This window comes from Mustela nivalis (genome assembly GCF_964662115.1).
Source record: "Mustela nivalis genome assembly, chromosome: 15".
Classification (NCBI taxonomy): Eukaryota; Metazoa; Chordata; class Mammalia; order Carnivora; family Mustelidae; genus Mustela; species Mustela nivalis.
The window spans coordinates 17,966,269-19,119,701 of record NC_139034.1 but is presented as its reverse complement, the minus strand read 5'-3'; the positions used below and the strand labels follow the sequence as shown (position 1 = coordinate 19,119,701).

General features: G+C 39.5%; 5 protein-coding genes and 1 pseudogene across 20 annotated transcripts; 2 read left to right on the top strand and 4 right to left on the bottom strand.

Annotated features, from left to right (window-relative positions):
- The first annotated feature begins 15,212 nt into the window (after positions 1 to 15,212).
- LOC309848937 (large ribosomal subunit protein eL15 pseudogene) lies at positions 15,213 to 15,830 on the top strand (annotated as a pseudogene). Its single transcript has one exon. The product of its transcript is annotated as a large ribosomal subunit protein eL15 pseudogene (transcript).
- Positions 15,831 to 218,691: 202,861 nt separating this feature from the next.
- Positions 218,692 to 236,822, bottom strand: RFC3 (replication factor C subunit 3). Its single transcript, XM_082700377.1, has 9 exons — positions 236,638 to 236,822; positions 233,924 to 234,061; positions 230,843 to 230,910; positions 228,863 to 228,960; positions 225,728 to 225,909; positions 224,453 to 224,589; positions 224,247 to 224,345; positions 220,456 to 220,525; positions 218,692 to 218,988 (listed from the first exon to the last, which is right to left on the bottom strand). Exons 1-9 carry the CDS (start codon positions 236,722 to 236,724, stop codon positions 218,797 to 218,799), a joined length of 1,071 nt encoding a protein of 356 aa, XP_082556503.1. The 5' UTR covers positions 236,725 to 236,822; the 3' UTR covers positions 218,692 to 218,796.
- Positions 236,823 to 358,134: 121,312 nt separating this feature from the next.
- On the top strand, positions 358,135 to 881,859 carry STARD13 (StAR related lipid transfer domain containing 13). 15 transcript variants are annotated; one of them, XM_082700369.1, is made up of 19 exons: positions 358,135 to 358,262; positions 499,755 to 499,875; positions 508,625 to 508,761; positions 555,207 to 555,245; positions 577,683 to 577,716; positions 630,253 to 630,312; positions 820,333 to 820,404; positions 823,150 to 823,231; positions 845,583 to 845,646; positions 854,414 to 855,816; positions 856,897 to 857,067; positions 858,155 to 858,371; positions 866,599 to 866,797; positions 871,902 to 872,112; positions 872,713 to 872,827; positions 873,665 to 873,886; positions 874,923 to 875,140; positions 878,230 to 878,406; positions 879,313 to 881,859. In XM_082700369.1, exons 3-19 carry the CDS (start codon positions 508,732 to 508,734, stop codon positions 879,428 to 879,430), a joined length of 3,432 nt encoding a protein of 1,143 aa, XP_082556495.1. In that variant the 5' UTR covers positions 358,135 to 358,262; positions 499,755 to 499,875; positions 508,625 to 508,731; the 3' UTR covers positions 879,431 to 881,859. The 15 variants fall into 15 exon arrangements, with proteins under 15 accessions (XP_082556495.1, XP_082556499.1, XP_082556488.1 ...); XM_082700371.1 differs by lacking the exon at positions 358,135 to 358,262 and adding an exon at positions 490,006 to 490,021; XM_082700370.1 differs by lacking the exon at positions 358,135 to 358,262 and adding an exon at positions 490,201 to 490,303.
- Positions 480,330 to 498,432, bottom strand: LOC309848936 (uncharacterized protein; the record flags this gene model as incomplete). The annotated part of the gene is made up of 4 exons (XM_082700949.1): positions 480,330 to 480,411; positions 488,536 to 488,600; positions 489,845 to 490,253; positions 498,423 to 498,432. The coding sequence occupies 4 exons, from the start codon at positions 498,430 to 498,432 to the stop codon at positions 480,377 to 480,379; spliced, it is 519 nt and encodes a 172-aa protein (XP_082557075.1). The 3' UTR covers positions 480,330 to 480,376.
- LOC309848574 (uncharacterized protein) lies at positions 641,700 to 651,222 on the bottom strand. Its single transcript, XM_082700376.1, has 4 exons — positions 651,106 to 651,222; positions 649,222 to 650,801; positions 646,978 to 647,216; positions 641,700 to 641,924 (listed from the first exon to the last, which is right to left on the bottom strand). Exon 2 carries the CDS (start codon positions 650,574 to 650,576, stop codon positions 650,202 to 650,204), a length of 375 nt encoding a protein of 124 aa, XP_082556502.1. The 5' UTR covers positions 650,577 to 650,801; positions 651,106 to 651,222; the 3' UTR covers positions 641,700 to 641,924; positions 646,978 to 647,216; positions 649,222 to 650,201.
- A 31,210-nt stretch (positions 881,860 to 913,069) lies between the features above and the next one.
- KL (klotho) lies at positions 913,070 to 954,752 on the bottom strand. The gene is made up of 6 exons (XM_082700659.1): positions 953,896 to 954,752; positions 923,757 to 924,267; positions 922,528 to 922,796; positions 916,108 to 917,209; positions 914,736 to 915,568; positions 913,070 to 914,545 (listed from the first exon to the last, which is right to left on the bottom strand). The coding sequence occupies exons 1-5, from the start codon at positions 954,712 to 954,714 to the stop codon at positions 915,231 to 915,233; spliced, it is 3,039 nt and encodes a 1,012-aa protein (XP_082556785.1). The 5' UTR covers positions 954,715 to 954,752; the 3' UTR covers positions 913,070 to 914,545; positions 914,736 to 915,230.
- Between the last annotated feature and the right edge of the window lie 198,681 nt (positions 954,753 to 1,153,433).

The following is a 1,153,433-nucleotide window of genomic DNA, read 5'->3' as shown; positions in this document are numbered from 1 at the left end:
CATACAAACTTTATGACCTTCAGGTAGTTGCTTAAATGAGGGCTTTACTTTTCCCATTTGTAAAAGGGTTATAATGGGACCTATGTGGTGGAATTGTTGTATAGACTACCTTAAATGATTCATTGTAACTGTTCAGTACATAATAAGTGCTCAGTGAATAGGAGGTATTATAATTATTATTTTGTCTAGAGGAGATGATGCCTGAGCTAAATTTAAAAAGAACTGTAGTTGAACTGCTGAGGGTTAGGGAAAGTTAGGAGATTCCAAGAAAAGGGAAAAGAGTTTAAAATAATAATATAATACATTTGGGGAAGTGTTAGCACTTCAGTATGAAATATACCTATTGAATCTTTATATATGACATCACAAGTTTTAAAGCTGAGGTACAGATATGGATAATTTCTGCCATTAAAGCATTCATTCACACTATGGAGAAATATACTTACATGCATGCACACACATTACACACACACAAATAAATGTAATACAAAGCAGATTGTGGTTGGTACTACCACTTTTCACCAATATACAACACTCTTCTTCTGGGAACATGGGAAGATTACACCTCTCCACCTCTTTAAAATTAAGCATAACTATCTGACTTGATTTAGACAATTAAATAACATATTGAGTAAAAATAACATGTTACTCTTGTATGGAAGTATTTATTTTTAATACTCAGCTCTCTTCCCCACTTGTATATTTCCTCTTTGATTGCAAAAGCCTACATAAGAAGGTTGAAGCCACTGGGATCACAGAGCCATTGCCTGGAAAACAGCTGTCCCAGAGTCTTGTCCCGTTCTATTTTGGACTTTAGAGGATGAAATAGTCTTTTGTTGTGTTAAGCCAGAAAGTGTTTGGTTTTTACCTCAGTGTAACTTTGCCAATTTTGACAGATACATATTTTGTTCCCAGAAGTGGGTGATTCCATAGTAAAGAAAATGAAAAGATGTGACATTAGTGGAGAGTCTGGATGATAGTGGTGAGTAAACTAATCCTAGAGGCTACAAAGATGGTAACCAATGTTAAAGTTAAAGTTTGGTTAGAAAACTCTAACCAAACTAACTTTTTAGGCAGATCATGAACATAATGAAGTTGTAATATGAGAAGAGATTGAGACACAGAGTCAGTAGTGTGTGTTGGCTGCAAATGACTGTACTTGACAAGGTACTCTGAGAAAGAAATGAGCTGAAAAAAGTAATGACAAATTTGCAAGGGGCTAAGGGTAGATTGCTCCAAAATAGGCCACTTTGGCATGAACATTGAGTTAAAAGCAACCAAAACCCAATAGATTCAGGAAAAGCTCCTTACCTTCTCCTCAGGTGCCTAAAAAGAATTTAGATAAAGGACCTACTCCAGGAAAGGAGTGATCACCATAAATAACTACATTATGATATAAACTAGGGGTGGTAAATAAAGAAGAATTTAGAAAAGTCTATTTGTTAAAATTCCTCTCTATATCCCATTATGCTTGTGTGGCCCAGCAAACATGTTTTTTTTTTTTTTTTTACCAAATATTTACTCTTTTTCATCTTCCTTTGAATTGTATTTCTTCTTTGAGGTCCCAGACTCATATCCCCTTCTCCTTCGTTCAGAGTGATATATGTACCTCATTTTGCCTGTCTTTGGAATTTTGTGTGTGTGTGTGTATTCCCCATCATATGAAACTAAATTTGATTTTCATCTGTTAATCTGTCTCTTGTCAACCTGATTCTTAGTCCAGATAGAAAGACCTGAAAGCATAAGAAATTCCTCCCTAGCACAAGCATGGTGTTTAAAAATAAAATAGAGAGGTCTAGAAATTAAGAAAATGTTGATATTGCTTCTTAACCTCATACAGAAAAAAAAAAATGAGAAGGACTTTTAGCAAGGATGGTTCATTAAAACAACCTCGTACTGGGATCAAATTAAAGATTTGTCATCAGATCTGTTTTGAAGATCTTTGGATAAAATAAAGTAATTCAGGGAAAATGTAAAATTAAGGTGTAGTGTCCAGTAAGTCTTTTCAATTGGTTAAGATGGCTCAGTGAAAAGAGTTTTTCCACAGCGCCTGACAATCTCAGGTAGCTATAATTCACTCAAGGAGAGGCCAGCCTAGTAGCTCATGAGGGAAGAAAGTAAAGAAGTGTAGTTGATTTGAAAACAAAGATCCAAGCCTTGAGGACTGTATGTGTGGCCACTGGTATATAGAACTGCCTGGAATTGAACAGATAAGAATCTAAGATTTTGAGAGAATCATAAAGCACAAGAATCATGTAAGCTTTGACTTTGACTTTTTGAAACTAAAAATGGCCCTTAGGCCCTCAAACTTCAATGGGCAGGGAGTGGGCTGAGAAAATGCTACAGTACCCAAAGAAGGCATTTCTAGCACTACTCAAGAAGGATAATGGAATAGAACAAGTCTCGCAGAGGAAAGAGCCAAGGGCTACAGAACACAGTAGACTGATGAACCCTTCTCAGGGAATAGCACATAAGCCCTAATTATATGCAACCTTCTCTATTCCCACGTTTGAGAGTTGTTGCAACATTTACCCAGGGGGATTTCAGTGTTACAGTATACTATGGATGAATGTGTATCTTTATTCTCCCTCCATCTTAATGCTATTGTGGCTATTCTGACTGTGTTATACTGTTACATATTGGGTTTGTGGGAGAGACACCATTTACTTAATCAGTTTATAAAACTGTATAATAAGAAGAGATATGTCAAGACCAACGTGACCAAAGACCTCACTCAGAGACCCTAGACTTGGAGTTGGAAATAGTTAGTTGGTTGAACTCTGGGTTATCACCATTTAGGAAAAGGTAAATACTTGGCATGTCAGAAGGAAATTAAACTCACTGTGTGTTGTGTGGATAGAATTAGGTAACCATCAGGGCTGTCCACCAGATTATTTTAACTCTCCTTCAGGCATATGGTAAGGGAGCAATGTTTTGCCCTCTTGAAATTGAATGTGGCATTTGACCTTAGTCAATGAAATTTTGTCAGAAGTGCTACAAGTGATTTCTAGGCAGAAGGCTTTTGTTTTGTTTTGTTTTGTTTTGTTTAAATTAACATATAATGTATTATTAGCCCCAGACGTACAGGTCTGTGAATCACCAGGTTTACACACTTCACAGCACTCACCATAGCACATACCTTCCCCAATGTCCACAACCCAACCACCCTCTCCATATTTCCTTCCTCCCCCAACGCCCCCGCAACCCTCATTTTATTTTGTAAGTTTAAGAGTCTGTTATGGTTTGTCTCCCTCCTGATCCCATCTTGTTTCATTTATTCTTTTCTTACCCTCCAAACCACCCACGTTGCATCTCCACTTCCTCATATCAAGGAGATCATACGATAATTGTCTTTCTCTGGTTGACATATTTCACTAAGCATAATTCCCTCTAGTTCCATTCACATCATCACAAATTCTAGCCAGAAGTTTTAAGAGCCAATACACAATTCTGTTCTCTTTCTTTCTGTTTTGACAATGGGGCTCCAGATGAAGGCCAATTCAGCAGCTTGGGAACCAGAGAATGATGTGAAGCAGAGCTCCAAGCTTACTGCGGAAGATACTTGGTATGAAGAGGTTTTTGCTATATTAAGCCAACGAGGTTGAAGGATTGTTTTTCAACCCAGCCTAAGTATCCTGTTGAGATTGATCTATTAATGGTACAAGGATCTTCATGATTTCATCCCTGCCTACTTCTCAAGCCATAACCCATAACCCCAATCCTTCTCTGATACACGTTACCCCATCAACACCAGTACACTTCAACTTTTAAAATAAGATCACTATAAGGAAAAGAGCATGGGTTGGAGAAAAGAAAACAGAGAATCATGGTCAAACTTATAGATATTGACAACTCCTCACAAATACACAGAGGGGAGTGTTGACTACATTTTAAAAATGTACTACTGTATTTAAAAGCTGAGTGGAGGAAGCCACTGAAAGCTAGGAGAGAGGCAGAAGACAGCCTATCAGAAAAGTTCCACAGAAATCAAGGGGAGAATAATATCTCAAGGCTGAAAAAGTCTATAACATCAAGACTGACAAAAAGATGACATAGGATGAAGATTAAAAGAAGCAATTGGATTGGACAATTAACAAGGCTGTGTTGTCTTCAAGAAGAGTTTCAGCAAAGAAAAGGATAAAAAAAAAGGACTGAGAAGATCTGGAGATGGAATGGGAAGAAGGAGGGAAAATTCATGGAGGACAGGTCTAAACTTGTGGCTGGTAGCCACTGTCTCATTCTTTCCAGAAAGTAAGTCATCCTCTCATGTTGCTTTTCCCCCAAGTTCCAGAGACCCAATCCAAGGACTCACACTGGGCCCAACCCAAGTGTGTGATGAATAATCTTGGTGCTAAATTTCTGTGAGAAACAGTGTGGACTTAAAATCTCAGCTATTCCACGTCTGAGAGTATGCAGGCCTAAATCCCTCTCCAAGGAGATAAGTCTCTCCAAGCAGCTCTCAGTGTGGTACAAAGAGCCAACATTGATTATGCTTCTTAGATCTGGCATTCCATTTAATCCTCATGACAGCTCTACAAGATGTGCATTAAAGTCTTCATTGGGTGAATAAGAAAACCAAATCTCAGAGTGTTTAGATGGTAACTCAAGGTCAAGTTGTTGTAGGCAGCAAGGTCACAATACCTTCCTGACTCCACAGGCCAGGCCTATGTCATAGTTCTCAATTTGGGGTGGTCACCACTGGGATACATGACCTCACACCATGATATAGAAGAACAAATATAAGATTAAACATGACACATTTTAAAAAAATAGTAAATCTATTTATGCAATACAATTTATATAAGGGCAGTGTAAGTTACAGAAGTTTTTAAGATAAAACCTGAGATACCCCATTATCCCTAGACACTGACTTACATGTTTGCCAGGATAAGAAATACTGTATGTTCATACCATCTAGAAAGACCTAGGCTTATAGACAAATTTCTAAAACCAGAATCACAGTGAATCAGTGGTGAGAGAAACTACAGCCCATGTGTAAGATAAGTCACTGCATTACATCCTTCTGCAATACCAGGCTTTCAAGTGCACATAAGGTAACCAACCAGTCAGCTGGAAATATTATGGAGATATGGGGCCATCCCATTTTCTGGCCTGGAAAAAATACCAAGAAAAGTAAGCTTTTCTCCATATTTCCTCTCCACGTCCCCCACACCAATAGGATTTTGGCAAATTGAAATATAAACATTATCAGTATAAATAGGCCAATATCTCCTAATATCTGATTTATTCATTTCACTTTATACACATAATTAAAAGCATATATTGATATTTAGCAAGTCTTACAATACTCGAAATGACTTTATTCAAATGTCTCCTATGCACTTGCCTGTATTGTTCTCACCCTCATTGGATTCTAACAGTTTTCCAGAGCCCATCATCTGTCTTACAATCTAAATTGACTGGAAGACAGTTATTCTTTTTTATTTTCTTATTTTATTTTTTTTATTCATTTGAGAGAGACAGAGACAGAGAGAGCACAAGCAGGGAGAGAGGCAGAGGGAGAGGGAGAAGACTCCCTGCTGAGCTGGGAGCTGTATTTGGGGACTTGGGGCTTGGTCCTAGGACCTGGAGATTATGACCTGAGCTGAAGGCAGATGCTTAACTACATGAGCCACCCAGGTGCCCAGAGACAGTTATTTTTAATTTGTATAGATGCCATCAATGAAAATCTCATTCCAAGCCACAAATACCCATCATGTATTTTTTTTCAGGAAGTTTTTTTTTATTTGTCTTAAAGATATTTATTTGCAAATATCCACTGTATTGCTCTCAAAATGACCTTTTTAACTTTTAATCTTCCTTAGAGTCAAAACTTAAAATTACTTGGTCATACAAACAAAGGTATAACTAAAGCTGTGTCAAAATTTTGTTTTTTTTTAAATAAATTCTCAAAAAACTTTCAAAAATAGCATTCCTTAAGGTGTTTTCAAGCAAATGAGTTTTTCCCAAATATGTCTTTTTTGTAATTGAGGAAGTACCTTGTAATGTGAAACTCCCTCTTCCCTGAGTGATAATTGTTTAAGGGAAAAGAAAAACTTACCATGTAGTCAAATGGGAACTATTTATGCCAGTGCAAAAACCTGCTTCTAGAACCCAAGAGTCTAAAAGGGAGTCATTCATTAAATATTAACAACTCCAAAGTAGGTTATACCTTGGTAGCATGAAAAAATCAGCCATAGAGTAATAATAAATGTCTCTTCCTTCTGCCTCAATTTTCCCCTCTCCTTTCTTGCCCATATTTGATTTCCATTCATAATTCAGTTCCGGAGCAACTGATACCACTTTCTGAGCCTACTGCAAAGCCCCAAATGCACTGTGATTTGGTAATTTGGGTTCACGTCAACATAGCCTTTCTCTAAGGTAATGGCTCACGAATGAGGGAAAATCTATTTTCATGTGACTAAAATCCAAACTGAGATCAACAAACTGAGAGCCCCTCAAGCCTATCACTTAAAAAATCTAATAAAAGTACATTCAGGGGTCTTCATTAAAAGCTGACATTCTTTGAGTGATATTTACTTAATGATATTATCTGACATTCCCTGAGGTGATGTTTTCCTAAAATACCTCTGAGTAGTTCTTCCAATGCCTAATAAAAACGTTATTCTATGCTGCTCACTTCCATGTTTATATTTCCAGCCCTGATTTTCATCCAGGCTCCACTCCAATCAACTCCTTGAAAACCAGAAACCCTAGGACATCCCACTACCACCTGAAACTCAATGTGCACAATTCATTTTATTCTTATTCTGAATTCATCTTATTCTTTGTGTAGAGGGTTTTCTAAAGGATATCTTTGTATCACCTCACCTTGGGAAAGAGCAAATAAATTACACTGAACACTTTTTGACTTAGAGTGTATAAGTCCAAGTAAATTAATTGCTTTGTAGTGATCAGAAAGAACTGGTCATAAAATAGTTCCAGTTCTTTTTATTATGAAATTTTGTGTGCCACAGCAAGATTTTAAGAGTTGAGTTACTAATAATTACCTACTTGTTTTTCTGACCACATGTATCCAGTGAGACTTAAATCTTTCCTTCTGCAGCTTTAATACCCCTGAGTGAGCACTGCTGTGTGTTTATACATGCATGCTTATGGGCATGTGTGTACCTTTGTGTGTTTCTGCATGTGTATGTTTGCATGTGTGTGTATTTTGCATTTGTAAGTACATGTCTGTGTGTGTATGCACTATACAAAGATTCAACCCAGCTCATGGTAGAACCGTGAGCACGTCTCCATCCTCTTCAACTATAGCTCTGCCCTTCCATCAGTCAACTATCAACCCTTTCTGTCCACAGGAAGAATATCCTGAATTAAATTCGTCCCATCTTGGAATCAGAGGGCAACAGTATGGCAAACAGACTGTGAGACCCAATTTTTCTCTGTCTACCACGTTTAAATGAAAGCAAAGATACAGACCATTTGTCTTATATGTAAACGTAAGACTTTCTCCCCACATCTTTAAAACTATACTTAGTATGGATGCCTTGGATGCATACAATGCTCTTAAAAAATGCTAAAAACGTATTTTAATGTCAGGTTACCAAAATGACCCACACAAAAAAGAAGAAAAATTCTTACAATGCTCTTAAAAAGTGCTAAAAACGTATTTTAATGTCAGGTTACCAAAATGACACATACAAAAAAGAAAATAAATTCTTAAGTGTATAAGCATAGGGTATTTATACATTTAGGAGAAAAAAATATACAACATGTTTTTTAAAACCAATTATCTAAAAACATCATTGTGAGAAAATGAGCTAATAAAGGATAAGGAAATCAACCTCTCAGCTTCTTTAGCCTTGCCCATCAGTTGGCAATCTCCAGAAACATACTCACTTTCCATCTTTGTGCATGTCTTGCCTTCCTAAAAATAGGATGAACTTCCTAAAGATAGGGGCCATGTGTTAAGCTGTGAGTATACCCTCTGCAGCGGCCTGGGGGGGGTGGTATGTGACTGGGCTACATGCCAGTGCCACCTCTTTCTGTGACCTCTGCCACCTTTACAAGTCATGTGATTTTTTGAGCTTTATTCCTTGTATGTAAATGAGCTCAAGAATACCTACCTCAGGCTAGTTCCAATCATTAAATTTGCCAAGTGAGCTAACATGCTTCCTGTGGTACCTGCGCACAGTAGGTATTGAATAAACTGTAGTAAGTGATTTTTTGCTAAGTGGAATGCAGCTGCAGCAGCTGAGAACCTGCAAAGAAGTGTGCTTCAAGCATTCACTGCTCTGAAATTCTGCCTGTGAGACAAAGAAGCAAATGCTACGAACAACAAAGGCCCTAAAACCCATCGCCATGGCCAGAATTTAATCCGATATTTGGATTTGGGATGACAAGGCTTGTAAGCAAAGCAACTGGTTTTCAGAAAACCCACAGCCTCTCCACAGAGGTCCCCCGCCTCCAGGAGATAGCCCGACAGAAAAGGAGCTATTTGTGTAAATCTCTGTGCCTCTATTCCAAAGCACTGAAATGCGTTTATCTTGGAATGCATCTTAATCTCCTCACCCTGTTCTCTCCAACATGTACACCGGGTATTACTCTTCATCTCCCCCAGAGAAAAGCTGCAAGCCCAGCACCTAATAATAAGCCATCACTGCGCCCAGAAAGTAAGGAGAGGTTTCAGTCTCTCCCCATTTTTTAACAGGTCATTAAAAAAAGAAACGTTATTGTTTCTCGGTTACCACTAGATGGTACTAGCCAGCTGCTTGTCATCTCTCTATGTTGTTTTTTTGTTTATTGACTGATAACATGCTTTTTAGAAGTGAGACTTGGGGAGACCTTGGTCAGTCATCGGAAAGTCACTAAGGTGCCATTTCTTAGATGTGTCAGCACTTCCCCTTGGCCTTCATTTATATAAAGTCCTTCTTTGCCCTATCCTGGATAATGGAAATATTTAGTAATCATCCAGATGATTCATGCCACATTTGCCCCTGTGTTTGAGACCTTAGAAAGCCCTGGGAGAGATGGGGGACACAATGACTTTGAATTGAAGGCAGACAGAGTGAAAATTGGATTTTCCATTACTCTGAGGAGTCCTGTCCTGCTGCCTTTTTATTTAGGATAACTTAGTCCCCTTGTCTCAGACTCCCAGCACATCCCACTGCCTTAGATTTTACACACAGAAAATTGGAACTTCCTTCTCTTTTCTGGATGGGAAAGAGAGCAGTAGGGTAAGTCATGGGAGAGACTGGGAGATACCAGAAAGTGGGACCCTGACACCTGAACTTCTTTTTCCCCAAGCTATTTTAAGAGAATTAAGGGGCACCCCCATCCCTACACCAACCATTTTTTAAGACCATAGATGCTGCTAAAGCCCAGCCTCATCTGGGATGTGTGAATTGTAAGAAGTGGGGAAAAGGGTCCAGGTGCTTGATATTTTATTTTATATTTAGGCTAGAGAATTAACCAGGAACCATTAAGGGGAGGGGTGCGTGTGTGTGCGCTATGCCAATCCAAGATTAGTTAGGAGTAATCATTTGGAGATAGGTATCCATCACATAACCCCAGCAAGTGACATGGAAAATTGCTCAATCTTTCTGAGCCTCAGTTTTCCCACCTGGAGAAAAATTTATTTTTTGGTAAGATCACTGGAGGAACAGAGAGAAATAAAGTTTGTAAAGCTCCTGGCATTTAGCAGGGATTCCCCAAACATTCCTCTCTCCTGAAATAGCTTTAATGACCAATAGTTCCCAACTACCACCCAGGCCTCTCCCTAGGCTAGAGACTGTTCCCAGGAGCTGGTCATGGAAATTAGTGTAAGATGTAGGAAAACCTCAAATGCCAAATCTTTGCTCTCACTCTCCATAACAGTAGCAGTGGCTTCCACACCTCCTGTTTATATGCCCCATTTGTCTCGAGAAGGACTGCCTTCAAATCTCAGGAGAGGTTACCATCTGTGAGACAGCTGCATATTTCTATCCATTTTCGTAAAGAAGTATTTCATTTCCTTAAACAGGATTTTTCTTTTGAAAAGAGAAACAATTTTGCTTCATTGTTTTTCTCCCAGAAATATTTCCTAAAGGCCAGTGAGACAAAGGAAAGGGACAATATGAAATGATGGTGTAATCTTTGCTATCTCAGTTGAACGCAAGTATAGTAAAATTAGTAGGTTGTACGATATAAATAATTGCCTCAGAAATACAGGATGACGTTAAGCTAACATAGAGTATTTGTCTCAGGATATAGAGAACAATAGATTTAAAAAGCAATAATTTGAACTAACTACAACACATTCTAACTACATGGGGAAGGGACCATCGAAGTTTAACTTCTTTCAGTAAAAGTTATTCAACAGCAAGTTTTTACCATCCAGCAAGTAAGTAGTTGGAGCAAGCAGAATCTCATGTTAAAGCAAGAATTAAGGCATCTTCTAGTTATCTTTAAAAATGGTAGGCAGCTCAAAGCTAGCCCCAGAGAAGCACAAAAATGAAAGAAAACTAAGTTTGGGGAAGCCTACATGGGCAGAAAGAACAAAGACTAACATCTATCATATGATAATTTCTGATTTATGATTTCAAAGGACCCCAAATTTTTAGAATGTTTAGCTTAAAAACTTCAAAGTTAGAATGAAAACTTTGGTGTGTTTGGTAATGGACAATTCCAGCATCATACTGGGAATGGTTCCAAAAGCCATTTGTGTGAAAGACCGCTTGGATCAATTAGTGATGACTAGATGCTGCAGGTGAGAAGGACTGGTTGAGATCTCTCCAGTATACTCCTAGTACTTCATGCATAGAACTATCAGGACATTTACACATCATTTGATAATCATCTGTTTATATGATAGACCTTCTTCTTTGCTGCCCCAGCACCTGACAAAGAATCAATGAATCCATTGGTAAAGCCAAAAATAATTATTCCTGGATTTTGAGAGAATGATGGAGTAGGAAGCATCAGAAATCTGTCTTCCCACCCAACCAACAACTGCACTGGCAGAATCTTTCGGATGTAGCTATTTTGGAATCCCAGAGTCTACTGAGAGCTTGCAACAACCAGGGGAAATCTTGGTCAGTAAGTTGAGGCTTGGGAGGTAAGTTGTGGTTAATTTCAGCCAATTTTAGCTCTTAGCACAGGAGCAACTATCTATCCATCACTCCCCAGTCCTGCCGCAGGCAGCTGCACATGTGTCCCTGGGGCAGTTTGCATACAGCTTATGAGAGCCAGTGGGAGAAAATAGACCTTGTCCTCCAAATAATGGAGATCTGTCCTCTGATCATTGACTGCTGCTTCTGATCTAAGGGGTGCAGCGGAAGGCAGGCAGCCATTGTTGTTGTGCCGTCCTCTTTGTTGAAAGACAGCCCCTCCCTCTTTGGCTGAAGTGACTTTCAGGGGGTTTTAAGGTAAAACTTGATTGAGTTTCTGGACAAAAAGATTATGGGGATTATTTGCACTCTTCTTTTGTATAACTTTTCTGTAAGTTTCGAATCACTTCAAAAGAAAAACAAAATTTACCATTGCAAAAATACATACATATATACGTACATACAAACATACATACATTAAGTAAATAAGTAAACAAATGCTCTTGCCTTATTTGGGTTTCCCAAAAGCAGAGCAAGAGAGGCACATGGGTGGCTCAGTTGGGTAAGTGTCTGCCTTTGGCTCAGGTCATGATGTCCAGGTGCTGGGATCCAGTCCCTTCTCAGGCTCCCAGCTCATCAGGGAGTCTGCTTCCCCCTTTTCCTCTCCCCAGGCTTGTGCTTTTTCTGTCTCTCTGTCTCTCAAATGAATAAATAAAATCTTAAAAAAAAAAAAATCAGAGCAAGAGACAATATCCTGGGAAGTAATGCCAGGATGCCGGATTTGGGGGGGAAGGAGAATCTGAGTGAGACGGGGAAGAAGGAAAAGCCAATATGATGATGTTTCTTCATGTAGGTGTTACTGGAGATGATCTGGGCTTGACTGCACATTTTTATCCATCTTTATAAAGAAGCACTGCAATTCTCAGCAGAAACCTTATTGTCTAGGAGAGAGTAGAATGACATATTAAAAGTGCTGGAAAAAACCCCTGCCAACCAAGAATACTTTACCCAAGAAAGCTGTCTTTCAGATACAGAGCAGTGATAAAGACTTTTTCAAACAAACAGAAGCTGAGGGACTTCAGTACCACTAAGCCTGCCTTACAAGAAATACAGAAGGAGTTCTTTAAGGTGAAATGAAAAGATGTCAACTCATAACATGAAAAAATAAAAATATACATGGCACTAGTAAAGGTAAGTATACAGTCAAATTCAGTATACTCTAATTCTGTACTATGGTAATGTATTAATCACATAATTCTAGTCATATGCTAAAAGACAAGAGTATTAAAAATAACTATAGTTACAATCCTTTGTTAATGAATATACAATATACAAGAAGTTGTGACATCAAAAATATGAAAAGAGGGGAGTAAAAGAGTAAAGTTTTTATATGAGATTGAAGTTACTATCAGGATAAAATAGACTTGTGTCCTAAGATGTTTTATGTAAGCTACACAGTAAGCCCAATTCAACAATCTATAGTAGATGCATAAAAGATAAAAAGAAGCAAATCAAGACATATCACTTTAGAAGTCATCAGCTCACAAAGGAGGACAGCAAGAAAAGAAGGAAAGAAAAAGGGAATTACAAAAAGCCAGAAAATAATAAGATGACTTTAGTAAGTCTTTAACTATTAATAATTCTTCTAAATGTAAATGGATTTATCCTTTAATCAAAAGCCATGAAGTGGTAAAATGAATAAAATAATAAGATTCAACTATACACAGCTTACAAGAGACTTACTTCAGCTTTAAGGACACACATATGCTCAATGTGAAGGGATGCCAAAAGATATTCTCTTCGAGTGCAAATCAAAAGAGAATATGGGTAACTATATCTATATAGACAGAAAGACTTTAATTGTAACATGAGATAAAGACTATATATATGTCTCATATATATGAGATAAAGAAGACATATATTTAAACTACATTATCACATATAAAATAACAAAAAGATGAAAGGATCAATTCATCAAGAGGGTATAATAACCTTAAATATATATGCACCCAACATTAGAGGTCCTAAATATACCAAGCAAATACTTACAGATTGGAAGGGAGAAAAGACAACTATTATCATAATAGTACAGTACTTCAGTACCCTGCTTTCAATAGTGGATAGATCATACAGACAGAAAATCAATAAGGTAACATTGGGCTTGAACTATACTTTAGACCAAATTATCCTAACAGAATGTATGAAACATTCTATGTGATAGCAGCAGAATATACATTCTTCTCAAGAGCACATGAAACTTTCTCCAGGATAGATTATATGCTAGCTCGCAAAGCAAGCATCAGTCACAATATTTATTTATTATTTATATATGAATTTATTTACATATTATTTTTTTATTTATTATTTTATTTGTTTGACTGAGAGATAGACAGAGCCAGAGAGCACAAGAGGAGGAAAAGGCAGAGGGAGAGGGAGAAGCAGGGTCTGCACTGAAAAGGGAGCCCGATATGGGGCTCAATCCCAGCACCCTGGGATCATGACCTGAGCCGAAGGCAGATACTTAAACATGTGAGTCACCTGGGTGCCTCTCATTCACACTATTTATATCATGGAGGTAACCCAAATGTCTACCAATGAATGAATGAATAAGCAATGGAATATTATTAATCTTTATTATATAACGGTATGAAAGTACTTAATACCACTGAATTATACACTTAAAATGATTAAGATAGTAAATTTTATACATACTGTACTATGATAAAAATATTAGAAAAATTAAGTGTATGCCTCTTTGGTTCCTTCCAAAATCTTCTTTCCCCTCCTTCCTTCCTTCCTTCCTTTTTTGTCTTGTTTTGTTTTCCTCCTTCCATTCCTGATGCCTGGTAACAACTGAACTGATTTCTGCCCTTATACTTTTCCTTTTTCTAGAAAACGATATACAGATAGAATCACATGGTAGGCAGTGGGCTTCTGTGCCTGGCTTCTTTCACTTAACATTACACTGTAGGGCCTCAGTTTGTTACTGCATGCATTAATGTTGTTTCTTTTCATTATTGTGTGGTGTGTTGTATGGATATACCACAATCTATATACTATTTCCCAGTGGACAGACATTTGGTTGGTACCCAGTTTGGGGTTTTAGGAATATATCTGATGTTAACATTTACATACAGATCTCTGTGTGTGAGCTACTTATAATTTTTCATTTTTTTAAACTTACTTTTTCTAACTTCTTACCACTCCAAATAGGAGAACATTAGCAGAGTCCTGTAAGTCACTGAAAGGTGGAGATGTCAGGAATTGATGAGGGCCAGTTCAAGTGGTTTTAACTGGATACGTCATTCTAAAATCTTCCCTTTATCCCCCTTCTGCTTTGGTATTCCATTCAGTTTCAAATGTGGTTTTACTGATCTGACTCACATCTTAATTCCAGCCACTTGTTAGAAATTACATTGGTTGCAAAATGGCAGGAAGAAAAGATCAAATCTCTTTTGGATTTAAATTTGGAATGAAATGGGACTTTTGTTTAAATTCAATAGAAGCAGTTAACAAAGGAATAGCGACCTTAAAGATGTTTCATTAAAATTACCCATAATGCTACTCTGAGTGATTCATGGTTTTGAGCATTTAAATGAGTCATATTCACCCAAAAGCCTAAACTAATTTCTATTCTAAATGAGGTTCTTAGGGAAATTCTATTAACCATTTAAGCACCATGCAAATACTCCCCAGCTCAGGTTCTACCTCCTTCATGAAGGAGGCTCTTTCCTCAATCAATTTTCCCTTCTCTGAATCTCTAAATTCTTTTTGACAATACACTATTCATTTGCTCTCTTCTATAAGGTATGCACCCTTATTTAATTCAGTGTGCATGGGGATGCCTGGGTGGCTTAGTTGGTTAAGTGGCTACCTTTGGCTCAGATCATCATCCCAGAGTCCTGGGATTAAGTCCTGCATCAGGCTCCTTGCTCAGTGGGGAGCACTCTCCCCACTCTCTTTTCTCTCTGCCTGCCACTCCCCCTACTTCTGCTCTCTCTTCCTCTCCTTTTAAAAAAATTCAGTGTGTGTGTGTGTGTGTGTGTGTGTTTATGTATGATTTATGTTAGAAGATTTAATCTCGGAGGAGCCATAAAAGGATTTGGGGAGAAGAGCTCTTTTCTTTCCATCTGGCATCAGTCATCAGCTCCAAGGTAAGCCAAGATGGGTGCTTACAAGTACATCCAGGAGCTATGGAGGAAAAAGAAGTATTACATAATGTCTTTTGCTTTCAGGTTGTACCACTGTTGGTCCTGCTAGCTCTCTGAGCTCCACAGGGCCTCCTCACCCCACTCAATCCACCAAACTGCCCAATAAAGTGCGTAAACTATGGCATAAGGCCAACCAAGGTTATGCCATATATCGGATTCGTGTGTGACACGGTGGCAACAAACACCCAGATCCTAAGGGTGCTACCTATGCCAAGCTTGGTGTTAACCAGCTAAAGTTTGCCCAAAGCCTTCAGTCTGTTGCAGATGAGAGAGCTGGACATCACCCTGGGGCTCTGAGAGTCTTGAACACTTACTGGGTTGGCAAAGATTCCACATCCAAATTCTTCCAGTTTATCCTCCTTGATCCATTCTATAAAGCTATCAGAAGAAATCCTGACACCCAGTGGATCACCTAACCAGTCCATAAGCACAGGGAGATCTGAGGGTTGGCATCAGTAAGCTCAAGAGCCCTAGCCATGGAAAGGGTCACAAGTTCTACCACACTATTGGCTGTTCTTGCCTCCCAATATGGAGAAGACACAATACTCTCCAAGTCCACCATTACTGCTGAAATAAGTAATGTTTGTAAAATTCTTACCTAATAAACAAGTTAGGACATTCAAAGAAGAAAAAAAAAAATTAATCTCCAAAAGGTCAGGGATCACAGTCAGCGAGCATTAGAGCAAAAAGAATCTTATAGAGATTATTTTATTCTTCCTGATTAAACAATTATGAAGCTGTTTCCATGTGTTGAGTGCCTTCTATGTGCCATGAATTATACTGGCCAATTTATTTATATTTCATCATTTAATTTAATCTATCTTTATAGCAACTTCATATTAAGGTGGCATAAGCAGCAATAAAAAGATGAAATTTCTAATCAGACAGAATTAGATTCTAATTTCACCTCTGTTCCCTACTACCTGTGTGATATTAAGTGTCTTAACCTCTTAAATCTTTTGTGTTTGTTAACAAGAGTATAATACCTCCATCATAACCTAAAAGGACAAATAAATATAATGTACATGAGATGTCTAATACCTAGTAAACTCTCAAAAGTAAGAATTATATTGCTTACTTTGTCTAGATGATGAAATTGCAGTTCAGAGTGGTGAATTCATTTAAGATCACATATAATGGCCGAGCCAAATTATGAGCAAAGACAGCCACTCCATACCTTATCTTATGAATACCCATTTCTTTTTTCTTTTTAATTTTTAAATATTTTATTTACTCATTTGACAGAGAAAGATAAAGAGAACAAGTAAGGTGGGGGCAGAAGCAGAAGCAGGCTCCCCTCTGAGCAAGGAGCCTAATTCAGGGTTCGATCCCAGGACCCTGGGATCATGACCTGAGCTGAAAGCAGACACTTAACCAACTGAGCCACCCACGTGCCCTTAGATGCTTATTTCTTACACTTCTTTACTCATCTCTGTAGCACTTGTTATACCTAAGTACTTAAATAAGCTGTACTTGTGGTAGATTAGTTGAAGGTAGAGAGATATTAATGTCAGTAATTAGAAGAGTCTTTCTGTGCACCTTACTATACAAATGAAATTGGTTAAGCTTTCAATTCCATCCCCTAAGGAAGTTCAGATGGCACTGAGATTTCCAAGAAGTCCTAGAAGACCACATTCTCTTGGACTCCATGCTCCTGGGTCTCCCTTCTGTGTTATCTTGATCTCGTACCTGAAATAGTCTTATCTGACTAAAGGCAAAATCTTCTGATAGGTTGTCATACCTCCCATCACCCAAGGAGAACTTCACTCCCAGTAAGGAGATGACCAGTCACACTGGGATAGAGAGACCACATGAACAAATATTATCTCAAACTGTCATATCTTCCATTTATTCTCTTAAAAGCCCATTTATCTTTCCTAAAGCCCATTTGTTTCCCCCCAGAAGCCCTTTCTCCCTGATCCCTTTCCACTATGAAGTTGCCATACAAACCCCCATCTCTAGCTGTTTGGGTGAACCTCTTCATCTGAATGCTCCCCCACACAAAATAACTTTTCTCCTGTTAATTTGTCTACTTTCAGTTAATTTGTAATTGCCCTCCATCCTTATCACTGGAATTAAGTTGGCAGATGGAAAATTTTTCCTCCCAATTAAAGTTGCATGTATCTCATAGATGTATACGGAGTAGACTTTCTTAAGATCTGAGAAGTAAGAAGGAACAGTTGAGTTTCCAATTATTGTCTTTGTTATGAGGCCATGCGTCCTTCCCTGACACCTAAATGCAGACTTTTCTAGGCAAAGTCATCAAGGAGTCCAGCAGACAAGGTTCTACCTTTTAATAAACACCTTCCTTCAAAAACTAGCTGTGCCTGTAACTAATGCTTTCTATTAAATGTATGTACAGTTGTCTGTGTACTCGTGGGCATATGCTGCATCTTGTTCCACTGGGGTCTTACTGTTCTCTGCTCCTCATGTCATACAAAGTAATCTCATTGAAGGACTAAAAGGGCTGCATGATTTTCATATGGTTTGATTGCTTTGGGGATGGATTGGATGCTACAGGAATATTTCATATTTAAGAATTGGTGAAGAATTTTCTGAATATCTTTCTCCCAAGAACTTTTTATCTTTCTCACCAGAATCAAGTGAGATCAAGTGACTGGTCAATTTTATTCATTTCTGTATTCCTCCTGGTATATAAAACTCAGCTTCTAGCATATAATAGGTATTTAACAAGTATCTGTTGAATGAGTGATTGAATGGCCTCTCATCACCATTCCTACTGCCATGGTCTCTCTCTCACAATCCTTTATCTGGGCTGTTGCATCAACTTCTCATCTCCTTAGGTACAGGCTTCACACTTTTCATCTACTGTCAACATCAGTAGTTCCTTCCATATACAGCAAACCTATTTATTCTACTCCCCTCTTGAAAGACTTCTATTCACTTCCTATTGTCTGGGGAGAAAAAAAGGTAGAAACTCTAGGTAGTCCACAAGGACTTCCATGATCTATACCCAGCCTGCCTCTTGAGGTTCTGATTGAGTCACTATTCCCCCAACATGATGCCCAGGGACCCCCAACATGATGCCCAGGGACCCCATGGTTGAGTGAGTCAGCATCTCACCATCTGATAAATAAATAGGCTAAAAGTCAAAGCGGTTAATATGCCTCAAGTCACAGAGATTCCATTCTTTACACTTTATCATTTGTCCTTAATGCTCCCTTTTGTTCTTACATTTAAACCTCTCCTCTCTAAAAAACCCCAACCCTACCTTTGAACCTCAGCTTCTTTCAGAATATTCCACTTCTCCCAACAATCTCCACCCAGTTTTAGGTCCTAACCTCCTGGAATTTTAACTTCTTCTACCTAGACATCTAGAATGTCTGGAAAGAGCAGCTCTGGCCAGGACTGAATTCCATGCCAGGCAGAAAATGACCCAGCCTAAGAAGCTCTTGATTTGAATCTCCCTGATGGCTAATGATGATGAACATTTTCATGTGTTTGTTAGCCATTTGTATGTCTTCTTTGGAGAAGTGTCTGTTCATGTCTTCTGCCCATTTTTTGATGTGATTATCTGTTTTTTGAGAGTTGAGTTTGAGGAGTTCTTTGTAGATCTTGGGTATCATGCTGAGTGAAATAAGTCAAGCAGAGAGAGTCAATTACCATATGGTTTCAATTATTTGTGGAGCATAAGGACTACCATGGAGGATATTGGGAAAAGGAGAGGAGAAGGGAGTTGGGGGAAATCAGAGAGGGAGATGAACTGTGAGAGACTGGAGTCTGTGAAACAAACTGAGGGCTTTGGAGGGGAGGGGTTGGGGGTGTGGGGTGTGGGTGAGCCTGGTGGTGGGTATTAAGGAGGGCACGTATTGCATAGAGCACTGGGTGTAGTGCATAAACAATGAATCTTGGAACACTGAAAAAAATAAAATAAAGTTAAAAAAAATTTTTTTTTAAAAAAGAAGCTCTTGACTTGTAGCTTCTCATGGTGTAAAGCCAGTCGGCTTTCTCACTGAATTAATTTTACTGAATCAAGCCCAGCCCAATTATTAAGTTACAATGAGCAATACAAGTAACTTGGCTCTTAATGGTACACTTTTAGCCTGAAAGAGTTAATAGGGCTTGCAGATTAACCACAAGGGAGCTTCTGATCCTGTTCATTAAGACACTAGGGATTCCAGCAAGTGTTTGGAGCTACAAATAAATTAGTTTCCTGCTAAGTAAGCCATCTGGGATTGTCCCCAGGAAGCTTCTAAAAGTCAGAAAATTCTCATGATGAAACAACCTCTGCATTTCTAATACCAGCTGCCAAGATCTCACCAGGTGATCTCCAAGGGTAGCCCCAAATAATGCACACCACAATTTGACAAACATCTGTGTCAGGAGAACAATCAACTTTCTCTAAAACAACCATTTTCTTTTTCCCTTGATGTTTCCCTAAAATTGATTGGTTAACTGTGGCCTCTTATATATCTGTACATCTTATATATACCTAAAATATCAGGAAAATATATTACTTGACCCGAATACCTGATTATTCTTTTTCTTTTTTAAAGATTTTTAATATTTATTTGAAAGAGAGAGAGAGAGAACACAAGTAGGCAGAAAGGCAGGCAGAGGGAGAGGCAGAAGCAAGCTCCCGGATGAACAGGGGGCCTGATATGGGGCTCAATCCCAGGACAATGAAACCATGATCTGAACCCAAGGCAGATGCTTAACCAACTGAGCTACACAGGTGCCCCTACCTGATGATTCTCAATTGTTTAATTCCACTTGCCACCATTTGTTTCCAGAAGAATAGCATGTGTTTCTTTTAGTATAGCAAAATGAAAACAAAGTCCCTAAAATTTTCGGTATTGGGTAGAAGACCAATCTTATCTTTTCTGTATTATTTAACACAGATTTTTAGCTTCAGTTCGATCATCTTCATTAGAATAAACATTTGGATTTTTCTGGATTTCCACTCATAGACTAAATTCTTATAACTAAAGGACTACTGAGACTCTCAAGAATCATTGGAACCATCCAGATTATTGCAGAAAAAAAAAGTTTATGTCTAAATGACATAAAATAATTATTTTATTCGTGAATTTCTCTGTAGTGATAAAAATACAATAGTATCCTATTCATGTAATATTTCCTGAGGAAATAATAAATCATTATTTCAGACTTTAGGAAAAAACTTTCTTTACCTATGTTGTGGGAAAAGATCACCTGTAGTTGGTTCTTTGGGTGGCAAAGCATATGTGCAGTAATTCCAAGTCATCTTAACTTCTGCAGATGTCACTGAGGAGAGATGTTCATACTGCTCACTGAGAATCTCATTGGTGTTTTGTGTGAAAATTTCTTATGCCATCATACATCTTAGCAGACCACAGTTCATAGACTATGTCAGAGACATCTTACCAAAGAAATAGAATTTTAACTTCTTAAAATTGTGAAGAGCTTCATTTTCTAAGACTTCTTCCAGGAATGTAAAATATCTGGTCGGTAAACTTTAAAATCCTGTCAAATCATATATCTGGTATCATAAAAATCTTTTCTTTGCTACATTCAAGCAGTAACATTTATAACTTCTCAAATAAATAATGTGGTACAAAATGGTTTCATGGGAGTTTCCAAATGACTGACAAGTTTTAAGGTTGCAGGCTAGATGATATCTCTTGCTATTGAGGTTTTTTTTCACAAAGAGGAGAAAATTCCATGAGAGAATTCTAATAAGAAATTGAGTCTCAGCCCTTGAACTTCTTAAGGAGTGAGTCTAATGATTGGAGGAGATATGTGGATATCAGTCTGTCAGTACACAAGTGATTTGATTGTATATATCCTTGAGTACATTTTTCCTCCCATATTTGTGTGTGTGTGTGTGTGTGTGTGTGTGTGTGAGTGTGCATGTGCTTGGGGATGATGTACTTAAATTGGATGAAAGTGTATAGCAAAGGAGTATAGTTTTATTACCTCATCTTTAAATTTGATCTTATCTTCTCTGCATTATCTGCACACTGATTTTCAGTATGTAGCTAATATAATATCTTAAAAGGATGGTATTGTAAGAGTTGTACTAGCTTTTCCAAAGTGATTTCAGCATTTTAAACCAGCCTTTTTCTACTGAGATTCTGTGATAGAATGAAATCCTACAAAACATTTAAATGACTATATTCTTCACTCCAAGGATGGTACTTAACTAGTGCCATTTTATTTTTTTTTAAAGATTTATTTATTTATTTGAGAGAGAGAGAGAGAGAGAGCATGAGCAGGGGAATGAACAGTGGAGGAAAGAGAGACCCCTCATGCAGACCTCCCACTGAGCGTGGAGCACAACATGAGGCTCAATCCCAGGATCCTAAGATCAAAACCTGAGCCAAAATCAAAGGTTGGCCACTTAACCAACTGAGCCATCCAGGCACCCCTATCTAGTACCATTTCAGATGCATAGAAAGAAGTCAATCCATTACATACCAATGAATACCTCAGGGTATATATGTGCAAATGTGTATTTATATGTGCATTTTATGTATTTATAAATGTGTAATATATATAATTAAATAAAGTTCTATAATCCATTAGAAGTATAAATTATAATTTTGTTATATATAAATAAAATCCTACATACAAAATTCAGAGAATGGATATGATAGTAGAAAAGTTAGACTCAGGCTGTCTAATACATTGCAATAAAAACGGGATATTTTAAAAAATGTTTACATCTGCTTTGTTTGCATAATTTTTACTTCTACAACAAATTGTAATCTTAGCCTATTTCACAGAGCCAGAAACTGAGTCTCAGCGGGTATCGTACTGGTCTCTAAAGAAAGCTCCTCAGTAAACTATATATCCTGGTATTCTGGACTGAGACTCTTTTCAACTAATATACTGTGGCAGAAATAAGGCTGTGTGTCTTGTGAGGTTAAGTAGGAAGAAGTCTTACAGCTTTATCCTTAATCTCTTGGAAATTAAGGAACTACTTGGAACCCCAGCATTGGTATGAAGATTATTTTAATTTTAAGCCTAAGACATTTGAGATTCAATAGATGCAAAAAGAAGTCTTCTCTGAGTGTTCATTATCTAACTAAAAACAACTTCTGGGAAATGAGGCTGCCATAAATTCCCTCTTTACAGTGAATCTATTGCCAAGAGGAAGAACTAGCATAAACCTACCATTGATTCCTTTTTGAGGAGTTTTATGACCCTGAAGAAGACCAAAAGGCCACTCATACCTGTATAGACAAACATTATCACAAGCTTTCTTATCTCACATTTATTCTTCTAAAATCTCATTTGTTTTTCCTAAGGAAAGTTTCTTTTCTTTCTTTTCTTTTTTTTTTTTTTTTAGCAATTTTTAAAAAAGATTTTATTTATTTATATGTGAGAGAGAGAGAGAGTAAGAGCATGAGCTGGGGGAAGGAATAGAAAGGGAGGGAGAAGCAGACTCCCTGCTGAGCAGGAGCCCAACATGGGGCTTGATCTCAGGACCCTGGGATCATGACCTGAGCCAAAGGCAGACACTTAGCTGACTGAGCCACCAGGTACCCCAGAAACTTATTCGTTCTTTATGAGCATCTTCCTGTCCCTTTTCTTTTCTAAGTTGTATATATAAGCCTCCAACTTTACTCATTGAATCAACCAGCTACTTCTCTTTTTGGCTGCTGTATATGTAAACCTTTTTGTCCCATTAATCTGCTTTTTATCTTTTCTTTCAGTTTAATTTACAGGGCTCTGGACAATGAACCTAGGAGGAGAGAGGAAAATTATTTTCTTCCCAATAAAACACTACCTCTTAAAGCCTGAACCTCCAAAGCAGAAGTCCAAGTGTTCTGAAACTACCCTTCTGTGAAGAAGTCTGAGCAGGTGTGGAGAGAGTAATGCCAGCTCATAATACCAGACTTGTGAGTGGAACAGTCTCAGGCCCTCCAGACCAGAGAAGTCATCAGTCAATACTACAAGGATTCCATATGGAGAAAAATCATCCAGTGGAAACATACCTGAATTTCTAACCTATTAAATTGTGAAGCATAATAAGATGATTATTGTTTTAAGTCACTAGGCTTTGTGTAGTTTGGTATATGGTAGTAGATAACTGTGACACGGAGGTAAAATGGCATGTTCTAGACTCATAGTTTCTTAGCAGCCATGCCAGAAGACAGCCAAGATTCCTCACCTGCTGTTCCTGAACCAGCTTTAACTTTGAGGCACTAAAACGCCTCATGTAAAAGTTCAAAAGCAAGAAGTGCTCACTGTCCCCAGGACCCCTGGGCACCATCTCAGTGATTAACTCTCCTCTGTAACATTCTGGTTTTATTGAATAAAGATAATCATGATGACTATAATCCTATCTACCATTCTATAACTTAGTTTGATTGACTTCAAAAATTTTTCTGTGAAAGTAGCTTGGTAGAGGAAAAAGAAAAATGTTACTGTGATTTGGGGTTGGGATAGATCGAAACTGAAGAGAACACCCAGTTAAATTTGAATTTCAGATAAAGAACAAATACTTTTCTAGTATAAGTATGTACTCTTCGATATTTGGGACATTCTCATGTTTTAAAAAGTAGCAGGCATTTACCTGAATTTCAAATTTAACTGAGATTCTTCTATTTAATCTGGCAGCTCCCAGATGGGGAAAGTTTATGGAAAAAAGGAGGTTGAGGCTGTAGAGAAAAACATTTCTTTACTTCAAAGTATTGTTGAGGGCCAATCCTTTGTAGCCCATTATTTTGTCCAGTAGTTCGCTTACCCTTACATACAAGAAGGTGTGCAGCTTCAGTGTTGAAACATTCCTGTGACTTCAAAAGCCTTATGAAAAGTGAGTTATCAGGCTTTGTTCCATGTATAAAGCACGACATATACCCTTCCACATGATTTATCAAAAGCCACATGTTTAGCACTTGGAGCATAGCTTGAAATTCAAAAGCAAACAAGAAAGTCACAAAGCCACGTACTTGACTCATAAAGAGACTTGATTATAACTGTGTATACATTTTGATGAACATTTTGAAAACTTGGTAAAAGCTAACAGTAACAAGAAAGTACAGCTGACCTTAAGTATGGTGACAGCAGAACTATAAGACACACATATCAGAATTCCAAAGCCATTTGAGTAAGGTTCCCCACTACCACCCACCACTTTAATTGTTCCTGTTTCAAAAACTATTGAAGTCAAGTACAAACAGCAGATGTGTCCTGGTGACCTTAAATCAATGAGAGATTACACAGTTTAGTGTATTGAAGAGGGAAGACTAGTGTACAGCCATCTTGAAAGAAAAAAAAAAGGTTAAAATTTCCAAAAAACTCTGTGGGGGAGGACTGATGGTTAAAACATAAAGTTCTTTGACTGATCTGGAAAACTCACATATGTGAATTCCTTAAAGATGTCCCTCATATTAAAAGAGGCGTTGGGTCTGAGACTATGTTTTTGAATTACAGTGCAAAAACACTTCTATGACATGGTCCTTTGGCATATTCTCTTGGCACCTATTTTCATGTAAAACATTAAAATGTCAGAATAAAGAGAGAAAGAAAGAAAGGGAAGGGAAGGGAAAGAGAAAGGAGGAGGAGGAGGGAAGGAAGGAAGAAGGAAGGAGAGAGAGAAAGAGAGAAAGAAAGAGGAAGGAAGGAAGGAAGGAAATAAGGAAGGAAGGAAGGGAGGAAGGAAGGAAGGAGGGGAGGAAGGGAGAAAGGAAGGAAGGAAGGAAGGAAGGAAGGAAGGAAGGAAGGAAGGAAGGAAGAAGGAAGGAAGGGTGGAAGGAAGGGAGGGAGGAAGGAAGGAAAGAAGGAAGGAAGGAAGGAAGGGAGGAAGGAAGGAAAGAAGGAAGGAAGGAGGAAGGGAGGGAGGGAGGGAGGAAGGAGGGAAGGAAGGAAGGAAAGAAGGAAGGAGGAAGGAAGGAAGGAAAGAAGGAAAGAAGGGAGGAAGGAGGGAAGGAAGGAAGGAAGGAAGGAAGGAAGGAAGGAAGGAAGGAAGGAAGGAAGGAAGGAGGGAAGGAAGGAAGGAAGGAAGGAGGGAAGGAAGGAAGGAAGGAAGGGAGGGAGGGAGGGAGGAAGGAAAGAGGAAGGAAGAGAGGGAGGGAGGAAGTGGGAGGGAAGGAAAAACGGGAAGGAGGAAGGGAAAGAGGGAAGGCAAATGTCCAGAATAATACAAGCATTATCAAGAGCCCTAACCATGCCATCAAAATATGCCACCTTCAAAATGCTAATATGAGATGGCCACTTCAGTAAGAGACATGATGTGAAAATTGGAAGGGATGTGTGTGAAAAATTAATTCCAGGGATACTCTCTTGTTTAAAGCGTGCAGACCAACAGGAAGATGATATTCCAGATAGTATTTCCTGACTGTTATTCAGGTTGTGATTTTGCAGCAGAGTAAGCATAGCTTTGGGTGATAATAAAGGATAATGAATGAATTTGTGCTCACCACTGGGCATATCTTTTCCTTGGCTCAGAATTTAAGAATAGGCAAGGGAGAGCAGTGCAAAGCTAGTTTTTCTTTCATGATTTATTACATTGCAGACTACTAACAAAAAATGTGCTCCAAAGAAGTTTGGGTCAGGTGGTAGGAATCTTTGCCCTAGTGCCTAACCAAAATTTAGTCAAATTCAATTAGCTAGCTACCTCCTCAGTAGTTTGAGTACTTCTGGAGGAAGCTGAATTTTGGTACTGTACAATCTGAATAAACAGCATCTGGGTCACCTGGGAATTTGTTTGAAGTATAAATTCTCACCCTTCCCCACTCTCCACTCCTGTTGAAGCAGAAACTCCAGGAATGGGTTCCCATAATCTGTGTTTTATCAAGCCATCCCGGTGATTCTGATACTGCTAAGGTTAAGAATCTCTGATTTAGAGAATTAAGGATGAGTAGTAATTTTTTTGGTATTAGAAATCCTATCATCACTCCAAGAATGTGAATTATTTGTATGTTTGTTTAGCTTATACCTAGAATATTCTTCTATCTTCCTTTTCTTATTTTGGTATATATAACTATAATTGCTACTTTTCATGAGAACTACTGCAGAATCCAAGGAACAAGGGAAGTCATAGAATTTCCCAAATAATAGTAACAAATACTAAGTGGGGCTATTCTTGTCAAGAAGGGCTCTTGACATGATGATTAGTAGCTCAGAACCTTCTTAGATCCATGAGTCATGTCATCTCTCCTGCAATAGCACTCCTATTTCCTTCCTGGGAAGGGCTTCCCAGGTATAGCCAACAAAAATACTGGATATAAAATTAAATTTTAACTTCAGACAAACAGCTAAATTTTTTTTTCTAAGTTTTATTTATTTAAGCAGTCTCCACACCCCACATGGGGCTTGAACTCATGACCCTGAGATCAAGAGTCACATACTCCACTGACTGAGCCAGCCAGGTGTCCCACAAACAACTAAATCTTTAAGTATAAGTATGTCCCAAGCAATGTGTATGATATACTTGTACTTTAATTATTGTTTATCTGAAAATAGAATTTAATAGTTTCCCGAGTTTCTTCTGGCAGCCCCCATCCCAGGGACAATGAAAAGTAAAGAGAAGGCTCTCAAGTTTAAATCAGTTCAATACATACACATGTATGTCCTCTTAGAAGTAATAAAAGCTAAAGAATATTTCTATCATGTCCTTCATTATTAATGAAATCATTTGCAAATAGGTGGCTTTGGAAGTGAAGTATAAGACTGTTCCCATCTATTCCTTCACCATAGGCTGCCAAGTTATTACATTCCTTGCCCTGGGGGGTGGGGGACAGGGCTGGGGTCATAGGGGGTACCTTCTTACTTGTGCCTGCATGTGTAGGAGACCAGAGTATGCCTCTTTGGCATAAGGGTTGTTTTGAATCGATTATTTCGGGAAACAGCAGATACAGGAGAAGCACTAAAAACAGATCAGAAGTTACACTTTTGTAAGGAAAATTAATATTTATAAAGGAAATCACATTTGTAAGGGTATCTCCTTATTCAAACCAGGAAAAGAAGGAAGATGCTAAATCTTGGTTCTTATCGATAGAGAAAGACATGGATTAAATCTGCGTAATAAACCTTATCATTGCTTAGCTACTTTTCTTAGTCACCTCCCAAAATTTGCCTCTCTCTCCCCTTTTTCCTTTGTTTTAGCTGATGATGGTATTTAAGCTCAAGTTCTAGCCACATCTTTGAGTTTACTCATCTCTGAGCTTCTTCTGTGCATATATGACATATACATATGAGCTAATATATTTTTGTTTATTTATCTCTTATTAGTCTCTTTTGTAACTGGAGCCGCAACCAAAAATCTAAAAAGATGGAAAGGAAAAGATTTTTTTTTCCTCTTCTACATATGTGTGGAATGTGTGGGTACACATGTTTGCTATAGCTTGGGGTAGAGAAGAAAGTACTCAAAGACCATTTCTAACTGTATTATTTGGGATCAGATGCTAGAATGCTCAGTTTTCTTAACCATAAAATAGGGAATTACCTCCTAGGACTTTTGGAGCCTCAAATAAAATGATATTTTTGAAAGCACTCGGTAAACCATAAAATAAAATTCAGCATGATATAGTAGAAAATACATGGGCTCTGGCATCAAACATACCACAGAATGAATCTCAGTTCAGAGATATACAAGCTGACTAAGTTATTTAAATCTCTGAATGAGTTTCCTCATCTGCGAAAGAGGGATAACAATGCCTGCCTCCAACACTGTTATTAGGACTAACAGAAATAATGTAGAAAAAGTTACAGGAACAAAAGAGGCACCATAGGCAGTACATGAGCCTATATATATAATGAGTTAAAGTTTTGGAAATTTGGATAGTATGAAATTCAACTTTTTTCTTTTTTTGCTGTAGGTTATTAAGTACCTATGATCTGATTTCAATAAAATCAGGTTCTGATTCTTTTCTTTTAAAAGTAATTAAAGGCAGTATAGTATTTTTTTTGATTTGTCAAATCAATTGCAGAATCTGATGCCCTCATTAATGATTTAAAGAGCTACTTAGCATGTATTAGAGCAAAGTGACCAACTTAAATAATTTACAGTCTGCTTAGATTACTCTCTTATACCCAGGATGGAAGCAACCCATATTCTCTCCGTAGGAGATCTAAGGCTAAGGGTATTTGATTTGAATATATTAAGAAGAAAAAACCACAATCTCCTTTAATTTGCAATGGAGTAATTTATTTGGTAATATCTATTATTAATTTCTATTTGCAACTGGATTAAATATGTAAATATAACCATGCCCTGCAGTGTATCAGGATAACAGAACAGTGTAGGAAAATGTTTTCCAGTCAAGCCCACTGTTCAAGTTTCTCATGAATAATGGTAACTATCAAGTAACTTTATAGTAACTATCAAGTAAACTACACGAAGCAATTATGTTCAGTTACAATGAATTATATCATACAGATGCATTTCACCATCAACTGGCCCATCTTCCCATATCTCACCATCCTTAGGAAAATAAATTTTTAAAAACAGATTAGCAATGTATATAAAAATGTATTTTTCCCAGTGGAATCTACTATAAAATGCAATCTTGATCAAAATCACATCTGACTTGTGTTTAATGAATTTTTCTTTTTCAGCTTCAAATTTTTGATCACTTGACCATTTCCATTTTGTTTTGTTTTGTTTTTAAAATTTGGCCTTTAGGGGCACCTGGGTGGCTCAGTGGGTTAAAGCCTCTGCCTTCGACTCAGGTCATGATCCCAGGGTCCTGGGATCCAGCCCCGCATCACATCGCATCGGGCTCTCTGCTCAGCTAGGAGCCTGCTTCCTCCTCTCTCTCTCTGCCTGCCTCTCCACCTACTTGTGATTTCTGTCAAATAAATAAATAAAATCTTAAAAAAAAATTTGGCCTTTATTCATCCAGTAAGAAATGACATACACACACCGAGTTCTAAATGTCCAGATGTGAAGAGCTTAAAAAGCAGGCAACCACATCACAAAGCCTCACCTAAAACTGCAAGAAGAGCCCCAGGGTGTTCATTAGTTCTCTTCGTCACCATCAAGCACTGCAGACTGCAGTCCCAATAGTTCTAGAAATGACTTAAGTCATTTATTTTTTCTGAGTCATAATGCCCTAATCTAGAAAATGAGGGAAGTGAAGGATTGGGGTCATGTATTAGCTTATTAGAGCTGTCATTAGAAAGTACCACAAACTAGGTGGCTTACACAATAGAAATTTATTTTCTCACAAGTTTGGAGGCTTGGCATTCAAGATCAAGGTGTCAGGGGGGTTGGTTTCTTTTGAGGCCTCTTTCCTTATAGATAACAACCTTCTCCCTATACTTCTCTCTATGTGCATTGATATCCTAATTTTCCCTTCTTTTTTTTTTTTTTTAAAGATTTCATTTATTTATTTGACAGAGAGAGAGATCACAAATAGGCAGAGAGACAGACAGAGAGAGAGATGAGGAGAAGAGGCTCCCTGCTGAGCAGAGAGCCCAATGCGGGACTCGATCCCAGGCCCCTGGGATCATGACCTGAGCCGAAGGCAGAGGCCCAACCCACTGAGCCACCCAGGCGCCCCATCCTAATTTTCCCTTCTTGTAATGATACGAGTCATATTGCATTAGGTCCTACCTAATTGCATTAGGTTCTACCCATGTAACCTTATTTTATCTTAGTTTCCCCTATAAAGGCCCTCTCTCTAAATATTATTGCATTTTGAAATGTTGGATGTTAGTACTTTAACATATGAATTTTGGGGAGACATAACTCAGTCCAAAACAGGGCCTGACTTACCACCTCTCTTTGCTTCCTTGGATTCTGACTGAAAGGTGGTGTCTACCTGACCACCCTCCACCCATCCCTGGCCCCACTCCCCACTCCCCAGGGGCTTATGTTGCCAATCTGCTCCCCACCAAAACCAACCTGGTTAGCATGGAGCCAAAGAATCAACTGTCTTTGTATTAGTTACTTATTTTGGCTATAAGAAATTACCATAAATTGAATGAATTAAACCAATACATCCATTATATAGGTCAGAAGTCTGAACTGGATCTCACTAGGTAAAACCAAGGTGTCAGCAGGGCAGTGTTCCCTCTGGAGGAATCATCCATTTAATTGTTTTTTTCCAGCTTCTAGAGGCCACATATATTTGTTAGCTCATGACCCCGTCATCCATTTTCAAAGATAGCAATGTCAAGTTGAGTCCTTTTCATATTATCATCTCTCTGATTCTTTCTTCTGCCTCCCTCTTCCACTTATGAGGACCCTTGTCATTACATTGGACTGATTAGAAACTGTATTTGTTTCCTAGGCCTGCCATAACAATGACCACAAACTGAGTGGTTTGAAACAGAACACTGTTCTGGAGACTAAGTCCAAAGTCAAAGAGTCATCAGGGCCACGCTCTTTCTGAAGACTCTAGGGGAGGATCCTTCCTTGCCTCTTCCTAGCTTTTGGTAGAGGAAGGTAATCCTTGGCATTCTTTGCTATTCAATATAGAAAACTTGTTCCCAGTTCATAACTCCTTAGTGATCATTCTCAGACCATGCAGCCATGCAGCCTCATTTCTTACCCTGCTACATTATGACTCTCTTCATTTACCACCTTTGTTCTTGACAGCAGAAGCTTTTCTTTGGACCCTTCTCTGGGTGCAGAATGTCTTATTTCCATTCAGACTGGTCTACTCAAGCATGCAAAAGCCAATATATTTCAACTGCCCCCCCCCCAAAACTTGTTCTAAACAAGTGACACAGTCTATCAAATTCCGGCACACTATTTATATATTCATTGATCACAGATGTTTATAAAATGGCTATAAGTTTTTTAATACTCCTCTCAATAAACAGTGAAGTTTATATCCCCTTTGAATCTGAGAGAGCCCGTGACTAATTTGACCAATGGAGAAAGGTGGAAGTTACCTATGTGATTGATGAGGCTCAATCATAATGGGGATTCCCCTTCTGCTTGGTCATCTTGGAACACTTGCTCTTAAGAAGGTCCCTTTCAGAATATTTCTTCTAGGATCCCAGTTGCCATGCCAGGAGAAGCCCATACCACATAAAGAAGTAACATGTAGGTGGTTGACAGTCTCAGCATCCCTGGTAAGCCCATCTTCAGCCATCATAGCCAAGGGGTTAAAATGTAAGAAAAGTCATCTTTGAAGATGATCTTCCAACCCCAGTTCTTCTAATCTCCAGGCTTTTGGGTCTTCCCAGCTAAAGTTGGGGGGTGGGGAGGAATCTCCTTGTTTAATGCTTAACTGATTCATAAAAATGACTTTCTTGATCACACTTCGAGTTAATCTAATTGGCTTCCATGAAGGTGAATGTCCTTTCTTTCCTTTATACTTTCTTTTAATTTTCTTTCCTCTCTTCTTTCTTGCCTGCCAGCCTCCCTCCCTCCATCTCTCCCTCCTTCCTTTCCTTCTTTTTTTTTTTTCCTTTTTTTTACCCTCCTAGAGGTTGAAAGCTGAAAAATATCTAACTATTTTGCATTCTCCAGCAAGTAGTGTTCTGAGAGTCTCATGATAGTTGATTGCTAAATTGTCAGGGATTTTATAAACCAGCTGACATCATGTTGGCAGCTTGAAATTGGCCAATGTGCAAGTATTTACACCATGAAAATAATCAAATGATAGAAATCAGAGTTATTATTTCCAGAGACTGGTTTGGTAAACATTTACCAGCATGTCAATGACTTCCTTCAAAGATGACCTCCACAAAATAGTGCCATTTTCCTGGAACCAGCACAAGAAGAATAAGTTGTATTTGATTCATACTCCTTCCGATCTCACTGTATCATAGACTTTCTGAAATAGTTTCCCACCCCCTCAGAGCAAATACTAATAGGAACTATTGAAAGAAGACAAGATATGTTGGCAGCCTGTCTTTGATAGTGTTTATGCTAATATCACAGTCAGCTACTGTGATCAAAGAAAAATCCTAATACATACACAGAATGTTTCCTGAATTTTGTAGTATATACTTCAATTTTATTTTTTCAAAGTTCCTGGTTATAGTCCTGAAATACCAGGTGAAAATACACATTTGAAAATGGTACCAGAGGTGTCTGGCTGGCTTAGTCAGTAGAGCATGTGGCTCTTGATCTCTGGGTTGAGAGTTCAAGTCCTGTGATGGGTGTAGAGATTACTTAAAAAAAAAAATCTTAGGGCACCTGGGTGACTAAGCCAGTTGGGGGTCCAACACTTGGTTTTAGCTCAGGTCTTAATCTCATTGGTTGTGGGATCAAATCCCATGCGCTCTGTGCTCAGGAGGGAGTCTTCTCAGGATTCTCTCTCTCTACCCCTACCCCTAATTGCACTGGCACTATCTCTCTAAACTAAATAAATCCTTAAAAAAAAAAAGAAAAAGAAAATGGTACCAGATTTTAGATTGGTTCATTGAGCTTTTTATACAACAAAATTCTATTAAGCACATATGAAACAATCACTTTTTCATTTACCTTTGAAATAAACTCATTAATTTTATTCACTCAGGTTAAAATAATGTATATTTATAGTTTGCAATAGAGGAGAGAGAGTAAAATGAAGGAAATCTGATTTGCACTTTTTAAAAGATTTTATTTAGTTATTTGAGAAAGAGATAAGGAGAGAGAACATGAGCAAGGAGAGGGGCAGAGGGAAAGGCAGTCTCCCCACTGAGCAGGGAGCCCAGAAACAGGCTCAATCCCAGGGCCCTGGGATCTTGATCTGAGCTGAAGGCAGAGACTTAGCCAACTGAACCATCCAAGTACCGCTGATTTGTGTTTTTACTTCTGGTCACTAAGTGAGCCTTTCTAAGCATCCGTTTTTATCTATAAAACAAAAGATTCAAGGCAACTCCCAACTTCAAAATGCTATGATGATTGGTAGAAACACATTTGCAAAATGAGGTGAAACTTATAATAAATTATCAGGTTAATTAAGGTTGAAAGCACTTTTAGTTCTTTAGGAATCCACTTTACTTGTGAGTAGAGCTAAAAGTCTAAAGATTTTGCAGAAAAGTATTAGTGAATTTGTCTTTAAAAGACAAGGTAATGGAATAAATTGTGGTATATTCACACAATGGATTTGCTCAGCAATAAAAATAAACTACACACAAGAATGTAGGTAAATTTCAAAAACCTTATGCTGAATGAAATAACCCAGACTCGCAAAGATACATATTCTGTGTGTGAGTCCATCTATATCAAGTTCCAGAGCAGGCAAAACTGATCTATGGCAATAGAAATAAGATCGATGGTTGCTTGGGGTGTTTCTGATTATCTGGGAAGGAGAACGAAGGTCTCAAGAAGTTGGAAATACTCTGTATCTTCTGATCTCTGTATCATGTAACTTCATGTAAGTTAGATGAGCATGTACATTTTTCCGATGAATAAAATTACCTTCTTAAATCAGCATATTACACTCAAGGTAAATTTATACTTTAATTTCAAATAAAAAAGATGGCCTAAAGTTCATAATGTATGTTTAGATTACTATAAAATTGAGTTTGTATAATTACTTCTGCTATCATTATTCTTTTTGGATTCTCAATGAAAACTGATTTATTGAAATAATTTACAGTCAAGAAATACAAATGCCTTTTTTTAAAATCGAAGTATAATTAACAGACAGTGTTTTTATTAGCTTCAGGTGTACAATATAATGATTCAACAGTTCTACATATTTCTGAGTGCTCATCAAGATAAGTGTACTCTTAATCCCCTTCATTTATTTCACCCATCTACCTTCCTTTGAGAGACCACCAGTTTGTTGTCTGTATTTAAGCGTCTGTTTTTTAGTTCATCTCCATTTTTACTTTGCTTTGTGTCTTAAATTTTATATGAGTGAAATCATATGGCATTTGTCTTGATCTTTTGGACTTATTTCATTTAGTATTACACCCTCTGGGTCTATCCATGTTGTGGCAAACGGCAAGAGTTCATTCTCTTTTTTTTTTAAACTAATATTCCTCTGTGTGTGTGTGTGTGTGTGAGTGTGTAACACTTTTTCTTTAGCCATTCAACTAATGATGGACACTTAAGTTGCTTCTATAGCTTGAGTATTGTAGATAATGCAGCAATAATTATATACCTTTTCAAATGAAAGTGCTTTCATTTTTTTTTTTTTTTTTAGTAAATACCCAGTAGTAGAATTACTGGATCATAATGTAGTTCTATTTTTAATTTTTTTAAGGATGCTCTATACAGTTTCAATAGTGGCCATACTAATTTATATTTGTAGCAATAGTGAATGAGGGATTCCTTATTCTCCACATCCTTGTCAACACTTGTTATTTCTTGTCTTTTATATTTTAGCCACTCTAACAGATGTAAGGTGAAATCTCATTATAGTTTTAATTTGCATTTCCCTAATGATTAGTGATGTTGAGCATCTTTTCATGTGTCAGCTGACCATTTGTGTATCTTCTTTAGAAAAATGTCTGCTTAGGGTACCTGGATGGCTCAGTCGATTAATCAACTACCTTTGGCTCAGGTTTGATCCCAGGGTCCTGGAATCGAGGCCCATGGCAGGTGCTCTGCTCAGCAGGGAGTCTGTTTCTCCCTCTGCCCCTCCCCTCCACTTGTTCACTCTCTCTCTCCCAAATATATAAAATCTTTAAAAAAGAGAGAGAGAAAAATGTCTGTTCAGATCCTCTTCTAAGTTTTAAAGTAGATTATTTGATTTTTGGGGTATTGAGTTGTATAAGTTTCTTTATTTTTTTTATATTAACCCCTTATTGGTTTTACCATTTGCAAATACTTTCTCCCATTCAGTAAATTACCCTCTAGTCTTGTTGTTGGTTTCCTTTGCTCTACAAAACCTTTTATATTTTGATGTAATCTCAATAACTTAATTTTACCTTTGCCAAAGGAGACGTATCTAGAAAAATGTTTCTGTGGCTGATTATCAAAGAAATTACTGCCTATGTTTTCTTCCAGGAGTTTTATAGAGTTGGTGCTCACATTTAGGTCTTTAAACCCTTTTGAATTTGCCTTTGTGTATGGTATAAAAGAAAGTGGTCCGGTTTTATTCTTTTCCATGTAGCTGTCCAGTTCTCCCAGCACTATTTGTTGAAGACACTATCTTCTCCCCATTCTATATTTTTGCCTCCTTTTTCATGGATTAACTGACCATATAAGCTTGGGTTTATTTCTGGGCTCTCTATTCTGTTTCATTGATCTATGTGTCGGTTTTTGTGCCAGTAGAATACTATTTCGATTACTACATCTTTGTAGTATATCTTCACACCTGGGATTATGATACCTCCAGTTTTGTTCTTTCTCAAGATTGCACTGGCTATTCAGGGCCTTTTGTGGTTCCATACAAATCTTGGATTATTTGTTTCAGTTTAGCGAAAAATGTCATTGGTGTTTTGAGAGAGATTGCATTATATCTGTAGATTGCTTTAGGTAGTATGGACATTTTAACAACTTTGGTTCTTCTAGTGCATGGCATGGAATGTCTTTCCATTTATTGTGTCATCTTCAATTTTTTTTATCAATAGTTTATAGTTTTTGGAGTAGTGGTCTTTCATCTCATTGGTAAAATTTATTCCCAACTATTTTATTATTTTTGGTATAATTGTAATGGGATTATTTTATTAATTTCTTTTTCTGCTATTTCACTATTAATGGATAGAAATGCAACAGATTTTTGTATATTAATTTTGTATCTTGCAACAATACTGAATTCATAATCAGTTTTAGCAGTGTTTTGTAGGAGTCTTTACAGTTTTCGACATAGTATGATGCCATCTACAAACAGTGAAAGTTTTTTATTTCTTTACCAATTTGGGTAGCTTTTATTTCTTTTTCTTGACTATTTCTGTGGCTAAGACTTCCAGTACTGTCTTGAATAAAAGTGGTGAGAGTGGACATCCTTGTTTTGTTCCTGATTGTAAATTAAAAGCTCTGAGCTTTTGACCATTGAGTATGATGTTAGCTGTGAGTTTCTAACACACAGCCTTCAATATGATGTGTTAAGTTGCTTGATTGTGAACATTGAACCACCTTTGCATCCTTGGAATAAATCACACTTGATTGTGGTGAATGATTTTTTTAAAACATATTGTTGGGTTAGTTTGCTAATATTTTATTGAGGATTTTTATATCTATATTCATCAGAGATATTGGCCTATAATTTTCATTTTTATAGTCTCTTTATCCAGTTTTGCTATTAGGGTAATGCTAGCCTCATAGAGTGAATTTGGAAGCTTTCTTTCCTCTTCTGGTTTTTGGAATAGTTTGAGAGGAATAGGTATTAACGTTTTAAATATTTGGCAGAATTCTTCTGGATTTTTGTTTGTTAGGAGCATTTTTACTACAGTTTCAATTTCATTGCTAATAAATTTCAAATTTTGAAATTGCTAATTAATTTCTTCTTGATTCCATTTTGGAAGGTTACATGTTTCTGAGAATTTATCAATTTCTTCTAGGTTGTCCAATTTTTTGATGTATAATTTTTGTAATATTCTCTTATAATCCTCTATATTTCCTTGGTGTCAGTTGTTATTCTCCCCCTTCATTTACAATTTTATTCATTTGAGTCCTCTCTTTCTTTCTTGATGAGTCTAGATAAAAGTTTATCAATTTTATTTATGTTTTCAAAGAACAAGTTCCTGATTTCATTGATCTGTTCTATTGTTTTAGGGGTTTTGTTTCTTTATATTTTATTTATTCCTCCTCTACTCTTTATTATTTCCTTCCTTCTACTGGATTTGGGCTTTTTTCTTCTTCTTCTTCTTTCTCTAGCTCTTTTAGGTCTAAGATTAGGTTATTTGCTTGAGATTTTTCTTTTTTTCTTGAGGTAGACCTATATTGCTATAATCTTCCCTGTTAGAACACCTATTGCAGCCCAAAGATTTTGGACCATTACATTTTCATTTTCATTTGTCTCCGTGTATTTTTTTAATTTCCTGTTTGATTTCATGGTTGATCAATTCATTGTTTAGTAGTCTGTTCTTTAACTTTCATGTGTTTGTGTTTTTCCCAGACTTCTTCTTGTAATTGATTTCTAGTTTCATACTGTTATGGTTGGAAAACATGCATGATATGATTTCAATCTTTTTTAATTCATTGAGATTTGTTTTGTGATATAACATGTGATCTATTCTGCAGAGTGTTCCATGTGCACTTGAAAAGTATGTATATTCTACTGTTTAGGGATAGAACGTTGTGAATATACCTGCTAAAGTTCCCCAGTATTAATGTATTATTGTCAATGTCTTCCTTTAGTCTGCTAATACTTGCTTTATGTATTTAGGTGCTCCCATCCTTGCTGTATAAATATTTATAATTATTATATCGTCTTGTTGGATTGTTCCTTTTATTACTATGTGGAGTCCTTCTTTGTCACTTATTACAGTCTTTGTTTTAATCTCTACTTTGACTAATACAATAAGTATTGCTAGTCCTGCTTTCTTGCCACTGCCATTTGCATGTAAATGTTTTTCTATCCCTTCACTTTTAATCTGCATGTGTCCTCAGGTCTGAAATGAGTATAGTCCAGACACTTTTCAAACTGCTGCTTCTGTGCCATATCTCAGCTGGTTTATTCGTTTAACTGGCTCTTTTAGGTCAGGGACTCAGTTTCCTATCACCCTCCTGAGCCCACTGATTTTTAAAGTAACTGGAGTTAAACCCCACTGATTGCAACAACTCTGAGAAGTTAAGCCCCACTAGTTTTCAAAGCCAAATGTTATGGAAATTCATCTTCCCACCACGGTACCCCATGCGGGGTGCCTGGCCTGCACTCTGATCCTCCTGCTTGTAGCATCCCTGTGTTTCTGGGCTTTGTGGTCAGTCTTGCCAGGAGTTTAGTTCCTGACTGTGTCTCTTCCTCTCCTACCCTCTTCTATGTGGTCTCCTTTCTATAATTAACTGTGGAAAGAAAGTCTATTCTGTTAGTTTGGGGGTCATTTTCCGAGTTAGTTGTACTGATGTGGCTGTTAACCTTGGTGTGTCCTTTAGACAAGGTGAGCTTACAATCCTCCTCCTCTGCAATCTTCCCAAAAGTATACAAATGCTATTTTAAAAAAAATTTTAAAGATGATATTGTTTTGCTTTTCAATTATATGTAAATATAATTTATGCTCATTGTATAAACTTAAAAACAGAACAGCTAATGATCTCACAGTCGCAGCCTTTAGAATGTTCTATCAACCCAGAAAACTACAGATGTGGGTGTTAGCAAAGCCGTAACACTAACTTCTTGCTTGGGTGGTCGGGTGGGCGCAGGGAATAGTGGTGTATATTCAAAGATAAGGATCCCTTTCACACATCAGCACTTCTCCACTGCCCTGTAGATGGTGTCTACCAGGAAACTGAGTTTATTCCATGTCACTGTGAACTTCTCTTCAAAGGCATCAATGATCATCTTAGTATTTGGAATCTGACCCAATGAGCCTTAGCTGAATTTCACATTTGCCTAACAATTCAGGGCAAATAGCCTTTAGTGTCACAAGTTCCACTTCCACAAGAAAGAGAGAGATAAAAACACCGAGCTCTCATTTTAAGCATCTGGGGGATGAGGGTGGGGGTAGGGAATAATCTCATTGTGTGTGGATGACTTCTCTCACATTTCCATTAATCTATCGCATTAGCTATTCAGCCCCTACTCTACCCCGGTCGAGTTAATGTTGCATTAATTTTGATTCATGTGTCCTAATGGTCATTTATGCAGAGCATTTGGATGAGAGTGAAAACAATGATTCGAGTGCCCAGACACAAACACTTGATTTTCCAAGATTTTGTGATGCTTACAAGATCTGCCTTCCAGTAGCAATACCCTGTGGTAATGCCTATTGGCTTCTTAATATACACTTTGATATGATCAATACCATGTCTACAATGTTAATGTGAAGTAAGTATAAATGAAAATTGTTGCTGCTGTTAGAACACTGATGATGGAAATAACTGCTAATATAATAAGATGTCAGTCATGGTTACAGGCAAATAAAACAAATCTTTTCATTTAAAATTGCATAACAACAGAACCTATTTGGATTTATCTTCAGAATACCAACACACAGAGAATTGAAAATAATATACTGGCTTTTAGAACTTTGAAAATAAACAACTTAATTAATTATTCAGTATAATATCTATAGCAAATACAAATTTCAGCCATCACCCACTGAAATTCAGTAGTGGAAAAGTAAGATAGAAAAAAATATTCAGGAGAAGATCCAGTATACATTTCCAACGAAATGTGAAAGAAAAAAGTTTGGGAATGGCTGAGCTGTCCTAGAGTTCAGAATAGAGCCCTAAGTGTTTGATTTATTGTCCTTTTTTAGTTCAGATCAGCTTCCACAAAATTCATCTAAAACATACTGAATCCAACCAATCCCCAGCCTCTTGTGGAACAGCTAATCACTTAAATAAAGACAGTTAAATTCTTATTTGTAAAACACACTAATAATGCCTTATTCCATGGGATTGTTGTTAGAAAATATTAGTGAGTATAATTCATTCACAAAATCTTTGTTGATGTCCTCTTTGTGCTTAGTTCTGTTCTGAGTCTGGAGTTATGGTGGTGAGCAAGACAAATAAGATGACTTCTCTCTTCTAGAGAGGTTAAATTGGTGAGGAAAGCAATTATTTGCATGTAAAAAAAAGCCCTCCTCAAATAGTGTCTGTACAGCAGTGCTGGTCCAAAGTACCAAGGAGACCCATAAAGGGTTTTGGGGGTAGGTTAGACAGGGATAACAACAATGGAGATAAAAAATGTCAATATGATTTGCAAGTGACAGTACAGACAAAAGGTTGATATCCAGGATCTATAAAGAACTCCTCAAACTCAACACACACAAAACAGACAATCATATAAAAAAAAAAAAATGGGCAGAAGATATGAACAGGCACTTCTCCAATGAAGACATACAAATGGCTATCAGACACAGGAAAAAATGTTCATCATTACTAGCCATCAAGGAGATTCAAATTAAAACCACATTGAGATACCACCTTACACCAGTTAGAATGGCCAAAATTAGCAAGACAGAAAACAACATGTGTTGGAGAGGATGTGGAGAAAGGGCAACCCTCTTACACTGTTGGTGGGAATGTAAGTTGGTGCAGCCACTTTGGAGAATAGTGTGGAGATTCCTCAAGAAATTAAAAATAGAGCTTCCCTATGACCCTGCCATTGCACTACTGGGTATTTACCCCTAAGATACAAATGTAGTGAAAAGAAGGGCCATCTGTACCCCAATGTTTATAGCAGCAATGGCCACAGTCGCCAAATTGTGGAAAGAACCAAGATGCCCTTCAACGGACGAATGGATAAGGAAGATGTGATCCATATACACTATGGAGTATTATGCCTCCATCAGAAAGGATGAATACCCAACTTTTGTAGCAACATGGACGGGACTGGAAGAGATGATGCTGAGTGAAATAAGTCAAGCAGAGAGAGTCAATTATCATATGGTTTTACTTATTTGTGGAGCATAACAAATAACATGGAGGACAGGGGAGATGGAGAGGAGAAGGGAGTTGAGGGAAATTGGAAGGGGAGGTGAACCATGAGAGACTATGGACTCTGAAAAACAATCTGAGGGTTTTTAAGGGGCAGGGGGTGGGAGGTTGGGGGAACCAGGTGGTGGGTATTAGAAAGGGCACAGATGGCATGGAGCACTGGGTGTGGTGCAAAAACAACGAATACTGTTATGCTGAAAAGAAATAAAAAATTTAAAAAAAAAGACTATTAGAAAATGAAAAAAAGGGGCACCTGGGTGGCTCAGTGGGTTAAGCCGCTGCCTTCAGCTTGGGTCATGATCTCAGGGTCCTGGGATCGAGTCCCATATCGGGCTCTCTGCTCAGCAGGGAGCCTGCTTCCTCCTCTCTCTCTGCCTGCCTCTCTGCCTACTTGTGATCTCTGTCTGTCAAATAAATAAATAAAATCTTTAAAAAAAAAAGAAAATGAAAAAAAATGTCAATATGTAGGGGATATATTTTAGATAAGCGTCAATAGACTCACTGATGGATTGGATGCTGGGGGTGAAATATGGAAACTATTCAACCATGACTTCTAGATTTTTGTCTTGAAAATTAATGATACAATAATTCAATCTCATTTTAACTGAAGGATTTTATGTTATAGTTCTATGATATTTTATTATTTTAAGACATTTTCAGATCCATAACAGCATTCAAAGTAATTTTGTAGATAAAAATGGCTGTTATAAGTTAAAAATCCAGACAAACAGCATGCCTCCAATGTTAATGTGAAGTAGATAACTTTGTACCAAGCCCTAAAACTAGGAAATTTGCAAAAATCACCTAATTTGATTTTTATAACAACCCTATGAAATGTAAATTAATAACCTCATGATGAGGACGAATAAACTGAGGTTCAGATAAGTTAATTCACTTATTTAGACTTATACAGATGTATACAGCCAGTTAGAAGTATCAGGATTCTCTTCTGGATCTCTTTAATATCAGTCCTGTATGTAGAGAGGCTGCTTTTAGGCAACAAGCTTGAGCAATGGAAACCTGACTAAGGTAAAAAGGGCCCATAGTGACCGCAGCACGGAATGCAAACAGGTTCCTTAGGTGACCCACCTCAAAACATCCATAAGCCCTAGTTGAACAATGGGCTACTTACAACCTGGCACAGGTACCAAAAAAGGAGACTTCATATGTTCCCAGCCCCCCACTTCCCCCACTTAACTACAGCCCCCCACCACCACTTCCTGGCAGACAGTCTCTCCTTTGCTGTCCTGCCCAGTGTCCCTTGTAGTGTATTTAATACACTTCTGTCTCCTTTGTTATGTCTTGGGTGAATTCTCCCACAGGACTGGGTCACCTCCCACTGCCTCCTTCCCACACACAAGCCTACAAATCCTTAAGAGCTTCCTCAAATTCCGTAATGGCATTACCTCCTTCTCTGAATAGCCTCAGCGGTTACTGAAAGAATAGGGCATCCATTCTTTCCATCCAGATGGGCTCATCTAGATAGACGTGTGAAGGGCAGAGGCAAGGTGACGATGTGGGCTCTAGTACAAGTGGGCGCAGGACAAAGAGACAGAAAGATGAGGAGAACCTGGGAAGGTAAAAGAGCAAAAGGGTCATGTTATTCCAGCAGGAAACCAGAGCAGAGGCACCTGCTGCTTTTTCTTTGCCAGTTTGGGCCTGTTTCAATGAATTCAGTAAACAAAAGCCTGAGGGTCAAATACCTGAAACAGAGATTGTGCAAATATTCCTAAGGTGCCTTTTGTTTAGAAACTTTGGCTAACCCTTCCATTGAAGAGGACCTGAGATCTGCTGAGATCTGAGATCCACATTAGAGAAAGCCCTTTTGTTGGCTTTGCACGGTTTCTGTTGAATAATGCTGCTGACTGGTCTGTTTGGCCTAGATCATTTTAGGCCTCCTCTCTCCTGGCTCAGATTATATTTCCTATTAGTTTCAGAAAAAGCAGAAGCTTGGACACTTTTAACCTAGTAGAGACATTAACAAAAAACAGCCTATTTGCTTGTTATTTCTATTAAAAAAAAAAAAAAGCAAAACAAAACTGCAGTGTAGACAGCCAATGTTACCTTGGTGATTTTCTTCCCTCTCTTCTGAGCTGAAATTGTGCAAAGTTAATATGAGCATCTGAGACATTCAAAGGAGGAAACAATTTAGAGAGTGAAGCTATGACAGAGCAGGGAGAGGGATGGGTCCTTCTCTAGGCCCAGTACTAACCAGATTAAAATATGTGCGAGAAAATTACACGTAAGCATTTTAATCTAAGGCAATGGAGCTGGTGCACATTTTTATAACTAAGAGGAGTGGGGGAAATGAGCTCATTGAGGAAGGTTGGAAGAGTGGCCTCACTCTTGCCTTCCCACTCAGTCCCCTTCGCATTCCAGAGCATCCTGCGGTGATCATTTTTCTCCTCCGTGAAAATAATGATTCTTTAAAGGGCCAGAAGGCGCAGCTGATTCCAAGTGAAGCTGACTCAGACTGATGGAGGGACAGGAGAAGTAAATGCAATTTTATTTCAGGTTTCTGAAAGCTATTTACAAATGAGGTCAACAGACACTAGAAATACAGTGGAATACGCTATGCAATGTCGCCAAGCAGGTGATTAAGATGGAACGAGACCACTCGGTGACACCGACTGAATCCTCGGCGACTCAGGGAGCCAGCCCGGAAAAATGGAGACACTGCCAGAGGTGCCTGATTCCTCTCTTCTTGGTAGGTTAATCTAATCTCCGTGTCAGGGAGATACCGCCTGTCTTTAAATGTTAGTAGGTCCCAGCTTTGAGGTTTGCTAATGCGAGTTTGATTTGGAGGTTCTGCACTGGGCCTGGAAAGCATGAGCCTCTGGGCTGCAGAGACCCAGTGTGACCAAGCACCGTATGTACTGAGTGCTTTGTTTCTAGTACCTTCTGTGAGAGGAACTCCTGTGACGCCTGAGAGGTAGGGCAGCTGCTGTCTGCCTGACTTATCTGAGATGATGTGAGAGCTCTCAGCTCCAAAAGATTTTATCTACCCAGTACGGACCACCAGCCCACTTCCTCCAACTGTTACTTATTACTGTATTTTCTTAAGATGCAGGGTTTGGTTTTGTTTTGTTTCGTTTTCCAGCTTAAAATCTCTGAAACTGAAACAAGTCTTAACAATTGATAGTGTTTTGTTCCTACTTCCTTTCTCTAAATAGAGAAGAGTGATACGGTATTTGTATATGGTGTCATGGCCCGTAAAATTGAAACTCAGCCTCCGGCCTGTAAGGCCACAGGGACTGAAGGTTGATAGGAACAAGTAGGAAGATCAGTGCTCAGGCCCGAGTATCCAAGACAGGCAGAAGCCAGGAAGGATGGGGGAGGGCAGGCAGAGCTGCCTATGACCAGACAGTAATTGTCTTAGAATAAGGTCACCAAGCCCACATTTGTCCCTGTGCTTTTGTGTTTGCTTTGTTTCAGTTTTGTTTTCTCCATCATGGCTGTACTTAGAGGGAAAGGGCCTTTGTCTACACCAGTGTGGAATAGGAGCACTTTCCCAGTTACCTTTAAATATATGTCCCTTGGTGTCTAAAATGCATGTTTTTCCACAGCCCTTCAGAGCACCTGAAGCACTGGGGTTCCGCCATCCCTCAAAATATCCACGAAACATCTACAGGCCCTCATCCCCATCTTTTCCAGAACATTCCCTGTCCTTCACTCCTTCCCTGAGGGCTCTGATGAGTAACCAAAACTACTTTGGAGAAACAAACTTAAGCAAAGATACGAATGAATAATAATATTCCCCCTTCTCAGGTGTTGCATTTTAAAGGGGTCTGGAGGAAACACAATATCTTAATTCAAAATACTTGACTTTGAATTGAGGAATTTTCAAGACATCAGGAAAGGTATATTAGGGCAAGAGAGATTTTAAGTCTCTATCAAATCCCATTATATGGGCATCCACGTGCTCTCAGAGTCCAAAGATTCTGGGTAGCAAGAAATGTCAAATGTAAATGTAAAAATCATACCTCCTTGCTCCTGGCATTTTCATCACAGCCTGGCTGATCCTAACAAGAAAGAGAGAAAAAAAAGAAAAAAACAAAACAAAACAGTTTTTCCTTTGCAAATTGCTTACCAATTAGCTTTTAATGAACACTTGATTCTTTCATGATGACACAGACTAAGGGTATTTACTCAATCTAATTTCTCCTCAGCTTAATGGGAGCATTTGACTAGTCCCTGCAACAAATTCATCAAAACAAACATTTATTCTGCTACCATTTAAGAGACACTCTGCCAGCCATTGGGAGAGATTAAAAATATATAAGACATGGTCTCTGCTCTCTAGGCACTTAATTCTAGCTGCAGGGACAAGTTTATAAGAGCTCAATAACAGATTCAACACAATGATATGTGTAATGGCATAAAGCAGAAATGCATTACTAAGTTCAGTGCCGGGGTATTTAAGAGAGAAACAGTGTGGATAAGAGGTCCTTCTTTGAGGAGTTGAATCTAAAGGGTGGTATTATGAACACCTGCTATTTCCATTCACCTAGCACCCTTATACCGTTTGGAGAAATTTCCCAGCCCCATTCCCTGTGGTCCTGCAGACAATACCACATAGTATGACAGCAGTACCAGGTTACACCAGTTAGGGTTATTCACTCTTCTGGCAACAGGACTTGGTCCAAGTGAGTACTAAACTCACCTTGGGCCATCAGAATCCTTCCCTGGATTTCTGACTCATACTGGGTAGGGGTAGTCCTTCTCTACTGGGATGCATACATAAAAGGGAATTAGTACAGGATTGTTAGAGGCCATGTTCTGTCTCATGGAGAGGGACCTCTTACAGAAGAAAGCCAAAAATCAGGAGAAAGCCAAAATGAAAGAAGAAACAGGCATATTCCTGACATGTTTTGAGCACTTAAATGTAGCAGGCCTAAAGGTTCACCACTTAGTTTTACAAGCCAATAAATTCCCTTTGTATTTTACTTATCAAATAAAGCCCCCACCCTTCCTGGAGCTCTAAGTTTTATATATTAGTCTTCTTAGTCCCAAAGGGTCATCAATGCTCTTCATTTTTTCCCCTATTTTTAAAAAATCTATTTGTGCTTAATTTTAAATAGTTTCTATTGCTATGTATTCAAGTTCATTGATCTTTATTTTTGCAGTGTCTAAATGGCTCTTCATCCTATCCTTTGATTTTTCTCATTTTAGATATTGTGCCTTTAATATCTGGAAGTTCTGTTTGTTTCTTTATTTATATCTATTTTCCACTTTTTAAATCTTTTTTTTTAAGATTTTATTTATTTATTTATTTGACAGAGAGAGAGAGAGAGAGAGATCGCAAGTAGGCAGAGAAGCAGGCAGAGAGAGGGGGGGGGGAAGCAGGTTCCCTGTTGAGCAGAGAGCCCGATGCGGGGCTCAATCCCAGGACCCTGAGACCATGACCTGAGCTGAAGGCAGAGGCTTAACCCACTGAGCCCCCCAGGTGCCTCTATCTTCCACTTTTTGTCTCAAAATGCTCGTTTTTTTCCTACACCTTGAGCATATAGAATATATTATAATAGCTCTTTTAAGCTCCTTTATCTGCTAATAACATTATCTTTGCCATTTTGGGGTCTGTTGATTTTTTTCCTTCTGGATCTGAGTCATATTTTCTTATTTCTTTGCTTTGTGGTAATTTTTGAGCGAATGCTGGAAATTGCAAATTTTCTATTACTGGATTTTTTCTGGTATGCAGTTAATTTACTGAGATCAGTTTGGTTCTTTGAACACCTGCTTTTAAGCTTGGTTAGGACAGGTCTAGAACAATCTTAAGTCTAGGACAAGTTTAGCCCATTTACTGAGGCAACATCTCTTTGAACCCTCTACATGCCACCTGTGTATTAGGAATCCTACGTGAACTCTGAAAGTTATTCTCTCTCCTACTTTCTCTCCCAGCCTCACTGAGATTCAGGCTCCACATATGCAGGGTGATATTCAGCCAGAGATCCCAAAGATCTGCTGAAGATTTCTAGAGTTCTCCCTCCTTCCCACTCTGTCTATCCCTCTCTATCTCAGTATTTCTCTCTCTCTCTCTCTGATTGCTTCTCAAATTTTAGCTGCCTGAATTCTGATGTCTGTCTCCTCAACTCAGTAAGAACTTTGGGCTTTGTTTGGATCTCCTTTCTTGCACTGCATGTCCAAAGTGCCTCCTAAATGGAATAATTATAGGGCTCATCTCACTCACTTCCTTTCTGTCAGGATCACATTGCCTGTTGTTCAATATCTGAAAGTGGTTATTTTCTGTCTTTTGTTTGGTTGTCTAGTTCTGATGGTTGAAGGACAAACTCTACCATATTAGTTAATCCTTATGGATAGAAGAAGTCCCAAACTTTAATTTTTTTAATCCACTCCTTATCAAACTTTCCTCTCAGGGAAACAGTCTATAATTTTTACTTCAGAAAAAAAAATAAGAAAGTGTCCAATATTAACAAATTTATACTCATCCTGCCCAATTCCTAATTACTATACTACCTCTCTTCTTCTCTACCTGAACTGATGCCAGGAGCCACAAGTTATGAGACATGATTTCATCTGACAAATGGAAATAATAGGAAGCACTCATAAGTTTGTGATGAGAATCACATGAGATAAATTATATAAAGCCTGGTGTATAATATTTGTTCTGCAAATGACAACTCTCTGTAGCACCACTGAATGAATCACAGGAAATGGAAACACTGATTTTGTGGAGCGGAAGCCAACATTAGTGGCCCCATTTTTTCTAAAATTAAACACAAACAATAACACATAAACACATTTTCAGTTATGACTTCATTTGATGCCAACTTTCTGTCCATGAGGCCTTGTTAATTTTGTTATAAAGCTTCTTGAGAGTTCAAAAGTTCACTGAAAAAATGCATTTCGTTCAATATGTTTATGTTCTGTAAGTCAGATTTTCAAGTAACAATAAAAACTAAATATGAACTGCATAATTATCATGAAAAGTCATGCCAAAAAAGCAACAGTCCTGGTTTTCTGAGTCCTAGAGCTTTAGTATCTTGAAGTGAGAGTGTGGAAAGAGGGAATGGCTAGACTTGCCTTGAGCTTGAAAGATAAATAACATAATTGGCATTTTTACTAAATCCTGGAAACAGAAGTAGCAAAACTTGCTGTCTGCTTTTCATAAATATTAAAATGCATTATTTGTCTATGGAAGAATTTGTTTTAGATTTTGTTTCCAAGATGTCATGGATTTCATTTTAAAATAACACTCCCGGGCGCCTGCGTGGCTCAGTGGGTTGAGCCGCTGCCTTCGGCTCAGGTCATGATCTCAGGGTCCTGGGATCGAGACCCGCATCTGGCTCTCTACTCAGCAGGGAGCCTGTTTCCTCCTCTCTCTCTCTCTCTCTGCCTGCCTCTCTGCCTACTTGTGATCTCTCTCTGTCAAATAAATAAATAAAATCTTTAAAAAATAAAAAATAAAATAACACTCCCATCGGCTCTTTGTATGCATAGATCACAGTGATTCCTCACTTGGGAAATGAAGGTCTCTTAAATAGTTAGGTTTTCTTACTCCTGTTAGGGTACAGAGTTGACCACCCCTCAATTAGACAGAGAACATTCTTGACAATGCAAGTCACACAGCGAGGTTTATTTCCAGCTAGCTGGGGTCCAAGTATCTGCCCAGTGCAGCGGGTTTCAACAAAGACCCTGAGCACTCAAAGCCAAGGGTTTATATAGCATTTTCAAGGCACTTTTTCATAGCTACATACTTATCTTGCGCCCCACTTTGACAGTTTAATTTTGTTTAACTTTTCGCCACCCCAGCGTCACGCTGGCGGTTAAGTGAGATTTAGGTTTAGAAGAAATTTAACTTTATTTACATTTCCTCTACCTCAGCCTCCTTCAGTTTTATGGGCGGGAGGGCGACATCAGGCCTCAAGGAACTGAGCCATTTGTCCCTGGAAATTGGGCTATTGAGAAGACAGCTTCTTTGTTGTAAATCACTAGGACATTTGTAAACCAAGGGAGACTGCTGTCTTGCAGGATTGTGATCTCTGCAAGTTAACTATTTGTTTTTCATTAACATCTGGTCCTTGTGGCGCCATCGCCTAAGCTCCCTGGTGGTATATGATTAAGTTGTTTTTTAGGTTTTTAGCTAGTTTCTCTATCTCAAGTCACATACAGCAGCAGGGTCGGCCGGTTAGGGACGCTCAGTAAAATGGCTTCCCGGCCTTCAAGATGGCCATTTTTATGCTAACTCACGCTTACACTCCATTACAACACTTACTAAGTATCTGCCTATTCCGGGGATTGTGCTAGACCCTGTAACATGCTAGTCTGCACAAATTCTCATCTTATCTCTTATAATACATAGAATTATCGCCATCGTATAGGCAAGGAAACTGGAGGCAAGAGCGATACTATGACTTGTGTCAAATCCCACGGCTATTTAGTGGAACTTCTGGAAAACAAGTAAGACTGAGCTATTACTTTCAAGGAACTCTCTGCCTATAGTTTTAAAAATATCTCTTAAAGAGTGAGGAATGGCTGAGTCTCAAAAAGACCCTAAAACACTGATTACAGTAAGTAATCTCCCAACAGCAAGAGGCCGGGTTTATAAGGACAACACTGGTGGCTCCTGGTATCGGGGGTTTCTGATCCCAGGAAGACAATATCAGGGGCTACTGTGTTGTTTCTTTCAGAAGCCTCCTGAAGTTTTGCCTAATATATAAGGAATTAAATTAAAGAAAGGGTGCAACTGAGGCATTTCATTTCCTATTTTGCTTCCTTCTATTCGCTCAGTAGTCCTCCATAGAGATTTGAACAAAGAATTTACTACAGAGTTTGTATATTCAGGCAAATAATATATTTCCCTACAAGAGGATACCCTTTGTTCTTCCAGATGCTGAAACATTTCTGTTTGCTTTTCTAGTTGATTTTGAATAATTATGATGCAAATGTGTGGTTGGCAGATAATTTGCATTCTCCTCAAGCACTTCCTTATGCTCTGAGAGAGAGAAGGCTGTGCTACTGAATTCGGGTTCCCTGCTGCTTCTAGCAGGTGTGGATTGGCCCCTGCCAGAGACCAAGCTGATGGGCAGCATGAGCTCCTCCTGGAGACATATATGGTCTGCCTTCACTTGGAGTGCTGTAAATTTACTGTGTGCTTTAGGGCCAATCTAATTCTGCAGATTTAAATTTGGTTTTATTAGGGTCTCTCTCTCTCTTTCTCTCTCTCCTTCTCTTTCTATGTATGTGTATGTATCTGTCTGGATGTCTCTCTCTTTAGTTAAGGAGTAAACCCTTTTTCTCTTTGGTTTAACTTGACATCTCAGTTTCCAGAACATCTAGACAGACTGAAGTAATAGGTCAAAAGCAGTCAGGTGCTGGCGCCTTCAGCGCCTCCTGAGAAGAACCAGCAGTGGAGCAGGGAACCCAGAAGCCTCCCTAACCTGGAATTATCCTCTAGAATTGTCAATGGATGATCTGAGGAGCACTGGAGTGAGAAGACCATTATGCAGTTCCAATGTACACAGACTAAAAGAAGTGAGAAACACTTGCTGGAGGCAAATCTGTGACCCAAATCACTCAAGGTAGAAATACAATGATTTTGTCTTCCTTCCCTATTGTAGGTTAATAGATACACATTTTACAAACTAAGCACACTTTCCCCCTCATTTTTTATAAATCACGATTCTGACTGTACCCTGAAAAATAATGTCACTGATAGTCTCTTCAACACCTTGGTCTAACTTATCCCACAGACAAACATCATTCCTGTTCTATGTGAGGGAATGAAGGCTGTGCTATGTTAAGGAAATAGCTGACGGATTTTTTTTTCCATAAGTGCATGTGAAATAATACAACAGACATATATTGATCTTTGTTTGCCCCATGTTCCTGACACAGAGCTCCTAAAACCCTTATAATTTCCTGAGTAATAATAACATCTGATATAGAACTCTTAACTTCTTTGGAGTTTCCTGGGTAATAGAAACATCTTTTGTTCTTAGTGAGATAGCTCTTGGTGGGCTCTTGGATGGGAATCGGTCACCAGAAAAACCAAGCCATGAATAGAAGTTAGGAGCTTTTAGTACCACCTCCCATTCTCCTGAGAAGGACTGGAAATAATCAGTCGTGCCTACACGATGAAGCCTCCACAAAAATCCCCAAAGTATGGTGTTCACAGAACTTCTAGGTACATCTAAATGCGAGGGAGCTGGTGCACACCAACTCCAGACAGACAGAAGTTCTGGCCCTTGGGACCCTTCCAGACCTTACCCTAGGTCTCTCTTCATCTGAATATTCACTATATACTTTATCATGTCCTTTCTTATAAACTAAACTGGTAACACAAGTGTTTCCCTAGGTTCTGTAAACTGTAAAGCAAAAGATAGAGTCCAAGGAAAGGGTCATGAAAGCTTCCAATCTGGGCAGGAAGTTGTGCATAACCTGGAGACATACTACTTGCAATTGGTGTCTGAAGTGGGGGCAGTCTTGTGGGACCGGGTCCTTAATTTATGGGGTCTGCACTAACTCCAGGCAGTCAGTGTCAGAATTGCTTGATGTGGAAAAGCCACGCATCTGATGTCAGCAGTGTTTGAGAAGTACAGTAGTGTAGTAGTGGGGAGCCAAAGAAAAGAAAAAAAAATCAGAGAGTTTTGTTCTAAACAGTGGAAAACTAGTGCCTTCCCTGAATACCACTGAAAGAACACAAATATTCCTCATACCTCTTTGGCTGCTCCTTCTCAATCTCCTTTGCTGGCTCTCCCCATCTCCCTGACCTCTAAAAGCTGGGGCACTCCAGGGTTTGGTCATTGGCCTCATTTCCTGCTCTGCCTTGATCCATTTGCAGGGCTTTGAAGTTCACTTCATCAAGGATGTCTCCCAAATCTATACCTTTAATACCAACCTTTCCTGAACTTCAGACTTAAATGTCCAATTTTTTATTTCACATCTCTACTTGGATGTCTAATTAACACCTAAATCCTAACATAGACAAAGCTGAGTTCCTGACTTTTCTACCAAATCTTGCCCCTCCTGTGGTTTTCCTCATCTCAGTAAAAGCCATATGTGTACTTTCAGTTGTGTAGGTCAAAAGCCTTGGTGTAAATTTGGACTATCATCTTCCTCTTATATCACACAAGGTATAAGCTTTCAGCAAACCTTTATCCAGAACCTGAGCATTTCTCACCAGTTCCACTATCACCACCCTGTTCGAGCCACCACCGTCTCTCAACTGGATGACCACACAGTCTCATCGCTCAACTCTTTTCATCCTTGTATATGTGTAGTTTGTCCAAAACACAGCAGTGAGAGCAATCTTATTAAAACCTCAGTTAAATCATGTCACTCCTGTGTTGAAAACCCTCCAGTGGCTTCCTATCTCATGCAGAATAAAATCCAAAGCCTTTCTCATAAGTTATAAGGTCCTACTGTATTGGTGTTAGGACCCCTTTGGCCCCGTTGAGCTTCCGACTTAGTACGCTCCTATCCTCTCTCTCTATTCCAATACACTGGCCTGGCCTCCTCACTAGTCTCACCTCATGGCCTTTGCACTTGTTCTCTCTGCCTGCAGTGTTCTTTCCTCATCTACAATCATGGCTTCTCTCTCTCTTCCTTATCCTCAAGTCTTTACTCTGCGGAAATAAACAGAGGCCAACCTAATTACAAGAAAGGCTACTTGTTCAGAGCTTGCTACAGCAAAGGAGTTAGCCATTATCCCCTTTCCCAGAGTTGTGGCAGAGACTGACAGGCAGAAAGAGGAGTGGGAAAGCTTTATGGTGGAAAAAAGAGGCGATAGGTATGCCCCCATTGGGGAGGTTGTAGGTGGGCTACCTATGTGACTACTTAGAAGCACTTTCTCTAGGTGGTCCTATGTTGGAAGCAGGTGTAAAAATTAGGAAAACTGTCAGTTATTAATCAAGTGTTGGACATGGGGCTAATTATTAAAGGGATAGTTATTTGGACTCTTGGAGTATTTGTTAGAGATAGTGGTCTGACTTTCTAAATGTCTGATTTAGAGAGAGCAGGCTAGCTTCCTGGGTTGGTTACGGCTGACTGGGTATTGATTTCCTGAGCTGGATCCACAGGTTGTGGATCAGAGTTCTATTCTCATACATGGTCTGGACATTGTCTGTTTGCACATTCGGTCTCTCAGTTCTCAGGGAGACCTTCCCTAACAATCTCTTCTTAAATGGCCAACCCTTCCCATACCTTTCCTTTTTTATTTTTCTCTTTAAACATGTATCTTTTGGTTGTTTATCTTATTTACTATATGCTTCTGCCACTATTATATAAATTCCTTGAGAAAGGCTTGGCTCTTTTTTCATTGTTATATCCCAGAACCTGAACTACTACCAACTTAGCCCACCATAGAAGTCAGTGGCTATGTTGAATAAAGCAATGAACTATTTATTTAGTACCTATTACTGAAGAAGAATTACATGAGTTATTAACTTCACTGTGGAGAAACCTGGCAGTCACTACCTTAACAAAGTGACTATGATTAACATCAGCAGCAATGAGTCATATTAGTGTCATGTACTTTGAGACAAGATGATGAGAAGGCTACACAACCCCTGTGGTTTTCTCCTCCAAAACCCACAACCCCAGTCTAATGATAAGAAAAACAACAGACAGACACAAGCCATGGAGCATTGTGCAAAATACCTGGCTAGTACTCTTCAAAAGTGTTGTGAAAGACAAGGAGCATGTTACCACAGTTTGGAGGCGACAACTAATATGTAAGGTGGTGCCTTGATTTGGAACCTAGAAAGAAAAATGACAAATTTCAGTGGAAAACTGATGAAATAAAAATAAAATCTAGGGGCGCCTGGGTGGCTCAGTGGGCTGGGCCTCTGCTTTGGCTCAGGTCGTGATCTCAGGGTCCTGGATTGAACCCCGGATCAGGCTCTCTGCTCAGCGGGGAGCCTGCTTCCCTTCCTGCCTCTCTGCCTACTTGTGATCTCTCTCACTTTGCAAAGAAACAAATAAATTCTTAAAAAAAATAAAATAAAATCTATACTTCAGTTGCCAGTATTGTGTCAATGTTAATTTCTTAATGTTAGTAACTGTACCATGCTTATGGAAGATGTGCATACATCAGGAGAAGCTAGATAAATGGTATACAGAAGCTACCTGTGCTACTTCAGCAACTTTCTTTAAATTTAAAATTATTTCAATATAAAAAGTATTTAAAAATTAAAATATTTTAAAAAGAAAAAAAAAGAGTGCATTAGGAACTGGCAGGAAGGGAGGACCATATTGAATCATTCCAAAGGCACTTACTAAGTACCTACAATGTGCTGAGTGTTGTTGAAAATGCTGGTGATACAATATCAAATAAATATTTATCTCTACAGTTAAGGCCCAGCTTGTGGTATGGTAGAGAGATGCATACTGCATGTTACAGCTACCATGAGTGGCATCCAGACAAGAATAAGCAGAAGCACAAAGAAGAGAGTTCAACTGTAAGGGCATGTTGGATCAAAGGAGAGCCAGTGTGAGAAAAGGTTTGCTACAGGTGGTGATTCTTGAGCTGAATTCTAAGAGAAGAACATTTATCCCCTGGGAAGGAACACAGCTGGGGAAAGGGATTTGGAAGGGCCTGGAGGACAGTCCTGAAGCCCAGAGTTCGACAAGATGACTTCATCCAGGGTATACAAAAGTGAGTGCTGAATATCTCTGACATAGCTATGTCCTCCCGAAACTATACTGATCTCCTAAAACCTACTGCCCACTGTTTGTTGTATGACTTTAAAGTTGATTCTTCACTCTTTATTAATTTGGGGAAATAAACCAATAAACTTGGATCTCACCTTCAAAGAGAAACATACTTCTGAAAGAATTCATTACCCTTCAACTGTAAATTTCCCCATTAGCAATTTAGAACTAGCTCATAATTTAAAAACTTGTGTTTAGATGATATTAAATTTTATTAAATAAGATTACTAAGGGCAGTTTTGGAATCTTTACAATGTCAAGGAAAGAATCGGTATACCCTCTTGAGTGGCTGTTTTGAATGTGTGGAATAATTACTGATTTCCCTGCTTTGGAGTCCTTGCAGCTGCCGAGGTCTGGTCTGGAAATTATTTATAAATCTCAGGGGGGTGAAGACAACATTTTTATTAACTGAATTGTTTAGTTCCATTCATTGTTTTTGCTCGCTATGGAATGCCAACTATAATGTTGGTAAAATATCAAGAAGTCAGCCACATGTACAGCAGAGGATATATAAGAAAGACTTCACCCATCCATTCATCTATCCATCCAACCATTTAGCAATATTTACTGAGCATCTACCATATACCAGATATTATGCTACAGATACAACAGTCTACAAAATAGACTTGATCCTTCCCCTCAACAAGCATATACCTCAAGAGAATAGGCAATTATATCCAGAGTGATAAGAACTCTGGGAAAGGGCATGCAAGGGGCTTGAGTTGACACCAACCTGTAATGAGCAGATCAGGCAAGCTGTAGTCTCTAATGTGACAGGCTGGACACAAGGTGAGTAGGCACTTTCTGGACCTGGGTAGGAACAGAGGAAGGAAGGGAAAACATTTATACCAAGTAACAGAAAAGCCCTTCCTCCCCTGCTGCCTCATGGATATGAAGCACCCTGTCAGGGTGTGCACAAAAGTCCCTTACTGGCATCAGAACTTCCTGCTTTATTAGGCTGGAGCCAGTGGGGCACTGAAGAACAATTCTGGTGACAAGAATGGAAGGTTACAGGAAATTCTATTTCTATTGCTTGGTGACTTATTTGCTTTCTTTTTTTCTCCCTAATCTTTGAGTCATCTGGTTGTTGAATATTGCCAAGGACATGGGAAGGTCTTAACCTGTGCCTGTGTTATTCTTCCATCCCCCATTATCTTATTTCTTTAGTTTCTATCTCAAGTGATGCAATGGTATTTATAAATGATCAAGAAAGAAAAACTAGCCCCTGCTGAACTAGCACGTTCCTGTAAGCACTCAGCATGACTACTCCGAATTACACATCTTTCCATCCCTGGACTTTAGCCCTGATATTTTACTGCAGACTGACCCCAACTGGAAATGGGCTTCAAATCATTTTGTACTGGCCTCCCAGTTCCACAGTTCTTCCAAGGAATTAGTTGCAGTTCAATATCAATTGCCACCTGCCCCAAAATAATTTCTCCTCCCCCATAGGTGCTCCAATGAACAGTGTCCTTCTTTTTGACTAGATGAGTTCTGAAATCCAATCTAATATATCTCTTGATGCATTTGGAAATAGAAAACAGAATCGAGAGACAGGTAACCCAGAGAATGTGAGTCTCTGATTAGTAGAAATGGCTTATAAATACAATGATTTATTATATTTGTTTAGTAGTGGTATACCTATCATATTATTTTCTATAGATTTTTGGGTTATAATCAATATACAATAAGCTGCACATATTTAAAGTGAATGTTTTGATAAGTTTTGATGTACATACACTTCTGAAACCATCACATAGTTAAGATAAGGAATCCATCAGCCCAAGTTCTATTATTTGCCTTTGTTTCTCAAAAAAGACATTAAAATATCGATATCTTTGGGCAAGAAAGAAGAAAAACTCTTGGGTTTTATTAATAGATGCAATTTTAACTGTACATGAGCACCAGACTAAGAAGCAACATCTCACCGTTGATTCAGCTGAGCGTCATTCTAAGATCAAGTTGCTGAACAGGTTCACAGAGCAGCTAGGTGACATGTGACATCTACTAAGTAGTCTGTGAGCTCTGCTGATGTGTGTTGCCCTGATAAGTGGTCTTTATTCCAATGCTTCCCAAGGCGGATTACATACTAACTGTGTAGTCCCATAGCATCCTATCCTAACTCCTAGAATAAAATCATACCATTGCATTGCAAAAACCTATTTATTTGCTTTCCTTTCCCACTATGATATCAAGAACAATCTCCATTCATCACTATCCCTGATGGAATGCCTAGCACATAACAGAGCTCAGTGCGTTCTTATGGAAGAGAAAAATTAATCAGTCTTACTTTTCCTGAAAGCAGCTGAGCAGATGGCTTGGTATAACCCTTTTCCACGCAGGAAGGAACTCAACATACACAACTGACTAATGACGTGATATAGTAGTCTAAAAGCAGCATATTTCACCAATCAGTAGATCTTGGATCATATCCCACCAATAACTGTCATTACTGGGAAGTGTTTCCTTAAGGTGATATTCTTATTGAACCATGTCCAGTTTGTTAAAAACTGGAAGAGCAGATAGAAGGTGAGCTTTTTTTTTTTCTTTTATAATTAATTGTAAAGAGATTCATTTGTTTGCCCACATATTCTAGACATTGCTTACATGGTTTTTGGAATACTTGATTTTTCCTTTGAAATCATCTTAAAAGAGAAAAGCATTGCTTCTGAGAGTTATGAAATCTCAAAGGCAGTTAGAAATTCATTTATCACTTTAATGCAGGAAGATAAACAGGGGTATTGAGCAAAGATACTCCATTATGCTTCAGCAGAGCTATATTTTTGCTTTCACTTTTGCTTTACTTGAAGATTCTGTTCTAATGGAAACATTGATCTTATTACCAACATCACATTCCAGCATTCTCCTAAAATGCAAATTCCCCTTCAGCGTTTGCATTTGTTTCTAAGCATGGTGAATTAAATCCTCCCTGTGGTTATACTTAAATATCACAGCCCATTGCATGTTCTTTCTGATCACCACATTGTCCACACTCCATAAAAAATAGCCATAAACTGATCTTCTGGGCTCCCCAAATCCCCAGTGCAAAGACAATAAGAGACCTTATCAGAGTGTGCTGCAATTCTTTATGTGTCTGAATAACTGGACCGGGAGATCTGTCAGGTTTCTTCAGCTTACACAGAAATTCCTAAACTTGCCTAGTTCAGATCAGCTTATAAGAATTGGAAGTAAATCCAATAGCTTAAAAAATAAAGATAAATATATTTTCTACATACCCCTTCTTCCTTTCAAAGGAAGATTCTTCCTTTCAAAGGAGGATTCAAAAAAATTCAATCAAACTCTTTTGGAAATTCCACTTATCATTATAATTATGTATTAGCCAATTTTCCTCTTATATTCATTTGCTCATTTAATACATTTTACTTAAATCTTACCTTAATCCACTTTTAAAAGATACTATTACAAATATACCTGTTGTCAAGAAACACAAGAAGCACAGCAGAGAAGATATGCACCAAAAAATAACTGCAACACAGACTATCTATACAAGTAGAAACGCATGCACAAGGTCTTCCAGAAGCCTGGAGAACAAGCGCTGAAAGCCTACCAGCTGGGGGTAGGGTAGGGGTGATGGTCAAGGAAATCTTCCACAAGGATGCCATGCTTAAGCTGGACTTAAAGACAGAATAGGAATTTTCTGCCAGGATGCAAAAGGAAGAGGAATCTGGACAAAGAGCATAGCACAGGAGGTCTTAGAAAGCAGAATATACTTTGAAAATAGGTGTGATATTTGTCAGAAGGGGTTGGAAATGAGTTTCAGAGGTGATCTGGGAAGGGTTTTGCACCCGTACTGGGTAGTTCTACACTTGACCCTATGGGAAATGGATAACCAATGCAACAATTAAGCACAATTGTAGCACAGCCATATCTTATATCTTGGAATGTTCACTTAAACAAAAATGTAAGGCAATGTTTTATAAAGAACATTTCTAGGGACCTTGGCATATTAAGAGTTATGACTCAAAATGATTTCCAGTCAGGCAAGTCTGGGAAAATGATAACTTAAGCACACTTAAACTACTTAAGCATACATCTCAAATCTTTAACTTGCTTACCTTTGTTTTGTTTCTCCAAGAATGGGATATGCAACTTCTCCCAAACTTATTTCACTATGGAAACTTTGTTTTTGTCTTCACCAAATATCTCATAAGATTCAAGTTCCCAAGAATACACTTTGGGAAATGCAAGTGTGGAGGACTCATTGGGATGTTACAGTGAAGTCAATGAGATCATCCATGAAAATATTATAGTTTTATCAACTATACTAGCAGCCAAGGCATGGAGAAGATGGAACCAACCATGATCTGGTGACTCACTTTGATGCCTGTGGCTTTTCAGAAGGGGCTAGTCTAATGCTACACTTACTGTCCACTGCCACCTTTTACAACATAAGGAAATTGAGTCCTCAGTAAATTAGGGACTTGATCAAAATGGACGATTCTGATACATACAACCAGCTCTGCCTGCTCTTAATGTTTTCACTGGAGGACAGCCAGAGTGTGAATATTTATAAACACTAGATAATCACCAAACAAGATATGTTTGTCTTTGGATTATATTTCTTTACTTATATTTGAATAGAGATCCATGAGACATTTAGGGAATAGATGAGGCTCTAATAAAACTAATGAAGTTGCACTGTCAAGACTTGACTCCAAAGGAACTGGAAAGCTGCCCAGCAATTTTATCTGGGCTGCATGAATTCTGGCCTGCTTCGCACACTGTGCTGGCCAGAGAGGGCAGCCCCTTCCAGGCATGCCTGCGAGTTCCCACTGGGCATGGTGCTCTTTCTGGATTCAGTCTGTGGGATGCTTTGCTTCTTTAGTGAAGGGGATCAAGAGGGAATTACCTTTTGGTTTTAGTAAAGTTGTGCCATGGCTATGCAGTTATCCCTCAAATAATCATATTCAGGAAAGCTGGCTACTAAATGATTGTTTATTACTATAGCTTCCATTGTACATCTATATTTAGAGAGCATTCAAAATCCAGTACCAAACCACTCTTAAGGCCTGTGATGTCACCTGAAATGACACACAGTCTTTCCTTTTTGAGAACCATCAACATAAGGGAGTATTTTCCTTTGTCTTCTTTCTTCTCAGAGAACTGCTGTTTTGCCCTGGCCCATGATAGTGATCTCCTTAGTCACTGGTCTAATGAGACTTGGGTCCTCACCAAGGTAAGATCAAAGGATTGGGATAACTTTGAAATGACTCAATTGTGTCTTTTTATTCAGGCATCTGATATTATACAATCTGGCTGCTTTCTCCACTCTGAATTCTTTGGTAGCTTTTGATTTTCCCTGACAGAAAGACTGTTTTGCGGAGGACGGGCCAAACAAGATTCACCTTCAACTGAATACGCTACTCATTCGTGGATAGCAGTTCCTGGAAGGTGTTAATTGGAATACTCACCACTCTTTTGGCTATTAAAAATTACTGAAGGTCAAAAACAAGCAACTTGCTCGTTCTCACGTATTTTCCATCCTGGTAAAAATGTTTGTGATTTGCCTTTGCTCAAGATTAATGAGAAGGTGAGAAGACTATTACTGAGACACACCTGATCCACTTAAAGAGCAGCAATCTTCACATTAACGGACTGCATTTGGCCTTTAATTGAAAAAAAAAAAAAAAGGAAAGAAGGAAGGAAGAATGGAAAGATAGAAAGGTATTATAAATTCGGAGGGTTGGGATAATTCTACACCAACTAATCAAAGGAAATATAAGAACTAGGAAGTAAAAATTAAGTTTCTTAAATCCTATGAAATAGCCCTTATACACTAAGAAAGACATTTCATATTGTTATTCTATGAATCTTGAGCTAATTATTTTCAGTCATCGTATTATTAGAATGAGGACTTTTCCTCCTGTGTTTTTCCCCCCTTTAAAATGATTATCAAAAATTTCCGTCAAGAAAAGAAAAAATTTTTAATCACTTTGATTTGTTTTCTTTGCCCTACAGATGATCATGGTTATACCTAAACAGAAACTGAAGAAATCAGTGAATTTAGCTATAATTAAATGGGTACATAAGGAATACCACTCAACCTATATATGTTAAACTTATTCTGGGGTCATTGACAAAAAGCGTACTTTCATGACTCTGAACATTATTCAAGACCTGGATCAAGTACAGCCTCTCTATGAAAATTTCCCCCAATTTTCCACTCTACAGAGGCGACATTATACATCACCTATTTTGTTTCTACAGTCTACCGAAGAGTACCATATATAATTAGATGGATAGATACAAAACAGCGCTAATTACATTTATTGAAATATTTGGAATGTAATACTTAGACTCACTCTCTACTGTGAGATGTTCCATAATGGAAGGAATGAGTTATCCCTACTTCTATTCCCTGTACCTCAAATAGCCTAATGCAATGTAAGTACTGTATGTGATAGTGTTACCAAAGTGGTAGGTTATTTCCCTACTCAATACCCTTTCCCACATAACCAAACAACAATACAACATATGATGGCAGGCAAGTAATTTATTCAATGACCAGAGAATGGAGAAGGGAGCTCCCTGATTAGGTCTCATGGTCAGGGTTTTCTAGGGTTAGAGTAATTGAGCTGATGAGCTGATAAGCAAGCTGACATAGTTTTTCAGCAAAGTAGGGGGCAGGCTTCTCTGATTCAGACTCTGCCACCTTTCTTCTTCCCTTAAATGGGCACAGTGTGATCTGTCACGCACCGCACCCGTTGGTATGGTTTTTGTTATTACAATTAGATGGCAAGGAACTCCAGGTCATCTGGAGGGTTAGCAAGGGGTCTGAACTGCATCAAACAGGTCGAAAACTGGGTCATGAGGGCTTGCTTAGAGCCTGGGGCTTCTGGCATCCTGCCTTAGTTTCTAGTGACAAGCAGCATCTATAAGCAGAGCTAGAAAACTGGGTTATCGTAGCTTGTTAGTGAGTGCCTGGTGACAGTAGGACATTTGTTTTTAAGCAGCCAATGAAATAAATGATTAAATATTTTCAGGGTGATAACAACTATGAAGTTATCCCTTGAATCCATTAGCTTGGAAAAATGGAATCATCTTTCAGCTCCTAAAATACAACACTCACAAGTATTCTGAAGTATTTTGCTTCCACGTTTTAACATAATACATACAAATTCTAAACACATCAAATGGCTGCTTATTTTTATTCCAAAGCTTTAAACTCCAAATGTAAAACATCTCCCCTATTTCTCTTTTGCAGTAGCTTTTTAACAAGGCATAGTTGTTAAAACAATGAAAATATTTTTACAGTATCAAGGTCTTACATGAATTAAGGTTGTTAAAACAAAGAAGTTCCTGAAAATTTTCTCTCTTTCCATACAGAGAAAATAAGAATCATTTTCTAAAAGCAAAGGCAAAAATGCTATGAGGAAAAGATTTGAGAGATTAGGCATATATGGAGAAAAGCTAGGTAAATACAATAAAAACATGGTAGAGATGCCATATCTTAACACTATCTTACACTTACAACAGCGACTAGCATCACGTGACACTGGGGATTTTAAATCTGACTAGTCTAAACTGAACTGTTGTGCCATCAGTATAAAAATACTTACATTTGAAGACTTAATACAAAACCATGTATTAAAATATTTCACTAATAGTGTTTCTATTCATTATGTTGAAATCATAATATTTGGATATACTGGATCAAATAAAATATAGTTTTAAAATTAACTTTACCATGGGGTGCCTGGGTGGCTCAGGTCAAGATCCCAGGGTCCTGGGATCCAGCAGGGGAGGGGTGGGGAGGGAAAGGCAGGGCCCCCCTTCTCTGCTCAGTGGGGAGCCTGATTCTTCCTCTCCCTCTGCCCCTCCCCACTATGCTTTCACTCAAATAAATAAATAAAATCTTTAAAGAATTAAATTAAATGAACTTTACTTATTTCTTTTCCATTTTTTAAAAATTTCCAATTTTTTCAAAATTTAAAATTAGTTAAGTGGCTCATGTTATAGGTCCTATTGCTAGTTCACAGCATTGAGATGTAGAACGATTTTCTTTTTCTTTTCTGATCTTATTTTTAGTTTAAACTCGTCTTTCATTAAATGGACTTCAGCTCCTTGGTGCATGTAGGCTAGATATTTTTAAAAGACCTCCTCTTACAATATCCTCTGGATAAATTATAACAAGCACATTTTAAAATCCGTTGATGAGCTTGCAGGACAGTGTGTAAAACATCTACCAAGGGGAAAATGAACTGAAAGCATATGAGTGAAGAATAACCTCCTAACACAGAATCTGTCTGTTGTGGGGGCAAAAGGTGAGCTTTGGAGATTACTTGGAATCAAACAAAGCCCTGGGACAGCTCAAAGTGGCAAAGCTGAAGGTGAGATGTGTACATTAGGTCAGGAGCCATGAACATAACTACATTATTGTGAAAAATGGGCCAGAAAAACAATGTGCCTGCCAGAGAAACAATCCTTTAAAGAACCTTTATTCTCTGCATTATGGCTTCAAATGGAAAATTGATATACAATAGAAAGGATTAATGCTTCCAATATCTGGTTCTTAAAACACATTCCCAGAACAAATTATAAATATCTGATGACCATTCATCAAAAAATTAGTATATATAAAGTATATTAGAACATTTTTAAAGAGGACATAATTACAAATAAAGCAGGGATTACAAGATTCAAAGAGAATACTATGAATAGCATTGCGTCATCAAATATTAAAGCTATATTCAATGGACAGAGGCCTAGTATAAAATAATGTACCAATTCTGACTTTAATCAGTAGTTTAAAATCTCATAAAGAAGACAACAGGCCAACAGATGAGTTCTATTCACTTAGAGGAATGGATTATTCCAGTATCTTATATATCAGTGTAGGGGGAATTATAAAAAGGGAATACTTCTTTTTTTTTTTTTTTTTTAATATAATTTTTTATTTTTTATAAACATATATTTTTATCCCCAGGGGTACAGGTCTGTGAAAAGGGAATACTTCTTAAATAATTTTATGAAGCTATAGTAACTTGGTCCTCAAACTTGGCAAGGAAGGTATAAAAAGGAAATTTAAATACAATGTCACTCATGAATATGCATGTGAAAATTCTAAACAAAATGTTAGCCAATCCAGCAATATGTATTTTTTAATCCTTACTAAGTTGGATTTCAATTAGACCAGCTAAATGGATTTCAATTAGACCAACTTCCAGAAAAAGGCAAAAGTGATGGCAAGCACAGCAATGGTTGCCAGAGTTGGATGTTGGGAAGGAATGGGCACCAAAGTGTTTTAGAATAAGGGAACAGTTCTAATCCTGATTGCGGTGATAGATATCCTATACAATTTAAATGGAAGAATTTTACTCTGTGTGTGTGTGTGTGTGTGTGTGTGTGTACACACATACAAAGTCCTTAATAAAAATAGATACAAAAGAAAAATTGAAGAAACTTTCACTGGCTAAATGTGGGAAATGGTGACAAATTATAATCTATTGAATAAGACAAAAAAGCATGAGATGGTACTGATAATGAATGAATGAAAGAATGAGAGAGAGATTAAAGGAAAAAACTATTTCTTATAGTATAATGCTGACTTCTAAGTATGCAAGCAATGACAGAATTTTAAACATGTAACTACTTTGCAAACATCAGAGTTAAAACTGACTAAGGCAAGAATCATCAATGGATGCTAATATCTAGAGCAGGAATACATTCTCAAATATCTCCCCCTAAATTACTGATTAATCACAAAAGGAAAATTAATAACTGTATAATGGCACAAGTGGACAATACCTTAATCAAATTAGCAAGATTAACATCATCAATGAAAGGCAAACAGACATTCTTTGTCTCGGGATGTAATATCTTAGATGGACACAATGTCACCCAACTCCCATTCCAGCAAAAATCATGATCATACAAACCCAAATCAAGGGATATTCTCTAAGATATCTAGACTAATTCTTCGGAAGACTCAACATCACTAAAGATAAACAAAGGCTGAGAGATTATGCCAGAATAAAGGAGAATAAAAAGAACAAGTTAAATGTATCTTTTCATTCTGGACTGGATTCTGTAAAGAAAAAAAAAATGCTATAAAGTGCTTTTTGGGACCATCACTAAATTGCAGTACTGGCTTTATAATAATTTATATATCAACATTGTATTTTCTGAATTCGTTACTGTACATTGGTTATATTAGCAAGTAGACTTGCTCTTAGGAAGCACACAGTAAAATATTAAGGGGTAAAGGGGCATGGCATATGCAGTTACTCTCAAAATGCTCAAAAATTATAATAAAAATATTTGAGAAATAGAATGATAAGGCAAATGTAACAAAGTAGGAAAAATCAGTGAATCTTGGAAAAGATTATAAGAAAGTTCTCTAAACTATTCTTTCAACCTTCTATAAGTTTGAATTTATTTTAGGACACATTTTTTTAAAAACTTAAGAGTTCATTATATACTAATATGAAACAATCTCCATAATTTATCACTGGATAGAATAACAAAGGTGTAGAATAGTGTGTATAGCATACCACTTATGTAAAACAGGTGTGCATGCACACACACACACATACATACATGTAAACATACACACATACTGCCTTGGATTTGCATAGACTGATCTTGAAAGAGAAGCTAGAAATTAATAACACTCTTTGCCTCTGGAAAGAGAAATTGAAGTTATTTTTCACTCTACACTCTTATGATTCTCTTGAATTGTAATCCATTATTCAATTCAAATAATAAATAAATGCAAAGAAAGATTTAAATGTCCACCACAGGGCGCCTGGGTGGCTCAGTGGGTTAAGCCGCTGCCTTCGGCTCAGGTCACGATCTCGGGGTCCTGGGATCAAGTCCCGCATCGGGCTCTCTGCTTGGCAGGGAGCCTGCTTCCCTCTCTCTCTCTCTCTGCCTGCCTCTCCATCTACTTGTGATTTCTCTCTGTCAAATAAATAAATAAAATTAAAAAAAAAAAAAAAGTAAATGTCCACCACAGGTATACATCGGTGAAAACATAGAACAATGAAAACTCTCATATAACAGTGATAGAAGTGTAAGTTAGTGCAATAAGTCTGGAAAATAGTTTGGCCCTATCTTGTAAAGATAAATGTATCCAAAGCCAAAGAATCCTGTGGTCAACAATTCTATTCCTAACTACACACCATTCTGGCAAATGTGCACCAAGAGTCACATTCCAGAATGTCTTTGGCAGCTTTGTTCACAGTAGAAATACACCAGGCACAACTCAAATCTAGTTGGGCAGGGAATAGATGAATTTGTGATATACTGGGATAGTATACAACAGAGTGAATGAGTGAATTTTAGTTGCCTGTAAAAAATCATGAACCTCAAACATGTCATGTTGAGTAGTGTGAAGTCAAATAGAAAGTAACATTTTATAAATTTCCAATAATGTAAAATTGAATCATATATTTGTTGTATTATACACATAAAGCTATAATGAAAGTAAAGGAGTTATAAACACATAGTTCCTAATACTGATTCCCTCTGACAAAGGGAGGAAGGTACCAGGATAAGGGAAAGGCAACAGGCTTCAACAGAGTCCGGAGTTGGGAATGTTCTATTTGCTAAACTACATGGTAGCTACATGGATATTTGTTTTACTGTTCATATATACAAACATATGTTTTATGTATCCATTTTGAAATAAATACTTTCAAACACAAAATATTAAGACCGTTATTCATGGAGAAAGAAAATACGTGTGGATTGGATGAAGGTAAATTGGACTGAGGGATAGAATAATGCAGGTAGAATGCATCTCCACCAAATCAGTCTATGTGGAGGAAGAAAAGCTGATTAGCAGATTATGGAATTCCCAGCCTATTGAGGTCATCTTCTCTATGTCTGTGTGACAGAGATGAGGGAGAGAAACTCTTGGCTAATGGGGAAGAGATATGAAGCAAGTCAAACCAAGTCATTGTGAGAGGTTCCTCTACTTCAGATCAGTGTCTCTTCTCCTCACTTCAGGCCAAGGAAGATACTAACAATATTCACTTATTCATTCAACAAACACTGTCCTATGTCTAGGCATGGGGAAGCACAATGAGCAGGTTGATGGCCTTCTTACTTCCTCTTCCTCCTCTGTGGACTCTTCTAAGTCTCTTCCGTGAGCATCTTATTGTGGTCTCACCCTGTCCTCAGAAATCTAATTCTACTTTCCTTTTCTTTCCAGTTTTATAAGCCAATCATAACAAATCCGTAACATTTGCTTTCTGGACATCTCCACTTACATATTCCATGGCTACCTGTTGGGGAAATAAAACAATCCTACCAATGCAAGCCCCTTCTGTACCAATAGAGGAGAGAAAGCCATTTGAAATTGAATATGGTCAGATTACATACCTGTGAAGATAGCAGGAACTTCTCTACAAATTCTGGAGAGAATTTTGCTTAAATTAATTCATAAACATAATTGTTTACATTAATTAATAAATGTAATTCATAAACGTAATTCATAAACATAATAGCTCCATTAGTGATCAGAGGACACACATTTGTGTGTGATTATCTCATGTATCTCTTTTGAGGGACTTCCAAGTTCCTCCTGGAGGTTGTTTTTACAGTTTCAAAGTCAGAAGGTTCATGACCTTGCTTGATGAGTACAAGATCAGACATGTGATGAGGATCCCTATACTTTCATGGAGACACCCTGAGGAGGACAGCATGGGAGGGCTTTCACCTCCCTTCTCTTTGCTAAACAAAGTAAATTTGATTATCTCACCCTTACATTTGGAAGCTTGATCAATGTACCCTTACACACCACAAGTGTGTCTTTCTCTAAAGTGAACTAGTCTCTTTTCTTCAGCTTCACCCTACTCCTTCCTGGGGTTCTTATGTCAGTATCACAGGGAATTGCACTGCCCATCCAAGTCTTTGCCTAAACCAGAAATAAAGACGTTATCACAGACTCTTTTGTGTCCCTTCTAGATTCCCCTTTTGTGTGATCATTAGAAATTTCTGGCCATTCTACCCCATAAATATCTATCAGAGTAACTCTTCCTTCTACCCTCTCTGCCCCACTGAACTCAGGCCTCCCTTCTCTGTGTGTTAGCAGCATCCCTGCTTCCAGAAGGGGCTCCATGGGGTCAGAGGGATTATGGGAAAGGATACAGAAGCCTGAACAATTTGCATTTCTTCTTGTCAAAAGGAGGATCTAATAGAAAATTTGGTCATGAAAAAATTGTTCTTCAGCGCTCTTGTCACAGCTTTTTACCCCAGCTTCTGTGTTTCTTCATTATAGAAATAAAGCTTTCTTTTCCGTTTCACATTTTTAAAATACTTCTCCTTCCTCACTTTTCTTTTCCATTTAGCTGTCATCCTAAATGACATTTGTCATTTGTCTCCCAAATATTAATGAGAAAGTAAGACTAACATAAAATAGCCAACAGCAATGTGTACAGCTTATTTGGCAAGTGCTCTTGGTTGCTTCTTTAGGATGGGAAGGCTTGTCCTCAGTCTGTAGTGCCCAGAATGGATGAAGACAATGGGTGCTCACTACACTGCATTGATAGGGAAGAACAGAGGTGGAGATTATGCTGAGTGAACTGCATCAAGCAGAGAGTCATCATATGGTTTCACTTATTTGTGGAGCATAAGGAATAACAGGGAGGACATTGGGAGGAGAGGAGAAGTGAGTTGGGGGGAATCGGAGGGGGAGACAAACCATGAGAGACTGTGGACTCAGAAATAAACTGAGGGTTTTGGAGGGGAGGAGCGTCGGGGGTTGGGTGAGCCTGGTGGTGGGTACGTATGACATGGAGCACTGGCTGTGGTGCATAAACAATGAATTTTGGAACACTGAAAAGAAGTAAAACAAAATAAAATGAAAAAAAAAAAGTACAAGTAAGAATAGAGGTGGAAGCCCGTTGAATCAGAAAGCTTTTGGGGTTTAAGAGGTAATATTGGTCAGTTTGTAGCAAGCTCATTGCAAAGCTCGGAAGGAGAGCAGACTTTTTTTTTTCCCCCGGCAAACAAATCGCCATAGACTTGTGCCTCTGAGAAGGCACTGGGGCATGGTTGGAAGGGGAGCAGTGAACAGTTACGGAAGCAAAGGCCTACAGGGTCTAGGAGGCAACAAGAGAAAACAGGACAAGTCAACTTGGATAAAAGGCTTAAGTCAGGTTCTTCTACTTATATTTGCTTCTGGCCATGTAAGTAGATAACCATGGCAGGGGATTTGTTTTTGTTGCTGTTGTCCTTGATTGCTAATGATAGTGGCGGTCCATTTATTTCTGAATTTCGAACTCTGTTGGGAATTTCCTTAGCACTCCAAGTAAAGACAGGAAAGTCATCTTTTTTTTTTTAATTGAATCCTTTAAATCAAATGAGAAGAAAACATGTCATAGAGTTATAATCATTGTGGTGTCATTTGCATCGCCGTTCTGAAAGCCGTGTCAGTGTTTCCATCGCATATCAGTCCTTTTACAGGTTTATTGCTGTCATAAAATACCCTAGGGAAGGAAATGTGCCACCTACACATTTTTTTGGTTCACCTGCTGCATGGCATAATTAATACAGCTACTTTTGCTTTTATTCAATCTCCATCATCAAAAAATAGAAATAGCAGACACAAAGCCTTTGTCTGGCACCTGGTACTCTATTCCATTTTATGGAAACAGGAAAAACAAGTTCAAGGGTAGGGTGTACACCCATCACTTGTCCTTAGAAAAGATAAGTGAGAACCCACGCTCCCACCCCCCGGAAAAAGTGACAGACTTGCAAAATGCTATGTGAAAACTATCAACTCTCTCTCTTCCTGACTTCATGTACTGGAACGAAAGCCAGACAATTTATCAAGAATAGCAAGTATTCTACAGGTACATGTGATGATCTGGTTTCATTTTCTCCTCATCAGGTTAAGAGAACCATTTCATGAGTCCACTCTCCTCCTGTCCTAGAACTTACATTTCTGTGTGTTATCTCAAAATGTTACGAGCCTACCTGGATGGTACGGACAGACCTTCAATAGGGATGATTTACGATTTTGATGCCTGAAAGTGGGGTTCAGCAGGGGCTTGGGAAGAAGATCTAAGTCGGCTCTGCAAATAAGTGCTAAACTGCTCAGAACTCCAGTTTCCGTATTTGTAAAACGGTTGTAACATTAAGGTTTTAATTTTTCTCAATTTTATTTAATTTTAAGGTAATTCGAATAATACAGAAGGATACACAAAAGGGGCATGTGTGTCTCTCCCACCTACCCGATCCGTACTGGCACCATTTCCCACCCTTCCTACTCCCTCCGCCACGGCCAGGCTCCCGGGAGTCCCTGTGCAGTCTTTGCTGTGTGTGCATGTACACTTGTGGGAATAGGCGGATACATGCATATGCATATATTCTTTCCGTTGGTTCCAGACAATTTTTACAGAATACCATAGCATTTTAATTTGTAACTAGAGTCTCCTCATTCCAAGGATTCCTTTTCTTCTTTATATTTTATTCTTCTTGCCCACATATGCAAACGAGTTCTGATGTATTTCTTTATATGTCAAGAATCTTTTATGTGGGATAGGGTTCATGTTATGCAATAAATAACTTTCTGGGACCACATCCCTCAAAAATCAAAATAGTGCTATGCTCTGTGCACCTCAATAACACTTGAAAAAGACTGTGTAATGACTGTAAATATGAACACATAATATTTTGACTGTGACATTCTGAGGTAGCTCTTTTGATGGTAGCTGTTTTGACTACCAATTTTTAATTTTTTGCATGCTGATAATTTTGCTCAATTTTTCACACATGCCAATGTAACATTTTTTTTTCCTCTGAAGACATTTTTTACTATTTTTTGTTAACCATCACTGTGTCTTTCCAACAACAACCAATTCTCCAATTCTCTGAAACCAACTGGGTGTCCTACAATCCATTTAAATTCTGACACTAACTAAATCAGCGCACATCCCACAGATCAAGAGCACAGTCCCACAAGACTGGCCCCACTTCAGATACCAGCTGCAAATGGGAGCCCCAGGCTACTCTCACTTCCGCCCAACTGAAGACAAATTCAGGGGTTCACACATTCACCCATTTCTCACCTTTAGGTTCAATCATTTGCTGGAATGACTCATAAAAACCAGAAAAGCAGTATGCTTCTATTACATCTTTATCCTGAAGGATATACTCCAGGAACAGCCAAATAGAAGAGATGCATAGGGCAAGGTATGGGGGAAGTGAGATGCAGAGTTTCTCTACCCTCTCAGGATATCCTACCCTCCTAGCATGTGAATGTGCTCACCAGTTCACAAACTCTCTAAAGCTCATTGTTCAAGTTGTTCAAGGGTTGTGGTTTTTTTTTTTTTTAAATGCTGAGTTTTATTTATTTTCAGCATAACAGTATTCATTATTTTTGCACCACACCCAGTGCTCCATGCAATCCGTGCCCTCTATAATACCCACCACCTGGTACCGCAACCTCCCACCCCCCACCCCTTCAAACCCCTCAGATTGTTTTTCAGAGTCCATAGTCTCTCATGGTTCACCTCCCCTTCCAATTTACCCCAACTCCCTTCTCCTCTCTATCTCCCCATGTCCTCCATGTTATTTGTTATGCTCCACAAATAAGTGAAACCATATGATAATTGACTCTCTCTGCTTGACCTATTTCACTCAGCATAATCTGTTCAAGGGTTTTGATCCAAGTTTCATTACATGTTACATAGGCATGACTGATGAACTCATTGTCCATTTGTGTATCTAACCACCTTGTTAAACATACTATTATGATGTTACTAATTGATATCTCTATTTTTCTAGGTAGACCACACACATGACTAGGTTTTTCTCCTTCTTGCCAGTATTTATACACATTCATTTCCCCCTCATTTTATTGTATTAGCTAGAACTTTTCACACAACCTGGAATGCCAACAATGACCATAGGCTTCCTTATCTTACATTTGAACCTGAGAGAAACAGACCTAATATTTCACCATTAATTGTGTTATCAGTTCTGGATTTCTAGTAGATGTTTTTTATGAAATTAAATAAATTTTCTTCAATTCTAATATGAGAAGAGGGTTTCTGTTTTTTGAAATCATGAATATAAATTTTGTTATATTCTATTGAAATGATGATGTTTGGGGCACCTGGGTGGCTCAGTGGGTTAAAGCCTCTGCATTCGGCTCAGGTCATGATCCCAGTGTCCTAGGATTGAGCCCCGTATCAGGCTCTCTGCTCAGCAGGGAGCCTTCTTCCTCCCTCTCTCTCTCTTCCTGCCTCTCTGCCTACTTGTGATCTCTCTCTGTCAAATAAATAAATAAATAAATAAATTACAGTGATAGGGACGCCTGGGTGGCTCAGTTGGTTAAGCAGCTGCCTTCGGCTCAGGTCATGATCCCAGCATCCTGGGATGGAGTCCCACATCGGGCTCCTTGCTCCGCAGGGAGCCTGCTTCTCCCTCTGACTCTGCCTTCCACTCTATCTGCCTGTGCTCGCTCTTGCTCTCTCTCTGACAAGTAAATAAATAAAATCTTTAAAATAAATAAATAAATAAATTACAGTGATATATTTTTCATATTAATGTTTCTTGCAATACTTGACTAAGTACTTCCTGATCTTTTAATACACTGCTAATATTTCAGTTTTAATTTTGACATACATTTTCATAAGTTAGAATGCCATAGAGTTTTCTTTTCTGGTCCTAAACCACCTAGCATCTATGGATACTAGGGTAAAACCTCCTTCAGATAAACAGACTTAGACTAACTGATTTCTCAATTATATACATTTAGGAATACAAACACAGAACCACAGCTTAACAATTAAACGCAAGGTTACAAGCTCAAATCTGTACACAGATCAGCAAAATATCATACATGAGTGAAGCAACCTACATAACATATATATGTATCTACAGTGAGCAAGTGGGAGGCATTCTGGCAAAGATGCCCACCAGCCAACTGAAGGAAGCAGCCTCTACCCAGGTCTAGCCAATTATTTATTGCCTGCAGAAATGTGAGCACAGTGCTGCCAGATCTAACAAATATTTAATTACTTTTAAAGATTTGGCTCAAACAAACAAACAAAAAAAAAAAAAAAAAGAAAGAAAGAAAGAAAAAAAAAGAAAAGAAAATGAAAAGCTACTCTTTGGGACTTTGTTTGTGACTTTTTAATTCAACAATAAATCATAGGATGGACACATGTGCACACATTAGAAAAAACTCACTCTTTTCTTTTGCCAGTCAGAAGCAAAGAAAAAAAAATTTTCTTATGAACTCCTATCAGTAGACCAGCCGCGAGCTTTAAAGAGACCCCAAAACAGGCAGACTCCTTTAAAAATTAGAGCATGATTTAAAATATAAGAAAGCAGAGGTGATTCTGAAAGACAATGAGATCACTGAAAAGTACTTGCTAATCAGATTTTTATGTAGAGTGATAAAAATGAAAATCTCAAATTGCCTCTAGTTCTCATGACTTGCCAAATAAAATACCTAGTCTTGACAGTGAATCATTATTTTTGGCCTCAGAATGAAAACTATAATTCTCTAGATTAAAAAGCACAAGGTTAGAAAGCAGAAAACTTGAGGCATTTTTAAAAAAATACAAGCAAATGCACTAAATAACTCCTATAAGTTCCATATCCTCTATAACAACAACAACAACAACATTGATTGCACACACTCTCTTGAGACCCACCTTCTGCTTTTACTGGATGGAATTAATATGCCACCCTTGCTTCCCTTGAGTACACCTGCTTGAGGGAAGGTGATCAAAGAGAAAGCTGTAAGAAAAGGTGGAAAAGAAGTCTGTGGTTTTGGGCATCCCCATACAAACACTTAGACACCCACACATACACAGGGATATCACTGGTGCTTTGAGCTCCCCCAGTCCTTGCCCACTCCACAGCAGAATCCCAAATGGCTCATCTATTCGTCAGAGATCTCTCTTGCTTTTCCCGCCACAGTCTTGACTATTGCTTTTTTATCCATCATCGTTAATTCGGCAGTGGGTCTTCGGCAGCCTCTATGGCCCACTCGGCTTGTTTCGGACCTCTACTGAACAGCACTGTGAGAAATGCTACAGTAGAGGTAGAACCTTGAATCTCACATCAGGACTGTCTCTTCTGTCTCTGTAGGTATGCGCCCTACCAATGCTGCTGAGAATCTCACTCAAGTGACATTTTTATCCTAAAAGTATTATTAATCCCAACTCAGCAGTTGCAGATGAATTAGTGAGGATGTGTGAGTCTGCGGTGGCAAACAAGCAATGCCTCCAAGGAACAGAAATTTCTCATTGATGCGGTAGGTCAAGGTGGCTCAGGGTAATTCAAGCCCGGTGGGAGCAAACTTCTCCCCCCAACCATTCAGGGCACCAGACTGGCAATGACTTTGTCATGTCTGACACATGTTGTTTAAAGTCTGCAAAAAATGGGAAAAATATGGAAGAACACGTGTGGGAGACTTGTTATGCCAGGCCTCGACATGACAAACATCGCTGCTGCTCGTATTCCATTCACCCGAAGTTGGGCATTTGGCTATACAAAACTGGAAGGGCAACTGGAAAACGAGTTCTAGCTGAGTGCTGGGAAAGAGAGGGAACAGGGGCGCCTGGGTGGCTCAGTGGTTTAAGCCTCTGCCTTTGGCTCAGGTCATGATCTCAGGTTTCTGGGATTGAGCCCTGTATCCCGCTCTTTGCTCAGCAGGGATCCTGCTTCCCCTTCTCTCTGTCTGTTGCTCTGCCTTCTTGTGATCTCTCTCTATCAAATAAACAAATAAAATCATTTAAAAAAGAGAGAGAGAGGGAACATATTTTGGTAAATACTTAGCTATGTCCACCACAGATGGGAAGAAATAGCATTTAGATCCAAATTGCCTCTGCGGAACTTATAAAAAAATAAACCCTTCTTGCTCTATAGTTTTTTTTTTTTTTTTCATCTTTCCATTTCAAAACCTTACGTAGTACTCATCCCACAAATTAAAGGACCAAGTAGCTGTGTTTGAATATGAGCCATACAGCTTGTATATTAAAGCCTTTCGACATGTAGAAACCCTCTGCTTTCCCCTGGCCTCATGCCTGAGACACGAGCTCCATTCAAAGCATGGGTAACACTGAAGACACTGAACTCACAGTCTCTGCCTTCTAGGGGTGTGCAGTTGAGTTTCTAGAAGGGAGAAGACTGACAATTGTAAACATAATCAAAGCTCTATCACCCTACACTATTAGATACCCTTTCACTGTAAGAACAGGAAATCCTATTCCCAGGAATTTCCTGATTTGTTGTCTATGCACACAGCATGCATGAGTGTCTTCAGGATAAAGAGGAAATAATGTTGAAGGTTGATTACATTTTAATCAGAAAACCCATTTATTAATCCCATAACCAGTGATTTTCAATTTAAAAAAATCTCATGCCTAAAAAGCTTGGCAGTGTGCTGGTTCATTTTGTGTCTTCTAGGTCTCTCTTTTTGCATATCGGATGTATATAACACTCATTAAATTGCATTTCATTCTCCCTTCTGTCTTCCTTCATAAAATAATGAAATCAAAGGTAAGAATTACTGTCGTTATAGAAAGGACTATGATGAGTGCAGGGAAATGTGACTTGCTAACAACTATTTAATCAAAGCTTTTCCAAGATCCATCTGTAGTTTTAAAAGATTTTCTTCCAAGTTTTGCTGTATTGACATGCAGTACAAAACTCTGCATTAAACCATGAATTCTCCAAATTCAATAAAAGGAAATGTAAAAAGATATTTTCTTCAAATGCCTCCAGCTGGCCATCTGCCCTAATCACATACAGGCCTCAAAATTGTTTTCTACTGACAATAATAGGATCTATAAAGAGTATTACTGTGGAGTGATTTGAGAGCGCGTGGTGCCTTGTGACCCTCACCTCAGCTGAGCTGAGCCTGCCTGCACCGGAATAGAGAGACGCAGGCAGACACCGAAGATCCGGGCACAGGCCAGCTCTGAACTGCTAAGGCATGGTGCTCAAATATCTCTGAGAGGCAAAGGACAGCTGATTAGCTGCTGGCCTCCTGCCCTCGGAGGGCAACCTCACACAGCATAGATGGGGCACAATTATTGTGATAATTCAGCTAAGTGGGAGTTATAAAGAGAGGTTGGCTCCAGCTGCTGCTCTGAGTCCTCAGTCTTCACTGGGCCATCTCCGTGTCCATGCAACAGCACCTGGGGGAAGCGAGCACCAGGGTCGGCCAGAGCTAGAGGGAAATGGGGATGGGGGGGGCAAGGAAGCCCCAGAACGGGGCAGGGGGGCCAAGGAGGCTCCCTCAATCCATCCCAGGATGGATCTAGACTCCTGTCTTGTTTAGGAAAGTGATCCAGATCAGGCTCAGCGCCTTGCACATTTCAGACTGACTGAGTCTGAGTGAGAGGTCAGGAAACACAGGAGGCAGCCTGGTGTCATGGGGAGAACATAGACCCTGGAATGGAAAGATCTAGGTTCATAACATAGATCTGCCTCTTACCACTCTTGCCTCTGAGGAATTCTGACTAAATGACTTCTGTGAGTCCTACTTCCTTCATCTGTGAGGGAAGAACAACATGTACCATTCAGGAGTGCCTCATGGAGTGACTGAGGTATCTTTAAAAGGGCTTTGAAGGGCGCCTGGGTGGCTCAGTGGGTTAAGCCGCTGCCTTCGGCTCAGGTCATGATCTCAGAGTCCTGGGATCGAGTCCCGCATCGGGCTCTCTGCTCAGCGGAGAGCCTGCTTCCCTCTCTCTCTTTCTGCCTGCCTCTCCATCTACTTGTGATTTCTCTCTGTCAAATAAATAAATAAAATCTTTAAAAAAAAAAAGGCTTTGAAAACAGCCAACAATTATAAATATTGTTGAGTGATATTAAAGAATACAAAAAAAAAAAAAACTCCATACAGAGATCCCGATATCAGGGCCCTATTTCTTTAAGGAGAACTGGGCATTCACCAAACAATTTGAGGATAATGGGAAAGCAGACAAAAAAGGCAAAATTACATGATAATGACTGCTTCTCACTTACTAGGCCTGTATGCACATTACATACACACAGTTTTCAGTTGATCCCTACAACTGTGGGATAGAGCTGTGTTAGTCTCCATCCCTCAACTGCGACACATATATTGTACCATGCCCTGTTTCATGCTTTATGTGTTGTGAGGATCATGACATTCTTACAGATAAACAGTGAGGTAGATGCTAGTATTCTTTTCATTTTAGAGACAGGGAAACTGAGGCACGGAATAGCTAAGAATCACGCCAAGTCAGACAGGTAGTTAGTGCTTCCAGGCAAGTTAAGAATCCAAGGAAATGGCCTCCACAGTGCTACACTACTATTGTGAACAGGAGCTGAGGTTCGAACACTGAAAGGACCTTCTGAGACAACTTAGTAAGGGAAGATTCCATATTAAGACAAGGGTTTTTTGGCCTTCGGTCCAGCGACCAAAAGACCAACTGTTGCAGTAAAGAAGCATAATCATTTAGCTCTATTTCTCCTCAATTATGCATTTTTTAAATAAAAAGGAATTAGGGTGCCTGGGTGGCTCAGTGGGTTAAGCCTCTGCCTTCGGCTCAGGTCATGCTCTCAGGGTCCTGGGATCAAGTCCCGCATCGGGCTCTCTGCTCAGCAGGGAGCCTGCTTCCCTCTCTCTCTCTGCCTGCCTCTCTGCCTACTTGTGATCTCTCTCTGTCAAATAAACAAATAAAATCTTTAAAAAAATAAAAATAAAAAGGAATTAGAAGAGTTTAACATATACAATGAAGCCTATTTACTTGAATGATTTAAGGCCTAAATTTGAAAATCACAGAAAGACCTACATTATATTTGAAAACTCCACTGACTGACAATTTGCAGCCCCTCCCTAATTCCCACATTCCTTCACATTATTGATCATTGTCCTATCCTGGAATCTGCGTGTTGAGGGATTTGTGGATATGTAACAAATTTTGTCATAAGCCAAAATCCCTGTAGCTTTTCATTATTTGTTGGCTTCCTTCCTGGCTAGTCTCTTCTCATCTTGTTAATCAAATTCCTAAACAAATGCACAGCTCAGCTCTGGTTTCACCCGGATTTGGGGACGCTCTGTTTCCTTCCTTCACACTTGGTTTCGGGAAAACTAGCTAATCCCAGAAAAGGCCTTAGTTCCACCTTGGACTAGTTCTCCGAGTACTCAGGGCTGTTACATGATTTCATCTGCCAAAGGCAGAGAAAAGAGAACACGAGGGCCACCCATCCCTCAGGCACAGAAGATAATGTCGCTCTGAAATAAATCTCTCAATCACTCCCGAGAGTGATTCTGCAAGTTGCCATTTCTGCCTGACAAGGGAAATGTTCCTGCTTCACTTCTGGAAGAACCAAATTTGTAAATTGGGAGGAAGCATGTCCCAGAAAGATCAAACAGGCTTAATAATCCATCAGGAATTATAGTCACTCACAGAGGTGCTGAGAGAAGCAAGAGAAATGGTTCATGGGAAGGGTTCTTGACAGTTTTGGTCTAAATTGTTTTTACACAAGGGGGGCAGAATTGATTTTAATTTTGGCCCATTATTTAATGGTTTTGAGACCTTGGGTATGTCATTTAACTTTGCTGATCCTCAGTTTCATCAAGTAGTTCAGTTTCAAACTGTTAACAAACATCTCCTGAGGGTTAGTGTTAATTCACCAAATACTCATTAAGTACCTAAGCAAGACTTGTGTTTGTTTCTGGGCATACAGCAGTGAATAAACTGGCCACCATCTCTGCTCCAACAGAGATTATGGGCTAGAGCTGGGCGATCTATAAAAAGGAGAGGAGAAATGCCTGATGATAAGCTGTCTTTCAGAATTCAGTGAAAAAAGGTAAGCAAAGCATGTGTCATACAGTGGGCACTTAATATACAATATAGTCACTGTGTCAGATCTTCAGAAATTTGCATATATATAAAAACTGGATCAATTGCAATAGCTTCAATAGGATCTTACTGAAAAGTTTAGCCTTTTCTTAGACAGGAACCCTCTTATTTAAGAGGATGAGAACCCTTTTCATAGAAAGTGTAACATGAAAAATAAATCTGAATTAAGCATATTCATGTTTATAAATATGGGGCACCTAACTTTTTCATCATTCTCTTCATTATCCATTTTGCATACATTCAATGCTTTCGAAATTTGCCAAGAGGCTTGGGCTCCCCAGAGGGAAGAAAACTACAAAAGCTCAAAGCGATAATATCCCAGTTAAAGTGGGCTGCGATGACTCCACATGACATTTTAGGAATGGCCCTCGCAGGACTCTCTCAGTAATGGCCTAGTTGGGCTAGACCCTCTCAACTAAAGGCCAGGCCTCATCGAGCAAAAATGAAAAAGGAAATTGAGGCAATTTTTCAAGTAATTTAGGGGGAAAGCACTTTCATCTCAATTCTCAAGGTACAGTGATTGGCACAAATCTCTGCCCTGGCAGTGGAGACCTGGCCATTTTGGAGCCTGTGCAGAGTCAGTCATTCAGGAAGCGAGAGCTGCGAGCTGAAGGCAGATAAAATCAGAAGGAAAGCGCATTCTTGTGGAGCATGAGCTCTGGACGGCTGCTCTATCCACTGCACCGATCTGTCTTCCAGTTGCAAGCGACCAAATCAATAGCTCACTTTGGCTGTTAGAACACACTTAATTATATTAATTCATATGCAATCTTTCTGGTAGTTATTCTCTCACTTTAAATGCAGCCGAGAGGGACACCTGGGTGGCTCAGTCAGTTAAGGGTCTGACTTCGGCTCAGGTCATGATCTCAGGGTCCTGGGATTAGTACCCCCCCACACCATGTAAGGGACACTTGTAGGGCTCCCTGCTCAGTGGGGAGTCTGCTTCTCCCTCTCCCTTGCCCCTCCCCAACCCCCTGCTTGATCTCTCTCTCAAATAAATAAATAAGATCTTAAGAAAATAAAATAAATGCAGCCTAGAATTTATTTCTGAACCCAAAGGACAGTGAGCATGCAAAGTCAGAGAGGTAGGCAAGTGGTTATTTGCGCAGCGACCATAATGAAAACTCTACAGAAAAACAGCATTCTGCCTGGGCTGCCAACCAAAATTGCATCAGACAATTTTGAAGGCACTGAGAACTTGTTTTCATTAGTCTTTCCTAACTGTGTTTCTCTGGCAGGATGCTTACTTTCTGCTCAGACTGAGAAATTGTACCAATTCATTAAAAAATAGATAAATGATCCCTCCCCCCCCCACACACACATATTTGGTAACTGCTTCTTCACCAAAATGTCCAGCCTCCATGAATAATTTTGGCAAGCTGAGCTCTGGTGGCAGAAAGAGACAGTATGGATATAATGCCCACCATGATGGCTCTGCCTTTTCTAAGCTATAGTACTCAGTTACTTCAGATAAATCACAATGGGTTATATGTTAACCAATGAGGAACACGTTGTGCAGGGGAAAGCATGACTTTAAAGATAAAAAAGGATTCTAAGAGATGATTCTGTCACTTACTGTGTGATGTTTGGTGAACTACCCAACCACTCTGAACTTGTTTCCGTATCTACCCATGGATATCAATGGATATTAATTTATTAACTTAAGTAAAGCCCAATCACGGGGCCTGGATAAAAACAAGTATGTAGTACATGCACCTTCCCTCACACCTAATACAAGTACATTTCTCTCTTTCTCTTTTCTAGGATTCAGTGTGTAGACTAGAACTGAAAATGTAGATCCAATATCCTGATGCTGAAGCAGAATTTGGTACAAGACAGCTCTAACTCAGACTTTACCCTAATTGAATTAAATTACTAAAGTTGATTTACCTTACCAGGTGGTCTCTTGAAAGAGGTGAAATAGCCCAAAAACTATAGACTGAAGCTCCAAATGTTGTATTAGATACAGTCTCCCTTAGCAGCTACTCACTTCCACTCCACTTCCAAACAGTCCAACAGTATCAAAGCCGAAGTCTGAAACAGCTGCTATGCTTTTCATGTTCTCAACTTAATTTTAGAAGCCTTGGTCAAATAACTATCAAGCAGTAGGAATAATTTTGTGCAATGGATGACATTTTGCTTATTTGTTTTGATAATATGTTTTTCATAAAATCAGTTTATGCATATGAAGAAGTGAAAACAATACAAAAACTTGAGAGGTAAAAAATGAAAGCTTTCTATCCTCGTGCCTTTTCCCTTCTCCCCAAACATCAGACCACACACACGCAGTGTGTGGACTTGGAGGCTGATTTCTGGATGGAGGAGGTGACGTATTGAATTGAGGGGATCCCATTCCTCTTGAAGACAACTTCACCATTCGCAACACTCAGGATTGTGACATATGTTAGGAGATGGTTGTAATGGAAAATTGTCTCTGATCTTTATCTTGGCTGTGGCTACCTTGAGGGGCTCTGACAGCCACTCTGTAACTGCCATATAAACCCTTGCAAATATGCCCTTTAGTTATGTTGAAGTCAAATTTAGTACTCTGTAGAAAATATCGAAGTATTTTTATTACTAAATATTAGTGGACAAGATCTTTCCAATTCCTAAATTCTCATGGTTTCTTTGAGAGTTATCACAAAAAAAGTAATGGCAATAACTTTTTCAATCCACATGATATTACTCAATTCACTGAAACAATAAAATCAAACAGGCTCCCAGTGCTTTATAGAGGCCCAGCAAATAACTGAGGTATTAAAAGAAATTGCTTCAATTCGGTATCTATTATATACACACAATGCATACAAAGAAATTCCTGCAATAGTTTTTCTATGGATTTTTCTGTCTTCATTTGACCACCCCAGTTGACTCCATCCTGTTCATGAAATATCTCTCTAAAGGAAAATTGTGAAGATGAAAAAGTTTCTACTCAAAAACCATCATTGGTTTGGGTGCTCATTTGTTTTGCAATTGATGGGGATCATTCAAAGGAAAGTTCAAAGGCTTGTTATCCAAAGCTCTCTTCAGCCCAAGCCAATGTATATGTCCAGATTCTTCTTCCTCAATCACCTACATGTCATGGACGTGTAGGCGCAAATTGGACTACTTCTACAGCATCCTTGACTCAATGTCTGGACTGTGATGACTTATTTTATATACTAAGAATGCTCTTTTTTCTGTGTCAGAGGTATCATATTTATCTGTATAAGAAATAAAAGTGTTTTCCAGAAAAATAATAAAAAACGCAATGATTGTAGCACTCCTGCTGTGAACAATGGTGTGGAAATAATGAGGGGTGGTGGAGTAGCATTGGCCATGTCCATATTCAAAGACAATCCTACCAAAGCATCTGAGCTGGCCTAGATTAAGGAAAACAAAGCAAACAAACAAACAAACAGAGCACTGCCATTTCAAGGTTTTATGCTGCTGAAATAGTCCTAGAAGAGAAGCCTCTGGTTTCATAAAGTACTTTGTGATCTGTGTGCACCTAACATCACTTGGGTATTTGGGTTAGGGTAGTGATGACAGACAGTGTCTGTATGTACTAGCTTTGGAGTCTTTTGTTGTCTTCCGAGAGGCAGCCAAGGTACAGCAGAGAGAGAAGCTTCATAAGATAACCACGGGCTGAAGGAGATTCTCTGGGAGAAAGGCCTGGTCATGGAACACAGCTGAAGGACTTTTAATTACAGGGCTTTCTGATACTTACTGTTACGTCATTTACAGTATTACATGTAAATCCACCCACCTCCACTTTCTCAGCATCTTAGTGAAATTTATCTATCCCCCAGCCTTGTGTCTGTGGAACCTCAGAGGAGGAGAGAAGAATGAAGGAAAAGTGTGCCCAGTGGAACAAAATGTCACAGAAAAGAAAGACACATCATCTGCAGTAGAGATACAGAGCCAGGGTGGCTGGGAGAAAATTAAGAACCCTTGAATCCTGGCAGTTAATGGGAAGGATCCTGGATTCCTTTGACATATGTAATGGGTGTAAATCAGTTGGAGTTAAGTCTTGAAGGCACAGTAACCCCAGAAAGCAAAAAGATTTCAGTAATACACAAGTAGGCAATATAGGAGCAAAATATTCACTCATGAATATCCAAATGAAATGTCCTATTATAAACAAAGTAAGTAAAAATTAAGAGAAGACAGAAGGTTACAGGAGAAGACTTTATCAAAGGAACTGCCTGGCTGGAGCAAGGAGAGGGGCAGGTGGCAATCACATCGTCGTCAGCCATTCCTGTCACTACAGCCTGAGGAAGCAATGGCATGCTGCCAATCATTTCCTTCACAACCCCTGCCCTTTCCGTGGCTTCCATATCCCCACTCTTCATAAAAACGTCCCCAGAAGTGGCAGTCCTTGTTGTAAAAGAGAGGGTTTGGGAGAAGGAAGGATTTAGGGATGTAAAAACCCTCACATTGTGGTTGCCTAAATGAATTTCCTCAGTGTCTGCTGTTTCAAGTAATGCTTAAAAGTCTTATCCACATTTGTTAAAAGAGAACTTTTTCAACTGTCAGGCATTATAATAATGATATTCCACCCATGTTTCCCTTTATATAAAGAGGATATTAAATATGTATTAGACCCAGGTGACTCAAAAGTCTTAGCTGTGATCAGTCTGTAAAGGGAACAAGTCAAGGGCGCCTGGGTGACTCAGTGGGTTAAGCCTCTGCCTTCGGCTCGGGTCATGATCTTGGGGTCCTGGGATCGAGCCCTACATCGGGCCCTCTGCTCAGTGGGGAGCCTGCCCCCCGCCCCGCCTGCCTACTTGTGATCTCTCTCTCTCTGTCAAATAAATAAACAAAATCTTTTTTTTAAAGGGTACAAGTCAATTTTTAAAAAATTTTAGCATATCCTTGGAGTTCCTAAAACTTCTATATTAAAAGTTCTCCTAAGTATTTCTCCATTAATTTGTTATAGGATATACATTAGACCAGAAATTTCATTTGACTATGTTTTTATACATTTGTAACTTAAAGCAATATGATGGGGGAAGAATAATAGAAACCTAGAATGGAGTTAGAAGGGATCATAGAGATCATAGAGATTCGTCAAAACCTGTTGTTTTACACATGAGGAAATAAAATCAAAGCCCAGGAACAGAGGATTTGATTTTTCATCCTCACTCTATTATAAACATTGGGTTTACTAAAAGTAACCGTCTCTCAAACAGAACATATACACTCAGAAACTACTCAATTCTTATACAGTTGTGATCCATGATGATGATGATGATGGTGGTGGTGGTGTTTTCATTATTAGTCTAATTCTTTTCATATTCACACCTTTCGCAATGTGGCTCTTTAGTTTCTCCAGGAAGAGTAGAAGTATATTTCCCTGTCCCTTGGCTTTAGGTTTAGCTGAGTGACCAGCTTTGTCCCCAAAATTAAAATGAAAGTGACAGTGTGTGAGCCAGATCTAATCCTAGCCCTTAAGAGGTCTGTGGGTTTCTGCTTTCTGTCTTGGGTCATATTCATCACAATGAGAAGGACATTTCTTGTGTAAATGACTGGTCCAAGAAGAATGAGAACCATGTGGAGCAAAGGCATCCCAGCCCAGCCCACAGTTGCACGATAAGAAACTGTCCAACAGCCTCAGCCTGAAGCAGAAGCATCCAGCCAAGCCCAACCCGAATCAACCACCTCCTCCCAACCTACAGATGCACGAGCAGTAATAAATGACTTGTTTTAAGCAATTGAATTTTGGGATGCTTCGTTGTGAGAAATAGCAAACCATACAATGATAAACCATTCAGTACTTCTAAATTCATTTCTAAAAATTATTATTTTTTAAAGATTTTATTTATTTATTTGACAGAGATCACAAGTAGTAAGAGGCAGGCAGAGAGAGGGGAAGGGAAGCAGGCTCCCTGCTGAGCAGAGGGCCCAATGCGGGGCTCGATCCCAGGACCCTGGAATCATGACCTGAGCTGAATGCAGAGGCTTTAACCCACTGAGCCACCCAGGCACCCCTTTAAAAATTATTTTTAATAGGCTTTAAATACCAACTGAGTTATTTTTATTTTGCTTGGCTTTTGGCAGGCATGAGGGGAAAGAAGGAATATCTGCTCTTTTTCTTTTTGTTCCTATGTCTACCCATTAAGGATAATAGCCCAAATCCCCACTACCTACCTAGAAGAGTACTGAAGGTAAGACCCAGCTTCTTTGATGACCACATTCCTTACAAAGGAAAGAATAGTGATGAATTTTGTGAGAAACTGACATCCACTAAACTATTTTTTTTTTGGTGGTCAAGCTGATGGTCCTGAAAGCCATACATGATTCCACACTTCCTTTTCCACTCTCTGCACTCTGTCAAACATGAGCCGCCTCTTCTCTTCAGGTAACTATTCCACTTAATTTTCTGCCTCCAAATGGATGTTTAAGGCAATCTTGAGGTCCTCATTCATCCAGCTGTTTGGGTACTGGGGTTTTGACTTCAGACCCAGTAAAATCTCTGGGTATTAGTATTGAGAATCAGAGCAGAGGGTAAGAAGCCTATTTTAAGATTTTATTTATTTATTTGACAGAGATCACAAGTAGGCAGAGAGGCAGGCAGAGAGAGAGGAGGAAGCAGGCTCCCTGCCAAGAAGAGAGACCAATGCGGGGCTCGATCCCAGGACCCTGAGATCATGACCTGAGCCGAAGGCAGAGGCTTTAACCCAGTGAGCCACCCAGGCGCCCCAAGAAGCCTATTTTAAATTTGACTCTAAGACATGGTATCCATTCCAAATTCCTATTTGGCTCATCAATTTCCTTTATGTGTTTCCTCCATTGATCAATATCCAGAGAAAAAGAGGGGTTCCTTTCTCTTTCTTCTTTGTAGGTCTTTAAATTTAGCTTGTTCTTCAAAAGCTAGTTCTAATCTTGGTCTGTGATTCTCCACAGTGAAAGGATTCTCCACTGCCTTCAAACTGCAATAAGCCTAATCTATCTGTACAGCTCATATGGCTCGTGTATAATTAGCTACCTTTTTATGGATTTTCATATTATTGCTTCTTTCAGCTTATTTGGTCTTTATATTACTCTAATTCTATTTACCTTCCTCCAGAGCAACATAATGCCTTTCCCAGGTAGGTGTTCAACAAACAACTAACTTACATATTAATGATTTATTCTTGTGTATTCTTTTTTTGTTTTGTTTTTAATATTTTCTTTATTTATTTGAGAGAGAGAGTGAGAGAGAGCATGAGAGGGGAGAATGTCAGAGGGAGAAGCAGACTCCCCATGTGGCTGGGAGTCTGACCCAGGACTTGATCCTAGCACTCCAGGATCATGACCTGAGCTGAAGGCAGTCGCTCAACCAACAGAGCCACCGAGGCACTCTGTTCTGGTGTATTCATGCCTTTTATCCCACAAGAGCAGAGGACATAGACAAACTTATTTGTGTCAAAGCTTGACTTTGAGGATTTAACACATTGACCAATAATATTGGTTGTTTTAACAAATATTAGCACTAAAATTGCTCACCTATTGCACAATTTCCTATGTTTGTGGCTGCCTTTCCTCCTGCCTTGGTTCTCTTCTATTTCCCCCCTCAACTGTTCCTTCCCACCATCAACACACACACAAGATATCCTCAGAACTAAAATAGTCCTCTGATTGCACCTCTCTTTCTTCATCTTCCCTAATTCTAGCTTATCTTTAAAGGCAATTTTCCTTAATTGTTGACTTATTTAATTTCTTTGAGGCTATGGATTGACTTTCAGGTTCTAGTTACTTGATTCTTTCTACTATACCTTCTTTAAGTAAAAAATAATAAGGCCTCTGATTTTTGTTTATGAAACAGCCAAAAAGTTGCTGGCTACTACAATTTTACAAACAGAATTTATAGAAAAACATCTACTCTATGTGTCAGACTGATGAATTCAATGCTAGGTGAATACTGACTGAGTTGAACTGCATAGGATTAAAATAAGCAGTGGTTCTTTTGTGAGAGAGAGAGAGAGAGAGAGAGAGAGAGAGGAAAGAAAGAAAGGAAGGAAGGAAGGAAAGAGGGAAGGAAGAAAGCAGAAGGAGGAAGGAAGGAGTGGGGAGAAAGAAGGAAGAAGGGAGGAAGGGAAGGAAGAGAAAGAGAGGGAGAAAATTAGAACACTATACTTTAGTATTTGCCAAATCAAGAGTCTCAGGAATTTGAAATGCCCTCTCCCTGACTCTGTCAAGAGTCTTATATTGATACAAGCACCAAAAAATAAAAATCTCTGTCAAATGTGGTACTTGATCTTGTAGACCAGCTTGTGCTTGACCTCAAGTGGTCAGTGGAGCATGGCACTGTAAATGGAGGACAGAGAGAATGACTGTTTACCCAAAATTTGAAGCAAAGGCTGTGTTTGGAAAATACTGGATGGAAAAAAATATATTGCCATGGCAACAAATTACTTTTATACTCACATAAAGCAAAAATAGATCTTTCCCTCTCTTCCTTTCAGAGAAGCACATATTTTAAAGTATATGGAAGATTAAAGGTGATATGCAGAAACAGCTGCATGAATAAATTTTCATTTTTCTTCATTTGGTTTATACTAATGTCAGTATAAATCTGAAAGGCAGAAATAATTTTGAACTGGAAGTATCTCAGTTCCAGAGAGCAGGAGCAGGCTTAGGAGAAAAATGTATAATTCAGTCAAAAACTCTATTTTGACTGTAATATAATGATGGCAGAATTGAACTTATCAAAACAAAATGTTCCTGGCATCAGTCACTAAGGAAAATAAGATTTCTTCATGTGTTTTTTTTTTCTTTCTCTTTGAAAAGCCCAAAATGTTTTACTCCTCCCTTTGGCTAACAAAGAAGAATTCTTCAGTTTAACTTACATGAAAGGTAAATGATATTTTCAAGCATTCTTAGATATCTCTTTAAAGTTCTAAGATATGCTGCTCTATGTGGTAATGACTGTAGAACAATGTGGAGACCGTGGAGAAATGAGGAAGAAACCACCCAGTTTGTCCAGCACAGTTTTGGGGAGTTGAATCCTAAAAAGTGCCCCACGACTACCACTCCCTTCCCACATCAAAGCTCTCCACCAGCTTCCCTGGAAAACACCAACCTTCCCAAGAGAGTAGGTAGTGAAAGTTGAGTAATAAAAGATAGATATTTTGGCCTGATAAAATTTTTATCACCTGTTCTATTTCTGTTGGAAGATTATTTTCAACACTTAACAATAATCCTCATTTCTCTAGTGAAATCTGAAGACGATCCTTTGTAAAGATCTTTCCCAAAGCCTGGGAAACTATTTGATGGGCAATATGAAATTGCCATTTTATGTAGATCAAAAATGGCCATATTAGCAATTTCATAGGGTTCAACCAGTAGATATTTTATGTGTTCATAGAACGTCCCTCTAAAGCACAAAGCTATTGATAATTCTCTTCAAGTTCATCACAGCATCGCCCGTGCCGGGTTGGACAGTGTTATCATAGGCTGACAACTGCCCAGTTCAAGAACCTATGTCTTTCCATTTTTTCTGCTGATGGCTCTTTCCCAGCTCTACAAGAATTGGCCAGCCAAGGAATGCTATATTCCCCTAGGGGCAAATTTCAAACAATGATAGTTAAGAATGGGTAAATGAATACCCCAACTTCCCAGGCCCTCAAGTGCACAATTCTCAGGTGTGTTCTCCCCAGTTCCTCGGAGTTCCTCAATGGAATCCAGCTGCAGTTGCCCATAGTAGTACCTGACCAAGTGATACAATCTTAGTGGATTTTCTCTTTTCTCAACTTATTTTTTCCCTTCTCAATTTTTCCATTCCTTTCCTGTGCTTCCTTTGACCACTTCCCAAATAAATTACCTATACCCAAGTCCTTGTCTTAGAGTTGCTTTGGGGGAAACTAAAATTAAGATGGAAAACATTTTGAGAACCTAGTGCCCAGGTAGTTCAGAACATCAATAAAGCCAGGGAGTACAATAATAAAATCACTAAATTTTAGAGCATATAGTGTCATAAATATTACATTGTTGTATTCACTCTCTCTCCCTCTCTTTTCCTTCCAAGCCTCCTGGCTGTCCTGCTTTATGTCTGTGCAGGGCTTCATTCCCTTGTTGCTTTACTTAGGTGAAATGGTATTGAATTTCTCCAAAGTAACTATACATGGGCAAAAGAAAAATGCAAACCAAACATAAGCCATAATAGAAGCTTAAAACTTGGCAGAGTAATTTTATTAATTTTCTAGGGCTTCTGTAATGGAATACCACAAACTAGGCTGCTTAAACAACAAAAATTTATTGTCACATAGTTCTAGAGGCTAAAAGTCCAAGATCAAGGTATTGGCAGAATTGGTTCCTTCTAAGGGCTGTGTGAGAAGGATCTGTTTCAAGCATCTCTCTTTGGTCTGCATATACCTATCTTCTACCTATATGTCTTCACATTGTCTTCCCTTTATATATGTCTATTTCTGCATCCAAATTTCCCCTTTTAAAGGACACCAGTCATACTGGATTAGTGTCTGCCTTAATGACCATATTTGAACTTCATTACTCTGCAATGACTCTACCTCTAAGTAAGGTCATATTCTTACATATTTTCTTTATTTTTTTTTAACATATGATGTATTATTTGCTTCAGGGATACAGGTCTGTGATTCAACAGTCTTACACAATTCACAGCACTTACCATAGCATACGCCTTCCCCAATGTCCATCACCCAGCCACCCCATCCATCCCACCTCCCTCCACTCCAGCAGCCCTCGGTTTGTTTCCTAAGATTAAGAGTTTCTTATGGTCTTTCTCCCTCTCTGGTTTCATCCCATTTCATTTTTTCCTCTCTCCCCCCATGATCCTCTGCCTTGTTTCTCCAATTCCACATATCAACAGGATCACATGATAATTATCTTTCTCTGATTGACTTATTTCACTTAGCATAATACCCGCTAGTTCCATGTGGTATATATACCACATCTCCTTTATCCATTCATCTGCCAATACACATCTAGGCTCTTTCCATAGTTTGGTTACTGTGGATATTGTTACTGTGAACATTGGTGTGCACGTGCCCTTTTGGATCACTGCCTTTGTATCCTTTGGGTAAATACCCAGTAGTGCAAATGCTGGGCCATAGGGTAGCTCTATTTTCAACTTTTTGAGGAACCTCCATGCTGTTTTCCAGAGTGGTTGCACCATCTTGTATTCCCACCAACAGTGTAGGAGGGTTCTGCTTTCATCACATCCTCACCAACATCTGTCATTTCCTGACTTGTTAATTTTAGCCATTCTGACTGGTGTGAGGTGGTATCTCATTGTGGTTTTGATTTGTATTTCCCTGATGCTGAGTGATGTGGAGCACTTTTTCATGTGTCTGTTGGCCATTTGGATGTCTTCTTCACAGAAATGTCTGTTCATGTTTTCTGCCCATTTCTTGACTGGATTATTTGTTCTTTGGGTGTTGAGTTTGATAAGTTCTTTATAGATTTTGGATACTAGCCCTTTATCTGATATGCCATTTGAAAATATTTTCTCCTATTCTGTCATAAGGTCACTTTCTGCGGTGCTGGGAGTTAGGACTTCAACATATCTTTTGTGGGGGGATACAATTCAATCATAACAGTCCATAACACAGATTCCTTGTGAAACTGTGTAATGTTATATTTGTTTTTTAAATCAAATTACAGAACGCTCAGAGCCATGTTTCTTTCTTCACTTCAACAGAATCTAGTTTACCAAGGGGCTAATGTCTCACTTGAGGTAAAGTTCAGCAGTTTGTTGCTACTGTTAGCTATATGAGGGTTATAAACTTTAGTCTTTTTGCAGATCATTAAACATGTTGAGAAAATGTCAAATTTGTCCACCCTGAGCATTATTTTTCATGTCAGTAGACTACAGTCCTAATTAATGTATACTATTAAATATAATATCCTTCTCTGATAAATATTTTTGCATACCATTATACTCAACTGTATACCTTCAGACAACTTTAGATATTGGTTTGTTTGTGCACACATATAAATGGCTTTTTCTGAAATACTCAGTTAAAAGTACTGGGTTTGAGTATATGCCCCTCAGAAGGAAACTCCCAGCTTTCTTTCCCAAAAAGACTATACCAGTTTGTTTTACCCTTAGCAAAATAAGTATATTGTTTCCCCACATCCTCACTACTACTACACTTACCAGCTTTCTTTTTTAATTTCACACAGTTGATGAAAAATAAATATTTTATCTCTATTTTAATTTGCATTCCTGTAATTAAAGGGGAAGGAAGATGGGCCTATTTAATTCATTATTGTTCATTTCTATTTCTCTGCTAGGTTTCCTGACTGTAACTTTTGCTTATTTCACAATAACTTTGTACATATTCTTACTTATGTGTGAGAGCTTCTTAGATATATGTTGGCAATATTTTAGTTTCTTTCTTTTGATTTTTTCTATATTAGACTATTTGTGGAGTAAAGTATACTTGCAAAAGATAAAACAATAAAAATTTTGCAATATTACATAAGAAAACATCTTCATGACCATGGATTATGTGAATATTTCTTAAGCAGACAAAAAGCAGAAATCATTAAGGCAAAAATGACTTTATATTCACTAAAATAAGGATGAATCCTGTTCATCAAAAGACACTATCAAAAACTGAAGAAACACTCAAATCCGTATTACATAAAGAAGCCCTACTTATCTATAGAAAAACGGGCAAAGGACATAAAACAGTCATTTAACAGAAGATCTCCAATAGACTGATAAATAATTAGAAACTTGCTAAACCTCCCCAGTCTTCAAAGGAACAAACTGAAACCACAATGAAATACAACCATCAACCATAAATATGACTACAACAAAAACAAAAATACCAAATGTTGATGGGAAAGCAATTAGAATTCTCATGGACTCCTGATGGGACTATAACCTGGTACCACTATTTTGGAAACTGTTTGGTGTGCTAAAACTGAACAGAGACATAGTCTACAACATCTGAACAATTCTGAACCTAGGAATTTATCCAACGATACTACATAGATATATACACAGAATTTTGCATACAAGAAGACTTACCGCAGCTCTATTCACAGTAGTCAGTCACTGGAAGCAACCAAAATGTCTATTAACAGTAGAATGGGAAAATAAAGTATGGTATAGTCATAATAAGCTAATATACAGCAATGAAAATGAACAAGCTTGCTACATGAAACAACATAAGTACACATGACAAATAAAATGTTTTGATCTTGATTTCTTAATCTTCCCATTTCTTGATCTTCATTTGAAGATGTTTTCATTTTATGAAAATTCATGGAGCTATATACATTTATGATTCATGTGATTCTCTATAAAAGTTATATTTCAATAAAAAAGTTTATTTGCTAAAAATTGATTTATCCATGAGACTTCTTCTAGATATCCCATCTCAGGTTATGCCCTCTACCCATACTCCATGTCTCCATTCCCTGCTTTATTTTTCCCTTGGAAAATCTCTGTAGAACACAGCCTTCAGAGTTATCTCACCTATGAGCTTAGATTGCTAGTATGTTTTACAAGTAAAGTTCTGTCAGTTGTTAGCTGAGGGCTGCTCCTAGAAGTGTCTGGCCTTCCAAATCTCCAGGCAGAGCAGGTTCTAGAGGTAAGCCCTAAGACCCAGGGTTTCAGGGGCTCACAGAAGGCTGTTGGGATGACTGCACCAAGTGGAGATGGGCTGCTGGGATATGGGCTGGCCATATTAGGCATTTTACTTGTTTCATCTTATTTTCTGAATCCTATCCACTGTAACTAGAATATAAGCTCCAAAATGGCAAGAATTTAAATTTCTGGGGTCTGTTTTTGTCTGGCATGTGGAATATACTCAATAACATTTATTGAATAAATGAATGAAGAATAACCAAGACTATCATTTCAATCTATTTATGGTCATTTAAATTATCTTTCAATATACGCAACTAGAAGAATATGAAGGCTTTTATTTTATGAATTTATTGAATTCAGCAATATTCTATGTGGCAAACATGAGTTTTTCTCTAAGCTACATAATTCACCATCTTTTCCCTTCGGTTGATGTGATTGCCTCTTCACTAGAGATAGAAAATGAGATGTCTGACACAAGGCATTCTCTAAAGAAACAAACAGAATGTATATGTGTGTATACATATATATATATATACACACATAAAAATATATACATTTTTTATATATACTAAGCTACAACTTAGTACCATTTACTCATCTAGGTATTTATAACTTATTTGATTTTTATTGCTATGTGGATTTTTTTTTCTACTTGAAATACTGTGGTGGTCAGTGTAACCTTTTATTTTTAACAATAACATTAATAATCATAATAAATGTGACACTTCTAAAACTATGCAAAGAATTTTATTTTAAGGCTCTTACACATATTTTTAAGTATACTGTGTTCTTTTCATAGTCTTTAAATAATTTGTTTGTTAATAAATTATTAAAAATTATGAATACTGACCTGTATGCAACCCTAATATCTTAAATAATTTAATCAGTTCTAAGTGCCACCTTCATCTCTTAAAATTTTGTTTACTCAAGTCATTCCCCCTTATAATCTCCTTCTCTGGAGTACATCTCCTTGTCATTCATAAGCAGACATACTCTGTTGGAAAGACCATAAGTGATCTTTTTAATAAATAAAGATCATTAAAATTGAAGGCTTCTGACTTTTTTAAAAGTCATCTTTCTCTCCCAGATTTTGACCTCTTTCCATCTTTCATTTGTCCCAGATAGCTAAAGCTTACTGGCCTCTTCTGAACCTGGGCTCTTTATCCTCGAGTAGCTTTCATACACCAGACAAAATCGTCCTTTTCTCTTGCCCCTATTCTATAATCTGATTAAAACTCTGGGGATTGGCTAAGAAATTCTATTAATAACAATCTATAGTATCAACCTCTCCATTGGTTGCAGCATGAATTCATTGCTTCCTCCTTTCATTATTACTGGTTTGCTGACTGAATAAAAAGTCTTTACTTGTAAATGGTTCCCTACAGAATAAAGAAAATCAGGATTTGGTGAAGTAGAAGTGGAAATGATATGTTGTATGGCATGTGATATGGTTTTTAAAGCAGTAAGGTGCCCATTAGTGTCATTGAGCCAGCAAAGGTTTTTAAATGCTGACCATATATCAGGCACTGAACTAGTGTTGGGAATACAAAATTAAATAAGACATGTTCCTGTCCTCAAAGAACTAACAATCTAATGAAGGTTGAAATAAGCACATGAGCGATTATATTTTACTTCAGTAAAAGATAAGAGAGCGGTATGCAGAAGGTGGTGTTGTCTCAGTAAGGGATAAAGAAATTATATAGGGATGGTTAGGAAAGAATAGATGAGGAAGAAGGAAAGAAAAGAGAGTGATCTCAGACAGACAGAGTGTATCTCAAAAGCCCAAAAGGGTGGTGACATCTTGGAAGATGCAACGCCCATGTAAGAAAGAGATAATTTTATGTCCTGACATAGGAGTTGGCTTTATTCTAAAACAGCCAATTGAAGCATGTTAAGCATGGAATGATTTATATTTTAGAAAATCCCTCTAGTATATTATAAAGACAGACTGAAGGGGGACCACACTGAAAACAGAAAGACTAGTTAAAAGATCCAGGTGAGAATAGTACAAGAGTTTATTCCTTGGCTTTAGTGAGCTAACTAAATGAGCTCATTAATTGAGCTAATCAATTCTAAAATACTCCTAGATTTCTGGTTTGGGAAACTGGGTTGAGGATGGTTCCATTTGCTAAGGTGGGAAATATAATCGTAGGCTGGGAACGGGGGCTGGGGAGGACGTGTTCCGTTTTAGACATAAGGAATTTGGAAGACCTGTAAGTCTCTAAGTAAGAGACTTCAGCAGACACTTAGAACATAAGACTTGGAGTTCGCTAGAGAAACCCTGCCTAAAAACACAGGTTTTTGTAATCATCAACATACTATGCAGTATTTGATGCCATAGATGTTGTTTATGTCACCCAGAAGTCTGTGAAAAGTATAAGAGTAGAAAATCAGGGGTAAGGGAACAGGAGTTTCAATTGTTAAGGCTTGAGCCAGAGAAAGAGGAGTCTCAGAGGAGACAGCAAAGGAGCAACCACAGATGTGAGAGAAATCTAAGGGAGAGTTACATCGTGGAGACAGAGAGGCAAAGAGTAATTCTCAGATCTTGCACAGGTTGAAAATTATATCTGACTTTTAAACAAAATTTTGACTCAGAAGATCAGGAGACTCCACAGCATGGTAGACTGCTGAAAAGAGTAAAGCATGGTGAAGAAAAGCAATGGATAAAAAAGCAGGAAATGGGAAAACAGAAACAACATGTTAAATAAGGATACTATGAAACCAACACTGTTGTTTATACTTGGTCATTTGGTAAATGCGATAAAAGCCTACAATGTTCTCTTTGAACTTGGAGGGCTTTCAGGGGCTGTTTTGCCCCCCACCCCTTCATTTTTTAGGCAGCTCGAGCAGTGTATCTGTTTATAGATGTGCTGAGGATCACAAAATGATTTGTCTGATACTCCCTTAAGTATAAAAAAGGATTTCCGTGATCTATAATGAACTCCTCAAACTCAACACACACAAAACAGACAGCCATATCAAAAAATGGGCAGAAGATATGGACAGACACTTCTCCAATAAAGACATACAAATGGCTATCAGACACAGGAAAAAATGTTCATCATCACTAGCCATCAGGGAGATTCAAATTAAAACCACATTGAGATACCACCTTACACCAGTTAGAATGGCCAAAATTAGCAAGACAGGAAACAACATGTGTTGGAGAGGATGTGGAGAAAGGGGAACCCTCTTACACTGTTGGTGGGAATGCAAGTTGGTGCAGCCTCCTTGGAGAACAGTGTGGAGATTCCTCAAGAAATTAAAAATAGAACTTCCTTATGACCCTGCCACTGCACTCCTGGGTATTTACCCCTAAGATACAGATGTAGTGAAAAGAAGGGCCATCTGTACCCCAATGTTTATAGCAGCAATGGCCACGGTCACCAAACTGTGGAAAGAACCAAGATGCCCTTCAACGGACGAATGGATAAGGAAGATGTGGTCCATATACACTATGGAGTATTATGCCTCCATCAGAAAGGACGAATACCCAACTTTTGTAGGAACATGGACGGGACTGGAAGAGATTACGCTGAGTGAAATAAGTCAAGCAGAGAGAATCAATTATCATATGGTTTCACTTATTTGTGGAGCATAACAAATAACATGGAGGACATGGGGAGTTAGAGAGAAGAAGGGGGTTGGTGTAAATTGGAAGGGGAGGTGAACCATGAGAGACCATGGACTCTGAAAAACAATCTGCGGGTTTTGAAGGGGCGGGGGGTGGGAGGTCGGGGTACCAGGTGGTGGGTATTATAGAGGGCACAGATTGCATGGAGCACTGGGTGTGGTGCAAAAATAATGAATACTGTTATGCTGAAAATAAAAAATAAATTAAAAGAAAAAAAAGGATTTCCACCAAAACACAACTGTGTTGTTTCTCATCCTTACCTCTCCTTTCAGAAGAGACTCTATTGTTTACATGTAATGGGTTTGTCAGCCGATGCTATTTCACTTATTAAATTTCACTTCTTTCTTTTTTGATACAAATGTTAATTCAGGACTTTAGAGAATTTTGAACAAAAACAATCATATGTGAGACGAGTCATAAATGAATTGCCAGGTATATCAATTCTAGACTATATTAGAGACTAAGTTTTGTTGCATTAAAAGTAGCTTTCAAGGCTTAAAAAAAATCAGAAACCTCTCTTAAAATTAAGTAATAAGTATGATCCAATATGTAAAACAGTAATCCTAACATTATAAACAGTAATATTTCATTAATAAAATTTTACTTTATAATATATTTAATTTACAAAGTGTATTTTTGCCTTGTATCTTTAGAGATCACTTAATTAAGTGGTTTCAATAAATACTAAATTATTCAAAATTGGGATTATGCCAACAAGTTGAAGATGAGTCTGCAACTAATGTCTGCCATGACTTTTGTTTATTCAGCTTAGAGAAAGTCCATATTCACATGGACAAATTATGGCAAATGGTACTTGTTCTTATAAAAAAATTCACCTTGCATGATCACAGTACCCAGTAGCTATATATAAGAGGCCAAGAAGACTTATCCTGAGGACTGCTCAAAAATTAATTAACTTGGTGGGATGCCTGGGTGGCTCTGTTGGTTAAGCGGCTGCCTTCGGCTCAGGTCATGATGCCAGCGTCCTGGGATCGAGTCCCACATCGGGCTCCTTGATCGGCAGGGAGCCTCTTCTCCCTCTGCCTCTGCCTGCCATTCTGTCTGCCTGTGCTCACTCTCTCTGACAAATAAATAAAATCTATAAATAAAATTTAATTAACTTGGAAGCACAAGGTAACAAGCTAGTTGGTTCCAATGTTAAAATTTGCTACATAATACATTTTAAAATACATATTGGTTTTATTCCTGATTAAAATATATTAGAAGAAAAAATTTATAGCAAATTTCTGTCAGATCCCTTGAAGTTCATAATCTTTCATGGAAAAATACTTTGATATTATGAGGTCTAATAAAGAGTATAGAGCAGTATTTTTCTAAGTAGAAATATTATTGTAAGGCCCTTTTCATTTTTTAATAAACTTTTTATTGTAGAATGGCTTTTAGATTTACATTCAAACTGAGAAGCTAATGCAGAGTTCCCATAAATCCCAAACCCCATTTTACCTATTGTTAACATCTTATATCAGAATGGTACATACACCACAATTAATGCACTAATATTGATACATTATAATTAAAGTCCATACTTATTCAGATTGTGTCAGTTTTTCTCTAATGACCTTTTCCTCTTTCAAGATTCCACCCATCATGCTACATTACATTCAGTCGTCATATCTCCTCAGGCTCCTCTTGCCTGTGACAATTTCTCACTTTTCTGGTTTTTGATGGTCTTGACAGTTTTGAGTAGTATTGATAGTATTTTGTATAATTTCACTCAATTGGGATTTTTCTGATGTTTTCTCATGATTACTCTAGGATTATGGGTGTTGGAAAGAAGATCACAGAGGTAAATAAAGTACCATTCTCATCATATCATACAGTCAACATGACTTTTCACTCGCCAACATGGCCCAGGTAGCGTTTAACAGGTTTTTCCACTTAAAATTAGTCTTTTCCTTCCCTTTGCACACTGTCCTCATTGAGGGAAGTCACTTGGGCAGACCATACTTAGGGACTGGGGAGTTATGTTCCTCTTCCTTAAGAGCAGAATATACTTCTCCCCCATTTATTTTATTCAATTACTTGTCAGTATGGCTCCATGGCATTTATTTTATATGTTGTGCTATAATCCAATAATATTTTATTTTGGGCTTCAAATTGCTTCAGAATTGAATACTGCGAGCTCTACCAGTTGGTACCTATGTTTTTTGACATGTTATTGATATTTTATTTAGGCCACATCCTTATTTATTTATTTTTTTTGACTATAAGATAGTCCAAAGCTCATTTTGTCTATTTCCTAACCTAGTCCTAAAGTCAGCCACTTCTGTGAAGATGCCCTTGTTCTTCTTATTGGAGGATGGTATTAGAAACCAAAATCTGGGTTCTACGTGCATTCATTACAACAAGGGTATTTAGATACCCTTTAGACAGAGCAAAAAAATATAATTCGCTATACTATATGTATATATACATATCTAGAAATATGTCTATATATAACCATCCGTATCTACATTAAGCTAGGGGTGCCTGGATGGCTCGGTAGGTTAAAGCCTCTGCCTTCGGCTTAGGTCATGATCCCAGGGTCCTGGGATCGAGTCCCGCACTGGGCTCTCTGCTTCAGCAGGAAGCCTCCTTCCCCCACCCACCCCCCACCTGCCTCTCTGCCTACTTGTTCTCTCTATCAAATAAATAAATAAAATCTTTTAAAAAATATATCTACATTAAGCTAAACATGCACTCATACTAATGTCTCCAACTCTAATCCATTACCTCATCGGTCATTCCAGCCTCTTCCCTTGCTTTCCTGTAACCTCCCATTACAACAGTAAAAAATGTGATGCCTTCTGTTATCCATGTAGTTAATTGTTCAAATCTCCTTTACATGTATAGGGGTTTCAGAACTGTTAATCCATATACCCGCAGGCAGCAACTTTATCAACCAAATTACATTGCATATGTGTATTTCTTTCGTCTTTAGTTTTAGAGACTCTACCCATTTCCAAAGTTATTTAGATCAGCAATTTTCCTCCATATTCCTCAGTGAGACTGTTTAATGCACTTGTGATACAGCTATACAATTTTGCTACATTTTACATCTCATCTTGGGATTCCCAGATATCCTAAAAGACTTTTTAAAATTTGCATACATTTTCACTTTTTTGCTATAAAGTTCTATGGGTCCACAGGATTATATGGGATAGTTTCACCACCCTAAAAAAATCCTTTGTGCTTCATGTATTCAATTCCTTCCCCTTCCCCCATGCAACTCTTGGCAACCACTGATTTGTTTACCATCTCAATAGTTTCGCCTTTTCCAGATGGTCATGTAAGTGGAAGCACACATGTAGCTTTTTCAGACTAGCTTCTTTCACAGAGCATTTAAGATATGCCCATGGCTTTTCAGAACTTGGGAGCTCATTTTTTTGTGCTGCAGGATGGTTTCTGTTGTATGGATGTATTACGATTTTTTATCCAGTCACCTTTGAAGGACATCTTGCTTACTTCCAGTTTGCAATGATTATGAATATAGTCACTATCACCATTATATGCAGATTTTTAAGTTTCTAAATCAGTTAAGTGTATACCTAGAAGAACAATTACTGGGTCACATGGTAAGCCAATGTTTAGCTTTGTAAGAAACTTCCAAACTGGGTTCCAATGTGACTGTACCATTTGGCATTCCTACCAGCAATGAATGAGACTTCCTATTGCTTCAAATCATTGCCATAAATAAGTATTGACAGAATTTTGGATCTTACCTATTCTAATAGGTGGACAGTGATACCTCATTGTTGGTTTAATTTGCAATATCCCAATAACAAATGAATTTGACCATTTTTTCTTATGCTTATTTGGTGCAGTGTCCAGATCTTTTGCCCATTTTGTAATTGGCCTGTGCCCTTTTCACTTTAAAATCCATCCTCATAATTCAATCATTTGGTATAGTGTTCCACTAAATAACATGGCATAACCTTCATAACCTTTTTCCATTCTTAAAATTTGGGGAATTGTTCTCAAGTTTATTTGAGTTGGCCATTATTCCCTTATTTAATGAGCTTAGCAAATACTGTCAGCTAAGAATGTTTTATCTGAGGCAAAAATAGTGGTTCAGAGACTACCAGTTCATCCTGGAAAAGGGGTAGAGATCAGAGAGGGGAATAAAGATGGTTTGGGCAGCAAGGGAGCAATAGTCTGGGCCCCCAACACCCAAAGATGTGACTCATGAGGAGTGAGCCACTAATAAGACCTGGGCAATGTCCACACACAATATAAAACAGGCTGGAGAAGAGCAAGTGGGAAACACTGTTCTTTCTTATACAACTATTTGCTTTAAGTAAAGTAAATAAAAAAGGAAAATAAGGATATTGTGTATTCAGTTTTCTAGGCACTTTCATAATAGTTTTTCTTGAGTCAAGAGTCTGGAACTAGCTTTGCTACCAGGGTGACTGCTGCAGCTAGGGTGCAAACTAACCAAACCTTCAGCAAGGATCTGTTTCTCTCCCAGATGCCTTCAGTCTCTGTTCTTACTAGTCAGGGTGTGTGGAATCCACTGCCATTAGCAATCCCATATCTCTGTCCTCAGATCACACAGTGGTGGGGGTGGGGGTGGGGCAGAACTAAATACAGATATCAAATTCTAGGATTATTATGCTACACAGACACCCAGAGGTGACTTTCTGAATCTTCCACTGAGATACAGCCTGAAAACAAGAGAGTCGGCAAAGGGCTTTTAAAGCCACTAGGTGGGGCATCTGGGTGGCTCAGTCAGTTAAGTGTCTGCCTTGATGTCAGAGTCCAGGATCAAGCCCCACATCAGTCAGCCTGCTCAGTGGGGTATCTGCTTCTCCTTCTTACTCTTCCCTTCCCCCTGCTTCTTCTTTCTCTCTCACTCACTCTCTCTCTCTCTCTCTCTCAAATAAATAAATACATTCTTTAAAAATATCTTTAAAGCCCCTGGATGGTAAGCCCTAGATGATGCACAGCTTGCACTTCTTTTAGGATCTACAAATGAGCTATCTAAATGCTTTTATAGACCTCACTCTTTCTGAGTATGCTAGGCTATCTCTTCAACCACCTCCCCATCTTTAGGTAGAAAAGTAGAGAAGATTGGGCAATATACAGTGACTTTAACAAAGGCAGACCCAACATCATCCCTGTGGACACATTGTGCTCTTTTTATCTGCTGATCTTAATTCATGTACTGCTCCCTTTCCCAGGAAAGTTCTCTTTGGTGGACTACTGAAATGCTGCCCATTCTGGAAGAATCTGAACAAATCTCTCCTCCTTTAAGACATCTCTCTTGATTCCCTTTCTCATAATACATCTTTGGTTTTCTAAACTTTCATATCATTTGCAGCTGAACCATTAGTATCATCTGTGACATATATCTGCATATGCACCACATTCTGCAAGGTTCCTTGTGTGTTATCCTTGTCTGCTATAAGACAGCAAGGAGCTCATAGCCTTCCCAGATCAAAAGGAAAAATAATCTATGCTATTTTCTATATCATCCCTCAAGATTGAGATGAATTCACAAGAGATGCTAAATGAATAATGTTAAGTGAATTGATTCCTAGTATCCAGTATAGAAATGATCATTGTGCCATGTTCTTGTGCCATTGTGTCATTGTTCTTGTGCCATTCTGTATGTAGGTCCCCATAAAGCCTCTTCAACAATTTCTATTTCATGTTGTTTTAACATACATCTAACAAGTACCTAATACTATAGAGCAGTACCATGGGTGCTAAAGATAAAATGATATATAACATATTGTTTCTGCCTTCAAGGAGTTCATGATTTAGACTCACTGGGCAAAAACTGTGGCACCAGGTAGAATTAATGTTGCCAGCTACATTCCCAGGGCACCAATTTTATCATGAGTTTGTCCATTTAGAGAAGCAATGTGAATGAACAATTTTTTGCAAACATCTGGAAGACCCAAGCAGAAATGGAAAGTCTCCCTTCCCATTCACAAAAGATGAAACCAGAGGGGAAAATATAACAAAAAAGTACAAAATTAAACTTAGTAGCAAGAAAGGGAGATCTTCAGGTGTTAAAAAAATGAAAAAAATTACTCAAATCTAGGAGAGCTAGAATTGAAGTTAAAGATCTGTCTCAACTTTGAGGGCTGGATATATATTTTAGACAGTTGGATTCCAATGCCCTGATAGAGCTGGAGGTAAAAGTTATCACTCAGAGCTAGATGAGTGGTTACATTTGGACTCTGCATACACATGAGAAGTTCGAGGGGATTGTCTTATAAGTAAAGAAAGATTTGAAAAATTTTCACACCATTTTGAGGGTTATTTAAAAAAATAAATAAACCTCAAAACATAATTCATAGAACAAATTGATAAATTGTATCAAAAATTAAAAATGTTTGTATGGTAGACTATCTGACTTTCAACACCTAAAATATTTATTATCTGGATCTTTACACAATATTTACTGACTCTTGTTAAAAAACAATTGAAAATAAATGTTTCAACATGAATAGACTATAAAAAAATGTGAAATGAAAATTACAAGTTGTAGAATGATGTGTACCATTTGTACCATTCATATTAGGTTGTAAGACAGGTAGAACAGTACTGTAAGTTGGTTATGGATACTTTTGGGGTAATACTTTCATAAAAATTTTTCAGGTAAAATTTTTTTTATTAAATTCACGATAGCGGTTCAAATTCTAAAGACTAGAAGGAAAAAGGACTGAGAAGATCACAAAGTGAAGTTCTTGGTATACATATATACACATACATGTATATGTCTGTGTATGTGTGTGTGTATCTGTCAATACTCAGCTCATATTCCCCTGGCCTCTCCATTTAAGTGTACATCAGTCTACTCCCAGCTGTCAGGACCAGCATTTCTTTGCTTAAGGGCTTTCCCTAGTTTCCTCTAAGACCACTCAATCCATGCACATGACAGCTGAAGTGTCAAGAGTTAACACCTCCTCTCCCAGAACAGCCTTCCTTAATGGCTGAGTGGAGTTGGTATATATGTACATAGCAGTATCACCCCTTAGGTGAGATAACTCTAAGATATGTGTCCTATACAGCTTCCTAGGGTTCCCAGTAAGACTAAGTCAGTTGTGCACAATGATTATTGGAAATCATGCCAATTTCTACCTCTTTTCCCTTTTTCTTATTGATATTTTCTGGGACAATTTTCCAAATAAACTATTGCACCCAAGTTCTTGTCTTAAGATTTGGTTCTAGGGGGATTTCAAACTGAGACAGCCATTTACACAAAATAAGCTCATGTGTATTTTTTACAGTTTGGACAGAGCATTTTTCCCCTATTTTTTTCCCCAATTTTACAGGGAAAGAATTAATCTCTTTAATTAATCTCCCAACATTACCACTGGCAACCATGACCACCATTCAAATCTAGCTAGTAACAGACCAAATTGTACTTAGACATTTGAAACTTTCTATTGTGTTGCACTACTTGAGAACCCCTTGGGCTTCTATTTCTACTGTGTAATGGAAGTTGTATTATGAGAGCTTGAGTCTGTAATAAGTGACACACTTTGATTTTGTTGCAACTCCCTAGAAATGATGACTCCTGTGTTGTGGGGGCTTTATCCCATGCGCATCAGAGAGGATGCTGGAATCTTCCTGAGTTCAGTCAGTGAGAATGCTTATCTAGATTACTTTTGGGGAGTTACTACCAAGGGTGGAGAGCCATCCAGTCTCTGCAGGAAATGGCAGGTGAAACAGACTTTCTTAGATCAGATTGTTTCTCTAGTTTCCAAGGTTCACCTTCAGAAGAGTGGCATGTCAAGTTCCATGAACTAATTACTTCAGCTTTGAGGTGTTACAGCTTGTTAAAAATTCTCACTCTTTATTGATTCCCCATGGCTTTTCAAAAAGGAAGGACACTTTTAATACATCACATGAGGAATCTGTGATACGATATCATCAGGAGTTGAAGGCAATCAAAGTCCAGATTTCAAATCCCATTGCTGCAAAATGTTTACTTGTCAGATCTCATTTGTTGACGGTGTTCAGATGCGTGTAATTTCTTGCAAGGCAGACTTTTAGAATGTGAGGACATGGCAGTAATGAAGAAAATTTGTATGGTGGGTGAACCGCAAACCTGAGTGTTCGAGCTTGACTTGGTAAAGTCAACACAATGCCAACATTAGTATTCAGATGAAATTTCAGGTCCTATGAACAAGCTGCCATGCAACCCAATTTGTCAAGATAAAATTTCAGAGCCTTGTTCTGTGTTTCTTCTCTCTAATAAGCAGAACTTCCAAGACGTGAGAGGCAATTTCAAGGATATTGATGACAATCTTCTTTGTTGAGAAGGTTGTACCAAACATAGTGGTAAGTTAAGCACTTTATAATTTATAGAGTGCCTACTCTAAATTTTGTTGGTTTAGTCTTCACAATAATTCCATGAATCTATAAGTATTTTTGTCAGTGTTGGATATTAATTCTTCTATCAATTAGTAAGCACTGTATGCATGGAAGGCACTTAGAAAAACTTTAAATTGTGACTAAAAGACAGGGCAATCTAAGCTTTGGACAAATTATGGCTGTCCATTCTGTGAACTTAGTTTATGGTTACTTAGTTAAGTTACCATGCAATGCAGATGTCCTTGGCCACATTTGAAAAGATTAAGTGTCTGGTTTTATACAGGTAAGGTATTGACCCTACACAATGGTTAGGAGGCATAACCGACTCAGCATCCTCTTTCAAGTGTGGTAATAATTGTTATATATTTGTTCTATAATTTAAAATTTGTATGTTCATAATCATTACCCCAGTACAGAATTTCTTAAAGGGTGTTTCAAAGATTTTCGCAGAATGTTAACAAGTATGACTTGTTTAGAAAAAAAGTTTGAGAATTCCTTATTTAAACAAGTTTAGGAATTGCTGATTTAAAATAAGTTGATTTCTTAACATTAGGACACCACAGAGCATTTAATATGTTAATACATATTATACTCTTCAAAAGGAGTTTTAAATAGTGGTGTTTCTAAAACTAATTTGCTCGTTAAGCTCTTTTTCATGGATCATCTCAAGGGACTGGTGCTCCACAGCATACGGTATCAGAAATACTACCAATGTATTTGAAGGAAATGAAATTTAATTTGCTTCTTTTGAATTGGTCTCATCACTATGCCAATAAAATTGGTAGCTTTAGCTCATTCTTTTATTTTTTTTTTTTTAAGATTTTATTTATTTATTTGACAGAGAGAGATCACAGTAGGTAGAGAGGCAGGCAGAGAGAGGGGAAGGAAAGGAAGCAGGCTCCCTGCTGAGCAGAGAGCCCGATGCGGGACTCGATCCCAGGACCCTGAGATCATGACCTGAGCCGAAGGCAGCGGCTTAACCCACTGAGCCACCCAGGCGCCCCGCTTTAGCTCATTCTTAATGTCTTCTTCCTACAGAATTTTTCTGGAAAAAAAAAATTTAATTGTCTATTTGTTTATCAGAAAACTAAGGCCTTGTGCCTTTGCAGGTATAGAAATTTTTGTTAATTCTGCAGGGTTACAAATTATACAAAAGAAAGACTGAAAACTCAAAGTGGTCATTTCTTTCTTTTTTTTTTTTTTTAAAGATTTTATCTATTTTATTTGACAGATAGAGATCACAAGTAGGCAGAGAGGCAGGCTGAGAGAGAGGGAGGAGGAAGCAGGCTCCCTGCCAAGCAGAGAGCCTGATGCGGGGCTCGATCCCAGGACCCTGAGATTATGACCTGAGCTGAAGGCAGAGGCTTTAACCCACTGAGCCACCCAGGCGCCCCCAAAGTGGTCATTTCTGAGTGTAATATTTTTCATTGAGTCCATTAAATCCCTAAGCTGCTTTGCCTTTAATAAAAACATAATATACATGTCAGCTGTTTTACTCCCTTACAAACCAACCTGCATAGAAAAAAAATTTTGTGAAAAAATGCAGACTGAAGCTAAAGAAGAAAAGGTGTTGATATTATTTTTATTACATGGTGGCATAAGTAATCAAAATTATTTACTAAATACATGACAAATAAGTACCAGGAGATGAGCTCGATGAAGGAATACAGGTGGGAATAAACCTACCTGGTCCCGATTCATGGACCTTATCATCTTCTAAGAAAGATAGAAGTTAAATTGATCATTACAGGTGAGATGTGTGTTTTGAAGAAGCAGAGGGTTTTGTGGATGTGATGGACCTAACCATTCAGGGAAGGATTTTCTCAGAAAATGATGTTCAGACTGGGTTCTGAAGCTTGAACTATAGAAAGAGCAGACATCAACACATCATGAACAAAGTGGAAAGTATATGCAAACTTTCACATGCTACAACATAAGAGAGAAGTTAGCTCAATGACAGGCCATTCCTGGGGGTCTCTGAGAGTGTTTTACAGCTTCTTCAATCCCCCTTGTGTGCTCAGGAGAGTCATTCATGCCTCTATTCATTGTTTCCCATAGACCCACTATATGCAAGATTCCAGAGGATACAAAAGATATGTAAGACATTTCAAAGTGATTTATAGTCTAGGAGCAAGCTGTGAATGAATGAAGAAAATGAGATCAAGACAAGTGACTCTTTGGTGCCATTAAATAGCATCTAGATTATAAGAAGTTGTGATGAAAACCAGGTCAGTCCATTCAGTGTGTGAAACTGAGGCAGTAGGCCAGGAGGAGCATCTGCAAAGCCCTGTCCAGGCTACTCGGGTAGAACACAGACTTTAGGATATTTGAAAATGGGTTGGGTAGAAGCTGAAGCAAAGCTGACATTTAAATGCTAAAAGTAGCTTCTATCTGTTAAGAGGTGGTGACTCCAATACATCTTTAGAGATCACTTTCCTTGTTCGAGCTGTTAAATTAATGGAGCAAAGAGGCCATTAGACTGAGGTATCTCTAATGCTGTGGTGGCCTATGTAAGCAAACTGAAACCTAAGCCTGTAAGTGCCTCAAGGTTATGCAATCAAAATGCTAAGGACACTAATTACTAACAGCTAACTAGGCTTTATGCTGTAGCCAACCAAATAATTTCTTCTTTGCTTCTGTATCTTCTCTATATAAGTCTCACCCCTAGCTCCTGTCAGTGGAGCACTACCAACCATTTCCAGTTTGGCACTGCCCAATTGAATTTGATTTTTCCTCAAATCAACTCTTAAAATTTTTAATATGCCTCAGTTTATCTCTGAGCAAGGCAATCCCCCTTCACAGGCCTTTTAATTATATAGATGCAATGATAATGATGTAAAGATAGTTTATTTATTTCTCACAATAACCTGATGAGGGATATACTATTATTATTACACCCATTTTATAGAGGAGAACTGTAAAGAAGTTTATCAACTTTCTCAGCATCATAGCAGATCTGAGGCTAGAAACCTGGTCGGTTAAATTTAGAACTGCTTGTTTCAGTTTCCTGGGGCCGCTGTGACAACTGACCATAAATGGGCTATCTTGAAGGAACAGAACTTACTCTTTCACAATTCTAGAGACCAGAGGTCCAAAATCAAGGTATCAGTATAAATCAAGGTATCAGTATGGCCATACACTCTCCAGAGGCTCTAGAAGAGATTTTGTTCCTTGTCTCTTCCAGTTTCTAGTGGCATTCTTAGGCTTGTGGCCCCTTCAATCCTAGCTCCTTCTCCTCCAGTAGCCACTGTGTCTCCTCTGTCTCTCTTCTGTGTGTCCTTTACAAGGATACTTGTCCTTGGATTTAGGGTACACTGGTATAAGCCAGGATGATCTTGTCTCAAGATCCTTAACTTACCACATCTACAGTGGTCCTTTGTCTAAATAAGGTCACATTCAGTTTCTTGAGAATAGAACATGAACATGGACGCCTGGGTGGCTCAGTGGGTTAAGCCTCTGCCTTCGGCTCAGGTCATGGTCTCAGGGTCCTGGGATCGAGCCCCACATCGGCTCTCTGCTCAGCAGGGAGCCTGCTTCCTCCTCTCTCCCTGCTTGCCTCTCTGACTACTTGTAATCTCTATCAAATAAATTTTAAAAAATCTAACAAACAAGCAAACATGAACATATCTTTTGGGGGGAGGGGGCACCGTTCAACCCACTATAATCCTTCTAACCAAAACATCATACTTTCCAAATGGTGATGTGGTTGAAGCAGCTAAAACTACTTTAGGGTGAGACTGTAAAAGATTGTCTATGCTGGAGACAAACACCCCAGTTAATATCTGGGGAAATGTGTTTTGTCTTAGGAGGAGATGAGAATGGGGAAGATGGTACGGTGTTTATTCCCCCATGGATTTGATCCACTATGATTTCCATAGCCAAAAACTTGTGAGAACTTTTTCACAATCTACCTTGTGAAATTTGGAACAGAAAGCAAAATGTTTAGGAGTCCAGGGCTCAAAGTGAGGAGCAAGTTTAGGGAATGTGTCATCCCTCCACCTGAAAGGAATCCACATCTGTCTGGCTCATTGAAGAGCCACTATTGCAAATCATATCTTTTCATTATAATTTATTATTGATTATTCCTAAAAAATGTTTTAGGTTTTGGGATGTCTATATTATATCTTTTCTAATTCTCCTGAGTTCTCCAGGCATACAATCATCTCCTTCTGTGAAAACAATCATGACACACCTCCTTTCTAATACACCTTCCACTTGTTAATGTTTCCTGAATTATCACATTATGTAAATTATAAACTGTATCTAAACTAATGAACATATAATATAGTCAAGGCTCAGAAGAGCCATTTGAATATGGAGAGGCCAGTATCGTAGCAAACAGCTCCAAAGACACTGCAGTGATTTCATCATTTAATGATGTTAAGACCAGCATGATGACTGAGAGCTGAGGACAGAGAGAAGGCTTTGTCAGAGCTTGCAGGAAGGCGTATGTCAGAAAATGCTTTAGAGTTTTTTTTTTTTTTTTTGTGCCAATTTTAAATACAGTTTTATTTAAGACATTGCATTTTCCACTTAACAATACAGTGCTTATAAAGTGCAATGTTTATTTCCTTTCCCTGTGCACATATTCCATATTCAAGTATCAAGAATGCCCAGTTTTTTTGCTATAGCAGCTCAACATTATAACTGCCATGGAATTTGCTACAAATTTGGGTCCTTTGAATATTGTATGTGGAACAATGCTCAACCTATTTATTCTCAGATTGGTTTAGTCAACCTCTTCAATGGTGGGCCCAGAGGAGGCACCACCAGAGGGAAGCTTTAGAGTTTTTTACTACTTCCATAACTGATAACAGAAATCCCTATAAAAATATTTATTTCTAGACTGAAAAGCTCCATCATTTGATCACACCAGACGCTAACACACTTCGTTACAAACAAAGTAGTAATAACCTTTGTCGCCTTGGACAAACAACACTGCCTTTGTTTGGTGGGTATTCCTGTCTGGGAAGGTTTAAGCTGCCGCAGCTGCTGTGAAATCCCTTCTCAATCTCAGTGTTGTTTGTGATAACACACTCCTTTTCTCATTATTAACTGTCATTCCTCAGAGAGAAATGAAAGCAAAAGAACAGATACAAGTCAGTCAAGCCCAGTAGTCCATGATCGCAACAGAGGATGGAGGAAATACCGGCAAGCAAACTAATAATGTCCCTAAATAAATGCAGCCTGCTCTATAAAGCTTTTCAAGGTTTTTAATCAGGCAGGAGACTAGTAAAAGCTTATCCTGTCCTTTGTTACTAAGTACTGCTCCCACTAACATAGTGCTTCATCAAGCATAATTAATTTGGTGTCCTTGCTGCAAAGCATGATTTTTGGAAACCATACCATCTCACGGTTCGGGTAATAGTAATTGAACTTTACTAGTATAACATAAACATAATGCCTGCAAACTGGCTTAGTGAGTTAAGATTTTGTTTAAGTACTGAGGATATCGAGCCTTCATTTTCTGCCAGGAAGTATTGAGTCACACAGAGTTCCCTATTTGATCTTGGCATATTTTTTAACAATATCCCTAGATCTTTTTATCATGCCTCTAAGGATAAAAGAAAAGAAAGGCTGAAACAAAGCATTCTTTGTTGCTGAAGAAACGTCATAGCTGTTACAAGCCTTATGTCAATTTATTTAATATAATAGTTTAATTCTATTACAAAAATAATACATATTCACTATAGGTAACTCTAAAAATGAAAAAGCATGGAAAATAAATTGAAAAACCTATAATACCACTACCTAGTGACAACTCGTGTTAATATTTTGGTATACATATTTTGGTGGTAATCTCTTGGATTTTTATATGTTTATATACAAACACCACTTTATGAATTCCTACTACGCGGTAGGACAATAGGCATTCGACAGATGCTTTCCTTATATAAATACACAAAATAACTCTGTAAGACAGGTACTATTATCCTCATTTTACAATGACATCTTGAGGTTCAGTGAATTCCCAGGATCTCACCTAAAAAGCGGTAAGTCTAAGTCATTCTGATTCCAAGCTTGATGCTTCTTCTTTTTTTTTTTTTTTAAGATTTTATTTATTTACTTGACAGACAGAGATCACAAGTAGGTGGAGAGGCAGGCAGAGAGGGAGAGAGGAGGAAGCAGGCTCGCTGCTGAGCAGAGAGCCTGATGAGGGGCTTGATCACAGGATCCTGAGATCATGACCTGAGCTGAAGGCAGAGGCTTTAACCCACTGAGCCACCCAGGCGCCCCCAAGCCTAATGCTTCTAACTTCAATGTTCTATTGTTTCTCATATACTCTAATAGTGTAACATATCTGTTACACTATATATTTTATATGTATACATATATGTACACATGTATGTTATAACTAATATATACATCATACTGCTTGCAATACAGGATCTTTTATTTTGGCTTTCATGATATCATTCCTAATCACAAGCATCCCCTTTGCTATTAGTTATTCCTAGAAAACACTATTTTCATGAATGCATACTATTTCACCACATGAATATCTCAGAATTATTTATTACAACAATATTATGAGCACCATTGAACAGAAATCTTTAGCCTCTAATTACTTCCTTAGGTTAATTCCTAAAAGATGAGCATTGTGAGAACTATGAGTATTTTTCAGGCCTTTAATATTTATTCTGAAAGTGTAAGACAGTAGCCAATATATTATTAAAGATCTACTAAGTCGAAAGCCATTCACTTGGGGAGCGGGACTGAAGCATGGAAGTACGTTGATGAGATGAAAAGGAAGAGAAAAGAACAGAAAAATAGGGAAAATCTTCTGCTTAAGAAATGAGTTAAACCAAGGATGAGCTGGGATCATAAGATGTTGCCAAATTTTGACAGCCTGTGTTTCTCTTTTCCTTTCTTTAGCAGATCCATCAAGTCTCCCCTTGCGTAACTGTCCTCCCAGCTCTAATTAATTCACAAAGAAAAGAGGAAAGTTGCTATCTGCCTTTGCAAGCACTTGCTACTCCCACTCCTGCTCCCCTTGCACACCCAGCAGAAGGGCTTGCCATGGCTCTCAAAGCCACCATTCACGACTGTTCTGTGACCTCGTGCTTATGAGAATAGTTTTGTCAAGACAGATGTGACCAGATGGTCCCATTCAGTCTCTCCTGCCAAAATTCTTCTTCTTCTTCTTTTTCTTTTTTGTTTTTTTAAGTAGACACCATGGGTGCCTGGGTAGCTCAATTAGTTAAGGGTCTTCTTTCTGCTTGGGTTATGATCTCAGGATTCTGGGATCAAGCCCAGAATCAGAAAACATCTGCTTTTCTCTCTCTCTCTGCTCCTCCCCCTGCTTGTGCTCTCACTCTCACTCACTCTCAAATAAATAAATAAGTAAATAAATAAATAAGATCTTATAAACAAACAAACAAATGTTGACTCCATGCCCCATGGAGTTTGAACTCACAACCTTGAGATTGAGAGTCACATGCTCTACTGGCTGAGCCAACCAGAGGCCTGTCTCCTGCTAAAATTCTTACAAAGGAAAAGGTTTCATGGGCTAGCCTTCATTTAATTGTCAGCTAGTAATCCATCTTTTCTTCACTGTCAAATTCTCATTAAACTGACTTATTCTTCCACGGGGACACAAAGATTAAAAGGCTTGCAAGACACTATGTCTTGTTTCTGGTCTCATCTCTATGTTTTAGATCTCTGATGGCCGGCCATGATGTTTCTAACTGTGCCTTCCTGGAACGTCCCTCTTCTTGTGTCTACAGTCTGCATCCTTACTGCATTCCCATAAAACGCCCCATGAATGTGACCATCTGGAAACTAGTTATCCATTTTGATATCTCGTATCTTCTTTAACTGAGAAACCTAGGCTTTTGCCCATATGTTTTTCTCTATGTGCTTTCAAAAACTAGTAAAATGACACCATTTGACTCAACAAACAAGCATTATTAAACAGCTATTAAAAGCCAGGCATTGTGTTAGTTTCTAAACATAAATAGCAACCACTGATCCTATCCTCAAGAAATGTCTAGCTTAGTGAGTCAGATAAATAGACAAATAAATAAGTAGAATAGATGTTTATAAGTAGTTTATTAGACATAAGCCCAGGGTACTACAGAAAAAAAACATCTAAATCAAAATGAGAGGTAATAGATCTTTTCAGAAGAAATGAAAAGAGTCCTAAATGATGCATGGTTGTGAAGTAGGAAGAGATGGGAGAAGAAGCTGTTGATGGAAGACATGACAGCAGGAAAAAGACAGAGGTCCTTGAGACCACCTGTTATGATGGACAAGATAGCCAGATTTTAGCAAATGCAGGATGCCCAGTTAAATTTGAATTTTAGGTAAAAAGAAAATAAGAAAACTTTTGTATAAATACATCCATTCAATATTTGGAAAATACTTATATTAAAAAATTGTTATTTATCTGAAATTAAAATTTAACTGGGTATCCTATATTTTAGAGGGATGGCTAGTGATGTGTGGACTGCAACAAGAAGTGAATAGTGATACAGCCAGAAGAGAGGGGCGTGGGTTAAATCACACATCAGTGTGCATCCAGTCATTTAAAAACTTGGTCCTGGGGCACCTGGGTGGCTCAGTGGGTTAAAGCCTCTGCCTTCAGCTCAGGTCATGATCTCAGGGTCCTGGGATTGGGCCCCGCATTGGGCTCTCTGCGCAGCAGGGAGCCTGCTTCCTCCTCTCTGCCTGCCTGTCTGCCTACTTGTGATCTCTATCTGTCAAATAAATAAATAAAAATTAAAAAAAAAAACTTGGTCCTAAAAGCATTATTGGTCATTGGCATATTTAAGGCAGGGCAGTAATGGTCATATTTGCATGTTAAGGTCCTACTGGGCCTCTCTGTGGGGCTTGAATGCAGATGGCCAGACTGTTGAGAAGCTCTAATTAAGGAGGAAGGATGTTTGAATCAGCCAGTAGGATTTTCTAGCTGTCAATCCTGCTCCATGTACTGGCTTCTCCAGTGTACTTCTGATGGTTTTTAGCAAGGGCTTCCTAGATCATCTTTGATACTGGATAAACCAGTTGCCAAAAGCTTAAACTAAAACTAAAACTAAGGACACCTAGATCTTGTAGGTGTGGAATGCACTGGCAGTAGAAAAACAGATTCATATTTCCTGAGCACATCAGATGGGCCTGACAGTACAAATGTTTAAAATTCCATTGGATTTTTATATATAAAAGATTAGACAAAAAACTGTAGAGAAGCTGCACTTGGGCTGGACTCTTCATTTATCCTTCAAAGAAACAGAGCCTCTGATCTCATGCAACCTGCCCAGGCCACATGGTTATCCAGGGCCACTGGCTGCCCTGAACAACAGATCTTTTAACTGAGTGCTCTTGTCACGGGGCGGCTGGGTGGCTCAGTCAGTTAAGTGTCTGACTCTCAATTTCAGCTAGGGTCATGATCTCAGGGTCATGAGATCCAGCCCCACATCAGGCTCTTCATCTGGCATGGAGCCTGCTTGAGATTCTCTCTCTCCTGCCCTGCCCCACCCCCCACTTGGGCACACTCTCTCTCTAAAAACAAAACAAAACAAAAACAAATAGTGAAGAAAAATGAAAAGAACACTGTCACTTGTTTTCCTGGTTAGCCCAGGTTGATGAAACAACAGCAAACTTGGGTGAAAGGTATGAAGTCAGACACGAGGGAGTCAGGAGTGGGGCAGAGTAGGCCATTAGGGAACGAGCACTATATGCTCTCAGCTTTTGAAGAGGTCACTGTAGAGGAGAAGGAAATAGACGTGGCTAACAATCATATAATTGGGCCTGGGATAAATGCTCTCCATGTGAACAAATTGCTATGAGAGCTGAAAGGAGGAGAGAGAGATTCATTTGGAGTAAAGAAACTGATAACGCCTTTATAAGAAGAATGCAGTTCACACTGGGCTTTGCAGGAACAGGGGTGGATGATGAGAGACTAGAGAGAAACCATGGTCTTCACCAAGTTCAAAGTCATCCTGCATGTCTGGGTGCACACAGGCCTCGTGGGAGGGATTGAGAATGACAGTGTTAACAGGTGGTAGATGACAGTTTGCAAAGAATCTTGAAGGCTCTGAGATGGGGTTTGGCTTATATTCTGCAGACATGCGAAATTATCAAGTGTATAAGCAAGACAATAACCTAGTCCCATCTGTATTGTAGAAATAGAGCTAGAGCAGCAGGGTGGAGGTGGCCTAGAGAGGGGAGGAACTTAGAAGGGAAGAGGAAGATCAGGAATTTTTCCAGTTTACTCTGTGGGTCTCTGGGCTCATAAGATGCTGCCTGAGGGGAGCTAGGGTTCCAAGCGTGTTTGGAGACAGTGACACTTATATTACTCTCCTATGTCTCCAACCTACTTGAACACAGATTTTTTTTTTTCTGTAATAGTTTTATGGAACTAACAGAAATAATATTCAAAGTACTTAATAGCCAATAATGAATAAACACTAATCAGAATGCATTCTAGAAAAGTCCTGGAAGCCCTCTGTAGCATCAGGCAGGTCCCAGATCATGGAGAGGTGGTAGAACGTGACTGATGAAGGGCCAGGGCCACCAGGATGCAGAGGCAGCTCTCAGCGTCCAACTCTACAAGCAAAGTTAAGTTGCTAGTGTCAACATTCAGTGACTCAAAAATATTTATTCAATTCTGCACCCCCATGCTTATTGCAGCATCATTCACAATACCCAAGTTATGAAGACAACCTAAGCATCCATCAACAGATGAATGGATAAAGAAAATATGAAATATATATGAATATGATATATATTATGTATTACATATACATAATGGGATATTATTTAGCCATGGGAAAGAAGGAAATCTTGCCTTTTGTGACAACATGGATGGACTTTGAGGGCATTATCCTAAGTAAAGTATGTCAGAAGAGAAACAAAAACTATATGTTCACAGTTATATGTCGACTCTTGAAAAGCTGAACCAGAGGAATGGAGTAGCATGATGGCTCTCAGGGGCTGGGAAGGGAGTAGGTAACATGGAGAAAGTTGGTCAAAGGGTCTAAACTCCAAGCTATAAGATAAATAAGTTATAGGGAACCAATATACAGGGTGGGGACAATGATTAACAATTATATGACTGAAAGTTGTTAAAAGAGTAGATCTTAAATGTTACCACCACATACACACACAAAGGTAATCATGTGAGGAGAGGGAAGTGTTAACTATTCCTACTGTGGTAATCATTTTGTAATATCTACATGTATCAAACCATCACATTGTATACTCCAAATTTACATATGCTGCATGCCAATAATATCTCATAAAGCTGGAAAAAATTTAAAAAATTTAAAAATAAAAACAACAAAAATAAACTGAATATATGGTAGAAAAAAAACAACAAAAAATTAGATTCAGAGCTTTCCTCTATCTGCTCAGAGTACACATCAAGCTTTATCTGAAACCAGACATCTACCTACAGTCCTCTCTGTAGCAAACAAAATCATTTCTTGTTTCTCAGCATCCAACTCTACAAGCTGTTGTGTTGTTGTGGTGGTTGTTACTGCTATTTTCTCTATGCTATTACACAGAGTATGTTTCCAAAGCATGTTCAAGGAAACATCAATTTTCAAGACCAATACCCATCCAGTTTGCTCTGTACTACCAGGCTAGTTGTAAAAATATTAAAACACATCCATAACAGTTCTAAAAGCTCTACTTTATCATGATAGCAGGAATTAGGTGCAATTATTTCGAGAAATCTTTTTCTCCTTGCTTTTCCTACTTCAAAAAGTCCACTCTCCCACCTCAGGGCCTTTGCACATGCATTTCTTTTACTTGCAATGTTCATCCATCACTACCATCACCATCTTCTAGCAAAAACCTCTTCATGCCCTGATATTTAATCTAAGATTCAGGTTTAGGTCTTAATCTAAGACCTATGTTTCTGCCTTAATTTCAGTCTCACCTCCTCAGAAAGACCCATCATCATCAACCTATCCAAGGAACCACCCCTTTCTAATTGTTCTCTCTACCCCTATTAGTTTCCTTCTTTTTTTTTTTAAAGATTTTATTTATTTATTTGACAGAGAGAAATCACAAGTAGATGGAAAGGCAGGCAGAGAGAGAGAGAGAGAGGGAAGCAGGCTCCCTGCTGAGCAGAGAGCCCGATGCGGGACTCGATCCCAGGACCCTGAGATCATGACCTGAGCCGAAGGCAGCGGCTTAACCCACTGAGCCACCCAGGCGCCCTATTAGTTTCCTTCTTAACATTTATAACAACTTGTATAAGTTTATTAGTATGCCATTTTTACTGCTATCATCTCTAGTAGAATATAAGGTCTATGCATATGGGACAGTATCTGCCCAGTTCACAATTACATCTCTTAATACCTGCAACAGTGTGTGGAACAATAGCAAATGTTCAGGAAATCCCTGTAGAAGGAAGAGAGGCAGGTCGGCCATTACTCAGTCAGCCTGGAATGGTGGTAATCATGGAGGGTCTGCCAGATTTTGAGACAAGCCCTTCTTTCTTTGCAGGAGACCTTCACAATCAACTTATAGACTCCACCTGATAAATGTAGAGAGCTTGAGCCCCTTGTGCTGAAGTCAAACAACAGCAGCATGACACGCTTCAACAAGCTAGCTCAGATCTTCCCAGCCTCCCATTTATGCATTTGACTATTGTTCCTACAGAGCATCAGAAGTGGGCTTCGTTCTTCCGGATTATTTCATATCCTGTACACATTGGTGGTATATGCAGTCCTTGCAAGCAGAACCGCACAAGACCGAATGCACGGCCACCATGCTGCTCTGCAGCTTCAGTGACTTCTTTCCACATTTTGTCTTCCATTGCCACAACTGTACCTGTTCTACTATAAAATTAGGTGACAGCATAAAATATAAGCCCTAACTAATCTAATTATGCTTTTCTCTTCTCTGGCATGACATAAAGAAGAAAAGAAATATAGGCTTGAACATCCAATGGGGCTCTGGGAGAAAGTTAATGCATATAAATTATTCCCTTTAGTTCTTCACCATAATTTTTTAAATAAAATCTTGGGAAGCTACATAATATTAAAAGGAAAAATGAAATGACCTAAACATTTATCGTCATCTTCCAAAACCAGAAAAGAGTTACTGATATATTTATTTTTATATAAAAGTATAACAATAAAGAGCTCCTTTATAGAAAGGGAGGGAGGGGAGGGAAGGAAGGAAGGGGAAAGGAAGAATGGGTAGGAGGGAGGGAGGGAGGAAGCAGGAGAGAGGGAGGGAAGGAGGAAAAGACAGGAAGGAGGAAAAGACAGGAAGGAAGGAAGGAAGGAAGGAAGGAAGGAAGGAGGAAGGAAGGAAGGAGGAAGGAAGGAAGGAAAGAAGGAAGGAAGGACGGAAGGAAGGAAGATGCGCAGAAGGGAGGGAGAGAGAAAGAGAAGATACATACATACATTGATACATAGATACACAGAAACACAGGTAGAGATAGGTGATAGACCTACATAGATCTACACATGCATAAACACACATATACAGAGAGGATAAAAGAGAGAGCAGGGGCACCTGGGTGGCTCAGTGGGTTAAAGCCTCTGCTTTTGGCTCAGGTCATGATCCCAGGGTTCTGGGATCGAGCCCCGCATCAGGCTCTCTGCTTGGTGGGGAGCCTGCTTCCTCCTCTCTCTCTCTCTGCCTGCCTCTCTGCCTACTTGTGATCTCTGTCTGCCAAATAAATAAATAAAAATCTAAAAAAAAAAAAAAAGAGAGAGAGAGAGAGCAAAAGCTTACATTCTGTTAGTTAACTACATGCATATGGACCTTTATCATTTATTTTCATGTTACAAATTTTCTGAATTGATTGTTGGGACTTATCCATGGTTGATTAAGTAGGAGTTATTTTCCAGTTTTATAAGCAAGGACACAGAGTCAATAGCCACCTAGTGCTGTTTGCCCAAGGTCACAGAGCTAGGAGTGGAAGAGTCTTCTAGGATGCCAACTAACTCTCTGTCCACACTCTTCTTTTATATGTGCTTGATGTAGAAGCTCTTCTAAGAAACAAAATCTCTTAACTTTATACAATTCAATCATTCATTTAAGATTTGGGCATCTGAAATAATTTGTGGTGTGATATATTTTGTTTCTAAGTTAGAATATTTTCTGTGGAGTGTGTTTCTAATATGCTGGTTCAGCAGAGTTTAGGAAAATTTATTAGTTTTGGCTTCAGCAGGCCTGAGACGGTGCATAATTTGCTGTGTTCATCTGTATTCACAAGATGCCGTCAGGCAATGTCTTAAACCAGTTGAGCCCAGAAATCACTATCATGTACTATTTCTGAGATTGAACGAATACTTGGGCCGTTAGCTCACTCTTCCTAGAAATCCAACCACTAATTTCCAATCCAATGTTCTGATTTTTAATGTTTTGATGTTCCTGATGTATTTTTTAATTAATCCCAGCTCAAGGAGAGAAAATATCAATTCACTTTCCTTTTTTCTCCTCTGAATGTCTTTCAATAACGAGGCAGGGTAGAGGGCTTTTTTTTTTTTCTCAGTGGCAGAAATTGGAAGAGAAGTTGGCACATGTCCAATGAGTTGAAGGGAAAACAAACAGATCAATGAAAGAAGGAGAAATAGCAGATTCTTACTAAATTTTGTCATTTTTTCTGTTTGAGAAATGTTATAACTTATTTATTTTTTGAAAAACTCATCAGGAACCAACATTTTATAGATCATGCTCCCTAGTGAACTCTTTAAAAACTGGGGATAGTAATAGAAGACATTCAGGAAATGCTGTCTACTCTATTGCCCCTGGAAGAGTCACTGTGCATGTGAACCTGCTAATACCTCTGAAACATCACGGGGGGGGGGGGGGGGAGGTGGAAAGGGCAATTTTTTAGAGTAATTCAGTGTCATAAAGTTATTTAACCAGAAAAACCTGATTTTTGAGGACAATCCATATTGATCAAAAGATATACTTTAAGCTACTGCATTCATGTTTGAGTTCGATCACTAACTTATGTTCAAATTGCCCATTTGATTTTAATATTTTTAAAATGTACTGAAAATGGGATTGGGAGGGAGACAAACCATAAGTGACTCTTAAGCTCACAAAACAAACTGAGGGTTGCTGGGGGAGGGGGGTTGGGAGAAGGTGGTGGGGTTATGGACACTAGGGAGGGTATGTGCTATGGTGAGTGCTGTGAAGTGTGTAAACCTGACGATTCACAGACCTGTACCCCTGGGGCGAATAATACATTATATGTTAATAAAAATAATTAATAAAAAGTTACTGAATTCTGAGAATGTTGAGCATGATCAGTGAGGCAGGCATGGTAAGGACTAGCTGAGAAAGAGTGGGATTAGGATCAAGTTTATAGCTAAGGCAGTAAAAGATTTAGTTCCTTCTCATACCCTTTCCTAGGAAACCCCATGCTTATCATACGCATATTCTCTTCCCACTCTGCCACATAGTTGATTTTTAGTTACCGATTCTATTCTCATAGCCCATACCAGTAATATAAAAAAATTACCCAACAATATCCTTGTTCAGCACAGTTAAACATTTTTTTAGGAATCCTCCATCGTTTATCTTTTGCAACTGTTTCTGTGATTTAGTTTGTAGGATTTCACACAACGGTCTTCCTTGAATTGCTTCTCAGAAGCCCTGATTTCAACTTTTTCTTTCTCTTTCATTTCTACTTTCTACTTTACCTGTCTCAGTAGCTCAGTGAAGTGATGGTTCCTTCTGTGACCATTTCTAAACACTTGAAAGGAAATAGAACACCAGAGGAGACTTCCTGTCCCTGCTACCCCTAAGGATATGTGGAAAACTAGACCAGGAATATCAAAACTAAATTGTCAGGCTGCATTCACTGAGTTTGTGTCTTAATTGCAGTGTTTTCTTACAGAGACATTGATATTAAACTGAAGGCTGAATTTTGAAAATAGATGACATCCAGGGATGGACTTCATGAAACTGAAAGCAGACTGGGATGAACTAGAATTCCTCTTAATTTTTTCACATAGTGAACTGATTAATCCCAAATCTTCCTATGCCCAAGCATTATGATGTCCTCTGGTGCCTGGAACACAAAGCTCTTGGGCATTTTATGAAATGACCATCACTCAGAATCCTTCTATGCTCTTGAAATGACAAAAATTCATTTTTGTGAATTGCGGTCCTCTTCCTTAGTTATGTTTATGAAATTTTCCCCAATAATTTCTGTTGATTTCACAAAAATATAGATATTCCATACTTCTGTTCTAAATCTGTCTACTAAAAAATAACTTTTACATGAGGAAAAAAAATAATGAAAATGAAAGGTCATTTTCTTAACCCTTTATAAGGTTTCTATCTTTTCTATCTTTTTTTTGCCAATTAGGTTGGAGATCAAGTGAAGGGGCCTTAAGAATGCCAAATCATTCTCTTAGTATCATGTTTTATATTCCTTTAAGTGAATTGTTTTTAGAACACTCCTGAGGTCTCCATCATCCCAGATTTTCAGAAAGTTATGCAGTGTAAAAGGGAATCAATATGATTCTTCAATTGGTAAAATTCTATTTAACACTTAATGCATTATCTAACACTTTGTCCTCCTTTAAAATTCATCCCAAAATGTCATGTCAAACTTCTATTAATTTTCAAGCAAAAAAAAAAATTAATAGAGGAGCATGCATAAAGGAAAAAATAATAAAAAGGATCATAAAAAATTAGGGAAATGGACAGTCAGAAAGTCTGGAAACAGAGAAGGCCCATTATGAGTATTTGCTTTCTGTGATCAGATCAGTGAGTTTTTGGATCCTTGGATTCCAGCTTACTTCCAGAACTACATTGTCATGTAAGTTACAGCTTCATAGGGACAGTGTTTTCAAATGGCAATCATTCTTGTTTCTCAGGATATAAGCAAAGAAAACAAGATACTCTTTTCCCAAAAGTTATTTTAGGACTATATTTATGATATGTCTACAATCAAGGATTTTCCAGTCACTGTTAAGAGAGTGTGAGCTTTGTTCATTGTCTGAGAATAACAGTTTCCATCACATTATTGTCACTGAGTAACTACTGAAATTCTTCTGGGATTTCCTTTCATTCATCAAGCTTACTTTCAGGAGGAATATCACACACTTAAACCAATTTATTCCTTCATTTGTCTCAAAATCTGATCTCAGGATGTAGACAGGGATCTTGATAATTTAGACCTAGGAAATGTTCACACATCATCCCTCCAGTTCAAAAAAGAACATTTATCCTTTCTGTAAGAGATAACTTCCAAACGATCAAATAGGAAGTAAGAACCTCAAGCTCAAATTGTAGATAAATATCGCCAAATGAATTATAGCTCATTTCTCCTAATTTTTTCTTATTTTTGATTTGAAATAGTACTTCAATGACAGCATATGTATGTTTATTCTACCTAGTTGAAGCATAGTTTAATTTAACAAATTTTTTTTATAGAAGTAGATTGATGGCGTTAAATATTTGAGTATCTCCTATATATAAAAGGAATGACAACTTTCTATATGACATAGGAAAACAGATGTAACATCAAGGGCTGGAAAGTACAAAGAAATTGTTTTGAAAGCATGAGACCAAGAAGCCAGAACTTGACGTTCAAAAATTCCAGAAAGGAGGGAAACACATAAAAGTAAAACCAAAAACATGTTCTGCTTTTCCTTTTGAAGTATTTGCTGATTCATGAGCTGAGCAAGACTAGAAGCAAAGAGGATCAGAACAAAGTGTCAGCTGAAAGACTGAGAAACCAGGCAGAGCAATCCTCAATTTCATTGTGTTAGAGAGACAAAAATTGAATTCCAGGACTCATCAAGGAGATGAAGTCCCAGTGAATAGCCTGGCTCTCACATGAAACCCCTGAAGGGCAGCATCCTAAGAATAGACTGCAAATAGTTAAGTCCTTTAAAATACTGCAGTCCAGACTAGAATGAGTTCTAGCTTGACTGGATCAAGATGGCCTGCCCCTACTCTTACTACCTAGTAATGATCTAAAATTAATTTCCTCTGCAAAGATACTATTATGATCATACACAATGTCTAGCATTCAATTAAAAATTACCAGGTATACCAGAAATATTTTCAAGATGAAAAGAAAATAGAATCTAGAAACAGACCAAGGGGTGATCCAGACATTAGAGTTAGTAGATACAGACTTTAAAGTAGCAGTGATTAATATGTTCAAAAATGATAAGAGAATGTTAGAAAAAAGTGGAATAATATTTAAAGTCAATCAGAAATTCTGGGGTGTCTACGTGGCACCCAGGCCAGGGTTAAGCCTCTGCCTTCAGCTCAGGTCATAATCTCAGGGTGCTGGGATCAAGCCCCACATCAGGCTCTCTGCTCAGCAGGGAGCCTGCTTCCCCCTCTCTCTCTGCCTGCCTCTCTGCCTACTTGTGATCTCTCTCTCTCCCTCTGTTAAATAAATAAATAAATATTTTTAAAAAATCAATCAGAAATTCTTTAACTAAAAAATACAATAACTAAAATCACTCCAGTAGATGAGTTCATCATTAGATTGGGCCCAGCTAAAAAGTTGATTTTACTGAACAGAGAGATAGGAAATATGCAGATGAAAGCATGAAAATATATGGAAAATTCAAAAAACAACATATCAAATACATGAGATCTTAATAAGTTCTGTGATGCATACTATCAATGTCCTAAAATGATAATACAGGGAATGTGGCAGAAGCAATACTGAATAGATATGACTTAGAATATTCAAAACTGATGATTGACATCAACTTACATATTCAAGAAGTGTTTTAAACACCAAGATTTAAAAAAATAAATAAAGCCACAGTTAGGCACACTGTAGTAAAGTTGCTAAATACCAAAGACAGAAATATCTTAAAGACAGCCAGAGAAAACCAACACATTATCTTTGTAGGAGAAATAGTAAGTCTGGGCTGATTTTTTAACAGAGAAGGTGGGAGCCAGAGACAATAAAAGGATATCTTTATTTGCCAAACTAGAATTATATAGTCCATGAAAATATCCTTCAGCAATTAAAGTAAAATTGAGATGTTTTCAGACAAACAAAAACAGAAAATTTACCATCAGTAGACTTTCCTAAAATAATTACTAAAGGAAATTCCTCAGGCAAAAGGAAAACAGTCTTGCACAAAAAACAAGAAGGAATACAAGGTGGCGTTATGTGATAAATATGCAGATAAATATAAATGGAGGGTGACTGTTCAAAATAATAATCATAATCTGCTGCAGAGTTTAAAATAAACTAAAATAGATGACAATGGTATTGGGAAAGGTCAAAGGAGAATAAATGGAATTAAAAGTGCTCTAAGTTTCCAGCATAATCAGAGAATTGATAAAGGTAATATTTTTTCATTTGTGGTAAGTCAAGTGTAAGTATTAAAAACAAAAGTTACCCAAAAGTAGACAATATAGTAAAATGATGATTATGAGAACAAAATACTGAACACAGTTGACATACTTCTCATATGTAAAATACTATACTTATCAATTGCAGGATATGCTTTGCTGCTTTGCATATGCAACATTTACCAAAATTAGCAATATGCTGGGTTATGAAGCAATTTTCAACAAATTTTCAAAGGATTGAAATCATACAGAGAATATTTTCTGAGATAATCCCCAGGTGTTTGAAAGTTAAGCAATATAATTCTAAATTAATCCAAAAATCAAGAAGAAATAACAGTGAAAAATAAAAATTATTTTGAACTAAACAATAGTAAAGATTAATAAATCTTGTGGTGTGTAGTTAAAGCCATCCTTAGAAAAGACATTTATAAACTTTGATAAACACATTAGAATAGAAGAGAAATTGAAAATCAGTATCTGAGTATCTAACTCAAGAATTTAGATAAAAACTCAACAAATTATTTCCTCTCCAAAAAAAAAAAAAAAAAAAAAAAAAAGGAAGCAGGAAGAAAACAATAAATTGGAATAGGAATTAATAAAACACAACTATTCAATAAGGAAAATCAACAGAACCAACAGTCTTTTTTTAAAGATTTTTATTTATGTATTTAAGAGAGAGAAAGAGTGTGCATGTGCACGAGCTGGTGGGGGATGGGGGGTGCAGAAGGAGAGGGAGAGAATCTCAAGCAGACTCTGCACTAGGCATGTCTCTGCAAGTCTCGATCTCCTGACCGCAAGATCATGACCTGGGCCAAAATCAGGAGTCTGTCACTTAACCACTTGATCCACCCAGCACCACTTTTTAAACATTAGTAAAATGAATAGCCCTCCAGGAAGATAGATCAGGAAGAAAAAAGAGAGCACAAATTATCAAAATCAGAAATATACAAAGATGACATCATCTCGGATTTGACAAATATTTAAAGGATAAGAGGAAATTATAATTTTATGCTCGGGGGGTATTTTCTCTGACACCACAACCAATTCTCCGATTCTCCAGACACCGAGTGGGTGTCTAACAATTCATTTCAATTCTGACACTATCTATCCAGAGTTGGTACAGACACCAGCAGTTAAAGGCTCAGTATCCCAAAACTGCCCACACTTCAGACACCAGTCACAGGTGCAGGACTATTCAAACCCTGACTCCCTATGAATTAAACTATCCACACTCTGACTGTCTATAAATCAGATCCCCTCCTCAGTTTCAAAAATTTACTAAAAACAGCTCCCAAAGCTTGGAAATATAGTGTACTTTGGCTTATTTTATTCATCCTTATCAGAAAGCGTACAACTCAGGAATGGCCAAATGGAAGAGATACACAGAGCAAGGTATGGGCCCAGAGCAGCACCTTTTGGGATAGCAAAAAAATGGGGAAGTACCCAAATCCTTATTTAAAATACTTAAATAAATTGTAGTATATTCATACAATGGCATACTATTCAGTGACAAGAAGGAAGAAATCACAAATATTTATCATAAAGTTGAGAAGACAAGGTAACAAAATACTGTATGCTACATGACTCCACTTGTATAAGATGCAAAAACAGGAACAACAAATTGATCTACAATGTTAAAATTCAGTATAACAGTTACCTCTGGGAAAGGTATTGACCACAAGGAGTCCCAGGCAGGCCTCTATAGGGTGCTAGTGGTGTTCTGCTTCTCAACCTCATGCTTATTTCAGGGTGCTTTCACTTTTTGAAAATTCATAAACGTGAAACTTATGGTTTTTTTGAATATAAGTTAAGCTTCAACAAAAATTTTAAAAATAAAATATAATTTTAAAAATGGAATGGAACATATTTCCCCGAGGAAGTGAAGAATATGCCAACATATTTAACATGCAAACTTCCAATTACTTTATTTTTCTAAGTTACCTTCATGGCCTTGAAGGCATTTTAGTTTGCACCTCTTGTTTTGGGGCATAATATAAAATGCGATCTTGGTGTTTGAGGCTAGGCTTTCTCTTGAGCTGTGGCTTTGAAAATGTGAGATCCTAGCTGCTTAAGTACTCCTTTAGGAAATTTGCAAACATCCTTGGACTGTGTGGGAAGGGCTCGGGGGAGAGGAGAAATAACTTTAAACTAGGTCAGATAATAGAAGACTTGGTGAAGCCCCTGGGTTGCTTCTCCTCCTTAATAATCTTCTGGATGAATATGTACAATGGGCATTGTCCTATAACCAAGAACAGAGAAAAATAGTCACCTCCTTGTGGGGCTGGCTCTACTATGCAGGAAGCAGAGACTTAAAGGAGGACCAGATACCCCACAGTCATCCTCATTCATATTCACAGGCTAGTGGTCAGAATAGTAAGAGCCACCGCCCTCAGGAACACATTAGAGGAACACATCTTACTGTTCTCAGATAGCCACTTAGACTTTTTTAAGTAGCAAAGTTAATCTAAAATACAATTTCAGTTAGACTAATTATAGATAACACGCAGGGCTAAACATTTTCATAACTCATTTTCAAGGTTACTTTTATATGTATTCCAAATCTATGTTCCTATATCACCCCACTACAAACCTTCATCTTCACATGGCATTTTCTTTGTGTGTCTGTTTCTGTATTCAAATTTCTCCTTCTCACAAGGACACAAGTCATACTGGATTAGGTTTCATCCTAATAACCTCATCCTAATTACACCTGCAATGGCCTTATTTCCAAATATGGTTACACTTTGATGCACCAGGGATTAAGGCTTCAACATATGTACTGGAGGGAAGGGGGAGAAATTTGACTCATAACAGACCTTATTTCCGAAGAAAGTCGCATTCACAGCTACTGGGGGTTGAGATTTCCACATCCTTTTGAAGGATACAATTTGAGCTGTACTGCACCCATACTTATAGATGGATAGTACTCTAGTTCAGGAATACTACCCCATAATGCAATCCACCTTTAGTATCTTCTCAGTCCCTAAGTAAAATGTAGATGCTAATGTCTTTGACTCCCAGGATTACTTGGCCCATCCCCACCTAATATGGACCATCATCAGCCATCTGGGTTGTTACCATGTTTTCCTCATTGATTGCATCTTCCCGATGCTATTTCCATGACCACCTGAGCTTTCCATTCATTTGGAACAATGTGCATAAGGCCTTCTGACTTCCTTGCCCTGCCTGCCTCTCCCTTCTCACATTATTACGCTAACCTGCCTATGTGCACATGCACATATGTGCATAACATATCACTTACACCAGAACTCCACATACAAGAAAGACGAGGCTAGTTCTGTCCCCCAGGTGCTACACATGTCTCTCAATGTATCATCTGGGTGGACCTGCTCATGCCATTCATGCAAGGGCTTCAGCAGTGCAACATATCTTCCCCTATTAGTCCATTCCGGTATAACTATATACATACAGGCAATGGACTTAAGTTTGTCCAGTATTTTATTTTATTATTTCATTTCATTTCATTTCATTTTATTTCATTTCATTTCATTGAGACAGAGGGAGAGGGAGAGAGAATTTTAAGCAGGCTCCACATTCAGCGCAGAGTCCAGCACCAAGCTCAATCTCACAATCCTGACTGAGATCATGACCTAAGCCAAAATTAAGAGTCTAACCAACTAAGCCACCCAGATGCACCTTGTCCAGTATTTTTCAGACATTGTTTCTTTTTGTTTTTGTTTTTCTTTAACAGACTGGAGTAACGCTGACTCTATTGATAATAATCTTCCTACAAAGTGAATCCGAAATTGCTCCTGAGTGACAGGACAGGTAAGTTAACAAAAGTTTCAAGAAGAAATTGGATAGTACTTTAAGCTACACCTTTTTTGTGTAAACGTGAATCACAGTGAAATTCTAAATCCTCTCTTCCCATTACTACCTCTTAAATTAGGATCAAAGGAAAATGCTATAATCAATAGTTATTAGTAAAACAATAAAAACCAATATATTGAATTATGAAAAAAAAAACTTATTTGTAATTGGGAAGGAAACTTAATTGTGACCAACACTTCACTTGTACTTACAAGCTGGAAGTGGGACAATTTTGGGTCACCAACTCCTTAATTCCATCCATTTCTTATAAGTAGTAATATAAATATTACTTATAAGTAATATTAATTCCAAGTAAAATTTCTATGCATTATGTAATAAAGGAACCCTAGTTTCTCAAAGAACAAAGGTAATGTATTTTGGCATCATCTGAATGTCAAAGAGACTTCCTGCTCATAAGTAGGAAGTTAATGGCACCTTTACATTTTATAATTACATTTCTAAAATGTAAGTTGTTTTGTCACAATCATGATTTCCAGAATCCCTTGGAGAAATCTACTTAAAATATGCTTTCTCTCCTTGACATTTGGAAGAATAAGAATAAGAATAGGAAGAAGAATAAGAATAGGAAGAAGAAAAAGAATAAGAATAGAAAGAAGAAAAAAAAGGAGGAGGAGGAGGAGGAGGAGGAAGAGAAGGAAGGTGGAGGAGGGGGAGGAGGAGGAACTGGAAGAGGGGAAGGGGGAGAAGGATGAAGGGGAGGGGAAAGAAGGGGGGTAAGAGAAGAAGAAGGGGAGGGAGGAGAAGGGGGAGGAGAAGAAGAAGACATCTAAAGGCAAAAAATATATATATATCACCCTTCAAAGGGAAGATTGGCATATTTTAGGACATTGATATGATCCAGTTACCTGGTAACTAAAAGAAGACCCTCAAACCAAGAAAGGTAGCCAAAAGATCCAAATGTGGAGGCAGTCTGTGAGGACAGTTTCCACAGGGCACACTGCCCTGTAGACAGACCATCAGGAAGGGTGGGATCCAGCCATCCAGGCTGACAGGTGCTTCATGACGTGAGACTTTGTGTCTTGGGTTGCAAACAAGAACTCTGAGGCCCAAAAGATGTACTTTTGGAGAAAGACAACACTATATATATAGCAAAAAACAAAACAAAACAAAAAACAAAAACACAGTAGTAAATAACCAAGCATAGATGCCCTGGCATAGGAGACAAATGACAAGGGAGCTGCTTACAAGAAATGAAACACAAAAGACAATGTTGGGCTAAAGGCAAGGATGTCTACCACAGAGTCTAATCAGGGTCAGTATGGATCATAAAAAATAATCTGTCAGGAATCAGCAGCAGGGGATTGAGCCATTGAAAGAGGGGCACCTCAGAAGCTGGGCTATCAGAAGAATTTGGTGGTTATTGATTCTAATGTCCAAAAAACAATCGAGGGACCCAAGCCAAAACACAAGGTTATCTCAGAATCTAGGAGTCTTCACTTTCTCTTCATCTCTCATTGCTTCCTCCCTCTCCTTGCCTCCCTCTCAATTACACTTCTTGCCTTTGTCTCTCTGCTCTGTTGTAGATATTTTATTTCTCTGCCCTGTTCCTCTTCCTTTCATTCCCCTTTTCCTCTCCTTTCTACCCCCTTCTCCCCTCCCCCTCATCTGCTGCCTTTCTCAGTGTTCTCTACCCATTCAATGGTTCCACCTCCCTCTCTTACTATTCTTTCCTTCCCCAATCCTGGATTCTCCTACTACCCACCATATTAAAATTACATATTTTTCTTAATTTTATGTAGCCATGCAATGAAACATTGAAATCCCAAATTTAGAGAAGATCTTCAGGATGTTTTTAATATTTCTTTCTCATAAAAAGATAAAAGCAAATTATTTTTTCTTTTTATGCTTCTGATTTGGGATATTTTTTTGGCACAAAAAGGTCAGTGATTCTTAATAAGAAACAAAAGAACTTTCTCCCCTCACCCTTGTTTTCAAATTTCCTAAGTCCTCATTTGAAAAATCTCACCCAGAGTGAAATTCTTTGTACATTATTAAATTCTATCATCTCATTGATTTACTATCTCTTTGTTACACCAGAGATAGAGATGATGAGAATCTGACTTACTCTTATAAATGGTAACAATTATATTCATCATGGCTAGGTCTCTTTGAACATCACAAAGGAGATGAGCATCCAGCCCAATAATAGCAGTGGCTGTGAAAGCCACGGTAATAAAAGACAATCACTAAACCAATAATAAGTTCTCAGGATACATTGTTTCCCAGGCACTGACCAGCAGTTCATTTTAACACAATAAGACCTCATTCCCAAATGATACAGGACAGGTAGAATGCTATTATTGTACACTCTTTATTTGTTCACCCAGCTCTCCATGTGTTTTCTGACCTCTAGTACTGAAACTGTTATTGAGGCTTATATTCCCTATTATGAGGTTGGCATTAGCAAGCTAGAAAAGGAAGAAGAAAAACAACCATAGAGTTGAAGAATTTATTGTCTGCCATAAGCGCCTGCATCAATGAAGCTGAGCAGCTGGTTCAAAGCTCTTATGATATCACCATCTGTAACTCAAAGGGGAAAACAGGTATCTCTGATTTTTCAAAGGGTAAAGAGAGTACAATTGTATTTATTAGGTGTTCAAAAGAGAGGCCTGTCAGACGGTATCAGCATGTGCCAGTTGGCATGCAGATTGCGGACATATTGTCCATTTAAGATGTCAGTATACAAGTCTCAAGCAGTGTTTGCAAATCTGCATAGCAAAAGCCAGTCGTTGTTGTCATGATCCCCAAAATACTTAAAGACTGGTGTCCCCACTGTTCAAAACTTACATCAGAATGTGCTTTGCAAGAGAAGCAAACAAACAAACAAACAAACATATATATATAAAATACTGAATATTCAAGATAAACTTATATATTAATATGTATATACTCAATACTGACTATTCAATATTCAATATGACTTTGAATACATATTCAATATAATATATTATTGCATTATTCAATAATATATATTCTATATACATATATATGCAATACTGATTTAGATATAGTGGACTGTCCATTATTTTACATGAATACCTTGATAATATAAGAATTTTCTGGCTATCCTTGCTCTTGGGCAATCCTTTCTCTGTACTTTCTCTTCTTGGTTTGACAACCTACTTCCTTCTAGAGGGCCCACTTCTGAAGCTTCTTGGAATTTCTTGTGTCACCAATAAAATATATTTTATAATAAACCTAACTAACACATTGTACTACTTGCATTTTATCTTGTAACATAGGAAATATGAAAGAGACCCTAATAAACGGAGGAGAATACAATGGTTTTAGTGGGAAAAATTATTATAAAGATACCCATTTTTCCCAAATAAATATATACTATAAGACAATTCTAATCAAAGTCACAAATGAAAAAATAGAGCCACAAATGTTTTTCTTTCCCTTTTTGAAACTTTACAAAATAATATTTAGAAGAATAAACAGGCAAGGATCATTAACATTTGTTAATGATGTAATGGGGAGGAGCTTTTTGTATCACAAATTAAAATGTGTTCTGTAGCTAAAACAATTAAAATCAGTGTGGTACCTATGTAACAATAGATGAACAATGGGACAGATTATTGAGATGCTAAATTCCATGAAGGCAAAGCCCACATGTGTTCTGTTCATGATTATTTTATTCATTCTGTATCTTCACAGTGCCTGGAAGATAGTAAACATTTGTGGGATAAACAAGCTATCACAGTAAGGGCAATATACACAGCACTGGAACAAAAATACACATACACATATAACATATGAGAAAAACAGAGTCAGAAATTAGTGAAAAACAAATGTTTTATTCAAAAAGTGTTGAGAAAGTTTTCTTTTAAAGAAACAATATACTGTTTTAATCATCACCTCACAGAATGCATGAACAGAACTTGACTTGATCTATAATTAAAGTGTAAAAAAAAGAATTAAAAAAAAAAAAAAAACTAGGGGCGCCTGGGTGGCTCAGTGGGTTAGGCCGCTGCCTTCGGCTCAGGTCATGATCTCAGGGTCCTGGGATCGAGTCCCGCATCGGGCTCTCTGCTCAGCAGGGAACCTGCTTCCCTCTCTCTCTCTGCCTGCCTCTCTGCCTACTTGTGATTTCTGTCAAATAAATAAATAAAATCATTAAAAAAAAAACTAGAGGCAAACAAATGACTATAAATCTGATCTTTGGATAGGGGATTGGAAGCTCTTGGAAGGAGAAGAAGGGGACCTCCAATGTTTCAAAAAAAAAAAAATCAGGCTTTGGAAAACAGTGTGGAGGTTCCCCCAAAAATTAAAAATAGAGCTACCCTATGACCCCGTAATTGCACTACTGGGTATTCACCCCAAAGATACAGATGTAGTGAAAAGAAGGGCCATATGCACAACATTCATAGCAGCAATGCCCACAATAGCCAAACTGTGGAAAGAGCTGAGATGCCCTTCAACAGATGAATGGACAAAGAAGTTGTGGTCTATATATACAATGGAATATTATTCAGCCATCAGAGAGGATGAATACCCAACTTTTACATCAACATTAATGGGACTGGAGGACATTATGCTGAGTGAAATAAGTCAAGCAGAGAAAGTCAATTAATCATATGGTTTCATTTACTTGTGGAACATAAGGAATAGCATGGAGGACATTAGGAGAAGGAAGGGGAAAATGAAGAGGGGGAGATGAACCATAAGAGACTGTGGACTTCCTCTTCAATAAATGGTGTTGGGAAAATTGGACAGCCACATGCAGAATAATGAAATTGGACCATTTTCTTACACCACACACGAAAATAGACTCAAAATGGATGAAGGACCTCAATGTGAGAAAGGAATCCATCAAAATCTTTGAGGAGAACACAGGCAGAAACCTCTTCGACCTCAGCCGCAGCAACATCTTCCTAGGAACATCGCCAAAGGCAAGGGAAGCAAGGGCAAAAATGAACTATTGGGATTTTATCAAGATCCAAAGCTTTTCATAGATGGCTTTGATGATACTGAGGTATGTCCCCTCTATCCCTACACTTTGAAGAGTTTTGATCAGGAAGGGATGCTGTACTTTGTCAAATGCTTTTTCAGCATCTATTGAGAGTATCATATGGTTCTTGTTCTTTCTTTTATTGATGTGTTGTATCACATTGACTGATTTGCGGATGTTGAACCAACCTTGCAGCCCTGGAATAAATCCCACTTGGTCGTGGTGAATAATCCTTTTAATGTACTGTTGAATCCTATTGGCTAGTATTTTGTTGAGTATTTTCGCATCTGTGTTCATCAAGGATATTGGTCTATAGCTCTCTTTTTTGATGGGATCCTTGTCTGGTTTTGGGATCAAGGTGATGCTGGCATCATAAAATGAGTTTGGAAGTTTTCCTTCCATTTCTATTTTTTGGAAGAGTTTCAGGAGAATAGGAATTAGTTCTTCTTTAAATGTTTGGTAGAATTCCCCCGGGAAGCCGTCTGGCCCTGGACTTCAAGCTCTATTACAAAGCTGTCATCATCAAGACAGCATGGTACTGGCACAAAAACAGACACATAGATCAATGGAACAGAATACAGAGCCCAGAAATAGACCCTCAACTCTACAGTCAACTAATCTTCGACAAAGCAAGAAAGAATGTCCAATGGAAAAAAGACAGCCTCTTCAATAAATGGTGCTGGGAAAATTGGTCAGCCACATGCAGAAAAATGAAATTGGACCATTTCCTTACACCACACACAAAAATAGACTCAAAATGGATGAAGGACCTCAATGTGCAAATGGAATCCATCAAAATCCTTGAGGAGAACACAGGCAGCAACCTCTTCGACCTCAGCCGCAGCAACATCTTCCTAGGAACAACACCAAAGGCAAGGGAAGCAAGGGAAAAAATGAACTATTGGGATTTCATCAAGATCAAAAGCTTTTGCACAGCAAAGGAAACAGTTAACAAAATCAAAAGACAACTGACAGAATGGGAGAAGATATTTGCAAACGACATATCAGATAAAGGACTAGTGTCCAGAATCTATAAAGAACTTAGCAAACTCAACACCCAAAGAACAAATAATCCAATCAAGAAATGGGCAGAGGACATGAACAGACATTTCTGCAAAGAAGACATCCAGATGGTCAACAGACACATGAAAAAGTGCTCCATATCACTCGGCATCAGGGAAATACAAATCAAAACCACAATGAGATATCACCTCACACCAGTCAGAATGGCTAAAATCAACAAGTCAGGAAATGACAGATGCTGGTGAGGATGTGAAGAAAGGGGAACCCTCCTACACTGTTGGTGGGAATGCAAGCTGGTGCAGCCACTCTGGAAAACAGCATGGAGGTTCCTCAAAATGTTGAAAATAGAACTGCCCTATGACCCAGCAATTGCACTACTGGGTATTTAAACGTAGTGATCTGAAGGGGCACGTGCACCCGAATGTTTATAGCAGCAATGTCCACAATAGCCAAACTATGGAAAGAACCTAGATGTCCATCAACAGATGAATGGATCAAGAAGAAGTGGTATGTATACACAATGGAATACTATGCAGCCATCAAAAGAAATGAAATCTTGCCATTTGTGACAACATGGATGGAACTAGAGTGTATCATGCTTAGTGAAATAAGTCAAGTGGAGAAAGACAACTATCATATGATCTCCCTGACACGAGGAAGTGGTGATGCAACATGGGGGCTTAAGGGGGTAGGGGAAGAATAAATGAAATAAGATGGGATTGGGAGGGAGACAAACCATAAGTGACTCTTAATCTCACAAAACAAACTGAGGGTTGCTGGGGGGAGGGGGGTTGGGAGAAGGGGGGTGGGGTTATGGATATTGGGGAGGGTATGTGCTTTGGTGAGTGCTGTGAAGTGTGTAAACCTGGTGATTCACAGACCTGTATCCCTGGGGATAAAAATATATTATATGTTTATTAAAAAAAAAAAAAAAAAGGGAGACTGTGGACTCCAAGAAACAAATGAGGGTTTTAGAAGGGAGGAGGTGGGGGGATGGGTTGGCCAATTGATAGGTATTAAGGAGGGCATGGGGTATTATACATAACAATGAATCTTGGAACACTACATCAAAAACTAAAGACGTACTGTATGGTGACTAACAAAACATAATAAAAAAAATAACAATTTTTTAAAAAATCAGATGTCACAAGAAAAAAATATTTCTATTATCAGCATTCAGGGTATCTGTGTATTGTCACAGGCATATGACAGTGCAACTGTAGAGTTGCCATTCACACAGGAACAGCACCACTGGAGGTTAAACAAAACAAAACAATACAAAACAGTGTCTCTGCAGTACCACTACCCTCTCCCAGTCATTTTGGCCTCCCAGGGATACCAGATACTGCTAACATCTTAAGAGAGTTTATAGATCTCACTTAAGGATCAGCACCATAGAAAGTCTAAGCTCAGCTCTCAGATAGCTTAAATCAGTGGTTCTCAAAGTGTGCGTCCCAGCCAGCAGCATCAGTATCACCTGACCCTCAACAGACCTGCTGAATCAGAAATGCTGGGGTGGACCCCAGCGCCCATGCTGGGGATGCTAATGTGAGAGCTGAAGTCTGAGTACCACTGGCTCAGATGAAACAAACCACCATCCACTTACAACTGAATCCACAACCTCCTCTCAGTTCAATCCACTTTCCTTACCACTATGAGCAGTAAATATCATTTTCACGCCTAGTGGTCATATTGTTCTGTCCCAGGCCTATCAGCCAATCAGCTCTTGGAGAATCTATGTTTATTAGCATATTCCTACCATGTTGGCGCCTTCGAAAATTTTCATAGTCCAATGTGACCATAAGTCACAGGACTCATAAGTAAAAGTTGAGGAGAACATCAATAGCACCTAAAGTCTTACATAGTAAGCAAGGATGGGCTGAAGTAGTCAAAATCTAAATTTGCACCAAGCATAAACGAGCACTAAACAACCTTCTAAGAAAAAAACGAGAATGCAAGATATCACTCGATAGCATTAGAAATCCATAAAGAAATGATAGGTGATGAAAAATGACTCTATTTTCCATAAGAACGAAAGGAAGGAGAGGAAGGCAGGGATCATGCTGGGAAGACAGATTTGAGATCTCTATGTGTATATTCAGTACCAAAGATGCTCATTTATCTCCACTAATGCCTCATGAAAATACATATGATTAGTAAGAAAATCCTCAAATCTTCAAGAAGAAAGTGTCTAAATATCATAAACTGACAAGTCACAGCAGAGAAAATTAAAAGAGCTAATTTATGGACGTGAAAGTGGTAAGCCTCTGTAGAAATGATAGAAAAATAAAGCTATACAATTCAGTTATTTATTAAATTGTTCAAATATTAGAGGAAAACTCTCGGTGATGACAGAAGTATTAAATTACCACAAAGATTCTAGAAGGCAATTTGGCATGCTACATTAAGAACCTTAAAATGCTGAATCTTTCTGACTCAGAAGTGCCTTCTAGCACTCCATTCTAAAGAAATAAACACTCCATTCTAAAGAATATGGACAAATATTTGTATCAAAAATGTTTATCTTAATGTTATGTATAATGCACAAATTGGAAATAATCCAATTGTCAAACTATAAGAACCTAAGAAAAAGTTCAGAGATTTCCTTGTGAAAAAGTAGGATACAGAATTAAATATATAGTGTGAATGCAATTATATAAATATATGTATAATTGACTGTATCAAATATATATACTTGAGTTCAAATATATAAACTATCATAAGCATATGCACATACCAAACACTAACAGTATTCATGGTTGGATGGATATGGGTGGAGTATCCAATATGGTTGGAGATTATGAGTATTTTCTTTTCCTTTTCCTTTGCCCAATTTTCCAAACTTTCCATAAAGAATAACATTTACCAGAAAAAAGTTTTTAAAGCATATTACATGAAAATTGCATTTGGAATAATTTGGGGGAAATGTTTGGGACTATGTGATCTTTCTAAAAAAAAATCACCAATGGCAATAAGTTTTAATGAGCCTTAATGACATAATTATTCCATTTAGTGTTAATTAAATCTTTATAAAGTAGATCCATTTTTTCCACCAACTTGCAATATGAAATCAGAGAGATGTTTATTTAGCAACACTTTTCCATTATATATAATTAAAATGTTCTGGCTGGTTTAGAAAAGAGGGCTACGTCAAGCACTCCTACAATACTATCCATCACAGCACCCTTCTATCTCGTCGTCTCATCAACCCTTCAGGATAATTTATGATTAGCAATGTTTGTCAGATTTCTCTCTTCTCCTGTCTTTCCTAGTGAATTTATCACAGCAAAAAGAATAAATGCAGCATTATGTTTTATTAACAATTAGGTATCCTTCTTTAAAATCCTTTTAGGCTAAGATTTCTGAGTCTAGAAAAACTATAAACTCTATTCATCCATTCCAGACTAAGAGTGGTAAAATAGACTTTGAAAAAATTATTTTTGGCAAATACTCTACAAAAAAATTATTTTTGATATAATCTTAACTCAGGGCCAAAGGTGGGCATGTTCTTCTACAAAGAACCACAACTCTGTGTTCAGAGGAAACTAGTCGATTTCAGATAGTTTTCAGTTTCCTCTCAGACACTGGGGTCTCATCATTCAAATGCAACATTGATTGTAAGAGACATGTGCCTGCCTACTTGACAAGGTGGCATGCAAAATGTCATGATGGATCCTGTAGAGGTTTAAGCATCGGAGAGTGGCTGGTGGGCTTGGCAGTGAGGATGGGATCCAGATGTAAGAGCGCAGGGAAAGGCTATACAGAATCCAGGGGGCCTCTGCTACAGCAGCCTACAGAGCCTGCAAAACAGAGAATCTGTTGAGCTCCAGATCCCCTCCTCTGGCCAGAGCTGGGATGAGGCACAGGGAAGCTGATCAACAAGATAGGACATGGAGAACATGTTCAATTTAACAAGGGCATATTTAACACATCTCAAACGCCCGAATTACTTATACCTATGGATACTGAGTTCAGTGTACCCTCCAAGCGAACCCTCATAGAGCCCCTGACTGTTGGTTAATGGGATTCAAGTAATCCTGTCATCACCATACAACTTGAATGGAAAATTTGGGATTAACATTTGTAGCAGACATTTATCCTTACAGCCACAGATTTTAGTGTATAAATACATAACTTTATCTCCCTATTTTCGAGTATTGCTTGCTCTTCAAGTTGCCGTATCTGCTACTGAGCCACGTTTAGTCTTTCTTGGGAAATACTCAGTCTCCCTCCTCTGCCCTTTCCTTAGAGAAGCAATCTGAAATACTAGATAAGCCTGTGGTCCTGGTCCTGCATGCTTTCAGTTACCGCCTCTGTTACTTCATTGTTGTGGGCATTTGGGCAAAGTATTTAACTTCTCCATACTTTAGATCCACCCTCTGACAAACAGGAGGTGATAATAATAGCTATAGTCCCCTGACTATTTTGAATATTAAATGAGTTTAACTAGGTGATCTCATAGCATATCTCATAGCATTTCCCATGTTATATCTGGCACATGGCAAATGCCAGGAGAATGTTAGCTGTGTCTTACTGCTGAACTAACAGTCTGGGAGACTCTATTTTACCAACACATTGGCCTATCTCATCCTGAAGCCCTCCTTGGACTTGAGGGGCCCTCCACTACTGATATAAGACAACCTCTTTATCACTCAACGACCTTTATCCCAGTCCGGACCACACACATCGTCCACCCACCGGCCTCTCTGGACCAACAGCCCACACTCCACTCTTCTGAACCTCTGAAGTCACAGCAAATCTGACATAATTATTCCATTTAGAGTTAATTAAATCATGTCACTCAGGGTTTCAGGAGACAACTGGTGGATCAGGTTCATCTTATAGCCTCTCTACCTAAAATGCCATATCGCCATTTTCCATTTCTACTCTACTGAAGATATACCTGTCATCATGTAAAGTGAAATGAAGAAGGGAACTTTTCCAGGTGGCTTTCTCTAAGCCAGGGGTCAGAAAACATGAAGGGCTGGATGGAAAATATTTCAGTTTTGAGGGTCATACTGCCTCTGTTGCAAGTACCCCACTTTGTTGTAGCAGCCATAGACGCTAGGTAAGCCAATGAGCATGACTATGTAACAACAAAGCTTTGTTTACAGAAACAGAGAGCAGGCAGGATTTAACCTGCCAGACACAGTTTGCTACCCCCCTTTCTAGACCAGAAATGCCTTGAAAATGTACACTACATCTAGGTCTTCTTAACTTCTACAGAGAATTTACCACTTTCCATTCATAGAAAGTCAATGATGTTTGAATGGAAATTAAATGAAAGAAAGAATAAATGAGTGTGTTCCCCACAACTGCCTAATAAATCTATTCTTGTCTTTAAAAATCAATTGTCCGTCTTTTAGAAGATCCAGTTGCATTTTTCAAAGTTTGGACCTGTAAGCAAAATCCTTTCTGAGCTTGTACAAGTTATGTGTAGTCTGGGGCTTCTCTTCATCTTGGTTTCAAAGCCTCTTTCAGGACTGAGCTAAAGGTGTAACTAGAGAGCCCTGAGCCCTGATGCCAGCACCCATACAGGAAATTTCTGGATGCTGGGAAATCAGGTTCCTTCAAACCTTCAGAGTCACTTCCTCCTGTGGTCATCATTCTCCATTGATAACCCACCCTTAATCTGAGTCATTGTTAGAACCCATAGATCCAGCTTCCCCAGCAATCACCAGGCATCAGTCCTACTCAGTTGCACCTCTTAATTCAGTCCTACAAGTAATCATGAGGTCTGAGGATCCCAGGCAATCAAGTCATCTCACTTGCTCTGGATCTAGTGATTTCCATGTTAATATCCTTGTCCCCAACTACGCATAGTTACCACAGAGCCATGAGCACAGATGACATCCAACCTGCCAGTCTAGGGCCTCTCATGGCCGCTCCTGGCATTTTTCAGGCTTGGTTGAAGGCAGCTGATGCCCTCTCTGTGCTAATACACCTAAAAAAAGGAAAGGCATTCGGATGTCTTTCTGGGAGTCTTCTATCAAGTTCTGTTTTTCTTTGGACTCCCTCATCTCCTCTGCCCATAGCTAAAGAGCAAAATCAGATTAAACGGCAATAGCTCAATCTTTATGCCACAGTTTGTGCACCAACATTTATTTTCATTCTGTTCTCCAATGACTATTATTTCCCAGTCAGAGAGGGAGACTTTTGGTTCCCTACTGAAGATCCAAAAGAAACTCTTCCCCCACATTCATAATTTTCCTAATAGGAATTCACCTTCTTTGTTCTTAAACTTAATAAAATCGCTCCTTTATCAATTCCTTTATCAATTCCCTAGGAGTCTACAACTAAATAAAATTCCAGGAGCCATATATTGAACTCTTACAAGATGCCAAGTACTGTATTAATTGTTTTATTATCATAGGTTAATTCCCACAGCCCTGTTATCACCTCTATTATATGAGTGAGGACCAGAGAGTTATCCAGTGGACCAGAGAGTTAAGGAACTTGATTTAACATCCCACAGCTAGTAACAGGTTTTATTAATCAGTTTTACCTGAGTCTGCCTCCACAAAGCCCTCATACCTAATCCCATAGCATACTAACTCTCTATTAGTGCCTGCCCGTTTTCAAAGACTTTCCAGTAATACAGTCAAGATTATTTCAATAACTACCTTTTCATAATAACACTTAAGTAAAAACTTTTTTTTTCCACAGAACATTCATGACAGTATTTGTTGGTTTTCTAAAACTTATTTATTTGAATAACCACCAAGGGCCATAATGGAATGTTCTTTGTATGAAATCTTAAAAACTCTTAATAATTCTTAATAATATCAAGAAATATTATAAGTGATGCCCTCCCTCATTATGCAGAAAGAATTTGGGTGGAAGTTATCAGAGAATATAATCCTTAGAATGACTAAAAAATATAGAAATATTTAGCCACATAAGTAAAATTACAATGGTTAATTTGTACTGTATCAGTAGTATATTAGCCAAGTGAGTTATTGGAAGTTGTAATATACTTAAAGAATTAACTTTTTTTTTTTTTTTTTTTGGTGGGATGTGGGGGTATGAAAATGTGGGGGAAAGAAATATGGGTTGCCTTTTGTTTTTTTTTTTTTAGTATCAAATATCTTTGAGAAGCTCCTTGGGAATTATCTACAGTTCATTTCCCATCATCACCATATGCAATAAGGGTACCGGAAATAATTTCCATTTTCAGATAAAAGAATTTACTTTCTGGATTAGGTGCATTGGCTATTAATTTATCCAACAATCACACAATGGCACTACAAAGAGATTTCACTTTAGGCTCTACTTTCACCACATAGTTCTTAATCGGGTGCAACTTCTTATCAGAGGTGTTGGGGAGAACTAACATTTTCAATGATAATTATCAGAATACCACAATATGACAACTTGTGGATCTTTAATGAATATGATGATTATAGCGGATTCTTAAATAGAACATTTCCTGAACACAATAGGAATTCATAGACCTAAAACATTCCTTCTACGATGATGAAAATGTCCTAAAATTTGATTGTGGTATCAATTGCACAACTCCACTAAATACTAAAATTCATTGAATTGTACATTTAAAATAAATGAATTTTATAGTATGTAAAGTATATCCCAATAAGCTATTTTTAGAAATAATTATACAGGAGAAAAAAAGAATGTTGCTGAAGCTTTTAAAAATCACTTTCATTACTAATTATCATTTGCTGATGAAACCAAGTATCATGTTAAACAAGGAATCTCACTTAATCAAAGAAATTTCTTTGCTTCATTTCACCTTTTTTTTTTTTCTTTACATCTCACTTAATCTTCACAGAAGTCCTCTGGATAGCAATCCCCAGTCCTGCTAGATGAAGGGAAGAACATGCTGGAGGTTTCCTAGATATGAAGAGAAGGAGCCAAGGGACAAATCCAGATTTCTCTAATTGGACTCCAGTGATTATACTGTGCTCTACAATTTCCTTAATTCTGGGCACCCCATTATACCTTATTTAAATTAGTCCAAATCCTGCCCAAACAGCTTTTGAATAAGCAGCCTTATAAGAAATTGATATATCTGAAGTCTGGGAAAACAAATCAGTAAATTGAAATTAAAAACAAAACAAAACAAAAAACCAGAGGATCATCTTTGTTCTTCACCCAAGGACTCTCTTCTGGGGTGTGCTAGGAGGGTGGCATGTTGCTTCAAATCATCTTGAAAGACCACACAATCAGGGCGTAACAGAGCTACAACCTCAGCCTATGGAACAAAGACCCACAGTGCTGATCACATAGTTGGCTAAAATACACAATTTCTTATTTAAAAATAGCTGATGGATGACACCAGAGTGGTGAGGCGTGACACTCTTCTCCATGAACTTGCAGGCACAGGAATGCAACAAACTATCTTTTGGCCTCTGACCTCTAGTTGTTCACACTTGCTTTTCCTTCTTTTTAGAGCAGTCTTCCCAACCTTTTTAATCAAGTAGTACATCTTCAGTTCTCTGCTTCAAAGGCGTCACCTTGGGGAAGCCTGACTTGACTTACATGCCATTCCCACATGGGTTAGGAAGCCATACATACTCTGAGAGCCTGCAGTTCACTGCTCACAGCATGTAGCAGCCACTATTATAGATGCGTACTTGATGTCCCATGAGAGGCATCTGCCACCAAATCCCCAACAACAATACAGCAAGAGGAAATAGTGGACACTCAGTAAATAGTCATTCAGTGAACAAAATAAATAGCCTAACTTACTTGGTGCTGGAGATTTCAAGTTTTTGTTTCATTTCGTTTTTTTACCTTTTTCTTATTTACAGCCATAGTTCCTATTTATAAATTGTTTAATCTGTGAGGATAAATATATATAAACAATAGTATATCATGTGGTAAGGAAGCATACGTATATGCTATCAGTTGAGGTGTATATAAGATACAGTGGAAACATAATCTTGATTTTCTCTTTATATTCACTTTTATTAAAAAAAATAATGAAGAGGGGCGCCTGGGTGGCTCAGTGGGTTAAGCCTCTGCCTTCAGTCAGGTCATGATCTCAGGGTTCTAGGATCAAGTCCTGCGTCAGGCTCTCTGCTCAGCGGGGAGCCTGCTTCCTCCTCTCTCTCTCTCTCTGCCTGCCTCTTTGCCTACTTGTGATCTCTCTCTGTCAAATAAATAAAAAATTAAAAAAAAATAATGAAGATTCCTACTGTGAGCCAAATGTGGAATAGGGAAGATTTAGTAAGATAAAAACCCTTAAAACTGTTTATTTCCTTTCAGATATTCTATACTACTAATGTGACTGCATTTTATGATCACAAGAATGAAGACTTTGCGTAGGTGTAATAAGTTGAAGGTGTAGATAAAGCACCATCACAAATATTTTGTCAATTATGCACTAAAACTCCTGCTTGTAAAACATAAACTATGAATTTTCTCCCCACCTCAACCCACCCTCGGGTGATCAAATATTGTATTAAGAGGGGAATAAATTTTCTAATAGTTACTTGGAAGTTATCATTATGGAATTTATCAAATCTTTGTTAGAGCTTCTCTTTTCCAGGTCAGACTTGTCCCGGGACATTGTTGAGTAATATAATAATAATATAGGGATGGCATGAGAACACTAAAAATTTGCTGAGGCTCTGAAAGCCAAACATTCTCTCCTTTTGATCCAAGTACATCACTCCAGGATCCTAAAGGTGAGTTTCTGCAGGGTTGAGCGAAGGGAGGGTAAATAGGGAGACAGATTGGAATAGGACTAAAATTTCCCCAGCATCTGCTATCTGTCTGGCACGGGACCAGGAGCATGACACATATAGTTATGTTTCAACTTTACAACAACCCAATGAAGTTTATGCAGGAGGATACTGTAACCCAGGTAAAGTACTCACAAATAATAGCAGGTGGGTCTAATATTTTACCCAAGACCATAAAACTTCAGAGACCTTTTTCCTTTGCACACACATCCTCCACAAATATCTGTTCCCCCATAAAATCTCCCCATAGGATTAAAAAGGAGATAAAATTCTTTAATATAATTTTTCCATTTTTTGGAAATATTACAGCAAAATGGTGTTTTTAAAGCATATACTAATAAAATAATATAAAATATCTATATTAATAAAATATGTGATTAAATATGTAATATATAATTTTTATGCACCAAATAAATACATAAAATACATTGCTTTATAGTCATAAGATAAAATAATAAAAATACACATAGAAATAAAATAAAACAAGTAGATTTTTTCAAAATCATCTAGGTTTTACTCCAATACTTTCAGCAAAACAAAACAAAACAAAAACCAGCCAATTGGCTTTATTAATTTTTCTAAATGATCAGTTTACATTTGAAGCAAATTGATTCTCATAACTGTAGTACAATATAATTGGTGTAACAGATTTATCGAGCATCTTAACTTAGAGCAAGTGTCTGGTGAACATATGCATAATAGCTTTCTAGAGGAGGAATTTCAATGTCAGCCAAAGGAATAATCACTTACGAAGGAAAAAAAAGATTGGGCAATTCGGCCTAAGTACCTTCAGGGTTTCCATGACAACCACAATTAGTACCATTTAACAAGAAAACAATGGATTCGGAGGCTCAGAATAGTAGTCAAATCCGTGTCTTCTAATTTATTTCTATTATTAGAAATACAAAGGGATAATTGAATACAGTACTGTGAGCACTCTGGTACAGACTTTTCAGAATTTCTGATGTGGTGAGAGGATCACATCATTAGCATAAACAATATTGATTGTGTGGGGTGTGAAGGGACGAAGATAAATGTCCTCTAGAAATCCCATCGGAACACTCACCACCATTCCAAATCAATTACCCTCTATAAGATAAATAAGAACTGACAAGTTCTTTGTTCCAAAATGACCGAAAGACAAAAGGGATTCCCCTGCTCTCCTTCCATTTTTGGCTGGGTAGATCACTCCAAATTACAGAGGTTAACCAAAGGCAAATCAATAAGCTGGAGCTGAGAGCATTTCATGATTAGTCCCATAAAAACTTTCTGATCACCCTTTTTCTTGACTTTGCTTTTGAGGATGTGAAAATATGGTCAATCAATTCTCAAGCATATAGACTTGGCTGTGATTACTGCCTGCCTTTAGCTGAGTCCGCAGTCAGGCTGGGAAGTAATGGGGCATGGCTGCTTCAGCCTTTCCTGTCCAGCACAGGTTTTGTTGCCATGCCCTCCACAGCTGGCAAATTTTGTACATCAGCCTGCTTTATTTACTTGGTATTATTATTTGAGGTTTCTAGCAAGTTACAAGTTAATTTGGTCTAAAAATATTCCCCCGCTTAGGGTGCCTAGGTGGCTCAGTAGTTAAAGCCTCTGCCTTTGGCTTGAGTTCTGATCTCAGGGTCCTGGGATGGAACCACGCATGGGGTTCTCTGCTCAACAGGGAGCCCGGTTCCCCCCTCTCTCTCTGCCTGCCTCTCTGCCTACTTGTGATCTCTGTCTGTCAAATAAATAAATAAAATCTTTAAAAAAAAAAAAAAGAAAAAGAAAATAAAAATATTCCCCTGCCAAAAAAAAAAAAAAAAAAATCATTTCCCATAAACACAGAGCAGGGAAGACATAAGCATTTATAAGCAATGTTGGTAATAACAAGTTACCTTGTATTGATTATCTGATAGTACATTGCAAGGATTCTTTTATTTAATCTTCACAACTCTCTGAGGAATGTATTCTTATTACCTTCATTTACAGCTCAAGAAACCTAACCCCAGAGAAGTAACAGCCCCAAACTACAAAGCTAGCCAGGAGCCATGTACCAAATAAACGTGAGGGTTCAAATCCTAGCAGCCTGGCCCAGGGCTAATTCAATAATAAAAACTCCAATTGCTGAGGTCTGAAACTGCTAGGAATTCTCCAATACAAGTAGATACTGTTCATTGGCGGTATTCACACAAACCAATGTATCTGCAGCCTGTCTGCCTGGCATTTTTTTTTTAAGAGTTACTTGTTCCAAGAGGCAGAACAATGCAATGAAAGGAATGAAAGGAATGAAACCACAGAGACATGGGTTTAAATTCCAGCTCTGCAACTCACCTACTAGATGAACCTGGACAAGCTTTGGGGCTTTTGTGGATCCCAGTGACACCAACTGTAATATGCATCCTGGAGAGCTTTGGGGAATCCTAGCAATGGCATATGTTAAATGTTTTACAGGTAACAGGCACTCTGAAAATAGAGTCAGTAATTATCTTGAGCTTCTTAAGGACCCATCTCCTTCAGATCTATCTCTGACCCCAATTCTACCGGTTGCCCCAATAAACAAAGGTTTTTCCAGCAAAATCTGAGAGGATTGTCTGTATGTTCTGAATCCTGCTGGTGGAATAGTTGAAGGGGTTTCCATTCATTTCTAAATGAGGAAATTCTTATCAAGACACCTTTACATACAGTGTTATTAGAAAGGTACTTAATCCCAGGGGGGCCTGTCATTTTATAATGAGGAAATTTTAGAGGCCTGAAACACTCAACTTATATGAAACAAGATGATTCCAAAAGAAAATTAAAGAGCATCCGAGTTGTGACCGCTGGGTTGTGCTGGGTCCAGAGTGGAGTTTGTAGAAAGGGCCCTATGCAGTGCAGAAAGCACAACTAAAGGAGCTAAATGGGACTGCTGGCAGCATTTGCTCAGCTCTAAGGAAACAGGAGGGCTCTTTTGATCCTAATATATTCAAATAGATCCTGAAGAGGCCCTGGAAACAGCAGAGTGTTCTGCAATATTTAAAGGATGCTGCTGAGATTCACAGTCCTAAAATTAGACCTGTAGGCTGTTTCTTGCACTTCAGGCCAAGCTTCCTTTCCATGCCCAGGATTATCTTTCTAGAAATTAAGGTGCTGGTTAATTTAACCATCTACTCTGTTTACAGTATAAAGAGGCCCAGAAGAAGCCTGGGGTCTCCTGCCTTGCTCACAGACTTACGGAGCAGGACTACACCTGAGTTCTGGCTGACAGGGAAACTAGCTGGGCCTGGGAGTGTCTTATGACTCAAGGACTGTAGGAGGGAAAGGAGGACCCTGTGTGCCTTGTTGTTACTCCACTTGCATGGTGAGCATCTCAAAAATGGGAGATTAGGTCTAGAATCTTCCCCTTTTCTGAGTTTTACTTTTTCAGGACCTTGAAACAGAGTATTGTCTCCAAGTCCACTGTACTCACTTAGAAATGACATCTTTACTTCTTAAAAAGTATCCAAGTAACAACTTTGACATTTGATGTTCAATTACATTAGTAACCTTGGAGGTGAGGGAAGTAATATAAACCAAAAATGCATTGAGCAAACGGCATTAAAAACATTTACACACACACACACACACACACACACACACACACACACACACACACACACACACTTGCATCTATATATGCAGTTGCTGCCTGTGAATGGCCTTCATGAGATCATCATTGGCACCATCAGCCAAACCTCCGTAGGGACTATGAGTCAATACTCTATCACGAAGAATACTTCCCTCCCTTGGCAAAGTCTACTTTTGTGTGATTCAGACCTCTTTGTGACATCTGTTTCTGTCACCAAAGAACTACAGTGATTCCTGTCTAGAGAGAGGTTTGTGTAGACTAGTACTGCAACCTAAGCCTCTCTAATAAGTCAGCATTTTCCTAACAACTTCTTAACTTGAAAGAGCTCTATCATTTACAGATACAGTTTTTCTCTCTCAATTTTAAAATCAATTATTGTGAATAATTTTAGTCACAGTTTAATCATGCTATAGTAGTAATGATAAAATATTTGTGGAAGTAGCCAGTGAAAACTTCCATCTCTCCTACCTGACATTAATTGAAACTACCCTGCATGATTGAAAATTAGATTCTAGGAAACTCAAAGAAACTGTAAGAAAAGGAAAAAGAAAATAAAACCAAACCCTGGCATAGGTGTGAGGAAGACTGTGGAAATCTACCCCCCAGGAAAGCCAGCAAAGCCAGCATTGTCCCTTTTCATTGCTAACAGATGCACTGATGAGTGAATATATTTATTTTATTTACAGTAATAAATATAACCTGGAAGGATATTTTCAAATTAAATAGTCCCTTCCCTGAATAAGGAATTAGCTAATCATGCTAAAGTATGTACATATACTTTAATATATATATATATATATATATGATAACCAGAAATATATAATAGCCAAAAAAAGGGACAAGTGTGTTCTGGCATTTTGAAAACCTCTTCATTTTAGCTTTTGCGTTCTCTGTTGGCAGCATCATAATTCCTGCGGTAGCAACTATGACAGCCAAACAAAGGATTAAGGCTGTTTGTGGAAAAGCAGCAGCAGCTGAATTCATAAGCAAGAGAAATTCAATATACTTGTAAATGCCTCTCACAATAGAAAACAAGGGGGATAAAACTCTGAGAAACAGAACTATTTATTCCTCTAAGATTACTAGAATTCTAAAAGTAGTGAAGCCTTTTTATTTGCTGCTTGCAAGATGCCATCTTGGATTTTGACCACGTATAGAACAATTCTTTGTGGTGTTCATTTTAAATGTATTATAAAATATTATTAAAATAAATTGAAAATAAACTTCTAAAGGTGGCAAAAAATCATTATGCACTCCTAACATGTTATTTTTATTTTTGTTTGCTCTTTCCTAGTCATTTTTATGTTTCATGCTAGTTCTTTGTATAGATACAAACATAGAACAGGTGAATTCTTTGAACTATGTTGTCTAAGAGATCTATATTTTGTTCAGATTTCTAAGGACATTTTGCAAATATTGTGAATAGCTGCATATTATTATGTAGAATTAATGTGGCTGTCATTCTTACTTATTATTTAGTATTGGATATTTAATTTCTTTCCAGTTTCTTATTATTATAGATAATACCACAATAAATATCTTCATACAAAAAGCTTTTTTCTTTTGCTGAATTATTTTCTTCAGCTACATTTCCAAGGAAGTGAGGTTGATGGATCAAACGGCAAAATATTTTTGTGCCCAACTTATAGAGACATATTACTTTCTTAACCCACTGAGCCACCTAGGAGCCCTGACATATTACTTTCTTAAAAGGTTGTTCCTATCTACCTTATCATTAGTCACATATGTGTGTAAGGTGCTCATTTCTAAATTTGTGTGTGTGAGGTGCCCATTTCTAAATTTTTTCTGGGAGTTTGGAGTGCATACAGGCAACGTGGAGAAGAAGGCAGAGTAGGAAGGAAGGGAGGAATATGAAAGAATAACAAGGAGTATTCAAGAGATGATGGTTGAATGAATGAATGGATAATTGGACTATTCAAATGCTCAACTCCTTGCCTGGAAGAAAAGGTAGCCTAGAATAAAACATTAGTCAAGCACAGTGAATGGTCACATTTTCTTCCAAAGTTTGGCTCAATAATAGAGCAAACGTTGGCTTCCTATTAGCTTTAAAGTAGAAATAAGTCACTCATTTTAATATGTTTTTTTATTATAATTAACCATGAACTGCCTTAATACTACTATCATAGGACAATACACTTTATCATCATTTCCAATCTTTAACTAAATCCATTTCTAAGGCAATTACCTGTCTACTATTGATTGGCCATCTGTTTCCCCAGTGATTACATGAGCATATCACAGCAACAGGACACATTTTCCTTCCATATTTCCATAGAACAACATGGTTATGGTTTTAAAGTAAGAAAATACTGAAGTGTTCTGTTATTGCAAATAAATGTATAGTCATATGTTCTGTGCACATCGGTGTGAATGGATGTAGCTGTGTGCTCCTTTTATCCCTGGTTGCTGTAGTTAACAAGGAAAAAAAGATATTTGCCTGGATATCTCATAATTACCAACAACAGCCACTATAGTGATTATTGGAGACTTAAAATTTATCAGACAGTGCAATTTGCAAAAACTTTGCATACATTACTTCACTTAATCCTTGGAACAATCTGATAAGCTAGGTATTTTTATACCTAACCAAGTGGTTTTATCTTATTTACAGATAAAGAAATTGAGGCTTAGAGAAATTAATTTTCCCTAGGGTCACAGAGTAAGTGACCGAATTAGAATTCTAAACTAGAATTACACTCAAAAGCTCATGTTCTTAACCACCGTGTCCTTGGAGCTGATCGCAAAATTAGTTCATTTACTACTTGGGCATCTTGGTGCTTTCAGACCAATTTCATATAGATTAACAATGAAGGGAGATTTAAGAGTACCTCTGGCTTCCTCTGTAGACTCATCCAGATGTTTCTTTGTTCTCTTGCTAGTACCTAGATCAGTGCTTACAGTCAGTTTAGGGCCTGTTGACACTACTTCAGGTACTGAGAAACCCCCAGATACTAGTATACAAAACAAATGTCCTTGTCTAGGGAGTTTTATCTCCTTATCCAGAGTAAAGTAAGTATCCTTAGTAAAAAAGCTAGTTATTAAGTTTCTGTACACAAACTGACATTTTCACTTGCCTGTTGCATGCTACCCTGCTTCACTTGGGTGATTAATACACATTTCAAACTCAAAAGATCCTAGACTAAACTCACTTTTCTTTCTTTTTAACCTTCTCCATACCCCTGAACTGTCTGTCCCTGGTCCAAGGTCCCCTGCTTCTGTGAATGGCACTACCAGAGGTGGGTTTGCTCAATAGAGTCTAGTGAATACAATTCACCTATGATTCCTCTCTCTCATCCACTCACAACTTTAATTCCATTACCAAGCCAGTTTGCCACTCTCATCCTTCCACTTAACTCCATTTCCAGGCTACCAATACATGTTTCTTTTTTAATATTATTTTATTTTACTTTTTTGCAGTGTTATATTAGCTTCAGATGCACAATACAGTGATTCAACAATTCCATACATTATCCAGACCTCATCACAAGTGCTCCCCTTAATCCTTATCACCTATTTAACGCAACCCCCCTCCTCCCTCCCCTCTGGTAACCATCAGTTTGCTCTCTATAATTAACCAATATGTCTTGCTGTAGTTATTACAAAAGCCCCTAAACTGATCCATACCCACTCTTGGCCAAGCCGATATATCCAGTCATTTCATTGCAACTGGAGGAATCCTTCTAAAATACATGTCTGGTCTTTTTACTTCCCTGATAAATAGCATATGATTCCACACTGTCCTTAAAATGAACTTTGAATTTCTCTCTTGGGTTCACATAGTCCTTCATAGCTGATTTCTGTATCACTCTCCACCTTCACTTCTCGAGATGAATGAGTCCTCTCCATTCCAGCCACACCAACTCACTTCTTGATCTTGAATATAACCTCTTACTTCCAGGCCATTGCACTGACTGTTCCTCAAGCCTCCTTTGTCCAATAACCAATTCTTTCTAGGTCCAACTCATTTCTATCCATTCCCACATTCGATGCTGAAATTACTTCCTCCAGAAAGCTTTCCTGAACACTCTGAGTCAGAATAAATGCAGTCCTCAGGAGCCCCCATAACAGCATAGAATCCCCCTATTGTTGCACCTATCACACAAGTTTGAAGTCTTTCACTTACTTGTTGCCTCCTCACCATCGCTGTAGTGAAAAGTTGCCCATTTTCTTCGTAACAATATCTCTAGGACCTGGGACACACAGTGGAAGCTCCATTTCTTAGATGATTGACTAATTGGCTAAGTAAATAGTAATGATAGTAAATCAGGGACTGGAAACCAGTACACCTAGATGTGGACAATTTTTTCTTGGTTTCATATCATGAACTTTTTGGTTTCCTTTCTTCATCTTGACTAGATCTTATGGGCAAGAATTTGCAATTGATCTGGCAATGAGGAGAGGTATTAATAGAAAGTCTGTGTAGAGTCTAAGAAGAGAAAACATTAATGACTTCTACCAATACAAACCAAAAATACATGCATTATCAGCCCTTAGTTTCCAACTGGTTAAGAAAAAAGTTATGAATGATAGATAGGCAAATTTGCTGATACAAATTTCTAACCAGAAATTCTCGATTCCTGTGTATAATGATGGGTTTGTGATGGGTGGCTGTGGTGTGAAAGAGCTCTCTCACCAGCTGTTTGGCCTTAGGAAATTCATTCCAACCAGGCATTTTGGTCTCAGTCTCCTCATCTGTAAAATGGGTGGTTGTACTATCCTACCTTAAATTGGTCTCCATGAAGTCTGCTATTACTGGTTTCTTTAAAACTTCTCCATAAGTGCCTTGAACTTTCACAGCTTATTGTTTTCATAATCACTACTCTCCTTTATCTGGAATACCCTTTTCTAGACTTCTTCTTAGAAGGTAGCTCCTAGTATGTCCAAGGACTCAAGTATCACATACTCCAGAAAACCTCCCATGATCTCTCTAGCTAAGACCAAGTGCCAGTTTCCTCAGCACCATTTGTAATGGAGCATTGACAACATTGTCATGCTGCTCTATATTCTTTTTTTAACAGATTTTATTTATTTATTTGACAGAGAGAGATCACAAGTAGGCACAGAGGCAGGCAGGGGGGGGGGAATCAGGCTCCCTGCTGAGCAGAGAGCCTGATGCGGGACCCGATCCCAGGACCCTGAGATCATGACCTGAGCCAAAGGCAGTGGCTTAACCCACTGAGCCCCCCAGGTGCCCCTCTATATTCTTGATTTACTTCCATGAGTCTCTGAGTTGGCTTCAAGGTTAATGTCAACAGTAAGAATAACAGTGAGCATATGAGTGCTTACTATCTGCCAAACCCTTTCCATGCACTTCAATCATCACTCTAGACCTATTAATCCCCACCTTATACGTGAGCAAATCGATGTTTAGAGATGTTAACTTCTAAGTAAGTGACAAAAACTGGGTTTCAAACACCATCCATTCAATTTCAGAGTCTAAATTCTTAACCATTGTGCTATATTAACTCTTTTTGAAAGAAAATTCTGTCCTATTTATCTGTGTACTTTCAATACATGCCTAGCACACAGTAGGAATTAAGTAAATATTAGGGAATTGGGCAAGCAGTTGAATGAATGAACAAGTGAATTAATGAATATGGCAAAAAAGAATGATAAAATAGTAAAAAGAATAACAATATTGATTAGATATTGAATAATGGAATAATATCAGATGTGGAGATAATAAAGCTTGAGAAATCTTCTGTACATATTATTGGCATGGTTTCTGGTCTATAACTCTTACCCACTTGCTTAAAAGGTGAGTAAAAGTTTACTACACATTTTTATAACAGAACTTCTAAGACCTATCTCCTACTTCTAAGGTAAAGCCAACATACAATTTGTGCTAATCAAATGTTAATTTTACTGAGGAAATGCCCCAAGTGATCTTTCCTGTACTATGCCAAAGTTATCAACCAAAAGGGCATACATTTTCTAAGTCCTCGGGAAGATTCTTACTTTGGTTACATATCTAAGATATTGGCTCCAAAGATAATCCATCACAGAGAGATGACTAGCACAGCCCTTACCTTCAGGCAGGACACAGACAAACTTAAGTTAAAGAAGTGTGCTTTTCTTTTTATTTATTCCAATCACTTGAGTTTTTGCACACTAGGAAAAGAAGGAAAAAGAACAGGAAGAGGAGGAAGAGAAAAAAGATAAGGAGAAAGAAATGAAAAAGAGGAAGAAGAGAAATAGGAAGAGGGGGAAATGGAGCAAGATACACAGGAGAAAGAAGAAGTGGAGCAACAGAAGGAAGAAGATGAAGATAAGAAGGAAGAGTAGGAGCAGGTGAAAGAGAAGACAAGGCTCTCCCCAGATGATACCTTCCTTTACTTTAGAAGTCCAATGGACTGTAAGAGAAGCCCTAGCCTAAATGCAGGAGGACAGGGACCAACTTGGCCTCTTGTTGCCTCAGGGAACCCATGAGCCTTATCTCTGTGAAGATAGAACAAGGGAAATGGACTAAAAATTTCCAAGATTTCTTCCAGGTCTAAAATATTAGTAAATCTACAGAAAGCCCTGTTTTCAATTCTTTTAAATTCTGACTGAAGAATATATATTATAGATAATTTCAGTGTTTTTGAGACAACGTGAGAAAAATCCATCAGTAGAATCATACTGTGATGGTTAATTTCACGTGTCAACTTGACTCAGCTTCAAGGTGACCAGATATTTGGTCAAACATTATTTGGGGTGTATCTGTGAAGGTACTTATGGTGGACAGTATAATTTGAATAAGTAGACTGAATAAGGTAGATTGCCTTCCTTAAAGTGAGGGCCCTCATCCAGTTATCTGAAAGCTTGAATGGAACAGAAGTGCTGACCTCCCCTGAGTAAGAGAGCACTCCTCCTATGGGACTGTTGAGCTGAGATAGACTGTGTTTTCCTGCCTTTGGACTTAAACTAAAATGTGGGCTCTTCTTGGGTCTCAAGCATGCTGGCTTTTGGACTAGAACTTGTGCTATCAGCTCTCTTGCTTTTCAGGCCCTTGGACTTGAACTAGAATTATATTGTTGGCTCTCCTGGGTCTCCAGATTAGTTACTACAGATCTTGGGTATTCTCAGCCTCCATAAGGACATAAGCCAATTCCTTTTAATAAACCTCTCCCTCTCTCTCTCTCCATACACACACACACACACACATATTAGTTCTTATATATTATTTCATATTTATGTATTAGTTCTAATGTAAGTTTTACTAGTTATGTTTACTAGTTCTAGTTCTGTTCCTCTAAAGAACCCTAACTGAACACAAATCATTTCCAAGAGATGAATAAATAAGGTTTGAGAATTTCCCTCCTTTTCTGGAACTATTAAGACCTTCCCAGCTAATTTTGAGGAGCTGACAATCTCCACAAAAACTAGGATTCAATTTACAGCAAGCTTTCTAGATCATAGAGCACCCAGTGAGCCACCTCAAAAATCACAGATAATTACAGTTCCTTTGGTACTTAAGTTAGAATTTCCTGAAACTCTAGGGCTCGAAGCCACTAAAGCTTGCTCCATGGCTCCTTAACGCCATGGAGCAGTTTCCAAAACACTGAACCTCCACTCTGCCCTGTGTCTTACTCTTTTCATAGGTTGTTCAGCAGATACTCATCCTTCTTAGAGAATAAATGCTGAACTGGTCAATTAAAATTTTTTTATTACAAATCATTAATCTTAGTGGAAGTATTTGGGGAGGAGGTTCTTTGAGTAGTTTAATACTTGACTATTTTACCCTTTCTGACTTTCAGCATATCCTTAGAAAGAGAATGATATTTTGCTATCTAGAATTCTTTATTCCAAACACATTAAAAACTTCCTATTATAGGAACTGTCAGGGAGAAAGTAACATATAATATCTATATGCCATAAAAAAGAGAAAGAATTTTTCTTTAAATTTTGATACTCTGATTCCCAAATACTTTTCAAAAATTTGTGAACGACCTTGAAATTAACAAAAATATAGCATAAGAATGACATGCTTCTCTTGCTTTTTAATAGGGCTTAAATTGGATCACTGATCTAAAATATTCATTTTGAAAATTATTTCACATACAAAAAAAGATTAAATAGTTGATGCTTTTAACTATGGTCTTTAGAGACAGCCAACTGATATTAAAGCCTTTTCTTCATTGTCTTTTGTTCTAAATAATCTCTATTAGGGTGATTATTGCTAATATTTGAATTAACCAAAGAAGCAATTAATTCTATTCATATTAAATTAGAATGAATTAAATCTATAAGAAATTTTCATTTTAAAATTTTACATAACAATTACATGATGTCTGCTTCACTAAAAAACATATTTTTGGCTGTGGATTTAAGTGTGATTTTTTAAATGAGCTATATTCCCAATTAACTTTTCATCTATTTTATTTGTCTTGGGGTGATTTAATTTTTGACATGTAGTTACCTGGGCAGTGAAATATGTCCAAGGATTTATCATTTTTTTTTTTTTTTTAAAGATTTTATTTATTTATTTGACAGAGAGAAATCACAAGTAGATGGAGAGGCAGGCAGAGAGAGAGAGGGAAGCAGGCTCTCCGCTGAGCAGAGAGCCCGATGCGGGACTCGATCCCAGGACTCTGAGATCATGACCTGAGCCGAAGGCAGCGGCTTAACCCACTGAGCCACCCAGGCGCCCGAGGATTTATCATTTCTTAAAAAAAAATGGCAAATGCAATAATCCCAAGATTCCTGGTCCAGGTTTAAGGGTAATAAAGATACTAGAACTCAGAACAGAGAATTTCCACTTCCAAATAATCTTCCCTTCATGGTGCCAACAGTTTAGGGATAGAACATACTACCCAAAGTCTTTACCTCACATATGATTAGGATTAGAATTCAATAAGTAGGGACGCCTGGGTGGCTCAGTGGGTTAAAGCCTCTGCTTTCGGCTCAGGTCATGGTCGCAGGGTCCTGGGATCGAGCCCCACATCGGGCTCTCTGCTCAGCAGGGAGCTGCTTCCTCCTCTCTCTCTGCCTGCCTCTCTGCCTGCTTGTGATCTCTATCAAATAACTAAATAAAATCTTTAAAAAAATAAAAAATAAAAATAAAATAAATAAATAAGTAATTAATACTACACTGGTACTATGAACAACATAGAAATAGAGATTATGAGTGAACTAAGAGCCTTTTCAGGAGAGGAAAAATGTGCAAATAAAAAACAGAAGTCAACAGTAAGAAAGACTGCAGAATTATGGCTGACTATATAATTAGAGACTGACATTTCCACAGAAAGTAGTGATCAGGATATAAAGAGTCTCCATGAATCTGAGAAGTCCAAGTTTGTTCATATTTAGAGTCTGAGTATCTCTTGTAGGTCTAGTTCCAATGCATGTCTGCTACTAGACCTACTACTAAAAAAAGAATACTTTTACCTTGAAGGTCAGTAACACAGAATGGAAATTTCCTTATAAATCAGCTTATCCAACTTTCAAATCTCTTTTGATTTACTGAGCATGAGCCAAATAAATAAGAATCACATATTATAGAATGGTTTCCAATTCAGATTCATGCATAGAATGTTAAGGTCCTGTGGCTTTATACACAGAGCTGAGTCACAACCCAAACCCTATATTTTGAAGATGTGATCAATGTGCCACTTATTACAAACAAAATCACTAACCAAACAACAGATTAAGTAACACTATATACATAGCATTACATATGATAACAAACATAAGCCACAGTTCCTTAAGGACATTATGAATTTGATATTGAGAACAGAAGCAATTAGTGTCATACAACTAATCATAGCAGGAGTTAGGAGAAGGGCAAAATCAGGTTGAGTTTAAGATTTCTTGTACTTCTTTCCAAGAGAACATAAAGGTATTATGCCTTATCATGTAAGACATTTATCAAAGTAAGCTTTCTAGTCATTATTCCATGTGTGTGTGTGTGTGTGTGTGTGTGTGTGTGTGTGTGTGTATGTGTTCATGTGTGCGCAGAAAAGGCCAGATTGGTGAAGAATGTTAGTGGATTATGTGAGTGGAATACTAACAGTCACTGGAAACCCAATCAACAGTATTTAGTATGTACTTACTATGTGTGAGACACTTACTGTTTTATCAGCCATCTTTATGTTCTACATTGACCATAGTGAGAGGACAAGTCATGGGAATTCTGATTTAGTTATGACAATCCTGAAGTTATCATCAAACATCAAGGAAGATATTGTTAAAAAATGATGGACAAAAAAAAAATGATGGATGATTTTTTCTTATCATTGAGATTTTTATTTTGTATTTAATGAAAGAGGTCTTTCAGACTTGGATTTTTGTCATATGTCACTATTATGTATACAAGAAAAGGAGAACATAAGTGACAGAAATTGATTCAGATATTTCTAAGGTAAAGACAACCACATCAGAATTGTCACTGGTTCTCAGAAATTTTAAGACCATCCTGATTTCAAAGATGCTAAAATGTGAAGAAAAAAAAAAGGATAAACAGCAACAAATAACATGTACCCATGTACATGTCACCTTGCTTAAGAAACAGAACAGGTCCCAACATCATTAAAGATCCTTGTATATACCTCCCTTGTCACACTTTCCTCTCTCCACACAAAATAACTGTCACCCTGAATTTTGTATTCAGCATTCCCTTGTTTTTCACTACATTTTTACCTAATATGCTCCCCCAAACATATATATATATATACATACACAACACACACATACATATATGTTGAAAAATATGACTTGACTATACACACACACACACACACACACACACACACATATATATATATATAGTGTCAAGTCATATTTTTCAACACAACTTGGCTCTGAGAAGTCCTACCAAGCTCTGTTTGGGCCAGCGTTGTCATCCCAGCTTATCTGGCCATGGGAAAATTGTTCAAACTAGTATCTATTAATTTCTGAGAAAATACTGTTCTGAGGAATTCACCTGGGAAACACTGACATGTCAAATGTGGAAGGAATTGCTGAGAGGAAAGGGTGGATAGGCAGATTGAGGCCAGATTGTAGAAAAGCCTGAATGGCACATGAGGGAATTTGGATTTTATCCTGATGGTGTCAGAGCCATCTGGTCTGTTTTAAAGGACATGGTGTGATCTGACCTGTGCTTCAGGAGAGTTCCTCTGGCACCAGGAAGATGGATTAATATGGAGGGAGACTGGAGGTAGGAAAACTAATTAGAAGACAGACAGCCATGGCCTTGTGAAAGGTGATGTAAGCATATGAGCTAGGCCAGAGGCAGCAGTTAGAAAAGATATAAATGGGTAGAGAAGGGACAGCTATAGTGATGGAAGCTGGTAAAGATCAGGGGTGAGGAGTTGAATGCTTAAGAGACAACAACAGAGGATCTGAGCTTAGGTTAAAAAAAAAAACAACAAAACAGGTACCGTTAGAAAAAAAAGTCAGGAGAAAATTTCTAAATTTTTTAGAAAAGAATATTATTTACTTTGGACACAGAACATGATACAACCATCCAATCATTTAATAATTTTAAGTGCCAACCATTATGGCTGACGAAGATATCCCTTGCTCATATCTCCCCCAACTATGTGGTATCACTCACAGACAAAAGTGCCTCCATGGAAGTTGTGGAATCCAGCGCCGTATGTCAATGCACCCAGGAGGAGTCTCATCCATCTCTGCATCAGGTAATAGGCATAGGGACTCAGTCCTGGCTGCGGACCCTGCAGTGGCCCATGGACCAGCCAGAGCCCTTCTCAGCTGTGGTCCAGAGGGCCTGGACAATACTGTCTTAGACAAGAGGACCTATGTGGAAGTCCATATTTCCAGCAGAGAAGTTCCAGCACACCAACAGAGCCAAATTATATGAGTTTGGACACACTGGAGAGAGCAGTTTGTAAAGACTGGAGGTGACCAGTACTTAAAATGTGAAGACAGCAGTGCAGGACTTCAAGGGAAATGGTGGTGATGGTTATACAACAATACAAAAGTACTGAAGACCACTGAATTGTACATGACAAATAGTTAAGAGAGCAAATTTTTTTAAAGATTTTTAATTTATTTATTTGACAGAGAGAGATCACAAGTAGGCAGAGAGGCAGGCAGAGAGAGAGAGGAGGAAGCAGGCTCCCCGCTGAGCAGAGAGCCTGATGCGGGACTCGATCCCAGGACCCTGAGATCGTGACCTGAGCCGAAGGCAGCAGCTTAACCCACTGAGCCACCCAGGTGCCCCAAGAGAGCAAATTTTATATGTGTCTCACCTCAATTTAAAAAAATTGGAAAAACAATGTATGTCTATTTCCTCCCTCTACCTTCCTTTCCTTCCCCCCCCCCTTCTCTTTCCCCTCCTCCCTCTCTTCCTCACTCCCCCTTTTCCTTCCTTGTGGGAACAAAGCAAAAAAAAAAACACAGCCTGGGATCTTTCTAAGCACTGGACCCTGTGCAGTTGTACATACAGGTGGTACAATTATAAAGCCAATTTGTCGGCACCCTTTCAGAGTATCTCGTCCCAAAATATTTTATCAGTTAGAGGAAAGAAAACAAGTAAATTTACCTTGGAAAACTAGGCAGCTGGCACCGTCTTAACCACATAATTAAAGTTAATACCACAGGTAATAAGATAAATGGACATTGTGTGCCACCCGATAGGACATGAAGAGAACACAGGGCCACTTCTATGCTATTTTGTCAGAGATGCAAAACCCGAGTCTAATTATGAGGAAACATTGGACAAACTGAAACTGAGGGAAGCCTATAAAATGGCCTTGTATATTTAAAAAGACAAGGCTATGACAGTGAAAGAAAATTGAGGAACTGCTCCAATTTTGAAGAAGACTCAGGAGACATAATATGGCTATAACATGTGATCCTGCATTGGCGTATTTTACCATAAAGGATGTTATTGAGATGATAGGCGAAACCTGATTGAGTGCCCAGGCAAAGAGAATGTGGGAGTTATTTTGTTCCATTCTTTTGGTAAAACTTTTCAGTGAGTTTGGAATTATTTCAAAAGAAAAAGATAAAAGCAAATTTACCATGACAAAATTAAACAAACAAATATTCCTGTCTTAGTTTGGGTTTCCCAAAAAGCAGAACCAGTGCAGTTACCTGGGTGCAGTATTCACTGGGAGGTGACACCAGATGGCGCTTATGAAAAAGACAAGAGATAACAAGTATTGGTGAGGATGTGGCGAGGAGGAATCCTTATGTACTGCTGGTTGGATTATAAATTGGTGCAGCCACTGTGGAAACAGTGTAAAGCCTCCTTAAATAATTAAAAATAGAATTAACATATTATATAGCAATCCTACTTCTGGGTATATGTGCAAAAGAAATGAAATGAGGATCTTGAAGAGATACCTGCATTCCCATGTTCACTGCAGCACTACTCACAGTAGCCCAGATATGGAAACTAATTACATGTCTGTATAAGAATGCATAAAGAAAATGTGATCTGTATGCCCATTGGAATATTACTCAGCCACGAAAAAGAAGGAAATCCTGTTATTTGCAACAACATGGGTGAACCTTGAAGGCACTATGCTAAGTAATGTAAGTTCAAGTGCTATGGGATGAAAGACAAATGCTCTATCATATCACTTATCTAAAAAACCCAAATGCGAAGAAAAGAGACTAGAATGGTGTTTACCGGGAGTTGGGAGCAGAGGGGAATGGGGAGATGTCAGTCAAAGGGTACAAACTTCTAGTTATAAGATGAATAAGTTCTGGGGTTGTAATATATAATATGGTGTTTTTAGTTAACAGTATTATAGTATACACTTGAAAGTTACTAAGAAAACAGATCTTGACTGTTCTCATTACAAAAAAGAAATGGCAATTAGGTCAGGTAATAGAGGAGCTAACTAACACTACTGTGATGACCACTTTGCAATGCATGCGTAGTACAACACGTTGTACTTTAAATTTACTCACTGTTATGTTTCCATTATATGTTGATGAAGCTAGAAGAAATAATTTTACATATCTACCAGATTCCACACAACATATTAGGTACTAAATATACTATTTTGAAAAAGTCAAAGGCACTGTTGTAGAGTAAGGAATAAGAGGCAAAATTTACCACAAGTGATTTTAGAATGCTCAAGTTCAAATAATATTTTAGAAATAAGTATCTTTTTAAAAAAGATTTTATTTATTTATTTGAGAGAGACAGAGATAGTGACAGCACAAGCAGGGAGGAGAGGGAGAAGCAGGCCCTCCACTGAGCAGGGAGCCTGATGCAGGCCTGGATCCCAGGACCCTAGGATCATGACCTGAGCAGAAGGCAGACACTTAACTGACTTAGTCATCCAGGCACCCCAGAAATAAGCATCCTCAGCAGGATAATACTTAAAAAAAAAAAAAAAAAAAGTCTTGCGTGCACACACAAATGTAAAACCAGTGAAGAAAAAAACAGTGGTGTGTAGTAAACATGGACATCCACAAGATACAACAGGAAGCAAATGTATCTGTTTTTTTTTTTTTTTTTTCTTAATTTGAACAGAGATTGGTAATTAGAAGACAAAATGAGATAGTGAGTTTCTACTCTTGGGAGAAAACCAATTAGCAGTAGGATTACCACCAAGAAATGACAGCACAGGGGTCTGAAAAAGGGATTTAGGATCCCAAACCACTCCCCACATCACAAAGGTAATATATGAAGATATAAATTTGCTTTACAGCGTTCCAGGTAAAATGGTACTATCCTCCCTGGAGGTCAGAGTTGCAAGACCAGGAACAAAATGTAGAATACTTTCTTCGGTTGGCATAAACATGCAAATCTAAGCAGGAGTGTTTAAGAACTTCTGGGGTACATACAGTGATATCCTGGAGTTAGCAGGCACCAGTTCATGAGAGCCTATGGCTAAATTTTCAGGAATTTTGCAATCCAGTGTTAAAAATGCACATTACTAAACAATAAATTATATAAGCTTACAGATAAGTTTCATTTTTAAAGAAGAGCAATAAATATTTAAAATTTATCACTTTCAAAATTATAAATTTTACTATTATCCTGTGCTCTTGCAGTTTTCTGAGGTGTTTTTTTTAATAATTTTTTATTTTATTTTATTTATTTGACAGAGAGAAACTAGGCAGAGAGGCAGACAGAGAGAGAGGAGGAAGCAGGGAGCAGAGAGCCAGATGCGGGGCTCGATCCCAGGACCCTGGGATCATGACCTGAGCCGAAGGCAGAGGCTTTAACCCACTGAGCCACCCAGGCGCCCCAGTTTTCTGAGGTTTTTAAGCCTACTCTTACATGTACAGTGGAAATATGATAATGATGTGTGACGGCACGTTTCTGCCCAACTATGGAGTTGACAGTGACATGTCAGTAACTTGGAGTTGGTGAAGGAGGGAGCGTTTACAACACAGAAATTGGCAAATGCTACATATCTGACTTGGTTTCTTGTTTTGTTATCTGTCTAGACTTAAAAATGTAATAAAGTAGAGTGAGCTGGAGAAGTCAAGTAGTTAGCCCAAATTTACAGCACAAATAAGGGCCATGTTTTGATCCTGAGCAGTTTTTCTCCACACTCATGGAACTTAGCCAGATTTTATCCTGATAGAATCACACAGGCTTGAGATAGGATCAGCCTTATGTTTGAGTAAGCAAGGAGGCTAATTCTAATAGGACCTGACAATCTGGTGTTCTATGAGTCTCCAAACATAGCCCCATGTTTCTTCAACCACATTCACCTGTCTCCTGTCTGTTCACCATTCTTTACCTGACTTGATATTCCCATCATCAGTGTGATTCTGGGTAACTGCTGTTGTCTTTCATACTATTTTTTTAAGATTTTTTTTTAAATTTATTTTTTATTTATTTTCAGCATAACAGTATTCATTATTTTTGCACCACACCCAATGCTCCATGCAATCTGTGTCCTTTCTAATACCCACCACCTGGTTCCCCCAACCTCCCCCCCGCCCCGCTATTATTTATTTATTTGACAGAGAGAAAGAGAGAGAGAGAGAGAGAGATCACAAGTAGATGGAGAGGCAGGCAGAGAGAGAGGGAGAAGCAGGCTCCCTGCTGAGCAGAGAGCCCGATACGGGGCTTGATCCCAGGACCCCAAGATCATGACCTGAGCCGAAGGCAGAGGCTTAACCCACTGAGCCACCCAGGTGCCCTGTCTTACATATTTTAAATATACTGATAGCAGGGCAGGGTTCAGGGTCTGGAGCGTGGGTGGACAGTTCTCTGCTAGGGAAGAATTCTCCTCAGGCCTTTTCTCATCAAGCAGCTTCACATGAATCCATGTATTACTTCCTTTTTTAAAATCTGCAAAGACTGACTCTAAGGTTTTAAAATGTAAGGAAATGCATTCATGGGTAAAAGTGAGGTTGTTGGGAGTGGGAGAGGGGGCACACATGCACCAACTGAGGGTTATAGATCTTAGAAGGTTGATGAAGGGAGGCAGGTCTCTTCAGAGGAGTCACTGATGGAACTCCTGAAGAAAACAGACTGGGAACGAAATAGGGAAATAGAAATGGTGTGGTGCCAATACTCAACTTTGCAAACCTTACAGTTTTAACTGGGGCAGAAAGATTATAAGATGCTTCTAGGCTGAGGCCCTCTGGTTTTGGGTGGGTAGAACCTTCTATGAGCATGCAGAGGGTCTGTATTCCTTAATCTGGCTTCTGGAGCCCTGGCTTTTATATTCTTTCTTTGATCATTTAAAAAAAATTTTTCCCCTAATTTTTGTCTTTGATCTAATTAAGCTACCTATTTCCCCACCAAGGCAAGACTCTCCAAGGGCCAGCATATTCCTATATTTAATATGTGTCAACTATTATTAAAATTCAATCAGTACATGTATAGGCTATCAATTATATTTTGATGGCAATGGTAGATTTTTTTAAAATTCATTTGACTTGCTTGGATAATCATCTGACCAAACTTTTTGGTTGTTTTGATACAGGTAGGCATATTCAAATAAGGTTATCAATTATCTCTTATCTGCAGTTTTTTTTTTCTCAGACTGAATTGTCCTGGTATCTTTCACTCCTATGCCTAGAAAGTATATTCTGGTGTCTCACTTATTTTTCCTGCATTCCTGTGAACTCACTCATAATATGCACATCCTTCATGTTTGGGACATAGAACTTTAGGCAAGTCTATATGATATAAAATTCCAATACAATACAAAGGCCAAAAATCAGATATTTCCAAATAAATGTACTCTGGGTATATGTGTATGCACTGATGTATATATGTATGTTTATACAGATACATTTGACATCGTAGACATAGGGCATCTGGTAGCTTCATCCAGATGTTTGACATTATGTAGTTACTATAACCCAGCCAACTATGTGCTATAGGTCATTTTTTTCTTTTTTGTTCATTGATGGGCGTAACATGCAGATAATCAAAAGATTTGTTGCAATCATGACAGAGTACATCTATCATTTCTCCTTGATCTACCATATTAGATTAGCTTTAAAGGATTTGGTTTTAAGTAGGACACATTAGTCATTATCCACTAAGTACCTTCTTGTCTTCAAGTTATTTGCAAATTGATTATATCAGGGTTTCTGCCAGTATTTTCTTAAGTATCCAAGGGAAGGTTACTTGTCTGTTCTGCTTGTTATATGACTCGTGACTTCATTTAGTCCTCTACTGGTGACAGATTTCACTGTTAACACTGCAAGATAAAACCTTAAGGGAACCTGACATATGAATAAAAAGAATGCATTAAAACCAAGGTTGGTGGAGTTGTTGCTATTATTAGAGCTCTACATATGAAATTCTGCCAGTATTTCAAATGCATACTGAATGCTTAAAATTACCGTTGCCATTCTTAGTTGTGTATTTAGTAGCAGACTTAGCAAGCAAGATTGTGACAGATTCTCAGTTTACTACTTTTTACAACAATGAAACATGATGGACTTTGCAGGTTTGTTTTTGTTTTTAAGTGACCATGACCTAGAAGGACCAAAAAGTGGAAAATTATAATAATTTCTAAAGTTTTTCACTTTACATATGGATTAAATTATATATAACAAAGTCATGTCATTTCATGAGTGGTATGATTGATATACATTAATATGTTATCTCATAAGATAAATGTCTGCACTTAAAAATTAAGTTAATTTTACATAGTGATTTATCTGGAAGAAAATACGGTATAAAAGAAATAGGAATGGACTTAGGCATCCCATTGACCTGGTTTGAGTTTCAGCTGGCCCACCTGCACGCTATGTAATCTTTGACAAGTAACATAAGCTCTTGAAATCTCAGTTTCTTCACCAATAAGTGAGGGGTGGTATTACCTATCTCATCAATTTATAATGAGCTTAAAGGATGTAACATATTTATGTTCACAATTTCTGACACATAGTGACTGGTAAGCAAACAGGGTTCTAAAGATTCACAGATTTTTCTGAAGAGGGATGAGAACTATGATGGGAAAATCTGCCAAACCAATTTGAATAATGGCTTGCTCATTTTATTAGTACAGGGTCAATGTGATGGCATGTGATTCACCTTTACATGGTTTCTGGGACATAGTCATGTCCTGTCTGATGAAGTCAGGTTAACATTGTATTATTGGTGTTACCAGATTTGGTAGAGCTACCCATCCAGGATAGCTATACTACATACATGACCTCTAAGATTACTTTTAGACATGGCTCAAACAGAATTCAGATCATGGGCACAAATAGAAAATTGGCATAGGCTCTAACCAAATGACCAAACTCAGAAGTTAACATCATCCACTACATTCCAGTTCTCTTTACAGTGACACATTGCGAAGAATTACACCAGCAACCCCTCAAACGAAAGCTAGGACCCTTACCTTCCCTACTCAGCTTAAAAAAGTAAGTCTCAATACTCTCTGAGACTTCTGTCAGGAGATTATAGGGTTCTTCCTGATCCTAAAGACAGCCATTATCACTATCATCAACATGTGAATAAATATATTAAGGCTCATGAAGGCAGGGCCCTTGAATATACTGTATATGTCTAGAACTCAGGGGAAAAAAAAGTTATACATAGTATTCTTTCAAAAGGTATTTGTTGAATGAATAAATGAATTAATTTTAAATTTGGCAAATTCTTGAATGATCAACAGCCTGTCAAGTGATTGAGCTGTAAAGTTTTGCCACCTGAGGGTTAAAGTCCAGCTTCCTATTGGTTTAATTCTTATGGTTTCTAAATGCTTCTCCAAATGTCTGTATACAATCTCTTGCCTTACTAAGCAGTCTAGAGAACATGGCTGCATCTTTCAATGATACGATAGGTCATTCCAGCCTTAGGATTATCAGGCTAAATCCATTTTCATCTTTTAGCTGCAGGTACAGAGGTAGGAAGTATAGAGCTGGGATGAAGGAAGTATGGTCCTGAAATATAAATTTTAGATTTCACTAAAATAAAGATCCACCATCAAGAAATGTTTTCATCACCTGTATCTTTTTCTAAAATTCACAGGGGAAAAAAGCATCAATATTTCTAGGTTTCTACCATATGGCATCTGAATAATTTTTGCTATAATGAAGATCCTAGTATCATTCAAGAGGTGAGTAAAGTTTCTTTTGTTCCAGAAACTGTTTGTGAGCATCTACTGAATACTAGGAAGATAAATGTGCTTGAAAAACAGACTCATGGACATTTAACCTCAATTCAATATATTATAAAAATAACTCTCTACTGCAAAATATAATTACAAGATTCTGTGTTCAACTAGAAGTGGTTACTCTGTATATAAGGACTTCTCAGAAAAGGCATTATGAGAGATAAATTTTCAAGAATGAGTAAGAGTTCACCAACATCACCAAGACCATGTTGTACAACTCCAAGGAGTATCACCATCATGTTATATATAAATGGTGAGCCCTGTTTGTGCTCCTGGGAAACTCTTTTGTATATCAGTTTGGATGACTTCAGATGCAAGCAAACAGAACATTACAGAAAGTGGCTTAATTAATAGAAGGTTTTAGGGGTGCCTGGGTGACTCAGTAGGTTAAATGGCTGTCTTTGGCTCAGGTCATGATCCTGGAGTCCTGGGATGGAGACTTGCAGCTTGGGGCTTCCTGCTCAGCAGGGGGTCTACCTTTCATTCTCCCTCTGCCCCTCTCCTCACTCATGCTCTCTCTCTCATAAATAAACAAATGGGATCTTTAAAAAAATTAATAAAAGGTTTTATTTTCTCAAAATCTAAAATAAGTTGTCCTCAGGTGGTTCAGGTGCATGTCTATTTCAGTCAAGATCTTCCATGATTTCACTCTGTTGTGGCCAGCATGTGGGCTTCTATCCTTGGGCTTACCACCAGATGGTCATAAGAGGGTTTCTAAAGCTCCAGAATGCTATCCAAAATATAGGAAGAAAATGGAGCGGATGAGAACACGCTCTTTGAATGTATCTTTTTTAATTTTATTTTTTAAAGCGAAAAAAAAAATCCTTCACATGTCATCCAGATGTTACTCTTACACCTCACAGGCCACAACTTACAAATAACTAGTATCAGTTACAAAAGAGATTGAGAGGGCAAATAAGTTAGATATTTTTTAACCTCTAATGTGCAAAGCACTCTCTACTAGGAAGGAAAAAATAAAAAGGAAAGCTCTTGCACAGGCAACCCACAGTGTCTCAAGGCTATTCTAAAGTGAAAAGAGATTAGGCTTTAAGTCTCCAGAACTAGGCATTTTGATAAATATTAGGCTTTAATTTTCTTTTCTTTTTAAGATTATACCCATTTGAGAGAGAGAGCATGAGGGGGAGAGGTCAGAGGGAGAAGTGGGACTTGATCCAGGGACTCTAGGATCATGACCAGAGCCAAAGGCAGTTGCTTAAACAACTGAGCCATGCATGTGCCCCAATATTAAGGCTTCTTGTCAGTGTCTGCTAAAACTATACTTAGGTTTTAATAACTTCTAGTATTATTCTTCCCTTTCTCAAGAGTAGTATGCTTCAGCTGAACATCCTCTTTTTATGCTACCAAAATTACCTATGAGATAGGTATTATTATAGTTAATATCCATCTATAGAGGAGAAAACTGGGGCAAAGAGGGGTAAAGCAAACCAGTCAGCAAGGAATTAAATAATGAGTACCAGAAAGAGTCCCTGGTCTCCTGACTCTGAGACCAATTTTTTTTTCTGTTATGTCTTAAATGTTTATATTTTTCTGTTATTTTCATATATTTATTTTGTGTTTATATTTTCAAGTATGATTTACAGTATAACATGATAAAGGCTGATATAGTATTTCAACTGTATACTGTTTGATAAAGCTTAGTACGATAATTTTTTTTTAATTGACAGAGAGAGATCACAAGTAGGCAGAGAGACAGGCAGAGAGAGAGGGGGAGCAGAGAGCCCAATGCGGGGCTCGATCCCAGGACCCTGAGATCACGATCCAAGCCGAAGGCAGACGCCTAACCCACTGAGCCACCCAGGTGCCCCTACAGCTTAGTACTATAACATAGAGCAATAGTAAATCTCTGCCATTTCAAACTATTATACCTCAAGATAGGCTAATCAGCTTCATAGGAATTATTCACTATAGGCTTTAAGGCAGTTCTGTTCAATAGGGCACTCTGGTCCAGGAGCCCATCATTTTTCCAATACAGTCTGAGAGAAATAAAAAGTTGGCTCTCACTCCAAGAGTAGAAGAGTTTAGGAAATGACCTGGGTATGAGGTCAACCAACCATAAGAAATGTGATTTGAAAAGGAAGAACTCTTCATTCTTTGGACCTCTTTCCCTCCTTTTGTCCTCTAGTTTGCATCTGTCCATGGGGAGTAACAAAATCACCAGCAAATCAAAAGAACACATTGTATCAAGAGATAAGATGAACCTTTAAAAGCCCACAAGGAGCTAAGATGTGCTTTACCCTTGGGGAAGAGACTGCATGGGCCATTTGAAAACTCTCTGAGATGGACTCTACACTCAGTATCAATAGATTTAATATCCGATAGCACCAGCCATGGTCGCCATGGTGAGCAAGGCTCTGACTATAATTATAAGGTTCAGCTGGATGTATTGCAGGGAGAAATTCTTTATGGACAAAACAGGCTTGGCACCCTTATAAAGCTCGTATCCAGCATATTTCTCCGTCAGGGAGAATTCAAAAGATGGTGTCTTTGAAGATAAAGTAGAAACCAGAGTAACTGGGTCATTTCATTCTGGGGTTTTCAAAAACTATTCTAAATCAGGCGAGGTTCTAAATAGTTGCCAGTGTCTATAGCTATAATTCTGGACTGTGGCTGAGTATTTACTCGACCTCATTTTCCAATATAAAGAATTATCTGTTAGACAAGTAAAAATAGAATTTCCCCAAAGCAAGCACAGTTTGGTCAGGGCAGAACCCATTCAAGTGGAACCCCATAGCAGAGCATCTACAGAATGGGAGAGGTCAACGAAAGACTTTCCCTAAGATGTTCTCATGTATTTTTCAAAAGAGTGCGCCAGAAGATTTGCTGGAATGTCATGTTTCTGAGTCATAAGTTGTTTAGTATGCTTTGATCATGCAGATTATTGTGCAGTTGCTCAAAAAAACTGTTTCAGGATAGGCAGTTGAGCTTTTTGACTGAACCATATATACTCTGAAAATTCAAAGATTATATAAAGCCTACAGATTGGTGGCAAGCCCCAGAAATAGAGCAAATGGTTGATGTGGTTTTTTAAATTAAACTTTCTATTTTTGAAATAACTGTAGCTTATTCTGCAATTGTAAGAAAAAAGAGAGAGTACTCTTGATCTAGTTCCCTCCAGTGGTAATATCTTGCCTACCTATAGTACAAATCACAACTGACATACTAACAGTCATATATGATCCTTCAACCTTGTTCATATTCTCCTAGTTTTATATGCACTCCGTATGTGTGTGCATGTGAGAGTGTTTGTGTAGTCCCACAAAATTTTACATAGGTCTACAACTACAGTCAAGATACAAAACAATTCCATTACCACAAGGGTCCATCTTGTTATTCTTGATGTAAAGTTTTAATGACCTGTGAAGGAGAGGCGAGAACTACATATTATTTAAATTAAGTAGGAGGGGGTGCCTGGGTGGCTTAGTCGATGCTTGTTTTCTGCTTGGGTCATGATCTCAGCCTCCTGAGATCGAACCCTACACTGGACTCCGTGCTCAGTGCAGGAGTCTATGTGTACCTCTCCTTCCCTCCACCCCCCCAAGTGGCATGTGCTCTTTCTCTCTCAAATAAATAAATCCTTCAAAATCAATCAATCAATCAATCAAGAAAAACAGACTCACAAAAAGAATGCATTTTAACATGTACATTTATAAGTTCCTTTCAACTTCTCATATGTTCCTATTTCCCCCGGATTATTTAAAAATACAATTAATCTGAACTTGCATAGTTTTGATATTTTAGATAGTCATTTTAAGATATATATTTAGTTGTTAATCAGTTATTTCCACTATAAAATATTTGACTCATCAATTATATGCCTGGGTATTCATCATAGAGAAACGAAAATTTATTTTCTCCCAAAAACCTCCAGATGCACATTCACAGCAGCCTTATTTTTAAGAGCCCAAAGCTAGAAAAACCCAAATGGGGCACCTGGGTGGCTCAGTGGGTTAGGCCGCTGCCTTTGGCTCAGGTCATGATCTCAGGGTCCTGGGATCGAGTCCCGCATCGGGCTCTCTGCTCATCAGGGAGCCTGCTTCCTCCTCTCTCTCTCTCTGCCTGCCTTTAAAAAAAAAAAGAAAAAAAAAAAAAAAAAAGAAAAACCCAAATGTCCTTCAGTGGGTGACCGGATAAACAAACTGTGGTACATCCATAAAATGGAACACTACTCAACAACAAGCGGGAACGAACACTGATATACACAACTTACATGGATCAGCAGTATGCTGAGTGGGAAAAAAAAATGATCCCATTTATAAAACAGTCCCAAAACAAAAAAAAATTTTTGATAGAAAATAGATCAGTGTTGCCAGAAGTTAGGACTGGGAAGAAGTTAATACTTAAAGAAATAACCCAACAGAGGTTATAGGGACTCAACAGGTATGTATTCTGATTATGGTGGAGATGACACACATCTGCACATGTAATAAAATTTCAACTATATATCCTTCCCAAAGTGTTTATATGAATAAAATGGGTGAAATCTGAATTAGGGGTGAAGTTTAGTTCATGGTGCTTTACCCATGTCAATGATCTGATTTTAATAATGCTCTATGGTTATCTAAGATCTTGTCATTGGTGGAAGCTGCCAGAGGATACACAGGAATTTTCTGTGCTAATTTGGCAACTTCTTGTGAGTCTAAAATTGTTTAAAAATAAAAAATGCAAACAAAGAATTATCTTCCCAAATTTAAGAGTAGTAAATTAAGATTCAAACAGGCTAAATAAACTGCCATTATAAAGAAGCCCTCAAACTAGTAAAAGGCCAAACTGGAATTTAAACAGCAGGATTTCTGACTCATGTAACTTTGAAACTTAAATTGATTTTATATATTTTTTAAAGATTTTCTTTTTAAAAAATCTCTACATGCCATAGTGGGGCCTGAATTTAGGACCCTGAGATCAAGAGTTGTATGCTCCACTGATTGAGTCACCAAGCAACCCTAAATTGATTTTAAATAAAATTAAAAATTCAGGGGCACCTGGGTGGCTCAGTGGGTTAAGCTGCTGCCTTCCGCTCAGGTCATGATCTCAGGGTTCTGGGATCGAGTCCCGCATCGGGCTCTCTGCTCAGCAGGGAGCCTGCTTCCTCCTCTCTCTCTGCCTGCCTCTCTGCCTGCCTCTTATGCCTACTTGTGATCTCTCTCTGTCAAATAAATAAATTAAAAAAAAAATTCAGTTCCTCAGTTGCTCTAGCCATATTTCAGGGACTGAATATCCACCTGTAGCTAATGGCTACCATATTAGACAGAGTAGATAGAGAACCTTTCTGTCATCTCAGAAAGTTCTAATGAACAGTGTTGCCCAAAGTAATACACAGTGACTCACTAATTTGTCTTTCTTGACTTTTTCCTACCTCCCTCACACAATCAATCATATTATTTTAAAAGGTTCAGCACTCCATGTCTCAAATGGGCCCCTGACATCTGAAATAAGAAGAGCAGCACTGAGTTATTTTCAGCACAATTATGTGGAATCCAACTATAGAAGAACCCTGATGTCTTTTATATAAACATATCAAACTTTATGATTATACCATTAACACCATGTTATGTGTAATATGGTTAAGAAGTGCAGTAGGCAGGAGCACCTTGTCAGGGTGCCTCCTAAAATGTCTACATCCTAATCCTCAAAACCTGTGAATATTAAATTACATGGAAAAGGGTAAAGAATTAAAGTTGGCTGATCAGCTGACCTTGGGTGGGTAAATTACTCTGGATTATCCAGGTGAGCCCAGTGGAATTACAAGGTCCTTAGAAACAGAAGAAGGTGGGAGAAGAGTCAGTGTCAGAGTGATGGGGAGGGAGAAAGACTTGACAGGCTGTTGGTGGCTTGACAGGAAGATGGAAAGGAACCGCATACCCAAGTGCAGGCAGCCTCTAAAAGCTAGAAAAGACAAGAAAACCAATTCTTCTATAGAGCATCCAAAGAGGAATGCAGCCCTGTAACAGAATTTAAGATGCTCAGGGTGATGTTGGATTTATAACTTCCAGAACTGTAAGATGATTCACTTGTGTTGTTCTTTTTTTTTTTTTTTAAGATTTTATTTATTTATTTGACTAGAGAGAGATCATAAGTAGGCAGAGAGGCAGGCAGAGAGAGAGGAGGAAGCAGGCTCCCTGCCGAGCAGAGAGCCAGATACAGGGCTCGATCCCAGGACCCTGAGATCATGACCTGAGCTGAAGGCAGAGGCTTTAACCCACTGAGCCACCCAGGCACCCCTTGTGTTGTTCTTAAAGCCACTAAGTTTGTTATAATTTAGTACGACAGCAATAGGAAACTATACAGAAGTTTCCTAAAATTCACTATTTTTTTTTTTTGGTTGTGGAGAAGCAGATTTTAAAAGAATTAGTGGTACTCTGATTTTCAGAAGTTCTTGTATGAAGACACCAAGGCTTCAAATTGGCCCCTTGGCCTAGAACTGCACAAGAGGGAATGGAGGGTTTGTGGAGGAGGAGAGTAGACCTTGAGCTAAGTCTCCATGCAGAGCTGTTAATGCAGCGTGGTTGTTTGCCTGAAAATGACACTGAAGTTCTCAGCCCTGAGGATAAAATTAGCTAATCTATTTTGCTTCATGAAAAGGACAAGGAAATGATATAATCTTTAAGAGCTGTGGAAGAGTATGCACACTGCTACTTAAAATAGCAATAAGACAATTGTTCTATTGTGTCAAATTACTGAGATTATACGTTAGCAGATAAGATCTTATTTTTCATTTTGGAATTTTTAAAAAATTCAATGTGCTTCTAAAGACAAAAAGGTCAATAAAATATTGAATGTTGGTATGAAAATAGAAAAGTGGATTTAATACATTTGAAATGGGAGGAAATTTGCTGGGACATGTGCTAAAATAATAAATTCTAGAATTTTCATGTGATGCACCAAAAAATTATGATTTAATAGGAGCTAAGAAACCACCTCAAAACTTTCCCCAAAACGTTCACACTTCTGTGCCTACCTGAAATTTCCACACTATTTGCTCATTTTGTTTGAGGCTTTAATGGCCAATGTTAAAGTGAAAAAAAAAAAAATATATATTTATATATATATATATATACACACATACATATGTAGACAGTCATAGTCAGTGTTTTCAGGAAACCTATTCTTTGTTTTTTTAATTTTATTTTTTATTAACATATAATGTTAATAAACAGGTTAATAAATAATAGGTCTGTGAACCATCAGTCTTACACAATTCACAGTCCTCACCGTAGCACATATCCTCCCCAATGTCCATCACCCCGCCACCTCATCATTCCATCCCCCTCCCCTCCAGCAACCCTCAGGAAACCTATTCTTAATGTACCTTCCAAGAGCTCTGAATTTCCTGTGTCTACTCTCAGAGGCCCTAAGATCCAGTGCATGTCTCCTATTCAGAGCCAAGGATCTAGCTGCCTACCACACACCTCAAACTCAACATGTGTCAAATGCAGTTATTCAAATGCTTCTCCTCCCCAACCTGTCCTTCTCCCATTTTTCCCACCCTCCACTCAAGCTGGAGATCTCAGTTTTCCAGAGACGCTCTACCTTCCCTCCCACCTCTTCCAGCTCATCACCAAATCCTCACAGTTGCTCCTCCTCCATATATCTTTCTGGCCCACACACTCCCCTTCCATATCCAGTTCTGGAGCCTCCATTCATCTCATTGGTTCACATCGAAACTCTAATCAGTATCTCCTAACCAATCCAGTCAATAAAAAGGACTTATTACCACAGGATTTATGGAAAGGATTTATAATCAATATTCCACTTTAAAATATTTTACATCCCTGTTACCTGAAAATCATTGAAAATCACAAGGGAAGGCATATCCCTTGTTATCAAGAAGTTCAAAATTAAAAGGGAAACAATAGTAATTACAACAATCATAAAAATAACTACAGTTATCATTGACTGAGTATCTCCTATATTCTTGACATTATTCCAGATGCTTTCCATGTCTTGTCTCTAATTATCATAACAGCCCTATAAGGTAGGAATTATGCTCATTTTATAGATGAGAAAATGGAGGCTCAGCAATGTTACTAATTTGCCAGGATCTTGTAATCTTAAGTGGAGTATTAACTGGAGATTCCTTTTTTTTTTTTTTTTTTTTTTTACTATTTCATCTATGTATTTGAGAGAGAGAGCAAGCAAGAGAAAGAGAGAGAGAGAGAAAAGGGAAGAGGGAGGAGGGGAAGAGGGAGAGGGAGAAACAGACTCTCCACCGAGCAGGGAGCCCAACACAGGGCAATCCCAGGACCCTAGGATCATGACCTGAGCCAAAGGCAAACACTTAACCAACTGAGCCACCCAGGTGCCCTAAATTTGAGATTCTTAAGGGCAGAGGCTTTAATTCAATTCTTTATTTTCTATTAATGCCAGATTAAAAGAATTTCAGAGAAAATAGCAGCTGGCTTTGTAAATAATCATAAAAGTCTAGGTCAAAGGAAAACCATATCCTTTAAAATGCTATTTATATTCCTTAAACAACTTCCATACCAAGGCCTCAGGTTTTTCCTATTTTGTTTGTGGACTTCTTTTCTCCCTGATATGCCTTTGTCCTATAATTTCTAGTTCCTCTTATAAAGAAAACATATGGAGTTAATGAGAATTACTCCATAGGAATGTTGGGAGACTTAATAAAAGAATGCTTGTAGATTGTCTACCACAATGCCTGACAAACAGTAGACACTCTATAAGAAGTAGTCTATATAGCATAATGGCTAAGAGACTGAGCTCTGTAATCAGCCTCTTGCTACTACTTTACAAGCTGTGTGACCTTAGCTTAATTACTCAACATCTCTGAAACTTGCCTCCTCACAAGTAAAATGTGGCTAATAATATAATACTCATTCCATTGAGTTACAATGGAATCGAATTTGGATAACACATGTAAAGCACTCAGCCTAATTTAGTAAGGTCTCAATAAATACTAGCTTTCAGCTGTTATCTCACCCTCCTCCACCAGAAAAGCAGTTTCAACAAAAGTGTTACAGTGAAAAAAAGAAATCAATGTCTGATTTTAATCCAATGCATTTATATACACACCAATCTGTTTTGCCAGAAGCTCATTGGCTCATCATCCACACAGAAAGATATCAAATCATGGGATTTAGGAACTCAGAGAGAATCTTATCTGAAATCCAGCTCAATCTGGCCAAGTTTAGAAACGAAATGGAGGTTCATAAAAGGAAAATTGACCTCTAAAGTTGGAAAGCTTGTTTAACGAAGATCCAACAGTATAATCTAGATCTCTAGGTTTATAATCTCATGCTCTTTCAACTACTAAGAAAAGCCACCTTTCTAAAAGTTGGTTTAGCACCACCTCATATATTAGAAATACTCAAAATGAATTATATTGTTTCAAAGTGTTTGACTATATTAAGTAAAGTCTCTATAGCTAAGTTTAAAAATCAAGTAAAAGCAAATTTATATGCTCCTGAATATGTGTTCATATTGCTTAAAAAATAATATAAAATGTGGAGACTCTCACAAGTTAAAGTTTTCAATGTTAAATTAATTTTTTTAAATCACTCATTAATTCAGAAAGCAATTGACATTGATTTAGTTTCAAGAAAACCTTGGGAAAAGACAATGAGTATTTTAAAGCCTTAAATCACTCATGTTTTCTGCCCTCAGGAGGATTCCCATTTCCTGATGAGGTAGATCACAAAGGAGCTTCACTACACACAGTCTTCAACTCTATCACCCTAAAATTAATAGTTCTAAATGTAAAATAAATGTGAGTCACACAATGAATATCCTCATTCATTGGATAATCATTGACTGAGTACTTCCTTTGTTCCAGTAATGGTGGTAGGAGCTGGAGTAATAAGGGTAAAACAAGGTATAGTCCCCGTCCTCCAGAATTTTAGAAGATCATAGGAGAAGGAGACGAGAAATTAAGAAACTAAAATCCAGGATAATGGACATCAACAGCTAACATTAAGCATAACTGATATCAATAGCTAATATTTATTCAACACATATTAGGTGCCAGGTATTATGCTAAGCACTTCCAACTTTTAGGCTGTTTCACAAAACCCTATGACATGGCTGCCATTATTAGCCTCATTTTCTAAGTCAGGAATCTGAAGCCAAGAACTTAGAATCTAAGCAGGGGTGGTAGGAGTCAAGTAGCAATTAGCTGTATCTGAGCCCCGTCTGTTAAAATTGAGGACCACTGCCTAAATTCTAGGTGGAGAATATACTGTGCCAAAGATGAGGGGCTGAACCCACTCATGGTGGATAAGGGATCAGGATTCCTAGAAAACACATGTACAGTGAAACTTGACAGGGACTGTGCCAGTCAGGAAAGGATAAGAAAGACCTTCCAGGCGAACAAACCAATATAAGAGAAACCACTTTCCCACTAACCTAAAAAAGATCCTTAAAAACATGACATTCAAGTCCCTTCATGGCATGGCCTAGACCCATCTCTCAACACTACTCTTGGGCTCAATTACAATTTAACATTTTTTCAGTTGCTTCAAAGAACCAAGTCTACCTTCCTTGCTGGGCCCTAGGGCATGCCATTCCCCTGTGGAGATTAGAACTCTGCTCCTAGGTAATGCTTAGTCATGCTGCAGGTCTCAACATAGACACTATTTTCTCTGGGGAGTCTTCCAAGAGCTCTGTCCACACTCTTCTCAAATTGTACTTAGGGTCCCTACCATCCATGCCTATAGTCCCCTGCATTTCTGTCAGGACAGTATTAAGCAGACTGAGAAATCCACATTCAAACATCTACCTTCTCTATGATACTGAAAACTCCACTGGGCAAGGTCTGTTTTACTTATCACTGTAATCCCAGAACCTGGCACAATGCCAAGCACACAGTAGGCACTCAATAATTATTTGTAGAATAAGTTAAAAGATCTAAATTTGTAGAGTAACATCCCCATCTTGTGGCCTTTTGGAAGACTCTGATAAAGTCATGGTACCCTGCTGAATTTTCAATACCAAAAGCACAGGTAGGCATTGGCAATCCTTGCTCCATGCAACGAAGGAAATGAAAGTAAAAGTGTTAGACCACCTGTAAGGTCAATGTTCCCTACCTTTAGCTGACACCGGCAAAAGAAATATTTGGAAGGGAAGAAACCTGAAAGTACAGTCATATACAGCAGTGAAAGTACACTCAAATCAGACAAGCCACTTCCTTTATCTGCTTCCATTTTTGAAGTGAAAGATTTTATTCAGGTTTGCTTTTTGGAAGGACATTTTCCAAGCACATACTTCCTCATGGACTGAGTCATTCTCTGTTATTATTATTGACTCATCATAACTAGAATATAATTTTTCTACACATGGTGCAGAAGTGGGTGGTGGCACATAAATTAAAACAATGACCAAAATGGGATGTTTTGAAAATGTGTATTCATCCCCAAAATAATAATCTAAAATTCCAGAATCTTGGGTGATTTGGAGAAATAAGGCTTAAAGAAAGACTAGTTCTAATTAAAATGAATAAAAAATTGAAAAAGACTTTGACTTCCCCCAAATAATTACCACTAGCATTTCCTGCAGGATTTCCTGAACACCGTAAACTGGATTAACATGGATTATTCTCCTTTCTTTCGTAAACATCCCAGTCTTGTAAATAGACACTGTCATTAATCCCATCTAAAAGAGGAGGAGAGCAAGCAAAGAGGGGGAAGGGACTGTAGAGTCCCTCGTGAGTAGATGTGGACCTGAGATGCAGGAGAGCTCTTGCTTCTGTGGCTGTTCACAAACATGAAAGTTAAACCCCTCCTTTCTGTCAGTTTGTCACCATAAAACCTTCTTTTGAAGATGTGTTAAATTTATGACCTCACTTCCTTTCAGACACTCCATGGATTTTTTTCTCAGTCTTTTCATTTAGTAGAGATTTCTGGCATACAAGTAAGCCACCATGAAGTCAAAGTCATACTTGATTCGGTGCTGAAATACACAGGCTTCAGAATACTGAGATTTTCCAGCTTGTCAAAGGTCACTTAACCTCCTTCAAAGTTTCCTAATCTATAAAATGAGAGAAATCCCTATTTCACAAAGTTGTTTAGAGAGTTTACATTCTAAAAGGACTGGGACATGTTGGGTACTCAAACATTTTTTGGTTCTAATGTGATGGTTGTCCTTAGATTCCCCAATACCCTTGAAAATTGGCATTGGCCCCTCCCACACAAGAAGCCTGGATATAAGGAGCCGGTCACTCAGACACTGGATTCATAGAAGGAACTCTGTGACTATTTTCAAACATTCTTTAAGGCCCTAGCAAAATGCAGCAAAATATTTTCCTCAACTTGGTCTCCTAAGCATACCAAATCTGGCACATTTCTATGAGGCTACATTTGTTTAGCTCAACTTTAAAAGTTAAGTGACTCTTTAAGTCATCATCAAAGGTAGAAGAAGCAAATAAGCCCAAATGAAAACATTCTTCATGTATTTTTCATGCAGAATCAATCAACCCATGATGAGATTCATTCATTCAAAACTCAGCAAACATTTATTGAGTACCTACTATATTTGTTTTTAATAAAATATAATGCCAGGTTTTCAGAATATTTGAAGACTGGTAAAGTTCATATAAATTGCAAATATTTTTATTCTCTCTCCAATCATTCTCCAAGAAAGGAATTCAGAGAGAGACAAGCTTAATCTGTCAGTGAAAAAGCTCAGAAATGATGGAACTCTCCAAGGTGACAACCTTCCCTTGCTAATGAGGTCTCCTCCTCTCCCACAGCCTCCTCACTACATAGCTCTTGGTAACAGGCACCTCCCTGTTCTGAATCAGCAACTTACATAATATGTTTAGGATTAAGAATAAGTTTTCTTTACCACACACTCCGCCCATTGGCACAACCCAAGGACATGAAGTCAAACGAACAGATATTAGGCAAATATTCTCTTATCTCTTGCTATAGAGATAAAAGAAAACAATGTGGTTGAAAGAACAAATGAAGCCACCTTCTCTGAATTTTAACCAAAAAAATTAGGAACCTAAGGACTTTGAATACTGCTCTAAGCACTGAGAGCAGTTCAATGTCACTTGGTTTAGGCAGATATGCCTTAAGAACCAATGTCTAATTCAACAAATCTCTTAACTTTCCCCTTCCTTACTAATCTATAAAATAGGCATGATGTTGGCCTTTCACTGATCTGTGGGTCAGGGAAATGGACCGAGGCAAAAGTGCTGTATCAATTGAAGAAAACCACCCCAGTGTTCCATGAGTTTTACGGTATAGTTTTGACAATAAAAATCTTTTATGCCTTCTTTACTGTTTGGTGTCAGAAGACAGAAGAGGGAATAATGAGAGGTAGGAGTACAGGCAGAATAGTGCCCCAAAGATGTCCACATCCTAATCTCTGCAATCTGTAAATATGGCTCCTTATATGATAAAATGGACTTTAGAGGTATGACCAAATTAAGCATCTGGAGATGGAAGATTATTCAGGGTTATCCGGCTAGGGCCAGTGTAATTGCAAGTCTCCTTACAAGAGGGAGTAGGACAGTCAGAGTCAGGAACAGAAGATGGGATGGTAAAAGCAAAAAAGTGAAGTAACAAGGAAGAGACCCCAAGCCAAGGGGTGCTGGTGGCCTCTGGATGCTGGAAAAGGCACAGAAACAGATTCTTCCTTCAGCATCTCTAGCAGGACCCAGTCAGCAAAAGTGGTTTTCAACTTCAGACCTAGAACAGCAAGATAATATATGTGTGCTGTTTTAAGCCACTGTGTTCATGGTGAAAATGAAATGGATATAAGTGGAAAATGAATACAAGCAGGAAGCTATGTTCTCTAGTAAAAAGAGCAAAGGACTGCAGGTCATAAAGACTTTGGCTCTGGTTTGAAGTTTGGCACTACTAGCCATGGGACCTTAAATGAGTCACATTACCTCTCGGGACTTTATTCATACCCCACAGGGCTTACCTCTGGCTAAATCTTTAGTCCCTTCTAGCCCTGGGAGTCTATGCTGGGCACGATGCTAAGTGTACGGAACCACTTCACATCTTTCTCATCCTCCAGACGGTATCCCAAAATTGAGTTTACATTCTCCCTGCCATGCCACCTCAAATGACTCTACAGCCAGATCACAAATCCGACATTAGCACTAAAGATACAGTGGCATACAGAATTTATGTCTAAATCCTGGAATGTATTTGCCTAGTACACAAGATTTTTTTAAACACATGGAGCTTGCCTTAGGTAGTTTTATTCTGGAGAAGGAGCTTCTTAGCTCGGCCAAACATATGGTCTGGCAGTTCCACTACGCCCACTGAGTGTTTATCTTCTCTGCTCCTGTGCAGTAATTTTAATAAAAACCCCGTACCAGCCCTCACCCCAGGTGGTGAGCCAGCCCCACCTGTCTCTTCCTGACAGACTGTTGAACATGGATGCCTTCCAGCAACGAAAAGTTATTATTTTGCCTCCCCAACCTTTCTGCTTTTTCTCCAGGTAGTTGTTGCACAGAATCGTATATTTAGAAACATGATGTCAGCTATTTCTTATCTTGCCATCTTTGAGATGTCCTGTGTCTTGGAATTTCCAACAAAATAGACCCCTCTTTCCAGCACTCCCCATTCTAAACACACAAAAGAAAATTAAAGAGATTAAAGGAATCCCATTATTTTATCTGTGTTTCATCTCCTTCAGAATAAAATAAGCCCACCCAGACATTTGGTGCTGGAAGTAAACTAAGGAGGATAGCCAGGTGTTGTTTTGCCCTTCACTGCCCCTGTCCAAAGGATTTTTTTTTTTTTCTGAAACTGAACTGTTAATTGCTTTTAATCAGACATATCCTATGAGAACATTTTCACCAAAAATCAAAATAGAAATCAAAATATTCTGAGTATACGTTTAAGAATCAGATTCCAGTAACTTAGCAATTCTGAGAGTTCATGAGAGCACTTGCTGTATTTTGTCAACTTAACAAAGAATTGATCCTGCCCTTTGTGAAGCTAGCAAACATGAGGATAAGAAAGACTTAGATTTTTATATTTCTTTCTCTCAGACTTTATAAGGGGCAGGCTTTCTACACTGACTATCTTGAGGAATCTGGAGCCTCTGAAAGTTTGAATAATAATATGGGGGCCTTTTAGAATGTGGCATTAAAAAGGTTATAAAAATTATTTAGGATATTAACATACAAGACATATGCTAGGAGATTAACCATCATAGTGCAGAAAGGTCTGATTTTTGTGATACTCCTCCTAAAGGCCAGATGCTAATGAAATCCTTTTCTCTCTCTCCGCTTTACTCGTAGAATCTAAAGCACTCACTTCACCTTCTCCTGCCCCTGCAGGCCTGTTCCATCCAGGAGTGGAACTAGATGAAGATGAGAAGGACAAATAAATCACACTGGAGACACAAAAGCAGAACTTTGCAGGCACAAGGCACAAGAGAAATTCAATAATATCCTTCTTTGTAGATAAACATTTATCTCCCTGAGAAGGGTTTAATTTTCTATTAGTGGAAACTATTCCACTTTTTCTATTTTTTACTTGTTATGTAAAAAAGTAGATGAGTAAAAAGAACAACAATAATACAAAATAAAAAATCTGCAGTGTTTTTCATGTAGCCCTTGATTTTTTTGTGGCTCACTGTCCCTAGATAGAAATCAAATGTTATCCATGAATCACTCTTGTAAAGGTCAAGGCTCTTGGTTGCAAGCAATGGAGACCATATATCACTAACATAATGAAGCAGTAAGGCATTTATTAAAAGAATATTGTGTTGCTGACTCAATCAACAGGAAGGCTAGAAAGCCTAGGCTGAGAAAATGGGCAGAGCCAGAGTACAGTGAACAGCAGGGAATCAGGAACATTCTGTTACTACCACCACCAATAGCTCACTGTTGCCACCACCAGACACTTCAGTCCTTTCCTCTAGAATTTTGACACTAACCACTGCCATTGCTGAGCTCCATGAAATCACCAAACTAGCACCAGGAAGTATTTTTCACTAGCTTTGTTTGTAATTTTTTATCACTATCCCAGGAATGCTGGAATGCTCCAGCCTAGGTTATGGAGTTAAAACCTAGCACTAGGAGGAGTGTCTGGCCCTATTAACTTCTATAATGGGAGGTAAGACTTCCCTTCCACCAAGGTTCCCATCTGGGGGTATTTTCCATAAATACAAGCGTGTTTGGATGCTGGGTAGCCAAGCAATAGCAGATGTCCAGCAGAGTCCACTACTCTTCTTACCTGACTTCTACATATAGTCCTCACTCAAAAATACTCCTGTTTCATAATGCAACCTCAAACAATCAAGACATTTTCAGCCTCTCCCAACAAAGGAAGGCAACCTTCAGACTTGCTACTTACTGCCTCTAGATCAAAGTCTAAGATTACCGAGAAATCTTTTTTCCTCCATTTCTGTTGAATGCCTCCTTAATATTCTACAGCATATGACCTGAAATGTAAAGTTAGTCAACAAAATTTACTTAGAAATGGTATGGGAAAGAGGTAGGAAAGAAAAAGAAAATTAGTGAAAATATACAGGTCTACATATGACATGGCAAGGAAGGACACCATGGCCATGGGATGGAGTTGATAGTTAGAATTTCTCTATCACACATTTTGCTTTCCCTTCATCTTCAGCCAGCACTGTAACTGCTATGGGGTCTTTAGCCACATGGATGACACAAACCTTTCCCACCTGGGGGATCTTAGTCCTGTGGATTAACCTAGAAGGGACTACTTAGCGGTTTCAATACTTATTTTGTTTGATAGAGTGATAATAGGATGCTGCCCAGGGAATAAATTACCTGTTAGTTACCTCATCTCCATCTCTTTTGAATAAATGAAACTATATTTCTTCTCAATAGTCAGAATCCATTACCCCAGTTACCACTATGGTCCTCCTTTTCCTCTGTTTTCCCAGAAGCTTGAGTGGTCTGAAATGGCCAATATTAATTTCCAGTTTGGTTGAAAATTACTGTGATACTCTTGGGAAGAAGTATTTCTCTTGGAGTACTAAAATGACTAAACTAACAGAACCAGAGTCACAGGACAGAAAGCAAGTTTTATAAGTGGGTCATTAGCTACGCTAGGTAGAGGATCCACCCCACTTCCAGTTCATTAATCTTGGACATGCACATTCTGGCTATGAGAGAAAGAACACCATGTTTCAGTTGTCAGTTTAGAACACATTCTGAATTCTCTAAGACAGTATCCAACTTCACTAGGCATTGGCACTAAAATGAGTATTGCATAGTTCACTGCACCATTCCATAAAGCTAACTGCTAACTGCGATAAAGATATAAATTTAGTGAATTCCATAGACATCAACCATGCCTTGTTTCCCATACTGTAGCTTAACTTCCACTTGGCCCTTCCTACCATATAGTCCTTACTTCATGAATCAGAAACTAATGAAGAATATAGGTCAGGATACCTATTCTGACTTATGTAATATGTATACTTATCTTTATGTATAATTATACACACACATATCTAATCCAAACTTAAAGGAGGAACTAGGTAAATAACCCAATGAATCCACAGTGAGGCAGATCTGAGTCAAAACTCTATTATCTGGATTTTTTAAACCCCCATTTTCCCTGGTAGGCATCAGTAGAATTTGGGGTCTCCAGAAATTAGCCTGAGTTAGAACCACTGTGACATCTTTCCTGGAATAATTGGGTATTTCCCTTTCTCCAGGATCTATTTACCATGGTAAATGGCTACAGGGCGTTTAAGGAACTACTAGTGCCTAAAGTGTATAGAGTACACATTCATGACTTTCTAGTATGTCCTTTCTGAGGGGTCCCAGACCCACCTTTGTTCAAGGGGCTCCAGGTCTGTGATGTGGCTCAGGGCTGGGTATTGGGTCAGGAGCTACTACTCTATCATAAAAGCTCATTGGGCCTCTTTCACCACACCTATGGATGTTTTTGTTTTTTATTTAAATACATCAAGAAGGACGGTAGAGAGTTGTAATTAGGTAATCCAGGATCAATTAACCACCTCCAAAATCTACGTGGGTCACACTCTCCTAGTCAGCCATTATCTCAGCTGCCTTTCAAAGTAACCTCACCAGTGTCTCTCTGTCAATAAACACTATTACTTGGCCTAGGCATCTAGGTGCTTCCCATCTCCACTGAGTTTATGAGTCCATTTTCCTGCAGCACTTTTCAGTGCTATTGAGGCCTACAGAAAAGAACCCCTGAACTACTTCTCAAAGGTGCTCCCCTCATCCTTGTTGTTGCAGACCATTTCTTCTGAGACCTCTTGGAGGGCATTGCTATGGGAGTCACACTTAATGCAATAAGGACTCCTGTCTTTGTAGTCACAGGCTACAGTGCACTGAGTATTTCCTGACAAATCAAGTTTCTTTACTCCAGAGCTCTATGAAACCCAGTTTTCACTCAGCTAGCCAGGTCAACATTGAGAACTACTTACAGGTGCTTGGTCCAGCACATAGGATCCAGAATATCTGGGGTCTGTGTCTGCATTGATAAATTGAGTCTGATCTGTAATTATGTTTTTCCTTACTTGATACAGCTTCCCCAGAAGTCATTTACCTGCAGATTTTGCTGACATGAATTAGAAAAGATATTTAATTATTTTCTTACATCACCTAGTCCTTCTACATTGCTTTTGTAATTTCCCAAGCACCCACTCCTCCATCACCCACATTCAAAACACACACTCTGGTTTCAAGTCCAGAGACATCACTAGGGTGAGTGAGTACAAGAGAATAAGTACTTCTTCCAGGTCAACTCCCTCAAGTGAAGATACTGTGAAATAAAGTGGCCTAACTCTCTGAAATTCAACAATGCTTCTAAAAATATTTTTGCATATTTTTACTGACTTTTCTGGTGTTCTGAATGGAGAGGACTACTCTAGACAGCAAAAGCACCATATTCCTGGAAAACTCTCCTACATTTGATGATGGTAATCATTCTCCTGTTTGGAAACCCTCCTCCTTCTCTGCTTCTATGTCATTACATTTTCCTATTTTTCTCTTTCTCCTTCAGTTTCTGACCATTCCTCACTACTGCAGGACTATCTTTTATCTTCTCTATCTCCTCTCTTCTTTTCTTACAGTTCTAACTACAATCAATTATTCATTTTTTTCATCCTGTGTTTTATCTCTATTCTGAACTCCACTCCCACATTTCCAGTTGCATGACAGATACCCCGAAGTTGCCTATGCAACATAATACTCCTAGGACCGAACTCCCCTTCTTCTTACAAAACAAGTTCACCATCATCTGAGTTAGGGTCTAGGAATCATTGAGTTGTTCTCCTTCATTCAAACATCCCATTTATGCCAGTTCCTTTCAAATATTTCCACAGTTTCTAGAATCCATACCATTTCCTTGGTTATATCAATTTTTTTAAAAGATTTTATTTATTTACCTGACAGAGAGAAATCACAAGTAGACAGAGAGGCAGGCAGAGAGAGAGAGAGAGGGAAGCAGGCTCCCTGCTGAGCAGAGAGCCCGATGTGGGACTCGATCCCAGGACCCTGAGATCATGACCCGAGCCGAAGGCAGCAGCTTAACCCACTGAGCCACTCAGGCGCCCGGTTATATCATTTTCTGCTGAAAAATTTTCAAAGGGTTCCCAATGCCTTGAAGAAAAAAAACTATGTATATAAAAAAGGTCAGGCTATCAGGCATCTACTCAGTCTTGTTTCAGCCCCATCACTCTCTAAGTAGATCTCCACTTTACCCCTTGACCTTCCACCATTCTTCCCAAGGTAATCTCAAGTGCCTACTATTTCTCATACTCACCCTTGGTGAATTCACTTCATTATCTCTGATCATGCTACCCCTCCATCTTGCCATTTTTAACCCTCCCCTCTCAGATGGATTAGGTGAAGAACACAAGAACTGGAGGATAGATATAAAAAAACCAGAGGGAGAGGATGGGACAGTGATGTGATGTCTTTGAGAAGGTATCCTCTGCTGAGCCATCTCCTTTCCTGAAGAAGTTACAAGGATGAGGAGGGGTGAAAGTTACAAAAACCTCTGGAAACACATTTGAGAGATAAAGAGCAAAGGGAATCTGTGCCCTATGCCCAGGAGAACCCTGAAAACTGGCAAGATCCCAGTGCACCTAATCTCAGCATACATGCGAGAAAAGAGTAGCATACATGCGAGAAAAGAGTAGACATAGCGGTGGGTTGGGAAATCCAGAACAAGAAACTTACACGAAACTTACATGGTCTTATAGAGGGCCTGGGTGCATACTCAGTGTCAAATAAGAGTTGAATCATTTCATTACACAAAACAGCATTTCAGAGCAACAACTAATATGGAAGAGGTGACTCAGCACTGACAGCCCCTCAGTGGCTGAGAGCATTCATGAGTTTGGAAAGGAAGACAACGGAATTACCTACATGAAATAACCCAAGGCCAACAGGAATGAGCACATCTCAGCTGATGTCAAAGGGGTCAGGGCAAAGATCCACACCACATATGACCTTCTCAATGCCTGAATATCATAAAGCCACTCTGCCTGCTCTCTGCTCCTCTCTTTTTCCATGAACAGAGCCTTGGATTGTGGGGGCAGGGGTGCTAAATGGATAAAGATATAATGTCTGCTACCTAGCAGAGTGAGGACTCTGAATATAAATTAGACTCACTTACAAAATGGTAAAAATGATCATTTTTGAGCCACCTGATTTTTTCTGAGATCCATACCTGTATATGTGTATTATATATATAAAATCCATACCTGTATTATATGTGTATTATATATATGTATGTATTATATATATATAATATATATTATATATGTATGTGTATATTCATTTTTTCTTTCATCCATAAATCATCAGTGTGTGTCTTAGTCATTTGGGCTGCTACAGTGAAATATCACATACTAGATGGCTTATACACAATAGAAACTTATTTCCCACAGTTCTAAAGACTAGGAAGTCCAAGATCAAGGTGCCAAACAGAGGTGGTATCTAGTGAACTTACTTCCTGGTTCACAGATCACAGTTTTTTCACTGTTCTCTTCACATGCAAAAAGCAAGAGAGCTCTCTAAGGTGTCTTCTAGAGAATAAATAGATTCCTGAGGGCTCCATCCTCAGGACCTAATCACCACCCCACCTCCAAAGACTATCACACTGAAACTTAGATTTCAACATATGAATGAGGGGGGCACAAATATTCAGTCCATAACAATGTGGTTATAAATACTATGACAAAAAATAATCTGTAGGTAAAAGGAGTTTGTGACTATAGAACATCATTCTAAATACTTCTAGATACAAAATCAAAATCAATTAACTGACAAAACAAACCAAAGTTCTCTGTAGGAAACACTATCCTGAAGGACTTCTAGGAAGTCATTTTCTAAACTTTCTTGGAAACTCAAGGAGGAGTTTATTATAAATAATAGAATCTGACAGCATTGGAAGGCAATTTATAAATTCCATTCTATGATGAAATCATGCAGCTGGAAACTTGAGGAATGGACCAAATAAAATGACCTTAGAGGTAATTTCAAAACAGCAACCCTCATTATATTTCTGGATCCTAATTTTCCTACTTCCTATATCATTTCAGGACATTTAAACTGCTAGTTGCAAGAAGAGATCAGATCAAAATACTCAAATTTAAGACACAACTATAGAAAATGCATATCAAAATACATACACTGATATATATATACATATATATGAAACTTACATGGTCTTATACATATACACAGAATAGAGAGAGAATATACATATTACATGGTCTTATACATATACACAGAATAGAGAGAGAATAGTAAAAATACATGAATATACAATACATAAGTACTTTTTAAACCTTTTATAGTTTGTCTCATTTTTTAAGTATTTTGTTATGTGTGCATGTGTATATAGATATATGAATCAGTGGGAGATATACTGATTTATATAAAATCATCGACAAAATAACTAACTGAGGTAGAAAACCAGCAGAAAATACAGGAACACATCTAACTATAAAAGATGGAAACTATAAATGGAAGAAAGTACATAAAGACATTGAAGCTGCATCAAGAGAAGTCTTTAAGCTCTTCTTTCAAGAATAACTGTTAAATAGATTTCATTGGAATTATACTTTACAACATGTTAATTCTCTGTCCCTAAGGGATTCCATTTTGTATAGAACGTAAATAAACTGCCTGAGAAAATTTTGCTGAGATTGGATTTAATTACCAGACCTAATTCTTTTCATGGAAATTCAGCCAAACAACTGGGAGAAAATGCTGACTGAATAGAGACCCGAGTGACCCAGCTAACTGGAAGGGAACAACATTTTTGATTAATTGAAAGGACAAACACTTCATCTTAAAATATCTAAAGGTGAGACGTGTAGAACTAAATAAATCTACAACACTGTTTGATAGCATTTTTCCAATAACCCTGTGGTGTACCTTTTCATATGATAATATATGAAATAGCAAGAAGCATATTTTTGCAGGCACCTTTCTACACCCAAAGCTAAAATTTAATGTTTTTTTAGAGTCTCCTGACTAGGCATTTCTACTACTCATAAAAACAATTTCTTACATTTTCGGGGTGAGTTTTACGGCAAAGGTCACCAATTATAATTGGCTATAGTACTTTTGTATGGAACAATTGGAGTTGGCAGAGACTGTTCAGTGAAAAATCATTTTTGGATCTTCTGAGTCAAGTTGTGTGTGTCTTAAAAGATGAACGGCCTCTACAGCAATGAACTGCAATGATTCTACATGCTATTTCAAACATGAAAATGTCAAAATTCTTCCCCTTTCCAAGCCATCCTGCAATCGGCGACAATTAGTATGCTTGTCAAAAAAGAAATGACTTTATCGGTATTAAAAATTCAAACATTAGAATTAAGTTTATTATCACTATTCTAACAAATCTTGAAATCAGCATGCAACCTTTAACTGGTATGTTTTTCTTGTATGTTAATATATTTTTAACTATTATATGATCTGTTCAGATATGTTTCTTAAGTAATAAGAGAGAAAAAAAAGTTTTGGCTACTTTAAGAAGTCACTGCAGGACTTGTATGAAAATGAGGTGTCACTAACCAGGAGGAAGTTATTTAAAGGGACATAAAACGGTTGTTGCCAAAGTAACCTCCCCCTGATTGGAGGAAAATCATGACTACAGACAGAAGATCATGCTACAGACATAAACATAACACATCTGATTTTTCTCTTTTCTCTCCTTGTTTTAGCCTAGAGGGAAAGAACACGGAGTTTATCCTCAGAGAGGCCTGGAACACATATGGAGTCAGTGTCACTCTAAGAAGCTGACGGATAAGAAGAAACACATGCGGAGGGACAAGGAGTCTGGGAGTCACAACATGAATGTCTGTAGCAACAGGGAATGTGTATTTGGAGCGGGGACAATTAGGGAGAAATACAATAACTAACTCAAATATCTGGAGTTATTTTTTTAAAATTCAAGTTATTTAAACTAAAAACAAAAGCAGTTCACCCATATCTTCACCCATCCCTCCCAGCCCCACTTCTGGAAAATACTAATCTGTTCTTTGAATCTTGGTTTGGTTTTAAAAAACTTTTTAGACTACACATTTAAGAGAAAACATATGGTATTTGTCTTTCTCTTATTTCACTTAGCATAATGCCCTCGAGGTCCATCCATATTGTCACGATAGCTAGAGTTCCGTTTTTTAGGGCAAGATAATATTCCATTGTACCTAGGTACCATAATTTCTTGCTCTATAATGTAGAATATGTTTTTAAATATGATTGTGCAGTGACAGAGAACAAGATCTACCCACATATGAGCAAGTATCTGAAGGCAGTAACCTGCCCCAGCAATAAGCCATGGACTTCTCTGATCCTCCTGCATATTATTATTCCCTTGATTTCCTTATGGGGGACTTTGATACTTTAGGTTTCTCCCCTGGGTCTTTTCCCTTTTTAAAAAATAGATGTAACACACCCAGATAAAAGTAAGTCTTATTCATCCATCATCATATAAAGGATGTTATTTGCCTGGCCTGTCTCTAGGAAATTTTATTATTTATTTCAAACTGAAAAAAAAAAATATATATATATATACACACATATATACATAATGTATATAAACATAATTTTAATTCATGTTCCTTAGATGGAAAAATTAGAATATGTAGAAAATAGAAATTACCAACAGTCCTGCTACCCTATCACTGCTAAAATTATGCTCTTTTTCCTCATGATTTTTCTGAGTACTTTTATAAAATTCTTATGTTTGTACAGTTGCTTTTTTTTTTTAAAGATTTTATTTTTATTTATTTGACAGACAGAGATCACAAGTAGGCAGAGAGGCAGGCAGAGAGACAGAGAGAGAGGAGGAAGCAGGCTCCCTGCTAAGCAGAGAGCCCGATATGAGGCTCAATCCCAGGACCCTGGGATCATACCTGAGCCAAAGGCAGAGGCTTTAACCCACTGAGCCACCCAGGCACCCCTGTACAGTTGTTTTTATAAACAGTTCTCTTCACTCATTAAAACAAAAATTTTATATTATTAAAAATACTTTAAAATATTCAATGATTTTATACCTCTCCATTATAATGTTATTTAGCTATTTTATCGTTTGGGGGCATTAGAGTGATTATCAACTGTTTCTATTGTAAATATGTTGAGGTTAATCTGTTAATAAGCCAACTGTTTTTTTTTTTTTTTTTTTCTTCCCCTCAAAATTATCATTTTGTTCCATGACCTCTCTTTTGGGCATTTAGGTCTTGCCTCAGGGAAAGGACAAAAGGGCAAGTGAAAAGAGTTCACACTCAGCTGCTGAGTCTGAAAGTAGACTTCTGAAACTTGCAACAAAGATGAAGCAAAAGGTTATTTTTGAGCCTCAAAAGCCTCACTTTCAAGTATCAAATAAAATCATGATGCTACTGGTGGCATTTGTACCATACACAATAAACTTGAAAGCATGTGAGATTGGCTAAAGCAGTTTAGGAGGGATAAAAATGTACAAGAGAAAAGTACGAGATATGAGAGAAAAACCATGGAGTTAGATGGTGTGAATCTTTGAAAAGAGATCCTGCCCTCTGACCATCATCACCAGGGCCAAAACTCTTGGGAGAGGGTGAGGGGCAAGGAATGTCAGATAGGTTTGGGGCTCTGAGTGAAGAGGAGACCAGTGCCCCACTTTCTGACTGGAGACTAGGCAAGAGGCAAACCTTACATAGAGATCTATCTCAGCAAGATGACAGTCGGTAGAGATGATGCCTTGGGAATGTCTATAGGGAGGTGCCTGAGAAAGCTCCTCAGAGTTTCCTCTGGCCCCATTATGGAAAAGAATCGCTTTATTTTTGCCCGTGCCCCCTTGAGAGACATGGGGTCGTTAAAGGAAAGTTCACACATTCATCCTATCCCCCAGGTTGGGACATCTCAAGGGCTGAAGGGTGTACCAATGGAGTATAGCAACTAAAGACCAATGGGAACCCAGATGCGACAGTAGATGCGACAGTGGAAAAGTCACAGAGCCCAAGGATCAGTTAGAATAGAGCATTTCACCAGCTCTCAGCTTGGGCAGAGAGCAGCCCAGGTGCACTTTTTTCCTTATGTCTTGATGTACTGTAACTTCCTCACAACTGAAATGCAGAATCAGAAGAGGGGGGCCCTGAATTTACTGAGAAAGCCACAATTTGACTAAGTCTATCCTGAATTGCCTAAGATAAATACCAAGTAGAAAAAGGGGCTCAACATTAATGTTAATTTTAGTTGGATAAAAATTATTACATTTTTGCATACCCAAATTCCCCACCTCTGTGTAATCAATGCCACACTTAACCATTCATTGTTTTGCAGCAGTAAGAACTTGAATGCCTTTTCATCTGGGTTTAGTCATTCACCTTTATATTCATTTATTCCTTCAATGAGCTTTTTTAGCATCCATTTTCCAGGCACTACATTAGACATTAAGGTTAGAGCAGGGAACAAAACAGATGTAGCTCCTCTCTGTTTTCCCTGAATTCCAGTTAGGAAGATTGGCAATAGAGAAGTTATTATAACAAAATAATGTGGACGTTTTGACAAGGGAGGGGTCCTAACCTAACTTTCTAGGCAAAACATCAGTGACACAGAACCCCAAAGAATTAGTAGACATAAGACAGAGAAGAGTATCTTAGTACTCTTTGGAAGAAAACAGCTTACCAAAATGTCAGGAGTCAGAGAAGAATGCTATCGCCATAAATGGTATACCAAGCATGCACTTAGCATTTGAGGATGTATGTTGTGTGTTTTATAAACAGAGTTTCAGGGCCATGGTGCTATAGTTTAAAGAAAAAAGGTGAGACTAACAGCTAGAATTAGCAAAACAAATTGTGAGAAGAATACAGTATAAAATACAGAATACAAAAACAATAGAATAAATTCTGTATTTGATAGCCTACCACTTTTGTTTCCACTTAAATCAATCAATAGATACCTCATTTCTTTACGACTGGAAAAGAGACAGATAATGCTCTACCTCAATATTAATTTTGTCTTTTCTCTGATTTTTTTTGAAGATTTTATTTATTTATTTGACACAGAGCGAAAGAGAGATCACAAATAGACCAAGAGGCAGGCAGAGAGAAAGGGAGAAGCAGGCTCCCAGCTGAGCAGAGAGCCCGATATTGGGCTCAATCCCAGGACTCTGAGACCATGACCTGAGCTGAAAGCAGAGGCTTAACCCACTGAGACACCCAGGCACCCCTTTTCTCTGATTTTAAAAAAGGATTTCGCTCAGTACGGCCACATGCTCAGCTATTCTCCAATTTCAGATGTGACTAGGGAAATAAATTCTGGCCATCCAGATATAAGTAAAAGTATAGGAGGTACCTGCAGGAAATCTTAAGTTTCTTTCTCTCTGCTGCCATCCTAGAATGCAAGCATGATGTCTAGATCTCCAGCTGTCATCCTGAAACATGAGGACAAAATTTGTACTCTAGGGTTTGTAGAGTGAAGAATGAGAAGGGCCTTGGTTACCAATGGTTTTGTAAAATTACCAGACTAGCCTCCCAAATTGATTTTACATGAGAAATAAACTTCTCTCATGTTTAAGCCATGTTATTATTTATCAGAGATATCAAATATATAGCAAAGCCTAATCCTACTTTATGTATGTATTGTGGTAAGGAGTTGATTTAGGATAACTGAGAAACATTCTAAATCTATGCCAAAGGCCTAAAACAATAATCAGAAAACTGCAAAACCTTGAAGGAAATGTAAAAATCATTTGGTCTAACTGCTTCATTTTCTTAACTTCAACACATCACTCTTTGGATTGAGCCTGTTAGTCCTCTGCATTGGTAAGATAATGTCTAAATTTAAGTTTCCTGAAGAGTATGCTCTGGTCCTTTCTACTTGCCATCCTTACCTCCTAACATAGAAATAATGCTAGGAAAGGACAGGACAGGACAGGACAGGAAAGGAAAGGGGAAAGGGGACGAAATTGTGCTTGGGAATTATCAGCTATTTTTAGTATCCTAATAATACATGCATGTCATAACCCCATGTGTTTATTAGGTATTATTCTCTCTACCAAAAATAAGCTTCCTCTGATTTGCCATTTTGCTCCACAATTTCCTTCTCTTGAAAGCTGCCTACCTCCAAATTACCACACAGGCTGATCACTTCTTCCTTTGTGTTACATATTTTTGTATTTATATTTTGTATTATATATTTTTGTATTTATGCATTTTGTATATATTTTGTGTATATATACTTGTGTATATATTTTTTCTAATATAATACATAAGCATGTTAATAGTTACCATCTAATGAGATACTGTTTATTCTGTATTATTAGGGCCTAGCACAATAACATATAGTAAGTTGAATAACTTCCTAGTAAGTAAACTGAAAAACTATTTGTTGAATTGACTGGCATTTCAAATTAGAAAATTAAGAACTTTGAAAAACTAATCAAACTAGGCTGTAAGACCTAAGAGACCCAAGATTTATATCAGAAAAAGAGAAAGAGAAAAGAGAAAAGATAACCCAAAACATCACTTTTATAACTAATAGAGGTCAAGTTGGAGGGTTTGACTTATATGTTGACACTAACATTGAACTCCAGAAACAGACTTACTGATCTAGTAAGGCAGCACTGGAACAGGAAGGGCTCCCATGTGTCCTAACAGAGGGAAATGCATGTTTACTTCTGAAAGGAGGAAAATGGGAGCTGAACTGAACATGCCCTACTAACTGAACTCAGAGGCTAAAGAATCTTGGCAGAGACAAAGGGATTTACAGGGTAGAGGGAAGCCCAGAGTTAGAACAAAGTGAGCTCCTTTCATAAGAAGAAAGCACCAGGAGTGGGGAAGAGGTGAACCTGGTCCACATCTCCCAGCTTTTCATTCTCTTAATTCTCTGGACTTAAGCATGAAGGCTTTGGTCAGCAAGAGGTTTGGATCTCTCGCTCAGGAGAACTTTGCCTCCGACCTTCATGAGACCACACTCTACACCAATCTCTGCTCTTTGGAGTTTTCTCCTGGGCCCAGTGGCAAAGTTGAAGCTCCTTAATATTTAAATATTTAAATGTTGTCCCCAGAAGAATCTGCAGTGGGTCGGGACAACACATTTAATATATCAACTTTGAAGGGCACCTGGATGGCTCAGTCAGTTAAGCGTCTGCCTTCAGCTCAGATCATGATCCCAATGTCCTGGATATGGCCCTGGGCCAGGATCCCTGCTTAGCGGGAGTCTACTTCTCCGTTTTCCTCCGGCCTCGCGTGTACTCTCTCTCTCTCAAATAAATAAAAATCTTAAAAAAAATTATATACATATATAACAACTTTGAGTCCACTCCACACTGAAAATGTATTTCTTATTCTATTTTCTGTTCGAAATTATGTCCAGGCACGTTGTCCAATGTAGCACAGACTGAATACTACCTTGAAGATACTTCAATAATAAAATGCCTTTAAAGAGATGCTTCATATTTGAACACGATTTCCCTTCTATTATTAAAGTCCCAGGATTAAATTCCTTTACAAGTTGAAGACATTAAAACCCAAAAGAACTAAAGTCTAAAATTGAATTCTCTTGTCCTGTGTGTTAAAGTTCCAAGTGCAAAGTTCAGCTGCAAAACAAAACTCCTCCCTCAATTCCTTATTCTACACAGGCTCAGCAAGAGATTTTCTGCCTTAGGAGAGTGGGGTCCCTTCAGCAACTCCAGCAGTCTTTCCCTGGAATGGGTCTGGAGCTTCAAAAGCCTAAGAAGTTATAGTAATTCAAGGCCTGGTTTCTCAGAAGCCTCACTTCTAAAGATCCAAAGAGTTAACAGGCCACACAGAATTATCACAGGCTTTTCCAGATCTGCCTAATACAGAAAGCCATTCTCCTGCCATTAAATCAGTTAGCGCAGGGAAAATTACATTCCCAGAGCCAGGGCTGCCAAGACCCCAGGAGTAATCCGATGGTATCTGAGAGGAAAGGAAAATATTCTTGGCCTCATTCTCAGCAGGAAGTCTATCATTCCAGACCAACTGTCTGGATTCCATGACCTGTTTATTTAAGCCAAACCACGAAAATTCTTCCGACAAGAAGTTATTTGAGACTACACATTTAGCATTTTCATTTACATTTCTTCACATTTACATTTTGTGAAGAAAATAGATCCATCTCTGATTCCTCCCTCCTCACACAGAGAGTCATGTGAGGCATTTCCCTCTCCTCAAAAACAACTGCAGGGGTGAGGGGGACCAGCACCTCTGCGAGGCTCACTCCAGGTGCTTTCTTACACACCCAGCATATCCAGTACTTCTTAATCTCTTTCCCAATGAGTCTTGGGCCCCTAACAATACCCTGAGCACAGGCTCTGTCTGGTGACACAACCATACTCATCTCCTGGGAGTAGGTATTTTGGGACTGCTTGCCTGAGAACTGCCCCCTAGCGAAGAGTTCTTCATTCCCAATTTGTTTTAGTTGAAGAATCATCCTTAACAGATTGCTGCACTAGGAGATTTTGATGCTTCTGAAGCTCATGTGCTGAAGAAAAGCAGTTTTAAATGTCCCAGGATCTGAGTAGCTTCCCCCCCCGCCCCCCAGCTATGTCTTTTTCTGAAACGCTAGGACATAGCACTGGTATTTAATTTCCCTTTGCTGGTTCTTGACAGCTTGCAGGAATCCTATTTGAGCTCCTTAACAACTTAATCTCATTCTCAAAGGGGCCCTTTCCTTCTCTAATCCACGTAGGAGCTAATGCTGCTTGCTGGGACAAAGTGCCTCTCTCTGCTTATACTTTATCTTTACTTTCTGGCCAGATGGTTATTTTTATAACTACCCTGCATTAATAATAATAATAATAATAATAATAGTAATAATGACAAAATCAGTAAGTTCTGGGTTTATTGTTCAAATTTTGTCTGCTTTATTCTCAACAAGATGGATAATCCCCGCCTCCCTGGAACGATTCTTCCAACACACAATTAGCCAAAGCCTGGACTTGCTCTCTTATCACACCTTATCACATCTAGATTTCTTCATGTCTTTCCTCTACTTTCCTTTAGGATCCTCACTTCATAAATTTATTGGCTAAAGTCATTAAGTTCCCTCCCAAAAGTACTTTTCAGATGAGACAGAATCATAGCATATGGACAAATAGGCACTGCCATTGCACTGAGTAATGTATAAAATTATTGAATCATTATACTGTACACCTGAAACTAATATAACACTGTTATGTTGATTATACTTGAATTAAAAACTAATTAAAAATTAATTTAAAAAAATTTTAAAAACACTTTGTATTTCATATGGATTTTCTCTCTTAATTCTGCCCAGACTTTCTGTAACCACTTGGGGTAGCTGTCCCAATCTCTAAGAAGTGGTTCTTCAATTGCTCTGACTGAGGGCCTGTGGCTTTCAGAAATCATCTCTCAGTGACGTGGCCTTTCTTGGAGGAATCACTCAAGCTTGCTTTGGATCCCAGTCACCAACTTCTGATATGGTAACAACAAAAATATCTTTCCTTCCTAAGGGCAGTTAGAAACTAGGTACCTTTTCCCCCGCTTGCGTATTTGTCATTCAGGATAACTTTTTCCCCTTTCCTCTTTCTTGAATGAATAAATAAAAAAATCTCTTCCTCCAGTTTAATCAGCCTATATTCCTTTATTTTCTTAATCTTTATGAGCTTCTAGATTTGATAGTAAAACTGAAGTACCCTTTTCAAACCATTTTGGGTGCTCGCTTCGGCAGCACATATACTAAAATTGGAACGATACAGAGAAGATTAGCATGGCCCCTGCGCAAGGATGACACGCAAATTCAAACCATTTTGGTTTCTCCTTGTTTTCCCAAGCAAATGGGACTATTAGAGGCAAACAATTCCAAACATAGAACATTTTTTGTATCCTTCTAAGACTCTGCATTTATAATAATGTCATTTAGTTGATTTTCTGTCTTAAGGGGATGGCATTTTCTTTCTAATAAGGGCTTACATCTCTTACCTGTTCATTAAATCTTTTATTTTTTTAAAGATTTTATTTATTTATTTGACAGAGAGAGGCAGCGATAGAGGGAACACAAGCAGGAGTGGGAGAGGGAGAAGCAGGCTTCCTGCTGAGCAGGGACCCTAATACGGCTAGATCCCAGGACCGTGGGATCATGACCTGAGCCAAAGGCAGATGCTTAACAACTGAGCCACTGAGTCACCCTATTCATTAAATCTAACATGAGTTTACGGTGAAGCCACAGTTAGAGTCTCAGATATTAAGTCAGCATTGGAACTTCTATCAATAAAGAGCCAATCTGAGATTCTATGATGGGATAATGAGTCACAAAAATGGGCAGAAATGCCGCATGAAATCAAGGTCAATCCCTCCACAGTGACCTCCTTGATCCTGAAAGAGAAGAGAACCTGGAATCCCAGTTTAGTTACCTAACTAGGCTTGGCACTAAATGTATAAAGCTAAGGCCTCTCTAGTGTTCTATGATACATGCAGAGTTCAGCTGTCCTTTAGTGTAAAAGTAGCAAATGTTCTTGTGTCAACCAATGTCCAAAATGCATGTAAAACTCTTCTCTACAAGGGAATCTTTGCCTCAGCTGAAGAACAGTTAGCCTGAACAGTAAGCTACAGCAGTCTCTACCTGCAGCCCCCAACACAGCTAATGGACTGTGTTTTATATTCTCACATAAGCTGCATAAGTCAGAAGTTGCAGTCACCTGCCAAGCTCAAAATACCTCCTGACAGCTAGAGCTTCTTTCCCAGGCTACAGAAGTTCAAAGCCACGTGCAAAAGTGTAAAAACATGTTTGGCCTAAAATAAGACTCTATAAGCCAGGCACAAATATCTTTTTCTGAAAACTTCTCCCTCGAGGTGTCCTCTTTTATTTCTCAAGGTCCCTGGTGAATAAACCAAATCTCTGAGAGTCGTTCCCCAATAAAGAGCACCCTTATCCTACACCCAGTTTAGAACAAGCTGAGAAATACAACCAAACAGAAAATAGGAGTCCAAAATATCACTTGTTACTGATAGAGAATAGCCTTCACGCCATGGTTTGTTTGGTGGGGCAGTGCTGGACTTGGATAGGCCTCTCCATATGAAGGAAGCCTGACAAGTTAAGATTTACAACTTGGAACACACAAGCTCATTCCCAACAGGGATAAAACTGGAGCTAAGTCAAGTAGGTTCATATACTCTTCTCAGTGCTAAAACTCAAAACACTTCTTCTCTCTAGGAGCTGGATAAATAAAGGATGAAGAGAAGCCTGGAGTTACATCAAGGGAGCCCACTTCCCAGGAAGGAAACATCAGGAATGGGGAAGAATTATTCCCAGCTAACAACTTACAAACACAGTTAAAAATCCTTGCTTATTTGTTTTTATACTGACGGTAACTTTTCTCAAGATGTTTGTGCAATTTTGGTAGTATAATATTCTCATATTTAGTTTTCAGTTCCATCTTGTACTGCAACTTAATAAATCCTATTCATGGATTTTTAGTGTTTCACAATATCAACATTTCATTTTCATAAAATTTGATACCAGAAAAGTCCATTTTAGAATTTAGTCCTCAACTCTATAGTATTCATAGTGAGGTCTGTTATTTAAATGTCTGGAAATTGATTTCCCATAAAACTGTAAGCCAGATTACTCCCTGCCAAATTATTTCCCAAATTCCAACATTAATAGGACTAAGTATACCAGAACATAGATATGTATAATGATATAAGAATAACTTTACATAAAAAATTCACTGTTTAGGTATGTTGTATTACTAACTAAAGAATCCAATCTTTTCAAGGCAGGAGGGAGGTGGCCTAGGAAAATTAGGAGTAAAATTTCTCCTAAATTACATAAACAAATTAGATCCTTATAACAATTCAAAATAATTTTTACCTAACACCTATGTAAAAACAACAGACACCTCAATGATGTGCTCAACTTATCAACAAAGCATTATATTACCTATGGTTCAAATCTTAAGAGTGTATCTAGTTCATGGTGTTAATTTCTTATTCCATGAAGGGTTTTGGCTTGTTTTCACACATCAAAAAATTAGGTAATGGATAGATATAAGATGTACATTTTTTTTTAAGATTTTATTTATTTATTTGACAGACAGAGATCACAAGTAGGCAGAGAGGCAGGAAGGGAAGCAGGCTCCCTACTGAGCAGAGAGCCTGACGCAGGGCTCGATCCCAGGACCCTGAGACCATGACCTGAGCCAAAGGCAGAGGCTTAACCCACTGAGCCACTCAGGCACCCCTAAGTTGTACATTCATGCAACGGAATTTATTTTGTGTGTGGAGGTGGGAAGATTTCAAAATTAACATCAACTGCATTTATCTTATCCCATACCTAGCCATAGTTCCTACCACGGTTTGTTTCATAAGGATGTAATAAGTACAATCCCTCAAAGTAGACATGTTTTATTATACATAGAAATACTCTTCATATCTGCAAAGAAATATGCTTGCTCAATTTTCTTGAATTATATAGCCCTCTTTCACTTCTCATTTTGCCACTTTTAGTAAGAGAGTTGATTGTAAGAAATAGCTCATTTTCCTCACTTCCACAAGTAAAAATAAACAAACAAAAAACCTGCAAAAGTGCACAGCTAAAACTCCACTTCAGGGACAAAAAAGAGTGTGGTAAAAAGAGCCAAGATACCCTTCAACAGATGAATGGATAAAGAAGATATGGTCCATATATACAATGGAGTATTATGCCTCCATCAGAAAGGATGAATACCCAACTTTTGTATCAACATGGATGGGACTGGAGGAGATTATGCTGAATGAAATAAGTTAAGCAGAGAAAGTCAATTACTATATGGTTTCACTTACTTGTGGAGCATAAGAAGTAACATGGAGGACATCGGGAGGTGGAGGAGAAGTGAGCTGGGGGAAATCGGAGGGGAAGACAAACCATGGGAGACTGTGGACTCTGAGAGACAAACTGAGGGTTTTGGGGAGGATGGAGGGTGAGGTGAGCCTCGTGATGGGTATTGTGAAGGGCACATATTGCATGGAGCACTGAGTATGGGGCACAAACAATGAATTTTGGAACACTAAAAAAAAAAAAAATCAAGTTCCCTTCAATAAATAAATAAATAAATAAATGGCCTTTAAAAAAATTAAAAAAAAAAAAAGAAATCCTTTAGGTAGATAGCTACGTACACTCTCAAATATTATTGTAGTGGTTAAAAATGTCTGATCAAATATTATTTCACCTCTCCTTTTTGCTGTTATTCTACTTTTTCCTAGATAAAAATTAAAATAAGCAAGCCAAAAACCAAAAACCAAAAAACAAAAAAACCTGTGCCAAAATAGAGAATGCATACTCTAAAAACTACCCTACCATTCCTTAGCTCTGATGAATTAGAGGAAGGAATGCTCATCTTCTGATTTTCTAAAAAAAATTTGAGAAATTCATTCTTTATAGGATATCTCTAGATTTTAAAATATTGATATTAAGTATTTTAAAGCAATGTGTAAGCCAACACTATGTAAGCCAAGTAAAATTCTTTATAAGCCATGTGTTTAGAGTCCAACGTCTACATGAACAGTAATTAATACTCCTAACCCAGTAGCTAAACTGACTGTTAAAACATAAACCTCATCATGTCATCCCTCTGAAACCCTCCACTGGCTTCCTTTCTCAAAAGAAAAGGAAAAAAAGGGAGGGGAGGGGAAGAGAGGAAAGGAGGGAAGGGGAGGGGAGAAAGGGGAAAGGAAGAGAAGGAAGGAAAGAAAGGGTGGAAGGAAGGAAGAAAAAAAAGAGAAAATTTCCTTATTGTTTATAAGACTCTACATCATTGATGTGCCAGAGAGGACATATCTGATCACAAGATCTATTAAACTTTAAGGAATTTTTGAAAGCTAGTTGATCTCGTGTTGGTAGCTTAAAATTGGCCATGGCAGGGATATTTATACCCGAGAAAATGATAAACAGTGCAAATCAGGGCTTTTTATTCATTTTCCCCCCAAGGAGCTAGCTGTTAAAACATTTAGCAGCACACCAGTGTCCAATGTGACTTATCCTACTCCATGCCAAACCAATGCACCATTGACATCTCCTACCACTTTCCCATTTACCTAATCCACTCCATGGGCACATTTCTTCCTGCCTCAGGTCTTGCATATACTGTTATCTGCTTAGAATTCTCCTATCCCTGATTAGTTCCCTTATTAAAGAGGTCTTTCCATGATCATCCTACATAAAACAACAAATTCCCCATATTCATAGCACATATTCAACACACACTATTTTACCTATCATTTATCATTCATCTCTTTGTGGTATAATGTAAATTTCACAAGGGGACATGGTATCTATTTTGTTGTGCTATATCCCCAGTACCCTAAAAAAAAAAAAAAAAAATGCCATGGGCACATATAAGGTGCTCAGTAAATATTTTTCTGAACTAATGAATAGATAGAAGTTGCCACTTAGTGGTCTGAATCTAAACATTTATATGTATCTCTTTCTTGCATAGAAATTAGTTGCTAGATCACTTAGGCTGCTGAATATGAAAAGTTATATATATATATATATATATATATATATATTTTTTTTTTTAAACACATAACTATGTTTTGCTTTCTAGAAATCTGTTGTGCCATCAGAGTGAGCCTAACCATGAGTGCACACAGTCTGTCTGTTACCCTCAATTTAGTGGCAGGTACAATTACAGACACCAAATGGTGTAAGTACAGAAGGATGAAAATAACATATAGCAGAGAAAATGACCAGAACTTGACAACTGGCTGTTTTAAAATAAAGGGAAAGGTCAATTTACTCCACAGTTTTACAACAGGTGAAGTCCTGACACAAGCAAGAAGCTAAAAGGAGCAGTTGGTTTAACAGAAAAGTTGGTGAATTATTTTTATCATAAGCTAAAGTTAGTGAAGATTGTATCAGAAAACACATCAAATGTCTGGACATGGAAATCATTAGCATATACATCATTTATAAACCCCAAACTGAGCTGTCTTAGGGAACATAAGACAAAGATACTAAACTGGTGATTGAAAAAGAAAATTAGAACCAAGGGAAATTCCAACACTTGTAGAACTTGGAAAACAATCAGAAAAGATGACTCTGAGAAAAGGAATACTGGAAACAATCTAGTTGAGAGCTGGGAAGATCAAAAGCTCAGTATAGGACATGCTCAAATTGAGATGTCTTTGCAGTATTTGTGAATAAGGATCAGATAGGTGTTTAGATGTAGAAGTCTGAAATTCAGAAAAAGTCTGAGCCTATATAAATGAAATCATTGACTAAGAAGTGGTGTTTGAAGCCCTAAGCTTGGATAAGGTCACTCAAGGAAGTTTTATGAGCAGAAGAGTAAAAGATAAAGCCATATTCTACATGTGATAGTTCAATAAGAATAGCCTGTTAAGTGAGCAGCCAAAGAATTACGTAAAAAATATAAAACAGCATTTATCGCCGGGAAACCATGAAAAAAAGAGGAATTCAATGAGTAACAAATATTGCTGACATCAAATAAAAAGAGTACATTGGATATGGAGCAGAAATTCACTGGAGAGAGAAACACACATACCTGTTTTTAAACTAGATGGGTTTTTGAAATTATGAGAGGGGAAAAAACAGGTTGAAATGGGTTGAAAAATGAGAAAATTGTGACAATGGGAACAGAAAACATTTGTTTAGAAGTTTGTAAAGAGTAGTAAAAAAGGCTGAAAGATGGGGCATACAGGCATTGTTTAAATTTTTTTTTTTTTTTAATAAGGAGAGACGTGACTATATTCACAAAAAATGGGGAGGAATTTCTGCTTTTGGTTTGGCTGATTGCTCTTATCAGACCAAACTTCCAGTAGAGAACAATGATAAACTTTGAACAAAATATAAAAAGTAGTTGCTGGGCAGAGAAGAAAAACAGCAGAAATTGGAAGGGAGTCAACAACTGAGATGTGGTTGTAAAGCACTGACGGAATTTCCTATTTTTTAGGGCTTTTACTAAGAGCAGGCCCTTTAATGGATACCTAAAACCTCATGGAAATCCTAGTTTTACTGGATTGAAGAACGAGAAGACTAGGGTAATGACAACTGCTAGAAAGTTAATAGAGACAATCTCAGAAAAGAGAGAACAAGACAGCCTAAGCTCCAATTTTGGACATACATTATGGCTAAGGCCTAAATCATTTAGAACCTCTGGTACAATTCACAGTTACTCACTATACCAAGAAGTAGGAAAACAGGACTTACGATCAAGAGAAAAGACAACCCACACAGTCCAGCCTCTTAAGGATCCATCCAGACTGTGAAACTCACAGAACTCAATGCAGTGAATATAACCAGGCTCTCGGATATAAAGGAAAATAAGCTTATAATGAATAAAAAGGAAAATACTAGCAGTAAAAGAGATATTGTTAATAAGAACAAAACAGAAATTCTGGAACTAAAATATACAGTATCCAAAATGCACTAGATGGTTGTAATTGGAGAATGAAGATGACAAAGGAGCTGGAGAACTCGAAGACATTCTATAGAAATTATCCAATCTGAAAAATAAAAAGACAAAAAATGTTTTTAAAAATGAAGACACAAGGGCCTGTGAGACAACTGGAACAAGTCAAATATATGTGTAATTGGATTCCTGGTAGGAGAGGTGTAAGAGAATGAATTGGAAAAAACTTTCATAAAATAATGCCTGATAATAACCCCAAATTTGGTGCAAAATATAAATTTTACAGATTTAAGATCAATGAACATTGAGTAAGAGGATTACAAAGAAAAAAAAAAAAAAAAACATCAGGCATCCCACAGTTAGATAATGACATCCAAAGTTAAACTACCTGACTAAGGGCGCCTGGGTGGCTCAGTTGGTTGGGCGACTACCTTCAGCTCAGGTCATGATCCTAGATTCCCAGGATCGAGTCCCACATGGGGCTCCCTGCTCTGCTTCTCCCTCTGACTCTCCCTCCTCTCATACTCTCTCTCTCTCTCTCTCAAATAAATAAATAAAATCTTTTAAAAATAAAATAAAATACCTAACTAAAAACATTATGCTAAGTAATATAAGCCAGTCACAAAAAGAGAAATACTGTCTGACACTACTTCCATGAAGTACCTAAAGTAGTTAAATTCATTAAGACAGTAAGTAGAACGGTGGCTGCAAGGGGCTAAGAAGGGGGAATGAGGAGTTTTTTATAGGTATAGAGTTCCTGTTTTCCACTAAACTGTATGGTTAAAAATGGTTAAGATGGAAAATGTTATGTTTATTTACCACAGCTAAAAATAATAGAACAATTTTAAAAGGAAAAATCTTAAAAGGGGAAAAGAAAACTGAAATTACACATATGAGGACAAGGACATGTATGACCAAGGACTTGTCAAAAATAATGAAGGTCAAAAGGTACTTCCTTTAAACTTCCAGTTTATAAAATGAGGAAGTGCTAGGGATTTAATATCTGCATGGTGAATGTAGTTAACAATGATTATATACTTGGAAATTGCTAAGAGAATAGATTTTAAATATTCTCACTGCAAAAAAAAATGCAGATGATGGATGTGTTAACTAATCTTACTGCGGTAAACAGCAATATATATGTGTATCAAGTCATCATATTATGCACTTACAGTGTTATATGTCAGTTATATCTCAATAAACCTGGGGAGATAATCAAAGAAAATGTAAGGATGGAAGCACTGTCAGAGTAAAATTTGAAGATGCTACGTTGTTGGCTTTAAAGATGAAGGAAAAAGGAATGAGCCAAATAATTCAAACTACTTCTAAAACCTGGAAAGGCAAGGAACTGATTCTCCCCTCAAACCTCCAGAAGGAACACAGCCCTGCAGACACATTGATTTTACCCCAGTGAAACCTATTTTAGACTTCTGATCTCTGAAACTAAATGATAAGCTACTAAAATCATCACCATCATCAAATAGCAGAGCAATAATTTTAAAGTGATAAAAAAAAAAAATCTCTTCAACCTAGACTCTCCCATCTAGTGAAAATGTCCTTCAAAAAAATCAAGACAAAAATAAACACTAAGAGACTCTGCCATTAGACCTACACTATAAAAAATGCGACAGAAAATTATTCTGGCTCAATGAAAAGTAAAACAGACTGAATCCTGGATATTAAGGGAAAAAAAGTTTCAGAAAAGGTAAATAGTAAATGTTAAAGTCTATTTTTCCTCTTATCACCATATTGTTTTGGGGGGGTAGGGGGTACAGGGAGGGGCTGGTGGAAAGGGAGAGAGAGAATCTTAAGCAGTCTCTTAGATGTTCAACTGAGCCAGTGAGGCATCATACTCTTAACTTCTTTTAAAGTACTTGGGATTTGGGGTGCCTGGGTGGCTCAGTGGGTTAAAGCCTTTGCCTTCGGCTCGGGTCATGATCTCAGGGTCCTAGGATCGATCGAACCATGCATCGGGCTCTCTGCTCAGCAAGGAGCCTGCTTCCTTCTCTCTCTCTGTCTGCCTCTCTGCCTACTTGTGATCTGTCTCTACCAAACAAACAAATAAAATCTTAAAAAAAAAATAAAGTACTTGGAGCTATTTTTGTTTAAATCAAAAATGATATTTACTATTAGTTTTACAAAGTTGTAGATACAACATGACAATTATAAATCATAGATCACTTTGGAGAAAACTGACATCTTGATATATGGAGTCTTCAAATCCAAGACAAATGTCTCCGCTTATATCATGTTCTTTAATTTTCTAACATTTTAAGGATGGTTTATTAAATTTATTTCACATTATTTTGGAGGTTCTCTGATGTATATAAATTGAATCAATTATTTAAACTTTATTTTCCAATAGTTTACTGTTACTAAATTTTAATAAACTGATTTCTGTACATTTTATCTTAGGATCTTACTAAATTCACTCGTTAAAGGAATTGTTATTTAGAATTTTTCTAGGAAAACAATCATTTCGTCTAATACAAAGAATATTCTTCCATCCTTTTGTTTGCTTATTATGTCTGTTATATGTTTTTCTTCCCTTATTAAACTAGCTTGTTAATGATACACATGCTAACAGGCTTGGGAGGAAATACTCTTAAGTCTGTAGCTTGCTTTGAAATGCAGCAAAACCTAAGAGGACTAAAAGATGGAGGGAAGAATAGATATATGATAAAGCAAATAGTTAAATTATACTGTACAATATTTTATGAATGCTCACTGTCAATTTTTTCAATTTTCTGTATGTTGGAAACTTTAATAATAAAATATTAGGAAAATCAAAATCAAAGCAAGGATCTACTTTTGAGAGGACTGAAAATACAAGAGGGAGAAAGGACAGATGTCAGGTTTTTAGAGGCAGGCTAAAATTGAGGAAGATTAGGCTTAAAAGGAGACGAGCAGCTTCTCTTTATATCCGAAAATAAAAATACATGTAGAGTATACAGGATGCATACAGATGAACATATAACAATATAGAATGCATACCACATTTGGGGGTGTTAGCTGGCTGATAAGGAGATAAGTTTTGAAAGAGACACTGTGGAGACCTAATTAGAGAACTGGGCACTACTGAAGGCCTATTTCTTGGTTGGTGGCTTTGAATTTATTAGAGTGGAGCCTGTACTCAGCAGCCTGGATCATCTCCTCACTTGTAAAATGGGATAACAACGCCGAGCTCTGAGACTGTTAGGAAAGCTAAATGAGGAGATGCCTGTGAAGAGCCTAGTACAGCACCTCACACAAAGGTACTTCGTGTTATCCCGGGAAGGCTCTGTGGAGTTCTCTATGTGCCTACTAGTAGTCTTTATTTCGCACAGCTGCTTTTCAGAAAGTTGTTGAAGTTTCCTATGTTGCTGAATTAGAGAGACTGTAACTTCAGTAGGCAATCAGCTAATCAAGAGCTGCAATAGGCACAGGAGGTACCAAGCCACCGAGGTGCCGTACAGTGTTTATAACCAGGCTTAGGCTGCAATTTAGACATGAGCGAAGGTTTACAGGGACCACTATTTCTGCAAAGCTACTGAGAAGAAAGTAATTTATTCTAGGTCTTGCACATCCCCAATCAAATTGATATAGAGCATCTTGTGATAATGTTCGAAATTTCCATAGGAATTATAAACAGGAAAGAAACCGGGGCAAATAGCGAGTGAAATCTAGTTCATCAATTTGAAAACTATGAAATGATTATGTTTTTCTTGAGAACTAGGTACAAGGAAAATTGCTGCCCAGAGTTGATTTTTTACTTTTTAAGAACTGTGTTTCACAATTTGGAGTGCTATAATTTGGAAATAACACTTAAATTCCTATTACTCAGCTCTGATATATCTAGATATAAAACAGAACTTTGTAAAAACCACAGCAAGACTTTTTGTTGTATGTATACTGCACAACTTCAAACCTTAGGAACAAAATTTTAATTTCTATTATAAAAACATAAAATGAAAAGAGAGTGATATCAGCCATCACTGCAGTTTAAGACCTCCCTACTTTTGTCATCCACCCACAACAAAACTTCGGCAGCCATGGGCAGAAGTGCCTTTGAGAAAAATGTGGGGTTCAACCACATATGGAAAGGGAATCTAGAGGAGTCACACACCTGTGCATGGAGTAACAGACAGTCCTTCGTCCCAGTTGTTGACCCTGCAGTGGTCTATAAACTGGCTCCAGGCCCTCTCCAATCAATGAGTCCCTTGAAGAACACTGGAAAACAGTAACTTAAGACAATCACTTAGAGGGGAGAGAACCTTGAACCTTTGTGGAAGTCCAGGTTTCCAAGAAATTCTAGCCCTCCACTGGAGGAAAAAAACATGAGTTTTAATGCATTATAGTGGTAACAGTAACAGCTTGACTTTATCCAACTCACCCACTCCCCACAACATCACAACTTTGGACCAGAAGGACACATTTGTCCCATGAGGGAAAGAAAGAGCGTGTGAGTGAATACCTGGCTTCACCAGCTGTACCTGATGCTGCCAAAGAAACCCCTTTCTCTATTGTCCCATGAGAGTACAGAATCATGAGCTACATGACTGGGAGCAGGGTGAGACAAAGAGAGTTGCAGATACAACTATTAGAGGATAATAAGGGATTCAGATCCTACTTGCATCCCAGATTCCATCAAAAATCTGCCTGTAAGCTGCTGGGAGCACCTCACTTGTGGGTCACCCCAACTGGTCCACAGAAACTCCCAGCACTCTGCGTACCGCACATACAAACCTCCCTATCCTGTGGCCACCTATTTATGCTCCCAGCTAGAGTGAACTTTGGAAGAGGGTAGTGAACATGCACTTAGGTTGGCCAAATCTGCAGGCCAGGGAGAGACCATAAATTCGAGCTTTAGCACCACCTTTGGGAAACAAAAGGGAAATTGTCAGCACTTGGCCTGCTTCATTGTAAGATGAAGAAAAGGCTTAAAGCTTAAGAACTCAGCCATTCAAGGGGGCAAGAAGTAACACGTGGACCCAAAAGAGATCTGTGATAACTTCAGAATCTGTATCACGGCTGATGAAAGGTCTCTCTCCCAAAAGCAGTTAGAGAAGCCCAGAGGAGAAGACTGCTACTTCAGAAATGAAGAAAGTAATGCAAATCTTCAAAAAACTTGAAAAATCAAGGTAACATGATTCTACCAAAGGATCATAATCACCTCTGGCAACAAAATCTAAAGACAAATAGATCTGTGATTTACCCAATAAAGAAATATACAATCTACCACTCTACCTATCTACTGGATCTACCAATCTACCAATCATTATTGAAATGAAAACTCTGAACAGACTAATTACTAGTAAGGAGATTTAACTGGTAATTAAAAACCATTAACAATTAAAAGTTTAGGACCAGAAGGCTTCACTGTTGAATTCCATCAAACATTCAAAGAATAAATACCAATATTTCTCAAACTCTTCCAAAAAATTAAAGATGAGGAAACTCTTCCAAATTCATCTTATGAGGTGAGCATTACTCTGATTTCAAAACCAGACAAAGATACCGCAAGAATGAAAAACTGTAGGCCAATATCCCTAATGGCATAGATATAAAAATCCTCAATAAATTATTAGCAAAACAAATTTAAAGTGCATTAAAAGGCTCATACATCATAATTGAGTAGTATTTATTCCAGGGATATAAGGATGGTAGAAAATCTGCATATCAGTCAATATGATACATCACATTACTAAAATAATAAAAATCATATGATCATCTCAATATTCAGAAAAAACATTTGACAAAATTCAACATCCATTTATGATTAAAAACCCTCAACAAAGTGGGTAAAGAGGGGAAGTACTTCAACATAAGGGCCATATACGACAAACCCAGAGCTAATGTCACACGCAACAGGAAAAAGCTAAAAACCTTTCCTCTAAGACCAGGAACAAGACAAGGATGCCTACTCTTGCCACTTCGACTCAAGATAATATTGGAAGTCCTAGTCAGAGCAATCAGGCAGGAAAAAGGCAAAGAGCATCCAAACCAGAAAAAACAAAATAAAACTGTAACTGTCTAGGGATAACCTGATATTATATATATAAAACGCCAACGATTCCAGCAAAAAAAGTGTTAAAACTAATTCAGGAAAGCTTTAGGATACAAAATCAATACACAAAAATCTGCTGCATTTCTATACACTAATAACAAACTACCAGAAAGAGAAATAAAGAAAATAACCTCTTTATAATTATATCAAAAAGAATAAAATAACCAGGAATAACCAAGAGGCCAAAGACCTGTATATTGAAAACTACATTAATGAAAGAAATTGAAGAAGATACAAATACAAAAGATAATCCATGCTTATGAATTTGAAGAATACTGTTAAAATGCCCATACTACCCAAAGAAACTAAAGATTCAATGCAACAGGTATCAAAATCCCAGTGGCATTTTCACAGAAATAAACAGTCCTAAAATTTATATGAAACTACAAAATAACCCAATAGCTAAAGAAAACTTGAGAATGAAGAACAAAGCTAAAAGCACTGTACTCCCTGGTTTCAAACTCTATTACAAAGTTATAGTAAATAAAACAATACGGTATTGGCATAAAAACAGACACATAGATCAATGGAACAGAATAGAGAGCCCAGAAATAATCCCACATGTATACGGTCAATTAATTTATGACAAAAGAGCCAAAACTATATATAATGGAGAAAGGACAGTCTCTTCAGTAAATGGTGTTGTGAAAACTAGACAGACACATGCAAAAATAATGAAATTCAAACACACACAAAAATTAACTCAAAATGGATTAAAGATTTGAACTTAAGACCAGAAACCATAAATTAACTTCTAGAAGAAAATACAGGTAGTAACCTCCTTGACAAAGATCTTGAGTCTGACACCAAAAGCAAAAGGAACAAAAGCAAGTAAGTGGATCAACATCAAACTAAAAAGCTTCTGTAGAACCATGGAAATCATCAATACAATGAAAAGGCAACCTACTGAATGGGAGAAAATATTTGCAGACCATATATCTGATAATATCCAATATCCAAAATACATACCCAAATACCCAAAAGAAAGCACTCCTACAACTCAAGAGCAAAAAAGGAAAACAATCTAAATAAAAAATAAGCAGATCTGAATAGACTTTTTTCTAAAGAGGACATAGAGATAGCTAACAGGCACATGAAAAGATGCCCAACATTACTTACAGGAAAATGGCAATCAAACCACAATGAGCTATCACCTCACATCTGTTAGAATGGCTATTATCAAAAAAAAAACAAGAAATAACAGTTTTGGTGAGGATATGGAGAAAGGAAACCCTTGCACACTATTGGCGGAAATATAAATTGGTACAGCCACCATGGAAAACAGTATGGAGATTCCTCAAAAAATTAAAAGAACTACCATATGATCCAGCAATCTCACTTGAGTATATATCAAAAGGAAACGAAATGGGATATCGAAGAGACATAGGCACTCCCATGTTCACTGTGGCATTATTCAGAATAGCCAAGACATGAAAGTAACCTTGAGTATATATCGAAAGGAAATGAAATGGGAAATCGAAGAGACATATGCACTCCCATATTCACTGTGGCATTATTCAGAATAGTCAAGACATGAAAGTAACCTAAATGTCCCTCAACAGATGAATGGATAAAGATGTGATGTGTGTGTGTGTATGTATGTATGTGTGTGTGTGTGTGTATATATATAAATTATATATATATTTATTAATGGAATTATTATTAAGCCATGAGAAAGAAGTAAATACTGGCATTGTGACAAGACAGCTGGGCCTTGAGGGCATTATGCAAGTGAAAAAGACAAAGACACATATTGTATGACATCACTAGTATGGAGTTTTAAAAAGCCAAACTCAAACTGAAGAAGACACAAAAAGATGGAAAAGCACCATGTTCACGGATTGGAAGAATAAACATTGTTAAAATGTCTATACTGCCTAGAGCAATCTATACTTTCAATGCCATCCCATTCAAAATTCCACCAGCATTTTTTTTTTTAAGATTTTATTTATTTATTTGACAGGGAGAGATCACAAGTAGGCAGAGAGGCAGGCAGAGAGAGAGGAGGAAGCAGGCTCCCTGCGGAGCAGAGAGCCCAATGCGGGGCTCAATCCCAGGACCCTGGGACCCACTGAGCTACCCAGGCACCCCTCCACCAGCATTTTTCAAAGTGCTGGAACAAAAAATCCTAAAATTTGTATGGAACCAAAAGAGACCCCAAATTGCTAAGGAAATGTTGAAAAAGAAAAACAGAACTGGGGGCATCACATCACCTGATTTCAAGTTTTACTACAAAGCTGTGATCACCAAGACAGCATGGTACTGACATAAAAACAGACACTTTGACCAGTGGAACAGAGTAGAGAGCCCAGATATGGACCCTCAACTCTATGGTCAAATACTCTTCAACAAAGCAGGAAAAAATATACAGTGGAAAAAAGACAGTCTCTTCAATAAATGGTGCTGGCAGAATTGGACAGCTATGTGTAGAAGAATGAGACTCGACCATTCTCTTACACCATACATAAAGATAAACTCAAAATGGATAAAAGACCTCAACGTGAGGCAGGAATCTATCAAAATCCTAGAGGAGAACATAGTTAGTAACCTCTTCGACACTAGCCACAGCATTCTTTCAAGACATGTCTCCAAAGACAGAGGAAACAAAAGCAAAAATGAACTCTTGGGACTTCATCAAGATCAAAAGCTTCTGCACAGCAAAGGAAACAGTCAACAAAACGAAGAGGCAGCCCACGGAATGGGAGAAGATATTTGCAAATGACAATACAGACAAAGGGCTGATATCCAGGATCTATAAACGCTTCAAACTCAACACACACAAAATAGATAATCATGTCAAAAAATGGGCAGAAGACATGAACAGACACTTCTCCAAAGAGACATACAACGGCTGGCTATCAGACACATGAGAAAAGGTTCATCATCATTAGCCATCAGGGAGATTCAAATCAAAACCACGTTGAGATACCTACCACTTTACATCAGTTAGAATGGCCAAAATTAACAAGACAACATAAACACCGTAAACAACGTGTGCTGGAGATGTGGAGAAAGGGGAATCCTCTTACACTGTTGGTGGGAATGCAAGTTGGCACAGTCACTTTGGAAAGCAGTGTGGAGATTCCTTAGGAAATTAAGAATAGAGGTACCCTATGACCCTACAATTGCACTACCGGGTACTTACCCCAAAGATACAGATGTAGTGAACAGAAGGGCCATCTGTACCCCAAAGTTCATAGCAGCAATGGCCACAGTCACCAAACTGTGGAAAGAGCCAAAATGCCCTTCAACAGATGAATGGATAAGAAGTATGGAGTATTATGCCTCCATCAGAAAGGATGAATACCCAACTTTTGTATCAACATGGACGGGGCTAAAGGAGATTATGCTGAGTGAAATAAGTCAAGCAGAAAGAGTGAATTATCATATGGTTTCACTTACTTGTGGAACATAAGGACACAGGACATTGGATGAAGCAGAGGAGAACTGAGTTGGGAGAAATCAAAGGGGGAGACTAACCATGAGAGACTGTGGACTCTGAAAAACAAACTGAGGGTTTTGGAGAGTTTGAAGGGTTTTGGAGGGTGAAGGGTTGGGAAGTCCTGGGGTGGTACGTATTGCACGGAGTACTGGGTATGGAGCATAAACAATGAATTTGGAACACTGAAAAAATAAAATTAAATGAAAAATAAAAACAAAAAGCCAAACTCAGAAATAGATGGTAAAATTATGGTTATTGGGCCTAAGAAGTGGGGAAATGAGAAGATATTGGTCAAAGAGTATGAACTTCAGATTTTAAAATGAGTAAGTTATGGGGATCTAATGTGCAGGATGGTGATTATAATGAGTAATACCTTATTATATATTTGAAAGTTGCTGAGATCTTAATGGTCTCACCATTAAAGGAAATGGTAATTTCATGATGTGACAGAGGTGTTAGCTAAAGCTTTGGTGATAACCATTTGGCAATTATGTGTATCATATCAACACATTTTATAATATACAACTGACACAATGTTATATCTCAACACCCTGGAGGAAAAAGTACATATATCATAGAGTTTTAAAGAACTGTGTTAGATTCACACACAGAAATCAGGGCTTTCAGTTAAAATCCTTAATTCAAGGCTTTCACTACCAATTACAAAAAAGTAACTGATACTAGACTTGCCCTCCCATTGTAAACAACTAGAAAACCAGACAAAATATATATAGCAACTCTATAGTGGACATTGGATAGCACGCAGTGCAAGACTGATGCGTGAGAGAAAAGAAACCAGTGACGGAAACTCTAAAATCACCCATGAGTTTTGCCTAGAGGCATTTTCCTGCAGGTAGGAAGGGTAAATGCAGGCAGACAACTATAATGACAATGAACTGGAGAAAAGAGCAGAATTCAGAGGCTGTGGTGGCTGAATATGCACAGCAGAGATCTGGAAAGAAGAGAGTTATACAGAAAAAGCATACAAAAATCTGCATAAGGATTTTCTTGCATCTTTGGCTGATTACTAAGCCACATATGCATTAGGCATGACTCCACAAAGCCAGACCAAAAAAAAAAAACTACTGGGAAAAGATCTGTTGGAAACTAAAAGCTAAAAAATTACCAGAGCTCACGCAGAGCTGGATGACATTTGATTTCTGGTGATTCAGGTTATAGACATCTTAATGATCTCCAGGGCATTTAGTAGAACACCGAAAATCATGCCTCAGTTGTAAAGCTCAATTACGGATAAAAACTACTCCAAGAAATGGTGAAAAATAAGCAGCCAAAGGGCTTAAGCTACCAATCAAATAACTGCTGCTAAAACAAAGTTCAAAACTGTTTAGGGGAGCCCGGGTGGCTCAGTCAGTTGAATGTCAGGCTCTTGGTTTTGGCTCAAGTCATGATCTCAGGGTCATAAGACCCACCACCTCTGCCACGCTCTGCAAAGGACTGTCTCTCCCTCTCCCTCCATCCCATCCCCCATGCTCACTTATACACTCTAGTAATTAAAAAAAAAAAAAAAACTCTTTAGGGGTGCCTGGGTACCACAGTTAAGTGTCTGCCTTCAACTGAGGTCATAATCCCATGGTCCTGGGATAGAGCCCTATGTGGGTCTCTCCGCTCAGTAAGGAGTCTGCTTCTCTCTCTGCCCCACCTCCCACTACTGCTCTCACTCTCTCTCAAATAAATAAAATCTTTAAAAAAAAAAACCTCTTTAAAGACAACTGATTTCAGACATTCAAAAATGTAACATTACAATGTAATATTCAAAATATCCAGCATCCAATAAAAATTCATGGCAGGATACCTGGTCTACGAGCAGAAAAAATTATCAGTCAACAGAAACAGATCTAGAAATGACTGATATGATGGAAATATCAAAGATTTCAAAAGGGTTATTATTAATATATTTAAGAAATTAAAAAAAATCATGGACAGAATGAGAAATGTAAAATATAACAAAGAACCAAATGAACCTTAACTTCCAGAGTGGCAAAACTGATTATTTAAAATGACAATTTCACTGCATGGTCTTAAAAGCAAGTTTAACTCTGCAAAAGATCAGTGAACTTGAAGGCAACAGAACCTATCCAAACTGAAGAACAGTGAGAAATGGCAATAATAACAAATATGAAGCAGTAAATACGAAGCAATATAAACAGGAAAATACTAAGAAAAAATAGTGTCAAGACACATCTTAACAGTGTATTTGAAAGAGAGAGAGAGAGGGTGCCTAGGTGGCTCAGTGGGTTAAGCCTCTGCCTTCGGCTCAGGTTAGGATCTCAGGGTCCTGGGATCGAGTCCCACTTCGGGCTCTCTGCTTGGCAGGGAGTCTGCTTCCTCCTCTCTCTATCTCTCTCTGCCTGCCTCTCTGCCTACCTGTGATCTCTGTCAAATAAACAAATAAAATCTTAAAAAAAAAAAAAAAAAGAAAAAAGAAAAAGAAAGAGAACAAGTAGGAGAAGACCAGAGGAAGAGACAAGCAGATTCTGCACTGAGCACTGAGCCCCATGCAGGGCTCAATTCCTTGACCCTGAGATTATGACCTGAGCCAAAATCAAGAATCAGATGCTTGACTGACTGGGCCAACCCAGGGGCCCTAACACATCTTAATCAACTTCTCAGGAGAAATAACAGAAGGTAGTAGAAGAAATATTTAAAGTGCTGTGGGGAAAAGAAAAAAAAAAGTAACATCAACCAAGATTTCTATAAATGAAGATAAAAGATACATTCCAGGTAAACAAAACCGAGAATTCACTGCTAGCAGACCTTAGCTACAAATATGTCCACCAAGCAAACTCTCAGCAAATGCCAGCTGGAGAAGCTATCTTAATATTAGATACAGTAGATTTAGTGCAATCAGCATTATCAGAAATAAAGAGGCACGTTTCGTAATGACAAAGGTGTCAATGCATCAGCAAGGCATAATAATCCTTAATATGTTTGCACCTAATAGCTTCAAAATGCATGAGGTAAAACACAAAAGAACAGAATTAGACAAATCCATAATTATGGCTAGAGATTCCAATATTCCTTTCAGTAAATGACAGAAAATTAAAAAGAATAAAGACCTGAAAATGTATCTGAAAAATCTTAATTATTTGCAAATTAACACATATCCAAGTAATGATTCAATCACAGGAAAAATATCACAAGGTGAAATTAAAAAATAATTTAAATTAATGGAAATGAAAACACAAGATACCAAAGTTTATAGAGGAAACTAGATCAGTATGCAGGGTTAAATTTTTAATTTTAAATATTAGAAAAAAATGGTCTAAAATCATTCATCTAAATTCTCATGTTAAGATTCTGGAAAAATAAGAGCAAACTGAATCAAAGTAGGAGGATGGGACTAATAAAGACAAAAAGGTAATCAAGCTCAGTGGGTTAAGCCGCTGCCTTCGGCTCAGGTCATGATCTCAGGGTCCTGGGATCAAGTCCCACATCGGGCTCTCTGCTCGGCAGGGAGCCTGCTTCCTCCTCTCTCTCTCTCTGCCTGCCTCGCTGCCTACTTATGATCTCTCTCGCTGTCAAATAAATAAATAAATAAATCTTAAAAAAAAATAAAATAAAAATATAAACAGTACAAAAAAATCAATGAAACCAATTTTATAGGACCAACTACAACTCTCATATTTTGTTGGTAGGAATGTAAAATGGTACAACCTCATTGGGAAGCCTGTTTGGCAACTTCTTAAAAGTTAAACTTATACCTATCTTAAGTACAGTCATTCTACTCCTACATATTTACTCAAGACAATGAAAACAGTAAGTCCATAAGAAGACTTACACAACAATATTCAGAGGAAGTCTGTTGATAACAATCAAAACCTGGACACCCAAAGGTCCATCAGTAAGTAAATAGGCTTAAAACATATACAAACATTACTCATTACTGGCCGATAAAAATTGAAATTAGTGTAACATTAAGTTTCAACAATATAGAGGAATCTCATTTTTATTTCTGAGACAGTGAAGCCTGACAAAAAGACGATACAGTATTTGACTCTACATACAGGCAGAACTAACCTATAATGACAGCGAATAGATCAGTGGTCACTTAGGCCAGGGTAGGGGTGGACTGCCTGTAAAGGAATGTGTAAGAAACTTTTTAAGGTGATGAAATCTATATCCTGATTAGGATTGTGGCTACTCTGAATGTTTGTCAAAAATCATAGACTTTAAATGGGTATGTTTTATTATATAAATTATACTTCATTTCTCTAAACCTCAGCTTATTTTTATAGAACAAAGATAACATCTACCTCCTAGAAATGTAAGGTTATAATACTACATAAATTTCCAGTGCAATGCCTAGCATATGTGGGCATTGCATTCTCCATTAATTCTCCCCCTAAACACTTCCTTTATAAGGAGCCCTCAAGTTTGCCAAACAATTATGGCAGCCACTGTTAGAAAGTTGTTCTTTACCTCCAACTGTCGCTCTTTAATCTACGCCCACTGATCCTAAGTATACATTCTCTAGAGCAGTGGCTCTCAAACTTAAACTTACATCAGAATTCCCTAAAGAGGTGGTACAACACAAAGATTGCTGAGGCCCATTCCCATAGTTGCTGATTCAGTAGATGTGGAATGAAAATTGAGAATTTGTGTTTCTTAGTTCCCAGGTGATGCTGGTGCTGGTCCAGAGATTCTACTCTGAGAAGCACTGCTTTAGAGACAGGCAAATTAAAAGACCACTCATACTTCCAAGTGCATTATTCTAAATATTAAAAGAAAGTCACTGTATTTTTACTTTTCTTTTTTCCAAATTAAAACATTCTTAGCTCTCCCACATCTCACTTTCCCAGTTCTTTTGTTTCAATGTCCGTATATCCTTCCTGGCATATAAGCCCCTCAATGACTGTGATTGTCAACTGGGGCCTAACTTGTACAACCAGCAACAGAAAGGCAATCATCACCTCTCTTGACCTAGTTTCCCACAAGCCTAAAATTGTATTAGGCTTTTCTGTATGTGTGCAGCTGTATCTGTCAATTAAACACTTCTTGATTTTTTTATCACTCACTACTAAAAGAACAGGTCTCCCTGTTACCCTTACAGAGGTAATTTAGCTTATATAAATTCAAAATCTTTTATTTCACCTTGTTGGTTTAGCTTATTTTAGAGTCATGCTTCTGTTGCCCCAAATTAAAGAAAACTGTTCAGAGCCTGATATACAAATATGTCAAGTAAACTCTTTGCCCCATGAACCAAATTTCTAATGAAAAAAATGTTCCAAAGAATAGATCAATGACAGAAAAATACACTTGCTCAGAGTAATTTCTATACTAATATACCTTTGCTGTGAACCACAAGACACATGTTCTTCAGGAACCTCAAGCATTTATTGAAAACATGCATACTTCTTAGTACCCAACCTAATAGCAAATCTGAATCACTGAAATAAAAGTTAGATTTCTGTAGTTTCAACAGAAATGGCTCCAACAATATTCTTCATATTCATTCTGTTATATTTCAAAAATCAACCCTTATATTTCCTGCAGAAATAGAGGTCTTGATTGAGGGAAAATATGATTACAGGTAATGACCTGCCAAGCAAAGAGTTACGTGCCTGTGGCCAAAAATGGTCCCTTGGAGGATAGAAAATAATCTCTGCTTTTGCATGTGGTAAATTTCCTCCAACAGATGAAGGAATGAATGGCAAATGAGAGGCCCACCACTGCATACTTGGACAGCAAATTTTCAAAGTACATTAAAATGATGTTTCTGGACTCTAAAGGTTCAAGTTGTATCCTTTCAATATATTTCTTTAGTATAAAGGAGCAATTATTTAACTTGAGTATAATGTTAATTCACAGGGAGATTATTACCAAAAACAAAAAAACAAAAAACAAAAAACACAAATAAGACATGATTAAGTAAAGTAAGTTTATTTTACCTGCAGCTCTTCCAATATAAACTGAATGTAAATGCTGATACTGAGAAATATTAGGAAGAATTAAGGATAGATGTCAAGATGTCAAAACATCATGCCTTCCAATCCATCCTCCATGAACTTCTTATAAAGTGCCATAAATTTGGCCACAAATGCTTCCAAGTGATAAATGGCTTTGCTACCCAGCTGTAGACGATGTTCATAGTAAGCAGCCATCTGGGCCACTTCCCCTTTCAGTTGTCCATCACAATTATGTAAAAGTTCTGAGAGAAGACCCTGAAAAAAGATAACTAGTAATTAAAAAGTAACCATTAAAAAAAAATAAAGGTGAATAAGTTTTTCAAAATCTTTAATTCTTTTATATGGCAGTCTTAATCCAAAAACAAAAAATTGTATACCCTTTCTATAAAGTAGAAATGTGGCAGTTCTCAATCATATTCCAAATGCCAAACTGAGGGTGCAGAGATATAAATACAAAGATGCTTACTGCAGCATTACTAGTTGTAATAATAATCTGTAGAAACCTCCAATCCCACCAACAGGGTCATATTCAAAAACCTATGCTATAATGACATTCCATTCATCCACTAGGATAAAACAAACCCATACTGTCATGAAATATCATCCATGCTATACTGTCGAATAAAAAACAGTGCAGAACACAATGAAGTTTTTGTGCAACTACACACACACATAGCCATACATATGGTCTCATTTCTGTGACTAGAATACAGGTCTGTTGAAAGTGCTTACCCTTATGGAAACGGAAGGGTGGGCCTTCATTTTCTCTTTTAAATTTAGTAAATTTGAATGGTTTCATGTAGGTATTGCCACGTAATTTTAATAAATACAAACAAAAACCCTGCATTCTCTAACATCCAAGTCAATCAACACAGCTGGCTAGGTAGCTAAAAGACCAAACCTAAGGCTGTGCTTCACAATATCCTACATAGACCAGACTCTGCCAACTTCTTTAATGTCATTCCCCATGTGCACTAAACATCGTCACCTGAAATACAGCTCTTAAAAAACATGGTTTTAACTGTGAGGGTCGACTTACAAAAGGATTTTTTTCAGTAAGTGCAATACTATAAATGTATTTTCCTTACGATTTCCTTAGTAAGTTTTCTTTTCTCTAGCTTACTTTATTGTAATACAGTATATAATATATACATATAATGTGTTAATCAAATGTTTATGTTATCATAAGGCCTCTGGTGAACAGTAGACTATTAGCAGTTAAATTTGGGTGTAGTTAAAAATTCTATGCGGATTTCAACTATGCTGGGGATCAGGGCATTAATCCCCCCAGAAGGTTGAAGGGTCACCTGTACTTGTTCCCATTTATTTACATGGTTCTCTTCTTTTAATCCTCCAAATCTCAGTCTAAACATGCCTTTCTCATAGAAGCTGTTGCTGACTTTCCACAGCCCAACTTCCATTACTATCATTTCACCTTGTTACTTCCTTTTAGCACTTAAAAATTCTGAAATTCTTTTGCTTCTTGTTTCCCATTTCACACCACCAAAATACAAATTGTCTAAAAGCAGGCCCTCCCTAGTCTTCTTTAACACTCCATTAATGGTGTCTGACATAAGAAGAGGCTCAATAAATATCTGTTGAATTAATGAGCTGGATAGAAAGAGATGACAATGTGTCTCAGTACTGCAAAAGTCCCGTGATCACATTCCCCAAATCCAAATTTTATGATTATAAATGGTTGAAGATCTGAAATCAGATTACCTTCATTATTATTTCAGGAGGAATACAATGAGTTAGAAGCTCATAAAGTCTTCCACGAACTTCAAGGAGCCTATATAAAACAAGATTAATTAATATTTTATAATGAAAATAAAACATAATTTTTTCAAGTACCTACTCACTGTTTTACTTTATGAGTTAAACAAACAACCCAATACAGATTAGCATACACATTTAAGCTTTTCCTAATTTCAGTTCATTTTTCTAAAAATGTTCAGAATTCTTTAAAAGTCAGACATTTATATTCAGACATCTAGAAAATGGTCATGAAAAGATATATCACTAATTATACAAGTAAGAAAAGAGAATATAAGCGTGATATGTAATATATGTTACTATCTCAACTGCTAAGTTAAAAAGCAGTGTGGCAGGGAAACAAAACTGTCCTGTCACAGGGCAGTGCAAGAGGTCACAGGTTAAGCACAGAATCAGGTTGCCTAAGTGAATATGATGAACATTCCAACCTCTGAGATCTTAATTCTAGGCCCTTGTTATAGTAGTTTCAGGAGAGAAAAGGGTAAAGAGGGAAATATACATATGACATTTTAAAACAGGAAGAAAAATGTGACAAGTAAAATTGTAAATATACATAAAACAATTATCTTTATCCCCCTATATATACTTAGTTCCCTAAAGGGAACTGTTTTGAATCTTTATAAAATAATATCACAGATGTTCCATATTTCAGATCAGAGAAGTGATTCATCTAAGACTTCTTAAAAGTGGAGGCTCAAATCCTTTTCCAGGGACTCTAAGAGTAGGAAGCTGTGCCACAATAAAAGTAAATAAAGTGAAAAAAGAAACTAGCATCTTCTGAGCCCCTGCTATGTGCAAGACACTGTACCAATTTAATTTAGTCCTCACACTAGCTCTGAGTGGGGGCATTATCTCCATTTTTTTTTTTTTTTGATGAAAAAACTAAGGCTCAGATAGTTTAAGTAACCTCACAAAGATGACTATAGCAGAACCATAATTTTAGAACAGATCTGCCTTATTCCCAAATCCATACCCTTCCAATGTCTGTCAAAGCATTTACTAAACCCATTCCTCTGTAAGAGGCTCACTACAGTATGCTAGTTAGACCTCACAACACCACTCTTTTACTGAACTTAAGTTCAGAGAGGTTAAGCATCCACTAAAACTCATGTAGTTGAGGTAGAATTTTAATTTCAAGTCTGACTCCAAAGCCGTTGATCGTTCTTGGCCATGGTAGTAGATCTCAAAAAAAAAAAAAAAAAAAAAAAGCAACTCTGATTATTAAAAAGAAACAGACACAAATGATAGATGGTATGAAATTATTTTAATAATTATGCATATAGTTTATTTCTGAAGAGTTAAATCAGGATATATTTCCCTCTACAAATGTGTTATAACTATGCTGTGCTCATCTCATGTTATGCTACATGCATCTCAGCTTAGTCTTTCATTTCTAGTATGACTTAACTTCTTAAAAATGGATGTACTCTACATTTTCTTTGTATCATTGTTTCTTGGGGATCACAAGTGATTAAGAGTGCAAATTCTTCTGTCAGAGAAACATGGTATTATACAACTCTGATTCTTGACGGAGGATCTGTGAATAAGCAACCATCTCCCAAAACAGCAGTTTTCTTACCTACAAAATAATGATATAATACTTTTCTTCATAGGATTGCTCCGTAACTTAAATGATACCACAATGTGTAAGAACCAACATACTAATTGCTTGCTAAATATTAGTGGCTATCTAAATTAGAAAATTATGACTCTTCTAAAACAAATCAGACAAGAATCAAGACTAAGGGGTCAAAAAAAAGTAATTTGGTAATGTGTAAGCCAACAATCAGAATGACATCAGCCCTCCCAATATTTCTGGTCAACCTGGATGCTTTCTGGAACTGAAATTTCTTTTTATGTAACACAATGGAATCAGTTCCCACAACCCGTTAGTTTACACAAGAAATAATAGCACCTCTTCTTAAACAAATTTATTTGAGAGCCTCCCAAACTTGCATGGAAAATTGGAAGAAGAGGTAGCAGCATCTAGAAGAATTAGCAAAGTGATAATCAACTAAAGTATTAAAAACACGGCTAGCAATTGTCAAATATTACATCATGTATGGAGCTCTCTTAAAATTAGGAAAGTTCTACAACTACCCCACCAAGTTTTCTTCTTTAAAATCAAAAAACAAGAAAGTCATCTTCAATGTGAAAATATTTTACAAAAGTAAAAGGCTCCTACAACAGGCTTTGTTTAAATTTTATCTCTTTAAAGTTGGGATTACGTCATAGCTTATCAACATTTTACAAAATGGAATGCACACTTTTTCCTAAAGTTAAGGTTCCTTTTCTGAAGAGATTACTTACAATGTTTGGCACTTCTTAAAAACTATTAAATTCTTCAATTAAAATAATTGAATTATAGGCATTATAGGCATTCTAGCAAACCCCAATAAAATACTAAGTATCCATTATGTGTGACTATCCACCTCCACTCATCTACACAAGGAGCCAAAGAGTTCATGTTATAATCCTTTTGCAGCATATTAGAATTAGAATTCATCGGCTATATCACCCAAGAGGAGAAACATGGTATATTTTTCTCACAATTATTTTCATATGAATGAAAAAGCTTAAACTTGTGTGGCTGAACTCAGTCCAGTCTGTTTCCTAAAGCAATCAACTACCTTCTCTTAATTCCAAAGACAGTTTTCAGTTCTGATAGTCAGTAAGTAAGAGTAGGAGACTGCACAACAAGGGACCTTAAAAATCTCCAGGCTTCCCAAAGATAGTGGGCCTTAGAACTGTCACTCTTGATTTGGAGAAGAGCAGACTGCCCTTCTCAATCAAAGCTATCATAAACCAAACAACAGCTGAAGTATTTTCAGTATGGCCCATTAAAGTAAATGTAAAACTGTTCAGCAAGTGTGACACAAAAAAACACTTCCTGAATACTGGTGGTATATACATAGTATTATTCTTAACAGAGCTTATCACCATACATGAGCACAGTTTTCCAGTTCTCAAACCATTATCACGCAATCTTGCTCTTCACAACCAATGCCCAAGTATTCCTAGCAGGGTAATAACAACAGTATTTTCATTACACAAGTGAAAAAGTTCAAACTCTAGGATGAAGTTACCTGAAGAATCTTAGCTAAAAATCAGTAAAAGTCTGATTCATAAGCTGTTGTCTTTTGGCATGTGATCCATCAATTACAAAGTTATATATACTATTCTTTTCAATATCAGAAAACTAAGCGCATTATGTTACATACTAATATTAAGTCATCTGAGATTCTGAAAGGAAAACTAAAACGTCCAAGATTTCTTTCATGTATAAATTCCATATATACCTGTCAATAGCTTAATAAAAGCCATGATACTACATACCAGCTATTCTGAACCACTAAACATTTAAAATTAAATCATATTTCTTCTTTGAAGGTTTAGTATTCAGATACAAGATTTACAGTAATTCTAAATGGCGTATTGGTAGTATAAACCAGCTAATCCAAAACTCACATTGTCTGGAGTATTTCCACGATGAAACTTTTGTGTTTTTTTTTTAAGATTTTATTTATTTATTTGACAGAGAGAGAGATCACAAGTAGGCAGACAGGCACGTAGAGAAAGGAAGGAAGCAGGCCCCCCACCGAACAGAGAGCCCAACACAGGGCTCGATCCCAGGACCCCAAGATCATGACCCAAGCCAAAGACAGAGGCTCAACCCACTGAGACACCCAGGCACCCGCCATGATGAAACTTTTACGGTCATCTTTGATACTATTTACCTTTGTGGAGTCTGCTGACTGACAATAGCATTGGCAGTCTCCCTGAGATACACCTCCCAATCTGTTTCAGGGATTTCTTGATCTGCACTAAAAGGATATCTAAAAAAAAAATTTAATTTAATTTAATTTAAAAATTACACAATAAAGTAAATGGACTGTGCTTCTGTCCCAAAGTGTTTCCTCTGGTAATTGCCCCTTTCACTTACTGTTGCACTCTGCAGGCTTCACACATAAGTAGGGCTTTACGGAGATTCCTGCAGGACTTCTCTGCAAGTCTATGAGCCAGTTGTGAAGGAAGATTCAAACCTTCCTTCTTGCACACAGTAGATAATACATGACAAATCTACAAACAAAACATTATTAAGAAAATTGGACAATCTGTCAAACAGCACATGGACAGAATTCTGTTGATAACATCTTCATAAACTTCTTTATTTATTTATTTTGTCACTCCCTATCCTAACTCACACGTTCCTTTAAGCAGAAAGCCAGGGGTCTGATCTAGCTATCAGGAAGGGGCAGCAACGGACTCTGCAACCAGAGAAAGACCTGGTTGAAATTCCAAGCCTGCCAGCCACCTTGGGGGAGCTGTAAGGAAGACACACAGAGCCTCAGGTCTTTTACAAGGACACCACTCACAGGGCTGCCAAGTAGAGCTGCACAGGCTGAATTCTGCATGACTCAGAGGTATTATTTGCATGCACTAAGATGACAATGGTGCCCAGAGGAGTGGTGTAGCCTGGTAGCCTTGCCTTTTTAACTTTAGTAAATTTTAAGTACATCAAAATAATTTTAACTATATAAAAATGTTTGTAAGTGAAACATTTAATGAAGGTACTTTGCCAGTTTGCACCTAACACAGTGTCAGTCACCTTTTATCCCTACTTCGCATAAAATCACCCAAATTCTATTAGTAGCAGGAAAGCTGCTTATTGTGAGAAATTTCATTTTTATTTATAAGTATTAAGAACAATAAAGGAAAAAAAAACACATATTATGTTGTTTCAGACTAATTTTGGTCCCCTAACTAGGAACAAGGTATTCTCACATTAATCTCCTTGCAAAATCTATATCCTCCAACCTCAAGTCTTTTCCAAAGCCAATTAAATCAGCTTGAAGTAGAAGACACTAAGCAACTAGTCCTTGCCTAGTTTAGTAAAATTCATAATACCGACTTGTTTAAAGTAAAAAAAAAAAAAAAAAAAAAAGACTTAAAGAGAAGAACTTCCTAAATACTGATGGCATATATACAGCATTATTCTTAATAGAGCTTACCATCATACTCTCTATATAATGATATCTGGCATTTACTACTATATATATATTGGTTTATATATCTACTAACAATTAGCATCCAGGTCACAGATGTTCTTGAATTACTAATACACTTCACTAAGTTTTTAAAAAACAAACATGACAGGGATATACATATAGTACTCAAAGAATCCAAAATAATTTCTGAAAAGTTTCACTTGACTTACATCTTCGATGCTGGGAGCAGGCACACGAACCGCCAGGCACCTACTGCGAATAGGTGGTATCACTTTAGACGTAGAATTGCAACACAAGATCAATCTGCAAGTGGACATATACTTTTCCATGGTCCTACGCAAGGCATGCTGAGCGTCTTTGGTGAGTTTGTCAACCTCTGTCAATAATACCACTAGTCGAGGAAAAACAAAACAAACTTTAACTTGAGTATCTCTTTCTCTTCATTATTTAGAGTGAAATCCTAAATAGTAAGTTTGATATACTACTCTTTCCTTGGGTAAGGACATATAAAAGTCTCAGGTATGGTGGGAATAACTTATTCTATTTTTATTTAAAAAATTCCAATTGGGGTACCAGGGTGGCTCAGTGTTAAGCGTCTGCCTTCGACTCAAGTTCTGATCCCAGGATCCTGGGATTGAGCCCCACATCAGGCTCCCTGTTCGGTGGGAAGCCTGCTTTCTCCCTCTCCCAATACCCCTGCTTATGTTCCCTCTCTTGCTGTGTCTCTCTCTGTCAAATAAATAAAATCTTAAAAAAAAAAATCTTTTTAATCCAATAAAACAAACCTAAGAAACACTAGGCTAAATGAAGTTAAAGATGTTACTTTTTTGTAGAATTCACTGCAGCATTTATTATATTTATATGAACTAAAAATCACCAAGACAGGGAGATACTGTGCTGCATTTCCACCATTTTGTGGAACAATTTAAATCTTATCATTCCTAGAAATGTACTTTGGAAAATACTGATGAAAGAGACATAGTAAATAAGGAATAAAGACATCTGGTCACATACACAGTAAGATTCCACCTGGCCATAATAAAGGACCAGCTTTAAGTTGTTGTAGGTAAGAACTGAGTCCAACTATTGTATTTTCCTTTTTCTTTTTTTAAAAGATTTTATTTATTTGAGAGAGAGAGAGAGCATACGTACAAGCATATGTGCATATGTTCTCAGGGAGAGTGGCAGAGAGAGAAGCAGACTCCCCACTGAGCAGGGGGCCCAACACAGGGCTCTATCCCAGTACCCCAGGATCATGACCTGAGCAGAAGGCAGATGCTTAAGCAACTGAGCCATGCAGGTACTCCTGAATTTTCATCATACTCTGCTATTTCTAGATGATGGTAGTGGTAGTAGTATACATCTGACTCCCGCCCATAAAAACAGAGATTCCAAGACCAAAGACTCATCAGTAACATTTATATCAAAACAAAGTAACAGGTTTTACCTAAAAACCCTGAATATGAGCAAGTGAGAACAAGGAACTATGTGTGGGAGGGTGCAGTAGGGATGTACTAGGTTTTTACAGCCTAGGGTACAGAACCCCAAATCACCCACAAGAGCACACTGTGAAATAAACAGCACCTATGGGGTCCAATTTATGGGTCAGAGCAAAGGAATCTGGATGCAACAAGGTTTGACAAAGCAGTAAACTGAAAATAATAAAATGAAGCTCCCTTCCAATTTCTCCTTCAAAATGAGGAGAAATTCTGGAGATAAAAATCCAAATGGAACAGAACAGGGAAAAGAGAAATAAAGAGACTGATCCCAAAATCTACCAAAGATAGCACTACAAACCAAATGATATAAAAATAAGTCCTTGGTAGGCAGAAAATAGCAGCATATTTAAAAAATTAACACATCATGACCAAGTGAGATTTACTCCAGAAATACAAAGCATTTTCACTAGAAGACTCAATATAATCTACAATACCAATACAGCTAAGAAGAAAAATCTTAAAACCTCATTCAAGGATGCAGAAGCAAGCATTTGAAAAAATTTAACACACATTTATGTTAGAAACCCTCAAAATATGACCTGATGCTTACTTTCTTATGATCAAATAGATACAACTCGGGCCAAAATCCAGCAACTAAATGACTAAATGGGGAAACTCTAAGGCTCTCCTTCCAGAGTCATGACAAGGACATCCACTATCTTTAGTACTGGTGAACACTGTATTGGAGGTGCCGGCACACATAATTAGGTTAGAGAAAGTATTTAAAGCCATACAAACTGGAAACAAGGGGAAAATTCATCTCTATTACTCACAGATTGATATAAATACACACACACACACATATCTGAAAATTCAAAAGAAACAATGGGAGAGCTATTACAAACAATAAAAGAATGTAATAACATAGTAACGTATAAAATTAAGACACAAACATCAATAGCTATCACATATGTACAAAAAACCTAGAAAGTATATACGAAGACTCCATTTATAGTGGCAAAAAAACGAACAGACAAGGGGCACCTGGGTGACTAATTAAGCGGCTAATTCTTGATTTCAGCTCAGATCATGATCTGAGGGTCTTGAGACTGAGCCCTGAGAACAGGCTCCACACTGAGGCTCCAAGCTCAGTGGGGAGTCTGCTTGGAGATTCTCTCCCTCTGCCCTTCCACACACTCACTCTTTTTCTCTCTCAAATAAAAAAAGAAATAAAAAAAATACATACATGTAAAATTATTCTGAAATATAGTGAACTAAGGAGGAAAGGTAAGAAATAGGCTGATATATTCACAGACAATTCACAAAACAGTAAAAGAAGCAATGAATAAAAGAAAAAATTATCACACTAACTAAAGAAAAAATAAACACAAACTATTTTCTCCACTCAAACTGACAAAGATTAAAAATCATTAACCACAGTGGTGATAATGTCAGGAAATAATGGGCACTCCCAAATACTTCTGGTGGTAGGGTAAGTCTACCTTTCAGATGAAGAATTTGACAAAATATATCAAAAGCATTAAATGCTGGCATTTTTATCATCACAAAATCTATGAGAATGTACACATATACATGCATATGAATAATACGGGAAGGTAATGACAAAAATGTCAATGATAATAATCTCTGGACAATAAATTATAATTATAAAATTATACTCTCCTAAATATTTGATAATTGAACATATAACTTTGATCCTAGGAACAGTTATTTTTAAATGTTATTTCTTGGGGCGCCTGGGTGACTCAGTGGGTTAAAGCCTCTGCCTTCGGCTCAGGTCATGATCCCAGGGTCCATGGAATTTATGTTTCCCACTACATTTTCTCTTACACTCACTGTGTACAATTTCTTGTCTGCCTTAAAAGAAATCTGTTTATCACATACCTTTAAAATCTCTTTGAGAGTTTGTTTCAAGTTGCTGTGATTGTGCCACTGTTTTCAACATCTCCTGAATTACTACCCGGTCACTATTTCCAGCATCACTATAGAAAACAAAAATAATTGTAAATATAGACGTAACTATTTGAAAATATTATGCTCTTATTCTTAATCTGTTATTGTAAGAAAAACATTGAAGAGAGTTTATTTAAATTTTAATCAAAACTACTCATACATGGGCACCTGAGTGGCTCAGTGGGTTAAGCCTCTGCCTTCGGCTCAGGTCATGATCTCAGGGTCCTGGGATCCAGCCCCGAGTCAGGCTCTCTGCTCAGCAGGGAGCCTGCTTCCCTTCTCTCTCTGCCTCTCTGCCTACTTCTGAAATGAATAAATAAAATCTTTATTTTATTGTCAAATGAATAAATAAAATCTTTAAAAAAATAAAATAAAATATAACATATTCTAATATTCAATTAGTATTTGGTAAGTGACACTGAAAACACTAAACATGTTCTTTTATCAAGTTTACTGTAACTTAAAAAGAGCAATAACTAATCCTTAAGTTTCTTAATTACCTGTAGTGACTCAAAATGTAAAAATAACTCTGAAAAGGAATGTTAATCTCCATTCCTCTTCATCTCCCCAATAATAAAATACAAGCCTAGACAAGTTTGTTCCCAACACTAGACCCTGATTTAGGGTCTTAGCAAGAGGATGGGATAAGCAAATGGAATTTAAGATAGTCAGAACTCTGTAAGCTACTGACGAATTATAAGCATTATTTGTCATTTATACTCACATTATTGCTTTGGCACTTAAGTCACGCAACTGACAAACCAACATAAGTCACCTAGTTAATTTAGGCTGTCGATTTCAAACCCCTGAAAAACAATCCGCTCCATCTCTAATTGACTGCTCTCCCTACGGAGGAACTCACAATGAGAAACAGAGCAAAACAATCAGCTTTAGTTTACTTTCCCAAACAGCCATCAAATCTTTCTCAATTCACTGTTAGATCACTACACCTGGAATGTCTCTTTCATGATTACTCCTTAGTCAAGAATCCAAAACATTTCTCTTCTGTCTACGGAATTAACACTTTCTTCTAATTTTCAGATAAGACCCTTTCCAACCAAATCTTAGTTCTCTTAATTTTCTTGGACATACATAAGGAAAATAATAACACCTATCTGTTAGGGTTGTTTTAATGACTAAATACAATAATCCATGTAAAGCTTCTCACACAGTGCCTGCTACTGAATACAACACATTAACTTATAACTATATTCTTCCTGATCCATTCAGTTTTGAAATGGATGTTCATCCTCATATCTGTTCCATTGCCCAAAAACATTGCCTTTGCCTGAAGATGTCCTTGATTCTGTACTCCTTAAAGAGCATTATCAGGCACCGGACAACCCTGAAGCTTTACCCAACTTTGTTCCCAACACATTCACTTCTCCAGTATTAAGCAGTACTTTATGAGCTTTCAATGTGCCTTCCAACAGGATCCTAATCTTAATTACTCATGATAAATAGTATAGACATTGGTTGTTAGACTATTATAACACACTCTAGTCAAGCAAATGAAACAAAGGAGTGGCAAAAAATAAATATAATCCAAATTCACATTCTGAAATATTTACTCACATTACAAACTTTTTAGACATACTTTACTTTGCTCATCAGTTCTGAATTAGTCAATATAACAAAAATTTAGTGACTATGAAATGTACTCTTATAGAACTGAGTATATTTAATTATTAAAATTTAATAGAACTTAACTCTGTAGAGCAAGAAAATTTAATTATTAAAATTATTTGACTCAGGAATCAAAGACAAAGGGAGAAGCAGAAAGCTTCTAGGCTCCCTATTTCACACTGAGCAGCATAACCTCTGTGTATATACTGTGCTTCCATATATGACTGTATTTCAAGAATGGATTCTACTCTAAAAAAAAGCTTAATTTCTATATAGTAGCTTTACCTGGGATTAACTTCAAGGTGATAATTGCTCGCAATAGTGCTAATTTCAATTTTCTTTTTAGATGGAGTCTGCAGACAAAGAAAATAGATGTTTTTAATGTTTATTTACTGGCCATTTCTCCTCTTTTCTGTATTTCATTGTTTTTTAAAAATAAACAATTTATGTTTTATTTTTAAAAAACTTTAGATAACCACCACTGATATTTTAACTTCATTCTTTTCTCTATGTGCAAAGAAACACATTTCTAAATAAACTGGATCACATCACACATCCTGTTCTCACTATGATTATTTTTTTCCCTCTACCTCCAGATATCTACAAACCATTCCGTTATGAGCAGATCATCACTGTCAACAGTCTGCATATGTCTGTTCAGACTTTACCATAACACACATATGTATATTTATATATAAATACTTTTTATATTTTATACATTTTTATATATTTCTATAGTGTCAGTGTTTTCTTGTAAAAAAGAGTTATAAAAAAAAAAGAAGCAATCATATATATTTGTTTTTACTTTTCTTAGTTAACACCTAGGCAATTACCCTCTGACACTAATATAGAGTAGTTGCGTATCAGCCTGTAACTTGGATGTCCCAGGGACAGTAGTACTGATGGGTGTTTGTTTCTTGCTTTTTGACATCTCAAACAATCCCACAATTAATATCTTTCTACATATATCTAATGTACTGACTTCATTTCTATGTAACAGATACCCAATAAAGGATTTGCTGGATTGAAGGGGATATGTTTTCTAATGTTTTATGTGTATGTGTGTATATATAACCACATTAAAAAAAATTTAAAAAAAACTAACAAATGCCAGTTTTCCATTGGCAACAAATACTCTTCCCCAACATTCCCCGCCTGCAGGTTTTATATAACATCCTCAGTTTCTGCCACTTTCCTAATAGACTCACTTGTTTCTCTTCAACTATCACGAATGTCAAACATCTTTACATACGTTTATTGGTTGCTTATATTTCTCTCTTGAGACTTTCATTCGGTTTTCTACTAGGTCATTTGTCTTTCCATTGTTAATTTGTAAAATCTTTTATCTAACATGTTCCTTTCAAATATTTTTTGACAATTTTTCATTTTTCATTCTTCTGATTTTATGTTATCTTCTGTCATACAAACTTGTAAATTTCACATATATATATAAATATATATGCACTTATTTTTTTTCTATCACGTCCATGTTTTTATTAACAGGTATTAAAAAAAAAGGCATCCTGGCCATAGGCTGTTCATTTAAGTAATTATTTCATTTTAACATTTAAGACTTTAATTCATATTTTCACAAATTATGAATCATAGGGATTAACTTTATTTTCTTCAGGGTAGATAACCAGTTATGCTGGCACATCTTGCTGACTCATACTTTTAACACTGATTTGAAGCAGCCACCATATTTTGGGCCTCTCTAATAAGTTCTACTGATTGAATTCTCTATTCCCAAGCCAATACAATATTGTTTTGATTACAGTAGCCTTACAATAGGATTTAAGATCTCATAATACAAGTCCCACTTCACAAATCTTTTTTGTACTTTAGCTAGCCTCAGAAATGTATTCTTCCTTATGTACTTTAAGATCATTTCCTACAACTAAAAAAACATGTTGGCTTTTAACTATAATTTACTATAATTTCATTGAAAGTTATACTGTAATGTGGATAGAAAAGATTTTAAAGTATTAAGCCTCTGAGCACTTGCTGCAACTTTCCATTTGATCAGCTCTTATTTTTTGTCCTTTTATAAAATATTAGTTTTCTTCCCACAAATCTCACACTCTTCCTGTTAAATTTGTCCCTGCGCACTTTTTAAGAATTCCCTCCAGTGTGTACCACCAGCACCTCAAACTCAATGTGTCTAAATACAAGTTCATAAACAGTAGCCTAAAATCCATTTATCTTCCCAAAGATTTTATTAATAGTACTACTTATCATCCAGTCACTCAACTTACTTTTTTTTTCAGTGCCTAATATGTACAAGATGCTACACCAGGGCCTGAACCAGACATGTTCCCTACATAACTTCAAAACAAACAATATCTTGTCAAAATAAAAAAAGAAAAACTGTAATCAAGGCCAAACAAAGAAAGTACTCTAAAAAATATAAACTATGGATAGTAGAAGGAAAAATTAATTCTAAAGGGACTGGGGGCATGAGAGGAGGTATTCCAACTAAATCTTAAACATCGTCTATAAGAAGAGTATAAAAATGCACTGTATGGTATGAGGCTGGAAAGCTCAGCCAAGGGCAAAGGGCAACATCACAGAAATTCTCTGAATATCCCAGAGCTTCATGCCTCCTTTTCTAAACACTCAGCTGCCCAATCTCTTATCAAGTTGCCTGATTCCGTATTCAAATTTTTTTTCAAAATCACTTCCTTTCCAAACCCACTACTGCTCTCAGAACAATGAATTCTAGAGACTTGAGTTCCAGTTCCAGCTGAGGTACTGATTCACTAGATAATCCAAAAGGAATCCCACCACCTACATTTTACCCAAAATCTCCTGTTACTCATATTTTCTCTTTAACATAACTGACTCTGGGGGCGCCTGGGTGGCTCAGTGGGTTAAAGCCTCTGCCTTCGGCTCAGGTCATGATCCCAGTGTTCTGGGATCGAGCCCCTCATCAGGCTCTCTGCTCAGCAGGGAGCTTGCTTTCCTTCCTCTCTCTCTCTGCCTGCCTCTCTGCCTACTTGTGAACTCTGTCTGTCAAATAAATTTAAAAAAATAAAATAAATAAATTAAAAAAAACATAACTGACTCTGATCTGGTTTTAATAATTAGGTCTATACATCAGTAGTTCTCAATCCTGTGTACCTGGGTTATCTGTAAAATTCTTTTTTTTTTTTAAGATTTTATTTATTTATTTGGCTCCCCGCTGAGCAGAGAGCCGGATGTGGGGCTCGATTCCAAGACCCTGGGACCATGACCTGAGCCACCCAGGCACCCCTATCTGTAAAATTCTTAAACACACATGGGCAACAATGGCTGGGGCCACAGGAATATGTATGCTGAGGACTGAAAAATCCCTGTTATTTAGAGGTCTCAAAGTAAAATGCTTACTGTGATGGTCTGATGTTCAATTCTTAATTTTTCCACTCCAACACCATAAAGTTCACGTAGAATACACATAATTCTTGTCTTTTTTCCAGCCCCTGATGGTCCGTACACTAAGAGATGAGGAAAATCACCACACTGCACCTGGAAAAAAGGGAGGCATTTTCCCTGGTCAAACGACTACTCTAGATAGAATTAAACTACTTTTCAGGAATCAAATATTTTGTGTCTCCACCTCTGAGGTGGAGATATTTAAAAATATATATGTATGAGTATATATGTACTGAGACTTTTGAAAATTAACTGAAATGTTGATTATTCCCCTGGCATTAATTTTATATAATTAAATACTAAGCATAGTACATGCAAGATAACACACCATGTGCTAGAAAGCAAAAACTTCCAAACCAAGTCTGTTAAAATCTCCTAGAGAATTTTTTAAATAAAAGATTAAATACCACACTCTATCCATGAGATTATAATTCAGTAACTCTGAGACAGATGCCTGTCTTAGTTTGGGCTTCCACAATCCCTCTGATAAGAACTAAATGTATCTGGTTTATTTGAGAGGTAAAGGAAAACTTTGTAGGGAAAAGGGAAGCAAAGAAAGGTCAGGAAGGCAGCCAATGAGTGTATTATCTCCTTAAATACCACTCTGGGCATCGGGTTGAATTCTGCTGGGGATATTCTTAAAGCCAGTGTGAAAAAAACACCACAGTGTTAACCCATCCAAGAGGTGGGGAAGCTGGAGCATGATATTCTACTTCTCATCAGTCTTTTGATGAAGCTTGCTTGGGAAAGTGGTTGGGATTAAGGGAGGGCAATTAATTCCCAGGCATTTCAAGTCTGCTAAGGGATGTCAGCAAAATTTTTTTAAAAAGCCTTCAGGACACACAGATCCAGGAAGCTGGAAGTTGGTCTGTGTGCACTCACAAGTTAAGAGCAATAAGATGGAGTAGGGCATTGACAGTACTGCAACAGACTACAAGACCGTGTGCATTTAAACAGCTTCCCAGGTGACTTTGATGATCAGTCAAGCCTGAGAATGAGTGCTATGAAGGGTATAAAAATGATGAAAATACAAACCATAACTTCAAGGGCATAAAATCTTGTGGAGCAAAAGCTTCTATGTAAGCATTATAGAAAAAATAAAATAAGTACCTTAACAGAAGGGACTATTGCAATAAATTTTAATACTCTGTAAACTGATCTATCTCTAGCACTGAAAAGTTTCAAGGAAAGGAACTATTCTTCCTAAACAGTGTATGGAAAATAGCAGGTGCTTCACAAGTACTGTTGCCTCTGCTTTTTAAACTCAATCTAGCCAAAATAAAGACTTCACAGTTTCAGTAAGTTGCAGATTCAACAGTATAATGGGTGAACATTTTTTAAAGGCAAATCTATTGCACACAAGACCACTATATTAAATTTTTCTCCAAAATATTTACTCCAAATTCTGTACAACAAAAAGATGGTCATAGACTAGAAAATGTATCCTATGACTAAGAAAATCAAAATGAAAGCTACTTGAGAAAACACAATTTGTCTAAATATGAAGTATATAGCTGTAATAGATTTTAAATTAGTATAGATGGAATACCATAAAAAAAAAAGCCCCTCAATCTCACATTATCATTTTTCTAATGACTTTCATATAAGGATGGATGTTTTTTTTAAATTATTATTATTTCTCATTTTTGAAAAATAGTTAACTCTAAAAGAAGGTGGGTATTGAAGAAACAGATCTGAGCAAAACACTTCCATTAGCATACGGTACTATTAGATTCTTAAAAGGACGAGATAAATAGCTTCCACAGCTACCAGATTTTTCTCAAGACCCTTCTTCCTTCTACATTTCCTGAAAGATTCAGTAGAATACACATAATTCTTGTCTTTTTTCCAGCCCCTGATGGTCCATACACTAAGAGATGAGGAAAATCACCACACTGCACCTGGAAAAAAAGGAGGCATTTTCCCTGTTTCGGAAAACATTGCTATTAGACACTTATACCAACTACAACAAGAAAATACACATCAGGTTGGAGAAAAGAAAAAAAAAATGTTACATAAGGAATTAAACGCAAGGACGACCTAATACAACCTATTTTCGAATTAGAAATTACCTCCGAAATTAGTAAATACCTTCCTTTTTGTAAATAAGGGCAATGACACCAAGACATTGTAAGTAAACCTGTTAAAAAGTAAAGTCAGATGATGTCACTTCTCTACCCAAAACCTTCCAATGGTTCCCAATCTCACCCTACGAGGATTTACAGGATCTGCACCTCCCGGGTCCCGCTGCACACCCCGCCCGATTTCCTACTGCGCTCCCCGCTCCACCAACCCCGGCCTATTATTATCCAGCTACAGTGGCGTTCTTGAGGTTCCCAGAACCGGCCGGGCACACTCCTGCCTCAAGGAGTTTGCACTTGCTGTTCTTCACCCGCTCCACTATTCCCTCCGATTTCTCTATTGGAGGTTTCCTCACTTACGGTCTGTCAGACCTTGGTTCTCAGAGGACAGTTCTCAGGGGGGCCTTCCATGTTTACAAGCACTGCCCCCGCCCTCCACACTCTCTCCCCCTTCTCTGTTTCACTTTTCACAGCACCTTCCGAAGACGGTGGACGATGCACCTCTCCCTAGGGGAGCGAAACTCCCGAGCTGGGGCCTACCTTCTCCCCGCTCTCCCCGCTCTCCCCGCCCCCCTCCCGCAGACCTACCAGGTTGCGCAGCTGAGCCGCCTGCTCCTTGTGATAGTCCAGCCGTCCCAAGGAGCAGGGCCGGTATTTGTCCACCCAGAGGCTCATGACAGCTGGAACTCCCGGGGTCAGACGCTTGAAAGTCCCGCGCACGGGCGGTCTCTCGGTCCGGAAGCGGAGATATGTTCTCCCGCGAATTCCAAATCTCGTGACGTCACTACCGGTCCTGTCGCATACGCGACTTAAGGTCTACTACGGAAGCTGGATGGGGACAATATTAGCCGCAGTGTTGGCACCCCCCCCCCATCATTGATGTTCATTGTTTATGTAATCATTTTTGTTGCTCTCACTTTCAATGATAGCCCAGAGAGTACTACACAAAATTGGAAATTTGGCTCTGATATTCCCGACTTCAAATGCAAGTACCTCAAAGAAGCCACGTTCCTTGATTAATTTCTTTCGTTAATTCGTTCATTCACTCATTCGTTCTGCAGAAACCTGCAAAATATCTACTGTGTTGAGCGCAGCGCTGTCCTTGCACTAGAATATATACCACTTGGGGCATTTCTCACTGGACAGGCTCTCAATAAATAAACTTTTTAAATAAACTACTAAAAATAAAATCTAATCTTCACTATCTTTCCTTACTTCCATTCTTCAAGAGTCTTACTGTGTTGAAAGCAAGAGAAGCAAAGGTTCATGAAAAACTACAAAAATGTGGCCCATAGGAGAGACAATATGAGGTTAGTATGCTATCCTAAGTCCAAAATGTTTAAGCACCCTTCTGATTAAAATAAGAATAATATGAAGTCCTTGGGAAAATATTCTGCCTTTATAAAACTTGAATTGTGCCCCTCAAACTGCACCTCTTAGACGCACTTTTCTAGTTTGTACATAAAATTAATTCGTTATTTAAGTTATGGTCTTATTTTACATACTGTTCAGAAAACTGTCATTGGATCTCAAGTAATTACAGGACAGTCATTGATTTCAAAATGTGTTTTATAACCTATCAGAGTACCCCTTTAAATCTTTTATTGAACCAGAATTTATTGTGCTCTTTGAGTCATCATATTTACTGAGTTATTCCTATGGGCAAGATATTACTGAACAGAATCAGCAGCACCAAGAACTCTAAGATATAGTTCTTATTCTCAAGAAACTTTCTGAAACAAGCCTGGGGTACTTCTATCTCAGGACCTTTGCACTTCCATTACCTCTTCCTGGACCACTTCTGTCCATGTGTCAGTAGAGCTGGGTCCCTCACTTCTTTCAGTGTGTTTGCTCATAGTTTTCTCTTCAATGAGGCTTCCCTAGCCCTATTTAATACTACAAAACCTTCCACATTCCCTATGCTATTCCCCCGTTGAATTGGGATAGAGGGAGAGAAAATATTTGAAATGAGAAGGTAAAGGAAATCAAAAGCAAAGGTACTGAATATTCATCTATGTGGGTAATGGAACCTGAAAAAAATAATGATGGAAATAATTCTTCAGAGGAATAAAGTGAACCAGTAAAACCAATAAAAAGAAAGTGATCCACTAAAAGATCAATGAATTGACAGTGACCCTGAGTATGACAGACAACTTCTACTACTATGAAAGGTAGTAGAGTATGGAGTCTGAAGACATGCAGACATGTGTTTCAAAGTTGCCAGAGGTTCTAAAGAAGGAAAAATGGTGTGGAGGGGACAACAAAACATAAGAAAGACCCTAGTGCCCCTAGGGTTGTTGGGTTCCACAAATGAAAATATAAGAAGCCTAGTTAAATTTGAATTTCAGGTAACTTTTAGGATTACCTACAGTAATATTTAGGATGTTACTAAATATTACTAAATTTAGTAATAAATATACTAAATTAGTATATTACTAAATATTACTGTAAGCATTGTATGAGCATATTTATACAAAAAATATTCAATGTTTATTTGAAATTACAGTCTAATTGGGTGTATTTTATTTTATCTAGCAATTATCTAGCCTGTATTTTATCTAGCAATCTTACTCCAGACTCTTGAATATATGGGAAGTGAGAGATGTCTCCAGAGGAAAATAGGATCCTCAGGAGAGAGTCAGAAAATGAAAGAAGTGTTCAGAGAAGTGGTTATGCATATTAAGCAATGGCCAACTAATAGCTCCAATCACTAGATGACTCAGCTTCTTAGCCCTAAAATGGGGTTGATGATACCTGCTTTACATAGTTCATTTGAGGATTAAGTAAGGTAATGTAAATAGCAACCACATAAAAGTTACTCAATAATTAGTGTTTATGTTTTTATGAGAAAAATACATAAGGTGAAACAGGATGAGGAGGCATGAATACAGAGATGATTAAGAACACACCAAGGTTAAATTTGTACTGAGCTCATCTAAACAAAACCAATAAAGCTGTCATCTTGTACCCTGTAACCCAGGGATAAGCATAAACAACCTAAATTTCTGAAGACCCTCAAGATCAAAGATTGAGCTGCTCCTACCCTTGGCAATTTATCCCAACTTACCACTGTATGGCAAACCTATAATCGGTTCCTGCCAGAATCAAGGTCTTTCTATTGGCTGGATCTAATTTGGCTTCTTTAAAGAGAAGTAACAAAGCAGATACATCACGATCTCAAGAGGCCTAGAGACTAGTCAAAGAGTGTGTGTAATTTTACTTCCTCTTAAAAAAAAAAATCACTGACTTCACAAACTTTTATTAGTTTTCTCTTACATATGTCTGAGAAAATTTGGACTTTCCTTTACAGACAGCACACCCAGCAAATTTTGCTGCGCCCTTGTTTCTATTTTAAGATGAGGGAATGTTCTGGTCCTTTTTTCTTACAATTTATTCTTTGAAACTGTCAGTGATAGTGTCCAGTTATAATTCAGTTTCTCCATTTGGGGAAGGGCCAATGTGTAGATCCCTCTCTGTACTTTAGAAATAGCATTAAGTAGTAAGCTGGAAAGAGTTTTGAACAGAAGTTTCTCACAGGAACTTCACATAGTGTCACATTTTTTGTGACAATAATGAAATTTATCTTTCTATAAAATAAGTAAGCATAGAGATAACTTGAGAACAATAGTTTCAGACTTCCAATATGTTGTATTGTTGATGGACATTTGGGGTGTTTCCAAGTTTTGTCTAGTAAGAATAATTCTGTTGAATATTCTTGTATATACATTTTTTAACATTTTATTTATTTATTTGACAGAGAGAAGCACAAGCAGGGAGAGCAGAAGACAGAGAGAGGAGGAGAAGAAGGCTCTCCACAGAGCAGGGAGCCCAATGCAGTGCTAGATTCCAGGACCCTGGGTTCATGACCTGAGCCAGAGGCAGATGCTTAACCAACTGAGCCACTCAGGAGCCCCATTTTTCTTGCATATATTTTTGATACAGGTATTAATTTCCATTGGAAAGACACACCTAGGAAAGACATTCCTAGGTGATAAGGCAAGCATATATTTAGCTTTAGTAAATATTGACAGGAGTTTTCCAAAATACTTACACCAATTTATGTACACCTCAGCAAAAACTGAAAGTTAGATGTTTCCCATATTCTTCAATAAGTTTCTTTTTCTTATTGTGGTAAATATTCATGACATAACATGTATCATTTGAGCCCTTTTAAGTGTACAGCTCCTTATCATTAAGCACATTTTCACATCATTGTGCAACTATTGCCACCATCCATCTCCAGAACTTTCCACCCTGCCAAACTAGAGCTCTGCACCCATTAAATAGTAGCTCCTTTTTTTTCAGGATTTTATTTATTTATTTGAGAGAGAGTGAGATCACAAGTAGGCAGAGAGACAGGCAGAGGGGTGGGGAAGCAGGCTCCCTGCTGAGCAAAGAGCCTGATTCGAGGTTCGATCCCAGGACCCTGAGATCATGACCCCGAGCCAAAGGCAGGGGCCCAACCTACTGAGCCATCCAGGAACCCCTAAATAGTAGTTCCTGATGCTGATAACCCCCAGGCCCTGGAAACCACCATTCTTTCTCGTCTCTATAAGTTTGACAATTCTAGGTACCTTATGGAAGTGGAATCATATAATATTTGTCCTTTTCTATCTGGCTTATTTCACTCACCATATTGTCTTTAGGGTTCATCTGTATTGTAGCATGTAACCAACTGTTTTAAGGCTGAATAATATTCCATTGTAATCTCCATCTTTTGGATTTTGTGAATAATGTTGCCAGGAACATTTGTATACAAATATCTGCTTAGGCTCCTACTTTCAGTTCTTTGGGGTATATACTCAAAATGTAATTGCATTCCATGATAATTCTATGTTTGATTTTTTTGAGTAACAACAGAAAACAACTGTTTTCTATGGTAGCTTCACAATTTCATATTCCCACCAATGATGCAAAGGGTTACATTTTCTCCACATCCTCACCAACTGCAAGCCTTTTAATTTTAGTCATTCTAGTGGGTTTGTAGAGAAATCTCATCATGTTTTTAACCATCCTAATAATGAATGACGTTGAGAATCTTACCATGTGTGTACTGGTGATCAGAATATTTCCTTGTAAAGTTCCTATTCCAATCTTTTTGCCATTTTTAATCTCTTATTGATTTGTTTTTCAAACATATATATTGTAAATATCTCTTTCCTATGTATGGTTTGACTTTGAACTCTCTTGATGGTTTATTTTGATAAACAGAAATTCTTAATTTTAGTGTAGTCCAGGGCATACAGTTTAAAAAAAATCTTTGCCTACTCTAAACTCATGAAAATGTTTTCCTGTGGGTTTTTTTAAGCTTTATTATTGTTTCATTCTCACATGTAGATTTAAAATCCACTGAAATGTATGTGTGTGTGTGTGGTGTATGACCTAAGTCCCAAGATACAGTTTTTTCCCAAAGTGGAAATTCAATTACATCAAAACTATTTTTTTCAAAGATTTATTTATTTATTTTAGAAAGAAAGAGTCGGGGAGGGGCAGAGGAAGAGGGAGAATTTCAAGCAGACTCTGCACTTAGCATGGAACCTGACTTGGGGCTCCATCTCATAAGCCAAAATCAAGAGTTGGATGCCTCATCAGCTGAGCATCCCAGGTGCCACACACCAGCACTATTTATTAAAAAGAATTTTCTCCACTCTAGGATCACCTTGTTGTAAGCCAGGTGACCATGTATGTGTGTATTTGTTTCTGAACTCTGTATTCTGTTACTTTGGTCTATTTGTCTATCCAGGCAGAGATACCACACTGTTTTATTAATTATAGTTTTATAACAGGTCTTTATTTCTGATAATTGGTCTATGTTCTTATCCAACATTGCCTTTGCCAGTCTTTGTCCTCTGCATTTTCATATACATATTAGAATCAGCTTGTCCACTTCACACACCAAAAAAATCTTGGTTAAGATTGTTAGTTACAAGCATTTAAGGCTATATTTGAACATTTCAGACTCATCTTCTTGGTCTTGGAAATCATAAAATATATTTTTTCCACCTGAGCACATTACAAACCCGTCACCCATTTTACTCAAGCCTTTATATATGCAGCAAAAATCGCAAAAGCAAAAAAGCACTCGTTTCTGGATGATTTAACTAATATATATATATATATATATATATATATATATATATATATATATCACCTCTTCAATTGTCCTTGCTACTTTCTTGAAAGGTAATATATTAGAACTGAAAATAGTCACTCATTGATGTTAAAAGGGAGAATTTATTTTATTTTTATTTAAAATTTAATTAATTTTAATTTATTTAATTTATTTTTATTTAAAATGACATCAGAAACCAATTACAAATTTAAAAACACAAAATATGATTAAATGTCTGATATAAAAAGAAGAAAGGGCCTTTAGTCCTTTGAGGCTCTGTGGCTCTTGTAACTGATATTACTTTAATGTGATGTTTCAAAATTGATCCATCTGTGGCCTATGAGAGAGAGAGACCTTCAAAACAGGAGATCCCATTGTGGAGCAGAACAAGGGGACATTCCAGGGTCCCCATGTGGGAAAACTCTGAGCAACAGTGACAGACAAGCTTGGAAAGTGACTGCTTTAGGCTAGGAACAGCAAAGGAGGACAACTATCTCCAGAATATGAAATTAATATCTGATGTGCTCACACATATTGAAATGAGGTTTACACACATGCAAGAGAATTTGGAGGTAAGTTATCAATAGGTACATTAAAAGCCAAAGAGAAAGCAAGACAATTACTAATAGTGAGAAATATAAAAACTATATAAAATTATATAAAAGGATATACAGTGTCTAAGAAAGCAAATGTGATAATATGATAGCTTGCAGTTGAACTATAAACAACACATATAGAATCCAAATAACATAAGCACCATATGTTTACCTCACCAGAAACTATGCTCTAAATGCACTGGAAAGTGCCAGAGAGGGGACTGGTGTTAAGAGAGATCAGACCTCATTTTCCATAGTAGGAAATCAAAGGCTATCTTTTCAAAATCAAGAAAAAGGCAGGGTAAGTATGTTATCAAGAAATATGGAGTTAAGGGATGCCTGGGTAGCTCAGTGGGTTAAAGCCTCTGCCTTCAGGTCAGGTCATGATCTCAGGATCCTGGGATCAAGCCTAGCATCAGGCTCTCTGCTCAGCGGGGAGCCTGCCTCCCCCTCCCTCTCTCTGCCTGCCTCACTGCCTGCTCTGTGTCCAATAAATAAATAAAATCTTAAAAAAAAAAAAAGAAATATGGAGTTAATACTAACACACACACACACACACACACACACACACAAACACACACACACACACGTTAAAAGAGTTGAAAGTATTTTCCTTAGGAAGCAGAAATCAATTGGTGAGGCAGAGACCAGGGATAGGGGATTCCACTTTTCATACCAAACTTTGTAGAATCTTCTGACTTATCTTACTATGTCCTTTGATAAAAGTAAAAATTAGTAAACAATTAAATGATTAATACAAAGTGAGCCTAAAGAATATACTGGTCTCTACTGCCAACATATTAAATTGTTTATTTCAAAACTAGCTTTAAATGGGATTTCTAGGGGCACCTGGGTAGCTCAGTCAGTTAAGCATCTGACTCTTGATTTTGGCTCAGGTCACGATCTGAGGGTTATGAGATCAAGCCTGGCCTCAGGCTCCATGCTCAGTGTGGAGTTGGCTTGAGATTCTCTCTCTCCCTCTCCTTCTGCTTCTACCCCCTGCAACCCCCAGCTCATGCCCTAAATAAATAAATACATAAATAAATAAGTAAAATCTTTTTTTAAAAAAAGTTTCGAAAGCAGGATTTTCTAGGGAGATCCACCTAAGCATGTCAGTCAGGAAAGGATTCTATGCAAGAGTAACACTTAGGATGAAGCTACAGTTGGAATCAGCCAGAAAGGGAAGGAAGTGTATTTCAGGATAAAGGATCAAAATTTGCATAGACCCTGAATAGGCAAGTTTCAGAGTCTTACTGCAAAACTTGTTGGCCGAAGAAGAATAAACATGAAGGAGAAAGGCAAGAGTTATGGTGGAATAGGCCAACGAAGAGACTGCGCTTAGTGACCCTTGTAGTTTTTTGTTTTGTTTTGTTTTGTTTTTGTTTTTTTGGTCTATATCCTGAGTTTCCTCTAGTTACCTCCCTGGTCTGCAACAGGATTAAGCTGGTTCTTCCCAAGGACAACATTTTACAATTCTAAAACCCTGAGCTGTTTTCCCAGGGATTTTGCTGTGATGGACAGTTCTCTGCTAGCCGCCCCAGCCTCCCACCCCTGCCACCACCCCCCCCCCCAACCTGGAGTCTTGTTTCACTTTGGGCAGATTGCTTTCTCCAGGACTGAATGCACTCATCCACAAAGTGAAAGGCTGCATGGGGTAACCTCTACATGCTCTGCAAGCCCGATCACTGTAGGTCCTTGCACTTTTGTGTCAATCTCCTCTTTTTTGACATGATATTTAGCAATTCCTCAACTTCCCATTTCTTGAGATGTTTCTACAGAGTGGAATAACGATATCAGTGGGTGCTGGTTTTTCACAAATGGGATGCAGAGATGATGCTCTAGCACGATCTTGATGTCCATCTATGACTACATCACTTCACAGCAACTTTGTTTTCAAAAACAGAGCTTGGTTTTTTTCTCTTAGAAAGTAATCATCATTGTAGACACTTTTATTAATTAGATAATTTTAGCAACATTCTAAGATTTTCTTGTAATCACAGCAGCTCATTACCCCATTTGTTTGATTTCCATATATCGTCCGTAGCAGGGACTTCTTATAGAGGTGTTCCCTGGCAAGGAGACAACCCCCTCATCCGCCTGATCCATAGGAATCCCATCCAACAGCCTTTCACAAGGGAAAATAAAACATTGTGGATGGGGAAAAGAAAGGCAGAGCTTTCTTCTGTTTAGTTTCTTACTTATGCTACCGCAATTATCAAAGCCTCAATGGTTACTTTCCTTTTGGGTTACTGTCCTAATGGATGACCCTAACATCTGGCAGCTCAGATCTCATCAGCTTAGCTCAGTCTTGACAACAGCTTATTACCAACATGAAATACAACACATGTCAAGGTCTACAACAGCCAGAAGTATAGGATGTAGGAAAGGGACTCTGTAAAACATTGCAGTTCTTGGAAACAAGTCAGTGGCATTTGAGTATCTTGAATATAGGCTATTAATGCATAATGTTAATAGGGCGAGATTTTTTCCCGACTGTCACATTTCCCTTTGGAGGAAGACCCCACAGGGCAATGCGGCTCTGACATAGAAGAAGGAAAAGACCTCATTTTGGGTCCTCCAGAGCCCTGATGCAGGAAACACAATGCTAGGCTTTATTCAGGCTGAAAAGGATCCTGTCCTGGACTCCAGAACAGCTAGGTTGAGCAGAAATGGTTTACCTTTTAGTTTAAACTTCTGGGGTCTGCTGCGGAGCCTGCTGTCATTCACTGCTCCAGTCTAGGAAAGGGACAGCTTGCTTTCAGTCTCCCATGGTTTCTGCAGGGCAGAAAGAGCATAAATAACTGAAAGATGGAAATAGCCCAGGACCTCTTTCTAATTCTTTGTTTCAACATCTTCTTTGAAGGTAGGAACATTTCAATCATTAACGTTTTGTTCACCACCTGTCTCCTATAGTACCTCTGTCTGTAGCAATAAACAGTGGCAAGTGAGTTCTATAACTGTCCGTGTCCCTCTCTCCTGATGGATGGTAGAGAACAGTGAGCTGCGCAACTCTGGCCAGCCCATCAAAGCTTTCCGCATGCTTGTGCTATATGCTCTCTGTTCTTACGTTCCTACTTTGGATACCGAATTACCTCATTTTTCACCTGTTTTCAGATTTATTTTGCTAATCAGGTGCCTGGGTGGCTCAGTCAGTTATGCGTCTGCCTTCAGCTCTAGTCACGATCACAGGGTCCTGGGATTGGGTCCTGTATCAGGCTCCCTGCTCTTCCCCCTCTCCCATTCCTCCTGCTTTTGCTCTTTCTCTCTCTCTCTCTCTCTCTCTCTCTCTCTGCCCCCATCTGTCAAATAAATAAATAATGTATTTTAAAAAACAGATTTATTTTGCTTAAAGGTATGTGTCTAGCAATCTTAAATCTTTTAGGACATGGCAGAGTGTGCATAAATAAATAGACAAATCATCAATATGTCAGCCATTTAGAAACAAAACAGCAAACAATGAGAGTAAACACTTGGAAGGGTCAAGAGTGTGGCTAATCTAAAATCTTAGTAATTGGCCTGTCTGGGTGGCTCAGTCATTAAGCAGCTGCCTTTGGCTCAGCTTCATGATCCCAGGGTCCTAGGATCGAGCCCCACATCAGGCTCCCTGCTCAGCTGGGAGCCTGCTTCTTCCTCTCCTGCTCCCCCCTGCTTGTGTTCCTCTCTTGCTATCTCTCTCTTTCTCTCTCTCTCTGTCAAATAAATAAATAACATATTTAAAAAAAACAAATATGTAAAATAAAATCTTGGTAATCCTCTCTTTCAAAAATGGGAAGGAATCACTACTTCTGTTAGGAGGCACTGTTCTTCTGAGGCAGAGTTTTTAAGGCCACAGTAGTCTGAAATTTCCTCAAATTGACTCAAATCTTCTCAGAAAACCAGTCAAAAGCAGAGCTCTGACTAGAACACCAAGAGTCAATGGCTGGAAAGGCCATACTGAAGGAAATCATTGCTGTTGCATTTTTGTATTGTTTGGGATTTTGTTTGTTTTTTTTTTTTTTTCTTTTGAAATGCAAGGCCAAGGAGAAGGAAAAACTAAGTAGAAAAAGCTAAGAAATTTATAAACAGTGTTTTCATCATACTTTTTTATACTCACCAGTGTGACTTAGGGTTAATTTCATTTGTCCTGCCATACCAAAAAACTGTTATTGCTTTTTTAAGGTGTCATGATTCTGTTGATAAAAAACGAACAAATATTTCAGAATTTCTAAGAAAAAAAAAAGGGGGGAGAGAGAGAGAGAATAGAATTTTATCCAAGCCCAGGTTAAGACAGTTGCCTGGGATACACAATCTTCACAAGGAAAAGAGTGCTCCAGAAAGAATATTTCGTGTAAGGTTATATATCTTTTTAACACAAAAAGTTACAAATTATTCAACAAAGAAAATTACAGAAAGTTGCAGACCTTAAATTCCTATTACATGCAGCACTGCATGACTTTAATCTAATGGGAACCAGAGAAGTTTCTTACTTTTTCTTGTCCTCTGTGTTCAGAATCCTCCTTTTTGAGAGCTTGTTTGGAGGTTCTAGCAGGGGAGCACAGCTACTCGTATACCCTTGACCGAAGAACGGTCCTCTCCTCTATCGGGGAAGGTCGTCCTCTTCGACCGAGCGTGCAGCTTCGGGAGGGATGCACATGGAGCGGTGAGGGAGGTAGGGGACACCCGCCTAGCCAGCCAGATCAGCCGAATCAACCCTGGCGATCAATGGGGTGACAGATGTCGCAGCCAGATCGCCCTCACATCCAGAATCCTCCTTTTTGGTTATTTTCTTAAACGAAGCAGATGTACAATTTGTGCTTGGGACAGAAATAGAGCCCCTTGCTTTGAGGTTTTGCTGAGTCATTTTGACCTTGATAAATGTTAAAGCATCGCTTCTCTGGGAGCCCAGAAGCAGAAACCACAAACATTAAAAGTTGAAAACTTCCTTTAACAGTTCCCAGTTGTTCTTAGATGGTCAGAGTTAAGAAAAGAACATAAAATATTCAATACCTATGTATTCTGTATCCACACCTTAACTTCATTTGGAAGACTTAATTTTCTTTTTTCCTTCTTGGGGCTGCCACACTATCATTTTAAGAAGCACTAGGCATAGTGCCATTAACAAAAACAGAGAGATAGGAAGAAGACAGCTTAGATGATTCAAAATATGTGAAATGTAAACCTAAATGCAGATATTTTGACAGTAAGATATTATATAGAGTTTAGAAAGTTCATAAAACTGTTAGATATTCATTCTCTTCTTAAGATTTCTACACTTTATTAAGAATTTAGAGATTTATCAGGGGGTGGGGGGCAGCTGGGTGGCTCAGTCGGTTAAGCGTCTGCCTTCAGGTCAGGTCATGATCTCAAGGTCCTGGGATGAAACCCTGAATGGAGCTGTCTGCTCAGCGGGGAGTCTGCTTCTCCCTCTACCTCTGCCTGCCACTCCCCCTGCTTCTGCCTGCTCTCTCTCTATCTCTCTCACTCACTCTAATAAATAAATGAATAAAATATTTTTTTTAAAAAAAGCATCTGACTCTTGATTCAGCTCAGGTCATGATCTCAGGGTTGTGAGACCGAGACTTGCCTCAGGGTCTGTGCTGGGTATAGAGCCTGTTTAAGATTCTTTCTCCCCCCCCACCTCTCTCTCCCTCTGCTCCTCCCCCTAAAAAGAATTTAGAGATTCATCACAAAAACTTCAAGTTCATTAATTTAAAGATGGAAGTATACTTCCTTCAATTTGTACATTGTTAACTGAATGAGACAGGAAGCCCTTGACCCATAGTGTAGGTAGAAAGAAAAACATTTATGCTAAGTTAACGGGTGTTATTTCTTTGTTTCAGTATTCCTTATGTAGCTCACTTTAAAAGAAAACCCAAAGGAGATGGATATGTCAAGGGATATCAGCAAACTAAAAAGGTTTTTTTTTAAAGGTGTTTTTAAAATATTTTTGTTCAGCTGCTGTGAATGATCCATCCAGTCCATTATTTAAAAATGCCTTTGTTTTAAAAAATGAAACAAGATGGAATCATGAGGGAGACAAACCATAAGAGACTCTTAATCTCATGCAACAAACTGAGGGTTGCTGGGAGTGGGGGAGTAGGGATAGGGTGGCTGGGTTATGGACATTGGGGAAGGTATGTGCTATGGCGAGTGCTGTGAAGGGTGTAAGCCTGATGATTCACAGACCTGTACCCCTGGGGCAAATAATACATTATATGTTAATAGCAAATAAAATAAAAATACCTTTGTTTTGAAGTGGTACTAGCACCATCAATTCCTGTTTGTTTTTTTTCTCTTGAATAAAGATCTAAGTTGTAGAAGTTTCAAAACTTGCTGTTTCTTCATATCCCTATGGCTCCACCTGCATTTCTCTACACAGCAGTTACAAATAGAAATGCCAACAGGGGGCAGATAGGCAAATACATATCCCAGGCTTTGGGAGAGCAAAACAAAAGAGAACTCAGGAAGTCTGTCCTCATCAAAATGGAGTAGCGGCCCCTTGGCATCACTTGAAGCCCCCAAACAGGACCCAGCCCACTGGGGATAGAATTCCAATTGTTTTGAGAAAAGTCCGAGTCCAGATTTTTATTTTCCCAATATCCTGAGAAAAGCTATGACACAGTGTCCGCCTACAGAGTTCATCTACAGGCCAGACTCAGCCCGTACTCCTTGCCTTGCAAACTTGGCTTAGACCTTGGAACACTTTGCTCAAACCTTCTCAGAAAGAACCAAAGTTCAAATCAAGCCGTATTTGATTTATTTCCCCCTTGATGTATTGATTTATTACCCATTGTTTGATACTGGAGGGAAACCTTTGGGGCAGGCAAACCTTGGAACAGTTAACTGAAAGGTGAGAGGGGGATTCCGTTCTGACTTCCTGGATGCAAACACTCCCTGCTTTTTGGTACATCTGGATTGCCTGCAGCTGATAACTGGTATATGCAAGGCTGTCTCTATGATTTCACAAGTTAAAGGAGATTTGCTTGTTTTCATTCACAACAATGTATAAGAAAATACATTCATTTATATTTTCCACATTTGAAGACTAATCACATTTTCCTACAAATAACAGCTTGTCCACAAATCATGCTCAGAGATGGAAAGCAAAGCATATCTGACCATTTAGTAATTTATTTACACAATAATCTGCTATATAGAAATCAATTCTCTGTTTCATTTCTGAAATGAAAAGGCTCAAAAATCTCTTTAGTTTCATTTATTTTAAGTGATGGACAATATATATTGTAGCCAATAGTTATAATCTTATGAAATATAAATGGCTTTTATTATGAACAACTGATTATACAAGTGAAAATGCAAAGGATTAATAATGACTTCTAACAGAACCCTATTGATTTTCTTTGTATTCCTCATACTTCTTTTATGTCCCTGGTGCTTTCTTGCTAAATATTCTGCTATATTCCTTATCCCTCCCACCTTCAAATTTAGGAAAGATTTTTGTAGGAACTACTTACCACGAAGGAAATTTTGAATTCTATGTCCTTTCCTATAGTGCTTTTGAATATTATTCATTAGAAACAGAGACTCAAAAAGCAGTTCTGTTTACTCACGGCTTTAAGGGCACATCTATTTTTAGATATTTTCCTAAGAACCATTAATATCTTGAACTTACTTATAATTTTGTTAGTAACTATTATAACAAAAAATTGTTCATGCAATTTCTGTGCTGCATTTCACTGGTGAAACTAGACACATTCTAAATAATGTTTTTTTTTTAATTCTAAATAAATTCTAAACAAAACAGTTACTATTCAAATTAGAACATGGTTTTTATGGCATATAATTAGCCTTGTTCACCCACCTGTGACCATGGGTATACAAATAAAAAGAAACTTAGTTTAATAGGAATTTATAAACACCCCCTGCAAAAAAATTTGAAAACCCTGAGCCAGTCCCAAACAATACCAACCTTGCACCAGTATCATGGTATCTTTCTACTAGATTACAAAATTACCACTGCTTTTGTTGGGGTCCATTATCAAAGGAACAAGACTGTGACAAAGTGAAAGTTATGCAAAGCCTTATTCTACGTCAAGCATTAAAAGTCAGACTGACCGGCCAGGGCCACCTCTGAAGAGAGCGACCCCCTCCCAATCTCACAGGCTGGTTGTATAGGGCATAACCACAGACCGAAGGTACCCGGCTTTTATTGTTAAGGTGTTTACTCCCAGAATCGATACCCGGAAGCATACCAGGAACTACGAGGGCGTTTATTCCCGGAATGAAGTCTGTGGACGTAAACAACAATATGCCTACCTAGGCAATATGGACTTGCTTTGGCTAAGCAAGCCCTAATAGCAAAACAGGTTTTAACATTAAATTGGCCCTAACACTTTAAGTAGAGTAGGAAGTTCACAGTAAAAACAGAACCCCCAAATGTATAATTGTTCAAAAATTCTACAACTTTATTTCTCATTTATTGAAGGGTAAAAATAAAAGATCCCAGAACAGACTCTTCCAAGAAGCAATTCAGGTCATAAACTCCTGCCATTTTTTGTCTCTGCTATCTTCTCCAGCTGGTTTCCAAGATCGCCATGCTTGTCTGAATCAAGCCGATGGAAAGAAAAAGGGCACATAGAATCACACCTGAAAGCATGTCAGCACTGGAATTGGGAGTAGGATATAGCACTCCCATTGGCTAGACTTAGTGATATAGCCTTATCTAACTCAAATAAATGGAAACTGGGAAAATAGCCCAGCTACATGTCCCAGTGTAAGAGAAAGGGACAAAAGAACACATAGCCAACCTCTGCATCACCAAATATTTGTGACTGTGTATAAATTGCATAATCAAAAAAAAAAAAAAAAGAAAATAGAAGAGGACTGTATCTGTATCAAGATAGAGGCGTTTTCCTAAGATACATGTAAGTTGAGGCTTCACTCTGTTCTTGCTACTCAGAGGGTGGGACCCAAACCAGCAGCAATCTGTACCATCTGGGAAGTTGTTAGAAATGCGGACTCACAGGCCCCATTCTAGTGCTTCTGGTCTACGTTTTAATGAGAGCCCCAGAGAAATTTCATATACATTAAAGTTTGAGAAACACTAACCTATATCTCAATTAAGATATGTTAGTTCAGAATTACTGTTCTATGCATACAGAATTTATAGTTCTTGTGTGCAGAGTTGCATATTTCATGCCCTTATGTAAACATACCACATATGCTATGTGTACAGATGTGTGTATATTCTTGTGCATTAATAGGTTTACAGGTGCTAACTGTAACTGTATGTATTATGTTGATTTGTAGGTATAAAAGCACGTTTAAAAATTATTATTTTTTCTTTGACTTTGTAAAATATCAGTACAAATTCTTTTTTCAGACTTTGTTAAAAGAAGAGCACTTAAATCAGGTGGCCCCACTGACAATTTCAAGTAAGGTTTATATTCCAGAGAGTACTACAAAGGAAGCGGCATGTCTCATAGAATGATGTTCATTTTAGGGTATGCCCCCAACAGGCATGGAGACTGAGGGAGAATAGTAATTAGGGTGGGAATTGTGAAATGCATCTTTTTTTTTTTTTTTAAAGATTTTATTTATTTGTCAGAGACAGAGGGAGAGAGAGCGAGCGAGCACAGGCAGACAGAGAGGCAGGCAGAGGCAGAGGAAGAAGCAGGCTCCCTGCCGAGCAAGGAGCCTGATTTGGGACTCGATCCCAGGACCCTGGGATCATGACCTGAGCCGAAGGCAGCTGCTTAAACAACTGAGCCACCCAGGCGTCCCTGTAAAATGCATCTTTAAGGTGGTACCACTTGAGCTGGATACTAAATGATGAGTAGGAATTTTTGCAGGCCATGAGAGAGATCTACTGAGACAGGCTTGATAGCAAAGATTTATTCAAGAAAAGATGAACGGTGGGTTGTCAATGGTTATGTCTGCTAGGATTGCATTTGGTTCCATGTCTAAGTGACCTGAGTTAGTGCATAACCAAATAGAAATAGATTTTTCTCCAACAAAAAAAAGAAGACCAGAGGCAGACAACCAGGGCTGGTGCGGCAGCACTATGTTGCGCTCCATATCACAGGCTTCTTGCAGCTCCACCCCACCGTCTGTAGCTGGTAGCTGTCATCCTCATTGGCCTCATGGTGGGGGAAAAAAAGGCTGTTCTACCTACAGGCTTCAGTCCACTTAGTCAGGCAGAAATAAGAAAACAAAAACAAAACAAAACCCCAACCAACCAAACAAACAGAAACAACTAACAAATTGAAGATCGGGGCACTATTTCAAGAAACTGAACTCATCCCACAGATTTCTGACAGACAATTGCTTCCATCTCTCTGGCCAGAATTTTGTTAGATGATAACTCCTGGCTGAAACAAAGATGAGAAATGGTGTGTGTGTGTGTGTGTGTGTGTGTGTGTGTGTGTGTGTGTGTTTTAAACTGGGCATATCAATGCGTTGGAATAAACTGGTTATCTAAGAATAGGGAAAAGGAGAGATTAGCTTTTCAGTAGGCAACTACTAGCATCTGCCAAAAGAGGCACAGTGTGAGGCTTGGGGAGCGGGGATCTAGGCAAGTGCCAGATAAGAAAAGGTCTTCTGTATCATGCTGAGGAATTTGTATTCACGTGTGATTTAATTCCTATGATTTGTTTAAAATATACTTGTAACCCTAGAAGAAGCATGGGTGGCAGGTTGGAACAGACAGATGATGAAAAGAAGAGACCAGTAGGAAACACACGGTGAAAATCTAGTTGAGGGATGATGTGAGCATCTTCTAAGACAATGGAATTGAGGATGGGTATTTAGAAAGTATTCAGAGGAGAATGGGAGAATGCGAAGGAGAGAGGTACTTGTCAGAATGTTTCTAAAATGTTTCTAAAATTCTTGTTTAAATGACTGAGTAGTTTCAAAGTTATTTCCCAAGTTGTGAAAGGTAAAATGCACTTCAATTAATTAATTATTTAATTAATTAGGGAGAGAGAGAATCTTTTTTATTCTTTCTTTCTTTCTTTCTTACTTTCTTTTTTTCTTACTTTTTATTTTTCATGCTTATCTTCTTTTGGGAGAGAGTCTTAAGCAGGCTCCACCCCAGTTCAGCCTGATGTGGGACTTGAACTCACAACCCTGAGATCATGGCCTGAGCCAAAATCCAGAGTTGGTTGCTTAACTGAGCCACCCAGAAGCCTCTTGAATCCATTTTAAATTGATATAATTGTTCCTAAAATTTCACCTAGTATATTATAATTTTAATATTATAGTCCAAACCCTCAGTGAATATTGTAAACACTCAAAGAATGCATTTTCACCCTTGTCCCTCCTCTACTTTTACTTGTTTTATTAGTAATTAGAAGAACAAAGTTTCCTGTGACACATTAAAATCAAAATATCACAGAACAGCTAAGTAAAAAACAAGTCTGCTAAGCAACCATTTGGAAGAAAATTTGCTTTTACTTCCAAGGGAACTAGTTACTAAATGATTATTTTTCCCCAAGAATATCAAGTGTTATAAAATGAAAAAACATTTTTCAGCTGGCCCCAGGATGGCTGAGGTTCTTTTACCCGAGTCTTGAACTTGTCACTGTTACTCCCCAAAGCAAACTCCCCGTTCCTGCAGAGCCTATGAAAACTTTAATTAAAAATCATTCCAAGTCTGCTTCCCAAAGACACAGATTATAGTGCCCCACAGTGGTCTACAAAGTAATGAGACATTGTGTTTGGAAAACTTTTAAGCACAACAGTCTATTAAATTAGGGGGATGAAAAGTACAGCATAGGAAGTAACAGTCTATAATACTGTAATGCACTTACCATGGTGGTCATTTTGTAATGAACGTAAGTGTTGAATTACTATGTTGTACACCTGAAACTAAAACTAATGTCAAGTGTATGTCAATTACAATTAAAAAAAAATAAAAGCTATTTCAAATATACAACTATGTTTGTTTCCTGTTATTGCCATAACAGGTTATCACAAATTCAGTGGCTTCAAACAACAGAAATATATTCTTATTGTACTGGAGGCCAGAAGTCTGAAATCTACTTGTCTGCAGGCTTAGTACTTTCTGGAGGCTCAAAGGGAGAATCCATTCCATGCCTCTGGCCTAGCGACTCTTTTCCTAGTTTGCCTATAACACTTTGTTTTCCTTGATTTATAGACATCTCATCCCTGTCCCTGCCTGGTTCCTGACATGTCTTCCCTCTGGTACTTCTCTGTGTCTGGTTGTCTCAAGCCTCCTGCATTCTGCTTATTAGAACACTTATCATTGGTTTTGAGGCTCATCCCAAGCCAAGTATCCTCTTGTCTTGAGATCTGTAACCTAATATTACATACAAAGACCCTATTTCCAAATAAGGTCACATTCATAGGTCCTGGGAGTTAAGACATGGACATAATTTGTAAGGACACAATTCTGTCCGCTATAAAAACCATCCCATGTAGAACATCAGGGTTTTGTGATTTCAAGGGGGGGCTAGAGACAATGAGACCCAAACTTGGGTTGATTGATCTAATCCAAGAACCTAAGAGGAAACTCTATCGAAAATAAATGATTTCGGGATATTCTGTTCACACTTTTTTTAAGCTGATAGAGACAGTCCTGTTTTAATATTTTTCTACATATTGCATTTTTCTGTCACAAAATGCATTTCTCATTACCTTAAAATGATAAAGGGTTTTGGAATTGTTGGGTCATCATTACTTTTTTTCCTTTCCCTTTTAGCAAAACTCAAAGGAAGATAGAACACTACCTACCTTGCTTGTACACCTTTTTCTCTCCATACTGCAATTTTATTCACTAGGTGACTTTACCCTGAACATTTCCATATTTCAGTTAACTTTTATTTGCAGTTTTGAAATAGGAATCTCTGAACCAGAGATTCTGAAAGGGGCAAAAAATCAACTGAAGTTCTTTGATGCTTACATAAAGTAAATGTGTATATCTGCTTCCTAGCTAAATACTATTAACTACACCATTGAGACTAAACTTTTCTTTTACTTTAAGAATTTAAAAGAGCTTTTAAAGGGAATTAAAGTGAAGCAGTTTGCATTTTGGCAACTTTTGTTTATAGATCTCTCATTGGTAGGTGGCAAATAATGTGGAATATAATCTTCGATTTTAAATTATTTTTATCCATCAAGTATATGAATAGAGATGTTTGAGAGAAATTAAATGTAGATTCTACATGACTTTTTAAAACATTTCTCCCTAAACTGTATGGTTAAATTCACTCCAAAACATTCATTGAATGTTAGCTGTGAGCTGAGCACTGTTTTAAGAATTCCATGAACAAGAAGACTAAGTCCGTTTTCTCATTGAGATCATTCTAGTGGGAGGAGACAGATTAAAAAAATAATAATAAGTACCCGTATGATTCCAGACATTGATGACAGTAATGAAGACAATAATGTCAGGTAATGTGATCATGTGTCACATGGTGGCGTGGGGTGAGGGATGTCTACCTTAGCTAATGCGGTCCGAGAAAACCTCCCTAAAGATATGATGCAGAATTGAGGCCAATGGATGAAAAGGTACTTTAAATACTGCCGAAGAAGCTGACACTGTATTAGCAAGGCCAGATCTATCCATGCTCACACTAAGCACAAGCAATCTAAAGGAAGAAGAAATGATGTCAATAGCTTCAGGACAAGATTTGAAGCCAGAAAATTTATTTCCAAGCTGATGACTCAACATAGAGTTGGTGCAGAAACCATCTTAGATGTATGGCCAGAAATGAACTGGGAGCATTCCAGACCCAGGCCTGTGGCCCTGTGCCCAGATGCAATTTTATTCTATTGATTCTGGGTATGACAGCAGCAGGATCTCAGGAGCAAACAGCTCCAGGTGAGGGGCTAAACTGAAAATCTTCTCTCCAACCCGCCATTGTTTCCTTTGTGACCCACAATCACCACACAGTTTCATAACACTGAATGTGTGATTCCCAAGGCTTGGAGGGGTCAATCTAGAAAAGGCTGGAGGGAAGAGAAAAATTTAAAACAGAGCCCATTTTTTGGTAAAGAAGCAAGAAAAAAAAAAAAAGGAAGGAAGGAAGCAAGCTTTCCAATTTATCACCTCAGTCTCTGCAAATGGTTATCTGGATAGAACAATCCAGCAGTATAAATTGTATATACCTTAAAGTTAAAGTTAGAAAATATAGTTAAAGAATATACCTTAAAGTTATATCAGATTTTTATTTTGCTTGGAAATCAAGCTTTCAATTCTATTCAATATCAAATCAGTGGGCACCATTATTATCACTATTAATTTTTGGTTCCCATTTTTCTTTCTAAAAAACAATCAACTGTATTGAGGTATAATATATATACCATAAAATGTTTACAGGCCCCTATTGACAAATATAAACATCTGTGTAAATGTCTCACATGAAGAAATGAAGTATTGCCATCACCCAAGGGTCACTTGTGATCCTTCCCATTCTATTCCTGTCCCTACCCTCAGTCCCAAGGACACTGGTCTTCTTTCAATCACTATAGATTTGTCTTTTCTAGAGGTTTATGTAAATGGAATCAGAGAGTACATGGTCTTTCGTGTCTGACTTTTTCCATTTAGCATAATGCCTGGAGACTCACCTGTATTGCTCTATGTCTCGGTAGTTTTTACTTTTAATAGCTGAGAAATAATCCATTGTTTATAGATATAACACAATTTATTTACACACCCTTTGATGGACATTTGGGTTGTTTCCAAATTTTTGCTGATATGAATAAAGATGTTACTAAGGCTTGAGGTACAAGCCTTTGTGGACATATGGTTTCATCTTGAGTAAATATCTCAGTAAAATTGCTCACATAAGGTGAAGGGTATATTCATCTTTACCAGAAACTGCCTAATAGTTTTCCAGTGTGGTTGCAACATTTTACATTCCCACCAGCAATGTATGAGTGTTCCAGGTTCTCCTACCTTTGCCAACATTTGGCATTTTGTTTAGTTGTTTGTGTGTTTGTTTGTTTTTAGTCATTGAGTGTGTAAGTGGTATCTTACCGTGGTTTAATTTTCATTTTTCTTATAACTAATGATATTAAGCATTTTTCATGTGCTTCTTGAACATTGACATATCTATATGAAAGGTCTATTCAAATCTTTTGCCCACTTTTAATTGAGTCAATTTACTTTATTAAATTGTAGAACTTCTTCACGTATTATGGATGTAGTCCTTTGTGTGATACATGTGTTGTGTATATTGTCTCCCAACATGTGGCTTGCCTTGTCATTTTATTAATGGTCATTTCCAAAAAGTAGAGATTTTCCTTTTCTTTTTCTTATTATGTTGCTGATCTTTTGCTCATTTTTTCTTCTTGTCATATCCCTCAATGATGCATGTTGAGAAACTAAAATCATAATTTGCAATAATATATATTGCTAAATATTAAATGGGTAAAAAGTTATGTTATTATGAAACTGAAAAAAGTTCTATGAATACAACTGCCTGTTGTATTCTATAGCTGTTGTTATTTTTAGCTGTTTTAACAAATGACCACCAATGGATAGCCAAATATAACACTTATTTATTATCCCATGGTTCTATATATTGGAAATCTGGTTGCTTATAGCTCAGGTGGGTCTCTGCTCTCAATTTTAAAAGGCCAAAATCAGGTCACCTAGGATGGGTTAAGCCTCTGCCTTCAGCTCAGGTCATGATCTCAGGGTTCAGGGATCGAGCCCCGCTTCAAGCTCTCTGCTCATCAGGAAGCCTGCTTCCTCCTCTCTCTGCCTATCTCTCTGCCTACTTGTGATCTCTGTCTGTCAAATAAATAAATAAAATCTTTGAAAAAAAAAAAGGCCAAAATCAAGGTATGAATAGGGTTGCATTCCTTTCTGGAAGTTCTGGAGATGAATCCATTTTCAGTTTCATTCAGGATGTTGGTAGTATTCAGTTCCTTGTGGGTGTAGGACTCGGGCCCCAGCTTCTTGCTGACTGTCAGGTAGGGATTGCTCTCATGGCTGCCTCCAAGCTCTGGAGACTGGCTCCCTTTACAACCAGCAGTGCAGTTGTGTCCTTGTCAAGGTCTCAGTGTCCTTTTGCCTCATTTCTCCTGTCTTCTTCTTTGGCTGCATTTCTCTGACTGACACTTATGTCTTTCTTTTCTACTTACTAAAGGTTCACATGATTAGATGGCACTCACCAAGATAATCCTGAACAATCTCCTTATTGCAGCTTGGCTGATTAGTAACCTTAATTATATCTACAGAAGTTCCTTTATAGAAGTACCTAGATCAGTCTTTGATCAGATAACTAGGGGATGGGAATCTCAAAGGAACACCTTTAAAATTCTACCTAATACCCTGCCAAACCGTTATCTATATGATGTATGAAAAAACCAACTTAAAATTAGATTCAGCAATAGGGTGGAACTAAGAATGCTAAGAAGATACTTTAATTGAAAATAATCATGCTAATGTTTAATATTAGCTTATAAATTAGAGATTATAAGGTAAAACTTATAGATATTCTGCACAGGTCACTTTTTTTTTTACCCATACTCACTGTCACACTGAGTATGCAAAGAGAAGGAAAACTCTTTCATTTTGCTTTTCTTCTCTTTACCCAGAAATTGATTTGATAGACACCTTAAGCAATTAATAATTTGTATTTGCAAATCCATAGGTCAATTAAGTTTGAGACTTTTTTGAGAAATTATTAGCAATGAAGAATAGAAAAAGAAATCTTAACTGTAACATATTGTTAAAAGACTGCAAGTTGTTCCTCCGCTTTTACCCCCTTTCCTTGCTTTGTCCTTTTTCAACCTGAACTGCTTCTTCAAATCTGAAGACCAAAGTAAGAAATGTGAAAGGTATAAGAAAGCAAACATGTTGTCATTGTTAAGTTGCTATATTGGTCTGCTAGGGCTCTCGTAAGAAATGCCACAAACCAGATGGGTTAAACATCAGAAATATATTTCTTTGCACTTCTGGAGGATAGAAGTCCAAGATCAAGGTGACATCAGGGTTAGTTGCTGGTGAGGCCTCTCTTCCTGGCTTGCATTTGGCTTCCTCTTGAATGTGTCTTCACCTAGCCTCTCCTCTGTGCATGTGTGAAGAGAGAGAGCGCTGGAATACTTTCCCCCCTCATAAAGACACAAGTTCTCTCAGACTAAGGTCCTAGTCTTATGATCTCAGTTAATCTTCATTCCCTCCATAAAGGCCCTATCTTTAAGCACAGGCACATTGGGGGTTTGGGTTTTAACATATGAATTTTAGAAGGACAGTCCTTAACAGTTGTCTTAATAACAATTTTGTAACGAAAAAATAACAAATTGAACTCGTTATAAGTTGAAATGTGTCCCCTCCCCAAAAAAGATAGGATAACACCCTAACTCCCATTACCTCAGGATGTGACCTTTTTTGGAAATAAGGTCTTTGCAGATATTTTAGAGGTGGTTCATGGGCTTTACTTTGATGACTTAATATAATGTGGACCTTCAACAATCTACAATAGTAGATATTAACTACAAAACTCACTCATAAAAAAAAAACCTCATTCATATCACTTTTTTTTTAATTGTGGTAAAAAACATGTAACATGAGACTTATCCTCTTAACGAGTTTTTAAGCATATAGAACAGTATTGTTAACTATAAGAATGACTTTGTACAGTAGATCAATCACTAGAACTTCTTCATCTTGCATGACTAAAACTTTATACCCATTGAACAGCAATTTCTAATTTTCCCCTCAACCCAACCTCTGGCAAATATTGTTCTACCTTCTGCTTCAGTGATTTTTACAACTTCAGATGCCTCTAGTCAATGGAATCATGAATTATCTTTCCTTCAATGACTGGCTTATTCTACTTAGCATAACAGCCTCAAGATTCAGCCATGTTGTAGTATATGAGAGTGGGATGGTTAATTTTATGTGTCACGTTGATCGTATGTATCTGTAAGTGTGTTTCTGGATGTGATTACCATTTCAGTTAGTAGACAGAGTAAAGCAGAGGGCCCTCCCTAATACAGTGGGCCCCGTACAATCAGCTGAAGATGTGAATAGAACAGAAAAGCTGAATGAGCAAGGACTTCTCTGGCTGGCTGCTTGATCTTTTCTTTCTTGCCTGCAGACTCAAACTGAAAAACTGGCTCTTCTCAGGTCTTGAGGCTTCCAGCTTTTTCTTTTCTTTTCTTTTCTTTTTTAAAGATTTTATTTATCTATTTGACAGACGGAGATCACAGAGAAGCAGGCAGAGAGAGAGGAGGAAGCAGGCTCCCCGCCAGCAGAGAGCCTGATGCAGGGCTCAATCCCAGGACCTGGGACCACGACCCGAGCTGAAGGCTCGGCTGAAGGCAGAGGCTTTAACCCACTGAGCCACCCAGGCACCCCGAGGCTTCCAGTTTTCTGACTGAAATATACAACATCAGCTCTCCAGCTTCTTAGGCATTTGAAATTGGACCAGAAATTTATCATCAGCTCTCCTGTATCTCCAGCTTGTTGGATGAATATCTTGGGACTTCTTAGCCTACATAATTGTATGTGAATTATGTGGATAATATTTCAGTGTATATATATATATATATATATATATATATATATATGCATATATATATAAATGTGTATATCTCTATATATCACATTTTCTTTTTATTTTTTTATAAAAAGAAAATGTGATATATATATATATATATAGATAGACAGATATACACCATGTGGTGTATATCTGTCTATCTATATATATATATCACATGTGATATATATATATCACATTTTCTTTATCCATTCATTTTACTGATAAGTAATGATGTTAAGCATTTTTTCATATATCTGTTGACTATTTATATGTCTTCTTTGGAGAAATACCTATCAAGTCCTTTGTCCATTTTTTAAAAATTCAGATAATTTGGGTTGGTTGGTTTGTTTGCTATTGAGTTGTAGAAGTTTCTTACATATTTTAGATATTAACCCCTATCAGATAATATGATCTGCAAACATTTTTCTTCTATTCCATGCATTTTTTTTCTGTGCAGAAGATTTTTAGCTTACAATGTGGTCCCATTTGTCTATTATGGCTTTTTATGTTGTGTACCTATTAATGTATTTTACAGTTAGAGTTACTTTTATATTTTTGACTTTTAACTCCTAAAGTGATATATACACTTCTGTTATAATTTTAAAGTATTCTACATTTGTCTTTATTATTATTGTCTTTGTTAGAGCTTTATAGTTTCATGTTGTTGTTTGGCATCTTTTTTCACTTTGAAGGACTTCCTCTAGCATTTCTTTTAGGATAGGTCTAATGGTAGTATTGTATTATGACTAACATAACACAATTAAAAAAAGATAGGTCTAATGGTGATAAACTCTTTCAACTTTTGTTTTTCTGGGAAACTATCTGTCCTTTGCTTCTGAAGGACAGTTTACCAAATATGGCTCTTGGCCAGCAGTTTTTGCTATTTTTTTTTTCTCTTAGCACTTTGATTATATCATTACAAGTGCCCCTGGCCTGCAAAGTTTTGGTTAAGAAGTCCACTTAGTCTGGGGCACCTGGGTGGCTCAGTGGGTTAAAGCCTCTGCCTTCAGCTCAGGTCATGATCCCAGGGTTCTGGGATCGAGCCCCACATTGGGCTCTCCTCTTGGCTGGGAGCCTGCTTCCCTTCCTCTCTCTCTACCTGTTTCTCTGTCTACTTGTGATCTCTGTCTGTCAAATAAATAAATAAATAATCTTAAAAAAAAAAAAAAAGAAATCCACTTAGTCTTATAGGGGTTCCCTTGCATGTGATGAGTCACTTTCGCTGATTCCAAAATTTTCTTTTTGTGGCTTTTGATCATTTGAGGGGTAGGGGTTCCTATTCCACCATCTTTCTGATGTCATTTCCTGGGTCCTTGCAGATTGAATCCAGTTAAGATGAGAGCATAATTGTGGACACTAACCCAATATGACTTACAACAAGATGTTCTTACAGAGAGGGGAAATTGGGATACAGACATACACAAAGGAAAGACAGTGTGAAGACCCACAGGAAGAAGACAACCGTGTGATTACAGTGATGTCAAGGAAGGCCAGGGATGACTGGCCAATACCAGAAGCAAGAAGAAGCAAGGAAAGATGTTCCCTTGGTGTTATCAGAGAGAGCATCATTTGCTTGCTGACAGTTTGATTTCAGACTTCAAGCTTCCAGAACTGTGAGACAATAAATTTCTGTTATTTAAGCCACCTAATTTTTGGTTTGGCACCTTGTAATACAACAACCCTAGGAAACTAATACAAGAGCTCCTTTAATAAACGGAGTTGTACTGAGGATTCTCTCCCACTTGCCAAGATAATATGCGTAGATACAACCACTTCTGAGTGATTCCTACTTTCTCCACAACTAAGAGACAGTGAAAAGAAGATAAAAAGTATATTAGGGGTTATGGAACTAAAATGAATGCTTCTTTTGATAAATTTCTTGAAGTATCCAAATGTGAACTTGATAGTGTAATATCAAAAGTAAAATGTACTGTAGTAGACAGTTGCTTATTTTTTCTTACATCCTCAATAATGTCATGAACTCATCTCTTCACCTTGGTGATCTACCTTCTGATGCATTTTTAAAGTTCTTTATCTCTTCTGATTTTTTTATTTAAATAAACACGGATACAAGAAAAATAAAATAAGAATTAAACAAATTATAAAATTTTATATATAGTAGGGTGGTGACATGTATGCAAAGACCCAAATGTGATGCCCCCAGTTTTGTTTTTCTTTTTCAACATTTCTTTAGCAATTCGGGGTCTCTTCTGATTCCATACAAATTTTTGCTACAGCTCTTTGAAAATTGCTGGTGGCATCACATTGCCTGATTTCAAGCTTTACTACAAAGCTGTGATCACCAGAACAGCATGGTACTGGCATAAAAACAGACACTTTCACCAGTGGAACAGAGTAGAGAGCCCAGATATGGACCCTCAACTTTATGGTCCAATGCTCTTAGACAAAGCAGGAAAAAAATATACAGTGGAAAAAAGACAGTCTCTTCAATAAATAGTGCTGGGAGAATTGGACAGCTATGTGTAGAAGAATGAGACTCAACCATTCTCTTACACCATACACAAAGATAAACTCAAAATGGATAAAAGACCTCAATGTGAGGCAGGAATCTATCAAAATCCTAGAGGAGAACATAGGCAGTAACCTCTTCAACACTAGCCACAGCAACTTCTTTCAAGACATGTCTCCAAAGACAGAGGAAACAAAAGCAAAAATGAACTTTTGGGACTTCATCAAGATCAAAAGCTTCTGCACAGCAGAGGAAACAGTCAAAGAGACAGCCCACGGAATGGGAGAAGATATTTATAAATGACAATACAGACAAAGGGCTGATATCCAGGATCTATAAAGAACTCCTCAAATTCAACACACACAAAACAGATAATCATGTCAAAAAATGGGCAGAAGACATGAATAGACACTTCTCCAATGAAGACATACAAATGGCTAACAGACACATGAAAAAATGCTCATCATCACTAGCCATGATGGAGATTCAAATCAAAACCATACCGAGATACCACCAGTTAGCATGGAAAAAAAAAAAAAAAACCCAGTTAGAATGGCCAAAATTAAAAAGAAAGTAAACAACATGTGTTGGAGAAGATGTGGAGAAAGGGGAACCCTCTTACACTGTTGGTGGGAATGCAAGTTGGTGTAACCACTTTGGAAAACAGTGTGAAGATTCCTTAAGAAATTAAGAATAGAGGTACCCTATGACCCTGCAATTGCACTACTGTGTATTTACCCCAAAGATACAGATGTAGTAAAAAGAAGGGCCACCTGTACGCCAATGTTCATAGCAGTAATGGCCACAGTCACCAAACTGTGGAAAGAACCAAGATGCCCTTCAACAAACGAATGGGTAAGGAAGATATAGTTCATATATACTATGGAGTATTTATGCCCCCATCAGAAAGGATGAATATCCAACTTTTGTATCGACATGGACAGGACTGGAGGAGATTATGCTGAGTGAAATAAGTCAAGCAGTGAAATAAGTCAAGCAAGAGTCAAGCAAATCAATTATCATATGGTTTCGCTTAGTTGTGGAGCATAAGGAATAACATGGAGGACATAGGGAGCTGGAGAGGAGAAGGGAGTTGGGGGAAATTGGAGGGGGATACGAACCATGACAGACTGTGGACTCTGAGGTGGGAGGTTGGGTGAGCCTGGTGTGAGTATTATGGAGGGCACATATTGCATGGAGCAGTAGGTGTGATGCATAAACAATTAATTCTGGATTACTGAAAAGAAATTTTAAAAAATAAATAAAAATTTAAAAAAGACTCAAATGTGTAAATATTGCTATTAGAGTGAAATATATATATATATTTTATATATATAATATATTATATATAAATGTATATATATTTATATGTTATAAATATATATATAAATAACAAAATAACTGAACTGATTTATATAGCACTTACAATGTTTCTGTTTCTAAAATAAATATCATTTTTATTTCCTGCTTTTCTTTTATTTGTATAGTACACTAGTGGATACAAGTTTTTGTGACAGAACTGAGCCAACACTGAACTCGACATTCCACTCTTTATGAAAAACATAAATTGTTAAAACTTCCTTCCTTTCTTTCTACTTGGATTTCAAGCCTAGAAGTTCACTTTCCTTTGTTGTCTCTCTCTCTTTTTTTTTTCCTACAGAAGAAGAAAGTTTGTCATTTCATAAAAGCAGAGAATAAGAAACCAAAAATGAGGTTCCCAGGCCAATTCAAGGTGTACTCAGGAGCCAAGGGACACACCTCCCTACACAAGCCTCAGGCATAATGTATGCAAATTTCCACATGTCATCAACCTTTGAGGTCAAAACCATAATGACAAATGGTGAATCCATAAATGCCTAGGAGCTTCTGTAATTAAAGGTAAGCCCTGACTGACAGTAAATATGGATGATGGGACCCTTCCAAATCATACCAAGAGAAGGTTATCAGGGGAATTTGGGAGATAGCTTTCTAAACTGTGGGGGGATGGGGTAACTGGGTGATGGGTATTAAGGAGGGCACTTGATGTAATACTTTGTGTGTTATATGCAACTGACAAATCACTGAACTTTACCCTGAACCTAATAATATAGTATATGTTAACTAACTTGAATTTAAATTATAAATAAATAAGGCTGGGTTCCTACAGGAACCAACTCATAACTGACTCATCTCCAACTCATAACATAAATGCCACCTTGAACAATATTTGGAAGATACCAACACTAAACATCATGCATTAATATTAATTTCAAATTTTAAAAAATGGAACTAAGAAAAACAAGAGTATTAAAGAAGAATACATTTATTACTTAGGGGATTTTTTAATTTATAAAGCAATTGGAAAACACAATACTTAAAAGTGCATTAGAACATAAAAGCAATAACTTCTGCCCCCGTCAGATCCCTCTAAGAAAAGCGTTCTTTCAGTGTGTGTTCTTTATTAAGAACATTCATCTTCATGCCAGTCAGTGACACCAGTTGGCTTTAAACTCCATGGTAACAACATTAACTACTAGAAATACCAAGAGTAGCAATAAAAATAATAATTATAATAAATGCCTACTTGGAGGAAATTTTCAGCTCCTTCAGGAGTTTGATTTCTCCTTTGTCTCATGGAGACAAATTATAATAATTGTTTTGTCAGTTGCTATTGGAGATCTTTTAACTTCATATCACATCAATTCAGAGATCCCAAGTCTAACTGTCACTCAGATAATGTTAAATAACTGTTTGGGACCCTGCAGGAAGATGAAGCTTTCTGATTCCTTCCATTGAGTCCTATGGAATAAAACAGCATTCCCTTGACACAGTGCTTCTCCAATCCCAAAACGCCTCAGGATTATTTTCAATCAGATCCATTGAAAGGATAATGCCTTTTACAAGGATGGGCTGGGAAACTGCATATGTGAATTTAAGTGCTTGGAGGAGTCCACACAGAGTGATTTCCCATTCAACAATAACTGACAATTCTTATGTAATGGAGAATAAAATTTTATTAGTAAATGGGATTCATGGGGAATAATGGATAAACTGGTTCAGTAATTTTTTTAAAAACCTGTTCTAACTTACCCTTTAAGCCAGTGAACAGCTGTGTAGGAGCAAAAATAAATAATATAGGTCAAAATGGAAAAACAAGAAATTTCTAGAAAGTCCTTTCTCTTTGGGAATTCTATCAGAACAGGGGCAGTGTTTTCCCTGTTCATTACTGCTGCATCTTTAACACATTATTTTAACACATTTAACACATGCAGCCGGCTTGCCATGAATGACTGTTGAATGACTGGAGGAGAGGCATGGTGGCTATCATAAAAGATCTTTACACCGTTATGCTATTTTTCTTTGAAGATTTTATTTATTTATTTGAGAGAGAGAGAGTACAGCAGGGGGAGCAGCAGGCAGAGGGAGAGAGGAAAGCAGGCTCCTTGCTGAGCAGGGAGAGGAATGCGGGGCTCAATCCCAGGACCCCAAGATCATGACCTGAGCCAAAGGCAGCCGCTTAACTGACTGTGCCACCCAGGTGCCCCTACACAGCTATTTTGACGCAATCTTATCTTGGTATTTTTTATTCCATCTGTACTTTTTTATTATAGTCCAAAATGAAAAGATAGGGGAAAAAGGATAAGTATAACTATTTTCTCCATTAAGTAACTGTGGTGTTTTGGAATAACACTGTGTTAGGGGTCAGATGACTTCTGGTGGGATGACCCTATCCCTGTCATGACGTGACTATGAATTAGTCAAAACTGAAGTTTAGAGAATAACATCTTGCAAGAGTTTATTATAGATAAAGTAATCTTAATAGGAACATATACACTGCAATTAGCAAAAGAAGTGTTAGTATGCTACCTTGTGTTTATACAGTACTCTAGCATTTATAAAATCCTTCCGTTTATTATCACTTCAGGTGCTCATCACAAAGATGCCACAAGAAATAAGGAGCTCAACCATCAAATAAGAACCATGTTAACTTTGAGTCATCTAAAATAAAACATGGGCATTTTCTGAAAGCTTTTCTTATTTTTTTTAGGATTATTTGCATACCATACAATTCACCCATTTTAAGTGTAAAATTCAATGGTTTTTAGTAAATTTACAGTTGTAAAACCACCAAAATCCAATTTTGGAACTTCTTCATCACCCCAAAAAGAAGACTCTTTGTGCTCATTGCAGTCACATCTGCAATGTGCCTCTAGCGGTTTGGGTACCTCTAGCTACACAAATAGAAAAATAACAAAGAATGTTTTCATATAGGGCATATTTATACCAAAATATTTTATCATTTATCTGAAATTCATATTTAACCAGAGACCCTGTTTTTCCTACCAAAACATTGACCTTTTTTTTTTTTTTGAGTATTGTTGATGGATTTACACATCCTTATTTACAATCCCTTCATTGGTAACAAAATATGCTTTTATTAGATGGCTGACCAAGGAGTTATATTTATACAATTCTTCCTACATAAATCACCATTAGAACAACTCAGGAGTTCTAAAAACCAGTATTTCTAAGGAAACTAATCCCCACATCCCCTTCGCATGTAAGTTACCAGAGGTCTCCAGGCAGAAGGCCAGGCTCAGTGCTGCTCTAGGATGTTGTATTTATGATTCAACCTGATGTGTCCCCAGGCAGTACACGTATACCTCTGGCATTCTTTAAGGCACTTGTGCATTCTAAAATTAGCTTTGGTATTCTGCCTACTTGCCACATGCAGGGAAGGTGTGACTTCCCACACACACTGCCTCCAGTAGAGAATCTGTTCAGGGAATGAATGCTAAGTCGAGAACACGGAAACCACAAAGAAAAGACTGCCTCACTTTATTAATGGTGTCATTATATCGGAGACCCGAAACTTCAGGCTGGGACTGTTGAGTCACCAGAGATCTGGGTTTTGTTGTTGTTATTGTTATTGTTGTTGTTGTTGCTTTAATCAAATACAAGCTTTCACTGTCATTTCATAACAAGTATGAATGTTAGGTTTCTCATAAGACAAGGCTGGGGCACTAGGGTGGCTCAGTCGGTTAAGTGTCTGCCTTCTGCACAGGTCATGATTCCAGGGTCCTTGGATCAAGCCCCACATTGGGCTCTCTGCTTGCTTCTCCCTCTCCATTTGCCTGCTGCTCCCCATGCTATGCTCTCTCTCTCTCTCCCTCTGTCAGATAAATAAATAAAATCTTAAAAAAAAAAATGAGGGGCGCCTGGGTGGCTCAGTGGGTTAAGCCACTGCCTTCGGCTCAGGTCATGATCTCAGGGTCCTGGGATCGAGTCCCGCATCAGGCTCTCTGCTCCACAGGGAGCCTGCTTCCTCCTCTCTCTCTCTGCCTGCCTCTCTGCCTACTTGTGATCTCTCTCTGTCAAATAAAAAAATAAAATCTTTAAAAAAAAAAATGAGGCTAAACAAATGTTAGGTGGAAGATAGTCTCAATGATTTCCTTCAGTTTCTATGCTACGGTTCCGATTTGTTTCCTTCATTCTATAACCTCAGTGTAGTCATTCAATCATCCATCAACAAATACTTCCTGGGGGTATTGATTTGAAAACTAGTCATTTTGGTGGGATATAGAAGTTTAGGACAGTGTTTCGGTTTTGTTTTCCTTTTTGGTCTCAGGGCCAACCTCAGTGCCCAGGTAGGTCAACACCCAAATTCATGTGCCAAATAAATGAATGCATCCAGCAGTGAAAAAACAGGAACTGCTGTTGCCTTTGACAAGTTTACAGCCTATTTTACTGATGCTTCTCAGGAAAATTCTGAAGCACAGCAGAAAAAGTCAGGCCACAAGAGTCTCTACAGTTCTTGTTTTCCTTTACTTTAGCCTTTTGTTTCATCTCAAATGCTTGAATCTTGAAAATCTTCTGATATTCTACTGTAGCACTCTGACCTGAGATGGGGGGAAAACCACTAACTGCTTTTCCCATGGCTCACTTCAGGGGACACTACCAGTCATCCCCAACCCTAGAAGATCCTGAATAGTTCTCCTCAGACTGAGGGAAACACTTGGAAATGGTAATGTCCCTTCTTTCCTGGGCTTACAATTTTCATTACATGGAAATCTCATTTAGATCCACTGATGGTAGAGCAGTGCTCTGACAACCCAAAACCCTGAATCAAAACAAAACAAAAGCTAGGTAGCTGCAAAATGGCATGTGACCAAATTTACTCACTGCAGCACTATTCACAAATAGAAACTACTGAAAGCTCCATTACATGTTAGCCTTGTGATCTTGTATTATTGACACCTTACTAATATTTAATGATTACTAACATCATTCAACATTTAGTTAATATGACCTGTCATAAAAAGGAAGATAGCTTGGTGGAAATGTAAAATGATGCAGCCACTCTGGGAAACAGGATGCAGGTTCCTCCAAAGTTAAAATAGAATGATCATATGATCTAGCCGTCCCACTCCTAGGTATTATCCAAAGGAACTTAAATCAGAATCTCAAAAGATGCTTGCACACCAATGTTCACTGCAGCACTATTCACAGTAACCAAGAGACAGAAGCAATTCAAATGTCCATTGAGAGATGACTGAATAAATAAAATTATATATATGCAACATAATATTATTCAGCCTTAAAAAAAGAAGGAAATCCTGTCTTGTGCTATAAACCTTCTCATGAATCTTGACATTCTGCTAAGTGAAATAAGTCAGTCATAACAAGGTAAATACTATATGACTCCACTTATCTGAGGTATCTAAGGGAGTCAAAAGAAAAGAAGCCAAAAGTAGAGTGGTGATTGCCAGGGGCTGGAGAAGAGGAAAATGGGGTGCTGCTGTTCAATGGTTATAGAGTTTCAGTTTCATAAGATAAAAAAAGTTCTACAGATCTGTTGCACAGCAATGTGAATATAGTTGGTACTACTGAGCTGTATACTTAAAAGTGGTTAAGATGATAGTGAATTTTATGTTATGTGTTTTCTAAATACAATTTTTATTTATTTTTTTAAAGATTTTATTTATTTATTTGACAGAGAGAGAGATCACAAGTAGGCAGAGAGGCAGGCAGAGAGAGAGAGGGGGAAGCAGGCTCCCAGCTGAGCAGAGAGCCCGATGTGGGGCTCGATCTCAGGACTCTGAGATCATGACCTGAGCCAAAGGCAGAGGCTTAACCCACTGAGCCACCCAGGCGCCCCTAAACACAATTTTTAAAAAAGGACAACCCTAGTTATACTGAGACCTATTATTTTCTTAGTTATAAGAAAGGAGATTGAAGGTTTAACTTTTAAACCTTGTAATCTCCACAAAAAAATGAAACTTGTTGTAGACTGGACAGAGATTATTTCCAAATTTGCACTGGAGATTGATGGTAAGCATGCATCGCTGTGTGTGAATCCTAAAAGGGAGAGTTATTTAAGATAGATTAAATGATGTAGAATAAAACTTCCAAAAGCTGTAATTGAAAGTGTCAGAAACATTAGCTTTGAAACAAGTAACACTTAATCACATAGATTATACAGAGGCATAAATTTTTGTAGGCTGTTTTCTTCAATCAAATTTACATTTTAATCTGCTGAGACTGTTCATCACTTTTGGCTGTCTGGTACCAAGCGACTTGTCAGAACTTATAAATGCAAACCGCCTACTTTGGGAATAGGACTTTTCCTTTAAGCACAAAGATGATGAAAGTTTAATTAGAATACTTCAAGATAGCAGGTGTCTGAGAGTGGTGAGATGAAAATAAAGGGCGTTTTGTCTATCGGTATTTCTTTAGCTACTAAATGTTAAAAATTATAATCATTCATGCCTATAAAACAACTTGAAGGGCCAATAAAATCTAAAACTTTTCAAAAATGGGCACTTGCCAAAGGAGAGAATTTGACAAGATATTTATCGGAGTTGGGAGAGGGAAGCCATGAGACAGACATGAGACAGAACTCCCTTCAACGGTTAGGCTGGGAGAGGACAGTTGTTGGTCATTCTGGAGGACTTGCTGTGAGAGGAGGGTTCCAAGGAGTAAGAACCCTCATATGGCTGCACAGTTCGGCAGTTCTCTTAATTAAATATTAAATTCTAACTGTTCTTCACAATTGTCCATGGAATTTGTTTTCAATATTATCATGTTCTGGATCAAATTTTGATTTTACTGGCATCACAGAGGGCTGCTCTTGGACTCTCAAGAAGCCACAGCTACATCTGGTTTGTTGAGGTCATGGTAACAAACTGTAGTCTATATCCTTTTCCATGACACAAGTGGCACCAGGTACAAATATCATAAGGTAGAACAGTTGAAAAATGTGGGTGAATATGTACAAAGGCAGAACCTTCCTAGAATATGCGTCTTTGGACCAACAATGGTAGCGGCATGGATTTAAATGTTATAGTGAGTCAAGTCACAGAAGACGTGGCATAAATTGCTGCCATTGTTATTTAGTGCATGAGAAAGCAGTTCCTTGGGAATGGCCAATGAGGAGACCATAACATCACCAACAAGCATGTACTGCAAACCTACTTATAAAACATCATGCTATTGCCCAAGTGACCAACCTGAAGAAAACCATCCCTTTTCCCCACAGAGCGAGATATATACCCAAGGAACTGGAGAACAAGCATCATGAAGACTCAAAGAAAGTATAAATTACTACCTATTAGAAATTATTTTATACAAAGACCCTGACTTACCTTCTTCTTTTTCTTTCTTTCTTTTTCTCTTTCTTCCTACTACTGGGAATCCATCTGACTAGAGTAAAAAAAGTATGATACTTATATTTTACATAAGGATGGTAATTAATAGCTCCTTAGTTCCATGATAACAACAATAAACTCTAAAATCTATTTACTTTAGCACCAGGGTAGGATAAATGTTACTCCTAAGTCTAGTACTGAGTGGTAATTGTAAGAGAGACCAGGAAGGCACAAGGCACAATTAGAATTCTTTGCTTATTATTCCTTCTTTTTTTAACATTGTTCCTCTATTCCCTGTGCTCAAACAATTCCTTACAGCCCAAGGGAGAATGAGTTTGCCAGATAGCTTCTCTCTGTCATAGTGGGAATCAGCACAGCAATAGCAGCCTGGGGGGAGGGTGTTGGGGCAGTCCGAGATGGCCTCAGTCTTGGTTCCCTTAAGTCTGAGATGTTCATGGGCCATGCAAGTGGAAGTATAAAAGAAGATCTTGCATATTCACATCCAGAGTTCACAATGGGTATCTGGACATAAGACAGACATTGATGTCTGGAGGGTAATTGATGTTGGCATACTGGATGAGCTCACGAAGGGAAACCATGCAGTATGACATAGAGGAGGTAAAGAGTAGAGCCCTGTATGCTGGTGTTTGAGTTTCCCAGGGACCACCTCTGACACAGAGTTTTGTGCTCAGGATGTTTATTGAGGAGTGCACCTGGGATCCACACCTGCAGCAAAGGTGTGGAGGAAGCAGGGTTAGGCAGAGGGAGAAGTTGAACTGCAATGCCAATCCCAAGAACAGGTGGAAAGACCTATCAGAGCTGTCCTATACTTGGCCAAAATTATCAACCCTTCATGCCCTGCCTTCATCAGTTAATCATTGGATATTTGTCCTTGGAACAGTGTGGACCATACATGAGAGCCCTCTTTGCAGCTGAGGCCACAACAGGCTGCGCTGAAAGCAGTCCCTGTCTGTACTCCCAGCAGTTATGGTAGCAAGTCCCTTCCTAGGGAGAGACCCGGACAGCACATCCCCATGTCCACCGCACTGACAAATACAGAAATGTAAGGGGTGAGCAGAGAAAGAAAAGCCTAAAGTTTCAGAAGTTCAAATGTGAATAAACAGCTTGTGAGGTGTTGGAAGCGCTGGAAGACAGAGGAAGAAGGAGGGAGTGGGCAACAGCGTTAGGGGCTATTTTTAAAAGAACAAGTAAAATAAGGACCATCAAGTGTAAACAGATGTCAAGGGTTTAGAGCTACCAGTAGAGGTACAGGGTTTGAGAAGCCATTGCTTTTACACGAAGATGAAGCATTAATGGTCCCAAAATGGCATGGCATATAAAAAGTTACTGAGTTACATCTTAACCCCAAAGTATGTAGGGTTGGAAGAATAGACCAAATCTGCTTGAAAGGGCCGTTCAGATCCAGTGTCTTCAAGGGGACGTCAGGTTTCAAGTTAAGGCAAGAGTTCCAAGTGGTCTCCAATATCAAAGGTTTGTTTTATCACATCAAATATGCCAAAGCACAACAGAAAAACTAGAAAGGGGATGAGGCAAGGGGACGGCAGGATGGAGAAGGCAGGGGCCCGGCTATGAGCCATACGATTTTGACCCACGTGAAAGTGTTCACCCAGCTGTCTGGAGTGGAATGAAATTATAGGGAAGAAGGAATGCTCAAAGGGGCTTCTAGTGCCTTGGATGGGAATGTGAGGCATGGGAGGATTTGTAACCTCATGATTGTCGAAATTATTTGCCTCCACCGGCCCAATCTAAAAAGATCTCTAGGGAGGGAGTGAAACATTTTGCTTGACTGAGGGTGTTGCAAAGGCTATCTCCGGAGAATGACAACAAAATTGACTTGTTTTCAGGATTCCTACAAACATTAAATTCAGCAGAAGCCCTCAGTGGCTGGGAGGGCTCTTGGAAGGCATCAATGGGTGTATTCCGTTTTGTAAAAAGATTTGTCTATTTATTGATTTGGGAGGCGGAAGAGGCAGAGGGAGACTCTTTCAGCAGATTCCCCACTAAGCGTGGAGCCCTAAGTAGGGCTTGATCCCAGGACCCGTGAGATCATGACCCGAGCTGGAACCAAGAGTCTGTCACACTTCACAGACTGAGCCACCCAGGCGACAACAACAGGCACATTCTTAAAGGACTATCACAGTGACAACGTTCATTTTCCCCCTTTTCCTCCTCTATTTTGTTCTATGTATTAAGCAATAAATATTTATTGAGAATTTATAGTTCCAGATAGCTGTCCTGGAGCTTGAAGATACAGAGATAAATAAAGCACATCCTCCATCCTCCAGATGCTCAGAGCACAATAATTCTAGCATAGTTATAACTGTCAAGAAAAATGCTATGTGACAGTCATGCAAACAAGCACTCACTACCTGGGATAAATCTGAGCCAGTCAAATCTCAAACTGCTAATAATTAAGGATTTTAATAAAAGTTGAGAAATATCCCTTGGCACCATTCTCCACACATTTCCTACTTCTGATGCTCACTGCTGTCAGGTGTAAAATTGCGAAGATATTATGCGAGGAAAGGACAGTGAAAGTAGAGTCCATGATTGATGTTTAGAGAAAATATCTGCATAATTATTATTCATTCTGCTCACTGCCACATCAGTCTGGAAGAGCGGAACATGCCAACTGTTTTAGCCACCTACCTTCTAGTCAGGCTTCCCACTCACTAGGCTAGAAGGGATCACTTGTCTTTCATGCCTTTCATGGATCATGCTTGATCTTCTTGTTCCATCCTCCACTTCCTCTTTTCTCATCAGCTTTCAAGAACATTCCAGACTAAGGGCTGGTCTGGAGGCTGACACCCAAACAAGCTCCGGCTGCCCCTCCCTCCATGATCCATGGTCACCTTTTGCCAAAACCAGGTTCTCACTGGTGTATAATTGTTCTAACCTCACATCTTGGCAAGAGGTTTCAGCCCTTATAACCAGGGCAAATACTAAATTGTTATAACTTATTCATGAGACATTTATAGAGTGCTTGCTAGGACTCAGAAATCAAGATGAGTAAGATATGGTCCCTTCACTAAAGAACTGAGGAGGGGAAACCAACAAAATATCAACTGAGAGCAAATGGATTGCTTACGGTGCAAGCATGAGATGTGGACAAAATCATTCCATTTACTTCTTTCATGGAATAATAAAAGCCTGAAAATAGTTCACAACTAATAATGTAACCTATTCTTTATCATCATTGACAGGATCCCGGTGCTATGAATCAAACCTTACTTGCATGATTACACATACAAATATTTAACATATGTGAACATATATCATTCATTCATATAGTAATCATACACATAGAGATGTTCAATTCTGAAACTTAAGTGTATCATGTATACATTTCACTTATTAATATTTGTTGAGCACCAATTCTGTGCAGAGATCTATTGGACAATAAGAGAGTTATAATATGAATCAGGCACAAGGTCTCTTTCATTTAAGTAATCAATATTAACTTTTTTATGGACAGTTCTCACCAAATTTGGAAGGCATATTTGGGATGTACTGCCTTAAAATACAGATTCGGTGGCATACTGGAAATTCACCTGGGGGACCTTAAAGAATCCCTCAACCTCAATCCAGTTATTAGCTATTAAGAGCCACTTACCCTCTAACGGTACCTTGTTTTCTGGAGGGAGGCATTACTTCTTCCCTGCAATCTTAGCAAGATGGTAAATCAAGGTATCAATCCCCCTCACAACAATTGCTGAAGGGCCTCGTATGAGTGCTTCCCAGAGGCAGGCAAGAGAACTAAGATTGACCAAACAGCTTCTCTCTCCCAAGACTTAGAATCTTGAACAGAGTAATCAAAATAAATAAATACATACATAAATACATACATACATAATAAAAAGAATAAATTCCTGAAGCTGGCTCATCCCGGTGGTAGAGTATGAATGAAGTTAAGCTGCCTCCCCTGGCAGTGAGATCTGTGGTAGGTTCTGGTCTCTGTTTTATGCCTGGTTCTTCAGTTGTCCATGGGATTCTCTAAGTTTCCTTATGGTCTTTTAATAAACTACCTTAAAAAAATTCATCCAGCCACCATTCTGTTGCTTTCAACTGAAAAACCCTAGCTGATACAGGCATCTCCCAAGGACAGCTAGAGACCCACAAGGCTGCTGATGGGAAGAGAAATATGAAAAGCACTTATGCACAGAGATTTCAAATATGAGTCCCATAATGTAACTCATGGGACATTTTAAACTGCAGCTGTCAGTTTGTGACAGAACTGCTTCTCACCTGTACTCTTTGATGTAGAAATTAGGATTCATTTACTTAATGATGGCTAACAATTGCCCTAAAAATGTAGAATTCACATACAACATAATTAAAATTCAAAAGGAAACAAGGCTATTATCAGAGGAGGACAAGTAAAATGTTATGGAATGCTAAGGAAAGAAACTGAAAAAGCCAAGGAGACTTCTCTAAGGAGATGACATTGAGCCAGGGAATAAGATGAGCAAGTAAGTCATAGAGGCACAAAATTATGGATTTTAGGTAGTTAAGCTCTGCTAAAGCTTAGGGTCAGTGGTGAGAGGCAACAGATAGTCAAGGTTGGAAAAGCAGTTTGTTGATAGAATTAAGGAACACATAAGTTTCATATATACATCTACTCTTAATCAATGGTTGTGTGTGTGTGTGTGTGTGTGTGTGTGTGTGTGTGTGTACTACAGGAAAGCAAGCGCTGAACTTCATGTACCATTCTACGTGTTGAACTGTCCAGTTTTAAGCTGCATCTACTGAGTTTAGATATCTAGCTTTCAGGAATTGCAGAGAGGTTCTTTTCTCATGACTTGCTATGCACCTTTGAAAGGTTTTAAGGAAAGCTGGCACAGTTAATCTTGTGTTTTTATTGCCCTCTCTGGAAAACATTGAAATCGAGTCTGAGTACCATGTCCACGAACTACCTAATCTCTGATGGGCACATGGCATGTGCTTGGTAAATAGCAGCTTCTTTCTCCATGACTTTTCCTCATTAAGCATTTGGTGAAGCATTTCCACAGTCTTCAAAAGTATCTTCATGGCTCCTACTTTCCTTCAATTATCATTCTTTTCCTAGTCTAGAAATGTTTGTCATCATTTCCTAAATATCTCTTTTAAACTTTGGAAAACAAACTGGACCTGATATTGTGTAGAAGCAGAGTATCAGTGGTTCTTCCTAACTGTGCTAGTTAACAAATATACAACCCAGTCATAAATACAGGATACAAAGGATGTAACTTTATTTTTTAAAATTTGCTTTAAGTTTTAACCCTCATTCCATCAGTCCCTGGCATGTGTTAAGTATTCAACCTCTGTTTGTTGAATAAATCAATAAATGAATGAATAAATGAATTTGCTAACATGACTTTAGTCAGCATGTCCAACTCCCTACTTAGTGAATTGATCCTTACAATGCGGCATCCAACTCAAAAGAGTCAAAAGACCATTCTAGTTTTTTGCTACCTTTGAAAAATAAATTGACATCTTACTGTAATTGTGACCAATAAGAAAACCACATGTACTAGTCTTCAAACCTATTTTAGATTTTAAATATTCTATCCTAATGTCAGGTCACAAAAATCACAATTTTTGTTTCAGGAAATATGATGACTGTATATGATTTCTACTGTTGCTTTCATACCTAGCTTATCCCCATCACATTTGATTTTCTTCCTTCCTTTCTTACCCTCTAAGGTTTTCTAGGAAAATCAAGAGAGAAGCTGACCGAGAGTGAATGAGGCAACAGACAAGACAGAGAGATGCCCCCAAACTACCAGGAAAGGCAGTTAGATAATAAGCTTCTGCAGCACTGAAGGTAACCTGGTTGTGCGGGGACTTGGGCCTACCACCTGGGTAGACTGTAGGTCAGAAGGGGCAGTGGTTGAGCAAAGAGAGGCAAAGAGCTGTTACTGACCTAAGTAATGAATGAGGTGCCCTCAAGTCCTGGGCCCTCACTGGGCAAATATAAATTGATAGCTATAAGTGCAACACCCCAAGACTTAAGTCTGTGGCCTTTGGCAGCCTTTGCTTCAGAGATATTCAGTAACAGGGGTAATCAGGACTTTGGTTAAGCTGAAAATACTGAACCAAAGAAAACCAATTAACTTGGGAGTAGTTTTAAATCAACTTTTTTTCTATAATCACTCTGCCTTGTGTTTCAGTTCCATGCTTTTTAAATATGTGTGAATTGCAAATGGCTTTGCACACAGTCTCCACTTTGACTCAGCGGGAGACAAATGCTCTTCTTAGGTTCTTCTGGTTCATTCCAAACAGCCTGAGAGCAAAGGTCTTGGATCTCAAGTGCCAAAAGTTAAATTTGCAACCTGCTTAGGACCTCAAGGTCACACTCTTCAGAAACTCATTTTTCTTTAGGATATAATCAGGACACATAATATCCCCATATTACATCTGTAGACAGAGATTCCAAGAAGTGATGGTAACTTCCTATTGTCACTGAGGGAGGTAAAGGGCCCCAGCTCTACCAACACTTGTGATGATGTCAGCTCTTCTCTATATTTCTGAACTCCAACTTGTTTCCTGTGGCTCCCCTTGTCTCCCTTGGTGGGGGGAGGCTTGCAAGGTAGTTATAGGTAGGCATTTCCTCAAATTTGGAAATATCTACCCCCCCTTGCTTTAAATGTTCAAATACTGGAATTTCACATTCTGCGAACTTTCTCTTTAAGGCAGTCTACAGAGTAGGTAGTCGAAGATTTACAAATATCAGAAGGCTCTGAGCAGATTCTGTCAAGGTATTATTCTTTTTAAACCACCTATTTCCTGGTTTGTAGCAGAGTGTTAAAATGATTGATGAACAAATAAGTTCATAGTAGTTGAAGCAAACAGTGCTTACCCAGCTGAAGCAACTACAAATCATACATCATTTTGTAGCATTAAATCCTTTGCGTGTTGCAAAAAAATAAAAAATAAAAAGCCACACACCCACAATTCTTAATGACAACACAGAGGGGAAACGGGTGATGTTTGCATCAATCAAATGGTACTGTTTATCTTAGCAACAATCCCCAACCCAAAAGGCCTTTGTAATGGTGAGCTGTGGGCTAGATGTCTTATTCCTCCTTTCTGGGCTACTTCCAGAAACATTTGCAGTAGTACAAACACATCTTTCATCCTTAATACACTTACAACTGAAGATGAGGAAAGCACAATGCACTGCTATAAAGATAGTAACCTCATCTGTCTTAAAACACTACGGAGGTAGCTCATGGCTTTAGTATAGGAGAAGTTTCAAGTCAACCCTATACACGTTCAAGCAGCTATATTTTCAGGATGTGCAGCAGAGGTACAGAGATGAATACAACTGAAACACAGCCCTGGTACATTGTATTTTATAGTTAGGGCGATGTGAGAGATAAACAAGGAAAGAGTGACCACACAGTGTGGATAGATGCAATGACTAGTGTACATCCGAGAGACAGAAGAGTCCGAGAGGGGCCACTTACGCCTACTTGGAGTGAACAATGGAGACTGCCCAGAGAGGTGAGGTCAGAACAGGACTTGAAAGAGACAGTAGTTGGTCTGATGGTCAAGAACGTGGGTGTGTCCTCTGGGGATAGGGAGGAACACATGAGAGCTATGACGCAGCAAACGGCGGCTGTTGAAACATAAAGGAAGGGGTGTTGCGATCTGTCCGAATGACGTGGGAGGTGAAAGAGGAGGAAGTAGTTATGTCACAGGGATCAAGAGAGGTTTATTATTCAGATCTTCCAAAAAGTAGCCATACTCTTCCCCTCTCTCTTGCTATATATTCCTTTGGGCCATACCTACCAGAGAGAAAAGGCTACCAAATACCGAAAGCAGAATTATTTTTTTCCAAATAAATATATTTCTTCCCCTCCAGTAGGGCTTTCTACAAAACTCAAGGTCACAGTTGCCTAGTGCTTAGAGCATTGGCTTTAGAGTCAGGCAGGACTGAGAGCAATTCTACGTCTACTGTGTATGTCCTGAAAAGTTACTTAAACCTTTAAATTTATGTTTTCCTACCCATATTATGGCTGCTGTGAGAATTAAATAACAGGTACCTACCATAGTGTCTGGAGTATAGTAAGTATCAGAACACAATACCCGCTCCCATTATCATTATTTTTTTATTAGCAGTTTCCTAGCATAACATTGCGTTAGTGTCAGGTGGATGAATAAACTATTTCACTGTAAATCACCCCAAGTTCAATGGCAAATAGACTGGATACAGTGGAGCCAAGCTCCACCCCTGGGAGCCTTAAAATGTGATAAGGAGAGAAACCACCAGGGTCCTAAAGACAGGACCCTATCTCAACTTACCTGTCATCTGCCTCCAGTGGGGACTCCCTCAGGCCCCTGAATGATTAACCAAAAATGCCCAGAAGTGTAGACAGATGTGCTCATAAAATACTGATTGTGCATATATGGAAATTGTGGTGTCTCCCATGGCAGCCAGCATGCTTGTGTTGGGAATCTTAAGCCAGGTTTTTAGATGTTGCTCCCTCATTCTGCACTCTGCAGAGGCATTGGGTAAAATCTTGAGCTTTAAATCCACAGAGTACAACAAAAATAGCTTTAGTGGCAAGATCTGAGAACATTTATTCCCTCCAGATATATTTTCTTAAACAACCTGAACTAGTTGTGCAATCTTGTATATTAGAAGAAAATCAGAAGTTGAGGTAAAAGTGGTGGGACTATTAGAGCTAGCTGATCTCAAAGAATGAAGAATTTCTTTAGAGAAACAGAAATATGTCAGGCTCCTGTTTCAATAGGAGAATCAAATGTTCGTCTGTGGTTGAAAATCTGTTCTGTATGAGATTACTCTGGAGTTTTACGGCAGTAACCTCCATGATTTCTATTTTGAAAAACAGGCCAGGGGCTCCTGGTGGCTCAGTCGGTTAAGCATCTGCCTTCAGCTCAGGTCATGATCCCAAGGTCCTGGGATCAAGCCCTGCATCTGACTCCCTGCTTCTTGTTCGAAAAGGAATCTGCTTCTCCCTCTCTCTCTGCTCCTCCCTCTGCTTGTGCTCACTCTCTCAAATAAATAAATAAAATCTTAAAAAAATAAAGAAAAGAAAAACATGTCAGTCTTATTAATAAGATGATACCTAGGTATCTGTCACAGAAATGAAAGTGCCTTATCACTTCACCAAATTCTGTGGCAGGATTTTCACACCTGTCTTCTCATGCATTCCCTGGAAGCATGAGGTCACTGCTAAGAGCTGAGTTCCAACATGAAACTTTCCCAAAATTAATTTATGAATTAAACTTTACTGCCTAACCACCAGATCTCTACCACCCTAGCTATAACTAATCAACAAATATTTGGGGGATGTCTAGTTTTATGTCCAAAACTGTGCTAAGTGCCATGCAGAAATGCCAATGGATAAATTATGCTCTTTGAGATTAAAAATTATGTAAGGTTATGAGGGGAAGAAGGTCACAGAAATTAGCATACTAAACCAAGAACAAACAACAGAATCAAAGCAATGTAGTAGTGTTGAAAAAGCTGAAAATTTAGAACAGAGTATGCAAGGTTTAAAATCTTATTATGTGACATAGTACTTGTGAAATCACAATATTAATTTTATTGTGCTCAGTTTTAGTTTTCTCAATTCTAAAATGGGGGGTTGGCTTGTGGTAGTGTTGTAGGATCAAGCACGATAATCTACATAAAAAATTGTTTTGTAAGCTTCAAAGTCCCAAACAAGAGTTAGATAGTATTATAAGTATTGAATCCTCCCATATATACTTTACATTCCCTTTTAAGTTTTTCTAAAACAGGGACCACTGAGTGATTTATAATATCTAGCTTAACAATTTAGTACACTACAACAACAGAATTCTAAGAAAGCTAGAAAATGCATATAATTGCATCCCACCATATTGGATTTCTCAGGGCATTTAATCATATTTTTATGTTTTTGATTTGGGGTCTCTTAGAGCCCCCAAATTCTTGAAAATTCAAATTGACAAATAAATGTAAGGTTCTTTTTTCAAACTATTATTAATTAGTTAGGAACCGCATGGCAAGACAATAGCGTTAGAAGACCAGGAAACAGACATGGTTTTACATGATCTTGCTCGTATGGATTTTACCTTTTGTTTCAGGAACTATTTTTGAAAACTTGATTTTCCAAGTATGGAAAAATGAAGGATCATGACCAAGTTTCCAAAGGAGGCGCTAGTACCACTCACACAGATTTGCACCTGCATTCGTTTACGTGCAAACGATTTCATTTGCATGCACAAATTGAGTAATTAGGCAGCTAACTACAAGATCAGCAAATGTAAATGCTTATTAGCCCATCAACAAATTTGTGCTCATAAAAAATTTCCAATCACAACTTATAGTTCTATTTCTTTTCACCTTTAAATATTCGCAATATTTTATATAAGAATATTCTTAAATTTCCAAGAATGGGGGATATTTTCCAAATAAACATACTTTCTGAAGTGTTAATCTATCATAAACTTTTCGGTTTCAAAGAAGGATTGAAAGATGCTCTATTATTAGCAAAAATGATAAATTTCCCACAAAATCCAATGTGGTGTGAATGTGCATACAGAAGAATATGTGAATGTGTATATATGCATATTTACATATGTATACACAAATATATACACACTTGCATATACATATATTTTTCCTGATTTATAGGTACATTTCTTAAAACTGAATTTTATTGCTGAAATGGATCTTATAACTTGCTCATTTCTTTGTTGTTTGGACTATAAAACTAAGAAGCAGACTAAACAAATACCTCTAGCTAGTTGCACAGCTGGGAATTTGATTCTATGTCTCCTGATTCATCCTATCATATTAGGGCATTCCCTCAGCAACCTTCTTAGGAAAGATAGAATACCCAAATAAAGCAGAAAGTTAAAATCAACACATGCAAAAATTCTCTGATATTACCCAAATGGGCTTTTTCTTCTTATCTTTTAACAGGATAACTTGAAAACTGACATAATTTGACAGAGTCAAATTTGGCAGAGTCTGGGAGTTAGGGAAACTGGAATTCTCAGGCTTTATGAAAGTCTGGGCCTATAAAACTTCAAATAATGTGTTTCTAGTATTTATGTTGCCAAGTAAGGACACTGAAAAAACTACTATAACTCATTCACAGTGTAATTCATAAAATGAAGAAAGATTCTAGTACCAAAGAAATTGAAAAGGTCTGATCGCAGAATAAAGAACAGTCTTATAAATCAAATGAATTTAATTTTCTTTAAAACTATGCAAATTTACTTAAACACATTTTTTCTCAGTCTGTTGCAGGCAAGTTAAGAAGTTCTTCCATATGTTAAGCCAAAACTGACCTCAGAACTTTCACCCATGGTACTATGGTACTATTGTGGATACTACTGTTTCTTCTAGAACACACACCCAAGTTCAGCATCAGATTCCTGGATAATTAGGCAAACACCGCATGGGGGTCAGAGACAACCAATGTTAAATAAAGAACCCATGTCTTAAAGGACAGACAAAAAGATCTAAAAGATGTTACTTAGGATTCCAGAAACTATCTGACAAAATTCCATGCCAAAGACCACTTAAATAATGGTGTCACTATCCTATTTCCAGCCATGACCAATGAGCACTGTGTCACTTACAGGTAATTTCACATCTATCATTTCATATATCATTATATATTTGCATTATTGTAATAGTTACATATATATCTGATAACCATTCTGTGTTTGAAGTCATATCAGAACTTTTTTCCTAACGAGAAATTATAAGATGTAACATGTAGAGTTAAGGAGGATGCCTTGGGAGAAAGTGAAGTTCACGAGAGTCCTCAGATAGCACAGATTTTAACCTATGTACCCTCGTTCTTATGCTTTTTCTGCCTAACGTGACCTTTGTCTTACAATCCTACGACCTTACTAACTTGTGAAAGATTCATTACAAGGCTTTCCACCCTATCAGGTCCAATTACTCTTCCATCCTCTTCTCGTTTATACTTCATACATAAAAGCATTAGCTCACCTCCTATTGAGTTTTGTTTGTGTCGGTTTCCCTGGTATACCAGAACAGCCCCAAGATCAAAAGCTGAATCTTGCTATTTTCTATACATTTAATCCCAACTCAGGTTGAACGTCACTGTCTTCAGAAAATCTTCCTGCCAAGGAGGGTAAATATGGTTCATTGTTGGGTGTTAGGTCAGCCCTAGCACCACATTCCTTAAAATCTCTGTCACCTCTTACCTAGCTCACCCACTAGACAACACATCCACCAGGGCATGGCACACAGTGAAGCTCATGAAATATTCATGACTAACAAAGCGACTTACGCAAAGTCATTACTCAAGGAAAGTTTTACATGGGATTGTTAATAGAAGTTCAATATTTTATAGATGTCCTGGAATTTCTAGATTTCCTAGAGGCTACCTAAATATGAACAATTCAATTGTCACCCCAAGTATAACACTGTGAATTGCAAAATGCATCATCGCCTTCCAAAACAATTTTCTCTATATCTGTAAAGAGGGTGATCCTTCTCTATGCCCCTTGAGTCTCCTTCAGGGAAGAACAGAAGTGTACTGCTGTGTCTCCAAAGCCTAGCAGGGAGCGCTGCAAGTACTAGGCATTTAAAAAGCAATTGTTGAAAAAAGAAAAGTTCTAAAACATCGGGAAATTTACTCAAAGGCTACAAATGTGTTGATAATGTTTACAGTTCTGGATGAAAAGTACCTGATGCTTGCAATGTAATTTTAATTCTCAAAATATTTCAGTCACTTTTATTGTGTGAAAAAAAAAACACATAACATAAAATTTACCATTTAACCATTTCTTTAGTAAAAGGTGAAAAATACATTTGCTATTATCTTAAACATTTTTAAGTATATGGCATGGTAGGGTTTACACAGGAAACCCTACCATGCAACAGATCTCTAGAACTTTTTCATCTTGTAAAGCTGAGACTCTATATCCGGTAGACAACTGACCTTTCCTCCCTGCTCCCGGCTCCTGGCAAGCACATTCTACTTCTGCTTCTAAGCATATGATTACTCTAGGTAATTCATGTAAGTAGAATCATGTAGTATTTGTCCTTTTGTGACTGGCTTACCTCACATACCTCACTTCATCCATGCTGTAGCATATCAAGAATTTATTTCCTTTTTTAAGGCTGAATAATAGTCCATTGTATCTGCATACCACAGTTTATTTATCCATTCCTCTATTAATGGGCATTCAGGTTGTTCTATCTTTTGGTTATTGTGAATAATGCTGCAACAAACACGTATGTGTCAGAATATGGTTTTAAAACCCTTGGGTCATCTTTGATGTTAACCAAGAACACGTTAACCAAGTTCTCAAGGATTTTCTCCAACGCTCTTCTACCCTTGCCTCCCTCTCTAGCTGACATTTCTTTCAATCCTGTTCAGCCAGTGTCTGATGCACACCTGAAGAGCCAGAACATTGCCTTCACTTTTCTTCCACTCTTCTTACTTAATCATTTCACACAATGCCATCCATCCAACAACTTTCTTAAAACTGCCATGTTAATCACATTGATGCCGTATGAAAAGCCTTCAGCGACATTTCACTGCCTATAGTAAATGGAGCCTGACTTCAAAGGTCTTCCCTTCCAGCTTTGTCAACACTTCCCCCCACTCTAGGTTTTGCCAGTTGCCAGGCTTCCACCAGGCAGAGCTAGAGCAGAAAGGTGGCAGAGGGAAGGTCCTGGAGAAAGAAGCAAGTGAGCCATGCCCTTAAGGAAGATACCCTAGGGCTGCACCCAAGATTTAGGGTCCCCACAACAAAGCCAGTGGGACACTTTAGTGATAAAAGTTAAGCCACACCGGAGGGGGAGACAGCAGAGTCACGTGCATGCAGGTACACAGATACAGACACACACATACAGGGGCATTGCAGCCACACCACAGACTCACCAAAACACAGACACAAATGCTGACATGCATGTGACACACACATACACAATGATAAAGCTGCGAGTCACTGCACTGGGAGTTGGGAATGAAGCCACGTCCACCTTAGTCAGTCAGTCAGTCCTCCCAGAACAAAACCAGGGCAGCTCACACCGCAGCCAGGAGCAAGAACTTCAGAGAGCTCAATGGGTGGCTCGGTGACAAGTGCCACCTGCCCTTCTCCATCTGGTTTTACCTGTTTTTAAGTGATGTTTAAAATTTAAGTTGTAAAAAATAATAATAATAAATAATAAAATTTAAATTGCATTATGTTTGCAAATAGGCAAATCCATTTATATAGGCAACATAAACACATATATAAGAGTCCTACAGTACTAAAAATTTATCCTGTGCATCAACTTTAATGCTGCATAGTGTTCCACAGATGTATTTAAGCAGCCCTCTATTCATTTGTATTTATGAGACTATCTTTTGCAGATTCTGGCCATTTCCCAAAGGTAGATTCCTGAAAGTAGAACTGTGTGCTAATGACTATGAACAACTTTAATATCGCTGATACATATTTTAAATTTCCCCCAAAAGTCCATAGCAATGTATAAGAACTCTGCCTTATGACTTTCCCCAACACTGAGTATTTTAAACCACTGCTATATAAACCAGTTTGACCTTCATTCACAAATAATATCAGGCAAAAAAAAAGAACCAGCAGATATTTGAGAGAATATATTTGCACAAATGGAAAGAACCAAGATGGATTGAACAACTCGCTCCAGTGAAAACATATAATTCAGGGGATAGAAAGGAGCTTGAAAATTTCTTTTTTATATCCTCAGAGAAACACGAGAAGATATTGAAACCATAAAACAAACTACAGTACAGGCTGGTATGAAAAGGAACAATCATAGAAGAAGATATTTCTTGGTAATTAAAAAATGTGATTTCCAAAATGAAAAAAAAAAAAATCAATAGAAGTGCTGGGAGATGTCCTTGCAGAAACCTCCCAAAATATAGAGCCAAACAAACAAACAAACAAAAAACAAAAAAAAACAAAACAAACAAAAATACAGTAGAAAATCTGAGTCACAAACTGTGTGGACTGTCCTGTCCTAAAACAGAAGATAAAAACATTGCCTTGAGAAACAGGAGTCAGAGAGAACTAACAAGCAAGTGGGAGAAAGTACAAGGGTCAGCACATTTGAAATCAGGGAGTCAGATTTTGGCAAGTCAAGGAAGAGAGGTTTACATGCATGGAATACAGTTAGAAAGCTAACCACTGAAGAATCTCAACTACTGGTATCCATTAGAACTTAGGGTGAACAGAGAAGAGGGGGACTGGATGGAATTAATTCTTTCATATCAATGAGATAAGAGATGTTGCTGATAATTTTTTAATGAAGAATTAAAGATGTCTGCATATTATTTGGCATCATAGAGGTAATCGCCAGAATTGCTACAAGCTAAAACGATTAATTTTAATTTGTAACTGTTCCTTGTTAATATGTACTTTTCTGTGTTCTAGTCTTCTATGTTGTTGGAATTTTTTTCACGAGGCACGTATAATTATTTTAGAAAAATAAAAGTTACATTTCACCAAGATGATTCCCCAAGCTTTTTCAAACATGCATATGTATACTTACACTGTTAAAAACAAACAAACAAACAAACAAAAAAACAATGCATTGGGTGCTAATTTAGGAGGCAACATGTGGAAAGGATTTGGGGGGCTAGCCTTAGAAACCTTAGTCCTCTAATCACTTGCCTGATGTGGGACTCAATCCCGGGCCCTCTGCTTCTCCCTCTGCCCTTCACCCTGCTTGTGTGCTTTCACTCACTCTCTCTCTCCAATAAATAAATAAAATCTTAAATAATAAACCAGATTCATAGGATTGTTTTAAAGAAACAGTGTCACACATAAGGAATCCAAGAAGTAACAGATTCTAATGAGTTAGAATCTTTACTAAACCATTCTCCTTCGATTTAAAAATAGAGAAGGTTCAGTTAGGGAGAGCCATTTCAAAGGAATGGCAAGAAGCTTTGTGTTACCCCTTCCCTTTGCCATCCGGTTGACTAGATGTGTTGGCCATCATTCTTATTTTGGTCATTGGTGACAGCTAGTTTGTTACATAATCCAGAAGATTCTAAATATCTTGGGTTACATACAGGTAGATGTGAGGTTTTAAAGTGGTTTCTTTGAAACTAGTTTCTTTGATTCTTTAATGGGCATCTGGAACACAGTGGTGCCCACAGGCAGGCACTATGATTAATGGAATTTCCAGAAAAACATTAATTAAATAAGGACTGAAAAGAATGAAATTTGGAATATGAGTATTTCTACTAAAATTGACACCTTGTGTGTTAAACTGGGTGAGTTTCTTCTGTTGCCTCACCATCCAACTTCCAGGTCTTTCTCTAAGATCTTGAACAAGAAATACTTTTATCACTCTTGTATTGCAGTGATAACTCGTCTTACCATAAACGCATGCTCTGTAGATGTTCGCCATGACTGAACAAAATGTCAGCAAATCATTTCCCATAGGTAGACTTGAAAAATAAAAACAAAACTTCAGAATTCATGGGCTCTGTGGCTTCTGGTCATGATGAATCATCTTAAAAATACTGATCAGAAATGTGTGATAAGAGTACAAGGTATGATTAGAGGAGCCATCAAGATGGCAGCAAGAGTACTTACTTCAGTGTCTATTCTCAGAAATTTGATTTGAGCCACGAACTTGGATGAGAAGGTTAGGCACAGGCTTCTTTTCAATTTCATGTCTGGAATGAAAAGGGAGATCAGCATTTCATCATTCAGGGAGGAGATGAGTTTTTGAGAGCTATTCTATTAAGGAATGGAGGGGTTTATTTACAAATTCTGGGGAAATTGACTCAAACCCTCAAGAACTATTACAGGCTAATTCTAGGATAACAGCATTCTCCTTTTGATCATTTTCCCCTCCACTACCGTCGCTAGAAATAACTTGCACAGAGAGTTTAGGGTCACACTTTAAGAGTTTCCAATTCGCAGGCATGGCAGGAAAAAAAAAAGTGTACATTTAATCCTTTTCTTTTCCAGCCAAAACAGGAAAGGACTGTTTAAATATATAGGCTCCAGAGTTAGTTAGAGCCACCTAGTTTAGATCCCTGTTCTTCCATATACTAGCTATGTGACTTTGAGCATATAGTAACATCTTTTTTCCTTCGCTTCCTCTTCTTGAAAGTGAGGGTGACACTAGCACCTACAGTAAAGGGAGACTGGGAGCCAAACCATGTCAGACCTGAGAAATACTTAGCTAGATTCCTGATTCCCACTGTTATTAGTTAACTATTTTAAACCTCCCTTTTCATCTGTAAAAAGAGATAATTATTTTGCCTATCTTACAGTGTTGATGTGAACATAACACTTGCTGTGTCTCTTGGTACATAATGAGACATTGATAAATATTAGCTATTATTTATTACTCTGACTTTTCGATAAAACAGCAATTATAACACCAAATAGGGTCTCTTCAGAGTGAACTTCAGAAACACTGCCATCTAGTGACACATCTAAACTCCCAATGTCCTCTCTATTTCAGAGGCTCTAGCTCTATGCCTTTGATTATTTCCAGCTCATTGATGAAATAGGCTCTGCTCAATCCTTTAAGCGGCATGCTTTGAAAAGCTCAGTCACTGCTGGCCTCTGCTGCCCGCCCCGGACATCAGGGAGATAGATAGATAAGAAATGGAAACAGGTTGGCCGCATCAGCCCTGTGTGTGTACTCGGATTCTAACAAGCCATTTGCTTCTTTCCTAACTGCATTGACTCAAGCCTGGACACAGTGTTTCCTTAAGCAAACTGAACCCGAACAATATTGAAAAATCAATAAAACAGCAAAGCACAAAGAATGAGCTACGGCATTACTTCACCATGCCATGGAACTGTGAGATCATTTTGGGGTGGAGGGTGGTTAAAAAGGCTATGGAAGAGCCGTGTCAATTACGCAGCATGTCCTGTGTGACCAGAAGTCAGTAAACTAAGGATTATCTCAGCTAAGCAAGAGCGCAGTAGGTGCTGCGGAAACCACTGGCTCCCGGAGGTATTTGTGTGTTCATGGACTAGAACAGAAATTGCCCTAAAACAAACTGAGCATGTTGAACCTCATCTAAAGAGCAAACACAGAAATACGATAACTAACGGTGACCTTTGTATCTTGTGCGTGGAGGTCATCCATTATATCTTCACAGTTCTGCTGCTGTTTGCCTGCAAACACCTGTGGGTCAAAGATTGTTCAGGCTCTAAAGATTGAGGAAATTTCCCAGCTTAATAGAATAGAATAGACTTTAGAATCTTTTGCTTCGATTACCCAAGTAATAAAAGAAAAATTTCTGAGAGTAGAGATAGAGGAGGTCAGGCCCCAAATGCCTAGAATTCTATTTCTGCCTTCTGCTTGATCTTGTGGTTCAGGACCCTGGTTTCCAAATCTTGGCGCCATCCCCACTTCTTTAGGAAGTCTCAGCAGGCCTCAGTGAGATCAAATTTTCCAGCACTGGAACCAAGTAATCATTTTCCTCACACTTATCACATTGGATTACATTTATGTGTATGATTGTTTGATTAACATATCTTTTCCCCATTTAATGGTAATCCCCATGGGAGTGGGGGCCCTATCAGATTTTGCCTGATCTCTTATGCCCACCGTCAGTGCAGACCTGTCACCACACAGGTGCTAAATAATTGATGAAAGGGAGAGATCACTCCTTGCTGGCTGAGCCAAACCTGTCACTGACCAGAAACGGATATATGCCTATGGTCAAAAACCTTTGGATCTATTCACTGTCTATCCTGCTAGTTAAAAATTACTGTCACAGGGAGAGTAGGGTGCTCAGGGAGAAAAACTGGGACTAGTGTGGCAGAAGAGGGACAAATTCATTTTGTCAGAAATAGGAAAGAATACCTCACTCTTCTCTCTCAAACCAGGACTAGGCTTAAGGTTTATGTTGGGGAGCAATGGCTTAATTCTTCTCCAAAAGTAACCTTTGAATTGGGTGTAAATGACTAAAATTCAATGTTATATTGGTGGTATGAAATCAGTTGATATAACAATTCCTCCCTAAAACACAATTAAAATAGTGCTTTATAGGTCTGATATCAAACTAATAGTTTGTGTAGTGGACCCTCCTTTCAGGTCAGCACCCAAACCTACATGTGTTGATAGAGGGGAAAATGGGAAAATGAGGAACAAAAAAACATAAGAAGCCTTGGAGAATCTCAAAACATAAATCTCAAGTCAACAAATACCTGTTTCAAGATTAAATACTACAGAATTGGGATTCATAGCCTTATCCCTTCGACTGACAATAGTAGCATCGGGCCTATGTTGCTCTTAGTGGTGTTGCCAAAAATTCACCAAATATTTTTAGTAAGATAATATGTGGGGTTGTGGAGTAAAAGAAATGGTCCTTTTCTTCAAGGAGACTACGTTCTATTTCCATGAGGAAAATGTTATGTTTGTTATTGTAAAAAAAGAAGCTGACTTCTCTTACCTTTTAAAAATAGTATTTTATTTTGAGAATATTTTTTTGAATATTTTATTTATTTATTGGAGAGAGAAAGAGAGAGAGTGAGCACAAGAAGGGGGAGTGGCAGAAGGAGAAGGAGAAGCATACTTCCCCGCTGAGCAGGGAGCCTGACATGGGACTGGATCCCAGGACCCTGAGATCATGACAAGAGCTGAAGGCAGATACTTAACCGATGGAGCAACACAGGTGCCCATGGGAATATTCTTGGTTGAGAGAAATAATTTAATCTGCTTTCATTGGTGGGCCAAGAGAGTCTTAGAGAAAAAAATTCTACCTACCTATCCAGATACAAATTCTTTTAACATTCAGGGTAACAGATAGAATTAGTGTATCAGTGCACTTTTAGGGCTACAAAAGGTTATGGACTATGAGGAATTCTACTGCCTTTAGCCTAATAAAATACTTATAATGAGGTCAGATAGAATTAAGGGGGCAATTAAATATCTGACAGCAACAGTTTTATAGGTTTTGCTTGATTTAAGGAGTACAGTGATAGTCTGGTAGTCATCATCTGGTGGTTAGAAATTAACTTTAAACTCTTTGGAAGCCATATCTAATGAGTAATGTCCAAAACAGTTCCAAATGGGCTGCCAAAAACATGAGTTATTTAGGATTAGGAATTGTATAAATGGAATCTAGTTTGGTAATCAAAGTAATGAAGGTAATCAAGGACCTTACACTACATTGAGCCCCATTATAAGTTGGTTTCTAAAAAAATTGATCTGTGTAATCACCGATACTCTTCTTCAGCATCTTTTCCTACAAATAAATACAGAAATGAGAGTTCAAAAATCACAATGTATCAACTAGGTTCTAGCATTCTGTGAGTTTCATATCTTATATCTGAGTTCTAAGATTACTGTGCCATCTGACTGATAGACACGTTCTTTCCTTTTTATTTTTATTTTTTACTAGATTTTTTTTATCTTTATAATGTGATGACTTTTTAGATAGAGCTAGGATCTAGGACTCTTATAAAAAGTGTTTGCTAAGCTGTATTGTGTGTCTAACATGTCCTTAGAGATTAATGGTACTAATGACACAACTGACCCACCCTACAGATAAAATTAAATCACCTCAGTGTAATGATCTCAGCTCATTCACATCTGGCATGTTCTGAGTAATGCAGGTGTTGTCATTTATATTGTAGTATATGTATTACATTACGGCCCATCAATCACTGGTACTGTTTTAAGGAAACAAAAGGAAATGGGCTAAGATACAGAGCTGATAAAGGAAGTGGGTCTAAATTAGAGGTCTAATAAATTTAATGGTAGATAGGGTCCCATTTCAGAAAGTCTGACTAACTAAAAGAAGTGAAGAGAAAAGATAGAATTAGCATCAAAGACATAAAATTATAATTATTCTCTCATCCTACATTGGTGATACTAGTTAAATTTGAGTTCTTGTCAATTCTCTAAAGGACGAAGAGTTCTCTTGATTACAATATGCATGGATGTAGTCCTAAAAGACTATATAATCTAAATTTGTACAAGACTAAATGCATCATATATACACAAAGGAAGTGGTTCCTCTTTCCCCAAAATAGTGTAATATACCTATATGTAGCAATTAGTTCTAAAATATATCACAAGAGAATTTGATACTATAAGTGCTAAATTATCAAGGTTTGTGAATTATTTACTTAAAAAAGACTTGTTTCTGATGTATTGAAACTCAAAGTCTTGAGTAAATGCAAGATTGTTCCTATAAGAGTATCCATCTCTTTTAGTAACTTTCATTTGACCATGCTTTCTTGAGTAAAACAGAAAGGAGTAAAATTTAAGCCATTATACTAAGAATGTCTCCAGGACAAGGTTAATTGACCCCGGAGGTAAGTGTGTGCTTACCAGTATCATACTATTTGATCATTCTAAAAATGTAACTGCTTTTTGACTTGTCTGTTTCACATCAAGTTCCTTGAGAATAGCAGTGGTACCACAGCAAATAGAATTAACTCAAAAATGCTCGCTTAGTTAATAACTTGGGTCTATACAAAAGCAAAATAGGGACTCAGCTGACTTTAAGAATTCCTTGATAGTACACATGCCAGATGTACTTAAAATTATCTTACAAAAATTTGATTGGAGGAGTCTTCCTGTTGTATTGCATTCTTTCTTTTTTATGCCAAGTATATTTGTACTCCTTTTTAAAGAATTCTAAACTTTTTATTAATATTAATTCAATTTAATTCAGTGAGCTTTATTGAGTTCCTATTCTGTGCTATGTGCTAAAGAAGCATGATTAATAAGACACAATTGTTATCCTCAAACATTAGGCATGCAAAGAAATAATTATAATATAGTATGAAAAGAATATTGGTATAAAATACACCCTTAACATAGAAGAAGGAGGATTAAGTCTGCTCAGACAAGTCCAAAAGACTTCCTGACAGAGATGACATCTTCACTGAGGTTTCAAGGATGGTTAGTAGATGATCAATGAGTGAATAGTTGGGACAAAGGAGGAGGGGCTCATCTTGGGCAGAACAATACGCGCACAAGCAGAATGGAGCATCATGGGTAGACAAATGTGCAAGGAGGGACATGTTGTAGAATGTGCTCAGAGAGGCAGGCTAAGCACATATTATGTAGGGTCTTGTACAATATTCTAAGGAGCTAGCATTCCACTTTATAACTAAGAGTTTTAGCATGAAGTAGATAAGCTCATATTTGTGTTTTAGGAAGACCACATTTGTGACAGGAGGAGGATCAGAGAAGGAGAAGATAATAAGGCAGAAAGTTAAAAAAAAAAAAGTGCTGGACAATGTACTTCAGCTTCTCAATAGAATCACTTGAAACTCCACAGGCCAGACCCATAGAATTAGAATCTCTGGAGGTAGAAGCCCACGCGAGTCTGTTTCTAAAATGCAAAGTAGACAACGACTTTTCCTTCAAGTTATTGGTAGAGGAAATGAGAGCTTAAGTAAAGGAGCATAAATCACAGAAAATGGGAAATAGAATCCAAATCTCCTGACTTCCAGCCCAGGGGCCTAACCACCAGACTGAATTATATCTAGGAACATCAGCAGATCATTGACCACCACTCACAAGTCAGCTCCATGGCATTTCTATCTCTACATGCTCAAAGTAGCAGAAGCTGACAACAGTAAGAAATAAAGGCATTTTTACTTCTGAGAAGATGACACTGAAGATGATGACAGACTCATTAGGGAGACTTAGTAATTTTATTATTTTTTTGGTAAGATTTTTTATTTATTTATTTGATGGGGAGAGAGATCACAAGTAGGCAGAGAGACAGGCAGAGAAAGAGGGAGAAGCAGGCTCCATGCTGAGCAGAGACTGATGTGGTGCTCCATCCCAGGACCCTGAGATCATGACCTAAGACAAAGGTAGAGGCTCAATGCACTGAGCCACCCAGGTACCCTAAGACCTAGTACTTTTAAATATAAAGCCAGAGAGCATCTATTACAAGGTATAGTTAATGGTAGAAGCACTTATGGGAACAGTCATAGGACTTCAAAGAAGTGAGAGTTAACTCTGGGAAAGATCACTCAAGGAAGAGACAAGACTCATCAAAATGTAAACTTCAAATTTAAAAGGCAATGAATGGCATTTTGTGAACATTCAGGTAACAATCCAATTAATTCTGACATGTATGCACATAAGTCATTGAGTATTGCTTTTACTAGGCAAGATTTAGTAGATTCAGGAACAGTTTACAGCCTTTGCACAATTTTTAATTATAAATCAAAATGAGATGCAGTCATTTTACTCATGGAAAGATTAGGTCAATTGGAGAAAAAAATATAATTAACATTGAAACAAAATGAGTTATTAAGCTCATGTGGCTCTGAAGAAGAGTCTTTCAAAGTGTTTCCACAGACAAAGAGTAGATAATCTATTTTTAACTGGCATAGCAATAACATTCACTGTGTCTACATGCAAATATCGTCAAATCCAAATTTAGTGAATACTCAAGAGTTATTTTGAAAATAACAAAAGACCAATTTTCCATAATATCACAATCATTAGTCTTCCCAGAACCATCATCCCTTTATCCCTCCTTCCTTTGCACATCTATAGGACTGTGGTATTTCATCTCTCCTATGACACTGCCCACATTTAGGCTTGAGTTTTAGGTATCCAGGCACACTCTACTGTACTGTACATGCCCACAAATACCAACTGTGGTTGGGAAGGAGCGTAGTGAATAACTAAGAGTGTGAATCCTGGCCTCAGACTACCTGGGTTCAGATCCATTTACCAGCAGAATCATCATAAAATAAGTGAGTAAAAATATAAAAATAAGTAAGTTACTCAGCTCCTGTGTTTTAGTTTCTTCATCCTTAAAATTAGGGTATGACAGTATCTACCTTAAAAGCTTGTGGTGGAGATATTTCAATCAGTTATAGGAGTTATAACAGTGCCCTGAATACATGACAAACTCAATAAACGTTGGTTATGGTGCTATTGTGATTTATAAGAAGAAATATGTATTTGGTCTTTGTTCCAGTTTCTGGCACAGAGTTCTTAAAACACTTGGAATTACCTTGTTTGTTACTTGGAATTACTTGTTTGTTATGCTAATGAGATGACTTTTGGAAAGCTGTTAGGAATAGGGCCTGGTTGCCCATGGACACAACCATGTCATTATAGGGTTGGAACTTTCATTCCCATTCATGACTTCAGGGATTGGGAAGGAGCTGAAGACTGAGTTTAAAGATCAATGGCCCAAAATCTAATCAATTATGTCTATGTAAAGAAGCCTCCATAAAACCCCCCCAAAGGTCAGTGTCCAGGGAATTTCTGGGTTGGTGAACAGGTGGAGGTGTTGGAGAGTGGCATGTTTGGAGAGGGCATGGAAGCTCTGTGCCCTTTCTCCATACCTTACCCTATGCATCTTTTCCAGCTGCCTGTTTCTGAGTTATATCCTCTTATAATAAACTGGTAATCTGGCAAGTAAAATGATTCTCTGAGTTCTGTGAGTTGCTATAGCAAAATTAATCAAGCCCAAGGAGGAGGTCATGAGAACATATGATCCATAGCCGGACTTGGGTTTGGCATCTGAAGAGGTCGGTACAGGGTAGTCTTGCAGTACTTAGCCCTTAACCTTTGGCACTGAGGCTGATTGTAGTCATTACCGAAAAAACACACTGGAATTGGGTGCAGAATCATGGGTATTAACAGTGTCTTATAGTAGGAGATGTGTTGAATAGATGGAAAGGTTGATGAATGGGCAGGTGACATAGAAAGAAAACATCTGATAGAAGAATAACAATAACCACTACAACCATCAGGACTTGGTTTTTTTCCTGATCTACTTCAAACCTGCAGTAAATTGCCAGACAAGTTCTGTAACCGCTCTTTGACCTTCACAAGATAATGAGGTCAATAATTCTTCCTCTCTTCAAACTGACATGGAGATTAATTCTACAATATGTTTCACTGTAACATTTGAAAATCATGTCTTATAAGTATAAAATATTACTTTAAAATATCTTGGTTTTTTCCCCCAAAGATTTTATTTATTTACTTGACACAGAGAGAGAGATCACAAGTAGGTAGAGCAGTAGGTAGAGAGAGAGGGGGAAGCAGGTTGAGCAGAGAGCCAGATGCAGGGCTCGATCCCAGGACCCGAGATCATGACATGAGCCGAAGGCAGAGGCTTAACCTCTGAGTTAAGGGTTAACTTAACTGAGCCACCCAGGCACCCCTAAATTGTCTTAGTTTTATCCACTACTTTCCAGCAGGAGTTGGGGGAACTACTTTCGAAGGAATTCTCAATAAGCTTAATATTATATTCTTTATTCAAGTTAGTAGATTTGGAGCATTACATGCACTAATTCTCTAATAATATAATGAGAGATCTCTTACTTGGGTTTGGCATCTGCTAAAGCACACGTAGTGAAGACAGCTGCCCCCATCTAGGGACTGTGATAAACAAAACACGACTATGACAGTGCCTTTTAAGGAAAAGAACACTGCCCTGCCACCTATTGAAAAACTCCAGATATAACAAGCATAGGTTTCCTCACTACGTAAAAGCATCAAGTTAAAAGGGATCTCTTTTCTGAGATCAATGTCTTTAAGATAGATCCAAGGATTGTAGAGGAGGCTGAGTGCACAACCCAGAGGAAGAAAAGTGTATGTCAACCACTGATTTGTTAGTTTCTGCAAAAGTTGCACGTAGGAGATACATCACAGGGGCTGAGTCATTGGAGAACTTTCCAGGCTGAACACAAGCAGCACAGGCCCACTTGAATTTACAACTTGCAGAGAGAAAGAAGGGAGAAAAAACTGCCAAGAGTAAACCTACCATTCCACTTACATGGTTTGATCAACTGTGATTTGTGGGAAGTGCCTGTTTCAAAGCCCCTGTGCTTTAGTTGAAGAGTTTATGCATTTAGCCACATGTTCTGCTGCAGAAGCTGCATTAATTCTGCCTCTTGGCCTCCAGGAGGCAGAAAAGACAAGTGCATTTTATGCCAAATGACTTTTCCTGTTTACTCCATCAGAAGATTGCTGTCACTCTAGGCCTTGATCTATGCCTCGAATCTTTGAAGAGCAGTGATAAATCATTCCAAATAACAGTTTCCATATAATTTCACTGCAAAGACTATTAAAGCTGGAAAGAGCCTTAGAGATCATCTAGTGACAACTTCCTGTCCTTACAGGTGAAGAAATAGAAATTCAGAAAATCTAGGAGCCTTGGTCAGTATCACCGTGCCAGGTACTGCGAATGTCAGAACTAGATTCCAAGGCCTCAGACGCAGAGTGTCTTCCTTGGTTAGACACAGGTTAGGTTAGGTTGGATTATGCTTTATATTACTGCACATGCCAGAGAACCTAATTTATTACCTGAAAACAATTCAGGATGACATGGAAGACTATAATGCAACAAAGCAGTGATGTATGAAGCTTTGTTACTTACAGTAAATATATAAGCAAAACATACAGGCAAAAGTCTAAAAGGGCAGACTGCTCATAGATATGCAGAGAAAAATATGATTAAATATTTTGACAAAAAATGTTCATTCTCGACTAGGTAACAGAGCACTCGAAAGTCTGTAGGGGGGTTAGTAAAAGAGCTATTTGCAAAGACTTCAAATTTATTTTATTTAATTTATTTATTTACAACCTATTTCAGAATCTCATTTTTAATCCCTGACTTTCTTATGATTCAATCAGATATACATGCTCAGTCAACTACAAGTATTTCTTTCATGCCTACTATGCACCCTTTAATGCTATTCTCAGTGATTAGCAGAAGAACACTCAAAAGATGTCTGAAGTTGCAAAGCAAAAATAGCTAAAGAAAGAAAGAAATACTTTATAATACTCACCAAAGAGTAGATTTATGTGTCCAATACAAGACGCTTGTTAACGGAGAATACTGACTTTCTGTTCTCTCAACATCTGTATCTATATAGATATATAGTACATAGACACAGAAATAGCTATAGATAACATCTGTGTGTGTGTGCAACATCTCCCTTGACCTTAGCTTTGTTCCTGGAAAACAAACTAGCCAATGTGTGGAAGAGTAAACTTTTCTTTGACTTGGGAATGTTAATCCATTAAGGCTATTTAGAAGATTGGAAAAATTCTTAGATAGGACAATCTCCCAACAAAGAGTGGATGAAAATGTATAATTTAATGGGATTGCTGTATAACGAGCTACAAAACTAAACCTTGAGTCAGAGCAACCTTTATTTAAGTTTATACCTTTCAGCAGCAAGGTCCAATTTTTCCAAATCATTTGCCTTCTGGTGCTTAAAGTTATAAGAAGCTAGGAAGCCAGGTTATTCTGCAGGGTGGGGTATCTCAGAGTCAAAACAGTGCCCTTTGAGCAATTCGAGAAGCAGTTCCTATCTGGAAAGACTTCAGAGACCTAAATGTTCGTCTGCACTGAGGTTAGTGTCTAAAAGTCTACCAGTTGTGAAGTATTCATGCAGGTCCTCTTACAACAAACTAAACAAATAAGTAAAAATGTGTGTTTCTTTATTGCATAAGTAATATATTCATTTTAGAGTAATCATAAGGTAATGTAAGATAGTGACAAACAAAAAGTGAAAAAACCGCATATTCTTATCACTCACAAGTAAGTACCGTTATGCCTATGCATAGTCCCCACATAATTTTTCTAAAAAGAAAACTTGGGACATTTTATGTTTTATGATTTGTTTTTCTTATTTCTCTCCACATAACAGAAATCTTCTCTCTTTACATCATTTTAAATATCTGTATAGTATTCCTTTGTAAAGAGGTAAGCTTTTTACAAATCCCCTAACATCGTACATTTTGTTTAGTTTGAACTTTCTAATAAGATGAGCCATGCCGCATTGAATTTCTTTGCAATAAGTCTTAGAACAAATTGCTGACTTATCCTGTTTCTTAGAATAAGGTTTAGAGTTCCTAGTTTAAGAATATGCCAATTTTTAATGGTGACCTCCTACTCTCTCCCTGGCTAGGCCTAAGGCAAGCCAGGGGAGGGATGGACCTTCATGGGAATGAGACCCCTTCCGGTCACTCTATCCCTCCACGGGTGCATGGAGAGTGGGGGGATAGGAGGGGCTGCGCAGGGCAGACTTGACCCCACCTTCCTGCCCTCTGCCTCCCTGCATTGGGGGTGTGGGGGGGGGGCGGTCCTGGGACTGCTCCTGACCTTCACCTACGTCTTGCCTATGTTGCCAGGGGCTCTCTGCCAGGCAGGAAGGGCTGCAGGGCCCCAGGCTGCCCACTGGTGGCCCCCTGGAGAGCTCCAGGTCCTCCCACAAGTGGAGAGCTCAAGCGGTAGCAGCGTTTCCTGTTCCCAGGGAGCCTTTCGGGTCAGCAGGCTGGGTGGGGCGCAGGAGAAGCTGAGTCCAGGGAAGGGAGGCCTAGCGGTCCCTCTGGGGCAGGTGGTTCATCCTCTCCCACTACCGCCAGGTAGAGGACTCTCCCACTGCACGGGGGCGTGTGAGCCATCATCACTCTGAGCCAGCCCAGTGTGCCTGGCCATCCCGGACTGTCGTTTCACACCCAGCCCCCATGTGGTGTATACTTTAGTTCGATTGCTTTCCCCTCCTCCTCCTCCCCCTCCTCCTTCCCCTCCTCCTCCTCCTCTCCCCTCCTCCTCTCCCCCCATTCTCTTGCTTGAAGAAAAAAATGCTAATTTTGAAGCTTTCGATATTATTTCTAAACTGCTTTGTGGACAGGCAATACTAAAGTAAAATCCAATACTGCCAATGCTGGCTATTCTAATTTTGTTTCATCTTTGGCAATTTGACAGCAAAAATTCAGCCCAGGACACCGTTGTTATTATAAGGCCTCTTATTCAATGAAGCGTTTATGAGAACTTATTTCTGGGAAAGAGCAGCCACCGTGTAACAACCCTGTGCTACCTGTTGGAATTTGAGGGCAGTAGAGGGATAGTCCCTACCCTTACGAACCTTCACGCAAGAGAGGACAACTCGAAAGTGTGGAGCCTCCAAAGGATGAAGAAGTGGGGGTTTCAGGAGAAGCTGTTTTCAAGGGAGTGAGGTTAGTGCGAATGCAAAAGCAAAGCGTGGTGAGCAAATTTGCCTAGATTAGCCTCCGGATGGGGTTTATTTAAATGAATGCCTCAGGTTCTAAGGCGGCTACTCCCTTGGCTCTGCTGAGCAGCCTGGCAGAGGGCTGGTTACATTTGTAATAAATGGTTCGTGTCCGCATAAAGGAACAATGGAGCAGTAATTTTTCTTTTCTAATGGTCCATTACCACTGTCCTTTATGTGAAATGATAACAGTGGGCTCTCTCCCATCCACATCTTTGAAATACTCTCCTCCCGTGGGGGCTGCTAGCATGTGGTTATGCAAGAGGACCTCATTTTTGTCATGTTGGGTCACTGTGTTCCCTGCAGTGTGTGGCTCATCATAATTCTTTATACTTCTGCTTCTGCTTTTTTTTTTTTTACAAGATTAAAATGCATGTGTAGCACATATCATCAATCCCCAATGTCACTTAAGTGAACCATGTGTGTTTAGACAGCTGCTGACTTCTGGGATACCCTCTTGGGAAGTAGACAAAAGTTCTGAATATAACTTTTTGTAAATTAGAAAATAGTACAGCCTGAATTTAAAGAAAAAAAAAGTTAAAAGGTTTTTAATTCAGTAGCCTTGCCAACAGGGACAATGGCTATGCCCATAAAAGATCTCTGTCTCAGGAATGTTATTGGAAGTGATAGACAATATTTGGAACAGAGGTGGTATTTATTTGTTTTTTAAAGAAAACTGGAATTTTGCAGCATTGCAATCGTTTGTCCTAATTATTTGTTTGCTCCTTTTAATTTATGATTAGCAAAATCTGGAAATAATCCATTTTTTGATGTGTCTTTCCAACTGGAATGTTGGAAGTCCGCTGGGGGGGCAGAGGGGACTTCCCTGCTCTGCACAGCTGTGCTGATTTCCACCCAGTTCCTGCCTCAAGTCCTGGAGGTGCTTCAGGCTTTCACCCCACTTCCTCTACCTCTTGTTAAACAACTCATATACCTCAGTTTACACTCAGTTTACATACCATTGACTGGCCCAATAATCCTTTGAGGTTGATACAGTTGAGGAGGCTGAGTTAGTACCCTCCACTGAGCTGTCCATGTCTGTCACCATAGCTCTGTTTTTCTCTCTCAGTTCTTTCAAAGATCTTCCAGTTACAGATGGTTTCTTTCCATTGTTTATGCATTGTAAGGTATGAGGGGAAGTCTGTTGATGATAAATGATCAAGTTCTTTGTCATCTGAAACACACATGTGCTGTTATAGGTATGGAGAGCAATCCACACATGTCTCTCCTCTCTCAGACTTTGTCCTATTTTACAATGAACTCCTGAATTTTAACCCTAAGCACATTCCATCATGTCTTACTTTATCCATTCAACAATTTTGGAGCTGCTACTTTCCTGGACCAAGTTTATGATTCCCTATGGGTGTCTTCCCTTCCACCACCACACCCCCACCCCACCCCCACCCCTGCCCCAAGGGAGCTCACAACAAAACCAATTGTCAAGCCTTCTTCCTGGTCTAGTGGTATCCGTATTGCTAATATCCAGTACAAGTCCCAAGCATGCCAGGGGCCTTACTGTGCAGATGTGGTCCTACACACAGACTGATGAGATAGTGCAGACCTAGTTTGCTGTGGGCATGGGTGTGAGGACTGCTCTATGGGGCTGTGGGACATGTGGGGGAGAAGGAACAGGGATGTGATGAGCAAGTTACTGAGCTGAATCATTTGAAAAGGCTGGAGGCTGTGGAGGGGGTAACTTGCAGGAGCCCAGGGTCTGCACACACAGAGGAGTACCTGCAGCACTTGTAGGGTGAAGCTTAGGTGAGGCAGGAGAGCAGAGCTTATTGGGAAGCATTAGCCCCAGAGTACCTGATTGGCTGCCTACAGCAAGATTGACAGCCACCATCACGTCTCACATATTTACCTGCTAGAGGCCTTTAACCTGCTGGCTTGCCTGCACTCTTGCTCCCTGACAGTCTCTGCCACATGGCAACCAAAATAACCTAAAAACAGACTCCTACCTTCTTCATAATTCCACTGGCTTCTTGTCACATCTAGAATAAAACTTAGGCATTGACCTGGACTATGAGATCTGTTAGTTGGCCCTTGGCTTGCATCTCATCTACCATTCCCCTTTCTTTTGCCCAGCCACATTGGATCCTTGCTGCTGCAAGCATTCGTGCCTCCCACGTTCCCTTTGTCCCCACTGACTTCCTTCTCCCCACTCCTTGGTTTGATTTAGGATTCTACTAGGATCTCACTTCCTCAGACAGGCACTCTCCAACTGCTGCTATCTAAAATAATATCCACTATGTGTCTTTAGTTAGCCTCTTCCCCTGCTTCATTACTTATTTTATAGTACTTATTACTATCGGAATCTCTCTTTTTATTTTTTTTTTTAAAGATTGTATTTATTTGTTTGACAGACAGAGATCACAAGTAGGCAGAGAGGCAGACAGAGAGGAAGGGAAGCAGGCTCCCTGCTGAGCAGAGAGCCTGATGTGGGGCTCCATCCCAGGACCCTGAGATCATGACCTGAGCTGAAGGCAGAGGCTTTAACCCACCGAGCCACCCAGGCGCCCCAGCTACTGGACTTTCTATTCTAGTCCCATTTGTTGTTTGTCGTACTCAGTACAATGTAAGCTCCATGAGGTCTGGTCTGTCCTTGATCACTGTTTTATTTTTAATGCCTAAGACAATGCCTACTTATAACTAGGGATCAATAAATAGATGATTAATGACTAAATAAACTAATAAATTAACTCAGTAATGCTCTCAGCCTATATTAAAGAATTTACTCTGTTGAGAGGTTTGGATTCATGTATGCAATTGATGATAGAACCGTTCAATCAGTGTATGTGCTGTGCTAATCTTGAGGCTGATTTCACTTTACTTCTTAACAAGACAATTTAGTGATGGCCCATTATGTGGCTGAAAGGAAATACATTAGGTATTTAATGTAAAACTAGTAGTTTTGTTGAGGTGAAAGGTAGAGCAGTAATAGGTCATTTAAAATACATAAGGGGGTGGCGCCTGGGTGGCTCAGTGGGTTAAGCCTCTGCCTTTGGCTCAGGTCATGATCTCAGGGTCCTGGGATCAAGTCCCACATCGGGCTCTCTGCTCAGCGGGGAGCCAGCTACCCACCCCACCCTCTCTGTCTGCCTCTCTGCCAACTTGTGATCTCTCTCTGTAAAATAAATAAATAAAATCTTTTTTAAAAATAAAATAAAATACATAAGGGGAAGGGAAATGCCTTCATTCATCTCTTCATTTATCCACTAATTCAATAACCATTTGTTGGTTCCTTCTCCATACCAAGCTCATGAGTGATAAGCCATGAGAATGCAGTGGTGAAAAATAGTAGTACTTGCCCTCAGGGAGCTTGGGGTCTAATGAGAGTGTGTCTTAGTCCATTTGGACCCCTTTCCCATAAAACCACCATAGCTCAGGTAGCTTAGAAACAATAGAAATTTATGTCTTACATTTCTGGAGGCTGGGAAGTCCAAGATCAAGTGTCAACAGGTTTAGTGTCTGGGGAGAGCTTGATTCCTAATTCATATATGGCCATCTTTTACAGCGTCCTCATATGGTAGAGGGGCAAGGAGTCTTTTGGGCGCCTCTTTTATGAGGGCACTTACCTCAATCATGAGGGTTCTACCCTCATGACCTAACCACCCCAAAGCCCCCACCTCCAAAAACCATCACGTTAGCAGTTAGGTTTCAACCTGTGAATTTGGAGGTACAGAAACATTTAACCTATGGCAAGAGAGTAACAAACAAATGCTAGGAAATCAATTTAAAATTTTGGACAAATATTGGAAAGGTAGTGCACAATGTGCCATGAAATTAAATAAAGGCAATTCAGTCTGTTGTGGGGAGTAGAAAATTCTTCCCAAAGGAAGTGACATCTAAACTGAAACTGGAAGGGTAAGGAGTTGCCCAGGGTAAGTCAGGGAGAGGAGACAAGCATCCCAGGCAGGAGAGCAGCATGTGCAAGGGCCCTGAGGTATGTTGGTTTTTTGGAAAAACTGAAAGGAGATCCAACATGACTGGAAAATACAGAATGGGCAGTTTCAGAATAGGAAATGAGCCTGGTGAAACTCATAGAAGTTGACTTGTAGGACCAATACAACTCCATCAAGAGTGTTAAGACATGAATAACAAAAAAAAAAATGTATCTTTTAAAAATATAATAAAATATAATAAAAAAATTGTGGCTGTGTTACAATAGCCCTAACTAATATACCATAATTCTCCCAAATCACGTCCCCTAACAGGATCCCTGCTGAAGAGCAGTGGGCAGGCATGAAGGTGCCTTTTCTCACCTCCTTTACCCCAGAAAAAAACTGTCCCTACTGAAGACCTTCAGAAAGCAGATTGAGGAATCAAAGGTGTAGACTAGAGAATGATTTATCTACTCATCAAGCCATCCATCTAGAAACATTCATTCCACCAAAATTCTTTGGAAGCTACGCTTTTCAAGTCCTAGATGAATCTTGAAATATTACCCATATGTCTTGAAAGAAATCACTTGTTTGGGGGTGGTCAGGAAAATTATAGCCAAAATCTTGGATTCAGTTGAACAATGAGAAAATTTGGCTGACCTTCAAAAAAGCATTCCTAATAATAAAAGCTATTATTCTGCAAAGAGTTTCCCAGAGGAAGTGGTAATAATCCCATAGTTTGAGTCATAGGAAATTTTGCTGGACAGAACATTCAATAACACACTTTGGGGAACAATCTTAAATTATAAAGGCGAATAAGCAGGATTACTTCATTGTTTCCCCATCTTTATTTTCCATAAAAGCTCCTTGTGGAGACTTTCACGACATGGGTGGCCAAATTATAATCACTGAATGTTATAGAGGGCAATGAATCAAAATGTCATGACTGTTCTTTTCACTCCTATTTTTGACATTTATTTGCAAGCCTTATCCTCTGGATTCTTTCTCCTTAGCATTTTCAGCTAATACCCTCCATTTTTCAATATTTTATATTATTTTCTTTAGTACTTAAATTTCAGGGTTTAATTAAGATATGGAGGCTACAGACAGTCTGGGTTCTCACATCTTTTGGTGTAACTATGAAAATAGTTTTTCAGGTGCAGACAAACTGTTGAGAGAGAATTTGCCCAGTTCCCATGCCTTTAATTGTGTTTTAATATCACCTCACACCGTTAACAGGAAATTAACAACAAGATAATCCTCACATATTTTCTTTTGAAATGCTTACATTTTGTGTTTAAAGAACTAAGTGTCAGCTCCCTGGCAACTTCTAAATTGCTTCCTAATCTATTTCTGCATTTCCAGGTGTCTTACTTGGGAGAAGAGTAGTCCTAGGGCTACTAATTAGAGCAAAGCAAAATATAAGAAAGCTTTGAAAAAAAATGTTTTTAAGATTTTATTTATTTGTTTGACAGAGATCACAAGTGGGCAGAAAGGCAGGCAGAGAGAGAGAGGAAGGGAAGCAGGCTCCCCGCTGAGCAGAGAGCCCCATGGGGAGCTCGATCCCAGGACCCTGGGATCATGACCTGAGCCAAAGGCAGAGGCTTAACCCACTGAGCCACCCAGGCTCTCCAAGGTTTGAAAATTTTATCCCCTTCCAGCCCAAGTGACATTCTCAGCTTCTAGAGGCTGCCCTCATTCCTGGGTTCAAGGCCCTTTTCCTCTAGCTTCAGAATCAGCAGTGGTGGATGGAGTCTTTCATACACTTTGAATCTCTCCGACCTCCCTTTCTGTCACGTGTCTCTCGCCCTTCTATTCTGTTGCATCTCTTTAACTGGTTTTAAGGGTTCTTTTGGTTCCATTGTGTTTACCAGGATAATTTCCCTGTTTGAAGGTCAGCTGATGAGTGACCTTACTTACATCTGCAATGTGTCTTCACAGCAGCACCTTGGTTAGTGTTTGATTGAGTAATCAAAACACAGGGATCTTGTGGGGACATCTTCAGAATTCTGCTACCACAGGAAGCATGACAGGGACATGACTTCAGGCTGTCTGTGTAAAACAGGGTGTTAAACCAACTCTTCTGCTGTTTTGGAGTTTCAACAGAGGGCCTAAAACTGGAGAACAAAAACGTGGAGTCCAAATGATCCCACATCCTAATGAGCTGTTGTCCACATGCTGAATAATTACAACATTTTTCTCACCCCCACATCCACTCCTGCTGTATGGGAGAAGGATTCACTGGCAGTAAGGGCTTTGAGAGAGTTTTGTCTATGTTACACACTCCAAGCTCACCTGCACCCTTGATGAAGGAAAAAGGCATGCTTCCTTTCACTTTCAGCTGAGGAAATGCTGTTTCAAGACAACCACTCATCCTTTCTCAGCCATTTGGCTAAGGTCAAGTGTGGTATCAAGACAACCACACAGAGAGCTTGGCGCTAATTCCCTAGAATTTGAGGAAAGCAGAGACAGGTATCTGCCCCATTCTGGAAAGTTAAAGATGAGAGGCTTCCTCTGTCACCAGCTACATAAGGAATAGTCTGCACTTCCAGAGTTTAATGGGGGCAAGGAAAGACACCTTGAATTTCCCAAGGGTCCAGAGTTTATTGTGGACAGCTAGTCTTAGACAGCTCCCTTCCAAAAGGGACTCTGCCTAAGAGCACTTTTGTAAAGGAATGAGATGGCCCAGAAGAAGAAGCAGATGACAGAAGAGAAAGGTATTAAGAGCCAGCCACAGGAGGGGACTGGAGGAGGGGGAGCCCCAGCCATGGGGAAGAGGGTCTCCAAAGAACCCAACAAGCAGAACACAGAGAAGGAATCAGAATTTGGAATTGGCCATATTTGGGAAGCACTCACACTAGATCACAACTGTATTGGCTAAGCTAGACCATTCGATGCCTTACCTACCCCTGGAGGGAAGGAGAATGAAGAGAAGAAGCGGCATGGGACAACATGAGCTGGAGGAAGGGGGTATTTTACACTGAAAGAGAGTTTGTAATATTGTGATTATTACACTGGACTGGCCTGGAGTAGAAGAACTACAGTAATTTCCTGAAGTTTCATCTAGGGGATGGGTAAAGAACTTTTCAACCCAGGGTGCTGAAAGAGGATTAGTGGTAAGAAATAAAATTAGCTTGTATCCTCTTAAATCAAGCTTATTCAATAAAATAGTTCATGTTTTATGTGTCATTAATTGCTGACATCACGTATATATCAGAATAATTTTAACAGAGATGAGATCATCTCTCAGCTTTATTTTTACCTATTTAAATAGTATCAATTCCTGCAACTGCGTGTTTTAGTCATCTTTGAACATCTCCTGAAAAATCATCTCCTTATGGCTTCCATCAAGAGCCAAGATAATTCCATATACCTTGGCTCCAGTTTTTATAGCTCTGTACTCTAAGGGAGGCTGAACAAAATGACCTCTACAGATATTTCCAGCTCAGTAGTTATAAAACGAATTGTAGCTTTCTTCAAGGTCTCTTTGCCTTAGTTAACAGATTAGTGGTCCAGTTAGGGTTGAATCAGATAAATTCACTAACAGCTCTCTACCCTTCACAGAACATTTGGTTCCATGTAGAGACAACTCAGGGGATAATCTCCATACTTTATCTCCCATGGTCACCTTCGGTCACCTTCTCCTGGGAACCATCTTCTCTTCATTTTGCCAGGCTCCAACCCGATTTTCTCAAATCTGCCAAGAAGTGTAGCTCTCACTTTAGAACCCCGATTCACTCTCATCTCACTTCATCTCCAATGCTAGAGACCTCTGTTAGAAAGGATGTTGGTGCTGTTTTGTTTTGTTTTTTAAAGATTTAGGTTTTTTTGGAGAGAGTGTGTGCACAATAGGGGAAGGGGCAGAGAGAGAGAAAGAGAGAGAATCTCAAACAGACTTCCTGCTGAGTGTGGAGCTGGACAAGGGCTCGATCTCACAACACTGAGATCATGATCTAAACTGAAACCAAGAGTCTGACACTTAACTGACTGAGCCACCCAAGTACCCCAAGGATGTCAGTGCAGTTTTAACAGAAACACCTTAACATTGCTGGATATCCCAGAAGAAGAAACTCTGGGGAAAAGAACACTGACATCAAAGCAAAGCTCAACTTATTATACACCATAGCAATTTTTGATAGCTATAAACCTGACATGCAAATAGAACATTTTATGGCACATCGCTACATTTAAATCAAAGTACTTTTTAATAGAATGTGTAATTTACAAATATAAAAGTACATTTTAATTGCCCACAAATGAGTTTTTAAAGCACTTAGGAGTATCAGGAATATAAAATGCAAATGATTAGATGGGTCATGATGCTAAAGCTAATAATTTAAATAGCAATAACTATATAAGGAGTAACTATGTAGTATTAAGAGAGAATTGTCAGGGTGCCTGGGTGGCTGAGTTGGTTAAACAGCAGACTCTTGGTTTCAGCTCAGGTCATGATCTCAGGGTGGTGAGATCGAGCCCCATGTTGGGCTCCATGCTCAGCAGGGGGTCTCCCTCTATCTTCTTCTGCTCCTTCCCCAAGCACTCGAGAGGTCCCAATCTCTCAAATAAATAAATCTTTTTTAAAAAAGAAGACAATATTCCCCAAACTGTGTATGAAGCCTCACAGCTGTATCTTGTATAGGCACCATATGGTTGGTGCAAAATCATGGTGTATGTGACAGAGATTTGAGATCTATAGCCAGCTTTGTCACTTCTCTATATCTCCATCATACAGTATTGCACAGGCATTGCCACTTAGAGTTCTCCTGACTTTGTTCAGTGTGAACCATGCTTTTTCTGACTTCTTCATTGTCTTACCAGCACTAGACACCTGTTGGTGTCTACCAACACCCTGCTTCTGTTCCATCCAACCAAAGAAAAAGCTTGGGATTGGAATTTAGGGAGCCCCTCACAGCATTTTTGTCTTGCTCTTGCCTGACATCAGATCATCAAACAGCCCCACTGTAGGTCATTTTCTCATATGTCAGGTTCAAAGTAAGTGGACCAGTGAAATTACAGGATCATGGGCCCCTGGTCCAGTCTGGACACTGGATGTTAATAACAGCTGTTGAGTGATGCTGAGGAACCTGCTCAAAACCATTAGAATAATATCAATAACTCATAGAATTATGCTGTGCTATCAGGCAAGCCTGGAACAACAGTTTTCATAAATGCCTCAAAAGAAGATTATAGGCAGCCATGAAGATATCTGGTAGGGAAAGTCAACCTAGTCTAGGAGCCCTAAAAAGCTTCTCTGAAGAAAGGCCATCCAATCTGAGATCCAGAGGGTGAATATGTTATCCGGTAGAGAAGAAGAGAACATTTAAAAAAGAATGTTTGAGGATCTAATAGATTCATAGAGCAAAAGAAAGAAGGAAAGAAGAGTTGATTTAAGCGAGAGTGGTTCAGATGTTGCAGGATGATAATCAGAGAGAGGCAGGAGTGCTTGGGAGAGAGAGTCTAGAAGCCATGATACTACCTGGGGGCAGAACTGATGTTGGTGAAGACAAGGACGGTGCAGAAGAGATGAAGAGAGATGGGCATTTAGAAGGTACACTTAACACTGATGATCAGTTGCATATGGTGGGTGAGGAAGAGGAGGATGCTTCTCAGTTTCACAGTTGGATGGATGGCAGTGGCATTCACTAAGTGAGTGGTCATTTGGGGAAAATGGAGTTGCTGGGGATGGAAGGAAGAGATGTGTTTTGGGCTTACTGGTGTTGAGGTACCTGTTACATATTCATGTAACAACGTTGAGTAAACCAGTAGTATGAGGCTCAGAAGAAAGATCTGGACTGGGAATATATATTTGACAGTTATTAAAGATGTCATATGAAGTCATTAGGGTGAAGCATATAGAAGGAAATTAGATTTAAATGAAGATGGCTACTGACCAACCGTAGGGCTTGCCAGTCTGTCTGTTCATTTGTTCGTTCTTTCTTTCTTTCAGATTTATTTAGTTATTTTGAGAGAGAGAGAGAGAAGGGTGGGCAGGGACCGAGGAAGAGAGAGAAAGAGTCTCTAGCAGACTCCTCGATCAGGCTTGATTAAGTAGAGTTTAATCTCATGAGCCTGAGATCACCACCTGAGCCGAAATCAAGAGTCAGACACTCAACCCACTGCACCATCCAGGTGCCCCCACTCCAATAGTTTAAAAACTGGGGAGAAGCTAATGGGTTGGAAAAACTGGAGTTCTGAGAGGATAACTACTAGCGTGTTGTGCCCCAGAAGCCAAGGGGATAGGAGTATATCAGAAAGGAGGAAATCACCACTAGAAAAAAATGTAAAGTGTAATGAGACATCAAGTGAAATGAGAACTAAAAAAAAAAAAAAAAAAAAAAACACACAACTTTATGATTTAGGGACAGGGAGGTCTTAGCTGATCTTACCAAGAGCTCTTTGGAGAGTGAATAGCGTGAATAAGAAAGTAATGGCATGAGTTCTCGGTGCTTGAGAGCTGAGGAAGTGCAGAGTATAAACAACTCTTTCCAGTCGGTGTGACCAAATATCCAGTATTCCCCCAAGATTAGGTTACAGTTTGGCCTATTGCCCTGGACAAATTATGCACCCCCCATGTGAAGAGCAGGGGCAGGGTAGAACAGCAATCCTTAGCTCCTCGGTGCAAAAGCCTGACAACACAGAGCCGTGAGTGAATCCACACTTGAAGGCAGACAGCCCTGAGCATAATTTTCAGATCTGCTACTTCTCGGTTGTGGGAACTAAGGCAAGTTTATGTAAGCTCCTTGAGGCTAACAGGACTTAGATTTCAGGATACAGTGCTGATTTCTTATAAAGTGTTAATACATAGTGCTCAGCAAATAGGAGTTCCTTTCTCTTTGTACCTTATGACTTGTTTTTTTAACCCTTGTGGTAATGATTTGGCTTCATTTCCCTTCCTCTCTTTTCTCCTTCCACTCCCCTGCCTCACCCTAAAGCAGCTCGAAGACTTTGAGAAAGTAGAAGTTCTTACTTTTAAATCGCCAACAAAGCACTCCATTTGTGTAACATGTTCCCTTCTTCAGAATAGCAGGTGACCCAGTCTTCTGTCCCGTTATTCTAACTGGACAAATGTATTGGTACCAATTCATTCATGTCAGTACATTTCAATTGGTACTTAATGAGCGTTGCTTGACTAGAAGTATTATGATGTGATCCTTTTTCTGAAGAATCATCTTTTGCAGGGAGACAACATACTGTGCCTAACATTTCTCCTGTTGCAATTCCTCTACCTTTGCTGGTGGCCACCATTTATTGAGTCCCTTAGACGTACCATGATGGGCAGCTAGCATCTTACTGCACCAAACCTTTACATTGCGCAAGACATGACTAGAATCGTTCAGTTTCACAAGTGAGGAAAACTGAAGTCCAAAGACAGGAATCAAACAGCTGAGAATTACAGACCTCATGTGCGTCCAAACTGGGGTCTGAATCCTGCTCCAGCTGACAGCACAGCCCATGATTTCTCCATTTCTCAGTGGATTTGGAAACAAAATACCGTGTCAGTATTTCAGAGTTAAATTAATGTGCTACTTATATATATTGTTTACAGTTTTTATTTTTTTTAAAGATTTTATTTATTTATTTATTTATTTGACAGACTGATCACAAGTAGGCAGACAGGCAGGCGGGGGAGGGGGGGAAGCAGGCTCCCTGCTGAGCAGAGCCGGATATGGGGCTCGAGATACTATGGGGCTCAATCCCAGGACCCTGAGATCACGACCTGAGCTGAAGGCAGAGGCTTAACCCACTGAGCCACTCAGGCGCCCCCTATTGTTTACAGTTTTTAATGAGAAAGTAACACAAAATCCATTTCTGAAAGGTAACATTGATTCTAATTACATGTCAAAAGTAAATGGGACATTATAAATAGAAGTCAAGATGCACACTCACTGAGCAGACAGTAAGTGCTCTCAGGGTGCTTAGGAAAGAGAGAGGGCACCCCCGCAAACCGAAGGTTCTGGTGGAGGCTATAGGAAGAGGAGAGAAGAGGAGGGGCCTGAAGGGTCCTGAAGCATAGTTTATGCAAGTGATTGTCTAAGCAGACAGTGTGCTTTACAACGTGTGAAGATACAAATGCTTCCCAGGGGATTAGAGGTATGGATTTCCAAGGTCTTCTGTCTCCTCAGCCTTGACTATTTAAAGCAAATTTTCATTTAAATGCCCTTGAAGTCAAATTGGATGGAACTAGCCCTGGTACAATCCAGGAGCTCCAAAGCTTCCCTGACTTGGACTCTCACTTTATAAGCAGGGATAACTGTTTAGGCTTCAAAATTACAGTTTCCTGCAGTTTACCAATAGCATATTTATTTTTAGTTCTTGCCTCTAGCACTGAAATAGTGCAGACTTTAGCATGATTTAGAGTGTCCACTTAGAAGCTCACTGAATAATGCTTGACTTTCATCACTGCTGAAAGGGTACTTAAAGCACCAACCCCGTGACTGTGCCATCTTCTGCAGATCAAGGTTGATTAATAACGAGATTGCCTCACCCTGGCATCGTGCCTTTCATCTGAGCAAGAGTGAAGGGATTCCTGGAAAAGTTCCAGTTTTCTTTTGCTGCAGTGGTGGGATGTGCCGCAAGCAGGGACAGAAAGGAAGGGCAACGTTAGCATTTGTGTTTGGGCTGTGGGGAGGGAAGTGAGAGGATTGAAATCCATCCTGTACATGGTCTTAAGGTTCTGCAGGCTCATGGCACAGGGCTGACGTCGGGGGTGGGCATGTGTTCATGCTTTCTCTCTGCAGCCAGGCAGGCACCATTTTATGGGCAAGTTTTCTGGAAAATGTTGATATCATTAGTGGGTGGGGTTCTAGGCACTTCTCCCGCCTTTCTTCTGAAAACAAGCAGGCTATTCTTCGTAAGAATTTTCAATCCATACTCCAGGGAAGTTTGCCATGGTCTGAGGCCCGTTTCGAAAGTAGAGCTCTGGCTATGGAGATTTTTGTAAAGGACTCCTCTCACATCACACACAGACAGTTTTCATCGAGAACAAGGTGTCAGTTATTTTCTCCCGACTTCTACTTCACCATGTCTGTGGCATTGATGCCTACCTCAGAGCTCTCTGGGAGCATAGTGTACACAGTGAAGTCCATGGGAAGAAGAGGTTTTATGTTGTACCTGACATATGAAGGAGTTACCTGTATTGGAGGGCCTTGCCTGAGTGTTGGCCTTTAAGTATGGAGAAAAGTAGGTCTAACCTTCTGGGCCAAAACAGAGGCTGGTTTTTCTTTAGCAAACTTGCTGATGATCTTGACGTACTTGGAAGCTGTCTGACATTCCAAAGAACGTTGTGGATATTCGTTCTCTCTTCAAACCATAGCGAATGGAAGGCTCTGCTACCATCTCCTCAATTTGCATGCATTTGTTGTTAGAATTCCAGCCTCTGGTTAAATTGGACATCCATGTGATAGTTATTTATGTGAAAGTCACTACAGAGTGAGTGACGTGTTCTTCATCAAAATTAGAGGTCAACAAGCTGACACTGAACCCTTCACCAAAATCCACGTTTGAACTACTTTAATTTAAATACAGGTCAGTGAGTTTGTAGAATTAAAGATTACAAGTAAAAAGAAATCATGTTCTTTCTATAAAACTTAGTAAGAAAGGGTGAAATGAGGGCGCTTGGGTGGCTCAGTGGGTTAAAGCCTCTGCCTTCGGCTCAGGTCATGATCCCAGGGTCCTGGAGTCAAGCCCCGCATCGGGCTCTCTGCTCAGCGGGGAGCCTGCTTCCTCCTCTCTCTCTGCCTGCCTCTCTGCCTATTGTGATCTCTCTCTGTCAAATAAATAAATCAAATCGTAAAAAAAAGAAAGAAAGAAAGAAAGAAAGAAAGAAAGAAAGAAAGAAAGAAAGGGTGAAATGTGGTGACTCTTAAGAATCCACTGTATTCCAGAAACTGTCCGAGTGCTCCATCACTAGTCTAGTGGGCCTGCAGGAAGAGCATTGAGCCAAAGGAGCCAAAGAGGATAGTTCTCAAGCCTTAAGATGAACAGAATTTGTCTTGCTAAGCTTTGGACCTGTCTGGGACCCATCACCCCTTTCTTGTCTCTGATTACTCCCTTTAGGAATAGGAATACCTATCCTTTTCTCCTACCATTGTATTTTGGAAGAGCATAACTTATCTGGTTCCACAAGTTCGCAGCTGGAGAGAAGTTTTGCCTCCAGTTTCACTGATACCTGATTTACATGCTGTTTAAATGAGACTTTGGACTTAGATTGATGCTGGAATGAGTTAAGACTTTTGGGGTTGTTGGCAGGGAGGGAATATGTTTTGTATAGGAAAAGAGCACAAATTCTGGGGAGGGCCAGAGAAGGGAAGGTTATGGACTGAATTGTGCCTTCCTAAAATTTGTATGTTGAAACCCTAATACAGTGGGATTGATGGCCTTAAAAGAAAGGGAAGAGACACCAGAGCACTCTCTCTTGCTAAAAGGCCATGTAAGGACAAAGTGAGAAGGTGGTCATCTGCAAGCCAGGAAGGGAGGCTAGAATCTTGATCTTGGACTCTAGCCCCCAAAACTGTGAGAAAATAAATGTCTATTGTTTAAGCAACTCTGTGATAGCTCGTTACAGCAGCCTGAGCAAATTACTATTTGTTCCATCCGATTAATAACCACCAACAGTTTCTGAAATTAGTCTACCAGTCTAGGAAATTATTATTATTCCATTATTAACAGTAATTTCTTATTCCCTGAGTGGGAAGCCATGTAGCCAGCAGTATAAAATTAAGAGAGTCTAGAAATCAGGTCTACAATCTCCTCAGGACTGAAATTTGACCAAAAAATTTTTTTTCAAGATGTATTTGGATAAGAATAAAATAGCTATTGGCCATGATAAAGACAAAATTAATCTAACTCAAGTAACAGCTAAATAAAGTAATTTTCTTTAGGATACATCATAGGATTTTTTTTATCATAGGATTTTTAAAAAGATTTCTATTAGTGTTTTACTTGAATTGATTTAAAATGTGTTTGAGTGGGGTCTCTAGATGGCACAGTTGGTTAAGTGTCCAACTCTTGGTTTTGACTCAGATGGTGATCTCAGGGTCATGAGATTAAGCCCTGCTTTGGACTCTGTGGTCAGGGCAGGTCTCCTTGGGATTCTCTCTCCCTCTCGCCCTCCCACTTGTGCTCTCTCTAAAATAAATAAATAAATCTTTAAAAAGATAAAAAAATAAAATGGGTTCATACTGACTAGGCAATGGAGACATAAGCCTGCTTTCTGCAGGCAATGGACAAGATGGAGAATTTAATTATGAATACTTAGGGCTGACTGTATATGGATTCTGTGGGGGTATATGAAGTAGTTCTCAGCTAACTAGGCCAGGCAACTGAATGAGATAAAATTTCAGTGAAAGTCTAGTGGAATGGAGTGTGAAGTCTTCTTTCCGCTCTAGGGATGGGAGCCACCCTGAATGAAAGTCTGGGAGAAGGGTTAGAACCTTTCTTTGTGCAGAGAATTAGCAGTGATTAGGAAAACAAGTCAAGACATTGTGTTTGGTCGACCAGTGACTGGCCTTTGGAGGTTTCTGAGGGTGACCTCGCTTGCAGGGAAGATGAGCATTTGCATCACATTTGCTAGGTGCCCACCAAGTTCTTGACTGATACTCCAGCATTGCCTGTGTCTTTAAAACTGTACTGTGTCCTTCATCACCAGAAATTCACTATTTTTATAAATCAGATTATGATTAATTGGGGTATGCAATATAAACAAATTTTATCCAAAAAACAGAAATATCGCCCAACCAGATAATGCCCCTTGTGTGATCTTTTCACGGGAAGAGCATGGCTAATGAAGATTTCTTTTCTTCTTTGTGGAGTCCTTTTTCAAAGTTACTATCTCAGCACAGTAAATGTATACCCTAAAGACCAGATAAGCGATGGCAAACAAGCATAGAAGACAGAACCCTCCTCTTCCGACTGAAAATCGACATGATTGAGCCTTCTGCAGGGCTTTCTGGGTAAGGTTTCCTTCATGGCCTGTCCCTGAAAGGCCCTGAAGTTTACTCCCTTCTGGTCTTCTAACTTCTCATTCTGTAATCATGTGTAGGTTGTAAGACCTCAGACTTAATTTTCCAGATGACTTCATGGGCAGAGAATTGCTAATTTGTTATACTGATCTTGACATTTCAATCTGCAATTGAAAACAGTTTTCCTTAATTAACTGTGTTGTTCCTGGTTTAACAACAACAAAAAAAAATCAGACAAAACTGGCATGTTTGGTTGGGCAATGTTTCTATTTTGGTGTCTTATAAATATAGTCCTTCAGCCCCAAGTTGATATCCATATGTTAATTTCTTAGCTTGCCCCATAGAGAAAATGAAATATGACTAACACTCTGCAGCACTACTTGGGGAATAAAGATTTAACCCACCATAGCACTATTTTATCCATATTATCCATCATAGAATTATTGCAAAAGGGATACTGTGAAAAATCCTTTTCTTCTTTAATAGGCAAATGCATTATTTAAAAGCTATGTCTCCAAATATGGGTAAATCTTTAGAAAAAAGGTGTCAAATCATCAGTAGCATTAAATGCACTTTTACCTTCCAGTCCTATGGTTTTCATGTGTTTTGTTTTTTAAGATTTTATTTATTTGAGAGAGAGAGACAGGGATAGCGACAGGAATAGCAAAAGGAAGCATGAGCCTGGAGGAGAGGGAGATGCAGGCTGCCTGCTCAGGAGCCAGTGAGGGTTTCTATCGCAGGACCCAGTACCCAGGACCCTGGGATCATGACCTGAGCTGAAAGCAGACACTTAACTGAGGGAGCCATCCAGGTGCCCCTATCTGCAGGTACTTTGAAATTCAAGTTGACTGTAACTTTTTCCTCTAAAATATTTACTGAAGCATTGTGCTTGTCTAGGTATGTATATGTATTACATATTATATTATGTAATATATATTACATCTATATATCCCATATACATATGGGATGCTTTTTCGAATGCATTTATATTATATAATATATATAAAATACAAAATATGGGGCACCTGGGTGGCTCAGTGGGTTAAGCCTCTGTCTTCGGCTCAGGTCATGATCCCAGGGTCCTGGGATCGAGCCCCACATCCGGCTCTCTGCTCAGCAGGGAACCTGCTTCTCCCTCTCTATCTGGCTGCCTCTCTGCCTACTTCTGCCTACTTGTGATTTCTCTCTCTGTCAAATAAATTAATTTAAAAAAATATAATACTATATATAAAATAATTCAAAATAAATATTGTAGAATATGTATTTATATGGAAAATAATTATATAATAGCTTATGTATGTAGATTTAGTAAGTATAATAGTATATGTAAATTTTATAGGAGAAAATTGCAGACTGGTAGTGCCTACGAGGAGGTAAGAGCCAGTATTGCCTTCAGGAGAGCAAAGGGAGGCCTGACTGGTGTAGGCTCCACCAGCCCTCTTCACCCAAGCTTTTGTCCCGCCAGAAGTGTATTCTCCCAGGAATGCAACACAAGGTGGTGCTGTTGTATTTATGCTAAACCAGCCGCAAACCGGAACACTCCAGACTATCCGTAGATTTGATCTCAAAGTGTTAAGTGCCAAAGGCGGGGCGGGGTGGGACGAGTGTTTACAGCGTAGTTATTCTTTCAGATAAGAAAAGCTAAGTAGAAATATGGAGATGGAAAGTAAGTTTCTTCCATTTGTGGAAGCTTCTGGGAAAAGCATTTACAGAAGAAAGTGAAAGTGCAAACGGGCTCCTTTTGTGACTACATAGATGCATAGAATGTTCCAGGGCTTGAAGAAATGCCATCAAGATATTATCTAGCCCATTTCCCTATTTTCAGGCAGGACTTCATTTATTGAATTATCAGCCAGTGGAACTTTTCTCTTGGTTTTAAAATTTCCCAGGGAAGGAAATGGGGCAAAGTAACCATCTTTAATGCTGGCCACTCTCCCCTCCACCTGTGGTGCAGGCTTGGCCAGGTCCTCACACTCCCCTTGTCCTGAATTCACACTTCCAGGGATGGGAGGGATCTCAGGAGCAGCCCAGCAGCCTGGCTTGGTGAGGAGTTAGGGAGCTTAGACTTCGTCTGACTCAGGACAAGGCATACAGATTCTGCATCCCCAAAGGGAAGAGGTTGGACTCGCATCGGTGGTTTTCACAAATAGTTGGATCGCGGAATCGCCTGGGATGCTTTTTTGAATATACACATTTCAGGGTCACACCCACAAAACTGCTCAATCAGAAAATCTAGGACAAGGCCTAGAAATTGTGCTTAAAAAACAAATAACAAAAACTGCTGTTTTTCCTTTCCTGGAAAACTTTTTTTCCTGTCTGGTTGGGGAAATGACCTATAAATGCAGAGGCAGGCGTCTCGGTAAAGACTAAGGGCTGGCGAGGAGATAGCACTTAATCAAGTAGCTCTTCAGTCCCACGTGGCTTTAAAATTGCCAGGCATCCCGAACCCAAAAGCCTTTGAAAAATAAAAGTATATTATCCCAGGTCCAAAGTAACTTCCTCTTGAATTATAACCTCCAGCCCTTTGAGCAATCTGTTGTGTAATGATCTAAAACCAAGTGTTTTCTAAATTTTTCATATCCACGAAATCAGCATGTCCAGAGCTATTGCTATGATTAAAAAAATAAATCTGATATTAGTACATGTGTTCAGCAAGCTTCCTACATGGTATTTTATTTTCCTATAATTGTAACTGAATTAGTTGACAGTTGTGAAAATACTATTTTGACCATTTCAGTTTTCATTCTTATAAAACTGGAAAGTTAAGGTGCTGGTCAAATATTTAGCCAGGATATAAAAGGCATGTTCTGGCAATGTCAGCTCTGTGGGAGTTACTCAACAAAAAGTCCTTTAGGAGGATTTGCCTTTCTTACTCTTTTAGACTTTGTCTAATTGAGCAAAGTGAAATTCAGTAACAATGAAATTCAGATCATTTATACCCCAAAAGTCTCATCTGAAAGAATCAGATAATTGAAGCAACATTTGTTTACTCTAGCTTATAGTACCAAGGTAATTAATTCTGCTTTCCATTTTCCCTTGCTAATATAATGTGACCTCAATGTTATTTTCTAAGTAAATCAATTAAGAGGTTTGGCTTACATATGCAACTCTCACAAATAGATAATCATCCCAGCAAACAGAAACCTATATACATTTTGCAAGCCCCGGTGTTGGTGTCACTTTCAAATATTTGGTTCTCATTATTTGTAGTTTAAAAGCCATTTACAGGTCTAATTAATTTGTTCCACAACAATCTAAAGATCAGTGTTTCCAACTCCATGGATGGAATGCATAAAACGATTCATGAAGCCAAAATTAGCATTTAGTTGAATATTAAAGTAAGTCAGTGTTAGAGCTAAGATCCACTAAATGCTTTTTAGGTAATCTGTCTATTAGACCTTGGAAATCACCCCTCAAAATTTGGGCAAGCTACTACCGTTGATCAGTTACCAATTTCCATATTCCTCTGCTGCTCAGTCGTGCTGTTCCAAATTATCTCTAAGCCCGTGTCTTGTGATTTTCTGTATAATTACATCTGCATTTCCCTGATTTTCCATTAGCTTGTGTCATCCTTTCAAGATCGCTCATGAATGCATTTGTTCCCTTTATCAGAAGGACACCAGCACACAGCTCTTCCTCTATTTTGACTCCCAAGCCCCATTGAATAAAAATAGCCTTGTGTCCTCTGGACTTCTCTGAACCTTTTAGGAAAAAAAGAATGCCTGTCATGGAATTGCTATTATTTGTAATATCCTCTCCGAAAGCAAGCCACAAAGTAGAGTTGGGGGGGAGCCTTAGAACTATTTTGTGACCTCATGAAATACAAAAGAAAAGATGTGCCCCAAACAATACAGCTTTTCTTTTCTTTTCTGACTTCTTGGAGCCCTAGTGGTTTTTGTGGCAGGTCTTGGTCCTGGTTGTGTAAAGGGTCTGAGCATGAGGAGATCAGTTGCTGTCTCAGCAGCCAGTGTGAAATTACCCTGCATTTTGTACCAGGCCCTCTGCTTTCACTGCCATTACTGTTGCTGGCTTTCTGGAAAACTAAGGATGTTCTCTCCCTTGATATCTAAAACCTTGCTCCTCCTTTACCCGGAACCCTTCCTCCCTGTTGTGGAGGGGCAGGGTTGTGATGGAAGATGGCTGTTCCTCAGTTAGCAGATTTGTAGCTTTGTCCTTTGTCAAGTTCCTGAGCTTCCTGGCTGGAGAAACCTCCGGTATAAATAGAAACTGTATCTACTTTGCAGTGTTTTTTTGCATTGAATGAACAGTTCCATGAAATGAAACACTATGACAACAAGTCTGTGGTTGGGCCTTGCTGCCCAGATGTGAGGAGTTGTTGAATACTGCTTGTTGAGAGCAGTGGCCTCCGACTGGGGACCCCTAACCTCAGGATTCCACAGCCATCCAGTGAGGCATGGAAAGAATGTCAGAATATATAACTGTTTAAAAAATAAAATAAAAAGGATATTCAGTTTTCATGATATTTAACACAGGAATTAAAGCTGGTGCCTTCTCTAGGTGAAATACTCATGGGACCTGGTCCATTGGATAGCCTGACGAGAGTGCCACCACCACCACAGAGGAGTGACCGCGAGTCCTCCCACATCTGCACATTTTTGCACAGTGTGACAGGCTGCAGTTTGTGTGAGTCCCATGGGCAGGCAGAATGATGGCCCCAAAGAGGTCTATGCTTTCATCCCTGGAGCCTGGGGATACTACCTCCCACCGTAACAGGAACTATGCAGATGTGAATAAGTAAAGAATCTGGAGATGGGGAGGTTATCTGGGTTATCTGGGTTATCTGGGTAGGCCCAAAGGCATTGCCAGAGTCCTTACAATAAGGGAAGAAGGGAGGCTGCAGAGTCACAGGAAACAGTGGTAGGACTGTGGGAGGGGCCCCAGGCCAAGAAACTCAGGCTCCTTCTGCAAGCTGGAACAGTCCTGGACGCCCAGCTGCCCCTCTAGCCTCCCGAAAGAACACAGCACTGCTGGCACCTTCATATTTTCCCCCAGAGACATCCATTTTGGGTTTCCCACTTCCCAAACGGTAAAAATATTGAATTTGTGTTGTTTGAAGCCACTAAATGTGTGGTAATGTGTTACAGCAGCAAGAGGAAACTGACATTATGTATTTAAGTGGATTTGTGAATACAATTATCTAGTTTTAAGGTGGCATAATTGCCACCAAATGGACAAATGTCCTCTAAAGGGATGTCTGCAGGGAAAAAATGTTGCTGAAAGACAGCCATCATAATGCAAGCTCAAGTGAACAACACATTGGCAGGACTGGACTTTACCTTACTTTTCAGTTCATTTTGAAGTCAAAGCAATGATAATGTAATAGACTTAATCTTTCTGCTTTCACCGTGATAATTAAGTAAAGACATTTTTTTTCTAAGATTTTATTTATTTACTTGACACAGAGAGAGACCACAAGTAGGCAGAGAGGCAGGCAGAGAGGAGGGGGAGCAGGCTCCCCGCTGAGCAGAGAGCCCGATGCGGGGCTCCATCCCAGGACCCCGAGATCATTATCGGAGCTGAAGGCAGAGGCTTAACCCACTGAGCCACTCGGGTGCCCTGAAGGCAATGGTTTTCATAGCATGAATACATAAACTGAAAATAATATTACTTGCAACATAAGCATTTTATATCTCTTAAGCCCTTTTTATTTTTATTTATTTATTTATTTTTTAAACATTTCTTTTTTTTTTTAAGATTTTTATTTTATTTTATTTGACAGAGAGAAATCACAAGTAGATGGAGAGGCAGGCAGAGAGAGAGAGAGGGAAGCAGGCTCCCTGCTGAGCAGAGAGCCCGATGCGGGACTCGATCCCAGGACCCTGAGATCATGACCTGAGCCGAAGGCAGCGGCTTAACCCACTGAGCCACCCAGGCGCCCCTCTTAAGCCCTTTTTAAATTAACCTTTTATTTTGAGACAATCGTAGATTAGCGTGTAGTTGTAAGAAGAAATACAGAGAGACCCCAATTATCCTTAACCCAGTTTCCCCCAGTGGTCAAATCGGGCATAACTGTAGTTTGTGATATCACAACCAGGATATTGACATTGATACAATCCACTGACCTCATTTAGGTTTCATCTGTCTTACATGCAGTTGTGTATGTGTGTGTGTGTGTGTGTGTGTGTGTGTATTTATTACTTGTGTAGATTTATGTAACCAACACTACAGTCAAGTTACAGAATGATTTCATCAATGTAAGAATCTGTCATGCTGTCCATTTAATCATATCCAGCTCCCTCCCCACCTCCCCCAGCCTCTTTCTGTTTTCCATTTCTATAATTAGTCATTTCAAAAATATTACATAAATGGAAGAATTTACTATGTAACCTTTGGAGAGTGGATTTTTTTCATTCAGCATATGTCCCCGGGGAGCTATCCAAGTTATTGCATATATTAGTCTTTTATTGTTGCTGTAGCAAATTACCACAGATTTAGCCACTTAGAACAGCACATACTTATTATCTTACAATGCTGGAGGTCAGAAGTCCAGGAACAGCATGGCTCAATTCTTAGAAGCTCACAAGGCCTAAATCAAGGCCTACATTCCTTCCCGGAGGCTCTTGGGATGGAGTAGTTCCAAGTTCTTTCCAGGTTGTTGGCCAAATTCAGTTCTTTGCAATTGTAGGACAGACATCCCCATTACTGTGCTGGCTGTCAGTCAGGACCCAGACTGTGCTCTGAGAGGCTGCCTACTTCCTTCTCATGCTGCCTGTGTGGCCCACCCTCAGCAGCTGCCGATGAGACCCTCTGACACTCAGAATCTCTGTAACTGATCTTTATTTTGACTATTTTTAAGCTGAGGAAAAAAATCTGAAGGCCAGCGTAGGTTTCTTTTTCTCTTTCTCTTTCTTTTTCTTTTTAGAGAGAGAGAAAGGGAGCATGAAGGGGAGGGGAGTGGTAGAGAGGAAGAGAGAGAATCTTAACCAGGCTTCATGCCCAGCACAGAGCTCCACATGGGCTTGTTCTCATAACCCTGAGGTCGTGATCCGAGCTGAAATCAAGAGTCAGACTTTTAACTGATTGAGCCACCCAAGCACCTCGGCCTGCATAGATTTCTAATGCACGATAAGCTAATGTTCTACAAGATTAACTGAGATTTCTTAGACAACAACTCCCTATATGAAGAATTTTTTCCTCTTGTTAAACACTGGACAGGTGTTTACAATCAGGGCTATGACTTGAAAACTTAGACAGCCACAGAAGAGAGAGAACTGAGAATATTCCATAGTCCACCCAAGCATCAGAAGTTTTATATGAAGTCATTCATTCAGGGCACCGCAAGGGCTCAGTTGGTTAGGCGTCTGCCTTTGACTCAGGTCATGATCCTGGGGTCCTGGGTTCGAGTCCCATATTGGACTCCCTGCTCAGCAGGGAGTCTGCTTCTCCCTCTCCCTCTACCCCACTGTCCGCTGCTTGTGCTCTCTCTTTTTCTCTCTCTCAAATAAATAACTTTTTTTTTTAAAGAAGCCATTCATTCATTCAACAAATATTTGTTTTCTTACATATTCAGTGCTCCATACCACATGTTGTGACCCTGATACACGTAGTCTTTGTCCCAATGGAGATGAAAAGTTGGTGAAAACTCCAGGTCAATAAACAAGCCAATGCAAAGACGCAACAAGTACAAATACTAGAAGGACAGAATGCCATCAGCACACACTGGAGGAGAGTTTGAGTCAGGAACCATTTGGATACAAGTGACAGAAACCCACTAAGGGTAGCAGAAATTGGGTAATTTCACATAGGGCTAGAGGTAATTCCCAGGAAACTAAATGGATAGGATATAGAGCTGTTGGAAAAAAAAGCAGCGGGTTTCCTGTTTTTCATCTTCCTGATGCCATGTGCTCTTGCACATTTGTTTTTTCTGGGCATCTCTTTCCTTCTCTGGAGGCTGGCTGCTATTATTATTATTATTATTATTATTATTATTATTATTATTTCTTCATGCACATGGCAGAATGTGAGTGCCCCACATTGGCAACCCAAATGAGTTTACCTCTCTTCTTATTTCTAATATGAACTATGGGGTTATTGTGCTCAGTTTCCAACCAAATTCCCAGAAGAGAATCTGACTGGCCTAATAGAGCTCATGTACCCACATGGGCTGAGAAGACACCTTGAATTAGGTCTTCTTCAAGGAATATCAGTATCTCTGCTGATTAGGGGGTTTAGGGAGAGTGCCCTAGAGGAAACAGCCATCACCTGAGATGGCAGATCTCAGGATCCCAGAGAGAGCATGGCACATATGGAACACTGAGAGAAGCTTGGGGCAGTTGGAACTTCTGTCTAGTGGTTGTGGAGCAGGGGACAGTAGATGTATTGAGTCTGGAGAGGGAAGAAGAGGTCAGATTAGAAAGGACCTTGAAAGTCACACAGAGGGGAGTTTTGGCGAGGTGGTCTTCCTTGATGTAAACTTCAGTATGAAGAATGTTGTTTCTGGGGCATCTGGGTGGCTCAGTGGGTTAAAACCTCTGCCTTCGGCTCAGGTCATGATCCCCGGGTCCTGGGATCGATCCCAGCATTGGGCTCTCTGCTCAGCAAGGAGCCTGCTTCCCCCCCCCCCCCGCCTGCCTGCTTCTCTGCCTACTTGTGATCTTTCAAATAAATAAATAAAATCTTAAAAAAAAAAAAAAAAAAGAATGTTGTTCCCTCCCGACCAAAGCACCATTTGCACCATTTGTGACTGTACTGACTCCGGTTATATCCTACAGAAGACTAAATTAGAATGTTTTATTTTGATCCATGGCCATATGACTTTCTCCCCTGTTGTCTTCCTGTACTTGTCCTTGTCTGGGCTTTCTGTGAGCCTTGCTTGAAGTGTAGGTATGTAGGATCATGGTTTTGCATGGAGGTGGAAACATGTTTAATTTATATTACTTTTCTAGTAATGTCCAACATGTCTTTGACCTCTTTGATGTGTGAGAGAAAAAGGCCAAGTCCCCTGATGGAGCCATCTATTCTTATTCCCGGAAGAGACTATAAATAAAGCAAAAGACAAATGAAAGCATTAGAATAATTTATTTATTTCCAGTTTTCCTTCCTTTGAGATTTATCCCCAGGCATGACACGGAGTCATAATACAACAATTTGGGAAATTCCTAAAATAATAAAGAAAATAAGCACCGAGGGAAAAAAAGAAAAAAAAAAGAAGAAAGCAAAAACCACTAGGAAAGGGGACACTAACAGCAGAGATTCCAGTTTAGTGACTTACACTTGGTTTGTGCGTGTTTCATGCAGGACTTGCCTGTATTTTAAAACATTTGATGACAGTCCGCACTCCCATCTCATCTGCTGAATTGTACAGGTTTTTCCAGAGTGTTTCTTTCTGTCCGTCCATCATGACTCCACGTTGAAAACCCGGAATGGACTTTCTCCCTCTAGTTCCCTTTCTTTCATCTGCTTGAATTTTCCTTTTAGTGTTTCTGGTTGCAGTTCCTCATTTCTGCCATCCGGTAAGCCTTGTTTAGAACTGGCTTACTGAATTTCCTTCTTCGCAGTTGCTGATCATTTTAATTCTGGACCCCTTAAGATACGTCACTGGAGTCAGATCAATGAGCTTCAACGTATCTCGGCGAAATCACTTGCAAGGGAATAATCAGCTCATATGACTTTTCGTGGTGGCTCTTTTCCTTCCAGGGGCTTAGACCAAGGACAAAGTAAGGCTGTTGGGATGTTTTCTACTTGGAGACAAATGGGAGTGCCATTTGGAAGCCATCCTCTGGAGGACAGTATGAATAATTATCACCAATTTGTTCCTGGCAACCAGAGGAATACACCCACTGTGGCACTGATTACCCCCTTTCCTTGTTTCTGAGAGTGCACATTTGGAGGGCTGAGCTGGTGGTTGCTCTGGGATTTCTGTCTGTCTCCTGCTTGAGACATGGAAAATAAGAGTGAACTAATTCTCTGGCAAAACGCCATTCTTCTTTTCTTAGTAGATCCCTGGGGACAGCCATCTTAAATAATTCAATACCAAGGTTCACTTCCAGGTTGGAAAATAATTGATTCTTGCTGAAATTTTAACTTACCAACTTTAAGAATCTGAATTCAAGACTAGAGGAGCAGAGATGCTTTTTAACTGCACGACTAAATGTTGAGGCTCTACTCTATTGCCACTCTCCTTAGCAAATTTTCTGGTACCAACTCAAATCTATCATTGAGCTGACTTTTACCCAAACTGGCACTTCATGAATAATTCACACTTATGAAAGTACAAAGTCCATGAAAAAATTATTATTTTTGCTACTGACTTGAATAGCCAAGATACTTGTCATCTCTCAACATTAATTTTTGATGGCTTATTCCTTGGATAACAGAAAATGAAGCCAGAGAGAACAGAAAGAACAAGAAATACTCCTTTTGTGCTTGGAGATATACAACTCCACTTTTTTCTGACACATAAAAGATCATCTGAGAGACATGGAACTAGACTCCAAAATGTGGCAGACCTCCCAAAAGTGAGACTAAACCCAAAACACAATGGATACTTGAACATTTTAAACAAGATAAGTACCAAATAGAGTAAGTGTTCATGATACTAAATTAAATGTGATGTTTGAAAATCATCAAAAGATTTAAAAATTAAATCCCAGTAGTATTTCTCAGGAGCTAGAAGAAAAAAAGAATTCGGGTGACCAGAATTATCTGGAAGGGTTGTACTTTTCGAAAAGTACACTCATTTTTAGGGGTGGGAGAGAGAACAGACTTCACAACCCTCTGTATTTTCCACACATATTTTACATTAAACAATCTTCCTGAACTACTACATGAAGCTTATTTGTTATAATAGATTTCTTCTTTTGTTCTTTTTAAAGAACTTATGACTGTAAGAGATAACTGATGTCAGAAAAAAATCTATTTTGTATTGTTTATAGCAACTTTACCCCAAAGAAACTCAGGGAACTGTCCAGATCTAACATATATAACCCAGCGAGGTTTCTCTCTCTATTATGAAGTGGCATAGTACATAAAAGTCATAAATACTGCCCTCACTCATACACCCAGCTATATTTTCATTTTCTTGATTCATGAGATTTAATGTCTCTGCTGTTATGGTTTCAACTGCTTGAAAACAGGAAATATAAAAACACAACAATGAAAATAGAGAATTTTCCAGTCTTCTTGTTTCTTTATGTAATCAAATCAGACTTAAAATAGTTCATTCACCATATTAGCTCTTTATTTTAAAATGTAAATAAATTATTATATAATTATGTATATATAATGCAGTGTATTTTTTTTTCAGTCCTACAGTAAATTATAGATCTTGCTATGCTGTGGTTTACATTCATCACCAAGAGTATAACCAAGGAGTTCTTCCTTTGAAGATGAATTTTTCAATTGTTGTGCTAAGAGCATTTCCTCAGCAGCAGATTAGAGGGGAGTCATAGCATGGAACAATGATTTGTCAATTTACAGAATTCACACAAAAGGCAAGATTTTGTGATTTTTTTTTCCAAATACATAGTTCCAAGCAGATTCTGTGTTGACAGGTAAGGTAGAGAAGCTGATTAACACCCCTCTCCGTGGCATAATGTTCATAGATATTGTTGTTATGCTGGAAAAATTAGTCTGCTGTTCATTATCAGAACATACATCACACATATTATGAGATTCTTCCCTGCACTAGTGACATTCTGGGCTGTCCATGCTGTCCCTTTCTCAAGGCGCTGAGACAAAGCATGCTAATGCTTCTCAAACACAGTGTTAGTCCCCTGAGATGAGGAAGAAATAAATATCATGTTCTTATTTTCAATAGGGAAACTAGGACAGGAAAAAGTAATTTATTAGCTAGATCTCTGGCAAAGCAAAAAAATTAAAAAAAAGGAGAGAGACAATTTTCCAGCTAGTTGGTGTTGAAACTATATGACTGATATTTTGAATACCATGAATATGTTTCAATACTTTGTATTTGCAGCTCCTGTTTTAGTTTTAGGGATACAAAAGGATTAAAATATTGAGCAATCCCTTTTTGTAGCTCCATGTTTCAATTACCAGAAATTTTTAAACTATGGTAGAATAGAAAAAGAATCAGCAGTGATGTTTTAAATCATATATAAATTTCACTGTTTTCAAAATCTAGGAGAAAAAGAATAATGATTTTTTTGAAAGAACGTTCTGTGAAAAGGAAAAATGCTTATTTGGGGGTTTGTACTTTTGGTTTGCTTTCATTCACGGGAACAGACAGGATGTGTGACCATATTGAAGCAGAACTAAATTGGTAGTGACTTGAACTACATGGCATTGTTAAACAGGTGAGTCTGACCATCCTACAATTGTAGACCAAACTACAATTTGGATTATGAAAAATATGAAAATAATGTGTGTAGTTTGCTAAGCTAATAAATAAGAGGGAACAAGAAATGGATAATAGAACCGAATGTAAAACTCCTGAAAGAATATGTAGGAGCAGATCTTTATGACCTCGAGTTAGGCAGTTGTTTCTTAGATATGAAACCAAAAGCAAAAGTGACAAAAGAAAAAAGATACATTAATCTATCTATACATAATCTAAATTTGAATCTAAATTTAAATCTTTTTGCTTCAAAGGAAACCATGAAGAAAGTGAACAGGTAAACTACGAAATGGAAGAAAAACTTGCAAATTACATGTACAGTAAAGAACTTGTATTTAAACAATGTAAGAGGGGCACCTGGGTGGCTCAGTGTGTTAAGCCTCTGCCTTCGGCTCAGGTCATGATCCCAGGGTCCTGCCACCCCCCCACCCTCCCCCATCCTGCATCTGGCATCCGGCTCTCTGCTCAGCGGGGAGCCTCCTTCCTCCCTCTCTCTGCCTGCCTCTCTGCCTACTTGTGATCTCTGTCAAATAAATAAATAAATAATCTTTTAAAAATAAACAATATAAGAAACTCTTAAGCTCCACAGTAAAGCTACAAATAATGTAATTTGCTAATGGGAAAAGATTTGAAAAAAACATTTTTTTCCAGAGAAGAGATATGAATGGCTAATAAACCCATGAAAAGAAACTCAACATCATTAGTCATTACAGAAATGCAAAGCCCAGGTGGCTCAGTTAGTTAAGCTTCTAACTCTTGATTTTGGCTCAGGTTATGATCTCAGGTTTAGGATGGAGCCCTGTGTCCAGATCCTTATCCTACTTGCACTTGCACTCTCTGTCTCTCTAAAAAAAAAAAAAAAAAAAGAATGCAAATCAAAACCGTAATGAAATATCACCTCACATCCACTAGGATGGCTAAAATAAAAAAAAGAAAAAAGATAGACAATAGCGAATGTTGGCGAGGATGTGGCAAAATTAAAACCCTCACACATTGGTGGGGAGTGAAAGGTGAAAGGATGCAGCTATTTTGGAAAACAATGTTGCAGTTCCATAAAATAGTCAACACTGAATTACCGTGAGACCCAGCAATTCTAATCCTCAGTAAATATTCAAGAGAATTTAAAAACATATAACTACACAGAACCTTGTATTGGAATGTCCATAGCATCATTGTTCATAATGTCAGAAACTGGAAATGACCCAAATAATCATCATCTGATGACTGGAAAAACAAAATATAGTACCGCCCTATGATGGAATTGTATCTGCCATAAAAATAATGTGAAGTACTGATACATACTGCAACATGGATGGACCTCCTAAACATTACCCTAAGCCAAAGAAGTGAACACAAAAGGCAACATATTGTGTAATTCTATTTATCTGAAATGTCCGGAATAGGCAAATTTGCAGAGACAGAAAATATGTTAGCCATGACCAGTGGCAGAGGAGAGGCAAGTATGGGGTGATATTCACTGGTGAATATCATGGACATATCCCTATTACTACATGACAAAAACTATTCAATGCCTTAAAATGGTGAGTTTTGTTATGTGAATTATAATAAAGCAGTTTGTTTGTTTGTTTGTTTGTTTTTTAATTGTGACTGAGTCCAATTTGAGTGGCTGAGAAGTAGGGCAGAAGAATTTGCAAAATAGATGTGATCTGGTTCCTTACAGATTGCAGAATCTTTATGATAATTTTTTTTTTAGAATGCTCTGTTTTCATATTCTGTGTCCCTTGGTGTATAACCTGATGTATGCATAGTATGAGAAGAAAGAGCCATCCTTCCAAGTACCAGGGAACTTAGGCAGTGCTTTCCAAACACATGACCCATAGCAGGTCACTCCATGCACTTTACATAAGGTCATGTTTCAAATTAAGTTGAATTCCAAAAACCAAGAAGATCAGTCAAGGCAACTAGCTAGTTGGATGGACAACTCAAGGAAAAATACTCAAGCGGGGAACAAATAAAGTTGGCTTCTGCTGTGATTTTATTTTCTTTAATTTTTTGGCCATAAAAATCGCATTCATTTTGAATCAAAGACTGAATTAGTTGCATATAAATTCATGGATATTTTTATTAAAAATATAGAATCTCACTGATAATAACAACTGTTACATAAACATACAACTGTTGGATATATATATATATATGTACATACTTATATACACACGCACTATATAAAATATATAGAATATAGTTACATATGATACACATTTATAACACACAGTTATAAACACACACAAATGTATGAAATCTTGGTAATTCTAAGTGAATCATCTGGCGTTGCCTCAGATAAAAAATAATTTTGGTTAAACTGGGGCTAAAAAAGATTTGTTGAATTTTTCCTTTGGAAAAGCATAATCATTGTTACTTAAGCAGAAAAAAAGTTATTAATACAACTGTTGAGAATAAATTATCACAAAGATGTCTTAGTTTGTTCTTGCCCCTGTTATAAAATTCTACAAGTCTATGCATGCAACTTACCTTTTTAGTTTTGTTCCAAGGGAGGGGAAAAAAAGGTCGAAGTTCTTAAACCTGAAGGGACGTTGGCAAGGATTTCGTAAATTTGGGCAACAGATGGTGTATGCTATTTATGAGGCCAGCTGTTGAATGCTTACGGAGTGACTCATGAACTGATAGCTGTTTATTGAAGGGGAAGAAAGGGCATTATCTAGTTTAAAATGTCGCCATGTTGCAGAGAGAATAGAAATCTCACTCCACTTTGAGCCTGTCTCCTTTCTAGTTTTATGAACAATAGGCATTTTTCTTTCGTTCATGCTATTTATCACATTTAATTCTTTTAATATAGCTTTTGTATGTGGGGCCAAGTTTTTACTCCAAATGAAAGTCACCTGCAGTGTGTTTGTATGAATATGTTTTAGCCTATTGCTTTCCATAGGTAAGAAATCATGTCCACATACAGGGATAAATTCATTAGATTGGCTTCTACATCATATTTGGAATGATGTAAACCAGTGTTCTGGCTTCCTTTAATCAAAAAATGAAAGCAGAGGTGGAAATGAAGAAGCATAATGCTATTAATGGATTTTGAATGTCAAGTGGTGATGAGATATATGGTGATGGGGTGGGGACAGGGTTTTAGCAACTCTTGAGCATTGCGGTTTGTATGCCAAACATTATAAATGTGATGATGATCTTATTTGAATTTTGACTGTAGCTGGTTACTACTGAAGGTTTCCCCATAGCTTATGATACTAGTGAGATCATAATTTTTATCTTTATCTGCAATAAATTAGAACACCAGTTCCCTGTCTTGGTTGCATTTCTCAGTTCTGGTTTGCTTCTGGTATAGAAAGAAGGAACTGTATTAAGTTTTGAGTGCTCAGGGATTGAGCCCTGCCCCAAAGAGCAACTGAAAAAGAAATTCTACACAAGGACTCCTGGAGAAAGAGAACGTTTCTCCCTCACCGAATAGGTTCTGATTCTCAGCATGATTAGAAAGCAAACATCACTATTTTCTAGTCCTTAAAAAGGGATAATGTAGGATGTGGAGGAGGATTAACTGAGCTCATGTGTAGAAGTCCTCAGCATGGTACATGGCTAAAAGCAAGTGTTCAATAAATGGCAGCTGCATCTATTTTGTTTTTGTTGTTAAAATTAAGAAAACAGAGACAGGGCGACCACTCATTGTCATGGAAAAAGCAGTAGGAATACAGAGACAAAGTATATATAATCCTTGGCTCTACCAACTGGCATTTTATTAACTTCAGAATTAGATGAGTCATTTGATAGATTCCAGAATTAGAGAATTTGAGAGCTGAAAGGCACCTTCTTCATGCATATGTTCGATGAACATCTATTGAGTACATCCTATGTGTTTTAGCTGGAGATGGAAAAATGACACAGACCCTGCCCCTGCATTCTGGGAGCTGACACTCTAAGGAGAATAACTTACAAACGATGATACAGTGAAGAAGAAATGCAGTGAGAGGGATATGCAGACTGTGTTATGGAAGCTTTTGGCGATGGAGACTAAACTTATTATCAGTGAAGATGTGAAGTTCTGGTGTTTAGAGAAAGCCACCAAACGTTGTATAAGTGATGATGGTGTGATTAGAATTTTTACCTAGAACTGGTTAGAGAGGTATGTAACTCACCCAGTATCATAATAAGACAGGCTCAGATCTTTGGGGGACAGGCAGAGACCAAAGCCCAGTGGAAAGGCTTAGTGAGCTGAGGTCAGGAAAGGGCCTGTTCACTAAAGTCAGGTATGTGCATTGGGAGAATAAACCCATCTACAATTGTTGACCTGTATAAGGCATAGTGGAAACTCAGGATAAGATCATATCCAAAGAGTAGATTTCAAGAAGCATTAATACTAAGAATTCTGATTTAGTACATAAGGCACAGAGACTATGGATAGTAAAATAAATATTACGTTGTGGTTCTGGAACACCAGTACATTCACAGTCAGACCCTAGCCACAGATTGTGAGAATGAAATATGGAATCCATGTCCTAAAAAGGCCTAAAAATTTTAGGCTGGATATCACAACCCTAGATAAGCAAGCTGTGGTTTAGCTAAAGCCTTAGGGCGTCAGGAGGGTAGATGGCATAGGACCTACAGGCTGTGAAATGGGGAGCAGTTTGAAGCCCATTGCTAAGTACTGGGGCAAGACTGTGAGGATGTGGAATGAGTAAGGACTGCTCACACTTCTCACCTGGCTCTGTGTAAGGTGATATTCCTGGTGTATCTAATCCTAGCCCTGCCTGGTAGCATGGATTGATCAGCTGACCAATTGTTAGGTTTGTATCTCCATTCCATGCTCGGAAAGACTGAAGGCAATAAATAATTATAAAAGAAAAAAAAAAAGACTAAAGGGGACAGTCAGCATGATTTATCCTCATAAGACACTCAGATCCTGGTGCTTATCCAGAATTGCTATTTGAGTTTAGAAGGTGTCTCTAGCTGGTTGGATGGCCAGTGTAATACCTAGGGACGGCTTGTGTAGGCGCCTTATGCATGATGGAAAAATTTGTGTTGGGAAACTGGGAGCATGTGTCAAGTGCCTGGGCATGTAAAATCAATCACTTCTCGGAGGTGATGAAGGAGTCTCTCTTGAGAAATCACACGGTTAAGAATGTGCTTTTGGATCAGAGTTCTTGAAGGCCTAGGATAAGACTACCCAGGGGCCAACTGGCCTTCCTGTAAGCTTGCAAACCAGCAGGTACCTCAGCTCGTTTCTGCTTTCCACGAGCATGCTACCACTTGCCAGCTTCAGTGCATGTTCCAGTTGTGGTGGGACCAATCTATGCCTCTTTGGTGGGCTGTCATCCTCCCAGACCTCAAGGACGGAAAAGGTCAGAGTCTGCAGAAGCCACTCACAAGCTGTGGCCTCACAGTATCATGCATGTACAGGCACGTTTTTGTGCACCAGAATTACATATTCACCCTTGCAATACTCATGTTGAGCGCTGACGATCATCAGTAAGTCAAACGACTCTTCTAGTGAGCCTACATGTGACAGCCACTGTGTTGGGTATTTTAGCAGTATTAGTGCCAATCTTTGTAACTATCCTATGATCTAGGCAGAATTATTTGCTGTATTTTATAAATAAGTCAACTGAGGCTGACAGAAGTTAAACAAATTACTCCTTGAATGTGAAACTAGAAAGGGGCTAAGGTTCTGCTCAAATCTTTGGTTTGATGCCAAACACTGTACTTTTTTTGCCGCCCCCACTGCTCACCGTGTCTTAGTATTGTTGTCACAAGGCCTGACCCATGGGGCAGTTTCTGTTGTGTACCAAGTTTCCCTTTAACGCATTTGGGGACATCCTTCATTTTCTGAATATCTGACAAAAGAAAGGAAATTAATTAATTAATTAATCAGAAGTTACACAGAAACCCAGTGCAGATAGAATATAACAACCCTCTGTATATTACATATATCATATATATGTGAGTGCTAATTATATCTACACACTGGAAAAACTATAAAACTGAAGAAATTGTGGAAGTCCTAAGCACATCGTTTGGCTCTCTGAAAGCGAAGCAAATGCAATTTTTCACCAGAATAGTCTCCCCTGTGGATTTCCAGGGCTAGGAACCCTGCCCTACCTTATTTCTTAAACACTGTTGGGCAGAGCATAGAGCTGCCGGTGTGGAAACACAGCTATGATCTCTTGGACAACCTACTTTGAGACGAATTCTAAATATGGAGCAACCTCATATGTTAAAACCCAGTGTGTCTTTCACTTTTCAAAAATGCATTATCTTGTGTCTAGGAGAATATTTATTACTCTCTTTTTTGAAAATGTTCCCTTTTTTGATGAAAAATGTTCAAAGCCAGGACAAAGTGTTCTTACTTGAGATAATTCAGGAAAATAGTTCAGGGGGGTGGTCATTGAGAAGAGGCTTAAGAAACTACCAAAAAAGAAAAAAAAAAAAGAGAAAAGTAATTTTAGTATCATTTTCTTGGCTTTTAAACATCACTTTGTTGTGTGGTCGAGGCAGCTTTATGGGTTCTTTACGAGAAGTAAGGGGAAAGTCTGAATTAATGTCTCCTTGGGAAAAGCTGGAGCTGAGTGTGGGCGATATCTGTTATCACTCGTGGAAACAGGGTAGATGGAATTCTCCATTACACACCGGCAGTGGCGAGGAATTTAACAGTTTCGGGTGTCAGAGGTGAAAAGCTTCAATTTAAGGGAGACTTTTTTTGCTGTCAGGTTTGCTACTAGGAATTTGTGATACTTTTGATATGTATATTTCAAAGTATGTACGACTCAGAAATGGAAGAGCCCCCATTGGGAAAATCTCTCTGCCCATAGTCAGCCCAGCAGAGCTAGCAAACTGCATTGAATCCCTCTCCTATCCACTTTCCCCCTCGCACTCACCTCCCACGTGCATTAAATACACTTATTTGGAGCATCCAGAAAATGTGTGTTCCAAATATATGGAGGGTCTGTTCTTCCAATGGAACATGGCTGGACAGATTTCTGGGCCCTTTCCATTATTCTGTGAAAGTGCCTCCTGCCCCCTCTCTTCTTTCCATCATGTTCAAAATAAGTGAGACTTGTTTTCCAGCTTTTTAGAGCAGATAGTCTATCTATTTAAAAAAGCAGAGATACACACAGCACTTCCAGAGTCATGGAGGATAGGAGTCTCTCTTTTTTTTTTTTTCCGAGAATCAAACAAACTTAAATGTGTACGGGACTGAAATTTTCTTTGTTCTTTTTGTGGCTGGAAGATGTCCCATGTGTCCTTGTGGCCGGACTCCTCTTTCATACTGGGAATCCGCAACCTCCCCACCTGCCCTTGGAAAAAGTAATACAGCAGAAAATGTTAGGATGGCAATAATTTATCACATCAAAGACGAGTTTCTTTATCTTATGAAATGATGGGAATTTGCTTGCTCTGAAGGTGAGGCCACAGAAATACATAGTAAAAGGGATGTCAGAAACCTGGTGAATTTTTAATCATCTAAATCCCTCTGAACAGGGAACAGGGTCACTCTTCATCCTCAAGAAGAGCAACTACAGTCTTTCCAGGCTGAAAATGTCATGGTCGGACTCATTCTTGGCCAGAAGGCCTTTGCAAAACTTACAGAACTGAAATAAAATCAAATAAAAAAAAAAAACCTTTAGAATACGCTGTATGCTTCAGAACGCAGACTGCGTTTCTGAGCATGGGAGCAAACAAGATTCCACAGTTGACTGCAATTTGTAGAATCATCAGATTAAATGTTATCATAGCAATTAACTGCTAAATCTAAAACAACTTACTCAGATTTTTGGAACAACCAGTGCAAAAAAGGAAACTCTATATCACAAATCTGTTTTTGTCAGGCTTTAACAAAACATTCCTCAAATTATTCTCAAATATACGTGGTTCAGAATAACACGAGAAACTTAGTTTTCTAGACACGGCTCTAGAGATGTTAAAAAAAAAAAAGAAGAAGAAAGGAAGGAAGGAAGAAAAGGAAATACCAATAGGGTGTGTCTTTGATCTAAGGACTCTATAATTAGAGGTTCTTTCTTGAACTATAAGGATTTCCAGTCACTGTTGTCAAACATTGCATCACACAGAGTTTAATCAGAGAAAGGCTTATGGGCATATCTAGGTTTATAACAGCTGGAATTGGGCCAACAAAATGGTCTAAAATGGCTACTTCTTCCCATCGTGTCTAGATCTCCAACATCGTGATGTGGTTACCACACACTGGGCTTCTCTTTTCTGTGGGATGTGGGCCACTGCAGAGGCATCCTTTGTCTCACAAGCGCAACCTAAGAAGAAGCCACTGACAGAGAGAAAACACTTTGTGACAAGAAGTAAGTACTGTTTTTACTTCTGTACCTATGTAGAGCCAGTAGCTTCCTGAGATAGGGGACAGAGGAGCTAATTGCTAATATCCTAGCATAAGGACCGGCTGAAGGAATAGCGAGTGGCCATATTTTCTTCCTCTGCTGTCTGATGGACCCAGTGATTTTTTTTGGCAAGGACTTTTTCAGTGCCTAAAAAGTGCCAGGCATTAGGCATTGGGATGCAGGGATGAACATGAGAGGCACAGCCCTGGTCTTTTGGAGCTCATTTGCTCTTGGGGGAGGACAGGTATTAGACAAACAGTCTCAAAAAAGTATTTTATTTTATTTTATTTTACTTTCTTTTATTCATGATAAGTGTTGTGAAGGAGTATAGGACACAGTGAATATATAACTTGGGTATTAATCTACGTGGGGATCAGGAGGTTTTCCTTAGGAATTTATGTTTATATTGAGATCTGATAAATGAGTCAAAGTTAGATAAAGAGGAGACCAAGGTTCAACCCAGCAAACATAAAGTTTATCTGCCACATGACAAACAAAGAGACTCCTATTCTAAGAGCCCCCTTGCCCCCTCCCACCCCCATATTACTTCTTTGGCTTTTTTGTCTAAGAGGTTTTTTTCTATTCCCTCCATTCTAGCCACCACACTGCTCACCTGGTACGCGCGCACACGCGTGTGTGTAAGACTTTTTTTTTTTTAATAGAACAGTTTAAGATTCCCAGGAAAATTGAGGAGAAAATAAAAGTTTCCCTATATGTCTTTCACATGGGAGCCTTTTGAAATAAGAAGGAACCTCATCTTTTCAACGCTGGTGTACCTAGGTGTCCAGTCATCTAGAAACGGAGGTAGGAGTAAATAATCAGGTTTTTATGGGGCTCCAAGAGCACAGTGATTCTAGAGTTTTAATTCCATAGTTATATGGCTTTCTTCTCTTGCCAGTTGGACTGAAAATAGGGCAGAATCTGGCTTTACACGCCTGGAAAGTTTGTTTTCCTGAGCAGGAGCAGAAGCTGCTCTTCAGGTGGCATGCTCTGGTCTCGGGCAGGCAGCATGCTGGCAGAGCTCACTCCCCGGGAGCACTCATGGCTGGCAAATGGAGCTAAGGCAGCCTCCTCCTAGATGAGGCCAGGGTGAGTGAGAGCAGGGAGCGCCTAGGTTCGGAGCTGACTTAGAAACTGCAGAAGAGAAAACACAGCTCAACAGAAAACATGACTTGGGGTTGGATGCAGGACATGTATAGAGAGGAATGAACCTAAAACTTTGCTCTGGGACAGGAAGACATATGATCAGTGTGTGAGCCCATAGTGTTTGAGGAGTGTCGAGTTTGATCCCCCACAGGCCTATTGCCTTGGTCCAGCTGGATGTCTTGCAAATGCTTAATTTTGGTTGCCAGAGGATCTTGTGAAATGGATCAGCACAGCTCAAAGTTCATGCTTCTTAAACCTGGAAGCATGACATTCTCGCACATGAGGAACATTTTTTTTTTTGGTGGGTTTTTTTTTTTTTTATATACTTAAAGTTACACTACTGGCAGTTACACTTCTTAATATCAAAAGATCATTTTTTTAACTGTGTTAAATCTCAAGTACAATGAACTGAATAAAAGAAAGACAAGTCTTTGAGCAAGTTAGTCGTATATGAAAATTAAAGGCAAAAAAAGAGAACTTGAACAGAAAAATGCGTGCATTGGTATATTTGAAGCGGACTATACCAGTGGCTAATAGGTTTAGATAAAATGAAATTTACCTAGAGAGCAAACTCTGTAGAACATGTGGAACATATAATACTTAGAACAAAAATAAACATCTTTAACCAACTCAGGTATGATGTTGAAAGTGAAAACTGGTATCAAATATCATAACACTGGATTTCAGAAATTTCCGGGTGGGGTTGCAACCATCCCAGCAGAAGAATCTACGGTATCCATAGTTTTCTAGCTTTCTTAATTCAAAACTGTAGGAAGTAGTCTTTGGATTTCCAAACACATGTTCCTAATCACCCCTCCCTATGACAGAAAAACAAGAGTTTGTGTTTTTTTTTTTAAGATTTTATTTATTTATTTGACAGACAGAGATCACAAGTAGGCAGAGAGGCAAGCAGAGAGAGAGGGGGAAGCAGGCTCCCTGCTGAGCAGAGAGCCCGATGCAGGGCTCAATCCCAGGACCCTGGGATCATGACCTGAGCTGAAGGCAGAGGCTTTAACCCACTGAGCCACCCAGGTGCCCAAAAAACAAGAGTTTTAAAGTCACCTTAGGGTAGACCAAATTGATTAAAGACCTACAATGGATTTTCAGAGTTCTGTCCATCTGGGAGCTGCTGTTTCCCTATGTGGGATCCTATGGGGGCTGGGCTAGTATACCTATTCTTGATTCATTAGACAAATGAAAAGAAATGCTAGCAACCTGCCTCTTGCTTTTGTGTCTTCGAGGCCGGCCATGTGAAAAACGTATTGACGAGCCACACGGAGACCCCACTGCAGCTTCCCTGGTGTGAACCAGGCTTGCTTGGTGAGCTTGCGTTGGTGAAGGCAAATATGGAAAAGAAGGCCTCCAAGTTCACTTTGTTACTCTGGAGGTAGAAGGCAGGCAGGGACGATCAGGGCCTGTTTCCACGGCATAGGAACTGTGTATCACAGAAATGGAACACTTGGGAGGGACCCCCTTCAGGTCTATAGCAAGAAGGCACACTAATTCATAAAATCTCTCCCCCTCTTCTGCCTGGAACTGAGTTTAGCTGGGGTGACTGTAGGGGTGTCATGAGAAAGCCTGTTTAAAGCCCCCTATTTTTCTCTCTCGAGGGCTGCTTTGTTTACCCATGCGTAGCTCATTTGCTTGGAGGAGGAATGATGAGGAATCTGTCCTTTGCGGTCCAGAAGAAAGAGATAAGGGAAGGAAGGTTGAGAAACGAAGACCTAGACGAGGAGAACGGACCAAGGCAGACAATAGGCATTTAGGGGTTGCTGCAATTGAGGGAGCACCGTCTCTTTGCCAGGCACTGTGCTGGGCCATTGATTTCCATTAGGTGATTTCCTTACAAAGGCCCTGTGAGGTCAATGCCATCATCTTGTTTTTTTGATGAGGAAATTAGGGCCCAGAGAGACAAAAATCTTTGCCCACATAGGGGTAAACAGTCATGTTGCTGAACTCTACAACGCTCCTCAGCCTTACCCCCCAACATCAGGATCTTAAAAACACTGAAGCACAGCCCCAAGCAGGTCACTGAAGGCAAGAGAGCAAAAGCAACAACTTTCAGCTTGAAAGGGGATCTAAATATTTCTTTTGCCCTGGCAGCCTATAGACAAAAATCTACACTCTTGTGATAGTGGATGAGCTGTTCAGGGAGAGAGAAAGGCCTGGGAGTTTAAGGATTTTGAGAAGACTGGAAAGAAAGGACAGTCCCAGGGGAAAGGTCTGAGACCTGAGACCACAGTGTTGTCTCACTGACCTCAAAGAGCATATTTAAACGGAACGATCAGTCTCTGAGATGGCAATATTTAAAAAGAAAACATACAAGCAAAGAGAAGATTTATCCTACTTTCATTTTGAAATAAATTGTTCCTTTTAAAAAAAAAAAAAGATTTTATTTATTTATTTGACAAAGATCACAAGTAGCCAGAGAGGCAGGCAGGGTGGCAGTGGGGAGCAGGCTCCCTGCTGAGCAGAGAGCCCGATGTGAGGCTCAATCCCAGGACCCTGGGATCATGACCTGAGCGCAAGGCAGAGGCTTTAACCCACTGAGCCACTCAAGCACCCCCAATAAATTGTTCCATTTTAAAATGATATCCTGGGGCGCCTGGGTGGCTCAGTGGGTTAAGCCGCTGCCTTCGGCTCAGGTCATGATCTCAGGGTCCTGAGATCGAGTCCCACATCGGGCTCTCTGCTCAGCGGGGAGCCTGCTTCCTCCTCTCTCTCTGCCTGCCTCTCTGTCTACTTGTGATCTCTCTCTGTCAAATAAATAAATAAAATCTTTAAAAAAAAAAAAATGATATCCTGCCTGTGTCTAACCCCGGCAGTCCTCAACCCAGAAATCTCACCCCAAACTGTTAAACTTTGTCGGCCATGCACAGGCTCGCAAGTCCTACTCTCCTGTCCGCAGTCAAAAGTCCCTTCAGACCCTCATCCCCCCATTTAGAACTCATCGTCACCAAATTCTCTCCCTTTTAGAGATGAAGGAATCGGGTCACAGACACAATCCTTAATAATATACATAAAAAGAGAATACCATTCTTTTATTTCCAACCACATGACCCATTTTGGGTGACTAATTCTGGAGGTAGTCTGCGTGAAAATAAGCAAAGCAGAGGCTCAGCATGGTAAGCTTGTCAGTACGGCTCATGGTGTGTTTAGAGAGAGCTTTTCTAGGGTCGTGGCTCTGAAGGGATAAAGGGTGAGCAAATTGGCTTTTCTGTGTCTGGCATGTCTCGGGCTTTAACCGGGAAGATTACACTTTTTAGAAACAATTAAATTTCTCCTTGTTGCAAATAAACTTGAGCGCTCTCCGGGGAAAAGGGATCTTAGCCTTTAATGAAGAGAAGAGATGTTAATTGGCTACGTCAGCAGGGTTTTTGTGTTTTCACTATGGGCTTAGTTATAGGTACGCTCGGGGTCTATGCTATTAACATCCAAGTCAAACTTCTGGGTGATGTATTGCACTTCCCCCTGCCCCCGGAAGACTGGGCCCCATAGGAGAAGGATTGACATGTTTCCAAATTCCTTTCCAGTGCTGCTCCCTCCCTGGACTCCTGCCATGCACCCTTTCACCTCTCGGAACACTCTCGCTCTATCTTCTCTGCCCTTTCCTTTGCTGGTGGGATTTCTCAAGGCCCACACTTAGCTCTCTTACCCCTGTATACCCACTCCTGAGACAGTCTACATCTAAGACTTGTGGTCCACGGTTCCAAGTCACGGATTCCAGCCCAGCTCACTCTTCTCACAGGACAGCACGGCTAGGAGCAGGGGCCCTACCTTCAAACTGCCTGAGTTCGAAATCCAGTCCATCAGCTTGCTGGTTGTGTAAATAGTACAAGAGATTAGCTTCTCTGCGGCAGTCTGTGTCCTCCTTAGTGAAATGGCATCACTAATGGCTTTCCTTGTGGAATTACTGTGAAGACTGTATGAGTTAAATACATATACAGCACTTAGAACAGTACTGGGCTCATCAGATGTGCTGCATGGGCTCACTACTACTGATACTGTTAGAATTCGAAACATCTGTGTAGATGTCCCTACTACACCTTGGAACTAATATTAATTCAATGCAGCCGTGTGCCAGGTTAGTCATACACATTGTGTCATTCACTTCCTTCACAACAGCTCTGTAGTGCAGTGTCCTGGTTATCTCCTGCTTCATAACAAACTATCCCAAACAGCGGCATCAAACAACAATCATGTTGTTACATGCTCGAATTCTGAACTGGGAGTTCCATCAGACACAGCCTGGGTAGGTGGTTTTCACAATGCCCAAGGCCTCAGCGAGGCATGACTTTAACAGTTGAGAACTGAAATCCATGAAGAGTTTCTTCACCCACATGTCTGGCACCTGACCTAGGACAACTTAAAAGCTGGGTCCTGCTGAGACTTGAGTGGAGCACCGTACATAGCTCCTTACGCCGTGTGTGCTCCTCAGAGCACAGCAGCTGGGTTCTGGAGGTAACATCCCAAAAGGAGGAACAACTATTCCAAGAGCACCAGACGAAGGTATAAGACCTTTGAAGACTTAGCTTCAGGAGTCACAAAGCACTGAACCCACCATACCCCATTGGCCAAAGCAGTCACAGGCTGTTCAGATTCAAGAGTAGGACACACTTTTGTTAGGAGAAGTGTCAAAGAATTTGTGATCCCTGAAAAAAGTGCCAAAGGCAGGTCCCATCATTACTTTAATAAAGAAATTGGCACTTAGCGAAATAAAGTAACTTGAAATATGACACATTTAGTAGGAGAGAAAGTCTAGATTTTAACTCAGGATTTTATGTCAGGTAGAGATTTATTTTTACCTATCCTGCTAGGAACTTTATACACCTTGAATATAAGAACTAATGTCTCTGGGAAAATCTCAGCTGTTTTCGCCCTTAAATATTGTTTAACTGTCAGTTCTGTTCTGTTTTTCAGAATTCATTAATTCTCTCTTTGACTAGATGGTTCTTTTTCATATATATCTGCATATTTTTCACTTCTGCTTATTTTTATTTTATAATTTGTTGCTTTTTTTTTTAAAGATTAATTTTACCCTTGTGTCTCTTTGAGGATTTTGAGCTCAACTGAGGAACACATCAGCAGCATATCTAGAGAGCTGCTGTCAAATGCATCCCTACATTTTCCTCCCTATTGCTTTCCCCATCAAATAATAGAGTTAGCCAATTCAAGATGAAGCCCCGACATTGTTTAGTTTAGAAATGCTTCGAGGTAATACTGCCTGACTGCTCCTTTACTTCTCCCATCATATTCCTGCTATCTCTGTCCCCTAAGGCTCACATTCTTCCCTCAATTTGGGGGAATCATGACTTTAAAATATGGATCTAAAAGTGCTATGGAGAGGAGCCAGCCTGACAAATTAAGAGTCACGATCAGCGGGTTATTAACTGCTCCCTTTTCCCACGGATGCACTGATTCTATAGCTACACAAGGAGCAATACCTTCTGAGAGAAATCCAGAAACTAGCTGAGTGCTCTTACCATAAACCTCACCCTTAACACAGCACCATTCAGGTGGGAGGGAACCTTCAGTTCCCAACTTCTTCTTCTTCTTCCTTTTTTAAAATTTTATTTTATTTATTTATTTGACAGAGAGAGATCACAAGTAGGCAGAGGCAGGCAGAGAGAGAGAGAGAAGAGAGGGAAGCAGGCTCCCCGCTGAGCAGAGAGCTCAATGAGGGCTTGATCTCAGGACACTGAGATCATGACCTGAGCTGAAGGCAGAGGCTTAACCCACTGAACCACCCAGATGCCCCCAATTCCCAACTTCTTGAAGAGCACAGTGTTTGGATCACACATCTAGCACCCCAACTTTTAAGGATCCCTCTGAGGGATGGGAACCCAGAACAGCTAGCTACCTCTGAAAGCCAACATGGCTTTTGTTCAGAAGTATCTCAGAACTACAGCAAAGAAGGAGCTTTCCCCCTTCAGTTTTATTAAGATATAATTGACACATAACATTGTATTAATTTTAGATGTATGACATGATGATGTGATATATGTACATATGATAAAATGATTACCACAATAATGTTAGTTAACATCCATCACCTCCCATGCATTTCTATTTTCTTTTCTTATAATGAGAACTTTTACGACTTCCTCTCTTAACAAATATATAACACAGTAGCTTTAGTCACCATGCTGTACATTACATCCCCAGGACTTGTTTATCCTACAACTCGAGGTATATACATTTTGACCATTATCACCTATTTTACCTACTTTCACCCATTCCTCCTGCCCCCAGCCTGCCTTCAGCTCTAACAATCACAAATCTGTTTTCTGTATCTATGAGCTTAGGTATTTTTAGATTCTACATACAAGTGAGATCATGCAGATTCTGTCTTTCTCTATCTGATTTATTTCACTTAGACTAGTATTCTTAAGGTCCATCCATGTTGTTGCAAATGGCTGGATATATATATATATATATATATATATATATATATATATAAATATATATATATATACACACACATATACACACACATATGTGTGTATATAATTTTTATAAATTTATATCTGATATATTATAATTATATATAATCATATAAATATTTATATATAAAATTTCTCCATTCATTCATCTTCATCAGTGGACATGTCGGTTGTTTCCATGTTTTGGCTGTTGAAAATAATGCTGCAGTGAATATGGAGGGACAGATATTTTTTCAAGATAATGATTTTGGGGGCGTCTGGGTGGCTCAATGGGTTAAGCCTCTGCCTTCAGCTCAGGTCATGATCCCAGGGTCCTGGGATCGAGTCCCGCATCGAGCTCTCTGCTCAGTGGGGAGCCTGTTTCCCTTCCTCTCTCTCTGCTTGCCTCTCCGCTTACTTGTGATCTCTCTCTGTCAAATAAATAAATAAAATCTTAAAAAAATCCAGGAGCATGGAACATTTTTCCATTTCTTTGTGTCTTCCTCAATTTCTTTCATGAGTACTTTATAGTTTTCTGAGTATAGATTCTGTGTCTCTTTGGTTAGGTTTATTCCTAGGTATCTTATGGTTTTGGATGCAATTGTAATTGGGATTGGGATTGGAAGAATAAATATTGTGAAAATGTCTATGCTACCTAAAGCAATCTACACATTTAATGCAATTCCTATCAAAGTACCATCCATCTTTTTCAAAGAAATGGAACAAATAATGCTAAAATTTATATGGAACCAGAAAAGACCTCGAATAGCCAAAGGGATATTGAAAAAGAAAGCCAACGTTGGTGGCATCACAATTCCGGACTTCAAGCTCTATTACAAAGCTGTCATCATCAAGACAGCATGGTACTGGCACAAAAACAGACACATAGATCAATGGAACAGAATAGAGAGCCTAGAAATAGACCCTCAAATCTATGGTCAACTCATCTTCGACAAAGCAGGAAAGAATGTCCAATGGAAAAAAGACAGCCTCTTCAATAAATGGTGCTGGGAAAATTGGACAGCCACATGCAGAAAAATGAAATTGGACCATTTCCTTACACCACACACAAAAATAGACTCAAAATGGATGAAGGACCTCAATGTACGAAAGGAATCCATCAAAATCCTTGAGGAGAACACGGGCAGCAACCTCTTCGACCTCTGCCGCAGCAACATCTTCCTAGGAACAATGCAAAAGGCAAGGGAAGCAAGGGAAAAAATGAACTATTGGGATTTCATCAAGATCAAAAGCTTTTGCACAGCAAAGGAAACAGTTAACAAAATCAAAAGACAACTGACAGAATGGGAGAAGATATTTGCAAACGACATATCAGATAAAGGACTAGTGTCCAGAATCTATAAAGAACTTAGCAAACTCAACACCCAAAGAACAAATAATCCAATCAAGAAATGGGCAGAGGACATGAACAGACATTTCTGCAAAGAAGACATCCAGATGGCCAACAGACACATGAAAAAGTGCTCCATATCACTCGGCATCAGGGAAATACAAATCAAAACCACAATGCGATATCACCTCACACCAGTCAGAATGGCTAAAATCAACAAGTCAGGAAATGACAGATGCTGGCGAGGATGCGGAGAAAGGGGAACCCTCCTACACTGTTGGTGGGAATGCAAGCTGGTGCAGCCACTCTGGAAAACAGCATGGAGGTTCCTCAAAATGTTGAAAATAGAACTGCCCTATGACCCAGCAATTGCACTATTGGGTATTTACCCTAAAGATACAAATGTAGTGATCCAAAGGGTCACATGCACCCGAATGTTTATAGCAGCAATGTCCACAATAGCCAAACTATGGAAAGAACCTAGATGTCCATCAACAGATGAATGGATCAAGAAGATGTGGTATATATACACAATGGAATACTATGCAGCCATCAAAAGAAATGAAATCTTGCCATTTGCAACAACATGGATGGAACTAGAGTATATCATGCTTAGCGAAATAAGTCAAGCAGAGAAAGACAACTATCATATGATCTCCCTGATATGAGGAAGTGGTGATGCAACATGGAGGCTTAAGTGGGTAGAAGAAGAATAAATGAAACAAGATGGGATTGGGAGGGAGACAAACCATAAGTGACTCTTAATCTCACAAAACAAACTGAGGGTTGCTGGGGGGAGGAGGTTTGGGAGAAGGGGGTGGGATTATGGACATTGGGGAGGGTATGTGATTTGGTGAGTGCTGTGAAGTGTGTAAAACTGGTGATTCACAGACCTGTACCCCTGGGGATAAAAATATATGTTTATAAAAAATAAAAAATTAAAAAAAATAAAAAATAAAAAAAATTAAAAAGTATTGTTATATATTATGGTTATAAATAAATAAATACATGTACATGTAGTTTCTTAGCACATTGGTAAATAGGATTAAGTAATAGGTTTAATTTCACTGGTTCATGTTCCATCTGCTAAGAGATTATGCTGAGTGAAATAAGTCAAGCAGAGAGAGTCAATTATCATATGGTTTCACTTATTTGTGGAGCATAACAAATATCATGGAGGACAAGGGGTGTTAGAGAGGAGACGGGAGTTGGGGTAAATTGGAAGGGGAGGTGAATCACGAGAGACTATGGACTCTGAAAAACAATTTGAGGGGTTTGAAGTGGTGGGGGGTGGGAGGTTGGGGTTCCAGGTGGTGGGTATTATAGAGGGCATGGATTGCATGGAGCACTGGGTGTGGTGAAAAAATAATGAATACTGTTTTTCTGAAAATAAATAAATTGAAAAAATTAAAAAAAAATCTTAAAAAAGATAGTGATTTTGTTTCCCTCAAATATATACCCAAAAATAGAATTGCTGAATTATATGATAATTCTATTTTTAATTTCTTGATGAACCTCCATAATGTCTTCCAGAGTGGCTGTACCAATTTACATTCCTTTCAGCAATGCATAAGAGTTCCCTTTTCTCCACATCTTTGCCAACACTTGTTATCTCTTATCTTATTGATAACAAACATTCTAACAGGTGTGAAGTAATAGCTCATTGTGGTTTGATTTGCATTTCTCTGATGATTAATGCATCTTTTCATATACCTGTTGGCCACCTGAATGTCTTCTTTAGAAACATGTCTATTCACATTCTGCCCATTTTTTAAATGGTATTGTGTTTTTTTGTTATTGAGTTGTATGGGTTCTTTGTATATTTTGGATACTAACCCCTTATCTGAGATATCATGGGCATCAAAGAACAGTTTTTAATGGTTGTGTAAGCACTCACTATGTTTATCCTCACTGGCTTTAATGCAGAGGGAACAGGAAAAAATGCCCATCTCTCAGTCTTTCCTAGGAAGGGATTTGACTGTATATGTTACAAGTTGCTGCCTGAGTATTTGGCTTCTAATTAGCATGCATTTAGGTGCTCACTGTGATCCTCCCAAGAGCACCAAAGACCTGATGGACATTTCCCCACCTTATTCCTCTGGCTCACTTCAACAGTGAAACCAAGTTTCTAGTATCCCTTTGGAAAAAGAATGTCGGAAGTATCTTCCCAGAAGGAGAATGTCCACACATCTAGTGCCCAGACCTTTATGTCTGCCACCAAAGGAATGGGCCCCAAATCACCTCGCTCTGATAGTGAACAGGGCTTGCATTCATGGATCCCACAGGTCTATAGCAAACAAAGAAACAAATTTTCAACAGGTATAGGAGTAACCCCCACAGCAATACACCTGGCTTCAACACGGAACAAAAAAAAATCACCCATATTGCAATTTCTCCCTGGAAGGGGTTTAACTGCATGATTTTCCAGCATCTGCCTGAGGGTCCAGCTTCTAACAAACATGTAGCAAGGTGATGACTGTGATCCTCATCTTTGGGACACTAATGGCTCTTGGTATACCCTCAACCATGGAGAACCACTAAGAACAAAGACAGCACAATGTACAATCACAAAGGTTTGAGGGGCAACCAGAATCTCAGGCTATACAAATTGATGAGGATCTACTCCTACATGAGACCAGCCTGTCAAGACTGGAGAGGTGACTACTTTACTTAATACATAGAAACCAACACACAGAGTCAAGCAAAACGAAGAAATGGAAATGTGTTTCAAAAAAAAGGACAAGATAAATCTCCAGAAACAGATCTTAATGAAATGGAGATGTGTTTTATCTGATAGTGAGTTCAAAATAACAGTCATAACAATGCTTAGCAAGATCAGGAGAATAATAAATGTATGAAGTAAAAATTTCAGCAAAGAGAAAATATTCAAAAGTACTAAACAGACATCATGGAGCTGAAGAAAAATAACTGGGCTGAAATATTCAATACAGAGATTCAGGAGCAAATTAGATCAAGCAGAAGAAACAATCAGTGAACTCAAAGTCAGGGCAGTGGAATTCATTCAGCCAGAGGAATAAAAAGAATGAAAAAGAGTGAAGATAGCTTAAAGGACTTATGGACCAACATCAAACAGCAATATACACATTACAGGGGTCTAGAAAGAGAAGAGAGAGAAAGGGGCAGAGAGCTTATTTAAGAAAATAATGGCTGGGGGCACCTGGGTGGCTCAGTGGGTTAAGCCGCTGCCTTCGGCTCAGGTCATGATCTCGCGTCCCAGGATCGAGTCCCGCATCGGGCTCTCTGCTCAGCAGGGAGTCTGCTTCCTCCTCTCTCTCTCTCTGCCTGCCTCTCTGCCTACTTGCCATCTCTCTCTGTCAAATAAATAAATAAAATCTTTAAAAAAAAAAAAGAAAAAGAAAATAATGGCTGATAATCTCCCTAATGTAAGGAATGATACAGGCATTCAGATCAAGAAGCCCAAGGACTACTAAAAAAGATGAATCTAAAGAAACTCACACTGAAGCAAATTATAATTAAATAGCCCAAAGTGGAAGACAATGAAAGAATCTTAAAAGCATCAAGATTATTATTATGAAAGCAGCATTCTACTATGTATAAGAGAACCCCCATAAGACCATCAGCAGATTTTTTCAGCAGAAATTTTACAGACCAAAAGGGAATAGGATGATATATTCAAAGTGCTAAAAGAAAGAAAATTGTCAAACAGAAATACTCTACCTGGAAAAGGTTGTCCTTCGGAATTGAAGAAGAGATAAAGAGTTTTCCAATGAAAAGCTGAAGGCGTTCAATAGCACTGGACTGGCCTTATGAGAAATGTTAAAGGGAGCTCCTCAAGCTGAAATGAAAGGGGACTGTTTAGTAACATGAAAACGTATGAAAATGCACAGCATACTGGTAAAGGTAAATATGTTAGGTTACCAAATAAATCTTAATAAACTTGAGAAGACTAAAATCATATCCAGTAGCTTCTCTAACCACAGTGGTATAAAACTAGAAATCAATTACAAGGAGAATATTGGAAAATACACAAATACACACTCTGGAACAACCAATAGCTCAAGGAAGAAACCTAAAGAGAAGTTTAAAAAGATCATGGGAGAAATGAAAATGGAAGCACATACCAAACTTAACGGAAACTTAAGGGATGCAGCAAAAGCAATTCTAAAAGGGAAGTTTATACTGATAAAGACCTACCTGCATTAGGAAAAAAGGAAGATCTTAAACAATGTAGCTTTACACCTAAAGGAACTAGAAGAAGAAAAAGCTAAGGCCAGAGTTAATAGAAGGAAGAAAATAAAGATCAGAGCATGTATAAATTAAGTAGACACCAGAAAAACAAAAGAAAAGATCAATGAAACTAAAAGCTGATTTTTAAATTTATTTATTTATTTGTTTGTTTGTTTGTTTGTTTTTTTATTTAGGTGGAGGGGAGTGTGAGTGTGTGTGCATGCAAATGGTGGGGAGGGACAGAATCATAAGCAGGCTCCATGCCTAGTATAAAGACCAACATGGAGCCCAATCTCACAGCCCTGAGGTTATTACCTGAACTGAAATCAAGAGTCAGATGCTTATCTGACCAAGTGACCCAGGACCCCTAAAAGCTGATTTTTTTGAAGAAATAAAAGTAATGAATTTAGCTCAACTAACAGTTCTGACTTTAAAAATTAGCATTTACTAAGTAGAGCCACTGGATATTAGATGGTGAACCTGGGTCAATAAAAGACCACAAAGGAATTGAAATAGAGAAGTTTGTTGCTCAGAGACTGTGGAAGAAGTACAAAGCATGCCTTGAGGGGCTACATGCGAAGGCCAAAGCAGTTGCAGGCAGAGAGAGTGGCAGGACTTGGGACACATGCTTTCATGCGAGTCCTAGAGTAGAGTGCTTTGAGATTCTTGATCTAAAGCCAGCTTGGCCAATTCATATAAAAAGAGGGAGGTTTTGGCAAGCTTTATGGGGGAGCTTATCATAAGGATAATCACAAGATAAATGCATATTTTAAGGGGCACGTGAAGGGAAAGGTTTGTGAGGTGGAGATCTGTATCACAAGGGCCATTGGGGGAGTCATATCAGGAACTTGCCTTTATTTGTAACTCTGTGAACTATTATCTAGGGGAAAACAAATAGCCCCAGCCTTACGTTTTCAGGAGCTAATGTCAGTTTAAGGCCCCTGGCAGTCCACTTGGCCAAACAAAATGGATGCTCATGCAGCAATACCGTGGTGTGGTGTATCTAAACTTTTAACACTAACTTAGAAAAAGGAAGACTTAAATAAAATCAGAAAAGAAAGAGGAAACATTAAAGCTGATAACTCAGAAGTACTAAAGATTATAAGAAACTGCTATGAACAGTTACATTCTATGTATAACAAATTATATAACCTATAAGCAATTAATAAGTTCCTAGAGACATATAACCTACCAAGACTGAAGGATGATAAAATAGAAAATCTGAATAATCCAATAATGAATAAAAGATTGAATTAGCAATCAAAAACTTCTTAAGAAAGAAAAGTCTAAGACCAGTTGTCTTCAAGGGTGAATTTTGCCAAAAAATTAAAGAATTAATACCAATTCTTCTTAAACTCATCCAAAAATTAGGAGAGGAAAGAATACTTCCAAACTCATTTTACAAGGCCAACATTATATGATATCAAAGCCAAGTAAAGACACTATATGAAAAGAAAATTAAAGGCCAATATCCTTGATGAATGTAGAAGCAAAAATCCTCAACAAAATATTAGTAAACTAAACTCAACAGTACATCAAAAGGACCACACACCATGATCAAATGGGATTTATCCCCAGGATGCAAGGATGGTACAATACATGCAAAATGATAGGTATGATACATCACATTAACAAAATGAAGGATAAAAATCATATGATCATTTCAATAGATGCATAAAATTATTTGAAAAAAATCAACATCTTTTTGATAAAAACTCTCAGCTGTAGGTGGATATACTTCAAAATGATAAAGTCCATAAAGACAAGCCTACAGCTAACATCGTACTCTCTGGTGAAATATTGTAAGATTTTCTTCTACAATCAAGAGCAAGACAAAGATATCCACTCTCAACAATTTTACTCAACATAGTACTAGAAGTCCTAGCCAGAGTAATCAGACAAAGAAAAAAAAAATAGAAAGGCGTCCAAATTGGAAAGCGAGAAGTAAAATTTGCAGATGATACGATCTTATATATAGAAAACCCTAAAGACTGAACCAAATATAACAACAACAAAACAAAAAACCAATTCAGTAAAGTTGCAGGATATAAAATCAATATGCAGAAATCAGTTTCATTTGTATACACTAACAATGGACTATCAGAAAGAAAAATTAAGAAAATAATCCCATTTATGATAGCTTTAAAAAGAATAAAAATGCTTAGGAATAAATTTAACCAGGGAGATGAAAGATCTGGACACTAAAAACTATAAAACACTGGTGAAAGAAATTAAGACACACATAAATGAAAAGATTTCCCATGTTTTTCTTTTTTCTTTTCTTTTTTTTTTAAGATTTTATTTATTTATTTGACAGACAGAGATCACAAGTAGGCAGAGAGGCAGGCAGAGAGAGAAGAGGAAGCAGGCTCCCCACTGAGCAGAGAGCCCAATGCAGGGCTTAATCCCAGGACCCTGGGATCATGACCTGAGCTGAAGGCAGAGGCTTTAACTCACTGAGCCACCCAGGCGCCCCGTCCCATGTTTTTGTATTGGAAAAATTAGTGTCATCAAAATGCCCATACTACCCAAAGCAATTTACAGATTTAATAAAATTTCTATTAAAATGCCAATGGCACTTTTCACAAAAAATAATTCCAAAATTTGTTTGGAACCACAAAAAATCTCAAATAGCCAAAGCAATCTTGAGAAAGAACCAAGCCAAAGGCATCACATTTCTTGATCAAACTGCATGATAAAACTATGGTAATCAAAACAGTATGGTATTAGCATAAGCACAGATGCATAGATGCATAAAAATTATTTGACAAAATTCAACAATTTGACAAAATTCCACATATAGATTAGTGGAACAGAATAGAAAGCACAAAAATAAACCCATGTGTCTTTGATCAATTAATTTTAACAAAGGAATTAACTATATAAAATGGGGAAAGGCAACTCTCTTCAGTATGTGGTGCTCTAACCTGTTTTCTGCTATCCATAAGTAGAGCATTCCTATGACATTTTCATAAGCTAAATGGCATAAGTCAAAGGAGCAATTACCATTAATTTTTATGAAAAAAAAATCAAGTATTCCCAGACCCCCAAAATAACCTCTCTTAAGCTTTTCTGATCCCTAGGACACATCTTGCTAATGGATGCACAAAATAAATCAAGGTAAAACACAAATGCTCATAGACATAGATCAAAGCTATGACGGCTTGACGCTGGGATGCTGAGTATAGTTCTGGGGATGGTGCTTAGCAGGGCTGCTCTCACTGCTCCGGCTGTGAGATGCATCTATGATGGCTTGTGCAAAACAAACACTGAACACTACTTTGGCTTTTCATCTCTTTTTTATAAACGCAAAAATCCTCTTTGGGTGTTTTTTGTTTGTTTGTTGTGGGTCTCTTTGTTGTTGTTTGTGAAAGCAAGTACCAATGTAGAACTTTTGTAACAAAGAAGTGGCGTAATGAGAACTTTTGAAAAACAGGGGACACCTGTATCTCCATGCTAATGAATAAAACTGGACACCAATCTTACACCGTACACAATAATCAATTAAAGATGGATTAAAGACTTGAAAGTAAGACCTAAAACCATGAAACTCCTAAAGAAGACATAGGAGGTAAGCTACTTAACATCAGCCTTTGGCAATAAGTTTTTGGATTTGACAGCAAAAACAAAGGCAACAAAAGCAAAAATAAACAAGTGGGAGTATATGGACCTAAAATATTTCCACACAGCAAAGGAAACTATGAACAATAAAATTTAAAAGTAATGCATGGTAAGGAAGAGAATATGCACAAACATAATGGGTTAATATTCAAAATATACAAAGAGCTCATACAACTCAATAGCATGCATGCATAAATAAATAAATAAATAATAAGATGAGCAAAGATCCTGAATAGACTGACTTTAGTGAAGACATACAACTAGCAAATAGGAGCAGGCTGAAGTAATCAACATCACTAATCATCAGGGAAATGCAAATCAAAGTCACAATGTTAGATTGTCTATTATCAAAAAAGACAAGAGAAAACAAATGATCTGCTCCCAGGACTTTGCAGCTTAGGTGATATTACATGGATCAGGAGATTCACCCAATTGGGCCCAGTAAATTACAGAACCATAGAGATAATAATAGATATTTTAAGCTACTGTGTTTGGGGTAGTTTGCCATGCAGTCATGAATAACAATAACTTACATTGCTTTTCCTTTGTTCCTTTATTTCTTTGTATTCATCTCTTTCTCAAACAGTCATAGCATCTTTTAGTCAAAACAAATTTAATTCAGTTGAAATCTCATTTTATTTACTATTTTTAAATTTTATTTTGAAAATTACAGTGAGGCTCTCTCCGTTAGTACCAAAGCTATGTGTAAAAGAATAATTTCCATCCATTCTACTCCTTGGTCCCTTGAGCCCTGGAGGTAGTATCTGTTGCTCCTGTCATTGGTTACCATGTAACTACTCAGACTAAGTGAATTACCTTCACTGCCTCTGTTGCTTTTGTGAAAGCATCATGAGATTTGAGTGTGGCCAATTTATGGTGACTGTCAGCTGTACACTCATTATTAACCAAAACATTCCCATAGGTGATCATAGGAAACATAAATGTTTAGAAAGCTTGGATTATGGCAGACGGCAATAGCTACTGTAATAAGGAACATTATTTTGGACAAATGCAAATTAAAAACCGTAACAGAATGAATCGGAAAAAAAAAAAAAGTAGCTATACATTTGAGAAAACATAATCCTCGTAAAAATATATATCTAAACCAAATTTTCTTCCAAAGACTTGTTTTATCACTTTAATATCACTGCATTTATAACGTACATGTTACTTCTTCTAGTTAAGAATTTTCTATTTACTAATGCATTCAACCAATACTTACTAAGTTCCTTACCTGCGCCAAGCATGGATATGCTCGGTTGTAAAAATAAAAAAGTGGGTGAGAAAGTATTAGTTTAATGAGACAAGTAGACAAAAATCAAAATTCAATTTAAGTACTAAACTAAGATGGAATAAAATAAAGGACACTTTATAATAAAGGCAGCCTGAGAGATTAAGGGAAATTCCCTGGGATGAAATGACTCAGACGGCAGCCAAGTCTTGAAAGATCAAAGACTTTCCTACCCATCTTGGTCTTTAGTCCACAGTCTCCATGCCAGGGTTCATCAGGCAGGGCAAATATTTATTGAACATGTTTGCAAGGCTCTGGCCTTGGTCCCCGATGAGTCAGCATTTCTCTCTCTCTCTGAACAAGGATGAGTCCTGACTTATGAAGAGAGGTTCTACACCCACTCAGAGCTCATCCAGTGGCTCAGGAAGGATTGTAGCTGTCAGACCATGAGGACTGAGTATTCCTAACTTTAGTTTTGCCTAGTGACCTAGAAGAGAATTATTTAGTCAACTCTGTTTTCTACACATCTCCAACCCACTGCACCCCAACATCTCTCTTTTATTGAGTAATCAATAAACTTTTTCTTTCTCTCAACTTAACGTAGCTACTTATCATAAACCCTATTAGAGCTTTTGCTTTTACTTTCAGTATTTCAGTCTTGAGGTAAGACTTGGAGCATTGCATCCGGTTGGTTTTTATATTACTGGAACAATATTTTTTTTCTTTACCCTGTATGCGTTCTTCTGCCATTTTTCACTTATCAGATTCTTAGAATGCTAATGATCTCATAAATTCCACACCAGTTCTAGCCAAAGAAAATCGGCCATGTAAGGTAATCAGTCTTGATCACCACCATGAAGTAGGGGGGTGAGATCCCCAATTTCACCAAAGAAGTACTAGGCACCCTCTTCTTTCAGTCCTGTCTTGACAGCTGAGCCTGTTGAAAGTTTCTCTAGAGACTAACTTCCCTGGATCATTCATTTTCTAGCAGGATAAGACTCAACACCATCTGGTCTATAAGCCCCAAATTGGCAGCCTGCAGGGCAGATTTAACTAGCAGATAGATTTTGCTTGGTGTTCATTAAACATTTTGAGCAAGGAGATTTATAAAACTTAGAGTTCACATAAAAATCTGAACTTCTAGCTTCTTTTGAAAAGTCAGAAGATTTGGCATGATTCATCCCATAACGAATTAGGAATATTTGTTGTGGGCTAATAGCTACTTCCAAAATAGAGACCTGTGTTTTCCACCTGCCCTTAGCCCACCAAGTGAACTGCACTTTGAGTTTTTGCATTTCCTGAACTACTAGCCCAAGTCCTTCATTTCTCAGAAAATGAAACTGAGATCCAGAGAGACCTCAAGATTTTCCAGGGCTTAAAGTTGGTTGTATAACCAGATCCAGAGCTTGAACATAGGTCTTTTTGCCCCACTCTCTACTCCAAGGTGCTGTCTTTCTCTCTTCTTTACACCCAGAAGCAACTGGTAACCATTGACTGCTTCAGGCTAGAGTCCTAGCAAGTGCTGCGGAAAAGCCAAATGACATCAGACTCTGAGCCCAGAGTAATCATGGCTCAAGTCTTACCATATGGATTTTGGAAGAGGGTTGTTCGTTTTAGCATTTTTTTTTTCACCCAATACCTCTTTTCTTTTCTGTGGCACATTGTAGCAGGTGGCTGTGAAAGTAAAAGCAAATGTTTTTCTGGTCCTTGTACGCTTATGTCCCACAAGAGGACATGCACTTCCTTTTCATGATGACTTCTGGTGAGCTTGATGCGGAAAGCCCACTTAAAATATCATGTCAGTGTCACAGATGGATTTCATGACACAGATGCAGGAGATTTTCATTTTATCTTTGAGCTTGGTGGGGCCTGGTTAACACAGATTATTATATACTCATAATTGTGAACTTCCTTCCAATAAAACATCCTGTCAGTTCTTAGGGAGTAGACACTTTTCTGAGAGGTGAGATGGAGTTTTCACCACAGAGCCTTCCTTCACACCAGCCGGGAGCATAGCAGAGTTCCGAGAGATAAGCTTGTCCTCTTATCTCAACCTGTTGGTGAGTTGTTACAAGTCTTACTTGTTCCCTGGGAAGCTAACAGAAAAATAATTCTTTCTATTTTTAATGAATGAGAGGCCCCTCCCAACAAAAGCATGAAAACTACAGATTGGCTAGAGCCCGTTTTTTATAACCCTTTCCTTCCCCCAAGCCTTGGCCGGGACCTCACAATGAGGTGCTTTGTGAGCCTCAAGCCAAGGTTGACTTGGCACCTCTGTCTCAGAGAGCATGTGCAGACTGTGTGTGACAGGCTCTCAGGGAAGCCACTTCCCACATGTGCTCCTCTGGTCCTCTCATTGGTGTTCGGGAGCAGGAGGTTGGTTCCTCCCGGTGAGCTGGGTGCTATGACAGATTAGACTTCTGTGCAAGAAAATAAATCCTGCACATTGGATGTACTGCTTTAGACTCAAAGACCTCTTGGGACCTGACGTTGTAAGGTAAGCAGCGCTCTGTCACATTTCTTGAACTTTGAAACTGTGAATGTAATTTGAGGACGTTCCTTGAAACTCTTTGTTGTTTAATGTGAAACTTTAACATGCCGCTTTCCTGCTGCCTTTAAGAATAACAGCTCACTGTCAAACACGCGCGCGCGTGCACACACACAAGCACACACACACACAAGCCGCAAGCCACTGCTTAAAATAAGAAAAAAATTCTTCCATAATGAAATAATCATGTCGATTTGTTTTACTTTTCAACTTGTATGGAAGTGTCCAGGATGGGCTGGGTTTTCTCTCTGTTTTCAGAATAATCAGTGTCCTTTAAAACAGGATCAAATTATCTTTGCGACTTGAAAATGGATGTGTGCGCAGGATTAATTCTTGTAGAGAGAAAAGCCTGGTGGAATTGCAACCAAATGTCAGTCCAGGTCTGTGGGTCTTTAGGTGTGGCAGGGTGCTTGCTAAGGCCCAGGAGGGGATTAGAGAAACCCGTTGCCACCATTGTGTTAGTGCTGCTCTGCAAGACCTGGGAAATCTGCTGGGGACAGGTGTTGCTGTGCACAGACCAGGTCCTTGTGAATGTGGCCAACTAAATCGGGAATTTGGAAGTTTAGTACAGTGCAGACTAGGAACCAGTGGTTTGTCAGACATAAAATGATGCAGAGCAAGTTCAACAACATGTAAGGCAGTTATGTATCTCATGTTCATGAAATCCAATCTTTTTGTGGAAATTTACAAGAACTTTTAATGTTTTTGCTCAAGTTTGACCAGATTCCAAGGCTTTGCCTATAGTTCTGTAAATAATCTATTTCTAAGAGGGCATCACTGTAAAAGATCTTTCTGTTGTAGGGAGAAATGATGCTAACTAAATCTTCTTTCTGTGTTCTGGAGACCATTCAGGAGAATACCTACCCTGTATTCACACTGTTTCTTTTAAATCTTTGTCCAGATGTTTCTCCTACTTTCCTACTTTGCCTTTATCTCTTCCTTGGGGATTAAGTTCCTGTGGGCATCTTAAACTTCCCCTGAAGTCCCCAAGTCCCTTCCGGTGCCCTTCTCACAGTCAGCACCAACGTGCTTCCACACAAAGCATTCAGAGTCTTGCTTATAGTTGTTTTTCTCACTCTGGAGAGTGGTTTACCTTGATTTATCAGCCCCCAAGTCATAGTCCTGTGACACAGGTTGCCTCCAGTTTATAGGCTGAGAAGGTGAGGCCCAGGGGGGCTAGGACACCCCACCTAAAGTGTGAAGGAGCAGTAGTGGATGGGGGGGTGCTGGCCTAGATGTCATCTCCCCTCCCCCAGGCTTTCTCCCTTCCAGGACTAAGCCACCTCACCTGGGTCCAGGTATTTCCATGCGTCTACCCTTTGAACCGCATTACTGATTAGCTGCACACAGTTGAGGCGAGGTACTCATTCACTCCAAGGACCAGAATGTGGAAGCTACCTTTGGTCTGGGGAGAAGAAAATTTCCCCACCACGCACACAGTGTGGGGGTCTCTGGAACCAAGAGTGGCCATCTGAGGAGTTTTCTTCTCCTCTTGTTGCTCCATTTCTTGCTAGTCTCGGCACACATTTTTAAGACAGCTCAAGCAAAAAAAAAAAGGTGAAGATTCCTAAGGAAATGAGGCTGGGGTTGTTTACTTATTGCAGCCAGGACACCCAGGATGCTAGTCTCAGAAGGATAAGCAGTGGGCTTGGATTAGCATTCCAGTGTGCCATTGCCTCACAGAAAGAGATATTTTTAACTCCAAAACATCTCTACACATCTGCAATCCAAGTACCCCAAACATGAGAATAAATATTTAGGCAGTGTGTTAGCTTCATTAACTGGACCCTACCTCAGAGCTGGAATTCTTTTTCTTGTTCTAATAAAATTTAAAAGAACAAAAAAGGAGGTGGCAGGGGGCGGGGGGAATGGGCGGAAACAGAGGTAAAATGTATTGCCTCTGGCAGTTCAGGAAAAAAGGACCTAACCAGAGACCAGAATTTTTTTTTTTTTTCAAGATTTCGCTTTTTCTTTTATCCAAGATGACATCTCTCCATTGAAAGATTCACTCAGGTTCTTGTGTTTTTCATCTTTGACGGTGCTGGGTCTTTTCCTCATAGTTGTGCTCAGATAGAAATGCTTACATGGCAGTTCCCAAAAGGTAGACAAAGGCACTAGAAATATAGGAGCTAGGAATAAGAATTCTCTATCATTCTAACAACCAAACCCTGAGAAAATCTCCACCATTGTAGAACGCACATTTTAGCCTCATTTGTCTCTAGAGCTAATAGTTTCCTTTATTTTTGTTATTCTTACTTTTCATTCTTTACTGAATGAAGGAGGAGGAAATTAGCTGTGAAGATTTCACAACCCATCTGAAACACATTCCTTCAGTCATTCTGTAGGTTTTCACTGAGATTCCACAGGCACAGAAGTCTATTGAACAAACACTGAGAGACATGTGATTATTTTGTTTTAAACAAACCCTAGGAAGGCTAAGACAACAACCTAAAATTTAATGATCCTGACTGGATCCTTTTACACAGAAGATAGAAAATAATTTAAATATTTTGTTTTATGTAATACGGTACATTACACAAATTCATATAAAGTGCAAACTATCACCTATTTCCTGAAGCAGCACTTAGAAGGCTCAAGAAGAGTTAGCTAGCAACTCACAGGAGCTTTTGGTGACTCCTGTATACCTTCCCTCGCAGACAGCCCTAAGTATAGACCAAGAGGGAAGAGCAGCAATTACAGCCCCTGGAACACACTGATTTTTAAAATAATAGTAATAACAGTAAGATGGGTCAAGAGAAAATAACATGAGAAAACTATGGACTGGGAGAATATTAAATGTATGTCATACTCTTGAATTCATTCTGTAGGGACACGGGAGGGTGAGGAAATTGAGCAATTTCCTTGAGAATAGGTCAGTGTAAAGTACTCGGAACAGGGGTGCTTAAACAGCCTTTGAGCTGTGTTCATCAACATATATTTCTGAGTAGGAGGTTATTCCTGATTGGTGTCTTCAGACAGTTTCAAAAAGAACTTACACCTACTGCTAAACTTTCCCAAGCTGGCAAGATTCTAAAATGGATTTTTTTTTCAAGATTTTATTTTTTTATTTGACAGAGAGAGATCACAAGTAGGCAGAGAGGCCAGCAGAGAGAGAGGGGGGAAGCAGGCTTTCCGCTGAGCAGAGAGCCCAATGAAGGGCTTGATCCCAGGACCTTGGGATCATGACATGAGCTGAAGGCAAAGGTTTAACCCACTGAGCCACCCACGCGCCCCTCTAAAATGGATGATTAAAGGAAGGGTTTGCAGAGTATTCAAAGGAAATGCCACTGGATCCCTGGAAACCAGGGTAGATTCACTTAAAGGGAAATCATCAGGATAGTCGCATTTTCCCCCCTAATGTATTACTGGCTTGATAGATGGTAGTGTGTATTTAGCCAAAAGTAATCTGGTCAAAAGCAAATTGGCCAACACAACAAATCATTAAAAATTAGTATCTTCCATCATTTTACATTCAAGTATGAGTGATAAAGCATGGGACGGCTTTATAGCACTTTTAGTATCTTTAAACACTTCACAGTTTCCAGAATTCATCTTCAAACACTGTGTTTACACAGTGAAAAGTTTTACACTGTGAAAAGTTTTAACGGTTAAGGAATTGCTTAGGGAACAAGAATCCAACAAAAGGAGCTAAATACTTGAAATGACTAGAGTGATGGAACAATTTGCTACAGTTGTGATTTATGTATTATTTTAGAGTTTTTAAGCAACATATACTTATTATGGAAAATTATAATGCAAACCAGAACAAATTTTTAAAGATGATCCCACTTAATAGTGTCAACGAATGACTGCACATTAATGTATGATGGCCTTCCCTATGCATTTCCTATGACTACATATGATATTTTACCTACCATATGGTATTTGGAATTTAGCATATTTTTAAAAAATCCATCAGTTTTTGGACACTTGCATTCTTCTAATTAATTGCTACAGTATATTGTTTCAGTTAGTCTGCATTATAAGCAATGCTTGATAGGAACAACTGGATGGAAATGAATTAGAAATTTTAAAAAGTCAAACTATTGAGAAAAAAACAAAATATTGACAAAATATATAAAGTACAAAATGGATAAGTGCAGACTTATCCAATGATACACAAAAATGACCAACTTTGAAACCACACTGATTGGCATTATTCTTCTTTATCTAGATCATTGTTTTGAGAAAATTGTCTTCTTGACCAAATTGCTTTTTGTCAAATTGCTTTTAGCGAAATTAAATCTGGCCAAATTAGAAGGAAACAATAGTTCAAGGAAATGCAACAGACAAAATGCTCATGAGCTTCTGTGGGGCATTGTGTAATTTCTTCATGATATAATAGGAGACAAGATTAAGAAATATGAGCTGAGTTAATGCAATTAAGCAGATTATTAACTGGTTGAATGAACGTACTTACAGGGTGCTTCTTAGCAACTGGTGGGGGAGTGTCTGATGGTTTATAAAACACTCTGTTCTTAGTCCTATCCTAATAAATACTTTTGTCAGTGTTTTGGATAAATGTATGTTAAACAGGTTTCTGGATATAAAGCCAAAAGGAATTAATACATTAGTGTGTTGACATCATCGAAATCCAAACAAACAACCTTAATAGGTTGGAATAACGATCTAAATTTCCCTAGACTGTTTAACAGGGGTAAGTATAAGATTATTTACTTTGACATAAAGGTAAATGCTAAAGTACTCTTTGGAAGAACCTGTACTTATAAAATAAGACTTTAGGATTTTGGTTGATGGTAAATTCCATGTGATATAGACAAAGAAGTTGATATGATTTTTGGTGACATTTTTAGAAGCATAGGGGAGGAGTGCAAGTGGAAAATGCTACACCAGACCCTAGCTCTAGTACAAGCTATTCATCATTGTTTCATCCCTGGTATGACTTCGGTTGCTTCTGAGTACACATCTCATCCTTGAACTACCCTCAAATCCTGGAGTCCAAATGATGGGTCAATTCAGATGACGACCTCAAGAATTTCCACTCCAAAAGATCTATTTATTTCAATGTTACTGAGGCATCTGTGAGTGAATATGGAGAGGAGGGTAGTACTTAACCTAGCAGGACATATCTTCGAGACTCTATAAGATTGAGAATAATGATTAGATTTTTTAAAGATTTCATTTCTTTATTTGACAGAGAGAGATCACAAGTAGACAGAGCATCAGGCAGAGAGAAGGGAGGAAGCAGGCTCCCCACTGAGCAAAGAGCCTGATACGGGGCTTGATCCTAGGACCCTGAGATCATGACCTGAGCCAAAGGTGAAGGCTTAACCCACGGAGCCATCCAGGTGCCCCAATGATTAGATTTTTTAACAAAGTGTGGTTGAACAGTTAGGACCCTGCAGGGACAGAATCATAAAAGAAAATATTCTTCATAACATGACAGTTAATGAGCATTAAAATTCTGGCTGGGGTGGAGCAAGCTGAGGAAGTCTAGAAGTACTGTGTGAAGTTCAGGAGATGATGTGTAACACACCAGCTAAACTCAGGCATGAGAGGCTTGATGAAGTGTGAGTGCACTCTGAAATGACTTAAAGACTCAGGAGAAAATGCAAACCATCCATGATCTGGTCTCTTCCTCCTGTTCCACTCCTAGGACTAGGTTTATCTACTTGGGAGAGGTTTCTGTATTCCTTTTGATTTCTTTCTACAAGAGTTGCTTTCTTGAGCCTGTGCTCTTTTCACCCATCTGCACCTGCTGATTATTGGCTTGAGGCTCTCTTTAGTTCTTGTCTGCAAGTGATCCTCAGCAGGCTGTGATTTCCATTGTTCTTAAATCAGTGTCACTGGAAGGGAGGCAATACCGAGTGTGGCTTCAAGCAGAGGCTTAGGGTTAGATCCAGACCCCGTCACTTGCCAGCTTTGAGAAATGCACTTAAGTTTTCTCAGTCTGTTTCTTCATGGGTAAAAATAAAATCATAATAGTATTAACAAGTTAGGGTTGTCATGAGAATTAAATAAACCCATGCATGGTAAACCACTTAGCATAGTGACTGGAAAATTCAATTAAATTTTAAATTGTTATTGTTGCTGCTTTTAACTATCCTTGATACCAAACCAACCTTGTATACCCTCTGGGGATGACCAAATACTGATGTAAAGTAGCACATTGGTTTTGGGGGCTAGAAACAACTATAAGAACTAGCCAGCTATTACCATAATAAAAGGTAGGACCGAGACAGCTTCAACAAAATAAGGTATTTGGAAAGAAGAAGGAGTAACAATGAGCATACTTTCCACTCACCTCATCACTCACAGTCCCTGGAATATTCTCAACAGTCTCCAACTGGAACATATCATCATAAGTATAGAACAAACCTCTTTCATATAAGAAGACCTAATCCTATTCATGGGAGGTTATATTACTAATACTTCATAGAGAGAAATTTTTTTTTCTGAAATTTTAAGAGACTAGAACACTAAGCCCTCCTGTACCTTGCAATCCAACTTGAACTATTATTAACCCATAGCCAATCTTGTTCTATCTGTACACTCCCATGGTGCCCACCTCAGATATTTTTGTGATCTGAATCCAAGACATCATCATTTCATCTATAAATATTTCAGTTTGTGCAGACTTAGTTTTAACATTTTACTCCCCCCACCCAGGGGACATTTTTGATGGATATTTGAAACAATTAAGTCCAAAGTATTTCAGAGCAGTAATTATTCAGCATCTATTAAAAAGGATAATTTTTTAATGGATTACATGAAAAACTTTTTTTCATGTAATGAAGAGTGAAGAGTTATCAAGCTCTTTTCACATTTTTGCATATCAGAAATTGGGATGAATTTTACAGTTGATGGCAACTTTAGTTTAATCGAGTGATATTTTTCTTTCTTCGTATAAAATCTCATGGTCTGTCTCAGAGAATGATGCCTTAGAAATGAAGAAATGCAACAGCTGGGAAGATATATGGGCACACACACACACATAGCCCTCTAAAACTACATGTTTAACTACCTACTTACCCAGTTTCCTGTACATATCTATATAAATGAGAAAATGAAAATAAATTTAAATTAAGTTAATTCCAGAAGTTCTGAGAGGGCAAGATATTTCTGAATATGTAAGGTTACAACCTGGAAAGTGTGGAAAAGAGAGAAAAACCACAGAATTTTACCCCAGCAGGTGTAGAAGCATGCCTAAAACAGAGTACAAAGCTTGAAATTCTCAAGATGAGCTTGTGTCTCCTTTAATAGTGCCATGGTGAAAATCTTCCTTTCTTCATCATCAATTTTGTCCTCACTCATCACTTTAGCTTTCAGTAGTTTTGGGCGATAATCAGAAGGCAGTTTCTAATTACAATTTAGTTTGTAACAAAAGCTTCAGTTACAATTAGTAGAAAACATATTTTGTCTTGAAAAATAGTGAACAACTGAATAGAAACTCCTATACTTAGGTGATGAGCAAACACAATACGAACTTATGCCATCATTTTATTTCAGAGTTTTCCAAGTGGAGGTCACAGGAATGGCGTGGTGTCGTGAACATGACAAGAGAAGCAGAGGGGGATGTGTGGTGGTCCCAAGGAGCTGGGAAGACACATGATGTATATGTGAAACAGCCAGTGTATTTATGTGGCTGCTCTGTTTCTGTATGAGCTAGTTTGACAAGCAAATACATCTTCTGAACTTTTTTAAAAAATATTTTATTTATTTATTTGACAGACAGAGATCACAAGTAGGCAGAGGGGCAGGCAGAGAGAGAGGAGGAAGCAGGCTCCCTACTGAGCAGAGAGCCCAATGCAGGGCTCGATCCCAGGACCCTGGGATCATGACCTGAGCCGAAGGCAGAAGCTTTAACCCACTGAGCCACCCAGACGCCCCTCTTCTAAACATTTTTAAAGCTGGTCTAATCCACTACTTTGTTTCTACAAAGTTCGTTTTAAAAGTTGGATGTGATAAGGGACTACAAGATCTAGGACTAGCTGTGTTACTTTGGGCAGTCGGCTGAGGATTCTCTGAACCTCGGATGAAAAAAATAGACCAAAAAATGTACTCATAACATCAGACTATAACCTTCATGAGGGCAGGTACTTTTGACTCTTTTGTTCATGCTGTATTTCTAATACTTAGAGCGGTGGCTGGCACATAGTAGGTGCTCAATTGATGCTAAATGGATAGATGAATCTTAGTTCCCAAATTCTGGGACAAAGGCTTTAGGAGAGAGAATTTATTTCTAGTCATTGCAACTGGTCCAAGAATGTTACCTGAACACTGTGTAAACTGAATAGATAATGTTTCCCATATATATGATTTACCACTTTCAAACATATGGAAATTCTTTTGTGTTTCATACAAATTTTAAACCATAGAACTAATATTATGTAAAATTCTTTGATAATTAAGCAAACATTACATAGCACTTAGTTTAACAGATACGCTAGGCACTTCAGTGTCCACAATATCCTGTGAATCTTGTACTTTAATTATCCCTGTTTTGCATATGAAGTCACTGAGGTAGAGAGGTGAAGTGATGGAAATCCAAGCAACCTGGATACAGATGCCTTGCTCTTAACCACACTGATCTATTAATATTGCCAAAGATCTTTCTAGCTCAGTACAGTAATTCCTCCACTAACATGATGTCTAAGATCATGTCCAGCCCATAAATGGTGTGATTCTATATAGTAATTCCCAATCCACACATTAGTAACATTAAAACAACAGTGCCAAGTTCATTCCAAGAAGCACTAGCCATTTCTCCTAAAATTCATGGAGGAGATGTATAAATTTTCCTTCATTTAGAGATTAGGAAGGATTTCCTCCATTTAAAGATTAAGAAACTGTGGCATGTCATTCCGAGAAATTCTGCCAAAAATCCTGGGGTCAAAGGAATGGTTAGACCTTACCACATGGCTTAGTCTCATTTTAGCAATAACTTCTCTTCCTTTGGGGGCAAAGGTTTATTCCAGGCCCCCATAGTCAAGGGCAGAATATACTGACATGTTTAGCTCAATGGCTTGTACTGAACCAGGAGAGTGACGTTGACTTATGACCTCCCCCCTTGGGACCCTCATTAACCATAAGTTATGACACTCTACAGAACCCTGGAGAGAGTCAAAGCATGGAATTCATTTTATTTTTAGTCTAATGGTTCCCTCTTCTCTCATTTCAGATCAGTCCTTTCTCAATGGCTTCCTCTGAAAGCCAGCAAGCTTCTAGTTGGTTAAACATTACTTAGCCTCATTATTGAAAGAAAAATAGGAAAGCTAAAATAAAGAAGCACTTTCTTCTGTAAGAGAAAAAATATTCAAAGTAGTAATTACTCCATTGTCTGAAATGTTCTGTTAGGCATTGTCTTTCCATCAAAATTAACCAGTACAAAGAAACTGGCAGGAGAAGGGAATTGGTAGAAAAAATATTGTTTTCATTTCGCTTCTGGTTAAAAGATAATTTGAATGTGCTTATTACTTACTTAGAGGTAGACAAGTAACTATTAATTCTTGGCCATCCAAAGATTAAGTATCTGTGTATTGGTTTCTTTTTTTTTTTTTTTTTTGTCCTTAACTTGATAGCCTCCTGAATGTTTTGTAGTAGTAGACCAGACGTTCTTGACTTTTTTTTTTTCTTTTCTTTCTTTTTGGATCACACTCTCCTTGAAAAATGCCACAGGGTTGCTACTTGGAAGATTTTTCATAAATTGCTTAGAATGTCCAGGGGTTCAGGTATTCTCTTGTTTTAAACCCCGTCCAAAAGGAGTAGTAGGTAAAACACAATCAAACACTGACCTTAAAAAGAAACAGGAATTTGCTTCTTAGAAGCCTGGATTATGTTGTGGGATGATTCACTGACTGGTGCTTGGCCCTGAAATGTTGGCCAATAACAGGGACCCCTCTTGCCCTACTTTATTCTCATCATTCAGACATTCACAACATAGATTATCAACAGTCCTTTGCATAATATCACGTTATCTTTTTGGTCAAGAAGAGTAAGATGACTTTAAATGTGATATTGGAGGTTCAAAATGGACAACAGACTTGCTCCAAACAGCAGCAAGAATAAGAAAATGCCAGCACTGAAACCAGGTCTGTCAGATTTCTTTGAGGCAAGAGACAACATTGTTAAGCCCAACAGAGGCAGCAAGCTGGGAATGCCTTAAAGGAAACAAGCTGGGAATGCCTTAAAGGAAATTTTCACCTAGTGCAAAATCAACACAGTTCCATAAGTCTCAGAAGGAAACCTCAACTGAAATGTGCTATTTATATGGAACCCTTGGTGTTTTGTTCTTTCTTACCATGACACCAAAAACTCAACTATTGTAAAAACTCATTGAATGGATCTGCTACTAAATCTTTACTTAGTGTTGTGTTATGTATGACCATGGGCCACAAAGAAGAAACAGGTAGAATGCAAAAAAGCCTCCGTGGGCAGTTTCACTTGATGGAAAGGGCAGTGGGTTAGAAGTACAGCGTTGAACAATTAGTGCCTCCTCAGCACTTTTTCTCTCAGGTCCTGAGTGGAAAGGGCTTGAGATTTCTTGGGTCAAAGAATTCTTATGTTTTATCTCTGGGTTTGAACAACCCAGGTCCCATTCTTCATGTAGAGGCAATACTTGGACACTTCCCTTCCTGTTAGAAGCTGTCCAGCTCCCATTGGAGGAGCAAGGTCAGACTTTATCATGGCGGAAGAACAGTTGCTGCAGCATGAGGCTTAGGCAAGTACAACAAAAGTTGATGATCTCATTCAAGGTAATTTAGAATCATGGGCCTCTCATTTCCCGTTTGGTGAAATCTGAGAGATCCCATCTGCCTTCCTCCTTCCTGCTCTCCTTCCACGCTCTTCCTTTCCCACCTCTCTCTCTCTCTCTCTGTGTGTGTCTCTCTCTTCCTGTTCAGAAATTATGGGCAGGGAAATTTATCTATAGATAGTTAGGGATCTACTGGACTTCCTCTCTATACTGTGACAGGTTAGATCTTATTGAAGACTAGAATTTTACCACCTTGTGATAGATTAGTTTCATTTAAAGATTCAGGAGGTGCTCTAAAGGTTAAGAGATGGCCCACGGCTACACAGTCAGCTTAGGGGCTGGAAGTGATTCCTAGTGTCGCCTTCTTTCGGTTTCACCAAATCGCCTCCTTAGATATTGCTATTGGGAAGAGGGGCCGAGCTGAAGGCTGATATGGGAGTGTGGAAATAAATGACGACCACCCAAATGAGAACAAATGGAGGTAATTTATTTGGCATTTACTATAACAGGAGAGTTAGCCACCATCACGAGCCCTTGGCAGAAATTCAAAGGCAGACAGGGGAGTGGGAAAGCGTTCTAGGGGAAAAAAGAGAAGTCTCGGGGTGTGACCCACTGAAGGTTTTTGGCATGCAGAAGCTGGAGGAGGGCTAGCTACAAGTGGGGCTTCCTATGTGAGTGCTTTGAGGAGCATTTTTGACTGATTGGTCCTGAGTTGGAAATAGGGATTTAAAAAAATAGGGAAGCTGACAGTCATTGGCTAATGACTGAATGATCTGGGCCATTGCTGTGGTGGCTGTGGTTGGCTTCCTGGGCTGGTTGGAACAGAGGTGGTGTGTCAGACCTCTGTCATCACATACAGCCTGGCCATTGTCCCCTTGTGTATTCTGTCTCTCAGGAGGGATTGCTAAGAAATGCAGCCCTCCTCCAGTCTCTCAGAGGAGACATGTTAGTGGCATATCTGAGGCTTCCTTTTCCCGTATCCTCTGTGTTCCGTCTGTTACAGTTCTTTTCTTGAGCAATCTCTCTGACATTCCCACCTTTCCTTCCACCAAGGCCTTGTCCAGACACATCATGTCCTTTCTCAGGAACTGCCAGAACTCTGACCCAGCTTGATTCCTATCTCCACTTACCTGATCCTTAAGTCCATCCAGCAAACTGGCTACTCTTAGGTTAATGCCCCCTGGCCAGCTGCTTTTTGTGACAGTGAGACCCAAAGCAAATAAAATAACATAGCTCTGTTCTCATCAGTCCAGGTCAAATTTGTGAAGCTTTCTGCCTGACTTTCTAAGTCCCTTCATGGTCTGGCTCACATGGCCAACTCTACTTTATTTCCCCCGTCCCTTAAGACTGTGGCCTCCCTTGCTCTCCAGCCTTATGAACAAGAACCTATGCAAAGAAAGAGCCTGGAAAAGGCTCCCAGTGTGTTAGGAGTTTGGTCCTCAGTTAAGTCACGTGGTTTTATTATGTTCATGGCCATAGATTAACCTCCACTGGCAGTCACCCCAGAGAAAGATGTCCTAAGGTGAATCCCTATTCATCTTTTAGATTTTTAAAGTATTTTATGATTTAGAAGGGTTTTTTTTTCACACTTATCGCTTCAAGTTATTATCATAACAAAACTAGGAGGAAATTTAATGCAATATTGCCCCCGTTTTATAGGTGAGAAAATTCGTGGTTTCTTAAGTGGTGTACCCCAACTTACACAGATAGTAGGTGTATAGAATAAATAAGTAAACAATATTTTCATAGTCTCTATTTCTAGAACTGTGCTCTGGGAATTCAGCTGACCACTTGTATTTTTATTTTTCTGATAGCTATAGAACTTATGGGCAATATAGAAAAAGGTAAAAATGAAAGGAAAAAACCATGTATAATTGTACTCTCCTAACGATAACCACTGTTAACATTTCGTATATTTCTTTGGGGTTCTTTTTTTTAATATTTTGAAATAATTGATCCCAAAGTCCATATAATTTGCATTACTGTTTGTTATTTAAATAATTGACTAAGGCATTTCCCCATTTTTAAAAATTCATGACAAATATTTGATGCATAATATTTCCTCTTTTGCACATACAAAATGTAATAAGCTATCTCCAAGCAGCTAAACATTTACTTAGTTTATAGCATTTGTATTTTTTTAAATGTTGTTTCGATTTTTTGTTCATACTGCATCTTGGATCCTTTACCAAGAATATTTCTAAGATTTCTATCATTGAAAGCAATATTATTTGATATTAGAATGTTATTTTCTAGAAAAGCTGCTTTAATTCAAACTACTGTCAACAGCGGAAGGTAATAAACACCTCATCTCACTCTTACTGACCCTGAATTTGATATGTTCTCAAAACCTTGCTAACGTTATGGAGAAAACAGTGTCTCATTTTAACTTGTTTCATTATTGTTTGCTGCTATTGAGACCAATTTTTTCTCATACATTCCTCGGCTTTTTACATTTCCTCTTTGGGAAAGCTTTGTCTCCTTATCCATGATGGGATTGTGGCAGTTTTAAAATGAATGAATATGCGCTTTAGAACTCATTTTTACCTCTTTATGATCTCTGCTGAGGCAGCTTTGAGGGAAATCTAATAGAGCATGGCGTACCTCTTATTTCCACAGATATTGATTTGTTGTTTCCCAGAAAGCAGCTAAAAGCATAGGGACCATATCTGGTATAGGAGGTGAGGGTTTTCTCAATAAAACTGGGTTGGAAGGACCTCAAGAACAGTCCTTCTATCCTCTTTTTTTTATATCCTCAATAGAGACTTGACCCAATTCCAGGAAATACTGAGGTACATTAACAAACACTTGGTTTATAGCTTAGGAAAATGGAGAGGCATGTAAAGATCAAGCAAAGGCCCATGATTTGCCAGAGAGCAAGTCAGGATTATCCTGTACCCTTGACTAGTCACACACTAATTGGACTTCCAACCTCTTCTGGTCAGGTCTGTTTAGGAAGAGTATTAATGCTTTCAAACAGTATTTTGACAACATCTCTGGTAGTCTTTCAATTATAAAATTTTCAAAACAAAGCAAAATTTAACTTCATTTCATACATGCAGTAGACATCTACACATAATCAAGTTAACAAGTGTGATAACATCAAACTGATGGGAATCTCTGGTAAATAGTTTTGCAGCCTGGGCAAGAAATAAATTAGTGATGATGTATTTGTGAGCCTGTATGTATATCAGAATATGATCAGATTTCTTTTTCTTTCTAGAAGTTTATCTTACTCTTCTGTTCTCCTCTCCTCCTCCTTAGCCCTTCCCTACACACATACATACACTCCATAGTGGTGTCCCTTCCTACCCCCAAATTTTCAGGACTAACAAAATTCAGTCTATGTCAGAGCTTGCCTTACTTTCTTACTTCCTCTTCCCTTGACTGACTTTATGAACGGTGCTTTTCAGATCAATCACTTGAGAAGGTAGACTTTATCAGTATTTGTTTCCAAAACAGAATCAGAAGTTGAGAGACAAATCCTCTGTATCTTTTTTCTTGTAACCCTGTCATTGCGCTTTGGTAGCTGATTTAGGTGACTCCAAATCACTAGGGTCAGACTCCATCACACTTATGGGCATTTGAACTTGCTTTCTGGATTCAAGAGCAGTTGGTTCTGTTTATTAATTAAGGACACTATGTGCTCTGGCTCGTTGAGTGGTCTTTCTTGCAGAAATCTAAAGAATAAGGTTATTAGATAAAATACAAGGCACCTGGTCAAATTTTAATTTCTGGTAAACATCAAATAAATTGGTAGTACAAGTATGTCCCAAATATGGCATGGGACATACTTATAAAAAGTAATTTTTGTTGATGTGGAATTCAGTTTTAACTGGGTATATTTTTATTTGTTAAATTTTACTACCCTACCAAAGAAACAACACCATCAAAGAACTAAGAGCACAAATCAAATACTTATTTAATGTCCTACCTTCCTACACACTGACACAGCAGGGAGAACCACCAGCAAGTTTTATCATCAAAGAGAACAACTGCACACGGCAAGGGTCTAGGCTTCATCAGGACTAGCAAGTGAAGGCAGAAACACAACAGGCAGGCAAAACCACAGGACTCTGATGTGGGGTTATTCTAATTACAGAGATTTTAACAATTACAGAGGTTTTCACTGTCAGAAATATCTTTTTAGACAGTGAAAAACTGTAAGAACTAGCACACATAATAGTGCTGTTTCAGAAAACAAAATCTTGCTTAATGTTATTGACATAAACATATTAATTCAACAAAGAAAAAATGTACAAATATGAATCAGTTACAAGAAAAATCGTAATTCTACCTGGGCTGGAGCCTCGTTGGGAAAGACTTCATTGGGCACAGACTGTCACTGACCCTGCCCCTCCTGCATACCTAGCCTCTACTCTCCTCCCACAAAGGTCCTCCGAGGACCTCTCAACTTTTCAAAAGCTCTGTTCAAACAGAGCATTGGCATCTCTGGAATTTAATGAAGATGGTTATCCAAGAACAGAATGTGAAATCATATCAGGTATGATTTAGGCTTGTGAGTAATCAAGATTCAAATATTTTGTTTGGGCAATAGACATAGTTTCCCAGCTTATAGTATATGCAGTGTTTCAGTTTTACCAGCAGTGGTGTTGTTGGAGTGGGGTCAAGAGGTCAGGGGGACACTAAGTCTAGGTTAGTTAGCCCAGAATGTCATTTTGCTAGACACACAACAGCTACATCTGATGCTTGAGAGATAAACTTTAAAAACTGATTTTCCACCCAAATTTGGACCTACTGATTTTTTTGCATGTCCAAGAAAAATAAGACTTTGAATCTGCCCTCCAATTGCATCTCAATGGGGATATTTTTGCCTTGGCATCTCTGGTGTCTTCAGCTGGTAAAAAATCATTGGTGTGAAGAAGAAAAAGTATGTTGAGAAAAAGACACTTCAGGCTAAGAGGCAGAAAACTGTCCCTAAATTAACAAGTGACTTAACTTTAATAATTTGGATTTCTCATGTGCCAGAAGGGGAAAGTACTGTCTATTCCATTTCCCCCAGCATTGAATTGTAGACATAAGAGTACATTGCAAAGTTAAAAGCACTATAGAAACATAATAATCCTATTTGTACATGTTTGTTCATAGCAACATGACTCACAGTACCAAAAGGTGGAAACAGTTCAAATGTCCATCAACTGATGAATGGATACACAAAATGTGGTAGACATGCAACTAAGCATAATGTGGCCTTAAAAAAGCAGGAAATCCTGACACATGCTACAACATAGATGCAACTTGAAGACTTTGTATTAAGTAGAAGAAGCCACTTAACAAAAGAACAAACATTGTATGATTTCACTTTTGTAAGAGACCTAGAGTAAGCAAATTCATATAGACAAAAGGCAGAGCAGTGGTCTCTGGGCAGTGGGGAGGAGGGAATGAGAAGTTACTGTTGAGAAGGAACAAGTTTCAGTTTTGGAAGATGAAAAAGTTCTGTGGATGGCTGGTGGTCATGGTTCCACAGCAGCGTGAATGTTTTTAATGTCACTGAACTGTATGCTGAAAAATGGTCAGAATGGTAAATTTTAGGTTTTGTATATTTTACATATATATTTATATATATTTAAATATATATTTTTATGTATTTGTCTATTTTATATGTATATTGTATTTTATGTAGATATTTTTTACAGTGAAAAATACAGCAATTATAAGTGACAGATTTGGGGAACCTAGGTGGCTCAGTATGTTAAGCATCTGACTTAGGCTGAGGTCATGATCTCAGGAATCTGGAATCAAGTTTCATGCCAGGTTCCCTGCTCAATGGGAAATCTGCTTCTCTCTCTCCCTCTCCCCTTCCCCCCAAATAAATAAATAAAATCTTAAAAAAAAAAAAGTGATAGTGGATTTACTGGCACAAGTAGTATAGATAGGCTGGAGGAAAACTTCATATTATATTGGGCTTATGTAAAAGGATGGGCTCAGCTACTTACATCAAAATATTATGGCATGTTTGCATATATGAAGTGAAGAGGCAGGGTGACCCTTAGATAGTATGTCTGAAACTTTTTTGGGGGGGGTCTAAAACTTTCAAAACAAATTAAGGATTCTAAAGGAAATTTACATGCCTATGTTGTAAGAATAAGTTAGATAACTGCTTAATTTCCCCCAGAATATCCCCCAACCAAGCAAGTGAGGGGAATGTCTTGAATATCTGCATATTGTCTACATGTTGGACTTTACATCTGACATTTCGGAGCCTCTGCTATATGTTCTGATACCTTCCTGTGCTTCTGGTACTTTAACGAGCATTTTACTACTTACCTTTGTCCTTTTCCTGATAATACTATGAGGTGTGTGTTGACTTCTTCAATATTAAATACGCAATACCTGGCACTGGGCTGGGCACTTTATTTTTGGAATAAATGAACAAATGTGCAGAGGTGATGGAATCATACGTTAAGTATGTTTTTGAGCTAAATAGACCTTATAACTTCTATCACTCCTGAGCGTGCACATGTCCTAACATGTTTATACCCAAGATCCTCAGTGGAGAGCTACAGAGTTCAGAGTGCTCTAGGGGAAGTTCTTGGGACTGTGGGATCAGTACAGGGTTGGTCGAGGCACACTTGCCTTCTCAGGTAAGCCACAGGGGTCTCTGGTCTAAAAGAACCAGGATTTAGAGTCCTGGTCATTGTCTTTTCATTGGAATCCCCTTGGGAGTATTCCCCAGGTTTCCACAGGCATCTAAGTTATCCTGAGGATAACTCAAAGTTCTTTTAATGTGCATATATAAAGATTGCAAGACCTTTATATATATATATATACATTTTAGATTGATATTCCTTTTTTTCTTCCATTTCCCCCTTTTTTCTCTCATTCCTTCAGTTCTTCCCTCCCTTTTCTTCCTTCCTCCCAAATACTGAGCAGCTGCTATTTCCAGGGACTATTTCTAACATGAAATATAGAACAGAGGAAAAACAGACTATATAAAACCAGAATTTAGATTCTGGTAAGGCAAGAGGGGAGACAGCCAGTAAACAAATATTTAGAGAATACATCGCGATCGTTGTGATAGAGAAAAGTAAAACAGGGAAGTGGGGGTAAAACAAATGCAGATAGAGTGCTGGGAGAAGAGCAAGTCAAAGCGGGAGTGTGGCTGACATGGACCAAGAGTGAACTGCTTCATTAACTTGCTTAACTTCTTCCAAGCTAAGAACCTCTGCTTCACGTGTTTCCCATTTTCAAGCACATTACTCCAAGTGTGTCCCATGGGGTCCACACCAGCATTTCCCTGGAGACTTCAAAGCCCTGTTACCACTCAGCAGTCTGGGAACAAACCCAGGAACCTTCTTCTGGCTGATGCTATATGCCTGTGTTCATATGGAAATTCATAAGCAATTTACATTTATTAATTCACTCATTTGCTTATTCATTAAAGTCTACTGTCTGCCCATCACTCTATAGAATTCTGAGGAATCAAAGATGAAAAAGCCCAAGCTCCTGCTGCCCAAAGTGTTTTAGTGTGCACACATGCATTCACACACACACACACACACACACACACACACACACACACACAAACCTACAGGGGGATGACTCCCACCACCTATGGAGATTAGGGTTGGAATGAGGTGGGAGTAGAGAAAATAAGGGTGTCTTCTTTTGAGAGGAAAACAGTGATTTCCATTTATTATAGACTCACAGGTCATTAATTGTTGACTATAATATATTAGCCTCACATATTAAAACTGGTATGGGAGGGTGGCTCAGTGGGCTGAGCCTGTGCCTTTGGCTCAGGTCATGATCTCAGGGCCTGGTCTCTGCTTGGCAGGGAGCCTGCTTCCCCCTCTCTCTGCCTGCTGCTCTGCCTACTTGTGACCTCTCTCTCTCTGTCAAAGAAATAGATAAAATCTTAAAACAAACAAACAAAAACACCAAAAATCTGCATGGGAAAATGCCATCAATTCTTGCCAATAAATACATTTCTTTTCTGAAGGAACTATCCACTCTTGCAGGTCTGATTTCAGTAGCATAATACTTAGCAAGAATTTTAGCTCATGCAATTCAAAAGGAAAGTTTATTATTATTGTTTATTTACTATGGAATAGCATTTAAATTCGAGTTAACCTCTTGCTAATAACTGCATCTGAATTTAGAGAGACATTAGGGATCAGGTCTTGCCCTGTTAAAGTCAATGATAGAAAGAAAGATTTCTATTATTATCTTGTTTCTCTAAAGCATTCAGAATTATAAAATTCCATGCAGTTATTTTGTGTAGCCTCTTTCTCAGCATCGCCCCAAGGGGCTAGAGACAGAGCAAGCGGTCTTTTTTACAAAGAGGGAAATGAGTCTTGCTCAAGTGAAGAGTGGCTTGTCAAGGACTGTAAGATGGTTATGGGTGATAGGTAGGACAAGAAACTCCAAAGTCTGCCTCTGGAGTAATATTTTTTGGATCAAAGTCTCCTTCCCTTCAGTAAGCCACAGAAGACGTAGCATATGCAAAATCCAGGCAGAAGTGCTTCCAGAACTTTCACTTCTGACTAACCAAGTTAAAATCATGAATAACCTAATAGTTTTTGCACCACAGGCAGAATACTTCACAGAAATTTACCTGTTTTTATCTTCAGTAAATTATATTTTAACTTTCTACCTTACCCTATTGAATTTTTTGAGATATAATTCTCATACCATAAGATTCACCCTTTTAAAGCGCACAAGTCTGTGGTTTTAGAATATTTGCGACATTGTTAAATCATCATTGCTAATTCCAGAACATTTTATTTACCCCCCCCCCCAAAAAACCCATTCCCATTAGCAGACATCCTCCATTCTCCCCTTCCCTAGTCCTCGGCAACCCCTCAGCCACTCTTTGTGTCTGTGGATTTTCCTATTCTGGCATTTCATATAAATGGAATCATACAACATGGAGGCTTTTGTGTCTAGCTTACCACAGCATGATGTCTTCAAAGTTCATTCATGTAGTAGTATTTATCAGCATTTCATTCCTTTTTAAGCACTAAATAATTCCATTGCATAAATATATCACATTTTCTTTATTAATTCATCAGCTAACGAGCATTTGGATAATTTCTGCTTTTTGACCATAATGAACATTCCTGTATACGTTTTTGCATGGACATATGATTCCATTTCTCCTGTTTGTACACTTAGGAGTGAAATAATTGGGGTCATAAGATGACTATGCCAACCTATTTTTCCAAAGCGGTTCTACCATTTTACCAACCCACCAGCAATGTATGTGATTTCAATTTCTCCACATCCTGGCCAATAGTTGTTACTGTTTGTCTTTTTTCCTGTAGTCATCTTAGTGAATGAGGAGTGGTATCTCATAGGGAGAAGTTTTGACTTGTATTTCCCTAATGATTAATGAGGTTGAGCATCTTTTTTAATGTGCATGTTGTGTATCTTCTATAGAGAAATGCCTGTTCAAATACTTTGCCTATTTTGTTTTTTTTTTAAGATTTTATGTATTTATTTGAGAGACCGAGAGAAGGCACAAGCAGGGGGAAGAGCAGGCAGAGGGAGAAGCAGGCTCACCCTGAACAAGGAGCCTGATACAGGACTCAATCCCAGGACCCTGAGCTGAAGGCAGACGCTTAACCAACTGAGCCACCCAGGCGCCCTTACTTTGCCCATTTTAAAATTGGGTTATCTGCCCTTTCATTGCTGAGTTTTACATGTTTTTTGTATATTCTGAATGCTAATCTTTTATTGGATATGTAATTTCTAAATATTTCCCCCAATTTTGTGATTTATCTTTTCATTTTCTTGATAGTGCCCTTTGCAGCACAAAAGTTTTTTAATTTAGAGTAAGTCCAATTTATCTCTTTCTTGTTTTGCTGCCTGTGCTTCTGGTGTTACACCTAAGGAACCATTGCCTAGTCTGCAGACACAATTTTTCCTCTTGTTTTTCCCCAAGAGTTTTATAATTGTTGCTCCTACATCTAGGTGTTTGACCCATTTTTGCATATGGTATAAGGTAGGTTCTAACTTCATTCTGTTGCATGTAGAAATCTAGTTGTCCCAGCACCATTTATTGAAAAGACTATTCTTTCCCCACTGAATAGTCTTGGTACCTTGGTTGAAAATCAGTTGACCATGGATATAGGGGTTCAATTTTGAACTTAATTAAAATCTCAAAATCAATTGTTTTGATTGCTCTAGGTTTGTAATAAGTCTTAAAATTAGTAAGTTTGAGTCCTATAAATTTGTTCTTCTTCCTCAAGACAGTTCTGGCATATTCAGGGTCACTTGCATTTCCCTATGAATTTAAAAATCAGTCTGACAGTTTTTCTGTAGAACAGGCAACTTGGTTTTTGTTAGGAGTCTGTGGATTAATTTGAGGAGTCTTGCCATCTTAATGATATTAAGATTTCCAGTCCATGCATAAGAAATGTCTGTTGACTTCTTTAACTTTAGTGATGTTTTCTGTTTACCTTATACATGTCAGACACAATTTTTGTTGAATTTTATCCCTAAGTATTTTATTATTTTTGATGATATAAGTTAAAGATATAACTGGTACTATCATTAAAAAATAGCTACGATTACAACTAGATACATATGTTGGACCAATCGATTGTCTCATTAAACACACCCTACAACTCTTGGAGATGGTATTATTATTTTCTATCTATACAAGTGAAGAAAAGCCAGACCTCAAAAAAATGCAGTAGCTTGCCCCAAATCATCCTAATAAGTGGTTTTCTGGGTTTAGAATCCAGGTATAACTGATTCTAAATTGTATGCTACTAATGTAGAAATTTTTTGTGCCCCATCAAGTTGGCTTTGAAGACAGGAATAGTCTGGGAATCCATGTGTTTTTATATCCATGAACCATGAAAGTGTTATGAGTTTTACTTTCAGTACCCATACGAGAAGAAAATTGTTAAGAGAGTATGGTATGACTACATGATGACTTTTAATGACAATTAGTTGTTTAGAAATCTAGATATTATGGCTTATCATTGTCCATAATACATATGTGATTTCCTCATATAGGCAATTATTAAATTAATGCTTAAATTAGTCTTTACACAAATATTAATTTGACACAAAAAATTAAGTTAAATTATTGAAATCCCACTCTCTCATTTTTATCTTGTATGAATCTTAACTATGTGGCACGGGAGTTGAGAAGGATTAATATCAACAGCAGAGCCCCAAATGCCCAAATATGGGACATACGGGTCAATTCAGGTCTAGAAATATTTTCATTGTTGTCTAACAAATACTTGATGACTTAAAACAATAATCATTTTATTATATCTCACAATTTTGTGAGTCAGGAATTTAAGCAGCACTCAGCTGGGCAATTATGTTGAACAAGTGACACTGAGTCACTCGTTTGTATTGGATGCTGGCTGATCTGTTCTGCAGGGTCCAAGATGGCTTTACCCACAGGCCTGATGTCTTGGTGGATGAAGTAAGCAGAAAGTGGGCTTAACAGTGGATCTCAAAGTTTAATGGCTGTTGTTAGGGTAATCATATCATATAATTTATTGTCTAAGCCAAGTACTTTTGAGAGTGAAAGGAGGTGCAAATAATTATTATATTTGAATTAGAGGCATGACATGGTACTATCCCCATGCAGACTGAAATGATAGTCATGCTGATTTGGGATACATCAAAAGTTAGTATATCAAAAGAGTTGTGAAAAGCTTAAATTTTACTTTCTAGAAATTTCACCACTCCTTTAGTGCATGAACTTTTATTTTTGAAAGAAAGGGTGTTGGGGAATGGTTTGAAACAATAGCAATTATGAGACCCCTGTGCATACACCAAATAGTCAATGAAAAAGATCACATTCTGTTATTAAGAAACTCATATCTACATCCTCCCTCTAAAACTCTGTGTTTCTTCCTACATACCTGACTTCTTTGAAAAAAAAAAAAAAAAACACAAGGAAGTTGCTCAGTAAAGTAAACTTGTGACAAAATCCAATATTTATGAAGATGAACAAATTCAGAATTATCCTTAGTATAATCTACTCCATCTGTCACATTGCCTCTTCTATTTTATTTCTGCTGTGCCCATTACTGAATTTTATTTTTATTTAAGTTCTTCTTTAGAATAAACTTTACTTTAAGAATTCAACCCTCAGGGTTCTCTAAGGTAAAGAGTGAAAAATTAATGCCCCAAAGACTGACAACAATAAGAGGATTTTTTTTTTTAAACACTCATTTCATATTCAGGTATAGAGCCAAATAAGAAACACCTACTGGGCAAATGGAAGAGAGATAGTGTTATTCTCCATCCCTAGAACAGGCTGTTGAGGCTGCAAGTCCCTTTATGCGAGTCTCCAGACTTGGCACTCAAGTGGCAGGAAAGAATTTCTGTGAATAGGAGAAAAAGAAACACGAAACTTTCCTGGCAAAGTGTTTCAAAGGAATTAAAACCACTGTGCTAAAAATAAAACCTCAGACAAGCTTTATTTCATAATGACTCTTCCTGCTTGTATTAATTAGGGAGGTTTTTAAAATTCTTATTGCTTCTGATTAAGTATTTTAAAGTCAGGCACTCATGGCGCATGAATGTACTGGCTTCATTTTCTATTTGAATGGGACAAGGATTTTATTTGTGACCTCTTTACCCTGACCACCAAGGCCAATTACATACTGGCTTTTCACTTGAACCCTAAATTATTAAGCCATCAGCAGTATTTTAAAGTGTTTTGAGATCTTTCAAGGAAAAGTGATGAATGGATGAGTTGATGGATGGGTGGGAGGTGGATGGCTGGGTGCGTAGAGATGTTCATTCAACAAGTAATTCTTTTGAACCTATTTATTTGGTGTCAGGCTCTGACTTAGGGCTAGGGATACCAAAATGAACAAATGATAACGAGATCCTTTTCATGGTATTTCGGTTCTGGTGTAAGCCAGAGAAAGAGTAAGCAGGTCAGTTGTAAGCACAATAATTAGAGGTTATATTAACTGCCTCTAAGGAAATATACAAGATAACATGATGGAAAGTAATTGGCTGATGTAGGAGGGGAGGCATGATTAAAGTTACTAGGAAAACCCCCGAGGAGGTCATATTCAAGCTCAGACCGGAAAGATGAGAAGCAGAAAGCCATGAAGTTAAGAGAAGTACATTTCAGGCTAAGAAAGTAACAACTTTGAAGGCCCTTTTATACAGTAGCATATACACAATACATGTGTTAGATAACCTGGAATCCAAAAACTAACAAAACACAATAAAATTTTGCTAATTATCTAGAATCTAAGTTATCTGGATTCTAGGTAATTTGATCAAGCTAGGTCTGAGTGTCATTCCATAACAAAAAGAAAACGACTACTATGAGAACACAAACTACTCATTAATTAGCTGTGATCTGAGCCAAGTCCCTTCTTCTGTAGGTCTTAATTTCTTGCCTATAAGTTGAAAGTAACTGCACCAGCTGAACTTCATAGCTCTAAGGCCTTCCTCAGAAGAGGAAACTGAGGCCCAGGCAAGGAAGAAAGTGAAGGAACTAGCCTTTACTTAGGGGCTGGGGACTACTACATGGTTTACTACTTACAAGGGTTTACTACATGGGAAACCCTTTCCACCCTATGTCCCATTCAATCCTCCCAGTATTCTGGACTAAATAGTATCTTTCCTGCATTGCAAACAGGACATGAAAGCACACAGAAGTGAAATAACTTCCAAGTCTACCTGGCTGGTGAGTGGCAGAGCTGGGATTTAGCCTTAGAGCAGCTGACATGAGATCTCACTGAAGTCTGAAAGATACAGATTCAAATCCTGACTCCCTGTTCATCAGCTGACGAACCAATGCAAATCACTTAATCACCTGAGACTTGGTTTCTACATTTGGAAATAGAGATAATATAGTCTGCCTAATGGGACCATTGTAACAATTAAAATAAAACTTGGCTTATAAAGTATACTCTGTAGGGTGCCTGGTGGATCAGTGGGTTAAGCCTCTGCCTTCAGCTCAGGTCATGATCTCAAGGTCCTGGGATCGAGCCCCACATTAGGCTCTCTGCTCAGCAGGGAGCCTGCTTCCTCCTCTCACTCTGCCTGCCTCTCCATCTACTTGTGATCTCTCTCTGTCAAATAAATAAATACAATCTTAAAAAAAAAATAAAGTACTCTGTAAGCTCCTTGCACAGAATGAGCTTTTAATATGTCAGCTGTTTTTATTTTATTTCCCTAAGATCGTGTAGCAGATGGAACCAGATCTTGTCTTTCACAAGAGTCCTCTTATCATTCCCCATATGAAGTGGCACTGTATCGTAGAAATAAATATATTCACCGAATACCTAACTAAATATGTAATAAAATGAAAATAATTAGGAATGAAAATAATGAGGATGTCCAATAATGAAGAAGTCCATGTCAAGAAAAGCTATTGGGTAGTATTTTGCCAGATGCCAGGACTGAATTCTGTGGGACCAAGATCTTTGCTAGATCGTTCCCATTTACATTATCTTGGGCACAAAATCACACCATGATTCATTAAGCTAGGTATGTCAGGTTTGTTGCTCAAGGTCCTTCAAGATAATTTCCTACTAATACAACTCTCATTGTCACTACAACAAATAGAGTTTAGGCAAGTGTTTGAATTAATCAATTCCTAGAGGCAAATTACATGATTCAGGCCAAATAATTTCTTAGGCTAGGGAAGAATAAGGGAGGTAGGGGGCTTCTGAATGACCACTTAGGGTCAGAGCTACCAGATTCTCATCCTGGACTGGGAGTAATTGAGATGAGTGCACCATGGGAGCTGTTTGTTAAGTGTAAATATTGAATATACTTCTCCATATAATTATTAAATGCAAAATGAGAAACCACCATGTATAAAGAACTTTCATATCTTTAATTTCCTTACCATTGAATTTTTTATTTGCCCATGAAATATTGTTCAAAAGTCAACGAATAAATAAATGATTGTATTAGATGACATTTTTCAACTTTCTGAAAGCATTTGCATGTAACATTTCATTGGTTAGAGTTCTGTAAGAATGTCATATCCCAATGCCCTCCCTGCAGCTCTTCCTCCCCACCCTCTCGCTAGGATTTTGGAGCAGTTGCAGTAGATCTAAAATTAATTTTCTTAAAATCAAACTGGAGAACGATATCAAAGGTGCAAAAGGAAGGCCTTGACACCTGTGTCTTACCCTTATTGCAAAAGCAAAATTGTTTGTCTGCCAGTACAAAGTAAGCACTAACGTTTTTATCCCCAGAGATGCTGTGCTTGACTTCTCCTATTACAGATCTCCTGGAGCCAAGACAGGTGCTGAGGCGCTCGTAGCCAAGCTGTGTGGGAGTTTGAAGTATTCTTGGGCAGAACTTCCTGGAGTCCTTGGATTCCTTTATATGGAATCCATGAGTGCAGAATGTACTCTTCTCCACACATCTGCTGGCTGTGAGGCCGAATGTTTGCTCCTACAAGGGGGACCCCTGTTAGAGAGATGCAAGTAGAAGAGCAACAGCGTATTTATGTCACCATATTTCATTTTGAGATTTTAGATAAATAGCACAAAGATGATTTTTCTCAGCCAGCAAGGAAAATTAGTTGGTTAAGGACCAATAGCATTCCGGTGTAGCTGTTCGATGAGGAACAGGACTGTGCCCCCGGAACACACTGTCTTTGCGTATGCCAAGTCACCCCATGAATGTTTAATTTTTGCCATTGGGTTTAGCTGGATAAATCCACTTTACGTTAGCTCTGATAAGCTTTTCGTCAATTTTTAAAAGTCCCCACCATCTCAGGCGCCTGGGTGGCTCAGTGGGTTAAGCCTCTGCCTTTGGCTCGGGTCATCATCTCAGGGTCCTGGGATCGAGACCCGTATCAGGCTCCCAGCTCAGCAGGAAGCCTGGCTTCCCCCACCCCCTCTGCCTGTCAAATAAATAAATAAAATCTTAAAAAAAAAAAAAACATTAAAAGTCCCCACCATCTCTCTGACAATAGCCGGTGTCTGTTATTGCTCAGTTGTGTGCTCTGTGAAATATCCTCCAGCTTGAAGTCCCAGAATTCTCCATCAGTTGCGATAGTTGGCAGAAGGGAAAGAAAAGTGAAAGCCGTGTGTGATGTCATGGCTGGGCCATGCAAATAAGCTCCATCTTAGCTTATCACCCTGGCTTTAAAGGTCTGCCCTCTCTCCCCCAGGCATCCCTGTAGGCGAATTTTTTCACATATGAAACAGCCCAAAGAGCAAATATTGTCACCCCACTGAAATGCCACTTCCCGGTAGCTTTGGGGTTAGAACTCCTGCTTTTTCTTCTTGCTTCCTCACGAGCATCTTCAGTCCCTAAGGCTGGCCATCCCACTTCCTCCTGCGCGCTGGTACAAGTACCTTCTCACCAAGAGGGAAGTGGTATAACCTTGTGTCAGTTGCCTATTTCCTTGTAACCAAACCCCCACAATATGGCAGCTGAAATACGTTCTTTCTTTGTTAGCAGTCCTGTGGGTCAGCAATCTGTGTGGAGCTCGGGGGGGGTGGTTCTTTGGCTGCTTGGTCTTGGGTAATACACGCAGTCATCTGGCAGCTGGGTTGGATAGGGGCATCGCCCAGGTTGTTCTCACTGCCTGGAACCAGCTGTCAGCCAGGCCTCTCCCCCCTGCAGTCGTTCCTCAAGGAGGATAACCATTCACGGTCTCAGGGCCACAAGGAGGAGAAAGTGGAAGCTGTGAGGCCTCTTGAGACAGGCTTGCAGGCCATGTGACTTCTCTTCTACCACAAGTCCCAGCGCTAGCCAAGAGTCAAGGGGTAGGGAGCTAGACTTCAGCTCTTGATGGAAGAAACGGCAAGGTCACAATGCACAAGATGGTTGCATCTTTCTTTGCAAGCAGTCTGCCACAAAGAGCAGGAAGCAGAGTATTTGTAATAAAGCCACGGCAAGATCCTCAGCAGGAAGAAAATCTCCATGTGCTTCAATTTACTATTTCTGATGTGAGGGTTTTGTTCGCTAATGATGCAAATGCAAATGTATTACATGCATATTGTTCTGCAGGAACCATCTGAACGTTTGAGTGTCATTATTCCTAGAAGAGCCCATATTTAAGTTGCTGTGCACAGCATACAGAATATTATACATCCTCTGAAATAATCTGCTGGTCAGTCCCTTGGGCAGTTTTACGGACACCATCAGGGAAGACCTTAAAATACCTCGTGTCAGAAAATACCTGTTTGTTCCCCCTCCTATTTCTTTGGAGGCTTTTTAAAAAATCTTGCCTCAGGAACAGATCAGGGACCCACATGGGGAAGTCTCCAGAATTCTGGTTGCTTCTTTTAGTTCTAAGTGTGCCAGACAATGGCTGACCTCCGATCTGTCCGGAGAAATTCCCTGGGACATAGTGAGGGATTCCAGGAGGCACTTTTAGTTACACTTTTTTGGAAAAGAGACTCATCCAAGTTGCTCAAGTAAATTGCTCATGGGATTTTGTTCTGTTCTGTTTTGTTTAGTCCGTTATAAGCTGGGGTTGGGAGGACAGATGGAACTAGAAAGCTTTCAGCTGTCGACTCTAGGAACTCACTTCTCTTCCTCTTCTATGGCCTGAGGATCTCTCTCTCTCTCTCTCTCTCTCTCTCTCTCTCATTTTCTCTCTGTCTCTCCAGCTCATGTTCTCACTCTCCCATATTATCTGTGTTATCTCTGTCTGCTCTGTACCAGCAGGCTTCTCTGTTCATGAATTTGCTCTTTTAGAATCTTAGCTAAAGCCTCAAAACGGAAGCTAGACGGTCCAGATTCCCTACTTCTCAGAGACAACGTGGAGGTACAGCCAGATGTCTCTTCCCCCCAGCCCTTTGTGCAGTCTGGGGGGCCCTACTCTTGCCTCTCCAGCTAGAAGTCACTAAACTCTAGAATCAAAGGCCCCCTGATAGCAAAGTGACCAGAGAGTACTGTGCAGCAGGAGGGGGCTTGAGAAAGCTTACTGTGCGTCCCCCAGCACGTGGGCCCACATGCACGTAGGGCCTGGCTGTTGCTTCTGGCCTGGAGATTGCTAAGGTGAAGCCAGGGAGCATAAGTGAACAGGAAGGCCCAGTGGACCTCAGCCATGGGGTGAGGCAGGGGACTGAGACTTCACCACCTTCAAGTGTGTACCACAACAGTTGTCCAAAATTCTCCCTTGTTGGATTCCTACCTGTGGGGAGGACTTAGAAGTGAGAAGCTGTGAGGTTGAAAGCCAAAGGTTGGGGTTGAGAAGTGTTATAAGAGGTGAGAAAGTACATCGCCTTGGGTAAGGGATGGGCAGTGTGAAAAACCCATGGATGTGCCCTATGGGGAAAGAAGCAAAAAGACTCTACTAATAACCAAAATACAGTAGCACTGACCATGTACAAATGTCCGTCCTTTTCCTCTGTCCTTCCTCTGAGACCCCAGTACACCAGGGATGGAAAGAGGAGAAACAAACAGCGACGGTGGGCAAAAATATAGACCAGGCTTCCCTTCCCCACCCCGCTCCCGCCCCCAGCTCAAGCGAGTCCCCACCTGGGAGTTGAGGGGGTATATGACTGCTTTGAATTAGATGTAAGATTGAAATTTTAAAATGGGACTGTGCTGTGCTTCTTAATATATGAAAGTGAATCATGATTACTAAAAAAGGAGGTAAAGCCTTCTTAAAATAACAGAAAATAAGTAGAAACCTATGGTGTCTGCCTGAGAGATCACCAAGAGAAACACAAAATGGAAATCCCAAGGAGCCATTGGTTGGAGAAAAAAAATAATAAAGGCATTTCCTCATTTCCTTTCCGGTGCCTCATTCACAGTCCCAAGAGAATCTTGATCAGCTTAGGCCACCTTTATCTGGAGCCACCCTGTAAATCCCTAGCCAGCCTACGGAATGGCTGCCTGTGCCCGGGCCCACCTCTGGGCCAGGCTGCTGTGGCTAGAGCAGGGTCAGAGGGAGGCCAGGACAGGGCCTGCGGGTCTTCCGTCTTAAGAAGGCACAGGGGGTGCAGGAAAATTCCCATGGGGAGGGTTTAGGCAAAGTAGGCATTCTCTTCTCCTCCAGACACTACTTAGAAGCTTTTGAGAGGGCTAATCTTCCTGAATTGGGTTCAGAATCAAACAAAGATGATGTTCATGCTTTCCTTAAACATACCGTGTGTGTGTGTGTGTGTGTGTGTGTGCGTGTGTCTCGCACACGCACACACACACACACACACACACGCTCTGCTTAAGGTACCCAAGTTAGTTTACTGACATTCAAGAGAATCTCAACATACAAGCAATACACATCGTATAGATACATGAATACATATGTACTAAAAGTCGGGCTCTCTTTCTAAGCCGGTTTAAAGCAGTGAGCATTGCTTCCACGTTAAGAGCTCAGGGTAATTGCTTAGTAAATGTTTATTCTTTGTAAGAACGCAGTCCCCGTGCCTGAGTTCACCCTGACCTCTTGCCTCAGTCCAAATCTAATCTTCCTTGATCTTGGCTTTGTTTGTTCTTAAGCAAGTAGAGAGTTTATATTTGTTTGTTATCAGAGTTCCTGGCCCTTTGGCAGTACTTGGGGGAACCCCTCCACCCCCACTGTGGTGTGGCCTTTGGGAAACGCAGAGCAGAGCAGGGACTCTGGTGTCAACCAGACATTACTAACTCTGCGCCACCTAAGAGCTGTGGGACTTGAGGTGGGTGACTTGAGGTCTCTGAGCTTCTGTGTGTTAACTTGTAAAGGGAGACCTCAGTGGTCACCTCAGAGAGTTGTCTGGAAGATTCACACAAAAAGTAGAGTTTCTGTGGGTTGTGCTCAGTTCTTAGCAGCCTGCTCAAGCAGTCCCCTGCTTAATATATGAAATATATATGCCCGGTTCTCCCGGGCAGGGGCTCCTTTTCTGGCCCCCAGACTTCTGCTTAGACCCGCTCTATTTTTCTTAAAATGTCTCTACTATTTTCTCAAACTGGCCACTGTATGAGCCTTCTGCCTGCATTGCGAGTCAGACCTCCCTCCTCACAGTAACCCATCTAAGTCCAGGTGTTTCTTCTTTAAGCTTTGACTTTATTCACAACTCTGAACCCCCAAGCTCTCTCTCCAGACTGTGGTCCTTCCCTCCTGCGTCACCATAACAAAATCGAACCCTCAGTAGCCCTCACCGATTCTCTAATTTAGTATTCTGTATGGATACCAACTCTTTCAGTGGGATCATGGAGAAAGAAAGAGAAAAAAGTGATAATGACTATTTTGTAGGGGCCTAGGGTCTGGTATGAGCAGTTCATTGTTAGGGGATGGTTGTATCTGTTGTTATGTGATGGTTGGGTCTTGAAATTAACTCTTAATGTCAGTATCTCCTTTTCTGTTCTTGCCTTTCTTTCTCCACACACCAGCTTAACAAAAATATTACAATTGTGTTCATTTCTTTTCTGGTAGCTTTCTGGGACAGGCTACATTTTTGTTACAAGGGAAGTTACGGGGTCAAAGGACTCGAATTTTTTGAAATTCCATTGTCTTATCTCTGCATATGGGAATAATAACAAGTATCTCGCAGGCTTTTTCTGAAAATCAAATGAGAGAAAACAAGCATCCAGCTTCGTTCCTGGAATACAGCAGGCACTCATTAAGTTTAGGTCTCTCTCCGCTTTCTTTAATTGGCGTGGGGGGGGGGTGCGGAGAAAAGGAAGAAAAAGAGCTTCCTTTCTCCATTCACAGTTTAGGAGGGTGTGTTTCCCACTCTTCTCTTGATTTGAGATTGGGATCGGTTCCAACCAGGACCCTGAGGTACTCCCTTCCTCCCATTGTGCTAGAGGCCTTCATCAAACCACGTTGCTGAGCAGGACATTTACAAACCTGCATGGGACCTACGGGTCTGCTCTCTGAAGGATTTCATGAGTAATTGACAAAATGACATTTATCTGAAGAATAAGAAAGCCATCTGCCAAATCCATCATTAAATGGCAAAGACTCTCGGGTCTCTTGTGCTGAGTTAGAGAAGGAAAGGCTGTTTTCAGAGAAACATGGACTGGAGCCACCAGGCTAGAGCTGCCAAGCTGAAGGGAAAGTGAAGGAGAAGGCACTGCCCTTAGTGCTGTTGCCCCTCCCTGATGCATAATATCACTAATACCCTCATTTGCATAGGTTATTAGGAGGTTATTTGTATTCTAATCAGAAGCTGTTAAATTATTACATTTATATTCTAATTGCAGGGTTTTTTGGAAAGCCCATTTTTTTCCCAGAGGGGTCTGAAGTTTAAGGAGAAAGAAATGGGCAGTGGTCTGGAGCTTTGATTACAACAGGACCCGACCCGGGGTTGAGAAATCACAGTAAGAGATGGTGCCTAAGAAAGAGAAACCACTGACCCCTGTGGGTGTGTTAAGGGAAAACCAGGCAGAAGCACAAAGAGGCATAGTTTTCACTGTCATTGTAGATAGCACCTCAGGACAGCTAGGACAACAGCTTTCAGAAACCAGCAATACAACTCACCAAGCATCCTCGAAATCCTTCCCTCCCGGCAAGACCCCCAGAGGAGATGTCCTACTGCAGATACTCAAATAAGAAAAAAATTAAACGCCTGTACAAATTAATGCTTTAGGGGAAAAAAAAAAAGGATTTTTGGATCAATGACTGGACTGAGTAAATGCCTTTTCCTAGAATGTGTTGATCTTCTCTAAGGGGCTCTGGATGGGACATTGGAAGTGATTAAAAAGTTCAGCATTGGGGCCCCTGGGTGGCTCAGTGGGTTAAAGCCTCTGTCTTCGGCTCAGGTCGGGGTCTCAGGGTCCTGGGATCGAGCCCCACGTCTGGCTCTCTGCTCGGCAGGAGGCCTGCTTCCCCCTCTCTCTCTGCCTGCCTCTCTGCCTACTTGTGATCTCTCTCGCTCTCTGTGTCAAATAAATAAAATAAAAATCTTTAAAAGAAAAAAAAAGAATTTCAGCATAGAAGTACCGTATTCAAAAATATGAGGTGTGCCAGCTCTAGTTCTTGTGGGTGCTCCTTTGACCTGATACAGGGAATGAATATTCTCTCAGCTGCCTCATTTTCCCCATCTCTTTTGTGTGTTCCACTGGGAATATAATGAAAAATGATTTAAAAGCAAAAACACTGGATATGGAGTTGAGAGACCCATATTAGAGATTTGAATTTGCCATTAAGGAGCTAGGTGGCCCTGGACAAATTCCTTGGGGCGGTCTCCTCTGACCGGTTGCTCTGCCCGTGGAGATCGGATCATTCCCTTTATGTTATGTTGGTCATCGTTGGAGAATGTTGCTACATTGCAAAGACTTGCTGACACAGCCATTTTCTCTACCACTCGTGAGTTCCTTGAAGGCAGGAACCTGATTTTCCCATGAGACAGTGAGCTTCGTGAGAGCAAAGTCCATAGCTGTTCTTGGATACCTTTGAATCCCCCATCTCCAGCAAAACTCGGGCAAGTAGCGGAATTTGAGGCTTTGAAGCCATTCCCCCCTCATCTCAATATGGTCTTGGCCAAATGTTCCCAGGACTGATCTCCACTGTAATTTCTTTTCCCTGTGTACCTGCCTTAAATAGCCTCCTCTTGGTTACTCTCCAAAACTTCATGAAATCACCTTCTGTACCCCTTGGTAGCAGTTGTCATCCTGTGTTATTTTTTATTCTGTTCACTCGTGTCTTGTTTATTTTCTTTTCTCCTCAGACTAGAAACTCTATGAGGTCAGGAAACATCTCAGCCACGTTCATTATTGACCTCCAGAATTTAGAAAAATGTCCGGTTAACAAATATTTGCAGAATGAATGAATCTGTTCACTGAGAAGCTGACTAAAGGCTCCGGCAGTGCTGCCTCAAACACAATCCGTCTCTAATCTCTGACTTACGGAAAAGGAGAAGTGGTTCCCTTTCACAGAATATCTGACCTCCACAAATGCCTGGAGACAAACGTCTCCTGAGGGTGGTGATGGTCTCTAATCTCTGACTTTAGGAAAAGGAGAAGTGGTTCCCTTTTACAGAATACCTGACCTCCACAAATGCCTGGAGACAAACATCTTTGGAGGGTGGTGATGATCGTTGCAGGGTGGTGAGCACTCACCGCCCACTATCTGCCCTTCTCACTGACCATACAGCACTGCTGTATTTCAGTCCTATGTTTTAGAAATTTATAAAAGAAGCTATTATATGAAATGTTATCTGCACATCAGAATTTTATATTATTATTATTATTGATTTTATTTTTATTTGTTATCTTTCCTGCTCCACCCCTGCCTGATTTTTGGAGAGAGTGAGGTTATAGGTGACACTGGGACATAGAGTCTATGGCAACAATACAGTCAAGTCGGGTAGAATCTATTATTTGAACTGTTATGGGCATGTCAGCCTGGTATAACTTCTGCAGGTCAGAATCCTATCTTAAGCTAAGTATTTAAAATAAGAGTTGCCACTGCATTTCAGGAAGTAAATGAAGCCTATGTATATAGTATTTCCAGATTTGTAGTTATAAAACCTTAGAGGAGGATCTATCTCACACTGAGTTTCCAAATCCAGCATTCAACTCAGGGTAAAACATAACAAATATGAAGCAACACAGATTTATTCAAGAACCTGAGAACTTGGTAAAACAACATGACAAGAGGAAGTATAGAAAGAAACCATTAGATGCTCCAAAGGGGTTAGCTAAATAAAATTAATTAATGAGTGAATGAATGGATAAAAAGTTGAAGATCAGCAACTTTGAATCCAAAAAAAAAAAAAAATTAAATTAAAGACAGTACTAGAAGTATGAGTGAAGCAAAACAAATTCTTATTTGAAGGAGCCTGCAAAACTGAGTTTAATATGCGATGTTTCATGAATATAATTTTTTTAACCTGTTAATAAAAATCAGTCCTGCAAGAATCAAAATTCAAAACTCAGACCCATCTTCTTTAGATTTCATATGAATCTTAGGTAGCTCTGTAATTCAAATCAATGTAACTCATGTTTTTAAATTACTTCCTGGAAGCAAATTATGTGGGTTAGCATAAGTTGTAACTTCTTTAAATTTCTTTCCATATGATAAAACGTGTGAGTTGATTAGAAACTGCCTTTTGGTCTTTGGCAAAGTAATTATAAAAGCCCTTGAATGTGCTGCAAAGTAATAAGCGTTAACTGCTAAGAAGCTTGGTAGAAAATGTCATGCAAGTTGAAAGTTTCGTCACATGTTGGCGTTCAATGCACATTTGTGAGAATTCAAAATGAGTTTCCAATGAGCAGAAGAGCAATCAGAATGATATTTATATTCCAGGACTTTCAAGTTATGATATGGAAACTGAGCGTTTTCCAGACGGCTGTATGGTGCTTTGTGGATATTTATCCAACCGAAGACAAGTTTGCTTTCGTGTATAATGTAGGCCAGAAGATAGCAATTTGAGGGTGCAGCCCATGGACATGTCTTCTTCACTTTCTAAATTTTAAATAAATTCTGCTTTTTGCAGTCTAGCAGTGGAAATTTGGAAGTCTCTGCTGCCTCTTCTCTGCTGTAATGGCACAAGGTTAAGAACACTGATTCTGGGGGTGCCTGGGTGGCTCAGTGGGTTAAGCCTCTGCCTTCAGCTCAGGTCATGATCTCAGGGTCCTAGGATCGAGCCCCGCATCAGGCTCTCTGCTCGGCAGGGAGCCTGCTTCCCTCTCTCTCTCTCTCTCTGCCTACTTGTGATCTCTCTGTCAAATAAATGAATAAAATATTAAAAAAAAAAAACAAACAAACACACTGATTCTGAAGTCCCAGTCTCTCCATTCACAGCCACACTACTGCTTACTAGCTGCAAGACCTTGACTAGTTAGTTGATTTCTCTGTATCTCAGATTCCCCTCCTACCAAACAGCGACAGTGCCTACCACTGAGGGTTGCCCTGGAGCTTAAATGAAACCATGCTGTTTGGCATGTAAAACACTCCCAAAAAGACAAATGAGTAGTGTTCTTTCCTTCATGGTGCTTTCACGAGGAGTGTGTCACTCACAACCTGACCGAATGCTACTTTCAGAAGGATGCAAAATCTGAGTTTACAAAAGATGTTACAGAAATTGATACACAGTACTACTCTGGGGCTTCAGGAGATTAAAAACAGAATTCTAAACTGTTGGAGAGCTCAGGGGCCCCTGATCCAACTCCCTGATTGTCTAGGTGGCATGAGCGGACCCCTGACTATGATAACACAACCAACTAGCCCCCAAGCTGGTATTTTTGTCACAGGCATAAAGCAGTAATAATGCCTTGTTATCTTGACTAATTATTTTTTTAATGGACTACCTGGATAGAATAGCAAGTGTGCTTATTTCCTACTCTTCTTCAAATAGGAGAATAGGCTTTTGAGAAAATTACACCCTTCCCTCCAATTGCAGGCTTTGAAACAGGAAGAAGTCTTCCTAGATAGTCTCATAATTAGGGTGTCTCATTCCCAGTTTTATAAGGAGAGGCCAGTTCATGCCTATTTCCCTGATGTCCCACTAGATTAGCACTCCATTTCATTCTCAAAAGTGTCCCAGTTTGGACAATTAACTTTATGATATCCCTATCCCAGATGGAATCGCAACCAAGTAATGGCAAGCAAAGTTGCTGAACCTCCCAGTCCTCCTTTCCAGGAGCAGAGGGAGAAGTCCTCTCTCTCATATCCTTTAAAAGAGAGGTCTGTAGGATCTGGGTGGCTCCATCGGTTAAGTTTCTGACTCTTGATTTCTGCTCAGGTCATGATCTCAAAGTTGTGAGACAGAGCCCTGTTGGACTCCGCATTTAGCATGTAACCCACTAAGATTCTCGCTCCCTCTCCCTCTGCCCCTCTGCCACCAAAAAATGGAGGGCTAAAAGGAAGGCATGTGTCAGGGGCTACTGACTGGTCTACTACTACATATTGAGGCATTGAGTGTTTACTATGACCAATGATCTGTACTTAGTGTGTTCCATCTATTTTCTTACGACTCTACGAGGTATTTAATTTTCACCTATCAAATAAGAAAATTAAACAAAGGATATAGAACAGGATATGATAGGAGCCAGTATTTAAACTCAGGACAGTCTGCTGTATAGTCTGTTCTCTGCTCTGCTCTGCTATTTATTCTTCAGTACATTTTGTACATGGAGTGAAAAGTTCACAAAGCGGGCACTGTCAAGTGTTTCTCTGAGCTTGGGGAGGCATTTTCTAAAGAAAAGAGAAGAACTGGGCTTAATTCTTGAGATGCTCATCCTCTTTGTTTTATTCTATGATTTATGGCAAAATAAAAGATGTATCTCCAACGTCCTTTTATGGTAGTATCTCCAAGGGAGAGCTGGCTCATAGCCACCTTTCCCCCGCCCTCCACCTCCACTGTACATCTTGCATGCACCAGGCACTGGCAGGAAGAAAGCCCAGGGGACACCAGGAGGCCACAGGCTCAGAGCACACCCTTTGTTTCACCACCTTGCCCCACCCTACGTTCGCAGCTCCAGCACTCTCCCTGGAGCCCCGTGAACATTGTTTTTCTCTCTGTCGGAGGGGCAGTCCAACCACGTGAAAGAGAAACAGGAGAAGGGAAGTGAGTGAGTGAGTGTGTGTGGGAGCCAACATTTGAAGAAAGACAACAGTAATTTAGTTCATTTCGTTTTGGTCTAATGTAGAAGTGGTGTGTTAAATTGATTGACCTCTCATGACTCCTTTCAAGATTTTAGACCCAGAGAACGAAGGAATTTAGTGACCCAAAATAGTTTTGAGGTATCTATTCCAATTCAACTTCTGAACAAAAAAAAAAGAAAAAGAAAAAGAAAAACCGAAAAGAAAACGGAAAGAAAGAAAAAAGGAAGAAGAAAAATAAAAAAAAGAAAAGAGAAGGCTTTGGAACAGAAAATCTTTTAGGTGTCTGTTTCTTTTGTAAATCAAACTTTGAAAACACAGTGGAGTTGTGCATTTAGAAATAGTTCAGAAGTTCTAGGAAATGCCCACTGGTAACAATGAGAACTATTTCATGTATTCAACAAACTGCTCCTACCATTGGATCATTAAGGCATACTTGAACTGTGAGGTCACTGATGTTGTGTAAGTCTAGGGTATGGGGTGAACTGTTCCTTAAAGAAGTTCTGACATGTCTTGGCAAAAGCTTTCAGATGCTATGGATTGATGCCACTCTGAGTTCTTAGCTCAGGGATGTAAATCAGGTTATAGCATGAATAAGGTACAATGAGATGCCTAATTTTCTCATATAAAGTACGAAGGAAATTAGATTTCTTAAACAGTCATGTTTATGTGGTGGCCATCTTTTAATGAAAATCCTTTCCAATCTTTGAAAGCCTATCATTAAATTATCAAATGTAGTTTTGTCCTCTGAAAGACAAAAGAGTAGTGTTTAAACTATTTGAAGAATCCGTTTGACTGAAAGATGCAAACAAATGTGGTCTTGTTGTCATCTCTGGGTCCTTCTGAAAACCCTGTGTACAGAGTTCAGACTGGGAGCCCCAGGAGGGTGGTCAGCAGTGAAAATGAACTCCCCACTGGGCCAGCTCATTTCCCGATACCACCCCAGGCTGCAAGGCAGCGCCATAGGTCCTGCTCCCAGATTACATCACCCTCTCCACCTGACCTTGCTTGCCGGGCTAAACCCTTCCATTCTGCAATTGGTTTTCACATAATGTGGTTGAATAATGAAACTTTGAACCAGCCTGAGAGGAAGGTATATAGTAACATCTGACTTCTCTCTTTATTAACATGATTGTGAAGACATGGTCAAACACAACTGACCTGTTCTGTGCAGTGATTACCTTTTAAAAATTATACTAGTCATTCATGTTGAGCTCAACACATAACCGGAAGATGCAGATACAATCCGTGAAGGACATTAAGCAAAGAATGTGTTGTTGTTTTTTTTTTCATATTTTCCACAATTTTACATCCACTAAACTGGATAATGACTAAGCAATATATAGGAAATATACATTATATATTACTTATAATATATATATGTGTGTATATCTATTTATCTATATATATAGAGAGAGATATATACATATATCTATGTGTACATTCTTTGTGCTTATCTTAAGGATAAGGCAGATGGGGTATGATCTATAGTACTATTTGCAAGAATCTGCTATAAAGCCCTAGCCTTCATTTAGAACTTCCATTTATGGGCTATGAAAAAAAAAAAGTTTATCAAATGATTAAAGGTAACCATCCTATTCTTTGGTAAATAACATTAGGCAGCATTTGAATGACAAGAGGAAATTAGAAGGTAAGGCCTTTCTAAATGCCCAGAGGGGTTAAAGGCAATGAATGACATTGCTGAATAATATAGCTGACATTATCAAGCACTGTTTTATCATCAATGTCATTTACAATTCAACACATGCCTCTTAATAAGAATTAAATGAATCTTTTAGAAATTTTCAGGATAAGTTCATTGTACGAAATAAAAAAAAAAAAACACCAGCTAAGGTTCAGTGACATTTTTGCCCTTTTGAAGCAATGGGGTTGACATTTTCTAGCACTAATGCTTATGTTTATACAGGTCTTGGGTTATCATTTCATTGATTGTGATTCAGTTCTATGAATGATCACTATGCTCTTGAAAGACATTATGCCTTGCTCTTTGCCTCTTAAATAGAAATGAAAAATAATTGGAATACAGGACATTGTGACATAATGATCGCTACACAGAAAATGAGAATTTGTCCTTGCAGAAAAGTGGATAGCTGATGGACTTATATCTTTCTGAAATATATTCTTCTAGCAGAGTAAAACTATAAATAATAAGATTGGAAAATAAAATATATACCAGTGACTAGAAGTAATAAAATTCGGTAATTATTTTGCCAGTATCTTTTTTTCTCCAAAAAGCAACAAAAGCTTTGGCTCCTATTTCAATACCAACCTATTTTCTGGGTTTAAGGGATAAAATACTTCTACACCAGAGCAAAATTTCTCCTTAACCATATCCAAGTTGTTATAAAGATATGTAGGTAGAATAGAGAGGCAGTGAAATGGAAACTAACCTACTAACGATTTTCTGAATATAAATTTATAACAAAAAATAATCATTCTAAGGGAACCTGTGTGGCTCAGCCATTAAGCATCTGCCTTCAGCTCAGGTCTTGATCTCAAGGTCCTGGAATTGAGCCCCGCATTAGGCTCCTTGCTCAGCAGGGAGCCTGCTTCTCCCTCTGCCTGCCACTCCCCCTGCTTGTACCTCTCTCCATCAAGTAAATAAATAAATAAAATCTTAAGAAACTGTATCATTCTAATAGAATGCCACAGACTAACTCACAAGGTTCCACATAATATATATGGTTAAAGTAGCAAGACTACTTTAACCATATATATAATGAATATTGCTGATTAACTGACTCACTAATGCCAGAATGTTTAGGAACATATTCCATAGTGAGTAAGCAATAGGATAACAAGAGCTCCAGAGTTGATGTCTTAGCCTAGCCTCAGTAACACATGTTCTTTTGCTTTAAGTAAATTACCTATAATGTGCTGATTATATGTATTAGCTGCAGACTGACAATATCACAATCAACCTGCATCCATGAGCGCCATTTGGCAAATTAAGCTGGTAAATGCAAATGGCAACAATGTCATTGTAGTGACAAAGCTGGTTTCTTGCAGCAACAATATGATAGGAGTTTTACTGTGACCATTGCCTATTAAACGTTATTTAGACTTTTAGGTTGGATGATTTTCTTTTTACTTCAGGTCTATTGGAAATGTGTTACCATGACAGCATTCTTGCCTTCTTTCTTTTTATGTCATAACCGTAACTTTTACTACAAATTTCTTTTACCTGCTCAGCAGACATCATGATAAGATTTTTTTTTTAAGATTTTATTTATTTATTTGACAGAGAGAGATCACAAGTAGGCAGAGAGGCAGGCAGAGAGAGAGAGAGGAGGAAGCAGGCTCCCCGCCGAGCAGAGAGCCCGATGCGGGACTCGATCCCGGGGCGCGAGATCATGACCTGAGCCGAAGGCAGCGGCTTAACCCACTGAGCCACCCAGGTGCCCCTCATGATAAGATTTTAACTTGAACTCTGAATATGGCATTTTGAATACTGGAAGTGTTCATATTTGTATAAATATCCAAAGAAACAAAATAAAAGTTATCAGCCTGTAGAGTCTTGTCACTCTACTCTAGGAATCTAAAACTTCAACTACATCAAACGCAACCAGTAGTGAGATTTGTTTAAATTAACATGGAAATTCAATTAAAATACAGAGAAAACACAAATCATCCAGGTTACGTCCTAGCTTCAGCACTTTTTAGTCCAAAGCTCATAGCTGTATCGACATATCTTGTACAATGAGGTGTAGGAGTCACCATTATGGCCCAGAGTGCTAACACTTCCTCAGTCATCAGCCAGACCAAGTCCTATCTCTTATACACTGTCTACTGACATAAGAACACAAAAAGGATATTCTAAGGGCTTTGAGAAAAGAAAGCTGAAATCGAACTTTTTAATATCTACCTGATTTTAGGAATAGACCGGGTAACTGTGATTTTAACTTAGCCCAAGGCTTGGCTCTTTGGAGAACTTGATAAATGGTTTTGTATAGATAGATATCACCTGGTATTCCCATAAAAGAAGGATAATATACTTTGGATGGTGACTAAAATTACATGTGGTGTTATAAATCCCTAGTGCTTACGCTTGCCAAGGATTATTGTGTAAGAAAGAGAATACCAAGTAAGTGCTGCTCCAAGCTCATAAAATCAGTGTGATTTAACATTGCCTTGGACTGGAGCAACTACTGATCATTCCCACCAGTATATTATACACACTTGGATGTCAGCAGGGACTTGCCATTTGATTTACAAAGACTGGAACATCTTTTTTAAAATGCAAGTTTATATCTCAAAGCGATGCATGATGAATGCCAATTGAGTTCCTTTTTGCCTAAGAGGATCTGCATCTTCTTACCTCAGGAGTCCAGGATTGTATTATCTACAACAGTAAGACAAGGGATAGGAGAGGTGTTAGGAGAGAGAGAAATTCCTTACATGCATCTACCATATTACAGCCAATGGAGTGATGAGAGACCGTGAAGAAAGATTAGGACCCTGGGATTTACAGGTACTCAGGACAAAATATGTTTAAGAAAATTTGTGTCTGAGCAGGTCCTGGTATGGCCTGGAGCATATCTAGGAAGAACAAGATAAAATTCCACAGACTTGGGTGTTTACAAATATTCTTCCTTTCTATTTAATTTTTCCCATACCTGTCCTTGGATAAGACTCTATTAGCAAGTCAAGGGAAGTAAAGGTCATGAGGGACTAGTCCAAGGCAATACTGCATCTAGGAGGGCGGATATGTTGAATCTCTGTAGGAAAGGCACATAATCAGCTCCTCTGGAGGGAAAAGCAATAGGCATTGGCCACAGCAGGCCAATTAGAAATACGTATCAGCAAATTAACTTTTCCCTAGGCTTTGGAGTAAATCTTGCCTAGAGGCTAGGAAAGTGGTGGAGTAATAGGAAAAGAGCCTGAAAACCAGCCAAAAGGAGGTCTCGTGGGCTTCATTAAAATAAGTTGAGGGTAAGAAGCTTTTGGTGTGTGAAGAGATGAGAGGAGCTGGGACTTAGTGGCTAATGAGGGTGGGACTAAGGGACGGGGAATTTGCAATCTGGATCAAGGCTTTGCTGGGGCACTCTGGGAAACTCACATCCTTTCTCTACTCCTCTGGCACTTTGCCTTGAAAGCAAGCTACTCCAACTTACCTCATGGGGTGAGTGTGAGAAAGAGAATAAAAGCGAGCTGGAAGACTTTTGCCAATATACAAAAATTATATAAATGTGAAAGAAAAACAAGGGCTGCTAGAACATGTTATATAGTTATATTTGATTTAATAAAAGGCTTTCATTTGCCATTGATGTGCATTTTATTCCTTTTATATTCATAAACCAAAAGATCTTGGGCCTGTATTACTTGTCTAAAAGCTCCAACCTTTTTGCGACTGTTGCCACGTTAGAAGCAAATTAAAGATTTACAACACAAGATAGTGTTTCTGATAGAATGAGGCCAGGGAGAAAGGCAATGAGACAGTATTGATTTTTTTTTTTTGTCTAGTAATTCCTTTGCTCTGAAGGGTTCAAGAAATTATGTTGAAACTTAGCAATTTTTCTTTTCTGTTTGTTTGATATTCTTACCCATATAAATGTACCCATTTATAAGGTATACACTTACAAAAATAAAATGCCATATAATATCATCCCTAATTCTTATATATGTCACTTACCTAATTTAAGGTAGATTTAACTTAGAAACTATTGTGTTTCCCTAATTCTTATATATGTCACTTACCTAATTTAAGGTAGATTTAACTTAGAAACTATTGTGTTTCCATAGCACACATGTCTAGTAGTTTCTAGAATTTGACAAAGTGAAAGCCCAATTAAAAATCACCATGATGCATTTGAATATTTATTTGTGGCCAACCACAAATTTGGTTCTCCTTAGAAATCTCTAACAAACAAGCTGGAACATACAAAACCTTCCAACTGGTAACATTGTTTTTACTTCTAAATAAGACAACATGTAAGAACAGTGCTTGGTAATGTTGTTAGTAGTATAGTTGCAGAGGTTCAGTGTGGCTGCTATAGTAAAAAGGGATACATTCTTCTTAGCCTTCTGCCATTAGTCCTTCAAAAGGTCTTCATTTCTCTAAGGTGCCCTTTCGGCATACAAAATGGGTTGAGTTTTGCCAAATTGGACTCTGATTATATGAGGTTCCTGCTGAGTGAAGCCGAAGTTAATTACCTTTAATGCCTATTAGAACAGGTTCATTTCAATATAATTCTGACAAAAAGAGAAATGACCCATTCTGAGTCATACCTGATACTTCAACTTGAACTTTGAAGTTGCTCAGAAGCAGCCTTCTGGTGGGGAAAATGGCTGGAAAAAAATTGTGCAGGTTATTCATTAATGAATAAACTTATTAGTGCCATGTACAAAGGAGAAAGAATACAGAAGAGGCATCCCTGGTTGAATTTCTGGGATAAATAAAAGGAAAACACTGGAGATGTGTGTGCATGTATGTACATAAATGTGTCCAGAAACAAGAAAAAAAATGTATTCATCCCAATTCATTACCCTATCAAACTGAAAAACTATGGTCTTAGAAATAGCCTAGAATGATGCAAAATGTGTTTTGCATCCATACATATTATCTACGGACATTCAAAAGTTAATAATTATACATGGGATTGTAAATGCCAAATTGACACTGTCTAGATTTAGGCAGAAAAGTACACTGAAATATTGGAAAGTTTGTGAAATAAGGTGGTTTAATAATTCTAAAAATAAAAGAGGGAAGAATAGCAATGAAGGCAGCAATGGGCTTATCCTGTTTTCCTTTATCATAATCAATTTTGTAGTTATATTATTTAATGTTTATTGATCTTTTGGTCTTGATGGCCATGTTTTTGGGGGGAGACCTAAGGCAGGGTCAATGCAGTAATTTAGAGATAGACAAACATAACCATAAGTATAGACTTCTCAACATGGACTCAAATACAAGTGAGTCACTGTGTTCCAGATTTGCCATTCTTAAGTTGGATATATATTGAATTAATCCATACTCTTTCTTCTGGTGATGACAATAATCAGCCTGGTGGCATACAGTACTACTTGCAAAGACAAGAAAGGAGAGTGGGTGACATGTTTTTTCACCATGGCTTCATGGAGTGGGCCAGGAAAACTATATGATCCTCCTAGTATTAGAACTTCCATACACACTCCAAATAGAGGGTCAGTTGGAGCCAAAGCTCCTGTTTAGAGATAGAAATGATAACAGCTTTATTTTGTTTTAGGTTTCACCAAGTGCTTTCTTCTATACTAGAGGTTAACCCTACTTATTGGTCATCCATGCTTAATTGCCTTTTCTTTAATCAGATTTATGTGTAGCTAAAGATGAGCTAGAGAGAATGGAATATTTGAATGGGAGACGAGGGTAAATCTCAGGTACTGAAAGAAGATAAGACCTGTTTAGTTAAGAGGATGAAGATACTAGATAGCTTGACACTTACCCTTACACTAACCTTCCTTTCATTGCCTTCTTCTCCTCTGTTTCTGATGCTATCACATCTGATTTCTGCTGTTCCCAGAAATAGTTACAGTTTATCCCTGAACTATGCCAAGAGCATTCTATATGAAAATTTTCCTATTTAAATTCTATAAGATACAATAAATAAGGCCAAATCAAGATTATTTAAAATGGAATTTAAGATGACTATGAGTGGAGTATGCATTTAAGAATTATTCTGGGGGTACCTGGGTGGCTCAGTGGGTTAAGCCTCTACCTTTGGCTCAGGTCATGATCTCAGAGTTCTGGGATCAAGCCCCGCATTGGGCTCTCTGCTCAGCAGGGAGCCTGCTTCCTCCTCTCTCTCTCTGCCTGCCTCTCTACCTACTTGTGATCTCTGTCTGTCAAATAAATAAATAAAATTTTTAAAAAAATTGTTCTGGTACCATAAGGTAAATGAAGTTTCCATCTAACTAATAGAATTTGCAAAATTTCTTACATGTGTTCTTAGACACTATTACCAATTTTGTGTGCTTAAGTTTAGAATATATTTTTTAATTTTTGCTAAGGTTATACTTGCAGTTAAGGACAGAATTGGTTTCTGCCCACATCCTTCTCTCTGGGAGGATGATTTCTTAGCGCCTCCTCAAATCATGAAGAGGCTAAAATGTCTCACCCAGCTTCTGTCCCCTACTCACGTCTGTATCCAGGCTTGCTCCTGCTGAGATCTCAGAAAAAGAGTTCTGCTCTGCCCCCTCAGCCAGGAAGCAACAGAATAGCAACTGCTGTCCTCAGGATGGCACTGCCTACCTCACCTCCCACTGCTGCCAACATGCTCCAGCCCCCCCTGCAGTGACTCTGACAGGCTGCACAGCTACTAACCCAGCTCTCAATTCCATCTGCCAAACTCTCACTGATAAAAAAACAAATATTGAAGTAGAAACCTAACCCAGCAATCCAGTTCTTCCATCCAGGTAATGAGAATCACTTATTACCTAATGGACATTATTGAATAACTATCACACTGGCCTTAGGAAACTCACAGGAGAGAAAAGTTGCATCCATAATGTTCCTTTACTCTTTCACAAATATTGATTGAGTCTTAACACTACATCCAGTGGTGGACAGGATGTTGGTGATAGAGAAATGAGTAAGACCATGATTGACTTCAAGGAGCTCTTTGGCAAGAAAAGAAAACATATATTCACAATGCTCTGGTTTAGCACAGTGATACAGAGGAGCACAAGTGAGATACCACAACCAAAGAATAGGAGAGGCAGTGCCTGGCTCTGCCTGGGGTGAGGCCAGTGGGTGGGGAAAATCTCGCTGAGGGTAGCAAACACTGGAGCTGAGTCCAAAGAGAAGTAGATTGCTTTCACGAACATTTACAATCTTCTCAGTACATGCCTCAGTAGTTCCTTGGTTCTTGTTGTTGATTAGGCTTCTATTGCATGAAAATACCACAATTCGCTTATGCATTCTGTTGAAGGACATTTGGGTTATTTCTGGTTTGGACTGTTTGGATTGTTTCTAATTTAGGACTGTTATGAATAAAGCAGCTACGGATATTCTTGAGTAAGCCTTTGTGTGGACATACCTTTTTATTTCTAGGAATGGCTTTACTGGTGGTGAAGCTTATTTTTTATTTTTATTTTTATTTATTTCATTAAAAATCTGCCAAACTGCCAAAATGGTTGTGTCTTACTTCATCAGCAATGTATGAGAGCTCCATTTTCTCCATATCCTCTCCAAAAGTCGGTGTATGTCTTTTTAAAGTTTTAGTCCTTCTAGTCAGTGTGAAATGCTATTTGATGTCTTTAAATGTGTTTCCCTGATAATGAATGATGCTGGACATCTCTTAGTGAGTTCGTTAATAACATCTATTATGAAGTGTCTATTAATACATTGATAGTGTCTATTAATAAGCGTCTCTTAATAGACACTTTCAGTGTCTATCTACTTTCAGTGTCTATTAATAGATTAATAACATCTATTATGAAGTGTCTATTTCAAGGCTTTTGCCCATTTTTTTTTTTTACTTATTTGTCTTCTTATTATAAATGTGTGTTTGTTCATCAAATAAATATTTTCTCCTCTCTATGGCTTGCTTTTTTATGTTCTTAGCAATATCTTTCTATAAAAAAATAAGTTATTATTCGAAAGAGAGAGAAAGTGAGAGGGGGGCTTGATCCCAGGGCCCTGGGATCATGACCTGCACCCAAGGTAGACACTTAATCAACTGAGGCACCAGGTGCCCCAACAATGTCCTTCCATTAGCAGACTTAAAATTTTTAATGAGGTCCCATATATAATTGTTTTATGTTTAGGGCTTTTTGCAGGCTTTCTGAGCAAACTCCACCTACTTCAAAGTAGCAAAAATAGTGTAATTTTCTTCCTAAGATTTATGGTGTTAACTTTATGTCTAGGTCTCAAAATAAGGTTTGTGAATGGTGTGACATATTGGAAATGACACTTTAAAATTCATTCAAAGTTCTATTTTGAGCTGTTTTGCTGCTAGAATATGGAATTGAAGTTGATTTTTGTATGGTGATCTTGTATTCTGGAGCCATGCTAAGTTAACATGTTGATTTTAGTAGCCTTTTAATAGATTGATTAGAATGTTCTACATAAATAATCATGCTGTTTGCAAGTAAGACAGTTTTACTTGTAGGTTTTCAATCTTTATGGTCCTATTTAGTTTTCTTGCTCTATTGCAATGTTTATGAACCTAACTACATTGCTGAATAAAGTGATGAGAACTTAAATATTCCTGCTCCCCAAATTAAGGAGAAAACGTTCACTATTTTGCCATTAGCTATGATGTTAGCTGTAGGGTTTTCATAAATAGCCTTTACAGGATGAAGAAGTGTATTTCTGTTCTTAGCTTGCTGATTTTTAATCATGAAAGGGTATGAATGTTGTCAAAAGCTTTTCTGGTTTTTTTTTTTTTTTGCAAATATTGAGATGACTAATATGATCCCTCTCTTTCATTCTTTTAATGTGGTAAATTGCTTTGATTAATTGCACTGATTGCTTTTGTGGAATAAAAACCCACTTGGCCAATTTATTTTTCCTTTTATAGAGTATTGGATTGATATTGAATTTGGATTTTGTGCCTATTTTCATAAGGGATATTGGTCTTTATTTGTAAAGCCTTTGTCATGTTTTGAAATAGGGTTATTCTGGTCCCATAAAATGAGTTGAGGAGCATTCCCTCTTTCTGTTTTCTAACAAAGTTTGTATAGAATTAGTTTGTCTTTTCATTAATATTTTATAGAAATCATTGGTGAAACCACCTGAACTTGGAGTTTTCTTTGTTGAAAGATTTCTTTGTTAAATTCTAAATTCAATTTTTTAAAGATATATAGACTTTCCAGATTTTCAATGACTTTTTTAGTCTGTTTAGGTAAGATGAGTTTTTCCAAGATTTTGTCAATTCTATGATATATTTATTGGTGGAAAGTTGTTTGTAATATTATTTTTATTACCCTTTTATTACCTATTATTAAGTAACAATATCCACTGTGTTACTGTTGATGTTAGCAATTTGTGTTTTTCTTTCTTTTTGCCATTATGGATTTCATTATTCTTTTATAAAGACAGTGTTTAACTTGTTAATTTTCTTTATTCTTTACATATTTTCCAGTTCATTTTATTTGTCCTTTATAATTATTATAATTACTTCCTTTCTTCTGTTTGCTTTGGGTAAAGTTTGCTCTTCTTTTTCTAATTTTAAAAAAATTTTATTTCACTTCATAATGGAAGAAATAAAAAGCACTTCCATTCTTGTACTACAAATTTAACTTATAAAATTAACTTAGCTTCTTATAGTACTTGTTTTTTCTTCTCTCTATAATTGTAGTGAAGATGCTTAAATGAAATCTATTTTCTAACTTTTGAAGATGGAAGTGCAGCTTAATGGTTTTACATCTTTTTTTTTATTTTCTAATATAAACATTTAATATTATAACTTTCTACCACTTTTTTAGCAGCATCTTTAACAAATTATTATATTATCATTTTGTTTCTAATATTTCCAATATTTTCCCTTGGATTTATTTTTTGATCCATAAGCTATTTAATGTATTCTTTAATTTTCAACTATTTGGGAAAATTTCTAGACATTTTATTATTATATCTATCTATCTACCTATCTATATATCTTTCTATGTATATATAAATATATATATCTTACTGTTACTGATTTTTGGTTCATCTCATGTTGTAAGATTTCAATCATTTGAAATGTATTAAAATACAGTCTATCTTAGTGGATAGTTCAGTGCCCTTGAAAGAATGTGTATTCTAAAGTGTTGCTATAGTGTTCTATAATGTCGTGTAGGTCATGTGGATTAATAACAGCTTCCCAATTGCTATACATACTAATTTGCTATGTGTGTTCATTTGTTCTATAAATTACGAAGAGGGAGTATTAAAATCTCCAATTATGATTATGGATTTGTATTAGTTCTGTCAATCATTGGCTCATTCATTATGAAGGTCTGTTAATAAGTGAATGCATATTTATGTTCATTTTATCTTCCTGACCAATTTATTTTTTTATGATTATGAATGTCCTTCTTTATCTCTGCTAGAATCCTTAGTCTTAAAGTCTAATTCAGACATTAATATAGCCACACCAGCTTTATTATGTGTATTATTTGCACAGTATACATTTTCTATCCTTTTACCTTTAACCTATCTGTCTTTAATATGCAGTTCTTGTTGACAGCATATAGTTGAGCCTTGCTTTTTTAATCTGTTCTAACTATTCTGATTTATTTTTTTAAAGATTTTCAAATTTATTTATTTGACAGAGATCACAAGTAGGCAGAGAGGCAGAAAGAGAGAGAGAGGGGAAAGCAGGATCCCTGCTGAGGAGAGAACCCGATATGGGGCTCAATCCCAGGACCCCGAGATCATGACCTGAGCTAAAGGCAGAGCTTTTAACCCACTGAGCCACGCAGGTGCCCCCTTTTCTGGCTTTTAATTGGAATGTTTAGCACATTTACATTTAATGTGATTATTGATATGACTGGGTTCATATCTCTTACTATTTTATATTTCTCTTATTTGGGGTTTTTTCATTTTGTTTTGTTTATTCTTATTTTGGCTTAGTTTTTGCTCTTCCATTCTTTTTTCTTTGCTGTTTTTTTTTTTAAGAAAGTTTTTTTTTTAAATTAGTATTTCCTTTAATCTCTATTGGCTTTTTATCTATATAATTTCAGCTAGATATTATTTAATGTTCTAAAAATTGTGATAATGTAGCCTAATTTTTCAAAATCTAAATTAGAATTATCTCTGAAATGAAATTAATTAAAGGCAAAATCAATATTACACTATTTTACTTAAAATAGCTTGTTTACATTTATCTGTTCTATCCCTTGTATTATCAGAGCAACATCTACACATATGATAATCTGACTTGTAATGCTCCTATTTTTGTTTTCAACAATCATTTTTAGAAGAAATTAAGAGGTAATGAAAGATAGTGTTTTGTATTTACCTACATGTTTGTCATTTTAAACCCCCCTTAATTCCACCCTCTAGATTCAAGTTTCAATCTGGAATCATTTTTCTGGGGGCTAAAGAACTTCTTATTAACAGAAGTTCTTCTGTTAATAAGAAGTTACTATTTCTTGTAGGCAGATCTGTTGGCAACATGCTCTCAGCTTTTATTTATCTGAATAGCTTTATTTTATCTTCATTTTTAAAGAATATCTTTATTAGATATAGAATTCTGGTTTGACATTTCTTTTTATTTTAGCAGTTAAAAGATGTCATTTCACTATCTTCTGGTTTCCATTGTTTCTGATAAGAAGCCAGTCATCAGTTCACATCATTGTTTCCTTATAGGTAAATGTATGTATGCATATGTAGTATGGGTGTTTTTAAGATTTTTCTCTGTATTTTAAAATAATTTTAAAGGTTTTATTTATTTATTTGGGAGAGAGAGAGAGCACAGAGTGAGAAGCAGACTCCCTGCTGAGCAGAGAGCCCAATGTGGGGCTCCATCCCAGCACCCTAATGTCATGACCTGAGCAGAAGGCAGACACTCAACCTACTGAGCCACGCAGGAGCCTCAGCATTTGCTTTCTATACAGCAGTTTATTGTGCTGTATCTTGGTATCATTGTCTTTGTGCTTATTCTTTTTGTATTTTTTTGAGTTTTTTTAATCTGTAGGTTGATATTTTTCACTAAATTTGGAATTTTTTCCATTATATCTTTCTTTTTTTTTCTTCTCCATTTTCCCTCTCTTCTCTCCTTTGAGAAATTTTGTTACATATATGTTAGAAAGCTTGATTATCTTTTTTTGCCTTTGCAAAAGTTCCCAAACCTGAGATAAGCAATCAGAAGAAAATATGATATGTATAAATAAAATATCAAACAGGAAAAAAAAATCAAGCTTGATACCTTTTCATAGGTCCCTGAGGTACTGATCATTTTTTTAAATTATTTTTTCTCTTTCAGCTTGGGTAACTTCTATGGATTTGTCCTCACAGACTCTTTCTTCTGGAGTCTGCAGTCTGTTTTAAAGCCAATCTAGAAGATTTTTCATTTCACATGTTACACTTTTCTGTTGTAGACTTTCCATTTTTAACAGCTTTTATTTATCTGCTGATATTCCTCATGTTGACTCAGTAGTTCCATATTTTCCATTAAATTCTTGCACATATTTATATTATTTTGCTTAACATCCTTTCTTAATTCCAACATCTAAGTAATCTCTATGACTGCCTTGGCTGTCTTTTTTCTTGTTTTTCATGCCACATTTTCTTTCTTTTTATCATGTATAGTAATTAATTGGTTGCACATTCAACATTGACATTGTGGGTAATACATCATAGGAAATCTGGTTTACAGTGTCTTTCATTAGTGGGAATTATATTTTGACTGGCAAACAGTTAAATTACTTGGAATCTTCTCTGTCCTGTGAAATGTGTTTTCGTTCTTTGTCAGGGCTTGTGTGGGCCAGTTTTGTCTTTCGTACTAAGGTATGGCTCTTATCTGGGGTATGGTCTTTGCTCATAGGGTGTGGTGTTTTTGAAGTCTGAACTAAATACCCAAGGTTCTCAGAGATGTCTGCCATTATCTAACTGGGCCAGAATTCTGTCTTCTAGCATTATGTAATTTCTATCTCCTGTTCTGCTCTCAGTCCTAAAACAGTCATTCTCTTTCAGGACTCACAGGATTTTCCTTCTGAATGCATAGTCTAGCCTGAAGCCAAGGATTCACCAAAAACCTGTACAGAGATTCCTAGGGTTCTTGCCGTCCTCAGATACCCCTTTTCTAGCATCCTGCTCTGGAAGTCCCAGATGCTTCAGCAGTTCTGCACATTCATACTAGTCTCTAGAGCTCAGCAAAATTACTGTGGTCTGCTTGGGCTCTGTCTCCCTACACTGCAGCCCAGGACATGCCCGCAGTAGGAAACTAGGACAAACAGGAGGCTCATCTCGTGTTTTCTTTTCTTAAGGATTGCCTGCTATCCTTAGGGAAAATTTATAAGTATGTATTTTCAACACATTTGGTAGCAGTAACTCTGTCATAGCTGGAAGAAGTCTTATCATTTATTTAATTTGTATCCTCAATGTGTGACCTGCAATCCGTCAATGTAGGATGGATGGATGCATATATGGATGGAGAAATGAATAGTGGAATTAGTGGAGAGATGGGTGAAAAATCTTGCTGTGCTTTTTCCTAATATTATTTTTTCTCCTTAGCACTTCTTACAACCTAACATGCTCTATATTTGTTTTGTTTTGTTTTGTTTCTTGTATCACTCCCACTAGAATGTAAATGGCACAATGTGTCAAAATGACATTTGTTTGTTTTGTTCACTGATTTATTCCTAGAACTAGAGTAGCGACTGGCATATACAGACTGCTCAATAAATATGTGTTGTTAGAGTTAACCGATAGATTTTTAAGGATGGTCTGTCTTATTTTTACATAAATATGCTAAATAATGAAGTGAAGTTGATGAGATTTAATAAAAATCTGTCAATGGATGGTCAATGAATACTTCTGGGGGAGGGTCATTTTGGAATATCCTGTTATTTTGACTGACAACTGGAATGTTCAGTCCATCTACATCAAACCTGTTTCTGTTCCTCATTACATATGCCAACCTTCTTTCTTCCTTAGAAATGTTGCAGTTCCATCTGCCTGGAAACTGTGTCCTTGCTCTTCCCATGAACAATGGTTCCTTATATCATTCAGAAGTCAACTCAAATGCTGTCATTTTAGAGAGGCCTTTCCTGATCTCAAATAGAAGCACTCATACCTCCCAGTTTCAATTACAACATCATGCTCAATTTTCTTAAGAGAACATATCCCTGTCTGAATTACCCTGTTTTATTTTTACATATTCATTGTCTTATCTGTCTTCCCAGAAGATAAGCTCTGTAAGAGCTCCAGACTTTCAGGGGGCTTCTTCAGGGTAATGCCCAGAACCTAACATAGGACTTGATTCTCTGAAAGTACTCAAACATTTTTTCCTGATAATAAGCAGAGTTCTAAGATGGCTCCCATGATCTCCACCCCTTGGTATTACTCCTGTGATTATGTTATGCAACATGGCAAAGAGATTTTGCAGATGTAGTCAAGGTTACAAATCAGTTACCTAATCAACTGAGCCCTTTCAAAGCAGAGAGCCCTTTCTCTGGCTTGTAACAGAGGCAGAGGTCAGAGAGATTCCAAATGCAAGAAGTATTTGATGAGCCATTCTTGACTTTGAAGATGGAGAGGAGCACATGCAAAGATCAGAGAAAGGATTCTCTGGCAGCCAGCAAGGGAATGGGAACCTCAGTCCCACAGCTGTAAGGAACTGAATGCTTCCTATAACCAAATAAACTTAGAAGCAGATATTTTCCAGAGCCTTAAGATAAGAACCCAACCTGGCCAACACACTGATTTGGCCTTATGAGAATGTAGGCCGAGAGCCTAGTTGAACCTGTCCGGACTTTTGACCTACAGAACAGTGAGCTGAGGAATGGATACCATATTTAATTGCTAAATTTGTGCTGACAAATTATGCAAAAATAGAAAATGAATACAAGCCCTCAATAAATATTTGGGCCTTTTCTTCTGCCCCAGCCCAACCTCTCAGTTTCGGGGATGAATATTCTCCTCTGCAGAGGTGACAGTGGCCTACTAGGTTGTGACCCACTGACTTAGCTTCATCGTGTGTCAGAAATCCTTTGACAGTCCTTCATCTGCAAAGGGTCTCTTTATTTTTGCTTACCTGTCTTTTACTTCTTACTCATCTCTGAGTAAGAGATGCTCCTGTGGAGGTTTAATCATTTCCCTCGTGATTTTAAACAGAATGTGACCTGCTTGGTCAGAATGGTGCTTCTTCTGCTATCATCTGTTTTCTCTTGTACGTGCCACTTCCCCATCAGATGCTTTTTCTTTGTCTGTAAATAAAAATTAGCAAATACATCACCTCACTATATTATTTATATTTAGCAGTCAAAATTTTTGAAGGCAGTCAGCACTCAGTTCTTCATCTTCCTCACCATCAAGCAATTTTTAAAAGTATAATTTTATTACTTTTAATAGAGTTGATCTATATGCACTTTGTATAAAATAAAAAAAAACACAAGGTTATAATAAAGAGTAAGCCTTACTCCCATCCTTGTCCCATTGATATCTAGTTCCCCTTCCTAGAGGCAACCGTGTGTGTGTGTGTGTGGTGTGTGTGTGTGTGTGTGTGTCTATGTGTCTGTGTGTCTTCCCAGGGCCAATGTGTGTGTATGTATACATGTATGTACATGCAACGCATACACACACACATACGCATATACAGATGCATTTGTTTAATGCCTAACTTCTTACATTCTAGCTCCCATTGATCCTATTCTCATAGAAAGCATGAATACTTTTATAGCTTGTTTTCCTTATTTCCTGGCTCTATTAACTTCTCACTTCTCTTAATTTCCAGGAAGCACTTGACATTCTCAAAACATGTCACATCAAACTCTTTAATTTTTTTTTTTTTAATTTATTTGACAGACAAAGATCACAAGTAGGCAGAGAGGCAGGCAGAGAGAGAGAGGAAGGAAAGCAGGCTCCTCTGTGGAGCAGGGAGCCCGATGCGGGGCTCGATCCCAGGACCCTGGGATCATGACCTGAGCCGAAAGCAGAGGCTTTAACCCACTGAGCCACCCAGTCGCCCCATGTCAAACTCTTTAAAAAGCCTTCCTTAGGATGCCTGGCTGGCTCAGTCCATTAGGCATCCAATTCTTGGCTTCAGCTCAGGTCATGATCTCGTGAGATCCTGAGATCAAAGCTGGGGTTGGGCTCCAGCAGGACTCAGCAGGAGTCTGCTTGGGATTCTCTGTCCCCATCTCCCTCTGCCCTTCCCACTTGTGCTCTCTCTCCCTCTCTAAAATAAATAAATCTTTTTTAAAAATCTTCATTGTTTTCATGATAGTACAGTCCTTAGACAGTCCCCTAATTCCCAGACTACTTGTCCATTTTACAGTTGCCCACTTTTCTGCCTCCTGTCCTCTCAGTGTTAAGGTTCGAGGCTCTGATCTCATGGATTTCTGTAGTTTAAACCATTAACCATATGTGGATGATTGCCAAATTCGTCTTTTTAGATAATCCAAATGCATTAGCCAAATTCTAGCTCTTTATTTCAGCAGACGGTAAGCATTTTCCTTCCCGACATTCCATAACTCTTTAGAATAAGATTTCTAAAGCTAACCTTACTTTAACTCTTTCTGGGGAGTCAGGGATAGGGAGACCCTGAAAACAGCAGCTCTTGCTGACATCCCCACTGGTATTAACTGATCCTCTTGGGCTCCATCCTTAGATTTATAGATAATCCTTTCCTCTCAGATGTCTCACATAACCCCATTACCAGATAAAGTCAGCTCGTGGGTTATAATCCTTTCCCTCCTGTTCCTTCGTGCTACACTTACCCTAAGTCATGCCTGGATAAGATCTGCCAACTATTCTCAGTGCTTCTAAACTCTTCCCCTATCCATTCTGTACCATTGCTAAGTCTAATTCAATTCTTTCTTCTTATTCAAAACCTCAAATGACTCCCTATTGCTTGTAAGATAAAATAAACATTCTTTAGCTTATCATTCAGGGTTGAAAATAATCGGACTCCAACATACTCATGCAGGCTCCTTCCTCACTCAACCCCCCATTTATCTTGCATTGTGACCGAACCGGATTTTTCTCTGGTCATACCACCCTGTTCCTGAAGCTTTCATCATGATATAATGGCTCTCCACACCTCCTCTCTTTTCAATTTCCTGCACCACTGACACTTTTTTAAAAAACCTGTCATCTATTCAAGCCTAAGTGAAATACATTTTCATCTCCTAAGTATTCTCAGTTGTCACCCCTGTGCTATGTGGTTTATAGGCATTGGTGTACACTGATTACCCCTGTGCAAAGAGAAGAGGACCAAAACCACTAAACACCTACTATGTGCACTAGTTGCTGTGCAAGGCACTATCATCTGGTTGAATCCTTACAGCTGTAATGTGTTCTTGTATAGATCCAAGGTCGCACAACTGGGTTTTGAAGCAAGGGGCCTACCCTGGGTGGTCTAAATTAAAAAATAAAAACAAAACAGAAGAACGAAATAAAAACCCAGAAATAGGGTGGAGTAAACAGAGAATAAAAGAACTCTGGGCCTGTAGTTCCATTATGCTAATGACACTGATAAGTTCAGGACACGGGGCTGTACCTAGCGGATGTATCACATTTGCTCATCTAGATCCATAGTTCCTTTAGGGTTACTTCCTTTCACTCCTTACCCATTGCTCCTTTTCCTGGTTCACTTTTACTTGTCATTAGGGTCTCAAATGAAACATCATTTCCTCAAAAAAAGTTCCTGACCTGCCCTTTGTCCCCACCCATGCGTGGTGCTTTGTTATGGACTCACACTGTACTTTGTACTTTTCCCTTTGTGGCTTTGGCACAATTCAATTATTCACATAGTAACATTTTACGACTTGTTGATATCTGGGAAATTGCTTATTAATTAAGCAAGCATGAACTAACTTAAGGGTGGATACCGTTTCTCTTTCCTTGACAAGTGTATCACTGAAAATATTCCCCACCATCACTGTAAATTCTCTCTTTGTGGTGACTTAATGAATGGAGGGGTAGATCGATCAATGAACAATTCTCAAAACTCTCCTAGTCTAGATTTCTGAGCTTGGCATCCCAGCAATGATAAATTTGTTGGGGGGAGGGGAAGCAGAAAGTTGTAATTGTCTAATATCCTTTTGCTGCTAACTACTAAAACCACCAGCATACTACCTGTCCCTACACTTTCCACCTTAGAGATTTCCTTCCTCCCTTCCTTCCTTCCTTCCTTCCATCCATCCATCTTTCTTCCTTTTCTTTTTTCTCTCTTTCTTTCTTTCTCTGATCCTGGCAAGAATTGTGTCTTTCATATGCTTGGCATAGCTGCCTCTGAAGAATTAGAAAATGTTAAATAATTCAACACAACATAAATAATACAAATAATGACAGTACTACATCGTTAACATTAAGCTGATTCATTTAAGGACTGGCAGCATCAAGAGTTGTTTCTAAGAAATTAAACACTTGAAGATCCTATAGATACGCAGTGAAGTATTAATTGGTCTGAATAGTACTTACAACCCATGAGAAATTTGTTTTCCCACATAGCTATTTGCATCTGAGGTTAAACACAAGCCACAATGAAAGGCCTTTGTTTGGGTGCCGCGTGATGCTCTTGGAACGATAGCTAGATGTCAAGATGGTATCTCTAACACGGTGGATTTATACAGCACCACGCTTCACAGAAGCTTAATTGTGGTGTTGTTTTAAAGACAAACTTGTGCCAAAGATCTGGGATTCTGCAGGGGATGCCAGATGGCTACCCTGGAAAGTCTCTTCTCAGAAACAGGTGGGTGCTCCATCTCACTATCCTGCCCAAAGGCAAAGCCTTAGCTTGGGACTATTCAGGGAGTTCTCAGGGAGAAGCCCTTTTCTGACAATGGAAAACATTTTTCTTCTAGTGGTGTTGGGTACGTAGCAAGCACCCAAAGATACTGTTGATTGCTCTTTTAAGTTAAAAATCAGTATCTCCTGCCCAATTTTACTCTGGAACACCCGGTTCCAACTGCCCACTCCCCCCTCTTCTTAAAATCTCTGCTACTTAAGAGTCAAAGCAGAACTGTTGATTCTTATCCAGCCTCCCAACCCATGCCCCAGGCCAAATCAACTTCTATCCAAGGTGTTTTCATCCTCTGTAAATGGCACCACTGTCCACCAAATGGTTCAAGACCAAAATATAGGGGTTCTTGTGAATTACTCTTGCTCTGTACCATGCCACTCAAATCTACTAGTAAGTTCTGTTAACTCTACCTCTAAAATACATCTCTCACTCAGTCAAAGCCTGCTCTCTGATTCCACCGTAGCCCATTTCTTACACTCTCTTGCCTAATTGGCCTCTCTCCTTCCACTCTGTTCAAGTCCATTTTTCACATAGCAGCCTGGGCAAGCCTTGTAACAGTCAGACCAGTTCATTGCACTCCCCTGACAGCTTGTAAAATGAATGAAGTCACATTTATTACCCCCAGCCATAAGGTCCTATTGATCTCCCCTTGCCAAAGGAGGGAACCCTATCTGCTACTCTTTTTCCCATTCACTCACCAGTCCCCAGACACATGGGCCTTGACTTTGACTCTTCAACACACTGAATGAGTCCAGGCTCATGAGCCCAGCACTAGCTGGTCCTGCTGTTTAAAATGTACACCTCCCAGATCTATGTGGGACTTAACTCCTTCTTGTCCTTCAGGTGTCTATTTAAATAACACCTCCTTGGATTGCCCTGCTTCCTTTGCTTTTAATCCTGTTACCCTATTTTATGTTTTTCATACCACTTAATTATATCTAATAGTATTATTTACTCATATGTTATTTGTTGCATGTCCCCCCACTAGCTTATAAGGTCCTTTTGCTTAGAGACCGACTCTTTTGGTCACTGCCAAATCCCCAACATATAAAATGCACATATGGCCAGTTTGTCTCAGTGGGACCAGACATCTTCCTAAGCCCTGATTCTGAAATTTTTTAGGTGGTATTTGAATACCACCTGAGATTTTATTTTCAAGCTAAGCCTGAGTGCACCTGGGCAAGCTGTAGCTCCAGGCATCCAAGCACCTCTCTTTTGCCAGAGTATTTGTTTCAATCTGCTTAATTTTTTTAAAAAAAATCTAACTGGACCGCACAAAAGAGTCTGATAAATTAGACTGTACTAGTACGGGGCTGCTTGGTTGGCTCAGACATTTAAGCATTTGCCTTCATCTCTGGTCATGATCCCAGGGTCCTGGGATCGAGCCCTGCATCAGGCTCCCCACTCAGTGGAGAGTCTGCTTCTCCCTCTGCCCTTCAACCCCCTAGTTTGTGGTCTCTCCCTCACTCACTGTCGCTCACTCACTTGCTGTTGCTCAAATAAATAAATAAAATCTTAAAAAAAATAAAAGTTTCCACTAGTGCAAATGAATGTGACTGCTTAACGCATATATTTTCAAATATTTAAAGATCCTCTTCTGAACCTCCAAAAACAGATATAAGGGGCATTTCTTGTCATCTATACTTCTCCATGCTTTCTGGTCCCATTGTCACCACCCTATTAAGACCCCTACCTCTTATTTTGGCCTGGATAGTGTCTGAAAATGTCTCTGTCTCCTTTTCTGTCCCTTCTGCCAATTCCTTCTTCACCCTGCTGTTAAATAACATCACTCCTCCCAAGCCCAGATAGGAGTTGTCCCAAGCCTAGATCGGAGTTGTCCCACCCCTGTTGGCTCCCTGTGCCGAATGCACTCATTTGCACTCAGCAGCTTGGACTGATGCCACACCTTACCTTGCTCTTCCTTCAGAGTTTCCGTGCCCTGCCTACCTTTCACACCAGCTACCCTTGACTGTGTCCCAACCTGGCCTGACGTTCTCCCTTCTCCTATCTGGCCCTGCTCTGGCCATTCCTCACACAGATTCTTTTCCCTAAGACTTGCTAATTGAAAGCCCACCCACGCCCGCTTAAACTTCCGCATTCCCCACCCCACCCACCTCGCCTCACCCTCAAGACCTCATCTCCCTCTTCCTTTGTGCCCATAATTCTGTTTGCACTATTGGTGGGACACAAATCACGCTTTTGTCATCTCTGAACTGTGGAAACTGCCTGCACGGGTGGGAAAAGAGATGATTTATAGCAGAGGATTCAGTTGCAGGTTCCACTTCAACTCTCACCGCTTATGTAAGCTTGGACTTACCTCTCTGAGCCTTATCCTCTCTACATTTAAAATATATATGATAATATCTACCTCGCAAAGCTGTTATGGATGTTGATATAAGTGAAAATAATTTGGAAGTTAGGCATGTGAAGTATGCTTATTCTTATGTGCTATTTGAGGGCAGGGACCATTTCCATTCATTTTTGTACCTAACCTTCACCCCTAGTGCATGCCAGTATCTAGCAGAGTCCTTTCTCTTCAACACAGTTCTGAGGGAAGAGAAAGGACCCATTTGGACGTATACATAGTACCTCAACTTCAACTTTCAAGCTACTTGGAAGAGTTCTTTCTGCCCTGGAGGGAAAAACGACTGGAAGAAAAGTTTTAGGATATTTATTAACTGCTGTATTGGAATAACAGATTGTGGGAGGTGGGTCCAGGTGACCTCTGAAGTTAGGACTGTTCTGGATCTTTCATGTGCTCTCAAAAGCCCAGCCTCCAGTTTGGGGAGCACTCAGCCCAGGAGCTCTTTGAGGCAGAATTTGAGTGAGACAGTTACATTAAGGCATGTACAGGTTTGTCTGATAGCCAGGATATATGGTATATTTCCAGAAGGGGGTGTTAGATAGGAGGTAAAGAAAATGGAATCCCTAAATAACTCTCCGTGGAGAAGTCTGTAAGAATGGTCCAGTCTCTGCAGCAAGGCTTGGATGATGCAGGGAGGAAATCTGTGATTGGCTTTCCTCTGACCCAGCTCCTTTCCAGTCTTATAGTGTTGGGTCACTATGGCTGGTCAATCAGGTTGTGCACTGAGCAAGAATATTCATAGAAAGATACTATTTACATAGCAAATTTGCACATACTATTTTTTTTGGTTTGTGTTTTTATTTTTGCAAATTTTTTTTTGCCAAAGGAAAACCAAGCATCTTAAGGAAGGGATGTCTTTTTCGTTGGACTAGGGGAGGCCCTGGCAGGGCACCCTAGATGGGGAGGGCTATTAAGAGTGGAAAGAACTATGCCATTAAGAGCCCAATAGTTCTGTGTTAACATTTCTTCAGAAAAGCTGGTTTGGGGAAGTACAAGGAGTTTCCCTATTTGTCATGGTGGAGAAATGTGCCAGAGCCCAGTGGTCCAGCAGTGATTGACAGAGGCCTATAATCAGTAAGCGGAACAGAGCAGATGCAGGGTCTATAGGGGAGTGTGGAGGTTCCTAGTCCTGGTTAAGCCCACTACTATTAGAACACATACACAATGAGATCATCATGATTTCTGTCTGCCCATCTAGCCCTCTTTCCCTAAACTTTTTAAAGGCAAGAAATGTTTCTTAGCTATATTTATCCCCTGAGACCTAGCACAGGACCTGGTGCATAATATTTGCTCAGATTTTTGTTTGATGGGTGCCCATGGGTTTTATAAGTTTTATCTAAGGAGCTTCAGATACCATTTTCTCTTCATTCCTTCTGTGTTTTCTTCTCAGACTTGGGCGTCATCACAAGTAGATAATATGTTCAATAAACAACATAAACCTTCTCTCCATACATAAGTTAAAAAATATCATGGCAGGAACCCTAAGGGGGCTTTCTTTCCAGACCCAGTTTTTCCATCTTTCCTCCATTTCTGAGTTATCAGAAGTACTTTCCTATACCCTAAAATGTAGGATGCTGATCAAGTCAGTGAAGAAGCCTTTATTCCAAGTCTGCTGTGTATAAAGGACTACATTTTATTCTGGGAAGGGATTCAAAGTCTTTCCCAATAAATGACCTGCTTGTCTAGCTGTCAAAATGTGGACTTCATTGGCAGCCTTACCATAGCCCTAATTCAAGTTTATGTGCCAGAAACGGAACTTCTGCCTTTCAGATTCAAGAAGGTCTTCAGACCATGGCCGTCTTGCACAATATGGAGCCACTATTAGAGCAACTAAGGGTATTTACAGTGTGTTTAAATAATGTAGTGCAAAGAATAGGAGGTTTGAAAGTCTGGCTGGGAGCTGGAAAATTAACTTCCATAAATCTAAGACCTGAAAAATACCTTTTTTGTTCAAATGTTGGAAAGAATTTTGCCGACCTTTTTGCTTCGTTGGGATTTCTTTACGTTTTCCTGGTAACCAGAAACAAATTTCACAATTTGTGTCTCACTTGGCTCCTGTTCCAAGAGTGAGGGAAAGCTGGTTGTTATTTCAGTAATCCCTGCACAGCAGAGTATGGAGAATTCAGCACCGAGGAAGTCTGCCAGCAGTTAACCCTGCCAAACCAAACAGGAATCAGTGTGGACAATAGGAAGATTATGTGGTGGAAAATGGATACCCGAATGGAGGCAGGAAAGCATGTCAATTCTATCTAGAAGCAGCATCTCTCCCCCAGGTTACAAAGCCATCCCTCCAAGCATTTAGAAGATGTTGCTGTTTCACCAAAGCTTACCCACAAAAGGTCAATGGGTGAAGCTGAAACACAATGCTCTTTTTCTCTTATTTCTCTTATAAGAAGAGAAATCTTATTTCTCTTATAACTTCCTCTGTGCCGTGATATCTGGCCACAAATCTTTTTGAGACCACTGTGCCCTTTCATTCCCACTAGATCAGGCCTTCTAGAGCTCCCAAGAGTGGAGACGGACAGAGCCCCTGCTGCCAGGAGCAAATGCAGAGGGCTCAGCCTTACCCTCTAGCAGGTGCTCTCTGGGCAGTGTCCAGTGAAGGACCTACTGCTCACCTTCCTTCCTGTCTTTATCTTGACCTGCAGGGAAAGACAAACAAAAACAAAACATAAATCAGACCAAACACCTGTTTGCAAGCCACCCAAGCCCCAACTGGGTACTTCATGGGGAAGCCCTTATCATGACTGCTAGTAGCGCAGGGGGCCTCTGGTCCGGCACTGTTGTAAGTTGAGGGCAAACTGGCTTCCCTCCCATTGCCAGTCAATGGCCAGGCTTGGCCAAGTGCCCTGCCAAAGAGTCGTTTCAGCAGGGCGCTTGAGGCTGAAAAGGAACTTCCCTGAGTGAGGTACTGTGTCCCTGAGTGTGAATGATTCTTTGATCCCCATCTCTTCTTTTTAAAAAAGCAAAATCAAATGAGTAATTTTTCTTTTAAGCATGAAACAGTCTGAAGTACAACAAATAATAGGACCATGGAGTGGATCAGCAAGATGTTTAGGTGTTATTGTTATTGGAAAAAGACCTTGCTTGTTTATGTTTGTTTTTATTTTTGACTTTTTTCAAAGATTTTATTTGTTTGTCAGAGAGAGAAAGAGAACAAGCAGGGGGAATGGCAGGCAGAGGAGAGGGAGAAGCAGGCTCCACGCTGAGCAGGGAGCCTGATGCGGGACTCGATCCCAAGACCCAGGGATCGTGACCTGAGCCAAAGGCAGACGCTTAATTGACTGAGCCTCTGCCAGGCATCTCTGTATGCTCATTTTTAAAGAAATGAAGCCTGGAAGATAAAATAAAGCTCCACCTTCATCCCTCCCTTTCTCAGAGGGTGCCTCCTAAATTCAGTTGGCATGGATCATTCCCAGATTTTTAGGACTTTTACCATATGTTCTTATTCGTAAGTACATATATATGATCTTGCATGTTTTTAAATTTACATAAATGATGTATTTTACATATTTCTTTTCAATTTACTTTTTGTACTCAACCTAATGTTTTTTAAATATATCTGTGTGAATATTGGTAAATCTAGCTATAAGTATGTTTAATACATTTTTCAATAAAAAATTCTTTTAGAAATCTTATCTCCTATTCGAGTGCAGGCCTCTTCTCCCACGTGTTTATAGTACAAAGAATATAATCAACAAGTGTGCACGTTCATCTTAGCATGCATGGCTAACGTTTACTGAGGCAAACTTTCAATAAATTGGAAGTACTATTGCTGAACCATAGTTCAATTTAAACTTTAGCAAATATTAACAAATTACTTCCTAAGAAGATTGCACTAATTTACAATCCCACATAATGTGTAGCATTTCACCAAAACTTGGTGTCAACAGATTATGTTTTGCTGATCTGATGGTTTCAAATGGTAGTTCACTGCTTTGTTTTTCAATTCCTGGATTACTAGTGAAATTAAGTGTATTTTCATATGTCATTGTCCATTTGTGCTTCTTGCTTGTTAAATTGCATGTTCATACAGACAAAGGGCTGATATCCGAGATCTATAAAGAACTCAAACTCAACACACACAAAAAACAGATAATTGCGTCAAAAAATGGGCAGAAGACATGAACACACACTTCTCCAAAGAAGACATACAAATGGCTAACAGACACGTGAAAAAATGTTCATCTTAACTAGCCATCAGGGAGATTCAAATCAAAACCACTTGAGATACCACCTTACACAAGTTAGAATGGCCAAACTTAACAAGACAATAAACAACATGTGTTGGAGAGGATGTGGAGAAAGGGGAACCCTCTTACACTGTTGGTGGGAATGCAAGTTGGTGCAGCCACTTTGGAAAACAGTGTGGAGATTCCTTAAGAAATTAAAAATAGAGTTTCCCTATGACCCTGCAATTGCACTACTGGGCATTTACCCCAAAGAAACAGATTTAGTGAAGGGCCCTCTGAACCCCAATGTTCATAATAGCAATAGCCACAGTCACCAAACTGTGAAAAGAACCAAGATGCCCTTCAACAGACAAATGGATAAAGAAGATATAGTCCGTATATACAATGGAGTATTATGCCTCCATCAGAAAGGATGAATACCTAACATTTATATCAACATGGATGGGACTGGAAGAGATTATGCTGAGTGAAATAAGTCAAGCAAAGAGAGTCAATTATCATATGCTTTCTTTTATTTGTGGAGCATAAGGAATAACACAGAGGGCATGGGGAGATAGAGAGGAGAAGAGAGTTGGGGGAAATTGGAGGGGGAGGGGACCCATGAGAGACTGTGGACTCTGAGAAACAATCTGAGGGGAGGGGGTGGGGGGTTGGATGAGCCTGGTGGAGGGTATTGTGGAGGATACCTATTGCATGGAGCACTGGGTGTGGTCCATAAACAACGAATTCTGGAACATTGAAAATAATTTTTAAAAAAACCTTCTACATATTTAGTTTATCCACTAAAATTAAAGAAAAAATATTATATGCTAACTGCAAAAAAAATTGCCTATTCATATGCTTTCCTTACATTTCTACTGTTATTGCAGGGATTCTTTACAGAGTCTGGGATTTATATGTTGTTCCCATGGATCTTCCCAGTCTATGACTTGGTTTATTACTTTGTTTACAGTAAATTTTAATTTTTAATGTGATCAAATTTTACTTTTTAATGTACATTTATTAATCTTATTTCTATCTTTTACTAGTATTTTATGATTTTTTTTTAAAAGATAGTGCTTCTTTAGTTCTGTACTCTAAAGATTCTTCCATACTTTATTCTAAGGCTTTTGTTTATGATTCTAATTTCAGACTTCACGCCATTTGGGAATGTGAATTTATGTATCATATGTAGGGCTTAATTTTTTCTCTTTCAATATGGATAATCATTTATCCCATTGATTCACTAAAAAGTGTGCCCTTTTACCACTGATTTATGATATCACCTGTCATATTTCAAATTTCCTTTTATTTGTGGGTCTATTTCTAGATACTCTCGTTGAACAATTTTTCTATACTTTTTTTTAAGATTTTTTTTATTTGACAGAGAGAGAAACAACAAGAGAGGGAACATAAGCAGGGGAAGTGGGAGAGGGAGAAGTAGGCTTCCCACTGAGCCTGCAGCCTGATGCAGGGCTTGATCCAAGGACCCTGGGATCATGACCTGGACAAAGGCAGACACTTAATGACTGAGCCACCTAGGCACCCCAATTTTTAAAATTGCAGTAGTTTTATCAAAAGTCTTTTAAGAATAAATTATTTATCTTTTTACTCCACTCTTTCGCTCCTCCTACTTTTCTTTCTCTTATATTTTATTGGATTTTGTTGGGCTTTTACTCTTCCATAAGATTTCAGAATCAGCTTGTCCAGATCTTTAAAAAAATCTTGATGAGAAGATGACTGTTGTCATATTGAATTTATGAATTAATTTGGGAAGAATTGACATCTTTATAACATTGAATGTTTCTTTCAATGAAAAAAAAAGTATCTCTCCACTAATAAAGTCTTCTTCTATGTCTTTCAAAGAACTTTCATAAATGTTTTTAGAAATATTACACACTTTTTTTTTAAAGTTTTAATTTATTCATTTGATAGACAGAGATCGCAAGTAGGCAGAGAGGCAGGTGGTGTTGTGGGGAAGCAGTCTCCCCGCCGAGCCCAATACAGGGCTCGATTCCTGGACCGTGGGATCACGACCCAAGCCAAAGGCAGAGGCTTTAACCCACTGAGCGACCCAAGTGCCCTGAAATATTGCACACTTTTATTAGATTTATTTCTAGATAGCTTAGCAATTTAATTATTATTATAGATTGTATCTTCTAAAATTATATTACCTGATTATTTGTTGCATTTTATATAAATACAAATAATATTTTTATATTATACAGAGTATCTTAATAAAATTCAAAATTCCAATTGTTCTAATAATTTAAGTTCTAGGCTTTTGCATGTGGATAGTAATGTCAATGATGAAAGTTTTGTTCTACCTTTCTAACCAGTATACCTATTCCTTCCTCCTCCACCTCCAATATGTACTGTCAGAAAAGAGACAATGTTAGCTGGAAAATTTTTTCATTCCTGATTTTAAAGAGTATGGTGTTGTTTTATTTTTGTTATTAGCATTTATGACAGATTTAAAAGACACGTTTTAAAAATGTTCCTTTTTTTCTAGTGTGCTAATAATTTTTCTCTTTTCATGAATTTTTGCTTGTTTTTCTGTACTTGGTTTTCTTCATCTGTTAATGATTTGTTACTTTTCCCTCTAAACCATCAGTGTTGTGACATAGTAATAGGATATCCAGATTTAATGCTTAATCATAATGTATGGAGAGCTTGATTTTCTAGTATTTTATTTAGTATTTTTGTATTTATGGTCATAAGAAAGATTGGGCTATAAGGTTTTATTTTATTTTTTTCCAGTATTGTCCTTGTCTAGTTCAGGTATGAGATTATACTGGCCTCATTAAATGAGTCGGGTTACTTTTCCTGTTTCTGATCTTTGGGAAAGTGTATATAAAACAGATAGGATCCATTCAGTAGAGGCTTGGGAGAATTTGCATATAAACCATTTTTGAATGGAGGATTTTTTTAGGGGGATAGATTCTGATCCATTAAACCATTTTTTAAAATGGCTGTAGGTCTGTTTAGATTTTCTATTTCTTCTTAAGTCAGTTTTGTTAAATTATAGTTTTCTGAGACCGACTTTCTTAATTCATTGCAGACCAATATTTTTGTAAAATATGAAATTATGTGCTTATATGTTGCAGTGGTATAAAAAATGCTTTCATTGGTCTTAAGTACTTACTCTCAATTTCTGTATTTACTTCATCTCAGACTGGTCACAAATAATTTGCAAACCAGTCAGCTGACCACACTTTAAGTAGCACTGTTCAGAAAAATCGTCCATCTGTCAAACTTTTCAAAGCCAATAGCATAGAGCTTTGTTCATAAGACTCAGATATTATCTTTAAACATTGCTATTGTATGCATGTTATGTTGTGTGCTTAATCCTAACAACAGAGTGTGGGATAATGGAAAGATTTAAAGTCAGAGGAACCAGCTTAATCCACAGCCTTGGTGTTTATGAGCTGTGTAACTTTGGGCAAGTGAGTTCTTAAGAGATTTTTGTTTGTTTTTTTGTAGATTAGATCAAAGTTTTTCAAACTTTTTTTTTTAATTCCTCCCTTCCTTCCAATGAAACAGTATCTTCAAATGGAGCCTAACATGAAAGCAGATCAAAGTAGAATTGCCATTCTTGGAAGAGTAGTATTTCCCCTTTGTCCTTCTACCCTCTCCGACCCCCAAGAAGCCCTTGAGGCACTTAACAAAGCTCCTAGGCTAGTACTGAAGAAGAAAAATTTCCCTTTATCCTTCAAGGTTCTTCTGGCTTGTCTAAGAAAAAGTGACATAGATAGACTTACAGGAGAAAATCAAATTTAATTTGTACATATGGAACTTAAGAAGTGACCAAGGTGGGCAGCTTTTATACTTTTTAGACAAAGAAACATAAATCGGTGAGGCACTGATAAAAAAAAAAAAAAAAAAAAAAAAAAGCTTATGTTTGGGAGCTTTAATTAGTAAGGAATTCTAAACTGAATCTGGACTAAGGTAGTAAATTAATAAAATAAACAGGGTTTGCTTGTATAGGCTTTTTCAGTCCTAAATTTCTTCTCTCTGATGATAAAGCTATCTTTCTACTTCCTGGTGCAGAGAAGGTACCTTTCACATGGGGAATTTATTTCTTATATTTTGGAGACAAAAGAGGGTCAAAGTATTTTGCATTAGCTGCTTTTTAAGTAACTTTAACTCAAAATAATCCATATGCTGGCATATTTGGGGAGCAGCCTGCCTTAGTCTCCCACACTACCATAGTTTGCCTCTGCTAGTTTACCTTGCAAAGGTTTGAAGCAAACCTTCCTTGAGTTGGCTTCAAGCCAAACAGCCAGTAAATAATCAGCCAAAGTGATTGCATTAAGCATGGTTTCCATGAGGACTAAAAAAGCCTTCCAGGTTTCCTAGCAACAGAAATCAAGGTCGGCTGGCCACAGCAGAATAAAAAACATTCTTTGGAACATGGGGAAAATGGTTAATTGAATTTAACCCTTATTCTCTGTTGTGATGCAACAATAGAAACAATCACAGAGTCACAGTTGTCTAGTTTTTCTACCTTAAATCTTGCAGCACCTCCTGAGCTGCACATGGCAATCATCAACAATAAGATGAGAGTAGTGGAATTCCCATTTTGTTATAAAATGAAAGCTGCCAGTCACATTTTCCTTTGATGCACATTTTATTTGTGAGAAAGAAAAGGGAGGAGAGGAGAGTAATAATATTTTCAGCATTTTTTCTGTTTCATATCATAGTACATAAAAGGAAGCTACTAAAGCACAAGTTTGGGGATACCTTTGGTCTCTTTGTCCTTTTTTTATGAACACCATCTCCTTACTTTATAGATTAGAAAAATTTATTTCTAAGTGACCCATCTAAGATCACACAGAACCAGGAGAAACCAGGCTTTTTTTTTCCCCCTTTAAGGCCAATTTATACTTCTTATTACAGTACTTGATTATAATGTTCTTGGTAAAAAGTTGGTATCTTGTGCCTTTTTTTCCCCAACTCTTACTTTGAGAAATTAAACCTAAAATGTTTGTTTGTTTAATTGTAAAATGTGAAATGTTTAATGTTTAAATGTAAAATGTAAAAAATGTAAAATTTAATGTTTAAATGTAAAATGTGAAAAATGGAATATGAAAACCATTTACCTTTCACCTAGATTCACAAGTTTATATTTGCCTTGTTTTTCTTTTATTTATGTAGATATATGTATACATATGTATAAATGTGTCTACATATACATATGTAAAATATACACATTTTATGCTGAATATTTAGTTACTTAAGAATTAGCAACACATTGATAGACTTTTTAATTTTATATTATATATCTCTTTTTTAAAATTTTTTAATTTTTTATTTTTTATAAACATATAATATATTTTTATCCCCAGGGGTACAGGTCTGTGAATCACCTGGTTTTACACACTTCACAGCACTCACCAAAGCACATACCCTCCCCAGTGTCTATAACCCCACCACCCTTCTCCCAACCCCCCTCCCCCCAGCAACCCTCAGTTTGTTTTGTGAGATTAAGAGTCACTTATGGTTTGTCTCCTTCCTAGTCCCATCTTGTTTCATTTATTCTTCTCCTACCCCCTTAAGCCCCCATGTTGCATCACCAATATTATATATCTCTTATGTATATATATTCTTCTAACCAAAATACCATCAAGTAACCATGAGAATTAAATAGATTATCATTTAATATAGTCCATAATTAAATGTTTTCAATTATCTTAATACTAGCTTTCATAGATTTTTTAAATCTTGGGTCCAATCAAGGTTTGAACTATATACATTTTTTTTTTAAGATTTAAGATTTAATTATTTATTTGAGAGGGAGGGAGAGAGAAAGTATGAGCAGGAAGGACATAAAAGGAGGGAAAGTCTATCAAGCAAAGTCCATACTGGTCATAGAGCCTGACATGGGACTCACTGTCATGACCTGGAGTTCATGACCTGAGACAAAACAAGAGTTGGATGCTCACTGCATCACTTCAGCACCCTTGTACGTTTGCTTTTTATCTTTCTTCCTTACTTTCTTTCACTTCCTTCCTTCCTTCTTTCATGACACTGACTTTTTTGAGTTCAGATCAGTATCTTCTAGAATGTTCCTTTCAGAATGCACTGAATGTGTATGACTGTTTCTTCATAATTTGATATTCACAACATTTTTAGCAAGAAAATACATTTGTGATTTTGTATATTTATTGTGTTACATCAGGTAGCCAAAAAGTCCTGAGCTTTTCCTATTGGTGAGGTTGTCTGATCACCTAGTTAAAATGATGATTACCAAATATCAAGGTACATTTTCCATTAGTAATTTGCAAATTTCTGCATTGTGAATCTTTGAGATCATGTGAACATTCAATTTCATGAAAACTTTTTGGCCAATGGTTTTAGTATCCATTGTTGACCCTGATCTTTCTGGAATCATTTATTAAAATGGAGGGTTGCAGAATAGTGATTTTTTTTTTAGTTCTATCTGTTCATTCCACAGTTATTAGCTTGCATTCAAATTATAAAGAAGTCTTCTCTGAGAATCTCTTTGTCTCTGTGTGTGTGTCTCTCTGTCTCTCCCTGTTTCATTGCTAATTCAGTAATCATTGTGAACCACCTTCTTAAACTTTGTTGCTTTTGATCTAAATTGCTACATAAAAAGGCCTTGGGGACAATGTTTGTGGTTGTCAAGGCACAGGGATTTAGGATTCTTTGTCCATGGTGTCTTCGAAAAACTAAATGAGGAGGGTAGAGCCAATTAAGTGCACCTGAGCTTCTAGGAATGCAGTTCTTAATTATTAATAAGGAAATTGGTGAATAATGTTATTAAGTAACTAATGAAAATAGAAAAAAAATCCATAAAAGATAAAAGGGGGTAGGAATTTTTTCCCCCTGAAATTCTAAATTGTCATTTGATTTTAGCTAAAGAAAGAATTTGATATGTGCTTCTTTGGAAGCTTCTAGGCTCCCCAAGGAAAAGGCTCTAGTCCCAATGTCATGAGTATTATCAGTGCAGAGGGGATTCATAGAACATGTGAAAACTTAAGGCTGGCATGCAATGTTTCCTTAATTGCTGCTTTTCAAATAAATCAATGAGGGCAAAAATAAATGTAGTTAAGGTCAGTATGCTTGAAATAATACCAAGCACAATATGAAAAGGATGGGGCTGTTTCTCAAGGGAAGTTGAAAGAGAAACCACTAGATGATTTTTTAATTGAAGTTCCCACAATTGAAAGCCCCTCCTTGTAGATATCACTACCAGAAACCTTCTTACATCATGGCAAATCATGATCATTTCCTTAGTTTGTCATAAAGGAAAGAAAGCTTTTGAGATCCAAATGTTTTATGGTTATGAATTATTCAGGAAACATTTAAGAAGGGTTCCTGCTTTCTTGGCATAGATTTACAAATTGGTAATCCAGAGCAGGAAAAGAGCTAGCTCCTGTCCAGTGATACCTCCAGATCTTCTGCCTAGAAGTTTAGAGATGACAACTTAGGAGCTAAGAAACTTATCATTAAACTATGTTTGCATTTCAGGTGAGGTTTTTTTTAACTTAGACTATATATGTTTCAGGTCAATTTAAAAATTAACAAAGTGTCTCCGAAAATGTCTTTATTCATTATTTATTTGTATAAGGCTGAGAAAATACCAGTTATGTTCATATGGGGAGTAGAGGTTACTGATGGAAATTATGAAAAAGCTAAAACTTTTTCTTTCATGTTCTATGATACCACCATTTCTGATATCAATAGTGATACCACTATTTCTACATTTGAAGACCTTGGTTTTAACAGGGATGATAGATTCATAAATAAGTAATTATAATAAAATATACTATTAATGGGGTAGATGAATGAACAACAAGATATTGATGGGCTAATGGGCAAAAATCATTTATTTAAGGTGGGGCCTAAGGACACAACAAAGAGTTTTCATTCAAAGATGGTTTGAATCAGAATTTGGTCTTCTATCCTTTAACCTTTTGTTTCTGTCATCCAACCAAATGTTCCTGGGGACATTCACAGCCATAAAACTGGGTGTTCTCTCTTATGTGCTATAGTTCTTGGGCGGGGGGAGGACAGAATTTAAGGGGGGGGGATTTATGTGAGTGGGTTATAGAGTACAGAATATCCGAGGGCCAAAATCAAGAAACTCTGTGAGTACTGGCTTATCAGAAAAGGACATTGATGTTATCCAGGAAAGAAAAGATCATGAACCCCTTGATGGCCATTTCAGGAGTGCCCTGGAGACTGGGGTTCAGTGGAAATATGGCATGAGTGAAAGGCAGGTTGTTGAAGAAAAGGTGTAGAACACATAGCATTATTCAGATACTCATTTATTCTTCTATCTGTAAGATACACCATAGTTCAAATCTATCAACTAATTATCATTAACATCCATTCAACTTCTAACTGACTTGATTTTGAGCTTCTTGAGGGCAGGAATCACATCTTATTTCTATGTTTTAGCAGTGCCTACTGCACTACACACCACATCATAGAATAAATGTTGCATGACTAAATGGGAAGACTTTTGATAATTCTCTTAACCAAGAATGTAGAAACACATTAGAGTAAGGGTCTGTAATAATATATAGGTTACAGACATTTTATTATGTTATATATTTGGGTTTGTGAGCTAAACCATGATGTAATGAAGTCTACAGATTAAGGCGCTTTTTTTTAGAGATTTATTTTTTGTTTTAGAGAGAGAGAGAGAGAGAGAGAGCACAGGTGGGAGGGACAAAAAGGGAGGGAAAGAGAATCTGAAGCCAACTGCTCTGAGCTCAATGTGGGGCTTGATATCATGACCCTGAGATCATGACCTGAGTCAAAACCAAGAGTGGGATGTTTAATCAACTGTACTACCCAAGCACCCCATAAAATAAAGCAATTTGAAGTGGGATAAAAATAAAAATATAATTTGATGGTTTGACCCTTTTATTGGAGGTTTTTGCCTAAAATAGAAATAAAACACCAACAGTTAGCCTTTGAAATAAGATGATTGGGACAAATATAACTTAACAGTTTTCTACAATGAATAACTTCCATATATGAGCAATCCCTGATGATAACAATAGCCATCAGCTTAATACATCATAGCCTAGGGAAAAATTATTAATTCACACATTAGACAGTGACTTGGTATGACTCTTTGGCATTTAGTCATTTGATTAATACCTGGAAGAGCATCTGATTTCAAACTCAAGCTACAAATCTCAGAAGGAAATACAATCCAAATAGTGACCATGGATAAAAACTGGCAGTTCTAATGGTGGTTTAAGCACAGTTGGTAGAAACCCAGTTAGAACCTGTGTTTGTTTGTTTCTTTGTTTTAACAGAGCTGTCTTGCAGGAATTTGTAGAAGAGTATTTTAGGGTATGATTAAGTCACTGGGATTTAAAATCTAGCCATTTCCCAGTTGCTGAAATCCATACCATGCTGACACAACAAAGCTTTTCCAAATGGCTGGCTTATTATTCTGTAATAAACTGTAACTGAGTATTTAGTTCCCATGAATAAATCTATTCTTTGGGTACACATTAAGTCATCTGCTTAAAGTAGATTTCATCTACTTTATGTGTATATATGCACATATCATTTATCTTAGACTGAAGATCTTCACTGTTTTTAGAAAGACTTAGGTATAATTGAAATTAAGGATAACTTTTTATATATATTAGTAATTTCCTTCATAACTTTATAGTATTTCAAGCTCTGCTTTCATTATAATTTAAATTATCTATTTTAAAAAACCATTTAAACCCAGTGATCCATTTTATTTTCAACTCATCATATCTTTATCTAAAATATTATATTATGCCTGGGAAAGTTTATGAAAGTCATTTAGTGAATTTTTATTTGACTTTCACGCACTTTTATTTGTCCAAACTTCATCACACTTAAGCTCTCTTTCATAGATGATGAAATAACTTTCTCTAGAAACTCCATTTAGTACACATGTATTCAAATTCATTTTATTGTTATCTCAATAAAGTATTCTCTTTATTGTTATCTCTGAAGTACATATATCTGGGAAAAGGTGAGAGTGGCAGGATGTTATTGTTCAACATCAGATTTGAAAAGTAATTTTAAAATAGCATGGTGGTTCCTCAAAATATTAAAAAGAATTATCATATGCTCTAGCAATTCTACCTCTGGGTATATGCCCCAAAGAATTGAAACAGGGACTCAAAGACATATTTATATAACCATGTTTGTAGCAACATTATTCACAATGACCAAAAGGTGGAAGCAGTTCAAGTGTGCACTGACAGATTAGTGGATAAACAAAATGTGGTAAATGCACACAAGGAAATATTATTCAGCTTTAAAGAAGAATGAAATTGTGGTACCCACTACTACATTAAAGAATCTTGAAGGCAATATGTTAAGTGAACTAAGTCTATCACAAAAGGACAAATATTATATGATTCCATTCTTGTGAGCTACTAAGACTCATCAAGTTCAAGACACAGTAGAATGGGGACTGCCAGGGGCTTTGGGGGAAAGGAGAAGGGAACGTCATTGTTTAATGGATATGGTGATTCAGTTTGGGAAGTTAATAAAGTTCTGGAGATGGATGGTAGTGATGGCTATACAACAAAATGGTACCTAGTTCAGTGCCACTGAACTAGGTACTTAAAGATGGTTAAAATGGTAAATTTTATGTTACATATATATTACTACCATGTAACAACTAATTTTAAAAAGTGATCTTAATATTTTAGTAATGGCTGGTGAAAAGCAAACTCTAACTTTTACTGCTTTAGCAAATCGTAGTTCTAGAGGTTATTTTAGCTTTTGTGCAACCAGAAATGAGATAATTAAGGTAGACAGAGCCTTGGAAGAGACAGTACTTCAAATGAGACCTCCAGTCATGCTTGATAGGCAGGGCCTTCCTAAATCTATGCCCTCCAACAGAGGAATGGATAAAGAAGATATGGTCCATGTATACAATGGGCTATTATGCAGCCATCAGAAAGGATGAATACCCAAATTTTGTATGAATGTAGATGGGACTGGAGGAGATTATGCTAAGTGAAATAAGCCAAGCATAGATAGTCAATTATCATATGGTTTCACTTACTTGTGGAGCATAGGAATAACATGGAAGACATTAGGAGAAGGAAAGGAAAAGTGAATTGGGGGCAATTGAAGGGGGAGATGAACCATGAGATACTGTGGACTCCGAGAAACAAATTGAGGGTTTTAGAAGGAAGGAGGTGGGGGAGATGGGCTGCTCAGTGATGGGTATTAAAGAGGGCACGTATTGCATGGATCACTGGGTGTGGTACATAAACAATGAATCTTGGAACACTGGGAAAAAAAGAAAAAATGGACTATGTTAAAAAAAAAACACAAAACAAAACATAATGGGCATTTTTGTGTTAGATGGAAAGACATTACAGGAATTAGAAGCACATGCTATGTGAAGAGCCCAGGCAGCTGCCAATGGGGATTCTATCAACTTTGGGGATGCGAGATGTCCCTTCTCTAGAGATGAGACATTCTGAACAGGTGATTCCTAACATAGGAATCTTAGTCAGAGAATGGGATATGTGTGTGGGTGGGGGGGGGGGGAGCAGTTTAAGTAAATTGGTCTCAGGACCAAAGAGAAACAGTTATTTGTATTTGGGGTTCAAGTTCAGAAAATGTAGTAACACAGGCTGGGACTCCTTGGAATTGATCATGGCTCCTTAAATCCTTCTTTGTTAGGTAAGATTGACATGGGGCTCAATCTGCAGATGGATATCAGCTGAGTCTAGTTATTATAAAAAAGAAAATTTATAGGTTGTGGGTGCAGACTGGATGGAAAGACCCAAGATAAGTCCTGAGAGTCTTAGGTTTAAAGAATCACTCCCAATCTCATTGAAAGCCAGTGGCCATAGTTTCTAAAGACACACATTATCAGATCCTCAGCCCTAGTATATGGACTCCTTGTACCATTGAGCATCTCTGGACCTCCTTCCATCCTCTGTCAGCTGCCCATCACCATCCCTATGTTCCTGTCCTTCCATCCCCTCCCCAAGAAGTTCGGAGCTCCAACACTCCAATCTAGCTTTCCTCCCTCTTTCTGATCCACTCCAGTGTGCACATGAGAACTTTTGAAAGGGCTGGTGTTTTAGGGCAGCATTAGCCCTATGCAGCAGAAAGTATTCAATAAGTGTTTGTTGAATTATGTTGAAAACCTCCCTTGCAAAATAAATCTATTTCAATGCATTAAGTTTCCTAAGTTCTAAGTGTATTCTGGTGCCAGAAAATTGGCCTGTGGAGGAAGCAGGAGTTAGCTATTAACAAATACTGTTATCTTAGGCAAGTATTTAATTTAGTTGTTTTTCTCCTTGTAAAATTTAAAAAAAAAAAGTTAAGTCCTCAAAAAAAAAAAAAAATTATAGTTCCAAAATGTTGGTCTCTGGGCTTACAACCACATCTCTAATGTCTGAAATCTCCCTTTCTCCTACTAACAATTGATCCCTGGCCAAGGGCACAGGATCTTAGAATTCTCTTTCATTTCCAATCTCCTAAGCAATATAGGGTCTCTTTCTAATCATGACTCCCAGTCCATCCAGATCTCAGGTCTGAAATAGTGTTTTGGTTTTTTGGGGTAAATGATGACAAAAACAAGTGGTTAAACATAAGAAAATACAATGGTTTAAATACTGAGGCAAACTTATTTTTTGAATACCATTTCTTGTTTTTATTTTTTTAATATCAAAGGAGATTTAATCTGTATGCATGAATAACTAAAAAATCATCTTTTTATGCCAAATTTTAAAATCTATCTGCTGTTCTCAATGCTAGTGAAAAGCATCAAACCACTTGGCTTTGCTGTTTTTAACTAAAATAAAGTGAACTAACGCTGATTAAGTTTTGGGGAGAAAAAGAATCAGCATGGATGACAAATGATATACGATATTAGCTTCCTATAATTCAAAACCATGATGCTGAAGAGCAGCAGGCTGCTGGCGGATCTGTAATTACTAATATTAGTAATATGGACATACAAGTCTAATATGTACTATGAATATAAAGTACACAATTAATAGAAAATGCATACTAAAAGAATGTTAATTAATGAATGAACATCACTATTGCATTAGCTTTAAGTAGGTTGGAGCTTAAAGTTGTCCAAATAATAGATTTTGTGTTTCCTTTTTTTTCTTCTCCATCTATCTCAGGGCAAGAAATTAATTTTTCCCTGTTCCAATGTCATCACTAGATTAATGACTGTCATATGTGGAACCTGACTATAGGGAGCTCCTCATACGCACAGCCAAGTGTGGCTTCTGAAAAATGAACAGAATCATTTTTCTCACAGAATATGATTACACTGGGATATCAAATGGATTACTTTTTTTTTTCTTGGAAAGAAAGACTGTTAAATTTGTTCTGATGACAGTGGTGAATGAGATTTAGAAATACAAATGCCTCTCTCTTCTGTCATGCCTCACTTATGTTGTCATAGATACCATTTCAATTTAGAAAACCATATTGAAGGTAACGTGGAAAAAGACAAGATCCCTGCCCCCCCGCAAAGCTTAAATTCTAGTAGGATATATAGGATCCTACCACGATCTACTGATACACCCATGTAATGCATGCAAATGAACATGTTTATGGAAAGCAAGTTCTCAAATTGGCATTTCATCCCTTGTTTTAAATATAAACAAGGAAAAATTTGGCAGAGAGGGTTTTTTAAAGTGGAAAGTCTATAGTGGTGTTCCAGGCACTCCCTACTGGCTGGACCTTTTCATTTGGAAGTCAAGGTGAATGGATGCGTGTGAATGACAAGCCAGAGTTCTGGAGACATGGATTCTGCCCTAAGACATCTGTCATGAAGTTCTGTAGCCCTACGACAGCTGAAATGAGAACAAACAGAGAGGCTCTTGAAGGAGGATGTTACTGACAGGGGTCAGGCAGTTCTTAAAAAGGAAATGAATATAAAATTCCAAACTTAATTAGACTATAAAAGTCACATATGTTAAACTGTAAGGGCCTCTTTTCCATAATATTGCTCTGTTATACAAATGCCAAGAAGCTTTTTTTTTTTTTTAATTGCAGTTTGGTAAAAAATAATTTTAATTCCTCAACGCATCTTCAGAACTAGGTATTTTTAATGCCCTTTCAAAATGCTTTGAGGACTTACAATTATTTTTTTCCAACTACATAATGACACTGATGAATGAATGATTGGTCAGAATAATAAAATTACCAAATTTAGCTCAGGAATTAGTAGGGCAAGAGAATGGTCTGGAAACCACCTTTTATTTAAGATGTTACTTGTGTCTCTATCTTGCCTTGGACTGCCTTATGAATCCTGGGGTCACCAGCACCTGGCATATTGTAGGTGCTCAGCAAGTCTTTTGTGGAAAGAATGACACTGTTGGTTAAGTAAGCAAGTGAGTGAAGAATGAATGAATGCAAGGCACTAGTGGGGTACAGTTGGTTAAACATTGGACTCTTGGTTTCAGTTCAGTCAGGCTCCACACTCAACGTGGAGTCTACTTGAGATTCTCCCCCTTTCTCCCTCTGCCCCACCCCTTCCCCCAGTCTCTCTCCCCCAAATAAATAAATATATCTTTTTAAAAAAAGAATGAATTAATGCATGCATAACTGAATGAATGAATGAATGAATGAATGAATGAAGATTTACCAGGCAGTACATTTAATGCAAAGGGGCAGTGATCCTGGAATCTCACATTGAAGATGAGTAAACGCTTTTTAAATCCTGTCTGACATAACACTGAGAATTTGCCCCTTATTTCTAGCCAAAAGCCTTCTCAAGTTCCCCATTTCAATAATGATGATGGTACTAAAAGAAAAGCAGTCACCTTCTTTGTTTTTAAGCAACTCTCTTTCAATCAACTTTTAATTATCCTAAAGGAGGAAAGCAGTGGTGCAGATAATCCCAAATCTCTTGTTGGAATGCATTATATGATGGCTTTTTACAGTAGTTTGCCTTCCTAATTATGTTTTGATTAGGTTTCTGTTACAGCTACTGCAATCCCCTTAGCAGAGAGGACAGCAGGTCAGGCAGCCTAAGAACACAGTGATCAATCAATGGGACTGACCCAAAACTTACTTTGGGCCGTCCTTTTTAAAATGCAGTGTGCTAAGCACATTGAGGCATACAAAGTCATAGCAGACTTTCTGGTTCATAATTTATTCAGTGGTCATCATCAAGAATCTAAATACTTCTCCAGAGCCAGTTGATACAAGGAGGAATAAGATAAGATTTTCTACAGGGAAGAATGATATATAAGGTTAGAATTTCAGGAACTCTGCCTAGCCAGCATGATGTAGGTATGTGACCTTTAGCAACACAAAGCAATATGTGCTCAAGGATAAATGGGCCACATTTTCAGAGGTCATCTGAAGTGAGAACACAAGGAAGAGACACTACAGAAGGGTGACTTGAATTAGTTCTTGAAAGTAAATAACATTTAAATGAGTGGAGAAGATTTAGGAGGACTCACTAAAGCAGCACTGTCCGATGGAAATACCATGTGAGCCATATATGCAAATTTAAATGTTCTGATAGTTAATTAAAAAAGCTAAAAAAGAAATGGATGAAGTTGATTTTAATAGCACATATATTTAACCCAACATATTTAAATATTATTTTAACATATAATCAGTGTAAAAATTACAAGATATTTTATAAATCCTTTTTTAAACTACATCTTCAAAATCTGGTGTGTATTTTATACTTGCAGCACATGTCAATCCAGACTAGTATATTTCAAGTGCTTAATAGCCATATGTAACTAATGGCTACTATATTGGAAAGCATAGTTCTAGAATCTGATCTGGGGATCAGCTGCATTGGCAGCATTTGGAAAAATGTTAGAAATGCAGAATCTCAGACTCCATCCCAGACCTACTGAGTCAAAATCTGCATTTTAACAAGATACTCAGATAATTCCCATGCACGTTGAAGTTTGAGAAGCAGTGGTCTAGATAGGGAAAAGTATGTAAAACAGTCCGGAGTTAAGAGTGCTGAAGAAAGTTTTAAGGTCCTGCCATCACTAGAACAATGTGAGAAGTGAAAGTTAAGAGTATATGGACAGTTGTTTCTAAGGAATTTGATAAAACCATTTTGATCTGAGTATTTGTTCCTCAATCTTCAAAATGAAGCTAATCCTACTCATCTTGTAGGACTGACTGATGTTTAAATTAGAGAGAGTGATAAAACAATTTACATGATGTCTAGCTTCCAGACATGGAAGTTTTATATAATTCTATTACTGATGCATTAGAGTCACAGATGCAGGCTCCAGGGCTACGAGATTTTAACTATAAGAAAAGTGTCTGAAACTATATGAAAATTGACAAATAGAATTACAGACCATCACTGCTGTCACATGCCAGGATTCCATGTTTTTGGTAGGAGTCTCAAATGGGAACTACTGTCAGAGCAGGTTCATTCAAGATTGAATGGGAGAGAGGGAAGTTCCACAGGGGCAATGCAAGTGTTAAGATTCATGCATTATGTTCATATACCTATTGTGACCACCGCCATCAAAATATGTTGCACAACTCTGGACATTAGCAGGACCAAAGGATCAGATATCTGGTCATTGTGCTCATTTAACATCTGGCCCTTTCCCTACATCAGCATGTTGGGTCAAGACACCTTATTCTAGCTGTCAAACTGTATCAGTCTATCTGGGAATATTATCCAGCTGGAAGTAATGCAGGGCAGAGAACTGGAAATCCACGAATATTGTTGTTGGAAGATTAGCAACATTCTCTTCTTCAGAGGAAACACAAGCAGGGGGAGTGGGAGTGGGAGAGACAGACTTCCTGCTGAGCAGGGAGCCCAATGTGGGGCTCCATCCCAGGACCCTGGGATCATGACCTGAGCTGAAGGCAGAGGCCCCAACCTACTGAGCCACCCAGGCACCCCTTCATTCCCTTTTAAAGTCAAATAATCTCCCAGTATATATCTATACCACACTTTGTTTATCCACGTTTGGGCTCAGTGGCATGTGATTTGAAGATACATGTTGCTAACATTCAATGCAGTGGTGCCTGAACAAGGGAATGGGTGCATGCATTGGTCAGTTTTCTGGGATTTCTAGCATTAATGGTGCTTTTCTCTAAACACCAGGAAAGGGAAGAAGAGGCAGGCAAGAGAATGATTTAGCACTAGAGTGACAGAAGCCAGAGCATAAGGACAGAGACATGCCCAGTTATCAAATTGCAGGGAGACTGTAGACTCAAATATTAGAGCCATTAAAAGAAAGGGGAACTGTGCAGCATCAGGCAATTCTGAAGCACCTGGGACAGAAGGGGAAGTAGGAGCCAGCGAGGGACATTTTGATCCATAATGGATGTGTCAGTCAGAGTTACTCTGAGAGGATGATCACCCCTTTGACCTTGGCATAACATTTCAACCCCTATGCAAATAAGTTCATCAGAGTTCAAAGGTTCTCAGTGTTCATAGTGTATGTTTCCATGGGCCCCATTTTCACTACGATGAATCTGTGATTATCACTGGGTTTATGGATCAGTGAAGTTGAGTGACAATGAAAATTTTATAAAGTAGATCTATTGACTTCTCCAGATGGGGTCAGTTCCAAGCAGCAAAAGAAAACACAAACCAACTGAAACCATTTTCCTGGTGTCATTATATCATTATGAAATTAATTTGTTTTGAACAGTGTCCCAAACAGATCACTCACAGAAAACTTTCAGGGCAGGAAGGAGAGGGTGAGAGGAGACAAGGTTGACAAAAGTGCTCACTGCCCTGACCTTTCCAGGAAAAGTTGGATGAATTGATGGAAGCTGAAACTGGTCAAGGAATATAAGAAATAGGATCCTTTTTGTCAATTCTGTGTCACGTAAAAATAATTGTAGATTAACAAGTTTCTCTTTGAAAGTGAAAATATTTCTTATAGCTTAGTCGGAAACTTTTGTGAGAAAGAGGTTAGGTTGGGGGGCCATGTCAGGTTACTCTGAACATTGTAGTACATCTGCTGTGTTATAGCAAAGGGAAGTCAGGGCCCTCTGCAGTATTTTAAGGACTGTTGGCATGCTTTTAATTCTACCTTCCTCTACTGGAAAAACTTAGAGAGTAGAGGGGTGCCTAGGTGTCTAAGTCAGTTGGATGTCCAACTCTTGGTTTTGGCTCCGGTCATGGTCTCAAGATCATGGGATCAAGACCTGACTGCAGCTCCATGTTTGGCCTGGAGTCTGCTTATCCTTCTCCTTCTGCTCCTCCCCTGTACCTTTCTCTGTCTGTCTGTCTGTCTCTCTCATTCTCTAATAGATAAATAAATACAATCTTAGAAGAAAAACTTAGAGCACCTGGGGCTTCTGGGTGGCTCAGTTGGTTGTGTCTACCTTTAGCTTAGGTCATGATCCCAGGGTCCTGGGATTGAGCCCCACATGGAGCTCCCTGCTTAGTGGGGAGTCTGCCTCTCCCTCTCCTTCTGCTCCTCTCCCCCAACCCCGCCCACCCAGCTTGTGCGTGCTCTCTTGCTCTCTCTCTTTCTGGCAATAAGTACATAACATTTAAAAAAAAAAAAAAAAGGAAGAAGAAAGAAAGAAAGAAGAAGAAAAACTTGGAGAAGGGAGGACTTCCACCCAATTTTGAGGATGTCATGATTTCAAATGTTCAGATCTCCAGTCTTCATCTCTGAGGCACTATAGGGTAAATAAAAGCATGAGAATAAGAGTAAAAAACATTCCAGATTTGTCTTTCAGCTTTGCCACTTAATAACTGTGTAACCTAGGTCAATTACTTAGCCTTTCTTGGACTCAGTTTTCTCATCTGTAATTGTGTAGTGACAGTTGGCTGTGCTGTTAATTGATAAGGTACAAAGAGCACCTAGTATGTAGTAATGCTTGAAAAATATTAACAATCTTCCCTTACTTTTTTATTAAATTTAGGAGTATATATTTATTCATTTACCCAGTCTTTCCTTCTATAGGTACCATTAATATGTATGTGCCAAGGGGCACCTGGGTGGCTCAGTGGGTTAAGCCTCTGCCTTCAGCTCAAGTCATGATCTCAGGATCCTGGGATCAAGTCCCGCATTGGGCTCCCTGCTCGGCAGGGAGCCTGCTTCCCCCTCTCCCTCTGCTGCTCCCCCCACTTGTGCTCTCTCTCCTTCTCTCACTCTCTGTCAAATAAATAAATTCTTAAAAAAATATTTATGTGCCTAGTACTGTTGAAATCAAATACAATTATTTATCAAATCACTTATTTACCAATCACTTATTTACCAATGTGTATTATCTTTTCCACAAAATGTTTTAGCATTAAAAATAATAATTCTTCCTGAGTTCTGTAAAATAAATGAGTTGCTTTGTATTATTAAATATTCATAGTTTGCGATTGTGTATAGTATATATAAATAGGATGAAAAGTACATACGTTGAAATGCCAGTTTGACAATACAACAGGAAGCAGATCTCACTGAAGCCTAATAAATTCAAACAGATATTGTTGGCAAACCCTTATTTTTATGTAGGAGTTAATAGGGTTGTTTTATTATAAAAACTACCAGAAGAGATTATAGAATTGATCTTGTGCCCACTGGGAGTTCATAGCACTTTAAAAAAATACATTGATTTGAAAACTTTCCAAAGGTTTTTATTGAAAGGTTCACAGGGATACCCAGGTGGCTCAGCTGACTGAGCATGACAGACTCTTGATTTCTGCTCATGTTGGGATCTGAGAGTCCTGGGAGCAAGCCCAAGCATCAGGCTCCACGCTCAGTGTAGAGTCTGCTTTGGATTCTCTCTCTTCCTCTCTCTGCCTCTCTGCCTGCTCGAGTGTTCTCTCTCTCTCTCTAAAAGAAATAAATAAAATCTTTTTTTAAAAAAAGATTTTATTTATTTGAGAGAGAGAGTGAGCACAAGCCAGGGGAGGGCCTGAAGGAGGAGAAGCAGACTCCCCACTGAGAAGGAGCCTGATGTGGGGCTCCATACCAGGACCTTGAGATCACGACCTGAGCCAAAGGCAGATGCTTAACCGACTGAGCCACCAGGTGCCCCTAAAATAAATAAATAAATCTTAAAAAAAAAAATAAAGTTTCACAGTTCTCCAGAATTACGGTAGGAAAATCTTTACGTGACTGTCTACAGGGAAAGTCTTTTATAACTGTCCTATTTTAGGACCAGAATTCTAATGATGGATTGATAAATACCAAATACTAAAATAGTCTGACAGTCATCCTTCTGTTTTCAAAAGTTAAATTATGGTGAAGATGGGCATGAAGAAAAAGGCTAATTTAAAAATTAATTGTACAGAGAATTTTCTTATGTTTAAGGTATTTTAAGAAATCAAATTTTAGAGGAACCTGGGTGGCTCAGTGGGTTAAGCCCTCTGCCTTCAGCTTGGGTCGTGATCCCAGGATCCTGGGATCAAGCCCCATGTCAGGCTCTCTGCTCAGGAGGGAGCCTGCTTTCTCCTCTCTTTCTCGCTGCCTTTCTGCCTACCTGTGATCTCTGTCTGTCAAATAAATAAATAAAATCTTAAAAAAAAAAAAAAGAAATCAAATTCTACTAATTTAAACTTGGTTAACAAGTACTAAATTAAACAGGAGAGTGTAAATAATGTCCTGAAGGCCAACAAAATTATAATTTTTGTGAGAATATTAAAGCTGGGCTTCTTAAGAAGTATCCACTTAATTTTTATTGTTTTGATACCTTTCCATGTTCCCCGGGGGAGTTGGAGAAGTGTATGTGTATGTGTATTTTCTAATCTTGAAATCATGATACTATGTCTGTCCTGTTTACAGCTAAAGATAAGAATTTGAGGGGCACCTGGGTGGCTCAGTGGGTTAAAGCCTCTGCCTTTGGCTCAGGTCATGATCTCAGAGTCCTGAGATCGAGCCCCGCCATTGGGCTCTCTCCTCAGCAGGGAGCCTGCTTCCCCCTCTCTCTCTGCCTGCTGCTCTGCCTACTTGTGATCTCTGTCTCTGTCAAATAAATAAATAAAATCTTAAAAAAAAAAAAAGATAAGAATTTGAGGCAGGCTAGCCTTGAATCCAGTTGATTTCCTTCCTTTGATTCTTACTATTTACCGCCTTCACACCCTTTGCAAATGTGGAGTTCTTTTTGTTGTTGTTAATATGTGGTTTTTTAAATAAATTTTTAAATTAATAGACTTTAAAATTTAGCACAGTTTTAGGTTTACAGAAAAACAGTATAAATTACAAAGTTGCCATATATTCCATCTTCCTCTTTCTCTGAGGAAACTATTTCCTGTTTCATCAGCATCTTTTATTAGTGTGGTACTTTGTTCCAAATGATGAGTCAATTTCAAAATATTAGTATTAACTGAAGTCCACAGCTTACATTAGGGTTCACTCTTTCTATTGTACATTCTGTGGATTAGACAAATGAGTCACGACACGTATCTACCATTACAATATCATGCAGAATAGTTTGCTGCCCTAAAAAATCCCAGGTGCTTCACCAATTCTTCCATCTATCCCCTGCCCTGAATCCCTGGCAAGCACTGATCTTTTAATAGTTCCCTTTTTTTTTCTTTTCCACGGGGTCATATGGGTGAGATCATAAATGATGCAGACTTCCCAGATTGCCTTCTTTCATTTTAGCAATATGTATGTTAGTTGTCTCTGTGTCTTTTTTTTTTTTCCCTAAAGAGAGAGACAGAGAGAGAGAAGTGGGGAGGAGCAAAGGAAAAGAGAAAGAGAATCTTAAGCAGAGAATCTTAATCGACTCATGGCCCTGAGGTCATGATCTAAGTGGAAATTAGGAGTTGGAAGCTTAACTTACTGAATCACCAAGTGCCCCTTCTCTGTATATTTTCGTAGCTTGATAGTTCATTTCTTTTCCTTTTTCTTTTCTTTTTTTTTCTTTTTTTTTTTTTTTAACTTTTTATTTTTTATAAACATATATTTTTATCCCCAGGGGTACAGGTCTGTGAATCACCAGGTTTACACACTTCACAGCACTCACCAAAGCACATACCCTCCCCAATGTCCATAATCCCACCCCCTTCTCCCAAACCCCCTCCCCCCAGCAACCCTCAGTTTGTTTTGTGAGATTAAGAGTCACTTATGGTTTGTCTCCCTCCCAATCCCATCTTGTTTCATTTATTCTTCTCCTACCCACTTAAGCCTCCATGTTGCATCACCACTTCCTCATATCAGGGAGATCATATGATAGTTGTCTTTCTCTGCTTGACTTATTTCGCTAAGCATGATATACTCTAGTTCCATCCATGTTGTCGCAAATGGCAAGATTTCATTTCTTTTGATGGCTGCATAGTATTCCATTGTGTATATATACCACATCTTCTTGATCCATTCATCTGTGGATGGACATCTAGGTTCTTTCCATAGTTTGGCTATTGTGGACATTGCTGCTATAAACATTCGGGTGCATGTGCCCCTTTGGATCACTACATTTGTATCTTTAGGGTAAATACCCAATAGTGCAATTGCTGGGTCATAGGGCAGTTCTATTTTCAACATTCTGAGGAACCTCCATGCTGTTTTCCAGAGTGGCTGCACCAGCTTGCATTCCCACCAACAGTGTAGGAGGATTCCCCTTTCTCCACATCCTCGCCAGCATCTGTCATTTCTTGACTTGTTGATTTTAGCCATTCTGACTGGTGTGAGGTGATATCTCATTGTGGTTTTGATTTGTATTTCCCTGATGCCGAGTGATATGGAGCACTTTTTCATGTGTCTGTTGGCCATCTGGATGTCTTCTTTGCAGAAATGTCTGTTCATGTCCTCTGCCCATTTCTTGATTGGATTATTTGTTCTTTGGGTGTTGAGTTTGCTAAGTTCTTTATAGATTCTGGACACTAGTCCTTTATCTGATATGTCGTTTGCAAATATCTTCTCCCATTCTGTCAGTTGTCTTTTGATTTTGTTAACTGTTTCCTTTGCTGTGCAAAAGCTTTTGATCTTGATGAAATCCCAATAGTTCATTTTTGCCCTTGCTTCCCTTGCCTTTTGCGTTGTTCCTAGGAAGATGTTGCTGCGGCAGAGGTCGAAGAGGTTGCTGCCTGTGTTCTCCTCAAGGATTTTGATGGATTCCTTTCGCACATTGAGGTCCTTCATCCATTTTGAGTCTGTTTTCGTGTGTGGTGTAAGGAAATGGTCCAATTTCATTTTTCTGCATGTGGCTGTCCAATTTTCCCAGCACCATTTAATGAAGAGGCTGTCTTTTTTCCATTGGACATTCTTTCCTGCTTTGTCGAAGATGAGTTCACCATAGAGTTGAGGGTCTATTTCTGGGCTCTCTATTCTGTTCCATTGATCTATGTGTCTGTTTTTGTGCCAGTACCATGCTGTCTTGATGATGACAGCTTTGTAATAGAGCTTGAAGTCCGGAATTGTGATGCCACCAACGTTGGCTTTCTTTTTCAATATCCCTTTGGCTATTCGAGGTCTTTTCTGGTTCCATATAAATTTTAGAATTATTTGTTCCATTTCTTTGAAAAAGATGGATGGTACTTTGATAGTAATTGCATTAAATGTGTAGATTGCTTTAGGTAGCATAGACATTTTCACAATATTTATTCTTCCAATCCAGGAGCATGGAACATTTTTCCATTTCTTTGTGTCTTCCTCAATTTCTTTCATGAGTACTTTATAGTTTTCTGAGTATAGATTCTGAGTCTCTTTGGTTAGGTTTATTCCTAGGTATCTTATGGTTTTGGATGCAATTGTAAATGGGATTGACTCCTTAATATCTCTTTCTTCTGTCTTGCTGTTGGTGTAGAGAAATGCAACTGATTTCTGTGCATTGATTTTATATCCTGACACTTTACTGAATTTCTGTATAAGTTCTAGCAGTTTTGGAGTGGAGTCTTTTGGGTTTTCCACATATAGTATCATATCATCTGCGAAGAGTGATAATTTGACTTCTTCTTTGCCGATTTGGATGCCTTTAATTTCCTTTTGTTGTCTGATTGCTGAGGCTAGGACCTCTAGTACTATGTTGAATAGCAGTGGTGATAATGGACATCCCTGCCGTGTTCCTGACCTTAGTGGAAAAGCTTTCAGTTTTTCTCCATTGAGAATGATATTTGCGGTGGGTTTTTCATAGATGGCTTTGATGATATTGAGGTTTGTGCCCTCTATCCCTACACTTTGAAGAGTTTTGATCAGGAAGGGATGCTGTACTTTGTCAAATGCTTTTTCAGCATCTATTGAGAGTATCATATGGTTCTTGTTCTCTCTTTTATTGATGTGTTGTATCACATTGACTGATTTGCGGATGTTGAACCAACCTTGCAGCCCTGGAATAAATCCCACTTGGTCGTGGTGAATAATCTTTTTAATGTACTGTTGAATCCTATTGGCTAGTATTTTGTTGAGTATTTTCGCATCTGTGTTCATCAAGGATATCGGTCTATAGCTCTCTTTTTTGGTGGGATCCTTGTCTGGTTTTGGGATCAAGGTGATGCTGGCCTCATAAAATGAGTTTGGAAGTTTTCCTTCCATTTCTATTTTTTGGAACAGTTTCAGGAGAATAGGAATTAGTTCTTCTTTAAATGTTTGGTAGAATTCCCCCGGGAAGCCATCTGGCCCTGGGCTTTTGTTTGTTTGGAGATTTTTAATGACTGTTTCAATCTCCTTACTGGTTATGGGTCTGTTCAGGCTTTCTATTTCTTCCTGGTTCAGTTGTGGTAGTTTATATGTTTCTAGGAATGCATCCATTTCTTCCAGATTGTCAAATTTATTGCCGTAGAGTTGCTCATAGTATGTTCTTATAATAGTTTGTATTTCTTTGGTGTTAGTTGTGATCTCTCCTCTTTCATTCATGATTTTATTTATTTGGGTCCTTTCTCTTTTCTTTTTGATAAGTCGGGCCAGGGGTTTATCAATTTTATTAATTCTTTCAAAGAACCAGCTCCTACTTTCGTTGATTTGTTCTATTGTTTTTTTGGTTTCTATTTCATTGATTTCTGCTCTGATCTTTATGATTTCTCTTCTCCTGCTGGGCTTAGGGTTTCTTTCTTGTTCTTTCTCCAGCTCCTTTAGGTGTAGGGTTAGGTTGTGTACCTGAGACCTTTCTTGTTTCTTGAGAAAGGCTTGTACCGCTATATATTTTCCTCTCAGGACTGCCTTTATTGTGTCCCACAGATTTTGAACCGTTGTATTTTCATTATCATTTGTTTCCATGATTTTTTTCAATTCTTCTTTAATTTCCCGGTTGACCCATTCATTCTTTAGAAGGATACTGTTTAGTCTCCATGTATTTGGGTTCTTTGCAAACTTCCTTTAGTGGTTGAGTTCTAGCTTTAGAGCATTGTGGTCTGAAAATATGCAGGGAATGATCCCAATCTTTTGATACCGGTTGAGTCCTGATTTAGGACCGAGGATGTGATCTATTCTGGAGAATGTTCCATGTGCACTAGAGAAGAATGTGTATTCTGTTGCTTTGGGATGAAATGTTCTGAATATATCTGTGATGTCCATCTGGTCCAGTGTGTCGTTTAAGGCCTTTATTTCCTTGCTGATCTTTTGCTTGGATGACCTGTCCATTTCAGTGAGGGGAGTGTTAAAGTCCCCTACTATTATTGTATTGTTGTTGATGTGTTTCTTTGATTTTGTTATTAATTGGTTTATATAGTTGGCTGCTCCCACGTTGGGGGCATAGATATTTAAAATTGTTAAATCTTCTTGTTGGACAGACCCTTTGAGTATGATATAGTGTCCTTCCTCATCTCTTATTATAGTCTTTGGCTTAAAATCTAATTGATCTGATATAAGGATTGCCACTCCTGCTTTCTTCTGATGTCCATTAGCATGGTAAATTCTTTTCCACCCCCTCACTTTAAATCTGGAGGTGTCTTCGGGCTTAAAATGAGTTTCTTGGAGGCAACATATAGATGGGTTTTGTTTTTTTATCCATTCTGATACGCTGTGTCTTTTGACAGGGGCATTTAGCCCATTCACATTCAGGGTAACTATTGAGAGATATGAATTTAGTGCCATTGTATTGCCTGTAAGGTGACTGTTATTGTATATGGTCTCTGTTCCTTTCTGATCTACCACTTGTAGGCTCTCTCTTTGCTTAGAGGACCCCTTTCAATATTTCCTGTAGAGCTGGTTTGGTATTTGCAAATTCTTTCAGTTGTTGTTTGTCCTGGAAGCTTTTAATCTCTCCTTCTATTTTCAATGATAGCCTAGCTGGATATAGTATTCTGGGCTGCATGTTTTTCTCGTTTAGTGCTCTAAAAATATCATGCCAGCTCTTTCTGGCCTGCCAGGTCTCTGTGGATAAGTCAGCTGCCAATCTAATATTTTTACCATTGTATGTTACAGACTTCTTTTCCCGGGCTGCTTTCAGGATTTTCTCTTTGTCACTGAGACTTGTAAATTTTACTATTAGGTGACGGGGTGTGGGCCTATTCTTATTGATTTTGAGGGGCGTTCTCTGAACCTCCTGAATTTTGATGCTCGTTCCCTTTGCCATATTGGGGAAATTCTCCCCAATAATTCTCTCCAGTATACCTTCTGCTCCCCTCTCTCTTTCTTCTTCTTCTGGAATCCCAATTATTCTAATGTTGTTTTGTCTTATGGTGTCACTTAATTCTCGAATTCTCCCCTCGTGGTCCAGTAGCTGTTTGTCCCTCTTTTGCTCAGCTTCTTTATTCTCTGTCATTTGGTCTTCTATATCGCTAATTCTTTCTTCTGCCTCATTTATCCTAGCAGTGAGAGCCTCCATTTTTGATTGCACCTCATTAATAGCTTTTTTTATTTCAACTTGGTTAGATTTTAGTTCTTTTATTTCTCCAGAAAGGGCTTTTATATCTCTCGAGAGGGTTTCTCTAATATCTTCCATGCCTTTTTCGAGCCCGGCTAGAACCTTGAGAATTGTCATTCTGAACTCTAGATCTGACATATTACCGATGTCTGTATTGATTAGGTCCCTAGCCTTCGGTACTGCCTCTTGTTCTTTTTTTTGCGTTGAATTTTTACGTCTTGTCATTTTGGCCAGATAAGAGTAAATGAAGGGGCAAGTAAAATACTAAAAGGGTGGCAACAACCCCAGGAAAATATGCTTTAACTAAATTAGAAGAGATCCAAAATCGTGAGTGGGGAGAAAGGGGATAAAAAGAGGTTCAAAAAGAAAGAAAGAAAAAAAAAGAAAAGAAAAAAAAATTTTTAAAAAAAGAAAACACCTGAGAAAAATGTAAAAAAGAAAAAATATATATATTAGATAAACTAGTAAAAAATCGTTAAAAAAGAAAAAGGTAACAGTTAAAAAAAAAAAATTTTACCCGAAGGCGAGAAGAAAAAGAAGAAAAAAAAAAATGAAAAAGAAAAAATTAAATTAACTGCAAGACTAAAAAAAAATCACAGGAAAAAAGCCATGAGTTCCGTGCTTGGCTTTCTCCTCCTCTGGAATTCTGCTGCTCTCCTTGGTATTGAAACCGCACTCCTTGGTAGGTGAACTTGGTCTCGGCTGGATTTCTTGTTGATCTTCTGGGGGAGGGGCCCGTTGTAGTGATTCTCAAGTGTCTTTGCCCCAGGCGGAATTACACCTCCCTTAACCGGGGCCGGGGTGAGTAATCCGCTCGGGTTTGCTTTCAGGAGCTTTTGTTCCCTGAGCGCTTTCCGTAGAGTTCCGGAGGACGGGAACACAAATGGCGGCCTCCTGGTCTCCGGCCCGGAGGAGCCGAGAGCCCAGGGCCCCACTCCTCAGTGCGCCCTCAGAGAACAGCGCCCAGTTACTCCCGTCTGCCTGACCTCCGGCCGCGCTCCGAGCTCACCGAGCCTGCGAACGGTTCAAGGTAACACTGAGCTGCGAGCTTACTGTCAGCTCTGTTTCTGTAGCCGGCTTTCCCGTTCCAATACCCGCAAGCTCTGCGACACTCAGACACCCCCGATCCTTCTGTGACCCTGCGGGACCTGAGGCCACGCTGACCCCGCGTGGGCTTTGCCCCGGTTTAGCCTCTGGAGTGATGTCCCTCAGCGGAACAGACTTTTAAAAGTCCTGATTTTGTGCGCGGTTGCTCCGTCGCTTGCCGGGAGCCGGCCCCTCCCCCCGGGGTCTATCTTCCCGTCGCTTTGGATTCACTTCTCCGCCGGTCCTACCTTTCAGAAAGTGGTTGTTTTTCTGTTTCCAGAATTGCTGTTCTTCTTCTCTTCGGTCTGCCGATGAATTTTCAGGTGTTTGCAATCTTTAGATAAGCTATCTAGCTGATCTCCGGCTAGCTGAAGCAGTCTCAGCTTGCTACTTCTCCGCCATCTTGACTCCTCCCTCTTTTTTTTTTTTTTTTGATAGCTCATTTCTTTTCATCCCTGAGTAATACTCCATTGTCTAGCTGTGCCACAATTATTTATCCATTCACCTATGGAAGGATATCTTGTTTGCTTCTGAGTTTTGGCAATAAAACTAAAATAAAATTTTACATGTAGACATTTGTGGGGACTCATTTTGGTAAACACCAAGGAGCACAATTACAGGATTATATGGGAAGAGTATATTTTGTTTTGAAGGAACCACCAAACTGTCTTCCAAAGTGGCTGCACCATTTTTCTTTCTCATCAGCAATGCATGAGATTTCCTATTACTCCACATCCTCAACAGCACTTCTGTTGTCAGTGTTTTTCTTTTTTTTTTAAGATTTTATTTATTTATTTGACAGACAGAAATCACAAGTAAGCAGAGAGGCAGGCCGAGTGGGGAGGCAGGCTCCCTGCTGAGCAGAGAGTCCGATGCAGGGCTCGATCCTAGGACCCTGGGATCATGACCTGAGCTGAAGGCAGAGGCTTAACCCACTGAGCCACCCAGGGGCCCCTGTTGTCAGTGTTTTAGATCTTAACCATTCTAAAAGGTATGTAGTAGTAACTCATTGTTGGTTTAATGACAATTCCCTAATGACAGATAGTGTTGAGCATCTTTTCATAGACTTATGAAAATTTGCCATCCATGTATCTTCTCCTATATGGTATCTGCCCAGATTCTTTGCCCATTTTCAATTGGGTCATTGATTTTCTTATTGTTGAATATAAGAATTCTTTGTATATGTGGAATGCCAGTCCTTTATCAGATATGTGCTGTGCAAAGATTTGGAAGGGGGGGGCTTATCTTTTCATTCTTTTAACAGTGTCTTTCACAGAAGTCTTGAATTTTGAATTTTGAATAATGAAGTCCAACTTACCAATATTTTCTTTCATGAATTGTGCTTTTGGTGTTTTATCTAAAAGATCATCATCAAAGCCAAGGTCACCTAGATTTTCTCATATGTTATCTTCTAGGAGTTTTATAGTTTGGCATTTTAAATTTAGGTCTATGATCCTTCTTGAGTTAATATTTGTGAAAAGTATAAAGTCTGGGTCTAAATTTACTTTTTGTACATGGATGTCCGGTTATTCAGCACCATTCCAGAGCATAGTCTTTTGAAAAGACTATTCATTCTCCATTGAATTACTTTTGTTCTTTTGTCAAATATCAGCTGATTACATTTATGAGGCTCTATTTCTGGGCTGTGTAATCAGGAACTCATATAATGATCAATAATTCTGATTATTTACCAGCTCTTGTTTCATGGCATTATTGGTTATTAAAATTTCCTTTATGTTTTTAAGGTAAAATTCACAAATAGAAAAATGCATAGGTCCCTTCCCTTTTTAGCACCTGATGAGATTCTTGGTTTTTTTTTTTTTTTTTAAGATTTTATTTATTTATTTGACACAAGTAGACGGAGAGGCAGGCAGAGAGAGAGAGGGAAGCAGGCTCCCTGCTGAGCAGAGAGCCCGATGCGGGACTCGATCCCAGGACCCTGAGATCATGACCTGAGCCGAAGGCAGCGGCTTAATCCACTGAGCCACCCAGGTGCCCCGATTCTTGGGTTTTTAATGCAACAGTATGAAACTATTGATATTTTATGCTGTAATGTTTATAACTAAGTTAAAACACTTCAGAGAGTGAAAGTCCATCTTACTATGAGCTTATTGTTTTGTAGACTAGAGAATGTCGTCACTACCACAATCACCACTGTCATGATCAACTATAAATTAGGTGGATTTGGTTTCATTTAGTTTGAATCCAAAGGCTGAATTGTACATGCTTGTAGTGCTTTATGCAAATTATTTAATCAAGAATCAACTTCTGCAGTTAAAGAAATGGAAACAATTACGCATAGCAGTCAGTATTGTGATAGATTATATGATAAAATATATTTGAAAGGGGTTTTGTAAAAAGTGAAATTCTAAAGAGATGGTGGATATTGTTTTCTTTGAATAATAGGATTTTAAGGGACTATTTTAAAGATGAGTACATCTAGTTGCCATCAGACAACTGAAGGTTTTAAACCAGGAATTAAAACATTAGACTATTAAAATCACTAAGAATGCTTTCATAAGTGCCCTCCAGAGAAGAGGTTTCCACTGAATTCCATGAAACTATGTTGAAATTTATAACTCTGAGCCTATTATTGTATGCCTAATTAAATCTCTCACACATTGTTTTTTTTACCCTATCTTTGGTGAAAAAATTCTAAATTCCTTTCAAAATTTGTTACCGTGAAGAATATTTGAGGAATAGCCCATCAATATTGTGGATAAATGATATGTAGTTTTTCTTAATGAGAGAATTAGACAATTGAGGGCAGATTAACTGATTATCAACCATCAAAAGAGCAGCACCAAAAATAATTCAAAATATTTGAAGTAAATATAGCCATTTAGTGTAGAAACAATGTGTTCTTTAAACTGAGCTAATAATATTAATCTACTGATTAATTAAATCATTAATTCATTCAATAAGGAGTTAAGTCACCAACTGAGCTAGATGCTGTGGTAGAATCAAAATACATTGGGGGGGCGCCTGGGTGGCTCAGTGGGTTAAGCCGCTGCCTTCGGCTCAGGTCATGATCTCAGGGTCCTGGGATCGAGTCCCACATCGGCCTCTCTGCTCAGCTGGGGGCCTGCTTCCCTTCCTCTCTCTGTGATCTCTTCCCCTCCTCTCTCCTACTGTGATCTCTCTCTGTCAAATAAATAAATAAAATCTTTAAAAAATAAAAAAAAAAATACATTGGGAACAGACCTACTATCTCAAGCCACTGAACTATCAGTCCAAAACTGATTTCTTAACACTTAGCCCTATATACCTTGTTCTGCCTGAGCATTAGATGGTGTGGCTGCCAAGGAGGGAGAGGGGCATTCAGGTAGAAAGAACAGCATGTGCAAAATCATAGCTGTTGAGGACGGGGTGCTGTGGTCTTCTTTGTATCTGTTCCCCATCCCCCCCATATATAGGATTTTGGTCAGTCAGGGGAGGATGTCTGGTCATCTCTTTCAGATTTTATAACTGGCACAGTTATAAAAGACCAAGTATATAAATTCCATTGCTCCAGAGCTCATTGGGTTGGCCTACTATTTGCTCAGCTGTAGAAAAGAAAGGATTGGCAAATGTATGAATCTAACACTAAGAAGAAATTGTAATAACTCAGTGATTAAAAACAGCTTTGGGGGAACTTTTCACATGTAAGCTTTCTACATTTTTCTTAACCCGTAGACACATTTTATTTTTTTCCAAAAAAAAAAAAAAAAAAGACAAGTGGGAATAGAAAATGTGAAAGCACTTTGTAATCCATGAAGTGCAAAGTTAATTAAAATAATTGATATTGCTTATTGATGCAGAAAGAAATATAATGATTTTTCATTTTAAATCTAAATCTCTTCTTTTCTAAATGTTTCCAGCATATAGTTTTATTGACCACTCAGTTTTTTTATTTGGATCTTAAGAATGAGCTATATTTTAAAAAAATGACTAGATCTATCTAAGATTTTTTTTTTTTCTTTACAAGCTTGTGGAATTCCCTGCCTCCTCTGATTGAAAGCAGCAAGTAGAAGGTGGCAGTGGGATTAATTTCAAAAATCTTGGTACCTACCTGAAATGAATTTGCTGGTTGTGTAGATTAGATGAGGAAGTTTGTCAGCTAAATTCAAATTTATCCAATATGCTGAAATTTTGTTTGACAGTTGATTTTGAAAGGTTTTATCGAAATATATACATTAGTCACATCTTTCAAAAACTCAGAGCCACTAAATCCTTGATAGGATTTATGTGAAATGAATATTAGGTACTTCCAAAACTAAAGCAAGACAAACTGCTAGTGTCAACCCACTACCCATATTTTCCAAACATTTTTGATAACATATTCCTATTAGTGAAACATTAAAAAATATATCCCCAACAGATATTAATGTGTTTACTTACATATTATAGCAGTTATTACTAATTATTATATACAGTATAAAACACATGCAAAAATAGAAATTTTTAAAATAGTGGAATTGAGGAGAAACTAAGTACTATTTTAAATGATTGGCTAATTTAGGGGTGCCTGGGTGGTTCAGTTGGTTAAGTGGCTCCCTTCAGCTCAGATCATGATCCCAGAGTCCTGGGATCAATCCGGGCATAGGGCTCTCACCTCAGTAGGGAGTCTGCTTCGCCCTCTGGCTATCCTGCTCTTGTTCATTGCTATCTCTTTCTCTCTCAAATAAATAAATAAAATCTGTAAAAAAAAAAAAAGATGAAAAAGTAAATGATTGACCAATTTTGATGGTTGTATGCTATCATTAGCTAAGTGAATTTAGGAGTGACGTTCTCTGTTAATGATAATGAATTAAAAAGCCATATTTAAGATGATCTTGAAAACGTCTAAAATTAGCTGGACTGGTTCTTGTAAGATTGAATTTTATCTCTTAATGGAGTTGAGATAGAGCTCATAGAATCATAAGGAGCAGGGCTACTCAGATATTTTCTTGCTCGGTTGTGCTTCTCAACATTGTCTGCATTCCCTGGTTTCTTAACAGGATCTTTTTTATTCACTTCTCCCTTATGTGAAGGTTAATTAAGTTAAAGCGAGGTGACATGATGCACTTAACCAAGCACATATAAAGCCGCAATGTGCTGAAATGGCCTGACATGGTGGTGGGAACTAAGATGAAGGGGAAATTGGGAACAAGTTGTGTATGCTGGTTTATTCTTGCCACTATTACTATCCAAGCTTCTATTTCAAACAGAAGCATTAAACAAGAGAAGACATCCATCAAAGGTTAGGCTGGAAGCTGATGTTTTTATAAACTACAATGTAAAATTTCCATTCAGTACTTAATATATAAGATAATAAATGTACAATAATCGAATTAAAAGTCAGGTAAACATTCAACATGGCAATATATTCAGAGAGTAAACCTGAGAATTAACGGTGATTTTCATTTTTAAATAATTCCTCTAATAAATTATACTTCAGACATACTATCTTGGGATTTTGGGGTGTTGTTTTAATATATTACAGGCAAATATTTATGGATACAAAATATGCAGGTATATGTACCATTACTGTGAAAATAGTGGTTTTAAATCGAAAAGGTAACAACTTGTGCTATTTGGGTCTGCATCCCTAAGTAAATAACTCTATCGATCATGTTTAGAAACCTGTCTCTACTATAGTTTGTCACTTTTTCGTTCATTATTTTTCCATATCTTTAAGTAGAGTTGAAATAATCTTTTTTGATTGGAAGTTTGAAAGTACCTATAATCTGATAAATTTTAAAAGTGGCTCTTTGATGTCAAAAATCTCCTGGATAAAAATGAGGCCAAAGTCCTCTCTCTGGGATGATTTGTGCTTTCACCTATTATGTTCTGTCCCAGATTAAAAACTTGGCCTTTTCCTGTATTTCATATCAATGTGACAAACTTCACGGCATTCTGGAAAGATAACATTTACTGCTGGAGAGGCTCTTGCTGCTTATGGTGCATTCATTAATTATCGTTTCCTGCAGGGCATTCGGTGAATCAAGACACAGCATCACATGCCTTCATGCACCAACCCTGCAGGCCTCTCAGCCAGGGCTCCCCAGACTTCTCCATTTGGCAGGGAACCTTCATGATTTTTGTCATATCCCTGTACTGGCTGTACTATTATTTCCTTAATATTTTTAAGGCCAACTTTTCTTTTTAATATAATCATAACCCTAGCTTATTACTCTGATCACAGTCATATGTGCTATTTTTTCTAATGCATTATATACATACATATAAAAATACTGCTCTTGCCCACCAGTTTTATCTACAATATGCTTTGGGAAACGGGTGGCTGAAAGCAGGGTCCCAGGACGCTGGTGGTAAGATAATCAAGGTAAAGTCAGACCAACAGGATGTCCTGAATCTAGATATTTTTCTCAATCTAGTTTGCCCAATCGAACTAATAAAGAAACAATGTATTTCAGTTAAAATATTTGATATTCTTATGAGGCATAATTCAGACATTATCTGCTTTTGCTCCCTGGAACATCTCCCAGAATACCTATTTACTTTAAACCATGCCCCCCAAAAACATCTGTCACCATAATACAATCTAATTGTTATTAGAGATGTGCAGTGAATTTCAGGAAAATCAAGGTTTTTACATATACAAATACACCCAGACTTTCAGCCATTAGGATCCCTAATCTTATGGTGACTTCCACAGTGTTTTATATATCTTATAATGGGATCAATACTTACGTGTTTTCCCTTTAAGAGCTCAGGGCAAAATTGGGCTTAACCTGCATTGCCTGAAATAAAATTGCTATTCCTTAGTAGCATTAGCTCACATATGTGCTGTTCTGTTTATGTATTCACCTCAGGATGAACTAAAGATAGGATACATGATTGTAATACAATGTGACATATTTCCATTTGCCACACATAAAAATGAATTTCATGACTTGATATCTTTGCCTTTTATAAAATAAGGGCCCTCCCTTCAAAGGTTTTACAAAATGGGGGTGGGGGGAGACAAACTAACAAACCTGAACCGATAAATGAGAAATTAAGTGCAATCTATTTAATTGTGTAAATGGTGTACAATTTCAGGAAACTAAATGTATTTCACGTTGGTTGGAAAGTCAATATTAGAATTCTTTTATCTTGTTGGTTTTCTTTCTTATATAAAAATTCTACAAAGGTCATAGTTTATATTTTTGGTAGCTGTTTGATAAATGTTACATAAAATCATTCTAGGTTCAGATCCCTTCAGATTTTTTTCTGTTATACCTCTGCAGGGCATCCTAACCAGAAAGCAATTAAGTAGGAAATAGCTCAAGAGGCAAAGTTTCAATTTAATTTGGTATTATCTTTGAAAAAGAGGCTGAAATTGCTAATCTGAATAGATATTTTGTGCATATGGCTTTTATTGTAGAATAATTTAAAAAAATCCTTAGGAAAATACACAAGAAAAAGTGAAAAGTAAAGACAATTATATCTCAGGGTATTTTTCTTTTCTTTTCTTTCTTTTTTTTTTTTTTTTTTTTGGCAACTCTTTAAACAAGGTGTTTTCTTTGCAACTCTTAAACTCTTTTTAAAAACTTTTATTTATTTATTTATTTATTTATTTATTTATTTTCAGTGTTCCAAGATTCATTGTTTATGCACCACACCCAGTGCTACATGCAATACGTATCCTCCTTAATAATACCCACCAACAGGCTCTGCCAACGCCCTACACTTCTCCCCTCCAAAATCCTCAGTTGTTTCTCGGAGTCCAGTCTCTCATGGCTTGCCTCCCCCTCCAATTTCCCCCAATTCACTTTTCCTTTTCTTCCCCTAATATCCTCAGTGTTAATTCTTACGCTCCACAAATAAGTGAAACCATATGATAATTGACTTTCTTTGCATAACTTATTAACTCTTAAACTCTTTAAATAAATATTACTTATTCAATAGAATACATTGACCAGTAAGCCCTCTTTAGGGCTTATTGTGTATGTAAAACATCAATACAATGGTGTATTTAACTCATAGACTTTTGTTTAAGAAAGACCTGTAAATAAATAAGTTGGCATATATGATGTCAGAAACTTAACTAGGGCATGCATTTTCCAGGGAATTTATGTGACTCCAAATGGTAACATTTTTTTTTTCTTTATGGATATAGAATGTACTTTATATTTTTGGTGCTTACAGTTTATGAGCTAAGATATTTTCTTATGTAAATGCATTACCCTGTCTAGATTACTCTTGTAATTAAGCAGAAATCCCAATACCTCCACTTTTCATAGGAGCCTAAAGGAATACAGTATAACTTAGGAAGGAGAGAAGAGGCCACAAAACCACGATTCTTTGTAATAAAAATATAGAAATGGGATGTATGTCCCAGGTCGCTTAACATGTTAAAGTTTATATTTATAAAATAGTATAGAAGATATTTAGAAAAGTGCTTTGTAACCCAGAGCCATGTTTGCATTATATGAAAGAAAATCTAGTACCCAAAAAGAGCAACTAGGAACAATTAACAATTGAAGAAGAGGATGTTACTCTGTATGCGGTGGGGGAGAGAGAGAGAGACCTAGCACTCTGCTTGCTTATTTGAGCAAATATTAGTTCTTTATCTCTGTTTTGCTCTGCAATTTAATTAATACTTATTAGGCTTTGATGTTTCCCAGTAGGCTGGTAACATCAGGCCCTCGGAATATTGGTTTAATAACCCCTCTTGTTATTTTCTTTCTCAATCATGCTAGCACTAAGTTTTTCTCCGTATTTCTCCTGTTCTCAGAAGCCCATGAGGTCTTATTCCCAGAAGAGGAATATTTCTGGGTCCACTTAAATCTCCTTCTCACAGCATCCAGTCAGATTGTAGAACGTGAGCAGGTTATTTCTGTGGCCGGCAGGCATCTGCTATCTACCAGACCACATCTCATTTCTGAACTCCTGCATAGCAGCCTCAACTTGTGGAAGGAGGGGGAAACGCCTAAGACCCCACTGCCCTCATTAGAACCCGTTCGTTTCTTTTGGAGATCTGGAGAACTTGAACACAGGGTCACTGCTGGCAGCAATGAGGCAAGAGTGTGGCCTTGCTGGCACAGCAGAGAGGGTCCTAGCGTTGGGTATTGGAGTTATGTAACTAATATATAATGTAAGGTATACAGGAAAACACAGGTACTACAAACAACTATCACACTTAATTTTTAACTATCTACACATTAGGTATTTCTCATTTATTCCCCAAAGGAAAATAACCTTAAGATAAGTTAAATTCGTGGTTCATTTTGTGAGGAATTTCTCACCTGGGTGATTATGACAGAATGTAATGTGAATTATAATTGCTGAGCCAACCAAAAATGAAGATAATTCTAGGCATTCTCTAATGCGTACAGCTCATCAGAATGGAATCTCAATCTTCAGAATTCTCAATCTTCAGAAAGAAGCAGGTGTCTTCTCCTGATGTATTTGTTAAATGCCCAGAAACTCCAAAACGTGCCCAGAAGCAACTATCAGAGACCACCCTGAGAATTCCTGCCAATCCATGGGAGCTGGGATCTCTACCAAAGGGTTCCTCCTCAGGGAGGAGGAGCACCGGAGCAAGGTGCAACTCTCAGGATGCCTGGTGGTCTGAGCATCATGAGTGATGCAGAAGAGGAGAGCCACGGGAGCCATCATTTACCACCTTAGGAGCAGGACAAGATAATATTTATATGTCCTCCCTTGATAGCCACGTCTCTCTATACATCTACCAGTCAGATATGCAGAGAAAAATCCAAAACAAACCCCAGCACGATGTTTGTTTTTTGTTTTTGTTTTTGTTTTCCAACTCTAACTATATAATCCTGGCTGCCAGTAGAGAACTCAGGATATGTGAGGTGACAGCCATCTCATTGAGGAGTCCGTAGAGAGGAAGAAAGGGAACTGGAGGTTACGTTTTCCCACAGCTGTCCCCATGAAACACTTGTAAAGCCCTGTCAGGAGATTTCCCACACAGTAAGTGAGAAAGATTTGCATCATAAAGAGAGTTTCAGTGAACATTTTGGAAGCACATTAGGTAACAACATGAAAGTGAACAAAAGAGCAATCCATCTAGTGATGAGTGTTTATCTAATGACAGGAATGATTCCTACAAATGTTTGAAGGATGGCTCCTCCACGTTCTCAGTTTAAATAGATTATAATACACTTGTCGAGGAAAGGGAAGGGAAGGGAAGAAAGATCATTAGTAAGGCTTTCTATGGGGGCAAAATTGGTAACATAAATTATAAAGTTTAAATCATCTATTCATATTTCAGGCATTGATGGTATTACCATCCAACTGACAGAAAAGTCAAATCCCCAAGTAATCTAACACACTTGAGAACTGCTCGAGTAGCTGGGATTTTAGAGATTGTGGCTTCCTGTCCCACGCTTTTTTTTTTTTTTTTAAAGGTTTTATTTATTTATGGAAAGACAGAGAAACATGAGATGGGGGAGGGGAAGAGGGGAAAGGAGGAGCAGACTTCCTGCTGAGCAGGGGCTCCATCCCATTCTTGGGATCTTGATCTGAGCCAAAGTTAGACACTTAACAGACTGAGCCACTCAGGCGCCCCCACCCCCACTCATCCCATTCTCTTTCATTGATCCCTTTACTGATGTACAATGCCAGAGGGAAGCCACGCTTCTGAAGAGAAGCAGAATATTCATGACTCTGAGCTTGTGCTTCAAAAGAGCCACATGTTCATTTCCTCTCCGGATAGCAATTTTTATTTGTTTCTTCTTCTACTTTTTTTTTTTATTACATTTTTTGTTTCCATTCCAGTATAGTTAACATACAGTGTTCTGTTAGTTTCAGGTATACAATATAGTGATTCAGCACTTCCATACCTCACCTGATGCTCATCAAGACAAGTGCCCTCCTTAAGCCCCATCACCTATTTCCTCCATCCACCTACCCAGTTCCCATCGGTAGCCACCAGTTTGTTCTCTACAGTTAGGAGTCTTGATTCTTGATTTATTTCTCACTCTCTCCTTTCCTTGGCAGATAGTCATGTTTTTACACAGACAAGCAGAACTCTCTTCATCTGCTTTATCTGTATCTTAACATACTGACCCAAAGGAAAATTAATATTTGTCTGAAAGTTTAGTTAATAATTTAACTATTTCCTTACATCATGACCAAAATACGGTACAAAAATAATCCACGTAATTTATACCATATATTATAGTTTGAATGTCAAATAATGCAAATAAATTACAATTGAAATTCATAATGAATTACTTGTGTAATTATTGTTTCCTTACTGATGCAGGTTTTCTTTAACCTTTCTTCCAATTGAGATGTCACCTCTGTATGCTGTAACTAACTTTCTGTTCACTTTTTCTTCATTTAATGCCTTTTTCTCTCAATGCCATGCCTAATTATTATATAAAATTATTAAATCCTTAAAATTTCTTTAAAGCCATTCCCATAATTAAACATAGACTCTCCTTTTTTTTTTTTTTTTTTTTTCTTAAAGATTTATTTGTTTGTTTTAGAGAGAGAGTGCATGAGCTGGGGGAGGGACAGAGGGAGAAAAAAAGAGAAGAAGCAGTTTCCCTTCTGAGCAGGGGAGTCCTATGAGTGGCTCCATGTGGGGCTCCATCTCAGGACCCTGAGATCATCACCTGAGCAAAACCCAAGAGTCAGAAGCTTAACTGACTGAGCCACGCAGGCGCCCCTAGACTCTCCTTTAATTACAAATAATTTATCTATTTGAAATATTTAGCCCAGGCCGGGGTGGGGCTGTTGGTTAGGGGAAGGATTTCCAGAGATTTTTTTCCTTACTAATTTTGCATAAGCTCTTCGTTTCATGACATTTACATATATTTACAACTCATATTTGATATTGCCAAACTACTCTTCAAAGTATCCGACAATTTTACACTTTTAACAGGGCGATGTAAATAGGAAGTAGCATTGAAGTTTACGTTGCCCTTCCTTTCTGACAAAAAATAACGCTGATATATCATACGTGAGATTGGTTGATGGATACAGGATCTGATTTTTTAAAAACAATCCATTTAACAGACTGTGTATGTAAATGAATACTCTCCCCCTCTTCACATGTAGATTTTCTAGCCAAATGCCAAATAAACTTGACCTTTGTGCTATTTGCAATCGGTTAAATGACTAGTCTGTCATTCTGATGAGAAATTCTCCAATGAGAAATTCTCCTATCTGTCCTCACCTACACTGTTACATCTGTGATTTCTTTTAGGGGATTAGTGGTTATTGGTTGTTAATAAAAATGATAAAACAGACCTATAAGAAAACTCAATTATTTAGCTTAATATATCATTAGAATAATTCTATCTAAAAATAAAGCTCAGATGTATTTCTTATTCAGTTTATTCTGAATTTTTGTGGTATAAGCAATCTTATTCTAATTAGGGAATACTTCATCACTAAATGGGTTCTGTGTGTGTATATCTATATATCCATAATCAAATAAATCTTTATGAAATGTAGGTTAAAAAATTTCCCTTGGATAAACATACAGCTACATGTAAATTCTGTAATTTATATTGAGGCCTTATAAATACAGCAAATAGACAACCTTATACATTTATTGCACTCACTTTAATCCAATCATTCGTATCTGGGATTTTCTGATAAATTCTGCAACCTGAGAAACTAATTCTTACTCATTATTTGATGCCTGGTCACAGAGAGGAGCTTTGTGCAGACAGAGGACACCACAGTACTGAAGCTGTTAGATCACAAATGAAATTAAATTGATAGCTTACCTTGAATACTATCCTATTTCTGTTAAATGTTTGCTATCTCTAGGACAGAAATATTTAAGAAATGTTTCAGAGCTCTTTTTTTCCAGCATTTTATTAAACAGTTGCCACAGGAGTGCTGACCACCTTATACAACTTGACAAAAGTCCTTAGACTTTGGTGAGCTGTGTAATAGTTTCCCTGCCATTGTTACATCACACCAGGTTGGTAGTTCATAACCTGATTGCTACTCTCTCCACAAGCTTGAGCTGCCTCCCATTTTTTGTCTTTATCTTCATTTACTGTAAGTACCAAAGCAAACAGCAGGAGTCCCAGGAAATGCTTTTGGTAAGAGTTCATAGTGTAGATGACTAGCAATGACTGCCCAGGACTAATGTTTATAAATTAATAAAGCTTGTTCAGCAAAGTAAATTTAGTGTCCCAGCTGTTTCTTCCTGGACATTCCATCCATTAAAATAGGGGTGCCTGGGTGGCTCAGTGGGTTAAGCCTTTGCCTTCAGCTCAGGTCATGATCTCAGAGTCCTGGGATCGGAGCCCCACATCGTGCTCTCTGCTCAGTGGGGAGCCTGCGTCCCCCTCTCCCTCTGCCTGTCTCTGCCTACTTGTGATCTCTCTCTGTGTCAAATAAATAAATAAAATCTTTAATATATATATATATATATATATATATATATATATATATATATATACACACACACAATTCATTTAAATAGTGACCTTCCCAAAAAAGTCCCTGAGTACTAGTATCTTTCCTAAAGAAGAAATGCAAACCCATAAATACATTTTGATATTTTACTAATAATTAGTCACATATGACCCCCTTTACATACAGACTTCTAGGAGAAGTATCAGTGACGTTTAAGAGGGGAGAACCTCAATCACAAGAGGCACAGGAGGTCCTTTGATCCAGTTATTTTAACACTGGGGATGTTCTGACCCTATGTTTATAATACAAGTATTTCGATAAGAAGCATTCCAACATCAATGAGAAAATATTCCAGAGCAAATTTCATTACTCTAATTTTTAACTAATAAATCCAATCTCTACACAAAGCAGTTGAACCATTTTTCTTTTTTGTCATGTTCCTTTTTATTTTTCTGAAATGGTCCACTATTATCACTTTCCTACATAAATTACATGAAGATTTGATTCCCAGAATAGTCTTTGTCCATATTGCTTTCTTAATTGTAGATTCACCATTGTAAATTTGCTTTTTCGCCATTATTTCTACGAAATTCCATTTTCTATGATCTTAGTATTACCCAGGTTTGATTTTCCTATTGATTTATAGTCTGCACCAGATTCTACCTTGTGCAGCTTCAGCTGCTGTCAGTTATATTTTGTTTATTATTTGTGCCGAGATCCAATTTTCCCTGGGTCACTAATAGCTGTTTTCACAAAATGCCATCATTCTTTACCTCACTGTCCAGTTAAAATTATGCTATTGCAAGTTTTATTTTGTGTTTGTATTCTTATCAGAATATTTATTGGGTGTTTTATAAAAAGTTGGGCTTTTATGTTTTTTTCTTGGAATAATGAGTACAGTGGTGAGTGTAGATACAGGCAGGGTGGAAGCATTCTGCTTCAGCAATATATAGTTAAAGCAAGACCAAGACAAGCTTAAAGGAAGTTCGAGAGAAAAGCTGAGGAGTACAGTAAAGTGGAAGGACTGCACTGTGAGCATACCGGGAGGGTGTGCAATGGCTTGCTTAACATACAGAGGAATAAGAAACCATTGAACCATCAGAGTAGAAACTGAGAAGGTACTTCCTGAGGGCAGAGGACCCTCCTGCTGCCTAATTCAATAAAAGACCTCCATCTGAGAATCAGGGTGTCTCTGACCTGGTAGACTTCCCACTTCTCCCAGGTTACCTTGACAAACAATTTTCAAGAATAGAGCTGGAAAAACCAGCTCATTCATCATGTTCTTAACCTTGTGACCTTTTGTACCTCTTATTTGTAGGTTCCACAGAAATGAAAGTGAAAGTAGCTTTAAAAACGATAGAACATGATGTCTATCAGAAGACAAACTGAATGAAAGGGGGAAATTCTTTGCTTATCCAATGTCTTCACAAATGCCAGAAACTGTGCTAGTGGTTGGACTTGCACAGAAAACTATAGTCTCTGAGTCCAAGCAGATAGAGAAGATGAGGAGGCATAAATAAGGGGTTACATTCCATAACAGATATAGGTACAAGTGCTTGAAGAGCATGGAAGGAGAAAGTAATTCATTTGGCTTGGGAAAGCCTTCCAAAGCAGGTGGCATTGATTTGGGCTTTGAAAGATGAAGAAAAGGGAAAGTACTTATTAGGTAGAGAAGAAAAGAAAAGAGAAGAGCTGTTGGTTCATGTCAGTGACAATAATGATGCCCATCTATGACATATTCTTTTAATCCTTTTAGAGGCAGAGTCCTGGGCTTAGTGAGAAATCTGCATGAGCCTGTGTGCTCATGTTCTCCCCATTCCTGGGTTAGGAGGCCCAAGTCATTCTATTTAAAGTCACCAAATAGTTACACACTTTATCAAAATTTACCTTTTAAAAATCCTTTTAAGAATTGTGACCAAAAGGGTGCCTGGGTGTCTCAGTCATCAAGCATCTGCCTTTCTTTGGCTGGGGTCATGATCCCAGGGTCCTGGGATCAAGCCCTGCATCAGGCTCCCTGCTTGACAGGAATCCTGCTTCTCCCTCTCCCACTCCCCCTGCTTGTATTCCCTTTCTTGCTGTCTCTCTCTGTCAAATAAATAAAATCTTAAAAAAAAGAAAGAATTGTGACCAAAAGTAACAAAGTTAATATAATTTTTTAAAGTAAACCACAGTGAAATAACCCTTACCAGTATCCTTACCACATTCATTCTTTTTTTTTTCAATTTTTTATTTTTTATAAACATATATTTTTATCCCTAGGGGTACAGGTCTGTGAATCACCAGGTTAACACACTTCACAGCACTCACCAAAGCACATACCCTCCCCCAATGTCCATGATCCCACCCCCTTCTCCCAAACCCCCTCCCCCCAGCAACCCTCAGTTTGTTTTGTGAGATTAAGAGTGACTTATGGTTTGTCTCCCTCCCAACCCCATCTTGTTTCATTTATCCTTCTCGTACCCACTTAAGCCCCCATGTTGCATCGCCACTTCCTCATATCAGGGAGATCATATGATAGTTGTCTTTCTCTGCTTGACTTATTTCACTAAGCATGATACGCTCTAGTTCCATCCATGTTGTCGCAAATGGCAAGATTTCATTTCTTTTGATGGCTGCATAGTATTCCATTGTGTATATATACCACATCTTCTTGATCCATCCATCTGTTGATGGACATCTAGGTTCTTTCCATAGTTTGGCTATTGTGGACATTGCTGCTATAAATATTCGGGTGCACGTGCCCCTTTGGATCACTACGTTTGTATCTTTAGGGTAAATACCCAATAGTGCAATTGCTGGGTCATAGGGCAGTTCTATTTTCAACATTTTGAGGAACCTCCATGCTGTTTTCCAGAGTGGCTGCACCAGCTTGCATTCCCACCAACAGTGTAGGAGTGTTCCCCTTTCTCCACATCTTCATTTCCTGACTTCGCCAGCATCTGTCATTTCCTGACTTGTTTATTTTAGCCATTCTGACTGGTGTGAGGTGATATCGCATTGTGGTTTTGATTTGTATTTCCCTGATGCCGAGTGATATGGAGCACTTTTTCATGTGTCTGTTGGCCATCTGGATGTCTTCTTTGCAGAAATGTCTGTTCATGTCCTCTGCCCATTTCTTGATTGGATTATTTGTTCTTTGGGTGTTGAGTTTGCTAAGTTCTTTATAGATTTTGGACACTAGTCCTTTATCTGATATGTCGTTTGCAAATATCTTCTCCCATTCTGTCAGTTGTCTTTTGATTTTGTTAACTGTTTCCTTTGCTGTGCAAAAGCTTTTGATCGTGATGAAATCCCAATAGTTCATTTTTGCCCTTGCTTCCCTTGCCTTTTGCGTTGTTCCTAGGAAGATGTTGCTGTGGCTGAGGTCGAAGAGGTTGCTGCCTGTGTTCTCCTCAAGGATTTTGATGGATTCCTTTCGCACATTGAGGTCCTTCATCCATTTTGAGTCTATTTTTGTGTGTGGTGTAAGGAAATGGTCCAATTTCATTTTTCTGCATGTGGCTGTCCAATTTTCCCAGCACCATTTATTGAAGAGGCTGTCTTTTTTCCATTGGACATTCTTTCCTGCTTTGTTGAAGATGAGTTGACCATAGAGTTGAGGGTCTATTTCTGGGCTCTCTATTCTGTTCCATTGATCTATGTGTCTGTTTTTGTGCCAGTACCATGCTGTCTTGATGATGACAGCTTTGTAATAGAGCTTGAAGTCCAGAATTGTGATGCCACCAACCTTGGCTTTCTTTTTCAATATCCCTTTGGCTATTCGAGGTCTTTTCTGGTTCCATATAAATTTTAGCATTATTTGTTCCATTTCTTTGAAAAAGATGGATGGTACTTTGATAGGAATTGCATTAAATGTGTAGATTGCTTTAGGTAGCATAGACATTTTCACAATATTTATTCTTCCAATCCAGGAGCATGGAACATTTTTCCATTTCTTTGTGTCTTCCTCAATTTCTTTCATGAGTACTTTATAGTTTTCTGAGTATAGATTCTGTGTCTCTTTGGTTAGGTTTATTCCTAGGTATCTTATGGTTTTGGGTGCAATTGTAAATGGGATTGACTCCTTAATTTCTCTTTCTTCTGTCCTGTTGGTGTAGAGAAATGCAACTGATTTCTGTGCATTGATTTTATATCCTGACACTTTACTGAATTCCTGTATAAGTTCTAGCAGTTTTGGAGTGGAGTCTTTTGGGGTTTCCACATATAGTATCATATCATCTGCGAAGAGTGATAATTTGACTTCTTCTTTGCCGATTTGGATGCCTTTAATTTCCTTTTGTTGTCTGATTGCTGAGGCTAGGACTTCTAGTACTATGTTGAATAGCAGTGGTGATAATGGACATCCCTGCCGTGTTCCTGGCCTTAGCGGAAAAGCATTCAGTTTTTCTCCATTGAGAATGATATTTGTGGTGGGTTTTTCATAGATGGCTTTGATGATATTGAGGTATGTGCCCTCTATCCCTACACTTTGAAGAGTTTTGATCAGGAAGGGATGCTGTACTTTTCAAATGCTTTTTCAGCATCTATTGAGAGTATCATATGGTTCTTGTTCTTTCTTTTATTGATGTGTTGTATCACATTGACTGATTTGCAGATGTTGAACCAACCTTGCAGCCCTGGAATAAATCCCACTTGGTCGTGGTGAATAATCTTTTTAATGTACTGTTGAATCCTATTGGCTAGTATTTTGTTGAGTATTTTCGCATCTGTGTTCATCAAGGATATTGGTCTATAGCTCTCTTTTTTGGTGGGATCCTTGTCTGGTTTTGGGATCAAGGTGATGCTGGCCTCATAAAATGAGTTTGGAAGTTTTCCTTCCATTTCTATTTTTTGGAACAGTTTCAGGAGAATAGGAATTAGTTCTCCTTATATGTTTGGTAGAATTCCCCCGGGAAGCCGTCTGGCCCTGGGCTTTTGTTTGTTTGGAGATTTTTAATGACTGTTTCAATCTCCTTACTGGTTATGGGTCTGTTCAGGCTTTCTATTTCTTCCTGGTTCAGTTGTGGTAGTTTATATGTTTCTAGGAATGCATCCATTTCTTCCAGATTGTCAAATTTATTGCCGTAGAGTTGCTCATAGTATGTTCTTATAATAGTTTGTATTTCTTTGGTGTTAGTTGTGATCTCTCCTCTTTCATTCATGATTTTATTTATTTGGGTCCTTTCTCTTTTCTTTTTGATAAGTCGGGCCAGGTGTTTATCAATTTTATTAATTCCTTCAAAGAACCAGCTCCTACTTTCGTTGATTTGTTCTATTTTTTTTTTTTTTTTTTTGGTTTCTATTTCATTGATTTCTGCTCTGATCTTTATGATTTCTCTTCTCCTGCTGGGCTTAGGGTTTCTTTCTTGTTCTTTCTCCAGCTCCTTTAGGTGTAGGGTTGGGTTGTGTACCTGAGACCTTTCTTGTTTCTTGAGAAAGGCTTGTACTGCTATATATTTTCCTCTCAGGACTGCCTTTGTTGTGTTCCACAGATTTTGAACTGTTGTATTTTCATTATCATTTGTTTCCATGATTTTTTCAATTCTTCTTTAATTTCCCGGTTGACCCATTCATTCTTTAGAAGGATGCTGTTTAGTCTCCATGTATTTGGGTTCTTTTCGAACTTCCTTTTGTGGTTGAGTTCTAGCTTTAGAGCATTGTGGTCTGAAAATATGCAGGGAATGATCCCAATCTTTTGATACCGGTTGAGTCCTGATTTAGGACCGAGGATGTGATCTATTCTGGAGAATGTTCCATGTGCTCTAGAGAAGAATGTGTATTCTGTTGCTTTGGGATGAAATGTTCTGAATATATCTGTGATGTCCATCTGGTCCAGTGTGTCGTTTAAGGCCTTTATTTCCTTGCTGATCTTTTGCTTGGATGATCTGTCCATTTCAGTGAGGGGAGTGTTAAAGTCCCCTACTATTATTGTATTATTGTTGATGTGTTTCTTTGATTTTGTTAATTGGTTTATATAGTTGGCTGCTCCCACGTTGGGGGCATAGATATTTAAAATTGTTAAATCTTCTTGTTGGACAGACCCTTTGAGTATGATATAGTGTCCTTCCTCATCTCTTATTATAGTCTTTGGCTTAAAATCTAATTGATCTGATAAAAGGATTGCCACTCCTGCTTTCTTCTGATGTCCATTAGCATGGTAAATTCTTTTCCACCCCCTCACTTTAAATCTGGAGGTGTCTTCGGTCTTAAAATGAGTTTCTTGGAGGCAACATATAGATGGGTTTTGTTTTTTTATCCATTCTGATACTCTGTGTCTTTTGACAGGGTCATTTAGCCCATTCACATTCAGGGTAACTATTGAGAGATATGAATTTAGGGCCATTGTAGTTCCTGTAAGGTGACTGTTACTGTATATGGTCTCTGTTCCTTTCTGATCTACCACTGTAGGCTCTCTCTTTGCTTAGAGGACCCCTTTCAAGATTTCCTGTAGAGCTGGTTTGGTGTTTGCAAATTCTTTCAGTTTTTGTTTTTCCTGGAAGCTTTTAATCTCTCCTTCTATTTTCAATGATAGCCTAGCTGGATATAGTATTCTTGGCTGCATGTTTTTCTCGTTTAGTGCTCTGAAAATATCATGCCAGCTCTTTCTGGCCTGCCAGGTCTCTGTGGATAAGTCAGCTGCCAATCTAATATTTTTACCATTGTATGTTACAGACTTCTTTTCCCGGGCTGCTTTCAGGATTTTCTCTTTGTCACTGAGACTTGTAAATTTTACTACTAGGTGACGGGGTACCACATTCATTCTTAACAGCTCCTGCAATAGCTTATGCTCAATATAATTTTGCCTTGACAAGGGTTTCCTTGGCTTTTTTTTTTTTTTTTTTTTTTTTTTAGTTCTTCTCAACTCCCAACTATCATGCTAGGAAATTTATATAATTTATATAAAATTTATATAATTTTACTTATACTTATAATTGATATTTTTAAAAAATTTATTATTTATTTGTGAGAGACAGCAAGAGCATGAACAGGTGGAGGGGCAGAGGGAGAGGGAGAAGCAGACTCCCTGCTGAGCATGGAGCCTAAGCAGGACTTGATTCTGGGACCCTGGGATCATGACCTGAGCTGAAGGCAGATACTTAACCACCTAACCCACCCAGATGCCTTAAAATTGATATTTTAATCTTATTATATAGCATACTTGTAAAAGATGGTGTCATTTTTTTTAACTAACTGAGCCACCCAGGTGGCTTGTTCACAGAAATCCTCCTGGGCAAATCCTCCTGTGAGCAAGTCCTCCTTGCTCACAGAAATCCTTGAGCCCCATATCCAAAGAGGTTGTCTAGACCCCAAGGCAAACGAACTTATTTTTGTCATTTTAATAGGAGGGTAAAACCACTCCAGTAACATTGTTCTGGGCAGTTCTAGATCAAAATGGAGTTCAAAGACTTCTCCACAAGATCCCTGACTAATTTGTTTATTGAAGCCCCTATCTCTCAGCTCCCCCACAGAACTGGCCATATGGCTAGCTCTGTTTACACCCTTTTGTTCAGGACACTTACGTTTTATTTAAGTGATGTCCACACAAACACATGTTCAAATCAACACTCCTGGTCTGAAACTTAAAAAGATAGAAAGGATGGCTGACTTTCTTTTTCTTTCTTTCTTTTCTTTTTTTCTCAAATAGTTTAGAGAACCTATTTCTTTCCATTTTAAAAACGTATTTTAAAATGATGGTATGAAGACTACAAATTTTACAAATCTTCCCGCATGTCTCCCCACATCAGATCACCAGCCCTTTATTCTGTGTTATCACAGCAATGATTTCTTGTTTTTGAGGCTGTTGCTTTATGGATGTGTGATTTTAATTTTCAATAAACTTTTGCATCTTGGTTGAAAAAAAATTTTTTTTAAATGAACCAATTTTGATGAATTTCTCCTTTTACACAGAAAATTAACATTGTTTTGCTATCTACATAGTTTATTTATTCAACAAATATTGATAATTTGGTTCTCCTGAATGGAGAAGATGAGATCCTTAGACCTTGGAGAGTTTAGTGGTGCACATTTTAGAAGTGTTCCTAATTAATAAGTGTATGAAATTAGAAGTCTACATAAAGTACTATGTAATTTCAGAAGAAAAAGAACATTATTTTTTTGTGGAGAATGTAGGAAGACTTCATAGAGGAAGTACCTTTTGACCCAGGCCTAAGTGCTGGATGGACATTGAACATGTGAGAATGGAAGATGGTTATTCTAGGCAATGAGAAAAATATAAGTGAGGCCATATAAGTGAAGAGGTGTAGGCAGCCATGTTGAAGAATAAATAGAGGTCAGAGTCACTTGATGGCAAGGTCATTAAAAAAATTGTGGATGCTAGACATTTCTCATTTAAAAAAAAAAGTGGGAAGGAAATAGCTAAAATTAATGTGAAGATTTGAGTTTCCAAATTTGAATATATCTTAACTTAAAAAATTACCACTTACACTCATTAGCCCCCAAACTGATACTGGCTCTAGGTATCATGGGAAACAGAAACATGAAAATGAAGTCCAGAAACAAATACTACTGAGTTATTCTCAGAGAACAGCGGAAATGTGATCTCAGCTTATGGAATAGTTTGAAAAATTTGAAGTGAGATGTTAAGCTGCTAAAGTTGAAAAAGATGACCATTTCTTTCAGGCTGACTGAGAAAACAAAGCCAAAACGTGTTACCCTTTGATTTGTGGCTGTGATTTAAACAGAAAGAAATGTCAGAGCATTAGTCAGATTATGTGGTACAATAATCTGCCCCCAGGTATGGTAATTATCAAAAATGATGACACCTTTGGAATTGTTAGAGTAATGCTGTAAGTCATCTCTGTCCTGTTCAAAAAAGCATTACATTATGATGTTTTGAGGCTTTTGGATTGCAAGGGATAAGCAAGTAGCTCTGAAAAGCAACTAACTTAGAAAGATTTAAACTGAAAAGTGGTCTTAAGTTTTGTGGCTATTTATGGTATTAAACTGGATACACTGACAGAAGGCAGTACAGAATTTCAGTCAGGTACATTGGCATGGATCTCTTAAATCCAATTTGTAATACCCATCTAATGTCACTCACAAAGACATTTTAAAAAGACAAGAAATGTAATGGAGGAAAAGAAACATGTCTAAGTAATGCCATTTAAAAGTAACAAGATAGAGTATTTCTAGCAATCAGAGGGATTACACACAGAAGCAATCATGGGGAAAATATCTTCAGTTTGGAAATAAACAGTACTTGTAAAATGAATAGAATAATAGAACTCAAGTAAACAATTTTTATCAGTGTTATAAGAAACACTCAGATCTTTTGCAAAGGTTAAACTCTAGAATGACTCCTAACACCCATATTTATCTTTTTCCTCTTTTTCATTTTTAGAACTAAATTCACAACAGTCAGTATTTCAGCTTGAAATCCAGGCCAAAAAAGAAAAATCCTTTTATTTGTATTAATAACTTACAAGCGTATGGGCTTTATAGCAAAATAGAAGAAGGAACTGGAAAAGGTAAAGGAGGTAGCATAGAAATAATAAGATTCTTAAACATATTTTAACACAGTAGTGGCAACAGTAGCATCCAGGAGAATAACACTTTCTAAAACCTCACTAATACTTACACTCAAGGCATTAAGAAAAATGTGCTACCAGTACAAAAAATGTAATTCTGTTCAGCTGCTGTCCACAGTTTGCAGACTAGGTATGGAAAGATTTTAACCAAAACACAAGATTACATTTAATTTTGTGGGGCTTTATTTGAAGGGCCCTAATTTTGTGTCTCCAAATCCTTTCAGTTTAACCAAAGCATAGCAAAACAAGGCTAAAACTTACCTATAATGTTGCTGACTCCGAAATATATATAAATATATATTTATATAAAGTTACAGATGTGCAATGAGGTGTTTCAAGAATTTTTAAATGGTGGATAGCTTGTATGCTTACAAATGGATTCTTTAGTTACATATTCAAAAAGGTGATTGGTTCTCTCTGGGATGTTGCTGCCAAGACCTATTCAATTTCATTTGGCAACAATTTTTATGACGTGTGAAAAGACCTCTTTATTGTGACCAGGGGTCTGTAGGATTGTTATGTTTAGTCCTTCCATATTTTGAGGTGGCATTTCCATATTTTCTGTCACCCTAGATCCTGTGGAAAGGGGAAAACAAACAAATAAACAAAAACAAAACCAGGGCTTTCTTCTTCCAAAGACTAATCTTCTTCCCTTTAAAATAATTTCCCCTGTATCCTTAAGATATTAGGCTTTGAAAGTCTATGGAGAGACTGTTTTGGCCTTTAAAAAAAGTTCACACTGGGGGTCCTGGGTGGCTCAGTTGGTTAATCATCCCACTCTTGATTTCAGCTCAAGTCATGACCTCAGGGTCTGAGATCGAGCCCCAAGTTGGGACTCCACTTTGGGCATGGAGCCTGCTTAAGATTCTCTCCCTCTCCCTCTGCCCCTTTCACTCCCATTCAGGGATTCTCTCTCTTTCTCTCTCTCTCTAAAAAAAAAAAAAAAAAAAAGTCTATGAATTTGAATTTAAGTTTCCAAACCAAACTAAAGTTTTATTAGAGAAAAAGTTGTTAAAAGTTGTAGTGTAAATGTGTGGATAGATAAGTAAGGAAATATATTCTGTTCTTAGGATATTAGCTATAATGCCAGTTAATTTTCTTATTTTATACTGAGCTTCCAGAATCTGAAAATAATATCTACATGTCTTAGCCAGCTCAGGCTGATGTAACAAAATACCATGGACTAGCTAGTTTAAACAACAGACATTAATTTCTCACAGTTCTGGAGCCTGTGAAGTCCAAGACCAAGGCTCCATCAGGTGCAGTTTTTGGTGAGGGCTCTCCTCCTGGTTCATAAATGGCTGTCTTCTCACTGTGTCTTCCTAAAACAGAGAGAAGTATCTCTGGTGTCTTTTTATCTTCTTATAAGAGCACTAATCCCATCATGGGGGCTCTACTCTCATGACCTCATCTAAACCTAATTACCTCCCAAAGGCCTCACCTCTCAATACAGTGGGGGTTTAGAGCTTCAATATATGATTTTTGGTGAGGACATAAACATTCAGTCTGTAACACCAAATATAGGATATTTTGAGGTATCTTCTCTATTCTTTAACTTTGTTATATTCTAATTGTATTCAAATTCTTTCAAAACTGAGATGTACCTGAATTTCACGTTTTGTACTTAAATGGAACTTACTTTAGCTGAAAAAAAAGACGGCACTTTTGAAATAAAATATCATAATAAAGAAATATTATAAGTAAATGTACTAGATTAAGATAATTCTCTAAGAGTATTAGACTTCAAAACCATTTTCAAACCTCTTTCTAGTGTGTGAACATAGAGAAAATGAAGAAACTCAATAGTTTTTCAAATCACCTAAAAATATTGTTTTCTGGGAAACAGAAAATTTGAATGACAGGTCTATCATATGTTATGATATAAACATGCCTGTCAGATTCTTAGAAACATAAAGTTAAAAAGTCACCTGTTATTACATTTAACATTTTATTGTTTTTAGTCCTTAGGATATGTGCTAATATCTGCATGAGTGACTTGGTTAGAAAAATGACATTGACTCTGAAGATTACTGAGAGCTAAAAATAAAACTCTAATATTGAGTGAATCTCATGGCTGATAATAGCAGTAACTTTATATTAGTATATAGACTATTATAATAACCATTTTATATTATTCCACAGACTAAATATTAAGAATTATGTGAGAGTTTTATTTTACTTACCTTCATTTTTAGTCCCTAATAGTCAGGTAGTCTAATAGAAACCAGAAAGTGAGAAAAAAATCATTGTACTGTTATCTTATGATAAAGGTAAAAATTTTTAATCTTTTTCTTAAAAACACTTAGTATTCCTTTTTATTTCTTTCCTTCCTTTCCTTCTTTATTCCTTTCTTCCCTCATTTCTTTCTGTTTACTATAAAGACAGACTAGTTTTTTTTTAACTTCAAGAAATATACACAAATAGTTAAAAGCAAACCGTGAAAATGTGTCTTAACAACAATGCCACATTTTAAAAGAAAATATATAAATATGCTTTGGTAGGGATACTTTTCAAGTATTATTTATTTAACAAATATTTATTGTCTCAAGTATTTTCCAGGCACTTTTCTAAAACTTTTAAGACATATTAAATGATTTAAATCTTAACAACCCTGTGAGGTGGGTACCATAATGATCATCCTCTATTTACAAATACAGAAGAGCTAAGGCACAGGGAAGTACCTTTCCCAAGGTCACAGAGGGATCAAGTTTTGCATAGAAAGATTATGAGTGAAAAAGTGTTAGAATTTGGCAACTGTCTTTTTTCCTCTTAAAGTTCTACTTTGTTTCTGTACTACAAATAAAACTGTATTTCAACCTTTAGTTCAAACTAAGCTTTTTAGTGTAGTTGTCTTTTAAAAATCACTCAGGTGCCCCTAAAAATCTTGACTTTTTTATTTTTATAAAAGGACATGCACATGCTTATTAGTTTAACATGATATGGTGGCTTACTCCTTTGTGCTTCTCTGTCATCCACATTTGAGAATGCTCTGACCCAAAGAAAAGGAGACTCTTGCAACTCTACATTCCTTTAGTTTAGAGCCCATGGTTTCCTCACTATCTCATCTCCCCAAAGTCTTTATAGCCTCTGAAGAAACCCTCCATAGGTACCCCTACTTTCCTCCTCACCAGAGCTCATACCCTGGCTTACTTCCTTGCTCCAGAGAACTAAAAGAAAGGTTGAGAAGAGAGAGATAAATCATTTTTATAGAACTAGTACCCTTCCCCAGATTCTTGTTTTGAATTTCCAATAAAGAACAAAAAACAGCAGTTCACAAAAACATTTTTAGACCACCTACTACATGGCAGACAGAGTGTTAGTACTGGGATCATAAAGATAAAGGACATAATTACAGTGCTGAAAGAACTATAACCAAATAAAACAATACCAAACCTTATGAAGAATTTGAATTCCTCATATAGTCCAAAAAAACAAGCAATAATTTCCCTCAATAAGATCATTGCAAAACTGGTGGCTACAAGACTTAAGAAAAAAACTTTTTGTAGAATTCCTTATGCAAGTTCAAAAGGAGTCCTCCCCCAAGCCCTGGATTTGTATAGGATTATTATGCTACTTGAAAGTAACCATTTCTTGGAAATAATCATGAGTCATTAAAGTGCTTCAGTGAAGTTTAAATTTTTAAAAATCATGTTCAGTTTAGGTTTCTGAAAGAACAACATATTATCCTAATTGTATAATGTATATATTGCTAAAGGAGCAATATTAAGGATTTCCTCACACGATGTGTCTCAGATTAATTTAGTGCACTCAGCAGTTCTCTACAGACCAGCATGAGAGACAGGAGGATTTCATCTAGTGGGGTGTTGCTTTGATAAATCTGTTTTTCTTTTCACACGATGAATTACCAAAAGTCTGTTTCAAGTAAGAAGACTTTACCTAAGTGTCTGACCCTTTAACCAGATAATTTAAGCATGTAGAAGTTCATAGATCGATCATAAACCCAGAATGTTTAAAAATTACTTTTATAAAACTCAGTTTATTTCTAGAATGGAAAGTTTATTTCTAGAATGGGAATAAAGGAGAAATAAGAATGAGGAAGAAAAAAGGAAAGAAGGGAAGCAAGACAATGAACAAGCATGGGCAGCATTCTTCACGAATACACAAACACGGGAGATTTCATCTCTGTGTGCGTTCCCCATACATACACTTATTAAATTTAATTTTCTCCTGTTTTAAAACCCCAAATATCTATGCATTATTATTTCAAAGGAACAACTAAACATCACGTTGATTTTATAACTTCCATTTCATTATGAATTTCTTCATACGAAGGCTGATACATTGAAAGTCTGCTACATTGTGCAAAATGCTAGTCTTAAGAGCAAGCATGACAGCATTAGCTTTCATCTGTTACTGCTTTTGCCAGTTCTTGCTTCCCCAGTGAAGAAGCCCTATGTCTGTGGAAGCCTCACACCCACTGAGCCACCCAGGCGTCCCTATTTCTTGGATATTTTATTTAATTCATGTTCTATTTCTACATCAGTGTTATAATATTTGTATTTTTCATAACCTAAAAATATGGTTTATTGTCCAGTATCACTTGTGTAACTCATTTCTCTTCCTTTCAAAATATTCTATGCATTTTTTTGTATTTAATCTTTCAGATGAACTTTACAATAATTTTGTCAAACAAATCAAACAAAACAAACCAAAAATTTTTTGAGAAACTGAATGATTTTGAAAACAAATCAAACCAAAATTTCCTTATGATTTTCACTGGAATTGCATTAATTCTATAAAGCAATTCTGACATAACTGACATCCTTGGAAATACTATTTTTGACATGCAGAAGCTTAGTTTTTCTAATTTATTTCTACTCTTTTCTCAGAGCTTCATCACTTTGTATTCATGTTAGGCCACATATACTTCTCACCAAAGTTATTCTGAAAGTTTATGCTGTTGTTGCTCTGGTAAATATCGACTATTGCATTAATTTTTAGCAGGTTCATTGAGGTATACTTTACATATAAAATTCACATTTTAAGTACATGATTGATTTTTTTTTCAGTAAATTACAGAGCTGTTCAACAAGCACCATAACCCAGTCTTACAACATTTCCATCACTTCAAAAAGAATTTCCTTTTTGTTGGTGATTTCAAATTTATTTCTATTACAGTTGGAGAACATATGATTTCAGACCTTTTAAATATATTGGGATGTGTCTTATGGCCTAGCATGTAGTCTATTTTTGAGAACACTCCAGGTGCACTTGGGAAGAACGTGCATTCTGTTTTTGTTTGGTGGAGTATTCAACAGAGATCAATAGGTCAAGTTGGCTGATAGTGTTAAGTGTTAAGGGATATAAAGGACATCCTTGCTGACTTTGTCTAGTTGTTCCATCATATTGCTTCATGTACTTAGGGGATATATGCCAGGTATGTATACATTTATAATTGTTCTATTTTCCTGTTGAATTGATCCTTTTTTTCATTATGAAATGTCCCTCTTTGTCTCAAGTATTTTTTTTTAAGTGTATTTTTTCTGGTGTTAATATATTCAATCCAGTTCCTTTATGGCTACTATTTGTGTGGTATAACTTTTAAATTCTTTTAACTTCCCATCTATTTGTGTCTTCTTGTAGGCAGCATATAGTTGGATTTTTTTAATACAGTCTGACAATCGCTGCCCTTTGATCTATACACATGAAATGAAAATATTGATATAGCAGGACTTCTGCTATTTTGGTATTTGTTTTTCATATGTCTCAAGTCATTTTTGTCCTCTGTTCCTCTTTAACTATGTTTGTTTATGTTAAATAGATACATCCTAATATACTATTTTAATTCATTTTTTTAAGACTTAAATTGTTTCCTTGGTGGCTGCTCTTGGCCTTAAAATAACTGGTAATTGGTTACAGTCTACTACAATTAATCACAATCTACTTCAGATTAATTTAATGCCAGTTAAATACAGAAATTTTGCTTTAACATAGGTGTATTTCTTTTCCCTTCATGTTATTGTTGCCGTATATCACATCATTATATAAGCTCAATAACAGTTTTGTAATTATTGTTTTATGCATTTGTGTTGTAAATAAGTTAAGAGGAAAGACAAAACTATTTGTCTTTATAAGTATTTACATTGTATTGTAAGTATTTAGATAGTATTTCTGTAGTCCTTTATATTTACCTATGTAAATAGGTAAATTACAAAAAATTTTCCCCTGAATTAAGACTTTATGTTTTAGAGAAGTTTGAGGTTTACAACCTAAATTTGAGAGAGGTACAGAGATTTACCATAGAGCCCCTACCCCCACACAGGCATAGTCTCTCTCATTATCAGTATTCTCCCACCAGAGTAGTACATTTGTTACCATGGATGAACCGACACTGGCACACTGTAATCACCCAAAGTCCATAGTTTACCTTAGGGTTCACTCTTGATGTTGCACATTTCTATAGGTTTGGACCCAGTATATTATATGTCCATCATTATAACATTATACAGAATATTTTCACTGCCCTAAAAATCCCTGTGTTCTGCTTATTTATCCCCTCTGACCCCTGCACCCACTGATCATTTTGGTCTTCCTATTTTGCCTCTTCCAGAATGTTATATAGTTGGAATCATAGAGTAGATACCCTTTTCAGATTGAGTTCTTCCGTTTAGTAATTTGCATTTAAGTTTCTCCCACGTCTTTCCATGTAATTACCTTTTCCAGTGTTCTTTATTTCTTTATGTGGATTCAAATTACCATCTGTTGTCATTTCCATTCAGCCTGAAGGGGGTTTTCTTTAGTATTTCTTGTAACGCAGATGTGGTAACAACAAATTGTCTTTGTTTATCTGAGAATGTCTTCATTCTCCCTTCAGTTTTTTTTTAAATTTTTTATTTTTTATAAACATATATTTTTATCCCCAGGGGTACAGGTCTGTGAATCACCAGGTTTACACACTTCACAGCACTCACCAAAGCACATACCCTCCCCAATGTCCATAATCCCTTCAGTTTTTGAAGAAGTTTTTCCAAATATAGGATTTTTTGATTGACAGGTTTTTTTCTTTGAATATGTCATTCTACTGCTGTTGGGCCTCAATTTCTGATGAGAAATCCCCTCTTAATCTTATTGTGTTTCCACTGTTACATGATGAGTCACTTTTCTTTTGCTGCACCACAAGATGCTCTCTTTCAACAGTTTGAATATAATGTGTCTTGGTATAAATTTATTTGGGTTAATAGTCTTTGGAGTTTATTGAGCTTCTTGGATTGCATATTAATGTTTGTCATCAAATTTGGAAAGTACTTGGTCATCTTTTCTTCATACACTTTCTAAACCACACAGTCTTCTCTCTCTGTCTTCTTCTATGGCTCCTAATACGTGTGTGTTTGTATGCTCCTCTATCCTACGGATCTTTGAGACTCTGTTCATTTTTCTGTCTGTTCTTCAGGTTGCAAACCACCTGCAGAGAAAAGCCATATATTAATTTGAAAAAAATTAATATAAAGAATTATTACCTAGAGCTGGGTATTCAAGTAATGGGAAATTGACTCATAAAAAGTAAATAGAATTCTTAAAAAATGCAGGACTAGAGAATTAAGAAGAAGCCATTATCCATTTGGCTGATATTAGAACACCCATGAAAGACCCCATGCCCACAACCAAATACAGGTGAGATCCAGATGTGGCTCAAGTAGGTTTGACCATGGGTCACTGAATGGCAGAGAAGTCACTCCAGAGCTGCATGGGCAGAACCTGCTGGAAATCCCCCTCTAAAGTGCTAGCAAAATCTCTTCATAAGGAGGTATCTACCTAGAGGCACTCTCCTATAATATGGCCCAGTGGGCATTTCTGGAGTTCTATGCTGGCCAATGGATGCTGATTGTCATGCAATATAAGAGATGGGTGCTAGAAAAAGCTGCCTGCAATGCAGAAGCTGGGAACGGGAGAAGCCACACAGTAGGCTACTACCAACTAGGCTCAATGGAACCAGGAAGGAAAAACCCTTCTTCCTGCAGTGTCTTTCCAGCACCATCTCCTGACAAGGCTTACTGACAGCTGGAAAAGGAAAAAAAAAAAAAAATTCATTTTCATAGAATAGAAAAGGAAGAGGAATTTAGAACTGAGTGGCAATATATTAATAATGGGTACATTTCATTCCTTTGGCCATTCACTTATATATGCAACTGTACCCCAATATATTAAGTTCTTAAAAATGGATTGACATACTAAGGACAAACTTTTTTTTTTAATTATTTGTTTCATAGATTCTAACGCAAAGACTTTAACATTGTTATGTAGAAAGAATTACCAGTTGTCTTTTCCTTTGATTTCTGATCACTTTTATGATAAAAAAACGTCCCTTCCTGGGGCACCTGGGAGGCTCGGTTAAGCTTCCAACTCTTGATTTTGGCTCAGGTCATGATCTCAGGGTCCTGAGACTGAACCCCATGTTGGCTCTGTGCTCAACAGGGAGTCTGCTTGAGATTCCTTCTCTCTGCCCATCTCCTAGCTCATGCACATATGTACATTTCTCTCTGTAAAATAATTTTTTTTAATAAAAAGGTCCTTTCCTATCTAGAGATTATTCATCTGCATTTTCTTTTGATTTTTGGTTTTGCTTTCTTTATATATATTACTTTGTTCTTCCTAGAATTATTTGGTGAATGTATATCTTACTCATTTCAAATGAAAAATATAATTCTTTTATATATAATATTCTTTGGGCATACTGTAGTTAGAGCGTTGTAGTAAACATTCAATGTTTATAATTATTTTTGTCAAGTATTTATTTATTTATTTTTTGAACATCTAAATCAGGTTTTTATTTATTTATTTATTTTCAGCATAACAGTATCATTATTTTTTCACCACACCCAGTGCTCCATGCAATCTGTGCCCTCCATAATACCCACCACCTGGTACCCCGATCTCCCACCCCCCCTGCCACTTCAAACCCCTCAGATTGTTTTTCAGAGTCCATAGTCTCTCATGATTCACCTCCCCTTCCAATTTACCCCAACTCCTTTCTAACTCCCCGTGTCCTCCATGCTTTTTGTTATGCTCCACAAATAAGTGAAACCATAAGATAATTGACTCTCTCTGCTTGACTTATTTCACTCAGCTTAATCTCTTCCAGTCCCATCCATGTTGCTACAAAAGTTGGGTATTCATCCTTTGTGATGGAGGCATAATACTCCATAGTGTATATGGACCACATCTTTCTTATCCATTCATCAGTTGAAGGGCATCTTGGTTCTTTCCACAGTTTGGCGACCGTGGCTATTGCTGCTATAAACATTGGGGTACAGATGGCCCTTCTTTTCACTACATCTGTATCTTTGGGGTAAACACCCAGGAGTGCAATGGCAGGGTCATAGGGAAGTTCTATTTTTAATTTCTTGAGGAATCTCCACATGTTCTCCAAAGAGGCTGCACCAACTTGCATTCCCACCAACAGTGGAAGAGGGTTCCCCTTTCTCCACATCCTCTCCAACACATGTTGTTTCCTGTCTTGCTAATTTGGGCCATTCTAACTGGTGTAAGGTGATACCTCAATGTAGTTTTAATTTGAATCTCCCTGATGGCTAGTGATGATGAACATTTTTTCATGTGTCTGATAGCCATTTGTGTGTCTTTATTGGAGAAGTGTCTGTCCATATCTTCTGCCCATTTTTTGATATGATGGTCTGTTTCGTGTGTGTTGAGTTTGAGGAGTTCATTATAGATCCTGGATATCAACCTTTTGTCTGTACTGTCATTTGCAAATATCTTCTCCCATTCCGTGGGTTGCCTCTTTGTTTTGTTGACTGTTTCCTTTGCTGTGCAGAAGCTTTTGATTTTGATGAAGTCCCAAAAGTTCATCTTCACTTTTGTTTCCTTTGCCTTTGGAGACATATCTTGAAAGAAGTTGCTGTGGCTGATATCTAAGAGATTACTGCCTATGTTCTCCTCGAGGATTCTGATGGATTCTTGTCTCACATTGAGGTCTTCTATCCATTTTGAGTTTATCTTTGTGTACGGTGTAAGAGAATGGTCGAGTTTCATTCTTCTACATATAGCTGCCCAGTTTTCCCAGCACCATTTATTGAAGAGATTGTCTTTTTCCACTGTATATTTTTTCCTGTTTTGTCAAAGATTATTTGACCATAGAGTTGAGGGTCCATATCTGGGCTCTCTGTTCCTATGTGTCTATTTTTATGCCAGTACCATGCTGTCTTGGTGATCACAGCTTTGTAGTAAAGCTTGAAATCAGGTAACATGACGCCCACAGTTTTATTTTTGTTTTTCAACATTTCCTTAGCGATTCGGGGTCTCTTCTGATTCCATACAAATTTTAGGATTATTTGCTCCAGCTCTTTGAAGAATACTGGTGGAATTTTAATCAGAATAGCATTAAAAGTATAGATTGCTCTAGGCAGTATAGACATTTTAACAATGTTTATTCTTCCAATCCAAGAGCATGGAATGGTCTTCCATCTTTTTGTGTCTTCTTCAATTTCTTTCATGAGTGTTCTGTAGTTCCTTGAGTACAGATCCTTTACCTCTTTGGTTAGGTTTATTCCCCGGTATCTTATGGTTCTTGGTGCTATAGTAAATGGAATCGATTCTCTAATTTCCCTTTCTGTATTTTCATTGTTAGTATACAAGAGAGCCACTGATTTCTGTACATTGACTTTGTATCCTGCCATGTTGCTGAATTGCTCTATGAGTTCTAGTAGTTTGGGGGTGTAATCTTTTGGGTTTTCCATATAAAGAATCATGTCATCTGCAAAGAGAGAGAGTTTGACTTCTTCATTACCAATTTGGATACCTTTTATTTCCCTTTGTTGTCTTATTGCTCTTGCTAGGACTTCTAATACTATGTTGAACAAGAGTGGTGAGAGTGGGCATCCTTGTCGTGTTCCTGATCTCAACGGGAAGGACGCAAGCTTTTTCCCATTGAGGATGATATTTGCTGTGGGTCTTTCATAGATAGATTTGATAAAGTTCAGGAATGTTCCCTCTATCCCTATACTTTGAAGCATTTTAATCAAGAATGGATGCTGGATTTTGTCAAATGCTTTTTCTCGATCAATTGAGAGAACCATGTGGTCTTGTCTCTTCTCATATTAATTTGTTCTATCACATTGATTGATTTGAGAAAGTTGAACCATCCTTGGAGCCCAGGGATGAATCCCACCTGGTCATGGTGGATAATCTTTTTAATGTGCTGTTGGATCCTGTTTGCTAGGATCTTGTGAGAATCTTAGCATCCATATTCATCAGTGATATTGGTCTGAAATTCTCCTTTTTGGTAGGGTCTTTGCCTGGTTTGGTTGTCAAGTATTTAGAATTGTTTTAACTTTATCCCTTCACCCAACATTACTTACCAACATGAGAAATTATACTTCTAAAACCTATTATTATAAGTGAAAACAGGAATGAAGTATTTAAGACCTTATAGATAAAGCAGGGTTAGGGGATTATAGTAATAAGCGAACCTAAAATGATGATAGACAATGCATTAAAGAAATCTACTTTTTGCATTTTCAGTATTTTAAACAGTAATAATCTGCACTGTTCAATTTTCAAAATGCTTTATGAATGTGTTTTTGCCTTGTAAATATAAATTATAAGAAGCATTTTCCCTGGATCTCCACAAAATAATCAGTGTTTTTATGATTGTTATCTTTTTTAGCTTAGGTTAACTGAAGGAGAAAACTGCCAGTATACTGTGAGATAGTCTTCAAACCTTTCTAATGCATTGTTTTATGTTTAAGATAACTTCATACCAGTACAGAAATGACCATGGCAGAACATTCCTCTACCTCTAAAGCTTTCACAAGTCTCAATTCCTTTGCTTTGTTTCACTTTGTCTCAGTTCCCTCTACTTCTCCCAAGATTACATTACAAAGATATCTACATATACTTGCTCTTCTATGTATTTTATCTCCTTTCTCTCTTCCCAGGATCCCATGCTTTCATCGTAATTTTAAAATTTATCCTCAAGAAAAATTACTTATGCTCACAGTCGGCTAAATTCTAACATTTATGGAAAAAGTACAAGTACACAAATACACATTTGTAGAATTTTGAACAGTAGGAATTATAGTTAGGGAGACATTATTGTACTCAATAGGAAGTGTTTAATATTAGAAATCTGCTTAATGGGACTGTATTTCATCTGGTATGGAAACATATTTAATACAGCGGAGTTGATACAACTCCAAGTTGACTCTACCTATATAACTAAAACATCACGATTACTGAGGAAGAGCTAGATGCAGTTAATTCAATAGTGTATGTGACTAATTCTGATCAATACATGGCTGGAATATTAATAGTAAAAGCTTACCATAACAGTTGAAAAAGATCTACTTAAAATGGCTATTTTTGTAGTAGTATTTAAGTCATATGAAAATACCTTTATATTTTTGCTTTTCCCAAAGTACTAATAATTGGCATTACTCAAACTAGTAAACTTAGATCTTAAAATATCTTATCCGTATCAAATGTCAAGGGCTCTAAATGTGCTATTACAATAAATGTATGCTCTGCATCAGTCCTTATACTTTAAAAGTTAATTTACTTCATCATATATCAAATTATATCAGTCATCATTGAAACATGTACAATATGTTAGTCTTGTATCTAATTGATTACAAATAAGAAATTCTGTTATTTTAACAACATAATAATAAATATAGCTCACCATCAGGAGAATAGCCATTAAAATGAGTACCACAGAACAATTAGTTTAAATTTACTTCCAAAGATTAACTTAAATGATAGGCAGTTTGAGATTTAAAATACAACAAGCTCAAAGTTTTGAAAGTTTAATAACTACAACTCAAACACCATAAAAAGGCAGTATTAAGGCTACAGAGATTCAATTGCCAGTGACTGACAGTCTTACATATTGGCAGCGTACCAAAAAAAACAATGTCCCAATATAGAGTAAAAATGTGAGTGTCAGTACTGTGTGTTAGGCTAAAATGGAAAGTATTAACGAGGCTATTGATTGTAGCAAAAATGTTGATAAAAAGGTATCTAAAGGGGTGCCTGGATGGCTCAGTGGGTTAAAGCCTCTGCCTTCAGCCCAGGCCACCATCCCAGGGTGGGAATGAGCCCCTGCATCTGGCTCTAGGCTCAGGGGGAGCCTGCTTCCTGCTCTTGCTCTGTTTGCCTCTCTGCCTGCTTGTGATCTCTGTCTGCCATATAAATAAAAAAACAAAAGGTATCTAAAAACTTTAAGACACTGCAAGAGTTGAATCAACATTTCAAAATTTCTCTTTGGAGAAATGCTTCTTTCCACAGATGTTCATTACACATCCATTTAGGTATTATGTTTTTAGAAAGTAGAAGAAAGATTAAAAAAAAAAAAGGACCTGAAAGTAATCAATGGAAAATATTTTTGAAAACAAATCTGATACTGGAGTCCTAATGTAATTACTATGTCAAACTCCACCAATCCTCGAGTGAAAAGTAAACTCCATCATCTCACATGGTGCTTAACAACAAAATTAGCCAAGATAAATGGTAACGTTAATAGCCATAATAAATAAATGTTACAAATTACTAATTACATTTAGTCAACACAGTCAAGTTATTTAATAATGCTCCCCAAACACAACAGGTAGCATTTCTAATGAATAATTGGGTTTTATATCACACCTCTTTCTCATGAGTGAATTTGTAACAAGGTTCATTTAAAATAAGGCACAGAACATGTGCCTTTCCTTCCTTGGTTTAAATGGTTAATCAATAATGACTCAGATACAAAGTACTAGGACTCCTAGGGGAATACCATGGTTTTAGGACAGGTGCTCTCAACCATTGTTCTTTTTTCTTCTTTTTCTGAAGGAGGATCCCTCATGTTACAGGGGAAAAGAAAGGACTAGAGAGTCCAGTGAACAAAATAGTAATGACTTTTAAAAACTGAAAATAGTCAAATGGTAACACCTTGCAATTACAAAAGTAATTCATAAATATAAAACCTTAAATAATTCTAAAAAGGAAGTTAGTGGAAAACAGGCAGTAATTAAGAATAGTTAACATAGCTCAGTATTTAACACTGATGATACACTGGCAGGAAAGCAACCTTTTTGAGTATTATGGAAATTCCAACCGCCTGCATGCATGCATATAGGGTAAGAGTTTGTAAAGGTGCCAAGAGTTGGTGGCATCACACAACTGAGTGGAGTACTGAATTAGAATTCTCAGTTATTTGTGGTAATGCAATTATCTTAGTCTATGAATACCAAATTTAGTAAGTCTTAATAACTCATTCAGCAGGTTCCTACTAAGAAGCACATAGTTGTCAGTAAAAATGAATCTATGAAATTGAGCTCATTCATATGTAACTATAAAACTATGAGCCTTGCATTTTTCCATGAAGAAAGTTCTCAAAGCCATGAATTTGCTTTAGATCAAGACTGATTTAGGGAACCCAGTGGCTGACACGGAGCTCAAAATACACAATGTAGTGGATGCAACTAAAATACACAGAAAAACAAGCATGTGTGATTAATATCTGATTTCATAAAAATATATAAAGTACAATCTCATTGATCTGATTTTGTGATATATTACATTTTAGACAGCATGGATTGATTCCTCAAATCTTATCATGAATTCATTCCTTTAATCACTTCAGTGATATTATTAAAATTGGTTTTGATTCATAAAAACCTTACTAAATTACTGCAAAAACAACATTTCAATGGTCTTTGTTGATCTTTAAGATTTTTATTTGACAGAGCAATAGAGATCGCAAGTGAGCACAAGCATGGGGAGCAGCAGAGGGAGAGGGAGAAGCAAGCACCCCATTGAGCAGGGAGCCCAAAGCGGGGCTATCTCAGGACCCTGGGATCATGACATGAGCCAAAGGCAGACACTTAACCGACTGAGCCACCCAGCAATCTCCATCCTTGTTGATCTTTAGATATACAAATTTACAAATCAAAGGTATATATTATTTTTATAGAAAAGGCGGTCACACTACAGCAAACATTCTAAACTTTTAACTGATTTTAGAAATAATTTCAGCTATGAACATAAAAAACCTATGTAACAGTTTGTATTTCACTTAGGAGCAAGAATAAAACAGTGTGTGGTGCACTATACTGTGTCTGGGTCATATGCAGTGGCAGTGTTAGGATTCGACAGAATTAAGAGAAAAAGGCCTGCAGAAAAGATTAGGTAAGCCATTTTAAAAAAAAAGAGAGGGCCATTTTTAGCCAATGAAAGCATGGTGTCCACTTGTGAATGGCATGGTGTGGGTGAAGTTAAGTAGGGTTGGTAGAGGATTCAGAGAAATAAGGGAACTTGGGGAGATGCAAAAGGACTTTGAAAAAGCCTGGCATCTTCCAGAGGATAAAATTAGAAAAATCTTGTCCTTAATTCTAATAATTTCTGATTTACTGACTTCTGGCAGCAAATGCGAAGGACACAAATTACTGCAGAATAACTGAAATATTTAGTATACCTGGTATTACAGCACCCTCTATCACATGATCATACACAGAACATTTATACGTGGTAGTCACTTTAATGTGGGAATATTCATTTATGTACAACTTTCCTGGTTCTAAGGCTTACTTACTACTTTCCAGCAAAGGGGTCAAAGGCTTACACATTTCTCCAGTTCTAGTATCATCACTGTCTCTCCTGTAATAGCAAAGAACATCAATGACAAAGCAATCCTGAACTCTAAATTCTTCCATGTTCTAGGACCAATACCTTAAATATCAGGGGAGAATTTATCAAAGCTATAATTATCCAGCTGTACTCCCAGTCCTTCCCAGTTAGATACGTGGGAGGTTAAGGCCAATCTGCTTAAGAAACCTTTCAGGGACTTCTGATGGATGCTCAAGTTTAAGAACCACAGCCCTTTTATGGAAGAATTGAGTCAAGTTAATACACGCTACTGTACAAATTCTAAAGGAAACATCTCACTTTCATTATATACTTTGATATTCAGCTAAAACCCCATTCCAATAAAACACCAAGAACAATCTTGTGCTAGCTACCGAAAATTGTCAGGCCTACAAGCTTCCAGGGAAATCTAGATTGCCACGTAAGAATGCATTATCAGGCAAGACATTTACCTCCATTTGCTGACTTTGGGGAATTTATGTTTCCTCTCGAGTTATTTAAAAAAAAATATGCCATGCAAACAATTCTATATTCAGCCTGAGCATCTCTTGAGACTATGACTGGGAAATTTCCTTAGCCTGTTTTGTTTTTGTTTTTTTAATGTTTCAAGTTTTTATTTAAATTCTAGTTAGTTAACATATAGTGTAACATTAGTGTCAAAAGTGGAATTAAGCGATTCTAGCCTGTTTTGAAAACAACTTATCTACCAAATTTTACGCTTCTCGGTGGGCTCTAAACGCTTTGCAACAGTGGTTTAATACGTGGAAAGGAACAAAAGCTTTTATTATCAGAGGACAACCTAAGCCACAAAGCCTGAGCCATCGTCCCAGCAAATGAGAAGCAGAGGCCCCCATTCCTGACGGACTTAAGAAATTCAAGCGGGGATGACTGGGAATAGTTAAGGAACAAGATACATGGAAGCATAAAAACACAGAAACCTTTTTTCTGAGCTTAAAACTAGAGAAAGAAATCCGTTTCCTCTCTATTTTGGGAGTACACCGCTACTCCTACACGCAACCTCCTCTTCAAAGTCCTGCGATGTACCGCCTGCGCGGGAACCGGCAGGGCGGAGACTGGGGTGCCTCCCTTCCGTGGGGCGAGGGGGAAAAACACGCCGGGGCCGCGATTTCTCTGGAAGGTTCCGAAAGAAAGGTGCGCGCGCCCCCTTCGCAGGCGGCGGGAGACGCGGCACCAGATGGCGCTGCCGCACTGAGAGCTGGAGCCTGGGTGACTAGGGGGACGGGAAGAGGCGTCACCGGATCCTTCCCTTCATGTCCCTCGCCGGAAATGCGCCCTGGCGCCAGCCTCTGGTCCCGGATATTAAGACTTCTGGAGAGTTCCCGCGTGGGGGCGGGACTAGGACCGGAACCGAACTGCGACCGTCGGTCCTCGGGGCGGAAGCCCCGGGCGGTGCCAGAGGGAGCTGCCTTGTGGTGCGCGCGCCTCTCCCAGGCGGGAGCGCGGGTCTGGGGGAGGTGGGGCGGAGGAACGTGAGGGGCGGGGCCTCGCCGTGCGCGTGCGCACTTTCGGGACGTAGTCGTCGCTGGCGTGTGCGTCTTTTTCTCCATTTTTGCACGTTCGCTGGCCTGGCGAGGCGGAAGTGGTGACGTAGTGGGTTGCCCCCACCCGGCCCCCTACTCCCGCCCACAGGGTTTGGGTTTCTAGCTGTGAGTCAGGTTTCTGGAAATCTTTGTGGAAAGTTAATGGTATATGAGGTAAAAATTCGAGCTGTATTTTCCTCTTGACTCTAAAACGATCCACATGTTTGCCGGGTGCGGTCCCAGTTCTGGTATGGACCCAGCCTTTCCCTCTAAGTCTCTGGGTCGGCTTGACCCACCCACTGTTTCTTTAAGTATCAATCGTGATGAGGCAGTAGGGATGTCACAAGGAAAGGGACTCCGGCAAATAGACTACTCCCGTGGAACCCAAAAAAATTAATGAAGGAAGAGTCCGTTTGCTTTTTAACAGTGCTTCTCGGGAATTGAAGGAGTTCAGTCGACTTCCTTTTTCTGTTTTTGTCAGCGTAAACATTTTATATTGGACTTTGCGTGGTGTAGTCTTGATCTGGATCATACTTTGTTAACTAAAGGAAGGCTGCTTGTACAAAGGGTTCCGGAGGAAGATTCTGCCGTTTCCCCATGTTTTGCAAAGTAGAGAGGCAAACCACTTTTATGTATGGACAGACCTCAGTAACGAATGAAAAGGGCACCGGATTGGTTTTGTTTTTAGATGCGGCGTGGAAACCACTAAGACGTTGGAGAAATCAATCTGTATCCATCCTCATTCTCCATTAATTTTAGACTGTAATTCTTAAAGTGTCAGCTTGCAAGGTGACTGGTTCTCCCAAGAAATTCATTCCGTTTTGGTAAACACTTGGGCTTCTGTATTTCAGAACGCTTTCTTTTCTGTGGCCCACATAAGAACTGAGTACTTGGGAAAGCCAGAGGGAAAGGAATAGAAACTTAAGTGGATATACTGAGAGAAACAGGTGGACTGGAGAATGCAAGAAAGTTAGATTGTCTCTAATTGCTAAATAAGGCCGTTTTACTGTTTCTCAATAAAATCTTTTGGGTGGTCTTGGTAGCAGGTGTGAAAGAATCTGTTGTGGCTTGAGGAGTGCCATGACATATGTTTATATGAAAATCCAAGAAAAAAAAATGTGAGCAACATTGCAGTATCATTAGGCTGACTAGAAATAGGACAAACAGATTGCTTCTCGGCCTTTTGGCTAAGATCAAGTGTAGAAATAGGACAAACAGGAGGCAAGACATCCAGGAAAAATTTTAAAAGAATAAAAATAATATGGTAGATATTGGAAAACGTGAAAGAGAAAGTCAGAGTCAAAGTTGTGAAAATGTGGAAAGAGGCATATTTGGAAGATAGGGAAAAACAGTTTTAGCTCTCAACTTGAATGTGTAGAATAAGGGATAAATTTTTTATTAGACGTATCAGCTTTGGAAATATTGCATGTAGTTGAAAGAGTGTTTCATTTTGCCACCATTATATCAGTAATTTCCACTAACATGCTTCTTCATAGTTTAAAAAATGCATCAATTTTATTTATTTAGTTTCACAAATAGCATTTAAATCATTTGTCAGCCAATACCTCAATTCTTGTCTCTTACTACTGCTTGCCCGCAAAACCTGGCTCTTGGATGAACTCATACATTTATATTTTCTGTGCTTGCACCCAGAGCTCAACAACTGGAATAACTAACAACGATCTCACACTTAGATGGGCTCTCCACATTGTACAGTCATCCAACTACTTTTCTTTATAGTTACTTTGCTGTCTTCTGGAAACCAAATATTTCATTATTATTCTTACTTTCTCAAATTACCAGCTGCCTCTTCAACCAATGACTTTGCTTCATACTTTATTAAAAAATAAAATCGTGAGCGTAAGCCAAGAATTCTCTTTTTTCCACCATCTACTCTACCTGCACCTGTACGTTTTGAACATCTTCCATCTAGTTTAAAAGGATGATGGATCTTTCTATCAAATGCAAACACTTGATTCTATTTGTCTTTTGTTTTAGCAAGTTGAGTGGTTGTATGGTGTTAGTTTTATTTTGGTGAAGTGTGTTTGAAAATTTTGCCCATTTTTATTTATTTATTTTTTTCTTAAAGATTTTATTTATTTATTTGACAAAGAGAGATCACAATAGGCAGAGAGAGAGAGAGAGAGGAGGAAGCAGGCTCCCTGCTGAGCAGAGAGCCCGATGCGGGACTCAATCCCAGGACCCTGAGATCATGACCCAAGCCGAAGGCAGCGGCTTAACCCACTGAGCCACCCAGGCGCCCCTGCCCATTTTTAAAATGCAGTTTTTCTTGTAATTGAGTTGTAGGAGTTGTTTATGGATTATGTACATTATTTTCTTTATTGTTTATTGTTTTGTGATAAGAGCACTCTTTACATAAGATCTACCCTCTTAACAAATTTTTGAGTATATAATACATTTTTGTACTGTCAGCACTGTGCTGTAATCTTATTGTATAACCAATTTTGTATCCTCTGACTAATACTTCTCCATTTCTCCTTCCCCTTGTACACATATTTTTTGTCAAAGTGTATGTTGTGAATGGTTTTCTACCAGTTTGTGGCCTGTCTTTTCATTTTTTTAAGAGTGTATTTTGAAGAGCATTTTTTGTAAGTTGTATTTTTCTAGGACTTTGTACATATTATCCAAATATTAAAATTCATTAGCATAAAGCTATAAATAAAATCCTATTGTGCTTTTAATATTCACAATTACATTTAAGCTGATCATCATCAAAGGTTAGCTCATCTGTATGGTATAACAATAGGAATTGATATTCATAATTTTCAAAATGAGAATCCAGTTATTCTAGCAGGAAAGGATTATCCTTTTCCCCCAGTGAATTACTTTGGTATCTGTCTGATTATCTGAATATGTATTCAGTTCATTGATAAATATATGTCTATCCTTATGCCATCCTATCCACTTCCTTTTTTCTCAAAATTGTTTTGGTCATTCTGATTCCTTTTGCATTGTAGTATAAATTTTAGAATTGGCATTTTAATTTCTGAAAGAGACTGCTAGGATTTTGATTGGGATTCTGGGAATCTTCTGATCAGTCTGGGGAGAACTGACATCTTAACAAGAGTTTTTAATTCTATAATCATGGCATATCTCTCCATTTGTCTTGGGCTTTAATCTCTATGTGATTTTCAGCATACAAGTCTTGCACATCTATTGTTAAGTTTTTTCCTAAGTATTTATTTTTTTATTTTATTATAAATGTATTATTTATTTTTTAATTTAATTTAATTTTATAGATGTATTATTTAAATTTAAGTTTCTGGTTTTGATTTCCATTTGTGATAGAAATTTCCAAATCAAATCTCCATTTGATTCTTTTAGATTCTATATCTCTTGTGAAAACATAGACTAGTGAAAACTAGTCTATGCCTAGTAACTCCAATATGTAAATCATCTATGTATCTTGCTTCTATTGTCTTTTTCTTTTTCCTGTTTCCTGATGTGCCCAGAAGTTCTTAATGGAATGTTATCTTTGTTTATGAAAAAATTAGAGTCTGAGGAATGTTTTTTACTTCCATGAAAGATTTTACTTTTTCTTCTGTCAAGAAGGTAGGTCAGGGATAGAGTGCCTTAATCTGTTTGGTTTTCAGTCTGTTAGGTCTGGTCTATTTTAGATCCCTCCTTATTCCTATGATGGCCCTTTTCTGTGTCTCAACTGAAAGCCTGAGGTATTTTCATTTTTTTTAAGTCTTTTTTTTTTTTTTTAAAGATTCTCTTTATTTATTTGAGAGAAAGAAAATAAGTGAGAGAGAGAGAGAGCACACGCCAGGGGGGAGAAACAGAGGAAGAAGCAGACTCCCTGCTGAGCAGGGAGCTGATGCGGTGCTTCATCCCAAGACCCTGAGATCATGACCAAAGGCAGATGCTTAACTGACTGAGCCACCCAAGCACCCCCTGGGGTATTTTCAAAGGCCATTCCTCATTGGTTGTCCTTGAACTGCAGTTTTTATTTTCTCAGCACCGTGGGACTCCCAAAAGCTATTCTTGGCTTCTCTACTTCTTAGCAGCCATGTTCTGAGTGACTTCCAGCCTCAGGAATACCTTCCAAATTGGCAAATAAGTCAAAGGGAAAAACAGCTGAATGTGGGAACACTTCTCCATACCTTCTCTCCAAGATCTTGTCCTCTCAAGATAGCATCAAAAGATCCTTCTTGTATTTTTAACCAGCTTTTTTAGTTCCTCATTAAGAGGGCCTGATTAAGAAAGAAAGAAAGAAAAAAAGAAAGAAAGAAAACAAAAGAAGTACATCATTGGTATAAGTGGAAGACCCTCTTAACTTAAGAAGTCTCAAAGATGAAGAGTGCCTGGGTGTCTCAGTTGGTTAAGTGGCTGCCTTCAGCTCAGGTCATGATCATAGGGTCCTGGGATGGAGCCCCCTGCCTGGCTTTCCCTCTACTCCCCACTTGTGCTCTCTCTGTTTCTCTTTCTCTCAAATAAATGAAATTAAAAAGTCTCAGTGATTTTTCCTGTATCAGTGTTAACCATTTCTTGTCCCCAAACACCAGAAACAATGCAGGAGACACATCAATGGCTTTCTGTCTTGCTTCTGGAAGTGTCTCTAGGGCCTCCTGGAGGTGATACCCACATTTGCCACAGATGGGTTCCTAGGAAATACCCTTACTTCTCTTCAGAGTTTGCCTATCCATGTCTTCTGCTCTCTGTTCCTTCTACCAAGGGTCCCAAGGCAGTTTTGTTTTCACATAAACCAAGCACAACTTGCTGTAGCTATGAATTCAGTCTGTCGCCTTTGGTATTCTAACAATACAAAAATATATTCCAGTCTAGACAGGAAGAAGTGCATCCCTTTATTTTTATAGATACCAGTAAAGAGATAGACACTCCCCAAACAGAAAATGGATTTGATTTCTTATTGTAATTTCAAGCAATAATTATGTAAAACATTGTCCACTAGCTCATGGGTGTGAGAAAGGTCAGAATGGGCAGGACTTAATCCATTCTCCACTTCTTGGTGGAGGATTAAATTATTTAAGTTTTGTAAGCCTCAGTTCCCTAATTTGAAAAACAAAATGTCTGCTTTCTAGGGTGATTGTTGGGTTTAAAACGATACTATTTATAAAGTGTCTCATACATGGTAAGTTCTATTATTATGTATAAAACTATTTTTATAGACTTCAGGTATTTGTTCGTATGGCAGCACTGTTTCAGAACCCACAATATTTTGAGATTTCTGCTTATCACATAGTTTGCTTTATTCAGTAAACATTGATTGATCCTCTGTTGAATACTGAACACGGCACTAGGATGCAAAAACTATGAAACAACTTGCCTCAGAGTTCTGTAAACATAGCTTGTCCATTTTATCCAAAGCCACAGTCAGAACTGTTCCAGAACAGGTTCATCTCCCATAGTGTTCAAGTATAATACTTTGTGATTTTGTTCTCTCGCTGCTATTTAATGAATCCTGAAATAGTTTTTGTTACTTAAAATAAAATTTGATAAGAGTTTAACTTAGACTAAAATTTAATATAAAACAGCTCTAATATGAATAATTTCCAAGGGAATTTTATTATTAACAAACCAATGGAACACTATTGTGAGGCAGTTTTGCTTAGAAAACTATATAACACAATGGAACATGAGCTCAGCTTTAGTGTATTAATAATTAGCCTGACTCATCCAAAGACTGGAGGATAGGCTATTATCAAACATCATGGGAAGTTCTGTTCAATGTGCTGGCAGAGGGCTTTCTTCTTCTTTCTTTAAAGGGGAAAACCAATTTATTTTATAGTTGAATGTCTATTAAAAGAACTATTTGCTGGTTTTTCCATTTTATCCCTTCTCTTCAGATTGTTCTAGCTCTGACACAGTTGTAAGACCCTTGAATACAGACACTTGTCCTCGGGTTTTATCATGTCACCTCTCATATCCATTTCTAAGGTCTACCTACTTAATTTCTATTTTATCAAGGGAGCATAACAGTTAAGCAGTGTATATGAACTGAGTAATTTTATAAGATACTCAGATCCAGTAAGAAATTCTCCTGTGATAAGAAAACACCATTCAAAATGAAATACTCGATTTTCTGAATATTATTATTATTATTTGGTGCTGTTTTATTTTCCTAATCCATAGAATAGACACATATAGCTTGGAACAGATAAAATAAGAAAATTTCTTATAATAACTATAAAATTATCCAAATTATGTTTCACTAATTAAATTTCCTAATTTCCTTGCTCTAAAAATCATGTACAAAGAAGTAATGGCAACACAAGTTAGTAATCTTATTTACCATTTCAGTCTTGCCTCACCATTTTTTTCCCTACATTTGAGTTCCCAGTTCTCTAAATGTATTACGAGGGTTTCACATTTAATTAAATCTATTCTATAATTGGGCAAACTTGAATTATTTGAGATTCTTTTGGAACAGTCTTATATTGAATTCATTTATATGCACATACAAAAAATTAAATGTCAAGGCTAGAGTGGCTTTCCCATAACCCTGCTCTATTAATGTCTTAAAAATTACCAAATGCTCTTATACCAGATCATGATGAGGTCAAGCTGGAGTGTTAAATCTGACCTCTATGTATTCTATAAGGGATTGCTCAGTCCTATTACAATCCAGTAGTTTAAGTATAGATTTTCTGGCAGTCATCTTGCCTTTTATAATGGACTTAGATGGAACAGTACAACAAATGTGCCTTTTACTACTCTGAATGGGGTTATTGTAGAGATAGAAGAAGAAGCCATAAATAAGGGTGCAACATTTCCTTTATTGCCAAAACACAAATAGTCACATTGAGAATTGGAACATACTTACTTCGGCTTTTGTAATAAGAGAAAGAATATAAGTTTTCTATGTTCAAAATAAAGTTGACCTTAGTATATAACAACCACTATAGTCTAAGAAGTATCTCTCTACCCTACCTCCCTTTGGAGCAGCCCATTGTCCTATCCCTTTAATTCACACAATTGAATTATTTTTAAAATTAAAACAAAAAACTGATATTTTCTTTTGATTATCAGCTTCTTGAAATTTTGTTTTTAAATTACTAAAAATCAATTATATCCTGAATTGATTGCCTTTTGTTTTCTGTGGTAAAACATAAAATACAAGTGTATTTTAGTTAAATATATTAATTTGAAATTCTTATAGTTCAAAAATAATTCCACATGACTCTCTTGAACTGCTTTTAAATTATAAGTAATTGTTATTTTGATTAAATATTTAATTATCTATGCCACACTGCTTTTAAATCATCGATATAAATGTTCACATGATGACTTGGTGCTAAAATTTCCAGTTAGTGCCTTTTTTTTCCTTTGGTTTTTATTTTTGGTCACTCATTCAGTTTACATGATAGTGAAAACCCATTTTTGTTTCTTGTATTTTGTCTGGAATTTAGAAAAGATACTTGATTAGAAAAGAAAAACAATTTCTTTTTTTAGAAAAGAAAACAATGCATTTTAATTTTCCCTACTGTCTATTTTTGGGCTGTTTTGTTTGGATGGTGGAGTAACACAATTTATAGATTAATGAAAGAAAATTCAGTTTTTATAAAATAATGTTAAAACAGACACAATCCCTACCCTCATGATGTTTACAGAAGACAATGATTAGGTTAAGAAGAAGGTAAATATATCTGAAGACATTGAAATCTTTTCCAACAGTATTTCAACAGTGGATTGTATGAATAAAAGAAATATATTAGAAAAGAAAATGTTCTTTTCTGCCTACATAACAGTACACATGATCCTAGAATAGAGGCATGAAAAATGCATGAAAAAAGTCAGGCATATGGTTTCAAACATCTTTAAACCAAGGATTACATGATTAAATTAAGTGATTAAAAAACAAAAGACCTTTTAAAAAATGTTGAATTCTAATACCTCAGGAATTATGTTTAAATCCAAGGGAAAACATGCCCTTCTCTTTTTCAGCTATTTTCCTTGTTTGTTTCAGAACACTCTCACATAGCTTAAAGACAATTTTATACATCATCATTTGTTGTGATGATGTACCATCAAACAGTGAAGTCAGTTGACTCTCACTGAGCTTGCGTACCATTCCAAAGAAGAGATGCTGATACCCCCAGATAATGTAATTTTTAAAGGCCTAATCTTTTATGGTAGGAGATTCCAAGATGTAAAACAAAGTGACATTGTATTGGTAATGAGAAGTCCGAGACTAGAAAATTAAGTAAAGAGCTGACTAGGTAAATAGAATGTACTACTTCAGGGCTGCTGTTTGGCTTTTCTTGCCTGCCCCAAGGCATTCCTGTTGTGATGTATTAAATCCACTTACCTGTACTCATTGATCAGTAACAAATTATTCAAAAATTGTAAGTACAAAGTTCTTATATTTTGATGAATATGAAGTAAATATAAAATATATCCTTACTTTCTAGTAACTTTGAGAATAATTGGAGACATTCATCCAATGAGAAATACCTTGTGGTCAAGAAATACTTGTGATCAAGTAAGAGACGATATCTCGGACTATGATAGCAAAGAAGGGCACTGATCATGAGAGCCATTGTTTGTTAAGGGCCTAGCATGTGTGTAAGGCTTTCCTCCAGAGCTGGACAGTGTTGAAAGGTTTGGGGGAAAAGATCCAAGTTTACATGGCCAGTAGTGTAGTAATCTGGAATTGGCATTCTTGGGGCTTGACTGGTATTTAAGACAGGCTCTTTAAATTCCTCTGCCTGGAATATTCAACTACTCCAAGCACTCCAAGTTGGGCCTTTTCCCCTAACTGACCACTTAAGACTTCAAGCAACATTTAGCTGTGGCATCTGGTGAGTTCACGTCACCCAGATTCATTCTTCAGAGATCTCAAAAAAGTGGTTCTTTCCCTTAAGTATATCTCTTGGCAATGTAATCCTTTCTAAGAGACTTTTTTGCAGGTTTCTTCATCTGAAAGGTGTGCATCTGGTCCACACAAGCACTTGTCCTTCCTTGGCTAAGTTGTACATGGGAGTACAGTGAGTTCCTAACATGGCCCTATCTCTCTGCTCTGCTGCCTTAAGTGAACATGGGCATTTCTATGCTTACATTCCTTTTACCTGAATCAGACACCAGATATGAATCAGACTAATTCATAATTCCATGAGATACAAGGAAACAATTGCTCCGAAGTACAACTTTTTCGATAACCCAAGTAACATAAATTTCTCTCCTCTGTTTTCATGAAAAGAATTGTATACACACATCACACTTTATTCAAAACTCAGTTCCAGAGGTATGAAGAGCTTAAGAGTGAAAGCAAAGCTTGAAAATTTTGGAATGTTTTTAGGACTTCAAAATAGAATTTCTTAAAATACATTTTTAAAAGCCACAAAAGAAGAAGAAAACTAAATGAAGTGATCAGAAGAAATTCAAAAATTATAATTCAGAAAACTTTTCTGAGATAAAAGTGATTTGAAGTTAAATGTTGAAAGAGCTCACCATACACTTAAGAATATCAACCCAGAATGACACACCCAAAGATGTTCTAGTACAATTAATGGGTTTAAGAGAAAAAATATTCTTTGACTGGGGGAACATGCAATTTATTGGAGATTATAATTAAATAATCATACTTTTCAAGAGCAGCTCTGTTCAAATAAAACAAAATTCTCTCATTTCTTTCCTTTAGATTCTGAAGGAAAGAAGACATGAGCCAAGCATTTTGTATTCAGTGAAATTGACTTTCAAGTGAAAAGAGTGCCAGGAGTCTTCAGCTCTTTCTGAAGAATCTATTAGAGATTGAGCTTCAGGTAACCTAATGACCTGAGAGTTTTCATCAGAAGGAATGATGGGCATTGAATATGGAGTTCTTAGTAGGACTAAGACCAAATGAAGGCTAAGAGAATGAGAGTATAGTACATAATAGCTAAAAATGTAGGAAGGAATAAAAAATTGGGGAGAGCATATGCAAAAAAAAATTTAAGTGTTTTTAGTACTCTTGTGGTAGTAGTATTAATATTGTTAATTTGAGACTATTCTACATTTAATATGAGTTTAAAACAAATGAGTGATTATGGGATTTTCTATTCTATCATAGCCTGTGTCCTTGGGAATCAATGTTCTCAGTGTAGAAGGAAGGGGAAACAAATGTAATAACTGAGAGATTAAATAAAAGTACTATAATCCTAAATTTGAATTGTAAGTATCAATATGAACTCATGAAGTATTTCTCTCTTTCCTTGTGGAAAGCAACTAGAAACTAATCACCAACCCAGTAGTAATGAGTATTGTATCCTTGTTGTGTAGATGTATTCTTGGAATACAATTTCTCATTAAAAGAAATCAGAGCTTCTTGAAAAGTTTCTAATTCTAGATTTTGGGGATGAAATGTACAAGATAAACCTAAAATAGTTTGACATTTCATGGCTAGGAAGCTATCAAATACTACTTGAAAAGGTTCCTATTGGCCAAAGGTTGAACAATGTAAATTTCAATCATGGGAATAATTACAGTGGTTTGAAACTCATCAAATATGTTTAAATCCATGTGTTCATAATGGCATTTAAAAAAATGATCACTTTCAGAGGATAATAAGAAACCAGTTTATTATCTTGAAAACTAATAATGAAGTAAAGACTTAAACATTTATCCTGCTTTCCTTTATGAACTGTGACACTGAGTAACCAAATAGTAAATGAGGGAAACATCTCTATATTCCAACTTATAAATGAAAAAAGAATTAAAATGTAATCATACTACAACCCTCAATAAATTCACAAATGTAGGTAGTTAGCATCAATGGCTGCTAATATAAAAAAGAAAATCAGATATATACTTCTTGATGGAAGCTCTCAGTACTACCAAGAGTCATGGAACCCAAATCGGATTCACAGTATTTCATCAGTATTTTCTGAAAATACTGATTTTCAGAAAAACAGAAGACAGGAACAAGTTGAAATGCAGTACTGAATATGCAATTTGCAAATTCTAGACTGTGGAAAACTATGATGTGTAGAAAAAACTTGGGTTTTTCAACAGGTAAACAGTAACAGAAATAAGTTATAGATTAAGAGAATTAAAAGATATCAAAAAAATTCGTATAGAGTCTGGACTAAACTTAGCATCTAGATACATTTGACTGATAAAACTAGGAAAAATGCAAGGAAATAATTTCTATAGAAGTCCATAACAGTTCCTTTTGGGAGGAAGAACTAGATTGAAATTGGTATGGAATATATTGGGGGATTTTGTTGGGGGACTAGGACAGAGTTCTGGCAAAGTTTTACCCATTGACCAGATGGTGATTAGAAGGTTCTTCACAGTTGAGTAATTCATTAAGCTATGCATTTGTTTATGTGCTTTTCTGCATTTCTAGTTGACAATAAAAACATTGTTTTGAAAAAGCATCTGCAAAAAAGGGAGGGAGCAGAGGCAAGGGAGAGTTGAATTCACATGAGAAATGTTGAGATACTGAGGCATGTTTAAATTCCTTGATATTTATATAATCTCCCTGTATTGTTTAACTTTCTCAGTTGTAAAATACAACAAGAAATCCACAGCATCCCCATTACCTACAGTAAACATAAAGACTCCTTAATATGTGGTTTCTTATTTGGGGACCCCCATTTCACTAACACACATCTTGTGTTGCTATTATCTGCTAGGTCCAGTCAGATGGAGTCAGACAAAAATCCTCACTATTCTTTGAACATTTGGTATTTCTTATGCTTTCATGTCTTTGTGATTCTCTGCCCTGCAATAGTACTATTCTTCCTTCAAAACGCAGTTTAAAGGTTATTTTCTCTATGAACTCTTCCTTTTCCCCAGGCAAAATTATTTGCTGTTTTGTCTGTGTTCCCATGTCATTCTACACATACTTCGGTTTAAATCGTTGTAATATTATCAGTCTACATGTCTTTTTCTCCCTAGACTGGAGCTCTTCAAGGAAACATATTTACTTTTGTTTTCCCAGTGCTTGCCCAGTGCTTTGCATAGGAGTGAATGAATGAATGAATGAATGGAGACAGGAATTGAGTAGCTCCAAAGATACTTTGCCTAAGGAAGCCAGTGGATGCAGGGCTAAAATGTAGATACTGCAATCAACTATCTATAAATGACAAAGCCACAAGCCTGCTGAAGCTCATCCTATGTGTCACTATGTCACTTTGTGTCACTATGTATGTTGTCATGCGTCTTCTGTGTTCTCACATCTTAAGCTTTGTTTTGTCACTTCTGTAACCATCTTCAGTGGATCCCAGTGAAGGATTTGAAAGAGACATTTGGGTTCTTCAGTCAGCATGGCCCTTTTCCATAGACTGTAGGTGTTGGTTCTCCACTGACTTTTTTGTGGTACTTGATCCATCAGCAAGGGTGCAGTCATAGCTCTCACAGAGGCTATATATAATACAGTTAGAACTCTGGTTTCTTGAATTCCTAACAACATCTTGATAAAATGTGGGCCAAAAAATGAAAAGGGAAGTAATAAATAAAATCATATTAATAGGTCCTATTAATAACACTATTTTAATTTCATGAGATAGCAGAGACACTGAGAACTTAAGTAACTTGCTCAGGTCACACTGCAGTAAGCAGAAAAAGCAGAACCTGAATTTAGGCAGCAAGCTGCTATTGCTACACTCAGTATAAAGCACTAAATAAATAGTAGTTATCATTCCTGTGAATCTTGTGTCTAATAGTAGGAATACAGAAAACTGGAAGGCCTCTCTCAGATGGATCTGGAATCAAGTATGTCTTTTTTAGTCTAATTTAGCAGGATAAGTAAATTAGTCCCAGTTATAGAAAGAATAGATTAGAAACATTGTAAAAAATGAATCCAATAAAAACTATTTTAGCTCAGCTCAGGAAAATTTTTAATATCTTCTTTGTGTTTTTAATGTTCCCTGAGGGTAAATTACACAAGCTTCTCTTTTGATATACAGAACACATCTACTACTTGAAAAATAAATGGCAAAGGTGACTGAGTCTATGCATAGTTTTAACCTTTGGCCCACTTCATTTATATTCGGGATCAAAAACTGAAGTTACATTATTTATGCCTACTCTTGCAACTGGATATTAAGTCAGTATTTTAAGTGTTTTAAAATATAGATGTTTCTTATAAATGTTCTTTCCTCTAAAAATTAAATGTAATGGTCTTCAACTTCCAAATCAGTTAATTAGTAAGTTTCCTCTTGCAAATGAGGAAATTAAAGAATGTCATTAAAGAAGTGCATGCTGCTCTTTTAAGTAATAATATAAATATTAGGATATTGTATATTATATTTTAGAAATGTCCTAGAATTTTTTGAAGAAAAGGATTATTTATCTGTCTGTATTCCCATTTTTTATTTCTTTTCTTCTGAAAAGAGTAAAATGAGTCACATAATTTTCTCTTTATCTGTCTAGGTTTGGACAGTCAACAATAGCAGACCACTTTAATTTTTGGTGTATTTGCGTAACTGTAAATATTTTAGGAATTTTTTCTTAGCTCTCTTTATATGAGATTTTGGCCCACATTATGAAGGGAATTTCCTTATTGGTTTCTTGCAATTCTATATCATGACACAATTGTAGATAGGGAAAAATGTTCAATCATTATTACATCAGTGAAGTCTAATACTCTAGGGCTAATATTTATACATGGCAACCTTTGAGAATGACTATAAGGATAGCATTTTAAAATTTCTTTTTCCAGGAGAAAAATAAATGAAAAGGCATTATTTGAATAATGTATGAACTCTGAAAAGTAAGTAATAGATAGAAAGATCTAGGGAAAAACATATTTGGAAAATCAGAAGTTACTTCCAAAAGAGCTATCATGTCTGAAGAAAAATTTTTATTCAGGTATTTCATAGTTATAAAAACATTAAATTAAACTGTTGAAATAACTTAGTTGTATTGTAGAGACTGAGATATAAAAGAAAAATTCTAATTTGAGAAAAATTCCAACTTCTTTGCTCCAAATCGGAACAAAGCCTTGTTAAATATTTCTCTGACCTTGTAATTTATTTTTTTCCAAAGAAGGAAACAGTTCTCCTTTCTTGGGGCCACTTGGGCTTCCCATTTGTGATGGTCCTAATAAAATATTTCAAATGGTTTTCATTATTTAAAATCCTGTCACTTGATCTTCAGCACACCCAGAGCAGAGCAAATATTATCACTATTTTTTCTGTTTTCACAGGTTCATTATTCTTTTATCCATTCATTTACTTGTCATGTACTAACATAATAATAGCTATCATTAATTCATCACTTACTGTGTACCAGACCGTGTTTTAAGTGTTTTACATATACAAAGTCCCTACTGCCCAGCATTATTATTTCTAATTTTACAGAGAAGCAGCTGAAGTCCAGAGAAGTGAAGTAATTTTTTCATAAACACATAGCTAGTGAATGGCAGAGCCCAGCTTTGAACCCTGCAGTCTAGCTCCAACGCTGGCATTTTTAATCACTCTTCTGCTCTTTTGGTATGTTAGCTTTAAAAGTCAAATAAAACTTGTGGTCTTATGGAAGACACAGGCAGAGTAAATAAAACATGGAAACAATTACTTGTTCATTCAAATGAAGATTTACTGAGTGTTCATTCTGTTTCAGACACTGTGCTAGGTGCTTTGTAGTAAATTAGACCTACCTTGTCCTTACTCTAACAGAGCTTACAGTTTAACTTTGAAGGTGCCCATTAAACAAACAATGACAGTACTGTGAAACAAATGTTTTGACAGAGGAAGTACAGAAATCCACAGAAACCTCTCTCAGGAGTGATTCAAGGTTTCCCAGAGGTGGTGGTGATTAAGCTGAGATCTAACAAATGAATTGACTTTTCTGCCTTATTGTTGAGTCTGTCTAACCTAAATCCTAGGCTCTTTCCACTAGGTGATAGAAATAAAATTAGGAACAAGAAGGCTATAGTATCAGATACAATATTATTTTAAAAGTATAAGAGTATACATAGGTCTACTAATAAATTTGAAAGACTTTGTAACAGATAACACTACATAAAAATATATATTGTCAAAATTCATTCAGGAGTTACATACCAGAATAGACCAAAACCAATGGAATAAATGAAACAAGTTCTCAAAAAAAAGTACCTACCTCTAAGGGCCTGTGAGTCCTTTGAAATTTTCAAAGAATGGATAATTCTCATGGAATATAAATTTTCTGAATCTCATTTATAAAGACATGTAGCTTCCATGTTTATTTTATGAAACTAACATCTTGATACAAAAACTTGACACAGGACAAAAATGAATTTGAAAGTAAAAATGCTAAAGAAAACAACAGCTAACCAAACTGAGTAAGATTAAAAGGAATTGCTTCTCACAACCAAACATAGTTGATGTCATGCATGTAAGGATGGTTTAATAATTGTAAATATTAGTGCCCCTGGGGTGGCTCAGTTAGTTAAACATCTGCCTTTGGCTTGGGTCATGATCCCAGGGTCCTAGGATCAAGCCCCACATCATGCTCCCTGCTCCATGGAGAGCCTGCTTCTCCTCCCTCTGTCTGCCACTCCCTCTGCTTGTGCTCTCTGTCTGTCAAATAAATACATAAAATCTTAAAAAATATTATAAATATATTAATATAGTTGATTGATATGTCCAGTTATCTAAAGGGAATTTGACGAATTCCAAGATTCATTATGATAAATAATCTTTAAAGACTTGAAAGTCACTTGGATGATATAATACAGGAATGCATGGTTGGCTTAATATAGGAGTAATATGATTTATAATTTAGGAGATTAAAGAAGAAAAATTTGATTATCTTAGTAAATGAAGGAAATGCATTCAGTAAAATTCAACATCTTTTCATACAAAAATTTTTGATCAAAAGAAAGGAACTGCCTGATTAACACAAAAAAAAACCAATACAGTTAGAGTCACACTTTAAATGAAGAAGTTTCAGAAGCATTCTCCTTAAAATCAGAAGTAAGATCATGATATCTTTTACCATCTCTAATCAACATTGTTTAGAGGTCCTAGCCTAGTATTTAGGAAAATGAAAGGGAGAAAAGTACAAGGAATAGAAAGGAAGCAAAAGTATTATTAGTCCCAGATACAACAATACAAAGACAACACCCCCAAGTACATAACATTAATTAAAAACCTTACATATATTTATGGGTACAACATCAATTAATAAAAATCAACTGAATTTTTATGTACCAATTACAGAACATAGAAAACATAATTTAACAAAAAGATATTACTTATAACAGCTTCAAAAATATCAAGTACCTTAGCATGCACTCAGAAAGTGCTAAAAGTGGCCCTACCTTTACCATGGGAGTTTTAGAAAGCTGCAGAGTTCTTTTGGTCAATTCCTTCCTACAGTTTCAGGCTCATTTCCTGATCTCTACAGGTATCCATCATCTACAGGGCTAAGTGGAGCCCAAGCCTGTTAGCCAGATGAGCAAAGGCCTATGATGGTAGTTAGACTGAAGAGGACGTGGAGATGGGGCTGCAAGGATACAAAGAGAAATCTGGGAGAGTAGGGAAATCACTGAGGAGAATCAAGAGAGCTAAATGCTGTCATTTGCCATGTGAGCCTAGTCAAGAAATCATTCTCTTTAGTAATTGTTTTTTGTTTGTTTGTTTGTTTTTAAGATGTTATTTATTTGACACAGAGAGAGAGAAAGAGGCAGGAGCCCAATGCAGGGCTCAATACCAGAACTCTGGGATCATGACCTGAGCCAAAAGCAGATGCTTAAGGACTGAGCCACTCAGGTGCCCCTAGTAATTGTTTTATAAAATAAAAACAAAAAGACTCACCTCACAGAATGGCTGGGGAGAAGAAAGTGAAGTAATATATGTGAAAGTATCATACACAGGAGCTTGTATTTAACATTCTGTCAGCGAATGTCATTTTTTTTCCTGGATAAGATACAGTCCCTAACGTCCTAAAGGAGAGGACTGCCCCACCTGCTGAGTTGTAACAACAGCAACAGCAGCAGTACTCAAAGGGCTTTCATGCAATACACTGAAGCCTGATGAAATAGGTGCCAGTGCCATCCTCATTTTACAGATGAGCCCACAGGGAGTTGTTCCTCTACGCACCTGTCAAGTTGTCTACATTAGTGGCAGAGATCGACGTTAGCAGGAATCAGAAGGGTGTAGCCCTCATTGGTCCGCCCAGTGCTGGCTCACTGCATTGTCAGCCCCACTTGCTGCCAGTTCATTGTAGTCTTACTTGTTGCTGCCTTTTTTTTTTTTTAATTTAATAAGTCATACCTTTAAAAGTCCGTGTATACTTGAAGTAAGTAATGGCCCCATTAGCTTCCTCATGGCCTTTTGTTGAGGGCAGAAGTGTTTACAAACTCTTCTATATCCTCAAACCCTTCTAGGACACATTTTTGAGTTGGTAAGCTTCCAGTGTAAAGAAAAATATCAGGTGATTGTGTTTAAAAGACAAGAATATGAAACATGTAACAGTGCCTGTCAAACATATGCTACCTACCATTATCATCACCATATCACTATTATTCTCATCATCATAGTCAATCCTTTTCACCACAGGAGAGTTGCTGCAAGCATCAAGAGTAAGAAAAATGTAATTTCCAAACAGCACATTTAATGATTCCACTCAGACTTGGCCGGATTCTTTGGACTTATATTCCATTGGTCAAATATGCCAGGCACAATGAAGTGTTCAATAAATGTCAGAAAATATTGCTTTACAGGTGAACAAATTAGTATTTGAGGAAATCAAGTCCAAGGATATATAGTTAGTATTTGGCAGTGCTACATTCATATATAATTCAGTGAGGTTTGTTTATTCTAGATCTTTTGTTCATCCCTCCCCCATGATGAGTAATTTTTACTCAATGAGTAAAATTTTAGTTAAATGAAAAATTCATACTTTTAACCTTCCCTATTTCTGTAGAACTTAATACTTGTTCCAGAAGGAACAAGTACAGACTAGGATAGAACTTTGCACTAGAGGCTGCTAGGTAACTTGTATAAGGAACTTGGACATAGAGAGATGTGGAAGGTTTCCAAGCAGTGGGAAGAATTAATCAAGACAAACTTAATTACTCCAATCAATGAGGATTTATCCAACATTTTAGAAAAGGACTTTATATCTATAAAGTATGCTAATATATTTTCAGTAATTTTAATTCTATAGCTAACACTCAGAAATATAAATTTATAATTTGTTCCTTACTTAACAAAATATATTAACTGAGATCTTAAAGCCTTAAAGAATAATGTGACTCTGTATGAGCCACATCTTATTATTTCCATTTTTAAAACACCTTTGGTTTTGAATTTTAGAAAGTTTTATGATATGCCAACATAGTACTATATTTTACCTTGGTAGATCAAACTAATTTTAATTTATAAATTAACATTTACAAAAAGTTCTTAGGCTTAACAAGTCTGATCACACTGAGCCTAATCATAAATGTCTTTGGACAATTTATTAATATAGGGCAATATTCTCACAGTTTATGCTAATCTTCAAAACATATATTTTATTGACTAATTTAGATAAATTACTGCCTATGAATAATTCTTTGTATGTGAAAAATAACCCGCTTAAAATCTCTTTCTACAGAATTCAATAAATCTGAAGACTAAGCTTTAAAAAAAAATCGTCAGAAGAAAGGAATTTGTAGAAATAAAACTGGAAACATCCAGAATCTTGATGGTGTTCCAAACCAGATGTCAACGGGAGCTCGACCAAAACCCAAGGTAAGTAGCTTTATTGCAGAATATTCTGGGTGGAGTGTCATGTCCCATGCAGTAAAGTCAGCACCATGTTCGCACGTTCTCTATTAGTTTTTTGTTTTAAACTTAGATTAAGGTTGACCTGTTTTTCATTATGACACGATTTGTAATATATATATATATATATATATATATATATATATATATATATAATATAGTTAGTATTTATAAAAAAGGGGAAAAATGCAGGCAGTAATTTTGTTAAGGCAAGATGGGTAGTTCATTTTCAAAGGTAGAGCCATAACAGAGGATTATAAGCACTTCAATTAATTCTTTCATTATTAGTGAAAACTCTTGCTGCAATTGAAAATCTCCTTGAACTATTATTATAAAAGTCTCCCCTGTTGGGTTGGTCCATATCCCACCACGGTTCCAGAAAGGAGGTATCAGAAATGAGGTATCACACTGTGGGACACATCTGTGAAACATCAGCTACAAACAGTAACTGCACTTTAAATAATTGTCTTTGTGCTGTAAAGCTAAATAATACCTAGCAATTTTTTGTTGTTGTATTTTTTTGGTATATTTTTAATGAGGAAAAATTGACCAGCCTTTCTTATAGATATTTTACAACTTTTTTAACTTTTTCCCAAATCTCTGTAATTTTTTCCACTTTTTAAATTGAATCTGAAAATATATTTTCATAAATTCTTACCAGTGTTGTATATAGAGGGATGTCAGTAATAACTTGCAAGATTTTGTACAGCTGCATATGGTTCTTGATTTTACGATGCCTTGGCTACTTTACAGTGTTAAAAAAAACAATAATAATTGTGCCAACGAATATGAAGGGCAAATATTATGTGTCTTCCCGACAGGAAACAGCAGAAACTTCCTAAATACCTCAAGGAATAATTTAGGAGATTACTTATATAGGGATGGTCACAATTAAGGGAAGCCATCTCTAAGATGGTTGACCCACAAGATTTTCTGTCCTTTTTGGGGGAATACAGCCACAATCAAACTAAGTATGACAGGAAAAGGTGCAGGGAATAAAAACCTATCTCTCTCTCTCTCCCAATTTCTAACCTCCTCTGGGACCTTCCATGGTTGACCTCATCGGGAAATCCAGAAGGAGGTATACTCAATTTAGCAATTGTGCCCCACAAGGCAAGATGGTAAAAAGCAAAGAATAGTTTTAAAGGGTCAAATAAAAAGTATTTAACATGCATTAAAATAAAAATAACATGGCAGTACCATTATTAAATATGCAATATGTTCCAGACATGGTACTAAGCTCTTTACACACGTTACCTATTTAATTCATATAGCTCTACAATATAGGCACACACACACACACACACACACACAATGGGGGCTGGGGAGTGTGGAGGGGAAGAGGGAGAGAAACCCAAGCAGACTCCATGCTGAGCATGGAGCCCCATGGCTCTGTCTCATGACCCCAATATCAGACCTGAGCCAAAACCAAGTGCTGGACACTCAAACCAACTACACCATCCAGGCACTCCTTCATTTTTTAAGAAGAGAAACCAGACCTTCACAACAACATCATGAAGTTGGTGGGATAGGTATTAATGTTATCCTGATTTTACAGATGAGAAAATCAAGGCCTATTAAGTCACTTGCCCAAAGTGGCAAAATTAGTACTTGAGTGTGAGCCTTCATACTCTTTCTCACTTTGCTATACCAACATACATGGCTTTGGGGAATTTTCATAACGCCTTTAAGATAAAAAGATGAGGGGCACCTGGATGATTCAGTGGATTAAGCCACTGCCTTCAGCTTGGGTCATGATCTCAGGGTCCTGGAATCAAGTCCCGCATCGGGCTCTCTGCTCAGCGGGAAGCCTGCTTCTCTCTCTCTCTCTCTCTGCCTACTTGTGATCTCTCTCTAATAAATAAATAAATAAAGATCTTTAAAAAAAAAGAAAAAAGATGAATATTACTAAGTGAAAGAAACCAATCTGAAAAGTCTACCTTCTATATGATTCCAGCTATATGACTTTCTGGAAAAGACAAAACTATGGAGACAGTAAAAAGATCAGCGGTTGCGGGGGTTGGTGGAGAGAGAAGGATGAATAGGTGGAGCCCAGAGGATTTTTAGGACAATGAAACTATTATCTATGATACTACAGTGGTAGATACCTGTCATTAGATATTTGTCAAAATCCACAAAATTTATGCTACCGGTGAACCTGAAGGTAAGCTAGGGACTTTGGGTGATAATGATTTGTCAGTGTTGGTTCACCTGGAACAAAGGTAACACTCTGGTCAGGAAAGTTGGCAGTGGGGGAGGCTGTGCATGTGTGGGGGCAAGGATACATGGAAATCTCTGTACCCTCTAGTCAGTTTTCTTGTGAATGTAAAACTGCTCTAAAAAGTAAGGTTTATTTTCTAACGAAAAGGGGAAAAAAAAATAGAGTACATCTTAATTATATTTACTGTGATCCAGATTTTGTTTCTTTTTTGGTGAAGAATGACTGATACTTAGTGTTGAACTTTTATGTAAGGTTCCTCAGAACCTTCCTCAGCCCAAGAAGAATACATTCATTACAAATTGATTGACTTTTTTTTTAAGATTAACAATGAAAGTTAAAAAGGGGAAAGCCATTATTTTTCATGTGATGCTATATTCCATTGCCTATTGCCGTTTAAAGGAATGTAATTTATTGAAGAGGTATGTGGGGACCTCTTTTAGCTGATTTTCTAATTTTTTTTTTCATTCTCGTTACTTTGTTTTTACAGTAAGCTCTTAATTATCCTGGGGCAGGTAATTTATTTCCAAAGTAGCCCATTCAGGATAGGGTGACTTTATAAATTCTTAAATAAAAGTTAGGAAGTATTTTATTTGGGGGCCCATTTTTAACAAGATTATAATCTGAGTCCTCAGTTAATTCTCACTGACACAGAGTGTGAAGAGGCCTACATAGCCTCAGATGTTAAAACAGGGATCTTTATAGCCTCTGAAAATCTTTTTCTGTTATCTGTTTTCCCCACCAATATGTCTATGGGCATTCCTTCTAATATGTTTACTTATACATGGAGTATGCAAGCAGGAGGCAGCTTGGCAGAACTGCTTTTGCTGTTACATCTGAATCTTGAGGTGGATGGACAGTATATTTTATAAACTTCCCTTGTTGTTCCCTATTCTAGGGAATACTTTCTAAAACACAGCTTACTTCTCTTTCCTCTGAATATGTCATGAAGTCAGAGGCTTCATAAGATAGAAAGTTCGCCAATGCCTAATTTCTTTAAAAGAGGAGACAAATCCTTCCACACAGGTTTGTGACAGCCTAATGTATATGCGTTCATCTGATTTATTATCATTTTCTTAGGCTAGGTTGCCAAACTCAGTTTCAGCCATAGAGTACTGGATGTATAAAGTTCACTGCCCTGTGGAACATGACTGAGGTATCAGTGCTGAGTTTTGAACGTGGTCCTGGCTGCCAGATACTGAGGGCAAGACCTCTCCCAGTCATGGCAGGTTTCCCACAGGGCTAGTGCTATTCAAAGGGTAGAGGATGAAGGTGTTAACCCTTGATTGCTTGTCAGAACTTCTGTATACTTTTAGAGGTGGACTCAAGTTGGAAGTATGGGCTTCTACCTTGGTAGGACGATTCATGTCTGTTACTGACAGGTGTTACTTGCCTAGGGCTAAAATGAAACAGAAGAGCAGCCGATGGTAGCTGCAGTGTAAGTGAGACACAAGAATGGCTCAGGACTTACACTGGGCATAGACATTCTTACCGAAGAGCCAAACAGCTCGGTCTGAAGCCAGATCAGAGCTGCACATACAGATGCTATGTCCTACACAAGGCCCACCTTTTCTAATTAGCAGAAAGGTATTTTCTGACACTAACTTATGAGTCCTTGAGACAGTGAATGCCAACCAAAGAGAATGTTTCAGTCCTAATTTTTCTTAAAAAAAAAAAAAATCCCTTGGGCTAGCACAGCTTGCTGCTTTGCTAAGGGGATGTTCCAGGCTGGGTTGACAGAAACAACAAAAGTCTAGGGGCCAAGCCATAAATTCGGACAATCAGCTTGCCAAGGCTAAAAAGGGTATTTAAGAGAAAGCCAAGGTTGAACAGTTACCAGTTGAATATCTGGGCTATTCTTGGTTTGTTCTCAACTTCAGAGAGCAAGTTGGGCACATTTCTGAAGCCAGTGACTCATGAACAGATTTTGATTTATGTTTACTTCCCAGACATGTGAGTAGGTGGAAGGGGCAGGAGTTACATTATGGGCAGGGAAGAAATCAGTGGGGGGTGGATTGGCTGGCTGCACAGGATCTGTTCTCTGTAACCTGTATCTGCATCCCCATCTTCCTCCTGAACCTGACCCTTATGCCAGCTTGGCTGTCTTAGCATCTCTAATGCACCCCAAACTCAGGATCAGTCTTGAAATTCACCATTTTCTCCTGTGTTAGTGAAAGGCACTTTCGGTCAGCTAAAGATTCAGGCCAAAAACCTAATGTCACCCAAGTTTCATTCTTCTCTCTTAAACTCGCAGTCACTGTTACCAAGTGACATTCTAGTCTACGTTTCTTTATTATTATTATTATTATTATTATTATGTTCAGTTAGTCATTGTATAGTACATAATTAGTTTTTGATGTAGTATTCAGTGATTCAGTTAAGTGTAACACCCAGTGCTCATCGCTGCATGTGCCCTCCTCAATACCCATCACCCTGCTAGCCCCTCCCCCCACTCTCCTCCCCTCTGTAACCCCCAGATTTTTTCTGGGGGTCCATAGTCTCTCATGGTTCATCTCCCTCTCTGATTATGATTCCCTTTGGATTTCTCTCCCTTCCCCTATGGTCCTCCGTGCTATTGCTTATATTCCACATCTGAGTGAAACCATATGATAATTGTTTTTCTCTGCTTGGCTCACTTCACTTTTACATAATCCCCTCCAGCTCCATCCATGTCAGTGCAAATGACGAGTATTCATCCTTTCTGATGGTTGAGTAATATTCCGTTTTGTATATGTACCACATCTTCTTTATTCATCTGTTGAAGGACATCTAGGCTCCTTCCATAGTTTGGCTATTGTGGCCATTGCTTCTTTGACATTGGGGTGCACGTTCCCCTTCTTTTCACTGTGTCTGTATCTTTAGAGTAGATACCTACTGGTGCAATTGCTGGGTTGTAGGGTAGCTCTGTTCTTAACATCTTGAGGAACCTCCATACTGTTTTCCAGAGTGGCTATGCCAGCTTGCATTCCCACCAACAGTGTAAGAGGGCTCCCCTTTCTCCACATCCCTGCCAACATTTGTTGTTTCCTGCGTTGTTAATTTTTGCCATTCTAACCAGTGTAAGGTGGTATCTCATTGTGGTTTCGATTTGTATTTCCCTGATGGCTGGTGATGATGAACATTTTTTCATGTGTCTGTTAGCCATTCGTATGTCTTTTTTGGAGAAGTGTCTGTTCATGTATTTTGCCCATTTTTTTTGACGGGGTTATTGGGTTTTTGACTGTTGAGTTTGAGAAGTTCTTAATAGATCATGGATACTTCTAATGATGTGTTAGTTCATCCACTTTGGATCCCTAATGCCACTGCTCTGAGTCAGGTATTTCACACCTGAAGTACAGCCTTTTAGCTGGTCTTTGGTGGTGAATGCCCCTCATCCATTATCCAAGATGCAACAGAGTGATCTTTTATGAAGTTAAATCTCATGTCTCTGTTCTTTGGAAAATCCTTCAATGTCTTCACATTTTCTTTGGTAGAAAATCAAATTTCTGGACATGTTAGACAAAACTGCTCATAGTTTAGCCATGCCAACTTCCGCAGTCTCTCTTCTCTTGTCTCCTCCACCTTTCATCTAGTGTTCTGTCCATGTCAAACTGCTTTGGGATCCATCTCACAGTTGTTGTGTTTGCATCAATTATTCCTTTAACTTAGAATTCCCTGTCGTCTTCACACTGATTCTCTTGACTAGGTTCTCAAGACCCAATCTAAGGAAGGGCCCTGTTTTTCTAGCATTTATCACGTTAATATTATCTGTATATGTTTTTGTTTTACCTTTCATTGGACTTGAAGCTATTCGAAGTCCAGGTTATCACTTACCTCAGTAGCGTTTAAGTGCTTAGCATAGTAACTGAACCTAGTGGGCACTCATAAAATGTTTCAGGCTATTCTTGGTTGTAGGGTTTCCTTTCTGCTCAGGGATAATGGGAGAAGTTACTACGCAGACATTTAGGGTAATGCTGTGGTAGGGTTTTAATAATGAAAAGGAAGACAGATGCACATTCACACCGTAAAAAGTTAATGGATTCTAGGATGAAAAGAATTGAAAAGTTGTAAGGGGCAAAGACTTTCTATCTAGGAGAATTTCTGGAATCCTCCCACCCAGGTCAGAGCTTTGGTTACCTCTCTTTTCTTTTTTTTTTTTTCTGAGAGCTCCAGAATTTGGGCAGCATGTTGCTCTTTCCATTGTTCCCTTCTTTGCTTTCAACTCTTATTTCTTTTATTCCTTGACTAATGAGAAATGAGTGGTTCCAGCAAGTATGACTCTTCCCTCCACAGTTTTTCTAAAGGTTTTTGTTGGAAATTATAAGAAAGAGATCATGAGCCAAGGGGCTCCATATACTATTCTACTATCAGTAATTTTTATTTTTTCTAAATGAGGGTTGGAGGGAGAAAGACACAGATAAATGGTGTGTCTCAAGTAATGTTTATCTACTCTTTGAAGGTCACCTTATGTTCAGTGAGTTTCCTGGGAGCTAAAGAAGAGTTAAGAAGCAACTGGGGGCTAGGAGTTGGGATGTAACAGGGCTAGAGATTACACACGTGATCTGCATCTAGGCTGGAAAAAAGGTAGCTGTGGAAATGGGGGAGAGGGGAAGCCTTGAGTGATGATGCTGGGGGAGGTATCTTTTCTCTTTTTACTTCTCCCTTGCTGTTATTTCCAGCCTAACTACCACATGGGTTTCTGCTTGGGATCCACAGTGGGGAAGTTCACAGGTTTTTTGTGTGGTCAAAGGGATAAGAAGAATTTGTGAGAACATCTCCTCCTAGCAGCAACTGTCAGGGAAGCAGGGTTGCTTTGGCTACCAGGCTGAGGTAGTAATTCCCAGGGATTATCTGTATGTAAACAGTGGTCCAGCACATATAAAATAAAGGTGATGCACTATTTTTTTAAAGTAATATTATAGAGAATAAAACACTATGCTTTATATTGTGTTCCATGATTAAGCCATAACTAACTCTTCTAGAATGTTTAGGTCCTTCCTTTTGTTGCCTGCAGATTTAGAAAGTATTTATCAGTGCTAATACATACAGAGCCGTGACTGTGTAAAACGACATCTGCTTCAGGCATGCAGCCCAGTTCTATGGTTGAAAATATGCAGTCACAAACCACATGTAGCCACTGCATTCTTGAAGCCCTGACTAGATGTATCTGCCCATGAAATCACTGCAGCCAGCAACCAAACATGTTTTTTCTCTGAATTATTAAAAAATATTTTAAGCAGGGTGTATCTGAAAAAGTCAAAGCTTTCATTTTGGTTTATTTTATAACCTTTATCAATTACACACATTTCCTCTATGGCTTGAACAGATAATAGCACCAACTGTTAAATAAATTCTCTACTCCTCGGACCTGTGTAGCACATATGCATGTGCCAAAGTTATGTACCAGATGGCAGCTGAAAATGATTTGATACCTATGGTGAGATGGTGTTTAAAGAAATACATTTGCACGTAAAACAGGGTGGACATTTCACAGTGATTTTTAAAGCAAATTGAACAAGTCAGTCAGCAAATGTTTACTGAGTGCCTACTCTGTGTAGAGTTTTGTAAGGATTGCTGTTTTTGTGTTGGATTGCCTGAATGTAGGGCTTAGACATGCTGCTAATACATCATCTCCTACAAGAAGTTTGGAGAAATAATGATTTCCTAAGTTTTCAAGGTTTCTCCACTGTTGATTTTCTGTGTTATGAACTTGGAACAGGAATTTAGAACATTTTGGCCATCAAGGATCATGTTTTCTGTGGCTTTTTGAGTTAGGCATGTGCGGTAATATTGAGGGACCTGTGGAAAACAGGATTACTGGGATGGCCCAACACATAGGCAGGATCTGTTTAGGTGCTATAAATGGATTTGATCCATAAACAACAGAGTAGGGTCCTCAAGACTTTAAATACCCAGTAAAGTCTTTATCAAGATATATGGAGTGTGGAAGTGACTGAATTTCTGGTCCTAATTGTCATTGTTCTGAAATACATGTTCTCAATTTACACAAGAGTTCCTGGAGAGTGAGTGGCTGGGGTAAGTTACTGAACTGGGCCAATGATGCCTAATTTACATAGTCTATCTTCCTTGTCCTCCTCAAAGACCTATAACCAAAAATGAAGTGTTCTTTCCCACAGCTAAGACCATAGGACCATAAACTGGTGTCCCACCCCACCTCTTAACTCCATGAAGTAGAAATGAAGTTTCTGCAAAGCTTTCTCCTTTTACATCGTTTTACTGGAGGAAATCCAAAAGGCAGTTCCAGTACCAGAAGGGTGCAATGAATTTGCTACCCCAAAATAAAATAGTTTGAAAGACTTGACATGACTTTTTGAGCTGCTATAACGTTAATATCTTGGCAATTTAAGAAGTAGCTGCATGTAAGCAACTTTCCAATCCTCTGTTTTGAAATTAGATTTTTGTCCTTATTGCTGAGGAAGACAAGCAGTGAGTGGGCAGCGAATCACCGTGAACAGAGAGGCAATTTGATTGAATAAATTCACACAAATGTGTAAATTACTGAAAGCCCTTTAACACTCTCAGGTATATTTGCATTTTTAAAAGATTCTTGCTTAACCCAAATGAATCTATGGTGGGGTTGGGTAATTCTGACAGTGTAGCACAGTGAAATAAAAACAAACCAGGCCCTGCACAGGAAACTGTTTCAGAGGCCAGCGAGGGTTGGGGGAGGGGAGCGGGGCTAGGGGGAGAAGGCAGAAGACCAGCCCCCTAAATACTTTCTATTTTCTCACAGGTGCCTTTTCACTGTTTCTCTAAAAGGTTTAGGTGTTTTTTTAATGGGTTTCAGGCAGAACTTGAGGGCAGAGGAAGAAAGCATGGCCAGGAGGGGGCAGTAGGTGGAGAGGGCATGGATACAGTGTAGGTGGTTCTTTATATATTCTGATCATTGTAAGTCAAGTTTGAATATATCAGGATTAAAGATGGTTTGTTGTAAATGTGTCTGTGCATGGATTGACTTGTCTGTAAAAAAATCAGAAGTGTAAAAATAATGGCAAACCACGATAGAGAGAATAAGTTTTGCTGTTTATGTCAAGCATTTGGAAAATATTCAGCCCCATTGCTCCCTTGGGCTGGATTGATACTGCCTATGAACTTCCTTCAAGAAAAATACAACCGGATTCTCCATCCATTTTTATTAACTCCACGCTCTCAGAGGAACCTTTATGCACTCCCTTGAATAGCAAGACTAAATTTGTTTCACTCCATGTAACACTGTCTTACTGGATGTAATTTTCCGGGAAGTCAGTTCTGTTTTCCAAGACCAGCAGGAATATCTGAATATCTGCCCTTGCTCTGCTTACTTTGTTTTGTCTCCAGATATTACTTTAGGAATAAGAAAAACATGTTTTTTCTCTCTAATGGAATAACTCAGGGCCAGCATACTTGTTATGAGTGGCAGTGTGTACTCATACTTATTCCCCAACATACGCAGTCTGAGAAACTCTCTTTGGCTAAGACAGAGGTAATCAAAAAGAATTGTTAGCTCAAGGAGACGTTAGTACCTGTGAAAAAAGAAAACTGATCAGGAGATTGGACTTGGACTGTGGGTGGGATGAGGGAGGGGAGTGCTCAGGTAAAGACCTAGGATGCAAAGTTAAAAGCTCCAGGTCAGTCCTGCCTATAGGAGTATAACGTGAGGGGCACCTGGGTGGCTCAGGGTTGGGTCTCTACCTTCGGTTCAGGTTGTGGTCTCAGGGTCCTGGGATCGAGCCCCACATTGGGCTCTCTGCTCAGCGGGGAGCCTGCTTCCCCACCGAGAGAGCTTCTCTCTGCCTGTTACTCTGCCACTTGATATCTGTCTGTCGAATAAATAAATAAAATCTTTTTTTAAAAAAAAAAAAGGAAGAAGAAGTATAATGTGAGCCACATAGGCAATTTTAAATTTTCTAGCAGCGATTTAGACAAAAAAAGTAAAAGGAACAGATTAAAGTAATTAATTTTAATAATACATTTTATTGAAGCTGATATATCTAGAATGTTACCATTTTGACATGTAATCAATACACAAAAATTATCCAGAAGATATGATTTGGGTGGGGGGGGGTTCCTAAGGTCTCAAAATCTATTGTGTATTTTATACTTAAAGCATCCATGCATTTTGAGTAGCCACATTCCAGGTGCTCACTGGCCACTTGTGGTCAGAGCAGTACTGGGTGATAAGCCAGGAAGAAAGACATAATGATAATCAATCTATTTATTTATTTATAAATTATTGAAAATAAATAAATTATCTTATAGACCCTAAGTCAGAGAAAACGCTAAAAAAACAGTGAGAGAAAGTTAAGAGATTTGCCTAATTTTGGACAGTTATTCCCAGGAAAAAGACACATTAAGGGAAAATTTATGGGACTAGGGTACAATTTACTGAGTTGGGTTTCAGGAAGTTGTAAGAGGATCAGTCACTACTTTGAATTAAAGAATGAACTTTGAGTTCATTCACAGATGATCTGGGCTTTCTGAAGGTAAGTAAGAAAAACAACTCTGCTCCTAGAGCAAGAGTGGAAGAAAAGGTGAATTCCAAAGGCAATGACTCCAGGAATGTATAAATCTAAAGGGCAAAGAGATATCCTGATTCTAATATGCATAATTACAGCCCTGAGTCTAAGTGAGCCTCCAGATCTCCTTTCTGCAATAAACTAATTTTTATCCATATGAAGTGCTTTGTTAATCGTGAAACTCATATATATACATGGGTTATTATTATTGGCTAAAGAAAGGTCTGTTCTTTGGAGATGAGCTAACAGGGAAAATTTTATCATCCCAGACATCATTAAATGTCAGAAACATGCCCCTGCCCCCAGGTGTGTAACAGAGAGTTAGAGGAGGTTAGGGAGGACTGTCTTTCTGTTGAGGACAATCTTAGATTTGTTTTATCAAAACATTTATTACCCATCTTTAGAGCCATCAGAGTATTACTCTCATTATATATTTAGTGTGAAGGCATGTACTGCTCAGTAATTAGTTTTTTTTTTTTTTTTTCTCCCTCAGTGTGGGCTTTTGGCCATAAAAGTGATAAATGGCTCTTCTTGGACATACAAAATAGAGATTGGCAGGCAATTTAAAGTTAAGATTTCCCAGTAGAACCATCACTACCAATAAGATCACACACTGACTCTCCCATACTCTGAGAAATGTTAAAATAAGGCCAAGATTTTTATGGCTCCTACTTTCTACTGCCCAAAAGGCTTCTCTACCCTTCATTTCTCCTGTGCCAGCTATTGCCGCATTTTCCCAGTTATGTCTCCTTGGAGTACACAGGCATATACTGATGCTCCTGCAATCCGTCATGTGAAGGAGCTCTAGGTTTTGCTGAGACAGTTGTGTATTTGAGTAAAGTTACTTGGAAAATGGCTTTAGAAGACACAAAAACATTTTCTATCAGGTGACTGGTGGAAATCAGTGCAGTCAGAACCTTTTGTAAATAGTCTGTTCTGCCATACTCCCTGTAGTTAAAATAATGACAGTTTATGAAAGGATAGGGTTTTCTCACATAGGATTCCACTTGAGCATCACAATGACCTTGTCAAGGCGTTTAGAAGAGTCCAGTTTTTTGATATAAGATCTGAAGCCCAGACCCTCTGAATGACTCGGCCAAGGTCACACAGCCCATACTTAATGTGACGAGAATTTTAGTGCTGCCTCTCCACCAGATTCCCTTCACTTTTTTTCCAGGCCATGCAACCTGGAATCAAGAATTGTAACCACACACTCATATTAAGGCTCTGCTTCCATTTACTAGGACTCCCAACTCTACAATTCCTGCCAACCAGTGCCAGGAGTCTCGGGATCTTTTTCCCTGTAGGAATCTCAGGAAGGCAGGGAAGGGTGGAGTGTGGGGGAGGAGTTTGGGACTTGGATTTGTAGGTTACACTATGGCAGGTCCTTTAAAATTATTTTGTGATCCAGTCTGGAATCCATGATGCGATATATCACTGCCTCTATGATGAAGCAGCTGAAACCCTCCAGAGGTACTGAGGCTGCCCCAGTGTTTTGCTCTGTCGTTTGGTCTAGCTCCAGGCTATTCTTGGGTGCAGCCCAGAGTTCCAGCTGCAAGGTCACCCAGGAGTGGGGAAGTGCCCTTTGCCCCACCCTTGCCCCACCCCCAGCTTCCATAGTTACAAATGCTGTTCAACACTGCCCTCAACAGAGTCTTTATAGAAACTGCTCTTTTCATTGTCCCTCCCTTTTTATTGTATTTCTCCCTGAGAGGTCCACAGGGACTGAGCCAGAGAAATGTCCAGGTAGCAAGCTCCATGCTGTTCCCCAGTTGTATTCTCCAGCAGTGCCCCCTTGAATTAAACACAGCTGACCTGCCTTTGGATGAGTTATTTCCCTGAAAATCCTTAGATCTCTCCCGCCAACAGATTCTGCTCCCCTGCCTTCCTTCTCTTTGGCCAGACACTTCCATAGTTTAGGTTATCAAGCTGAGATCTCTACCTTCACAGCTGCCGGAACAGTATTGACTCAAAGCCAGATTTTTCTGCCTGCATGTGAAGGCCTTTTACCAGCTATTCATTTTATATTATTATTTTTTCATGCCTCTCCCTCCATAGGATGTCAGAATTTGTTTGTAATGGCCATTTTCCATATATAGCAATGGGTTAATTGAGTAAATGACAAGCTATGATTGACCAGTTAGGGACTGAGTTTTCTCTCCTGGGTATATTTCTAGATATTTTTATTAGTGCTTAAAATATTTTTTTCAAATGGCATAGCTCTTATTAGTCTTTTCCATCTTCACTTTCTCATGAACTCAGCTGAATAAAATTGTTGTCAGTGGATTAGTAGGGTCTTCCTTATTAATGAGGAAACCACATTAATTAACGCAGCATTGTGCTGGTTATTAAACAAACCAGACCTCAAGTTAAACAAAACCCTGCTGAGGAGTTTTTAATCTGAGGGAGGTTATAGTAATTTAGATCTATTCTGTCAGAGGACATCCAGATACTTATATAATCACATAATGTCATAGCACATACACACACAAAACAAACAGAAACAAATCTAAACTGTGTGAGCATTAATGCAAGTGGTTTTATGTGGTCTCAAATTTAAGAATGAGTTATGAAAATTGCATATCCAGGAGAGGATATGGCCAGGTTAAAAAATAAATCAGCACTCACTTCCTTTTTGGAGGGACTTCAAGAAGGAAATGAGATTTCCAACACTCTTTTGCTATGAGGAGGAAGAAGTTGAAGTTTGTGGAGATCAGTGAATTCAGTAACCCTCCTCCAGATTTGAGACCAATTGAGAAATACATATGGGTGTTAGAAAGAGATAAAAATAAAACCTTTACTGCTGATAAAGCTAGATTGTAGACAGTGCCTTGGTCCCCAAATGGCCTCCCTATTTCCCTTTTACTTTGATCCTAAATAAAATTTAGTCCTAAAAAGATTAGCTAGATATTCCCAGACCTCTCTGGAGACGGATTAGCAGACCCTCTCAAATAAAGGTACAAGGGTTGTTTGTCTAGTGACACTTTCTCCTATTTTACCAATCACATAAATCAGGAATCAGGAAACTTTCTGTAAAGGGCAGCATAGTAAGTATTTTAGGCTTTGAGGCCATGTGGTTTTTGTTTGAACTATTCAACTCTGCTGTTGTTGCAGGAGAGCAACTCTATGTAAAAATATAAATATAAGTAAATTAGGATAGCTGTTGTATTAGTTTTCTATGACTGCTGTTAACAAAGTACCACAGAATAGGGGTCTTAAATAATGGAAATGTATTGTTTCACAGTTCTGGAGGCTAGAAGTCTGAGCCCAAGGTGTGGGTAGGGTTGGTCCCTTCCAAGGTCTGTGAGGGAGAATCTGCTCCATGCCTCCCTTCTTGTTTCCGGAGGTTTGTTGGCAATCCTGGCATTCCATAGCTTGCGGAAGCATCACTCTGCTTTCATCTTTGCCTGACATTCTCCCTGTAGTATGTAGCTGTGTCCAAATTTCCCCTTTTTGCAAGTGCACCAATAATCTTGGACCATTGGCTCACTCTAGTCCAGTATAACCTGTATTAATCAGTTATATGCGCAATGACCCTTTTGCAGATTAAGGAAAGATCCCATTTGGGACTAAATATATGAATTTGGGGGAGATACAGCTCAATTCAACTCCTAATGCAGACATGAAATATTAAACTTCATATAAATGTCATATATCATGAAATATTCTCATTTTTTCCCAACCTTGTGAAACAAGTAAATGTGTGTAGGCTGCACAAAAATAGGCCTTGGGCTGTAGATTACAAAACTCTGAGGTAAGTCTCTCCTCCTCCAGAGAGGAGGACTAAGTCAGGGAAGAGAGGGGGGAGCCACAAGTATTCCTCCCCACCTAACCTCTCCAGGGGTATGGGTGAGAGTTACGTGCTCTCTGCAGAAATAGGAGGGTATTTACATAGCCCAAAGGACCCTGGCTAGTGGAGAGGCAGATTATAGCCAGGCAAAGGAGACATTAGGAAGGACGGTAGAATAGGGAAAAAAAAAAAGGTAAATAAAACCCAGAAAGAAAAAAGAAATTAGAGAAGCTAGGGAAGGATTTGTAAGTACAAAATACAGCCTTTATTTTAGAACATTTAAAAAACACAATAGGTCTTACAAGGAATTGATCAACCTGTAAATCCACAGGTAAGAAACGTGGAGAGAAAGGTCATGCAAAAGCCTAAATTGAGGTTACAAGAACTTGACTAAAGCAATAGTTATAGAATGAGAACAAGTATTAAATAAAAACATCTTTCTTTTTTCTAGGGTCTCTATCTCTAAGACTCTCAGTGATGAAGGTCTTTGTTAGATGTTCTTACGCCACTTGCCACTTACTACTTCACATCTTGGGAAAATTCAAGACTTTGATTTTCATGACAAAACTTTGCTCACCCAATGGGGGTTTTGTGCACATAGATATCTTTTTAGTTGGCAATCTGCTTTAGGTACTTACTTTCCTTAATTGGTCTTTGCCTTTAGTTTCTAGTGGTTTTCTGTGTAACTTTTATTATGAGCTTTTATGAGTCAACAGATGATTATGGGGAGTGGTCTTAAGGGACATGCTACTCATCTGCTTTTCTCCTACAATACTTTATAAAATCTGCTCATATATAAGTCCACATGACTAAAGAGCAGACCATGTGTACTTCATTATTTTAATCTTCCCACCAGAATTGCTTTCACAGAGTTATAATTAAACAAGGGCCTCTGAGCTTTAATTAGGGGTCAGTTTTCTTTTCTATGGTAACCATAAAAAGGATATTTCTGCATCTCTTATGAAGCTTCTGTTAAAGACTGTCAGTTATATTATTTAGGCTAGTGTATGAAGAGCTACGTAATAAATTACTTCTAGACTTTAGTGCTAGAAATAAGATAATCTCTCACTGATGAACTGTGTCCTTTAATTAAGAAAATCATGCTACAGAACTTCTCAATACCATTTTGCTTTGCCTTTTCAGAAGCTCAGAGACAAATTGTACTTGATTCTAGCAGAGAGACTCAACCTGGGATTTTCAGTTCAACTCTCTCCTAAACTTTACGATTTGGATCTTTTTAACTTGCTTTAGTGGTTTTATTACATTAGTGCACTTTATGAAAAAAGACACAAAACTTTTTGAATGTAAGTAGGAGATAAATAATAAATGATTGGCTCTCACCACTTTGTCGAGGGGGATTTTCCTCTAGAACAGATTTTTGTGACCTTAATTACCTTCTCATGCTACCTCAGGTTACAGTGACATTTTTCCTCCCGCAGATTCCTTAATGAATTCTCTCCTGACATGCTATATTTGTTAAGGGAACAAATACATACTGGGGTCCAGAAATACTTGTGTGTGTGTGTGTGTGTGTGTGTGTTTTTTAAGAGAGTATTGTTTTAGATGGGTGTTCAATGATTTCTCTTAAAAAATTAAAATTAAATAAAAATCACTTTATTTGATTATGCTCATTAGGATTCTTTTGTTTGAAAATATCAAAAGCTTAACTCCGACTCATTTAACTACAGAAAGGTATCTATTGATTCAAATAATTTGGGGAGCCAGAGCTTCCCTGTCTAGCTTTAGGTATGGCTAGCTCCAGGAGCTCAAAAGACTCTTTCACTCATCTCTCTGTTTTACTTAACTAGCTATGGGTTCCGTTATTGGGAAGGCTGCCCCTACAGTGTATGGTTTACACCGTACTAGCAGCTGGCATTCCTAAAGATAAAATACAAAAGTCTGGTTTTCAACAGCTCCAACAAAAGGCCTAGGGAGAGCTTTTATTGGTTTGCTTTTGGTCACCTGACTATCCCTGGACTTAATCACTGTGACTGAAGAAACTAAGTACTTAACTGTCCAGACTCCTGGGATGTGCCCACTACTGGAACCATGGAGATGGGATCGGCCCCACCCAAAGCCCTTGGACTCAGAATGGGGAAGGGAGAGTTCCCAAAGAGATTTGGGGCTGAACAAAACACAGGTTAACTACATCTTGCATTGTGTTTGCATCCCTTGGCCACCCAGCATCTATATATACCTTCTTTTCTACTTATAAAATTACCCAAATGGCCCTGCCTAATATAATGCAAATATACCTCTACAAAGAAAATCGCCTCTACCTCCAGTCTAAGAGTGGCAGGGGCAGGGTAGTGGCGAGGGGGAGGGGGGAGTAGGTAGCTCATAGGCTCATCCAGTTACTATTTTCAACTTTTATCCCAGAATTTCTAAGTTATATTTATCTTGGTTGTGTCTAAACCAGCTCCTCATGTTTACCCAACCTCTAGCTAAATGTTATATTTAACACTGCCATTGAACAAAGGCAGAGAGAAAACTCTTGCTGCAATCAAACTTCCATTTGGCAAAGGGAGAGAAGGGCAACCACTAAATAGTGATCTCAGTTTCAAAGCAGTCTTCTCAAGCTGGACAAAGAGAGCAAGGCTCCCTGAGCTAGCAGTGGAGGGAGTTCTTTGTTCAAAAATCTGGCTGGCCTCTCTCACTGCTTTCTGGGAGGAACTCCCTTTCCATTTTCCTGCGTAGCTACATGGCAGGTGGATTTGGGGAGACTTTCATCCTAACAACTATAAACTTCTCAGTTCTTTTCTGCTGTTGGTTCAGGTTTGGAGCTTGAAATCTGCCTTGTAAGTTGGGCATTCTCAGGTCAATTTGGTGAGCTGTGGCATTTCTCTGCAATGCCACTGATCTCTTGCTAGGATGGTTGGGCTGTTTATTTCTTCAGTATTTTCTGGATTGACTTTTGTGTAGTTGTGGCCTACCATTCTGGTTCCAGCCCTCATTGCTTCCTCTGCTGAGGAATCTGCCTTTATGCGCTGCCCTTCCCCCCCAAGCCATCTGGAGCACAAACTGGGAGACAATGAGCTGACATCTTGCAGATATAAATCTTCCTAGTGGTAGGAGTCCAGGAGAGGGCTTTTCTAGAGGAGTTGTAACTGTTCTCTGTTAGAGAATGTAGTGTTTGGAAACAATCCTGCGGCTCCCTGGCTCACTAGGACCTCAATCTCTTTCCCCATTCTGCTTTCCACTTGCACTAACTTTAGCACGGGGCAGACATTTATACATCTGGCATCCCAAAGACACATGGTTATCTGCAATTGACCATTTTAGAGTGCCAAGCACGGACATAAAGGATGACTGTTAGTAAGGACTGAATCCCTTTTTCTGTCTGCTTTCGGAACTATCTGATTAGCCTGTAGGCCATCCTTTTCTTTGAAGGCTGAAAGAAATAGCCAACACCCTCCAAGATTCTGACACTTTTTTCCTCAACCCCTAAAACTCTGTCCTTGATACTTACGTGATTTAAGTTCTAAGATACATTAGGCAGCTTTTAACTGATGTTTTGCTGTCACATAATAGCTTTTGCCTTTTCCCTATCCTGGAATGGATGAACCCTCCACCTTACCTCAGCTCAGCCAGTGTCACATTTTGAAGTCTGTTATTTTAACACTCCACTTCCAGGTAGCAAATCCTATATTGGGAATCATTTTGGTACAAGTGGTAGAAATCCAGCTTATAAAAGTTGAAATAGCAGGAATTTATTGGCTTTCAGAAACAGAAAGACTGAAGATGAAGCTGTCTTCAAATATGTTGGTTATAGAGGTTTAATGTCATCAGGACACACCTTTTTTTTCCTGTTGTCTCTACTACCTGTGTTGGCTACATTCTAATAGTTTCCCCACTTTTTAGCAAAGATAGCCTCCTACCCACAGTTCTAGGCTTACATCATTCTTAGAGCTAGCAGAACAGCCAAATTTGTAAGTGCAGAGATTCCTTTTTTTGGACTGGGTCACCTGCCCATTCCTCAAGGGGATATAGTACTCTGACAGGTTAAATTGTTGATGTCCTCTTGATCTAGGAACAGGATCAGCCACCTGGACTGAGAATAGCAGGTGGGTGATATTCCTGAAGAGCTGCTAAGTCAGAAGCTTGTAGCCCCTACATTATTTAAGTCACCTAAAAGAAAGGAAGGCAAATACTGAACAGAGTCCAGTCTTGATTATAGACAATCATATAACTAATTATTGAAGACATATTTCTATAGCACAGTGGCTCTTAAATATCTTGGTCTCAGACTCTGTATTTCTTTCTTAAAAATTACTGTGGACTCCATGGGGCGCCTGGGTGGCTCAGTGGGTTAAGCCACTGCCTTCGGCTCAGGTCATGATCTCAGGGTCCTGGGATCGAGTCCCGCATCGGGATCTCTGCTCAGCAGGGAGCCTGCTTCCCTCTCTCTCTCTCTCTGCCTGCCTCTCCATCTACTTGTGATTTCTCTCTGTCAAATAAATAAATAAAATTAAAAAAAAAATTACTGTGGACTCCAAAGAGCTTTTGTGTAGGTGGGTTACAGCTATTGATATTTACTATATTAGAAGTGGAAAAAAATTCTATATTAGAAATTAGAACAGAAACTTAGAATTATTTTTCATAAAGTGAAAAGAATGTCCTTGATGAAGAATAATAATAATAAGCCCATTACATGTTAACATAATTAGAATATTTTTTAACATTTTCATCAAAAAAGAAATTTGGTTTAAATTTATTTTAAACTAGCTGTTTTGCTTTTTCTTAAAAATATTTTTGCAGGGGCGCCTGGGTGGCTCAGTGGGTTAAGCCGCTGCCTTCAGCTCAGGTCATGATCTCAGGGTCCTGGGATCAAGCCCCGCATCGGGCTCTCTGCTCAGCAGAGAGCCTGCTTCCTCCTCTCTCTCTGCCTGCCTCTCTGCCTGCTTGTCATCTCTCTCTGTCAAATAAATAAATAAAATCTTTAAAAAATATATATTTTTGCAAATCTCTTTGATGGCTGACTTAATAGAAGGTAGCAGGAGTTTTATATCTGTTTTTGCTTCAGTTTATTGCTATGTTGTTTTGGTGGAAGGATATGGAAAAAAATCTAGCCTCATGTAGTTATGTGGTTGGACATGGAGGATTATTTTAATAGCCTATTTAGATAGTTGTGCATATACTTCTTTTGTATTACACCAAAACCTAACAAGTGGTAATTTCTTGACATAGAATCAGAAACATTACCAGTGAGCTTTTCATGTTCTGTTACATTAAAATTGATTGGGCATTTTGGACTTTGAATGTACCTTTTACCCAGGCATGATTTTATAACACCATGCTTTTGTTTGGAAAATGTTGGTTTATACAGATCTTTCGAATACTGAGATATTTCACTGTATAGTTTCATAAAAAATCACATTCATTTACACTATACAATTCTCAGTAAAGTCTCCAGGGAACCGGTGAGCCATTAAGCTCACAGTGGTGTGTAAAAGTTTTCCAAAATTCTGTTCTCTCTTAAAAGCTTGAATTTTATCATTGACACAAATATTGGCACTTTTCCTCTAAGTGGCAATCTCACTTTGCTAATCTTTGAGAAGTCTGTCAAATACCCAAGTCTGACTGACTTAGTCAGCTGTTCATTCAAGTAAAAATGATCTTCCATGAGAAAAGCCTCTGTTTCGGTTTGTAACTTAATCACACATGCTTTTCCTCAAGCCAGACATTGTACTTTCCTATGCAATGAAATTGCTTTGTGCTTACTTCCTGTGTTGTCACACAGAATATTTAAAAACTGTATATTCAGGTTTGAGATTTCATAAAATAATTTTTACTGCTTCATCAAGGACATTCTTTTTTTTTTTTTAAAGATTTTACTTATTTATTCGACAGAGAGAGATCACAAGTAGGCAGGGAGGCAGGCAGAGAGAGAGGGGGAAGCAGGCTCCCCACCAAGCAGAGCACCCGACGCGGAGCTCGAACGATCCCAGGACTCTGAGATCATGACCTGGGCGGAAGGCAGAGGCTTAACCTACTGAGCCACCCAGGTGCCCCCAAGGACATTCTTAAGTGAAACTTGTACCTCACTTTTCTGCTGCTAGTGCATGGCATTGAATAGTTAGTTTATTTACTACAGGTGTAGACTACAGGTGCTAAGGCACCACAAACATACCATAATGATATGTTGTTTCATACCATTAGTACAAAATATCAAAGAGGCAATAATAGCATTATAAAGAAATGAATTTTGACTTCATGAATGTCCTAAAAGGTCTCAGAGACTCCCAGGGATTTGCAGGCCTCACTTCGAGAGCTGTAGCTATTCCTGTAAGAATTGAAAGAAAAACATTTACTGAGATCCATCATAAAAGGAGCCGCAAGCGGTGTTGGGAAAACTGAAGAGCAACATGCAGAAGAATGAAACCGGACCACTTTCTTATACCATGCAAAAAAACAAAAACAAACAAACAAACAAAAAAAACAAACCATTCAAAATGGATGAAAGACCTAAATGTGAGACAGAAAACCATCAAAATCCTAGAGGGGAACACAGGCAGCAACCTCTTTGACCTTGGCCACAGCAACTTCTTACTAGACACATCACTGGAGACAAAGGAAACAAAAGCAAAATGAACTATTGGATTTTATCTCGATAAAATCTTCTGCACAGCAAAGGAAACAACAAAACTAAAAGGTAGCCTATGGGATGGGAGAAGATATTTGCAAATGATGTACCTGATAAAGGGTTGGTATCCAAACCTATAAAGAAGCTAACACCAAAAAACCACATAATTCAGTTAAGAAGACATGAATAGACACTTTTCCAAAGCAGACATCCAGATGGCTAACAGACACATGAAAAGATGCTCAATATCACTCATCATCAGGGAAATACAAACCATAACCACTATAAGATACCACCTCACACCTGTCAGAATGGCTAAAAGTGACAACACAAGAAACAACAGATGTTGGTGAGGATATGGAGAAAGAGGAATCCTCTTGCACTGTTGATGGGAATGAAAACAGGTGCAGCCACACGGGAAAACAGTTTGGAGACTCCTCAAAGAGTTAAAAATAGAACTGTCCTACAATCCAGCAATTGCACTACTACATATTATTGAAAGGATACAAAAGGATACAAAAATACAGATTCAAAGGGGTACATGCACCCCATGTTATCAACAATATTATCAACAATAGCCAAACTATGGACATAGCCCAAATGCCATCAACTTATGAATGGATATGTGCATGTGAGTGTGTGTGTGTGTGTGTATACTATAGTATAGTTTGGCCATTGTTGATAATGTTGTTATAAACACTGGGGTGCATGTACCCCTTTGGAAAAAAATATATAAAAAAATATATATATGTAATGGAATATTATTCAGCCATCAAGAGAAATGAAATCTTGCCATTTACAACAATGTGGATAGAATTAGAGTATATTATGCTAAGTTAAATAAGTCAGAGAAAGACAAATACCATATGATCTCATTCATATGTGGAATTTAGGAAAGAAAACATATGAACATATGGAAAGGGAGGAAAAGAAAAAAAGGAGAGAGGGAAACAAGCCATAAGAAACTCTAAACGACAGAGAACAAGTGGAGGGTTGACGGCGGGTGGTGGATGGGGGTTGGGCTAGATGGGTGGTGGATATTAAAGAGGGCATTTGTAATGCACACTAGGTGTTGTAAGTGATGAACCACTGAATTCGAATCCAGAAACCAATATTGCACTATATGTTAACTAAGTAAAATTAAACAAAAGATAAAGAAAAAAGAGAAAAGGATCCATGAGCATGAGCTGCTGTTTTGTCTTGTCCCTTGATTTTTATCTGTCATTCTCGTCATTGTGATAATACATGTCAAACCAGATTTCAAATACTCTGTTCTGAATTTCTTTTGAGAGTTGAGAGGAAAAAATCAGTTAATAGAAGAGGTATTAAGTCAGGAATATTGATCCTTGACACACTTTTTTGCCAGACAAATTTAAAAGTGGTCTTACTTTCAATAAAAATGTTTTTTGCTTAAAAATAATTTTAAGGGGAGAACGCCGAATCCTAACCACTATGCAGCCATCAAAAGAAATGAAATCTTGCCATTTGCGACAACATGGATGGAACTAGAGCGTATCATGCTTAGCGAAATAAGTCAAGCAGAGAAAGACAACTATCATATGATCTCCCTGATATGAGGAAGTGGTGATGCAACATGGGGGCTTAAGTGGGTAGGAGAAGAATAAATGAAACAAGATGGGATTGGGAGGGAGACAAACCATAAGTGACTCTTAATCTCACAAAACAAACTGAGGGTTGCTGGGAGGAGGGGGTTTGGGAGAAGGGGGTGGGATTATGGACATTGGGGAGGGTATGTGCTTTGGTGAGTGCTCTGAAGTGTGTAAACCTGGTGATTCACAGACCTGTAACCCTGGGGATAAAAATATATGTTTATAAAAAATAAAAAATTAAAAAAGAAATAATTTTAAGGGGAGCACCTGGGTGGCTCATTAGGATAAGTCTCTGCCTTCAGCTTAGGTCATGGTCTCAGGGTGCTGGGATGGAGCCCTGCATCGAGCTCTCTACTTAGCAGGGAGTCTGCTTCCCCCTCTCCCTCTGCCTACCTCTCTGCCTACTTGTGCTCTCTCTCTCTGTGTCAAATAAATAAATTAAATCTTAAAAAAAAGAATACTTTAAAAAATAATTTTAAGGGATAATATTAATGTTTTCATAATGCTTTTCTAACTATGCAAAATCATAGACAATTTTCCTGATTTATAATATTTAATTTTATTCTACTATAGATGACATTTCATTTTTGTGAAATGACTATCTTTCTTTAAAAACAGTTGTGAGTTAATTCCAAATGAATTTTTATTTACCTATTCAATTATATACTTAATTGTTTTTTAGGAATAGAGAATCTGAGTTTGGAGTCTAACAATACCATTTACCAACTTAATTGAGGATTAGAATTTTAACCATCCTAAGCCTTAGTTTCCTCATTCATGGAAAGTTGGGGACATTTAATTTAATTTATATGTGTGTGTGTATATATATATATATATATATTTTTTTTTAAAGGATTTTGTTTATTTATTTGACAGAGATCACACGTAGGCAGAGTGGCAGACAGAGAAAGAGAAAGGGAAGCAGGCTCCCTACTGAGCAGAGAGCCTGATGCAGGGCTTGATCCCAGGACCCTGAGATCATGACCTGAGCCAGAGGCAGAAGTTTAACCCACTAACTCACCCAGGTGCCCCAAGTTGGGGACATATCAGATGAATGATATCATGATATCATAGATGTGACACTTAGTGCTCTGCTTACCACATAAAGGGCACTCAATTTTCATCTCCTTGTTTCCATCCATTTACTTTCCCAGTCCATACTTGCAAGAGCAATAAGCATCGATTATAGAGTCATGTAGTCAGGAAGAGAGTTTTGGTCTTCCTCTACTCAGCTCTAACTAAAGGCCCCAGCTGCCATGAGCCATAGGTGGAGAGCAGGCTTTCTTTGGGGCAGACCATGATGCAGGATGTAAGGGAAGGATTGCCACATCCACATGCAAGGCTTTTCTAGCAATATCTCAAATAAGACAACAACTGCTGCCATCTTCCTGGGGTAATTTATTTTTTAGGAGAATTAATGGAAAGTTTGAAGGGAATTAGGACAGGTAGAAAAGGAAGTACGGTGTCATGGGGTTTTTTTGTAGTTGTCATTATTTTTCAAGTTCTCTTTTTTAACACCATAAAATTTTTACTACTAGTTAATACTGTTTTACTTACACAGCAAGCTTTCTATTATTACAACATTCACACTGAAGCATTATTGGGTAATCCTTAAAGCAAGTTTTTCATCTTTATCATACAAATTTAACAAGAGAAAATCAGTGTCTGCATATCATGAAGTTAGAAACTAGAATTATGGTTAGAATGTACTATCTCACTGCTTAACTTCTTGAGTAATGCTCCCCTCATGGTAGAATCCTGACTGAACTTGGCTCTACTTTATTAATACTTGGCAGTCCTTGAGTCCTTTGACTGCTAAATATATAAACAAAAATGTTAGAACAAGTGATCACAGTCTGAGACAGAAAGGATTTCATCAAGCATTCAATCGATTGTGTCTGAAGAAATAACAAGCCAAAGAGCTCCCAGAATGGATTCATTTCACTGCAAGCAAAATTTTTCATTGATCATCTCTAAAATACTCTGTTTAGGTGCTGCTAAGGCTAGTAATTTTTTTAAAAAAGATTTTATTTATTTATTAGAGAGCACAAGCAAGGGGAGAGGCAGAGGGAGAGGAAGGAGGAGGAGCAGGCTCCCCACTGAGCAGAAAGCTGGACATGGAGCTCAATCCAGGGACCCTAGGATCATGGCCTGAGCCAAACGCAGTTGCTTAACTGACTGAGTCATTCAGGTGCCCCAAAGCTAATAATTGAAAAGGCACATCGCTAAGTGATACGAGTTAGACACAGACAGTATAGAAAAACATTCATACATGCGACTGTACAGAACTATGGGAAATTTTCCATCTCATTTCCCTTCTCGGTTGGTTTTCTAATTCTTAGGTTTGTTTTGATTCTTTTAAAAATTGCTTAGTTAAACTTAAATGTTAAATAATTTAAATTGGAGTGGTCTGATATTTGGTCTGAAAAGATGGCTGGCTAGGGTTTCAGGAAGCCTGGGCTCTTGTCCTTACTTTCACTCTAAAAATTGGAAAATTCATTCAAAACACTTAACTTTTCTCAGTCCTACTTCTGTCACACCCATAAGAATGAGAGTTTGGGACTAAATAATTCCTGAGGTTCATTCATGTGCTAGGATTTGAAATGCAATGTATTCAAGATAGTTAATTTATGATAGGGAGAATTCAAGACTATTTCAAAGTTCTCTTTCAATTAGTTAGTATTTCTTAAGCATTGTATATGAAAATATGAAGGAGGCACAATGATTTCACATGTATTATTTGGATTCCTTTCACAGAAAGCATTTAGACTCATTCAATCTTATTGGTTATCTTTTATACCTAAAGCCAATCTTATCTTTTTCTCACTTTAATAGTAAGTATCCTATTACCTTATCTCTTGACTATCAGAAAAATGCAAATATTTTAAGATATTGGATTTATTATACACAACAATATTCTGAAATAAAGGGACTCTAGGAATTCCTACAGTAAAGTGGTTAGAACAATTTGAATTTTAATCTACTTAACTCCCACCATATCATTTCCATTATAACCCTTTTATCAACATTGGGATAAGACTTCATTCCTGAGTACAAACTTAACGAGGATAATTCTAAATTCCTTGAATTAAAGCATATCAGATGCTCTGCTGTTTTTGTAAATACTTTATGTTGGCTTGGGGCTTGAGAATAAGTGTGTTATTTTTTTTGTTTGTTTGCAAGGAAATAGATGCTTTTAAAATTTAAGTTCACACACATGGAAGTACCAGTGAGGTTCTAGTTGCTTTTATTGCAATCAGTCTGTTGACAGCACAGCTCTTTTTTGTTGGACACTATTTTAATGACTTACATTATACTATTAAAAAATTGGTCGTTATTGACGCACATGGGTAAAGGACTCTTTATTTCATATTACAGAGCCTTGTCTCTCCATATTTTTAAACTCCCGTGGTACTACAGTAGCATGGTAGAACCACAGTAATAATCCTATATCCTCCAAATCATTTATCATTCCAGAATTTCAAGAGCTATACATTCCAAGAAGCCCTCACACACTTAACTCCATCTTCACTAAACCCAGTCCACTTTAGTGAGTGGGACTAATGGGCCTATGAAAAGACACAACAGTATGCAGTACACGTGTCGCTTGTGGATGTGACACCATGATAATTAGCTCTAGAGGGGAAAAGCCTGACCAATAGTGGTCTTTATAACAGGCAATACATAAAATAAATAAAACCACTAATTTGGCCACCAAATGAACTTGAAAAGTTTTCATATTGAAGAGATGAGATAAATAAATAGATCAATGTAAAGATAAATGGGAGGAATGACTTAGTGGTTTAGTTGTGATTTAGTACTATGAACTAGTATTCCCACCTGTTTACTAAATATTTTTATGATCTTGGAAAACCCTTCTCAGTTCTTTATTAAGACGAAGATTGCCCAAGGTAAGAGACAGTAAAACTCACACTCAGACTGTGGTTGAGGTTAAGATACTCTTTGGCACAATGATAACTACAACTCTGTTGGTTGACAGTGGAAATGAAATGTAGGCTGAGTATAGTCTTGTAGGCAGTCCTCAAGACAATTGACACTGTTCACAGAGCATACTGCACATTCAGTCTTCATGGAAAGGAAGTAAGACTGTATGTTTTTGGTTACACATAATATCAGCAACATACATCTGAACCTGATCAATTTTCCTAGGACAGAAATTAATTAATAATTTTGAGAAATTTAAAGGTCTCAGAATATGATGGGACTCATCTGAGGTTGTTCCAATTAAGCTAAGCATTTCTTTCTTTTTTTTTTTTTTGGAAATAGTTTTTAAAACTTGTAAGGAAAGCCAAGGTCTATTTTTCTTGACATAAAAGGATGACCACAAAGGAAGTCTGGTGTGAAAACAAGCCCAAACAGATTTCTCTTAGAAAACATCTGTTTCTTATATATCTGGGGTTTAATTGAGAAAAATGACACATGTAGGTTAATAGCAACAAAGCATAATATATTATCACATAACCAAAATTTATCCTGAGATGAGACTATAGAGTTTAAAAAATCAAAGATACAATAGAGTTTGAAATGTGCTGTTTGATATTGAGACAGAATGTTTCACATATCTTCTTTATGTAAAAACAACAATCACTTTGTAGAAACCATATTATCTTCAGCAGCAGCATAATGAAACTTAAAAACACTCTTCTGTATGTACCATTGTCCTAAGTATTTTGCGCAAAGAGAGTGAATAAACATGGGAGCCCTTTGACTGCTTAACACTTAAAATCTTATTGTATGTACCTGGGCATATAGGTGATGCAGAGAAAGTAATTAATATGATACCAGGGTCTGATGTGCATAAATGCTTGAACAGTAACATTCATATTGTGTCTAAGAAGAAAGGAAGTTGTATAATTAAGTAGGATGCTATGTTAGGGAGAGACTTGCATATTGAAAATGAGAACAAAACAAAGGTTCTACCATGACGATAATTTAGGAACTGGCCAGTTGTTCTAAATAATTTAATAATAACTATTATTATTATTACATTGGTAAGAATTATAAGCACTATTTTGGATAGGGGTGTATTTACTATGCTGTTTTAATTTCTTATGTTAAAAGTTGCTTCAGAGACATTTATCCTTTCTTGAATTAAGTGATTAAACACATTAAATGTAGAAAGATAGCCCAAGATGAAAATTGATTTAAATCATCTGTTATAAGAGAAGGGTTGAACACTGGGAATAATGTAAAACAGTTCAAAACCATAAATACCTCCCTCCCAACACACACACACTTTTCTACTGGCTTTATTCAAAGGTAATGTATACACAGCAGGTATTTCTATCCTGGTTAGAAGATGGGAAAACTGAAGCACAGATATTTAAATATTTTCCTCAAAAAGAAAGGAAGAGATCCACTTAAAGTGTTGAAGTTTTTCAGTCATTTATCTTTAGGTCATGCTGCCCTTTTAAATGTTTATCATTTATTGTTAAGGGCTTCTTAAATAGTACTGCGTATGGAGGGCTCATATTATTTGTTAGCATTTCCATAACAATTCTGTAATGTCATACAGAAGTACTTTCTTCCAAAGTTTTAAGTGATATCAAAGAAAATCCAATGTGATAGAATTCTGAATATTTTTTAAATGGCTGGTGTGGTTACAAGTGTGAATCAAATTGGGAAATAAGCTGGCTTCTGTTTTTATTCATGTTGTGTACTCTCTGGACAGTTTTTATGATCTACACAGGCTAAACTAGAAATATCTGGCATAGCTGCACACGAAAGACAAACTCACAGTGAGGTCCAGAGCTAAAGGAAGTGTAGGCAGGAAATAGAGAGTCACTGAGTCATGTCATGGGAATGTATGGCTAGTGAGCTTTGATAACATTTAGCTAAACCACACTGTTGATTTTGGAAGATTTGTCGTGGGAACCCTAAGTGAAGTCCTTACCCTTTTGGGGTACATTTATTTTTAAGTTTCCTACTGTGTTTAAGTGGTTTAGGCTAGTTATTTCTTTCTCTGGTGTGGCAGCAAAGAAAACCTTAAAATGGTAACCTCTATAGAGTGTATCACATAAGCTCTCTTTTTGGCAGTTGTCCGAAGCGGTCAACTAGTAACCTTATTTTGCTAACTATAGGGGGAAAAAACCCCAAGGCTTCCATTTCAATCAAAAAGCTATTTTGCTCAAGCCTACAGTTCAATTTTACTGGGATTAGAATCCTATCAGCCAATCCTGTTGTCTACTGTTCTGTCTTCACCTCTTCTGTCTGTGGTAGTAGACAATGACCCTATGTAGTGCATCAAAAAATAAACTACAAATGCTAGGACAGAGTCCAGGAGAAATAATAGCTGGAGAGTCTTAAACTCTAACGATTCTCTTTATAAGCCCTTTTCATGCCTTCTGACACTTGCTCAAGTCCCCATGGCTTTGGCTCCTGGCACATCTTTCCATTCTAGTGTCCATGCTGCCATTAGACCCTGAACTTCCAAGTTCATTCATTCAATTCAACAAATGTGTATGGGAAGCATACTAAATGCCAGGTACTATTCTAGAGCTAGAAATTCAGCAGTAAAAACAAAATCTCTACACTCCTTGTACTTATGCTAGTGAAGTAAAAAAACAGTAAAGTTAAGTAAAATGTATAGTGTGCTGAATGATAGTGCATTGTGGGAAAGAAAGAAAGAAAATGAAAGGGGGATAGAGAGTTAGCAAAAGTGGAGAGTTTGCAGTTCTGGGTTGGGTAACTGGTTAACGCTACACTGAAAAGGTGGCATTTGAATCAATATGGGAAGGAAGTATCTGCAGTGTTTGTAACACTAAGGATTAACACTAGAAAGAAGTGAAGCTCTTTCTGCCCTAGATGTAAGGGGACCTTTGAGGTGAGCCATTAATCCTGGTAGTCGGGTAGTTCTAATGAATACAGCATCCCCAAAGTAATTTTGTCTTTTTGGGTTTACCACTCTGTCTGCTGACGAATCCATACCAGCTCCTTCAGGGTCTCAGGGGCAGGGCACCAACTTGCTAATTCTCTTAGCCTCTTCTGTTAAGCCCCACCCTCTGACTGTGAACGTGGCCAGCCACTGGCCAGTTTCTGTGAATGTGCTAGAAACTAAGTTTTGGGGGCCCCCTAAGAAGATAAGAGACTGACTAGACCCTTGATTTGGATTTTCTTGACTTCAACTTTTCTTTTTTTTAAATACGTTAGTAAATAACTAACTTTTTAAAAGCTAGTAAGGTCTAATTTTTAGAGCAATTTTAGGTTTACAGAGAAATTGCGTAGAATGTACAGAGTTCCTAAGTCCTCCCCACACCCACCTACCACCCAGTTTCCCCTATTATTAACATCTTGCCTTAGTGTGGAATACTCACTACAGTTGATGAAGCAATATTGATACATTATTATTAACTAAGGCTATCATTTGCATTAGTGTTCACCCTTTGTGTTCAGTTCTAGGGGTTTTGACAAACGCATCATCAACTTTACTGATTATGTGACATTGTATCTGTGTTCATTCTGGGACTTTGTGGGAGGGTGGGAGGAGTGTTAAGTGTGATGGATCAGCCCCAGACAATAGCTCTGCTTCTTAATGGGTTGTGTGGGTGTCTCAGAGTTGGTTGCACAGGGAGGTTTTGCTTGAGGTAATGGGCTATGGTTCCTAAAGGTCAGGTGATCATGGTAAGCTTTTTAGGTACCCCACCCCACCTACACACTACATGCTGATATTCTCTGGGAGATATGACCTGCTTATAAGTACCTATGTCCCTCAGGATCACAAAACTTCATTTAACAGAATACCTCAGAAAATGTATGCAGTAAGAGATGCTGTTCCTTTGGTGGGACATATTTGGAGCAGTTTAGTAGAGTCAACAGTGCACAGGGTGTATTCAGTGTTTGATTGACCTTGAGCAAGGAAACCTTTTTGAGACTCAGCCTTCTCATTATAAAGAGGAATAATGATACCTAACTCAGCATCTATGAGACTCTATAAAGTACTGAGATAGAATAGACATGCAATGAATGGTAACTAGAATACAGTACCCAAATCTCATCATTTCCCCACTGAGGGAGTTCTTGCCTTCAGGTTCCTCTGAAAAATCTTAGTATAATGGTTTTTAAACTTTATTCCTCAGAAATTCAGAGCTCCTCATTGCATCATGTGAGATGTAATGGAGAGACAAAATGGGCTGGATTCCAAATCCCATGTTTTTAACTTACATATTGGGGTTATAATGTATTGATAAAGCTTATAAGCCATTTTTCTGTGAGAATTTGCTTTTAGGCAATGAACCTTTATTGTATCTTATAAAGTCTACAACATAGCAGGATGGGGTTCTTTGCATAAGTTAGACTTTCCTCTTAAATTTCCAAGGTACAACTTTAGCATTGAAATACAACTAACAGATCGCTGATTCATATATCATATACTTTATACTCTTTTGCTGACTCCTTTCATGAGATTTAAAAAAGCAAAGCCAATCAAAGCAAAACGCAAAAATGTCTCCATATTAGAGTATGTCCTTTTTAATAAGTTATTAGTATTTCTTCCAACAAATCCTCAGACCTTAGGCAATCAAATGACCAGCGTTCCTGATTTCAAATTAATGTTTCCTAAGCTGACTCATCCTTCTCCCATTCATTTATTCAAAAATATGTGTTGAGCGCCTACTATGGTGCCAGGCACAAGGAATACAATGGAGGAATGTTTTTCCGTTTTACATCTGGCATTTGTCCAAGGTCTGTTCTCTTTTCACCAGTTGGGTTGAGCTTAGAACTTTCATTTTAATCTTTTACTCCAAACAGGCTGCCCATCTACTACTGGCAAAATCTCCAGACTGTTATACGCATGTCATATGTCCAGGATGCACAGTTAATCTACCAGCACCCTCCAATGTATGACTTAAAATTATTTTCCCAGAGCAAAAGAGCATGTGAAATTCCATAAAACAAAACAAAAAACACTAACTTTTGAACTAAGGCAAACTATTGTCATTAAAGTCAATTATAATTAAAATCGTTAAAATTTATACATAAATTAAAACTATTTTCACAATTATTTAAAAATCATTTGAAAGTTTAAAATAGTATTTAATGGGCAATATTGTTATTTTATGTTGCTTCCATTCCTTGCTTAACACAAAGTTCCTTCTTAATGTTATTGATCCATTTGATTTTTTTTTTCTCTTCAGCAATGTTCTGACCTCAAAAATTATTTTTATCCCCCAAATAGAAGGAATATGATAGGTCACATTTTTTAGTTTGATAATTTGCTGAGAATCCTCATATGAATAATGAAAACTAGCAAAGTAGGTAGAGATGAAGAAAAGAGAAGTTAAAGTGATTAGCCCCACGACCCATGGCTGTTTCTTGAGTTTTTAAAATGTGAAGTCACCATTGTTCTGATTAATAAAATTAGCACATTCCATTCTGGTTCTAGAAGAAGTTGAATAAGTAAATTACATGGTACTTTTAACTAACTTCTAATTCAAATACTTTTAAAAGAAAATGCCTGGTGGTGGGTATTAAGGAGGGCATGTATTGCATGGAGCACTGGGTGTGGTGCATAAACAATGAATCTTGGAACACTGAAAAAATAAAATAAAAATTTTAAAAAACTTTAAAAAAGAGAAAACGTAAAGGGAAATTTTAATAGGGAAATTGTTTTCAGATGTCTACATTCAGCCTGTTTTTTTTCTCAATTGGTCGCAGTTGAAACACATGAAAGTAACATTTAATTCTCTAAATCATTAATTAGAAATTGGTCAGAGGAGGAAAATGAAAAATAATAGATGTCTTCTCAACTTTTATTACAGGTAAGTGTACAAATGTCTGAATACTAAACCACTAAATTAATTTGTAGTTTGGTTTACCAAGAGATAACTTTTAATAATACCCTGAAAGAATTATAGTGAATTGCCTTATTGAAGTTTAAAGAGAAAACAAGACAATAACAGTTAATTGACTACATATAGGTTATATAACATGTTTGTTTTTCTAAATCGAGACTTGATTTTTATTAGAAATTCTAATTAGTTTATTAATAATTGGACAGAGGAAGATAATGAACGATAAAATCTGATGGTTTGAACCAGTTTATTAATAATGGGGGAAAGGATGTTAATGTATTTGAAAGATATTTAGAAGTTAGAATCAATTAGACAAAGAGAGATAGAGGAGGTGGAGTCATCAAGAATGGCGAGGAAATTTCTTTCTAAATGGGAACACAGCAGGGAGACCAAGTCTGGTCAGAAAGCATGTATCCTATTTGAGATGTATTAAATGTGATGGACTCAAGGGTTAGCCCAGTTAGATGATTGTTGGGCAATTAAATATGAGTCTGAAATTCGTGTGGAGACTATTTTAAGGAAGCATGACCTAAATACTGTAAATAAGTGTTAACACAAATTCCCATATGATTGTAGCATAAAGAGTGATTAATTCTGTGAGCCTATATCAAAGAAGACTACAGAGAGAAAATGATATTTGAACTTAAAAGATAGGTAGGATTGCCGTAGATGGAAAGAAGGAAAGGATATTCCAGGTTGAGGCAATATCACAAGCAAAGATTCAAAACCTTGAAAATGTTTGACGTTATCAGGAAATGTCTGGCAGTAGAAAAAGCGAAGTATTCATGAAGAAAGATAGTGGAGATTGAAGTCCAAAAGGAAGATTACTGCCAAGTACTGGTAATCTTTTAATCTTGTTCTAAAGAATTTTCATTCTGTTCTCGAGGAGTAATTGGGATGCTTTTGGAGGTTTTTGAGGAAGAAAGAACCAGATATCGGAAATGAGACATTGCAGACACAGCAGTAATTGGGTTTGGTGGCTGAATTTATGTGGGATTGCTACAGAAGTACAAACCAAAGGTAATAGTGACATTTCTACATTGGAAGGCTAGGGTTAATGGAATTGTGGTTAATTGAAAAAATAAAGCACAGGGGTGCCTGGCTGGTTCAGTGGTTAAGTATCTGCCTTCAGCTCAGGTCATGATCCCAGGGTCCTGGGATTGAGTTCCTCATCTGGCTCCCTGCTCAGCTGGAAGCCTGCTTCTCCCTCTCCCACTCCCCTTGCTTGTGTTCCCTCTCACTGTCTCTCTATCAAATAAATAAATAAAATCTTTAAAAATAAATAAATAAAGCACAAAGCAGGAGCATGTCTAGGAGGCACAGAACACTTCTAAAGTGGCAATAGGCCGCTCAGGTAAGCTCTGAAATGGTCTTAAAATAATGACTTGGGTCATTATAGGAGGGAGTTTTGAGAAAGAAGACTAAGCATAAAGCTTTAGGGTGTGTCTGTATCTAAAAGGTGGGCAGGGCACCTGGGTGGCTCAGTTGGTTAAACATCTGCCTTAGGCTCAGGTCGTGATCCCAGAGTCCTGGGATTGAGTCCTGCATCAGGCTCCCAGCTCAGTGGGAAGTCTGCTTCTCCCTCTCCCTCTGCTTGCACTCTCTCACTCACTCTCTCCCCCAAATAAATAAAATCTTAAAAAAAAAAGAAAGAAAGAAAGAAAGAAAAAGGTGGGAGAGGAAGAGAAAGTCAGGGAGAGAAGTGACCAGAGAGACAGCAGAAGACTCAGAAGAGGGCAGTATCATAGAAGACAAGGAAGAAGGCAAGGCTAAAGGAGAGAAGAATGAAGATCCCTAGATGCAGTCATGAGTGGCTAGAACCAAGAAGAGGCCTTTGGGTTTGGCAAACAGGAAGACATGGCCAAGAGAGAGGTCACAGAGACAGTATTTTCAGTAGAGTGATGGTGTTGACAGCTGGATTATGAAAGATGCAGGGGTGAGTCTCAGATGAATAGCGCATTATAGCAAGTATGAGGTTTGAGAAATTGTTTTAGTGAAAGAAAGTGGCTATGACTGGTGAAGGCAAGTGATTAATAGAAAGGAAGATCTTATATGCTAAAGAGGGTAACAGTATTACAACAGACCAAGGTTGTTAACACTTCTGAACAAGGAAGGCTTATAAAGGTACCCAAAATAAGAGCATCCTAGTGATATGAGCATGAAAGCCCATCACAAGATGCTCACCCTCACACCCCAGGGGCTTGAGAATTTCTCTACCCCTTTTAGAGCATTTACCCAAGGTCAATATCCTGAAACTTGAATCTTTTTTTCCTCTTTTTATGGATTATTTTAAAATATACCACACACACACACACACACACACACACACACACCATTCTTTCCTTTTATGTATAAGGCATGTAGCCAAAGTAACTTTATAGACTTTTAACATTTGAATTATTTCCATGTATATATATGAGATGATTATTGTGGAAATTGGACTAACTAGAGCCCAGGAACTTGGAAAAAGCAAATTTATTGTATATAACAACAGAAACAAAATCAACAAGAACAACAACTATAGTTGACCCTTGAGCAATGTAGAGGTTGGGGCACCACCCCCCCTGCAAAGTTAAAAACCCATGTATAACTTTCACTCCCCCAAAACTTAGCTACTAATGGCCTACTGTTGACCAGAAGCCTTACCAATGATGTAAACAGTCAATTAACACATATTTTGTACATTATATGTGTTCTACACTGTATTCTTATGATAAAGTAAGCTATTAAAAAGAAAATGTTACTAGGAAATCATAGGAAAGAAAATACGTTTATAGTACTGTACTGTATTTGTTTTAAAAATCTGCATATAAGTGGGCCTGCACAGTTCAGACTCCTGTTGTTCAAGACTCAATTGTACTACTATAGCAACAGCAGCAACGGCTGTTAATATTTCCTTTTCCTCATTTTAGGCTAGTGCTGAGAGCTTCCTATGGATTCTTTCACTGAATCCCCGCCACCCCTGAATGAGGCAGTGGGACAATTAATGTCTACAGTTTACAGATAACAAAACCATGTTTAGGGAGATTCAGTTGCCTAGGATTACAGGGCTTGTTAGTGTTAAAAGAGTATGACGAGACTTATACTCTATTTGTAAAGGTCCCTGTTTTAATACATGGTTATTCCCATCTCATGGTGAATTAAGAAAAATACTGTTGTTTGAATAAATAGTTGCCCATAGAAAAAGTCAGGTTGTCGGTAGGGAGTATTACTGATGTGGAAGAAATCTTCCAAGGTTGAAGACAAACTGCTTACCCTAGTTCAGTCATAAAAGGTCATGATGGAGGTACTGTTCCAAATGTTCTTACTTTTCTTTCTGACAGACAAAAGATAGGCAGTATTAAAATGCAAGAGTGTGTGTTCGGGAGAGAGAGTTGGTGGGTGAGAGGGGTGGCATTGGTCAGGTGAAGTAATGCATCAGTAAACAGAGTTGTGGAAGACATAAGCCATATAAATCATGTACCTGGAAATAATCATTGATAAGAAAAATGGAAAGAGTATTATTATGTAGGAAAGAAAGAATTGGAAACTTCTAACTAAGCAGATGCTGTCTTAATCCTTTTATGTTTGTTGCCTGGCAACCACATTCATATTGCAAATCCCATTCACCTTCTATTAGTGGCCCTAGAGGTCACCTTTGGGGTCCTTAGGTTCAAATCACAAGAAATTATTCCAATCTTCTTTTTTCCCTAGGGCTGCTCTAGGTCAGGATTGATCTTAAAATGTGCATAAAATCACTGAGGAACTCTTTGATCATGATTTATAAGTAGGGCAGTCAAGGGTCCATAATAAATGGTTTTCATCAGCAGCACTGTCAACTCTGTACTTTCTACATTCTACGTTTTAATATTTCCAGTTCACCAAAATACACCTGATAACGGATTCATCCTATTTTCACTACTCTTAACTCTTATTTCCTTCTTGCATCTCTGCATGGACCTCCTTTTTTTGCCCTGCAGTAATTTGAAATTCAAAGGTTTGTGATATTTCAGCTGCTGGTAGTACCTTATGTTTGTATAGACATTCAAACAATTAAAAGTGATTGTATATTCATTACCTCATTTGACCTCATTTGAAGTGAATAATGGGCATTCTGTGCCCTTGGAAAACCAATTTCTGAGCTCTTTTTCAGGAAATTCTTGAGACTCAGCCATTTCTACAATACCCTCATACAGCATAAGAAATTTTTCAAGGAAGTTGCTTTATAATCTATATTGTTCTTCCTTCAAAACTTCAATCCTCATTTCTTTTCTAATGAATTTATGCCCACAAAGCATTTTTTAATGTGTTAGGACCAGATATTGTGGATTTGTTATACATATGGACATAATTTTCTAATTTTCTGGTGCACTTTTTGGAAGTCAGAAATATTTTAAAAGCAAACATGCTTTATTTTTTAAACTGGTTTCATTTGAAAACATTTAATAAGATCATGGATCATTTCACTTTTGTAATTAAAAATGCCTTTAAATTTCAGAACTAAATAGTAGTAAAATTATTAGTCATCTGCTTATTTTTGACATTCATTTAACTTAAGGCAATCTAAATGTATTTCTACTAATTGCATAATTTCTACTAATTGCATAAATGCATTTGCATTTACCAAGTAGGAGTTTGGGGAAAATATTCTTGGGTTTAGTTTATAAATCTGTCAATAATAATTGACTTTAGATAATAGAGATGAGTTCTTTAGTATGCGAATTATTTTTTAAAATTTTCTACCTAGTAGTAAAGTTCTATTTAAAAGAGAATACATAGGATGAGGTCTGGGAGCAAGTACACAGTATCCATGCTTCTCTCCATGGAACAAGGACACCATCATCTTCCCAGAACATCAGTGGTAGTATGTGAGTTTGCCCATTCTCCACTTCCTATATTGGGGTAATTTACTTAGTTTGCTTGTCTCAAATATCAGGTAGTCTTTAAAGTTATGAATGGTAAACAGAGAGAAAGCCAGAGTTGGAAGAAAGTGTCTCCTTAAACTGATTTTTTGAGGTTTAGGTGACCTAAAACTTTGAAATTGAACAAAAATTGAGATGTTGAAGTATTATCTTATGAGCCTACATGGACTTTATTTCTCATTTTTCCTTCCCCAACTCTTACCCTACACTTGCAAATGACTGCATCTTAACTAGCTATGAAATATTGAACTCACCATATTGGATTTTTTTTTTTTTTTTTGGATTTTGTGTTTATGTAACTGGATTGGATTTTATGTTTATGTAACTGGATTGGATTTTATGTTTATGTAACTCTAAAACAGTGATAATAACCTTTCTATAGGTTAATATCTCATTTCATTTTCCTAAGTAAAATCGCCACAATTTGTAGTTATTTTTAAACATCCTGAGTTATAGCCAAAGTTGATTATCAATTATTTTCCAGCCCTAATTTTCTCATTTTTCGTCCCCTGATTGCTAACTTATTTATTGGGCACAGGTATTTGATATATTTGTCATATTTTAATTTTAATTGTCTTCTGAGGCCACCTGGTCCGGACCAGACAGTCTTAGGAGATCTACAGCTATTCTAAATTTTCATCCATAAAATTCATTCCCCAGAGTTTATTGTTATTAGAAGTTCTCTAGGCAGTTCTGGTTGATTCTGTGACATCAGAAGCCCTCCAACTAACTCCCAAGGACTTCACAACCTTGACTCTCTTCTGAATCCTGTGACTGTCTGGCCAGGGAAGAGCCATTGGGGCAGTTCCATATGGAAATGCATTCTGATGTTTTTATCTAATCCTGATCCAGACCCCAATCAGGATGACATTCAAGGGTGTCCCTGAATCAATTGTGTATACTGTTTGACCAGCTTTGGGGTTATCCTTTTATTCCCTCCCATATGATTCGTACTTCCTTCCCATCTGCTCAATTAAAAGAAGAAGAAGAAGAAGAAGAAGAAGAAGAAGAAGAAGAAGAAGAAGAAGAAGATTTAAAAATACAAACTAGTCTGAGAATTTTTGTCTGAAACCTTTCTTTGTTATATTATGGCTGGACTTCAAACCTCAAACTGGATCCTACTTGCATTTTATCTATTTGTCTGGTGCCCCAAACAAAGGAACAATTAAAAATATAAAGGCTTCCTTAACCAAGTCTCCATAAACTTTCCACACTTATTGCATTAAAAGATGCATTTAAGTAAAATATTACTTTTATCTTTGATAATTAACAACATTTATTAAGTTTATTTTAAAATTTCAACCAGTTTTATATTATTTTTGTTGTATATTTTAGTTGTATATTAATCATTGTTTATTTTTATCTTATAAGATATAATATAATATATGATTTGTTTAGTTTCATATTAATAATTGTGAAAACCTAGAAGAAATTTTACATTTAGATTCATATCATTATAAGAAAATTTTAAAAATTAATAATGTACATACGAATACTTATTTTTGTTGTAGAAATATGTCTAGGTGATCAGTAAAATGCTTTTTATTAATGTCTTTTTACATTGGGATAAAATTAGGATAGGTAATTGGAATGGATTGCAAAAAGAAAAAGAAACACTATAGTATTTCCAACTGTTGATGTTCTTTATATTTTATTATGAGAATTTTTAAATACATAAAAGGAGGGAAAAGAACAATGATATATACTCATTACCTAGCTTCCATAGTTACCAACTCATGCCAGTCTTGTTTAATCTGTACTCCCACCCATATCTCTCCTACTTATATTATTTTGAAGCAAATTCTAATCATTGTGTCAATCTGTCAGTAAATATTTTAGCATTTTTCTCTAAACAATAAGGACTTTAAAAATAGCAAAGCATAACCACAAATCAGTCTTAGACCTAAAATTACCAATAATTTGTAGTATCATAAAATATCCAGTCAGTGCTTATATTTCCATTTCAAGTATTTTATTCGCTTTTTTTAAAATTAAGATCCAAATAAGGTCCATGCATTAGAACTGTTATATGACTCTTAAGTCTCTGAATTTATAGGTTCTATCTTTCCCTTTCTCAGTTTCTTTTTTTTTTTTTCTTGCCAAATTATTTGTTGAATAAATTGGGCTGTGTGTTCTGTAGAGTTTCATACAAACTGGATTTGTATTAACTGTATTTGTTTGGATTTGTAAACTGTATTTACCATATTCCTTTGTTCTATTTCCTGTGAATTGATAGTTGAATCTAGAGGTTTAAATAGGCTGTGATTCAATATTTTTTTGGTAAGACTATCTCATAGATGACATTGTCATCTTCTGTTAGGAACCTAGTATCTGTTTCTTTCTCTTTCTCTCTTTTTTTATTTTAGTATTATTATTATTTTTTTGTGATGTTAGCAGCAGGAGCTATCAGATGTCTAGCTCCATTATTTCATTAGAGATTGCAAATGGTAATGTACAGAATTAGTATATTCTAATCATTCTGTTTTTATTAACTTTCTCACATCTACTATTTGGTTTTGTTTTAGTATAATTCATATAGAAAAGACAGGATTAATACTTGGTTCTTTCTTTATACTTACCACTTTCCAAAATAATGAATTTGTCCATCAGTATCCCCCAGTGGTGAACTATTTGCTAAAATTTTTAGGTCACTGAGAACTCATGGGTTTAAACATACTTGATATGCTTTCATCTCCTGCTGTTAAGATGATCTTTTATCTCAATTCTTTCTGTCTTTGGTCAGTGGGAGGTTCTTGAGGTTGGCTTCTGGTTCATATGACATGACCCTAGTAATTTTTGATAGTCAACTTGCTTTCAGATGTGACAAGACCCTTCAGCTTCACCATAAACATTTTCTGCTCTAGACCTGAATTCAGCCATTTCCCCAAGGAGCTCTCTTTCCATTTACTCCAAATGGAAGTTGGAAATCACAGTTTGAATTCTCAGTGCTAGTAAGCGAAGTCATTGTGTCTAAGCCTTTTCAGTGGCTAGATAAAAGAAATACAGATGTGTGTGTAAATGTATTTTTAAGATAAAATAATCATGAGTTCATATTCATGATTCCAACTTAAATTCAGTTACTACAGTGCTTATACATACCTACTTTGATTTTATATTTGTGTTATCCTTTCCTGCAGCAAGAATCTGGGTTCTCAGAAAACACTGGGAATGTTAGAATATCATAAAACTACTCATTTGTTTTGTTCCAAAATATAGACCCATAAAAGTTTCAGAATGAGATAACAGTACGACCACTACTAATATAAGTACTAGAAACAGTTAATATACATTTTTATAAATCACTGAAAGTAGTTCCTGTCTGTATAGTTACATTACCAACTGCATAAAAATTTTTTTTCGCTTTACAAAAATGAACACATTTATTAACATGTTCCAATAGTCTACTCATAGATAAAAAAGGAGCAAATGTACATAAACATTATTATACTCAGTAATGGTATTTCTGTGTTCAGAATCATCACTTAAAAGTGATATGCTATCAAATGTTTAATTAACTCAATTTAATATTATTTTTAGGTTTTTTTTTTTACTTTTAATTTTTTATTTTTTATAAACATATATTTTTATCCCCAGGGGTACAGGTCTGTGAATCACCAGGTTTACACACTTCAGAGCACTCACCAAAGCACATACCCTCCCCAATGTCCATAATCCCACCCCCGTCTCCCAAACCCCCTCCCCCCAGCAACCCTCAGTTTGTTTTGTGAGATTAAGAGTCACTTAACATTTATTTTCATTTAGTTCATTTCATTTCTTCATTTGAATGGATTTCTTTTTAAAATTTTGAAACTATTCTGTAATTCTGTGTTTCTAAGCTGGAACATGTAATATAAGAGAGTCTTAGCTTCTATCCCTGTTCCTTCTACTCTCTTTCCTTTTTTTTTTTTTTTAAGATTTTATTTATTTATTTGACAGACAGAGATCACAAGTAGGCAGAGAGCCAGGCAGAGAGAGAGGAGGAAACAGGTTCCCTGTTGAGCAGAGGACCTGATGCGGGCCTCCATCCCAGGACCCTGGGATCATGACCCGAGCCGAAGGCAGAGGCTTTAACCCACTAAGCCACCCAGGCACCCAGGCTCTGTTTCCTTTTTTAATAGTTAATCATTTAAAACAAATTATACACTATACTTACATTGTTGGCTTAAAATTATGTATGTATATATAATATATATGTATACATATATGTGAATCTTAATGTATCTTCATCCTAATTTTTTTTTTAATCCTATAGTTTCATTTTAGTCTATGTTTATGGGGAAATCACCCATGGATAGAGTCCCTGAGGCCAAGCCAGATCCTTTCGAGAAATAGCTCAGTTGCCTGAGTTTTGAGTAGGTATAGGTGTCTCCTGTACCTTTGAACCAGTAAAGAGCCAAAGATATTCTAAAGTCTAGGCAGTTTCACATTCCTCTTGAACTTGACTAGGACTAAATGGGACCCCACAGCCATGGAGAAATCACAGAGCGAATCATAATTTGTCTACACATATTCCTTCCAATGTTAGACCTGCTCTTCACTTAGAAGAGTCCCAGGTCCCATTCTCACATACACAAGATTCAGCACCATCCTAAGTGGATTGGGAAGCTGAATAGCTGAGGGCATTTCCTTGCTGCATCTTTGCTGCATGGAGGATTGTTGCATGTTTTCGTTTTTGGTATTGAGCAATAAAGCCTCACTAAGTTACATTGCAGTGTCTGTATATGCCGGTAGTTCCCAACTGGTCATTTTGCTCCAGGCCCTCTGTCCCCTTAGAAGACAACTGACAATGTTTAAGACATCTTGGTTGTTCCAAGTCACAGCTGGGGTAGGGTGGAGTAGATACTACTGGCATCCAGTTGGTAGAGACCATGGATGCTGCTAAATATGCATAGGGCAACTCCATACCCCACCATACCTATATGACAATGAATTTTCCAACCCTACATGTCAGTTGTGTTAAGGCTGAGATATTCTGGCATATGTTTTTCATTTTTATAATTGAATTTTGGAAAAATAATTATAAACTGATGACAAGCTCTAAATAAAAAGACTTGTTATGAAAAGTAAACTTAAAAAACTGGGTAAATCCACACTCTTGGAGAGATTACATATAGAAAAGAAAGACAACCATCTGTTTTATAATTTAATGAAAAACAAGGTGAGTATACTATGTAATTTCATTTTCTGGGATTTTATTTCAGAAAAGGGTTCATATGCATAAATATCGTTAACTTTCTCCAAATAATTTGCTTTATATAAAGAATTTATAATGAAAGAATATCCTTTCTGTATCATTAACTTCATTTTCTACTTTAGCTATCTAGAAAATAGTAAATTTAGGGTAGAAGTGTCTATACTGCTGCTTGGCTTACTTACACTGAAAAGATTTGTGTTCATTTTGAAAGGATCCTTGAACATTTCTCAGGAAGGTCACTTTGTTTTGCTTTAAAAAAATGAAAATATGTTTGTCTGCAGTGCAGATAGGCATAAACTCAGTTGGTCACATGGCTTTTTCCCCCCAAGGAACCAAAAAAAGCAGGGAGCCTAATGTGACTGAATGTTGAATGTATCCACTCTGGTAATCAATTACTTCTGAAACACAGCCAAGCACATGGTGTATTTTAGAATGGAAGAGCCCTCTGAGGGAATATTAAGTATTCCTTTCCATTCTGAAGTAGAACTTGCTTTGTGAATCCAGCAAATAAAAAAGAATTGGGAGTTTATTTAAATTGATCTGTGTGCTTGGAAGCTAAGGGTGAAATATTGTGATTCAGCCACCTCTGTAATGCATTCACAGGAATCGGGTGCTGCAGCCCTGCATGGCCGGTTTCTGTTTTTGCATCATGCAGAAAGATCTTTGTAGCACATGCCTACAAGCAGATCTCTTCCTCTTTCTGTATGACTAGAGGGTGCAGGTTCTTTCATAGTCTTTGTCGTTTCCTATCAGAAATAACAAACACATTTGGTTAAAAATCTTAACGCATATTTTAAGATCTTCCTAGCAGTGACTCTGTAAAAACAGTACAGCCAGTGTCTTATGAACATAATCTCCCCTCATCCCCACCTTTCTTGGAATAGATTCGTTGGGATTTTTGTGGTTGAATGACTAGGGTCTTACTTCTGTCCCTATCATTAGCTCATTATATAAGATTAGACTAATCTTAAACCAAATGTCTGATTTCCTCTTACATAAAGTGGAATAATAATGCATGCTTTTGCTGTTTTACAGATTGTTGTGTGCACCTAACACCTTTATTAAATTTCCCTGTCCCCTCTGCTCTAATATTACCTCTTTGTCCATGTGTCCTTTCATGTACAGAGTGTCTTTGTCTTGGCAAACAGTTTTTCTTAAATATTTGTTTAATGAAATGTGTTATTTCCATTTCATAATTCCTACCAATAATCATGGCTAGGGGGATTCTATGTGAACTAGGAGTTCAGTCTTTCAATAAGCCAAAATGTTGAAACATCTCTAAAAGGTGAAGAGACAGAGAAACTATGATACTTCAACTTTAATTCTTAAATTATTGTTCATTTATTATTGGTGAAAGGGGTCATATAATATTGGTTAAAAAGTGGGTCTTGGAGTCAGGCAATCCTGGGTTTAATCCGGGTTCTGAAACTTACTTGTGACATTGCACAAGTCTCTTGAACTATATAAACTCCAGTTTTATTTTTGGTAAGAGAGGAATTGTAATAATGTATTCCTTATAGTATTATTCTGAGGGTTAAATGAGGGTAATTTATGGAAAGTGCTTAGCACAATGTCTGACATATAGTATATATATTAGGGTATGCTAGGCTATGCTAACAGATAGATGCCCCAAATAAATAATGACTCGACATGTTAGTTTGAGGCATATATTTTTGGTTAGCAGGTGGCTCATCTGCAAGATTAGAAAGGGAAGAGTAGAGGACTTGGCCAGGAAATTGTCATATCACTTCTGCTCTTACTCCATTGGTAAAAATTACTCATAGGGAGAAGAAAGAACAGATGTTTGCTAAGCATTACAGGGAGAGTCAAGGATTAATTGAATGGAAGAAGCAGCAGTAACAGATCAAAGATAAAGATAAAAATGTTTCACATGCCTGTAGAGATATCAGTGTCTTTAGTATAAATTAGGCACAAAGGAAGGTAAGTAGGATTGAAAGAGAAAATTTTGAATTGTGATTTGGAATACTGAATTAGATTTCCAGAAGCATATCCACTTGAGAGACTCTTTTAGGAATTTGGAGATGCAGGATTACAGCTGGAGTGAAGAGTGCAGTGTGATAGCTTCTTTGGGAGTCATTCACATGGAACCAATGGTTATATTCCTATAACTGAATACAGTTGCTGAAAAGATGTTGCACCATTTTAACTTCCCTTATTTCTGGCACTCTTGCCACTAGTTTTGCATAAGAGCAAAAAGTCTCATGACTTAGTAGAGTTTTCAAAAAATGACTAGGATGTAAAGACCTTAATGACCATCCCCTTGAAAATCAGTTCAGAATCAGCCTTAAATCATTCCCAGAGATTAAGGACATGAAAATATTCAGACATAGTATCAAAAATATTTGCCATTGGGGTTCCTGGGTGGCTCAGTTGATTAAGCCCCTGCCTTTGGCTCAGGTCATGATCTCGAGGTACTGGGATCGAGACCCACATTGGGCTCTCTGTTCAGTGGGGAGACTGTTTCCCCTTCTCTCTCTGCCTGCCTCTCTGCCTACTTGTGATCTATCTTGGTCAAATAAATAAATAAAATCTTTTTTAAAAAATTTTCCATCTATAAAGTGGGGATAATAAAAGCATCTACCTTATTAGTTGTTGTGAAGATTAAAATAAATGGCACAGGAGCACCTGGGGGGCTCATTCTGTTAAGTGTCTGACTCTTGTTTGATCTCAGGGTCATGGGATTGAGCCCAGTGTCGGGATCTGTGCTTAGCGAGGAGTCTGCTTAGGTTTTTCTCTCCCTCTCCCCTTGCTCCTCCCCACCCCATGCATCCTCTCTCTCTCTCTCTCTTTCAAATAAATCAGTAAATCTTAAAAAAAAAAAAAAAAAAAAAAGATGATACAGGTAAAGTGACTAAGTGCTTGGATATGGTAAGTTCTTCTATCCTACTTACCTACCTGCAGATGATTCTCTTTATTATTACTGTACCCTTAGCCTGAATAACAACCCCAAAATATCCCCTGCCTCAGTTTTAATAAGTGTCCTTATTTTACCTTGAGAAAAGTGTCCTTGTGACTCTTAAATTAAACATCAACTCCTGATATGGTTCTTTCCAGCTTTCTACAGAAGAGCAAACGTTCTGAAGACTTCTCTTCTCCTTAGGGTATTCATGGGAAATAAAAAGATCTGCTACTCAGTGGTACACTAGTTTTATCCTTAGGAAAATTGTTACTTCTGTTCTTGCTATTATGTAGCTCAGGGGTCAGGAAGAAATGTCAAGTATGTGTTTCTCTTTTGGATTTTCTTAAACTTGTATTTAGGACTTTAAAAGACTTTTGAGTTCCCAGAAGCCGTTGGTTCCTAGAGTATTTTACATTTATGCTACATTTTCTTCTTTGAAAGCAATTTAGAAATACCAGCTAATGGTATAATACCATGCTACTTATCTAGGTTAGTTGGCTTGTTTGTTGAATTTTTGTTTATAGTTACTCTTTTCACAGAGATATTTTCATTTAACTTCTATCCAGCCTTTAATATTTTATATGATGTTAGTATGCAAGTACATTAAAGCAAGGTGAGCTATAATAAAGTATAAATAAATAGTTAGTACATCCATTTCATGGTGTACTGTGGAGGCTCTAAGTCTGAAAATGCTTTATTTGCTTGCTAGGAGTATAGGGGGATGTTATAGTTACACTTTATTCTCATTTTTTTCCTTAATGAAAACTGTATTAACCTATCAACTGTTAGGAAACTGACTATGGCCTTGCCACATCATATACTTCCATAGTTCCTTAGGAACGTTAATATATCATATATAGAGTCATTGCAGATTTTTTTTTTTCTCAACTAGGCTGGAACACATCTGTGGTGTAGCACGTCATTTCCTCAGGTAGGCCATTTTGTCTGTTGCAGGCCTGATGCTCTAAGTTCCATCTTGAATGCAATGGGAACCTATTGTGGGGAGGAATGTTATCTGAAATATACATATTTTAAGATTATTTTGGGGGATAAATGATAGGAATACAAAAATGGAAGCAGGAGGAGGCTGCAGCAGATCATGGTGAGTGAGAAATAAGGGAAATAGAAATGAAAGCTATAGAAATACAGGATAGAAGAGGAAAACTGAAAACATTAGGGAAAGTAAAGTTGACAAGACTTGACAATGCATTGGATATATGGAATGAGAGAAAGGAATGAGAGAGGAATCAAAGATAAATCCCTAATTTTTGGCTTGAGGTTATGCTTTTACAGAAGTGGGGAAGATCCAGGGTTTAAGTGACTACCTATAATCCGACTTCCCTGCTGCACTGGGAGCTTCTCACAGGCTGGTGCCATCACATCTAAGGTGGTATTTAGCACATAGTGGACATTCAGCACATTTTTTTAAACGAATAAAGAAATATGTGGTTATCATTATGCAAAAGTAGAGTAAGACAAGCATAGAGCTCCAGTATTTCAGTTATGGCTCTAAGGGCATTGAGGCATGGTAACAGATTTTCTTCCAACTGTGAGCCTTTGTGTTATTGTTGACCCAAAATAAGTTTTGGAGGGACACATATATTAAAAGATTCGACTTGAATGAGTGAGAATATTTTGTGCTTCATCGACATCTTACTCCTTTAACCGTCTTTTTTTTTAAATTATTATTGAATGTTCATATACAGACAAAACTATAGAGACTAGTATAATAAAACCCCACTGCTATCCATCCCACTGCTTCAGTAACTACCAACGAACAAGTTTTGTTTCATCAATATTCTCTTCCAGTCCCTTATCAGCTTATTTTGAAATAAATTCCAGACATCACACCACTTGATGGGCATGTATTTCAATAACAATTGACCTTCTAATACTTTATCGTTATGCATACATTTTAACATCCAAAGTGATAAAAACACTATTTCCCACTGGGTTGCATGAAGATCCCACAATATAAAATGTGCCTGCACATATTTCTGTTCATTTTGCTTTGTACCTCTAGGCCTTGGTTAGAACACCTCAGATCTCTTGTGTAACCGTAGTGAACTCTGTACAGCTGGTTCCTAATTTCTCTGACTTTCCCTGGCACTCCTAGAAACTTGACTATCATTTCCCTTCTCTTTTATTCACTAATTATACTGACCATTTACTAAGAGTGAGGCACTCAGCTAGGCACTTTGAGAGGTAGTAGAAGGGCATGCAGGACCCCTGCCACCTGTAATTTGAAATATGAAAGGATGAAGGTAGTATGCAGACTGATAAGGTGTGATCTCTAAGGGTTAAGTGAATGCTATAGACAATAAACGTTCCAAGAACTGAGAAGAAGGAGCTCATCATTTCTGGTCAGTATGAGCAGGCAGCATTCAAATAGATCTTTAAAGAATAGTGAAGTTTTTAGGGTGGAATGCATTCCTGCGAGAGTAACATACATATAGTTCAGGGGGTGGGGGGAACAGAATACATGGACAAGGAAATGAGTGATGGAGCAGATCAGGCAACATTCAGGTTTGTGAGAGAAGAGGGGGGGTAGTAGGCTGGAAAGTATTAATGGAAAGAGAAATAACATTCACATTTATTTCTTCCTTATTATGGTTGTGTTTCTAATAAAAAAAACTTAGAGAAAATCATTTTGTTTTATTTTATGGCAAAGCAAATTACATGGAGTTTGCTGCTAATTAACTAATGACTTTGACAGAAGGTGGACATGTGATGTTGTCTAAATGATATATTTATTTCTGGTTCCACTGGCTATTCTACAAAGTATATCTATTCCAGGTTTTAAATTTTATATAAACATGCATATCATGACAAGCAGAAACAAAGAAAAACCAATATTACACATTTAAATATTTTATCTCAATCTTGAGTAGTCTGTAAAAATCATCCTGATCTAAAAAACTTAAACCATAACCTAACTTTATAAAAACCCCTGATAAGCAAGAGTATTGTTACAAACCAATAAATATAAATGAAACTTAAGATTCCTAGTAGGCAAAAATTCCCTAAGAGTCTTGTACTACTATAGAAAAGACAAAACTCTGAAATAAAACTTAGTTGAGGGGTGTCTGGGTGGCTTGGGTGGCTAAGCATCCCACTCTTGGTTTTGGCTCAGGTCATGGGGTCCTGAGGTTAAGCCCCACTAAGTTTCCGTGCTCAGTGGGGAGTCCCCTTGAATATTCTTTCCCTCTGTCCCTCCCTGCAACAGCATGCTCTCTCTCTAAAATAAATAAATAAATCTTTTAAAAAAAAATTTAGTTCCAATTTCAGGGTCCTCACTGAGAGACCTTTAATTTCACTGAGTCTGGGTTTCCTCATTTGTAAAATGTGAGAATAATAATGCCTGTCTCATGTGGTTGATGGGAATTGAATGAGAAAACCTATTACTGGCACTTAACACCCTCTAGCACTGAACAGGTCCCCAATATAACCTTTATTTCCTCTCCTCTATGAGTTTACAAGAGATATAAGTCACGGGACATTTTTTCAATTTTAAAATCAGTGTTTTGGGATCCGATTTATTGACATATAATTAACATACAATAAACTGCAGATATTTATAGTGCACAATTTGATAAACCTTAACATATGTATAAACCCAGGACACCCTCACTATAACCCAGACAATGACCATATCCATCCCAAATTTTCCTCACGCACCTTGGTAATTTTTCCTTCATTACTGTCACCCTCACGAAACTACTGACCTTCTTTCTGTCATAGTAGCTAATTTGAATTTTTTAGAATTTTACAAATATTGAATTATTATTCAATATGTGCTCTTTTCTTCTGGCTTCTGTCCTTCAGCCTGATTGTTTTGAGATTCATCATCTTTGCTACATAGATTGATAGCTCATTCCTTTTTATTGCTGAGAGCATGCTATTGTGTGTCTATCACACATATTTACATTTTTAAACAGGCTTCAGATTGTCAGGATTTCAGGTTAGATAACATAGTTTTAAAGTATAGAATTGGTGATTTTAGTTTTGTGCAAAAAAGATATTGCTCTTTTCTGTTTGCCATTTTTTTTAGTTGATTCTGCATGATGCTTTAGAAATCTAGAAAAAAAATAAACATGTTAATGATTTTTATTTTTTAATTTGGGATAGTAAATACTCTATTGGAGAAAGAGCCATGGGTTGTTTCAAAAATAAAAATGATAGACTGTCAGTTTTAAAAACTTAGGAAGTACAGAAGAGCACAAAGAAGGAACTACAATATCATCCTAATCCCATGACTCAGAAACAGCCTCCATTAATGCTGTTGACCTTTAGTCCATAAATCCCTTGACAGATAAATAGATACCAGGAAAAAAATAATTTTACAATAACATATTTGGGACTTCTACTTTCAGCTAAGATAGAATAATGGGAGCTGGATATATCCCCCACTTTAAATAACCAAAAAAAAATAATAATAATAATAGCTGCAATATATGAAAGAGTGGTTTTCAGATATTGGACATCTGGCAGTACAGGACAGTGAACCTAGAAAAGGGGAAATCAGCAAGTTGAGCCTGACAGTTGTTCCAGCTTACTTCCTGAGAAAACTTTCTAGGCTGCAGTGCAGGGAGGGGGAATCCAGGCAGAGCCTGATGTTCTCCCTGATTTGAGAAGACTGTGTTGGGCCACAGGAAAACCAGGGCAGTTAGAATCCAACAGAGAGCACTGGCGGGAGAAGAACTTTACAAAGAGGAAGAGCCCTGGGTGGGCAGGGGAGGCTGTAGAGGGTTTCCCAAGCCTTAAATCTACACCCAAGTACTGATTAGCACAAGCAGGTGAAGAAATTACCCAAGACCAGGGAAAGAAACACCAGAAGTTATCAGAGGTAACAATCCCAGAGTTTAACCCAGGGCTGAGAATATTTTTTGTTCTCTTTACCCACCGTTAAAAAAATCTTTGCAATTCACAGGACATTGGGTAGTGTACTCAAAAGAAATTGCTTAAATAACTGGGGAAAATGAGCCCAAGAATAGAGGCTGCTCTGATTTAACATAAGAAGGCTTAAAAGCCAGCTTGGGAAGGATTAACCAACCTAACCACATCTCAGAACAAAGTTAGAGAATATAAGAGTTTAAAAATATTCAGCGCTCAACAGGGAAAAAGTCACGAAAACTGATATTCAATTAAAAATTACCAGGAATTCAAAGAAGCAGGCAAATATGACCCATAATGAGGAGAAGGATTAATTAATAGAAACAGGCCCAGAAATGCTACAGATGATAGAATTCTTAGATAAGCACATTAAAACATCTCTTATAATCACATTGCATAATGTTAAAAAACCTAGAAGATAAAGCATGTTAAGTAGAGACATGAAAGATACAAAAAGATATCCAAAATGAACTGCTAATAATGAATGAGGTTAAAAAAAAAAAAATGCACTGCCTAAGACTTATAGTAGTTGAGACACTACAGAGGAAAAGATTGGTGAGTGAAAGTGAAGACATAAAAACCATCCAAAATGAAACACAGAGAGAAAAAAGAGTTTGGGGGAAAGAAAAAGCCTCACCAGAGAAGATATCCAGATGGTAAATAAACATGAAAAGACGCTGCACATCATATTTCATCAAGAAAATGCAAATGAAAACAGCAATGAGATACCATTACACACCTACTGGAGTGGTCAAAATCCAGAACATTGACACAGCAAATGATGGTGAGAATGTGGAGCAATAGAAGCTCTAACTCACTGCGGGGAATGCAAAATGGTAAAGCCACTTTGGAAGTTTCTTACAATATTAATCATACTTTAATCTTATGATCTAGCAATTATGCTTCTTGGTATTTATCCAAAAGAGCTGAAAACTCACGGCATTCAAAATCTACACATGAATATTTAAAACATTTGTTATAATGTTTATATTATTCATAATTATTTTTTATATTGTAATTTATATTATCCATAATTATCAAAACTTGGAAACAACCAAGCTGTACTTCAGTAGATGGTAAAAATAGAGTAATAGATAAACTGTGATATGTCTAGACAGTGGAATATTATTCAGTGTTGAAAGAAATATTATTCAGAGCCATGAAAAACCTGAGAGAAATTTGAATGCATGTTTCTAGGTGAAGGAAGACAATCTGCAACAGCTACATGCTCCTTCGTTGCAACTATATGACATTCTGGAAAAGGCAAAACTGTGGAGGCAGTGAAAGATCAGTGGTTACCAGAAGTCAGAGGGGAGAAAAAGGTGAATAGTCAGAGAACTGAGGATTTTCAGAGCATTATAACTCTATAATGGTAGATATGTGTCATAGATTGGTGTAAACCCATGGGATGTATAACACCAGGAGAGAACTCTAAACTATGGACTTTAGGTAATAACAATATGTTAGTGTAGTTTCATCAGTTTTAATGATTGTACCAATTCAGTGGGGATGTTGAAAGTGGGAAAGATTGTGTGTGTGTGTACAGAGGGATATATGAGAACTCTCTCCATACCTTATACTTAGTTTTGATGTAAATTAAAAAATTTAAACATTTTTTAATTTTCACATTTAAAAAATACAATCTAGGGTCGCCTGGGTGGCTCAATCCTTAAGCGTCTGCTTTCAGCCCTTCAGCTGATGTCATGATCCCAGGATCCTGGGATTGAGCCTTGCATTGAGCCCCACTTTGGGCTCCCTGCTTGGTGGGAAGCCTGCTTGTGTTCCCTCTCTCGCTGTGTCTCTCTGTCAAATAAATAAATAAAATCTTTTTTAAAAAGATTAAAAAATACAATCTATGTTTTTTTAATCAGTTGGCTTTGGGATAACTTGAAGCAGCCACATACACAGATATTAGAGTTCTCAAAGGAGAAAGAGGAAACAAAAAAATATATTTGAGAAATAATGGCTCAATTTGACAAAAATTTCAAACCAACAGAACCAGGATCTTCAATGAACTCCAAGCATAAGAAATTGAAAACTACACTAAGGCACATCATAATGAAATTACTTAAACCAAATGCTAAAGAGATGATCTTAAAAGCTGCCAGAGAAAAAGAAAAAGACATTCCATACAGAGGAACAAAGATAAGAATGACCTCAGATTTCTGTTTGAAAATAATGCAAGCCAGTGGAGCACTGTTTAAGTACTGAAAGAAAAACAGTCAAATTAGAATTCTATACCCAGAAAAAATATCTTTCAAATAAAGGTAAAATAGTGACTGTGTTATGCATTTAAAAAATCAAAATATTCATCACCAGCAGACATACACTATAAAAAATATTAAAGAAAGTCCATCAAGCTAAAAGAAAATGATCCTGAATGGAACTCTGGATTTACACAAAGGAACCAAGAGTGCTAGAAATGATAAATAAGTGGGTAATTGCAAACGAAAATGTTTTTGATCTCTTTAAAAACAATTGAGTGTAAAGCAAATACAACAACAATGTATTTGAAGGTTTGTAACAGAAACAAAGGTAAGACATCTGACAATAATAGTTCAAAAGAGAGGGATAATGGAAGTATAGTCTTGTAAGTTTTATGTACTACATAAAGTGGTATACTGTTACTTGAAGTAGACTGGTAAGTCAAAGATGAAAACTGTAAATCCCAGAGCAAAAACTAAGAGTGCAATCAAGATAACAACAATAAAAAAATCCCCAAGGAGTTACAGTTTATAAACCAAGTAAGGAGATAAAACGCCACCATTGAAATAAGGTAATGCAAAAGAAGGCAGACCAAGAGGCAAAGGCAATTCAATAAAGAAAAGATAGTCTTTTCAGCAAATGGTATTGAAACAATTAGATGTCCCTATGCAAAAAACGAATCTTTGTCTGTACCTCTCACCACACACAAAAATTATCTCAGAAGGGATCATAGACAAATGGAAAATCTAAAACTTTAAAACTTACAGAATAAAACACAAGAGACATCTTTATGACTTTGGTTTAGACAAAGATTTCTTAGATATGAAACCCAAAGTAATCCCTTAAAAAAAATTGGTAAGTTGGAGATTTTTCAGCTTTAAGAACTTCTGTCCTTCAGAAAACTCACCAAAAGAATGAAGAGGTGAACCATAGACTGAAAGAAAATTTTCACAAATCATTTATCTGATAAAGGACTTGTATCTACAATATATAAGGAACTCTAAAAATGCAGTAATGAGAACTCATCCTTATAAAAATGGACAAATAAGGGTCACCTGGATGGCTCAGTTGGTTAAGCATCTGCCTTCAGCTCAGGTCATGATCTCAGGGTCTTTGGATCAAGCCCTGCATAGGGCTTCCTGATCAGCAGGGAGCCTGCTTCTCCCTCTCCCTCTGCCACTTCTGCTGTGCTCTCTCTCTCTCTCTCACTCTCAAATAAATAAATATTTTTTAAAATATACAAATAATTTGAAATGGCAAAAAGCACATGGAAACGAGACTCCACATCATTATTAGGGAAATGCAGATTAAAACCACAAAAAATTAAAACCATTAGAATAGCTAAAATTAAAGAGACTGACCATGCCACGTGTTGGCAAGGATGTGGAGTGACTGGAGCTCTTCTGTACTGTTTTGGGGGATGTAAAACAGTACAGTACTTCGGAAAACAGGTACAGTTCTTAAAAAGTTAAATACATGCTTATCATGATCCCATCATTCCAATTCCATGAGAAAAAGAAGAAAATTCCAGTAAGATGAATTATAAATGAATATTCACAGCAACTTTATTTGTAGTAGCCCAAAACTGGAAACTACCTAAGTGTCCATGATGGACAAATAGATAAACAAATTGTGATATCTCTTTAAAAGGAATGAATTGTCAAAAATAAGAACAAACTCTTGATACGTAAACAATATGGATGAATTTCAAATGCATTATACTAAGTGAAAGAAACCAGAAAAAATAGATACTGCATGATTCCATTTATATAAAATTCTTAACACTACAGATTAATCTGCAATGAGAGAAGGCCAATCATAGGTTGTCTGGGAGAGGTGATTTCAAAGGAGCACAAAGGAAGTTATGTTAATTGGTGGTGATTATGGCTTCATGGATATTGCACATTGTCAAAATTTATCAAAGTATACACTGAATTACATCTGTACCATTTATTCTATGTCACTTACACCTCAACAAAGCTGAAAAATGAAAAAGAAAAAGTCACAAGATTAATAATAATAGTGATATTATATTAACAATATGCAATAATAACAATAACCATAATAATATACATTTTAAAATAATAATAATAATAAACATGTTGTGTAAGTTGTTCCTGGGCTTAGAGGAACCCTTCCAAGGGAGTGAAGACCTTCTGAAATTCTGGGGTCATTTATCAGGAGAAAGGTGGGCCTTTTGTAATTCAGCTACCCAGAGGAATTCTCTGTGTACGTGTAATTTTTTCTTCAACAGATGTTGCCTTTTTCTAAATCACAGAAAAGTTCCATCTGTGTTAGCAATGGCCTTGCCAAATCTACATGTAATCATCATCATAATTTTTTTATATTTCAATTTTATTTGATGGTAAGAAAATAATCTTGTGAGACTAGCAGAGTTGCTAAACTTAAAAGTTTCTGTACCATGAGAAAGCAGATCATAGAGATTCCTTGAAGTTAAAAGAAAATATGAAAAACCACTAAGTGATCAGGTTTGTTATGCTTTTGTAAACAACATATTTCAATTTTAAATAATACCTGTTAACACTTGTTATAAAAGATAAGGAAATCAGCACATTTGTACCTCACCTTATATGCCATTCCACACACCTTTGAGTGACGTTTTTATATTATTACTTTGACACTGCCAGAATAAAAACCTAATTGCATGAATTTTAATGATAAAACTAAAATCATGTAAAACTGTATAAATACCTTGATTCTGTATTTAAGTAGATTCAATTTTCACTACCTGCTCTTGTCTCATGATTTCTCCATCTCTAATAATTTTTCACTTCTATCTTCCTCTTTGTAGTCTTTGTTAACAATTTGGATTTTTCAAGGAGGTACATCAGATATTACTTGAACTCTTGCAATCCTATCTATCATTTTTATACTTATAGAACAAGTTGATCAGGAGTCAACTTTTTTGATTTGGAGTCACATTTTACTGTCCTAAGACCTCTGTAAACAGATGATTGCTGCTTTCTGGCTTGAGTGTTTCCATCCAGATGGCTACATACCTCATGCAAGGGCCAATATCAATCAGTTCACTGGCATGTGACATTGCAGATTTTCTGGAGCCCAGTGTGTCCCATCAAGCAACAAACTTAAGTTGTTCTTTTATTTCAGAAAACTTTTCTGCTATGGTTTGAATACTCTTTGGGTCCTTACCCTTGTTCTCTTCTCCAGAACACCAATTCTATGTATGTTAGATTATCCTTTTTCTTTCATATTTATCCTGGTACTCTTGACACAGTCATTTGCCACCTCATCAGATTCTTCAAGCCTACGTGTGGCTGTGTTTTCTGTCTAAACTTGTCTTCTAGTTTTGTGGTGTCAAATGTAACTTTCATTCAACATTATTCTGTTCCTCCTCTATTTCAGTCTTAGGCCTTGCTGGTTGATGTGTCAGTCGTTTTATAATACATTGTTTTAATAAGTAGATTTCTTTTTTTTAGCTTAAAACTTTTAAAGAGAGATAATGTGGTATATAATTTATTTGAAATAATGGAGAATTGTCACTGTGAATTTTTATTGAGTTCTTTCTGCAATTTATTTTGAGGCACATATTTGCTTGCGTTCTCACCAGCCTACTCCAAAATCCACCCCCCCAACACACACATTTCTTTTTTCTCAAATTCCTTGTGCATGTCCCTCAGTGGTCCTTCTATGATTGTTGCTCATATTTGAATATGACATACTCATTTCAGAGAATAATATGAGCCTAGGACTGAGGTGAAGGATGAGCTGTCGAACTGTTATCTTATAATAAATAGTCTTTTACTGAATCTGTTATTTTCCTTGCTCTGGTGGGAAGTCTCCTCTCATTTTTTGGATATTTTTGATGAACTTCTTTGGTGAAGGGCCAGATAGTACATATCTTAGGCTTTGTAGGCCATACAGTCTCTTTCACAGCTATTCAGTTTGGGGTTGTAGCCGGTTATGGATGGAATTGTGTCCCCTTACAGTTCATAGGTCAAAGCCCTAATCCCCACTGTGGCTGAATCCAGAGAAAGGCCCTTAGGGAGGTAGTAAGATTAAATGAGATCATAAAGGCGAGGCCTAATATAATAGGACTGGTGTCCTTAAAAGAAGAGGAAGAGACACCAGAGATGTGCATGCACAGGGAAGAGACTAGGTGAGGATAGAGTAAGAATATATCTGTGAGCCAAGGAGAAGAGAGAGGCCTTAGGAGAAACTAACTCTGCCAGCACCTTGATCTTAAACGTTCAGCCTCCAGAACTTAAGAAGACAAATTTCTCTTGTTTATTTTTTTAATTTTTAATTTTTATTTTTTTAAATTTCTTTTCAGTGTTCCAGAATTCATTGTTTATGCACCACACCCAGTGCTCCATGCAACAGGCAATATATGCCCTCCATAATACCCACCACCAGGCTCACCCAACCTCCTACCCTCCTCCCCTCCAAAACCCTCAGATTGTTTCTCCAGAATCCACAGTCTCTCATGGTTCGTCTCCCCCTCCAATTTCCCCCAACTCCCTTCTCCTCTGCAGCTCCCCATGTCCTCTATGCTATTCCTTATGCTCCACAAATAAGCGAAACCATATGATAATTGACTCTCTCTGCTTGACTTATTTCACTCAGCCTAATCTCTTCCAGTCCCTCCATGTTGCTACAAAAGTTGGGTATTCATCCTTTCTGATGGAGGCATAATACTCCATAGTATATATGGACTACATCTTCCTTATCCATTCATCCATTGAAGGGCGTCTTGGTTCTTTCCACGGTTTGGCGACTGCGGCCATTGCTGCTATGAACATTAGGGTTGCAAGGGTGGTTCAGCATTCGCAAATCAATCAGTGTGATAGAACTAATCAATAAGAGAAGAGGGAAGATCCACATGGTCCTCTCAATTAATGCAGAAAAAGCATTTGACAAGATACAGCATCCATTACTGATTAAAACACTTCACAGTATAGGGATAGAGGATAGAGAGAACATTCCTCAACTTCATAAAATCTATCTATGAAAAGCCCACAGCGAATATCATCCTCAATGGGTAAAAGCTGACAGCCTTCCTTTTGAGATCAGGAACACAACAAGGATGCCCACTCTCACCACTCCTGTTCAACATAGTACTAGAAGTCCTAGCAACAGCAATCAGACAACAAAGAGAAATAAAAGGTCTTCACATTGGCAATGAAGAAATTTCTGTTGTTTAAGCTGCCCACTCTAATATTTTGTTACGGAAGCTCTGGTAGACTAATAAATAGCCTGAAAGCAACCTCAGAAAAGATGTAAACAGATGAACATGGCTGTGTTCCAATAAAACTTTATTCATGGATGATGAAATTTGGATTTCATATAATTTTCTTGTGTCACAAAATATTATTATTCATATGATATTTTTAACCACTTGAAAACATAAAAACTGATCTCAGCTCATAGTAGAACAAAAACAAGCAATGGTTGGATTTGACCATCAGGCACTAGTTGTAATCCCTGCACTAACGGGAAGATTGATGCAGAGTGAAGCCCAGTGAGTCACAAGCATTTGCATTCAGATCTAACAATTGGTTATTGCCCTCTGTCCCTCACCCTCACTCACTTCTGGGTGTAGAAGGTCATATGGCACATTAGCCTGTGTATCATGAGCCCACCTCTTCAGCCTTCCTTCCATGATAGGGCACTGCACGCAAGAACACTCCCTGCCTCTCTCCAACTCTCCTAGTACTGGTTGTTCTAATCAAAGGATCATTGGCTAGACCTTCCACTATTGTGACACTTATTTTCAGAGAAGTCTGCATCCTGTTCGGAGTCTGAGGTTTTGGGCTGCTCTCAACACCCTTGTTTTGGCAGCGCTTTCCACTGTAATTGACTTCTGTGTTTCTAGCCTGTGGTTTAGGCTTATGGCCATTTTTTTGTTTTATTGGTGGTGGAGGCTTTGGGTTTTTTTCTTCTGTTTTCCATTATGTCTCTGGCCTTTAAGGGACTGGAGTAGAGTAAAAGATCCTTTACACACACATCTTTGAACGGAAGTCAACCAAAGCTTCTGGACAATTGAGAGTGTGTCTTTTTCTTTTGTCTGTCTTCCCAGAGCATAGCCCAGGGCTTGGTCGAGGGTAAATATCTGCAGAATCACGAATCTCAATTTTCCCTATGAAATATGTCCCCACCTCTTCTACCTACACTGGGACTGTTCTCACATATGCCATCATCATCTCTTCCTTGGTGATTGCACCAGTCTCCAGACAGGCCTCTCTCATTTGGCCTTTCTCCCCTTTGGTTCATCCCCCAATTTGTAGCAGATGATGTTATTACATTACAAATCTGAGGATACCACTCAAAGAGGTGCTCTTTATCCTTAAGATAAGGTCCAGAACCAGGCACATAGGAGGCATTCAATATATATTTGTTAAGTGAATGATTGTGGGGATCAGGAGCCTTAGATCACTGAGTTATGGCATCCTCTTCGGCAGTTTATTACATCTTTCTTTGCGTCAGCCTTTCTGTTTATAAATACCTGTTCATAACCATAAAACAAGAGCAGGATAGTAGATGAATGTTTTACTTTATGTCAGTCAAGAGGCAGATACCAAATAGGATTAGACATGCAAGAGATTTATTGAGAAAGGGAGCAGGGAAAGGGGGAAGAGCATCCATACGATACTGGGAGTATGACACCTGTGGGAAGGGAAATGCAAGGAGGAGACACAGTGCAGTTCTGAGAAAGGTTTGGCTAGACCAATGGGAAATCCTGTAGCAAAGTCATCTACAGAGTGTCCTGTCTCTGGCTGGGAAGAGCCTGTATTAATACCACTGCCAAGTTTACTCTCTGGGTGAGAACAGACTTTGGGAAGTACGGCCTCAGCACTAAATGGGTGGTGGTTCCAGGGGGAGCAATAGATCTCTGAGCAGATCAGAGTAGTGCATTTTTATAACTACAACAAGTTAGGGATCCCTTTGAGTTGGGAGAGGAGGCATTAATTAAATACAAGGGGAAAAAAGTATCTTTCAGTTGTTCAAGGACTGTTTGGTTTGTGGCTTTCATATCATAAATTCATCAGCCTTCCCTTTTAAGTTTCTTCTTCCTGATCTATTCCTTTTATCCTTTTCACTACTCATCAACACCTTTGTGTCAAGGATTCAGGAGCAGAGAATCAAGAATTCAGGCCATTTTTTGGACAAACAGCAGGACCAAAAATTCTACCTCCCCCACATTTTTTTTTTTAGCCCTTCTTTCTTTCTTTCCTTCCTTCCTAACTTCCTTCCTTCCTTCCTTCCCTTCCTCCTTCTCTCCCTCCTTTAATTGTAGCATGCAGGAAAGCATTTATACAAGTGTTTTTGCCTGAAGATGATGTTAAGTTATATTTTGGTAGATGGTAGTTTTAAAGTCCCAGACCTCCATTAACACAAACAGAACTAGTGATACTGTATTATTATCTCCTATATTTCATCTCTTAAGGGCATTTTATTAAACTATTGCATTTTCTGTGGCTTTTAAATTCAGAATGAAAAGGGTGCTCCAGAAAAGCCAACATCGTCAGTGTTTCTTCCATACCCAGAAGAAAACATGTTCTTAAGAGTCATTTTTATTTTTTAAAGCACTTAGGATTTATTCAGGAAGTTACTTGAACTGGGGCCAGACAGAAGAGCAGACCATCCAACTTCTGACATTTTCCAGGGCTGTGTGTCCAGAACGTGGTGACCCACTTCTTCTCTATTGGCCTATATTAAGCTGAACATGTCAAGGCCTAAGTCATCAAGCTCATGAGATGTTTTGTTTTGTTTTTAAATCAGAAAACCACTCTTATAAAGAAAATGAAGCATTAAATAAAATATGTCACTATAATTCTGAATAATCTTAAAAGCTGGCAGTACCGATCTATAAAAATAAGCTTGATAGCCAAGGCAAATAGGTCTCTGAAGCAGTCAAACCCTGGGGTTGCCCAAGGATTCTGGCCATGTGGTAACAGCTAAACCAAACTCTTAATTTTGATTTCTTACTTATGCACACCTAAAAGTAAGACAGGGTTATGATTACTAAAGGACAGAATTGAGGTGTAATAGAATGACTTCTTTCCATGACTTCTTAATGGTGGGCAATATTTTTAAAGTGAGAGACTAAACTGAATACAATAGTTGGAGAGAAAGATATTTTTATGTAGATACACATAAGTGTTCCATGTTATTTATTTAGAATGAACAGATTAAGGTCATAATGTGCCTAATCTTGTCCTAGATACTATGGATGGATGAAAGATGCTACACAGTTTTTTCAATTTAATCTTTACATTTCTATGAAATTTTTATTACCATTTCCATTTTACGTATAAGGAAACTATATCTCAGATAAGTGAGAAAACTTGCCTAAGCCCATGTAGCTAGCAAGAATTGGATTCAAGTCTCAAATCCAATATGTCTAACTCATAAACCCAACCCTTCCTTCCTTCTTTCCTTCCTTCCTTCCAGAAAGAAAGAAAGAAAGAGCATGGGAGAGAGGACAAAGTGGAGAGGAGCAAAGGGAGAGAGAGAGAGAGAGAGAATCCCAAGCAAACACCATGCTCAACACAGAGCCAGCTGTGGGGCTTGATTCCATGACCCCAATATTATGACCTGAACCCAAATCAAGATTCAGATGCCCAACCAGCTGAGCCACTCAGGTGCCCCTAAATCCAGCTCTTTATAATATACCATAATGGCTTAAAAGAAATAGAGAAAGGCAGGTCTTAATTTTCCAAAATTTGGAAATTTCCAAAATTCAAAATTTGCTCATCTTCAGCAATGTGACACCTCAATGGACCAGGTTGCCCAAAGCAAAACCTGAAAACCATCTAAGATGCCTCTCTTTTTTCCTCTCTCTCCCTGCTCTAAATCCCCTCCTAACTATTATTCATTAATACCATGTCTTCATACATAGTCTAGTTCAGATACTTTAATTTCATTTGGTCTTGATCGACTACAACAATCCCCTGACTCCTGCCCATTTCTTCTTCCCTTAGCCCATCTTTTCATACAGCTTCCAGACTTACTATTACACAGTCAACTCTGTTGGAGTCCATATTACTCATAGAAATCATTCCCAACTCCTTACTATAGTATAAAAAACTCTTTTATTATCTTGCCCATTCCTATCTTTCTAATCCCATCACTTTACACTCTTCCCCATCACTGATGTACAGCAATATCAGAATATTTGCATTAGACCAAACATTCATGATCTCCTCTGCCCCCTTTCATTGTATATGTTCTTCTTATTTTTTCTCTCTCTCCCTCTTATTTTTTCCAGTGAGATTATTCTTTGAGAGCCATCTTGAATATTATTCTCTATATGAACATCCTTTGATTCTCTTCGTGAGGTCCACTGAACCTTTCTCTGTGCAACCATTATGCCTTGCATACACCTATTATCGGTATGCTTGTTCCATAGGATAGCCTTGTCATTATGGGGCTGTCTTCTGCTGTAGACTGGGATCTCATTCAAGTCAAGAATATAGTTTCATTCAAATCCAGCTTGATTTCCAACAGCGTTACCCAAAAGTAGTGGAATTCTTTCCAGTACTAACTTTAAGGTGTTCTTAAATGTTAACTGCACTTACCTAAGTTAGTTAATTCTATATTGAAACACATTCTTCACAGAATAGCTTTCTACTTGGTTTACATGTTTATGTCTTGTATCTTCTAGATGGTCAAACTCTGGAGTCTTTTACTCACCCATATATTGTCTTGAGGTGAATGAATCAGCCCTCTTGTAAAGCTAGATAACTGGGCCAACATACTCAAAGTATTTCTCACTGGGCCTATGATATTATTTGGCTAGGAGATCTGTGTTTAAATAATGAAACCAAATACTCCTTATGATTATTAAATAATTCCAAACTAAATAAGAAGAAAAAATGTTTTTTTTTTAGTTAATTCATATTCTTATCTCTCCATTTCTGACAGATTAATTCATTGGCTTTGCATTCACTGTTCTATTGTTTTAATTTGAGTGTCTCATAACATAATATTATTACTCATAACATAATATGTTATTACTACCTGGTAAACACTTGTGTAAGTATAGTCATTAGTTTTCAATTCTTCTAACAAAATTTAATGAAAATTCATAGGATCCATACTTTATAGTATTGCGTTAATGTTCCCAGAATAGTAGTGACATCTTCTAGAAGGAAGAGTAAAGAGCTGGTATGCTGGGGTCAATGTGGGGAAAGTAAAAGTCCAATGTCTAAGTTGGAACAGGATGGCATAAAGGGAGGACCTAAAGGGAGGGACACAGGAAGTCTGAGCAAGCAGGACAAGAAGACCTATATTTTTGGTTCATGGTCCACAGACAAGGCTAGTTGTCCCAGTGGCACATGCTCAGCTGCTGCTTTCATACAGGTCCTAGCAAAACCTGCCTTGAATCAAAGGATTGGTCAACTTTGCCTAGGAGACTGGTTATACAGTAATGTAAATTTTTAGGTCCTTGTTTTTTTTTTTTCCCCCAGTTCTGGAAAACTTACTTCAAATATTTATCCAGATGCAAAATTCCTTGGATCATTGTTTAAAATGAACTTTATTAACTAAACTGGATCCAGGAAAATTCTGTAATCAGTTTTGTTATTAAGAAACTTAATTTTTATTTAATGCATTCCTTTCTTCCTTCATTTATTCATTTCTGGGACTTAGTCCAAATCTTATATAAAACATACACAGAAAGAGAGAAAACAAGTGGCCTCTTTATATAAACTAATCAAGAAGGAAATGAAGCCACCCAAATGTGGCCTATGCCATCTGTGGTCTGCGATAAATAGCAAAACTGCAGTCATGTTTTTTCTTTAAATGTTAACTGTAAAATATAAAATCCTTTTTATTAACACCAGATGTCAAGAATGCTTATTAAAATGCCATGGTTTATTAAATAACATCATTTTAGACTCACTAAGCTAGTAAAGACTGTTTTTTTTGCATTTAGATTAAACATCTAAAATTATATATTACTTACCAGATCTACTCAAATATGTGAATACTAATATATATACACCCGAATTTAAATTTAGAAGTAGAAAGATTTATACATCATGGGTTGAACCAAAATGTTTTTAAATCTGGAAAAGTAGATTTTCATGTGGCTGTTATGTTTAAAATTCATTGAGATTTTTGTATGCACTGAAATAAGCATTATTATGTATCTCGGGTCTAGAAGAAATCAAGGAAGATCAAATAAAAATAAAGCGTAGATCTAAAATTGTGTATTCTCTCTATTGTTTTTACTGCATTTGCGGAGGGGGGGCTTTCATTGCATAGGAAATGGTGAGGAAGTTGATAACTTCTGTTTCTCCACATACCCCACCAACTAAGAGTCACTTCAGTCTTTTCTCAACCTGAGTCAAAGAAAAAATTGCTTTGAGAATTAGATAGGAAAAGTATACAGAATTTTTGCAGAAATAAAAAGTTTTGGAAACTTCTCTGGAATATTTTGAATTCAAATTTAAAGTCAATATTGAGAGTTCAGCATGGTGATAAAAGAACATAATATTTTCATTTTTTTCTTCATGAACTGATACGTTGGTTGAAACTCTCTGTAAGTAAGACTCCTTTAAAATGACTCAAATTATAGATTTAATGCTTAGCATATTTTCTTTTCTCTTTAATTTTTACATATAGTTTGTACATGACCTATTAGGTAGCTAACATGAGGATTAGGAAAAGTTTTTTTGAGAGATAAATTCACTTACATCAGTGTCAGTCATCCTTAATTTATTTAGGCCAAAGTCAGTGTGTAAAACTCACATCCCTTCTATTTGTCCAAGGAAACCAACTTTCTAGTAATGATCTGGTGATTAGTTTTATTTGGTCATTGCTACTTAGACATTCTTCTGTGATGTTTAAATCAGGGTCACCTCTGAATATAATTTATTGAGGTTGAAACTAGCGGGTGTATTCTGGACAAAGTAAAGAGCAAAGAGTAAAATGGCTTACGGGTTTATTTAAGAGTTTATTTACTCTGGTATTTTGTCTGCTACTTTGGGTTTTAAAGGTTTACAATTACAGTGTTAGGAACAAATATGCCCTCTGTGTTTCAGGAGCAACAGGTGTTGGATATAGCTTTCAGATTTCTCTCGGACAGTAGTAGTTAATGTATTTATTGATTTGATGGATCATCATGTGCCCCAAGGACCATGGCCTCCCCCCAAAATTATCTGGATATTTTATGATTATCTGGTATTGTTCTGTTCATTTAATCTGTATATTTGTCTGTGTGGGCAAGGGATACTTATCTGGGTAAATTTGTTCCAAAAAGCAATTGCGTTTTAAATCCAGCCGTATCATAAAACAATTCCTAAAATGCTGTTATTCTTAGACTGTGTGAACATGGATTTATAATTATTATGGCTTTAGAGGTATTAAAAACTTAATACCTTCTGGAAGATCTCCCCAAATGAGGCAGAAGACTCTTAAAAACTTAATTCAAAGGAATTTACTATAATTTTTCCATAGGATAGAATAATCCTAACAGTTCTAGAGTTCCTAATCTGCAGCTTTGATGACTTACCTGCCCCCAGCCATCTATACAACAGAGATGAACTGTCAAGCACCCAGCATGTGTGTTTCTATATATTGACCAAGCACTCAACAACCCATTGGTGGTCTAGAAACATTTTATCTAACTAACTTGGCATCAGTGAATGACATCCCACATTCGGTTCTAAAGTGTACCCTTCTTGTGTTTCTGAAGCTAACTATAATCTAATGCTAACTTTAGGTGAGTATAAATAATTATCTCCAAGTTAGTATCATTTCCTTTATTAACTGCCCATAAGTCACATTTTAGTTCTTAGAGATAGTCTATCAATGTGATATATTGCCAGGGCCTAAAGGGGTTTGAGTTACAATAGAATATATGCATCTAGAGATTTTTTATGTGTCTTTTTTAATTGTAGAAAAATATGCATATCATAAATTTGTTGTCTTAACCATTTTAAGTATACACTTTAGTGACATAAGTATTCACATTGCCATGCAGCCCCCACCACCTCTATCTCCAGAACTGTTTTCATTTTGCAAAACTGAACCTCTGTACCCATTAAATAGCTTCCCATTTCCTCCTTCTTCAAGCCCCTGGCGTCGTGATTTTTAATGAAAATTATTATGTTAAAATATTGCTGTATGTCTATAAGGAAATATATGCTCTCCATCACATTTATAAATGTTTAGAACTGACATATTCTAGAAAATACATACAAATAAATATAATTAATAATAAATATTTATTTATTTATTCATTTATTTACTTATTCTTTGCCACATCAGTTTTCCTGGGAAATGAGTGTCAATACCTCTGCTTCTAACTTTTCATGTACTATTTAAATGGTTATTATGTTAGGGTTCATTTTTAAATACCTCTGAAATCTTTGAACTTTAGTAATATTTTCCAAATACATTCAGTTTTCAAGAGCACTAATTTTTGTTGTGCTAATCTTAGGTATTTAATTTCTACATTTTTTTCTCATCAGGACAGTCACCATTAATATTTTTCATATTTCCATATCAATTTTTATATTTATCAGATTCAAATTCTATATGTCTTTAATGTAACATTTTATAGTTAGAGCTGTATAATAATCAACCATACTTAATCAAATAGTCTGTTTTATCTGGGAATCCCTCTTGCACCTAGGTTGTATCAATTTATTTTGGAATCAGGTAATCTAACTTCTAATTTTTCTGTGAAGGATTATTTCTTATTAACATCTGAGTAGCTATGTTAGCACTCAATCTGAAGGAGTGGATGAGGAGGCCTACTTAATAGGTTTTGTTTTCTTTATAAGCCCTCAGGCTGAAATTTCTCTGTGGTAATTTCTCATAAGTGAGAATTCTTAAACAGTTCAGGTTGAATTCTACTGGGTTATTTCTTTGTATGATGACTAAAACATTATTATGATGCTTAAAAGATATTTAGATATTTAGAAGATAACTGTTCATGTAAGTTATTTTACTTTCTAATTTTATTCTACATGCTATTCTAAATTAAATAATCATTTACTAAATTAGCTTCCAGACCAAGTCAGAACCATCTAAATATGCTATACTACTACTAAATAAATAAATAAATATGCTAAGCTACCATCTGCTGTCAGGTTGGGTTCTTTCTAGAGCAGTAAGTAGTCACCTTCTTGTTATTACCTGAGAAATGTGGAGAGAACTTTTCCTCCTCATTGTGACAGTGTCTGAAGTTTTACTGTTAAGAGGCCAATACTTGGTGTGTATTGTCCGATGGTACTCTTTAAACTGCAGAGATCCTTGGGAAAATGGACTCTTTTGTAGATTTGTTTTACCCAGATAAGTATGAGCAGAGACATAGAGTAGAGTGAGAAGAAGAGAGAATAAAAAATGGGCTGGGTAGGAACTGCGATATCAAGGACAAAGCTTTAACTGCATCAGTATTTTGCCTCCTTCATGCCTGACTCCTGTAGAGTATCATTTACTCGATGCTTTGAAAAAATTGGTAAAATTCCAGTCTTTGTTTTTTGGAATTTATACTTCAGAAAAATCAACAAATGTTCATCATATGTCTCGTCTACACCACACTTGCTACTCAGCACATCACATGAATTATTTTATTTACTCCTGAAAGCAACCCCATTTGACTGACAAGGAAGTGAGGTTTGGAGAAATTTGGCAACTTTCTGAAGGTCATGTAACTAGTCACTGTCTTTTCCGATTGCTAAGCATATGATCTTAAGCATGTGATCTAAACTGTATTTATTCTTAGGACAATGGGGAACAGTTTTACAAGGAATGACATGATGAAATTGTATTTTGGAAGGATCACACTGGGTGTGAATAGTTTGGAGAGGAATAAGACTAGAATCCGGCTAGAAATTAGGAAACTATTACAGTTATCTAAGCAAGGCCTGAATGTTGCTCAGAGGTGGCAATAGGAATGAAAAGAAGTAGATGGATTTAGGCAAGATTTGGGAGTAGGCATCAACAATTTAACTAGAAGGACAGGAAAAAGTCAGGATGATCTTTGGGTTTCTGATTTGAGCAACCAGGTAGATACCTATTTTAGTCAGTTCAGGCTGCTATAACAAAAATGCTATAGACTAGGTGGCTTAAACAGCAAACATTATATCTCAAGACCTGAAGGCTGGAAGTCTAAAATTAGGGTACTGGCAGATTCGGGGACTGGTGAGAGCCTGCTTTGTGGCTTGCAAATCACCATCTTCTTGCTGTGTCTTCACCTACAGAGAAAGAGCTCTGAGCTCTTCATCTTCTTAAGAGCACCACCCCCATCTTGGAGGATCCACGCCTATGATCTCATCCAAACCTAAATACCTCCCATAGGCCTCCCTCCACATACTTTCACATTGGGGATTATGCTTCAATGTATGAATTCGGTGTTGGGGTGGGTGGGGAGCACACAGTCAGTCCATAGCAATGGTGAAGCCATTCAGTAAGATGGGAACACAGAAAAAGGATCAGTGTGACCCTGGGTGTGCATGTAAGGGGGTGCATAATGTTGGGCTTTGAACACATGGAATTTGCGGTATCTGTGAAATGTCCCAAAGCAGATGTCCAGTAAGAGTTTCCTCTATTCGCCTGGAGCTCAAGGTTAGAGATATGGTCAAGGCATAAATCTGGAGTTATCAGAATATGGATGAAAAGTAGATGAGAAAATGCAGAGTGGAAAAAATGCAGAGTGAGAAGAGAAGGCCCTGAGCAATGCTTGACAAAACAAAATAAAACAAAAGTAAGTGAAATCAACATATAAGAGGGCACAAGTGAAAAAGGAGCCCACCAAGAAAATAAGAAGGAGCAGGTAGAGAAATAGAATAGAAAGCAGGGAGAGTGTGAGAAAACAAAATCCCAGAAAGATAAATTTAGAAAGGAGAAGTGCTCAGCTGCCTTGGCTGTTGGAGTGTTACAGAGAAAGTGGGGTAGGGACTGATTTTAGCACAAAGGAGGTTGTTGGTGACACAAGGACAGTGGAGTAGAAGATAAAAACTAGACTTGAGTCTTTTGGTCACAAAATGGACGTAGAATAACGTGAATTTTTATATAATGTAAAAAAGAACAAACTTAACACATTTTCCTTGTAAATAAATGTTTTAATTATGTTTATTATCCCAAACAATTTATTCAGTCTAAAATTATTCAATCCTAATACCCTTGTGGCATTTTATTTTCATTTATGGAGGTCATTCGTTCCAATTTTACAATCTGATTTTTTTTCAAACTTGATGATGTTATTATTGATGAAAGCAGTGTAATTTTGAGATACTAAGATGTTGTGATTTCTTTTTTTTTTTTTTTTTTACAGGTTCTCTCTGACAAACAACACAGAGAGAGAGCAGGTAAGTCTTCTTGAAAGGATGTTTTACTCTATTTGCTTATCAAAGCTGTTTGAAGAGCCTTGCCCAGTCACTATAAATTTAAGCATACCATGAGTTTTGCTGAATAATCGATAGTCACAGTATGATGTTAAATTAGAGTATGTCCTACATCTTGAAGCCTGGATAAGTTCACTTAGTTTTTCACTAGGTGTCATGCAGCCCATATTAGGGTTTAATCCCCATTTTTGGTTTTACCCAGAATGAAATACCTTTCCATAGCCAGTCCTTATCTTGAAACATATAGTATAGATTTAATAGGAACTAAATAAAATATTGCACCTATGAGGAACAACTGCTTAGAATATGAATTCTCTTGACAATAATGAAGAGTAGCAATTTTTTTTTTTTTTTTGTATAGCTTCCGTATTTGGAAATGTTCTGTGTAAATCAGTGTTTTGCATCTTAATTTATTTAATCTCTTATTTAAATGACTACATAAAATAATAGCTAACCTCTCTCTGAACCACCACTTCTTACCAACTGTGTAGTATGTGTTGTACTATTTGAAGTTTTTTTTTTTTTTATTTGCGCAATCCTTGTGGATACATCACTTTGAATCTTCTTGTTTTTCCTTACTTTATATGGTCACTTAAATTCTTATACACAGATGGAAACCACTTCAAAAACTTTGTGGTTCCACCATATTATTCTTTTTATATTATATTAAGATTATATGCATTTGGGTAGTTCAATGTAAAATTAAAATTTCTTTCCTCTGAGTTTATATCTATAAGCCTGTTTTTTAAATAATCTTGTCAAATAATGCCACTAATTATAATCGTCTCATGCTGCCCTCACTTGTATTGGTGACCCTCATTGTTTCCATTTTCAAATGCTCCTTTTTCTTTAATTGTTGGAAAACCATATTCACAAACCCAAGATCTCAGCTTCAGTTCAGATTGGATCAGTATCAGCACTAGATCTTTGGGATATAGTCATCTGCTGTGCTGTCTCTTAGGAGATTTGCAAGGGAACCTTTACACTGGACCACAGGGCAAAGTGGCTGGCTGGAATTTTGTAATGAAAATGTCTTGAGTGAGACAGCTGGGACAGCTCTGCTACTAAAGCCAGCAAACAGATTTTGCCCCGCCATTCTGTGAAATTCTTGTAGCATCAAGTATTTATAATTTTGTCCATATTCACTTATTATATTTGAGACTCTAATAGTACTAAACCTCAACCACCCAAAGCCTAAGTGGAAAATAAGCAAAGCCTTTTCAAGATCGTGTGAGTGTGTCCCAATAGTAAGTACTTAGAACCCTCTGTGCTTCATCTCTCTCGTTGAAATTCCAGCCTGAATTCAAGGAGTTGATACTACATTTAGGTCAGCAAAGAACATGCAGACCTCCAGAAATGACCAAATGAGGGACTGACAGAAATGAGCAGCATCTGAAGTTTAAGACAAATAGTTACCCATGGAGATTTGATAACTAGAATAAGTTCGATCTATTTTCTTTTTATCATAAGCATATCCAACTTAAGATAATTTCCATCATAGAAAAGCTAGAGTTAAGGGAATAAATAATAAAAGAAAAAAAAAAACTGCAGTCAATTCCTGGCTAGAAATGGCAAGTAGTTTTCTAACAAATCTCCAATGAGGAGGTTCAGTTCGGTGGCTCTGATGTGGTGAGAAGTACCAGATTGGATGTGGAGCTTATCTGTGAATATTCAGGTATCATGCAGTGGGGGTTCAATCGACCAGAGACTACATTTTTAGCCGCTTATCCATTCCACCAGCTAGTGTTTCATTTTGACAGAAATTTTTAAAAATTGAATAGGCAAGCGGGCCAGCAGAAACTAGGAAAGAGTCAAATCACTTCTCACATAAATATTTATGGAAAGTACTCTGGGAGTAGGAAATATTGGTGAAGGATGTCTTAGAACAATTTTTCTGCACATGTAAATCAGAGGAGAATTTTTGAAGCCTAATTCAAATTTCCATGCAAATGTAAAACAGTCCATAAATTTGGGTTTTTTCAATTATAGTTGTCCTCTTTTTTTTTTCAATCTCCTCTTTCAAATTAAATTATTTTCACAACTTAAATATTTAATGATCATTCCTTCCTGCTGTTTGTAAAATGTGAAATGCGCTCCCCTCACTTCTAATTTGGCCCCCTATGATGGTTTCTTGATTGGAGTATCTGGGAGCTTCTCTCTATATGTATGTTTTACCTGAGATGTAATAGAGCAGCCAGTTGGAAGATCTATTGGCAGCTGTTTAGTATATACAGATGTAAGGTGTAATGGGACATCAGAGAAGGATGTGACTGTGATCAAGGCTCTGTTTGTCCTTGTAAGGTGACTTCTGATGATTCTTTCTTGTGTGTTAAAGTGGCCTATCCTCATTTTCCCCTGGTCTTAGACACTGTTGAGGGATAAATGCAGAACCCAAAGCAATAGCAATCTTGAGCCAAAAAGCTGAGGTACAATGATGTGGTCTAAAGGCCAGCCAGTATTATCGCTTTTATTACTAGATTAAGAGAGGGTATCACAGGATAGCCACACTCTTTTCCTAAGTAGTTTAAACTGTCCATCAGGGCTAAGATATCTCAGCCTAGTGAAGGAGGAAACATGTGCTATGGTAACAGTACTGTAAATTCTCTGAGTTCGTGCCTTTTATGGGGTGGTCCTTGTTGGATAAAAAGTCAAAATGGAAATGAATGGTACAAAGAAAAAAAGAAAGAAATGAATGGTACATATTATGGTATGGATTCCATAACAGAATGAAAATTTACCTTTGAAACGGTGAATATTCACAAATATGTACGTACTTAAAAAATTAACCCATATAGTTCTGGCTGACTTAATCTGTCTTTGAAATTAGTTTCCCATTGTGTGTATTTTTCATTTCTTTAAATTTGTAAATGGGATACCAAAGCTAAATTCCAGCATTCCTCACTACCAAGAATATTTGGATCTTGCATGGCTATGCTATTCTTAGCATATTTTATGTATATTTTGCCTCAAGATTATAATAAATTTCTCTCCCATATAGAAAACAATTTCAAAGCCTAAGAAAAATAAGGTCACTTCTGAAGAAATCACTTGCTTTTTTTTTTTTTCCCTCAGTAATTTCTCTGGGGCAACAGGGCTAACTCCTCGAAGAACAGTTTCAAAAGTAGCTTTGTGACCATAACTCTTCATCCTTCCTGCAATACTGTAATTAATTCCTTTCTGCCTTCTCAGCTTCATTGTGTTATGGTGTTTTGTCAGTCCTATTATCAAGATTATGAAGGATTGGTCACAGACAGAGTTTCGTAAGTGTTGGAGATAGAGTATGTGTGGAGCCAAAAGTATAGTCAAACAAAGATTACAAACAAAAGCCTATACTATGGAATGTACATATTCTTCTGTTTCCCTGGAATTTAATCATAATGACAAATGCCTGGGTTCAAGAGATTCTTGGTACCTCTCACCAATCGGAATTGGAAACTGTAACTTCTTTTTAATTCATCAAGTATACATTGAACATCTTTGTCTTTGGCTCTATACAAGGTATTAACAACACAAAGATAAAAAAGATAAAAGTATCCCTCCTTCAAGAAATTCACCTACCTTAAATCCTTTCTTGAGGATTTCTGCAGTGAAACCAATACTTTCCAGCAAACCTGTTAGTAACAAAATTCAAAATAATTCAATAAGTTTTATAATTGTGATTTCCTATGTCTGGATAAAGAGAAGCAATTACCATTTTGTGGCAGAATGCTATCACATGAGGCAAAAGGAAAGCATCAGTGTGCCGAGAGGAAACTTAGTTTTATTTTATTTTAGTGTGAATCCGTATCTTGAGTTGCAGGTGCCTCATAAGCGGTATATAAATCTAGCTATATAATCTTTCTCTCTGTATTTGAGTTATATCCGTTTATTCTGAATGCTTAGTTATAGTTCTTGCAAGCTGCTAACTTTATAGAAGGGTGAAAAGAGTGATTTTTATCTGCCATTCCTACCTCTTGCACCTGGCATTCAAGGCCCCCAGTACAATATTTCCCAAATATTTACCAAAAAGCAAATATGAAATTTGTTTTATCTGAGGAATTCAGATGACTTTCGCTTTGCTGTTCCCTCTGCTTCAGATGCTTATCCCTAAGTCTTCTTATGGCTGTGTCCTTATTATCCAACTTAAATGCCACCTGCTTTTAAAAGCCTTCTCTGCCTACTCTATCTAGAGGTTGGCTCTTCCGCCACAGGTTTCTGTCTCTGCAAGCTCTTTGTTTCCCTCACAGCACTTGTTAAAAATTGTAACTTCTTTCTGCCCTCCCCCTCCCCTCTGTCCTTCCCTCCCTTTCTTCCATCCCACTAGACCAGAAACTCCATATCTTATTCATTATCTTATCCCTTGCACACAGGAGACTGCTGTTTCATAACAGATGCTCAAAAACATTTGTTGACTAAACGAACCCCTGAATAAATCTTTTATATTAATATAATTATATGCCATCCAGGAAAGTCTATGCAGCAGGATGACCATCCTGTTTATCCAGTGGCTTTGCGACCGTCTTAGCACATTGCTAAGTACCAGTTTGAAGACGATAAGTTTGGGATATTAGAGGAAGATAGAGGATCAGTATTTACTGAGTGCCTTTTACATCCCAGGCAAGAATTTCGATACATTCCTTATGAACATTCATTCAATCCTCAAAAATTCCTACAACATAGGAGACATTGTCCTCACTTTATACATATAAAAAAGTAAGGATCAAGGAGGTTGAATTGCTCAATGCATGTCTGTGTTGGAATTTTAACCTGGTTATTTGATTTTCAAAACCATATACTTTTCACTAAACAAATACTTTCCAGGAAGTATAGGGTCAGGGGACATTAAGGATGGTAGGGGGAGGTGGTGTTGCTAGTTGCTATGGTTTGTCTGCCATAAACTTCAACTACTTTGTTTTATGTACACATAAATTTGTTGAGTAGACATTGTATTTCATTACATAATGAACACAAAGAAGAAAAAGTGCCTTCCTTCAAGGAACTCACAGTTAGTGGGAAAGGGAATAAATAAACAGAATACACAGAAGGAAAACACATAGATATTATATATTACATTTCTATTTCTGCTGTTACTTAGAATATAAATATACCTGGGACACAAGCAGGATCCTTAAAATCAAGAAAACATTATTTTTGCAAATATGGTTAGTGAACCTTTACCTAAATATCGCCTAATAAGTAGCAATTTTTTAAATTTTATTTATTTAATTGTTTATTTTTTTTAGAAAGAAATGAGTTCTGGAGACCAAAAGCAAAGCAAGACATTTGGTCTTACTGTTGCTGTTGTTGCTTCTAAAGTGCCTTTGGAGGAAACCAGACCTGGGCAAACCCTAAATGATGAAAGACGAATCAGAACCTGGTTTCTTCCTTTTGTGGTGTTCTAGGAAATGAAACAGGCTCTTCTGGAGGATGAGAGACCTTGCAAAGATGAGGTCATGACCAGAAAACAGAGAAGCAGAAAGCAATTACAATACTTGTAGCTAATTTGTTGTCAACAGGGAACGAATATTACCTTGTTATAAGAATCCTTCTTTGATATAATCAATAATCTCTTCAGTCAGAAACACTGACATATCAATTTGTTTTGTTGCTCAATACCATTGATTGTAAAGAATAGACCTTAGCTGAAAAACAACCTTTTAGTCTTATGTCCTATTTATTTCATGATATGAAAGGAAAAAAATTAAAAATTTCTATTCAATAATGACATGATTTTATTTTACATGCTGTCTAAAAAGCAGGTCTTTCTAATTTTATGTAGAGCATATTGATTCCTCAAATTATGTAAATTTAATGTTGAAAATAAAACACAATTTCATTTTGAGGTTCTATAATCTATCCACAACTTGGAAACAAATTTGTGATTAGTTGATGTTTATTCTTATTTTTCTTGAAATGCAATCCCTATAAAAAGTGTTCCAAATAAAATAGTAGAAATAAAAGGCAGCCATAATTTTTCTTTTGAAATTGCCTTTTATAAATATTTTATGCTCAAATATATAATCTTGAATGTATCATATACCATTATTTTCATTGTAATTTTAATATAAATATAGTCCCTTGGAAAAATTTCAATCATTTTGACCTCAGCATTAGTATAGATGAGTAACTTTGATATATATTTATTTCCAGCAACTAATTCAGTCTTTGGAAATACTGAAAAGTCCAAATCATTTCTTGTAGGCTCTAGTTGTCTTGTGTGCTACCCTTTCCTCTAGGGAGACCTGTAATTATCCTGTGAAAAGGTGGGCCCTTTTATGAAGCATTGCCCTAGCCCAAAGAGCTAAGCATTCACTCTAAAAAAAAAAAAAAAAAAAAAAAAGAATATTTTGCCCCACACAGTTTTGTACAGAAGTTAGTAACTGAATACTATTCAATTAAGTCCTTTTAGTTTATATTTGTACCTTTTGTTAACATCCTCCTTTAAGAAAGGAACAAAGATTCTAAGATCACATTAGAATATGCACACCATCACCAAAAGTGAACAAGTAATTGTAGTTCCTCTTTTTTCAGCTGTCAGCATCAGAACCTTCTAACTCAGAACCTTCCAACATTGGAAACATGGTGCTAGCTCCTCCCCCCCCTCCTCTTTATATGCCAGAGACTTAACCACACCCATACCCACACCCCTTCCCCATTCAATGAGCACACCCTGCATTCACACTTGGGAGACATGAAGACACGATATTCTCTGACTTCTCTAGTTGGAAAATCCCTCTTCATATTCAAGAGCCAGATTAGAGGCTAATGCCTCTATTGAATTTTTCCTTAATCCCCAAGCAGAGTTAGCCAGTCACAGACACTTTATGATGCTCTCTGTTATGGCTCCTATAAAATTCTGTAACTCCCACTTATAAGCTCCTTGTATCCCTATATTTTTGTCAGATGAATAAATGAATGAAATAAGTATTTATTTTATATTTGTAACAATGCTATGAGGTAAGCATATAGTTATTATCTTGATTTTGCAAAAGAAGTATTAAATGATTGCTAGGTATGAAATGATTCATCAAAGTTTATGCATCTCCTAACTGGTAGACTAAACTAAGATTGAAACTTTAGTCAAGTAACTTTTCTCGCACACTAAGTATTGAGTTTCATTAGTTTGTTGTTTTGCTTTTGTTCTTCAACAGTTTTTTTCCATGACTCGATTTTAAGGTTGGTTGTTTGAAAATACATATGGTTCACAACAGTGCTAATAGAACTATAATGCAAACTGCAAATGTGAGCCAAATATGTCATTTGTAATCTATTTAAAATCATTTACGAAAATAAGAAGAAACAGGTGAAATCAATTTTAATAACATTTTATTTAGCCCATATCTCCAAAATATTACTTTCGCATATAACAAAAATTAAAACTAAGGAGATATTTCTTTTTTTATATTAAATATTTGTAACCTGGCAAGTATTTCACACTTTACAGTAGATCTCAATTCGGACTGGTCCCATTTCTAATGCTCAGTAGCCACATGGGCTGATGTAGTTCCACTGTATTGGACAGCACAAGTTATAACATCTTTTTATAGGTCACTATGCAATTTGATGTTGATGTGGTCCTGTGGAGAGCAGTAGTGGGTAAATCAATCCCAACTGGTGAGAAAGGGGAGATCATCATGGCATAGCTAGTGAAAATCAGTAAGCCACCAGTGTGAGTTATAATGTCTTTCCCTCCATCATTTTGATTTGAAATACTTGCAGGAATTATTGATTTCCTTAATGGAGTCATCAAAAGCACTCCTACCTTCTTCTGCAATTCAAAATATTTTTAGGTTTTATTTTTCTTGAGCAAAACTAAAAAACATTGTTCTTTTTGGAGACAGTACAATGGGCGTTGGAGAAAAAGAGGCTGAAGTATGAGTGTGGGCCTCTGTCACTTCCCAGCCTCCTGATCAAGGACAAGTTACTGAACTGTTTCAGCCTCAGTTTCCTCATCTGTGACCATAAATAACATACTTATTTGACCAATTATTGTCGTAATAGATGGGAAGTTCTGAGTATGGTGCCTGCTTGTGACCAATATATGGTGGTTATTGCTGGCATTATTATTTTTAATAATAATAGCTCTATTACGAAGTTCTCATAATCATTTCAAACTACAACATATTTACTGGGGACCCAAATGATGAATGATAAAACATTTTAATGGTGAGCAGAGGTCTATAAACTGAGAATAAAGTAAGTAGCCAAGGTTCTGTTTTAAAATATCAAAGCTCATTCTTTATGTGTTATCTCAAATAAATTACATTGTTTTCTCAGATATAAAATGTAAAATACAATAATGCTATAATAATAACAGTACAGTGATGACAATATAACAAATACTTCATAAAAAGTTTTATAATAAATTGGTAAACTCTATTTACTGTTCTGAAAGGAAATTTATAGATATCAGATACTTGTAATTTCAAAAACTGAAACAATGACTTAAGCTTAGTAAGTGAAATAAAAATGAAAGTAATTAGTAGTTATATGATTATATATTTAATATATAATGTTCAGACTGAATGTATGAGAAGATATAAAGAAACAGTCCAACACTCATAATGAATAGTTTTAGACTTAAAAGAAGTAAAAATATGAGAAGCCATTTGATAGAATTGTTATAGGAAAACGAAGGAGTGGATGTAAGGGTAAAATTAGAATGATTCTGATAAGTATGTGATTAAAAGCAAGAGAAAACAACCTTAATTAAAGTAAAGATGAGATACCAAGACAAAATGTTGACTATTAATATGGAGAAAATGAGAAAGTTTGATATTCTTGCAAATGAGCTGGACTTTATTAATGCATGGTCTCACAATATTTAACTCCTTGTGTTATAACATGGGGCAGGGTAGGAACTGTCAACCTTAAAAATAAAATAGCATTTTACCAGCAAAATGAGTTTATTGGGGAATAGAAGAGGAATTGCAATTTGGGACATGCAAGCTATGATAAGCCGTGGGCAAGTCCAAAGAGATGGCGGAAGGGTGAGCTTCTATTATGTTTTAGGAGGAAATTGGGGAGGATTCTATTAAACAAAAGTCCTTTGGAGAAGAAAAAGTTCATGGTTGATTCCGTTTCTCATTGGTTGCAAACGGTGGTTAGTATGTTGTTGCTGGGGCAGAGAGGGATCTTCCTTCTTTTCCTTAAAAGCAGGAGATGAAACTCCTATTTGAAAAATGTCCTCCATTGTCATAGTAATTTGTATCTTTCTACTTTCTGTTGGTTATGGAGGCTCCAATGAGTGGTACGTATGTAAGAGCTTTTCTTTCAGGGCTTCTTGACTCCATTTTATTTTTCAATTTTTACTTTTACTTTTATTTTTAAAGATTGTATTTATTTTTTGAGAGAGAAAGATAGGGGGAGGGGCAGAAAAAGAAGGAGAGATAAAAATCTCAAATAGACTCCGCACTGAGCATGGAACCCAAAGCCGGGCTCGATCTCATGACGCTGAAATCATGACCTGAGCCAAAATCAAGAATCTGATGCTTAACTGGCTGAGCCATCAGGCACTACATTTTTAAAAAAAATTTTTTGAAGATTTATATGGTAGTTGAATTGTTGGAAAATTCAGTTTGTATTAAAATCATGTCAAAACTATTTTATTTTTATCTATATTGGAATTAAGGTTTAGTTTCAGAGAGCTCAGATAGCTTGGGTGGCAGGAGATTTGGAAATCATGTTAAATGCAGAGGAGTCCTTCACTGTGCAGTCCTGTCCTATGATTTTTTCGGATTGCTCACTAAATTCTTGTAGAAATTCCCCACTGTTGAAGTAAACAAAAATGCATTCACCTTACTTTTTCCCCCAAGGGCACCCATACTAGTAGATGGAGGGTCTCCATTTAGAAGTGCTGGCTTAGAGAGGAAGAACAGCCTTGCATTCCGGACTTCACATGCAGGTGCACTAAGCTAGTGGCATGGCTTGAGGTCGGGTTACCACCTGCAATGGGCCTGAGTGCATTTTTGCTACCCGGTCCTTCAGCTGCATGGTGGCGACCTTGGCATACTAGCTTCGCCAGTCCCTAGACACTTCAAATGCTTGCTGGACACTCTGTGGCTTTTGACAAATCTTTCCAACTAGGCGGCATAGGCAAGGCTTCATGCTGCTGACAGTACTAGTCAAAAACCCAAAACCCAAAAACAAAAAAATCCTCAAACCCAGCATAGGATAAATGAATATACAATACATATCAGCTATTCACTTGAATAATTACATATAGGGTGGTTTTCCTTTTCACTGAGTTCTTGTATAAGGTGAGACTAACAGTTTTTATTCATCTCTTGAGGGTTTTAATGAGATTTAAAGGTTTCTATTATCTATTCTTGGCTCTAAAACATCAAAATTGGTCTGTTATTTGATAACAATGAGCAGATCAAATTAACAGATTCTCAGACTCTGATAGAATTTTCATTTATCTTTTAAGTCATCTTTCAATTGTGGAAGCAAGCCAGTTTCTTTTCTGGAAAACTCACTAAAAGCAAGCTTGTCAGACTGTGTCTATTTTGAGTAACATTGCAAGGTTTCTGAAAGGTACAACTGAGCTATATAATAACGTGCAAGATAAATTTAGATTTTTACATATAAAAATATAGCCAGACCCCTACTGCTTATGGCCTTTTTTGATAAGTACTTCTGCGCTCCCTATTACCCACAGGCTGAAATCCAGAAACCTTGTCTAGCCATTAAATTCCTAAGCACGCTGAGACTTCACCCCACCCAAACCTAGGCTGCCAGACAGACTTCACCTCACTCCCTCCCTCTGATCACCCATTCCCTCCTCTGAGGCTTACTCGGGTCAGACCCTGACTCTAAGGTTGAACCCCTACTTGGTCACTTGACCCTTCGCTCTCACTGTCACTTTTTTCCGTAAGTACAAAGCAGGAGGAACGAGCTGCACTGATGTACGTAGAAGACTTAGCACAGACCCTGGCACACATTAGGTGCTCTTGAAAGTGTTAGTTCCTTTTAAGGTTTACCTCACAATCTAAAAAAACACTGTTTTTGAAACCTGCCCAAATTCCACCTTGGTAAAAATATCCCTTGAGATCTCGGCTGGAATTACTAATTCATTTATAGATGAAGAAATTGGGTAAAGCAGAGATAAAGCAACTTGCTCTGAGCTTCATAACTGGTGAGTGGAAGAACACAGATTCCAACCTAGGCTGTCTGACTGTAGAGTCTGTTTGTTTTTTATTTTGTTTTTTAGGATAACCTAGATTGTTTTAAAAACAGCTTTATTGAGATATAACTTATATGCCACACAGTTCACCCATATATAGTGTATAATTCAAGTTTTTTGTTGTACAACCATCGCCAAAGTCAGTTTGAGAACATTTTTCATCACCCCAAAAAGAAACCCTACCCCCCTTAGCAGTTATTCTCCTATTTCCCTTCAATTCTGCCCCCCAACTCCTGGTCACCACTAAACTGCTTTCTGTCTCTGGATTTGCCTATTCTGGATATTTCATAAAAATGGGATCACATATATTGTGGTCTTTCGTGACTGGTTACTCTCTCACCATAATGCTTTCAACGTTCATCCATATTGTGGCATATATCAATACTTCACTGCTATTTATTTGTGCAAAATATTCCATTATATGGGTATATTGCATTAAGTTTAACTACTTGTCAGTTTATGAACATTTGGATTCTTCCCACTTGTTGACTATCATGACTGTTATTAGGAATATTCATTTACACGTTTCTATGTGAACATTTTTATTTCTCTTAGGAACCTATTTGGAATTGCTGGGTCATATCGTAATTTGGTGTTAAACTTTTTGAGGAACTGCCAAGCTTTTTTCCAAAGTGGTGGAATGCACCAGTTCAAGTTCCCAGCAACAACAAATGAGGGTTTCTCCACTGCTTCACCAATATATTATCTGTCTTTTTTATTATAGTCATCCTAGTGGGTATGAAGTAGCAGTATCTCATTCTGGTTCTGATTTGTATTTCCCCAACTACTAATGATGCTGAACAGTTTCCACATGTTTATTGGTCATGTATCTGCTTTTTTGGGAAAAATGTCTGTTAAATATCTTTTTAAAGATTTCTTTTTAAGCCCATTTTAAAACTGAATTGTCTTTTTAAAAGCTTTGGATGGGAGCACCTGAGTGGCTCAGTCAGTTAAGTATCTGCCTTCTACTCAGGTCATGATCCCAGGATCCTGGGATCCAGCCTTGCTTCGGGCTCCCTGCTTGGTGAGGAGCCTGCTTCTCCCTCTGCCTGCTGCTCCCTCTTCTTCTGCTCTCTCTCTGTCAAATAAATAAAATCTTTAAAAAAATAAAAGTGTTAAATGTCAGGAGTTTTAAAATAGATCTTGTATATAAGGCCTTATTAGATATATGATTTGCAAATATTTTCTCCCATTCTATCTTTTCACTTTCCTAATGATGTCCTTTGAAGTACAAACTTTAAAATTTTATAAGTTCAGCTGTATCTAGTTTTTTTTTTCTCCTTTGTTACTAATGTTTTTGATATTGTATCTAAATAGCCTTTTCCTAACCCAACCCAAGTTCATGAAGATTAATTCCCTTGTTTCCTTCTAAAAGCCTTATAGTGTTAGCACTTACATTTAGGTCTGTGATCACTTGGAGTTAATTTTGTGTATGGTTTAAGGAGGGCATCTGACTCTGGACATCCTCTGAATGTGGATGTCCAGTTGTTCCAGCATCATTTGTTGAAAAGAGTATCCTTTCCTGCCCTGAACTGGCATCCTTCTGGAAAAACAGCCTGTGTATTCGATTTCAGTATTGTGCTACTTCCGTCATGTCCACACCCTACCAATCAGATCCATTCATCCTTACGAACTACATTTTCTTCCTCAGTCGCATCAGGCTCTTCACACTTCCTTGCTTCCCCCCATTTTCCACTCTATCCGGAATATAGTTCTCGATCTTGTCTGCCTGCCAATTCCTGCTATCCTTAAGAGCAGCTCGAATGGAATATACTTTGTCTAGTTTTTAATGGCTCTACCTCCTCCACATTATTTAGTCTTTTTAAATGTTTTACTCTTCATACTAGATCATTATCTTGTTATTGGCAATTCCTCTACTTTTTTTTTTTTAAGACTCTCATTCTCTTTCTCCAAGCACCTGGCACAGTGTCCAGAGCATTTAGTAGACACTGTAGATATAAATCTGTTGAATTGGATTAATGAAAATGGCCTTGGCCACGAATTTTAGGACCTATCAGAAGTCCAAGAAGATCCTAAAGAAATCAAGTATCCAATAAATATAAAAGTTAATAAAAATGAAAACTGCAACCCAGAGCAAAAACATTATCATTTTTTTCATACTTCTGATAAATTTCCTGCAGACTTATCATTGCTGTATCACTGTTCAGAACAGAGAAGCTGGTGACAATTTTACAGGCTGATAAAATGTTCTGTGAGCTAATGCACTTTTCTAATGTGTCTTACAGACTGCATTACTGAGAATATTTTCAAATCAATTTTGTTAATGCCTATCTCCTGCTTAGTTTTTATAGCATGTTTAAAGGAGATTAAGAATGTGTTAGTTGCCAATCCACAGCCACTTTCAATGCATATATTTTTGGACCTTATTTTTAAGGTAAATTGATTTATAAATGTGTTTATGAAACCAACATTATACACAAATGTCTGAAACTGTGGGCCGTGGAATGCTGCAGCAAATAGGAAATAACAATAAAATGAGAGTGAGCACATCTCCAAAGGCCAGTTCCAACAAGAAAAGAGAACATAGAACATTTTTATTTCTCCTTGTAAATTTTTTCTGTAACTGATTTTTTTCAAATTGTAGAAACCAGTGAAACAATATAAAGACTCATAAAGTCACAGTTAATCATCTTGCCTTTCATTCCCATTGCCACTGCTAAGCAACCACTTTTGATAGGTAAGTTTTTGTTCACAATGTTCTCTTTGCTCTTAGAAACATTTACATTCCTATAAACATGTCTCTGGTATCTACTGCTGCATTACAAACTACCCCAAAAGAGGTGCGGTGGACTTATTGGTAGCTGTCTTTGCAGACGTTGGTACCCTAACACTCATACCTAGAAGCTGGATGCTTTGTTTGATCTATACGAAATAGAAGTATAATAATATACTACTATAAAACTTGTCTTCTTAATATAGTATAGGCATACTCAGAGATCACAAAGATCTAATACTAGCTATCTTGCTCTAATATTTTGTGCATATTACCCACCTATATATGTATAGTTTCAGTAAAATTTTTCTTTCATTTTTTAAATTGCACTTTAGCAATCCTTTTCTCCCTACCTCCCCTCAGAGTGCCCTCTCTGCTTCACCCACATAAGATAACCCACGTCAAGAACCGATGTATTTCTTTCCAGACTTTTACTTGATGGTGTGTGTCATTGTCTAACAAAAACAAGGTCATATAGACATAGAGAAAAAAATTATCTTTCTTTGTGTCCTTCCACCCCCACACACACACTTCTTCCACATTTACATTCCTTTAAAATTTTATTTTATTTTATTTTTTAAAAGATTTTATTTATTTATTTGGCAGAGAGATCACAAGTAGGCAGAGAGGCAGGTAGAGAGAGAGAGAGGGAAGCGGGCTCCCTGCTGAGCAGAGAGCCCGATGTGGGGCTCGATCCCAGGACCCTGAGATCATGACCTAAGCCGAAGGCAGAGGCTTAACCCACTGAGCCTCCCAGGTGCCCTTAAAATTTTTTTAATTGAATTTTTATTTTGAGATACTTATAGATTCATATTCAGCTGTAAGAAATAACATAGAGAGCTCCCATGTACTCTTTCTCCAGTTTCTCCCAATGGTAACATTTTGCAAAACAATGGTACACTATCACAACCAGGATTTTTGACATTGATAACATCAAACTAGAAAATATTTCCATCACTACAATGGTCACTAATGTTTTTCTTCTTCTTTTTTTTATAATATTTTATTTATTTATTTATTTGACACAGAGAGAGAGATCACAAGTAGGCACAGAGGCAGGCAGAGAGAGAGGGGGAAGCAGGCTCCTTGCCAAGCAGAGAGCCCGACTTGGGCTTTAACCCACTGAGCCACCCAGGCACCCAACTAATGTTCTTTTTTAAGTACACCCATTTCCTTCTCAACACCACCTTCCTTCACTTCTGGCAACCACTAAGTTTTTAAATTTTTTTTCTATAATTTTGTCATTTCAAGAATGTTATATAAATGGAATCAAACAGTATATAACCTCTTGGGTTGACTCTTTTCAGTCATCATAACTCTTGGAGATTCATCAGGTTGTTTGTGCATCAGTAGTTCATTTCCTTTTGTGGTTGAGTAGAACTTCATGGTATGGGTTTACTATGTATTATGAATAATGCTGCTATAAATGTTCATGTACAGGTTTTTATGTGACCATAAGTTTTGTTTTACTAAATAAGTGCCCAGGAGGACAATTGCTGGGTTGTACAGTAGTTCCATGTTTGGATTTTTAAAGAGACTTCCAAAATGCTTTTAAGAGTGGCTGTATCGGGGTGCCTGGGTGACTCAGTGGGTTAAGCCTCTGCCTTCAGCTCAGGTCATGATCTCAGGGTCCTGGGATCAAGCCCCACATCGGGCTCTCTGCTCAGCAGGCACCCTGCTTCCCCCTCTCTCTCTCTCTGCCTTTCTGCCTACTTGTGATCTCTCTCTCTGTCAAATAAATAAATAAAATCTTAAAAAAAAAAAAAAAAGAGTGGCTGTATCATTTTGCACTCCCACCAATAATATATGAGTGATAGGGTTTTTCTGCATTCTCACTAGCATTTTCTGGCTTAAGCTTTTTTTTTTTTTTTTTAATTTTTAATCCATTTTGATAGGTGTGTTGTAATATATCTCATTGTGGTTTTAAGTACATATATCATATCCTTAATGGCTAACGATTTTGAAATTTTTTCATCACTTGTTTATCATCTGATATACTCTTCAGTGAAATGTATTTTCATGGATTTTGCTATTTCCTTTCTTCATTGTGGAGTTTGGAGAATCCCCTATATACTCTAGATACTAGTCCTTTGTCAGATTTGTGGTTTGATATATTTCCTCTTAGCTTAAAGCTTGCCTTTTTAACTATCATGTCACAGAGAAAAAGTTTTTGATTTTGGTAGTTTGCTAATTTTAACGATCTTTTGAAAGAACGAACACTTTATTTTATTGATTTTCTTTAGTTTTTTTTTTTCAGTTTCATTGATTACTGCTTTTATTTTTTATTTCCTTTCTTTTCCTTATTTCAGGTTGATTTTGCCCCATTTTTTCCAGATTCAGAGATACAATCTTAGATATTGACAAGACATTTCCTCTTCTGTAATATATATTTAATGCTATAAATAAACCCCTCTTTGCATTAGCTGTGTCCTTCAAATTTTGATATGTTGTATTTTCATTTTCATTTAGTTTAATGCATTTTTCTTTCTTTCCCTTGAAAATTCCTCTTTGACCCATGGATTGTTTACAAGTGTGTTTGTTTAGTTTCCAAATATTTGGAAATTTCTGTTAACCGTCTGCTATCTATTTCTAGTTTGATCTCGTTGTGTTCAGAGAACACATTCTGTATTATTTCAATGGTTAAAAATTTGTTGAGCCTTGTTTTATGGTGCAGGGTATGATCTATCTTGGTATATGTCATGTAAACACTTGAAAAGAATATGCTTTCTGTTGCTATTTGGGTGAAATGTTGATTGTACCATATTAGTTGATGCTGTCATTGAGTGATTCCATACCCTGCTTACTCAGCTTGTTTTAACACCATCACTGGCAGGGAGTGTTGGGTGCCTTGCTAAATTCTGGTGAGGGCAGGAGTCCTTGTTTAGCCTTTGCTGATTTGGTAAGGGAGGGGATATCGTTTTGTTTTTTTCCTGGGCTGTTTGGCTGCAGTAGAGTAATTATTTTCTAAAATTTCCTGTCCAACTATGCTGTCCCTTTCACGCTCCTTTGGCTAAAGAGAGAGCCAGCTTTTGTTGGGCCTTTTTTGGTCTGCATCCAGTGGTGTTTCCTGGTTACCAGCTTTTCCAGCAAACAGTCTGGGATATGTGAGGCATAAAGAAAACCCCAGGGAATTAACTACATTTAGGTCCTGAGGTCCTTAGCTGGTCTTCCTTCTGCCTTTCAGAAGATGCTTGCATTTGTTTTATACCTGATGTCCACAGTTACCAGTTGTATTTAGCAGGATAAATTCGGAAATGTATATCTACTCTCTCTTGCAAGAAGCGGTTTTCTTTCTTTTTTTTTTCTTTTTCTTTCTTTCTCTCCCATTCTTTCTTTCTCTCTCTTTTTTTATATTATGCACAGTTGTGAATTTGTGAATGTGCCACAGTTCAGCTCTTCTCCTACTGATGAATATTGCCACTAAGAAAATACTACAATTTTTATATTAGTACCTATATCCTAACATATTACTGTATTTATTTCTAAGGTATAGATTCCAAGGAGTGGGTTTGTAGGATGTGTATTTCTTTTTTAAGATTTTATTTTTTTATTTGACAGCAGAGATCACAAGCAGGCAGAGAGGGAGGAGGAAGCAGGCTTCCAACTGAACAGAGAGCCCTATGCGGGGCTCGATCCCAGTACCTGGGATCATGACCTGAGCCGAAGGCAGAGGCTTTAACCCACTGAGCCACCCAGGCGTCCCAGTAGGATGTGTATTTTAAATTATAGTAGGTATTACCACATCACTTTATCAATTCACATTTCCACATATTTAAAAACACTTTTTCCCACATTTCTATTAACAATAGTAGTTATTGACCTTATTGTATTTTTCCAGTAATAGAAGCATAAAGTGATATCTTACTTTATGTTATCTTTATTCCATATTTTCATATATTTACTGACTATTTGTAATCAGTTCTCTATTATCTGTCCCTTCATAGCTATTATGCTTTTTTCCCATTAGGTTATTAGTCTTTTTTACCCATCAATTTGTAAGAAGTCTTTGAAGTTATAGACCCTTTATGTGTCATCTGCCTTATAAATCATTTTTTTCAAAGATATAAATTGTCTATTGACCTTGCTTCTGGTAACTTCAGGCATAATTATTTTTTAAGTTTTTATATAGTTAGAAATGTGTATAATTTCTTTTATCAGGCTTATTATTATCATAATCAACAGCTTGATATGTCTACTTTGCAATTGTTTTCTCTGAGTATCTATTCTTTTTTATCCAGTAACTACTTGCTCTGAGTAGGGCCTGGTCTGGTTCAATTAAATCTAAAATCTTAAGTCCACTTGGTTTATTGAAACGAAATCTTTCACTCTTTCAGCCAAATAAAACCTATAGTAATTAGTGTTTTGGGGGAAAATAACTAATTTTATCTTTCTCCATAATATTTATACTAAGTATTTTATTTTTCTGTCTTTTTTATTTATTTTTTATTTTTTTTAAAGATTTTTATTTATTTATTTGACAGAGAGAGATTACAAGCAGGCAGAGAGGCAGGTAGAGAGAGAGGAGAAAGCAGGCTCCCTGCTGAGCAGAGAGCCCGATGCGGGACTCGATCCCAGGACCCTGAGATCATGACCTGAGCCGAAGGCAGCGGCTTAACCCACTGAGTCACCCAGGCGCCCTATTTTTCTGTCTTAATTGCATCTTTTGATAGCAGAAATCCCTGTCCATATCCTGATTTGACTGAAATGGTTTAAATGTGGTTCACTTTTTTGAATAAATTTCCTGTTTAATTTTGATAGTTTTCATCAAATTTTAATGATTTTTACTACCATTATTTTAGTTAGAATTTTTACTTAATGGCTACATAATCTTATTTGATGAAATGACCTTTTCATATGTTTTAAAGTATTTCTTTCTTTTCTTTTAGTTCAAATCATTCCTACATTCCTAGAAATGATTTCACTGGTCATACTATATTATGATTATTATTATGTTAATATTATTAACATCCTTTTTGAAATGATTTCCAGCTTACAAGAAATTTGTAAAAATGCTCCAAAAATAGCCTGTATATTCTTTGACTCAATTGACCTCTACAAACATAACCACTTTTTAACATTTTTTCATTCTTAAGACATTTTGTTCCATTTGCTTTATCATTTATACTCTCTTTGGTTAAATTATTCTTTGCTTTAGATAAACTAAGCAAATACATGTAAACTTTCTTTCTTATTCTGTATTTCCCACAAAAGGTAGCCCTCTGTTTATGCTTTTTCACATTTCTCTTGTATCACTTAACAATATGTCCTGGGGAACACTCCTTATCAATTAAGGAAGATTCTTTCTTTCTTTTTTATTTATTCATTTGACAGATGGAGATCACAAGTAGTCAGAGAAGCAGGCAGAGAGAGAGGAGGAAGCAGGCTCCCTGAGAGCCTGATGTGGGGCTTGATCCCAGGACCCTGGGATCATGACCTAAGCGGAAGGCAGAGGCTTTAACCCACTGAGCCATCCAGGCACCCCAATTCTTTTTTTTTTTTTTTTTTTTTAATAGTAGCATAGCACACCCTCTGTGCTCTCTCCCATCTGCATGGACCATGATTTTATCAATCTGTCTTCCATGTCTGAGCCTTTAGATAGTTTCCAAAATTTTGCAAATACAAATAATACTGAAAAGCATAATCTTACACATTTGTATTTTCATATTGCAAGGATATGTAAAGGGTAAATTCTAGAAGTGTGATTGCTTGGCCAAAAGGCTTATATCCATTTACAGTCACCCTAGCAAAATATCAAAGTGCTTGATTCCCCTAGCCTCATCATTTAATACAATATCAGGCTTTTAATTTTGCCAGTCTGGTAGGTTAAAATGATATCTTAGTATACTTGAAATTTAGATTTCTCTTATTATTAGTGAAGATGAGCATCCTGTCATATGTATAATGGCTGTTTTGTGTTTTGTGTGCGTTTCTGAATTGTTGTTCCTGTCCTTTTCCCATTTTTCTGTCCATTTTTTATCTTTTTCTACCCTCAGGTTTTGAAAGTTATATGCATATTGGGAATATCAGTCCTTTATACACACTGCCAGTATTTTCCCCTGGTTTGTCATTTGTCTTTTATCCTTGCTTCTACAGTTTTGCTATACAAAGGTTTGTTTTATTTGTGATATTTTTGCTTTCTTTGGATTGAATTTATAAATCTTTCCTTATATTGCCCCTGGACTTTGAGTCAAAGTTAGGAAGCTAACTTTCCCCACACCTAGGTTATAATGTAATTTACTCATATTTTCCTCTTGTTCTTATACGCTTTCCTTTTTTTCTTTTTTTTAATGTAATGTACTACTATTTTAATATATGCCAGATATTTGCTAATTTCTAATTTGAGAATTTTGTACCTATCATAATTAGGATTAATTCCAATTTTCTATATATTGTGTTATCTTTGGTATAAATTTATCCTGTTTATATAAAATAAATTAGGGTTATTTCTAACATTTTTCATGATAAAGTACAGTTTAAAAATATCATGCAATGATCTTGTTTTATAATTAACCAGAACCTGAGGCATATTTACTCACCTTTTCATTCTGTTTTATAGTAAATATTCTGTTTAACTTTTCTTTTGTTGTGGATCATTGGGAAATTTTAATTTTCTTAATAAATAAGTCATTCCTTAAACATTTTCAAATTTGTTGTCATAGATCTGTGTGTGGAGAGTTCTGCATGGTCAAGACCGATCAGATGCACACTCTCTGTAGACTATCTAACCTATTAAAAGAGAGAGAATGTTAGAATATTGTTTTTTAATGTTAAATATTATGATTCTAATTTATATTACAGTACCCCAGTACTGTTTCTATAAGCTTCCACATAAATGGGTAAAAATGCATAGAAAATCAAATTGTAGGCTTGTTGGTTTTATGACATATAATTTGTTTTAATTAATAAACTAGAGGTTTTTGTTCATGTAGGAATATTCTTAGTGTAGTGTTTGCCTGTGGATTTTATGATATGTTAGAAATTCTAATTATAGTAAATAAAAGCACTAATTAAACATAGTATACCAGAACAGTTGTAGGAAATCAAGAAAATAAGGTCAAAAAAAAAAAGGTCTGTAATGTGCCTTTCTTTATTTCCTTCTTAGAGATCTAAATGTATAATTGATAGCTTCAGAAAAATAATTAGCTTCATTGATCATCATTATCATTTAGATTCAAAGAATACTAAAAGTAGAAAATAGATTAGAGATAATTAGTCCAACCCTTTCACCTTGTTAGAGAGGAAATGGACACCCCAAAGTGACTTGCTCAGACTTAACCATCATGCATGAGTGATTAGTGGTAGACCAAGAAGCTAGTTTGCCTGCCTCCTTCAGTGCTCTTGCTCAATATCCCCTTCATGCTTAACGGGGACGTACTCAAATGTTGGGTTTAATGCAGGTTCTTCCAGACTTCTGCTTTCAGTCAGCATTCCCAAAGGGACACAATCCTTAAGGAAAAATGAGTGTATGCTTAGAAATTCAGAATTAAACTTTGTGATGAATTTATTTCTTCAATATCCGTTGGTAAATCTTACTTACCCATTGGATGCCCAGTGGAAGAAACAGATCTGTTGATCCTTGGCCTTCATTATTACCCTCATTGTTACCCTCTCCCATTGGAGATTTTTTTCCAAAGATCTTCAGAGTCCTCAGATGCCTTCCAATGAGTCTCTATACTTAAAAAACAGCATGAAGGTTATTGTCATTTGGTAACAAAATTTTGCTGAGTATCAAATGTTGGTTTTATACATCTGTTCTTCTAGTGAAGCCTAAAAAGTCTTAAGTGAAGCTAACCATACAGATGATGTCCTCAGGCATACAGAGCCCATGGAATGGCCTCGACCAATTGCCAATTGCTTTGTAAGTCACCTACAACAAAGAAAACCGAGCCAAGGAATTTCAAAGCACCAATGAGGCCAGTTGAGTAAACTGAGTAAAGAATAACGAGAATAATCAAAATGATGATTCTTTATCAGACACTCATACAGTAGTTCTTTATTTAAAAAAAATATTATTTCCAAAAAAATCTAGTCCTTTCTATGCCTGCTAAAGTCAAGAACTCTCTTAGCTTGCGTCTGATTGGGAAACTCTTCCCATCTTCACTGTGTGTTTTCAGAACATCAGCCTAGATATTGCTGAGGTGCACTGTGGAGCAACCTTCCAGGATGCCCAGGCCTTAGAAAAATCAAACAGAAGTCAACAGCAGAAATGCATTTGAGGAGGGTGGGTGTCGTGGGACAATAGCTGAAATCCCAGTTAAAAGCATGGAATTTCAAGTGATCAGTCTGCTTCTGGCACATAAGAAAGGAAATGGGGAAAAGTATAAAAAAGGGGTAGAAACAGTCTTTGCCTGCTTGCTATCTGTCATATTTATGCCTTTTATTCTGGAGAATGGTTCCTATTTCCACGGACGGGAACTGGCTATGTTAGGGAATTTTCTAAAGGTAATTTAAAAGCTGTGGTTGCTAATTAATGTATGCTATTTTTAATAAATTCTAATGTTATACCAGTGAAACAATAAATCTTGCATCTTGCTTTGTTCCAATATTCAGAAGAATTCAAATATTTCAAGTCAGAGATATTGCCATGAAAGAGATGGAGCCAAAAATATTGTGGAGGTAGGACTCGCAAATTAAGGAGCTTTTCTTTTTTAAAAAACATTGTTAAATACTAAACACTTTTGAGGCAATTTTCATACTCAGAGCAGCTGGATTGGGGGAGGCATGGTTAGGAAGAAATTTCAAATTTCTAGAAGTTATGAAGAAAATGAACCACATTCTTCCTTGAGGTGGTAACACAATGTCCTGCTGATGTTTTGTGTTGGGACTGGAGGTTATCACCTCCTGCACAATCCCATACTGAACACAGACTGTGGAGGCTCTCCACCAGAAGACTGAAGTGTTTTTCATAGATCTAGAAAAGGATGAGCGTGTAGGGCAGTTCATGACGCCATTTCACCACACTGTTTGTGAGGATAGTTGAAAAGACAAAGTTGAACTTATTTTGTTGAAAGAATCTAGTTCTCTTTTAATGTAGGCAGTTGGTTTTAACCAACCCTCTCCTGTGGTCCCCTTTTCTAAGGTAAGGCTCTTCTCCAACACAGACAAGGTAGGAAGCCAAGCATTCTGGGTGGGTGCTGCCAATGACAAGCCAACGGCAAGTCCTTCTTTGTTAACAGAAATGAGTGAGTTTGGGAGTAGGACATAAAACCTCATGGCTGCAAAAGTTCGTAACCTTGGCCTTTTGGTTGGAAATGCATTTAGCATCCTACTTCTAATTCTCTTGAGATGTTATTCAGATCAGACAAGATGTCCCCATTCTACACATTAGCCTCTTTGCTCTCAGCACGTTTTTTGAATAAGAGGGTGTATAGCACCTGCTCTTCTCCATCTGCTCCCTGCTTCTACTTTCATTTATTTGACCATTAACATCTTCCATGACACCAATAAAATGGAGGTAGTAGATTATCTTAGGAGATTTCCAATAAGTCACCTGACAACTGTCTCACCTAGTCATATATCATAGGCCTATTCCTGCAATGGAGAAGCATACATAGCTATTGATTTTTATTAAGCTTGCATTAAGCACTTAGGAGAAGACAGCAATAAATTAGTAATCACCTCAGTGTTTTTCAAGTTCAACTGAAGTGGCATTAGTGGAATTTTGAGATGCTGTATCAAATATACACGACATGGTGAAGGACACAGAGCCGGGAAGACAGGAGAAAGAGGACGCTAAATGAGAAAAATGGGGAAAACTGTAAGGAGGATGTGCTGGGGAAAACTATGGCTCAAGGTTGACATTTGTGTATAACATAAAGGAAGCTGAAATTATGGAGTATATTCCTTTCTTTGTAAGGTACTTGTACTTCCAGTTAAGACTGGTAAATAGAAATGACTAAACTATATACTAATTAAGCAATAGCTGTCGTTTTTCGTTCCTTCCCAGCCCCTGGCAATAACCATTCTACTTTCTGTTGCTATGAATTTGACTACTCTTGGTATCACATATGAGTGGAATCATACAACGTTTGTCTTCTTGTTTCTGGCTTATTTCACTTGACATAACTTCCCAAGTTTCATCCATAAGGTAGCATGTGTCTCACAATTTCCTTCATTTTTAAAGCTGAATGTATATATGCATTGTGATTATCCATTCACCTGTCAGTGGATAATTGGGCTACATCTACCTATTTCTTTAAAGTAGTTAAAATCTTAGACAAAGATAGAACCACACCTGCCCTTGGAATGAAGTTGATTTTGCGCTTTTTATACTTAAAAATTAAGCCTATTTCTTAGAGATAAATGATCTGCTCATGGATATGTGATCCCAGCCCATTTTGTGTTTCTCCTCTTCATATTGGTTGCACAACAATATGAATATACTTAACACTATTGAACTTACACTTAGAAATAGTTCAGATGGTAAATTTTGTGTTGTATAAAATTTGCCACAATTAAAATTTTTGAATAAAAAAAATAATAATGCAAATTCTGTGAGAATAGACCAAAATTAAGGGGCACTTACTTTATTGTAGATTTGATGACTTTCTCCCATGACTTTGCAAGAAGAACTGCCACCTGACATCCAGGCAGTAGAGGCAATGTTCCAACAGCCTCCAGATGCAAGCAGTCCCAAGCTCCTAGATGCACCTTGGGCACAAATAGAGAAATAACAAGACTCACTTAAGCTCAAAAATAAAGATGCTGAAGACCTTCCAGGGAATATATGTAGTCGTCTGTATACTTTAAAAAATACCTGTCGCGGGGTGCCTGGGTGGCTCAGTGGGTTAAAGCCTCTGCCTTCAGCTCGGGTCATGATCCCAGGGTCCTGGGATCAAGCCCTGCATCGGGCTCTCTGCTCAACAGGAAGCCTATTTCCCTTCCTCTCTCTCTGTCTGCCTCTCTGCCTCCTTGTGATCGTTGTCTGTCAAATAAATAAATAAAATCTTTAAAAAAAATAAAAATTAAAAAAATTTTAAAAAATAAAAAATACCTGTCACTACAAAAATAATAATTTCCTCCTGAAATGACACTTTTAAATAGTATTTTTCTCAGTTATGATTTAACTGTTTCTATTCACTATTGCTTAGAAAAATGCTCTCATAGTAGGGAGAAATGGCAAAATAAAAACAAAAGCAAAAGTGCAAAAAGCCCAAGCCATACTGAGCAGGTGTTCCATTTCTGTTGGTATGCTGTCCTTGTGGTGCCTGAAGATTTTTTGTTCCCTGACAGTTAGGCGCCAACTACATCACGGAGCTCTCTGGCTTCTCTGTGATGGGGAGATAATGACCATGAACATAGGTCATGTCGATGGGAAGGGAACATGGTAACAGACTTACCAGCAGACTGGAAGGAGGCCTGGGTGATTGGAGAACATCCCACTGCTCATCATCTGAGTTAGAATAAGCAGATTCAAAGACTATGCATCTTTGGCCTTTGTATCCAGAATGTAAGAAGTTATTCCATATGTGTTGTGGAGAATGGTTGTAATTGGCTCAGATTACATGGGAACCCACATTCTGAGCTGTGGTTTCAAAGGAAAAAGCTAATACAACATTGTCTTCATTCAGCCATGATAGCAAGCAGGAAATCATAGCTGATTTCCTCATATGTATAGTTAATTCTCATTATTCATGGATTCAGTGATTGTGAATTCACTTATTTGCTGCCCCCAAAAGTTAATACTTGAGATGCTTTTGTGATCATGGACATGCACAGAGCAGGAGTATACCCCAGCTGAGGCTGAACAAGGCAGTGTTCTTCTGTAAACAAGTGTCCTTCCTATTCATGGTCTATTTAGTACTGTGTTTTCACATTTTTGTGCTTTCGTTGCTGATTTTACTGTTTAAAGCGACCATTGTGTGTAGTGCTGAAGTGCTGTCTTGTGTTCCTAAGTCCAAGAAGACTGTGATGTGCCTTTCAGAGAAAATAGGTATGTTTAGATAAGCTCACTCAATCACAAGTGTTAGTGCTGTTAGCTATGAGTTCAAGTTAATGAAACAACAATATAGATTAAATAATAGAAAACACATGCAAAAAAAGATTATGTATTGATTAGCTGATGAAAATGTTTTGACCAGAGGCTGACAAGATCCTAATCTCATATATTCTCTAGGAGCAAGCTCTCAGTATTTGCTAATTCAGTGTTAACAACTACTTCATGGGACATAACCACCACGAATAATGAGAACTATTATTTATTGACCTAGTTGATAGCATAGCCTACATCTTTGTATTTATATTCATTCAACAAGTATTTGTTATGCACGGAGAACTATGGGACTAGAAGGCTGTCATATTACTTAATATCACTTATATTCAATTTCTAAATCCAATGAGTTAGACCCAGGTCAGTCTGCCAGCAAATGCCTTACAAGGAGAACCATATTTAGATTAGTACCAGAATTTGGAGATTACAGACCTCTCAACAATTCTCAGAGCAGAGATCATGTCTTCTCTAACCTCTGCGGTAGTATTCTGAGCAGTGTGAACACAACGAACATTTGCTGCCTTCTTCACGCAGGCAGTGTGAACACCCTTGCATATGGAGAATGGGGGAGGCTTGATGAAGAGGTGGGGCCTCCTTCTGCACATTTGCAATCCACTGTCTTCCAGGCAGAACTGGGAACCCTCCCCACACATGTATGGTCACACAAAGCATGGACAGAAGTAAATTCACTGAGATGGTGGTTGTCAGCTTACTTTCTGCCTTACCCTATCCAAGTGATGTGATAACTCAATCGTCAGTAACAGTGGCTCATACGGGCATTAATGCTTAAGGAGGAGATAGGATTGTGTGCAGTGGTGGTGGGTTGGGGGGAGTTGTTAGAATTTCTCGGAGGCAAATGTAACTTGAAGAAGTCCCAGAGGTGATTTTGATGTCTTCCCCTCATCAGGGTGTGACATTTCCTTCTCACATTTCTGTCTGGTGAGAGAACGTGCTTTGTTAGTTCACAAAATGTCCAGTTCTAACTCGGTGCCCACATTTGGTGTTTTTCTAGGTCTAGAGTTTACTTTATTGTTTAGAGTGACTTGTTCTTAGTCATGCCTTTAGAAGCTTGAGGGACATATCTTAAATTCTCCCTCTGGATCACTACCTAGTCCCAAGTCACCACTCATGCATTGTAAGCATCAGAAATACTCATTTCTGTATAAGGTCATTGTACCATTTCTGCTTATCGTCCATAATTTCTTTTGTTAGTACTTTGCTCTCTCTTTAAGTTGAATAACAGAACAGCATGTTACTTTGATCTTCCTTGTTTGTGGCAAAACACATCCTTTTTGGACCATTGCCTTAAAAAAAAAAGACTTCAGTAGGATATAATATAATTAAGAAAAGATTTATGTCAGCAGATGATCCAGTTCCTTCTTTGTTCTCTTTGAATCTGCTTCTTATCAAGATGTCCTTTGTAGTACCATAGTCCTTTATCTGTATTCTGGGGGCCATTGAGACATTTTTCCCACTATCTGTGAAAAACATATCTCATTATTATTTATTTCAATTACCAAAAAACAATGGTCATCAGCCTCTTTGCATATTACTGCTCATCAATAATACTAGCTATCAAACTAGTTAAAGATCAAAGTTTGCTTACGATTTAAGAGGTCTAAAGAGAAACAAATAGGATGTTCCTATTAATAGCACTTAGAGTAACAGAAGAATCCAAGGGGAAAAAAGGATAAAATTTTAACCAAGATTTATGGGGAAAATTGAACCACAGCTGATATGATTTCCTTATCCATATAGTAAATGAAGGTTAATGGTGTTTTGGTTCCCTTTATGAAATATTGTCTACGTTCATGAGTTCTAAAAGTACAGAGTAGAAAATAATAGTCTTTATCCTGTAGTTTGGTACCCAACTGGACCACAGATTTATTAAGAGATAACAACCTTAGGCAGGATGACTATTCACACAGTGATAGTGCTGTCTAATGATGTCATGTTTTGGCACATATTTGAAGTCATGCCTAGGTTCAGCCTCTTATTAATCACAATATTTATCATGAAATATCTATTTCTGGTCTATTTCATTTCTTATCAAAAACCCCCATGAATTCTATGAGCTAATGAAAGAAGTATGTACTACCTCCTAAGTCTCCCTTAAGTATGTAGTGCCAAAATTATTTTTAATATTAGCATGGATGCCCATGATGAAAAAGAATTTTTAGAGTAGTTTATTCTCTTGCTTACTTACTAGACATTCCTTTGGACCCCACACAAAATATTTTTGAAACAATTAGTTTGGAAAATCCATAACTCCCACATAATCGTTCCTAAGTCTATACACAAATGAAATTTACTGTTACTACAACCAAGTATTTTTTTTTCTTGAACTATCACAATACATAATGAAGCAAACCACCAAATCCCTATTTGAGGGAATCCAATTTCATTGCTTTTATAAGTTATTTTATTAGGAAGATAGGTCTTGATGTTTTGAGAGCTGACATTTTTATGCTGTGGTCCCCACTCTAATGAGAGGGAAAAAGAACTACATGGTTTGTTTCTAAAGCAAACTATGATTATAAAAACATGTGCGAAAAGTATTGTAGGAGGAGATGTACAATCTGATTATTAGGTTGCTATCCACCCTCTAGCTACATTTAATTTATATTCCTATAATTCCCTAATATTTATTCAATTTATGAGAACATGGACTTCTCTGTACTATCAAGCCTATTATAGATTTTGATCACATGATCAAAAAGAGCTGTCATTTGGCTATTCCAGTTTAATACTTTTACTCACAACTTGCAAAAAACATATAACTACTCACCAATCTTTGATGTCACAAAGGTGGGGAATATAATAAAAGATTATAGAATCATGATTCACAAATATCTTAATGTGTTGGAATAATGGACCTTAAACCAACAAGACAGGATTTAAAAGGTATAAATATAAAAACATAAAATCCATAAGTGGGCTTCTATGGCTATAAAAGATAATCAAATATTAGACTATGTAATTGTTCAGGTTCTCCAAAAAAAAACAAATCAAAATGATATGAAATTTGCAAGGATTGTATTAAGGAGAATGCCTATGAGAAAAAAAAATGGGGAGGGAGCTGGGAAAAGATGGGAGAGTCATTCAACTATGATGTATATCTGACTCTTAGTAAAGGAAAGAAAGGAAGGTAAGTTAGATGAAAGTGTTTTTGACCTCCATGAAGTCTAATGAAAGTTCATCAAGGTCACTGGGGTGTTCTTGAGCCAAAACTGGCCTTCTGGAAAAAGACCTATGGCTCTCAGGAACAAGCTGCCTTAGTAGGCCTACTGCAATCAGTCATTAACTAGGAGCAGCCCATGGGAAGCATGGATTCAGTACAAAGGAAGCAGTGCATTTCAGAGTGTGACAGGTGGGGCCTATGGTCAGTTAATATCCCTGTAGTTGGAAGTCTTCAAAATACATTCTCAAAGCATTCTCAAGAAAGTGCCTATATGGGGCGCCTGGGTGGCTCAGTGGATTAAGCCGCTGCCTTCGGCTCAGGTCGTGATCTCAGGGTCCTGGGATCGGGTCCCGCATCGAGCTCTCTGCTCAGCAGGGAGCTTGCTTCCCTCTCTCTCTCTCTCTGGCTGCCTCTCTGTCTACTTGTGATTTCTCTCTGTCAAATAAATAAATCTTTAAAAAAAAAAAAAAAAAAAAAAAAGAAAGTGCCTATATAATTTAGGTTTTCAAAATTCAATCCAATTTTTGCTTAGCTTAGAAAATATTACAAAAATATTTCTTAAATTAGTAATTCAAAACCAAGCAAACCTGAGATCCTAAAAGTGCAATCCTGTCTTTAGATTTCTAGTTTTAGATCAGTTACCTACTAACTGAAAAGTCGTTTAAGAGATTAGAATTAGGGGCACCTGGGTGGCTCAATAGATCAAGTGTTCAAGTTTTGATTTTGGGTCAGGTCATGATCTCAGGGTTGTGGGATTGAGCCTAGTGTCAGGCTCCTTGCTCACTGGGGAGTCTGTTGGATATTCTCTCTCTCCCCTCTCCCTCTCAACAACCCCCCCCCACTTGTTCTCCTCTCTCTCTTAAATAAGAGGAAAAAAATAGAATTAACTAATGGTCTTTGATGTGTGTGTGTATGTGGGTGTGTGTGTGTGTACACATGCATGTAATTATGGAGTGATGCCTTTTTACACATTCATTGTATTTTAATCATCCACAACCATCATTCTCCTTTTGATGCTTAAACTGTCAACTTTTGCCAGTGGTAACTCTTTTAAGGTTGCCTCTGGGTCATTTTGATCTTTTCTTTTTAAATCAGCTTTACTAAAGTATTACTGAATATATATATACTGAAATGCACCCATTTTAAGTTTACAGCTGGGTGAGCTTAGACAAATATATCTTCCATATAATCATCCTCACAAACAAGAATCGTCATCCTAAAATTTGCCTTGTGCCACTTTGCGGTCATTGCCCCCACAATTGCAGCCCCAATCAATGATCTGCTTTCTTCCACTGTAATTCATTATACCTAATCAAGAATTGTATACAAGTAAAACCACATAGAATGTGCCTTTCCGTTAGTTCTTGCTGTTTTTCACTAGCTTAACGTTCTGGACTCTCCACTGTGTTTTCCCATCTATCAGAAGTTCGTTCCTTTTTATTTTTTGACACGTATATCCTTCTGTGGATAACTACAACTTGTTTATCCATTTACCCCTCAATGGAATTTTGAGTTCCTAGTTTGGGACTATTATGAATAAATCTGCTATTCACATGAAAGTCTTTGCGAAGACGTTTGTTTGCATCGCTCTCCAGTAAATACCACGCAATGGAACTGCTGAGTTAAATGGTTAAGCATCTAAGAAAACTATTAGAGTAGTTTCTAGAGTGCTTGTGCTATTTTACATCCCCTCGAGCAATGTGTTAGAGTTTTAATTGCTGCACATCATAACTAAAACTTATGCATAGTCGTATTTCATTGTGATTTTAATTTGCATTTTCCTGGTAGCAATGATATTGAACATCTTATCATGTGCTTAGTGACTGTTTGCATCCCTTCTTGTGTCAAGTGTTTATTAAAATCATTTGTCCATTTTGAATTGGATTCTTGTCTTTTTAATTAATGAGATGAGTAGTTCTTTATATATTCTGGATATAAATCTTTAGATACATGTATCATAAATATTTTTCCCCTTGAGGGATTGGCTTTCATTTTCTTAATAATGTGTTTCAAAGGATAGAGGAATTTGCTTTTGATGATGAAATTCAACTAATTTTCATACAGTTTATGTTTCTGTATACTAAGGATCCTTTTTCTACCCTCAAAATCTTGACAATTTTATTTTTATCTTGCCTTCTAAAAGTTTTATAGCTTTAGCTGTTTTTTAAATCAATTTTGTGAATGTTGTAATTTTAAAGTTAATTTTTTTTCCATATGGATATCAAATTGTCCCAGGATGAATATGATTACTAACTGTTACAATAGGACAGACCCGAGGCTGACTCCAAACCTGGTGAGGATGTCCTCCCTCCTCCTCAAAGGAGAGTCTGCAACAATCAGAGGAGTCATCTTGAGTCTACTTTCTAGTATGCAGCCTGTAACCACCTGCTAAATCCTCCTCAATAACAGGCAATAAAGGGGAGAACCGGTTTTTTGCCCAGTTGGCCATACAAATCGGTCAACAATTTGCTGTTTGTTTATCACTAAAATGGTCCAAATCTATAAAGGCTCTGAGCTTTTACCTTGCAAACTAACAACTTAGCCTGCCATGGTTTCAAGGATGTCAGCAGAAGACATGATTCCTGGGTCAGAGATAGAGAACTTTATTACTCATGGGAAGAGCAGATGCCAGAGTGTCAGTATTTGCACTAGCTTTCTGAACCCCAGTTTTGACAGGGCAGTATCTGCACATGCAGTACAGTGTGGTAAAGGAGGGGAGCCCTGAGGTTAGGGAACCAGGATCTATTATAAGGGAAAGTAAGTTTGTCTGCCCTTTGCTCCTGAGAGAGTTTCTCTATCTTCCAAGGCTATTTGCTACATAAGTCTGTGGGGGTTGGGAGGAGGTCCAGAGTCGGCTGGTTGCAAGGTATCTGGAAATATGAGCAACCAATGGAGAATTGTCACTCATACTTACAGCTCCTGGTTTTTCTTTTTGGCTTCACGGAGTTTCTTCCTGTGCATCTCAGTTTAATGTTTCACAACAGACTATGCAGATTCCTGTAGCTTTTTGTCTGCGTAACTCCCTTCTCTCTCTGATTCTCTGTTCTGTAAACTCCAGTCATTTCAGCTTCCCTGAATTCTTATCTTTGTCTTCTCACTTTAATGGGACTGTTGCGTTTTGAGGGTAGTCTCCCTCTTTGTGCCTCAATTCAGAAAGTGTTCCCAGACAGAAAGTGGAGGAAATTGTGGGGCTCACCTTATCTATTTACCTTCTCTTGGGGATCACAGTCCTGTGCCATCTCTTTTATGATATCTGAACCAATTATTTTGTACCTTTTGCCCAATTTTATATCCTTTACAATGGAATTACAAATCCAGTACCAGTTACTTCAGCATGGTAAAAGCAGATGTCCTCCCTGCTGAGATAATCATTTCTGAGATAATCATTAAAAATAATTGGGCTTTAAGTTGCATACACATAAAACTAAAATTAATCATGGACCTAAGATGGAACAGAATAAGAGAACACTTACACTGAAGCATAAAACACTTCAGAGGCAGAGATGCAGTCTGAGAGTGCCTTTCAAGGAGGCTGACAGGGTCAGTCTGTCAGCACGGAGGCCAGTCAGGTGAAGAGACAGGAGGGGAAGCATTAGAGACGCACCCAAGGCTGCTCCACCACCCCCCCTTCTTTGAGAAGATAATCCATCCAAACCTTTGGGAAAATGTCAGGTTGATTTTTTTGATTTTTTAAAATATTTTATTTATTTATTTGACAGAGCTCACAAGTAGGCAGAGAGGCAGGCAGAGAGAGGAGGAAGCAGGCTCCCCACAGAGCAAAGAGCCCAATGTGGGGCTTGATCCTAGGACCCTGGGATCATGACCCGAGCCGAAGGCAGAGGCTTTAACCCACTGAGCCACCCAGGCGCCCCAATTTTTTTTGATGTTATATACTTCATAGTAAATGTTTTAGTCTTGACCAGAAGTAGCTCTTTCTCCATTATTAAGTCAGGGCTTCCAGTCTCATATTGGTTATGAAGAGTGGTAGCTTACTGCCAGTTACGGGACTGGAGCCATCTCCTGGGCTAGACACGGTTCACTAACCATAAGGCACAGGTTCAGGCTGAGGCTTAATCCGAGGAAAAATGGTTTCTGGCATACCGTCACTTATTTAACTCAGGACTGAATTTGTAGAATGGGAAAAAATGAGGGAAGAATCTGTCACTCAATTTACCAAATCTTTTTCCAAAATGAACAAAACACTGCTGGCACAGTGAGCTAGCCCTGGCTCAAGTCTCATCTTTCATATTTCACCCATCTTCCCATTTTATTCCCAACCTGATAATTGTCCTTCATTTCAGTTCTTTCATTTCCTAATCTTGTAAAACCAATTCGTAGCCTTATAAATACATTAACCAAGAATGGACCTAAGGTGCTTTCCAAATGTTTTCTTTATTTAGTAGATGACTGAATTTTTCAGGCCATGCTAATAATCTATTTTACCAGCGCATACTTAACAAAGCACTTAAAGTTTCCTTTTCATGTCATTATTGTTTAATGTCCAAAAAATCAGTAGATATTTTTAAAGTCATCTCATTTAGAACTATGATGTATTATGATTGGTGATTAAGGCTCAGTGACATGACCAAGAAATAATCCAGACTTTGCTTCTTAACCTCTGACCTAAAACAAGCTCTTCGCCTCTGCCGTAATCACTTTCCTGAAAAACAAAGCTATGCCAATCATGTCATCCACATCTTGAAGACTCATGGTGGCATCCTGTGGCCTAACATAACAGTGAAACATTTTAGGGTACACAAGACTGATTACAATTTGAGCCTTGTTCAATACTTTTTCCTGCTGTTGTCTCACCTTGGGATTCTACCACTGTGAAATCACCTTACACCCATAACCAGGTCACAAGGCCTTTTCAAGATTTAGTGCCTTTGCTTGGGCCCTTTCATCTGCCTAAAAAGCTTTCTCTGAACAGCTCTAACTGTTCTGGCAAGAGTTCTTTGCTCACTCTTCCTCACCCATTTCTCACCTCTATGCTGCTAAAATGCCCCAGTAATATATCACTGGCAAATCCTGTTATTTACCTACCAGAGAGTGTGAAAGAATCGGGTTAAGACAGTTCTCCAACCTGGATGCTTTAATCTTCTTTTCTGTTGATTCCTAGTACACCTCACCTCTTTCCAATAGTTACCATCCTAAACATCCCCGAAAATCCCCTGTTATGCTTACATACGTAACTTGAAATCCCCCTTGGCCCACCAGACCAAGGCAGAGAGAGAGGATATTTACTGATTGTATGTTCTTGAGCAGAGCTACCCAGCACATCTCTCTACGGTGATGGAAATGTGTCTGTACTGTCCAATATGATGGCCACTAGCAACACATGACTATTGTGTATTTGATAGTGGCTATTGCATATTTGATACGTGATGGAGGAATTGAGTTTTTTAAATTGCATTTTAATTAATTTAAATTTAATTTAAAGAGTTGCATGTAGCTAGTGGCTACTATTTTGGATGATGTAATTCTATAATCCTCATAGGTTTGGAGACCAACTCATAGGACTATTATTCTAGGGATTAGGACTTTAGTAGTTTAAAAAAAAAAAGAATTTTTAAAAATGGATAACTGGTCATAAAAATTAAGGTGCTACCAGGGTCATATGATTGCAAGAATTTTTTTCTTTTTCCATTCCTCAGGACTTAATTATCTATAATTCAGCCTACATTATTTTGTATTGGTTTTCCTACTGCTTTTTAAATGTTCTACAGCCTTCCCTTTGTATGTAGGTTCTGCCACTCTGGAATAATAATGTTGATTTTCTATTTTGTTCATTTTTTTTATACCATTACGAATGTACTGCTTATAGACAAGTATTAGATGATGTTGAGCTAGTATTTAGACTAGCCAATGAAACACTAGACAAAAAAGATTGCCCTTATGGAATACATGAAAACATAAAATCATCCCTAAATGAATTTAGTTAGCATTCATGATGGTTTTAATAGGGAAGGCAATACAAAGCGCAAATGGGGTGCTAGATAGAGCTTGGTTAAGTGCTTCAACCTATCTGACCCTCAGTTTCCTATACTGTAAACTGATGAAGATAATAATAATATGCAACCCAGTGACATAATGCACATAAAACCTTTAGATGAGTGTCTGGCACAGAGCAAGTGTTTAAATGTCCGTTGATATTTTTACTGCAATAACGATTATTCTATTATTACTTTATTAGTGTTCTTGTTAGTGTAGAACTTTATAGCTGACAAAGCACTTTCAGTATGTAATCTCATGTGACCCTCTAAACAACCTTCCAGGTAGGTAGATAGTCCCACTTTATAAAAGAAAAATGATATTTAGAGACGTTAAGCAACTTATCTGAGGAACAAAAGGCAGAGCCATCTACAGACTCCAAAGCCCACTCACACGCCACTACACTGTGCTGCCTTTGTTACTGGTAATCATCATGCTGCCTTTTTACAGATGCTTATTCATTTCTTCATCTCCAAGTGCTTAATCTTCATCTGGGTTTTAGCAAATATTTCCTGCTTCCCAGGAATACCCTCTCCATAGGGCTGTCTCTCTTTCTAGCATGTGCTGTTATTGTGTTTTAAAGTTGTTTCTTATGTGTTAGGAAAGCCAATGTTTCGTAATATGTAGTAGTGCCTTGTGTAAGCACTGGCAAATCAATTTTTTGAAAAACTCTTATCCATATCCAAGAGCAAACACTTACGGTTTACTTCTGAAAAGCCAGGCCAGCATCTGAATCTGGAGCTGAACAAATGTGTCTTTGTTTTAGCTGATCTCAACATCAGTTATAAAAGCTCTTAGACATCTGCCAAGAGTCTTTGCCACATTGTACCTTACAAGTAAAAGACGAAGGGCTTTGGAATAATTAAACAAAGCACAATTTCTACATTTTATTTACTCAGGACCCTAGCCTGTGTTTTTTTATGCGGGCACAATTTAAATGGAAGCTAGCTGAAGGGTGGCTTACGTGAAATTTAGAGGATTAGACTCACAATCCATACTTAAAAAAGCGCTCCTACAGGGCATATTAGGCAGTATTGAGACTTGATTTCTCTTCCTAATTAGGCAGAATACAATGATGTGGCTAAAGAAATGTAGAACTCGATGACTACATTCATTCCACCACATCAGACCAAACATGGTGATCTGGCCAAATGAGCATGGCATCCTTCTCATCCGAAGACAGTGTGAGTCTCTTCACTCTGTGTAATAATTTCCCATCCACACCTCCAGCCTGCTTGACGAGGGTTACTGTGCCTGAGCACCGAGCAAAGAATGCACAGTCATACACAACTGGGGCTTCGGGAAGAACAACAGGGAGAAGAAGCAAAGCATATCACAGGATGCTCGGGGCCCTCTGTGCATCTTAATTTTCTGCTTAATGAAATGGAAATTAGACTGTTGCTTTATGGGGATGTCTATATAATCATGAGCAACTAAATTTTGTGTCTTTTTCTCTACATGTGAAACAAGATAGTTGAGGAAAGAATTCCCACAACAGATTCGAGTTCATACGGGCTCTTCGACATTATGCCAGAAGGGACCTATTCTGAGAAACTGTCTTAATGGAGCAGTACAGCTAAGGTCTCTTACAAAAGCAGGTCAAGGTTATTATACAATAAAGATTTTTCAGAAGTCAGTCGTTTTACAGTTGGCTGGGTACTTTCCAAAACATTGTACAAGTACTGAGTATATATTTTTTTAATAATACAGAATGGATAAATGCTGCTCTGTAGTTCCACTGGAGGTTTCCTACAACTTATGACTCAATTCAGGGTACACATATGGGTGTTGAGTGACAAAGGAACATTGACCCCAAATTGACAACATGTGGTCTCTGCTCCCAGCTGATTTTCTGAGCTGTCCTGAGCATTTTTACCAACACACTTTCTCCTGTTCCATCGTTTGGGAAGTCCAACAAAGAGTCATTTACACTAATTCTGTCCCATCCATAAGCTTCCTATACGTATTAAGATTTTTAAGAAATGTTTCTGAATTATGTGTTAAAGTAACGTGGAGTGTATTTGGCCTGTGAATCAGTCTTGTGTGTACTCTGCTTGCTTACCTTGCTAAAGCCACACTGCTCTTGCAACATTGGTTCACAGTGTTGTTCTGGCTTGCAAAACAAAACAAAACTTTGAATCCGTTTTAAAAATAAACTGCACACAGTGAAGACTTTGGCAAATGCAGTGAATGTTGAAAGGCAAAACTGGCGACCTTTGACCTGCTTATTTTGAAGACTTTACAGCTGTGGTTTTGTTTTGCCAATTGTGAAAGATGTTTGCTCTGGTACTCCTTACCTGGAGTGAATAATGACAATATTAAAATGTATCTAATTTTTCCATTTCTTAAGCCATTTGTTCTAAATAAAATGAGGTACTACATTCTTTGTGAATCAAGGATATCTTCCTTTTGTATTTTTACTATAACCTAGACTGTGGTGTTTTCTAGTCATTGAGAGGAGTAAAAATCTATTTTTTTTCCATGCCACATATACAAGCACACAAGGTTAGAAAGTGACCTGCTGAATGATTAAGAGAATTAAAGTGCTGCCTGACAAAACTAATATGCCATGGAAAAGAAACACAGAAGGAGTGAGTAATTTGTGAAACTGCACCCAGAAATGCTGCATATACTCAACTAGAGGTAGAAAAGGGACACAGCTTTTCAATGATACATTTACAGCTGTTTTCCTCCTGGGCCAGTATGCAAAATGAAAAGAACTCTTACATCTTTGTGATAGATGGAATTTCCTAGACCCCAGCATGAGGTTCCCCGAAGCTAAAGCTGGCTGGTTTGCCTTGATTATTCTCGAAAGGGGCAAGACCAGAAACTCACTCTCTCCTTGGGCCAGAAATAACAACACCCTCCTCAAACTTGAGCGTAGCGTTCTTGACATGAGCAAAATGGGCACCTTGAGTTATATTTCCATTAATACTGATTTGCATTGATCCATCTTTATCCTCTTGTTTCTGCTCTGTGACAAATGATGTAAATTCATGAAGTGGTTGGACACACAAGCGCTATCTGTCATTGTAAAGTAGAACAAGTCTTAAGCTACATAAAGGGGTAGGACTGGTGCCCTTTGATTCATCGACTTACTCTAACAAATGAAGTCAAGAAGACAAGGACACAGGATATCAAAACTCAAGTTCTCTCGAAACACAGCGTGGATGATGGAACGAATCCTGTCACAGTCATCCTGGCAGTCATTCTCATGGTGATTCTGGGCAAAGCAACCTCATAACCAAAGCCAGGGGTGGGCTTTTTGGTTTTGATTTTGGAGGTGAATTTAAGCGCAACAATTCCACCTTCTATAAAATTATCAAACATCAGGACTAAGTCTTTCTTTTCTTTTGTGTTTGTTAACAATACTTTGTAAAATGTAGTTTGTAGAGGAAGCACTTAAGACATGCTTTCTCTTGATTTTTCTGAGTGTTTTACCTTTTCCAGCCTGAAACATTGTTGCTTCTATTCTAAATTTCATAGGCTCCATTCAGGGCATGAAATAAATATCCGCTGCTTGAATGGGACCCCCATTGCCTTCATTTTATCCTTGTACAAAAGTGATCACTATATCCTTGTACAAAATAGTGGATCACTCTTGTTTTTGTTTAATCAGTTGATCTTTTTTATTTTGTTATTTTTATTTTTTTTTTTTAAGATTTTATTATTTATTTATTTGGCAGACAGAGATCACAAGTAGGCAGAGTGGCAGGTTGGGGGGTGAGGCATGCTCCCTGCTGAGCAGAGAGCCCGATGTGGGGCTCAATCCCAGGACCCTGGGATCATGACCGGAGCCGAAGGCAGAGGCTTTAACCCTCTGAGGCACCCAGGCGCCCCTTGGTCGATCTTTTTAAATAAGACTAGAAAATAAATCAGACTTTTAGCAGTATAACTCTGAAAAATTTTAATAATTGGGATACCTGGGTGGTTCAGTCAGTGAAGTGTCTGACTCTTGGTTTTGGCTCAGGTCATGATATCAAGGTCGTGAGATTGAGCCTGGCATTGGGCTCCTCACTCAGCATGGAGTCTGCTTGAGATTCTTTACTTCTTCATCTACCCCTCCCCCTGCTCACACACATGTACGTGCGTGTGTACACTCTCTCTTTCAAATAAATAAATAAAATCTTAATTTTTTTTTTGTAATTACTTTCAGACTTGTCAAGGTATTGAGACAAAGCTACAGGACAGTGTTGCCTTCTAAGAATTAATCCAATTATTTTACACTTGAACAATATAAATGGGGGCATCTAGCTGGCTCAGTCAGTTAAGCATTTGCCTTTTGCTCAGGTTCTGATCCCAGGGTCCTGGGATGGAGCCCTTTGTCAGGCTTCCTGCTCAGAGGGAGTCTGCTTCTCCCTCTCCCTCTGCTCCTCCCCCTCCAGCCCACTTGTTCTCTATCAAATAAATAAATAAAATATTTAATATATATATATATATGAAGATAAAGAAGATAAACTTAATATAAAAATGGATTTTAAGAGGCACCTGGGGGTCTCAGTTGTTAAGCATCTGCCTTTGGCGCAGGTCATGATCCCAGGGTCCTGGGATTGAGCCCTGCATTGGGCTCCCTGCTCGGCGGGAAGCCTGCTTCTCCCTCTCCCACTCCCCCTACTTGTGTTCCCTCCCTCGCTGTGTCTGTCTCTATTAAATAAATAAAAATCTTTTTAGAAAATGGATTTTAATTATAATGACATTATTATTAGACTATATAGTATAGTCTATGTATAGACTATGTCATGTCTAGATATAGACTATGTCATATACTATAAATGTCATGGGCATAAATTTTTAATTTTTATTTATATATCTATGACTAATGAAATGCAAACATATGGCTTGAATATCAGAGAATGATTAATTTTCAAGTGAATTAGTAGAGTGCTTTTTTGGTTGTTCTTTATAGTTTATGATGTTTATAATTTATGTTTATGATGTTTGCAAACCCATTTTATTACCATATGACAAGAAAATAAAGAGCTAAAGGTGGTAGGTGATGGAGAGAATGTGGTGAGAACGACCCAGGCCTGCCGTGGCTCAGCTCATCTCTCTGCCTCCTTCACCAGAAAACTCCTCAGCCCTGGACTGCTGGAGTTCCTTCTACCATAGCACCCCAAGTCAGGAGAGAAAGGACCCCTTTTCCTCCCAGAATTGTATGACTAGTGTGGTCATTCTACCTTATATACCATTGTATGGCATTGCCTTATGTATCAGGCATTATCTTAGCAAGATCTCTACCCCCCCTGAAGTCCTGATATATAGGGCAAAAACATGAAGAGTCAGTAAGGTACTGGGGGCTTAGGACACCAAAGTCACCAGCTACAAAACTGACACAATGTTAAGTGTCTGCCATAAGGCTAACAATATGAGGACTAATGTCACAGGCTCCAGCAGATCTTAGCCTGCCAGTGTGTGACATGGTTACAGCTGCCAGGCTTGGGGCAGGGGATCAAGTAGGTTCTCTTAGGTCCTGTCCTTCACAGAGTCAGAGTAGAGAGTGTGTCTACAAAGATGATTCGACAAGGCAGAGCAGCATGCTACTGATTTCCAAACTCCTCTTAGAGTTCAAAAGAAACAGACATCACAATGAGGCTCTAGAATAGATAGAACTTAGGTGAGTTCTGAAGAAAGGGTAGAATTTAATTAAAATAACCCAAGAGGAAAGCAGGAATCTTACCATAGGATTAGAGTTCCTGCATCTTCTTAAGCAGCTTCCCCTGTTGGGGTTGCTTAGCCTGTGCCTCACCTCTATAGACTTCAAGCAACAATCACATGGTGTGAGGAGCTCCTCTCAACCCACATGGAGTTCCTCCTGCAGGACTCAGCCCTGTGGTTATAGCCACCCCTTAACTCTGCTAACCCACTTCAGTAGTGTGCCTCCCCCAGCAAGTGAAGGCAAGCCACAAACAATAGCCTCTTCTAGGCAACTGTTCTTGATCTTTGCCCATTTACTCTCAACCCAGCTGCGTTTGTTTCATTCCGTAGTTCTCAGAACCCAGCCTTGATACTGGTTTCCAGTTTCTATACTTCTGCAACCCAACAGATGTCCTTTGAAGTTTCTTGGCCCTTGGCTTCCAACTCTATTGGCTATTCTCACCTCCTGATTTTGGCATTTCTCTTGGTAGGGAATGAGAAACTCTATGTGGCAGGTCCAGCCTTACAGAAATGCACTCCCTCAGCCTCCCACACTTGTACTTTTTCCCTTTTCCACCCTCATAGCCCAGAAAACACTCAAGTGCTTTAGAAAATGAAGGCCATCTGACCACAGAATGTGGTAAAGAGGGCAGTGTTACCTCCACTGTGAACAACTCAAGACAGGTGACCATGTCTTTTTATTTTGACTCTCCAGCTCCTACTTGGCATAAAACAGGGCACTAGCTAGATGATTCTCAATTATAAGCCCATGATAAGTAGAACCATTTTAGTCAATTTCTGGTGAGATTCCCTGCTGTGGAGATCGAGACATTAGATGCCAACCCCTCCACTCCTTGCCCTAATTCCAAACCAAGATACTATGCAGGATTTGCAGAGGGTCGTCAAAATTCTGTTTTGTTCTCAGTACATCATCCACCTCAAAATTTTAAAGGGTTGAAACGGAAAAGTAAGGAAGGCAGTTCTGTGATTGGTGGAGTGGTCAAGATGTGTTTCTCTCTCACTTGAAGCCAAAGAAGGGGATTCCTTAGGGCCCCACTGCATAGACAATACTTGACCGATACTCTCTGGAGAACTTGACCGATACTCTCTGGACTTTATCAAGATCCAGAAATGGTGGGGCACCTGGGTGGCTCAGTGGGTTAAAGCCTCTGCCTTCGGCTCGGGTCATGATTCCAGGGTCCTGGGATCGAGCCCCGCATCAGGCTCTCTGCTCAGCCGGGAGCCTGCTTCCCTCTCTCTCTCTGCCTGCCTCTCTGTCTGCTTATGATCTCCGTCTGTCAAATAAAAAAATAATAAAAATTAAAAAAAAAAAAAAAAAAGATCCAGAAATGGTGCCTAATTCCTTTCTTGGTGCGGGGTCGGTGGGGGGTGCTGTCAGTAGGCAAAAAGCTGTGCTTTGAACTGCCTGCCACAATAGTAGAACAAAAATAGGGAGACCTGGGAGAGAATTGCTCTCCCACGGATGGTGGTAGGCACAGGTCCCTTGTCCTGGGCCAGATGTGACTCCTACACAGGAAGTGAGCATGAGAATTGCCTGCAGGGGGCACTGATCATGACAGCATAGGTAGGTCACCAGATGTCCGGGACTGAGAAAGAAATCCAGCATGCGACCTCGTGGGAAAGGATCAGCACAGGGAATCTGCCACATCCAGAGGGCGCGGATAGGGATCTCATCTGACCAGCTAGTTTAGCGTATGAGACCTTCTGTTGTTCCGGCCTCAGGCCCCTTCCACCCATTGCAACCCCTGAGGAAGCTAGAGTGTTCCACTGAGAGGGGGGAGGGAGGTGGGGGCAAAAGGAAGGCTGAAGAGCAAGGCTGGGAAACGGAAAAGCTATCATCTGGGAACCTTTTTATAATGGATGGGAACCTTTTTATAATTACAGTAGACTGGATGTTTCACTTGCTAAAATGAGATTGTTCTTCTGGTCACCCAAGGTGACCAGATTACTTAAAATCAGCTGTGTGATCTCCATTTGAAGAATGAGGAAGAAATGGCTTATCAGCAGGTTGGAAGGACAAATGCTGAAAAAGAAAGGGAAGCTGCTTTCTGTTTCATGCAGTTGAATTCAGCTGATAGAACCATAACAGAAGTAAATAACGAACTGATGAATGAATTAATACATGCGTACAAGAAAATAATCGCAAATTCAGTCATAATACTCAGTTTGACTCAAGACATTACCTACCCTAAATTAGACTTTTGAAATTATCTCCAGTTCCCCCATCTAGTTTACTGTTACCTCAGCTCTTAGCCAGCTCAAAATTCTATTTTTTGACCATTTCCGAAGAATACTCTTATCCTCACAACTGCCAGTTCCTCCGGCTTCTGCTCTCCTAATTTTTAGAGCAATTCTACTCTTGAACTCACAGCTCAGGATAGCTATACCAAGTCAGACTTTGCCTTTTTTCATCTCCAGAACTTTTCTAATTTTCTACTCTGTGGATGTATCCAAGACATGTATCCCTTTCCTTTTTCCAAAGTAAAAATCCAGGATTTGCTGGCATATTGAACACTTGGACACCGAAGAAACGGAAACGGTTATCAAGCCAGATATGATTTGGAAAGAGGGTTTTATATGGTTTTTTGAGCCTCTCTTATCGGCCATCATTCTGGTTCCATGTGTAAGTCCCCCGCCCTCTGGCACAGCTCACTATTTTAGGTCTTCACATGGAGCTATGGGCATTTTTAACTAACTTCCTCTTACCTAAGCACAGCAATCTTTGCGGATAGAGTACGGATTAAGCAGATATAAGATATGGGTGCCCTAAGAGATGAAAAGATTAAAGATTTTGAGGACTACATCCCTGTGGACAACAGTATCATTGACTGTCCATTGGGATAGCTCCAATACTTCATAATTCGAGTGGTTATTTTACAGTTCAGCTTAGGATATTTTAATATATATCTTTTTGCTAAATCTTATTATTATACTGTTGTATTTATGGGCTTACTGTGCTATAGTACTAACTGGTAGATTTTTAAAGTTCTTTGCAGTTTATTAATATCAAGTCATTTGATTCAAAAACATTTGCTCTCTTGGGGCACCTGCATGGCTCAGTGGGTTAAAGCCTCTACCTTCGGCTCTGGTCATGATCCTGAGGTTCTGGGATTGGGCCCCGCATGGGGCTTTCTGCTCAGTGGGGAGCCTGCTTCCTCCTCTCTCTCTCTACCGGCCTCTCTGCCTACTTGTGATCTGTCTGTTAAATAAATAAAATCTTTAAAAAAAAAAATTATGCTCTCTCAGGCCAGTGGAGTCTGCCTACTTGGAAGGAGCATTAAAGTATTGATTGGTCAGTGTTTAACGAGCCATGCTGAGTGGTTTTATGTGATTTTGCTTAGCAGTCTGCCTCCCTGATTCTTGGTTAGGCTGAGAACACTATGGTGCTTTTAACCATTGGTTTAGAAAACTGAAGAGTATTTTCCTGTAATCATTACAAAGTGGTAAACAACTAGGATTAAAGCTGGAGGAAGGGTCGTCTAGTTACAATTATTGCTGTCAGACTCAAAGTGTTTTATATGAAGGCAACCTCACTGTTCCTTTCATCAGAAGATGGTCTGTGATTGGACCACATCATGCAGACCCTGTTCTTCAGGCCTTCGGGATCTTTGCTGTAGAGCCGGGTTAGCCAGCCACGTTGCTCTTCCAGGGCTGATTTATCTTATAGGTGACACATTGAATAGAAGCACAAAGTCAAAGTTTGAATTCCAGCCTCTGTGTTGTCTTGATTTGTTGGGTCAGATTAATCACCTAATGGTGTGCCCTTGGACGAGCGGCTTGCTGTGTACATTTAGCTGCCCAAACCGCATCCCCCCTACCACTGGAAGTAATCCTCTGATAAGAAAACAAGCTCACGAAAGACAAAGGTACCAGTCAAGTGGGAGGAAGATAACTAGAAAGAGGATGTGAAGTTTGGTTTTTTAAATGAAGCACTAATGGCGGGTGTGCTGGGTCCAGTGGTAGTTGCCAGAGTCCTCTGGGTGTATGGCATTCCACAGGAACTCAGCCTCAGAGCAAGCACAGCGCCACCCACGTGGCATTTCTTTGGAACATGGGAGAAAGAGTATGTGTCTTGTGAAGGAATCTAAATATATTCTGGAAGTTTGATTTCTGGGTTTTTTTTTTTTCCCACTATTATATTGGAAGATTCTCTAGTTGTCACCCACCAGCCCAGACCAGATCTGTTGGGAACTAAACATGCAGAATACTATCTTTGGTTTAATGCTCCAGTGCCACAAAGGGATTAATAAATTGGAAGAGGTTTGGAAAGATCCATAGGAATAATAAAAGTAATAGAAGAGAATGATTTACGGAGCATATCAAAGGAACAGACCACATGTAGTGTAGTGAAGTGGTGGTGAATAGAAAAGTATCCAGGCCAAAAGTATCTGAAGTGTATAAATGGCAACATGAAGAATTCCATCACATAAAGAGAAAATACTCCCTAGGAGCTAGACATCATGAAATAAATTAAAGAGAGGTAACTTTAAGTTTTTCATCAAATATAATAGTAGTATTAATAGCTAATACTTCTTTAAAGATCTGTTTGTTTACGTGAGAAAGGAGAGTGTGAGGTTGGGAGGGGCAGAGGGAGAGGAAGAGAGAGAGAGCATCTCTAGTAGACTCCCCCCCACCCCTGCCGCACTGAGCATGGAGCCTGGTGTGGGGCTCTATCTCACCACCCTGAGATCATGACCTGAGCCAAAAATCAAAGAGTTGGACACATAACCGACTGAGCCACCCAGACACCCCACTAATACGTTTTTATAATTGGCAAAGTAAAGTGATTATATCAATAAACTGTTATCAGTGGAATAATATTTCTCTGTAATTTCAAAAAGACCCTAAATTCTAGAAATCAGGTCTAGGCTATGGCCAATTCATGAAGAGTCTCGCTGTTTCCATTCTCTTAAATTATGAACGTCTGGTGTTTCTCCATCCATGTGTGTTTAGCACTTGTGTACTAGATGCTGCAGTATGACACTGAACAGAAACAGAGCCCCCGCTGTCCTGGAGCTCATGGTCTACCAGAAGACCAACGATAAACAAATAGCCGCCCAGATACACTTAAGATTAGAGCTGATGTCAGTGCTTGGTAGGAAAAGACAAAGGATGTTCCAAGAGTTGACAGCATGGACCTTCCCAGTCTGGGGAAGGTGGTAGAGGAAACGACATCTCAGCAGAGGCCTGAGGAAGAGTTAGTTACCTGTGGGGACAGAGGGTGTTGAAGGAGAAGGCGGAAGGGGCAGGTGGAAGGGGCAGGAGGCAGCTCTGTGAAAGCCCAGCTACACCAGAGAGCAGGGCACACGTTTCATAACCAGATTCGTTTAACTTGAGACCTGCCCTGCTCAGAAGAAATAAAAATAAAAATGCAGGGCAGTTATCCAAGAGAACCCAGAACTTCAGATAATTCCACTAGGAACATTCTAACATGACTTAGTGTCCATAAGCTGCGACACCCCGCCTTTATGGTTCTGCAGTGCAGCCTGGCCTTGGGTCTGTGCATTTGCACTAGGGGCTGGTATGATCTGTAAGCTTGTGGAGTTGGATGTGACCACTACTGTACTCTGTGGCCATAGACACATCTGTCCTGTCTTTGTTGGAAACTGAGAGGATAAGCCCCATAGAAGGGACAGTTGTGGGAAATTCCTGGATGGTATTTGACTTTGGTGTATCATTGTGTAAAACCCTGCAAGAAATTAATTTCTTATATTCCAAGAAAGTAATGAATATATTGGAAAGAAGTCTAAAAGGAGATCCTTCGTATCATGTAATCGAGGAATTATAATTTATTACAATCTAAAATTCCATGAGTGTTTCCTTGTGAATGATTTTCTGAGGAAGTGATGTGTAATCCCTATGTAGAGGGACACTCCTGGGTCGCACCCTTATTGAGAATGAACGTAGGCCAACTCTGAGGTGTTTAATAGGCATTCTGTGGGAAGGGCACATCAAAAAAGTTTAATGAATTAAAAGTTTAACAGAGGCTGGGTTAAACAAAGTTAAACACACTTCCTTACTGCCCAACTGATGAAAGTACTTAATATATTTATAATAATATAAGTTGTAAAGCTCTTGTAATAAATATAGTATTTGATATCTCCCAAACTTATTTTTTTGGAGAATCCTTTTTTGCCCTTGAAATACACAATCCTCAGAACCAAATATTTCCTGTATACCACTCATATAGGTGACCTAAAATTAGGAAAAAGTCATTATTATTTTTTGGTTCTAGAATCTGTTGCCACTTCATTGCCTTTGTAATAATATCTACAGTTCTGAGCTGAGCAGATAAGACCATTCACTGTCTGGACTCAGTCTAATTTTTTCTTCCATTTTTTCCCCCCAGCACATGTACTTTCTGCTCTAACCACACTGAACTTCTCTTTTCCCTGAGCACACCTTCCTTTTCCATACTGTACCTTGTATATTCCCCTCTGCTAGAAAGCCCTTGGTACCCACCTGGTACCTCCGTCTGCTCCTGGCCCTACTTTTTCTTGTCAAGAGTCTGTTTGTTCCTCAAAATTAAGTACAAGTATCTTCTCTGGGACCTTTGTTCTTTCTTCTGTTAAAACATTTTCACCATTAGATTCTTATTTATCTGTTTCTCTAACCCTTCCCTGCCTTCTGCCTTCCCCTGGCTGAGTTTCTTGCTCCAGGAGTAACAAACAGAGACAGCGCTCAGGTTTGTATACCATGTTACCTATCCAGCACACAAAGGAAATACTGATGCTTAGTGCATGAACTTGAATTGTGTGTGCATGCATATGCGCGATGAGGATATTCTCCACATTTTAAGGATTTTATTTATTTACTTGACAGGCAGAGATCACAAGCAGGCAGAGAGGCAGGCAGAGAGAGAGAGAGGAAGAAGCATGCTCCCTGCTGAGCAGAGAGCCTGATGCGGGGCTCGATCCCAGGACCCTGGGATCATGACCCGAACCGAAGGCAGAGGCTTTAACCCACTGAACCATCCAGGTGCCCCTATTCTCCACATTTTCAATAAAACAAGTCAAACTATAAAAAAGTCTCACGGACAAGGTGCATAACCCATCTGTCTTTGCATTGCACTTACAAAGTATTAAAATTAGTTGTTCTATGAGTCATATGGTAACGTTATCCTTGAGCGCAGGAATCTTACCATATTCATTTTTCATTCTCAGCACTTAGCATAGATCCTGGCATTTAGTAAATGGCGAATAAATGGTGCTTGAATTAAATGGAATTGAATCTTGCTCAACTCCTGGCTGCTACCCCTGCTGATGTAAAGACTGTCACAGCAAAGTGGCAAAATGTGTGAACTCTGGGATCAAAATGCTTGGTTTCAATCCTAGCCCTTCACCAGCTGTGTGACCTGAACCATTTTATCCTTTGCTTTGTCATCTGTGAAAAGAGGATGTTCATATTGTCCACTTCTGGGGCTATTGCTTTAATCTTATCTATATTTATATCTATTTCTGCATCTATTCTATTTATAGATTATATTTAATATATTCTATTCTATTTAATAGATTATTCTAATCTATTCTATTCTATTTATTTTAATTATATAGAGTGTCTGTCCCAAGCCCTCCCAGGGAGGGAACAATTAAGTGCTGTACTATATGAGGGAAAACTTCTACCCATCTAAATTCTATTCAGTGTCACATCAGGATAAGGATCATGTCAATAAAGGAGTTATCTGAGCAAATATGAGGATATAATTTGCATTATGTAATGATTATAATCTGCCCAACCACAATGATTATAAAGTGATCTTATTTCCCAACTTTTAAACATTGTCATATAACTTTTATGAAAAATTCTGTAAATGTCAGGGGGGAGAGTACTGTATTATAGAACATAATTTGTATTTGTACTATTTTACAAAGTGCTTTGAAATATGCATTATCTTATTTGATTCTCATAGGAGCTCTGTAAAGAAAACCAGATCTAGTTTTGCAGTCCAGCTGGGAGATGGTGGACATAAATGACAGTGGACATAGGGGTATACCAAGTATCAAATGCACATTTTAAATAATAAGCACAGGTTTTCAGAGCATGAATATTTCTGAGAACCACCATTGGGGGTAAAGATATTTTAGAAGAGGTGGAGTTTCAGATGGGCCGTGGAAGGTTAAGATTTAGGCAGATGTAGTAAAGTGGAAGGAACGGAGGTTGACATGCTTTTGGTATGTTTAGGGTGATGAGCTCACAGTCTGGCAGCAGTGGAAGCTCAGTCTGGTTCTGGAAGCTGAGTCTGGTGGTCTGCACTAGAGTGTAGAGGCCTTGGAATGCCATGCTGCCCTGCACATTCCCCTAGTTAAATTGCCCATTTCCATGCAGACACCACTGGCTAACATGCTCCATGAATTCCAAGTATGATAGCCAAGGAAAGTCTGGAGTCACCTACCCCCAGAGACCTACAGCCAGGCACTGGCTCCCCTCTCCCCCCGCCATTGAAATAAAACTTTGCTTAACTGCTTCATTCAACAAATAATAACCAATATTGTCATTATTCCAGCACTATAAAAATAGTCATTTAGCTGCTGAAATTTACCGAACATTCCTACCAGAATTTTATTGGCTATTGAGAATTGGTTTTAATAGCAGGATTTTGTTCATTTGGTTTTTAGATGTGTTATTACTGATTTACCCATTCAATCAACTTCTATTTCCTGTGCTGGAGAGAAAAACTGCCCCCAGCCCTATCCCCTGGGTTCAGGACCAGAAAGGGGGAAAAAAAAAAAAGACTTACATGATAATCTTGGAAAGTAATCACATACTTTCCTGCTCTACGTTAGGATTTTCAATTCTGATATGGATTATTCATGGATATGGTAAAGTCTTCCCAAAAAGTAGGATACATTTTAATCTTTTGTAAGTGGGGTGGGGGTGGGGAGGAGACTAGCATAAGGGTCATAGTGAGAGTGATTTAAATCCTTTGTTAAGATTTCATGTAACCCCAGGAGGCTAATGTAACATTTTATCTGTTGTCATGCAGAATTACTGGAATTAATATGCATACTAAGAGCCTCAGTACTGACAATTCTGGATAGATAGCTTTATTTTTACCTTTCAGAGAAAGCCCAGTATTTTTTACTTGCTGTCCTTAAGTTCACACACATACTTCTGGCTTCGGTCTTTCTTCCCAAATTTCCCCTCATGTCAGAAAGAAGACATAAAGTAAAATTAAATGTTTTTACCAGAAAATGTTTCTTGTTTGCTACCTTAAATCTTTAATGCTGAAGTGCTATTTATAACCCATTCCCAGAATAATCTTTTGAGAAAGATTATGCACTAGTTATTGATGAAAATTGAGATGCTTAGAGCTTTTGCTTTATTTTGTTCCAAATCTTCAGGAATAACAACTACAAAAAGGTTGTTGTTATTAACAATAAAAAAATGGCAATGAGAAATAAATTATCATCTAAGAATAAGCTGAACCCCTTAGGAGTCTCAGTACTTTTTCTCATATGCAGAATAACACATAGCATCTTACTGGGCAACCCCCCACAGCACAGTGCATTGTTTCCCAAAGCTCACAGCCTCTTCCTCACAGTGGCCACTTGTCCTGAACCTGTATCCTTGGTCTTTCAGCAACATTTGGTGTTGTTTCCTGGAGGGCACATGACCTCCCTGGTTGCCTGGCTTCCATCACAGAACAGTACCTTGGGACTTCCTCTACAACTCTGACACTTTATGGGTTCATTGACTCCTCCCGGTATTGCCTAAGTGCAGGCACTGACTCCAGTCTCTACATCAGGGAAGCATCTCACCTACTTCCAAAGCTTTATCCACCATAAAGACCAAATCTAATCTAACCCTGCACCCACCTGCCTTTTGAATTAGAATCTCCCATTCTTGATTCTATGTGATATTGCCTGAAGCAATAAGTCTTGCTAGCACCTTGCTAGCAACTTGCTCTCTTTCCATCTCCTCCTCAACCCCCACTTCTGGAACATGGAAGTCTCCTCTGTGTCATAAACTCTATTAGGACAGCCCTTTTGGTTGTCGTCATTTTTCCTTAAACTTAGATATCCTCAGCACTTAAAGCCTGGCATGTAACTGACATTTGGTAGATGTTGAATGAATGAATGAGTGAGTGAATATCACCCCATCTGTACCCATTTCAAACCAGCCTAACTCTCCTGTATATCCTGGTAGTCACCTGTGGCTTAAAGCTTGGGTGACCATATTATTTATCACCTGCATTGGGTGAAATGAAGCACTATTATCCTGGGAGAATAGTCTTAAATTTGGAAAGTCTTGGGAAAGCTTAGTCAAACCATCAGCTTTTTTTTTTTTTTTTTTTTTTTTTTAACTACTTCCTCCTCCTATGTCCCCCTACAGGTCTGCTGCCAAGACACATATCTTGTCTGCTTTTGAGCTTTCCCCTAGCTTGGTCTCCCCTTTGCACCCTCATTCTCTCACTCGCCTGTTTCAAGCCTCACCACATCCAGCCCAGCTACTACTAACAGCCTCTTGACTGGCCTTGTTGATCCCAAAACAGCCTCTGTAGTGTCTGTCTTTGCCCGTTCTATTCCCAGGCTGCCAGATTAATCTTCCTAAGGATCAGCTACAATAATATGATATCCCTTCCCAGAAGAGTTCCATGAGCTCTCTGTTAGCTATGAAGTAAATGCAGACTTTTGGTTTTCAAGTTCTCAGCCTTGAACTAACTACATTCATAGGCATACATGTTGGAGACCTGAGCCATGTAAAACAGTGTTGGCATCCTCCGGGAGCTTATTAGAACTAAAGACTTTTGGACCCTACCATTAGACCTGTAGAATCAGAATCTACATTTTGGCAAGATTCCCGAGCGATCTGTATACACGTTAAAGTTTGAGAAACACTGCTCTAACTTTAAACTAACTGGGAGGAATCACACTCCCCAAATTTCACTTCTATGCTTTGTTCACACTGGTCTCTTCTTATAGAATATCTGCTCACACTTTCTCTCCTCATTGGAATTGTATTAATCTTCCAAATGTAGATATCTGCCACTAGATACCTTACAAAACCTTTACTGAAACAACTATTATCTTTGCATTCTGTGAACATACCATAGTGTTTCACTTCTACTCTTGCTACTGTCTCACTTGCCTTATGTTACAGTTACTAAGTTTCCATACATCTACATTCCCACTATATGATAAGCCCAATGTAAGCAGGAACTATCTTTTTTTTTCTTGTGGTAAAAGATATATATCATAAAATTTACAATTTTAACCATTTTTAAGCATAAATTTCTATGGCATTTAAATGCATTCATTGCACAACCATCACTCTCCACCTCCAGAAGTTTTTTTACTGTTTCAAGCTGAAACTTACACCCATTAAACATCAACTTCTCATTCTTCTCTCCCTAAAAACCATGGCAACCTCCATTCTACTTTCCGTCTCCAAATTTGACTACTCTACATACTGCATATATATAGAATCATACAGTATTTGTCCTTTTGTGCCTGGCTTATTTCATTTAGCATGATGTCTTCAGAGTTTATCTGTGTCACAGCATGTACCAGAATTTTCTTCCCTTTTAAAGCTATATAATATTCCATTGTACATATATACTGCTATTACTTTATCCACTCATCCATCAGTAGGCATTGAGTTTTGACTATTGTGAATAATACTGTTATGAACATAGATGTACAAATATCTGTCCGAGTCCCTGCTTTCAGTTGGGTGTATTCCCAGAAGTGAAAATTGCTGGGTCTTATGGTAATTCTACTCTTAATTTTTTGAGGAACCTCCATACTATTTTCCATAACAGCTGTGCTATTTTGTATTCCTATCAGCAGTGCACAAGTATTCCAGTTTTCTACATCTTCACGAACACTTGTTTTTTTCTGCATTGGGTGAGTTTTGTTTTATTTTGTTTTGTATTAGCCATTTGAATGGGATGGTTATGAAATGGTATGTCATTGTGGTTTTGATTTGCATTTCCCTAATGATTAGTGATCTTGACCATCTTTCCATGTGCTTATTGGCCATTTGGTTTCTTCTCTGGAGAAATGTCTGTTCAAGTCTTTTGCCCATTTTCAATCAGGTTGTTTGTTTTTTGTTGTTGTTGAGTTGTAGGTTGCTATGTATATTCTGGGTATTAACTCCTTATCAGATATGTGATTTGCACATATTTTCCCCACTATGTATGTTGCTTCTTCACTCTGTTGTTAGTGTCCTTTGATTTAGGAACTGTTTCTATATCCCTATTATAGTGTCTTCAAGTGGTGTCTGGTCAATATTTGTATTTTCAGATTAATTGAGTTCTTAAATGATGCTTAATTAATGATTTATCACCTTAAATTTATGATAAAATCTAACTAAATATAAATCAACTTTGCTATAAAGTTATTCAGGACAAATCCAATGGGATTTAGGAACTTCAAATATAATTGTGAATGTTTTCAGGATTGAACTATGCTAAGATATACAAAGAAGGCTTCAAAACACTATACTGAAAATTACCCATCACTGTCCCTAGCTTTAGAATTTTGACAACTTCCACAGGGAGGTTTTGAAAATTAATTGCTCTTGTATGACAAGAAGAGATGAGAAATTATTTGTGGGACAATCAGATGAAAGTTTAAATTCTTATGTTTGGCTAGGGGCTGTCCCATGATCAAAGACAGATGGGAAATAGAAAGTAACTCTGAAAGAATGAATTTTCAGGGAAGTAAAGATGTTTATAAAAATTCTGAATGTTCCCTGAAGTATAACTCCTGTTGGTCTTGCTGGAATCAGATGCATCATTAATATGACAGTAGTGAATTTAAAAAGCTAGTGGATATTTGTAGGATGGTAAAATGAAAGAGATAATCAGTTCTTCATTATTTCTGAACTGCATTACCTGGCTAATTTATAAGCCAAGAAAGCTACTAATAATAGCTCTATTAACAATTCTGATTATCTTCCTCACATTCTGGTCTTTCTGCTCTGTGATTAATTTTTAGTTGAAAAACTTTCTACCACAAATTATCTTTAGGCTATAGAGTCACATTAGTTGTGTAGTGTGCAGTGATCATGTGCACTCTGTAGACAGCTTAATGGAAATTCTGATTGTTCTGGTTAGTTCACATTTGAAATGGTTACATAAAACTTCTTTGAGTAATTAACACAGTCTCCCAACAAAGAGTTAGCTGATTTTTTATAATAAAAGGTCAAGCAAGAGAAAGTCATTTAGAAGGCAGAAGAGATTGCCTTCGTGGGATCATTTTTATTCTGAATTACAAAACAACTTCAAAGGCATGAGTCAAGCGCTTAGTAATTCTGGTGCAAAACATTACTGCTGAACAACTGTAGTTCAATGACAAGATCTCTACTGGATTATCATAAATGAGAGCTAATAATGGCCCATTCATGCACATATGTAATGTATTTAAAGGGTATGTGTGGGTAGTTAACCAGGGTCATACCTAGCTTTCATTACAACTCTCTATTTTCTCTGTTTACTCAACCCCTGACTTTGTGATGAATGATCCATTTGGAACAAACTTTTTGTGTCCTCTCAGATATGTAAAGGTTACACATTTCCCCCAACTGCTTAATTTAATGCTTTAAACATTTCCCCCCAACTATTCTTGACTCATTCACTTACCTGTGCTCTGACGTGATTTGTCTGATTGTTTACATTAAAAGAGGTTAACAGGAATAGAGAGTCAAGGCCAGGAATATATGGACCTTTATGACTTTGATTAGTTCTAACTTAAGTCTAAAGTGTGGCAGGTGTTTCTGAGACAAGATTTATTGTTTTAAGGCTCTTTGAGCCTTAGTTGGAATTTCAACAAATCCATTTTGTGACCACTTTTCCTAGTTTCAGTTCTGGAAAATAACAATAGGTATTATACAAACAACTTAAGTTTTAAGTTCATGTGTTGAGTATCAAACATGTACCTGAAATCATATAGTTTTAGAAAAGAGGGGGCACCTGGGTGGCTCAGTGTGTTAAAGCCTCGGGCTTCCACTCGGGTCTTGATCCCAGGGTCCTGGGATCGAGCCCAGTATGGGGCTCTCTGCTCTGCAGGAAGCCTGCTTCCTTCTCTCTCTCTCTCTGCCTGCTTGTGATCTCTGTCTGTCAAAAAATAAATAAAATCTTTAAAAAAAAAAAAAAGAAAGAAAGAAAAGAAAAGTGATCTCAGAGAGTACCTGTTCTGTTTCTCTCACTTTACAATTGAAGTAAATGAAACCCAGTGATGTTAAGGGACTGACCTAATATTATATAGCTCACTAAGGACAGCACTAGGATGACACTCAGGGACTGGGAGGCATCATAGCTCAGTGTCCTCACTATTATGTATCATCTTCCTTCAGTTAATCCTTCTGATAAGCACTCTATTAATCAATTCTCACCTTTTTAATTAGAGTAAACCATGTGTACTGATGTAATCAACAAGTTGTTCCTTTATTAAACACTGACATTTTTCTTGTCCTAACCTTCCTACTGAAAGAAGAATGCTAAAATAGCAAGTATTTTTGACAAGGTAACAAAATGCTATCCAATGTGAAATCCTAATATGATTGATATCCAGGAGGGTTGATATCTACATACAAACACTGAGAGAGCATAGGCTTTCTTAACAGTTTTTCAGAAAGGATATAATATTAACAGATATTTAAGCAAAGCAGATGTGGAAAGAAAAAAAGAGCTGAACTTTTCTGTACCGTATGCTTTCAGGTGCTAGTGAAGATGAAAATAAATAAGACAGACTTACCGAATACCACACTAAGGTAGCAGTGTTAACAATGAAGAAGGAAAGAACTGAGAGTTAGTGAAGTCCTTCCTCCTATTAGGAGTTATGTTAACATGTTTTATACCACTTTATTTAAAGATGGCACCATTGATCCTAAACTTTGAGACAGATTTTAGATGAAACTAATTATTAGCACTTTAGTTAAAATGTACAGAATTGGGTGCCTAAGTGGCTCAGTTGGTTAAGCATCTGCCTTCAGCTCAAATCATGATCCCAGGGTCCTAGGACTGAGTCCCACATCGGGCTCACTACTTGGTGGGGAGTCTACTTCTGCCTCTACTTACATTATAACTAAACATTAAAAGAAGTCCTAGGACATTTAAAAAAAAAATGGTACTAAGAGGTGGTCTCTGTATGTTAATTTCCTGTTGCTGAGACTAGTGTGTCAAACTATTCCCTACTGCCCAAATCCAGCTGAACATGCAAAGGGTATGGCAAGATTAAAATTCAGCCTAAGTATTAGGAAATCTTACTGTATTTAACTAACTTATCAATTAATTAAATTAGCAAATTTTTTAATTTCTTGGTATCTTTCTGAAGCTAATTGTGCTATGCAATCAGTGTCTCCTATTCCCCAAACTCAGCTAAGAATGAAAGATGGAGCCAAGATTCAGCACAATTGGCTCATAAATACAAAACTAATTTCCTCTTCTAGAAGTATCAAAAGTGATAAATATAATTATAACCAATTACCGTACAAGAGCTCATAGTGATAGGTAGTTATAGGTGCCTGTTCTAAATGCTTTATAAATATGGACTTATTTAGTATTCACAACAGTCCAGTGAAGTAAAGTACTTGTTTTCCCCATTTTACAGGTGAGATGCAAAGAAGTTGTAATTTGTTCTAGACAGTGACAGAGCTAGTCTAGAAAAGATAAAGGCCATGAGCGGTCTGCTTATTTACATTATCCTGCAGCTTACATTCATTTGTAGTAATCTCAACTATCATGATCGTTTATGGTTTGAGTACAAAATCAGAAATATCTGGAGAATTTAAAAGATTATGAATCTATTGATATTTCTTGAGTTACTTGACAAATATTTACTGAGGACCCGCTGTGTACTAAAATCAAGGATTCTCTATTCATTAATGATATGTAGCTCCCAAAACAAGGGAGATTTTTTTCTTCCAACTGCCTTCAGAACAAAATTTACCTAAAATATATACAATGTATGTCTATGAGTATGAACATAGACACACATTCTTTAAACAAAGAGAAAGGCGCCTTTCAGATACTTCTTCGTTTACGAGCCTAAAACAAGTGGTAGTTCATTGGAAGACATTTATATTCCCAGGCTATGTTCAGTTTGTCTTGAACTACTAGATCTGTTTCCCAACTTTGTTCAAGACAGCTAAAAATCAGGCTCTTGAGGTACCTGGGTGGCTCAGTTGGTTATGGGTCAGACTTTTGATTTCGGTTCAGGTCATGATCTCAGGGTTGCAGGATGGAGGCCCATGTTGGGCTCTACGTTCAGCACTGATTCTGCTTCTCCCTCTCCCTGTGCTCCTCCCCCAGCTCATGTCTCTCTCTCAAACAAACAAACAAACAAATAAATAAATAAATAAATAAAATCTGAAGGAAAGAAGGGAGGGAGGGAAGGAGGGAGGGGAAAGTTTCTTGACTTACATGCAAGTTTGGGGTTTTGCGGGGGGGGGGGGCATTTCTATATATTTTTTGGTAGCCACTACAAGGTGCACTGAAATGGAATAAAGTTGACAATTTTCAAGACATTTGAAGGAAGAAAATCTCAGTAAGAGAAATAACCATTTTCATGGAAAAGACCAAGTTTAGTTTGTCTGTGAAGATGGAGAAGTAGGTAGGCTTTCAGCTGTGTTAGCACACAAAACAAACACCTACAAAGGCCACTGCCAAATGTCTCAATGCTTTGAAAGCTGAGAACCGCAAGTGGGAGAAAGTACTTCCGTACTGGTGTCTGAGACGCCCAATGAGACTAAATAGAAATAAAGATATTATCTCACTTGAAAGGTTGTCAGATAAATACAGAACGACACAATTACAAATACTGCATGGAACACACTTCGACTCAAAAATGATTTGTTGTTTATCTGAAATTCAAATTATTTAACTGGGAAGCCTGCATTCTTATTTGCCGACTCCGGCAGCCTTCCTAACTTCCCAAGCCTTACTCTGGCTCCTGGCTCTTGGTGGCTTTCGCTGTCTTGGTCAGAGATTCCAGGAGGGGATGTTTGTGGTGATGGGGAAGGTTAAAATGGGATGGTGTCTCTAACAGGGAAGGCCTCCCAGAAGGCCCTGAAGTCGGAAGCTGGAAACTCCCGCCTATAGAAGTCCTTGGAAGGCACATGAAGTGTTAGGCTGCCTCCTCATAATGCCACTCTCAACCCTGGGATTAGTTGGCCTGCCTTCATGTCCACAGCCACCCCCTTCTTTCTGTTCAGGATGGCTCTCAGTCTCAATTTTTTTCTATTCTGCACTCTTGTGGGAGACTGCTCATGACCCAGCGTCCAGGGTCTTTGTACCTACACTGCTATCTCCGGCATCAAGCACAGAGCCCAAGACATAGTAGAGGGTCAGCAAATGTTAACTAAAGTGGAGGTTCTCAAACCTTTTTGTTGTTGTTGATGTTCTCTTGCTAATAATGGTAAGGAGGAAATGCACATAAAATCATTCCCTTCTAAGTCCTCATTAGTTCTCTCTATTTTTAAAAGTTAGTAAGGAAAGATGGAATTGCGCACAATATCATTGTATCATGTGCCCGACATGGTGTCTGGAGTATAGGATGTAAACTATTTTTGAGTGAGTGAGTGAGTGAGTGAATGAATGCAAATTATGATATTTGAGTACAAAGAGGGCTGGCATAAGTTTGATCTGCATTTTGTAGAAATAACCTTCCACTGAAGGGGCTTTTCTGTATATTATATGCTGGGCCAGAATGGGAGAAGGGGATGGTTAGATGTTACTCGGCTTGGGACATATCTAGAAGAGTTGGTGGAGGGGTGCCTTGAGGAAGTGGGGAGAGGGATTACTCATAGGGTTCACTCCCCTAAGATAAGAAGTGTTTGAAGTAGGAGGAGAGACTGGGGACATAGGCAGTACCAAACAATAGTGATAGAAGGAGGAAGGGGAAGGAAATCGCAAACCCTGTTATCAGAAAGGGGAGGAGAGTTCCTACAGCTACTGGGTCCTCTGGGCCCTTTTGCCCAGTGGCCATATATCTGCAAGTGACAGATCTAAATCAATATGCATTAGTTAGGGCCAACCCACAGTCAGAGAGATTACTAAATTCTTACTTTTGCATAAAATATCAAACCCTCTTAAATGTAATTCAAATTGAAATACTTATCACATTCCAATGGAATCTTTGATTCGGGCAAGATAAAAACACTGTGAGTCACAACTGAGTTTTCCCCTGAATCTTCTCTAACTAGTTTACATTATACAAAAGGTAAAGGCATATCAGATAGGTAGGTCATTGCCATTTTATCTAGGGATATTTTCCCACCAAGATAAAAGCAGACATAGAACAGGTTGAAGTGAATTTAACAATACCACACTCAAGATTGGAGCAAATGGATATTAAACCATAAAGAATGACTTTTAATACTTGAAGAAGTTTTATTGTTGTTTTTACTAGTTTAAAAAAAAAGTTGTTGTCCTTCCTTTTTTTTTTTAACAGCTGTTCACCTTTGGGAAATGACAGTTTCCATCTTTTCTTCTCTGTTGCCATTAGCCAGAACACAGCTAGCTCTCTTGGACTGAATTTAATTGAAGCCAGCTTAGATGTGGCATTGATTAACTGTTTCAGGCAGAGAACTGTCTTCAAGGTTTCAAAACTCTGCTTAAAGTTGTTGCCCACATATATGCCTTATGAGAAATAAATTAAAAGAAGATTCAGAAACAGCTGGAAACATTCTTTTTCATGTCTAACATACATTTTATAAAATAAAAATGGTAAAAGAGTTAAGTCATTTGCACTATGATATATCACATCGCTGACTTGATGAAAATTCTGCTTCCCTTTTTCTTGATATAATATCTGCACAGTGACAGAAGGGTGATGAGTGTTCATGCTGTTAATGCTGTCATTAATCATTTTGCTATATACTTATTTTAATGTATTTTTAAGGCAAACTTGGACTACTGGATACTTACACAGTACTCTTTTATAGGGCATGGATAACTTCTGTCATAACCTCTAAAAATCCTTCATAAAAAATAAACTTTTAGCTCAAATCCAAAAGGTTAGCTTTCATAATAGTTCATCTTTGAACCCCCAGCAATAGGCTCCTTTCACTAAATGTTGATATAATATCCAGCCTATCAAGAGAAATCAGTGTATAATGCTTATGAAAGGCATAGAACTGTGCAAATGTGCTGTTTTATAAGGCATTAATCCAGAGATCCAATAATCTGTACAGTGAACTTTATCTTGACAGGTAAATCAACCCACTGCTAAGTAAAACAGCCAGACAATACTATCCTTGTTGTGAACTGCAGGTGTTTCAGAAGCTGGGTGAACGTGGGAGAAACCTCACAGCCTCAGATGGCGGGAGTGAATGGTGGTGAAGGAAGCAAAGCTTGGTGAGTTGGTTAGGCAGGTGCTTGGGACACTGAAAGGAGTAAATAGAAATAAAAAATCAAAAGCAGGTGTCTGCTTAGGTTTTATGGCTTTACTAGAAATAATGAGAGAGCTAACATTAGGAACACAGACTAAAATAGTTCTAAGAAACCTTGGTTTGAAAGAATGAATTAATGCTTTGGTAATAGCTCTGTTCTCAAGATTAATTGTGTCCAGATTAATTACAGGGAAATCCTATTAAATCTAAGAACAAACATATTTATCAGCCTCAGAAGTATTTATTAAATCCCTCTAGTGTCAGTGACAGAGTTCTGTCCCCTGTCCTGCCTTTTTTAAGGAAACCATATAATCTCAGGAAACATTATTTGCCAGAATTTTTAACAGTCGTAGCCAAGTGATATATATGTGCATTTAACTCACTTACAGAGCCAAGTTTCAGCTATTCTGTACCTATGATACTGCACATAGGGAGAAAAAACTTCCAACTAATAGTATTAAGAAAACATTTGCTTAAAATAAAAGAACCAATGGGTGAAGACTGTGTCACATCAATAATATCTCGATGAAAGCTTCTTTAAAAACATGAAATTGAGGGGAGATGCAACATGGAGGCTTAAGTGGGTAGAAGAAGAATAAATGAAACAAGATGGGATTGGGAGGGAGACAAACCATAAGTGACTCTTAATCTCACAAAACAAACTGAGGGTTGCTGGGGGGAGGGGGTTTGGGAGAAGGGGGTGGGATTATGGACATTGGGGAGGGTATGTGATTTGGTGAGTGCTGTGAAGTGTGTAAACCTGGTGATTCACAGACCTGTACCCCTGGGGATAAAAATATTTGTTTATAAAAAATGAAAAATTTAAAAAAAAACATGAAATTGGAAAAATAAAACCATTAAAGAGAAATTAGGAAAATAACAAAGAATTTGTGAGCGGGAATAGTTAATGTCTCAAATGAAAATGATTATGTTTTATAGTTGTATCAAGAAAAGTTTACCAAATGGAGAGTAGACAAAGCAACATGCTTTCCTGGTCAGACACCTGACTTGCTACGAATTTATAGTTCATGAATGAGTGTTCCAGAGAGCTTGATGGATTCTGTAAGGTACTGAAAGCCGAGGGATTGCATTTTATGTTTGGTTTGCCCATGATTCATCTACAAAGCCCATTTGATGAAATACACAGCATTTCTTCTGCTACAAAGTCTTTTGGTTTTCACCACCTACGGGTCCAGTGGGAAGAATCTCTAGCCTTGCCACCTTGCTGTCACCTCCCCATTAGGGCTCTCTCCTCCAGCCTCGACTGCTCTCATGTGGGATACGAGTCCTTCTAATGCAGTTTAACCTATAACAGGGAAATGGAATGATGGGACATCAGCTGTGCATTGCCGATGTGCATCAGAATTACAGTGTGATATTGCTTCATGCCCTTTGTCCAAATTAAAGGTGCTGAACGATACCTTTCCCAATTCCGGTTACTCTGTCTCTAGATTTCCCATCTTGAATTCTTTGAGGGTATGGATTTTTTGTTTGGTCCAGCCCCCCCAGCCCCTCCTTTTCCTTCACTCCCCATTTTTTGTCTCTTCAAGGGGATAAGGGTCCTTTCCTCCTTGAGGCTCAGATGAGCCTAAATCAGTTGTTTTTGTGATTACCACCTGCTATCATGAAAGGTGACCAACTGCCTCTTACTCTGGAGTTTTTGCCTCCAGGCTAAATTCTAGGGTGTTTTGTTCTTGCCACACTACCTTGGTATGCAGTATTGGAGCCCTTCTCTGTTCCTTCTGGTTTTATTTAGCTGCTACCTTTCTGCTCTTATCCACATCCTACAGTTTTTCTATTTTTTATTTTTCTTTTTCTTAACTGTTATTCTGTTCTCCTTTTAAACCACACACACTTTACCCACAAGAAAGCTATATTTTCCCCTAGATGAGATATTACTGATTTTTTTGTTTTACAGTACTGTATTCCTAGTCAGGGAGTCCCCAAAAACATATGTGTTAAATTAACAGTATCCTCTTACATATTAAAGCTAACCCACTTCATTTCTATTGTATATTTAAAATAGTTATAACTTTCTTAACTATCTACATTTATACATATTTTAATACAGAAAACCTTGGCTTCCAACCCTGGTTTGGGTGAAGGGAGGGAGTTAATTTATGACCAGATTAACTTTCTCCATTATAAAAATGTAGAATCTGGAGGGGAAAAAACCCCTAAATTCTATTTTAAATTAATCTGCGTGATTAAGTATTTGAAAATAGTTAATAATTTTAACCCATAATTTATTACTATTATTTCCTGTCATTCTTGGTTATTTTATCAGTTGTAACTTAGGACATACATTTGTATGCATATCTACTCATGTCTGTCTCATGGCTTGATGCAAAATATTTTAACGTTTAAGTGGGTAACAAACACTTGGACACACTCATCTTCCCTAGCCCACTCTTCAGGCTAGGGAATAAATACATAGTGAGTACTCACCATGTATTGGGCACCATATTCCAGACTGGGGATAGAGAAATTAAAACCTTACTCCCTGTCTTCAAGGGGGTCATGATCCAATGGGGGAGTGAAGCAGTTACTCTCTGTAGTTTAGGGAGATCTATTGAGAGGAAGAGCCAGTGTATTCCTGACAGGAGGAACACGTACAAAGGTACTGAGGCAGAAGAAGGTGCGATGCATTCAAGGAACTGCCAGTTTCTCTGTTTCCTTTGGGAAGCATCAGGCAAGTGTTGATGCCAAGAGCAAGAGGGAAAAGCGTGCATGGCAGATGGCAGGTACCTAGGATATGTAAGCTCAAAGAGACAGTAAATAGAATAGAGGTCACCAGGGACTGTGGGCAGGAGGGAGAAGAAATTCTTTATATAAATACAGTTTTTTTGTTGAGGATGAAGAATGTTAGATACAGATGATTGTGACGTTTATACAACACTGTGAATGTGATTAATGTCACCAAATCGTATACAATAGATGGTTGAATGATAAATATTATGTGTATATTGCCACAGTAAAAACAATTATTTTGAGTGTGTATGGCTTTGCAGAGAATGGGGGGGGGGCGTTGAGACAGCCACAGTGGAGAATAAGAATGACAGTCAGAGACATGGCATGAACATGCTAGCAGCTCTCAGTCCATCAGCATTGTGTCACCTGTCCATGTGGTTCTGTGATTTCAGCCACCGTGTGGTGACCTGGAAAGAAGAATGGATATAGAGCTTTTGTCAGACAGGCGTGAGAGAGCTAGAAACTAAAACAGCCGTGTGTGTGTGAATGTGTGAGTGTGTGTGTGTGTAATGAGAAAATGGTTGAGAGGCTGGCTCATGAACTTTAAGCTAAGGGTTGGAAGGGCGTGAGGCCAGAGAGGCCAGAGAGGAAAAGCAAAAGATCATGAGACAAGATGAGGAATGCTGGAAAGATCCGAGATCATCATAGAAGCTGAGATGAAGGTTAAGATTTTGGAAGCACAGCACTGTGGGGCGGTGACTTAGCCCAGGGCGTGTCCATGGGGGTGGGTGGATTAAGGGACGCTGGAGACAAAGACCTCAGCAGCTGTGAGTTGAAGGAACTAAACTCTGCAGAAGACATGGGACAAGATCCCGTGGTCACATGAGCTTTCTTAGCAAATGACGTATCGTTGATTCATTTGTCACATGCATCCATTAAGTGTCCACTTTGTACCAGACACTGCCTTAGCTGCTGGGAATGAGAGCCCAGGAAGAAAGACAATTCCCTGCTCTTGTCGAATTTACAGTCTAGTGAAGGGGCAAGCTGAGCAATAGCCAAAATAAACAGACTTAAAATAATCACGTGGGCATGCACTGTGGTCAGAGTTAGTGAGGCTTAATCATGTAAGAGGGACACACTGAGGTGGTCAGGAAGGGCCTCGAAGAAGAGAGAGTTATGCGGAGACCTATGAGTTAAGAAAATCAAGTTCAGTCATCCATTTTATTTATTTTCTTTGAGAATGCCATGTGCCAAGCACCGTTCCAGGCACAAGGAATGCAAAGATACATGAAACAGAGGCCCTGGTCACACAAATAGAATAGAGATACCATCGTATCAGTGAAATCCAGAAAGATCTCCCAGGACTCCAAGGATGGATTTGGACTCATAATTTTTTCCAATTAATATCAGGAGTTTTTCTTTTCAATGATGCCTGCAAGAAATAAGTTATACCAAAAATATATTAGTAGTAGTGAATGGCCAATGGCGCACAACTGAAATGATACAGAAAATAAAGAATTATCCTATATGGGAGGAAAAAATGCCACACTAAGAGGAGCAGACAGGAGAAAAATACATATAAATGATAAAAGTAATTTCCATTGGCCCAGAAACTCTTAAACATAATTCCCTTTGTATTCACTACATTATTATAAAGCACTAACAGGAAAACATTTAACATTTGTAAAAATCAGCTACTCTTAGACAATTTCTGTTGAAAAGTTATGTCTTGAAGTTTACACTTTTTAAAATATCAGAAATTGAAATATATGTTAAACTACTGTTTATACTCCTTATAGTGTTGTTAGTGACAACAAGTGTCACTGGGTGTTGACAGAATTTAGTCTTTGTCCTCCTATCCCATCATTGCATCTGAAAAAAATCAGGGACTGAAGGACCAAAGTTATTTTGAGGACCTCGTTTCATGAAAAAAAAACCAGAAATTTTATTAGATAACAAGACTTTTTCCAGCAGCTTTAATGAAATATTTGAGTAAAAGTCAACTCTAGATTACTTTAAATAATAAAATGGGGTTATTCTCATGACTGACAGAGATGACATTTCTTTTTATTTTATTTTATTTATTTTATTTTATTTTATTTTATTTATTTTGACAGAGAGAGATCACAAGTAGGCAGAGAGGCAGGCAGAGAGAGAAGGGGAAGCAGGCTCCCCGCTGAGCAGAGAGCCTGATGTGGGGCCCAATCCTGGGACCTTGAGACCATGACCTGAGCTGAAGGCAGAGGCTTTAACCCACTGAGCCACCCAGGCACCCCAGAGATGACATTTCTCTAATGATTATAATGTATTGTCTTACAACCTCTAAAGTTCTACAAACAAGGGAGAAGAAACACTATCAGCTTAGAGGGACAAGGACTCTGGGGAGAGGCAAGGGAACTGTGGGGGAGTTAAGTGAGAGCTGGAGTTAACCATGGAGATCAGCCTTGAGTCTTGGTTCTATAATTTATTGGTGGACCATCTAGTCATATAACTTTACTGAGCCTGTTTCTTTGCCTTTTTTTTTTTTTTTAAGTGAATGCCTACTTCTTGTATTTGTTATATTAAGTAAGCTATGTAAAGTGCTTTATCCTATGTAATGCTTAACTGGGGCAAATGCTTATTAGTGAAAAATTCCTAAAGAAAGTATCATATCTACTCAGATTAAGTAACAAGTTGGGAATTAACTGCTGAGATTTCACCAAAAAATTTGCCTCTAGAACGTGGACTGTATGCTACCTGTCTTTCAAGATGCCCAGGGTTTGCTCCATATGTATCTGTGGAATAAATAAAATGGCAGTGGGAGGTCAGCCCAGGGAAGGGGAAGAGAGTCCCAGCCCCTTCTGACTGTGCATACCACACATTTAACTGCCCTTAACTCATGTCAGTAGGTGAACATGGGGCAACCAGAGGAAACCTGTGTCATTCCAGATAAAGACACTTGTTGAATGAATACATTTTTTAAATGCAAGTAGGCAACGTACCAGCTCCAAGCATAGATTGTCCCCAATCTTTCCTATTATCTACAGCTTCCATTTGAATAGCACTTTGAATTGATAAGCCTCTCTCACACATAGTTTGATCAGGGTAAGTAGAACAAATGTTCTTGTCTGCATTTGACAAGTAAGGAAATTGATGTTTTGGGGAGGTTCAGTAGGTTCTACCGGTCCTATAGCTTATCATTCTCCAAGTTGAGATTTGAATTCTATTCTTATTCCTCCCCAGTTCATCCCTATTCTCTGCCACTCTTTAGTGTCTTCTTGTTTTTTGGTATGACGCTGTGCAGAATTTAGCTGGCCTGGAATCTCATGAGAGTTTCAGAATTGGCATAGGCCAAATAATGTTAATAATGATAGCTAACATTTAATGAATGCTCATTATATGCTAGGAAACATTCTAAGTATTTTACATGTATTATTACACTGGATCCTTACCAAAAACGCTCTGAAGGCAGCACTATCATCATTCCCATTTTATAGATGCCAAGGCTGAGGAACAGAAAAGAAACTTGTCCAAATCACACAGCCAGTTGGTGGGAGCCAGGGTATCAACCCAGGTATTTACTCCTCCTTTACTTGCCTCACCACTTCACTGCCCAAGTGAGCCAGAAAACTGCCTTTCTGACCCCTCGGATGATATGTTTATTGACCTTAAAGAGCTGGGTAGCACCAAGATAGTGCTTCACAGTGTATGTTTGAGTGTTCCCAAACATGCTGAGGTCTAAAACTAGCCTCCATATACAGGCAGTCATTGCAAAATGGATGAATCTTAACTAGTCATTTTGCCTATATCCATGTAATAAAGCACGGTTATGTAGGAAGTTAATATTTGTTCAACCATCATGGCTAAATGAACAGGAGGAAGGATGCCCCAGGGTGTCCGCAACCGGGCATCAAGAGGATTCCAATCACTAGACACCCTTCGGTTCCAGTGGCCTGTGAATATGATAAGTGATTTGTGACACGCTGACCCAGGATCTCCCATGTGGTAATGATAGTCCCCAAAAACATACATGAAAAATACAATCTGTGTGAAGTCAGTGAAATATTAGGACATGACATTAAACCTGGGGATTCCAGGCATTTATCAGCGTACGAGGAAAATACTGAACACAGCCAGAGATTTTGATCGGCAATGCAGAGTTCACAGCTAACGTTAAAGTTGCTTCCAAGAAAGCCTGGAGCCCAACAATATTTTAATTAACAGAACAAAACCCAACAGCAACAGTCACAGCTGTTAGCATTAGGAGACTGGTGGATTCAGAGCTTGGCAACCAGGCACTAAGACACACCCGCTGGGACAGGTACAGATTGGTGACAAAGAGCTAAGGATCCAGCAGGAAAGCCAGCTTCTCCAGAACTTTCAGCAGCATTTTTTAATGAGGAAATCAATAATATGAGATTACATTTCAGAATCTCCATAACAAGGCCCTGAAATATAGCCTGAAGGGAGCGCTGAAGGGATGGTTGCCACAGCTTGTTTTCTCTGGGGGAAAGAGCATGCTTGCAGAGTCACGGGGAGCTCTTTACCCTTCTGTTGTGCACGGAGGGGAAATGGGTGGCCCTGAGGAAGGTAGTCTCCTACAATAAAGCTGAAAACAACGTGAAATAATGGTTCATAACCATAGGCTCCTGGCAAGGGTTTGCTGGCCCTGGTACAGTTAGAAGAAACCGAATTCTTTTTCTAAACAGAGCCTTCTGACAACAAAATACTCTGCACAAGAACTTCTCCATTCTTAATGCTAAGGGGTGATGGCACAGGATGGCTGAATGTAGAAGGGGGAATAGGAAAGATAGGAAGTTAATGGGATTGCAGGGCCACCGGCATTCTTATATATCGGAGGATGGATGGCAAGGCTTGCTTATTGCTCGTGGCTGTGGGTACAGTGACGAGGAGTCTTCATTATATAACATTAAGAGAAGCTGAAGAAAAATATATCTTTTTTCTCCTTTTTAGTGAAAGTTGTTAGTGACAGAATTGTTTGTAATATCAGAAATTAGGAGTGAATGAAATGTCCAAACTTATGAAGGTTTTAAAATACATTATGATGTGTCTGTCCAGCAGAAACGTATTCACTAAATATTCACCAAAAAGTACATTTAAAAAAGTTTAGTAGACTGGGAAAGTTCTCACAATCTAGTATGAAGTGATAACATTTTTCAAAATTTGGTGTGAAAGTTATTCCAGTTTTTTTAAACATGCAAAGAAAAAACTGAAAAGAAAAAATTTTCAGATGTTATCAGCCCTCTCTCTCTGACAATATTACAGGTAATTTTAATGTTTCTATTTATAATGTTCTGTGTTTAAAAACTATAATCATTATTATGTGTTGTATATTTAAAATTACTGAACTTGATATAAGAAAAGAGAGGGATAATTAATGACAATGAAGCCGCACAGCTACAGGCATAATTAAAATTTATATTTATACTAAGGAGCAGACCCTAGTAACCAGTCATCTAAATAACTAAATAACCAGTCATCTAAAACTACAATAGAATATTTACTTAGTCAGAAGATGATCCCAGTATGGGCTATTCACTAAGAAATGCACATGGGATTTAGAAATAAAAGTATTAGTCCCAGCTGGGGGAGCTCAGGACTGGGGCAGGGCAGCAGGGAGGCGAAAGAAAGCAGTTACTCATAATGCTCTATAATTGCTGGGCCCAAGGTGTCCCATAGGAACACAGGAGAGGAGGAACCCCCCAGCCACTGGGATCTGTGGAAGGCTTTCAGAAGGAATCTGACTTGATTCCTGAAGGATGAATGAAAAAAAAAGTCGGGGAAGGTTTTTTAGCAGAGGAATGTACAAAGACAGAGCTGAGTGAGGGTCATAGCTTTCCAAAGTAATCTCATAGGAAGAAATTCAAGGGAGGAAAGAAGAAAATTTGACCAAACTCGGTACTCTGGAGACGGAGAAGCAGAGAAAGACTGAAATGGTATTAGGAATTCTGGAGGAACGTGACAGGTGCTGGTATCACTGGATAACACAGGAACTGGAGATGGAAGAGCAGGGAAAATCAGAGATACCCATTAGTAAGGTAAATGATACACAATGCTGGGGTATAATCATTCATTCTACAAGTTTTTACTGAACATACGGCCAAGGACTGTTGTAGGTGCTGAGTATGCACTAGTGGGCCAGGCAGACAATGCCTCTGCTCTCAGGATGCTCCAGGTTTGCCTGGGAGAGAGACCACAAACAAACAAGAAAATGTGTGAAATGGTTAAGTGCCATAAAGAAAATTATAGCACTCATGGATGCCTCGAGACGAAGTAATGCAGTTATTTAGACTGGATGTCAGGAAAGGCCCCTTGGAGGGGCTCAGGAAAGATTAGGGATAGGACAGCAGTGTGATAATGATAAGGTTAGGACAGCAGTGGCGTAGCATTCATTGTCTGGACGCTTTCTTTGTGACAAGTGGATTATTTCATTAAATGCACAGTATAATCTTATAGGTAAGTAGCCTTGAGGGGCAGAAACTTACCAGAGTCAAACACAACTCTGCCTTCAGCCACACTCTTTTTCTTTCTTTTTTTTTTTTTTTTTAATTTAAATTCAGTTAGCTGAGGTGGCTGGGTAGCTTAAGATCTGCCTTGGGCTCAGGACTTGAGCCCACGGTCCTGGGATCCAGTCCTGCATCAGGCTCCTTGCTCAGCAGGGTGACTGTTTTCCCTCTGCCTGCTGCTCCCCTGCTTGTGCTCTCTCTGACAAATAAATAAAAATCTTGAAAAAAAAAAAAGATTTAAATTCAATTAGCCAGCATATAGTACATCATTAATTTCAGATGTCGAGTTCAGTAATTCACCAGTTGCACGTAACACCCAGTGCTCATCACATCACGCCCTCGTTAATGCCTATCACCCAGTTACCCCCCCTCACTCTCATCCCCCTCCAGCAACCTTCAGTTTATTTCCTAGACTTAAGAGTTTCTCACGGTTTGTCTCCCTCTCTGATTTCTTCCCCTTCAGTTTTCCCTCCCTTCCCCTGTGATCCTGTGTCCAGCCACACTCTCAAATACAAGTACTTTTATGTGTACCAAGTTGGGCCTTGAGAGGTAAGGGATGAAACTGTGAGAAGGAATGCAATTACCCAAGGACACAAAAACATGAGGAAAAAGGAGGTGGGCTAAAAACTGAAACGTAGGCAATGCCAGCACTGGGTGGGCGGCGGGGGGAGGGGGGAGCTCTGAGGACAAACAGCTCAGCCATGTAGCCTAACAGCCATGAGACAAGCCAGCATCATAAGGAAGCAAATGGCCAGCAGTGCCCCATTGTCCACATGACCTAGAAAGGACAACAACAACACAAAACATCCATCAGATTTAGCAACCAGACAATTAGTGGTGACCTTGGTAAGACAGGTTTCAGTGCAGTAGTGAGGAGGCCAGATTGCAGGTTGATAAAGGAAGATTTCTTTTTCCAAGAGAAACAAGATAGAGGCAGCACACCTTGCTATGGGGGTTTGGGTTTGGTTTAAGGAAGGGTGAGCCTTTTCAGAGGAAGGTTGAGGGTAAAGGATATAGAGGCAATAACTGATGTAGCCAAGTCCTCATAGGGACAAGAAAGGACAGTAAACGGAGCACAGGTGGAGGACTATGTCTTAGTAGGAAGAGGTGCCTCTCTTAGATAACAGGGGTGGGGATTCCTTTTCTTTGAAGTAGACCTTATTGTCATCTGCTCAAGGTGAAGACCCCGGGGGTGGGGGGAGGGATTAGTCCTTAAAGGAGTTTCCCTGAAGGTTCCGCTTTGAGATAGGGCTTGCAGATGCTAAGAGCCTGTGTACAAGACTCCAAGGAGCCCTGAGGTTCCTGTAAGTTTGGAAGCCTTGCCTTTGCGGCGGCAACACGTCCACAGCTGTGGGATTTCCTGCAGCCAGGCCGGCAGCTGGGCCAGGCAGGGAGCTGGGCTGAGCTGCATCGCACAAGCTGCCCAGGCGGCATCTGTTCTGGGAAGATCACTTGAGTCTTGCATCTGGCTTCTCTTGTATCATCCTGAACCCAGGGACTCTTCTACAACCAGAGCTAAACAAATTTGCACTGCAAGAACTTCTCTTCAGATTTGTCATTGAAAGAAAATGCCTAATCCATGCCATCTGAATGTAAAATACGTATTAAAATAGAAAAGTAGTAGGGGTGTAGGATCTTTGGAACTAAGTGATCAGTGATATAGCTGGACTATTCCTTGTAGGGTTCTATTCTGGGGGAAACATTGTTACAACGTCTGCCTACATTTGATTCAATTAGGTCCTTTTTTAAGAGTTGAACACACAGCTTCCCTAGGCATGTAATTGTGAAACATTTTGTTGTTCTACTGTATAGCAGTCACTTTAAGATAACAAAGGCTTTTTCTCTGTGCAGGGTATTTCGTTACCAACTACATGCGTACAAAACAGAGGATGTAATCAAAAGGGTTTTTGGCATGGGTCCAGAAAGTTATCTGGATTAGTGTATAACTGGCCGCCATAGTTTCCAGTCCATTTCTGATCCATGACTTATTGCTTCATAACTGACAATTTCAAAGGTTTATCAGGATGGCACACAAGAGCTCAATCATTACTTTCCAGCTCATTCTGAAGTCTGTTTCATTAGTGAACATTTTTGGTTATTTAAGATAACAAATTAAGATAAAGACTGTTCTTTCCATCATTTCTCTCCCATTTTCTATCAACAGTAGAAAATGGTGGAGTGGAGGGACTATTAACTAAAAGTGTAAAATTGTAACAGGAGTACCTCAGGTAGCTGATAGATTCCACTCCTGAAATCAGTAGCAATTTATATTATAGAGAAAGGATTTGACAGTTCATTGTCAAACTTCACATGGAACGCCTGAAATTAAAAAAACAAAACAAAACAAACAAAAAACCAAAACAGTGGAATAACTGGGTTTTCTAGCAGTCTGTTTCAAAGACATTTTAAAAGAAATAAGATTTCAAGAAATTTTACTGTCTGAATGATTCAGAAATTCTCTTTTGAAATATTTTGAAACATTTCAATTCCTCTCACGAAAGTTGAAACGTGTGACATTAATCACATCATTGATTGCGTCAAATGTTGTTGGGTTGCAAAGTGTTGCGTCAAATGTTGTCAAAATGACTTTCTCTAAGGTCCACCAAGCACTTTAGAAAGCAGAACATTGGGAATAGCAGGACACCCTGAGGCCTGAACCAGCACTGCCCTCATGAGTGAGGCTTTTGGAGCCCAGTAAAATGACTTGGACACCACCTTCTCAGGTATTTCTAGAAGAGCCTGTGCCTCTCCTCCCCCTTCCCTGCAGGAATCAGTTAATTTCTAATTATAACCCTGCCTCATGTTATTGACTAAAAATACCTTAAAATTCTTCAATTTTCATTAATATCCACTTTTTAAAAGTGCATGCAGATTTTAATGCTTTTCCGCAGTATGTAACTCTAATGTGGGTTCCTGGCGGTTTGACCTTAATATTTACAAGTTATTTTCCTCCAACGCAGTGGCTGTAATACTCTGACTCTTTACATCATTTCATCGTTGATTGCAGTCAGGTGATCATTTCATTGATGAAATCAGGAAAGATTAACATAAAACCCAAGGACACTAGTATCCCAACTCCGAAAGAATGTCAGCCAAACTGATCAGATAGATGATTTCAAGTGACTTGAATCCAGGAAAACTATGAGCTGTGGCATAGTTCAAAATTTGTGTCACGGTGGTTGTGATGGTGGCGATTCTGAAACCTAAAAATGGAAACTATCAAGAAATAGGAGTATGGTACAGCCCCTGATCTCCGAGTGAAACTGAAAAGGGAGTGGAAACTCCGTGAGTGGGGGCCACCGGGCCAGGCTGTCAGGCTTCGGCGAGGGTGGGAGGGAGGGAGCAAAAGCTCCTGGGGGAAGGAGTGGGGCGCTAGACTGTCCCGGAGAGCAGGGGAGGGAGGGGAAGGGAGGGGAGCGGCGGAGCGCGGAGCGGAGGGGAAGGAGGGAGGGAAAGTGGGAAAGGAGTAGAGAAGTAGACGGAGCGCAGAGGTTAACCTTGCACGGCTCCGGGGCGGGCGGCGCATCCCGGCCCGCGCACGCCGAGCAGCCCCCAGCGCGGGACGGCGGCGGACCCATGTCGCGCCCGCGGCGGGTCCCGAGATCCCAGCGGGCGTCCCGCGCCGGGCGTCTCGAGTCTCCGGGCGTCTGAGCTGCGGGCCACGCGGGAGTGGCGGTGGCGAGCCCGCTGGTCGTTATGAGGACGGATCTAAAATGACCAGCAAACGGAAACCCTTCCCGACGCAGCTCAGGCGGTCCATCAGTGAGCAATTGCGGGATTCCACGGCCAGAGCCTGGGATCTGCTGTGGAAGAACGTCCGGGAGAGACGGCTGGCAGGTCGGTGCCCGCGCGACTCCGGGGCCGCGGGGCAGGAAGAAGCGCTGGCGGCTGGCGGCTGGCGGCGTGGCCCGCCCGGCCCACCGCCCGCCGCGGCTCTGGATTCCCCCGCACGGGTTGGGCCGAGCCGGCCGCGCTCACCCCCTGCCGGCCCCCGCCCGAGCGCCCGCGCTGCCCGCGCTGCGGGGTGGGTGTGGGTTCCGTCCCGCGCGCGCGCTGACAGCCCGGCGGGGCGCCACACGCGGGTCCCAGCGCGGCCGCCGGGCTTACCTGGCAAGTCCGCCTCCGGGCGGCCTCGCCGCGGGGCTGGCCTCTGCTCCGCCGCCTTCCACTCAGGGAATGAATGAGTGCCCAGCCCAAGGGGTCCTCCACGGGGGCTACTCCTTCCAACGTCTTCTTTTACACGCGGGGCACCTCCACTGCGTGTCGTGAGTGGAGGCAGGGCCGGGGGGGGGGGTTGCAAAGCAAGGGAGACTCTCCAAAGTTCTGGGAGACCAGATGTTTGGGGTACAGGAGTAGGATTTGGGGAGACAGGTGGACGGACAGCTGTTGAGTCAAGTAGATGGCTGCCCACAATCCGTGCCCTGCTGTGAATCGGGCTCTCCTCACTTTGGGATTCGAAAGAGGGGCCTTTTGGAATCTATTGCCCCAGAACTGGAGGAAGAGAAGAGGTGATTATTCAGAGTTAAGGGGTCCTTAAGAATCCTTGCTTGGGGGGCGCCTGGGTGGCTCAGTGGGTTAAAGCCTCTGCCTTCGGCTCAGGTCGTGATCCCAGGGTCCTGGGATCGAGCCCCACATCGGGCTCTCTGCTCCGTGGGGAGCCTGCTTCCTCCTCTCTCTCTGCCTGCCTCTCTGCCTACTTATGATCTCTGTCCAATAAATAAATAAAATCTTAAAAAAAAAAAAAAAAAAAAAGAATCCTTGCTTGGGTCAGAGCGCCAGCCTCCTCCCTAGTACCTCCCACAGCCTCCGCACGCTGTGACCTTACTTCTGTGCTTGCTCCATGGAACCATCTCCTTGTAGGGCCACGGATGCAGTGAGTGGTCTGAGCCTTCTCAGAGCCCTCATTCAGAGCTGTAGGTCGGGTTAGTCACCACATCATACCTGCCCCAATAAGGGAAAGCCGCCCAATGCACAGTTCCAGAGCAGGGTAGGATTTAGGATCACTTTTCCCAAGTGTTGGCTGCTAGAAGACGTTTCAGGGTTTGGGGGAAGTGAGTTTGGAAGGGTCCTTGGGCTGACCACCAGCCCAGTCTTGGGGACCTTGTTACCTCCTGTCTCTCCAGCAATATCTTCTGAGTTGGTCAGTGACCACAAGGATGGAAGAGAGTCCTAGAGAAGAAGAAGGTATGAAGTCTGAACAGAGGGAAGGGATGCCAAGGGTGAGATGGGAGATTTAACCTTCTCTGGGCTCCTCCCCTTTTCCCTAAAGTAGAACAGTAGAACTCCAATGCTGGATGTTCTGCCCCTACAGTGGGGCAGCCACTTCCCCCCAGCAGCCTGACAGCTTTCTGGAGTAGATGTTTGGAGCCTGTATCTCCTTGATTGTTGGGTCCTTATCAATCTAACTGGTCAAATCCGAAGCAGGGATTACCGATTATTTCAACACTCAATGTTGTCAGCATAAAATGTTCATCTCATAGATCCTATCCAACAGAATGGCCCCGTTTAGTAAGCACCCAAGAAATAAATGGACTTTTCTGTCTGGACCCAGAAATAAATTGTAGTAACCAATAGGTTTGACGGTTAATTTTTAAAGACTTGTATGTGCATTGCAGACCTCAATTAATAACAATTGTAACTTTCCCTCTTATTGTGCTAAATTGTATCATCTACATGATGGATGGTATCAGAGAAATTTTTGTGGTCTAGTAAATGTTTGTTGCTTCATAACTTCAGAATGCTCACTGCAAATGTCTCTTTCATAGCTTCTGTTATTTAAGTTTGTTAAGTTTGTTAAATCAATGGATCTTCAGGAAACAAGTCTTTCCAGGAGGGCTGCCAAGGCTGTGCTGGGTTTTTATAGAAGCTGAGGCCAAAGATGACTGCAGCCCTGTCTTTTTCAAGAAGAGATCTGGGAAGGAAGAGAGTGAAATGTAAAGACTTAAAAAACCATGAAGGCTGTCCAGGAAAAGTCATCTATTCACACAAATTTTAGGCATTGCAGTTCAGTTGAGGTGGTGGAGAGAAATTGATTCCGGGAAAAAAAACAGTGGTGGAGATTTTAAGATCATGAGTATAGAGAAATTAAGGCTAGAAGTAGCTTCAGAATGGTAAATCTGAGTTCTCCAGAGCAGTGCAATTATTTTTTTTAATAGTGGTACGAGGTTTTAAAATGTTTAATCGGAATATTAATATCTGCTTACCCATAATCTGCTTACCACTTTGCTAACAGTGGATGCCAGCGGGTTATTCAGCTAGTACCAAACAATCCTCTGTGAAGCTGACTTCAACTTCTGCTTCTCCAAGTAAGCTGGGATGCTTGCCACAAAACCAAGCCGACTCCGTGAAGGAGCTTTTAGATGCAAATTGATTTTCTTGGGCTTTCTTGCTAAGGTAGCTAAAATATGGAACTTTGGCCACGAGACACTGAAATACTTAAGTTATTAATGTTGGCATCAATTCTAGGTGAAAGTGTTCTTCATTTGTAAAAGCGTTCTTTATATGGTTCTGTTCACAGTATCAGAATAACCAACTATGTGAATGTACCCCCAGAGAGTATCCATCCTGCCAAGACATGATGCTGGCCTTTTTTTTTTTTTTTAAATAAGGTTTTTGTTTTGTTTTGTTTTGTTTTGTTTTCTTTGTTTTTTCTATCAGATAAAAATTGTTTGCTGGAATTTCTTTAATTTCCCTAAAATTTTCTTCTTATTACCTTTAGTCAATAGGACAGTGTTCAGAGTGCTTCATAACAAACTCATACTTAGAGCATTCTGAAGATATCTAAGTCCCCCTTTTACTCCTTTACACCCAAAGGAAGGAAATCCTCATTCTAACTCACTCTTCTCTTCATGAAAGGCTGTCTTGTCAATGAGACAGAGAGACAAAAAATAGAACTGTGTAACAATACTGAAGCCTATAGATTTCTGTGCTGTGGGGCCATATTTAGGAAGGAAGGGATTACATATAATCAGAAAAAGCATTTCTTCACACATGTCACAGTACAGGCAATGAAACCAATAGAAGGATAAGATGTGAATGGTGTTCAAATATGTCTGTTTTATTACAAAATTAAAAAAGGAGTAAGTTAAAGAAGAATTGATATTGGGAGCTTTTCTTGGGCCTCCTGTTCTGTAGTAGCTGTCAGATTTTCGTCAGATTGTGGCATTTCTGCCAAGGCATACTTCTTAATTTCCCAAGACCCTAAGACCCATAAGGATCAGCAAGCGTTTTTCTCACTTGTTATTTCAATATTCATTATTCTAATAATGGTGATGATTGTTATTTATTACCAAGCTGACAAAGTTAGTATTCAAGGCAGGATTCTAACACAGGTTTTCAGAAGCCAAAGGCTATCTGTGCCCATTTTGTCTGACACCATACTTTATGGAGACACATGGACCTCAAATCCTTTCTCCAAAGCTGTCGCTTGCAGTTAGTTTAAAAAAGAATAACAAAGTTAACCGGAAAAATGCTCTTTTTTTTTTCAAACTCGTGGAGGGACAGAGATAATCCTAATCTAAAACTAGTGTCTTCTAGTCATTCTTTTTTCTTTTTAAAAGATGTTATTTATTTATTTAACAGAGAGATCACAAATAGGCAGAGAGAGAAAAGGAAGCAGGTTCCCTGCTGAGCAGATGCAGGTCTCAATCCCAGGACCCTGGGACCATGACCTGAGTCAAAGGCAGAGACTTAACCCACTGAGACACCTAGGCGCCCCTCCTCTAGTCATTCTTTTGGGCTTGTTAGTGTATGGGCTTATGGAGATTTGACATAGCCAGACCTCTAGTTTAGCCTGGCCTCTGATGGCTGTGCCTTGCCCACTACCATCGCTATTAAGAAGCCAAGGTCTGCAAGAATGAGATGCTGTCATAAAGCCTAAATGTAGGTTTCTTCACGGTGGGTGAGTGACAGGTTCTTTTGGCTTCCCCAGATCTCCCACCACCACTGGTGACAATTCTTAACTTTCATAGCATCCTTAAGTTCTGTAGGCAGTGGCATACCCTTGAGCTTTCAGTGTTTGTAAGCAACTTGAACTACTTTTCAAATGTTAAGGTCTGAGAAAATCCAAATGAGTTTTCTAAAGCTTTCTGCTTCTTTATTTTAAAACCCCACTCTATTTTAATGGAAATGTAATCCATATGTTTGATTCCTTTATACTCACATAACAGTGTTTAGGTAGCTTGTGAACTAATTGATGTCCAAGTCTTTTGATCTGTTTTATAGTCTCATTTTAAATCATTTCTCTTAGACACAGGAAGTTCTATTGCTGCCAAGAATAAACTAACTTAAAACACTGAAAAGTTTGAGTTTCGATTAGAAACACTAATTCCCCCAAATTTCAGTGAGTTCTAGTCATGTTAAAACAGGTTCATTCATTCTCAGAGTCAACAGTAGCATCCTGTGATGTGATGTAAACACAAGATTGGGACTTCAATGCACAGTGGGATCAAGAACAGAACATGGGCCATAAAAAAAGTTCCTCATTAAAATCTAAATGTGTTCCTTGATATCAAAAAGTACAGGGTGATACTAGCTGATCCTTTTCATGTGTTTTATATCAGAGGCCTTCCTTTTTGTTATCACTTGCCTGTAAGAACCAGGCCATCCTACTCTGTCGGGTTTTTGTTTTGTTTTTTTTTTGTTGTGTTTTTTGTTTTTTGTTTTTTAAATCTCTTGAAAGGAGAATACATGTAGATGTAGTTTATATTAACACTGACAAAAAAATCTGAGTTAGTACACAGTTAAGATCAGAGAAGGAAAGCATCTCTTATATCAGGGTTCTTAACCTTAGCTACCCATAGAATCATCTGGAGCCTTTCACAAATATCAGTGCCCTGGCTGCCTCTTAGAGATTCTGATTTAGTTTAGATAAGGCCTGGGGATCAGCATGTTTTCAAACTCCACAGATGGTTCCACTGAGAGTGGCCTGGCCTGAGAGCCACTGACTTACATTAAGTACTCGCCCAAGTCTGTGTCATTTCCTGACTGGTCAATTTTAGCCATTCTGACTGGTGTGAGGCGGTATCTCATTGTGGTTTTGATTTGTATTTCCCTGATGCCGAGCGATATGGAGCACTTTTTCATGTGTCTTTTGGCCATTTGGATGTCTTCTTTGTAGAAATGTCTGTTCATGTCCTCTGCCCATTTCTTGATTGGATTATTTGTTTTTTGGGTGTTGAGTTTGATAAGCTCTTTATAGATTTTGGCCAAGTCTGTGTCTAGCACAAGGTCAAAACTAGGCCCTTAGGGAAAGTTTTTGCTTAAGTGGAGTCCGAATGAGCTTGTTATTTTACAGGGGAACAAAAGGTTTGGGCCTTGTTGCCAAGGCAAGAAATTTGGTTTTGGTTTTACATATGATAAGGAAGCAAAGGATTTTTAAGTGGAAGAATGGCGGTGCCCCATTAAATTGCCACCAGAGTGGTCTAGGTGAGAGATAAATAATGATAGGGACTAGGGTGATAGTGACAGAGAGAGAAGGACAGATTTGGAATATGTTTAGACAGGAAGTGAGGGTGGGATCAAGAACTCCTGGGTTTAAGGATGCCTGGGTGGCTCAGTCGGTTAAGCATCTGACCTCAGCTCAGGTCATGATCTTGGGGTTCTGGTATCAAGCCCCATGTTGAACCCTGCATGGAGACAAGCATCCGGCTCCATGCTTGGTGGGGAGTCTGCGAGTCTGCTTCTCCCTCTTCTTCTGCCCCTCCCGCCACTAGTGCTCACTTTCTCTTTCTTTCAAATAAATAAACAAAATCTTAACGGGGGAAAAAAAGAAACTCCTGGGTTTGTAGCTGTAAGCTAAGAGGGGGACCACTGGCAGATTTGTATGTTACCATCCCAAAAGGAAGATTTTTTGGTGTCTGTTTTTTGACAAATGAGGAGTAAGGAGTTCTCCTTGAGCCAGACTAGACCAAAAATGCCTATTAGACATCCAAAAGTAAAAGTCAAAGAGTTGGATACACAAGTACAGGTTTGGAAGAAAGGTCAAAGCCAGATAAATCTGGAAGTGATTGGCATATAACTAATATAGAAGCCTTAAAACTAGATGGGGTTACTTAGGGAAAAAAAGATGGAACTAAGAGGAGGGGCCAAGGACAGAATCCTAGGGGATCCTTTATTTAGAGCACACTATTTGGGGGCACCTGGGTGGCTCAGTCAGTTAAGCGTCTGCCTTTGGCTTAGGTCATGATCCCAGGGTCCTGGGATCCAGCTCCATATCGGGCTCCCTGCTCAGAGGGGGGTCTGCTTCTCCCTCTCCCTCTGCCACTCCACCTGCTTGAGTTCTCTCTCTCTCTCTCCCTCTCTGTCAAATAAATAAATGAAATCTTAAAAAAAAAATAGAGCACACTATTTGGATGTGAACTTTATATACATATACGTATGCTAAATTTCTGGGGAATTAGAGAAAGCAACATCGTTTCTAAATTCAGCATTCTTATAGCAAAGGAATAGTAGTGCTATATTGAATAATCTTTTATGACAGATTTATTTGGTTCCAGAACTGTTGAAGAATAAAACATAATCGTGAAAATATGTCTCACTAATAAAATATACCTTTTTTTAAAAAAAAAAAAAACTTAGAAATGTCATTGCAAAGTAAAAATTGAAAATTTCAAATAGCATTTGAAGGAAAGACTCCTCAAGTTTTCCCTCAAACACAAAAAATAAAAATGTGGTTAATTAAATTAGAGTGTTCTTAGCAGGAATACTCCTATGGTTATTATAACTTATGGGCCTCCCCTCTAATGATATAAAAGCTTTATATTGGAAAGATGACTTCTCCAGTGTCATAACCTCCAGAAATAGTCTAATCAAACAAAGCTGAGTTTGTAAGAAAAGTTCTGTGTATTGAAGTTTCCAAGATCGCATCCTTTGCTGACCTTCATTAGTTATGATTTGTCCATAATAAAGTTGATGGAGGGGAAGCTTCTCAGAGAAAAATAGATAATGTCTTAAATTTTTGCATTTGTAAGGAGAGTAATTTAAACTTGGCTTAACCTATCTGTAGCATGCTGGCTAACTCTTAGAAGTAACACAATTTCCTCCTGGAATTGGAACAAGGAAATGATCATGTTCATTAATGGCTGGCGGTTGCTCTGAACAAGACACACAAACCCCACTAGTTGGCTGGAATTCCTTCTAGAGGACCATGTGGTATAATTCTGGGGACTCACCAACTTGATCATTTAGACATGGAGCATATATCTAATGAGATTAATATATATGCCTTTGTTGTGTTTTTTAAATCTTGTGTTGAACAAAAAACAACTTATAAAGAAAAATTTGCTAAAAGACCTTCTAGTTTACTGGGAGTTTATCCAATGGTATGTTTCTATTCTGTTCTTTTGCAAGTTTAGTGATGTTGCAAAATGAAAACAAAAGTGGTTTGAAAAGTGTTATAACATTCCCAGGCTTTTTTCAGAAACCTTGAATGTTTAGTCCCAAAACAGTTGAGTTGAAGGACAAACATTTTTGTCATGTTTGTAGTTAGTCAATAAGTATTTATTGAGCCATGAAATAGCATCCTTGTCAAAGCATGTTGAGACTGTAGTGCAGGATATTAATTTAGTACTGTGGTTTTATCCTGGCAAAGCGCACGAATTTTATTATGCTGCTCAAATCACTTAACTCATCTATTTAACCAAAAATAGAGCAAGCTTCCAGAAATTGCAAAAAGACAGTATAGAATGTGCCATGACTACACAATACTGTATTTGCAAATCTGCTGTGTTGAGCCATTTTGTATTCTCAGACAATTTCCTTAGTAACGTCTTCATCCAAAATGAAATTTTCAGATTTTTATGGTTCTGTCATTTTGTGCAATACAGCATATTTTGCCTATATTTCATCATGGCAGACTATGTTTGGTGAATACTTTCCTTTCTCCTTTCTATATAGGAAATTAAATGAATACAAGCGGTGATTGTTGTACAACCCCATGAAAATCAGTACATTTACTAGCAATGACATTAAGTTGGGACATCTTAACAGATGCTTCTTATTCTCTTTCCATCAGATAAGATGGAAATATTTTCAGGTTCCTTGAAGGATCTTTGAAAGCATTTTCTATTGAAATGTGATATTTATCTCTAGAATGATGTCCTAAAAATACAAATATTTAACAGTACAAGTTATGCTAATGTACCACTACATGGGAATGTATGGATTGTCACAATGACATTATAAGGAAGGCAAGGCACTGTTCCCCCCTTTGCCTGACAGCGAGTTGCATTCATCCCAGAACTCTTCAAAGATTTTATTTATTTGTCAGAGAGATGGAGAGAGAGAGAGAGTGAGAGAGGGAGAGCACACAAGCAGGGGGTACAGCAGGCAGAGGAAGAAACAGGCAGAGGGAGAAGCATCCTCCCTGCTGAGCGGGGCACTATCGCAGGACCCTGGAATCATGACCTGAGCCGAAGGCAGATGCTTAACTCACTGAGCCGCCCAGGCCTACCCATCCCAGAACTCTTCAAAAGCAATGATAAATTGCACTTTTCTAAGCCATGAGGAGTTGCCCCCATGGTCTTGGAAAGAAATTACATCTTTTAGTCCCAAGGAAATACTTCATAAGCAAAAGACAGAAAAGTTAAGCAATTGTTAAAGTAACAATAACAACAACAACAACAACAAAACTTTACAATAATTCAGTATAGGCTGTTTTATTCTTTCTGGAAAAAAAGAAGAGAGACTTTGTGCCTAGTGTTTGATTCTTTGTTCTGAAATCTAAATAGAGGCAATAACAACAAATGAAAAAGATCACTCTTAACGCTTTAGCATAGGGGTAGAAAAGGAGGTGAAGCTGTTGGAGAGGTCGTATGTATAAAATCACAGCTGTGTGATGGTGATCAGCATCTGTGAAATTAGCATCACCTCAGTCATATGTTGATATATGGTTTTGCCCCAGCTATGGCTACAGTGTTAGGAGCACAGGTCCCCCAGTGTCATAAATGCGTGCCATTTCACTTTTGGGGCATAATATAGTGGAGGGCACGATCGTGGTATTTGGGCTTGTTGGGAGATTGTTAGTATGGCATCAAGACCTAGTGGTTAAGAGCAGCTCCTGGAGGGTCCCTGGGTGGCTCAGTGGGTTAAGCCTCTGCCTTCGGCTCACGTCATGATCTCAGGGTCCTGGGATCGAGTCCTGCATCGGGCTCTCTGCTCAGCAGGGAGCCTGCTCCGCCCCCCACCCTTCTCTGCCTGCCTCTCTGCCTACTTCTGATCTCTGTCAAATAAATAAATAAAATCTTAAAAAAAAAAAAAAAAAAAAAGCAGCTCCTGGAGCCCAAGACTACATGGGTTTGAATCCTGCCTTCATCACTTAAGCAGTGAGTGCTTGGGAAAGATGAGTAATCTTGATGTTCCTTAGTTTCCTCATCTTTAAAAAGGAGGAGAAGCATAGGACTTACCTCATAGGGTTGTGATGAGAATTAAATGAGTTAATAGTTTCAAAGTATTTAGCATAGTGTCTGGCCTCTAATAAACATTGTTTGAAAGTTTATATAGATAGATAAATATCCCCCCCACAAGCCCCTGCATAGTCAAAGTTCCAGGTGTAACTTTTGACTCCCCCCCAAAATTTGCCTACTAGTAGGCTACCACTGACCAGACTAATAACATAAATAGTCAGTTAACACATACATTGTGTGTTATATATATTATATACCATATTCTTACAATAATGTAAGCTAGAGAAAAGAAAATGTTATTAAGAATATCATAAGGAGAGACGCCTGGGTGCCTCAGTAGGTTCAGCGTCTGCCTTCGGCTCAGGTCATGATCCTGAGATCCTGGGATTGAGTCCTGCATTGGGGTCCTTGATCAGTGCGGAGCCTGGATCTCCCTATGCCTGCCTCTCTCCCTGCTTGTGCTCTCTCTCTCTCTCTCTCTCTGAGAAATCAATAAATAAAATCTTAAAAAAAAGAAAGAATATAATAAGGAAGAGAAAATACTCATTTACAGTACTACACTGTATTTTTGGGAAAAAAATCTACATGCACTGTGGACCCATACAGTTTAAACCTGTGTGGTTCAAGGGTCAACTGTATTTGTACGTGCAAGTGAAGACTAGAGTAAGAGAGATGTATTTCCTGGCAAAGAGGACACTTTTAGCTCCAGCTCTAAGCCACTCACACCTTCACACCTGGATTCATCAGCCTGTTCCCATTTTAATGAACCCATTCTAGACCCCATGTTTAGGGATTTCCAAGGGCTAAGCCATTAACCTCACTCTCTGCCCTGACTGAGATTAAAAAAATATATATATATATATATATATATATATATATATATATATATATATATATATATATGTTGTGAGCATGGTTGACAGCATCTTGCATAATCCATTAGTGTTATAGCATGAACTAACGTTTTGTCTTTCTGAAAGATCATCAGTTAAGGTTTGTTCATCAAAATCCCCGTTGGCTTTAGAGCTATGCAATCATGAATTCATTCCCATGCCCTTGGCCTAAATGGAATTTGATGGAGACCTAATTAAAACGAGAGAAGTTAGACTAGATAATCTCTAAGGACCCATTTAGCTTTAAAGATCAATGAGTCTGTAAAACTAGACCGCGCGTCTAAAGGAAATATAACACCCTAAGTCTTTGAGCTCCCTTTCTGTGTTAGATTCCCTAGGATTTTGTGAGAGGCAAGAGGGCAGAGCATACTCCAGGATGCCTGCCAGTGCCATTCTCCATGTGGGTCTGCTGACGTAGCCTGCACCATCAGCAACAGCTTATAACTGGTACCCCCTGAGGTTGCAGCTACCCCTGCCAGAACCAGAGCTGGATGAAGGAGGGCGACCAGCTGGGAGTCCTGGGCCTGCAAACACCTGTGGAACCTCAACAGCGCCTGTGCCATGGGCAGGCAGGGCGCCGGCTCAGAAGGCCTCCGTCCTTGGTTCAATGCTCTCCTATCGCAATTTTGCAATTATTAATACTCACTGAATGGAGGGCCCCCATTTTCATCTTGTACTATGCCTGGCAATGATGTAGCTGGTCCTGCATTCCAGGGAAGCTGGACTCCTATAGCATCAAGCGTTGCTTTGTGAGGTCACCTTCATTGGTGGTTTGGTGATGTTTAAGTAAGAGAAAAGGGATGCATAAATTCATAGGCTGGAAGATTTGGAAGGGACCTTGGAAGCCTTCCACTGAGCACAATCTATACAATCTATAATCCACATGGTCTGTGACCCTTGCTGTTGAGGAAGGTGATCTCTCGAGAGAAAGGTTGTTTGTTTTATTTTATCGTTTATTGATTATGACAGCATCATTATGAAGTAAAGCAATCACATTACCCCAGGTGTTTACACAGTTGTAATGATTGTATTTTAGGTACTACCTACTTTGAAGGAAATATTCTCATTATGGCTTTTTTTCAAGATTTTTTATTTATTTGACAGAGAGATAGAGAGAGAGAGAGAGCGCACAAGCAGGGAGAAGCAGGTTCCCAGCTGAGGAGGGAGCCCAATGTGGGACTTGATTCCAGGACCCTGGGATCATGACCCGAGTCGAAGGCAGAGGCTTAACCTACTGAGCCACCCAGGCGCCCCTTTAATTAGTTTTTTTAGGGTATTGCAGTGCTTAGGTGGAATAGGAAATTGGGACAAATTATGCAACTCTTGGTAATCTAGATTTTCAGACCCAAGGCTTGTTTTGAAAACTTCTTAATTAAACTTTTTCTTAATTAAAAATATATTTGAAATACCCATAATAGATTAATTCATTAAACCACTGCTATTAAAACCATTAAGGCTATTTCCTGTGTAGGTTCATCTAGGGCTACTTACTTACTACTTACTCAGAAAAGGAAAGTAGGGAGAGGTAGTAATAAAGCCTGTCATTTATCACCAGGAATTTTCAGCCCGTATCTACTAACATTTTGTTTTGTCATTATGTCCCTCTGTCTCTGTGAAAAACACTAAAGCTGACTAGAATCTGGTCTCATAATGGTATGCCGGTTAAACCCTTCTTTGCTGATGGAACTATACATACAACTCCCCATTTAATGATGTTTTTAAAAAAGGAAATTTTCCTTTGTTTGAAATGAAGTTTATTATTTAATGCAAAGTATTTCCAGGCAATTGACTAAAAAGGGTGCATTTTGATTTGTTCTTAAGCTACTTCAAACAAGAGTGTATTTGCGTAGTTCTGAGTAATGATTAAGTAGGCTGATACTGTCCCTCATCAGTGGAGTCAAGGCCATGTTGTAGGAAAGGACACCTGCCTGCCCACAGGTCCTTGTTCTAAGGTGGGCGCAGGTGCTGTTCCACAAGGAGAATGAAGAGCCAGGGGCTTGGTAAGGTCATTCTGTATGCTTCACTCTTAACATATGAGAAGTGTGAGAGATATATACAGCTTTCTAAAAGAGAGCAAACAAGCTTGACTTTCCAGATATAAAAATCTATAGGAGTAAATTAAACCTTACTAGCACAGTCATCAGAATTCAGAAATTCAAACTAGATCACTCTGGACAAGGTCTCCTGTATCAATACTCAAATATAATGATTTATGCAAGTGTTTGTATTTGCACCTAAGCCACAACCTCCTCCAGGGAAAAGATAGTGTCTGACCCACTGGGGATGGTCCAGTTGCCTTAACATAGTAGCTGGGACAAGGAACATGTATACTGAATGTCTGCTGAGTGAATGAATTAATGATAATGATCATATGGACAGCAGCCCTGCATAGGAACCCACTGTGTGCGAAGCTTTATGCTAAAGACTTCATGCATTTTTCTCATTTGATGCCCAGGCTGCTGGGTAAGGACTACCAGTGTCACTATTCACACACACAGCAGTTTGCAGTTAGACCTTAGAAAAGGGCTTCTTCTCTGGGCTCATCAATTAGAAGAGGCGCCTCCTCTGAGATAATGCAGTTAAGTGAGTGTACCCTGGGCTGAATTTCAGCCTGTGTGGCCCCTCTTGGCTGCTCACTCTGGGTAAGGCACAGCCAGCCTACACGTTATCCCCAGATTATGCAAGAGGAAACTAAGTTGCAGAGGTTAAGAAACTGTTCCCTGAAGACTGGAGGAGTCACAGTGTAGCGCTTAGGAAGGGGTCCCTGTTCAGGGGTGTCCTGGGGACAATATGGAACCATGTTCAGGTTTCCGCAGGTGTCGCCTCAAGGTTACCGCAGGACATTATTAGATGGGATCTGACCATGCCATCCGGAATCCCAGGGTCCCCATGATAATAAAGGTGATGGTTAAATGATAATCCTGAATATTTCTGTAAGACTTTATAGTTAGGTGTTTTTCCATTAGGGTAATAGAACAGTGGCTTAAAATCATTAGGATCTCACAAAAGTCCTTTGAGAAAGCCAGGGCAGCTGCTCTGATCTCTACTACGTAAAGAAGATTAATGAGGGTAATAAAAGTGATATGACTACCCAAGGTTCCATGGCCAGTGAGGGCCAGAGGGGAATTTGGATCCAGGCTCCTATACCAGAGCTCGGTCTTCTGGTCGCTTTCCTGTTGCCGAGTGTGAGCTCTGCTCTGTAAGACATCAGTTGCTGTTAAGGAAACCCATGGCTCCCAAACCTGACTAAGCATCACAACCACTGAGGAAGCTTTTAATACAGGATCTTGGACCCTCCTCCAGATCCACTGAATCAAAATCATCCCTGGGGGAGCAGTAGAACGTACTTGTGTGTGTGGGATGGGGGGCAGGTAGAGGGTTGATCCCTAGTATACATTTTTATCAAGACTCGTAGGTGATTTTTGTTGTTGTTTGTTTACAGCCTCTTCTCTCACAGTGACTGGAAATGGCTCTAAACTCTCAGTTATTTCAGGGTCCATGTCTTGTGCTATTCAGTGTCCTCTAATCTAATACTTTTCTCTCTCTTCTGCCTACCTAGATCTTAAGGCCTGGGTCAATTCCTTCTTAATTTTGTTGCCACTGCCATTCTGGCAATGCCGTTCCCACCTCTGGATGATTCCGTCTCGTCCATGTCTAAGTACAAGGAGGAGAGTGAGAGGGTGGGAGCCCCGCAGGGGCCTGTTGCATGGCTTCCTCATTCAGTGTTTTCCTACATGTCATCCTGTGAACCATCACAGCAGATGCTGAGGTCATGATTATCATCCCCAGTTTAAAGAGTTGGGGTAAGTGAAGAAACTTGGCTGAGGCCAGCACAGCCAGGAAAGTACGAAGTCTCATTTGGCTGCAAGTTTCTACCTTTCTGTTCACTCTGCTGAGTGCTTCAGTCTTCAGAAACCAGAAAGATTTCTTTTGTACTATAATTGAGAAACTCTGTCTTACATTTAAAAAAAAAAAGTCTTTTACCTCCTTCTGCATCATCCATGTAGTAAAATAACCTAATTGTTGAAGAAATAAAACAAGGAGAGCCTTTTCGTCTTTTGTGAAATCACTTCCTAGCAAGCTTCAGAAAGTTGAATTGATATTGATTGAGACATGATGTTTACTTATTCAAGCTCCTTAGTATTATGAGGAAATTCCAGCCAACATTTTAACCCCCTCTTTCTTTTAACTCAAAAAATCATGAAATGTTCAACCATATGGAAGCCTTGTAGATTATCTTTCCAGGCCATTCATTTTACAAGAATCGACTGAACCTCAGAGAAATTCAGTTAATTCAGTTCCAGTTCATCTGTCTCATTGGTGATGAATCTGAGGTTAGAGTCCAGCTCCATGTCATACCAAATAACTTTGGGGATTATAGCTGAATTGATAATTGGCCATCCATTCGAAAGCAAGAAGCCCATTTTTGAAATTAGAGTACAAATTTCTTTAGGGAAAAATTGCACCTTGCTCTCAAGAGTGAAGATTTTCCCATAAGACATGGTTATAAGTGTTTGTCGGAGCAGACTTCCTTGCTGCCTCATTGACTGAGGGATATTAAGGGAATATAATCACTCCCTTCTAAGTTCTGGGTTCACCTTTGGTGGCCCCACACCCTGCAGGATAACCTTTCCCTGTCCTCCAGCCTCTGTCCAAGAATAAATTGGAAGTTTTATAACTAAAGGACACTAACACTGCTGTTGTCACATGCTGGGTAAGGAAAATGGAGAAAGTGTACTTGAAATTTAAATAATGATTTTTTCCTCTATTTAAGATGGAAGTGTTCCATTTTGGCCATTTTTTAAAATTACAGAGCTAGAGGAATAAAAATGAGTTTCTTTTAATCTCCCAAATCACATGATTCTTTTTTTCACAGTAACTCCAAGTTCTCATTCACTTAATTTATTCAACAAATATTTATTAAGTAACTACCATGCCAACACTGTCCCATCTCTTGGGGTTCTGTAGTTAAAAAAAAGAAAAAAATCAACACCTTTAGTGAGCTTCCATTTGAGGGTGGGGGGAGGGGGTAGACAGATCATACTAAACAAATATATAATATGTATCACAAATAACACAGTACGAAGAAAAACAAATGAGCTGGAGAATGAAAGGAAGTGCTGTTTGGATCCAATGGTCAGAGAAGATCTCTCTGGGGAGGAGGAAATTGGAGCCGAGACATTCAAACATCTGGGGCAAAGAGTGTTCTAGGCAGAAGGAATCGGATGTGGATCAGTCCTGAGGCAGGAGGGCATGGGCATATTTGAGGAGAGTCAAGAATGCCAGTGGGGTTTGGGGTACAGTGATTGAGTGGAAGAATGATAGGAAAAGGGGTTGGTGGATAGCCAGGTCCTCTGCAGTGTTATGGCCTGGGAAAGAATTCTGATTTGATCTTGGGTATAATTTGCTATATACAATTACCTGGTTTATGAAGTAACACGTGAAAAGAAAAGACCATAGAGGCCAAGAGTGGAAGCAAGAGGTCTCCCAGAAATATCAAATTTAGTTAATATCTCAGTTATTTAAAAAAATACTTAGTTCCTAGTCACATAGGGACCCATTGCTTAACTAAAAGGAAGGAGAGAGTAATCTCTGGCCCTCAGGTTTTTTTTGTTTTTTGTTTTTTTACACAAATGGAAGGAATTAGTTAGATTCATTCATTCATTCAGAAACATTTAGTTAATGAATATCGTATTTCAGATGCTCTGCTATACTATGTCTCAAGCATAAAAAGATGAAAAAGACACTAAGCCCTTGTAGACAAATGCAGCAACAGCAGCAGAACACATAAGACGTAGAGGTAGATCAGAGGACAGAGTAATGAACTTGGCCTGGCTTTGCCTAGCAAAGGAGATGACTCTTGAGTTGGGCCTTAAAGGAGTCAAATCCCACTCTAAGGAAGGGAAAAGGCAAGCACATGCCAAAAACCAGAGGAATAAAGCTGCACAAGTAATTTTTAGAGGCTGATTGATGGAACTTTGGGTCAAGAAGGAGAGGAGATGAAGAAACCTGGAGGGGTGGGCAGAAGTCTGTGGATTTCCTCCATGACCTACAGTGCTGTCTCAGATCGTCTGTAAATACTTTTTTTGCTCTAGGACTTTTATCATCACATGAATCCGTTTTCCTTTTTCCATTAGTGTTTGAGGTAATCATTTATATATTTTTATATTTATGTTTTATCCTTATTTTTATATTCATCTTTTTTAAGTGACCTTGCTCTGTAACTTTAGAGTATAACCGTGAGAGCTTCTTTCCTTGCATAAGTATTGCAAAGAACCAGAGGTCTTCTGTGGCTTTTAGTGATGATTTTAGTTAAGTCAGCAGAACCTACAGGAATTCCCAGTTTTCTACATTGCTTCTTGGGGCTTTTTCATTCCACATCTTGGTTAAAGCTAAAACAAGGGGCACCTGGGTGGCTCAGTGGGTTAGGCCTCTGCCTTTGGCTCAGGTCATGGCCTCAGGGTCCTGGGATCAAGCCCTGCATAGGGCTCTCTGCTCAGCGGGGAGCCTGCTTCCCCCCCCCCCCTCTCTGCCTGCCTCTCTGCCTACTTGTGATCTCTCTTTCTGTCAAATGAATAAATAGAATCTTAAAAAAATAAATAAATAAAGTTAAAGCAAGTGTCCCACATACATATGGTATATTATAGAGACTTGGTAGTCTACAATTTTCACAGTGAAACTAATATGGCTTTTTAATCAATTTTTCAGAGGGCTTTTGGGCAATAGTTACTTTAGAAGGACCCTCTTGAAGAAGGGATCTGAAGTGGAACTCAAAGCATTTTTCAATGAACTGCTTTAGGCAAGATTACGTATCAGGTACTGGGAACCCAAAAATGAGTAAGATAAAATTCTTTCCTTCAAAGCACTTACAACTATTAGTGACTTCTTATAATTTTTATAAGAAATCTTATAACTCTCAGACTTTACTATATACACAGAATGATTTTATGTGCATGATTAAAAAGTTTTTATAAAATTTCATTAAAAATAGTTGAGTTTTTTTATTATGCATAAATAAGCTCAGCCTCTCCTAGAAAGCTGAATTCATCTATCTAACACACTAACTAGAGGCTTAGGAGGAGGGAAAAAAAAAAAAGCCAGAAGAAAAGTCCTAATTCATGATGCACCACTTGAGACCCTCCAGTGAACAGCTGCATTGTAACACTCACCCTTTTTGTTCACATGGCCTTGCTCTCTGGAATCCTCAGATATCTATGGCGGCCCAAGGGCTCGTCAAATGTCACCAGGGCAACAACAAAGTAACACACATGAAGCATTCTTTATGAAAAGCATTGAATTAAATTATTGCATAACAAATCATCTGCATATGAAAGGCCATGAACTGTTGGAGAACCCAACTGGAAACAATGCTGAATTTGATCCCTACCTCCACTGGTAACTTACTGGTACCCTTAGAAATCTTGTTGTGACCAGAGGCCCCTTTACGGAATGTGGGAAATTCTGATACTGTACTTATGACCTCCAGGGGATTGGGAGCTATATTAGGGAGATTGTTGAGATGTTCATAGAAAACTCCCTTCACCCCATTTCTCTCTGCCTTTCTTGGTCAAGCTTTCAAAAAGTTTCCCACTCTGGATGAAACTGTTGCTCCCCACCAAGAAGATCCTAGCAAAACAGATAACAGTTACCTTGACTGAGTCGTACCACGTGTCAGCACATTGTGCTAAGCACTTCACATGCATATTTTTTTATTCCATCCTAATGACCTGTATGTCGGGTCAGTATGACTAAAGTTCTCATTTTATCATGGAGACATACAGACTCGAAAATGTATGTGATTCTTGGTCCAGGTTCATAAGGCAAAGGAGTATTCTGAAGCAAAGAATTAGAAAGAGCTGATCTGTTTCAGGAGCCTTCAAACCACTGTGCATATTAGTTTAGAGGGAACTGTATATCACGTCACATCCTCTAGCACCATTATACCTGGCTACTGTTTAATAGAGGTGGAAATCTTTATAGTAAGAATAACAATTCCTATAGATTAAGTATATTAATTCAAGAAAGCCTGTGGAGAGGGGTGCCTGGGTGGTTCAGTGGGTTAAAGCCTCTGCCCTCAGCTCAGGTCATGATCCCGGGGTCCCAGGATGGAGTCCCGCATTGGGCTTTCTGCTGGGTGGGGAGCCTGATTTCCCCCTTTCTCTGTCTCTGCCTGTCTCTTTGCCTATTTGTGATCTCTGTCTGTCAAATAAGTAAATAAAAATCTTTTAAAAAAGAAAGAAAGAAAGAAAGAAAGAAAGAAAGAAAGAAAGAAAGAAAGAAAGAAAGCCAGCCAGCTTGTGGAGAAACAGTAGATGAAAAACAAATACGATGTTTTAGGCTTGGTTCAACCAAAATAAAACAGATTTTTGGAAAATGTCCTGAAATATTTACATCCAAATGATGCTGCTACTAGTGGCCCACCCCCCTTTGTCCCATAAATCTTGCAGTTCTTCTTGGGTATTGCCAGCTTGTGAACCATACAGGAAGAAAATGAGTCTCACTTCTATTTGGTTGGATTTCACCATTGGGTCCCCAAAGAAAAGCAGTCGACCTGCTTCTCTCCAGAATTGTCCATGCAAGACTGAACTATTTTCGAGAACAAGTCCATTCTCACAGTGCAAGAAATTGACACCCCTAACATGTATTTGAAAGGACAGATGCCCCCTCTTTTAAGTTTTATTTATTTATTTATAATTATTATTAAAAATAGCATGTTGATTATAAAACTAACGTGTTGATTATAAAACTGACATGCTGATTATAAAAAGCACCCGAAGATAATCACTACATACTTCTAAAGTGTTTGAAAATATTTCAAGCAGGCCAGCCAGCATTTTTAAAAATAAATGTGATCTCCCACAAGAATTCTTTTAATGGAGACAGCAGATACATTGTCTCTTACAGGTATTTTTAAAGTGGTAACATTGCTTTATAATCACATAACTAATGTGCTGTTCTAAGTCTGAAGCATGATTTGTGGATAAATATACAATTATTTCTTAGCTGCACCATTTTTTTTTTCAAGAAAAATTATAATAGCTATAATTTTTTGAGTGCTAACCACATTCCAGGCACACAAGTTACTGTATATAATACTTAAAACAGGCCTGGCAAGTCAGCTTTATAGTCATTTTTCATGTGATACAACTAAAGCTCATGGAGGCTTAGGAACTAAGCACTGTCTCACGGTTAGGGCTGTCTTCCTTGAAGACTCACATGTTCACCCATGAAGCAGCCACAGAGGAGAAGTACAGTTATTTCTGCCTAGAGGGAGAATAAGCATAAAAATTAAGTTATTAACATCACCACTTAGGTGTTAACAGACTACTGGAACTGAGGCGAGACAACATTCTTCAAATACTAAGAGAACCTGCATGAAAACATCTAGACAGGGCCATTTAATTCTTTCTCCACTCTTAGTACAGAAGGATCATCTGAGGGACTTTTCAGTAACCTAATCTAGAATTGACCAGTTGGAAAGTTAGGTTAAACAGAGAGGGGTCCAGGAACCAGCATTATTAAGATATTTTCCAGAGAATTGTGAGGCTAAATATCCAGGGGACCCTCTTCAAAAACCACCACTTTATTATAGAGCGGATGGTCTCAACATGATCTCCTTTCCTTTCCCTAAATGTCCGAGTACCTACCGGAAGAAAACCAAAGACAATCGTTGAAAACAAGAGCCCAGGTCATAGGGTATTGTGTCTGGTTTACATTGGGTTAGGAAAATACACCAAAATGAAATTTCGTTTCAAATTTAGCCTCTTACCTTGATGGACTCTTTGTAAAACTTGGTGTGCAGAAGTGCTGAATGAAGAAAGTCCTCACAGATGCTATGGTTTTTTAAATCTCAGGATTCTCACAGCATAAGAAGCAGCTAAAGTCATGCCAGGTGGGGATGTGGGGGATTTCCTGTTTATTTGTTTTACCTATTTGAGATGATTTTATACATCCTGTGATTTTTACAGTTGTTGTGAAAGGAAGCTCTTATATTTAACTCTATTGAAATGTAGCCCTTGTGTTTTCAGAGGAAGGGAAGATGGGGATAACTCTCCTTAGCGCTTTTCATGAGTGAATGAATTATGTTCTTGCAGCTTTGCTTTTCTGCTGTCTGTAACAGAGTTAGGCTTCATAGGACTGATGATGAATTTCTAAGGTTCATAAACTATGTATCAGACAGTTCAGGAGGTGGTGTATGCATTTTTGGCTTTTTTTTTTTTTTTTTTTTTTACCCCCTCTTTTCCTATCCTTTAGGCATGCAACATTTGGATAGTTGAATCCAGCCCATAGGGAGATGGGCAAGAAAAGGGATTAACATTAAAATTATTCAAAGTACCTCACATAAAAACGTTTTGTGAAGAAAAGGGATCAAAATCCTAAGTTATACCAAGACTTTATATTAATTTTCATTTTCTTTCCTCTCGATAAAATGATCAGGAGGTAGCTGTGGACAGAAATGTCTGTTGATGACAGCAAGCAGAGTGTCTGGGAAAGGTTCTCATCCTGTTCTTTTTCTGGAGCCCCTGAGACACAACATGTTAGCCATTTTAGGGTTGGGTGAGGTTGAGAGGTAAGAGTTAAGTTGAACCTTCCCTATTCAGCCTCGGTAGGAAATAGTACTGGTTGCTGAAAGCACAGTTGTGCTCATGATGTTCAGAGAGCGTGACAAGTGGCGATGATACTCAACAACCTAATAACGAGCTTTTCTAATGTGTAAGTTTGGAATCCTTTCCGTTTGTTCTTTAAAAAGATGAAGAAAAAAAAATATGTAGGATACCGTACACACTTTAGATCTACAAGGAAGAAAAAGATTAGTAGCAGCAAAACAGACCCTGGACCAGTAGGAATGGAATTTTCGCATAGACTGGAGAAGCAGCACCCACTTTCAGAAGGGAGGGTGTTAGGGATAGACTCGACGTGGACGGAGATCAGTATGCAATGGTCAGTCTGCACTTATTCATTACCAACTTCAGTGTACTCAAAGTCTAATGATTTATCTACCTGGGAGAGAGAGAGAATTGGGGTGGGGGGGCAGAGGAGGAAGGAGAGAGAGAGAGAGAGAGAGAGATTGAGAATACCAGGTAGACTCCTCGCTGAGCACAGAGTCCAACGCAGGGCTGGGTCCCAGGACCCTGGAATGATGACCCGGCTGAAATCAAGAATTGGGATGTTGAACCAACTGAGCCAACCAGATACCCAACACAACCTTTTTAGATGAGGAAAGTAGAGGGTTTAAAAAAAAAAATTAGGCAATCCAAATATCTTAATCTGTCAAAAACATACAAATTACCAAATCACATGGAATATCTCTTCATTAACACTGAGTAAAAAAAAAAAAAAAAATAGAAAACTCTGAGGTCAGTGGGGGATAGGAAGGTGATGAAACACCAAATAGCTCTTTCCCTGAATAATTTACATGAGTATTTTCAAGATGTTTTTGTGAAAAAGTTGTGGAAGATTTTTTTTTTTTTCTTTTTAAGAGAAAAACAGCTTTGACGGCTGCCTGGAGTTTGGAGCTTCAAACTTGAATTCTCTATTCAATATCCACCTTTGGTTCTGTGTTTGATATACCTGGCCCGTAAAGATAGACATTTTCAAATCTATGTGGAATTTTTAATTCGCGATGAAATAAACCCAATTTCTGGGTTTCTAAGTTAGGTATCAGCCCTCACCCTTGGCATAAGGAGCTTTTGTGATGCAGGACTTGAAGAATGCCCCAGCTGGGGAAATGCCAGTTAATAAATTCAGACAGATGGATTTTGATGAGAGTCTGCACTGTTCACACCCCCTTAGCAAATGTTTTCAAATATTCTCAAGTAACACACTTAACTTGAAAACAAATATGGATTTGCTTACTTTAGAGTCAATAGTAATTATTATCATTAGTAGTATATAAAAATATCTGTTCTGTTTGTGCACATTAGAGTGTTAAATTCATATGTCACATTATATCTCTAGACCTGTAGCTGCCTTGTACATACAGAGAAAACACACTTTGAATTTAAAACAGGTTTTGGCAGAAAATTATTTCAGCTGTTGTGAAATATAGCACTTTTTTTTTTTTAACTTCCCTCCCCCATAAAGTCAGAGGGATCGTCAGCTGTGGAAATAGCCTTACGAAATTCCCTAGAGGAATGCAATTTTTTTTCTCTCAGTGGAGACTGTGTAACCAGACCAAAAGGGAGTGACGTTGGAATAAAAATCCGACCAGCCCAAGGAGCAAGGGAGCGTTTCTTATGGGAGTCAAGTTATGGAGTCCAGGGCTGTCTTCTTGAGCTTGAGGTACAGCTCTGACCTTATGTGTTGCCAAAGTCCATTGTTCCCTAGCATTAACCAGAGACCATATTTAAAGTATAGGAAACTGGGAAAGCAAGAGGTTGGAGGTAGTGCTTTGAAGTGTAAATGTATGCATTAATATATTGACAGTTCTTTGGGGCAAGGCACTTTGACAGGTTTGTGGAGGTAGCTGAAAAAGATCTCCTCAAACTTGCAGCCCAGGGCTGCGGATTGACCTAATGCAAAAACTGCACACTTAATTATGTAATTACAATGTGAAAAGTGCTATGTAGCAGAAGAAAGCATGCTACAGAAATATAGCAAGAGGTATAGCAACATCTGGAATGTTGGAAAATGCTTTGTTGAAGAATAGCATTTGAGCTAAATTCTAGAGTCTAGTATCTAGTAGAAGTTCCTTAGAAGGAAGGATTAGAAAAGTCATGTTAAGGCAGTGGGAACGGGATACGTGAAGTCTCAGAATCAGGAAAGCACTGGGTCAGACCAGGGATCAGAAGGCAATTGGTGTGATTGGAGCAAAGACAATCAGTAAGAGACAAGGCTGGTGGGTGCCACTAGGACTGCATTGCAGATGCGGGGAGAGTAGCAGGGTGGTGGGGGGGAGGGGTGCTTTTCTCATTGTACTTTGTGGTACCCTCCATGGGGGTACCCATTTTCTGTCTGGAAGAAAAAATACTGGGATTTCAGATTTATTCTCTTACTCTGTTTCAGTTCTTGCCTGTGTTTCTATCTCCATCTCTAAATTTCTAAAAAAACAACAATAACAAAACAAAACAAAAAAAGGTTTTTGTGTGTGTGTTTCATAAGAAAATCATACCATTGCTTGTTCATAATGGTCTGGCAGTTTTGACTAACTTAATGTCTGCAGTGGCCTTGTGTATTGTTCAAAAATGGAATATTAGTTCAAATTGGTAGAAATGTGAACTATATGACATTATCTTAGCATATATTGACTTGGCTTTTAAATATGACAATCTCTTCTTTTTTAACTTCTAGAAGGCTTGATTTAGAAAGAGGAAGATAAATTAATTCTTGTGTACCCAAAGAGAAGGCTTTAAGATCCTATTTCTGAATAGCTGAATATTGTTTCTGCAGCTTTTACATCACATCTGTGTTTGCGACAGCTGGTAGATCATTCCTAAAACCTCCGCATTTGTTCAGGTTTTAAGACATTCAACATTTTTATGTGCAGATGTAAGTTTCCAAGTTGTATTTGAAGAAAACATGCCCTTCCAAGTTGCAAAATATATTTTCTGGTTCATTTGTTAGGAAAGGAAAATATGAGAGACATTTTCTAATGCACTTCTGGTGATTTCACTTCTCGGTAAAGCTGTGTGAATAGCATAAACACAGTTTCACCTATGGGTCAAGATTTTACCAATTGCATTGTTTGGAGGACTCAGGTTACTAAGACTTTGTTTGGGCTGTTTATTTGTGTGTTGTGTGCATTGTGAGGAAACCTAAGACATTCTTGTTGATTGTCATCTTCAGACTTGAAAAGTTATATAAGTGAAGATATTAGATACGATAGTGAGGAGTAATGTAATTTTAGTAAATGAAATTGATTTCAAAGTGTGATACAGTGTTTGTAAGGCAGTTGCACACATGCTAATCTCAACACTGATTAATGAGGGGTGAGTTGATGGTATCTGCTGAACATCTACCTTATTCAGAACATTCTTTGATGCACAGGTCATAGCAGAATTTAAAAAAAAAAAAAGAGTGGAAGAAAGAAAGAACACAGTCTCTTCTTTATAATTAAGCACAAATTTAACCTGATGTACAAAATACATGTCTCTGATGATAACTGAAAAAAATTTAACAGAGGTAACAAATTAATGCTCTGGAAAACTCACGTTACAAATGCTGAAGACATAGAGGGAAAAAAAAATTTCTATCAGCAAGAGTCATCTGTAGAAAGCCTCTGGAAAGAGAGACTTGGTTGGAGAGAAAGAGAAGTAAAGAACTGATGCTCACTCATTGTGAGGTCTAGATAGGAGAGCCTCTGGTATTGTCTGCAGCTGTCTCCCAGCTGTGTGGCTAATTTGAGCCAGATACATCACCACTTGAACTCAGTTTTCTCATCTGTAAAATGGGACTAATAATCGTGTGTGTGTTTGAATAAAATATGTAAGAGAATGGTGATGGCATAGAGTAAGTGCTTAAAATGGCAGTTTTTATTTTTTATTATTTTTATTCACTAATAAAACTAATGGAATCAGGGTTATTAGGTGTAGAGAATGCCATATATAAAAGAAGTACAGAATGCCATATATAAAAGAAGCAAGCCTGCCTAGTATTCAGTTGGTTTTAAACAATAGAAATGTTATCTCTAGCAAATAAAATACAAAAAATATTATTTTACACACACAGTATTTAATGGTGTCCATAAATTGATTGTTTGCCTATTAAGTGTCCTTAAAAATCTAGAAATCATTCCATGCATTCAGAATTAGAAACGTGATTAGTCCATGATTAGCCTCTAAGAATAGGTTTGTAATGGAGGAACAAGTGTGTGTTCCCTCACAGGAACCATGCAGAATGCACAGCTTTTAATGAAAATTTGCTCGTCCAGCTTTCCATCCAGATTAGTACACATAGAAAGTCAATCTTTTGATCATTTCAAAAAATACCTATGGGTAGAAATGTGATTTCGGGAAACATACATAGAGAATATAGTAGAAGTATTCTTTGGGGAATTACCAGGTTTTGAAAAAATGGTGGCGGTTGAGCTGGGAGAAGGACTTAAAACTTAGGGTGGTATTCATAGGGATGTCATTTTTTCACATTGGTTGGCTAATCTCTGCGTGCGCTACTCCAAGAAACCCGGCCCTGCCCCAGGTAGGACCCTGGAATCCTGGTGTGTGGCCTCCGTGGCTGGAGTGGGTGGGGCTGGGAGTAAAGAGCCCCAGACAAAGAGCTTCTGGCCCAAGTTATTCAGAGCTGACTCTGTTTTCTCATGTACAGTGAGTACCTCTAGTCTTTTGTAAGGACTGAAAGGACAAACCTAGGGCGGGGAGAGGGAGGGGGGAATCCCTAGATACACCCCTTTCTACAATTGGGATACTCAACAATTGCTCTTTAATTCTAGAAGTAGCCAAAGGCTGTCATCACCTGATTTTGTAAAGATCTATGACTATGCTCCATGATTAGTGCTTGCTAATTACAAAATCATATAGTGTTCAGTTTTACAGAGGAGGAAACTGAGGCAGAATGAGGTAGAGTGATTTTTCTAAGGTCGGGCATTTAGCAAATGGCTGAGCGGGGCTTTCAGCTTGGAAAGAGTCCCTCCGAGGGTGTGCTCTCTTCCATCATACTACAGAGTCTCATCTGTATTGGACACATGGTAAGGAGTATACAAGAATGTATCTTATCTCTGTTGTAGTTTTGTAGAAATATTTACGTTTGGGTACAGATTTACAAACATCGAGCTGTGGAACTGAATCATCCATGATCATCCATGAGTGTCCAACTCTGTATGTTATAAGCCCTCACCAAAGACCAGGGAAGGTGAGTGATTGACCCACCATCAGCGATCCCGGTAGCAGAAATGAGGCAGGTGCCCAGAGACCTCCTACTTCAACACTCTTTCTATTCCACTGTGTGCTTGTCCAGCTTCAGAGAATTTAATTTAATTAAGTTAAAATCACATTCTTTAAAAAAAAAATTATTGAGATAGAAGTCACATAAAATTCACCCATATAAAGTTTATATTTACATAGTTTTTAGTATTTTCACCAAGTTGTACAACCATCACCACTATCTAATTCTGGGACATTTCTGTCACCTCAAAATGCTTATTAGGAGTCATAACTGTTTCTACCTCCTCCCAGTCCTGGGCAATACTTAGGTACTTTCGGTCTCTATGAATTTGCCTATTATGGACATTTCATGTAAATAGAATCGCATGATGTACGCCTTTGTGTCTGGTTTCCTTCACTTCACACAATGTTGTCAAGGGTCGTTGTGTTATAGCATGCATTAGTACTTCATTCCTTTTCCTGACTGAATGGTGTTCCCTGGTACAGATTATGCCACATTTTGTTTATCTTCTCATCAGTTGATAGATATTCAGTTTGTCTCTACTTTTCAGCCATTATAAATACTGTTTTTATGAGCATTCATGCGCATGCTTTTGTGTGAACACATATTTTCAGTTTTCTTGGATATATATCTATGAGTGAAATTGCTCTGTGATACAGTAACTCTGTCTTACCTTTTGAGAAACTGTTAAGCTGTTTTCCAAAATGGCTGCACATTTTAAATTCTGGGTTCAAATTTCTCTACATCCTAGTCAACACTTTTTATTGTCCAGCTTTTTTATTATACTTAACCTATAGGATGTGAAATGGTGTCTTACTATGTTTTGGGTTTGCATATCCCTAATGAGTAATAATGTTGAGAATTTTTCCGCATGCATTTGTATATAGTCTTTGGACAAATTTCAAGTCCTCTGCTCATTTTTAAATTGAGTCACCTTTTTACTGTTGAGTGGCAAGATATATATATATTTTTTAAGATTTTACTTATTTGTTTGACAGAGAGAGAGAAGTCACAAGGAGGCAGAGAGTCAGGCAGAGAGAGAAGGGGAAGCAGTCTCCCTGCTGACCAGGGAGCCCAATGCGGAGCTTGATCCCAGGACTCTGAGATCATGACCTGAGCTGAAGGCAGACCTTAACCCACTGAGCCACCCAGGTGCCCCAAGTTGTAAGATATTTTTATATTTCTGGGTATTAGACTTTTATCAGATATATGACTTGCAAATATTTTCTCCCATTTGCTGGATTATTGTTTTATTTTCTTATGTCCTTTTAATGAAGTCCAGTTTATCTGTTCTTTCTTTGATTATTTGTTTCTTTAGGTATCATTTCTAAGAAACCATTGCCTAATCCAATGTCACAAAAATCTATACTTCTGTTTTCATTTAAGAGTTTTAATAGTTTTGGGGTCCTTTTGTGGCACAGTTGGTTAAGTGTCCAATTCTTGGTTTTGGCTTAGGTGGGGAGTGATCTCAACATCAGCTCCATGCACCCTGGGGAGTCTTCTTGATGATTCTCCTGCTCTGACCCTCCCCCCTCTCTATAAATAAATAAATAAATCTTAAAAAATTTTACTAGTTTTAACGCCTACATTTATGTCTCTGATCCATTTTGAGTTAATTTGTGGATACAGCGTGATATAAGGATCCAACTTCATTCTTTTGCATGTAGATATTGAAATATCTCAGCATCATTTGTTGAAAAGACTATTCTTTCCCCCAATTAAATGTCTTGGAATCCTATTGACACCTTCATTCCTATATTAAAATGAATAACTGTTCTCTATGAGAGGATAAGTTAATTGTTGTTTTTGGTATTGCTTTCCAAACTGATCAGGCTGTAACAATAGCTCTGTAATTCTATTGTCTCATCTATAAAATGAGAGTGATAATACTTTCCTATAGTACCATTTAAAGTATAATACCTTGCTGAATACCTTGCTGAAGTTGGAGGCCTAGATCAAAAGATGTCCCAGTTTTGACTTTAGTCACACAACATAGTGATCTGACAATTATGTACATTATAAAATGCTTACCATGAGAAATGTAGTTACCATGTTTTACCACACAAAGCTATTGTAGTACTATTGACTATATTCCCGATGCTATACCTTTCATTCACATGAGTTATTTATTTTATAACTGGAAGTTTGCATCTCTTACGTCCCTTCAGCTGTTTTGCCTATCTCTTCACTCCCTCCCTTTCGGCAACCACTAGATGTGAGTCTGTTTCTCTTTTGTTGTTGTTTGTTTGTTTTTTGTTGTTTTTTAGATTCCACATATAAGTGAAATCATACAGTATTTGTCTTTCTTGGTCTAACTTATTTTACTTAGCATGATACCCTCCAGGTCCATTCATGTTATAGTAAATGGCAAGATTTCATTCTTTTTTTTATGGTTCAGTAATATTACATTGTGTATATTTATTATTTTTTTAAAGATTTTATTTATTTATTTGAAAGACAGAGATCACAAGTAGGCAGAGAGGCAGAGAGAGAGAGAGAGGAGGAAGCAGGCTCCCTGCTGAGCAGAGAGCCGATGTGGGGCTCAATCCGAGGACCCCGAGACCATGACCTGAGCCAAAGGCAGAGGCTTAACCCACTGAGCCACCCAGGTGTCCTCCATTGTGTATATATACCATTTCTTTTTTATCCGTTAATCTATTGATGGATACTTCGATTGCTTCTATATCTTGGCTATTCTAAATAATACTGCAATAAACATAGGCGTGCATATATCTTTTCAAATTAGTTTTTTCATTTTCTTTGGGTAAATACCCAGAAGTGGGATTACTGGATCATATGGTATTTCTGTTTCTAATTTCGTGAGAAACCTTCCTACTGTCTTTCATAGTGGCTGCACCAATGTGCATTCCCACCAACAGTCTTATATAATTTTTAAAATACAAATCATACATCATGAAAATTATTTCCACTTTATTGTCAAAGCTCAGTGCTTTCATGCACCTGGCTTGTGACAGCAGCTACACTTACTCTCTATAAGGATCCCATGGTAAGTAGAACACAAGACAACATAAAAGCCCCTGGCATGCACTATAAGGATAAATTTACAACCGTGTCGTGCATTGACCATGGCTCCCAAAATGTTGGTGCCTGGATGGCAATCTGATGAAATTTTCATGATTCCATTGGGAACATATTATATACAGTTTTTAACTGATAATTTTTTTCTTTACTATGAGGTTATGACCTTTCTTCCTTTTGATGTTTTAAATGCCAATTTTGAGTATAATGATGGTAGTGGTGTTGAATTCCTTGACCTAGCAAAATTAAAAGGTAGGTAACTTTAGTTTTACTTCCAAACATTCTTTTGAAATTATTCCCAGTCTATAAAATCTCAAAATCTGGAATCCTCTGTCTTGAAGTATACTATCCCGGAAATCGGTGAGCATTGTTTCAGTTAACTATGAAGAGATCAGAGTCTCTGGCCACGATGCTGTTGGTAGATAAGGGCAGAACCAATCAGGAGTTTTTAAGGAAGTTCTTCTCACACCGCAGGGAAAAAAGCACCATTGCAAGCTAGTACTCAAGAAAGACGCCAGCTTCAGTGCCCTGACAGACCTGGGTTTGAATCAGATCCTTGACGCACAAACAAATTAGCTCAGTGTTCTATGGAGTGTCATGGAGAGCCAACAAATTAGATGAAAAGGGAAGTTTGAAGAAATGGGTCATGGAATGCTCTCCAGAATGGGTAACCAGCAAGTTGAATTTTCAAGAGTAAGTGAAAATTCACCAAAGGAGAGGGAGGAGGGAAGGAAGCTCCAGCAAGGATCAGAGGCACATGCAGAGAAATTCAGGCATGAAGCCATAGCAAGCAGGAAGCATAGGGTCCAGGATTACTGATCCCAGATCAGGATACCTGAGGGACACAGATGGAAATATTCAATACGGCTGGTGCTTCTACTTATTTGGCTTATGTGAACTTTTAATTATTAAAGTAAACAATTTGTTTATATCACAAAATAATGAAATTTGCTACTGAGGTAGCAAATTCTTCATTCTGAATACGATGTTTTCCTAAAAAACAGGTCCCTAGGGTAATGAACTCATGATGATTTTTTAAAAAATCTTCCAACCAATAACATTTTAATTGTATCTATTTTTACTAGGTGCTTATACAGTTCTTATTCATATTCCCAGATTTAAAAATATCTGACGGCAAAGTTAGCCATTTTATAGGAAATTTAAAGGAAATATGGGGGAATACCTGGGTGGCTCCATGGGTTAAGCACCTGCCTTCAGCTCAGGTCGTGGTCTCGGGGTCCTCGGATGGAGACCCACATCGGGCTTCTTACTCAGTGGGGAGGCTGCTTCTCTCTCTCTCCCTCTGCCCGCCACTCCCTTGCTTTGTGTGATCACGCTCCTCTCTTTCTTTCTCTCTCACACACACACATAAAGAAATTAAATTTTTTAAAAAAGGAAATAAGCTTTGAGCTCAGACTTCAGTTCTACTAACTAGGATGTAAATATTTGGTAACTCACGACAACGGGCTAAAGGAGAACTAAGAATGTTACTACCTAAGAAAAGACTTTCATTACAATTCTAATAAGTCTGGCTCAACAAATGGGTCATTCTCCATGGAGTTTTTGTTGTTTGTTATTGGAAATTTTGGTGTTACTTTGATCTAAATGAAATGTTCCAAAATACAATGTGTCTGAGTCCAATAACGGATATTCACGTGCTTATGTAGCAGAATTTTTTTTTTTTATTCGCAGAAGAAAGCTATGTTGCCACATGTCTACTCAAATAAATTCACATTACCGTGTAAACTTACTCATTTGTAAGAACAGGTCTACATAGCAAAAAATATCACATCCATCAGAAAGTATGAATGCCGGGAACATTGAAATGGACAGGTTTCTCATTTTCCCCTTGTTTAAAGTGCTGTCGCTTGACCTTTACCAGCACCCCGACTCTAGCACAGATGCTGAAATGTAGAATCATAGAAAATAGGAGGATAGGGGTAAGAGGAGGGGAAGTACGAAAAAATGGGGGAGCAGGAAAGGCAGGATTCAGTTTCTCAAGATAGGAATTTAGGTGGAAAATGCCCTGACAAGGGAATTCCAACTTGAAAGACTATCTTCCCCAGCTAGGTGGCATCTAGAACCTATGATTGCCATTCAGAGAAAAGGAAAAAGGGAAAAAGGAATGTAGCATTTTCTCCTTAGGGCAGAAGGGGTTGTTTCTCTTCAGTAAATGCATGGACTTAAATGTGGAACCACAGACTTCACAGTGAAAGCAAAGAAAACCATAAGATAAACAGTAAAAATGATATGTTGATATGATGTTATTGTAGCTTTTATGTATATTTGGTCAAGCAAAACATGGTTATTTCATGCAATGCTTTAAGCACAACTTTCAAAAGGAAAAGGAAACATTAGGAAATGTTTCAAAAGGAAAGGAGTAGCCATTTGTTCTGATAAGAATGCATATTCAATTGTGGACAGATCTTGTAGCATTATTTTTTTTCTTACAGCAATGACATTTGGTGTTTTGGGGAAACAATGATACCATCCTTTGATTTACATAGAACTTATGAAGTTCTATGTAGTCCACAAGCAAGAGAAAGCACAGTATAAATAATGTCTCTTACCTATTAAGTTGCTTTCCATTTGTGTTGAGACCAGAACTTGGCACCACCTTTGGTTTCATTTCCTACCATGGCTGCCATGTCTCTCTGAGCCTGACTTGTTCTCTGCAAGCTCTGTCTGTCCCTTTATCATTTGATCTCTGTAGTCCAGAGCCTAGAAGGAGTTCACTAAGTTTGTTTGTTTGTTTGTTGACTAAATGAATAAGGAAGCAAATAACCTCAGGCTAAAAGTGATGAAGCATAAATAATATTACAACTAATATTTACAGTTTACAAAGCACTTCCATTATCTGACTTCCTTCTCAAAGTCATGGTATGAGGTAGATCTCTCCTATCTCTAGTTTACAAGCTTCTGAACAGAAACTCAGGTTAAGTAGGCTGCTCGAGAGCACAGCCAATGAAGTCCCTTAGTTGGAATTTAAACCCAGATCTTCCCTAAATTTCATGTACTTTCTACTCTGTTCTGCTGTTTCCAGAGGCCTTATCCACAAAGATTAGAAGCTGAAAAGATTTTATCTCATATATCAAATTTTATTCAGGGTGAAATAAGTAAAGCATTCTATTTTTTTTTAAAGTTCAGAATATTAATAACATTGTATGAATGCTCACATTCATTCAGTTTATTATTTTTGGTAAATATGAAAGGAGAAGAACCAGCAATGCAAGTTTACTATCTCAAGAGATTTGGCAGCATTTTATGAACCTGCCCTACTGGGTTGACCACAAGTGAGGTGAGTACTGCTATCTATCAGTTTGTGCAGATGGACTGAATTACAGCCTAGAGACGTGTAACTTTCACTTATAGAAACGAAGGCCGGTGGGTACAAAGCATTCTATTGTAATCCTAGAAAAATATTCTTAAATATATATTTCCCCTTGGCAATCCCATAACGACTTCCTTTCATGTAATCTCTCTGTTAATGGATTTATACCTTGAAGAGCACCAGCATCCAGGAGGGTGTCAGTAGCATGCTGTCCCCAGAACTGAGTGAGTGACAGGTGCCTGCTGCCACCTAGACTTGCAACTGAAAAGAGCAGAGATGGCTCCGCTCAGTGTGTTCCTGTCTCCCAAACAGTCCAGAGTCTGGCAAGTGAGAGCCCTTTACCTGTCTCTATTATTTCACCGCATCCATCCCCTTTGTCACCCCAGGGGAGCATAATGTCAGTGGACCCTACGCAAAGGTTCTGGAAAACGGATCCGAGGTTGATCATTTGTAATCCTTGCCATTTACTAGAAATGGGTTGCTGTCTGGAGGAAAAATATTGGGGATAGCTACTCAGGGCTTGAGAGAATGCATCGCCCCCGTCTTCGATCACCCTCTTAGAATACATTTTATTCAAAAGAAACGCTTCCGGTCCCATTCATTCCCAGTTTAGAGTATTGATATCTGCTCATGGCTGGCCGCCTTTTCTGCTGTATGTGCGCACTCTAAAGCAATTGCACATTGTAAAGAAATTGTGACAACTATCCCGAGTAAGAGTAGAAAATCCTAAACACAGGATGGTTGTTTCAGGTTACCCTAGAGAGCTACCTGTCAGTGTATTTTAGGAGGTTTCGTTGTTCAGTGTATTTGATTGAAATGATGGTTGAGCGTGACTGGTCTCTCCTGATCTCTCCTCTTTGCCCACCATTTGCCTCACAGGCTCATCCTGTTCTTTGTAAATGTAGACATCATGCCAGCTTCCCTCCTCCGCCTTCCTCTTACTTGGTCAAGCTCCCCACAGAGAGCTGACCCACAGCTCCTGCTCTCATTGTGGCCTCTATTGTGAAGACTCCAACTTACTTGGTGCAGCTCTGTGGCTTCCTCTGAACCTACAACTCTCTAACTACACTTCTCACTCTTTAAGAAAGCTTGGAGAAGGAAGAGTGAGGGTATGATCAGGGAAAGTGTCAGGGAGGGAGCAGGGCTTAAACTCACTGTCTATTGTATCAGAACTGCCCAGATAGAGCTTTGATATTATGAAAATTTACTGAATTACTGACACTCAACCCTATGCCTGATACGCATCCAGTGGGGGTGGAAGTTCAAATCTGAGTTTCTCAACTAAGATCAAGTTTAAGTCCACAGGAAAGCTGTGCTTGTTAGAGAATGACAGAATTAAGTTTTTGGTGAAAGAACTCAGTAGGAGGTAACATAACCATCATGAGATCCTTGGTGGTCATATAGACCCCAGAGCTCTGGAGAGGTTCCCAGCACACTTACTGTGGGCAACCGAGACACCATCGGGGAGGAAATGGGCAGTTCTACAAGGCAAACATATCTTGCCAAGACATTTGATTGGAAATTAGAAAAGAAAAAAATAAACAGATCACAGGATCCAACTTAAAGAAATGCAAATATGCATACTGATAGACACTTGGCTAATATTTAAAATATCAGGCACATCAGCTTTAATACAGTCCTCTGCTCTATTTTCTCTGTGCACTGTGTATTGCTTATATATTCAGGAACATTTTGGTAGGAATAATCAAAGGAAGAAATTTTAAAAAACCAGCCAGCTCATTGGGAAATGAGCTAATTCTAAAGCCACAGTGATGATCATTGTGGGAGGAGGTGGCCATCATTTAATTGTTCTTCCTCTGGAGAGAGTCAGTAGGGTGGGTTTTGCCAAGTGTCCTGAAGCAAATAGTACTATAAAGCTCCATGTGGAGTAGGTCTATTGTCCCTCCAAATATAGTCCCTTTGTGTTGAGGGCCAAGAAATCCAATGACAGAACGAAACAGTGGAAATCTGCCCAGAAACTTTTGTAAAGGGCAATCCCTTTGTAAAACTCACAAATAAAGAAGCACCACAGTGCTCTTTTTCCAGGAATTCTTTAAATTATTTGTTTGTAAATGAACAATACAGGGTAGTTTGTGACCAAAGACATTCACATTTTCCGTGTGTTCCCCAAAGGAAGAAGTAATAGGTAAAGTAAACACAGAGAGATTAACATAAAATCTGAATTCTAATGCGTATCTTAGGCTTTAGTAGATTCAGGGTCTAGTTCTGAGATACAGATGGGGAGAATATATACCAACCTTTAAACTGGATCCAGAAACCCTCTCCAAATTGCTTCTCCCCTACATGGTTAACCAAGCCTGCCATATGTTTTCTATAAAATCCTGCGCTTTAATAAATCATGATACTTACTAAAGGATATTACCATTGTTGTGACTTGTCTCCCCATGTCACGAAGGTCTACATCTGTCATTTCTTTATGACTAATACTTAGCATAGCACATGACACATAGTAGTCATTAATATCATCACCAACAATATTAATATTAATTATCAGCATCAATATGACACATAATAATTAATATAATATTAATAATTATTAATACTGTTAATAATAAATAGTTGTTGAACTCATATATATCCCCATTGGTAAATCATTTATAATCAACATATGTTTTAATATGTTTTACCAACAGGGTCATTCACTGCTGGTTTGTTGTTCACTCTATAGGTGAATTTGACGTTCTTGATTAACAAGTTGTATGTTTACTCTGTATAGTATGTTTTGCTAATCACTACGGAGGACACAGAGATGAGACTTCACCTAACCCCAGGTTTATCCCCAGGCTAACGTGAAACACTCCTCTTTAACACACTATGAATCATCACCCGTCAGTTTTCTGAAGGTTCAGTGACTAGGATGCAGTAGGTACTCATTAAAGGTCTGGTGAAAGAGTAGATAAATGAACCCATCTAGTACAGCCAATTTGCCATCAAAAGCTTGGGGCTAGTAGCTCTCAGTGTCCTAATGAAATCCTTTCATCTTTCATGGGCTCTTTTTCTCAGCCAATTATAGATAACATTCTTAATATTTAATTGGCATGTAAGAGCCTTGAAGGCAAGTACCAACTACATTGATCTTATTCACCATTGTAACTCGCTCTGCAACACATAGTAGATGATCAGTAAATATTTGCTGAATTAAGTTTTTAATATTTCCTTTTTTAGTCTTTGTAGAGGAGATGCCGAAAGTAGACAAATGGCTATGATAGAAAATACACACTAAAAGAGAAATAGAATGTTTTGGCGGACTCACTTCTGACCAAGACCATGTCTTGTTGTAGAGGTACAGTATTTTTATAAATAAAATTTATAAATCGTAATAACATTTTGGGTAGATCTTGAAGATCAATTTCAATTGATGTCCAGAAAAGCATTAAATTTTACTTTAAAAAAACTCATTTTTCAAAGTTACAGAATTCCTTGATTCAAAGTTGTGGAGTTTTAAAAATATGCAGAGTTCTTTAAGTGTGCAAGAAAAAGAAAGTATTTTTAAGCTGAATTTTTTAATCACATGGAGTGTTGATAAATTTTTTAAAAAATTTAAAAGGGAGGGCTTTCAGAATTTAATTCTGTGAAATGAATGTTAAGCTCTAAAACCCATTCTTATAAGAATTTATAACATTTTGGTACAAATGATAGGCTTTAGCTCTTTTCTTAAAAATAAAAGCAGTCTTAATAAGATCTTTAAGAAAAATAATTTTACTTTCACTTATAAGTAATATTAAAAATACAACCCAAGTGAGAAACATTCAAACCAGTACCTAAAACATTCGTCTAATCATGTAGGAATCTGTGGCTCAGCAGAAAGATCAAAAACGTCAAAATTAAAGGCCCGGGCCTGCATTGTGTCTGCAAACAGCAGATTTCACAACCTGGGAAAGTCCAACACACCCATCTTCCTGGGTTGACAAAAAAGAGGGGGTCATATTAGAACAGCACCTCTCAAAACTTTAGTATGTCACCAGTCACCTGCAAATCCAGTTAACATGCAGATTCTGAATGAGTAGGTGGGAGAGTTGGTGGGAGGGGGTGGGGAGAGGGATTCTGCAGTTCCAAGAAGCTCCCAGGTGTTGCCCGGGCTCCTGGTTGTTGACCTCACTATGAGTAACAAAGCATTGGAAACTTCTTGAGGTTTTCTACTACCTGAGAATCCTAGGTAAGGTTTACAGGTTTCTAGCATAAAAACTGTGTTATCAGAACTGGAATGTGATTCAACCACAAGCACTTCTGGAAGTCCTTCTCATCTAATGTGCACAGTGCTTATCATTACTTTACCCTTTTGATTTAAAGGAATCATCTTCTCTAGATGTCACTGGCATGCAGTATACTCTTCTCCCTGATTTCCCCCTGACAAGGCTCAGAACATAGTAGTACTTAAATGCCACTGTATAATGTAATGTGCTTTAAGTGAATTTCGGCTCCTTTAGGAATTTGGCCAGCAGTGACTGTACCATCTGTCAATGAAAAATTCAAATAATAATTTCTTGAGCCCTACCATGTGCCAAAGATTGTATCATGCAAGGTGTATATCATTATCTTTTATTTTGCAAATAAGGGCATTGAAGCTAAGCATGAAGTCTATAGCTATCCATCTAGTAAGAGGAGTCATGATTTGAACGTAAATCTTTTTTTTTTTTTTTTAAAGATTTTACTTATTCATTTGATTGAGAGAAAGACAGCACAAGCAGGGGGAGAGGCAGAGGGAGCAGGAGAAGGAGACTCCCTGCTGAGCTGGGGGCCAGACATGGGACCCCATCCCCGGAATGGAGATCATGACCTGAGCCGAGGGCACCCGTGAACCTAAGACTTGCAGGCTCCCACACTGTGCTCTTTCTACTCTACCTCACTGCCTCTCTGAGGGAGGATAAGACAGGATCAGTGTGGGGGTCTGAAGATGTACGTGATACATTGGGGGCTTCAAGAAGTTTGCAATAAGAGCAGTAAGAGAGGACACAAAGCAAATCAGAATGAAGTGGCCAATGACTATAACAGAAGTAAGTTTCAGAGGAATACAGAAGAGGGAGGAGACCACGTATGCCAGAATGGCCTAGAAAGGCTTCCCACAGAGGGGGCCATTGAGTCAGGTCTTGAAAAAATGAGTAGGAATTGAAGGAGCAGAGAAGAGAGCTTCATAGGCAGTGGGGACAGGAGTGAAATCTCTTTTCTTCGAAATATTACAGATTCCAAGGCCTTTTCAGGCAACCGGAGTAGAGTCCCCTATGACAGGCCTTTATGGCCGGACCAAAGAATTTCAATCCCATCCTTTTCTCGCTGGGGGACCTCTCCCTGTTTATGAGCGATATAGCAGAACCATGCTTTAGAGGATTATTCTGGCACCCCGAGATGAGAAACACTGGAGCTGCAGAAGAGGAGGCCGGAGGACAGGAGGTCAGTTGTTGTTGTATCTGTAAAATGAGGAAACCACGGTAACCACCTCGCAGGGTTGTTCTGAGAATTAGAGAGGCAGGACTTAAACTGCTTAGAACGGTGCCTGACACGTGGTGTCAACAAATGTGCGCTATCCTTACTTCCGGTCTCTTGCTGTGAAGGTGAATGAGCCCAAATCCTGCATGTGTTTCCACTTAGCAAACATTTGAGTCAGTTCCTAACTTCCAGAGCCTCTTAGTACAGTGTCAGGCATGTGGGAGGACTTGACTGCCAGGTAGCATGGCCGGGGTCACCATTACACTCCTCTTCTCCACCCACCCCCCAACCCCCCGCCCAGGCAGGTGTTCCTTGCGCTGTCTTTTCTCTAACCTGACGTATCTTCAGGGCAGCACAGTGACTGTCCTTTGGCTTAACGTTGCTTTGTTCTTGTATCAGTCTTTCTCGCTTTAATTCTACATGAGCACGTTCTCTGCTTGGAGGCACAAGTATAAAAGGAGGACTGTAATTCTGAGAACTACTTAAAAATAAGTGGGTGAGCCCTGGTTTTCTAAGAAAAAGAAACTCAAGGTGGGAATTCCCAGAGAAGAATTTGACGAGAGTGGCATTTGAGATGTATCAGCAGCTTAGGGTTTTCTTAAGTTAAGTCCTGCTCTATAAACCAAGGCTTAATACAAGTAAAAGGCATATTAATTATCTTTGATCAGCCCAGAGTCCAGTCTGGAAGAGGAGAGAGAGAAGAAGAGATACAGCGTGGGAAGTGGGGAGAAAGTATCAGTCAGGGCACTGGGTGCCCATGCTTCAACCCCACTGGGCGGCCACATGCCCTTGTGCAAATTGCTTTTCTTCCTTACATGCAGAGTGAAAATGCCACCCATCCTACTTGCCTTTCATCCAACATTGCATCTTACCAAAATGTAGTATTCACTCCCAGATGCCAGGCTCTGGACCAAGTTCTGTGATACAATCATGAGCAAAAGTACATGTGGTCCCTGCCTTCATGGGTTGTACAGACTAGGGGAATAGACAGATTTTAATTTAATACTCCCTCCCCCCTTATCACAATTCACTGTGACAGGCCACAGGGGAAATGTTACAGGGTGCTGCAGGGAACTCTAGAGAGGCAGGGGAAGGGTCCTTGAGGGATGGGCGTTGAGTAGTGGTTGATGATACCAGTCGAGGCGTACTTGGTGTTATAGCCCAGGAAGAGGGAATGGGATGTTTACTGCCCTCAGAAAGAAGGCCAGTGTTCCTGGAGCACAGAGCAAGAGGAGGGATGTGATTATTGAGGCTGCGAGAGGAAGCAGGGGTAAAACTAAACAGAGCCTTCTATGCCCCTTTAAAGGATCATTTTAAAGGGTTGTGTTCATTATCAAGTACAACGAAGGGTTTACATTTATCATTTTAAAATCTTTAAAAATTACAAAATACTGAACAAATGAAAGGCAATTTCATTACCATCATGAGTATTGTCTTTCTGGAGTTATACTAAAAGAATTGTTCTGAATATCACTATATAGCTTCCAAACAAGCATCTATTCTATCAAGGAATCAAAGAACAAAGTTTGGCCATTCACTGGGTCATAAAATACTCTCCAAAGGAAAGTGTAGGCATCCACCTTTTTGGTACGTAAAATGCTGGGGATTTCATGGAACCATAAACTTTCAGTTTGGAAAGGATTTTCCTTGCTAACCTATGACATTTCCGATATGGAAATCGAAAGCCTCTGGGGATGAGGACCTCTGAGCTACTAAAGACAACCGAGTCTATCTTTGTGCTTTGAACTTGATTCAGACTTTTCGCTCACATTTTGGAGGGGAACCTACAAGACGAGGTTGGGGGAGAGAACCTACAAGATGAGGTTGGGGGAGAAAGACACTAACCTTACAGTGTCACATACATAATCTAATTCAACCAATCACATACGTAATCTTGGGAGCTCAGAAAGCTCACAAGAGCTTTCTGAGGCCTAACCTCAGTTTTATAGATGAGAAAACAGAGGTGAGGAAAAATGAATTTTTATTTGCCCAAGCTTATAGAGTTAATAAGTTGCAGAGCCTGATTTGAAAACACATTGACTTGACTCCAAAGCCATCGTTCTAGCTGTCTTCTGGCTGTATTATTCTAGAACTATACCTTAGAGTCATGTAAAAAATACTTTGATAAATGCAGCACATCTTTAGAAAATCTGATAAAATCTAATACCTTGTGCTCTAGAGAAGTGAATATATGCACAAAATTTTGCAAGCAATTCCAGTATTTATTTATTTATGTTTAAAGATTTCATTTATTTATTTGACAGAGAAAGACACAGCGAGAGAGGGAACACAAGCAGAGGGAGTGGGAGAGGGAGAAGCAGGCTTCCTGCTAAGCAGGAAGCCTGATGTGGGGCTTGATCCCAGGACTCTGGGATTATGACCTGAGCCGAAGGCAGATGCTTAACGACTGAGCCACCCTGGGCTCCCCAATTACAGTATTTAGATGGCTTATAGATCATAAGTTAATACACCCATGCTGTGATGTGCATTGGTTAGAACAGGAGCTTCTCTGGGACAGAGGTCATTGCTTGGTGTATTCATTGCTGCATGCTCAGTACGAAGAACATTGCCAGGCACCGAGCAGGAGTTCAAAAAATAGTTGTTGAATGAAAGTGATTCCAAATGCTTGGGCCCACTCACCTAATTACTTAGAGCAGGGTGACAAAAATCTAGTATAGAGGGGTTGGCTCTGTGCAAAATTTAGGAGAACCACAGAGTGACTTCCCAACCTTGACCCCAGGGGACCCAAGGAATACTAAAAGGGACTGTCCACATCCAAATCTGAGTCACTATGGGCTAAGTTGCTTTTGTTTTGTTCTGTTTTGCTGTTTAAAATCACTTCCCCTTCCCCCCACTCAGAAAAGGATCGTGTCTTTCAAAGTTTCTTTTTAAATTAGAATTTCAAATACCCTGGTAAAAACAGCACTTCTGAGTCAATTTTCAGGGAGTATTTGGATAAAGAATATATATACCACGTTGTCCAAATGCTTCCTGGTGTCACCCCTATAGTAATGAAATGGATTTCGCTTATTTTGGGGAGGCTAGAACTTTAGGATTCTTATGTATATATCAAAACTGAAGTCAATATCAACTCTTAGAAAACAGCTGTAAGGACATAACATGTTGTCTAGCCCAGGGTTTAAAACCAAGAATAGCCGAGAAGATCCTTTCCAATCTAGAGGTTGGGTCTGTGCCCTTGACAGTTCTTAAGTGTTCCCTGGGGAATTTTCCCCAAAAGGCTACATTCAAGAAGGGATACAAAGTCCCCTTTCAACTAGTTATTTTTTTTTCTTGGTTTAGATGCTGACCCAGTTGAAATGAAGGATGGGAAGGAAATCAGATATAGTTGGCCTGTATTTATATTATATTCTCTCTCTATATATGTGTACTTATAAACAGATGAGCCTATGTAGATAAGGAAAGGAACACTTGAAGCGACTCAATACTTTGTACAGTAAGTCGTAGAAGTGGGACATTATTTGATGTTTTGAACAGGTGAGTAATATGATGGACGTGCTGAGAAGCTGAGGGTTCTGTGGCATTCAGGTGGTACTTAGGTAGGCAAGGGTAGGCACAGAGACAAACCGGGATGGTCAGGGTCACTGAGGCGAGAGGGCTGGTCCGCAAGTGGTGGAGGTGGCAAGGCAAGAAGGAATGGATGGGAGAGTCATTTTGTAAAAGGAGTTAATAGACTTCTCTCTCTCTTTCTCATTCTGTCTCTTTTTCTCTTTTTCTTGTTTTGAACACTAAGATTGCCTTATTTTGCCTAATATGGTGTGAGGCACTGAAGAAGTTCAAGCTATTTTAGACAATAGCTATCATTTTAGGGCAGATTTTTCTCCTTCCTATCTTTCATCTATGAAACACAGATGCAGTTGGAAATAAGCCAAGGCTGAGGTCTTTCTCCACAGCTCCTGAAATGAATCACTGGTTAAGCCTCAGCCCCTCATTATATAAGAAATATTAGTCATATGACAGAATATTTAGAAAATGGAAATTTAAAAGATGTCACCCATAATTCCACCACCCTAAAAGTGGACATAATTATATTTTTGATATGTTTTCTTCTACTCTTTTTTATTATGCATTCATTTTTTTTTAAGATTTTATTTATTTATTTGTCAGAGAGAGAGTGAATGAGAGCGAGCACAGGCAGACAGAGTGGAAGGAAGAGTCAGAGGGAGAAGCAGGCTCCCAGCGGAGCAAGGAGCCCGATGTGGGACTCGATCCCAGGACGCTGGGATCATGACCTGAGCCGAAAGCAGCCGCTTAACCAACTGAGCCACCCAGGCGTCCCAATGCATTCATTTTTTTAAACAAAATGTAATTGTAGTAGATACCACACCATTGTGCACCCTATATTTTGCAATTGCAGGAATACACCGATCAACAGAATGCTATGGGCCTGGATTTTATGAAGTAATCCATATTGAGAAAGAAGCCAAGGCCAAGGATAGTTCTAGAGACCCCCAAAGTCAGAGAAGGAGAGAGGGTATTTTAAGTTTATTAAAGACTACAAGTAGCTTTTGGTATGTTCTACCTTTTCTATGCAGCAAACACATTTTTGGTATTTTGTATTTTCCTGGGATTGATTAGCGTTGAGTCATTTTGGTGGAGCAGCGTCAAGAAAAGGTAATCACGCCCAGCTATCTGTGGTTGTACTTGGTCTGTTTAGACAGGTCTGTGTCTCAAGAGATGGTGTGATTGTGATGATGCTCTCAGAGGTTGGCCAGAGGCCACTTCGTGTTTCAATAAATACCAAGTTCCAAAGAAATAATAACATGAGAAATCTCAGGACAATCTTTGTATATTTACACACACATGTATATTCCAGAATAGAAGGGAACTCCCCCAGAAAGGCTGTATGAGAGAGACATAACAGCCAAGCAATACCTTTTTCTTCCCTTAATTCAAAGGACCACCAGGAAAAAGAACCTTCAAGGGAAGCAAGGGAAGCTTCGATGGGGATAGGTTTGGGAATCTGCCTTATCTTCAGAAGCAGCTTTGTACTGATGTTGAAAGCAGGTTAGACAAAGGATAGTTTGTCTCACAGTGCCAGAGTACCATTTGATGGGTAGGTTCAGGACTTGTACATGTGCTGTCACTATGAACCCTTCGAGGAGACCCCTCTTCCTTCTGTCCAAGCCTATAACTCCTGAATTCAGTTTGCCCTCTTAGTTCTTCACCATTCTTCACCAAAGTCCTCCTTCTGAAAGGACAATGCCCTCCAGGAAATAGCTGTAGCTAAAACTTAGCCCCCTCTTTAGAGCTTTGATGGAAAAAGGGAGAATAAATAATGAGGAACATTTAGGGGAGGGGTGTGTCCTCCCAAGTTGAATGTTAGAATCCAACAGGTCTCTGTAACATGGTGATCTGAAATAGTAAATCGTCTTATTAATTAAACGAGGGATCATAGCATAGGAATATTGATGCATTTCTCTTTTTTTCTTTTTCATGAGGATTTTTTTTTCTTGCTATTGTCTTCACCTTCTTCTCACCCAGATAGTATCCCTCTGGGCTCAGTACGATTTTTCTGGCTGTGCAGAATGAATTTGGTCCTGTTCTGATCTAGCTGCTCTGCCCCCAAGAGGCACCTCTTCATACCTCTGCCATAGCCCCTATAATGCAGTCTGGTGGTTGTAACTGTCCTCAGCTTTTGTCATGATAAGTCATACTGTGGAGAAGGGGGACAGTGTTGTGTTCACCTTTGTAGCCCTGGTACCTAGCACTGTGCCTGGCATGAAATATGCACTAAAAATGTTTGACTAGGAAAGGGCAAAAGAAAGATACCATAATATGAGTTAATTAATGGCTTTGTCTCTACTTATGAGAAACAGGTTCTAATAAAAAATAATATTTTCATTATACCAGAATCACTTTTAGTGAAATCATTCCTCCCAATCCAAAAGAGGAATCTCCTTTTGTTGCCCAGCCATAAACCCTGAAATTTGTCTTCCTCATCACCTCAAAATTCCATTAATACTGATATCTAGGGCTCTAGAGAGCTCTCTTGCTACCTTCTCCACCTCTTAGTGCTTCTTTTTTTTTTTTTTTTTAATGGGATGTGTTTTAATGCTGTTGCTCCTCCTTATACCACTTGTCCAATCTTTAAAGTATAGATTGATAGTCTTCTATTAGGAATAAGGAGGGAAATCATTCTATCCTATTCTTGGTGTACTGAGCTGAATTCATCCAAGAAGTTATGTTGGTTTAGATATATAATAAATGCAGTTGCATCATTAATCCCACACCCTTATTCATCCACAGTTTATGGGCCAGAATTATTTACAAACTTTACTTAGTGCCCAACTGCTGCATGATGCCAGATGGGAAGCATTTATATAAAAAATGGAGTCTGGTTCCAGAGCAACAGGTCAGCATACTAACTAAATAGTGGTGTACCTTTCACTGGGCAATCTTAAATATTTACGAAACAGATAATGTGGAGAATCAATAAAGGATTTTCCAAAGGACTCATCATAGGATTTCTTTAATGAGCAAGCTTCCTTTTTACATTCAAATTATAATTTGAGTCAACATTAAGAAAATATATTCACCTGTTTAAGAAAGGCAAAGAGTCTATAGAATCTAACCTGATGTAAAGGAGGAGAAATTTCTAAGTGCAGACAAATCCCAAAGGTACCCTCTAGTAATCAGAGCAATCCTTAAAAAAAGGAAATGAAAGAAACACCCAAAATGAGCAATTACCTTTACTTTCAAGTAGGGCAAAAACACATAGATTCTAGAAAATACCAGACAGCAAGTTAATTAAATCTCCAGCAAAATTAGTGTGAGGATTATGAAAAGATATTTATGAGCATGAAGAAGCAGAGGTGGATGATAACTAGATGCAGAATGGGTCCATGAAGAGCAAGTGGCCGCTTGTTGTTCACCTTTTAATTGAAGACACAGCAGACATGCTTATAAAATTTGGGGCTGATTCAGAGCTAAGGAAGATAGTGCCTTTTTTTCCCCCTTCCTTTTTTAAATGCCTTTCAGCTTCTCTCTGTGGAATAAGGATTGCTCATCCCTCCAGACTCCCTTATTTTTACAGGAAACCTTAAATTGCCCTTGATTTGTGGGTCAGACATATACTTTTGCCACGAACCATCACAGTGAAATATGTGCATTTAAGGGTTTTTTTTTTTTTTTTTTCTGGAGAAAAAAACCCTTGAATTATCTACTATCCAGTTCTTACCCAATCAAATGTAATAACAACAACAACAGGAACATTTATGATGATTGCCTAAAAAATATGCATCCATTCCTCTAGACATGGTAGAAATTCTAGATCTTTGGAAAAATTCAGATTATCATTTATTCAAGTATTTATTTAATCCTCTATTAAACCAACTAATATTGATTCTGCTGTGTGTCAGGACTTGTGATAGGCGCCAAGTATGGAATGTGAATGAAATAGACACAGTCCAGACATGACAATCAGGAATTGAAAATATCTCAATAATTCCAATAAGTTGGAAGACCTGTTTTTTTTTTTTTTAAGTTTGAAAGGTCATTCATTAAAATGGAAAACACTCACTTAACAGCAGATTTTATGAAGACACATAAATACCACATGACTTAAGTACTTAGGTTGACTGTAAAACAGTATGAGGGAATGGAGATAGGCTGCTACATAACACTTAACATCAGTTTCTTTCCTATCTTCCCTGGAAGACTCTCCCTTGAGGGCAGAGACTACATCGTATTTACCTTCGTGTCTTCCATACTCAATACAATGCTGTACAAGCAGTCAGCCCTTGCTGGATTAATGATTGAGTAAATATAGATTGAAAAAATCAGACTTCAAAAAAAAAAAAAAAAAAATCAGACTTCACCTATTTTAGACTGGATCAATAAAAATACAGTGTCCTAAGTGCAGGAGGTATGCACAATTTGTACCATATGCTGCTGTGCTTTACTGTGCCTAGAGCTCTAAGTTTAGGGGAGGTGCCATATTCTTAAAGTGGTACTAACAGACTGGACCAGATCCAAAAGATAGCAATTGGCTATCCGAAATTGTGTGTGGTTTGATGTAAAGGAATGGTTAGCCTACAAAAAAGGAAGGAAGGAAGAAAGGAAGGAAGGAAGGAGAGAAAGAAAGAAAGGAAAGAAAGAGAGAAAGAAAGAAAAGAGAAAAGAAAAGAAAAGATAAAGATTCTTATAAGGAACAGTTTGGTTTTTTACAAACATCTGAAGGACAAGCATATGGAAGAAGGAATAGATTTGTCCTATTTAATTCTAAAAGGCAGAATTAGAGTCAGTGAATGAAATGATAAAGGAAAAGTTTTTTAAACAGTTTGTAGTCCTCAGTGCGATACAGCGATTCATTTATGTGGGTAGAGTATTACTTAACTGATCAGTGTAGTAGTTGAGTGGTTGGGCTAGAGGTTGTTTAATATCCTTTCCAAATCTAAGATGAAAAAACTTTATGCCAATAGGTGTTACAATGAATAAGTGGATTCCATATTAGCATGTAACAAGCTAATCTAATTAATGGGCCACATAACGACTATTTACAAGTATTAACATGACTGTTAATACTAAATATTTTTGCAATTAGTCATGAAAATAGTTCTGAAGGCAATAGATTTTTGACAGGGTGAAAGGAGAGGGAATCACACAGTTCCAGATCTTTGAAACAACTTAGCAAAATGAAAGAATTTTGGTTTGGCTGGAATGATGGGTATAGGCAATGAGCCCAGGACAAGTCAGACCAGATTGCTTGCCCTATGAGCTGGGGCTGACGGTTGGGTCCCCAGGGGATGGCATGAGGGCAAGGGCATGTGCTCTTGGAGACCCATAGAGGCAAAGTTAACCAAAGACAGTAAGGAGGGCTGAGACGAAATAAGGCAAATCTGTTACTACCCACAAGTCCAGCAGCAGGAGCTGAACTCTAACTGATCTAGAGCTGGTGAAGCTGAGTCAGAAGAGAATCCACTCTGAAACTTTTCATGGAGCGTCCTGGACATGGCTACGAATGTGAGTGACTTGTCTGCCCTGGTCATTGGGCATGTGGGGCACGCATCCTGGGAAGGCTTATTGGCACAAAGGTGGGCACATACTCCACAAATCAATTGGTGGAAATCCTCCAAGTGAGCTTCAGAACCCACAGGAAGGTTTGCCATTAACTCACAACTTTTAGATTCAACTAGCTTCAGAAGCAGCCCTCTCAATCAGTTGGACCTTTTCCCTCCTACCACTTAGATCGCAAACATTTTTTTCCTGCTTGGCAGAACTACCTTGGCTCCCTCTGAACAGGCTGATGAGGAGGCTGGAATGTGTGTGAAGGAGTCAAGGAGCAGTAGACAGATGAAAGCACAGGGAGCCATTCCTGGCTTCTGTAAAGTGCACCTAGCTTTCTTCTGCATATACACAAGATTCCACGGAGCACTACTTTTGATCATCTGTCAAAAGACTTGATAGCAAAAGTTTTGTTTAGAAGTTCAGATTTCAGAGTTTTGGCTATATTTGGAAAGTTCTCACTGGGAAGAAATACGCTGGGAAAGGTAAGAGAATATGCAGAATTAGCCATAAGGATGAACAGAAAGCAGAGGACAAGCAGCTTACTCTATGAAAGGAGTTGTTAAACAAAAAGATAGTCAAGCTCCTTCTTGACTTAAAGCTCCCAAGCTTTAAGACTGGGGTGGGTGTGTGTGTGTGGTCTCCATTTCTGAACCTTGGGTTGCTTCTAAAAGGGCCCATGGTTCTCACTGGTTAATTAAAGACTCTGAGCTGTGTAGCTTGCTCTCCACTACAAGAATTTAGCCATCCCATGCTATGCTGTTGACCTATGAACAACACAAAGGGTTAGGGGCACCTCCTTCCATGCAGTCTGTATATAACTTGGCTCCTCAAAAACTTAATAGCCCATTTGACCAGAAGCTTTACCGGTAATATAAACACTCAATTAACACATATTTAATATGGTGTATGTGTTATATACTGTATTCTTAAAATAATATCTAACATTTTCATAATTTTCGTCAGTATTTCTAGGCTATGTGGTTTGTCTGCAATTTAATTTTTTCAAATTGTTGCAAGTCTTCAAAAATATTTCCAATATATTTATTCAAAAATATCTGCTTGGAAGTAGATCCCCACAAATAAGTCTGTGGTATCTAAGGGTTAACTGTATTTTCATTTAGGCATTCCAGTATCTCATGCAGTTAAACAGGATTAAGATGATTTTCAATATATTCTGTGAAAATCCTCTCCTCTAACCAGTTTCCCCCCCACACTCTCCGTGCCCCAGTTTTCCCTTCCCTACCCCTTTTGTGTGATAGTGGAAAGAGTTCAAATATCATCAGCTTGGAGAGAGACAGTGGCTCTACACTTGGTTGCTCTATGACCTAGGACATCTCTTCAGTTCTGGGATTCTTAATTTCCTGTTCCATAAAATAGGATACCACAGGAGTTTGCTGTGGACATTAATAAAACATGTGACTGGCGCATAGAAGGTGCCAGAGAGAAAGAGAAAGAGAGAGAGAGAGAGAGAGAGAGAAGAAAGGCATAGGGAGAGGGAGAGATCCCAGGCAGGCTCCACGCTGAACAGAGAGCCCAATGTGGGGCTCGATTACAAGATCCTAAGATCATAACCTGAACCGAAATTGAGTTGGATGCATGCCCCTTCCCCTTCTCTGTTAATGGCTCTCTTTGGGTTCCAGTGTTTTTCTGTTTATCCCATCCCTGAAATAATATGAGTGAGGATTGCTCTTGACCAAAGTAGGAAAGAGGAAAAGAGGTGAAAACTAAAAGCTAGTGCCATCCATTTTCCTCATTTTTAAAGGGATTAGAAAAGAAGGAATCCAGCATCAATCTTGAAAGATACACTTGGGTTTTCAGCACTTCCTCCCTCCCTTTGATTTCTTCAGTGCTTAGTCACTCACCAGTGAAAAGGAGGAGTTCTCTCAACTAGATTCACGGAGGATGTTATCAGCCCAGAAGATAGATGGTCAGCAGTTTCTTGCTTCTACATTTACAGCAAACAGAACAAAACTGCCCCTCCAGTGATTCTTATTTGTGATCACTAGGTCTAAAAATGGAAAAAAAAAAATTCATAAAAGAGCATGGGTTTCATTAGCATAAAAGAAGGCATTAAGGATGCTAATAAGAAAGCAGTGTTACTTACCTGCTTTAAATATGGTATTTTGGGCATTTGAATTGGCAAAAACATGGGGAGCAGTTGCATACTTGAACTATAAAATAAAACTTGGAGACAGAAATGTTGCTACATAATCCTTCATAGATCCCCTTATTAAGCCTTATACTGATGTTTAGAAAAATAAGGCTCTGTTCTAAGTTGTCTGACCTCTTTCTTTTTTTTTTTTTTTTTAAGATTTTATTTATTTATTTGACAGAGAGAGATCACAAGTAGGCAGAGAGAGAGAGAGAGGAGGAAGCAGGCTCCCTGCTGAGCAGAGAGCCTGATGCGGAACTCGATCCCAGGACCCTGGGATCATGACCTGAGCCGAAGGCAGTGGCTTAACCCACTGAGCCACCCAGGCGCCCCTGTCTGACCTCTTTTAATCAGGGAATAGAAATTTCCCTTTTTTTTCTTCATGTACTTTTAACTCTGGCTCTTCATTGCCAGTCTGTCATGAAATACTATGCTTCCTGTTGTTGCATCTCTTTATCTATATATGAAAGGATGCATCTTTACATATATGTCAAAGGATACAAAATCATTGACGGTTTCAGAACAAAACACCTTAGGACTTTTAGTGCAGAACAGAGGCATTAGGATTTTTGTTTTTTAATACCAAACTGACCATGATACACTGCAGTGCTTCTCAGAGAGAGTCATTCCATTTATTTTTTAAAATGTAGCCAAGTCGGGGCACCTGGGTGGCTCAGTGGGTTAAAATGTAGCCAAGTCGCTAATGAACTATCAGGTTGACATGGACATGGCCAGTCTTTAAGTATTATTCACAGCTATAAAACGATGAGATATTTTATTTTATTTATTTGACAGAGAGAGAGAGAGATCACAAGTAGGCAGAGAGACAGAGAGAGACGGGGAAGCAGGCTCCCCGCTAAGCAGAGAGCCTCCTACAGGGCTCAATCCCAGGACCCTGGGATCATGACCTGAGCCAAAGGCAGAGGCCCAGCCCACTGAACCACCCAGGTGCCTCAAACAACGAGATATTATTTCCTGCCTTTTCCTTCCTTTTGCATGGTTTTTAGAACATAGCCCAAGTTCCTAAGTTCCGTGGTCTTCTTTCTCTCTCCATGTTCCTTCCATTCTCTTCTAGTGGGAGAGTAGAAACTGCCAGGTGTCTGGCTTGAATACATGTTTGTTTAATGCCAGGGATGTCCCTAATGCTGGACTATCAGAAGAAAAACATGTGCACAAAGTAGCTGACATTAGCATCTCCAACAGATGGCAACTAGTGCTGGATCTAGGCTTGGAATGGGCCTTACAGGCATCTAATGTTGAAGTGTAGTGCTAACCCAGTCTACCATTAATGCCCAGGCTTTTGGCATATTAGTCACTTGACCTTAGATCCCCACCACTTTCCACAAAAGATGCCTTGGCATGGCAAAATTCTGATCAAACCCCAAATAAAAATGGAAAGAGAACAATATAATCCAGTGAGATCTTTCTTTCCTTTTCTACTGTGATGCTATCGAAAACCCGACACTTGGCTACTCTTGCATAGTTATCAGAAGAGGCTCACAACTGACCTGAGCGAGAGTGTATTCTACTGCAGGCTCTGTCCGTGTATGTAGTAGGATGGTTATGGGAGATGGGCTGCAGGTCAGAATCGGGCTAGCAAAAATTCCCATAGGGAAATGTGTTAGGGCTGACCACCGTTAGCCACAGTAACCAGAATTGGGGTCCTAGTTTATATCTCATTAAACTTTTAATTGAGATAGGATACAAAATCCTTTTCATCATGAGGACTATAAATTGTGGGCCAGGCTATGTTTCAAAATAAGTCAGCCAGAAGTAAGAACAGCTTGGCCATATGCTTCTTTTTCAAAGAACTTCATTCATTTAGCCCCAGGCTCAGAATTCAATAATGTTTTCTATGGACTTTTTCTCTTCACATCGAATAATATTAAGGAGGAAAAATTGGGGGGGGGGAATTCTAATTATTCCCATATGGATACTCAGATCGGGCCAAACTGAATTATTCACAGTTTCCTTAAACATGCATTCTGGTTCCTGATCTCCACACTTGGCGGGCATAGACCGTCCCTCAAAGCCCTCCTCTGCTTCTGCTTGTCAGAATCCCACCCATTTTTTTAAAGCCCACCAGAATATCTTCTCTATGAGTCCTGCTATGATCACCAGAGTCAAAAATTACATTGCTCCCCCCAACATTATCTCTGTGTCTTTTTTGAGGTACCTTTTACATAAAGTTTGTGAAAGCCTTAAGCTTTTGTATAACTTCTCTACTGATCTTAGCAGTTGGCCGTAGTACCTTTGCATGAAGTTGAGTCTTTACAGTGATTCAGGGCAGTGTCTTAAATGGGAAAGGTACTTCATAACCGTTTCGTCTCTTGGTGATTAAAAATTGGGAAAGTAGAAAGATTACAGGGGAACAGGTACTTCACAATATGTTTGCTTCTGCCCTTTGCCTCTCCCAGTCATCTGTAAGAGCTCTCCGCTTCCCCACTGCAGGTCAGGAATCTGGAGTGTTTGTACTCTGGGTGTTAAAGCACTTGAAAGTTTATTTTTCCCTGGAAGAGCTTTATTTGATTCATTTCTTTGTAATGCAGGGTGGTAACATACTCAGGTGTTTATGCTTTTTTGAAGTAGTTTTTCATTTAAGGCGTTTATCACACCCTTTTTTTTTTTTTTTTTTTTTTAAACCTGGCAGGCAGCTGCCTCGGAGAATGCAAATGTGCTTTCTCTAACTTTTAACAGCCGGAAAGGAAATCTATGCCCAGGACTGACTTTTAATTCTATTGCCTTTTCTTTTATCCTTCTCTTTTTAACTCTTTCAGGGAGTGCTGCTTCTCAGCGCCTGGTCAGCTCTGCCGCATCTCAGATGCTTGCCTTTGCCTTCAGCACCGCGGGGGGGATCTTAGGGGCTGGAACGGCCAGGCTTCGGGGCTTGGGGCTGACTCGGTACGCGCCCGTCCTCCTCTCTCCCTCGGATTGGCTGCCCGGGGTCACGTGAAGGCCGGGGGGGTTGGAATTCTTGAGTTGTGGCTCTTGGCACTCCTTTTTCTTTTTAAAAATCGCCTGGTCGGTGCAGCGCTGCCGGGCTGGGTGCCTTGCTCTTTGACTAAGACTGGAGACAGACGGAAACAGCCACAGGGCAGAGTGAGGTGGCAAAAGGAAACTCTGCCGAGATGTTCAGTCAGGGCCCCAGGACCCCAGCTTCAGGCTGCTACTATCTCAATTCCATGACACCTGAGGGCCAGGAGATGTATTTGCGATTTGATCAGACTGCGAGACGCTCTCCTTACAGGATGAGCCGGATTCTAGCACGCCAGCAGCTAGTGACTAAAATTCAACAAGGTGAGTGGCGGGTAGTGGCAGGCTGTTGCGAATTCTGATTTTTGTCTCTATTTCGTGCTAACCCAGTTTTGTTGTTGTTGTTGTTGTTACATTGTTGTTTTCACTTTACAATACATTGGATTTCTATGCCACGCTGCATGTAACTTTTAGAACTTCAGGCAGCAGATTTAAGCAGTGACAGCACTTGGCTGCCACATACTTCAACATAAAGTGCACAGAAAACTTCACGGTAGGACGGGGTATCCTCTGTTTCCAGAATTTGCGCGTGCCGACGCAATAAACCAGACAGGTTTACTCAGTGTGTATTTTAGGAGCTTTTCAGAAGGTTGCTCACACTTTAACATTTAAAACTTGGACATTTGTTTATTAAATTGGGGGATAGGAGGGGCTGACTTGAGCCCTGCCCAGATTCTTCAGAACACTCTTAGTGACAAGGGAAAGTTAGAAATCTGTTCTTCAGGCCATTGGGCTGACAACAAGGGTCGCATCCTCTGCTTGTATGTTTAGGTCAGTAGTTGCCTCTGATTTGTTGATGTTGTTTTTCTGGTCAAGGATAAAGGTATCTGTTAAGTTCAAAACAAAGCTTGTGATCTGTGCTTAGAAGGACCAGTTTCCTGAGGCAGAGAGAAGAGGATACTGGTTACAAGCTGCTAGATGTTCCTTTTTATTCTCTGCAAAAAAAAAAGTTAGTAAGTAAAAGTAAAGTAGATCAACAGTCTGGATGTCACTAAAACTCATCATTCTCCCCAAATAGTTCAAACATGTTCCTTATCTTAGAGGAGGTCTGTAGAAGGTTGAAAATGAGCATTCCTAGGAAGCCCCTAACTGGTCCTCATTTAAAAGACACCCACATAATACCCACATGATTACAATAAGTTTACAAAGTTTACGGCCACCCTCCTCCCCGACTAAAACAAACAAACAAAATAACTAAATTGTTATATTGGTGATACAGAATTTACCAGGAATTTCTAGAGCCATTATACAAATACAATTTCCACTTATATAAATGAATTTAAGATTATATTGAATTTTAGAAGGGAAGTTCGGGTTTGTAATCGTGAAAATCTTATTGTAATGTTTCCAAAAGGAACAATATGTATTCTCGCGAGTAGGAGTTGATGAGATTGTTTCCTTGGAAATTAGGATTTGTTTGTAAAGGTTCAGGAACTGGTTATGTGTGAAGGATACTGGTCCTACATACCAGTCTGATTTCAGGAAGGATATTATGTCATTCCATAAACTCTGTGTGCAGGTCTTGATTGAATAGAAACAAAAGTAATTATTTCCCTGTGGCTTGATTTAAAAATACCTTAGGCTTAGAATAAAAACCAGCTTCATTTTAGCTCTAGAGATTTCTGACAATGGTACTTTACCAGATGCCATCATCACTATGGACGTAGGCACTTGATAACTGTTTGATGATATTTTGTAATCTATACTTGGTAAATGTTCCTTGGCATGCATATAAAGTGTATCATGTTGGAAACACTGCATATAGAAAGAGTTTGAAATTGCTTTGTGGATCTTCTTAAATGTGTTTATAATAATTGATTTCGTTAAGAGTCTGGATATTCTTTTGGGATGAAGGTTATATTCCTATTGCGGATTTGAAATTATGAACACATGCATGATCATTGAAAGTATATTCTGAGTCTATGTTTCATTTGCCTGCATGGAAAATGTGAAAATTGTCACCTTTTTGTGATGAGCAATGGGATGTCTGAAGTCAATGAATGGCCAGAAATTAAGAGTGATAATGAAGATCATGGGGAGACTTGAAGGAATTCCAACAGTCCAGTGATTGGGAACTCGTCATTTGTTGATATCATACAGTAAGCCATATGAAAGCAGAAGCAAAATGATTTTATTGGGTTTACTGTGTTATTAGATTGCTTCACACTCATTGTAGAGAATATTGATTGAGCATTTATAATGTTTCAAGCACTGCTCCGAGAGCCATATATATATATATATTTCAATTTATTTTACTCTTAAAAAAAAAAAAGAAGATCCCAGGAGTACAAACTATCATTATACCCATTTTAAGGGTGAGAAAACAGAGGCACGTAGAGGTCAAGTAACTTCTCTCAGGTTACGTAGTAAGAGCTGGTGTTTGAATATAACTCTGAAGCCCATGCTCTTTGATACACTAAACTGTGTTTGGTTTTTATAATGAGTGTTAAAATGTTAGACCTGTCATTGATTTTGGAGTCTGTCATATGCCAAAGACATTTCAGTCTTTTCTACTTAGGATGCCGCAGTGAGCCATTTGACAGAATCAGAATTAATCACTCACGACGAGATTTCCAGTCAGGTTTTATTTCACTGATGGAAGCAAAGCGCTGTGTATTTTACCTTCCTTGAACATTTAGTGTCCAGGAGTACATGATGTCAAGTTATTTTACTAATCATTCAATGGAAGCTTATCAAGTGTGTATTAAATTAATCAAACCGTTATTTTTTGTAGTTCACATATCAGTATCAAAGTGACAGAAGTATCAGCAAAATTCTTTACATTACTGTCAGTCTTTCAAGGAAAATTTAGCATTGTATTAATATAATTTGGGGCATTACTTATGATCATAATCTCTCCTGGCTGTTGGGAAGAGTGCAAACAAGAGTAAGTTGCTCCCCACTGACCTCATTGCAGTGAGCTAATCATTGAATGGCATGGACATGATTCAACGGCGGATACACTCAGGAGAAGGAAAAACAAAGAGGAGAAATAAAGGAATCTTTGATGATGCATAGGATCAGAATTAGTTGCTCAAACCCAGGATGAATCTAAACTTGCTCATCTTATGGCATGCTCCAAAACAACAGGCATCATTTCTCTAGCCTTCTTTATAGTTCTGGAGTTTAGAGTCCATTTAAAAGAGAATTTGAAGATAGCGTGCTGTTTTGCAAAGTGAAAGTTTATCATAAGTCATACTGCCCATAATCGCTACCCCACAATCTCACTGAATCAATGGGGAAATTGTTGTATGGCGAGAATGGAGAATGGAAATAAGAATGGTCTTTATGTCCCTAACTAGCAGGCGCTTGGGAGTGGGTAGGAGGGAGGATGCTGGGGAGCTGGAAGAAGAGCATGTTAGGTCACAGGAAGGGAGAATTGGGATCCCATGTCATTATTTGATGGCTCTGGGGTGTTGCCTACGTGTGCACCATGCCGAAAGCCTCTCTACTCACACACATGCTGTTTGGACCAAATCTAAGCAAATACGTGAATGTGATTATTTGCTTTGTGAAAGAATTTGTCTTCCTATTAAACATTTTTTTAAAAATTATTTTAAATGCTTAAAACGGCATGTTGTAGACACCATTACAGACAAGTTCACCGAATCAGAAAAAAAGGAGACCGGGGTACAGGCTCTTATTAGACACTCTTGCATGCTTTTACTGTGGCAAATTTCAGAACCTCACTGGGCCTTCGCTCCTTGATGAGAAAATGAAATGGTCAGTCTGTGATTTCTCAGGTTTTTTTCTGGTCCTCAAGTCTTCTCTGTGGTTGAGTCAGTAACTCCTTGAACAAGAGGGTGCAAAGCAGAGAAACTTAAACCTAAAGTAATGGAGCAACTTTCTAATGTGGAAGAAATCAGTGGCTTATAATTTTTCTACAACTGGTCAAGGAATTCAAGGTAAGGCGAAAATCAGATTTTAGTTCTATAGCTGTCACTAATTAATTGTGTGCTCTGGGGCAAGTCACAACTTCTCTGGGCGTTCTTTCCTTCTTCTATAAAATAAAGGATTTGGGTTAAATAAACGAGAAGTTCCCATCATCTCTAAAATTCTAGGATTCATCATCACAGGTGCTCTTTTCAGAAAGAGAAACTATTCTTACATTTTTCTTATTATGCCATTCATATCTACCTGGACATGTTTCTTTGATACCTGTTTAACGCTCTTATTATCAATTTAATAGGAATGTTAAGATGTCCAGTCTTGTGGACTATTTAAATGTCATTATCACCCATAATTATCAAGCAACTTGTAAAAAAAAACCTTTCTTTTGCCAGAGTCCAGGCCTGTGAAATGGAGTTATTGCAATACCCAGCTTATTGCAGGGACCGTAAGGATCCGAGCATGTCCATCTGTGTGAGTGTGTGTGTGCGTGTGCGACACACTTGCTGTCACAAAAAAAGACTTCTGCTCTTGATAGAAAATACAGAATGTGGAAAATATTGGCAACTAGAGGAATTAGTGAAAATTTTTGCAACTAGAGGAATTAGTGAAAGTCGGATTTGCATTTTCATTGAGTTTTTATCTGAGACTCTTTTTAAAGATCGCACCTGAGCTGAACTAAACTATAGTAGAATAAACTGCCTTCCTTATGTTCCCAGTGAATGGAATTGGGCCATGGGTGATGTGCTGGCTCTCTCATTACTCCATCAGGTCATATGGCATGTTGGGAATTTGCCCGACCTGAGTGGTGGCCTTGCTCATCCTGGTGGGTGGGCCCCCCATCAACTGGAGAGAGTCCACGGAAATTAAACAATCATTTATTCTTTGGGAATTACCCTTTCTCTGTGTCCAGTACTTTCTTGCCCAACTACTTTCAGAAATGGAGCGTGGATGCACTGGCAGAAAGACAGATGGAACACGAAAGTGGGGAGAACCCATCCGTCCCCTATTGCTCAAGTTCTTTCTTTAAAAAGTGACAACTGTCGGAAATTCAGTTTATGAATCAGAGCCCACTTTCTGTTTCCCGCTGGTGACCAAAGGGGCCTGTCCACAAAGGATACTGTGTAACCGAAAGTTAAAGGAAAATCTGTTCAGTGAATTAAGTCCGTGAACTCTGAGTTACATTTTTAAAGTTATCACATATGAAAATATTAAAAATGTGAGCAGTTCAGAAATAAGTACTGGAGATAAATTAGCGAAGAGCGATATGCTTGTACACACATAAAAGCTGAGAGTTTAACGTTAACTAAATTGAGACATCCAAAGCTGCACGTCACTGCTTTTATTAGCTCTAATTTTATAAACACACATCCCAGATGCAGGCAGTTGCCGAATTTGGATTTTGTGACATTACTTTAAGTGAAGAGAGATTCATGTTTTTCTCATCTTTTCCCCAAAGTCAGCGCTTTAATTCTATGTAAATTCTGGACCCTGGTCAACTGCTATAAAGCAAGGTTCCTCATTCCCTTAGTCACCTAATCATGGGCAGTGTTTCTGAGTCTTCTAAGTGACACCAGTTGGTGATTCAGGCAAACTTAGAGAGAAAATGGTGAGTGGGTTTTGGTAAACCTTCATACAAAAGGCAGTTTATCTGTTGGGATTTAATGGAGGCAGGTCATTCATGAGGCTGCATCTCGTCTCTGCGTTTCCTGAGGTATGAACACCCACTGGCAAGTCGAAGGAAGAAGATTCAGGACAATGGGAGACCGTGAATTGCATAGATGGCGTTTGAATTGAAGGATCATGAGAAAATCATATTCTGTCTCCTCAGGGGCAGTCTGAATATGATTTTGGTGTGGGTAAAGACAACATATTTTCATTTACATTCTCATGCATTACCTAAAGGGTTTGAAGTAGTTGGATAAAAAAATATTTGACTCAATAAAAGGTTATAAAAAGATAAATCTAATGTAAAGAAAAATGTAGGTTAATTAATATGATAAAGGTGGGGAGAGAGATTACAGAAAAATATGAAACATAAGGCACTGAATAATTACTAAAAGTGGGCTATACATTTAGCCTGAGCTTCCCTGATGTAAGCCAAGAGGAGAGTATGATCAGGAAAGATTTGTCATGTCCATGGTAAAAGCCTACTAACACAGCTTTTCCTGGGACCTGATGTTTGGGAGAATTTTCTCCCAGGAATTTGATGTATGAGGAGCAGTTTCTCATACAAATCTCATAAAGGGAAAGCTAGGAGATGTAGTAGACTAATTAAACATTCCTATGGTAAATCGAATTGTAAGTTTCCTGTAGCATCCACAGTGAACCAGAGGCATAACAACAAATGATAATTCAATAAAACTGTATGGGCCTAGGGTGAGTGGCTCAGAACAAGGAGGTTCAGGTGAGCACTCTGTTCCGCGGCTTAATTCTAAATAGTATGGAGACTATCTAGAAACAGTTTCTCAGTTGGCTTCACAGAAGACTAGTCCTGTTAGATGTTCGGGGGGAAAATGTTTCTGTGGTCAAGTAAGTTGGGAAATGCTATATCCTCTTTCCCTTTTTGGAAATTCATGCTTAGGAAAGTCTCAGAGAAATCTGCAGAAAGTCATTTAACTTTGTTTAGACTGGTATATTTCATCATAAAACCAATTTTCACCGGATACCAGGAAGTGACATCTTATAAAACCACTTTCCCTGGGGAACACATTTAAGGAAAAACTGATTTAGGAGGGTTCAGGGCCTGGGCTTCATTCAGATCATTCTCTTTGACTGTATTTCTTGGGTGGATTGGGCAATAAATTATATTTTGTGAGGTTATATTTTGGAGAGTAAATTGCAAGTACTTTTTGTTTTCAAGTAAGACCAGCTCCATATATTCTAAAAATCAACTGGATAAAGACAGGATGGGCATCTGTTTATAAAAATTAACAACTAAGACAAGATTCTAACCTGATTAGGTGGCCCCTGCGCTTTTGCCAGCAGAAAACCAAAGGACTAGGTGTATGGGCTGAGTTAATAATTCTAACAAGAATGCAGTTGGTCTTCAAATAACTCCACAAGACAGGTTCTGGTGGGCCAGAAGGAAGAAATTATGTTTTTTTGACTCTGGATTTGTCTAACCCAGGATAAGTCCTGGGCAAATTCCAAAGGGGTCTGCTATTATGACAGCTAATTCAGGATATTCCGTTACTGGTGAGAAGTGGAGTCACTGTCCCAAAGGAAAGGAACAGGTAACTCTTCAGCCCAGATTCTCCTGGGTTATCGGTGACATGGGCTGTGGACTCTCTGAGACTCAGACACTGATAGCTGTGCCTCCAAGTCCATTTCTGACTTCATGGTCCAAACGTATCTTTGGCTACTATAAAGTCTCTGTCAGTATGACAGAGTAAAGTGAATTAATAGGTACTAGGTCATTTTAAATGGTCAAGTTGGTTTCAATAAGTTGAATAAGCCACTTAGAAGTTTCTCAGGAAGCCTGCAAATATGTTCTTAAGGTATTTTTTCCTTGTGCTGTCAAAGAGAGAGCATGTTAACATTTGCGTTATGAATGATACTTTTGGAGAGAATCCACAAAATGTAAAATAAAGTTACAACAGAATGCATGGGGAATTGGCCTTGCTGTCTAGCATGCACCCCAGGTTGTAAAGCTACCCAAGACCAAAGCAATCAAAGAAAGTGCAGTCTAGGGCAGGACAGGCTCACAGATTACCATGACAATCTGTATACTGTTGTTTGAAAAGACCTGACCTCCCTCTCTCTCTCTCTTTTAAATTTAGAATCTAAAGGAATTTAAAGGGACCAGTTGCAAAATATCAGAAAATTACAGAGCACGCTAATGCTGTTAAAAAAAAAAAAAAAAAAAAAACAATAAGAAGAAGAAGAAGGAAATCAGTAAAAATCTGGGTAGACTCTCAAATAATTTCCTTCACAAGGTGTAGGAATCCTGACAATTTTAAGTGTTTGACAGAGGCAGATACCAGTGATTTGCACTGCCTTGCCTCTCTAACACTCTGATAAAATTCAAGGGTTAACAGTGTAGAGGAAAAGAGGAGAGATTGTAATGAAAGTAGGCAATCCCAAGCAACTGATTTACCTGTCAGTATTTTGAACTGAAGAAGACTTTCTCTTCTGCATTCCAAGTCTCCTCTTCCTAGCTAATTTTAAAAATCACACATACGGATGGCAGAACCTGGGACTAGTACTCAGCCTCTGTCAGTGAACAGCAGCAATGCACATCCATGATTCACTGGTATTCTCCAAATGACACACTAGGAAAAAGTACAGTAGTCCTAACATCATATTTTTCTCTGAGAGTTTTACTACCCCAGTATTATTTGTAATGTTTAAAGTCACTAAAAGAAATAAGTTAATAAATTAAGTTAATAAGTTAAGTTAATAAAATAAGTTAATAAATTATCACACTTCCAGTGATAATGTTTTCCAACCATTTCCCCCTACATAAGACTAGAGTTCTTAATAGAGGAATTTAAATCTCTTGAAGATGCTTTGAAGGACACAAGACATGTCCTCCTCCATGAATTTCCCAAAACAGAGAATGAAATCCATTGCAATGCCTTACTGTTTGGGACCTTTGTAAAGGCATGTGTTGTGTAAAGCAAGCTCTTAAAGTAAGCATATCACCTTCACTTCAACCATGGGTGGCTTTTGAATAGGAGGTTCCGCTAACACCCCTTCCCCATACATCCTCATCCTCCCCATTAGTACTCTGTCTCATCTGCTGTTACTACCTCAGAGTTACTGCAAGATTAAATACAGTAATATAATGAAACACAGTACAGTGCCTGGCACATATTAAGTGCTTGTTATAAGAGAAAAGATGCATACTAAACAAACATCCAGGTATATATAGCCCTTCAAGGACAAACTATACACTTTATACCAAGTTTACTAAGGCAGGCATACATACGGCCACATTTTGGTGTCCTCAAAAAGCCTCACAAAATATAAAACAAAGGAGTTTTTATTTTTGTTGTTGTTTTGGTTTGGTTTTGGGGTGTTTTTTTTTTTTCCTTTTATCTTAAGCTCAAAGGAAATGTATCGCCTTTCCCAAAGATGGTTTCCTTTTCTTCATTTATTTAGTCACATCCGTCTACTAAGTAATGAATGTACAGAAGTTACTTTCAGTTGCCTGGTGCTGACCTGAAATGATGGGTTTAGGCCAAGTTTCAGCTCATAGTTAAACAGCAATGCCGGTCGATCCCACCTCCTGGCAAATTAAAAGAGGCCATTCTGGACAGGAAGCGTTTCTGGCTCCTTGAACCACTGGGTAGGAAACTCTAAAGCTGAGAGCCGGCAGCAGAGCTGGAGAAGGGGTCTATCTCATCAGAAATAAACCAGAGTGGAAAAGGCCAGGGAAGTGACCAGTTGGGGCTGAGAGCAAGGCCTGAGGCAAGCATCATCAACCAGTAGTCAAGTTAGATCTCTGTGCCTGATGGGTGAACCGTGATATCTGAATCACCCTCCCGAATTGTTGTGGTTTTCTAAACCAGTAAGTTAACTTCGAGAATGTTGTGAAATTTTGTAGAAAATTTCCCGTATTAAACGGTCTTTGTGTAGAAGAGTTGAAAAGAGATGCTGTACCGTGTAGATAAACTTTTCAATACCCAGTTAGCAATGTAAAAACTCAGCACCCTTTCCCAAACTAATTCAAACATATTATTTAAGAAAATTCCATTGCCCATTTTCTCTAGGACTTCATTCCTTTTAATTGAGGAATAATCTTCATCTTTGTTGAATTCTTCAGCTAGAAAAGGCTGCATTTGTATTGATCATTAGCCTTTGCTGAAATGTGTTCTTACAGAGTTGAATGGATTAAATCAACATGATTCTTTTTGCTTTACTTATGCATGGAATGTATCTAGTCTTAGGGAACTCCATGTAGGAGGCCCCTCAACAAAGACAGAAATATCAGTTAGTATATGCTTTATACAGCATAACTTCAATGTTAATCTCAAACTTCGTAAAAGACTGGTTTGGTATGATAAAATATTGCATCTGACATCCTGGAAACCCTGCAAACTATTCTAATAGTAACTCCTTGATTTGTATGGCGTAGGACGATTTGTGGGGCAATTCCAGATGCGTTCTCTTTTTGAACCCTCGTGTCGAATGGTATTATGATCTTAGATTAGCAAGTTTTGCCACCTAGACTCTTTCAGACACCTGATGAATGTATATGCAAGTTTCCCTACTTTGAAATGTTTCCAGTCTTGTTTTCCTGAGTTCTTCCTTTGGACACAGATTTTTGCTTGGGGTTGTTGCATGGAACAGCATATTTACCTGAGTGGCTAGAGTAGCCGAGACTCACTTGATGGAGTAAGGAAACTTGGCAGCGAGCAATGCATTTGTTAAACATTAACTAGTTTCAGAGGCCAGGTTTTCCCTTACCCTCCTCCGCTCAGAGTGCGTTTACTTCCTCACCTCTAGCTTGCAGTTCAGTTTCTGATGAAGGCTTTCCAGTTCCTGGTTCACTTGACGTTTCTCCTGTCAACTTCATCTCCTCCTCCCACCTGTGGTTACTCTATCAGAGCTGACCCCAGACACTGGCAGCTTGTGTTCTGTGAAGCTTACTGCTTTGTTCCAGAATGCAGGAATGACACAGCGGCATTGAGACAGGCTCTTTTCAGCTCATTAACTGTCAGTCATGCCTCCTGCAGGCTACGTGAGTCCATACAGCTGTGCCTGGGGGTCTGGGAGTCCTGCCCCTGGGCCCAAGGAGAACCTTTCCACTGACTCACCCAGGTGAAAAGAATAGTGAGAGTTGGGGTTGGTCTTGGAGAGGCAAGTTGTCAACATAGTTTACAAGCATTTCTGTGCATTTGGAGAAAGGATTTGGGTCTGGGGATGGTGATTGGACTTTTTATAAATTTTACAACACACGTTTTAGGTTTTGAAATATGTACTTTTTTTTTTTTTTTAAAGGATTTTATTTATTTATATGAGAGAGAGAGCACACAAGCAGGAGGACAGGCTGAAGGAGAGGGAGAAGCAGGCTCCCTGACATGGGGCTCAGTCCCAGGATCCTGGGATCATGACCTGAGCTGAAGGCTGATGCTTAACTAATTGAGCCACCCAGGCACCCCTATTTTCAACATTTTAAAAATAGCAACCCTGTACCTATAGCTACTTCTCTTGAGGGCTCGCTGTTACATACCAGGGACCATTTTCAACACTACATATATTGGTGTTTGATTTCATTTTCATGAAGACCCGAGAGTTTAGTCTGCTTCTCTGGAAAATAAATATGGCAAGGCCCGAAGCTCAAGGTTTTACTATGTTTATCTTCCAGATGAGTAAACAGAAGCTTACAGAGTTAAATAACCTTCCCAATGTCTCCCAGCAAGTAGGTGGCAGAGGTGGGCTTTGAACTCAAGTCTGTATGACCTAGGAGCCCACATTATTCACCACTGTGCAACCCCATCACCCTCATAATTATAGGTAGTCATGGTCTACTTGGAACCAAAGAAGATTGCTCCTTTTGGTTTTTTCCATCATTTTAGGCCTGGTTGGCCTCTCTTCCTCACTCGCCCTACAGGTTGTTGGAGGATTTCACTGTGCCTCCAAGACCAGCAGCAACTGGGAACAACCATTCTATATACTAACTACCTTATCAGGAATGCTGTGTCCAAAGTAAATGTCAAGGCAGCAGCATTCCAGCCTTTGGCAAGGAATCTAGCTTGGTGAGGTAGGAATATGCGTAACAGAGGGAAAGGACAGATTCCTCCACCCCCAGGGTAAAGTCATTTTCCCTACTCCCAGACCTGCAAAATGCTGCTTTTCTTCCTAGAAAGTGCTGGTGGCAGAATGCTCATGCTCCCACAAGTTTTCTCCGAGCTCTTAGGGCCCACCTAGCTCAGTGACCCCTATAACCTTAACAGGGAGGCTTCGCAGACAAGAAGCAAACTGGCAGTTAGGTCAAACTTGTCTTCTTCTCTGGAACCTAAATCTCAAATCCAGCAGTTCTGTAGTGGAAGGAAAGCGAGTATTAAACCAGGATTTCTGTTTCCGGAGAGAAGTCCTGTACAGAGATTCCCCGCCCCACCCCCACCCCCCAGATGTTGCAATGTGACCTCGGTCCCAGCCGAGGCCCGTGGAGCAGAATAGTTGCAGTTGTGCTCTGCACTTGTACCTAGAGAACAGTAGCCAGTCAGAAGAAAATATCGATGTTCTGCCAACTTCTGCTGTTTGTGAAATTTTGCCAGAAGCAAAACAGGATCAAAAATAATAAACAGACCTCCTCCCTTGCTGCATGACTGCTATTTACATAAAGAGATTGATGAACTGACAGTGTTGTATGAATGCTCAGGGGAGGGAATTTTTTAAGGAGAAAATATTAACTTTTTGGTGCTGGGTTGCATATGGTTTGAGGTTTTCTCAAATCACTGGGTTTCCAAAGGACAATCCATGGCATAGATAGTGCTGTTTCTCCAGCATAAGTGGACTAACCCATGGAGATAAAACAACCCAACACATGAATTACATGTAGCTGTAAGGCCTCTGCAGGGATAAATGAATCTTGAAGACTCAGGAACAGTGTGAGTCTCAAGTGGAATAGTGATGTTGCCAGTAGAAAGAGAAACTTGACCTATACAGTAACCTCCGGGAACCAGAAGACAGGAGGCCTGGGAGCCGGGACACCTCTATCCTAATCTGGTCACTGTGGATGATTTTATTTAACTTCCTGGTGCCTCAGTTTCTTCATTTATCAAACGAGAATCATATTAGTTCCTACTTTGAGTAATATTATCAAGGAAAAAAAGAATCGATGTGAGATCATTTCGAATGGAAGGATGCCCAATGCTAGGGAACTTAGCAGTGTCGGGGTATACCTAATAAGGATGGCTGGACGGATCTGAACACAGGACCCACACAAAGCAAGATCTAGCTCTTTATCCTCAGTCGGACACAAAGCATCACCATATTTGCTTCATCTTTCTTGAATAATAATTCATATCACTCCTCGATGATATGTGAATAATGAACCACTCTGTGGTTTTTGTCTTACTTTTAACTGGTTCTCAAATGGACAAAGTCAGCTAGCTCTGAGTTTCATTTTATGTTTCCTTTTTATGTAGTTGATGTGCTAGGAGTGAATCTATATAATTAATCAGGGTCATTTCAAACTCCGGTTTTCCCTTGTATTTTTCTTTCCTTCTGAGTTGTCAAAATTTTACTTTGCATTTTTACTTAGGTAATAAATATTGTTTCACCCTTAGTGAGTAATTTTCCATAATCATGATCAGAATAAAACCTTTTAAAGTGAAAAGATATTGTGCTATAGACTCAGGGATTTGACAACTTTGAGTGTCATAAATCCTATGCTTTCAGAATTACGAATTTCCAATATAAATTGGGCTTCCTGCCTAAGACTGGTATTTCACATGGATAGTCAGCCTTTGAGGCAGGTTACCCTGTTGTAGCTGGAGAGCTAGAGGCCTAGAAGAGCTTGCTGCGATCACAGCAGATTGTCAGAGTGTGAGGGGGAGGAAAGCAGCCTGAGGTTGTGGTGCCCAGATGATCTGATAAAGAAAAGATGAGCCCTGTGCTCTCCTGCTGCCTTACCTGGCACAGCCTGGTCTGGAAAGGCTTGAAAAGTGAAAGGAACACACACTTCATAAACATATCTCTTTAAAATGTTTGGGCTTTGTTTGATAATGTCGATATCAGTCTTATGTTTTGTTTTAAATGTTTGAGCTTGCTGATGATGGTGGATTCTAGGAAAAACGGCAGTTGCTAAGCTAAGGCTGGTGTGAAGATCTTGGAAAATTGTTAAGCACTCTGTATAGTTGATTATTATTTGGAAAGGCTGCATGCCTTAAATAAAGTGGAATTTGTAGGGGGGAACATAAATGAAGAAAAGCAAAGAGCTTGTTTGATGGAGTGACAAGCCCATAGAGGCTTGTCAGAATCTCTTACTTCAACAAAAGCAGAACCCTAAGGCTCTGTTTACTTCTTTCTTGCACGGGGGGTTGAGACTGGATTTGCTCTGCCCCCAACAGATATGTGATGCTCTGAGTTTCCCTGCAGCCATCGGCGTAGCAGAACCCATTTTTTGTTTATAGCTGGCTGTGCTCAATGATCAGTCATTTAAATAAATTACCATGTTCTGTGATTGATGTTAATAATTTGACAAGGGAGTTATGAAGTCTTCAGATCCTTGATTTATCAGAGGAAGAATCTTTCAGACATATTTTTCTTTAGCTCGGGGAGGCTGTGCTTTTTCTGAAAGTCGTAGATGCAATGTGCATTGCACAAAAGCATGAACTTCACTGTTTTCTGGACCTGGGTTCAGTTCCTAGTTCAAGCATGGATTCCCGGTCTGATCTTGAGCGGATTCCGTGGCCTTTGTAAGCCTGTTTCCTCACCTAAAGAGGGAAAAATAATAGTGACGTCTGCCTCCTGCAGTTGTTGGGGAGTGAACTGCTGTTGCACACATGGAGTGCTTAGCGTGGAGCCAGGTGCTTACCTGGGGCTCAGTGTGCCTTCGTCTAAAAAGGAAACAAGAAGGCACTGCGGATCGGCATCATGGTCCAATGCCATGGATTGACCGTTTGTGGGGAAGATTAAAAATACCCAGGTTTGGAGAATCACATGAAGTGGAAGTTAAGGGAGGGCCATAATCATAGTGGATCTGAAATTAGAATATCCGCACTTCCATCAGAGGAGAGAAAGTCCAACAGGGGCCAGTTGGAAACGATGCAATTTTAAGCCAGGATTTTCCTAACCAAATGGACTTTACCTCTGAAAGCAGATAGCTGTGAAATTCTGTTTAGAAGAGATAATATTTTTAGTCTTAAATTAATGAGGCCAACCCCCATGAATTCAGATTATGAACTTTCCCTCTGGCATGAGTTGATGGAAACATATCTAACTGTCAGTCTTCCAAGTCTAACTTCCCCAAATGAAGCATCTGCCTTAGCACTGGAGTCAGTTGGGAACTTCAGAATACATCCCTCAAACTACTCTCCTAAGCTTTGGTAAGATGAGCCCAAAGGAAGCCTAATATCCCACCTTCACTCCACTCTTTTAAGTTTGCGGCCTGCTCTAAAGCCTAGAGAACAGGGGCAGCGCAGGTACCTGGGACAAGGTATCTCCAAAGCCTAGAATCTCCTTGGCTTCTTTTCAAAGACTGCCTTTAAAATCTTCTGTTTTTATTAAATTTTGCTAAACTCAAAACATTGAATCCCCGCTTCATTGCACCCCACTCACTGGCTTCCAGAAAATGAAGTACATTCATTCTTTACCCTTTGCAAGGAGGAACATAGTCCTTCCGTCACTCACGACATCACTTCTGGAGTGCCTTCTGTGTGCCAGGAGCTGTTAAGTTTCAGGGATATAACAATACATTAAAACATGACCCATGCCACTATTTAATGGGTGTGCTTTAAGCGGGTGTCACAGAGGTTTGTAGGGCCGGAGAAGGGCCTCCGCGCAGGATGGGTGAATTCGTGATGTAAGGAGTCTGGTTCTAGCTCCTGCTATTGGTTTGTTGTTGTTGTTCTGGGGTTTTGTTCTTCCCTTGCTTCAACTTCTATTTCTGTAGCAGAAAGCATCCGTGCCTGCTCTTACCGGAGGTGATGCTTACCTAACTGTCTGGGGAATCCTGGGTTTCAGACTTCACCAGTTTTTGCACTGTCGGGTTGCTGTGAGTCTTCCTTAGAATCTGATTAACTGTGCTCCAGCCATCCAGGAACATGGAACTCTCTCCCTGTGGTGAAAAGTACATTGCTGCTCTCCTGTGTCTTTGAAAGTAAGGGCCTGTCATCCACAGAGAGCCTACCTCTGCTCTAACACTGCTAGACAGGTTATATTTTGGAAACAAATACAGGATTTTTTTTTTTTTTTTTTTTTTTGCATCAACTGTGCCAGTGGATAATCCAAGCTAGTGGGTGTTTCAACAGATATTTATTCACACATGATCTTAGCCAAAAGTCTGAGAAGCGATCAGCAGATATTTATTCAAAGTCAATTATGTGCAAGATCCTTGCTGATATTATGTATGTGAAAAATTATATAAAACATGATCCCTGTCCTCAGAGAGATTACAATTAAGTGAGATAAGACACAGAAATAGTCATTTATGTCCACAATTCTAGGGAGTCCATGGTTCGCTGACAGGCTGCCAGACGTAGGTGCTAAGGAGAGGACATTGTTGGACACCTGGGTGGCTCCATTAGTTAAGCGTCTGCCTTCAGCTTGGGTCATGATCCCAGGATCCTGGGATTGAGTCCTGCATCCGGCTCTCCTCAACAGGGAGCCTGCTTCTACTTCTGTCCGCAGCTCCCCCTGCTTGTGCTCTGTCTTTCTTTCTCAAATAAATAAATAAAACCTTAAAAAGAAAAAAAAGAAATGGACATTGTCAACAGGGCAGTCAGGTAAGGACATAAGATCACTGGGTCCGAGCCATGGAACATGGCTGTGTTTCCTCTGAACAAATATCAGAGTGAGTTATTCTAAGTAGGACAGCAGAATGAGTTGAAAAGTACAATTTAAGTAATTACAAATGTAAATTCAAATCTGGTGAACAAGAGGCTTGTCGGAAGTATACACAGTATATATACAAGAAGAAGCTTGAGGCCAGACAGCAGTGAGTTTGAAATTTACATTATAGATAATGACATGCTACTGATGGTCTTTGAGTAAAAACGAAATAGAATAATAACGGTAGTTTAGAAAGATGAAGGGGTGAATATGGGTTTGAAGTAGTCAGATCATAGAAAGAAATAGTCTTGTGTTCTGTCTGGACCCTAAGTGTAAGAAATAGTTGTCTCATTGAAACCTCGTAATAGTAGGTAGCACTGATATTTCCATTTTAAAGATTAAGAAATTGAGACCCAGAAAGGTTAAAGTAACTTGTTCACATTAAACCCAAATAACTATCAGAGCCAGGAATGGAACCCAGTACTTTCTGACTTTATGTTCTTCTACAGCTCAAGACTTCCCCTTATATCTGTTGCTGGTTATAGTGAGCACTCCCCCACCCCCAAATATCCTGAGGGATGAGTATTTTAACTGTGGTGATAAAGAAATGATAAATATAAGATCTAGATCCATAACTTTTCAGAATGGCCAAATATTTATATGTTTATAAAATTTTAATATTTCCAATTACCAATTTATCTCCACATGCCTTTTTCCCACTTCCTATGATAAGAATCCATTAATCTGAATTTAATACTATACCCTCTACTAGAGGTTGTCATTCTGCTTGGAGACATCTACCCAGTGATTTGTGTTCTCGGGAAGTCTCATTCAGTAAAGTCTGGGTCACTTTACGAGAGAAGTTTCACTGGATTGTGATTAAATTACCTGACGGAACTATTCCTGTTTCCTTCTGCTTAAGGCATGATCCCTTTAGAAATTTATTGGTAAGGAATAAGTAAAATCAAATACTACTATTAAATTAATTTGATATGTGTGGTAAGATTTCCATTTCAAACCCATAGACATTACCTATTAGTTTGAATGATCTCATTTTTTTTTTTAAAGTCTTTTCTTTTTTTTTAAAGATTTATTTATTTATTTATTTGACAGAGAGAGGTTACAAGTAGGCAGAGAGGCAGGCAGAGAGAGAGAGGAGGAAGCAGGCTCCCTGCTGAGCAGAGAGCCCGATGCGGGACTCGATCCCAGGACCCTGAGATCATGACCTGAGCTGAAGGCAGCGGCTTAACCCACTGAGCCACCCAGGCGCCCTTTAAAGTCTTTTCTAAGAGGACTATGTACCCAAATACAAATATAATTTAGTGCCTGATTTTAGAAATGTGACTAAACCAAAACACTAGTCAGTTTGGGCCAATCGGCTGAAATAGTTTCAAACTACAAGATTAATTGGCAGAGAAACCTAATAAACAAATATTCCTATAGGACATCTGTTCTTGTTGTTTATTCCAAATTCTTAAGCAGCCAGTCATTATTTTATCAAGAAAGGGAATTTCAAGTGTAAATTCTTTCAGAAGTAATTTAAAAGATGTTTAAATATTTTATGAAGTATGAAATTGCACATATTTGCCTGAGGCAGGTGCCCCACTGGTATTGAATAAAAAATACTCGCATAGTATTTTTAAAAAGCTATTAATGTAAAGTTTTACTTCTCTGTCTGAATTATGGTTCATATTCTGAATCCAGCCACGGGTTAAATCCCAGTTAAATGAGGTGACTAAAGAGCCTCCAGGAGACAGAGCTTATGTGCTGCAGGGGAAGAAGCCACGTTGAACTGGCTTACTCAGATATTGCACAAATGATACTGAATTACCCACCATGCTCTTTAGCACCCCTGCACATGTTCTACCATTTTCCCACATAATCCAGTCTCATGACTTCTGCTTAGAAAATAGCTTTTCACCATTTCCCTCAAGTCCAGTTCACTTTTTTTTTACGCTTTCTGCATGATGAAGATGGCTGTCTCTATAGGGCTCTCTGTATGGAGAGATGGGGAAAAGGTCATGGTGAGTCAACCAAAGTCTCATTTCTTGGCAGCTCATGGTCACACTTACTCCCATGACCTGTCCAGTAAGCAAAAACTAGAGGTCACTGCCCAACCTCTGCGTCAAGGCTAGGTCTGGCTCCTCTGGAACCCAATAATCAGCTCCTCAAGTTCATGGCTTTCCAAGGAAATGCTCTTCTTTCAAGGCTCATATTTAATGTTCTTGTCTTGTATTTATATGTAAATTGAAGTCTCCCTTTCCTGCGTACCTAGCTGCTCTTTACATGAGTGTCATGAAAGAAATCACAACTTTTAGATACCACTGGGGAAATGTGTGACCGTAAGCTCCTCATCATGCCCAGTGACAGACCCATTCCTTGACTGTTTCGGATGTAACCTCTAACTGAGCTAATCCTACAAGACCCGAGCTCCCTCGTGAATACATTCTTTGAGCAGCGGTGGTCAAACTTCATGGAGTTGTGTTCAGCTGCTTTTGCTACAAAACAATGTGTCTAAACTTAGTGGTATTAAACAACCATCATGATGCTCACGGTTCCTGTGGGTCAGGAATTTCAAAAGATGCAGTAGAGATGGCTTGTCTCTGCTCCATGAAAACTGTGACTTTAGCTGGAAAAACCTGAGGGCAGGGGATGACTCAGTGAGCGGGCTCTAGGATCAGCCAAAGCCCCATTCACTCCCAGACTGGCCGTTGATGCTGCCTGTCAGGTTGGACCCGAACAGAGGTTACCAGCTGGAACACCTATGTGTGTTCTCTCCAAGTAGCTGTCCAGCCTTCCTCACAGCACAGACACTGCCTTCCAAGAGCAAATGAGGCAAAGTTCCTGCCTTTTTATGACTAGCCTTGGAAGTTGCGTAGGGTCACTCTTGCTTAGTCTTTTGGTCAGCATAGTCATAAAGGTCTTCCCAGGTTCAAGGAAGGAGGGTCACATAATTCACAGATACATTTTGTAACAACAACAAAATGTGTGTAACGTGCTTAAATTCTGGGTTTCTGCCATTCTTGCTGGCATGTGGCTGGCCCTTGACTGATTTTATTTGTCTGAATGCTACAGCTAAAAATCATCCTGCGGTGTGGTTTTGCCCCCAGGTGTGAAGAAAGTGCCTTGGTCACATTCCTAATTGCTTTAATTCTTTGGCTGTGATTTTACAAATAGTTACAGGCATCATTTTGCACAGACATTGTCTTGCTAAAGCCCCATAACCCTCTGCAAAGAAGAATGTACTTCTGCCGCTACTCTTTGCCCAAGATTAGAATAAAATCCAGAATCTCCAAGTTTAGGGCTGGAGAAAAGTCCCCAAGTGAAGCCAAATGGTAATCAATTTATACCAAACCCTGTTTTCCAGAGACAAGAATCAATAGTTGTGTCATTCTACTCACAGCTACCCTGGATCCATAGGTACAGAATTAAAATTTATGGGTGCTGTTTTATTAAGAAAATGAAGAAGATGGGGTTCAATGACAGCAGTGGCTCTCAAGCAGGGGCAGTCTTCTTCTCCAGGGACCACTGGCAATATCTAGAGCTATTTTTGATTGTCACAACTGGACGGGGGTGCCACTAGCTTTTCAGTAGCTAGAGGCCAGGGAGGCCTGTACACATTCTGTCAGGCACAGGATAACCCACCCCACAGAAGAATTATCTCACCTAAAATGTCAATACTGCCTCCATTGGCAAATCTTCTTTAACAGGGAATTTTAATAATTCTTCTTATGAAAACGGAGAAGCTGGGGCTCAGAGGAGCTAAATGAATTGCTCAAGATCCCATAGCTCGTAAGCAGTGGAGCCAGAGTCTAGGCAGCCATCTTGAAATCCTCAGTGTCATGGTCTTGTTTCCTTTTGGCTCTTCAGGCAGTCCTGCCACCTGCCTAGAGAGGGAGAGAACTTGGAGGCGGAAGCGGTCTTTCTCACAGTTCTCCTATCTTGGGCAGCCTGAGGTCCACCACACCAGTCGTCAGGAGCGGAAGGAGTCATGAGGGACACGCTCCCTCATTTTCTTTGCCCTTCAGGAAATGGGGGCAGTGCTCACACAGGCATAGTTTAGACTCTGGGTTCAGGCGTGGGTGGGATTTGGGCTCTAACCTCTTAGGAGGAGACTTATAAATAACACCTGAAGAGCTGGCACACGGGCTGCTTGTGTCTGTGTGTGCGTGTGTGGTCTGGCAGTGTTGTGGGAGGGCAGTAAGATCTTATCCTACAGTGACAAGCAAACAGCTAATTACTTGTAATTTTGGAGGTAATTGTTTTCTCATCTGCAAGCATGCCGAGCAGGAAAGGAATCTAAACCCCAGAAAGTTCCATTATCTGCAGATTGGCAGGAAAGAAACACTTGTTCTCCCTTTAGAACTCCCATCACGTCTAACAGGCATGCTGACAACTGTAGCCTGGTGTTGCCCCACCACCACACTGGGCCTGCGCTCACTGCTAACTGGAGAGAAGATAGTACGGGGTGCCTGGCAAAGGCAGGCCCTCAGCAGATGGGGCCCCCGCTCCCTCTCGACACCTGATTAATGCTGCCCAATGCAGAATGTCTGGCTTTGAGTCATCCCTTCTGGTAGTCCCATTCATCACGTTGCATTCCTTGTCAGTACAAGAACGGGCTTCTTTCTGCCTTGGACAAATGAGCCTTTAGGTAATAGATGGTAGTTTAAATGTCAGGCCCCTGTTATCTCTAGTGAAAGACTTGGCTGCCTCAGCTCAGTCTCTTTGCTTCCGGTTGGAGGAAGTCTCTCTTCTTTTCTAAAAGCGAGGATAAATACAATCCAGATCATTCACTGAGATGAAGCGTCTTCTGCTTCATCTTCTCACTTGCTCCTGGGCCCAAGTGCACCAGGGAAAGCCTTCCTAGGGCCGAGCCACAGAACAAAAGGAAAAGCCTGCCCTGCCTTCTGAACTCAGGCAGCCCACACATACAGTGTTTTAACTGTTCTGGAAAGAATGAAGCATTCATAAGCCATTCCATTTTCAAGAAAAAAATTTCCTGTGACATTTTAATCCCCTTTTGTGCTGGAGCATTTTTAGAGATTTCGCCTGCCCGTCATCTCGAACGTTTTGTATCTTTCACTTTGAGCTGAATTGCATATTATGAGCCATGACCCACAATAAAAAATAATGCCACTGTTTCTGAATGAAAGTCTCGTTCTTTGGGTTATTCTGGGCTATGGGTCAGCATGCAGATGCCGACTTCTGAAAGTCCAAAGGCATTATCTGGTTGAGGCTCATGTTGGGAGAACAGAAATGAAACATGAGATGAAAATGACCACCTGGATGTCCAACTTGGTTTATGTTTCTCTGAAATACTTTCTATAAATGGTATGACTGGGTGCCTTAGCATTTTTCCTAATCTGAGATCTGGATTATTTCTAGATTTCTTGACTGCTTATGACATTTTTGTAGATATTCTGGATCTAAATCAGGCTTTCTTAACCTCAGCACTACTGATGTTTTGGGGCCAGATTTTCTTTTTTTCTTTCTTTCTTTTTCTTTTCTTTTCTTTTCTTTTTTCTTTTTTCTTTCTTTCTTTCTTTTTTTTTTTTTTTCTTTTTTTGGTGGAGGGGGCTGTGCTTTGTAGGATGTTAAGTACCATCTGTGGTTTCTACTGTTTAAATACCGGAAATGCCCTCCCTCTAAATTGGGTGAAAACTCAAGTTTGTGATGTATCTTTGGACATTACCAAGGGTTTGTAAGCTGGCAAAATCACACTTGGTTGAGAATCAATGATTTAGATAAAAGAATAGGTATAAGTGAATTTGTTTATATATTTACTCCTTTTACGAATACCTTGAGTGCCTCCTGTGTGACAAAATCTTCTTTGGGGACTGTAAACTGAGAAATTGAGAGATCATAATTATTATCCTATTGGGATTATATGGCAGACAGCCTTGAATGTAAATAACTCATCAGGGACATACTCTGATAGAAATAGGAAGGATTTGGCTTGTGAGTTCAGAGGAGGAAGTTTTAACTGTGATTCAAGTAGTAGACTTCCCAGAAATTCTTGATTCTTTCTCTATTCAGGAAGCACCTGTGTTTTCAGGGGCGAAAAATTCCTGTTTACCAAGACATTATACTATATACTATAGAGAGTTTCAGAACTAAACCCGTGAATTCTTTTATAAGTGTGTTGGTAAAGTAAATTTATATTATCAAATGTAGATTAAAAAATGCTCTGCTATCTAGGCTTAACTGTGGTACAGTATACATGAGAGCATCTGAATAATTCCATTGGGTCTTGGCAGTTCTAGGAGCTGAGTGAGCTTTGGACCTTGGACCATGTAGAGGCTTGGTCTCCGGAAGGTATCTGTCATACTTTGAAGTCAGTTTTCAACCTTTGTTCAGTAGTAACAGACAAAACTGGATGTTTACACTGTTCTGGCCTCAGATGTGATAATCACCCCCATAAAATATGGAGGACAATAAAATAAAACCACAGGAAACCATTCCAACTGTTGAAGCAGCACTGCAGTGGTTGTGTACCATGAGCTACATGCAACAAGGAGTGTAGCTCCCAGCACTCCAGCTGGAAGTCCTCCCTTTCTCCTTCCCTGCTAATAAGTGTGAGAGATGCTATGATAAGGGATGGTTTTGAATGGGTGCAAATTTTTAATTAAAGTCAGGTATATGTTTGAACCATGTTGGAGGCAGTGTGATTTAATCATCAAGAACACAGGCTGGAGAATTAGAAAGACCTGGGATGAAATCCATGCTCCATCAGCGTGTGGACAAGTTATCTAACCCCACTGTGCCTCAAGTTCTTTGTAGAAATTGGTGCAATAACACCCACCTCAAAAGATTGCTATAAGAATTACAGGTGTTCGAAAATTGCCTAATGTAAGTGTTTGGTGAAGGGGCAGGGCGGTAATATTATTAGTAACACAATACTTGCCATACACCTCACACTGGTATTCTATGACCTTATGGTTGAAAACTGTTCTTGTTTTATATTATTTTTTTGTTGAAGTGTAATTAGTATACAATGTTATATTTCAGGTGTGCAATATAATGATTCAACAATTCTATACATTACTCAGTGCTCATCCCAATAAGTGTAACTCTTAATCCCTTTTATCTATTTCACTCATTCCCCCACTGACCTCTGCTCTGACAACCACCAATTTATACTCTGTGTTTAAGAGTCTGTTTTGGTTTTGGTTTTTGGGGTTTTTGTTTGTTTGTTTGTTTGTTTTGTTTTTTTGGGTGGTCTCTATTATTGTTCTCTGTTTTGTTTCTCAAATTCCACATATGGGTGAAATCATATGATATTTATCTTTCTTGGTCTGACTTATTTCACTTAGCATTATACCCTCTAGATCCATCCATGTTGTTGCAAATGGCGAGATCTTCATGGAAAGATGCTCAATATCACAAATCATCAGCAAAATGCAAATCAAAAGCACAATGAGATGTCACCTCACACCAGTCAGAATGAATTAAAAAAACAAAACAAAACAAGAAATAACAGGTGGTGATGAGGATGTGGAGAAAAAAGAAACTTCATGCGCTATTGGTGTCAATGTAATTTGCTTCAACCATGGAGAAAACAGTGTGGTGTCTCCTCAAAAAATTAAAAATATAATTACTGTATGATCTAAAATTCCAGTACTGGGTATTTGCCCAAAGAAAATGAAAACACTAATTCAAAAAGATGTTTATTGTAGCATTATTTACAATAGCCAAGGTATAAAAACAACGCAAGTGTCCACCCACAGGTGAATGGATACCTCCAGTCTCACAGTGCTGTATATATTTGCATTATTTAAGAACTGTTGCCTGGTGTTTGAATTTCTATCAGCCTGTATCTAGGTGCTTACTGAAATCTTACCCTTTGGAACACTAATTGATTTTGACACACCCCTAGCAACTGGCAACCATTACAAATAAAATAGGCTGTTCGGACAATCATAAAGGTTTGAGAAACAACTAAAAGCTGACAGTGTTGAATGATAAAGCTCATCTCCTACACAAGGCTATCCCTTTAAGACTGGGAGAAGTAACTGTTTCATCTAATGTGTAAAACCAACACAGAGAGTCAAGCAAAGTGAAGAAGTTGAGGGATATGTTCCAAATGAAAGAACAAGGTAAAACCTCAGAAAAAAATCTCAGTAAGTAATTTACCTGATAAAGAGTTCAAAGTAATGGTAATAAAGATGCTTACTGAACTCAGGAAAAGAATGGATGAACACAGGGAGAACTTCAGTGATGATATAGAAAACAGAAGAAAGTTTCAAGCACAGTCACAGAACTGAAGAGAACAATAACTGAACTGAAAAATGCTCTAGAGGATGTTCAGTAGGTGAATTAAAAGAAAGGATCAGTGAACATGAAGACAAGCAAAAGGAAATCAGAGCAGCAAAAGGAAAAAAAAAAATGAAGATAGCATAAGGACATGTGGAAAAACAACATCAAGCAGACTAACATTTGCATTATGGGAGTCCTAGGAGGAGAGTGAAAAGGACAAAAAATTTATCTGAAGAAAATGGCTAAAACCTGCCCTTACCTGGAGAAACCGACAGACATCCAGATCCCAGAAGTCAAAAAGATGAACCCAAAAAGACCCATGCCAAGATACATAATTAATATTCACAAAAGTTAAAAATAAGGAGAGAATCTTAAAAGCAGAAAGAGAAAAACAACTTACTACATACAAGCTAACTTCTATAAGATTATGAGCAGATTATTCAATGAAAATATTTCAGGCCAGAAAGGAGTAGCACAATATATTCAAGGTGCTGAAAGGAAAAAAAAAAAAATTCAACCAAGAATACCCAGCAAATTTTTTCTCTTCAGACTTGAAGGAGTGAGGAAGAGTTTTTCAGACAAGCAAAAAATGAAGAAGTTAATCATCACTAAACTGGCCTTAAAAGAAATGTTAAAGGATTTCTTTAAGCTGAAAAGAAAAGGCAGTAATTCGTAACAAAAAACCATATAAATCTCACAGGTAAGGCTAAATATACAGTTCACCCTTGAATAATGCAGGGGATAAGTGCACCAATCTGCACTTTCAAAAATCCACATACAACTTTGACTCTGCAAAATCTTAACTAATAATAGCCTACTGTTGACCAGAAGCTTACCAATAGCATTGTCAGTTAACACATATTTTGTATGCTATATATATTATAGACTACATTCTTACAATGAAGAAAACTGGAGAAAAGAAAGTGTCATTAAGAAAATCATAAAAAAGAGAAAATACATTTATATTACTGTACTGTATTTATTGAAAAAATCCATTTTTTAGTGGACCCACGAAATTCAAACTCACGGTGTTCAAGGGTCAACCACATAATAAAGGCAGTGGATTAATCATTTATAGAGCTAATATGAAGGTTAAAAGACAAAAGTAATAGAACTACAGCTACAATAATTAGTTAATGGATGCACAAGATAAAAAGATATACAATGTGATATATAAAACTTAGGAGGAGAGTAAAAATGTAGAGCTTTAAAATACATTCAAACTTAACTTGTTTCCAACTTAGACTGTTTTAAACATAAGGTGTTGTAAGCCTTACCATACAAAAACCTATAGTACATATACAAAAGACAGTGAGAACCAATCTAACATACAACTAAAGAAAGTCATGAAACCAGAAAGGAAGACAGCAAGAAAGGAGGAAAGAAACAGAGGAAATACAAAACAGCTAGAATAAAATGGCAATAAGTACATACCGATCAATAATCAAATGTAAACAGACTAAATCAAAAGATATTCAGAAGCTGAATACAAGACCAAACAAGACATATCTATATGCTGCCTTCAAGAGACTCACTTCAGATTTAAGGACATACACAGACTGAAAATAAAGAAATGGAAAAAGATACTCATGGATGTGGAAACCAGAAGAAAGCTAGGGTAGCTATACTTATATCAGACAAAAATTGACTATAAACAAAGACTGTAATAAGAGACAAAGAAGGGCATTACATATTGATTAAGGGGTCAACCCAACAAGAAGATATACCAGTTATAAATATTTATGCATCCAACATAGGAACACCTAAATATATAAAGCAAATATTAACAATCCTAAAGGGAGAAATAGCAATAAAATAATAGTAGGGGGCTTTAAAACCCCACTTACATCAATGAATAGATCATCCAGGGAGAAAATCAGTAAAGAGGCATTGGCTTTAAAGTATGTGTTAGACCAGATGGATTTAACAGATGTATATAAAACATTCCATCCAAAAGTAACAGACTATACATCCTTCTCAAGTGTACATGGAACATAGTCCAGGATATATAGGCTACAAAAACAAGTGTTAACAAATTCAAGAAGACTGAAATCATATCATATCATTTTCTCAGACCACAATGATATGAAACTAGAAATTAATTACAAAAATGTCTTTACTGGGAAAACAATTATGTGGAGAGTAAACAAAATGCTATTGAACAACTAATGGGTAAGTGAAGAAATCAGAAGATTTTCTGAGACAAATAAAAATGGAAATACAACCTACCAAAACTTATGGGATCCTGCAAAAGCAGTTCTAAGAGGGAAGTTCACAGTGATGAATGGCTCTCATGAAACAAAAATCTCAAATAGCAACCTAACCTATAACTTAAAGAGCTAAGGGGGTGCCAGGGTGGCTCAGTTGGTTAAGCAACTGCCTTCAGCTCAAGTCATGATCCTGGGGTCCTGGGATCGAGTCCCACATCGGGCTCCTTCCTCAGGAGGGAGTCTCCTTCTCTCTCAGACCCTCTTCCCTCTCATAATCTCTCCCCAACCCCCCACACACATTCTCTCTCTCCCTCTCTCTCTCTCAAATAAATAAGAAAAAAATCTTTTAAGACCTTAAAGAACTAGGTAAAGAAGAACAAATGAAGCCCCAGGTGAATAGAGGGAAAGAACAAAGAGCAAAGCAGAAATAAATGCCATAGAGACTAAAAAGAAATAGAAAAGGTCAATGAAACCAATTGCTGGCAAACTTTTAGGTAAACTCACCAAGAAAAAAAAAAGAGAGAGGGATGCATGGGTGGCTCAGTGAGTTAAGGGTCTGCCTTCACCTCAGGTCATGATCCCAGGGTCCTGGGATGGAGTCCCACATGAGGCTCCTTGCTCAGCAGGGAGCCTTCTTCTCCCTCTTTCACTCCCCCTGCTTGTGTGTGCCTGTTCTCTCTCTCTCTGACAAATAAATAAAATCTCTTTTATAAAGGAAAAAAAGAGTTAAGACTCAAATAAATAATGTCAGAAATGAAAGAGACTTTACAGCTGACCACAGAAATACAAATGATCATAAAAGAGTACTGTGAACAATTATACCGTAACAAATTTGACCACCTAAAAGAAGTGGATAAACTCCTAGGAACATACAATCTTCCAATACTAAATTGGATATGAATGAATTAATCATGAAGAAGTAGGAAATCTGAACAGACTGATTATTAGTAAGGAGACTGAATCAGTTATTTAAAAACTCTAAAAACAAAAGTCCAGGACTAGATGGCTTCACTAGTGAATTGTATTTAACATTCAAAGAAGAACTAATACCAGTCTTTCTCAAATTCTTTAAAAAAAACATGAGAGAAGAGAATACTTCCGAACCCATTTTACAAGGCCAGCATTACCCTGCCCAAAACCAGACAAGGATTCCATAAGAAAGTTATTATATAGGCTAGTATCCCTGATATAGAAGCAGAAATACTCAACAATATATTAAGAAGCCAAATTCAACAATACATTGAGAGAATCATACACCATGAACAAGTGGAATTTATTTCAGGAATGCAAGGATGGCTCAACATTCACAAAACAATCAGCATGATACACCACATTAACAAAAAAATGAAGGATAAAAATTATATAATTATCTCAATAGATACAGAAAAAGCATTTGACAAAATTCAGCATCCACTTATAATAAAAATCCTCAAAGTGTGTATAGAGGGAATGTACCTCAACATAAGGGCCACATATGACAAACACAAGTAACATACTTCATGGCTGAAAACTTTTCCTCCAAGATCAAGAACAAAACAATATTATCTTTTACTCAAGATCCTAGCCAAAGCAGTTAGGCAAGAAAAAAATAAGTAAAGATATCTAAGTTGGAAAGGAAAAATTAAAACTGTTACTGTTTGCTGATGGCATAATATTTATTTTTTAAAAAACCCTAAAGATCCATCAAAAAACTGTTAGAATTAATGAATGAATTCAGTAAAGTTGAGATGCAAAATCAATATGCAGAAATCTGTTGCATTTCTATACACTAATAATAAACTATCAGAAAGCAAAATTAAGGGATGTTTGGTGGCTAAGTTGATTAAGCATCTTCCTTCTGCTCAGGTCATAATCCCAGGGTCCTGGGATGGAGCCCCACATCAGGCTCTTTGCTCAGCAAGGAGCCTCTTTCTCCCTCTATCTACCATTCCCCCTGCTGTGTGCACTGTCTCTCTGACAAATAAAATCTTTTAAAAAAGAAATTAAGAAAACACTCCAACTTACAAATACAACAAGAAGAATAAAATGAGAATAAATTTAACCCAAAGAAGTGAAAGACCTGTACACTGAAAATTATAAGACATCGATGAAAAAAAATCAAAGAAGATATAAAAATGGAAAGATAGATCATGCTTATAGATTAGAAAAATTAATATTTTAAGTGTCCATACTACCCAAAACAATCTACAGATTCAGTGCAATTTTTATCAAAATTTCAATGACATTTTCCACAAAAATACATAAACAGTTCTAAAATTTGTATAGAAAAACAAAAAAAACCCAAATAGCCAAGGACAATTTTGAGAAAGAAGGACTTAGCTGACTTCAAACTATATGACAAAGCTTTAGTACTCAAAACCATATGGTACTGGCATAAAAATAGGCACATAGATTAATGGAACAGAATAAAAAAGCCCAGAAATAAACTCATCTATATATAAGGTCAATTGATTTAGGACAGAGGAGCCAAGAATATACAATGTGAAAAGATAGTCTTTTTAATAAATGATGCTGGGAAAACCGAACAGCTATAAACAAAAAAAGAAACTGGACTGCTATCTTATACCATACACAAAATGAACTCAAAATAGATGAAAAACTTGAATGTAAGAACTGAAATCCTAAAATTTCTTGAGGAAAACAGTAGTGGTAAGCTTCTTGACATCAGTTTTGGTAATGGATTTTTGGATGTGATACCAAAAACAAGGGCAACAAAAGCAAAAATAGACAAAAGAACTATGCCAAACTAAAAAGCCTGTGCACGCAAAGGAAATCATTTGAATGATTGGCAACATACTGAATGAGAGAAAATATATATAAATCATATCTAATAAAGGGCTAATATTCAAAATATAGAAAGAATTTAAGTAATTTAATAGCAAAGACAAACCAGATGATCCAATTAAAAAATGAGCAGAAGAACTAAATAGGTATTTTTTCCAAGGAAGATACAGATGGCCAAGAGGTACCTAGAAAGATTTTCAATATCATTATTCATCAGGGAAATGCAAATCCAAATTATGACATAACACCTCACATGTATTAGAATGGCTGTTATCAAAAAGACAAGAAATGACAAGTGTCAGTGATGATATGGAGTAAAAGGGACAATTGTGCAGTGTTGTTGGGAAGGCAAATTGGTGCAGCCTCTATGGAAAACAGTATGGAAGTTCCTGAAAAAATTAAAAATAGGGTTCCCATATGATCCAGCAATTCCGCACCTGAATATCTATCTGAAAAAAATGAAAACACTAACTTTAAAAGATATATGCCTCCTCCATGTTTGCTGCAGCAGTATTTGCAATAACCAAGATAGGCAAGCAACCTAAGTGCCTATCAACAGGTGAATGGATAAAGGAGAGGTGGTGTATATTCGTGATGGAATATTATTCACCCATAAAAAATGAAATCTTGCCATTTGTGACAACATTGATGGACCTTAAGGGCATTATGCTAAATGAAATAAGAGAAAGATAAATACTGTATGATCTCACTTATATGTAGAATTTGAAAAAAACTAAAAATAAAAAAATAGTGTCATAGCTACAGAGAATAGATTGGTGATTGCCAGGGGGGAGTCAGCGTGGGGAGAAGGCATGGCCAAAATGATGAAGGGAGTCAAAAGACACAGGCTTTCAGTTCTAGAATAAGTAAGTCATAAGAATATGAGGATATAATATACATCATGGATGTATATATACAATATAATTGTACATCTACAATTATATGTATATATAATATACATCATGGATGTATATATATATAGGATATAATATACAGCATGGCAACTATAGTTAATAAAATCTGCACACTTGAAAGTTGGTAAATGAGTAAATCTTTTAAAGTTCTCATCACAAGAAAAAATATTCAGTAACTATGTACAGTGATGGAGGATAACAAGATTTGTTATGATGATGATCTCACAGTATATACCAGTACTGAATTATGTTGTACAACTGAAACTAATATAATGCTATATGTCAATGATACATCAATTTTTAAAAAAAAGATGCAAAGGGACATTATCAGGAAGCTATTATAGGTCTACTGAGCAGCTTTGTTACTTAAAACCAAAGATCACAAGTAGTTGACTTTGTTTCTAATGCCAAGGAGCTGTGGGAGATTCTTCAGCAGAGTAAAGCCAGTATTGATGAGGTCAGAGTTATATTTATCATCAGTAAAAGGGCTGATGATGATTACAGAAGGGGGGGGGGTCAGAAAGGCCATCATAGCTTAGGAAAGGCCTACATAGCTATAAATAAACCAACCCTTTAAGTTTACTTTCTGCTGGAGGTTCCTGGGTGGCTCAGTTGGTTAAGCAACTGCCTTCAGTTCAAGTCATGATCCTGGAGTCCCAGGTCAAGTCCTGCATCAGGCTCCCGGCTTCATGGGGAGTCTGCTTCTCTCTCTGACCTTCTCTCCTCTCATGCTCTCTCTCTCTCTCTCTCAAATAAATAAAATCTTTTTTAAAAAATTGCTTTTTTGGGAATATCAATAATGATTTTTTAACCTCAAACAAAAGTTGGATGTCACTGGTTTGATATTACTTGTTTGATTTCTTGGGCCTGACCTAACCATAAACAGAGAAGACTTTACCCTCGACCCCTGAGACTTAATATAAATGGACCCAAACTACTTTCTGTGCTTTCTTTGTCTGGTAACTATGTACATATGACCAAGGATAGTAATATGATAAAGGAGATGCCTTCTGTCAAGGTTGAAATGATTTTAGTTCGTGGGTACTTGACACCAAAGTGAGTGTGAGGTTTAATAGGTAGAGACATTGATGAGAGCTGTTTTGAAGAGGTCCTTTCCCTTTCTGTGCATATTCTTGGCCTGGATAGCCTCCTTTATCAATGTTTCTCTATTAACTTTTATTTCTACCAGAATCTCAGGTAGAGGATATGGTCAACTCTGATGATAATGAGGACAATAAAAATTTTCACCAACTTTTTCCTCAAAAGATAAATTTCTTATATCCATTCTCCCACTTATTTATTCAGCGTTTATTAAGCAACTCTTAAAAGTTAGGCAACACAAGACAAGGGCCTTCCAGAAGCTTCTTCTTCTGGAAGTGGTTGGAGTGGGGAGGGAAGGGGGAGGGAAGTCTAGAGGTAATCACAGTACAAAGCAAAAGTAGAATGTTGGTTTAAGCCCATGATAGAGTGGAAGCCACAAAGTCTGCTAAATGCTTAGGGAAGTCTTCCAAGATATGTTCCCACTGACTTCTGAATGAGACATCCAAGCAAAGATAGAGAAGAAAGATGTTGTGTAGGAGAAAAGTCTCATGTGCCATAGCCTAGCAGGGTGAGAAAGCGTGACCTGTTCTTGGTGTTCTTGGGGCATCAAATTAGGGAGAAACCATGTTTTCTTTATGGAAGCAGAGGCCTGGATAGTTCACTGAGACTCTCTAATGACTTGCACATGTAATTCCCAATCCCCGGAGTCCCTCTTTAAAGCAGCCTGACCGCAAGTGTGTGCTTATTAGTATTAGGTACTTGTAGAAAAAAAAAAAAAAAACAACTACACATAAAATTGAATTGAAAATCTTTAATTGAAAGCTGCAGGGATGATTCTCAGAAATATTCTGTATTTGCATTTAGAAACAGCTTGAAATGTTTTTAAATCCATTTCTGTTCCTTCCAGCTATAGGGTCTAAACAGTGCATACTCAAAAGTTTGTCCTTTACTACTTTTTCCCATGCTTCCCCCACCCCCCCCTTTCCTAATCTCTAGAATGGAAGGTTGCATGGTCTCTTGTGGTAGTGTGTTCCTGTACTGTTGGGCTACACAATCATTAAAGTAAGTTTAACTGAAATCCGGTTGAAACTTGCTCTCTTTGATTTTTGCTCCAGTGAAAACACAGAACAGCTCTCCAGCCCATCTCTTTTTCGGGAAGATGGTCAGGAAAGGGTTTACTCCAGTGACTTAATATGGATAGGCTATTGCTTGCTCTAACTATGCCAGATAAAGGAAAAAGCTACTTCTCTGTGGGGACCGGAACCCTTGATGCAGGAGCCAGAGGAAGGCACTGTGAGTAGATTCTGTAGCTGGAAGGAGATATGCAGACGGGGGGCTGTCACTCACCAGCTTAACCCAAGAAGCTGATAAAGGGGAACTGTCCGTTTCAAGTGAATCAGAGCCTTATCACATGCATATAAAACAAAATAACTAAATGAAGCAGCTGGAATATTATAGTGAGTTTTAATTATCTTTTAATAGCCAAAAGGCTCTTGCCAGCACACGCTGATAATCTGTCGGCTGTTATGTGCCATACAATCTCCATTTATGAGTCTCAGCTGTTACAAATTGGAAAATATATTTACAGTGATGATCTTTTCTTGTTAAATGCAGATTCTCAGAGATGTTGGAACTGAAATTTGGCCTCTCTACTTTGTTTCTGTTGCCCTCTTGTGTGCAACTGAAAGGGCTGGCAAAAACGGATAATAGTACCTCAACCCCCTTCTTGTTAATAATTTATGACTCTCGTTATGGTATAATAATCTCAACCCATAGAAAAGTCAGGGTCGGGCGCCTGGGTGGCTCAGTGGGTTAAGCCGCTGCCTTCGGCTCAGGTCGTGATCTCAGGGTCCTGGGATCGAGCCCCACATCGGGCTCTCTGCTCAGCAGGGAGCCTGCTTCCCTCTCTCTCTCTCTCTGCCTGCCTCTCCATCTACTTGTGATTTCTCTCTGTCAAATAAATAAATAAAATCTTAAAAAAAAAAAAAAAGAAAAGAAAAGTCAGGGTCAAATTATCTCTGGGAATCATGGAGTATATTTCTATAAATGACCAAAAATTATTTTTTAATGGTAGTCCAATTTTTTTTTTTTTTCCGAAGATCAGCCTGTCCCCTTCTTCTCCTCTCCCCTTCTCCTTGGGTTTATCCATTTCCAGTGTTCTTTGAGCCCCCAGGCTACCGCTATGGTGTCAGTCACATTTGTTCTCTGTCGTCCTCTATCCTCAGTGCTTAGCGTGGCCCTTGGCATCCAGCCCGTGGTAGAGTGAGTGTGAAAAAAGCTTCTGGATTTTCCTACATCTGCCTACTTCTTGCCTTAAAATCACTGGCACTTTTCCCCACTTATCTTGACTCTTTTTACTGTCTTTGCTAGCCACTCTGATTTCATCACTGAGCTCTCCGTTCTTCAAGATTTAGTTTTCCATTCATGGCTTTTATCATCAATTTCAAATTTATCTCTGTAGGTCAAACCTTACACCTTTTTGCCAGCTCCAGATTTCAGATTGCCTTAATGAACATCTCTAATTGTATGACCATTGTCAGTTCTGATCAACATGCTTAAAAACTGAGTATGTTCATTTTCCACCTGAAACCTTGTCCTGTTTTGGCCTTAGAGCTTTATCTTTCTCTCCCATCTTCTTGATAAGAGAGTTAAAGGCCCTGTTCACATTCCTCTCACCCTTAGCTCCATAACTAAGTACTACCATTTTTCTTCAAAACCTCTTTGGGATCTGCATAAGGATCGAATTATTCTTTATTTGCACCGCAAACATTGTGGTCCAAGTACAGAAACTTCTCTATTTACTTTCAACTTAAAAATTTTAATATATAAACAGATTATGCTTTATTGAAATCCTCATCGGTCCTACTACCCCCAAAGCTGGGTTTAGCAACCATAGGGACTCATTTTTATCTCTGTCAACATGTTTATGAATGGGCTGGTCACATTTAAGCATGGTTACGTAGGGTTTCTGCAGTCATTTTGAAGTGATTCTGATCGGATAAATGCAAAAGTAGTAGTTCAAAGTTCCAAGGCAATTATAAAGTTCTATTAAGACTTGCAATTACCGTGGAAACAAAAAAGTAGAAGTTTTTTTTTTTTTTAATTGAAAGGGGAGGAAATGTGTTCCATGTGGACTTGAAATGAGTAGTTTGATCATTTCTAAACTTTGTTAAGTACTAATGGGCTCAAAAGGAATGTGAATGAAGCAGTTAACAGGTGCAGAGCCCATGTGACTGGCAATAACCTACCAGTGGAAGGAAAGCCATGGACAAAATGGAAGCACTGGGGGCGCCTGGGTGGCTCAGTGGGTTAAGCTGCTGCCTTCGGCTCAGGTCATGATCTCAGGGTCCTGGGATCGAGTCCCGCATTGGGCTCTCTGCTCAGCAGGGAGCCTGCTTCCCTTCCTCTCTCTCTGCCTGCCTCTCTGCCTACTTGTGATCTCTCTCTGTCAAATAAATAAGTAAAATCTTAAAGTTGTCTTAAAAAAAAAAAAAAAAAATGGAAGCACTGTTGAATGGGTCGCTGGAGGAGCCTCTGGGCCCCCTAGGCCAGCCCGAGCCTTCCAAGGAGGCTGAGCAAGCAGAAACAGTTGAAGAAATGCACCTTATCTATCTGTTATCGTCTCTTAAGTCTCAACCCTGTTCAAATTTGCATATCAGAGTGGTTACATACAGCTTGGGGGTGAGGCACATTCAGAACTTGGCACTCCATGAAATCAAGTTTGAAAATTAGTTTTGGAAATTTGTTGTTGTTGTTGTCAAGTATATGCTCCGCTCTGTTAGTATTTCTGTGGGCCTAGCTGGAAAGTAATCAGATGAAGTTAATCAACTTGTATTTCTACACCTCTATTTTTAATTATATTTAATATAAAAATGGACCTGACTCTTAGACTCTTTTGTTCTCTTTCTTCGGTGTTTACGAAGGCTCTTACATTACCTGTAGACCATCATTATGAATGTCAGTTTGGGAAACGTAAGCAGAAGGACTTCTAATTAGTGCATTCTCCACAACTAAAAATGGGTAAAACCAAGAACTGGTCTCTTCCTCCATGGTTACAAGCAAGCCCGTGTTATATACAGTTAATCAACCCCTCCTTGCTCTGGAAGGAGTGTGGCTGAGAAGGATAAGGATGGAGATCTTTTTGTATATAATTCTCACCCATTGGTGACAAAGAGGTATCTTTGGGGTCACTCTAACTCAGTCTGATTTTTCCTGTCTCTAGCAGCCTCTGAAGACTTTGCCTTTATGACAAGAGAGTAGTATTTGGTAAAATAAATTGCCAGCAAGACTCACTTGACCATGAATGCCTTATTTTTCACTGACCTCCTTACATAGACTTAGGGAGAGTGGGCAGGGGTGTGCTTGATGGCTGTCCTCCTTGCCCCTCGCAAGCCCTGGAGGAAGGAACTTGGCCCCAGGTGTGAGTGGTTCTCCTTAGAGACTGGGGCACCTGACAAATCTTCATAATAGTGAAAGTCCTGCTTCCCATCCTAAACATGAGGACTTACCTATCCCCTATTGAAAGCCAAGGAGAGAAACAACACTTGGATCTTTCTGGATATGAATCGTGCATACATCTGCATGAAATTTTCAGCTTTGTTGCATTCAGAGGGCACTTTCAAACACTCAGATACAGGTGACACCAAAGAAGTGACTGGGAGATGTAAGATGAGCCTAAACAGATCATTATAAAGAGAATACAGCACAGTGATGCCTTAACAGTATCCATAAAGGCACCCAGGGTCACATCCACTTCTCTCTTCAGCATGGTCAGAACCTACTGTCCTGACATCACCTTCTCTTTTCAGCTCCACTCAGGTGTCTGACATGTCAGGTCTACGAATTATCCTTTTCTGCTGGCTTGAACTTGTCTTGTGCTCGGACTTGTCTGCTTAGTGACCCACTGTCTTATTAGCATAGTGTTCCACCTGGTAGGGTTCAACTGATCTGCTTTGTCGGGACCCAGGGCTTTTCTGGAACATTGTACTTTCAGTGCTAAAACTGGGATAGTCCCACAGAGGTTGGGCCACGTGGTCACCCTACACAGGACATTTAGCATCTTGCTAGTACCTATATTCAGGTACTAGCAAGGTATATTCAGGTATATTCAGGAGGTTGCCAGTTAGCAACCTCCCCCAAGAAGGTGTGTGTTTCTACTGGGGACTGCGGCAGACCTGTTGACAGTAACCCTTTATGTTTTGCTCATTGCTCAGCCAACTTGTTTCCACAGGAGAGAGACCTTTATTTTTTATTTATTTATTTTTTGAGACCTTTATTTTTATCCTTTCAGTGTAGTCGAAATCCAAACATGTTTAATTTTTAATGTTTTGAAAGTTTAATTCTCAGTTTTGGAAATATGATTATAAGTCAGAAATACATGTGACATAAATCAATAGAGTTTACCTCCACTGTTGGATGGGGTCCTTGTTAGGGAGATAGGAAAGCACACAAGTGTGAGTGTCAGAGGAACTGACTGAGAAGACCACCCTGACCTTGTCCCTGGATGGACAGCCTCAACCCTTAGAAGAGCTCTCCCTTGTCCACCAGCCCTGTAGTTACATCTAGGCTTCATGCTCAATCAAGGTCACAAATAAGTCCTATAGCCCACATTGAGGGTGAAGCACTCATTTAGTGTTTAATCTGAGTTCTACATGTTCATTGGGATAATTCTGTTTCTCCTTAGCTGATGCAATTAGCTGATAAGTGATCAGGATCAGGAATGTTTATGCTGTCCATTGGCTTAAAATATTTTAAGAAATGGTTTGTGTGTTGATATCTCTCTTTAATTGCAGGAAATTGAAGAGAAGGATAAGAGTAGTGAGTGTAAAACCATAAAACCATGATTGAAAGAGGACTGTAGCACCTGTATTTCCACCAGGGTCTGAGTCTCTTAGGAAACCCAGGTGGTCCACAGCCATCTCCTTAAGACCACAGAAGCCCCCATTCTGTGGTGATGTGGGCAGAGAACATGCACGGTGCTAAGATTCTTTCTTGGTTCTTGGAAATGCCTTATGACATTGTGATGTAGGTGTGGCAGCAAAATTGCATGGCGGTGATCTATTTATAATGTTCCTAAAGTAATCTGAAAATGTGAAGGGGATGGGCAGGGATAATCTGTTCCAGTGGAGTGGATGCTGACGTTTTTCTCTAACTTTCCAACTCTCTGGTGCTCTTATGCAAAAGGAGACACATTTCTGCCCCTTACAGCCCTAATCATACAAATTTCTGTGACTTGCACAGAATCCAATTTAATTGGGAAAGTACTTTCAGATGAAAGTCTTGCTAAGTTATTTGATGTGGGCAAAATTATATCTAAACAGATGTCCTTCTTCTGTATGAGACCTTCAGTAGTTTGATGATGGACAATTCACCTGTAGTTCACATAAGATACATAGGTACCTGCTGGGTTCCTTCTATTTACACTCCCGAAATTGGTTCTCCTGGCCAGTTCAGCACTGTGTTGGAAACCTAGTGTGTAGAAATCTTGAACATTGGGATTTGTGAAGTGAGAAAGTATTCAGAGCTGAAACTGACTGCCCAGGACATTTAAAAACATGCGGAAGGGAGAGAACTAAATACAGCCCGTGGAGTGAAAACTTTCTTAGTCACTCAGTGCGGTTAAAAACAAATGACAAGAGGTCTGCTGTGCAGCTATTTCGGTGTTCTAAATGGAATGTCTAGCACTGTTATCGCTGCTTCCACCCAGCTCTCACCGCCCTCACGCCACCCCAGCCAGCCTCACCCCTGTCCTCCTTGCCCCTCGGCAGAAATAGGCTGGACATGGAGGTGTGGCCGCCGAGAAGGGATTAATCAGGGAATTCCAAATAAAGGACAGCTTCTGAGAGAGAAGAGCTCTTCAAAGTCTTGGGTGAGTCCTGTATTTAACCAGAATAAATTGAATTAGAAGGTGATGATGATGTATCCTTTGTGTACATGTGTGTGTGTGTGTGTGTGTGTGTGAGTAAAGCGAGAAGTTTATTAAGTGAAGATACAGAAAAAGCTCTCAAGAATGAGAGGGCTTCTGATGGGGTTGCCTGTGAGGGCCCTCAAGGAGGTTGGTCTTTTGTAGAAAGCTAACCAGAGAACTTCAATCCTTTTAACATTTCTATTGATATCACCATTGAGCAAGGCCTAGTCATAACATCTTCCTTGAACTTAGGGGGCGCTTGGGTGGCTCAGTGTTTAAGTGTGTGCCTTCAGGTAAGTAAAGTCATGAGCCTAGGATCCTAGGATCAAGCCCCACATCTGGCTCCCTGCTCAGGGGGAGTTTGGCTTCTCCCTCTCCCAGTCCCCCTGCTTGTATTCCCTCTCTCGCTGTCTCTCTGTCGACTAAATTAAAAAAAAAAAAAAAAGATGTACTTATTTGAGAGAAAGAGAGAACACACACCCATGCCCGTGCACACTTGCACTCCCTTGCACATGGGGAAAGGGGCAGAGGGAGAGAGAATTTCAAGCAGACTCCCCACTTAGCATGGAGCCCGATATGGGGGCTGAATCTGTGACCCTTGAGATCATAATCTGAGCCAGAAACCAAGAACTGAGGTACCCAAGCACCCCAGATAAGACGGCCATTTATTGTATGGGAAATATAGGAGTAACATGAAGGCCTTCTTTAATATGTGATTATTTTTATATCTGTAGCCTTTCAGGGTAAATAACACTTACTGTTTTGATTTTTTAGGCTTGATCAGAAATCTGCAGAGGTAAAGTTTCGCTAGTTTGTCTATTTTGAAAAGGAAGGGAATTTACTTTGGAAATGGTGTTCAGGATTAAATGTTATTTTGTTCAATTCAAGTAGCAGCATTACTTGACAAGCTGAAGAGGGTGCCAAATCGGAGGCTTGCAGAAAATAGGCTTTTAAAATTCCCATCTCACATTAAAAATGCATTTCATTATAGCTTACCATCACGGGAAGAAATAACCCAACCTAAAGTATGCCTATACTTTTTACAAACAGCCAGTTAACCTTTTGACAAAAAGAGAAGCTTTTGAAGGTGTACACATGTGCGTCCACTTACCAAGGGTCTACCAGCTCATTATGTGCTGCTAACATAATGATGTCTTGTGTACTTCCTCCTTGAAAATACAAAAATAAATGATACTCAGGCCAAAAGCTCTGAAAATTAGTGGCTATTCAGGCTTTCTAACTGTACTGAGTGCACAGGGCTTTCTCCTGTTGACCATGGAAGGGGAGGATGGTTCACCCCACCCCGGCACACCGTCCTGGTAAATGCTCCGTTATAATGAAGTGATTCATTTAGAAAGAGAGTCAATGCCATGAGGACAAAGCTTAATTCCTCCAGCCATTTGAGGGGCCTCTACACCATGTACTCTTGCTGTTGGATCCCATTTGCAGCCTTGGAAGCCTAGGGAGCCTGCTGGCCTGCCCTGCATCCCACCCCCTGTACACTAGATGTTTGCACATACACCATCTCCTTTAATTCTCTGCTCAACCCTATAAGGTTGATATGATCATATTTCGTAAATAAAATGTGAGGCTCAGAGATGTTAAATGATTTGTCGCTCAAGCATTTTAGATACCAAATTGCATCCAAGCTCTATTTCCCGAACTCATCCTGTTCTCTTCCTTTCCTCCATAATGTTTTCCTTTCGTCTCCTTCTCTTCCCTTCCCTTTCTTTCCCAGTCCTGTCTCCATTTCCCCCATCCTTTTATTCATTCATTTGTTCAAAACATACGGGCTTCTACACCATGCCAGGCCCTATGTCAGAGTTCAGGATTCATCAGTGAACAAGACAGATAAGGGCCTTGTCCTTGTGTAGCGGAAAGTCTAGCAAACAAGAATACAGGTGTGTTGAATTGGAGACCTAGGGGCTTTGGGAGGCAGGCAGCGGGGAGGTAGCATGTACGGAAAGGCTGTGTGCTTCCTGGGGAGAGAGCTGGTGGATTAGTTGCCAGAGGAAGAAGTATAAAAGATTTCAACAAGATGGAACAGTGGACGCAAAGTACGGGTTGAAATTAAACAGGAATAAATGTAAACCCTTTCATTTAAGTTTATCAAGATATAGGTACAGAATGGGACGGCATGACTTAATAGGGTTTCCGGTGGGTTTGAAGTCCCAGCAATATGAAACAATGGTTTGAAAAGCATGTAGTCTTAGGCTCTATCTGGACCAGCATGGATTCTGAAGCAAAGATGCTAGTAAATCCATGTCACCTCCATAACTCTTAATAGGGCAGCACTGTTTTCTGGATTGAGGGCAACACTCATTACTGGATAATAATGGGATACTTCTGGCTTGGTAAATAGGAACTAGTGGGAGAAAATTAGTATCCTAGAGTAGCTGATTTTTCTTAACAATACCCAGCAATGTCTACTGCTCAGATGTTGAGAACATGCTTTCCTAGAATTTTTCTTTTTTCCTATTTTGGTCTGATTTAGTCTTTTACTCTAATAACAAATTAGATAATTAGTTTATGAAGGCATTGGGAAGGAACAGAGAGGGGAGATTATGAGGAAGTGAAAAGGACACTGGCATCAGAATTAAGCATTTGGGTTTGAATAGCAACTCTTATGTTTATTGTGACATAGACAGTTCACTTACCATTTCTGAGCCTTAATTTCCTTGTGCTAAATTGGTGCTCTGAATATCCACATCACAAAATTGTCGCAGTGATTAGAACAATGTTGGTAAATTGCCTCCACCCCCAAACTGCCTGGCACATTGTAGGTGGCCAAGGAAACCCTGAAAAAAGAAAGCATTAAAGAAAATAGGTGAAATGAAGGAAGGATTCTTAGAAGAAATGATTTTTTTAATTAACATATAATGTATTCTTTGCACCAGGGGTACAGGTCTGTGAATCATCAGGCTTACACATTTCACAGCACTCACCATAGCACATACCTTCCCCAATGTCCATAACCCAACCAACCTCTCCCTACCCCGGCACTGCCCAGCAAACCTTAGTTTGTTTGGTGAGATTAAGAGTCTCTTATGGTTTATCTCCCTCCCGATTGCATCTTACTTTTTGAGATTCACCCTTAAGAAATTATGGGCATAGGAAACCCATTACAAGCAGAAAAAAAAAAAGACCAACTGCTAATATAAGGTCAAGAATTTGTATAGATGGTGTTGTGTTTTCTCTTTGGTCAACCAGGCTGTCATTTGATAATGTGTTTTCTTGAGATTGAAATTCATTGACAGCTGGATATGGCTGGTGATAATCTCCGGGTGTGTGTTGATTTCCCTGCTCCTAAATCCTCCCAACATTTGGGAAATGCTGTTATTTTGTTATGAACTTGTTTTTCTCATTTTAATTTATAAAACTGGCAATCATTTCAATGCCATGAAGAATGTCAAATATTTTTCATGAGAATTTGCATGAAATACACTTCATGAGTATTTAGGAAGCAATAGCGTCCTGTAATGCTTCCTGTAGCATTAATTTCTTCTCTTTTATCAGTAATATCGGACAGGAGGATAGAGAGTTTTATTTCGTATTCTTTTGTCAATAATTACTGCCACTGGGTGCCTGGGTGGCTCAATTAGTTAAGCATCTGCCTTCAGCTCAGGTTATGATCCTGGGATCCTGGGATTGAGCCCCGCATCAGGCTCCCTGCTCAGGAAATAGTGTGCTTCTCCCTCTCCCTCAGCCACTCCCCTTGCTCTCTCTCTCAAATAAATAAGTAAAGTCTTGAAAAAAAAAAAGAATTACTGCCCCATTTATTAGTGAAGAGCAACTTAGATTACATTTTTTATTTTAAAGAGAACTAGATAATATGTTCACTTTGGCACCCTAAAATGTAAGACTGAAGAACATCAAACCCACTCAATAAACATGACTAGTAATTTAAAATATTGTGTAATTCAGATTTGGGGGTTAATTAAGAAGAGGGTACGGATGAGAACAAAAAGTGATTAGAAAGATGGAGAAGCAGGGAAAGAAGAGGAAAGAACAAAATGTGGAGCAAATAGGGGACAACAACAGGGGAGGGATGCAAGAAAAGAAACAAACAAACAAACAAGAAAAGAGAGACAAAAAGAAATAAGGAAGAGGAATGGAGGAGTGGGTGGAATCAATGCAGAGTCAAGGTCACTAGACTTCCTGCTAGAGGCCCCTCCTCCCCTCCCTGATCCAAGTGTTGACCCCAGTTGGAGGTAACTCGGGATCCAAAGGCCAGAGTCCGGGGTTTGTTGTCTGACACCACAGTGGACAAATCTCTAAAACATCACACATACCCAGAATTGCTTGGTTTTATGTATTACCTAAAAATTCCTTTGTCATTAACCATCTAGGTTATGTTCCCTTCCTGTGTTACATTCTTCTTCCTTTTTTATCTTCCTCTTCTTCCTGATGATAGTCCTGACTCATTCAAAACCCAAGATCACAGTGGAAATCTAAATTTAAAATGTCATATGTCCTTTTATTAAAAATTAATTTTTCTGGTCTGTTGGGTCTTGAAGTGCTGTAATATATAAGGACCCCTCAGAAGATCCTTTAAATTGACTGAATGAAAAGTTTTTTGCATGAGTGGCCCCAACATTGTCAGCACATTTGAATCACCTAGGCTACTAAAACCCAAGGTTGGGGTACCTGGGTGGCTTAGTCTTTGCTCTGGTCATGATCCCAGGGTTCTGGGATTGAGCCCAGGTTGGACTCTCCGCTTAGTGGAGAACCTGCTTCTCCCTCTGCCTGACGCTCCCCAGGTTGTATTCTCTCTGTCTCTCTCTCTCTCTCTGACAAATAAATGAAACTTTCAAAAGTACAAAATCAAAAACCTAAGGTGTCGAGACCCATCAATTGGGGGTGGTCTGAGGTATGCAGTCCTGACATTGTTTTTTGTTTTTTAGATTTTATTTATTTATTTGACACAGAGAGAGAGAGAGAGAGAGATCACAAGTAGGCAGAGAAGCAAGCAAAGAGAGAGGGGGAAGCAGGCTCCCCGCTGAGCAAAGAGCCAGATGCGGGACTCGATCCCAGGATCCTAAGATCATGACCTGAGCCAAAGACAGAAGCTTAACCCACTGAGCCACCCAGGCGCCCCCCCCCTTTTTTTTATTATTTTTTATTATGTTATGTTAGTCACCATACACTGACATTGTTTTCTAAGCACCTCAGATGATGGGACATGTAGCCAATGTTGAGAATCATACCTTTGAGGAGATGGCAACAGTGTGTGTGAGTCCTGTTTCCAGCACTCACAAGTATGGGATTATGCAGTTATGTATGGATAGCTGAGATGGTATAGTTTTGCATATTGCTTTTATCTATATATCTTCTATCTAAATATATTATCGATAGTAGAACTTTGGGGTACCTTGAAAAATGTTGCAAAAATACTAGCTTCCAATGAATGAAAGGGTGCTGGTCATGATGGCACAACTGTCATGGAAACAGTGTTGGAGAAGCTTCCTGTTGAAGCTTATCCAGCTGTCAGAGCACTCTGCTCCTCATGTCTCCCCATTACTTACTAACTTAAGCCCTGACTCCTTCCTTAGAGCTTCCCTGCATTTTAATTTTCTGTCTCCTGGAACCCTGGCTCCAGCCAGACTCAACCACGGTGCACTTTCTCTTCTGGGCCTTTTTCCAGCTATTCCGTTAAACTGGAACAATCCATAACTCTCCCTAACCATGCCCCCATTATTTCATCATTGCCTATTGAAATTATAGCTGTCCTTTGAGGTTCTTTTGCCATAAAGCAATCTTAATTCTCTTGCCAGCAGATGAATTCCTTCTTGTCTTTGAAACCCCATTGTGTGTTGTTTTGTCCTCTCTCTCTTTTTCTCTCTCTTTCATTTTTTCTGCCTATTTGTGTTTGTCTTATGGTCATGAATGTTTTTAACTTATCTGTCCAATAAGCTGAGTGAAGTTTGAGAATGTCTTATGTGTCTTTGCATCCTCTGTTGTGTCTACACACTGGTGTTCATCACCAGAAGTGCTCAACAAATATTTATTCAGTAGAATTCAATAAAATAAAAAAAGTTGTTGGTTGAGATATAAAACTAGAATTTGGTTGGGTGTGTTCATTAAAAGAAAGCAGCAATTTTAGGAGTTGCTTTTCTACTCCTAGACATTCAGACCTAGACAAAGACAGCCATACAAAGCTCATGATCTAATACATTCCAGCCGACAATGACCAGAGATCTGTATGCTTGTTTCTGGGTGCATTAGGTACATACAAAGTGAATGAATAGGTCATGTTTTATCCAACCCTAACTTAAGGATGGTCACACATCTCTCCTTTGTGAAACAAGACAGTTACTTATTCATCTTAAGTCATTTCCTCTTGGTTCACTCTGACACTCAGGTCTTAAATTGTAGCCCTGGGATTTATTATCTTTTGTTTCAGAAGAAAGACAAAGCATTTATACCTGTGAATAAAGTACAATTGCCCTTCTACTCACACACACAAAAGGGAATTATAATTTTTAAGAAATCGCCAAGCTTGAGCTCATTCTTTGTGATGTTGCTTTGCATAACAGGCAGGCCTGTCCCTCCCCCTTTATGCACCTTCCAAATATCCCCACTTCTACAGTGAATAAAATAAAATTGTTGTCCTTAGGCCATATCTCTCTTCTGCTGCATACGGTAACCACAAGTGTGCATTTAAAAGCAGAATCTGGCCTTGAGCTGACCAGTTAATTTAATCAACTTTTTAAATTACTTAAAAAAAAAAAAAAGAATGAATGAAAGAGCAGAAATCTATTTTAGAAAAAAAAAAGATGTGTCTGTGCAGCTTTCTTTTCATGTGGAAGACAAAGGATCTTTCCAATAGGAGGACAGAATGACAGTTCCACTTATCTTGGCTGCTCGGAAATTAGATCAGTGACATATTTTCTGTTGAAGAAGAAACCTTATCTTAGTGGCTAAATTTCAGAATCAATCATCTGAATTTCAGGCCTGCCCCCTCTCACAAGAAGGGAGCATTATGCAATTTGTACATTTCAATTAGGTTGCTATAAAAAATGAGTACCTCGAGGGCATTAGTTTATTACTGGTATCCAGCCATGTTTTCCTTTGCTAAATGACATTCTGAAAGCCTCCATTCTGAGCATAATCACCTTAGGGTGCCCACAGAATGTGGTCCCGAATGATTCAATTACGGCTGAAAGTCATTCTCTTCCCAGAACACAAGACTTTAGAAGCACATCTGCAATCTTTTGCAGTTGCAGGATATTCTTCCTTTCATAAACGTTCCTGCAAGGATGAAAATGCAGAAGGGGACTGTGTTCTGTCTGATTTCTCACTGTCCTCTCTTTTCTGTCTGATCTGCTTTTATGAGGTGGAAGTATCATGTCTTAGGAAATATCACCCTTAGCTTACCAACATGTGAGTTTATAAATGAGTTGATTCAATGAGGAACATTACCCAACAGTCAAGCATGCTGAATTTCCTACTGACCTACAATAACCTGTTTAACTCATAGTGAAACTCAACTATACAATATTAATAGTTCTCTATTATTTTTAGCAAAAAGATGCAGATGTTTCAAATAAATTGAAATGTCTAGAACTGCCTCTGACATGTGACACTTTCTTCCTCTCTCCTAGTGATAAGGAGTTTCCTTCTCTCATCAGAGACAGCTCAATGGATATATCTGAGGGTAGAGTTATATCGGTTATCTTTTGCTAAGTAACAAACCACTCCAAACTTAATGACTGCAAACAATAATCATTTATTGGTTCACAATTCTGTATGTTGGCAGTTTGGGCAGGGCTCAGCTACTAGGTTCTTCTGCTGTTCTCTCATATGCCAAAAGTCATCTGGAAGCTTGGTGGAGTCTAGTGACCAATCCTGCCTCCCTCATGTGCCTGGTGGTTTGGTTTGGTTGTCAGCTAGGCTTGTCTCTATGTGTTCTCTGATCCTCAGGGAAGCTAGCCTGGGCTTCTTGTCTCATGGTTCCAAAAGGGTCAGTGTGGAAGTTAAAAGAACTCTTCAACCCTAGGCTCATAAGTTGCACCATATCGCTTCTGCTTTGTTTGCTGGTCTGAGCAATTCACACCACCAAGCCCAGATTCAAGAGCTCTTTTGATAAAAGGAGTGGTCAGTCAAACTGCAAAGGAGCATACTGCACTGGGAGAAATTAATGCAGGTCTCTTGCTAAGTGTCCATAGAGAGTGGACTATAAGGTGCTGGAGTGAAGCGGCGAGATGGTGAGGAGAGGCGGAAGGCGGTAAGAAAGTGACTAATAACTTCAAAGTTTGGAGGACCTGAATTCAAATCCCACTTTACTGCTTCTTAGTAACATGATCTTGGAGAAATGATTAACCTATTCAAGCTTAAATTCCTCATCTCTTGAGAGTGATGCCCCGTTATCATGATTGTTAGGAGAGGTAGAGTCAGTGTGTCTAGACCCACTTAGCAAAGTGCCAGCTACATAGCAGTTGTCAGTCAGCAATTATACTAATACCTCCTGTATTCTCTCGTCAACCCCAGAAAGGCAAGCAAAAGGGCATGGACTTCAGGTATCTTTACCTGGCTGCTCCTCAGGCGTCTCAAAACCAGCTCATCTGCAGAGAACTTGCTAACTCTCCACCCTCACCTCCCTCATCCTTATTTGCATCTTTCACTTTATGCCCTTTCCAGATAAAGGTATTACCATCCACATAATTGCCCAGGTAAGGAGCCTTGGAACCATGAACTTCATCTCTCTCTACCTCACATCTACCTTGTGATTTCTGCCTGCCTTCCCAGAGCAGATGTCTCTTAAGCCTCTAAGATATTCTAGATTTCATGTCAGGTTTGGGTTTGACAGGAAATGAGGTCAATGTGGTTCCTTTCCCCCAAAGAAATTATAGCCCACTGATAACATGAAAATCTACAAGTTTTGCAAAAGAAGATGTTACGAGAAAAGTGAAGGGCACTGGGGAACCTGATTTGCCCACCCTTCCACAGCACCCCACCCAGTCTGGGCTGCCACTGTCCCGGTGGTGTAGCTACTAGTGGCCTAGCAATAGGCGTTCTCCCTCCTTTATGGTTCAGCTTCCACACTTTCGCTAGAGGTGTTTTAGAAGAAAACAATTCATCTCTAATTCTTTGGTCCATGGGATTAAATTACAGACTCCTCAAGGTGGTGTAAAAGGCCCTTCATTCTTGGCCTCAACCTAGCCATTCTCCCGCACAGGACACTTCACCCTCATAAACTGCGTTCCTCGGGTCTTTGAATTGGTCATACTCTTATGAATCTGTGACTTCAGAGAAAGTCTCTACTCTGAAATATATATCTTTGATGCTTACCTCTCCCTTACAGACACGCACAAAGTTTCGATTTCATTTTGCACTTCAAAGCTTTTTAACATGTTTGAACATTTTTTAAAAACATGTTTCAATACATGTTTGTTGAATGAATGTTTGTGGATCTAGCCAAAGGTAGGAGATAGTGTGATTCAAATGAAGGAAAACTGAGTATGGTCATGTATTAGGTCTGATGTATTCAGAGGGTACTGAGGAAAAAGAGGAAGTGTTTAGCACTGTAGGGGTGGGGGCTAGGATGGGATGATGGGGGCATCATCCCGTCCTGTCTCTGCTGGCAAAACAGCAGTAGAGAGGAAGCAGGAATTCCTATAAGCAGTAGGTCAGAAAGAAGTGTTCAATGGAGAAGTATTTTCTGAGTCTCAATCCATGCTTCCGATAACCAGCAGTTTAGGAGGAATTAGTGTTAGTTTTGCTATAGGAACTAGTAATATGTATCTTCTAATTTGGAGGGATTAATGGGTCTTGCAAGATCCAACAACAGAAAAACAGACAGACATACCAATTAAACCTCTGAATACATCAGACCTAATACATAAGAAAGAAAGGGTGTTTTAAAAATAGTTTTAGTCATAAAATTCTTACTAATTTTGTAGGATTTCATCTTATTTCTTTTCCATTTTTATATACATTCAGACTGAAATCACCTAGAAAATGCATCTGAAGCAGTACCCAAAGTTATTTTATTGCAAGTCAAAGCTTTTGTTTTAGTTTAACATCAATACAAAGTTTAGTTTGCAATTGTGTTCTGTTACTCCACAATAACTCTGAAGGTCCAAATTATTTCTTACCTAGATTTTAAACATCCAGTAGATTCCTTTTACTCATTCTCTTGTTTTGTCTTTATCAGCCTCAATGAGTCCTAAGAAATAACTTAGAGTCTATTTACAATGAGTGGCAGTATGTTCAGTGACTGTAGAAATCAGTGATCCTAAAATAGTTTATAAAATAATTTTATATGTGTAAACCATAGAATCCTCACAATAATGTCATAAATCTGAAAGAACACAATTTTATCATTTGTAATATGATATTAATAGTATCATTCTACCAATGCATCCAGATTAGAAAGGAAAAAGTAAAAGTATCTCTGTTCACAGGGGCACCTGGGTGGCTCAGTGGGTTAAAGCCTCTGCCTTTGGCTCAGATCATGATCCCAGGGTCCTGGGATCGAGCCCCGCATCGGGCTCTCTGCTCAGTGGGGAGCCTGCTTCCTCCTCTCTCTGTGTCTGCCTCTCTGCCTACTTGTGATATCTCTCTCTGTCAAAAAAAAAAAAAAAAAATCTTTAAAAAAAAAAACAAAGTTGGGCGCCTGGGTGGCTCAGTGGGTTAAGCCGCTGCCTTCGGCTCAGGTCATGGTCTCAGGGTCCTGGGATCGAGTCCCGCATCGGGTTCTCTGCTCAGCAGGGAGCCTGCTTCCCTCTCTCTCTCTCTGCCTGCCTCTCCGACTACTTGTGATTTCTCTCTGTCAAATAAATAAATAAAATCTTTAAAAAAAAAAAAAAAAAAAACAAAGTATCTCTTCACAGATGACATGTTCTTGTATGTAGAAAACCCTAAGACTCTACACACAGAAAAACACATTACAACTAATAAATAAATTCACCTAAGTAACTATATACAAAGGCAACACACAAAAATCAGTTGCATTTCTATATACTGAGTATAGTAATGAGCAATCCAAAAGAAAATTAAAACAATTCTCCTTATAATAACATCAGGAATGAATAAATACTTAAGAATAAACTTAGCCAAAGTGGCAAGAAATTTTGCATGCTGAAAACTATTAAACTTTGCTGAAGGAAATTAAGGAAGACATAAACAAATGGAAAGACATTCCATGTTTATGGATTATAAAACCCAATATTGCTGAAATGTCCATACTACCCAAAGCAATCTGCAGATTCAGTGCAATGTCTGTCTGTCAAATCCCACTGGAGTTTTTTCAAATGCAGAAAAAAAATCAGCCTGAAATTCACATGGCATCGCAAAGAACCCTGAATAGGTGAAATAATCCTGAGAAAGAAGAACAAAACTTGAGACCCCACACGTTCTGATTTCAAAACATAATACAAAGCTGCAGCAATCAAAACAGTATGCACTAGCATAGAGACATATAAACCAAAAGAGAGAGCCCAGAAATAAACTCTCCTGTGGATGGTCACAGATGATCTTTAATGAGGGCATCAAGGGCACTATACAATGGGGAAAGGATACTCTCTTCAACAAATAGTGCTGAAAAAAAAAAAAACTGGATAGCTACATATGCAAAAGAATGAAGTTGGACCCTTATTTTACAAAGTATACAAAAAATAATTCAGAATGAATTGAAGACCTAAAAGTAAGACCTGAATCTGTAAAACTAGGAGAAAACATAGGGGAAAATCTTCATAACATTGGATTTGGCAATGATTTCTTAGCTATGACACCAAAAGTACAGGCAGCAAAAGCAAAAATAGACAAATGAGATTAAATCAAACTACTAAAACTTGTGCACAGAAAAGGAAACAGTCAACAGAATGACAAGCTAACCTATGGAATGGGAGAAAATATTTGCAAACCATGTATCTGATAAGGGCTTAACATCCAAAATATACAAAGGACTTCTACAACTCAACAACAACAAAAAATCCCACCTGATTAAAAAATGGCAGAGGACTTGAATAGAAATTTCTCCAAAGAAGATCTACAAATGACTAACAAGCATATGAAAAATGCTCAACATCACAAATTTTCAGGAAATGAAAATTAATACGACAATGAGATATCATCTCACACCCATTAGAATGACCATTATAAAAAAAAAAAAAAGGCAAAACAAAACCCAGAAAATAACAGGTGTGGTGAGGATGTAGAGAAATTAAAACCCTTGTACAATGTTATTGGGAATGCAAAATAGTGTATCTACTATGGAAAATAGTATGGAATATCCTCAAAAAATTAAAAAAAATAAAAATAGAATTACCGTATGATCCAGCAATCCCACTTCTTGGTATATATTCCCAAGAATTGAAAAAGGATACCAAGAGATATTACACACCCATATTTACTGCAGCATCATTGACAATAGCCAATAGGTGGAAGCAATCTACATTCCAGCAACAGTTGAAAGGGTAGAGACAATGTGGCATATATATATACAATGGAATATTATTCACTTTCCAAAAAAGAAGGAAATCCAATTACATGCTATAACATGGAGAACCTTGAGGACGTGATACTAAGTGAAATAAGCCAGTCACAAAAAAGAAATACTGCGTGATTCCATTTGTTTGAGGTACCCATTGTAGTCAAACGCACAGAAACAGAAAATAGAATAGTGATTGCCGGGGATGGAGTGAGGGGGGAGATAATAGGGACTTGGTAAAGTGTTAACTGTTTTATAAGATGAGAAGCTCTAGAGATCTGTTGTACAGTAGTGTTCATATAAGTAACATTCATATACTGTATGCTTAAAATTTTCAAGATGAAAATTTTATGTTATTTTTCACCACAACTAGTCAGTGGGCTCAAGTCATATTTCTTCTTCCTACTGCTATGTTCATAAATAATATTAATCAGTTACTCCTTATGGTTTACACGAGATGTATTCCTGCAAGACATCATTTGATCTATTTCTTCTTGTGAAAATGCTGTCAGTGCTACTGAACAGTTCTCTAAGCCTGGCTTACTCTGATTTTTATCTCCAGATAGGATGTTTCATTTTATTTTGAGATACAAAAGACTCATTTTCAACCCGGTTAGTTAAGGTTAAAGGCAAAAATTTTTTCAGAGAACATAGTGTCTTCAGTGGAGGTTATGGCAAGCTTTTTCTTACAAGATTTTGACAAGATTGGTTAAGTGGGTCTTGCAGGGGTGGAGAGAGGAAAGGGAGATGGGAATTTTTGATCAGAGGATCACACTGCTGAGTGGTATAATCTAGGAGTGTTTATTTAGCACCAAGGTATAGAATTACCTGGAGAAGCAAGAAGTTGGCTATGGAAAGATCAGAAAAAGAGTCCATTGTAATAGTTCAGAGAGGACAAGTAAGGCCACTCCAAAATGTGTCAATGGTAGAAATAAAATGTGGCAAGGAGAAATAAGATATTACAAAATAAACCTATTTACCCTCTAGAATACAAGGACTGAGTCTTACATGACCAACACTGACCTTGTACCTTCACCTGGCAAAAACTCAATATATAGATGTGTTATGAATTAATTAACTGAGTGAAAGTGAGGGCTAAAAAATAAGGATTACAAGGTGGCCTCATTATATATTTTGTTTGTTTTAGCTAGTTAGCTGAGAATAGAAGTTCAAATAAGAATATTGAGCATGGGGCGCCTGGGTGGTTCAGTGGGTTAAGCCGTTGCCTTCGGCTCAGGTCATGATCTCAGGGTCCTGGGATCGAGTCCGGCATCGGGCTCTCTGCTCAGCGGGGAGCCTGCTTTCTCCTCTCTCTCTCTCTGCCTGCCTTTCTGCCTACTTGTGATTTCTCTCTGTCAAATAAATAAATAAAAATCTTTAAAAAAAAAAAAAAAGAATATCGAGCATGTTAAGGAGACAAATCCTAGCTCCTGGGAAAGATACTGAGTTCAGTTGGGGTGCAGGTCAACTTAATAGTCAGGTGGTAGTTGGGTATCTGAGACTAGGACTTGGAAAATGGGCAAAGGTGGAGTTTCATGGAGAGGTTCAGAGTACAGAGAGGGATTAGGGTATCCCCTGCAAGTGGAGAAAGTTGAATTCCTAGCGGTGGGATGACTCTCTAGAAGGCTGGTGTGGGAAGAGAAGAGAAGAGGTCAAGGTGCAGATGTTTGGGGAAATCATGTACATGAGAATATGGAGAAGAAAGGAAACAAAGCAGAGAAAATGAAAAGTACTTTAGTTAAGAGCATATCCACGCAAAGAAAGACTTTCAGTTAGGAGACAGGAGTCCAAAAGTATTAAACTTTGAAGAGGAGACTGAAGTGTTCAGGAGAAGCAAATTAAGTTGGGCTGACCTCAGAAGACGGCTATACATTAATTTCTAAAAATTATTGCATTGAGGAAGAACGCTGAAGAAATCTCTTCAGTAACTCCTGTGAGCCAGAGAGTTAGTAAGACACTGGCCTCACTGGCCTTGAGAAATTGAAGCCCACTTGGTCCTTGGTGGCCCTGGCTTTCTATCCCCTCAAACTTAAGCACTAAAAAAAAAAAAATCACCAGTATTAGAGGATTCAAGTTAATTAAGATTCTCTTCTGTATTCTGATGGCTGCGATTTCCTGACTAGCTTCCTTGTTATGCTCAGCATTCGACCAGCATACTGCTAAGGAAATAGCAGGCCTCCCAGAGAAGACTGTTGCTGAAAGCTTCTGATTTAGTCCTCAAAACTTTGGAAATCTCTGCATATGTACAAAGGCTTAATGGGATTAAATGGAATGAAATACTGAGATCTTTTACTCAGCAGAAGAGATTTTACTCAGAATCTCTAACACTCAGAAACCATGAGCTTTTACCACACCCGGTGGTCTTCACACCCCGCATCCCTTCTGACTCTTCTTCAGGGAAAAACTGTCAGCTTGTGTGAGGTATGCCCTGTTCTGTGTAAATGCAGAGGACAGCGTAGATCAGATGCTACCAGGGATTTGGGATCATGCTCTACTGGCCAGTCTTAAATTTTGCCTTCTGAAAGAAATGATGTGATTCATTCTCAACAATCTGAAACACTGAGTAATAGAATGATTCAGTGTTCAGGAATCAAAAGCCATTGTGGGCTCTCCAGAATGCCATAGGGTAAAGAGAAAGCACAAATTATTTACAATTCAGTGTGTTTCATCATTCTAAAATTACAGAACAACTGGAAAATATATACAGAAATATATGTATGTAAACCAACTGGTTTGGGTTGGGTTTTTTATTGCCTGAGTTGGGCCATTTCTGTATTTTTTTATGCAAACTGAGATTGGCTTGATATTAATTTGAGAACTGAATATCCACATGCCCTAACATAACTAGTTTTACTTTTGGGTTGCGCACTACCTCAGTAGTTCTCAAACTTGTATGTGCATTAGAATAGCTTGGAGGCCTGGCCAAAACAGAGGTCATGGTGCCTCACTACCCCCCACCTCCCTAACCACCCCCCTCCCTGCTCCGCCCCAGCACTTCAGGTTTCAGAGTCAGTAAGTCTGGGGGGGGGGGGCTAAGATTTACAGGTGTAGCAATTCTCATATCAGAGGTTACTAAACCGGAGGCCTGGTGGCTCAGTCAATTAAGCATCTGTCCTGGGCTCAGGTCATGATCTCAGGGTGTTGGGATCTAGTCGCATCAGGCTCCTTGCTCAGCAGGGGAGTCTGCTTCTCCCTCTGCCTGCTGCTTCCCCTGCTTGTGTGCGTGCTCTTTCTTTCCCTCTCTCTCTCTCTGACAAATAAATAAATAAAATCCTTAAAAAATTTAAAAAAAAAGAAAAGTTCCCAAACCTCCTTGGTTCATTGGACTATCAGTGTCTTAGTACTGTTTTCACTGTGTCCTGAGATACAGTGGTTTAAAGAAATACCTAACAGCTCGGTTTATTAAATAGTTTGATCCAAACAAACAACTTAAGAAGCATATACAACTCAATAGGTATTCAAACAATAATAACCCTTAAATTGAAAGAAAACACTTTTTTAGTTCATGAACAACTGCAATTACTTAATAATGGGATGTGTGCACTGGTTGGTCAGTGCACAGCTTCTCAAACCTTGGACTCAGGTTGGATGTCACCACCCTTATTTTCTGTTCCACATTGGTTTTCAGCATGGCCTTTGCTTTTTTATCACAGCAAATGTGAAAGACCTGCCTTTGCAAGGATACAGCGTTATAGAAAGGACTGTTGAGCTCATGCCAAAACTGTCAGCCACCTTGAACTAGTAATTTGCTCAGTGTCTGACAGGTATCTAGTATTGCCGGGAGTCCCTTGAAATTTTGAGGTGTCCCATGGTGCCCCTGTGAGTATACCACAGTGCCCCAGTGTACCTCGGGACACAGTTTGGAAACTGGGTCTCAAGTGTTGTTGATGGCTCTGGTCTGAGGATTCCACTTTGAGAACCATTGCACTGATGTCTCAGGGAGACCACAAGGAGGAGTTTTCTGAGCCTTTTCTCATTTTCTTATAATGTTATAATACTTAACATCCTTAAAATGTTGGAAAGCAAGAAATGCAGAAAAAAACATACAAATTCACCATGAATGATTCATTTTTGTAGTGGAAGAACTGGGTAGGGTAGGAACCAGAGAATGAATAAATGTATTACAAAAAGAATCATAGGTTTTGAAGTTAGAAGCACTTAATGATTGTGTACAGTTGTTATGGAGCATTTACAGAGTGGGGTTTTTTTTTTCATGGTGTTTTTCAGTCAGAATTAATTAAACTGGGTAATCCCAGTAAGCTCGATAATGATTATTGTCCTTGCTTTACACACAGAAACTGATAGAAATATCAAATTAGGTGACTTACCTTAGGCCAAAGAGAGCTTAACTTGTTGGAGGCAGAATGCTACAATCCCAGTATTTTAGCTTTCCTTAAAAAACAAGTTATGAGAAACGAGCCTATCAATTCACTAATGATTCCCTTAAGTTTTGCTGTTAACTTTCTCAAAAATCTTATAAGGTGGGTGAATAACAAGGAGTCCCATTTGACTGACAGAAATCCACAGCCAGTTGTGAAAGTGTGCATGGGAGATGAGTGACAGAAACTTTTTCGAGAACCAGTGAATTTTTAAAATATGAGTTTTATTTATTTTACAAAGAGGGAGAGAGTGTGTGTGTGCGCGCACAAGCAGGCAAAATACCAGGGAGAGGGAGAAGCAGGCTCCCTACTGAGCAAGGAGTTGGACGTGGGGCTCGATCCTAGGACCCTGGGATCATGACCCAAGCCAAAGGCAGCCACTTAACCCACTGAGCCACCCAGGCATCCAGGAACCAGTGAATTAAAGAGGAAGAACTTGTGATAAGTTTGAAGACATCGAGCTATAAAGAGAGGACGGCTGGGTGTTTCCTTTGAAAATAACTGGGCCAGGTCCCTGTATCCCGAGGAGCATTTTCTCAGAAAAACAATATTCAAACCCCTTGAGGACAAAGGGACAGAAAAACCAATTTATGACAACAAAAGCAGGTAATAGTCAGTAGTACTTCATCGTGCGGGGTAGGTATTCAGCTTCTGCTTGATGTAATCACTACTTCAGGGGGGCCCCAGAAGCAAGAGTCTATTCAGTTACAATCAGCCTAGCAAATTTTTCTGTGTATACATATAATTTTAAGTCACCTGTACATATAAATGTGATTAGTCCTATCTTTCTTTGGCTCATTCATGATGCCTCAGAGAGTGGATTCAGTGGTGCTTGATACACATTGTGAAGTTTCTGGACTATGATTGCATGGTTCTGGAGGAAAGGAGAAGAGACAAGTGGTTATAGGTTGAGTGATTGCTTTTTTATCTGTCCTGGAGTCAATGAGATTTAATATACTAGCCAGGGATCTAGATGACTGAACAGAATACACATGCTAAGATGACACCGAACCATTAGGTTATTAAACTCTTTAAAGTTTCAGTTAAAGCTCAGTCATCTTAAAAAGTTAGAGAAGTGCTACTGGCCCTGGAGTCAGAAAGCACAACTGGCAGTTTGAATCCCATTTGCAACTTCTGGCCATCCGTGTGAGGCCATTCTTTATTCTTTCAGTTTCCTACCTCATGAGGGCTCAAAGGTGAGGTAATAAATGTGAGAGCATGCTATAAGTTTTTTATTAAGCTCCCTTCCATTCAAGATGGAATACAACTTCCCAACTCCTTAAATCTGTTCCTCCTTTAAGTTCGAGAACTGTAAAGCGGTAGGATACATGTCCAGTAATGAGGGCTGCTCTGACCACCACCAGCCAGGCCCTGAGCCTTTTCTCTGGGGTGCCTTACATGATGTGCTGGGCAAAAATAGAAGCACAGTGAAAAGTCTGGGTCCTGCGGTCCTGCCTGATTATCTTGATCCCCTTCCCTAGGACCTTATGCATGGATGGCCACTGAGTTAGCAACCTTAGGGCCTGGCCAGCCTACTCATTACCACTCACAGCCTACTGCTGTCGAGACTATCCCTCACCATGTCTTACTCTTGAGATAAATGCTGAGTTCTGATTGTCGTTTGTAGTTTGGTATCCAACTAAAAGATTTCAGGGGATCCAAGACTTCTGGTTTAAAACTGGATTGATAGATTAGTCTACACATGACCAGCTTAAATTCTGTTCCAGTCAAAACTAATGTCCCAATCTTCCCAGTAGGAATTAAGAATTACTTTTCCCCCCCTTAAATGCCTACAGCATTCTGATTACACCTCTAACATGTTATTAGAATTAGGTATTAGAATTTTTCCCCAAGTGTTTCTGTTTTCTTCACCAGATTTTTAGCATCTTACATTTGTGACCCTTGATTCCTGCCTAGCTGTTGCTTTGTACGTCAGAGTACTTAAAAGCATCCGAATTAATCATTCGGATACGAAATGAGTAGAGACTGACCCCGGGCGTCATAATGGACTAAATAAACAATGTTTTAGAAGAGATAATGTGATCCTCAGATGAATCAACATGAAATGAACAGGAAGTAGGCAGAGATTTCAGCAAAAGAGAATTCTGTGTTTCAAAAAGCAGGCAGTCCTTGACTGGAAGGATGGGGTGGGGGGAATGGTGGGTGTCACTGATAAGAGGAAATTATAAAATTCTCCACTCTCAGAATCATTCAACACTGACCCACCGTCCATGTGTCTCAGTTTAAGGTGAAGATTTTCTGAAACAAGGGCTGGACGAAGTAGGACAGTATTCTTTTTTTTTTTTTTTTTTTAAAGATTTTATTTATTTATCAGAGAGAGAGGGAGAGAGCGAGCGAGCACAGGCAGACAGAATGGCAGACAGAGGCAGAGGGAGAAGCAGGCTCCCCGCTCAGCAGGGAGCCCGATGTGGGACTCGATCCCAGGACGCTGAGATCATGACCTGAGCCGAAGGCAGCCGCTTAACCAACTGAGCCACCCAGGCGTCCCAGTAGGACAGTATTCTGACTGACATCTCCGTGAAACCCAGTGAGCCAGGATGAGTATTTGCCATATTTCTCCCAGAAGCACAACATCCGTTTTTCCTTTTAAAGACAGTAAAATGGGCAGGAACTGGTTGATAACTGTGAAAGCTGTGATTGTTTAGGTTTAGAAATCAGGGGGATGACAGTAACACTACCTGGCAACAGATGATAATATCACATTATAGTTTCATACTTTTTCCACAAAGGATTTATATGGGCACACAAAGACTCAGTGAATTACCATTTGCCATGGTCTTCACCGAAGAAGGATAGCTCTGAAATTCTTCTTCCACCATGTGGACTGACCATCTGTTCACAGGAATTGCAAATTCACTTCCAGGACTCATAAAGTGTCCCTATGTTCTTGCACATCTTTGAAATGCCTCAGGCAACTGCTCTTCTCTCCAGCAGAGCAGCCGGAGCAGCCACAACAGCTGTGGGATTCACCAGGGCTTGTCTCCGCTCAATTTCTGGCAGCCGGCAACAACCGCCAAGCCACTCTCCAAAAAAGCCTGCAAATTGTAAACCCATTAAGGCTTAACTCCTAGGGGACAACAAAGAGAACTGCCTTTTGAATGTGAGCTCTGTGTGGGATCCCAAGGGCCTCTGGCACCTGGGCTTGTCCTCGGGGCCAGGGTGATCTGTAGGGAAAGTTACAAGCTGCTGAGGGAATATTTTCACAGGTTTTCCAAACAAAGAGTTCTTTCTTCAAACCTCATACAGCTCCTGATTGCTAATTAACCAAACCTAGTGAAAAACAGGCCATTTCTGGAAATAGAACAGAAGCTGTACGTGTGTGTGTGCACACACGTGCACACGCAGGGCAGCTGAAGTGCATTTTCGTGTGTTTCTCTTTATGTTTTGGGGGGCTGCGGTGACATGAGACACTGTTCCGTTTGATGAGATGGTAAGAGGACCGTCCAAGGCGCCTGGTCTCTTCTAGCAATCCTTCCTTTGCATACAGAGTTTGCAGCTGTGTTCATAGATCCGGCACGTTTCGTTGTTTTGCTTTAACTCACCCTCTCTCCCTGCAGCTGAGAGTTCTCACCTTAGGGTCTGTTTCATTCTCTGTCCTCACACCATACCTCATCTGTCTCCCCTGTTTACTTCCATGGAATCACTATTTAGGAAGTACTTTCTTGGCCCATCTGTCTTAAATTACTGCTTTGTTTACTTTCCCAGACGCCTTCCCACCCAGGACCCTTCCCTCTGTGAGTTCCCTGCCTTTTGTAGTTAGTATTCACTTGAAGATCTGAACGCCCCCCCTTTCCTTGGAAGCCCCTACTACAGGCCCCTGGCGGTTTTTATAAGGGCTGCTTCCCCCTTGGTGTACACTTCCGCCTAGTCAGAGCCTGCCGGAGCCTGGTGGCCTTTTGGAATTGTTGCCGAAGCCTTCAAAACCCTACCCCCTTTACCTCGGTTCTTCCCATTACTTATGAGGGGTTTTACAAGTTTCACAATTTCAGGACGGTGGCATTTTGAAAGACCATTGCGTTGTGCTTATTTTATCCACAATTAGGGTGCTTGTGGAGAGGTTACCTATCAACTCAATCTTTGCCTTACTGACGTTTGATCACCATTTCTTAAATTTTTGTTAATTCTGGCCTTTTTGGTTATGAACCTGTGGATGGGGGAGGAAAGCTCTTCACAGGCCTCTAGTGGACACGCCGTGGAACTGCAGAGATCTTGTGTTCAAACGTGTGAAGCTGTGGTGTGACCTCGGAGAATTAGGCAACCCCCCAAATATTTCTCCATTTGATTTCTTATTTAATAGTGTAATAGTGTGTTTGAAGGCAAGGAAATGAGAAACGGTGGTGAAATTTTCCTCTCCGTTGGTCACTTTTACTGACTCGTGCACATTCAGTCACATGTTCAAGTTGTTATTACAAGTTGGCTCGCAAAGGGCTTGTTTCTGCCGCAAGCCTTGAGCTCCCAGGGAGCCCTGCGTGGCGCTCTGTTTTGCAGTCTTACCATCAGTCGACCCTTGCTCCCGACCACAGCTCCTGGCACTTGGTCAAGACTTGTTGAATTGACAGCTGTTCTTTGTGGGGCTCGTCCTAGTTAAACTGGGACTTGGGGAAATATGCCACGTTTGTCTCTAGTATCTATGTATCCAGCCTCCTACCTCCCTTCCTGCTTCCTCCTGCAAGGTCATTTCCAACTGAAAGTGGTTTTAAAGCCCCAGATTACCTTCTCTAGGGTATTTGAGATGTCAACCTTATCTTCATTTGAAAGGAACTGTTTTGCCCGGGTTAAACCAGAATAGAAATATTAGGCAACTGTGCTGATGAGAGAATTGTCCATGGGGGGAGAGGGGGTGCCATAGACAGAACTCTGTACTTGGAATTATTCTCGCTTTTCCCTAGGCGTTAGGCCAGCTTCACTCTTTCACAGGGAGGCTTCCTTGCCATCTTTCGGATTAAACCTGCAGAGTATTTTCGGAGCATTGATGTGGAAAGTAATTCTGGAACAAATTAGCCCTGGGTTTAAATCTAGAGAGTTGTAGCAGCTGGGACCATATTTTGAGCTGTAGTTGAGGACAGTAAGATGAGTATGAGTCCCTCACTACAAGACAGACCTTGCGGTAGGTTAGAGAGGACTGGGACTGGTACTTTTGAAGAGCGTGGCTTGACGGATTGCCGTCTGATCTGTCTGATGTTAGCGCCATGCAACGTCTGAGACTTCCCATTGGAGGGTGGAGCAGAGCTCCCAGGTTGACATGGACTAAAAGCAACTGGTCACCGAGGCATTTTTGTAGTGGCCTTTTAAGGGTATTGAAGTGGATGGAGTTTGCTTTGCTGGAAGAACCTACTTAGTTTTTGTTTCCTTGGGCGGTAGGTGGGCCGCTGGGGTTCTCAATTTGGTGACTTCTTATCTCTTTAAAAAACTTCAGAAATTATAAGAAAAAGTGTTTTTACATATGCCAAATGTTTAATGGCAAGAGCTGTGTCAAAATTCTTGGAAATCTAAAGGTTAAGAATGACTACTTTAAGAAGCAGTTGAGAGGTAGTGTGTTTTATACTATGGGTTAGATCAATAGACTTTTTGTCTAAATGTTGCCTGGACTAGGCTGGATATTAACTTTACATGTATTGTCTGCTTGTCTGTTTACTGAATTCTCTTACTTGAATAATAGAATCAAATCTCAAAACTAAATATCCTGTCACTTTTAACAATAACCTGGCAGTAGTAGCCTTTTACTCTAGACTTTTTATACTTAAATGAGGCAGAAGTGAAAACTTGAACAATTAGTTGGGTCAAAAGGATGACTTATTTTTAAAAGAATGAAAGAGCACACATAAAATTCATCTCTAAGGATGAATCGTTTGGAGATTGAGCAAGCTGTGTGGGGCAAGTGCTCCTTCAATTGTGGTTTTTGAAGTTTGTAATCAAACATTACCATTAGTCATAGAAAGGTAAAAGGAAGGATACAATTAAACTATAGATCGACACATTTAAAAATATACATTTTTTTTTGCAAAAGGAGGCTAGAAGGAAGGCACATACTACTATGAAGCGAATTTTTTTTTCATTAAGGAAAGGATTTAGAGAAACACAAGGCAGTAGCTTATAAAACAATAAAAAGATCATCATGCTTAAGAAAATGAAAATGCTACATGTTTAATACCTTTCAGCTCATAACACAGTGATATTTCCACTTGTCCAAAATACACCGATGTGTCTGCATCAGCTCTGTGGAAAAAGCCAATAAGCAAAGCAGCATAAAGGTTACGCACTGAAGCTCTTGGGTTTCATTCATAGAACAACACCGGAGATCCTTTCAATTTTGCTTATTTATTCTCATTTCACAAATGACTCTTTAAAAAAAAAAAGATTTATTTGTTTTTACTTCTAGAGTGAGAGACAGAGCTTGGAGCCGGGCAGAGGGAGTGGGGAAGAGAGAGAGAGAGAGAGAATCTCAAGCAGACTCCCCACTGAGCGTGGAGCCTGATGTGGGACTCCGTCTCATGATCCTGAGATCATGACCTGAGCCTAAATCAAGAGTCAGATGCTTAACTGAGTGAGCCACCCAGGTACCCCTCATGTCACAAATAATTCTAATGCATTTAATTCCCAGGACTTTGGAGGGGTAAAAGCTAGAAATTAGAAGGAAAGGGGGACTCCAGATGTACAGAGAGTAGATGAAGTGATGGCCGACTTGTCAATAGCAATAGGGAAGAAGAAAGTGATTATAAAAAGCTACTCTATTTCAAAAGCCCTACACAGTCCTCTGGGATAAAGGCTATTCTTAGTCCTCATGTGTTTCCAGTACGGACACATATATTTAATATCTACATATGTATTCGTTAAATGGATTGATATTTTATGTAATACCAAAGATATCACCATATTGTATCTGATATTTATACTGATGATCTTTAAGAAAATATTAAATTATATGTGCATATCTGTTTAAAAAAAGAAGGGAAAATATGTAATCATTCAAAAAATGCTGTCATGCCTAAATTGGGGGGTTTTTTAAATTTTTTAAATTTAGAAGCTGTACTGTTAAGTCTTTAGGTTCACACATGCAAAAACCTGTTATCATAAAATGCCTAATTTCTGAAGTTTTCAGCTTTTAATTCTCATTTGTTTTTCACAAGAAGAGTAGGATGACTTAGGTGACTATCTAGGGAATCAAAGTTCTGATAAGTTATGTGTCTACACAAAATGGGGAAGATCTGCTTATATTCAGGAGAGCCTAGTTTTGAGAGAAATGTGTAGGAACAGGGATATTTTATGTGGGTGTGTATTCCTAGCAGTGTTGTTATTTTTTGAAGAAAGAGAGACTCATTTAGTAACTGGCACAACCATAAAAGTAAGCATGCAGTGCTCATGAGGGCTTATTTAAAAGATATTCTAATGTAACCCTCCTTCTAGGCACACGGTGGGAATGTACATCCTCTTTGAGGTTAGGCATCGGTCACATTGCCAGTGAAATGTGAGGTAGTAATGACAGGGATCACTTCCAAGTAGAAGCTTTGAAAGCCTGTGTATGTCTCTTCTGTGTTCCCTTCCTGATACGGTGATGATTATTGAGATGAAGTCTCCAGTAGCCTATGTTCCTGAGGGACTAAGATGAACCAAACCATAACCAGTGCTTAGTGGACACATAGAACAAGAAGTACACTTTTGTTGTCTCAAGCTGCTGTGATTAGGGGCTATTTGTTACTGAAGCATAGCTTATTCTATCCTGACTGATACAGAATTGATTATAAAGAATCAGAGCTATTCTCCAAATCTAAGACCAGGAAATGAGATACAGCCAGGGTTCATAGAACTGAACTGAAGCTCTAGAAAAATCAGAGTTCTTGCCATGCCATCACTGCATGGTAATTTTCTGTCATTGCCTTTCTGAACAAGGTGTGGGTTATTTTCAGTCCACTGGTCAAACAGTTTCTTTTGCTTCCTCATCCTAGACATTTTCAAACATAACTGCTATCTTTTCTCCTTACCATGGACTCTGACTGTGCTCTGGGACACCATGTGTAGTTTCCCTATGGTAGGAACATGATTGATTCAATGAAAGCTGTGTTATGACCTCTTGATTCAGGTTTCCTACCCTACTCCTACTCACCACGGCCATTACTAAGCAAGCCTTTGGTTTATATGATTATATGATTTCGGAAATTCCTAAATCTAGAAAAAATAATGGCTAGCATTTAGTGACCATTTTGTATGTACCAGAAACAATGCTAAGTGCTTACATGTGTGAACTCATTTACTCCTTTAACAACTGTATGACATCTGTGTTGTTACCATTCTCCTCTTACAGATATATAAACTGAAGCACAGAGAACTGAGTAGCTTGCTCATGGAGTGTTAGAGGCAGGATTTGAATACGGGCACTGTGGATCCAGAGCCCACATTTTTAACTACTCTATATCCATTAAGGTTTTTATTTTCCAAGTGTATTTGTCCTATATGACCAGAAATGTGTTGCATATAAGCTTTTAAAAAGTATCCAGGTTGTTTTTAGTTTTGATTTATGACAGCAGTGTAAAAATACTACCCTTGAAGAACCAAGGTTAAAACAAGTTAAAGACTTTGCAGTGTATTGTCTGCACCATTGTCCTCACCTAACTCTTTTAACATCTTTCTTCAGATTCCTGGAACTGCCAGTAAGTGCTGGGTAATCTAGGACAAGTTGGATGACTTGCACCTAAGTTGTTTTGTTGACTATCAGATTTTAACTAAATTAATCTGTGGCCTGTTCTCAGAAATGGAATTCTGTAGTAATCCCAGAGTAGAAAATAAATTCCTAACCCCTCTTTCCCTTTGAAAGTCATTGTATTTACCAATCATTTAATTATCAGTGTTTCACAGACCAGTGATCAACACAAAATTAATTCAGTCTTAAGAAGAGTCAACCTGGGAACAAATAAGAATTATGGCAGTTAGTCTCAGGACCCGTTTCTTGAGATTACTGAGGCATTTTCTCTGTGATGTTATTCATTACCTAAGAGGAATTTTGAACATTTTTTGCTGGTTGCTAAACATTTCAAATGACTGAAAATTTTTAGGACTTTGCCATATTATACCTATATGGATAGCACATATAGGTATCTTATTCCTCCTTCATCCCTAACATAAAAAAACTATGAGAAAAAAAGAAAAAAATAGAAACCCAATATAAATGGGCATTGAATGTGCCATGGGTAAAGGGAGCAGAAGGCACTTCTGGGAATGTTCTATATCTATGAATACATATTGGCCTCATTTATAAGTGCTAGAAAGGTGTTTTTTTTTTTTTAAGTAAACATAATTTGTGATTAATGTATAGCAAGAATTAATCCAAAAGAAAGCATAAAATACTTTCTACAGCAAACATGTTAGATGATGCAAGAAAATGAAAAATGAATAAAACTCTGTTCTCAAGGAATTCACACTTTAGTGGGAAGATGCCCCCACATGTAGATCAATAGCAATGAGTACAAGAACCGTGGTCAGATAAAGTACTATGACGACAGAGAGGCAGGCCCCTCGCTTCAAATGGCCTGGCCCTAGGTTTAATATTCGACTGTGGCCATCTTGAGATTATTAATAACTTTTCAAATGTGGTAAAATACACATAACATAGAACTTGCCATCTTAACCACTTTTAAGTGTGCAATTCAGTCATGTTACGTATATTCACATTCTCATGCAACTATCACTGTCATCCATCTCTAGAATACTTTTCATCTTGCAAAACTGAAACTCTATCCCCAGTAAACAACTCCTTTATCCTCCCCCTCCCCGCCCCAGCCCCTGGCAACTGCCATTCCACTTTGTCTTTGGATTTGACCACCCTAGATAGCTCATGGGAGTGGAGTCATGTAATGTTTGTCCTTTTGAGAGTGACTTATTTCACTCAGAATAATGTCCTCAAGCAAATGTTTTAGCATGTGATAGAATGTCACTCCCTTTTAAGGCTGAATCATATCCCATTGAATGTATTTACCACATTGTGTTTAACCATTCATCTATCCATGTGATATGAGATGCTTCCACCTTTTAGCTACTCTTGAATAATGCTACTATGAATGTGGATGCAGGTATCTCTTTGAGGCTAAGATTATTAATAATTTTTGAGCAATTTTTGTGTTTTTATTTTGCACTGAGATCTAGAATTTACATAGCCAGTCATGTGTAGGGAATGAGAGTGAGCTGGAGCTCCAAGGAAGAGTTGGATTGGCCAAGCAGAGGAGCAGGATGAGGGCTCAGTTCAGAGGAAATAGGGTGAACCCGACCCAGAGGGAGGAGGAGCCAGTGTGCTGAAGGACAGTGGGGACACCCACCAAAGACAAATTGATGAATGTTTGCTCCAAGACCAGTTTTCAGTCCGAATTAGTCACAAAAGCTGCTGATGATATTAGTCAACCTTAAAAAGGAAACCATCACATGGTACAATATGGATGAACCTTGAAGATAATATACTTACTGAAATAAGCCAATCACAAAAGCATAAATACTATGATTCCATTTATCGAAGGTGCCTGGCATAGTCAAACGTGTAGAGATAGAAAGTTAGAATGGTGGTTGTTAGGGGCTGGGGGAGGAAGGAATGGGGAGTTGTTTAACGAGGCAGATTTTGTTTTGCAAGATGAAGAGCTTTCTGGAGATGGGTGGGGGTGATGGTTGCACAGTAGTGTGAAAGTATTTAATGCCACTGAGTTGTATACTTGAAAATGGTTAAAATGGTAAATTTTTATGTATTCTACTACAGCTAGTAAAGAAAAAAAGTTGATGATGTGTGTTTCATTTCTGTAGTCCATATGCTGCTGCGCATTTTCTAGGGCCTACGTGGATGGGGTTAGGGGAGTTTACTGTGTCAACGGATGTAAGACTACTGTGAAGCCATCTAACTGCATCTCTGATATCCATTCAGATTTTTATCTGGTCTTGCAGCCTCTACAAGAATTTTTTACTCATAGAGGGCAAACACTTTCTGTTAATACAAAAATGCTGTTCCTTTTTCTGTGTCATTCATTGTAGAAGAGATGAATGCTGGAGTAATCTGTTGGAATCAGAACCTAGATAGCTTTCAGACATCTGTTTCCTCAAAATATTATATTTTAAATACGATAATTATTATAGGGGGTCATTTTCATTCTTATAACTAATGTTCATTGTCCACAACCAGCTAATACACATTATCTAGAACCAGCGAATATTTGTGGTCTAGTGTGTAAAATAATAAGTAATTACAGGTTTTTTTTTTCCCTGAGTTTCAGATGGATATATTTCACGACCTCAAAGGAGCTCTTTCCCTTATTATTTGTAAGTGTTTGCTGGCCAATAAGTTTGCTCCCTCATTTGGTTTCCATGTGCGTGCACCAGTTTTATGATTCATTTCTCATTTGGCTTACGTTTGAGTGACTACCGTGCGCTAAGCACTCTTCTAGCCACTAAAGATGTATCAGGGCACAAAAAAGAAAAACAAAGAATCCCTGCCTCATGGAGGGTTTATGCAGAGGAGGGCCTTCTATGAATAAAAACCAAGTAAGTGAGCCAAGAGTGTGGCAGAAGGTGAAATGTGCTCTGAAGGAAAAAATTAAAGCTGGGGCTGAGGTCTGATGATAACATCTTGATATGTGCTACAGGCATATGATTTAAAGTGGCCCCTCTGCCCTTCCGTGTTTCAGTGTAGAATCTTGCAGATGTTTCTTCTACTAGACCCTTCTTCTACTCCCTACCATGCAGTCACACCCCTGAACGGGGGTGTACCACGTTGTCATCATCTCTGTTACACAATGTGAGGTTGTTTTGAGGTTTCGTTTCCTTATTCTCATATCCAGCCCCCTAGCTTCTTACAAAAGTACTCTGTATACAGTCGGCATGATAATCACATGTCTGATATATTTCAAAAATTAGGGAAGGAATATATTCTGTGTATTTCTGATGCCCTTCTTTTTAGAGCCTTCCGAGTTCTAGGTTTGCCTTTCTTTTTAAAGACATCATTTTACACACATTCTCAGGTTTTTCAGCAGCCATGTGCAGCACAACCAAACATAGCATGATGGGATCTAGTCCGTGTTTATCACAGAGCGTCCTTCTCTGTCTTTTAAATATCAAAATCTCAAAGCCATTTTTCAAGAATACAGAAACCGCCATCTGTTCTTCACAGACAACTAAATGGATGATAAGTAGATATGTTACAGTAATGCCATCTTGAATTGATATAGTACCTCTGCGGTATTAAGCTATTTGCAGCATTTCTTGTATTTGATTTAGCAGAGAGAATAAACAGGTTGCTGTAAGTCAGACAAGTGAAGTGAAACAAGCAGCCTACTGTAGGGACAGAACGAGCTTGGGAATAATGTGCTTTGGAGCAAGAGCTAGTTTTGAATAGAGTTGGCGATTTCTATGTAGCTTTCCACATCACTCACATCTGAGCTTCAGTTTTGAGCATCAGTTCCTTATCTTTAAAATGGGGATAAAATGAGCTCTGTGTGTGTGTGTGTGTGTATAATATAGCCCATTTTAAGCTTTGTCATTAAGTAGACAACTTCATAAATGTTAATATCTTTTGTCATTCTCTTTAGAAATAAGCACTTGCTTGATTTACCTGCCTTTCCTAGGTGGAATGCTTCCTTGCCTTATTTATCTTTGGCTCCAGCATAGTTCCTGGGCTGGAAATTTTCTGGTAAAACTGCATTTTTTAAAAAAGTAATTTTTTTAAAAAGTTTTTTTTTTAATTTTTCAAAAAAGTAATTTTTAAAATTACTTTTATTCAGTTTATATTTTACTATAAATTTACTTTATATATTTATATAACTTACTTTTATAAATAAAATTAAAATTAAAACATTTTTTTTAAAAATTTGTTTTAAGAAAGTAAAAAAGTTAAGCCTAACTTTGAAACATTTTTAATGAAAGTGTTCCTTTTTTCTTTTTTAGAGAGAGAGAGAATGTGCATGAGTCAGGGGGAGGGGAGCAGAGAAAATTGAGCCCAGCAGGGGGCTTGTTATGGGGCTGGATCTCAGGACCCTGAGATCAGTACCTGAGTCAGACACTTAACTGACTGAGCCATTGAGGTGCCCTGATTGGGCTTAGCTGTGTTCTTCTCAGCAGGGGCTGCACTGTCCTCTCTCTTAGTCTCTCAGAGGTGTCCCCTTGAGTCTTCTTGTTTTGGAAGAACCATCAGATGATGGCCCTGTTACCCAGCACAGCAAAGAGTGGAAAAGCCTTGATGGAGAGGCTTCTCCTTCATGTGGATAGCTCTGTGGCCTACTGATCCTCATGAATGTCGTTGTTCCCTCCCAGCGGCCACACTGGCTTCCTGCCCAGAAAATAAATAGTCCTTTTCTCCCCATTGCTCACCCTGACAAGAGGCACATTCGGCAGCAGCAAGCTGGCAAAAGAGGGTTTTGAAGAGGCCAGGCAGTGATGGTAGGAAGTAGGAGGCTCTAAGGTCATGAGGGTGGAGATGTCTCCAGTCTGCCTTCCCCTCCCCAAGTACTGTGTCTGTACTCGATTTGCACATATCACCAGAAACAATGAGCTGGGGAACATGGGGGCTGTATTTTCAAATCTCATGTTGCATGAGCTATGATGGATGGCATATGATCAAATATTACTACCAATCATACTGTTCATCCCAAGAAGATTTCTGATCCATCTCTGTTTTTGGAATGGTCTGTACTCAAATACGTCAGGGAAATGGTACCCTATCTTCCTTTAAAAACACCTAGAAAGTGAGATTCCTCAATTTCCCATCGTCTTCCTTAAAAAGGAAGGTCTTCAGTCATGTCAAACCCATGAAGCAGCTAACCTCAACTATAATGAGCATTATTATGTCCAAGCATTATGGCTCCAAACTCTGACTGTGATATGATCAAAAAACAACAATAAAAAAAGTGTCATCAGGTTCGGTATTAAAAAAAAAAAATCATGATAGAGTAAGAAGTGAATGTTTAGAAGTTACCTGGAAGACACCATGTGGAGAATTGGCTGAGGACTGAAATAGAAGATGAACCTTCACTGGTTTGGCTTGGGTTTTTTAGAGGTAAAGTTAATACCAGCCTTGTGGCATTAAGATGAGCTAGGAAGATACAGAGGCCACACTTCCAACATGGGACTTCAGCGTGACTCCAACAAAACAGCAGTAACTCTGCTGATGAAGTGCATGGTCTTTTTAAGGAAGAGTCCCTTAAGTGAAAATGACATTCCACCAATCAGAGACTAGCAGGGCTCAGCTTTGGGTACCCCCTTTTTTCCCCCAGAATACTCATTGTTGAGTTCTCTGATGAACTCAGATGCACTTCTGAGATGGCAAAGCATTTTCTTGTTCTCTAAGCATATTCTTTCCCAAAGAGCAATGGTTTTTGTGTCGTATGGGAAAAACTACAGTTAGACTCTAATGCTTCTAAAGTATTTAAACAAGGTTTCGTTTCCTTAGCAACCAGGCTCTTTCTGATTGTTGTACACATTTTTCTTATGAGATCAGTAGCACCTGAGTCTCTTGACAGTAAAGGCCACCTTGAAAATCAAAATATGGAGGTGGTTTAAAGAGCATTCTAGTTGTTTAAACAACTTACACAGTGTATAGCATTATGAATTTTTCATCTTAGCAGCCTTCACAAGAGAAAGGGTGTGTGTGTGTGTGTGTGTGTGTAAGGTGATAGAAAAGAAAATCTGGGATTTATTAAAAGCTAAGGTTTTTAATAAGGTCTGAAGTCTTGACGGTCAGAGCTGGCTCAGGCAGTTATCACTGTGCTGACGTTCCTGTGTTCAGATTACGGGGAGCATTACAGTGGAGTAGCTAATCTTTTGTGGCCAGTGCTGCTTGCCTGTGTTGATAAGTATGATTAACAACTTTAAAAGTCAAATACATTAGCAAATGCCTTATAGCCGCCAGGAATGCTCATGGCCACCCACACTTCAGAGCAAAATGAAAAACAAGTTCAGGAGCCTAGGATTCCTGAACCTTTTAGATAAGTATGCTTCCAAGTTCGGTTTTGAAGTTGGTTTCAATCAAATCATGTAGAGCTGTTGTTAGAAAGCAGTACGATATGAACAACAACAACAAAAAGCATGAGGAATGTACTTTTTAGTTTGAGAGGTTGTAAAATGATGATGTTCATTATAGTTTCAGAATCTATTTTAGGCCTTCTTTTCCCCTAAAATTTCAAAGTAAACTTTAAAAGAGATACTGGATTTTTTTTTTTTTTTAGAAAATTCATTACATACTCCAATTTTTGATGGTAATCCTGAATAAAAGTCAAAAGTCTAGGCTGCATACACATTGAATGAGGCAATGATAGGTGACATAATCTTCAAAACAGAGGAAGAAATTCAGTTTAGTAAGTGCTCAGCCTGGCTCACTGTGTGACCAGGGGCTTTGTTCCTCCCAACTGGGGCTTCATTGTGGATGTCCATTAGCATCATAATAAAGCAAGCCTCTGTGCTAAGTGTCATACAAAGGAATTCTGAATTTCTCTGCCCAGAATTAGTGATAACGCCATTGAAATTGTAAACCAGTAGAGGATTTGATGTTTACAATGGCAAGGGTTAGTAGAGAGTTGCCTGTGAAAGAGGGCTGGAGCGTGGAATTAGGGTAGACAATCCTGAAGAATAGCAATGCCCATTCCAAGAGGCAAACCCATTCTTGTCGAACTGTCATGAACACAGTGCATGAAATTGGCGTCTCCCCAGCAGGTAGTTGATACTTTCTGCTTTGCTGTTGACTTTCTCTGGTCTGTAGCTGCTGAATGCCAGAACTTTACATGCCTTTCCTACCAGGAGAGAGCCGGAGTTGGTTTTGTTACTTGGTAACAGAAACCACAGGCCAACTCGCTTTCCAGAGCATCAGATTTGTAGAAAAGATGTTGATGTGATGGAACTTCCTATTTTCTTTCTTTTCTTTTTTTTTTTTTTTAAAAAAACCTTACATCGTTTTTATCTTTCTGAGCCTATTATGGGTACAGTTATTCTTGCTCCCTATGATTTCATTTTTTCTGTCTTTAATACAGCTTCCCAATGCAGTTGACTTTTTGCTGGTGAGAAATTTCCCCTATTTCTCTTTCTCTCTCTCGTTTTTTTTTTCCTATAGGTAATGTAAGCCAGAAGTTTGTAACTTTTGGAATTTTACAAGTACCGAAATCCTGTATGTATGGTAGAACATCCACATAGATAACACAGTGCTGACAATTTGAAGCCGTAGGTGATGGGGAATTAAGTTCTTATCATTTGAATTCCATGTACAGCTGTCATTACTCCTCCAGTTCATTTTGAGAGTCCTCATGCTGCAGATAACGCTGTCAGATTTTTCTTACAAAATCTTTTGAGATAAAGAAAGCTCACAAAATCAGGGTGGGTGATCCAAGCAGCCAAGCCCATTACCCTGATTTGCTTCAAAAGAAGAATATATCAGGGGTGGGGGTAGGTTGCTTCAATCGAAAAACCCAATGGCTTCACAGAACTTTCCATTTTAAACAACATTTGCTGAAAACAAAGTGAAATTTTGTAATTTTATAATGAAAGGTAACATTCTTCTCCAGAAAAAGAAAGGAGATTAAGTATAATAGATGTTATGTGATAGATTGTTCTACCTATTGAGGAATGTTAAATGCTGGAAAAGGGATTTGTGGAGAGTTTGTTTTTAGAGCACAATATAAACATGGGTTTGTTTGGTTTTCAACATTACCTGGAATGTTTGCTGCTGAAGTTGTGTTAGAGGCATATCCAGCATCCTGAGAACCTGAAAACCACTTTTCAAGCTGCAACTTGAAAATGGGCTCCATGACACTAGAGACTGTGGGAAGTCCCAAAGCCCTGATTGTGCACACCACACCAGCCCGTACGTGTCCGTGGGACCCCTACAGATGAGTGCATGTCCCTGCTCGCTTCTGCTCTCAGCGCATGTGCAGTGTGAGCAACCGGAGAGGCAAATCTGGAAATTTGCCATTTCCATTGCCATAAGGAATACTAACTCACATACTAATACCGCAATAGAACGTGGTATTTACTTTCATCTTAAAATGGGGTAGAAAAGAGGCAGACATACTCCACATACCTGTGTGCATGCTAGAGGGACAGTCAGTCACCTGAAACAAGTCAAGGAATTGACTTCTACTCAATTAATTGTTTCATTTATGAGTCCACGTAGTTACTCATTTATCCATCCATTCTACTGTGCTGCTCAGGATATAGAACTATTAGAGAAGAACAGGAAGGACAGGTCTCTCAGCCTCAGGTGGACGTATGATGCACTGAGGAGGGCATCTGACTCCGTTTTGGAGCCTTGCCTCTGTTTTGGTCCGGCCTCCTTCTTACCTGGCTTTTGACTAAATAGTTACTTGGGTTCCATTGGATTCAGCTGGTAGCTTTATTTGTTCATTTGAAGATCACCAAGACATATGGTGAAGTAAACAAAATAAGGCTTTGAGCAATACATCTAATATGATTCTGTTTATATAAAAAGAATTACCTAGTGGGTATGCAACATGGGTGTATATGTATGAACGTGTGTAGACATATATAGGTGTTTTACTGTATAAAATACGTGCATATATATGTGTATGTTAGGTTATATATACATAAAGATATCTATATCTTAAAGTTTGGAAGATAGACACTAAACTGTTAATAGTGATAACCTCTAGGGAGGGAAGCAGAATTAAGCGTTGTAAATAAAAATGGACATATGTTTGAATCTTTTAGTGAGCAATAGTTGGTGTAATTAAAATTATTTTAAAGAAAAGTGTTTTAAAAGTTTTTTTAGTTATTAAAATGTATTAGATATTCATTGATTGCTTTGTAAAGATAACAAATTAATTCATTAAAAATGAATGAACCCATGTTACAGGATGAGAACTATATTTTCATATTTATAATTCTGTTCATAAGACAAATAATGTGTAGTACCTTTCTGGGTTTTTTTCTAATTCCTTTTTTGCCAAGAAATTGGTGAATTTTTAAGAATCCAATATCTAAAGCAGATGTGATCAAAATAAACATCTTTGTCCTGGGCTCTTTGGTCAGGCAAACTTGGGAACTTCTGTTGATCTTCTTAAATGTCTTACAGATTCCATGTCTCGTGCTGCCTTTATTGGTAAATAAAGTGATCACATTGGTCATGCACAACTGTTAGGTTCTTTTTGCTAGATAATAATAGCCAAAGAAGAAATTTTGAAGCAACAGAGAATCATCCATTCTGCCAAAAATCTCATAATCAAGTCCTATCAGTAACCAAACATAGGACCAGATTCTGCCAGACGTATAGACATTTCTTAAGCAAACAAACAACGTACGTAACTCGTGTAACTTGTGTACAGGTTGGAGTCCCAGCGTTTCGCTTTCCTTTTAGCTGCTTCAACCACAGCCTTACATAGAGTCAAGAGAGGCTTGAGGCAAACACCTAGACTCCAAAAATAGATTCTGTCATCTTTGTAGCCAGCTCAGACGAGCAGGACTCCCCAGGAATCTTGGCTAAGTGAACTGCAATGATTACATTGGTCATGGATACCTCTTAGGTTCTTTTTGGTAGGTAGTGGTAGCCAAATAACTACTTCTGGGGCAAAAGAAGGTCATCTGCTCTCCCCAGAACCTTACAACCAACCCATATCGATAACACATGTAGGACTGTTTCAGGATTTAGGCTGAGGCACTCTCACCGGAGATCTGGGTCAAGGCCTAATCAGATTTCGCACTGCGACACTTTGAGCCAGTCCATATTTCTTGCATACCTTAATTCCGCCAAGCACACTAGTCAACGGTAACAGTTTTCACCAGTTGAAACCTCCTTTTGACACTCCAAATGCTAACTGGAGATTGTTGATGGAGAGGTGGTGCCAGCAGGGCTGATGTCAGCAGATTCTCAAGTGCAGGCTCCCTCTTTAGAATACCAGCTAGACCGTCTCAGACTCGGAATGCTTGATTAGATGCTAGCAGCACCTGGCTCTAGCTGAACCCAAGTAGCACATACATAACTTGGCAGCATATATGCTCAAGTATTTTAGACTAAATGACAGACGAGTACTGCAATTACCTATTCTTACAGAGAGTTCTGTTTCTTGAATTGAGATTAATAATATTCAGCTCTATATGTGTAGTCGCAATCACCTAAATTTTAAAAATTCTGACTATGGAGTAGTAAGTAACGCGTGTTAAATGTTTATGCCAAGCTCCATTCCCAGCATTTTACATGTATTAACCCACTTAATCTTCCTAACAACCCCAAGAGGAGTATTATTATTTTCCATTTAACAAAGAGGGATCTCAAGCAACCTGCCCAAACTCACACAGCTTGTATCTGGCAGGGTCCAGATGAGAACCCAGGTATCTGGAACATAAAAGGCAGTTTTTTCACTGCATTAAAGAAAGAATGCACTCTTATCCATGAAGCCATTGTGCTCTTACCAGCTGCGAAAGACTGTTCTGAATTTGCCCAGGCACAGATTCTGTGTGTCAGCCATGTTGTCTACATGTTGTTAGTCTGAATAGCGCTTCCTTTGATGTACAGTGTTCCTCCGCGGGCTCCCGGGCTCCTCAGTAGGTTTTCCTCTTTACAGAGCTGACAAGAAATATCTAATAGTCAGGCCTGGCTCTCTGCAAGAAAGAAAAAATCTCCAAGGAGCCTCTTGGATCCTTCCCGCAGCACCCTGTCAAACCACAGGAGGCTGCTCTAGAGCGCAGGGCTTGCAGGGCAATATTTGCATCCCTTCTCTGAGCCTGGCCTCTTTTCTTTCTTTCTTTCTCTTTCTTTCTTTCAAGATGTTTTATCTTTGCCGAGAATGAGCTTTCATATGTAAACCTCCAGGGCTATAAGCCTGGTTTCTGCTTCCCAGGGCTGATTAGAAGAAAGAGGACTGAGGGAGCTTGAACCCCATGATTTGTGAAATAGCACTTAATCTGACTCTTCACCTTTGCCCTACTCTGTAAGGGGGTTCCTGAGTTTAGAGCCAGTACTCTGACATTTCCATAAACAATATATCTTGCACCTTCTCCATGTGTGGAGGAGAGAATGGGACCAAGGGCTCTCAGATCTAGCTGCTCCTGAAACAGAGTCAATCCACTGTATTTAGGCCCTCCCCTTCCTTGAATCTTTTATTAAACCTTTCTCCTCTTTGTTAGCCCTAAGTTAGCTTTGTAAGCACTTGGTTTTGCTCTCCTCTCTGCCAAGCATTACTTCATCTAGTTCCTGTTTCTTGTTTGTTTTTTGTGATCATTTTAATGTTGCTTTTTTTCATCACAACAAGTGTACTCTTTAATCCACATTACCTATTTCCCCCATCCCCCACCTACCTCCCCTTTTATAACCATCATTTTGTTCTCTGCAGTTAAGAGTCTGTTTCTTGGTTTGTCCCTCTGTCTCTTTTTCCCCTTTGCTCATTTGCTTTGTTTCTTAAATTACACATATGAGTAAAATCATATGGTATGTGTCTTTCTGTGACTGATATATTTTATTTAGCTTGATACTCTCTAGCTCCATCCATGTTGCTGTGAATAACAAGGTTTCATCCTTTTTTATGGCTGGATAGTATTCCATTGTGTATATACACAACACATCTTCTTTATCCATTTATCAGTTGATAGACACCTGGGCTGCTTCCCTAGTTGGTTATTGTAGATAATGCTGCAATAAACATAGGGGTGCATGTATCCCTTTGAATCAGTGTTTTTGTATCTTGGGGATAAAATACTCAGTAGCATGATTCCTGGATTGTAAGGTAGTTCTTTTTTTTTTTTTTTAAGATTTTGACAGAGATCACAAGTAGGCAGAGAGGCAGGCAGAGAGAGAGAGGAGGAACCAGGCTCCTTGCTGAGCAGAGAGCCCGATGCAGGGCTCAATCCAAGGACCCTGAGATCATGACCTGAGCCGAAGGCAGGGGCTTAACCCACTGAGCCACCCAGGCGTCCCCTATTTTTAATTTTTTGAGGAACCTCCATACTGTCTTCCACAGTGGCTGCACCAATTTGCATTCCCACCAATACTGTACAAGGGTTCCTTTCTCCACATCGTTGACAATGTTTATTGTTTCTTGTGTTTTTTAATTTAACCATTCCAAGAGGGGTGAGGTGATATCTCATTGTGGTTTTGATTTGCATTTCAGTATATCAGTCCCAGTTATTACTGTTGTGCTTGGTTTATGAATTTGTACTGTACTTACACCTGGGTGTAGATGTGGCTTGTGATGCAGAACTAACTTCTTATGCTCAGGGTTTCATAAGAATGGGAAGCTTCAGATGCCAGATCATTTGCTTTGCCATCTGGTATAAACCTGAAGAGTATTTTGGTCCCAAACATGGGTGGTGTTCCTTTCTCAAGTACGGATTTGCCCAGGCATATGGGTATTGGGCTTCTGACTATCAAAATGGTCAGAGCTGAGTTAGGCAGGCTTCTGACACCTTTGAGTTGGTGGCTGTGAGCAAAGCTGCCACATCACTTTGGGTAGTTTGTACACTGAACAACTCTAGGTTGTCCTCGTTCTGGGGAAGCCAGGTGCCAATGTGAGAGTAGACTCTGAACACTGAGGTCCCTTCCCAATGCTTATTCCACTCCCTAATATTTTCCTTCCTCTGCCATGGTTAAGCACTGGCAATCTGGCACCTATCACCAGTATTCCACAATGGCTTTCTTGTAGCTGTATATCTATTTTAAATGGCTGTATAGTATTTCATTATATGACTACACCATCATTTATTTGTAAGTACCTTGTTGGTGGGCATTATGGAGTTTTCAATCCTTTGCAATGACAAATAATGCTGAAATAAAAACTTGAATATGTTTGTACATGTCTGCAAATATCTCCAGGAAAAATTCCTCCAGGTAGGATTTACTTTGACTCATCTCCCTTGACAATCATATCTAAGCAGTTGCTGCTGGTACTTTTCCTTTTTTTTACCTTCATCTTCCAAGTTCAAACCTTTCTGACCTCTTGCTTAAATTATTGCAGTAGCCTCCTATTTGGGTCAGTCTACCTACTGTCTCTTTTACAATCCATTCTAAACATGGTTATGAGACCTCACTGCTCAGATTATGTTACACCTGTGTTCCAAAACCTCCCAGGGTTCATGATTGCTGATTGCACTCAGTATTAACCCCCCACCCCAATCCCCACCCCTAGCATTCAAGGCCACACCATGGTATATGGTTCCAGCCAGCCTTTGGAGTTTCATCCCCCATAATTCCCCCACAGTGCCTGTGCTTCAGCAGAACCAGCTACGTCGTCTTGCCTTTTGTCTCTTTCGGTGCCCTAGAGCTCATTTTTCTACTCTAGGCATGTCCTTCTCTTTGAAGTGTCCTCCTTCATCTCTGCCTGTGCAAATCCTTCCCAAACTTTAATGCAACCACCCTAGTCATAGCTTTCTGGATTTTCCCACTCCCCAGCCTAGATGTGATCCTTCCCTTTCAAAGCCCAGAGGTGCTCTTTCTATTCCCTGCTGGCCTCAGATCCTGTTTTTGATTGTAATCTTTTGTGCTGGTGGAAACCTAGCTGGAGAGCTGGAAGCACACATCCTCTGACGTGTCTAGTGAGTGCATTGTATAGATATGACATTAAAAATATATTTATTAGCGTGGATCTTTGTAATCTGTAAGTTCCCTTAGCACAAATTAGCATTGCCATCAGCTTGTGTGGAAGAGAGATCATACACTTGAAACCATGAATATGAAAGTAGATTACCTTTCCAATGTGTCTAGTCAAAAACACAGAAACGCATTGGCAGTGAGGTGGTGTTCAGGATAGGAACAGGAGCCCATCACATCTGCCTTTCCTTCTCCTGGGGTCCACTGCTGCCCCTTCATAGCCCACATGGAATAGGGTCCCACTAGACTTGGAAGGGTGACTTCTTGCCAGTCACAGCAAGCAAGGACTCGCATTCCCATTTAGGAGGATTTTCCCCTAACAATCTAGGTACTTTCATTAAGGGGATGTTTGCAAACATCCTGGCTCCTGACTAGCACTCACTGTCAGCAGGATGACATTCTCAAGAGAGGAAGTGGGAGGCAGGGGTATTGCTAGGGCAAGTTATAAAGTGTGACCAGGTCAGGTCAGAGGTCCCTTAACAAATTCTCCTCTCATTTCAGTGACCCAGAAAGCCCCCACCTCACATTTGAGGACACTGGAAGGACTCAGATAGTCTCCCCCTAGAAGTGCTGATTCCCTACTTTCAAGCTCAGGCTTCTCATAATACCCATAATACTCCCTTGGATGGGGTATCTCTTACCTAGTTCAAGTTCTCATTCATTCACTTACTCAACGAATGGCCATTGTGTATGTCTCTGCCATTTAAGGGGCTTACGGACTGATGGAAGATAACGATTCCAGGATTCTTTTGCAAGGATGGAAAGAGAACCAAGGTTTGAGACTTTTACTCCTCAACTCCAGTCTGACCTATGCTTACCGCGAAGTCTCTCTCAATGAAGAGTTCAAATATTCAAAGTCGGAGCTCGTATTGTCCTTAGCCTGCACTTTATACCCCGCACATTATTCCCAGAATCCTTTTGTCTCCAGTGCTCTTTATCACGGACTGGTATTTATTTTGGTACCATCCTTTGCCAGATTAAATATTTATGCTTATCTAATATTCTCTCTGTTGCTGAAAAGAACAATCCAAATGTTGAATAATAACAGTAAAATACTTTATTATCTTAATTTAATCCTTCAGTCACCTAGGAGGTGTCCAGGGCTTACTCTGTGCCTTTCCTCTTCAAGGATACTTTCCAAGGAACAAAACTGAGACTTGAGTCCAGACTTGTTGATTCTGGATCCCAGTGCAGTCTTCATATCCTTATTTTAGTAAGACTCACATAACCTATTTGCTCTAAATGTGCACCTTCTCTACCCGATAAGGTTTGATTACTGTTGACTATGCAGAATACATCACTCTAAAAATTCATCCTCTGGTGAATGTGTGACACCAGTATATTCTGTAAGTCAGAATGTACTGATTTACAGAATATACTGATGTCACACATTCAGGTGTCCTACTCTAGTTGGTAGAGAAAACCTTCTCTCAGCTAGAACCTTCTGTCAGCTAGAACCTGAAATGCATCTCATATATTCTCTAGATTCACCAAATTAATCTGATAGTGTAAATACCACCAGATCCTGTTGCTTAGGACATAAGGTCATCTGAATATGTGTTTTAGATTAGAAATTATTTTATAATGTACTGTTTTGGCATTTTCTTCTTGGAATCGGTTTTCACAATTTTAATATGTTAAATATTATTCCATCGTGTGTGTGTGTGTGTGTGTGTGTGTGTGTGTGTTTCAGTCATGGGCATCTTCTTTTGAGTCTCATTAGGCATAGGAAAGCATAAGTCTGCTTTAACAACGCTTCCTCTCGTCCTGTGAAGTTTTCAGGCTAACTTAAAATGGGATTTGTTATATAACAGACATGCTGGGCATTGGTGTGGGGGGAGGGGGCCCAGGAGAGGATCGCCCCCTTGGTTTGTGACAGCCTGGCAGGTTTTTCCTCTAGTATGTGCCATAGCTGCAGAGCCAGATTTGAGAGAGAGGATTTATAGGAAATCCAGCTGTGAGTTTTCGTTTTCTCTCTCAGAGCTGGAGGCGGGGCCAAAACCAACCTCAAACCAGGCACACCATTGATCAGGCTAGAATGATGTGGAACAGTCTCACAGACAGCAGCTAAGCACAGAGGAAATATTAGCTGGCAGAGATAACGAAGAGGAAACACTCAGTGACAGATGCACCATCTGTCAGTTTCGGGGGAGCAGTTTTCAAGAAAACAGAAAATGAAATGAAGAAGACAGTGGCTTTGTTTCAAAAGTACAGCCCAGCCTAAGGACATTTTTCAACAAAGTAAGTTTGTATTCCATAGGGAAGGAGGTGGTGGTGGGTAAGAGAACAGTGACTTCCTATTTGCACTGTGAGTTGTGTTACCGATATGTAAAGTTTCCTTTGTGGTGTATTTGTTCGTCGGAAGGACATTCTTTTAACAAGTACTCGACTTAAAATTTAAAGTGGTGCCTCTCATGTTGACTACTCACTTGAAAAACATTTAAAAGCTACAATAAGATTTGTTTTACTTTTATTTAACCTGAGAAAATTGTCTTTATCTCAATTACACTATAGATACTGACCTAGGACTTTTTTTTTTCCTGGTTTTTCTGAAATAAAAGCAAAATTATTTGTTATCTTTCTCCAAAGGCAGTTTAGTGAGAAAAATGCCCATCTCTCAGATTTAAGGGGCTGGCAGAAAGTGCCGTTTATTGGATTTTAATTCCATGGGATCGGTTACATAAATAGCCACGAATACGACCTAGACTTCTACATGCCTTCCAGATCATCGAATTGTGTTGACATTGTTTTTAAAGGAAGCGGCTTCTGGATCTTTTAGCTTGTCTTTCTCACAAAGCCATCCACCCTTTTCCAGAACACAAGCTGCCATACCGAACAGCCCTGTTACTTATGGTTACCGTGTCTTTTTGAAACATTTTAGTTTTAAAACAAAGTTGGACTTGTGCTGTCTGTTGTTAAGTGTTCAAGTGGTTTTTCATTTGATGTCCTGTGTCTCATGCTACATTCGGCTGGGATCTGTGTAAGTCCAAAGGGATCTTAAAGGGTGATTTGGAATGATAAGCTTATATGAACGATAGCAAAGTTTTGAGGGGATCACAGGAGCCCCCCTGTTGGAAAAAGGCGATTCTCTTACCTTTTGCACAGGCAAGAGAGTCTTACAATGATGCATCGGCGTTAGCAGCCTGTCTAGTCCAAGCCAGAAGTAGAAGCACTGGCTGTAAACTCACCAAAGCAGAAACCACTCAGTGTTATGGCCCAATATGGATGTCAGAACTCTGTAGCATGTGTGGGAAAATGGCCGCAGTCCAACGTCTGGAATCATTTATCTTCTGGTGGAGTCTAGAAGACAACTGTTGTATGCGTTTTACAGAGATTCCCGCTGATTGATTTCATTTACATAGAGCAAGCACAGTGACTGATGGGGGGGACGACGGCGAGGCGGGGAGAAGTATTGATCTATTTCTGCTCTGCCTGACATCCTCGTCTCATTAGTGTTCTTGGCACCTCTGAATGAGATTGTGCCGCTACTGACATCCATATGGTTTCTACCGGGCCCTTTCCACACGTTCCGTAATAAATGCCACATTTATGTCTTTTCTTATTGAGGAAGTCATAAACTGAAGGTTGAGCGTTTTGTCTCGCTGTCTTTTCGGAGCTTAACCTGTTTCCCATAGTCTAGATTTGAAGAATGAGAGGCAGAAAGTACTCAGAGGCAGGGTTCCTGACACGTACCCGGTGCCGCTTCTGCAACCATTGAGAGATGTACGCAGGATACACTGAGAAATTCTGGAACGTGCTCTTCTTGCTGTTTAAACCCATATCGGCATGTGAGGGGGGTCAGCTGTGCCAGCCGGTGTCTTCTGAGTTCAACTCACATGGGCTGACATACGCTGACATGGGATGGGGTAACATCCAAATCTGTGTGCTGAACGCGTGAAAGAATATTTGCCAATTTCTGACAGTACCCGTGTCAAACCTCGTGAAGACATCTTTAATTTATTGCAGGGACCAAGATAACAGTTAAAAAGCTTTGGATTTCAGCCACTACCCTCTGCCACCTAACTTGGTGACCTAGAGGAAGATAACTAACCTTTTAATAAAACTGTTCTGCTGCTTAAAATGTCTCCCAGAGACGTTTTAAATGTCAGTCGGATATTTATAATGTATCTTGTGCTGTTAACTTTTAGTATTTATGTCGTTTATGAAGTTGCCTTCGTTTTCTTATACAGAACTACGCTATACTAAAAAAGCCAAAAAAAACTCTGGGTCGCTAAAAACAAAATTCAGCAATCTCATGTAGTAGTACTTTTGTTTGCAGAAGCCTTCTGGCCTTGTGGAATACCAGTCATTTCCTCAAACAGATAGAAGTTTTAGAAGTTGAGTTACAATTGGTGCAATTCTGCTTTGATTTAGTATGATTAAACACACATATATTTTTTAAAATTTCCAACATATAGAAAATGGATGATAGTGCAAATTCGGGTACCTAATATTTTCTTACATTTGATATACCTGTAGATATCATATTGCAATAAATACATGCTAGTATATATGCTTATCTTCCTATAAGATACATATATGCATTTATATGTGAGAGAGAAAGAGAGAATCCAAAATCCAAAATATTTCCAAAATATTATAAAAGCAACAGTGTACAAAATATTAAAAGTAAAAGGTAGAAGCAACTCGTGTATTTTCATTTTAAACCGTTTTCATCTTAAGTGATAAACACGATAGCCGCTTAGTATAATACAAAGGATATCAGAAATCAGAAGTCAGATCTGCCAGTATCAGCTGTCAGTACCACTATGCTCCCAACAAAACCATCCCCAGGAGCACCATTTATTGAATTATGAAGCATGGCTACTCTGTGAAACACCCGATTCAGCTGTGTGACCTTGGGCCAGTCACTTAATGCTGCTGATTCACAGTTCCTCTTTGGCAGTATGGGTAAGGATGTATACCTTATCCCATTAAGCTGTTGTTAAGGTCACATGACATAAAAATGTACATGATAGTGTTTTGAAAACTTTAAAGTCACTAATTGCTTCCTGAAATACTCCCTTTTTTCCCTGTCTTAACAAATCCTGCCCATGATTCAAAGGCTTCTCTTAACCCTTTTCTGATCTCCTTAAGGTGTTTTTTCTCTCTCTTTTGAACCCCTAGAGCTCTTTTTGGAAGGACTAACCAGTTTACCAGTCATGTCCCTCCCACTTGCCCTCCATTTGACCCTGCTTTTCCATGTGCTTTCATGTCTCCACACCTTTTTCGTTTCAGTCCCCAGGCTCTGCTGAATGTTTTCTCTATACTTCATATCATTATCTGCATCCTCCAAAGCCACCAAAAACATTACTAGTCTTCAAAGCCTTACCCAGTGTTTTTCCTCATAGAGTCAAGTCAAGAAACCATGAACTTCATTCATGGTTCCATAAGATAAACTTGTAATCAAGTTCTTATCTTGTTCTACTAGGTTTTTTATTTATATTCCTCTGTCCCTTGGTAGGCTTCTCAAAGACAAGAAGGTACCATGTTGCTTTGATTCCCTAGTGCTTACCATCGTTTTTCATAACTGACCAGTATTCAGGTCATGTTTGTTGAATGAATGAACAAGTCAATCTTTTCACAGCTTTCTGAAAATTTTATCTTGTTTGTGGTACCCCATAATCACATAAACTTTGGGACAGAATCCAGGTACCCATTTATTTATCTGCAATAATATGACCATCATAGTATATGTAATAGCATACAGACCTATTTAGACTGGGAACCCAAGACCCCAATGACAGAAGCCCTATATGTAATTACCAGTAAGTAAGTGGTTACCCTACATAGTCATATCTGAGTCCTACTAATTACACATAGCTAACTGAAGATTAAAACTATCAACTTGTAGGGGCGCCTGGGTGGCTCAGTGGGTTAAGCCGCTGCCTTCCGCTCAGGTCATGATCTCAGGGTCCTGGGATCGAGTCCCGCATCGGGCTCTCTGCTCAGCAGGGAGCCTGCTTCCCTCTCTCTCTGCCTACCTCTCCATCTACTTGTGATTTCTCTCTGTCAAATAAATACATAAAAAAAAAAAAACACCTATCAATTTGTTTGGAAAGATCTTTGATGTATCTGTGGCTAGATATGGTGATTGTTGTTGTTGTTGTTTTCAGATTTTATTTATTTATCTTAGAGGGAGTGGGCAGGGGAAGGAGCAGAGGGAGAGGGATAAACAGACTCCTCACTCAGCACAGAGCCCTATGTGGGGATCGATCTCACAACGCTGAGATCGTGACCTGAGCCAAAATTAAAAGTTGGATCTTAACCAACTGAGCCACCCATGTGCCCCGCTAAACATGTTTTAAAAAGAAAATCTAAGCATTTTTTTGAAAAGCAGTTTGGCAGTGTTTACTGAGACCCACTGATCCAGTAATTCCCCATCTAGGGAATTATCCTAAAGAAGTGGTGAACAAAATAAAAGAATGTAGACAAAGCTTTCTGAACCAAGATGTTTAACATGATATATTCATAAATAATAGAAAAAATGGCAAATAAGTGATGAGCATTATTTTAATAATCCAAACAAAGTTTTTCAGAATCTAGAGGTTGCCTGATCATTTATACACTAATTGAACTGACCTGAGGGCAGCCTTTTTTAGACGCCTTACAAAGAACCAGGGACATACCTAGAGTACAATCAAGTTTAACAGCTTCATGTCAGACTTCTAATTTTCTGCCCTCCCTTTTTTAAATTTAGAAAATATTGAACATATGGTAACCTTTGAGGCCAAAGTTTGAAAACTCTTTGAGGGAACAATAATCCTAGCATCAAGGCTTGTGTACCCATTTCCATGAAAAAATAGATTATCACTGAGAGATGGAAATCTAACTAGTTTAATTTTGTCTCAAATTATGATTAAAAACAGTTAGGGGAAACTTGAGCTCACTTGTGAAATGATTATGAAGAAAACTATGTAAATTGTGGAAGCTTTTTATAATCCCTTATTTAATCCCCTTTTACATGGAGTAACTGGTGGAGGGAAAGCCATTTTATCATAATAGTTTCTGCAAGTTATATCAGGATACACCAGAGGAATACTGGAAATAATCTGTCAAATCAGGGTCATGTGGTTCGTTGCACACTGAGTTGGAAGCTCCACTCTGTTTACAGCCTTTTTGATAAATGGGTCAGAGGCCTCACCACTGAGATATACTGTCTATCACCAACTTCTTTGTTCAAGAGGGGAGGTTTTCTCTTTTCAGGTCTTGGAAAGTGCCACTCCCCGAAGCTCTCAGTAAACAGACTGGAGCAAAGGACTGCGGGCAAGCGGGAACACTTCCTCAGTACTCCTGTCCATCTTGGCTTAAAAGGGTAGAGAAGCAGGTGCTGTCTTTAAAGACCTCTCTCAGTGGTCCTGTTTGGGATGCTGCAATAAGTGCAAGACTTCCCTTGCTTCAGAAAGTTCACTGTTTTTATGGCGAGGGAATGCCAAGTTCAAAAATGAATACAAACCCAGTAACAAACAGACAACTCCACGTAGCCCTAAACGAGCTGCAACCAAGCCAGATTGCAGTGTTGGTGCATCAGGCTGTGGGTAGAGGGAGCAGGAGAAAGTGGAGTCCTGCACGGTTTATCCCACAGAAAACCTGGGTCTTCATCATTAGGAAAGCTCCTTGAAGTGCCCTTGTTCCCATGAGGCTGTGGAAGCCGGAGAAGGAGTGTCTTCACAGGGCGGGCGTGGTGGCTTACACCTTGCTGGTGGCTTCCCCGAACAGAAATAGACAGCACAAGGGTGCAGGTGGTCAGTGATGTAACTTGAGCTGAGCCAAGCTGATTACCTGAGCTAGAAGTCAATGAGAGAGAGAGCAAGCTGCTAGCCAGAGGAGGACTCAAAATCCTGCAGCCCAGATAGCCCTCCCAGGATACTAAGGAAGAGTGTAAGTGCCGTCAGCGAACCAGAGGGGAAGGAGTTCAAGGGACACAGACTGTTACCCTTGAACGTCTGCAGAGGGTCCTTGCAGGAGACCTATGGATTCTGCAGTAGGCAAAGAACAAGAAGACCCTGTCTGACTTTGTTACTCGTGGGTCTAGAATTTAAACTCCCTCTACTGTCTCAGCAAAGATTGTGCTATAAAAGCTTCTTCGAATTATTGGTTTTCTACTTTCCATAAGAAAACAATGATTTAGAACAATCTCCTGAGAACGACTGTTCTTTCCATATGTGCTTATTATCCTGCCTACTGGACCACTTGTACTGGGCCTGGCCAGTGACTGGCTGTGTACATTACGGAGACAGGCCTGGGGAGGAGAAACCAGCAAGCAGATGAGACACAGTTTCTTAAATTAACCCCGGATTACCCCATGAAAAGCACCCTTATGTAACACAGAGGCATCCGACTGGCGTTCTTTAGGTCTCGTGAGCGCTTGAATGAACCACAGCACGGTTAAATGACTGTAGTGAGTGCTCAGCTTAAATAGAGCCATTTGTGTTTAGCTCAGGATCAAACTCCTAATTAAGTGACTTCTCTGTGCCAGGCATTCCAGCAGAGGGGAAGAAGACACCTCTATCTTTAGAGTTTATTATTGAAGGCTCCTACTTCATGCTGGTTTAAGCTACAATTTTTATCTTTCTTTTTAGTCCCACTGACATGCGCTTCATTGGTATTGGCGTATTACTTCTACAGAGGATCTAAACGCTTGTCTCTCGACGATCCCCTCGTCTCAGACTCCACAGCTATGGTGATATCACATTATTTCATTTCAACAAACGTGTGTCAGTCACTTACCATGTGCAAGGGAACTGTGGAAAGGAGCAGACCTAGGATGCCTGTCGAGGGATGTCATGGTCCCATCTTGGGGGCAGGTAGAGACACAAATCAAGGGAGAGTAATTTTTGTACTAGCTTGAAGCGTGCGGCGCTCTGCTATGGAACAGATGTCTAAAATCTCACTGGGAGAATGGGACAGCTTCGTGGATGATAGGACATTTGAGCAGAGCCTGGAAACATCCATAGATTTCAGTAGAGTGCTAAGTAGACAATGCATATCCTGAGACCAAAAAAAAAAAAAAAAAAAAGTATGTCTAAAAGCACAAAATACTTATTTATTTATTTAATTAATTTATTTATTTTATTTTTTTTTAAGATTTTATTTATTTATTGGACAGAGATCACAAGTAGGCAGAGAGGCAGGCAGAGAGAGAGGAGGAAGAAGGCTCCCGATGCGGGGCTTGATCCCAGGACCCTGGGACCATGACCTGAGCCAGAGGCAGAGGCTTAACCCACTGAGCCACCCAGGTGCCCCAGCACAAAATATTTAAAGCGTTCAGTGTGTTCAAGAATAAATGAGTGCCCCCCCCCCAGTGTGACTAGACCTTAAGATGTGTTGGGAAATGGGTCTGTAAAGAGAGATTGGGCCTACATCACTGAAGGCTTTTAGATGTCATTTCATAAATCGCACACAGCTATTGACAGTTTAGGAGGAGAGTAGTGATTTTAGGATGACTATTTTGGTAGAAGGGTGCATTGGAGAGGAAGCAATTATGCCATTTATTTTAAAGATTTTATTATTAAGTAATCTTTACACCAAATATTGGACTCGAACACACGTCCCTGAGATCAAGAGCCACATGCTCCACCAACTGAACCAGCCAGGCGCTGCAGCAATGATACCATTTATAGGTCCAGTGCAATAATCCATCCGTCCACCCTCCTGTTCATCCATTCATCCTACAAATGTTGATTGGATACCTGCTGAGCTCCAGACCCAGTTTTAGGCAGGAGAGAATCCTCAATAAGCACAATAACGTTTCCTGGCTTTAGGGGCCTTACATTCTAGTGGGGAAGACCAACAGTGAGTAACATAAATAAATAACCGATGCTTATTTTAGTGACAATGAATGAAGACGGTGAATAAATGAGGAAGGGTAGTGTGAATGTGAACCAGAGGGATTGGATTTTGCAAGGAGGTATCCGGGGAAGGCTTCTTGGAGAAGCGACTAGAGTGAGGACTTGAAGTGAACAAGAGGTTCCCGGATGTCTGAGGCAAGAGTGTGTCCAACAGAGGAAGCAGAAAAGGCAGAGACCATGCTGTAGGGTGATCCTGGGGCCCTCACAAGTTGACTGTCCAGTTGAGGCAGGGTTGTGCAAAAGGAAGAGAGAGAGGAGCTATTTCAATGAAAGCATCCCTCTCCTGACTGGTGGGTTTGGTTAATAAGAACTAAGACAACGATGACTTCGGGGCTTTTGCGTTGAATGACTTAGGACGATATATTTGGTGTTAAAACAGCTTTGGAAGGATGGCCTTGACCTCATGGAAGGAAGAGATGAGATCAGCTAAGAGTAAGTAGCCCGGGCTTAGGGCTGGGATTTGAAACCAGGGGCAAAGTTTTGGACTAGCTGCCAGGAGGAATAGGAAAAGGACCTTACTGGACATGAGTCCAAGGATTGGCGACTGGTGTTTGTAGCTTCCCTGTGGCCTTGTCTGTCTGTTCAGTACATGTCTGTTAGTCCTGACTCTGTGAGTGACACTGTGCTGAATGCTGACCACGTGGAAGTGGGACACGCTCACCGACAGAAAAGAAAGAGAACATCAGTAAATAGATAAAGTCCATTCTTTTATCAGATTGGAGAATGAGATAGCATAAATATTAAACTTCTCACAATAAGCCCAGTTTTAATACAAAGACATTTTACTGGGCTGATTCTTAAGGGGTCCATTTTTTTTTTTTTAAGATTTTTTATTTCTTTATTTGACAGACAAAGATCACAAGTAGGCAGAGAGGCAGACAGAGAGAGAGGAGGAAGCAGGCTCCCTGCTGAGCAGAGAGCCTGATGTGGGGCTCGATCCCCGGACCCTGGGATCATGACCTGAGCGGAAGGCAGAGTCTTTAACCCACTGAGCCACTCAGGCACCTCTTAAGGGGTCCATTTTTAAAAAAAAAACATTTCTCTCTCCTTTACTATAGAGTTGACTCCATTAGGATCTAACAGCTGTGTTTTTCAATAATGAGCCCTGCCTAAGTCTGTCTGTAGGACTGAGTTTCTAAGCAGTGTGCTCTTAGGGGCCTCTCACGGGATGTGGATGTGCTCCGAATGGGTCTCCCAAAGATACTCATCCCCTCAGCCCTTGGGCTGGCGGAGCAGGAGCTGGGGCAGCCAAAGGCCTTGTCTGATGACCTTGGGCTTCCAGCAGCCTGATTATCCCCACGTGCAACACAAATACAGTGGGGGCCATGCTGTGGGGAAGGTGGGGAGGCCTGCCGTCAGACTCGGTCCTGCAGTATTCCCACTCTGTCCTCATGTTCCCTAGCCAGGCGGCCCCACACTGCCTTGAATGCACGGTCTTCTCATTACCACGCTCTTGAGCAGGGCTTGCCGTTGGATTTGCTTGCATTTTTATAAGCCGTGCACACGTTTGCTCTCATCCACCATCTCAAGTCATAAAGACCAAAGTTCATCAACAATTACTTCTATCCCTATTTCAAAGAAGCTTCTAGATGATTTTGAATGTTTCTAGCTGACTTCTTGTCTGGTCTCAATATGTTTTCATCTTCTGACCTTGTTACAGGGCTAGGGGTCGGGAAATCTCAGTGTTGTCACTCCTCGTTGGCGACCCCTGCTAGGAAGGAAAATCATCTTCTCTTCGTGGTATCTCTATAGGAATCTTTTTAAGTTCTTCTCCATTTTGTGAGGGTTAGTTTATTTATAAGTAAGCCATGTATTCCACATACCCTCTCAATCAGGTATGTATAGACTTCAGTCCACCATGATCTGTGGCAGTACAGAAATGAATGTATACATGGGCTAGCCAGTGCCAGCCCTCTAATACATGTATGGTACAACTAGCTCCTGCCCCGACCCGCAGACACTGGGTGCAGGTAGACCCCTTAAGTGAGCGTACCTTGTATCAAATCCCGACATGGAATACTGGCATAACAATTTATTTCTCAAAATATCTAAATTACCCACCCAAGTGTGACTCAGTCAGTTAAGCGGCCAGCTCTTGGTTTCGGCTCAGGTCATGATCTTAGGGCTGTGGGATCTGGGCTAATAAACTGAGCTAAGTGGGGAGTCTGCTTGAGGATCCTCTCCCTCTGCCCCTCCTTCCGCTGTGCTTTTGCATTCTCTCTCTTTCTCAAATAAATAAATAATCTTAAAAACTTAAATAAAATGTTTAAACACACATATAAATTTCTAACATACTCATCTACAGCTTGTTTTGGAGACCATTGCCCTCATGTCCTAAAATACCCATTGCTTCCCCTCCTTTGCCTAATGATGAAAGCTGCTGTCATTATAGGCTTCTCTTCTGCCAACCACAGTACAGATATCATTGGCCGATTTTATCCTCACGGCCACCCTTTGAAGGAGGGTGAGTATCTCCCTTTTACAGATGAGAAAACTGAGGAGGCTCAGAGAGCTTTTTGAACTTATCCAAAGTGGCGCTGCTTATAAGAAATAGATTTGAGACACAAGCTCTTTTCAGTCTTAATTACTGCCTTCCTTTTTTTAGAGTCTGGGGTATTTTCCCTCCTTGTGTCTGAGGAACTTAGTCCCCCAAACTACCGAATTTTGGACACTCTTCACAATAATAGGCTCGTGGGTGTCGCAAGTCTGGTTCCTACCTTAAATGTAGCCCCACGATGTCTGATTTGTATCCACGCCACAGATCTGGTTGCTATGGCATCCCTCATACTAGGAAAATATTTGTCAGCTCCAGGTGGCTGGAACACCAGACAGGCTCACTGATACTTCGGTGAGTACAAATAACGATTTAGTGGGTTATGGGGTAGTATGCTGAGAGCAAATCATGGTCTCCAGGGACTGTGACGAGGTAGGCCGGGGATTTACACAGTGTGTTTCTGTTGCTACAAGCTTCGACTTTAGTCTGCTGGGTTTCAGATCTGCAGAGATGAAATAGGAGGTTACTGAAGTAGCCATTCCTACCGTGGGAGAGCATAGACTGCATTAGAATAAATGAATGTGTTGACCCAGTAGAATTCAGTTGACATATCCAAAGTGGTGGCAGGATTAGACCTTTTAACTGTTGGTCATCGATTTAGATCATCTTCATCAGAATGTGTTCTCCTTCAGTGTGATTACATCCAGATAACGTTCTCTTCCAGTAAGAAAGGGAGAACAAAGGAAAATAAATAAAACAGTTTACTAGAATCTCATAAAAGTTCTTGCACAAGAAGTAACAAAGCATGGGAAAATATGAGTTCTTTTATAAAAACAGATTTTTCCTTGAAGTCACTACAAGATTGCAGTTCACATAATATACTGGTATGCATATGTGTTTATACAAGAGGGTACTGTATCCCCAGGATAAATGTGAATCAAAGTCTCTATGGTAGCTATAGTCATTTTTTAAGATGACTAACAGCATGCATAATTTCCTCTTTAAAGAAGACTTTATCATTCATTTATCATTAAAAAAATAATAATAACCCATTTTCACTTTCTCCAAAAGAAGCCCAGATCTGGGAATTGAGAACTGGGTTTTTTTTTTTTTTTTTTTTTTTCCCCATCTTAATTCTTTACAATTCTGAATTTGTCCTACGTTCTGCCCCAAACAAACAAAACATTAGGGACTTTTGAAAAGTTTTCTATTAACGACCAGACAGATTATATCTAGTTTATATTGAAGCGATTTCATTCTGTGCTAAATACTTTAAAATATAATGCTTAAATATAAATATACTTCCAAACCTAAAACAAATGCTGATTAACCTATTTTATGTTTTCTTACCACAGAAGAGTCCACATTCATAAGATCCATAAATCAGTGTTGTTTGTTAAGATTCAGCCAAAACACTTTTTTTTTAAGTGAAAAGGCTAGTCTCCATGGTAAACTGGATTTCACTGCAGAGTATTTCCAAGATGAAGTATTAACCAGCCCTCCGTATTTAAATCCAGATCTATTTACAAAAATTCATTTAACTCGAAATTTTAAGGTTATACCTGTTTTTACAAGTGAAGTATATTTATGGTTCAAAAGTCATTAAGTTTTTATTTATTTATTTATCTGTCCAGTTATTAGGCCTGGGCTGTGTTCACGGCCCCATTCCTGTGGCTTTTCTGCTGAGTTGAGTTCATTGAATTTTAAGTCCAGACTGAGGCAAGAAGAGCCAGCATGTTTCTGTGTTCTTATTTCTACCAAGCAAGAATTCTGTCTTTCTTTTTCCCTAAATAAATGAAAAGAAGCTCAATAATTTTTGAGGTCTCTGAGATCATTCTGGACTACTTACTAATAGAAAAAAAACAACAACATGAAAACCTCAGCTGAAAGGAACTTTTTTGCTTCAATTCAGAGAAGGAAAAAAAGCATAATCCTATTAAAATTTAGTAATCAGGCCCCAGTTGAGATTCTGACTGGCTTGATAATCACCATGGAGCCACAGAGTACTTAGCTGGTAGATAGCTAAATTTAATTAACAGTACAGATTGCTGGATAAACCTCCTCATTCATTTTCCTGATCTATGCCCTTGTCTCCCCTGCCCCACCCCCGCTCTACGGTCCTCTCTTGGTTTCCTTGTTTTCCTACCCCAAGCTCTGTGCAGCAGCAGAGGACAACCCGCAGCAGGAGGACTTTGAGCCTCGTGGGGTCCTGGAAGGGGGAAGGCACAGGCTCAGAAGGATCTGGGTGTGAATGCCAACAGCCACCGGTTGTGTGCACGCCTTCCCACTGTTCCTCTCCAAAATGGCAGGAGGCGTGAGCTCCGAGGGTGAAGGGCTGGGTGCTGTGCTTTGTCTGGATTATGTCCCACAACAACACTGTTACTGCACTCCCCTCTTTTTATTGCTCCCCACCTCTTCCACAGCTCTTGGGAGACCTAACCTTGCCAGGAACCTAGAGTTTCCACCTAGAACCTTCCACAAGGAATCAAGGCCTCTGGGAAAATATTACCCCTCATTTTATCAGAGTTTAATGACCCCTCTTTCTATCTTTCACATTGTCTGGCACAGTGGCGACATACACATTTAATGGCTGATTAAGGTATGAATAAATAAATGGGGAAATTATCTGAGTACATTTTGTCTTCTGCAGTTGCTCCAATTTATATGTGACCTTCTTGCAAAAAGATGTGCAAATGCTTTGCTCTCTTTTTCTACATATTCCTCTTTGGTCATATGTGAGGACTAGAATTGGAGCAGAAATCCTTGGTGTGACATATAGCATCGCTATTGTGTGGCCTTGGCACCTTATTTAACCTCCCTGAGCCTTAGTTTCTTCCTCCCTAAAATGGGGAAGATAATATCTTTTTAGAGATTGTTATGAGGAAAATGAGTCATTGTATATAAAAGCCTAACACATTTAGCATCATGGCTAGTCCATGGTATTAACAATGACAGTGCAGATATTTTCTAGCAGACTATTTGAATGTCATACGAGAGAATTAAAGCAAGAATTATGTGGACTTTTGGGGTCCATATAAGCCTTCCTTATGCAGTTTATATCAGGGAGAACATTCCTGAATATGCTTCCAAACAAAACAAAACAAAAACCAACAGAAAACCTGCAGTATTCTAGTAATGATATTTATTTCTAGGAAAACAAATTCCATTAACAAGTATACATGATTATGATTACTAAATTAAAGAATCATGGAAGTAAATTTACCAATATACTGTTTTAGCCTCTAAGTAACATATTCTCTGTTTAGTAAATATTCCTGTTACAGCAAATGTTTATCTCTAGTTAAACTACAAAATGCTTAAAGCTTTCACACGGTCTAGAATTTTCTTTTGCCTTTTCCATAATAATTATTTAATAAACTGCCAAAGTTTTTACCCTGCCACCATGTGCCTGACACTGTGTCAGGTGCTGTGGAAACTACTTGAAAAAAAGATGGACTCCAGTTCACAGATTCCTATAACTTGATTTCAGAGAAAGCAGTCCAAAGCCATGTGCACCAAGGGCCAGATTGCCCGGCTGATTTGTAGGCTGAGTACAGGATGAGGTCATTTACCCAGACATTTTAATAACTGTCTTATAATAACTGGCTGCCTTAGAAAATGCACTTTTATTCATCTTCGTCCAGTCAGAATCCTGTCTTCTTGTCTTTATTAGAATTGGATTACAAAAAAGAGAGCGATCAGAAATGTTGCATTGAAGAATAAAATTGAAAAAAAAAAGGAACCAGTTGGGGGTGGTGTCCGGGACAAAAGACACAGCAGCTGAGACCGTGGTTTCTCCAGGATGTTTCTCCTGCTAGGTCAGAGACCACAATATGAAATCATATAAACCATTTGGATTAGAACTCTTCAACAATGCTTTCCTAGCAACAAAGTGTAGACTGACCTTAACTTTCCTACAACGTTCATGTGGGTTTCCTGGACTCGGTGAGTGTGGGTGTGGCTCTTGTCTACAATCTTGTGGCCAGAACTGTAGGTACGGTTTATCTTCCCCGGAGTCCTGTGACATTGTTCCAAAGTGGCATTGCTCTCACTGATTTCAGATACTGTCAACATAACATTTTATCTTTCAAAGCACAAGATTTTAGAGCATGAAAAGAAAGAGACTTCATTTTATTGGCGAGAAGCCTGGGATCTGGGAGGTTAAAGTGCTGCTCAAGGTCACCAAGCTAGCTGGTCACTTTGATGATTTCACTGAGCATCTCTTGACTCTCCTTTGGAGCAAGATTTTTCTGTAAAAGCCTCTGCCCTCCGGAGGCATTCTTTTCTCTCCCACCTAACTGCTAATATATTTGGAATAGGTACATTTCTTTCCTTTAAAAAAAATTAAAAGAGAATATGTATAAACCTTTTGGTGACAGCACTAGATGGACTATGACCAAGCAAATAGTTTTGTTAAATTAAAAACATTCAGAAATGACTTTGCTTACTATCTAAAACCCCACAGTGGACCAATCATCAAAGCTTCCCTGAGAAAAATACATTTAAAAAGCCGAGAATCTTGTGGACCATTTGATTATTGTTTTTGTTTTTGTTTTTGTAGTTTTTAAGTAGTGACTTCACTTTAGTACCTGTTTGTGTCATAACTTATTGAAATAAATATGCCTTTCGAATTGTTTACAAAGTTCCAAAGTCTTTTTGGAAACGTGAGTGTCTTAGTGTTGAAACTTACCAATTAATAGTACTTTCTCTGCATTCCTGGGAGGTGTGTATTAAAGGTGACCCTTCAATCCAAGTTCAATTCCCTCTCCTCTCTTTTTCATGTTAGAAGCCAGGGGGTTTTAGGTATGATCCCAACCATTTGTGTGTGAGGAGAAATGGTTTTATTATTCCTCCTAATTTCAATACTAAGGCAGTGAAGCCATTTTGTTCTGCTAAAAGCCGATCACCTTCTCTCATGGTATTAGCAAACGTTTTCTGCCCATTTGGGAGGTTTGATGTGCTGTTTCCCATTGAAGGTTGTATTCAAATGAGCACTGAGACATATTGGGAGAAGAGTCTGAGGGGTAAAATGAAAATAGTCTAGAAAAAAAATGCATAGGGATAACAGTGCTTTTTTCGTTTGTTTGTTTTGAATTCTTGGTTTTGTTTTTTTTTATAAGAGTGTGTCATTTATAGTGGGCACATGGAGAAATGAGTGCAGTGTTCCAACTGTATGCCCTTTATTTTTGGTCTGTCACGGTGGTGGTGCTCAGAGCCACAGACTTAAAAAGCATTTAGAGTTTTGCTTTCATGCCTATCTCAGTAAATCCTTAAGATATTTTTGAAGTAAACCAGGTTCAGGGCAAAATAAAGCCCAAACAGGCATCCATTCACCGTAACGAACTTTAGCCAAATATTTACTCATCAGCTAATGTGAACTTGCTAGGTGATCACTGGGTACCTAGTACAGTGAGAAGTGGTTTCTCCCCAGAGGGGGTTACAAAGCTAAATTTTTAAATAACATAAATCTAGAGTGAGGCTTGGGATCATCATTTTTGCAGTAGTAGTTAAAGTGATTTATAGTGGATTCAAGTTGAAAGGAAAATGAGACGTACGGTGGCACATTTCCCTCAGTGACTCTTCTGGAAACGCTGCGAGAAATCCAGACTACTCAGGACAGGACAAGGACAGGGAGTAAAGGGGGCAGAGAACCATCTTGTAGATGGGAGACTGATCGAGCCAAGAAAAAAAAAATCTATTTAGAAAGGTGAAATTGAGAAATATGTCCCAGTTTCTGATTTGAGAAATAGCTAGAAACTGGGCCTCGTCCGTAATAAGGACGCCAATATACAGCAGGAAAGGTGAGCTGCAGGTTCCTTGGTTAGAAGGAGGTTCGGATACAGCAGAGAGAAGTGTCCTGGAGTGCTCGTGCGAGGTTAACTCTATGGGCACCAGCCAGAGATTTGTTTAGGTGATCTGACGAGGTGACTTCCGGTTGGAGTCCATCCTCGCTTCCCCCCCCCACCCCCATCCCGCTCTCCCTTCCTTCCCCTTCTTCTCCCCTCCTTCCTCCCTTCCTTTCTCTTTCCTTCTTTCCACCTTCCTTCCCTCCTTCTTTCTTCCTGCCACTCCCACTTTCTCCTTGCTTCTTTCTTATAACTAGCCATTTAATACGAGTGTTAAAGATACAACCACCTTGGAGATTTCAAACAATTTATAAATACGCCTACTATCACTTCTTGCCAATATACAAAAGGATTTTCTAAAATTTTGATTTGTAACTCTTTCTTACGATTTTATTTCAAGTTATCCCTCCTATTACTTTTTAGAGAATAAAAGGAAAGGAAACAAAACATTTTTAAATGACAAAAAGAAGCAGAAATACAAGGTGTGGAATTTTATTGACACCTCAACAGACACTAAGCTTATAGCTCCAGTACCTAGTTACAGTTAATTTAAAAAGGAAACAACAAATGCCACTTCATAGTCTTTAGCCTAGCAATCAACTTTAGTCAGACAGTAAATACAATGTATAAGGGACTTGTGGGTTCTGTTATCAAGGCAAAGTGTCCAGCCATTTGTCATTTTCACAGAGTAGTCTGACGGGCAAGAAGTTTCTTCATGAAGAGAACTCTGAACCAAGAAACCCCCCCACCAGTCACTATCCCCTGGGGGAATCTGACGTTTGAATCTGGATAACTCCAAACTCCAAACTGTCGTGAAACATATTTGATTTTCTAAAACTGATGAGCAGTGAAATAAACCCATTTAGTCAACCGAGATGGGGTGTATTTCAGGGCAGGGGGGAGGGAGCCGGAATTGAATCTTTTTCAAAAGAAACTGTTTCACAATGTTTCTGAGTGTATTGGAAGTTGGATGTGTATTGCAAGTTGGATGGTTTCCATGAAACAAAAGTGGACCAAAAAAACAAGAGCTTTGAGTAACATTTAGAGGGCGGTTGAGTTTGTGTGTACATGGATGTGTGTGTGTGTGTGTGTGTGTGTGTGTGTGTGTGTGTGTGTGTAATAGCAAAGGGACCTCAGAGATTTTTTTCTCAGAATTAACTCTGTGTGTGCACTTTAGTTTTTCATGTGCATATTCTTAGGACTCATTCATTATTCCATAAATGCTGGCTAGATACTTACTCTTTTCTGGGCCTAAGGGGGCCATTGTGAATTCAACATCAAATAAAGCAGAAGTCCCTATCCTCAAGATGTTACAGGGTCAGCCAACTAAAAGTTTATTTCCCATTCACACTGGGACAAGATGCCCTAGGTCTAGGTGGACTGATCTCCCCCACCTCAACATGCAGCTTCTGAGGTCCTGAGATCACCTGGCCATTGGCACAACCCCTGTGGATAGAGAAGGCGAAGGGTTGGGAGATCACAGGGCATGTGAGTGATCACATACCTTTGCACAGCACTTCTCCCCACAGCCTACCTACAAGGGAGACTGGCCGCCCACAGGTTTGTGAAATACGGACTCAGTGTCCCTCCACAATATTATTTTTTAAAAACTTAATGAAAAAAAATCATAGTAAAAATATCCTTTTATTAAAAACTGACCTGTTTAAAAAAGAAAAAACAAAACAACAACAACAAAACTGACATGGAAAGCGAAGACTCATGTACTAGATCCAGTTTATTAATATTAGTGACAAATAAGGATGCCACTCCCAATGAAATAGATGACCATCTGACCATTTATTTTTAATTAGATCCCAGATTTGTGCAATCATACTTTTCATGAATGTAAGATTGATGAATTTGCTTTTTGTTTATTTTACTCACCATCCTTTCTGAAGTTACAAATAAGCAGTAGAAAGGTGAAAAGTGGAATTAGGAGGTTAATAATCTCAGGAGGTAAATCAACCTGACCCAATGCCCAAGTCAGGTCAATATGCTAATAGTTGTCTTCTAAAAAAAAAAAAAAAAAAAAATCAAGAGTTAGCAGTCGTCAGCATCTTACTCTAGTATATGGACAGAGTGGGACCCTTGTCTTCCTTCTGTCTGGCAGCCTTCCAGGCAACACCCTTCCTCCCAGTGCCCTGATCACACCCCCCACCCCCAGACCAAGGCTCAGAAGGGGAAGTTTAGCCACAAGCTTGAAGGACAGGAAGTGACTCATGGTTCCCCCAGGGGTCAGGTGAGTGGGTAGGGAGGGAAGGCTGGGAGAGAGAATTCCAGATTCAAAAATTAGCCTAGATGGGAGAGTGGCCAGGGCTGGAATTTCAGAAATGACCATGACATCAGCAAGAGTGATACGCCCCCTCTTTCCCAGACAAGCATCTCAAAGCTGTGCTGTGAATTCTTCCCCATCTATTTTCACAGCATGATTGGAAACAAAGAGTTATCAATATGATGCCTAAGGAGAATGGTTGTAAATCCCTGAGGCAGAATTTCAGAGAGGAGGCTTCTGGCAGTTTATGGGCAATTTGGTGTGATCTGGGTTTTGCTAATAGGAACCCTTATGCCAAAGAGAATTTTGAAAACTAGAATTCAGTAAACCGAAGGTGTATGTATTTTTTTTCTGCTCTTTGGGGATTATTAATTTCAAATACTCTAAATATGATGATACCGTTATTGTGTTGGGAAATATGTGAGGTTGCGGGCTATCTAAATAATATACTGTTTAGACTATAAATAGAAACCACACTGGACACAGAAGACAGGAGTAAAATTTGAGCAAGGTTGTGAACGTGGTTCATTAGTATCTACGTGGCGCTATGAGGATACTCTTTGCCCCAAGAAGGAGGAAGTCCTTTAGAAATGTCGTCTTTGCTATTTGTAGTCAACTGCGGAATATTTCAAAACAGTATTTATCTTCTTAAAGGGCATGTAAGGAAAGATTCGGAATTTTCAAATAAACGATTAACCATTGGAATCCTAAGGGAACTCTTGAGCTGTGAATAGAGAGTTCTTTCTGTTTGCTGCTAAAAGACCCTGTTGATAATGTGAACGAGTAGGACGGACACCACCTGACATTTCAGTTGCATTTACGGGTTTGATACATTAGAAGGATGTGTGGCTCTTTCTGTTCCAACCCGAATCCTTTCTCCCCGTGACTTTATTTTGAGTTGGTGGTGCAAATCCATGGTGTTCCTTTTTAACGCGAATGAAAACAATGAGCAAAGGAAGTGTGGAGGTTTGGAATCCTTGCTGATGCCTCACAGGTCACTGGGGAGCAGTGAGGTTCTTCTCCACTGTCAGTGGCCGGAAGCATGAGAAAGGACTATTCTTTAATCCTTGCTCTGAAGTTCTCTGAGCCTCTGTACTGGAAGCTTCCTCAGTCTGCCACGCAAACATTCACCAAGTCCCTTGGTTGCTGCTGGCGGGATATGCGAAGACAATGCCGGCGGAGGGCAACAGGAGAGCAGGGTAAAGCAAAAATCCCAGTGCCCGGTAAGTGCTGGGTGGGAAGCCCAGAGAGGGTACAAAAGTGTGACTGCGGCGAGCCTTTCTCATGTGGGGGCCAGGAGCGGGAGGTCTCTGCAGGAAGGACTCTGCACAGATGGTAAAACTAGAGCCGAGAATTACAGAGATAGAGGGGGAAGAAGAATTCGCTAATCTGATGAAGGAGGAGAAAAGTCAGGCCAAATACTGGCAGAGTACCTAAAGACAGCAGCAGTTGGGAGCGGGGTGAGGTGGTGGATTTAGGGAACCGCGAGGTGTTCAGTACCGCTGATGTCCGGGTCACTGTTGCCAGTGGAGACACAGACGGACAGGCTGGAGACCCCGGCGGCACTCCAGAACTATATGCTGTCCCCAGATGTTGGGATTTTACTCTGGAGCATCTGAGAGCCATGCCGGATTTTTAGATAAGGGTTGAAGTCTGGATTCCATCTCTCAGGCTACCTTTGCAGGACGTTGGGTGCACTCCTGAATAAAATGCACAAATTGTCATCAGAACCTGAGATCTTCTGCTATATTATGGAACTATATTTGAGGAGGTCTTTTTGTTTCTAAGCCGGTGCTTTATGTCACTGAGCAGAGCCTCTTTCCTGTGATCTTAAACGTGGACGACAGTCAGCTCTGCACAGCCTGAGCACCCCCCGTGTGTTCCAGTCAGATTCCGGGTCCGACTTCACATCCCTGTAGCTTGAGTGCGCTTGGGATTGCCTGAACCTCACATTCTCTAGTGTTCGGGGGATTGTTGGTAAACAGTAGTAACAAATCACCTCTCTAAAAGTGAAATTTCTCTTGTAAATGTACACCCGAGGTTCCCCATCACCACCCCAACCAGCCTGGCAGAATGTACAGCGGAATGAGAAGCCAGAGGGTGGTCCATCATCTTGGGGCATCAGTTTTCTTAAAATATGAGTGAAGGTTTTATTGTTTTAAAACAAGCATGGGCATGTTATGTTCTTCCTCTCTGCGGGCGGAAATGTCAAATAAATCTGGGGGTATCTGCTTTATTTTCTTCTGCCACTGGAGTGCCTCAGTGGAAAAAAAAATGTGAAAAGTACTCATTTTAGTCAATAATAACAGCTCCAATTTTTAAGTGCCTGCTCCTCGTCAATTCACAGACTTCGTTTTGTTCAGCAAATGTAAACACAACATGAGTCTGAAGCCCCGTGCCAGGGACGAGGATTGCCGCGGTAAACCAAATTGCCTTCCTTGTTGGGGAGTTTCTGTTAACAGCCTTCCAGCTGCTCTGAAGAGTGTGGAGGAACTTGTGCACACTTCGCAGATGGGAAACTGAGACTTTAAAATGCAACCCCGTTTGCTCAGAGACCCCTCCAGTAAGCCCATCCTCTCCATGTGGCTCTCCACGGCCACACTGAAAAGCGTTTGGTCTCAGCTTGCTGTCTCCCTTTCCTTCTCTGTTCCTGCCTTCTCTTCATCCGTTAAAAAACATTCATTGCTTTCCGCCAGGTCTGTCTACTCTCCTAGCTCTAGAAATGAAGGTGTTCTATCAATCATCAGCAACAGCTCCTATACAGGTTTATTTTTATGTTAATTATTAACAGTAGCCAAAACAGCCACAACCATCACAAACCTATATTGAGCCCCTACTATTTACAAATGCACTCTGATGAGACTGTGGGTCTGTAAATAGATGGAAGTCATGGTTACATCTGTCAAGTCAAATAACATTTCAGGATGGCGGGAAATCGTGGAGCAGTGGAGACCATAAGTGTTAAGAAATGTTCCGGGAAGGCTTCTTGGAGGAGGTGCCGGACAAGCTACACCTTCAAGGAAAGAGAACCTTTAAGCAGAGGAAAGGGAAGAGTTTTCTAGCAGACTCCAACTAAATCTAGTGCCCAGAGAAAGTCACCTCAGTGTGACTCACATGTTTTCCTTGTGCTCCTGAGAACCAAAGTCAGCTGATGCTTCAAGAGAGGCATTAATCTACCCTGATTAAAAGCGGACGCCCTTCCCCAGGGGTGCCATCAAGGACTAGCTGGTTGAGTCCTTTGAGGGTGTGATTGGGGTGGCCTCCGGCAGTTGGGTTTCCTCTGGAGCATATCCAGGGAGATTTGGGTGGTCCACACTGAATGAGGACTCAGATTTGTTCGTGAGGAGATCTAACCCTTTATGCTCAATAGTAGAACTACCCGCCTCCCCTCCCAGAGTCTTCCAGATTCAAAGTGACTCTGGACCAAATCTGACTTCTTAACACTATTCCAAATCCACATCTGGAATGCCTCTAAGCTGCGTGAGATTTCATGCCATTGATTTGTTACTGATTGAGACTAGGGCTGGCACTCAGCCCACACTCTGCCCCAGGAATCATAGCCACAGACTTCTCAAATGGAGTGGAACAGAAAGCTATGAAAACTCAGTGTGTGCCCCTCGGCCTCCTTCAGTCAAGCCTGGAAGAAGAAAGCAAGAGAGCATTTTCAGGGGGCACAGGTATCTTAGCCTCAGGTACTTCTGACCAGCACTAATCTGGAGGTCCTGTGCTGGGAATCAATAGGAGCCTTGGACCATTCTGGTTGGAGATTAATGCAGAACAAGTTCGGTGAAAGATGGCCTCCCGGGAGAACCATGGAACAGAAGCAGCACTCGTGGCTTCTCTGCCATTGGGTGTGCCCCGAGCATGGGGTTCCCAGGGCTCTGCCAGACTCTAGAGATGCCAGAGATGAATCAGGCTACCTCTGCCGTTGAAGGGCTTGTGGTCTCATGGGGAGACAGACATGTAATAGGAACATTTTAGGCTAATCTCGTAAGAATCATAAGAGACCAAGAAAGTCTGGAGAAGAACAGGCTAACCTGGGATTCAGGAGGTGAGGTCCTAGCTGAATCCTGATAGAAGAAAATGCAATTAAAGCAGGAGAACAAGAAGTAGGAGGAACATGACAGACGAAGGGAGGAAACAGCCTCAGCACAGCGTGGGAAGTGAAACAGCACCATGGGACTAGCCAGCCCCAGGCAATTCCTCACAACTGGGCCTAATGTGGGCCATGAGCCCCCGGAAGCAGGCAGAGGCCCAGTGAGGGAGGGCCCCGGTGCTGGGAGAGTGGGCTGTTAGTTTATTCTGTGGGTGACAGGGCAGCACTAAGGAGTCTGAAGGGGAATGAATGGGCTTATGCTGTAGAGAGATTCGGAAGGCAAGAACTGAAGGGGGGAGATCCTTTAGGAGGTCTGTTGCAGTAGGTCCTAGAGGTGTGATGAGGGAACGTGGTGGGGAGCACAGGAGTTTGAGAAACACATTTCAGAGAGAAATTCAGCGGTCTTGAGATTTTGTTGTGAAAATGTGGGGGGTGTGGGAGGGGGAGGAGTCTAAGAAGACTTCTGGGTGTAAGATTCTTAGAACTGTGTTCAGTTTATTCATTTATTTAACCCCATGCTTCTGAAGGAACAGAGCTTCACCCAAGACCGTGTTCGATAAGTGAAGGGGAGTCAGAAAGTCAGTTAGTGGATTTACCCAGAAATTTTTAATAGAAGAAAAACCAGGAAAGAAAATGGCAGTTGGCATTTTCTAAATAAATGTAACTAGAGTTAACTAGAGTTTAACTAGAGTATAACTAGAGTTTTATGAAACTTTGTTTCAGTCTCTATGTGTGTGTGCATGTTAACAACTATATGAAGTGTATTTCTTACTAAAGATAGTGGTAAAACATTTGCAAGTTCTATGATATTCATTTCCTGTGGTTGTGTCTGATTATTCCAGAGTATGACTATATACCAGTCAGATTTGATGATCTTAAAAAGGGAGAGGAATTCCTTTGGGAGAGAAACAGGAAAATCTTTTCTTGCTGTTAATTTTTCAAGACCAAATCTTACAGTCATCTGTGCCCTTGGGATTCCCAAAGATTCCATGCAGAGGCAGGGGAAAGGGGGTCAAGCCAACAGAAATGGCTCTTCCTGTCAGGAATGGGACATCAAATACCCTGCCCTTCAGAAAGCACAGGCCCCATCAAAAGCTACAGAGACACTGCTGCCCAAGGGTATCTTAGAGACTGGTCTCCTAGGGGCAGAATCACAGCTAGAAAAATAATGTTACCTTATTTTGTTTGTATTTATTTATTTATCTGAGAGAGAGAATGAACGCGCACTGAAGCCTGTGAGCATGCGGGGTTAGGGAGGGGTAGAAGGAGAGGAGGGGGAATCTCAAGGAGACCCCGCTGAGCAGGAGCACGCGGGGCTCGATCTCACAACCCTGAGATCATGACCTGAGCTGAAACCAAGACTAGGATGCTTAACCGGCTGAGTCGCCCAGGTGCCTCTTACCTTATTTTCGTATGGGGATTTCTGGTTTGCAAGTTACTTCCACAATATATGTTCCAATGTTTACAATAGCCTGGGGAGTTTGGAGGGGCCTGAATATCTAAAAATTATTTGGGGTGTTTACTGGCCTACAAATATTAGAATCTGTAAATATTTTCCTCTATAGCCATTCACTCTTTCAGCCAACACTTATTGGCAAGGCTCTGGACAAAGGATACAAAAATCTGCATATTTATCTAAGGATACTTGCAGTTTTACCTATGACATGTTTACAGAATGTCTGTGTCCCTGGATATATATTTGTGTGCCTGTGTGTGTGTTGAGGCGGGGGAGAGAGCGAGAGAAAGATCATTTATCTCTAAGTGCCAAAATCAAAAATTGATTGCCCACAAGAAACAAGGCAGGAAAAAGCTGACCCTTTTATAAACCAGGCGCATACAGTTTTCTCCTTGGGGTAAATGTAAACACCTTAGTAATAGAATAAGTGAGTCAGAGAATCTAATGAAAGCTACGTCATCTCAGCAAGTAAAGCGCCTGTACAATATTTGCCTTCGAGGGAGTTCCCATGCCTGTGAAGTTCCCAGGTGAAGAACCCCTAAGTCTAGGCAAGACAAACTTCATCTCAATTAAACACACACACACACACACACACACACACACACACACACACACACAGTTGAGCCTGGAATAACATAAGCTTGAACTGCGCAGACCCACCTATGTGTGGATTTTTAAATATAAATACAGTACAATACTGTTAAAGTATCTTCCTTGTGATTTTCTTAATAACATTTTCTCTTTCCTAGCTTATTTTATTGTAGGATTACAGTATATAATACAGATGACACATTCAATATATGTGTTAATCAGCTGTTTCTGTTATTGGTAAGACTCCAGGTCAACTGCAGGCCATTAGTAAAGTTTTTGAGAAGTCAAAAATTTTGACTGTTGCAGGGTGGGTTCCCCTAACTCCCATGTCAGTCAGGGGTCAACTGTGTGTGTGTGTGTGTGTGTGTGTGTGTGTGTGTGTGTGTTAATATGTGCTAATTGTTCCCTGGTTTGGAAAAACGAAAGTTCAAAGAAGACTGCTTTCTAAATTTTTTGTTCATGATTAGGTATAATTTGAGCAGTCATGAAATGTTAATTATGATCATTTAAGCATAAGGGCCAAATATTTCTTTGCTTTTAAATATAAATGATTTGAACTGTTTTAGTGGCATTTCAGTTATTTTCCTGATTGCCTCCTCATGAAGTAAATCTCTGAATAGACACCTTGGATGTTTCTAATAATGGGAATGACCTTGACAGGAAGTCTATCCCAGAGACTCCTGACCTCAGGAGGCCAATGACCTTGGGATCCACTTTAACCCTCAACTTTTCCCACTCATTACTCCACAGAAAGCCCATATCCCTTGCTAACAATTTACTTATTTGTTCAGTTGTTTTCTCATAACATGGCAAAACAATCTTCTGAAGGCATTTCCTTAATGAAGCCTACATATCTGATACAGATTTCTTTCCCAAGATTCTGATGGGGTTGGTATGTTTAAACACATCTTTGCCCTTGAGATCTTCCCATATCAAGCAAGTTATTACTAACATTTTACTTACTAACTGGTAAGCACATCATAAACTATAATCACCAGGCTGTCTTCCCCAACCTGGTGTTGATATCCTAAAAGAAACAGTCTGTGGAAGCCCTTAGTTCCATTTTCAAAGTGTCACATTTCATTTATGACTCTCATTACCTCTTGTCTTGTATTGTGTGGAACATGGCTTCCTGGGATACAGCATTATTTAACTGAAAAAGTGGAACAAAATCTTCCACAGAATGTAAAAAATGAATTGCCTGTTAGATTCCTATCATAAGAAGGATCTGGATGCAGGGTACAGGTCTGTGTTTGCCCCAAAGCCTCCCTGCAGACACAGATGAAGGAGTATAAGCTTCTAATCCAGAAAGACCCCAATTCATAGGAATCCCAGCTTCAAAAGCAGTTGGTGGGCAGAAGAGGGATTGCCATGGGCAGAACCAGTAAGCCAACCATCTTTTGCCTCAAATCTCATTTCACCTGCTAAGTTTGTCCGGGTCACTTTATCCAAAATGCCTCCATTTGCTCTGAGCCTTGTAGGACTTTGTCCTGCTCTGGGAGGCTTTTGCTTTTCAGGGATTAGTGATTCCTGGATGTGTCTTTGTCTTCTCTGCTTTGGCTTAGAGACCTTTCGGGCAAGACCCTGCCTACAGCGCCTAATCGCAAGCTTTTCAGATCCTGGGCACCCTGTAGATGTCTACTGAATAAATCAGTAACACAAATGCCTTCTGCTTCTGAAGACCAAATGAAAAAGCTGAGTGGAGAGCATCTGATGCCATTGGAATCATTATTTTCTATTGTAGGAAAGGAACAATAAGCACCTCCACTGTACTAGTAGCAAACACAACTAACAACTCATTTTACCCTTATAACAATGCTCTGAAGGAGGTACTGCTGTTTATTCCCGTTTTATGGATAAGGAAACTGAAGCATGCTGAAGTTAACCTGTCTAGGGCCATGAAGGTCATCAGAGGTAGAGGTAGGATTTGAACTCAGCCCTTGCCTCTAAAACTTTATGCCATATTACTGCTCTGTAACAGTTAGTCTGTGTATGCCCTCAAATAAAAGGATGTTTTCTAAACAAATCAACAGGCTCTTTTTAAAAAGCTAATTCATAAAACTGAGTATACGTATTCAACAGAAGAAGAAATTAGTTTTTATTTAATAGATATGCCATTAGTTAAGAGCAAAATGAAATTAGAATATCTCTTCATCTTTTTAAAAGATCTTATTAATTTGAGAGAGAGAGTGCACAGGAGCGAGAGTTGGGAGGGTGGAGGGGGAGAGGAAGAAGCAGGCTCTCTGAGCAGGGAGCCCTATGCGAGACTCCATCCCAGGACCTGGATTATGACGTGAGCCAAAGGCAGATGCTTAACCAACTGAGCCACCCAGGCACCCCGTATCTTCATTTTAAACTCCCCTTTAAAGCAATAACATTAACCCTGCACAAAAATAAACCTGTTTTGTTCTAAAGAGAGGCACTCTAGGTAGAATTGCTGGTTTTAGAAATTTGGGTCACATTTTGCTTTTGATTATTTAAAGGATTGGGGCAGTCATGTGGACTCCAAATATTCATCTAGTCATTAAAACAGGTTGGGGAGTTTTTCTCTATTTGGTCTAGTATATCTGTCTTGTTTTGTTTTGTTTTATAAGTGTAACCTCGAAACTTTAGCAACACGCTTTTGAAAATACCAGTTTATGACATAAAGTTTTGAAATGCATCTTTGAAATTATCTAAATACATATGCAGGAGGTCAAAGACAAGTGGGACAGCTGTTCCATAAAATCTCCACTCTCCAAATACCAAGAAGGAAGAGGTGGGAACATGGTCCAGGATCTAACCTTAACTTTGAACTTCCTGACTTGTGTTAGTTTAAGACATCCCTGTAGCATCATTTAAACATAGTTCTGGTGTATGAATAAACTTCCACTTGGAATTTCCTTTTTGAAGTCTGCTGAGAATATAAATCAAAACCATATGAGATGGGTCTTAATCCAGAATGTAAAATAACATGAGAAATGTCAACCCACAAGTACTCCCTGAAATACATTCACCAGGATGCACGTTCTGGCAAAATTCTTTCTTTAGAGCAAAAGCCTCCAGAGAACTGAATTTATTATTTTTAACCCACGATTATGACATCTGAATTGATACAAGAAGATGCTTTTTAAAGTTATGGCAGGAGGAATGTTTTTCAGCCATCTAGAATGATTGAAAAGGAAATCAGTTGGCTTGGAAAGAGGTTCAAAAGGCATTGTCAAGTGGAAATGCACATTATAATTTTATTTAAAGATTGTGTAAAACATATAGTATATTTAGCCTAGTACATGCACATCTCTGTAATAAAAGAAGGAGACTATTTGTCAACAAAATGTTAATACCTAGATGATATAATTGTGGTGACCTTTCCTTTTTTTCCTTTTTTTTTTTCTTTCAGGTGTTTCAAATCTTGGGTTTAGATTTTGCTACTTTTCTGTTAGATTTCATTTAAGAGGGGATTTTTGGTCACTCTAATCTCTATTCAAGTTTGTTCAGAAGGGAAATAACCCTTTTATACCTGAATTCAGTGAACATTTGCACAAGCATCTTAGTCAAGATCATATTATCGGCTACAATTAAAATTGTTATATGCCCAGAGCTAGTCAGGTAATTAAATTGTATTTATATTTTATAAGGTAGAACTACCTCAACCTTCATTTAGAAGTGCTTATGTGTTTGCATGGCACATTCTTCTGACATTTCCTACTATGTCTTGAACTTAAAATCTGAATTTTAAGGTTTTGTGACAAAATTATTAAGGCCCAGTGTTCTTTAAAATTAGAAGTTATTTGCTATACATAGTAAACCATTCAAGATTTTAAAACTTTAACTATGTTTTAAACCTTTAAAACTCTTTACACTTTATGTAACTTTTTAAAAATCTATTTGATTGCATTCATGGTATATTTACGGGATGCCTCAATTGAATTTAATATCAATACGCCATGTGGTTGGACAGTCATTAATGTGTCTGAAGAAGAAGGAGAGCTCCAGTATGTAAGTTGTTTCCCACCCCTTCAGTCTGAATCTTAATCTCTTCCCTCCCAAATCAGGAAAGCTATTTCAATGACCTAACCTGCTTTAAATTGCTTTCTGTAGGAGATACATAATGTCAGTGTCTACTAATGATTCGCAAAATAAAAATCCCAATGCTTAAAGAGCAAACCTCTGAGCTCAGCACTCACTTTGGCTTTGAAGAACATGGAGGGGAAAAAAAAAAATGAATCCATAGCTGAAAACCCAACAAAAACATAATTTCTTAAGTCTGGCCCTAATTTTCTGAGACAGGTGATATATGTTTAGAAAATCATTTGCAAAATGAGTGCCATTGCAGACAAACAGAAAACATTCCAGAAAATTGGCAAGGACACTTTGAAAATTTCTCAGTAAATATTTTATCCCAGTGACTATTTTCTGGTAAATATTTAAAAATAAAAAGTACACACACACAGACACTCTCAAGTTTTCTAATATAGTCAGATAATGAAATTACACTTGAGTCGTACACATCTTTTCTTGGGATTAAATGAAGCAGACACTAGTTTCAGCTGATCCAAGTATTAGGATTGCTGAGAAATTAAATGCACAAAGCCTTGAACCGGGAATCAGTGGCTTTGGTGAGTATATAATGCTCTGCCAGCCCTATAAGGAGTGAAAGACTTGAAAAGAATCTGTCGGGTTCTTGGAGTTATTTTATCAGGACAGTTTCCATGCCCCTTCTGATGCTTGCACGGTAGAATTTTCCTTGATGTCATGAGAGCTTCTGGTGTTGTTGAAGTTCCCAGAGCTATAAGAGCTGGACTAAGCTGGACTAAGTGAAATAGCAGATAAGCCTTTACAAGTACAGACTTTCAGATATGTCTGAAAATAGAGAAGGGGTTTGAGTCCCTAAAGACATACGTACTTTTTAACATTAAAAATAAACAAATAAAACTCTTAAAGCAGTATAAGGATAAGAGAATACCTGTTCAAAACCAAGAAACCTGACTTCCTAGCAGTGGTGGGACTTGTCCAGACCAGTTGCTCCTCCCCAGGCAGGAGCTCATCATCAGGGCTGCGAATATGCAGGGACACCTCGGAGACTGCCAGTTTGGCTGACCTGGAGGAAGTTAGAGCTTCTGCTCCTGAGAACCAACTCCAGCCCCCAGGGACTCCTCTTCTTCACCTTTCCTAGAGAAGCCGAAGAAGCCAAGACAGAGAGAAAAAGTCATCCCCAGAATCTCATTCCCTTGTTTCAAGAAAGACGACTCAACTTTATTATCTTGGCGGGTCAATATGGCGACACTTTGGCCAAGGCCTCTGGGTGATGAGCTTCCTTCTCATTTTCTGCAGCAACGTTCTGTCCCCTACCTTGCCGTTCAGTTGCTTCACTGCCTCCACCATGAAGGATCTCTTGGGATTTTGTGGCAGGCCGTGGCTCCACAACTTTAAAAAGCTGGGGGTGTCCTATGCTCGCATCTGCATGCAGGCTCCCTGAGAAAGACCACAGGCGCCTGCTGGGAACAATCTGTACAAAATGAAAGGAGAGAATGAAGAGCTACTCTGCCTCATGGAAAACTTGAGTCAAAACAATCTGGTCAGAAACTATTTGGCTGGCAGAGCATACACTTTCCGCTTTCTTTTTCTTTGAGATGGAGCAGGCTAGGATTGTAAATTTTTGTTCTTTTCTTTTATACTTTTAAGAATACGGGCATAAGGAATAGTATTTATATTCCTGAGGACTTTCCTTGTTCAGTTGCAACTGAACTTTTGATTTTCTGTTGTGTGTGTGTGAGAGAGAGAAAAACTGTGGATGTGTGTGCACTCACACACTCACATATGTGGCTGCATGTGACAGAGGATCATGAAAGGATTGTTTACCTTTTTTTAAAAGGTTTTATTTATTTGAAAGAGAGAGAGAACAAGTGGTGGGGTGAGAGAGAGAAAGAGAGAGAGAACAAGTGGTGGGGTGAGAGAGAGAAGCAGATTCCCTGCCGAGCAGGAAGCCCAACATGGGGGCTCGATGCTAGGACTCCAGGATCATGACCTGAGCTGAAGGCAGACACTTAACACACTGAGCCAGCCAGGTGCCCCTACATCTTTTTAATTCATAGAGGCCATGCACCATAAGCAGGGAAGCAGAATTCCAAGCAGAAATGATTACTGAGACTGATTATGTTCATTTCTAGGGCACACTAATAGATATCCAGCAACAGCTTCAAGTTGAAATAAAGGTCCATATTCTTTCTCTCTAGAATGACTATCTAGCCCTGCATTAAATTAGTTTATGCTAGATTATGTCACTGTAACAAGCTGTCTCCCAAATTGTAGTGGCATAAAACAGTAGAAGTTTATTTCTTGCTGATATTACATGTCCACAACTGGTCTGTTCTGGCTTTGTTCCCTGTGTCATCATTCTAGGACCAAGGCTGAAGGAACAAGTTCTGTCTTAGATACAGTGGCCTCATGGTACAGGGAAAAGAGTAGGAAAACTGGAAGAACTCTAGATGGTGATCACTTGAAGAATTTTGCTCGAAACCAGCATATATTGCTTCTGCTCACATTTCATTGGCCAGAGTGGGTCATATGGCAAAGCCAGACATCAGTGGAATGAGAAGTATTTCCTTTCCAGTTGGAGGAGAACTATAGGTTCCATCACAACTGAAAAGAGCAGAGAATCATTGTGAGTGTATAAGGAAATGTGTGTGTGTGTATGTGTGCGTGCGCGCGCGTACGTATATGTATGTTTTCATTATAAATTTAATAGTTAAATAAATTAGTAACAGATTAATAATAAATTACACACACACACACATATATATATATATATATATATATATATATATATATATATGATTGCCCCAACAAAGTTGAAAAAGAGTGACTAAAACAACCCTTGAGGGACTAGGAATAGACCTACCACTCAGGTGTTGAATTTGCTTGATCCTCTTTCACTCTGATAGAAATTATTTTTAAGTGATTAGATTTGTACGAATCCAGCTTGCAGAAGATCATTCAAGGCCCGAGAAATAAGGCTAGGTTTAAGAATTAGTGATGGGGTAGTATGTCTCAACATGAATGTGATCCTTGCTTTCAGGAAAATAGTACATGTAAACATGGCCATGAATCCCCCACCTTAACTGAGTACAACTCACAGATCTATATATCTTCCAGATTTTGTTCTTTCGTTCTCTATTAGCTGACAGCAAGATACTTTGCTATGCATTAAGGAAAAAGTTGCCTTTAAAAAAGTTCCTTATGTTATGGGGGAGATAAAATGGGTGTTTATCAGTTGGTTCACTGATTTGAATATTCAATAGTCAATAATCTTAAAATTATTCTAAATAACCTGTATTTTAGTTCTACTAGTAATTTAGAATGTAATGGAAAGAAAAGGTTATGCATATTAGAAAAAACTATACTTGGTAAGCATTTAAGACTTATTCAGGCCTTTTGCACATCACAATAAACTTGTTATAATAACTCAAAGAGTATAAAGAAGAGATATCCTGTCACCATGATGCAGACTGTAAATCAGTCTTCTATTACTACAAAACTTGAGGTTTCATCCCGCACCTGTGATTGGGGTTATAAAGCGCTCTTGGAGAAGGAAGGCTGTAGTGTCTAGTTCTATATAATGTTAATTATTGCATCATTCATGTCTATGTGTAGTTGGGGTGGATACGCTGGCATTGGTTTTAACAAAACTAGCCTATTGTATGGCCAACTAAATATACCTTCAATAAATAGAGACTTCACTTGAGAAATTCCATCTGAAGACAAAAGAGTCATTGGTCTAAAGTAGTACACTAATAATGAAGCTAACTCAGCCATATAAATTATCCTAAGCCAACAACCATGAGTGTGTTGAAATGTTAATACCTTTGATATACTTTAATAGTGTTAATTGTATCCACTGTAGACATCTTGTGGTAGTTGAGTCACCCATAATCTTTCAGAAACAGGGTGCCCACCAGTTAGCCAGTTTAAATGAAAAAACAAAGCACCTACTCTTCTAAGTCACATGGAGGCCCATGATGTCTTTTTTCCCCTCTTCTCTTGAGTATTTTAATGAACATTTAAGAAAGAAATGAAAGAAAAGAAATTTCCAATTCCAATTTCCAAAGAAATTGGAGCCAGTGTGACCATTGAAATTGGAGGAGATTTGCAAGAACAACATTAATACATATGCCTCTATATGATGATTTCATAAACTTTTCACAGTAGACCAGGTTCCTTCTGGCCAGCTAACTTTCTGATAATAATAAAGTTTAATTTGGCCCTAATTTGAATTTTTGGTCACTTAAAAAGATTCGTATTCCTTTGAGTTAGCTATGGAAAAAGTATTTGCTGTGCCGAGGATAATGGAAACCAAAAAATGTACTTAAAATGCTTAGCTGGGAGAACACGCCGTTCCCAAGCACTCAAGAAACACCAGCTTAAAAATTCAATGAGATTGTAACATGAGAGGAGGCCTGCCAACCTGGGCAGCAAATTTGCTGCACTCAAAATATCCCCTTACTTGACTGGAGCTTTCCAGAACCTTATCCACCTGACTTTCCAAACATCACTACATGATATTTCTTTAAAGAAACAGCTTGTAAATCTCTTAACTCACGAAGACTTCCAGCCTTTTCCACAATCAGCCTGTGTTGGTGAAGTCCTATTGAACTGTTTTCTCTTGGCTACCTTGATTTTGTAACCTCCCAGCTGTGATTAACAACTGGCAGTATTCAAAAAACGTGTATTTAAAAAATAAGCATCCTTCTCAAAACAAAGTAAATTTTCCAGTTTAACCAACAATATCATTATATGGGGAAATATTCACAATGTATTATTATGTGAAGAAGGTAGTCAACGAAAGAGATCACAACGATTACCATTTTGATAAGTAACACGTATTATGTGTTGGTAATGGGAAAGAGTTGACTTGCTTCTTTCATTGTGGTTTTGTGGGTTTTTTTTAATAAGTTTTCAATACTGAGCATGTATGATTAAGAAATAATATAATACTCTTGAAAACCAGTGTACAGGCTGTAGTGAATTTCTACAACGACTTTGTTCCCATGCCCACTGATGTGCAGTTCCTGAGGCACCCAGGGAGACAGCCTCCCTCTACACATCTGCCTCTCAACAGAGACCACATCATGTTCTAAGCATGTAAGAAAGGCAACTGAGGCAAAGTGAGTGACTTTCCCTCAAGCAGTCACGGTTTTGTGACAGAAGGGCATGCCTAGCACCAAACCATCTTCTGGATTAACTGAGTGAAAAGGTTCGCTTGGTTTTTGTGCAGAAACTGAACAGCTGGCTATCTCTCCCTGCAACTAGTAAATTTCAGCCTCCAAACAACCATTGACCTAAGATCCCAAGGCTCCTTGATCTCCCTGAACTAAGGAGAACCAGGTGTTCTTGAGGAGTAAGCCATGCCCATTTGGGTGGTAGTGATAGGGTCAAGGAATGTGGTTGGGGTGACCAGGAGTGTCAACCCCATCTAACCTATATAGCAGAGGCTTTGAACATAAAGAGGTTTTATTATCTGAAGAAGTGGGCAAGGATGTTGGGCAGGCAAAAGTAGGCACCCACTACAGAGTTTAAGAGAAATGATTTTTACATGTAATAATTACAAAATTTCTAATGAAATCCTTTTATGGTAGGGAACCAAATGGATTGAATTTGCTCAGGTAAGGTAATGTGGTAACCACAGTAGAGATTGGTAGACCAATCTGTCCAAGGACATTCTCCTATTCTGCCCCACATTTAGTTGACTACAGCAACCTGGTGCTTTGCCTTGTGGCCCTGGAGCTACCGTGGGGGGCAGGTATGGGTTGCAAATAGAGAACAAATAGAACTATGGAAATGTGATTTGAATGGCCCTTAAAGCTTTCACAGAATATTGTGCCAGCCAGCAAGAGCACAGTGAAAAAGAGATTTTCTCACTCTCCTCAAATGTCATTTAGATGGATCTTGGTGAAATGACAACACCAGCAATAATGATTCCTTTTTAATTCTGTAAGCATTTTGGTCACTTCAAGTGTAATATGCTGTGGGGAAAACAATAGCATTTGGCTGATGGGTGTTAGTCGGGTCTGTGGGGACTCACTCAGTAGAAATTGTAAGGCTCTTTTTTTCCCCCTCCAACTCAATGTGATGGAAGAAGTCAAATTTGATACCAGTTAGGTATGTGTGATTATTTTGTTTGATGGCCTTGTTAGTAGGTGGTAAACAAGAGTTGGTTTTGCCCTTAGATTGAGGTATCAAGGTGCTGGGCCTACAGCTAGAGCACAGGGGATATTTGAGAGACTTTCAGAACTAGAATAGCAAGTTGGTGTGCGAGAGTGATGGCGAGGAACAATCCACCACGGCTGGGATGTGGTTTCTTCTCATTTATTATTTACTAATTGCAGTGTTTGTTGTATTTGATTCTGAGACTTAAAAGCTAAATGCCTACCCATTCTAAAAATCGGCCTATTTGAGGATTTGACTTAGCCGAATTCTGATTAAGATTTAATTATTCATGTTGACGTGTGCATAGAATTTCAGTTCATTATCTTTATTTGTGAAAAAATAAAGTCAAGTTATCTAGAAGAACTTTTTTAAAAAGATTTTATTTATTTATTTGAGAGAGAGAGAGCTCAGGTGTGCACAAAGCAGGGAAGGCACAGAGAGAGAGAGAATTTCAAGCGGACTTAGTGTCCAGGGTGGAGCCTCTCCCTACTTCCCCTGTTTGAACTTGCTCTCTTTCTCTCTCCCTCTCTCTCTCTCTCTCTCAAATAAATAAATAAATCTTTAAAAAAACAAACAAAACAAAAGACTTGCTGGCTCATAGTTAAGTTTAGAGAATGCCCAGAAATTAGGTATTTCCTCCTTACTAACCACTACGTTATATTGAAAGAGAAAGCAAATCTGAAGCTTGAAAATTTAGAAGGCAACAGTCTGTTTATGACTCAGCAGCAACTCACCACATTTTCCAAATGCTAGGTCAGAACCTGCATTTCCTACTTCCCCTGAAATACGTGTGTGATTTTCAAAACGAAAGCCTTCGTATAAGGACTCTCAAAGGAATCCTGAACAGGGCTCTCAGGCCGTACAGTAACTGCCCTTTGTACCTTCAAAGGGAAGGCCCACATTAGCCAATACAGTCCAGTCCATTTTGAACTGCACTTGTGGATCTCAGAGACACCCCCTCCTAAAAGGCTTTCCAGAGCTTTTATCTCCAGCTTGGTGCTTGCATATTTCCGAATGTTGCCTACATGGCAGGAATGAGTACATATTAGGGCTGTGCTGGTACCAATTATGTAAAAAAAAAAAAAAAAAAAAAACCCTCATGCCAAGCAAAATACTCAAGATTTAGAAATTGTCAGTCACTGGAATGACAGTGGACTGGGAGATGCCGGAAGTAGCAGACACTCTGGGATAGGGACCACCACACGCTCTGCTTCCCTGAATTCAATGACAAATCTCAGTCCATGTCCAGTCGGATTAGTGGGATGGGGAAAGTGTTTGCTCTTCCCATTGGGGCCTGTGCAAGATCTGGCCTTTGGTCTGTTTCCCTAACATACAGCAGATAGCTCTGTCATATTCAACATTATGCTGCACAGACATTGTTTTCCTGAATTCAATGCACAGACATTGTGCTTTTAGTGTAGATACACAGGCTCAGGCCCGCAGCCCATGTTAGTGTGGATCGTTACTTTGCTGTTGCCCTAAGAACACTCTCTGGCTTTTGCTATGGGGAGAAACGAACATGCAAGTAAATGGAAGTACAGTGATCTGAGCAGGTTCCATCCCAACAGCAGAGAGACTGTTAGGGGGAACTGCGTGGAAAGCCGTTATAATAGGCTGTATAATTTTGTTTGGAGAAACTGGACTTTTGACAGATGAACTTCTTTTCCCTTGCATTTGTATTTATCTAACAGAGTTGTGGTTGGGAAATGATCCAGGATTCACAAGGTCAAAAAGTGACCTGGTTCACATACTGTAGACTCCTCCCTTCTCACTCCACAAGCTTCTCCAGGCAGGTGGTCCCATGTGTTGTTGGTACGTCCACCCCGAAATGGTCACCCAAAGGACATATTGACCTTTTGGCTTCGGCCCTCGGAAATTCTAGCAGCCCCGTCAAACTCGCCTCAGCTCCCAGATAACCAGCTTTGCTTTACCACGCTGTACTCTGCAGCTTGAAACCATTCTAATGCGCTTGATGAATGAAGATCTTGTTAGAAGGCATTGGGAATTAAATCCATTAGAAAAATTAAAGAACTAACAATACTTTGGATTTTTATAATACCTTTCTTCATGAGAAAATACATTTTCATAGACCATCCAGTTGTATTCTTTCTTTCATTATCCCAAGAGTAAAAGGATAAAAGAATGTTGGATAAGTATCCTTAGCCTTATCTTTAAAAGCTAAAAAAAAAAAAAATTGTTTAAAAAAAAAAAAAAGGATCATAAGGAAGTATTTCCTCCTTCTCTGTAGCCCCCTGGTTCCCTGGTGTATAAATAAGACATTTTTCCCTGCCTGAAACTCAGGCTTTGTGTTCTGTAATCTGTGGTTTTGTTTTTATCCAAATACTTGTGGATCGACGTTGAAGATAAGCTTAATACATAGCTAAGTACCTTTGTGCTACCTGCTCATTTTACCCCCATTTCTGGTAGGCCTACTTATGCAGCCTTACCTGAGAACAATTTTGCTTTGTAATAACTTGTATAATGCTCACCGGTTTTTCCTTGATTAAGGTAGAGTGCTAGTGTGTGGCCATTGGACTCACACATTTCCCTTTCTTTTATTTTTCAGAAATTGAGGCGAAGGAAGCATGCGACTGGCTCCGTGCTGCTGGTTTCCCACAATACGCTCAGTTGTATGAGGGTAGGTTGGCCTCCCCTGGACTCTTCATAAAGAGAATTAATTCAAAATGAACCTCACATATCCTGTGGTGTATCTGGAATTCCAAGTCTCTTCTCAACAATGTTTCTTTGCTGTCTCTTTCCCTCGCCTTTGCCATCTCAGGGCTTACACTGATGCCGATTTAGACACAAGCATTGCTGCCCGGGCCTGCCTGCCTTTCTGCTCCACACCGCTTCTCACTTCTTTACTTTCTGTTTTCTATCTCTTCACCGCCAATCCCAACTCCGCCTTCTCCTTCCAGCCTTCCACCATCAGCAGCTTTCATGATTGTTACTATTGTGGAAGTGGCATAGACACACAGTGTTCCATTGGTTTCAGGTGTTCACCATAATGATTCGACAATTCTGTACATTGCAGGCGCCCACCACAATAAGTGTAGTTGCCATCCTCACCATGCGATGGTATTACCGTATTATTCACTGTATTGCCCATACTGTACGGTGCTGTACCAAATCGTAATCAGTTCTGACTCCTTGGGTAGTCCTTTATCCATAGTCAGTCAGGATCCCAACAGTCAGCAGATGGCACACTCAGGATGATCTGAGGAAGATTTATTTCTAAAAATGTTTATTACCAAGTTGTAGGCAGAGGGAGAGGGTGCCAGAGCCCAGAACGAGAGAGGCTCCTTCGAGCAGAGGACACAGCTGGCGGTGGGTGAGAATCAGTAGGGTAAAAACCCTGACCTCAACCCTCCTTCCTCCTTCGGTCTCCACCAGGGCTTCCCATTGGCCAAAAATGAAAGGAAGCCAAAGGACATGGATCCGCTTGAATGCCGTCCATACAAGTGATCCTCAGGGCACAAGGCAGGGTATAGAGTGGAGATCTGTAGGACTAAAAAAAGGATATCTAGCACACGCAGGAGCATCGAGTTCTCTTCCTGATGGCCTAAAATGTATGTAGTATCGAAAGAATCAACAAAATTCACCGGAAACTCACTCACTCACCTGGAAGATCAGTTCTATATTTTAGAAAACAAAAATGGAACAGTTGTTCTACTTCTCTAACTTGAATTCCCTACGGAATAGCATATCTAAGAATATGCTTTGAAGTTGAGAGTCTCTGGTACAAGTTTTTATAAACTTTAGCCTTGTAGGCAAGGAGGGTTTTGGAATTTTGATCTAAGCAGCTCTACTTCCATGCCCCACCATGTTTCCTGATTATGAGGGAGAGGCCTGAAGAGGTTACATGATTTCTCCAACATTAAAAGGTGGAGGAGTTGGAATTTAAATCGGTCTCTTGAGCTGTGACACAGTGGCTTTTCCCTATAACGTGAAACTCTCTTTGTAAGCTCACAATATTATAAGCTCACAATTTAAACTGAACTGTCTACAAATGGCTAAGAAGTAAAGTAAATGTCTTCTCTTCACATAGAATCAATTGTTTGGATATTTTGCTGATACTCAAAGTGACTCAAGATTTTGCCATAAAAGAAAACATTTGAGGCCATTAAACTTTGATTATTTTTAGAAATTTCCTTCTTAAGGAAAAAAAAAATCCGCTGAAGTAAAAGGTACCAGTCAAATTGTGTTTAAGCCATAGGCATTGGATAAGCATCATAAGAAAGAACAAATAGTATAGAGCATACGATGTGCCAGGTTCTTTTGAAAGCACTTTACCTATGCTATTCCTTTAATATTCTTAATACTGTAGGGTAAATATTATAGTTCCCATCCTCTCCATTTTATAGATGAGGAAACACAGGCCCAAAAAAGGTTAGGCGATTTGTTCCCAGTTCTAGAGCTAGAGATTAGCAATGCCAAGACTCAAAGCCAAGGCAGCTGGGCTTTAGTGTCTCTGTTTTTCATTATTACGCACACGCCCTCTCTAGCAGAACAAGACAGTCGTCATTCTGGTACCCACCTGGAATGCACTCACATTACTTTTACCACCAGAAGGGATTGTTTCTGTTCCCAATTCACATTAAGGTTTACGTACCTTTAGATTTATTATGACTCTCACGGTGGAGGTCATGCAAAATATAAAGCGAGAAGGAGAAAGAGTGGCAGGATGATGACAATGAATTGACATTGTCAGTTAGATTGGACTATGCCCTCTATTAGAACGATCTCCAAATTTTTCCCTCTGTGAATAAGGTACATAAAATGAACACTGCATCTTGAGGATTGCCCTTGACCTCCAAAGTTGGCATGAATAGTCCGTGGGAGAAAAGTTATGATGTTGGAATCTGTTCTCTTTGGATAGAATCAGTTGTTTGAATATTTTGCTGATTGTCTAAAGTGACTCAGGATTTTGCTACAAAAGAACACATTTGAGGCCATTGAGCTTTGGGTATTTTGGGAAATTTCCTTTCTGAAGAAAACAAAATCTGCCAAACTAAGTATTTCATGAACTGATCAATGTAAAAGTCAGTGAGGTTAGGTGGGTGGTGAGAGTATAAAAAGCTCTTCATATGGGCAGATGTCTGCAATTATGATGAACTACAACAATACAGGCACATAGTATTCGATCCTATCCAAGGGCAAGCACTGGGATATTCTCATATTTCACACTTCTTTTGTGTCCTTAAAAGCATTTATTTGATAAAAATAAAACTGCCTACTGTCTTAAACATTACCAACATACCCATCAATGGGGGAGTAACTGCCAAGGTCGGTCACGTGTACTGAAATGTGATGGTCAAAAGATACTGGTGCCCATTCAGATAAAAACAAGATGCAAAATCTTCTCTGTTTCTCTGTTTTTCAGATTCCCAATTTCCCATCAACATTGTGGCTGTCAAGAATGATCATGATTTTCTTGAAAAGGACCTTGTAGAACCTCTTTATAGGTAAATTGTGTGATTTTGTTACTTTCAATTGTGCAGTCTCTAATAGGTATCACTGTATTGAAGGGCCAGTTCAACAGCTCCATAAATATTTATTGAGTGCCTACTATGTGCCAAGCCTGGGTCCAGGTTTCAAGTATGCCACAGGGAGCATGATTATACCCTGGTTTTATGGAGCTTAAATCCTAGTCAGAGTCTTCAGAAAGTAGATTGAGGAAAAAGAAAGAGAAAGTCAGTGAGAGAAAAAGAGAAGGAGGGGGAAAAGTTATCTCAGAGAGTGTTCATGCTATGAACAAACTAGATTAAGATGAAGCCATAGACCGTGGTGACTGGAGTCAAGGGTAGGCTAGTGGAAGTGGGCAGTAGGGGAGGCCACACCATGAGTGGCCAGAGAAGGCCCTGAAAAACTCCATGAGTATGTCAAACTTGGTTGTATTTTTTGGAAAGGCAAGTGATTATATCAGCAAGCTAGAATATGTAAGCTCAAGTAATTATATCAGCTACTTGGAATATTAAGCCTTTGCTATGTGATAGATGCTCGACAGAAACAAAGATGTATATGAGTTCTTCTCTCTCCTCAAAGAATTTATAATATGGTTGAAGAAATCTAGTTGAAGAAGTAGAGCATGAATACATGAACAAATAAGTAATAATTATAATTTGAGTGATAGGAAAAGATGCCAGTGTAACCAATATCCAGGAACAATTAAATGCTCCATGAGAGGCTGTATGTGTCTGTAGGAATTTGAAGCTTCCTAACTAAAGCCCTGGAGAGAGGTCAGGGCTGGAGATAAATATTATTTACAGGAGATGAGTCATTTTTCCATGGCCACACAGCTAGCTATGGGCTGAAATGACCTTAAACAGAGTGCTTTGGAGCACCTGGCTAGCTTAGTCGGTGGAGCGTGCACCCTTGACCTCAGGGTTGTGAGTTTGAACCCCACATTGGGTGTAGAGATTCCTTAAAAATTAAAAAAAAAAACTTTTTAAAAATGTAGTACTTAAAATTTGTAACCCAGTGTTCTTTCTAGCATTCTGTGTTGACATCGAAGATGCCAGTTTAGTCAGAAAGTAATGATGAGCAAAACTTTTGTCAAGAAGGGAGAGATCAATGTATGTTAGGATAGTGTGCAAATAATCTTAGCCTTCCTGAATCTTCAGACATGCATATTTTTGCATTCACTGTATGGTTCCTATATGGAGAGAAGGTAGATTTGCATCTGCATTAGGAAGTGATATTTGAATATTTAAGGAAAACAGTACTGTGGGTTTGCTTAACTGGGTAGAAGAGCAGAGAACTCTTAAAATCACAAATTATAAGAACGGGCTATTTGGGCTAGAAAACAAATAAATGCAAAATGCCATTTGTGAGCATTTATGAGACGAATGGATGGTTTGATTGTGACTCCTTAAAGGTAATAAATTGGAAAAGCAGTGTTTTCAGGATGTCTGGGATACACCCCAAGCAGGAACATCTCCCTCCTCATAAGATTTCACTCAACCCAGAACTGCTCCAATAATACCTCCTTCTTAGTTTTAACCAAGGGCAATTTTATAGCTGACTTTAAAAAAATAATAAGGAACTTTTATATTTTAATTATATTATATTGCATTATCATTTTCCACATTGAATGTTTTAAATTTATGTGTTCTGTTTTTCTTTAAAAAAATTTTTTTAAATATTTTTATCCTAGCTATTTTAGAGATAGAAAGCATTCATACACATCAGTGGGGGAAGGGGCAGAGAGAGAGAGAGAAAGAGAGAGAATCTCAAGCAGACTTCATGCTGAGCATGGAGCCCAATGTAGGGCTTTATTCCAGGACCCTGAGATCATGAGCTGAGCCAAAATCAAGAGTTGGCCACTTAACCAACTGAGCCACCTAGGCACCCAAAATTTATGTTTTCTTTAAATCAAAACATAATATATACATATATGTTTACATAGATAGATAGATACATATAAAGTAAAATTCACTATTTTGAGTGAACAGTTTTCAAGCATGTAACTGCCACCACAACCAATATGAAGAACAGCTCCATCACCCCCCAAAATTCCCTGGTTCCCCTCTGGCATCAACCTCTAACTCTACTCCCAAGCCTGATTTGGCTTTTGTACCTATAGTTTTGCCTTTTCCAGAATACCATATAAATAAAGTCAAACAATATGTAGCCTTATTTTTTTTTAAGATTTTATTTATTTATTTGACAGAGATCACAAGTAGGCAAAGAGGCAGGCAGAGAGAGTGGAGGGAAGGGGGAAGCAGACTCCCTTTTGAGCAGAGAGCCCAATGCGGGGCTCTATTCCAGGACCCTGAGACCATAACCTGAGCTGAAGGCAGAGGCTTAACCCACTGAGCCACCCAGGCACTCCAATATGTAGCCTTTGAGCCTGGCTTCTTTTACTGAGTATAGTACACTTAAGGTTCCTCCATGTCATTGATATGTCAGTCAGTACCCAAACTGAGTAGTGTTACATTATATGGCTGAACTACAGTCTGTCCGTCACCAGCTGAAAGATGTTTGAGTTGTCATCAGTTTTGGTGGTTATAAAGCAACTATAAACATTCATATTCAAGGTTTTGTGTGAACAAAAGTCTTCATTTTTTTTGGGTAAAATCCTAGGAAGGGAATCATGGGGTCCATTTAATAACTGTATTTTAACTTTATAAGAAACCACCAGTCATTTCAAAAGTGATCCTATTTTTTTGCATTTTCACCAGCAATGTATGAGAGTTCCATTTGCTCCACATCTTTGTCAGCTCTTCGTGCTGTTGGTTTTTTTGTTTTTTTTTTGTTTTGTTTTGTTTTTTTGTTTTAATTGACATATAGTGGACACACAATGTTACATTAGTTTCAGGTGTACATCACTGTGACTCAACAAGTCTATACATTGTGCTATGCTCTCACAAGTGGAACTCCCATCTGTCACCATACAACACTATTACAATACCACTGATTATATTTCCTAGGCTGTACCTTTGATCCCCATAACATATATTGTTTGTTTTGTTTTTAGTCATTCTAGAATCTAGAGTTATCTCATTATGAGTTTAGTTTTCATTTCCTTAATGAGCAATGCTGTTGGATGCCCTGTTCATGTGCTTATTTGCCATACCTGTATTTTCTTCAAGTCTTTTGCCCATTTTAAAAATTTGATTGGTTGTTTTCGTACTGAGTTTTGAGAGTTCCTTATATGCTCTAAACATAAATAATTTGTCAGATATGGGTCTTGTAAATGTTTTCTGCCAGTCTGTAGCTTGTCTTTAAGATCTCTCTCTTTTAAAAAAAGATTTTATCTATTCATTTGAGAGATAGGGAGAGAGCACAAGAAGGGGAGGGGGTCAGTGGCAGAAGGAGAAGCAGGTTTCCCACTGAGTAGGGAGCAAGATGTGGGGCTAGATCCCAGAACCCTAGGATCACGACCTGAGCCAAAGGCAGACAAGATTCATTTTTCACACATAAGCATCCCACTGGCTTGGCACTGTGTTGAAAAGGTTAACTTTCTTCAGTGAATTGCCTTTGTACCTATATTGTAAATCAGTTGACCATGGTGTAAGTCTATTTCTGGACTGTCTATTCTATTCCATTTATCTGTATGCCTAATTAGTCTTTCATCAATATGACACAGGATTACTTGGCTTTTTGTATGTCTTGGAATCCAGTACTGTATGTCCTCCAACTTTGTTCTTTTGTTCTGGAATTGTTTTGCCTATTCTACTTCCTCTGCCTTTTCATATAAATTTTAAAAACAACTTGTTGGTATCTATTTAAAAAAATCCTCTGGAGTATTGATTTGGATTATGTTGAATCCATAGATCAGTCTGGGGAGAACTGATGGCTTAATGGTACTGAATCTAATGATTCATAAATACAGTGTATGTTTCTTTTTATTTAGGTCTCCTTTGATTTTTTTTTTTTCAAAACCTGACTTGTAGTTTTCAGCATATGGATACTACACATCCTCAAAAGTATTTAAGAATTTCATGTTTTGTGGTGCTATTGCAAATAATACATATTTTTTTTATCATTTCAATTTCCAGTTGCTCATTAATAGTATGTAAATTTTTTAAAAGATTTTATTTATTTATTTGGCAGGGAGAGACACAGCAAGAGAAGGAATACAAGTGGGGTGGGGAGGGAGTCAGAGAGGGAGAGGCAGGCTTCCCTTTGAGCAGGGAGCCCGATGTGAGGCTTGATCCCAGGACCCTGGGATCATGACCTGAGCCAAAGGCAGACACTTAATGACTGAACCACCCAGGTGCCCCTGTAAATTTTTTTATATATTTTTCTTGTATCCTACAGTCTTTCTAAATTCACTCATTAGTTCCTAGTAGCTTCATCATAGATTTCTAAAATTTCATTTCTAAATATAAACAAAGGATTACACTGTAAACCAAGAATAAAAATTACAGCACATATTTTCAAGTCAGGATTGCAGAGGTAAACACTGTCTCTGACTGTGTAGTTATGTTCACTGGTGACATGGCTGACAAGCTTTGAATCTCATACATGTGGGTGGTAAATCCTTATCTGTTCACTGCTGTTTGTGATCTGAGAGTCCTTGACTACATTCTAGACTTTTCCATCAGAGTCTCTTTTTTTTTTTTTTTTAAGATTTTTATATATTTATTTAAGAGAGAGAAAGAGGGAGAGGGAGAGGGCATGAGCAGTGGGCAAGGGCAGATGGAAAGGGACGAGCAGACTCCCTCCCGAGCAGGGAGCCTGACTTGGGGCTCAATCACAGGACTCTGCAATCATAACCTGAAGCCAAAGCAGACGATTAACTGACTGAGCCACCCAGGCACTGCCCACAAGGTCTGCTCTTTAAAAAAAAAAAAAAAAAAAAAAAAAGCCCTTCAGACATGTTTTAGAGATGACCCAGTACAATGAATGTGAAATCATTTAAAGATACAAAGTTCTGAATAATACTATTAATGTCAGCCAGAAAAATCTGGAAGCCTTCTTTTGCAGATCCCATGCCCCTTCTCTAATACAGCCCGTGGCAGGATCCTACAGACATACCCTGAGAGGTATGGCTGTATAAACATGTATAAGCGTGGCAATGCCAGACACCACAGAGTTCTTCACAGGGGCCCAGCTTGCATAAAAATGGTGAGAGTGGCAGGAGGTTGTTATAATTGGAATAATTCTTATGATCGCTGTGTCTCCAAAAATATCATTAAGTAAGAAAAGTGTTTGTCTGGAAGTGTGCGAACGGAGATTCTTGGGGTGTAGGAGGGGTGGGTGAAACAGAGGCCAAAGGAGTAGTGACGGCAGGATGGGTCGAAGGAAGCAGGCGCAGTACGGAGGCACAGACAGGGGTGGCTGCTAAGGGGCCATGTATGCAGTTTCTTTCCCCCTCATTACAAGTTCCACCAGGACACTGAGGTCCCATGTAGTAATAGCGGAAAGCAAGCAGAAGGAAGACCTCCAGCCTGAGGGGAATGAGCACACTTCTAAAATCTTGAGATCGAGGAGTGGTTAATGAGACACTCGCCCACTCACATGGTGTGTGATGACTGATGCCTGGAGAGCAGTAAGGAGTTGTGATTTTATTCCTTTTCTCATGGGTACATCGCAGACGCAATGATAGAGTTGGTCTCCTGTTTTATTTGGAAGCTTTGTGGGCTCCACATTTCTCATGCATGTTTGAAATGCCGAGCTAATGCAGAATTATAAAGGGAACCATAGCCCGGAGGCACGTAACTTCTGCCAGGTAGACAAATGAAGACAAGAGGGCTGAACGTCTCCTGCATATGTTATCCATGACAAGACTTTTACTCACCTTTGGTTTTCTGGAAGCATCTCACCTGCGTGGACAGACAGTTAGTGTCCTAGGTCCTAACTGCACATAGTAAGTTGTGGAGCAGTGTTCACTTCTTTTGTTTTTTAAATTATTTATTTATTTATTTGACAGACAGAGATCACAAGTAGGCAGAGAGGCAGGCAGAGGAGGGTGTGGGAAGCAGGCTCCCTGCCAAGCAGAGAGCCCGATGCGGGGCTCGATCCCAGGACCTTGGGATCATGACCTGAGCCAAAGGCAGAGATTTTAACCCACTGAACCACCCAGGAGTCCCCAGCATTAACTTTTTGATTGGCTGGAAAAATATAGCATACCAAGAATGTTGATGACAAGGAAGACCCATGCCTAGCCTGCAGTATGTAGAGGTGCACCCCCTTGCTTTTAGGTCTCAAACACTAGACAAGTTTGCTGTTTTCCCTAAAGGTGTGAACTTCCAGGCTGGAAATCATGTCTTACCATAGCTTCTGTGACTCTGACAGTGCCAGCACATAGTAGGTGCTCTGCAAACATTTGTGACTGCAAGTCAGAGTAGTGCAGTTGCTTATTTTAGCAACCTCAGTTATAATTTTGTTTTGATGTTCTTTGATTGAATTCTTAATTGAAAATATTTTCCCCTGTGAGTAATGAAAAGCAAATTGCAAGTCTAAGTACCTAGATGAGCTAACTGAAACATATCAGAATGTAGGAATAGCCAAGGTGTCAAAACAGCTTGCAAGGTTTGTCACCTTTCAAGCAAATTGCAGCAAGTCACAGCTCCTCAGTGGGATTTTTTTAAGGATAAGTAATATGTTCGATTTGCATTTTGATTTGCGATATTCACTCAGACTGATGGTATAGGGCTCTGATGTTCAAGGTGATCTGTGAATTTCCAATTTAATATTAGGCCAATAAACTGTCCATGTAACTTACGTCATTAGTAAATACTAGTTAATTGTATTGTGTGTGAAAGTAGGGTATTACCTTGTTCAGCACTGTTTCAGGGAGATGTGGAATTGATTTGGATTCTGGAGTGCATCTATCATTGCCCTTTGTGTTTAAAAGGATAATTAATGACCATGGTTTTCATGTGGGGCAGGGGAGTTTGTGGAGAAGAGTGCTGACAAAAATGATGTTTATGATTTACCTCTGCACACAAATGCATATCTTTGAGTATGTTAAATAACATTAATAATATTGAATAATGGTAGTCTTTATGAATATTGATATATATTTTAGATATTTTCTCTTTTAGAGTATTTATCACAGAATATGTACAGTATTATATATTTTGTCATATCATATAATGACATGACAATTAACTGGACTGAAACCTTGGACACATCATTGAGGGAAATGTATAGGGGGTTACGTAATAATCATGGTCACTTCCAGCTTTAAAATTATGAGCTCTTAAAAAAATATATAGAGATCCTAGTAAGTGATTTTATTTTTTAAAACACAAAGTACTCGTTATCTACCTAGCACCACTCTAAGCATTCCACAAATACTTAGTTGTTTACTTCTTATAACAACCCTATAAAGTAAGCTCTAACTAATGTGACTCCCATTTTACAGATAATGAAACTGAGGTGCAGAGGTATAAAATAATTGGCCCACTTACAGCTACTGAAAGGCATTGCTAGGATTCAAAGCCAGACAGGCTGCTTCTGAAGCTTCCAGAGAAAGCTTAGGTCTTCTTGTGAAATGCAATTTGGAGTGCTTTCCATTTCTTCCTTTGAGGATGAGTTTTCCAAAGATGTCTAGGTTGCCCTGCGAGTTCCTGAGTTTGACTTAAAAGTCCCAAGAATAGAAACTATGGTTGCATTTCCACCTTATTCTTCATGGAACTCCATATTTAAAAATACTAATAATTAAAGGAAGAGTTGAAAGCACATGGTTCTTTTGTGAAGCTGTTAGATCTGATTTACTGCCAGAAGAGTAGCAGCCCCTTCTAGTTCACTCCTTCAGTCAGCTTGGCTCACCCAGGCTGTCTCTTCAGGCGTCTCTGCTGCAGAGAACAATAAACCAGAATCCTCACCTGGTGGTCTCAGTCTAATGCGGTGGCCTCAACCTGGAAGGGGAGGAATTTTGTCCTCCTCTCAACATCCAGGGACATCTTTTTCTCATCACAGCTGGGCCATGCTACCAGCATCTAGTGGCTGGAGGTCCGGGATGTCGCCAAACCTCCTAAAGTGCCGGGCATCCCCACAACCAGGAATTGTTTGGCCTCAAATGCCAGTCATGCCAGGGCTGAGAGATGAGTAAATGATGATTTACTTGGAAGAATGATATCACTAGAAGTACAGATGCAGGGGAAGGGGTTTCAGAGAGGGCTTCTTGGAAAGATGACCCTAACAGGCCAGTAGGGATTATCCAGACAAGAACACATAAAATTTTGATGTGCCTCTTTTGAACTTTTAGATTTGGGTTTTTTTTTTTTTTTAACTAAGTTAATGTGCAGGAAAGACATCTTTATCCCTACCCCCACCTCCACTATGAACCTTACCACAATGTAGCCTATATGGTATAGGACAGCTTTAGGGTACAGGTACAGACAAGGCAGGGTGAGAGGTAGGGACTTTTCACACACACACACATGCACACACACACGAAAAACATTGGTCTTTGTATTTTAAAATGACCTGTTATGTCACCTTTTCCAACAAGCTACTCAAAATGACCTCTATGTGTATAAACTTTGAGGAAGAATACACAAGAAACTACAAAATAGAACAGCAAATTGGGGGTTTATGTTTTTAATTACATATATATTCGATCTATATTAGATGTTTTGTAGTGCATTATTAAAAACATTAGCAACGTTTTAAAAAATGCCTTCCTTTGCCAGATAAATAATAGATAACAGTGGCTAACATTTAGTGAGAACTTACCATTGCTTCGTAGCACACTAAGCTCTTTACATTAGTGTCATTTCATCCTCACAGGGCCCTATAAATAAGAGGTGTTGTTAGTATTGCTGTAATTCAGACGTAAGGGTGACCGGACTCCTCTTGGTCTGAGCAGCTGGGGGTGGTGAGGCCCCTTTCTGAGGCAGGGGCAGCTCTGGAGTCTGGCCTGGGTCCCCTGAGCAGGGGAAGGTGTGATGGGTTGAGGTGCCTGGGGGACTGGGACCCGGAGAGATGTCCAGTGTGAGGCAGGTGTGCAGGTCGCCAGAGACCTCAGCTGGAGACAGAGATGCAGAGTCGTGCACACATACGGGTACAAAGGTCCTGAGAATGTGTGAGGTCACTCAGGGACAGTACGAGAATGGAAGAGGACCACAACTGAATGGTAGCGGCCCATATCCAGGAAGCAGGCAGGGAAGGAGCCCAGAGAGAACCTCAGGGCCCAAAGGGAGTGCTCTCTAGCCTTCCAGTAACCCTGGCCTGTTTGTGCTATGCTCTTCAACTTTGAACCTCTCAGAGAACTCTCTGGTTGTGACCCTTGCTTCAGCTTGGACTGGTTCTCACTAGAGAAATTGTCTGGATTAGATGCAGTTGCTTTGAACGGTTAAAGGCTGAGGATACCCCATCTGGTTTTTCCAATGCCAGGTGTATGTGAATTTGAAATACATCTGAAATCCTGCAAACTAAACAAGTCCAAGAAAAACCTGCTTCTTTAAGTTCTTTATTGTTGGTCCATTGTGGCTGCTGAAGCTTATTGATTTTCCAGGGGCCTTATGCTCTTCCTTGAAACCTTGGTTTTTAGAACCTATAATTATTTTTTGATTATTAGAACCGAAATTATTTTTCTGGGGATGTAGTGTACAACCTGGTGACAAGACTCAATGATACTGTATGGTATATTTGAAAATTGCTAAGAGACTAAATCTTAAAAAGTTCCCATTGCAAGAAAAACAAAGTAACAAGGTGTGGCTGTGGATACGGACTAGACTTAACGGTGGTGCTCATGTTGCAATATACACAGACATCAAATCATGAGGTGGCACACCTAGAACAAACACAATGTGACATGTGAATTATATCTCAATCAAAAAATTATTTTACAAATCCTACCATTGTACACCCACATTCTCTCCCTCCATAACATACACATGCTTCATTTTCTTCCAATATCTAGATCTGTCTGTGCCTCACAGTTTTCCTCCCACACTCCAGCTAATATCCAGGCACAGTTGCTTGTGGGATTCTGGTCCGGAAGAGAGGTCAGCCTTTCTGCAGCAGCGTAACCTGCTGGTTGGAGAACAGCTTGAGTGAAAAGCTCAGCAGGCTTTCATGGACTCAACGGTAGCGGTAGCTCAGGGATACCCACCTGGGGACTTCTGATTACACTCCCCCCAACCGCCACCAGATGCCCTAAACCCTCCGGCTGGGTAGCCTGTGATCTGAAAGCCCACCCCGCCCCACTTGCTGAGTTACACACCGGAGCTGTCAGACAGGCATAGCTCTCCACCCTGCAGAGTCTACTTCGTAAACTCCTGGGGCAGCTTGGAGAACTTTCCCAGGCCCTGCACTCCTGTCTGCAGAGGAGGAGCTCCTGCCTGCCTTGCCTTTGATCCCTGGGTCAGGAGGAATCTCCTGCGTCTCCCTGACTTTGTTTCTGAAGGTCTTTGAGAGCCACACCCAGAACACTCCTTAGCAGGCAAGGCTAGATCCCTTCAACCCCTAACACTTGAGGGGAGGGTGAAGAGTTCAGGCTTCGGGCTTTAATCCGAATCCCACGCTGGGGATGAATGTGTAGCTTTGCTTGTTGCTCTTCTCGTGGTTTTGGCAGGAATGTGAGAAATATCACAGGAAACTGGCCATGAAATCAGCATGGGAGACCTCAGGACTGGTCTAAGTTCGGTAGTTGAACTGTAAAATTGGAATCTAAAATGTGAGGAAGGGAAGGGTTTTGTTGCTTGGTCCACAGAGAGAGGGCCTTCTCTGTCTGCCAGGCAGGCCTGCATCACCGTGGAAGCGGAAGAATCCTCTCGGATGCTCGGCCCAGACCACCCTCCGGTCACCCTCAGACACTCCCAGCGCATGCACTGTTCACAGATCCCAGCTCTCCCAGCAAGCACGCCGCTGTGCCTTATCCTGGTTCTTCTGCGTGACCCCTGAATCCTGCCCTTCTGCGCACTGTCTCTCTCACGGTCTCCTCCTGTGTGCTCAGAGCAGTCTGGGCACCCCACGACTTGACACTGACCCCCGCCCCACCCCGGTTCTGGTTAGCTGGGGATCGATGCATTCTACCAGCTTCTAGATGCTCCATAGTAAGGACTGTATCTTACACGGTGGTATAGCATGGGTGTCTCGCGGCCTTGTGCTGAGCGGGAATTCAGTAAATGTGGGTTAAATTGAACAGGAAGCTGGAAGAAAATAACCTGTCAGTCCATGAGTTATATTATTGCTTCTACATGTGAAGAAAATGTTCTCTTCTTTTCTGAAACGGCCCTGGTTAACTGCTTAATCCAAAAGGCACATTTTAAGTTGGATAGCACTTCCTTTTCCATAAATATTTGGTACAACTAACCATCTCCTCCCTCTTTTCCGTAATGCTCGTTCTGTGGCTTCTTGGATTCTGCCTACAGCTAGTTCTGTTGCCCTCTTACCTACCCGAGCCTGGTTCCTCCTCGCTGGCCGGTGCCTGACACACTGGAGTTTCCAGGGTTCTGAATTCTCTCTGGATGGTTGGCTCAATTACTCTGCATCTTCTGTGTATATCGTCTCTCCGCCCACCGTTCCCAAGTCATGACCTAAAGGACGCTAAAATTTAATACCTGCAAACATGAGCTGTTTATTTTCTCCCTCCCAGCTCTCTACCAACTTCCCTAAGCGACTGCTTCTGGGTTCGGTGGCACAATGACAAAGCCTGAAATCTGGGAGTCGCCCTCTCTTTCTGTCCTCCCGCAGCTTACACATCAAAAACCGAAAGCTTCATCTGCTCTCCCTCCCGTCTTCTCCTTGCCGTTTCTCACCCACACTACCGTAGACACGCCCTAACTGTTCTTCAGCTCCTTCTCCATCCTGCCACCCCTTACCGTTTGTGAAATCAAGTTACGTTACTCTCCTAAGATCCTTCAGGAGCTTCCCCTCGCCCAGGTTGCTCTGGACATATTCATTTCGGTCCTTCGTGATCTAGACCCTACCTTTCTCTGCAGTTACTCCCACTCACAGACTTGCAACATTCAGACTAAAGCATGCTATCTAATACCTGTTTGCTTTGCCTGTAATTTAGCCTAAGCAGCAGATTTCTCTTAGTCTTTCACAGGCTTGCTCAAATCATCTCTCCTTTGGAAGGTTTTGTCCTTCTGCACCCAGGAAGTGAGTTGCTCCTTCTCTTTGTCATGTTTACATCGCACGCAGTACTGTGAGGTCCACAAGGGCAGATCCCACATCCTGGTCACCTCTGCATTCCCTGCACCTCCCCTTCTTCCTGGTACATGGTTCGCCGTTGGATGGACAAGCCTTGACTTCTTTTCTTCTTATTGACTTTCCCATTAGAACCCCAGGTTTTACTCTTAAAATGAGATTTCTGTTTCCCCTTACTAATGGATGAGCTCCTCCTTAAGGATTCTGAAGACAACTGTAGAAATGAACAGGTTCTGGCAGCAATATGGTTGTGACATTTCTTCTAAAAAGATGAAAGTGCTTTGCTTATGTTAGCACAGAAATCCAGTGTGCTCAAAGTGCAAAGTGGACAGTCTTCATCATGTGTACTGGATTTTCTCTTTCCGTGGAGAAAAAGGAGAGGGGATAATATAAAATGCCATTTATTGAAGAGCCTGTGTTAGCAACAGGACTATGCTCTCATTTTCCAGGCCCCACTGCAATTCTTCTTGGGTAGGCAGGAGCAGAGAAATCACTGGCAGGAAGAAGTCCTAGCTCCACTGCTAAGAAATGTGTGGCTCCCTCGAGCAGGTGGTCCTCTCAGATCCTTAGTCTCTTCATCCGAAATTCTTTTCATCAGACCAAATTGTCCCCAGAGTCTGCCAAGCTCTTAAGTTTCTTTAGCAAACATTTACTGAGAGGATTCACTTTAGCCAGTGCCTGTGCTAGACATTAGGGATGCAAATAAGATGCAGTCCTTAGCCTGTCATATTCAGTGGGGGAGAATAATTCTGTTACTCTGACTGTACAAAGTCTATTGTGACTACTTAAAAATCAATCACTGATTGGACCTATATAAACAAAACATGTTCTGTTAAGAAAGAAAAACCTACTGAAACTACCATGTATGAACTTTCCTGCTAGGCCTACCATGGATTAGAAGAATAAATTATGGTTTCTGCCTCAAAACAAACTCTAATCCAGTGGAGGACATACTGTTCATGCAGCAAATAAAATAAGTTTCACAATCAAAATTATTATTCATTCAGGACTAGTTTTTCAGGAAACCCGTACTAGGCCAACTCAGATATCTGAAGGATTTTCTATTATTTCACAGTAAGTTAGAGGTAAACAAATACCAATGCTAAACACTTGTCCCGAATGCAGATTGACTTCATTCATAGCAGAATTTCACAGGGGTTTTGCTAAAGTGCTCTGAATACTTCTGTTATGTGACGTCTTTTACCTGAGGCAGCCAGTCCTTAAAGAGACATTTACATCTCTCTGGGATGTATGTTTCATCTGTTTTGTATTCTTGTGGAGTCTAGCCATTGTTTATTTTACCTTGTGCAAGGTAAGTCACAGGCTGGTGCTACACCACACTGAACTGTCTATCTAGCCTCGGGCCACCATAGAGAGTATCTTCTCTCTTTGTGGGTTTTTTTTTTTTTTTTTTCATCTTAGCAAATCAGCTCATTTTTTTCTCCAGTGTTATTGAGGCATATTTGACAAATAAAATTGTAAGATATTTAAAATGTACAAACTGTGGCTCTGATACACATACACATTTTATTTTTTTTTTAAGATTTTATTTATTTATTTGACAGAGATCACAAATAAGCAGAGAGGCAGGCAGAGAGAGAGAGAGAGAGAAGGAAGCGGGCTCTCCACTGAGCAGAGAGCCCAATGTGGGGCTCGATCCCAGGACCCTGAGATCATGACCTGAGCCAAAGGCAGAAGCTTAACCCACTGAGCCACCCAGATGCCCCCACATACACATTTTAAAAGGAGGAGTTGAATGGTTGTGTGTATGATACTTGAAATTGTACCCAGAATTTCTGCAATGTCTTCAATGATGATGGTTTGTAGATAGGATTGAGAACTTAATGGGCAAGTAGATGGAGAGCAAAAGAAATGCAGATCACTTTACATCAGTAATTTCAAAGTTGGATAAATAAAGTGATTTTTAAAATAGACTTTTTAAAGAGCTCATTTAGTTCACAGAAAAATTGAACAGGAAATACAGGGAGTTCCTCTAGACCCCTGTATCATACATAGCCTCCTCCACTAGCAGCATATCACACAGAGTGGGACACAGCTGTTCCTGACCCTACACCAACACATCATCATCTCCAAAGTCCATAATTTGCATTAGGTTTTACTTAGTCTTACCCATTCTCTAGGTTTGATAAATGTGTAATGATTTGTATTCACCATTATAGTACCGTACAAAATAATTGCACAGCCTGAAAATCCTTTGTGCCGTGACTGTTCAGCCTTCCCTCTCTCCTACCTCCTGAAAACCACTTATCTTTTTAATGTCTCCATAGTTTTCCCTTTTCCAGATTGTCCTATAGTTGGAATCACACAGTATGTAGCCCTCTCAGACTGGCTTCTTCACTTCATGATTTGTCTTTTCATGGCTTGATGGCTCAGTTCTTTTTAGTGCTGGATAATATTCCATTATCTGAAAGTACTACAATTAATTTATCCATTCATCTACTAAAGGACATCTGGTTGTTTCCAAGTTTTTGCAGTTGTGAATAAAGCTGCTAGAAACATTCCTGTGCAGGTTTTTTTTAAATGTATACATAAGTTTTCAATTCACTTGGATATATGCCAGTGAGTGTGATGGCACAGTCCTATGGTAAGAGTTTGTTTGGCAGTAAGAAACTACCAAACTGTCCTCAAAGTACTGTGCCATTTTGCATTCCCAACAGCAGAGAATGAGCATTCATGTTGGTCCACATTCTTGTTAGCATTTGGTGTGGTCAGTGTTTTAGAATTTTGTCATTCTAATAGGTGTACCATGTTTATCTCATGGCTATTTTAGTGTGCAATTCTATAATGCGGTATGATGGTAAGCATCCTTTTATATGCTTACTTGTCATCTGTGTGTCTTTGTTGAAGTGTCTGTTCAGACTGTTTGCCTATTTTTTAAATGGATTGTTTGTTTTCTTATTAAGTTTTAAGAGTTCTTTGTATATATTTGCTAATATTCCTTTTTCAGATATATTTTTTGCAAATATTTTCCCCAAATCTATAGCTTTTTTTTTTTCACACACTTGACATTGTTTCACAGAGAGAAGTTTTTAATTTTAATGAAGTTCAGTTTATCAGCTATTTATTTAAAGATCATACCTTTAGTGTTGCATCTAAAAAGTTACCACCAAACCTAAGGTCATTTAGATTTCCTTCCATGTTATCTTCTAGGAGTTTTATAATTTTGTGTTTACATTTAGGTCTGTGATTCATTTTCAGTTAATTTTTGTGAAGGGTATAAAGTCAATGTCTAGATGGTTTTTTGGTTTTTGTTTTGTTTTGTTTTGTTTTGTTTTGTTTTGGGTGTGTAGATGTTCAGTTGTTTAACACAGTTTGTTGAAAGACTATCAGTTCTCTATTGTATAACATTTGCTCCTTCATCAGAGAACAGTTGACCACACTGTATGGGCCTATTTCTGGGCTCTCTATTTTATTTCATTGATATACTGTCTATTCTTTTACTGATACCATACTGTCCTGATTACTTTAGCTTTATAGTAAATCTTGAAGTTGGGTAGTATTAGTCCTCCAGCTTCCTTTCTATACTCTAGTATTATGTTGGCTATTCTGTGTCTTTTGCCTCTCCATCTGAAGTTCAGACTCAGTTTGTTGTCTTGTAATTTTTCACTTCATATTGGACATTTTAAACATTGTAACGTAGCAACTCTCAAAATCAGACCCCACCTCTCCTCAAGGTTTGTTTTTGTTGCAATTATTTAGTAACTTTCCTCAGCTAATTGTTTAAAGTCTGAATCCTTTGCAGGATTCTTAGAGTAGAGGGTCCGCAAATGACAGAGATTTCCTTAAGTGCCTTGAACCAGTACTTCTCCCAGCTTTGCCAAAGGCTCTTTGTTCATATTTGACTATGGTTTCAGTGTTCCAGCAGGAAAGTGATAACTCTGCCTTAGCTTTTATTTCCTGCTTGTACAGATCACCAATACCAGACAGAGGCGAGAAATTAGGACCTTTTCATACCTTTTCCAGGTATGCACACAGTTCTGCATATGTGCTTGCCTCTAGATTTCTAAGAATATGTTATAACTTTTCTAAGTCCTTTATGGACATCTCATTCCTGCAGCTATTCTTTTCATTTCTTTTGGTTCATATCTTATTTGGCCCAAATGTTATCTCCATTTCAGGCAGATGTGATATTAAATAATTGCCACTGATTGTTTTTGACAAACATACTAGGAAAAAAACTATTCTCAGTGATGAGCTCAAAGTCACGTTAAATGAAGATAAGCCCTATGAATGGGAGCATTCAGGGAATTGCCAGACCGCTCAGATAATGATAGTTCTTTAATAATGGAGCTTTTGGGGAGCCAAACCCATTCTGCCCTCTCCAGGGGCTTCTAGGCTGTCAGTTTTCACAGCTACTCTGATTGTGATGCTGTTGTTTTTCAAAGCTTCTGCAAAATTGAGAAAAGAAACATGAGAATAGGACAAATTCAGATGCCTCAAATCTCACTGTTCTTACATAGATTCAATAATTTTTTCCTTAAATAAACAGTACTTGGATTATTTCAAGCCTTTATTAATTTTCAAAGTTCTTCAAAAGTTGATTTTTATAATCACTGCCAATATTATTCTTGCTTTTATAGAGTCCCCAGAGTGTTAGAGATTTTTATTCCACCATTCCCACTGATGTCACTCACTTACAGTGTTTTTTACTCAGCTTTATTAGAGTATAAAATACATTCAACAAAAATGAGCAACTTAAAATATACAACTTGATGAATTTTGTTAAAGATATAAAGTTGTGTAACTATCACCACAATCATGATATAGAACATTTCCATTATCTCAAAAAGTTCTTTATTGCTGGCATTTGGCAACCACTAACCACTGAACTGTTTTCTGTCACTACAGGCCTACCTTCTCTAAAATTTTGTATAAATGGAATTTTATAGTAATGCTCTTTGCATTTGGCTTCTTTCACTTAACATAATGCCTCTAAGACTCATCCATTTTGTTGCATGTATCAGTAGTCAGTGCCTTTGGATTGTTGAATATTTCCTTATAGGTATGTGCCACAATTTTTATTTCTGTTAAGGGACCTTTGGGTTATTTCCACTTTTTGGTTATTTTCTGAACAAATCTGCTATGAACATTTAAGTACAGATCTTTGTATGGATGTATGATTTATTTTATCTTGGATATAAATAAGAGTAGAGTCGCTAGGTCAATGCTAAGAAAATATTTTAATTTTATAAAATTGCCAAATTATTTTCCAAAGAGGTTGTATCCTTTGGAAGTTTCAGTGATTCCATGTTTTCGCTAAAACTTAGTATTGTCAGTGTTTTTAATTTAGACATTCCAGTGTATGTAGTGGTGTCTTATTATTTTAATTTGCATTTCTTCCCTGATTACTAATGTTAAGCATCTTTTCATGTGCTTATTTGCCACTTGAATATCTTCTTTTAGAACTGTATGTTCAAATATTTTGCACATTTTAAAAATCAGATTGTTTGACTCATTATGGAATTTATTAAGGAGTTCTTTATTCTGGATACAAGTCCTTTATGAGATGCAGGTTTTGCAAATATTTTCTCCAAATAGAGAAGCTATTCTTAAGGTGCCAGCAAATATCTGAGTTGAGGGGAGATAAAAGGACCTAAATCTACATGGTCAAATCTAGTTTGAGTCTCTAGCTTTAAAAAATGATGAATTAGCTTCCTGTTTGTGTCAGAAAGTATAAAGCATATTCAGGCATGTGATATATAAAGGATGAGCCCTTTGATGGCTTTTGTATATGTAGTAGATCAAAAACTTTTACATATAATAAAAAGGTTTGTTTGTGTGCTTCCAAAGTATAATGGAAGAAGAAGTTTATTAGAAAAGTAAATTTTATAAATAATAGGCAATCTTTGTCTAAACAAACCTGCTACAGAGCTGCCAAATGAGCAACATGGACTTACTTAAACTCTTACATATCATATGTTTATTTAAGCTCTTATATATCTCATTATATACCCAAGTGAAAATGTATATATAAAAGGTACCTCACATACCACTTTTAGCTCTTAGGCAGTGCTGTTAACACGTGTGGAACTGGACAAAGAGATAGGCTGTCAGTTATAAGAGCAAAGGCCAATTCCATGCTAAAGATAGCTTCAGACTAAATGCTCAGTTTCTAATCCAGGGCTGCTTATTGTATTTGACACTAATGAATGTGTAGTCAGTGGGTAAATTGGAGATGGCTGAAAATGAGGGGAATCATCAAATATTTTTAAATAAATGAATGACATGAGAAAAAGTTGAGAAATAGAACTGATTTTAATTGAAGCATTTGAAGTGGTAGTGAAACCAATTAAGAGGCTATAGCCTGACTTTAGGTAAAAGTTGAGAAAGCACCAAAGTAGGACCAAAGAAAAGGCAAGACTTCAAAAATATAAAGGAAGTATAATTGACAGGATTTGGTGATCAAATGAACACAGATCTTTTTTAAAAGTGTCAAGATGATTCCATTTTCCAGTGTGGGTGGCCTACTTGGTGATACTCTTAATCAAGATAAGACATGAAGTAGCAGAAGCAGGTTTTGAAGAGAATATAATGAGATCAGTTTTGAAAGTTGAGTTTAAAGGGCCAGCAGAGCCCCACAAAAAGGGGTAACGTTTGTGAGTATTTAGAAATGTAACTATGGGGCTCAAGTGAAATGTCTGCACTAGAGAAAGAGGGTTGGGCATCATCAGAGTCTAATTTATTTTAAGATGGGATAAGATATTTCAGTATACTTATACAGAGTAAAAAGCAAAAACTACAGTCTAATTTCTAAAAAATATTAGTAGTTAAGGGCAAGCACTACTTGGTGACAGGAAGGAGACAGTGTTTCAAGAGATGAGAGAATTCATGATCTTGAATGCCAAAGAGACGGGTTTCAAGGAGTAGAGAGTGGTAATTAGTGTCCATTGCTACAGATAGGTCTTTGCTAAAAAAAGGTTATGGAATTTGATGAACAAAAAGCCATTGGCCAAAACTGGAAACAGCCAGTTTTGACCATGTCCATCAGCAAACGAGTATGCAAAACCAGTTGCATATCTTCATACCATGGAAAACTGCTCAGCGATTATAAGGAATGATTACTGCAATACTCAGTAAAATGGATCAATTTCAAAAAATTGTGTTGACCGAAAAAAAGCCAGACACGCAAAAGTACATACCATGTGATTCCATTTTTATGATAACCAAGAACTAGCAAAATCAGTCTATGGGCAACAGAAATTAGAAAGAGGGTATCCCTGGTGGTGATGAGAGGGGATGTGGTAGTGAGGAGAACTGATGGTAAAGGAGCACAAGAGAACTTTCTCATGGGAAAAAAATGTTCTTTACTTTGTTTGAAAGTAGTTAAAACTGTCAAAACTCATTGAGCTGAAAATTTAAAGCCGATGCAAGAAAAAGTCATTTTGGTCAAAGATGGGAGACCGAACATCTGACTTCTCTTGCTTTCTAAATTTTCACTGATGTAGAGAGACATAACTTCACAAAAGCAAGGAGAGACACCACCACTACAAAATTTTCAAAGCAGGGAAACAGAAATAATGTAGTAGGGAACTTGGCAAGCCCAAGAAATGAAAGCTAAGTGGTCATTGAAGTAAGTCATAAACTAACTCAGTCTCTACCACAGTAATCCTAAAAAGCTCAAATGGGGAATGATGTTTAAGGTAGGTTAAAAAGAAGAGGGTTGTTTGAAATTCTGTTTTAAAGTAGCTAGAACCCTCAATTTACTCCCCCAATTTATATCCAGGAGACTTCTTTCCCCACAAGACAAGAAGATTATTCTCTGGAGAGATTAAAACAGAAGTTCCCTATGTTGGGAGACACCAGGCATAGTTGAAGGAGGGGACACTCAACTTGGTATTTACATTCCTAATATTGAGGTTCTTGGCCTCTTTTGTAATTCAGCTCCAGAATATTAGAAAACATACTCCAGGAGAATCTGAGAATTCGAGTGCTGAGAAATCTGATCAGTCCATGATAATAAAATAAAATAAAATTATAGTAAGGGCAGCAAACCCCAACTAGAACAGGTCAGAAGGCTCTGAGAAAGACATTACAAAAAAATTAGATTAATAGATATTAATAGATCAATGCACTTAGGGAGCTAGAGATAGCTGAGGAAGTATTTGAGTTTTAATTTAGGAAAAAATACATTGAAAACTAAGGAAACAAACTGGATGCATATTAACTCCTGAGATAATGAAAAGTTGAGAATGGAAGACAGAGTCATCAGAGTATGATATATGTGTGAACAACATTTACATGGTCAATAGTAAATGTAATAAACACTGAATATTGATTTATTAAAAAGTTATGAAATTATGACATAACTATAATAATAGATAAAGGGTATGAATGTCTGTGGGGAAAGTGAGGGATGGGAATAAGGTAGTAAAAAACAAATCTTCACTGTTCATAGAACAAAGTCTAAAAATAATTAAATAATTATTTGACCTGAAAAATTAAGAAGTACCAGCGTGGGACACCTGGGTGGCTCATTCTGTTAAGTGTCTTCCTTCGACTTGGGTCATGATCCCAGGCTCCTGAGATCTAGTCCCACATTGGGCTACCTGCTCAGTGGGGAGCCGGCTTCTCCCTCTCCTTTTGCCTGCCTCTCCCCCGCTTGTGCTCGCTCGCTCTCTCTCTCTCTCTCTCTGGCAAATAAATAAATAAGATCTTTTAAAAATAAAAAAGAAGTAAGAGCATTAACACCAACAAAAGAAATAAGTGAAAGAGTTGCCTCCAAAGAGGGGGTAAATGGAAAAGGACAGGAGGGTATTATTTGACTCTTTAAACCTTATGCATTCATTCTGTATGATGTTTAAAAAGTAATGAGATAAAACAAAACAGTCAAGGTATTTACAAATAGCATTTCACGAAATTGGATTATAATGGATTGAAGAGTGAATGAATGAAAATTGAGACGGTTCTCAGCAAACTGAGTAGGATAAGGAGGGGAATATTGAGGTTGGTAGTATGGTTGCTTGAAGAAAAACTTAGGGTTAAGGGAGAATTAATAGTTAGTGTGATCTTGGTTATTTAGGTAGCTAACTAATTGATTAGTCAATTTCTTCAGGACAGGGATCCTCTTAAAGAGAAGAAAGCAGTTGAGAGAAGCTGCTGAGGGGAGGGAATGAATGAGGTATCATGGTCCCAGATGAAGTGGTAGATGTTGAAATCAATAACAAGGTTAAATAAAGGGTTAGTTTTGAAAAAGAAGAGAAACATCCTGTTTGTGTGTGTGATGAAGGAAAGGATTAATACAAGAATCCACGTCCAAGGGCTTATACTCAGCTGTACTCTCTCATCGGCAGCAGCGGCTAAGTCCTCTGTGTGCGACTGGGATATTTTTCACAATCTGAAATTGGGAGCCAACCAGAGGGAAAAAATGAAAGGAATGCTGGGTAGCAATTTTCGGAGCCCAGCTGAGGCTGAAAATCAAAATGTATTTATTCGTCAGCACGGGCTGCCATAACAAAATACCACAGGCTGGGTTTCTTAAACAACAGACATTTATTTCCTCACAGTTCTGGAGGCTGGAAAGTCCAAGATCAAGGTGCCAGCAGGGCTTAGTTCCTGGTAAGCACTCTCTTTCTGACTAGCAGACAGCCACCTTCTCACTGTTGTTCTCACATAGCAGATTGAGAAAGAGCAAGCCCCCTAGTGTCTCCCCTGAATAAGGAACCAATTCTGTTGGATCAGGGCTCTTTCCTGTGACCTCATTTAACCTCAATTATTTCTTACTCCACATACAGTCACATGGGGTTAGGATTGCAACATATGAATTTTGGTGGGGACCCAATTTAGTCTATAGCACTATAATTCAGTACCGAGTTATTTTTCCATTTATACCCACCAGCCCAAGAGCAGGGGGGGAAGACAGATGGCTGAGTTGATACGAATTTGGGGACTAGCATGGTCGAGGCGGCAAATGAATGGAGGGGCTGATGAGAACAGGGCTAAAAGGACTGTTCATAGGTTCCAACAATGGTGGAAAGGGAAGCTAGGGAAAGACTGGGTTTAGATTAGGGGCTGAGCAGGGATTGGTAGGCTCCACGGCAGAGTCTTCTCAAGTCCAGGGGCTGGAGCACCAACGGGAGCACTTCTGTAGCACATCTAGATGGATGCAGTACTTTCTTGGGACATAACTTCTTAATTCTGCACTTTTGACTTTGTTGGCAATAAATGAGAATTATCAAGCTGAAAAGAAAATTTAGGTTTATTTGTAGTAGCAATCATCACCTTTTTCTTTCTTTTTAGACGACTAAATACATTGAACAAGTGTGCCTCAATGAAACTTGATGTGAACTTCCAAAAGAAAAAGGTAGGTGTCTCTACCTTGCTATGATCATGGCTGTATTAACAAAAGAAGCTCACGGTCATAGATTAAGGGCATTGTAAACCCAAGCGAAATTCTGAAATGCCTGATGATCTGTTTGTTCTCCAAATATCTCTTCTTATCATAACCATCATCTATAATAAGTCCATTGGAAACTTGGGCCAGGATCCAATCATTTCACCATTTGTTTTGCTATAGGTTTTGTTTTGTTTTGTTTTGTTTTGTTTTTTTGTTTTGCTGTTGTTTTGCTCAGAGGGTTTGCATAAAGATATGACATGTCTTTTTGGTTGTATTTTAGATGTTTGGTTAGTTGTAAATATCCACTCCATATCAGAATCAAATACTCCACAGTGATTTGTAGATGAAGAGAATGCAGAGAAGAACCCCTGGGTCCATGCCAAATGTCTTCCATTTCGTCCTTTTCAATGGCATTTCATTTCCACGTATGCTTGAAGATGTGCTCATCCTTGGGCAGGATCATTTCATAATGGTTGAGGGGAGGTCAGGGAATGTGGTGACAAGGTCCTGAACCTACCTCCTCCTCACCCTTCCTCCTCCTGTGCGCTTTTCTCTGGTCCCAAGGAATGTCGTTCTGCTTTACGAGTCACTATGCTCCTACCTGTTCTAGGACTGTACGAATGAGCCTGGAGATTTCAGTTCTAAAATAGAGCTGGACTTGATTGAGCTCTTACTGTTTTCTAGGACCTACGTTACGTACGTACCATGCAGGATCTCATTTAACCCACCGAGGTAGGGATCCTATGTGTCCTGGGGGAAGGAAAGTAAAACATGACCAGGTTGTCATTTGTTCACGATCTTTCAGCGAGTGGCAAAGCTGGGTTTCAGACTCAGGCATGTCTCACTCCAAAACCCACACTCCTCATGGCCACCACCGTGCCGAAGGACCTCGCTCTCCCACTGAACTGATCCTTTTGGGAAATTCAGAATTAAGATCATTCCTACTTTTTTTCATTTCACGTCTCCAGTTTGTAAGAAGTCAAGCCTCAGTATATTTTGAGGAAGCAGAGAAAACATCTTTGAGTTAAACAAAGTGCTCTCTTTGTCCTGGTCTACACAGAGAAATCATTAAATCCAATGGATTTTTAGTCACTCCGGAGTAACCTAATCTTTAAAAATAACCTTAACTTGAATTTCTGTTCTAAAATAGCGCTCAAAGGGGGAAAAAAAAAGAAAGCGAATGAATTTTGGTTGACCTCACCTTAGAAATAATTCAGGGTTTGAGTTAGAAACCAAAAGATTTAAGCTAATGAGGTAAAAGAGCAAAAAACAATATCCAAAGGAATATTAAAATATGAGCAATTTGTCTAGGCTGAATACAAATTAAAAATGTGGGAATAAATGTCCCAATAGCTGCGTGGCTGAATAGACCCCTTGAGAAGCAGACATACTACTGGAAGCAGGAGGGTCAGATGTTGTTTTGGTTGTAACACATGGTTCTTATTAAAACCGACACAGCCACTCCTGTGCATCTAAAGCGTGGCTGGTCTATACGGCTTCCTATCCAGATCTGTAGCTACACTGTATTACGGAAGACAAAAATTAATGACATGATTTGTCTTCAGCCAAGTTGAATGATGGGACGCTCACCCAATCACCAGTTTTTCAGAAGCTGTGAGATGTGAAATGGGCCCCGATGCCATGGGCTGGGCTTTTTATGTGTTACCTTCACAAAAGCCCCTCTGTAAATTGGTCACTCCAGTCTTTCTGACATTCTTAATTTCTTCCTGATGTTGGACGTAGTGGCGCACGCCCAGACAGCCCTGGCTTAGCTAGATGCCTCACAAATGCATGTACCCGAATAAAATACTGCTTTTCACGTTGTAAATTGAGAAGACATGGCCTGAATTTTCAAATAAATAATTTCAACATGTGGTCTCCACCGCCCCATGGATCTCAGTAATGACCCACCTCGGGGGCTGTGGTCGAAGGAATTATGCAGGAGACCCTGTGTAGAGGCATGCGTTCCTGTCATCTGCCCCTTTCACAAATCATAGGCTCATCCTTTATTTTACTGCAAAAAAAAAAAACAAAAAACAAAAAAACACGAAAAATAAATACAAGCTAGGAATAGGCCAAGTGATTCAAATATAGAAAGTGAAACTTGAGGAAAGCAGCCTGTGACGCTGCAATCATTCTGGAATTAGTGTCTTTGGAAGAAAAAAAGAAAAGACCAATAGTAGCATTTCCTCTAGGTACGTCCCCATTTTAGGCAATCCAAGAAATAAAAATATAATCCTCAGCTCTCATCTGCAGAGGCCCAGACATGTGTAATTCTATAGAAGGTCATCCCCAAATCGCCCAACTGTCCAGAGTCACAGTCCTTCTTTCTCCCTTTGGGGCCTCTGCAAGGGCTGTGTGTGGTGGCTTCACTGTGTGGTGAGCAGCAGTCACTCGCACGGAGCGTGTGTCAGCCCTGTTCCTCATCATGGGCTCCGTGTCACCGACGCAGGGGCCAAAGTGACAGACTCACTCAGTCAGGCAGTAATAGGCAGGGTTTGAGCCCAGATATTTGGGCACCAAACTGCCCCTCCTTGCCTTTCAAAGAATTCAGAACTGTGCTGGAGTCTGAGTGAGCTCCGGAAGCTTGGCCTGAGACAGAGTTTCCCCAGCCATACATACGGTTATATGTTTCTCTTGTTTTTAGAAGAGGGATGTTTCTTGCCATCTGTATAGAAGGCTACGATTTATTTAATGCCTTCGTGGAAATCTATCTCTGGATCTCTCACAGTGAATCTCATTGCTTTGCTTTGCATTTCCTTTTTGTTTGATGTTTGTTTTTTTTTTTAATTCTGAAGAGTTTGGTGGGTTCACCCAAGAGAGAAAAAAACAAGCCCACAAATAGGGAAGGATGGTGAAGCCTCCTAGTTAGGCACGTACTTTTCTTGTGGATCAAATGCTATTTGTAAAGCCCCAAGAAAAATGAAGTCACTCTAGCCTCCCCCGCTCAAGATAGTACCATAAGATTTTTTCCTTGCACAAGAGAAAAGTGTTTCTTCAGAGATTCAAGGTAACCTTCCCTGTCTCTGGCAGAGTCAGGTAGAGAAGATCATTCTCAATCTTGGCCACACACCTCACTGGAAAACTTACTAAAACCCAGCCAAAAAGCATTCCAGCAACTGGCACCCCACCAACAGCTCTGCAAGTAGTACATTCCAGCTTCTGAACAGGTGGACTCAGCCACTCAGCTCCAGTTAATTCTCGTGGAAGATATATTCTAAACTTCTATGTAACTATGCATTCGCTACCTCTTGCAGCTGTGGACTTGGGTGGGGTCCTGTTTCTAGTGTCAAGATATGGCCAAATTCCACCAGGAAAAAAAAAAATTCTTTTGCCATGACTAGTTGGCATTTGTCTCTGAGGAATATATAATTTCACTAAGAATGTTCTCATTTTTTAGAAAAAAATAAATATCGGTGCTCCCTCTAAATTGAAAATTCCAAAACTCCAAAGCACAGGCAGACCTACTTGTTTTCAGAAAAGTGTTTCCTCTCCATTATTAACCACACAATTCATCCTTGCTTCGTGATGACTGTAACATCCCCCAGTTACGGTGACTGTTTATGTGGTATGACTTCTCTTCAAAGTCAGTCAGAGGCCGAAGAGTCCAATGAGAGTATCTGTTAAATGAGGAAGGAGAAGGACACGTACACACATAAGACTCTTCCTGAAGATTTCCCAAGAGAGAAAGAGGGACTTCAAAAGGTTCTGGTTAAAGTTATAGTTTTAATAAAGCTCTCTGAAATCACGACCAAAGGAGGAAAGCGACACAGAAACCATGACTAATTACCACCTTGCAGCCGGCCTCTCCTGGCCTGGGCGCCCGTCAGCGTTTCAGAGGAGCTGCAGCTGTTGCCCAGGGGCCTGGTCTCTGTTCCACTTCACCCACTCCCCGCCTGTCACACAGGCCCCCGTCTCTCCCACCAGATTAGACCCCACTCTACAGCTCCAAACAGCAGGGTCAAATGAGAGAAAAATGACATTTTGTTCCAGCATTCACTTAGCTGGAAAGTATTACAGTCTTGAATTGAAGAAAATTGCATGGAAGTATCCTAGAACAGGAGGATCTATAAGTTGGAAGGGATGTTCTGTCATCTCTTCTAGCCTCTCATCCACTACAGAAGTTACTTCTGAGGGCATCGCTCATAGGTCACTCATCCTCTGCTTGTAAGCCTCCAGACATGATGAGCTCACTGCATTGCAAGGCAGTTGACTTTCTTTCTAATTATTAGAAGTCTTCCAGATAATAAGCTATTTGATCTAAACTTTAGTAAGTTGGGTTCTAGCTCTCTCCTCTGAAGAAGCACCGAAATAGAGATTTCGCTTTTCATACGGCAACCCTTCAGCTCTATCCTCTAGATTGGGGGTTGGCAAACCACTGTTCCTGTTTTTGTAAAGAAAGTGAAAGCTGTATTAGAACAAAGCCCACTCATCCTTCTGGCTATAACAGCAGAGTTGAGTAGGTGTGGCAGAAACTTCGTGCCCCAGAAGCCTAATATCTGTGACCCTTTACAGACAGTTTTCTGACTTCTGCTCAATCTAGAACAAAGTTTCTCAAACTGTCTACAGTGAGTGACTTGGGGTTCTGTTTGTTTTAGTTTTAATTTCCAGTCTGCCACTTACGAGTTTTGTAAAATTCAGTACAAATGAATTATTAGAAATATGAAATGAAAAAAGTTATAGAAAATATAAACCTCACTGTTTTATTATTAGACTCAACAAACACAAAAGTTGCATTCTGGTGAATATAATCAAGCCAAATATAATGGAAAATAGAAAAGAGTTACAAAACTGCTCACAATTTTATTGAAAGTGTATGTATGGGCAATTGATAAGAATTGTGATTACACTCATCACCTTTTTGTTGTTCAGCTGTTGTAACCAAACAAAAAGTTTACTTTGAAATAGCAGTTTCCCATATTAAATGCCTATTCACACACTTTGATCAAATGCTAAGACTGTGAGTATTCGTGACAGCAAGTTTTCTGTTTGTTCCCTAATTTAGGCTGCATTGCCAACAACACTATATTCATGGGGAAGAACGTGTATCTAAATTTTGTTTGTTTTAATCCTAGTCCTCATAAAGAAACCAGTCTTACAGAGCATACTGACTACAATTGGAGAAGGGGTTTTAAAATAATTTTTAAAAGCTTAAAGTATTCCTTTTTACCTTCTATTCAAGATGAACTAAGTGAAGCTGTATTTTCAATAAGGTCTGTACTGACCTCTTTGAAGATTGCTCAGTCTGGGGACTGGCAGCCCCTTGACCACACTTTGAATAGCTCTGGTCTAGAATTTCTCATTTCTAAACCAAACTCTTAGTTCTCTCAATCATCGTTCAGGGGAATTGTGGTTCCTAGGTCCTTGGCTATCCTGATTACTGTTCTCCAGAAATACAGCCCTTTCCATGCACCTCTTAGAATGTTTCCGATGGCTATGACCAGGGCACAACACAGTGGGGCTCCAACCTGAAGTCTTGAGATCCATGCTCTGATCAGATATCCTAAAGTTAGTGTCTCAGTTTGTTAACCAGATTACATGGTGAATTTGCATTAAGCTGAAATCTACAACTCACAAAGCTATTAATAGGAACTGCTATTACATTAAATCTATTCCATCCTGCACGCACTATAAACAAGGATTTTTATTATAGCATTAGTTTGTTTGTTTATTGTAATATATGTGTGCTTTAAGCTCCTATGGAAAATTTTTTATTGTATGTATTTTTATTGTACATACAATAAAAATATTTTATTGTATGTACTATCAATACCTTGAAAGATTCTGCACTGGTGGAAAGAACAGAATCATGTCACAACCCTTGGGACATACTATAATAATTATATGCACAAGGTACAAAAGGAAAATGGGTGTTTTTTCATTTTTCTTTGTTTTGTTTTTGTTTTTGTTTTGCTTTGGTTTTCATTTGTTTGTTTTGGTTCAAAAGACCTAAATACTGCAAAATTCCCCTGAACCACTGGCCTTTTTTCCAGGAGTTTACCGCTGTTTCACATGACTTGGTTGGATTGTAAATACCTTTCTGTTGCTCAGAGCTAGCATAATAAGCTCTTAGAGTCTAGCAGTCAGGGGCAGACTTTCCAGTCCCAGTCCACAGTGCCCAGCTTGGCATCTTTTTTCTTGACCAAAATAAAGGAATCCTTATCCAACTAGTATGTGGTTTGTTAGCACCAGTAACTCAGTTTGGGCTAGCTTGAGAGAGAACTCGCTGGAGCTCACACCAAATAGCATAGTTTCTATTTAAAATATCTACTTTTTCTTTAGAAGTTATCCTTTCCTGGCCTCCTCAAAAAGTATTTGCTGAAAGGGCTCTTTCGGAATGATCACTTAATATCAACTTCTTATCACTAGCTTCCTGAAATGTGATATGAAAATCCAGTAGGCTCAAGCTTCAACCTATTATGGTGCCTATTATATAAATAGCCCTCAAATATCAAGTCTTGTGTCAGTCACAGGAAAAGGGAAATCAAAAATGCTACGGAAAAAGTATAACTTTGATTCATCATCCTAGAATCTTTCCTTTTTTCCATTTGTACATCTTTTTAAACTTTTTTTGCCAAAGCTTCATATAACCTTTTTTTGAACTCAAAGCTAATTTCCCAATGTGATCCCAAAGCTGTGGAACTCTCCATTAGTACCTTAGTTTGTTTGTTTTTTTGTTTGTTTTACTTTCTTCCACCTTCCATCATACATGAATGTTCCGAATTTGTCACTTAGTACAACTCATATGAATCTAAATTTTCAAGAAATAAGCGAGAATGGGGAGATGCCAGTATTTATTGATGGAGCATCTGTTTACTTTTCTTCCAGACCAGAATATATTAAAAAATTAAGGGGAGTTAAAATGGTCATTTGATACGTAAAAAGATAGGTAAGCAGTCCTCTTAGATAGGCAACAAATAGATAAGCATTTGAGCCAACCCTGGAAAATAACAAACAAATACTCCTCAACAAGGCCCGACTAAATGCATTATTTTATTTAACTCCCTCAGCAAACCTGTGAGGCGGGGCCTGGTTTTCGTCCCGTTTCATGAGTGATAGAAACTTACTTTGGAAAAAGTAAGCAGTTTGCAAACAATCATCTGAGCCCGTCACTGAAATTACCAGAATTTGGAACCAGGTCTTAGAACCAGATGCCAGAGTAAAATGGAATCAACTTAATTCAGATAATAAAAAAACATGGAACAGTTACTATGTGCTTGACCTTGGGGAGGATATAAATATGACCCTGAAACACTAGCCCTTCTCTTGATGAGCTTACCTCTTACGACTGACGGTGGATGCGAGTGGTATGAGCTTAAGTTGTCATTAGAATAAATGCTACAACAAAGATCTAATCCAAATGCTATAAAGCTTGGGGGGGAAATTTAGTCATTGCCTTGGAACAGTGAGGGAAGGTTTCAAACAATGCGGACCAGAGAGCAGAGTGCAGTGAACTTATGAGACACAACTGAAATGAGGCAAGAACAGTACATGGCAGGCAGGTTGAAAGGGCTTTGAATGCCACGCTAAAGACTTCTGTGAAGGCCAAGGGACGCTGAAGGCTTCAAAGGTGGAAAATTACACGATCGTATTTGGATCGCCCTGTGGAAAGCTGCTTAGATGCGGAAGACTCTGGCGACAAGGATTCTAGCCAGGCTTTTACTGTAATCGACCCAGACAGAGGTGCCAAGGGCCTACACAAAGGGAATGGGAATGAAGAGATGAATGAGGGAAAAGATCGGAAAGTCATTTCAGAGTTGAGTCTGGATAATATGCATGACGAGGCAGGGGAAGAAGCCGGTGAATCCATTCATCTTGGAAGGAGATTGTTGTTTTTTTGCCGTAGATCAAGGTTTGTCCTGGGCACAAGGATTTGCAAAGGTAAACGAGGCTGTCTCGTTTACCACAGGGAGGCCACAGGGAGCCCAGGCTGGCATCTCACAGGCGATTCATACTCAGGCAGCACCCAGATAGGTCAAAGAAATGCACGAGGCACAGAGTGGAAGACAGGGCAGAGCCTGGGGGCTGCCGCAGCCCAGAGATGCACGCCTTGCCAAAGGCATTGAGCTTCAGAGTTGATTAAAAACAAGAAGGCTGGCCAAAGAAAGCCAGCAAGCTGGATTGGACCCTCCTCAACTAGTGATGTCTAGAATGGCTCCCAAGTTTCTATTTAGAGGAATTCAGTGAGTAATTTTGCTGTTAATTTGTACAGGGGAATACACAGTAGGAATCATGTTTGGGAGACTAAAGTAAGGAGTGTTAGCTTTGAGATAAACCGATGCTTAGGTTCAGAAGAGGGAAGCTGGAAATAGGGTCCTGGGGCTCAGTGAAGAGGTTTCAGGAAAGAAGTAAGTGCCTTTTATGGCTGGAGTAAGTTTCTGAACAAGAGAACTTGCAGGTGTTTTATATTTAGACATCTAGTGAGACGGTAATTACACCTCTTTGTAATCAGTCAAGGAAAACTTCTTGGAGAGGAAGGAAGGATTCAGAAACTCGATGAAAACTGAAGGGAAGAAAGCTTGGCAGGTTGAGAAGAGATCCTCCGGCCACGGGGGAGGAGGAGGAGGAGGGCGTACGGGAGGGAAGATGGTGGAAGGACAGAGGGATGGCGAGAAGACAGGCGTGGAAGGAAGGAAGGAAGGAAGGGAAGGGGAAGTACCTCGCCTCTGAGCTCCCCGGTTTCCCACTGCATCCGAGCTGCCTGGGGATGAGCATTTTCTCTGATGTTTTTCAGGGTGACGACTCAGATGAGGAAGATCTCTGCATCAGCAACAAATGGACTTTCCAAAGAACCAGCCGCCGGTGGTCTCGTGTGGACGACCTGCACACGCTGTTCCCCGGAGGAGACCGGAATGGGTCATCGGGAGACGTGAGGATGAGAAACACCACGAGCAGTGAAAGCGTCCTCACAGACCTGAGTGAGCCCGAGGTCTGCTCCATTCACAGCGAAAGCAGCGGAGGGAGTGACAGCCGCAGCCAGCCGGGCAGCAGCCACAGCGCTGGCCGGGAGCCGTTCGACTGCCCCGGCCAGTCCTGCCCCGACAGCCCGGTCATGCTGGATGCCACGTTCCTCGGCAGCGGCCTCCCACAGTCCCCCAGAGACGTTCTTAACTACCCCCTCCACCCAAAGAATGAGAAACCCACCAGGACCAGAGCCAAGTCATTTTTGAAACGCATGGAAACTCTCAGAGGGAAGGGAGCACATGGAAGGCACAAGGGGCCGGGGCGGACCGGGGGCTTGGTGATCAGCGGGCCTGTGCTGCAGCAGGAGCCGGAGGCCTTCAAGGCCATGCAGTGCGTCCCCATTCCAAACGGAGATCTCCAGAGCTCGCCCCCCACTGCCTGCACCAAAGGGCTCCTGAGTGCCAGCAAATGGGGTAGGGAGAGCAGCCAGTCAGAAAACAGCAGCAGTGGGGTGAGCACGCCCGGCCTGAAGGAACGGAAGTGCCAGGAGGCCAACAAGCGTGGGGGCATGTACTTGGAAGACCTGGACGTGCTGGCCGGGACAGCCCTGCAGGATGCAGGCAATCAGAACCACATGCATGAGTTCCATTCCCAAGAGAACTTGGTGGTGCACATCCCCAAGGATCACAAACCGGGTACGTTCCCCAAGGCGCTGTCTATCGAAAGCCTCTCACCAACAGACAGTAGCAATGGGGTTAACTGGAGGACCGGCAGCATCTCCCTGGGCAGACAGCAGGGCCCCGGGGCCAGGGAGCCTAGGCTCATGGCGTCCTGCCACAGAGCGAGCAGAGTCAGTATCTACGACAACGTCCCGGGCTCCCACTTGTACGCCAGTACAGGAGATCTTCTGGACTTGGAGAAAGATGACCTCTTCCCTCATTTAGATGACATTTTGCACCATGTCAATGGGCTCCAAGAGGTAGTGGACGACTGGTCAAAAAATGTCTTGCCTGAACTGCAAACACATGATGCATTGGTTGGGGAACCCGGCTTATGCCCCTCCCCATCTCCTAATCAGATCACCTTAGATTTCGAAGGCAACTCTGTCTCCGAGGGTCGGACGACACCCAGTGACATGGAAAGAGATGGAACATCTCTTAATGAGTCGGAGGCCACTGGGGTCCGAGAGAGGAGGGACTCTGGTGTAGGGGCCTCTCTGACCAGGCCAAACAGGTTGGTGGCATGATTTTCTGAAATGATTTTTAATCGACTTCATAGTAATTATGGTCTGTTTATCTAACACACATTTATAGCATGCTTACTAAGTGCCTGACTCTATTTGAACTGTTATCTGCCATTAGGAAGTATATGAACGGAAGTATATCTTTGCTACAGATGTTATGATGACTGAATCCATGTTAACTCACGTTCATTTCTCTTTGTCCTTTAATTCAATCTTAACTTTCACTCCAGAAAATGTGTGTGTGTGTGTGCAGAGCACTCTGCTAGTCACTGTCAGGAAACCACTGGAAATAGAGGCCCGGCGCCTGTTTGCAGGTGCTTCCCATGACCTTGTTGCCATATTAATTAAAACGTCCCTACCTCAGATTTTTAAACTTTTTTTTTTTTTAATCCTGTGAGAAACTTCTGAGACCTAAGGTGTGTACTTCACAAGTTTATTTTGGCTTTAAAATGCCAATTACCAAGTACATAAAGCTATTTTACAAAGACAGATTCAGAAACACCTGCAAGAAATGGCCCCGGAAGAGCGTCACTAGTGGAAACAGTCATACTGTACATGCTGCTGTGTTCTTGTGGAGGTGGATATGTCCCTGGGGGTTCGCTGACCTGTCATCTCTTCCGCAGTGCTCCTTCCTCTATGCCTGCCACCTTCAGGTTCCATGTCTACAGCAGGAGAATTCGAATGCAGACGGGAAGGCAGTGCAAAAACGATCCAAATGTTCCAGAACATTCTATATCTTGCTCTCCATCTTGAGCTCTCCCTCTGTCTCTCTCTCAACACACACGCACACATGCACTGTCTCAGCTGCTTTCAACACTTCGGGAACAAACTTAGGAATAAACACATAAAATATATTAGGCTTATTAAAACCTTTCCCGGATGTATCAGACTTGAAAGCCGTAGTGCCTGACGTTTCCTCTCTGCATTGGTGTCTTCTGTTCCATTTGCTTTGTGATTTCTCTTGGCTCGGAAGCTATGTTGATTAGCCACTTAAAAATCAGTAACATCCTGTATTTTCCAATAACGCATACATTTGGTGACTGGCTTCTCTGGCGGTCTTTCTGGTAAAGGCGACTCCGATGGAATAGTTTCCAGCTCTCGCACCAGCCCCAGGCGTCCACAGCGCCCCACATCAGCAACCAGACGGCCGGCCAGCTGAACCTGCTCCAGCGCTTCTCGCTGCTCCGCCTCACGGCCATCATGGAGAAGTACTCCATGTCCAACAAACACGGCTGGACGTGGTGCGTAGTGCGTTCGCTCAGGAGGGGATCCTTTGTTGTAGAGCGAAGTACCCAGTTGCAAAGCTTCGGTAGTGAAATTCGGACCTCTAAAGAAGCCCCTCGTGGCCTTCACTGCCGATGTCCCGAAAATAAGGCGGCAGTTCTGCCTCCCGGTCCACCTTCTCTGCCACAGCAGCGCGGACGGGATGCAGCACTGCTGGGAGCCCGGGCTTTATCTGTAGCTCCTGTTTAGCTTCCAGGGAAAGCAGTCAGGTCTGGAGAAGGAAATAAAGACAAGAAAAGGGTGATGAATGGTGAACAGAGGCATTAAAAAGAACTGTCCATAAAAGAATTCTGGCAGTTTGCAAAGAAACAGCTATCACTTGTACCTTCTGGCTCAATGCAGGGCTCACCACTTAGAGCACTGATTCATTCAAAGGGCATTTAAATCTTCAAATGCATTCCGGCTTGGACTTCAGTGGCAAATAAGAACAAAAATATGCAGTAAATCTTTGTCATAGGGAACTGACAAAAGCAGGTGTTGAAACCTAAATATAGACCTGTTTTAGATGAGCTGGGGGGGTTGAAAAAATATAAAATATGTCATTATTTGTCTTATGTTATATATGATGTATAGAGAGAAATCGACAGTGCCTTTAGAAAAACATTTTGGGAAGTTATAAATTGCATGTCGAATGAATATATCCTTTTGTATTAAAATTTCCTTTAAAAAAGTACAGCCGATTCTAGAAAAGTAAGGATATAGCCAAGAAGTGTTTCCTCTTCTCCTCCAACCCCAGTTAATTTCTAATTCTTACAGTTTTTCCATTTGTTTTGTTTCGTCTTATTGAGGACAAGTGCTTATCTCTTGAGAGGTGTGTCCTTCACAATTAAATTGGAAAGTTGTCCCCTTGACTTGAGAACAGAGCCATAAATCCATTCCGCCAACGTGAATCATGCTGTTTTATAGTCAGAGATCTAACATAGGCAAGGGGCCCACAGAGTACTTCCATGTCATGTGATTAATTAAGAGGGAGATGTTGAATTCCCCCTGTGCATGTTGGTTGTTCCAACAAAAGCTTGGCTTTCCTCTTGCTTGCTTTCACAGCCTCTCCCCACAGGCTGCCCCAAGAGGTTTGCATGACCTGGTTTCTGTGAATTCTAGGTCAGTTCCAAAGTTCATGAAGAGGATGAAAGTTCCTGATTACAAAGACAAGACTGTCTTTGGTGTTCCTCTCATAGTTCACGTCCAGAGAACAGGACAGCCCCTGCCTCAGAGTATTCAGCAAGCACTCAGATATCTGCGTAGCAACTGCCTCGATCAGGTATGGTGTAAATCCCAAACACGGGCCTGGATTTATGGAACGCCGGACAAAGTCACATCTCCCCAGCATCACCTAAAGCATGCTCACTGAAAATAAAAGGCACTGTGATCTCGATAAGTCAGTATTTAATTTGCCCAGGCTACATCCGGTCAAGCTGTATGAGGGTGTTTCCTCACTGGCAGCTTGAATGACGTCCTGAGGGAAAATTCATGGTTTTTTTGGTTTGTTTGGTTGGGTTTTGTTTGTTCGTTTCTCTGAGGGGAAATTCATGTTCATACTTTTGTGTGTTAGTAGTGTGTACCCCATGCTGTCAATTTTGCATTCCCTAGAAAGTGGGAGTTACGATTTACACTGCATTTCCTTTTTCATAATTACTCCACTGCCATCACTGATTTCATAACATTCCTCCATCCGTTTTATTGTTTTTTTGAGAAAAGAATTAGTTTTTTATATCTCCTTTTATTCCTTTTTAAAAAAGATTTATTTATTTATTAGAGAGAGAGTAAGAGCACAAGCTGGAGGGGCAGAGGCAGAAGGAGAGAGAATTTCAAGCAGACTTTGCAGGGGGAGGGATCCCAATGTGGGGGTCGATCTCACGACCCTGAAATTGCAATCTGAACCAAAACCAAGGGTTTTGGGGAGATGGAGAGGAGAAGGGAGTTGGGGAAAGTCGGAGGGGGAGACAAACCATGAGAGACTATGGACTCTGAAACAAACTGGGGGTTTTGGAGGGGAGGGGATAAGGGGCTGGGTGAGCCTGGGGTTGGGGGATGGGTGAGCCTGGTAGTAGGTATTAAGGAGAGCATGGATTTCATGGAGCACTGGGCATGGTACATAAACAATGAATCCTGGAACACTGAAAAAATAAAATGAAGGGAGAGGGGAAAAAAGAAACAAGAGTCTGACGCTTAACTAACTGCCACCCAGGAGCTCACTCGATTTCTTTTTCTTTCTTTCTTACCTTCCTTCCTTCCTTCCTTCCTTTGGCACCACGACCAGGAAAACTTAAACCTGAACCAAAGATAAATTTATTTCCATCTTTTTAAAATGTGCAAGTGAACTGTGAAAGCAGTATCTGCTAAGTCAACTCTGCCTTCATCTTGTACATTGAAAATCTCAAGCCAAACAAAATACACAGAGATCATTTTCTGTCTCCATGACTGTTTGGGGACCAGAGTAATGGTGGCCCATGACTGGACCCAGAGTGCCACCCATTCTCTAATTTACTAGGCCCAAACTGTGCTCCTCCAAATTAACACCCATTTATTTCTTAGACATTCTGTCCCAAAATAACCCCATATTCCCACTTGATAAATTACAGCCTTGGGTAGTGGGTGTATTTTCAGGCAACTGTTCTCCAATGGCTTTCGTGCATCAGATTCTTTAATACGATGTGAATAAGCCATGCTCACCTAAAATTACTTGCCGTTTTTACTGATTCACCCTTGGCCTTGGGCTCAGTGAACAGGAATGAGCTGAGCTACATGAACTCATGGACCCTGGCTATTGATGCTTGTATCTACTCCGATACTGAGACCACACTTAAAATCAGGATGGTCTCTTGATGAATCAGACACCACTTTTCAATGGAGTGGAATAGGAGTAACTTCTTCATTTGACGCCATCTTTGTGTGGCATCAAATGTGTACTCCCCTTTTGCCTTCCCACTCCGAATCTAGAGAATATACAGGTATACATTTTCTCCCATTTCTTTTGATGCCATAGTGGAGGGCAGGAGTCATTGCTGTTAATTACTATTGTGGTGGTAAGGACTATTTTGTTTTGAGAAATGGCCTTAGTAGCTTGCCTGTTATTTCTCAGAAAAAAGGTCAACAGACCCCTTTTCTAAAACTATAGTGCTTACCAGATGCCCCAACATTGACTTGTGAATAAAATCCAAATAGAGCAATCCAATGAATGTAGTTACTTAACTATTATTTTTTTTTTTATTTTAGAGTTTTTACCAGAATTGCACATTAATCAAAGTAGATGATCTATGGATATCTTATGAGAAAACTTGCTGGAGAGGTGGTCTTAGGTGAATATATGGAAATGCCCACTCTGATCTCTTCCGCTACCCTTACAGCATTGCAAACACACCTTATGCATAGGACTTTGTGACCTCAATTGTACTTTTGTTGTTTTGTTAGCACAGCCCCAAGATTGTGTTTTTGTGGAAGGTAGCCTTTTATTCAGACGTGTGTTTTTCCAAGCTTCTAAATTTTCCCAAGGGTATATAAAACTCATCCCTCCTCCTGGCTAATTCTCTTAGAGTCTTTGGCTCTGCCTTTTACCAAGATCAAAAAAATATTTTGTCCTAAACATTATAATGTGTGACCAGTGAATGTTTCTCAGCAAAAGCTCTATTAAGAGAAAACAGTGTTTGTTCAGAAATACCTAAAGGAAATGCAGTCCATCTATTGCCATTAGCTTCATAGTGATACTCTTTCTTGAGGACCCAGCATGTTTTAGGCATTATCCTCATGGTTTTACATTCACTGTCTCATTTATTGCCATATCCACCTAGGGGAATTGTTTCTGCCAGGTAGCAATGGTGGAGCCAACACTTGCTTGAAAAGCTAATTCTAGAGTCCAGATTTTTAAAACTATGCTCTACTGCCACCTGTGAGAATTGTTTGTCCCAGTGGACTCGGGGGGATAACATCCCTACCACTGAGGCACACTTGGAGAAATGGCCCTAAAAACTGTCAAGATTTTGTCAATAACGTTGATTATTATGTGAGGTGGTATTCATGCTATGATCATGGAATAGTTTTTCTCTAGCCCTAAAGCCTGAAAACATTGTGGGTTTTTTTAGACAACTAGTTCGTTTGTTATATTAAGAACATCTATGGACCCCTGGGTGGTTCAGTTGGTTAAGCATCTGCCTTCGGCTCAGGTCATGATCCCAGAGTCCTGAGATCAAGCCCCACGTCAGGCTCCCTGCTCAGTGAGGAGTCTGTGTCTCCCTCTCCCTCTGCCTGCTGCTCCCCCTGCTTGTGCTCTCAACTCTGTCAAATAAATAAACAAAATCTCAAAAAGAAACAAACAAAAAAGAACAACTGGTTATGTTTTCCCCTACATATTAAATGCTAGAAAGATTGGAGCCAAATGTGTGTTCTGCCTGTGGTAGATAAATGTAAAATTTTGGTATGAATTGTGTACATTATTACTAGTTTCAGCTACTCTTTCTATCTTGATTTTCCTTTTGCTCAAATTTTCTTATCTATAATCTTAAATGGTATCTTATACATTTTGTAGATCATTTTAAGTCACCTTGAATTCTTTCCTGAACAAAGTTGGGTGGAAATAAATGAATTGTAGTACCTCTGTTCTACTCACCACACAGTGTTTAGTGTTGACTGGAAACCACTCAAGACCCCTGCAGATTCTGAAAAATGGGTAGCCCTGGTAAGACCACTGTTACCGGGTCCAGTCTCCCGTCTGAAGTAAGTCCTGCAAATCGAGAGGGCACTGGGCACCAGAATTTCCTTAGTCCTGGCTCACTGGCTTATTCTCAGTCTCCACATCAAGCCTCTGACTGTTTTTTTCAATCTGGAAGAATGCCTTACTGAAAAAAAATGTGCTGGCAAAGCTCTGTAGGCAAAAAACTCATTTCAAGGACATAAATACTGATTCCAGCTTTAACCAAAATGAATAAGGCAAACCTGTCTTGTATCGGTCTGAAGGAAGAACATGTAAGATATCCAAGGGACTTTCACCAGAGCCCGTTACTCTCTTACGAAGCACTCCACACCTGCGGGGCTTCCCACCTGGGAAGTCACAGAGTGTGGGAAGCACACAGAGATCCCCGTCTAGTCCCCGTGAAGAAGGAAAGGGTTAATGAGAAGGGAACAAGGGAAAACAGGACAAGTGCAATGGAGAAGTAAAACCAGGCTTGAAAGGAAGATGGTTCTAGAGCTTTAAGAGTGACCAAGAGCAAATAAAAGTGAATGAATCCATAAGGAAAGAGGGGACAAGAGCAAGAGGGAGGGAACGAACATACACCACACAGACTGTTCTTTCTTTGCCAGTAGCACCTCCTTGGAACTAAAAAGATTCAGGTCTGCATGAGATCTTGAAACCTCAGCCCCTGGATCATAGAAAACCAGAACATTGCAGAACACCTTTCCTCCACACCATGCTGACTGGCCCCCGTGGTGCTTCCCTGTACACAGTACCTTGAAGCACCGTCCCAGACTCTCTTCTGGCTTCATCCCGGCTCTCAGGAAGGAGGCTTCCTGCAGTGAGCCGGCCCCTTCTCCCTCATGCTAAGCATTCATCTCCACCAGAGCGTTCATTACTGACAGTTGAATGCAGCCCCACGGGGCCCTGAAACATGGCCAACAGTTGGCCTCCTACACTCCCAAGTGCACAACAGTTTATATATGATGAAACACAGTGTGTCCATTCTCCCCCGCGCAGCTGGCCCCAGCTGAAATAAGGAAGTTTAGCCTTTGCTTATAAACCATGTGTATTCTGACGTAGCCGCGTGTGAGAGGATCCTTGCTCTGCTGGCTGAGCTTTTATTTCTGCCCTAAATCCGCGGTGCACAGAGGCACAGGTCAGGCTTCTCTTGACAGATATGAAGTCACTGCGGGGAGAGGCCAAGCCTGCAGAGCTCCGAATCAGAACCCGCCGCATCTGGTGCCTAGGAACCTTTCTCTTTCCGAATAAGACTAACCTTTCTTCATCAACCAAGCACATTTCTGAAGAAAAGGAAATGGAAGTCCCGATAAGCATCATCAAGTACTGAAAGGATTAGCATAAAAGGGATGCCAAGTAGGAGATTTAATATTATTTAGGTGAAATTCGAATTCTAATGCAGGGCTCAGATGCCCCACCTCTCCTTCTAATAGAACAATAGAACAGTAAGTTTCAAAAGCTCGGTGATGCTGGGAAGACACTTCCTACTCAGTACAAGTGTCTCCTACCCGCTAGCTGTTCCTCACGGTCCCCTTGCCTCCCTCAGACGAGTTAAGTGATGCTCTGGGACCTTCTCAGATTATACTCTGAGTCCTTGATTTTTCAGAGCCGGGCTTTTGCATGGAAGACAAAAGAGAGAAAAGGAAAAACAAGACCAAGGGAATACTCCCCGTTCACCATTTTAACCTGTAAAATGAGCGATCACAGGCAAGCTGCTTGTAAAATGAACGCCGCATTTCTGACCACCATACTGCCCTCTTCAGAGAGGGTGTCCGAGCTGCTCTTTCAAGGTACAGGAGCCCAGGACCTGCTAGGGAGCTGGCAAGGCCTCGTGAGAAATGAAAATGTGAGATCTTTGTTCATAAATTATTAAGAATTTCAAAATGGTGACAGCAGAGAATTAAACCTGTGTGGGGCCCTGTGTGACTACCAGCAGGAAGACATTTCACACCCACTGGGTCTTCCTCGTAATGAAGCTGAGGGGTCTGAAGCGGCCGCCCGCCCGTGGTGATGACAAGGCTGCCCTCAGAAGCAACAGTTTTAAAATGCTTTCTTCTGCTCTCTATTTTTCACCTGGAAAAATTTTTTTCACCAGAAGTGCCAGTTTCATCACCACTTTGAAAACTCTTCTAAGAAAAAATGATTATTAGCCATCACTCAGGCCACCACCCGTGGTTGTTCAGTGAAGGCGTAGGTCGACTTCTCCCTGTTCTCGGGATCTTTGCACCATTGGAAGAATCTTCGACTTCCTGTGTCTGGGGAGTTTTCCACTACAGGGAACAGAAAGCTGTCCCAAGATGGCCTCAACAGGAGGAAATTCATGGGCTCACGTGACAAGAAGTCAGGAAGTAGGGTGGTTCCGGCATTCTTTTTCTCATCAGCCCAGAGCCAGTTTTGAAGACCAGAGTTTCTTTCCTTCTTTCCCTTCTGCCATCCTTAGCTACGATATCTGGAATCTGGTCTGAGTTCAGACCACCTTTTCTTTATTAGGCTTGGGAAAGAAATTTCCTTCCGTGCTTCCAACAAAAATCCACAGATCCCACAGATACTTCCCACGTCCCTGGAAGATAAGGGTGAGACGGGAAGGTTATCGTCAGAATCTGAGGCAGAACAAAAAATACCCGACAGCCTTCTGGCCATCCTGTGAGATCCGAGTTAGAACAGGCAGCCCAGAGCCCACAGCTGGAGAGCTCCAGACATGTCAACAATAATTAAAATAACAATATTTGCTGAAACTAGAAAGAAACTTGGAGACAGAACCATGCAAAGAAAACACGGCTGGGATGTGTTCGCGCACGCACACCAGCGTGCCCCCAAAATGAAGCCAGCAAGACACAGCGGATGGTGCCCTACCATTTACACACAAACACTTGTCTGCTCTATTCTGATAGATTCCAATCAGTATCTCTCTGCTGCTCAGAAAATAACAGGAATTCTCAAAGGGAACCACACCGCCTCACAGGAGGATAAATGTTTGTGAGTCACACTTAGGAATTTACCTTCCAGGCTCTGGGATTCTGAGAACTCCGTGTAGCCCATCCCCGTGGCATTGTCCTGGGCCTCCTTCCAGAACTAGAGGAGTCAAGAATGTAAACACATGGAGGCTGGATCTCACTGTAGCGATCATTCATCTGACGTCTTGAACTTCTCAGACAGTCCGTGCTTTCTTCTCGTGCACTGTGCTGAAGTTAGGAGGAGGTGCCCAGGGATGACTCGTGTTGCTTAGTTTCTTGAAGACTCCTCTGAGTACGGCAAAGTTCGGCATTTTCTAGACATTCCAAACTTTCGGAATAAAAAAGAAAGCAATTAATATTTTAAGTGGCAATACGCCTGGACATCCTGATCTGTGGAATTAGAGTGATAAGCCTTGGGATGCCAAGAAGTATCAACTAAGAATGCTGGGTGTTTTGCCACAAAGAGTAGCAGTGTATCCTTTCCCCTGCAACCCGTTCCGCTGACATATACAAAACCCTGAGTATTCTCTAATTGCCTGGAGTTCTTCTCTTGCTGTAGCTGTACTTGAAAAGGAATTAGAACTGCCAATTCTAAACTGAGCTCTCCTCAGACACCTGAACTTGGGTCAAGGCTGGCCTGGCTCTCGGACACCGCCTGGCGCCTTTCCCCAGGTGTGGGGAGGAGGAGGTGTGGCTGACAGGTTTGCGGCTGCCTACCTGTCTGACCACTTGGAATGTTCCTACCTTGCTTTTTGGAAATGGGCCAACCTGGGAGCCCTTGAGGAATGAGAAAAGGAGAGATTGAGGGTTGAATGAAGGACCAGATTGGAACAACTCCACGCCCTACAGGCATTTAAAAAGAGCAAACATGCAAATTCACTGGAAGCCAGGGGAGCCAGAGACACTCAGCCCTTTTCTGGATAGAGGCAAGTCCAGAGGGCAGAGCCTCTAGAGGGGCCTCGAGTGTAAGCTGCGGACTGACCCTTGTAGGAATCCCTGATCTCCTAGGGCTCCTCTCCACCTCACTCATTCCTACGAGGGGTATTATCTTCTGGGTGTGTGAGAGGAGCCTTGCTCCAACCACTCTATCTGCTTGTCAATCAGGAGAGGAGTCTAAGCCTTAGGGATGAAAAAGACATAAGATAATGTCTTGAAGTCTGAATCTCACAGAGCCACGGCTTATGCGCATAGTAACTAACCAGGCGGAGTAATGAGTGCCAAGCTTCAGATTAGAGACAAACATAGGGAGTATTACAAGGATCCCAAAGAAGGACAAGAAATACAACTTTTAAATCAACATCATTATGTTCCAGGAGCACATTTCCTAAACCTCTCCCACATAGGTGCACTGGATATGGCTGCTTATCTGGAAGCCACTGAACCTTCCATTGAGCAAACTTTCCCAAAAGCCCCACTAAGGGCAGGGAAACACTAGAGGGCAGGGAATTTGTCCGGTCTGCTCGCTAATGCCGCCTAGCACCTGTCAGTATGCCTGCAATGGAGTGGTATTTAATCACCCCTTGTTGGATAAATGAATGACATGATGGCGTCTAGTTAAGAAGACTACAAGTTACAAAGCACGGCCGTATGTATTTCCTCATTTCGCCTCCACAATCGCCCTGCGAGGTGGCTGTCATTTTTATCTTCGTTTTATAGGAGAGGGAGTCAGCGTTCAACTACTGTCCAAAGTAACTAACCTAGTAATTTGCATTTTACTAGTTTGGATGCAATTGCTTCTCATCCAGTCCTGATTCCTTGCCTTCTCATCACTCCGAGGTGCTTGCCTTAGGAAGAGGAGGGCTGGGGTGAAGGTGGCCTCACTAACACGTGCCTGTGACTTGTTTCAGGTGGGTCTCTTTCGAAAATCAGGTGTGAAATCTCGAATCCATGCATTACGTCAGATGAATGAGAACTTCCCCGAGAATGTCAGCTACGAAGACCAGTCTGCATATGACGTGGCGGATATGGTAAAACAGTTCTTCCGGGACCTCCCAGAGCCTCTTTTCACCAACAAGCTCAGCGAGACCTTCCTCCACATCTATCAGTGTAAGTGGAAGGAATGCAGATCAGTGTTCTCATGGGCACCCATCCACTTAGAGAGCATTCTATAGACTGAGGTCTACTTAGACAAGTATTACATGAGTCCATAAAGAAATGCATAAAAGTTCTCATTCTCTGCTTCTTTCCAGAAGTAAACTTTGTTCACAGTTTGATATGGAAATCTCCCAGCCATTTGCTATGCATTTGAAAATACCTTTTTGACATCAAAGTTTTCCTTCTCAGTAGTGTTTTGCATAACTTCTAAAACCTACTCTCAGTGTACTTTTAATAACTTGAAGATGAGAAGAGGACATAGTAGAATTTATTTTGTATGTAAATGTTTTTTAAAACTTTAATTTTTTAAAAAGTAAGCATTGCCTTGGGTATATGAAATTCAAAGCCAAATGTGTTAAGATGACCAGAAATAAAAAGCAAATGTATTTTTAATACAATGTATTTTAATTGGCAAAAAGTAGGCAAACCAAATCAAGCTTATGCTTAATTCAACTCATTTATGTTTTCACTTGGAACTTTTTAAGTGATGTTAAATTGAAAATTCTCGGCAGAGCCTCTATAGTTAAAATAACCATTGAATAAAACAATTTCTAATTAAAAAGCATATCTTTCTAAAGGTAGCCACAAAGCGGGTATTAGAAATGAACATGTGACTCTGTTCTAGATGCAGTAATGTTATGATTATAAATTATTTCAGGGGTCCAAGTCCTGATTCTTTAGAAAAAAAGAAAAAATAATAATCTGGCCTGTGGACTTTGAGCTTTCAGGAAAATATGCCTGAAATGGAGATCAGCAACATGGAAATGGTCCAATTTGAAAAAGATCCTTGATATAGAGAATGTGTTATGTTTAAGGCCTACAATATTGCAAATCCAAAAAGGATTATAATAAATACCACTTACAAAAACAGGATAAAGTGATGACCCACTAAATAAATATTATTTTGTCAAAGTGAATAAGTTAAGTTAATGATACATGTCATGTGCGTCCAAACACAGAAAGTTCAGGACTTTGTTGCTATAAGAGGTCGAACTGCATTTTCAGTTAAGCCTCCCTCTTGGTGTAGAACTATCATATAAGATTCTTTACATTTAATCAGTTCTCAAGTTAGGGTCAGCACTAGTCTGAGGTTAAAACCAGATTGCTTCTAAGAGATAAATCCCTTTGGCCCTCTCTGAGACTCCCCAACAAGAAACCAGATCACACCAGCATGTATTTTAGCTGAGCAAACACTTACTGAGTTCCACTTATGCACAGGGCAGTGCTGCGTGCTACAGATGATACGGATGGGTAGTAAGACGTACTCCCTGCTCTTAAGGATCTTACCACTGAGGGAGATGAGACATCTAGGTATATAACTTCCATGCAACAAGACTGGAGAAGTTCCATAATAAGGTTAATAAAGAAAATCCAAGGAAGTTGAGATGAGGACTAGGACTTGGTGGGGAATTTGAAGGTGAAGAAATGGAAGGAATACTTGTTGAGTGACTCAAATAGCATGAGCATGGTCCAGGAAGTTCCAGGGTATTCTCCTGGCTTGCGTGAATGGTAACTGCCTGATGCAGTGCCAGTGACACTGAAAAATTAGACCGGGCCGTCTCAAGGAGGGGCATTGTATGTCAGGTCAGAGAGTTTAAACTTGATTCATTAAGCACTGAGGAACCCTTGAGTGTTGTTGAGGGGGTTACCAGTGACAGGGCTCTCAGCTGTAAAGACAGAAGCAGAAAGCCAACAGATAGTTTAAACAATAAGGAAATTTTGTAATCATACATGACAAGAAATCTGGAATTAAATAACTCCAGAGTTGGTTAATTTCACAGCTTGGTGATGCCAAGGCTGAAGTCGGCCTCTCTTGGTTATGCCCTCAAGGTCACAGTACAATTGCCATAACTTACAATGATCTTGTCTTCCCAAAATCACACTCAAAAGCAAGAAGAGAGAAGAAGGGCTTCTCCTGGGGCATATGTCTTTTTTTATCAAGGAGATAAATTTACAGAAGCTCCTAGCATTTATCTTGGTCCTAATGGCCAGAAATGGTCTACCTGTTCTCTCTTAAATCAATCATTGGAACAAGAACTGGGATTACCACTTTGGGTTTAGGCCAACATGGTTATGCCATGTGTCTGAGGGAAGGGAAGGGCCCATCTCTCCTGGGCATATTCCAGACTTCTCCTGAACAAAAAAGTGTAATAGAGGAGGAAGAAGGGAGTAGATATTGGGTAGGCAGCCAAGTTTGTGTTTGCCACAAAGGTAAATGTCCATCAGGACTGCTCTTGTGACTCATGAATCTGAAATTGGTGAACAAGAGATAGTGGACTGTCCAAGAACTGAGGGTTTGAGAGTGAGCTAACACATTAACTGGGGTGCCAGATTACGTGTAGTGACTTCCAGCAGTGAGACTGGAAATTCAGTTTTTCACGGATAGACTCTGGAGTCAAAGAGAGCAACTGTTCTTCCTCCCCTTCTCCAGAGCAGTTCTAATTTTAGCTATGGTACTTCTTGGACTTCCATCAAATGATTAGAATTTGGATGGATAATGAAAATAGTTGAAACCCACTGGTCTCTAGGAGGGAGAAGGACAGAGAGACTACTCAGAGACTACTCTGTAGTCTTAAAGTTTGGTGACTGGGAGAATATTGAAAAGAAAAGGGGAAGGAAAGCTGGTGTGAGGGCAGGGAGAAGAGAGGTGGTCCGAATCAACTGGATGTTGCCATTATCAACACAAAGATATGCAGATCTAGAATAGTCTCCTGAGAGCTGAGAACGAGGCAGGAACTATAGGAGTGTCAAGTGTGATGAAAGTCCATGAGGCTAAGACCCCAAATGAATGGTGAATGTAGGGATTAATAGTTGACCTTCACAATCATTTTCAGTAGAAAATAATAGAAGGTTTTTTCTGATGGATAAAGGAATAAGTGAGTAGAGAGAAAGTTGAGACAACATGTAGCCATGACAAGATGACTCTTTTTTTTTTTTAAGATTTTTTATTTATTTATTTGACAGAGAGAGATAACAAGTAGGCAGAGAGGCAGGCAGAGAGAGAGAGGAGGAAGCAGGCTCCCCGCCGAGCAGAGAGCCCGATTCGGGACTTGATCCCGGGATCCTGAGATCATGACCTGAGCCGAAGGCAGTGGCTTAACCCACTGAGCCACCCAGGCGCCCGACAAGATGACTCTTAAAGAAGGTTGGCCATCTAAAGTTGAATAAGGTACACACTAGGCATCTTAGCTAAAGCAGCCTATTTAAAAGCAGTTCAATGGCTCAACTGAATTTCTAACACTTCAGTGACAAGCTTGAAATCGTTAATGGTATCTCCTATTTCAGCACAAGTAAGCAAGAAAGAACAAGGTTCTGCTATTTGAACAAAATGGTTCTTTTCTACTAAACCCAGGTGTATCTTGTGCCACGCACTGGATGTGGTGGGGCTAGAGATGGATTCTAAAACATTGAATGTAGTCATCGCGGCACCTCAGTGGCTCAGTGGATTAAAGCCTCTGCCTTTGACTCAGGTCATGATCCCAGGGTCCTGGGATCGAGCCCTTCATTGGGCTTTCTGCTCAGCAGGGAGCCTGCTCCCCGCTCTCTCTGTCTGCTTGTGATCTCTGTCTGTCAAATAAATAAATGAAATCTTTAAAAACAAAAACAAAACAAACAAACAAACAAAAAACATTGAATGTAGTTAGGCTTTTCCAGAAATGTGGATTTGCTGGCTGACTGGGACCAGGAGTGGGCCTGGCCCTGCAATGTCTGATGGCGGGAGGAGCAGGGCCCAGACAGGTCATAGCACAGCCTCTCTGGAGCAGCAGACTCCGGATGTCTTTATCATGTACTCCTACCAGTAGTAAATACCTGAGTATTTACTACTTCTTTCTCGTAACAGAAGTATACCATGATATACTGTGCATGTTATAAAACATACCCAATCTGTATTTTTAAAGCATGAGAGAAAACATAAACATCATTGCAAGTCCTGATACTTTTTTCTCACAAGTTGAGGATGGCCACAGGCACATTCCCCTACCCCTTCAGCCTGCTGCAGAGACCTGCTCTAGAACATGGCATTTTAAGAAAGTCAATGTAACCAAGTGAGCTCCTGACCGTGTCTTTCGGAATGAGAAGAAGAAGGGCAGTGAATCAGACCTAAAAGATCAGTAATCAGCCCAGCCGGGGGCAGCACAATGCAGTGCCTAGCAACCATTTGCTGTGATTTTCCCTGTCAGTTCCCCACATATGTTTGGAGCCAGTGCCCTTCTAAGACAGCCTGACCAACACCCCCCGCCACCACCCGACGAGGACCACCCTGAAGGGGAATGGCCTGACAAGGCCAGACTCTCTCCAAAACCTTAGGGAGCCTGGTTCTTCTTCCCCAAGGACAACCTCAATTTCCATTCTCCCCAAGATTATGAAATGCATGACATTGGGTCACCACACGAAGCCAAGAGCGCACCTCCTCACACCGAGTCCTGGGTGACCTGTCGGAAAAAGAAAGATGTGTCCAGCTGACCCTCAAGGAGCTGACCCACTGGGATTCCAGAGGGCCAACCAGCTCAATCCCACCACTCACGGTTAATTGTACCAAACTGGCATCGAGGCCTGGCTATGCCACTAGGGGTGGAGAAAGGCGATACTGCCATCCCCAACCCAGTGGCATCCAGAAACACCCCCACAGAGCCCCGGGCATCCCGAAAGGTGCTTCCCAAGTGTCTGGTAGGAGGGTGGACATGAGGGAAGGCAGGCTATTGCTAAGTTCAGCCAGAGTAGAAAACCAGTTTGAAAACAGCTGAGCAGTTGGTCTGCTAGAGACGGCGAAAGGCCAGGACGGGGGTGTTCCCTACCAAATCATATCTCATTGTCAAGGCGGGGGCGTTCAGAGTTGGATGGCCGGGGTTCCAGTCCCAGCTCTGCCTCTCACCAGCTGAGTGTCCTGAGACATGACTGACTTCTTTGTGCCATTAGTGGCCATCGCCATGGTTGTGGACGATGGTCACGTCCCTGAGTGCGTCTTCACACGGGGAAGGTGGCGTTTACTCACTGTCTCCCTGCTGGCTGGTTCTGCGGCTGTCCCACTCATGACCCGGCACCCACTTTTCCACAGATGTCCCCAAGGAGCAGCGGCTGCAGGCGGCCCAGGCTGCCATCCTGCTGCTGGCCGACGAGAGCAGGGAGGTCTTGCAGACGCTGCTGTGTTTTCTCAATGACGTGGTCAACTTGGTGGAAGAGAACCAGATGACGCCCATGAACCTGGCTGTGTGTCTGGCCCCCTCCCTCTTCCATCTGAATTTACTGAAGAAGGAAAGCTCCCCCAGGTGGGTTTTTCTCATCAACACCTAAACCAGGTATTTCCCATAGTTGATTTAAAAAAAAAAAAAAAAAATTCTTGTGTTGTATTTCAGCTTGGAAAATTGTCAGCATTTAGTTAGTTATAATCAGAAAATATTTCGAGGTGACCGAATTCACCTGCTAGATATAAATCCAAGTAGTCCCGAAGGATGCCCGTTGCGATCCAGAAGGCCCAAGGAATTGTGTTGCAGTCTGTGTGTAGTGTGTGAGGGGGAAGGAGGAAAAAGTACGAAAAGTCCTATTTACAGACTTAGTAAGACTCAAGGCTCTGGCCCAACGGCCTACAGCGATGTGGTTTCAAACTCGGGGGAGAAACTAGATGAATTTCTCCCCCAGCAGTTATTTCTGCCCTTGTATTTTTTCCAAGGTTTTTCATTATGAACCATCAGACCCTTAGGCTGACTCAGAGTATCGAGGCCGTGTGGTCCCTGTTGTTATTTGGAAATGAGAAAGTCTGGGATCTGGATCAGCACCCGGGCGGGAAGCGAAAACAAAAGGGATGGGCTCGGTGTTGTGAAAAGCTCTCGAGTTTGGGATCTGCTTACAATTCTGCCTTTCAATTACAGAGTCATACAGAAGAAATATGCCACCGGGAAGCCAGATCAAAAGGACCTCAGTGAGAACCTGGCGGCCGCGCAGGGCCTGGCCCACATGATCACAGAATGCGACAGACTGTTTGAGGTGAGCGCAAGGTTCCAGCACCCTTCCTCCGAGCTGTTTGAGCCAGATAAGACGCTAGGAGGAGTGGTGGCTGCATGTGCGGCGCAGAGGTGTTTGCTCCTGATTTTACAATGACAGTAGTACAATACGCCCTGCAGCTCTGGTCTTTGCCTCCAGGAAATGTGACTGACACTGCTGGTTAGACACCTGGGGTTACCGCGATGATGGTTTTCAAGAAAACAGTCACATTCCCTTCCATTGCCAGGTTCAAGGCCAGCCAGCCAACTTGGCTGCGTGTGTTAACTTGGACTTGATTAGGTCCAACATCTGCGTGTGCGTGACATTGAGCAATCCCTGTTCACTAAGAATCCATGACAGCTCATGAGTTTAGCCGCAGATATGTTCAAGAAGTAACTCAGCTAGACTTCTGGCACACTTTTTGTGGTAAAACTGGCATTTGTAAATGGGGAAAGTGTGCTAAAAAGGTAAAGCTATTTCTAAGTCGTATTTTGACGTTTCCCTTAAGTCTATGTGCTCTTAAGTTTCCTGAGCCCACATTTTGCCAAACTGAATAAAAATGCATTGAAGGTAAAATAAAAGAAAGACGGAAAGACTGAAGGGGAAGTCATTCTGTGTTGTGAATAACAACTGGAGTCTCAGAAACGTTTTTGTTTCTCCTGACTTTAGGAAACTCCCCCGCCCCAGCCTTGCCACCGATCTTGGGAAAACATCCTTTGCCCCCTGGCACTAGGCCCATTGCCTATGCTGTGGTTTTTGACGGAATTACTTTGCTTTTTCTGTGAGTCTCAGCCTTTCTTTAGCTCAGTGTGTTGCTCTTTGGTGCATCTGTCCATTCAGGTCCCGCATGAGTTGGTAGCCCAGTCCCACAACTCATACATGGAGGCTGAGATCCACGCTCCAACTCTGGAAGACCTGGGGACCCAGATGGAAGAGAGTGGGGCAACTTTCCATACGTACTTGGAACATCTTGTCCAAGGCCTCCAGAAAGAAGCCAAGGAGAAGTTCAAAGGCTGGGTCACGTGTTCCAGCACAGACAACACAGATCTTGCTTTCAAAAAGGTAATCTCAGGGACTGGAAAAAACTACCCCCAGAGACTCCTGTGTAATAAGCAGGGATTTGTTTTCCTTTAAAAATGGCCACTCCAGGGCGCCTGGGTGGTTCAGTGGGTTAAAGGCTCTGCCTTCGGCTCAGGTCATGATCCCAAGGTCCTGGGATCGAGCCCCGCATAGGGCTTTCTGCTCAGCAGGGAGCCTGCTTCCTCCTCTCTCTCTCTCTCTCTCTCTCTCTCTGCCTGCCTCTCTGCCTACCTGTGAGCTGTATCTGTCAAATAAATAAATAAATAAAATCTTAAAAAAAAACAACAACAACAACAACAACCAAAAAAAAAAAAAAAACGGCCACTCCAGGGGCACCCGGGTGGCTCAGTCAGTTAAGTGTCTGACTCTTGATGTTGGCTCAGGTCATGATCTCTGGGTCGTGAGATCAAGCCCCGAATCAGACTCTGTGCTGGGTGTGGAGCCTGCTTAGGATTCTCTCTCTTCCTCTGCCACTCACCTCCCCACCAACCTCTAAAAATATATTAATTAATTAATTAATTAATTAAAAATGGCCACTCTGTCCGTGGGGCTTGGCACACACAAGAGCAAGTCAAAGACCCACTCTGGAGACTGGCAAGCAGCCCCTTTGCACATAATCTGCATGTAGACTCTGAAGCTGGCTGCTGGCTGCCAATCTGATCCTTGTCCCTTACCTGTGTGATGTTAGCCAAGTCGCATGCCTCTCTGTGCCTGGTTTCTCATTTGCATAGTAGACATCCTGCTCCCACAGTCAGAGGAGGGCTATTTACAAATCAAACAGGTTAGAATCTTTCCCAGCACCCAGTACACCCTGTATGAGTTGGTGATTACTATTTGTCTTCTTATTATTTTTATTCTAAGCCTAAAGGTGAGCATCTTAAAATTTTAAACCTGAGGTGTGCAGAATCACTCTTTCAGGTTACATCACTAGCAATGTTTTCTGAATGTCCAGTGAAGAATGGTAGGTTTGGGTTGGGACTAGTTGTCCTCTTCAGCCTTTGATGGTGTCTTTCCTAAGGTGGGAGACGGGCACCCGCTGAAGCTGTGGAAGGCCGCCGTGGAGGTGGAAGCGCCCCCTTCCGTGGTTTTGAACCGTGTGCTGAGAGAGCGCCACCTGTGGGATGAGGATTTTGTGCAGTGGAAGGTTGTGGAAACCCTGGACAAGCAAACAGAAATCTACCAGTACGTGTTGAACAGCATGGCCCCCCACCCTTCCAGAGACTTCGTAGTTCTCAGGTAAGCCTACCTCTAGGGTTTAAGGTATTTTTCTTTTTTCCAAAAACAGATGAAGAGCTGCATATTTAAGCATTTCATGGCGTTCTACCCCCGAAGCTCAGCCTCCCCTGGGAACCCTACGCCGGCGCACATTTCCCTCCATGATACCTGATTTCGCTGTATTTATGCCTGACTTCCTGCTTCCTTCACCCAAGTTATGGCTCTGCCTGGCTCTCTCACGGCCTCTTTCACTATGGAGCATATGGCTTATTAGGCCATAAATATTGCTCGTTTCCTCAGAACAGAGTCCCAAGAAGAGCTGCTACTTGTCCAGTTGCACTTTTTGCCAAATTATGCAAATCAATTCTGACTTGTCTCCTGATTTTTGCCTTCTTCCCGGGGGAAAGCAAGCTTGGGTTTGTGTAACTCTCACGACGGAAGTGTGTGTAACTTCAAAACCCATCTGTATAACTTCGCCTGTTCACAGCCCATTGCCCCATAGGGAAAGTTTGGCACAGCCCTGAAGGTCCAACAACAGAGAGAAGGTCAGATGTCCAGTCAGATTTCAGGGCCGGACAAGGCCTGCGAGTGTCCTGTCTACTGTCGATGCATTGCTTCTGATCAGTTTACGGGATGAGTTCTGGCCCCCAGCCCTCTGGGTTTGGAAGGGGAAGCCCACGCCATGTTGGGAGGTGTGCACGGGCAGCTGTGCACATGAGCTGGTGAGTCAGCATGGAGTCCAAAAGAACATGGGTTGACTAGACTAAGAAAGCAAATACAATATAATTGAATCGAGGTATTCTTTTTTCTTGATAACTGATGGCAAACACTATCTCTTCCCATAGAGTAGTAGTGTCAAAGGAATCACTAGTGAAATTCCCAAATGTATATTTCAAACAGTTTGTTTATGAAAATCGTTTTGATGGCAAACTCCAGGTTACTTTTCACATGGGCCTTTGGAGTTGGTCCCTGGGACCCTGAATTTGAAGGGTCATTTTTCCCTAAATATATGTGTTTGTCTTGGCAACCTGGGGATCCTGGCGGAGAATGTGGGCAGTCTTAAGGGTGGCTTATTGCCACAGTTATGCGGACATTCGTCATCTCGTGGAATTTGAACTTCACGTCTTCACTCTTGTAAACAGCAAATCAAGTAGTTCTGGGATGGCAGCCATGAGGAGGGAGCCATGCCATAGCACGCCTCTTCCCGCCCCTTGGAGGGCTGAGGGCCAGAATGCATGCATGGAACCTCCCTCCTTCCATCTACTGAACAGCCCCACCAGCCTGTTTCTTATCACAGCCCCGCGGGGAGGCTGTGGGGATATTGGAGTGAATACAAGAGGCCGCTGTCTTGCTCTCTCTAGGGGTTTACATTTTACCAGGGAGGGAGGGTCAATAAATCATAAATAGGACGTTACTCACCCTGTGGGAGGGGATAAGTAAGAAGGGGGATGGTAAGGGGTTACATTTTACATAGAGTGGTTAAGGCAGACTCCCACAGCATTGATAACTGACCCACAGCTTGAAAGAGAAAGTGAGTGGGTCATGAGGCTCTGATGCGGAAGAACGCAACACTCGAGAAAATTAACCACGCACCAGACACGGCTCCTGCAACAGGGATGCCTGTGGTTATGAGACCAGAAGATAGGAAGTGGCAGAGCTGAAGTGCTTCCTGTCTTCCCTGTGCCACCCCATCTAGATTAGGAATCCCTTCAGGGGGTGCCTGGGTGCCTCAGTGGGTTAAGCCACTGCCTTCAGCTCAGGTCATGATCTCAGGGTCCTGGGATCGAGTTCCGCATCGGGCTCTCTGCTCAACAGGGAGCCTGCTTCCTTCTCTCTCTCTCTGCCTGCCTCTCAGTGTACTTGTGATTTCTCTCTGTCAAATAAACAAATAAAATCTTAAAAAAAAAAAAAAAAGGAATCCCTTCAGGAATTGCCACGTGTACGTGCGTTATCCCGTTCTCTAAATGCTCAGGAGCTTCTGATGATAGTTACCGAAGCTTTTTCCATCATATCCCCACATATCTGTACAACTCCCCGTCTTTATTGCTGAACATGTCATCTCGCCTGCAGAGAATGGTCACACCTGATGAGAAGCTGCTGGGCATTTGTGTCATGCTTGCTTCTTGCCAGGTTTTTAAGGGGAACATCCAGTAGCTTGTCTTTCTGATGTGGTAGGACAGGACGGACGAAGTTACAGATGACGTAGCCAAGCCCAGGATAGGGTTTGTGAGGTAAATAACTGAGATTATGAACATGAGATCTATGCCCTGTGATAGAAATGGTCATTACACAGATGCTCTCATGGTCCCTGACTTCCGTCTCTGATTGAATAGCCCCTGTAACAGGGAGCTTACTACTCCTCATAGCACCTGTTTCGTATCTGGAGTGTGCACTTTGTGAGTCAGGTCTTCTGTCTCCTGAGCTGACACGTGTCATCCCATCTCTCCCTGCTGAGGTCATATCAACGGTGCTTTTCTCATCCTGCTTGGGAGCCCCTCAGGTATTTGAAAACAATGAGCAGTCCACATGTGTCTAGTTTACTTCAGGCGAAGTGCCACCGGCTCATTTTTTTCTTTAAGACTGAGTTGAGCATTGCCTCCTCCAGGAAGCCTTCTGTGTGTCTCCCCTTCCCTTCCACAGGATTGCCAAGTACTGTATGCATAGCCACATCACTGCACTTTCCTTGGTGTTTTGGAGGTCTCTTTGTATGTCTGTTTTTCTCCCTTGGCTGTGTATCTTTGTGTCCTTTGTGGCTTCTCGTGTGCCCAGTAAATGTTTGCTCCATGAACAGAATGGGCAAGTCCTAATTCTAAAACTGTAAGACCAACCCTTCAGGAATGGCCAGGAACCTCTGCAGCCTCAGTTTGGGGTTCCAAAGGCAGATTGGAAAGCTTCAGGACCATCGCTGGCCTCTGGGTTAGCAGGCTGAGAGCCTTGCTTTGAACTGCACTGTAAAAATTTTACACACCTTTATGGAAGCCATTAGTTTAATCTAAGTAAGTAGGATAAGGGTTTGAGCCGGAAACTGAAGGTGTAAAACTCAATGCTGTGTCCAGGTTTTTCTTTCTCTCTTAGCCCTAATTTTGATAGGCCGGTTGTTTTTGCTACAGGACCTGGAAGACTGATTTGCCCAAAGGCATGTGTACCCTGGTGTCCCTCTCTGTGGAGCATGAGGAAGCCCAGCTCATGGGTGGCGTGCGGGCCGTGGTGATGGATTCTCAGTACTTGATAGAACCGTGTGGCTCCGGCAAATCGAGACTGACCCACATCTGCAGGATAGACCTGAAGTAAGTGTACTCCCCAAGATGGCAGGCACAGCCCGGGAGCCTCAGTTTGAGTGGCAGAGTCGCCAGGGCCCTGTGTGTCATCCTGATTTCTTGTTTTACTATACTTGCATGCTTTCGTTGAAGATTACTGATGCCGCCCCACTCTGTTTTCCTTTTCCTCATCTTTTGTAAAACTCTGACATTTCCCTGTAGCCCTCTGCTCTTCTTTCTTTTTTTTCTTTTTTTCAAGATTTTATTTGGCAGAGAGAGAGCACAAGCAAGAGGAGAGGCAGGCAGAGGGAGAGGGAGAAGCAGGCTCCCCGCTGAGCAAGGAGCCCAAGGCGGGGCTCGATCCCAGGACCCCGGGATCATGACCCGAGCTGAAGGCAGACGCTTAGCTGACTGAGCCACGCAGGTGCCCTGCTCTTCTCTCTTTTCAGAGCTGTTCCCACTTACCTATGTGTGCTTCTCACACAGAGCAAACACACACGCGGTGGCTGCTCGGTCACCGCCAGTCTCCTTCTCTTGTGCTGCTGTCATGCCTGCTCTCCCTTTGTGGTCCCCTCCTGTCGCCCTGCTTGGAGAAGAAGCTAACTGAACTCCAGCCCCGTCAGGGCAGTCATGACACGGAACCAGTTCTGGGTCTGGGTACACAGACACTGAGATTCCCCAGTGATTTCCAGAATTCAGTCTGAGGCTTCTCTGAGGAGATGGTAGCACTGAAAAGACAGACTGAATTCTTGGCCAGAAAGGCCTTTTCCAGGCACTGGATGACAGAATGAGGCTCTCGAGTCCTTGAGGGGTCAGCCTCAAACTGTAGGCAAGCACGCTCGTGAGCAGGGCACAGGACAGCCCTGTCAACTGTGATAAAGTGCTGAGACTTGGAAGACGCCTTTCCCACTTCCTTTCTGATTTTTGTCCCCACAGAGGTCACTCCCCAGAGTGGTACAATAAAGGCTTCGGACATCTGTGCGCAGCGGAAGTTGCCAGGATTAGAAACTCTTTTCAGCCCCTCATTGCTGAGGGTCCAGAAACTAAAATCTGAGTTTTCCCCAGTGTGACATCAACCTCAGGGAAGAGGAAGTGAACGGAAACACTTTTGGGAGAGAGTGTGCTCGTGAGAAAGCAAGAGAGAGAGAGAGAGACTGAGTGACTTGGCTAGTGCTTAAAAATAGAAACACTGAGAAATCGGAATGTTGAAGATGCAAGAATTTCTGAGAACTTTCCTAGCCTTCCTGGAGATGGCTACATCCCTACTAATATAATATTTTTAAAAATCAGAACATTTATCTATGTTACTTAAAATTAAATGGATTATTCCTTGTGCATTGCCTAATTTGCTATTTAAAGGCTTCTAAGAAGCATATTCTTAACTGTAAATAAATGTATGTATAGCATATGTACATATGTGTGTATATCTCTATCTTTACTGTATATATGTACAATACCAATTTTATATATAATTGCGTCTTTTGAAAAGGAACGTGTCTGACTCAGTGAGTCCCTTACTCACTTACGTGGTTCTTTCCAAGTTGCTCTGGGCCCATCTCCCCACTGTCCTGTAAGCGGAGCAGAATCTGCTGCTAACACCGAGGTGTGAAAATGTGTAGTCTGTCAGTCTGCCCTGATGTTTAACCAAAGATTAGCTAACCAAAGGAAAACAACATTCAAAGGTTCTTCTGTGTTGTCAGTTTGTTTGTGTTAATCAAAAACAGAGCATGGAGTGTTGAATAAACCCAGGAAAAGAATACTGATTCCTCTTAAAAGCACAGAGGTGGGGAAGAAGTTGGGACCAAAGGTAGGGCTGGGTGACCAGTTGTCTGTGGACCCAGCCAGCTGCAATTTCAGGAAAATGTCAAATGCCCACGGGCTACTGGAGTCAGTGCAAGCGACTGAAAGAAACTTTATTTCCCTGCTGCTTAGAGCCAAATAGCGTAGCCTTTGCATATTCATAGCCAAAGGGGGCCTCTGTGTTTGACCAAGTTTTCATAGATACATTTTATCCTGTTCCTAAATGTCATTGTATATGACCAGTGGCCTGTTTGGTCACAGTTAATTGGCATTTTCTTATCGATGTATTGCACTGAATTGAACTCTGGACACCAGGCAAGGGGAGGCAATGGTCATTCGAGAGTCCTGGACCGTTGCAGTTTCAGGGAATTCTTATTTTGCTACATGTGATGCGCTTACAACGTAATTCATTCACATCTTGCAGTTTGAAAGACAGGGTTTTTAAACTAACAGGAAGACCAAAACTATGCTCTGCAATTAGTCTTCAAAAATATAAACAGGTTTCTTAATTTCACATTTCTTCATTAGCCAGTCAAGCTGACTTAGGTGTTTGACCTTATTTATTATTGTACAGACTAAGCTGATGGACTCTCCTTAACCAACTGCTGATGGATTTAAGTTGTGGGGTCTTTTTTTTTTTTTTTTTATTGTAATTCAACAACGGTAGAGAGGAAGATAAGTTATTATGTTTGGTTTCAGGGAGAGACTTCAGTAATCCGTGAGAGATTGGTATCAGAATTTAGCAACTGGTGTGGGAGGAAAAAAATAAATAAGTGTTTTCCCCTTTTCTGTATTGTATGCATTTATGTTATTATGTAATTTTTTTTCCTATCAGCAATGTGCAATTCTTTTATTGAAAGAAATAAAAATGCTATATATGAGTTCTGTATGATATAAGGAAAATCATGCTATTTGAATTATGACCCAGAAGTTTTTCATTTACTTGCCTACACAAGAAAGTGCCAGCCAACCCATAATTTCCCATTTGGACAGTGCTCTGTAAGCAAAACAAATTCACTTCTGCTGTGGCTCTTAAATTTAACCGTATAGGCTGGATTACTTTCTTATGCAAAGATAAGATTAATGAGGTTTAGCCTATGTTAACACTGGTCCAGAGATGGATTCCTAGGTGTTTGGAAAATATGATAGACATACAAGGATGAATTGTGCTGTGTCACTGAGTTGAGCATACACAAGAATCACCTGGAGATCTGGTTCAAATGTAGATTCTGATTCGGGCAGTCTGGAGTAAGAGTCTCCATTTCTAACAAATCTCGGGGATGCTCGTGTTGCTGGCCCAAAGACCACACACTCTGGGAAGCAAGACAATACCAAAAGCAACTATGATTGTATTTCTGACTCCTCCTCTCTTCAAATTATCCAACTGACTTTTCTCTTTTTACACACATACTAATCACTGCTGCATAACACAGTGTGTCTTAAAAAAAAGGAATAAGGAAAAAGGAGGGAAAAGATGCATCAAGCTTGTTTGTCAAATACCACAGTGTTTTATTCATTGTTATCTTGCCAATGGAAATAAAATATGATATTGCATTTAAATATTATATTTATACCTCATGTATATTTTTACCTCAATTGTTGGTATCAATCATCAATTGTAAGTAAATAATTGCTAAGGCAAATAAATTTATATACATTAAATATTTCCTATTTTCTATAAAATATATGTTGATTTTCATGCTTCCTCCTGTAAGTGGAAAACCTGTATTCAGTATCTCTCCCAAATATGAGGATGTTGTTACCAACCTTCACTAACAGTCTGAATGCCTTGATGTGTTGTCTAAGGCATTAAAGTGATGGGAAGGGCTTCTTTTTTTACATTTCGTTGTTCTCAGCCGGAAGTTATAAAAACGCATTAATGGTATTTTTACCAAAGATTCAGTAAACTCTAGCTACATTTCATTATCATTGAGTAGACAAGAAATTGAAGCATGATGTGACTTCTGGCTGGACCGCTAGACCGCAAAGGGTAGCCACATCTGACTCCAAGCCTCTTGCCTTCATTCTATTTGTTCTCTGCCTTATTTCTAAAAGATAACAAAAGTAGCACAAATTAAGTAAGCAGGAGCTCCCTATAATTCCCAGCTACAGGTTACAAAAACCACAGCAGCCCAAAAGACCATATGCCCCCACAAAAATGTTCCAAACTCTACTCGCTACATGTCTCCCTCAGGCCCTCCCCCTTTACTTGAAAGTTTAGCCTTTCAGAGGCAAAGGAGGAATTTCAATTGCCGCCCTTTGTTCTTCCATGTGAAAAAAGAGAACATGGTGGTCATTCTAGCAGCCACCAGCTACAGAAGTCCTGAGACCCTAGATCATATGAATTCAAACTTGACTGCAAGTAGACTTGAAATTCTTAGGTATGACATTGTACTACTTGTGTCTTTTGCTATTTGGCTGCAGAAACACTGGTTATATGTCTTCTTTTTCTTCTACTTCTTCTTCTTCTTCTTCATCTTCTCTAACGTAGAGGGATAAAATAATGTGGAGGGATAAAATAGCAAAGGAGAGTGTCACACACCAACACAAAAGCAAAATCAGTGGGGGCCGACTGCACAAGGAATTAAGAAATAAACACTTGAAGGTACAACACTGTAATATCATAAAGCCATGAAGTTTTAGCAACTGGCAACATATGATGTTGAACATGCCTTAGGCAGACAACATCCTTTGTAGATTGAATGTTGACTTCCATTCTAGAAATCCCACCCAACAGGCTATGCAGATGCCTCCCAACCCACATCCTCCTTGCGCACAGATGAGGCTCAAAATCCCAAGTAATGCTTTCCTTTGAAGCAAAACTTCCTGTATTGTTTGTTCATGCAGAGCACAGTCACCAAACACCACGTTGGGGGTGGGACACTGGACAGACAGAGGTATGGATACAAAGAAGATGGTGTGGGGCAGAAATAGTAAGAAGCAGCAGCGCCTTCTTGCCACCAGTTAGCAAGTACTGCTCCCAGCAAAAATATAGGGCTAGGTTCCTATGAGCCTCTGCTCACATTTTTGTCAACCAATCAATATATGACCTTGTTCTGTGTCCATTTCTGTTTAAATATGCCTTACTTAATACAAGTTTTTTACAACTAATTATTTATCCACAATATCTCTTTATAGTAGAACAACAGTCAAGAAAGGCCTGGGGCCCCTGGGTGGCTCAGAGGGCTAAGCCTCTGCCTTCGGCTCAGGTCATGATCTCAGGGTCCTGGGATCGAGCCCCGCATCAGGCTCTCTGCTCAGCAGTGAGCCTGCTTCCCCCCTCTCTCTCTGCCTGCCTCTCTGCCTACTTGTGATCCCTGTCTGTCAAATAAATAAAATCTTTAAAAAAAAAAAAAGAAAGAAAGAAAGCTTAAAATTTTCTGGGCCCTGAGTAATGTGACTATAAATCTTTTTGGCTTTCAGCCTCACCATAATGCCTTTTTTTTAATACCCCTTTTCTATGGGCCGTCATCTCATGAATCCACAAATTTAGCTTTTTTCCATCCTTTTCACAGCTTCGTCATGCATCATCTGTATTACTTTCCAGATTAGCCTCACGTACAGATCAATGCATTCCCCCTTCATTTTTCTAGATGTACCACACTGCTGATTCATTAAAATTGAACTCACAGCCAACAGCACTAAAACTCATAGCTAAACAAAGCTTATCTAACATATGTATTTCATCCATAAGAGTATTCCAAAGAATACTAGACAGCACTCAACACTATACCTGAGGGCCATTTGAAACAGCAAAATCACTGATAAAAAGCACAAAATGGAAAACGAAAATGTGGTATTAAATGCATCATGAATAGGATCCTTCTTTACGGTCTGAGGTCTGAAGCAGGAAGGCAGAGGTCACATTTGCTTGATCTCAGCTGAGAATGTACATGAACATCAGGGACTCCTGTTTTGTGCCATTCTGCCCATATCCAAGAATGACCTGGAAAGAATAGTAAGTATTGACCTGGGGATTACAAATAAGTTTTAGAAAGTCGGCAAGTTCACAAATACAGAATCTGCAAGTAATGAGGAGGAATACATATATACAATACATATATACCCAGTAGTAAGTTACTGTGGGACCTATGAAGCCCAGAGGGGGTGGTGAGCCCCCAGGGACTTGGGGAGAATGACTGAGAGACCAGCAGAGGGGAAACCTACAATGTGATGGTAAAAGATGGGTTTGAGCATCAGGTGGTGATTCGGTGTGGCTAAAGCAGAGTGTCAAAGGGTACAGAGGATGGGAGTGAGTGGGGCAGGAGATGAAGCTGCATGGCCACAAGCCAGGCATTTTTAAGTTGCAGCAGGGGTTTGGGACATTATCTATTGAGCCAAAAAGTAGAGAAGTGAATTCACCTTTGTTTTGATGGCAAAGACTCAGAATGGGCTAAAAGAGAATTGGCGTATCCCTATATGCAGAAGCAAGGGTATGACGACACCCACATCTTTGCCTTTTCCTCTCCCCTGTGGTTTTTACAGAGATAGAAATAAATAAAGTGATGGATACCACCGGCCTTCCTGAGCTGATACTACCCCGTCATAACTTGCCTTCCCTTTCATTCTGGGACATGTGGCTTCCCCCTCTTTCCTATTACATGTGTGGTTATCTATGTAAATTTAGTATTCATCTGACAACTTCAGAGAAGACACTTTCAAACCAGAATGCCCAGACACAGGGAGCTCCAGATCCGCCTAGGTGCTGTATGACCTGAAGATGTCGAGAACTGGTATAAGGAGCTTACTGTGCATGGTGAGTCCTTTAGCTGAAACAGGGAGAAAGCAGAGGAGGAGCTGGTTTCAGATGGGAGCAGGGCCAGAAGGGAACCAGGCTGGAAAGGGCGGTCAGCTGGGCTCTGATCACATAGAGCTTGCAATGGCTGGAAAACATCTAGGTGGAGGTCCCAAGCAGCCAGCTAGACACACAAGGTCTGAAACTCAAGCTAAAGTTGTGTTCCCTTAAGTCTCTTCTGTTTTGTCATTCCTGCCTCTTCGGACTATACACTTCATGGCCCAGTGATATGGATCACTGTTTCACAGCTCTGTGACTTTGCATTGACCTTCTCTCTATCTTGTTGGTCATGTGGTAGCCTATTTATTCTTCAAAGCCCTATTCGGGCATGGACTTTCCTCACCATCCCTCTCAAATCCACCTGCTTCTTTCCATATTTCTCTTATTGCATGAATCACATTGCAGTTCATTATTTAGTAATAAATCTAACTCTACCACTAGGTGAGAAACTCTTGAGGGCAAGGACCATGTCTTGCCTCCCTTTGAAACTCCAGATCTTAGACTTTCTGCTACATCAAGTCACAAATATTGTTAGAATGAAGTGGGCATATAAAACCTCGACATCAAGATGACAGAAGCCACAGACTTGGAAATCATAACCCAGGGAGAGTGTGTAAAGTTTTCCAAAGCTGATGAAATAACTTGCATTTTATGCTTTGACTACTTCACCTCTCTAAGAAAACAAAGATTAGAGAATTCACTGGTTCCCCAAGAAGTTAAATGTGGCTGTTTTGAAATTAGCAAATGCTAACCACCTGCTGACAGCAAATAAGTTTGATTAGTTCATTCATTCAATAAACAGGTACAGAGCACTCATTATGTGCCAGATACTGACTAGGCTTTAAGTAAATGAAAGAGTGAATAAAATCAGTGAACAAAAAACACAAAAATCCCTGTCCTTGTGGTGTTTACTGTCCAGTGGGAAAAATAGCCAAGAAACAAGATAAGTAATTGGCCAGGTAAACTCTACAGAGAAAAATAAAAACAGAGGTTGAAGATAGATTAGGTAGTCGGGAAAAACCCTACTGATGGAGGGCTGGGTGGCCAACTGCTCCAGCTGATACCCTGGCCATTTTTCTCTCCAGTTCCACTAGAGTTTCTTAAGTACAGTGATGGGAATGATGAATTAATTAATCAATTTGCAGAGAACTATTTCCTGTGATAAAAAAGAAGTACAGCAACACCAGAGAAACGAATCCCCCAAGAATGACACTTGCTCATCCATAATGATTGTGTCTTCCAAGCCGGTCAGAAAGCAGGGCGAGCAGGGACACCCAGACCTCAGCAATTTTCATGTCCCTGATGGTAACGTTCTCTTCTTATGCCTAAATGATCAAGTGCCCTGCTGTTCTGGCTTCCAGATATTAGCATGTCTCAAAGGTCCCCTGGTACTTCAGGGGGTTCCAGAACCCAGGTCTCCAGTGTGTTCTTCATTTCAATGGCCTCATCACACCCCACACACTAGCCATCCCTGCTGACAATGACCTCATCAGCTCTCTGTTGGGCTCCACACATTCCCTTTCTGCTCTTATCACATTGACCTATGCAGATCCTCATAGGTGGGGGGGAGACCCAGTTCTCCACTTGATACCTCTGTAGGAAGCCACCCCCAGTTCCTCTGTAAATCCTCACAGCACACCTGGATGACACCAGGATGTCACCTGCAGTAAGGCTCAACCAGTATATTAGGGAGAAGTTCAAAAATGGGATAATTAAAGCTGCACCTGAAAGTGGTTCATCTTCTAGCCTACTGACCCAAGCCTGACCTTAGAGACCACAACTCTCCAGCCTACTGGGCTTCACCCTCACCGGCTGAGCCTCTGCTCTGGCACAAGTGAACATATTCACCAGCGAGGAAGGGCTTTCCTGAGCCCAAGCCCACCTCTCTCTAAGACCCTTGCCCCGGACTCTTCGTAACATGGTGAGCTAGTACTGAGTGGTGAAAGCACTGAGTACCAGTTCGCCTCACCGAAGATCCAGTTCCATCTATTCCTCATAGGGCAGGACTCAACTTTCTGGGCTCCAGACAATAATCACACATTAGAACTCCACTGATTCACTGTCCTCAATCTGGGTTATCTGAGAAGAAACACCACCATGTTGACTCCGATGGGCATGGCGGAAGAGCCAGCCAGCCCTGTAATGGGGCTTCAAGGCCTTCCCTCTCCTGTGCCCGCCCTCACTTCCAGGCTCTAGTGCCACCTTGCTGCAGCTGGCCTTCAGCACCCCCTTTGCATCTGTCATCCTCCCTGCTGCAAAGCTGATTGATGACATTTTAATATGAATGAGTTTCCAGACAGAGCTCCTCCACCATAGATTTGCATAATTAAACCTTTTACATCTTTATTGGGAATCAGAGGGCACATAGATTTCAGACATCACAGGTTGGTGTGAGCTATTTTTTGAAGTCTGGAAGAGCCTGAAACTACACTGCCATATAAAATGAAACCTAAGCCTGATAGTCCGCCTGGTCTTGTGGTCCAAGGGATGGGCAGGAGCATTGTTGACCGGGATGGGAAGGAGCATTGCTCTCCTGCATGGTCTCTACTTCTCTGGGAAGCTGAGGCACTGCACCTTTCTTGGACCTTGGGGGGTTGGTGGTCTGGGGCTTGCCTTGAATTCAGAAGGGCTCTTCTTGGCAGCCTCCTCCCACCTGACCCTTCCCAACCACCTTATCCCTCTCCCCTTACACCACTTAAAAGCTATCTAAACCTGATTCTTACTCTCTGAAAATCCCCAGTGCTTTTGGTTTCTAAGTTCCTCGGGCATTTTCTGAAGAACTCTCAAAAGATGGTCCAGGGTGTCCATGTTGTCTAAAATTCAATGCACAGCCTGATCAGGAACTTTGTGCCCAAGGGGGACCCAAGGGAATGGCCATATCTCATGTTAGATGGTCAGCCAAGGGGAAGAGCCCTTCCCGGGGCTGGTGGGACAACAGGAGGTTAGACATGCTGCACACTATAAGAGTTGATGACATCAAGTAATGACGTGCCCAAGTGGGGAGTACTGCTAAAAAAATAAGTCAGACAGCTGGATTGGGGAGTATTCCTTGGTTTTCCTCACGATCCTTCAGTTTCTCGGTTGCTCCTCCTCTTAAGGGGAAAATAAAAAGGAAACAGGCATGACTGTTAACTCTCTTCCAGCCCCAGATAGAGCATGCTGCCTTCCATGGAGATGTGCGATTCAAAGAATTTTGGAAAAATCAAACTACCCAGTCATCTGAAACTAACTATGCTCTCTGGAGGACGGCCACTAGGGATGACCCGATCCATCCCTCGGATCTGCTGGAACCGCCCTCTGCACACCAAGCAAAAGGAACACATTCCAGAGCAGTGCCTCTATTCTAGAAACCGTGTGAAACAAGAATGTTCAACTCCAAAGCAACTTGCAAGGGGCAAAGGATAGCAAATTTCTTCTTAGCTTTCCATCAGCCTGCAATGGGTCCAATATAAAACCAACAGTATTTGCACAAAGCAGCAACACTATCAACGGGCTCAACGGAAACCTCAAACCAGAGACACAGCATTTCAAGAAAACCCGACAGCGCGATCTGCCTGCATGGCTCACTTGGCAGGAGCCTGTGTGTCTGTCCTTATCTTCCCCAGAAAGCCCCACAGGCATATTTAACAAAGCCCCACTCCCCCACTGTCCTGCTGAGTAGATGACCCTCAGGGTTCCGATGATAAGCGCACTCTTTCACATTAAATGAAGGGATTTTTAAACTATTGTACGCACTGCAACAACTGTCGCCTCAGGGAGCTGAAGAAGAATAAGAAGGGCAGTTTTTCCCTGAGAAGACAACGGAGGAATACTTTGTGAGTTCTGTTCAAGGATTTGGGAGTTCAAGAACAAACCGCTCCTCTTGTTCCCACATTCCAGTGTCAAGATGTTATGCAGAGATTGGAGACAGGGCGTTCAAGGTGACCCTGTGAGTGGTACTGATCTAGAAGAAGACCTCCCCGCGGCAGTTAAGTCTCAGGACAGGGCTAAGGCCAGCAGAGGGATCCAAGGCTGGAGAGAACTCGTTGCCCTACTCGAATAAAAGAAAACCCCACCGAGCAGCAAGCAGGCACGGCAGTTCACGAGAACATTCTCCAAGTGGAGAATAACACTTGTGAAGCCTAACAGCAGGGCATTACTCGCAAACTGGAACTTCAGACCTCAAAGTATAAACAGTGGGGGAACTTTCAGATCCCCAGAACACTGTGTGGTCTTTCTCTCCCTGCCTCCGATCATCACCGCCCACGCATGGCATCAAACCCCCGGCCCAGGAAGACGTGAGAGGCCCGCAACAACTGTGCGCCCTGAGGTTTGCCAAGGAAACATCATACACATTCACATGTATGTACAGATGGACGTGGAATTTACAGATTGATCCTCGCAACAATACGATATTTCTACTTCTTAAAATCAATCAATATCAACAGATACGATATTTCTACTTCTTAAAAAGATGAAGTTGAAGCACGGAAGGGCCAAGTGACTTTCCTGACATCACCGAACGAGGACTGGATTTCAAATCCAGGCCATCTGATCTTTGCCTGACCGTGTCCCTTAATGAGAAGGAGGGTTCCTCTGCAACAGGGATGATGAAGTCCGGACGTTCGGCTGGTGTAGAGATGGAATCACTCATAGCAAGCAGCGGCCTGTGTCAAGCAAGGGCAGTGAGCTAAGACCAGCACTGGCCGAAGATGCATTCAAACTGATAACCAGCAGAAACAAGAGGTCTGCAAAGGCCCAAGGCTGAGTAAACCCCTTTAAACCCCCCTCTTTTTTTTTTTTTTTCAGCAGACTGTTGACTCCTCAGACACTGACCGGTCAAAGCCTGACCCCTTCAAAAAGGCAGCTGCCGCCGAAGCTTCTGCCCAGTGGATCTCAGAACAGAACCAAGATCCTTCACAGCCTGAATGTCAGAAGCAGGCAATGCGGAGAGCTGACCCGAACCAGACAGGGTCTTACCTCAATGGGGTTTGGGCTGTCTTCGCATTTGTTTCCTTAACTACCCACTCCTTTCTCTGGCTTGTCGTGTGTGTGACTTGGAAGAAGTCAAGTTAGACACACAGTAGGCTGAGTTTAGAATCCTGAACCTACTTTGTCGTTATGTTCACCTTGCTTTATGACTGAGTAGAGCTGACATTGTGGAAAGACACAGCCCTGCATGTGCACCTTTGTAGCACGCTCGCGACAGCTGGCCAGGGCGGGAGCAGGCCAAACGGGTTTTCTGAGGAACAGCACTTTGAATATAACTGCAAATAATCTCCATAGTGAAGAAGACCGAAAGACAGAAAGACGGCAAAGCTGCACACCCAACCCTCCAGAGAAGCCAGGTTTTAACAAGGCCAGGGCACATACTAGGGTGGACGGGGGAGGGGGACGGGAGGAGACAGGGTCCCTTCCTTCTCCAGCCAGTCAATGTCTGCCCAGGCCTTTGTGGTCCTGGCTGGTGGAGGGCAGATTCTGCTGCGATTCCTCGAGGTCCACCACCTTGTTTGGATGTGCATGGTGCCAGCATTGTCAGGCAGTTCACATCCCGTGTACCCTCTTTTCTGAATATCCAGCTGGGCAGGGAAGCTCAGCCCAACCCACAAATGGGACATGCCTGGACATGCCTGGTAAAGATTCAGATTCCGAGACAAAGGAGAGTCCTTGTCCTTTACTACCGATCTTGAACATTCTCAGAGCCACTAATAAAGACGGCTTTGGAGTCCCTTCTGCCATTGTTCCTCAGCACACAGAGCCTCCAGAGCCTGGTTGGAGGGATCGGTAAGAGATGATGGGGATTTCAGTGTTCCTGGGGTCCTCGCAGATAATAATATCTATTTCCTAGGCAGAAGGCAAAATAACCAAGAGCAGATTCGACATATAGGCATAATCCCAAGACTCATGGCAGGGAGTCTGAAACCCAGAATGTACTGAGATTTTCAAAATGTGTAGAGGGCAGTAAAAAAAGAAAAAACAATAATAAAATAAAGACTTTCAAAAGGCAGATGTTGTGCAAAAGAGAAAAGGAAGGGCTTGGTCTCTGCTTGATATCAGTGGTGTAAGGTCAATACAAGACAAAGGAAAGCAACTCGATTCCTTCCTTAGAGCGTCCTCATCTTTCCAACCATAAACATCTCCCTCCTAAAAAATGTAGAACAAAATTTGGTGATGAGAGTGGTTTTAAAATTTGTCCGCAAATTATTTGATACTCTTCCCTTCAAGACATAGAGTTTAATTCTCCTCTCCTGGCACATGGTCTGTATTTAGAGACCTGCTTCTCACAAATGGACAATGGCAGAAATTACAGAAGAAGTGCAAGGATAGGTTATTATTTCTCTCGGACAGACACCTCGCCGCAGAATTCCTATGCCATCTGGTACATTATTTATCTAACTTTTAAGGGAAATGCCAACTATTTTCCAAAAGCGGCTGAAAGACCCGCGGATCCCCTTACCCAAGAATCCAACACTGCCACAGGATGCAATCAGCAAGAGGTTCTTTATTGTTACGCAGGCGCCTGCGGGTGGTCAGCGCGCGCCTGCGGGTGGTCAGCAGCTCCTGCTAGCTGAGCACACCCGGCTAGGGTGGTGCCGGGTTTTTATAGACAGGTACAAACAAGTTCTGGATGGGGCGCAACTGATTGGTGGACAGTTTGAACTTTTGAAAAAGGCATACTTGGTGTTAGTGGATTGGCCCTGGAAGACCCCCCTCGCGCGAAGAGAAAGGCGGGAAGGGGAAACAAAGAGGGGAAGTTTGACCTTATTACTCAGCAGAAAGACATCCTATCTATGTGACCATGCAGCCCCCTTGCCTACGAGACCATGCCCTGGCTATTAGGAGAGGGTATCTCGTTTAAACAGGAGTCAAGTGTCATGCCCTAAAAGCCAAGCGAGTTACAGAAAGGCAAAAGAGCAGTTACATTGAATTCAACCCTGGGGGAAGGGTCTTTTCATTGCAAGGGGAGGAGGGGTACTTTTACACAACAAAAGAGCAGTTAATTACTTAATGACGAGGGGGGGTCTTTCACGGCCACACTGTTTTACCCTGCCCACAACAAAGCGCGAGGCTGCCAGTTTCTCCTCAAGCTCATCAACCATTCTGATTGTCCATCTTTTGGATGAGAGCCTGCTTCATGGGTATGATGTCACTTGGCTTTAAGTGTTGTTCACTGTTTTCAACTTCAAGCAAAAATAGAATTGCCAAGTGATCAGAAGAAATGATAGAATCCAATTAACTCAAGTTCTGGTTTGATTTTTGTAATCACTCTGCTGCTGTTGATTATTTCAAATCCACAGTTTAAATAATCCCAGGGATAATGCCCAAAACGAGGTAGAACAATTCCAAGTTCTAACTCGCTCTTGCTCTTGAAGAAGGTGGGACAGAGAGCGTATTTCTATACTTTCTCCCTAGACCCCAATCTGCAATGCCCTTGGGCTGTGCCTTCTGCTTTACCTGTGCTCTTTTCTTTTTCAGATTCCAGCCTGAGTGAGGAATAGAAATGTGTACAATGAATACATCTTCAAGGGCCCTCATTGTCCCTAGGAAGAGAACAGGAGAAAAGAAAGTCAAATGCATTCTTTCCTAGCTGGAGACACTGGCCAGTACTGGGGCAATGGGGAGGGTCTGTACTGGCGTACTGGGGAGATGGAGATGGTCTCTACTGGGGAAACCCTCAAACTTGGGCATGAAAGGGGGTAAACCTTTGCAAGGCATAACTGAGGGTGTGGGTTGGGGGGGGGGGATCAAGCAGAAAAGAATAATCACCTTAAAATGATATAAAAACAGCTCCCAGTTCCAAGGGACCAGAAGCTGATTCCATGAAACCAGAAGGAATGTTCTGCCCAGGTGTGCATTTGTCGGTGGTGGAACTACAAGAAAGAAAGTCTCAGAGGTGAATACCGGGGAGGCCCATCGAGGTATGCCTAGGAACAGAGAATCTGGGCAGTGGGCTTCCAGTGTGTTTCTCTCCCTGGGAAGACGGAGGCCATGAGCATCCCATTGCCCTGTTTCCCTCAGTTCTACTCTGTGTTCACTGGCCGGCCTCTGAGGAGGAGTTTGCTCCCACGCCAGGGAGGCGCTTAGGGAGATATGTGCCTGTGGGGGTTGAAAGCTGGTTTTAGTCCTCAGAGCAGAGCAGCGCATGTAGACGCAGGGAGGAGGGATTGTGAAAAATGAGAGTGGAAAAAGCCTCACAGGGGCTTCCAGTCATGGAGAAGGGAGTGCTGTCCCTGCTCCTCAACACCTAGGGCCTCCTTGAGCCATCAAGCAAACACCCTCCATGTCACCAGGCAATGCCTTAGTGAGTCATAAGAGTTTTAAAGAAGTACATTGCCAGGGACACCCTGGTGGCTCTGTGGGTGGAGCATCTTGCTCAGGACATGATCTTGGGGTCCTAGGATTGAGTCCAGCCTTGAACTCTGCTCAGTGGGGAGTCTGCTTCTCCCTCTCCCTGTGCCTGCCACTCTTGCTTGTGCTAGCTCTCTCTGTCTCTCTTTCTCTCAAATAAATAAATAACATCTTTTAAAAAAAAAAGGAATTACTATTTCCAATCATGAGAGACATTTGCATGGTGAGACATTCTCAAAAACAAGAACTCATCACTTCAGATAGAGTCCTCAAGAGTGGCCATCTGGGGGCTGCAAAGGACTTACCGAGTCCCCTTCATAGCCACAGCCTCGAAATCCAGCTGTTTTCAAAGAACTGGTGCTCAGGGCCCTGCTAGGCAAATCGAAACTGTGGTAGCCATTCCTTTTTTTTTTTTAAGATCTATTTATTTTTTTGATAGAGAGAGATCACAAGTAGACAGAGAGGCACGCAGAGAGAGAGAGAGAGAGAGAGAAGCAGGCTCCCTGCTGAGCAGAGAGCCCGATGTGGGGCTCCATCCCAGGACCCTGGGATCATGATCTGAGCCAAAGGCAGAGGCTTTAACCCACTGAGCCACTCAGGTGCCTGGTAGCCATTCCTCTTACTAGTATTTGGACCTCCCTGAAATTTCGATCAAGTAGGGCGACATGCAAAGTAGCAAAACTCACCAGGACGTCTCTTGTTCTTACCATTTAACATGGCCTTTCTCCCAAAAATGACTTTTCCATAACTGTCCGTCACTACAGGAACAGAACAGTTCTTAGTGGCATGTTAAGTGCAGTTTCTGAGAAACCTGGAATTTCCTAAAGCCTGTTTTGTTTTTTGGAGGACAAGCTATGAAAGGTTTGTTCAGATATTCCAATTTAAACCTCTACCTAAGCATGAGTACCAAAGTAATGCCATGAATTGTTTTCTCCTTCTAACACACACACACACACACACACCAAAAAAAAACCCCAAACAAAACAAAAACAAGCAAACGAACAAAAAAAACAACCAAACAAAACAAAAAACAAAAAAAATTCCTCTCAGGAGGCTCCGTAGCAACACTAGAGTCAGGCAAATGGGGGCTTTGAGAGGAGTTTGCAGGAGAGCATTTGTAGGAGGTAAGAGCACAGCACTCCCTAGGAAGAGAAAAGAATGAGTCTTTTGGGCTGGATCTTTCCTACCTACTGAGCCTTGAGAGCACCACATTTCCGCTCAGATCTGTATCAAGGGTCATTGAAAAGGGACACTGGCTATAAAGGTTAGTTAACAGTGGGTTTAAACTGACTATGTGATCCATGGATAAGGAGAGCTGGTAGGTCTTCAAAGGGATCCTAAGTCAAAAGTGAAGGAAACCAGGCCAATGATGGCCCTGGAAAAGAAGGAATAAGCCAAGGAGAAGGAGAAAATCAGGGGAAAGAGCGCGGGACTGCAGTTGAGGAAGACTAGGCAAGTCAGTTACTCCCCCCTGAAGCCACTCCTTATTTCCCAAATGAGAAGCTGGCCTAGAAGATTGGCTCTCATGGTTTTGCAGGCTTTTCCAGAGTCAAGAATTATTATGCAAAGCCTTTTACGGGCTTGGATTCCTGCTCCTCTTCCTAAGGCACTCTAACTCCAGGATTTGAGAGAAATGGAGCTATTCAGAAATTCACTTGTATAGATTTCTATTTTTTGTTTAATTAAAATATTTAAAGTATGGAGCTGGTACACCAATTGGCAGCTACGTGAAACTGTCAAGTGTGGCTAAACGGTTGCGCCATGTTCTGTCTTTTTATGGGCACAAACACCAACTGACAAATGGAGTGATGAAGAAACAGAGTGTCTGTTTATTTCATAGGCTGGCAAGATGAAAAGAACGCTCCCCAGTGTGCCAAGTGTGGCATAATTGCTAACAGAATAGTAGCCACAGGAACAATAAGGTAGAAAAGTCAGGTCTTGTGAAAAAGTGACTGGAAGCTTGCCTATTGGTAGCCCAGCAGTCTTTTACTTGTTTTTATTCCACAAAGTGAACATAAATAAGGATCATGCTGGCTTTTTAAATAGTTTGGGTCCCTCCTTCCTTTTCTCTTTTCTCTCTCCTCCCTCCTTCCTCCCCAAACCACACTAATTGTTATGTGTTAACAAGCTAGCAGTTGCAAACAAATACACACATTCACGAACATATACTTAGAAATGACATACTCTGGTCATTGCTTATTAGTATTATTTACAGAAATGCAGCGTTAATACATTTCTGCAGCTAGATTTTCTCACACGATAATTCTTCATAGAAATCTTAACCAAGTCAGCTGATTTTGCTACAATGCCTTCTTTTTAATGGCTGCATGATGTTTAACGACCTTTAAAATCTTTTTATTTTAAAGATTTATTCAGCCATTCCTCCACTTATGAGGGTGCACGTTGTTTCAGGATATTAACTGTATGAATAATGCTGTAATAAACGTGATATATCTATTCTTATAAAATCATATTATTGCAGTAATATATTTTTATTTCTTTGGAATAGTTTCTCAGGAATGAGATTGGTGGATTGAAGTGTATGTGAATTTTTGTTTTTAGAAGATAGTGCCATACTGCAGTTAAAAAGGACTGCGACAATTCATATTTCATTTGCAAAGTAGAATAGAACCTTTTCCTCTGAAGAGAATAAGGGTGTTGTCATTCTATTGTATTTGTTAATTACATGCTTATAAAGGGCTATTGCATTGTTGCTTGAATTTGCATTTCTTTGTTTACAGATGACTTTAAATATCTATATTTTATGGCCATTATGCAATATTGGGGTAAATGCCAATTGGGGTTAATGATCATGGGGTAAATTATTGGAGTAAATTATCCATTTCATACCTATTTTTATTTTCTCTTGCCCATTAGTGAGGACTCTTGGTATTTTAAAGATATTGACTGTGTATCTGTTGTCTGTGATGCAAATGTATTTTTACCTCTGTAATTCCTTAGTGACCCTGTTTAAATCTTCTGTTGCTGTTGGTTTCTTGTCTTGGGTGAGAACGGTCTCTGCAAATCCTAAATTGTATGTAAAGGATCTTAGATTTTCTCATATTATATAGATAATTCATTTATCTACTCATCGATTATCTTTGTAACTAATTCTTTAGTTTGGAGTTTTCAGTTTTCTGGAATTTATTTATATAAATGCTGAAAGAAAATGTACATTTCTATTTTCTTCTAGACAGATAGCCAATTGAGCCTGCACCTTCCTTCTCGCACTGATTTTGAAATGTCAACTTCACGATTTAGATTAAAATAGCATGTATTTTGGAGTCTAGATTTCCATTATTTATTTATTTATTTATTTAATTTAAAGAACAATTCCTATTTATTTAATTATAGTGGCTACATACTATATTATAAGATCCGAACTCACTAGTTTTTGTTTTATACATTTTATTCTTGGGCTTCCCCCTCACAAATAAGCTTTAGGAACATTTTGTATTATTTTTAAGTGATATAATTCTAATTGAAATTGTAACATGTATCATTATTGATGTATGTATAAATATTATATATACATGTATATAGTGAATTTGGGGAGAGCTAACATTTTAATTATCTTCAGTTTATACATCTAAGAACTCAGTATATATGTAGGAACTTAGTATGATTTTCCATTTGTCTGAGTCTTGTTTTTAGGATTTTATACTTTTCTTCACATAGTATTGCTTGGCATTTTATTGTAACCACAAATTAAATTTTCCCATTTTCACATTTAGGTGATTTGTGATATTTATTGTTATATATATTTTTCTATCTCTCTATCTTACCAATTCAAGTGCTTTTTTCTTAAGTCTCTTGGGTTTTCCAGGAATATAATATTATTGACAAGAAGAGAAAGTTTTATCCTTTCTTTTCTAACATTGATGCAAATTATTTTACTGTCTTTTCTTACTGCATTTGTTAGAACCTCTAAGACAATGTTGAATAATAATGACAAAAGCAAGCAGTCTTATCTAGTCCCTGATCATAACTAAAGTGCTCTTAGTGTTTTGCTAGTTAGGATAATGTTTACTAATGTTTTGTAGTCTCTATCATACTTACAAAGTTTCCTCACGTACATATATTCTTAAACTTACTATTAAGGATAGCTGCTGAATGTTTATCAAAATGGCTTTTCAGCATATATTTATTTATATATATATTTCAGCAGGTTCACTTTTTCCTCAACTTTAATACGTTGATGTAATGAATTACATTGCTTGATCTCCTGATACCTACACAACTTTGTATTCTTGTAATACACTCTACTTGGCCATAGTTTCTTAGTCTGTTGACACATTGTTGGATTATTGTAGCTACTATCACATTTAAAACTACTAGGTAGTTTGAGTCCAATACGACATCAATCTTTTTGTAGTATCTTTATCAGGTTACAGTAACAGGATTTCTTTCAGAAAGACAATGACAATTTGTTCTCAGCTATAGTCTTAATATACATCAGAAATGCTTGCCCTTTACAGTTAGTGTTCAGCTATGAAATCATCAAATTCTGTTAGCCTCTTCAATAATACATTTTTAATCACTTTTATCATTCTCTTCTATGCTGCTCAGTCTAGTCCAGGTTTCTACTTCTTCATTCAATTTTAATAATTTACATTTTCCTAGGGTATCATCAGTGGTTTTTAGGCTTCCAAATTCCCTTCCTGAGATTAAGGTTTTCTGTGTGGTCAAGTACATGATCAACTATGTTTGTAAATATTGCATGGATGTTACAAAAAGTGCATGTCCTTTAGGAGTCAGTGAATAAATAGATTTATATTGAATAAAAAGAAAAATTTTGAATGCCCCTCATAGTAGACCCTAGCAACAGGCTTAGGATACATAGGTCCACTTTCCACCTCTCTCCCCTTGCCCATCTCCAGACATTTCTGTAGTGGTTTTCACCACACCCATCCCCAGTGGTTAGGGAACTCTTATCTACACTTAGGTCTCAACCTCATGTCACTTCCCCCAGGAAGCCCTCCTTCATACCTTAAACTAAGTTGGGGAAACAGTGAACAACACACAGTACTTTTTCTCCTTTGCACTTGCCTCATCTGTAAGTATAGGGTGATTTGTATAAATAATAGAGTAACGTCTTTCTCTCCTACTATCTATCAAGCTCTGTGAGGATGAAATAACATCTGCTTTATCTGATCCTCAAAGCATAGTTGAACATGCTAGAGCACTGGGCACGAGTAGGCAGGTAGTATTTCTTAGATGAATGAAAGAATGAATGAATGATCTATTCCTCAGAGAAGGTATGAATTCTGGAAGTGTCACAGGCACTTCCACTATGTGGTTGGAAACCCAGGCTGCCGCGTCAAAGGATGATGAAGCAAAATGCAAGACAAACAGCTGAGTTGAAAGACTGATGGAAAAAGAAGTGTCCTGGCTCCCAAGAGCCAATGAGTTTATATGTAAAGTTACAGTCAGATGCCCAACTGCAATCCCAGTCTGTGGCTTTGTCAGATGTGCAGTGGCCTGGAATTCCTCTTTTTCTTGACACTAAAAGAGGAGATTTTCTTTGTTTTTACAGAATGTCTCTTTTCTTTTCAGGATATCATGTTTCATATAGTTGTCCTGTCCCTCAAGCTTCTCCTGCTGTGAGTGTTTCTCTTGTTTTGTATGACCTCGAGGTGCTTTTTGTGGTTCTTTTATTCCTTCCATTTTATGCTTTCTCTGTATTCCATTTGGTTTACTTTGTTGTCTCTTTTTCCTTTTGCTATTTTTTTTTGTTGGTTTGCATAAATTTCTTCTCATTGTCTTTTTCATTTTGTTGTTAAATTGTTGTCCTTCTGTAACTTTATTTCATAAGTGTTTGCTTCCCCTCTCTAGGAGCTCATAACAAAACATACATTTCTGTCATTTTCTTTATTTAAAAAAAAAAAGCTATAATTTATCCTTTCACCAAGATAGTCTATTTCAATAGGATTAGTCTTCTCAAACGTGATCACTAGATCTCAACTCTGCCCTCATGCAGACCAAGATAAAATCTTCCTAATGCTCTGCCTCATTGCTTTTCTCTTCTTTCACCCCTACCTCCTAGATTTCCCTGAAATAGTTCAGCACTTTTAGTTCCAGATTATTCTTAGAATTACCCTTACATAGTTCCTTTCTATTTTAATACTTCTTATCTGGGGTTGCTAGTATACAGCCCTGGTCTCTTGTTGTCCATTTGGATCACATTACATGTGCATTGCTAATGGTGGCTTCTCTTCCCCCTCATGTTCTTGTGCCTGCAGGGGTGCCAAGGGTAGTGGGTGGAGGTTTGCCTGCTATGCCCTTCCCTAGAAGTTTCTTCTAGAGTCCCAAGTACACAAGTGATACACTCTCTGGATCACAGGACACCCGACTGTGCCTCCATCCTAAAAGGTGACTGACACGGTCAGTGAGGAAGGTGGTAGTTCCCTCTCTCACTGGGCAGAGGCGGCCCATATTCTCTAGTTAAGGTGTTGCAGATGAAATATCAAATGGCATTGATTCTTTAAGCAACCAGTTATTTCTGTCTGGAAGTTTGTAATGGTTTCTCTCCATTCTTGGAGTTTAAGGATTTTCCAGACTAGCTTTGGTGACTTTTTCCCCCCCCTCATCCCTTCTGCTTGGAACTCTGAATAGTTTCAGTCTGCACATTCAGGTCTCTCTTAATCTTGAGGACATTTTCTTCTTTCATTAGTTTAATTATTGCCTCTTCTCCATCTGTTCCTTTTCTCCTTTCTAAATCTTCTTTTACTCACATGTTAGTTCTTCCAGATACATCCGCCAAAAATCTATTTTTTTCCCCCTCTTGTGATTATCTTGTCCTTGTTCTTTTGTTCTGTCTTTTAAGATATTACTTCCAGTTGAATTTCCAGGTCAGGAAGGGTCTCAACAGTGACCACTACTCTCCTCCAATTCATTTGCTAGCGTTTTTAGTTCAAAAGTCTTTACAAAGCATAATTGACTATTCTGACTTATTTCTATATTTTGGTTCAAGACTTAATCTTTCATTTTAGGACTTGTCCTGTGTGTTGTCCTCTCCTGGGCTCCTGGGTCCTCTCTGAACACAGGAGCTTGGGTCCAACTATTGGTGTTTTCAAATGATTCCACAGAGCAGTGGTTCTCAAAGTGTGGTCTGCAGACCTCTGCAGGTCCCCAAGACTTGTTCAGGGGATCTACATGATCAAAACATTTTTGTAATAATCCTACCATATTATTTGCCCTTTTCCCTATGTTGACATTTGCTCTCATGACACTAAAGCAATGGACCAAAACAGTATCACCAAAATGCATCACTTGTCATTGTATCCTTCACCACCGTGTACAAGAAAATGAAGAATTAAAGACTTGAATCATTTCTAAAGGTCTCACTGCAACAAAAGGCAAAGCTGGGCCTGCATCCAGCTCTCTGGCCCAGCGTCATGGACACCAGACTGTTCTGCAATCTCTCTCTCTCCTTGGAACCAGCTCGGATTGTAGGGAGAGGAAAATTAAGATGAGAATAAAAATAGACATAAAACATACAGTGCTTTTAACAAGAGTAGTAACTAAGAAAGAAAACAATCCATTCTCCTCTGGTTGTCTTTGTCTGTAATGCTGTCCAACACTTAACGTGCAGCTTTGGCAACCAGAAGCCTGAGGGCTCCTAAGGTGGCGGGGTTTGGGGGTAGGGGGGTGAGTCAACACTCACTCAACCCCAACCCTGAAACAACCACTCCCTCTGCATCAGGGCTATATTTTTCATCAGGATAAAAATGAAACTTGAACTCTTGGTTAAAGCGCCTTATCCTCCTTGTTTCTTCTATAGTATCATTTCCTTCTTCTGGGAGCAGGGCTGGATACCTAACTTAAAGAACCCAATGCCAAATGAAAATGAAAGCCCCTGTTGAAAGAGCAGGAAAAAGTGCTATTAAAGGTGCTAAAATAGGGCGCCTGGGTGGCTCAGTGGGTTAAGCCGCTGCCTTAGGCTCAGGTCATGATCTCAGAGTCCTGGGATCGAGTCCCACATTGGGCTCTCTGCTCAGCAGGGAGCCTGCTTCCTCCTCTCTCTCTCTGCCTGCCTCTCTGCCTACTTGTGATCTCTCTCTCTGTCAAATAAATAAATAAATCTTTAAAATTAAAAAAAAAAAAGGTGCTAAAATATAAACATTTTTTCCCTGAAAACGTTTTGTTACTTATGAAAGAGCAAAAGAAGTAATGGCAATAGAGGAACAACATAAACTTGCATAATTTGCAAAATTTGTTTTGGTGTCATCATTTTATATAACATGATAATGATTGTATTTTATTAGTGCGATACATTGATGATTTTTTCTGGCTTTTCTGCAAATATATTGGATCATCAAAATCTATAATTCTAGCAACTTTATTTTTAATAGCTATGGATTTAAAGCAATATTGGTTGCTCTTGCAAGATTACAAAAAAGTTCTTGATCATATTTAATTTTGAGAAGGCTTTTTCTGCATATGCATCTATTATTAGAGCTTTTGAGAGTATTTTACAGGCTGTGACAACATTGTTGGGATTATTTGGAAATATTATATTGGCATAAATTTCTAATAAGTGATATCAAAATATAAATTTCATTACATCTGGAGCTGATAATTGTCATAGAATAATTTTTTCCTAAAAGATTTAGCTCTTGGGATGCCTGGGTGGCTCAGTCAGTTAATCGTCTGCTTTTGGCTCAGGTCATGATTCCAGAGTCCTGGGAACTGGTTCTACGTTGGTCTCCCTACATTAGGAAGCCTGCTTCTCCCTCTGCTTGCGGCTTCCCCGTGCTTGTGCTCTCTCTCTCTCTCTCTGACAAATAAGGAAATAAAATCTTTAATTTAAAAAAAAGAAAGAAAGAGAGAAAGAAAGAAAGAGTTCGTTCTTTGCACAAACCGCTTTCACATAAGTCTGAAGTTAATTTCACAAGCAAATGTATCCAATGCTATTGCAATGTTTCCTCTGACATTTCCTTGAACTTGAGGAGTTGCACTTGCCACTTCCCCTGTCACTGTTGCTATCACAACATCTGGACCCAGGTATTGTCCTGGCCACCCCCTCAGGAATCTCCAACTGCCCAGAGGCAGGCACAGGAGGTCTGGGCCAACTGCTGTGTGCCCCTGGGTTGCGCTGGACCACAGCCCTCCAGGTGCATGGGCTCCTCTCACCAACATGCAGACCACATTGACCCATCAGCATCATCACAAAATGCAGATTCAAAGATAAATGTAGATTAAGAAACTCAAGACAATGGGGCGCCTGGGTGGCTCAGTGGGTTAAAGCCTCTGCCTTCGTTTCAGGTCATGATCCCAAGGTCCTGGGATCAAGCCCCACATCAGGCTCTCTGCTCAGCAGGGAGCCTGCTTCCTCCTCTCTCTCTGTCTGCCTCTCTGGCTACTTGAGATCTCTCTCTCTCTCTCTCTCTCTGTCAAATAAATAAATAAAATCTTTAAAAAGAAAGAAAGAAAGAAGGAAAGAAAGAAAGAAAGAAACTCAAGACGATCACAGAAGAATGTTAAACCAAGCATGGGGTCCTTTTCAACCTGGGCCCTGTGTAACTGCAGGCGTACATAGCAACCGTAATTTCTGGTTTTCCACCCACTAGTGGTTTGGACCTGGGTGTTTAATGCACTTTTAATTGTCAATCTAGTAAGTAATTTGTCTTATAAATCTGCCATTTACAATCTCTCCTTCTAAAAGCTTTCTGCAGCTCCCCCGGTCAACAATTGTCTCTCTTCTCCTTGTAAATTGGTTGGCTACCTTTTTGAGGAAACCAATGTGAACCTAACTTCAAATAATCACTAATAACTTAAATTAGTTGCTGGGTCTTTCTGAGTCTCTAATTTCCCCAGGACTGATTCGCTCAGGCATAAAGAAGCTCCGCATTTATCCAACCACTTAAAACATAAATTCAGAGTGCAAGTTCTGGAGCAACCCTGCCTGCTCTGATCCCACTCTTAACCTCTACCTTGCTGCTGTGAGCCGCTAGCAAGTTATTAACCTCCATAAGCCTCAGTTTACTCATCTGTGAAATGGGGATAGTAGCACATCTCTAAAGAAGGGGCTTGACAAATGTTGGTTGTTACTATTCATTTCTAGGTCAGTGAGAGTCAGTCTCATAGCTTATAGCAATGATGTCCCTAAGAAAACAAAAATGCTAGTTTTGCCGAACAATTATTTGGTGTAAAATGTAGTTGTTCACTACTTACTGCTTTCTCAAGGCATCTATAAAGGAGCAGAAAAAAAGTCCAATTCAGTAAGTCCATTCAGAAATCACAGTTGGGTGAGAGCTGCTGCAGGATCATCTGGGGGTGTGGGGGTTATGTGTGAGTGTGTGCAAGTGTGTGTGTATGTGTGTGTGTGTGAGAAGAAAAGGCTTGGGGTCTGCATATGATCAGCCTTGAACCTCCTTGAAAGTAAGCCTTGAATGTTCATGTTTACAACCAAGAGACACAAGTGGTTTTCATTTGATCACTGGAATTGCTTCCTCTTGTTTCCATGGCCGTCATCAGCAGAGCTCAAATGGGACAAGATGGTTAAGTAAGATAGAACAGAGCATCTCCTCCTACTTACATAAAACAAAGAACAGGCATTTTTTGAGGTTGATTTTTTTTTTTTTTTTTAACTGGGATGAGGTTTTCCAAACCTACCATATGGTTAGTCATGAATTTGAAGCAAAAGCCAATCCCAGGGTTTTGTAAAAGTGTATCACAAATTTAAAAAGAAATTCACATTTAGGTTTCTTCAGCTTTACTAGTATGGACTTAAAGGGTAGAGTTAATTAACCATACATACCAATAGATAGGCACCATGTAAAAAATGCACGTCTTCCCTATAGACTTTACAAATGAAAGTGTGACCCATGACAAGAACACTATATCAACAAAAAATAATGAAATTAGAACATTTCATGAAATTCTCCCATGACATTTGTGTTCTAGAATATCTGCAAGGTGTCCGTGCTACTAAATGAATGACCTCTGGAAATGGTCACCAAACTTCTGTCCTTCCCACTCCCCCATCGCCATTTGCCTGAGCCTCATCTGCTCCCTAGGCAGGTTTACAGTTGGCTGCCCATGGTTGCTCCAGTCTATGCTTAATTAGCTTTTCACTATCTTAACTGCCAGCTGTCTTGGCCAAGTTCCAATGAGAACCAGAACAAGGAAAAGAAGAACTACTTTGAGATTTTACAACAGAGAGAATGTTATGCAGAGAGTTGGTTACAGGCATGATGGAAGAGCTGAGAAGCCAACATGGATGGAGAGGAAGTCAGGGAGTAGCAACAGCAGAAAGCTGCTACCTCACCTGAGCTACACCGTGAAGGAAGCGGTGGCCCTGGGGTCTAGGGCTAGGGTCACCTGGGAGACTTGACAAGCCTGTCCAGTGGGCCCTGGATCCATTAAAGAGACACAAAATCACAGCTCAGACCAATTAAGCTAAAATCCCTGTAACTAGGACCAGGCATCAGTGGTTTTTAAAACTCCCAAGGTGTTCCGGCATGCAACCAGGCTTGAGAACCACTGCTTAAAGCACCCAATCTCAACCTGCATCCCTAGTATTGCATCTACTCCAGACAAGGCAGACACGGGGAGAAGAGCTACCGACACAGCATGGCTCAAAGTCCAGAATCGTGACCTGTTAGATAGGCAGCCAACCTGCTCTAAGGTACCTTTGAAGACCTATCAAAGAACTGGATTTGATTTCTAGAATTTTGCTTCATAGGTAACCTTTTAGTAGTTTCTCTACAAAATAAACTATTTTAAAGAACCATATTTTGCTTAATGTCTACTGAAAAAATTGATTAAATATCATACTCTATGCCAATTACAGTAAAGTGTTGACTGGCACAATTGATGCACAAGGCAGTTCATATATACATAAATTGACAAGAGTAGAATATTCCTGCATAGTAACTCTATTAACTTGCATATATTAAGTGTGTGCTAATTATTCGTTGAATGAGCTGATCATCAAAGGAAAAGTAATGTTGAGTGTGATGTTATCAAATTTTTTATTGTATTTTAATTCTTTTAAAATGGGTAATCCATGATGACATAAATAATGAATCTGTTAACTAGAAGCAACCATCTGGATATCATCTTCTCTTAAATGACTGAGAAGACAGTTCAAGATTTTGTGCAGCCCTGGAGTCATCACTATGAACACCAATTAGCATCATAAATATTGTTGACTGGAAGTCTGACTAACAGAACTCCAGGTAATAAAGGTCAACTGAGCCTCAGTAACTGGAAAAAAAATAGTTAACTCCTCTTGAAGAACCACATGTAATACATTTCAACCCCTACCCCTTTTCATTAAGCATTTATTCATATAAGAAATGTTTATCCAGCAATTAGTATTCATTCCAGAGAATAACAAGACAAATAAGCTAAGGTACCTGCCCCAGAGGAACTTTATAATCCAATGGCAGAGATTAGACAGTCACACAAGTCCTGGAAGGAGGTACTCGGTGCTGATCTTGACATTGAGCCAGTTTGAGGATGACCAGTCCAGAGCACATGCAGAGGGAGATTGATTGAGTGATTGATTTTTAAAGATTTTATTTATTTATTTGATAAAGAGAGAGAGAGAGAGCACAAGCAGGGGGAGCAGGAGGCAGAGGGAGACAGAGAAGCAGGATCCCGCTGAGCAGGGTCCAATGCGGGGCTCCATCCCAGGACCCTGGGATCACGACCTGAGCTGAAGGCAGATGCTTAACTGACTGAGCCACCTGGTGTCCTGAGAGAGAGATTTAGAGCAAATATCAGCTGATGGTAGGGAGCAAGGACACATACTGTAAGCACTTGCAGGGAGAAGTGAATGGAATCAAAATGGCATTTATTGTGTAGAACAGACACAACCAAAAAACCATTTAGGGAGTATGGGAAACATCTAAGCAAAGAGTTTAAAAGAGACACCCTCAGCAAGCTCCCAAATGCTGGGTGGATGCTACACACATCAGAGTGAAAAGAATCCACAGAATTTCCTGATGAATATCTCCCAGGGATGACTGCAGGTAAATGAAGGAAACAGAGAGAAGATCTAGTTTGAAGGGGAAACAAATGAATATTCATTCCTCTTTAGATATATCTGGTTGAAGGCTAGAGAGACATCCGAGAGGAGACACCCACCCTGACTGTATTGGACACACTCACTGTTTGCCAAATCGTGTTCTTTATGAGATTGTCCTTGTGCATCTGTAGCCAGGAGAGAAAACACTTATCATTTGTTTTCCAAAATATTGTGAATAAAAATATAAATTCCTGTGTTAGCAAAATAGTCTTAAAGGCATTCAAAAATAGCTGCACCAGTCATCTTCCCATGCATCACACATGACATGCCTCCACTTTTCTCCAGCAAAGTCACGGTGGCGGTAACCAAGTCATCCAGGCTTTTAGGCTGTTGTTGGAGAACACTAGATTCAAATCTTTCCATGTCCATCATAGGACCAGTAGTGATCCTTGGTGCCTTTTTATGTTTGTGTCTTACTGGCCAAGGCTGGAGAGCCACTGAGACAATAGAGACTTTATTTTCCAATTGCATCACAATTGGTTTAACAATAACCTCCCCTCACACCGCCCCCCCCACTCCCAGTTTACTTCGTAAATATGGCAGACTTTCCTTGACTCTTCCTTTTTTTCCCTCTATCTCTGTAGAGGTGATGGGAGGGAAATCACCACTCTATCCTAGCAAGTGAAAATCAAAAAAGACTGAAAAATCAGCAACTCTTCTTGGACCTGTCAGAGAAGCGGAGACACACAGCAAACTCCTGCCCCCCAAACTGGAGAGACAGACAAATACAGGAAGTATGTGGGGTATCCAAGTGGAGACTAACAAGTGGAAACCACCTCAGGAGCCAGTGCTGGGGTAGGAAAACCCGAACTGTAATTCATGAATTGCCAGAGGCTCAGTGTTGTCAACTCCAAGAGTTACAAACTTTACGGAGATCCAGTCATGGCAGAGGTGGGTGGGGACACAATCTGTGGGATTTACTCCAGGAGATCTATCAGGTTCTCACAGTATGCTGGAGATTGTATTTTGCCTTGTGTAATATCAGAGAAAAGTCTCTTTGTGTTTCTGATGGGGCCAGAGAAGGGGCCATCTTGGAATATGCCAGAACACTCTGTTTGCTTTAAAAAAAATTTAGTGTGGGGCTGGAACCCACAACCCAGAGATCAAGAGTCACATGTTCTACCAACTGAGCCAGCTAGAACCCCAGAGCACTTTGTTCTTAATGAGGCCTCCCCTCAGGAGAAATTAGCTAACCAGAGCTTAGCCTGAGGTCTTGTCAGAGCCTAAGTGACATGGGAGAAGGGAAATACCCAACCCTAACCCACTCTAGTCTTCATGTGGAAAAATTCTGTCATTGTTGCAGACATTTCTTTCATGGGCTCTCCCCAATCCTGCAAGCCTTCTCCACACCCCACACCCCTCAAGCATTCTGGCTTCCCTTGTCTCCTTCCTTCCTGCCTAGATGAGCACTGCTGGAATCTTCCAGCTCTGCTATTGTCAGGCTGATGGACGAGCAACCCCCACTGTGTTTGTTTTGGTGCGTAATTAGGGCCATGACAGGCACAGATAGAATAAGGACATTTTAGAGCAGTACCAGTTTGGAATAAAATCATGTTCATTTTTCATCTGTCATCTTTCACTAATGGAATATTTTCACCTGACCCGTCAATCTTTTTCTAATTTTATCTGTTTTGCTGCTCTGTGGCTTACCACTTCTGCCCCTGTAGATTGAAATGTTTTATTTTGAAGGCTTTGGGCTACTTACTGGAGACTCATAATAACCATAATTTAAGATGAAAAAAAAATAGTTATAAAACCTTCATGTCTTAAATGTAACAGCATGGCCTTGAAACACTGTTGAAAACTTGAAACACTCACAGTCTGATAACCTGGAGCTAAATTACCCAAAGCTTTGAGTCACATGATCAAAACTGGCTGAAAAGTCTTAGGCAACATTTATGCTTAAGGCCATAATTAGACAGTAACTGCTATAATAGTGAAAGAAAACCAAATTTTACAAATTAATCAATTGAGATTTTAAACAGAAAAAAAAAAAAACCCACAAAACCATTCAGCCTATTCTAGCAATTTATTAAGTGCAGGGTTTCAGTTGCCAATAATTTATAAAAAATAAACAAGCTCATTAAAAGTGAATTCGTTTATACCATAAAAGAAGCATATGGAAAGATTACTACCAAAATTAGAAACTCAACCCAGGAGTTTTGAATCACACAAAAATTTAGTTAATGGGTCTGCAATTATTTACCAATTCAGCAACAAATATACAAATTTCAGTGTTTTTTTCTGTGTGATTAGATTGTTTCAAAAGAACAGATGGTACAAACATACCACTATAGGAACGTCTTCTGCCAAATGATCTTCAGGATGCTCTCCATTCAACATTCACAAAATTCGGATCCAAGAAAATAATCCGATATTGCTAAATCACTGTGGGGATCAATTTTTTTAGTTTGGTTTTACCAAGGGCATTCCGTGACTATGTATATTCAAAGTCACAAATAAAATAACAAGTGCTTCTGGAGGAGTCGTATTGACTGCCACAGTCCCCCGTTTTATGTTACTGAGCTCTGAATGTCTGATGAACAATAAATCCTATACATTTTAAGAGAAAGTGGAAATGAGTCCAGGAAAAAAACGGGTCTAGGGGAGGTGCTATATTTACTGGATACTTAGTATGTTCAGCACTGTGCTCTGGTTGATATTACTCCCATTTCAAAGATAAGGAAATTGAGACCCAGTGGCATTTACAAGGTGGGCCCACCAACTCCCATTCTTCTGCCTTACTGACTCAGTGAATAGGTAGGTTGAAATTGTTTTCTTCTCTAACCTATTGGGTTGAAACAAAGTCTGGTCTATCAGACACTAAGCCTTTTCTGTTGTGTAATAATTATGTCACAGTACAGATTTCACCTTCTTCTTGTGTCATCACAGACATTATGGTATTTCCACCCTTCACTCAAGGTTCTTTGTGGTTTTGCTTTACCCCTTTCTCCTTGATATCAAACAACGGGTATTTACCACAAAGGTATGAAACAAAGATGTCCCAGGAAATTTACTGGAACAAACAAAACTCTACCAATATTTAATGGTTATAAAAAATGGAAAAGCGGGATGCCTGGGTGGCTCAGTTGGTTGGACAACTGCCTTTTGCTCAGGTCATGATCCCGGAGTCCCGGGATCGAGTCCCGCATAGGGCTCTCAGTTCCACGGGGAGTCTGCTTCTCTCTCTGACCTTCTCCTTGCTCATGTTCTCTCTCACTCTCTCTCTCTCAAATAAATAAATAAAATCTTTTAAAAAAAATGGAAAAGCAAAATGGATCTGAGAAGAAAAAAGCTACATATTCTTAGGAACTGTAAGCATTTTAAGATGACATAAAGGAATTTCCTTCTAGAAGATGAGTCCCCTGGTTTTTATTTGCAAAGAAAGAACTTAACCCGATATAGATCAATTCTTGCAAATGGTATGAATACTGACTGGTCGAGGATAGTGTGAATAGGAAGAAAGAACTTACAGGCCTCTCCCTTTGTGATTGTTCTGGCGGTGATGATTTAGGATAGCAGTGCTACTGCCTTGTTACTCAGAAAGACAGGTTATCAAAGGTAATCACATGGAAGCTCGTGTTCCTTCCTCTGAATACATAGAATCGAGCCATTGTAGCATCTAACACACAGAAGTATCTGATTCTTGACAGTCAGTCTTTATTAAAATGCTCTCTGGAGAAAGGTGATGTCAGGGAGCTAATTCTGTTAATTCATGTATTCCGTCATTCAGCCATAATTTATTCAACTCATCAACATTTGTTGAAGAGTATTTTGCATAAGATAGCGGGCTAAATACTGAAAATCAAAACAAAACAAAAAGACATAGCCTCTTCTTTCCTTCTAGAACCCGGGCTCTCTGTCAAGGTTGGTCCATGTCATCTAAATTAACGTTCTCCTTCCCAGACAGAAATTTTGAGCAACATTGTTCAATATTAAATATTAAATATTAAATGGAGATGCTGTAGGACAATATAATTGATCTATTCACTCAGAAGAAAGGCATTTTGAGAGAAAAAATGGGATAGATTATGTAAAAACAAAAACAGTTTAATTCTACCACTTGAATGTGATATTCAAAACTAGTTCCAGAATTCTTCATTCCACATAGAATTACTTTTTGCATTTAAATTCAAGTTAGTTAACATACAGTTTATTAGTTTTGGGGTAAAGTTTGTGATTCATCAGTTGTATATAACACCCAGTGCTCATTACCTCAAGTGCCTGTCTTAATGCCCATCACCCAGTTACCCCATTCCCTACCCACCTCCCTTCCAGCAACCCTTCATTTGTTCCCTAGAGTTAAGAGTCTCTGTTTTATCTTATTTATTTTCCCTCTCTTCCCCTATGTTCTCTGCCTTGCTTCTTAAATTCCATATATCAATGAAGTCATCTGGCTTACTTATTTCACTTAATAAAATTCCCTCTAGTTCCATCCATGTCATTGCAAATGGCAAGATTTCATTCTTTTGATGGCTGTGTAATATTCCATTTCATATATATATATATATATATATATATATATATATATATCACCTCTTCTTTATCCATTCATCTGTCAGTGGACATCTGGGCTCTTTCCATAGTTTGGCTATTGTGGACACCGCTGCTATAAACACTGTGGTATATGTGCGCCTTTGAATCACTACTTTTGTGTCCTTTGCATAAATACCTACTAGTGCAATTGCTGGGTCTACAGTAGCTCTATTTTTAACTTCTTGAGAAACCTCCATACTGTTTTTCAGAGTGGCTGCACCAGCTTGCATTTCCACCAACAGTGTAGGAGGATTCTCCTTTCTGAGCATCCTTGCCAACATCTGTTGTTTCCTGACTTGTTAATTTTAGCCATTCTGACTGGTGTGAGGTGATATCTTATTATGATTTTGATTTGTGTTTCCCTGATGATAAGTGATGTTGAGCATTTTTACATGTGTCTATTAGCCATCTGTATGTCTTCTTTAGAGAAATGTCTTCTCGTGTCTTCTGCCCATTTCTTGACTGCATTTTTTGTTTTTCGGTTACTGAGTTTGAGAAGTTCTTTATAGATTTTGGATACTAGACCTTTATGTTTTGTCATTGCAAATATGTTTTCCCATTCCATAGGTTGCCTTTTAATTTTATTGTTTCCTTTGCTGTGCAAAAACTTTTTATACTGATGAAGTCCCAATAGTTCACTTTTGCTTTTATTTCCCTTGCCTCTGGAGATGTGTCTAACTAGCAAGGAATTGATATGGCCAAGGTCCAAGAGGTTGCTGCCTGTGTTCTCCGCTAGGGTTTTCACCCATTTTGAATTTATTTTTATTTTCCTACATAGATGTTTTAAAATATTTGTTTTAACCAATAGTTTAGCTTAATTATAAATTTCCTTGTCAGTTATTTCCATGGACTAAAGAACTCTTTTTAGAAGTTCATTTTTCTAACTTATTAAATATTTTGGGTATCTTATTATGCTATTATTTAACTTAGCAGAGCGAGGCTTTCTTTATAGACCTGCACTGTCCAATGGAGCAGCCATTAAGCCACATGTGGCTATTGAGCCCTTACAGTCTGCCTAATCCTAAGTGAGCACAAGATGTACCACACAGGTAAAACACACACCAGACTCCTAAGACTTAGTATAAAAAAAAGTATGTAAAAATCTTCATCATTTTTATATTGATTACATTGAAGTTATGGTATTTTGATTATGTTGGGAAAATAATATATAGAATTAAACTTTATTTCTCCTGCACTTTTTAATTTTTTTAATGGGACTACAGAAAATTTAAAATATGCAGCTTGCACTCCCTTTCTATTGGACAGCATTGTTATAAATAGTATAAAGGTAAAGCTTCCGAGGCATTAATAGATTTTAATTACTGTCTGTGGAAGACCAAAAATAAAATGAAAAATGTCTTTAATGAATCTGAAAAACCATCCTTCCAAACCCAGGCAAAAGGAACAAGGCATAAGCACAAGCGGTACACCTGGATCCAAAGCAGGTGCTGTGAAAGTAGAGCAAATACAAGTGTGGCAGAAATTAAGCCAAGAGGCTTCAGGAAACAACAGTTTACCACCTAATGTCCCTTTACACTTGACCGCACAACCTAATAAAAGATGCAGGAGTGCCAGGGGAACTGTCTCTATATAAAAAGAAAGGAAGGAGAAGAAAAGAAAAGAAAAGAAAAGAAAAGAAAAGAAAAGAAAAGAAAAGAAAAGAAAAGAAAAGAAAAGAAAAGAAAAGAAAAGAAAAGAAAAGAAAAGAAAAAAAGAAAAGAAAAAGAGGTGAAACACCCAGGACTCGCGAGGGGAATATTGCAAGAACTGACATGGAAGGAGGGTGGTGTTCTGACAGGAAGTCCCGCCTCCTGCCCCACCTTCCTCTTCCCTCCTGGGGTCTGGACAGACCCAAGGGGTGCCACCCCTCCTTTCCTGCGGTGGGAGCCACCGACCTCCTCCTAAAGGCCAAGGGTGCTCGACCTTAGCATGCTGCCCTCACTATAACTGGGTTGGATGGTTTTAAGAGGTCATTTCTCTTTGAGGCTTTGGTGTCTGTTTTGTCTTTTTCAGCTCTTCCTCCATTTTTCTTTCTCTGTGTCTGAAAGTCTCAGCTCAACCACAGGGATGGGCCTGGGGCACCCTCCATCCCTGCCATCTTTCAGCCTCGCTGTCAGACCCACCACTCATATTCTGTGTAGTTAGGTCAACTCAAAAAAATTGTTTTTAAAGAAACGTATCTGGAAGCCAGTTAGATGATTATGAAGGAGGCAAAGTTGCAGGCAGATTTATTACAATACTTCATCAAAAGACCGAATTACTTCCATCCACACTCAAGGAAATGAAAATGATGTAGCAAGAAAGTTTTTAAACATTTACAGTAATTAACAATAAATTAATCCAAACAATAGGAATGGTTAAATAAGTGGCAATAAATTCATAGAGTGGGATCACTTTACAACTAGAAATCATGCTTTTGAAGACTAATGACAAAAGAAACACACATGATGAAAATTAATAAAGATACATGATTATTTACAATATGATCCAACTCCATGCAAAGCAAGATACATAGGCTCTATTATTGGTAGTGAGATTACAGGGCATTTTTTCTCTTTACATATACTTTCTATGCTTTTAAATTTTTTTACAATAAACATTTATTACTCTTAGAATCAGAAAAAATATATACATAGAAGAATCTATTATTCTCTAGTTTCTATTTGTAATAAGAAGTCCAATTTTTAAAAGAATACCAACAAAAGCTTATCTTTCATGGAAAAAAAATCATACCACCTCTGAAGATGATACATAATACAGTACAGCATTTTATTATACACCATTACTCTGTGTCAGCAAGATTAGTTATGCTTGATATGATAGTGGTTTACCTTGCCTGATATGATACTGGCTTATCTATAAAACAAACACTGGGATCATGCACAGCAATAGTGAAACAGAAAGACCCTTGTCTGAAAATCAGCAAAACTTGTTTAAGGGGCATTAAAGGATAAGACCTCATTAGCCCTTTCTAGAAATCAGTAGCATGTTTCAGTGTGAAAGTTCAAAGCAAAACTAGTTCAGAGTTAGTTCCACAGAAGTTGCAGCCAAAATATTAAATAAACCTCAACAATCACAGAGACAAATCTTCCAGGGTTATCAGACCAAATGCTTTGGAGTCTATGAAGAATTAAAAAAAAAGAAATTCAATTCAAAGAAATCTTGCCACATTCTAAAGAACAGCAAGTGAAGTCACTCTTCACAGGGTGAGTTATTCTTATTTGCTCAGGAAAGGTCACATCATTCATTGCATTCATCATTCATTGCAAGGAGTGCTCTAAAATCAAAGGGTTATAATCAAATTAATCATAATATTGCTCATAAGTACTTTTTTCTCCTTTCCTCTTCCTAGAGCCATATAATATAATGCATTTCACGATCGGTTTATGCTTCCTGAAGAGCCCAACATCTCATAATTCATGTTTATTTTTCTGCAAACATTCAAAGTCCTCTATACGCAGACCCTTGACAGGGCCCCAGTAACCCAAAGCCCTCATGGACCGAAGGGCCTGGAGCGGGCCTTGAACGTCACATAAAATAAAGTTCTATCATATGCTCTGCTAAACATATCATTAACCGGATACATAAATTAATATTAGCAGCATTTGCTAGAAACACTGCTTTTAAAAGGAATGTTGCTGCATAGGGCCCTTTGTCATCTCGCCTCTATTCTGCCATTTCTTTTTTTTTTTTTTAGATTTTATTTATTTATTTGACAGAGCGAGATCAGAAGTAGGCAGAGAGGCGGAGGAAGCAGGCTCCCTGCTGAGCAGAGAGCCCGATGCGGGACTCGATCCCAGGGCCCTGAGATCATGACCTGAGCCAAAGGCAGCAGCTTAACCCACTGAGCCACCCAGGCGCCCCTGTCATTTTTTTTTCAAAGGAAATGTGGTTCAACAGAGACCATTAAGCGTATCATGGCAGTTGGTTACTTGAGTATGGTTACTGGGGACTTAACTTTTATTCCAAAGTCTGCAATTATTACTTCAAGGTAAACACTACATTAAGGAATGGGCACTGATAAGGTCATTCAATTCCTGTAAAAAAAAAATTACAAAATGGTTCCCATTTCACATATGTTCGTTAGAGGATGTTGCAGAAATCATGGCCCCTGACACTCACTGATTATCTTCCAAACAAACAAACAAAAAGAACTAATCCAGGCACTATTCACATTATTCAATATTTTACAATCGCTTATGCTCATTTCCAAACGTCTGTCCTATGCCATATAAAATTTTCTTGAAAGTCGGATAAATGAAATCTATAGTTTTACAACACTGAGAAGTACAAATGGTTAAAAGCTGATGTATGCACATAATTATTTCAAAATAAAAGAATAGAAAAGGTCCAGGACTATTTATAACTTCTTCTGCCTTTCTTAGAGTAGTAGAAAATCAAAGAAAGAGAAATAATAAAAGCAAAAAGTAGGAAAGCGATGAAAGCCAGCAAAGACTTTCGGGTATGAAAAAAGCTGCATTCAGAGCACAGGGTGAATTCCTCTGGACAAAATCTTCCCAGAGTCTTGGGACCAGGGAAGCCATTGTTGTCAATAATTTTCCTGTAATGTTTCATGGACGGTTTGGGCTCAAACTGATTTGCTGCATAATGATAGAGGCCAAACTTTGGAGCTGAGCGATCGTGAAACGAATAAGCAAAGTATCCACAAAGATTGATACCATCCAGTATGTAGGCTAGAAAAACAAAAGGACAGAATGGTTGTTAAAATATTTTTGCACACAACACTTCACTCTTACACAGCATTAGGGAATGCATCATGGAAACTTTTAATACCATTTAATAAAACTAAATTAGGTTTAACCATAAAAGGCTTCTTTCACGAGAGGACAAATATTGAGCTACAGTCAGCATAGTAGGTTTTATATAATTCAACCTCCTATGATGAACTTGGGTTCAATCTGTATGCACAGGAAGAGGGGCATGAGTGCTGTAATCCCATCTGAGATGGGGGACAAAGGACTCCACGCTTTTACAGGCCCAGAACAGGTGTTAAGGAATTTTCCACTCTTTTTCTAGGGTCTCCCACTTTTAACTAAACTCCATTACCCCTGGGGGAGAATATAGGTCTATCTTGGACTTGTTCAGCATGGCAGGGAACAGATAGCACTTTTCCTCCGAGAGCGATAGTGGGTGTATATGGTTGAGCGCCTATCGGGCATCAAACCCTCAGGGGACCATAGGCTTCGAGGCGGCTGTTTCCAGGACCCCTTACCTTTCAGAGCCTCGTTGACATAATTCTGCATGTAATACACCCTCAGCCTGTCCTGGGCTGCGAGCGGATCGTCGTCTATGCCGTTGGCTATTATATACATGGGAAGGTCTCCATACTTCAGCTTCAGCCAGTTGAGAACTTTGCGCAAGCCCCAGGGCACCACGGCCACCTGACCTGGAGAGTTGAGCCAGGTGATGTCGGTCATTTCCTGCACTTCCAGGTAATCGTTGTATTTCCCTGGGTCTTCTTTTTCCCAGTCAACAAGGATGGTGGTGTAATGGCTTACAGCCAGAAAGTCAAAGGAGCCCCGGATTAGCTTTTTTTCTTCCTCTGTGAAATACGGGAGAAGGAAATTGTTTCTTCGGTCGAGCCAGTCCCTCATCACACGTGGATAGTCCCCAGAGCCGAAAATGGGCTCGGCCAGCCAGCCGATGTCAAATTCCAAAACCCTCTCGGCCACTTCTTTGTCCTTTGGGGAGAAAGGGCAGGCGGGTTCGATCCAATCGGCCTGCAGGGCTATGGATATTTTCCCCTTCTGAGAGCCCCTGAACTTCTCATCGTACACGCGCCAAGCCAACGCGTGCGCCTTCAGCAGGTTGTGCCCGACGCTGTAGGTCATGTTGCGCGTGTACGGCTCGCCCATCGTGATCCAGAACTTGACGTGGCGGCCGAGATCCCGAAAGCACAGACGGGCGTACTCGGCGAACGCCAGGGCGGTGCGGGGGTTCTCCCAGGCGCCGTGCCTGGCCAGGGGCAGCGGCAGGCCGTGGTGCGGGGCGGCGGGCCGCCAGAGCGCCACCACCGGCGTGATGTTGGCGCGCACCAGCTCGCTGACCACGCAGCGGTAGTAGTGCAGCGCCGTGTGGTTCACCTGCGACTCGTTGCCCAGCGGCTGGATCAGGGCCCAGTCCAGCGAGAAGTGAAAATGCGAGACGTGCATCTCCTGGAGTAAGGCTATCTGCGGCCGGATGGCCGCGAAGTCCACGCAGTAGGACTTCCGCCTCTTGGTCACCACCCCGTCCACCTTAATCAGCCGCTTACTGTGGTGGACATCCCACAGGTAAACGTTCGGGTCGGTGAACTGAGACAGGGTGGTGTCCACCTGCCGGGAGAGGAGCAGGCGTTAGCTTCCCCTGACCGCCCCGGGAGAGGAGTTCCGCGCGGTCCCTGCGGCGAAGCTAGCCAAGCAGGAGCAGCAGAAAGGGAGCCTTTCCAGCAGGAGGTTTAAACCATTTTTCCTCAATTGCTCAGCTCGTGAAGAAAAAAAAAAAAAAAAAAGTTCCACTTTTTAATGCATATTTGCTTTACCTATAGTTCTAATTCTTGCACTGCTTCTTTAATGTTTCTTTTTTTAAAATCTGGGGGGTGAAGGGTAAGGAGGGCACGTGGGGTGAGGCGCACTGGGTGTTATAAGCAACTAATCAGTCGTCGAACACTCCATCAAAAACTACTGATGTTCTGTATGCTGGCTAATGGAACGTAATAATGATAATAAATGAAATAATTAAATAATTTTGAAAAGGAAAAATACAAAAAAACAAAATCTGATTTTTTAAAAAAATCATTTATATGACAAACCTTAATGATTCGCACACACCTCTGGTCTGTTAAGCAAGCAAAGTGCTTTTGAATGTTTGTATTTTAATATAAGAAATCACCAATAGGGGGCACCTGGGTGGCTCAGTGGGTTAAAGCCTCTGCCTTCAACTCAGGTCATGATCCCAGGGTCCTGGGATCCAACGAACCCCACATCCGGCTCTCTGCTTAGCAGGGAGCCTGCTTCTTCCTCTCTCTCTCTGCCTGCCTCTCTGCCTACTTGTGATCTCTGTCTCTGTCAAATAAATAAACAAAATTAAAAAAAAAAAAAAAAGAAATCACCAATAATACGAGATTCCTAAATTTTTTAAAAATGGACAAAAAGATGAAACATAGAATCCGAGCGAGTTAGAGTCAGAAAACACAATGATATTTAAAATCAAATCATGAATCTTAAAATCACGTTCTAAATTGAAGTTTGCTGTAGGCAAAGAACATGCTAGATATGTGTAACTGTTGCTTTTTATCGGCATTAGTGTCAAAAACATTAAATTCAATCTGATGGAGAAAGTGTTAGAGAATGTGGAAATGAGGAACAATATTGTCATTTACACATACTGGGCTATTTGAGCATAGTTTTAAAATGTTATTTTTCTGTGATGCTCACGAGACCAGTAGTTTTCAATCATCTGATGAATTAGCCTCCACAATGAAAATGGGTATTTAGGAAAAGCAGATAGATTGTAAAATTGAACCACAAAATTCTCCCTCCACGTGTTAACCGTGGAGGAAAAGGCACACTCTAAGTTCATTCTAAGGATCCACTGACTAAACCAGTGCTCTCCTCTGAAACAGTCCTGTTAGAACAGGTGCCTGGGTTTGCCTGACCCTCGGAATACAAACAGGGGTCAAACTCTGGTTTGGAATCTCTAGCAGAGGTTTCTTTGCAAGTTGTGGCCTGAGCTGCTTGCTGCTTCTCTGGAGGGCTCAGTGCTGTGTTTATAAAGGAAAGTAATAAAACACCAGCATGTCACAGGGAAATTGCTTTCTTTGGAGAACTGTCCCTTGTAGATCACCCACGCATGCATTTCCCCTAGTACTGTGGGAATGCTGTGAGAAGTACTTTTCCACTGTGATGCACCCACAAATCTTGTTTCCTCAGCTTTGCAAGAGAAAATATTTGCATGCTCTTTTGAAGTGAAAGTGTTCATAGCTTGAAGGAATTCTTTGGATTATTCTCACAGAGCTCTGAGTTAACTAAATTTGTAACTTTTCTACCACAATTTTCCCAAAACAGCAGCTTTTATTCAGCTCATCTGCAAACAAATATGAGAGACTAAGGTATAATATTTGGGGGCAGGAGGCCTGTATTTTGAAAATACAGGACACTTAGAAATGAGCACTTGGGCATAATTCTATCCTATCTAATCTATCTAACCGTCATTAATTGGTTGGCTTTTCTTAATAAAAAAAAATGAAAAATCAAGTTGAGTCTTTCAGAAGAAATGGGCATAAAGTATGTGTTTAGTATATTATGGAAGAAATCTTCTCCTGATTGTGGCCAAGGTTAAAGAAGCTTTATGTCCCCAATGCGTAGCAGTTAAGTACCTGTGTTTTCTATGAGCATTAGTAGTTATGGGAAAACAAACCTGTCATCTGGGAAGTTAGGTCCAGTGACAGTGACAGTCCACATGAATAAGCCGGAGGTTAGACTTCAGACAGGTGGTACCCTTACTGGGATATTCTTTTTAAAGTATTTTTTTTTATTGATATTAGGAATTTATTTGTATTAGGAATTCGAGATGTTAGCCAGGAGGGAAGAAATGAATTTCCATGGTTGAAAAATTACTTCTCAGGACTTTAATATAATGTGTTAAGAGTATAGAGAAAAGCTTGTAAATTAAAACATATGCACACTCTCTTTGGGGCCGCCCTACAACAACCTTGTTTTTACTTTGCCAGGTAGGAAGTTCACTTAGGAAGGGCACTGCCAAAATAAAGCAAGGCTCAAGGGGAAAAGCAAAGAGAACAAAAGAGCAGTTACAAGATTTTCCCACTAGAGAGCTTCTGCAGAAGTTCACCCACCATGGGTTTGAGAGGGAATTAGTTTGTGTGTGGTTGGTTGTGTGCAGGAGAGCCTGGGGAGTAGGGGGAGGAGGGAGGCTTCGCTACATGAAGGAGTAGGAACCCCCACAACAGATGAGAGAAAAGGGCAGAGCAACCTCAGAGGAAGGGTCCAGAGCTGATGTGCGGCTGGCATCAGATCAAATTCTAACACAACCTCCCCTAAGGAGACGACAAAGCAATCCTCTCCCCTTCCTCATCACTGCCAGACTTCTTGCTTCTGACCAGAGTTTCTCTGCTCTCTCTCAAGGAAATAGGTCGCACCCTTAAAACTTTCTCACTACTTACCAGTTCCCAAGGCAAACACAGTCCAGGGATGGGGAACAGAGCAGGAATGAAGGGGTCCCCCACAATATCCCACAACTCCCACTGTCTGTACAGAGATGTTGGCAGAAAATTCTCTCCATGTAAAACTGAACTGCGAATTACCTGCCCAGGCTCAGGCTGTTGTCAGAAAACAGGGCAGAGCATGAGTCCTCAGGGACAAGATCCCTGAGGATACAGAGCCCAGCTGGGAGTGGCACCTGGCAGGTCAGGAAAGAGAACGAAGACCAGGGACCAACCAACCCCCCGCAGGGGAGTAAAGAGGGATGGGGAGCTCATCTCCCTCCCTTTGTCCCCTTCCCCCGACCAGCACCCTATTTGAACCCCACCGTGGATCCCACTTCTAGAGAGAAATTAGGAAAGGGAGGTTCTGGGAACAGAGGCTGAGGAAGAAGAGAGAAGAGGAGGGAGGAAACCCCCAAACCCAACCAACAAGGCAGAGCTACACCTCTTCCTCCTGTGCTCAGACAACTTTGCTAACAGTGTCCCAAAGTTGTCTTTTAAATGTAAGAAGGGACCCAAGTCTGACACTGCCCTTTAAACCAACTAGGTCTGCAAAAGACCTAAGAATAATATAACCCAGCAAAAAAAACATGTTAAGGATAGTGTTGATTTATTTCCTTATAGGTAAAGGATTTCCTTTTGATACTTAGAAGAAAACAGCAACCCATTTCAACCAAAAGACCTTTCCTCAGATCCAAGCATTCTTCTAAATACTTTGATGTGAAGGGTCACAGAATATGCCACCCCAAAATGTGACTGTAGGAGTTCAGGGCCTGCTACTCCAAAGTATGTTCCGCTGGTATACTGATTATTTTAAGCTTCAAGCACTCAAATAATAACAAACACAGGGAAAGGCTTTCTCAGAACTTCCCTTACCTGTCTAAAGACAGATGCTCCAAAAGGAACTCTGTTGTCATCAGTTCCCTCCCGGGAGTTTCATCCCCCCAGGGAAGATGGAGTCTTGTCTCAGAAGAGGAGACCAGAGGTCACCACAACACCCAGACACTTTGTCACAAGCTATTGTGGTTCCCTTCTAATTTTCTAAGGGCCCATTTGTCTTTCCTAAAAATTGTTTATTCTTCCCTAAGAGACCTATATCCCACCCTCCCTTCTAGCCTTTTCTATTGAGATGGTATTTAAGCCAGAATTCTAAGTCACCTCAAGGAGTTACACATTTTTCTCTGAGTAACTCTCATGTATATGGAAGCTATACATGTTAATAAACTTCTATTTGTTTTTCTGTTGTTAATCTGTCTTTAATTATAGGGGATCTCAGCTCAGAACTCAGAAGGGTAGAGGGAAGCACCCAGCATGCTAAATGCCATTGCTTGCCTATGAATACCAACCTTTGTCTCTGTCTTGATCTTTTTTTTTCCTTTTCAGCATAACAGAATTCATTGTTTTTGCACCACACCCAGTGCTCCATGCAATACGTGCCCTCCTTAATACCCACCACCTGGCTCCCCCAACCTCCCACCCCCCCGCCCCTTCAAAACCCTCAGATTGTTTTTCAGAGTCCATAGTCTCTCATGGTTCACCTCCCCTTCCAATTTCCCTCAGCTCCCATCTTTATTCTCATACTGTTTAGCAGGACCCAACCATCACCCTGCTCACTTAGCACCCTACTCTGTGCACTCTGTTATATTATTTGTGTATCCAGCATTTTCCCTCAACAGACCTCTTTGAAAGCAGAAATCAACCTTACTCATCTCAGTGTGCACTCCCCTCAACCAAACACCCCCAGCGATTAACAGAGGGCTTTGTACACTAAGCATCCAATAAGTGCCTACTAAAATATTCCATCAAACTCTAGAAAACAAATCCCTTTAAGATTGGAAAGTTAAAAATACTATTGAGGATTGCCTAATTGTAAGTGTTCAGTAAATGTTGGTTGACCATTTTGAAGAACTTCCTTACCATTTCGATGACTAGTTCTAAAAATGAAATTTGGGGCAGTGAATCATTGGAGCAAAGGTTTTCATTGTGGAAGTGCTTCTGCAACAGCACACAGCTCTGCCTCGGGAGAGCTCTGCCTGGTGTTCCTGCCTCAGGCTCAGCTGCTCCACTGAGATCTCAGAAAATTTGGAGTTCTGTGTTACTTCTTGTTTATGGAAGAACCCAACTGCTTTAAAAAGCATTGAAAACCACCAAATTAAAAGGGAGTATTTTATCTTTTTACTATCTTTTCAGATCTTAAATATTCATATATTTTTAATTTGTTCCTCTTTGGGGGCTGATTTAAAGTGCAAGATGAAGCTAGGAAGATTTTTGGAGAGAAGTGTGCCATGTTCCAAAATGCCCTTAACGTGCTCACTCAGGAACCACGTCTGGCCTGAAGAATGGACAATGAGCCATGACAACCTAATAAGGAAGCACTACTTACTAGTGATAGGGCTTGGTGACACTGCTGATTGGTTTTGTCAGCTGACTTACTTGAATGTAGTTGTCAACAATTCCCCAAGCAAAGTCACAGGGAAATGTCCCTTCTAGGGGTTGATTTTCAGGTAAAGGAGGGAAGCCATTTTTCTCTATCAGCTTTTGGTAGAACAAGGCTGATGATTTTGGCAACAGTTTCTTATCCTGGCTTAGAAAGTCGACATAGAAGAGCCCACGTCTGATGCTGTAGCCTCTGTGCCACTCGAAGCCATCCATAAGAGACCATGCTGTGTAGCCAATGACATCTACCCCATCCAGCTTGATGGCTGCAAAGAGAAGAGAGGATGAGAACAACTTGACCAACCCTGACCTGGGTACCGGCCTCATGACTCAAGAACACTTAAGGGGTTTACTACTTAGGGAAATAAGTTACATATAATGCTTATTGTTTGGTAAACCAGTGACCTTTCTTACTAATAGAAGGCTATCACACCTGGACAATTCTACAAATAAAAGTCTTCACAAATAAGATGATCTCCAATACGTTTTTACTTGGAATATTTTTATTTCCAGTAGGCGGTCTTTGGGCCTGAGAAGATGTTTTGTTCCATTTTCTATCCTATCATTGTGGCTGCTGCAATAAATGAACTAAAATCTTTAAAAGCATGAACTATGCAATTTATTCTTCAGGAGATGTTAGTATTCTTTTTTCTTTAAAAATTGTTCTATTCAGGGGTGCCTGGGTGGCTCAGTGAGTTAAAGCCTCTGCCTTCGGCTCAGGTCATGATCCCAGGGTCCTGGGATCGAGCCCCGCATCGGGCTCTCTGCTCAGTGGGGAGCCTGCTTCCCTTCCTCTCTCTCTCTGCCTGCCTTTCTGCCTACTTGTGATCTATGCCTGTCAAATAAATAAATAAAATCTTTTTAAAAATTGTTCTATTCAAAATGAATAATAAGAACCCCAAAACATGTACAGAGATCTAGATACCCTGAGATTTACTTAATCCTTAATATAATCTAAAAATTTAGAGAAGTAACTCTGAAAATCAAATTATTTCACACATTACAACCCAGTTTCTCATTTCCAAAATGAGTTTTAAAAAATGAATTTAAGTTCCTCAAAGTCCCAAATGAGAAAGGTGTTACATAAATGCCTTCCTGCTGTTGCCAAAATGATTTTCTGCATTACTATTAAAACTATAAATTCACACAGTTTATTACAGATCATCTGAAAGATTGTTTTTCCTGTGGATTTTGGCAGGAAATTAGAATTTTATCCCCACTCCTACCTTTTAAGGTTTCCATTATGAATTTTTTGAGGTAATACATATATTTAGCATCATCTCTCTTGGTGGTCCCTGAGACAAACCAGCCATTTTCCACAATAAATATTTGAGGGTGGTTATATTCAAGGTCAATCCAAGAAAGGAGTTGCCTCAGGCTGGGAGATTCCAATTGGCGGAACTTCATGTGAGGGTCCAATAACTGAAAACTCAAGGTTGGTCCAAAAGAAAGAGCAAAAAAGTCAGCTGTTCCCTTGATGAACTTTTTCTCAGATTCAGTAAAATCAGGCAAAATAGATGAAAGATTATTCTTCATGCTGTCAGGATAGTCGCCATCAATAAATATGGGTTTGGCAAACCAGCCTAGGACAAAGTCAAGAGATTTTTGACATTCTTTGATGCTATGGTCGGTCATTCTTCGAGGATTGATCCAGTGGGAGCTTAGTGCAATGGATACCTGGCCTCCCTGAGTTGGACGGAAAGAAGTGTTGTAGAGATGCCAGATTTTGGCATGAGCCTATAAAAGAGAAAAACCATGGTGAATCTATCTATGATTGGGAGAAGAAATACAAAACATTTTTGAATCTGCAGCTCTGTTGGTATCTGTTTCTCATCACGTCTAACCTCATGAATAACCCCACAATGTAAAAGTCACCTGGAAACAATAAATTATTGTCGAGGTGGGTCAGCCCACAGAGAGCTGCTACCATGACTGGAATTGTTTCTATTATTTTTCAGTAGCCAATGGAAAATATGAATTTCTTATCTTGAATGCAAAGTGATTATTCATTCTTCAAAAAGTTAACGAAATAAGAATTTGTTATATCCTACCCTATTATTTAATTGACTTTAGATTATGTAATTTTCCATTAGTAGGCTTCATGAGAAGAACCAGTCCTGCATTCTGATCACACCAGGAATTTCTAAATAGGATTTTATATATATATATATTATCCTAAGAGACTGGGAGTTTTCAAGTTAACTCAAGTTGTTGGAGTCAATTTAATATTTTGTGTTCATGCCTCACAGCTAAAATTCTAACACATGTTCCCACAATCTTTATTCTTCCCTAAGAAGAATCAACACAATAAATTAAGGACCAACTCCAACATCTAACCTTGGCCCACCCTCTGGAACTCTGGGACAGTGCTGCTTTCCCATAGGACCTAGAGTGCAAGGTACAAGCCAAGAACAAGAATCACCCAAATGCAGCTTCAAAAAGATCAGATGTCCATTGTTAGTCAGTGTTCATCTGGGAGTTTCTTACATCAATGAAATGGGCTTTGCTTGCTTAAGATTAGCTTCATACTCCCATAATATCTTACTGACTTCTGATAGCTTATTTTCACTTGTTTTCCTTCTATTTATAAAGACTAATGAGGATTACAGGGTTTTTCCTCCCTTTCTTGAATTAAGTTTCTCTTCACTTTTGCATTCCTTGATTTACTTCCCCTATTTTTCTACAAATGCAAATGCTGTTTATCAGCTTTTGACTCCCCTAATATATCCTCCCTGAAAAACCCCATTCCAGTTCTCTGTTTGACTCATTCTCCAAAATGATCATGCCAATTTCATCCCACTCCCTGGGCCTGAAGAAGCTCGTTCGCTCAGAATGCCAAATATCCTCTTCATCTTTCCTAAATATTCTTCTCGTGGTTCATTTCGGTGCAGGTGTCCAAGAATGATCTCATCACTGTTCTTATGAGTTCAGCCAAATAGTTCAATGGAATAAAACAGTTTATGTCTAACTTTCATTTTTAGTTTTTGGTAAATATCTACAATGTTTCATTCCACTGAATATATTTTTTCATGACCTGAGGCAGCTACCCATATGCTACAAAGGAAATGGAGAATAAAAACCAAATCAGAAGAATAGTGGCCTTTGCCCAAGGGGTTCAGGAAACTGAGGCTCAGTCGTGCTGGGCTGCTGGCTTTGTGACATCTCCCATCTTTATCTTCCTCACCTCAGCCACTTGACTTCTATCTTCCCCATTGTCAGGAAATCTCATCATGTCATTTAACAGTTAATCAGAAAAGAAAGGGAAGGGGCGCTTGGGTGGCTCAGTGGGTTAAAGCCTCTGCCTTCAGCTCAGGTCATGATCCCAGGGTCCTGGGATTGAGCCCCATGTTCGGTCTCTCTGCTTAGCAGGGAGCCTGCTTCCCTCTCTCTGTCTCTGCCTGCTTCTCTGCCTACTTGTGGCCTCTATCTGTCAAATAAATAAATAAATAAATAATCTTTAAAATAAATGTAAGAGACATATAACACTTTGGACATATTTAAAAAAAAAAAAAAGAAAGAAAAAAAAAAAAGAAAAGAAAAGAAAGGGAGGAGCTCAGGCTAGGCCTCAGGATGGAAGACCAGGGCACTTTCCTAACTTGGCCCAGTTGAGGCCCACAGACCCTCATGTCTAGCAGACATACCTTTACAGAACAAAACACTGCGGTGGACAGCATAACAGTCCAGGTAAGAGTGAAAGCAACCCAAGAACTTCCTGATCTGGGTCAGTTTTGCAGGTGGCTGAAGGAAGAGTCATACAACAGAAAGGCCTACGCTAATGGGCCACTCCTCTAAACCTGGCTACTTTGACACAGCACAGAGGTTTGGCGAGGCAATGAATGCCCTGGGCCACATGGAGGTATACACATGGTCTTTAATGTCAGATACAATTCCTGCTCCATTACTTTTTTTGTGTGCCTTTAACCATGTTACCTAATGTGGACAGGTGAAACTAACTTCCTTGTGTCTCTCACAGGGTAGTTATGAGGATTAAATAATCTATATAGAACACCTAATGCAGAGTTCGCATATGGTAAAATCTCCATGCATGCTTACTCCTTCTCTACCTAAAGGATGAGCACCCAAAAAAGAGAAGTCCAGCCCATAAAGCCTGAACACCACCTGCTGAGGAACTCAGGCAAAGAACAGCGAAGTGATGTAGTGATACCACCTGGACTTTGGATGAGAAAACACTTGGGTTTGGCTCCCAACTCCCCCATCCATTACCAGGGTGAGCCTCAGTTACTCTGAACAGGTACGAATAGAGGGTGTTCTCCTGCAGGGACACGATGAGGATGAAAGGATAAGAGGCAAGTAAAACTGTCTGGTAAGTAGTTGATGATTTTAGAGAAGTATAAATTTGCAGCATTGGGAAGTTGATGATTAATTTTATGCGTCCACTTGCCTGGACTAAGGGACACCCTGACCCCCAGATAGCTGGTAAAACATTTGTCAAGGGTTTAGCTAAGCTGTGCCATGGTATTGCTGCCTCAGCATCTGGGTTTTTTGGCCAAGTGGCCTGCAGGAACCTTAAGTGACACCAGGTTCCCCTGCAAGTGTGTGCCCCAGTCAGCAGCTTGCAGGGTCACAAGCAAATGTAAGTTTGTGACATGACCTCCTGATCCACCCTTGTGATCACCAGACTCCCCTTCCTCTCTGCACCTGGATGGCTTAGGGGCCCTTTAGATAGACACCCGCCCCGTCTGTGGGGCTTACCAAAATCATTTTTTTGTTGTTTGCATTGACCAGTCTGGTTCTAGCCTAGGAACCTTAATAAAGGCATGACTTTAGGTCCTGACTCTCTCTTTGTCTGCGCTCTCCCCACAGGGCCCCTTAAGGCCCTGTACTTTTTCTAGGACCTATGAGTCACAAACTCTTTATTTCAAGTTCTTTTGTGGTCAGTTGTTGAACTGAGGCTCACCATACAGCCCTGTGTTCCACTTAACAAATGTTAATTTAACAAACCATACCAGCATTATTTCTGGGTGTGTCTATGCGGGTATTTCTGGATGAGATTAGCGTTTGAATTGGTAGGCTGAGCAAATAAGATCAGCCTTACCAATGTGGCCTGGCATCATCCAATGAACTAAGGAGCTGAAGAGAACAAAAAGGGGAGGACAAATGAATGGTTTCTCTGGAGAAGGCAAACTAATAGAGAAAGCATCTTGGATGTCACTTGTCTTAACCCCAGTGACACTCACCCCACCCCCCAAACCCTACTTCATCTCTTATTTGACTGCTCTCCACTGCAGCCCAACTTGAAGGTCATCATGCATGGCAACTTCTCCAGGAAGTCCCCCACCCACACCAACCTGCCACACCCAGCTGCATGTCCCTCCTCTGGGTGCCCTCCGAGTCTTAGGTATACCTCTCTTGCATCACCTATCACAGGTGATGACACCTTCCTGCCCAGACTCCCTGGGTGTTCCCCCATCCCCTCCCTGGCACGTGGAGGTCCCAGTGTCTGTTGAACTGAACTGAAGCTTGTTTCATTCACCTCCAATCCATGTTCAGATGGTAGGTTTGAGTAATCAACTACTGTAAGGCCAAGTGTAGGAAGGTCACTGCTTAAGGTGTGGCAACAGCGAGGGATGATTAAGAGGGACATGGCTGTGTTTGTTTTTCCATTGCTTTCTAATTATTCCATGTACGTTCATCTTACGTTTGTAATTTCAAGATTGAGATTTAATAAAGCTATTTGACAAGGACTCAAGGAAGTAATTAAGGGTATGCATAAGAATGTTCTCCTATACACTATTTCTAAGAGCCAAATATTGAAAACAATTGAAATGTCCAATATTCAAAAATATTCATACCATATATGCATGTTTGAACACATTATGGTATGACTAAAGATATACTATTATTCAGACATTATAAATAATACAGAAGAATATCCATTAACATGTCAAAACTGTATCCAAAATACTAACTGAACAGAAAAGCAGGTTACAAAACAGTAAGGAGAGTTTAATGATATTTTTTTTATCAAAGAAAAACACGTACATAAAAACCTGGAATGACTTATAAATTGTCAAAGAGGTTTTGTAGCAGGATTGCAGCTGGTATAATTCCCCTCAATTTGCTTATCTGTATTTTTTCATTTCCTACCATACACATGTATTGCTTTAGAAGTAAGAAAAAAACCTTAAAATTTAAGAAAGGAAAGTAGCTCAGAGAAGCCGGATGGCCAGTCCTACTGAAATGTCCATGATGGTTATAGGAAAGCCATGATCTAAATAACCCTTGCCTAATTGTTCTCTGTTCTGCCCTACAGTCTCTGCCTCAGTTCCTGAGTCCCAGACACAATGCACCCTGTGCGAAGGTCTGAGGTCACCGGGGCTTTTACACCTCCATAGGTGTATCTCTCCCAAGTTTTCCAATCCCCGGTCCCTCCAGCTTCACCCCACTTCAAAACCCAGCTCAACCATCACCCCTCCGGGAAGTTTTCCCTGACATCTTCCTTCTCTCTGCCTTTAAGTGTCCACTCCATGTGTCTCCACAGCTGACCTCTCTCAAAGACCATCACCCTATTGTGTTGGATTCATTGAAGTGTCCAGATTATAGGGGTTTCCAAGACATTGACTGGGTCTTTCAGCTCTCTCTTCTCAGATTATAGCAAAGTGTCTGGGGCAGAATATGTATAATGAACAGATATGGAGGAATGAAGGCTGGCACTAAGAACCAGATCAAAGACTTTGGGACAGAAGCAAACATTTTTCTGATCCAGAATGGGAAAACTTTCTCCTAAGATAACCTGGGTTGTATTTTCTTTCTGAGACCTTGAAAGACAGAGAGTTTTCAGGCACACCCCATTAAGAAAATAAATTAGAAGGAATTTGGCTTGGTAGGCCTCTGAGAATAATACTGCATTGTCTCAAAATGCACTAATGACCCAATGTGGGGCATAAGACACTGGTGTGTGATATCCTCTTCACTTCCTTCCCAGCCTCAGTGTTGATTTTGAAATCTACATTCTGAAAAATCTATATTCCCTGGAATATATATGCAGAAATCCTTGAAATGATTGGAGATCAAACACAACAATATTATTTAAATACACCAAAAACGAGACCAGGTGGCAATACTAAGAGATGACAAAATATACTTTTAGGTCAAAAATTGTTGCAAGAAACAAAGAAGAACATCACCTATAGATAAGGGGGTCAATCTATCAAGAATATATTACAATTATAAACACATGCACATCAACAAGAGAACAAAGGTAATGAAGCAAAAATTGATACAACTGAAGGGAGAAATACATAACTTGATAATAATTATGGGAGACTTTAATACTCTACTTTCAATAATGGACAGAGAATCTAGACAGCAGGGTGCCCGGGTGGCTCAGTCAGTTAAGTGTCTGCCTTCAGCTCAGGTCATGATCCCAGGGTCCTGGGATCCAATCCCACATCCATCTCCCTGCTTAGCTGGAAGTCTGCTTCTCCCTCTGCCTCTGCCTGCTGCTCCCCCTGCTTGTGCTCTCTCTCTGTCAAATAAATAAATAAGATCTTAAAAAAAAAAAAAAAAGAAAGAAAGAAAATCTAGACAGCAGATCAACAAGAAAACAGAGGCCTTGGACATTATTATAAATCAATCAGAGCTAACAGACATATAGAACAACCTGCCCAACAAGATCAGATACACATTTTTCTCAAGTGCACATGAGACATTCCCCAGAATTGACCATATGTGAGGACACAGAACAATTCTTAGTAAGTTTTAAAAGATTGAGATCATAGAAAATATCTTCTCTAACCACCATGAAGGGAAATGAGAAATCAATAGCATTCACAAATATGTGGAAATTAAAGAACACATTCTTAGAAATCAATGGGTCAAAGAAGGAATCACAAGGAATGTTAGAAAATTCTTGGAGATGAATAAAAATCAAAACACAACATGCCAAGACTCATGGGATGCAGCAAAAGTGGTGCTCTGAGGAGATTTTACACCTGTAAGCAACCACATTAAAGAAAGAACTTAACCTTCAAATCAAGAACTTAACCTTCCACCTAAAGGAAACAGAAAAAGAAGAGCAAACTAAAACTACAGTTGCCAGAAAAAAGGAAATAATAAAGATTAGAGTGGATTTAAATAAGATAAAGTATCCAGACAATCATCTGACAAATTATCTAGACTAAGAAAAAGAGAGAAGACTCAAATATTAGAATCAGAAACAAAAGTGGGGACATTACTACTGATCTTTTCTGTATATCTACCTCCATAATAAAAGGATTAGAAGGGAATACAATGAACAATTGTATGTCAATAAATAAGATAACCTTGGGGCGCCTGGGTGGCTCAGTGGATTAAGCCGCTGCCTTCGGCTCAGGTCATGATCTCGGTGTCCTGGGATCGAGCCCCGCATCGGGCTCTTTGCTCAGCGGGAGCTTGCTTCTTTCTCTCTCTCTGCCTGACTCTCCGCCTACTTGTGATTTCTCTCTCTGTCAAATAAATAAATAAAATCTTTAAAATAAATAAATAAATAAATAAATAAATAAATAAGATAACCTAGATGAAATGAACAAATTCCTAGAAATACCCAAGTTCCTAAAAGTGGCTCAAGAAGAAATAGAAAAAGGAGAAAAGTACCACTTTTTAATTTTTAGTTCTGCCTTTCATTGTATGATTTCCTTATTGTTTAAGCTAAGACCTCTGGTGCAAGGTTGGATGGGAGAGATACCACGTTTATGGATTGGAAGATTCAACACTGGAAGTTACCCAACCTCCCCAGTTGATCTCTAGATTCCATACTAGCCCATACAAAATCCCAACACATTTTTTTGTAGACATTGATGAGTTGTTTCTAAAATGTATATGATTATTCAAAGGACACGGATCAGTGCAAATAAATTGCAAAAGGAAGAACAAAGCCGAAGCACTCACTCATTCATTTGTCCAACAAATGTTGTCCTGGGCACCATTCTAAGTTTCTAGAAATCAATAGGATTCAAAATAAGATTCTGATCTCATGGAGCTTACATTCTAGGGAGAAAGAGATCCTCAAAATACAGCTGAGGAAGACACTAGGAAGTGGCAGGGATCGGAATAGAGAGGCACAATACAAAAGGTTTCTTTGGGCAGGGATGTTTGAGGAAGGATCTATTAATAACAGCATAAATGAAGGATGTTAAATAAGACCTGGAGAAAAAAAACATTCTGGGTAGAGGACTGGGCAAGTGTAAAGAAAGATCTGAGGGTCTGGTGAGAATGTGGCAGTTTGGAGGAAAGTCATGTAGAAAGTAAACGGGGCACCTCCTAAAAGATCAGACATAGATATTTAGCCCCCACTCCCTCCTCCAAACCAAGAGGGGCCACTGCCAATGACTGACAGGTGTGGGAGCTCAGAAGTCCAGCTGGAAGGCAACTGTAGGATATAACTTATAGTTCAGAGGTCCCGAAGGGGATCAAGCTGAAATGGCAGTGTCCCTTGCTTTTACTCCTTCCCTAGTTCTGCTGTCATGCCAGCACTGACTTCTCTTCAAGCACTTCTTCCCCCAATATCTGCTTCTTGGGGAGCTGAGCCTACATCAGGCTGGGACCAGGTTGGCCCAGCCTTGTGGAGCTCAATGAAGAGTTTGGATTTCAGTCCAAATAAGGTAAAATTCACTAGATGGTTAAGCATCTTAAACATTATTTAAGAACATGGGCTAAGTCAGACTGTTCTAATTCTGTGCCCTTATTAGCTGTGTGACCTTGGACACCTCATCTAAGTCTTGGTGCCTCTGTTTACCCAACTGTAAAATAAGGACCTGAACAGCACCCTATGTTCTTATTCTTACAGGAATTAAGTAAGTCATTATATAAAAAACACTTATAATTGTGACTGGTCGGTTAAGTCTATTATTCAAGTGTGGTAGTAATGTGATTTATGATTATTAAAAGATCACTGGCTTCAACGTGGTACACAGTCTCTGGGAGGGCAAGATGGGAGCAAGGAAACGAGTTAAGTAGTTGTTGCCAAGGACCAGACAAGAGATGATGCTGTTTTGAACCAAAGGAGATAATGAAAAGTGGCCAGATTTAAGTCATCGCTGAACTTGGTGATGAATCATACATGACTTGCAAGGCAGGAAAAGAATCAAGGACAACAGACAAAGCAGCAAGTAAGGGATTGAGGAAGGAAAGTGATCAAGTTCTGTTTGGGTCATGGGTCTGATATTTTGGTGAAGATGCCTGCTTGTGGCTGGGTGGATAAGTCAAAAGTTGGAGAAGACATGGGTGGATGGTATTAACACTCATTCAAATACATTTCAGAGACAATACTGAAAAGGTCACTTTTGGCTATGATTCCCTAGTTTTTTTAAAAAAATGAAATGGAATCATTCTTAGAGGATTAATTTAATCCCACAAATAATCTTAATTAGAGACCAACAGTTAAAGAACTGAAATGCAGCCCATAAGCAAAAAATAATTCAAACAGCTGGTTTGTGGCTACTCCCTACCCAAGAAGAGACCTTGAGGTGTTGTCTGGTTCTAAATTAGAAGTATATTCTTTTAAGAAAGGTCAAGGGATTAAACAAATTTTAAATCACCATTACATGTCCAAGGACTTTCTTCAAAGGCACTGCCACCCTTTGTTGTTACCCAAGTATGCCAACTACTCAATGTTATTATTTGTAGACCAAACCCTCTTCTATCAGCACAGCTCTGCAGATTATGAACTGCAAATCCTTCAGAAAGGATTTTTTTTTAAATCCTTCAGAAAGGATTTCAAGCAGCCTTCACAAAACCATCATCTAAAAGAGCACAAAAATAATTTCCAAAACAGAGCCATCTATAATTTTATACACAAAGATACTGTAACCAATAGTCTCTGTGTGCACTTCCCCAAACGTTGCCCAGGACCTGCCTCAATCATCTGGACCCCAACCTATGCTCGAGACCTCACATCCACCTTCCCTGACACACAGTCAGACAGATGTATGGAAACAGGCAGTAGCTGAACTTATGTGCCTTCACTTTGGACTTCTTAGCAAATTAAATATGTAGAATTTTGACTCTGAGCACCAAGCCTTATTGCCTCTCACTAGAGTTAGAACTAGTACAGTTTCATACCCATGTGTGTTTCATATCTCATCACTTCCCAACCCAACTCTTTTGCCACAGGCAAGTCGATTTCTTGATACCCCTCACGCAGGGCTATAGCTTGGATGACAACCCATCAATCCTGAAATGACTATTCTACTTTTCCTTTATCATCTAGAGCCTTCCCTGCCTTCTGTTTTAGATTTGTTTCTTCTAAGAAGTGTCCATAATTAACCCTGCTTACTCTTGGTGCTATTTTCCCCAGTTTTTCACTGTAAATGTCTACTCCTTCCAAATTCAGTTCCATTCTCATCTCCACTATGAAGACTCGTTTGGCTTCCTGCATGCATTTAGACATTCCTTTCCCACCACATCCTGAACACATGTTGGAGTAGATTCCATGCCTCTTCATAGCCCTTCATAAATTAGTGGCTCTTCATCAACAAGAGTTGTATCGAAACAACCTGAATACCTCACAATGTGAGATTATTTATTTATTCTTTTAGTCAAATATTTTTGGAGTAGTTACTATGTGCCAGACATAGTTCTTAGATTAGGTGAAACAATCTAAAGGGACAAAAGAAAGGTTCAGTTGAAATAATCCGGGACTAAGGGATTAAATGGAACATTATTTGTTAGCTACAAAGGATCATCAACTATTTTAATAAACTATAGTTAGCTAAAGATAACGTGTGTGCAATATTACCTAATTTATGGATTATATGTGCATATATACAATAAATAGACTTCAGACAGGAATCATTTTCAACTTTCAGTTGAATGATCCAAGGCAGACCAATGAGATATCCTTACTAACATTTTTCGGCTAAAGTAGAGACAAGGGTCTCTCCTCCCTCTGGAGTAATTCTGGACTTGTTGGCATGGGAAGAGACCCTCTGTGGTGGGGTGTAAAGAAGCCAACCAGACCCAAGCATGTGAGTATGAGAGAGAGAAAGGAAGGGAGAAAAACGGAAAGAGAGAGAGAGAAAGATTGCCCAGCCCCCCGCCATGGTAATAATTATCTCCAAGTCTAATTCCTGAAGGTCTGGCACTGTTCTCCAATTCTGTGAGTTATCCCTCTGTCCTTTGAATAAAGACCCTTTTTCTTCATTAACCTAGTTGTAGTTGGGGTTGCTCATTAGCCAATATAGAATTCCTAAATACACATATAAGCAAATTTGAGATTCTATAAGGACCTCACTGAGGTAAAGGTATGCTTAGGGATAAACATAGGCAAGACAAAGGCCAGGGTACCTTTTTTTAAACCATGGCGTGATTCTGGAGTTTTGTATAATCATTTTGTCTGGATTTTTCCAAAGTAGGTTACATGAAAGGCCTTATTCATTTGTTTTTACGCATAAACTTCCTTCAAATGAAGTAAAAAAATTTTCACAACTCAGTTGGAGTAAATACATCAATAAATCAGAGATTAAGTTTCTTGCCTCATTTATCTGTACAAAACTAATCAATGTCAGTTAATTCATTCTGTTTAACACTAAATCATGCTGCTATAAAAATCCTTCCAAGTCACGGATGCTAGGTTGTTAACAAAATATCCAGCTTGTGACCAGAATCCACCTAGTCCATTAATCACCATGTTCTGGGAGACACAGAGGAGTTCCAATCTCTGGATTTTCTCTCTGTTTTTCTAACAGCAACAAAATGAGAATGAGTAAGGAGCAAGTAGGGAGATAGCAGGCTAGATGAGAAAGAGACAAGAAGATAAAGAATTCAGATAAGGGATGTTTACCACAGGGTCAGCAAAAGCATCCTGTGGTTCACCCATCAGCTGGAATCTTTTCAGTAAACATCGATTACTAAAATCACCAACGTAATTCTATAATACCCTCATGAAACAGATGCTCTCCGATTTCAACGAAATTGAGAAAAGTATTTTTCTCATAATAGTCAGCTTTACTTTTCTAAATGTTTTACCTCTGCCTCGTCACCTAATTCTCCTGCTTGGAATTATCAACAGCAGATGCTAACTGACTGACTCTTTCTGAGACTTGGAGATCATTTATCAGTTCAGAGGCTCATTTACGGCTGTTTGCTTTCAAAATAACTCAATTCCCCTTGCGGTAGAGAACACTTTCCATCTAAAGAGAAAGTGACATGTAAGCATGTGAGGGTTTCTGCATCGTCAGACAGGGTAAGAGTATGGAAATATAAACTATGTCCCTTGGAGGGCAGTCTGGGTGGCTCTGTCAGTTAAACGGCTGACTCTTGATATCAGCTCAGGTCATGATCCAGGGTTGTGAGATTGAGCGCTGCAACAAGCTCTGAGCCGGACGTGGAACCTGCTTAAGATTCTCTCTCTCCACAGTGTTTCTATTACCGGAGTAGCTGGTGGTAGAAAGTAACTACCTGCCCTTCTTTTCCCTCTTTCCCACTTGCCTTATGTGGTAGACGTTTCTACACAGTCTTAAAGCCACAGTTCATGGCGGATTCCAGTCATGACATCAAGTTATGAGCAGCATATATAAAGCAATTTTGTAAATCCAGGAAGACTAGAACTAATTAGAAATTATCAGAGTGTGCTGTGTAGAGTAAGTGTAGGTAAGCCCCACTTCATGAAACTCTCATTTCGGTTGCAAATGCGTCAACTTTCTTACTGTGGGTCAAATTCCAGCTATTGGAAAGTCACTGGTCTTAGTTAAGACTAAGTTAATACTTCCTTCCACAAGTATTTCTGGAGGAACTGCCTGCCTGACACAGTATTAGCACTTAGGGAAGCAACAGGAAACAAATTGGGATAAAAAGCATTGCCCTCATGGAGCTTCTATTTTAGCAAAAGAGACAATCAGCGAACTTAATAAACATCACAGTAAAGAAGGTTGGAAGGTGTTAAGTGGTTAGAAAATTCAGAACAAAGGAAGGATGGCCTGGGTGCCAAGGAGAGGAGATGCATTTTCCTGGTGGAGCTCACAAGAATCTTTCCTTTGTTTTCCCATTACACACACTGCAGTGTTAGTCTTCATTTTAAAGCTCTATAGGGAAAAATCCAGATGTGTTCTTACCGGGCAAGAATCATGTCCATTAACATCTACCCTCACAGAACTTAAAATACCCTAATCCACAGAAAATAACAAATCAAGCAAAGGCATACTCCCCTGGACACCCCCAGAAAATCAGAATCAGAGAATGGGATTAACCCAAGTAGACCAGCTCAGGGAGACACCCAATCTTGCTGCCCCATTTCTGTTTTTAGGAATTTTTTTTTTCTTTTACCATCTCCCTTTGTGATCCTAAATAATCCTCAAAGATTATTCTTTATCTGCCCTCCCCACTCCCCCAGATACAAGAGGCTCTCCTTGGGCTTTGGGCAGGTTCATTTACAAATGTTCTTCAAGGGATATTAATTAAGAGGTAGAAGCCCCTTGGCCCTACAGTGTTGAGCCGCTACTAAATCTGTCCCTTCCATTTGGAGATGGCCTAAGAAACCCAAGATGGCATTTTCAATAGCCACTATTATGCCAGAGGAATTCTGTTTGCTTGCTTGTTTTGTTGTCTTTTAATTGTTCCTATAGGGTCTTCCATTCTGAGGCTAAAAACCAAAACCCCCAAATTCTTCACATATTTCATTTGCCGTCCCTAGTGAGCTCTTCTCTCCACTAGGCCCCCAGGAAGTACTTCGTGTGCCAGGAGGTAGGTCTCCCTACTTCCTCAAAGGCCGGGTCTCTGGGAGAAGCAGTTTGGAATGGGGTGATCAGGCTTTGCTTCATTCCAGAAAGTGGCTCTGAGCATAGGCTCCAAACAGGTGGGAAGCGGATTCTGTGGAATTGAGGTCAGGTGGGGTGGGGAGAACATTCCAGGCAGACGGGAGAGTCAGAAGAAAAGTTCGCAAGGCACAACGGCAAGACCTTCTGCAGGACCAGAAGGCAGTGAGTGAGGGGCAGGGGTCAGCCTTGAGGCCAAATACATCAAGCACCTGCAAGGATGTTTCCAGAATAAGGAGCTGAGGCAGTAATACCCTCTTGATCTAACCCCCCCCCCCAATACCATAACAAAAGGAAAAATTTAAAGGGGATTAAACATGAAAGGAAAAGAAAAGCTTTTTAATCAAATTGTACATGACATGGTTTTTCCTCAGCCTCTCCCTTGTTTCTCACAGATTAGCGGTAAACACAAGGAAGCAGCCACCTGTAGCTTCCGTTGTAACTCCTCCTGAGAGAGTGTTTGCTTCCTTCCATTTTCCCGGAAATTAGAATCGCAAAGGAAAATAAATAGGAGCCCTGAATCGGCGGAACACGCTTTTCCACCACTATTATTTGTGGCATCATGCGATCATTATTTCACTGAGCAAGTATTTACGCCACGGGCAAGTTCCGCAGGGCATGCAGCCTGGGATCAAAGCCCAGGTAGCGCAACGACTGTGACACAAGACTGAAAATCAAAGGGCCGTGAGAAGGATTTGTTTAATAAAACACAATGGGGCTCCAGAGAAAAGAAAGACACCTTCTTGGGGAGAGGTCTTTACCCAGGAGGTAGTTTCCAAACCATATACTGAAAGAGGTGCGGGTCCTGGGGAGATGGGAAGAGGCATTTGAGACACCTCACATCACGGCGAGTGGAAAGCCTGTGAGGCTGCAGCTCGCATTTTTCAAAGACAGCACCTCCCGCTGACCTCCACAACCGTGACCTTGACTCACTGCCCCCCCCCCCCCCCTGCACTGGTCTGTGTTCCCTCCTCATGACCCTGGGGATTGTGATGCTCTGACAGAAGTAAAGCTGCAGGACACCATTTCCTTCTAGTTGGTTCTCTTGGGATGCTTGCTGGGGGAGAGGAAGGAGCTGGCGTCCCCGGAAGACGTCTGACTGACTTGGGACCCCCGCGTTGCTGGGGCTCACGGACTGTGCAACTGTCAGTCATGCCAGAGCCCAGCCCCGCGGAAGCTTCAGTGACGGCGGCGAGAACTTCCGGAACCCTGGCCCGCCCTGAGGCAGCCGAGAAGTCTTGGGGTGTTACCTCGCAGTAACAAGTGGAGCAGATAAATACGGTTTAGTGGTTTATTTAAAACATGAGTAATGGTGGGACGCCTGAGTGGCTCAGTTGGTTAAGCAGCTGCCTTTGGCTCAGGTCATGATCCCAGTGTCCTCGGATCGAGTCCCACATCGGGCTCCTTGCTCTGCAGGGAGCCTGCTTCTTCCTCTGACTCTGCCTGCCACTCTGTCTGCTTGTGCTTGCGCTCACTCTACCTCTCTCTCTGATAAATAAAAATAAAATTAAACAAAACAAAACAAAAAAACATGAGTAATGGTGAGTCTCTAGTTGTTAATGAAGGGAGAAGCCATTGGGAACTATTTAGGGCTCACATTGACCTCCGCTTCATAGTACCAATATGTGGACGAGGGAACTGACTCTGGTAGACATTGACTAGCCCAATCCCGGATGAAAGTGTGCGGGGGCGCGCACCGGCGACCTTCCGGAAAGCAGATCGCAGTCCCGGGCCCTGACAGCCATAGGAAAGCCAGCTAGACTCTCTGAGCCCCTCTACCAATTTACTTGCCCACCCCCTACCTCCCCTCCCACCAAATACACAAACGCCCTTCAGAGTCTGTAAGCATTAGTCAGTGGTACAGTTTTTAAAACATTATTTTAATCACATACATTCATTCATGTAGTTTAAAATCAAATAGCACCAAAGGCCTGCCATGAAAAAAGTGTTTTCTCTACCTCGCTCTCAAACTCCCTCTCCTGCAACCGGCAGATAATCACATTTAACTTTTAGCTGAGTTTTTCTAGTAATTGCCATCATAGTCCTAAGTAACATGCTTATTCCAAAATTTAATAAGGCATCGTGATAATGAAGGGATAGTTCTTTCATACTGCCCCATTTTCCTCCCTTATCCTCCTAAATGTCTGTTCTTATTTAAATCATTAATCAGTATTTACATCAAGGTTCTTATACTAATATTTTTCGTTGCAAAGCCAAATAGGACATTAATAACATTCCCTCTCCACCCCCACCTTTTTCAGACAGTTTTTTGTTTTCCCATGAACAAATAACCACCTCATTATTGAACTTGCAAAATACTCCACGCATTTTAATGTTTTCATGACATATTCATCATATTCATTGCCATTTTACCTGTTCTATTTACTTCTTCACCTGCTCTGCTGGACCTTTCCACCTTCTTGGTTCCATCTGGCTAGATGCTGTCTAGACCTGCTCTCCTCCTAGGATTTTTCTCTATTTTTCATGGATTGAAGCCATACTCTTCTGGATCCAATTTCTTCCTATTATTTGCTCTGTAATTTTGCTGGTACATACCTTCCACTGGTGTCTTAGGACAGATTATATTGAAGGTAAGCTTTCTAAGTCCCTACATAACTGTGGATTCATTGTTCTAGGAACTTAGTAGGATCTTTAGATATGAAGGTTCATGATCAGTTCTCATCTGGAGTACATTCTTATATTATTTCTTGAAAAATTTCCTGCCCTCCACTTCCGTATTTTCTTTTTGGAACTCCTCCTTGTCTGATGTTAGACCTTTGTACTTGACCTTTTCAATCTTTTACTCTTGTCTTCAACATCTCCATTTCTTTGTCATTTTGCACTACTTTGGGGTCATTTCTTTGACTTTATCCTTCAAATTTTTTACTAAACAAGAATCACATTGTTGATGTCCAAGAATTTTTTAATATTCTCTGTTCTTTTTTGACTTTGTATGTATTTAATTTCCTGCACAATCTGTTTTTCCTGGTTTGATTTTCTGTTTATTTATTTTGTTCTCTCTGTTCCGCATTGAACCCTTTCTTAGAATATTCTTTTGATGCCTGGCTGTCCATTCATATTTAAGAAAAAAGTACTTAAAAACTGGTTAAAAAAAAACTGTATGTATGGGCTCACCTTATAAAGAGCAAGTCATACCCTCCACAGATTGGCCGTGAGGCTAGTCATTTTCTTCTGGGACCCACCCAAAAAGTCAGTGGGTGAGATCCGCTTTTTGGGAGCCATTCAGAGACTTTCAAAAATGGGGGGGGGGGACAACCTTCCCTTTTGCCACCAGGGAGACAGATGTTATCTGCTTGCCGAGGCCACAGAGAAGTGACAGGAAGTTTGTAAATAGAATTCCACTTGAGCTGCTTTGTTCATCCCTGTGTCTCACCCCCTCCCCTTTGCTCTGTGTAGCGCCCCGAACTTCCACCTCCCTCTCTTTCAAATTTTCCCAAAAGTAAACCTTAGGTCTCTGGCCTGGGAGTGGGGGCAGGGTGTGAACATTCTCTATGACTAAGTAATGATTCGACAAAAACCTATTTACGTCATTGAATAAAAGCTGTTTAAATTAATACTCATTATGTATTTCATACTGCAGGATGTGACCCCTCCAACTACCCAATCCATACGTTTGGGAGCTTCATGCTCAAAAAATCCACCTGCCTGTATCACCTGGGTGTCACCTGGGTGACTCAGTCCATTAAGCATCAGATCATTAAGCTCAGGCCATGATCCTGGGATCAGACCCCACATAGACTCCCTGCTCAGCAGGATGCCGGCTTCTCCTTCTACCTCTGCCCTCCCCCCACCACCACTTGTGCTCCTGCTCTCTCATGCTCTCTTTCTCATGCTTGCACTCTCTCTCTCTCTCTCAAGTAAATAAATGAAATCTTAAAAAAAAAAAAAAAATCCTTTCCTTTAGCCTCTGTAATCACTCCATGTGGGGAAATCCCACTGTTTGTGAGCAGTTCTGCGGTGGGGTGCGAAACCTGGAGAAAGCCTCAGTGCTGGTGGAGGACCCTGGGCACAAAACGATGGACCAGGGGAGCTGGAGGCTTTGGAGTCAGGCCTCTCAGAGATGAGCCAGATACTGTAGGTCAGAGGTTGTGGACGTAAAAGTCATAGAGAAGATTTGTTTGGTCTTTGTCATACTTAAACAAGATTTTTGAGATAGCTTTAAAAATCAGAAAATTTCACACAAAATTCTGAATTTCTAGCTTCTTTTGAAATCACAGAGAATCTGACAAGACCATACCTCATCCCTCCTGACGGGGATTCGGCTGCAGCAAATGCTCACCAAAGGCCCCAGGCTCTCCTACAGCTGGCCCACTCGAAGCAATTAAAACAACCTTTTCACCCCTGTTGGACACTTTGCAGCTCCCCAGCAGATCATGAATTTACCAAGATCCCAGCCCATGTATCATTCTGAGATGCCTCAGCAGAACTGAATCTATAAGGGGCACCTGGGGGACTCAGTCAGTTAAGCATCTGTCTTTGGCTCAGATCATGATCCTAGGGTCCTGGGATGGAGCCCCGCATCACTGGGTTCCTTGCTCAGTGGGGAGCCTGCTTCTCCCTCTGTCCCTCCCCCCTGATTTTCTCTCTCTCTCTCTTTCTCTCTGTCAAATAAATAAAATCTTTTAAAAAAAAAAAAAAAAAGGAAAAAGAAAAGAAAAGAACTGTATCCATATGAAATTGGTAATCCAAGATTACAAATTGTATAGTTGTATACATTAATTGTATTGTAGGTACAGGCACTCCATAAAATTTGATTGAATTTACTTGTATAAAATAGACGTTTTTCTAAAATCAGTTTATTACCCAACATAATAAAATTGATATAAAAATCAACATTGCATTCTGAGGTCATAGACTCTGATCATTTCAAGTCTCTGACTTACTTACACCTGTTGGGTCTCCTTGATTTTCCTGTCACCAGCATTTTTGGATCTTTTATTCCTTGCCCTCTATAGTTTTTATCCTCAGACTATGCTGTGTTCTTGAGCTTGAATTACTTACTGTTGTGAGATGAAAATACATCAGGAGTCTGTAAGCCATTCCAAATTCATCATCTCCAAGAAGGCCCGAGCAAAAGAATTTGCAGTTACAATTATGAAACAGTCATCAGTTACTTTGAGGGGTCATGGAAAATACAATGCTTGAACAATGAACATTTTCTTAATTTTAAAATGGAAGAAAGTGTGGATTTTTGAAATAATAGACCCAGAACTGAAGTTATGTAATGGCTTAATAAAAATTACATCAGCCAGCACTGAAGAAGAGAAGATACTGGGGAAGCAACGTCGATTAATAACAGAAGTTTGCCCAATTAGCCTCAAATAAATTTTATGGTATTGCTTGGAATGCAATAGATGTATCTCTCTGTGTAATAATTTTCACAACTTCCAGAACTTCTTATGATATTCTTGAGGTCAAAAAAAGAAAAGAGTTCTATCTATCTATCTATCTATCTATCATAGTACTGTCTGCTTGAATAATCAAGGTTGGAAAGCTATATTTTAAGAGTATTCATTGATTAAACAAAAATTTACTAGGTGCTTACTGTCAAACACTGACAGATGTTTGCAACATTGATTAATAGGAGATGTCCCGCTGAAAGAAGGTGACTAACAACATCCCACAGAGTTGACTCACAGCCCTATTTCTTTTCAACATTTTTATCATCAAAAGGATGAAAATTCACAAAGCATTAATCTGAAAATTTGGAAATGCTGCAAAAAAGCTCACTGCAACAAGAGTCCTACAGACTGAAATGCTGTAAATATGTGCTATAGCTAATAAATTAAGTTTTAAAGTGATGACAAAAATATTTCCTTTTTCTTTTTATTTTTTGCAGCTTCTAACAACAATCACAGTTCTCTGCCCTATTCCTCCTCCCCAGTCTTCCCAATCTCCCTTGCAAAGGTAAACACCACTGACTCCTCTGACTTTTGAAACTTACACATTTCCATACTTCCATACTTTCTCGACAGTATTCACTGACTTATGGGAGGTGAGGACTTCGCTCTCTGACCCAGGCAGTTCAGCTCTAGAACAGGTTTTGGATTTTGGGTACAGCAGTCCTCCATACTGACATCATTCTGCCAACATGACTATTACTCACAGCTGGGCTTTATAACATGGTAATTAAGACTCTGTTTTCTTTCTTATTTTTGTTTTCCTTAAAGTTAAAAAGGAAATTGTGTTTTTGTTTCCTTGTTTTGTTTTGTGTGTGTGTATGTCTGTGCCCATGGCTAATTCTTCCCACACTTTCCAATAGCCTGTTAGCAGAAATTTCTACACAATCACATCAGTCTCTAATATTTTTCTTGGAGATACACTTCTAGAATCTTCTTCCCTGCTGGAATGGTTGTTCTTACTTTTGAGGTACAGTTGGCTTCCTGGGTTGACAATTCATCATCATGTTCCTGGGTTAGACCTACTATTTTGTCTTCTTCCTTCTTGTCTCCATTATGTTGTTCATAAAGGGTTCATGGAAGATTTATTTTTTGAGACGGTGAGTATCCTGAAATCTCATTATTTTACCTTCATAAATGGTTGGTGGTCTAAATAAATCTCAAATTCTGGTTGGAAATACATATTTTTAAAAAATTTTGGTTGGAAATACTTTTCATTCCCTTCTTTGAATGACATCCCTTTCTGGTGTTTGCGGTAGCCATGAAAACACAGTGCTCAGTTCTGCTACGAGGAGTGTTGCTCCCCTTTTTGTAGCCACCACTTCACAGGCCCTGAGGTCCTGCTTGTCACAGGCTACTCTCCCTTATGAATAAACATGGTAGGGGTACTAATGCAGACCCATTCTTGCAGGACAGTGACCCCTTCAATGGGCAATATTGGCTCAAAGGCTCCTCGCTGGCCTGGCTGGATCCTTCTCAGACCTGTACAGCCATCTGAGACTCTTTCCAGCCAAACCTATTCCTTGCCCACTGTCTTTCACAGGTGTTAGACAGGTGTCACGGTCTAAAGTCTCCACCTTCTGTGGCTCCATCCTCTTTAGCCTTCACAGTTGTGTCCTTCAGTAAATGTTGTGCACATTTAACCCTGTCTTGACATTCGCATCTCAGAAGACCTAAACAAACACCTGTGAGGTTTCACTTCTTGGAAGGCAAAGAAAATGCCATTCTGAGTGATATTTAGGGGGTAAATAACTTCCCGGCACAAGATGGTATCCTGATTGCCAAATATTTCATCAGTGGAACCTGGGGAAATGTCCTGGTGGAGGGGAATGACGTTCTAGGTGCAAGCATCCAGGGAACGGATGGGTTCCTGCTGTACTGTCCTGAGACGCCATAGAGCGATCATAAGAAGCCAAAGTCAAAGACTGAATATAGAGGCAGAGGGTCTCACGGGAAGTTCACAGAGAGGCCCTTATCTCCCTCAGTCGAAGTATAGGCACAACTTAGCCTCAGACCTCAGACCTGGTAGAGATGCAGAGCTCCAGGGATATGGAAATGCTTGACCAGGGTAGGTGTGTTATACCAGGGAAAGAGCCCTGATTGGGAAAACCTAACATTTCCCAGTCATGTTTCTCTGAAACATGGGAAGTAGTGACTGGGATCTTCAGACTGTTTGGAATGCTTAGAGACTTACAGAGATGGCCTTCCTTGCCCTAGTTAGACACAGTGCTTAGCTGTGCTGAAGAGGCCTCGCCCTTCAAAGGCAAGCAATGCCTCCTTTAGCAGCTGACAGACCACTAATGAGGATTAAATCCTGGGGTTAAAACCTGGAAACAGCCGGGCCTGACAGAGGAGGAAAGCATTATATACCGAAGTAGCTTCAAGATTTAAAATGTACTGGCAAAAACCCAAAAAGTACCACTGGGATTGAATTTTGAGGGCCCTTGGCTCATGGACTGGGATATAAGACAGGACAAGATAGAATACATTGACTAGGGGGCACTTTCTCCAAAAATGTGTGTTAATGTTTTGGCAAGGACTTAAGGAGGCAGGGCAAACTTGTTGCTAGAATGCTCTGAGAAGTCTAGAAAAAGTGATGGCCAACATTGAGTCAGCAGAAATGCTTGAGCTTCCTTGACAGCTGATGGAGGAATGAATATAAGAAGCTGAGAGAAGTAGGCCTATTGGAATGAATGTATTGCGTAAGGCCAAGTAATCCACCAGAGTTCTATGTCTCAAACAAGCACCAGAGGGAGACAGGTCATGCACCAAGGCCATCAGGAATATGCTAGTGAGGGGGCACCAGCATCACTAAGAAATTTAGTGGCGTCCAGAACCGGAAGTGTGCACTGAACACTTGTGGCAGCTCAAATGTTTTCTGTACATCAGATTTTAAGAGAGGTCTTGGCAAATTCTAGCTTCTTCCCCTCCCTTTCCCCTGATGTTTCAGCCATCTTGAGTCCTGACGCTGGGGGTGAATGGCCATCTCGTCTCTTCTGTCTCATGGCACACTGCTCTCCCAGATCGACACAAGCCCTACTGGGGGGGTGCCGGCACTCCAGCCCGAGCCACGTGAGCCCACGCCTATGTTTGTAACTGAAGTTGTTCTGGAACGCAGACAAGCCCATTCAGTCCCTCATCATTTATGGCCACCCTCTCATGGCACGGACACAACTGAGTACTTGCGACCCACACTGCATGACCCACAAAGCCTAAAACCTAGCCCTCTGCAGAAAAGTTTGCCAGCCCCGATCTCACCCCCAAAACTCTTAGCCATGCCTCCTTTCTTGGCACCCCCACTGCTCTTGGTACTTATTATATTAAGATACTTATACATTACTTGACAACTGTTTCTCCCCTACTAATCTGTAAGTGATAGAAGGGGAGGGTCTTACCTTATCCTTCTTTTGGTGCCCATGAGAGACCGAGCACCCTTAAGCCACCAATCACCAGCCTCCCCCACCAACCCCATCCTCCTCTATACCTGGGGCAAAGCCCAGCCTCAGAGAGAAGCCTTTTGTCCTCTGTTTGTTCAGGGAGGCTTTGAAATGGAACCCTGATCAGGAAGGGTGAAAAGGGCCAGGGGATTGGCTCACAGCCCTGTGAGGCAAATAGGAGGAAGCTGAGTCTCTCAGGCCGCCTCAAGAGAGTGCTTAGAAAATATCCATGCTAAGGCTTCTGACTGACTTCAGATCATTTCAGGGAGGATGTACCTGAGCCCTGAGCAAAAGACCCTAGCACCATTGCCCATCTCTCCCAAGCCCCTGCAGAAAGGCCAGAGAGCGAGTAAAGAGATGCCAACACCAGGGGAGAATCAGGGTCACTGATCGGAGAAAGGGCTGGAGGGAGAAGACCACGCGCTGAGGAATCCAGAGAGATGGGGGCGTCATGCAAGAAGGAGGAGAAGCAACCCCAAAAGGCTGGCAGGACCCTGGAGGCCAAGTACATTCCCTAAGCCCCACCCCCCCCCCACTTCCCCTGTGACTTTGGAGCCATCCCCTGGACCCTTACAAAAAGAACCTCTAAATATAGCCAGGAGTCCCTATTCTCTTCAGGACTCCGAGCCTGGACAACTCAGCCCCTTATCCTCAGTCGTCCACACCCATCTCCAGCTCCTTTTTTTTTTTTTTTTTTTTTTAAAGATTTTATTTATTTATTTGAAAGACGGAGATCACAAGTAGGCAGAGAGGCAGGCAGAGAGAGAGAGAGAGGGAAGCAGGCTTCCTGCGGAGCAGGGAGCCCGATGCGGGGCTCGATCCCAGGACCCTGAGATCATGACCCGAGCCAAAGGCAGCAGCCCAAACCACTGAGCCACCCAGGCGCCCCAACTCCTTTTTAATGATCCTGGGACAGAGACATGTCTGAAGGCTCTGCTCCTCGTTGACCATGACCCAGGCCTCGCCCAGCCCCCCCTCCCCCCCGCGTGGATCAACTTTTCCATGTCCCACTTCACTTTATCCTCCAGTGTCAGAAGATACAGAGACCTCTCCAGGGTCGCATTTGTAGTCTCGGAATTCAGCAACACGCCTGCCTACCACACAGCAGGCTCCCAAGAAATGGGCCCTGGCTACCTGTCCAGTTCCCTCTAATTCTTCTTGGTGGAGACTTTAGTATGAAGAGAAAATACTAAGGAAGAACAGACTGGCCTTTTCAGATATTTGAAAGGCTGTCTCGTCAAAAAGCAGTAGTTTTACTCTTTGAGGTTTGGAAAGGCGAAGAGCCAACCACGGGGGAGTCCTGTCCTGAAACCCTGAAATGAGAGGTAGGCTTCCCGTTCAATATAAAAGATAAAATCGAGTGGGTTACTTGGGAGGAGCTGAGCTCCTCTTGCTGCAAATAGTCGAGCAAAAGCTAAAGGACCCCAGTAGGTTCACTGTAAGCAGTTTGTTCTGAGGAAAAATTTGATCTGGGATTATCCTCAGTCCCTAATAATCCATTAGAATGGATTATTCCAATCCATTCTAATTATCAAATAAAGGCGCACTATAGACAAGGAAATAGTATTTACTTAACCATTGTATTTAAGCTTTATGGACGTCCCTGTTTTCAGTTTCTTTTGAGTATTTCATCAAACCACAAAGATAATGGTTCGTGGATGATGTTCTGAAGTCCATACTTAAAACAAGAAAAAAGTCTACTTGGAGACTAGAGTTCACTAAATATTCATCTTTAGTTTAGTCATCTATCAAATTATAGGAGTCATAAACTTTGGTATCCTTCTTTTAAACACCAAGTTGGGTCCAACTAAAGGTACTGGGTAATGTGTTTTATGTAAAATAGATGATTTCAAAAGTGATTTGAATTGGTCAAATGCTATTGAAATAACTGCAAAGATTTCACTCCACTGGATACCACCAGTTGCAAATGAAGAAGTTAAGTGGGACAACAATTTCTAAAGTATTTGCCTAATTCGTTTCTTCTCAATAGCTTAAGAGGACCATTTCCTATGTACTTTCACTCTTTTTACTATTAGGATTTACAATAAATTCATACCTCACCTTTGCAGAGTTCTTCACATTTTTCAAAACATGTTAACATTCATGATTTTGTTTTCCTTCTCACAATATATCTGGGAGGTGGGCTGTCTGACAGAGATCGCTGGTTGTCCTGAATGATCTGTTCCCACCCAATTTCAACATAATTAGAATTATTTGCTGAGCTTCCGGTTCCACAGCAGGACAAGAATTCCCAGGTTCCTTACACCACGTGAACGAGTCCTGCCAATGGGACGCAAGTGGGAGGGACAGAGCAGCCTCCAGGTCAGGCACTTACAAGGTTACATTCTTCCCCTTACCCCTTTCTCTGTCACAGGATGAAAGGTCTATTATTTGCCCTGGAAACGCACAAAGTTCATATAGCTATCTGAGTAGGAATGTTTTCCCTGTTTTTCCTCACTGCTCCTCCCCCAGACACTATGAGAAAGCTGAGTACAAGTATTCAGTTTAGAAGAAAGAGAAAAAGGGGACACGTGAGTGCCTCAGTCCATTAAGCCTCCAACTCTTGACTGAGACTCAGGGTTGTGAACTCAAGCCCCACATTGGGCTCCATGCTAGGTGTGGAGCCTACTTAATAGATAAAGGGCGGAAAAAGACATGCTGAAATAAATAGAGATTATTTCACATCTGCATTTATTCCTTCATTAGAAATTAAATCAATTATATTCCTCTGTGCCAAGGACTGAGAGAAGCACTAAACATATAAAAATAAATACGATACTAGAGTCTGTGACTTCAAGGAGTCACAAATGAGTGAATGATCCATACTGCTTGTTATCACATAATGGGAATATTTAGGTTGAGCCTCTCAAGGCTAAGTAACAGTTTACCCCAGGATAGAGAGGCAAAGAGATATAGTGATCCTTCAGATTAACTTTGTACCCAGAATACATAAAGTAGAATATATAAAAAGCAGATTATCTGTTTAGTATTTTATAAGCTAAACAGATATCTTTCTTCTCTTATAAGTATATTTATCAGTTTAAGTATGGATTACAAGTATAATTTAGCAGTTTCCTGAGAAGATGTGAATCCTGGAGGACAGGAATTATGTATTTTTACTCACCTACTCTTTATTTCTTGTCTTCCCAATAGGCACGTATTCTATTCTCCTCCTACACCTAAACTTTCCTTCATGCCTTAAAAAGATGACATTCATTGAAAGAAAGGCACATTTTGTACAAATTAATTTTAATAAAATTCTGGCTCAGAACAATTATGTTGTTTGAAAAATTAATATAACTCAGAAGCATTCTATACACCAAAGGCATGACTAACTATGTAGTCAGAATCACAGTTCTGCATTCATTCATTTTGTACTTAAGAAGTACACATTGACATTATTTGAATGCTGAGTAGTTTGTATTTTACCACTTTTCTACTGACATTGTTAAATATTGCTATGATTTTGAAATTATTAGTTCTTTACCTATTCTTATAATGTTTCTTGGACTTAACTGTAACCTTTAAAAAACACTATGTTCAATCAGATATTCAAAGAGGAGTGAGTCAAGCCCTTTGGAAGATTTTCTGATGAAACACACTCAGGAATTCAGTACTATTCTACAAAATAACTAACTTTCAACCCAGTGGATTCCTCCTTCTATGTAGCAAATATATTTTAATGAGAGGAAAATTGGTAAAGCGCTTCCCAAAAGCATGTGGTATATATAATTGGAGCATGTATCTGGCAGATAAATTGCCTTCACTCTTACTTGGAAAATGAAAAAAAATCAGGCTGTTAAATGCCAGGAGCCACATACTGAGTACGTACTGACCACCTATCTAGGACAATATGGTACTTGAGGATAGATGAAGCGAACATGGTTTCCTTACTTAAAGAATCACCCAGCTAATGGAAGAGTAGAAGAAGGCTAATGGTTATATGAAGGAGGCATCAGAAATGAAGCACAGTGGGATTCCAGAGAAGAAAGAGATGGCATTCAGGTGTGGAGCCAAATGGAACAGATGAGATGGTTCTTGAAGAAAAGGTGGGATTTTAATAAACAAGGGACTTTGTCTTGTTTGTACATGATGGTGTCCTTGAGAATGTCCATCATGGCACCCTGCAGGGTGCAAGGGCAGAAGCAAGGACATCAGTAAAGAAGTTATTCCAATTACCCAGGCAGAATCTGACAGGGGCGTGGATCTGTGGGCTGGAGGAAAAGGGAGAAGTGGTTGGACTCTGGATATATTTGGAAAGTAGGAAGGGCTGTAGGATTGTTGATGGATTGAAGGTAAGATGTGAGACAAAGGGAGGAGTTAAGATGTGGGGCTCAACCAACTGAAAGAACAGAGTTGCCATAGTAGAATTGGGAAGAGGAGAGTTTGCTTCTGGATGTGTTCAATGTGGCATGCCCATTGGGCATCTAAGTGGAGAAGGTGGTTGTCCATCCAAGCCTGGAGCTCAGAGCACAAGTTCTGGTTGGAGAATCAAAACTTGGAGTCATTAGGATCTAGAGTATTCAAAGAATTCACCTGGAGTCAATCTTGAGACGAAGACCTCCAATGGAGCCCTAGGCCCTCCAATATCTAGAGGTGTGGTATGGAGGACACAGGAATCACCAGTGAGCTGAGAGGGGGAAGCAAGAGAGCCATGCTGAGGAAGTGTGTCAAGAAAAGAGAATAGTGTCTAGACATATGCTGCAGACAGATCAGCTAAGCCAGGAGCCTTGATTTTAATGCATAGCCTGCTCAATACCAACCTTGTGTGTATTGGACACCATCAGTGTCCAAAGTATTCTCTCCTCATCCCACCTCAAATGAAAGATGGTGTCTTTTTCCACAGGTTCCCAGTACAAACATTTGCTAGACTCCTGCTTGGGAGGCCACATGTATCTTCAACTGAGTCCTGGTCCTCTCAGAAACCCATGGGCAGAACAAAAACTCAGAGGCACTGCTGGGGTTGGAGTCCCAACTATAGGCCTCAGTGTATTTTGGGGGACATCAAGAATCATTTTCAAAGCTGTGAAGGCATAGCAGTCTCTCTTCAAGACACAAAGGAAACCTGTGTCCTCTTTCTGGGTTTTGCTCAGATGAGCAAAACAACCTGGGCTCCTAGAGCTCTGTGGGGAAACCCTTCTTTTAGTTCTGTTTCTCCTTCTGTCTCTATCCCTCTTTATCTCTTTTATACACACACACACACACACACACACACACACACACACACCACACACACACACTTGGACTGCTTTTCAAGGTTTACCTCAGAACCAGGACCCGGAAGAACAGGGAGACCTCCATTGTGAGCAGAGCAGCACCCCCCCCGCCCCCCCACCCCATTATTCATTCCGCAGTTTGTTTGTCCTGCCTCATGCTGTCCAGGCCATCAGACACTGCTTATTGAATGGGGGGGATGTAACAGGGGGAGGAAGCTTGGTTCAAATTCTCAGTCTCCTTAGGGGGTCTCCTTAGCCCACCTGTAAATTAGTGGCACAGAATAGGACAGGGAAGAGGTACTGGCTAGCTTCATCCTTCACCAGCATCAGATCTCCAAATGCAAAAATAAATACATATAAATATACATGTTTATATTTATGTAAATATGTATTTATATAAATATTTATATATAGTTATATATTAAGGGGCTTAGTGGCCTTGACAGCAATATCTAAGCCCTGGCTGAGATGTTCTATTACCAAAGTCTGCAGCATATGTTTTATCTTTCAAATAAGATAAAAACTTCCCTACCTCCCTCTCCCTAACACATCCACAAAGAAAGAGCATTGAAAACAGAACAAAAATATCTCATATGAAAAACTTAAGATACTGTCCTTGATGATGACGAGTTCCCTCTTCATAACATACAAGAATGATTGAATTCCAAACCAAAGAAATTTGACAGCGAAATTAATATTTTACAGCAACTAGCATTTTGTTTGCAGCATCGGCAAAACCAAGGGGCCACCTGTTACTAATTCCTTATGAATGCAAAGTCCACTGTGCTTCTGGGAAGGATGGTTAGTGTTTGTCAAGTTTTTTGTGTGAAGATACAAAAATATAACCGAAAATCTCATCAGAGGGCCAAAAGTCAAATAAGAGAGAAACAAGAGGAAAAGAGTCAAAAGCATGACTATTTCATATATCAGAGTACCAGAAAGCTCCTACAGTCCCAATTCCTGATCTTATAATGCAATGCTCATGTAAGTTACTATAATAAAAATTGATGACTTTTGTATACACACACAGTTTATTACACACTCTAAAAACAGAACTTGTGTGATTTAAATCTTAGAGTGATTTTGCAGGAATGTTCTATTAGGTCCTCCAGCTGGTCCACAAATCTCTTATTTGTTTCTGGTATGCACTAAAATTTGCTTATGATCTTTTCAGAAGAGGGGCCGGTTCTTCCCATAACTTTTCTATCACCAACCATGAACATGTGATGTTTAGGGTCTTTTGAGCCCTTAAAAAAAAATGACAGACTGAAAAAGATTCCTACCATGGCTCTAAGGTATCTTAATGAAAAAATATATACCCATATGAAATCAGCGTTTTCTGGTCCAACAAAGCCAGCATTCTTCTGCGATCTGTGGTAGCAAACAGGAGCTGACATACAGCCTAATTTAGCCATTTTCACAACACTAGAGGCAACTCAAGCACTGAGTCACCTCATAACCCAATGCTGTTCTGCCTGATTATCTATGGCTTCCATAAAAAGTGTGTAGAAGTGGTTTTCATCTTGAATTTGCTCAAAATATGTGGCCTAATTCTCAATTTTAACTAGGTCTTCAGTAGGCTCACAACCAGAAGTTCGACATTTCAACACTTTTATTAAAATGTTTGCACATAAAAAATGCTTTCTCTCATGATATGAAACTCTGTACGAAATGTACCAACAACTGACATCATTATAAAGGAAACTTCAAATCCATGAGACCTAATCTTGAGCACTAAGTGAAGGAGAAACAGGAGGAATTATGATTTGAGAGGCGCCTTTATTGCGGCATATCAATAATCCAGCTATCAAAAGGTATTAAGCCTTTGCACAAGGCTATCAGAATCAATTGTGTCAGGGTAATAATCTCATCCCCACGGAATCCCTGGAACGGGAGAAAGGATCATGGAAATACAGGTGTAGGACACAATCTACAGCATTCTGTAGCTGACTCTGTATTTTTATGGCTGGCTCTGTTTAAGATTCTATAAGGGGTCTTCACACCCCTGATGGTTAGTATGGCTGATGGATGCCCTTGTACCTGCTGCAGAAAGAACTTCCAAAGGGTTGAAGTTTGGCTTGCCAGGAGATGTGATTTTGACAACTTCCCATTTGCTACAGTGTGTACATGGGCCACACACACGGGACAGATCTTACTGGATTAACACTGAACTCATGACCTCTCCACAGGCTGCCGCAGAGAGTAATGCTATCTGCAAGGCTCCCTAACAAGCCTGTTTCTTTCATCCACCCTCCTCACTCGCTGGGTAGGTGCTATGAGGAAAGCGTCCCCTCCATACCTCTAGGGATGCTTCTGCTCCCCAGAGAAAGGAGCTCCCCTTTCTCACTCCCCATTCCCAACTGCTTGGCTTCCCAGGCTTCCCCAGCTACTCAGCTCACCCCCCAATGCGAATCCTAGGAGACCTCCTGAATGACTTCAAAGGGCTCGTCGTCTAGGCTGGAAGCTCAGGACCCCCACTCGCCCCTGGCGTCTCCAGAGGCCGTCTCCCCGCGTGGCCCTCTGGCTGGCCCCTCGAACTCACCAGGAGGAGGTTGTGCGCCACCAAGTACCCAAGCCGCGGGCTGCCCCGGACGCCAGGGGCCAGGCGCCCGGTGGCATAGCCGTGCCAAGCCACCACGTAGGGGTTGTCGATGGTGATCCAGTACTTGACCTGGCCCCCGAAGTGGCGGAAGCAGAGCTCGGCGTAATCCCTGAAGTGGTCGGCCAGGGCGCGGTTGGCCCAGCCGCCGTAAGCGTCCTGCAGGCGCTGGGGCAGGTCCCAGTGGTACAGGGTGACCACAGGCTGCACGCCCAGCTCCCGCAGCCGCTCTAGCAGGCGCCTATAGTAGCGTAGCCCCTCGCGGTTGGGGGCGCCCGCGCTGCCATTGGGGAGCACCCGCGCCCACGAGATCGAGAATCGGTAGTGGGTGACCCCAAGCTCACGCAGCCCCTCGGTGTCGCGGAAGACGTTATTGTAGCCGTCGCTGGCCACGTCCCCGGTAGCGGGCGGGGACGGAGGCCGGGCGCCCGACGGCAGGCCGGCTACCGGAGGGTCTCCCGGAGGCTCCGGGGGATTGTGGGTGAACGTGTCCCAGATGGATGCGCCCTTGCCGTGCTGCTGCCAGCCGCCCTCTGTCTGGTAGGCGGCGCTGCCCACGGCCCAGCGGAAGCCGTCGGGGAAGGTGTCGTGGAGGAGGCCGGCAGCCTCGGGGGCCGGAGGCTGCGCGAAGCGGGCCCAGGTCTGCGCCCCGTCGCCCGGGTCGGCGTACAGGCGGCGGCCTCCCAGGGCCAGCAGCAGCAGCAGCGGCAGCAATGGTGGCGGCGGCGGCCGCAGGCGGCGCGGTGGGGCGCGGGCGGACATGCTGCGAGGGAGCAGGGCGCTGGGGCGCCGCGCCGCACCCCCTTTATGCCCGCGCCCCGCCGCGCCGCCCGCCCCCACCAGCGCGCCCACCCCCGCTTCCCCGCGGGCCCCGCTGGCAATAATTACCTGCGAGGCGGCGCCTCCCCCCGCCCTGGAGTGGGGGTGGGCGGGGGCGCAAAGGGCGAGCGAGTGCCGGGGAAGGGGCGCGGCAAGCCGGAAAGGTGCAGCGGGCGCCACTCTTGGACTTCGGAGAAGAGGCACCTGTTACCCGCTGCTCCCGGGAGGCGCGGCGGATGTCTGGGGACCCACGTTCTGTCCGCGCCGCCTTCTCGTTCCCCTCCGCACGCACCCCTGGGAGAAGCCATCAAGCTGGTGTTCCTCGAGGTGGGAAGGCGGCCCACCAACTTTCCCCGAGTTTGCGCGGGTTCTGTGCGGGCTCTCTCGGAGTCGGCCAGCGGACAAGCACCTGCTTTCTCCTTGCTCCCGCTGGGAGGCCGAAAACAGTTTCGGACTGACATTGCTAGAACAGATTGGGAATTGGCTGAAATCTTACGGCGAGGGCAAGGTAGGGAAAGCCAGGTGGGAAATTTGAATGCTATGAGAGAATGACTCGTGGCAGACTTTCCCTTAGAGTTTTTAGGTAAGATGCTCTCCTGGAGAGCCGCCCCAGTAGCACAGGGATGGATGGTCCCTCCCCAGGCCCCAGTCCAGAAAGGAAGACAAAGGAGACGCTTGGGTGTCCTTGACACTTTGCTTTACTGTCCCTCATATAGTTACCTTTTAACCATTTCAAGCCAGTACTTGTTATTAAGTTAGAACCTGCAGAATTACTTGGAAGAATAATTCTTCCCAGAGGATGGAAGGTGGCGCCCAGAGGAAGGAGAAAGTGGCCTGTTCGTGTTATGACAGTTCTGATCGTTCTTATTAAAAGGAAAAAAAAACAAAAAACAAAAACAAAAAAACAAAACAAAACAAAACAAAAAACCTAAAGAAACAAAAAACAAAGTACCAAGGTTTCGACTTTGAATAACGGTTGTTCACTTTTTTTTTTATCCTTTTGCATCTGTTTTATGAATAATCACATGGTAGCTTTCAGCTCTGAACTTAGCAAGCAACTTCTCTGTGGCAAGTTGTGCCCACAGCTGTGCTGGAGGCATTCATCCCACGAATGCCACTTGAGCCTAGAAGGCTGGAGGGATTTAGCCAAGCAACCACTCCCACCCACTACAACAAAAGATTTTTCCAGTTGCCAGGGAACCTTTGAGAGAAGCTGTGGAGGCCCAATCTCCATTTGAAGGTGTATATAGATGGTCTATGAGTAACTGATGTCCATTTGGGGGCAGGGGGCATGGGCAGCCTGGACCTCACCTTTGTAATCCTGGGTGGAACAGCCTTTTCTCCAAGCCTTAGGAATCTCATCTGTAAAATACAGGTTTGGGGGCACCTGGGTGGCTAAGTCCTTAGGTGTCTGCCTTTGGTTCTGTTCATGATCCCAGGATCCTGGGATAGAGCCCAACATGGGGTTCCCTGTTTAGCAGGAAGCCTCCTTCTCCCTCTCCCACTACCCCTGCTTGTGTTCCTTCTTTTGCTTTCTCTTAAAAATATATATGTAAAATATATATTTTATGTATGTAAATATATATTTTCATATATAAAATATATATTTTTTATTATATATATATAATAAAAAATAAAAGCAAAATGCACATCTGCCCTTTCTCCTTAGAGGGTCATGAAGTGCAAATGTGAAAATGTATACACAGATGACTCAGTCATGGAAAACACAGACAAACGTAAGATCCTGCTAATATCCTTCCCTTCCTCTCCAGTCCTCACTCTGGGCACATTTGCACCCCTGCTCAATGACTAAGATCTTCACTGAGGTACATCCATTCTTGTTAAATGATCATCCTTGTGCTGTTTCTTACAAATGCAAAAGCAAGAAAGGTGTAAGTGTTGCCGACACAGGTGTTTTTATTAATTTCCTTTAAATGTAAGCACAACAAATTTATTCCAGTAGCTTATTAAATGGTCCCAACTCTAGCTAGCATATATCATCATGATTAGTAAGATTAAGCCATCAGACTGGCACAAGACCTATCATGAGCATTTACATTTTTAATAAATGTGAAATAACAAACAGTGACACCTCGACAATTAAAAATATTACGCCACATAATGACACAGGCACATTCACTTCCAGTTAAATGAAAAAGCTATGTCTGCCTGTGGGATCACATTTCCCTTCTGCAGCCCACGACTAGAGCATTTGCTTGTTAAGTTTCTATTAGAAATGCTTCATGGGGCTCCTGGAAAATAGCTTAGACTTAAGCGTTGGCTTATTGATGTATGGTCTGTTTGCTCAGGGCAGATTGTATCTACTGTAACTTTTATTTAACCAACAGTTTAAAAAATGAGAGAGGGTTTTTATTTTTGTTTGTTTTATTTTGTTTTGTTTTTTGCAGTGGTAACTAAAAAGAAAAGACCTACCTGATTAAATGCTCACATTTGAAGTTCATCTCTTCTAAGGTGGACATCAGAACTGCAGCATTCACAGAGATATTCCCAGATGATAGTTTATCAAAGAAGGAGATTCATGATAAAGTTCTGGAACTTGCTGTTTTTTCAAGATTTGCTCATGGTTATTAAATTCTGGATTCCTGAACTGTGAATATGTGCAGGTGCCCCTCCTCATTTGTTCAGTTTTATTTTGGTTCTCGTGTCTCACAACCACCTTCAAATTCTAAAATATGGGTTTTGTTCAATGCTTTGTTCTCCGGCAAATAAGAGATTAATTCCCTGCTGTGCTTTGAATGTGAAGGTGGAGTTATTGATGCGTGAAAGGAAGGGAAATTTTAAAAATTTACTTACTGACTTCTGCCATGGTGATGGTTTTCAACAACCTAGATAAAGGTGGTCTTCAAGCTACCCATCATCATCCACATTCCTTCTCCAGTACCTCCTCATCAGAGCTTCTCCTGTGGGCTTGGGGGACCACTGGAGCCCTCCCTGGCCAAGGGAACAGAAGGAAGTCCATTGACTGACAGGGGCCCAAATACAACACCAACCTCACAAGTTCTCAGCTCACCAGCCGTGAGATTCAGCCTCTACGGGGAGGTACTGATAGCCTCAGCAACAACCTCTCTGAGCAGCACCCATGGACAAAGCAACTGTGAGGAGCTTAAGACTTCACATCACAGGGGACACTGTCTGCCTTCAAAAGCAACACTGGACTGGAGAAAAAAGGTGAAGAATGTTGATAACAAATACATTGTTGAGCATTCACAAAAGACCCACATGATGGATGTTACAGGAATTCAGAGGAAAGAGAAGTTAACCTATTTTGAGTTGGATGGAAAAGTTTCACAAAGAAATGGGACAATATCTGGGGTTTAAAGAGTAAAATTGGCAAGGAGATCTGGAGGCAAAGATCATAGAGAAGCAAAACCTGGAAGAAAAAAGTGTTCACCATATATTTGTATTAAAACACCTACTTATGCAGGGCAATAGTGGACTGGAAAGGCAGTTATGGATTGGAGGTTTGGACCAGAAATTTTGATGCCATGGGATGGGGGATAAAATGATGGTGTTCAAAAAGAGACAACTAAAAGCCAAGGCTGGGGTGCTGGTATGGGTCTCCGTCTGGGGGGATAAGGGGTGGAGTAAGAAAGAGGATAAAAAGGAAACAAGACCCAAGGGGAGTGCCTCAAGTCACAGGATCATGAGGTTTTCAAGCTAAGGAAAGGACTTCAAAAAGGAGAGGTGATCAAACTTGTTGAGAAAAGACAACCGATCTAGAAATTAGATCATTTGCTGACTTTGAAGGCACATTTTTATTTAAGTTGTAAAGAGAGCTCGAGCCAGGTTTTGGTGTGAGACATCAGTGAAAGTGTGTGCGACCTGAGGAGATGGAGGCCTCAGTACAGACTCATCTGAGACGCTGGCCAGGGGAAGGAATGAGAGAAGATGGTCACTTGAGGGATTTGCATGGTAGAGAGAATTTTTCAAGGTGAGGAACTCTGCACTCTGCACCTGTTTGTGCACAGAGGAGGGAAGGTCAAGGACATGAGAATCGGGAGTCCAGAGTTTATCTTTTTGAGGAAGTAAAATACTGTACAGCAGGAGCTGTGATCTCAAGTAGATGGCTGGAGACTTTTGAGGTCCCTGCATATTAAACAGGGAGACAGTAAAAAGACCACAAAAACTCCTAGGAGTGTGTAGCTGGAATGCTGAAATGATAGAGAAGACAGCATGAGCAAATGCCTCACAGAAGTGGACCAAAAGCTACTAAGGAAGCAACAAAGGGAGCTCCTTGAAGGCTTCAAAACATCAGGAAGTGGGCTCCTGGGCAGCTGCTGCTCTCTTGGGCCCTGTGGAGCTAACAGCAGTGATGGAGGCACTAGCCTGGACTCTGGCTGCTTCTGCAGACCGTGGGAAGTGCACATGCCTGGATAACTCCATCTCTTTTGAGCAGAGCAGGGAGCCTGAGGGCTTGGAACCTGTACCCCTTTCCCTCTCTACCCCGTCCTTCTAAGTGACACCACTGCCTCCATAGTCTGGAACTAATAATACCCCAATTATACCCCAATAAACATGTCCTGATACAAGGTCATGTCTAGAGGCAGGGAGAGTGGTACCAGGGGCCCAAGGCATTGAGTTACTGCAATCAAGATGTCTCTACTCCCTTTCTCAAAACTACCGTCAGTATGAGAATGAGACATATCTATTTGCAGTGAAATTGTGAGAGGTTAATATATGGGAAGGAAATGAAAATGAAGGACTTGTACGTGAGTTTGCTGAGAGAGATATGTATGAGAAGTGAAATGATTTACCTGGCACCGCTCCAGAACGGTTCAAAGTCTGAGACACTGGAAGAAACAGGCAGTTGGGGGCCTGAAAACAGGAAAGATGAGATCCCAATTTTCTGGTCTTAGCACAGTCTGCTATTACCCACTCCCTAGCTCCATGGGGGAACTTATTCTCTTTGAAGAAATGGATCCAAAGAAGCTACAGCCTTGGGGACAGCACATATGAAAAAGAGCATGGGTGAGGTGTTAGGAGAGTAGATCAGATTCTGCAGAGCAAGAGTGGGACCCCTAACCTTCCCCAGGCTAGCTGCAGGACTCCAGCAGAGCTTCTGACAATAAAGCTCCATCTGCCACAAGTCTTGCCTATGCACATAAAGCTTCCAGACAGCTTTTTGGTGACTCATCCTTGGATATAAAAGAACAGCCAAGAAACACCAGCTATATGAAGGAAAACTCCCCATGCAGCAGTACAAAACTGTCGTTAATATTTTCAAGTAAGAGAAGGTAGTACATCTACAGTGCAAGTACAGGATAAGAATAAAAATAGGAAAAACAGAGATCCAAAACAGAACTCATGGAAATTAAGAATGCCGTACCAAATAAAGATAATATTTTTTTGAATTTGGTAAAAGTATTGGAAAATAAGAAAATACCTTACAAACGATACAAAAAATAAAGCATTCAAAAACAGGAAATAAAGATTCAGAAAAATTTAGATCCAACATCCAACTTGAAGGAGTTCAAAACAGAGAACAAACAGGAAATTCAGAATTGAAGTTCGTGAGGTTCCAGGGAAATGGGTCTAAGCTGCCCAATTATAATAAAAGACCCAAAGTAAGGCACATCATTGTGGAATTTCAGAATACCAGAGATAAAGATAAATTTCTAAAGCTTCAGCACTTAAACAAAAGCAAACAAAACAAAACAAAACAAAAAAACCCCACAAGATCCGAAGTGGCACTGGACTTCTCAAGGGTAACATGGAAAATCAGAGAATAATGATACCATGCTTTCAATTTCCTAAAGGAAAATTATTTTCAACCTACAATCCTGTTTCCCACCAAACCAGTAATCAAGTGTGATAGTAAAGTAGGCATTTTCAGATATCAAGGATGTTTTAAAAGGTGCTTTCAAATGCATCTTTTTTCTGAAGCTTTAAAAATATATACTCTGGTAATACAAGGAAGTAAACCAAAAAAAGAGAAAATATGAGTTGCATGAACAGAGGGTAGAAGGCAGATGAAACATGAAGGGAATTTATAGGATTATAGCAAAAGGGAGCTTCAAGATGTAGCCAATTAGAGTATAAGCATTCTAGGCAGAAACAGAACAGAGGGCTTTAAGAGGATGTCTTTAGGAAATAAACAGACACACAAAAGGAACAGATAGATATCTGATAAACTTCATCGAGAGATTTTACAGGGTTTTAGGAGTGAAGGAGAAAACAGCCAGAAATTCAAAGTAATGGATTTCAAGTTTCCGGTCTGACGTGCAAACAGCTCAGAAGTCATCATTCCCATCCTCACATCAAGAAAAAAAAACTTGAACAAACTGAAAAGCAACAACTCTTCTTAGATACATCAAAGACATGAGGTCACAGGGCAAACTGTTGCCCCCAGAACTGGAAAGACAGATGGGGTAATGTAATCACAGCTTACCAGAAACAGACACCCACAGCTGGAGGCACTCGGTAGGAAAACTTCAAGCTGTAATTGATAGGTAGCTGGAGGTCCAGTGTGAGCAAGTTTGAGAGTTAAAACCTCTGAGGGGGGCCCCATTTTTCTGTAACATTTACCTCCAGGTACTCTACCAGAGTCTCTCTGTTAAGCTGGGAGAAGAAGCCTCTTGTGCTTCTGGCAGAAGAAGGGAAAGTACTCGTACCTCTCCATTCTCCTTAACAGGACCTGGTCTCAAAGGAAACTGCTGTAACAGGGCTAACCGTCTGGGATACACCCAATGCCTAGCCTTCCTGGGGGACAGGAAATACCCAACTCCAGCTCCCACTAACCTTCATCCTGGAGGAAAAGAGATCTCCCAGTCAGGACCAGTAATAGACTGAGCCCCACTCGTGGACTACAGAATGATTCCCCTTCCCCCACACCTTAACTTCTACATCAAAGAACTCTTATATAATTACTGGGGATCATAACCAACAGAACTGTAAGACTGAGACTCGATTTATTTTTTTTTTAAGATTTTATTTATTTATTTGTTAGAGAGCCCGATGTGGGACTTGATCCCAGGACCCTGGGATCATGACCTGAGCCGAAGGCAGTGGCTTAACCAACTGAGCCACCCAGGCGTCCCCTGAGACTCGATTTAAGATGTGTATAGAAAAATCCGAAGACGATAAGAAAGAAAGAAAAAAAAAAAAAACAGGGACACTGAAGGAATATCAGTTTCTGATAATCACAGTAAACACAGACTAACTCCTAACCAGATAAACATAAAACCTCCAAATAAAACCTCTCAGTTCCTTTGACTATATATATTATGTCCAGCCTTGGACAAAAAACTACAAAACTGCATGTTAAAAGGCAAAAACAAACACAGTCTGAAAAGACAAAGCAAGCATCAGGACTAGACTCAAAGAGAGAAAAAAAGGCAATCCCTTCCTCAGGAAAAAAAAAGTTTTATGATAAACGAAATGTTATATATAGTATAATACCTGGCTCAGCTGTGAATTAATTTTACTCATTTACACATTATATGAATATAATAGAGAAGTATGATTATAACTGTATTGGGCAATGGTATGAATGTTCAAGAGCAAGTGGCACAGGGCTCCTGGGTGGCTCAGTTGGTTAAGTGTTCAACTTTTGACTTCAGCTTGGGTCACAATGTCAGGGTTGTGAAATTGAGCCTCGTGCTCAGATCACATGCTGGGCATGAAGCCTGCTTAAGATTCTCCCTCCCTCTGCCCTTCCCCCACCTAAAAAAATTATTAATTTTTTTTCCCCCTAAGAGAAATTAATTTATTATATATAATACATGCATTACATCATTAAAGTTTAGTTCTCTCCTGGAACACTGGTTGATAAAGACTGCCTTTGACATCACCCAGCGCACTGCCTTGCACATAGAAGGTACTCTATAAATGCTTTTTTTTTTCCTTTTTAATTTTTTATTTTTTATAAACATATATTTTTATCCCCAGGGGTACAGGTCTGTGAATCACCAGGTTTACACACTTCACAGCACTCACCAAAGCACATACCCTCCCCAGTGTCCATAACCCCACCCTCCTTCTCCCAGCCCCCCTCCCCCTAGCAACCCTCAGTTTGTTTTGTGAGATTAAGAGTCACTTATGGTTTGTCAAAAAATGATTAATTTTTAAAAAGGGAGAGAAAGTGGTACATACACATTATTTTTAAACATGGAGGTGAAATAACCAAGGCGGGGGGGGGGGGGCGGTGGGGAACAGCTGAAAGAGTTAAAAGGGGCAAACTTACGGGATTGGTGATTTTTTTCAAGAAAAACTTTCAACATCCTATCTTTTTAATGTGTATGCAAATTGAAGTATCCTGTCAACAAATTTTGGTCCAAAGTGAGGAAGGATTATATCTTTTTTTTTTTTTTTTTTTTTTTTTTTTGAGTAAAGCAATAGAAGTTTATTAAGTGAAGATACAAGAAAAGCTCTCAAGAATGAAAGGGGTCCTGACAGGGTTGCCAATGAGGGTCTTTAATAGAAAGTTAACCAAAGAACTTAAATCCTTTCAACGTTTCTATTGATAATACCTTCAATGGCTTACTTCTTTTTTGGGGTCTGGTTATTTTTTGTTGGTCACAGATGATTATCATAAAAGACAACCCCCTGCCTCACACCCTAGCTGCTGCCCCCTCCCCCCCCCCGACAGGACCCACCCACACCCCTAGGACAGGGTGGTCCAATTTGTCCCCTTATCTCTGGTTTCCCCCACACCTCCACATTTTGGGGATTTCTGTGAGCCTGATCACAATGCCCCCTATCCACCTCTCCCTAACTAGCCCCACTCATTCCTCCCCCTGGAATAATAATCCTAACTGCCCTTCGGGAATGAGGCAATGACCACTCTGGCTGCTTCCTGCTGAGAGCTGAATGAAGTGAAATTAGGGGATTGGTGATTTTTTAGGAAAACCTTTCAACATTATCTGTCATTTTAATTTGTGTGCAAATTAAAGGAAGTTTCATGTCAATAAATTTTGGTACAAAGTGAAGAGGACTATCTATATCTTCTTGAGAGAAGAAAGGAAGAAAGGTGAGTGATGCTACAAGAGAGATTTGGAAGCAGAGATGAAGGTGTAGATGTACATTTTGAGGTGAGAGGCTGATGGGGGCAGTCAGGGAGATGACATGAAGCTTAAAACTAATGGTTTCTATCTTCTAATAGAACAGAAGGCTAGTTCAGCTGCTGAGAGCCAGCAAGCTGGATGAGTGTGATAAAAGTAAAAGCCACAATAGTGAACTTCTTGAAGAGTCAACAAAAGATGACTGACTGAGACATCATTGAACAGCAGGATTAAAGCTACACAGCATGCATTTGTAAAGTAACTATCTATACAAACCACATTTATCTCAAATACTTGATGCAGTATTTCTGATTATCTAACTGCCTGTGTTTAAATTCACAATTTTATGACCTGTATTTCACTGAGAAGAGAACACAGCTATACTTTTCATATAATACAAAACTGAGTTTGCTCCTCCTTTGCATATGTCCTGTCTCTGTTGTTGATTAGGACCTGGGGCAATGATTCAGACCTTGTACGACCAGTTAGCATCCCTCTGGTCCACTCAAAAGATTGCCACTCTGCCCCTGGCCATGGGCTTGAAATTGATGTCTTGAGTCATCAGGGGCATTAGTTAAAGCAGAAAATGAATTAATTAGTTGGGATTTATTACCAGCATAGAAAAATGGCACAAAATGCATTACTTTCAGTGTAACTAATAAAATTTGGATATAGAGTATGTCCCCTTGAGCAAGTGACAGCTGAGTTGCTTATTCATCCTTGGCCAATAGTACTGATGTTGTACCCACACTATGTTGGTGATCTTTTTCTAAACAGAGAACCTGAAAGTCTTATTTTTTCAGTAAGAGCCTCCATGTACCCTGGGCATTTTGATCTTTATAGTTTGTTTTCTGTAGTATGAATTTTGTGATCCTACCTTGCTCCTCCCCCTCTTGTTGACCATCCTCACTGGCTAGTCCTTGGCCCTCCATCCCTCTCTCTCCCAACACCCATCTTCTGAGAGCTCATCTCTTCCTTGGTTTCAGTTGTGAGGGTGAGTCACAAACTAGAATCTCTCTGCCATGATCTGATCCCTGCCTTTCTGCACCACACCTACAGAGCCTGTCCTGTGCTTCAGCTGGGAAATTTCAAGCTCCCATCTCAAAGTCACCGTACTTACATAGGCAAAGCACACAGAGAACTCACAGGAGAACAAATATATTTTGTTTGAGATATATTCAGTGTCAGAGAAGAAATGTTAAGTGTGCAAAAGTAATAAGGAAGAATTTCTACCAATATAAACAAAGCAATGTATTACTAGAATAGAAATAGCGAAAAATAGTAAAAAATACTGGAATGTACAAAACAGCTCTGGAAGGTTGGATAGATGGAGAGATACAATAATTTAACAATGATTTCACATAAGCTTAAATGGAGGGAAGGATTTCTTTTTTAAGACTGGTAAAAATGGTCATTTGCTTGAAAAAATAATAAAATTACATTCCAAACTCACACTATTATAACAAAATAATCCTAATGGATTAGATTTAGCAAAGTGAAAAATTATATACAAATAATAGAAAAATATAAGAGAATATGCTTAGAATCTTGTGAAAAAAGCCTTTCCAGCATGAAGCAAAACCCAGACAGCATAAAAGAAAAGACTGACAACCTTAACTGAGTAATCAGTCACTATTTAGAATTAGAAACAAATGACAGATCTGGAAGAAAATATTTGCAAAGAGTTAATAGCTGTCATCTGTAGAGTTCCTGTAAATAAACAAACACATAAATAAATAAATAAATAAATAGATAAATAAATAAAGCAAGCAAGCAATGAATTCAGTGTAAAAATCATCAAAAAATAAGACTGGGTAGGATACTTGGGTGGCTCAGTCAGTTAAGCATGGGACTCTTGGTTTTGACTCATGTCATGATCTCAGGGTTGTCGGGCTCTGCTCTTGTGGGGACTCTGCTTCTCTCCTCCCTCTCCTGCTGCCCCTCTTCCCCTCTTCTCTAAAATAAGTAAATAAATAAATCTTTTAAAAAGTATGAATAGGATGTCACAAAGGAAAAAATTAAAATGTCAAATAAACATAAGCAAATAAGCACTACCAAACTAATGGAGATCAAAAAAACATTGTTAAAAGAAAGAGATACCATTTTTCATCTAAAAACAGAAAGAAGAAATCACATTTAGTGTTAGAGTGCAGGGAAGATGCATTCACATACTACCGATAAACATGTAGATCTCACAAATTTGTCATTATCTATAAAAACTACACATGCCCACACCTTATAATTCAGAAATGCCACTTCAAGGACTTTATCCTACAGCGATAGCAGCAACAAATGCATAAAGACATAAGTGAACAAATGTCATTTGGCATTGCTTGTGATAGAAGACAATAGGAAAGTCCTTAATGCCTTTCAACAGGGGAAATTTACATAAATTATGTCACAAATTTAGATTTCTCTTTTTAAATCTCCTGATTAAAGTTTGCCAAATGCATAACTCTGGGCCACGGAATTGGAGATGGGGATTTTTTTTCCTTTTTTTTTTTTTACTTTATAAATACTTTCTGCCCATCCCTTACAACTAAGGACAGGGGGAGGGGGGAAAAAAAAAGGAAGACAGCAAACAAAGGAAAAGGTGGGCTAAATAATCATGTAAGGATTATCTCAGTTTTGTAGTACCAGCGGGCAGAGTGATGCTGTATGAATGGAAAGAATCACTAATCTCCCTACCTCTGCTTTTCAATCTATTTGTGTCCCAGAGAAAAGATGGGGAATATAAAGAGAAATAATAACATGGAGCTCATGTTCCTACGAAGGCAATATCAAAAAAAGGAAGAACAGAGAGTTGAGGAGTGGACGAGTGGACGGGAGTGCAGAGAAAGGAAGGAAGGAAGGAGGGGGAGCGGGGGTCAGGTCTCGGTCATCATTTCCAGCCGTATCCCCTCCTTCTTGGTGACATGGAGCCCAGCCCTTGATGGCAACAGGAGTGGGAGTGGTTTCCCGTTCCTGGAAGCTCAGCCTCCTTGTGCTTTGAAAAGTATCCCATTGTGTGAGTGACTTAATGTCCTTTAATAAACAAATCCCTTTTCTGTTTCAGCCAGCCAGAGTGGGTTCCCTTGTTTGCAGCTGACAGAGACCCAAGAACTAATCATGGGGCTTTCTCAGCCCGGTGCCCCAAGCTCATCAAAAACAGAATCTTAGACTTGGAAGGAAGCTTGCAGTCATATAACCTCATCTCCCACCAGGTACAGATGGAGTCTTCTCTGACCCCTTCATGCCCCCTGCCTAAATATTTCCTGTGACAGGGAAATCACCACCTGGTGAAGACTCTGCAGCATTGCTGGACACTGACCATAAAACCAAATATTACTGTTCCAGAGAACTAACCTCATGGTACCTTCTACCAGAGAGTCTTGGTCCTGTCCCCAGGAGCCAAGAAGAACCTCTAGCTTAGAGCAGCGCCCCTTGTGGTTTGGAGGAAACACACACGGAACTGTCCTTCTCATCGATGATCCTGCTACACAGTGAACTTCTCAAGGACAGAGCATGGGGCCCTCATGCCCCAAGAAGGCCTCCGTAAGTACTAGTGGAATGAAAAAACAAATGAATGGCAGTTTACATCTCTCCTTGGGGGCTGCAGTGACTAGAGTAGGATTGACCACTCGCACTTCTAAAACTTATTGCTCCCAGCTACAGTCACCGAAGTGCCAACACTCAGCCCAGCTACCCACAGCAGAGGAGGGAGAGGCCTGCCCAGAGCCCTTCCGGAAGCATGACCTATGCATGGTGTTGGAAAAGACCAGGAAGGGCTGAGAGACAACATTGTGGGACAGGTCAGCAGATATTTAGAGAATCCAGAGGCCTAAAAGCAGAAGTAGGAGATGAGGAGACAGCTGTTGTCAGCTCTGAAGCTCCGTGGATGGAGAGCTGACCTAAGGCTGTGTCACCAGAACAGGGGGGAGGGGTGTGCCTCTCCCCTGGGGACAATTAGCCACTAGAACTCTAGAGGGGAGGACAGTAGAGCCTGAACTAGAATTACATGTAGGGCAACCAGACCCAAACCGAAAATGTATTTAATATTCAAAAGGCTTAATTCATTCATTTAACAAATATTTAAACAAATACTGATCATCTACTGTGATAGGCAGTCATATGGTGCCCACAAAGAGGTCCAGGTTCTAATTCTTGGAACCTGTGAATAGGAAAAGGATTCACAAGGCAACAGAGACTTTTCGAGATGTCCCTGAGGATTCCAAGAGAGAGATTATCTTGGATTATCTGGGACCTATGCCGTGAATTCTGTCCCCTCAAAAGTCACACAGGGAAGCTCCGCTCCATAACGCGATAGTATTTGGGGATTAAGGCCTTTGAGTGACAATTAGGTTTAGATGAGGTCATGAGGGTGGGGATCTCAGGATGGGAGGGCCGGAAACAGGATTCAAGGAAGATGGTAAGGTGATACAAGCAGAGTGGGTCGCAATGTAGGGCCATGAGGCAGGGAAAGGGAGGAGTCTTTTGAGGAGGGAAAAGCAAAGAGACACATTTTCCCCTGAAACCTGCAGAGGGAATATAACCCAGCCAACACTTTGACTTTAGAACCGTAAACTAATACATTTGTGTTGTTTTAAGCCGTTAAGCTTTGTGCAAGATGTTATATCAGCAGTAGGAAATAAATATGCTTCCTGCATGCCAGGTATTGTACGATGCATTTGGCATCGAGCAGCGAACAAAATAAACAAAATCCCTACCCTCGTGTCATTTAAATTCCAGTGAAGACAGGAAATAAACAATATGCATATTAAGTAAACTATTCGGTATAGAGCATGTTAGGAAGTGACAGGGGCTGTAGGGAGGTAAATGCATTTGTTACCGGGGGAGGATGAGGTTCATTGAGGGGCAGTATTTCAGCAGAGACCTAAAGGAAGTGAGAAAGTGAGCCATGGACAAATCTGGACAAAGAATAAAGGACACAGAGAACAGGCAATGCAAAGGGCCATTGCTCAGGGTGGGCCTGGCCCATTCAGGACCAGCAGGAAGGCCATCAGGGCGGGAACAGAGAACTTTGGCTCTTACTCTGAGTACTATGGGAAGCTGCTGGAGGGTTCCAGCAGAGGAGTGACAGGAACTCAAGTGGCTTCCAAAGGATCATTTTGCCCGCTCATTTGGGAAAAGATGGGGGGTAAGGAGCCTGGGAGCAGGATGGTAACAGTAGAAGTGAAGAGAGATAGTCAGATTCTGGATATATTTGGAAAGTAGAGCCAAGAATTTCCTGACAGATTAGATGTGGGGTTGAGAAAGAGGAGTATAGGCTAACTCCAAGTTAAATTAGGAGAATAGGGTTTGACCAGGAAGCAAACCATAGACTTGTTAAAATCCCAACTAAGAAGGTCAACATAATTCCATGACCATTCACCATGTAAATAAAGGAAGGTAGAATTTTTGGGCCACTAAAGAAACTTTAATTAAAAGAGAAAATATTCTTGGCCTTAAATTGTGCAAAGTGTCAGCAAGGCTAAGAGAGACTCTTAGATGCTGTGTATATGAGTTTGGGGCCAACGAAGCTGATATAACAACAACAGTACAGGGGTTAAAACAATTTAGAAGTTAAAGTCTCACTCACATGACATTCCAGGGGGAAATAATCCAGGGTGTGTGCTAGTTCTGCCCACCCCAGCCCATGTTTCCAAGATGGCCCCCGTTATCACCATTTCTCAGCCATCAACAAGGGAATTCACAAGAGAATGTCCAGAGTAAATATCTCCGAAGGAAAGAACCAGAAGTTGCACTCATCCTCTCTTCCACATCCCACATGGCAAAATAAGGTTACATGGCCATACTGAGCTGCAAAGGGAGGTAGGAAATTAATCTACAGCTAGAAAGCTGAGTGCCCAGCTATGATTTGAGGATATCTGTTACTCTTAGCAAGAGCCAAGAGTGGGTGCTGGCAGGAGAGTCAGCAGGCTCTGTAACACCATTCCTGAGGGTACCACTGGTTCAGCCTCTCTGAAGAGCAACTGGGAAACACGGATTAAAGTCTTAAAATGTTGAATCATAATTTCATTTCTAAAAATTAACCTAAAGAAATCATTACGACATTTTACAAAGTGTTGAAGATAGGAATTGTAAATTAAATTTTTAACAATATAGTGCTCTTGGAAACCAGAGCATTAGACCGTGGGCCTCACCTTGTATCTTTGGGCCTGCTTCCCTGTCTGCTTCCCTGCCCTGAATCACATGAAACTTAAAGTTTGCGATTAGACCACATCCACTTTGGATGCTGTGGGCTCAGCGTTCAATATGTATTTGGAGAATAAAGGAATGAAAGAAAAAAAAAAAAAAAAAGAATCATGACCATGAACCAATATTTAGCTCTAAGTATAGCTACTAATAAGAACTTAACATAGCAAAAGAACTGGAGTAGTCTAAATATCCGGCCAGAGAGGGTTGGTATAATAAATTATTCATATAGTGGACAACTATGTAGTTATTCAAAATGGCATTGTGGTGGACATGCAATGATACAGAGGGTTTCCAACATATTAAGTGTTTAAAAAGCAGGTTTTATAGGGCATCTGGGTGGCTTAGTCAGTTAAGCTTCGGACTCTTGGTTTCAGTTCAGGTCATGAGCTCAGAGTTGAGAGATCAAGCCCCACGACAGGCTCCACATTCAGCAGGGAGTCTGCTTGAGATTCTCTCCCTCTGCCCCTCCCCCTATCTCTCTCTGAAATAAATCTTTTTTTAAAAAGAAGGCTGTGCAATTTTAGGTAAAATATGATTTAAAATTCTGAGACACATGTCCATACCAAAATGTATACCAAAATTTTACCTTTAATTATTTTTCCATAAAACGTCCAAGGTATATCAAAAGGTATAACCAAACTGTATACCAAGATTTTACCTCTAGTAGTTTTCTTTTTATTTCCTTATATTTTATAATATAATATATATTTTATTATATTATAATACAATATATAATTAGCATATATTAAAATAGTATATTATATTAATATTAGTATATGATGTTATATTAATATACTATTAATATACTATATAATTATATAATAGTATATATTATAGTATATATAACATAGTATATATAAATATAGTATATTATAAATATACTATTAATATATATTTATATATATAATAATATATAATTATATAATTATATAGTATATTAATAATATATCATTTTTATAAAACAAGGACACAATGACTTGTGTCTTGCTTACGAAGTAAAAAAAGTTTTTTCTCCAAAACAAAACAATTATTTTGCTTCCAAATCTAACTTCCCTGCTCATTGCCCTATTTCTTCCAGTAGTGATGTATTGTACCATCTCCAGGTTAATGGCCTTGGAGTCATCTCTCGTTCTTCTTTTCCCTCATCTCCAATTTGCAATAATCAGATAGATCATGCTGGCTCTTTTCTCAAAATATCTCCTGTATTTGCCCTTTTCTTTCCCCTTCCTTCTTTCAACACTTTCCCCCTCCCCCTCTATAACAATTACCAAAGCCTCCCAGCTGGCTTTCTTGGCTTGAGTCTCTCCCACTCCAATCTCTGCTCCTTATTCTTCCAAAGTCTTGCTTTGAAACTTCTTAGAAACTGCTTTGAAACTGCTTAGTAGGTCCTTAAGGACCTACCTGACTTAGAGGTCAGCATCTGATCTCTTTCCCTTGGCCTTGAGGCCCTGGCTCCATCTGGCCCAATCTACTGCTCCAAGTATAATCGGAGAAGCTCCTTCTAAGCCAGCCACACTCCAGACTCCACTGGAAAATTCTCCTGAGCAGCCTCATGCCCCTCCCTATGCCCTGCCCTGATCATGGACACATTTACTCCAAAATGACTCATTTAGTCACTTCCCCAAAAGGCAGTTGAGTTTTAAAGAATGAACCCATCTCAAATCTTAACTGCAAAATGTGTACACAGGCACTTGAGCAGAGCAATGAAAAGAAAACTGACAAGGACACTATAGGAAAGCAGAGTCACACAGGAGCCTCCTTGCTCCTCATGCCTCCTCCAGACAAGAGTTTCTCCATCCTCCCCACAACTCCTGGGGCTTTCAAAGGGAAGCCATCAGATTGTGACATCTGTGGGTCCTTCACAACCATATGAGTTCCTCCTCATTCACTGAAGATCTCAGCACCAGTCCCTCTCTCTACTACTGTTTTTGTCACCCTTAAGGTGATTTCATTATGCCCATGGACACTGTCTTTATCCAGCACTCTGGCCTCTAAATTCACTGCTCTCTGATGATCTGGGTCTCCAACCTACTTTTTCCACAGACATCCTTGTCAGACCCTAGACTTTATCATTATCAGTAACTTTACCACCTCTCACATCTCAGTTTTAGGTGTCCTTCTCTCTAACCACACTGCCATCTTTCAGTCTTATTCCCATCAGTACTTACCTGGCAACAATTCTATGGCTCCACTAGGATTGAGAATCCCCAACCCCTACATGTTGCCACTGTTCTATCATCCCAATCCTGCCCACAAACTTACTTCTCTCCTCCTAGAGCTGAGATTCCCTTGTCCGCCATGATAATCACACCCTTGCCTTGTTTTTCAATGCTCCTACCCTTCTCTCTTCAAAGTAGTAGCCTGCAAAAAAAAAGCCCCAAAAGTCCTGGCGAAATGCAACTCTCTATCTCTTCCTCTTCCACCTCCAAACAACTGGTAGAAAAGAAAAAAAAAATACCACCAGGCAGATTATCTCAAAATTTATTCCCACAAACCACGCATGGGTCTTGAGGCCAGCCCAGCCACCCTGCACATTTCCTGCATCTTGTCTCTTCCAGTTCCTAGTTCAGAGCCTCTTCTCTTTTCTCAAACTCTAACACCTCCTCCCCCATTCCCACTCTCAGATGCTGACCTTGCTTCTTTGGTCGCTGAGAAGACAGAAGTGATGGGAAAGCAAATTTCACAACCTTGAATGATAAATCTACTATCCCACACGCATCTGTGCTTATATTCTATCTTCCATCTTATCCCAATGCAGAAATGCCCTGCCCCTAGCCAGGGTCAACCTTGTCTCGTCACTAGATTCTCACCCCATCACTTTCTGATAACAGGGAACTCCATTCTTGTAGTTTCCCTTCTCTCCCCTCCATCATCATTCTTCCCCCTTTGACTGAGGGATCATTTCTATCCACACACAAACATAGAAACTTGGGGTATTGTAGCCAAGTGACGCCACATTCCCCTCCATGCCTCCCCAAGACCACTCCCTTAGCAGCAGTTCTCCTTGAAAGAATGATCTGCATTTACTCTCTAGTACCTTTCTTTCCATTGTCTTTCTCTATTAAATTTTTAAATGTTTTTAAATGTAACATTTGACTCATCAAAAAATATATAAATTATATGTGCAAGATCTAACAGACTAATCTAAAGAGTCCACAAAACTGTCACCCAAGCCTAGAATTGGAAGATTACTAATGACTTTGATTTATATCTGTACTGCTTGATTTTATTCCTCTGGCAACCTTAATCTGATCCATCAGCAAACTCCATTGGACTCTATGTTCACAAATTACCCCACATCGGACTGGTGGGACTGGTGCTCACAATATAGACCACTATCACCCTCATCCCAGCTGACATTATCTATATCTGGGATCAGTGCAATCACCTTCTCTCTGTTTACAGTCTTGTTCCCTGATTCTTCAAGCAGCAGCCAGATTGATGCTTTTAAAATGTCGAGTTAATCATTTCCTGATCAGTATCCCCAAGTGACTCCCCAGTATACTCAGAGAAATTCTGAATCTTTGATGTGACTTAGAAGGCCCTGTGGGATCTAGACCCTTCCATCTCTTGCTATTCTTACCTCATCCCATACAGAACTCCCAACTCTGCCTTAAACAGACCAGGCATTTTTTTTTTTAATTTATTTTCAGCGTAACAGTATTCATTGTTTTTGCACCATACCCAGTGCTCCATGCAATACGTGTCCTCTCTAATACCCACCACCTGGTTCCCCCAACCTCCCACACCCCTCCCCTTTAAACCCCTCAGATTGTTTTTCAAAGTCCATAATGTCTCATGGTTCACCTCCCCTTCCAATTTCCCTCAACTCCCTTCACCTCTCTAACTCCCCTTGTCCTCTATGCTATTTGTTATGCTCCACAAATAAGTGAAACCATATGATAATTGACTCTCTCTGCCTGACTTATTTCACTCAGCATAATCTCTTCCAGTCCCGTCCATGTTGCTACAAAAGTTGGGTATTCATCCTTTCTGATGGAGGCATAATACTCCATAGTGTATATGGACCACATCTTCCTTATCCATTCAACCGTTGAAGGGCATCTTGGTTCTTTCCACAGTTTGGCAACCATGGCCATTGCTGCTATAAACATTGGGGTACAGATGGCCCTTTTTTTCACTACATCTGTATCTTTGGGGCAAATACCCAGTAGTGCAATTGCAGGGTCATAGGGAAGCTCTATTTTTAATTTCTTGAGGAATCTCCACACTGTTCTCCAAAGAGGCTGCACTAACTTGCATTCCCACCAACAGTGTAAGAGGGTTCCCCTTTCACCACATCCCCTCTAACACATGTTGTTTCCTGACTTGCTAATTTTAGCCATTCTAACTGGCATAAGGTGGTATCTCAATGTAGATCAGGCATGTTTTGAGTCTGGAAGGTCATTTGCATTTGCTGATCCCCTCCTTAGAATGCTTATCCCTGTGTATCTGCACAAGTTGTTTCCTCAAGTCTTCACTTAACTGCCGTCAGAAAAATTCCCCCCTACTGACAATGCAATCTCAAGCAGCAACCCTCATCACACCACTTCTAGATTTTATTTATGACGTGTCATACCTGACATCACAGCACATATGCATTTGTTTCTTTGCATACTGTCTATCTCATCTTTCTAGAATATAGGTCCCATGAGAGTGGGGAATCTCAAAATGCTCATGGCTGTTGCCCTGTCTTCATCTGGTGCCTGGTGTCTAATAGGCACGTATTTGTAGCATGAATGAGGTGGAAACCAGAACAAACGTGTCTGCCTAATCAAAGATCCCTGGTCCGTATATCTGAAAGTCTCACCAGATTTCTGTAAGCGGATGGACATCACTACTTATAATACAGTAGCTTTTAAGGCAGTACCTACAACATGAATATAATGATCACTGAATGGTATGAAATTATTAAGTAAAACAAAATCCCGAAGTAATTAAGAGGATGGAGTGTAATAAAGTAGAATTGCAGCAATGCGAACCGTGTACTTGATTTCATTCTGCACCTGGGTTTTGGCTCTCTAGGTCTTCAGCGTTTCTTATGAGAAGGCAGGGCAGCGAGTGGAAGGGAGTTTTAAGGCATTGAGTGAACTACTGAGCATCATCCTGGTTTTGGCCAGCGACACCAGCAGTGTTCATGCTGAGCCCAAGGGTTGGTGTAGCCTGTTAGGCTGCTGGGTGTCCCTGAACAGCACCTCAAACTTTAAAGTAGCTTCAGGACTCACCATGGTGGTCCACTACAGGCTTAGGTCTGAGAAGATCCTGAAGAGTGGAGAATTCTAAGACCTTTCTTTCTTTGAGTTCTGCTTAAAGAGTATAAAATGGCAGTGGGAGTTATCTAATAGCTTCTTAGATTTATTTTCCAGAACCTCCTAAAAAGGAAAGATTTCTTAAGAAACTTAATGTCATATCCCTCCTCCAAATGGAATACTGGGGAAAGGAGGCAGGGCATTGCCATGAGCAGACCCCTCCTGCCCTTTGCTTATAGCGGTTACAAGGTCACATTGTTCCTGGTCCCATTGTCAGGCATAGCCTTTCCTCACATTGTCCAAGATCAGAGAGTAGAACCTCTTACAGCGCTGCCTTCCCATTTCAGCTGCAAAAGCCTCGCTCAGAAAGCTGGACAAAGGAGCCACCATGGTTCTCCTCCTTCCATTACCTACCGCTGGGAGAACCAAGCTGGGGACAACTCTCCATACTCATCCAGCAAGGGACCCCTTACAGTGCTCTAGCCTGTCCTCAAAAATAAGAAAAAGCACAGATAACTTACCATCTGATTAAGGAAGCATCGGGCTCCCTGCTCCCTCCTCCACATCGGGAGCCTGCTTCTCCCTCTGCTGCTGCTGTTCCCCTGCCTATGTGGGCATTCTCTCTCTAACAAATAAATAAATAAAATCTTTTAAAAAAAATACCAGCAACTATGGATTAACGTGATATGGATTGTGAGAGAAGAGAGAGGAATGAAAAGTACGGGATGATAAAAGAATGGGATGGGTTTGTTCAGGACACTTTTCTTGTTGGAAGCCAGTCCATTGTTAAGGCAGCCCTAGGTAACTACTAGAGATACAAGTCATGACTTTCCCCCCAGATCAGGTTATTCTTCTGGCATTTCTATTCCATTATTGTGACCTCTATTCTAAACGTCACCCAAGTTCAAAGAGTCTTCAAAATACCATAGAACTTAACTGATGACATAAATTGGATCAATAATAAAATAATGAAATTAAACCAAAAGATAAAAGGTAGTGTTTTCTTTTCTTTTTCTGAGTTAAGATATTTATTAGTGTTTATACAAACAAACTGCACCCACTAATTCAAAAATAGGAGGGCTTTTCCTCAGTAAGAATACAGTCTTTTACAGGACTCTATTTGAATTAGAATTCCATACAAATAGAATATACTTAGCACAAGAAAGCCAGGAAGGATTTTACATTACAGAGAACAGGCATTCAGTTGGTTCAATCATGGTGAGTTATCCTTCCAACCAAATACTTATTTTTATATTTATTGCACATAGCGCAGTCAGTTCAGCATATGCCAACAATCACACAGTTTTAGTATTTAGTAGCATGAAGCACGCTTAACTATTTCCAAAGAGATGTGTGATGTGGTCTTCATTTCAGAGGGACAGAAGTGACTGAGTTACTATCTGTTCTTTAATGTTCCAACTAACTATTTCATTGCCTCATTGAAGCCAGGGCCTTTGGTGGCTCAAATTTTGAATATTAGCCATTTTCGGTCCGTCAGTGCAGGTAACCCAGGCGCATTTGCCTTGTCGGAGGGAGTCATGACCTGCTCCATGCCTGCTTATTTGCAAACATCTTCAAAATGGCTTTTCTCAGCTCTTCTTCCTCCAACATGGCAGCTAACTCTGATTTGGGAATGCCAATTTGCTCTTGGACACGACTGCCTACTACAGAAATGGGTGCCTCTGTGTTTGAAGAATAATACCACAGCATGGCCTGATGTTTGTCTGTCCTCCTTGATCCCAGGCTTGGGATTCAAGGTTCTTGTATATTACAGTCCCAACGTAAAATTCAATAGTAGGGATAGTAGTAACTATTAGTCCAACCTGCAACCTGTACAAAATTATAGTTTTTCCGGTTCTATCCAATCCCAAATCAAAATCTCCATTTGCTGGGTTCCAACCAAACCTGGAAAAAGTACTTGAGAAAAAACCACCCATAATGAATTGACCATCTGCCCTTACTGGTGGTCAGAGACAGGCTCCGGCTTCGGCAGCAACTCCTGTTGGAGCCTCAGCCCTGCCACCTCTGCTCACTTGGCCTTGGGCTCCTACTCCAGCTACAAAATGACTCCCTTAGAAGTCAGGTCCACCAGCAGCTTCCAAGTGGGACTCCAGGCGAGTGGGGTTGGGGGCGATGGGCCACGGTGACTATTCATCAAGATCAGCAACCTCAGAAAAGGTAGTGTTTTAAAATAGGTTTAGAAATAAGGCTGTATAATAAGGCTAGAAATATATACCAGCTGGATTTATACACCACCGAGAAAGACTCAAAATGACTCACTAATTTTCCCAAGACAGTGCAATCAATAGGTGATGGATCATGTTTTGAACATGAGAGCTTATGCTCTTTCCTCTTTCCCAAAGCACCTGTCATTGTCTGTTTGTTCCATCTTCATTCATTGATCACATATTATTATAAAGCACTGGGGGGTACAGAGGTGTACCTGACATGGCCAATTCAATTTATTTCCATAAACTTTATTGAGTGCTTAAAATGAGTTCTTCTTCTGTATGGAGCAGCCCTGACTTATGGCAATGGCCCAAGACCAGCTCTTATCTCCAAGGGGCTGAGGGGCAGGGGTGGGTCATGGATAAGAGGAGACAGAGAAACAAACAACTATCTAGTACGTTGGGTGCCCACTCAGCGGCACAAATGAGACACTTGGGTGACGTGATTCCAAAGGTTCTTTCCAGCAATGATTATTTTATAACTCACTATTATTTGCAACATGTATTAACATCAGCTTTTCTGTGAAATGTTCATGCTATATTAAATAGTATTTCACTTCTGTATGATTTAATTTTTATAAGGTCAAATCTTATATCCCAAACCAGATTTAAAGTTTCTTAAGATAGAGTCTGTTCTTACCTTTTTTGCTTCCCTAGCAAAAGTCAGAACTCAATAACTATAGATTCACTGATTATGAAAGTCAATTACTTTCAAATAAACAGACTTCCATGCTTTCCCCTTTACCTATTTTACCTTCCCCACATGCTAAATATTCGCGATGCAGAGTATTTATGTCTGGAAAGGTTGCTGGTAGGGATGGTCTCCCTTTTTCTCCTTATACTTGCTTTATAAGCTTAAGCCTTTAAAAAAAAAAGGTACTTAATAGCTTGAGGAAATTACATTAGTAAGTGAAAAACAGCAGAATACAAAATAGTATACATAGAATATATCCCAGTTTGAATAGAAAAATGGGAAGAAGAAACACATAATTGGATGTCACCAGCCCACAAACACAAATGCTATCACATAGCATTGATATGCCAAAATTTCTGTTCTTGCTCTCATCTGTACATGCAGAACATGGGACTCCCCTTTAAAAGTTCCTCCATAAGGGACCCCTTCTGGACCTACATGGGCTCATGTTTGACTCTCAGATGCAGACACTAACTGGCACCAACGTGTTCTTCTGCCCCTGTGCCCAAGACACTCCAGGCAGCTGGTGAAGCCACAGGGAAGGCTAATAATGTTGACCAGGAAAATATTAAAACTAGTTCCCACTGTATAGCAAGGATAGAGCATTAAAATCACTTAATTATTTTTCTCTGTTCTCTTTATATTTTTCAAATTTTCTGGATTATTAGTTTTATAATCAGAAAAGAAAATGTTGATTGAAAACACCTGCATCAAGTCTTCAAGCTAGCTAAGGGGTTGCTGTTGCAAACAACCCCAGCAGAAATCAGAAAACAACAAGCAAAAAACCATGCGGTGGGCGCCTGGGTGGCTTGGTGGGTTGGGCCGCTGCCTTCGGCTCAGGTCATGATCTCGGGGTCCTGGGATTGAGGCCCGCATCGGGCTCTCTGCTCAGCAGGGAGCCTCTTCCCTGCCTCTGTGTCTACTTGCAATCTCTCTCTGTCAAATAAATAAATAAAATCTTAAAAAAAAAAAAAAAACATGCAGTGAATGCATTGGTGTTAGAATTGCAGGGTCAATCAACATAAAACCCTGCCGGACATCTCAGACCTGTTCTGGGAGGTACCAGCATCTGCTGGGATCCCACCATTGATTTAGTTCATAAAGTGAAAAGAGCATGCAGAAAAATTGACTCCTGATTGGCATGTTTGATGATGAGACCCAAGATTCACAAAGGCAAGGAAGTTCATTTCAGAAAAAAAAAAAAAAAAAAAAAAATGTAAGCCATTCATGTGCACCAACAGCTTTGGACTTGGCCGAAACCTCACAGGGAAAGCTCCTAGAATTGTCCCCAGCAGCCAAATGAAGACATCTGCTGAACAGAGACAGCTGGCCAGAAATTTAATAAGACACCAGACCATGTTACAAAGAGAATATAGAGTATTGCTATGGAAAATTTAATAGTGTTGTGTGCATTAATGAGCAGGAACTGACTGAAACATCAAAGGCGTAAGAGGGCAATTTGGTTTTTAGAATGATAATAGAATTCATGAAAAAAATGTTCATCCACATTCCCAGCTGAGGTCAGATAAGGCAGTTCTCTACCTTCCTGTTTCAGCTGTTGTAAATAAGCAAGTGCCCTTTTTGTGTTCGAGTTAATGCTACATTTTTTTTTTTTTTTGCACTTTCATGCTTTTTGCTGGTGATTTTGTTGTTTAAGACAGCTCCCAAGCATCGTGCTCATGCTGTCCAGTACTCGAAGAGTGAGAAGGCTGGGGTGTGCCTTAGGGAGAGCATATGTGTGTCGGCTCCATAGACGTGTGAGTTACCATGCCATCGGCTGTGTGTTCAATATTAATAGGACAATCTACGTTAAATACGGTTATCTTTATTTTTTTAAATTTAATTTCCTTTAGTTTTTTCCAGTGTTCCAAAATTCATTGTTTATGCACCACACCCAGTGCTCCATGCAATATGTGCCCCCCTAATACCAACCACCAGGCTCACCCATCCCCACACCCGACTCCCCTCTAAAACCCTTAGTTTGCTCCTCAGAGTCCACAGTGTCTCATGGTTTGTCTCCCCCTCTGATTTCCCCCAACTCACTTTTTTCCTCTCCATTTCCCAATGTCCTCTGTGTTATTCCTTATGCTTCAAAAGTTAAGTGAAACCATGTGATAATTGACTCTCTCTGCTTGACTTATTTCACTCAGCATAATCTCCTCCAGCCCCATCCATGCTGATACAAAAGTTGGGTATTCATCCTTTCTGATGGAGACATAACACTCCATTGTATATATGGACCACATCTTCTTTCCTCTGCCAACAGAGGATGCCATTCTTCTGTTGAAGGGCATCTCGGCTCTTTCCACAGTTTGGCAACCATGGCCATTGCTGCTATAAACATTGGGGTACAGATGGCCCTTCTTTTCACTACATCTGTGTCTTTGGAGTAAATACCCAGTAATGCACTTGCAGGGTCATAGGGAAGCTCTATTTTTAATTTCTTAAGGAATCTCCACACTGTTTTCCAAAGAGGCTGCACCAACTTGCCTTCCCACGAACAGTGTAGGAGGGTTTCCCCTTTCTCCATATCCTCTCCAACACTTTTTATTTACTGTCTTGTTGATTTTGGCCATTCTAACTGGTGTAAGATGGTATCTCAATGTGGTTTTGGTATCTCCCTGATGGCTAGTGATGATGAGCATTTTTTCATGTGTCTGATAACCATTTGTATGTCTTTGGAGAAGTGTCTGTTCATATCTTCTGCCCATTTTTTTGATATGATTATCTGTTTTATGTGTGTTGAGTTGAGGAGTTCTTTGTAGATCTTGATTATTAGCCTTTTGTCTACAGTGTCATTTGAGAATACCTTCTTCCATTCCGTGGGTTACCTCATTGTTCTGTTGACTGTTTCCTTTGCTGTGCAGACGCTTTTGATCTTGATGAAGACCCACAGTACATTTTCCCTTTTTTTCCTCTGCCTTTGGAGACATGTCTTAAAAGAATTTGCTGTGGCCAGTGTCGAAGAGGTTACTGCCTATGTTCTTTTCTAGGATTTTGATAGATTCCTGCCTCATGTTAAGGTCTTTTATCCATTTCGAGTTTATCTTTGTTTATGGTGCAAGAGAATGGTCGAGTTTCATTCTTCTATACATAGGTGTCCAACTTTCTCAGCACGATTTATTGAATTTTTTTCCACTGTATATTTTTTCTTACTTTGTCAAAGATTATTTGACCATAGAGTTGAGGGTCCATTTCTGGGCTCTCTACTCTGTTCCACTGTGTCTGTTTTTGTGCCAGTATCATGCTGTCTTAGTGATCACAGTTTTGTAGTAAAGCTTGAAATCAGGCAAGTGATGACTCCAGTTTTGTTTTTTCTTTTCAACATTTCCTTAGCAATTCGGGGTCTCTTCTGGTTCTATGCAAATTTTAGGATTGTTTGTTCCAGTTCTTTGAAAAATGCCCGTGGAATTTTGATCGGGATGGCATTGAAAGTATAGATTGCTCTAGGCAGTATAGACATTTTAACAATGTTTATTCTTCTGATCCAAGAGCATGAAATGGTCTTCCATCTTTTTGTGTCTTCTTCAATTTCTTTCATGAGTGTTCTGTAGTTCCTTGAGTACAGATCCTTTACCTCTTTGGTTAGGTTTATTCCCAGGTATCTTGTGATTTTTGGTGCTATAGTAAATGGAATGGATTCTCTAATTTCCTTTTCTGTATTTTCATTATTAGTGTATAAGAAAGCAACTGATCTCTGTACATTGATTTTGTATCCTGCCACATGACTGAATTGCTGTATGAGTTCTAGTAATTTGGGGGTGGAGTCTTTTGGGTTTCCATATAAACTATCATGTTGTCTGTGAAGAGAGAGAGTTTTGGGTTTTTTTCTTTTTTTTTTCTTTTGAGAGTGTAACTTGTTTCATTTTGGGTTTTTTTTTTATGATTTAATGATTTTTTTTAAATTTCTTTTCAGCGTAACAGTATTCATTGTTTTTTGCACCACACCCAGTGCTCCATGCAAAACATGCTCTCCTTAATACCCACCACCTGGCTCCCCCAACCTCCACCCCCCCACCCCTTCAAAACCCTCAGGTTGTTTTTCAGAGTCCATAGTCTCTCATGGTTCATATCCCCTTCCAATTTCCCTCAACTCCTTTCTCCTCTCCATCTCTCCATGTCCTCCATGTCATTTGTTATGCTCTACAAATAAGTGAAACCATATGATAATTGATTCTCTCTGCCTGACTTATTTCACTCAGCATAATCTCTTCCAGTCCTGTCCATGTTGCTACAAAAGTTGGGTACTCATCCTTTCTGATGGTGTAAATGGACCACATCTTCCTTATCCATTCAACCGTTGAAGGGCATCTTGGTTCTTTCCACAGTTTGGCAACCATGGCCATTGCTGCTATAAACATTGGGGTACAGATGACCCTTCTTTTCACTACATCTGTGTCTTTGGGGTAAATACCAGTAATGCAATTGCAGGATCATAGGAAAGCTCTATTTTTAATTTCTTGAGGAATCTCCACCCTGTTCTCCCAAGTGGCTGCACCAACTTGCCTTCCCACCAACAGTGTAAGAGGGTTCCCCTTTCTCCACATCCTCTCCAACACACGTTTCCTGACTTGCTGATTTGGGCCATTCTAACTGGTTTAAGGTGGTATCTCAATGTGGTTTTAATTTGAATCTCCCTGATGGCTAGTGATGATGAACATTTTTTTATGTGTCTGATAGCCATTTGTATGTCTTCATTGGAGAAGTGTCTGTTCATATCTTCTGCCCATTTTTTGGTATGATTATCTGTTTTGTGTGTGTTGAGTTTGAGAAGTTCTTTATAGATCCTGGATATCAACCTTTTGTCTGTACTGTCATTTGCAAATATCTTCTCCCATTCCGTGGGTTGCCTCTTTGTTCTGTTGACTGTTTCCTTTGCTGTGCAGAAGCTTTTGATCTTTATGAAGTCCCAAAAGTTCATTTTTGCTTTTCTTTCCTTTGTCTTTGGGAACATATCTTGGAAGAAGTTTCTGTGGCTGATATCAAAGAGGTTACTGCCTATGTTCTCCTCTAGGATTCTAATGGATTCCTATCTCACATTGAGGTCTTTTATCCATTTTGAGTTTATCTTTGTGTACGGTGTAAGAGAATGGTCCAGTTTCATTCTTCTACATATAGCTGCCCAGTTTTCCCAGCACCATTTATTGAAGAGACTGTTTTTTTTCCACTGTATATTTTTTCCTGCTTTGTTGAAGATTATTTGACCATAGAGTTGAGGGTCCATATCTGGGCTCTCTACTCTGTTCCACTGGTCTATGTGTCTGTTTTTATGCCAGTACCATGCTGTCTTGGTGATCACAGCTTTGTAGTAAAGCTTGAAATCAGGTAACATGATGCCGCCAGTTTTATTTTTGTTTTTCAACATTTCCTTAACAATTCGGGGTCTCTTCTGATTCCATACAAATTTTAGGATTGTTTGTTCCAGTTCTTTGAAAAATGCCCGTGGAATTTTGATCGGGATGGCATTGAAAGTATAGATTGCTCTAGGCAGTATAGACATTTTAACAATGTTTATTCTTCTGATCCAAGAGCATGAAATGGTCTTCCATCTTTTTGTGTCTTCTTCAATTTCTTTCATGAGTGTTCTGTAGTTCCTCAAGTACAGATCCTTTACCTCTTTGGTTAGGTTTATTCCCAGGTATTTTATGTTTCTTGATGCTATAGTAAATGGAATGGATTCTCTAATTTCCTTTTCTGTATTTTCATTATTAGTGTATAAGAAAGCAACTGATCTCTGTACATTGATTTTGTATCCTGCCACATGACTGAATTGCTGTATGAGTTCTAGTAATTTGGGGATGTAGTCTTTTGGGTTTTTCATATAAACTATCATGTCATCTGTGAAGAGAGAGAGTTTGACTTCTTCATTGCCATTTTGAATGCCTTTTATTTCTTTGTGTTGTCTGATTGCTGTTGCTAGGACTTCTAGTACTATATTGAAGAAGAGTGACAAGAGTAGGCATCCTTGTCGTGTTCCTGATCTCAAAGGGAAGGCTGTCAGCTTTTCACCATTGAGAATGATATTTGCTGTGGGTTTTTGATAGATAGATTTGATGAAGTTGAGGAATGCTCCCTCTATCCCTATACTTTGAATTGTTTTAATCAGGAATGGATGCTGTATCTTGTCAAATGCTTTTTCTGCATCAACTGAGAGGATCATGTGCTTCTTCTCTCTTCTCTTATTGATTTGTTCTATTACATTGATTGATTTGCAAATGTTGAACCACCCTTGCATCCCAGGAATAAATCCCACCTGGTCATGGTGGATAATCTTTTTAATGTGCTATTGGATCCTATTAGCTAGGATCTTGTTGAGAATCTTGGCATCCATATTCATTAGGGATATTGGTCTGAAATTCTCCTTTTTTTAAAACTTTTTTTTTAAAGATTTTTAAAATTTATTTGACAATGAGAGAGATCACAAGTAGACAGAGAGGCAGGCAGAGAGAGATGGGGAGGCAGACTCCCCGCTAAGCAGAGAGCCCGATGCTGGGTTCGATCCCAGGACCCTGAGATCATGACCCGAGCTGAAGGCAGAGGCTTAAGCCACTGAGCGACCCAGGTGCCCCTGAAGTTCTCCTTTTTTTGATGGGGTCTTTGTCTGGTTTGGGGATCAGGGTAATGCTGGCTTCATAGAAAGAGTCTGGAAGTTTTCCTTCTGTTTCTATTTTTTTGAAACAGCTTCAGGAGAATAGGTATTATTTCTTTTTTGAATGTTTGGTAGAATTCTCTGGGGAACCCATCAGGTCCTGGGCTTTTGTTTTTTGGGAGGTTTTTGATCACTGCTTCAATCTTGTTACTAAATATTGGTTGATTCAGGTTAAATACGGTTATCTTTAAACAGAAACACAAAGTGTTGTGTAAATCCAGCAAGGTCACATAAAATAGGGTTATATATTGAGCTATGGGTGAAATTGTGACCAAAGGCTCTCAATGGCTATTTGCTAACTCAGTGTTCACGGCAACTTTGTAGAACATCATTGCAATGAATAATCAGAATTGACTGTATCATCATTTCAACAAATAACTAATATATGATGATTAATGAGCTATATTGCATTTGTATTTGTACTAAGTCCAAAATTTGATATGTCTTTTGCATTTAGAGCACATCTCCCTAGACTGGCTATGTCTAAAGGGCTTAGTGGCCACATGTGGCAAGTGGCTATGTACCAGTTAGAGCAGGTCTAGCCTTGGACTCCACAAAGAAACTGAAACCATCAGACAGAGCTCCCCAACCATTGCCATGGTTGTCCCTCCATGTCTGTCCCTCCACGGAGCTCTGGACCCCATCCTTTCTCTTTCCAGGGAAGTTTCCCTTCATTGGGTCCTTTCCCTCGTGTATCTTTCTTCTCTCTCCATTAGCTATTAACCTTCAGCATATAAAGGTGCTTATCTTCCCAATTTAAAAAATAAATAATAAAATGAGGGATTGTATATGTCCCTCCAGCTTCTGCATGTACCTCTGAGCTAGTATTATTCCTCTGCTGTATTATTTGTTCATTCATCTGCCTTCTCACTGGGCTAACCTTAGGGTGGTGATCATTTTCTAGCACATTTTATTCAATCAATAAATATTTACGAGATCAAGGATTTTCTGTGCATGTAGCACTGTGATAGGGCACCAAGCATACTATGATGACAAAAAAAACAGGCATATCCCAACCCTAAAGAAATCTTACAGACTAATGGGTGAGTCAAACATTATTCAGATAAACCCTCAAATAAATGTATAATTACAAGCTGTAATAAGTACTAGGAAAGAGTGCATAGGGTTTTGAGAACTTACAACAGGGAAATCTGCCCTGCTTTGATCAGACTTCTCTGAAGAAGGAACATTGAGCTAAGTCAGAATTAGTCTACCAGAATCCAAATTTAACTCATGAAAATTAAATCTTTAAGAGGGAACTGAGTATCCACCCTAAATCAGCACCTGGTACATAGTAGGTTCTCCATAAGTATTTGTGAGTGAATGGATGGACTATGCAAATGAGGAGAGACAGGGGAGAAAAAAGGGAGACAAAGAGCATTCCAATTCTATGTGAAAGCCATGTGCAAAGATCCTGTGGTAACATGGTACAGAGACAGAAAGGAACAATATCATCAGTGTATCACTGGCTACTTTGGAGGTTTTATTCTTCAACTAAAGAGACACAGCTTTTTAAGAGCAGAGAAGAGATAGGAAATGACATTGCCAGATTTAGCTTCAATGTAGAATGAGGTGGAGGGCTAGCCATACATATTTGAGGCCAGGAGTCCTGTCAGGAAATGAGATAGTTATAGTACTTTGGACTGATGGTGACTAAAGATGGAGGAAAGTGAATGGATCTGAGAAATATTTAAATGTTAAAATCAATAGGACTTGGCATCACTGGGTAAGACAAGGGACAGAGAGAGAGACTTCAAGGACAATCACTTAGTGTCTGGCCTCTGCCAATTAAAGTGGAGCCATTCTCTAAGAGGAGGAAACTGGAAACAATAATTATGGGGGTGAGTCACAGGTGTTTGGATGATCTGGGTTTGAAGAACTCTTGAGGTACTCAAGAAATATAAATGCTGTGCTGTGGGTTTGAAATTCAGAGAAGCCTGGAGTGGTGATATAAATTTAAAAGTAATGAAGTAAAATGGTTATTGAGGCCCAGGATCTGGCACAGGATAGAAGTTTCATAAATATTTGTTGAATTAATGAATGACTGGGGATTATTAAGGATTAGTTTTATTAGGACGTGTTGAGTCTGTAGTAACTTGAGACTTAGAAACATCTAAATATACCTCTAAGCTCCTATTTTTCATAAGACACTAATCTATAAATAATTTAAATAACATTCAATCTTCTCCAAGTCTATCACACTATTATATGTTATGGCTCATTTTTAAATTATATTTCTTGGCTTTTAATGGTTTAATGGCATCACTTGAGACAAAAGCTACACTGAAGATAACATGTTGTGCCAATATATCATACCATGTAAGCAAGATAAAGCATCTTAGAAGACACTTTTATCCAGTAATAAATTTTTCGTTTTCTCTCTGTTATTGGAGCACATGCGATTCTAACAAAAATTAATAAAGAGTCTCATTATCTCATGTATGTAAATCATATTTAGGCTCAGATACCATCAGAAAGCACGAAAACAAACACAATGTCTGGAAAAAGTAAAGTCTTAATAAATGTTTGTTAAATGGAATTGAGAGGTCACAAGTATTTTCCTTTTCATATTCCATTTACTTGTTTATTCCCTTTTATCCCATAGCCAACCTGTTCCCCTCCCCTTAGCAGAGGTTAGTGTGTTTCACAAATATCTGGAAATGTGTATTTGTTGTTTTGTGCAGATACCTCTTTATTCTCAAAAAATTTTTTAACAAATTATTGAATTTTAAAATTTGCATAATACTGACCACTGAATGATTACGTGTTGCTTTGTTTCACAGAAGTAAAAACATAAGCATTATCTCCCTTCTCCTCTTTATAAAATGGATGGTACTCCTACTCTAAAACTATCAGAATCACATATTTTTCTTCTTTTTTTGTCTTTTAAATTTATTTCTTATTTTTGTGATCGTGGTTGAATATACATAACATAAAATTTACCATTTTAATCACTTTTAAGTGTACAGTTAAACGGTAGTAAGTGCCATCACATTGTTATGGGGCTGTGACCACCATCCTCCTCTACAATCTTTCCATCCTCTTACACTGAAACTCTGTCTGCATTAAACACTATCCCTGGCGACCACCATTCTGTTCTCTGTCTTTATGAACAAAAGTTCTTAATTTGGGTGAGGTTGAATTTATTTATTTACTTTTTTATTTCTTTGCCTGTGCTTTTGATGTCATATCCAAGAGATTATTTCTAAAGCTCATGTCGTGAAGTTTTTCCCTTTTGTTTTTTTTTCCCCTTCTGTTTTCTTCTAAGAATTTGGTAATTTTAAGATCTATTTTAGTTTGCACAAAGAGGATTATGTCATCTCATTCTGTTTCTTACCTTTTGCACTCAGTGTTATATTCTTAAGATTATCCATGCTCCTACATGAAAACTGAATCTGTTGTTTCTAACTGGGGCACAGTCCTCCATGAATGTTTACCTTTGCCTTTTACCATCTGCGCTCCATGAAGGACATCGGATGCCCCCCACAACCTGCCACCAATACCCTTAGTTGTGTCCATTAAGGGCCTGTAATGAGAATTTCCAGAAGCAACTCAAGTGGGGAATGGCTGGGCCCTAGTCCATCACACGCTCAGTTACATTGGCTGGGCTGGAGAGGAGTCCCAGTGTGCTCGCCCCCCAGTGGTGCAGAGGGGCACCTAATCTCACACTCTTGCCCACAGTGGGTGTCGTGCAGCCCCCTGATGAAATCCTGGCTAATGGACACAGTGATGTTTCATTTTTTTTATTAGTCTTTCTCTTACTTATATGTTTGAACATCTCTCCATGTGTTTAGTTGCTCAAAGAGTTTCCTCTTCCGTAAACCGCCCCTTCTGTATTTTGTCCACGTTTTCTATTGGAGTATTTTGTAGTTGTCAATATGTACACATCCCTTGTATATGCTAGATATTAGTCCCTTGTCAGATTTATTATTTTTAAATATTTTACTTATTTATTTGACAGAGACACAGTGAGAAAAGGAACACAAGCAGGGGGAGTAGGAGAGGGAGAAGCAGGCTTCCCGCTGAGCAAGGATCCCTAGGCGAGGTTGGATCCCTATGCGGGGTTCGATCCCAGGACACTGGGATCATGAGCTGAGTGGAAGGCAGACACATAACTTAATGAGCCACCCAGGTGCCCCTAGGTCAGATTTAAACATTACAGATATCTCACCCTTTTGTGTCACCCTGATCCAGGGGACCCACAAATGTTTTATTTTCACCTTATTACATTTTGTAATTCCAAATTTTGAAAATGAGTTAATTTGCCAACAATAAAAATTCTATGTTCTGCATTGCTTCTTCTGTCTCTTTAGTTAAATTAACCCCTATAAGTGACATACTTAGAACAGCCTGGTGGATGTTCAGCATTCAACACATATTACTGTCATTCTCCCTGTATTTAATTCAAATTTATGTTTCCAACATGAAATCATCTTGTATGACCTACCTTGCCTAACTACTTTAGGATACATTCATATGACTGAAAATGGAGGTCGCCGTGAATTCTTTATCAGCAAAAATGATTCCATTATTTAGTAAAATTATTAGCAGACAAGAAAAAATAAGGGAGACACACACAGTCCATTGTTTTGTCTGGTGTATGGTCTTCAGGGATATGAGGGTTAGACACGGCACAGAAATCACACATAGCATCTTTACACTTGTAAGAAAGAATGTATACCCTGTGGCATAATTTCAGCCTGTCTGTTCCATTGTATTTCTATCCCTGATTCTCCACTCTTACTTCCTTATTCCAGGTATCAAAGAGTCATTTTTATGTTTAAAAAAAAAAAAAAAAAAAAGCTTACAGGTAATGTGATATTCTCCATATTTTAAATTCCCCCATCACAGTTCAATTCCTAGAAGCACAATCTTTCCTTGCCTCCTGGTCGGGACAATGACCTGGCTCAGTGCCCTTCCCCCCACCCTTCCCATCATGACCAGAATACCCAGCATCCCAGCCACAGGTGGGACGGTATACAGAGAGAATCACAGACACGTGTGTATGCTTCTGGGTAACAAGGCCCAGTATCTCACCTCGAGCTTCTTCACAGAGCATCCTTTTGCCAACTTGGATGGGTTTGTGCACAGAATAAAGTGTTTTCTAATATTTTAATTTCATTTTCAAAAAAATGTACTTTAATCGATTAAATACAATTAGGCAAATGAATTGATTGTGATTCCAGGAAGGTATTTTTTACCTAGATTTCCCATCTTCACAATTCCTGAGATATTCTGATTAACTATGAGAGTGATAATCTATAATTATGCGTAGATAGACAGCAGACATTTGAGGGTACCCATGCCCTTTGTATTAGGAGAATGAGATCATGTCAAAGAGAGGATTTTCTTGCATAAGGAGTTGAATGGCTTTCATGTAAACAATAATTATTTCCTAATTTTTTCCCACATTTTCATTAGTACCATATTGCCTAGCAAAGTTTTAGCCACAGGAGAAGGAAGAGGATGGCGTTTCCATCACAGCAAATGCAGCGAGATGCCGCTCACATCAGCAGCATTTCCCTTAAGGTCGCCACATGTAACCCTTCCCTCAGAAATACCCTCCTTTGTGCCTTTTTTTTTTTTTAAATCCTTTGAGCCTTTTAATCCAAAAAAAGAAATTTCCGAGAACAGCTAAATGGGGGTGTTGTTACTTTTTAAATAATGTCCAGTGGTTTTTTGTTTCTTTTTCCAGATTAGAGCGCTGTTACCTTATGAATCAAAACATGAAAGAGATGGTTCAGTGTTAGCAGTGAACTTTGTTTTAATACATTGGGTATGTTTTCTTAGTGGTTTTGTAAACTTTGGCCATCTGTTGCTGAGCTGTGAGGACCACATATTTCCTTCGCAAGGGAGGAAGGATGCAATACATCTAACCACCCTGTGTGTAAGACCGACTATCTACAAAACCAACGGATCTGAGTCAAACTGGAGTCAAAGAGCTCACATTTCGGCAATTTTTCTAACAGTATTTCTGCAAACCTCTTCACACTAGGTTACTGGTACCATGCCGTCATGGACCAAATGTGCATGCCGCCCTAAACGTCATCCGTTGAAGCCCTAACTTCCAATGAATGGGGCTTTTGGGTGGTAATTAGATGAAGTCATGAGAGTTGGGCTCCATGAGTGTCCTTATAAGAAGAGGAAGAGACAACAGAGCTCTCTTTCCCCCCGCCATGTGAGGCCCCAGCAAGAAGTCTCCCACTTGGAAGCCAAAAAGCAAGCTCTCGCCAGGAACAGAGCCTGCAGGCACCTTGATATGTGGCTTTCCAGCCCCCAGAACTATGTCTGGTGTTTTAGCCTCCCCATCTGTGGTACCCTGTTCTAGTAGCCTGAGCTGACTAAGCCATGTGTGATTGGTGATACGATGGGGACTGAACAAATCGATACATTCAGCATTTCTTCAATGTAAATTTTTGTTCACGATGTCTTGGGCTACTTTCTCTCTGCTGTGCACGTGGAGTACTACCGTGAGGAGAAAATAAAACCCAAAGATTCTGGCCAGCTGACTGTGCTGACCTTAGGAAATACTATTATGAAGGATAGGAAATGTATCTCCATCATTTCCACCCTCCCCTTTCATAGAAAATGATCTCAACTTTTTTTTTTAATTTATTTATTTGACAGACAGAGGTCACAAGTAGGCAGAGAGGCAGGCAGAGAGAGAGAGAGAGAGAGAGAGGGAAGCAGGCTCCCAGCTGAGCAGAGAGCCCCATGTGGGGCTCGATCCCAGGTCCCTGGGATCATGACCTCAGCCAAAAGCAGAGGCTTTAACACACTGAGCCACCCACGTGCCCCGATCTCAACTATTAATTCATAAGACAGAGTTGGCAACCTAAGTGGATCAGCCACCCTCTTGCAACTTAAACAACAGTGTCTACTTTTTCAAATAAGATGCTTTTACCTGAAGGAGTGGATGGACGGTAGGACTCAGGATACTGGGACAACATTGGAAGCCATCAGCATCTCCTTACTTCTCCCTTACTTGCAATTGCCAACTGCTTGCTTTGTTTGCATTTAAATGCTTGAAGCCTCAGGATTAGGCTCAACTTTTGAATTCCTCGAGCTCCTCTACTGTCTTCACCAATAGGCCCTGTGCCTGTTCTATCCAGTCTTATCATCCACAGCTATTCCAGAAAGTTCTTTTCATGGTTTGCAAATTTTCCCCACAACCAGTAAGTGAGATCATATTGAAGCCTCTATAAAAGGGCAACTTTCTAGAAAGAATAAGCTAGAAGGCAGTTCTGAGTGGGGCTTTCTTCGAAAGGAGTGGACAACCCAGCAGGGTGGGACTAGGGTGAGGCAGGGGAGACATCTGCTGAACCCAGTGCTGACCCTGCACTCCACACGTTTCTCATCCCAGCCACCTAATTTAGGTGATCCCAGCTCTCAGAGTCTTAGGCAACACCACTTCTTCTCCTCGGCCCTATTTAATCTGCTCTGTTCTCTTACAGTTAGATTTCCTGATGACCTAGCTGAAGACCTATTGGGTAATTCTTGAAATAAAGCATTTTGAAACACTGCAAGTCTGAATTGGGAGATTCTTTTCCCAATATAACAATAAAGCCAGGTTTATTGTTTGAACTGAAAAATTTGGAATTTTACATATACGCATTCTCTGCAAAATCTTTAGAAAAAATAGATTGATTTTTAATCTATTTGTGTGCTCTTCAAAATCATTTCAGATTAACTTATTTCCACATGGCTATTTATGACACCAACTTGAAGTAAAATGCAGAGGAAAAGAGTCCAAGAGGCCATATCCTCTGTGATGGTCACAGGAGGTAACACTCTGCTCTCGGGGCTGCTGGGAGCTGGCTGGAGCCAGGCTGGGGTACGCAGAGAAGATGGAGAAAAGTGTCTCTAGTGCCCAGAGCTGCCCACAAGGGCAGAAGGCAGGCCACAACCAATCCGAGAGAGGGCGGCGGACATCTGTCCACTCCGCTTGGGGTTAACAATGCTTGGACATGGCAGTGGAGCAGGTGAAAGTCAGGTCCCATCTCAGTGGGCAGGAAAGTGTGTGCTCCAGGCTCTGTATCTGTGCAGTCAGCAAAGCCAGAAGGGCCATGGGTAATGAAGGGTGACTATTCTGTAGTCTGTAGCAAAACCTTCTGGATTTTTTCAAGGTATGCTAACTATTGTGTTTGCCTCCCCAGATCCATTGCCTCCACCCTGCTGTGTGCCCCAAGGAGGGGGCTGGTCTCTCTGGACAGCTTCTCCCAGCCCTGGCCCTTGACATCTGCGTGGGTTTGACAAGACACATTGGCAAGAGATCAGAGGGGTGAATGACAGAAAGATCACGGTATTTCTCCCACTGTTCCTTGCTCCAGTCATAGTCTGACTGCAGCTTCCTCCTTCTCTTATTACAGCCCCTGCCAGTGACCCTTCCAGAACTCCTCGGCTCTGGAAATAGAGTTTCTCCTCCTTGCACCTTCAGGCTGTTGGTGGTAACCAGTTTCTGCTAACGTTAGTTCCCTGAGGGTCTCTCCCCAGGCCCTGTTAATTTCCTTAACTCTGGCTACCCATAGGTAAAGAAGCACTTTTTGGTTAAATTCTTTTGAGGGGAATTCTATTTCTTGCTAGAACCCTGACCAATATATTCCTATCTCTTTATGACTATATGCTCTTATATCTTTTCTTTTTATGGTTTCATAGAATAAATTACCGTAATTTCCCACTAAAAGAAAAAAAGCATAAAACACTGGTATGAATTCATCTTACAAAATGTGGGAATTTAGGAGGATAGGAAATATAAGAAAGAAACTGTATTAGTCAGAGTTCTCTGTAGAGGCAGAACCAATAGGAATTAGGTAGATAGACCAGAGAGAAACAGAGAAAAAGAGAGATTTATTATAAGGAATTGGCTCTTGTAACCATAGAGAAGGGCAAGTTCAAAATCTGCAGTGTGGGCCAGCAGACTGAAGACACAAGATAGCTGATGGTGCAAATAAAGTTTCAAGGCAGTCTGCTCAAGAATTCCCCCTTGCTCAGGAGATTAGTCGTTTTGTTCTACTCAGACATTCAACTGATTGGGTGAGGCCCACCCACATTGTGGAAGACAAGCTGCTGTACTCAAGGTTCACAGATATAAATGTTATTCTCATCCCAAAACACCCTTCCAAGTAACAGACACAATTAACCATCACAGGAACCTAGAAAATTGAAAAACTATATAGGAAACCTCAATGATCAGGAAGTAATTAGATTGATTAAAAACTATTTTTAGCGTTATTCCTATGTCTAGGAGCCTAAGTTTAACTAGTGGCTTCCTCTGCTTTTGAACACATATGGGACACTTTTTTTTTCCCTTGATCATTTCATTTACTCAGACATGTGAAAAAGAAGCCTTTTCTTATTCATCTGAGTACAATGAAACATAAACAAAAAGAACACATCTAATATTTTTTTATTTGTGCCTAAATAGCTGAAGCCTAGTGCTGGTTGACATTCCCTGGGCCCTGGTTCGGGAGTCATGTATCATTGCCCTCCCACACACCCAAGTCGGCTCTCGGATGCAGCACGTGGCATGGAAGGCTCCATCCTGTGAGGTTTGGGGCCAGTGAATGTGCTCTCGCAAGCTTGCCACACATCTGGACAAACATACATTTTATCCTCCAAGTTCCTTGTTGACATAAGGCTCAATGCTTTTAATCATTATAATTGAAGTGGGCAAAGATGTATTTTTAATCCTCTGAATCAAATTTTCTTTTGTTTCATAGGCACGAAATGACAATTCACAAAAAAATTGTATAAAGAAATGAATCACTCATGCAGAAAAACTATTTTATGAGACTCTGGTTGTGTTGGGGGAAAGGGATTGGGGGATGAGGATCTTCACTTAAAAGAGATAAAATGGTTTCAATTTAAAAGAAGGACCTAAATATGAACAGAAAGCTCTTCCCTAATGTTTTTTTCACAGCATTAGGTCTCATTTAGACAGATGAAATGGTAGCATCATTTTTTTTTAATAGGATTCAGAATACAACTCAATTCCTGTGTTATTTTTCACACACAAACCACCACTCCATTGAATGGCAAAGCATTTCTTCCATAAATATGGAACTTAATGTTTTATCAAGAAAATAATGTTAAATTTGTGTCCTGATAGGTCTTTTATAGCAGAGCCCACAGGACAGTGGGCAGGAAATTTTGCAGTAACTCCCTGAAGTCCTACAGCCTGAGAGTTTTAACAGTGCAGAGCCCAAGAAATGCCGTGATGTTCTCCTTTCTCTCCACCATGAAATCCATTTGTGAAAACACACCGAGTAATACCAACAGTGAAGGGATAAATCCCTTCATATCAATGTGGCCCAGGGACCTGCTTACACCATTCATCCACCTCTTTCCCCTTGCCCTGAGCACCGATGGAAGAGTCACTGCTGAGTTCAACAAAAAAGTCCAATAACACCTTCTCCTCAGAGCAGAGGACATGCTTGCCTTACATTTTTATATCAAAAAGAGGGCACATCAAGAAAGGTATACTCCAAATGTAAAGCAGTACAGTCACTGTGAAAAATAGTATGGAGGTCAAAAAATTAAAAATAGAACTACTAGCTGACCCATCGATTTCCCTTCTGGGTGCATTTCCAGAATAATTGAAAGCAGGGTCTTGAAGAGATACTTGTATCATAGCAGCATGATTCTCAGTAGATAAAAGGTAGAATCAACACGAGTGTCCCTTGACAGATGAATGGATTACAAAAGTGGTCTATCCACACAGTGGATTATTATTCAGCCTCAAGAAAGGAAGAAAATTCCCACACGGGCTACAGAATGGTTGGGTCCTGAGGACATTATGCTAAGTGAAATAACCAGGCACAAAAGGACGAATACTGCATGATTCTACTTACCTGGGCTACCTAGGGTGGTCAAGTTCATAGGGACAGAAAGTGGAAGGGTGGTTGCCAGGGGCTGGAGGATGGGGACTGGAGATAGAGTCTCAGTTGGAGATAATGAAAAAGTTCTGGAAATAGATCATGGTGATGGTTGCAAAACACATGTGCATGCAAAAACATACATGTGAACGTATTTAGTGCTATCAAACTCTACATTTAGAAATAATTAAAATAATAACTTTTATGTTACATATATTTTACCACACACACAAAAAGATATGCTTCAAGGTGACCCCTACGTATTCCTGACCATAAGAGAAACTGCTGGCAACTTCACCTCAAAAAAGATTTTTTTAATTTATAAATTGGACTCTGTATGGCCCCCCATTGAGGGATCCCACTTCCTATGACCAAACCTGAGATATTTGTAAAGTAAATTATGTACAGTTTTCATTCTAATCTATAGTATGATTTTAGTCATATCTATAGTCTATAGTCTATTTAGTCTAATCAATAGTGTGATTTTAGTTCTATTGTTGTTCTCAGAAATTGTAAGCAAAGATCTTCTCGTTTCATAAGGAGAAGAGATTGGGATAACGTCATGACTATTTCACTCAAGAATCTGTAACCAGGGGATGCTTAGGTGGCTCAGTCAGTTGAGCATCTGCCTTCGACTCAGGTCATGATCCCAGGGTCCTGGGATGGAGTCCCTCTGTGTGTGTCTCTCTCTCTTTCAGACAAATAAATAAATAATATCTTTTTTTAAAAATTAAAAAAAAAAAAAGACCCTGTGCCCAAGGTTTGCAGTCCACAGTTGTACCCTTACACAAAGATGCTCTAGACACATTTCCTTCTGTCTGTGAGTACTATGCATTTCAACAATAATTTGTGAAAGAAAAGGGGGGGGGGGAACTGCTGGAGACTGACACTGAACAAAAAAATGTTAAAACAATAGAATAACAAACTACCTCATATGGTGTTATTTTGTAAATTTCACTTTATAAGTAGTCCCATTAAGGATATTGGCAATATTTAGAAATAATATTTTTGTGTCCCAGTTCACTGGCACCAAAGACCACAGCCATATGCATCCATGCTCTGTTAAATAGATACAAGGAAAAGATTTGGTCATTCCATTTCTCTACGGCCTGTTTATACAATGATGCAAGCACCCAGATCCAAGAAGTAATTGTCCCGCTGCTCCAAATACTATCTCAATGAGCCATAGCAGATTTGAGAACCAGATCTTTCAGTTGTGTCCAATTCAGCTGCCTGTTTACAGACACACTCTGTTAGTTCCCTAAAACAAACTTTTCTGCTATATGAAGTCACTATCCTTAACACAGGAAGCAACTCTTGGATAGTTATGATTTGGAACTCTCTATTAATAATGTAATATCATGAAAAATGTTTTCTAGTAGGGAAAAAAAATCCACCCAAGAACAAAATATTTGTCAGCTCTTACTGTTAGTTTCTTGGTGTAATCTAGTAATTCATTGGCAGATACAATTCTAACTTTATTTTCCATTTGTATCTTTTTAAACTTTTTTAAATTTTCTTTTTTTTTTTTTTATGTACCTGGATTTCTTTTAGGCTTAATTAAATTTCTTTCTCGTCCTTAGAATATATATCTCAGGTAAGTTGCTGAATCGACTTCTTTGCCCTTCATGCATATTTTGATCTGACTTAAAACCAAGTGCCACTGATTACACAGGCTACATAGTGATTCAAGTCAGTCAGTAAACCAGACCTGCTGAGTTCACTTATTGGGCTCCATATATGCAGGGATTACTCATATGGCTTGGATATGGCCATTTAAGTTGCTGATGCTAAAACTAGAAAATTATTCTTGGTAAGCTGAAGTCATGGTTTGTTTTATGTTTGTTTGTTTGTTTGTTTTTCTCACATCTCCCCTATAAATGAAGACTGAACCCACCTTCACAATGAGTGTTTCGACCATCATAGTAACAGCCAGACTTGGATCCCGCTTTGGATTTCCCTACAAAAGTGTAGGTGTCATCCTGTCGTTTCTGAGTGCCTCAAACAATTCTTACCTAAAAATGGAATACGTTACTCGTTTAAAATCCAATTGGTAGAACTAGTTCTTAATACCACACTCTAGTTTTCTATCTATGTCCTCTTGGAGTTTTTTAGTTCGTCATTTGGTCAAGAATCCTATTTAGAGAGTTGGGCTATAACAATGCAGTGTTTCAAAATGACTCACACACCTAATTATTTTACATTAATAGATATGTGTTGAGCATCTTAGGGGATCATGCATTGTACCAGGTTTAGGGATTTATAGTGACAAAAGCAGACATGGTCTTGTCCGTATGGAACTGGCAGACCCAGAGGGATGACATGGCCCTCCTGGAGGCCAAAAGTTGTATTCAGGGGTTCGCTCTTTGGGAGGCAATAAACAAGGTCCTTTCTTCATTAAAAATTTTCTTAAAGGAAGAATATATATAATTTCTTTGGTCTATGATCCTGTATAATTAAAATATCTAAATGAGTGGGAAGAAGATGACAGCTGAACTCTTCATGTTGTATTCCCCACCCCTCCACCCCCGAAAAATCAATACCTCCTCATTTCTTCCACTTCAGATAACCCAGTCACCCAACCTGGCTTCAGTGCTCATCTTCAGAGGAATCAGCCCTTTTGTTCTATAACTCAGAATATCAAAACTTCCCTGAAAAAGACTGAGATGTATGTGTACATAGCAATGTGTGTGCATGTATCTAGATTCTCAAAGCTCTAAAAGGAACATCATGCTCCTCATCCTCAGGTGAGCCCAATCTGAAGGGGGCTGAGCCTGGTCTACTGCCCTAAGTCCTAGAGGCCAATACCTTGGGGCCTCTATGAGTCCTCCTGGGCAGCAGCCTGTCCCTTAATGGCTGCTCTTGTATTCCCTTGAATGAAGTTGGTGGGGTATAATATTGTTGGGATTTCATGGCAGCAGTATGTATAGAATGACTATGAGGAGGGAGGGAGGAAGGAAGTCACAAAATGGCAGAAGCCAGAAAAAGAAACCTAAGAAAGGTAGGGAGACCCCAAGGTTAAACATAATGAGTGCAGGAGAATACTGGATTACTTCTGCCTGAAGACGGTAAAAGCTTCTTCCTTCTCCACATCTCTCTCTTCTACTGAAGCCCACCACCATAGGCTCATTCATCCCCAGCCTCTTGCCAGCAACAGCCTCCTGGTGGGCATTAAGCCAGCCAGCCCTCACATGTCTGCGAAAGACCTCCTAGGCTCCCGGGACTGCAATATTTACCGACAAGAACCAGAATGTTTCTCCCAATAGCCCTAGGCAATAGGCAGGGACTCAAGGGCCCTGAGCTCCACACACAGGAAATATTCAACAAGTGTTTGTTGAATCAGTGGTTTCAATCAAATTTCACGCTGGCTGTGATTTCAGAGATCAGAGCGTCCTTGAGGGCCTGCCTTCTCTCTCCTCCCTTCTCCTCTGTCTAGCACAGATGGCGGCAGACCAGGATTGCTGAATGAATCAACAAATATATGAATAAATTAAAACAAACAAACAAAAAAGCTCCCCATAGACAAATCAGATTCTGTTTCAAAGCTTTATTTAGGAGTTTCTAATTACAAAATTCAACATTCTTTCCGTAAGGCAGGCTTCTACCCTGATGAAGCTTCCATTGCTGAACCGGAATAAGACATTGCAAGCTCTTCTTTTTTAAAAGCAAATTTGAATTTAATCTGTTAAACAGAACCAGCTTTCAGGAGAGTTATCTCATCTCCTCCCCTGCTGCTATACATCCTGTGTCCACAAACAGAGGATAAAAAGGCAAAAAATTCACTTGAAAGTATATTCTTTGCATGAAAGAAAAAATAATACTAAGGAAGTCTTAATGGTTTTGCTCAACTTGTTTTTGGGAGAGTTGATGGAATTGACTTTTTTTTTTAAAGTTTCTATGAACAGTTTGATGTTTCGACATAGTTTCATTCCCCTGCAGTCAGAAGTATCACCAAGTTCTTTACCAATTATACAGCAAAGACATTATATCAGTGTATAATGCCACAGATTGTGACAATTCGAAGTTAAATAGCAGCTTACCATACTGAAAAGTATAACAGGAAGGAAAAACACTGACAAATGAGCTCATCTGGCTTATTATAGACACCAGGGCTTCAAAGTTCCCATTCTATAGCAACAGTGGGAGCAACCAGCAGCTAAGATAATGGGAGGCACACATAGCACACAAGAACCTTAAAGGCTCCAGGGCTGGTGGGCAAACTGACATTTCATTTCTTTGTAGCTGACTCGGTTCAGCATGGACTTGGCTTTTTCCCCACAGGTCCTCTGAGGTCATCATACCCTGTTAATTTTCTTCTAATATTACATTAATGCATCAGGGGCCGGCAAGTAGTCAAATTTCCAAAACTCATTAGAAAACTGTTCGCTGCCAATGGTAATGGTGCAGGTCCTGCTCACTGCTCACATGGTTTCTGGCATTCGAAAGCAGGGAAATGTGCTCACCGGAGCGGAATTTTTTTATTTCCATACACGGCCAATCTGTGGGGTGGGAGTGGGAATCCATTCTAGTACTAGCTTACCTTCTTCAAAATATGCCTAATGTACTTTGCAGACTTTTCCCACATTATAGTGTGATGCTCCCTGATATGTTAGCAGATTTCGGTCAACTTCTAGTACATTCTGGAGAATTTGGTCTCTTCTTTGGCCCTGGATTCACATGATAGGTTGGAATAGTTGAATAGACAATATCTAGAGGAAAGGGAACCGGCACTTCCAAGCACCTGCAATATGCCAGGCTCATGGCCAGATATTCTTCAATCACAAACCATGAAGCAGGTATCACTGTGCTTCTGGATGGGGGAAGGCCCGAGACTTTAAGAACCTGAGTTAACATTCCACAGAGTATGGCCTATGGGACTCAGAGATCAAAATCCCCTGGAAACGTCTACAGTGCAGAACCCTGGGGCTCACAAAAAACTACTTAATCAAAATATCCAGCAAGGAGCCTTGGAGTTTGAACTTTAGCCCAGATGATTCTCACATACTGAGGTTTTACTGGGTGGATCATTTGCCCAACGTCATTATTAGGAGGGGGACCGCAGAGGCAGGATTCTCACTTAAGTGTGTAGAGACTACAATCTGTCTCTTTGCTTGTGCTGTGCCCCTTTATAGCTCGAACATTCTAACATTTTATTAATATAACCAACTTCTGATATTATTGCAATAATAATGATAGTTGGCATTTTTAGTGTTTACTATATGCCAGGACTGAATTAAATATTTAACACACATTATGTCATTAATCCTCACAACACTCTTTTGGGGTCAGTGTTATAATTATTATTATTTCCATTTTATGTATGTGGGAACTGAGACTTGGAGAAATTATTTTAACTTACATCTATCCGAGGCAGAGATGGTGTTAAGATTCGGGTTGAGAAACTCAATCTAGTCAAAACAAGGTGCAAATGTAACATTAGCACACATCCCCATGTCCTCTCCCCTAAACAGCCAGCCATTTTGGGGGAAAGAAAGTTCACCAAAGAAGATGTACATATGGCAAATAAGCATAGTAAAGTATCATATGCCTTTAGGGAACTGCAAATTAAAACAATAATAAAATACCACCACATACCTATTAGAACAGCAAAAAATGAAAAACACTGACAACCTCAAATGCTGGTGAGGATGTAGAACAATAGGAACTTTCTTTTTTTTTTTTTTAAAGATTTTATTTATTTATTTGAGAGAGAGACAGTGAGAGAGAACATGAGAGGGGAGAAAGCCAGAGGAAGAAGCAGACTCTCCAAGGAGCAGGGAGCTTGATGTGGGACTCGAACCCGGGACGCTGGGATCATGAACTGAGCTGAAGGCAGTCACTTAACCAACAGAGCCACCCAGGCGCCTGAGCAGCAGGAACTTTCATTCATAGCTGAGGGCAACACAAAATGCCTCTTTGGAACACAGTTTGAAAGTTTCTTAAAAAGCAAACTCTAACCACATGATAGAGCAGTCATGGTCCTTGGTATTCTACTCAAATGAGAAAAAACATCCCCATGCAAAAACCTGCACACAAAATCCCATATGATCCAACAATTCCACTCTGGTTTATGTCCCCCAAAATGGAAAATACAGTCTTGTAGACATATATGTGTGCTAAGGTTCATAGCAGCATTATTCACAATAGCTAAAATGTGGAAGCAACCCAAGGGTCCATCAGTGGATGAATGGATTAACAACATAAGATATATATCTCATATCTTGTTTATCCATTCATCTATCATTCGGCACTTGGGTTGCTTCCATATCTTGGCTATTGTAAATAAATGATAAGTGACAAATAAATAAATCATAAGTAAATAAATGATAGATGAATATCCAAGATGTGGCATATATATATTCCATATATATATGGAATATTACTCAGCCATAAAAAGAATGAAATATTGCCAATTTGGACCTAGAGGGTATAATGATAAGTGAAATAAGTTAGTCAGAGAAAGACAAAATACCACATGATTTCACTCAGATGTGGAATTTAAGAAACAAAGCAAATGAAGAAAGAAATTAAAAAAAAGAGACAAACAAAACCAGACTCTTAAAAAAGAGAACAAAATGATGGCTGCCAGAGGGGAGGGGGTTGAGGAGTAGGGGTAAAATAGAAAAGGGAATTAAGAGTATACTTATCCTGATGCACTGAGAAATGCATATATAGAATTGTTGAATCATTATATTGTATACCTGAAATTAATATAACACCATATATTACTTATACTTGAATTTTTAAAATGTAATGCATGCATACAATGGAATATTATCTAGCCTTAAAAAGGAAAGAAATTCTGACATATGTAATAACATGGATGGACCTTAAGGACCTGTGCTATAAGAATTTCTTAGAGTAGTGATCCAAAGGGACACGTGCACCTGAATGTTTATAGCAGCAATGTATACAATAGTCAAACTATGGAAAGAACCTAGATGTCCATCAACAGATGAATGGATCAAGAGGAATGTGGTATATATACACAATGGAATACTATGCAGCCATCAAAAGAAATAAAATTTTGCTATTTGCGACGATGTGAATGGAACTAGAGGGTATCATGCTTAGTGAAATAAGTCAATTGGAGAAAGACAACTATCATATGATTTCCCTGATATGAAGAAGTGGGGATGCAGCATGGGGGGTTAAGTGGGTAGGAGAAGAATCAATGAAACAAGATGGGATTGGAAGGGAGACAAACCATAAGTGACTCTTAATCTCACATAACAAACTGAGGGTTGCTGGGGGGGGGGGGTTTGGGAAAGGGGGTGAGGTTATGGACATTGGGGAGGGTATGTGCTATGGTGAGTGCTATGAAGTGTGTAAACCTGGCCATTCACAGACCTGTACCCCTGGGGATAAAAATACATTATATGTTTATAAAAAAAAATTTTTAATTAAAAAATTAAAAAAAGAAAACATATAGAATAAATTCCAGAGTTAACACTACAGTGTTATACACAAATATTTGGTAAGAGTGTAGACCTTATGTTAAGTGTTCTACCATAAAAACAAAAACAAAGGGCAGCAGGAAACTTTGGGAGGTGATGGATATGTTTATAATCTTGACTGTGGTGATGGTTTCACACATGGATACACATATCTGAACTCATTAAATTGTCTACATTAAGTATGACCATTTATTTTGTATATCAAGTATAACTCAATAAAGTTGCATAAAAAAGAAAAAAAAATAATTTCTTAGAGTAATCAAACCATAGAGATAGAAAGTAGACCAGTGTTGTTAGGGTCTTGGGAAAGAGGAGTGGGATTTACTTTAATGGGTAGAGAGTTTCAGCTTGGCAAGGTGAAAATAGGGTTTGTTTGGTTTTTTTTAGATTTTATTTATTTATTTGAAAGAGAGAGAGAGAGCATGAGAAGGGAAGGGTCAGAGGGAGAAGCAGACTCCCTGCTGAGCAGAGAGCCTGATGCAGGACTCCATCCCAGGACTCCAGGATCACAACCTGAGCCGAAGGCAGTTGCTCAACCAACTGAGACACCCAGGCACCCCTGAAAATAGTTTTAAAGATGGATGGTTGGGACATCTGCACAATAATATGAATGTACTTAACACCATGGAACTGTACATTTAAAAATGGTTAAGATGGTAAATTTTATGTTCTGTGGCTTTTGCCACAATAGAAACAAACAAATAAAATTTGTACACACACATTTTTATCAGCTTTATGCCCAGTGACCAAAACCTGTAAGTAACCAAGATGGCCTTCAGTAGGTGAATGGGATATCCTGTGGCACCTCCAGACAATGGAATATTATTAAGTATTAAAAAGAAATGAGCCATCAAGCCATGAAAAGACATGGAAGAAACTTCCATGCATATTACTAAGTGAAAAAGCCAATCTGAAAAGGCTATATATGGTATGATTCCAAGCATATGACATTCGGAAAGGCTATGGACTATGGAGGCAGTTAAAAAAAAAAAAAAATTAGGGGCGCCTGGGTGGCTCAGTGGGTTAAGCCTCTGCCTTCGGCTCAGGTCATGAGCTCAGGGTCCTGGGATCCAGTTCCGCGTCTGCTCAGCGGGGAGCCTGCTTCCTCTTCTGTTTCTCTCTGCCTGCCTCTCTGCCTACTTGTGATCTCTCTCTGTCAAATAAATAAATAAAATCTTTAAAAAATAAAATAAATAAATAAATAAATAAATAGATAATTTTATAAATAAAGTAATGAGGAGACAAATCAAATGCTCTATTTGTAACTATAAAGTTATGAAATATTTTATCTTGATTCTCTCGGATCTCTTTATAGCAATTCACAACATTTTTCACTCATTCCGCCTTGAAACTCTCTCCTACCTTGACCTTTGACCTTAAGACACCACCCTGGTTCTCTGCCTCACGCTGTTCGGGCACCTTCTGCACCTTCGTTCACTGATGATTCTGCCTTCTTTTGTAGCCTGGCTGTAGGCATAGCCCTGAAACGCTCTCCTTGGCCACTCCTCTCTCCAAACGTCCTCCCTCGGGGAGGGCACTGACGGGATTTTCAGTTACAGGGACCTCATGTGGGTGACGCCACCCCTTCCCCAAGGCACCGCTGAGCTCTGAGCTATGGCCGGAAGCCGCCACCAGAGGCTGCCAGACGTTCCTCCAGGAATAGCTCCTCTCACCTCCACTTGCCACATCACAAGCTCCTTACTTTATCTTCAAAACTAGCATCTGCAGAGAACATGGTTCTGTCTCCCAGGCTTAGAGCTGCCTCTCACGAACTCCTTCCCTCCTGATCGCCACCTCCAATTAGCCACCAAGTTCTGGGGATGCTTCCAGGGGTTCTGACTCTCTAACCCTCTTTGCCCTCCATCTGGCATTTTGCCATTATCTCCCTTCACTCGTGCTTTCATCTGCAGCCAAATCTGTCCATTTTGAAAGTATCTTTCTGTGCAGGTTCCCTCTGGGTCTGGAGGCCTGTGTGTCAGGATCCCTGCACTGAGCTGCATTGCCCACAGAGATCCCCTCCACGGCTGAACCCCTGAGATCCCAGCACTTAGCCCTCTCATCTGTCATCTGCCGCCAACTCTCTTGAATTTTTAGTTATCTTCTTAGCTGCGTCTGCACGCCCTTACCTAGTTTAACTAAGGTTGGCGGTTGGCAGAACAGGTGTTTGTGGGCGATCTGAAAACACCCGCAAATACACTTAAGGCAGCAACCTGCAACACCCCAGGGACCCTGACAGCTTGCTTTCGCTGCGACCGTAAATCACCCTTGAGAGGGTATTATAACCAGCGCTAATGAGGATAGACCAAATGTAAACTCACAGGCCAATGGCCAGAGGAGGTCATTGTTCCTACAGATTATTGTCTGCCATCCCCTCCTGTTCATTCATTTCTTCATTTCCCACAATGGCCAGATCTAACCCATTTTTCTGTCTGTGCGCTGTCTGCGCAGCCCGACCTTTTCTAAAAAGGGTTTGCCTTAGAGCCTCCATCGCACTGTTGTGTTCAGTCAGTGTCTCCGGCATGGAAGGAGACCACGCCATCTGCCGCCCCCCTCCCCACCACGCAGACCTCTACCTCATGTCATTCTGTTCTGTTGGCTTCAGTCTCCCCAACCCCCAGACAGACTAGATAATACATCTGTGCTGTTGACTGTGAACTTTCATGACCTTTAAAATTGCACGTATGTGCACCCAGACAGAAAGCTGTCCACCCATTAGTCTAAAGGAAAGTCCTTTTTGGTTTGTTTGGACAGATAATTGGAGAACGTAGGGTAACTCCACATTGCAAGTGCCAATTCCAGTTCAGAGACCTTGTCCTCCAAGGCCTTATCCTGATGGAGGTGCTGGCCTCCCAGGTGGCCTTCATTTTAAGAATCTGTGCACTTGTGTATATTTCCTCCGCATCTGTTTGCTAGTTTGTTCAAAATACAATTATCTTTTTTGTGTTTTTTGTGTTTTTTTAAAGAATATTTACTTATTTATTTGTTTGTTTATTCGTCAGAGACAGAGAGAGAGAACACAAGCAGGGGAGAAGCAGACAGAGGGAGAAGCTGACTCCCCACTGAGCAAGGAGCCCGAGGCAGGACTCCACCCCAGTACCCTGGAATCATGACCTGAGAAGTGACCTGAGAAGGCAGGTGCTAAATGGACCGAGCCACCCAGGCATCCCTGTCATTTTATTTATTTATTTTTTTAATGTATATAATTGACATGTCAAAAAAGAGACATGGGTTAAAATGGTATTAGCAGCTATCTGTGAAAGGCAAATTTACCAGTGACTTTTCTGTTCTTCATATTTTTACTTTAGACTTTTCCTACTCCTGTAAGTGTGGCCTTACCAGATTGATAAAAATCCAAATCAGAGGATTGGAAAGCATAACATTGCTATGGCTACTAAGTGCAGACTCAGTTTTCACAATATCTCCCAAAGTTCTGACGTAGCATGATTGCATGATTCTTTTTTTTTTTTTTTTAAGATTTTATTTATTTATTTGAGAGAGAGAGCATGAGAAGTGGGAGGGTCAGAAGGAGAAGCAGACTTCATGCTGAGCAGGGAGCCTGATGCAGGACTCGATCTTGGGGGTCTAGGATCATGACCTGAGAAGAAGGCAGTTGCTCAACCAACTGAGCCACCCAGGCGTCCCTCACATAGCATGATTCTTAAATGCTGTTCTTTGAGGACAGATCAAAGCGAAAGTCTCATCCTCATCTCAGTGCACATTCCGGTTATCAAGCTCCCACCCTCCCAAGATCATGAGGCCTCGTTTGGTTCAGACATCACGTTCCATCAGCAGCGGGGCCCTGAAACCTCTCCCCAACTGTGGGGTTCGCCTGTCAAGTGAGCCTTCCCTACAATTCAGAGGGGTTGCCTATCTCTATTGGATGAAGTCCCTACTAGAATTTCAAAATGCTTTGCTGGGCTTCAGTCAATTTGCTAGATATCTGGTTTCACACATTTCAGTCTGAGGGATCTGGAAGCTTGGAAGTCCGTGGCCCTTCTCTCCACAAAGGAAGAGAAGCAGGCAAATGCGCGCATGGTGTGGACTCGCTCGAGTTCTGGCCGCATCCCAGTGAGACAGGGAGCCCCGGGCTTGGGGCGGCGGACGTGATGCGTGCTCTCAGCTAAACCCTCCTGGCCCTGCAGAACCTCTCGACTCACTTGAGCAGTTCCCCAGCCCGGGGCACGCTCAGGCCAATTGTTGATTAAAAGCATTTCTGTCACTCCCCTCCCATAACTGTTTGGCATCCACCCAGCCCCGCAGGACTCTTAGTTGTCCTATTCTCTGAGTCCTGGAAATTCATTGCTAAATGTGATTCTTTGATATTCAGATACACGAACAGTGTCCAGAAGCTCAGTCAAAAGGCGATTTCTCTCGAACGCGTAACTGTAGCTCACTGACCCAGGGATGTGCCTTCTTGCCTTCTAATTTTCAAGTATCATATTCAACCCTGTCTTTTACCCGTGAACTCACAGGGCCTCCTCTGCAGAGTTGCAGCAGGTCCTCCAGCTTCCGCCTGCCAGCATGTGGCCTTCTGGGTGGTTCTGCTTGTGCCTTGATGGGGCGCGGGGAGCACTTGGCACTGAAACAGCGGGCGCTGCCCTAGTCCCTCTTTTAGGTTCCCGGTTAGACCCTGGTCTCATCTTCTCAGGGCCCCGAGCCTAGGAGGGCTTCAAAAGTGCCACCTTCCAGGTCATCATTACCATATTTCTACGTGCTTCACAAACACAGAGACACACACACACACACCACACCCGTATCACACACGCACTTCATGCTCTTCGACGGGAGAGAGGTAAAATCAAGCTGTTAGAAGGACAGACTGTGAAAGGTGATCTGAATCTTCCCCAGCCTTTGTTGATTCCCTCATTCCTTCGCGCATTCCCTCCGTCATTCAGCCACTCGATCATTCACTCCTTTGCTCTTTCATTTAGTCATTGAACGAATAGTATTTGTTCAATCTGGTTTGGGGCCCTGAGGATTCTAACAGTGAAACCAAGACCTTTACTGTGGTAGACACCCACTGGCTGGTTTTGTGCTTTGTTTGTTTGAATTGGGGAACAGTAGGCACCCCTCCTCTTTGCTGACAACAGCTGGTTAACTCTCCTTTTGGTGAGCCACTTGCCCCTCCTTTACTGTCCACAGTGTTTCAAGACAGGCTGAGGACAGTCTCAGCACCCACGCATGAGTGGGAGAGGCCTATGACCCAGTAGCTCCGACCATTCAGAGATACCCCGATTGGTGGAGAGCAGTGCTTCTTAAACATGTTGATCCCAAGACCACATAGACTCTTATGGGTCCTTAAAAATTATGGAGGACCCCAAGAGCTTTGGAATATGTGAACTGTATTTATAAATATTTACCACATTTGACATTTAAACTAAGGGAATTTTAAAATATCTATGTTTTTATTGTACTGACCATCTCATCACATGCAGAGTAGACATGGGGTGGGGATAGAGGTCATGCATGGGCCCAAGAGTATGGCCTCTCTCTTGCCAAGGCTGATCTGACTACTGCCACTGCTGAATGAAACCCTACAAAACAAACCAACATGGGGCGCCAAGATGGCACCTTCCCTCAAGGAGACCAACCAGCCCAGCCCCATGGTGGGAAAATGACTATATGGGACCCCTTCCACCCTGGAGAGGGAGTGAATCCTCTTGACAGAGTCGACAGTATTCTGATACGGGTTTGCCTTTCTTACAGGAACTCAACCAGCCCTACTATCTGAAGGCTCTAGAGTGCTTGCTCCACACTCTCACAACCCACAGAACATTGTGGCCCACATTACATCAAGAGCCCCACTTTGCAGCATGAGATCTGTCGGTGGGTGCATGACCACGAGACCCACTGCTCTCTCACATATGTTACAGGGAAGCTTCTGACCTCACAGAAAGACAGAATTAGCTGCTAAAGATGCATCTCAGGAGCCTGTTAGGACATAACACCCTGCATGGAAGGGGTACATTCTGCAGAACACAGTATATATGCTAAACCAGTGACCAGTCTAATGCTTTGTCCTGAGCAGGAAAAATGCATGGGCCTGGGAACCAAGGTGTAGGAGCAGAACTGGCCCCACTTATCACCAGGTGGGAAAATGTATCTTCTCATCCCTGCATCTCTGAGCCATGTGGGGTAGCGTGTTCTGGTTCTCAAAGGGGGAATACTCCTATGGGAGGACACAGCAAGAATGTACCGAACTTTCAGCTACATCTGCCACCAGGGCCCTTTGGACATGTTACCCCAAGGAAGAAAGAAGAGGATCCCCATTGCATTCTCCATGCAGTAGGGGCTTTGGAGGACATTAGAAAGCAGAGAGTTATTGAAGCCATGACCTTGGATGAGAAAAATCCAAGGAAACTGTAGGCAAGGTGATAGTCTATTTGTCCTCAAAGTCCATTGAAGAAAGGATGGCATCACCTTCCTCCTGGCAGTGGTCCCTTTCTCTGAGAGCCCATGTCCTGCATGATGTCATAGAATGATTCTTCTCTGGCTCTAACTTATATAAAGCACTTTGCATTCTTGATGATATCAACTCCTCCTCAATCTTTTAGGATAAAATAATCTCCAATCCTCCAATCCCTTTATTTTTAGCTCAGTAAGATCAAAATTTTATTTTGAGAAACATACCTAGATAAGAAAAAAAATTAATTCCAGGAGGCTACTGCAGCCTTTCAGGAACCTGTGTGGCTCAACAGGTCACATGGGCTGCCTGGGAGACCATTTTTTTTTCCCCTAGTCAATGTTCTGGTCAACAACCAGCACAGATGGTTAGCTTTACCCAGGGCCACCCTTTGCAGAATGTGTGCATGATTTTACTATTTCAAAGTTAGAAAAGAGCAAGAATTATGTGTCCCCTTAAAAAACAAAACCAAGCATCTTAAGTAGGAAGCCTCCCCCTACCACCTTTGCAAGAACCATTGTACTGTGTATCCATCTGAATGGATTTGAGGTGATGTGAGGGTAACAGTGGATCAAAGGCTGAACCAGAGGCCTGGATTCAAATTCCAGCATGCCCCCTAAGCACGTGACCTGGGTCAGTAAACCTTCTCCGTGTTAGTTGCTCTTTGTAAATCGAATGGATTACACTCAATGACAGTGGTGGTCTCTTGAAGTCAAGAAATTCTATGCTATGGCGTGTTGCCTTATGACTTCATGTTTCCATGCAGGCTCCCCACCCAACAGTAAATTCTCAGGGCAGACACAAGGAACTGATTCCCCTTTTCCTACCCACATGGCACAGCATATATTTGTCTCTAACAGTGGTCCTCAAAAGGTACTGGGCTTAACAATCACTTGTAGAGCTTTCTGGTGGCTTAGAGTTTTGTTGATTCTTCAGTCTTTCGTCCCGACATCTGGATTTGGGCTGAGATGAGGCCCCCAAATTTGTATCTGTGATTTGTATCTGTGATTGTATCTGTGATTTGCCCAGTGATTCTAGTCCAGGTGGCCCATGTGCCATATCCGAGATCTGCTCTTGGACACAGTACCTACTGCAGACATGGCTGCGTGACCTGTGATTCCAGTGCCTCTCGTCTCCTCCATTCTAGGCCGCAGCCGATTTTGTGGATTTTTCTTCCAGAACTCTGCCTTTTCGACATTTAGAAAGCATCTCCTTATGGTGAATATGTGGTGAGGATTATTATTATTTGGATTGGGAGACAATTCTCATTTGTTCTGATTTGCTGTTCTGACTCTTGATATTATCAAGTACTAGAAAAACAAAATGGATTTTCAATAGCTAAATAATGTTATTTTCTCTCATCTTCCATTCTCTAAAACATTGACAAATCAGAGAAGCGTATTTTAAAGGACAGCTAGTATCTGTTCATTTTATTTCAAGTGACATTTCAGCGAAAAATTCAGTAATATAAAATGATTTTATCTATCTGGTGTTTTTATAATTAAGTTATAAAAATCATTCCCTCCTCCTTCCACCATAAAAGAAAATCATTTGCTTTTGCCTTTAAAGGTGATTGGGGAATTATCTCTGGGTTTTTCTTTTTTTAAACTCAACCTTGGAGGTACTGCTTCAGTGTAAAATTTTCTAGTGCCTCCTTCAACTACTTTAAAAGTATAGCTTGTACAGCAATGTTTAGATTTCCGTAGTGTTAGACTATTCTGCATGAAAATGCAGTGAAGTCATAGTAGGAGACAGAAGGGAGGGTTGAAACCCTGCCTGAATAGACAGGACAGGTCAACAGGTCGCCTTGTGGTGGGGGGGACCCCAAGCCTGGCCCATCCCGGCAGCTTGGGCAGGGTCTCTCGCTGTCAGTCTCTGCCTCCTTCACCCACCACCCAGGACCCAGAGAAGCCTTTCCTTACATAAATCTGCTTATGCTTCTGTTCTGGGCTGAATTGTGTCCCCCTACCCTGAATTCCTATGTGGAAGTCCTAACCTCCAGGTCCTCAGAATGTGACCACTTATGGAGATAGTGTCTTTAAAGAGGTCATTCATTTAAAATGAGGGCATTGGGGATGCCTGGATGGCTCAGTGGGTTGAAGCCTCTGCCTTCGGCTCAGGTCATGATCTCAGAGTCCTGGGATCGAGTCCCGCATCGGGCTCTCTGCTTCCTCCTCTCTCTCTCTCTGCCTGCCTCTCCGCCTACTTGTGATCTCTGTCTGTCAAATAAATAAAATCTTTAAAAAATAAAAAATAAAAAAAATAAAATGAGGACATTAGGTGGGCTCTGAGCCACTGGGGCTGGCAGTCTCATGAGAAGACATGAGGTCACAGACACAGAAGGAGGAAAGGCCCTGTGAGGACATAAGAAGACAGCCATCTTCAAGGGAAGGAGAGAGGCCTCAGGAGAAACCAACCTTGCTTTGATGTGCTGTAGCCTAGAGAGCTGTGAGAAAACGAATTCTTGTTGTTTCAGCCCCTCAGTCTGTGGTATTCAAGTACGGCAGCCTGAGCAAACTGACACAGCTTCTCTCTCTCCCTCCCCCTCCCTCTCCACTCCCTCCCCCTGTCTTCTCTCCTTTCTCTCCCCCCCTCCCTCTCTCTCCCTCTTCTTCCCTCCCTACTCCCTCCACTCGTCTCTCTTGCTCCCTCCCCGCTCTTATACACACACACCCCCACCCCCCATTGCCACTTTTCCTTACAAACCTCCATGGGTTCCCATTTCCCTTAGGACTAGGGCCCAATCCCTGAAGTCAGCCTAAGTCAGCTTATAGGGCCCACAGGGCCCCGCCAGGCCTCCACTCTGGCCCATACCCACCATCTCTCCCCTCCAGCCACACTAGTCTTCCTGTGACATATCCTTCACACCTGAGCACTTCAGAACAAGTTCTTCTTCCGTCGAGAACACTCTTTCCCTGACCCCCTTCACCTGGGAGTTTCCACTAACCCTTCCATAGAGGCTCAGGCATCACTTCTCTAGGAATACCATCACAGACACAGTCACTACAGCAGACCCGGCTATAAACACTCGTAGACCCTAGACATTTTCTTCATGCCAGGTACAGACGTTTTTAAATTATATATACATTTACCTGATTCTTTTACTCATGTCTGTCTCCCTATTTCATTATGAGCTCAAAGAGGGTGGCGACATGTCTGTTTTGCTCCCTGTTGTATTCCCAGGACCTCTCATAGCCATCAATGGCAGTCAGTGTGGTCAGTGAATGACCACAGCTGACACAGTTTATACCCTGGTCTTGGGGAAATGCCTGGGTCAGAGGGTACAGTGAACAGGGGAACTGATTAATATTTCTTAGCATGGGAGCTCAGTCAATGGCATGAAAGCAGATCTACAAGAAACTCACCTCTATTTGCAAGATGATATTCAACTACCAGAACTATAGGAATTACTGGCTGCTTCCTCTCCTGATATAGACACTCACCACCCCAAAGGGCTCTCAGCTGGGCAACGGAGGCCCTGCATTCACCGTGCAAGGCAGTCTCAGGCCTTGACATTGACATCACTTCCTATGACCTCCTCCCTCCTAAAAATCAAGAGTCCCAGAGTTCTGCATCCTTTGACCATTCCCTTGCCTTCTGGCCACATGTTCCCCCAGCCTTACCCTTTCAGCTGTCCTCTCAGGAAGCAGCTCTCTCTTGAACTTGTCATGACTCTCAAGCCTGGTGAAACATCACAATCGTATGTCCCCTTTTTAAGAACGACATTCCTGGGCCCTGGGCCCAAAGACTCGGAGGTTTGCCTGAAAAGAAAGCCAAGTCTTTTGCCATCCCTTCCTAAGTGATGAGCGCCCCTACCTCGGACGATCTCAGTATCACGGTAAATTCATTTGAGTGGTTAAATGAGCTTACACGGGGCGCCTGGGAGGCTCAGTGGGTTAAGCCTCTGCCTTTGGCTCAGGTCATGATCTCAGGGTCCTGGCATCGAGTCCCGCATCAGGCTCTCCGCTCAGCAGGGAGCCTGCTTCCTCCTCTCTCTGCCTGCCTCTCTGCCTACTTGTGGTCTCTCTCTCTCTCTGTCAAATAAACGAATAAAATATTTAAAAAATAAATAAATAAATGAGCTTACACGTTCTCCACACAGTAGCCTGGAGGTGATATCAGATCAGACAAACACAGCGTAAGGTTCTAACTGCACAATAACTAACATTGGTGCCGTGGGTCCCAGCTGACAGACACCTTCCCAGCCCCCTTCTCTTCTGATTCCCTGACCCTGTGAAGGCAGGAGAGAGGGCACAGCCACCACCTCCCATATGGGCAAGGAAACCCTGGTGAGTTTCCTGCCCATGTTACACGTTCCAAATACAACTGTGCCACAGCTCAAACCCGTAAGTACACAGAGCCCGGAGGCATCATTGCTTGGCCTCCACAGTCCTCCTCTCTGCCATTAAAACCACTCCTTAATGCTTTCTGAACTCCACATTGAAGCTGATGGGAAATCAATGGGGACAAATAGAAATGCATTTATTAATTCTTTCTTGAATGCCTCCTGTGTGCTGGGCACTCTTCTTAGAGCTGGATGACCACAGCAGTGACCAAGGCAGATCAGGCCTCCACTCACACTGAGAGCTTTCTGTAGGTGGGGTCCCTCCCCTGCTGGCTGCCCTTTTCAGAGGAGACTCACAGGAGGCCCAAATTCACAGTAGTCATGCAATGGATACCATGAACATCTTTCTGAAAAACATTTCTTTAAAAAGATTACCCTTAAGCTAATACACAAAATACACATTTCCACTAAAACCAAATAACCAGAAACTTATTAAAAGCATGGTTTTGCTACAGCCTTGTAACTCTAGAGGAAAAGTAATATAAAATAGAGAAACCCAAAGTGGGGGCGCCTGGGTGGCTCAGTCAGTTAAGCATCTGTCTTCGGCTCAGGTCATGATCTCAGAGTTCTGGGATCAAGCCTAGCATTGGGCTCTCTGCTCAGTGGAGAGCCTGTTTCTCCCTTTGCCTGCCACTCCCCCTGCTTGTGTTGCATGCTTTCTCTTACATACAAATAAATAAATAAAATCTTTAGAAGAAGAAGAAGACGAAGACGAAGAAGAAGAAGAAGAGGAAGAAGAAAGAAGAAAGAAAAGAAAAAAACCCAAAGGGGATTTTTTTTTTTTTAATTTCTAGACCACCTGTCACCCGCGTGCCTCGTGCTAACGCCTTCACCCCTTCCTGCCTCAGTCTCCTTCCCTGCACCTACCCCATCGTATTATTGGGAAGAACATGTGAGCTACAGTGCCACAGCCTACAGGACAGTGTTTGGCACACTACAAGCCAATCTCTGAAACCCTTACTTCCACACAAATCGTCTCGAAGGCATCTCTCTTCACCTGTTAATCCTGAATTTTATTTTATCTTCTCACATACTCTTAGGTTACCTTCCTGCCTTCCCTGAGATTCGCAATCACTCCCAATTTAATATCCACCGTGAATCTAATTAAAATTCTGTTAGCGTCTACCTCTTCTAGACCATTAATGAGGCTGTTAGATAAAACGTAATAAAGATCCCTTGAGCAGCCCAGCAGACATTGCTATTAATCATTGTTTACTTCTCCACAGCCTGTGTGCATACTTCATGGACATTTCCGAACCCATTTGAATAAACTCACCGAATATGACTTTGTTTTTCTAAATCGTGTCAAGCACCATTCAAAAGCCATGGGACACAGTGCTGCTGAGGAGGGACCCTGCCCTCTCCCCTACCTTGGCTGGCACTGCTGAGCATGGGCAGCAGCGTTGTTCCTGCGTAAGGCTGTCACCGCGTAAGGCTGTCACCCATCCCTAACCTCCTCCTGTGCACACAGATGAAAATCTCTCATATTCTACTCTTCGATATTCTATCTTTGAAGCTGAATGATTTCCTTTCAAATATCTGCCCCCCCCAACTACGCTGGAAAGGATGAGACAGTAAGTACATATTGTTATTAATGTCTTCGAATTACCTCTAGAACAAGGAAATTAACAAATAAAATACATCTCATTTTGAGTGAATTCCAGCCCTTTCTGGGCCCATGAGTTTAGGCCACCGCAGCCAGGCTGAGAGCAGCATGCCTGTGTGCACAGGCCGTGTACAAAGAGGAAGTGAAGCAAGAGAAGGGAGGCACCAGGAGGAGAGCGTCGCACGGAACACAGTTTCATCTCGTTGGCTTTTTCGGCAGAGTTGACTGATCTAACTATGCTTTCCCCGCAGCTCCCCACCCCCGGCCCAAAATATCTGTCCCAACCCCAGCAGACAGATCGGTTCTGAGTTTATGAACACCTGTTCAGCCCATCACTTCCTTTAGGGTCTGTGAAGTGTTTCTGTGTGGTTTAGAGGCACAAATCGCGACTGATAGGCAAATGATCTGGGTTCTAGCCCCGACTCCAGCACGTACCACCAATTTCCTTGCCTTGTATGTAAAAAATAACAATTGCTACCTCAAAGAGCCATGGTAAAGAGTCACAGGGATTCCATACCTTGATGTCAGGCTTCGCTTCAAAGCTCACTGCTGCCAGGGAGAAAAAAAAAAAAAAAAAAATCAGATTATATTGTCAAGGAGTTTTTCAGACAGCAAAGAGAACGAAATTTGGTGAGTCTGCCAAATTTTGTGCCTTTAGTAGCTTGAGTTTAAACCATACTCTGGTCCCAAATAAGAGCTAGGGGGACCTGTGAGGCCTTCTGCCCCAAATTTCTTCCTCCAATCAGGAAGCCCCAACAACCTTGCCCCCCAAAGTGTGGTTCTTGGACCAGCAACATCAGTATCACCTGGGAGCTTATTAGAAATGCAGAGCCTTAAGCCCCACTCTCCATCTACGCCCCCCCCAACCAAGAGTCCGAATTTTGACAAGACGAATTATACACATATTAAAGCATAAGGGTCATTGTCTTATATAATACCCTTCACAGGTGGGCTGAGAATTAATGAAGCTGTAGTTTGCATGCATGCGTGTAGGGGGCTGGTGTCGAGGTCCTAGAGCATCCAAATGTCAAAAAACCCTTTTCCAAAAGCAGTGAACTTTAAAGGGAGATATCTTAAAAAATGAAGAGTTAGCTGGTACATTCGTAAATTCTCACCTTCCTCACTTTGACCTTGAGCCAAGTCTCTTGATTCTCTCCCCGCCCTTCTGTCCTCTGGGTCACTTGATCTCCCTTGTTTGGTTCCTGGTTCCTACTTAGGGAGTTGAGCAGGGCAATACCAGGAAGGATTTACACACACACACACACACACACACACACACACACACACAACTTTCACCCCAGTTTCTGAAGAGGAGAATGTCTGTTCAGTAGCCAGGACTTATCGGTAGAGGTGGGTCTGGATGATAGACCCACACATACCAGGGCTTATGGATCTGAGTTCAAAACTCAACCAAAACCAGGGAGCTGAGTACAATCTGGTCCATCATGGTTCCAGTTGTAATACTGCCTTCGAAAAATTAAAGACTGGCCTGCAGATGCCACTGTTTTGGGGTAAAACTTCTTTCACTGGAAGAAGATTCAGGAGACATGAAACTCTCCTCCTCAAGCCTTTGAGCCCTTGCGAGAATGCCCAACCGTAGACTTCCATGTCCCTGAATCTCTCCCCATTACATATTGTCTTGGATTAATTTTAAAAAAACATTTCAGAGTCATCATCACACGTTTCCCAACTAGATCTTCCTATCACACAACTTCGTGGAGACACCAAAGCGACACACTTAGAGTCACCCAGCAGCTGTATGTGTTGGAGACACGGACTCCCTGAGCCCCTTTCCTCAACAGTGAAACAGAAATAGTCGTTAACATTATCATGAGAACTAAAGAGTAAAAAGGACTAACACATAGAAAGCACGCAAGAAAGACTACTGGTCACTTGGCCATGGAAATCAAACGAGACCTGCACCACCACCTCCTTTTTTCTCCCTGTACTAGGGGAGCAATCAGGTAGCAGAACAGCTGCTCACACAATAAAGCATGACTCCCGGTGTCCCCAGCATCCATCCGTGATTTTTCTTTGTACATCTAACAATTTGTATGTGGCTATGAGAAGGCTCAAAAAGACCACAGAGAACTGGCTTCATGTACCCCCAGTGACAAACTCTCATTTTCCTGTCCTCTGAAATGCATGAAAATCTCCTGCAAGGTGTAGGTCCTCTCCTGTGTGAGAGGAGTGTCTGAACATTGGGGGTCGGGGGAACGCTGTCAGAGGCTACCTGGAGCAGACAGTGAAGTGAAGGAGATCGAAGATAATTAGATGCTTCTGAAATACCTACGTGTCTTCTGAAAACCGGGAGGGAAACACGGTTGGTCTGCAGCTGACAGATTGCATCTTGTTGCCTAGCACTGGCCTGCGGTGACTGGGAGCTGCTAGGCAACCCATCCTCCTGGGCTTGGTGATCCGGCAAACACTAGGCAGATGCCGCCCCTCCCAATTTTCTCGTCTGGAAGATTCACACCTGATTAATGTTTCCTCTGGACTTGTTTCTGCTGGGACAGGGCAACAGCGACGTGCAGGGTTGCCCGTGTGAGCCTGGGCACCCACCTCAAGAACGCCTCCGGGCAGAAAACTAATGACCTGCGACAAATGAAACCGCGTGGAGATGGAAGCCTGAACTCTGGCGTGTAGGGGGAAAATCGCAACCATTCCTTGTGGAAATTATCACATTACCATCTGCAATCAGTACCAGGCAGATTGGTCTGGTACTGATTGAAATGCCTGGAGCGAAATAGCAAAGTCACTCAAGTTTATTCTCCTCTCTCTGAATTATGTGGGGCACGTGGAGGTGCTTTTTCCTAGCAGGGTGCTTCTTCCAACTGCTCGCAGGGTTTAGGCTTTCTGGCAAATCTGCTCAGGTCCTGACAGAGCCAAGTATAAATATCAATGATTGATAAACTACTTCCTCCCTACTCTCCCCAGAAGTATTTACCCTATTAGGGTACAGGTAGCATTTCACGAAGTAGGTAGAAAAAAGCAATCTTTGGTTTTTTTTTTTTTTTTTTAAAGATTTATTTATTTATTTATTTGACAGAGAGAAATCACAAGTAGATGGAGAGGCAGGCAGAGAGAGAGAGAGGGAAGCAGGCTCCCTGCCGAGCAGAGAGCCCGATGCGGGACTCGATCCCAGGACCCTGAGATCATGACCTGAGCCGAAGGCAGCGGCTTAACCCACTGAGCCACCCAGGCGCCCGAAAAAAAACCAGTCTTTTGTCCTCCTTTCTTCCCTCCCTTCCTTTCTGTTTAACAAAAATTGTAACAAAAACGTGGTGACTTATTTAGCCGGACTCCATACCAACTCCCACTCTCCGGAGACTTCTGAGGATACAGTATGAACATTTTCAAACTAATATTGTTTATCATACACTATTACAGTCTTACTGTTCTAGCTTTCCCGGGTCTCTGAGTTATGAGAGCTTTCTAGATTGATGACATGTTGGTTTTCTTTCTAAGCAGGACATTGCTATTTCTTCCTTTCCATTTATTCAGTGTTTATAACTTTTCAAAGCATTTCCACTTTTTTTTTTTTTAATCATGCTGTTCTATAACCTCCTGTGCTGTGGTGCATGGAAGTTAATTATAATGCTTTTCATTTAGGAGAGAAAGAGGTTGAAGAAAACTGCAGCGCATAGTGGAAATGAATTTCAATCCACAAGCTCAGGTGCAAAGGAAATGCCACTCTATTTAGGTCAACATAAGTCTGAATTAAGGTCTGTCTCAATAGATTGGAAGATATTGAATATCAGAATTACTGCTCTAGAATCCAGGAGGCTTAAGCACCGCCTGGAAAAGGGAGTGAAGGCCCTTTACCTCCAGTCTACAGTAGTTGCTGCCATACTATCTGACCCAAGTTCATGTGGTCCCTTGAAGTTCTTGTCTTCCATCCCGCAGGTGAGGCCTGGAATCTTTGCCAGGAGGAGCCCAGAGGCAAAGAGCCTGGCCCAGCCCTTGCCTCTGAGGGACAGGCCCTCTGAGGGAATCAGCTCTCTGCTGCTAACCCCAGGACTGCTATCCTTCCTGACTGCTGCTGCTGGGCCCCGCCCCCACCAATCTGGAGCTGTATCATGGATGGCTTCGATTTCCCCAAAATGCAGAAGCAGCTATTCTCCTAGAACTAGGACAAGGAACTCTCTTTCCACCCTGCTGAAATTATGCTCTCGTCACACCACCAACACGACTCCTATGGAGGCCACTTAACACCCACTTGCGGCCCAAAGCTCTGATTGGTTCTGTGCATTTCTATATGTTCTCTCAGCAGCATCAAGGCTGACCGCTCCCTCCATGAATACTGCCTTGTCTGGGCTCCCGGACACATCCCCCCGGTCCTCTCCCACCTCGTGGCTCACCCTTGTTCAACTGCCTCTCTCTCAGCCTCCTACACCAAACCTCTAATGTCAGAGTGACCCCAGGTCTGTGACGTCCTCAGTCTTTACTCTCCCCCACATTATCTCATCCAGTCCCACAGCCTGGAGGACCAGCTACACTATTTACTCTCAGATGCATGTTGCCAGCCCAGAGTTGTTCCATCAGATGATGACTTTTACATCAACTGCCTATTAACTTCTTGACTCGGATGTCCTGTAGGCATGTCCTATAGGATGTCCTGGAACCTTCTGTCGATTTTATCAGTCCCAAACCCTAGGGGCTATCCTTGAATCCTCACTTTTCCTCTTACTCAATATCTAATCCATTAATGAGTTATTCGGTTGTACCTGTAAAATTGACCTCGAATCTGAGCACTTCTCCCCATTCCCTTTGGCACAGCCCTAACTCAAGCCCCATTATCTCTTCCCTAGATTTCGGCAACGGTCACCATCTCCTGTGCCGAGCCTGCCCTTCACACAGCAGCTGTATGATCTTTATAAACACCATCACGTCACTCCTCTGCTGAAAACCGTCTAAGGGTTTCCCCTGGTGGTTATCATAAAACTCAAACTCTCTGACCGTGACCTAGATCAGTGCCAGGTGTGGCTGACTTCCACCTCAGGCCAATGGTCCCCAAACCTTGCTGCTCTTCAGAATCACCAGAGTGCTTCGTGAAATACACTGCCCGTGTGAATTACACGTCAACAAGAGTGTTTTTAAAGTATACGCCCCCAAGCTGGACCCACAGAATTAAGATCAGGGTGAAGTCTCTGGTTCTAACAAGTGCCCCCCTCCCCAGTCACACGTACAGTGTGTGAGAACCATTGCCTCAGGCGCAATGCAAGGACCTTCAGAAGAGGAAGGGGGCTGTGGGAGGTGGGAGGTTGCGTAGCGCTCTGGGAAGGGAGAAGAGGACTCCCAGTTCAGACTAATAGAACAGGCTGAAGACAATGCAGACACCATCATTCGAACCAAAAGCCATGAGAACAAATTTATTTCATTTCTGCTAAACTGAGAGCTTTTTTCTTTCAATGGGAAAATAGTTTCTTTGGGTTTTTGGTTTTTTGTTTGTTTGTTTGTTTGTTTGTTTAAGACTTTGGCTCCTTCACCTGGCTCAAGTCCCAGGGTTCAAAGCCGGGTCACGCAGAAAGTATTGCCAGCTTAGAGGTCACCAATTCTGGGGGGCTGCTCTGGAGAGCCGGATATGTCAGCATTCCACACAGGGCATCCAGCAGCAGGGGAATCTTCCCGGCCCACAGGCCTCTGTGAGAAACTGCCACCCACCCCATGTGAATCTCTTGTTCTGGGAGATGCTAGACCAGTACTGTTACCCTGTGTGCCCCGCACGCTGGCCCAGCATCACCTCGGCGGTGGGGGCTTCTGCTCTCGCTAACACAGGATGTGGAGCAGTGAACTCAGCCTCTTTCCACAGCAGACTTTCAAAACCAAAAACAGACAGTACAGAACTTCCTCCCTCCCTCGGACTGGGATTCTTGGGAACTCCAGGCATCCCGGGCTCTCTTGAACCACAGGCATCACAACTTCCTGTATCTCTGTGTAGACGCAGGGAAGTAGGTAATGTTTTAGGCGTACCACAGACCCCCGATCCTGAGCTCTAGAAAATGCCTCCATCTTTTCTCTCCATTCAGTAAGACAGAAACCATCTTATCCCTACTAATCTAGACTAGCAACTCACTGACCATTTGACGTATTTTGCTTGGTTGTCTGTGGTCAAATGAATATGATGTCAATTTACGATTTTAACCATTTTTTAGGTGTTCAGTGGTACTACACATTCACACTGTTGTGCAACTAATATCCATCCCCGGAACTTTCCCAACATCCCAAACTGAAACACTATACCTATTCAACAATAACTCTCTGTTCCCGACTTCCCCCAGGCCCTGGTAACATCTAGTCTCCTCTCTATCTCTCTGAATTTGACTACTCTAAGTGCTTCCTGGAGGGGAATCCTACAATGTTTATCCTTCTGTGTCTGGCTTATTTCACTTAGCATAATGTTTTCAAGGTTTATTTGTGCTGTAGCACACATCCGATTTTCCTTCCTTTCTAAGACTGAGAAAGAGTCCATTGCATGTATGTGCCACATTTTGTTTACCCATTCCTCTGTTGATGGATATTTGGGTTGTTTCCACCTTTTTCTGTATGAATAATGCTGCTGGGAACATTTGTGTACAAATATGTTCAAGTCCCTGCTTTCAGTTCTTTTGAGTATACACCCAGAAGTGAAAATGCTGGATCATATGATGACTCTGCTTTAATTTTCAGCAATACGCATACTGCTTTCCTTAGCAACAGCACCATTTTAAAGTCTCACCAGCAGTGCTTAAGGATTCCAGTTTCTTCCCATTCTCATTAGCACTTGTTATTTTTCTGGTTTGTTTTTTTTTTTATAAGAATAGTCATCTTAATGGTGTGAAGTAGTATCTCATTGTGGTTTTGATTTCATTTCCCTATGATTAGGAATGTTGAGCATCTTCTCATGCTGTTGTTGGCTATTTATATATAGTCTTTGGACATTGTCTATTCAGGTTTTTTGCCCATAAGGTAACCAAAATTCACTCCCAGGGGCAGAGGAGGAGGTCCAATCTTTTTTGAAGCTGGATACCTGAACAACATCAAGTTTCTGTCAATAAGAAGTGGAGAAAAGTTTTAGGTAGACAACTAATGATGGGTGTCCCAGGGAGCAAACATATAAGCAGGTAAACTATAAAATGGTATGATAGTACTTAATTGAGATAGTAAATGTGCTCTTAGAGCCCAGGGAAAGAATTGGGTACTGCCTTGAAATGCCAATGAAATCTTTACAGAAGAGGTGATACTGGAGGAGGGTTTTGAAGGATGAATAGGAGCTTTCCTTCAGATACTGGGGTGAAAGATAATCCAAGCCAAAGGAATAGCACATGCAAACACAAAATGTTTGGAATATATTTGTTTTGCAGCTCTATGAATTCCCCGTCCACCCCCCCGCCAAGGTCATGGTATCATCATTAACAGCTCAACATGGCTGGAGCCCAGGATATTTGGGAGAGGTGGGATATGCCAGGTGGCCAGAGAGGAGGATACAGTTGGGAGTTATGCTGTAATATTCTTCAGAGAAACCAGGCTTTCTTTAGTCCCACAGGATCCACTTGCCCTCTCTTACTTAGCATTTCCCAAGCATGTTAACCCACAGATCGAGTCACATAAACCCTCTGTCCTTGGTGTTTTAATCAAGAGATATGCCATAAGGGGAGGAGGAGACATAAAAACACTGAAGTTGAATCTTGGATGTGAACCAAGATAGAAAGTGGAAAACACATTGTCAAGGACAGTGCTTTTAAGTCTCAGCCTTTTCTTTTAGTCCCAGAAGGAACAGGGAGTTGGAGGGCTCAAAAGATAAGGAGCCTTTATATGAAATTAATTATTTCCCTTTTCAAAAATGATGTTGAATTGGGTAGAAAGTGAGAGGAATGGGAGCTTTCATATCCTTTAATAATGTCCTGAGTGCTTAAATTAAGTCTCTGTTATTCAAGAAATGAGCTATTCCTCAAAATGATCTGCCTCTCTCAAGGCTAGGTCAATTAGAAAGATACCAGTTTAAAAGATGTATAAAATGATTTAGAACTGATTTTCACTGAAACTGGTTAATCTAACAGACCAGAGATTGTCAAATTCTGCCACCAAGGAATATGAGTGTCTTCCCATGTCCCTAAATCAATGGCCTGGATCTTCCTGATTCACAGGGGCTCATGGAAAGAATACTAAGCTTTTTCCAAAAATTATTTTTTAAAACACTTCTCTTAGGCTATTTTCTACCTACAAAAATCCCATAACAAAATATATATTTGTTATTTTTTCTCCATTTGGCACTTCAAATGTGCATGGTATACTGCAAATAGCCTCCTGATTTCCAGATGCTGCCTCACCAGAACACATCTGGGACTCATGCATGACCATTGACCAACAAAAGCATTCCCCCTAAGAGAATTATTTAAACATGATCTACTTGCAATGTGTGGCTATGTCACAAGGTGTATGAACGTATATGAAGCTGTAAACATAATTATTTTTCACACAAGCAGAATTTTAACTGTTTAGTGGGCTGTATTCCAGGTTCTTAAATTTTTCTTCCAATAAATGTGGCTACTAAATACCAAGTCAGTGTAAGAAGCATATTTTTTTTCTTTTTATTTTTTTAAGATTTTATTTATTTATTTGACAGACAGAGATCACAAGTAGGCAGAGAGGCAGGCAGAGAGAGAGAGAGAGAGGGAAGCAAGCTCCCTGCGGAGCAGAGAGCCCGATGCGGGGCTCAATCCCAGGACCCTGAGATCATGACCTGAGCCGAAGGCAGCAGCCCAACCCACTGAGCCACCCAGGTGCCCCAAGAAGCATATTTTAAATGGAGGATGGAGAATCAATATGGAAGAAGATGTCTCTCATTATATCAGCAGCATATAGTCTTCAAAACAACATATGAAGTAGGTCTTATTTTTTTCATTTTTCTTATAAGGAAAAGTTTCAGGGAGGGTGTCATGCTCAAGATGATATGACCCAGTGAGTGGTGAGCCAAGATTTGAACAGTCTTTAACTTCAAGCTGCCTATGAACATATACCATTTCATTATTATGAGGCCTATTTAAAAAAATGATTAGTGCAACTTTGGTCCATTGAGCCAAAAGAGCTATTTGAAAGACACTCTGCTAGATGGGAGGCTACAGAGACAAGACACAACCTTCCCAGGCCGGGAGGAGCCCACAGTCTGAGGCAGGACAGCAGAAAGCCATAAGGCAGAGTCTGACAAATGTTCTTCAGAAGCACATACGTTCATCCTGCCAGCAATGCGCTCCCACGTTCATATCCTGGTGAGCTCCCAGGGCTGCCACTCTAAAAAGCTGCACAGAAATCCCTCTCTGACACTCCCTTCTGTTTCTACAGAACCTTGCATAATCCCTCCTTATATGGTATTGACAATATGTATTACATGTCTGTCTTCTCCTAGACTTTGTTTTAAGAAATAAGGTTTATCAGGCCATGTTAATCTGTCACTTTCTGGGAGACCAGAGTTAATCAGCTACTCTGGGTCATGTGATCCTATCCGAATGGAAGGTTCACTGAAGAAAGGCATTCCTCCTACAGGAATAAAGAGGGTTCCAAATCAAGGGCACAATCGAAGCTTATCTGTCCTACTAGAACCTCTAAACAAGATCTTAGAATCTATCTATACAAACAGTAAAGTGAAAACCTCAGTGACATTGTCTCTTTTTTATCTCTAAATACCCTGTATCTTGAGCATATTGCTCGAAACCATTTATTTTTATTTATTTATTTATTTTTAAGATTTTATTTATTTATTTGACAGATAGAGATCACAAGTAGTTAGAGAGGCAGAGAGAGGAGGAAGCAGGCTCCCTGCTGAGCAGAGAACCCAATGTGGGGCTTGAACCCAGAACCCTGGGATCATGACCTGAGCTGAAGGCAGAGGCTTTAACCCACTGAGCCACCCAGGCGCCCCATTGAAACCATTTATTGAGTAGATAACATATGAATGAAAGAATGAATGAACGAAAAAACACAATCTCCCATTTTATTATTTTTTTTAAAGATTTTATTTATTTATTTGTGAGAGAGAGAGAGAGCACGAGCACAGGCAGACAGAGTGGCAGGCAGGGCAGAGGGAGAGGCAGGCTCCCTGCTGAGCAAGAAGCCCGATGTGGGACTCGATCCCAGGACGCTGGGATCATGACCTAAGCCAAAGGCAGCTGCTTAACCAACTGAGCCACCCAGGCGTCCCTTTATTATTATTTTTAATCCTAAATATGTACTTAGAAGATGGACTGTATGGGATACTAGAGGCTCTTCTCATTTAAAAACATTATGTTAATTTGGCTTTTGAAGGCATTATTCAGTGAAATTAAGATTAAAAATGAGGACACATGAACTCACATTGGAACTTGGAAACTGGATCCGATATTATGCTACAGGGACAATTCCTTCCTTGTTTCAAGGCTGTGTTTCGGATTTTATTATGCTTCCTACATTTCTGGCACTTACAGAATTCCCAAGGATTCCCAGTAAGACATCCAGAATCCTTGAGGTCCTTTGGTCCAGCTCAGGACCCAGTTCTAAGCACCCTCCAGAAGGTACGCATTATTCTTTCTACCTTGCTTTACTCTTGTTTATCTTCTGTAGTGGTTTTTTTTTTGTTTGTTTTGTTTTGTTTTCACTTTATTTTTTTTAATTTTTTATTTTTTTATAAACATATATTTTTATCCCCAGGGGTACAGGTCTGTGAATCACCAGGTTACACACTTCACAGCACTCACCAAAGCACATACCCTCCCCAATGTCCATAATCCCACTCCCTTCTCCCAAACCCCCTCCCCCCAGCAACCCTCAGTTTGTTTTGTGAGATTAAGAGTCACTTATGGTTTGTCTCCCTCCCAATCCCATCTTGTTTCATTTCTTCTTCTCCTACCCACTTAAGCCCCATGTTGCATCACCACTTCTTCATATCAGGGAGATCATATGATAGTTGTCTTTCTCTGCTTGACTTATTTCGCTAAGCATGATACGCTCTAGTTCCATCCATGTTGTCGCAAATGGCAAGATTTCATTTCTTTTGATGGCTGCATAGTATTCCATTGTGTATATATATTCTATAGTGTTTTTAAAAACCACGGTGCTTGTCTTAGAAAAGCTCTTTAGAAGCAAAACCTGTCTTCTGCTTATTTTGAGTTCACTAAGCAAATGTGCGCTAACACCAGCCAGAGCAAATAGTAGATACTCAATAAACTCTTGTGGAATGGCTAGTAGTGACCAAATACTTCCAGCAAATTCTTACTTATCAAAGAACATTAATGTACTTGACGACATTTGAGTTTTAGATTAATGAGGTACACAAGGTTGATACTCCATTTTACAGATGAAGAAACAGAAACATAGAAAAGAGAAATAATTTTTATAAAAAAATAAATACAGGACAACCAACAAATTTGAATTTCAAATAAACAAAATAATCTTTAGTATAAATTTGGAACCATGCTCCATTGCCAAAATGCATGAGTCTTAATAATACTAAAAAAGTATTCATTATATTTACTAGAAATTCAAATTTGACTCAGTATCTTATGTTTTCTCTGGCATCCCTAGCCCAATATGGTTTGTTAGTGGCAAGGCAAGGGGCAATTATCTCATCATGACTGAATGGTTGAAATGCCTACTTTAGTCTATATTTAAACTAAACATAAAATGATGGAAATCAGGAGATGCCTCAGTTAAAATTGTAACAATATGGGCAATGAAATTTTGTCACAATTTTCAAACTCTTTAGGAATAAAGCAATTTAGCCCAGAGTAACTATGATATTTTATGAGACATTTTAAATGCAGTGAGAGTTTTTGCTTGTGCCTAAGATAAAATGTAGGCAACTGGCAAACTTGTGGGGCCAACCCCAAAAGAATTCTATCTGTTGCAAGACTTAAGAGTCCCAGACAGAGAAATGACAAGTTTTTAGCATGTGCCTACTCTAGTGATGCAGAGATGAACCAGAGAGTTCAATGTCTGCCTTCTCTTCCCAGAGCAGAGAGCCTAACTCTATAGAAAATTCCCTTTAAGGGACCAAGAGGCCAGAAACAGCCCAGTTGGCCAGGTAATCATACCTCAGAAACAGAGGAGAGCAGCTACTTGGATTAGAGCTGTACTAATCCTACAGATGATGCCGCGTCTGTCTTCCTGGGGTCCCATTCCAGAGACAAGAGTGGGTTGCAAGGAATCTGAAGGAGTCGTTTCCCCACAGCCTTAAACATGAGAGAGTGCAAGTAGTCCCCCATTCCACCAGGAGTTGGAGTGTAATGCAAACTGGAAGGGGACACCCCCCGCCCACCAGCCGCAACAATGCACACACATCTACATCAGCCCTGGACATAGAAGAGAAGGAAGATGTGGTAGATTTCCGGGAAGGTTCACTCAGCAATGTGCATGAGAAATCCCCAGAAAGACTCAAACATGCATTGGGAAGACTTTGCAAGAGTGAGAGGTCCTCTGTCAGCAGGTGAGGGTAAGAGACAATGGAATGTTGATGCGACCCTGACAGTGCCACTGGCTGATGAGTCTTCGGAGTCTGAGGTTACATAAGCTAATTACGCTGACTTGTCAACCACTGAATTCTGGAACGGAACGTCACCAGTTTCAACAATGACAATACAGCTTCTTTATTAATGTCATCTTCCTGAAATCACCTCCGAATAGTTTAAAATTTGTTAAATAGTTTAATGTTTTAAAACCTTTTTCGTTATTCTAAAACATGTAATTTTTACTTGCTTTTAAAATATGTTGGCAGGCACATTAAAGCACAGGATGAAATATTAAAATTTCCCAAGGTAAGACAACCTCCCAGTTCATGAGAACTACATTGCAGCAAGCCCTTTAAAGAGAAATATAATGAGAGGGCCTTGGGAATTAAATGTAACTGATCCTATCCTAGGGTTCATCTAATGAGACACTTAGGACTTCACATTTTCTTTTGCCACTGGCACATCTGCTGGTGATTAAAATGCTTTTTGAGCAGAAGAACAGGTGCAATAGTTAAGACTTTTCTCAGGAACAAGCATTAAAAAAAAAAAAAAACAGGTGAAGCAGAATTGACTTACTAGTGTTTTCTGGGTGAAAAAAATTGTATAACAAGGCAAGATTTTATTAATTTACCATACATTTACATACTATGCAAAAATAAAAACTCATTTTTTTCATCTGTAACTGAGGCTAATATCTAGATTTGCTAGTCATGGCAACATGAAATCCAGTCATTCTTTTTTGTTTATTTCATTTCATTCTAGTCCTTTCTATAAAGGTCTCCAAGCATTTTCACTGTTAGATTTTTCCCTAGCTCGGCTTACACTCAAGTGTAAAACAAAGTACCAGAAAAATATACTTTTCCATTCTAAGACAATTTTTTGTTAATTTTATCTGTTACTAAAAGGTGCCTCGGGACACCTGGGTGGCTCAGTCAGTTTAGCGTCTGCTTTCGGCTCAGGTCATGATCCCAGGGTCCTGGGATCGAGCCCTGCATCTGGCTCCCTGCTCAGTGGAGAGCTTGCTTCTCCCTCTCCCTCTGTCTGCTGCTCTGTCTACTTGTGCCCTCTCTATCTCTTTGTCAAATAAATAAATAAAATCTTAAAAAAAAAAAAGTGCCTCAACTGAGTTTCCAAATTTTACTCACCCACCCTCTCTTATTTTCCTTGTCTTTTGGAAGCCATAGCTCATGCACATTTGTACTTCAGATTTGTCCTACCTTCCAGAACATTCCTCTCTCCATTCTCCAACAGCCAGAAACGCCTCTGCCTTTCTACATGTATGATGTCACACCTCTGCTCTTCCCCCATCATCCAATTACCTCTTCATACTTTCCTATGGCAAAAGCCTCATAAGTTCACTTTAACAGAGGTCAACCCTTCTCTTCTGCAACCAACATATATCAAAAAAAAAAAAAAAAATCAAGTGTTTCACAAAAAAAGGAGTATTAAATACAAATATGGATGTATTAAATCAAGTATTAAATTAAATTAAATCAAGTATTAAATACAAATACATATACTGATGCAAGTTTCCTTTTTTTTTTTAAGATTTTATTTATTTGTCTGAGAGAGAGAAAGAAAGAGAAAATGAGCATAAGCAGGGGGAGCAGCAGGCAGAGGGAGAAGCAGACTCCCTGCTGAGCAAGGAGCTGGATATGGGACTTGATCCCAAGACCCTAGGATCATGACCTGAGCATAAGGCAGACACTTACCTGTCTGAGCCACCCAGGCTTTCCTAATGCAAGGTTCCTGTAGTAACTTGAAGTAAATTGTGGTAAGAGAAAGATGCATGTTGTAATCCCTAGAGCGAGCACCAAAAATTAATGCAAAGACATAGACCTAAAAAGCCAAGACAGGAATTAAAATGGCACTAAAAACATTTCACTGACAAAAAAGACAGAAAAGGAAGAACAGAGGAGCAACAACAAAAAATGCATGTAAAAAAAAATAAATAACAGAATGGAATAACTAAATCCAATTGTATAATTAATTACATAGAATGTAATGGCTAAATACTGATCAAAAGGTAGTGTTTTTCAGACAACATAAAAGGCAACACCTCACCATATACTATCATATAAGCATTTAAAATACAAAGACAAAATATGTAGAAAGTAAAATGATGGAAAAGACCTATCATGCAGTGAGCATAAGAAAGATGGAGAGACTCTATTAATATGAGACAAATAGATTTTAAGACAAGGGAACTTCCAGAGACAGGAAAAAGTTAAGATAGAATAGTCATAAATGTGTAACACCTAATAATACATAAAGCAAAAGATGTTTAAACTGAAATAGATAGCAATTAGAACCAAGACTTTCCTATTCCTCTCTCAATAAATTGAAAGAACAGGTAGACACAAAGTCAGTAACAATATAGAGAGCTTGAACAAAACTACCAATCACCTTGATCAAATAGAGATTTTCTAATGATCCACCCAACAATAGCAGAACTTTCAAGGGCACATGGGACATTGACTAGGAGAGACCATAGATGCCAGGCCAAAAAATACTCTCAATAAATGTGAAAGGATTGAATTCATATAATATGTGTTCTCTGACCCATGACAGAGTACAATTAGAGCTCAGCAACAGAAACATATCTGGATTATACCCAAATGTGTGTAAATTAAGCAACGTATTTCTGAATAACACATCGATCAGAGAAATAAAACACAAAAAAAATTAGAAGATATTCTGATCCAGCTGAAAATGAAAACAAAAGATACCAAAGCTTGGGGCATTTAGCTAAGGGAATGCCTATGGTTTCAAATGCTTACAACAGAAAGGAAGGCCTAAAATCAATGATTTATCTTAGATAAGTTCCCCCTTTAAGAAGATAGAAAAAGAACAAGTTAAGCCCACAATAAGTAAAAGAAAGGAAGTAAAAATCAGAAATTAAAACAAAATATAGAGAAAATTAATGAAACTAAAAGTAGCTTTTTGCAAAGATCAATAAAATTGATACACACCTAAGTATATTGATCAAGACTGATCTCCTGATCAGGTGCCCAAATGTGGGGCAACAACTGGGTGGAAGCCAATGATTCTGCCAGTGAAAGAAATCACCTGCGGCAGAAGAAAAGAGAAAGAAGTTTATTGAAGACACCACAGGGGAGCTGTGGGCAGGACAGCAGAGGAGAGGCTGGTTGCCAGGAGGCTCTGGGTGGGGCTGTATTTGAAGCGGGACAGGGAGGAAGTATGAGGATGTATGGTATTCTCCCTTTTTTGGTAACTGTGCCTGGTTAGAAGTAGCCCATTGGTTAGTTAGGACCTATGGATTCTTGGAACTGGGTCGCCTGATAGGCTTATCTATTTAGTCAAGTGGTCACTGTGGGCTCCTTTGCCTTAATCAAGTTTCCAACACTCAAGCTTGTTGAGTAAAAAGCGGCTTCTACTACGAACAAAAGAAAAGATTGAATTACCAAAATTAGGAATGGAAGGGCAGACACTACCATAGATCCTACAGAAATTAACAGGATAATATAGAAAGATAATAGATAACTTTATGCCAATAAATTCAACCTTATAAATGAAGTGGACAAAATCTGTGACAGACACAATAACTAGAACTAAGTCAGGATGAAATAGAAAACTTAAATACCTCTATGTTAATTTTAAATTGACACTGCAATTTAAATCCTTTGCATAAAAAATATATATGCCCAGATGGCTTCACAGGTGAATTCTACCAAGCACTTAAAGACGTAATGCTAGTTGTATACAAAATTTTTCAACATACACAGAAGGGATCACTTTCTCTTTTTGTTTCCTAAGACTACTTACAAATTACCAGAACTCCCTATATCAAAACAACAGAAAGCTATGCCCTCAGAGTTCTGGAGGCTAGGAGTCTAGAATCAGCATTATTGGACCCAAATCAAGTTGTCAGCAGGGTTGCTTTTCCACCAAAGGGTCTAGGGTAGAATCATTTTCAGGACTCTTTCTGCTCCCGTGGCTACCATCATTCCAATTAATGTGGTCCCATTCCTCCCATCTATGCCTCCAGGGTTACACTGACTCCTCCCCTCCTGTGTACCCTGTCCTTTTCTGACTATGTGAAATCTCTGTCTGCCTTTCACTTGTAAGAATGTTTATGATTGTATTTGCAGATGTTTAAAAAAAAAAAGAAAAGAAAAGAAAAATACTGGCCCAGGTGAAGTCACTTGCTTCCAGGACAGCAAATGAAGTCTTTTTTTTTTTTCCCCCAAATGAAGTCTTAATTGAAGTTTCAACCTCTTTAAGAATGTAATTTTAAACCCATCAGTCTGGAATTTCCTCATTCAGAGCTAGTGAGGTAATCTGCCTGATAAGACCCCCTCAGGAGAGGGCAACCTCACCTAAAATAATCTTTTTTTTTTCTTTTTCCAATAACTTTCTAGTCTTTTACCCCCAGCCTTCCACTTTATACAGCTCCTCCAGCACCCCGTCCAGCACTAGACTGGACGGGGCTCTGATTCATGAATCTTTGAATAAAGCCAATTGGATCTTCAAATTTATTTAGTTGAATTTTTACTCTTTAACACAAATAATCTTGATAATCCAAGACTGTTTCTCCATTTCAACAAGTTTAACTTAATCATTTGGCAAAATTCTTTTTCTATATAAGGTGATAATTCAGAGATTCTGGGGGTTAGGACATGGACATATTTTGGGGAGCCATTGTTTAGTTTATTTTCCACCACACCACATTTTCCACATTTTTTATGAGCCCAGTATTACTGATAACAAAAACATTTGAAGATATCAAAAGAAAACAATATCACATCACCATGAATATGATACAAAAGTTCTTAAAATATATTAGCAAATCTAGTTCTGCAATAAATATAAAGAATAGTACTTTAAACTCAAGTAGTTTATATTTTAAGACTGTGAGGCTGGACGGTTGCCAAACTGTGGAAAGAACCAAAATGCCCTTCAATGGACGAATGGATAAGGAAGATGTGGTCCATACATGCTATGGAGTATTATGCCTCCATCAGAAAGGATGAATACCCAACTTTTGTAGCAACATGGACGGGACTGGAAGAGATTACGCTGAGTGAAATAAGTCAAGCAGAGAGAGTCAAGTATCATATGGTTTCACTTGTGGAGCATAACAAATCACATGGAGGACATAAGGAGATGGAGAGGAGAAGGGATTTGAGGGAAATTGGAAGAGGAGGTAAACAATGAGAGACTATGGACCCTGAAAAACAATCTGAGGGTTTTGAAGAGGCAGGGGCGTGGGAGGTTGGGGGAGCCAGGTGGTGGGTATTAAGGAGGGCATGTACTGCATGGAGCACTGGGTGTGGTACAAAAACAATGAATTCTGTTATGCTGAAAAGAAATTTTAAAAAAATGTGAGGCTGGTTTAGCATTGGAAATCAACTAAAATAATTTACTATATTAATACAGGAAAGTGTGAAATTGCTATGATCCTCTCGATAGACACAGAAAGCATATTTGACAAAATTAAATGCCCATTCATGACAAAACCTCTGAGTGAAATTGAAGGAAATTTTCATAACCTGATAAAGAGAATTTATGAAACTGCTACAACTTATATCAGTCTTACAGGTGAAAGACTGAAAGCTTTCCACTTAAGATGAGTCACAAAGCAAGGATGTCTGACCCTGCCAGCCCCTCCCCCACTCCCTCCCCCTTACCCTCCAAATCCCCCCACCCCGCCGTCCCACCCCCACATCAAACTGCAGTAGGTAGCTGATGTCTCTCTCCTGTGACCCTCTCCAGCGACCTCAAGGAGAAACCAAAAATAAGAAGAACCAGAAAACCAGTTGAGTGGAGGCACTGAGGCAATATTTTTAAACAATCAAATATGATAGAAACAACATATTAAGATGACTTAATGGTATTCCATGTGTCTACATGGAAATCAGTAAATCTTAACTTTTACAACTGAACGAATTATACCTTGTGATGTACAACTATACCTTGGAGAACTGCACCCCTTCCCCTTTTTGTGTGTAATCATCTGTAAACTGACAAGCTTGGGAGCAGTTCTCTCCAGAGCAATCTGAGATACTGTCTCCTGAGTAAGACGGCAAATAAAACATCCGCTCACCTGTTTTGAACTAGGCCTTTTGCTTAGCTGACACCTCTATTCTATTATATAATTTACTAGAGGTCCTAGTCAATGCAGTAGGCAAGAAAGGTAAGTAAAGACAGGCAGTTTGGAAAGGAAGAAATCAAACTATCTATTATTTTCAGATAACCAAATCATGAATATATAAACCCCCAAAGAATCCATAGAAATGTTCCTAGAACTAGTAGGAGAATTTAGGAAGGCCATAGAAAGCAGGATCAACATATAAAAATTGATTCCATTGTTATATATCAGCAACAAACAGAAAATGAAATCAAGGAAAAAACAGTTCTGTTTATAGCATTAAAAATCAAATACTTAGGAATAATTTGACTAAGCAGATAGTATCTTCATATTGAAAACTAGAAAACATTACTGAGACAAAGTAAAGAAGACCTAAATAAATGGGTATATATACCATGTTTGTGCATTGGAAGATTCTGTCTTGTTAAGATGCCATTTTTCCTCAAGTTTACCTACAGATTCATTGCAATCTCAATCCAAATCCCAGCAAACTTCTTGTAGAAACTCCCAAGCAGATTGGCTGACATATTTGGAGACACAAAGTACCTAGAATAACCAAAATAGTTCGAAAAAGAAAAATTAGAAGACTTACACTGATCTCAAACTTACTGCTAAGGTACATTAACCAGGACAGGTTGGTATTGGCATAGGATGGGTATATGGATCAATGGAAGTGAATACAGAGTCCAGAAATAGACCCACACTTATATGTTCAGTTGATTTTTTTTTTTTTTTTTTTTTTTTTTTTTTGCACAGATGTCAAGGTAACTGGATAGGGAAGGAATCATCTTTTTAACATATGGTGCTGGAGCAATTTGATATCCATATAGAGAAAAAGACCCTTTACCCTAACTACATCATACATAAAAATTAATTTGAACTGGATTGCAAACCTAAATGTGAAAACTAAAGTAGGAGAAGATCTTTTTTAGATTTAGATGAGCAAAGAGTACTTAGGACATACGCACAAAACTATAAACCATAAAAGGAAAATTTGATGCAGTGGACTTGATCAAAAACTTAGGCGTCTTGAAAGATACCATTAAGAAAATGAATATACAAGTCGCAAAATGGGAAAGGACTTCTATTAAACATATATTTGACTGAGGACCTGAATCCAGAATATTCAAGAACTCTGCAGCATGATCATAAGACAAAAATCCTTAGTTTTAAAATGGACAAAAGATGGACACTTCACAAAAGAAGATATGCTAGTGACCAATGAATACATGAAAAGATGCTCAGCGTGTGAGTTATCAAAGAAATAAAAAATTAAAACCACAATAAGATGTCTCCATCCACATAGTAAAACAGCTAAAATGAAAAGAAATGACAATACCAACTACTGGTGAGGAGTAAAAGCAACTATAAAACTCGTGCATTGTTAGTGGAAATATAAAATGGTACAGCTGTTTTAGAAGGCAGTTGGTACTTGCTTTATTATCAAATTAAATATGCCATATGACCTATCAATTCCAGTCCTAAATATTTACCCAGGAGAAATTAAAGCATACGTACCCACATTGCATATGAATGTTCATCACAGCATGATATAGCCCCAAATTGGAAATGTCCCAACGATCCATCAACTTGTATATGGAATTCTATTCAGTAAAAGAAAAAAAATATACACACAATACGGTTACATCTCAAAAACATTACGCAAAGAGAAATAAGCAAGACACAAAAGATTATAGTATATGATGCTATTTTTATGTGATTCTAGAAAAGGCAAAAATATTAATGATAGCTTGAGGCCAGGGATGGAGCAGTCAGGGACTAACTCCAAGGAAGCACAAAGTTTGGGGAATGGTAATAGAAATGTTCTAGATCTTGACTGTGGTGGTGATTACATGGATACATGGCTGCTGGGACTTCCCAAACCATGCACTTAAAATGAATGAATTTTATTATATATATACTAAGCCTCAAAAAACCAACTTTATATATATATAATACACACATGTACATATTTTATATATGTGTGTATGTGTGTGCACAAACACGAACCCAGTTTGCTAATAATAGTGGTTATCATTTATTGAATGTACGTCCTGTGATGAATACTTTATATGCATTATCTGTAAACTTACAACCTTGCACAGTAGGTATTAAACCTACTGTTTTGTTTGTTTGTTTGTTTGTTTTTTGTTCAGGCTGCTATATCAAAACACCATAGATAAGATGACTTAAACAACAAACATGAATTTCTCATAGTTCTGGAGGCTGAGAGGTCCAGGATCAAGGTACCACTGATTCCATGTCAGGGGAGGGCCTGTTTCCTGATTCATAGAGAACCGTTTTCTCGAGCACTAGTCTCTTCCTCCTATAAGGGCCTATTTAGCCTATTTACCCTCTGTAAGAGCCTATTTAGCCAAAGCCACTTTGGTTGAACAGACTTTTGGTGTTTATGCAGTAAAACTTAAATTGACCCTGCCCCGCCCCACCACCACCCAGGGGAACTTAAAAGCAAGTCCGGGAAAACAGTCCCAGGTAACAAAGCCCAATTACAGGGGTGGGTCAGGTCAGGTGGAGATAACAGCCCGAATGCAGGGATGAGTTGGGTCAGGTGGAGACATCCAATCAGTAGAGCCCGCATACTGTCTCCCTAGCTACCAAGGAGTGTGGGCCCCGCCTTCTGAGCGCCAGTTCTCACCAAGGTGATAGGCTAGTTCAAATGTCTACTATAGGGTAAATTGTAATTCAGTTGGCCACCCATGTGCGACCTAGCATGACTGTGCAGCTTTCTCTGTGTGTTGCAATCTCATTGGCCACCTGTATGTGGCCAGGCTCAACCACATGGCCTTTGCGCTATAAAAGTTAGTCTGTGAGGCAGGGAGGGGTTGCCCTCTCTGTAAGGGGTGGCCCTTATCAGTCTGTTCGACGATGTTCAACGATCGGTTTGATTCTTGATGCTTGGCGCGAAATAAAGCTTTGCTTGACCTTCTCTTTGTATCAGTCTCGCTCCTTTGACCATGAACCCAACACCCAGTATAGAAACATTAATCCCATCATGAGGGCTTCACTCTCAGGACCTACCTATCTCCCATTCTCAGTCCATTCTGACTTCTGTAACAGAGTACCATAGACTAGGTGCTTATAAATGACAGACATTTATTTCTTGCAGTTCTGGAAGCTCGGAAGTCTAAGACCAAGGAACCAGTAGATTTGGTCCCTGGTGAGGATCAGCTTCCTGGCTCACAATCAGCAATCATCTCACTATGTCCTCTGATCAGGGAAGTGGAAGGGGAGCTCTCTGCAGTCTCTTTTCTAAGGGCACTAATCCCATTCATGAGGGCCTGCCCCTCACGACCTAAACATCCTCTAAATGTCTCACCTCCAAACATTATCCCACCGGGGAATAAGGTTTCAACATACAAATGTGGGAGGTGGGAGCTACAAACATTCACTCCATAACACCTACTTTCCAGATGAAAAAAACAAATAAACTGAGCAGTAGACAAGCTCAGTGGCTCTGCATGGTCACATAGCTAGCAAGTAGCTGAGCCAGTATTCACACTCAGCTTGGTCTGTTTGACTTTAAAGCCCCTGTTCCACTAGTCAGGCCACTATCTGCCCTGATTTAGGGAAGTCAGAGGTGGCAACAGGGCAGTCACAGCGTAGCTGCAGGCTGGTAGCCAAGGACATACCCTGAATGCAATCAGAACGTGAAAAGTCTTCATCCTCCAGCCCAGCTCCTTGAAGCCCATGGTCATAGTAATTAAGACCCCAGAGAGTACTGCTTTCCCTTTGGGCAGTACATCGGGAATGTATGTGCTTAATCCTCCATTAACTTACTGTCCACATTCTGCAGCCTAGCTATCATCTGTCATAGAGAAATCGTCAGGAGAATTATGATGCTGGCATCTTGAAATGTCCCTGAATTCTGGAAGGGAGATAGCTGACTATGGCTTTGACACAGGAACCAGGACTAGAGCTTCAGTACTGAACACAGAAAGAACCTCTTCCCTGAAAACCAGAGACACTATGGTTCTCACTGTGATTCTCACCTAGTACAGTCTTTTGTGCATGGCAGGAGGGATTCATGTTCTGGAACTGAAGTTAGGGAATGGAAAACGCACATAATCATAGTGACCACTTTCGGAGTGTTTGCTGTGTGGTACACACTTCACGTCCATTATCTCATTTGTTCATCACCATCAATGAAGTTTTACAGATGAACAGAGGCTCAGAAAGGGTACATTCCTCAGGTATCCAGGCTCTTCCAGATGGCCAAGTGCTTAATGGGAAATATACCCAGGCTCAGCCTGGTGCTTTATGGGAAATATACCCAGGCTCAGCCTGGTGCTTTATGGGAAATATACCCAGGCTCAGTGTCATCATGATTAGTGTAAGCCAATGCTGATAGCACCTTTCATCTCCCAGTATGTGGCTTGGGCAAGGACACTTCTGTCAATGGGACGTGGCAGGAAGTCAACTGAAGGGCTTCTGGAAAAGGGTTTTCTTGTTGACACAATCAGAACTTTATTTTATATATATATATATATAATTTAAATTTCATTTTTTAAAGATTTTTTATCTATTTATTTGAGAAAGAGCAAAGTGTGTGGGAGAGAACACAAGTTCGGGGGTGGGGGTGGAGGGGATGGAGTGAGGGAGAGGGAGAATCAGGCTCCCTGCTAAGCAGGGAGCATGGCTTGGGGCTCAATCCCAGAACCCTGGGATCATGACCTGAGCTGAAGGCAGATACTTAACAACTGAGCCACCCAGCTGTCCCTAATTTAAGTTTTCATTAGGAAACAAACAGTGCAATATTGGTTTCTGGGGTAGAACTGAGTAACTCATCACTTACATACAACACTCAGTGCTCATCACAAATAGCCTCCTTAATTCCCATTACCCATCTAGGCCCCCACTCACCTCCCTCTATCAACCCTCAGGTTGTTCTCTATCTTTAAGAATCTTTTATGGTTTGTTTCCCCTCTCCTTTTTTTCTTTTACCCTTTCCCATATGTTCATCTGTTTTTTTTTTTTTTTTCTTAAATTCTACATGTAAGTGAGATGATATGATATTTGTCTTTCTCTGGCTGACTTATTTCACTTAACATAATACTCCAGCTCCATCCACATCCCTATAAATGGCAAGATTTCTTTTTTTCTTTTTTTCTTTTTTTTTTTTTTTTTTTTTTTGAGAGAGTGCATGCTGGTGTGACCAGGGGAGGGGCAAAGGGGGAAGGAGAGAGATTACGTAAGCAGACTCCATGCCCAGTGTGGAGCCCAACAGGAGCTCGAACTCATAACCCTGAGATTGTGACCTGAGCTGAAGGCAGATGCTTAACTGACTGAGCCACCCAGGATCCCCTACCTGTTGTTTCTTGTGTTGTTAATTTTAGCCATTCTGACAGGTATGAGGTGGTATCTCATCCCGGTTTTAATTTGTATTTCCCTGATGTTGCATGATGTTGAGCATCTTTTGATGTGTCTGTTAGTCATCTGGATATCTTTTTTGGAAAAGTGACACAATCAGGCCTTGAGAAGAAATACTTTTTTTTCTACCAGACATTGTTGTGTCTACATTCCATGTCCGGATCCATGGCAGCCATCTTGGAAAGCGGAAGATGGCAGAGTAGTGCAGAAGGATGGGAAGAAAACTTTGGGATCCTGCAAATGCTGTTGAGTATCTAAAAACCAGCCCCAAACGAGCCATATTATTTAAGAGCAGCAAATCTACATTTTTTGTTGTTGTTGTTACTTGTGGCCAAAAGCACTGTATCTGTCTTTATTCTTTATCTCTGTATTTTGAGACGTGCCTATTACAATTGTGCTTCGGACAGTCTGGCCTGGCTTTGTTCATTTGTTGAACCCACCTAGGAGGCACCGGGATTTGGCACTAACAGTTTATAGTATAACGGACACAGTCTTTACTTTTCCTGGTCTTTGTAACATTCTGGAGGGTTTGTCAAACTGCTTAGGGAAAGGAATCAAAATGCTGTGAACCTAAGCCAGGTCTTTACGCGTAATTTCCTTCCTTTTCTCCACTGCAAGTTTTGGGGTGCTCCCTCCACATGCCCATCCCCACAACCCACAGTCCATGTCCTGTTGCTTTCAGCAATTATCAACTAATCCCTGTTTGAATATTAACTGATCAGTAATACCAGGTGTTACATTTCCCAGAGATTCTTTTTTTTTTTTTTTTTTTAAGTTCAATACCCAGGGCGCCTGGCTCGCTCAGTCAGAAGAGCATACTATTCTTCATCTCAGGGTTGTGAGTTCAAGCCCCACATTGGGTGTAGAGACTATTTAAAAATAAAATCTTTTTTAAAAAGTAATATCCAAAATCGGGGGTAGGTGGGTTGTCTGAATCCAAATGAACCAAGCCATTCCAATTGGGGGTCACTTCTGGCACAACCAAGGAAAACTTCCACACAGATCAAACCCCCAATGTCTTGCTCTCCTCTTCCGTCTCTAAAAAGCTCTGGGTAACCCCATGTTGTTACTCCAGCTTTATTTTGCTTACTTCTTACCCAGCTACTTTCTTGGAGCTGACAGCCCTGCCCCATGAGAGTAGCATTTTTTTTCAGTTTGGGATCACACAGGACCTTGACTTCCACCTTCATCCAGACTCACACCTTACTTCACTTCTACCACCACCCACTCTCTCCTGCCTTCCACAGTCCTGATAAAAAAATAACAGACCTTTGAAGGTAGCCTCTAGAGTCACTTCACAATGAGGTTGGCCCAAATCTCCTAAGACCTCCTTCTCTAGAAGCAGCTTCATTTGAATACACCAGGTCACTGGGCACTGTGGCTCCAGGCTGACTCTAGACAGTCTGGCTCTATTCGCCTCCGAAGTAAAAGATCTCAGCTGGTACAATTTGCTTCACCTTGATTTTGTTCCCATGGCTGAGCCCCAAAGGCACCAGTATTTCCAGCTTAGCTAAATGCAGTGGGTAGAATTTTTCAGTGCTGCTTTGCCTACTGTTGAAGAGACTCACCCAGTTCCGCACAGAGCCCACGGCCGTGACCTCCGGCCACTCTCCACCATCACTCTGTTTAATTTTCTTTATACCACAAGTTGTGGCAGAGACTTCTCTGTAGCAACGGAATCTGATCTGATTTGACAAAGTAAAGCGTTCCAGCTCAAAGACTACATTGCTAGGGCATCCAAGCCCATACACCCATGTCACCAAGTTCTGCCCTATCATAGCTTGGGTTCTCAAGACAGCAGAGCCCGAGATGAAAGTATGTGTGCCACTGATTTTTTAGGAAGTACACCCCCAGGGAAGTAGGGGTAAGGGAAAGGGGACATCAGGTAGGGAAGGAGAGAGAACCAATATGAAGATGGACATGGCTGAGCAACAAACACAGCTGATGCCTCAATTTCATGGGACCTATTCCCATCGCCCAGGTCAGGTGGAACCCCGCTCCTCAGTGGCAGTGGGGAAGCCTTGCAAGGAGAGGTACGTTGCCTTAGGTCAGGCTGGGGCGGGTCTATGCAGAGTTGCTCTGGTAGCTGAGGGCCACGGAGACAGGTGAGACCAGGAGTTTCTGGAATACAGTCAGTTCTGAGTGTAACTTTTGGGACAGTTTCTTGAAAGATACCCAGACCGTCTTCCTCCTGCCTCCTCCCTGGAATGGAGACACCATGGCTACTGACTCTCCTTCCATCTTTCACCATGAGGCAAGTGTGAGGGTGAAAGCCACATACCAAAGATGGAAGAACACAAAGTCACAAGGGTGCCGGGCCCTTGACAGCACACGGAGCTGCTGCACATGGGTCAACATTCATCGGCCTCCTGTGACAGAGGGAAATAACCCGATTTGCTTAAGTCGCTGCCGTCAGGTCTCTGTGACTGCCAGCTAAATGCAATTCCTCGATGATACAATCACTGCCTGAAAGCATCTTGTTATTTGTTTTCCTATGAACAAATAAAATGATACAAGTCGTCTAAGAAAGGCAAATAGGAAATCAGAAACACTAGCTTCTATTTAAGAAGAGAGCTTTAATTAAAGGGAAACTATGAAACAAATCACTTGGGCTTAAAAGGCTTTTGTTTATTCTGGATGCTGTGCTCTAAAATGCCTTGCTCCATGCTGATAAGGAAGCTGAATTTATGGCCTAGTGAACTAAACAATTAAAAAAAAAACAACTATTTGTTAACTAATCAGATTGAGGCAAGGTCTCAAGGAATATAAATTGGACTCTTCCCTGTTTTCCTTCACAAGTCCCAGATTTCTTCTGTGTTATCTAATATGAAGAGATAAGGGCCCTCTTATAAAATTATTCTACTATCAAGTCTATCTTTACCTAATTAAAATGTGTACTTTCTGTGTTTATGAAGGGTAAGGTTTATGAAACGTGTTTAATAGTGGAAAGTCACGAAGCATGGCTAATGTAGGTTTGGGATAATGTATGAATTTAAGTTAATGTTAATTGTTTCTGATATCACTAGCTTAAATATAACTAGCTTAAAATGAACTCACCAATTTTCTCGTCCGTTTCTTGCCTTAAATTGAGTCATTGGTTTTCCACTCACAAAGCAAATTTTCGTTGAACTTTCGCAGTTTGGAGGTGACTGTTTCTATGTGCCGAATGCTGCTACCGTTACTTTAACAAGCTTGACTCAGATAGAATCGCCCTGGACAGATTCGAAACTTAGTTCAATGGGACATTGGATCCTTTGATCTGATCCTTTGGCACTGCTGGAGCCTCCCCCTGCGGCAGGCCGCTGTCCTCGCCACTCCCTGTGCCCTTGTGGCTGTCTCTAGTGAGCTACCCTGTGTGTTTCCATCCACCATGCTGGTTCTTCTCCCTGCTCAGGACAGTCTCCAAGGATCAACTGACGTTTCCAAGCAGAGTGATACCCATTTGCCATCTCTGATACACGTGTGCTTGTTGTATGTTTCTAAGTCATTAAATTATAAATTCAGGGCCGTCTGGGTGGCTGAGTTGGTCAAGCAGTGGCCTTCAGCTCAGGTCATGATCCCAGAATCCTGGGACTGAGCCCCACTGGATGGGGCTCCCTGCTCCATGGACAGCCTGCTCCTTCCTCTCCCCACACCATCCCCAGTTCATGCTCTCTATCTTAAATAAATTAAATAAATAAATAAAACATTAAAAATAATTAAAAAATTAATTTTTTTTAGAAAAAAATAAATTTAAAGAAGAGGATGAGAATACATCTGTCTCACATCACTAAAAATTATTATATGATCTGTGCAAAGACAGCCCTGCTAACCCCTCAGTACTTAGGAACAGGTTCTATATGGATATAGTCAGTATCTACTTACTGCATTCAGCAGGGCTTCTACTGAACTCTATAGCCCAGTCCACAGACGATTCTTATTCAGGGGAGAGTTTTTCCTTCTTGCCCAGGAAGGGCCTGTCTTGTCCTCAGGTTGGGCCAATTCATAACTAATTCCTATCCATCGACTCAAAGATAGAGTCCCAAACTACCACAATTTACACAAGTCCTAACATGTTTGTTCACAAGGTCACTCAAAGTATGACGTGCTTATGCATATTACAGCCATGTCCACATGTCTTACTTGACATGTAAAATATTAACCTGAGAAGCTCAGACTTGAAGTTTACAAGGAAACCATTGTAATTTTGAATGGAATATCCAAGAAACAAGAGACCCATAATTTTGCCAGAGCAAAGAATTGCCCTTTAAAATATAAGGACAAATTTCATTTTGAGACAGGCTTTCTGGGATCGTGCCCATAGAAGGTCAAAGGTTAATAAATTAACGATGTTGTGAGGCCACCAATCATAGAGGTCCCTAAACATTCTGAAGAAATGAGATGGTTTTATGAGGCTTCATTGAGCTTCACTCTGTTATTGTACCTTTTTTTTTTTTTTTAAGATTTTATTTATTTCTTTGAGAGAGAGACAGAGAGAGAGCATGACCTGGGAGAAAGGCAGATAGAGTGGGAGAGGCAGACTCCCTGCTGAGCACAAAGCCCAAGCAGGGCTCAATCTAAGGACCCTAGGATCATGACCTGAACCAAAGTCAGAGGCTTAACCAACTGAGCCACCCAGGAGCCCCTAATTGTTGTATCTTTAAGTACTCATTGTGTCCTGGGATCCGTCATAAAGATAGAATCGACTCAGATTTGGAATGGGCTCAGACAAGGCAGCTGGTGACCTGTCCAGGGACGTATGGTGGGAGGTCTTCCACATCTCCCCTCCTCAGGGAGGGAGTGCTGACCAATCTCGATGCCCTTGCCAGACCCTCAGAGTTTCTTGTACCCTGGGTTGGATATAGGGCGTTGGGGAGTCTCTCAGAGTTAATTAGGATTTGACTGTCCCCAAGCTCCAAACCGCTTCATGTCAGGAGACCCATCTGGATAGTGTACCCATGGAATCAGGCTGTAGCACCAAATTCAGCCCCTCCTGAATCAAGATACTGAAAGTGTTCTTTCAAGATACTTTTCAAGTTTTAAAATGAAATGTAAATTGAATAAAAAGCTCAGGTAGCCTTTTCTAGTTTTAAGTTCTTGTGTGCTTCTCTAACCTGGAGAGAATTGCTTGTCTCCTATTTGATAGTCTTTGGAAAGTCACTAAGGGGATGATTACAGTTTTGGCCAGGAAAAATGTAGATAGAAAAAGGGGTTTCTCAAAATACGTTATTGAGATTATGGGAATGCACATGCACACACACACACACACACTACATATATGTATATATACCAACACATCCATATACACATATTGTAAACAGTTAAAACACTTATGTATGAACATTTTATATCCATGGCAATCTGTGAATATTTGAGGTTTTTAGAAACATCTCAGTAAAGCTTTTTGGTCTTACTTTTAGCATTGGAAAGAGGCCAACCTGAGGATAAGGTTGGCCCTTCCCAGGAGAGAAGGAAAACCTCTCCCCTGAATAAGGGCTGGTCCCAAACCAGCACCTGCTGACCATCCAGTCTTGCCGAGGTGGGGCCGTCCCTCCCCCTCTCCCAGCAAAACCCACAGAATAAGCGGTTTCTCACCCTTCCTGGCTGCCCTTATAGACTCCACCACTCAGGGCCCTCAAGACTTGTCAGTGCAGAGGAGACTTCACAACACCTAACAGGGTGATGGGAACGTGTCCACTATCCACAGGGACAAGACAGTGCCACTCCCACTCTGCCACTTTCTCTCTCAGGACTGCAAAGACCAAAGGCTTAACTAAAACCCATCATACTAGGTAGGAGGTGCCACATTTTTCCAAAAACATGGGAGATGAGTCACCCTACCAAGGGCCTCACTTTTAGGCCTGAAGCCGATCATGTTCTAAAAAGAAACCTTACTCCCCAGACTGCCTGTCACTTTTTAGTCCTTATATTAATATTAGACTGGACTGCTGGGAAGCTGCGTGTTTCTGTGCCAAGCTAATTGGCACTCGGCATTGCCTCAATCTTCTGGCCATGGGATGACTCAGCTAATTGCTTCTTATCTGGAAGGTACCCACTGTTGGGGAGACCAGGGGTCCAGCAGTATGTACCGCTCACCCTGGCCTGACTGGGGGAGAGCGTCAAGGACCTCCTATCCCCTCAGGTATTGCTGAGCTGCTGAGAAATGACACAGGAGTCACCCCCCTCCCCCCAGACAGAGAGGGGTAAACACCCACAGGGACCTTTGATTCACTAGGAACACCTCCTCCACCACCCACCCAAAGGAAACAGAGCCGCAACATTATAAATTCTCTTCCTTTCGCAGGAACTGCCTTTGGGTACTCATAATTTATGCATCGTTCTCTTTGCAGACACTTACTTAAATACACCAAAAGTGGGAAATAGAGCTAGAGAGACTGCCCACCCCCCGACCCCCCACCCCCGCCCCTGCCCCACTCCCCCTTCAGCGGAAATCCTGACTTCCTGTCTTATTTGTGCTTCTTCATAAGAAATTACTCATGAGGAAACTCTCCCCTTGGGGTAGGTTTTAGTACTTTTTAAATTTGACAAACAAAGTCGTTAGCAATCCGGGGAGAGCTTAGCGGTTTCCACTCACTCCCGCGCTTTACTGATTCATAACAACATATAGCATTTACACAGTTCATGGGGATCTGAAAGCACTTATAAGCTCTCGATTGTTGTTAGTCCTCAAGGGTCACCTTGCTTTATAAACCAGCAAGTGTCATTGCGGCCAGGGAAGTGAGTAACATAAAGGGCTACTGAGTCAGAATAGAATTGGGAATGGGGATTTCCAACTCTTGGGCCAGCCCCAGCAGAGATTTGGAAAAAAGTGGGCCAGAGTGGGGGCTTCTGTGCCTGTGGCTCTCCAGGCTTTTGCCTTTCGCATCTCCCCCTGGGAATCAATCAATGCAGCCATTTATTCAGCCAGCAGGAGCTGGGCGCTTACTCTGTCCCCACACTCCTGTGTTAAGGCTAAGGATATAAGTCTAATGGAAGACACAGACAGGAGACACGGGAGGACAAAACTACTGTCACTCTCAGGTATGCTCTGTACCTGCAGTCTCCTCACAGCTCTGAGAACACAGACTGGGGAAGACCCAGTTCTTCCTGGGGGTGGGAGGGAACGGCGGGCGAAGATTCTCCCAAGAAGGGACAGCAGAGCTAATCATGAAAGGTAAGTTAGTTGGGTAGAAAAATGAGGGAAAGGCATGCATTTGCACACTGAGCAAAGGCAATTTGAGCGCTTGGGGCAGGCGTGTTTTGCAGGGAGGGCCACTCCACATCAGAGGCCAGGAAGGATGCTGGTGACACAAGACAGCCTCCTGGCATATAGGTGACAGACAAAGGAGTGAGAGTGAATGAAGACAATGACAGGGGGAGGAAGTCATAAGGCAGAGGGCTGGGGAAAGATTTAGAAGTGAGAAAAAAAAAAAAAAAACATCAAATGTAGACTCCTCTCTCACGATGTTTGACTGGGAGAGGGGACAAGATTTTGCTGTCTTACACACACAGCTAGACCTAATCCGTATTTCTTAACAAAGTAAAAGGGAAGAACTTTGGCATCCTTGATCAATTCTTATATTGAAATAGAATTTAATTTTTAAAACTGCAATTCATGGGAAAAATACCAATTTCCCTTTTGCAAGAAAATCTGCTTCAGGAGATGATCTTGACTCTTACCTATTTGATAAAAGTAAATTTTATTCTTCTATGAAGTCTCTAGGAGGTAAGCCAAGTATGTCCCACAGTTCACTGTTGTCAAAGGTGTCTGGACAAATGATGTGTCTGGAAGAGAGAAGAACTGGCCTTGCATACCATATTCTCATCAGAGTGTACTTCAGAGACTCCGGGTGTCTTCAGGAGAAAAAAATGTTGAATGATGATGCCAGTGGCTAAGTTTTGGCATGACCTACAGGAGTTCTCTACAGACCACTAGACTAACCCAGCCACTGGAACATACCAGAAATTTCTCCCCGTGGGAGACACAGAGTAACTAGCTCAAAACCAACACCCCAGTTGCATGGGGCCTCTTGTATACTCAGAGCAGAGGTAAATGAGCAGAAAGCATTCCATTCTCGCCTAAAGCTCTCCTTCTGTGTTCTCTGGCTCATGTCTGGTCCAGAGTTTCTAGCCCTGCCCTCAATTTTTTTCCATCTATTTATTTGCGTGCCTATGAAGTCAGCCCATTCATTTCCTTTCCTTTCTCAATTACTTGAAACATATTGGCAAACTGCAAAGAGCAAAAATAATCCCACCACTTAAAATAATAAGAAGGGAAAATCTCCCACTGAGATAACTTATGATTTATTGTATCTATCCTAATATTTCCTTCATAGATATACATCTTCTCTAACAACCAAAAAAAGAAAAAAAAAAGAGGATAGTATAAATTGGACTCCAACTTACTTTCTCACTTAATGGAACTGGGCAATTTTTTATAAAATGCTGTAGACCTCCCTCTTCTTCTGGATGACTGCATAGTATTCCATAGAATAGCTGTGTTAATGTGTCCAACCATTAAGGTAATTATGCCTATTTACTCCAGTTTGTTTCAACATTTTGCTGTTACCTACAACGCAGCAGAGAATGTCGTTGTAAATGAGTCTTTATCACACCAATACTAATAAAGTGAAATGGAAGGACATCAGGATCCAGATTCCATCCTGACTGCTTTGACCCGCATCAGCATTGGGTGTAGACAGACATCTGCCTTCCTAAAACACTCTCTTCTCTTGGCTTCTGTGATTGCACACTCCTCCCTGTTTTCCTCCTATCCCAACCGCTACTTTTTGTTCTCCATCGATCGTTCACAGATATTTGTATATGTGTCTCCCACTGGGGAGGGCACTGGGAATATAGTGGTAAATAACATAAGAGTCCCTGCTTTCTCAGAGTTTCCCATCACAGAGAAGAGATGGTGGATGAACATGTGATACAATATAGAACAATAGAGAAACTGATAAGGACTATGAAGAGAACTAAAGCGGGTCTTGGGAAAGAGAATTGGGGGGTGCTCTTTGGACAGGGGGGTCAGGAAAGATCCCTACAAGGAGGTGGCATTTGAGTAGGAATCTGAACAAAGCAATGGATGGAGTTCTGAGTTCTGAGCGTTCCAGCATGGTCTGTCCAAGGAGTCTCTAGATTGTAGGAGTGAACCATGTCACTGGCTTATTCTAAGACAGTGGAGCCTGGGCATGGTAAGCAGTGGGGGAAATCCACAGGTCCCGCTGATGTTTGGGATGTAGAGTGTGAGAGAAAGGGAACAGTCCCTTGGGTCCTTTGCCAGCCCTCCCCCTTCCACTCACTCTCAAGATGTGGAAGGGGCCATGGGTCTCTCCTCTTCCCTATCTATACATTTCCTAGTCGTGACCTCATCTTTTCTTGGGCTTCACACACCACCTACGTGCTGATGAGGCCCAGTTGATATCCACATGCTCTCTCAAGAGTTCTGTTGGGATACCCAACTATCTGTTCAGATATAGCAGGCCCAAACAGAACTCTTGATAACCCCAGCCCTCATCCCTGAAAGCTCCTCCCCAAGCCTTCCCCATCTTAGAGAGATTCCATCTGAATGGTAAGAGCACAGAACTCTGAAGCCAGAGCACAGAATTCTGAAGTCCTGGCTTGGCCACCTGCTGGTTACCTGATATTAGACAAGTTGCTTAATGTCTCTGATTTAACTATAGAATGGAGAAAACAATCATGGAACCTACACCATGGGCTGGTTATGGATTCAGTGATTTATTACCTACAAAGTCTTAGCACAGTGTCTGGCACAGGGAAAAGCCCCGGGTCAATTGTTTCCTGTTATATTTATGCCACTACTCCCTGTTGCCCACCCTCTGAAATCATCCTGAAAAGGCCCTTACTCGACAAAGAACAGGAGCTAGTCTAGGGTCTAGAAGATAGTAGTATGTCAAGAAAATGGTACCAGCTCTTTAATTATTATTTTGTTAGGTGAGACAAGGCCATGGAAAAAGCCCATGATTCAGAATCAGATAAGAATTGTTTCCAGGGTCGCCTGGGTGGCTCAGTGGGTTAAAGCCTCCGCCTTTGGCTCAGATCATGATCCCAGGGTCCTGGGATGGACACAGAGAGCCCCACATCGGGCTCCCCGCTTAGCAGGGAGCCTGCTTCCCCCTCTCTCTCTCTCCCCCTGCCTCTTTGCCTGCTTGTGATCTGTCAAATAAATAAATTTTTAAAAATCTTTTAAAAAATTAAAAAAATAAATTGGATAACATGCAATACTTAAAAAAAAAAAAAAAAAAAAGAATTGTTTCCAAATCTTACTTCTACCCTTTACAAGCTGGGGCTACTTGGAAAGTTACTTAACATTTCTAAGTCTCCATATCCTCATATTTAAGATAGGAATAATATTTCGTATCCCTCAGGGTACTTGTAAACTTTAAATAGAATAATGCATATGAAGTGTCAGCTCGGTGCCAGATAATAGCTATTATTATTAAGGGATTTGGCTTCCTCAGCCCCTGAGTCATCATGGGACATCAAAGGAAAGAAGCAATTGACAATAAATTCCTCTGTAACAGATCCATAGGTCATTTGGGAAAACAAAACTGCGAAAGGCTTTTGTGAAGACCCATGCTGCCTAGGAGAGGCTGCAGCCCCAGACGGTGGATCCTGGCGTGGATCCTGGCGCGGATCCTGGCGTGAACAGGAGTGTCCTCTGATTAGAGGCACCAGTCTCTCAAGGGTCACCTTTGCAATCAGCCCAGACCCCCGGGGTAAAAAGCATGTCGTGAGCCCATTTCCAGCTCTGCTTCCAGTTCTCAAGAGAAGAACAAAACCATTAATGTTTAATATTTAAGCAAAACCTTCCATTATTAATCACTGTAAGCCCCAGTGATGATTACTTAAACATAATGGATAAGGTCTTATTTTTAAAGCTTGATTTTTAATGACTAGGATAGAAATCAGAACTAAAAAAGAGATGGTGCCCCCTTGTTTTCTAAAGCTTGTTCTTCCCCGGGGAAATGGCCTCTCTCCTCTGAAAAGCTAGGGCTGCCTTTCTCCCTCAGTAGATTTCCGGGGGGCATACCCTGGGTAAGAGAGTACTCTCAGGGAGGGCCAGGACACTGACTCCCCGGGCTTTGGGTCACAAGGCCATGGCCAGGATAAAATGCCAGCGATGCTACCCAACCCCCACTCTTAACTCCTCACCCTCAGCCATAAGGCATCTTGTGCAGCCTGTGGAACACCAGGTACAAGGTAAGGACGTTTAGAAATAAGCTCTTCTTTTCTTTCCTTCTTTTCTTTTTCTTTTTTTGTTTTTTTTTTTTAAGATTTTTATATATTTATTTATTTGTCAGAGAAAGAGTGAGAGCACAATCGGGGGAGCAGCCTGCAGAGGCAGAGGCAGAGGGAGAGGCAAAGTCCCTGCTGAGCAGGGAGCCGGATGTGGGACCCACTTCGAGGACCCTGGGATCGTGACCTGAGCTGAAGGCAGACGCTTAACTGACTGAGCCACCCAGGTGTCCATAAGCTCATATTTTCATTGCTGGCCACTTGAGGGGAGTTTCACAACATAGACTGATTCTCCCTTATTTACTAGGGAAACTGGGCCCACGCCCGGAGCCCGGCGCCAAGGAAGAGGGGCCCAGAAGGGGAGGGAGAGAAGGCAGGAGGCTAGTCCAGTCTCCACTCTGCTGCCCCCTGTCGGTATCAGCTCACAGGGAGAGCGGGAGCTTCCAGACAATTGGGAATTAGGAGCTAAGTGGATTAGCCTACTTGATAAAACAGGCTAGAGAGCTCTAAGGGGGGCTATGCCTTTAATAAGGGCAATCAAAGAAGTGTAACGTTCCTAGGAATAAATTTAACAAGAGATGTTCAGGGCCTATCTGAAGAAAACAATAGAATTCTATTGAAGGATATGGGACATTGGAATAAATGGAGAAATAAATTCTATTTTTGAACATATGCTCTATATTATAAAAAAAAAAAAAGTAACTCCTGAAATCAAATGACAAATTCAATGCAAATCCCAAACAAACAAACAAAAAAATCAGAGCTTTTCCCTTTAATACAGAAAATAAAATCGATACCAAAATTCTGAAAGAATCAGCATGAATAAATAGCCAGGCAGAATAATGAGCAAATATTTGTCCCACTGGATATTAAAGCATATGATACAAGCATAAAAATTAAAGCATTATGCAATAATTAACGCAAAGCTCAGTAATACAAAATGCAGAAACAGACATATATAAATGAGAATTTGAGACAAGGTAAAAGCAAGTCGGGAAAATCGCCTTAGCTGTTTGGAAAAATAGGCAACTCGACCAACAAAATGAGTCCCAGGTGGAGCAAATGTCTAAAGGAAAAAATATACGTTTCAGTTAAAATATTGAAAGAAAATATAGCTTTTTAGATGATCCCCTAACACTATGTATCAGCAACATAGAGTTTGATCTAACATTTCTGTTCATGAGAGTTTTTACCAAGGACCTAACTGGTCAAATTCACAGAGAAATATGTATCAGGATGTTCATTATGCACTGTTTATGATAGTGAAAATTCAGAAACAGCTTAAATATTGGTTAAATAAATTATGGCATATGCATACGATGGCACCTTACATAGCCAGTTAAAATAATGACACATCCCCACGTTGTCACTTTGTTTGCTGAGTGTCCCCGGGGTTCGTGCTTGCTTCCAGCCCCAGCAGAGGTGTATGTGTCCAGAGCTCTATCCTCAGCAACACCGCGGGGTGTCATCTACATGCTTACCCTTTAGAGCTATTGTTCTTTTTTTTCTGCTGAATAAGCACATTGCCATTACTACACCCCCACCCCCACCCTACTTCCCCCCCCTCCCCCGCCAATGCGTGGTTTGCCCTGCAAAGTCCTCTAACTGTCCCGCTGGAACAACTGATAGTCGAGAGTAGGGGAACCGAGCACCCCATCTGCAGAACAGAGACACGTTGGGGGGGGGGGTTCCTGTGTCTCCCAGAATTTCAGGCATAGTTTTGGTGTTTCTGCTATTAATTGACCAATTACAGGATCTTGCCTCCATTGCAGACGCTGGTGGCATTTCCATTTTCACCTCCATTTTCACCGTGAGCTGTGGAAATTGACTGAGTTCAGGCTGGGGACCCTGAAACTGCTACAGAAATGCTGAAATCATTAAACTTCAGAGACGGTAGCATTCTGCTTGTGGCCTGGGGCTGGAAGACCAGCTGTTGAACCTGGTAATGACTTCGCTTTCACCCAACTCCCTAACTCAAGAGTGAGCAAATTTGGGGGTTTGATCTTGTTCCTGTTGAGACTCAGCTGAGGCTGATTACCCCCGCGACTCCCTCAGGAGAAGCAGAGAAAAAGCATTTTCGACACCCTTGCAAAGTGCTAGAGACAATCTCTACCAATGCAGAACCGCCGCAGGGCAACTCAGGATGGAGGGCCCCAATGCCTTTGGTTGATTGGTAAAGAGGACAGCTGTTCGTCAGGGGAAGAGGCTCAGGGAGGCTCACAAGAATGCATCTCAAAAAGATGACCAGTTTGGGACATAATTAAGGGTGGACATCTCGGAGTGATTTTTTTATTGTTTTATTTTCTGGCTTTCCTAAGTTGTCATGCCTCAAAAAATAAAGATGGTACTTATATACATAAAAGTGGCTTAAGTTACTATTCCAAACCTTTGAAGATTACTTTTCAAACTGTTAAAAATTTTAAGCCTACCGGGAAGTGTCTGTAGAAGCCTGAAGTTATGGCAATTTATAAGGAAGTGGTTATTGGTTACAATGGAAGGAGAGAATGTAAGTTACCTATGTTTTATTCAGGCCACACTAGTCCTGCAAAGTAAAACTCAGGAGTAAATTAGCAGTGAATAAAGACACAATTATGATCTCTGTGGCACCTTACCTCTATGCTTGATTTTACATTTTTTCCCATGTGCACACAGATAAAACAGAGTCATGGTATTCTGGAAAGGCAAACTAAAGCCATCTCTTTAATTAGATCCAGCCACCTCTTCAGTATTCCAGAAAGTCCAACAGAAAGCCAATAGTAACTGCTGGGACAGGAACTCCTGGGAAAGAGTATTGGCTTTAGATTCAGGATCTAAATCAAGAGGAAGTTAAAGACTAATAAGAAAAGTACAAAATTGTGCTATAAGAATCATTTCTGAAACTCAACTTCAAAAAAATCAGTTATAATTCTTTTAAATTCAATTCCCTTAATAAAGAATACCATGTTGGTTGGCTTTTTTTATTATTATGTAGAGGAAATTTGAGATTATGACTCTAAGAGACTCGAACAGAAGGACCCACATGGCTCTCAGTGAAAGCCATGTGCCCATCATTTGGTGACAGACTGCCTGAATTCCAAGGCTACAGCAAGGAAAACCCTCTTCAAAAGCTTCACCCATAAAATCAAAGTTATCTTACAGCAGAAAACGTCTCCTATGTGTGCTGAATTGTGCATATGTAATCTGGAATATATATATAATTTCCTGATAAAATCTTCTTTCCTCTTATCTCTTTGGCAATGAAGCTTTTCCATTTTATATCATATTCTTTAAATGCCACACTTTAATAAAATTGTAGGCATCCATCATTTTTCCTTCATTCATGCATCCCCTTGAATCTGTATCCCCAGAAGCAAATAACTGGGGGCAAACAATTATTTTCTGATGCATAGAATTCTATCATTGAAGACAGGAATAGACTATTGGAGGGAATCTTCATCTTCAGTTTTTAAATTATCCTCCTCTTACTTCCCAGCCCCGCCCTCATCCCCATTCTTCTGACCCCACTTCTGCTGTGATAGATTGTTGGAATAATGGTTCCCAATGAATCACATCTGCTGGCGTTTATGTCCCTTTGGTCTTCCCGTTAAAAGGTGGACTCATTTCTCCATCTCCCAAATCGGAAATGTCCTTGAGAACTGCTTGGACCAGCAGAATGTGGCAGAAGTAGCACTGTACAACTTCTAGAGCCTAAGCTTGACCCTGAGGCCACCTTGCTGTGAAATGGCATTGTAGTGTATTGGAGGATAACAGGTCACAGGAAAGAGAATAGACATGCCCTAGCCAGCAACCGGCATTTACTGCTGACAGTGATTGAGGGCATCTTACACCTTCTAGCCCCAAAGTCTTACAACTCTTACTGCAAGACAGGCAACAGAACTGTGCAGATTTTCAACCCTCACAATTATAGGGGATAATAAATCATTGCTGTTTTAATAAAGCCACTGAGTTTGGGGGTTATTCGTTATGCAGCAATTGATAGCTGATAGTTTCAAGAAACCACGTCTTATGGGAACATTTCTACAAAAGGAAGAGAAATATTTCCCCTCCTTCTTTTGATATACTCCCACTACTGGCTACACCATCCTGCTTTCTACATTCTGGAAACACGCCATCAAACCTCCACTCCTGAGTGGGCCATTGCACTGGCTTGCCTCTTGAATTATCCAAGGGCTCTTCTTATGGTCATTCTTCTGCCCATTAACAAACGCTTGAGGGAGGAAAGGAGAAGATGGCCTAACTTGAGCTCTCAGAAGGCCGAGGGGGTATATTCAAACACCATTTTGTATATGCCCAAAAAGAAGTCCTAAGTGGTAGGTGCTGAGTAAACATTGACTTAAAGATGACCGATGGGAAGGTCAGGGAAGGTCACTGTTAAAGATGTTGAGTCCCATCTGATGATAATAAGGGAGGAACAGGGAAGGTCACCATTGAAGACATTGAGTCCCGTCTGATTTAAGACTCCACACTGAATACCAAAACTCCCTAAAACACCGGGACAGCCAGACACAGCAACGTGACTGGGTGGTAATACTTTAAAGCTGCAACAAGGAGTACATTAAAAAGATTCTGCACTATTTTCAATAAATTCCCTTCACAAATACGTGGTATCTTAGTAACCTGCCATAAGGGGGAAAACAGATCATAACAGCATCTTGATGTAGGAGGAAAGCACACATGTGAGGAAAGTGCCGGATGTTTCTTTCAGGGAACAATGATGTACGGGGCTCCGGTAATTCCCACAGTTTGAAAAGTGGGCTGCAGGGGCACGGCTTGGGACTTAAAATCTCCCTACTTTCTTTAATGAGATCACAAAACAAAAGGAACTTAAGTTCTGGAAGGATTCTTCTGAGAAAATTCAGATTATCACAGCCCGAGAGTCAAAGATGCACAATTCCTACCTAAACCAACCGAATGCTGCCGCCATACCTGGTAAATCATTAAAAGGGCAGGTCATTTTTGTTAAAATTATGGCCTTTGTTCCTCATCAACCTGCTGAACTTGGAATGTCAAACGAGACAGAGAAGCCGCACAAACACAGAAAGCAATATTCAGATCTGGATCAGAAACACTGCTGTTGAGATTGGCTTCCTCCAGTTGAAACCGACTCCTGGTTAGAAATGACCTGAGCTGGGAAGTGAGTGCGGGTCTCATTTCTCAGCAGGGTCCGGTCTCCTGAGGGAGATTTGCTGTTACTACGGAACTGCCAAACTGCCGCTGTTCTTGACTTGTGGTTGGTCTGGTTTGGTCTGGTTTGGTTTGGTTTGGTTTGGTTGTATTCTTTTTAGTTGTTTTCAATGTTCTGCATTTCTTAGGTGCCGCTGCCAGATGTTAACCATTAGCTGGCTCCCCTATAGCTTATATTCTGAAAACGAAAACAATGAAGACTACCAGAGCTATAAAAATAAATAAAATCCACAAAGCCAAGTGTGTAGACGTGCCAGGCAAAGAACACACGCGAGTGAAGAGATTTGCTGAAGACTTAGCTAAGGGGGTGGGGGACAGATTGCTTACTCTAGAAAGAGGGGTCCTCAGTGATGGTAGGTTGAAAAGCAGCACTCTGGAAATTAATCTACAGGTCTGTTTGTGGCTGGTTCAAACAGATCCCATGGTTCATTATTCAGGAAAGAGTCTTTAGTTGGGTCTAGTAGAGGGTTGGTTTGGGGTCTGCTTCAACCGAGTAGAATTAACAATGATAAAACACATTTAATCTTGAGATCTCCTAAGGTATGTGTTGCTAGAAGGAGACCTGCTTCCTTGTAACATTCCCACCTGCTCCTCCTCTACAGAAGCTCCATCTATGAGCAGTTCATGAACCTTACAGTCCTTGGCTCCTTGCTTTAAAATTCCACAGTCTTCTTCAACAAAGATGTGTAAAATGTGTGTATAAACGAATGACATTCATGTGCTCAGGTGGCCTTTACTGCTCTGCCCTAAATTCACCCTTTTGCCCAAATTCCACTTTCAGCCAGCATTTTGTTTCCAGAGCTAAAAATTATGTTACAGAATATCATAAAGAAAATAGAATGAGACTAGAACTATAAAATTCTCTGTGAACAGCGAATAGTAGCTGGTAAAAATTCTTCTGCGTGATTATATCAGACAATCATGACCCCCCCCCCCATTAGAGTTCTTATTAGATTTTAGGGACATTACTTCGCAAAAGTCAAAGCCTTTCAGGACATGACAATAGAAGAGAGAGAAGGAGAGAGTGAACGAGGAAGAAACTAGACAGTAGAAGAAAACAGGCCAAAAAACAAAAAAAAAAAAAGGAAAGGAAGAAAAGGAAAGCTTATGTGCACTATGGTGAAGAGCAAAGAGAAATTAAAGAAAAATCATTTGGGGGGGTGGGAAATATTAGAGCTGAAGAAATCTGACTGAGCCGGGGGCATGTGTAAGCAGAAGGCCACAGAGAAACAGTGGCAGCTGGAGAAGTCTGCAAAGCTAAGCAAGTCCGTTTTTGCAGAGTCTGGGCAGGAAAATGCTGTTGGCTAAAGCAGAAAATAAAGTGATTTTTTTCCCCAGCTGAGGCTTCTCTGGGATCCTGCCAAGGCTCTATTCTGCAGAACCAGAAACTGAATAAGTAGACTAATTTATTCAGAAGATGTGTCCCTTAGTTTTCTCCCCAGAATGGTGTCAAACCTGCCCAGGATACCAGAAATTTCTGTGAATTTGGATGACAAGGCATTAGCCAGCATGTTTCTCTTCATCCCACAACACCTGCTCCTGAAAAGGAAGCATTTGCTCCTTGCATGCAAATCATTTTTCATAAACAAGGCATCTAATGAGCATTTGATGCAAGTTCCCTAGAGCAGGTAAGACTGATATTAGACACAAACTCAGAATGAAAAAGAAACTCATTATTTACAAGCCCAGAGCTAAGCATTTGCTATTGAACAACTATCCCCAGTCTTTTCTTGGGGTGTAATTAATAATTCTCCCAAATCCTCTGTGAATATTTGTCCAGCTCTGGCACCCAGAGACTTGACTGTATACGTTCAGAGTCCGTGCTCCAGCTGTGACAACCTTCGAAATCATCTAGTTAAATGCCTTCTCTTGGGAGAAGAAACTGCAGCCGGGAGAGGTGAGTGAATTACTCAAGGTTACACAGCTAATTAGGAAGAGGTCTTCAATTTTCAATGTTCTTCTCACAGCATTGTGACACACACCTCCCTCATTTGTCACCCACGCCCCTCTCCTCCACCTTAACTATGTCCTTCACCACTCAGCGATGCACTGGGCTCCCATAACAGGAAACCTGGCCGACAGTGGTTTGAACCGTAAAGATGATCATTGCTTTTCTTAGTGAGAGGCTGGAGGTAGGTAGTCCCAGGGTCTGTTCTGACACTTAACAATGTAGTAAAAAACCCAGGCTTTTCTCATCCTGTCTGGGCATCTGCAGTATATGGACCTCTCATCCTCAGATGGGTGACCTCATGGTGACAGGGTGGCTTCCACGGTTCAGGCATCACACAGTCAGACCAGGGCTCAAAGAGGAAAGAAAGAGATGGACAGAACAGGGCTTTGTTTTCATCAAGAGGAACATCTTTCCCAGAACTAAGATTTCCCTTCATTTCTCTTTGGCCAGAAGTAGGCCACACGATCACCACCAGCTGCAAAGAAGTCTGGGAAGGAAAATATCTAGCAAATAGTAACGGAAGTGACATGATTGGCTTAGACCAGTAATGGCACATTGTCAGCATTAACAAAATCAGGATTCTACAACAAGGCAGAAAGCTGGCTGTGGCCGCTAGGTAGGAACACCAGTGAACTATTAATGTGTAACAAACCTCCTCCAAGACTCAGTGGCTTAAAACAGCAATCTTTTGGTATTTCTCATGTGTCTGGAGGTCTGCTGACCCAGCTGGGCTCAACTGAGTCGTTCTGATGATCTCAGCTGAACTTGCTCACATAACTGTGGGTCACTGGGATGTCCAGACTGATCTAGGCTGGGCTCCACATGCCTTTCCTCCTTAGGACCAGGAGGCCCCTCGGGAATGTTCTTCTCTTGGCAAGGGTTGAGGCACAAGAATGTAAGAAGAGTCAAGCAGAGCCTCCTAAGGCCTAGGCTTGGGACAGGGACAGTGTCACTTTGTGTCCCATTCTATTATCCAAAGCTAGTCACATGGCCAAGCCCAAAGTCAGAGATGATGAAATATACTAGTAGGAGGCGCTGCAAAGTCACCTGGCACAGTGTGGGGGTCCAAGAGGAAGTGAAGTGGGGCTAGTTATGCAACCAAACTCACCAAGCACCCCACACTGTGTGCCAAATCCCTTTTCTTTCACTCGTCTCCCTTGCACTTCCACCTGTACCCCCTTCTGCAGTAGACTAAATGTGTATCCCCTCCCCAAAAGTCCTACGTTGAAACCCAAACCGCAGTGTGATAGTATTTGGAGGTAGGACCTTTGGGAGGTCATAAGTTGGAGCCCCTCAGGAATGGGATTAGTGTCTTTATAAAAAAAAAAAAAAAAAAAAAAGCAAAACCCACAGAGTTCTCTCACCCCTCCCACCATGTGAGGACACAGCCAGAAGACAGATGCAGGAAGCAGGCTCTCGCTAGACACTGAGTCTGCCAACTCCGTGAACTTGGACTTCCCACCTTCCGGAACAGTGAGAAATAAATGTTGCAGATAGGCCCCCCCGTCTGGGACATTCTGTCAGAGCAGTCCAAGTGGACTAACAGACCCTCCCACCCTCTCTGTTGTCATGTTTTCCCTTTTCTGGGTTCACAGTGGGGTGAGCTTGAAAATCCTTGGTGGAAAGCAACAGAAAGCGCCCTGGTGGATGTGGGGTATCATGGGCAGTGGGTGGGTGTCCTGTCAGACTCATCTGAGGCCCCAGCAGCCAGGAACTTTACTGACTCTTGCCCAGCAGTGGGCCTCAGCCTCCTCCGAGGGAAGCGTGAGGAGAAGAAGGGTCTCCTCAAGGCTCAGTTCCTTCCAGGTTTGGAGCTACCCCAGTTTTTTGGGTGTCCACACCTTGGAACCTGCCAGAGGTCTCGGGGATTTTGTGAGACTGTATCTGACTGCAAAGGGCCACTGGCAGCTTTTCAAAGACCTGGTCCTTGTTTATCTGAAGACACTTAGGCTGCTGCCCCAAGGCTGAGAGGCATTCCCAAAGCTCCGCATTAAATTCACACTTTGTTCCTTTCCCACTTTGCGTTTCAGCTGAGAGAATGCTCTGGAGAAAGATGTCTTTTGCTTGGTTTGTAGGTTTTACTCCCCCAAAAACAAATTGGAACAGAATGCAACCTGCTCTACACGTGCTTACTTGCAAATTTGAAAAAGGTTATTCTTTAGTTGTGCACGGCTGTGTTTTCAACAGAGACAGTGAAAACGCGCTGAGGCGGACCCTGTGAGAGGGAAGCATGCGTGAGAAGGCTGACAGCTCCTGAATTCCTAGTGGGCCCTACCAATCTGCTGGACTGACCATCCTGGTCCGATTCACTCCTTTCCTCTTCCTTATGTTCAGGCTTTCTTGCCATAACCTCATGTTCAGGGAGTAAGGGACTAAGGTCCTCTGGGCCCTGATCCCAAGCCCACAACTCAGACCTGCCTCCACCCACCAACTCAGCCACAAGTGGACACATACCCTGGGAACCCTCTGGAAGTTTCTCCTGTCCCACTTCCTTTGGGTGGCAAGGAGCGGCCTGTGATGCCAGTTGCCTGGGACTGCATCTGAGCAGTGACAGCTATTTGACTGAAAGGAAAAGAGGCCATGCGTCTGTCCAGAAAAAGCTCTCCATCGGGACTGGACCTGGATTCTAAGCCCAGCTCCTTTTGTAACATGCTCGGAGACCTTGAGTTTGTGTCTCACCCTCTCTGAGCCTCTGTGTTTTCATTGTTATGTGAATTTGCCACCACGTTAAAAATCCTCAGCACTCCCTGATCATGGGGTGAGCCCGGTGGGCAGTGCCTTGGGGTGTCAACCGTGCAGATGCCTTCACTCCGCGAACTTGGACATGGCTCTGAAGAGCAGGGCTGTGTTGAGTGCTTCCAGCATCGGGAGCACTCAACGCCCAGTTGTTCTTATTATAATTCCTTTTACTCTTCTGTGGAGAAAGCAAGACAAAGTCTACAAGTAGTCAAGAGATTCTGAGATGATCTCGTTGGCAAACCTGTCAGTAAAATTTGTCACTAGTTTCTTCTAAGGGCTGGCGCTATTCTAGAACACCTCGTGGAGGCTCAAAGAGGGAAGCGTTGAGAAGGGCTGACAGGGTCCTCCTGGCGAGGTCTGTGTTCTTTAGGTGGGCTTGTGCCATGAACAGCAAAACACCAGACGCTGATGTCAGCTAGTAATGTTCGGTGTTCTCTGAAGACTAGTACGCTCCCATGAGCGGAACTGAGTCTCCCCCCCACACACATTTTTACACTGAAGCCCTCTGCCCCAGTGGGTGGTATTTAGAGGTGGGGACTTAGAAAAGTTATAGGTTCTACCCTCATTTGGTGATTAGTGCCCTTATAAGAAGAGACCCTAGACTGCTTGCTTTGTTTTTCTTCCTTCTTCTTCCCTTCACCTCCAGCCCCACACCATCCCCACCCCCTGGCCAGCTGAGGACACAGTGAGAAGGTTTATGAGCCAAGAGAAGAGCCTTTACTTGGGAACTGAATTGACCAGCACCTTGATCTTGGACTTTCCAGCCTCCAGAAGGGTGACAAAATAAATTCCTGCTGTTTGAGTCTCCCAGTCTCTGTAGTATTCCTGTTATGGCCACCCAAGCTGACTAACACAAACAGGACTGTGTCATAGTACGGTAGATGGGGACAGGATAAGCTTCACTGAGGAAGGGTTTTGAGCTGGTCCCTGAAGAGGAGACAGAGCTAGTCAGGCAGAGATCTGAAAGAAGACATTCCAGGAAGAGAAATGGAAAGTGCAAAGGTCCAGGCACTTAGGAAAGATCCAGATGTCCTGGAAAAACAAAAAGCAGGCAGAGTGGCTAAAACAGAGAGCAAGGGAAGAGTATTACCTGGGGTCAACAGGAGCTAGATCATGTAGGCCTAGAGGCAGAACATTTCTGGAAAGATACACAAGAAATTGTTAATAGTAGTTAGTTCTAGAGGGTAGGACTGGGGTGGGTCAGGACACACACACCCCCCACACCCCCCACACCCTTTATTTATTTATTTATTTATTTATTTATTTTACCATCTGTTCTCCTATTTGAAGTTTTGAGTATATATTAAATCTTTAATAATGAAATATTTGTCATATATGCCCCAATACAGGGTGACCACAATATCAGAGGATCCTACTTTCCAACAAAAAATATCTTTAAAAAGTGTTTAGGCCAACTCAAACACAGAACCTTCAGGATGCAGTCAAACGGTGGTTTAAAATAATTAATGCATTACTTATGCACATACTTTTAAAGAAACTTTTTCTAATCTTGCATTTACCAGACAACTTTATCGAAATCTTTCATGTCTTGATCATCAGGGTTAGCATCTACCAGATTACTTTTGAGCAATGTAAGAGAATTTTCCAAGTGGTTAATATTTACCGATGATGCATATTGCTTGATATACCACACTTAATAGTATTCCACAGGAAATGTATCCCCAGCTTTACTAGCTGTTCACACTATGTTAGGAGACATGGGTTTGGTTTTTATCTTTTGTCTCATAGGTGCACATAGTAGGCAAATAATGTACACCCCGCCCCCTAAAAAAATTTCCATGTCTTATTACCATAACTTGTGAATATGTTGGGTTATGTGGCAAAGGGGAAATTAAAAATAAGTTAAAATAGGGGGTGCCTGCATGGTTCAGTGGGTTAAGCCTCTCCTTCGGCTCAGATCATGGTCCCAGGGTCCTGGAATCGAGCCCCTCATCAGGCTCTCTGCTCAGCCAGGGAGCATGCTTCCTCCTCTCTCTCCCTCTGCCTACTTGTGATCACTATCTGTTAAATAAATAAATAAATAATTAAAATCTTTTAAAAAAATAAGTTAAAATAAAATAAGTTAAAAATTAAAAATAAGTGCCCTTAAAAAAAGTCTGTTCTGAAAGAATTTGCAGTGTCAGGAGGAAGGCAGGATTGCCTCTCTATGGCCATCCAGGATGTTAATACATTGAAATGTCTTCATATAGTTGGGAAATTGCACTGTCCCAAGACCTCCCAGATCTCCTCCTTTCGGCCTCAGCAGCTCAGCATCTTCTTCAGGATGCCCTCCATGTGTGTGCGCATGCACACACACACACACACACACACACACGCACACACACACACTTCCCTGTGATCTAACGTATTCCTCTGATAGCACAGAAGGGCATTTCTGGAATCAGGCTCATTCATTGATTTTAACTGAGCTGTGTTGATGTCTTTGTTAAATATTTTTGAAATCACCCTTGGAGACATAAAAATAACATGGGACCCTGAGTGTGGAGTTCAAAGGAGAATCTGAAGAATTAGTGATCCATAGGCAAGTTATAGCAAAGCCAGTTTCCCCCAAGGAACTTTCTGGTAACTTTGAAGCCCTGCCTGAGTAAGGCAAGGTCCCCTTCTTAGAGTGGAGCAGCTCCTCAACTGCGCAAGGCTCTGGGCACACACACATGTAACTTCTCTCTCTCTCTCTCTCTCTCACACACACACACACACACACACACACACACTTTCTTCTGGAAGGCCATGGCTTAGGCCTGACAAACCCTCACTTCTAAGGATTATGCAACATGGTAAATACTCTAGTGTAATGTACTCCCTGTTCCTTTCCCTGAGGAAATACTTCAGTCAGTTTTCTCCAAACAGCCTAGAATTGAATTCCACCCCCCTACTCCTTGTCCAAACTTACACCATGGTACAAAACATTCCCTTGTCTCTCACTCCATCTGGACTCAAGCGTGTGTAGAGAGGTCAGGGATCGGATGTTATTTGTCTCTGTATTTCCAGCACTAGCATGGTGCCCAACACCAAGTAGGATAGGTAAGATGGCTCTGGATTTGGGGGAAGGGTGAAGAGGTTGCAGGATAGAGGTAAAAGAAGAGAGAAATAAAAAATTAATCCTCTAGGACACCAACATTACAGGGCGGAAAAAGAGGATCAGCAAAGGGTGCTGAGAAGAAACAGGGCAAGGAACAGGAGAAGTAGGAGATGGGGCAGACAGACAGACCAAGAGAGAGGAGCCAACACCTTTGGAGAAGCAAGTTGCAAGGAGGAGACAGTGTCTCATGTCAAACACAGCGGGGGGGGGGGGGTCCTTCAGGTGGAGAGCTGAAAACAGGACAGAAACCTAGCACTGAGGATGTCACAGTGGACCTCAGGAGCAGTTTGGTGATTACTCGGGGAAGAGGGCAAAGGATCTAGATTGCAGTGAGATGAAGAGAGAATGCAGGTCCAGAAAGTATAGAGAGCGCAAGCCGACTTTCTAAAAGTCTGGTGATAGAGGAAGGAAATCAGTCAACAGAAGGGAAGGAAAAGTGAAGGGACATGATCTCTTCAGAGGAGGAGCCACCTGGATGTGTGCTCTGCTGCTTATGCACACCGCCCTGGACTGTGGCTTCTACAAGATGGTCAGGACTGGGGTAGAGTCTACCCATGGGAACCACACAAACCTGGCTTCCATTTTGGGATTCAGAATCAGAGGTTCTGTCCTCTGGGTCCCCAGCTAGAATGGGCATATTTCTGAACACCTGGCCACCTGTTCAGGACCCTTGAGTTAAAAAGGCCGAAGAAGGTGACATCACAGAGGGTCTCCTACAACCAAACTGCTGGGTATCTGGTCAGGTGTTCCCCTCGATTAGAATAGCCGTGCTATTCCCATTTCCACTCTCCTGGTGTTTCTGTCTGATAGAACTAGAAGAATACTGCCTTACTTCGGTATCATGCTGCATTTAGGGCAGCGATCAATGCAATTTTTCAATTCGCTGGAGCAAAATACTCCTTTTTAAAAATCTCCCCGTCTGGATCCTTTGGCTCTTCAGAACTTTTAAGTTCCTGGTGACTGTGCATTCCATCTGGAGGCACGTAAGGCAGAGATAAACTTGTGAAGGGGAGCTGCGGTAAGCGAGGCGTAGACCATGTGCTCTGTCTTATGCGCCTTGGCTGCTGAACCTCCTGCCTTTGAGGAAATACTTTAGTCGGTTTTCTCCAAACGGCCTAGAATTAGTCATTTCTTACCATTTAAGATGATATCCTATTAAAGCAATCTCCTGAGTGATTACGGAAATTATTCGGAGGGAACCACTGTGAGAACACATGATAGGCGTGTTACTTAGCAACCGAAAGATATGCGCGTTCTTAAAAATTAAGATGGAGAAAGTAAGGACACATATTTCATTCAAAACTGGTTTTACAATGATCCATAAAACCAACCAGAATATCACTATAATGAATAAGGCAATGGCAGCAGAATCAACTTGAGTTGACCTAAGCCCATGTCTCACTGGTAGGAGACAAGGAACATCATAAATACAGGTGGGTATATATGTTTGTGTTTGTGTGGACATAATTGATTAAAACCTACCCTATACTAGATGTACTAGATGCATTTTTCTCTGTTCCCCTCAACAGCCTAGCAAAGGAAGCAGTTTTATAACTATTCTTCTTTCTTTTTCTTTCTTTCTTTCCTCTTTCCTTCCTTCGTTTTTCCTTCCTTCCTTCCTTCTTTCTTTCTTTCTTTCTTTCTTTCTTTCTTTCTTTCTTTCTTTCTTTCCTTCCTTCCTTCCTTCCTTCCTTCTTTCTTTCTTTCTTTCTTTCAAGATTTTCTTTTTTTTTATTCATGAGAGACAGAGGGAAAGAGAGAGGGAGGCAGAGGCTGAGGGAGAAGAAGGCACTCTGCTAAGCAGGGAACCTGATATGGGACTCAGTCCCAGGACCCTAGGATCATGACCGGAGCTGAAGGCAGACTCTTAACCAACCGAGCCATCCAGGCACCCTACAACTTTATTTTAATTTTTTTGTTTTGCAAAAAATTTTTTTGGTTTGTTTTGACATAATTGTAGATTCACAGGATGTTACAGAGAAATATACAGGGAAGTTCCAAATACTCTTCCCTTTTCCCATGGTTAACATTTTCTATAACTTCAGTACAATAACAAAGTCAAGAAGCTGGTATTAGTGCAATCCATAAGCCTCATTCAGATTTCCCACTTACACATCCACTGACTGTGCAAAAACGCAAAATTCCACAGTGGGCCACAGTGTAGGGTCTTATGGAGGTCAAAGTTAGAAGGGGTTGTATCCACCTAACAGCAGGGCCAGTAGAACTGTGGACCCCCTTGGTAGCACTATCCCTAGTTCCAGATGTACTGTACAATGGAAATAGATACACAGAGCTGTCCACTAGCTTCCTAACCTGTGAAGCTGTTAGGGTAGGAAGAGCCAAGTGGAAATCCCAGGAACTATTCTATCCTCCCAAAAATCATTCTCAATCAAAAGAGGAAAGCAAAAGCAAGACATTTCCTGAGGATGACAAAGACCAGTGGTGCTATCATCAAAGATATAAGAGACAAAGTGTTGGTGATCCCTACCACACCCCAAAGTAGTCATACTTCTGGCTACAAGCAAAAGTCAGATGGCTCACGAAGAATTACTATACATTATGGTAAACTTAATCAGATGTGGTAATGATAAACACAGCTGTAGTTCTAGTTCATACCTTTGCTGGCAAGGCCAATGCTTACCTTTACCCCACTCCTTATCGCCCCGACTGTATCTGCTTATTATCTAGCTAGCTAGCTAATATGCTTGCATGTATATATAGTTTAGAGGAGTTATGATCACCTCAATAGCTCATAAAACATCATGCTGGTCCTTTACACTGATGACGTTTTACTAATTGGTCTTGTGAGCAAGTCGTATCAAGCCCCCTTGATGTCTAAGTAGGACATCCACATGTCAGAGGTTGGAGATCGTCCCTGAGAAAGATTATGTAGCCCTGCAATATCAAAGCTTCCAGGGGCTCAATGGGGTAGAGTGGACTGTGTGGGGATTTCCCTCTAAAGTAAGAACCAAGTCACTTCCCCTTGTACTGCCTACCACAAAGAAAGAGACACGATATTTGGTGGCCCTCTTTTGGTTTTGGCAGCAATATATATATACCATGTCAAGTATGTGCTGCTATCGTCCATTTGCTAAGGAACCCATAGGCTGCGAGTTTTGAGTTGGGCAGAAAACAAAACAGAGTTCTTCGGCATGTTTTGGCTGCTGTGCAAGCTGCTCTCAACAGACCCAAAGTTATGAAACTGTCAGAGGAGCCCGTCAGCATGACTGGCAAAGCCCAATGCCCTCCTCTGCAGACAACGACCCTCCATTCTTAAAAGATGGCTCATGGCCCCTGGTAGAGATTTAACCCATCACCAAGGGATGCCAAGTTGACAGTCCAACCCAACTGTCTATTGTGTATTGCGCATCCGTGATCAATGCAATCCACCAAACTACCGAATTGTACGTGCACAGCAACATTCCATTAGAAACTGGAAGTGGCATGTATGAGAGCAAGACCAAGCAGCTCTGAAAAGTTCAGGCTGCAGTTCGCATGGCTCCTGCTCCTACTGCTTTACCACCTCCCAAGGCCTCTGAGTGAGTTTATTATGTTCAGTTATTAGAAGAAGGTAAAGCACAGACCTTGTCTATAGATGAATCAGCATGATATGCAGGCACCAGCCAGAACTGGATGCCGACACCCCTACATCACACTCATGGATGCTTCTGAAGGCGGTGATGAAGGAAATTACTCTGGTGGGCAGAGCTTCAAGTGGTACATCTGGTCATCCACTTCCCGCAGAAGGAGAAACGGCCTGGGAAACCAGCCTATAATGACTCATAAGCAACAACTAATGGCTTGGCTGCTTGCTTAGAGACCTGGAAAATTCAGACAAGGCTGGGGTAGAGATGTGTGGGTGGATCTTGCAGAGCGATTAGAGAATATAAAGATGTTTATGTCCCATGCACATGGCTGCCAGAGACATCCATGGCAGATGAGGTTCTCAGAAATCAGATGGAAAAGATAGCCCCTTCTCTGCATGCCAGTCAGCTCCTCCGGGGCTTGCTCCACGAAGGCTACCTAACGCAGTGCTCCTCTCAAATATTCTTACCTGGATACCACAACCCCTGAGTACAACCTGCCCCAAACAAAAGGCCAACGCTGAACCCCCAATATGGCATCATCAGTAACCAGTCAGTGGCGTGCAGTATCCTTACATGGAAAGACACAGACTAAGGGCATGAGTTGCCCCCCCTTGCTCAGCACTTCTGCCGGCACCCCAGTTTTAGACATGCAGAGCCCTCATCCATTTTCTAGTGTTTTTTATCTCGAAATGCATAAATACTGTAGCCCAGATATTTTTGAGAGGATTGCTTTTTTTTTTCTTTTTTTTTTTTAAGATTTTATTTATTTATTTGACAGAGAGAAATCACAAGTAGATGGAGAGGCAGGCAGAGAGAGAGAGAGGAAAGCAGGCTCTCTGCTGAGCAGAGAACCCGATGCGGGACTCGATCCCAGGACTCTGAGATCATGACCTGAGCCGAAGGCAGCGGCTTAACCCACTGAGCCACCCAGGCGCCCCGAGAGGATTGCTTTTTATGCAACTGATGAATCACTAAATTCTACCCTTGAAACTAATAATAAACCATATGTTAACTAACCTGAATTTAAATAAAATCTAAAAATATAAAAAAATGAAAGGACCGCCTTTTGCCTCTGTTTTTAAACAAATATTTCTAGAAGAAAAAAACTCCCTAAATGCATGTCTCTATTATTATTTTCAAGGCTTCACCAAATGAAGGTGCTGCAACATCAGAGATCTTCTGAATTTGTTCCATTCCAATACAGAATATCAGTTTTTAATTAAAGTAAAAGTTCCATCAAGAAATTCTTCCCACAGTTTAATGTGTTCCAAGGTGCAATTATAACAATTCAAAATTAAATTCTAAATATAGTTTGCTCCACTATTGTTTCATTTGTTCAGCTTTTCCCTTGCTTTTTATAGAAATAATTTTTAATGCCTTGCTCTTCACAAGGCCTTTCCTCAATGATGAAACTTCATCAAAATCTTCAAATCTGAAGTTTTGGGGATTTAGTCCTTTCAATATACTAATCTTAAAAAATCCCAATGGATTTTGAACAAAGTACAACCAAAATTTATCAGAATCTTTTAGAGAAATTCAATGCTATACGTTGGTTTACAAAGTCGTTCTTCAAAGGCATGTGTATACTAAACTACCACTCATAGTTCACAGCAAAGAGAGGAAGCATGTTCTACCACCTAAAATTTTTATTTGTTTTAAATGAAACAAATATTTGTTATGTTTTGATAAACAAAAAAATACTTCATCTCAAAAATTTGTCACTCAATTATAACAACTGTGATGGTGTGTAAATATTTGTAAATTTTGACAATTACAACTTCTGTTTTGATTAGTAAACTATTGCAGCTTGGTTTGATGAAATTATAAATTATGTGTGCATCACAATCAATCACGAATATCTTTATACTCTTTAAGTTTCTTAATTTAGTAAAAACAGTGTTTTTACAATACTTGGCTCTACCAAAATTTGTATTTGTCATTATCATCCTAAAAATAATTTAATCTCTAATTTTACCTTATATCTGAATTTATAATAGCATTCACAATAATGTTCCCTCCAACAGAATGAACTTCTAAAAGCTTCATTTTTATTCTACAAAGCAGATTAAAAAAAACACAAACATTATGATAATTAAGTGACTTCTATTTGGAGGCTCTCATGACATTAATATGAATCAGTCTTCACTGTTTATGAAGTTCTTCTGGTAATGACATGAGGCTTTAACCCACTGAGCCACCCAGGTGCCCCAATGACATGAGGATCTTAATAGTTATTATTTCACTTTACATAGATAAACAAAAAAAAATGGGGATTGAAAATGAGAAAAATTAACCAAAATGATCATGTTTTGATCTAAATGAAAAGTCATAAATGATAGAGTGACGGGTAGACGCACTTTCTGTCACTGCCATCATTAGCCATGGTCGTCTTCTTTTTTTTTTTTTCTTTTAAAGATTGCATTTATTTATTTGACTGACAGAGATCACAAGTAGGCAGAGAGGCAGGCAGAGAGCCTGATGCAGGGCTCAATTCCAGGACCCTGAGATCATGACCTGAGCCAAAGGTAGAAGCTTTAACCCACTGAGGCACCCAGGCACTCCAAGGCATGGTCTTCTTAAAATAACCACCGACTTGTGAAGCAGAAGCTGCTGTGTCTTCCTGAGGCAAATTTGTGTCTTCTGGTTCTCATGTGGTCAGTAATGTCACTATGCACCCTGTGATGGGTGGTGAATACGGACAAACATTTTAGGGCAAGTGATACATTCACCATCAACTCATCTAAGAAGCAGAAATGTATTGCTTAATTTTCCATTAAACATAGGCTGCCATATTTTTTAGATTTTTGTTAGCAAGAATCTTTGTCAAAAATAATCGTAGCCATGTAACCATAGAGTGAATGATAACACAAGAGCATTCAGCCTACTTCCTGCATGTCCCTACATCAGGGTAGCTCAACCTCTTCTTCCCACGTACAGTTTTGTGCACCTAGCTCATAACTTCCATATTTCCCAGTGACCAGTCTGACTGACAGTCTGGTGGCTTCATGCATCTTGCCGGCCACAGCTGTCTACAATTATCTAGTACACCAAGTGCCCGATGAGGGCAGCAACACTGAAGAAATGTCCCACCTCCAACTGAACCTGGACAGAGTTAGCTGTCCTTGGCCATTTGTATCTGAGCAAACTTTGTTTTATCAATAAGCACCCTGTGTGCTGTCCTTGAAAGAGAGCTGTTCGTTAGATTGCATCAGGAAATGGTTACTGCTTGTCACCTGTCAGGTTAACCACTTGTTAAGGGAACAATGTGTCACCGCATGCATGTACCATGAACTTCTAGGTAAAGTATGGTAGAAGCTAGAGCTACAAAGTAGAGGTCTACCAAATCCATCTTGGCTTATTTTAATGCAAGTTTTGATAACAATAGTTTGCTTAAAAATGAAAAATCAAGAACAAATGTTAAGCTGGTCAGGACACCAGCAGAACAGTCATAGTCCTGGGACTAATCCAGGAAAACTGCTATCATCACCCTATTAGTGGGGAACTTTATACTGAAAGGACTGGCTCTCACCATCTGAGCCTGTCACCAACATTAGGAACAGGGCCTTAATGGGCCTGTGTGATGTGGTATGACATCACACCCTCCCACCTAGGAAGTCAGGCGGGTGAACATGGGCCTGTGTGATGCTGTATGACGTACACCTTCCCACCTAGGAAGCATTGTTGCTAAAAATGCCAAATTAACCTAAGTCTAATTAAGCTAACTGGAAGTTCCCGGAAATATGATGAATAAGCTAAATGACACCACAAGAAAGAAAACACACAAATCCAGAATCTGGGCCATTCCACAGGACAACTAACCTGGTTTCTTCAACAAGCAATTGACTAAAAAAGGGGGCGGGTGAAAGTAGGAGATGCTCTTGGGTAAAAGAGACGTAGGAAATGTAATAACCAAATATGATGTCAGGACCTTGTTTAAATCCCCATTTGAAAAAACAACAATAAAAAACCATTTTGAGACAACTGAGAAATTAGAAGTTGTGATAGTGTTATGTTATGAAAGAAAATGTCCCGTCTTTAAAAATTCCCAGTGAGAAGCACCTGGGTGGCTCAGTCCTTAAGCATCTGCCTGTGGCTCACGTCATGGTCTCTGGGTTCTGGGATGGAGTCCCACATCAGGTTCCCTGCTCAGCAAAGAGCCTGCTTCTCCCCCCTCTCCCACTCCCCTTGCTTGTGTTCCCTCTCTTGCTCGGTCTCTCTCTCTGTGTCAAGTAAATAAATAAAATCTTTAAAAAAAAAAAAAAGGAAATTCCCAGTCAATTACATAGGGATAAAGTAATGTGCTTTTTGAGATTTGCTATAAAAGACTTCAGGAGAGAAAAATGGAAGGTAGATCACGCCAGTGTAGCTTTAGGATGTCTAGAATCTGGGTGTTGGAGAAAGGGAGGCTTATTATATTGTTCTTTCCTCTTTTATGTATATTTTATATTTTATATTTAAAATTTCAATTTAAAATGTTGAATAAGGCAGGGTCAAGAATGGGGCTGTGAGGGAAGGGGTATGTTTTAAACTCTCACTCTATTTTTCAATCTGTTCATCCATGCTGCCCGAGTACGGTGAATCAAGGAGCTAGGATTCCACCTAAGTGATCATGTGGCTTCTGTTTTATCACCTACGGAAGCTGTGGAGAACACATATCCTTCATTTGCTTCTTACTACCTTTAGAGTCAAAATATATTTTTTGCTATCCATTTCCACGGAGATCATTCAGGACTTCAGCTTTTTGATATTCACATTAGTTTATATCCCCCACATCATCCATTATAAAACCTGGCCAAGATCATTGGAAATAAACTAATCTATCTGTATGACTCCACAGTTTCTTTCTTTCTTTCTTTCTTTCTTTTTTAAGATTTTATTTATTTGACAGATAGAGATCACAAGTAGGCAGACAGGCAGGCAGAGAGAGAAAGGTGGGAAGCAGGCTCCCTGCTAAGCAGAGAGCCGGATGTGGGACTCCATCCCAGCACCCTGGGATCATGACCCGAGCCGAAGGCAGAGGCTTTAACCCACTGAGCCACGCAGGCGCCCCGACTCCACAGTTTCTTTACCTGTCTACCAGATTCTTCTTCATGGACTGCAGGGTCTAATTGCCTACGTTTGCTGGAGAAGACCCTACACCTTCGATTCTTCCCTTTGTCCTCTCTAGGCCATGGGATCCCATTATGCATTCTATAATTTTTTTAAGGTACTTAAAAGATGGTTTCCTCACAGCGAACTACCATAATTGACATAACCAGGATGGTCACCTCTCTCGACATTCAACAACATCACCTGCCTCCTACCAGATCTATTTCTTTGGAACCCACTACTCTGCTTCCCAGTCCTAGCTCGCCCCATCTTGGTCACATAGATAAGACCATAGATGTCAAGTTGTTTCTAAATCTTTAAGGTCTTATTATTCTTCATACTCTATGCATTTGTATAAAATCAGCTGAGGCTGGAAATGTTTCCTAATCATTTGGCTCTTTTTTTCTATATCTGGAAGCACAATCATCTTCTCTGTCTTCAGGCCTCTTTCCACTACAGCACCTAGCAACCTCCTGGTATGGGGAGTAATACTGCACGAATATCTTTATAGCAAATGAACAAATGGAAGTATCATGTATGACTTCCATCTGAAACATCCAGGATTAGAAATATTTTCCATACATTTCTCCCCAGTAAATGCTAATGTAGAGTTATTAGACTCCAGTTGGGAAATCTCCCTCCAAATAAAGTCTTCCCAATTGGTTGAGATGTACTTTATCCTTTAGCAGGGTCCTTCCAACCCCCTTCCCCACACCCAGTATTAAAAGCCAAAATTCTGAAAACAGCTACTCGATGTGTGGTCTTGGTCTAGTTACTTAACTTCTCTGTGCCTCAATTGAGGAACTGTAAAATAAAACCTACCTCAAAGAAAACCAAATAAGTTAGCATATATAAAACATTTGAAACAGTGCCTGACAAACACCAAGTCTTCAATAGATGTTGGCACGTATTACAGGCATACCTTGTTTTATTGTGTTCCACTGTATTGCACCTCAGATATGAGTTATTTACAAAATGAAAGTCTGTGACAACCCTGCCTTGAGAAAGCCTATGGACGCCATTTTTCTAACAGCATTTGCTCACTTCACGTCTCTGTGTTCTGTTTTGGTCATTCTTGAAATATTTCAATATCTTTCACTATTATTACATTTGTCACGGTGATCTGTGATCAGTGATCTTCAGTGTTATTTTGTTACTGTTTTGGGGTGCCGTGACCTAAGGCCATCTAAGATGGCAAATTTAATTGATAAATGTTGTGCGTGTTCTGACCGCTCTACCTACAAGACATTCCCCCATCTCTCTCCCTCTCCTCAGGCCTCCTTATACCTCGAAACACAACAATATTGATGAGGCCAGTTAATAACCCTACAATGGCCTGTAAGCATTCAGGGGAAAGAAAGAGTTGATTGATGGGGCAAACTTCAGTGTTGTCTTATTTTAAGAAACTGGGATGCCTGGGTGGCTTAATTGGTTAAGTGCCTGCCTTCAGCTCAGGTCATGATCCCAGGGTCCCGGGATGGAATCCCGCATCAGGCTCCCTGCTCATCGAGGAGACTGCCTCTCCCTCTGCCTGCTGCTTCCCCTGTTTGTGTGCTCTTTCTCTTTCTCTCCAACAAAGAAATAAAATCATTGGGAAAAAAAGAAAAGGAAACTGCCACAACAGCGCCAGCCTTCAGCAACCCTACTCAGTCAGCAGATCAACATCAAGGTAAGACCCTTCCCCAGCAAAAAGACTATGACTCACCAAAAACTCAGATGATGGTTAGCATTTATCTTAACAATAAAGTATTTTTAAAACATTTTATTTATTTTATTTGAGAAAGAGAGAGAGCATGAGCAGGGGGAGAAGAAGAAGGAGAGGGAGAAGCAAGTGCAGAGCCCAATGCAGGCTTCCACAACCCTGAGACCAGGGCCCTGAGATCATGACCTGAGCAGAAATCAAGAGTTGGCCATTCAATTGAGCCATGTAGGTACCCAGAAATGAAGTATTTCTTTAATTACCATATATGTTGTGGTTTTTTTAGACATGATGCTATGGCATACTTAATAGATGACAGCACAGTGTAAACATAACTTTTATATGCCCTGGAAAACTAAAAAATTCATTTGGCTCCCTTGTTGTGATATTTACTTCAATGCAGTTGTCAGGAAGAGAACCTACGGTGTCCCCAAGGAATGTCTGTATGGTTACTTGAGTCACTAATGTGTTACTGTTTTGACACCTGATTGCTTTTGCCTTTCACTGACATTGATTCTTTTTTTTTTTTTAATTTTTTATTTTTTATAAACATATATTTTTATCCCCAGGGGTACAGGTCTGTGAATCACCAGGTTTACACACTTCACAGCACTCAACCAAGCACATACCCTCCCCAATGTCCATAATCCCACCCTGATTCTTTTTTTAATAGCAAAGAAATATTGAGGTAATGGGGGACAAAAGGCCCAAATCCAGAATATGAATGCAACAGTAGTGACTTCCAGGATACGTGCCAAGAGCCCAGCAGGCCGCACTGGCGTTTCATCCCTATTAAAAGACCTGCTAATCTCCAAAGTGTTGGCTGTGCGCAGCTCTGGAAGAAGCCATAGGTTGGTCTTCTATGTTCAAAGGTTATCTGACGACCGGAAACGCTGCCCCTCAACAGTTAGAAATTGTACACGGAGAAAATGATTTGGCAGACCAAAAGACAGTGTTTTTTTAACTTGTCTCAAGTAAAAAAAGTAAATCACCCCTTTTTCTGAATATTATCTTCCAAGATAAGAAGGCTTGTCTGAAGATGCTGTTATGCCCAAAAACCCAGTGCCAAGAATGAAAAGTTTTGTTACGCATGTAAGAAAAATGTGTATAAAGGTTAGCCTTCCAGAAATGGGGCTAAAAATAATCAGAATCATGGACTCTTAGAACTGAGACAGGCCTTGGAGGACCTCTCACTCATTCCCTTCACTGTACAGATGAGGAAACAGCCCCAAAGAGGTCAGTAGTTACCCAGTGTTACCAGATCTGGACCCAGGCCATCGCCCTTCCCCCGTTGGTCAGCCAGTGATGATACAGTTAGATCAAATGTATGTATTCAAACAATTCAGGCAACTTCTCAACTTCTCAGTAGGGCAGACAGAGAAGCTCTTAAACCCTAACGGACAATAAACATCTTTCAGAGCTTTTGGACAATCAGAATATAAATCTATGAGTCAACATTTGGAACATTATGGACATTACCCAGGATGAATGTCACATAACAAAGTAACTCTGAGAATTTTTCACACACGTCGCAAATCATATAATATCCGGTCAGCCCCTATCTTGATTTCTCTAGAATAAACTCAATCAACTCCAAATGAATGTCATCGTTTCTAGTGTTCGTTATGGCTTTCAAATCCTGAACAGAGGTTTTATTCACTGTGGGTGTCCTCTCCCATGTCTGACAGCCAGGAAGGGGCTCAGGAAGAGGGGAAAAGTAGATTGAACAGATTTCTTAAAAACATAGTTATTATATGTAAGCCATTTATTCCAAAGGGTACTTAAATTTCTGATAGATGGGTGAGTAGTTATATGGGTGCTTTGGGGGTAGAGGGGCCTGGGAGGGTGCGGAGGTTGTGGGGCATGGAGGTGTGTGTTCAAAATTTGTTTAACAGCATTGTAGGATCCCTCCTGAGAGCACAGTCTCTGAAGCCAGAATGCCTGAGTATCAATCCCAGCTCCATTAACTTGCTAAACTTGTGATCCTTGGCAAGGTACTTAATGGCTATTACATGCCTCGGTTTCCTCATCTGTTTTATAGGCATGATGAGAGAACTTAGCTCAAATAGTTGCTGCGAGGTTTTGATGAGTTAATGGACATACAGCCTGTAGAACATTCTCCGGCATACAGCAAACATGTAATTAAACGTTAACCATTGCTATCTAGAGGTCATCCGTCTGGCAACCACAGTTACCTGGAAAAACACCAAAGCAAGGCTTCTACAAAACCTGGGTTCTACAGTCTGGCCACTTAAATCACAGAGAAGTCTCAGCTTATTTTATACTAAATTCTAACAAATATGTCAGCTCCCCTGTACAGTAAATGGTAAGTCACAGGTAAGTGTCTTCCTCCCCATGTCAGGGGCCAGCCCTTGAAGCAGCTCTCCACTATCTCATGCAAACCATTGCTATGGAGTGCCTACTGTCTCCCCGGCACAGTGGGAAGGCCAGCGAGCTACCCATACCAGGAGGTCACCCTCTTCTAGGGAAAACAAGCCACACATAAACACTTCAGTGGCAACACAAGAGTTTGAGAAGCGTGTGCAAGAGAAGCACCAGGCTGGGCAGGAGCCAACAGAACCAGCCCCTTCCAGCATGGATCTCCATCCGGGGAAAGGCAACAGACAGGAAGCGATGGCTGCCCACGTACAGAGAGTAGGGACAATCCCCCAACCCACCCTGACCAAGATTTATTACCAGACTACCGGAAATAAAAACAATGAATTTTAAAGGAAGGCTTAAATACACAAATCCCTGTGTGAAACCCGAGTCATGACATAAACCCACAGACCATAAAACCCAGTGTCACAGACAGGACTCCATGGGTTCACCATGGAGGTGAACAGGTTCAGGTGACAGGTTCCTTTATGGCTGCCTCCTTAAGGGGCCACTCTGGGCCTCCATGAGCACTGGGATTTCTTCCTACCCTTGGAGCTGCCAGGCCCTGACTCGGTGACTCACCAAGTCACTGTGCCCTGCCCCGGCTCTTCCAGAGGACCGCCGACGCCTGCCATGAATGCACATTCTCTACACTGTAGACTCATTCCTTTAATAACTTTTAATGTCAATTTATCCTGCACAGTCTGTGCAGCAATTTATGACAGAGTAGGAGGCAGAGCAAAGTTGAGCAAAGCAGGATGAGTCAGCTTTCCCAAGACTCCCTTCTATTAGTGAGGTCTGGATTGGGTGAGGGACTCCAGAAAGGCTTTCAACCTCAAACGGGAAGTGAAGACTTTCACCTCATTATCCTCACATGGTCTGGCCACTGTCCAGTAAGAAACACATCTGGCAGAAGGAGAGTTTGTGAGGGTCACTTTCCCATGGGGTGATTGATGGGAGCCACCCAGAGCCAGCCTCCAATGGGCCCCCCTCCTAGGAGTGGCCCTGCCATCTGCAAAATCTCGCCCACCTTTCTAAGGGGGCATCAGGCAGTAGTCTGGCACTTGCACTGAGAAAGACCATTTGCCATTAGTCGAGGCCCAGATGAAACTGAGCTTAAAAAATTAGTACAAGCCGGCATGAGTGTGATAAAAAAGCCAGCCCATTGGCTCTGCCCAGTCAGCCTTCATGTTTCTGTATGTCCAGGAAGAACTTTCCATGGTCGCCACTAAAGGGAAAACATTCCATTCTGGGACTGCTTGTTGATACCACTGATGCCTTGAAACTTGGTCCTAAGACCTGAAAACATGACAAGAATGCAGAAAGTACGTGGGGGCAGGAAGGGCAGTTGCTGTAGAAAGCACTGTCCTTTCAAAGCAATTTGGGATGTAACAAGAGGAAGACTTGGAGATGCCTTCAGAAGAAACTCCGTTCTAGGACAGCCACTCAAAGGGCCATTCGAGTATGTAAATATGGGGCCAAGACCATAATTAGGGAAGAAAGAGACTTGAGACATCGTTATGGTTCTTGGGACTGAAATGCTCTGTGTGATCTTGAAAAATATTGTCCACAGGACAAGGACACTTTCTACTCTACATATTTAGTTGCCTTTGGAGACATTTTATTTCATTTTACCTTTTAAGAATGGATGGAGGCATCTTTGTGCAGGAAAACTGTTGTTTGTTCTTGGAGGGATGTGTATGTTTTAGTGGGATCAAGCTGTTGAGGAATTTGGGCACAGGGGTCAGAATCTGGAGGAGATCTTCTCAAGAGAGAGGAAGATGAGAGCCCAGGTGCCAACAATGCAGCCCCAGAGACTGGAAGAGGCTCTGTGCTCAGTAGTTTCAGTAGCCGGTTCCTGTGCCCTGGCAGTGGCAGCTCAAAGAGCCTTGGAGACAGCCTCTTGGGGTGGACATGGATGCTCTCACCAGGGAGGTCCTCACGATGGCTGGCTGAGAGTTTTTGGAAGATTCCTGGCTGTATTCATCGACCAGGGAAGCCAGAGCACTGAGACACAAGTCCCTTGGCAAAGACAATGGCACTCTCATCAGGAAAACGCCTTGACCATTTCCAGGGCTTTGGACATTGACCCCAGGAGCCCGAGAGGGAGAAAAAGAACCTGAAAGATGATTTCTGAGCAAGTTCTGGAATGCCAGCATGAAGCATTCAGAAATAATTGGCACACTCTTTAAGGGATGTTAAGTTCCTCCTGGCAAGATGAAGGCCTAAGACTAACATATGTGCTCCCAGGCTGGTGAGACTTACACCAACCCTCTTGTCTGTGATAAGACACAACTTATTTAGCAAACCATTCTATTCCCAGTTCTACTACTAATACCACATGGCTTTGGTTAAGCTGCCTTATTTCCTTGAGGTCTGTTGTCTTACATATCCCCAGATGATGTTTGCCCACTTGCCCTGGAGCCTAAAGGCAACATGGACTGGACTGCCTTTAGAGAAGAAGGAACTGCAGATGTGCTGCCCCTAGAAACTTAGTCCAAATGGGGACATAGGGGCCCAGATGAGAAGTGTAAGTGAGAGATCCATGCGAAAGGAGAATAAAGGTAGGAACAGTAAATGAAGCCATCTTAGCTTGGATTTTTCCAGAGACAGACCCTGCCACAGGATTTGAGCAGAAGTCCTTTATGTGGAAGTCACAAGCAGCAATCACAGAGAAGTAGGGGAATGAGACGGAGAAAGCAGCTAATAAAGTGTGTGTATTAAACCACCTGAAACAGCAGGCAGCCTGTCAAACCCAAACAAAAAGGCTAAGAGACTGAGCAACACACATGACCCCAAGCTGTCCTACCCACCAGATGAGGGAGCTGGAGGATTTGTACACCAATTTGTCATTGCTGAGGGCAGCTTTCAGCAGGGCTATTAATTTTCCAAGTCTCTTCTGGTTTGCAGGGCAAGCAGGTAGCCTGCATTTATGAAAGCAAGCAAGCAAGCAAGCAAGAAAGAGAAAGAAGGAGAGGAAGGAAGGGAGAGAGAGAGAGAGAGAGAAAGAAAGAGGAAGGAAGAGAAAGAAGAAACGAGAAAAGAAAAGAAAGCTCTCTGGTGCAGAGCAGAGACACTGGGAGTTAAAAATCATCCAGAACACATTGAAATTATTGAGTCCCAGATATGCGAGCAAGGCTCTGACAGTCTATTGCGCCATTGGCCTTACACCACTGAGATCCACCTGTACTGCATTTTAAGTTCACTCTGTCTGGTCAGTGTTTCTTCAAGTTGGTGACTGGTCACAATTTCCTAAAGACACAGCATACAACAGGAAGAGATAAGCCCTTCTGCTACAGTCGTTTCCAAGGCTGCAATGAATATTTATCATCTCCATGTCTAGAATCCATTATAGGTTCTCCTCGTCTTCAGGCAACTCATTGGTCCAAGTTGCTTGCCCAGCCAGTGCGCCCAGTTAGGTTGCTTCCCTAATAGGTAACCCAGAACTTCCTCTCCAGTATGTCTAAGACCCTGGTCATGCTCTTGTCAGGTGAAGGCTATTTCAATTGTCCATTTAGAGTTATTTTTTGGTAATGGAAGCACGAAGAAACATCTCAGGAAATTCCAGCCATACCTTTCTTGCCCCTGTTATGGCGCAGCAACCATCCTCAAAATAACCAGGCTCAGTTACCCTTGTCAGTACAGCAACTTCTTTCTTTGCCTCCTGGTCTGCTTACATGGAGAACCCAAAGTGAACAAGCAGCAGCTATAACCTTAAATTCAGGGGAACCCTTATTGCCTCCCTTTGCAGAACATCTCTCCCCTTGGATCAGGACCTTGAATCCAGGTGAGCCTAGGGTTATGGGGGCTGGAAGCACAAATTCCCCCAGCACAAATTCCCTGAAAGTAATGGTAGGAAGGGCCATTCCTACTTCAACCGCTTGGTTCCTAGACTCATGCAGTCTACTCCTGAGAAAAATGTCACTGTATTAATAGTCACTGGCATAATAGTTTTGCTCACTCGAAGGATAGTTTATCAACCTCTCTTGTATCATCTGTAAGCTAGCAACTGTTCTGCACCTTTCAGAGACCATCCCAGTGTTCTGTTAGGCCAGCCACTTCTGAATGATGTGCAGTACAAAAGAACCAGTAGATCTCAAGGTCTCGTGCCCATTTTTAGTTTCCTTCCCTGTAAAGTGGGCCTCTTGGTCCAAAGTGATGTAACAAAGATCCCACGATAATAAACCAGAAACCAGAGAGTGGTGCTGGCAGAAACACTAAAGACGGGAAAGGAAAACACATACCTAGAATATGGAAAAATTCCAGCAGGGATGACTCAGTATTCCTTCCAGGATGGAAGAGTTATTTTTTTTTATTTTAAATCTTTATTTATTTATTTGACAGACAGATCACAAGTAGGCAGAGAGGCAGGCAGAGAGAGAGAGGAGGAAGCAGGCTCCCCACTGAGCAGAGAGCCCAATTTGGGGCTCAATCCCAGGACCCTGGGATCATGACCTGAGCCAAAGACAAAGGCTTTAACCTACTGAGCCACCCAGGTGCCCCCAGGATGGAAGAGTTCTAATGCAATCAACCCGCTGTTGCTAGCTTGTTGATCTCCTGGTATGTGATTCCATATCAGTCTCAGCTGCTGACAAGTCTGACACTCAGCAGTAACAGTAGGAGGATCAACCTTGTGATGATGTCCGTGCCCTTGGGCCCATGCACAGCCTCAGCCTCCACCTCCATGACTACTATGTTCATAGCCCCATAATGCAAGAACAAAAGTGACCAAGGAGAGGGGCTGGCTCATTTCCACTGGGTAAAGCATCCTGTGTACTTGGTGATTCTGGGCTTCCAGTGTGGAGGATGCCTCTGGATTTGGTCATTGGAGGTGAACACAAAGATCCCCACGGCCCCTGGATTTGCCCACAATCCTCTCAATCTCCTTGTCTCCCTGAGATTCCAACCTCTATCATCGTAAGCCCATCACCAGATAGCTAAATCATCCACCACGGCTCATTAATCTGAGTATGTCCTTGCCTCAGACTGCTTCACGCCCCACACAGAGTTGAATGCCAGGTGTGCTGTTCTAAGCTCTGCTCATGGGGAAGATTCACCCATTCCCCTACTACTGCCTTCCAGAGGCATCTCTGAGTGGAGCTTCAATGCAGCGGCATATCAAAGGTACCAAGTGATCAAGCTAACCCATTTATGAACAAGACCCAAGATTTTGTTCTGTTGATCTGCTGGTCACAGAAAAGCATCAATGAGGCCACAGGGAAGGCAGGAGAGATAAGTGCACAAGAATCCAGACCATCCATTCTTAACAGTTTATTTGTGATTTCCAGACATACTCATGTATGTCCCAAAGGTAACATTCCCATGGTATGATGGATTGCTGCTGCACCTACCTGATTTGATGAGTCTGAAAATGCCCAGGACATGGTGGGAATCTCCAATCACTTGCTCTCCCATGTCAAATGCTCAGTCTCTACCGAGGCTCAGTAGCATACTAAGGGCTGCTTCTCAAATGGCAACTAGCTCTCTGCTGCAGATGGCATGGTCTCACTTTAGAACCTGAGGATTCTGTTCTTTAATTCTCCTATCAAAGCTTGCCAGAAGCACTATAGAACATTCTGGTCTACCATAGCAACACTGTAAGGCAGCTTCAGACAACTGGAGTTCACAAATTTTGCCAGTGGTCTAGGATCTTGGATTTTTTGAGGTTTATTTCCCATCTTCTGATGCACATGTGTCTTAGCAGACCATCTAAAGTATTTGCCATCTGCTCTTTCAGATCTAAATCAACATGATATTGACAAAGATAGTGGACAGATCTGATATTCTGAAGAATGGTCAGATAATCAAGGCACCTTTGGATTATATTGTAACAAACAATATAAGACAGAACACAGATCTGAGGCATGACCATGAATTCCAAGTAAATGTAAACATCTTCAGCATCTCCTTTTTTCTTTGCCTTTTTTTTTTTTTTGAGATTTATTTATTTATTTATTTTGGAGAAAGAGAGAGAGAGCATGCATGAAGGGTGGGGGTGGGGGGAAGGAAACAGGAGAGAGAATCCTCATGCAAACTCCCCACTGAGCACAGAGCCTGATGCAGGACTGGATCCCAGTTCCCTGAGATCATGACATGAACTGAAATCAAGAGTCAGTCGCTTAACCAACTGAGGCACCCAGGCGCCTCTCTCCTTGATGTAAACTGAAAAACATGCATTCTCCCTATCACTAGCTGCCAGAGGCTGATTTTCTCTAGTAAAGATGCAACATATACATAACAGCTGTAATTGGAGCTGCCACTTGATTAAATTTGCTGCCGTCCTTTGTCAGAGAGAGATGAATTAAATAAAGAGATGGTCTGGACAAGTGTCCTTATACTTCTCTGAGGCTGGCACTAATTTCTGCCAGGTCACCAGGATGAGATTTTGCTCTTGAGTGGTTATCTGGGCTGGAGATGGGGGAGTTGGGAAAGGGTGACAATCTCAGAGACCTGTACTTGGCCTTTCCTGAGGGTCAGAGAACCACAGGTAAGGGTTCTGTTTGCTAATATAACCATTTGGGGGACCAGAGAATGACCCTGGTTAGGACAGTGGACTCTAGACCAAATGGGACATGGACTTGGACCAGGACTCCATTTATCACCAGATCTCCAAATGCCTCAAATCTAACATCTAATACAATGACATATTGGATCTCCCGGTGTTGTGAGTCATATAACATAGAAAACAGAATCTGAGAAAGATATGTGTGTATAGAAAGCATATCAGGCAGTGATTTGGGAGACAGCACCTGTGAGGCAGTGAGGACATGGACTTGGGCAGAGGAAGAATGGTAACAGAGTTTCAAGGGACCCCATCTAATGCTGTGGAGGGCTCTGAAGCTGGGAGAGCTCCTCACAGGTGTATCGCATTAAGGCCAGTTGGCCTAGCCTTTGATCCAGAACTTTGACCAGTCATCAATCATGGGATTCTGACGATGAGGGGCTCAGCTATCAGCCATGGGCAGCCAACACACCTAGCAACTAAGAAAATGACACCTTCTTCCATTCTGAAGAAGGTTCTAGGACACACACTTCAGCATCCACTATAGTCCAACCCTTGCACTGCTTGGATCCACTTGATTTGTATAGTAAGTTTACCCCTCCCGGAATAGCTCGTTCAGGAGTCTGAATGTAATAGGACAAACTGTAGCCCCCACTGCTGCAGCTGATCTCAGACCCCGGCTGATCCTCATCATCTCCTTCCTCTACCCACATGCTACACTTCCCTCCCCGCAGACTAGCACCTCCACTGTTAGAGTCACTTACCTGATGGAGCGAACCAGAACCTGTCTGAATCCCTGGTTATCAAGGCTTCTCAGGCAATGGCAGCTGCCTTTATTAATTTGCTATTAAAATTGGACATGGTCTGCAAAATCCATGCCCAGCTTGGACCTGCCATAGAGCTCTCCCTGCTCTGGACCCTACTCAGAGCTTATAGCGTTCCATGTCCTTCAGCAAATTAGCCTGAGCATTAGGTCGAAGTATGGAATATGCTGTCTCCATGAACCCAGAAGGCCAACCCAGTATTGTGGTACATTCTTAGTAGGGGAAGGAATGAGAAGAAATCATTTTTCTTTATTTTGGAAACAGATCCCACCCTGCCTCAGACCATGAGACTCCTAAAGTTGCCCTGAGAAGGTGGCCCTCTGACTGGGTTTATCTTTCACTGTCTGGAGTGCATGTGTCTAACCAAGGCTCCAACATATTTCCACTTCTTGCTCATCAGTTCAATTTAACATAATGTCCTCAGTATAGTAGACCAATATAATGTTTTATAGAATTTCCAGATGGTCTGAGGCCCTTTGGACTTTGGTTTGAGTTAACATAAAAGCTAGAAAAAGACTATAAATGCATACTGTTGTTTGTCCCACATGAATGCAAACTGCTCCTAGCACTTTTTCCTAATGAGAATAGAAGACAAAGCACTTGCCGGATGAATGGCCACATACCATAAGCCAGAGGTCATATTAATCCACTCCAGTGGTGACACCAGCAAGGCAGCTGCAATTAGACCTTTTCCTTAGCTGAACTGGTAGGAATCCGCTCCTAGGATCCATCTGCTTGTAGAGGAGGCAAACTAGAGAACTAGTTGGTCATGTGAGGGCCTCCATATGTTCCTATTCTAATAGAGCGGCCATGTTGATATTTCTGTTGCTAGATTACTAGATTACAATTACTGGCACCCTGTGTCTAATAGGCCTTGAAATGTCTGGTTATTCCCCCTACCGCTGTGTATAATTTACCCAAGTAAATGGCCAGAGGTTCTTTTGGGGAAAGACGGGGAAACTCATTACCATGTACCTTTCCTCCTGAGGATCGGTCTTTCCTTCAGTCGGTGAGTTCTGGTTCTGAAAACTGGTAGATGAGGAAATGGAACAAGGAGTTACAACTTAAAAAAAAAAAATTATTTACTTATTTGAGATAAAGAGAGAGAGAGAGAGAGAGAGCATGACAAAGGGGCAGAGGGAGAGGGAGAAGCAGGCTCCCCGCTGAGCAGGGAGCCCTATGGGGCTCAATCCCAGGACCCTGGGATCATGACCTGAGCCGAAGGCAGAGGCTTTAACTCACTGAGCCACCCAGGCGCCCTGGAAATTATGACTTTTTATTGAGGTAGTTGCCTTCAGTGTCCTGATAATATATCCTTGATTTCTTTTACTTGTTTCAACCAAACCATACTCTTGCTGGCAACCCATGTCTCCTGCTCCCAGACACCATGTTCGAACCATTACTCATTTCCGTGGTTCTCTACACACCATGCCCCCAAGACAGCTAGTCTACTCTGCTTCTCATAAAGAACATTGCACCACCTGGAGTCTATTATTCAGGATTTCACCATCCCCATTGCTATCAAGAATCCCAACCTTTTAACAGACTCACCCATCAGCCTGGCTGGTAGCCCCCACCAGTGTGTTCCTTACCTCTTCAGTAAGCACAGTGTCCTCTGAGCCTTCCTGTAGACTCCAGTGGGCTGGTGGGCTTTCTGCCCTTGCATGGTGTTCCAGTTTCTTCCTGTCCATTATTCTAAGCCTTTTGGTCTTAGAGAGGAGAAGTTTATTGTCTGCGTTGACCATTCTGGCATTTCTATGTCAGTTTCTGTGGGCCATCACTTCCTCCAAGCTTCAAAGAGCAGCATGATAGTATATTAAATCCTTAATCCTACCATGTCAATAAATACTCAGAAAATCAGGGGCGCCTGGGTGGCTCAGTGGGTTATAGCTTCTGCCTTTGGCTCAGGTCATGATCTCAGGGTCCTGGGATCAAGCCCCACATTGGGCTCTCTGCTCAGTGGGGAGCCTGCTTCCCGGCCCCCACCCCCGCCCCCGCCTGCCTCTCTGCCTACTTGTGATCTTTCTCTCTGTCAAATAAATAAATAAAATCTTAAAAAAAAAAACCCTCAGAAAATCAGAATGTTACAAATCAATAAATTTTCCATTGCCAAATGGCACCCTTGATCCACTGACATCAGGATCTAGTCCCAGACAGACTCCCTTGGCTGCTGCCAGTGAATGTTGACTGGGACCTGCAGCTTCTTCCAACAGTACCTTTCCTCCCTAAACAGAACTCATAGTTGTGAAGCCAGGTTAGAATGCAATTTGAACTGATTATCTGACCCAGGTAGGGAGGAGTAGGAACAGGTCCTGAGAGAGGTACGTGTTATATTGTAAGGCAGGGGCCTTTTCATTATCTTTAAGTTAAACTGGGGTGGGATGGTAATCTTCAACAGGGAGGAGTGGGCTACTTCTACAGGCCCAGTAGGTTCAGAAACATCTAGGGATTGAAGAGCCTCAAGCACGGGTCCCACCTGGTCCTGATCTGGACCTTGACCCTGATGTGCCAGAATTGCCAGACTCTGGTTCAACTCTATATGAGATTCTAAAATCCCTGTAATTATTGCCTGGGCCTGAACCACAGCTTTTTCTGCCTTCCAGGTGCAGGAGATAAGAGTGTCTTTATATGCTGTAAGAAAGCCCTCCAGCTTTACCACATCACCTTAAATTAGTGATTAGTTGCCTTCAGCCTTTGATTGTCTCTCTTTAATTGATAGCACCCAGTGAAAGTTATCCAGTTCCATTGTCCTTGTAGTCACTACTTCCCCAGGATCCCCAAAATGCGTGAGATGTTGCTCCCACCAGTGCATTCCCTTCTATCATCACTCCAGCAACCTATCTTAATTCACCACAAGTGAAAATTTCACAACAGTAGTCTTGCTACAGCCTTCCAGGAATTCTCCAAACCCTTTATCCACCAGTGATGGGCTCCTCACTGCCAGCCACTCAGTGGGTCATCCAACTCTAAAGTCCCACTTCTTGTTCTAATTTTCTAGAGTTGAGTTGCTTGGTAAACAGACTCTAAGATGAAGGATTTTGTACAGGAAGTTTAGTGGGGAATGTTTTAAGAACAACAGATATGGTGAGTCAGATAAGGAAAGCTGGATTAAACACTATGATATAGCTGGAACAAAAGCCTCAGCTCTGGCCCTACAGAGCTGACTTTAAATGAGTCAAGGAGGCAAAGCCTTTGTAGCCCAGCTCAACCAGTCAATGGATATGCGTTGCCCAGACTTTAGACACCTCCTTTACACTTAAGGCAAGTTCCAGAGAGCCATCAGCATCTGACACTCCCAGCAGCTGGTGGAATGGGTGTCTCGACCTTAAAGGAGGCATGTGGGTGGTACACACAACACCCTCTACAGAACAGGATTAGTGATAACCATAAGCAAGTGTGCAAGACCAAAAGCCAACTGGATTAGAACTGATGAAACAGTGTTAATAGAGGAAGTCTTGAAAAGACATTTTTAAATTTACTTTTTTTAATTTAACTTGTGTTTTTTAAGCAGTTCAAATTCAATATGAGATCACTTTACTTGTGCCAAATCAGAAAGGTCTACAATGTTCAAAATTGTCTTCCTTGCATTGCAAAACAAAGAGGAACTGGGACTTCCAAAAATTAGTAGAGATCTGGGTTTCAAAATGTCACTCAATAGATTCATGTCTCAATAAATATCACAGACAAATAATTACATAAATTACATAGTGTGTTACAAGAAAAGAAGTTCTATTAAAAAGAAAAAACAAAAAGAACAGAATAGGATAAGCACATTCAGGAGTTAGAGGATAGGCGTACAGGGAGGGTAGTTTGCAAATTAAATAGGATGGTCATGATAGACCTCATTGTGAAAATGAGTTTGGAAAAAAGACTAATGGTTAAGTCAGAGAGTGAGCAATAATGGTATCTGATGGAAGAGCACTCCAGAGAGCAGCCATTGCAAATGCCCTGTGGCAGGAGCATGTCTTGGTAATTGAGAAGCAATAATAATGCCAGTGTGGCCAGAGGGGAGAGGGTGTCAAGCAGAGTGGTAGGAGAAAGCTTCATGGTGGGCATGGGAAAGATGGGGACTGGTAGTCTCTGGCAATGGACCTGAGGCAGGAGACTTGAGTAAGGGCATCCATTGTCATTAAATTTGGGGAAGAATTTACCACTCCCCTTATGCCGATTTTTACATGCTCAGTGTTTGACAGCTTTTCAATACATTTCCCACTGGATAAACATAATCTCATGCCTTGCTTTATTATATTATTTTAAAGTCAAAACAAATAAAACATCATGGGTAAAAGCAAATCCAAGCAATGAGACAAAACACCCATTTGGGGGTGCCTGGGTGACTCAGTTTGTTAAGTGGCTGCCTTCAGCTAAGGTCATGATTCCAAGGGTCCTGAGATGGAGTCCCACATGAGCAGAGAACCTGCTTCCCCACTCAGCAGAGAACCTGCTTCTCTCTCTCCTTCTGCCTGCCATTCTGCTTACTTGTGCTCTCTCTCTGTCAAATAAATAAATAAAATCTTAAAAAAAAAAAACAACTTTTATTTCCAAGCGACACATGCCTCCTAGATATTCCGATATGGCATATCTCCCACCCTATCCCATGTTTTTCCCCAGAACAATATTTTTTTTCCAATGAGTCCCCTTATGGACCACCTGATGAGTCTTAACGTGATCCAAACATGAAAATCCTATCCTCTATAGTTGTAGGCTGTCCTTCCCACTACCACTCAGCCCCAAGTTAGGGCTACTCAGTAATGATCTATTAAATGAGTTCTGTATAGAAAACAAAATATGGAATTCATAAACTAAAATTAACATGTGACTGGAATTTACTGAGGCCACTCATTCAGCCTTCTCCTAAGAAGTCTGGCAGCCACACAGTGTTTGGAAACAAAAGTACATGGATAAAGATTTGAATTTCCACAATTTTCTGAAAGGATTCTCTTCTGTTGGTGCATGGTAAGTGTCGTCTTCAGCTGGTTAGAGTTTCCAGTTACTGCTATCCTTGACTTATAACTATAAATTAGAGTCGTCCTACATCATTATCAATTTAGTTTGTTGAATTGTTTGGTATATTTGTCTAAAGAGAAAAGGTCTGTAATTTTCCAAAAACTAAACTTGAAAGCCCGTACATATTGCAATTTAAATTAGGGCTACACATCAAACCAAAAAGCTTCTACACAGCAAGGCAAACTGTCAACAAAACAAAAAGGCCACCAACTTAATGGGAGATTCTGCAAATGATATATGTGATGGGGTTAATATCCAAAATATATAAAGAATTCCTACAACTTAACACCAAAAAATAAACCATCCAATTACAAAGTAGGCAGAGGACCGAAACAGACATTTTTCCAAAGAAGACACACAGATGGCCAACAGACACGTGAAAAGATGTTCTACTTCACTCATCATCAAAAAAATGCAAATCAAAACCACAATGAGATGCCACCTCACTCCTATTAGAATGGCTACCATCAAGAAGTCGAGAGTTGGTTAGGTATTGAAGAGGGTATAGAGAAAAGTGAATCCTTGTGCACTGTGTCAGGAATGTAATCTGGTGTAGCCACTATGGAACACAGTACGAAGTTTCCTCAAAAAGTTAAAAATAGAACTACCATATGATCCAGCAATCCCACTTTTGGGTATGCATCCAAAGGAAATGAAAACAGGACAGCAAAGAAATATCTGTACCTTCATGTTTATTGTAGCAATATTCACAACAGCCAAGGTATAGAAACAACCATTAATCCTCAATAGATGAGTGGATAAAAAAGATTCTGTCTGCATATAAAATATATATAATGCCCTCTGGTTCATCCAAGCTGTCACAAACGGCAGGGTTTCCTTCTTTCTCATGGCTGATTTTAAAAAATGTTCTCACCACAAAAAAGAAATGGTAGTTATGTGAAGCAATGGAGGTGTTAGCTAATGCTAGGGTGGTAATTAATCATTTTGCAGTAATATATAAGTGTATCAAATCAACACATTGTATGCCTTAAACTTATATAGTGTTCCATGCCAATTATACTGCAATAGAGCTGGAAAATAAAATCGAGTAGAAGCAACAAAGGCTTTTCTGCTCCATACCCTGTGGTGCTGGAGGTACTCACCTAGAGGCCCTCAGGCTCCAGGAAGAGCAGCCTGGCTTCTGCCCAAGGCCAGCTGACTCTGCTCCCGAAATGCTCCTTTAAAGAGCCATGGGGCAGAGGAGGATGAGAAAGACTCAGATTTCCAGTGCTAGAACCCCTGTGGGGGTTTTCTGGCATGAGTGAGGTGAGAAACCAACCTCTCAGTTGCTCTACTCCTGTGAAAATGGCATCCCTCTGTTGGAAAAAACAGGAGAAAGACAAACATCACGGGTGTGTGTGTCCTTTCTATCAAAAGAAGCAAAGAAAAACTCATGGTCCCAAAAGCTTCTGTAAATAATTCCTTACAGGAATCCTAGCTTCCACCCACACCAGCTCCCACAGAGCTCTCTGCCCCCAAGCTGTCCAGCAGGCCCCTCTCCCAGGCCTACCCCGCCCTACTCCAGCCTCCTGATCTGGGGTGGGTTTCCCTGAAGAAATCAAATGGACCTCAGTTTTATCCCTCTCAGACAGAGTCACTTGGATTCTTTTTTGAGGCTATTTATAGGTTGATTAATAAATAACAAAAGTCTCACTAGTTTGTAATTCTCAACAATGGCTTGTACCCAAACTTACATCACAAGCTGTTTTTCTAGCGTTTTGGACAAAGGGTCACGTGATGAATAGGTTACTTATTTACGTGAGCACTAGAAACTTCCTTACCACAGCTTCTGAAGGAGTCGTGATTGCTGCTGGAGGGAAAGGTATATTAAAATGACACGAGGTTGGGGGGACTGAGGAGGCATCCTTGACTTTGACCACCCCTAGTGAACCTGAGCCAGGCATCTTCACAGACAGGCGCAGGAAGAGAATGATGCCTCCACGGAAGGAGGCAAGGGCAGCAAAATGAAAGAGAATCTCATTTAGAATTTCCAAGGCCACTGACATCAACAAATAACTTCCAGCTGCCTCCCACTCTTTTCAAAAACTAATCTCGTTTTTCTTAAGCTTTGATGAAAAAGTTGTTTTCCTCGTGGCCCTGCATGACTGATAAGCCTCATTCTTTATACCTGCAGAGGAATAAAACTGGCTGTCCCCAGGCTATAGAGGGCCTGGCAGTTTGGAAGGCCTGTCTTGAGTGTCTTCCCCTCCTGCAAGAGCTGTGGTTGGTTGGCCCACCTGGGTGTCTCCACAGGCTAGCATGGGGTTTGCATGTAGAAAGTGCTCAAAGTGGTTGCTGAAGTTAACTCCAATAAGTTTCCCTATCTTCCTCTAAAGTCGTGAAAGATCATTCCATTCAAAGGCAAGCCTCAGGTCTCTAGGACTCTAAGGCCATCCAAAGCTTTGCTCTCAGGGTGGTCCTTGGATCTGCTACTTCTCTTGGGAGTTTGTCAGATGTGCAGACTTCAGGGTCCATCCCAGAACTTGAGAGTCAGAATCTTCATTCTAACAAGAGGCCCAGGTGATGTGCACATGCTCATAGTACCAGAAGCACCATTTTAGCACACTTGCTCTTGACCTCTGGTCAATAGCCCTTGCATTCCTTTACTTACTCAGAAGATACTTAAGCAGCACTGTCTTAGTTTACTAGAGCTGCCATAACAAAATACCACATCCTCGGTGGCTTAAACAACAAAAAGCTATTTCTTTACAGTTCTGGAGGCTAGAAGTTCAAGAACAAGGTGACAGCAGATTTGGTTTCTGCTTGGCTTCCAGATGGCCATCTTCTTGCCCACGTGATCTTTCCTCTATGTGTATAGGCCCTGATGTTTCTCTGTATGTCTTAATTCCCTCTTCTCATAAGGATATGGGCCATATTTGATTAGGGCCCACACTAACAACCTCATCTTAACCTAATCACCCATTTAAAGTTTGTATCTCCAAATACAGTCACATTCTGAGGCACTAGAGATTAAGGCCTCAACATTTGAATTTGGCAGGAGGATGTACTCCAGCTCATAAGAAGCGTTACCATGTCCAGCCATTGGGCTAAGCCTGAGTTACAACCATTAAGGGACAAACTTGGTCCTTAAGCAGCTTACAACTCCTCACTGATCATATCTCCTCTTGTGTTTTGGCTAGACTTTAGGGTCTGCCCAGACCATGGCCTCTTACTCACTATCAGGTCTGACAGACTGTGCTGCCTATGTTGGCCTCTTGCCCAGCCCACCAGGAAGAGCTGCTAGTTCCCTCACCCCTTGACTGGGGAAAAAGGGTACACCCTGTGTAGATGTCAGGCAAAATGAAGACGCCCTGTCATAAAAACAAAAATTACCTATAGATGCTAAAATTTCTGGCTTAAAGTATGATGACAAACAGTATATTTCATTAGTGTAAATGCATCTCCTCATAAGATGTTTATTAATCACAAGGGGAAAAAAGTAATCTGATCATGGGGAGACTTGGCAGATGTCACCTTAAACAAGTGACCAGGTTAATATCACCAATAAAAGTACATGTCAACAAGGGCGTCTGGGTGGCTGAGTTAGTTAAGCGTCTGCCTTTGGCTCAGGCTATGATCTCAGGGTCCTGGGCTGGAGCCCCACATCAGGCTCCCTGTTCAGCGGGGAGCCTGCTTCTCTCTTGTGTGCACACATACACACACACACACACACACACTCTCTCTCTCTCTCTCTCTCTCAAATAAATAAATAAATAAATAAATAAATAAATAAAATCTTTAAAAAAAAAGGACATAACAACATGTACCTCCTGATATGACGCATTAAGAAGGTCACAATATCATTTCTGTAGTATATTTGTCAAAAATTCATAATCTCAATCTAATCATGAGAAAATATATGAAAATTTCAAATTCAAGGGCATTTAAAAAAAATTAGCCAGTACTCTTCAAAAGAGTCAAAGTTATTGAAGACAAAGGAAGGTTGAGAAATTGTCAAAAATAGAATAACAGAGACTTCCAGGGAAGACAGAAGAGTGAGACGACTCTAAACTCCCCTCATCCCATGAATAAAACTAGATAATACCCACATCAGTGTAAATAATGCAGAAAATGACCTGAAGACCAAATCTCTACAGCTGAATGTAGAGAGGAGGTCACATCAAGGAGGTTAAGAGGGATGGAATCATGGTTGGGGGCTAAATAAATCCACAGGACTGCCCAATGAGAGGGAGGGACATTAGCAGGTGTGGAGAGGGGAGAGGAGCAGTCACCTTTAGGTTTGGGAAACCAACTCGGGGAAAATAAATAACATTGGCTTTGAAAACCAGACAGGCCTAGCCTCATGAGTTCTTACAAATCAGCAGGACTTAATACCTAGAACTTTAAAAACCAGTAGGCTCAGTGCTGGGAGAGTTAGAGGGCAAGAGTAAACTGAGTCCCCAACCTTAAAGAGATAGCACAACGAACAACTCCACTGAGTTGTAGTTTTACAGCCTAGAAGCAACAGCTTGAAAAATATCTGGGGTATTAGAAAGGGAGATTTGTTTACTAATCTCAGAGCGTGTGCTGGAGGCACAGGGATTATTGGGAGACTTCTCCAAGAACAAAGAAGCTGGTGGGCGCCATTTCTTCTCTTATCCTCCAGCCTAGACATATAGACACCTGCAGGAAGCAGCACCAGTATCCTCCATAACTTGTTTTACTGCAGCCCCGCCCTTCTGCAGATCATCCCCCTCCAACCTGGCTGGCCTTGGCAGTTTTCCCAGGCAGCTGCAGGACCTGTGCAAACCTTGCTGGCACCTGCAACCTCCAGAGCCCATCCAAAGTGATGCCACAAACCTGACAGTGTGTAAAAAGCATCCCAGAGAGGACAGCACCACTTCAAAGTGACTCCCTGGGAAGAAGAGAACATAACTACACATATCTGTAGGACTGCAGCCACATCTAGTCTGACCACAAGCCCTGTCCACCAACAGAAGCTTCTCTGGGGACAACACAGGGAAAACACCCTGCAGTTTGATGCTACTGCATCTCTGGCAAATGCCTGGTCTGATTCAGCTCAAGCCCCACATGGTCCCATTAACTACATAAGGACCAAATCCTCCCACAACAGGCAAAGAGGGCCATTGTAGATGGACTGAAGACAAAAGCAACTCAGCCACAATAGCAGAGCACACACTACATATATAGGAGATACCTCTGAAGCACCAGGTTCTGGTGAATGAAGGATATTGCATTGCAGGGCACTGCAGGATCTCTTCTTCATAAGGCCACTACTTGCAAGACTAGTGACTTTCCTAATAGACAGAAACAGACACAGAGAGTTAGACAAAATGAGGAGACAAAGCATCATGCCACAAATGAAAGAATAGAACAAAATCACAGAAAGAAAGCTAAACAAAACATAGATAAGAAATTAAAGTAATGAAAAGAATTTTAAGTGATGGTCATAAAGGTATTCAATGGACTTTAGAAAAGAGTGGAGGACCTCAGTGATACTCTCAACAAAGAGATAAAAAAAAAAATTTTAAAAAGAACCAATTGGAGATGAAGAACTCAATAACTGAAATTAAAAACATACTAGATGGAATAAGTAGTAAACTAGAGGAAGCAGAATGAATCTGTGACCTGAAGGACAGGATAACAGAAAACAATCAAGCTGAGCAGGAGAGAGAAGAGAAAAAGAACATAGACTTAAGGAATTCAGTGACATCATCAAGCATAACAACACTCACATTATAGGGATCCCGGAAAGAAAAGACAGAAAAAGGGACAGGAAATTTATTTAAAGAAATAATAGCTGAAAACTTCCCAAATCTGGGGAAGGGAACAGAAATCCAGATCTAGGAGGCACAGGGAGCCCCCAAAAATGTAAACCAAGACACATAATAATTACAACAGCAAAAAGTCATGTTAAAGAGAGATGTTTAAAAGTAGCAAGAGAAAAGAAAAGAGTTACATACAAAGGAAACCCCATAAAGCTATCAGCTGGTTTTTCAGCAAAAATTTCTCAGGCCAGAAGAGAGTGGCATAATATATTCCAGGTGCTGAAAGATTAAAAAAAAAAAAAAAAAAAAAAAAAACCTCCAACAAATAATACTCTGTTCAGCAGGCTATCAATCAAAATAGAAGGAGAGACAAAGAGTTTCCTACACAAACAAAAATTAAAGGAATTCATGACCACTAAACCAACCCTCTAAGAAATGTTCAAGGGCACTCTGAATGGAAAGGAAAGCCCATAAGTAGGAGTAAGAAAAGTAGGAAGCACAAAAGCAGTAAAATTAAAACTCTTTGGTGAAGGGATTCACCAAATAAAAGGATGTAAAGTATGACACCGTATACCTAAAACATGAGGGAGAGAGAAGGAAAGAATGGGTTGGGGATGTGGGGGAATGGGATGAATAGGTTGGGTGACATACGTGAAAGGGATTAAGAGTACACTTACCATGATGAATGCCCAGTAATGTATAGTGTTGAAACATTATATTGTACCCCTGAAACCAATATAACACTGTATATTAACTATACTGGAATTAAAATTTTAAAAAAGAAGAAAGACAGCTCAGTGCAATCTCAGATTGAATATGGAGCAAAAAAAATATCAATGGGAAAATGGAAGAATTTCTTATAAGGTCTGAAGATTAGTTAATAGAATTATATTAAGGTTAATTTCCTAGTTTCCGTAATTGTATTACAGATATGTAAAATTGTTACTATTAAGGGAACCTGAGTGGAAGGCATGTGGAAACTTGATGCTATCATTTACCTTCTTTATAAATCTAAAATCATTTTAAAATTAAAAAAGAACATTTGATAGAACTTTGATTTATTAGGGTAGAATGCTAAGCTGTTACAACAGACACCCCAAAGAATACAGTGGCTTAAAGAATAAAGCAGGCTTCCCTCACATGACAAGTGCTGAGGCATGGGGCCAGACTGGGAAGAGGGCTGTCCCTTTGCAGTTTGTATTAGCTTCACATCTAGTTCCCATCTCTTCATTTTTTTTTTCTATGTAATTGTGTTTTAGATGTGTGTCACAGAATTAGAGTATAGCTGGATCTTACCCCCTCACTCCCCTAATAATCTGTGCTTTTTAATTCATGTACAATCATTCAGATCATATATATTTGATTTAATTCTACCACCTTATTTTAGATTTTCTATATACCTTGTTTTTTGTGGCTTATTTCTTTCTCTTTCCTGCTTTCTATCTGATTAATTATATATCACTATATCCTTTTTCTTTCTCTCTACAGTTTGAAGTTTAAACAGTCTATTTATGTTCTTTCAGTATTAACTCTTAAATTTTTAATATGTATACCTGACCTAACAGAGTTTAAAATAATGAACTTCTTTTCCTTTCTTCCCAAAATACAAATACCTCAACACTTTAACTCTAATTACTCTGTTCTCATCTTCCATACTGATATTATTGTGGGTTTTTTTTAAGCACCCGAATTGGTCACTATTATCAATCAATACTTATTTAAATTTACCTGCATAATAACCAGGTTCTGTGTCCACCCTTACTACATGATTTTACTGCTTTCTTCCAGGTTGCATTGCCTTCCTCTCGAAGTACATCCTTCTGCATTTCATTCTCCAAAAGTAGTAAATCCTCCAACTTTTGAACTTAAAAATGTCTCTATTTCATCCTCACTCTTAGATGAGAATTTACTTAGAAAGAGAATTCTAGGTTGATACTCTCAGAATTCAAAGATATCATTCTATTATATTCTGGCTTATATTGTTGTTGTGAATTCTGGTTTTTATTACTTTTTAGATATTCTGTCTTTTTTCTCTGATTTCTTTGAATATCTTTTCTTGTCTTTGAAATCCTGAAACTTCAAAAGATTTGCCCCAATGTGGCAGTATTTGTATATTCCTTCAGGAGTGATTATGCTTCTTAAAACTGAGGATTCAAAATCTTTTGTCAGTTCAAGGAACCTTAAAGTTATTAGCTCTTCCAATATTGCTTATCTTTTACTCTATTTCTCCTGTGAAAATTCTTGATAGACATAGTTTGTATGTTATCATTCAATCCCCCATGTTTCTTAACATCACTTCCATATCTTTCTCTTTATCTCCCACTGTGCTGCATCTTGGAAAACTCTTCAAGTTTATCTTCCACTTGACTATTTCTCTATTCAATGGTGTCTACTCAGCTCTTCAAACCACTCACTAAATTTTTTCCAATGATATTTTTTCTTAAAGTTCCATGTGAGTCTCAAATCTGCTAAATGTGTTCTCACATTGTCTTGCTTTTATGACTCTAAATCTTTCTTTATGTATTCAATGACTTAAATATATTTATTTTATTTTATCCTTAATATATTGTCATTCAATTATCGAAAGTTCTTAAGGATCTAACCTGATTTTTATTGTCTCTGCTATGCAAATTTTATGTCCTGTATGGGGGTACATCTTCCCTTCAGAAAATTTTCGCATTCATTCTTGCAAAGAGTCCTAGCTGTATTCCTTAATCTGGGGACAATTTTTATGAAAAGTGTTTGGTTTGGCTGCTGCTGAAACATATAGGTAGTGCAAATTTACTATCCAAAACGCAGATAAAGCACAGCCCAGCAATTATGAATTTGGCGGAAGGGGTCTCTTTTTTCAACCAAAGACAGACAAGCTTTCTGTTATCTTTCTATGCCAGTGCACAAATTTTCCTAGTTCCTTTTCACCGGGGGGCAGTGGGAGTAGCCATATGAGCATGTGGATTAAGGAAGGATTTGGTTCTGTTGCAGTTCTATCTTTTTCATCAGCTTATGGGTGCATGTCTTTCTACCATGTGGACATTAAAGATCCAAATTCTGGGACTACAGAGACTGACCACCTCTTCTATGATCTCCCCTAGTCCAAGGAATAAACAAGCACTCATCATTCTGGTTTTCAGTTCCTTCTGTGTCTAGAACCAGAGAATTTCCTCTCTTTTTCCCAAAGCCACTCAGTCATTCAGAATCTTTGCTATATTTTGTCCATAATTCTGGGGTATTTGCTAAAAGATTTGAGATGATCATGTTTTACATCTTTCTAGAACCAGCATGGTTATTAAAACAAGCTTGTTCCCTCCCTGCCACGATTTCTTCTGGTTCTATATCTCCCAGCTTTAACAGTTTAGCTTTTGCTCCCCTTTCCCTGGAGTGGTCTGTTCTAATAACAGCAAACTGATCTCTCTACCTAAAATGTCCCTGTACCCCACCTTGACCTGTTTACTTAACTCTTAGCTATCCATTAACCCACACAGCCAGCTTCATCTTCTCTGAAAAGCTTTGCCTTTGAACCCCACAGATCCTCGTGCTAATCCCACAGATCCTGGTGCTTATTTCTGTCTCACTATGTTTTAGCATCTCCCTCCCCAGTTAAGATCCTTGAGGTCTGGGGTGGTGATTTACTCATTGTATCTCCAGCACCGAGGATCACATCTGACACATTGTAGGTGTCTGATATACTAATAAGCTGAAAAAATGAACACAGACAAGTTCCATAACTATTGCCTTTAAAAGGGTTAGCAGTCGGGGCGCCTGGGTGGCTCAGTGGGTTAAGCCGCTGCCTTCGGCTCAGGTCATGATCTCAGGGTCCTGGGATTGAGTCCCGCATCGGGCTCTCTGCTCAGTGGGGAGCCTGCTTCCCTCTCTCTCTCTCTCTGCCTGCCTCTCTGTCTACTTGTGATTTCTCTCTGTCAAATAAATAAATAAAATCTTTTAAAAAATAAAATAAAATAAAAGGGTTAGCAGTCTCCCCAAACTCAGAAAACTTCCAGTTTCCTGGAAAACATTTATGCAAGACTATCATTTGAGGAAGAAAAGGGAAGTATGTAGAGCTCCGAACAATATATGGCAGGGACAGAGGATAGACTGTGCTCTCTCCCCTCAGCGGGGTCAGCCTGAGATAAGAAAGATGTGAAATCCAATTAAGCCAGATGTTCAGATCCTTCCAATGACTTGCCATAAAATGTAGTACAAAGACTCAACCTGTCACTCAAGGTCATCGAAGATCTGACGTTACTCTGCCTTTCCAGTGTTATTTTCTGCTCTGCAAAACTTCAGCCATTTCCTTAAAATGATTATTAATTTCTTGTTATCATATTATCACCCCTTGGCCCAACCCCCCTCATCATGTTACGTTCCAGGGCTCAAAAAGAGATGAGCTTGTTTCAGGCCTTCTGTTTATTTTTGTTTTTTACTACTGGCTGACTTTATGCCTTTTAGGTAAATATCAAAGGGAACAGAATAGATGTAACTGTGTTACTCTTGACTGTATTAAAGGCCTCTGCTCCTTTGCCTACATTACCGTGAACTTTATATAAGAGTTGGCTCACAGTCTGTGAGCAGCCCTCCCACTGCTCAGCTCCACGGGAGGGAAAAGAGGCTGATATTTTGGGTCTAGCGTGACTCGAAATGGCAGTCATCTCTGCCTCTCCCCACCACCCCCAAAGACAAGGGCCCCGGTAAGCTCCCTGATTCGTGGTCCCCTGGAGGAACTCGGTTCCTGAGATGTCACTTTTCTCAGTGAAATCTGCTATCTTGTGGGAAAGGATTTCAATGAACTGATTACTTCAGAATAAGTATGTAATTATTTCTGTGGTCAACTGAGACAACATCACATGGGAAATAAGAACAGATGTGGCCCGAAAAAGAATTCCACTTGGCAGATGCAGAAACATGGTGGGGAGAGAACAGGCCTGGCTGGCTGGCTGAGGAGTTGCAAACAGCTGCTGGTCTGCAGGAGGCTCCGACTGAGAAAATGTCTCTGCAGGAAGAAACGCTGTGCTCCATGGGTCCCACCTCCTCCTGCTAAGGAGGAAGAAACTGAGGCCAGAAAGAAAGTAGGGTCAGAAACCTCATCTGCTTCTTTCACCCTAAGATTTCGTTCTCTGGCAAATACAGAGATCTCCCCCACCCTCCCCCTGCCGCCCCACAAAGTGTTTTCTTTGGATTTTCCTATACAAAGGGTAGAAGTTATAAGGAAGTATTGTCAAATATTTTGGGGGGTGTGGAGAAGCCAGGGAACCCCACTGAGTGATTGACACTCCAGAACAGCTTCTGTCCTCAGTGTGGTCTCCGCTCACCACAAGGCCACGTGAATGCGGAGTACTGAGCATTGAGCTCTGAGCAAAGCCTCCTGGGCTCCCTTAGCCTCCCTGTGAAAGGAAAGCCATCGTTCTCTGCACGGGACCCTGCCCCAGCTCTAAAGGAACAGGTCTCAGTGTTCGGAACGTTTATGAATTTCCTCCACATTCAGAAAATATTCTGAATATCTTCTCTATTCTATTTATAGTTTATGGCAGTTTCCAAATGCCAGTAGTATCCTGAGTTTATTTCAGGCCCCTGGTGCATTCCAAGAGCGTTCTGTTCCTCGCGGCCTCCTCTGACTTCACTGTCTCGGCGGAGAGAGCAGGCTCGGGTGACCACCTTCTACAAGAACTTGCTTTTCTCCATCCTGTGTCTCTTCCTCCTGCTGCTGCTCTTCTTCCTCTGTGAAGCCTTCCAGCTGGTCCCAGATATTGTTACTCTTTCCTTCCGCTGGTTTCCCAGAGCACTTACAGAAACTTCCATCATAACACAGCATTTCGTGTATTCCAAGAGTTGGTGTCCTCACTCTACTCCCCAGCCAGACTGTGAGACCCAGGGGGGGAAGGACTGAGTCAGCGGCACCTTTGAACCTCATGGAGCCCAACACCTCACCAGGCGCATTCAAGCTGCTCGGTGATAAGGTCTGACCGGGAAAGCGTAGGTGAATGCGTGAGTCACCATCTTTCTCTCTCCCTTTCTCCTGAGTCCCAGCCTGCCTCCCCAGCCCCACATCTCCCTCTTTACTCTCAGGGAACAGGAGCTTAATGGGCACGGAGCTGCTATGAGGTAATCTGAGCCCTCATTCCAACTCATTCTCTGTCCAACCTTGGCCATGACCCTGAACCACAGGAGGTTTTAGTAATTCTTTACACAGACAGTTAACAATACTGTGCATTTGACATTTACCAAGAGAGTAGATCTTAATTGTTAGCACCCCCCCAAAAAAAAGAGTAAGTATGTGAGGTGATGGATGTGTTAGTTTGATTGTGGTAAACATTTCAGTATCAAAACAACACACTGCACATCTTAAATATATACAATTTCCATTTGTCAATAATGTCCCAATAAAGCTGGAAAAAAGAATTATTTGTCCAGACGATGAGAAAAATAATTATCTTCAGGCTCTATTCTGTTCTGAATGCTTCTACACCTAAAGATATAGCTCTGGACCCTTCAGAAAGCTTTTGAAATTCAAATCTAGGGTCTCTCTGGAAGGTTCATTAGAAAGCAAACTCTGGGGTGAGTAGGCTCTCACTGCAGAGGAAAGCAACTGCTTTGCATAAGGAAGGAAAATTGAAATATTTAAGAGCTATATTTTTCTCCCTTGGTGGGAAATACATATTATAGGACTTAGATTTATCTGTTTTATTGATTAGCAGAATGTCCAGGAGGAAATGGCTACTGTTTTTCAGCTACTCCTACCTACAAATGTTCATATCTGATCTGATTTGAAGAGTGATGTTATAGACTTAGCTTTTCCACTTTCCTGTCAGTTCTTTCCGAAGCCCAAGAGCAGGCAGCTCAGCCCTGGCACTGGGGTGCTGAACCCTGCTGTAGACATTTTCCCAGTCCCAGCCAGCCTCCCGGGATGTCTGAAAACCCATCTTCCCTGTGCTCTCCAGCCCACTACTCCTTACTCTTTGGATCTTAGTAGTTAGAGACTCCAGGACTTTTTCTTTTCTAAGATTTGTTTGTTTATTTATTTGAGAGAGAGTGCAAGAGTGAGAAAGAGAGAGAGCACGAGTCGGGGGGAGAAGCAAGGGAGAGAGAGAAGCAGACTCCCTGCTGAATGTGGGGCTCGATCCCAGGACCCTGAAATCACGACCTGAGCAGAAGGCAGATGCTTAACTGACCGAGCCACACAGGCGCCCCTCGAGACTCCAGGGTTGTGCTCACAGAAATATCCTGCCGTCGTGTGGCAGATTTTAAAGAATACGATGAGTTAGAGACTCATTATTGAAGAGGTGTTCACAGATGGGAGGGGGAGCTGGCACAGTCAGTTCCGTTGGGCTCTAATTCTTGCCAGAGAATGCCTCCTTCATCAGTATCCTCTCATCCTCCGAGGTTGCTGAGCACTCCAGGGGTTGGGAGGGGAGAGAGAGAGAGAGATGGTGGGGGCAGTGGGTGGGAGGGGGTGAGGGGGAGGAAACTCCATAAACCCTTGCTCTAGTTTTGATTTGCAAAGAAAGAGGCCACTTTTGTGGCCCTTAACTTGGCCATTAGTTTTGGAGATAATCAAGTCGTAAACATCCCAAAAGACCATGTACACACCTACCCACCCACACACACACACACACACACACACACATGACTAGTCTCTTAACTAGAAAAGAGTCATGACAAGGGATCTTTTGAAGGTCTCTGCTCTCATCTATTATTTCCAGAAACTTCTTTTCAAGTAGGTATAAGAGGCACTGTTGAGGAGCAAATCATTTGTCAAGTGAGTCCTTGAAGTTAGGCAATGATTACGCTGTGCACACATTGCACAAGCACACACCCCGTGTTGCTGCCCCGCCACCACGGGATTGAGAAAGCTTCGTGGGGAAGAGAAGAGGCAGAGGGGAAAGGAGGAAGAAGGTTGCTCCCTTAGGGAGGAACATTCTTCAGTGAAAGCCTCATCCAGCTATTGAGTTGGGGCTGTGGGACCCTGAGTGCTTTTTGCTTAGTACCCAGTGTTCCTCTCTGAGTACGAATTGCCCTCACCTAATGGTCACACTCTTAACTCTGCAATAAAATGTGTGCTAAATACAACCATAAAAACAATTTAAAATTTAAAAAAAAAATAAATACAACCATATAATCTGACATTCTTCTGTTCCCTACCGGTTCTATTATTAGGATTGTCTAGAAGTCTTTGACTTTTTTTTTTCTTTTTTTAAAGATTTTATTTTTATTGATTTGAGAGAAAGAGAGAGAGAGAGAGGAGCATCAGGCAGAGGGATCCTGGGATCATGACCTAAGCCAAAGGCAGATGCTTAACCAACTGAGCCACCTAGACAGCCCTAGAAGGCTTCAACTTCTATTCCTGCCTCTGGCTCTGTCCCCAAAGACCCCGTTGAGCTCTGCCTGTAAATAGGCAGGAGCATAGAAGAGAGCAGGGCTGAGCTGGCCCGGTCCTGGGATCAGAAGTTAACAAGTGTCTTGTGCTTATGTCTTATGTCGGGTCTTCCCAGGCCCTCTTCCCTTCCTTGTAATTCTCAGCCTTCCCAGTCCTCTGGCTATGGTAAGTGCTCAATTAATATTTCAGTCAAGCTGCTGATAGAGGAGCAGAACTCTAGCTCTGTACACAGTCGGGTCCAAAAGACTCTTGAAAGAGAAGATGAATCAAGTCATTCCCACAGCCCTTCATTAGCTGCAAATATGACTAATTAGTTCATGAGTCAGACCCAGACAAAGGTGACAACACTTCAATTTGGATCGGAAATGTTCTCACAAACAAGGGGAGATAGACACAGTCTGCCCACTCTGATGCCACGGTACTTACGCCCCTGAGCTGTAAGCTTCCGTCATGGGTCAAAGCCACAGATGATTGGAATTACATCCAGCAAAAGGCTGCAGTTGTGAATCAACAGTTCAACAAAGGAATTACAAGAAGAGTCGGACTGCCAGTAATATATCCTGAGATTCCAAGTGACAAAGGAAAACGGGAGGAACCTGCAGGCATGTTTGTCAACAAGCACAGTTTACGTGAATGGGACTAACCCTGCTAGACTGGGAGGAGTGACGGAAGTCTGGGAAGAAGGGAGGCGTCATCTCGATGTAGATGAGGGCTAAGATGATGAAAGACAGTATAGTATAGATACAGATGGTGCTGATACAGATAGACAAGCATGTCAGGGCCTGGAGGATTAGTCATATTGGAAATAAGAGCAGGATAGAATAGAATAGAACAGAACAGAATAGAATATTAGATAGGAACAGGATATAGAGAAACCTACAAAGCAGAGAAAAGGAAAATAAGGAGGTAATTTCACCAAATTCAAGATCATCACTATCTTCAAAAGCTAAGAAAAATGTCATCTCCTCCAAGAAGCCCTCATCTGTTGATTTTTCTCCGCCTGATCCTCCACTAGCCATTGGCTCATAAGAGACTGAGAGTCTATGACACACCAAGGCTACCAGACTGAGCCATATCTAACATTCTCCAGGACGCTTCCAAGTTAAGGAGTTAAGACAAATTCACAAATAACTTTTTGGAAGATCATCAGCAACAGAGGCACACGAGTGGCCCACACAAGGGCGAGGCATCCCAGAAGAGCAGAGGGGGGGCCACTGCTCCCCCGGGGGAATGAGACTAGCTTTGAGCAAGCCTGTGTCTGCGGAGCCCGCCATGCGCTCCTTCAAGTCTTGGGTCCCTGCACCTTCTGTGTGCCTCCTGTTTGTCTCCTTAGCTGGGTCCTGAAGCTGGATGAAAACAGCTCCCACATTTGCTAGACCTCTCCTCACTCCTTTGGGGCTTAGGGGGTGTCCTGTCCAGGTGGGTTTTCTGGAATTGCCTGCTGAGAACAAAATTTTCTTTCCCATGGAACTGAACTAGCAGAAACATAAGACATAGCAGATCGCCTGAGCATAACTGCAGTATTTGAAATATGCTTTCAGGATTTTCTCATCATTTAGTTCTTAGCAGAAAAAGGCCTTTATGGAAGGAATGATATCTTTCCCCTAGCAGGCCGAATGATGCTCTCCGTGAATCGTTTCTTTATTTCAGGTTCAGATTGCATCTCACAAAATCACCTCAGGGGCAAATCTCTCCAAATGAAACCATTAATAAGAACTGATAATACCAGGGCAGCCTTTCAAGACCACCCCTGGAGGTCAAGCACATCACCAGCCAGAGCTCCAAGTCCACCTGTAAATCTGCAGGGGAAACGCTTGGGGGCACACCCTAACCCTCTACCTTGCCCCTCTCACCCCCATCCCCCCCCCCCCGCCCCGCCCCACCCGGACATTAGCTGCTTCGGCAGGGGGACCCTGATGGAGGCTCCGAAGAATGGGTGGGTTGCCAGCAGCCTATTTATCAGCTCATTGCTAATTTCTCTGGGCTCTGAGTGTATCGATCTGTTTCCAAAGAGATCACAAAACTCACCACTTTAGTCTTTCTGATATTTCATGAAGGGAGAGCACAAATTCACCTGGACAGTCTGGGGACTGACTCTGGAGACCAAGGCTCAGTTTTCTCTTTTCTCCTAATATGCAGGGCCTGGTCCACTCAGGCCTGCCCCTGGAGCAGGGTGGCCTCACCTGCTTAGTTAGGGCCTCAAGTCTCCAAGCATGGTCTCTGGACCAGCAGTATGACCTGAAGCTTACTACACATGCAGCCTCTCAGGTCCCACCTCAGATCTGTGGAATCAGATCCTGCATTTTAACAAGACCTCCAGCTGATTTGCACACCCATTGAGAAGTACTGCTCTAACCTAGTGATTTCGTTCCTGAGACTTTTTATCCCGAGGACTCAATGAGCTACACACAGAGGTAGGTACCCGTGTTCATGCGGCATTGCTTCTAAAGACAAAAACTAGGAACAAACCCAGTGTAGCAAAGCAATTATTACAGAGTGCCTACTATGTGACACTGAGGACAGAGGAGGGACAAAACAGATAAAGTCCTAAAAATATGGTTTGTGTCATCTGATGGAACATTACCTAGCTGTTGTAAAAATACCTTTTGGAAACAAATAGCCTTCAGGGAGAGCCTTAATTTCCTGACTTCCAGGTTGGCTCACTTGCTGGGATCCCCTCCAGACAAACAGTTTCCTAAATCCACTAGACTGGTGGGGGAGGGGGTGGGGAGAGACTTCTCTTTGCTAAATAAATAAGCAAACACAGAAGGGTCTCAGCCACTGGGGCCCCTTGAAACGACGCGTGAAGAATCAAAATCCACTTGCAAGACTTGTACTGTACCAACAAATCCAACAAATGTGACTGCTGGCTTTCACTTTTTCTCTCCATGTGCCCATCCCCCCAGACATCCTCCCCTCGGTCCTGCCGCATGTAGCCCCATCAGTCTGATCTCCACAGCGCCGGGCAGATTTATGTCACCGTATCCATTCTTCTTTTCTTAAAAGGAAGACAGCTCATATAAGCACATGCGGTTTAAGCAAACATAACTTTATTCGGCTATAGACATGAGAAGGGTAATAAACTCTAAGAGGAGATCTTCCAGAGAATGTAGCAATATTATCTTGCCAGCCCAGGGCTGGGCTTTACGGCTACTCCCAATAGTTGCCCATAAATCATTGCTTTACTCAGTATTAACCAAACACAGTGAAGTCACTCAAGCAGCACTTCTTATAAAGGTAAATTGTCACCGGCTGCCTTTAGAAAGAACACCTGACAATATGGTCCCCAGCCTTTGGACTTGCGGTGCTGGGGTGGGGAGTGGGGGGTGGGGCGCTCTCCTCTCAGGGAACTTGGCCTCTGGAAATCCGAGTCCAGCTGAATTTCTTCTTGTTGGGTTTTAGCTAATCCTCTTTCTTGATCACTCAACCCTGTCTGGCCTGCTCCAGTGCTCCCAGCCTCTTGATTCTCTCCCATCCTTATTCATGTCTTGCTCTTCGATTAATTCAAAAACCAATCCCCATGCTGTGTTGGATGTGATGTGCTCTAATGAGCCACGGGACTCACTTCTCACCTGGGGAGAAAGAGACATGGACAAAGCCAGATTGCTTGGGTGTCCATAATGTCACCAGTGTTGGTAAGTCACTTTTATTTTGTAATATTTAAATAAAAATAGCCTTGGGCCCCACCCTTCTCCAAACTTCTGTTTTGCCTAGTACACTTCTTTGGCTCTAAATTTCAGCACTTGCTGAATTCTCTCCCATCACTCCACCTGGTCCTGTCACCCATATGAACTGGCCTTCATGGGCATCCTATGCCCCACTCTGGGCCTCACCTTGCCTATGTCACTCCTCAGAGTCCCTCTGCCTGGCTTCCCCTCTGTGTCTGGCAGAAAAACTTGGTTCTCTCACTTTATCAAGAAGTCCTTTCCCTGCCTCTCTCTCCTTCCAGATCTTTTCTTATAAATCTGAAAGCCATTCTATTGACTGCTAACCAAGAGCCATCCAGGAGAGGACTCCAGATTTTGGCAGCACAAATTAGTCTTTTAATAGGATCAGATTCTCAGTTCCCTTCCCTAATAGCTTCTCTAAGGTGTTGTACTTTATACTGTATATGTATAAGCTATATTAAGAAAAAAGAAAAATCTCACATCCATAACCTAAACTTCTACCTTGAAAACTGGAAAAAGGATCAAACTAAGCCAAAAGCAAGCAAAAGGAGAGAAATAATAAAGGTCAGAGAAGAAATTAGGGAACAAAAATAGAAAAATAAGAAATACATTCAATGGAACCAAAACCTGGTTCTTTGGAAAGGACAACAAATATTTAGCCAAATCAACCAAGAAAATATTGTTGGAGTCATAAATATAAGAAGGGGTTTCAATGCTAACCTTACAGAAATAAAAAATAATGTAAAAGAATATTATGAACAATTGTATGCCAACACATTAGATAACTTAGATGGAATGGCTAAATTCCTAGAACGACATAAACTACTGAAATTGACTTTAAAAAATAGAAATTTTGAATAGATATATAATAAGTGAAGAGGTCGGATTAGTAATCAATAAACTATCGACAACAGTCTTATATGGTATCACCACTGAATTCTACCAAGCATTTAGACCTTATACCGATTATTTACAATTCTTCCAGAAAACTCTTCCAAACAGAGAACACTTCCAAATTCACATAAGTAGCCAGTATTACCCACATACCCAAACCAAAGACAGCCCAAGAAAATGATTTAGACTATTATCTCTTATGAATATGAACACAGAATCCTCAATGAAATATCAACAAACCAAATCTAGCAACATATAAATTTAGTTATACACCATTAACCAAGTGGGGTTTGTCCCAGGAATGAAGATTGATTTAACATCTAAAAATCAATTAATATAATAGATAAAATTTATAAAATAAAAAGCAAATGCTATATGATCATCTGAATAAATGCATTTGACAAAATCCAACATGCTTTCATGATTTAAAAATAGGCAACAAATTAGGAATAAGAAGAGTTAGGAATTACCTCAACCCAATTAAAATCCACCTACAAAAACCCTACAGCTAACATCGTACTTAATGGTAAAAGACTGGATAATTTCCACCTAAGATCAAGAATAACACAAAGAAAAAAAAAAGAATAACACAAAGACATTCATTTTTGCCTTTCACCATTTCTATTCAACATTATATGGGTGATTCTGGCCAGGGCAATTAGACAAGAAAGAGAAAAAAGAAGATCCAGATTGGAAAGGAAAAACAAAAGCACTTAATGTGTGGTTACTCAGGGCTGGGTGTCGGGGGTAGGAAGATGATAGCTTAGAGGTGTAGGTTTCTTTTTTAAGTCAAGTTTGTACATATCTGTTAATAGGCTAAAAGTCATTGTACTGTGCCCATTAAATGGGTGGATTGTATGGGATGTGAATTATATCTCAATAAAGCTATTCCAAAAAAATAGTGACCAGAGAAATAAGAGAACTAGAAGAGAGGATAAAAGTGGAAAATTCAGAGAGGGTAATCAACATTAACTCGCTAGCGTCAAAGTCAATAATAAAAGAGTCCCTTGGACTTGGCGATCATCAGTACAACTGATGAGCTGCTCTCAGAGAAAACTTGTCCTTCTATTTGGTCAAAGTGGGCTCCTCATCCTTTGCTCTCAATCACTTTCTTTTTTTCTTTTTCATTGATGTCATTCCAGAAATCTGTCCTCTATATCTCGGATCTTTAACCACATCATTCATAATTTTCATTCTTTTTTTTTCTTTCACTCAACAAATATAATAGCACCTAGCATGTGCCAGGCACTCCTCTGGGCTCCAGGAGACCTCTGATAGTAGTTGTTGACAAGGACCATGTTACGGGCCATTGCTAAATGCAAGGGGGGCTGGGAAGTATTTTTATTTTCCAGCTTCAATGGTAGATGAAAGATAAAGGAGAAAAGAGCTCAAATTAATGTTAAATTAATCAACCTACTTTTCTTCCACACATTTACAAATAAAACTTTAAAGCAAATTTGAATACAGTTTTGACAGCAAGAATTATTTTCATGGCTCTTGGAGAATCCAGATACCCTCTGGGGTTCTCCACCATTTGCTTCATCATTCGGGCCAAAAAATTTGGAGCCACATTTAACTTCTGTCTTTTTACTCACACCCTGCATCCAGTTCGTGAGCTGGCCCGTGAAGCAAGATCTTCAAAATATATCTCTTCAGGTGCCTGGGTGCCTCAGTGGGTTAAGCCACTGCCTTTGGTTTAGGTCACGATCTCAGGGTCCTGGGATAGAGTCCCGCGTCGGGCTCTCTGCTCAGTGGGGAGCTTGCTTCCTCCTCTCTCTCTGCCTGCCTCTCTGCCTACTTGTGATCTCTCTCTGTCAAATAAATAAATAAAATAAATAAATAAATATAAATATATATATATATATATATATATATATATATATATATATATATCTTCATCTTCACTGCTACACCCCTACTCCACGCACCCACCCCCTCTCATCTGGCCCTGTTACAACAGCCTCTATCCTGAGCTTCCTGCTTTCACTCCTGCCTCCCACCGTCTATTCTTCACAGCACAGCCAGACTGATCCTCTCAAAACGGATATGATCATGCTAATTAATCCCTTCTGGAACAGGCTCAAACAGCTTCTCCCTGCACTCAAAAATAAACCTCATGAAGAAAGGATAATCTTTCCAATAAGCAGTGCTAGGTCAAATGGCTAGCCATATGCGTGAAACCGAAGCTCGATCCCTACCTCACTTTACACAAGAAAATGAAATCCAGATGGACCATAGACCTAAATGTGAAAGATAAAATAATAAAGTTGTAAAACAAAAGCCTAACAAAGATCTGTATTAGCTTTGACTAGGAAATGATTTCTTAGGCAAAACACAAAAAACACAAATAATAAAAGAGCTACATTAAAATTAAGAACTTCCCCCCCCCCAAAAGACACCATTAAGAGGATAAAAAGACAAACCACAGAGTGGGAGAAGATAATTGCACTGTAAATACCCCACTAAGGATTTGTGTCCCGAATATATAAAGAACTATAAAAAAGACAGTCAATTAACAGGGAAAAAAAAAAAAACAGGCAAAAGATTTGAATAGTTACCTCTCAAAATAAGACACCCTAATGGCCCCCAAATGTATGAAAATGAAAAATGTGCTTAAATTTGTGCATTATTGGGAAAATGCAAATTAATATGACAATGACACACCACTATATACACAACAGAATGACTAAAACAAACAAGCAAAAAGACAAGCTACCCCAAGCTTTGGCAAGAATATGAAGCAACTGGAACTCCAGTCAAAGGCTGATGGGAGTAAATCATGACTCAAACACTTTGTGAAATTGACACTGTTTATAAGTTAAACACACATTTATCCCGTTAGCTGGCAATTCTATCCCAAGGTTTTTTCCAACAGAAACACATACATATATACCAAATTCACACGAATGAACGCTCCTAACAGCTGTATTTGAAATAGCCAAAAGCTGGAGACCACCCGAATGGACAGGTTAATCAACTGTGGGACATTCATCCAGTAGAGTATGATACAGCAATGCGAATGAACAAGGACCACGTCCAACATGAAAGAATCTCGCAAGCACAATGGTGGAGGAATGAAACCAGACATAAAAGAGTACATACTGTCTGATTTCATTTATATGAAGTTCAAAATCAGTCTGTGATTCTGGAAGCCAGATGGTGGTTCTCTGTGGGACGGGAAGGGTGGCTGGGACGCGGCATGAGGATGGGGAGCTGCTCAAATTCTGTTTCTTCACCTTGAGTGCAGGTTACGCAGGTATATTCGGTCTGTACACTTGGGATTTGTGTATGTTTCTCTGTGTTTGTTATCCTTCAGTTAATAGTTTTCCTTTTGTTACAATCCCATATGCTAAATAAAAAAAAAAAAAAAGTCAAACTGCAAAAATCTAAATAAAACAGCATACAATTTATGTTCAAAAGCATCCTCCAATCCCTGCATGGTTTCGCCTGGCTTCTTGGCCTTCCTTCACCTCCTGCAGTTCCCCCCTTGCTCACCAAGTCCAGTCTCTGCCTTCTACCCATTGCTCAGACACACAAGACAAGCTCCCGCCTCAGGCCTCTGCACCTGCTCCCTCTGACCAGCGTCTTCTCCCTGAACTAACACATGCTCACTCCCTGATTTATTCAGAATTCTTCCCAGTTGCCATCTCTTCAGAAAGGCCTTTCTGATCACTCATCTAAAACAGAGAGACACACATCGTCTCTATGGTTACCTGCTGTTGTGTTATTTTCCTGCTCCTGCTATAATGTGACCTTCATGACGGCAGGAACCTTTTCTGAGTTATTCACTGTGGTATCACCGGTGCCTCGAATAGGGTTTTGTTGAATAAATGAAGGAAGGAAATTCAAGCGTGAGGATAGTTTCTCACTTTGCCTCTTTGCCTCTCCTGTGCCTACCACAACTCTCAGCCCACAGCAGATGCTCAATAAACATTTAATTGCTTTGGAGTTGAATTAAGAAATTACCTTGCCAACCAACCCTTCTGTGGAGGACCGCAAGGCCTTTTGCGAACAGTGTCTGTACGCTACCCTCGCCATGCGGTGCTCTGAAAAAACAATCCTACGATTTGCATTTACACCGTAGATCCCATTCGCACTTAAAAGACACAAAACGAACCATGAAAAGACAGATCAATGCAATGACTCAACATGGCTGAAACCTAAGGGAGTAAGCAAGCAATGCTGTTGTCGGGTTGAAAGCTTCCCGCAGAGATGAATCTTGAGTGGCTGGGAGTGAGAACATGCTAGAACACCTATTTGCCGGATAACGAAGGCTCTAGGTAGGCGCTGTCGTAACTCTTGGAGCCTTCAGGAGAAGTGACAGAAAGCCAGTTTTTCTCGGAAGCCCCCCTGATTCACCACTTTTCTTTGTGTCCCATATCACTGGGTGTCAATCAGACTCAGTGGAGCTTGTCGAAAGAAGGCAACAAGAGTGACGAAGCTGAAGCCACTGTTGTGAGCAGAGAGTTCAGAACACAAGCAGAGACTGGCAATGGCCCCCACACCTAGGGGCCCTCCAGAGAGCAAGTGCTGGAGGTGGTTCCCAGCTTCTCCTGGTTCCCCTGGTACCTGGCAGGCCTAGATAGTCCTTGCTCATGGGAAAATCAGAGCAGACCTGTATCTCTGTCCCTTCCTCCATCACAGCCTTAGGAACGTGGGGGGAAAGGAGCCCCCTGCTCTGCCACTCCTTCCTCCCCTGCAGCACTCTCCTCTCCTCAGGAGCTTGGTGCTCCCCCACACCCACCATTCTAAACCTGCTCAATGGAAATGATCCCAGACCCATTCATATGAAGGTGCACGAACGGATAACTGCTTAGAGGGTTTCAACTGATGGTATGTCAGTGCAGACTTTTGAGGGACCTAACTGAACTCACTGTTTACGCTCTGAAACTCTTCTATCTTATTTACCTGCTTTTACTGTAGTCCTTTCCTTCCGCTCCTTCAAACTCAAACCTTTGTTGCTTCTCACTGCTCTAACCTGGAGCATGGAAAATGGCTGGCCCGTCTGAGCGCACACTGTGGAAAGCCCAGCGCCAAGGTAGCCATCTTCCAGAAGCCATTGGTGTTTAGTTCATCCTTTGCCTGACGCACACGAGAAGCTCAGTAGGTGTGAGCTGGGGATGCTGAAGGCCCTTGGGGCCAATGCCCTTCTTCCCACTTTGAGTGACCACAGTGTCCCAGTCCTCCCTAAGCTGTGACAGAAAAAAAAGCTGTTCACCACTTCCTCATTTTAGAACTCTCTGAAAGAGCTCCTCTCAGTCAAACAGAGGTAAACGCATGTTTCCGTCCGGCCTTTAAGACAAACACCTCCCCGCTCCTGCCGTCGTTTGGGCTCATTACCTACCCTGTTTTCATGGATCATGCAGGTGTAAGGCCTAGCGAAGGCAGAGGGGAGATGACAAATTCAGAAATATCTCTATTTTTCTATTTTCCCTGGAGTTTTTAAATTTAAAAAAAATATGAAATTTTTAGAATAAATAAAACAGAGTAAAGCATTCTTCTTTATGGAGTAAAAGATTCTCACTCATCTTTTCATGTCCTTTCCTTGATCCTTATGGAGAAAACCTTCACATAAAATTAGTAGCAGATACTGCATCTGAATTAGAGTTTTGCCAAACATCCTTTACCAAATTGCCCCTGGGAAAGCAACTGTTTAAGGATTTAATTTTTTTTTTCTTACATAGACCAAGCAAAATAAGAATATGAATTTATTAAGAAAGAAAAATAACTTGGTTAGCCGTTTTCAGAAAGGCTTTACGGTCTGTGAATTAGTACCAACTGTTCTCTATAGAGATTTTTGGGAAGGAAGGGATTATTTCTGGGTGGGAATCATCAGGGAAGTCTCCGCCTCTCACACCTGAGTCTGTGAGCTGGACCGATTTCCACCGGCAGAGCTGGACAAAACCTGGAAGTCAGAAGACACACCAGGAGCAAAGATGGCCTGGTGAGAAAACACAACACGTGTTTAGGGCCTGAAGTTGTCCTGGGCAGGTCCCTGGGGACCGAGTTGGTGCGAAATGCTGGCCGATGACAGGGCCTGGAAGGGAGACCGCTTGGCCAAGCCCGCAGATTTGCTAGGACTGATAGCGCATCAGCCCTAAGGCAGCGTGGACTGCAGACACACCCTGCTTGCTGTCCCCCTGCTGCCAAGGAGACCAGGACAACTGCTGACTGTAAGATGCATCCTGATTTCAAAGATGCTCAAATACCTCCCCCCAAAACATGTCTTTAGAATCGATGAAATACAGCAGTAAGTGAGGAGATGATATGATGAAGGAAGCACAAAGCGCAATCTCGGTGACACGAGTAGGACTGCCTTAGCACAGGACTTCACGCTGATGCTTGGGGCTTGAGCGAGGCTCCCAATGCCTCCGGCAGAAAGGCTGTGCACTTTGACCCCTCCTTGTTCTCCCTGCCCCAACCTGGACGGCAGCTCACAAACAGCCCTGCAGAGGGGGGAGAGAGCCCCAAAGAAGTATCTCTACTGTTTTCTCAGAGCAGACAGCCAGACCGTGGATGCCCTGAGAGAAAGCAGTGGGCGTTCAGCCCCCTTGTTCCACTGTCCACAGTTTAGGGAAATTGACGTGGGCAAAGGGATGTTTTTTAATGATGTGCTTCCTAAGGGAACGGGGGAGCTTTTCACTCATTTGCATCCTTAGGTTAAAAAAAGAACCTTTGAGTTTCGGAAGCCCAGAGATATTTGATAATCATCAGTAGACAGAAAGGGGGAGCTGTGGACCTTAATTTCCAAACATCCCTCCAGAGCCACCCCTTAACACCAGCACAGGTATGCACACACACACTCACACAGGGAGATTCTGACACAATGGCAAGAGAAAAAATAGATATTATTTTTGATCCTGAGATATCGGCTCCGGAAGATTTTCAGCCATAATCTAGAAATAGTTGGCTTTCAATTTACTTGATGCAAGTTTCTGCTAGCTACATATTTGTCTAAAGTGGTATTAGAAGGAGCAAACCAAGAACTTACATGCATATTTTATTAGTAAATAATTATGTCCTTATAATTGGTTTCTAAATCAGACCATTTCACACAATTATGGTGTTTTCTTTGCCTGTTCCGTCAATCGAAAAGAGAGTAAGGAAGTTCTTTATTATCGAAAAGTTATATTCTTAACCTCTATCATGGAGTGAAGGAAATAAACTAAAATAAAAATACAGCTATTTTATATACATAGAATATCCCCTGTTAAAATGCATCATAGATTCAAAAGGAAGAAGAAAAAAGACTAACAAGACAGATTCTTCTAAATATAATAGGAGAGACAAAATACCAAAAGGGGAATTTAATGGTGGGGGTAGATTTTAAAAATCAACAATGAAGTCATGCTGTTTAAATGCCAAAATCATTTTTCACCCAAATGAAAAAAAAAAAAAAAAAACTGGGTCATAATGAAGGCCACAAAATAACTGCTAACAAAAGAGCTCCATGAGCCCTGTACTCAGATAAATCTAAGTTTATTCCTTCATTGAGTCAACAGACATTTCCTGAGTGCTGTGTGGGTAGGAAGGACACAGGACTGAGGAAAAGAGGCTTATTGTTGCTGGAGCTTAGCGCTGACCCCTGGGTGCTGTTCTGGGCTGTTCTGGGCTGACATGTTCTCTCTCCCTCCCCTTTCTCTCCCCCACCTCTCTCTTACCCTCTTTCTCACTCTCTCTCTCTCTCATTTGCCCTCTCCCCCCAACACACATACGCACACATACACACACACACACTTGGTGAGGCTAAAGGCTGGTGGGGAGCAGTGAATGCTGCAGGGCGGGTTCTCAGTTAGACTGGATAAGGCAGTAGCTAAAAACACAGACTCTGCAAAGCCCACCTCTACTAACTAACTTCGGGCAATTAACTCTCTAACTCTCTGTGCTTCAGTTTTCCCATCTGTAAAATGGTGATAATACAAGCACTCTTACCTCATAAGGATGTTGTGAGGATTCCATAAATTAATATATGCAGAGCACTTAAAACAGTGCAGGAATGAATGAATAAACAAATAAGGCAGGAGGACACTTTTGGAGGTGATGGACATGTTTATAGCATTGATTATAATAATTGTTTGATGGACGTATACTTTTTTTTTTTTAAGATCTTATCTATCTGTCAGAGAGAGAGCATGCATACAAGCAGGGGGAGAGGCAGAGGGAGAGGCAGGCTCCACTGCTGAGCAGGGAGCCCCCCTGATGCAGGGCTCGATCCCAGTTCCCTGGGCTCAGGACCACAACGGAAGGCAGAGACGCTTATCTGACTGAGCCACCCAGGCGCCCCGCATGGGTATATACCTATCTCTAAACTCATCAAGTCGTGTATGTTAATTACATACAGCTTTTTGCACATCATTCATTATCTCAATAAAGTGATTTTTTTAAAATGTGCTGGGCATGGTGAGGGCATTATCATAAGTGTTGGCCATTATTATCATCCTCAACCTCTTTACAGGGTTCCTCCAGGGTAAAAATGCTGTCATCCAGCTTCCTAGCAACCCCAAGGCCTAGCCTTGATCGGCAGCAGGTGCTATGTGTGACTCCTGGCATGTGATTCCACTCCTGTCACTCCATCCCCACAGCACAGAGGGGCTCTGCTGCCGGAACCTCATAATTCCCAGGTCCTCATTTGGAGGAGGACAACCTTGTTCATGGGCCAATGTTTCTTAATTTATAATTTCCCCCAATATACTTTTCCTATACTGCTAGTATCTCTCTACTTCTTGTCCACACACTAGAGACTAAAAGGAGGTGGTGTCTGCTTCCGTCTGAAATTTGGTATTTAGATTTTATAAGTTGAATAAATGAAGTGTCATCATTTTCCGGACAGGTTTGAGAACCGCCGCTTCCAGGTGTGATGATGGGTATTAATGGTGTCGTTCCCACGAGTGTGCAGTGAGGCAGGAGGACAGAAAGGGCCCGAGGAGTGAGGATTGACTCTGGGACTCTGAAACAGGTACCTCTGAGGGTTGCTGGAGGAAGGGAGTGAAATTTTGGCAAGCAGTGGGTCAAGTGTTTGGAGTGAGGTGATCACCCAGAGAGTTTCCTTTCACCAGAGCCCATCCCTGCCCTTTATCTGACTAACCTGATGGGGAGGCAGAGTCGGCATCTGTGGTCAGAGATGGAGAGACCAAGCAGACAAGTGGGACAAGAGAGCAGCAGAGATGTTGGGCAGGGACGGATGGGCTTAGAGGTTCTCATACTGACTTCCAAATGCCTTTTCCATCTAGGACAGCTGCCAGTGCTCATAAAGTGCCACCAATGCTGAGCGTCCCTAACACACATAGTGACTGAGGGTGTGGGGCAGGGAGGCTGCAGCTTGAGAATGGGAAAAGACAGCCTGCTGGCGTTCGGGACACCCTCGGAAGCTCCACGGGGAGTCCGACTTGGGTTTTCAGGGGCTTGCCCCTGCCATCCATGAGGACCCCCAGAGAAGACAGCAGGAGCCCCCAATGCAAGAATGAACTAGTGAGGAATAAAGGGGGCAACTTCATGCCATTTGTCTCACAGAATCCAATCTTCAGATTGTTCGAAGAGAAAGTTTAAAGCAAGAGAGAGAATAAAGGAGCGCATAGGAAACGCACACAAACCACACACTGAAGGCTCACTTCCGAGGGTTCTTGTGCTCAGGACGCCTAAAGGACTTTTGCAAGATCTGGCATTGACTTGGGGCATTCACTTCATTCTCCACCTTGGCAGAGGCACTCTTGGCCACTCCCTGACACCAACGGTCCATTACCCCTTTAGATCCCACACAGCCGGCTGCCATCCACAGCCCCACCGTTGCCACACCGTGGGTGCCTTCACTCGACCCAGCACAGCCCTCTTTACCAGCACTTTCCTACCTCCGACCTTTTCTGGGCCCATCATATGCTTACCTTTATTCATTTCTCAGCTCCTGTTCTAAACAGGAATGATATTCAGACTCTTATTTTTTAAAAAAATCCACACCAAGGTTTTGTACACCCAGATGGGTCCTATCCATCACAGCCCTTTCAAGATTATACCCCTTTTCCAATGATGCTGCATTGGCCTAAGGCAATGTTGGCTCTCCCCTGTGGATTTACCTTCAATCATTTATTATCCACGAAAGAACACTTGTCTCGTCATGTTGCGTTAGAGACACACTCATCCCAGTTTAATGCACAAAACACCAGGCTTGGAACCACATGGTTTGTTGTCTTCCATCCACACTCCCTCTCGACTTTGTAAGTTCAGATTTAAACTCACAAGACTTCTGTGTCTTCATTTCTAAACGGGAATAGCAATACCTGCTCCAGTTGGTAGGGTTTTATGAGGATCAAATAAGGGACCCCAGAAGAAAGCACATTCAATGCCACAGAGCAGAACAGTGTTTTGTTCTTGGAGAGAGAGCTCCAAGAAAAGAGAATGGAGGTGAAAAGGCCCTGGGGCAGAATATTTTTCTCTCCTAATCTGCCAGTTTACTCCCTGGGGGTCTTCCCAACTGTCCTCTGCTCTCCAGAGGAAACATCTGTTCACTCATTCAAAAAAGATTTGTTGCATCCCCACTATGTGCTGGGAACACAAGACAAATAGCATTAATTCTCATCCGCAAGGAGCCCGTGGCAGAGAGAATGAAGCAGATAAAATTGTGAATGGATGGAAGAAAAACAGAGTAAATGGATACAAGCCATAAGCAAGTCATCGCTGTGGGCTATGAGGTGATTGTGCAAATGTGTAGGTGGGGCAGCGAGTCAGTGAAGATGTTTCAAAGAATACAGATGATAGCTGAACTGAACTCATCTCCTCATTCAGTATTTACTGAGCTCCAACTGTGTAACAGGAGTGTGCGAGGCAGTGGACACAAAGTAGAAAAGAAAGCGAGGAGTACCTGGGTGGCTCAGTTGTTAAGCCTCTGCCTTCGGCTCAGGTCATGATCCCAGGGTCCTAGAATCAAGCCCTGTATGGGGCTCCCTGCTCGGCGGGAGGCCTGCTTTTCCCTCTCCCACTCCCCCTGCTTGTGTTCCCTCTCTCGCTGTGTTTCTGTCAAATAAACAAATAAAATCAAAAAAATATATATAAGAAGGTGGGCCAGATGCTTGGCCTCTTGAGCACACAGGAAACAGGTAAAGAAAAAGCTCAGAGAATTCCTGACTGTGACAAGAAGCTAAGATGGAAATTAACAAAAGATGTCACAGACAGTGACTGTAACTGGGGGGTGCAGGGCCACCTTAATTAGGTGGCCAAGAATCACCTTGGTCAAGTTACATCTGAACTGATATACGAAAGATGGGAAAGAGCCAGGCACAGGAGAGCTGAAGCCCTAGGGGGGAGAGAGCTCCAAGAAGAGAGAAATGGAGGTGAAAAGGCCCTGGGGCAGAATAAGCTTGGTTGCTCTAGAACACAGATGAGTCTGTCTAGAACTAGGGCCCTAGGGCAGAGAGATAGAAAATGAGAGCTGAGTGGAAGGCAAGGGCCAGTTCGTGCAAAGCTGTGGGGCTACAGCAGGACTTTGGATTTTATTCCAAGTACAGTGGAAGCCACTGAGGAATCAGGGTGCTGATGGAAGTGACATAATCAGATTTGCATTTTTTTTAATATTAGTTTCTGTGGAAATAATTATTAGAGCAGTAAAACCTGTTAAAAGGCTATGGTTATGCCTGCTTCAGCAGCACATGAACTAAAACAGGAACAATACAGAGATTAGCATGGCCCCTGTGCAAAAGTGATAGGTAAATTCGTAAATTATTTCATACTTTTAAACAAAAGGCCCAGGTCAAAACAGAGAGGAAACTGATCCAGGAAATCTCAGAAAGCAAGTCACCAAATTTTGTAAACTCTGCAAAAATGACCGAAGTGGGCATTCTTTGAGTTAGAGAAATATTTTTGAACTCATTCTAAGATTTCAGGAAAACCAAGTCCACATAAAAGCTGACAACCAGAAAATTCTTAATGTCAAATCCCATACAAACTTATTATACAGAAAAAATAAATAAAAAGCAAAATAACATCCCTACAAGCAGAGCATGGTAGAAAGACATGCCCACAAAGCAGATCAAAACTAGAATTTACTACTTCAAAATGACAGAAGATGTTTTTAAGTATATAACACATGAAAAAAAACATGCATCGAAATTAGAAAAACTCAGAAATGAGGCTGCAGAACTCAGGAAAGTACCTTTAAAAAAAAAAAAAAAAAAACTATTTCAGAATTAAAGACCAAACCAGAAGAAACACAAGAATGAACAGACATAAGAAATAATGCCTTAAGAGACATAAAAGATAAAAAGAGGAAAATTGAAAAAAAAAATGAAAAATGAGGTAAAAAGGATTTGAGAGCAAGTAACAAATACTGACATTTTTAAAAAAATATTTTGTTTATTTATTTGACACAGAGAGAGAGAGAGAGAGAGAAAGCCCAATCAGGGAGAAGAGGTAAGCAGAGGCAGAGGGAGATGCAGGCTTCCCGCTGAGCAGGGAGCACGATGTGGGCCTTAATCCCAGGACCCTGGGATCATGACCTGAGCTGAAGGCAGACTGAGCCACCCAGGCATCCCACACATACTGAAGATGTAAAATGAAGATAATACAGATGAGTCTGTCTAGAACTAGGGCCCTAGGGCAGAGAGATAGAAAATGAGAGAAAATGTTTTTTTCTGAGGAAGAAAGCAAAAGCAAGAGAACAGAAGGAATAGTGAACACTATAATTCATCAATACGCCAGAAGTCAGGGAATGCTGTTTCCATGAGTCTGTCCTGGGAAACCCACTAGAGAGTGAGCTTCAGGTAACCAAAATAACCAGAGAGACAGAAGATGAATGGCAAGCAAAAACCTCTCCAGTTCATGTAACCTTCCAGCAATCTTCTAGAATAATCTGTGTCATCTCTGATACACTGAGGAGAAATGTACCAGTGGTAACCTGTAGAATTAAGACCCAGTGAGGGTTCAGAAACGAGACAGTATGTACAGTACAGGATGGTTATATGTGCTAACAGTACAGACATAGCACAACTTTTTTTAAAAATGGGGATAGAATGGAGGAAGCAAAGGTTTTTTTCAGCAGTCATATTGGTGTTAGTATTTTTTAAAAGATTTATTTGTTTGTTTGTTTATTTTAGAGAGAGAGAAAGAGTATGGGGGGAGGGGCAGAGGAAGAGAGAGAGAGAGAAACTGAAGCAGACTCCCCACTGAGCTCGGATCCCACCTTGGGGCTCAATCTCATGACCCTGAGATCGTGACCTGACCTGAAACCAAGAGGTGGACCCTTGACCGACTGCACCATCCCGCCGCCCCTGGTTTTAGCAATTTTATTCTGAGACTGTGGTGTGTGATTATGGGGTTTTAAAAAAATAAGTAATTATGGTTTATACTATTTTTTTCATTTCTTGTGTGTTTGAGAGCCAGCAGAGTAAAAGCTTGATGGTCTCACTTTTTAATTGGCATTATCAACATAAAATCACGAGGTGTTTTGTTATATGTGTATGCCTTTTTTTCCTTTAGTGTTGTTAAGAGGACTAGACACAAAATGCGATCCTGAAATTCCCTTTTCTCCCTACAAGAAGCCAGGGCTTCTTGAGGAAATGACTGATTCCAGGTCTGGTAGCCAGAAAGCCATCAAAGACCATTAGGGTCATGTCAAACAAGCTCTTTACACAGGTACACGAAGGAGAGAGAAGGGAAATTAGCCAGATGGAGACCTGGATGGGAGAAGAGAGCATCTGTAAGATTCAATCCCAAAGACCTTCTATCATCACGCGTTTGGCGGTGGTGAGAAGAGCGGCAGCACAGACTCCCTATGTGGGGGCTCCTCATCCTTGCCAGTTGCCCTGGGGAGATGAATCTGCTCCCTGAGGAGCTGGGCCTGTGAAGAGCCACAGTGTAGGCCCTTCACCCACACCACATGCCTGCAGATTGAGAACCCGCGGCAGGCCCAAGGACCCCTCAGCCTGGACCCCATGGAGCAGGCAGACACAGGATGGAAACCCCAGGTTTCTTCCTTTCCTCCCTTCCTTTCCTGCCAGGCAGTTATGTACTCAAACATGTTAATGACCCAGTACCCTCAAAGCCCCCAGCGTTGGTGCCCAGGCCGTGAGGAACAGGGCAACACTGAAGGCATGTTCCCTGTCCACACAAGTACATGAAGGAAAAGGGGACAAGACCCAAACACCAGATTCAAGTGGAGCATTGCCGCCTCGTAGGCATGGTACAAACTGCACCAGACTAGAATTATCTTTAACTCTTCTTGGCAAAGCTGAGTCTTCACTGGGTCTTAAAGGAGGAGGCAGACCTGGACTAGCAAGACGCCGATGAGGAGACCCTTGGAGGCTGGAGAGGATCGCTGGTAGAGGCAAGGACTGGGGCAGTGGGAGCAGGCTGGACCCTAAGACAAGGCTGGAGAGAGCACAGGGGAAGAGATGGAAGAAGGAGCCGGGCACAGTAGGGCCTCAGTGTGCCGGGTGCTATGAAAGCCTCTCCAGCTCATGCAACCTTCCCAGCAATCTTCTAGAATAATCTGTGTCATCTCTGATACACAGAGGAGAAATGTTCCAAAATGTACTAAATGCCCTAAAGTCCGTGGATGCTAAGTACGGCGGGTCTTCTGCCTTCAAGGATTCCCTATTGGGGCATTCACTTCCTTGCTAGCATTTATTTGTGCCCCAGAATCAAAGCTTGTAGCACTTTGCGCGGTCAATTGTGGACATGTGCAAGAAATGAAAACTCTGAGTCTCCTGGCACACTCGTTCCCCTGAGATCCAACAAGACGATGCTCTGCCTTATTGTTTCAGCTTTTGTAATGGTTCAGTGTCCTTTCTGCTGTCTGTTGAGGGCCACATCTTTTGCAGTTTGGTGTGGGTTTTTTTTTTTTTGGCAATTTCACTGTTTAAAAAGCCCCTCAAATATAATGCTGAGGTGTTGCTGGTGTTCCTATGTGCCGGAAGCCTAGAATGCACTTTACAAAGAAAACAGAGCTTGTGTTAGATAAGCTCTGATTTCTAGTGCTGTTTGCCAGGATTTCGATCATAATGAATCAGCAATACGTACAAAATACAGTGCTTTTAAACAGAAACACACATAAAACAGGAATATGTATTGATCCGCTGAGGAAAAATGCTCACCCAACCCTGCATTTTCAGTATTCGCTGATTCAGGGCTCACCGAGATTTTATAAAACAGAATTGCCATGAATAATGCTCAAAGGCACAGAGCTGAGATTAGAAACCAGCCCTTTCCATCTGCTTTGGGAGATGGAGCTCCACGGGGCGCCTGGGTGGCTCAGTGGGTTAAGCCTCTGCCTTCACTCAGGTCATGATCCCAGGGTCCTGGGATGCAGCTCCCCACCCTCCCACCACTACCCCACCCCTCACCCCCCCACCCTCCATGGGGCTCCCTGCTCAGCGGGAAATCTGCTTCTCCTTTTCTCAAAAGAGTAAAAAAAAAACGGCTGCTTAGGCAGAAGCTAGTTGTTTTTCCCTCTGCCCTTTCATATCATCAGCTCAACGCACTGTGAATCCTCAGGTCCCCGAAGCGCTCTCTCTCTGGTTCAGAGACGGTTTGCTCTGCTTCACAGAGAAACACTGGCTGGCAGCACCAGATTGCCCCTTTACAAACTTCCTGACACCGTGGCCGGGCAGAGGTGGCAGGGACATGGCTGTGCGTGTGGCGCTGGGCCATCTGGCCTGGCGGGTGTAGGAGTGTGTGCCTCACACAGGACGGGGAGATAAGACTGACCAGTTCACCCGGTAGGGAGGTGAGAAACCCACAGAAAATGGCTCTGCTACCACTTTGGGCAGAAAACAAAGAGGTATCTCACAGCAAGGCGATCTTCAAAGCATGCTTCACTCGTGGACCAGCCCAGACTACTCTGGGTATTTCACTTCTTTTCCTTTTTCTTTCTTCAGCACACAGGACAGCTTTGCAATGGAATCCTCACTGGTGCAAAAGCCTATGTGTGTTGAGTCTGATATATATGGGAAAATCTCCAGTATGACAAGAATATTAATTCATGTACACCCTGAGATGCAATTTCATGCTTTTATAAGTTTAATGTTCTTACAATTAGGTCCAAGTTTTCCTGTAATTCTTTTCTCAGAAGGAGCATTGTAATATGCTGTCTAGGAGGCCGTTTTCTCCCTTTAGCCATTAGAAGCTCATTTAACTACATTAAGGTCCTGCTGGGAATGTATCTAGGAGTACAACAGAAAATCAAGACCAGCAGCAGAAAATGTTGTGCTCTCCAGATGTGGAAGTTGTCATTAAATACATTGCTGCCTCCGTCAGTGAGCACGCACATTCACACAGACCCACATTGCAAACAACTTTTACTTTGATTCAATAAATAGATTAAATGATTCAATGTATTCCATAAATGGAAAGGTGAATTATAATAGAAGTGGATATGAAAAGATTGTGAGCACTAATTTCATTATGATTAATATTTTATTTAAATCTACATTAGAAAAAAATGTTTAACTTAGTATCTCACCCTCCATTTAACAAGTTATATCTACTCATACGCTGGAATGAAGCCCTCCTAACATGGCATTTTGTCACAAATGAACTGTCAAAATTCAAAAGAAAAAAGAAAAAATCCTTTGAAAGATCTTGTCTCGTAAGATATAAATTATAAGCTAATATATCAAAACAATTTTAAAATAATTTTTTGGATGATAGCAACATGTATTGATTGGCCTTCTCTACAAAACAATGATAACAAAGATTAAATAATATGAACCATGAGAGACTGTGGACTCCGAGAAACAAACTGAGGGTTTGGAGGGGAGAGGGGTGGGGGTTGGGTGAGCCTGGTGGTGGGTATTAAGGAGGGCAGGTATCGCATAGAGCACTGGGTGTGCTGCATAAACAATGAATCTTGGAACACTGAAAAAATTAAATAAAGTTAAAATTTTTTAAAATAATAATATGGAAAGTAAGTTTTTACTTTCTTTACTTTACTTGTCTTTACTTATCTTTACTAAGTTCCTTATTTTTGGTGATCAAATTTCCTATTTTACAATTTTCTTAACTTAAATAAATTGATATCATTTATCCGTCTCTGGGAGGAATTACTACTCATGAACATATGTCCGTTTCTCACCAGAACATAACTGGATATTGCCTATGCCAAAAATTCCTATTTAACTAGATGTGATAAGCCCATCATTTGAAAACAAGGAGTACGTTTTACACATGGAAATAAAATTCACAAAGTCCTCCTAGGAAAACCTGTTTGCTCTATGACTTATGACATTCCAGCTTCACAGATAGTAAAGAATTAATCTTAAAGAAAATAATACTGATAGCAATGGTAAAAATCCTCTCACTCATAAAGGTAGTTTATAACTCAAGAGGCTTTACAAAGCCTCCAAAATAACTTAATCCTGAAGCTTTAATATCATGTGGCTCTTTGTTACATAAAAAAGGGTTTTATGTATTATTCAACATCTCTTCTTGTATCCCTGTAAATAAACTGGTTAAATAAAACAAGATATCAAGTAAGAGTCATAATAGTTTTATTCCTCTTTCCAAATACTTGGTGATGGCATGGGCATTGATATGTTCTGGTCAATGACATAGAAGAAAAATATGGCAGGTAGAGGGTAGGCAGTTTGGAAAAGTATGGGAAACAAAATGAGGCAGAAAATCCCTTTTTTTCTGCTGCTGACGTTATTACAGCTAGACGTGATGACGGGAATTGCTGCAACCGTTTTGCAACCAGGGACAAGGGATGCTGAGCAACGTAAAGCTGAGTCCATCCTTTACCCTGACTTGGGGTTCTTGAGCCAGACTTCTTGTTTTATGGAATACATTTCCTTTTTTGTTTAAGTCAGTTGAATTGGTTATTTTCTTTTTCTTGCAGCCCGACCCAGACTTACAATTAAAGAGCTCAGTTAACTCTCCTTTTCCCGTCAAGATTTGGTGCTCAGAGTAGTCAAACCAGATAAACAGTACCAACAGTATAAAGTGTCCAGAGCAGTAGACTTGCTTGTGGAGATTTTATAATAGGAGATATGTATATAAACAGAAGGAGGGTTGCAGGACACATATATGGCATTTAAATAGTGGGGGCCAAGAGGTAGTTCCTGGATCCAGACAGAAAAGATCCCAGCATCCCCAGGTAGCAGAGGTGAGGTGAATAAATAAATAATACCAAGAGCTATGGATGGAGGAAAAGTTCTTCTCGTGAGAAAATTCATGATACAGAGAGGCATCTGCAGAAATATAAAGTCCTTTAACCTGTGCCAAGGTCATGGGTGACATAATAATGTATCTCTTTAACCCACCATCATAAAGTCTAAATCCCAGGGTTCCTGCATAGTATAAAAATATTTGTACTCCTCAAGATGGCTGACCTCATAATGGCTGCCCCATGGCGGGAATGCGAATTCTAGAAGTGGATCGCAATGCTTGGAGACATTCACATACGTCATTGTTCGTCCATTAGATTCAAGTGCAATGTGTGATGCAGGACAAGAGTGGGCATCTTGTTAAAAGGGCTGTCCTAGGGCCTACATCTCAACACACAGTCTTGTTTTGTAGGATGTGGTCCCTTCGTGTACCATCAGGAACAGCAATTCTTCTGTGTTTGTATATAACAAACCCTTTCTCATTTTTGTTTCAGATAAATAATGTTTCCTATGGAAAGATACATGAAAGACTATTAGGTTTTATCAACCACTTCTCATATAAGGAAAATGAAGCTGAGAAAGGCTCAGGATCTCATCCAACACTAGAATCTAGATCATTTTGCTCACCAAAATACACTCTTGTGCCTGATAAACATAATTGTACTTATCCTCCCAACAACTCATCTTGTCAATATTATCTTGAATTTGATTTTTGTATTCTAAGATGGTTACAGTTCTGTTCCCAACCCACTGGGAACTCACTTGGTTTCTTTGGGATTTTTTTTTTTTTTTTTTTGGCTCAGCAGTGGAGCAAGACTAAAAATCCTGACACATAACCACATGACAAAGCGATCTCTAACAAAAGGTAGAACTATAATGAAATGTATATACTCCTTGCTATCCTCTCATAGTGCCAGCATCATCCAAACAGATTTAAGAAGGTTCAAAAATTTCAATATTAAAAATATTCACAGCAATTATGCTTATTAACATCAGAGTTGTTTTTATCACACATGTATTACTTATGATCAGAGCATTAGTTCTCTAGATCCACAGAGACTAGACAGCAATCAATGTTCATATAATGTAGATACAAACCTAATCACATTGTAAGTAGCCCAAAAGAACTCATGTAATTAATGAAGCCATTGCTTTCTGCCAAAGTCTAAGGATGTCTATAGACTCCCAATGATAAAAATCTGACCTTACAAAAGCAAGGTTTATTCACCCTGCTGTAATTGTTTGAATGGTGACACTGCAATTTCAATGTTTTCATGAATTGATCTGGCACTCTTATTTCGAATTGATCTAAGAAAAATAAACCAAAAAGCTATGTTGCCTATTGGAGAGAGTAGTGAATCCTTATAGTATAGGACAGCCCAATGGCAACAATCTCAGAAATGTTTTGAAAGCTTTGTATTTAGTCAATTACTTGACAGAAGTGACTGTTGTTGGGCTTGACAACTGTTAGCTATGCAGAGTTGCATTGTTGAATGAGATTGGATTGGCATAATCTGAATGGAATGATACACTTAAGTTTTTGCCATAAGAATCGCTTAATATGTGCTTGTGTCTCTTGGGGTTGTGTCATCATATTATATTCTCTTTATGCGTAAATATATTTAGGAGGAAATAAAATGCCACTTCTCAATTTCCAAATAAGCTTACTCAGTTTTTAATTAAATTTCTCAGAGCAGTTTGTCAACCTTGGCATTTACATATAAAACATTGATAATTATGTAAAGATCCTTAAGAGATTTGTTTAGAGGGTTTGGAGTTAAGAAGCACAATGCCAGAGAAAGGGTACAATTAAAATACTAACATCGCCTTATTCATATCCCTGCCCTGGATACAAAGGAGCAAAGAGCACAGAAGTGAATCATGTGGATTCCGCAGACCAACGGGGAGTGAGGGAGCCACAGGGTACAGAGGTCATGTTCACACCAAGGCCATGCACATTTGCACTTTTCCTGAGAAACTATTTAGGAGCCCCTATAAGAGCAAATAATAATAACTAGGGATCTGTGTTTAGAGCTATAGCACAAAATAGCACAGTATTTCTATCAGAGTCTGAGGAGACAGGAAGGGAGGAAAACAGAGACAGAAAGAGAGGGAGGGAGACAGAGAGAGATGACTAATGCTGATAGTATGTTCCAATAAACAAACAAAAATAGCATGTTACAAATCCCATTCCACTAAAGAGAAATACCCTCTGGGTTGTGGCTACAGATGAGGTCACCAAGGCGTTTCCAAGGGTCTCTACTGTTCTTGCGAACACATGGATCTACTCTCAGACAGCATTCCCTGGGCCTCAAGCCTCCACTGGCACCTGACATGTCCTAGGAGCACTACCTCATTGAGGAGGCACGAGGGCCACCTCCAAGGATTCAGGGCTCAAACCCAGTGCTTTGCGATCATGACCAGAGCAGAAGGCAGATGCTTAACCGCCTTAGCCACCGAGGTGCCCCTGGCTTGTCTTTTTCTGATAAAAAAGAGTTCTAATCTTTTGCCAGTTATATGCATGCAGCTACCATATCCTAGACGGTGGTTTGACTCCTCACTTCCTTTTTGACGTCCTTTCATGAAACAGAAGTTCTTTTTTTCCTTTTTTAAAATAATTTTTTATTTTTTTAATTTCTTTTCAGTGTACCAGAATTCATTGTTTATGTACCACACCCAGTGCTCCATGCAATACACGTCCTCCATAACACCCACCACCAGGCTCACCCAACTTCCCACCCCCCCACCCCTTTAAAACCTTCAGATTGTTTTTCAGAGTCCATAGTCTCTCATGGTTCACCTCCCCTTCCAATTTCCCCCAACTCCCTTCTCCTCTCCATCTCCCCATGTCCTCCGTGTTATTTCTTATGCTCCACTAATAAGTGAAACCATATGATAATTGACTTTATCCGCTTGACTTATTTCTCTCAGCATAATCTCTTCCAGTACCGTCCATGTTGATACAAAAGTTGGGTATTCATCCTTTCTGATGGAGGCATAATACTCCATATGTATATGGACCACATCTTCCTTATCCATTCATCCATTGAAGGGTATCTTGGTTCTTTCCACAGTTTGGTGACTGTGGCCATTGCTGCTATGAACATTGGGGTACAGATGGCCCTTCTTTTCACTACATCTGTATCTTTGGGTATATACCCAGTAGTGCAATTGCACGGTCATAGGCAAGCTCTATTTTTAATTTCTTAAGGAATCTCCACACTGAAACAGAAGTTCTTAATATTAATGTAGTCAAACAATCTTTCCCTTTATGGTTAGAGAGGACCACATCTTGATTAAGAAACTCTTATCTATCCCAAGGTCAAAAAGATATCATCCTACATTGTTTTTTAAAAGTCTATAAGCTCTTAGCATCAAGGATTTATGTTATCATAAATCCTTGCTATATTATATATTATATATTGTAAGTCTTGCTATCTAAAGCAAATTTTCCCATCTTACTCTTCAAGAGTATCTATTCTTCTGCTTAATTCTTAGAATTGATTTGTCAAGCTCCCTGAAAAAACAAATGAGATGAGGATTGTCAATGTTTCGAATTTGGTGAAAACTGACATTTTTATTATGCTGATTCTTTCTACCCATTAATATGGCATATTTCTTACATATCTTATAAATGTCTCTATAAGCTTGCTATTCTGGACATCTCATATAAGCAGAATCTTATGTGGCTTCTTTGTGCCTTTTTTTTGTTTAGCATAATTGTTTTCAAGGTTCATCCATGTGGTAACACATATCAGTACTTTTTTATTTGCCAGTTAATATTCCTTTGTATGGATACAACATGCTTGTACAACACATACAACATACAATGTCCACATTGATGGGCATTTGGCTTATTTCTACTTTCTGGATATTATAAATAATACTGTTATGATTATTCATGTGCAAGTTTTTGTGGAACATATGTTTTTATTTCCCTTGACTACATACCTAAAAGTTGGCATTGCTGTATCATATGGTAACTCTATGTTTAACCACTTGAGAAACTACCAGGCTGTTTTCAAAGTGGCTGTACCATTTTACATTCCCACCAGCAATGTTTGAGGGTTCCAGTTGTTCCACATCCTCATCAAACTTACTACTGTCTGTCATTTTTCTTGGAGAGAGAGAGAAAGAGAGAGTGCATGTGTCGGGATGGGGAGAGGTAGAGGAAGAGGCAGAGAGAGAGAATCTTAAGCAGGTTCCATGACCAGTGCAGAGCCCAACTCGGGGCTCTATCTCACAACCCTGAGATTATGACCCTGAGATCAGCCTGAGCTGAAATCAAGAGTCAGACACTTAACTGACTAAGCCACCTAGGTACCCCCGTATTATGGACTATTTTCATGTTTTCAAATATTCTTTGAAAACATGATTTCTAATGACTGCCTGTTATTCTATCATATGAATAAACTCTGATTTATTCAGTTCTGCTCCATGTTCTATTTAGGCTGTTTTAAAATTTTCATTGCTTTTTATTGGTTTCTAACTAGAATATAAGCCATTTAAGAGGCATTAATTTAATTTAAAATAAGCTAATGTGATAATATTTTATGCATCATAAACTTTTCCACAAACCCCAACAGACATTTTCCTTGTAACCCACACAACCTCTGACTTAGCTGCCATCTCTGAGCCCCTCTTCCCTCTCTGGCCAGCCTGCTACTACATGCATGGTTAGATTGGCCCTTCTCTCTGCTTCTCTCCTGCTTCATTATATCTTTACTAAGAGCCATCGTGGAGGGGAAAGTTGAGTACTCTGGGTACAGGCATAGAAAAATCTTCCCAAAGCTTATTAGTAGCACATTGATCTGTCATTAGTGAGGTGCATTCAAAATGCAATTTTATATTATTGTTTTGCCTCCTACTCTACCTTATGACATAGACAATGGGGAGAGATCAGCCCTTGCCTCTGGATGAAAATGAGGGCAAGCAATGGCATTTGTGACCATTGCTAAACAACGAAAACCCATGGTTACTTTAAGTCCTACATCTCACATTCCAACCTAGAATGCTTGGTCCAATGTATCAATTACCACTTCAGTCACCTCCCACCCCCTGCCCACTCAGTGAAGGCTGGTCACAGGTGGGGGCCCAGGTTTAAGGAGGGCTTGTGCTCAGTTTTTTCTTTCCTTCCCACTGCCTCCACTGCCTGTGGACTGTTTCTGATGACTCCATGGTGAATCCTGAAGGGGAAGGTAAGGAGCACAGAGAGAGATCAGGGAAAGAGGGCTCTTATGACGCGTGGCAGGCATGGTCTCCAGGCTTGGAAGAGGCTTCTAGCAGATTCCTTCCTTCATGGGAACTTGAGTGGGTTTGTCAGTCTCCCCTGCTGAGCTTCCCTACCTCAGGGCACTTCTCCTTCATCCACTCATGCTGGACTCCTCTCCTCCACATTGGCTCTTGGAAACCCCCACAATTCTCACTGCTGAGCAGTCCTGACCCCAGCAGGCCACTTTCCCAGACAAGATCGCCTTTTTAATTTTTTTTGTAATGCTATGTTAGTCACCATACAGTACATCATTAGTTTTTGAGGTAGTGTTCCATGATTCATTGTTTGTGTATCACACCCAGTGCTCCATGCAATCCATGCCCTCCTTGGTACCTATCACTGGGCAAACCCACCCCAAACCCCTCCCCTCTGAAACCCTCAGTTTGTTTCCCGGAATCCTTAGTCCCTCATGGTTCATCTCCCACTCTGATTTCCCCCCTTCTTTTTCCCATCCTTCTCCTAATGTCCGCCATGCTATTCCTTTTGTTCCACAAATAAGGGAAACCATATGATAATTGTCTTTCTCATCCAGACTTATTTCACTCAGCATAATCTCCTCCAGTTCCATACATGTTGATGCAAATGGTGGGTATTCATCCTTTCTGATGGCCAAGTAATAGTTCATTGTATATATGGACCACATATATTTTTTTTATTTTTTATAAACATATATTTTTATCCCAAGGGGTACAGGTCTGTGAATCACCAGGTTTACACACTTCACAGCACTCACCAAAGCACATACCCTCCCCAATGTCCATAACCCCACCCCCTTTCTCCCAACACCCCTCCCCCCAGCAACCCTCAGTTTGATTTGTGAGATTAAGAGTCACTTATGGTTTGTCTCCCTCCCAATCCCATCTTGTTTCATTGATTCTTCTCCTACCTCCTTAACCCCCCATGTTGCATCTCCACTTCCTCATATCAGGGAGATCATATGATAGTTGTCTTTCTCCGATTGATTTATTTCGCTAAGCATGATACCCTCTAGTCCATTCACATCGTCACAAATGGCAAGATTTCATTTCTTTTGATGGCTGCATAGTATTCCATTGTGTATATATACCACCTCTTCTTTATCTGATATGTCATTTGCATCTATTGATGGACATCTAGGTTCTTGCCCTCCTTGGTACCTATCACTGGGCAAACCCACCCCAAACCCCTCCCCTCTGAAACAATAGTTTGGCTATTGTGGACATTGCTGCTATAAACATTTGGGTGCACGTGCCCCTTCGGAGCACCACGTTTGTATCTTTAGGATATATACCCAGTAGTGCAATCGCTAGGTCATAGGGTAACTCTATTTTCAGTTTTTTGAGGAACCTCCACTCTGTTTTCCGGAGTGGTTGCACCAGCTTGCATTCCCACCAACAATGTAGGAGAGTTCCCTGTTCTCTGCATCCTCACCAGCATCTGTCATTTCCTGACTTGTTAATTTTAGCCATTCTGACTGGTGTGAGGTGGTATCTCATTGTGGTTTTGATTTGTATTTCCCTGATGCCAAGTAATATGGAGCACTTTTTCATGTTCCTGTTGGCCATCTGGATGTCTTCTTTGCAGAAATGTCTGTTCATGTCTTCTGCCCATTTCTTGACTGGATTATTTGTTCTTTGGGTGTTGAGTTTGCTAAGTTCTTTATAGATTTTGGACACTAGCCCTTTATCTGATATGTCATTTGCAAATATCTTCTCCCATTCTGTCAGTTGTCTTTTGGTTTTCTTAACTGTTTCCTTTGCTGTGCAAAAGCTTTTGATCTTGATAAAAATCCCAATAGTTCATTTTTGCCCTTGCTTCCCATGCCTTTGGTGATGTTCCTAAGAAGATGTTGCTGCGGCTGAGGTCAAAGAGGTCGCTGTCTGTGTTCTTCTCAAGGATTTTGATGGATTCCTTTCTCACATTGAGGTCATTCATCCATTTTGAGTCTATTTTCGTGTGTGGTGTAAGGAAATTGTACCACATCTTCTTTATCCATTTGTCTGTTGAAGGACATGTCGGCTCCTTCCACAGTCTGGCTATCATGGACATTGCTGCTATGAATATTGGGATGCATGTGGCCCTTCTTTTCACTACATCTGTATGGACAAGATCTTTTTTTAAATGACCCTAAATCATGTCCTTACCCAGGCCCCACATCCGGTTACTAGGATTGTGGGCTGTGGAACAGCGAGACCATGCGGGGTACAGCTTCCCTCCCACTACTTGGGTCTCCAGGCCAACACCAGCTCTGCTGGCCTAGCACACCCAGTACTACTTGTGTGTTTGGGGGAGGGGGAACGGGTGATCATGAGACAGCTTCTCTCCCAAGAAATCCCCTTTCCCTCTCAACTTCAGCTACTTTGTATCTCTTCCCTTGTGTTTAAGGTCCCTTATAGTTTTTCTAACCCATGCTCAAACTGCACACTCCCACTTACAGGAATACCGTGTTTGGGTGGTCTTTCATTCAGTCTTCTACTGGTTGTGGCTTCACATCCCTGGGCACTAAACAGCTCTGCCTCATTCACTGCTGTCTAAACACATCAATCGGCAAAGGAAGCTCTGTATTTGAAATACTCGTCTGCCAAAAACCCAAACCTCCTCAAATGCAAACTGTTTTTCTTTTAAATTATTTGGTTTCTGTGTTTGAATGGTCTCGCTTTAGGTTTTTTAGCAGCAGGAAAAATTGTAAACTGGAGGCAGGGAAAGGGGAAATGCAAAGCTTTATAAGCAAAGACAAATTAATGGTCTCTGTTGTACTTGTCTTTTGGATTAGATTACTGTAATTGCAAGCACGATTTCTCCTTCATAAGGTCTGCAGACAAATTAATCAAAGTGTCAATGACATGTGAGCTGAGGGTAACAGTGAGGTACAAAACAGAAAGCCAAGGGGAAGAAAGCTGACACTGGCATGGGATGGAGCCCGGGGTCAGGGGTCAGAAAGGTCAACATTTCCAAAAGCTATAGGGAAGCTCACAGGAAAAATGGAGCTAGGGATCAGGGACCAGGCAAGGAAGGAGGAGCCAGAAACTAAAAGAGGCAAATACACCTGTTGCTAACTCACTCATTATGGCAGATGAAATTCTCCAGAGCGCCACACCAATATATATATCCCTTTCCCCTGCTTGCCCTAAAATTGACATGGGGGTCTATCTTGTGAGCAAATAACCACCAAGTGTGAATATAGAATAAACTCATTTTCAGAAATGCAAGTACTCACAAGTTTATTTTCCATAACTGTTTCTTAAGAATTTATTGGCAGATGAGTTCTGGAAAAATAAGGAAATAATCTAAGAAGAAGACATGAGAGCTAGGAAACAGATTTTGCCCAAGAGAAGGAAAAGTCATAGAATGAGTTCCACACGGAAAGACACAACCTTGGAGAGAGAGCATAGGAGAGTGGAATTGGGTGGCATTTAAGAGATATATTATCCTGAGAGTTTGGGACATTTTGTTGTAATCTTTTCCATAACCGCTCATTTTTCCAATCATATTTATAAATTACCTGATAAAAATTAAAATGATCTTAATACAAAATAATATTGGCCCCATTGAGTCAGAAACGTTGGTTCAGATGCAACCACCAAGTCAGCTGAGAGAGTTTGTGTTTGCGGACTGTGCTAATGGTGGTACCTGCCCTACAGGTTAGGGTTAGACCAATTAGATTGACAATGTGATGATCCAACTTGGTTATTAAGATAGCAATAACCTTGTTGATTAGGAGATAGGCTTTAAAATGAAAATTAAATCTATATTTTAAGCTTCGTTTAGCATCTATATTGAGGTCATTATGGCAAAGACAATTTTTATGGTATGGTCTGGTTATGGTACAAAGAGCTTTGAACCAGGAGGCTGCCTGGGTTCTAATCCAAGCTCTACCAACTCACTGTGTAACCTTGAAAAGTGCATGACTTCTCTGTTCTCTAGTTTCAACACTTATAAAATGGGAATCCTTTTATTCGTACTATACATGAGTATTGACTGCCAGCAAGGAGACGTTGTTTTAGACCCTGGAGATGAGACAGAGTACTGGGCCACATTCAAATGGAGGAGAACAGACAACAAAATAAAAAAGGGTACTATATAATATAGTGTATCAGAAAGCAATGAGTTCTGTGGAGAACAACAAAGCATAAAAGGGTCATAAGGAATGCTAGGGTGGGAGATGCAATTGTATATAAGGAATTCAGGGAAGGCCTCATTGAGTCAGAAACATTGGACACTTGAAGGAGATGAGGACAAGACATACCAATATCTGAAAGAAGAATATTCCAGGCAGAGGAAATGCTACATACAAACAGTATAATACAGATCCTTGTCTGACATGACAAGGACTGTGAGGAAGCCCCTGGGGCTGAAGCAGAGTGTGTGAGAACAGAGGGAGATGAAGGCAGAGAGGGAATGGGGGGCCCATCACAGGGCTCTGCACATGGGCCATGATAAGGACTTTGGCTTTTATTCCAAAGATGATGCATTAGAGATCATAAGCAAAAAAAGAAATATGATCTCACTTCCATTTTAAAAAAGATAACCCTGGCTACTGTGTAGAGAAGAGACTCCAGGGGACAAGAGAAGTAGAGAGACCAGGGAAAGAGCTTCCACAAGAATCCAGGTGTTATGTGTTGAATTGTGTCCCAATATGCTGAACTCATTATCTTCAGTACCTCAGAATGTGACTGTATTTGGACATAGGGTCCTTACAGATACTTAAATTGTGGTGAGGTTATTAGGGTGGTCCTTGATCCAATAGGATGTGCACCTTAATAAATGGGAAATTAGTGGGCATGGAGATGCACATGGAGAAGATGGCCATCCACAAGCCGAAGTGTAAAGCCTAGGACACACCTTTCCTTCACAGCTTTTGGAAGGAAGCAAAGCTTCTGGGACTAGACTTGTAGCCTTCAGAAGCATGACAGTAAATTTCTGGGGTTTAATCTGCAGTCCTAGCACACTAATACCCTGAGGTACAAGAGTAATTGTGGCAGTGGAAGTATGTATTTTACATCAACAGGACTTGCTAGCAGATTGGAAGGGATGCAAGAGAGAATCAGAGTCAAAGATGACTTTAGGGCCTGGGCCTTGAATAACAGGAAGGATAAAATCGGTACCAAAAGCAGGAGAGCTGAGGCTGGAGCAGTCTTAGAGGTGGATATGGTGGGAAGATGAGGAATTCAGTTTGGGATATGCTATCAGGGACCCAGTTAGGGACTACGAGGACACAATGATTGTGAGAATCAAATGAATTCAATACATATTTATTGGGTCTTTAGTGTGTGTAAAGCACTGAAACATTTTTAAGCAAGGAGATATTTTAAAATTTAAAGAGTTCCTGTTTTATGGAAGCTTTACAAAAATTACATGGATAAGATGTTCAATCTTCAAAAGGTGAAAACATCAAGTATCAGAGAAGTAGCGCAGGCTATGCGTGGTTTGTCTATAAAGTAATCAGCATAATTGAAATTGTTAATTTCCTGCATAGATAATTTCGTAGTTGTACTTTGCATAGTGATGATGACACATCATCACAATTAATAGTCTTGACTATTCATTTGGATTTGTAGGCTCTAGTGTGTCTGATTTTAGTCAGTCTTATTACTGTAAGGATATATGAAAGCTTTTGTGGGCTCAGAATCAGAAAGAGCTAAGTTCAAATGCTGTTTCTGACACTAGGTGTTTAAACACAGTGAGTTACTCTGAGTCTTGGTTCCTTTATCTCTAAGATGGGGGTAACAAGACCTCATAGAATTGTTCTGAGGGATAAATTAGGTGGCACATAGATACACGTGCTTTCTCTAGTGATCAGTTTACAGCAAGCACCCAAGAAAGCTGTTGTTGGTTTCGGCCATGTTACAGGTGTTCAGGGTGAGGTGAACAATCACTGCAGGGTCAGGAAAGATACAGTGGGGCAGATGGCCCTGAGGCTGGGACCTAAAGCAGGAGAGAGATTTACATAGAGGGCATAGACCAAAGTTTCTCAAAATTTTCCAAAAATATTTTACTTACTTATTTGACAGAGAGAGGGAGAGAGATCACAAGTAGGCAGAGAGGCAGGTAGAGAAAGAGAGGGAATCAGGCTCCCTCTGAGCAGAGAGCCCAATGTGGGACTCTATCCCAAGACCCTGAGATCATGACCTGAGCTGAAGGCAGAGGCTTAACCCACTGAACCAGCCAGGCACCCAAGCTTCTCAGATTTTAATATGGCTTCCAATCACCCTGGGCTGTCAGGTTGAGTCAGGAGGTCTGGAGGGGGGCCTGGGTGATGCCCCATCTGTGCTACAGTGAGGCCATACTTTGACTAGAAGGGGCACAGATGACAAGCGAGTAGAGTGAGATGATCCAAGCACGAGAATGCTGACATGCGGGGAGTTAGGGGGACAGGTGTTCCTACGCAGTTTAGCTGGAGGAGTTAACATTAGAAAATGGCAGGGGATGGGAAAGGCAGGATGAGGCCACATCCTGGCAGGCTACGAAGGGCTGACTGAGCTGACACTTTATTGTGCAGGATGGATCAATTACATGGTGAAGACAACACAGAGATACTCTCCCTGGCATTTACCTGTACCACACATCCGAGCAGAGAGGGGCCAGAAACAAGGAGACCCGAGAAGACTGCTCCAGTCAGAGTCCTTTCATCTGGGAGAAGCTGAAATCCCTTCAAACCAATCTGAGCAATAGGAAATGGTGAGAGGGTTCTGGTTAGACCATAGAGCTCAAAAGGTGCAAGAACCAATTCATTCTGGAGACCAGTCTCTCTCTCATCCACATCTCTCTGAGGGTTTCACTTCCTCTTGCATGTGGCCCAGGGGTTTTGTATTTACTATCCACAGATCACTGAAAACTGGGTCTTTTAATTCAGATTCCTAGAGGAAAACTCAGATGGGTGTGGCTTAAGTTCTGAGACAGATTACACAGTGCATAGGTCACTTGTGAATCAGCTACCCCTTCATGGTCATGCAGTCAGAGGAAAAAAAATCTCATGCGACTCAGTAGGAGTTGTAGGCCAGGGCAGTGTCCTTAAAAAAGGCTATGGGCAGGAGTCCCAAAATATGTATATCTAATGGAGAAAAGATGTTCAAGCTTAATCTATTTAAAAAAATAAAAAACAAAACAAAAAAACAACACTCTCCTTTTGACTTACCATCCGAACATCCCCAAATCAGTCTCCACTGTCACCATTTCCCAACTTCCCATCTGCTCAACCCAGTCTGGCTTCACCCTTACAGGATCCTGACACCTACCCTATGAAAAGGCACTTGTGACATTCCAAGTTACCAAACCCAAAAACACTAACCAGTGTCTCTGTGGCTCTGATTCTGCCTTATGTTAATGCAGAGAACCCTGTTTCTTCACAGTATATCCAAACAAGCCCAACTGCAGCAATGAACTGCAAATTTTAATGAGGCAGTAATAAGGTGAGATCACGTGGTGAACATAATTTCATTTGATAAATTTCTCCTTCACACATTTTCTGTTTCTCAGTTTGTTCCTCTCTACACTCACCAAGGATAGCTCTGGATAGCTCTTCTTTTAAAGTTTGGGGCCGACTGACTCCCAGTCTGGAGGCTCAGTGGCCTCCAAATTTGTGTGGATATCTCACAAGAGGGATTTCTCACCCCATACCTTAACCACGAGAGAAAATACCACATCTTGGTTCCTTCCAGCACCTTCCACCAGGTGTTTGTTCTCCTGGAGAGGGGCTCTGGTTCATGAACAGGGTGTCAGCTCAGGCTCTGCAACTGGGATCTGTGAGCAGGCTCATTTCCCTAACGCTCATTTTGGCTTTCCAGGCACATATCACCCAGATCAATACAACAGTCTCCTTAATTAGCCTTCCTTTCTCAGTCCTCTTCTCTTAGTCTATCCTCATTGTCTTAGCCAGAGGATTGTCTTTAAATAGAAGTCAGAGTATAAGACTCCTCTGTTCAAAACCTCAAATGGCTTCCCATCACACTCAAGAATAAAAGATGTGGTCCTTACATCAGCCTACAAGACCTACATCTGTGCTCCCTACATTTCTGACTTCACCTAGCACAGGGCTCTCCCTTCTTCACTCCATTCTAGCCCCACTGGTCACTTAGAAAATGGTACCAACAGCCAATACTTTTTGAACACTTATCATGTGCCAGGTTCTTTTTCACATTCCTTTAATCCATTGAAATGGAGAACTTGAGAGGTTATACAACTCGCTCAAGGTTGCACATCTAACATGCAGTACAAGTGGGAAAAAACCCGATCCGGCTCTGGTTGTGAAGTTTGCATTCTCAACCATAAGATTTATGTAAATTGCCTTTGACTCATGGTATTTTTATCAATTACTTCCTAGATATTCACCCTTGACCTGAGAGTATTTTTTAAAAAGTCCAAGTAATTAGATATTTCTTTAGTTTTAATTAATCTTTAATTTTGGAATTTAAGATTCTTTGTGGCATGATAGCCAATTTCTGTAAATGATCCGGGGTTGTTTGAAAAAGTATGTTCTATGTCAAGGACAAAGGATCTAATGTGTTTGTATCTACTAGATCTTATTTTGATCCCTGATATACTTTTACCTGTAACTATTTGCAGGCTAGTTTTCATGTCCTCAATCTCATCACTTCTCTGGGCTCTTTTTCTGAGTTCTTGCATTTCACTGACAGTGTGGAAAATGTCTGACATCTGCTTTCCTGGGATATTCTTTTTTTTTTTTTTTTCCCCCTGGGATATTCTTTTAACAGATATTCTTCACTGCCTTTTGCTTATTCTGTTCCTTTTGCAGGAGGGTGGCTATGGCAGTAGGAAGTTGGGTTGTGGGGACTATCCCGTTCTGCTGGTTCCTTTCCACCCATTAGTCATCTTCTAATGAGGGCAATTCTACCCAGGACCTCTATTTACAATATCCAGGACATGGTAAGTAAAATTGGTTCTCCAAAGCAGTTAACAGCTTTCATTTGGGTGGGTGGGGGAGGGAGCACATCCACACTCAGTTTTTGCGTCAACTCCTGCAGAGCAAGAGGTCAGAATGGCTCCACAGTAAAGCCTTTGTCATAGACTTTCTGGAGATCCAGCTGGTGTTTCTCTCGGCTGAATTCAGTCACCAACTGCAAGGGGGTTGTGCGGCTGTGCTTCCCCCTGGCCATTTCTCACTTTCAGATCAATTCTCTCTCCATCTGGAGGCTGAAATGCAGAAAGGGTTGTGATACCATGAAATTTCTCATTTCCAGCACTTGTCATGGGTCTAACCAAGCCCCATGATCATTTTGCCACTCCTACTAGAGGGTCTTTAAGTGGACTTTACAGAGAGGGGACTATTTTAGAGAGTTCTTTCTTGAAGGCTTCTTTCATGATGCTGTTGGAATTTACCATTAGTCCAAAAATATTTGACAGATATTCTTCATAATCTGTGGTATAGATTTATGGCTGTTTCTTTACCTAAGAAATTTTCTATTTACTTCAATCCTTTTGTTTTCAGCAGTTGCCGTGGCATAGAAAGAATTGAGTCTCCTGGTTTTAAAAGGTGGGATAAATAAGATTCCATGTAGGTCATACCCTAGCTATTCAGAAAAGCAATGGCATTTCTACAGTGTAATCAAGTTGGACCACTTAAAGGGTAAGGAAGTTTAATAGGTCATAAGCAGAAGGTAAAGCAAGAAGGGACAGGGCTTGGTGTCAGGTTCAGGTTTGGATAGGATTACAGAACAAGACATAATAAATAGGAATCAAAACAAGATCAGTGGTGTGGAGAAATTGGAACCCTTGTGTACTGTTGGTGGGAATGTAAACTGGCACAGCCACTGTGGAAAACAAAATGAAGGTTCCTCAAAAATCTTAAAATAGCATCACCCTGATCTAGCAATTCCACTCCTAGATAAATACTAACGAGAATTGAAAGTAGAGTCTCAAATAGATATTTGCGACACCCATGTTCACAGCAGCATTATTCACAATAGTTAAAATTTAAAAGCAACCCAAGTGTCCACTGACAGACGGGCAAGCAAAATGTGGGACATATGTACATACAGACAGTGGAATATCATTCAACCTTAAGAAAGAAAAAAAGGCAATCTGACACACGCTACAACATGGATAAATCTTGAGGACATTATGCTAAGTAAAATAAGTCACAAAAAAACAAATATTGTAGGATCCCACTTCTATGTGGTACTTAGGGTAGTCAAATCATACAGAAAAGGGAGAACAGCAGTTGCCCAGGGTGTGAGGAAGGGAGAATGAGGAAGTATTATTTCATGGGTAGGGCTTCACTTTTGCAAGATTTATGGAGATATATGGTGGTGATGGTCGTGCACTATGAATATATTTAATACCACTGAACTATGCACTTAAAAATGGTTAAGATGGCAAATTTCATGATGTGTCTTTTAGCAGAATAAAAAAAACAAAACAAAACAAAACAAAACAAAAAATCCTGAAAAAAGCCACAACAGGATTGTGGAAAAGATGAACTATAATTTGGGCTATAAGCAGAGGTCAGGGATTTAAGAAACCCATCGAAGATGGATACTATTAAGAGGATGGCAACACAGGTTGGATATTCCCTACCTCTGTCCTAAAGCAGTAAACATGGAATATATGATAACACACACACACACACACACACACACACACACACACACACACACACACACACATTAACTCTCAGTTGCCTTTGTATTTTGCTTTTTCAGTTATACATATTTTAAAAACCAACTATTACTCTCCCTTGTCCCAAAATGGGTAATTATCCCAATAATGGAATTCTTGCTGAGGGCTTTATCATTTACAGATTTTTTTTTCCACACTGCATTTATTTGAGTTGTACTTTGAGATTTTTTTTAAAGCCACTTACTTCCACTTTACAGATGCGGGAACTGCAGCACAGTCATGTACAATGACTTGCCTAAGATCGCCCATCTAATACATCTACAGAGCCAGCAGCATGAACTCTGCTTTACACCTGGAGTTAACACAGGAATGAATGGATCTACATTTACACAGTTTCAATAAATGTCTTTTCCATATCTGTAGTAATGGCAGTAAAATGCATGCACTCAATAATTTCTTGAGTGTGCCAGATTTAAGCTTGCCACATGAATTCAGGTATAGTCAAAAGTACCCTTGAAAATCCCTCACATCTCCTATGGTTTTATATACTTAACACAAAGTAGTGCATACTAAAATTTGTGAATCAATGTCTTAAACCTATGAAAAATACAAAGGGATGTATTTAGATGTCAGAATATTCAAACAACTCTGCCTTTAAGGTAACTATGAAAACACTGGTGAATGGAGAATCTTTTTGCAAGATTTACTTCATTGTTTAAGTATTTGCCTTTTATATCTTATTCAATCTTATTATATCATATGTTGTGGGGATTAAAGGAGATAATGGAATCATATCTTTTAAAGGGAATAGGTTCTAAACTCAGTATAAGTTAAATATATTTAAGACATGGCTCTACTTAACTGTTAGGGTCATATATGTATACATTTTTTCAATCAGTGAATACTTAGAGTACCATTTATACTGTGCAGAAGTCAGTAAAACTTTTTTGTCTTTGGAAAGAGGGAAAAATGTTAACAATTCTCACATTAACTTACAATGCTGATTCAGAAATGGGTGAAGGAAGAACAACCACCAGTAAAAATGACATTCAAAAATGTAGGAAGAAAACCCTCCTCTAACTTTGTCGAAAACCAAAATGGTATGTAGAAATTATGAAAAAGAGAACTGAAAAGAAATATGTTTGGATTTGGTCATTGATGATCTCCAGTAACCATTTCATAAAATGAGTTGCTATGAATTGTGCTGGATAGTAGAAGCTCTGAAAAACTAAAGTGATGGCAACTTATAGGATGCCACAGTAGCACAAACATGCTAAAGATAACTAGATTTTTTGTCCTTTTGTTTTTTAAGCAGCTCAAGAAGGTTCAGAGATGATGGATTAAGCACAAGCTTAGGAAACTTTAGTCTCCCAAACAAAAAGAAAGAAAAATGAGAAGGAAGACAACCCAAATGCCAAAGTCAAGGTATTCTACTGGATCCAGACATTGGATTATTAACAGTTATTTTATTGAGTATTAGCAATTATTTTGTTAAATTATTTTATGAACGCAAGTAATATAAGAACACACACACACACACACACACTGCAGATAAATCTACAGTATGACAAGAAAAAGAAATATAGAAATTTTGAAAGACTTGAGAAAGAAAAGACAAATCTTTAGGAAGAACCATAGCCCAAGACACATATTGGAAATACGTACTGCAAGGAAAAAGATGAGATGTGGAAGACAACTTGAAAAGCTCTAGAAATGTAAAAAGAACTCCAGAAATAGAATAGAGAAAATGGAGGAAAATAAAGAAATAATAAAGAGAGCTATATGTTTTTTCAAAATCAGGCATAAAACAAAATGATGCAGGGAAGTTGAATAAAAGAGGTATCGAATACTATCAAAAAGTATAGCAAGATTAAAATCAAACAGAATTCAAGCAAAGCATTAAAGGGGGAAAATGTATTTTATACTGTTGAAATGGTACAATCCATCAAGGATATGTATCAGTCACAGACCCTCTATCATAACTTTGATATATATATAAAGTAAAAGCTGATACAACGAAAAATGACATATTCACATTTATGGGGGATAACAGAACTATCTTTTAAACCAACAGGTTTGCCAGACAAGAAAAATAATATATAAAAATTTAAATAATCCAACAAATAAGCTCAATCTAAAACACACATTCATTTATAGAATTTAGTACCTAACATACTGTGGGCAAACCTTCTTTTCAGACATGTATGGAAACGCACAAGCAAAAATCTCCCAATACAGAGCAAGATGCAAAATCACGCAAGTATCATTCTTGGCCCATATTTAAATTGAATATTTTAAAAAGATAACAAAATAAAAACACTCCCCCACTTTCAAACCTATCTGTTCAGAATTTTTTAAAAGTCCTCTGGGAGAAAATTAAAAACCACTAGCTTAAGCATCAAAACTAAAATTATAAACTATTTAGAAAGGAGTAATAAGGGAAACATACAAAAAAGCAAAACAGAAATCCCTTGAAATGTAATCAAGCAGTACTTAGAATGTCTATATTAGAAAACAAAAGAGACTAAAGGTACATGAACCAAGAATACAACTCAAGAGATGAAAAGAAGAACTAAAATAAATTCAAGTACAGTTGAAAGAAGAAATGAAGATTGTCGCAGAAATTACAAAAATAACAAGCAACAACAAAAAACAATCAATAAAACCAAAAGCTGGAACACTGAAAAGAAATAAAATGGAAAAAAAAAAACCAGTATAATGATAGATAAAAATTAAAAAAAATAAAACCAAAAGCTGGTTCTTAGAAAACTTCAGTGAAATCCAGTGACAGAGGAAAAACAAGAGATGCCAAAGACTTTTGAGTCAAGAAAAAAAAAAAAAATACATAGAGCTGCTGAAGAGATGTATAAAATAACCCATTACAAACTTTTACCAAGAAATTTTAAAATCCATTCACAATTACCAAAGAAAATATGGGTTAACACAACTTCACTTTAAGAAAAAGTGAAAAACTTGTATTAAACAACCATAAAAGAGGCTAAAAAGATAATAAGAGCTTCAGCTTCTAAAAAAAGCTTTGGCTTAGGCCTCACAGGACTCATGGTAAAGGAGTAAAGGTAGATGAAACTAGCGTTTTATCCACCAGCAACAAACAATTAGAAAGAGCAATTTTAAGGAAAGATACAATTTGCATGACTGTTACGTACCACTTTACTGATATAGAAGACAGACAACCACCACCTGACTCTATTCATGGGTGGGAAGATTCAGTATCAACAGGTCATTCTCTCCAAAATAAACTTAAAAAAAAAAAATTAAATGCAATTTGAAAAATCCTAAGGACTTCTCCCAGAATTTACCAAACTGATTTTAAAATTCATGAGGACATGTGAAAAGACAAAAGTGAAGACAATTTTGAGGAGTATTAATAGGGGAGATGCCTTTCTACAAAACTAGAATATGAAAATACACTGGTTGTTGGAGTATATACATACACTAATGGAACACAAAAGGGAGCCTAGAAACATTATAAATACAGTTTTTAATACACTGTCACTTGGTATATGACAGATATGGCATTTAAATAAAAGTAGAAAGAATCAACTACTAAGTAATAATGTTGAGGTGAATGGCTATGCATTTGTAAAAAAATAAGACCCCTAACTCACAGCATACACAAAGTTAATTTCAAATGGATACAAGTCTAAAAATGAAAAGCAAACAAAATCTCTTATGCATCCTTGGTGGGAATATAAAGTAATACAACTACTTTGGAATGCGGTTTGGCAATATATAAAAGTAGCATTTCCATATTCATTAAATTCAGCATTTCCATTCAGAATGGTTGTTTTATGAAGGAAGGATGCTTGTTCACTTTGGTAATAGTTTGTAATAGTGAAAGTGCAAAATATCTGATTACCAACAAGATAAATGATTAACTGTTTTATAATGGATTAACTGTGCTATATTCAAACAACAGAATGCTTTACAAAAGCAATTAAGAGGAATTAACTACAGGATTTAATCAAATCTTAGATGACATCAATTTTAAGGTACACCATTATTTTGTCATTAAGAAACAAATGCTGCCAATTTTAAGACATTACTGATTTAAGCAGCATACCAACTTCAGGGACTATATTGTGAAAAAATGGAAAGATTAACAGGTATTGACATGGCTATATCTCAAAGACGCAGTACTGGGTGAAAAATAGCAGGTTTTAAGATTATAGATACAATGGGCTTTTTTCCATAATATTTAAAAACATAAAATAATCCCATGTAGTTTTTTTTAAATACACGTGTAAAATGAGGATGAAAACACTCAGGGAAAGACCCACATTATTATCAGCATAGTTATCTGTTAGTAAAAAAGGCAAAAGAGGTTATAAGCCTTAGCCACACCTTTTAATATCTTATTTCTTATTAAAAACAAAGGAAGGATGCAGCTTTTGCATAGCACATATAGTAAAAATGAGCATATCTTCCCCATGAAGGGGGCAAATGTAAATTCAAACACTCCATAGCATCTGTGACATAATTATGGAATGTTTATTCTTAAAATGCAATAAAGAAGCATTGCAACATTGATTGGTAAACATTCCTGAGAGATTTTGCTGCTTACTCACAGGGAGAGGAGAAAACATGTGTATATATTGGAGGTGGAGGGAGTGTTAGAAGTGAGAAAAATATAGTAAAGAGTTAACATCTTTTAACTTGGAGAATGAGATCATGATGGTCTACTGTATTGTTTCCTGGATGTCTGGAATATTTTTAACTTGGAATTTTTAAAAATAAAATTTAAAAAGGCACCATGTACAATTTAAATGTAAGATCTATCAAGATTTCAGGAAGTAAATAACTTCTATGTTATATAAATCGTTTCACAGAAAAATACAATTTGCTTTTCAACTAATTCTAGAAGGCTGGCAAAACCCCTTATCCAATACTCAAATAAGGATAACATAACAAAGGCAATTATAAACGAACCTTGCTGCTCAACATGAATATAAGAATATTAAGTAACATGTTAGCATACTTGGCAGCAAGACCAAGCCAAGCTCGGTTAATCCTACCAAAGCAAAGATGACTGTATACATAACTCATTATATTAGTAATTATATATTTTTAAAAACCATAAACTGTTAGCAAACCGAATACACACTCCAAATTTTATTTTTTTAACAGCCCTAATTAAACAGAAATATAAACTTTCTTAAACTGGAGAAAGGCAAGATGCTTTCTATTTAACAGCACCCTAGAGGTGCCAATAAACACAATAAGACCAGAAAAAATGATATATAAGTATCAGAACGATTTGAAATAATACTGACAAAAATCTTTGGAGAGCTCTTATCTATCTAACAAATCCAAGAGAATTAAATGAAAAACTATTAAAACCAATACAAATTCAGGAAAGTAACTGAAAAACAACATAGTGGGCATAACCAATTAGAAAATAAAAGAATGATAATAATAATATTTGAATGACACTAAACTGCATAAAATATTTTTCTGAAAGATGCAAAGTCTAGTCTTATGAAGAAAATAATAAAGTTGTATTGAACAGAAGCCTGTTTAAAAAAACCTATCTCAGTGAGCAGACTCAGTATTATTATAAAGATGTTGGTATTTTAAGGAAGAGAAAACAAGAATAGCCAGGAATAATACGACACGTTAAAACTTAGGAAAAATTTTCAAACCAAATATAAAAACATGTTAGATAGGTATAGTATTTACATTACATGTTGTGACAGGAACGTACAGAGATCCAGGTAGATAAAGAGATTAAGTTCATTACACCTGTGGCATCTCAAACCAGGACAGAAGAGAAACTATACAATAAACTGTGTTAAGAAAAGTAACTATACGCTTACGAGAAAATTAAGTTACACCACAATCATACACAATATACAAAAATAGTCCCCGGATGGATTAAATGATGTAAAAACAAAAACAAAAACAAAAAACAAACCTTAAGTATTAGAAGAAAACAGGAAAGTATTTTCAAAATCTTATAGTTCGCACAAAACCCATAATGAAAAATACAGATTTGAGCTTACAAAGGGGAAAAGCTTCTGTATTATAGGACATAAAATACCATTTTAAAACACTTAAGGATAAGTGACTCACTAGAAGGTATCTTCTACATATTTAATAAGCAAGAGAATATTGTGAGAACAAGTAAAGAAAGATGGTAAGCTCACTTTGAGCACACACAGCAGCCCCCCATATCCACAGCAGGGTACATTCTAAGACCCCCAGAGGATGCCTGATGTGGATAGACCGAACCCTAGATATACATTATGTTTTTTCCATATACATACATACATACCTATGGTATAGTTTAATTTATAAATTAGGCATTGTAAGAGATTAACAATAACTACTGATAAATAATTATAAGTGTATTGAAATAAAAATTATGTGAATGTGGTCTCTCTCAAAATATCTTATTGATATTTCCAGTGGACTCACTCTTCTTGTTAGGATGATGTGAGATGATAAAATGCTTATGTGATGAGATGAAGTGAGGTGAATGATGCAGGCACCGTGACAGCACGAGGCTACTACTAAGTGTCTGACAATACTTCAGGAGGATCACCTGCTTCCAGACCACACGTGACTGCAGGCAGCTGAAATTGCAGAAAGTGAAACCCCAGACTACTCTATGCTAGCTCAAACAGCAGTACCTTTTTATAAGGAAATGTAAAACAGTGTGGCTAGAGTCCATAACCCATCCCTACCTCCTCCCTTTTTACCTAAAGATAGCAGTGATTTTAAAAACAAACAAAAAACCCATACTAAATAGAAAAATTCGCAAAGAATATGAACAAGTAATTCATGGAACAGAAATAACCCAAATGAAAACCTATGCAACAATATGGTTTCATTTGTAATTGGAGAAATGAAAATGAAAACAAATTAATTCTGTAACCACTGGACTGACAAAAAATTAAAAAGCATTAATTGGTACACTTTTCAGAAAGCAACTGGGAAGAATTTGTAATGTAAAGGAACATCACAATTCTCTGCATAGGAATCTACTTCTTACAGGAAACCTGGCACCTTAGCACAGAGATACACAAAGATGATAATTTACTGCATTGTTTCTAACAGTGAAAAATGTAAATAACCTAAATGCCCAACAGAATAGTTAAGTAAATCATGGCAGTTGTTAAAAGGGTGAGATAAACCCCTATGTTCTGATAGCCTTATAAGAATATTAAGTAGAGGAGAAAGTTGTAGAAAGGTATAATATGATCACGCTTACATAAAAATAAAAGATAATATGTATATAGGCATGAGAAAGTATGACAGACTGAAATCCTGATCTAGTGAACATATTTTGCTCTGAATGTCTGTGTTGTTTTGACTTCCTTTTATAGGAAAGTATTTAGGAAATCCCTGTGTTAATTTTTAAATAAAAACAAAAATGTTTACCTGTTAATGTGAATGTTGTCTATCTGAATAATGGTAGAACTCAGTTCTAACAATTTCCCATTATGAATGGTTTGAATCTTAAAGACAGGTAATTGCTTCTACAGAGGAAACTAGTAAGCTAATCTTCTTATATTACAATTAACTGGACCCTCTGTTTAAAGCCCCTTAACGGTATTACACACTCTTTTTTAAAGCCGTCATGTTAAATGTCTTAAGTTTGTATTTTTATTCTCTTGCTCTGAAAGTCATCAGTAGCTCCCTTAGCTGGCTTTAGAATTCGAAGCCCTACCCAATGTTCCTTCAAACTACATGTGCAAAGTATCTCCCCACTACCCAACCACAACTCAAAGTTCTCCATCTCAGCCAAACGGGTCTCGTGGTTCCCAAACGAACCAATCTGGTATGCACCAACCCCCAAACATTGACACATCATCTATAAGGTGTTAACTGTATTACCTTCTCTCTGATAATTTTTCACCCAAGATTTTTATGCAAAACTATAAGCACCCAAGGGCCATAATGCAGATTATATTGTGAGCCCAGTTAAACACATTAGCTCAAGAATGTAAATTATGGGGGCACCTGGGTGGCTCAGTTGGTTAAGCCTCTTGATTTTGGCTCAGGTCATGATCTCAGGGTCATGAGATTGAGCCCTATGTTGGGCTCTGCGCTGGGCATGAAGCCTGCTTGATTCTCTCTTTGCCCCTCCCCTCACCCTGGCTCATGCTCTCTTAAAATAAAAAAGAATATAAATTATGTACAATAAATGAGATTTATATTTTTATCCACCACTTTCTAAGATCTCAGCCTGAAGCATTTTATATGCTTTCAGTAATGCCATTTATATGCTTTCAATAATGCTAGTTCTATTTTCAGATATAGAAAGATGACCAGATACGGGAAGGAAAGGTTATGTATTCCATACTGTGGACATGTTGAGTTGCAAGAACAGCTGACCCCTGAGTGATACAGGTTTCAAGAACAGCCAAACCCTGAGTGACACAGGTTTCAACTGTGTAGGTCAACTTTATACATAGATTTTTTCCCCCTATACATTCAGTACTATAAATGTATTTTCTCTTCTTTATAATTTTCTTAATAACATTTTTTCTTACTCTATTGTAAGAATACACTATATAATACATAGAACATACAAAATATGTGTTAATCAACTATTACCAGTGAGGCTTTCCACTCAACAATAGGCTATTAGTAGTTAAATGTGAGGGGACTAAAAAGTTATACACAAGTTTTCACTTTTGGGGGGGCAGGGTGGTGTCAGTGTCCCTAACCTTGCTTTGTTCATGGGTCAATGGCATTTGAAAAATTATTTTTATTTCTATTTTAAAAGATTTTATTTACTTGAGAGACAGCATTAGCAGTGGAGAGGGAGGAACAGGCTCCCCAAGGAGCAGGGAGCCTGACGTGGGGTTCAATCCCAGGACCCTGAGATCATGACCTGAGCCATCCAGGTGCCTCTCAATTGTATTTTTTCAAATTAACAACAGCAGCAACAAAAAGTCCAGTTCTTGTCACTCTCCTACTCCAAGTCCTACGACAGATTACCATCAAATTCTAAACACAACCCCTGACAGACATACAAATATGATCTGGGTCTTCAAAATCTCCTGACTTTCCCTCCTACCCATTTATCCTGTGGTCACTTACACATCAAGAACACATGCCTCCTTGAAATTACTGATACACTCAAGTTCATTCTTCCCTAAGGACTTTTGCACTTACTCTTCCTTCGACATGTAATACTTTTCCCCCAGGTATTCATAGTGCTTGATCCCTCACATAATAGAAGTCCATGCTCAGATGTCACCTTTTCAAAGAATCTTCTTTGACTATCCTATATAAAATAGTCCTCCTGCGGAGAGGTTGGGCTAGAAAGGCAGAATGAAATCTCCTACAGTCTTGGTGTGCCAAAGGAAAAGGCTGGTCATACATAATACAAGTCTTACCCTTAAGACTTTTGAAACAAGTGGACTGAGTCTAACTAAAGCTATATCCCAAGACCAACTCCATAGATTGTGGTAAGCGATCTCTAAGGTAAATCCTCTCTTGGGGGGATAAAAAAATCATATCAACATCAATCCTTCAGTTCTTTTATATAAACTGTCCTACATAAAAGAAAAAAAAATACAAGCCCTAGATACAGGGAAAAAGAAATATGATCAGGAAAAATGTGACTAATAAGAAAGAAAAATCAGGTAATAGGTTAAGATCCACAGATGAGTCAGATGTCGGAGTTGGTTATATAATTCAAATCTCTGCCAGCACTGTTAAGAGGGAAAAGAGAGTAAAGGGACTTTCAACAGAGAAATGAAATCTATCAAATATAATCAACTGGACATTCTAAAACTAAAAAATTCAGTATCTGAAATTAACTAATTGGATGGGCTAAATGGAAGCCTGCACAAGGCAGAACACAAGATTGGCAAATCTGAAGATGCATCAGTTGAAAATATCCAAACTGAAGCACATAAAGAGAACAAGAGCAGAAAGAAAGGGAAGAAAATGAAGAGTACACAGGGCATACACAGTACAACATATTTATAATTTGAGTGTCAGAAAGAAAGAAGTGACAATAGAATAGAAGTAATATGTGAAAGGATAATGACCAAGAATTTTAAAAAACTGATAGAATATATCAACATGTAGATTCCAGAGCTCAGTAAACCCCAAGCAAGATAAATAAAATGAAAACCGTAAGTAGGCCTACCACAGCAAACTGCTAAAAACAAAGAGGAAATCCGAAAAGCCAGGAAAAAGATAATGGACCTACAAGGAGCAAAGATTTTCAGCTGCTTTGCAACAGAAAATATGAAAACTGGAAGAAAATGGAATGCGAAATTTCAAACTGCCAAATAAATATAAGTGCCAATCTAGAATTCTGTATCCAAAGAAAATATTCTTCAAAATGAAGGTGTGATAAAGACGTTTCAAACAAATGCTGAGTTAACTGCCACAAGCCCTGCACTATAAGCAATACTAAAAGAAGTTCCTCAGGCTGACAGAAAAGGAATTAAGATGACAGCACAAAACTATAAAAAAAAAAAATAGCAAAGAGAAAATGTATATGTAAACAAGAAAGAACACTATTTAAAGTAATGATATTGTGGGATTTATAACCACAAAAAAAAATATATGAAAACTATAGCACAAAGAATAGGGAGGCAACAAATGGAGTTGAGCCATTTTAAAGTTCTTGAACTGTTCAGAAGGTAGTAAAAGCATTAAAATAACACAGACTATAATAAGCCAAGCACAGATACTGTAATCTGTAGGGTACCACAGAAAAATACTACAGCATAACTAAAAAGCAAAGAGAGAGAGTAAAAAGTACAGATGATCCTTGAACAACAGGAGTTTGAGCAAGGTTCTTTTTTCATAGAGCACAGCAGAATAATTTTCTTTATGATTTTCTTAATAACAATTTCTTTTCTCTAGCTTACTTTAAGAATACAGTATCTAATACATACAACATACAAGATATGTGTTAATCAACTATGTTATTAGTGAGGTTCTTGGTCAACAGTAGGCTATCAGTATTTAAGTTTTTGGGGACTCAAAAGTTCTATGTGGATTTTCAACTGTGTGGGGATTGGCACCCTTAATCCCCACATTGCTCAAAGTCAATAATACCTGAGTCAAAAGAAGGTTGGAAAAGGAGCAGATAATGGAATAAAGAAAAGATGGCAAAAAGGACAGCAAGATTTAAAACCTACTGCATAAGTAATTATACCAAAACAGTCTAAACACTCTAAAGAACAAAGATTCTAAGACTAGATAAAAGAACAAGATGAAAGTATAAAATGTTAACATAACACATACTTTAAACATAAAGATATATATATATATATGTCAAAAATAAAAGGATGGAAAAAGCTTTGTCATGCAAACAAAACAAAACTGGTATGGCTATATTAATATCAGACCAAGTAGGCATGAAGTATTTGCACAGATATAAAGTGACATTTTATAATTATAAAAGTATAACTTCATCATAAAGGCATAATAACCTATAGTTTATGTACTGAGTAACACAGCTCCAAAGTATACAAAATAGCTTCTCCTCCCAATCATTTCTACTATCTATCTTGCCTTTCTTTTTTACATTCACCACACTTTTCACAATCTGACATTATATTACATATTTAATTATTTTTTCCTTATTCCCCCACCCCCTTGTGGAGAATGTAAGCTCTGCAAGGGCAGGGACTTACTCCATCTAGATCACACTTGATCCTCTGTAACTAGCCTAACACATAGTAAGTACTCCATAAATATTTGCTGAACAAATAAATAAAAGTGCCAGTAGGAACTTACATTCTCAGTGCTTATTTTTAAAGTTTCTATGATACATTTATTTTCTTCAGTTATGAAATTCTTTAACTTAACTAGCACTTAGGAATCTTTGTTACCCAAAATTTTATATGAGAAGCTTAAACAAAAAGTTTGGAAAAAATGTTACTAGGAAATACATTTCCTTTTCATGCAACAAAGGCTTTAAAATAAAAAGCCATCAAAATGTGCCTTTCTTCATTTAGTAAACATATTTAAATATATATATATATATATATAGAATCACATAAATAAAATAATACAATTACATATTAGGTTTCATGTTTATTCAACTTCACAGAAAATCCAAAAATGTGTCTGAAATTGGTTATCTATCTAAATACCAATTGTTCAT

What these genes read in the sequence shown, in the direction of transcription:
- RFC3 (XM_082700377.1), bottom strand. Translation starts at nt 236,724, where the DNA reads ATGAGCCTCTGGGTGGACAAATACCGGCCCTGCTCCTTGGGACGGCTG. An exon ending in CGGCTCAGCTGCGCAACCTG is followed by an intron (nt 234,062 to 236,637) that starts GTAGGTCTGCGG and finishes CCTTTTTTCCAG; the next exon opens with GTGCAGTGTGGTGATTTTCC. An exon ending in TTGAACATCAGACCATCACA is followed by an intron (nt 230,911 to 233,923) that starts GTAAGCATTTTA and finishes CTTTGTCTGCAG; the next exon opens with ACTCCATCTAAAAAGAAAAT.
- LOC309848574 (XM_082700376.1), bottom strand. Translation starts at nt 650,576, where the DNA reads ATGGGTCCGCCGCCGTCCCGCGCTGGGGGCTGCTCGGCGTGCGCGGGC.
- STARD13 (XM_082700361.1), top strand. Translation starts at nt 802,481, where the DNA reads ATGAGAAAGGACTATTCTTTAATCCTTGCTCTGAAGTTCTCTGAGCCT. An exon ending in TCTCTGACCAGGCCAAACAG is followed by an intron (nt 855,817 to 856,896) that starts GTTGGTGGCATG and finishes TTTCTGGTAAAG; the next exon opens with GCGACTCCGATGGAATAGTT. An exon ending in AACAAACACGGCTGGACGTG is followed by an intron (nt 857,068 to 858,154) that starts GTGCGTAGTGCG and finishes TTGCTTTCACAG; the next exon opens with CCTCTCCCCACAGGCTGCCC.
- KL (XM_082700659.1), bottom strand. Translation starts at nt 954,714, where the DNA reads ATGTCCGCCCGCGCCCCACCGCGCCGCCTGCGGCCGCCGCCGCCACCA. An exon ending in CATAATGGAAACCTTAAAAG is followed by an intron (nt 922,797 to 923,756) that starts GTAGGAGTGGGG and finishes TTCTCTTTGCAG; the next exon opens with CCATCAAGCTGGATGGGGTA. An exon ending in TTGTTGACAACTACATTCAA is followed by an intron (nt 917,210 to 922,527) that starts GTAAGTCAGCTG and finishes CTCTCCCGGCAG; the next exon opens with GTGGACACCACCCTGTCTCA.